The 1,037,529-nt window shown below is 36.5% G+C and overlaps 2 protein-coding genes, 1 non-coding gene and 1 pseudogene across 6 annotated transcripts; 2 read left to right on the forward strand and 2 right to left on the reverse strand.

Moving 5' to 3' along the window:
- The first annotated feature begins 45,869 nt into the window (after nucleotides 1-45,869).
- Nucleotides 45,870-63,743, forward strand: LOC110205450 (calcium load-activated calcium channel-like; annotated as a pseudogene).
- A 367,900-nt stretch (nucleotides 63,744-431,643) lies between these two features.
- Nucleotides 431,644-703,875, reverse strand: SPATA17 (spermatogenesis associated 17). Its single transcript, XM_020982260.2, is given in 11 exon segments — nucleotides 431,644-435,418; nucleotides 487,306-487,386; nucleotides 487,388-487,442; nucleotides 511,571-511,719; nucleotides 517,585-517,791; nucleotides 564,013-564,136; nucleotides 615,887-615,990; nucleotides 624,210-624,260; nucleotides 675,038-675,119; nucleotides 676,179-676,268; nucleotides 703,584-703,875. Coding segments are annotated over 11 exon segments (1,092 nt in total). The 5' UTR covers nucleotides 703,652-703,875; the 3' UTR covers nucleotides 431,644-435,337.
- Nucleotides 558,686-558,789, reverse strand: LOC144458050 (U6 spliceosomal RNA). Its single transcript, XR_013487605.1, has one exon. It is a non-coding gene; the product is annotated as a U6 spliceosomal RNA (small nuclear RNA).
- A 73-nt stretch (nucleotides 703,876-703,948) lies between the features above and the next one.
- On the forward strand, nucleotides 703,949-974,936 carry GPATCH2 (G-patch domain containing 2). Of its 4 annotated transcripts, none has more exons than XM_020982257.2 (11): nucleotides 703,949-704,137; nucleotides 706,298-706,340; nucleotides 725,904-726,617; nucleotides 742,083-742,144; nucleotides 745,793-745,975; nucleotides 746,468-746,547; nucleotides 871,569-871,636; nucleotides 902,074-902,113; nucleotides 922,883-922,953; nucleotides 953,447-953,535; nucleotides 971,269-974,936. In XM_020982257.2, exons 3-11 carry the CDS (start codon nucleotides 725,920-725,922, stop codon nucleotides 971,487-971,489), a joined length of 1,512 nt encoding a protein of 503 aa, XP_020837916.1. In that variant the 5' UTR covers nucleotides 703,949-704,137; nucleotides 706,298-706,340; nucleotides 725,904-725,919; the 3' UTR covers nucleotides 971,490-974,936. The 4 variants fall into 4 exon arrangements, with proteins under 4 accessions (XP_020837916.1, XP_078012436.1, XP_020837915.1 ...); XM_078156310.1 differs by lacking the exon at nucleotides 706,298-706,340 and having other exon boundaries at nucleotides 703,950-704,137; nucleotides 971,269-971,499; nucleotides 974,486-974,936; XM_020982256.2 differs by lacking the exon at nucleotides 706,298-706,340 and having other exon boundaries at nucleotides 703,950-704,137.
- The last annotated feature ends 62,593 nt before the right edge of the window (nucleotides 974,937-1,037,529 follow it).

Here is a 1,037,529-nt window from a genome sequence, read left to right on the forward strand (position 1 = left end):
ATAGAGTAAGAACTCTTGTTATTCCATAATTAGAAATTTCTAGAGTATATAGTATCCCAAAGAGTTCTACCATTATAGAGTCTAGTATTACTTCCTTAATTGGTTTTGAGTAAGTTAATGTGTCTTCCATTGAGTTAGAGTCTTCAGCAATGACACAAAAGATTTGACTCATACTTGTATTTCCAGGACTGTAATAACAGCTAAGTCAGGCCTGCCAGGATTGAGATGGTCTTGTTGTTGGGGCCTGCGATCAGTGAAGAAAAACTGATCCTTTGTCTGACTGAAACTATGGTATCAAAATCAGTACTCTAACACCCACACCTCATACCCCCTTTTAGTAATTGTGGGGAAACACCCAGGGAAGATAATGTCTTCCAAGGAAACTAGCCAAGCTTACCTTTGTGCAAATATCTTACTTCCTCTAAGAATCTTTTCCTGTCCAACTGGAAAAGAGGCAGTGAATATTCCCAGCCCCCAATTTTCATGCCTCTTTTTGCTTAGTATTCTAAAATCTGTTTGTGTATTACAGTGATACTGAGCTTATTAAATAATGATAATAATAATTATTGTTGTTCAGTCATGTCTGACTCACCATGACCCCATTTGGGGTTTTCTTGGCAAGGATATTGGAGTGGTTTGCCACTTCCTTTTCTGGCCCATTTTTACAGATGAGGAAACTGAGGCAAACAGGGATAAATAATTTGCTCAGGGTCACACAGTTAGCAGGTATCTGAGGTCAGATTTGAACTCAGGTCTTCCTGACATTCCTGGCATTATTCCATCCACTATACAACCTAGCTATCCTGATGATAGTAATACCACACATTAAACAAATTATTTTCCTTCTATTTTATCAGTTTATCCTTATGAAATCACTGAGATAGATGATTATAATTAACCTGTTTTACAGATGAGGAACCTGAGGACCAGAGAGGTTGTGATTTTCCAAAGTCATGAAAGAAATTACTAACAGAATCAGGATTCAAATCCAGGTCTCTTAAAACCTGCTTTAATCCTAGTGCTGTTTCTATCACATTCTACTGATTTCATGGAATAGTTCCTTGATTGCATGTTTTGAGGCAATCAGATCAGCCTTCCTCCAGAGGGAGGGGGGACATACAATGCCAGAAGCAAGATGGTAATAGGGCAGGTAACACCAGACATGGCATCAAAGGGCTTGGGTTTGAATCCTATTGCTTCTGTGACTTTGAGCAAATTACTTTGGGGCTTAGATCTTCAACTATTAAATGAGAACTTGGTATTAGATGATTTCTAGGAACCCCAGAATAGCGGGATGGCACAGTGGATAGAGCACTGGACTTGGAGGCAGGAAGATCTGAGTTCAAATGCGGCCTCAGATATGTACTAGCTGTGTGACCCTGGGCAAGTCACTTAGCCCTGTTTGTCTCAGTTTCCTTATCTATAAAATGAGCCAGAGAAGGAAATGGTAAACCATTCCAGTATCTCTGCCAAGAAAACCTCAAATGGGGTCATAAAGAGTCAGAAATGACTGAAAGGACACAACAACAGGAACCCTTCCATCAGTAGCAACTATGAATTTCTATTTAAGTATTTCCTGTAGAATTCTTCTTTTCCCCAAACATACAGGAAAATTCATTTACATTTATCTAGTGCTTGAAGTTCTACCCAGCACTTTCCTCACCATAATACCATGTGGCAGGTATTGCATGTGCAATTATCCTCTTCTCTGGAGGAAGAAAATAAAGCTTGAAGAGGTCATATCTTGCTAATGATCACTCATCTTCTAAATGGCAGCCTCAGGACTCAGATCCAGGTGCTTTGACTCCAAACCCAGTTATTAAATCATTATGGCCATCATTATGAGTAGGATAGATCAGGGGAAGAAATAAAGAGAGAAGAGAGCAAGTGAACAGATTTTTTTTTCTTTTTTCAAACTGAATCATTCATGATGGGGGAAGAATATTGTAGAGAAAATCGTGGCCCTGGTCATCCTATTTATTACTTAATGACAACAATACCAACAATTCTATAATAGTAGGTGCCAGGCACTGTGCTAAGCACTTTGCAATTATTATCTCATTTAAATCCTCACAATAGTCCTGGGAGGCAGGTGTTATTATTATCCTCATTTTACAGATAAAGAAACAGAGGCAAACAAAGGTTAAATGATTTGCCCAAGTCACAAGCTAGTAAAAGTTTGAGGCCAGATTTGAACTCAGGTCTTCCTGATTCTATGACACAGTAGTTCTTTTGGTGCTAAGAGATTATTTTATTTCTTTACATTTAACTTTCACTTTTATTTCCACAGACTTCAGGAGTCAAGCAGGAATGTGGCTCAAAAGAAAATGATAGAAAGAATGTCATATGTTTAGATACTGAATTACATAGTTCAAAGTTCAAAAAAGCTTCATAGTTCAAAAAAAAAGTCCATTTGGGTAAACAGGCTTAGGTAAATGACAATTGAAATTAATGATTTTACTTGTAAAGTGGTAAAACCCTATTGTGGGTGTGATTTGTGAAGAGCACCCCAAACTGTCCCAGACGAATGGGGATAAACACAAGATAGTGCATTTTCCCTTTTCAGAATGATGCTTAATCAATATTGAGAAAGACAGCAAACAGAATGTGTTTTCCATTTTGTTTGATTTAAAGTTGGAGCCATCTTGAAGTGCCTTCTCATGCCATTAAGATAAAAAATTGGACAGTGCAATCTCCTGGTCACCATATTTTTGACAATATGTTTCACACCTCATTTACCTGAAATCTATTGATATTTCAGAGTCAATATTCAAAGACTAACATCACATTTTTCACAGATATTTATCTATATTCTCTTCTGTTACTTTCTTCTTGCGTTGCTGTTGCAAATAAAAACTTTAATTGACAAATCTTCCCCCCTCCCTGCAGTAGAGGGATGTATATATGTTTATATATGGCATGTGTATACTCATGTAAGCATCTGCTTTGGAAAATGTCTACAGTAGCCATTTACCTCAAATTTGTTTGGCTCTCAATGGATAATGTTAAATCTTTTGAACAACAGGTATCACTTGATTATTAACTAGTCTTAATGAGGTATAATCCATTCACTTGGATTCCAAATTTTTTTTACATTAAATGGTGTTAATTTGGTGATTATAAGGCACCAATATTTTAATACACTGTGAACCCAGAACAAGATTCTAATTCTGTCACTAATAGTATCTGTGATTATGAGAAGTCACTTAATCTCTCTGAATCTTGATTTTTCTTATGAGAAAAATGAGGGGTTACTAAGGTTCATTTCAGTTCTAAATCTATGTTCCTATATTCTCTGAAGTCCATTCTAGATCTGAAATTTTATGATTTTGTGAATGTTGCAAACTTTTGTTTGTTTCTCTTAGATTTTACCTTTATGGTTAATGTTAAGATTTATGATGCTGCTAGGATCCAGAGTTTGCATGTCTTGACTTGCATTTTTGTATCTATTTGCTTATATAGATAAAATTTAGGTATTTGTATCTATATATGTACAAAGATATATTAATCTTTACATTATACGTGGGGCCCAGTTCTCCTACAAAGACCCTTCCTGGATTTTTTTTTCCTTGTTACAATAGCAACTCTTAGTAATGGAGGATGATTAATACCGAGCACATTATTTGAATTCCACTTGCTCCTCCAAAACTTGGAGGATTCTAGTCATATGAAGACAGAATAGATGCAGAAAAATGGTCACAGGGCAGGAGTAAGACAGAAATCTTCATTTATACTTAAGTCAACATGCATTTATTATGTGCTTACTGTGTGTCAGGTACTATACTAAGTGTAAAGTTACAAATATAAGCAAAAATAAAAACCATCCTTCCTCCTAGGCATCTTTCATTCCAACAAGGAAGACTATACACAAAAGGAAGTTGAAAAGCATTGATGCAAGAAGTGAAGGGAGAAGATAACTGTGAAGGGGCATGATGATATAAGTTTAGAGAGTCAAGACTGAGGGGCAGAAAAGGCCTTAAAGGACTGAGAATAGCTCCTCAGGGCACTTCCTCAACATGGTGTCCTCAGTAGGAACTCATTAAAAGGAAGAGAGTTCAAGAGGGGCAGAGGAACCTTCCAGGGTGAGAAGGCAATGAAGCCATGATGAAGAAGTCTAGACTACAAGAGTGGGGAATCTGCATCCTCGAGGCCACATATGGCTTTCTAGGTCCTTGGATGTGGCCCTTTGACTGAACCCACACTTTACCGAACAAATCCCCTTAATGAAAGGATTTGTTCTGTAAAACTTGGACTGAGTCAAAAGACCTCACCTGAGGACCTAGAAGGGTACATGTGGCCTCAAGGTTGCAGGTTCCCCACCCCTGGTAGAGAGTCAAGAACAACTCATTGTAAAGTAAAGCTGGCTCTGGGTTTTCTGGTATTTTTTTTTATTAATTTTTTTTTCAATTAAAAACATTTATTTTTTCTCTGACTTTTTCTTGCTCCAATGGAAAAAGAAAAGAGAAAAAGAAAACCCTTGTAACAAAGATGCACACTGTCAGGCAAAACAAATTCCCACACTGACTATGTCCAAAAATGTGTATACTTGGATGATAAAATATATAAACGGCTTGATAAAGAAAAGGGAGATAGAAATTTCTCTAAAGAAGACAACAAGCCTCTCCTGTTAGCACTTCTACCTTGTTCCCCCCCCCCATGTTCAAGGCCATTTACTAACATTAACTAATTAGTATTCATAGCACCCCTGAGAGGTAAATATTATTATCTCCATTTTATGGGAAATCAGAGAAGAGAGGTTAAGTGACTTGCCCCAGGCCTTGAATTCAGAATTCAAGCTGGAACTGAAATTCAAACTGCTTTTCTTAGCAAAGGGAAGAGTAAGTGGAAAAAATTAGCTACATTAAACTTCTGTCACCTGTAAAATGGGGATAAAAATAGCTCCTACTTTGAAGAGTTGTGAGATTCAAGTGAGATAATTTACATACTAAGCTTTGCAAACCTTGAAGTGCTCCATAAATAAGATATATTAGTAGTAGTAGTAGTAGTAGTAGTATATTTCTTTCTTCCTATATATACTATATAGAGATTGTTTAACATACTGTGTTATGCATGGTAGTGTTAATAATGCTTTGCTGATTTATTGTACATACAAATTTTACATGTTTTTAGTATACTTAATATTTTAAACCTCATTTTCCTCATCTGTATAACAGAGATAATAATACCTGCAGTATCTTTTTCAGAAGGTTGTTGTTAAGGTCAACTGTGGTAACATATGTAAAGCACTTTGCATATTTTAAAGAGTTAAATTCTAGTCATTATGATTACTATTATTATATTCAATCACTGATGAAAAGAACCAAAAAACTTGAAAAGCTGAACATCTAGTCTGTCTCTCTTCCTCTAAGGAAGACTACATATATGTATGTACACAGCATTAGAGGTCTCCATGGGTTGAGATTTTAGATTCTCCCCAGTGACTAATGCCACCCAGGCTGTCTTTATTATGTTAAATATCTGCCTGATTCAGAAAAAAAAAGTTGTTTGGTCATTAGGATATTTTTGCATTGCATAATAATTCCAAATGAATATTAAAAAAACCCAAACCAAATTTTTGACTGAATTTATTGGTGTTTTGATTACTGTATATATAGGAAGTAATTACCTAGTTTAATATCTAATTTAAATTCTTTATGTTTCCAACCTATTTTATTTTTTAAAGTTAATTTTATTTTATTTTTCAGGTCTATTTTCTTTCCTTTCCACCTTCCCTCTTCTCCATGATAGAGAAAACAACAAAAATAAACCCCTCTTACAAACATGTGTAGTCAAGTTAACAAATTCATGCTTTACCCACATCAAAAAAGTCTCAGTCTGCATTCATATCCTTTCTATAAGGATATGAACAGAGTATTTCATTATGTATTCTCTGGATGTTTTTCCAGGATGTCATTGTGTTGATCAGAATTTGTAAGTCTTTCAAAGTTGTTTGTCTTTAAAATGTTGTAGTTATTGTATAATTTTTTTCTCCAGGTTCTTTTCACTTCACTTTATATCAGTTCATGCAAATCTTCCTAGGTTTCTCTATGCTATACTTGTTCAGCTATTTCACAATTGATGAGCACCCATTCAGTTTCTAATTCTTGGCCACCACTAAAAGAATTGCTATAAATATTCTTTTACATATGTATCCTTTTATTCTTTAATCTATATGGGATATTGATCTAGTAGTGATTTCTGCATCAAAGGACATGCATTGTTTAATACCTTTTTGGACAGAGCTCCAAATTGCTTTCCAGAATGGTTGGATCAGTTCACAGTTCCACCAACAGTGTGTTAATACCTGTTTTTACAAAGTGCCCCTCCCCCCATTATTTGTCATTTTCCATTGTTGTCAATTTTGCCAATCTCATAGGTCTGAGGTAGAACTTCAAAGTTGTTTTAATTTGCAATTCTCTATTAGTGTTTTAGAGTATTTTTTTTCAATCTATCTATTGATAGCTTGAATTTCTTCCTCTGAAAATTGCCTGTTCATATCCTTTGACTATCAATTGAGATTTAATGACTCATTTATAAATTTTAAATCAGTTCCTATCTTAGAAATGAAACCTTTATCAGAGAAACTTTCTGCAAATATGTCCCCATTTGTCCCTCTTTTAATTTTAGCTACTTTTTTATGCAAAAACTTTAGATTTTACATCATCAAAATTGTCCATTTTGTCACCTGTGATCCTCTCTTTTTTCTTGTTTGGTCATGCACTCTTACCCTAACCATAAATCTGACACATAATTTCTTCCTTGCTCCTCTAATTTGATCAAATACAAGACTACTGTGCTCATATGTTTCTGTATATTGTGTATCTAACCTGTTCCACTTACCCACTACCAACTTATCCACCATTTCTTGCCCATTATCAACTTATTTTGATAATGCTACTTTGTATCACAGTTAGAGACCTGGTACTGCTACCCCTTCCCAATTTTTTCCATTAAATCCTTTGATATTCTTGAACTTTTCTTCCTCTACATGGATTTTCTTCTTTTTTTTTCTAGCTCTATAAAGTAATCCTTTGATAGTTTGATTGGCATGGCAGTGAACAAGCAAATTAATTAAGATAGTACCGTCATTTTTACTATATTGGCTCAGCCTACCCATGAACAATTAATATTTCTCCAGTTATTCAGATCTGTCTTTATTTGGGTAAAGTGTTTTTTGAGATTGTGTTCATATAATTCCTCTTGGCAGGTAGACTTACATGTATTTTATATTGTCTGCCACTTATTTTAAAATTTCCCACCAGACCTACCCCTTTTTCAACCTTCTTTATTTCTATAAAGGATACCAATATCCTTCCAGCAGATTCACAATTTTATTCATTCTTGACTACTCTACTCCGTGTATCCAATCAGTTGTCAAATCTTGTCAATTCTACCTACACCATCTCTCTCAAATTCATTTCCCTTCTCATTAGTTTTATTATCTGCATTCTCAACACACACATACACTGTAATATATATGTATATATAAATAGTGTGTTTGTGTGTGTATGTATACACACACACACACACATACATACACACACACAGATCCATGAGCCATGACTATCATCAATGACCCCTCTTTGAACATTTTGTCCTTCAAACTGTTGGGCATCTTCATGGATATTCTGCTTCCTCGGTCTTACTAAATAGCCTTTGTAGTATCTGGCTTAGTGGACACAAGTTTTCTCCTATTTGCATTTTTAAGGTAATTTTTTTAAAAAAGAAGCCATGTGCATTTCTTACATTTGGTGTCTTGTTTTAGTTTGAGAGTGATACTTGTTCATTGATGCACTGAAAAAAAACCCTGTAGCAATGGACTTGCATCAGAAGACCTGGTTTTAATCTCCCTTCCTGGCATTTACCAGCTATTTAATCCTGAGTAGGTCAAATACTTCTTGAAGCATCAATCCTTTCATATTTAAAATGGGCATAAAGTATCTTCCCTACCTTTTTTACATGTAGTTATGAGGATTTAATGAGATAAATTATGGGAAATCACTTTATAACCTGTGAAGTGCTGTGTAATATAAGCTATTATGAAGGCAAAATCTATACCAGTCAATTAAATGTAGAAAGAGACAATTTCCAGATAATCAAGGCCAGAAAAATGCCTAAATCCATCAGAATTGTTGGAATACACATATATGCATATGTTTTTGTGTATATATACAAACACACACTGACCTATGTACATAATCTTAGTTTTCTGAATAGTATGAAGTTGGTAATTTCATCATATAGAGAAAGTTAAACTGAAACTTGGCTTCAAACTTTAGTTAAACTAAACTTGGAGTGCTACAAACTTGTGACACTATTTTGGTGATTGTATTTCAATGTAAGTTTCTATTGATTACAACAAATGGAGACATTTTGAATGCTGTGAATGAGTTTGTTTACCTGAGCAGTATACTTTCCAGGGACATCCACATGGTTGATGAGGTTGACACACACGTTGCCAGAGCTAGCTCACATTTTGGAGGTTCTGAAAGAAAGTGTGGAAGAGAAGAGGCATCAGGCTTCACACCAAACTGAAGATCTACAAAGCCATTGTGCTGACCTCATTGTTGTATGTCTGTGAAACCTTGACAATCTACCAGCACCATGCCAGGAGACTGAACCATTTCCATCTGAATTATCTTAGGAAAATCCTGAAGATTACCTAGTAAAATAAGGTACTGGACACTGAGATCCTCTGTTGAGCTAATCTGCCAAACATTCAAATTTTATTGTAGAGAGCATAACTCCTATGAGTTGACCATGCAGCCTAAATGCCATGTGTATGTTTACCTAGAAGACTATTTTATGTAGAACTCACACAAGGCAAGAGCTCACCCAGAGGTCAGAAGAAGTGGTACAAGGACACTCTCAAGGTCTCTCTGAAAAACTTTAATATCAATTGTGAGACATGGGTGATGCTGGCCCAGGACCACCCAGCATGGTGTGCTAGCATCATAGAAGGCACTGTGCTCTATGAGCAAAAGAGAATAGCAGTAGCACAAAAGAAATGCGAGATGTACGAATCTAGAGACATTTCCATTCCAATTGTTCAAACAGGCTATTTATTCCCAACCTGTGGAAGAGTCTTCCAAGCTCATATGGGACTGATTAGCCACAGTCAAACGCACTATACGTTGACCCTAACATCATGATGTTATTGATCCTTAAGTACAAAGAATGAATCATTTTTAATCCTATGCATTTTATTTTACAAGTTTCTAAATATCATTCTGGGAAGAAGTACAAAAGACTTTACCAAACTGCTAAAGAAGTCCATGACAGAAAAATGTTTGCAACCCTAGATATAGAAAATTTCTGGGGTGGAAACTGCAAATCAGCAACTTCTGTACAACTTATTGTTTTAGAGAGTTGAGTTGTCTGGAGGCATTGAGAAATAAAGTTATATGCCTAGTGTGGCAGTATGTGAACTCAGGTTGTCCTGATTACAAAGACATCCCTACTTTACACTATTTCTCCTGTTCAATTTAGATAATTGCTTTATTTCTATGTTTCATTGTGTCATATGGTCATTTCCCCAAATTCCTTTGAATATATCCACCCTATCTCCAATACTGAGATATAAAGCATTCTATTTCTTAAGCCATTAATTCCTTTTCCAAGGAGTGGGCCATTGTGGAGTTGTCCACACTCAGCAATCAACTTGCTTGCTAGGCAATGAGGTAACAGGCAAAGGCAGTCCAGCTGAATGAAAAGATAGTCAAACTGGTCTGACTATCATAACGATAACCAAATCCAGAGTTCTTCATGAAAAAAACCCTAAGAAACAAAAACATTTTGGACATGACCATCACCAAATCATTCACTCAGCCAAGTTTCCATTTTCCATTTCCAAAATGTTTTTAAGGCTGTTTTGTTTTTGTTTTTGTTTTAATTTTAAAGCAGAATATTGCATATTACAAATTAGTCCTAAAGATAATCTAAAAGGCAAAATACTCTAGTAAAATGGCTTTGCTAGGTCTAACTCACTAGCATAGCAGCTTTACCTCACTTAAAATATGTCCCTTCAATGTAAAAAAAAAAAAGAAGAAAAACGATGGGTATTCACATGATTGACAGTCTTTCCAAATAGAAGTGTTGCTATAATTAAGCAATAATGTATGAGTGAGTGTACATTATGACAAATTGGAAGCTTGGTTGATTAGATTGAGCATATAAGCTGTCAGTATAATTATCATATTTTAATCATTTTTCTCCATTTTTTATAACAGCATTGTCTTCAGCCCCATTTGGTGCTTATTAGATTGATATTCTAAGAGGAATTGTACAACATAAAACATGTCCTTTAACAGGATGAACTTTAGATAAGACTTCAGTTATGTCTATAAACATTTATAATGATTGCTGTTGTGTGTCTACTTTCTTCTGTGTGGTGCATTTCATTTTAGGCCATGTTGAATTTTCCTTTCTAAAGAAAAAATATTTGAAACTGAGACTCTCTCTTCCTCTCTCTTTCTCTGTATATGTATAATATATATGTATACATATAATACACATATTATGCATTTCTTTTTATCCAAAGAGAAACAATTTTAACCTTAGAATGTCCTGCCTTATTATATATGTATATATCATTAGCATTTATATACATACATGCGGAATACATATTTATTACCCCTTATACATATACAAACACATATGCATATACATATATATGGATATATACATAATACCAACACCACATGGTAGGTATTCTATATACAGACTACATGCCCTCCCCCATATCTCTATGTGTACATACATATACATATATATATGTATACACACAGGTGTTATGTGTGTGTGTATATATACATGCATGTGCATGTACATATATACATATGTAGGATATATGTATATATGAATATGCACAAATATACATCTGAGAAAGTCTAGACATAGGATTTTATTAATGTGGGACCTTTCAGTGTGGACACTCCTTCTATGGATTTGGTTCATCAGCACTTAGGATATTAGAGAGCTATCTGTTAGACTGAACAGATAAGTGATTCACCCATGGACACATAGCTAGCCTGTGTCAGAGGTAGAATTTGAACTTAATGTACTCTTAGAATTCTCTAACATTGGTGCCTATTCTGTTTCCTCCCTCTACCCTTTCTGGTTGATCTCTTCTTCCTGGATTTTTCTGATATTACTTTTCTGGATCCCCTCCCACATATCTGACTGATCCTTCTTGTTCTCAGACTTCTTTTCAGGATCATCATTCATATCTTGTCTCCAATGGGTACCTTCAGGGTATTCCTGACATCTGTCATGGGTCATGCCTTATTCTTTCTTTTTTGGTGATCTCATCAGGTCCATGGCTTCAAAGGATCATAAGATCCAGGGACAAAAGATTTAGCACTTGGAGGTCAGCTAGTCTAACCTTTTTGTCCTAATGAGGAAACCAAGGCCTAAAGAGGTTAATTCACTTGTTGAAGGTCACACAGGTTGTAAATGGCTGAGTTGGAATTTGAACTTGGGTCCTAACTCAAAGTTCAGCAATCATTCCATGGTATTATGGCACCTCTTTTCATTCAACTTTTGTTTTTATACAGATGACTTCCCAATCTCTCTTTCTATATGTATACACCCCTTATCTCTCTCCTCTCCTCTTTCCCCAACTTCCCTAAATCTGTTAAAAGCATCATCATTCTTCAAGTCACTCCACAACTGCAACCTTCAACTTTGACTCCCTCTTTCCATGTTGAACTAGTTGCCAAGGCTAATTGATTCTTCATCTACATCTCTCCTATCTTCCTCATTTTCTACATTCATGCAACATATACCCTAATTCATGCCATCACCTCTCACATGAAGTATTTTAATAACCTCCAAATAGTTCTCTCTGTATTTTTCCTCTCCCTTCTATAATCCATTCTTCACACAATTGCCCAATTTATATTTTTTAAACATAGGTCTGACCATATCACTTATCTATTCAATAAACAAAACCTCACATGAGCAATTCATTTTTTGTAGGTACTGTGGAAGCCTAGTATGGCCTGATGGCTGGGATGGGAATGTAACACATCTTTCCTCTCTAAATCGTGAGTGTATTGAGAGAATTTTAGGAGTCCTCTTGAACAGTGCTTACCAAAAGCCAAATATTTATTATGTGTAGAACACAACATAGTCTCAGACAATAGTATATGTATTTATGCTTTGCCTGCTTGAAGCACAGAGATCATATTGGCATGAAATATAATGGAAATTGGTAGAAGTCATTTAGTAAACAAACATTAAGTTAATTCTTACTATGTGGTACATACTATACTAAGTGCTGATATAAATAATAGAAAAAAGAGCCCTTGCCCTCAAGAAGCTTACAGTATAATGGGAGAGACAAAGTATAAATAGTTAGGTAAGCTGAATAATTTCATAGGAGATGGCACTAAGCGGAGGCTTAAAGGAAGCCAGGGAAACTCAGGTGCAGAAATGGGTCAGAGCATTCCAGTCACTGGTGCCATGGAGTTGAAAGTCATGGAGCTATGGGTTCACAAAACATCAAGTTGGCCAGTGGAGCTGGATGAAAATAGGGTAAAAAAAAATACTCTAAAAATAAGAAGAGGCCATGTCATAAAGGTCTTTAAATGACAAACAGAGGCATTTATTTTTGATCTCAGAGTTCATATTGTTTTTACCTCTACTAGTTATGATGGGATATATGAAAAAGAAATGTAGGTAATATCATGTCCCTTCCATAATGGCTGCCTTCATGTGCTCAAAGGAGAACTCTCTAGGTATGTTCTTATTTGAAAGCTTCATGGTCTACCTTAAATGTTTCCATCTATTATTTGACTATGTTGTATCAATAGCTCAAAAGAAATGTAAGATTCACAAATTTAGAGACATCTCTATCCGAAATGTTCATCTGGGTTACTTGTGCTTGACCTCAGGTAGAGTCTTCTGCACTCCTATTGGTTTGAGCAGCCACAGTTGGAAGCACTGTACCTTAACCCCAACATAGTTATGTCATTTTGATCCTCTTCGATCATGAAGGACAAAAGCGATGTTGTAAAGGAAAGAATTGTAAGAAAGTTAAGAAACCAATTCTAATTAACATATCTAACTGAATAGAAGAAAATAACTTAGTAACTCTCTAGCTAAACTTCATGGTGGGCTAATCATAGGAACTTCAAGTAACCAGCTCTATGATGAAACAAAGTCTAAAGTTGAAGCTAAGATGTAACAAATCGAGATGATACTAAGACCCTGTGTTCAGAAGATGAATAGCAGTTGGAAAATACTTCTTTGAGTAATGAAGTATGAATATACAGATTTAAAGAACCTTCTAGGGGGCAGAGCCAAGATAGCAGAGTGAAAGCAGCAACTTGCTTGTGCTCTCCCCCAAAACCCTCCAAATACCTATAAAAATGGCTCTAAACAAATTCTAAGGCAGCTTAACCCACAAAAATACAGAGGGAAACAAATTTCCAGCCCAAGACAACCTGGATGGTTGATCAGAAAGGTATGTCTTGCTGGGCTGGTAGAGGAGCGTAGCACGGCGTGAGCATGCAGGCCACAGCGAACCTGGAGCAGGCCTCAGAGGACTGAATCTTGGGCAGCTGTGGTGGTTTCTAGACTCCTTAATCCACAAATGCCAAAGACAACTTAGAAGGTCAGTGGGAAAAGTCTGTTTCTGTGGTGCTGAGAGAGGAAAGTGGGGTCTCAGCTCCATTCCCCAAGAGTGTGGCCCTGGGGTGGGAAGCTGCTTCCCGAGCTTCCAGCCCACAGACTGAGGGGAATCAAGTGGCTGATCAGAGGGGGATTGCAGGGATCTCTCTATGATGGTGCTGAAGCAGGAATCTCTTGCTTTGCCCATGCTTGGATCTGGGTCACAGTTCTAGACAGGGGTCCTGGGGTGAGGAGGAGCACTGGCACAGTGAAGCTTGTAGTGGCTGTGGACAAGAAACCTTCCTCACAGTTCCAGGACAGAAAGGACTGCTTGTGGTCACTAAGAGACGACAGCACAGGCCAGGAAAGGAGTAAACACCTCGCCCCTTATCATACCACCTTGCAAGAACTGAAAATTTATGGGTCCCTACAAGTATCTCTGAAAACATCTATATAAACCCCCAAAGCTTGAGACAGCACATTCTTCACATTGGAAGCAGACTCTTACCTTAACAAAGAGTTTAAAACTCAAGTAATTGGCCAGGATCATGAGCAAGCAGCACAAAGAGTCAGACTATATTATCTTACTTTGGTGACAAAGAAGATCAAAACAAACAACCAGAAGAAGACAACAAAGTCAGAGCTCCTACATCCAAAGCCTCCAAAAAAAATATGAATCAGTCCCAGGCCTTGGAAGAGCTCCAAAGGGATTTTGAGAAGCAAGTAAGAGAAGTAGAGGAAAAACTGGGAAGAGAAATGAGAGTGATGCAAGAAAAACAAGTCAACAGCTTGCTAAAGAATACCCCCCAAAAAAATACTGAAGAAAATAACACCTTAAAAAATAGCCTAATCCAAATGGCAAAAAAAGGTCCAAAAAGCCAATGAGGAGAAAATGCCCTAAAAAGAAAAATTGGCCAAATGGAAAAGGAAGTCCAAAATTACTGAAGAAAATACTTCCTTAAAAATTAGAATAGAGCAATTGGAGCTAGTGACTTTATGAGAAATCAGACACAGTAAAACAAATCCAAAAGAATGAAAATTGAAAACAATGTGAAATATCTCATTGGAAAAACAACTGACCTGGAAAATAGATCCAGGAGAGAGAATTTAAAAATTATTGGACTATCTGAAAGCCATGATCAAAAAAGAGCCTAGACATCATCTTTCAAGAAATATCAAGGAAAACTGCCCTGATATAGAGAACCAGAGGGCAAAATAGAAATTGAAAGAGTCCACAGATCTTCTCCTGAAAGAGATCCCCAAAGGAAAACTCCTAGGAATATTGTAGCCAAATTCCAGAGTTCTCAGGTCAAGGAGAAAATATTACAAGCTGCCAGAAAGAAACAATTCAAGTACTGTGGAACACAATCAGGATAACACAAGATTTAGCAGCTTCTACATTAAAGGACCACAGGGCATGGAATATAATATTCCAGAGGGCAAAGGAGATAGGATTACAACCAAGAATCACCTACCCAGCAAAACTGAGTATAATCCTTCAGGGAAAAAAAATGGTCATTCAGTGAAATAGAGGACTTTCAAGCATTCTTGATGAAAAGACCAGAGCTGAATAGAAACTTTGACTTTCAAATACAAGACTCAAGTGGAACATGAAGAGGTAAACAGGAAAGAGAAATCATAAGAGACTTACTAAGGTTGAACTGTTTACATTCCTGCATGGAAAGAGGATATTTATAACTCATGAGACCTTTGTCAGTATTAGGGTAGTTGGAGGAAAAAAAATTATATGTATGTCTAGGTAGATAGATAGATAGATAGATAGATAGATAGATAGATAGATAGATGGCACAGGTTGAGTTGAAGATGAAGGGGTCATATCCAGACAATAAAATTAAGGGATGAGAGAGGATTATATTTGGAGAAGAAGAAAGCGAGAGTTAGAATGAGGTAAATTATCTCACAAAAAAAAAAAACAGAAAAGAAAATGCTCTTGCAGTGGAGGGGAAATACGGAGAGGTGAGAGGGAATGAGTAAATCTTATTCTCATAAGATTTGGCTTAAGGAGGGAATAACATACACATTCAATTGGGTAAGGAAATCTGTCTTACCCTATGGGAAAATAGGGGGAGAAGGGGACAAGAGAACAGGGGATGATAGAGAGGAGGGCAGATTGGGAAAGGGGTAATCAGAAGCAAATACTTCTGAAGAGGGACAGGTTCAAAAGAACGAATAGAATAAATGGGAGGGCAGGATAGGATTAAGGGAAATGGAGTTAATTTTACACAACATGTCTACTATGGAAGTGTTTTGCATAACTGCACATGTATAACCTATATTGAATTGCCCTTTTCAATGGTGGGGAGGAGGAAGGAGAAGATTTGAAACCTAAAGTTTTAAAAACATATGTTTAAAAAATGATTTCACATGCTACTGGGAAATAAGAAATACAGGAAATGGGGTATAGAAGTCTATCCTGCCCTACAGGAAAATAGGGATAAGGGGATAAGAGAAGGGGGAAGAGATAGAAGAGAAGGCAGACTAGGGGAAGGGATATTCAGAATGCATGCCATCTTGGGGTGGGGGGAGGGGTGAGATAGGGTGAAAATTTGGAACTCAAAATCTTGTGGAAGTAAATATTGAAAACTGAAAATAAATAAATTTATTTTAAAAAAGGATGTCTATATCACTAGATGGGGAAGGGTAGGACAGAGGCAGAGGATGAAGAAAGTGAGTATGGCCAAGAAAAATACCATGCTCTAAGGTATTTTGCAATTTGGAAGTTTTATTCTTTTAATCACTTATTTGAGGCTGTTATTAAAATATAAAGGCAATCTAGCATGAGTTTTATCTGAAAAAATAACATAGAATGGGACTAAGAGAGGAAGTCTAAATCCAATAGGCAGAGTTTCTCTTTCCTCTACTCACTCCCCCAGTACAGAGTACTATGAGACACACACACACACACACACACACACACACACACACACACACAGAGACAGAGAGAGAAAGAGAGAGAGGGAAAGAGAGAGATAATACACATTTGTTATTGAAAATTGTTTTCCACAGAGTGTGTATATTCAGACATTTTTCTTACAGAAAATAAACCTAAAATAAACCTTTTGATATGGGCTGTTGGTACAGTTTTCTCACACTTGTGGGCACCTTGGCATTGCATCTACTACCAGCCTTGTTGGTCACTGAGGTCATTTGGTGCACACACATACCCTTCCAGGGGCTTAGATAAAGAAAGACCCTATTTTTTTTTCTTTAAGTACATTAAACTCAGTAGAAGTTTTCAGAAACAATTGTATATTTGCCTGAGACCTGTTCTACAAATGATACTTTTAAGTGGAAAAATTAAAAGATTAAAGTTTTATCATTGGTAGAGTGCCAGAAGGGCAATGCAATCATGAACTGATAGAAAGTTTCAAAAGTAGAATGCAAGTCCTTACTTCTCATTGGGGGACATTTCTAACTTGGGTTAATAGTAAATCTTAATAAATGGGTTAATTCTCACATCTAGGTTATAAAAATCTCTGCTCAAAAACCTTTAGATTTTCTCTATTGTCAACCTGAAAGAGTTCAAATTCCTTTGCCTGGGATTTGAAGCTCTCTGCAATTTGGTAGCATTTTACCCTTCCAACCTTAGGTCACACTATGCATTTTTCCTCTGGTCAAACTGGACTTTCCACTATTCCCAAAACATGTCTTGTGCTTTCTTGCTTTCATAAGCATTCTACCTCCTCTGCCTAGTATGTTCTTCTTTCTCCCTCTTCTGAATACAACTAATTGCTCACTCATTCAATGAGCATTTATTAAACACCGCTATGTGCCAGATGCTGATGATATAGACAAAAGTGAGATAGCTTCTGCCTTCAAGTACTTTACATTCTGTAGTTGGATGCAAAATTTCACAGAAAAATAAATGTAGGATACACACAAAATAAATACTAAATATATTAATAATAGAAAGAATTAGAGCTTCTCGATCAAAAAGGGACATTTGAACTGAACCTAGATAGTAGAGACCGAGACAGTTCCAACAGCTAGAAGTGATGAGAGAGAGGATTTTAGGAAAGGAGGAGGATGCCTGTGCAAAGATACAGAGGTGGGAGATGGAATATTGTGCATGGGGCACAGCATTGTGTATATAAGGGGCAGTAGCAATAGACAATCAGCTTAGAGAGACAGACTGGAACCAGATTGTGAAGTATTTAAAATATGAAAGAAAAGAATTTGTATATTATCCTAAAGGTAATTAAAGCTTTGTGAGTAAGAGAGAGCGAAACATGGTCAGAACTACGCTTTAGGAATATCAATTTGGTAGCTGTGTGGAGGACAGATTGGGAAGAAGAGAGGCCAGATGCAAGGAAGACCAATTAGGAGACTATAGAAATAGTCCAGAAGAGAAGTGATAAGGGTTAGAAGCAGGATTTTTGTGGTGTGAGTAGAGAGATAGGGACAGATGTGAGAGATATTGAGGGAGAAAAATCACCGAGCCTTGTGGCAACTGATTTCAAAAGGGTAGTAGAAGGAAGTCAATGAGAGTGAAGAGTCCTAAGTTTTGAACTTGGGTTCTTATCCATTCTTTAAAACCTAAATTAGATATCACTTCCTCTCAAATCTTTGTTTTTTGATTTCACATAGAACTTTACATCTTCTAAAAGCTCTTATCTGTACAATTTTATATTAATTTTATCTTTATGCATTATATCAGGTCTTATTAGCTCCATTAGAGCAAGAAGTCTGCCTTATATAAACCTGCTGTCTCTGTCAGGACCTTGAAGAGGGATTTCTTATACACCTACTGAATAGATGGCTGTATGGAGATTTTGTTTAAAGGGTATTAGAACCTACAAGAATAACAAAAGAAGTGAATATAACTAATCAATGCAATGAAAACTGATGATTCCAGAGGACTGTGGATGAAGCCTCCCTACCCGCCTCTGCCAGAGTGGTGATGGATTTAAAATGCAGAATGTGACATATATTTTTTTTGGACATAGCCAACCTGGGAATTTGTTTTGCTTAACTATGCATATTTGTTATAAGGGTTTTCTTTTTCTATTTATTGTTCAATTGAGGTGAGTGGGAGAAGGAAAAAAATAAATGTTTGTTAACTGAAGAAAAAAGAAATAAAGACAAAAACCCCCTCCAAGGATTGTGGACTGTTATAATGGATTAAATTAGCTAGGAAATAAAATCTAAAAATGTAAGCAGACTCAATCTGCTATTTTTTTAAAAGCAAAACCACTATATTTATCACTTAATGAATTTTAATGGAAATCTGAAGTTAAATATTCCTTTTTTCTCCTTTATGTTTCTATATGCTTCACTAATAATTTGCTCCAGAGATGATGATATCAGTTTTGTGGCTATCAAAGCAGTAAGGTTACATCTTTTAACATTTTATAAATATTCAACAAATGAACTTGCTAGATACCTCTTCTATCTCTTCTTTGACTCTCCTCCCACCTCCCCTGCAACATTTTAATTCTGTTTTCCTCTTTATCACATTTGATTACCCTGTATTGAGGTTGCTTATGGATTCATCTTACTTTTCTCCTACCCCCATATGCTTATAAGCTCTTCTGAATCAGATACATTTCCTAGTATAATGCCTTTACTGTAGCTGCCATTCATTAAGCAGTTTTTAACAAGTATTATTAGCTTGCTGAAAATTCATAAATTCTTTCTGCAATTTGAAAAGAAGTTCTGTGTCTATTCAGGATCACATTGATTTTCTCTGTAGATGTTGATCTCAGTGTGGCACCTTGCATTCTACATTCACATCTAGGAATCTTTGCTCAAAAATCTTTAGGTTTTGTCTATTGCCAACCTGAAAGAGTTCAAATTCCTTTGCCTGGGTTTTGAAGCTCTCTGCAATTTGGTAGCATCCTACCTTCCCAGCCTTAGGTCACACTATGTATTTATGCATTTTACAGACCATATAATATATTTCATTATTTTTATTGACAATTTTTGCTTTGAAGCAACCTAAACATGACGTCACGAACAACCCACAAAGTACAGTCCCTCAAAGTAGCTAAGCAAAACAACATTCAAGAGTGACTGTGACCAATAGTGCATGTAACCTTACATTACTTTTGCTTGTTTGTTTTTCGTTATTTGTTAAAAGGTAAGAAGGGTGATTTCTTTAATTGTAATAAATTGGCACCAACATTTTCTGCGGTGTTTGACCTGAAGGTTTTGGTAGCTATTGTGTAATTTTTTTTGGCTCTACTTTCTTCACTCTTTGTCAATTTATACAAGTCTTCCCATATTACTTTGAATTCTTCCTGTTATTCATTCCTTATGGTTTTAACATTCCATTCCATTCATATGCCACAATTCGTTCAGTCATCCTCAAATTGTTGGGTACAGTTTGTTTCCAACTTTTTTGATATAAAAATAATGCCATGAATGCATTTGAGCAAATGAATCTTTTCCCCTCTCATCAATATCTTTAGGGTAATAAACCCTTTAGAGATATTGCAGGGTCAAAGGGCATGAACAATTTAGCAACCTACTAATTGCTTTCCAAAATAATTTGATTCATTCATAACTTTACCACCACTGAAATACAACCAATACATCATTATATAAATCACCTTCCTCTACGACAATTTTAGGAATGATACGGATTATATTATGTCCTGAGTATTTATAGTATTGATGATGGCTTCTTTCTCACTATTGCGTGAAAAGGATATACACACATACACAAATACATACATATATGTAAAATATATACACATCAGCATTATAACAGGATTCACCATTTTTCTCATTTTAGAAATGAATACTCAATGAGGTTGACTAAGTCATATGGCTAATAAGTCTTGGAGTTGAGTCTTAAACCTAGGCATCTTAACATCCAGGCCAATGTTCTTTCTTTTCTATCTCCTCTATAAGACACTTAACTAGGTACACACTTAGGGAAGGCAGTTGTATTCAATTATGTATTAGTGCACTTCAGGGGTGGCTAGGTAATGCAGTGGATATCACTAGTCCTGAAATCAAGAAGACCTGAGTTCAAATCTGGCCTCAGACATTTACTAGCTGTGGGACCCTGGGCAAGTCACTTAAGCCTAATTGCCTCCAGAAGAATAGAGAAAAGAAAAAAAAGAATACTTTAATATGTTTTTTTTCCTTTTATAAACCTTAAGGCACTACATGAATAACTTTTAACCCATATAACTTCTTAGCAGTAAAGACTTTAAACATTACTATAATGAAAATAAGTAGGAAAAATGGAATCAGTAGGAAAAGAAAGGAAGTTGCATAGAAGAGGGAAATGTGTTTCAAATAAAAGGAGATCCAATGAAAGGAAGGAATTGTAGTTTTGCATATCAAGAAGCAAAATATACAGTCATTTTCGTCTATACACCAGCTAATTTAGAGTTAATGAAGCCAAAAACATGGTTTCAGTTCCTATCTGCTGACTTCATTATTTCACAGATGCTGAAAGCATTCCTGGAGCCAAGCAGGCACTTGACAAATAAACATCATTGGTCCAAGGAGAGCTGCTGAGGTAGTGTGGGTAATTCAAGGCCCATCCATCACCCCATTAACGGGGAAAAAACCCAGGAGAGTCTCCATCATAGCCAATTGCACCAGCCTAGAGGATGACACAACAAGTCTCTCTCACAATTGGTCAACCCACTGGAAAAGTCAGTCTGAATGGTTGGTTGGTATCACATAGGACACGTTAGTTAACCAACTGAATTTTTTCACTCTTTGTCTAGGTCTTTTTTTCATTGTTGTAGAGAGTAGTGAATGAAGAAACTCCTTCTACCAAAACAAAGAGAGAACTTTTGTGCAGTTCAAAAATCTTAGAGAGCTACCTGGTACACTGAGAAGTTAAATAGCTTGCTCTTGGTGAAACAGTCACGTGTCACATGAATCTTGACTCTGAAGCTAGGTCTCTGCCATGTTGTTTCTCCCTTCAAATAGAAATATATAAGGAGAGACACTACCTCACTAAATAGTGAGCTCTCAATCTTAAGAGGAAGCAGAAAAGTCATGGATTGTAAAGCCTTTATCCCAAGACATTTGTTAGGAAGAGTGAAAGCAAACTATGCAGCTTTCATGAAGCCACAGGATATAGCATTGAAGAGACTGGTCATGGGGTGGTTCCATTTCATGTTGAACATTTCATTAATAACATTTTTACATTTTTCTGTGTTTGAATAATGTATATATCATGTTCATCAGGTTGTAGGGGAAGCTAAGTGGCACAGTAGAGTGCCAGGCCTGAAGTCAGGAAGACTCATCTTCCTGAGTTCAAATCTGGCCTCAGATACTTGTTAGCTGTGTCACCCTGGTCAAGTCATTTAACCCTGTTTGCCTCAGTTTCCTCATCTATAAAATGAACTAGAGAAGAAAATGGCAAACCACTCCAGTATCTTTGCCAAGAAAACCCCAAATAGGGTCACAAAAAAAAATCAGACTCAACCGAAAACAACTGAACAACAACAGTGAAAACAAAAATCTAATTGATTTCTTCCTGTATATTTCCTACAGTTCTCAGTTTAGTGATTGAGAGATCAACAAAATATCATTGACCATAACAAAGGTGAAGAATTCAGAGAATTATATTTCAGTTTCACTTTACCTATAGAGAACTGATTGAAGAGTATTACTGAATATAGTTTCACAACTTCACAGTAAATCCAAAGTTGTTCACCATTCATAAAGTAAGTGCTAAGCAATTCAATCTTACAGTTCTAATTGTACAGCCTAAATTCTTTGTCAATGAAGAGAATAGCATAATTAATAGTCAAAGACCTTAAAAGTATATTTACAAAGTTAAGACTTTTTTTTTGAACATGAGACAGCTAGGTGTTGCAATGGAAAAAATGCTGGACCTGGCATCAGGAAGAATTGTGTTCAAATGTTGTTTTGAACATTTATTAACCTACTATGACTACATATATACAGAGTAGATAAAAGGTGATCTCAGTGAAGGAGGCACTAGCATCTGGAGGGACCACAAAAGGCTTTCTATAGAAGGTAAGAGGAAACCAGGGAAGCTTAAAAGGTGGAGGAGGTGAGGGGCAAAGAATATGGTGGACAGCAAGTGGAAAGGTACGGAGAGTCATGTTCAAGGACTGGCAAGTAGGCCTACATAGCTGGATTGTAATATAAAGGGAAGTAAAGTATAAGAAGACTAGAAAGGTAGAAAGGAAATAAATATTGTGTCTACTATGAGCTATATGCTTACTACGGTGTGTTAAGCTTTACAAATCTTAAGAGATCCTCACAACAACCTTAGAAGATAGGTACTTTTTTTTATCCTCAGTTTACATTGAGGAGCAAGAGACAGAGAGAGGTTGTGACTTGCATACAGCTAGTGTCTGAGGTCATAGCTGAACTCAGGTCTTCTTGAATCCACACCCAGCGCTTTATCTACTGTGCCACCTACCTACCTAATGTTTTTTTGTGAATCCCTTTTTTTCAGTTTGTTTTGTTTTGTTTTTTCTTTTTTGTTTGTTTGTTTTTGCATAACATTCCTCTCTTATCCAGCAAGCTTTTCCTTGTAATAAAGATTTAAAAGAGAAAAAGCCAAAGAATTTTGAAGACCCAAGATCGAGTCATACCATTGACAAATACTGTTGTATGACCCTGAGTAAGTCACCTAATGTTTTAGTGGCCCAGGCAATTATCAAAAAATTATAAACTGACAGTCTTCTTTAGGTGAAGACATTTTCTTACCCGGAATTTGTAATGAAACCATAGGGTTTGAAAAAATTAAAAAAAAAGGTCAAACAATCAATTCAATATAACTACCATCATCTACCATGTCTGACAGCTTACACAACACACCAATATTATTCTTACTCTACAAGTCAAAGCTTTCCTTCCTTGGTTAATTCTTTTGTGATTCTTACTTTTGAGAAGTCAATATCAGTTATATAGAAAAATCTTCAAATGTCTACTGAAAGATTTTGATACTGAAACTGATAGTTTTCAGATCTTCCGAAGTGACTGATCAAAGCAAAAAAAAATGACATTGCCAGTACTCTTTTGAATATAGAGTAAAGGACCTTTGAGAGTAAAAGCCTGCTTAAACCTCATATTCAACTGACTGCTATTGTGACACTAAGTTTCCTGACTGTAGGAAACCAAATGACAAGGTATCTCCTTCTTTTCCCATATCTACTTAAAATGTGTCCTCTGCATGCCTTCTAAGAGAATCTAGGTTTTTCCAGAATTTGGGGACAGATTCTCTTTTCCAAGCAGTTTCCTATGTCCTCCTACAACATTATTCCACAGATTTGCTATTGAAATGAAATACTGCAGTGACCTTTTTAATTCCCCTGACTTTTTACAATCTTGGAAATTTAGCACAACAGCAGGAGTTTAATCATATTCACTGATGTAAAAGACAAAATAAGGCACCTTTAAATTCAGATAGAGATGTGACCTCCAAGGTGTCAGAACCTTCAGAGACTCATTGGACATCCCCAAGGACAGCTCACGATGCGTTACATGTGTTTCTTATGCTGAATCACTATATCTCATAACAGATCTATTGAATCTTTATGTGCCCCCCCCTTGATAGTCTTCCTAGGATCTGAACTAGAAATAGAGAATGGAGACCCATGTTATTTTTTGTCATTATGATTATTTTCAATATTAACTTTTTCTATTGTAGGAATGCTACTCCTGACTTAATCCAGAATAATATTTGCTCTAAGGCTTCAAGACATTTGATTGGATTATGATAACCCTTTAGCCTGAAGTTGCTTATGTATTTCCTTCTTTTTTTTTTTCTTCTTGAGGCTGTATCTATCTACATGAGGTCACAGCACCAAACTAAAGAGTTATAAAAATGTAGGCAATCTACTTGTACTTTTGACTGGAAAAAAAACCCAACAGGTTTGAATGAATGTTTATTTAATCGAATTGTTTGCTTGGTGCCTTGCTGACCACCCTAGTTTGTAAATTTAGCAGCTTAAAAAGTTTTCACCATATACTGCCACATTTGTTTAGTTTTGGGTTTTTTTTTTTGTTTTTTTCGATTGGCTGTGTCATTTCAGCTGATGGATGAGATGAACTAAAGAAAGGGAAAAAGAAAAAAATTGTTCTTCACATTGCCCAGAGTGACAGAGCAGATCAGCTCTCTTAAATCCTCTGTCCATACAACAGCTGTGATCTGGGTGATTGATGAAGAATCCAATCAGCTCTGAGCTGCTTTTAGTGTCAAACTCATATGGAGAGGCGGTACATTCTACAAACACTTTTGACAGGTCAAAAGCTAACTGTTCTCTATGTCTACATGTGTGTTTCACACCCTTACATGAACGTGGGTATACATCATTTTATAAGTGTTCTGGGGATTTTGAGCTTGCAAATGTCATTAGTAAAGCTGCTTATGAAAAGTAAATGACTGTGTATAATTTTTCATGAATCATATTCCCCAATTTCTATCCTAATAATGCTTAAGTCTTTCCCTGCAAAGACTTATATTAAGTTATATTTATGGTGCTAAACATGTTTGTACAGTATTAAGAATAGCCTAAATAATATTTGAGTCAGGAACCCCCCACCCTGAAATCTGTATTATTCTTCTTAAAGTACAAAAGTCAACATTACCCTTTATTTTCAGTCTCACAACTTCTAATCCCTATATTACTAGTAGGACAGAATATATGTCTCTTGACAGAAAGGTGATTGACTAGAGGTGTAGAATGAGACCTACATTTTCAAAAGTGACCATTTATTTTGCTTGACTAGATATATTTGTTACAAAAGAGGGCTTCTGTTTGAGAGGAATGAAGTGGTGAGTCAATGGAACTGATATGCAAAAGAAAAGCACATCAATAAAATATTTTAAAATGCACAGAACAGAAATATTATACATACTTTTGTAATAATCAAAAACTACATAATACTTCACAATTTTTATGTAATTATCTTTCTTCTTTGTATGTTGCAATTTTTGTGTTTATTGAAGATTAAGTTTATAATAAAGAAATTTAAAAACAAAAAAAGAGGATGTATGCCTGCATACCACCTTGAATACTTGTCCTAGAGATACCAGGACACAAAATTCACTACCATCTCCTCTCTAAAGCTTTTCTAGCTTGAATTAATCTGGATTTTTTGCATAAGATTCTTGGCCAATTTCAGATGAGCAAAAGACCATCTGTTCCTACTGGAAAAAAACAAACAAAACAAAATCTTCTCCAAAATGAATAACAAGGCTTATGCTATTTTAAAAAGGCAATGAGATAATATTCATAAAGAGTTTAGCACAATTCCTAGCTTACACTATTTTAAAAATGCAACACCAAGGAAATGATACCTCTATTAAATAACAAAATATGACAGGAACAAAAATATTGATATTTTCAAATATCTGTATAAATGACATTATAAAAGACAGAAAAAATACTGGATTGGATGATACTTGGAAAGCCACTGTTTCAATCACAATCTACTACTTAGGAATTTAGTACTGATTTAGATCCAATTCAGTAGTTGTTCCTTATTTACTAATTCTTCTGTATGATTTTACTTATGACTTAAAGTAATTTTTTGTGTGCTTGAGAAATTAGTGACTGATTGTTAATAAGAATCTAATTAATTCCTTATCCTTCCGTTCAAAAATTCACAAATATTCTAGTTTAAGGGTTATCTTATCTGTGCTTAGTATGCTTATCTATTTTCATAAAGTTATTTCTTTAAATCTGGGACACCTGATTACCATCATTTTTTTACTCTGCTTGATTCTTTCCATTGAGCCAAGAATTTGCTAGCTGTGTGTGTTCTTTTTTTTTCTTTCTACTTCTTCCTTTCCTCCTAATCATCTATATTTGTGACTGGACAACATGGAGAAAGCTATTGTTGCCACATGAAGCCACTGACTAGTGGCATAAGGGGAGCTGGGGGCAATCAATCACATAATTTCAAAGGAAGCCCAAATGAAATCTTCCTAGGAAGTACAATATCTGCTGCTCCCTCCTCAGTCCAGACACTACTACAGATTATTACCATGCACTACCTGCCTTCTACAATTTTAATTTTCTTGAACAATGGATGAAATATTTTACTCACTTCAGAAAAAAAAAGATTCTGGGTACTTATTTGTGTGACTTCTCCCAACCCTAATTCCCTAGGCAGAGGCTTCAACGCTTGGGGTTGAAATCAATCAAAGGGGATTGCATTAAACCCTTCATCATTTTAATTATTTTATAGACTTACAGATATAGAGCTGGGAGGAACCTGGGAGACCATCTAGTCTAACCCTCTAATTTTACACATGATGAAAGTAAAACTCAAGGAAGTGAAATAATTTATCCAAATTCACATAGGTACTAAGCTTCTAAACCAGGATTTGAATCTGATTTCAGAGCCAGTTCTCTTTCCATTCTCCATAACTCAGAATTAGATTTACGGAGAAGGGGTGAGGGTGTGGGGGACACCAGAGTTAAGAGGTTGAGGATCTAGGTGGTTGGGTAATGCATACCTGAACCCTCAGCATTTGGATCCCAGAGGGGAGGAGAAATAGGAAACAAAAATGAGGGAAATGGACTGGGGGAAATGGACCTGAGATCTGAGACCTCAGAAATTACTACCTGGAGATAGAAGTCTTAGTAGATTGAAGGAACAAGTAAAAATAAAGACCTGAGAAAGAATAGAAAAATTGAATGAACTATGCTGAGATTTGGAACCTTGATCAGGGAGGGAGGAAAGGGGAGGAGGAAAAGGAGAAAAAGAGAGAAGAAAATGAAGAACAAGAGGAGGGAGAGACAGAGAAAGAGGCAGTGAGAGGAGAGACAGAGATAGAGACAAAGACAGAGACATAGACAGAGAAAGACAAAGATAGAGACACAGACACACACACACACACACACAGATGGATAGAAAGGTCTGGGTATTGTGAGATCTGTCTGAGCAGGAAGCGATCCTTAGAAAATTTCTTTTAGACTGAGACTCTAGCTCTGGCTATATTTATCTTCTTCAAAATAAACAGACTAGGTAAAAGGAATTGGGGTGGGACAGCCTTGAATGTTAAGAAGACAACAGATGTCGGTCAGACAATAAATAATTATTAAGTGCTTATTATGTGCCAAGGACTGTGCTAAGCACAGGTGATATGAAGAAAGGTAAAAGGTAGTTCTTCCTCTCAAAGTAAATTCAGGAATCTGAGGGGCAAAGCTTGTTGAAGAATATTTGAGAGAAAGTTAAAAAAGAGGAAGAAACAGGAGTGATTTCATCACTGGAATATACTATGGACCTGGGTTATAAAAAGAAACATTACAAATATGGCAAAATGAAATGCTATAGTGATGATGGGAATCTTCAATTATCTGGATATCTACTTGACTTCTATCCATCTCTGCCAGAAGCATAGCAGCTAATAATTTTTCAGGTTGCCTTCATGATCATTTCATCCTTTAAAATGTGTGTGGTCCAAAGGAATGTTATATTTTATATCTGATAACAAGGATGTGATTGCAAAGTGGAAACAATGGAAACCCTTGGGGGGAAGTCACCAAGCCATTCTAAAATTTCTGATTGAGAGAAGAAATCTGGGAATAATCTGACATTATTCTAGATCTGGAGAAGGCAGATTTCAAAAGGTTCAGAAGAAAGGTAGGGTTCCATAAACTAAATTGTTTCAGGGAAGTCAGCTCAGGAGGGATAAAAAATTCTCCAAAACAAAATACTGCTAACAGAAAAGTAGACAATTCCAACTAGGAGGAAACATGGGATTTTTTCCAGTAAGACCAATGGGTATTCACTGACTTATAAAGTAAAAAGAAATGTACAGAGGAAGGAAGCAAGGACAAGTAACAGGAAATGAATACAAAGTATGGCACAATCCAAAAACATAAGGAAGAATGCTAAAACCCAGAATGAGCTCAAGCTGGCAAGTGAAGCTAAAGACAACAAAAAAGATGATTATTTGAATTGCTGCATTAGGAGGAAAAGGAATATCAAAGAAAGGGTAGGACCTTTACTTGGGTGGATGGAATAATGATAATTGACAACACAGCTGCTCTATTGACAGCTACTCAGTTCTTTTGATTGTTTCTGTTTACTTTGCATAGGAGAATGGCCTTTATGCTGCACATACAGAACAAAATACCTAATAAGGGGTTGATACCCAAGAGAAGCAAGGAGATAGCAAGAGAGTAGTTAGCTGGAGTTGATGAATTCATCCAAATCACCGACAATATCCTCCTGTCCTCAAAGAACTGGCATGTGTAATTGCTGATCCACTGTCAGTAACATTTGAATGATCATGGAAAATTGGAGAGGTACTACACAATTTCTGTTGCCACTGTTCAGTCATTTCAGTCATGTCCAACTCTCCATGACTTCATTTGGGATTTTTTTGGCAGAGATACTGGAATGGTTTGCCATTTCCTTCTCCAGGTCATTTTATAGATGAGGAAACTGAGGCAAACAGGGTTAAGTGACTTGCCCAGGGTTGCATAGCTAGCAAGTGTCTGAGGCTGGATTTGAATTTATGAAGGTGCATCTTTAGGATTCCAAGCCCCAGTGCTCTATTCATTGAGCCACCTAGCTGCCCCTACTACAAGATTAGAGAAGAACAAATGTCCCAATTTTTTTTAAAAAGAAGGAATAGGACAGAATCTGCAGACTAGGCCAACGAACTTTCCTTTAATTCCAGGGGGAAAAGCCAGAAGCATGGCTTTAACCAGAAGAGGTCATGGGAAACATATTCATTTCCCTTTTTCGACAAGATCACTAAATAAGTAAATAAGGGAAATTCTGTGGCTACTGTTTACCTAAATTTGAATATAACTTTGAATAAACATCTCACAATATTTTCATGAAGAAGACAGCAAGAGATATAGATTAGACACTAACCTGATCAGACGGATTCAGAAAACTGGTTGGCTGGCCAGCCAGATGCAAAAAGTAGTTATTAATAGTTTAGTGTCATTGTGGCAGGAGCTCTCCGGTGGAGTACCACGGGATCTGTACTTTGCTTTGTGTTGTTAAAATGTTTATCAGTACCTTGGATGAAGGCATATAGAGCATATTTGTCAAATTTGCAGATGGCACCAAGCTGTGAGGGATGGTTGATACACTGGATGACAGAGTCAAGATCCAAAAGCATTCTGTCAGCTTAGAGCACTTGGCTGAATCTAGTAAGATGAAATTCAATAGATACAAATAGAAAGTCTTGCATCTGTGTATGAAAAATCAATTTCAGAAGTATATAGTGGGAGAAGTATGGTTATGCTGCAGTTCTGAAAAGTATTTAGGGTTTTTAGTAGACTGTATGCTCAATATGAGTCGGCAGCATGATGTCACAGTCAAAAAACTAAAGTGATCTTGGGCAATGTTAACCTACTTAGTAGCTCCCAAGAATAAGGAGGTAAGCATCATTGTACTCTGTCTTTATCAGACATCATCTATACTGTGTTCAGCTGTGGGTACCATGTAAGCACTTAAGGACATTTATAACTGACAGAATGTCCAGAAGAAGCAGACAACTAGGATGGTGAAGGACCTTGATTCCATCACTCATGAAGAACAGTGGAAAGAACTGGTCATATTTAGCCTGGAGATAAAAAAGACTTGGGATAAGGGGGCGGTATGAGATCTGTGTTCAACAGGTTGAAGGGCTATCATTTTGAAGAGGGATTAGATTTGTTCTGTTTGGTCACAGTAGACAGAAGCAGGACCAATGAACAGAAGGGTCAAAGAAGTAAATTCAGGCTTGATGTCAGGAAAAAACTCCTGAGTATTCAAACTGTCTCAAAGTGCAATGGGCTGCCTCAAGAAGCAATGGGCTCCTCCTTCTTATAGGTCCTCAAGCAGAGACAGGACAACCAAATTATAGTGGGGATTCCTTTTGCATGTAGTTTGGAATTGATGGATGCTGAGATAGCTTTCAATTCTTGAATTCTGTGATTCTGTAAATTAAACTTGTATATGATCCAAATAAGATTTTAGGCCAAGGAAGAGCCTATGTCAACAGAAAGGAGAGGGAATTCGAAAGATAGAATTGATAAAGGACAATATAGAAGAAAAATAACTGGATTTAGAATGAGAAGCTTGAGTTTGATTCCTTTCCTACCTATTTAATCTTGGACAAAACCTAGGATTGCATTTCCTAATTTGTAACATGAGGGTTTTCATTAGAACATTTCTATGATCTTTTTCAGCTTTAAATCCTTTATTACTTATGGGAAAGCTCTGTTCTAAAATGTGTTAGTTAGTAAGAGTGTGTTCATGGCACAGAGATGACTTTCAGGAAATATATGTGAAAGGGAAGAAAGAAGTATTTTTAATTTATATAAATGTAGGAATAAAGAAGAACATCTGGGAAGTTGGTATCTGTAACTATCTTCCTTAATGGTCATTCCATAAACTTTGATTTACTTAATCAAATAACTTAGTAGTTATGGAATCGCTTTGTGAGTTTAAAGTTTGATTATCAAAGATTTGATATGGACTTTTGGATGATATGTATTGTTTACTCTAAGTTGCTATTCCGCTGACTAATGATTTAAACATTTAGAAAGAAAATCTTTACAAATGGATATCCAATGCAAATTCCTGCAATACACTGGTAATAAAATTTCCAAAAAGCATTTGACAAAAATTGCCATTGAAATTGCATTACATTATGAAAGGATAATGAAACCAAATAAGCAAGGCCAACATATCCTCTGGGAGGCTGTCAGAGAATGATACCAACACCAAGATCCAGAGCACAGTGAAATCCTATGGAGCAGAGTCAGTGTCAGTGGCTTATTTTGCATGTAATTACAAGCTTTGTACTTCTTTCAAGCCTATTTATTACTGAACATTTTCATTAATATCACCATGGGTACTGGTAATACACTTATGGAAACCATAGATTTCAACTACTTTACTAACATTCATCAACATCATCAAAAACATAATTTAAAGACCTAATTATGCATTGATGCAGCATAAAAAATGATCTGCATTTTTTTTTTGTCAACGAGCTTAGAATATATTCTTCTGCTACTGACCTACCTCTCCCAATCTTGACCAATCCCCTCCACACATGATCAAAACCTGCATACTCCAGACCTCCAGATTCCATACCCATCAGACCCTGGAGAAATGAATCCATTTCTCTTTAGTACTCTTACCTAGAGCTCAGATATTTTGGTTGATTTTTAAAAATATATAATTAAATTTCTTAAGACATTCAGCTATATCTGTTCACCTACACAAATTTGCTGCCAAAAATAAAATAATGTCACATCTCACATTAGGAATACCAAGACAGATAACTACAATATCCACAAACATGAACAAAACACATGGACTGCAGAACGAAAACACCAAAGACATTGACAGAGTTTGAAATACTGCCTTTATCGAGGATATAGAATAAGAGTAAATTCATTTTAGGAGAGGAAGCTAAGAGAAGTAAATAAAGGCTTTGATTAGGCTCTTACTATGTGCTAGATACTACACTTAAGAAATAAACAGGGGCAACTAGGTGGCCCAGTGGATAGTGCACTGGCCCTGGAGTCAGGAGGATCTGAGTTCAAATCTGGCCTCATACACTTGATACTTGCTAGTTGTGTGAACCAGGGCAAGTCACTTAATCCCAATTGCCTCACCCAAAATAAATAAATAAATAAATGAACAATAATAGCCAAAAAAAAAATCTACAAACTATCCCACAAACCAGACAACAAAGGAAACATTTACATAATCAAAGCCAACAGGTGCAAGGTAGAGACAAAAGGAAGAAGAGGAATATGGTTTTTTGCTGGGAAGGGAAGGTATTCTTCATTTTTCACATGGGCTGGGGTCTGGAATCCAAGGCTGACACTGGGTGGCAATGACACAGCTCCTTGTAGATCAGGCAATGAAGAATGGTCATGACTTTCAGTGTGAGATAGGATATATACAACTCCCAAAAGAAACACCACTACTGCCTTTGAGAAGTTCACATTCTTATGGGGAAAAACACTACACAGAGGAGAATGGTATCTAGGGAAGAGATTTTTCAGCCCAAGGAATAACAGGTATGGTGAATTGATGCAGTCAACTGACATTCTTCCTGGAAAACAACGGCATTATTTGTTTTGATTAATAGGCCCAGAGCAAGATTTGCAAAAAAAAAAAATCTATATTTGTCAGGGAAGAAAGTAACAAGTATGACAGCAGGTAGATGGTAAGCTTGACAGCTGGATGGAATGCAAAGCTGAAACAGTCTGAAGGTCTGGGCTAGCTAGATGTAAAGGGCTAAGTGGAAGAGCCTGCATTCATTCAGTTGCCATAAACATGTCTGGGTGCTAGGTAAGTGTATAAAGATGAGAGGATTAACTTCTCCAGGGACTGGGGGAAGGGTTGATTGGATTCTGGCTCTGTGGGGCCTGTGTGGAGGAGGTTGGTCCAAGATGAGAAAAGGAAGTCAGTAGCAGCAGTCAGATGGCAGGGTGATCAGGATGGATGGGGAGGAACTTTACTCTAACTTTTACTTATCACTCAGTGGTTACTGAGAAGAATTGAAGACTAGGGAATTATGCCCCATGTACTGTGATTGGTCATTTCTCTATATGAAAGGAAATAAACACTCAATTTGGCTTCCAATGTCTAAGAAAAACCAAGTTTTGTAAAGCTGAGAAGCATCTTGAAGGACGAATTGAAAAGAGAGAGAAGGGTTATAAAAGTGATGTAGGCATTGACTGCGACAGTGGTAGTGCTGGTGATTAGAAGCATGTAGAAAGCCAGCCACAGGACCTCCGTTTCTTCAAGTGAAAAAAGGAAGGGATAATCTAGATCAGAAGTTCTTAATCTTTTCTGTATGGTAGACTCTTTTGGTAGTGTGATGAAGTCTATTGATGTCTTCTCAGAATACTGTTTTTAAATGCATAAAGTAAAAATACATAGGATTACAAAGGAAACTGATTATAACAAAAATTAGAATACAGGTTAAGAAATCCTGTTCTACATGATCTTCTAGGGTCCCTTTTAACTCTAAGACTATGATCTAGGCCTGTGCTAAACTCCTCCAAAAGTGTTAAGTTAAATGCAATTAAATTCTACTTTATTTAAGAAGGCAAGAATTAGCTAGATATGGACCATGTCTATAATGCCTGCTACTGGAAAGGCTGAGGCTGATAGATTGCTCGAGCTCCAAAGTTCTGAGCTGCAGTAGGTCTATAGCCAATGTGATATTAATCCTAAATTCCACACTAATATGGTGACCTTCCAGGTCCAAGGGGCCACAAGGATGCCTAAGAATGAATGAACAGCCCCAGGTCAGAAAAAGAACAGGTCAAAGCTTTCAAAGCAGTAATTCTGCCTGTGAGTGGCCACTATTCTTCCAGTCTTGGTGTGATAGGGAGACCCAGTCTAAAAAGAAAAAAAGCAGGAGTGGTAATTTTAACATTACTATAAAAAAAATTTATCAAATATCTGAAAGGGTCAGTCATTGGATACTTAGTGCAATCTTACTGCTTCCAAAGTATCTCTGATCTCTAAATGGTAGAAAACATAGGAACAAAGAAATTTACAATCCTGTTGGGGAATGGAGGCTCAGAGACATTAAGATAACTCACTGCACAGATGAATAATGAAACAATGAAGTATTTATATGTTAAGATGCCAGAATGAGTGGCATCAAGTGCTAGAGAATCTTAAGGAAAGGAGAATGTGATATGGGCTGGAGTAATTAGGAAATGGAACTTGAAGTGAGTCCTGAAACAAAAATTCTTTTAACATCACAGTAAAAACAACTAAAAACCAAATGTTTAGGTTATGTTTGATATCAGATTAGAGATGTCTATGGTGTAATCATGTAGAACCATTTTAAACTTGCAAATTATTCTCATGAGTGTAAAACTTCTTAGTGCATGCTAAATCTCTTTCTGTTTCTGAAGATGCACACACTTCATATACTCTGTATTGTTTAACCTATATATAATCCCTGAAGATATATCTGGGCTAGCATCCACTTAATACAGAGTTCTGTGATAAAACTTGAAGGAAGATCACCTTAGAGTGAGATGTCTGGTTACACAGCTCTTTTTTCTTTAATTTCTGCATGAAGTATTATAATTGTCAAAACGATCTATTTTGTTTCTGTACTAATTTAATCTATTATGAGCTCTCATGTTTAGAGGTATGCTATTCCCATTATACTCATTATAGCTCACAATTCTCTATTTTCTTTGGGGGAAAAGTCTTTTACATTGCAAAAAGTATATACCCAGTGAGCCATTATATAAAATGATTACCGGTAATTATGCCAGTTCCAGGTGAGAACTGGTGTATCCTAGTGGAAAAAGCACTTACAGCTTGTAGTCCTTGCTTCATTGATTTTAGACAATTCACAACTTCTAGTCAGTTTCCTCATCTTTAAAATGGGAATACTGATAGTAGTTCTACCCATGTTTGAAGATCAAACATGATGATGGGGATGTTTATTCTGCAGAAGACAAGACTCACAGAGGCTACAATTGTGGCCTTCAAGTACTTTAAGGACTATCAAGATTGATCAATTAATTATTAATTAATTAATATTGTTGAAGGATTAATATTGTTCTTTTTGGCCCTAGAGAACAGAGGTAGGAGGTTTCACATAAGGAAGAATTTCCTAACAATTCCTTACAATTAGAGCTATCCAAAAGGAAACGGACTGCCTTGAGAAGTAGTGGGCTTCCCCTAATCAGAGGTCTTCAAATAAAGCCTGGGTGGGTATTCTAGAGGGGATTTTTGGTCATATATGGGTTGGAAGAGATTGTTTCTGACATTCCTTTCCTCTCTGGATCTACGATCTTATGACCCTGTAACATGGGAGTGCTTTTAAAATAAAGGTTTGTAGAAACCTATGTTATTATCATTTTTTATGGGGTGTTTTTGGGCTTCCATGTTTATATGTTTTCTTATCTACTTCTGCCACCTCTGCCCTCCCTCTCTAGTCTACCCTCCACTCAACTGTCAAAGTGATCTCTCTGAGCTGCAGGTCTGACCATGTCACCCCCCCAACCCCCCCCACTCAATAAACTCTAGCAACTCCCTCTCACCTCTAGGATCAAATACAAAATCCTCTGTTTGGCATTCAAAGCCCTTTGTAACCTACTCCTGCCCCCTTTGCCGTTTTCTTATACCTCACATCTTCCTACATACTCTATGATCCAGTAACACTGATCTGGCTAGTTTTCAAATAAGGCTCTCTGTCTCTTAAATCTGGCCATTCTCACTAGCTGTCCCCCATGCCTAGAATGATCTCCCCTTCTCATTGTTGCCTCTTGGCTTCCCTGGCTTCCTTTAAGTCCCAGCTAAAATCCTACCTTCTACAGGAGGTCTTTCACAAACTACTATATTCACAGGAACCTTGTAAAGTAGTTAGCACAAAAATTATCTGTCTTTCATAGATAAGGAAGGCTTAGGGCACCTACATGAATTAGCTATGGCTTCATAATTTGCAAGGTACATTTCAAATTCTAAATCAGTGCCTCTGACTCCTAATTCAATGCTATGTCCCCTATACCATTTACCTCTCAGTAGAGGCCATGGTCTAAATGGCCTCTAAGCTTCCTACTAACTCTAAAAATAAACCTAAAAAACAGTTCCTAATGGAAATAAGAGAGGCAGTGTCAGATAGCAAGTAGAATATTGGCCTTGGAGTCAGAGGGACATGGGGGACCAAGTCCTTTGGTACATACTGGCTGTATGGCCCTGGGCAAGTCACTAAACGTTTTAGTTCCTTAGGTAACTCTCTGAGACTATACCATGCACAAAGAATCGCTAATCTGCATTGCTGGAGAGGGTTTCAATACGAGGAGTCTCCAAGCTGATGAAATCACAAGTCTGAATACAAAAAAAGAAATAAATATTGCCAAGAATATTTACTTGGCTAAAAACCTTAAGAAAAATTTGTTTATGTCATAATTTTTGAAAATAAATGTTTCTGAAATGTAGCTTTATGTCCATGAATGAGAGGTGGCAAAAAGCTTATTTTCAATAGAAAAAAGATAATTTGTTTTGTTGAGAACAAACTTTTTTCCACAAAAAATACATTTAGAAGTCAACATATGACATAAAGACACATAAATTTGCTTTATCTACATGCCTTTTGGCTGTTTGCAGTATTATTTTAAAAATATTTACTGGCTGATCACAGGATGTGTCAAGTTCTGCCATTAAGGAGCTTATGAGATAGAGAAAATGTTTCTCTAGAAATGCAAAAGAAAAAACACAATTGGCTGACTGTATACTCATAGGGAATTAAAAATGAATTAGTGAAACATCAACAGACATTAAGTTTTCTTTTGTCACTGTTAAATATTCATATAATTAGCTTTGATATAAGAAGAGGAAACAAATGTTACATCAGAACTGAAAAAAAATCACTATTATTTTGGTTTTTCTTTTAGCATCCTGTTTCATCATATGAAAAAATATATTTTCTTAACTGAATTATTACAAAGATGTACATATGGCACACTGGGATAGAGCAGCAAGAATTCCCTCCCCCTACCTATTTAATGTACATAAGCATCTGAAATGCCCTTAATGAAAGTTCATTCTGTGAAGACCCAATAAATTATGAATGCAATCTCCCCTGTTATATACATGGAGTAAATGTAAGAGACCAATAACACAACACAGCATATGACCATCTTCTCCATGCACTCATTCAATTTAGAGCAATGGGGAAATGAGAAATAACCAGATGTTGAATCTTATGATACCATTACACATCTGCCACGATAGAGGGATTTATGAAATCCTAAAATGACAGGATCCTTTTCAAACACTAGCAGCTTACTATATTCAGAGTGTCATTCTGTATCTTGGAAGAAAAATCAAACCACTACCACCACAAAAGGAGAAAAATGTAGAGCCAAAGCCGTGTCTATAATTACAAAGAAAGATGTACAAGTGAGGTAATTACTAGAATTTTGAAAATTGCCACTAATTTTTGTGATAATTCAGGGAAATTGGGGGGAATTTTTTGTACAGATAATTTGATGGATTTCTTCACTCAATTCTTAAGTTTTCAGACAAAACACAGTTATTTTTTCCCATGAATAAGCCACTTGGTATCTTTGATTCTCAGTTTTCTGATCTTTAAAAAGAGGAGGTTAAGCTGGAAAATAAGTGATCCTATGATTCATAAGTGTTTGATAACTAACAAAATACAAAAATAGAAGTTAACAGTTAAAGAAATCTGCTATCCCTGATGCTAAAACAAAGTGTTAGTATAATGTCTTTTAAAATAGGAATACACATAAAATACTCTCAGAAATTCATGACATATCTTGGAAAATCTGCTTTAGAAAACAGTAGCATGACTAAGTGTAATATCTTTTAAAACATATTAAGCTTTAACAATTTATTGCAGAGGTGTCCTAGGCTTACTTTATTTTGCGGAAGTAAATTCTTGTTAATACAGAGTGTTATGTGTCACAATAGAAGGAATCTTTGATTGACCATTTAAATAAACTATAACTTGGAATGAAGGGGGTAATTCTCTTTTGTAATTCTATTGCAATTCCCTTTTGCTTTTATGAGATAGGAAGGAATTAAAGTAACATTACTTTTAATAATCAATGTTTAATAATGGTTTCTGAACACTTTTGTTAATGGAATCTTTTATTTGTTTATTAAAATAAGCTTTGAATTTTAATCTATTATTTTGGGGAAGACGTTAAAGTAATTCCACCTCAAAAAAAATGCTGATACAATGGAAAGAATGCTTCATCTGGACCAACAAGATCTCAGTTTAAATATTAACTGCTACCTGTGTGACCTTGTACAAGTCACTTAACTCTCTGAGCCTCAGTTCCCTCATCTATAACATAAGAGGATCAGATTAAACCCATGAAGACAATTCCAGCTCTAAATCTATAGCCCTTTTATTATTCTTTTTTTTAAAAAAAAAGATGTCCAAGCAGATGCCTATTTTAACATGAGAAAAAACTACTAATAAATTCATTTTATTTAAAAAAGAATTTTTGACACTAAAGCAATACACAGAAAATTTATTGTACAAAAGTGTGTTTTTGTTGTGCTATAGTAAATCCATTAGGAAAAGGGAAAATAAAAAAAAACCTGCTAAATAAGGCAGGAGAAAGGCCAATTTAAGCATCTTAAGAACAAAGACTTTAAAAACAATCATATATTCATGGAGTCTAGCATTTAGTAAGCATGCAAGTAGATTCTCAATAAATCTTTTTGAATTGAATTATATATGTTAATCTTAGTTTTTATTTTTGAAAGGTCAAATTTTCTTCCTCCCAGCATCACTTTTCTCTCTTATATGTGCTATACTGCTTTCAGACCACCAGATGCCAGACTTCTACTGTAAAAATTCACTCCATTTTGCACATGAAAAGCTTTATTTTTTTTATCCTTAGATTTATCCTTATTCTTTATTTACCTCTCCCATCTCATATGGCAGGATTTAATATGTTAATTTTTTTGTAACTAATTTCCTATTTTTATACATATTGAATTTCATTTTGATCAACTATAAGCTATATTTATGAATTTTATGTTCAATTTTAGAGAAGTCCTTCAAAATTTGTGTAGCTCTGATAGAATTTATATCTAAGAAAATGATACAAAGCAGAGTACAGCTTATATAATAAATATTAATATTACTCCTAACTATTAATCCTAACAAAAAAAAGCTATGTTCAAAGTTGTGTGACAGGATTACTGAAATATGGGAAAAGAAACGGATAATTAACATGCACTAAATATGAAAATAATATTTACCTCTTATTCTAACAAAAACAATGAACTTTTGTTAGAGTTTGGCCAAGAAAACATTAACTTCACATTTTTTCAATCTGCATCTTACATGGAATCAAATAATTTCGTGGCCATTTTGAGAAATCATCTTCACCAAAATGGCAATCTACTGGTATTTGAGTCTATGTGTATTTGAAAAAAAAAGATTAAAAACACTATTGTCTTGTTTCTTGTCATTTATTTTCATAAAAGCTTGTGTCTTTCATGAAATATTAACATAATTACCTTTGGACTGCAACTTTTAAATAAAGTCACTTTTCCTGTGCTGTTAAATATGAAGGGATGGTTTATTAATTCTTACGTAATTTAAGTCAAGAATCTTTGTCACATATATATTTACATTCTGGTTTCTTTTTTCTCTGACCTAAAATATCAACATATAATAGAAATATTTTAATATAACAATATAGGGAACAGCTATATAATATTATATATTATACAGCAAAATTTTCATAAGTTATTAAATCCTTTTGAAGTAAGAAATGAATACATAAGCTATTTTAAAATACTCACCTTTTGCCTTTTCTCAGTAAACATACTCAGTAATCTTCTAAGGTAGAATTAGTCATTTTAAGAAATTTATGAACCCATGTACATAGGAAAATGGGAAAAAATTAAATTCTGTTCATATAATTCAGGAAACATAAAGCACATATAGTCCTAATATGTGAGTTAAGTTTTCTTTTTCTTTTTTGGTAAATCAGTAATCTTGAAAGCAAAATAATAAAACTGATGTTTCTGATTTGTGCTCTGCACCTGTGAATTGGAAAATTGCTCTCTCTATAAAATTAATTTGTATAATGTCATTTGGAAATGGACAAAGAAGGTATCTGTTAATACTATATTATGCTAGGTCATGTGGCAGAGAAATCTTTTATTAAAAATAAAACCTCAACATCTTATTATATTTGTATTTTAGAAATGCATCAAAAATAAGTCACAGGGCATTTCCCCTCAGTACTGTTATATCTTTACTTTTCATTTTCTTCTCACCTGAAAAATATTGAATAAAAAGAATTGCTAAGAATGACATTGAGTAAGTAGTTCTTATACTTTTTACCATACCCCATGGTGTAGAATTAAGATTTATTTGGACTTGACCAGATCTCCTATATGCAGTGCAAATCACTGTTTGTTCTAAATTCAAGAAGGAAGTCTTTTTCTTGACATAAAAATGTCAAAAAAAGTTTCATGATATATTTGAAGCATCATTATAATTAGTCTTTATTCTTCCAAAAATAGGATTATATCATTTTCTTATTCTTTCCCTGCTCCAAAAAGGGATATGTTTATAATTGATTTAAATCACCCTCCTTTAGTTATTGGTCTTGGATGCCCTTTGTAAAGTACCTCACTTAATCTGACCTCTTTTAATGATTATTCACATGTTCCTTAGTAAGTGAATAAAACTTTTCTTTCACTTGCTGGTGGGTACTTAATCCTCATTATTGAGAATATGCTGAAACCTTGAATACTTGTCAAAGATTCATTTTATAATCCTGAGGTTGGCTTGGCATTCCGTGATTTACACAGGGACTTTGCTTACAATAATTGATTCATCCCATACTTAAAACCCACTGATCTCATTAAAATGACGGTAAGAGGTTTCCACTGTTGCAATTTAAACTTAAAAGAGAAAAGAAAAGAGTTTTTTTTCCCCTTGTGGAGTATTCAACACATGAAAGAATTAGGTCACACTATGTGTCAAAATAAAACCCTTCTAGCTGACCTTTCTACATTCCAAAGGATGCCCTGGAAATATAAAATAGTGAAACATTTTTTCCCCTACATTTGCATTTTCAGGGTGTAGAACATAAACACAACCAACCATGTTTTCTTTGTATGTGTTTAATAATAAAAAATAAAAGTTACTTAATTTTTTTCAACATGAAGTGACCAAAGCAAAACTTTGGAGCCCTTATTCCATTATTTACATTTTTTATTACAATGAAAGAAAACAAGTAACCTCTAACAATAGGAAGAACTGTGTAATTATAACTACGAAATAATAATGCTGAATATTTCCAACAACTGAATCATTTATGGAAGTACTTTGCCATATTTCTTTATTATCCATAGTAGTTTATGAAAACAAGTGAAAATAAATATTTTGATCAACTCCTCACATTAACAACTCAATCTGCAACATTCAATTTTTTTGGTTGTGTTTAACACAAATGGAATAGGCCCAGTAAAGAGCATTTACCCATTTTACTGCAAGGTCCTCGTTTTGTTGCACATAATGAGAAAAAGAAAAAGTCCTAAACGGATGCATTAATTATTGCACTGAAAACTGGTTATAATTTTTATTTAATAAAAAAATTAAAAGATTATAAATAAAAAAAGAATTTTATACAGCTCTTTCAGTAATATCATGTCATGTCAATTTTAATGAAGTTTCATTAAAATTGCAAGATAAGAAAAAAAGATAATTGTGGTTCATTAACATTGTGGTTCTATGAACAGCTGAAAAACATGCTGTAAGAAGTTAATAAGGAATTTTTTTAAAGAAATACATTCAATTCCTTAAGAGCAAATAAAATAATGACTAGATAGAAGTGAATAAACTGAGGAACCTCCTTCAAAGTTTTTTTTTTAAAGACTTTAGGGTTAATAACTATCCATACAAAATATATGTAAGTAATGTGCTGTATTTTGGTAACATCGAATTTTGAATTTTCTTTTCAACTTTTAAGTTTAAGTTTAGTATTTTGGATGAAATATTAGCTTTCCCAAATCACTTAGAACCCAGAAGTCATTATGTACTATATTTCAGGAAGTTTTAAAAGTTTCCTTTAAAATATTTTGACTTTTAATTCATCAAAATATTAACTCTCTAACCTTTCATGTCAATCAGAAACATAATACAGAATAATTGGTATCCTAAGAGGCAGAGGTTACTAGTATGACTGCCTGCTTTAAGGGCCAAGTACCTGTAAAGAAAATAATTTACACTTTAACAAATAGATGTGCTTATTACCATATGCAGAAACATGCTAACAATCAATATGCAATTATTTAAAAATATTTCAGTGTTTCAAAATGTAACTGTAAAATAACTTCCTACAAAGTAGGACTATTATATATTGAAGAATGTAAATTTAAAGCCCTATATTGTATTTTCATCTCCTATTTCTGTTTATACTACTTTTAAAACAAAAAAAAAGCCAAAATTTCCATCTTTGTTCTTCTAATCACTTCATAATTCTCTGGGAAATATTTTAAAAATCTTTATCGGCTTTACGTAAACATGATTGCTTTACTGAACACTTATACAACAAGTACACATTCAACATATGATGTTATTGCTACTTTCTAAGAAAAATGGTTATAACTGAGGAGGATCTTTCTGAAACACTCAAGAATTTTTGGTCACAACCTGAACCCTCACTTCATATTTTAAAATCTGCTTTTTATAAAAGGAAAAATAATTGTTATGTTCATTTGTGATACAAATAAGAGGATCATTTTCCAGTAATAACAAATCATAAAATTCAATGATCATCAGGAAATTAGAAGGGTTTAAAAACATATCTTTTTAACATATAAAATATCACCAAACAAGTTTTCTGAAGAGGTCTAATAATTTCTGTGCCATGTCAATTTTTTAATTAAAGATTAATTGTGATTTTCAGTATTTATTAAGTACTACTAAATCCGATTTGCTTTTCTTCTACTTCACAAAACTATAAGGTACAGGTGAAAAAAGAATTACTAGTTTTATAGGGTGGGTTTTTTTTTGAAAGTTGAAAAGAGAATTGTAAAGACCTGTGTTCAATGCAGGTTTCCTTTTCTATCTTATTGATATGATGAGGCAGGCTTTAAGATGTTATAACAAAAAATCTTTTATATAATTTATTTAAAAGAAAATATTCATGAGAAAGCCTATGGCTGCAAAACCTAAATTAAGTACAAGTAAACCTAATCTATTAAGAGTACAGTTATCTCTACTCAGGGGTACACTGATGAGAAAATTTAAAAAATTATGCAACCTACTATTTGTTTTGCCTGGCACTATTATCATTTTCTGGACAAATATTGCTTATGAAAATGTGAAAGCTATGCTCCTAAACAGTTATTCAATCAGATATTTCTAATTGCAGAATTTCCTTAGAAGTCACTTCAAAGTGGGGGAGGAGATACAAAGTCATTAAAATAAATACTAAAAAAAATTTAGCAATAAAACTGCTTCCATTTTATTCAAACAAAATATGGGCAATCTCACTTTCTTTTATCCTTACCATTTCTCTTCCAGGTTTGGTTTTGCCCTGTACCTCCCCAATTTTTTATTATTATTTTTTTCGTCAAATACACCTTTCAACAGACAGTCACAGGGATTATAATGACAAAATAATAGATCAAGAAACATTAAATACCCAATGTTTAAGAGATCTTGCATTTGCTTTTTGACTTCTATAGCCACTTCTTTATTCTTCTGATTATCTTAATTCTCATGATCCCTTTAACTATTTTCATTATCCTAGACACCATAGGTTCTCTCTCTCTCTCTCTCTCTCTCTCTCTCTCTCTCTCTCTCTCTCTCTCTCTCTCTCTCTCTCTCTCTCATCTGTCTTTTATTCTATTCTTTCCATATAAACTGTGTACATCAAATACAGAGTAAGTCATGAATCTTACGCTCTCTATGGAGAAATGTCACTTGTAATAAAAGTGTAGATTTCCTGAACAGCTCTTGGCTTTGTGGTTTGGTTTCTCTCTCCAAACCTTTGCCTTAGGCCTTAGGAAATTTTTTTTTCAGCTTTCCTCTTTGCCTTCCCATGTTAATACCCACAGTAAAGTGGGTTGAATATTTTTTGATAACTCCAGGCTCAGCTAATGCTTCAAGCACTATGCAAAGTAGAAGCCTACTTTCTGAACTGAATTCAAAAGGGGGGAAAGTACCCCAAAGATGGTAACCCCTAAAGGTGGTTATTAAAGAAGAAAATCTTTAGATATTTGCATAGCAAGATTTAATTTCCATCCTTTAAATATGACGAATTGCTGAGATTTTCTTCAGTTAATGCTTTTAACAGCTCTCAATAAACTTCATTAATCAGGCAAGCTCTAGGCCCAATGTGCAGCCTGGAAGCAGCTAATTTGCTTGATGAGCCCCCGACTTTAGTGAATAAACAGGTGGATAATCTGAGGGCTTTATGGCCTTAATTAGACTCTAATCAGTTCAGCGGTTGTTGGGCTAAAAAAAAAAAGAAAGAAAGAAACAAAAAAAAAGAAAAAAGAAAATAAAGAGGCCAGCAACTACTTTTTTTTTTCCAGTCTGTTACTCTTTTCATTGTCTTGTGCACATCTTTACACATTCACAGGCTTTGCTGTTGGGATTTTTTCTCCTTCAACTTAATTTATCTTCCTTTTATCCCCTGAGTTTTAATATCCTCACTTTCCTCTCCTTGTCCCCTATTTTCACTTTCTTCCCTTTTCCTGTTTTCTGTCCAACCCCACCTTCTCCGATTCTCTCCACTTTCTGCCTTCCTCTTATCTCCTTTTCTTCCCATCGTGAGTCCTTTCTTCTCCTCTCCCCCTATCCCTTCCCTTTCCTCAGCAGCGGTCTCCCTCTCTCTCTTCTTCCTTTTCTTCTGGTATGCTTCTCTGGTCTCACTCTCCCTCCCCTCTTTCTCTGCCACATATTCTCCCTGTCACAGTTAGGCCGCCTGACAAATCACTTCAAGGGCAGCCTAACTTTGAAGGACAAGACAAAGCTTCAGCATATGGTCCAATCCCCAGATGTTTGTCTTTCTCTTCCACTCCCCTCCAGCCCCCCCTTCACCAAGGTTGCTTTGGAATCCTTGCAATTCCTGTTATTTTCGTCTTCCTCCTACTCCTCTCACCTATCTTGCCCTGTCTTTCTCTACATCTCTTCCTCGGGTTACTAACACCCCCGCCCCTAAGTTTGGCTTGGGGATGAGGGGTAGCTGTTATTCCCTTTATAGTCTCTTTTGTTTCTCCCCGCGTCTCTCCTTAACAGATGAAGGGGAAGTGGGGAGGAACCATCAGCTTTCTTTTAATGACTTTTAAACTGCACAGTTAAAGGAAGTCCCTTGGCCAGTTAAGAGGACTTGCATGCGGAGTAGGGTTGGGGGATGGGGGGAGCAGGGGCAGAAGGGACATAGCAGCAGCTATTGGTCGGACGGGAGTTGGGGTGGGTGTTCTAACCAGCTTGTGGAAGGAGAAGGAGGTTGGGAAAGTACCCCTAGAGGAGTGTCACTTAAGGCACTTTCGCCCCACACAACTGAATCAGAGAGAGCGGCCATTACCTTAGGCAGTGGGAACTAGCTGGCTTGCAGCCGCTAGGAAAGAGGTTCAGCCCTAGGACAGACAGGACAGGCTGTCTAGAAAGAAGGCAGGTGGAGAGACTTAAGGCTGTCTGTAGCTGAAGCTGCTGCTGGATTTATGACGGGCATCCTCATCATTATTTAGGAGTGTACTACTAACATTACTACTACTAATAAAGAGAGCTCCCCACCCACCAGTCCCCTCTGGGGGAGGGGCCCCCATGAAGACAGACAAGGCAGCAGCAAGAATTCTACATGCCAAGAGAAATAACCCGGTGCTCCAGGAAGGAACTGCCAAATGACCAGGCGCAGGAGGGGGAAAGCGAGCCCAACTGTGCGCTGGATGGCGCGGCTTTGCAGAAGCTGGGGGCTGCTGCACACGGGGTCTGGGGTAGCACCGGCGGGGAAGAGCTGGGGTGCGAAGTCTAGGGAGGGGAAAACGGAGGGGAGCTGTCCGGCTGCCCCAGAGCAGGCAGGGACAAGAGGAGAGCAGTCACTGAGGAGCCGCAGCGCTCACATCAGCGCAGAACCAGGTCTACACTTTTATCCCCGAGCCTGGGGGTCCAGATCGATTTGCACGCGTTGCCCCCATTAGCTAGGTCCTCCTAGGAAAGTCTTCGCGTTTGGGAAGTCGCGAAGACATCTGGGGCAAATGGGTCGAGAGAGTGTGACCACAGTCCTGAGCCCAACCAACACACAGTTACTTTGTTCCCAGTCTCTCAGACCCCTCCCCCATCCTACCCTGCCAGTGATTGATCCATAAGCTCCTACTGAACATCAGTTTTTCTTCCTAATCAGCTGGCTCTATCAATCTATTTATAGCCACATAACTTTACTGGCTAGGTCATCAAAGACGGAAGACCAGCGACAGTCGTTTTCAGCAGGGGGGAACATCCCATAAATAGCATGTGGGTGTATGTTTGTATGCATGTACATTATCCATTGAAGTCTAATTGTCCTGGCAGAACTACCCACTTCCTAAATCCTTCGTTGTATTTCCCCAGAACTGTATTAATCTACGTTGAATAATTGTGGAAGATAGTAGTATTGTAGAGGAAAATAAAGGATACCAAGATACGGAGAGAACAAAACAAAACAAAACAATTTGCCTTCTCTGACATTTTTCTGGACATGTGATAGTGCTGAATATTGTAGAGAGGAGCTAAGAAACCAACGAAGGTTCGATATAATGGGTTCGATTTGATATTTTAGGTTTCACATTCAAATGTATTTATTTTTTAATTCTCTCTCTCTCTATCGACTGAGTTTACAATTAAAATATTATGAGGTTGTTTTTATTTTTTAAACTTTTGTTGGTAAGCCTACCCCAAAACATCCATCCAATCCCTACTATTTTCTTATTTAATTCAGTCATTTAATTCAGTCACATTCAGACCGGAAACTAAAATCCTAGATTTTATTCTTTACTCCAGCAACAGAAAAAGAAAAATGTACACGTATCTACATAGGAAGATGCAGGTAAAACACTGACTGTATCATAATAGGCACCCTTTTACCACTTACACAAATTTTCAAGAAATGGCTGAATTAGCAGAAAATTATTTAAACTTGTGTTATCCTTTAATTGCAATTATTTAAAATTAGATTACAATATTAAATCAAGCATTTAAAAATGAGATTACTATATTAAATCAAGTGTTTCCAAAAATGAGGAGAAAGGGGGAGGGGATGATTCTTTCAAAGGTGAGGTAAATTATGTTTCACTACAAAGCAAAGTTAGATTGTGCAGTTTTTTTTTTAGGAGAATAGGTTTGCACTGGCATTTTGTTCTTTTAGATGATCTAAAAGATCAAATTTCTACTTTGTAGCCAAAGTGAGCAAGATGTCTCAAAAGGATGAAAATAGCCAGCATCCTCTACCTACCCAAACAAAATTATAGCCTAATAGAATTTTAGCTTGTATAGCATTGGCTCTTGAAGACCTCAGGCAGTTGTCAAAATTTGCTGTTTAATTTCAGTCCAATTGATTGTGTTAGAATTTGATAATCAAACTGCATTTTTTTTTCAAAATACAATGGGTATTTTCACCCCCCCAACCCCAAGTTCTGAAAATTCTCAAACTGGCCCTGGAGAAATACAAATGCACAAAGCGGCAGGCGAAGCAGGCCCTGTGTTCAGCACTCAATCATTTCCTGTCACAGGTGCAACCACTATGCATTATCCTGCCATGATTGATAGAGTGGGTTTGTGCAGACTGGGGGAGCTGGGTAGACTCAGATGGGGTCCTCTCATTTGGGCTCCATTTCATACTACCTGTAGGGAAAAGGAGGGGAAAAAAAACTTTCTTAGGATTGGTTCCTTAGGAAGGTTTGGGAAATTTCAGTTCTTCACCTATAATAGAAAGGTCTTATTTCATAAAAGTTAAATGTATCACTTCAATTTCCTTATATTAATCCCTATGCCTGAGAAAATGCTTACACATACACCATTCCCTCTCCACCATCTGAACACATTAGATAATAGTTAATATACAGCTATTATACAGGCATGGCCAAGCTATTAGTGCTAGGAAGTTAAGACTTTTACTTAAGTTGTATTTCTTTTAAATGATAAGAAATAAAATCACTTAAATGTAGATTTCATGCGTATATAAAGAAGGATATATAAATCTAAAGTTATGTTTGATTTATTTTTTACTAAGGAAAGACTTACCCACAAGAATGTACATGATCCCGTGCTATCTTACCCATTAATAAAATCATTTGGTCTAATAGCGGGTAATCAAATAGGATAGGATACAATAAGTATACAGTTGAAACTTTTGTCATAGTTTCACTTCAGCTGGAGACCAGATTTTTGAGATTGCTCTGATCATTGAAGATCCTAACTAATTAATGTAAGAACAAAGATAACAACAATCTCACCAGTGTTATATAAAATTACTAAATCCACCAGGTCCTTTCTTTTGCAAATGGCTAAAGGCAAAATGATTTGCATAAGAAGGTTTCAGATTTTTCATGTGTAGAATTTCTTTCATTGGGACTATTAAGTGTTCTTCAATGATATCCACAGATGTTCATGTACCAAACTCAGCACTTTAATATTTTTCCATGTGGTTTTTACATGCAACCTGCTGGAATGCTTAAAATGATGGGAGGAACAAAAGGAAAATGAAATCACCATTTAAAATTTGTGGTTAGATGCTGGAGACAATTTTTTTTCTTTCAAAGAATAAGAATTCTTTATCAAATCAGATTGCCACTTTAAAATTGGAACATACAAAAGAAAATGCCTGTATTAAAAAAAAAAACCCAACAAAATGAATGGCTCACAAACACCAATTTATAAATCACTTCATTTTCAATACTTTTCCAGGAATATGAAAGAAAATGAAGATTTTTTAAAAAAACTAATAATTTTTTTTAGATGAAAGAACATACCTGGAATATCTCCTCATAAGAGCAAATATGTAACAGAGATATGAACTCTAAATATAATTATTAAATATTAAATAGTGGATATTTGGTTGCTTGGAGATTATTTTGAACAGTTCTGGAGAGATTTCTATCAGGAAGAATTGTACAAATTGATTTGGAAAGTTTATTTACACAGACGTTTTTCCTCCTTTTTATAAGAATTCAAGCTGCAAAGGCACATATAATTGTTAATATTCTCACTTTTTCAACGACATGAAAATTAACAAATTCTATCTAATTGTGAGTAATACAGTTTAAAAGTAGTTAACAATAGTATTTGTGGATAATGGCATGTGTGACTCGAAAACCATCAACTTCTGTCTTTTAAAATTAAACACTTAAAATTTATTTGTGCATTGCTTATGTTCACTCCTGTCTTTCAGAGCAAAAACACAAGGAAGGGACTTCAGCTAAGTAAATTTTTTTACAATATTGTATCTGATGATGCAGTTTACTGTAAGACACTGAAAATGTAAATTCATTACTTAAAAATGCTTACCAGAATATCACAGTACATGCAGTAGTACATCCCAGTGAGTGGGATGTGAGTTCTGATTGCATTAACTCTGAAGCACAAAGCTATACTTAACAAAATGCTCACAAATCAGGATTATTCCTTTAACACCTCGTTTATTACCATAACATGAAAAATGTCCCCGTCTATGTATTATTATATTATGGCATTAAGGGTTTTAGTCAACAAGAAATAACTTTGTATACATATCAAAATAGTTGAGTAGTTTTCTTGCACAACAGAGAGACTTTTATGGATGTCATGTTGTAAGTTTACAATGCAAGTAAAATGAATGTATATCAAAACTATGATGATTGAAGTTTAGGTGAGAAATATACAGGGGAAAAAACTCTGGTGGGAAAAAGGAGGAAATTTTGATTAACATTGAGAGTACAATGTCGGGCATTTTTTCATAGGGATTCATGTGCAATCTTGTGCTCGTTACAGACAAAAAAGTGACTGAAAGATGAGACACAAAATAGGGAAGGTAGTGCAGGCTGATGGGCTATTGCCTTAATAAACATACAATAGACCCAGAGGCAAACCTAAAGCTGCCAACTTAACTACTAAATGAGTCTGCCAAATAGCCAGATGCTGCATCTGGAAAAACATTTTCATTGTCTTAGCAGCTGCTTGCTGTGAAGGCCATCCCAAAAGAAAGCAAAAGAAATACTGATTTGGTTCTGATAATCATTATGGCTTTGCTAATGAAATGCTTTATGATTTTGTACTTGTGTATATTGAGAAACGAAAAGAATAGGGCAGTGCTTGATGAATGAAATCTTTGCAGAAAAGCCCTGTAAATGGATAGAGGAGAGAGACAGATGGAAGGAAGTACAAATAAAGTATGGAAACTCTTTAGTTTGAACATAATTTTAGTTAGCATGCATTTTGTGTTACATTACTTTATTCTGAATTTTTACACCTTGAGGGATACAGACACTGCTTGTGGTTTTTTTTTTCAAGTTACTTGGGATTTCTACAGCATCCTGCTTTCAAAAGACAGTGTCCCGAATTTTTAAAGTAATCCTTTCTACTGGTAAACTGGGAATGTTTCCTACTGAAAAATTGACCATCTGTAAGTTCTGACGTAACTTTATCACTGGGGAAGCCAGTTCTCTCAACACATCTTCTTGTATTACACTGTTTCCTGGTGGCAGTCATTTCTAGTGTCATGGCTTATGGATTTGATTTCCCTAGGATTTGCAGGGCTATTTACCTGTAATAATAATAGTGATACTAATAATAACCAAAGTATCGTGAGGCATTCTCTTCGTTGCCTGCTGCTAACCAAACTTTCTAAAGTTGACAGGCCTATTCATTTATTACCAATAGAAGGTCTGATAATAATACACACAGCATTATTTCCTAAGTGACAGCAGCATAATTAGCAATATACAGAACACAAAAAAAGACATGACTCAAGCTCTATTACTTACATTCTAAAGAAAGGTAGGTGACATATCAGCAAAGAGGGAAATGTCCCCAATTCATACCCGTGGACAGACCTGGAGCATTAGCTTCTTAATTTCCCTGTCTCTTTCCAGAATTTTATCATTTTCCTTTCACCCAAGGATTACAGCAGGACAATTGTTCCAGATTTGCAGTGCTGAATTATTGAGACATCAAAAGTAAAATAAAGTGGACTTGGTTGGAAAATAGTGAAATCTCAATGGCTGGATAACCATCCTTTATAATCACAAATGAACTGCCATGGTTATAACCTCATTTCGCAGAAGAGTACATCATATGTGTCTGATATGATGAAAAGATTCTAGGAGGGAATCTTAGAGTGTATCAAGACATATCTCTTCTTCTAAGGAGACATTTTTCCTTGAAATAGTTTATATATTTTTTTGAATTTACATTGTTTAAATATTTAAAATTAAATTTATATTTTATTTATATTTTAAATTTATATTTAAATTTATATTTAAGCAAAAAATGGAAAGCTGATGAAATAATTAGAATGCTTGAATCTCTATTTTCAATTAAGTATGTAAGACTTCTATATAAATGGCTTAAAATGAAGGCCTTGAAATTAATATACACATATATTTTTATAGATTATCATTCCCTATATATACATTTTTCATAGTATCAAACATTGACCAAAGACATATCTGCAGAACAGATGGTTTTTCATTCCACTTCATACACTAAAGTGAATTGTGTGACCATAGACAATTCACTCAACTTTTGCATCTGTTTCCTTATCTATAAAATGATGATAGTACCATACTGCCAAACTCACACTTGTGAAGAAACCAGTTTACAAACACTTAAAGCAGCATGCAAATGTGAATTACTGTTAGTGTATTTTTTATTATAATGTCCAAGAGTTTTGCCTTTCTTTTTAGATTAAACTCTGCCAGAGGATTTTGCTGTTCATGTGTGTAGATCAACATAGGATACAAAATAGTGTTCACGAGCCCACAAAAACAGATTCTATGTAAATGGAACCATATTAAGTGCACAATAATTTTTATTTAAAAAATTGCAGGGTATACAGAAAGAATGAAAATGTGAAAAATTAAACTTAGATCAATTTATTGGGAACCTTATTTACATGGATGTCTTGCAAGGTTCACCCTAGCTTCAGTTTGAAAACAATTCACTCTTGGTTACTTGCTCATTTCATTGCTGCTGTATATACCTATATGCTCCATGGATCCTCTTTTTCTGTACTCTCCCTTTCCCACAAATGACAAAGAAGCAGGACAGATGGTCAGAAAGTAGCATGCACAGTGGGAGAATAGGATAAGTGACTTTGGGTCTAGGCAGATGTGAATGGTGTGACTGGTCACTCAGGGACCCCTTTACCAATCAGACAAAACCCAGCAGGCCCTGGTCATTAGACAACATTCTCAAAGAATGGGGGGAGAGTCTAGATAGGCAGCCTGTTTCAACTGTTTTCATGAACTCTACTCAACTGGTTTGTCTGTAAATCTCCCATTGATTTGGCAAATCATGACAACTTTTACAACATAATTTACAACATAATTACAACATTCCCTTGGAGATATGGTTTGGTCATTGAGACATCAGTCAACAAATGAGTATTTATTGAGTGTCTAACATGTGCCCAGAATAGTGCTTAGGTAGCAAAGGGGATACATGAGAATTATATGCCCTATCTTTGACCTTGAGGAGTTTATAGGCCTGCTGTAGAAAAAAAGAAACAATTAAAAATAATACAAGGCAGCATACAGTTAAGTGCGAAATTGTGTTGTGAGGATTATAAGTGTTAAGAGAGTTCAAAGAAAAAAGAGAAGTTAATGTAAGCTGGAATGATCATGGAAGGCTTTTGGTAGAGAGCTGGACTTAAACTGGTCATGGAAAGATTTGAATAGGAAGAGAGCTGGGGAGTGAGGTAGGGCTTTAGTGTTGAAGGCTTCCCTAGGAAGGTGGAGATGAGAAAGAGAACAAAGTGTGATTGAAGAGACATTGAGGAGGTGGGCCTAATTGAGCAGATTGGAGCATTTAGAGGAATCCTGGAAAGTAAGGCAAGATAGGAAAGGCAAATGATTTTCAGCAATGTGATACGTAATAGGGAGCCATTGTAGGATTTGGGAGGGGGTAATGACATTAGGAGAGTGCTTTTCCTCAGACAAGTTGTGTTCCATTATGCAGATCCATGTGGAAATAACAGGTAGGGAACTGAGACATAAACCTGTTCCCTTTATTAAGTTTATACTTAATATATATAAAAAAACCCAATTATTTCATCATTTGAGTGCACCTTCCACTGATGCAAATCATAGATAACAATCTACTTTTTAATGGACATGAGTTATCATGACTGAAAAGCTTTATCACTCAATGGATAACCCTTTGGTGATGAGCTTTTCCAAACTTAATTTGGCTGGTTCTTGCATGACTGATATACAGCCTGTCATTGAGACTCTATTTAAAGTCTTTCCAGCTTAATCAGAACTATCAGAGTTTGAACTTGGCTGGCATGGCCTTTAAGAAACCAAGCGAACGTATAACGAATATAAAGACATGATTATTTAGAGCAAAAGGAAGGTATATGTTTCCAACCTAAACTATATAGTATATAGATTTTCAGGAACCCTTTGTATACAGGAATCTGTTATTGATATGAGAGAAGATGTATGGCCTACCAGATAATTTTTCACTGGATAATATTTCTTTCACCCATTTGGTAAATCTTACATGCGTGTACACACACACACACACACACACACACACACACACACACACACACACATATATTTTTCTTCCAAGATTCTGATTTGAAGTACTTGATTTTATTTATTCTTGGCCTTTGTGACATTGCCTATGCTTCAATGTGAGAATCAAGTGAGATGGTCCAAGTCATGAGTGGAAAATAGTCATAATTATTAATAATAGTAGTAATATAACCTTAAAGAAATGCCCTACAAAAGAAGTTGCAAGGGAGACAGAACTTTCGTTTGCTGTTGGGCAGAATAGTTGTGTCTCCCAGTGGGCCAGGCAGACTGGCTGATACATCCAGAGGGGACGGGTGTCAGGCTGGTGCAGGTGTCACTGGCTGCTTGTGAGTGATTGCACCATCAGCCTCCTACCGCGATCCATCATGCGGCCCCAGCCGGTGAAGAATCACAGCCTCAGCAAGGTGCTGAGCCCAGCAACATATCATTAAACAAGGTTACCACCGGCAGATTTGTTCCCATGATCAATCTGGTCAATAACCGTTCCACCTCACGGTACAATTTTTTTCAACCCTCCCCCCCCTTAAAACATAAACAAGTATTATGAAAGCACTCACAGAACAATGTGAAGCTTTATGAGAACTTCATTTCTCCTGTGGCATTCTGCAAGCTTCTTTAAAAACCCTTATAAATCATGAAAAATAACCTTTACTACAGGAGATATCCTCAGGCAAGTGCTCTACCCTAATTCCATATTTTATTATCTGATACCTTTTTTTTTTCCCAATTGATTACTGAATAGCAGTGGGGTAATTTCTTTAAAAAATTCTTCTGAAGTCTGCATACTTTGCTAGCTTCTCCTATTTCTACTTCATCTTTTTTTTTTTTAAAGAAGGCCCTCTATGAGATAGCAGCAAAATACCTACTGTCTATCTTTATTCTAATGTTTTTCTTTTAACTCTTCACATGTCTTAAGTGAGTCAACTGATTAGTCATTCATATACTTGAAAACTTATTAGTGTTGAAAGCTTTCCTAGAAAGGTAGAGTTGAGAAAGGAAATGAAGTGTCACTGAGGAGACATCGAGGAGGTAGACCTAATCAGATTTTTCATTTTGGGGAATACTGGAAAGTAAGGCAATATGGGAAAGGCAAATGCTTTTCAGCAATGTGTTAGTCAATAGGAAATAAGAAAGTTTCCTGAATTCATTTCAATAAAGTGACACAATCAAGTCAAGAAAGTCAACAAGGATTTATTAAGCTCCTAATTGCCTAGCATTATCTTAAGCACTGGGGATACAAAGAAAGGCCAAAGATAGACCCTGCTGTGAAGGATCTCACAATCTAATGGGGAAGACAACATACAAATAACTATATATGAAGAAGAGATTTTTAATTGATTCAAACAGTTAGAATTTAGAAAATTGAACTGGAGACCTATTGAAGCATCACAGCATCAGGTTGGTCAGAATCAAAAATTCTTGAATTACATAAATATGCTTGAATTGAGCCCAGTCCTAAATGTGAAGAATGGCAAAGCCCAGAAATATAAGAAAAGTGGGGAAAGGGTAAGGGAAGCAATAAGTGAGTACTTTTCCAACTTAAAAGAGGCTTTCGTATTGAACTCATTTTGAGGTTTGTCTGACTTTCGACTTCACCTCAGTTGATTGGCTATTCCTTTGGAAAAGATGGAGAAACGTGGGCACTACATTACTGAAAAGACATTGTTAAGCTAGAGGCCATCCAGAGAAGGGCAACTGCAATGTTGAATGTCTTGAGATCATGCCAAATAAATCGAGGTTCAAGAAAATAGGGATGTTTAGCATAGCAAATTAGGAAAGCCAAAAATAGCTATCTTTGATGGATTATCACATACAAGAGAAAGTAGGTTTCTTCTACTTGGTTCCAAAGACCTTAAATTAGGACGACACAGCCAGGACTAAGGCGGAACAACTGGGACATTGTCCCAAAGTCTCTGAATTTAGAGTATGAAGACAGGTGATGGTATTTGCCATCTTTCAGCATCATAGAAACAACAGTTTGGAACTTAGCAAGAAAATTAGTTGAAATAGGAAGCTACCAGATATTATGCTGGGGTGACTTTCTCTCCTCTCCCTGTTATTTCTTCTCAACACTGTGGTAGCCTTAAAAGCAGCAGCCTCTCACCAGACATCAAAATCTGTCTCTCTGACACAGAATGGTATTACTTCTTCCCCACTTCCCACCCTAACACTACTTGTGCTACAATTAGGGGACATTTGTTTCCTGGGTCATGGTTTGTAGAACTTGCCCCAGACACAAAAATTCCTAGTTATGGTTATAACAGTAGGATTTATAATATAAGAAATTCTGCGTTTAACCTCAATTGTTTGTACATCATGGAAAAAAGCCTAGCACAGAGATCAAACCTCACCCTATCAAACTTCTCCAGATATTCCTATTAGGAGACGACATTGTTGATTGCATCAAGACCCAGAACATTTTAAAGTCTGTCAAAAGAGATCCATATTTATTTTTAACTTTTACACAGGTGTATTTACTTAGTAATATACTAGCATTTCCCCATTACTTCTGTGATATGCTCTTTCCTACTACACCTCCATTTCTTAGCTTAATTCCTACACAGCATTGATCCTACCAAGTTCATGTCTGATGGGGCATGACTGCTAAGTGAGTCCTTCTTGTAGACTTGGTTTTCTAGCATTGCTTCTTGTTCCTCAAGACTTTAAGGCTATGCTGTCTACAAAACTCCACCTGGATTTAAACTTCCAGATTCTCATGGCTTACCTTCTGAACCTTTGAAACTCCTGAGATCAGAGATTCTATTCTCTTTATGCAGAATAGAAAAGACCAAATTAAAAAGCCAAAGATTGAAGTCCTCCTGAAATGAAGACTTATTTTTTTAACATCATTTTTTTTGGTGATGCGGGTTGCTAGTAAACCATGTAATATCATGGTCTCTGAAGAGTTAAACTTTTAGATCATCCAAAGAGAAAGCTTATACTGGGTAGAGATAAGATGTCATTAGTTATATATGACTAATAAAGGACACTGGCTGGCCATGTATGGAATGCAAAGAATAATTAATGGACAGCCTTCATGATTTGGTATCCGCACAATGTCAAGAGAACTTGAGAAAGACCCCCAGCATGTTGTTTGGACTCCCTGTGGATATATACAGGAAGATGTGGACAAGAGATACATAGGATAAGAAGGAATGAACGAGTTACAATCTGCATCACTGGATGTAGTAACCATTGTGAAGAGATTCCAAATTTATTGAAATATTTATGTGATTTCATACTCCAATTTAAGCCCAGTTTCCTTTTCCCCTGCCCCTAGTAGAGATGGGCAATAAAGATAATCCTTCTTCAGGTAAAAGTTTATCCTATATTTGGAGACCACTATTGATTCTTCAGTAGCATAAGAAGATAGTTTCAATAAGGTGTTTATGGAAGCAAATTCATTCTTTCATTCCTCCAGAGTAGCACATAACGTATTTTCATCCTGTACTGAACTGGCCACCCCATATTAATTTGGCGGTTTGGAAGAATAGAACTCATAGTTTATTTTAAAAGCTGTATGTTGTGGTACCCCCCCTTTAATTAGTGTGACATATTTCCTGCCTAGGCATTGCAATTCAATTATTATGGTTCTTGGAGAATGTTCTTCAACTCACTGTGAATTGTTACAGTGGTTTATATTTTTTATAGCTCAGATTGTTGTGGCATTTTATCTAGACTTCTCCTTTGCCCTTAGTATATTCTAACTTACATCATACTTATTTGTGTACGTGTTCTATTAATCCTATTAGATTATAAGCACTCTAAGGACAGTGATTGTATTGTTTTACTTCTCTGTATCACCAGCACATGGTACTTAACATGTATGATCTCATTAAATTCTGCTCCAAATCTCTCCATCTTCCAAAAGAGGAAACTTTATTGTTTAACTTCCCAGGTTTATTAGTACTCCCAACCCCCACTTCAGGATATTTAGGTTCCAACCACACTCACCTATCCTATTTGTTCTTCCCTTACCTCCTGCATCATCTCACCTCTTGTTTGCAGGGCTTTGTAGAAACTGTCCTCTGAGTTTACAATGCTCTCATCTCTGATTTCTGATCTTGCTAAACTCATGTGCCACTAAGGCATTTTCTGATCACCCCAGATGTAAGAGCTTCACCTGTGTCCCTAACCCCATCTCTCTCTCTCTCTCTCTCTCTCTCCATATATATATGTATGTATAATATATATTTTATTTATCTGTCTATGTTTTGTTTCCTCCAAATAGTAAGCTTTTAAAAAAAAATCCATGTGTCCCCAGAACTTAGCACATAATAAATACAAGTTTTTAATAAATGGTGAATGAATGAATAAAGTGACTTATCCAAGGTCACACAGCTAGTAAGTGGCAGACTTGACATTCAAACTGGGCTTCTGACTCCAAGTTCAATGACTAGTTAACTATATCATACAGTTTTTCAAATTTATTGGAATACATTTCAAGTCTTGGTGGCAAGCATTTATTTAACACTCACTACATTCCAGGCATTGTGCTAAATTCTGGGAATAAAAATACAAGCAGAGTGATAAATAGTTGCTGCTCTCAAGTACTTTAAGTTCTAATGGAGGAAGATAATATAAAAATAAGCTGAAAAGGAGGGGGAGGGAGGAGAAAGAGATGAAGGTACTCATGGCGGAGGGGGGTGGTATTAGAGAGAGTCTGAGAGAATGAGTACAGACTGGAGAGGAGTGAAGACATGATTGACTTGTGTGTCCTTCTTCAGCTCTGGTTTTTCATCAAGAATGCTTGAAAGTCCTCTATTTCACTAAATGACCATTTTTTCCCCTGAAGGATTATACTCAGTTTTGCTAGGTAGGTGATTCTTTATTGTAATCCTATCTCCTTTGCCCTCCGGAATATTATATTCCATGCCCTGTGGTCCTTTAATGTAGAAGCTGCTAAATCTTGTGTTATCCTGATTGTGTTTCCACAGTACTTGAACTGCTTCCTTCTGACAGCTTGTAATATTTTCTCCTTGACCTGGGAACTCTGGAATTTGGCTATAATATTCCTAGGAGTTTTCCTTTGGGAATCTCTTTCAGAAGGAGATTGGTGGATTCTTTCCAATTTCTATTTTGCCCTCTGGTTCTAATATATCAGGGCAGTTTTCCTTGATAATTTCTTGAAAGATGATGTCTAGGCTCTTTTTTTGATCATGGCTTTCAGATAGTCCAATAATTTTTAAATTCTCTCTCCTGGATCTATTTTCCAGGTCAGTTGTTTTTCCAATGAGATATTTCACATTGTTTTCTAATTTTTCATTCTTTTGGATTTGTTCTACTGTGTCGTGATTTCTCATAAAGTCACTATCTTCCAATTGCTCTATTCTAATTTTTAAGGAAGTATTTTCTTCAGTAAGCTTTTGGACATCCTTTTACACTTGACCAGTTTTGCTTTTTAGGGCATTCTTCTCTTCATTGGCTTTTTGGCCCTCTTTTGCCATTTGGTTTAGGCTATTTTTTAAGGTGTTATTTTTTCAGTATTTTTTTGGGTCTCCTTTAGCAAGCTGTTGACTTGTTTTTCATGATTTTCTTTCATCACTCTCAGTTTTTCCTCTACTTCCCTTACTTGCTTCTCAAGATCCCTTTTGAGCTCTTCCAAGGCCTGGGACTGATTCATATTTTTCTTGGAGGCTTTGGATGTAGGAGCTTTGATACTGTTGTCTTCTTCTGGTTGTATATTTTGATCTTTTTTGTCCCCAAAGTAAGATAACATAGTCTGACTCTTTTTGCACTTCTTGCTCATGATCCCAGCCAATTACTTGAGTTTTAAACTCTTTGTTATGGTACAAATCTGCTTCCAATGTGGAGAATGTACTGTTCCAAGCTTCGGGGGTTTGTACAGCTGTTTTCAGAGATACTTGTAGGGACCTGTAAATTTTCAGTTCTACCAAGGTGTTATGATAAGGGGCGAGGTGTTCACTCCTTTCCTGGCCTGTGACTACAAGTATTCCTTCCTGTCCTGTAACTGTGAGGAAGGTTTCCTCTCCAGAGCCACTACAAGCTCCACCAGGCCAGCACTCCTCCTCACCCCAGCACCACAGCCCAGAACTGTGACCCAGATCCACACATGGGCAAAGCAAGAGATTCCTGCCTCAGCACTGGCAAAGAGACCCCTGCAGTTCCTCTATGATCAGCCACTGGATTCCCCCTCAGTCTGTGGGCCAGAAGCTTGGGAAGCAACTGCCCCCCCCCGGCCATGCTCTTGGGGAATGGAGCTGAGACCCCGCCTTCCTTTCTCAGCACCGCCAGAAACAGACTTTTCCCACTGACCTTCTATGTTGTCTTTGGCATTCGTGGATTGAGGAGTCTGGAAACCTCCACAGCTGCCCGGGATTCAGTCCTCTGAGGCCTGCACCAGGTTTGCTGTGGCCTGCGCGCCCACGCTGCGCTGCGCTGTGCTCCCAGCCTGGTGATACACCTTTCTGATCAATCATCCAGGTTGTCTTGGGCTGGAAATTTGTTTCCTTCTGTCTTTTTGTGGATTCTGCTGCTTCAAAATTTGTTTAGAACCATTTTTTTATGAGTATTTGGAGGGGTTTGGAGGAGAGCTCAAGCAAGTCACTGCTTTCACTCCGCCATCTTGGCTCTGCCCCCTCCTGTGTGTCCTTCTTAAAATAGAAATTCTGGGAGGAATCAGCCAATCAGAGGAAGAGGTCACAGGGGTAGAAGGAACTTCACTTTCCAAGTCCAGGGGCAGAATGAGCTTCCAAGGTGAAGAGGTTTCTGGGGCACTGTAGAAAAAGTCTGGGAAAGTCAGAGTCATCCAGAACATGAAGGATTATCTTTATTGATACATACGTGAGGTGCTTGATTCTCTGCTGATACAGTTGAGAACATACATTATTCTCTCAAAAGATGTTCTGTTTTAGTCTTTTCTGGTTAATATAATTTACAAATTCTACCCAGTAAGGCAATTTTCATACATCAAACTAGGTGACAAAATGAAAATGTTATATGTTGGTAGATCTCAATTCATGATAATTTGTAGAAATTGGGAAAATTCATAATATGTCTAAGTGTCATTTTGCTATCTTCACATTTTTTGCCCCCTGTTTTTAGGTTCCTTTTTTTCTTACAATTACCTTCATGTTGCAGATTACATTTTTATGCTAAGAAGAGGCAAAATTTGAGTCATGTCGGAGATATTTAACGTGGTTAAAACCTAGATGACTTATGGCCTAGATACAATAGCCATGGCAGCTTTGTAATAGGCCTAGATGGTTTTCATAGTACAGTAATGTGAAAGATTGAAGGAAGCTATTGCTTCCATAGCATACTGTAATTTGACTCAGGCACTGGATAGATAAAGTCATCAATAACTCAGCAAAAAGAATTTCATATCTAAACATTCATTATACCTGCAAAATGCCTGAGCTCCTTGGAAGAAAGGTGATATAAATACAAAAGCATTCTTTCTATTATCTATTATTATCTTTCTTTTGTATTGATATAGCTAATTCATAAATCTGGAATACAGAAAAAAGAAATGCAAGAATGTATAAATGTGTTATAAATATAGGGGAATTGAAATTGTTTTTCTATAGTAGTTGGAGGGCTGTTTGTAAAATTGTCTTGTATTCTCAAATACCCAAATGCTATTAGAGAATATTATCATTTCCTTTTAACAAAATGAAAATGTACTTGTAGTTTAGGGTACACTTGTCCCCAACTCAGGGTCAGTGTGAAAGTTCTCCTCCATTTTCTTTTTTTTAATATATGGAAAACTGTATGCTTATTCCCTTCTGTCCCTGGTGTAAACCCTAGTAGTGTGCCTCTCACAAATTAGAAAATGTTCTAAGGCAGTCTCAATTCATCTTACATAAGCTTTATTCTCAGTGGAAATCTTGTAGGAGAATCAAAGTCCTTTAAAGATTCCATAATGTGTGCTATATATTTAACTCAGTTCACCAAATATTTCTCATCATTTTGTCTGCTTGGATAACAGGAAACTTAATATATTGGTGAGGGTGGTTTTCTGAGGAGACTCTCCTTTGTCTGTGATAACTGTATTTGGCTTTTTTTACCCTGTTCTTCCTGAGTGATTGAGCCATCAGGAACACAGGCAAAGTCGCCACTGAACTCTGACCTTTACTAACTTACAATCTACATTTGACATTTAGCAAATGCTGATTTTCTTTTATTAATCTTTATGTGTGTGTCCTAGCTCCCCAGTTGAATATAAGCCCCTACATGGCAAGGACTGTCTCTTGCCTCTTTTTAATAGTGCCTTTCTAGTACAGTGCTTTGCACACAGAAGGCCAGCCATCAATAAAAATTTATTGTTGGTCCTGCTGCTAAACCAAAAAGCCCACCATTCTTAGTGTAGTTGCCTCCAATTTGGGAAAATTTCTAGATGATCCAGAACTTTTTACCTTAGACATTGTTAATTCATAGTCTGTAGTTTATAATTCTAGAGGATTTTTTTAAGAAACTGAGAAATTGTCTTTTTCCCATAGTCACACAGCTACTATATGTCAAAATAAACAAATAAATAAATACTACTATGTGCTAGGCACTATGCTAAGTCCTGGGGACACAAAAAGAGGCAAAAGACAGATTTTGTCCTTAAGGAGTTCACAGTCTAATGGGGGAGAAAACATGAAAACAAATATATACTAATAAACTGCAGGATAAATAGGAAATAATGAGGCCAGCTGCCTATGTATTATATCATGCTACATCTTGACTGATGGTTCTATGATAGAATTCTTCCCTCCTCTGTGGTAGGTCTGGGTCTTATTCTTTGCCAAAACAGCAGTTAGTTCTTATAAATTAAAAAATAGGTTACTTGTTCATTGATACTTAGCAATAAAGCACTTATCAATTCTAAGCCTGTCTAGTATACAGTTTTATTGTTGTTCAGTCATTTTTCTATTGTATCTGACTCCTCATGAACTCATTTTGGTGATTTCTTGGCAAAGATACTGGAATGACTTGCCATTTTCTCCTCCAGTTCATTTTCAAAAACGAGGAAACTGTGGCAAATAGGGTTAAGTGACTTCCCCAGGGTCACAAAGCTAATAAGTGTCTGAGGCCGATTTGAACTCAGGAAGATGAGTCTTCCAGGCCTGGCACTCTGTCCACTGTGCCATCTAGCTGCCTGGTATACATTCTACACTTTCTCTAATCAGATATTCCCCTTAGAATAACATATAAAAGTACAGTTTCAACTTCTGCAGCTCTTCCTTGGTGCTGGCTTACAAGATGGACAAGTATAAGAGATTAAAAACTGAAATGAAAAAGCATGGCAAAAAAAAAAGGAAAAAGAAAAGGAAATAGTGACAGAATTGGCTGGCTGTCAGCAAAAGAAGAGAGAGAGAGAGAGAGAGAGAGAGAGAGAGAGAGAGAGAGAGAGAGAGAGAGAGAGAGAAGAGGCAGGAGAAACTGAAAAATAGCAACAGGGATTTGTCAATGGTTTGAACAGAATCTATGTTTGCAATTGGCTTTTGCTTTACTGGCATGATAGGAATGTTCAACACCATATTTGATGGCAGGGTAGTGACAAAGCTCCCCTTCACTCCTCTTTCCTAAATTTGTATATTGACATCTTTCATTTGTTAGTTGTTCGATGGTGTTACAGATAAGGTTGAAAAAAGAGTAACCCAGAAGGCTAAGAAATCAGTATAAGGAATTTCTCTTTTATCATAGAAAGACTTTTTATTTTACTTCATTTTTTACCAGTCAACTTGTTTTATTCCTTTCATACCAGAATTTCCACTATATGAAGTATAAGTTTGTTGAAATCTGTTGGGGGAAGATTATACAGACTATTTCTTTATTTTCCTCTATATCCTTTGTACCATGTCTATTAGACAAAACATTCAAAGATGCTTGGTCTTGTTCCTTCTTGGGCTGTCATTAAGCAAGCAGGGGGCTTTCTGGGTCCCCCAATTCCATCTGGAAAATTCTCCCAAGACCAAGCCCACAGCTTTTTCATCCCTTTCCTATTTGCTTAGATACTCAAACCAAACTGCTCTTATTTCATCCTGAGCAAGGAGTACCGTTAGCAGTGAGGGCCACTTCTCAGCTTTTTGAGCTGGTCTCGGGCCTCTGTACATGATTGGAATGAGAAGAGCTTTCAGCAGACAAGATTAATGATTGTACTTAATTGTCAGAGTTGAAAAATTTTAAATATTTTTATGTTGGTTAGATAAGTTTAAGTGATATTTGTGGGGTTGAGAAATAAGGAATCTTTCATGTTATACTTGTTATAGTCTAAGAATATTTTTGGTGTGACCAGCTCATAATTCTGGTACATTCCATATGCCAAGGAAACATAGTAGGCTTGAAGTCATGGGGGCCAAACTGAAAGCAGTCAGTTAGATCTGAGCACACTAAAAGAAAGAATTTGGCTTATAATCATTTTTTCACAGCTAAAATATTAAGTAACTACTGACCTTAAGGAGACCTAGTTTATGTTACTTAATACATAAGATAATATAATAAATATACCTTCTTTTGGCATGTTTATGAATGTAAGCAATCTTTAATAATTAAAGCTTATACTACACATAGTGGGGAATCCTGATATGAAAGGAATAAAAGAAGTTGACTGGTAAAAAATGTCTTTATATGATAATAAGGAAAGTCCTTTTGCTGATTTCTCAGCCTTTTGGTTTATTCTTTCTCCATCTTATTTTGAAGACAGTTGAACAACCAAGTGAAAGATATGAATATACAAATTTAGGGTTGCTATCAGGAGAAAAAAACTTCCTAAGATTTGGAGCAATCCAAAAGTGGAATGGGAAGTGGTAGAATTGCTTTGTGAAGTGGTGGGATTCTCCTTATGGGATAACTTTGAGCACAACTAGATGAAAACTTGATAAGTATGTTACTGGAGTAGTTTTTTTTTTCTGATGTAGATGAATGACCATTGAGATCCCTTCCAAATCTAAAATTATGTGATTCTATAATTCTTTCCAAGGTTCTAATAATTTTTCCTTTAGCATCAAATTCTTCCTTATTGGTCAGAATAAAGTTCACAAATGCAGTTCACCTTGTTTCCATTTCTCCCTTTTGAAGGGTGCATTTATCATCAAGGCAAGAGAAAGTAGGTTTTCTAAAAAGATGATACAAAAAAAAATAAGGGAAATCATAAGTCCAACTGTCATAGCTTTCAATGTGAATGGATTAAATAATCCAATAAAATGACAGAATAGATAAAAGAACAAAACTTACCATAAAAGACACGGAAAATGAGATATTTTGTTTGATTTTGTTTTTTTTTTTAACTATGCACCAGGCAAATCTTCAAAAATAGGAGTTGTGATTACTTTATCGAAGTAAAAATATTTATAAACAGAGGAATTGTACTATGCTTAAAGGAATTTTAGACACAGTCAACATCAATATTAAATATATATGCACCAGATGACAAAGCATAAAAACCACTTCTTTTCTCCTTGTCTCCTTTCCCTCTCTTTCTTCCTCTACTCCTTTTACCCAACTATATACCTTTCCTTGGAACGTGTTTTATTCAAATACCTCTGTCTACATGCTATGCAATTATGTTGATCAAGAAGAAGAAGAAATGAAAAGAATGCATCTTCTTTTGCAAATACACCTCCAATCTAGGTGTAGAATATTGGCTATACTGTCAGACACGGTTGAATTGTTAGCTAATTTTATTGAACTGCTTTTAAAATTATTATTCTTTATTATGTGAGATAGATGTCTGAGTAGGGGAGGATAGATGGATATATTTGGAAATGAAGATGATATAAAACCAAAAATCATAAAAAAGAAAAAGCAGCCAACAATTTAGGGGTGGTAAAAATTTGTTAACAATTGTGAATTAAAATTTTTATATTACAAAGCAATGTAAAAATACATTACTGAGGTTTTTTTCTGTAAAAAATCATTAAAGCAAGTCATGAATTTTCCAGCTGCTTTGCTTTTAGCGAAAGACATTCAGTCAATGTCTGGGAAGCTAAACTTCTCCATCAGTACTGTATTCTGCCCCAGGGCCGATTTTGTGATCTGTTTCTACAACTTATCCTCCATTACTTTCTTCTAGTCTAGTGCTTGGCAATATGCCCTCTTCACAATATTTCTTCTCTCCATTGACCCATATTGAAGTGTACTCTTTTAATATTTCTCCCTTGTTTGTTGATTTCCATGGAGGAATATATCTTCTTAAAATACAATTTTACTTCACCAATCCTTTTATCTAATCTAAGAATAAGAGATATACTTCCATTTTGTTATACTGACATTTGTTGCATTCCATCAAGTTCCAGCTATTCCTACAAAGTGTTATTTGTATCCTGACAGTAAGATTTCATGTTCACTGTCCAATCACCATGTATTTGAGTAGGTTACACTCAAGAAAGTCAGTCAGTTAACAAGCACTTATTGTTTATTCTATGCCAAGCACTAGAGACACAAAGGAAACCTGACATAAATATTCCTTAAGCAGGGACAATGAAGTACAGCGATTAAAATAAGCACAAGAGCTCTAGGAGTATGAGCATTCCCCAGATCACAGCTGTTACACCCATCACTTGGGAAAGCAACTCCTATGGAGAAGGAGCCAGGCATCCCCTCCAATCTAGCTAGAGCGGCAAGGTGTCCTAAGAGAGAGGTACCACACTTCCTTACTAGATCACTTACTTAGGCACTATCTTCCCACAGGTCTCAGTGAAGACAACCGAGGAGTCTGACCCAAGATCCATGAGAATAGTCATGTTTCCTTCACAATGACCAAATACATTATCCTGAGAAGCAACCCCTGTGGAGATGATGCTAGGCAACTCTTGCTGCAGGTGCTATAACCACAGGTACTGAAGACCCAGAAAAGAAAGTTCTTGCCTTTGGAGTCCTATCAAATGGTTGAGCAGCAGAAATATATAATTTTATTAGTGGAAATTACATTAAAGAAGAGGTATTGCCATCTGCTTTTATGCTGCATCCTTGGGACCATGGGACTTTTCCATCTAAACTCATAGCTGAAGTTAGGCCATATATACTGTCTCCTCCATTACAACGTGAGCTCCTAGAGGTAGGGGCTGTCTTACTTTTCTCGTTCTATTCCTAGCACTTAGGACAGCGCTTTGCACACATTTACAATGTTTTTTTTTCCCATTAATTCATTCAATCACTACCTCAAAAGAGCATAGCTCTGGAATCAGAGGAACTTGGTTTGAAACATATCTCTGACAAGGACTACCTATGTGCACATATCATACCTTCCTGGAGACTCTCCAATTTCTTCATTTGTAAAATGGGGAGTTTTAACAAATGACCTGTTGCCTAGGTCTAGATCTAAGAGGCTATAAATTGCCTATTTATTTTTCTGTATCCCAGGTTGTAAAAGTATGCATTTACTGGAGCAACTGAATGAATAAGCAGGCAAGTTTGTAACAGTGATCAGTGCAATGCACTCATGCACAAAGGAATCTGTGAAAGAAATAGTAAAACCCAATTTCCTCATGTGTTACCTAAACCCAAATATACAAAGTTTTAAGCAACAAACAAGAGGAAATAAAATCCTAACACAAAGAGGCAAATTTGACCTCATATTGACTGCTGATTCATGATGGGATTAAATCCTTGACTGGATAATGAAGCTAGATGAATATATTTTATTCAAAAAAACCCCCAAAACATGATAGATAGAAGGTTGGGTTGGGACAGCATTGTTTACTAAGAAGGTATACTCATGTAAAGCAATTCAGGAACAATTAAGTGATTGTTGCTAAACTCTGGAGACACAAATGCAAACCAGAAAGATAGTCATTCTAATTGGTAAAAATAGCCTCTAAAGGAGAGAGTCAGGGCTGAGTGGTGGCTGCAATAATTTTCTGCATTGGAGAGATGCCTCCTCTCCAGGAGGAGAAACTCAAACCCTGGCCTGGCTGGCCAGGACCACTGAGGTATCTCATGTGGTCATTTCTGACTTCTTCAGTGTGGTAGATTTGACAGGGCCAGTGATGCTATAGCTTGTGGCACCATCAGAAGGCAAGAAGGTTAATCTGCTGAGTGGCGAATAAGCCTGACTATGGCGGAGGCTGTCAGCATTCGAGCTTTGGCAGTGGCACTACCTACTTACAGTACTTGGCGTCACATTGGCGTGAAAGAGCTCAGGACTTAAGTGACTATTTCTGGCATATGGGGGCAGTGGCAGCTCTCATGGCTGCCCCTGCACAAGGAAAGGTGAATGGCCTCAGCAGATTGGGCAGTTGAGAACCAGCCGGTAGCAGGCAGTAGAACAGACCCCAGTAACAACAGACAATACATCAGTGGTGTCAGTGGTAGCAGATAATATGGAGAATCTCACTGATACTAGAGTGGATGGCCCAGCATGGCCCTTTGTTTTCTGTAATTTGGAACTAAGGAGTTCTCTCTACAAGGTTCCCAGTGCATTATCCAGTGGTCACTAGAAAACTACTTCCTAAAGAAGGCTTGGAGGATCTTGATTGTGGTTAGGAGTTGGAGACAAAACTATCTACCCAGAGCTTGCAAAAGAAGGGGGGCAATCTCTCCATAAAGGCTTATAAAGAGGCAAAGATTTGGTACTTCCCTTACAAGGCTCTAAAGGAGGCTGGAGCCTTGGCTGGTGGGCCACAGTAAACTGAGTGAATGGCAGGACAAGGTGACTTGTTAGCAATGTTGGGACTGGGACATTCTGTATGCAAGAGGGTAATGATATTTTAAATACCTTACATGAGATGAAACTGACCTGTGATGAAGATTGGTAACTGTGCAGGAAATACAAACTGTGCTTTAGCCTCATTACTACTTTATTTTACATTACTTCATTACTACAACTTCAATACTGCTTAACATCAAGTAATCCACTGTGATCTATAAAAATTTTGTTGCATTTATTACATGAAGCAGACTGTAAATATCAGGGACTTGGTCTTTCTGAAGTGAGGAAGTAAAGCCTGAGATTTCTGGTCTTTGCTCTCCTTCACATTCAGTTGCTCTTTCAGGGGGTGATTCCATGGTTTGTTGACTTTTTGTACCATTTCTGTTGTCATTTTTTCCTTCTCCTATCCTCCCTTGTTCAAGTTTATTGTATTCCCGAGGATAAGATTGTCCAACAACAACCCTAAAGCTATTTAAATGGTGGAAGGTCCTCTATGACAATGGTATTAAACTCAAATAGAAATGAGAACCATTAGTCCATACATAAGAACTTGTGGGCTGTATATTGACTTAGCCAACATTTTATTTATGTTTTACACATTTTTATTTACTTTGTTAAATATTTTCAAATTACATTTTGGTGTAGTTTGGGCTGCACTCAAGAGTGTTGTGAGCTGTACATGGTATGCAGTTCACATATCCGAAGCTATCTCCAACTGAATCAACATTTTATCCTCATTGAATATCCTTTCCCTGCTGTGAACAAGTTAACCTACTTTTGATCAATATTAGATGCATCAAAAGTATCTCATTTTGTTCTAGTCTCAAACCTGAGCTACCAAGTTGACCTGAATCAGGCCAAGCCTATCATACCTGCTCTCCCTACCACTGTTCTTCTTAATTGCTTTCTTTCACCATGCCAGTCTAGGCTTCTGTACATCAAATTTGTTATCACTGAATTTATAACAGGTTAGTCTCTGCTCTAATGACTTCTCTGGTCCAGGCTTGTGATTTCATTGTTGTAGGGAACTCCCAGTATGGAAACTCCCTGTACCAATGCACATTGGCAATTATTCATTAGAGTATTGCATGGGAGCCTTAGCATCTTAGAATGTTGTGTGGGGATACCAGAGGATTAAGTGACTTGCTCGAGTTACAGAGCCAGTATGTGTCAGAGGTAGGCCTTGAGCCCTTTCCTTTCCCCTCCAGGATTAAATAAAATTAAATATTAAGTCCTCTAATTGGTAATTAATGCACTTCACAACTTGGTCCCATCTTACCTTCCAGTGATCTTACAATTTACTTTTCTCTATATACTCTATTATCCAACCATACTGGCCAACCTACTATTCCTCATATATAATGCTCTATCTCCTATCTCCATGTCTTCACACTTGCTGTCCCTCATGCTGGGAATGTTCTTTTTCACTTCCACCTCTAAGCTTCCCGGGCTTCCTTTAAGACTCAGTTCAAATCCCACCTTATGCAGAAGGTCTTTCCTGATTTCCTTAGCCCTAAATGCCTTCCCCTCTGAGATTACCTTACATATATGAGCTATATATCTGGAATATACCTGGTTGTTTACGTGCTGTCTCCATTAAAATGTGAGCTTCTTGAGGGAATGTTTTTTGTTTCAATTTCTTTGTATTCCCAGTGCTTATCACAATGCCTAGCAGATAGAAAGTACTTAATAAATGCCTACTGACCGACAAGTCTGGGGACCTCATTTGAATCCTGACTCTGCTACTCTTCACCTAGGCAAATATGGGCAAATCATTCACCTAATCTAGGCTTTGGTTTCCTCATCTGGAAAGTGTAAAAGGGTTGAAATAGATACTCTCCAGGGTCCCTTTTCATTCTAAATGCTATGAAAGACTGCCACTTGCTTGTCTGAAGCCTTATACCAAGTTATTATATATATTTTTTCAAGGATGTGAGTGCTTCAGATGATTTTGACTTTGACATTGTTGAAGGAGAATTAGGGAACATGAATGCAGAGTTGCTATAGCTGGATCCAATTCCTGTTCTTTTCTTCCTCTCAGAAATCATTCCAACCCCCACCCCCAGGAGCCAAGAGATTTCAAAGGAAGAACATCTGTTTTCTTATCCTCTTGCTTTCTTCTTCCTCCTCTTATCTATCCATAGCTTAGTCTACCTTGGGTTAGAAGGGCAGTCCTAGCAGCACAGAGCAGGTTAATTGCATATTATATTGAGTTTATGCAATTTATCATTTGCAGAAAGCAAAAATGTCAAGACCATTCCTTTATTCAATGGAAGTTGATATAAGGGCTTGTTGAGGTATACAGTAAGGGAGAAAGTTGGTTTTAATTTTGTTACTAAAGGAAAAGGCAAGGCCTTCTCCTGAGCAGGGAAGGGGAAAAGAGTGTTGTAGGGGACTTGAGGAGAGAAGAAAGTTTGGAACAACCACAGTGGGGAATGTGATAATAAATCTTGGTAAAATAAAAGCATTGTGATGTGGGAGTGATGCCCTAGTTGAGACTAGATAATGTAAGTTTGTAATGGACCCAGTCAACACAGTTGTTGGACTTCTTCCAGTGCCAATCAGCAGCATGGGGTACAAGTGAAAGAGGCAGATGGTGAGGATAACCCATAGTTGGGATTTAGCAAGGCAAGAGTGGAAGCAGGATAAGGGTACAAAGCAGTAAAAAAAAGTTGGAGGATAGTCAACTCTAGAGTTGAGACTATGAACAGAGTGAAATGAAGACAGACAAGAGTTGATGGGAGAGGAGAAAGGGGATTCTTACATAAATAAAGGAAAATAAAACCAGGACCTCTTGGATGGCATATATGTCTGATAAGCTGTGACCCATCATATTATCATTTTAGAGCTGATTCTTTGGTAAAGAAAAAGAGAAAGGGAGGGTCAGGTGAGTTCTAGGCAGTTCTAACTTCTTAGGTGGATGTTTCTTAGTCCCTACATTACTTTTCAGTATGTATCCCAGAGGAGTTCTTATTTATCAAATTATGCTGTGAGTTCCCTGGAGTTTTGGGCACAGAAAACCAGAGGTCTTGAACAATGATGACTTTGTACAGTATAATCAATATGTAGGGCACGTGATATGTTCTTGACAACATCTCTACTTTCTTTGCCATGCTTGTTTCAAAAAATCAAAGGACCCTGAAATATAGTTCTGGTTATTTCAAATCATTTGCTACTTCAAAGGATCTGTTATTTCATTGAAGAGGGCTTTTCCTCTGATGGTATAGATAGCAACAAGAACAATAATAAACATTTGTGTAGCGCTTCAAATTTTACAAAGTACTTTATGTACATTAGCTCATTTGATCACCAGCTGATATCTTCATGTGTCAAAATTCATCTATGCCTTCTCTTACGTGAATTTATTTAAGGCAGCTAGGTGGTATAGTAGATAGAGAAGTGGGCCTGCAGACAGGAAGACCTGAGTTCAGATCTAGCCTCTGACACTGTCTGACTCTGAGCAAGTCACTTAACCTCTGTCTTCCACAGTTTCCTCGACTATAGCATGAAAACAATAACACTTCATTCACAGAGTTGTTGTGAGGATCATATAAAGTAATATTTATACAGTCCTTAGCACATGCCTGGCACACAGTAGGTGCTTGATGAATGCTTGTTCCCTTCCCCCTATAGAATTCTTTTCCATATCTCTCATAAATTCTCTATAGGGAGTCCATCAAAAGTAATGGCTGCTTTTCTCTAAGCCTCCTAACATTTAATGGGTGCCAGTGGAGTCCATCGGCAGCAAGGGAGTTTTCTCGTCCTACCTGATTGGCCCACCTCCTTTTGCTATCATTTCTATGACTTCCTATGCCTCTATAGACTTTTACAGAGAAAAAAAATGTGCATGATTTTGCTCATTCTTAAAGAAGCACATGTTTCTAAAGATCTTACTAGGTTCCTATTTTTGAGTTTCCTCTATCTTACTGTTTTCCTTATTGTGTGAACAGTCACTTTGGTAAAATTGTAATAATAGCTACCATTTATACAACACTTTATGGTTTGCAAATGCACTTTACATATATTATCTCATTTGATCCTTAAAACAACCTGGTAAGGTAGGAGTCATCATTATATCTTTATAGGGCCATCATGGTAACAGAGAGTGAATTTTTGAAAAGGGAAACCTAACTAGAGAGAGAAGTGGGGTGGGTTAGGGAAGCCTGGGATATGGTTGAAATCTGTTAATTCCCAAATCAAACTAGCCATTCAAACCTCTTCTTTCAACAAAAATTTGTGAGACCTGATATCATTTTGAAAAATATAATAGTTTTTAATTCCTTTTTCTTTCCACCTTGGAGGGTTGAAAAAGAAGGAAATGGTTAAAGATCAGAAAGTCAAAGGAAATAGAAGAATCTGAAAACTTTAAATTGGACAATACTTTCCTTACTAATGAAAAAATAAGCTGATTCATTATAGTTTGTGGAGAAAGTTTGAAAATAAGCCAGTTGTTTCCAATTTTTTTGAGCATAAGGATCTCTTTTTAATATCAATACATTCTCAGCATTCCTATATGATAATAAGTATGCTATTAATATTTATTGATTAAAAATAAGAAATAAAGGTGGACTTCAGAAAAACCTGGGAAGACTTATATGATCTGATGCTGAGTGAAGTGAGCAGAACCAGGAGAACATTGTACACAATAACAGCCAACTGTGTGATGACCAATTTTGATAGACTTATCTCTTATTACCAATGCAAGGATCTAAGACAATTCCAAAAGACTCTGATAGAAAATGCTGTCCACATCCAGAAAAAGAACTATGGAATCTGAATGAAGATCAAAGCATATTATTTGCTTTCTTTCTGACTGTCTCTGTCTGTCTCTCTGTCTGTCTCTCTCTTTTGTTTCTTTTTCTTTGTGGTTTCTCCCATTGGTTCTAATTCTTCATTACAATATGACTAATGTGAAAATTGGTTTAATGTGAATGTTTTATGTTGAGCCTATATCAATTTACATGCTATCTTGGGGTGGGGGGAGGGGAGAGATGGGCAGAAAATTTGGAACGCAAAATTTATGGAAGTGATTATTGAAAATAAAAAATAAATAAATTTATTAATAAAAATAAGTAATAAAGAAACGCTACTATAAATTCAGTAATTCTTTTGAATGAATTTAAAGGTCTAAAGTTGCAATAGCACCTGTATACATTTTAAAAGCAGTAATACATATTTAGCTAAATAAAGAGCAAAATGATGCTTGATGAGCTTATGAATTTACAAACTCCTTTCCAATAACTGCACGGTCATTCAGGGGTTTGGAACCCACAGGCTGGGAATCACTGGACTAAAGGCCTTAGAAGCTCTAGGCAATAGAATAGGAAATCCCCAAATGCATCACATTACAAAATAATGTTAAAACGGCCTTTATCCTTTTAACCATAATCTCTTTATGTTAACAGAAAAACAGACTTAAAGAGTTATACAAAGCTGTGTTTAAGGAAAAAAAAACACCTGGTTATAGAAAAAAGTTTTGTACTTACAGCTTTCTACCCTAAAGCATCTGGATTCTTGTCAAGAACAGAATTTGTGTGTATGTGTGGAATAAATATTCATAATTACCTTAAAAATATTAACAAAATAATCCTGCCTAGTTGCCACTAGGTTTATTCTCTCAAATATCTGACCTCTATAGGTCTCAGTCCATATCTAACTGAAAGTGAAATGAATTTAGTGAATTCTGCATAATTTCTTGTGGTTATTTGTCACAACCACCTCACAATTCAGCATGACTGTCATTCTCATCTTGGGGGAGGTTGCGCTGTGAAATTAGAGGGATGTGTTGGCTGGGGATTGAGTTAAGCACGATGGTCAGAGGTAAACAAAACCTGTATATGGCCATTATGTAACCTACTGAGACCACCCCAAACTTACAGTGCCTGTGAGTATAATCATGCGGCCTATTCTAGCTTTAAAGGTGAATTCCGTAATTTTTGAAAAGGTCCTTAGAATCACATTGCAGAATTAAAGGGTGTATTATAATTATCAATATCAATAGTAATAAAAGTTTATTAAAGGTCATTAAAATGAAAGGGGATGGCTATAGATCCCATCAATCTGAATTGACTCCCTCCTCTTGTGTTAATTAGAAAACTCAGATAATGGTTCTATGGGGGAGTACAGGGGAAATTTAATTACGAAAGTTTAATGGGCCACTATCTACTTCCTGCCAGATTAAAAACTGATGATTTACACTATTTTAGATACTACCATGGGATTTTCTAACAAAACATGTTGCAGAGGAATGTAAGAGGAATGTAATGTTGAGAGTATTTTACTCATTTAAAAGCAATGACAGCAAAACCAGATCGCCATATTTTTTTAGAATAGAATATCATAGCTATAAGGTGCCTATTAAAGTATATAGAAACCACTGCAAGCTGAGTTAGAGTCAGTAAATAGGACATTTTCCCACAAATTGCTCTGTTAATTGTAAGGCATATTATTTTGTTTTGTTTAGGGGAGGGATTAAAATTTGTTGATTCTAATTGGGTTGTCTTAAATACTCAGGGCAACTCGAGCTGTATTTTTTGTCTTGACTTCAGTTTCTCTCATATACATTTAATGAGTCTCTTTGCTTCTGTCTACTGTGTTGTTACCTCATCCCTTTTTCATCAATAAACACAATATACCATATATTCAATTATGGTTGATGTCAAGCCTATGAGAAATTATATTCTTAAGTGAGCAAAAATCTTTGTCTACCCTCCTACTCTTCCCCCTCCACCACTTGTTCCCATCTCCCAGATAAAACCAGAAAAAAATACTAAGCTTTGATGCAGAGGCCATAGCTAGTCTCCAGACTATTTCTGCCATCTTTGCTCTGTGACTCTGGGCAAATCACTTTTCCTAGGACTAATCTTCCCTTTTGCTAAAATGAAGGAATTGAACTAAATGATCTCCAAAGCCTCTTCCAGCTTGAACAGTCTTTGTGTACATATTAAATTTGTTGTTGGTGTTCAGTTGTGTCTGACTTTTTGTGACCCCATGGGCCATACTGTCCACAGGGTTTTCTTGGCAAATATAGTGGAGTGGTTTGTTATTTCCTCTTCCAGTGGATTAAAGCACATAGAGGTTAAATGACTTGCCCAAGGTCACACAAGTGTCTGAGGCCAAATTTGAACTGAGGTCTTTGTGACTCCAGGCCCAGCATTCTATCCCCTGCACTAGCTTCAATTTATGTTGCATAGATTTTCTTTGTACATTGTTGTTTACATTATTGTTCTCCCCTCTTTATCTCTCCATTAAATTATGAGGTCCTTGAGACCAGGGTCTGTTTTTTTCCCTCTTTTCTTTTTTATTTAGCACAATATAGGTGCTTGCTTAATAAATGCTAGCTGTCTATTAACAAGTGAGGCATCAATGAATGTTCACAGAATGTGTTTCCTCTGTAGTGAAATATATTGTGCACAGAGTATGAAGAGGCACTTAATAGATGCCTGTTGATCGATCATTTGATTGAAGAGAAAGAGCTTTGGATGATGAGGTCCTCTAGATCAAGATTTCTTGAACTTTTTCCACTTGTGCCCCACTCTTGCATTTTAGAACATTTGTTGGCATTGCATGGGATGACAGCATGTGCAGTACAAAGTGTGCATGCTTTGTGCTCAGAACCATGACTTTAGTGAAGTTGCATGATGCAACATGGGCAAGCACTGCCAGAAACACCATGGATTCATTAAATATTTGATTTTTGATTAATTTTTGGTCATTGTGTGTTCAGAAAACTTTTACTGTTGCCAAATTTTTCTCGACCCTATATGGGGGTCGCCATCCACGGTTTAATAAGTGCTAAAGTCTAGATGTATTGACTTACAAATGATATTGTGCTTATTTCAATAAGACCTAAAATCCTACAAAGCCATCTCAATGACATCCACTTCTACTCAAATTAGATTGATCTAGCAAACCATGTAGGAAAAACAAGTGTGTGAAGAATCCTATTGTCCAAAATAAGACATGTAATGGTATTGGCATAGTCTATGTCTATCTCTTTGTCTGTCTGTCTGTCTGTCTATCTATCTATCTATCTATCTATCTATCTATCTATCTATCTATCTATCTATCTACTGGGTGTTCCAAAAGTCTTTTTGCACTATTAAGGTATTGAATCACATACATACAAACATACTGACTAATAATCTACCAAGTTAGCAATCTATCTATTTCTAATTGCATACTTCTCCATCTCTCTCTCTCTCTCTCTCTCTCTCTCTCTCTTCTCTCTCTCCTCTCTCTCTCTCTCTCCAGACATATATGTATATGTATGTGTGTGTGTGTGTGTATGTGTGTACATATATTGTAGGTGAATGAGAAATAGGGCCCAGAACTGAACGGGAGAAAGAGAACTCACTAGATTATATTTGAGAAAGCACACAAGCTTTCGATAACCCAGAGATGCTCTTTGGCACAAAATGCTATCTTATATCACTGGCATTCTTCATGTGATGCTATATATTTGGAATTGTAGAATACCACAGACTTAAAAGAATAAAAACTGTAGGTGCCTAAGGGTACACAGAGATATGTGGTAGGCATAAGTAGTATGCAGTCTTTTATCAGTGAAGACTTCTTTTCAAGAAGTGCTTTCTCTCTCTTTCTGTCTGAATGTATACATGTACAGGTGTGTACACACATGCATATACACACAATATCGACATATACTTATAGATATGTGTATATGTACATGTACACACATATGTACATATATGTGCGTATGTGTGTAGATGTGTGTATATGTACATATGTATATACATACACATATACACATATATACATATACACACGTGTGTGTTTGTATATGCCCTTTGATTTCACTAGTGTAAATTGACTTGCCCTTGGCTGTATAGCTAGTATGTGTCCGAAGCAAGACTTGAACCCAGGAGTTCCTGACTTCAAGGCCAACCTTTTAGCCACTATGCAATATACCTCTCCATTAAAAAATATGTCACTAAGGAATCATGTCATTAGAAAATGAGGTGTTAGCAAGAGGGAGCAATAACCAGTAGTCAGCCTGAGTGCTGTGCTTGTACCCACAAAATGGTAAAAGATGTAAAGCAGGGTATCCAGCACATTGGAGGAGATACCTCATGGGTGATTTATAGGAGGACATAGACAACAATAATTCAGGGTATTTATGGTGACAATCTGTGCTCTTGGAGGGTATTTTCACATTAAGGAATTCACTGATTCATTAAAGTATTTAAACTGAATCCCATGCATTTTATAAATCTGAAACAGAAGTGTAATCCAAATATGTCAAGTTTTCACCATTCATGTGGATTGGGAGACATTAGAGCTCAGTTTGAATCTTGGCCCCATCACTGGCGTGATTTTGGGCAACTCGGGCACTCAGATTACTCATTTTTAAAAAATGAGAGGACTGGGTTACATGGTACCTGAGATCTCTTCCACCTTCTAATATCCAATGATTGTAACTCTCCCTGCTTTAAGGGAAGGAAAGGGGTTCTTAGGTGGTATGCTCTAACATAATGCAAACTCCCTGAGGGCATCCCGAGCACCTAACAGTGCCTCATTCTAGCAAGTATTTAACAAGTGTTGAATTGAATTGAGTTCAATTGCCCATCTCCACAGAGAAGCCCCTGGATGGTATATGAATGAGAAAAATAAATTCTCCTACACGAACTCACTAAGAAAAGTCTTTTTGCAAAGATGTTACTCAACCAGGAACTGATCTGTAGTTTTCTAGTGGTGCTTTGTTTTAATTGTGGAAACAGATGGAAAGAATCAAGTATATATATTTTTTAAATATCAATTTAATTCAGCAAAACAATGTTCATTTGGAAAGCAATCCTGATCTTATTAAAAGAATGAGGTTGTACCTGATTATTGCTTAGTACTTTTGAGAGGAAAGACACAAAAAAACCTCTTACTTAAGTTACACAGAAATGGAAGACAAGGTTTTTGTTTTTTGTTTTTGGTTTGACACTTAATCTGTATAATTATTTCAATTTTTCAGTCAGCCAATAACCTTTCTTGAGTGGCCACTGGGTGCATATCCCATTGTATTAGATGTTTTGGTGAATTAAATGGATTATCCCAGAATAGCATGTGCTTAAAAGGTGAAAGTGGATTAGTCAAATGGCAAAGATTATGAAACAAGGTATAGTGGGAGATAGGCATTTGGTAAGTGGATACCAATTAGTGGATGACCTTAAAGGGTAGGATTAAGAGTTGATTCTCATGGGAAGGAGGAACTATTGCAAGATTTGAAAAACAGATCACATAGTGTTAGGAATATTAAAGCTTAGAATGAGCTGAGCTTGGTGAGGAATTCCGAAGACAGAAAGTGGAATAGGAGGGCTTTTCCACCCCAATTAGCCATAGTGCAGAAAAGAGGAAGCTTAGGGAAAGATCATAGAATCATTCATCCATAGGTGAAAGGGACATCAGAGGCTTGTTAGTCTAGCCTTGCCATAAAACAGATGAGAAAACTGAGGCCCAGGAAAGTCAAATAACCTGCTTATGGTCACAAGATAATAAGCATGAATGATAGGTATGACTATAGCTTGGGTGGAATAGATTGCTGGTAAACAATAGGGAGTAAGAAGGATAGAATCATAATGATTAATAGGGAATTGAAAAATAAGTAGAGAGATAATAAGAAAGCACTTAAGTGCCCTGGATTGGTATGAGTCACCAGTCCAGACTAACTACTATCTAGGCTACTGAAAGAATACAATTTTCAATATGTAGTCTGCCACCTCCTTTATTCTGAACATTGTGACTTTCCCAATGTAACATAAAATGACATAAGCCTTTTTGGCTACCACTGTTGACTCATATTAAGATTGTAATTCAATAAAACCCTCAGATCTGGTTTTTTAGATTTTTGTAATAAACTGCTAACTGGTGTCCTTGCCTCTAATCTTTCCCCATCTCTAATCCATCCTTTATAAATGTCAAATAATATCCTGAAGGAATAGATCTAACCACATTATTCTTTCTGCTAAAAATCCTTCAGTGACTTCGTAAGGCCTATGGGGAAAAAAATGGTTTAGATTGGCATGTAAGGACTCCCTTCACCACTGTCTAGTAATGAACTTTCCATCTTGTACTTTATTGCTTTTTTAATGTAAGCATAGGACCTTGCATTTTTTTCTCCATTCAATTTCATTTTATCCTGTTCAGTACCTCATTCTAGCTTTTTGAGATCTTGACTCCATTAACTTGTGTGTTAGCTATACCTCCTAGATTCTCGCCATTTACAAATTTGATAAAGATGTGTTAGCGTCTCCACCTTCATTAAAGTCATTGACAAATATGTTAAACAATAGTAAGACTAAACACAGATCCTGGGGGTATTCCTGGAGAGACCTTCCTGACACTATCTCATTAATGACTATTCTTTGAATCTAGTCATTCAACCAGTTCCAAATTCATCTAAATATATGAGAAGATAGAGGCATAAAAGTTGGTAAAAAGGCATTAGAATTATCCCAGTTATAAGGTGTTTGGGTCATTAGACTTCTGATTCGAATGGGCAGTAAAGATAGGGAGTAGAGATAGATATTGCAGGAAGGGAGGTGGGGGAAGCTTTTCAATAAGCAAGCAGCAAACATGTATTAAGCTCCTACATTGTGCAAAGAATTATATTCAGTCTTGGGTACAGAAAGAGAAAAATGATCCATTTTCTGCACTAAGGAACTTACAATTTACTTGGGAAGATACAGCATGTACCAGATACATGTAATACAAGATAGGAAGTAGGAGAGATGTAGACAATGCTCCTTGATAATCTACGAGAAGGAAAATAAAAACAAACCTCCGCTTGCTAGGAGGATTAGAGAAGGCTGCAGAAGGAGACTTGAAGGAAGATGAGGCTCCCAAAGGCAAATATAAAGAAGAACATGGTACATTTATAGGGGGACAACTTGTGAGAATGCTTGGAGGCCAGAGATCCAATGCCAAATTCAGGGAAGAGTTAGTGTTCCAATTTAGCTAGAACAACGAGCTCATGAAGGGAGTAATGGGAAATAAATCTGGAAAAGTAGTTTGGATCCATATTGTGGGTAGGGGTCCATAAGGGCTAGTCTAAACAGCCTATAGGCTGTAGAAGCCACTGAAGGAATCTTAGCCATGTGGTCAGACCTATGTCTTCAGGAGATTATTTGACAGTTTTATAAAGGATGGACTAGACAGAGGGAAAGATTGGAGGCAGGGACACCTATTAGTGGTTTAGTACAATAATACAATAGGGAGAAATGTTGAGGGCCTAAACTAGGGAGTTGACTGTGCAGATGTAAAGGAGGGGAAAAAAGTCAACAGATATCAGAGAAATGATAGGATTTGGCTACTAATTTGATATGGGAGGTCAGAGAGAAAAAAAACCTCAAACATGACCCTGAGGTTTTGAACCTAGGTAATTAAGAGGAGAGCGGTGCCAGCAACAGACTTGGGGCAGTTTGGAGAAGGCAAGGGTTTGCAGGGTTGGGGAACCTGAAGCCTCGAGGCCACATGTGGCTTCTGGGTCCTTGGGTGTAGCCTTTCAACTACGTCCAAGATTTATAGAACAAATCTTTTTATTGAAGGGATTTGTTCTGTGAAGTTTAGATTCAGTCAAGGGGCTGCACTTGAGGACCTAGAGGGCCACATGTAGCCTCAAGGCTTCAGGTTCCCCACCTCTGGTTTAGAATCATGATTCACATCCATTATGTCCAGATGGAAAAGGAGACCATCCAAGAAATGATATAGAATAATGAATTAGCAGGGCATGGTGACAGATGGGATGCAAAGGGCAAAGAGAGAAGAAGGAGGTTCAACCAGTCATTCAACAAGTATTTGTTGAGTGTTTACCACATACAAGGCATGGCTAGGTGCTTTGGGATATCCAGAAAGACGTTCCTGCCTTAAAGGAGGCGAGATATAATCATATCAAAAACTAAAGAAAATTTAAAAATGGAAATAAGAAGAGATGGTACATCGTAAAATGACAAATTAATTCATATAGAAAATAATTCTAAAGAAGTATGGAAGAAGAAGAGATCAGCTTTACTAAACTTATTGCATAGTGTACAATAGTATTACAGGGCAGCCAGATGGCTGTGGCCACCCTGTGGATGGCCCTGGAGTCAGGACAACCTGAGTTCAAATCCAGCCTCGAACACTTACTAGCTGTGTAACCCTGGGCAAGTCATTTAACCCTGTTTGCCTTTGTTCCCTCAACTGTAAAATGAGCTGGAGAAGGAAATGGCGAACCACTCCAGTGTCTTTGCCAAGGAAACCCCAAATGGGGTCACGAAGAGTCAGACATAACTGAAATGGGTGGACAACAACCCTTCCCTAGCCCTAAGTCTAAAAAAAATGAGAAACAAATGACTAAACAAAAAGAAATTGTATTATAATGAATTACATAAAGTTCGTCTCCTCTACAATCACATAAGTTTCTTGAGGGAAGGAACATGATATTTTTCATATTTATATCCAATCCATCACCATACCCACCATAATATTTTGCACAAAGTAGACACTAAATATTTGCTGAATGAGTAAATCAAATTAGTTCACCAGAAATCTGTCTTCTCCCTAGCCTTGAATAGACTACCAATCAGCTGTGTTTAATCATCACCAGTGGCAGAACTTTATATTAGGCTTGCTTTGAATTGTCTTTCAATAGGATGAGGGGTAAACACCTCCAAGGCTGGGTCATCAAACAGCTTTGGCATCAGGGTTCTTTTCTCAATGTTGTATATTTGTTCTACCAGCTTGGCCCTCAGTTCCTTTCATTTCTGTAGTTCTCTTGGTTGTTGGTTGTGTGGAATTTGTCCCCCCTGCCTTTCTCTGCCCTTTAATATTTATGCCTTCTCAATACCTCCTTTTTTTGAGCTCCTGACACATTGTTACGTTGACCTTCCTGTTCACATATGCTATGCTTCTTTAGTCCCAGTTCTTTGCCTGGTGTCCTTGTCCAACTTATGCCACTTAACAACTCTTTTTGTAGTGGTAAAGAACTGGAAAGTAAGTATCCATCACCTAGGGAATGCCTGAACAAATTATAGTACATGAAGATGCAATAGAATACTATTGTGCTATAAGAAATGATAAAAGGGATGGTTTCCGAAAATCCTTGGAAGATTTGTATGAGCTGTTGCAGAATGAAGTGGGCAGAGCCAGAGAATAATTTATACAACAATGCCATAAAGACAAATGACTTTGGAAGACTTTAGAAGTCTATTCAATGCAATGACCAACCACAATTCTAGCGTATCAATGACGAAGCACGCTGTCCACCTCCAAACAGAGAGATATGATGGATGGGTACAAAATGGGATATATATTTTTTGGACATGTCCAATGAAGGAATTCATTTTTTGATTGACTTTGCATATTGTTTCAGGGCTTGTTTGTTTTCCAGTGGAGGCCAAGGTATAATGGAAAAATAGATTTTTATTCATTGAAAAAATAAATTAAATTAAAAGAAAAAGACAGCATCATGGTAGTGAAGGGAAAAGGAACTGGGTCATTGAAAGAAAAAGCTGGGTCAGCACACATTAGTGGGAACCAAGAAGAAAAGGTGATTGATAAATTGTCAGCACAAGCCAAAGGGTCAAGTAAACTGAAGATAAACCAAACAGGCAGAGAAGAGATTGGCAGCTGAAGGACCTTTTTCATGATGTCTACAGAACTAAGACAGTGAGTCCTTCAATATAGCATTTACATATGCAGGCCACATCACTCTTCTGTTTTTTAAAAGGGATATATTGCCATGAAGTTGGAACAACTCAAGGTTGGTTGGTGTCATAGCAAGTGTTATCACTTTGACAAGAGTAGAGGATATGAACACGAAAGCAGTGAGAGATCGGACTGGAAAGGATGATTGGGGACAATTATAGAGAACCTTGAGTGTCAAGCTAAGCAATTAGGCCTTTACTGTGAGGGCAAAGGTGAGTCATTTAAAGTTTTTGGTCACGGGAGTAAGTGATAGTTTAAGTTAGTTTGGCAGCAACATACAGGAAGGAGGATGGACTGGAGTGGGAGAAATAAGAGGTAGGGAAAAGTGTTGTAGTTCAAGTATGGAGTGATAAGAGCCTGAGCTACAATGATAGTAACAAAAATGAAAAGCAAGAAAGAGATAAGACATATTGAAGAGGACGAATCAATAGAACCTGGTAACTCACTGGACAGTTGAGATGAAGGAAAAAAAATCAGAATGAAAGATGGCTCCAAGATTTGGAGAAATGTTGCCATTCAATGAAATAATACAGTTAGAAAGGGATTGAGGGGAATTCAATTCAGTATCTGTGAAGCAGAACTCTATGTTAGGTGCTGGCTGAGAAAGATTAAGAAAAATAAAACATAGTTCCTAACATATCACAATGGGATTTATAATCTATTAAGTGGAAGATGAAGATCTCAGCTTTTAGAGAAGAGGTTCAATCTTAGGTGATAGTAGAGCATCAACTAGGAATTTTTTTGCAGGTTATTGAAAATGGAGAACTGGGTCTGAAAAGGAGGTAATAATAGAGAGAGAAATTTGGGAATCATTTGCACATCAATAATAACTGAAGCCATAAAAGTAAAAGAGAGATCTCCAGGGGAGAGGCATAGGAAAAGAAGAGAAGAAAGAAGATGACTCCAAGATCACATATTTGCAAGACTGGTACTTCCAATAGGGAAATTTTAAAAATGAACTTTCTTTTGCCATGCTCATTTTCCATTACACTTTGCTAGTGTAGACTTTAAATATCAACTTATTTTTTGCTTTTATTAACCATATTTCTACTCAGTCTCCATTTTTATATCATTAATGTACACTTGTCATAAGCCATGACATAGTCAATAAAATAAAAAAGTTATAATCATACATCAAAAGGACTCTTGTTTTATAATTGACCTGCATATTTATATAACCTAACCTTTCCAGGGCATCACTTATCCCACATCTCCAGCATTTCTGTAACACTGCATGCTAACGAGCATACATTTAGTTTGAAAATGTTAATTTAAAAGTTCGGAATCACTACAAGGGTAAAGATGACTCTGCCTTTTCTTCATAAAGGTGAATTAATATTTTTGTAACAAATCGGTAGATGATATAACAAAATAATGTAAGAATTCTTTTGATATTATCCCATTGCTTTAATTTCAGGTCACTTCAAAACATCAAAATTGATGGACTGTTTCATCTTAACATAAATACCTTTTTAAAAAAAATGAGATATTCAAAAATACTGAAAATTTCAAGACATGAAAAATGCAAAGAAAGAGGGTATGCTAAAGTGAAATAAACAAACAATCTAAAGTGTGCCATTTCCTTTCCTTGATAGGTTCTGAAGTCTCAAAGTTAAGAATTCTGCATTAAAAATCTAGGGCTAGGTGTCAGTTCTAATTTAGGTGCAAGTAGACATTAACTACATATGCATACAGCTGCTTTCTGGCCTGAAGCTGTCTTGCTATACTTTCCATTGTGTCAACTGCATGCCCTTGAACATTTCAGGTAGAAGGTAAAGCTTGGAATTCCCACCAAAGAGAACATTATGCCTATAATAGAGATTGGAATAATATCCTAACCATAAGATATACATGAATAACCTAACCATTCTTTTTTTTTTTTTTAAGAAATTTGGGTTACTCACGTAAACTGAAAGGTCTTCATGAAACACAATAAAACACAAACAAAAATTGTGCTACACTGGATAAATATGGTACCTGAGAAATTACCCTTTAAAAGATTTGTAATATATAATCTCATTACAAAGATTTCAATTAAAAAACATTCCCAGGAATAGGAAGAAATATTATGAATTGAAGAAAGTATAAACAAGGGAAATTAATGAATAAAGCACCAAAGAATCCTTTCTTTATAGGCAAATAAACCAGAATGAGGCAGGCCAGCCTCACAAAGTCAGATCAATCTACCTTGCTTTGATTGTGAGACATAATTTGAGAATTTACTCTTTAGGATTACCTGCTAATATCTGCTGTTGTTATTTGCCACCTTTCAAATACATTAAGCTTTCATTTGTTGCAATGCAATATAATTTTGCTTTGCTTTTTCTCAGATTCATTTCTTTGAAATATTTGTTATAGGAGCTATCTAGTTGGTTAATTCCATTAAACTATCTTCTTCTTTAAGATATCTTTGTTACAAAGGAAGTCTTTCAGGATAGGGGAAGAAGAGAGCTACATATTTACAAAATAATGTGATGTAAAAAGAAACAAAAAAGCATCAATGAAACTTTTATTTTAAAAGAGAAAATGAAGGGACAAGGAATCTTAATGGGGGACTTAAAAAAGTTCCTGAAAAATTGTTATGAATGTAACTCCAGTCTCAAAGACCATTAGTAGGGGATTCTCTTCTTATTGCTCAAGGTCAATTTCTGCAACCTGCCTGAGTGGAATAATGTGTTATTTATACATTGAAATTAATTAATATAAATATAAATAGTTATAAACAAGTTCAGTTCATTATACTAATGTTCAATGTTAAGTTTTTTAATATAAATTTAATTTGAAACAACTGGTCCTGCTTTTTAAAAAAATTTGGTTTCAGGACTTTAAAACATTATAATATATATTTTGAAGAGATTAGAAAGAAAATATCTAAAAACAAAAACCAAGGAAAATAAAGAAAGAGTATAATTTACAATAGTGATAGGCAAAATGTGTCTTTTGGTGTAAAGCTGTATTTTTTGAGATGATCTTGTGGAGAAGATCTAGGCAGGCAACCTTTCATTTATCCAAGTTTCCTTTGCTCAGCTACTTCTCCTCACATAATGACTTTGAGTGCCCAAAGTAGGCCAAGTCCAAATTGTAAAATAAACTGTGTGTTTAGATTTTTTGTTTGTTGGTGGTCATAGTCTAGGGAGCTTTGGTTCAGGGAACAGGAACAGGGTATGTGTGTGTGTGTGTGTGTGTGTGTGTGTGTGTGTGTGTGTGTGTACAGAATGTGATCTCTCTGTTTAAGATGATGTTTATAAAAAAAAAACATTGAATCCCCTCAGTTTCTTTTGCAAGCTATGTCTAATCATGAAAATGAAGTGGATAATTAAGTTAGTGCAGGGATAAAGAACCTGCAGCCTCAAAGCCACATGGGGCCCTCTAGGTCCTCAAGTGTGGCCCTTTGACTGAATCCAAACTTCACAGAACAAATCCCCTTAATGAAAGGATTTGTTCTGTAAAACTTGGACTCAGTCAAAAGACTATACCTTAGGACCTAGAAGGCCCCACATGGCTGTGAATCTGCAGGTTCCCCACCCACATAGGAAATTAATAATAAGTTCCTTAACTAGAAGGGAATTAGAAGGCACAGCTGGTAGAATGCTGGACTTAGCAACAAGAAGACTTGAGAGTACTTTGAACTTCAGGCACTTGGCAAGTTGCGTAATCTCCCTGGGCCTTGATTTCCCCAACTGTAAAATGAGGGACTTGGACTTCAGGGATCTGCAAGATCCCTTTGAAGCTCCAAGTCTATAATTCTATGATTCCCTAAATTAAATTGGCAAACTTTGGGAGGTGATGATTCCCCCCCACACAAGTCATCAACAAGTATTTATTAAATGCCTACTATGTGCCAGGTACTGGTACTGCGCTAAGTGCTAAATTTCTGAAAGATCATAGACTTAGAGGTAGAAAGAACTTTAGAGATAGTCTAGTCCTAAGTGGAGGTTGGAGGCTTATTTGCAAAGGATGCTCATAGGGAGAATTCAAGCTTCAGGTAAGGGGTGCTACCAGATAACCTCAAAGGTCCCTCTCAGTTCTGATATTCTGATTCAGACTTGAATTATCTATATAATTACCTCTGTTCTTTACTTCATTTGTGTGAGTAGACACCACCTTAGATATACTGCCTGAGGGAGGGTATCCTACAGGTATTTAACAGCTGTTGTTTCCAAGATTAGGAAACTACATCATTAAAAGAGATGAATGAAAAGGCTGAAGGACACGAGGACTGTCTGGCAGTTCATCTTAGAATACAGTTTTAGAATCTAATGACTCCTGCCTTTCTCTGTGTAGGTATTTCTGATGCATCTGGTGGCAAAGGAGTACAGTGCTGAAAGAAGTATTTCTTATTAGCAATGATAGAATTTGGGAATGGTTAGGATGTTAGATATGGAGTCAGAGAACTTGAGTTCATATCCCAGCTCTATCACTTACTGCCTATATAACTCCAGGCAAGTCATGTGACCTCTCTAGTTTTTGATTTCCCATTGGTAAAATGAAATGCTTGCACTTCACCTTAGATGTCCTCTAAAGTCTTGTCCCATTCTAATTGTTTAATCCTGACTCCTTCCCAGAATGAGGGAACTTTGTTATTTGGGACCCTTTAACCAACTCAGAGAATCGTAGAGCTACAAAGGAAGGAGAGAGCTTATTTTGATTGCCCCTTTTGATTTCACATAAGTCACCTGAACCTTTATGAAGAGATGCCTATTTTCTTCTTGAATATTTCCAGTAATGGAGTCTCTGCCACCTCCCCCTATATAACTCATTCTAAAGTTTTACCACTTTGAAATCTTTTACAATTGAGGGCATGTCTATTAAAAGTATTAACATTATTATTATTAAATTAAAAACACATCTTATCTTTTACTGCAAGTGAAAAAATTTTCTTTAAAATTTAAAAATTCTTTAAAAATTTTTATTGTTGTCTTTGGCTTTTGCATCAGTTACATCCTCCTCTTAACCTTCCCCTTCCCCTGCCCCATTTGGAGCTTTCCTTGTTACAACAACACAAATATTTAAGCAAAGCCAATTGGTCCAGCAACCTTCTCTGACAGTGTATATCACATTCCATATCTGGAGTCCCCACTTCTCTACTGAAAAGAAAGCCTGTTTCTTTAACATTGCTCTAGGACTGATATTATCCACTACAATTAATCATAAAGAAGAGAAGGGATAGGGAATAAGCATTTATTAAGCATCTACTCTGTGTGTGCCAGGCACTGTGCTGTGCTTTACAAATAGTATCTCATCTGATCATAGTTATTATTTACATTATTTTGTATGTCTGTAGCTAGCTAGCTAGATGATGAAGACCTGTTGAAAGATAAACCAAACAAGCAGAATACTTTCAACAATAATAACATTTCTAAAGAAAAGTAAATTAATTTTGCTAGTACCAGAAAATGGATTATAAAGCGGTGGAGCCAATGACAGAGATATATGGGGGAGTTATGATCTGGAGGAATTTGAATTTGAGATAACGCTGAGACATTCAAGTAGAAAATTCTGGTGGGTAGTTGGAGATGCAGGAATGGATACTGGTTGATAAAATGGTACTAGTTTGTTTTAGGAGTCCATTCTCATAGAAATGAGCAATTACAAGACTTTAGAGTGATAGTTCTTCAAGGGAGATAATTTTCAGTCACTGTAGGATTGTCAAAATTAAGATATAATCTGCTTTATGTAATGCATTGTTGTAATAATTAGCTTATTTTAAACTTAGAGGGCTATATAGAGGCTCCTAAATTCTACTTAATTCTCTTCTCTTGGGTTTTTGGGAGTTCATTTTAGACAAACAGTTAAGAGATCAGTCACAATTGCTCTGAGCCACCAATTAAGAGAATTCCTAACATTTGGACAGAAATTGTTTTCTCTGCCTAATTTTACATTATATCTATCTCTAGTTATCCCCTAGCTTCTTTGTGGTTGAGAAAAAAATTCAGTTTCTTGGAAACATTTGGGCAGTGAAACAACAGAATTTCTGCAAGACCAGGAGGGAAATTATAAATTGGGGAAAGAACCAATTTTTTGTTTTGTTTTGTTTTTCACTCCTCCCAGGCCTTTTGCTCCGATTCCTGTAGAGATGATAACCTCCTTGATTTTTCCAGTTTCTACCACAGCTCAGTCTTACCTTTCTTCTTCAGAGGTGTGCAAGAATTCCATGCTGGCTTTAACTTCTCTGCTTCCAGTCTCAATGCATAGCATGCTGTCTCTCTCTCTCTCTCTCTCTCTCTCTCTCTCTCTCTCTCTCTCTCTCTCTCTCTCTCTCTCTCTCATTTTGAGGTGGCTTCTTCCTTTTATACAAATTCCTTAAGGCATTTTGACTAAGTCTCTCACAAAATGGAGATATACAGGCTCTGTTCACACTAGCTTCTGATTTTATTTTATTGGGAGGCCCACAGTTAAACATAGAAAAAAAAGTTCTGTTAAAGTTTGTCTGTTTCACATTAGATAAGAAAGAATCAGAATAATCTAACTCAATAATCAAGCATTTGATAAATATCTATTTATTTGACAAATAAAAATAAATTACTTGGGGAAGAACTATTTGAAAAAAATTGAGAAAACTGGGAAACAATTTGGTAGAAATTTGTTTTAGAATAAAATCTTGTACTACATACTACATTGTGCTTAAGATGGGTATGTGACCTGAATATTAGAGAATATACTATTAAAAAATAAAAGAGTGCCAAATGATGAATGTCTTTCACAGCTATGTCTAGGGGGAGAATTATGTTTTATTTTTAATAATTTTTTGACAATTTATTAAACATTTCCTCTATTTCCCAATATATTTTCACTCTTTACCTTCCCTGAGAGCTCTTCCTTATAAAAAAGAATAAAAAAGAAGGAAAATAGTTTAGCAAAACCAACGAATATATTGAAAAAGTCTAACACTTTTAGTGCTCTGCATTCATAGTCTTCTATGTTTGAAAGGAAGGGAGAGAGGTACCTTCCCATCTCACCTTTGGGGCCAAACTTGTTCATTATAATTTCAAAACATTCAGTGTGAATTGTTTTGTTGCTCTTGTACTTTCCATTTATTTTATTATAATCATTTGTATATTGCTTTCCTGATTCTACTTAACTTACTTTACATCAGTTCATATATATGGGGAGAGACCTTATTCAAAAATGGGACGGAAGCAATTACAAAAGATAAAACAGATAATTTCAATTACATAAAAGTATATGAACTGATGCAGAGTGAGATAAATAAAATGAGGAAATCAATATATGCAGTGACTATAACAATAAAAATATAAAGAACAACAACAATAACGAAAAAACCCCCAACAACTCTGAAACTGAATGATGTGTAATTATAATGGCCTCTTTTCTTTCCTAAGAAAGGAAGGAGAAAATGTAACTCCCTTCCCCCCCATTTTTTTTTTTTTGCAGAGGTGGAGCCTGTAGGTGTGAAACATTGCATATACCTTTAGTCTTGATTGATACAGTGGTCATTTTTGCCCAGTTAATTTTTTTCTTTAATTTTTATTGTTGTTACAAGGTATGTTTTGGGAGATGAGGGATTCAGAATGGATATATTCAGAAATAAAAATGGCATCAAAAGATATTGATAAAATAAAAGCATAATAAGTTGCATCTACCTAGTCTCATCTTAGATTATACTATGCCATAAATATATACTAAGCAAAATGTAGAATACTATATGATAGCCCAAGATAAGCATAAAGTACCGGATGAAAGCAGAGGAAGAAATGTTCTAGTTAATGTGGGGAATAGATAGGTAAGTAGGTAGGTAGATAGGTAGATAACTAGATAGTTATAGATTAGGTATAAACTCTTTAGCTTTTAAAATTCTACACAACCTGGCCCCAATCTTCCAGCCTCTTTTGACAGTACTCCCCTTCTTATACTCTGCTATCTAGCTAAACTGAATTTCTCTCTCTTCCTCACAAACCATTTGCTATTTCTAGATCTTTGTGCTGGCCATCCTACTTACTCCTTTCCTCCTTCGACCTCATAGAATCTCTCCCTTCCTTTAAGGTGCCTCTCAGGCACAATTTTCTGCATGAAACCTTCCTGCATGCCTCTTATGGCCAGTGCCTTCCCGCCCACACTACTTTGAATTTATCTACTTTGCATATATTTGTATTTATTCATTCTGCATATATTTATATCCACTCTTGTTTTCTCACCCATTAGAATATAAATTCCTTGAGAGTAGGTACTATTTTGTTTTTTATACTTGTAAGCAGGGGCAGCTAGGTGGTGCAGTGGTTACAGTTAGGAAGATTCATCTTCCTCAGTACAAATCCTACCTCAGACACTTATTCACTAGCAGTGTGACTCTGGGTAAGTTACTTCACCCTGTTTATCTCAGTTTCCTCATCTGTAAAATGAGCTGAAGAAGGAAATGGCAAACCACCCCAGTATCTTTGCCAAGAAAACACAAAATGGGGGCACAAAGAATTAGACTCAACTGTAATGACTGAACAACAACTTGTATGCACAGAGCCTAGGACAAATCCTGGCATGTAGCAGGCACTTAATAAATGCTTATTGACTGATTGACAAAAAAAAATAATTTATTAAGGGCTTACTATGAGCTAACTGTTGTATAATAAAATATGACAAGATCTCTTCTCTCAAGAATTTACAATGTCATTAGGGCAATAAGACTGATACACATGAATCAGGAACATACTGTATATAATTACATACTGAATTGTGTGATATTGACTCTATTGTAAGAGACTGTTGTTTTTTGTTTTTTCTTCATGAAGAAGGCCAATGTCAGGAAAGTGATGCCATACCTTGCAAGTAAATTGGATTTAAGTGAAGAGGGCTGTGCAAAGTCACCAGCCTCACTCTCTCCTCCAGAGCCATCTGAGTCCAGTGGCAAGATACAGATCAGGACAGCTGGTGATGGCCCAGGATACAGTGGGAGACTTTGGTCTTTTTAAGCTAAGGTCTTTCCCAGGTCTTAGTTTGTCTGAGACAACACCCATTCAGTGATTAAGGCTAGGTTAAAAAATGAGGCAAAAAGTGGCCTCTTTAACCTAGTAAAAAAAAATTCAATCTGAGGGGGGAAGACCCTCAGGATTTCTGGCCACAGTAAAAGCAGTTGCTATTTACACTCAGAGCTATCAAAATCGAAACAATGGCCAAGTGAGGCTAGGGCTAGGACCTGGGTTTAAGGCATACTCAAGTAGTTCCATTTGAATTGCAATTAGTTTCATCAAAGCCTGATATTCCCAAGCTGTATTTCAAGAAATTATAAATGAAGCTTCATGGAGCAAAAGAGTTAATTGTCCCATTTTTTTTTAAATGATAAAATAAACAAGCAGGGAAGAGAAAAAAAAAAGAAATCTAGCCTGTAAACTCCAAGATATCTTGTTAGGTTTCAGTGACCAAATTTATATTCCTTCAGTTAAGGCACGCATAGGTAAGAGTATGATTCCCTGTGTGGACATAGGGAGAGGAAGGAGAGAAGGGGGGATGGGAAGGAAGGAAGAAAGGAAGGAAAGAAGGAAGAGAGGGAGCAGCATTGCCCAACTGGACAGCTACTACTACTCACAGATTGTTGCTTGTTCTTCATTCTAGAAGAGGACCAATGGCATCAGGAAGGTGATGTCTTGACTTGTACTTAAATTAGATTTAAGTGAGGCAGGGCTGTGCAAAGTCACCAGCCTCACTCTCTCCTGAGCCATCTGGGTCCAGTGGCAAGATATAAATCAAGAGAATTAGAGATGGCCCCCGCTGTAAGGGGCAGATGCCCAGAGAAGGAAAGAATCAGCAGGGGAATGTAGTTATGGATTCTTAGGAAGCAATCAAGACTGATATTCATTCTCCCAAAATGGAATATTCACTCAGTTTTTGTGTGTGAGGACTACCAAGGATAATGTTGTTGTTGTTCAGTCATGTTTTACTCTTTGTGACCCCATTTGGGGTTTTCTTGGCAGAGATACTGAAGTGGTTTGCCATTTCCTTCTTCAGCTCATTTTACAGATATGGAAACCAAGTTGAACAAGGTTAAGTAACCCACCCAGGGTTACACAGCTGGAGGCCAGATTTAAACGCAGGAAGATGAATGTCTTCCTGATTTCAGGAACTCTATCCACTATGCCACCTAGCTGTCATACCAACGACAGGTTAATAACAACAACAACAACAACAACAATATTTTGAGTACGCTTACTATGTGCCAGGCACTGTGCTAAGTGCTTTACAATTATTATCTCATTTGATCCCCAAAATAACCCTGGGAGGTAGTTGCTATTATTATCCCCATTTCATTGAGGAAGCCTAGACAAACCGAGATTAAATGACTTCCCCAGGGTTACAGAGCTAATGAATGTCTGAGGCCAGATTTGAAATCAGGTCTTCCTGATTCTAGGCCTAGCACTCTATGTTAGTAAAACTGAATGATGCTTAAGAAGTCTGGAAAGGCAGGTTGGAACAAAGGATTTAAAATGCCAAACAGAGGAGTTTATATTTGATTGTGGAAGTAATAGAGAGTTATTGGAGTTTATTGATCAGAGGAGTGATATGTCAGGCTTCTGTTTTGGAAATATATATTTGGTAGTTTGGTAGAAGATAGATTGGGTATGGTACAGAAAAACAGTAGGGAGACCCATGTGGAGGCTGTTAGAATAGTCCATGTGCAGGGGATAGAGCGCCAGACCTGGAGTCAGGAAGACCTGAGTTCAAATCTGGCCTCAAACACTTATTACTGTGTGACCCTGGGCAAGTCACTTAACCATGTTTGCCTCAATTTCCTCATCTGTAAAATGAACTGGAGAAAGAAATGGCAAGCCACTCTCTGCCAAGAAAACCCCAAATGAGGTCACACAGACAGGATGGAAACATAATAGTCCAACTCATCTATCCTACTTTTGAATCTCTTCAGCATCCTGTGGGCTATCAATCTCCCCCCCAAAGCATAGCACCCAGAACTGAACGTGATCTTGTCTGAATAAGGGCTCAGCACACTGAGCACTGGTGCCTCTCCTGTTCTGGAGACTTCCTAGAAATGTTGCCTAAGACAGCTTATACCTTTTTAGCAGCTGCTTTATCCTGTTGATCAGATTGAGCCAGTCTTTCCCCACATCAGACCATGCCTCCCTGATTCTGTATTTTGACAGTGAAATTTTTGTTTTAATCTATGTGTAGGATTGTCACATCCTTACTAAACTTCATCTTGTCTGGTCATTGGCTTCTTGTATGCCGAGAGGGTATTTGTAAGAACTAATAAGAGCTAGCATTTATAGAGTGATTTGCAAAGCATATGATAAATATCTCATGACAACCCTTAGGACATAGGTGATATTACTATCCTCATTTTAAGTAAATTAAAGTATGCAGAAGTTAAGCTACTTATCCAGGGTCACACATATCGCATCTGAGACCACATTTTAGTTTAGGTATTCTGGACTCCAATTCAAATGTTCTATCCAGTCAGCCACCTTGCTGCTTCTGGGTAGGGAGAAGGATCCCTTTAGGGGCTTCTTTTTTTTTTTCTATGTTATTTTATTTATTTATTATTAATTTATTTTAATTTATCAATAATAACTTCCATAACCTTTTGAGTTTCAAATTTTTCTCTCCCTCTCTCCCTCTCTCCCTCCCTCCCCAAGATGGCTCGCAATCTGATATAAGCTATACATATACATTCCTATTAAACATAAAGGGTCTTCTCAGACAAGAGCCTTCTGAGCCTGGTTATCAGCTTGGTCACTTCTGAGCCTGGTCACTTCCTCCTAGATTCTTCCTCAGTCTTCCTTGTTGCATCTAGACAAGATATGGCTCTTTGGACCCAGACTTAAAGGGAGAAGTCTGAGACACCAGCATGCACAATTGCTTAGTGAGAGCACAAATCCAACCGTGTGAAAGGGAAAATTCTCAGGTCATATGTTCCTATGAGCATTCCATCTGAGAAACTAAACAGCATTATTCATGGTGATAGTGTTTCACATCAATGAAGGAAAGTGCCCATGACTAATAACCAGCAATGGGATGGGAGAAAGAGGGGCAATGTCCCCTCCTTGATTCTCAGACAGGTAGGGTGGGTTTGGTAGCATTGGCTAATGAGAACCTGCTTGTAACTGCATCTTAACAGCTCTTTCCTTCTCATCACCTCTAAGCTTTTGCTTTGGTCCTATCTCTTCTGCTGGAGTGTTTGATCCTGAATTTGATGATGACGTGCATGGGCTGGGTACTATTTTTCTCCCAAGGAAGTGGCTTGATTCATTAGCTGCTAGTTTCCTAGGTACCTACATCAGTGGGTGTTTCCCTAGGAAGCTAGATGTGGCAGTGGATGGAGTGTGGGGTCTAGAGTCAGAAAGACCAGAATTCAAATTTGACTTCAGGCACTTAGTAGCTGTGTGACCTTGGGTAAGTCACTTAACCTCTTTCTGTCTCAGTTTCCCTGATTGTCAAATGAGAATAAGAATAGCAACAAGATCAAATAAGATATTTGTAAAGCACTTAGTGTACTGTTTGACACACAGTAGCACTTAATAAATGCTTATTCCCTTCTTCCCTATGTATTACTGATCAGTTTTTAGGTTTAACCCATCATTTTAGCACATTGAATTCTTTTTGGATATGAATTCTGTCAATGTTCTGTCATACACAAATAGAATATCTATGTGATGAGACAGGAGCTGTAATAACACAAAATTGACATAACTGGTCATGAAGTAAAAACTTCAAACATTTACATGTGTGTTTGTGTGGGTATGTATGTTGCAATAACAGGTTTTATAATTTCCTTATCGAATTATTTTTCTCTTCTCTTTCCAATCCATCCTCCACAGAGCTGATAAAGTGATTTTCCTAAAATGCAAATCTGACCATGTCACTCAATAAAACATCACTTGAAGCCCTTTATAATTAGGCTGTAACCTACCTTTTAATTGAATTATTCATTACTCCCCTTCCCTTTTTCTCCAGTCAAGCTAACTGGCTTTCGTACTGTTCCTCATACACAACATTTCATCTCCAGTGTAGTGATTGGGCAAGAACATCACTCTTCCAGGGTCAAGCAAGCTCTGTGTCTCTCTCAGTTCTAGAGTGCTCTGAGGGATTTGTGAGTGTCTTCTCTGATTCCATCGGGCCAAGCCCCCTCTAACTGTATTCCTGTCTTATTGAGCATCAGTAACTACCAATCTCAGTTTCATTATAACCACTTAACATCAATTAGCTTTAACAAAGATATATTTACTTCCAACATATAGCAATAATAGAAGTAAAAATATTCCCCCCACACCAGTACTTCTATCCTATTTTGGTCTCTTGGATGTGTGGGCTCAAAACTTATATCAATTCTTACATAATATTGGTGTCACCCAGTTCATGTCCAAATGTGGTATTGCTGCTCTTGCTTGGAGACTGTAAAGACCAGGTGGCTTACAGACCAGAACTAGTAAGAGAATGTCTGCGCATGATCCAGTCTCTCTGAGGCATTTTCATTCCATATTATCATGACTCATGTGGAAGCAGGCTCCTAGCATCTCATCATGGGGCATTTGCACCAGCACATACACCAGTCCCCAATACATCAATCTCTATGTCTTTGCACAAGCTGTCCCCATCCCTTAAGCACACTTCCACTTCACCTACAATCCCAGTTTTCTCAGCTTAAGTATCACCTTTCATGAGGCCCTTCCTGATATCCCCAACTGTTAATACCTTGTCAATCACACGTTATCTTGTATGTATTATACAAATATACATGTGTATGCATACATGTCTTCCACCATGGAATTTAAGCTCCTTCAGGGCTTTTTCTCTGGCTGTCTCTCATTCTTGGAGCACTCTCTCTTCTTTGCTCCAACTATTTATTTCACAGGCTCTTTGTAAGTCCCAAATAAACTCTCATCTTCTACAGAAAGCCTTCCCTAACCTCTCTTAATTTCGATGCTTTCCTATTCTTTATTATTTCCTCTTTACCCTACATATAGTTTGCTTTGTATATATTTGTTTGCATGTTGTCTCCCCCATTAGAATGTAAGCTTCTTGAAGGTAAGGACTATCTTTTTGCCCCTTTTTATATCCCCAGTGCTTAGCATAGCACACAAGAGGTGCTTAATAAATGGTTATTGAAAGAATGAATGCGTGAAGGCAAGGATTGTTTAGTTTTTGTGTTTGAATCATCAGTTCCCATCACAGTACCTGACACATGATTAACAAATGTGCTTAATAAATGTTTGCTGATTGGTTGATTTTGGTGTTGTGGAAACACATTATAAGAATACGTCATGGGGAAGCTAGGTGTCGCAGTGAATAAAACTCTGGCCTTGGGGTCAGGAGGACTTGAGTTCAAATCCAGCCTCAGACACTTGACTCTTTCTAACTGTGTGGCTCTGGGCAAGTCCTATTGCCTCACCAAAAAAAAAAAAAAAAGAATACATCAGATATCTAAACTCACTTCTCTTGTCACTCTGGCTAAAAGAACGATTTTGGGGATAAGCAAGACTAAAGCTTTGAGGAGAAATGTTTAGTCAGTACCCCAGCACTCCCTTTATCTTGTCTCCTAATTGACTCTCCATCTGTGAACTTTGAATCTCCTGGAAGTCAGTTTCAACCTTCCATCTCAAACTGTTAGAGTTGCTGGTGCCCTAAATAAATGCTGGTGTCTTCCTGGCCCCACTTTTCGATTTCTTCTTGGACTGTGTTTCAGACCCTTTCTTTCTCCTCAATAGTGATTGCCTTTGATTGGTCTTAAATCATGCCCAACAGATTTGGCCTACCTCGAGGTAGAATATTGCAATATTATCTGATACCTCAGGAGAAATCTGGACACTGACAAGGACTGCGCTCCTTGTTACACTGACCTCTACTGCAGGAAGGTGCTTCAAAGACTAGAGAGCTCTGGTGGCAGCTGGTACAGACATCTGAGGGTTAGCTGGCTTCAAGGCCCATTTGCTGCTTTATAGAGAGCAGCAAGAAGCTGCTAGGTGGCACCATAATGCACAGACTGCTGGACCTGAAAGCAGGAAAGCTCTTCTTCCTGAGTTCAAATCTGGCCTCAGACACTAGCTGTCTGACCTTTGTGAAACCATTTAATCCTTTTTTGCTTCAGTTTCCTTACCTGTAAAATGAGCTGGAGAAGGAAATGGCAAACCACTCCAGTATCTTTGCCAAGAAAACCCCAAATGGGGTCATGAAGAGAAGGACATACCTGAAAAAAAAAGAAGAGCAAACTGATGGTTCATGTGGCAGTTAGAGTAAGCAGCTATGGCTCAAAACAACATGTAGAGCTTCCTTCATCAGATGGGTGCCAACATCACTTGGCATTCACAGCATACATAACAACAGCTTCTTCCTCCCTCTTCCCCAACTCTCTTTCTGTGGTCAGGTATATCTTTCTGGGATTCATGGTTCAGTACAGCTTCCATAAACTGATCATGTTTGTTAAATACAAACCAAAGATATCCTCTGTGAATTTTTACAACCCTCTTTCTCATAAAGAGACATTGGACAATACGGAGGGCTTCTTTCAAGATTCAAAAAAAACCAAAACACAACAAAACCAAACCCTTGTTTTAGAGCTGAAAGTGATATTCAGATTTTCTGGGTCCAAGAAGGACAAAGGATCATGGTAGAACATGTCAACATTCAGACCCTAAGTCAGCACTTGGCATGGAATAGCTTATTCTGATGGTTCTGGATCAGTTCTTGGAGAGATTGGCCTTGCCCATCTTCATTGTGCCTAGGTGACTGCCAACTGGCCAAAGCTTATCTGGCAACATGTGCAAATCAACTCTTCCTTTCAATGTGGGCCAAAGTTTTAGTGGACTTTCTACCATTCTCCAGTCCTTCTCTAGAGGTGGTTGCATGACAAAGGACAACTGGCCCAATTCCAGTGCTACTATGTTTGGCTCCCCTTGGTTGCCTAGGAAGAAAATACTACCTGGGAATAGAGCTACCTTGCCAGTCTGCCTTTATGGGTAAGGGAGGAATAACATTCCCTGAATCCATGCCCAGATCAGCTGTTTCTTTCATCCTACTCTGTAGTCAAGCTATTTCTGACTTATGAATTCCCAGACCCTCCTGCATTTCTGGTCTTAACTATGGTGGGCCTGAGGATCTCTGTGAGTTTTATGGAATTAATTCTGATCAAGTCTCTACAATGAACTCCTTCAGGAAGACCTGTTTAGGCTAAAGTGAATCAGGTCATTAAATGTGTTTTTTTATATCTGGCAAGCCTTAGGGAATTTGAACCATTCAGTGAGAGGCACCATGAAGACCTGAGAATCTGAGAATAAAAGAATACTTGAACCCCATAAAATCAAGAATCACTGCAGATCTTCTGTGGAATCAGTAGTCTTCCTCTACATCATTTCCCCTTACATTCATGGTTCCATACAGACTTACCATTTACCTGTTAGGTATTGTATTGTATGTATTGTATGTATGTATTGTATTGTTATGTATTGTATGTTTTGTCAAATGGACATTTTCCAATTTGTCAGATAGCTATTGTCTGGCACGGGCCAGAGGTTCAGGTTAACGTGGTATGCTGGGTGAGATGCTGATATATTAACATAAACCACAAAGTTCTGTTTAGCATGTTTTGAAATGCCAAATTAACTAACCTCTAAAAGACAGTGGTAGTGTTATAAAAAAAAAAAGACTAAATGGCTAAACTTATCAATCATATAGAAGTGGAAGACCATCATTTTCTTCTCACCTTTTCATATTGTGATCCATGTTGAGTGCCCTCCAGAAGACCTAATTTGGTGATTCACCCTTAGTAACTGATCCATATTTTTCTCTTTTTCTCTTTTTTAGTAGGTGTTTTATCTTCTATTTTATTGACGATAAAAGACATCCACCACAAGCTTCCTCTTCTTCCTTACTTCATATCTTAAAAATCTATATTTTTATCCATCCTCTTTTCCTTTACATCAGTCTTTGAGAAGAGGCTGTCCATCTTTTCTCCAAATTCAGTATCTCTATCTCTGCCTTCAATTACTTCCCTTCTTGTTTCTTTAAGAATCTTGCCCTCTCATTCCTACTCTTTTAGGATATCCCTATCCCCCAGCTTCTCTCTGCCCCCACCTGCTTGCAAACAGAATGAGCAGTAAGCAATAGGCAATTCAAACTGGCTAGTTCCAGTTGTTAAATTTCAGTGTGAGAATTTATACGTTGGAAATTGACACATGCTATAAATAGAGGCTTGATTTATTGTTTTGTTTATTGTCTAGAATTTATAAAATAATGGATTAGCTATTAATTATGCAGATTAAATTTAAAAGTGTGTTGTATATACATTTTCTGGACAGAGACATAGTTGTTAAACATTTACTAGCACATCCCTGTTTGTACCTCATATATTAAAAAATCACTTCACTTAGACTCTGGTATCCCCTCAAATTATTGTTCTATATCTCATTCTCTTTTTATTGTCAGACTTTTGGGGCAAGGGGTGGAAGGGGAGACACAAACACACACACACAACCCATAGTCATTGTCTCCATTTTCTCTCCTCCCACTCACTTTATAACCTCTTGTACTCTGACTTCTAACCCTAACACTCAAATGAAACTACATGTTCATTTCAAGGTTATGACCAATTCTGGTGACATTTTCTTTCATAAGCTTTCTATAATTTTGTTTATTCTTAATGCTTCTTCAGCTCCTGTCTCGAACATTCTTCCCTCACTTGGCTTCCATGACACTATCCTTTCCCGGTTCTCCTACAACCTATGTGACTATTCCTTCTTAGTTGCCTTTGTTGGACCATGAATGAATGAATAAAGCATTTATTAAGTGCTTAGTATGTACAAAGCACTGTGCTAATAAGTTCTGGGGATTCAAATGAAAGAGTAAGACAGTCCCTATTCTCAATGAGCTAAAATTCTAATAAGTGAGACTGTATGTATATATGTATGAGTATATGTATATACATACACATATATATGTCTGTATGTGTATGCATATGTATATATATATATATAATATATATATATATATATAATTATTATATATATGTGTGTGTGTGTGTCTACACACACACACACACACACACACACACACACTGCAGTCTGGGCCAAAAGCAGAGCTAGTGATCTGAGGGGTTCTGCCATTTCCATAGCTTCGATGCTTATCATGGCCCATCTCTTGTCCCACACAATGGATGTTTATCATCCCCACTCCCACCTCCATCCTGGATTGTGATACTTCTTCCTCTCTCTCTGCTTCCACATCTTTTACATTAAACCCCCTCTCTCCAGTAACATAGCCACTATCTACTTTCAGACCTCTATTGCCTCTTTCTTATATGTATTACCATTTATCAGCTCCCCCCCCCCACAACCTGACTGCCTTACTTCTTAGTTGCCTTCTTTCTGGTCTCTTTCCTTTCCAATCCATCCTCCACATAATCAATCAATCAACAAGAATTTATTCACTGTGTTAAGTGCTAGGGATTAAAAGCAAAAGTAAAACCAGTCTCCACCCTCATGTAACTTAAATTTTAAGGGAGGAAATAACATATACAAAAAGCAGTATGTACTAGACACATACAACTTCTTGAGAAGGAAAATTATATGATTCAATCTTTCCTTTAAGAATATCATCTTGACAGCTGTGTGGCGAATGATTTAAAAATGACCATAGCAAAATTTGCTTGCCTTGGAATTGGTAGAGGCTTCCCACGAATGCCATCTTGACATGTCACTTACTCAAGGTCTGGTGAGGCATTCTGGAAGAACAATAGTATCCAAATTCTTTCCTTTACTGGTACAACTGAATCAGTATGAGGCATAGTATTCCTAGTCTGAAAAGTATTGATACAGAAATTCTTGGTGAGATCAGGAAATGTCCATAACCATGTAAAAAATGGAATCTTTGAGGAGATAGGTCAAGGTAAATAATCTGCTGTCAGCACTCCTTGCTTCTCATGAAATACTTATCTATTGCTCTTCCACCTCCATTGCTGCAACTGGTTTCCTGCTTAAATTTCAACTACTTAGATTTATGCATTCTAGATAAACTTTGGTTCTGACCTAGTCTTATTTGCATTTCCTCAGATCCCTATTCAGACCCTTTTTCTCTCTCCAGGACAGGATTGACCTTCTCTAGCTTCAAGTTTGTGTTAGAAGGAGAAGAATATTTTCTGAGACATCGATGAATGAGTAAATGAAAAAGCATTTATTAAGTGATTATTATGTGCAAAGCTCTGTGCTATGCACTGGGGCCACACATAGAAAACCAAGTCAGTCCCTGCTCTCAAAGGGCTCATTCTAATGGGGGGCAACAAAACACATAAGAGGTTTCAGTTGCAAGTCAAATGGAAAGGACCTGTGATCCTTGGGGTGCAGCATCAAAGCAGATGGTAATTCATTTTCTTTAATGTAATTTCCATTAATAAAATCATATAGGTTTCTGATGTTGAACCATTTGATAGTTCTGAGGACTTTGGTGGCAAGAACAGAGAAACATCTTAGATGAGCATGTATCTATTTCTTTAAAATATTCCTTGATATCAATATTTAGTGGATTTTTGAACAATGTAATCTCTATAGCTGTGAATACTATAGTCTTGTGTATTTTTACATAATGCATGATAGGACCTTGTCTGAAGAAAGCCTTTAAGACTGAATTTCAATCTACCAAATCAAATGCACAGTAAGAAAGAAAAAAAGGAAATCTTGAAGGAGAAAGATTTGAAGGTGAGGCATTTAGTTAATTCCTAATTATTCTTTAAGAATAATTTAAGGCCCAGCTTTAAAACTGTGCCTTTTCCATGTAGCCTTTTTTTTTTCAATCATCTTGGCTTTCCCTAACTATAGGGTAGCTCCAACATAGCTTCATGTTCTTCATTGTCTTTATTCATGAGAGTTGGGTCTTTCCAATAAGATCATTGAAGGCAATGACCACATTGCATATGCATTTTATAGAATTATAGAATTTTATGGCTAGAAGGGAATATTAGACATAATTTAATCCAACCTAGTTTTTGTCTCTCCCACATTGCCTAATATAGTATCTTGTACATACAGGTATCTCAAAGAATCATAAATCTATTGCTATACAAGGCCACAGAGGCCATCTAATTTTTATTGATGAAATTATGGCCCATGGAGACTATATGACTTGCCAAATGTCACAAAAACATGAGGAACTGAATCTGAACCTCGATCCTCTGACTAGGTCTTCATTTAATTAGTAAATGGCAGCTGTGGTATAGTGGAAATATTGCTTTTAGGAATCAGGGGTCCCAGCTATACCACTAATTAGCTGTGTAACCTTGGACAAGTCACTTCATTTTGATGAACCTCAGTTTTCTTAACTGTACTCTAAGATTAGATCTCTTCTAGTGCTATGACTATAAAATGTTTCTTGGTTGATTTGAATGACTTGAAAGAACTAGAAACATTTTCTTAGGAAATCTGGGAGGTTGATGTATTCTCTATAGATTTTAGATTGATTGTATTCTCTCTGTGAGAGCAGAATGGATTAGCTAATCCCTTGAGTTTTTTCGAGACTTATAATTTTATGCTACTATATGTCAATGGTTTTTGAGAAATAGCAGAATGATTGAGGTGAAAATTCTTTGCAGAGTACCAAAAGGTTATTTCTTTTTTTGTAAATTTCAGAGGAGCTGTCCAATATAGCTGTCCCATGGCATAATAGTTTTCTTGCAATTGTCTCAAAGTTTTCAATGATTGTTACTAGAGTAGGTGCTAAATTGATTGTCACCAAGTGACACTGACTAATTTTGAGTGAGGCAATTCTAAGCTGATTTGCTTAAAGAGCCCTGGAGTCTTCCACTCCACAAAAGTGTTGTTTTCACAAAATCTTAATAGGGAGGCCTTTCACCTAAAAATAAACCTCAAAGTCCTACCAACTGACCTATTTGAATCGAGCACAGAACATCATAATTAGACAGTGTCACCAATTGTCAATTCTGATTGCCTTCTTTGCCTCCGGGTGCTACAGGAAAAAGGGGAATTTGTTATGGAAAGGGTTAACTGGATTTTATTATAATGTGCTCCTATTTCATCTCCCTCCCTTCAGCTCCTTGACAAAATGTTAATCTAATTGTGATACTATCACTTTGATGACAATATGACAAGACAGACAAATTTGATTTTATTCTCTACAGAGCAAAGCATATGCTGCTTGGGAGACTTTGACAGAGAGAAGGACATAAAACAAATGGAGTTCATGAATATACAATTTTTATTGTACACAGTAGTGACATCCCAACTTCAGAGAATAGGTGGGTGAGACTTATGCTTTACTATTGAGATTAATGGGTACGTAAAAAAGTGCCAACAGAGAGTACTACAGTTTATGTTAAAAATGTCGAAGTGGATAAGAATAATTTTCTTCTCAAGATGAATGATGCATTTAATGGCTGGAAGACATTTGGGCCCAGTAGCAGTTCCTCAAAAGTAATTTTTTGTTGTTATTGTAAATTATATAATCTTAACAGCAATTATAGTCCTGTTTAGGTAAAGGTCAAGTTAGTACAGAAGCTGGTTATAAAGTAGAGGGGAAATTGGTAAATGTATTCCCTTGCTGATAGCTTATGAATGATTTCTAGCAAGATGATTTTTTTGGGTAACTCTATTTCTAGTTTAATGTAATAGAGCAAGTAAAGATGGGCACACATTAACAAAGAGCAAATTAAATTTATCTAAGTAAACATGTATCTTCTAAAGGAGAAATGCTGCTGAAGTAAGGACAGCTTGAAGGTTAAGGAAGAATGCTTGGGTAAACAGGACAGGCTAATTTCCATGGAAAGCAAAAGAATGAGGAGAATAAGAAAAAATACCTTGGATGGGCTGTAATTTCTCTCTCTCTCTCTCTCTCTCTCTCTCTCTCTCTCTCTCTCTTTTTAGCATGGCTGATTAAGAATCTAAAATATTGAGAAACAGATCCCACCCCCTTTCTCTAGGATATAAGAGAAATTGGATAGTGGTCTTTAGTTTCAAAAGTCCTTCACTATCTAGCTCAAGACCATCTTTACAGACTGATCAGTCACATTAATCCTCTTATGAATCTACATGTTAGCCAAACTGTGCTACTTGCACAAAGGTGTGTGCTAGAATTTATGTCTCCAGAGTCAGGAAATGCTACAAATCCAGACAAATCAGGGCTTCACTGATTGTTTTCTTTATTGTTTAGACTTAAGAAAGTGAGGAAGAAAATGTTAATAATGTAGATTAAGCTTAAAAGTGTGTCATGTGTGCATTTTTTTTCCCTTGGAGAGACAGTTGTTAAATATTTACCAAAACACCACAACTTGAATAGAATATCATACTTCCTATCTCTACACCTTTGCATAGGGTATTATCTCCTGGGCTTGGAATGCTCAACCTTTTCACCTCTGCCTTTTAGAAACCTTAGTTTATGTCAGTACACAACTCCAGTGTCATCTCCTATAGGAGGTCTCTTCTGGTGTCTTCAATTGCTAGTTCTCTCCTGCCTCCAAATTGCTTTTTATCCTGTGTATCTTTTATTATTTACTTATTTATTTTTATTTTATGGAACAAAACAAGTATTTCCATAACATAGTATAATAACGATGATTGCACATGAAATCACAGATCTGTTATGAATAGCTTGCTAATCCTTTTAAATATATAATAAGGTTATTATGTAAATTTCTATTTTTTCCCCTTTTTTCTTCGGGGATCCTAGAGATGGCTACTATTAGACACAAATAGATACACATACACACACACACACACACACGTAAAATTATTCTGTATATTCTATTTATCACTTCTTGTTCTTTCTCTGGATGCAGGTGTCACTATCTTCAGTCATCCTGATCTATATCTTGCCACTGGGTTCAGATGGCTCCAGAGGAGAAAGTGAGGCTGGTGACCTTGCACAGCCTTCCCTCACTTAAATCCAATTCACTTGCAAGTCAAGGCATCTTCTTCCTAATGTCGTGGTCCTTTTGGAGAATGAAGGAAAACAACAACAACAACAACTCTGGATGCAGATAGCATCTTTGTTCGTATGTCTTTTATAGTTCACTTGGGTATTCATAGTAGTCAAAATGACTTGGTCACTCAAAGTTGTTCTTACAACACTGTTGCTGTTACAGAGCTTTGTCAAAGCTATGATCCTGTGTATCTTCCATACATGCTTATTTGTGTATAGGTTGTTTTCTTCCAGTAAAGAGCATGCTTCTTGAGGGTTTCTGGCTGCCATTTTTCTTTGCATCTCTAGTGCCTACTATAGTTCCTGACCCTAGAAGGTATTAAGTAAATGCTTATAGAATTAAATAAAAAACTTTACCCTGAGAAATATAATCTTCTACCCATTATCTTCACATAGGGACTAAAATGATCTAAATATCACAGTTAACAGACTATTGGAGGTCAGGCCTGGCTCAGGTCAGTCTGGTGCGTTAGGTTTGGAATTGGGATGAAATAAAACTGTCAACAATCAATGAACAGGCAGTTACTAATTACTCCCCATGTAATGGGCATTGCGCTAAGCCCTGGGGATACAAAGAAAGTAACTTATAAACTAGCTAATAGTTTTAAAAAGGTAGTTAGTCATAGCAAGGAAAAGAATTCAACAAGAATACAGTGTTAATTCAGTTGGGTCTAGCTTCCCATTGGCTCACTGGTCAGAAGGCTGAAGGAGAGTAATCCCAAGTTTTCTGACTCCCAATCTAATAGTTTTTACATTCTACCCATGAAAATACCACATATTCTTTTATAGCCTTTCCTGCTTCATTTATGTAGGGGGAGGAAATAGCCATTTATTAAATGCCTACTCTGTGCCAGGCACAATGCTAAATGCTTTACAAATAAGATTTCATTTGATAGTAATACCTCTTTCCCACAGTGCCTTCTTCATGGTAGTAGTACATGGATAGCCATTGTGGAGATCTCCAGTTATAAACTGCATGCAGGTAGGTACAATGTTTTCTCATTACTGATTTTTTACTTGTCACCCATTAATACAATGATAATCAGACCATTACAATTCTTGCCCAGTATACTTCCTTTTAATTTTACTTTCTTTACGAATTCTCTGTTGACCTTCCTTCCTCTCTCCTTATCCAGTCCCTCCCATCCCCCCACTTCCACCCTGACCCCCTTCCACTCCCCACAGCAAAGCTTCTTTCTCTTCACATCTGATCACCTACAAAGCAAAGCCTTTTCTGTCTGGGTGCTCTGGTTTCACCACCAGATTCTAGATCAGAACTCTTCTCTGTACCAGCTGTACAAATCCAACTGGGTAATAACAGCTGTGACAACAAAATTGTAAGACTGATTTTCTGAATCAGAGTGCCTGGATACAAAATACGCATTATTCTTTTGGAAATGAATCTTCCTTTCGTAACATTGGCAGTAGTCCCTATTTTTAAAAGTCTCCATATTATAAGTAGTAGAGGCTTAGCAACTTGGATGGAGAGGGGTATGGATGTCTATAAGCAGCCTAAGTTTCTGGACGTGGTTGCAGAAAATCAGTACATTAAAATTTTTTTATTTGCTTCCCTGAAACAAATGCAATGATTTAATTGAAAGCATGACCCTTATAAAACACGCCTTATTGGGATTTATTTGCCTTTAGACATCTGCTTGGTAGTTATTTCACAATCCATCTGAATGATTAGATCAGGGGTGGGAAACCTGTGTCCTCAAGGTCCCTTGTGGCCCTCTAGGTCCTCAAGTGTGGCCCTTTCACTGAATCCAAACTTTACAGAACAAATCTCCCCTTAATGAAATGATTTGTTCTGTAAAACTTGGATTCAGTCAAAAGGCCACATTTTTTTTTATGTGGAAAACAACATATAGACAGAATTGAGAAGTTGGTTAGTACATTAATAAGAATTAAAAAAAAAGACTATATTCCAGGCACCGTGCTAAGCCATGGAGCTATGAAGAAAGATGAAAAACTACCCATAACCTCTAGGAACTTCCATTATAATGGAAGAGACAGCATGTAAATAAATAGGCATGTGTAAAATACAAATAGAATAAGGGAAAGGCAATCTTGGAGGGGAAGGCTTAAGTGGCTGAAGAACTGGGGGTAGGATAGGTAGGAAAGGCTCCCTGCAGAAGGTAGTGTTTGAGTTGTCTTGAAGGAAGTAGGAGTTGCCAAAAGGTGGAGGTGAGGAGGGACAATATTCTTGTTATGGGAAGTAATCAGTGCAAAATCAAGAAGATGGGAGATGGAGTAGTAGGAGAAGGACAAGCTGGATTGCATTTGGAAAATTGTACAGTGCTTTTAATGAGCTCAAAATGTTGACTGCCAAAACCAAAACCTCTCCTTAACACCAATATTCTCCTACTCACTCAACTACAAATCATGACACACTAACAGGAGAATCAAAACTGAAGGCAAGCCAGAGGACAATGGGAAAATTCCACGTGGATATGAGAAAAATATGTTACCAATAATAGTATGTTCAAGAAATGGCATAAAAAGACATCTTAAACATGCATGATTCTTTTAAGTACTTCAGAATTAATCTGATGTTCAGGTCTCTGTTAGGATGGGTAGAAGGGCACCTAATTATGATGTATATTCAAAATACGTATTGGATAGAGGGCAGTCTATTTCATTTCAGGGGAAATGCAAAAAAACCCAATGGTTTTACAGAGCTCACAAACAGTTGAGAAGAAAAGAAGCAGTGTGGTTCAGTGGAAAGAGTACTGAACTGGAAGTCAGAAAACTGGTTCAAAATAAGCTTTGCTCCTTATTGCCTCTGGGATACTGGGCAAGTCACTTAACATCTCTGGGTCTGTTTTCTTTTCTGTGAAATGAACAGGTTAAATTAGATGACCTGTAAGGTCCTTTCTAGCTATAAACCTATGATCCTGTTTCTTCAGGAAGTCACAATGTCTTCCAGTATTAGCGACTGGTTATATCTCTAAGGAGCACTGGCATGTTTAAGAATACTTTTTGAGAGAACAATCCCTAACCCCGAACTCTGAATTTCAAATGGCACAATTCTAGTTATTATGTCAACCTGCTGGAAAGCAAGCCTTATTTTAGAATGCAGGCAAGTAGGGGCTATTCTGTTATTTATCACTCAAGCTATGTTACTTAAGTTACCCTCCTTGTGAGGCTAGAATTACTTGGACTTCTTCAAAGGCCTGGGGCAGGGAGACAAAGAAAAATAAATTACAAATATACCCCAAGTAAAAATAACTAAAAGATCAAACTTCAAAAAAATTGAACTGAAAATGGACCAGGTAATAAAATTGCAAAAATAGATTTTTAATTGGCACTTCATACATCACAGGCCACTGGCATTGTTTCACCATTGACTTTTTAATACTATTGTTTGATAGAAGTTTTGAAAGGAAAAGTGCATTAGATGGATTTTGTGAGAAATTATGAGTTGAATTCTCCTGATTGATGGATATGATCATTTCATAATGTTATCACTTTTTTGAGCACTGTCAATTAGCAGTGACTCCTAACATTTGAACTCTTTAGATTTCTCTGCTTTTTACATTCTCAGCAGTATGTATGCCCTTCATACTCCTCCTCGTTTATAGGGGAACACCAGCACAGGAAGAAATCGTCCTCTTCTCCCCCTGCTCATCTTGCTGTCTGCCCCACTGAGATCACAAGTACAGCCCTATTGCTTGTTTCATAAACTGGCTATAGCACAAATTCTTAAGTGTCAAGGAGACAAATTTAGACTTGATGTAAAGAAAAGACAACCCAAACTTCCTAACTATCAGAGCTGTCCAAAAGTGAAATGGGCTAAATTTTCCTAATCTTCTCCATGGCATACTGTCTCTGTGAAGTTTGGATTCAGTCAAAGGGCTTCATTTGAGGACCTAAGAGGCCACATATGGCCTTGAGGCTGCAGGTTCCCCACCCCTAGACTAGATAGTCAAACTCTCTAAGACTCATTTCTGACCCTCACTCTTCCAGAGCCTTATCATTTTAAGTGGGAGCCTTCTGTTTGCCTTGCTCTTTACCCTTAGCCACCCAAGCCCATCACTGTAACACTTTTCAATATTACTGCAAAATATCTGTCCTGTCTTTCATCTTCAAAGCTCAATTAGCTAGTCTGATTAAAATAACCTGTGTTAATATGCTACCAGAAGAAGGTTAGAGGAAACACTGATATCTACTCCTACCCAGGGCTCCCCTAGCCATCACACATAATCACATATATAGAATCCCAGAGTTGGAAGGAACCATGCAGATCATGTAGGGCAATCTGCATCTGAAACCCCTCTACAACATACCTACCAAGTCATCATTAGGCTTTAGGGCTTGTCATGAGGCTCTAATGAGATAGAAAACACTTTGGGAACACTAAATAAGTTCTAACCTTGTTGTTGATCATAATGATGATGATAATGATCTCATAGTCACTGGAATTGCAGATTTCATTCCTTGAGACTTCTATGGCTTTCTAGCTGGGTTCGAGCAATGTTTATAGAGCAATACATGGGGGTGCTTGTAAATATTTACTCTGCCCCTTCAAATGTATGCATGTGCACATCTAAGTTTAAGCTGCATTATTAATACTTTTCTAAAGTCTGAAAATCAACAAAACAACAAATTAAGCCCTAATTTGTAGCAACTGCTATAACTTTCTAAGGTATAAATGCTCACTTTGAAAATTTAACAATTTGCTCTCGTGAGAGAGAAAACTGAACAATTGGCTGGCTAGAACTCACTCCAGCCCAGCCTTGCTCAGACTCCATTTAAATACCTCCAGTAATGGAGAACTTACTACTTCTTGAGTTAGTCAATTCTAATTTTCATAGAATTACAGAATTTGAGAGTTAAAGGGACCTCCATCTCTTCCAACCCATATGTCACTACAATAATATTCCAGATAAATGCTGGATCAACCTCTTTTGTTTTCATACCCAAGTACAATATTTTACATTTATCCCTATTGAACTTCATCCTAATAGATTAAGTCCAGTGCTCTGTCTGTCAAAATCCCTTTCGATTTAACTTTTGTCATTCAATGTGCTATTCTATACCTCTCAGCTTGGCTCCACGTAATGATTTTATAAGTATGAAATTTAGGACAACGTGGTGGCACAGTGAGTAAAGCACCAAACCAGAAGTCAGGAAGACTGAACTTTGTGAGTTCAAATCCAGCCTCTGATACTTATAGCTATGTGAACCTGGGAAAGTCACTTCAGTATATTTGCCAAGAAAGCCCCAGATAGGGTCATGAAGAGTTGGACATGAAATGATTGAACAACAATAACAATTTAGGTACTAAACATAGATTCTAAGGGTACTCCACTGGGAAACTCCTGCCTTGTTGACAATGAACCATCATCAAGCTCTTTGGTTCTGGCCATCCAACTATTTCTAAATCCATCTGACTATATTGTTTAATCCATATCTCTTTATCTTCTAAGGAGAATGTGAAACACTTTATCAAAAGCTACCCTTAAAGTTAGATAAATTGTATCCACAACATTCAGGAAATCTCCTAGTTTAGTAAACTCATCAAAAAAGGAAATGAGATTAGCCTGGCCTGATTTGGGCTAGATACAACTCTTCTGGCTCTTAATCATTGCTTCCCTGTGAATACACTTTGGTCTTTTCAGAAAAATCTGAATTTCCCTCTGTGTTTCTCTCTTTTTTCAGAATTTTATTCTTGAGTTATCTATCACTTCTGCTGCGACTTCAAGTTATTTATTTTACTTCATGAGCTCCTACCTATCTTTCCTTTAAACCCATCTATTTTCCCCAAATCTAGGACACACATCAGACACTGTCCAGAATTCTTCTCCTCTATCATAAACTTTAGTATGGAGTGGTCATTTTGCTTCACACTTTCTATCTTTTATAGTGAATCAATAAATATTAAATATATACACCTACCATGTGTCCCACTCTGTTTCTCAGATGCTATTTTCCCTTTTTTGTAGCTTCTTACTATAGAATCTAATTTGCATCATATACATTGACAGTTTTCTCCCTTCCATATCCTTTTTGTTTAAAGATCTTTGCATTGGAATTGCAAAAAACCTGGGTAAATACATTTTTGCTTGCTTCTGTTAGTTGTGTTCCATCATTGGCCAGAAATCTGTCAACTCTGTAATATAAGCTGTGATACAGGAATCCAATTTGTATTATTCTCATACCCAACCTTCTTAGTCAACTGTGGACTTCCCAAATTAATTTTTCTCCATCTGTTTTTCCTCTTCTGATCTACCTTTAGTGGGAAAAAGTGAGGAAGACACAACCTCTATCCCTGTGGTCTTCAGTTTCTTGCCCAAGATGCCATCAATCATTGGCAATACTCTTTCAATTCCTTCTGAAGATATCATTTGTGCCCATGTGAATCACAAGAAGTGGATAGCTGTTAACTGTTTTGATAAGTCTTAGGAGGCTCTCTATTAAGTGTTGGGTACTTTTTCCAGAAAGACAACAAACTTCTCTGTTATTATCAGGCCATCCTACCTCAGTACCTTTCAGCAGAAGGAAATCACCAATTATTCTTAGTCTTTTCTTCTTCTTCTGCCCTTTATTGGGCGATTTTTGTGCCTGATTATTTATGTGTCTTTGCTATAACATTCTTGGTAGGATAAGCAGCTTCTCTCTGTTCAGACCAATCTATTTTGAAATTCTACTTATACAGCTCTACTTTTCCTTCCCTTTCTCTTCTACATAGGACACTTCCACTTTCTATTATCCTGATAGGCATCAAATCTCTCCTTCTCCACCTCAGAACTCTTTATTTTTTCCACATTGAAGTCTTACTCCTGTTTTGTTTAGGAACGCTTCATCTTCTCTAACAGCCTTCACTGTGAGAGTTCTTCAGTCCCTGTCACCTTCTCCAGGAGCTAGATAAGCCTACCTTTGGAACATAGATAACAATCTTTTGACAGTGGCAGAAATACAAACATCACACACTCATTGCAAGTTGCTGTACCATTTCCCTGCCCTCCATAATGGTTGAGCTTTTTAGCCTTGATTCTTGAAATTACTTGCAGGCATTTATACCCAAACCCTAAAACTTTCACTTATAAATTATAAAAACCTATAACTGTTTATAGCCGATTTACCCTATACCAGTTCACTCTTATTTTACCTAACCCTCTATTTTCACTTATGTTTTCTCAGATACCTTCTCTTTATCCTTCTTGAGTCTCCTTTTTTAGGTTCTACTCTCTAATTTTCTTTACTATTTTTATATCTTCCTTAGTTATCCTTGATTTTGTTTCTCTTACAACTTGTAAGTAGAAGCTAGAGATTTCTCTCCTTTAAATTTGCTTCAATTGCCCCAACATGTCTATTGCCAAATTTTTCCTCCCTCAATTCAGCCTCTGAATTATTTCATTTGTCTAAACCCTTCCATGTCACCTATATGGCTTTCTTTTCCTTCTTACTATGTTGAAGCCCTTCTGTCATCTCCATGATATTCATCCTCAGAAGTTGGAAGCTAAAAAATTACTGATATTGCTTATGTCTATCCAGTAAATTATATGGGAAATAAGATCAAGAAATTTTTTAAAAAGTGAATTTCCTTAAATTAGAGTAGAAATGAGGATATAGGGGATCTTAGCAGTGGGAATTGTTGGACATTATTCTGTTCATTATACATGGCCTTCCTTATATCTCTGTTCCTTTGCACTGGCTATCCTCTATGCCTGGAATATACTTTTCTCTGCCTTTTAGAATCCTTCATTTCCTTCAAGACTCAATTTAAATGCCACCTTCTCCATGAAGTCTTGCCTGATCCTTCCAGCTGCCAGTGCCTTCCTCCTATAAAAAAATCACCTTGGGTCCATTTTGTAGCTATATGTACATGTGTATGTATGCATACATGCACACACACACATACACACACACACATACACACACACACACACACACACACATATATATATAGTCCATAGTTGTTGCTATTGAGTTGTTTTTCAGTCATGACTAACTCTTTGTGACCACATTTTGGGTTTTCTTGGCAAGGATACTGGAGTAGTTTGTCATTTGCCTTTCCAGCTCATTTTACAGATGAGGAACTGAGGCAAACAAGTTTAAGTGACTTACTCAGGGTCACGAGGCTAGTATGTGTCTGAGGCCAGATTTGAACTCATAAAGAGTCTTTCTGATTCCAAGCTCAGTCTCTATCCACTGCATCTATAGTGGTACTGGATAAATGGTTATTGATTGACAATGATAGAATCTAAAGATTGTTTTTCCATAAGAATTTAAATCTACTCACTCACCTTGCCTGGCATGATTTTTGTAAAATCAGATGGATAGACTAAATGATTCTGGAGCTTCCTTTCAACTCTATTGTTCAATTTTTTTTCCTATCAATAATTTCAATTTAAAAGAAGTAAAAAAGAATCACTTGACATATAGGTAGGTCTCTGCTGTGTTTTATATTCTTAGCACTTAATATCAGATTTTACTTTACTTTCATGTTAATAAAAATGGCTAATTAACTACTAATAATGCTCCTCCCCCCATATTGATGGGCTACTGTAAATGTCATCAATGAAATACACACCTTTCTTAGAGACTGCAAGTTACTCTGAGTAGTTATATCAATACTAGTTCAGCTCATCAATAGATTTTTATGGAATAAAAGCTGTTGTTTTCACATCTGTAAGTCTGGATCAACGTGTTTTTGGTTGGGGATGACAAGTAATTGAAGGGCTATCAGCAGATGTGAAAGGGAGCCATTAACAGATGGCTTAGATAACTCACTGTAATTTTCTTAGCTCAATAGTGGTGGCATAGCTGTGAGAATGACTTTTTCTTTTCCTCTTGAATGTATGCTATGTGACCCGTCTCCTTTTCCTTTCCTTCCTTGGTTTCCGAGCTCTTCTCATCATCCTAAAGTGGAAAAAGTGATTTGTCCTACTATTCGCATATTTTAGAATATCCATCAATATCCAGTGCAGAGACAACTTTATATTTCAACTGTGACAGAACTTTAAAAATGTCAGTTACATCAATCAACATATAGTTGGATTTCAAAAATGACACCTCTGGATGCCATTTCCTTTCCTTTTATGCTTCTCGTTTTCTCCTCTTTGGTTGCTGTCAGTTTCACATGTGCATATTCCCATTAACCAGGAGGTGTTCAGGGATACAGATGTCTTTTTGTTGCTGTGAGATTTTAACAGCCAGAGCAGGAACCAACATAAGAGTGAGGAGGCAGAGAGGCTATAAAGGTGGATTTAAGGAAGTATCCAAAAGTATGTTTGGAGCACCACAATAAATCAGCAGATCATCTGACATTAAGAATAGGGAGTTTCAATAAGCTTTTTGAGGACAAGGATTGTTTAATTTTTTCCCCATGTATTTTCCCTCCCCACTCCTTAGCCTCTGGCTCATAGTAGGCACCATAAGTTCTTGTTGATTGGTTGCCAAATTGGGCAATTTCATGATGGAAAGGTGATAACATATGTAGTGTTTTGCAAACTTTTAAGTGTTATATTACATGTTAGCTATTATTATCGCTCAGCTCCCATTCCTGAACCACTCTACTCCTGCCATATATGCCTGGAGCTAGGTGGAAAATACTTGGACTGTTCAGTAATATATTTTAACATGTTTAATATAATCTCTGCCAGTGTGTAGGGGAATAATAGGGCAGAATCTGACTTAATAGATCTAATTTAGGAGAATTTACATAAGCAGCCTGTGCATGAGTGAAACAAATCTTTGGCTCTCTCTAGGTGACGTCACAACATCTGATGAAAAGTAAAAAATTTAGTCTATCATTCATATATTTGGAAACAGCCATATGTTTTTCTCTTTCATTTCTTAAGCACAAAATATCTACAGATTTATGTCAGAATCTTTCTAAGCTAACTTCTGGCTTTACCACCCCAAATATCTGAGATGCATTGAAATAATTTTGTGGGTTTTTTTTTCTTGCTCAAATCACTCAGTTTGAAAGTTTCATACTTTTGAATAAAGTAGACTCATCTAGCTTAGTTATAACATGAACATTAAATTTACTATGTAAAAAGAATTCAACAATCCAATTCACCAAACATTTTACTTCCTATGTGCAAGCACTGTGCTGGGTCCTGGGGATACGGTGACAGAAAGGGAATGGTCCTTGACCTCAAGAAGATTACATTCTACTACATGAATACATGTACATTGCTCAAGAAATATAAACATATAGAAAATAGTACAGAGTATTTTCAAGAAGAAGTGAGTATTAACAATTCAGGGAATAAGGCAAGGTATAGTGTAGCCATGCCCTGAAGGAAGTGAGAGATTCTAAGAGGCAAAGGTAAGGTGGAAGTATTGAGAACTTCATACCGATTTATAGGAACATCATTGAAGTCATGGTCAATTCTGCATCTTTAGTCACCTGAATAACCCATTAAGTTCGCCCTCAGCCTGATGTTGCAAAAAAAGGAAAGAAAAGAAAAAAATACAGCTAAGTATATATCCTAACTTATTCAATGGATTATTCTGATTGATCCTAATTTGATATGTTTTTATATTTGGAAGACATCTTAAAGAGCATCTATTCCAAACCTCTTATTTTACAAAAACCAAAACAACAACAACAAAAAAATCTGATACCCAGAAAGGGGAAATTTCTCTACCAATGTCCCAGAAAAAGGTAGTACAGTAAACACTTGAACTCAGGTCTCCTGACATCAGAGCAATACTTGTGTTCCTGCATCATGCTTTTGTCTTGGCCTTTGGATGGAATTTTCTGCATTTAGGAATGGAAAGGCTCTGCCCTACCATTATTGTTTTCTTACAAAATACCACCCAAGATAATTTAGGCACTTGAAAAAAGTACCTGTGGAGAAAAAATACTAAACAGTCGTAGGATTGTTTACAGAACTCTTCCTCTCCCCTTTCTCTATCCCAAATCAGATATACGGTGGGAACCGTGTTATCTTTATTTTAAAATGTTTATAGTTTAACAGATAGCTATGGCATTAACTATAAAAAGGAGTCTTAAAATCCTAAGTAAGTGGGCTGATGGTGTTCTAAATCTAATGAAATGTGAAATGAGACATCAGAAAATATGATCTTCTACCAACCAGGCCAGTAAGCTACTTTATGTGACACTTCTCAAAAAAAAGAACATTCTCACAATGTCTCCTAACAGTGTCTGAAGGGGGTGAAATGTCATTTAGGGGATATGAGTTCAGATGGAGAGAAATTCTGCATCTGTGACATGTTGTCTGCTTCTGTATGGTGGGATGCCACCTCCTTTCTGCTATTACAAGACCTGAGGCTGGTAAGTGATGAAATGCAAACTGCTTCACCCCCATTCCCACCTACATTATCCCTCAGTATTTATCTGTTTCAAGTTTTGTTTACTAAAGCTTAGGGATCATTTGGATGAAAGGTTATAAATGTCCTGATTATCATTTCCTCCTCAAAGCCATTTTATATTCCAGACCATCCCAATTGGATGTCAACTTCTTGACCAAACTATCTAGTTAAAAGGGAGCTTAAAAGGCATTTAAAATTATATAAACTCAGAGTTGGTAGAGACTTTGGAAATTATCTAATTTAACCCACAGCCAAGATGGAGTACACTTTAGAGCGTTTCCAACAAGTGTGCATCTAGTCACAATTCAAAGACGTCTCATGACTGGAGATCACTATGGGAAATCTCTGTGCATGCATATTCTTTTAGGTCTGCATTGTCTTTTCTTCCTCATTAGAATTTTGTGTGTGTGTGTGTGTGTGTGTGTGTGTGTGTGTGTGAGATCAAAATTTCAGCTTGAGAACATTCTATACCTGTTGGCCTGACTTCTTCCATAAAATTTTAGGCCTGGATCTTGTCTTTTCTTTGAATGCTTTGAAATCCACCTTCTTCAAGTTTAGACTCTACATCAGACAATGTTCCAAACTTTTCTCTTCATCTGTCATGAACTTTAAGAGGGAACAGTCACTTCATGTTAAAGTTTCCTTCATTTCTTCTTGGGATACAAGATCCTCCTTATTGGTCAGAAGGAATACCAGAATAGCACTTCTCCTCACTTTCTTCTTTTGAAGGAAGTAAGGAGGATTTGAAGAATCTTTGAAGAATGTAATTACATTATGGGAAGGTGAAAACTTATCATTCTGCTTTTAGAAGAGAGCTAGAGAGAATATCTGAGTAGTTAGAGACCTTCATGATAACAATGTCATGCCTCCATGCAATCTAGGTTTGCAATATATTTATTGAATTTGTCATCCACTTGTTCCCTTTCTACTGGTTGATCATTTGTATACTTTCATTATAATATTTCCATTTATTCCTTCACTGATCATGATCCCAACATCTTCCACCATCTTTCCATCTGAAAGTTGGTGGTTTTCCTCACATGAGTGTAGCCTCAATATGCAATAGTATTCTTCTGCTGCTTTGTTCTAATCTGATCCATTCCTTAAAAAGAGGTATACCTTTCTATTAATCTTGAATCACAATCTTTCAGGTCTCATTGAAACCTATATATTTGAATTTACCTACTTGTGTTAAAATCTCTAATATGACTTGTTTATTACTCCATGCTTTGTGCACATGTTCATAGGTATCTATGTTACCAGTTCAAGTGATCCTCTTTTTGGATATTGTCTGTAACAAACTAATGTCTCTTCATTGTTATTCATAGGATCATGGATTTAAAGCTAGAAGGGCCATCCAGTCTAACCCCTTCATTTTACAGATGAAGAAATTGATATGATCACACAGGTAGTGATGGAGAGGGAGGGAGGGAGGGAGAGAAAGAAAGAGAGACACACAGAGAGAGAGAGAGAGAGAGAGAGAGAGAGAGAGAGAGAGAGAGAGAGAGATTGGCAAACTATAAGGCTATAAGGAGAGTGTCTATTCAATTACATGTCATAATTTGGGCAATTTACCTTTTTTTATCTTTCATTTTTCCAATGTGGACCTTTGAATATTTCTCTATTGAGCAATCAATAATTTCACCAAGGAGGCTCTATAGCATTCAGGGTCAAACTATCACAAAAATCACAGAATGTGAGAGTTGGAATGGATCTCAGAGGCCATCTGTCCAACCCATACACAAAATGAACCACTACTATAAAGCACCTGAGCAGTATTCATCCAGCCCCTGCTGGAAGACCTCCAAAGAGGGTTTTTTTTTCTGTGTCTCATTTGGTGCTCTTTTTGATTTATGATTTTAGTGGATACGTGTGAACAGTATTTTGTCCTCCTCTTGCATTTTAAGTTTTTTCTTCAGATTCACCAGCCTTGAGACAAATATAATTTGATTACACCTTATTAGGTACCTTTCATCTCTGGCCAAGGAGCTATCATTCTTATCTATTGTTAGTCAATCAACAAGAGTTTATTAAGTTCTGACTTTGTGACATCTATGGTCCAGAAATCTAAGTCCCTTCTTCTAAGTCAGCCACTCACTTTACAAATCTGTCCTTTTCTTTAACTCTAACATTTATTTAACAGCAGTGATGAAAACAGCACCTATGCTCCTAAAATCTTCAGTTTTATGCTCTCAGCTTCCTAATCCCTAGCAATCATTTCTAGGTCCCATCTGGAGGTGTCACATGTCCTCATATGAATCATCAGAAGTATAAAATGGAATTGAAGATTGACAAGTCTGAAAAGACTCACCTTGACAGCCTAGATAATTGTTCCAGAAGATAGCTATATGCCTATTGTTTCTGCCATGTCAGCATACAGATATATGTTGTGTGACTTACTCAATAATAATTGCTAACCTTTATATAACTCCTTAAGGATTGTAATGGCCATTGGGTGCATTGATCCTCAAAAAACCCTGTGTGGGAGATGCTACCAGTTTTGTAAAGAAACCAAAACTCAAAAAGGTTAAATAACTTACCTAGGGTAATATATATATTTTTTATCTTTTTTATTTTTTCCTTATGCTTTTGAGTTGAAAATTTTTCTCCCTTTTCCTCCTCCCCACCCTCCCCAAGAACAGTGCACAATCTGATATAGGCTTTACATTTACATACCCATTAAACATATTTTCACATTAGTGAAGTTGCAAGTAAAAATTAAAACCAATAGGAGGAACCATCAGAAAGATGAAACAAAGCTCAACAGAAGGTAAAAATAAGTGATAGTGATTCAACTTCCATAGTTTTTCTTTGGATGTGGACAGCATTTTCCATCCCAAGGCCTCTGGAGATGTCTTAGATCCTCGTAATGCTGAGAAGGGTTCAGTTTAACAATCTTAGTCATTGCATAACATGGCTGTTATTGTGTACAAAGACCTCTTGGTTCTGCTCACTTCACTCAACATCAGACCATATAAGTCTTTCCAGGTTTTTCTGAAGTCAGCCTGTTCATCATTTCTTATAGCACAATAGTATTCCATTACATTCATATACCACAACTTGCTCAGCCATTCCCCAATTGATGGGCATCCTCTCAATTTCCAATTCTTTGCCACCACAAAAAGAGCTGCTATGAATATTTTTGTACATGTGGGTCCTTTTCCCATTTGTTTGATCTCTTTGGGATATAGCCCTAGAAGTGCTATTGCTGGATCAAAGGGCCTAGGGTAATATATTGAGTAAATTTCCAAGGCAGAATTCAAATCTAGGTCTCTTTGACTCCTTGCATGGTGCTCTATCCACAAAATACAGCTCCTTGTACAACTTAGTAGGGAGTCTCACAAACCACCATAATCTGTCTATTTTTTACCTGATGAATTCTAGATGGGCTCTTACCTGGCAGCCCCTGTGGATCCTATGATGGTCCTCCTCATCCCTCACAGCACAAAAAACTGCTTCCTCTTTAAACGTTTGATTCCATCCTCTCAGAGAAGAGCACTACAAAGGTTAGCAGTTGCTCCTCTCCTCCTCACCATCACATTCCTCCGCCCTACAGTTTCCTCACAAAATTAAGATTCCTCTCTCCCTCTTTAGAGTTTAACATTTTTCTTCTATTTTTCACTTTAAACCATATTTTTCATTATTTAAAGCAATAATATATTCTCCTTTACAATTTGAATAATAGAAAAGCATTCTGCCAGCTCTTTCAACATCTCCTGTAGTAGGGTGAACCATCTGCATTTCAAGGATATGTCATTCTTTCTCATTGCTGGGCAGAATCACAAATATAGTACATTTTCTGTAGGTCACTTGAAAATTCACCTTGCCCTCCACCCTATTAAAACTCAGATGCTCTTTTCACTGTAGTTCTTCTTCCTAGTTCTTATAAGTTTATAAGCCACCATGTCAAACTGCCTTTTTCAAGTGCTTGTTCATTGCTCTGTGTACCCTGTTGCTGGGGGTTTCTTAGCAAGGCCTAATTTATAACTTATGTTCTTACCTTTTCCAAGATTTCCCCAAATTTTTCTCATTTTGTGTTGCTATTTGCTCAAAAACATTTAAGCTACAATTAGCAAATTCCCTCCAAAGTCAAAATGCAAACAGCAGCTATCCTCAGTTGTCAGGTGTTTTTTTTTTTAAATAGAAGTACAATCTCTAACCAATTCTTGCTTCTTCCATTCCTTCTCCTCTCATCATTGACCATATTTCAATTATTTGGTCTACCTACTTCTCACCTCTACTACATTAGCATCTTTATAAACAAAAAGGGCAAAATTATTACTATTTACAACTGCAAACCAAACAACAGTCTTTCCCCCACACATAGCATGTAGGGGTACTCTATCTTTACATTTCTATGCAAAAGACACTCATCAAGTGATTTCAGTATCTTTGCCAAAAAAAAAAATCCCAAATGGAGTCACAAAGAGTCAGACATGACTGAAATGACTGAACAGCAACAATATATAATTCTATATTGTATATGATATGCTATAATTATATTATAATATAACATGATATGATATAATATATTCTTATATTATAGTACAGTATAATATAAATTATATTATATGTTCTTTTATTTTCTTTGCAAGACCAGCCAAACTGGCTTTCTTGCTGCTCCTCATATACGTGTATCACTCCATCTTCTGTTGCTGTCTCTTTACTCTGGCTATCTCCCATACCTATAACGCACTCTATTCATCTCTTATTCTTAGAATTCTTTATGTCTATATACATGTGTGTACCTACAATGCACTCTATTCCCCTTTGACTCTTAGAATTCCTTATGCCTAGTATATATACATATATGATATAACATTTTATTATGTCACATTATAATTACATGGTATGCTATACATAAAAACATATAATAAGGCTAGACATGTAGGTTGGAGCTAAGTTGTGAAGGATATTAAATGCCAGAGGAGTTTGTGTTTGATGTCAGAGGTAACAGAAAACCACTGCTTTTTATTGAGTAGAGGAATGATAGTCAGAAACGTAGCTACATGGAGGATTGATCAGAATGAGGAGAGACTTCAGCCAAGAAGACCAGTTAAGAGTTACTTCAGTAGCATAGGAGATAGATGATGAGAATTTACTTTAAGGTGATGAAGCACTTTGAACGAGCATGGGGTCCATATGAGGAGAAAGAAAGAGACAGATCTAAGATGCAATATGAAAGTAAAAACTAGATTTGGCAGCTGACTGGGCATGTGGGGTAAGGAATTGTGGGGAGTTGAGGATAATGATGTGGTTGCAAATTTAGGTGACTGGAAGGATGGCAATTGGCCTCAATAACAAAAGAGGGGTATAGTCCTGACTGTACTGTTAACTAGCTATGTGACCTGGGGAAGATATATAGCTGGAACTCATTTTCTTCCCTATTGAAAGGAGGGGATTAGACTCTTAACATATGGAAAAATTGCAAGTATTTATATCTAGGAAACTTTCCTTTCCATTAAAGACATCCCAAAGTACAGCATCTACTCTTATACTTCACTGGAGGTACGCAAATGACCAAAAGCTGGAAACCATTTGTTGGAGATAGTGGAGAGGGGATTGTTGATCAGAAATGGTTTGGATTAGGTTATCTTTGAAATTCTTTGTTTCTAGTTCTACCACCAACCCCTTCCAGCAATCTATAGTCTGAAAAGACTTTGACAATTGAGTTCTACTCCTGGCACTACCATTAAGTTGTGGTGTGACCTTGAACAAATCACTTAATGTCTCTAATTTTTAGTTTCTTCATCTATAAAAAAACAAACATATTTTATTAGATGATCTCCAAAGTCTCTTCTAACTTTTTTTCCCATTCTATTGTTCTTTTGCCTGTATCAAAGATGACACACAGGCAGATTTTCATAGTTTTGTGGCCTGGTTGCTGCTGCTACACCCTCCACTTAATCCCATTCCTCCCTGATCCCTGACCCCACCACCTACTGAGACAGTCAGCAGGAGAATAACCACCTCTTGAGAGAGTCATCAATCTGTGTGTGGTTAAACCTTCCTTTCCAACCTTATTCATGAGAGTGGGCACCAAGTCACTGCTATCCTTCTCTTCACACACCAGAAGAAAAGGGGTCAGAACCTTGGCACATGCTGCTTTTGAAAGGTTGCCAACCCCTGTCTTAAAGTGTTCTTTCCACCCATCATCTGGCACCTTCTGCATGTAATTATCAGTCCACAACACTACCCTGACTCTAGAAAGTGGTTCACAGTATTTTGCATGTCTTTCTGAATGTGAATATCACAATCCCATTCATCAGCTTGCAGCAGCCCCTAGATGAATGTTTTGAGAACTTTAGATCATACTATTAGTCTGTTGATTAAAAGACCAATGTCATCATTCATTCTTTCATCCACCATTTATCATAGGATCATAAGAATTATAGCTGGAAGGCTCCTAAAGGTAATCTAATTCACACCTGAACTAGGGTCCACTTTGTATATAATGACCAGAGTCCCAATCCTCAAGGAATTTGTCTTGTTGGGGAGACAAGAAAAAAATACAAGGGATAATTAAATGAATGTCAAATAACCACAAAAGACAGAAATACATGAGATGGCAAAAGGCAATGTATAATTAGGTGCCAAATGAATGGTACAGATAATAATTGTTATGGTTCATAGGAGAACAGATCACTGTGGGTTGTAGTGGTCATGGAAGTTAATCTAATGACAGTGTTTGGATTTTTTCTTGTGCTTATTAAATAGTAGCCTAAAAGAGATAAGATGAAATTGGAACAATTATGTAACTTGCTTTCTTTTACTGGTGAAGGGTGGTATATAGGACAAGGGTGCTATCAAATTTCACATGACCAGCCATACAGTTAAATTCCATGACAATAAAATAAACATTATTACAAAGAGATGTTCCACATATTAAAAAAAAATTTCTAAGGCCCAGCTAGGAGCTGGCTTATTTCAAGAAATATTTAAGATCAAATATTTAAATATTTAAAGTAGGAAAGGACCTTAGTATTCATCTAGTCCACCTTCCTTATCTACCATATCTATCCTATATGGTATAGGAATAGCCTTCTTTAAAGCAAACTGAATATGTTTAATGGGGCTTTCCTACTTTGTATGTGTTTTAGGAAGATCATTTTGGCAGCTAAGTGAAGGATAGACTAGAGTGGGGAGAAATATAAGGCAGAGAGACGAAGTATAAGGTTGCCTGCTCCTATAATAGTCCAGGCATAAGGAGATGAAGGTCTGCATTAGGGTGGCAAGTTGTGTCAGAGGAAAGAAGGGTCCATATACAAGAGATTTTGTGACAGTAGAAACAACAGGATTTAGCAACAGTTTGGATAAGTGGGTGTGGGTGTGAATGATGAGTCAAGGATGACATCTAGGCTGCAAGCCCAAGTGACTTGGGAAATGGTGGTGCCTTCAACATTAATAAGGAAGTTTCAGAAGGAAGAGTGGGGAAAGGATAATGAGTTCTGTTGGGGATTTGTTGAGTTTGCATTTGAACACCTAGTTTGAGATGTCCAGGACGCAGTTGGTGATGGAAGATTGGAGGTAAGGAGAAATTTAAGATCTAGATACATATATCCGAGAATCATCTGCATAGAGACGATAATTGAATCCTTGGGAGTTGATAAGATCACCAAATAAGAGAACACAGAGGAAGGGAAGAGAGCCAAGGAGCAAGCCTTGGGGGAACCCATGGGTAGAAGGTATCTGAATTTGTAGGAAACTGTCAAAAAAGAGAAATAAATTAATTGGCGTGCCCTGTCCTTGATGCAGCCATATTGGCTCTTTGTCATCAATAATTAACTTTTTTGTTGTTTTGACAATATCTCTAATAATCAGTTCTACATTTTTTTCCCTGAGGAATTGAACTCAAATTTACTGCACTTGAAAATTCCATTTTCTCCCTGTTTTTGTTGTTGTTTTTTTTGAAATTTCAGACATTCATTCTTTTTCCAGTCTTGTGGCACCTCTCCATTTTTTGATGACTTTTTCAAATATCGCTGACAGTGGCCCAGAAATCTCAGCAGTCAGTTCTTTTAGGACCCAAGGAAATCATTCATCTGGGCCAGGTGACTTGGATTCATTAAGGTCAGAAATGGAGTTTCTTTCTATCTCTTTTCTTATCTTGGGTATCAACTTCCTTTGTTTTATTATTTCTAGGTTGAAAGTCATACTTTGAAAAAAAAGAATCAGGCAACTTTTCCTTTTGTTTCTTATCAGTTATCATAATATCATTCACTTCAAGTAAAGAATCTATGCCTTCTTAGATCCTCTTTTTCTTCCAACATTGGTAAGAATTTTTTAAAAGACCATTTTTCTTGTCTTTAGATTTTCTTACCAGCCTTGGTTCATTCCGAACTTTAGCATTCTTCACACTATTTTTACAGGACAGGACTATACCCTTATATTCATCTTCTTTCACCTGATTTCACTTCCATATTTTAAAATTTCTTTTTAAAAATCAAAGTTTGTTGTTGAATTCCCTGTACATCCATCTTAGTCTCTTCAGAGAAAAAAAATCCCACTTTTCCTTTTTATTTGGATGTTTCTTTTTTGTGTTCAGAATTTTATTCTTGACCATCTCCCATGCCTCTTGACCTGACTTCTCTTGAATCATTTTGTTCCATGGGCTATAGCCTAACTATCCTCTGAATCCTTTGAGATCTGCTTTCTCAAAATCCTGGGTACATGAATGTATGCCTAGATTTCCCCTCCTCTATCACACACTTTAGGATGGTGTGGTTACTTCCTTCAAAGATTTCCATCATTTGGAACTAGTTCCACAGAAACTAGTTCCTCCCTATTAGTGAGATTCAAAATCACAATAAATTTTCCCCTTATTAATTCCTCCACCATTTGACATTTTCATTAAGGCAAGTCAAAAAGTTATTAGCTGCTATGCTTTTGGCACAAGAGATAGAGACAGAGAGATAAAGACAGAAATGGAGAGACAGAGATAGAAAGAGATAGAGACAGAGGCAGAAACAGAGGGATCTCCAGCAGATGTCTTGATGTCAACATGTAAGCTCTTTCCCAAACTCCTCCTCTATTTCCTTTTTCTGTACAAATGGCCTGTAACATATTCTTGTGACAAAATCACTTCTATTTTACCCACTTTCACCCAAAATATTTTGCATCATGCTTCTTCTCTCTCCTTTCTTATACTTCCTCAATTAAGTATGCTCTCTTAATATACAAAATACAATATAATGTACAATAATGCTCTAATAACTCTCTTTTTATTTATCCTGTTTTTTGGGAGATAACATAACCCATCAAGAGCCATAGTCTAATCATGGGTTTCACCTCACTAAGTCTCTTTGGCCTATGAGATCATATTTATTTTCTTTTCTCTTGTTTGATGCCTAAACTTTGAGCACTTGTATATCTTTGCCATCCTTTTTTTGTTTAAAGCCTTTTTAGATTTGCAAGGCACCCAACAAATGCATTCTTATGAGCTTCAGGTAGGTATGCTTCACTTCTGAGGAATCTGTTGATCTTATAGTGTAAGCCATGGTCCAGAAATCCAAATCCCATTCTCAAATGCCGCATTCTTACCCAGCTATTCACTCCTTGGATTAATTTTTCTCTTCTTTATCTCTTGTTTTCAATGGACAGAGACAAAAACACAATCTGTCACCCACAGTCTTTAGTTCCTTGCCTAAGATTTGAATAATCATTGGCTATATCTTGTCACAAATATATACCTCAGGATACCTGAGAAAGGAATCATCAACTAATATTCTTCCCTTTTATTTCCTCTGCCCCTTACCAAATTATTTCTTATCTGATAACTTTTATGACTCTCTTATATAATTTTTGGTAAGATAAGCAGATCCCTTATTCTCAGATCATTTAGCTCTCTCCTCTTCAGGAAGACATTCAGTCATTTGTGAGTTCTACAGCCATCCTTTCCTTCAGATCTATACCTCCCTACATGTTTTCCCTATTTTTTATTCTTTGAAAGAACTTCAGGCTTTAAATAAATGTTATCATTTTGGGGGTTGGGTGGGGATTAAACTGCTCAGGACAATTGTCTTGAAAGTTTTTCATTATGTTCTTTTGCCTGTTTTTTTAAACCTGTTTCACAACTCCACTTAGGTAGTGCCTGAAAGGGCCCTTCAGGAAACTCCTATGAGATTTCCTCGGTTTGATACACAGTGTCTCTAACCCTTACTCCTGTTTGGTTAGGGCAAATAGCCTTCTTTTACTTCATCTCTGACTCAGGAGCTGATAGAATGGTAGAATATCTCTTCACACTATTCATACTTTATGCTGAGGTTTTCTGTGGTGAAGGAAGAATATATACATATTTCTCTTAACTAATTATTTAGGCTTTTATCATCCCTGCTACTATTACCTCCCTCACTTAAAACCAATTCACTTACAAGTCATGGCATTATCTTCCTGATGTCATGGTCCTCTTGAAGAATAAGGGACAAACCACACAATCATACACAAACAACCCTAATCTCTGAATAGGTGTTACCTTAGTCAAAGTGAGAACTGAGAAAGACCTTAACTTAAAAAAGCCAAGATCTCTCACTGCATCCTGGGCCCTCTCCAGTCATCCTAACCTATATCTGGTCACTGGACCCATATGGTTGTAGAGGAGAAAGTGAGGCTGGTGACTTTGCACAGCCCTCCCTAACTTAAAACCAATTCATTTACAAGTAGTGGCATCATCTTCTTGATGTAATGGTCTTCTTCGAGAACGAAGGACAAACCACACACAACCTCTACCCCCATGAAAAATTTTCTTGAAGAACTAATGAGTCTCAAAAAATTGCTGAAATATAGGTATGGGACAGAAACACATGCAGTGAGGCTCTCCCTGTCATATGTGCCATCCCGGCAAAGCCTTGGTCCCCTTTACATAAATAAAGTTCAAATGTACACATCTGCTAAATTAACCATGATTATTTTCTTCACAAAAATTTTATTTAAGTGGCTTAAATAATTTTTAAAATGTTGTTTTAAATATATTTGCTTTTGTCAAAGAAGAAATTAATTTTGATGTAATTTACCTGGTAAAAATAAATTACCCCATTATTATTCTTTGCAAGAATATATCTGTATATTATTAATAGAACAGTGTGCCATAATGAATAGAGGGCTACCTGCAGTTCTTGGGAGAGCTGAATTCACATCCAACCTATGACACACACTGACTATATGAACCTTTGCAAATCATTTAACCAACCAGGGCTCTTGGCAGCTCCCTATGACAGATAGTTGAAGAGTAGATGTCAATTTCCATTGATAGAAATAATTTTACTATCAGGCAATTACTGCTGCCTGTGAAAAGATAGGTCCAATATTTCTCCTTATCCCATTCCTTACCTATTGCCTAATGTTTTATTTGGGAAGTCCATAGGATAGCATTTGAACTGAACACCATCCTACAATGACCTTTCCCTTATTTTCAATTTCATTTACAATTATATAATCTGTACCATATTATTACATGCTTGTTGTCTAATTTCTTGAAATGTTTCTCTAGTTATTTTGTTTATAATTATACAATCCCCTTAATAGGTTTGAAGCCCCTTAAAGGATCATAAGACTATAGATTTAGAAGTAAAGGGAGCTGCAGAAATCATCTTGTCCAACCACCCTCAGAAAATTGAGTCTTAAAGAAATTGAGACTTTTAATGAGGTCACACAGATGGTAAATCTCAGATCTGGGATTCGAACACAGATTGCCAAACTCCAAATGCAAAACTCTTTCTACTTTAACATGTTCCTTCCCAAAGGCAGGGACCTTGTCTTGGGCTATTTTTAAAAGATCTGTAATTGGAATGATAATAATTCACACTTGTTTAGCACTTTAAAGGTTGCAAAGCATTATATATATATATATATACACACACACACACACATACATTATATGTGTATATGTGTATGTATGTATATACACATATATTACGTATATGTACATGTGTACGCTTGTGTGTGGTTATATATGTGTGCATATATATATACATATATATGTATATAGTCTCATTTGATCCTCACAATAACTGTGAGGTAGGCACCATTATTATTCCTGCTTTACAGATGAGGAAACTGAGGTTGAGAGGAGTTAAATGACTTGTCCAGGGTCATAAAGAAGATCTGAGACAGGATTGGAACTCAGATCTTGGTGATTCCAAGTATGGCACCCCATCCATGACACCATATAGCTACTGATTATGGTGATAAGTACTGTTTGAATGTTCATAGAATTATAAATATTCTGCGGAGTTCACATAAGTGATTGAACTTAGAGCATCCCTGTTGTTCCTGCCAGTAAAATGAGACACTGTGGCTTTAAATATAAATCCCCTGTGTTTCAGTGCAAACTCTTTCATCTGGATGGGCTATACTTCAGAGCTCAGATCTGTGTGAAGCTAGGTTGTGGGAGGAGCCCAAGGATTCCTTTCTTACCAAAGTCCAAACTGAGTCATCTTCCTTCTTCACTAATGCCAAGGTGATTTAATATTGGTTCAGCCTTGGGCTACTCTCAGTAGACAGCATTAGAGAATACGGAAAGCTGACTTGGATGTCAATTTAGAGCTTCTCCATGATAAAACTCATTCCAGCATGCAGTCCTGTCTGACAAAAGGATTCCTTAATCTTCCCGTTCCCAGGTGGATTTGATGACATGCTCTTGAGGTCACATTTCCTTTGCTCACCTTACATGTGTGATTGGTGGTCAGCCAAAGATAATCGCTTATAAGCAAAAGCTTGGTGCTCTGACTTGCCTAACTCTGACTGTTTCAAACCAATCTCCATCGGAGATTTTCATTTCACTTTTTATGACCATTTTAATTATAGTTTCCCTATCTCGGTTCTCCTAAATATGAATGAAGCAGGTGAAGTATAGCCCAGTTGGAGCATTATACTGCTTAGTGCTGGTTACTATCTTTAGCAGAGATGCTGGAATTCATTCTCATCTCATTTGCTGAGCGCTGTATCATTAAAGTGTCATTGAGAACTGACACCACTTAATTTTAGCAGCTTTCAATTCTCGTTTGCAGCAAGAATAGCTTTAAATGGAGAGGAGTGAAAATTACAGGGAGAGGGATATTTTTACACCACACTCAGCATTTTATCAAACAAAGCAGCCTCTCGGGGAATAGGGGACAATACATTATAAAACCAAACTCTCCTCTGATGCTGGTAAATGGGTATTTAATCTTCCTATTGCAGGCATCCACTCTGATGAGCCTGTAATGAATATACTGTCAGGGACATTATCTGAGCTGTTGTGCTTTCCTATTCCCCAAAATATCTTTGGTTTTTATTTCGGGTGTGGTCAGAGAGAAAGGGGAGAGAGGGAAAAAAAAGAAAGAAACACAAGCTTCCATGCTCAGCTATCCCCTGCAGGCCACAGCCAAACCTGTACCTTGCTGCAAATGAAAGAGCCCTAGGGATTTTTCTCCTATTAATTGCATAATTGCTTTTCCTGCCAGTGTAATTTGAACCCTTGGGGGTTAAGAAAATCACTTACTGTGAAATAGTGGCAATTTTTAACCCATTCAGCTGGTGTTTCTTTGCCTAATTAAATGTAAAATGGCTATCTGCTGGCCATGTGTGTGTATGTACTTCTGGGGTTACTCTGCTTCCTGTGCTGATAAGGTATTCAAAAAGGCACCACTTATTAAAATATAGAAATGATTTTTCCACTCAGCCCAAAGCACAGTGGTTATTTTGATCATTACTGTGTGTAGAAGAAAACTTCATCTAAGCACAAGATTACCTTTTTCCTCCTGTATTTCTCATGCTTTAATATATTCCAGTGGGTGTGCGATCTCATCAATGTGGTTATTCCCTCCATTGGTGCAGATCTCAGCCCATCTACACACTCTCATCCTGTCCTATTTGTGTACCTCACTTTCCATACATCCTCCACAGATTATTCACCAAATGTGCTAGAGGCCACCTTCTATTTCATGGGTGCCATTGGAGCACTTGAGCTATCTTTTTGTTATTCCTCACTGTCACTACTTAACTGTCTCACCTACTTCTCTGAATCAATATATCCCAGTCTTATAGACTACACTTTACATGAAGCTTGTCACTGGAAGTATGCTGCAGCCTATTTGAACCCACCATAAATGTCTCCATTATTCTTTAGGTCACTAGCAACTTAGATTCTTTAGTCATTGTGGTAGCTTAAAACTGCACTAAGACTTCTGGGACATCCATACTTGAAAATAAGTCCATCACCATTTATACATCTGCAGTTTCTAGGAAAATGCATTATTACATTTTATGTTATAAGGCATCATGTGTGGACACATATACCATTTATATTATAACGCATTATTATACCAGCCTGTTGAACTTAAAGAATTTTATAGAAGTCCAAGTTATGAGCTACGTATAATAAAATACTTAGGTCCAGAAACTGACTTTCCCAAAACTATATTAAAAATTATTCAATTTGTTCACTCACTCACTCATGCATTCATTTAGTCACTCGCTCATTAATTCAACAAACATTTATTATGCTTCTACTATATTCAAAGCTGGAGCAGCTAGGTGGTACAGTGGATAGAGGTACAGCTGAGCCTGAAGTCAGGAAGATGAGTCTTCCTGAGTCCAAATCTGGCCTCAGACACTTACTAAATGTGTGATCCTGGGCAAGTCACTTAACCCTATTTGTCCCAGTTTCCTCATCTGTAAAATGATCTGAAGAAAGAAATGGCAAATGACTCTAGTATCTTTGTCAAGAAAACTCCAATTGGCACCATAAAGAGTTAGACAAGACTGAAATGACTGAACAACAAAATCAGGAGGAATGAGAGCTTGGAGGGAGAGATTGAATTTGGAAAGATCTGCTAAAAAGCTACTGTAATTGTTAGTATGGGTAGTAATGAGGGTCTTTAGAGAGCAAAGTTCTGGAACACTGAGAATAGAGAAAGGGATAAATGATAGAGATGTTATTGAGGTAGACTTTATAGACCTTTACAATTCATTGGAAATATGAAGTGGGGAATGAGAGGACTCAAAGTTGGCATCAAGGTCGTGGACATGGAAGCCTGGGTGAGTGGTGGTACCATAGACGTAAGGCAGACAGAAGAAGTATCATGCTTAGGGGAAAGATAATAAGCTTGGCTTGGACATGTCAAATTTGAAATGCCAGTGAGACATATATGAAGATCAACATGTCTTAAAGTCAGTTAGAGATGCAGTCTGGAGCTTAGAAGAAAGATAAGAACTGAAAATATGCCATTGGGAGTCATCTCCCAAATAGATACGTAGAGATTTGATAGTTGAAGTAAAATTTCAATGGTAGGATTCTGAAATTGATATTGAATTCTCAACTCTCCCCCACCCCTTTTTGAAGTTATATCTTTATTTTATCAACCAAGGGTAGGAAGTAACTTCAGATCAAATCATTTTTCTGTTTTCCTTTCTTTATTCTTTATTTTCTTTCATATATATGTACATTTATAGTTGTTGTCAGTGTATATATGTTTCTAATTCTGCTGATTTTATTTGAGCATCAGTTTGTATTCTTTCCATATTTCCTTGTATACTTCAATCAGTAAATCAATAAGCATTTATTAGGTGCCTACTACACATCAGGCACTGTACCAGGTGCATTCTATTAGGGAAAGCAACATACACATATAAGTAAATGTCATATATGTGTGTGTGTGTACATATATGAGTGTGTATATATGTACATATAAATGTATATGTGTACATGTATACACTCATATATGTACACATATATGTGTATATACATATATATGTATGTATATGTGTGTGTGTGTGTATAGATACACAGAGAAGATAATTTGGGAAGAAAGCACTCATGAGGGGGATAGAAATCAGGAATGGGCTCATGTTGGATATGGTTCTAGTCCTGATATTTAGAGAAAGTTAAGAGAATCCAAAATTCCAAAAGCTAGAAAGGAGAGAGAGAGAGAGAGAGAGAGAGAGAGAGAGAGAGAGAGAGAGAGAGAGAGAGAGAGAGAGAGGAGAGAGAGAGAGAGAGACGGAGAGAGGGGGAGAGAGAGAGAGAGAGGAGAGAGAGAGAGAGAGAGAGAGAGAGAGAGAGAGAGAGAGAGAGAGAGAGAGAGAGAGAGAGAGAGAGAGAGAGAGAGAGCATTCCAGGCATGGGGAATAGTCTAAGTGGAGATAAGAGATGGAATGTCATGTGTGAGGAACAAAAAGAAAGCCAGGCTGGCTGAACTTTAGGATGCACAAAGAGAAATTGTATATAACAAGGCTGGAAAGGTAGGCTGGAGCCTGGTTGTGAAGAATTTTAGGTGCTAAGAAGAGAAATTTGTACTAGGAGTTCCTGGAAGTAGGAGGGAGCAATTGGAGTTTATTGAGTAGGAATGTGACATGGGGAGAATGGTGCTTTAAGAAAACCGTTTTAGCAATTGGGTAGAGAGTGTATTAGAGAGAGGAGAGACAAAGCAGGAAGACTAATTAAAACAAAAAAACTATTGCAATGTTCCAAATGAGAAGTGATGAGAACATGTGAGTGCAAAGAGGTGAGCAGATCAGAGAGAGGCTATCAGTATCAGTAAGACTTCATTCTTTGTCATTTTGTTCCATCAGATAATATTCCACTATATTAAGTTAATCATGCTATAGTCAGCCAGCAATTGCTGGATGTACAGGTTATGTTTTTGCTATTACAAACATAGCAACTACAGTTAAGTTTTTACATGTAAGTCCTTTTTATTTTTTCCTTTTCTGATATTTTTGGGAGAAATTGTAGCCCCAGACTCTTGGAAGAAAAGCATCAAAATCAAATAGTTGTAGGCAGTGTATAGACAATTCTGATTCTGTTGATTTTTCTTGCCATCAGCTTGTGAAGGTCTTTCCATATTTCCTTTTGTAAGAGGAACATTCCATACCCCTCCCTCAATAATTATAAAAACCTAGACTTCTCAATTGATTACAAACTAGGTGTGAATAAACCTACATAAGACATCTCTATTGAATCTATCAATCAATCGCAGGCATTAAACTAAATCTGAGCAACTGAATTAAAGTTCTTGGGAAGGAGTGGAATGCTTCTAGCCATTGGATGAGATGATTCTATACAGATGGTGTTTTGGGATTTCCTGAGGAGACTCAGCCCCTAAGGGTTTTGGATAAATAGCAATCTAGTTTGGAACTTCAGCATTCTAGTCTGATTAGCATAGAGAAGAGAATAATTCTAGCCAAGTCCCTAAGAGGGATTCCTTTGAGGGTGAAAGGAGAAGGGTCTATTTTCTCTCCCCCCTTTTGGCCAATGGAAGACCTCATGAACTTTGAAATGTCTGGAAGATTTTAAACTGCCCATAAGTGCCCTAGACACATACTTGAAACAGCTGATGGCAATGTTCACATTGGGAGCCTAATACAAACAACACTGAAGAAAAGAAGCTTCATGATTCTACACATAACCCAGAAGAAAGCTTCACCACACGCGAGTGCACCCACAAAGTAGAAAGAAAAGGTTTTCTAGAAAAAGTACTTCCAAAGCTATGAGTTAACCCCTTTTGCCTCACATCTCACAAACTTGAGCTCACTTTCCTCTGAACACTCTATCTACTTAAGAATATATCCTCGGTTTGAGGGGGTGTTTTGTACCTACAGTTCTTATTATGCTATTTTAGTGAATATTGGTTTCTAAAAACTAATTAAGTATCGCTGGCTAATTTATATCAGCTGATTATCATTGAAAGAAACACACTTGTAGGAGCTCATGAAATGTAACACTAAAACCTAGTCCCCAGCCCCATCAGTTTACCCTAGAATACTTAGGGGAGAAGTAGCAGCCGCACACTGGGGACTTGACCTGCTAATCCATGTTTGGTGAAACTAAAAGCTTCCATTACACTTGTATACGCCAATCAATCAAGGTGTCTTAAAGATCACCTAGTTCCAACTCCTCACTCTGCAGAAGGGAAATTTGAGGCACAGAGCTGTTGAATAATTTTTCCAAGGCCATGTAAGTAGGTAAGTAACAGTGCCAGGATTTCAAACCTAATTCATTCATCTTTGTGCGAGTAGTATTTGCTCTTAGAGTCTTTTGATTCTTTTAAAAGTCTACCAAAGCCCTTCTTTCTACTTCAAGCCTGTCCTAATCCTACCAGCTGCTAGAGCCCTATACTCACAAACTTGCCTTTTATTTATTTTGTTTGTATTGTGTAAATGAGAAGGAAGTGCTGTAGAATAGCTAGAGAGCTAGCCCTGAAGGAAGAAAGAGACCTGACTGGCTCAAATCCCAGCTCTGATGTATCATGCTTTTGTGCCCCTGGACAAGTCACTTAAGAAGGTGCCAATTTACATTGGTGGAGGGAATTTCCTTACCTGGGAATTCCTTATAACAAAGCAAATCATGGATCCAATCCCTAAACCTAAATTTTCATTTTTATGATTTAATATTTTATTTTTCCAATTACTTGTAAAAAGAGTTTTTTTTTAACACTTTTAAAAAATCTTGAGTTCTAAATTCTCTCCCTCCCTCTCTTTCTTCTCTCCCTCACTGACAAGGCAAGCAGTTTTATATAGGTTATACATATGCAGTGATACAAAACATATTTCCATGTTTTGTTGTGAAAGAAAACACAGACCGAAAAAAAAGCTCAAGAAAAATAAAGAAAAAGTAAGCTTTGCTATGCATTCAGACTCCATCAGCTCTGTCTCTGGAGGTGGATAGCATTTATCATCTTAAGTCCTTCTTGATTGTCTTAGATCATTGTATTGTACAATATTGCTGTTACTGTGTACGATGTTATTCTGGTTCTGTTCATTTCACTTTGCATCATCCCCAGGTTTTTCTTTTTTCTTTAGTCAATCAGTGTTAAGTGAGTTGCCCAGGGTCACACAATTAGTGAGTATCATGTGTCTGAGGTTGGATATGTGTCTGAGACTGGATTTGAACTCAGATCCTCCTGACTTCCGGTACTCTATCCACTGCATCACCTAGCTGCTCCCCTCCCAGGTTTTTCTTAAAGCATCCTACTCATCATTTCTTATAGGACAATAGTATTCCATTACATGCATATAGCACAACTTGTTCAGCTATTCCCCAGTTGATGGCCATTCCCTCAATTTGCAATTCTTTGCCACCACAGAAAGCTGCTATAAATACATTTGTAAATATATTCCCTTTTCCTTTTTTTTAATCTCTTGAGGATATAGACCTAGAAGTGTAAACCTATATTTTCAACATGTTTATCTATGCTTATGTTGTTCTCCCACCCTCCTCAGTAGAATGTAAACTCCTCAAGGGCAGGGACTGTTTCATTTTTGTCTTTGCATCCCCAGAGCCTAGCACAATGTCTGACACATAATACATGCTTATTAAATTCTTGTTGATTGATAAGACCTTTCTTTTACCATATGCATTTCATTTGTTTTGTTAATATCTCAAGGATGTGAGAAGTGAATATATATTTTTCAGATTAAGAAACCGAGATAGAAAATTAAAATGACTTGCCAAAGGCCGAACAGTAAGCCAACGTCAAGGCTACACACACAGTCTAGGCCTATTTTGCCAGTATCTAATTGTTCGTTCACCACAACACATAAATTAAACCAGTGTAACTCTCTCAGCCAGAAAGATCTAATGTTCTCTTATGCCTTCTATGAAATTTACGGGTGAGCCTACAATTTTAACAATTATTAGCCATGTCAGAATTTTGGTGTAACTTTTTCTAAGTCTCTAAAATTTTGGTGTTTAAAGCTGATTAAATGTTTCTATTTCTGATCAATATACTGTATATCACTCCCAACCAAGATTTCTTGGTCTTCTTTCGAGTAAAAACTGTCATTAATCCTGTTGGAGTGATCCCTTAAAATATGTTTTGTCATCATGAAAATTGGAAATTTGATAGCCTTGACTTGCCAGCAGGTCCTGCTCTATGTACCCTATTTGGAGAGAGTATATAGTCAGCCTTGTCTTTGGATTCTGCATTGGCAGCCCCATTCCTTTCATGATGAAATGTTTATGGTGACTAACGCAGAATCCCTTTCGCCTCTGCCATCTCTCTTTAAGGGCTGCACCTGAATGTCATAGATAAGTTTCTTCCAAAAATTGCCTTGAATTAATAAAAGTCCTCTGTCATCTCTTCCTGGGACAGCATTACTGAAGAAAAAAAAAAAAGATCGAACAAGAAACTTAGAAATCAGCACATCCTGAAGGGACAGTTACAGTGACATTGTACAAGTAGGACTCATGTCTCTGGACCCCCAGCTGATTAAACTCCACCACTTAATCCCTACAATTCATGCTACAGGCAAAATTCACATACAATACTAGCATTTTTTCCCCATCTAAATATCTAAAACACCACCTTCTGCAAAAAGTGCCTTCCCTCTGAGATTGCCTTCAATTTAGTAGCTATATATCTTGCATGTCCCTAGCTGTTTGCATGTTGTCTTCCCCATTATAATAGGAGTTCTTTAAGGTCAGGGACTATTTTTACATTTATTTGTATCCTTAGGACTTAGCACAGTGCCTGGAACATAGTAGGTGCTTAATAAATGTTTGGTGATGACTTGACTAAATCTTTATACCACTTAATTCATTTCAGTGTGTGTGTATGTATGTGTGTGTGTGTGTGTGTGTGTGTGTGTGTGTGTGCTCACATGTGTATGTGTGTGAAGGGAATCTGGACTTCCTCCACCTTAGAGATATTAGTATCTCATCTGTAACCTAAATCTTACAGGGCTCTGTGTAGCACTGAGAGATTAAATTATTTATCCATGGTCACTGCTGTGATGTGTCACAGCTACAGTTGGACCCAGGTCCTTCTTAAATCCAATACTGGTTCTCTATCAATCATACTATCCTGCCACTTGTTTTTTATATCTATATAGCTTTCTCAAAACTTCCCTATTCAGTCCTTGCTGTGGGCATGCATAGAATGTGGGCCAAGGAAGACACCAATGGTAATGTTCCCTGATACATGGTCTAGCTTAATTGGAGCTTTCATAGGATTAAATGAATGATGATGTTCTTACCCTAATCTTTTATTTCTCAAAAGAAAGAGAAAAAAAAACTATTTGAAAAAAGTATCTTATCTGTGGTCCTATAAAACTCTGTACTAGTTAAGTTCCCCTCCTGGATCACTGTGTTGTCATGGAAGAGGGGCTTGCATAGCTTAATGAAATTGTAAACTATGCCATGCAGGGTTATCCAAGACAGGTCGTAGTGGAGAGTTGTGACAACAGGCGATCCATTTGAGGAGGAAATGGCAAACTGCTCCAGTATCTTTGCCAAGAAAATCTCATGGACTGTATTAAAATGACAAAAGGTGTGACTATGGAAGATGAGCCTTTCATGTCAGAAGGTGTCCAACATGCTACTGAGGAAGAATGGAAGACAAATACAAGTAGTTACAGAACTAATGAAGTGGTCAAAAAAAAAAAAAAAGGAAAGAGGAAGCTCATTTGTGGGTGTGTCTGGTGATAAAAGGAAAGTCTGATTCTGAAAAGACCAATATCATACCTGGAATATAAGATCTATGAACCAAAGTCAGCTAGATGTGATCAAACAGGAGATTGAAATGTTAAACATTGACATCTTGGGTGTTTGTGAACTTAAATGGATGAGAAAGGGTGAATTTAATTTAGGTGATCATTACATACACTATCATGGGCAAGAATCACTTAGAAGAAATAAAGTAGATTTCATAATCAATAAAAGGGTGAGAAAGGCAATAATGGGGTATAATCTAAAACAATGACAGAATGATATCTGTTCAAATCCAAGGCAAACAATTCAACATCACAGTAATCCAAGCACATACTCCAACCACTGATGCTGAAGAGGCCAAAGTTGATAAGTTCTGTGAAGATCTACAATATTTTCTAGAAATAACACCTCCCCCCCAAAAAAGATGTCACATTCATCATAGGTTATTGGAATGCTAAAGTAAGAAATCAAAAAATAATTGGATTAACAGGCAAGTTTTGCCTTGCAGTACAAAATGAAGCCAAGACAGGGATTAATAGAGTTTTGGCAAGATAACTCACTGGTCCTAGCAAACATTCTTTTTCAACAACCCATAAGGCAACTCTACACATGGACATCACCAGATGGTCAGTATCAAAATCAGATTGATTACGTACTTTGCAGCCAAAGGTGAAAAATCTTTGTATAGTCAGTTAAAACAAGACCTGAAATTGACCTGTAGCTCAGATTATGAGTTCTTATTACAAATTCATTCTTAAATTGAAGAAAGTAGGAAAAACCATCAGACCATATAGATATAACCTAAATAACATCCCTTATGAATAAGAAGTGGAAGTGATGAATAGATTTAAGGGATTAAATCTAGTAGATAGAGTGCCTGAAAAACTATGGGTAGTGGTTTGCAATATTGTACAGGAGGAAGCAATAAAAATACCAAAAACATTCGAAAGAAAAAGAAGAGTAAGAAAGCCAAGTGGATGTCTGTTGAGGTTTTACATATAGCTGAGGAAAGAAGGAAAGCAAAAGGAAAAAGAAAAAGGGAAAGATATGCCTAAATGAATGCAGAATTTCAGAGAATAGCAAGGAGAGATAAAAAGGTTTTCTTAAGCAATGGAAAGAAATAGAAGAAAACAATAGAATAGGAAAGACAAGACATCTCTTTAAGAAAATTAGAGATATCCAGAGAATGTTTCATGCAAAAATGGGCATGACAAAAGACAAAAATGATAGACTCTTAACAAAAGTAGAAGAGATTAAGAAGAGGTAGTGGCAAGAATACACAAAAGGACTATATGTGAAAGATTTTAACGTCACTGATAACCACAATGGTGTGGCTACTGATCTAGAGCCAGATATCTTGGAGAATGAAGTCAAGTGGGCCTTAGGAAGCATTACTAACAATATGGCTAGTACAGCTGACAGAATTCCAGCTGAGTTTTTAAAATCCTAAAAGATGATGCTGTCAAAGTGTTGCACTCAATATGCCAGCAAATTTGGAAAACTCACCAGTAGCCACTGGATTGGAAAAAATCAGTTTACATCCTAATCCTAGAGAAAGGTAAGGCCAAGGAATGTTCAAATTAAGTTATACTTAAGATTCTGTAAGCTAGGCTTCAGCAGTATATGAAACGAGAATTACCAGAAGAGCAGGCTGGTTTTCAAAGAGGCAGAGGAAACGGAGACCAAATCACCAACATTCATTGCATTGTGGAGAAAGCAAGGGAGTTCCTGAAAAAGATCTAATCTCCTTCTGCTTTATTGACTTCATTAAAGCCTTTGACTGCATAGATCACAACACAAAATGTGGCAAGTCCTCAAAGAGATGGGAGTGCCATAACATCTTACTTGTCTCCTGAGGAACCTGTATGTGCATTGAGACAACAATTAGAACCATACATGGAACAACTAATTAGTTTAAAATTGGGGGGGGGAAGAACAACAAGGCTGTATATTGTCACCTTATTAATTTAACTTATATGCTGAGTAAATCAGACAAAAGCCAAAATTAGGTTTGCCAAAAGATATATCAACATTCTCAGATGTGCAGGTTACCACTCTGATGGCAGAAAGTAAAGAAGAATTAGGAAGCCTCTTGATGAGGATGAAAGGAGAGTGTAAAAGCTGTCTTGAACCTAACATAAGAAAAAAAAGATTATGGCAACTGGTTCCATCACTTCCTGGCAAATAGAGGGAGAAGAAATGACAGCAGTGTTATGTTCTTGGGTTCGAAGATCATGGCAGATGGTGACTGCAGCCATGAAATTAAAAGACAATTGCTCCTTGGAAAGAAAGCTATGGCAAATCTGGACAGCAAACTAAAAAGCAGAGACATCACCTTGCCGACAAATGTTTGTTTAGTCAAAGCTATGGTTTTTCCACTAGCAACGTATTGCTGTGAGAGCTGCTTTGTAAAGGAAAGCTGAACTCTGCAGAATGACATTTTCAAATTGTGGTGCTAGAGAAGACTTCTGAAAGTTCATTGGACAGCAGAGAGGTTAAATCAGTCAATACTTAAAGAAACTAATTTAGACTTTTCACTAGAAGGTCAAATACTGAAGCTGAAGCTTAAATACTCTGGCTACATAATGAGAAGATAGAACTCATTGGAAAAGACCCTGATGTTGGGTAAGACTGAAGGCAAAAGTAGAAGGGAATAGCAGGATGAGATGGATAGATATTGTCATGGAAGCAACAAATATGAGCTTGGATATATCTTGGGAGATAGTGGAGGATAGAAGGGCCTGGTGTACTATTGTCTATGGGATCATCAAGAGTTGGACACAATTGAATGACTCACCACTAACAACTAGTTAAGTCCTGCTTCTCTACCTGAAGAGAGCACGTAAGTGATTTCACAGGAGTAGTAGTAGTAAGGAATTGTTTTTACCCCCTTCAGAAATATGCCTCAGATATGTCATTAGATTTTTAAACCCACAATTATAGTCACTTTAACTTGGAGAGGTTAATAGCAAGGGCTGATCACCCTGAATTGTCTGACCACATTTTCCATTTCTTCCATTTTGTTATCTGGTGCTGTTTAATCTCAATACCTAAATTGATTTACTTTGTGTAGATCTGGCTAAAGATGTGCATCTATGAGAGAGGATTTAGAAGAGGAGGAGAATTGGGCTAGCAGATAAAACACTGGGCCAGCAGATGAGAGAGATAAACTATAAGGAGATCCTCCACTGTAGAAGGCAAAAGTTTGGCGTGTCACACAATTACATTTAATGGGAGTTCCAGTATGTTTACACACGTAGAGACAAAGGGAGGTCATCTAGTTCTGATTAAGAATCTCTTCTAGAAGATAGGAAAGGGTCTTCTAACTTGTGCTTAAAAAATTGCAGTGAAGGGGAGCCAATGACCTCCCCAGACAGACTGCTTTAATAGCTTTTTTTTTCCCCAGGAAATTCTGGAAAGTCACAGATATACGGGGGAAAAAAAGTATTTTCTCTGGAGTCAGAATACTTGGGTTCAAATATGTTGTTGCATTATCCTTTCTATTTATACATGACAATAATTATTTAAGGGATCCTTGTAGCTCCTCAGTGTACTTATGGATGGAGGTTACTTGAAGAGATAAAGGAAAAAATGGGCCTTTATCATATTATAGAGAAGAGGCCACGATAACCACTGTCTCTGAAACATTCAAATATATAGTTCAGTCCTTCATGTTGAGGTTGAATAACATTGGTTCTCTTAACCCAAGATTTACATATGCCGCTTCTCTCCCACCCCTGTTTTTTCAAGCATTAATTGGTGCATTAATTCTATTTAGTTAGAAGATTTTCTCATATATAAATGCATTATGGGTAATATGCAAACTTCATTAACATTTCTACTTTTGACCTATACAAGAACTAGGTCAGAAAGGAGTTCTAGGAGAATGTTTTTCTGGCCCTAAATGTTTGCCAGTCTTCATTCATTCTTGATTTACCCTCCAGTATAGCGCATGAACACCAAGTGCTGATGAAACATGCTAAAACTAAGGGGATGAAAATATTTTCCCTTACATCCAGAAATCCTAACGCAGCCCTAATTTCCTTCCACTCCTCAAAACCACTTCCTAATTTCTGAAATGAACATCTATTTGGAACAGCAGGATTAGCGTACATACCCTGTTGCATTGTTTTTCATTGGTCATAGAACCACAATCTGAGAAATCTAAACAACTTGTCTGTCAGACCCCAAATCACAGATTAATCCTAATACTAAAATGCAGATTATACTATGCTATAACCCATATTGCCCCTCTTTATATTTTCCTTCATTTAAAAAGTAGTGAGCTACTTTTCTTCAAGCATAGTGACTTTACATTGATCCATCCATTCCTTCTCAACTGCCCTCTACATTTGATCAATAATATAGTTTTCTCGGAGGTCCATTTGAAGTAAAGGATGGGGGAAGAGAGGACAGACCTATGAATGAAGTTAACAGACAGAACTAGTGACCATGACCTGATTGACACTCAGTTCTAACCAGCTGAGCTCCCCAGTTAACACCAATCCCACAAATAAATGACTAAGCCATCCACTCGAGACATTCTCAGCTCTACTTGTTGACTTCATGTTGCACTGAATACTAAATTTGAGTTCAGCTTTTCCTCTTTCATTCTTTTCACCTGCATCTGGCACTTGTGCCCCCTACTCCGTTCTGAGCGTAGCGAGGAAAAGAATTCGTTGAATTTTTTCTTTTAGCAATGACTACATTTTCTCTCAATTAATTACCCTTGCCATATGTTAGAGGTCTTCTCATCTGTTTCACTGACCTTTGGCTCCTCAGATTCTTCCACTTTTTCTTTCTATTTTGTGCATCATCTTTTCATTAGTATCTATACTTTTCTTGTCAGTTCCTGACACTCTCTTCATTTTGTTCCAGAATAATTCCAGATCCTTGATCCTTACTTTTTCATTTCAGCAGAAGCAGTTGCAATATATTTAGCCTTTGTCCTTCCTGTGGAGGGGCAGCATAATATAGTGGATGGAGAGTTGGCCTTGAATCTAGGAAGATCTGTGTTCAAGTCTTACCTTTGACACATACTGGCTGTGTGACCCTGGGTACATTGCTTAATCTTTCAGTGCTCTGGACCAATGGTGTCAAACTCAAATATAAACAATTCTCTGCTGGTATAGCAGGTTGACTAAGAAAATCACAAATTAAAATGACCAATGTTGTGCTTTGATTCATTTGGTTAAACATTTCCAAACTGCATTTTAATTTATTAGGGGTTGCACTTTAGGAAATGCAGCCCAGGCTGAGTTCGACACCTCTGCTTCAGGCAACTCTTTAAGGCAAAGGGCAGCTAGGTGGAACAGTGGTTACAGTGCCAGCCCTAGAGTAAAGAAGAGCTGAGTTCAAATCCAGCTTTGGATACTTACCAGCTGTGTGACCCTGGGCAAGCCACTTAACCCTGTTTGTTTCAATTTCCTCATGTGTAAAATGAGCTGAAGAGGAAAATGGCAAACCACTCCAGTACCTTTGACAAGTAAACCCCAAATGGTGTCATGAAGAGTCAGACATGACTAATAGATGAGACAACGGATACCAGTGAAGTCATAGGCTTAGTCCCTATCCATTTCTCCTGAAGATTTCAAAATAAAGATACTAACAAAAAGCTCTAGATTTCACTAGTGGACTCCTTTGAACTGCTAACTGGATCAAGCCCTGGAACACTACAACTATATTGATATTTATTATTTGCTCAATAACATCCACAACAGCTCAAAAGAGGTTATCCTAACAATTGACGCAAGAGAAACCAAATGGACGTTGGGCACCTATTGCTTACACTGTGATACTCAGCTGGATGAACAGCCCATTGAGGTCTACCAGAGATTCTACCTTGGACAGGCATTAAAGAGGAACAGTAAGGTAAGCTGAGAATTGAATTGGAGAGAAGAGACAGAGACAAAGGGAGAGGGACCAAGAGGGACAGAAATTGAGAGACGTTATATTGTATTTGGGAAATCAATGTAGAGCTTTCAAAGATCTTAAGCTAACTTTATATTTTCAATTCAAATGATTCTATATGGCTGTGACTTAGATGAAATGTGGAATCCCACAGTTTCTGAAGAATCAAAATTACTAGGAGCCCAAAGAGCTATGTGGGTATAAGCAGGTTGCACTGTATTACCAATCTTGATTTGTGCATAGGAAGTGTTATAAAAAATTTTAAAATATTATAAAAATATGTTTTTTACAGAAAATGATGTGGTCCAGTAATGTAGTGAGAGGGAAGGAGGTATAATATACATGTGTGATTATATGTATGTCTCTGTGTATGTGCGCTCTACTCTGATTCTCTGACAACGTTACACCTTCTAACTGTGCTACAGGTGGAGTCTATAGACAAAATAGGGTATAAATGTCTATACCATCAATGACTCAGTCTCTCACCTAGACCTCTGAGACTCTCCACTCTTCCTCTGAGTTTTGGCTCACTCATGCAGCCTGCTCTTCCATTAACAGGTTGGTAATTAGCAGACAAACCATCACCACACACCTATATTCATACTCTCTTAGGGTCCCAGGAATAATCTTGCTGAAGGGAAACATACTTCTCCTACTCACCACTCTAACTCTTGAGCCTACATCAAATGAGTTTTATATATATACAACCAGTTACAATCATGACACTTAGATTTTGAATACTATTTACTAAACAGTAAGGAAAAACAAATAATATGATAGTTATTAATATAGTAAAGCAAATTGATAAATATTTTAAAAATATATCACATTACACATGTAGACCCACAGTACCCATATACACATACACATATAGACCCAGATCACACTCTCCCTCCCGCCAATGCATTCAATAGCTGTGGCCAAGATTAGGCAAACATTTGTAGGAACCATACTGAAATAGAGCTCCAAGTCCTTACATCTGTATCACAGATCATTTTCTCTTCAAAACAGCACAAAATTCCATCTGAAGGCTGTATTCCTTCATACACACATTTTAACAGTATATATTAAATCAAAGTTCTTTTTGTACTCATACCAGATATTAGAAAATTCATTTATAATGGCGGCAATAACCCCCATTATTTGACAATCAAAAATATCTTCCTTCCCACAAAAGCATTTTTCTGCCCTTTTCATCATTTGGTGCTCCTTATGAAAATGGCCATACCTTATAGATGGACACCCTGAGTGCGACCCTGGTACCCATCAAATGTTCAAAGACCTTGAGGGAGGCCTCTAGCATGTTGGGTGGATCCTTCAAGAGAGATTTTCGAAAGACAGGGGCAAGAATTATGCTAGATGTAAGGCATGGGTGAGTTGCCATCTGCATGGATATCGAAAATGTCCTTTTTTATGAGATTATATATTTATTATATTTATATATATATATTTATATATATTATAAATATATATATATATACATATACATATATATATAAAATTGAATTAATTATAAGTACTTTTTGTAGATAGGGAAACAGACACTGAGGGCAAGTTCAATAAATTGACATTACCCCTATAACAAAACATAAGGCTTATGTATGTATATTCAGGCACTGTGCTTTCAAGTATTTCTGGGGGTGGGGGGAGGTAGGACTACAGTCATGTGAATTTAAAAAATTTAACATATCAGAATTTTTTTACATATCCAACTGATTATTATCCCCTCTAAATAAGTCACATGGGAGGCCATGCCTGAATTCCAATGATGCTAGTATTGCTTTCAGATACTATGTTTTTTTTTTCCTTTGAGAATTAATTTAGTATTTGGAATAGGCCAAAGTTATTTGGAGTTAAAAGGATCAATTGAGTCATAAAGTTGGGTACTAAGCCCAAAATGAGATTTGACCATAAAATAATATTTTTTTATGTAACATAGATTGGGTCCAACCCAAAAGAACTCAGAAATGTTTTAAGAAATGGAAGTATCACTGGACTAAGTACATACCTTCCTAGATCAATACTTTGAAGACTATACTCTTTTAGATATCTAAATCCTGGTACGCTGATTTCATTAGTTTGTACTTAGCCAGGTCTCTTTTTTTTTGGCCAGTTTACAAGGTTCTGTGTTTTGGAAAATCATTCCCTTTACTTTATCAGTGTAAAAGGAGGCAGAACATTTGAAAGGAAGAGAACTGCTCTTATCTCTGGTCCTATACAAAATCTACTTTGTCTAAATATGGATATTAATCATTATTAGTGTAAAAGTTATTATTATACTGATTCATTTGCCCCAGCTTCTTCTCTACCTTCCATTGTTCTGACCTGGGCTTGAATGACTGGACCTTATTATTATTTATGATCTTGTCTATTGGTAATAAAGAGTAAGCATTGGAAGTGTGGTCAAAACCATACCATTTGGGACCGCTGGGCAAGGGAGATAGTCACTGTGAATTAGTAACTAAGAGCTACAATAATTCTTTCTAAATTTTATACAGTTCTTTAAAGTATGAAAAGGGTTTTACATATATTTTCTAATTTGATCCTGAAAACAATCCTGTGCTATATATGCTACTATTATCCCAATTTTACAGATGAGAAAATCAAGACTGACGGGGATAACATGATTTGCCTAGTGGTAACACAACTAATACGTGTCTGAGGTAGGATTTGAACCTTGCCCTCACTGATTCCAAGTTCTATGATCTAGCTTTTATGCCTCCTAGCTGAAATAGTTGGAGTTACAGAATATTTTTATAAGTAATTGTATTACTTTGTGGAACCTCCAGCAGTTGGAAGAAATTAAATTTTGGTAAATAGAAGCTGTAAGGCTCTGTGTTAATGAATAGATAATAACAATTTATAATTAGCATTTCAAATTGTGTATTAAAAACCCATAATGTACTTGAAAACTATGTTCCTTTAGGGAGGTTTTATGTCTTCTCTTTCCCCAATGCAATCCTTCCCCCATTCATTTGCACATAGACTATTCAAAATGAAACTTAAGTTGGACCCCTATCTGTATGATCACAATTTCTGAGTTTGTTATGTCTTATTCAATGAGCTTTTACTATTTAGTGATTTAACAGTATTTTTCTGGTCTCTTCTCCATTTAAAAAATACATCCAAATTTGCCTAGTGTTTTGTTTATTTTTCTCCAAACATTTCATTTCAGTACTAAGTACATTCCATAATTCTGTCTTATCTCATGGTCCTTAAGACAGAAAAAATAAATGGTAAATTTATTGATGGGTCCCACTATCTCTCTATTTCCAATTAGTTCTCTATGTGTTCCTTCAAACAAGTACCACAAATAGGTCCCTGATCCCAGCAGGTGGTCATTCACTCCAAAGAAGAATTCTTGACCATTCACTTCATTTATTTTGTCTTTCTGTAGATGTTTCAACTTGGATTCCTGTGTTCCAGTGGACAAATTATCCTTTATTACCAGTTGTTTCTTTTTAATTCAAGAGTGGATGCATACTTTTCAGTCACTACAGTCAAGTATTTCTATTCTGACCCCTCTCAAAAAACCCACTTCCTCCCTATGTAAATAAGTAAACCTAAAAAGTACCTTGAGAAACCATCACCAAAACCAGTTTAGAATGTCATTTGTATTATCTATCATTCCTTTAAAAAATCAGTATCATCAAGAAAACTCATTCTTTGATAACAGGGTTACATAAATAGGAAGAGATCCCTGTTCTCCCAGACAAACAATGCTTTCTATCTGACTAATTATGTTCTTTCAATGTGAAATTTTAATTTCCAAATCAGTTTCTATTCCTTTAGAGTGGTATGATTTCATCCTTTCACCTGAAAGCAGCTACTTTCCCCTCCTCTTTTGCATTGCCTGTGATTTGATATAAATTGTTCCTGCTTGGTGATGAATATATCGTTGCTCAATTTCAGTTAATATATTTAGATATTTGAACCAAGTTTTAACTGAGCTCAGGATAGCTAAACTTCCCCCCCCCCCCTTGGCTCTTAGCTCCTTCTCTTCATCTTTTTATCTTGCTGCTGTTAGGGCATATTAGATTTCCCTTGGATCTTTTATGCAAAGGTTGATACATCAAACATGTAATGCACTGGGACTTTTTTGCACCCTATAAAAATGCACTTTGGTATTTGGAACAATTCATTAAAAAAAAAAAGATGGAAACACACACAGGTATAAAGCCTAAGTTTCTCCTTTAGACTTTACTTTTCAAAGAACCCAAAAAGTAGCTTGTGGAAGGGGGGGAAGAGGCAGAAAATTGAACTTTCCAAGATCAGTACTTAACATAAAAATTTCATCACAATCTTTATCATCTTGCAGTGGTTGCAGAAAAGGCCTAGGCTTCCTCCACCTTTAACTTCCTAAAGTCGCCTATTTTACCTTCAAATCTGATGAAGTGTCAAAGTCATTTACCAGTAATGAGTTCTGCTGCAAATTTTATTTTGCTTGGAATTTAATTAATGGGCCAAAGACTTTCCATTGTGATTTGAGCAAATGAATAATAAATCAAGAAAGGAGATTTGTCAGGGAAGGAACATCTGTTTCTTACAGGCGTTACAACATGACTACAGCTTGGCTGTGCATTACCAGCACAAAGACAGTAGGAGTCCTCTCCAGTGAAGCTCTCTTCATTTATTGCTCCACTGAAGGTGAACAGAGAGCACTCTAATGGGCCTCTGGTGTTAATAAAAGCTTTGCGCTTCTCCAGTTTTGCTGTAGCTTCTTCCTGTAGGGTGCTACTGTCTGTCCTTAGTCCATGGTTTGTTGGGCCACGTCAGGATTCTGCAATGTCAGTACTTTATTGGATGATTAATAAGGGAAAGACAAATTCATAAGCAGAAACAATATGAAATTACCATCATATTAGTGTTCGCTGTCATGCTTTTTATTTTTGGGGAAGGGGGGCATTTGTAAATGAGACCGTGATTGAAGTTAAGTACTTTGACTTGCACTGTCAAAAGCAAAAATAGGTCACTGAACCTGTTGGGCTCTGTCTTGTTAACCAATAAAAGACTATCTGGCTTAGTTTTGCTGTTTTCCATGCCTCCATGGCACCCCGAACAAGTATTGGGGAAAAAAGAGAAAAATTAGAATTGAATCTACCAAGGGCTTGCACTCACATGCGTGCAAAGCGGGGAGAAGGGGCGAAGCCGCTATAGTGCTTTCTTGGCTATTTATTGCCCGAACACATTTTGCTCCTATACACAAGGGAGGCTTAAGTGCCCACTGGGTAGGAATAAATCGCCTTATGAAAATTTGCACTGCAGGGTTCAGGATGACCCTTGTGTAATGTTTATAATGTATGCAGAACACTAATGGCCGCTAATGTCATGCAGAAATAACACTCCATCTTACATGCTACACTTTTTTTTAACCTTTTTTTTGGGGGGGGGTGGAGAAGCTGGAGAGACAATAATAGGCATGTATAATTTAATGATTTTTATACATTCCTGTGAGGTGCCTCTGAGGAACGGTGCCCTGATGAAGAAAATATTTCACATCTCTGTCACAACGTGCAGCCCCCTAAACGAGCCTTTCTAGCGTGCAGCACAACTGGGCTTTGTTTGATATGGCATGCTTCCTGCAATTTGTATCGAAAATGGGCCTATGGAGGGAAATCAGCCAGTTAAAAAGTTTAAAACTCAGCCGAGTGAGAGAAGAATTAAGACACAGAAAGCAAAGGGAAGGGAAGTTTGTCTTGGATTGGTGGATGAGAGTAGTTTTTTCTCCATTTGTCAAAGGTCTTATGTGACCAGGGAAAGTAAAATTACCTCTGAAATGAATGTTTTGAGGGAAATATTTTCACCCTATAAACAACCCAAGACCATGTCTTCCATCTCTTTCTCCTTAGCACAGAAGCAATAAGAAATTCATCAGAATAAGACAGGAGTGGTACAATTTTTGATGAGATATCCTTAATTTTATCTGCTATGTTTCTTAAATCTGTTCCCTCCTTTCTATTCTAGCAGCCACCACCCTAACATAGCCCCCATTGCCATCTGCATGGATTATTGAAATATGAGCTAACATTTACATAGCTCTTTTTTCTTTTTTCAGGTCAGTTGTTTTTCCAATGAGATATTTCCACCTTGTCTTCTGTTTTCATGCTTTTGGTTTTGTTTTACAATGGCTTGATTTCTCATAAAGTCACTAGCTTCTATTTGCTCCATTCTAATTTTTAAGGAAGTAGTTTCTTCAGTGAGCTTTTGGATTTCCTCTTCCATTTGGCCAATTCTGCTTTTTAAGGGCTTCTTCTCCTCATTAGCTTTTTGGACCTCTTTTGCCATTTGGGTTAGTCTATTTTTTAAGGTGGTATTTTCTTCAGAATTTTTTTGAGTTTCCTTTAGTAAGCTGTTGACTTGTTTTTCATGATTTTCTTGCATTACTCTCATTTCCCTTCCCAGTTTTTCCTCTACTTCTCAAAATCCTTTTTGAGTTCTTCCATGGCCTGAGACTGATTTCTATTTTTCTTGGAGGCTTTGGATACAGGAACTTTGACTTTGTTGTCATCTTCTGGTTGTATGTTTTGATCTTTGTCACCAAAAAAAGATTCTATGGTCTGACTTTTTTGGGCAGTTTGCTCATTTTCCCAGCCAATTACTTAAGTTTTAAACTCTGTTACGGTAGGGTTCTGCTTCCAGTGTGGAGAATGTACTGCCCCAAGCTTCAGGGATTTTGTGCAGCTGTTTGCAGAGATACTTCTAGGGATTGTAAATTTTCAGTTTTTCCAAGGTGATAGGATCAAGGACAAGGTGTTTCCTCCTTTCTTGCCTTGTGCTCTGGTCTATGAGTGACCACAAGCACGCTTTTCTGCCCTGGAACTGTGAGGATTCTCTCTGCATTGCCACTACAAGATCCACCACACCAGTGCTCCTCCTTACCTCTGGAACGCCACCCAGAACTGTGACCCAGATCAAAGCACAGGCAAAGCAAGAGATTTCTGCCTCAGTACCAGCAAAGAGATCCTGCAATCCCCTTCTGATCAGCCATTCAATTCTCCCTCCATCTGTGGGCTGGGAGCTCCAAAAGAAGCCACCACCCCAGGTCTGTGCTGGGACTGGGGCTGGGACCAAGCTTCCCTCTCACCATGGTCACAGACCTTTCCTACTGACCTTCTAAGTTGTCTTTGGCATTTGTGGGTTGAGAAGTCTGGAAACTGCCACAGCTGCCTGTGATTCAGTCCTCTGAGGCCTGGTCTTGGCCTGCATACCCACACTGAACTGTGTTCCTTTCCCAGCCCTGTGCAATAGACCTTTCCAATCAATCATCCAGGTTGTTTTTGGCTGGAAATTTGTTTCACTCTATCTTTTTGTGGGTTCTGCTGCTCTAGAATTTGTTTAGAGCCATTTTTTTTAGGTATTTGGAGGGGTTTTGAGCTCGAGCAAGTTACTGTTTTTACTCTACCATCTTGGCTCCCCCCCCCCATTTACATATCTCTTTAAGGTTTCTAAAGTGCTTTATAAATATCATCTTATTTATGCCCAACAACCCTGGGAGGGGCTATTATTATTCTCATTTTACTGATGAGGAAACTAGGGCAGACAGAGGTCAAGTGACTTGTCCTGGATTATACAGCTACTAGGTATCTGAGGAGGGATTTGAACTCAGGTGTTCCTCACTCCAGGTCCAGACCTCTATTCACTAGGACCACAAGTTGCTTGTACAATACTTTTTTTTTTTAGGCAATCAGTGTTAAGTGATTTGGCCAGGGTCACACAGCTAATAAGTGTCTGAGGGCAGATTTGAACTCAGGTCCTCCTGACTCCAGGGCTGGTGATCTATCCACTGTACCACGTTGCTGCTCCTGCAAGATCTATTTAATAGTTCTCATCTCCGCTCTTTCCTCCCTAAAATCTCACCTTCATAATGTTGCAGAAAAGAACTAATCTCTCTTTTGCTTAGATTTTGTCAGGTCATTCATCTGCTCTAAAAACATCAGTGGCTCCCTATTGCTTTAACAAGTAATATTTAGACTCTTTTATCTGATATTCAAGACCTTTCAAAATCTGAGGCTACATTGTCTTTCTAGGTTCATCTTGTATACTCTTTCTACTAGACTCTACACCTTAAACAAACTGGACTACCCATGTTCTTTGAACATATTTTGAGCTTTTCTGCATTTGGATCTTTGCTCATGCTGTTTCCCACAACTGAAATGACAGTACCCACTCCCCTCCTCTTGATCTAATGAATATTTTATCTATCTTTTAAAACTTACTTCAAATGTCATTTTCTGCATGAAACATTTTCTAGATCTCTTTGTTAGTAATAAGCTTCTGTATCTTTACATCTATAATAAGTTTCTCCCTTAGATTCACTATAGAATTCTAGTTTGCTTCTTTCTAATGCACGTAGGGTGCATTATTTTGCATTATAGTTTATAGATGCAGAGCTGGAAAAGATCTCAGAGGCCATTTATGTTTTTGTTGTATAGCTTACCAGACTTTGAGCTCCATGAGAGAACCTGGATTCGATTCCTGACTGTTACTTACTACCTTTTTAACAGGGCAGCTAGATAATGAAGTTGATAGAGCACTGGGCCTGGAGTCAGGCAGACTCACATACCTGAGTTCAAATCTGGCCTCAGGCACTAGCTGTGTAACCCTAGGCAAGTCACTTAATCCTGTTTGCCTCAGTTTCCTCATCTGTAAAATGAGCTGGAGAAGGCAATGGCAAACTACTCCAGTATCTTTGCCAAGAAAATGCTAAATGGGGTCCAAAGAATCAAACATGACTGAAAAATGACTAAACAATAACACCCTTTTGATTCTGGCAAGGGCTTCAGTTAAAATGAAGAGTTCAGATAAGATGATTTCTAAAGTCCTTTCAGCTCCATATGAATCTGTGATGCTATGACCTAAATTTTGTAACTTCCTGATGCCTAACACATATTAGGTACATAGTAAATGTTTCTTGAAATAAAATTAAATCGGAAGTAAATTCTTAAATTTTTCTAGAAACAAATATACATATATATGTGTGTGTGTGTGTGTGTATGTGTATGTTATCATGTTATAAACATTACTATTACAATATACCAGTCTATAGATCAGAAATGGTTTTAGAACTAGGCTTTAAAAATTATTACTGTGAGAAGTTTAGCATAATCCTGTAAAATCAGATAAGTGAAAAAATATATGGTCTATATGTTTCAGTTTATATTCAGTAACAGGTAAATATCCAACAGTAACTGAAGGGGCTGACTGATATTAAAAGAGGAAATAATGACTTGAAGAGATAATTTGAAACTATATTTCTTTAAGATTTACCAATGATATGAGCTCATTCATAATGTCGAAAAAAATAAAATTAAGAGGAAGCTCATTTGCATTGCTAAACAATGATAGATTAATGTGGCAAAGGGGGTGAATATGTATAAAATATATACAAAAACCAAGAGGTGCAAGATTACTTGGGGGAAGGCACTTAGAGTTAGGGAGGGATCAAGGAAGACTTCATATAGGAAGTGGAGTTTGCATTGTGCCTTCAAGGAAGGAGAAGATTCTAAGAGCTGGAGGCAGGGAGGGAGTGAATTAACCCCTGCAAAGGCACAGAAATGAGACAAGGAGTGAGGAACAATAAGGCCAGTTGACTAGACTATACAGTTAATGAATGAGAGAAACACGTAATAAAACTGGAGAGGTAGGATGGGGGTAGGTAGTGAAAGCCTTTAAATGCCAAAGAGAGTAAGCTGTATTTGAGCCTTCAGGTAATAGGGAGCCAGTAGAGTTTAACTGAGGGAATGAGACGTCCTTTAGAAAAATCACTCTGGTAGTATGTGGATTGAAGTAGAGAGAGATTTTAGGCAGGTAGACAAATTGGCTAGATATTGTAATAGGATAGGTGAAGGATGATAAAGTTCTGAATGATGATAGTGAGTGTGTGAGTGGAGAGAAGGAGGTATATCTGGGGAATGTAGAAATAGAAATGATGATGTGGCAGGGTTAAAGAGAGTAAGGAATATAAGGATGACACTCCAGGTGGAAACTTGGTTGGCTTAAGAGATGGTGATGCCCTTGGCAGAAACACAGATGTTTATAAGAGGAGTAGGTTTGGGGGTAAAGGCAATGAGTTCTGTTTTAGACAAGTTACACTTGAAATGCCAGTGGGACATTCCAAATTGCAACGAGTGATAGGAACTAAGGAGGTAGACCAGAGTTGGATATATTGATCTGAGAGTCAGATCATAGAGATGTTAATGTTCACATCATTTTTTAATACGAAAGTCATTACTAATAGTATGTTGCAGTCTGAATACATACACTTTGCATCTTTTATTGTCCATAGGGTCACTTGAAATGTAGATTTTTCTGAGACGATAACATTTCATTATTTTTAGCATCACTAGGAGAATACTAGTATTTTTAAAGTGTTTTGCATGTGTGTGTATGTGTCTTTATGTATTTGTCTGTATGTGGTTTTTTTTGCATGTGTGTTTGTCAGTGTAGAGTTTGATCATTGATAGTGGTAGCTGTTTAGCTTCCGAAATACATCCCAGTCTGATCTTCTTTTCTTTGCCTTCAATTCTGGGTTCAGGTCATATTTGTAGATGAGTATTTACATTTCCTTTGTATATATATATATATGTGCATATACATAAGTACCTATATGTAAATAGTTGTGGATACAACTATAGCTGTGTGTCAGTAGAATTAGAGATTGAGATATTGATATACTGATAGGCCAGTTAAATAGGCTGCCCATCAACTATAAGACATAATCTGGACAATATACATTTTGAATTTAATTAGTTTTTCTAGTGAGAATGATTAGCTGCTCCATACCCTAGATATCCAAATTCTATTCTCAACTGCTACCTTCTTAGCCATCTGTTCACTCCCCAATTTTCTTCTACAAATCTTGTCTTCTATGGGTAATAAACAGTGAGAAAAGCAAATTACATGGGCCTTTATGGTTTTCAGTTCCTTGCCCTAGACTTTATTGTTGTTCACAGTACTTTTTAGGTTCCTTTTGGCAACACATTTGTGCCTATGTAAATACCAAGAAATATATTGTAATTCATACTTAGAAGTCTTAAGAAGTCCTTTATTGTGTCTTGGATATATGCCCCAGGAAGAGGACATTCCTCTCTATTGTTTTCAGGTTGACAAATAGCTGGTTCAGTACTCTTGAACAGGGCCTCACCAACTGGTATATTCTTTTCTTCTTTCTCAGACAATTCCTGGGTGATCTGTCACCTGTTATCTTCTGTCTATACTATATCTTTCTTTAGAGGACCAGAAGTTTCTTCAGTCTTCTCTTCAGAAAAAGCCTCAAATTAGTTTTTAACTTCTCATTATGCAGCATATTTTGCTTCTCTTTCTTCTCTTTATGATATGCCTCTATTCCAACATCCTGACAAAGGTCATTTTCCCTCCTCTACCTCAGATCCCTGACCCCTTTATCCCCACCAAGCCTTTCCTATTTCCTTTAGGTTTCTCTTCTTAACAACCTGGGATTATGAAGAAGCATTCTTCAAGTCCCGACAACGAGATTTCTTCCAAGAAGGATAATTCTACTCTTGGAACAGATGTAATGGCCAGTCATCTGTGATACAAATGAAGATATCACACACTCAGTGCAAGTCACTGCACAACTTCCCCTGCTCTCCATAATGGCTGAGATTTCCAGCCTGTTTCTTGGATCTTATACCTCAAGCTAAGCAGCCAGTTAAAACACATACAGATAATTTTCACTGCTTAATCATTTGATAATCCCATTTGCTTTCCTCAGTGTCAATAAGTACACCTGATTAACTCACTAATTCTTCTACTTAATTTTTTTCATTTTTTTCCTGCCAACTACCTTCTCCTTTTCCTTCTACTTCCTACTTTCCATCCTACTCTCTATTTCTTTTTAACATTTTCTGTCCTTCTTAATTGTTTTTGATTCTGCTCTTATCTCCAGCCAAAAGTAGAATCTGGATCAGAATCTCGGCCTAGAGAAGATTCTTCATATTTTCTTCAGTTTCTCTCAAATGTCATCAAATTCCTCTTCCCCAAATTTAACCCCAGACCTACTTTACTGTTCCAAACCCCTGCAAATCACATACACAATTTTCTTCTTCTTATTCAACTCAATCACATCTCTTCTTCCTCTCCTCCCACAAGTTTCTCTCACAGAATCTAGACACATTTGCTATCACCATTCTTAAAGAGTTTTTGTGTTTGTTAATTTTTTTAAAATATAGTGTTTCACAAAGCTGAAAGCCATCAAAGAGCATTTCTAAATCTTCTCCTGTGTATGTACTGTGCCAGGTGCTAGGGATATAAAAGCAATAATGAAAAAGCCCCTGCCTTAAAGGGCAAGAATTTATAGCTCTCAAGGCAGTTCCATTCTACTTCATAAGCATATAATTTTGGATAATTTTGTTGTGCTGCCACTAGGTACCTATGGAGAGTCACATAAGCAAGTACTTTGAGCGGGGATTGTTCATTTATTTTTTAAAATTAATTTTAAAAAATTAAAAAAATTTAATTTAATTAGCTTAATTTAAAAAATTTTCTTGTTCATTATATAGTTCACATACATCCACAAAAATCAACATTTCAATCTACCAAGAAGAGCAAGAAAACAGGACTATATCTTAAGATTAATTATTGGGGGTTATTTTCTGAATCAAAATGGCTCCTAACCCTAATTGTTAAGCTATAACAATATCATGAATGAGATCTGTGTATTAAGCAAAAGGAAAGCAACCTGGGATAAAGGTAAAAAAAAAATATGAAAGAAGGGCTTGGGAGATCTGGGGTCTGGTTCTTCCTCTGCTTCTATTTTGCCCTGGGTTTTGGAGCATATCATTAATTTCTATAGGCCTCAGTTTCCTCATCAAGCTCTAGGAGTTTATGAGTCTGTATCTCAAGTAAATGTCAATTAAATACCTAAGCAGATCCAACAACTTCAGATCAACTTATTAAAACAAACCCATTGAGGTAAATTGCTATCTTTCTTATTTTTAGCCATTTCACATCTTTTTATACTTATCTGTCTTAATTCAGGCTCAGAACCTTCCCCAGGCCTTATGAGGGGAGATTCTGGGTTCATTTTATGTCAAAACCCCCTTATAACATATTTCACAGGCTTGATTCATTTCCTTTACAATGTCTGGCCAAGCTTTAAGCATTCCATAATACCTGTTTCAGCCACCTTCATGGCCATTGGAACAAATTGTTCTCATCCAACCATTCCACTGAGGAAAGTCTTCATATGCTTCGGATAGACACCCTGTTAAGTCACTGAAGGGTCTGAGGTCTCTTGGTTACCCTGAGTTTGGTTTACCCTATCTACCAAGATGGTTTACTGGAGTATGACTGCTGCATGTGCTACAGCTTCTTGGAGCCACAGGTGAGAGTTGAGTGTCAGGTAGACACCAAAGTCCTGAAAAGGACTCAGGAAGCTCTCACACCAGAGCTGCTAGTCCTTCTGGAACACCTCACATACACTAATTATGTTATAGATCATGTAAAATGTATATTTACTTTGTGCTTTGGAAGACATGATTTAACCTGTGTTATTTACAGAGTCAGTGTGATATAGCTAATTGAGGGCTGGACTTTGAGTCAGGAAGAGGTGGCTTCAAATCCTTTTTCAAACACACCATTATCATCATAGCTAACATTTATATGGCACTTTTTATGTTCCAGGCACTTCACCATTATTATCTCATTTGATTTTCATAATAACCATGGAAGGTAGGTACTATTATTATTCCCATTTTGCAGATGAGGAAATTGAGGCAACCAGAGGATAAGTGACTTGCTCAGCATCACATAGCTATTGAATGTTTTAAGGCTGGATTTGAACTCAGATCTTCTTGACTTCAGTTCCAGCACTTGTACCCACTGCTCCACCTAACCGACGCTTACAAACTATGTGACCCTGGGCAGGTCACTTACCCCTCTGAGACTGTAATGTATAAATATGTAATTTGGGGATATTGTAGTGTAATTAATGTGTAAAATGTATAGAATGGGGTTATTGTAGTACCTTATAAGGTTCAAATGAGATGCAAGCTATTATTGTTGTTGTTATATCAAATTTATATGATAATCTGCATCATAATGGAGCTGTACTTCAGGAATTCAAGAATCTGTGATTTCACACAGTTGGGTTCCTTTATTAAGACCCCTCATACTCATATCAAGCAGTTTTTACAAGTTGCTTTAGCAGAAAAAAAAATCGATCGGCCTATAGCCAACTTGGCATTAATTGCCTTTCACATAGTAGCTGCTTAATAAATACTTATTGAATAGAATAACAAGCTACTCCAGATCTGGTTAGGCTAGTCTTCAAAAGAAAGACTTACAGTTTATACTGAAGCCCATACTTGGAGCTTTTCCATCTGGGCAGAATTTACCATAGCTTGCCCTCTGCTGACATGGCCTTCAAGATCACAGGATTACACTCACAACCCAGTGAATCCTCATACTAGAATGTAGTAGAGGAATTGAAGCAATGTAGTATTAATTAATAGTAACCAAAAGGTTCAAAACATCTGCAATATCTCACATGCCTTTCATGTTTATAAGATCACAGCTCAAATAAGAGCATAAACTCATCTACTTTCTGTGCTTGTATGTAAACTCCAACAAATTTGGGACTAATTTGATTTACCTTCCAACAGCCCTTTTTGACTAGTTATATTGCTATTTATTTCTCAAGATTTGGGATGAGAAGATTGAAAGTCACTTACATGGATAACAGCCACATTTGTGCAGGATTGGGGATTTAGGAGGAATATCTTGCCAAAGTAGCTCACAACCTATAGTCCTCAATCATAGAATTTTAGAGCTAGAAGGAACGTTAATGATTATCTAGACGATGAGTGGCGTACCTGTGGCCTCGAGGCCACATGTGGCCCTCTAGGTACTTGACTGCAGCCCTTTGATTGAATCCAAACTTCACAGAACAAATCCCCTTAATAAAAGGATTTGTTCTGAGAGGCCATAGGTTTCCTCCTCCTGAGACCTATCTAATCTGTTTTAGAGATCAGGAGTTAAGGCTCAGAGTCATGGAATGTTTTGCTCAATGTCTCACTGCTAGTTAAGCAGTACAGACAGGATTTGAATCCAAATTTTCATTCCAAATTCAGCATGTCTTTGCTTGAGTCATGCAAATGTCAGTGATGGACTGATGATGTTTCCCAATAACGTTTCCTCTGCGCTGCCAAATAACTCCATTGGTGATCCTTTGGAACAGGGAGTTACTGTACTTTCTCCCTCCATGGCTGCTTGTTAGTACACAGTGTTGGGTTTTTTTTTTTCGCATATGTTGTCAGCCCCATAAGACTGTGGCTCCTTGAGAAAAAGACTGTATTTTACCTTTCTTTGTATCTCTAGCACTTAACACAGTGCCTGGCATATAAATTGGCACTTAATAAATATTTATTAACTGATTGTCTCTCTGTCATCCACAAATCAGGCAAGCCAGCCTAGTTGAAACATCAAGGAATCCTGAGGGAGAGACAGGAGGTAGCATGTGTTAGGTGAGTCCAACCACCACCTTGACTGTCATATTCCCTTATACTCCAGTAGAGACACTGAACCCAAGAGCCTTGGGATTGCCAATGCTTCCAGCACAGTGCCCTCAGCTATCATCCTGGGAAGCAATCCCTGTAGAGATGCTGCCTCACAACAGTTCCTCTAGACCTGTTGCAACTAAAGACCTAGAAAAGAAAGCACTTGCCACCAAAAACTAGCACTATCATGTGGTTCAACATCAGGGAATGATATCACAAATGATAATAAATTATATCATAATGATATCATAAAGAGGGGGAAAATGGGGGCAGAAGGACCAATCAGGAGTTTATGATAATAGTTCAGTGAAAAGTAACAAAGACCAGAGCAAGGGTATTGTCAAGGTATTTTGACAAGATTTGGCAACTAATTTGAAATGAGTTCAGAGAAGAGTTGAGGATGACTATAAAGTTATGAAGCTGGATGACTGGAAAGATGATGGACCCAACAACAGAGATAATATATGATGATGAATGGATTTTGGGATGATGAATGGATTTCTTATTGAAAGATATAAATAATAAGTGTTATATCATAACTATTATCACTACTCCTATAAATTGACCAAGCAATCAGAAAGCATATTTTCAGCACCTAATAATGTATTGTATGCTCTGGGGATATAGAAATAAAGGCAAGACAAAGCTTAGAAGTTTCCTGTTCTAGTCGCCAATCAAAACCTTGTAGTTGAATATTCTCAAATGGGATATTGGAGGTATATAGTTATTTAACACAGACCAGGAAGTCTATAGTTGTAAGACTGGTAGCCAGTCTCATTCACAGGCAGTAAAGGTCTTCAAATAGAAACTAGTTAGAAAAGGAATGTTACAGGGACAGAAAGAAGACTAAATTATCCAATTAATATCTGAGACTGATTGTTGAAATTCTAGGTAAACTAAAGAAATGGTAGGAGGCTATTTTGGGACTTATACCCAAGAATTCTCATTAAGCTAATAGAATTAACTTAAAATTTTACCTCTGATAAACTCTGATTATCTGTTATACCCAATAACTTATGAGTTACTTTTGATACAAACATTTTCTTTATGTCCACTTTATGTCCAATAAGGAAGGAGGATGATATAACATTGATGTGGCTAAATATTGATGGCACAATTTAGAATCAAAGCAAAGTTACAGCAAAGTTAATATCTATTTGGTCATGCAAGAAATATTTAATTGGTGTTCCAAGATTCCTCATAAATTGTAGTGTTCAAAGATTTGCAAACATACAGTGCTTCCAGGAGAATATTTGTGTTAAATAGATTGGCGTTTGCATGGAGGAGCAGCTTGGGATTGTTAAGAGCACTGTAAAATTTCCTAAACACTATTTAGCTCACTGTTTTCTTTCTATTCAGGTCTTAGCTCAACTCATTGTCCACTGAAAGTATCTGGCCCAGGTAGATGTGTGGACTAATCTCAGTGAACTGCTCATCCTGCCACATAAAAATAGCTTGGACAATAGGTATATTTCATCCTTTTGCTTTTCCCCTATATAGATTGTTTATATTTACCTCATTAGATCTTCAGAACAAACTTGTGAAGTAGGTGCGATTATTATCCCCATTTTGTAGATGAAGAAATTGAGGCTGATTGGTGTTATTTCATAATTTGATCACTTCCTGGGTTTTTAGTGGGAAAAGTTTCCTCTTCATCCTCCTTCTTCTCATTTTTCTTCTTCTTTGCATATTAACATATTATTCCATTAATGTGCGGTAAAATTGGACTTGGTCATATTCAACCTAATATACCAAATGAAACTAAGAAAATGAGGTTTTTCTTGATTATTGTTAACAGCCAAGCATATGAATATTCTTTATATTTAATTAGGAATGAATGTCAGCTACTAAATGTAACTTAAATGAAATACTTTGTTATCACTTGACAGAAAGAGATAGGTAGCCATGACTTTTAGATTGAAAAATAAAAAAGAAACACATTTTAATCTCATGATTTTGAAGATTACCTCAATAAAATTATTTTGGAAATACAAAAAGAAACTTCATTTTGTCGTTATCTCTACTTCAGCAAATTTTCTGAAATATGCTATACATACTTCTATTTATCAGGTCTTTTTCTGGAGGTAGATTGCATCTTCCTTCGTAGGACCTTTATAGCTGATTTGAGTATTTATAATACTCAAAAGAACTTAGTCATTTGTAGTTATTCTTTTAACAATATTTCTATTACCACATACAACATTCTCTGCTTACTTCACTCTTCATTATTTCGTGCAAGTCTTTCCATGTTTTTTCTAAAATCAACTAGCTCGTCAATTCTCACAGTATAGTAGTATTCCATCATAAATGAGGAATATTTCTTACAGCCTTGTGCTTCTAGTTTCTTATTGAAAGACACACTTAGCTCTCATAACTGCATCAGTTCCCTGTGCTAATTCACATCAATAAGCAAATTCTCCTGGCCCAGGGGTTTCATCAATTTCTGTCTGAAGAACTTCTTTTTAAGCATGATCTCCAAGTGCCAATCCTTGCTTTGCAGAGTATTGCACTTTTGAATTAGAAAAAATTAGATAAATGGCATTGTTCTTTCCTGGTTCTCCTCCTTTAAGTTTTACCTCTCTCAGTCTCCTTTGCTAATTCTTCACTAAACAGGATGATCCCCAATAGTCTGTCCTGGGTCCTCTCCGTTTTTCCCTTTATACTAGTGAAACTTGGTGATCTTTTGAGGTCTTGTGGATTTAATTATTATCTTCACGCAGAGGATTCCTAGATTTACATATGTCCAGACCTATTCTCTACCCTAAGATCCAGTACCTTATCACTAACTGCCTTTTGGACATCTCAAAACTCAATGTTCTGAAGGCATCTAAAAAATCAATGTGTCCAAAACTTAACCTCTTTTTCCCAGTCTTCTCTCCATTCACAGTCTCCGTTCTCTTACAGATATATGGATTATTGCAATAACCTTTTAATGGGCCTCTTTGGTTCAAGTCTTCCTATTCCAATTAATTTCTCCCCTCAGCTACCAAAGTGATTTTCCTAAAGCCTAGATCTATCCATATTATATTCTTCGCTCAAGAATTTCCAGTGGCTCCCTATCACTGCCAGGGTCAAATACAATCTTCTCTGTGCCATTTACATTTCTTCATAGCCTGATCCCTTCCTACTCTCCCAGTCTTCTTTCACTTTACTCCCCTCTAAAATAAAGTTACACTAGCTTATTTTTTCCTCACACATGGCACTCAATCTTTCATTTCCCTTTCTTTGGACTGGCTGACCCCCAGGAATGAAATGCTCTCTTGGCTCACCTCTGGCTCCTGGCTTCCTTCAAGACTTTACTCAAATCCCAACTTCTGACTAAGGTCTTTCCCTCTGAAATTACCTCTCATCTACTCAGTACATCCTTGTATATCCTGAATTATTTATAATTATGTTATATACAAATAATTATATATTTTGTATTATTATTTTGTTCAGTTCAAAAATATATATCTGGCTTTATATATAAACATATATATCTATATTACAATGTTTTTTTCCCTATTAGAATGTGAGCTCTTTGAGAGCAGGAACTAATTTTGCCTTTCTTTTTGTCCTCAGTGTTCAGCAGAGAGTTTAGCGCAGATTAGGTGCTCAAAAAATTCTCGGTGTTCTATTGATGTCTGACCACTTTTGTGCCATGTCTCCTCAGCTGTAGCTGGCCCCTCAAGTTCCCAATTTAGGAATCTTGTTTACTCCTAGTTACCAAGCGTTGTCTATAACTAGATGGATGGTAGCCCTCTGCCACCCACCTTCCTCTGCTACACACACTTTCTCCTTCTAGATACTGGAACAATAACTAACTTAACATTGTAATTCCTGGAAAAGGCAAATAAAATAATTTCCCTATGGCTTCTCAGTTATCCAAGTGCTTGCCATACCAAATTGTCCCTTGTTGGTCACTATCCCTTAAAATGTACTTATGTTTTAAAATGTAAGCTCCTTCAGGGCAGAAACTATCTTTATTATTTGTTTCTCCATCATTTAGTACAGTTCCTGACACAATGTAATAAATTCATTCATTCGTTCATTCACAGTTTCATGAAGACTTACTGGATCAGGTATGGAGACAAATCTTAATCATTTTTCTTTCATTTACTCCTGGGATCTTGCCCAGAATATTAAATTATTCTGAGTCATCTTGCATCATCTGCCCTAGAATGAACTCTTTATGAAATCCGAGAAATGCCAATTTGATGAGGAAGATAATGGAGCTGATGGAGACATATACTAGGATGATGGGCCACAGAAATCCATGAGAAATGGAAGGAGTATTTCAGTGTGAATTCAAGCCTTCAAGAAATATTTTTAGGCATTCCTCAGTTTCCTGGGGTATTACCTCACTTTATCCTCAGGTTCTTTGCCCTAATAGCAATTCTTAATGACTTAGTATAATGACTTAGTATAAGACTTCACAGAAATCACCAGAGGCAGCAAATACATTTAACAGCCTGAAGAACCCATCTGTTTCGACCCTTCCTCAATCAGCAGAAATAGTTATTATGGAGACTGATACCTCCAATATCACCAGTGGCACTATACTTTCCCATGCTGCACTGAACCCCTTCATGTTCCAGTTAATCAATTAATCAAGCATTTATTAAACACTTACTATGTACTAAACACTATGAGAATGAAACAGATCCCAATGTTAAGGAGCTTACATTCTAATGGGAGAAATAGCACATACACATATTTTTTGTTGTTGTTCAATTGTTTCAATTGTTTCTGATTCTTCATGACCCCATTTGGGGTTTTCTTGGCAAAGATACTGGAATGGTTTGCCATTTCCTTCTTCAGCTCATTTTACAGATGAGTAAACTGAGGCAAACAGGGTTAAGTGACTTGCCCAGGGACACACAGCTAGCAAATGTCTGAGGCTAGATTTGAAGTCATGAAGGTAAGACTTCTTGACTTTTTTTTCAAGTTTTTTTTTTGTTTGTGTTTTCTTTCACAGTATGGCCAATATGGACATATGTTTTGCATGATTGCACATGTATAACCTATATCACATTTCTTGCCTTCTCAATGAGGGGTGAAAGAGAGAAGGAGGAAGAGAATTAAGTACTCAAAATTAAAAAAAAATGTTTAAAACAGTTTTTACATGGAATTGGAAAAAAATTAAACTTTTTTTTTTAATCAAAGAGACTAAGGAAGCCAAGATGAGGAAATGAAGAGTCAAGATCATTCCAGGTATGGGGGATGGCCAGTTCAAAATCACAGAAATGGGAGATGGAGAGTTGTGTATGTAGGAGAGCAAGTTGCTTCTTGGTCCTCAGTGTTTTCTTCAGGTGTACTCATTCCATTTGCCATTCAGTGTTGGGAAAGATGCAGAGGGAAAAGAGATTTTCCTCTTTAGGGCATGACCATTCTCAGTGATGAAGGCCTGCCTAGGTAGGAGAAAATGGCATATTCTGCTCCCTACTCTACCCATTCCATGCTGGGCACTATTCCTTCACCCTCTATACATTCAATTCAATCCCTCCTATGAAGAACCCGAGCAACAGGTGGTATAGTGAATACAGCACTGGGCCTGGAGTTTGAAGACCTGAGTTTAAAGCTGGCCTCAGATACTACTAACTGTATGACTCTGAGCAAGTCACTTAACCCTATTTGCCTCAGTTTCCTCATCTATAAAATGATCTGGAGAAGGAAATAGCAAACCACTCCAGCATCTTTGTCGAGAAAACCTCACATGGTGGCAGCTACGTAGTGCAGTGGATGGAACAACAGCCCTGAAGTCAGGAGGACCTGAGTTCAAATCTGACCTCAGACACATAACACTCATTAGCTGTGTGACTCTGGGCAAATCACTTAACTCCAATTGCCTCACTAAAAAAAACCCAAATGGGGTCACAAAGAGTCTGAAACAACTGAACAACAACAACAAATAAAGAGCCTATGCTCTCTGCCTTTTCCATCATTAGCTAGCCTTGGAGCCTTGCGGGCTTGGGACAGTGGAGTGGAGTAGGTATTGCATACAACTGAAATAATTTTAGGGAAAGAAAATACTAAGAAACAAGGGTGACAGAGGATTCATGGAGGGAGGGACAGAGCAGAGCCTTAAAGTAAAATAAAGACTCTGAAGGGTAATTCAGAGGACATTCTAGGCATGGGGGTTGTTGTTTAGTCGTTTTTCAGTCATGTGCAACTCTTTGTGATCCCTTTTAGGAGTTTTCTTGGCAGAGATACTGGAGTACTTTGCCATTTCCTTCTCCAGCTCATTTTACAGATGAGGAAACTGAGCCAAACATCATTAAGTGACTTGCCTATGTCATACAGCTAGTAAGTGTCTGAGGCCAGATTTGAACTCAGGAAAATGAGTCTTCCTCACTCCAGGCCTGGCACTCTATCCACTGAGCCATCTAACTGTCCAAGCATGGGGAGTACCTGCATGAATACACAAAGGAGGGAGTAGCATCTTGAGAATTTAAAGGGTTATCATGTGGTTATCATGTGGTTTTGCTTGGTCCTAAAGTGTAGAGCGAGAAACAATGGGTGGAAGTTGCTGAGGTAAATGTGGGCTTTATGTGAGTAAAGTGTCAAAGCTTCCTTGGAAGCTAGTGGTTTCCTTTCACTGAAGATCTCCAAGCAAAAGCTACATGACGACTTGTTGGGAATTATTGGAGGGATTCTTGTCCAGATGTTAGTTGGATTAGATGCCTTCCAGTGTTCCCTCTAACCCTGGGATTGTGTAATTCCATGGGAAAAGAAGATAAGCTTGTATTTGGGCATTGTGAGCTTGATGTATTGCTGGGACATCTAGATGGACATGTCTTCAAAACATCAGGCAGGTCTAGAGAGTTGTGTCTGGAAGGGGAAGAGGGAATGAAACACACGTTTAAATGCCTACTCGGTGATCAGCTGTTTATATAAAACTTTGCAAAGCACTTGACAAATACCTCATTTGATCCTCACAACAACCATTGGAGGTAGGTGCTATTATTAGACCCATTTTATAATTCAGAAAACTGAGGCAGAGAGTCACTTACCCAGTGCCACATAGCTAGTAAGTATCTGAGGTCAGATCTGAACTCAGGACTTCCTGAGTCCAGGGTCAGTGCTTTATCCATTGCACTACCTAGAAGCTTCTGGAGTCCAAAAGGGAAGTGAGGTTTGGAGAATAAATGTTGGAGTCAAATATAGATGCAATCATTGAAATGTTGACATTGGATAAGATTAATAAGTGACAGACTGTGGAGAGAAGGAAAAAAAAGAGAGAAACTTGTTCAGAAACCTGGGAATCAGGTTGGTTTGACTCTAATTTCTACCAAACTGCTTTTTGATTTGGCAGTTCTTGTCAAAAGGATGCCATTCTCCCACTTATTTGGGCTCTTATGTTTATCAAATACTAGCTACTCTTTTCAATTGAATCTTTTCACCTCTTATTTACTCTGTCCCACTGATCTTTTCAGTTTTGTTTTTTAACCCAGACCAAATAGTTTTGATGATTAATCTTTACAATCTAGCTTGAGATCTAGGATTACCTTCAATTATACTTTAAAAAATAATTTTCCCAAGATTCCATACCTTTTATTTTTTCAAATGTGTTTTTGAGTGTTTTATTTAGTTCTATAAAGTATCCTGTAGGTAATTGGTTTTATATTAGGACTGTACCTTCAAATTAATTTGGCAGAATTTTCATTTTATTATACTGGCATAGCCCAGCCATAAGCGATGAATAACTTTCCAATTATTTGACTCCATTTATTTCACTAAGGTGTTTTATAATGTATTTGTACATTTTTTTGTTTATGCTGGTAGGATGATTCCCACGTATTTTAGGCACTTTGCAGTTTTCTTTAAGTGAGATTTCTCTATTTTCCTTTCTTTTTTTTGGGTATCATATAGAAATACCGATGATCTGTATGTATTTATTTTGCATCCTACTATCTTACTGAAAACATTGATTGCCTCAGTTTCTTTAATTATTTTCTTCAATTTGCTAAGTATACCATCATAGGAATACAGATAAAGACTGTGCCTATGATTTCATTGCTTTAGGGAACTCTTAGATGAAGAAACTCTATCTACCAATGCAGGTATACTCCCACTCTCCAACTTACAGTCTTAGAGAACTGCATAGAATACTAAAAGTTTGTGAATTATTTAGGATTGCATAGTAGTATGTGTCAGACAGGACACTTGACTCTGGTCTTCCTGACACCAAAGACAATTATCTATTATACTGTTCAGTCATCTCTTAAGAGGGAAATGTTTCTCTCCTTTTTGCTTATATTTATACCTTCAATTTTTTCTCTTAACTTTTTGCTATAGATAACATTTCTAGAATTAAGACAAACAATAGTGGGAAGGGGAGCACTCCCACTTTATCCCTGTATATACTTGAAAGAATTCTAGTGTTCCTTCATTGTAAACCATATTAGCTTTTGGTTTTGATATATGCTCTGAATATTTAAGAAGGGCCTTTTATATTTATTTTTTAAAAAGATTTTTGATATAAATTAGTTTTGTATTTTGTTAAAGTTTTTTTTACCCTGTATCTACTGGAGTATTGCACCCCCTCCAAGCTGACTTCATCAATTAATACTTGCTTTGGAGGTCTTGGTCCTCAGAGAGAAGTTGCTACTTCCTCCTTCATGGTTTGGAAATTAAGCCTGAGAGGCTGAGGTTCATAGTACCATCTCTGACAAGCCCCCACTGGTGTAGTTTTCATTGATTATCAGCCAGAGTTAATTAGGTCTTAGAAAGGATATTTACTAAGTTAGTATAATAAGGATCATTGTTATACAAACATCTCCTAAATGGAGAGTGAATCTCTTCTTGTACACACAAGGTCTCTGGGGATAATGGGATTAAACATAGAGAACACATATAGCCAAATGCGAAACTCAGCTTTTGATTATTAGAAGTCCTTTAAAAAAATCTTTGTGCACCAAAAACCAAAACAAAACAAAAACCTTTGTGGAATACTCATGAATTTCTCTTTTAGTGTTGCTATCTATTGGACTCTAAGGGTTTACTGAAGCTGTCTTTCTGTAGTGTCTCTAGTTCACCCTCACTGTGTCCCTCAGGCCCCATTGCTGATGGTGCCAACACACACTGCTGCTTCAGGCAGAGTGCTACTGATACCATTGGGAATTCCTGATTTTCTGACCTTTTGAAGTTCACAAGATTATCATCTGGCCAATAACAGAGTGGAGAAGAAAAAATAGCTTCTAGTCCCAGAAGGAAAGTTTCTCTCTAGAGTCCTCACTGCTATATTTCACCATGACTTGACTGGCATACTGCTGAAATCTGAGATTCTTAACTAAGGTGCGATTCATTCTTTCAACTAGTTACAGAATATACCCCATGTGATTGTATCCATTTTGTTCAATGATAAAATGACATTATTCCTCAAAAATTGATTGAGGACTTGTTTGTACCTAGTCTATACCTTTGATTTAAAAAAAATTATTCAAATCCAGGTGTCTGAGACTTCTGTGATTACATTCATTGAGGTCTCTCCTCCTCTCCCTCTGCACTGACCCTTCCAAAAAATAATCTTAATTTTTTTTTGTCAAAATGAAAGCATATATGAAAACATTTTTTGAAGCTGGTGTATACTTCATAGGATAATAGGATTTAGAACCTGAGATAATCTTATAGATTGTGTAATCCAACTGCTTAATTATAAAAGATGAGCAAGCTGAGGCCTAGAAAGAGTAAGTTACTTTACTTTTATTTCTCATTTCTACTTGTGACTTCCTTTGCTTCATTCAAATGCCAGCTAACCCTCATTCTCTATTGGAAAATTTTACCCAATTCTCCTTCCTGCTAATGTCTCCCCTCTGTTAATTATTTCCAACTATTCCATATTTATGTATGTATGTATGTGTGTGTATTATATATATATATATATGTATATATGTGTATATGTATATGTATATGTATATGTATATGTATGTATATGTATGTATATGTATATGTATATGTATATGTATTGTTTATACATAATTGTTTTCATGTTGTCTCCCCCATTATACTGGGAACTCCTTAAGAGCAGGACTGCCTTTTGCCTTTTTTTTTTTGTTTCTCCAATTTTTGGTACATTGCCTAGTAAATGATAGGTACTTAATAAATGCTTACTTAGTTCATTAAAGTATTGGAATCATGTAGGAAATAAGTAGCAGAGACACCATTCAAATCTCAGGTGTCAGATTCCAGATGCATTGCTCTTTCTATTATACCGTATATGTTATATAGATTTCCTAACAAAAAATAATTGATACCCAATCATGAGAATATACCTTTCTCCACAAAATATGTAAAGGGTGAACAAAATTATAGCTTGAGATAAAAGGGGATTAACGACAAAAGAATGCATGAACCTTAGCTCTTGGTTCACAAGTGTTCACTGTGGACCAAGATCCTTTCCCCTACATTTTGGCTGAACTTCTCTTGCAAAGCTCCCTGCTTCTGCCATTGCCAAACTTGTGTCCCTTCAATTCGTTTTTTTTTTTTTTTATGATTGGAACACAGTCTCATGGAAACTAGAATGATAGAGTCCTAGAACATCAGAGATAGAATCATGCAAGCAAGCAAGCAAGCATTTATTAAGGGCCTACTATGGACCAAATATTGTGTTAGGATCTGGAGATATAACTACAAAAGATGAAACAATCCCTACACTCAAAGAACTTGCATTCTAATGGAGGTGGGATGTGGTGGGAGGCTTAGAAATAATGTAGTCCAACTTCCTCATGTGTGGAGATGAAATCTGAACTCCTTTCTCAAGAATTGGTTAAGGTCAAATATGCAAGGTGGACAGCCTGAATGTTCCAATGGTACCCTCACAATGGAGGAAGAAAGCAAGAAAGGAAATGAAAACTTTCGGTTAGACTCCCTGAGATAAAATCATGGGAGGGAATAAGCAAGAGTAACACAGACTGAGCAGTCATGGATGGGTTAAAATCTGTATGTTTTGAAGTAAAACCCAAATTGACAGTCCCTGTTCTTGAGGAGACCACAATCTAATGGGAAAACAACACGTAAATAACTATACAAAAAAGCTATATACAGGATATATTAGAATGCATCAACACAGGGAAGGCACTAGAATTAGGAAGGATCAGGAAAGGATTCCTTATAAAGAGTGGAATTTCAGATGGAACTTGAGGGAAGCCAGGGAAGCCAGGAGGTGGACATGAGGAGGCAGAGCATTCCAGGCATGGAGGATGGGAAAGGCAGTCATTGAGAAATGCTGTGAATTGGGAGATGGAGTGTTTTGTTCAAGAAACAGCAATAAGGTATTTGTTAGGGTGTAAGGATAAGAAGATTGGAAATATAGGGGGAGGGCCAGGTTATGAAGGGCTTTGAATACCAGAGGATTTATATTTATTTGCTCTTAGAGGTTATAGGGAGCCACTGGAATTGAGAGAGAGAGAGAGAGAGAGAGAGAGAGAGAGAGAGAGAGAGAGAGAGAGCGAGCGAGCGAGCGCTGGAAGGTCAGACTTGCAATTTAAGAAGATGAACTTGACAATTGCCTAGAAGATGGACTAAAGTGGGCAGAAAGAATTGTGGGAGGCAGATCAGCCAGGAGGGTCTTGAAGTAATCTAGCTGTGAGGTGATGAAGGCTGTCACCAGGGTGGCTCCAGTGCCAGAGGAGAGAAAGTTACAGTGATAAAATTGACAGGCTTTGGCCACAGATTATATATAGTGGAAGGAAAAGGTGCTTGTGAGAGAGAGTGAAGAGTTGAAGAGGATACCTAGGTTGTGAGCCTGGATGACTGGGAGGATAGCAGTACACTCAACAATAAAGGGTTTGAGCGAAAAAAGACAATGAGATCAATTTTGGATATGTTAAATTTAAGATGTCTACAACATATTCAGTTTGAAATGTCCAACAGGCAATAGGAAACATACGAGTGGAGGTCAGCAGAGAGGATAGCCCTGTGGGGCACCCATGATTAGTAGGAATGACCTGGATAAAGACATCCTGCAAAAGAGACTGAGAAGTTTAGTTTCCTCATTTGTAAAAATGAGGATAATAGTAACTATCTTACAAAGTTGTTGTAAAGGTCAAATGAGATACAAAGCACTTTGTAAAACTTAAAGCACTATATAAGTGCTAGCTTTCTCTCTCTCTCTCTCTCTCAATAGATATATGCATATGTATATATTATATAATACACATATATTTATTTACATATGTGATATATATATATATATCAATCACATATATGTATGTGTGTATATGGGTTTATATATTTCTGAGTGTATATATAGGTACATATACACATATGGAGATATATATATATATATATGTGTATATATTTGTATATGTTCAGTGAATATATATCTGCTTATATTTAAAGCTAAATATCAGTAAAAACTTAGCTAGATTAATAGTAGATAGATCTCCAATAAAGAAAAGGAGCACTTGGGTTATATCCCCAAGCTTTTGTGGTGAGGCATCAACTGGATGATAGGATTATAGTATTTGGATCTAGGAAAGACCTTAGAAGTCACCTAGTCCAACCCTATGGACCTTCAACAGCAGGAGAAAATTGAGGAGTAGAGTGGATACATCACTTCCCCAAAGTCACACAGGTAGCAGCAAATAGTCTAGTCAAGGTTGTTAGAAGATGAAAACTGTATTGTATTCGTCATCATTGGTCTGACCCCTTGAGGTATTTTGTGTTGTTCTTTAGAACAGTGATTTCTCTTTTTGGTATTCCTACAGCTAATCTAGTGCACTGTCTTTTGACTCAGTTAAGGTTAAAGTTAAAGTTTAAAATGGTCCATCTTCTTGAGGCTTTAGACAGTGACAATAAGCATTCATTTCATAAATAAGTCTATTTTAGATGAGCACTTTATTGAAGGAGAAGTTTGTGTGGCCATAAGTAGAAATTTTGTACTGATGGGAACCCAGAAATAGTTATAGGGAACATTAAAATTCATGTTCATGATGGCAAGGATTACCATCTGGGCCCTGAGTGTCCCCAACATGAGGAATGCCCCCAGATTCCCTTGGGTTATGACCCTGGGTTAGAGTTATCTTTTCTATTTCAACCATGTCCTATTTGGAAGGGGATAATAGTGCCCGACAGATCTTTTGTTTAGTGCTTCTTATATATAGTAAAATACTGTAATTTAACAGCTTGCTAGGGGAACAAGAATTTGTTCCAGTTCCTGATTTAAATGTTTATGCTAATTGCTATTTATTGGCTCAGATGCAAATGATAGGTTGGCCAAAGTGAAATTTTATGAGGAGCAAACTCCCCCCTTTTGTGCAAATTGAAAAAGTGAAACAAGAGGAGGATGAAATGAGCCGAAGATGGTCTTAATGGCTGCTTTTTAATGGGGAAGATAAAATTAAGACTGATTTACGTGGCCAACTCCCCTGTTTTCTCTTATCAGCTCATTTGGCAGGAAAAATGGAAAAGTAATTGTTCCTCTTTCAATGTGGGCCTCAAACCATTATTTATTGGCTGAAATTAATCGCTGTTTATCCTTCATTCACGTGGAAACCGCTCTATCAGCATTATGAACCCCAGCAACCCAACTAGTCCCTTGCAATTTAGTCGACAGCAAGCTCAGATCCTGATGAGGCGTGCCTTAATTTTCTGGGCTGTGGGAGTTAATGAAGACTCCTTTCTTAGGTGGACATATTTGTATTTCTACAACATTAATAACAAAGACCCACACTTTCTCTTCAGTGGCAAATAAACTTTTTTTTCACCTAAAAATGGAAAAAAATGGAGAAAGACAGGGTGAAGCTGAAAGTTTACTGCTTCAAGATACCTGGGACATGAGGGACTTAGTTGCTGTAGGGGATGGAGAGCGAAGCTCTTTTGGAAGGAAGATATCTTGAAAGCTCTAAATTGGAGGAGATGCTTTTCTTGATTGTTTCAGTCTTCACTATTGATTGATTCATCTAATTGACAGCCTGCGGTTTATGTGGGACACCAACTCCTAGATCACCTCCCATTGTGCTTCAGAAGACCATCTGGGATTGGCAGGTCACACTCTGGGACTCAAATCTTTTCCTGCTCAATCAGCATCTTCATTGAATATTTACATACCCAATGTTTCTTCTTTTTTTGGGATGGTGAATAAATAGAATGATATTTTTATTCTGTGTTCAACTGGCAGTGCAATTGAACTGTTAGAGGATTATATTGACTCTAATGAAAAAGGTACCTTTACCCACTGTGGTTAATATAGATGCAGTCATTATTAAAGTTGATCACTTCCATGTATTTCTAAACAAGAAGTGTCTCTGATCATAATTTTTGCCAGGACCTAATTCTGCTTTAATTTTAACTTTTTTGGGGGTGGGACAGACCTGGGATTTCCTTGATATAGAGAACTTTCAGGGAAGAAACTCTATCAATCAGATCTGCAACTTATAGTCTGAGAGAGTTGTCTGGTACTGAAGGGTTAAGTGATTTTCCCTGGGTCACACAGCTAATATGTATCAAAAGTTGGACTTTTCAGGGGCACCCTGAAAAATGTTTAGCAATTCACTCTTGAAAAGGAAAAAAGTACATACGACAGTTTTAAGTTTAATCTGAATTATTAACATTTTCTCCATCATTTTCTTAAGTTTAGCCAATAATAAAACAATAAGTGGAACTCTGATTTATAGTGTTTGTTGTTTTCTGAGGTGTAAATACTCACTGAAAATTTAACAATCAGCTCAACTATCACAAGCTGGCACAAAATGGCTCCAACACACCCCTGAATATATTTATTACCTCCAAGATGCTACTCAGAACTTCCTTCCTTCACCAAACTTTCATTCTTAACTTCCTGCTCAATCAGCATCTTCACTGAATATTTACATACCTGGTGTAATGAAATGATTGGATTTGGAGTAAAAAAGATTTGAGTTCAGGTCTTTTGTGTGACTGGAACTATGTTATCATGTGCAAACCAACTCACATTTCTAAGGGTCAGGCAACTTTCTAACAAGCCTAAATAAAAGAAAGGTTGCAGTGTTCCTTGGGGCAGGGAAAGCCCCCACATTAATGAAGTTATAGGTCATAATGTGCTGACTAATAAAATCATTACATTATAAAGAGCTGATTGGTATGGGTTCTTTCTGTATTGTTAACTCCTCTGCCTAACTTTGCTAAGAACCATTTTCTTGCTTAGAAAAACTACAAGAAGAATAGGATATGGTATAAGAGCTAAAAGGGGGGAAAAAAGCTCACTCCTACCCCTGTAATTCTCAGCTTTCCCTCAGAACGATTTTCTTGGGTTATACTTCACTATTGATTTTAGAGTCTATGGATTTTATAGGTTATCACTTTCTTTAAACTGTGTCCATTGATTGTCCATTAGAGTTTTACTGACCTGAAAAACAACCTTAAATCCTCTTTAAATCACTTGAATCTGGCTGTTGTGATAAACAAAACCCCATGTCCAAGCCAAGTTCTCTTTAATTTAATGAAATAGAGAAGAGAGAAGCAAAAGAAGAAAAGGCCATTGAGAAATGGCATCCCATAGGAGATTCGGTAATCATACTTATATCACACTTTGTGGTCACAAAGCAATTTCCCATACATTATTTCACTCAAGGCTGATGATAACCTTTTGTTAGACAGGGAATTAAAGCAGTATTCATATTTTACAGGTGAGGAAATTGTGGTGCAAGAAGTGAAACAATTGACTCAAAAAATCACACAAATAGTGAGTGGTAGAGTTGGGACTCATACTCATTCCTTCAGACTTCAAAATCTGGTTTTCTTTTCACTATATCACACCAATATGTTGAGTCCTTACTTTTATAGAGATCTTTAAGAACATGATGCATAGGATGCTCTTGAGAAGTTCAGTCAGATGACCCTTAGGAGTCCCTGTGAAAACTTTTTAGTTTGTGATTTCATTTATTTGTTTTTATATTTTACTTCTTTTTCAAAAGGCTAAATATATGTAAATCCTTCTCCTCACTCTCACTACTTAAGAATCCCTTAAAACGGCATTCAGATGCTGACGTCTAGTATGCTGTGGCTGTCTTGACATTATATTACCTTTTTTATCCATAGTTCTTCAGCTTTGGCAGGAGAAACCCCGCAAGTGACATTCATATTAACATTACTTTGGTTTTTGTTGCCTACTTTCAGTTACATCATTAAATTCCCCAAGACAGAAATGAACTAAGAATCAAACTTTTTCAGTTATAAAAAGCTTCTGTAATATTATTTTTATGATTAAAATGTTATTATGATATAAGATTGTTCTTAGCCATTTGGGCTTATTCTCATTAGTTTTTGTAATTATTAGAGTCCACTTAAGTAATTTATAGTTGGATCCTTAATGCAGACTGGCCAATAATTTAATGCTCTTTGGCCTTCCTGATGTTAATGCTTTTGACCTAAATTTCATAGATAATAGTGAATACATTCTGATATCACCACTCACAGAAGACACTAACATTGTGAGAGGCAGCATAGCATAGCAGTTACCAAAAAAAAGCCCACCTCAAGCTCAGAAAATCTTAGGTCTCATTCTTGCCTAGGTTAGATATTGACTATGTCACTTAGTGCCCTAGGCGTGTCATTTAACCTCTGGGCACACTTCTGGCAAACTTCTAAGCCTATGTAGTGAAGAATATTTGCCATCTATATTGGTAGAAGGTATTCCCTTAAGTTCCCTGCACCAAAGAAAACATAGGTCCGAACCATTAAAAAAAAATTACTTGGAATTATTGGTTGGATTTATGGCAAGTGATAATCAAACTGCCTTTCTATAGAGGCTCCATAAAACTAAAATTATCTTTTGAATTGTCAAAATAAGATTACTACAGTTCAAAATTCATTTCTCAAAATTGAAATGGTTAGTTATTCCTCACTTTACGAATTATATTCATTTTCATATCTGTCTATCATTCTGTATCGTTGTTGTTCAGTGATTCAGTCATATCTGACTCTTTGTGACCCCATTTGAGGTTTTCTTGGCAAAGATACTGGAATGATTTGCCATTTCCTTCTCCAGGTTATTTTACAAATGAGGAAACTGAGGCAAACAATGTTAAGCGACTTGGCCAGGATCATATAGCTACTAGGTATCTGAGGTCAGATTTGAACTCAGGTCTTCTTGACATACCTCTGGTGTGAGGGACTGCCAAGCCCTATTTTGGGCTGCTCATCCACCTTTGACATTCACCTCCACCCAAATCTCACCTGTGACTCTAAGAAACTGTAACATGTACAGCAGCCACACCCCACTGAACCATCTAGGCAGATGGTTAAACCAGATTATGGGTGGCCAACAGGCTTCAGACCCATTGGTGAGTAGGGGGATATCTACTCCAAGCATATTAAAACTCCCTGGTGGAATGAGTGGATGAGAACAATTTGTTCCAACAGTCATAAAGGTGGCTGAAGGAGGTGCTATGGAGCACTTAGAGCTTGGTCAAGGTTCAAACACACCAAGGTCATCCACTATATCTTGGGCCATCATCAGTCATCTTGATTTTTGTCCTGCCCTGGGCTTTGATGACTCAGGAAGAGGGAACGAAACAGATAACTTTGTGCAAATGTGCCTCACTTAAAGAGAATTCACATCCAAGTCAAGACATCATCCAGGAGGTCATTGGTCCTCTTCAACAATGAAGGGTGAACAACAACATATTCATTTTAGTACATCTATAATGCAATACACTCTTCCCTCAAGGAGCTTGTAATCCAATAGAGTTAATTAATTAGAAAGGGTTCAAAAGACCTAAAATGAAGTCCTGGCTCTGAAATTGTCTGCTAGTTGGTCAATCTGCCTCAAGTCTCTCCTCATTCTAGGCCATCCTCTACTCAGATGTCAAATTAATCTTCCTATAGCATAGGTCCCCTAGAGTGTACCTCCTATTCAATAAATTCCAGAAGCTCCTACCACTTCTAAGATCAAACACAAAATCCTTTAGCATTCAAGCCTCCTCCTACCTTATAATCTTCTTGATCCTTACCACCCCCACCTGCTCTATGTTCCAGTTACACTGTCTTCCTTGCTGTTCCTAATATAAGACAATCCATCTCCCAACTCCACATCTTTTCACCAGTTTTTCTCCATGCCTTGGAACTCTCTCTTTCTACTTATTTCAGAGTTTTTCTGGTTTCCTTCAGACTTCAGCTAAAGTTTCACTTTCTGCAAGAAGGCTTTCCCAATCCTCTTTAATTTTAGCACCTTCCCTTTGAGACTACTCCCAATGTATCCTGTATATATTTTGTTTGGACACTGTTTAACCTGTTAGACTGTGAGATCAGAGACTGTTTGGGGAAGTTTTTTTTTCTTTTTTCTTTTCCTTTCTTTGAGTCCCCAGTGCTAAGCATAATGCCTGACACATAACAGGTACTTAATAAATACTAGTTGACTGACTGATGTACATATGGATTGACTCACCATATAGTTAAACCACAGTGACATCAATAAATCTATGTTATGTACACTGAAAAGATTTTTAGGGAGAATCAATTATAATCTCTCAGGATGGCTTTTTTTTTTTTATGTGTGCTCATTTTCCTTATTTTCCGTGTGTGTGTGTGTGTGTGTGTGTGTGTGTGTGTGATATTTATCTCTTTCAATACTTATATTTGTCAATGAAAGTTAAAATAAAATTTATATTAAACAGAAAACAATGAATAAGCAGCTATGGTATTCTATTCTTCCAATTGCTGTCACTTCCTAGATATAAAGTTATTAGGAGAATAAGGGACTGTTCATCATTCCACCATGTTTGAAAGGGTTAACATGACTTCCAAATCATTCAGGTTACTACCAGAGGTTTACTGACTTTGGTAATGAAGAGGATTTTGCTTTTGCCAGGCTACAGCCTTTTGATTACCCTTCTTTCCAAAAAAACCTTACTATTTTTATTTTTGTAAGTCCTCATTCTATGGAATATGATCATCTCAATAGCCCCAGTGAGCCAAGAGAAGTATTATTTCTCCATTTATTCTGGGATTTGACTGCTACCATTCATATGGGATTATTTTGGTTATAGCCTCCCTCAGTTCTTCATGACTGCCCTTGTAAGGTCTAATAATAGAAGATCAAAAAGAGAGGATGTACTAGAGAACTAATATGTTTCTAAAATTAGGTTTCTAGTCCACGTAAAACCTCAAAGGAGTAGGGACAAGTGAAGGTGGTGAAGAAGATAAGCATCCATTTGACTGAAGGCCAAGAGGAAATGACGTGTTAAATTACAGATTTCTAAACAACTCCCTGCCAATGATCAAATGTCTATTTTCAGTTTACAGAACCAACTATGACCTAAAGAAGTGTCAAAAGATGAATTACATACATGCAGTGAAGGCAACTAAAAAGGCAATCTTCATTAGAATTCCTGCTGATAGGTTCTCTCTCTGTCTCTCTTCCCTCTGTTTCTCTTTCTCTCTCTCTCCCCCCTCTATCTCTCTGTCTCTGTCTCTCTCTATCCTAGGAACTGTTTCTTTGATTTGTTTTAAAACGTTCACCATACCTACCTGGAAAGATGATAAAGAATGCCTTGAGCCTATTGTGTTCCAAGGAAAACCTGCAAAGGCATTGCAAATGTTTGGGAAAATGTATTCATTTTCTTCAGGGATATTTATAATTAGGAATTAGTACAGTGAGTGATTATGTTACTATACTAATGAATTGACAAGTCTAGTACCAAACCCATTCAATCATAGGTAGATTATTTAGGCGTTAAACTGAACCCAGTTAATGTCTGGATTTGGACTCATATACCCTAGGTTTGAATCTTGGCTCATCAACTTACTCAAAAATTTTAAAAATGAATATTATAATTTTGTTTACATATAATTGAGAAAAAATTAAATAAATAGAATATTTTTCCTCATGGAGACTGTTCACACTCCTTATGGTTCTTCCTAGCCTTTCATCCATTATCATCTATCCTAAATAGAACTGAGTATGGTTTCCAAATTAGAGAGAAAGTCAAATTAAAGTAACATATTAATCACTTGATGTGTGTGGATAACATTAAATTATATGGCCCACTTTAAAAAAAAGTGCATTAAACAACTTCAACTTGAGGAAGCTTTTCCTATGGATTTCAAACTTTCACTTGTACTTAAAAAGTATAAAATTATTTATGTACTCAGAGGAAAGATACAGACTGAATGAAATCTTGAGTTTGAATCTTGGAGTCCAATGGAATCAATTGTCAAAGTAACACTTAGAAATATCTTATCATTCTCCAGGCAAGACACATAGAGAATGAATCTATCAAACATAAATCCATGGTTAAATATGATAAGAGACTTATTGGTATCCTAAAATGATAATTTGGGGCAGGTAGGTAGCTCAGTGGATAGAGCACTGGCCCTGAAGTCAGGAGTTCCTGAGTTCAAATCTGACCTCAGACAAAACACTTGACACTTACTAGCTGTGTGACCCTGGGTAAGTCACTTAATCCCAATTGCCTAAAAAAAAAGATAATTCAATGGGAAGAATACATTTAAAACAACCTAATTCCAGCGTTAATGTGCATTTTCAGAACTGTGAAATGAACTAAGAGTTCTGGATAATATACTAACAAAAACTTGTACATTATTAACAACATAGAGAACCCATTGCTCTAAGGCAAATGTTGAAAAATTAATCCTTTATCAAAAATGAGAAATAAAAATGAGAAAAATTGTGAAAATATAATAAATGGGTCAAAATGTACATAATTTTGAAACAAAAAAATCACTTTAATAAGCAATAGCAATGCTGATGACAAGTATATACTATTGGACTTGTCAAATGTTGCTAAAAGTGGTTTACCTTCAAGTCAAGCCTATGAAATAACTAAGATCTAACACTGAAATAAAAATGCATGCCCTGCCCTTAGCCACCATTGGTAATGTCCATGTGAATTCAACCAATACCATGTTGACAAAGAAGCACTGAATAAAAGGCTGAGTCACATGTATTTGTTTTTAATGGAAACAAATGGTTATCATGTATATTTATTTGTGGAAAAAGAGGGATTTTGTGGTAGAAATTCAGGATCAGGTTATTGCCACCAGAAGAATTATCTTTAAGGAACCTGGACTACTCAATAGAGATTATTTCAAAAAACAATAGAAACTGTGTGACATATCATTGCAGGCTGCAAAAACTTAGTACCCACCTAATGCCTAGCAAGACACAAACATTTGGATAGAATTAGACATCAACAGCTCCGTCTTTTATAAACTAACAAGCAATAGTATTCTAGAGGATTCAACAAAGGTTATTGTTACAGATTGAACTATTGCCCACAAAAACCCAGACAACACATTTTTCAAAAAAAGATTTAGAACATTTTAAATAGATATCACTATATCTAATACTCACAAACGCCAAGTTACATGGAATATTTTTTTTTCAAAATATACAGATGTAGCAGAAGAGATCAGAATTATGTGGGAATAGGATAAGTTCATGTCATACCTGATACACTTCTGCTATGAGAAATGTTTTGCAGATGCTTTCGGTGAGCCTACAGAATATATTTCTTACATCTTAATACTGTTATTTAATCCCAAGAGGCAGCTATTTTATCTGTTTGGTCAATAGCCCATATAGCTTCAAATATAAAAGAATAATAGCAAGATAGCAACTTGCGCCAGGACTATTTCTATTTCAACATTACCCTATAAAAGATAATAACAATATTCTAATAACTTCAATTCACATGGTGCTTTAAGATTTGCAAAGTGCTTTCCATACATTATCTCATTTAATTCAGCAGCCCAAGATCATACAACTGAATATGATCTGAGTATGCAGTGTTTTGCATACATTATCTGATTTGATTCAACAGCCCTGGTCATACGATCTTATCAGAGCTGCCAAGGTTATCCTTTGAAGCAGCTACTGAATATCCACTGCCAGAGAAAGGATGGAAGACTTTAGTATTCTCTTAAATTTATCACTTTCACGACTGAAGGACTTTCAGACAAACGAAATTAAATAGAGTACTACGTCTGAGACACTTGCTTAGAAATTATTTCAGAGATAACCCATTAAATTTTAAAAGATTTTGTTTGAAATTACTTATTGAAGGGTTTGAGGATATAAAACATATATTTATTTAGGCAAATAAAAATAAAGAAAAGAAAATCTAAATTTCTCTCAAATGAGACATAAACAGATTACGACAGATTTAAGTGTGTGTGTGTCCAGGTTACTTGGTGTGTTCTACCTTGAATGTTTGAGACACTATTGCCCATGACTTACCTTTTCTCATCATTTTCCTTTGCCTGGCCAGTTTGAACAAAACTTTTGTCATTTTTTTTTTATCATTTAAAGATTGCACATAACCTATACACTTCATTTTAAAAACCCTAGAATTTGGTAATTTCTTTTCTGTAATATGAAGAGTTATAGAAAATCAATCTAATTACAGGTGATATAGGGATGAGTGAAAAGCATTGAGGTCAGTACATTTGAATTAATTATAGGCTAATAATAATTAGTCTATAATAAGATCTATGACTAGATTTTCTCATTGGTTTCACATTCAACCTTCTGGAAGGCAATGCTTAATTTTGCATCTTTGCTAAAACTTACCCATTTGTAAAACCCACCATTATTAAAGAGTCAATTTGCCCTTTCAAAAAGTCATCAATGACCTCTGAATCACTAAATTAAATATCATGTTCTTAATCTCTATTCTCTTTAGCATCTCTTACTTTGAAATTCTCTTGACTGTAGTGACTGTATTATCTTGATTGTCATCACACATCTCAGATAATTCCTTTTCCTTTCCCCTTTTTCTATTCCTCAAAGTTCTGTCTTCAATTCCCTTCTCCTTTTTTGTATTTTCTCCCTTGGTGATTTCAGCTACCTCCATTTCTTCAACTATTAGCTCTAAGCATGTGACTCCAAAAACATGTTTCTAGATTTGACTCCTTTCTATCTCAATCTCCACTCCATACCCTGCTGCACAATATTCAACCTTTTGCTAAGGCCTGCTATGTCTTGAATATACCCCCTTCTCTCATGTGATACTACCACCACTCTGGTATAAAACCTCATCTCCTCATGCCTGGAGTGTTGCTAGAGCCTGTTGGTTGACCTGCCTGCATCGTCGCTACCCACTCCAATCTATCCTCAATTTAGCCCCCTCAAAATGATTTTTTCTAAAGTAGAGGTCAGATCATTTCATGCCCCTACTGGCTCCCTATCACTTCCAGGATCAAATATAAATTCTCTGTTTTGCATTCAAAGCTCTTCAAAACATAATTCCTAGACTCTTCCAGTCTTCTACCTCCCATCCTTTCCACATATTCTTCAATTCAATGATATGTAATCTTTTTGCTGTTCCTTGAACAAGACACTCCATCTCCCAGCTCAAGGCATATTCACTGGCTATCTTCCATGCCTGTAATATTTTTCCTCCTCATGTCCACCCTCTGGCTTCTTTCAAGTCCCAGCTAAAAATCCTATCTTCTGTAGGAAAACTTTCCCAAACCCTCTTAATTCTAGTGTCTTTCTTCTGTTGATTATCTCCTATTTAATCTATTTATAGCTTGTTTGTGTATAGTTGTTTCCATGTTATCTCTCTCATTCGATTCAATGGCAGGGAATGTCTTTTGACATAGTGTTTAATGCAATGCCTAGCATGTATTAGATACTTTAATACTTTTTGACTGATCCCTCCCCTAAACTCTAGTCCTACATTTTCAATCACCAAAGATTATATTTAACAAATAGAACTCTTCCTATTCTTATCCCCCCAAATAATTTTTTCCTATTTCTGTGAAAGGCAGTAGTGGTCATACCATTAATGATAACACCATTCTCCCAGTGCCAAAGTTGGAAACCAAGGAGTCATTGTTGGTTCTTTTCTCTCCCCCTTTGAATATCCAGCCAGTCACCAAGTCCAATGGACTCCACCTCTTCATATCTTTCAAATAATACTGCCCTAGTTCAGAATCTTATTACCTCTTCACTGGGATTACAATGTCCTAACTGGTCTCTATGCCACCAGACACCCCTTTAATCCATCATATGCAATATCACTCTCTTAATTTTCCTAAAGCACTTTCCTGCTTTGGAATTTTCAATGATTCAGTAATATCTATTGAATGAAATCCAAACTTATTAGCTTGGAATTTAAAGTATCATGAATTGGCCCAAACTACTTAAAGTCTTGTCTATCTTTGGGCATCTGTGAGAATACAACCATCACCCACCAAAAAAAAAGAAAAAGAAAAAGAAAAAAAAAAATGAAAAAAGAAAAACAAACAAACCCTGGCAGCAGGAGGGAGCTGTCCACAGCTGAACCTCATTCAGAAAATTGAGAGGGGATGAGATGGAGTTATGCCCAAATAACAGGGCTCCAAAGGATGGTGGCATGGTCTCTGCGTTGAGTGAGTTAGATTGGAAATATAGTACTTAATAGAACTCAAACTAGTTTAATCACTTAGTTTCTTGGATTCTTGCCTGAATATAGACTCTTTTCCTCTTTAGCTCTTTGGGATCTCAATGCTGCCTACCACATTATTGAAGCATCTAGATTTTAGTCACATTCCTGCCTCTGCTCACTTCTTGTTTATTACCTTGTAATAACTGATGATTTTGTTTTAAACAACCCCATCAGTTGCTTTTGACCTCTTACTACTGTAATTTTTAATAGTGCAAACCATCATACACAATCCAAACTCTCCCCCTGGTATGGTAGTCTTTAAAGGACTCATTTGGCAGTTCTGGCCATATGAACTCCTAAACCCAATCCTGAAAAACTATATTTTTCTTCTCCCAATCACATAGCCATTCTCTAGCCAAACTGGATTGTTTGCTATTCCATGAATATCCCCCTTGTTTTCCTTACTCTGCATCTTTATTCATGCCATTTGTTCTCTCTCCTTTAACTTGTCTCTTTCCATTTCAAGATCCTACCACTGTCATGGCTCAGCTCAAACACTACTTCCACAATGAAATCTTCCTGAATACTCCCTGTTAAAAGTGATCTATTCCTCCTCTGAACTAACACTGAACTTTGCACCACTCTTAAGAAACATCACAAACTCCACTACATTTCTTGCTACTTGCATACATAAGCATCTTCTCTATCCTCTACTTGACTATAGGATGTTTGAAGGAAGGTACCCTGCCTAATTAATGTTGTGGCTCCCACAGTGCCTAGCATAGCGCTTTGCTTTGTTAGTGTACAAAAATAAGTATTTGTAGAATGAGCAAAAGAGCAAGTTGTTCACTGATTTGGAATAAAAATTATAGATATTGGGGGTTACACACTGAGTTGAGCACATTTCCATAGATCCATGATGTGGTCCTATTAAAAACAGTAAAAATAGTAAAAACCATTGTGAGCAAGGTTACTTGAACCTTTGCTTGTTAGAGATCCAAGACACTGAGCATGGAATAATATGGCTCAGTATTTTTCCAGAGCTGGTGCAATGCAAGGGAAACAGAGACCAGCCTCAAAGTAGATATCAATTGTCCTTGAAAAATGTGAATTAACTTAGGTATCTCCAGGCTTCTTCAAAATTATCCTCTGATATGTATGGGGGGGTGATATGAAAAATGCCTATGTAGATTTTAAATCCATCATCCAGTGGGTACTAATGGGAGCAGGATTTGTGAAGGTAAATGCACCTTAGATGAGGTAATGTAAGGTTGCAAGTATCTACATGGAAAAATACTATGGTACTTTAAGACCTAAATCCAATAAACTTTATCCAAAATAGCTACACAGAGAAAGGAGGAACTGGGTGAAGAGAGGTTAATTTCCTCCAAGGATGAGAAGTCAAGTTCAGTATCTATCTATGACAAGTGTTTTAATCCTGAGAGGTGGTCATTAACAAACCTTATTTGGTTATTAAATGTCATTCCATTTAGGAGGCTTTTTCCCTTTTGTCATTTTAAGTGCCAGAGAAATCCTGTTACTAAGACAACACAAAAGAGGAAAATCCAAAGCATTTAGAAACACCTTGGGGATAATAGGATGTGGATGTGAAATATTTCCTGATAACTTGTCCCATCTCCCCACACCCAGAAATGCATTTTGAGAATAAGGAATAGGCCTAGGTCAGTTCTGTGAAGGAAAACAGAGAAATGGAATCAGTTGTCTGGCTCATTAAAGTCCTCTAAATTGTGTTGGTTGAAATATCCAGATACCGGAAGCCAAATTGCTTTGGGTTGTGGAGGTGGAATTACTGAGGACAGCTGTCTCAAGTTCCCAATTTGTACCATCTATTCAATTCAGCAAATATTTATTAAGGGCACATGCAAGGCATCATTAAAAATTGTGTGTCAAGTTTCTTTTCACCTACTATACTGCAGTTTATCATATTTAGGAGCTGGGCAGCCATACATCTATTGTACATTACCTAACCAACATAGCCTTGCTTCCAAGCCACTGGTTTGAATGACTTCTAGTTGAATTGCCATTTAAAATTAAGTATAGTCATAGGTATTTTCAATAAATTGTTAATCTATTTAAGGAAACTTCAGGGTACAATGGAATTGGTTAGGGAACCTATTTTGTAGTACCAGCTTTTCCACTAAGGAGCTAGATAATCTTGGTGCAGTGGATTGAGCACAGGACCTGGGATCAGGAAGACCTAAGCTCACATCCTGCTTCCAACATTTACTAGCTGCGTAACTCTGGGCAAGCTATTTAACCTTCGTCTGTCTCTGTTTCCTCATCTGTAAAATGGGGATAATAATAACACCTATCTCCCAACGTTATTGTGAAGATAAAATGAGGTATTTGTAAAGTGCATCTCAATCCTTAAAGTGTTTTAGAAATGCTAGATATTATCTAAGTCAGCTTATTTAACCTTTCTGGACCTCAGTTTTCTCATCTCTAAAATAAAGGTAGTAAAGTAGATGGTCTCTCCCTAACCCTAACCTTCTAACTTTCAATGACAGTTGTTTTGTAGCCTCCAGTTAATCTGTGATTGCATTGATTTTTATGTTCCCTCCAATGATGCAGCCCAAAATAGACTAATTAGATAAGTCTTTACTGATGTTGACCATGTAGCTGCTAGATGTTAGCTGATGTTAAGTGACACCTTTAACACACCCTTATTCCTTTATTGGGAAAGAGAACAGCATTATTATTTCTTGTATGCCTAAATTTCTTGTATGACAGTGCGTTTATCAACAATTTTGGGCATTTAAACCTGTTCAAGAAAGTTGTCAAAATCCAGGTCAATTGATGGCTTAAATGTTTTCAAAAAAGTAGAACCCAAGTGTTCAAGGTAGATTCCTGAATTTTCCTTGTGTCTATCATGTTATAATGAATATCTAGGTGGTGCAATGGATAGAGTACTGGACCTAGAGTCAGAACACTTATCTTCCTGAGCTCAAATCTGGCCTCAGACACTTACTAGCTGTGTGACCCTGGGCAAGTCACTTAACCCTGTTAGCCTCAGTTTCCACATCTGTACAATGAGCTGGAGAAGGAAATGGCAAACCACTCTAGTATCTTTGCCAAGAAAATCCCAAATGGGGTCATGAGGAGTTGGATATGACTAAAAAATGACTGAACAAATCATTTTGTAAAAGTCATAACCACATTTCTTTATGATAACCAAAGGCTATGGACAATACACTAAGTAATGCTCCTGGAAACACATTTGGGGAACTATATAATTTGCTTTTTGTGTATGGATATTTTAATTTCTTTTTTTTAAAGAACACAATGGAAGGGATTTTTTAGTCCATTATAGATTAAATTAGATGACTCCAGGGGTCTAATCTTACACTTGAGATTCTATGACAGCTAACAGAGTTGGATGCTGTAGTAAGGTTAAAATCATGTGCCTTGGAACCCACAAGGTGAAGTGAAACATATAACCTGACCCTCTCCCTGGAGGCAGCAAAGTGGCATCTCGGACACTTACTTGCTGTGATCCTGGGTAAATCACTTAACCTTTGTCTCAGTTTCCTCAACTATAAAATGGTGATAACAGCAGCATACCCCTCATAGGATTGTTGTGAGGGCCATATGAGATAATATTTATAAAAGCACTGCCTGGCATATAGTAGGTGCATTATGCAGGCTTGCTCCTTCTCTTTCCCTCTCCCATCCTTGGCATAACATTTTCCATTTTAGATCAAGATGTCTGAGAAGTATAGAAATGAGAGAGTGACAGCAGCCTCTCTTAGTAGGCAGTTTAATATAGTGGTGGCAGGATACCACTTGATTTCGAGTGAAAGGAAATCAGAGGATCTGGGTTTGGATTCTGACTGTCTTCTTTATTACCTATGTGACCCTGGCTAAGTTTCTTTACCTGTCTGGAATGAACTCAGTTCTTCATCTATAAAATGAAGAATTTTGCCTTTAAAGGCCTCTGAGATCCCTTCTATCTCTAAATATGTGAGCCTATGTTTCTCACTTCCTCACCCTGAGCCCCACACCTAAAGGAGGGACATCACTGGACCATAGAGTAGAGCAAGATACAAACTCACAGAAGCTAGAACTAGAAGGAAAATAGCAACAATGTACCATTTTCTTACATCCCATGAGACATTCCCTATAACTTTCTAGAGATAATGTGTAGCTGTAGGAGGCAGGAAAATGACAACAGCTGACTACACCATTTGGGGGGGAGCAAAAAAAAAAAGGTGCCTGGGTCTTGCTGGAAAAGGCAAGGAATCTCACAGCAAGGAAGAGGAATTAGCAAAGCTTCAAGTAGGGGTAGATTCTTCAGACATTCTGTAACCTGCTTAACCATTTTCAATGTATTCCACAGAAATCCAGCTGTGATATGTACTAAAAAGGCAGGCATGATTGGAGAATAGTACTTGGTAAGATTCAAGTTGATATAATGAGTTGTTGTTGTTGTTGTTGTTATTTCAATATATATAATATTTCCCCCCATATCTATCAGATTTTCCAGCTGAATGAAACATCAAGGTAGCATTTCCTAATTGAAGAAGTGTTGTAAAACTTCAAGCTCTGTCTTTATCTCAAATAAACAGTTGAAGAGTTTTACCTTTGTTATTTTCCAGCTCATGGTCTTTTGAAGGAAACTCAAACCTCATAGAAAATAAATATTTTTTGTACTTATTTCCCCCTTATTTCAAAAGCAAGGCCTTCAACACTCTTTGGATCCCTGCATGGGACTCATCTTGTTCTCTTAAATTTATGTGTTAGTTGAAATTATGGTTTTTCGATATTCAGGGGATCCATAGTCATAGCAATTATGAAAACAACCTGGAATAATGCAGATTGCAACCATTTAGCCCCTTAGTAGACAGGTTCATTAATTGCTTTGGATGAAAAAAGCAATCATGGCTTATTGGCAAGTCTTAACATAATGAAGTTCTCCAAGCTTAGTAGGCTGACACATGGAACAGTGTTGGGTCCATACTGAAATTTTCCAGCTTGCTAGGTCCTCCTAGAGCTTATACACTCTTGGCACAATGATAGAGAACCCTAAGTTACCTATGTACCTTAATCAAATGTGCAAGCAGTTCTTTAAAGGTTTGTTCTCATCTCTCAAATAATCAGGATTCCTTTGATCTATAAATCTAAAGTTCCTAAACAAGTGAATTTGATCCTGTAAGAACATTTCTAGGGCAAAAATTAGAATCCTAGTAGACCACAAATTCCCATCTCCTAGGTCAGTGATGTCAAACTAAAATAGAGGCAGCCGCTAAACCATAAATAAAGGTCCTTTCAGTCTGCATATTGACTTAGAAAACTATATATTTATATTATCTATGCTTTATTGTATTTTTATTTATTTTATTAGATATTTTCCAATTCCATTTTAATTTGATTCCCTGCATGAGGCTACATGTGGTATACTAACTACCATTTAATACCTCTGGAAATCATCATAGTTTCCTGGAGCTGTAAATCCAAAAATTCAAAAGTAATGAATCTGACATATGAAACCTGATAATCAGTGGATAGAAGTGAGAATTCTGGAATAGAAATTCTTGGGGTAGTAAGGAATTATGTTACTGCATCAGGAACTCTGCCTTGATCTGACCTCTTCTGGGAAGGAAGAGTTCTTTCAAAATCAGGGAAAGGTCATTGTGGAGAAACCATTCCCAGCATGGTTTCTTTCTGGCACCCTTCAGTCAGTCTCTTTCCATTTCATGAGTTGGTACTGCATCAAGTAAGAGCGGCTAATGAAAAAAAAACTAGCAAACTAAAATAAAATAACAATAAAATCTCACTAAGTGGATATTCAGCTTAGGGGAATTAGCTGGATCCATTTGCCTTTTGCAATTTGACCATGGTATTTTCATTTCAACTAATGACCTAATTTTCTAAAACACAGGTTAGCTCACCCTTCAAGTTTGAAGATACCTGAACTCTGGTGAGAGTCAGACTCCCCCCCCCCCCAATCTGATGCAAAAGGTGCTCTAGTTAATCTTCTTTAAGATCCTATTCGCTTAATGGAAATGCTTAGCTGCATAATTGCTTCAAGCCTATTGCTATTGCAAATGGAAAATATAATAATCTAATAGTATTGTCTCTATAAGCGAATGAGAATTTCAGGAGTGGATGTTGGTGCCACCCATGTGATCCGGAGAGGTTAATGCAGTTAAAGTTATTTCACAGTCCATTAAGGAGCTTACGGTGACCCTGTGACCTTTGAGCCAACAACACGGAATCCATTATCATCACAATGGAGGAGCCCTGGGTTCGGCTGACTTGTCAATGGGCCCGGGAAATCCCAAGTTAGTACTTAGTTTAAAAAAATGCACTTTTCTTTCTGCTTCTTGGGTATGGCTATTAATATGCCCTCCTATAATTTGTAACATTAACATTGCTGAAGGTACAGAAAAGGACATTGAAATGAAGATGTCAAAACTGCTGACTTAGTTCAGTGCATGATAATATTGGCTATGTATTGAAGGGGCAGATATCTTAACAGGAAAGATCGAAATGAAGGTAGTCAAGGAACTGGGGGAAATTGATGAGAAATTATCATAGCTTGTGAAACTCATTTAGGCAAATACTAGTTTTATTCTGTGTTTAATGTGATGTGCTATTTTAACTTTGAATATATGATTTAGCTAGGAAAAAAATCAGGGAGTTTACAGGAGAAAATGATGTTCTACCTTTGAAAATGGATGCAATTATGATAGTCTCATTAAAACACTCACCTTTTATCAAACTCTCTGAGAAATCTGACACAAGATTTACAGAGAAGCACATCTCAAACTGACAAATAATACCTCTAGACTGTAATGGACCATTCATCTTTCTGTTAGATTAGATTTGATGGAAAGTAACACTATCAATCACAAATTAAAAACCAGATTTTGGACAGTCTCAGCTTAAAAAAAAACAGAAAACTATAATACAATATTTGTAGCAGAAAAGTTAGAAGTCGATTAGCATTTTGCTTTCCAAGGTTTGCTTTATCACATCCTTGTTTCTGTTTTTCATCCTTCATTCTCCATCTTGAAGACAAATAATTCTCCTTTGGAGAAATAGCAGGCATAGGAAGTTAAATGAATTTTGCAGAATGCTCTATCAGTAGAAAAGAAAGTATAGATCAAACAGACCTTATGTTAAGAAGCCATAAAACTAAAACCATTTGTGGATGTGAAATTTGAAAATGTAAACATAGGCACTCATAGTGCAATTCATATCCTTAGAAATCAAAATGGAAATATTTAAAAATAATTTAAGAAAAGGCATTTAAAGGTAATTAAAGACTCCTGAAGTGCATTTCATAGATAGTTATTGCTGACATTAGTTAACACATCTTACCTCATTTAAACACAATAAGGTTTGAAGCACTTATTACTGCTCCAAATGTCTGTAATATAATCACAGTAAAATGGGAAGCATACATATCTAGTTAATTTCCAAGAAGACACTGTAATGATTTCTTTTTATGGTTTGCTATCTGAGCAAATAATTGAAAAAATGTATTACCTACTTCTGATGATTCAAAAGAAAATAGCATGGTCAAGTAGCACCTCCTAAACAGATTTCTACCAGGCAACTTGTGTTTGGAGAAAATTATTCATGAAAAATATCTATTCTTTGAAACCTCATTGAAATATGCATTTTACAGTTTGGGGAGTTGAGAGAAAAGTACATAATGGTAGTTTATAGAAAGTTGAAATAATCATACTATAACAATTGAGGCATTTCAGACACATTATTACAAATGCTAGAGTTAATTGAGCACTACACCTCTAGTGATCCGGAACCTACCAGTTTTTTTGTAACAACAACAGCACTTATATAGGACCTTATTTTCAAAGTACTTTACAAATAGTAACTCATTTTATCCTTAGGACAAGCTTGGGAGAGAGGTCCTTTTATTATCCTTATTTTAGAGATGAGGAAACTGAGGTAGACAAATTAATTGATTTGCCCAGGGTCACACAGTTAATAATTAATTGCCTGAGCCTGGATTAAAACCCAGGTCTTCCTAAATGATAGTTTTTGATTTTTGAATTTCCAGTTTGTTAATATGAATTTTCAGCTATCTTTCTGATTCTCACATGTTTAAAACTTTATTTATTTATAGAAATTGAATTCAGGATTATAAATAATTTAAAAATTCAGTAAGTGATGATAAGTAAGTAACTCTGGTTAGTTAGATCCATGAGTCTTATTGATTAAAAATGTTTCATAATATCTTTTACATTTACTGGAAGATATATTTCATGTGTTAGAGCTAAATAAAGGGGATGCTTTTAACTCTCAGCTGTCAGGTCTTTTTTAATGGCAGAATCTATTTTTTTTACCTAGTTACTTGTTTTGTTTATCAAATTCTACCTTAATGAGTTAAAATAAGTAGAAAGAAAGGAAAATGTCCTGGATGGCAGGACATCAGGAAATCAAGAAAGAAGCCATTGGCACTGGATATCTCGCACTAATTATATTTTTAAATGAGTAAATGACATTATATATGGTTATTATTGGTAAGACAGAATCAGTTGCCCACAGGAGGCAATGATTAATACTCCAAATGATTTTTTAAAAATGCAAAACACTTGATGTTTCCCTCAAAAATAATATATACTAAAGTTTATGCTTCTCCACTCCTATAACTGAAAGATTGGGAGTACTTGTGAGAAAATGTAAAGTCAGACAATGCACTTGCTTCTAATGCTTATTTTTTTTAAAATGCTGTCTACTTTGGAGGTTTAATTTCCCCTGTGTTTTTTTTTTCATGCAGAACCCTCCACTAAGAATTCTTTAGATTTTGATGACTAAAAAGCTGAATTAAATTGGAGACCGTGCCATGACATAAAAGGGGGCTCTTTGGCAAATGAAGTATCTAATCGGTATGGGGGGAGGGGTTGAACTGCAACTAATTGTTTATGTAAAAATCCTTGGAATTGCCTGAAGAGAAAGTTATCCAAGGAAGTATGGTGCATAAATGCTGCTCTTAAGTGAGTTGCAGACTTCAGTCGCCAAAAATAAACTGGTTCTTGGCTGAAAGACCTAAGTGCTATTGTGAAATTGATATCCCTTCTTGGCTTACTCCCAGACAATATGTTCCCTTTCTGGGGGCTGATCAATGTGATTGATGGGATGTGTGAAATCCAGGAGGGAGCTCCCCTTTAACCAAACCCACTGTCCTCAACAGAGAGGCAGCTGTGGACTAAGAAGTTCTTTAAGCCTTTTCCCTCCAGTGCTCTTTAGAAATCTGACAGCCCCAAAGAAGAAAAAAGGCAGTTGAGTGACAACCACAAAAACAAACAAACAAGCCTACCCACCCTGGAAAAGGAAAGACAATGGGCTGGGTGAGACATATGAGGGCAGTAAATGAACAGCTGATTCACTTTCCAAAAGAAACATTGATTTCTTTTAATGTCATTACCAATTCACAAAAGACATCATTAGCTACTTACTTCTTGGAAGTATTAATAGTTTCTCCCCTTCTAGCAGTAATCTACAGTCTTTTCTCTTCACCTCCCTCCCCCTACTCATTTTCATGTTTACATAATACACTGCATAAGATATGGCACTTTGTCCCAATCCTAACATATGAAGATAAAGTCACGGTGAGAAAAATAACCTAAAGACTCTTGGAGATGAAATTAGCCTTGTTGACATAATGTGATTATCTGTATAGTGAATTCTAAATACCAACTCGTTCATTTTACATGTCACTGGTTTATCATCTTTTGATTTTTCCCTATGTTGCTTGTAAATGAAGGCATAGATGTCAAGTCAGAGATTTTTTTTTTTTGCCTTTCCTGTGGCACATTTCTTTCATCAGATAGCAATTAAATTGCTAATTCTCATTTCTTCTGCAAAGTGAAATGAATCAAATTGATTTCAGCTTAAAAGATTGACACCAGAGGATGATCTATTATTTTTTAAAGGCTTCCTTTAATCATTGAAAAGGCTTCCAAAGTACAAATCTAAATTGGTTCACCTTACTACAATTTACTGCATTATTGTAGTACTTGCACATGATATTTCAGTGCCAGATTGTCAGCTAATTATGTCATAAGCAATCAACTAACAAAGCACAGCCCATTTTTGCCTGGCAAATGAACCTTGTTTTAAAATTATTCAGGGAAGAGGAAAAAAAAAAGAAAGAAATTATAATCCTTCAAGAAAGATAGAGTAAGAGTTTTAGCTATGAATTCCATTTTAGAATTTTTTTAAACTGATATGTTTTGATTGGTAATGACATGGGCTTTTCTATATATAATATAGAAAAATAGATATACACACATAAATATAAACATATCTAAATATAAATTTATAGATATAGAATACAGACAATAGAAAATATATAAATATAAAATATAGATAAATATAAATAATACATAAACATACACACCTATATATACATGTTTATGCACACACATATATATGTGCACATATTACATATTATAGATATGTTACGTATGTATTGATATATTCATGTATGTATGAGCTTCATTCACAGACTTACCATGCCCTGTGGTGATACAACATGGAAGGGAGTCAAGCAGGAGATGTAATTATTTGGCAAATTTACATTGCAATGCCAAACTAGATAACACAACCTCCCCCTCCTCAATCAACTAGAGAATTGCTATAGCATGGTTTAATGGAAAGAATATTGGAATGCTGAACTTAGTATCAACAGACTTGAATGGACCTTCATTTCCTCCTCTTTAAAAAGGGAGAGTGGGTCTAGAATCAGTGCTTCTTAAACTGTGGGTTGCAACTCCATGGTCTGTTCTAGATCACTTATAAGTTCCCTTCTAGCTTGAGTAATAGTAATAGTTGGTATAACCTTGGTTCAAATCTATGAGGCAGATTTATAAAATAAAGCCTGAATTCAGAATAATTCTGCATTTAGAAAGATAGTTAGGAAATGGCTTGTGCTTATGTTCCCATTAAGAGAATACAACAAATGTCTTAGAGTGGGCTGGAGGTTGAAGGCCTACCTTGTTTTAGGAAAGGTCCATCTCTCCTGTATCTTTCATGTGCCCTCATATCACAGACAAAGGGACCTTAGATGACACAAGGACAGGAGTTTATGAGAAATGATATTTATCCAGACAATATCTCCTTTAACAGCACACATTTAAGAAAAATAAAAACAAAAGAAAGGCTGGGGGCCTTCCTCTCAGGTGCCCCTGCCCCCACCCTGCCAAGTCTGATCTTGGGTTAGTTTCCTTGCTTCCCAAACTGGGAAGAACTAAAAATCCTAGTGTTTTGTGGTCAGCCAATACCTTCTCAGGGGATGCTGCACTATCACAGCTAAAGTTTGCCAAGTGCTTTCTGTATGTTAATTCATATGATCTATGATCTTACAAAATTCGTTTTTCACAATTAAAATATAAAGCGAAAGAAAAATTACAATTAATTCCTATCTAACTGCTTTCTGGAGGAAAACTATGACATAGTTCTCAAAATTAGTAGAATATACACAATTCACATGTATTAGAAAACAACAACAGCAACAAAAAGTGTACTAGAGGCCTATAATGGATTCTGTGTCCCTGACTTTGCATACCTTTATGTAGGCTAATACTCAAAACAATGTCTTTCTCATGACCTAGTCCAGTATCTTGAATGTAATGCTTAATAAATATTTGCTGTTAAGTTGAATTTCTTGTATTCCCTATGCCTGTTTGGTGGTAGATGGAAAGGTAACAGAAATTTAGCTCTAGACCTACCTTTTGCTGGGGGTAATTGAGATTTGAAGATGAAATTTGGGGGGCGATTATACTTAAATATGAACCATATTAATGATCAATTTATGTTAAATTATCATTTTCATTTAAAGGAAGAAAGGCACTGATGGTCTTGTTGAAGAAAGAACAAGGTCATATATTATTTCATGCTAAATTCTGTTTTACTAACAATAAATGTAAATCAGTTTCACAGAATAGAGATGTTTCTAGTGACCTTTTCATACTAGATTGCACCTCAGAAATGTAAAGCTAGTTGTGACATTAGAAAAAGTTGGGTGGTTATAGCAGGATAAGGGGAACTATCAAATGCAGAATTTCTTAACCTGGGGTGTGAAGTTTTAATATATTAAAATGTTTTTAATGTATTTTAAATATTTATACACATAACTTAGTTTAAGAACTGTAATACATTTAGTTGGTTTCCTATAAAATTTTGTGCATTTTATTTTCTACACTTAAAAATATCCTTCTGAAAAGAGGTCCACAGGATTTGGGACACAGTCAAAGGGGGTAATGATGCAAAAAAATCCATTTTAATATGATATTGATAGCTGAAATACCTTACTATAACAGGAATCCAGAATTCAAATTATGATACATCAGATCAAAAATAAAATTTCTTAAAACTTAGCCATATATAATACTTTGAACATTATAGGCTGTCAATTAATATTTTGTTAACTAGAATAAATGAAGGGAGAAAATCAAAATACATTTCTCAGTCAATCAACATGTTTTTGTTAAATGCCTACTATGAATCAGTCTCTGTCCTAGGTACTGGGGGTACGAGTAAAAAGAAGAAAACAATTCCTACTTTGAGGGAACTTACATTTTCCTTAGTATAAGTAATTACTATGTAATTGAATACATGAAAGTTAGGGAAAGAGGGGAATCAGGAAAGGCTTCATGTGGAAGGTGATGCTTGAGCTGCATATTGAAGAGAAGGGGAGGCTGAAATGCAGAAGAGTAGAGATGATCAATGGAGTTCTATGAGTGAACAAAAGAGAAAAGGCCAGTTTGACTGTATCTCAAGAGGGTGGGAAAAGGAGTAATGTACAGTTTGACTGGAAAGATGCATTGCATCCAGGTTATGAAAATCTTTAAAGGTTGAATAGAATTTATTTATTTTTTTTTGTTCTAGAAGAAATAGGGAGCCATTGGACCTTCTCATGTAGGGGAGTATTATGCTTAAGTCTCATAAAGAAAATCAGTTTGACTGCTATGTCAAAGATAAACTGGAATCGAGAGAGACAAGAGGTAGGAAGACCCATTAGGAGTTCATTGTATTAGTCTAGGTGAGAGGTAATGAGGGCTTGAACTAAGATGAGTCTGTGAAGGGCCTGGGGAGAGGGATATTGTAGAAGTAAAAATCTGGGTTTTGAGTTCTGATTGGATACATGAGGTAAATAAGAAGGAAGAACTGATGATAACACTGAGGTTACAAGCCTGGGAGATTAGAGGAATACCTTGGACAGAAATAGAGAATGACCATATTAGAAACAGGGCTATTACTTGACCTGTCTGTGAGCTTTAATCCATTATATTCACAAAGGAATACAGTTTTTCAAGGTAATGAACAATTCCCTTTAAGCTAAAAAAAAAACCAGTTTGCTTAAAGTATTAATGAGTGCTTCACTGAAAAAAAAAGTGAGATTGAAAAACAGTAGGGAGCAAATTTGGTTTGTAATGAGAGCAAGAGAAGAATTAACTGTGTTACAAAAATAATCAGAGCATTTTTGTAATGCATACTTTACACTCAGCTTCATTGACTACATCAAGCACCTTTGACCAAAGTGTTTCCATTAAGTATGGATAAATCTGAAAAGATGAATGGCAGCTTGAAGAGTGACTGGTTATTACACAAGTCATAATCAATCAATAAATAAACAAATCAATCAATAAACTATCAGTCAAACAAATGAATAAATAAAAAGAATATACCCATAGATAGGAGTTATGCATAGCAAGGAATTATGAAGTATGACAAGCAGAATGCAAATCAGTGATGTTTAAAATGCAAGCTGGATGTGGAAATGCATAAATCAAATTAAATATCTAGAAATAATATATTAACCCTTGCATTACACTTGAAATTGGTCAGAATCTTACCTGAGTCTGAGGTTTATTCTAGAGTCTCTAATTTAAGTGGGACCTGATTTCATTCCAGGCATACCATTTCAGAAAAATTCCAGGCTCTAAATGCTCTCCTTTAATGTATATCTTCAGTTTTCATATTATTGAAGAATTATTGAGAATGGTGTAGGGAACAGAGAAGTTGGGTAAGTTGCTGTGGTCACACAGCTAGCATGTGTGCTAAGGAGGCCAGACTGGAATGTAGGCTGTATCTCCAGGTGAATTCATAGATTAGGACCAAACCAAACCTAAAGTGGGATTTGGTAAACATTATGTTCTGAGTAAAGCCAAAAATGCTACGCATATATGTGACAAAAGCCTACAAATAAATTAAGATTATTTGGTGAATATAAAGCAGAGAGGTGTTTATGATCAGTGGTCAAGAATATTAAAAGTTACATAAAGAATAGTGTTCAGATGTTCCACTTTCCACTGAGCACAGAACAAGAGGAAATGGGTTTAAATGGCATCAAAGAGAAAGGGGGTTAAAAATGAGAAAGCCCTCCTTGACAGTGAGGGATTGTATAATGCTAAAATGGATGAATGGAAAATATCTGGAAATATTCTTCCTTGGAGATCTTGGAAAATAGAATAGTTGCCTCTTGCTCCCCAGTGGTTTTGATGCTGTCCTGTCCTGAGGCAAAGGGAAAGAGTAGATGACCTTAGAAAGTTTCTTCCAGACTTTTGAAACTGTCATTATGAAGCTTGTACAAATTGTACCAGACTATCAGCAGCTAGAAAGAGATGATTTTATTTTAGATGGAGAAGTGAGCTGAGAATTTTTCTTATTTTTCAATACTACCTTTCCATTATATTTCTCTTGGGGCCTAGGGACAAACATGTAAGTAGCCAAGAGAGACCTCCTTTTTATCTTGAGTCAAGTCACTTGTAACTTTGATGTATATGTGTTTATGTGTATACACATACTCACAAATACTACACACTTACGTATGTGTATATATCAATATCACATCTCTGAAACTGGGTTTCTCATCCTTGCCTTTACCTTCCCTAAACTTTTGATATTTGATCTTTGGAAAGGAGTTAATGGCATTATGTGAGAAAAATGTGGTGGTACTTTGAGTCACCTTAGATTCAGGGTATCTTAACATTTTTTTGTGTGTCATGGACCTCTTTGGCAATCTGCTGAAGCCTAAAGAACCATTTTTGAAATGATGCTTTTTTAAAAATATATTTATTTTTCCCAAATTATGTTAAACAATTTTTAAACATGTTATTAAAGTTTTGAGTTCCAAATTCTATTTCTACCTTCCTCCTTCCCCTCCCCCATCCCTGAGATGGTAAGCCATCAGATGCAAGTTATACATAGGCAATCATGTAAAACATGAAATGATGTTGTTAAAAGTATAAAATAAAAGACATAAAATCACAGAGGAAACCAATTATGCTAAAATACAGTTCTCACAATATGAATTTTTTTTTAAAGTTCATTAATCCCAGGTTAAGAACCCCTGCCTTAGTCAAAACAAATACAGTAGATGCAAAGTACTACATAAAATAAAATGTACTTGCTATTATTTAGTTGAAATTATAATCTGATAACCAAAAATAGAATTTTGAGCTTGTGAGTTTAGCTCTTTTCCGATAAGAAGAAAGTGACAGAACATGGCTTAATAAATGTAATTTGGAGTTTGGACATGGGTTAAAATAATTAATCTACTACTTCCTGCCTCAAAGTTTGGGTGTCATTTATGTTCTCTGGACCTTAGGCTCTTCACCTCTAAGATAATGGCATTGGACTAGATGATTTCAAAGTTTCCTACCAATACTAAATCTATAACACTAGGACAAGAAGCAAATATTTTATAAAATTTTATTAAAGGAAATATTTGTTTGTTAGTTTTGATGGTTTTTTTTGAAGGAGCAACATTACTATCAATGTGGAAGAAAAAAATCCCTTTGTGTGCTCAAATTTTATGTAAATTATGAACAGAGGAAGTAGATTTGGGGAACAGGGAATAATATTGTATTGACCATTGGAAAAGCTCAGGGTTGCTTAGCTTCAAAACATAGTAAGCCAAATTTTTGCTGGTGCCTAACTTTATTTTGCAGTTTTGCATGTGTAATTTAGTAAAAGATTATTTTAGATTCATTGCATCCCAGAAATTTTGGTATACTCTTGTGATTATCAGTACCTTTCACATAATTAATATTTCTATGATTTGTTCTTTCATGCACTCATCACTTAGGATTTCATTTTTAAGTTTTTTGTTTATTGTTTGTTTTGTTTTTGTTTTTTAATTTATTTGTTTTGTTTTGTTTTGTTTTTTATTTTGTTTCTGCTTCCTGAGCTGATTACTATTTTTCTTGAATTATGGTCTATAAAGATTGTATTTAATATTTCTGCCTCTTTACATTTATTTGCAATTTCTACAGGCCCTTATGTATGGTCATTTTTATAAAAGTTCCACTTGGTGCCAAGAAATATGCATATTCTTTTGTGGTCCTTTTTAGAAAATGCTGTAAGTCAGTTAGTTCTTCTTGACAATTTGTTCAATTCTATATTTTCCTCTTTTCTAAATCTTTTTCTTTTGTCCAACTTTGAGAGAGGGACATTCAAATCACCTCCTAATTTTTGTATTAGTATCTATGTCTTCTTGCAACTCATTTCATTATTCCTTTATGAATTTAAATGCTATGGCATTTGGAATATATTAATTTAATATTTATATTGATATGTTTTCTATTTCCATTTAGCATAACATAATTTCTGCGTTTATTTCTATTTTGTGAATTTTTGTTTTTGCTTCGTCTTATTGTAACTTCTGCTTTCTTTTATTCATTTGATTCACAATCAATTTTGTTCCATTCTCTAACTTTATTCTGTGAATTTTTTTTTTTTACTTTTTGTCCAATGTGTTTCTTATCAGCAACAGATCATGGGCTTTTATTTTCTTATCAATCTATTATTCCCTTTTGTTTTCCTGAATTATTTAAACCATTCACTTATTTTAAGTTGTGAGAGATTAATATTTTCCTACATTTATGTTCTTTAATTAGGATTTTGTTTCTCCTCCTTTCTTAAAACAATATTTTGTCCATATAATTATTTTTGCTTAAGGTACCTGAAGGCAATCCTACTTCTATAAGCTCTGTTCTTCTTACCTCTACCCTGTGCCCATGTTTTTGTTTTTGTTTTGTCATCTTTTTCTTTAGCTTTGGAGTTTTACTTCATTTATTGATTTCATTTTCTTTCTCTTTTTTCCTTTCTTTCTTTCAATTTAGTAATCTATTTTCCCCTTCTTTTTTTCCTTCTCAGTTAAATGTTTAGTTCAAGATCTTTCCTCTCCAACTTCTTTGTTTTCCATTTTCTGTGTCTTTTTCTTAAAAAAAAGGTTTTCTTTATTTTCTTCATTACTTTTCTTCCCTTGCTGTCTATTTCAAACTGTATTCTTTGACTCATTGTCCTTATACATATATTTAGTCTATGTGTTCTTTATGGAATGAAAGCTTCTAAAGTACCACATTTGAGTTCTATATTCTAAATCTGTTTTATTTTGATATCTTAATATTAAAGAACAAAAATCAGACCTCACTTCTAGCATCTGGCTCATGAGACATGGCTTCTTTGAGTAGTCTCCACCTCTTATCTTTTAAAAACAACACACACACACACACACACACACACACACACACACGCAAACACACCCTTCTGGGCATTGTGTATTGAATCTTATACTAACATTTAAAAAACTCTTTCTTTAGACTCTGTCAGATTCTCTCATTGGAATGTGAATAAATTTAATAATCACTCAACTGTACTACGTATGCATTTATCTCATTTGCATGTTCATTGATACTGCAAGTTAGTCAGTGTGTCTAAACACCTGTCTGATCTCAATTTGTATTTGGATATAAGTGAGGCTTATCTAGAGAGGTATCCTGGCTTAGTAGCTAGAAAGATGACCTAGGAATCAAGAAGAGCTGGTTTCAAATTCTGCTTTTGCTACCATCTAACTAGTGACTATCTAATAGTGACTGTCTAACTCTTGAGATGTCATTTAACCTCTCAGTACTCTACACCAAGGATTCTTAACCTCAGGTCTTTGAACTTATTTTATTTTCTTTCTTAGTATTTGAAAAACTAATTCAATATAATTGGTTTCCATTACAATTTGTTCAGTTGTTTTTCAGTTGTGTCTGACTCTTCATGACCCCATTTGGGTTTTCTTGGCAAAGATACTCTAACTCATTTTACAGATGAGGAAATTGAGTTAAACAGGGTTAAGTGACTTGCCAAGGGACCCATAGCTAGTAAATGTCTGAGGGCAGATTTGAACTTAGGAAGGAGAGTCTTCCTGATTCCAGGCCCAGCATTTTATTCATTGATCCACCTATTACTACCTCACAGGGTCGTCGTGAAGATCAAATGAGACACTATCTGTAAAAAGTTCTCAGCACAATCACTAGAGCATAGTAGAGCTATATAAATACTTATTCCCTTCACCTTATTTTATGCATTTAAAACCATTATTTTGAGAAGAGTCACATATGCTTCACGAGATTGGCAAAAGGTCCACAACACATGCACAAAGGTAAGAATCCTTACTCTAGGCAATTTTCTAAAACTGCAAGCTACGGAAAAAGTACTGATCTGCTTTGGTCAAGAAAGTGCCTCAACAAGAATTTTCTGTGTTCATAAAATCTCAGGTGTGTGTGGGGGGGTGCGCTGTATGGGTGGCTGTGGGAAAAGTAAGTGAAGCCCATTGGAAATGTGACTCTACAAATAGACACAAGGCACAGACCGGCCATTAAGTCTATTCTACTTTTAAGTGGACTTCATTGAAAGCATTTCAGAGGGAGGCATTAAGCATTTTTTAAGATGTCAAAGAAGGAAATTTTTTATTCTATACAGAAAGACAGAAAATAGATGTATGAAAGTGGAGAGCTGATATATTGGGGGAAATGTATTACTTTTAACTGAATAGAGCTCCTATTGAAATAACTTTTGCCCTTACAAAATTAATTTTCTAATTGACTTTGGAGTCAGGCCGACTTGGCTTGAAGTCCTGCCTCTGATCCATACTGAGCTGTGGGACTCATGCAGTTTTTAAAGACTAGTTATAGAGAAGCTGATGATCTACAAGGGTGAAAGAAATTTCATAAGTCTGGACCATATATGTGTGTATACTTATGTGAGTGTGTATAAATATGCACACACATGAATATGCTTATATATATAATGCATTCACAAACACATATATCACATGTGTATTATTCATACATTTATAGAAAACATATATTCATATCTACTTACATATGTCACAAATATATATATTGAAAGAGGTCCAAATTTGGGGGATAAGGAGCTCTTGGAAATATATACCACATTCACTGAAATTACATCTATTTTGAAAGGGCACCTAAGCTTCAAATGAAATCTGTAGTCCTTTTTCTTTTTAAATGGATTCTTTGTAATCCTTAAAGGCCAACATCTACCTGATTCTATAAGGGTTAGAGTCAAATTTTCCTGGAGAGCTTCACTTTTTTTTTTTTGAGGAAAGAGATTGAGTCATGCAGATCCCTTTAAAAAAAATAATTCTGCAATTTTGTATTGTCCAGGACATGAGGAAAAGACAGATTTTAAAAATAAAATGCATTCTGTCTCTGTGTGTGGCCAAGGGGTGGGAGGGATTGTATTTAACATTATGAGTGATCTAATAAAAGTTATATAATAAAATGTTTTGCAAGGTAAATAAACATTTTAAATGTACATCACTTCACTAAGCCACATATGAAGAGTAAGTTGGCAGAATATGTTTTCAGCAACTGTATGTTAATAGTAATGTTCACAGCACTGTTAATACAGATTCATTGAAAATGCTTTCTGGGTGAATATCCCATTAAATCCAGTTTCAATAGAGTCACGCTGAAAGATTCCACACTCCGATATGAGGTGGCACACTTGAGTGTGCGCTACAGATAATGTCTAAGGCACAAAAGCTGAACAGTGCGTAGATTGCCAAATTCCTATTTGTCCTTCACATGAAGCCCATATTGACTGCTTCAAAAACTCGTTGTATGAGCCATTATTTTCAAATTGTTTCCCAACTTATGCCACAATTGAAAATTGGACAGCTTTTCAATTGTTCTTCTATTCCAATTGATTACCAATACAGTTTTTCAGAATTAAGAATATTGCTCTATTCTCTTCCCGGCATCATGTTGACTCTGTGTAGTATTCATTTGAATATTGCAGTACAGTTGAGGTCTGACTCCAGTGTTAAGATAACACATGAGGAAATCAATTAGATTTATTATCTCTTCTGTTGACTCTACAGTATGTTTCAATGTGAAAAGACAACCCCTACACATAATGTTTCCTTAGCTTCAAGGACTTGTCCGATTAGCATCCAGACGTGGTCTGTGCTGCCACAGACAACAGGCTCAAGGTTTCAGATTTCTACTCCAGGAAAAGGCAATTGTTATGTGCTGGTGACACGTGTTTTCTAAATAAGGGTATCCGAACACCATTGGGATGGGTAGCAAGTCAACAAATATTTATTCAACACTTCTTATATGCAAGGCACCTCACTAGGTGCTGTGAGGGACACAAAGGGGAATATTTTGTGTCTCATAATTTGAGTAACTCAGAAATTGCTCTGAAAGTGGAATAAATAGTAGACGTTTGGGATGGCCAGTTTGGGGGTTTAGAGAGTCACTTAACATTTCTGAAGCTCTTCTAAAAATTTTTCAAAGTACTTTAAAAATCGTTCAATAACCCTTTCAGCAATCTGTACATACCAATAGTAACCACAGTTTATTGTTAGGGCAATTGAAGAATGGAGATTAAGTGCCTTTCTCAAGGTCACACAGCAATACAAATGCAAAGCTGTGCCTGCTACTTTTAAGTTTCCTGCTCTTAGTTCTGTGTTTAATCAACTGAACTACCTTGAAATACTTTGTGTGTGTGTGTGTGTGTGTGTGTGTGTGTGTGTGTGTGTGTGTGTGTGTACGTTTTTCCAGGGTCTCATTTTCTAGGAAAGAATTGGCCATGCTTTGTTAATTGGTTGTTTATGATATAATTAACTGATATAAAACTGCTGGGGTTCAGGCTGAAATAATGTGACTGGGCTTCCACTATAGGCTTAATTCTGTTTATGTAAAAATGATTGTAATTCCTTTGTTATCAATTTGTTAAAGAACAGAGTGGCCTGTTTTGAAATATCTCCATTTAAAGAGTAAGGTGTTTTTAAATAGTGGAGAATGTTGTTGATTTATGAAATATTTGCCCAGCAGTTCCCTACTCTTCATTTCTTCATGACCCATAACTATTCAGTTCTTCATAATCACACTTTTTTTTCCTTTAAAACTATTAGTATTTTATGGAATCATAGAATGTCAGAGCTGGAAGGAACTTTAGAGATAATTCAGACCAAATTATTTATTTTATGGATGAGGAAACTGAGACCATGAATATTATCCCTGATGCCTTTTTGTAGTATTTAAATATGACATCACTGATCCTGTTATATGTGTGTTATATGTATGGTTAAAAACTCATTTGGTGATTACTAATAACTAGGCAAGGCAGCTGGGTGGTGCAGTGGATAGAGTGTTGGACCTGAAGTCAGGAAGATGTGAGTTCAAGACGTGAGCCTCAAATACTCACTAGCTGTGTGACGACCAGTTTCCACATTTGTAAAACGGGAATTAGAATGGCACCGCTCTTCCAGAGTTGTTTTGAGGATCAAATGAGATAATAATTGTGGATAGTTGTGTATAAATCTGTGAACATACACCTTATAAACAATTGTAAACAATTATAAATTATGTAAACATAATATATATAATTGTATATATATTATATATAATATAAACATAATACACACAATTGTATATATTATATATATATTATATATATATTCTATATATAATATATAAACAATTGTAAGCAATTATAAATTATATAAACAAAAATATATATAATTGTATATATTATATATAATAGAAACATAATGTATACAATTGTATATATTATATATACATTCTATATATAATATATAAACAATTGTAAACAATTATAAATTATGTAAATATTATATATATATATATATACTATATATACCATATAGTATATAAATATATACTATATAAATGCTACCAGCTATTAAGAGTGTCTTGGACAGCACTGGGGTGAGAGCATTGGGCCGGAAGGAGGTTCTTTCTTCCTATCTTGTATGATAAGCAAAAATGTCAGAGGATATAAGGAAAAGGTTTGAGTTTCCTAATTCCCTTATCCAGTCACAGACTGTCAGTCACCTTATTGTTGCAGTAGTGAAGGAAAATAGTTTGTCTGAAAAGAATAGCCAGTCTACAATCCAGATCAATATTATTGCCTTCTGGTAGTCATAGTCAGTGAACAGTAAACAACTGTGTGTCAGACACTGCACGAAGTTACTGGCTGCAGTTACAAAAACAAAGACAGTTCCTACCCTCAAGGAGCTTGCATCCTAATAAGTGGCTCCTGCTTTGCATCTCTTGTGGGAGAAGTATTGCAGTGACAATGTCGTGGTTCAAACTGCTTGCTGAGAGGGTCTGGTGGCACTTGTGGGTTTGAGGCCCGTAAGTTACCCTCAGAACACACTATGTGATATGTGTCAGCAGAAAAGTGGCACAATAAACTACAAATAAATAAATACATACCCAGAGTGTGCCATACACCATGTACTGAGAAGATAAAGACTTAGAAGAGAGGACTAACGCAGGCTTTGTGCTGAGTTCTGGGGATTCAAAGAAAGGCAAAAGACAGTTTCTTGTCTCAAGGAGTTTGAAATCTAATTTGGAAGCTGCCATTCTGGCAGAATTGTCATTTCCTTTAACTTTCCCTAAATACAAACACAAAACACAAAATAAATTGTCTCATTTATGGAATCTAAAAAAAAAAAGAGTGTCTTATAGCTTTTGGCTACATCACTGTTTACAGTATCTGTCCCAGTGTTCCAGTTCTCCTCTGTATGCTCCACAAACCTTTTACTCAAACAACACTCAACATCTATTTAGTCATAATAACAGATGCAGAGGTGGAAGGGTTCTAAAAGATCGTCTAGTCCAATACCTTTTTTGTACAGACAAAGAAACTGAGCTTTAGAGAAGTTAAGTGGTTTTCCCAAGGTCACACAGGTGACCTTATTAAAGTAGCAGAACTGGGACTTGACCCAGGCCATGTGGCTGCAAATTGAACAATCTTTCCAATGTGCCACACTGCGATTTTCAAGAAACTTTACTCTATGTTGTCTTGTTTAATTCTGACAGCAGCTTTCTAGGTAGGCAGAAAAAGCTTCATCTTATATGTTAAGAATTTCAGGCTCAGAAGTTAAGTAATCTGCAAAAGGAAATAGACTTAGTAAGTGGAAGAACTGGTACCAAAACTCAGCTTTCTGATTCTGAGGTCATTAACCTTTCTGCCATACATTGTTAATTCACTGCTGTATCTCCCCAGAGGAGGACCAGTGTGGGTAAATGATTAAGCAAATGATGGCCCTGGGGAGAAGGTAGTCCCACTAGGAGAGAGATATGGAGCCAGGTCCAAAGTGGATTCAAACAAACATAAACCATGAGGCCAAAATAGGATAGTACCAGAGGTTTTTTAGGGTGCTGAAATACAGGGGTTGAGACGACTAGGAAAACTGTTTGTCAAAGCAGGAATTCAAGTCAGAAGTCAGTCTGAGAAGTGTACTCAGATCAACATGTCCATTGCCGCTGCACAGGAAATTTTTGTCCTGTTATTTCATTCTATATGTGGAACTTCTCAGACCAAAATACTCTGCTTTGGCCACTTCTCCCCATATAGGTTTTCAAATTAGAACTCAAGCTCCTTGATGCTAGGAGAAGTCTCATATTTGTATGTGTATCCCCAGTACTTAGCATGGTGTTAGAGTGATTAAAATAATTTTTCATTCATTTATTCATTCATCTGTTAATTTATTCACATATTCAATTATTTATTCACTCTCCTGTTTTCTACTCAATCCAAATTGTTTAAGCCCAATCTGGTTCTCTCTTTCTAATCTTTAACAAATCCCTATCTTCTTAGTCCCTCCCTGTTGCCTACACACATACTCCACACTATTCTAGACGTGATCTGAAAAAAAACAACATGGTACAAGGAAATTAACTCTCTCATTTCTGGAAGTTATGACTAGATGTAATTTAAGTTCACATTAGCTTGTTTTATACAATTTATAGGTGGCACAGTATATAGAGTGCTAGGCCTGCAGTCAAGAAGACTTGTCTTCCTGAGTTCAAATCTGTCCTCAGACACTTAGTCCTGGGTAGATCAATTAACTGTGTTTGCCGCAGTTTCTTCATCTGTAAAATGAGCTGGAGAAGGAAATGGAAAACCAGTCCAGTATCTCTGCCAAGAAAACACCAAATGGAGTCATGAAGAGTCAGATACAATTGCAAAACATCTAAAAACACACCACCACTTCATATTTTTATGCATATTGAGCATTTAGTACCTCAAAATCCCTAGATTTTGCTATCTAGCTATACCTTCTCCACATTTTACATATGAAGTTGATTTCTTAACTCAAAGTGTTAAATTGTGCACTATTCAATTATATTTTATTTCACTCAGAGTTCTAATTGGGGAGCTTTTTGGATCCTACCTCTTGTCATCACATATGTTAATTTTGCCCTTTCCGGTTTGTATCATTTACTATTTTATATTCATATTACCTATGCCTTTGTTCAGGTCATTGTTAAAAATGTGAAAAAGCAAAGCCATGGAGTAGCCTCTAGGACACTGTATTAGAGAACTTGTTCTATGTCAACATCAAGCCATTAATCATTACTCTTTGGGTTCAGCCATTCAACCACTTCTGACTTATCCTATTATCCAATCCAATTCCCCTCTTTACTATTACCTAACTGTAATGTTGTTTCATCTAATTCTCTCTTTCCACAGAAGTGACATGGGAAATATTTCCAAATGATTTGTTAAATTTTAATGAAATATCTACAGCATTCCCTTGACCTTAAGGATTAGTAAACTTGTCAAAAAAAGAAATGAGATTAAGTTCAGCAAGGTCTCTCACTGATGAAGTCATTTGGGGCCTTTGTGATCACTTCCTTTTCTATATGCTCACTACCCATTTCTTTAATATGTTTTGGTTTTCCCCCAGCAAAGTTAAACTCACTGGATTATAGTTTGCATGTTCTACTCTCTCCCTTAAAAAAGAGTCTGGATATTTCTCTACCTCTGTAGATCCTCTCTCATTCTCCAGAGTCTTTCAGAGATCGCTGACAGTCATTCAGGAATCACATCTACCATTTCCTTCAATGCCCTGGGATGATATGAGTTTAAACCAGGCAACTTGAATCCATCAAAGGCAGCCAGGTTTTCTCAACTCCCTGCTGATCTTGGATTTCAACTGTCTGTCAGGTGTTTTGATTTTGTCCTTCTCAGTCCAAAGATCATTATCTACAGTAGAGTAAATAATAAATATAAATGTTAGTTCTGCCTTCTCTGTCATCTTTTACCACTATCTCATCCAATAGAATTTAAGGTCCTAGGGAGAAGGAACTTTTATTTTTGTTTTTGTATTCCTAGCACAATGCCTAACACAGTGCCCTAAAATGTGAATTGCAAAAATGATATATAATTTCATAAGCATGTGGGAACTCTCTCCACCATTGTAGATTGCAACCTATCCATGACAGTGGATAAATACTAGAGTTACCTGGAGCATTCAGAAATGGAGTTACCTGCCCAGCACCTCATATTTAGTAGGTGTCTGGGCAGGATTTGAACAAAAGTCTTCCTGGTTTCGGACTCAGTTTTCTGTTTTATTGCTCTGCTACCTCCAGTAAACAAATAGCTAAAGAAATGTTTTGTGAATGGAATTGAATCTAAGACCCTGTATCTTCTTTGATATTCTTTTTTTGCCCCTCCCACTTAAAAACAACCTTTTAGGAGACTGGAGATGGGGGAGGCAGAAAGGAGGGAGGGAGAGAGAGAGGTTCCTTAACATTCTTTGCCAATTTCAGTTCTTTCTGAACTTTAACTCTCCTGACATTGTTCTTATGAGGCCACACTAAGCCTTTGTATCACCCTCTTTTCTATCTTTTGTATAAATTTATTAGAATGAGTACTCTATGAATTCAGCTTGTTCTCTTAAAAAAAAACTTTTGCATTGGAATTTTTCCATGATGTCTTCAGAAGTTCATTCATGAGAACTTCCCATATCTCCTGGGATGACTTATCCTGAAGAATTTTAGCCCTTGGGATCCTACTATCCTTTCTCCAAAGCCTTTACATCTATTTTCCTTAAATCTAGTGTCATGCCAGAGTATGCCCGACTTTCCTCTATTTCTCTATCATAGATTCCAAAATGGAGTAGTCATTTCTTGCCATCAGTTCCTTCTTGTTGGTAAGAATCAGTTACAGAATAACCTTTCCTCTCATAGTTTTCTTCATCTTTTGAAGGATGAAACTAGAATTCAGGCAAGGTAAGAACTTGTTAATTGAACTACTGCTTTTCATAGAGAAGAATCTGTACAAGATAACTAGATTAATGAAGTTCTATAATATTGCTGTATCATGCTTCCATGATAGACTTGTGAGAGACAGTGTAATGTAGAAGAAAGAGCATAGAATTTGGAGCCAAAGGCCCGACTCTGCCACTTATCTCTGTTATGTCGAGCAAGCCATTTAAACTCTATGGACCTTTGTTCCTCATCTATAGAATGAAGAGTTTGGGCTAAGTGATTTCTAAGATGTCTTTGAACTCTAAATTCTACTATCTATATTTTTCCTAAATCCTCATTTATTTCTCTTATCTGTCTAGGTGGTCTGTAGTAAATTTTCATGACAATATCGCTTTGGGGTCTCTCTTCCTTGATCTTTAGCCCAATGACTAACACTATATTTTCCCCCTTCTGGTTTCTAGATTTGCTCACATTACTTTATCTTTTTAATGTAAAATGCTATGTCACCATCCTTTTTGAATGAATGGATTTAAAGGGCATTTATTAAGGTGACATGCCCTGTGCTAAGTACTGTGGATTCAAATCTAAAAAGAAAGCTAATTCCTGCCCTCCTAGAGTTTATACTCTAATAATAGAAGACAACACAAAGAAAGGAGTAGTGACCAAGGAAAGGTGTTTTAGACAAGAAGGTCACAGAGAAATGAGTGTAGCCATAACACAATTGACTGGCACATTCTTTCTAGGAATAGTGGAGCTGATTCCAGTAATAATAGCGATGCTTTCTGATGAAAAGGAAATAATGAGAAAGCACATATTGGAAGTGGCATGGCATCAAGATGGCTGGAGAGAATTACCTTGGTCAGTCTGTACCCATTTATCTTGTTACTTTTCAATAAGGTATAACCTTTCTGAGACTGTAATAGGGTTGTTGTGGTTGTTAGTAACTTCAGTCCTGTCCAACTCTTTGTGACCTCACTTGGGGTTTCCTTGGTAAAGATACTAGAGTGGTTGGCTATTTCATTCTTCAGTTCATTTTACAGATCAGGAAACTTTTAAGATACTTTCAGGTCAACTAAACCTTAACAGCCTTTGTTAGGCAATGTGGAGCCTATGGTCTGACCTATGTTGCCTAATTGATGAGAAGTAATATGTATGGAAGTGTAACAACAAGAACTGCTGTGGAATGAGGGGTGCTGGGACATTTACTTCTTGCTTTCCAATATGGTACCCCTCTCATCTCTGAACCCACACATGAAGACCAGATTCAGTATTGGAGGAGCCTGGCCACCTAAAAGAGGGGCCTGGTGGCTCTCTCTTAAGGCATATAGGTGATTGGAGTTGGAGTCAGGAATACCTGATTTCAAATCACCCCTGATAGACTTACTAGCTCTATGACCTAGAGCAAGTCACTTAGCTTCTCCCGGCCTCAGTTTCTTCATCTGTACAGATATAATGGCACCTGTGTCACAAGGTTTTTGTTAGGATCAAATGAAATAAAGTACTTTAAAAACATTAATAAGTTGTAAAAGTGCTAGCTATTAGTATTGTCACTAATTATATGACAAAGCAAAGCACTTAATTTCACTGTGCTTCAATTTCTCCACTTGTAAAAGGTGAACATTTGATCGATTGTCTTGCAAGGTTCTATTTGGCTCTAACATGTCTCTAATTGTAGGATTGCAGATAAAACATAATTGAACAACCCCACCTCTTAGTAGACCATATCTTCTCTCTCTGTGCTATTGTGTAGTCATTTTTTCAATCATGTCTGACCCTTCATGACCCAATTTGGGCTTTTCTTGGCAGAGATATTGTAGTAATTTGCTATTTCTTTTTCCAGCTCATTTTACAGATAAGAAAACTAAAGCAAATTGGTTTAAGTGACTTGCCCAGGGTCACACAGCTAGTAAGTGTGTGAGGCCAGATTTGAACTCAGGAAGAGCACTCTATCCACTCAGCCTCCTAGGTGTCTCCTTCTCTATCTATTGAGCTGTGTTAATGCCATATTGCATCCTTCAACCTCCTGAAAAGACTTAGTGTCTTTCTAAATAGAATTTTAGAGTTGGAAGGTATCATAGATGTCATCTATCTCCACCCCTATCAAAAGAATGAAACCTCTCTAACACAATTGCAGCAGGTGGTCCTTCAGCATCTATTTGAACATGTCCAGTCAAAGAGAGCTCATTACCATATCCAGGCAGCTCTTTCTATTTTGAGACATCTCTAATTATTAGGAATCTTTCTATGGAGCTAAAATCTTACTTTCTGTAACTTTCACTTACTGAATGTTATTATGAACTCTCAAGATAAAATTGAATAGATCTTCTCCCTTTTTGATGTGAAGTTACCATAGTCATATGATGAAGGTGGTTATCAGTCTCATCAATAAGCAAAGCAGATGCATTTCTGGAAATCTGACCCTTTTGCCATGATCATAAAGGACCATTACTTTTTTCCCACGCAAGGAAAGTCTCTAAATACTGACCATCGCTCCAGGACAATAATAGTCATCCATTAGTGGTACATCATGCAAGAATTAAACAATTAAGAGAATATTTATGATTATTTAAATTATTTCTCATTTTTTTTTCTCTGAACTGGACTATCAAAAGTTGTAGCTATTCTCAAGAAATGAATATATGGACTGAAACATATGCACCAAGGGAAAAAAATAGTAATTACTTTGGCCTAAAACAAACAAGCAAGCAGAAAACAGTGTCTTGTTAAAAATGAAGTACTACCAAATCTGTTTCCATGAGGGATTTTTGTCATTAGTGTATTTATACCACTAAAAAAACTTTAAATTTTATATCTCTGACAAGCAAAATGTGACACTGATGATATTGGTTGGTAAAACATTATTTCTGATCTTTTAAAAATTTGAATTGATGGGAAGGGAGTCTATTTTTAAACTTTAATGAAACAGTCAGCTAGTTTGATAATCTTTGATATTTAAATCTTCAACAAATGGTTAGTACAAAAAAAACCCTTCAAAATGCTTTAAAGTATTTTCATATTGTCTCTAATTTTTAAAAGTCCCTAACTATAAGGATTTTATATTCATTTGCTATACAATAAGGACTGAAGGTTGATCTGGCAGTGGGATAGAGAATTCTCACGTGACAAAATTCCAATCCTCAATGCAATTCAGCATATTATCTACAACTTATATATGCAGAATTGCTTAGAACATTTAGAGGATAAAATAATCATAATTACCAGCATTTATATTTTCAGTTTTGTCAAAGGTTTTACAAGTACTATCTCATTTTATCCTCACAACAACTGTGTAGGTTAGGGGCTATTATTGTCCCCATTTTACAGTTAAGGAAGCTGAGGCTGAGAGAGACTAAGTGACTTGCCCAGGGTCACATAGCAAGTGTGTGAGATGGGGTTTGAACTTCCTGGTGCTAGGTTAACTTCTTTACCTTCTGTGACACCTGTGACACCTTTATCTTCTGAGGCACCTGTGTGCCCAGGGTAACACAGCCAGTATGTATAAGAGGCAGGGCTTAAACCTAGGTCTTCCTGGCTTCCAGGCTAGCTCTCTTTCTAGTATATACACTGCGCCTCTTTTTAGTTGCTATAATTATAATTAATTCATGACTATCAAATACTAGTAAGTCTGGTTCCCATATCCAAAATAAAGCAAAGAATTAAGGATAATTAATTACATGGATAGCTAAGGTAAAACATAGCTTGTTTTGGAGGGATTGGATTTAAGAAGAATAAGGGGAAAAGACAGAATTACTCAGATAAGTAGATAGTGTATTGGACCTGGAGTCACCAAGATTTAAATTCAACCTTAGACACTTACTAGCTATGTAATCCTGGACAAATAACTTCATCTCTGCCTCAGTTTCCCTCTCTGTAAAATGAGAGCAATAGAACCTCCTACCTCCCAGAGATCTTATAAGGATAAAGAGACACTATTTATAGAATACTCTGTAAACCTTAAAGTGCTTTGTAAATGCAATGCTTTTTTATTATTACTCACAACTCTAGTTTGTTGGCTCTTGTGAGGAGATATACCTTTAAAGTATATGATTAATTGAGGTAAAGAGCTATAAGAGTTGATGATTTCAGTACAATCTGGATCTAAGTAATGATGTTAATCTGAAGTCTTCCAGTTTTGTCTTTGTTAAAGGCCAAGGGAGAAGAAACAGGAAACTTGTCTCACAGGAATCCAATAAAGATTTTTTTTGTCAAACCCACATTAAATGTTTATTAACTAGTAAAGAAATAGCATGGGCAGCTAGGTGGGTGCACTCGATAGCATTCTGGGCCTAGAGTCAGGAAAACCTGAGTTCAAAGCCACCCTCAGATGTTTGCCAGCTGTTCCACCCTGGGCAAGTCACTTAACCCTGTTTGCCTCAGTTTCGTTATCCGTAAAAGTTGAGCTGGAGAAGGAAATGGCACACCACTCCAGTTTCTTTGCCAACAAAAGTCCAAATGGGTTCACAAAGAGTCTGAACAACAACAAGAAAAGAGACAGCATGGTACAGTGGAAAAGACTGGGTTTGAAATCAGAGGACCAGAGTTCAAGTCCCACGTTGGCTGCTGACAACCTGTGTTACCTTAGGTCCTTCCACCCTCAGTTTCGTTAGATATAAAATTAGGGGATTTGTCTAGATGATATCTAAGGTTCCTTTCAGCTGCAAATCTATAAAACTACAAATTGCAAGCGACCTACACAGCTAGGAAGGCTTTACCTTCCTTTTTTCAGCAATAAAGCAAGTATCTTTGTCCCTGGAAAAAAAAATAAGGCACTTAAGGGGGCCTGTCTGGTAAATGGATTCCAAATGGCAACCACTGGTTACACGAGTAAATCTTAGATAACAGAGTTGTTGTATTTTGGGGTTTTTTAGTTTCTCTGTGATCTATACTGCAATCTGTTTTGTCTGTTGCTGCTGACAGTATCACAAGGAACTAGCCTGGGGAGATTGATTGGTACCTCCTACTTCTCCATTGCCTTACAGAATGGATGCTTTTTTCCCTCTCCCCACTTCTTCCTTTTTCTTTCTTTCTTTCTTTCATTTTTTTTTCCTTGCCTAATGATGTTACATTTGTCCTGCAGATGATGTAGAGCATGCTGCCCAGGATGAACAGCCCTGCTCTGCTCCCTCCTTTCTTGGCAAGCACTCACACTTCACACCAGCCCTCCTCGGCACCATTAATATTATATATAGATACCCTTGTCACAGATTTACATTCAGTGATCCGAAATCGGGACAGGAAGGGGGAAGTGTGCTTGTGAGGAGGGGGTGGAGAAAAGCCCGCTGATTTATTGAGAAGAATGTTGGAGAATAAAAAGGAGGTGATCAAATTTATATTAATGCCCTGACCTATATTCTTAAAATTGCTTTTCATTCATTTTTGCCCTGAACATTTTGCTGCCTGCAGGGGGAAAAATTAAACACCATGGTGCCTTGGTATTTATTTATCCTCCTTATTTACTGGAAAATCATTTGAGCCATCATCATTTTGTACGCTTATAAGCATGGGATATAGAGATGGATTACAGAGATAGAGTGATAAGAGGTATATCTATCTATCCTCATGAAGACATATGCTAGATGAGGACATGCTAGAGCTGGGATGAAACTGTGTGAGACATAGCCTTTCTAAATTCTGTTTGCTCCTGGTTTTACACAGTCTGTTTTATCTATATCCCAATATGACCTTTTGGCTGGCAAAAAGAATCTTGGAATCTCAAAATGAATCTCCGATAGAAGGTGACCTGTCCCACGTATAGAAAGGTATACCTACAAACCTTCAAAGCATGTCATTAATATTCTGGACCACATATCCTCCACCCTTGCCCCACACTTTTCAAACAATTCAAAACTAAAAAGGTCTGTATTATTTATTGTTGCCTATATATTTTAAGTGAAGAAACACAGATCATAGGGACCTTAGAGGCTGATGGTCCATTCCCCTCACTTTACAAATGAGGAACTGAGTCCAAGTGAGGTTAAGTGTCTGGTTCTGGGCCACATGGCTGGTAAGTATCTGAGGTAGGATTAGAACATAGCTCTTCCTGATTTTAAGTTCAGTGCTTTGCCTAATCCATCATGTTGTTTCTCAACACCCTCACATCATTTGAGGTTGTTGGGCAGATTTGAATGTAGGTACAGAGTTTTGCAAACTTTAAAGCACCACATAAATTTGAACTATTTTTTAAAAGCAGCTAAGTGACTCTGGAGATAGCATGCTAGCCTAAAGACTCGTCTTCCTGAGTTCAAATCTGACCTTGGATAATTACTACCTATATGACCTTGAGCAAGTCATTTAACCCTGTTTGCATCATTTTTTTCATCTATGAAGTGAGCTGGAGAAGGAAATGGCAAATAACTTCAGTATCTTTGCCACGAAATCCCCAAAAATGGGATCACGAAGAGTCCGTCTGAAATGACTGAACAACAACAATATTTTAAAAGACTATCTGCATGCATTTAAGTGGTGAGTCTCTTTTGGCACCACTTCTCATTTGCCAAAGTAACAAATGCTGACTTCACAACTTATTTCCCCATCTTCAACCCAGAATCGTTCAACATGATGACTGTTTTGGCAAACTTTTAGCTAAATTGGAAATACCTAGTGTTGCAAGGTTCTGAAACTGAATTCCCACCACTGCCAGCTGTAGAATGGATTTCTAAATCTCATTGAGTTGTTACTTATTATTCAAAAGTATTTTTTACAACCATCCACTGAGTTCAGAGAAAAACTTAAGTTTTTTTAAATTCATCAAAGTGTCTAGAGAAGTTTCCAGCTCTAACTTTCAAGTTTGTGATATTAACTCCACCAATGAATCTCTGTAAAGCAGAGATGTCAAACTCAGGCCTGTATCCCTCAAGCAGCCAGAAAAACTCCAGAATGCAGCCTGAACCAGATTAAAATATGATGGAGAAATGTTTAACAAAAAAAAATAGAAATACAATGCAACATACAACAAATAAAAATTTTAAAAATATAATACAATATAATGTTAATAAATGGTTTTCTAATTCAATATATGGCCCACAGGGATCCCTTTCTGTATGACCTTGATACCACTGCTCAAGTGAAAAGAATTAGTGATAAATGTATCAAAGTAACTGATGGTAGGAGAGAATGCATAGTTTGGCTCCATGCTTAGCATCTTATAATCATTTTGATGCTTCAATTTTTCCCTTCTAAGTCATTTTTCAGTCATGTCCAACTCTTCATAACCTCATTTGGGAATTTCTTGACAAAGAAACTGGAGTGGTTTTCCATTTCCTTCTCCAGCTTATTTTGCAGATGAGGAAACTGAGGCAAACAGGGTTAAGGGACTTGCTAGGAAGTGTCTAAGGTCAGATTTGAACTCACCAAGATAAGTTTTCCTGACCCCAGGCCTGGTGCTCTATCCATTGTGCCACCTGGCTACCCCAAGAATTAAGGCAGTCCCCCATCCATCCATACTTCCTCATATTATGTAACTCTTGCCTGTGTACTCCTGTGACTCTTTAACAAAAATCTGCCCAAAGTACTAGAAGACTTTTTCTGGGCCTTTCAACATACCAGTTTAGAACTTCAGTAATTCATCCATATCTCTTCACAACCAGACTACTTCCTATTCTGATCATACATTCCCTTACATAGGTAATACATATATCGATAATGATATCTATCCCTATGCCACTACTTGACATTAGAAATAAGCACTTAACTATTATATGTATGCACTTTCTTCCTAGCTGTCAGGACCATTAAGCTCTATGAACTAAAAGGTGATATTCCAAGGCAGACTCTGGTTCATTGCTTCTACTTTCTCAATAGTTGAAGACTGGATAGCAAAGATCTGATGGCTGTTCATTTGGAGCTCGCAGTGTGAGTTTAAAGGCAGGAGATTAATGTGTCCAGTATTCTGGTCAATGAGGCAGCTAAAGGGTTCAGTGTATAGAATGCTCAGCCTGAAGTCAGGAAGACCCATCTTCATGAGTTCAAATCTGGTCTCAGAGTATTACTATCTATACGACCTTGGGCAAGTTACTTAACCTCTGTTTTCATTAACCAAGGAAATGTATCTTCGTCAAGAAAAGCCCAAGGACAATATTGGTGTTCTATAGTACATGTAGTCTTGAAGAGTCAGACAGGACTGAACAACTGAATGACAATCTTTTGAACAATATTCTCACTGTGGCGGGGCGGGGGGGAAGATATCAAATATATAAATTGTGGCCATTCTCTGCAATCCATTTACTCTGAATTCTTTTGCAAATTAAATTAATGTCTTCCTAAGTGAGTGGGGGAGAAACAAGTCAAAAATTACAATAGCCCACATTTATTTAACATTTTAAGGTTTTCAAAGCACTTTACAAATATAATCTCATTTAATCCTAATAAGAACTCTGTAATCGTGGAGCTGTTACTATTCCTGTTACAGAAGAGGAAATTGAGGCAGAAAAAAAGTTGACTTATCCAGAGTCACATAGCTAGTAAGTGTCTGAGGCTAGATTGAACCACCATCTTTCTGATTCCAGGTCTAGAACTCGATCCACTGAGACACCCAGCTGCCTTTATTTAGTAGTTACTGTGAGCCATGAGTAGTGCTAAATGCTGGGGATACAGAAAAAGGTAAGAAGAGTCCTGACCTCCAAGAAGCTCACATTCTAATGGGAGAGGTAACATGTAAACAACTATGTATATTTGAAATATATGGAGGGGAAACTGAAGATGATTTCAGAGAGAAGCCATTAGCACTGTTGGGACTGGGGATGGAAAAGTCTTCTTGCAGAAGGTAGCATTTGAGTTGAGCCTTGAAGAAAACCAGGAAAACTAGTTAGGACATGGAAAATTGATTGTTATTCCTTTATAGTATTAAGATGTCTTTGATGTTCACATTATTAAAATTTCCTGAATATTTAGCTTCATTTTATTTTTTTAAATGTTTTTGATAGTTTTATAAAAACTAATTATATAACAATGTTATCTTCCTTCTTACAATTTCAAATTGATATCTAGGATGGTTAGACTGATTCATAGCTGAATTAACAATATGTTACCATGTCTGTCTTTAAATAATTTCTCTCGTATTGACAATGCCAATTTAATGAGTGTAATGTGAAATTTGGGTGTTGTTTCAGTTGAATTTCATATTAGTGATTTGAACCATTTTTTCAAAGAGTTGTTGATAATTTGCATTGATTCTTTTTGGTTTTTTTTTTTTAGGCAATTGGGGTTAAGTGACTTGCCCAGGGTCACACAGCTAGTAAGTGTCAAGTGTTTGGTCTGAGGCCAGATTTGAATTCAGGTCCTCCTAATTTCAGGGCCAGTGCTCTATCCACTATGCCACCTAGCTGCCCCCTGAATTGATTCTTTTGACAACTAGTTGATCCTATTTTTTGACTATTTCTCTTTTGGGAGATGGCTCTTAGACATCTATGTGCATAATTTCACTATTGATTTTCAATGTCAAAAAATTTAACAGAGCTATTTGATAGAAATATTTTTTTTCTTAAACTATCACTTGTCTTTTTATTCTAGCTGCATTGATTTTGTTCATGCAAAAGAGTTACTTTTTTTATACTCAAAATTGTCTATTTTGTCCTTTGTAATCTCCTCTATCCATTAGAATCTAATGATTTCTCTTCCTGGTCATAATTGTGAAATATACATCCTTCCATTTTTTTCTTATTTTAAAGTATGTGACTTTTATTATTTGCATCACTAAGCAATTTGTACTTTATTGTAGCATGTAGGGTAAGATAATGGTCCAAAGCTATCTTTCAACAAAGTACTCTCCAGTTTTCCATTTTTTTTTTGTTAAATATGTAATCTTCAAGAAGCAGATTGTGACCTAAGGTTTACTGAATTCTGAGCATTTAGGGAGCAGATTTCTTGTGTTGTCCATTCTACTATACTTTACTACCTATGCTTATTACATTTGTGACTTTAGACAATTTACCTAATCTCCCTTGACCTCATTTTTCTCATCTATAAAATGAGGGGTTTGGGTTACTAGATAACTTCTTAGGTCTGGCTAGATCTATAATGTTCTGAATATAATCATGAGTATTATTTAATACTGGTAAAAAAGTATTAGAAAAGTGGGCCAGTTAAATAGACTAGGTAGAAGCAAGTGAATACAGTAGCACAGTTCTATAGATATGTGTGGGCAGCTAAGTGGTTCAGTAGTCAGAGTGCTAGGCCTAAAGTCAGAAAGACTCATCTTCCTGAGTTCAAATGCAACCTCAGATACTCACTATCTTTATAACCCTGAGCAAGTCACTTAACACTGCCTCAGTTTCCTCATCTGTAAAATGAGTTGGAGAAGGAAATGGCAAACCACTCTAGTGTCTTTGACAAGAAAATCCCAAATGGGTCATGAAGAAACTGAACAATAACAACATAGATATATGTGTATCTGCTTTATGATATAATTTGAGATCTTTTTGTAATATGTTCCCTTCAATTCAATCTTGAAAATTTGACAGTTTTTTCTTCTGCATGAATTTTATTATTTTGTCTAGTTCTATAAAGTAACCCTCTGGTTATTTTGTAGCATTTAAATTAAATAAAAATAGGATATAAAATAGTAGCACTTAAATTAGCAAAAGTAGCATTTAAATTAAATTAAAATAAAAAACATATAAATTAATTTAGACTATAAATTTTTAAAATTATGTAAGTATTTTCTAGTCATAAACAAAAAGCAGGCCCCCAATTCTCTACCTTCCTTCAGATGCATTACCAAATATTTTATAGTTGAATGTATATAAGTCATGTTTGTTAGTAGATAAATTATCTATGAGATTATAGTTATTTTGAATGGAATGCCTTTCTATTGATTGTTTTCTTTTTTGATCTTGCTACTTTGTTTAAGGTATTAATTATCCTGATTCGTTTCTTTGCTGATTCTTTGAGGTTTTCTAAATGAAACATCACATTATCTGTAAATAGGAATAATTTTGTGGTTTATTCCTCTAATTTATTTTTCTTATTTTACTTCTATAGGGAGCATTTATAATAAAATAGCTAGTGCGTATGTGATACTTTAAGATTTAAAATGGGCTTTACATATGTTATTTTATCTGATCCCTCTAAAAATGCATTGAGGTGGTATTATTATCCCCATTTTGCGTGTAAGGAAACTGAGGCTGAGAGGAATTAGGTAACTTCCCTAAGGTCACATATGTAGTAAGGATCCGAGGCTGAATTTGGACTGCTTTCTTCCTTAATCTAATATCTACACTGCCATCTAGCTGCCTATGTCAAATAATAATGTAGAGAGGGGACACCTTTATTTTATCATTTAAATTATATAGGGAAAACTCCCAGTTTTTCTTCCATGTAAATAATACTAGTTCTTGGTCTTAAATATGTGCTTTTCATCATATTAAAGAAGGGGCATTCAATATTTATACTTTTTTGAGCTTTTGGCATAAATAAGTAAAAAACAACATGGCACAGTAGATAGCTGGTCTATGCATCCCTGGGCAAGTCAATTTACTCTCAGTGCCCCAGGCAACTATTTCCACGCATACTACCCCTTATGCCAATCTGTATTGATACATGGAATTTCCTCACAAGGTCCTCCTTATACCATGAAAACACAAGTCTATTAAAAAAACACAAATGTTGATTTATGTTGTTGAAGACTTTTCCTTCATCTTTTCATATAATCATGTTTTTTTGTTGCTTTTAATTTTTGTGATTAATTATGCTCTTTTCTTGTGGTTGAATCATTTTTGTATTGCTTTTTAAAATACAACTTGTTCATAATGGATTTTTTTTTGCTATATTGCTCTATACTCATTGCTAAAATTATATTTTAAAATTTGGCATCAATAGTCTCTTGTGATATTGGTCCACCATTCTCTCACTCTCTCTCTCTCTCTCTCTCTCTCTTCTCTCTCTCTCTCTCTCTCTCTCTCTCTCCCTCTCTCTTTGCCTCTCTGCTATATCCTTTCATAGTTTGATTATCAAGAACACATTTGTTTCAGGAAAGGAATTTGACAGTGTCTTAGTATTATAGAGAACAATTTGAGTAAAAAAGGTATTAATTTACCTTAAAATGTCTGATAAAGATCACTTAAAAATCCACCTTAACAAGTGTTACCCTTCTCTTTTTGGTACTTTTTTTAAATTGGGTTAACCAATTTCTCTTCCCAAGATGGGTTTTCTTATGGTCTTGTTTTGTTCATCTGGATATCTTACGGATAATTACCTTTAATATATCCCTTAACAATCACCATAGATCTTTCCCATCTAATTTTCACAACAATCTTTGGAGCTCTATATTTTCTGTATTGTTTATGTATCTGTTAGATTTATCCACATCTGAAAAAGAAATATTAAAATCTCCTGAAATTGTTGCTATTATAAACCAGAGTCATAACATTTGGTGCTAGCTCCTGAATCAATTGCTAAGTGGGGCAAACAACATGCATTGGTGGTGAAGAGCACAAAATGTACTGTAAGGTCAACTTTTGCGATTCCTAGTGAGAAAATAATCTGATCTACATGTAGTTAACAAGGATATTATTTTGTTGTCTTTGGTGCTTTTAAATATTATATGATTCTTCATTTAATCTCTCTCAATATTATCAATTTTAATTGTTTTATTTTAAATAATGTTTTCAACTCTTCCATTTGGGGAATCACTTCATGCATAGTAAAGTTATTTCCTCCCCTCATTTTAATTCATTATATATCTTTAAGTTTAAATTTTATTTCTTACATACATCACATTTCTAGATTTTTATCTTCTCCATTCTGCCATTATTTTTCATTGTATTGAGAAATTTAATCTATCCACATTTAAGAGTGTGATTGCTGAGTTTCTATTTTCCTACAATAAGTTTTGTTATATTAATTTAATTTTTTCTATTTTAAATCAGCATTCAGTCCCAATGTTTTGGATTGCTTACCCTAATCAGATCATTGCCTCCTCTCATAGATTCTTTTTCCTCTTCTATTTACCCTACTTTAGCCCAAATTACTCTTATTAAATCTTGTCATTCTTTCCCATTTTTTCTTTTATTCATCTCCTCTTTCTCAGTCTAGGCAAGGATGCAATAGCATAGATTCCTCTCTCCTCACTCTCATCATCCAATATCTTAGTCTTACTAACTCTACCTGTAGAATCTCTGTCAAAAAAATGTAATTTAATTCATTTTCTTCTTTAATACTGCCTCTTTAGAGGATAATAGAGAATCTAACCTCCCATTCAAAGGTTTTGAACTTAAATATTCTTTCTTTATTCCCCACATGATCCTCAGATAAATTGGGGCTTCTAGGAGACAAAAGACCCTTCTATCAATCCCAACTATTAAATTAAGTCAAGTCAACAAACATTGATTAAATGCTAACCAGTCACAGTGCTAAGCACTGAGGATTCAAAGAAAGACCAAAATAGTCCCTGCTCTAACTAGCATTTACATAGTGCTTTAAAGCTTGCAAAATGCTTTTAGAAAGATCTCATTTCATCCTCACAAAAACCCTGTAAGGTAGATGCAATTATTATCCCCTTTTTACAAATGAAGAAACTGAGGTAGGCAATGGTTGAGTGAGTTATCCAGTGTCACACAGCTAGTACCACAAGATGTATGTAAATTGGCGATGAACTCAAAAAGAAGGCACTAAAATTAATTTTTTTCTATACCTATTAAAAGAAGAAATGTATTAAGGATAAAGATCCAGAATAATGGCTAGTTTCACCTTAACCTAAACATAATGTTTCACCAAAACTTGTAGTTAAAAAAAACACCACAAATTCAAAAAACCCCATTGAGATGTCCTTTTCCATTGCATGCTTTTGCATCTTTGCCTCCCATTGATGTTTAATTTTATCCTCTTTTTTATGTCAGGGTTGGATTCCAAAGTCCATATACTTTCTCTGCATTCTAATAATTCATAAACCTGGAGTTAGCCTGCAAAATCTGGAGAGAATTTGAGACTATTTGTAAAATATCTCTTCACTCATACAAAAATTCAACCATAAAAGCCACATAACAAAGATATTGAAAAGGAAAAAGGTTCACATTAGGTAAGGAAACTACCAGCAAATGGATCCCTAGAAAGAAAAGACTACTTGAGGTGGGAAATTAATTGCCTGTAAATATAATAATAATAATAATAATAATAATAATATATAATAATAATAATAATGAGCTAGCATTTATATAGTACTCTAAGGTTTACAAAATGCTGTACACAGTTATTTAATTTTATCATCACAAAAACCCTTGGAGTTAGGTGTTACTATTATTTCCATTTTATGAATAAGAAAAGTGAAGCAGACAAAAGTCAAGAGAATTGCCTAAAGTCACACTTTTGGTAACTATCTCAGACAGGATTTAAACTTAGATCCGCTTGATTCCAAGTCCCATCTCTCTCTCCCTCTCTCTCTCTCTCTCTCTCTCTCTCTCTCTCTCTCTCTCTCTCTCTCTCTCTCTCTCTCTTCCTCCCTCCCTCCCTCTCTCTCTTTCACTTCACCTTCATCCCCCCCTCCCTCTCTCCCTCATTCCCCTCCCCCTGCCCTGCACTCACTCTTAGAAATATGGATTCACATTAGAAGCAGTGATATGGCATAAAGTTCTTTAGATACAAATTTAGTGTCTGATCTTACTCTAAACACCTTCACAAATACACTCAACTTCCTGAAGCCAAATCCTTGTCCTTCTGAAACAGTCTTCCTATACACTCACCTTCCATTCTGATTGTTTGCAAGAATCAAAATGCATACCCCTGTCCCTTAGAGTGGGAAGCGGTCCTGAGAAGGAAGATCCCTGAAGAATGAAACTCTCTAGAATTCACCACTAACTCTGAATAGATCCAACTGTGAAGTTCCATTGCACCCTCAACTCTGAGGGAAGATGTCATGACACCACCCAAGCATTCTACCTTAATGAGTGGAATCTAATTCCTCTTCTCCCTAGTTACTGTCAATTAGTGCTCCTTTTCTCCTCTCTTGAGGTCCACCAAGAATGTTGTGTCATTCCCTTCCCCCAATTCCTATCTCCTCTTACAACTAGACCATGTAGTCGGCATGTCTGTATTCCACTTATAGCTCTCCTCTCTCCTCATCTGAAAGACTTCCTTCTTTAATTTCCAACCCACAAAATATTTATTCCCTAATAAGCAAATATGAATGTCCAAAGAAATATTAATTTAATTCTTACCCTACTATTGATGTGATTTTTAAATTCCCTTTGATATTTCTCTTTGTTGTCTCAATAGCCCTTAAAGAATGTGAAAGGTTTTTTTTTAAAGTGACAGCCTTGTCTAGCCCTATAAACATGAAAGTATTGATTTTATTGCCTATTTTCTCTTGATAACTGTATGTGTTTACTTTATGTTTCTTTTGAATGATGAGCTTGAATTTCAAATGCTGTGATCAATTCCTATTTCTTTTGAAGGATTTGAATGGTTCAAATGTTTTCTTTTTGCTAAAAGTTCATCCTTTTCCAAATAATGATTGAGTTCATCTTAGTAGTATTTGTTATTTTGGAGTAGAAATCAATCTTCTTTGCTTGCTTGGAATATTCTCTTTTTTTAATATAAATTTATTTATTTTTAGCTTTCAACATTCACTTCCACAAGTTTTTGAGTTCCAAATTTTCACCCCATCTCACCCCTCCCCCACCCCAAGATGACATGCATTCTGAATATCCCTTCCCCTAGTCTGTCCTCTCTTCTATCTCTTCCCCCCCCTTCTCTTATCCCCTTCCCCTTCTATTTTCCTGTAGGGCAGGATAGACTTCTGTACCCCTATACTTCTGTATTTATTTCCCAGTAGCATGTGAAAACTTTTTTTTAAACATAGGTTTTTAAAACTTTAGGTTTCAGATTTTCTCTCTTCCTCTCCCCACCCACCCTCATTGAAAAGGCAAGCCACTCTATATAGGTTGTACATGTGCAGTTATGCAAAACACTTCCATAGTAGACATGTTGTGAAAAACTAACTCTATTTCCCTTAATCCTATCCTGCCCTCCCATTTATTCTATTCTTTCTTTTGACCCTGTCCCTCCTCAGAAGTATTTACTTCTGATTACCCCCTTTCCCAATCTGCCCTCCTCTCTATCATCCCCCTGCTCTCTTGTCCCCTTCTCCCCCTATTTTCCTGTAGGGTAAGACAGATTTCCATACCCAATTGAATGTGTATGTTATTCCCTCTTAAGCCAAATCCTATGAGAATAAGATTCACTCATTCCCTCTCACCTTCCCCCATTTCCCCTCCACTGTAAGAGACTTTTCTTTTCTTTTTGTGAGATAATTTACCCCATTCTACCTCTCCCTTTCTTATTCTCTGAGTATAATCCTCTATCATCCCTTAATATTATTCTCTGTCTATCTGCCCTCTGTCTATCTATCTACATATACATATAATTTTTTTCTTCCAACTACCCTAATACTGACAAAGGTCTCATGAGTTATAAATATCATCTTTCCATGCAGGAATGTAAACAGTTCAATCTTAATAAGTCTCTTATGATTTCTCTTTCCTGTTTACCTCTTCATGTTCCACTTGAGTCCTGTATTTGAAAGTCAAATTTTCTATTCAGCTCTGGTCTTTTCATCAGGAATGCTTGAAAGTCCTCTATTTCACTGAATGACCATTTTTTCCCCTGAAGGATTATATTCAGTTTTGCTGGGTAGGTGATTCTTGGTTGTAATCCTATCTCCTTTGCCCTCTGGAATATTATATTCCATGCCCTGCGGTCCTTTAATGTAGAAGCTGCTAAATCTTGTGTTATCCTGATTGTGTTTCCACAGTACTTGAACTGTTTCCTTCTGGCAGCTTGTAATATTTTCTCCTTGACCTGGGAACTCTGGAATTTGGCTATAATATTCCTAGGAGTTTTCCTTTGGGGATCTCTTTCAGGAGGAGATCTGTGGATTCTTTCAATTTCTATTTTGCCCTCTGGTTCTAATATATCAGGGCAGTTTTCCTTGATAATTTCTTGAAAGATGATGTCTAGGCTCTTTTTTTGATCATGGCTTTCAGATAGTCCAATAATTTTTAAATTCTCTCTCCTGAATCTATTTTCCAGGTCAGTTGTTTTTCCAATGAGATATTTCACATTCTCTTCTAATTTTTCATTCTTTTGGATTTGTTTTACAGTGTCTTGATTTCTCATAAAGTCACTATCTTCCAATTGCTCTATTCTAATTTTTAAGGAAGTATTTTCTTCAGTAGTCTTTTGGACTTCCTTTTCCATTTGGCCAATTTTTCTTTTTAGGGCATTCTTCTCCTCATTGGCTTTTTGGACCTCTTTTGCCATTTGGTTAGGCTATGTTTTAAGGTGTTATTTTCTTCAGTATTTTTTGGGGTCTCCTTTAGCAAGCTGTTAACTTGTTTTTCATGATTTTCTTGTATCACTCTCATTTCTCTTCCCAGTTTTTCCTCTACTTCCCTTACTTGCTTCTCAAAATCCCTTTTGAGCTCTTGCACAGGCACTACAAGGTCCACCACACCAGCATTCCTCCTCACCCCAGCACCCCTGCCCAGAATTGTGACCCAGATCCAAACATGGGCAAAGGAAGAGATTCATGCCTCAGCACCGGCAAAGAGATCCCTGAAATCCATGTCTGAGAAGCCACTGGATTCCCCCTTAGTCTGTGGGTGTGAAGATTGGGAAGCAGCTGCATCTCCCAGGGCCCGCGCTCTGGGGGAATGGAGCTGAGACCCTGCCTTCCTTTCTCAGAATCAACAGAAACAGACTTTTCCCACTGACCTTCTAAGTTGTCTCTGGCATTTGTGGATTGAGGATTCTGGAAACCTCCACAGCTGCCCATGATTCAGTCTTCTGAGTCCTACTCGGGGTTTGCTGTGGCCTGCGCACCCACACTGTGCTGCTCTGTGCTCCAGCCTGGTGATACACCTTTCTGATCAATCATCCAGGTTGTCTTGGGCTGGAAATTTGTTCCACTGTGTCTTTTTGTGGGTTCTGCTGTTTCAGAATTTGTTTAGAGACATTTTTTATGAGTATTTGGAGGGGTTTGGAGGAGAGCTCAAGCAAGTCACTGCTTTCACTCCACCATCTTGGCTCCGCCCACTTCTTGGAATATTCCAAAGTGTCCTTTAATGTCTCATAAACAAAGTATAATAGTTTTATATGAAAGGCATTCTTGTAACTGCCTACAATATCTATTGTTTAATGTCAAGGTCCTAAAATTTAATTATAATGTTTCTTAGGGGCTTAAACTGGGTGCTTTCCTATGTCTGTTTCCTGTGGAGTCCATCAATCTGTATTTTCCCTCTATTGCCAATTTCTCAGCAGGACTGTGGTAGCAGATAATTTTTTTCAATAACTTCCAAAAATAACATATTCCAGATTTTTATCTCATCATATTTTTCTTGAAGACCTGAAAATCTGAGATTATCTCTTTGCATCTTATTTTTGAATTCAGTTTCTTTTCCTTTTCATTGTTATAGTACTACCTCTTTAGCTCATTTGGTGCCCCTTTAGCTATTAGAAGGTGTTGAGGGTTGGGATGGTGGTTCTCTTGGCCTATACCTAATTTTTCACTCTTTATTCTTACTTATAGAACCCACTACCAAGTCTTTCTCTAAATTCAAATACCTAATGATTCACATTTGAATTACTACCCATATTTTTAAACCCACTAGAAAGAGTACAAGTCTTTCTCTAGATTCAATTTGGCAAGCACACATTATGTGCAAGATATAATTTGTTGGTGCTGGAAGTTGCAAAGATGAATAAGACATGATCTTAGCAGATAGAAGACAAATTTCTATAATGCAAATAAGAATGCAAAAAATATATGGGAAATGTGCCAAAAGCAGAGACATTTGAGGAGGTTTGTGTTGTCATGTGAGCTGGCCATTGAAGAATAAGACAGATTTCAATAAGCAGCACTGGAAGAAATGGAGATGGAGATGGAGATGAAATTGAGGCATTTAAGCTAACACAAGCAAATATAAGGAAGTAGGAGAAAGTGGGATAAGTTCATGGTACCATTATTCATCTACCTTTCCTAGAATACTATATGCATAAAGGAGAGTGGAGATAAATTCCTAGTAAGCTGCACCTAGAATGTAGTGGTACAAAAAGCAGTTTGTACCTTATTCATAGGAAATGAAAAGCCATTGAAAGTTATGAAAAAATGATGAGTTTATAGATATTTAGTGGGATGATCAATGTATAGGATGAAATGGATTCAAGAAAAACTTTAAGTAGGGAATCCAGTTAGGACGCTGTTATAATAATTTAAATGAGAGGTAACGAGGGCTTGAATTAAGGTGTTGTAGAAGTGGAAAAGATACCATGGAGGAACCTTTTAATGATTCTCTATTATGTACACAGTAAAATTCAAACCCCTGAGCCTTCAAGGTTGTTTACAAATTTGGATTCAAGGTATTATACACACACACACACACACACACACACACACACATTTATGTATGTATATACATGTATATGTACATATATACATATATACAATATATAATATATACATGTATACACATATGTGTGTGTGTGTGTGTATGTATATATATATATATATATATATATATATATATATATATATATACACCCTGACCTGTTATATTGATGAGGGTAGGGACAGAGACAGTGTCTGAGATAAACTTTGTACTTTCCCCAGTACACAGCCCAATACTTTATAGATATTAGTTGAGTTGAATTGAAATTTTGAGGTAACACCTGGTCACTCATTTGTGCATGTGTAAGAGAGGGAGAATATGAGTGATAGCACAAAAGAGATTCTTTTACATTTGTAGTTTAGGTTCACCTAAATGTGTCCTATTAAAAAAAAATGAAAAAAATTATAAATGAGTAAATAAATTATTGTAATTAACCACTAGCTACTAGCCTTTTTCAAATATTATTAAAAAGTTCCCTCCATGTTGCTAATGGTGGTTAGTTTTAAATTAGTTAATTAACTAGTTTTCAGCATTTATTCTTTATCCCTTCTTTTGTTCTATCTTGTTGATCAATAAAAAAATGAAAAATGAAACACACATGACAAATATGCACAATCCAGCAAATTCCCCCATTGTCCATATCTAACAATGTGTGTCTCATACTGCATTTTAAGTCCGTCATCTATCTGTCAAGAGATGTTTCATCTTCAGTTCTCTGGACTCATGGTTTATTATTGCATTGATTAGTGCTCAAAAGTCTTTCAAAGTTGCTTTTATCTATCTATTATTATTGTATAAATTGTTCTCCTAGACCTGCTCACCTTATTCTATATTAGTTCACAGAGATCTTTACAGTTTCTTTTGAAACTGTCCATTTTCATAATTTCTTATGGCACAATAATTTTCAGTTATAGTCACATGCTATAATTTGCTTAGCCATTCCTCAGAGGGCACTCCCTTAGTTTTCAGTTTGGGGCTATTATGAAAAAATCACTATAAATATTTTTGTATATATATTCTCTTTCTCTGGTTTTTTGGGGGGTATATGCCTAGTAGTTGTATATCTGGGTCAAGTGGTGTAGTTCAAAACTATTTTCCAGAATTTATTTACCACTTTATGGCTCCAACAAGAAGCGTGATTAGTGTGCCTGTTTTCCCATAGCTCCTACAACATTTATAATTTTTCTCTTTTGTCATCTTTGCTAATCTGATGGGAGCAAGGTAGAACCTCAGAGCTACTTTGATTTGCATTTCTCCAACTTTCAATGATTTGGAGCATTTTAAATGGTTATTGATATAGATTTCTTCCTTTGAAAACTGCCTCTTAATATCCTTTGACTTTGATCATTTTTCTATTGGGGAATGACTCAGTCTTTCAAATTTGCATGAATTCCTTATATGTCTTGCATATGAGAACTTTATCAGAGGAACTTGCTACAAAGATTTTTCTTTCCCATCTCATTTTAAAGGCATTAGACTTATCCAAAAATATTTAAATTTTATAGAATCAAAAGAAAAAGAAAACAGAGTCCTCTTTTTCACTGCGTCTTATTTTGTTGCCCAATATTTCACCACTGTGCTCACTTGATACTACTTAATAATGTGAGAGGGCAGTTAACATGGTGGATAGAGTGCCAGCTTGAAGTCAGGAAGTCTCACCTTTGTGAGTTCAAATCACCCTCGACACATACTTTGGGCAAGTCACTTAACACTGTTTGCCTCAGTTTCCTAATCTGTAAAATAAGCTGGAGAAGGAAATGGGAAACCACTCCAGCATCTCTGCCAAGAAAACCCTAAATAGGGTCAAAGAGAGTCAGACACAACTGAAAATGAATGAACAACAATAACAAATAGTGTGATATCAAGGAAGACAAAGGCTACAACAAACTACCGAAAAAAGACTATAAGATCTCTACCCCATAGCAATGCATTGCACTATGATACATAGCTGTGACATCAGTTAGATCATCCTAGATCTAATTCTCTTTGAATGTATCTAAGATTGTCCATGAACATGTGAAATGTAACTCCAACTCTCAGACCAGACGTAGATGAAATGACAAAGATTCTCTTCTTTGATGACTCTAGTATAGTGACACTACAATATTTCAAAGAGATTATCTTCAAGAATCACCGTTGCTTACTTGTAAGTAACCTGTAAGTAAGGGAGAAGAGTGAGGGAAGAAGAGGCTAGAGAAGTCTATTCTGCCTTCCTTCAAATCACACAGTGACACTACCATGCTATAAACATGGGCCTTGCTACATGTCTGGCCTCACCTCTATGCACAGTGTCATACTTCTAGCCTCTTCCTTGCCTATCCTTCTCCAAGGGAGGCTCTCATTCCTACCAAGAGGGAGGTCAGAGGCAGGAGACTGAGGTAGAGGCTTCTATCAGATCCCCTAAATATTATAAGGGATATTTGTGGGTTCAAACTAACTTCTGATCATTTTGTGATTATTATGGGAAGTGTGCACCCAGCCTCTACTTCCAAGCCTGAATCCTTTCCCATAAAACACTAGTTCTATAAAGAACATACATAGTCCATAGCCAAGAAACCCATTTATCAACATTATAATTTGCTAGACAAATCAGAGAAGGCATACATGAAAGAATATATACTAAACAAGGCACTGTGAAAGAGCTCTCCCATAGGGAGATAACAGTTCAAGAAAAAGGAAAAAAAAAAGAGAGTTATAGATTTCACTTAAGGGGAAACTCCCTGAAGTTTCTATTGTAGCAAAATAAAGATAGGGCTTTGATGGAGACCACCAGCTCCTTTTATGTCTGTCCCGGAGTCTTTTCCTTGAGCAACCTGAAGTGTGGTAAACTTCTTCCATCTTTTCTTTCAAAGCTGGAGGTCAGGAGAACCTGAAGCCATTGACCTTTGAAGAGTCCCAAAGAAGAGTTGAAGCTGAGGAATCCTGAAGAGGACTGAAGAAGGATGGACTTCTCCCACTGTCTCCAATTCCACCCTGCCCCTCTCATAGGCAAGGGCAGTCTTTACCACCAATAAGGGGAGAGTCCTATAGTAAAGGACTTTGGGACAGGGATTATATTTTCATATTATCTTCCAATTATATCACATATCTTGAATGTTTCTAGTTATTCCCCTGTTGTCTCCTCTATTAAAATGGAAATTCCTTAAGGGCAGGGGATGTTTTCTGCCTTTCTTTTTATCCTTAGTTTTCAGTGCAGTGCTGGGCACCTAGTAAGTGCTTAATACATCCTTACCGACAGAGTAACTGGCAAGGCACTGGGCTGAGTGATGGGATGTAAAGAGAAAAGCACTCCCTGCCCTCAAGGAGTTTTAGTTCTACTTGGGAATACAGCATATAAACAGATGAGGAAACACAATCTTGGTTATTATTTATGATTTCCAAAAAAAGCTTTCAGTATTTTAGCTTATTTAATCTTCAGAACATCTTTGCAAAGTATGTCCTACAGCTATCATTCTTCCCACTTGACAGAGGAAGAAACTGAGACTAAGAAGTTGAATGACTTGCCTGTGGTCACGTTGAAGTAACAGTCAGGGGAAGCAGGAATCTGGTTCCCGCCTGACTGCAACAATGGCCTTCTTTTCCTGTTACCATTCTTGCAGCCCCCTTTGGTTCCTTCTAGGATGCAGTAATTTCCAAAGCCATAAACAGTCCTGGATTCTTTCAAGGAGAAATGATTCACAATGACACAACACACCTATTAAAAGAATGTGACATTTTGCTTGGTGCTTGGCAAGACATATATTTCAAAGTTTACTTCAGTGTAGCTATGATCTTTTAAGAAGTCTGGAGGAAGATTAACGTGTATTTGCTAAATATTTCTTATAAAATTAATTTTTCAATCGTGTTCTTTATATGCTACAGTCTACATAACATGATTTAAAATTCTGGTCTCACACGGCTAGTTCCAAAGTAGAGTTTTGATTAATCAGAGAATTGGTTTTAATCATTTGTTGCAAGGAATAATAAATGAGTGCAGCTGAGGACTCTGCAGCTGCCTCATGAGTTCTATTGGCCTCGCCCGGCTTCTCTGAATTTAACATACTGTATGCGCTGTGTTACTGTGTTCACCTAGTATTTAATTACAGGGAAGCTCAAGAATGAAAAGTAAAACAATGGTTTGGAAATGAGGAGTAGGAAAAAATACAAATTCAATTAACTTGCTAGTGTTCAGTCTAATGTAAAAAGAATAAAATGGAAAAATGGTGGCAAGATTCCAGAAGATGATTGTGGATCGTTTTAGGATAACCAGGTTTTAAAATCAGAATTTAGACCCTGAGGATCTCTGAAGCACATGGGATGCACCAAGCTCATAAAACTAGCAGGCCCAACATTGTTTTAGTTCTGATTTACATACAGGCATCTGCTATGCAAAACAGAGAGGCTATCTTCCATTTTCAACCAACATTTATTAAGTGCTTACTGTATGTAGAGTACTTTGCTGACTGCTGAAGGAGAAACAAAACTTAGCTAAGACCCACTTCTCCTCCTCATAAAACTTAGCATTTAAATACAGCAGGATATCTTCTTGAATACCTATGATGATTATTAGCATTAAATGTTATAAACATTTTGGTACAAGAATGTATTAAGATAAGCTTGTTATTGCCTTTCTTCCCTACCTTCTTTGCTTTTATTGTATATATTTTGCATCTATTTATATATGTATACGTGGTCTCCCTGATGGAAAGTAATTTCCTTGAGAGTAGGCCTTGTTTCATCTGTCCCATATGGTTCTCTAGCACCTAGGACAGTGCCTGGTACATGTTGAATAATACTCTGCAAGGAGCAATTTATGTGCAAGTCAAGATATCACCCTCATGATGTCATTGGTCCTTTTTGAGAATGAAGGACAAACCACTACAATAATTTTTCCTCACAACATATCTGGTGAGATCAAAGAGAGATCACATGATCATAGATTTAGATCTGGAGGGATCTCAGTCTAAGCCTGTCATTTCACAGATAAGTAGCTGAGGTCCAGTGATTTACCCAATGTCATAAGAGGACCTTGGCAGGTCTGTAATTTGAGCCCAGTTCCTTTAAGTCCAAATTTAGCACTATTCCCGTAGTACTTCTCTGAACTACCATTTTAAAGAGATTATGCAGCAATGAGAGTACTGCTGTACCTGGGATCATTTCTTTTATGATTCCTCTAGAACCTAGCATTAGGCCACAGAAATGCTTCTTGTTTTTGTAGCCTGAAGAGGTAACAGGTGGTTGTGAGACAAGGAAGGGAGGGGTGGATTTCTTTTGAGCTGTTAGCTGAAGAGTGATAACATTGCTTCCATGTCCAACCTCTGGTCAGGCTCACATGATGGGGCAATGCTTCTGGGTATATATGGCTCCTCACACCTGTCCAGGGGAGAGAGGTTTCCTCTGTAAGTTTCTAGGTTCCTATTGGGATGGATCATGACTGCTCATGAGCATCAGGCTCAGAGCTGGGTAGGACCTCAGAGACTCATGTGTCCCAGTCTTTCATTTTATCTTTTAAATTAAATTTTATTTTATTTTCAAAGACAAATTTGCCTTACCTCCCTCCTATTTTCCTTCTGCCACCACCTCAACCTTGAGAAAGCAAGATAAACAAAATCTCTATTACAAACATGTATAGTCAGGCAATACAAAATTTTTCATTGGCCGTGTCTAAAAACATATATCTCAATATACATTTTAAGTCCATCACATCTCTAATAGGAGGTGGGTAGCATATTTCATCATAAGCCCTCAGGAACTATGATTGGTCATGGTGTTGATGAAAGTTTCTATTTTTTTAACATTTGTTTTAATCAGCCAAGATCTGTCTTTTCTCCTTCCTACCCCAATCTCACCCTCCTCTCCATTGGGAATACAAGAAAAAGCAAAATCCATTATAAACATGTATAGTCAATCAAAACAAACTTCCACATTGGTCACGTACTTTAAAAAATCTCATTTTGCATTCTGATTTCTTTACTTTTCTATCAGGAGGTAAGAAACATGTTTCATCATTAGTCCTCTGGAATCCTGCTTGATCATTGTGCAGATAAGTTCAGCATAATAGTATTCCATCAAATTTATATGTCGTAGCTTGTTTATCTATTCCCCAATTGCTGAGTACCCTCTCAAATTCTCACAATTTGCTACTTCAAAAAGTGCTACAAATGTGTTTATACATTCTTAGAATTTGTTTTGCTTATAACAAATCCCTCCCTTAATCTACATTTAATTCCCTCCCCCCCCCACACCTTCTCCTCTTTCCCTCCTTCCTTGTTGAGTGTGAGTGAAGGAAATCTAAATTACAATTTCACACTATGAGAATCAGCATAATATAGGGAAGGGGAAAAGGAGAAGGGAACATACATTTATTTAGTGCCTATTGTATGCCTGGTGCTGTGCTAAGCAATTTACAAATATTATTTCATTTGATTCTCACAACAGCTCTGGGAGATAGGTGCTATTATGACCCCTATTACAGTTGGGGAAAAAAAAAACTAAGGCAGAGGTTAAATGATTTATCCAAGATTACTCAGATATTCTGTGTCTAAGATTGGATTTGTACTCAGGTCTTCCTGACTCCAGGCTTAGCCAGCATTCTATCCACTACCCCACCTTACTACATCATGAATAGAGGGCTGACTTTGGAGTCAGGAAGCTGTGGGCTTATGTGCTGCCTCTCACATATACTGGCTATGTGATGATGGTCATATCACTTAATCTCCAAGTATCCTCAAGACACTCTCTAAAACAATCTCTTTAAGGTTACAGACAAGTTTCAGATAAAAGTTGCATCAACTGCCAATCTGCTTTTATAGATGGAGTTCTTCACATGGGAGTCTCCTACAGCAATGAAATCACAGATAAAGAACAAGAAAAAAAAAAGTACAAGACATTGTGGTACATGTTGAGGAGATAAGAACAAAAAAACCAGTAACTGCTCTCAAGTAGTTTATGTTCTCCTTGGGAGTAGGAGGAGTATAGGAAGGAAATACAATGTATTCAAAAATATCAGGGACTGGCCAATGGAAAACCAGTTCTGTGGTCATAATAGAGAGTAGTTCTCTAATTCAAAGCATCTGCAAGTATGTTATGACTCTTTCTTATCTGTTTACTATGTATAGAAGAGGTGCCTTTCGATCCTCTACTGAGATGAAACTGAGTGTACAAATGAGAGACTCCAACAATTGGACCAGGGTGGGGAACCTGCAGCCTCAACCCACATGTGGCCCTCTAGGTCCTCAAGCGCAGCACTTTAACTGAATCCAAACTTCATACTTCATTTGTGAAACTTCACACTTCACACTTTGGATTCAGTCAAAGGGCTGCACTTGAGGACCTAGAGGGCCACATGTGTCCTCAAGGTCCCCAAAGGTTCCCCACCCCTGCATTGGACTGTCTCATTCCTCTTTCTTCAATTGAGAAAGAAGATCAACTATGGGCATCTGAATGAGAGAGGAGTCTTGTCCTCACTCCGCTGTTACTGCCATGAAGATGCTGAGTAAATGGCCTAGGAAAGCCTGTCAATCTGAGATTGGGCCATCTTCTGTCTATGTCTTCTTTTCCTTGCCACAGAGCTCTGTGGGAGCTTGAAAGGTACGGGGACTAGAGTCCATACCAATTTGTTAGCCCCCGAGCCTGGTGAGGAGGACAGTTGTGAGAAGTGACTTTTAGGATCCAACCCTATGAACTGACCTGGCCAAAAAGAAGCTCCTTCTTCCATTGGCTATGCTGGGAATGAATTTGATGGGCCAAATGTCTTGCAGTAATAACCTTAAAATAGAGCCCACACTTCCCAGGGTCTGAAGTAGTCAGAGGGGAGAGTGTCTTACTCCCCACCCCTACCCAAGACTAATGAGATGTATTTGAACTTGCTATGTCTTCTCAGTTAAGTATCACTTTGTAAAAAGCTAATTGATGGTAATAGGTCAAATTGATAGTGGTATGCTAATCACTGGGTCAGTGAATGATACAGAAGATATACTAACAGTTACAGGCATTTTATATCAAGGAGAAAATACTGGAATAAGAGTTAAATCTGATAGCACTAAAACCCCCTTCCCTTCAGGGATAGCCCCAGAGCCCATAGCAGGAGATGTAGCTAGCCATACGCCTGGGGACCTGACTCATGAGTGAGTGTGAGTTGGTATCCTCTAGAGCTGATAAATATTCCACACAGAAAAGTAAATACAAGGTAATTAAAAGGGAATAAACACTAACAACTGAGAGGAATCAGGAAAATTATTTCTTAATGGGAGATGGAACCTGAATGGAATCTTAAAGGATAACTAAGTATACTTAGCAACAGAGGTAAGAGGACAGTAGTTCTTGATACAGTGCCCCACTATCAATTAACAATTAGATTTTTTACAAGGTGATATATACTGAGAAAATTGAGGAAGAACAGAAGTTCAAGTTTATGCAAAGGTACAATAGTAGAAGATATGATTTTCAGGATTTTCATAGAATTGAAGACTTGAGTGTCAAAGAAAAGCTTTGAAACCGAAGTAATTGATGTTACCTCATAATAAACCTGATATGGTAACACACACACCAATGCAACCATCTTTTTAATTTTCTTCATAATGAAGGGAAAAGCCAGGAGGTAAAATCCACCATGGCTCCCTCCATCGCCCCCAAGATAAAAAAGAATTATTCAGAGCAACATAGTACATAATTAAATTTTCTATCCTAAGAAACTCAGAAATCCTTGGAAAGAAAGTTTACTTAATTCAAACAAAAAGGCTGTTTCTCCCAAATACATTTAAACTGTCAATTCTTAGTGACTTACCACAAAAAATGAATACCAACTGCTGTTATATATCACACTCCTTTTTATGAAGAATTTTGTTTCCTCTGATGGGTCAAATCTATAGGAACAAAAGGACAGGAAATCAATGACTAGAGTAAGAAATGCAATAAAAAGTCGACTTTGTCTTCAGTGTAGGGTTCCTTCACTTTAATAATTGCTGTCAACTGACTTCTTACCACCTGTGTCCATTGTGTCATGCCCTCTATAACTTGAGTGTATCCAAGTGTAGTCCAAAATTCCCCTGGGAAGTACCTGCCTGGGTTATTGTCAAGAGATCTCTTATAACGGTACAATAAGGATCCTCTGCCGCAGGTTCTCACTGTCCTTACTTGGAACCATCCTCTAGAAAAATCTTCTTGCCTGCTGTCCTACATTGCTCATAATTTCATTGGTCACCATAAAACCCTAGTATCCAGCTTTCCAATGATAAGTCACTCAGCACTTAATGACAATAAGTGACACTTGTGTCAAATATCCTAAGTATTTTATATACATTGTCTGATTTGATCCTCATAGCAATCCTGGCAAAGGAAATGCTATTGTTATCTCTATTTTACAAATAGGGAAATTGAGGCTTACTGAGGCTACATGATTTGCCCTACAGGGTCAAATTGGTTTGTTAACTAACTAGGTAAATAATTGGTTAGTTATCAGTCAGTGTCTGAGTAAAGATTTGAACCCTGGGTTTCCTGAGTCAATTCCAACATACTGAACCCCATTGACTTCAGATAGATGGACCACAGTAAGGCACCACAGTCAATCTACAGGAATGCCTCAGAGATATTGTGGGTTCAGTTCCAAACCACTGCAATAAAATGAGTATTTCAATAAAGTGAGTCACACAATGGTTTTGGTTCTCCATGGCATATAAAAGCTATATTTATACTTACTGTAGTCTATTAAGTGTGCAATAGTATTATGTGTAACAAATATGATGTACATACCTTAATTAAAAATAGTATATTGCTAAAAAAAAATATGCTGACCATTATCTAAGCCTTCAGTAAGTCTCAATCTTTTTGCTGGTGGAGGTTCTTGCCTTGATGTTGATGACTGCTGACTGATCAGGATAGTGGTTTGTAAAGATTGGGGTGACTGAGGCAATTTCTTAAAATAACACAGCAATGAAGTTTGCCACATGGATTGACTCTTCTTTCATTTGAACACTTAGAGGTCATTGTAGGGTTAATAATTTGTCTAATTTCAATATTGTTGTGGCTTAGGGAATAGGGAGGCCCAAGAAGAAGAAGGGAGAAGAGGAATTGCCAGTCAGTGGAGCAGTGAGAACACATATAAAATTTCTCAATTAAGTGTGCCATCTTATATGGGCCCAGTTTGTGGGGTCCCCAAATAATTACAATAGTAACATCAAAGATCACAGACCACCATAACAAATATAATAATAATGTAAAAGTTTGAAATATTGTGAGCATTACTAAAATGTGACACAGAGACACAAGCTGTTAGAAAAATGGTGCCAATAGTCTTGGTTGATGCAGGTTTGCTACAAAACTTCAATTTGTAAAAAATGCAATATCTGTGAAGCACAATAAAGTGAAGTGCAATAAAATGAGGAATGCCTGTATCTCAGAGGATATCTCAAAGCTTTTCTCAGGTTGGTGGAAACTACCAGAGCTTCTATTGTGCCATCATAACTTTTGAGAATCCAAAGATACTTCCATACCACGGACATCAGAGTAGGATTTTTCTGCAGAAAATTTTAATTATAGGCCTTTAGAAAATGAAAAGCTTTTCACATAGGTCTTAACAATTCTTTAGTCTTTGCCTTCCTTCTCCTCCTGAATTTCCCAGTATGGTTCCAACATATGCAATATATACACATTTGCTTCTCTTGCCTTTCTCTCCTAAATAGACTTTGGGTCATTAAAGACCTGATTGCCCAGGGTATATTTTAAGCTGTGTAGTATGGTATGTGTGTTGAGGGGGTAGACATTAAAGGGAGGAGACGAGGCATGAAGAAGTAAAGAAATGAATGGTAGATTCTAGAATGATTGTTGGGTTGTTGTATTGTTGGGGGCTGGGAAGAGGTAAAGGTGATTGGGGGCTGGCAGGGGACACCTGAATGGAGAGGTGACACCCCAGGAGTTGGGACCCGCCTCTTCTGGGATAGCTTGCGGGCTCAACAGTGAGCTACGTGGCAATCCCGGATGAGGTGCTGGGGAGGCTCCGCTAATGGGTTGTTGGCACCGCCTTCGGGGTGGATCCTTGTAGCCTTCATGACCCGCCCTCAGATTATATAACGGGCTGAGAACAAAGGATCGGGGGGATCCTCCACAATAAAGAGCATACACCACACTCGCGTACTGTCTGGTCCTTGAGCCCACCCTTCCCCCAGGGTGGGTCCGGAGACGTCCGAAGCCCAGCTCCCAGGGGAGGAGGCGTACCTGAAGGGCCCAGCCCGGGTCAAGTGGCGCCCGAACAGGGACTTGAGATAGAAGTTCCTCTTCGGGGACCCCGCCAGGTACGGGTAAGTACCCTCTCTCCAGTGAAAGAGAGGAAGGGACCGACAGCCTATGCAGATCGGGGCTGCATAGAGGGTAAGATGGGAGCACGATATAGTAAAGGAATTACACCGGAGGATAAGCGAGTGCTAGTCCTACAAGTTTATAAACTTTGTAGGGACAATGGGGTGAAAATACAGTTGAGACGCTGTCAGGAGTGGGTAGAGAAACTTATAGTGGTGTCCCCGTGGTTACAGAACCAAGGGATTGATTATCAAAGATGGAAAATAGTTGGGAGCCAGATGTCTTCCTACGCAGAGACAGAACCAGGGTTCTTAAAACCAGAGGATTTTACTCTTTATGGCATTGTGACTTTTGCCCTCTCTCCGCGCCCTCCGCCGGTAATAGTAGCGGAGGAGACACAGGTAGGAACATCCTTATTAGGAGGGGAACAAGACCTCGAGGGTCAGGAAGAGCCATGGCCTGAGCCCCCTAAGCCCTCTGAAATCCCGTCCGCACCATGGCCGAGTCTGGAGCCGCTCCCCCCGGAGCCACTCCCCCCGTATGTGCCACGTTGGCAGCAGAAAAAGGAAGTTCCGCCTGTGGCGCAGTTAGAATTCCAGAAAGAGGAAGTTCCGCCTGTGGCGCAGTTAGAAATGCAGATACAGCAACTACAGACCCAAATAAACCAAATGCAGCTTGATAAAAGAGGGAAGAATGAACAGACCCCGCAGACTTCACTTTTACAGCATTCATTGCGAGAGGCCGCTAGGGATGGGCAGGTAGTAGACTGGAAAGAGTGGGGACAGGAATTCCCGATTTTTGTCCAAGGAGGAGCCGGAGGAGGTGGTCTCACCGACCAGTGCCCTATAAGTTCATGAAAGATTTAAAAGAGGCTAAATTATATGGAGCAGGCTCTTCTTATGTTAAGCAGCTGTTGCAATCTACTGTGGCTGTGGCCGCTTGGACCCCAGGGGATTGGGATGAAATTATGTCTGCTGTATTAGAGAGTGCTGCTTACACCGCCTGGTCGGCGTATAGACGCCGAGAGTCTAGGACCTGGGCGGAGGCTAATTTCCCTCAGAATGTAGAAGATACCATTAATATGCTAACTGGGTATGGCCAGCATGCTGGACTGCAGGCACAGCTTTTACTCCCAGACCTTGTTATACAAGGTGCCCAGATAGTGGCGCTAAAAGCATTGGATAGACTAGGGGAGAAATCACAACCTCCTTTAAACAAACTCGTACAAAGGCCAAAAGAAAGTGCCATGGAATTTGCGTCCCGAGCACAAGAGGTTGTGGAAAAGAGATATGGAGCAGGAGATGTTGCCCAAAAGCTGCTGATACAGCTTTTCAAGGAAGGGCTTAAACAGTCACGAGGGTTGTTGTCAAAGTTACCACCAGACCCCACATGGGAAGAATGCATTGATGTGTGCTTAGAAGAAGGTCCCTTGCCGGACGCAGGCATGATTCAGGTACTGACGGAAGCTTTTGCAGCAGTGCAGGCGACTACCCTAGGGAAGAAAAAACAAACTTGTTTCCGTTGTGGGAAAGTAGGTCATTTTCGGAACCAATGCCTTCAGGGCGGTCCCCAGGTCCGCTGTTTTAAATGCGGCAAGACAGGACATGTGCAGAAATTCTGTCGGTTGAGATGGACCGAGCCACGTAGACGGGAAATAGAAAGAGAAAGTGTCGATATGCAGGGAAATGGGCAGCGGGTGCCCTAGCCCGAGAAGGGACACCCGCAGCTACAACCTCGGGCAGTAATATACTTTACCCTGTTCAAACACTAACATTGGGACCATGGACAACAAGTACAGTGGAAATAGGGACGTCTACTGAGCCCAGATTAATTATTGGGACGTCACGAATGAAAGATGTCATAGTACATACCCAAGTGCAGAAGGCTGGCCAGAAACACATTTTTCTTACCAATCCTCATGCAACGTCAATACGCATCGAGCCAGGTCAGCCGATCGCAGCTTCTCTTCCCTTAGCCCCGCAGAAACAACAAAATTGGGTGGCGTGGACACAAAGTATAGGACAGGACAGACCCCAATTGGAGGTGCGGGTTGAGGGACGACTAATCACAGGCCTCTTGGACACGGGGGCAGATATTTCTGTTATTCCTGAGAGTGAATGGAATGAAACCTGGGAGCTAGGACCTAAGGGCTCTGTGACAGGGGTCGGCGGCGGTGCCGTAGGAATGCGTTCTGTTAGATTGCTCCGCTGGGTCAGTGAGGACCAGGAGGGGTTTTTTCGCCCCATGTGCCTTTCGGGCGTGCCCATGGCCTTGTGGGGAAGAGATATACTCGAACAGATGGGGGCTGTCTTAACCACCAATCCCAGTGCCCCCGGAAGGCCCTATCTTTCGCCTGTATTTTCTCCTAGCCCTTGCTCGGAGTCACTTCCCTCCTCTCTTTAAACAAAAAGGGGGAGGAGTCTTCGGAGTCTTCAGCTATATCTATACCTGCCCCTGCCTTACCCTTCCCGCTGGCTACCCTTACGCCCGCTGGCTTGCTACGACTCGGTACGGCTCATGTGCTACGACTCGGTACGGCTCATGTATTTCATTTTCTTTCGCTTCTTCTTTCGCCTCTGTGTTGGGGAATCGGGTGTCTTCTTTTTATGTTTTCCAGATCTCGCCCTTGATGGACGGACGAGGCTTGGCAGAATGGACCTTGCGGAGGACGGGCGGGTAAAGAGTCGAGGCGATACGGAAGCGTAAGAGGGGACAACGAGAAGATGCAGACGACGAGCCCACTGTCAGCACTGGGAACGGACACCCTTTGCTGCCTGCCTTGCGTCCTTTGCCCTTCTGAGTCTTGGTGGTGGGTGGGGTTTGCCTGTTGGTGTCGAAGGGCATTTCAACATGACATGGGCCCCGCTGGGACAAGTGATACCCACCTACTGGGCTTTGACACCGCATCTGCCCGTTTTTCAACTTATGACGTGGGATCACGAGGCGAGCCCACTTTTCCTTTCTGGCAACGCATCTTGGTTAACAGGTGACTCGGACTGGCGGTTCCTATTGTCTCCAAAACTGGCATGAACGTTACTTGGACTTCTGCGGCGTTGCCTTTGTGCTTATCCCCTTCCAATATCTCGAATAGCAGCATTTCTCAGCTGTGTTATCCTCTCTCGAATTGGTCTATTTCCCAACCTTCCTTTCTAGAATAGAGTTATTGAATGCTACTTATGGTTCCTTAAACATAACTCTCGCCTCTTTGATTCGTAATTTCAGTAATAACCATACTGTTACTACTTCGCTACCCCCTTGTCCACTTACCGCCCCTCATATATTCGAACCCCTTCATGCTTGTAGTACAGGAAACTTTAGTAGGTTGAACAATACTAACGAATCTATATGGTTTGCCGATAATTATCCACAAACTTCTATACTTCCTGCACCCATCCCCTTTAAAGAAAAGGCACCCTTGCAAAGCCATTGGTGGAAGGCAGGTCTTGCTCTTCATCCTACCTTTGTTCGCTACAATCAGACCGCTGCCAAAGTGCAGCACGGATTTCCTTTTGCAACATGGCATAAGATTTTTGGGAACAAAAATAGTACTTGTCATAAGACGGATGCTACCACAGCTACTGACATTCTTTGTTATACTTTTACAGCCGAGGCACAAACGACACCTGATGCTCTCTTCCTTTTGTGCCCTCCAGGGAACTTCACCATTTCCATTGTGCCCCAGGCAAATAATAAAACCAGTTACACTATTCGCTGTACTAACGCTACCTTGACTAACACTCTCAACGCCTCCCATACCTCTTTTATCATCCTGCATTTACGTGTACCACCTTTTACTCTCCACCCCGTAAGAGCCGACCCTTTCGCTTTGTCCCTATCAGACTCTTTGTTACACAAGATAATTAAACGGGATATTGATCCCACTGACATCGTGGCAGTAGCTGCGCTGGCCCTTTCAATTATAGAAGAGACACAAATAATGCAATTACAGAAACAAGTCACTTTCTTAGCAGAGTCCTTGCAGCATTTCATGCATTTAGAAAGTCAAGCCTGGAAACATCAAGAGACACTCGACCGTCTCTTGGAACGACAAATCACTACCCTTTCTGCTACTGTGCAAGTATTGTTACATCAACAAGCTTTTATGCTGCGTTATATGCGCTTGTCATGTCATTATAAATATCGCCCTGTTTGTGTAACCCCTATCCCTTATAATTCAACCATGTATAATGATTTGGAGGACATTCTACGCAACGCCACCACAGGCGTTGCCTTTGCTACCGAGCTTCAACAGCTGGATTCGATCATCATGGCCATAGAGAATGCTACTCTACGCTTTTCCCAAGATTGGGAGGACTCAATCTCCAAAACGGTTAAATGGTGGGACGATTTTCAATACCAAAATGTCCTCCAATGGATCCTCCATGGTGCTTTTGTACTTGTAGGAGGTTTTTTGTTATGTGTTTTCCTTCCATGCCTTATTTCTTGTTTTCTTTCTCTTCTCAAACGGTCCCTCGCAGCCCTTAAGGCAGAATTCCGTAATGCTAACAGCACCCATCCTCTTTAAACAGAAAGGGGGAGATTGTTGGGGGCTGGGAAGAGGTAAAGGTGATTGGGGGCTGGCAGGGGACACCTGAATGGAGAGGTGACACCCCAGGAGTTGGGACCCGCCTCTTCTGGGATAGCTTGCGGGCTCAACAGTGAGCTACGTGGCAATCCCGGATGAGGTGCTGGGGAGGCTCCGCTAATGGGTTGTTGGCACCGCCTTCGGGGTGGATCCTTGTAGCCTTCATGACCCGCCCTCAGATTATATAACGGGCTGAGAACAAAGGATCGGGGGGATCCTCCACAATAAAGAGCATACACCACACTCGCGTACTGTCTGGTCCTTGAGCCCACCCTTCCCCCAGGGTGGGTCCGGAGACGTCCGAAGCCCAGCTCCCAGGGGAGGAGGCGTACCTGAAGGGCCCAGCCCGGGTCATTGTATAGTTCAGGCAACCCAGGAAGAGATGATAGTGGATAGACCTATAAACCAGGCCATTGGTTTCTCATACTTGAAATAGGAATTTCATTAACAGTATGTAATGTCTTCAGTTAAAGTAAAATGGCTTCTGTTTTATCATGTTACCAAATTAAGAATCATACAGAGTATTGGATCTAGGTTCAGGAAGGCTGGACATCAGATCAAACCTTGGACACTACCTAGCTGTGTGAACCTGAGCACCTTACTTAACCTGTTTGTTTCAGTTTCCTCAAATGTAAAGGGGAGATAATCGTAGCACCTACTTCACAGGGCTGTTGTGAGGATCAAACACAATATTTGCAAAGTGTTTAGAACAGTGCTTGGCACATAGCAGGCACTTCATAAATGCTTGTTCCCTTCTCTCCACCAAAGTTAGAATTTTCTCACAGCTTTCATGAAAGATATTTTTCTATTAGCGCATAGGTCTCTCTGTCTTTTGCCATCTGTCCTGAACTAAAAATTGAATTAAAAATGGAGGAAAATGCATTAAGAAACACCTTCGGGGGTATGCGTATGGATGAGGGGATGTCTCTGTGTAGAAGATCTTATTTAGAGAATGATATTTCTTGGAAATCATAATAAACAGCAGCCCTGTTTTAGCAATATAAACAGTCAAAGGAGTTAGAGGAAACACATGTTTACGAACCATTTAGAGATGGAAAGGAAGCCACTGAAATTTCCCTAAGAAATCTAATCCTGCTTGAGATTTTGGTTGTACTTTTTTTTTTGAAAGGGGGATTAATGTGATCAAATTCAGTCTTTAAAAGGTGAGTATATTTATTTTATTCTAAAACATTTTCCAAGTATGCTGCTCAAAGAAACTATCCTTTTTGGAAAGAAGGGAGGCAGTTTAACATAGCTGGGATTAACAGGAACCTATGGCTGTCTGTGTATTAGATTTGGAGAGTCTTGAGAGGACAAATGGCTGGCTCATCATTAACCTTCATTGAGATTTAGTCACTCTAGAAATAACAGCATTTTGACAAACTTTTGGTTAAGGAACATGTCAGAAGAAAGCTCTATGTGACAAGCAGCAGGAGGCTTTCTTAAGCCTCTGCTTTTTTCTTTGGTTTTCAGAGCCATGAATTACTGAACTTATTTCTGATGTCCAAAAGCTCAACAGCACCTCATAGAAGAATGAATCTTTCCCAAAGTCCATTTATATCAGACTTCATGAATTCTTCTCCCTCTTCCCCAAATTCTAGTAGCAACATAGCAAGTAGTTAAATTAAGAGAAAACCATTTTGAATAGGAGCTAATCACTAGTATGTGTTAAAACAAATATGACTGGCATTCAAAATTTTAATCAAAAAGCTTACTAATCTCTCACTGTGCTACAACTTCGCAAAGGTAATTCATTCCTCTGCCCCTCCTCTTCTCCTCTCTGTCCTGTTTTCTCTCCTCCTTCCCTTCTACCCTAACTTTCCTCCCTGTCCCTCACTTTGGAATGTTCAGGAAAACCCATTAAGGAATGCTTAATCTGAAAGGGTCTAGATGATCAAGAAAAATTAAGCTCCTAATAACAGCAAAATCGAAAGAAATTTGGACAAAATGACTCTCTGCATCACAGATTTTGTTTACTAGTGGGTAATTAATTCTCCACATATGTTGGGAACATCTGTCGCAGTGACCTGCCATCGTATCTGCGAAATGACTGCTGTGCTGTTCCCCCGCAGGTCATTAGCAACACTCTGAAAGGAAGCTTCTTTCTCCTGCCCCCAGCCTGCGCAACTTTCTTTTAGCCATGTAGTTTCTCCCTGTAAGCTCTTTGGCATGCTTGCCCTCTACCAATTTCCCTCCCTGTCCCCGGAATCTTCCACCACCCCTTATTCTAAAGGCTATAGATTCTGAGGCAAAAAAAGATGCTACCTGGCCACTGGGACAGAATGGGAAATGAAAATGGGCTGGTAGATGAGAAGCCCACAGATTTTTTTGTAGATGTTTACAGCTTTGCTTAAGCCTCTTTAAATCCCAACAAGCATGGCTGAATTGGAATGCTTGTTAATGCTTCTAACTATGGCTTCTACATCTAATTTGATAAAAGCTGACCTCCTCTACCCAGATATTTTTATGACCAAGGAGTTACTTTATATTTAGGAACAAAAGCAATGAAAATTGGAAAAAAAAAAGAACAGCAGTAAAAATTAATGAATTATAAAACAAACAAAAATGTTGTTCTTTCCACCAGCCATTCTATGGTTAGAGATTTGATAACCAGAAAGCAGAAGAAGGAAGCCTCAAAAGATCAATGTATTCAAATCCACACTCAAACAAGAATGTCTCCTACAACATATCTGCCAGGTAGCATTGTATCCTTTCCTCAAAGACCTCCAGGGAAGAAAACTCTCCCTTCCAAGACAAAGTGGCTGCTTTTGGTTAACTCTAAAACTTGGTAGTTTCTCCTTAAATTGAACCTAACTATAACTCATTACCTTAATTCTTCACTCTAAAATGAAGCCCCCCCCAAATTCTATTTCCTTTTTTCATGACAGCCTTTCAAATGTTTGAAGTCAGCTCCCATGTCCTGGTTTCTTCTCTTCTTCAGGCTAGATGTTGCAGTTCCTTCAACCAGTCCTCATATGTCAATGGTCTTGGGGCTCTCACCAACCTGGATTATCTCCTCCAGATACTCTACCTCTTATCTATGTCCTTGCTAAAATGTGACACCTAGAACTAAGCATAACACCTCAGATGTGGCATGGCTATGACAGCGTACGATGAGACCAAACCTCGAAGCTATAGTACCCCTCCCCAGGTGAAATTTAAAAGCACTATTAGTTTTATTGGCTGCCTTATCACACTCTTTACTTACATTAAGCTTTCTGTTCCCTAAAATCCTAGTTTGTTTGTTTTTCCATATGAACTCTTGTCTAGCTATAATTCTCCTATATTACACTTGCAGAGTTGATTTTTTTTTAACCCAAGTGTAAAACTTTACATTTATCCCTATTGAATTTCATCTTGATGTATTTGGGTATATGGTTCTAGGTTGCTGTATACTCTTTATGGACCCCTATTGTAGGAATGACCGCTGTAAGAGTCACTAGTCCAAAGTGGAAAGGGGGTAGAAAATGTTTTTAATTTACATCATTCAGTGGAAATTATGAAGTAATAGTTCATGACTTGAAAGAAATGGCTTAAGGGTGTGGATTAGCCATCCCTTGAGGTTTTAGCTTTGAGCTATTCTGGTAGCCTGCCTTATTAGCTTGTCAAAATGGCCCCTTATAAATCTTCCTTTTCCTAGTAAGATTTGGGTTTCTCTTTGTAGAATGTTTCCAGAAGACTCAAAGAAAAAGGGTGACATAAATACCTAGCTTAAGAAACATACCTTATATAATTCACCATTTATCCCTAGTTCTGCCCTTTTAAGCAGGCAATACAAATCTAATTTCTCTTCTACATGATATTATTTTAAATACTTCAAGACTATTAGTTATCACATCTCACGAAGTGAAGAGTTCTTAATCTGGGATCAATGACCTTATAATAGTTTACAGTTTAATGTGCAATCATTTTTTTATTTCGCTATGTTATAGAAACGCTTGTTTTATTTCATACATTAAAAATAAAATCAATGAAAAAAAATGTTGATCACTCTTTCAATATAATTAGTTTCTTTTGTAATTCTCTGTAATTTATTTTATGCATTTAACATCCTTATTCTGAGAAGTGATTCATAGTCTTCTCCAGATTGCCAAAGGGATCCACAACACAAAAAGATTAAGAGCCTCTGCTCTGTCTTCTCTTCTTGAAAGTAAACATCTCCAATTCATCAACTGGTCCTTGAACAGTATTCTATTCATTCTGGTCAATCTTCTCTGGATGTGTTCCAGATGTCCTTTCTAAAACGTGGTCTCCAGAATAGAGTGAACTGAAAGGATCACCTCTTTTATTCTGGACACTATTCTACTATCATTGTCTAGGATCAAACTAACATTTTTGCCAATCGCATCACATCTCTTGCTATATTGAGATTAGAAGTCCTTAAACTCTGAGGTTTTGTGCACATAGACTGTTGTTTAGCTACACTTTCCCCATTCTGTACTTGTGCATTTCTAAAAAAAACACATATTTAGGACTTTGCATTTCTAGTAGTAGCATAGCCTTTACTTTTGTAATAGCCTATGGTATTTTCAATGACACAGTTCAATTTGCACAATTTTAAATTCTGCTTTGGCAAGGGAGCTCATGCTTCAAGTTTTTGGGATTTTGAAAACAACTCAAGATTTCCTTCATCATGATAACTAATGACTCTATCTCTACCTTGGAATAAAAGTCTTTCATTTATTTGCCAAGATCTTTTCACAATCTATTATTATCCTTTTGTTCTCCAGCTAGTGAGTCTCTAGAAAAAGTGACTATGGAGGAAACTGGATGACTTATAGAAGTCATGTTGAATTGAGATAAATGAAACTAGAGAAAGCAGAAGAAATAATTTAACAATGAATTTCAGATTTAAGCCAAGTGACACTGAGACATTATTGTCAGCGAGGACCCAGCATATCACTTAAAATGAAGGAGAACTTTTTGAGCAAGAGATTGAGGCCAATCACAAATCAGAGCACATTTTGCAAGTACCTTGGTGGTACGTGGATTTCTGCTCCTCCCTTCCCAATTATTAACATTCTCTACCTCTTGAAATGACTTGGTATTGCTTTATTTTGACTTACGTTACACTTCTACTTCCCCAGTAAAATAAGCTCTATGAGGACAGGGACTATTTTGTTTTTGTCTCCAGTGCCTAGCACAATATCATAAACACTGTAGATTGTTAATAACTATTTGTCATATTGTACTGGCCTTTTAGTGGGCAACTAGGTGCCACAGTGGTTAGAGTGACAGGCCTGAAGTAAAGAAGACATATTCCTGGGTTCAAATCTAGACTCAGACACTTATTAGCTGTATGAACCTGAGCAAATCACTTAAGGCTGTTTGCCTCAGTTTCCTCATCTGTAAAATGAGCTGAAGAAGGAAATGCCAAGAAAATCCCAAATGGGGTCATGAAAAGTCCGACATAACTGAAAAGTTACAACAACAACAACATTGGTCTTTTTTCAGCCCTACATATACATAGACTACAATCACTTTCAGCTTGGATATAGGATCTTAAACTCATTGATTTAGAACTAAAAGGAATGGTAGAGGAAGTCCAACCTTTACATTTTACAGATAAGGAAATTTAGGTTGAGATTAACTGACTTGTTCACTTTGAGTGGACATTGAGTAACAGAATTGAAATTTGAGTCCAGGTCTTCTGACTTCATATCAGTGATTCTTTCCTATTCTGCATGGCTTCTCATCTTTGAAAATGGACAACTAGCAAACTACGTAATGTATAGCACTGATGCACAAATGAGTTAGTTGTGATGAATAGAAGACTTCTATTCTCAAATTAAAGGTTTATTTATTCAGATGACAACTTTTACATTCATTAAGGGTTGTTAATATATCAAAAATGGCTCCTGTTAAATCTACATGGTCATAAATTAATAAATTGTTTATTCACTGGATCTGTTCTCACTCAACAGGGATACCAGGGCAAACCCACCTAACACCCAAATCAACAACCTAGAAAGGTGGAGCCAAGATGGTGAAGTAAAGCAGGCACTCACCTGAGCTTTCCCCTAAACCCCTCTGAAAACCCCTCCAATTTCAAAAAAAATTACTCTAAAAAAATAGCAGTAGAAACCACAAAAAGATGGAGTGAAACAAGTTTCTAGCCCTAGACAACTTGGAAAGTCAGTAGGAAAGCTCTGTCACATCAGAGTGAAAAAGGAGCACAGTCCAGCACAGGACTTGCTAGCATAGTCTCAGCCACAGCAAACTAGGAGTAGGCCTTGGGGTGACTGAGTCACTGGCAGCAGTGGAGATTTCCAGACCTCTCAGCCCAGATTTGCCAAAGACAACTTAAAAGGTCAGCAGAAAAGGTCTATCACATCTGGGTGTGAATGAAGCACAGTCCAGAACAGGCCACAATAGCACAGCCTCAGCCCTAGCAAACCAGGAGCAGACCTTAGAAGTGACTGAATCAGCAGCAGCAGTGGCAGCAGCTGCTTCCAGAGCTCTCAGCCTACAGGCAGTAAGGGGATCAAAGGTGACTGGTCAGAGATTACAGTGGTTATTTTGCTGCCACTGAGGCAGGATTACATTGCTTTGTCCATACATGGATCTGGGTTGCAGTCCTGGGTGACAGTCCCAGGATTAAGAGGAGCACTAGCATAGCAGAGCTTGTAACCATGTGGAGAAGGAACCCTCATCACAATTCCAGGCAGAAAAGAGTGCTTGTGGTTACTCACAAACTAGAGCACAGGCCAGGAGAGGAGTAAACATCTCTCCTTAAACCACACCATCATGGAAGAACCGAAAACTTATAGGTCCCTAAAAGTACTTCCGAAAACAGGTGTACAAAACCCCTGAAGCTGGAGACAGTGCACCCTCCACCCTAGAAGCAGAGCCCTACTTTAACAAAGAGTTAAAAGTCAACTAATAGGTTGAGAAAATGATCAAGCAACAGAAAAAAAATTCTGACTATTGAAAATTACCATGGTAACAAGGAAGATCGAAATACACATTCAGAAGAAATCTAATCAAGTGGGTTAAATGGATCCAAATAAGTGGATCAATCTGATCTTAGAAAATGTACTGAGAAAGGAGGAGGCAGACAAGGGTAAATTATATTACAGGAAAAGACACAAAATCCTATTACAGCAGAGGGAAAGGGGGGGTGGTGAGCATTGTTTGAACCTTACTCTCATCAGATTTGGCTCAAGAAGGGAGTAACATAATCAGTTAGGTATAGAAATCTAACTTGCCATATAGGCAGTAGGAGGGAAAAAGGGAAAGAAAAGGGAGGGGGGATGGAAGGGAGGGAACAGTAACAGTAAAGGGGAAGAAAAGGGAAAGGGATAATAGAAGGGAGGAGGGACTGAAGGAGGTGGTGGTCAAAAGCAAAACACTAACAAGGGGGGGAAAGGAAAAAGGAGAAAGAAAAGCATAAACAGGGGGGAAAAAGGATAGAGAAAAAGACACAGATAGTAATCGTAACTGTGAATGTGAATGGGATGAACTCTCCCATAAAACAGAAGCAGATAGCAGAGTGGATTAAAAAACATAATCCTACAATATGTTGTTTACAGGAAACACATTTGAAAAAGAGTGACACATACAGGGTAAAGGTAAAAGGCTGGAGCAGAATATATTATGCTTCAGCTGAAGTAAAAATAGCAGGGGTAGCAATCCTGATCTCAGACAAAGCAAGAGAAAAAATAGATCTAATCAAAAGAGATAAGCAAGGAAACTACATCCTGCTAAAAGGCACAATAGACAAAGAAGTAATATCATTACTAAACATATATGCACCAAATGGTATAGCATCCAAATTCTTAGAGGAGAACTTCAGGGAGTTACAGGAAGAAATAGCAGCAAAACTATACTAGTGGGGGACCTCAACCTCCCACTCTCTGTACTAGATAAATCTAACCACAAAATAAACAAGAAAGAAGTTAAGGAGATGAATAGAACATTAGAAAAGTTGGGTATGATAGACCTCTGGAGAAAACTGAATGGAGATAGAAAGGAAAATACTTTTTTCTCTGCAGTACATGGCACATACACAAAAATTGACCATGTACTAGGGCATAACAACCTCATAGTCCAATGCAGAAAGGCAGAAATATTAAACGCATCCTTTTCAGATCATGATGCAATAAAAATTATATGTAATAAACAGCCATGGAAAGATAGACTATTTCATCTTTCTGGTGGTTTCTCCTATTGGTTTTAACTTTTATTTACAACTTCACTAATGTGAAAATATGTTTAATGGGTATTTAAATGTAAAACCTATATCAGATTGTGCACTGTCTTGGGGAGGGTGGGGGGGGAGGAAGGGGGAGAAAAATTTTCAACTCAAAAGCTTATGGAAGTGATTATTGATAAATCAAAATAAATTAATTTTAAAAAATGAAAAAAAAAGATAGACTAAAAAATAATTGGAAACTAATTAATCTAATCCTAAAAAATGACTGGGTCAAACAACAAATCATAGAAACATCAATAATTTCATTCAAGAGGATGACAATAATGAGACAACCTACCAAAACTTATGGGATGCAGTGAAAGCATTTCTTAGGGGAAGTTTTATATATCTAAATGCTTACATAAATAAAGTAGGAAAAGAGGAGATCAATGAATTGGGCATACAACTAAAAAAACTAGAAAAAGAACAAATTTAAAACCCTCAACTATACACCAAATTAGAAATGTTGAAAACCAAAGGAAAAATTAATAAAATTGAAATTAAGAAAACTATTGAACTACTAAATAAAACTAAGAGCTGGTTTTATGAAAAAACCAATAAAATAGATAAACATTTGGTTAATTTAATTAAAAAAAAGAAAGAAGAAAACCAAATTACTAGTATCAAGAATGAAAAGGGTGAAGCTACCACCAAGGAAGAGGAAATTAAAACAATAATTAGGAATTATTTTGCCCAACTATATGCCAACAAATTTGACAATCTTAGTGAAATGGATACATATTTACAAAAATATAAATTGCCCAGATTAACGAAGAGGAAGTAAAATACTTAAATAACCCCATCTCAGAAAAAGAAATTGAACAAGCCATTGATGAACTCCCTAGGAAAAAATCTCCAGGGCCAGATGGATTTACATGTGAATTCTATCAAACATTTAAAGAACAATTAATTCCAATACTATATAGACTATTTGGGAAAATAGGTGAAGAAGGAGTCTTACCAAATTCTTTTTATGATACAAATATGGTGTTGATACCTAAACCAGGAAGAGTCAAAATAGAGAAAGAAAATTATAGACCAATTTCTCTAATGAATATAGATGCAAAAATTTTAAAAAAATACTAGCAAATAGATTGCAGCAACTTATCACAAGAATAATACACTATGACCAGGTAGGATTTATACCAGGAATGCAGGGTTGGTTCAATATTAGGAAAACTATCAGCATAATTGAGCATATCAACACAAAACCAACAGAAACCACATGATCATCTCAATAGATGCAGAAAAAGCTTTTGAAAATACAACACCCATTCCTATTAAAAACACTAGAAAGCATAGGTATAAATGGAGTCTTCCTTAAAATAATAAATAGCATCTATCTAAAACCTTCAGCAAGCATTATATGTAATGGGGACAGCTAGAAGCATTTCCAATAAGATCGGGGGTGAAACAAGGATGTCCATTATCACCACTGTTATTCAATATTGTACTGGAAACTTAGCTTTAGCAATAGAAGAAAAAGAAATTGAAGGCATTAGAATAGGCAAAGAAGAAACAAAGCTATCACTCTTTGCAGATGACATGATGATATACTTAGAGAATCCTAGAGAATCAAGTAAAAAACTACTTGAAATAATAAACAACTTTAGCAAAGTTGCAGGCTATAAAATAAACCCACATAAATCATTGGCATTTCTATATATTACCAACAAAGCCCAACAGCAAGAGATAGAGAAATCCATTTAAACTTACTGTAGACATTATAAAATATTTAGGAGTCTACCTCCTGAAACAAACCCAGGAACTCTATGAACACAATTACAAAACACTTTTCACACAAAAAATCAGATCTAAATAATTGGAAAAACATCAGTTGCTCATGGGTAGGCCAAGCTAATAATAATAAAATTTACTTATTCAGTGCCATACCAATCAAACTACCAAAAATTATTTTATAGAGTTAGAAAAAAATAATAAGATTCATTTGGAAAAACAAAAGGTCCAGAATATCAAAGGAACTAATGAAAAGAAATGCAGGGGAAGGTGGCCTAGCAATTCCAGATCTTAAATTGTATTATAAAGCAGCAATCATCAAAACTGCTTGGTACTGGCTAAGAAATAGGGAGGTGGATCAGTGGAATAGGTTAAATATGCAAGACACAGTAGTCAATGACTATAGTAATCTATTATTTGATAAACCCAAAGACCCCAGCTTCTGGGATAAGAACCCACTCTTTGAAAAAAACTGCTGGGAAAACTGGAAAAGAGTATGGCAGAAACTAGGCATAGACCCAAATCTCACACCATATACCAAAATAAAGTCAAAATGGGTTCATGACTTAGATATAAAGGCTGATACCATAAGTAAACTGGGAGAACAAGGAATAGTTTACCTATCAGATCTATGGAGAACAGAAGAATTCATGACCAAACAGGAGATAGAGAACATTATGAAAAGCAAAATGGATAATTTTGATTACATTAAATTGAAAAGTTTTTGCACAAACAAAGCCAATGCAACTAAGATTAGAAGGAAGGTAGAAAATTGGGAAAGAATTTTTACAACCAGTCTCTCTGATAAAGGCCTCATTTCTAAAATATATAGAGAATTAAGACAAATTTATAAGAACACAAGCCATTCCCCAATTGATAAATGGTCAAAGGATATGAACAGACAGTTCTCAGATGAAGAAATTAAAGCCATCTATAGTCATATGAAAAAATGCTCTAAATCATTATTGATTAGAGAAATGCAAATCAAAACAACTCTGAGGTACCACATCACACCTATCAGATTGGCCAACATGACAAAACAGGAAAATGATAAATGTTGGAGAAGATGTGGGAAAATTGGAACACTAATACATTGTTGGTGGAGTTGTGAAATGATCCAACCATTTTGGAGAACAATTTGGAACTATGCCCAAAGGGCTACAAAAATGTGCATACCCTTTGATCCAGCAATAGCACTTCTAGGGCTATATCCCAAAGAGATCAACAAATGGGAAAAGGACCCACATGTACAAAAATATTCATAGCAGCTCTTTTTGTGGTGGCAAAGAATTGGAAATTGAGAGGATGCCCATCAATTGGGGAATGGCTGAGCAAGTTGTGGTATATGAATGTAATGGAATACTATTGTGCTATAAGAAATGATGAACAGGCTGACTTCAGAAAAACCTGGAAAGACTTTATGGTCTGATGCTGAGTGAAGTGAGCAGAACCAAGAGATTGTACACAATAACAGCCACGTTGTGCAATGACTAATATTGTTAAACTAACCCTTCTCAGCATACAAGGATCTAAGACATCTCCAGAGGCCTCGATGGAAAATGCTATCCACATCCAAAGAAAGAACTATGGAAGTGAATGCTATCATTTTTTTTCTCTTCTGTTGAGTTTTGTTTCCTCTTTCTAATGGTTCCTCCTAATGGTTTTAATTTTTACTTACAACTTCACTAATGTGAAAATATATTTTAGGAATGAAATGTAGCCTATAAGATTGTGTGCATCTTGGGAGGGTGGGGGAGGAAGGGGGAGAAAAATTTTAAACTCAAAAGCATGTGGAAGTGATTGTTGATAAATCAAAATAAATTAATAAAATTTTAAGAAATTCAAAAAAAATTGGAAGTTGAGGGGATGCTGATCAATTGAGGAATGGCTGAACAAGTTGTGGTATGTGATTATGATGGAATACTATTGTACTATAAGAAATGATGAGCAAAATGCTCTCAGAAAAAACCTGGAAAAACTTCCATCAGCTGATGCAAAATGAAATATACTGTGTACAAAGTAACAGCAATATTGTAAGATGGTCAGCTGTGAAAGACTTAGGTATTCCTAGCAATACAACAATCCAAAAGAACTCTGAAGGACTTATGACAAAAAATGCTATCCATTCCCAGAGAAAGAACTGATGGCGTCTGAATACAGATTGAAGCATATTTTTCTTTAACTTTATTTTTCTTGAGTTTTTTTGTCTGTGTTTTCTTTCACAACATGGCTATTACGTATATGTTTTGCATGAATACACATGTATAACCTATATAGAATTGCTTGCTTTCTTAATGAGGGTTCATGGGAAGAGAGGAAGGGAGACAATTTGGAACTCAAAGTCTTAAAAATGAATGTTAAATTTTTTTTTTGCATGTAATTGGGGAAAATAAAATACTAAATAAGGGGGAAAAATCAACAACCTGACGTTTACTCATTTCCATATTTATCTGAACAATTGGGACTTTGACTCGTCACACTAAGTATCTAGCTTCTTAGTTGGCTGCTTACAGCCCATGCAATCCAGTGTATAATTTGGGCAGGTCATTCTTGCTACATGATCCACCCAGTGTCTTTCTGTAGGATAAACTGTCTCCACCATGTCTACCTCACTGGACCTGTGGAGCTATCATGCTAAGTTTATGGAGGGTTAAATAAGAAAATAATCAAGCTGAAAACAGAAATCTCTAAGTAGCCATGATCTACTAGAGAAGCAACATAGTATAGTGGGTGGGGGGCAGGAATCTTTGCATGATCACAAGACTTAGATTCAGATATTAGCTCTGCTGCTTTCTACCTGTGCAAACTTAGGAAAATCATAACTTCTTTAGCCCTCAGTTTCTTATTTGTAAAATTGATAATCTCTAAGAGGCTTTCTAGCCCTAAGTCTTAGGAGTGTGTTGATCACTGGTAGTTATGTGTTGTGACATTTGTGCTCCAACACAAAAGGGTCATTGAGATTGGTTTTCTTGCTGAAACCTTCCTTAATTCTTTCAAAATAATGTTGTATAGCAAATAATCTTTAATTTCATTCATGGGCAATTTCCTGGGTGAGGTTCCTTTGCAGTTTCTCTCCAGCTCCCCTGCCATGAATGGAATATCATATGGGTTTCCACAATCTTCAATCAATAGGTCAATCTTCTCTGGAGATGGCTCCCATTTGTTTCTTGTCACATGGACACTTATGTCACCTCCCTTGTCTTCTAGCATTCTTCATACAGTACCAGTTGCAAGAGGAGTTTAGAGGATATCTCATTTATAGAGCCAGAAGTGAAGGCATGAAGTCAGAGTTCTGTTATTCTTTTGCCTAGATGATTCTTCTTATAGGAATATAATGACTATTTTCTGTGGATGGGAAATGCCCCTCCCTGTTCTTTACTCTATGGACTAAATTCACAAAAGCTTTACATCCTATATGGTTCTCTCTGAATATAAAAAGGCCACCCCAAAGGATATTCTCTGAAATAGTATTTCCATATCTCCTATCCTCTCCCAAACAGAGCTTCAGCCAAACTAAACACAAGAGCATGCATTTTAAATTATCTTTGTGTTCAAGAGTATTCACAGAACATTTATTCTGTCATGAAATACTTCTCCTTTCCTTTCGCCTCCCCTTGACTTTGTAGTAGAACTAAATAATTGAGCCAGGGCAAAACATTTTAGTTTCCTACTCTATTATCAGTTTAAGTTTCTTCCAGTACAATTAAAGAATGTTGTACCCCAAAAGTACAAAATAGTTAGGAAGACAACGTATGGTACAATACACTGGGAGGAGGGGTGGGGAATTGACTTTGGAAGACCTGAATCAGTGGCCAAAAATCTGAACAAGTAGTTTTCAAGAAAAGAATAAAAAGTTATGTCAGTCAATAAACAGTTAAACAGTAAACATTTATTAAATACTGACTATATGCCAGGCACTGTGATAAGTTCTAGGGATACAAAAATAGGCAAAAGATAGTCCCTGTCTTCAAAGAGCTCAAAATCTAATGTGGGAGACAAGCAAACAAATATGCACAAACAAGCTATACACAGGATTAATAGGAAATAATTTAAAAAGAGAAGACATTAGGATCAAGAAAGTCTAGCAAAATCTTCCCACAGAAGATGAAACTTCATTTGAGACTTAAAGAAATCCAAGAGGGGCAGCTAGGTGGTGTAGTGGATACAGCACTGGCCCTGAAGTCAGGAGGACCTGAGTTCAAATCTGGCCTCAGACCAAACACTTGACACTTACTAGCTGTGTGACCCTGGACAAGTCACTTAACCCCAGTTGCCTAAAAACAAAATCCAAGGAAACCAGTAGGCAGAAATGAGGAGGGAGAGCATTTCAGGGATGGGGTACAGTCAGAGAAAAGGCCTAGAGATGAGAGAGGGAGTTTCTGGTTCATGGAATATCCAGGAAGCCAGTATCACTAGTTAGAAGAATACCTGAAAGGGGATAAGGTATAAGAAGACTGGAAAAATAGAAAAGGGTTAGGTTAAAAAAGACTTTAAATTTCAAACAGAGGATTTATATTTGATCTTGAAGGTGATAGGAGCCACTGGAATTTACTGGGGAGGGTAATAATAAAGTCAGACATGTGCTTTAGGAAGATCACTTAGCTAAATGGAGGATGGACTGGTGTGGGAAGAGACTGGAGGCAAGCAGATCCACTGGCAGACTATTGTAATAATCAAGGCATGAGGGGATGAGGTCTCCACTAGACTAGCAGCAGTGCCAGAGGAGAGAAGGGGGAATTTTTGAGAGATGTTCCAAAGATGAAATAGATAGGCCATGGCAACAGTTTCCATTTGGGTAAAGGGGCAGTAGGATGACACCTAAGTTGTTAGCCTGAGGGACTGGGAGGATGGTGTTGCCCTTGACAATAATAGGGAAGGTAGGAGGTGGGGAGGGTTGGGGGGGAAAGATAATGAGTTCAGTTTTGTAATGTTGAGTTTAAGATGTCTACTAGACATTCATCTTGAAATGTCTGAAAGGCATTGTAAATGTGAGATTGATGATCAGCAAAGAGGTTAAAGCAGGCTAGATAGAGTTGAGAAGCAACAGCATAGAGATGGTAATTAAATCCATAAAAGCTGATGCTATCACCAAGTAAGATAGTATACAGGGAGAAGACAAGAGGGCCCAGGAAAGAACTCTGTGGGATATGTCATCTGGATGAAGAGCCACCAAAGAAGACTGAGTGTCAGATAGGTGTGAGGAGAACCAGGAAAGAGTAGTTTTCTGAAAAGCTAGAGTAGAGGGTATCAAGGCAAAGACGGTGATCAATGGTGTGAAGGCTGCAAAGAGGTCAAGTAGAAAGAAGATTGAGAGAAGGCCATTGGATGTGTCAATTAAGAGACCTCTGGTATCTTGGAGAAAGTTTTGATGGAAAGATAATGTTGGAAGTCAGATTGTAAGGGGTTAAGAAGAATGTGAGAGGAGAGAAAGTGGAGGCACCTATTGTAGATTGCCTTTTTAAGGAGTTTAGCCAAGAAGAGCAGAAGAAATATAATAAATAGAACCATCAAGTAAGGGTTTTGTTTTTGTTTTTGAGGATGGACATATCTGTAGGCAGTACAGAAGGAGCCAGTAGATAGAGATTGAAAATAAGTGAAAGAATGAGGATGAAAGAGGGGGTAATCTGTTGGAAGAGATGGAATGAACTGAGATCACTTGAGCAGGTAGCTTTAATATGCAACAAGGACATCTCATCATATGAGACAGGGGTGAAGGAGGGCATGGTGACAGAAGGCAAATGAGTGATTTGAGATGAACCTTATGAAAGATTGTTCCAAATCACAAATAAGAGAAACACAAATCAAATAACACTGAGGTTTTCACTTCACTTTCAGCAAATTGTTAAAAATGATGAAAAATAGGAATCATTCATGTTGGAAGGACTGTGGAAATATAGACAAACTTATACACAATTACTGTAATTGTGAATTATTCCAACCATGTGGCAAAGTAAGTTGGAATTATTCTGAGAAATTGAAAATATCAATACCCTTTGAATGGGAGATCTCCAAGGAAGTCAAAGATAGGGGAGGGAAAGTCTTGTGTACAGCAAAATATAACATAAGTTTTTATATTATCAAAGAACTGGAAACATATTAGATGCCCACTTAATGCAAAATTACTAAACAAATTGTGGTAAATGAATGTAATAGAATATTAATGCACAGGAAGAAATGATAAATATAAAGATTATAGAGAAGCATGGGAAGGCTTATACAAAATGATGAAAAGTGAAACAGAACCAAGAAAAAATACATGACTCCAACAATGTAAATGGAAAGACCAAAAAAAAAATCCTGGAAACTGTGTTCATTTGTTCACTGCAATGACCAACTTGGCTTAGAAAAAGTCATATGAGAATATATCTCTCCTTTTGAAGAACAGAGGGACCATGACTATGGGTATAGAATGTAGAACAACGCATATACTATAGGACTTGATTAATGTGTTCTTTAGTCTTTCTGAATTACTTTTCCTTTTCCTTTTAAAATTTGTGTGTGTGTGTGTGTGTGTGTGTGTGTATGTGTGCTGGTGGGGGTTGGTGATTGGGGAGATTAATATGGGGAGTTAAGGTGATATGAAAATAAACAATAGTAAAATAGTTGTTTTTTAAAAAAGAAGAAAAATATAAGTTTTTTAAACCTTAAATGGAGGAAAGCAATCTCATGCTTGGTTTCATGAAAATAACCATTGAACATTTCTCTTAACAAAGGAGTTACCTAACTATCATATTCTAATGGCTTTTTCTGTCAGTGTTCACTTTTTTCCTTTATTTTTTCCCCTTTATAATCCTATGTATTTCATTGTATGCATTTTTATTTTTTATTAATTAATTTACTTTTAGTTTTCAACATTCATTTCCACAAGATTTTAAGTTCAAAATTTTCTCCTCATCTCTACCCTCCCCCTACCCCAAGATGGCATGAATTCTAAATACTCCTTCCCCCAATCTTCCCTCTCTTCTATCACTCCCCTTCTCTTATACCCTTCCCCTTCTATTTTCCTGCAAAGCAGGATAAATTTCTATATCCCTTTGCCTGTGTGTCTTATTTCCCAGTTGCATGTAAAAACAATTTTTAACATTCATTTTTAAAACTTTAAAATCAAAATTCTCTTCCTCCCTCCCTCCCCAGCAACCCTCATTGAGAAGTCAAGCAATTTGATGTAGGTTATACCTTTGTAGTCATGCAAAACACTTTCATAATAGTCATGCTGTGAAAGACTAACTACATTTCCCTCCATCCTATCCCAGCTCCTGTTTTTTCTATTCTCTCCTTTAACCCTATCCTTCCTTGCAAATGTTTACTTCTGAATGTCCTCTCCCCAAATCCACCCTCCCTCTATTATCCCCCTGTTCTCTTATCCCCTTCTCCCCTATTTTCCTGTAGGGTAAGATAAATTTCCATACAAAATTGAGTGTACATGTTATTCCTCCCACTTAAACCAAATCCGATGAGTAAGATTCTCTCATTCCCTTTCACTTACCCCCCTTCCCCTCTACTGTAAAAGCTTTTTCTTGCCTCTTTTATGTGAGATAATTAACCCCATTCTACCTCTTCCTTTCTCTTTATCCCAGTACAATCCCCTCTCACCCCTTAATTTTATTTTTTAGATATTATCTCTTCATCTTCAACTCACCCTGTGTCCTCTGTCTATATATATTCCCTCAAATTATCCTAATAATGAGAAAGGTCTCATGAGTTGCAAATACCATCTTCCCATATAGGAATGTAAACAGTTCAACTTTAATAAGTCCCTAATGATTTCTCTTTCCTGTTTACCCTTTCATGCTTCTGTTGAGTCATATTTGAAAGTCAAATTTTCTATTCAGTTCTGGTCCTTCCATCAAGAATGATTGAAAGTCCTCTATTTCATTGAATGTCCACTTTCCCCCTGAAGGATTATACTCAGTTTTGCTGGGTAGGTGATTTTTGGTTTTTAATCCTAGCTCTTTTGACCTCTGGAACATCATATTACAAGCCCTCTGATCCTTTAATGCAGAAGATGCTAAATCTTGTGTTATCCTGTCTGTGGCTCCGCCATCCTTGAATTGTTTCTTTCTGGTTGCTTGAAATATTTTTTCCTTGACTTAAGAACTCTGGAATTTGGCTATAATATTCCCAGGAGTTTTCCTTTTGGGATCTCTTTCAGGAAGTCATTAGTTTATTCTTTCAATTTCTATTTTATCCTCTGGTTCTAGAACATCATGGCAATTTTCCTTGATAATTTCTTGAAAGGTGATGTCTGGGCTTTTTACTTGATCATGGCTTTCAGGTAGTCCAATAATTTGTAAATTATCTCTTCTGGATCTGTTTTCTACATTGTGTTTTCAATGATATATTTTACATTGTGTTCTATTTTTTCATTCTTTTGGTTTCATTTTATAATTTCTTGATTTCTTTTTTCTTATTTTTCTTTTCTTCTTTTTCCTTTTTTTGGCTAGGCAATGGGGTTAAGTGACTTACCCAGGGTCACACAGCTATTAAGTGTTATGTGTCTGAGGCCAGATTTGAACTCAGGTCCTCCTGAATCCAGGGCTGGTGCTCTATCCACTATGCCGCCTAGCTGCCCCTAATTTCTTGATTTCTCATAGAGTCATTAGCTTCCTTTTGCTCCATTCTAATTTTTAAGGAATTATTTTCTTCAGTGAGCTTTTGGACCTCCTTTTCCATTTGGCCAATTCTGCTTCTTAAGGCATTCTTCTCCCCATTGGTTTTTTGGACGTCTTTTGCCATTTGGCCTAGTGTGTTTTTTAAGGTATTATTTTCTTCAGTATTTTTTTGGAGTCTCCTTTAGCAATCTATAGACTCATTTTTCAATATTTTCTTGTATCACTTATTTCTCTTCCTAATTTTTCCTCTACTTCTCTTACTTGCTTTCCAAAATCCTTTTTGAGCTCTTCCATGGCCTGAGACCAATTCACATTTTTCTTGGAGGCTTTGAATGTAGGAGCTTTGATTTTGTTGTCTTCTAGGTATATGCTCTTCTTTGTCATCAAAGTAAGATTCTGTAGTCTGACTTTTTTTGTGCTGTTTGCTCATGTTTCCAGCCACTTACTTGACACTTTTTTTTTTAAAGCAGGGCTCTGCTTTCAGTGTGGAGGGTGTACTGTCCCAAACTTCAGGGATTTTGTGCAGCTGTTTTCAGAGATACTTCTAAATACCTGTAAACTTTCAGTTCTTCCAAGGTGGTATGATCAAAGGAGAGGTATTTACTCCTTTCCTGGCCTCTACTCTGATCTATGAGTGACCACAAGCACTCTTTTCTGCCTTGGAACTATGAGGAGGATTCTCTCTTCACTACTGACACAAGTTCTGCCAGACCAGCACTCTTCCTCAACCCAGGACCACCACCCAGGACTGTGACCCAGATCCAAGCATTGGGCAAAGCAAGAGAATCCTGCCTTAGTGCCAGCAAAGAGATCCCTGCAATCCCCCTCTGATCAGCCACTTGATCCCCCCACTGTCTGTGGTCCCAGAGCTCCAGAAGTAGCACCTGCCACTGTGGCCACCACCCCAGGGCTGGGCTAGGGCCAGGGCTTCTCTCTCACTCAGGTTTGACAGACCTTTCCCACTGACCTTTTGACTTGTCTTTGGTGTTTGTGGGTTGAGAAGTCTGGAAACCACCACAGCTGCCCATGATTCAGTCTCCTGAGGACTACTGCAGGTGTGCTGGGGCCCCATCTTTGCCTGCACAACCCACCCTGAACTGTGTTCATCTCCCAGCCTGGTGCAACAGACCTTTCCCATCAATCATCTGGGTTGTCTTGGCCTGGTGATTTGTTTCATTCTGTCTTTTTGTAGGTTCTGCTGCTTTAGAATTTGTTTAGAGTCATTTTTTTACATGTATTTAGAGGGGTTTAGGGGAGAGCTCAAGCAAGTCACTGCTTTTACTCCACCATCTTGGCTCTGCCCCTCTACTTTTGTTCTTTTAAATTACTAATATCATCAGAGCATCTCTTCACAAATTACAAACCAAAATATTTATTTCAAGAAAGACATATGCAGCCCTTTTTAACAGGACTATGGATAAAAGTCCCTCCCTCATACTTTGTAGAAGCTAAATTAGTGGTTCCATTAAAGGGTAAAAGAAAATGGCTACCATTACCTTTTTGTGCCTGGTGTTTTCACGTCTCCTTAGAACCATCAAAATATGAAACATTTGCAGAGATTGTAGAAGTATTTTGGTCAAACTCTCAGTTTTTGAAACAACATTCTGGGTGCTGTTAAAGTCATGTGATTTGATGTCTCTTCAACCCCTCTCTCCCCCTCCATAAGGCAAGGGCTGTATTCTTCCTCTTCTGTATTCTCTATATGAACCTCTGACAGATAGTCCATCAGTACTGGCAGTTCCCTTCCACACAATTCAGTTATAAAAAAAATGGGATTCACCATTCCTGTCTCTTGTCCTAGTCTCATTGCCTCTTTGAAGAGCCCATTCTTCTTGAAGCATGGAGGAATTGGGTGAGACTACCAAAAAGTGTTCCTGGGCTAAAACTTGAAATTTTCATTTTTGTCAGGGCAAAGGTAGCTGTATCATTGATTGCAGGAATGTGGGAGAGGGGGAGTCACCAGTATGGAGACAACAAACAGCCTTCAAGACAACTCTCCTGTCAGAGAGACTGATGATAATACCCAGGAGCCCTGTATATAATTAGCTGTCATCATTTACGAGGCAGGTTTTCTTTACCACAGACAAAATATACATAATTACAGTTCAGTAAGAGAGGATTCATTTTACTGTATTTATGCATCTGTCAGGACTCTTAGAGCCCACAGAAAGCAAGAACTATTAGTTTGAGCTACACAGAGGCAGTGGCTAGACTGAAATGGTCTAAGTGACATCCTCTTGGCCTTAAAAAGTGGCTCTTCGAGCTCTCAGGAGTCTGAAGAGTCATCTGGTTTAATAAGCCTATCTAGATCAAGGAATCTCTGCACTACCCAGAGGAACTTAGCAAAGAATTCTTATGACTTGGAATCAAACTTATTCTAAGAAAACCCTAGTGTCTATGTGGTACAGTGAAAAGAAAATTGGGCTAGAAGTCAGGAAACCTTCTTTATAATTCTGATTTTGTTACCAATGGATTGTATGCCCATGGTCAAGTCCAATAAAGTCTTTGTAAAACTTAGGGTTCTCATTTATAATATGTGGAAACTGGACTAGATGATCCTTCAGGTTCTTTCTCTCTCTAATGTTCTGTGATTATGATTCCAGACTTCATGATATGGGATCCTATGGCTCTTCTTCCTTTACAGAAGGAGTGTAAGAAATTTTTGTGGATCATCTAGATTTTTTTGGAGGCAGTATGGTACAGGCAGTTAACAAGCATTGTGAAGCACTTACTATGTGTCAAGAACTCTTTATTAAGCATGGAGGATACAAAGAAAAGTGATAACATGGTTCCTGCCCTCAAGGATCTCACCTTCTGATGGAGGAAACTACAGACATAGAACCATGTACACCCAAAATATATACACTGTAAATGGAAAATAATCTCTAGGGAAGGCAGTAATGGGAGAGGGGAGGCAAATGGAGAGGGATGGTAGCAAATACCAAGGGGGACAAGTGATGGATTTGTAGTCAAAGAAGCTTTGTTTAAATCCCAAAAGCAATTTACTGCTTGCATGATTTTGGTCATCACTAAATTTTGCTAGTTAATCTGACAAATTGAGGGAAGTTTTAACCCTCCCACAATTCAGGCCTTTGGGTGGGGTAGTATTTCCAAACTATAGATAGAGTAACTGGCCTACAGAACATAATGTAGAAAATAAATTATTCTTATACCATCATTAAAAGTAGCATGGGACATTAGAAAAAGCATTGGATCCTCTGGAATGAGAAGACATGGGATTAAATGCCACTTCTGATGTTTGTTAAGGCAGAAAAGAGTGCTTGTGGTCACTCATAGATAACTAGTGCAAATCATTTTAACCATCCTGGACCTCAGTTTCCTCATATGTAAAATGAGGGGGTTGGACTAGAGAGCCTCAGAGGTCCCTTCCAGGTCTAGATCTATAATCCTAAGTATTTCTTCTTTCACATGTGTACTCAATAAAGCCATAAGGTCTTTTGTTTTCTGTATTCTGGACAAAGCTCAAGAGGGAAAGAATTTTCATGAATGATAGATTCTCCCAATGACTCCCCAAATTCCACATATACAAGTGCATTCAAAGCTCCCAAAAACCTGGGAGGATGCATTTTCGTGATTAATCATTTTAATTTGTCATAATTTCACATTAAGTGTTGTATAAATGTCCTCTGTTTCATACTTAGACTGTCAATGACTATCAATGAGAGTTACAGACTAGAGATCGTCATTAAAAGCAAAGAAAAATCAATACAATTTTTAATTAAAGGCATAATAAGATGAGGCTTCCAGATGGAGGTTTCTCCTTGTCAGTTCATTTCCCCTTTAAACTCTTTCATAAGTCCAGCTTAGAAGCTAGGAGACAGGGGGCAGCTAGGTGGCATAGTGGATAGAGGAGTGGCCTTGGAGTCAGGAAGACCTGAGTTCAAATCCGGCCTCAGACTAAACACTTGACACTAGCTGTGTGGCCCTGGGCAAGTCACTTAACACCAATTGCCTAAACAAAATAAATAAATAAATTTTAAAAAATGTTATTTGAGGCTGTCTGACTAAATTTATTTTCAACTAATAATCTTTGGAAGAAGTATTTCTTTGGGGGCTAAAACTATTGGCATAAGAAGAGGAGTTCTTAACTGTTTTATTTCATCAACCCCTTTGGCGCTCTCCCAAAATTTAGGGGCAGCTAGGTGGTGCAGTGAATAGTGTTCTGGCCTTGGAGTCAGGAGGACGTGAGTTCAAATCCAGTCTCAGACACATGACACTTACTACCTTGTGTGACCCTGGGCAAGTCACTTAACCCTGATTGCCTCACCAAAAAGCAAAAAAAGAAAAAGTTAGCAGACAGTAGAAAAGAAAGAAAATTGTTACGCGCATAGTTTGTGAAGAGAGGCAGGAAGAGACAGGCAGGGAAAAGTTATGGATAGAAACCTTGTGAAGTACTTTCTCATCACCCATTCCCAAGTTGGATTCCACAGAAACAGTATAAGATACATATATATTGTCTCTGTATGACATTACAAGGGAAACATTTTCATTTGCAGACTAAGAAACAAGTGACGAATAGTTAAAAGAGACATTTTTGTCAGTCATTTTATTATGACTTAGAAATAAGAAACACAGGTGCATTTTTCATGTTTTCCAACATAGTGCTTCTTATAATCTCAGGCTCCTTGACCTTATATTTTCTCTTTCTTGATTAGTTTAGTTTACCTCCTTTTAAATTCAGATTTAAACTTTAAGAAAGGCAAATGTAGGGCATGGAGCCAAGATGGTAGAATGAAAGCAGTGACTTGCTTGAGTCTCCCCCAAACCCTTCCAAACACATGTAAAAAATAGCTCTAAACAAATTCTAGAGCAGCAGAACCAACAAAAAGATAGAGTGAAACAAATTTCCAGCCCAAGACAACCTGAATGGTTGATTAGAAAGGTCTATTGTGCCAGGCTGGGAGAGAAACCCAGAAACTAGGCTCAGTGAACCTGGAGCAGCCTCAGGGACTGAATCACAGGCAGCTGTGGTGGCTTCCAGATTTCTCAACCCACAAATGCCAAAGACAACTTAGACGGTCAGTAGGAAAAGTCTGTGACCACAGTGAGAGAGAAGCTCAGTCTCAGCATCAGTCCCGGCGCAGCCCAGGGTCAGTGGCTGCTTCTGGAGCTCTCAGCCCACTGACTGAGGGGGAATCAAGTGGCTGATCAGAGGAGTATTGCAGGGATGTCTTTGCTGGTGCTGAGGCAGGATTCTCTTGCTTTGCCTGTGCTTGGATCTGGGTCCCAGTTCTAGGTGGTGGTCCTGGGGCAAGGAGGAGCACTGGTGTGGTGGAGCTTGTAGTGGTGGTACAGAGAGAATCCTCCTTATAGTTCCAAGGCAGAAAAGAGTGCTTGTGGTCACTCATAGACCAGAGCACAGGCCAGGAAAGGAGTAAACACCTCGCCCTTGATCATACCACTTTGGAAGAACTGAAAACTTACAGGTCTCTAGAAGTATCTCTGAAAACAGTTGCACAAAACCCTCGGAGCTTGGGATAGTACACCCTCCACACTGGAAGAAGAGCACTGCCTTAACAAAGAGTTTAAAACTCAAGTAATTGGCTGGGATCATGAGCAAACTTCACAAAAAATCAGACCATAGAATCTTTCTTTGGTGACAAAGAAGATCAAAATATACAGCCAGAAAAAGACAACAAAGTCAAAGCTCCTACATCCAAAACCTCCAAGAAAAATAGGAATCAGCTCCAGGCCATGGAAGAGCTCAAAAAAGATTTTGAGAAGCAAGTAGGAGAAGTAAAGGAAAAACTGGGAAGAGAAATGAGAGTGATGCAAGAAAATCATGAAAAACTAGTCAACAGATTGCCAAAGGAGACCCACAAAATACTGAAGAAAATAACACCTTAAAAAAAATAGACTAATCCAAATGGCAAAAAAAGGTCCAAAAAGCCAATGAGAAGAAGAATGCCTTCAAAAGCAAAATTGACTAAATGGAAAAGGAAGTCCAAAAGCTCACTGAAGAAAATACTTCCTTAGGGGGAGCTAGGTGGCACAGTGGATAGAACACCAGCCCTGAAGTCAGGAAGACCTGAGTTCAAATCCAGCCTCAGACCAAACACTTGATACTTACTAGCTGTGTGACCCTGGGTAAGTCACTTAATCCCAATTGCCTAAAAAGAAACAAAAAAGTAAAAAAGGGAAAAAACAGAAAATACTTCCTTAAAAATTAGAATGGAGCAGTTGGAAGCTAGTGACTTCATGAGAAAACAAGACATTGTAAAACAAAACCAAATGAATGGAAAAACAGAAAACAATGAGAAATATCTCATTGGAAAAACAGCTGACCTGGAAAATAGATCCAGGAGAGATAATTTAAAAATTGTTGGACTATCTGAAATCCATGATCAAAAAGAGAGCCTAGATATCATCTTCCAAGAAATACAGCCCTGATATTCTAGAACCAGAGGGTCAAATAGAAATTGAAAGAATCCACCGATCACCTCCTGAAAGAGATTCCCCAAAGGAAAACTTCTAGGAATATTGTAGCCAATTTCCAGAGTTCCTGGGTCAAGGAAAATATACCAAACAGCCAGAAAGAAACAATTCAAGCATGGAGGAAACAATTCAGGATAATACAGGATTTAGCAGCTTCTTCTTTTTTTTTTTAGGCAATTGGGGTTAAGTGACTTGCTTAGGGTCACAAAGCTAGTAAGTGTCAAGTGTTTGGTCTGAGGTCAGATTTGAACTCAGGTCCTCCTGATTTCAGGGCCGGTGCTATATCCACTCTGCCACCTAGCTGCCCCCAGGGTTTAGCAGCTTCTACAGTAAGTGATTGGAGGGCTTGGAATATGATATTCCAGAGGGCAAAAAAGATAGGATTACAGACAAGAATCACCTACCCAGCAAAACTGAGTATAATCCTTCAGGGGAAAAATGGATATTCAGTGAAATAGAGGACTTTCAAGCATTCTTGATGAAAAGACCAGAGATGAGTAGAAAATTTGACTTTCAAATACAAGACTCAAGTGAAACATGAAGTAAATAGGAAAGAGAAATCATAAGAGACTTATTAAAGTTGAACTGTTTATATTCCTATATGGAAAGATGATATTTGTAACTCATGAGACCTTTGTCAGTATTAGGGTAGTTGGAAGGCAAAAATGATATGTATAGATAGATTGATAGATAGATGGCACAGGGTGAGTTGAAGATGAATGGGTGATACCTGGAGGATAAAATTAAGGGATGAGAGAGGATTATACTGGGAGAAGGAGAAAGGGAGAGGTAGAATGGGGTAAAATATGTCACATAAAACAGACAAGAAGAGGCTTTTACAATGGAGGGGAAGTGGAGGAAGGTGAAAGGGAATGAGTGAATCTTATTCCTATCAGATTTGGATTAAGGAGGGAATTACACACAATCAATGGGGTATGGAAAACTATCTTACCCTACAGAAAAATAGGGGGGAAGGGGACAAGAGAGAGGGGTGTAAAACAAAACCAAAAGATGCAAAGAGAGGGGAGGTCAGATTGGTGGAAGGAGTAATCAAAAGCAAACACTTCTGAAGAGGGACAGGATCAAAAGAAAGAATAGAATGGGGGGGGGAGTAGGATGAAGGGGAATATAGTTAGTTTTCCACAGCATGGCTACTATGGAAGTGTTTTGCATGACTACACATGTATAACCTATATCAAGTTGCTTGCCTTCTCAATAAGGGTGGGTAGGGAGGGAGGAAGGGAAAAAATTTTAAACCCAAAGTTTTAAATACAAATGTTAAAAAATTATTTTCACATGCAACTGGGAATTAAGACATACAGGGAATGGGGTATAGAAATCTATCCTGCCTTACAGGAAAATAGAAGGGAAGGAGGTAGAAGGAAGGGCAGATTAGGGGAAAGGATATTCAGAATGCATACTGTTTGGGGGTTGGGGGAGGGATGAGATGGGGAGAAAATTTGGAACACAAAATCTTGTGAAAGTGAATGTTGAAAACTAAAACTAAATAAAATAATGAATCTTTTTTTTTAAAAAAAAAGGCAATTGTAATTTCTGATTTTTGCCACTGATTTCTGACTTAGGACCAACTCTGATGGATGCTGTTACATCAAACATTTGGATTTGACAAGTCTGAAAGTGACAGAAAACACATCTGGATCCCTTTTAAAATAACAAGAATTCCCTAAATACCTCCTATTCACTCATTCATTCAACAATCGATTATCCTGATCATTGTGTTTACAGATCCCTTTGTTAGCGTCCGGGAAAATGCAACATAGAAATAAGGCTTGGTTCCTGCCCTCATAGAACTCTTCTCCTTCTAGGAGACAAGATGTAAAAAACAGGTAGTTCTATTATTTTCCACTGTTTCAGCATTTCCGACTTTTGGAAAATACCTGAGAATCAGGCACATTTTAGATAATTTCAGTAGGTTCTCATCAAGCCCAATAGAAGTGACCAACTAATAATAATGCTTTTTCATTCTTCCCAGTGGCTAGCGCATTATTATAATATCAGTATATTAATAAAATACAATATTAACATATTATTATACTATATTGATGTCATATATTATTATAATGTAACATACAAATGTATTATGGGCAGCTAGGTGGTGCAGTGATCTTGGAGTCCAAAAGACCCAAGTTCAAATTCTGCCTCAGACACTTACTGTGTGACCCTAAGCAAGTCACTTAACCACTGTCTGCCTCAGTTTCCTCATCTACAAAACAAAGACAATAATAGCACTAACCTCTCAGAGTAGTGTCTGGGTAAAAATGAGAGAATATTTCTTAAGTACTTAACAAACCTTAAAGTGCTTTATAATTGCTAACAATGATGATGATGAATAAGCACTTTTTCAATGTATGGTGAACAAATATTCCATTTGTAATAAAGCAGAGGCAGAGTGATTGGACAATGCTATGGACACCCAGCTCCCTTAGAATGAGTGTAAACAATTGGGTCAATAGCTCCCATTTTCCCTTGTTTTGGTCAAGGTAGCTAATCCTTTGATAGATTTCCCATCCACTCATTACCTCCATGATGAAGGATTATTTCTTGCTTAAATGTCAGTATTTCTAGTACAGCCAGCTTGAGCAGGAATAAAGGGATATAAAAACAAGATAAAGAATATGTGTACCTCATACTGAATGAACAACTTCCATATGCAAAACACAACCAGGATGCATTAATTTGCATTATAAAATCAATAGTGCTCATTTTCATTTCTTTCCTAAAAATTATCAAGTTTTGAAATTTCCTTTTGCTATTAGACATGAAAAGATGATTTGTGATAGTAGTATCCTTCATCTTCTTTTAATTTTTAAGCTGGCAGGTTACTTACATTCTTGAAATACCACTTCATATCTTGGGTAGACATTTGGACTCTACAGAGACAAAAGATCTTTGGGACTATAGACTGTCACAACACAAAAGTTGGAAGTTTATTCAAACTCATGCATTTGTTCTATCTAGTGCACTCCAGGAAGTTGTTGATGAAGTCATAGAATAAACTGTGGCTTAATGATTGGGGTAGTTTTAGTGTTCAATGAGCAGTGGCTCCCCATTCCTTAAAGAATAAAATCCATTAGCTTGGCTCTCAATGCTATCCACAACCTGGTGTCAACCTATCCTTTTAGATTTATCTTTGACTACTTCTACTAATCTACTCTGGTGGGTTCTGCCATAACAGAGTAGGGGATGTACGATCGAACATTTAGAGCTGGAAAGAACTTTAGAAGCCTCAAGCCAAATTACTTCTTTTTAAAAAATTAAATGTTATTTTTTGTAATTGACAAGCATTTGTTTTCATTTTCTCCCACTTGCTCCTCACAATTGAGAAAGTAAAAGAAAAAGAAAAATGAAACTTTTGTAAAAAACACACATAATTAAACAAAAAGATTCTCATATTGGTACTGTCAAAATGTATGTCTCCTTCTGTATAGTGTGTCTATCACCTCTCAGGAAGCATAGCAACTCTTTTTAGTGAAAATGAAGTGGTTGCCCATCAATTGGGGAATGACTGAGCAAATTATGGTATTTGAATGCAATGGAATATTATTGTGCAGTAATAAATAAAAAGATAGTTTCAGAAAAACCTGCGAAGACTTGTATGAACTGACCTAGAGTATAGAGAGCAGAACCAGGAGAACAATTTTTATTGTTCTTATTGTTACTGTTATTAGAACTGCTATTGTTATATAACAAACTCCTCATTTTACAGATGGGGACATTGAAACTGAGTACCTTGTCTGTAATCACAGTGTTAGAGGTGAGATCTGAACTAAGGTCTTTCTAACTCCAAGTACAGAACTCTACCCACTAACCATAACCTTCCTTCTAAATAGTTCTACAACAAGGATTAGCAGCCAAAAATCAATTAGCAGCTGAGTATTTGTGTGGCAGAGATCAAAGAGATGCAGAGAGAATATTCTAGCAGAAGTTTTCCAAGAAGGAAGAGTTCCTAGCAAGTACCAGGAGTTAGAGCTATTATTGGAGACAATTTGACTTGTTTGAGCCTTCTCTCATTGGTCTTGATTTGTTGGTGCATCTTTTATGCTAAGTGTGCTAAACATGCTTTCCTTTTCTGCTTGTGATCTACCCTTGACTTGGATCTGAGAGCCTTCTTCTCTACCCACACTGACTTATTCATTGTTCCCTCTTGGGCTTGGTGAACTTCCTGTAACCCATCTTTGCTCACTGCATTCTTCTTGCTTGGAATAAGCCCTCCTCTTTACCCATTCAAAACTTATACACTTTTATTATCACTTAGTGCCTTTTAAGTTCTCCTGCCTCCATTAACTATGCCCTGAGCTTGGAGCTCTCACTCTCTTCTCCCCTTGTATCATTATCATCATCATCACCATCATCGTCATTCATATCATCCTTTAAGGTATGCAAAGTACTTTACATATATAACCACAACAACAATAACAGCTAGTATTTATGCATAGTGCCTACAACATGCCAGGCACTGTGTTAAGTGTTTTACAAATACTACATCATTTGATCCTCACTCCAACCCTGTAAGATAGGAGCTATTATTATACTCATTTTGTAGATTAGAAAACTGAGAATGAGAAAAATTAAGTAACTCGCCCAAGGTCAAATAACTAAGAAGTGTCTGAGGTGGGATTTGAGCTCAGGTTTTCCCAATTCCAAATTCAGCATTCTATCCACTGTGCTCCTTAGGCTTCATTATATCCACATGAGTCATTGGGTGTTAAATACATGCATCCTTGTGACATCTCTTGGCTTATTAGTAATACTAATATTTAACTTTTTTTGTTTGTTTTAAGCTACTTGAATACATGAACTGATTTATATCTTTTCCCTCTTCCCACTTCTTCACAGTAGTGAGTGCATAGTAGATAGTCAGATGGTCGGAAGATATTTCTTGATTGATTATATCCTGTTTTTCTTTCTCTTTGGAAATGATTCCTGGTGTGTATTCAGAATTTCATTCTGAAAGGAGTATCTCATCTCTCTTCCGGTTACTACTCCTATAGAATTTTCTTCACCAGGATGCTAATCTTCCTTCCTCTGAACATTATGAGGTCTACTTTCTCAAAATCGGGAGCACATGTTAGACAAAGCCTGGCTTTCCTCTCCTTTATCACAAACTTGAGGAGGAAATGGTCATTTCCCCTTCAAAATTTCTATGATTTTCATGCCAACAACCAGTTTTCATCAAGGCAAAGCAAGATAAGGCTCCTAAATTATCTGACTCTAGCTAAGAAGCACAGTGGATATAGTGTTGAACATGGAGTCCAGAAGACCTGAATTCAAATCCTGATTGAGACAGTTACTAGTTACATGACCCTGGGCAAGTCACATAATATCTCTTAGTCACAGTTTCATCATCTATAAAATGAGAAGGAAAATACCTATGCTCTCTCCCTCCCAGGGTTGTTGTGAGAAAGAGACCTTATAAAATAATTTATTAATATAAGCCTTTATTATTAAGATAGAAATGTGTACCATCTTAATATCTTAAGCTCCATCAGGGCAGAAAATAAAATAAAACACTTTGTATCTCTCCCCATACCCAGCATTGTTCTGGGCCAAGAAGAGGCACTCTACAAATGTTTTTTGAGGCAAATTGAATTAAACCCAGCCTAGTACCTAACCACCTGGCTTTATAGCCTTCTCCTCTCATCCTCTTATCTTTACTACAAGATGGGAAGAAGGGATTCCAATAATAGTGAGGATTTGTGTGTGTTTGTATGTATGTACACATGTTTCATCTAACATAAGGAGAAGGATTCCTTAAATTTCAAAAGCTAAGCTGACATACCAAACTATCTGAATTCAAAGGCCTTCTTTCAGGTTTCCAAACTAGAAAGAAAAGCTTTGCTTTTCTGACTTCCTTGGTCTTCTGGACCCAATCTCCCACTGTGAACATAAAATAAGATGTTGGACTGGGCCTGGAAAAAGCAAATAAAGGACTGAGAATGGTTACATTTAGTAATTTATGCCATGGTAGGCCACTCTAATTACCTTCCCTCCCACCTCACCCTACTCTCAATCTCGTACTCTTACTTCAGACAATGAATAGCAGCAGTTCCAGGGAGTTTCTGCCTTTTGATCTCCTCTCTGATCTAATGCAATTGTCCACTGGCAGAAGCGCTGTGAGGTGCAGAATAAAGTAATGAAGCTAATCTGATTTCCACCCCACCCCCATTCTCAGGATCTACATGCCCTTATTACATTAGCCTTCTAATAAGATTCTGCACTTGCACTCCAGCAGTAGGACAGAACGTATGTGTGGGAGTAGGTGGAGGGGGGTTCAGTGTGTGGAGTGCATCTTCTCACTAGAGATTTTCCCCATTTACATCCCATCTTTAATGGATACAGACCTGACTGCCCTTGACTTGTAAGGTGCTCATCTTCCTTCCCAAACTGTATTGGAAGAGAAATGGGAACACAAACTCTGCTGGAGTAGAGGCAGAAACACAGCCAAACTGTGCTTTCCTCTCATTTCTGTCTAAATGTGAGGCCCTGCGACAGTGAGTTCTCCATGGAAGCCTAGGGGAAAAAATCACTTTTAGCTTATTTCTACCCAACATAATCTGCTGCTTACAGAGAAGCAACAAAGAGAAAAGAATCTTCTACGCTTCTTACTACATCCTCCCTCAGTTCAATTCTTAGGGTGCTACATATTACATAACAATACTAAAGTCTCAAAAGATTTCTTTCAAGTTACTACATTTCCCTGCATGGTCAAACGTTCCCTATGGTTTCTCAGTCTGTCAAACAAAGACTATGTCAAAGGTTGAACTGAATAAGATCCAGTCCTTTGAACTGTGCAGGACAAAGGGAGATGCCTTCAGAGACATCTGCCCCCTTCTGACTGAACCTTAATTTATTCTCCTTTTGCCTGGGTGGTAGAAGAACTAGGTTTTAGCAGGAAAATCCTTCACTCTGTTCCTAAAGTCCTCTTTTATTGTGGGTTCTTACTGTGCTACTTCCTCTTGGGACATCTGTGAGAATTCTAGCATTGTTATCTGTTTTCCAGTGGTCTGGGGATTTTAATTTAGCCACTCCTAATCATGAAAAAAACAAACTGACAAATCAGAGTGAAACACTAAATATTCTGCCCCTTTCCTAGACTGCTAGACCATAGTATAGCAATAATGTCAGTAAAATACACATATTTACAGAGATTGTTAAATAAAATATATATCACCGTGTATGTAAGAGGATAACTGACTCACCAAAAGAGAGGCTGGCCATCAGATAAGAGATATAAAGCCAATCCATTATTGGGCCCATGTTTTGAGCCATATTCTAAAGCAGCTAGATGGTACAAGGAATAGAGTACTGTGTCTGGAGTCAAAATGATCAGAATCAAAATCTGGCCTCAGATATTTACTCAGATATGTATGACCCTGGGTAAGTCACTTAACCTCTATTTGCCTCAGTTTCTTCAAATGTAAAATGGAGACAATAATAGCCCCTACCTCCCAGGTAAGGAGAATCAAATTAGATAATATTTGTAAAGTCCCTGGTACATAGCAAGTGCTTAATAAATGCTTTTTGGTGAGGCCTCTCAAAGCTTGCATTCTACTGGTGTAGTCTTTAAGAGAAAGAGAGGGAATAAGCATTTATTAAGTACCTACTATGTGCTGGCCACTGTGCTAAGCACTTTACAAATACAAAATCAAATTTTATTTGATCTTCACAACAATCCTGTAAAGTATGTGTTGTTATTTTCACTGTGGCAGACAGGTTAGATGGCTTTACTCAGAATCATATGATTTGTAAGTGTCTGAGGCTGAATTTAAATTCAGGTCTTCCTGACCCCAGGTCTAGCATTTTATTCACTGCATAACCTAACTGACCCTTAATCTAGAGTCATCACAACATCCTGGGAAGGCGCTGGACTAAGATTTTGGTGAAAGACAAATATGTATGTATGTATGTATGTATGAATGAATGTGTATATGTATGTATATGGCAAGATAAAAAAATCTTCTCCCCTTCCTCCACACTCCCTCCTCCCACCTAAAGTGTTCCTCTTCAGGGACCTCTCAGGATTGCTAGAGAGTCAAGCAAACACATACCTATGGACAAGCAATATATCAGGATACACCCTCACTCACACTATACAAATGTGAGTAGTGTAACTTCAAAAAATAAACAAACAAAATTCTCAGTTAACTTCCCAAGAAGTAATCCATTGCCCAGGACTCCCATGCTTAGGTTTATGTAGTCCAGGTCTAATTTCAGAGGCTATCAAAAGAATTCATTTTCTTTTTGGGGAAGAAGAACGAGGAGAAGGAGGAAGAAGAAGAAAAGAAAGAGGGAAAAGGAGAAAGAGAAGTAGGAAAAGAAGGAGAAGGAAGAGAAGCAGAAGGAGGATGAGGAGGAGAAAGAGAAGGAAGAACAGGAGGAGCAGGAAGAGGAAGAGGAAATGGAGGAGGAGGAAGAGTAAAAGGAGGAAGAAGATCTACAAAGTACTTTACTTGTATCTCTTTTGATCCTCACAACAACCTTGGAAGATAGATGCTATTATTATCCCTATTTTGCTGAAGACAAAACTGAAACAAAGTGACTTACCCAGGGCCATACAGCTAGCTACCTATTACTGCTACCTAGAGTTCACTCTGGGGAATTTCCCCATGTCTAAAGCTCATGTCTAAAGCTCCACAAAAGTGGATAACACTTTGCCCTTCCCACCTCACCCTCCATCTCCTATAAACACTTAAGGTAATAATCCTAATGTTGAATGCAGAACAGCCCTCATTTCCCCCCAAGGAAAATGAAAACACATGGGGGAATCATGATAGCTCATCACCAATTAATATACTTTTCCTCACAAGTAATTTCCACTTTTCCACAGCATCCAAAAGTCTACCATATTAAAATTTTAATACTTGGACCTACAGCACTGAGGGTCATGTGCACAATCATCTTCTCTCAACAAGAGGCTTAGGAAATTCTACCATCTGTGGAAAGACTGATTTCTAACCTGCAAAGTGGTTGTTACACACACACACACACACACACACACACACACACACACACAAATCCCCCTTCTCTGTGTGACCTTGGTCAAGTCACTTAAAGTTTAGTGCCCCAGCCACTTCTCTAAAACTGTTACCAAAGAGATATTAATCATCATTGGTTAATCTATCACTAATCACATATCTGGTAAAAATCACACACACACATATACACACACACACACACACACACACACCTTCCCTGCTTTATAAGCTCAAAGAGCCACAGCTGGAAGGTTTTTTTTCTATGTCCAGTACCCTCACTTGATACAGTGCCTGGCACATAGTAAGTGCTTAATAAATATATATCCAAATTTTGATTACACTAAATAAAAAAGTTTTTGCACAAACAAAGCCAATGCAACCAAGATTAGAAGGGAAGCAGAAAGCTGGGAAGCAATTTTTACAGCCAGTGTCTCTGATAAAGGCCTCATTTCTAAAATATATAGAGAACAATACAAGCCATTTCCCAATTGATAAATGATCAGAGGATATGAACAGGCAGTTTTCATATGAAAAAAATCAAAGCTATCTGTAGTCATATGAAAAAATGCTCTAAATCACTATTGATTAGAGCAATGCAAATTAAAACAACTCTGAGGTACCACATCACCTCTATCAGATTGGCTAACATGACAAAACAGGAAAGTGATAAATGTTGGAGAACATGTGGGAAAATTGGAACACTAATGCATTGTTGGTGGAATTGTGAACTCATCCAGCCAATCTGGAGAGCATTTGGGACTATGCCCAAAGGGCTATAAAACTGTGCATACCCTTTGATCAAGCAATACCTCTGCAAGGTCTATATCCCGAAGACATCACAAAAAAGGGGAAAGGACCCACATGCACAAAAATGTTTATAGAAGCTCTTCTGTGGCAGCAATGAAATGGAAATTGAGGGGATGCCCATCAATTGGGGAATGGCTCAACAAGTTGTAGTATATGAATATAATGGGATGCTATTTTTCCATAAGAAATGATGGGTAGGCGAACTTCAGAAAAACCTGGAAAGGCTTATATGAACTGATGCTGAATGAAGTGAGCAGAACCAGAAGAATATCGTACGCGGTAACAGCAATATTGTGCAATGACCAACTTTGATAGACTTAGCTCTTCTCAATCATGCTGTGATCTAAGACAATTCCAAAAGATTTATGATGGAAAATTCTGTCTACATCCAGAGGAAGAACTATGGAGTCTGAATACAGATCAAAACATACTATTTTCTCTCTTTTTTTGTTTTTTCTTTCTCATGGTTTTTTTTCCCCTTTTGTTCTGATTCTTCCTTAATAATATCAGATTGCATGCCATCTTGGGGAGGGAGGGGAGGGAAGGGGGAAATTTTAATAGATTAAAACTCACAGTCTTATAAAAGTGAATACTGAAAAACAAAAATTAATTTAAAAATTCCACGTATCCAAAGTCATACAATTAGTAATAAGTGGCAGAACCAAGATTCAAACTCAAGCTTTTTGGCTCCAAATGCCATGGTACCAAAAAGAACCATACAACATATATCATTGAGAGTTGCATATACATGCATAGCTGCATAAATATGTAAGGACCAGCTGATCCACTCCAAGTACATTTTCACACAGATGTGGCTCAGTTTATTTTACCCTTCCTATGATGCTTAAAATCACATTCAGAGGAAAGCAGTGATTGGCATTGTGGCTAAGACTCTGGGAAGGGAGGGGGGAGTTTATATCTAATCTAACGTCTTTAAGAGAAATCTATCAGCTTTGGTTTGGTCCTCAGTGGACAGTTGTCTGTATCATAGAAGTACCATACATAATTCACCACAAGAGAGGCCCAGAACTTAGCAAGAAGGCTAAATTACCTGTCACTTCCAGACAAGGTGTTCCCTTTAGGTCAAGGTTGAAAGCATTGGTAAACCAGAGTGAGGGCAAGTTTCTCAGTCTATGTTTGGATGCCAGCCCTTCTCATGGCTGTGGTGAAATTCAGCTGGGCTGAATACTTGCCCCTTATAGCTGAGGGTCTTTTGAACAGCTGATTAACACATGACTGTTCTTGAGTCTGATGGAGAAGAGGGAAATGGGATTCATGTTTTTTAAGACCCGAGATTTCTTTGTTTCTTTGAGCTAAATCAATTGATGTGTGTAGAGGAGTAGTATTCTGTTCACAGAGGGGATTCTGTCAGAAGTAGGAGGCGTTATGGCTTACACAGAATACAAAAGAAAAAAAAGCCTCATTATTGCACAGGGTGGGAAACTCAGGCTAGTTCTGGGCTGTGATTCTGACTTAGGAATACAGTTCAGGAAAGGCAAGTGCCATCTGGCTGTCGTTAAGCAGCTGATTGTGCCCGTTTCTCTGTGATTGACTAGTGATTGATTGACAGGTGGTAAAGAGGGAAGGGATAGAGCATGTGTCACAGAGGCACAGAGTGCTTTGGATTTTTACTCCTGGAGTGTTTTTGGAGTGTGTGCAAGGCATAATGCAGAGATTTCCCTTTTAATTCATCTCCTGCATTTCAGGGACTTTGCTTTTGCAGGAATGTGTTAAAGAACCAGATGCACATTGCATTTTTTAAAAGGAAAAAACAGTGTTTCTAAAGTTTTGATTGTGGCTTCACTAAGGGAAATTTTTCAGCATTTTAGTTCTATTCATTTCAACACAATTTCTCCTAAAACTATGAAGTTTTTTTTTTCCTTTTAATTCAGCAAAACTTGTTAAGTGGCTCTTAGGTGTAAGGTATTGTACTAGAGGCTAGAGGAAGCTACAAAGCTCAGCTAAGATGTGTCCCTGTGCACATGAATGTACAACCTAAAATGGGGATAGGTGATGACAGAGGTCATCAGATCATAAATTTAGAGCTAGGAGCAGCCTTTGAAGTCATCTAGTCATGCTCCATGATTTCATAGATGAAAAAACTATAGCTCAATCAACACATATTTGTTTTTAAATATTTTTTCTATCACATATAAAAAACAATTTTCAACATTTATTTTTTAAATTTTGAGTTCCAAGTTTTCTCCCTCCCATCCTCCCTTCTTGAGAACGCAAGCAATTTGCTATAGATTATACACATGCAGTCATGCAAAACGTGTTTCCATATTACCTGCATTGAAAAAGAAACAGACAAAAACAAAAAAAGTAAGGAAGGTAAAAAAAAAAGTATTCTTTAATCTGCATTCAAACTCCATCAGTTCTTTCTCAGGAGATGGAAAGCATTTTTCAGCATAAGTCCTTCAGAATTGTCTTGGATCATTGCATTGCTGAGAATAGCTAAATCATCAACAAGCATTTATTAAGCTCCTACTTTGTGCCTTGGATCTTGAGAGTGAGACAAAAACAAAATAATCCCTTTCCTCAAGAATTTTATAATCTATTTGTTAGACAAATGAACTTGCCCAAGGTCATTTAGGTGGTGAGTGGGAGAGCCAGGATTAGAGCCCAGATCCCTCTTACTTTGAAGCCATTGTTCATTCCACTGTGTCAGGCTACATAACAAAGTGCTATGAGAGGTCCAGGAAGTAGAAGGGAATACAAAGACCAAATCAGTTACAGTCCTTACCTTCGAGATCTCACAAGATGATGGTGGGAGTGGGTTGGACATGTACACAAATATCCATAATCAAAAATAGATTGTGGAAAGTACAAAGAAAAGGTCTACAAATCCCATTATCCAATATATATGTGGGCATTTAAGCTGGGGGTAGGAGGGTTAGGATCCAGGAAGGATTTACGAAAGAGGTGGTAGCTGAACTAGGTCTTGATTTTCAGTTTTGATTAAAAGATAGGAGTTGATTTTTTTCCTTCACTTCTAATGAAGAAGTAAAATTTGAACACTTGGGATTTCAGCTGAGCTGCTATTGATTAGTATGTGGAAGAATTCTATTATACTGCAAAGTTCACAGCACATCTCTGAGATCACTTCTGTGCTCATGGAGGGCTCTTTTAGTTGCAGCAAGCTACAGTGGAAAGAGAATTAACACTATAGAGTACTTGGTTTCAAATCTTATCTCTGATTCTTTCCACCTCTGTGACCTTAAACAAGTAACTTGATCTTCCTGTGCCTCAGCTTCCTTATTAAAACAGGGGGGTAAGTAGAGGTTGAACTACATGGTTTCTTGAGATTCCTTCAGGTTTTAGCTCTGTGGTCCCTGGTGAGAATGCTTAGCAGGTTGTTTAAGGTATGGGAATGGACCTCAAGAGAGAGAGAAGGGTTGGATAGGTAGATTTTGGAGTCATCCATTTAAAGTCAATCTCGAAACCCATAGGCATTGTTGACATTACTGATTGAGTATATAGAAAGGAGAGCCCTGGACTGAGCCTTGGGATACACCTGTGCAGAGGGGGCTACATATTGATAAAGATCTCAGAAAGGAAACAGAAACAATCATTCAATTAGTTGACAGAGACCTAAGACAAAGTAGTGTTACAAACCCTATGGGAGAGAGAGAGCACACTGATGGAAAGGGGATTCAAGTAGGAAATGCTACCATTGTCAAGAAGAGGACAGAAAACAGGATATTGAATTTAGCAAGAAAGAAGTCATTTGTGACCTTGAAGTGGTGGTTTAAGTTAAGTAGTAGGAACAGAAGTAGTATGGCAAGGGTTTTTAATATGAATGGGGAGGAGAAAGTAGAGACACAAAGTGGAGATAGTTTTCCCCTCTCCCTTAGGAGTTTGGCTATAAAAGAGAGGAGATATATAAATTAGTTTGAGGAGAGCAAGGATCAAGTAAAAGTTCATTTTAAAGAATATATGAAATTTAGTAGCCAAAAGTAGCCGATGGATAAAGACAAATTGAAAAGTAGGGAGAGTGGATGCTGGAATGATCAGGCTTCAACAGGTTAAAAGAAGGGATAGAGTAGAGGGATTGACATTATCAAAGAGAAGAGTAGCTTCTTCCTCTGAGGTTGGAACAAAGAAGATGAAAATATAGAATGGTGCAGGGAAATATCGTATAAGAGATTGCACAGAAGGCAGGAGGTGGGTGGAGTTGATAATTTGAGAAGATAAGGTTTGGCCCAGACATCATGTAAAGAGCATTAGAGAGTTAATCAGGGTAGAATAAAATGATTGGCATGGGACAGTGAAGGACTTGTCAAAATTATATTACATGAACTTAATAGTCTCTAACAGCTGATATGTTCTGTGATTCTTTGAATCATTTCTAGTATTCACAACATGCTGTCAAAGGTTACCCTGGAGCAGGGCTGAGTTCTCAATCCTATTTATGGCATGAACCTTTCTATACCTCAGTTTCCTAACTCTTTCAGTTAATTTATACCAACCTAATCCAATAAACATTTATTAAGCACCTGCCAAGTGTGAGACATTCTGCTAGATGTCAGGGCTATAAAGACAAAAGTAAATATGGCTGGCCTCAAGGAATTTAATTCCAATGGAAGAACACTATTATGGAGAGCTTGCACTAGGTGACCTCAATGTCCTTTACAATTCTAAATCCATGATCCTTCAGCCCTATGACTTTGGCCTATGACTAAGGATTTTCATCATGCCATGTCAATTGCTCCAAACTAGCCCTACTTTTATGTTAATAACAGAATATATGATAGGGAGGAGGAGAAAATAAAGGTAACAGGATTTAATTTTTTTAATACTCCACTAAAAGTACAGGAAAGGTGATATGGTGACTAAATACCATTTTTGAGACTTTAATTTGTTACTTGGGGGCAAGACTTTTCTACCTGGGACCAAGATGATGACTGCTTCTTTAAGAAAAGAGGGTCTCCAAACAGTTTATGAAGTGATAGATCATATATAAATAGGTTGTTTGCTCTCCGTACAGATGCCATCATTACTAAGTACTTTCAGGCTCTTTGAGAGCTAAATAATTTCGTAATGCATCATTGAACATTTAGTTGCTTCGATAGCAGATGGTTTCAGGGGTCCATCTGCTCACAGCAATGTTTTCAACAAGCCCCCTTCACCTTCACCAAGAGGTTCAGAAACATTAGAATATTCATTCTTCACTACAGGTGCTGTTCTTTTGCTCCCTCTATATGAGAGAAGGGGGTCACTGTCTTTTTACCGAGAGAAGAAGCTGCCACCTTGAATACTTTCAGAAGGATGCCAACCATCAGTAGTATGGGGACACTAATGGACACTAGTGGTTAGGACATATTCAGACTTACCTGGATAATCAGTCTCTGTTCTCTTTTTTTTGAAGTGGGCAGACTCTCTGTTAAAAATGAAAAACCAGTCAATGACCCTCTGCTGAGCTCCTGCTATGTGCCAGACCAGGACCAGGTGCTGTCAGGTTTACCAAAGGATGTACATTTCCTGCTCTTGAGGTCACATGTTGAAAAGGGATGGAGATGTAGGGGGGTGGGGTGGGGGAGAGAGGAGTACATATGAAGCAGGCATAAGAGCACAAACTAAAAAGACATATGGAGAAGAGCAAACTGAGTGCCTAAGTGCCTGAGTGCTGAGGGGGATGGAAGGAAAAAGTGCTGAGGGACACAGCTAGATATGTTTCAAGAGTCCCTGATGTTCCATTACTTATGTCGTCATTCAATATGCAGGCAAACTGCTGGAGAAACATGATAGTACTGTAGCATGAGGAGTGTATACAGCCATCATTCCCTGCACATGCAGAGTTTTCTTTTTCCAAACTGGGTGAAATAAAAAAATAAAGAGAGAGACATGGTAAACAAGAAACACAGAACATTAAGTAGAAGAGTTTTTAAAAACCCACAAATGAGTAAGTCAATTTCTTTGTGTGAGTCAATTATGCCCCCTCCCAATACTCTGGAGTTAGTAGATTTTATTCAGTTAGCTATATAAATATATTTCCAATATTGGCTAATTAGGGACATGTCACTTCATCACTGGTATGTCAGCTGGGGAAACAATGAAGCAACTGCTATCTCTGAAAGTAGACATGTCTGTGGGAGGCAAATTTTGCTCCTGTCTCTGCTAACCACTGGGGACAACTCAGAGAAGCAGAAAATATTCTACATTTTATGCAAACATAGGTTCTTGAATTTTGAACCTTGGGGCAAACCAATGAATACTAAGTTCTGGTGTCTTGGGGAAAATCAATGTTCTGAACTACTTTGGCTATGGCTTAGTGGATAGAGTGCTGGATAGCACCAAGTCAGGAAGACCTGGGTTTGAGTTCCATTCATTAGTTATAAGTTACAACTTTCCTGTCCTCAATTTATTCATCAGTAAAATGAGTATAATGAATACCTATATTATCTACCTCAAAAAGACTGTTGTAAGGCTCGAATGAGATAACCCATATAAAGTGCTTTACAAAATTTAAAACACCATGTAAATGTCAATTATTACATTTAAGTGGTGTTTCTGTTTGCCCTCTGGTTATGACTTTACAAAAAAACTACCTTAATTTTTTTTTGAAAGTCTGAATTCCTTTATTTGGGGAAGGGAGTCCTAGATCAGTGATTTCCAGCTCTTTTGTGATAGTAAAAGATATACCTGGTTATTTCAAGTGATGCTGTGGAATTCTGAACAAACTACAAAACAAAATTTAAAGAATTGTAGAATTTGAAAATTGGAAGGGACCTTAGTAGCCATCTCATCCAACCCATTTCCCACTATAACATGTCAGACTAGTGGTCATTAAAATTAAGGGAAGGAAATATATCCCCACTTTGAGGCAACCTATTCCATTGTTGGACAGCTCTAATGAGTATTTTTCCCTGACTTCAATCCTGAAATTTGCCAGTTTACAAATAATAGGCTTGTACAATTAGAGTTGGAAGGGGCCTCAGAGAGTGACTAGATTCTAGTTCAATCCTTTCATTTTACAAATAAAGAAACGGAGGCTGAGAAGGGTTAAGGGACTAGCCCCAAATTGCATAGGTAGTAAGTGACAATGATAGGCTTTGAACCTCAGACAACCGACTCCAAATCTCCATTTACACTGAGCCAGAATGCCCCCACCTATTACTCATGGTTTTGCCCTGTTGGGCCAAACAGAGCTTTTAATCTTTCCTCTACATGACAGTCCTTCAAATGTTTGAAAAGAATTATCATCACCACTATCCCACCACCACCTCCACAAACTCTTTTTTTTTAGGTTAAATATCCCCAGTTCCTTCAAACAATCTGATTTCATGCCACAAACTCAGTAATTTTACCTTTTTTTGCCCTTGTTTGCACAATCTCTAGTTTATCAATGTCACTTTCATTTTCTTTAATTTTAAAAAGATGAATAGGGGTATTGAGTGGGCCTGTTATTTCATTGGTGTATAGGACACTTGGAAGAAGAGACTCCGTCTAGCAATGCAAGTCAGTACCCTCTCTGTGACTTAGAGTCTTAAAGAGTTGTCCAGGCATCTAACTTTGGATGGGCTGCACATGCCCCAAAACTCCCACTTGTGACCAGATCCAGATTAAAATGTGACTAGGAAATGTTTAACAAAAGAAAGAAAAATATAATATCAATAACAATTTGTGGTTTTTTAAGTCAATATATAGCCCACAGGGACTATATTTATTGGAGTTTGATACTATTGGCCTTGGGCAGTGAATGACTTGCCCAGGATCACATAGTATGTGTCAGAGGTGAGATCTGAATCTAGGTCTTTTTGGCTTCAAGGCCAGCTTCCTATCCACTATATCATGCTTGCTGGAGACCATCTCCAGTCATCCTGATATATATCTTGTAACTACCCAGCTGGCTCCAGAGGAGAAAATGAGGCTGCTAACTTTGCACAGCCTTCCCTCACTTAAATCCAATTCACTTGTAAGTCATGGCATTACCTTCCTGATGTGGTGGTCCTCTTGGAGAATGAAGACACACAATGACAACAACTCCATCATACTTGCCTCTCTGAAAAGTTAGAGAGATAGAGATGGAGATGCAGGTATGAAGAGGGAGATGGATGGATGGGTAGGTAGATAACTATAGATAGATATGTGTGGATGGATAGGTAGATAAACATCAGGTCTCTGTCTATAGATGCCTATAATCAGATTTGATATCTATCTACTCATCCATCCATCAATCTATATTTCTCACCACAGGATTATAGATCTAGAACTGGAAGGTACCAAAAAGTCATCTACTCCAAACCCCTTCTTTTACAGATAAGGAAACTGATGACCAGGTGTTAACTGATTTGCCCAAGTCCACATAGGCAATAAGTGATGGAGCTAGGATTTGAACCCAGATCTTAGTTGAGTGCTTTTCCCCCTGTACCATGATACCTCCAATATTTTTTTAGGAGGAGGAGTTAGATGTCAAGTGTGACAAGACAAATAGTGAAGTGGTGTCACAACATCAAAAAACCCTAGAATCATGGTGCTAAATAACTGTTTTCTCACTTTAAAATCAGTTTCTTGCCATTGTTGTACAGACAAAGCTTAATTAGAGCTGCTGCTGAGGGCATCTGGGCATTCTACCAACTTCTCTCTTTCTACATAAACATACCTGTATTTTTTTTATTTCACCCTGTGCAATAAATCATTACTTTGCATTTATCTTTGATAGTATAATGTAAAATCATTCTGTGCAAGATTTTACCCACATTGTATTCAAGATTAAATGTTTTAATTAAAAACAATTATTTGCCTTTAAGCATTCCAAATAAATGCTGTCCACTTGATTGGGGCCAGCCCAACATTTGCCTGTCTGGTAAAAGAAAAGCCAAAACACACCATTTTTTTCCTAATTAGTGTAATCAAAGAGACAGTATATTTAATTAGATGTTGATTTCCACTATAACCTGGAATGGGAAGCTAGCAGGCTATTGACTTGTTATTTTTATTTAGATAGTATAGGTATGAAAAGGCAGCTAGGTGGTGCAGTAGATAGAGTGCTGGGTCTGGAGTTAGGAAAATCTGAGTTCAAATCTGGCCTCAGACACTTACTATCTGTGTGATACTGGGAAAGTCACTTTATCCTGTTTGCCTCAGTTTCTTCATCTATAAAATGAGCTGGAGAAAGAAATGACAAAGCATTCCAGTATCTCTGTGAAGAAAACCCAGATAGGGTCATGAAGAATTGAACACAACTCAACAACAACTGAATAAGTTTGAAAAATACACATGTGACAAGAGGGGAGTAGGATTGTATTTGGCATACTAAGAAAGCTCAAAGCAGACATTTGATTTTAAAAATTATGTAGAGTTTAACCTTAGTTAAGTAGAAACCAACTAGCCAGGACCTTCAAAAAATTAAATGGGGGGGGCAAATTAAGACATCAAGGATCTTATCAAAACAAACAAAAAAAATTCAGGAGGATGTCTAGGAGTTGAATCTTCTAGATTATCTACATCCACAATAAAGTATGACATGGTTAGAAGAGAAAAGGGCTTAACACCAAAAAACTAGAAAATTCAATTAACTAGAATCCAACAATTCAACGAACATTTCTTAAGTATCTGGCACATAGTATGTGCCATATAAATGCACATTCCCTTCCCCTGATCCCCCTGCCAGGCATTGTGTTATGCACTGAGGATCCAAAGGCTAAAATAAATTGGTCCCTGTTCTCCAGTAGCTTACATTCTATTAGGGAAAAAACTTGCACATTTGGAGGTAAATACAAAATATATACAGATGAAATACAAGGTGTTTTCTTAATAAAATATAGTAGCTGAAAAGATCAGAGCCCAGCCTTGAATTCCCTCCCAGCTCTGATCTTTTGAAACCATATTGTGGTTCGGGCTGCCTTCATCTCCCTCCCCACTGCTTTTAGATTCCTTTTATGTGTTCTCTTCCCACATTAGAAAGTAAGCACATGGAGCACACTTTTGCTCCTATTAACATCCCCACTGCTTAGTGCAGGGTATAGCTCAAAGTAATTATCTAATAAATGCTTTTTTCTTTTATCCTTCCTTCCTTCCTTCTTACTTCCTTCCTTCTTTCCTTCCTTCCTTCCTTCCTTCCTCCTTCCTTCCTTCCTTCCTCCCTTCCTCCCTTCTTTCCTTCTTTCCTCCCTCCCTTCCTTCCTGTCTTCCCACTGCTCTGATTGTCACTCTCAGCTCAAAAACCTTCAGCATTTCTCTTTTGCTGTTAGGATTAGATACAGATTGCTCACCCTGGCAACAAATGTTCTCTATAATCTCACTAGACCCTCCTTTTCACAGTCTTATTTCACAGAACTTTGTTCACTCCAAGTTCTGGCTAATCTGGACTATGGGCTGTTTCCCAAACTTCTCATTCCATCTTTACCTCCTGCAGGAGCACAAGTCATCATCCATGCCTGGAATGCCTCCAAACTCATCTCTACCTTTGAAAATTGTATCATCCTGGAAAGTTTAGTGCAGGTGAAAATGTCCTTTTTAAAGCTTCCCTGTTGTGAGTCGCCTATTCCTCATCAAATTACTTACCTGTACCTGTATACAAACTGTATCCCCTTAGTATAATCTAAATTCTTTGGTGGGGCTGAGTCTGGTGTTTCCTTTGGCATCCTCAGGACTAGAGTAGTGCCTTGCAAATAATAGGGGCTTACTAAATGTTTCTTAGAGTTATTTAGATTGATTTGAATACATAGCATAGTCCAGCAACTGGCCAGGAGGTACCTACAACATATGAGGGACACAACCTCATCACATCCAAATGCAGGAATTCCCTGAAAATTGTGACAAAAAGAAACTATTTCAGAACCATAGTATTAATAATCTATCTTATTCCACACCCAGAGACTGTAGAATTGAAGTTAGGATGGACTTCGATCAAATCTTGCCTCTGACATTTATTAGCTGTGTGACTCTGGGTAAGTCACAACTTCTCTCAGGCTGTGAAATGGGCATTAATAACAGGACTTTCAAATCAGAAAACACAGCTGAAGAGCTTTGTGAACCTTAAAGCACCATATAATCGCTAATTAACACCTCCTAAATGGCTCCAAATATGGTAGAAACATATTTACTAAAACACGCTGACTTACTATTTAGCTAAAGCCTTGGTTTAATTTAAGTTAATCACGCGGTTAGTCAGGAAACCTTTCTTAATCATTTATGTTAGAAAAATCTGAAAGGAAACTTACTACAGCGAGTGAGTGAAGGAAAGCCTTTATTACGCTTCTCAGAAGTGGGCACAATGCACTTTAGTAACACGTGGGTGCTGGTTCAATGGTTCAATCAATTTTTAAACAGTTAGTAAGATCCATACTCCACCATCAGGGCTACGATTGGTCTGGTTCATCTGAGTTACACCCTTCCTGAGCAGCCCGTTGCATGTTCGTCCATGTTCTTTCTTGTCATGGTAGGTCATGCGTCCCATGATAAAAAATGGCGGCTATTTCCACCCTTGGGGTGTGTCAGTTAATATTTAATAAGTTTATTAAGCAAGCACAGTGGAGAAAAGCCTTTGCTGGGTTGAAGCCCAGTCCTTGAACCTGGTGTAGCTTCCAGGGCTCTTTCTTAAGGAACTAGTTGTTTGCTATACTTTCTGATTGGTTGAGGGACTATCTACAAGATCTTGGAATTTCTTATGCTGCTGTGGAAGCCTAACCCCCTTAAATCTACCTTATGATTTACAATGTGCCAGGAATTGTGTTAAAATATGGGGACAAAAATAGGGCAAAAACAGTGCCTCTGCCCTCAAGGGGTTCACAATCCAATGGGGAAGATGATCTGTGAAGTCGGAGCATTTTAACAGCTACATCCAACATGGATGCCAGGCTTTCTCAAACCAGAGTTTCATGTCTCAGCACCAAGTCTTACAGTATTTACTGTATTTACTGTATACCCTAGGAAGTGCACACAATTATTCAGGCTAATTATGCCATCTTTATTTGGCTTCTGACCTGTGCAAGAAGCAGAGCAGAATTCTCTTACTGCACTTTCCTGACCAACACACATCCATTTCGTCTTGGAAAGAGCTTCAAATCCTCTTATCTCTGGGATTATGTTACTTGAGATACAGCATAACCTCTAGCACCAAAAAGGAGATTAGTTACTGACTTCCAAACCATAATACCACACTTGGGAGATCTGATGACCTGATTCAAACTATCTTTACTTCAGAAGATGAGGAAAAGAATGTTAAGGCTGAATAGAACAGGAAATGTTGCCTTGCTATTGTCTATATTCAATCCAGCACTGATTGCCAATTCCCTCCAGAATCCTTAGATCCTGTTTGTCCCTGTGGTCTGAAGCAGATTACATCATAGGGTGGAATTATGGGCACAAAGTGAAAGGGAGAGTGATAAAAGATGAAAACAAGTTTGCCTGAAATAAGTAACTAAACCCTCAATACATCTAACTAGGTTATATCAGATCATTTTAATGGAATGAAGTTCTCCATTTTGTGTAGGCATAATTTTTGTCAATTAGTGACAGTTTTGTCTATCCATGGTAATAATAATGATAACAGCAACACTGACTAACATTTACTTAATCCTTCACAAATTCTCATTTGTTGCTATATCTTACAACAACCCTGGGAGGAAGGTATTCTTATTATTATGCCCATTTTACAGATGAAGTACCTGAGGCAGACAACGCTTATATGACTGACCCAGGATTACACATCTTTTAAGTGTCAGAGGCAGGATTTGAACTTGGGTCTTCCTGACTCCAGGTCCACCATATCACTTAATTGTTTCCTGGTAAAGGAAAGAGAAAAACAACGGAATAACGGGACTCGGTTTTTATGGTTGCAAATACCTATGTAGTTTAGGCTATTACCAACATTTTGACCTTAATTACCTATTCAGTTGCAATTTTGTAGACCTGGCCTTAACAATGACATTATAAAATTGTGCTCAGAAAATGTTTTATAGGTATTACTAGTTGGAGGACTTATTAACAGAAGCTCTAATTATGTTTACGCTTCATTGACAATTTTACATCTGAATGAAACAACTGCAAATTTGAAGGTCATTAATGAAAAGACTATTTCTGCCCCTTAAATGAAAAGCATCATTGCCAATGAAGGGTTGACCTATAATCACAAAATGACTAAATTATAGGGATTAAAACAGAGGTGATTTAAGCATTTAGTTAAAAGATGAAATTGAACCACCTACCAATGTTTGTTTGGTTCTATACTTAACTACTTGCTGTAGCTTTGGGCTTAAAATCTTCATTTCTATATTTCAGTTATGATTATATTTTTCTTACCATTCAAGACAAGAGGACCATTTACAACCTCATTATACTAGTCATGAAGCATATATCTAAAAAGATGGAGACAAGTCACTTCACTAACTAACATTTGCAGATATTAGGCATTGGCAGTGCCATATTTTTAGATGCTAGATTTTCTTGGATTTTTCTTTTCCTAATTAGCTTCTGATGCACTACAGAAAATGCTCTCTGAGGCTTGCTAATATAAATTGTCTCCAGGAATCTTAAGATCTATATCATGCAATAATCTCTCTCATTCCTGCTTCATTTCATTCCTGTATCATAAGAGTCCAACAAATCTCTTTCCTTCACAATGTTTCCAATATCCCAATGTAAAGGGTCAGGATTACTTATTCTTCTGATGCCTCCAGTGCTACCAGTTTCATACTTTTGCTTGAGTGGGTGATACTCAGAGAAGTTGATATCTAATCTCAATGGCCTTTGGGCCCTTCCTTTAAAGAAAGGGCAAGCAAACATGCCAAGTTCTATATACGTATAAATAAAAAGGGGATGTCGGTGCTTTGGAATGTTCCTGACCTCCAATTTCTCCATGTGGGCTTTGGCATTCAATGTGGAAAACCACCAGTGGCAAGAACAGTTGCTACTGTAATTAAGTTTTTAATTCCTTCCCACAAAGGCATATAGATATAGGTATAAGTTCAAGTGAATTAACTATGTCAGATTAATGACTATTGGAATAGAGAAGCAAGTTTAAGAGAGCCTACAGCTTACCAGTCAGTCCTTTGGAAAAATAACGAATACACATCAACTTTTCCATGACAAAGAATTCTTAGCCAAGTAAGAAAACTAGGGATTGTGTACTCCAGATTTAAATGCAAACTATCTAGCATTAGCATCTGGATATGTAAACAGTGAGTTTTTAGAGCATTAAAAAATTGTGCCATAATTTTCATTAAATGATGCAGTTTTTATTAAAGAAAAAAAAAAGCCCTCACCATGATAGTGTGAGGGGCAAACAGCATGGCACTTTAAGAGCATGAGTCTTTAACTGTGAAGTCAATGCCCTCTTTGCTGCTACAGTTTTAATTATCCCACGAGTGCAAACCAAATTTTGTTTTGTAGGAGTAAAAGGACACTGCATTCTGACCTCTTTGCAAAAGAAACGGATCAGTTGTTTCAGTGAAATAAACGCATTCATCTCCTTCCCTAAAAGTAGACAACCCTAGCAGCACAGACACATTGGAATCTAAGTAGGACCTAATTCACCAAAAGAATTATTAATTTCTTTATCCCTGCCTAACAAGTGTATTTGCTAATTGCCAAAGAGAAAGTATACGAAAACATATCCAGACATCAAACTATGGTTTCTGTAAGGCAAATAAAATTTGTGGGGTTTTTGAGAGGAATGTTCATTTCCACAGTGCTAATATTTTAATTTTTTCTATAGAAAAATATTCATTTCAGAATTTACTTAAGGCAAAAATACTCCATGTCAGTATGAACTTGGAGTTTAAATTGGTTGGTATTTTTATATAGTATAAAATACATTAAAAGGACAAACTATAAACTTGTACTGCAAATCTGTATAACTGCCCATGTCCCTGTATTTCATGGCAAAACCAAATTGCCAATTTTAACTTGTAACCTAATTAGTTTGAAATGTTTTGGGTTATTTTGCATCTGATGCTCTAATAAGAGAATTACTAATATTACTCAAAAATTCCTCCTTAAACAAAAAGTATAATTTCATTTTTGCAAATAATTTTAAGGAATTTTTGTTTTTACAAAATTTTATTGCGTTTGGGGCGTATGCACCTGCACATAAGTGCCTGAGTGGAATTCTTGAGGAGAAAATTACAATGCTCGTTATAAAAAAATGATGAAATCAGCTATCAGAGGTATTCAACAATTTAGGTTTTCTGCTTTGTTAAACAGAAAGACTATATATTTTCAAGTCCTGATGATGTTTTAAACTTTGCTTGAATGATTCGGGCTTGGTTCCACTTCATCTTTTTTTTAGAAGAGACATTATATTGGAATCTTTGCAATAGCGAAGCTCTGGTTCATTGCCTCCACGTCTTGCTATAAGTTCTTGGAGCAGGGCTCTGTTTTGATTTCTTTTTTTAATAATGGGAAAATGCTGTTCACCTTTAGGTGCCATCACTCTCGTTCTTAAGCAGTCCCGCACATCAGCCTTTGCAACCCCATAACCTCAATTTTTAAATGGTGTGCCGGCTTCCCGTCTGAGTTGGGCGGCTACACGATTTTCACTGCCATCCGAGTTAAGAAAATTACTTGGCGCAGGTCATGGTAAAGTCAGAATTATGACATAATTGGAAGCAGCATGTTCAATTTGGGGGTAACCAGACAGCGTTATGGGGGAAGAAGCGGGAGGGGTGTTTTTCTTTCTCTTGAACCATTTACACAAGAATTCTGCTATTCCTTTTGGATAGAGACGAGACTTCTCAGCACCCATTTCGACTCCAATTTAATGAAGTTGTTAAAGTAGCAAGACTGACAGGTTAATTATCCTTTATAAAAGGGGGACAAATTGAACTGTGTCTTTCCATCATTTTTTGATATATCAAGAAGCTCCAGAGGTGCTCAGATGCCACTCTGGTGAATAGCACAGCTAATCCACTCTGCAATTCTGTCTTGACCCTGCTCTCCCCACCGGGGCCGCACTCGATTGCAGTTGGTTTTTGTTTCACATTCAACAGATCCCACTTTATTATAAATTCAGAAGGATTTTTTTCCCCTTCTCCCTCCATATGTTGGCTGACAGCTCCCCTGAAATAACTGATGGCTAAATTTAAACTCTGATGAAAATTAACCCAAGTGTTAAATGCAAACAGGAACTGCTTGGAAGAGAAAAGAGTTATCATAGTAGATGCCAAACAGTGGAAAATGTGTGTAAATTAATGGAGCCTCACTGGTGACAAGCTGTCAGGCAGTTTGATGGCTCTTGCTCTCATTTTAGTCCCACTGAAGTTGGCCAGAGGGCAGCATGGACAAGTCCTGCTTTTCAAAAAGACCGCGGGATGCTTGACAGTAACGCTAACTAGATCATCGAAAGTTCATGGTCAAATAAGAGATTTTTTTTTTTTTGCGAAGCTTTGCACTAAACAGAGTTCACAGACAGATGAGCTCTGAATGAGACATTAAATTGCAGGTGCAGCAAAAAATGGTCACAAAAGAAAAGGGGGGCGAGAGAGGGAAGGCAGAAAAATCATAGGACTGACTACTGCTTTCAGATTGGAGTTAATATTCAAGAAGCAGTCTTGTTAGTCCCAAGTGAGCAGTTGACTTTAAAAGATTTTCCTAGTTAGAGAGCAATGTTTCACTTAATGGAGGCATCTGGCAAAAAAAAAAATCATATTTTTCAGTTTTTCCAGACTAAAATACATAATTTTCCTGGAAGCTCAATAAAAAGAAAAGGAAATTGAATTAAAGTGAGTTTCTTGTCCTGCAAATATTCCTGTTTGAAATACATGGCAAGCCAAAGACAAATTCAACTCATAATTTACAGAACAGTAGAATTGAAAAGCCTATGGATTTATTATCCTTTTTTTGGGGGGGGATGGGGGGTCAATGACCAGAAGGCAAAAATATTCTCTTTTTACTTCTTTGCAAAATGAAAGGCAAAAGCTAGTCATGTAGTATTGTTATTATTAATGATATTGTTATATATTTATATTGGAACCTTAGCATGCTAAAATATATTTATGAATTTACAGCTCCTTATTTGATATTTGTTGTTATTTGATGAATCATATGTTTATTATTATTACTTTAATAACTTATAATTGTGAATAAAATGTTGTTGTTCAATCATTTCTGACTGTGACCCTATTTGGGTTTTCTTGGCAGAGATACTGCTGGAGTGGTGAGTCATTTTCTTTTCCAGCCTCATTTTATGTGAGGAACGGAGACAAGCAGGGTAAAATGACTTGCCTAGGGTCACACAGCTAGTAAGCCTGAGGCCAGATTTGATCTCAGGAAGATGACTGTTCCTTACTCTAGGCCTGGCCTTCTATCCACTGCACCACCTGGCTGCCCTTATGAATAAAATAGCATATAATGAATTTTATCTTACTTTTCATTATTAACCAAACAATAACACATACTTATATGATGATTTAAAATTTATGAAGAGTTATTGATTATCTTATTTAACAATCCTTTGGGGGGTAGGTGTGAACACTATCATTAGCCTTATTTTATAGATGTGGAAACTAATAATCAGAAAGGTTAAGCAACTTGCCTATAGTCACACAGCTAGTAATTATCAGGTGGAGGATCTGAGCTTTCCTCACTCCAAATGCTGCCCATCACCCATTGTGCTATGTTATCTTACTACCCACCCCTGCGAGGCTCTCCACTTTCCATATCACTAAAGTGTCTGATTTCTTTAATCTCCTCCAACAGCCCTGATCATTCTCTCAACCAACACAAATGTTCTTACCTTCTGGATTTTGAATTTGAATACCTTTGCTCAAATCTTGGCTCTACCATAACTTTATAATCAAAACCTCCACTACTGAGAAGTTGATCCCAACTAATTGGAAGAGGTAGGGAATTCCTGCTAGCATGTGGTGGTGGTGGTGGGGGGAAGCACCCATTATATTAAAACCATTTGTTTCAGTATCTGGGTAGAATTTAAGCATTTCTCGTACTGAATGTGACATTCTAGCATATAAAGTGAATTTTATTTCTTTAAAAGACAGATTTCAAGAGCAGACTACTAGGATTTGGAAGTATGAATTTTAATCTTGAGTTAATCTTTAGTCAGTGTAACACTGACCAAATCATTTCCATTCATGGCCTCAGTTTCCCCATCTGTAACTTGACTAGATGATTTCTAAGTCTTTTCCAGTTCCAAAATTATATGCTTCTAGTGCCTATATTAAAATTTATTATCTAATAAGGATAGATTGTATGGAATTTTTAAAAGTACTATACAATAATTATAGGTTTATTATAGGGTAATATCATCTTTGTTCAGGTTGGAAGTTTCTAGATGCAGGGATAATATCAGTTTACACACTCACTTTGGTTTTTTTGGGGGGGTTGGTTTTTTTGTTTTGTTGTTTTTTGGTGATAAGTATATGGCTAGTTAGCATGCAATAAAGCTGTCAGAGCATAGGGAGGTGATATCCATAACTACAAGTTGAATAATATAAAGTCATGCAATTTTATCTAATGTCTCCTTTATATTTTCTATCTAAGAAATGTCATGAATCTGCAATTAACATATGAAGGCCAACATCCAAGGATAGCTCAACGTAGGAAAAAGACTTCTGTCAGGCACCATTTGCTCTGCACATGCAAGGCTCCCACTATCAACAGTACCACCTTCAAATGTGTGGGCCATATTCCCACATCACATATTATGGACCACACAATTCAAATACATAATCATATGACTCTTTGATATTTCTGTCTATTATTTTATGCTTTAGTTTTGTCTACCCGGAGAGACTGCATGATCTTTGAAGGCAGAAACTATGTACTGTGTTTCTTCCATATTCCTTTATGGAACCCAGCACTATTCTGTGCACAAGGGAAGTATTCAATAAATACCTATCAATTTATTGATAATTTGAAAGGCAAATCTGCAAGAGGAAGGGAAGGGGCATATATATATATATATATATATTCATTCCTATGTAAAATGGAAATGGTTTTTTGATTATCAATTTACTCCATTAGAGCAAATTACAGAGGCCTGACTTGATACAGAGACAACTGTTTGATTACCTCTGATTGGGTAGTTATCTGTGGTTTATTTCTAATCCTAAGACAGCTTCTAACAAATCTCCATATGCTCCTAAAATGTTATTCTCCTCACTGATAATGTGAAGTCATAAATTTTATTATTCTAATCATTAATCTAAGAGCAAGAATTTTGAAAGCACCCACTATGTGTAGGTACTGTGCAAAGTATTGGGGGTTAGAGAGAGGGATATGGTTAGGGATAGTGAGATTTTATTGGTATGGGTAACTGCAGATTGCCCTCTACAAATGCAGGAGGGCATCTTCTCCACAACTTGTGGACTTAGAGAGTTGACTAGGACATTAACATGGATTAAATGGCTGGCTCAGGTTCCCATAATGGGTATGTGCCAGAAGTAGAACTTGAAACCATGTCCAAAGCCATCATTCTACCCATTGCGCCATACTGTCTCTCAGGGGATACAAAATAAAAATTAAAAAAAAAAAACAAAACCAGTTCCTGCCCTCTAAGAGCTTATATTCTATTGGAAGTGGAGAACACTTAAACAAGAATGATACATTTTCTTCTTTTTTTCTCAAGATATGTCATAGATTCTAGAACCTTATAGAAAAAATTTTTGGATTATCACCATCATTAAAATTGATCAAACCAAGAGTGAATTTTTTTAAAAGTAGAAAATATGTACCATCATTTGATAAAGTGCTCTTTTGTAAAAGCTTACACTGCAAAGGCATCTCTTGCTCCAAGATAGCAAATTTGTTAATATTTTAAAAATCACTATGATTAGACCCTGTAGTCTCAGGTTTTCTGCAATCAGTTTTACAAGACTTGGCCACATGGAATGTGGCTATGAAGCAACTATTCTGTCAAATATCATGAGTCAAAGAAAGGATTGCTATCTCTAATTTTATCAGGTACTAAATTCAAATCCTGGCTGTCACTACCTATGTGACTGGTTACCAGGTCACTTTTATGTGTCTGGGTCTAAGGTTCCTCATCTGTAAAATGAGGGCTTTGGAGTAGATGCCTTTTGAAGTTCCCTCCAGTTCTAAATCTTTGATTCTGCGATCTGAACAAGACATCCACAAAAAAGGCAAGATCATTCTCCCACCCAGTGTTTTCTTATGCGAATCTAAACAGAATGGGTAGGAATAGAAATCAATAGGTTCATTTTCTTAAAGATCATCTTATAGTATAGAGTCCTGCTTTTGAATTAAAAGAGTCAAATATCCTATTCTTTATTGTGTCCTTTCATAAAAAGATTGGCAGGAGTGAAGGGCAAAGGGGTCATGGGGATACTATGATTCCTGGGAGATTTTGGGAAGTAATTGCTGGAAACAGACTGGGGCAGTGCCAAGTCCAGAGGAAGCACTCTAGAGTGGGTCATGAATGATGGAAAACTGGAGACATCTGACGACCGCATGGATGGCCTCTGCCATGCTAGTCAGGGAGGGCTTCGCCTCAGTGGACTCATCTCCACATCACAGTTTGCACTAATTGGTGCTCTCATTGGCTGACTCAGCAGGGAGGCAAGAGATTGGCATGGCTTCAGCAGTGCCTGGGCATTGGAGGGGAGTTCCCTCTGGCTCAGTCTCCAGTGGTGTTGGAGGGGCTGAGTGGCACAGCAGACTACAATGCTGACAGTCGAGCATAGCCCTTGTGCCAACTGTCCAGTGTAAGAAGTGACAAACGAGGTGATACCTTTCTTTTAGGCTGGCATATTTCATAGGTAGGCATTGTTTTCTTTCTTAAATTATACCACAGAGAACCGAGGAAAAGAAGTGTCTCACAAAGGCAAAAAAAGATGAAAAGAAAGGAGAGGCAAAGGAAGGGAAATAAAGAAGTAAGAGAAAAATGAGGGGAAAGAACAAACATATTAAACACCTACCACATGTCAGACATGCTAAGCACTTTATGAATATTATCTCACTTGATCTTCACACCAACTTTGTGAGGTGAGTGCTGTTATTATCCCCATTTAACAGTTGAGAAAATGAAGGAAAACAAAAGTTAAGTGACTTACCTAAGGTCACACAGCTAGTAAGTTTCTGAGACTGAATTTGAACTCAGGGCCTCTTGATAACAGATCCACTACCCACTAAACCACTTAGCTGCCAGGAAAGGGGAAAGGAAAGGGGATTGTTGTTATCTTTGCAACACTGCCATAAGAAACTTCAAACAACTTAGGCAAACATCTGTTCAATACCTCACTTGAGGTCAATATTCAGTAAATTGTTGAACAAATTTAATTATTAGCTATAACTTTCATAGGATCCTGTATATTTCCAGTGGAAGTATGGGAGATCTATTGCTAGAGCAGAGCCTTCAAGGATGCATTTTGTTCTATAGAGACAAATGTTACCTTTTTATTTGCCCATCTTCCCTCATTTACTTAAAGAAAAAGCCTCTTGAACCAGAGCCACAAATATGGCAGAACAACTGGGCTATTGTCCTAGGCCACTGAATTTTCAGATGGGGAAAACTTGAGTACATGCACTTCTCCAGCACTATAGAAGTCACTATATTAACTAACCCCATCTCGAATTTCCTTCTGTTCAACTGAATTTATCTTAATTACTTCTTGGTTCACTTTCACATTATACAACTGCAAAGTTGATGTGAAGCCATGTTTCATGTTGCTCAATTCAGGTGCCCAAATTCCTAGTAATGGCTCTGTCAGGATCACTTAGGTTGTAATGTAGACAATGCAGCAGGCTAACATTTGCCAGGGAGTAAACATGGGCAATGTTGGTTTTAGATGGCAAAACCTGAGTCCTGTGTTTCCATATTGATGTAAAAAACAAACAAACAAAACTTTTGCTTCATCTATATGATACCTTCATGTACTTGTGCAAGTACCTCAGCTTCCTTGTCTGTAAAATGAGGGGGATAGTCATAGTTGCCTCACTAATTCCAGTACTAATATGGTGAGCCCCCACCTTGAAAAGGGGTAGATGGGGAGCATCAGGTGCTTAAGGAGGGGGATAAATAGGCTCAGGTCAGAAACAGAGTAGGTCAAAGCTGATCAGCAGTGGGATCCATGAGCGGCCCCTGAGGGGCAGGAGGAGAAAGAGGAGGAGGAAGAGGAGGAGGAAGGAGGAGGAGGAGGGAGGAGAAGAAGAAGAAGAGGAAGAAGAAAAGGAAGAGGAAGAGGAAGAAGAAGAAGAAGAAGAAGAAAGAAGAAGAAGAGGAGGAGGAGAGGAGGAGGAGGAGGAGGAGGAGGAAGAGGCTGGATTAAATGATATTTAAGATTCTTTCCAGCTCTAAATCATATAATCTTGTAACAGGATTTGTACAGATCAAAATCTCCTGCTATTTTGTCATTGGAAGAAATGTTGGAGCGGCAGAGTGATGCCATGGAAAGAATACTGAACTTGCAGTCACGGGACCGAAATATTTCACAAATCCTGTCTCTATCAGTTGCTATCTGTGTGACCCTGGGTAAATCATTTAAACTCTATGGGCTTTAAATTTCCTTTTCCATAATATGAAGGAGCTGGACTAGCTGACCCCTAAAGTCCTTTTTAACTCTAGGTCTATATGACTCTGTTTACCCCATAGCTCTCTGGCTCTGGATAGGCAGACTCAGTACAGAAGAAAATGTTTGGTACCAAACAATTTGGTACAGTTCCATAGCCATTTTCTTCCTTTACTATAGAAAAACCAAGTAATGGATCTGTTCCTCTCCTCCAAGGTGAGTCAGGAAGGAGTCCTTTACATTAAGAAATGAAACTTGGTGCCTTGAAGTGTCCCCCATGTCTCAAATGCATGCTGTCTCCTTACCTCTTAGAATCCTTAGCTTCCTACAGTGTCCCCTCTTTCCCTCACCCCAGGTGCTGCCTACTATATACAGGGAATCTTCTCTGATATTCTTCATTGTTAGTGTTCTATGCCTCTTCAAATTATGTTATTGTCTTAGATTTAGACTGAGGAGGGAACTAAAAGGTCATTTAGGCTAAATATCTCATATAATGATGATGATAATAACTAATATTTATATTATAGCTACTATATGCCAAGTACTATGCTAAGCACTTTGCAAATATTATCTCACAACCCTCCTGGGAGGTAGGAGCTATTATTATCTCCATTTTACAGATAAGCAAACTGAGGTTAAGTGTCTTGCCCAAGGGAACACAGCTAATAAGGCTAAGGGCAGATCTGAACTAAGAGCTTCCTCATTTCAGGCCCAATGTTCTACCTATTCACTATGCCACCCAGTTGAGGTACCATAAGCTTGCCTATTACCCAGGAGGGAGGTTAGTTGATGTGCCTAACATGTACAATTAAGAAATATTTAGAAATGTGTTTAACCATTGTATTCCCAGGGTTGAATTAAATAAACACATTGAGGGCATGGATTTTTTTGTCCTCATTTTTGTATTCCTCCACCAATTCGAATAAATAGATGCTTAATTACTTTTTTTTTAATGAATGAGTGAATGGAATACAGATATATATATATACAGCAGCGGTTTACCCAGAATGTTAGAAAAGAGAGTGCTTTATGATGCTGCCAAAGTGCTGGAAACCACAGGTTTTGTTTCTGGGAGCCATGATGGCAGAGGAATCAGTAAATCACTGTTACTCTTCCATATTCACCTCCAATCATAAAACAGTGCCCCCAAACAAATCCTGGAACACCAGAACCAGCAAAAAGATGGAACAATCTTTTAGTTCAAGAAACTTGGAAGATTGACAAGAAAGGTCTGTCTCACTTGAGTAGAAGGGGAACGCAGTCCAGGAGAGGAAGCATCCAAGCATGCCAGCAGTAAAACCACCTCAGCAAACCAGCAGGAGAACCTGAGCACCAGTGCAGTGGAACAGGCAAATGCCAACACCAGGATTCCCACTACCTCCCCCCCACCCCATACACACACACCTGCCCAGGAGCCTTAGCATAGCCAAGGGAAAAGGCAGACTGTAGCTCTGAGAACCACCATGTGCTTCAGCATAGCCCCAGGCAGACAGGCAACCTCCAGTGGCAGACCAACTCATGCTTCAGTGTAGCCCTGGGGAGATGCAGAAACACCCTACTCGGGCCAGCGCACGCCAGACACCAACAATAGGGCCCCAGTTCAGCACCAGTTAAGCTGTCAGACTCCTACAGCATCCAGCAGTGCCAACCAACCCCCCCCAGGACAGCACCAGACACAAGAGTCTCCTGTGGGCCTCAGGGCAACATCAGTGTAGCATGAGGTAAACAGCTAGGGCCTATAGCCCCTGGCACAAGAAGACTTCCACCTTGGGAGCAGGGCTCTAATTTAAAAGAATGGAAAAAGCCCCCCCTCCAAAAAAAAAAAAGACAAGCAAACAACAAGAACAACAAATAATTGGACTATAAAAAGTTATGATGACAGGGAAGATCAAGACACAAACTTAGATGAGGACAACAACGCCAACATACCTATGGGCAAAATCCCAAAGAAAATTGGGAAGTAATCTCAAACCCACAAAGAACTCATGGAAGAGCTCAAAAAGGAGCTTAAAAATAATACAACAGAAGTAGAAGAAAAATTGGAAAAGAAATGAGAGTGATGAAAGAGAATTATGAAAAAAAAGAGTCAACAGCTTGGAAAAAGAAAACAACTGCTTAAAAAGTACAATTGGCCAAATGGGAAAGGAGATACAAAAATCCACTGGAGAAAAGAACTCTTTATTTTTTTTTGCCTTTTTTTTGGGGGGGGAAGTGAGGCAATCGGGGTTAAGTGACTTGCCCATGGTCACACAGCTGGTGTTAAGTGTCTGAGGCTGGATTTGAACTCAGGTCCTCCTGACTCCAAGGCCAGAGCTCTATTTCCTGTGCCACCTAGCTGCCCCCGAAAACAACTCTTTAAAAAGTACAATTGGCAGGGAGCAGCTAGCAGGTACAGTGGATAGAGCACCAGCCCTGGATTCAGAAAGACCTGAGTTCAAATCTGGTCTCAGACACATAATACTTACTAGCTGTGTGACCCTGGGCAACCCCATTGCTTAGCCAAAAAAAAAAAAGTACAATTAGCCAAATGGAAAAAAAAAGTACAAAAGCTAACTGAGGAAAACAATTCCTTAAAAGTTAGAATTGAGCAAGTGGAAGCTAATGACTCTATTAAACATCAAGAATCAATCAAACAAATTCGAAAGAATGAAAAAATAGAAAACATAAAATACCTCATTTGAAAAACAACTGACCTGGAAAATAGATCCAGGAAGAAACAGTGTCACTACCATTGGACTTCCTAAAAGCCATAATCAAAAGGAGGACCTGGACACCATCTTTCAAGAAAATATCAAGGAAAACTTTCCAGAAATCCTGGGACCAGAAGGCAAAATATGCATTGAAAGAATCTACTGATCACCTCAAGAAAAAGATCCCAAAATAAAAACTCCAAGGAACATGATAGCCAAACTATAGAATTAGATCAAGGAAAAATACTGCAAGTGGCCAGAAAGAAACAATTCAAATATTGGGGAGCCACAATCAGGATTACAAGGACTTAGCAGAGGCAACATTAAAGGATCGAGGTCATGGAACACAATATTCTGGAAGGCAAAGGAGCTAGGAATACAACCAAGAATCACTTACATGGCAAAATTAAGCATAATACTTTGAGGGGGAAAAAGTGGTCATTCAACGAAACAGAAAGATGTCAAGCTTTCATAAGAAGACCAGAATTGAACAAAAAAAAATTATCTCCAATATCAAGAACCAAGAGAAGCCTAAAAAGGGAAAAAGGGAAAATAAAACATGAGGGACTCAATGGAGTTAAACTGTTTACATCTCTATATGTGAAGATGATAATGGTAATTTTTAAAAACTGTACAACTAATAGGACAGCTAGAAGTAATATATATAGACAGAGGGTATGGGTATAAGGTGAATTTGAGGGAATGATATAAAAAATAACTAAGGAATGAGAAAGAGGACTACACGAAGTATAAAATGAATGGAAAGGTAGAATGGAGTACATTATTTCAAATGAAGAGGCATTAAAAACTTATTATAGTGGGGGGAAAGATGGAGGGTGGGATATGGGCATTGTTTGAACCTTACTCTCATCAGTATTGGCTCGAAGAAGGAATAATATGGCAATCAGTTGAATATAGAAATCTATGTTACCCGACATGAAAGTAGGAAGGGAAGAGATTAAATAAAGGGGGAGGGGGTGCTGACAGAAGAGAGGACAAACTAGGGGAGGTGGTAGCCACAAGCAAAACACTGTTGAGGAGGGAAAGGGTACAAGGAGACAGAGGACAAACATGATGAAAAATAGGATGGAAAGAAATACACAGTTAGTAATAATAACTGTGAATGTGAATGGGGTGAAATCTCCCATAAAATGGAAGTGGATAGAAGAGTGGATCAAAAAACAGAATCCCATAATATGTTGTTTCCAAAAAACACATTCGAAACAGAGAGACACACACAGAGTAAAGATAAGAAACCGAAGCAGAATCTATTATGCTTCAGCTGAACTAAAAAAAAAAAAAAGCAGAAGTAGCAATCCTGACCTCAGACAAAACAAAAGCAAAAATAGACCTAAGGAAGGAAACTACATCTTGCTAAAAAGTACCGTGGAAGATGAAGTAATATCAATACTAAACATTTATGCAGCAGGTGGTATAGCATCCAAATTCTTAAAGGAGAAGTTAAGTGAGTTACAGGTTCATGACCAAACAAGAGATAGAGAGCATTACAAAATAGATAATTTTGATTATATTCAATTAAAATGCTTCTGCACAAACAATAGGCAAGATTAGAAGTAAAGCAGAAAGATGGGAAACAATCTCTACAGCAAGTGTCTCTGATAAAAGCCTCATTTCTCAATTATATAGAGAACCAAATCAAATTTATAAGAATACAGGACCTTCCCCCAATTGATAAATGACCAAAAGCTATGAACAGGCAGTTTTCAGATGAAGAAAACAAAGCTATCTATAAACATGTGAAGAAGTGCTCTAAATCACTCTTGATTAGAGAAATGCAAATTAAAACAACTCCAAGGTACACCTCACACCTAACAGATTGATTAATATGACAAAAAAAGAAAAATGATAAATGTTGGAGAGGATGTGGGAAAATTGGAACACTAATGCACTGTTGGTGGAGTTTTGAGCTGATCCAACCATTCTGGAGAGCACTTGGAATTATACCCAAAGGGCAACCAAACTGTGTATACCCTTTGATCCAGCAATACTACTACTAGATCTGTATCCCACAGAGATCACAAAATGGGAGAAGGACATACATGTGCAAAAATATTTATAGCAGCCCTTTTCATGGTGGGAAAATATTGGAAATGAGGGGTGGTCCATTATTTGGGGAATAGATGAACAAGCTGTGGTATATCAATGTAATGGAATACTATTGTGCAATAAGAAATGATAAACGGGCAGATTTCACAAAAACCTGGAAAGCCTTGTACAAACTGATACAAAATGAAATGAACAGAAGCAGGAAAAGAGTGTACACAGTACCAGCAACATTGTGTGATGATTAACTACGAATGACTTAGCTCTTTTCAGCAACACATTGATCCAAGACAAGTACAAAGGAAAATGCTATCCACATCCAGATAAAGAACTGATCAACTTTGAATGCAGATTGAAGAATATTTTTTTCACTTACTTTATTCTTTTTCGTGTTTTTTTTCCTTTTGATCTGTTTCTTCTTTCACAACTGTGACCAATATAGAAATGTGTTTTATATGGTAGCAGAAGTATAACCCATATTAAGTTACCTCCCATTTTAGGAATAGAGGAGGGAGGGAGCAAGAAAAATTTGGAACTCAAAATCTTGTAAAAATGAATGCTAAAAATTGTCTTGACATGTAATTGGGGAAAAAAGTAAAACACTATTTAAAAAAAACATACAGGTTTTTCTCCTGATTTTTCATTTTCAGCTTCTGTTACATACTGACAAGAGAGCTGTAATCTTTTCCTCCTTTCCTAAATTTCTCTATACTTCCCCTGGCTTCACCACAGCTACTCCTGAAGTGACTAGTATGGGGAAAGGCAAGGCCTCAAAGTATAATGACCTACCCAACAGATACTGTCACCCTCAATCTGTATCTGGGCTCACAGAATGTGCTCTACTAAGTCTCAAAAGCTTTTGTTTGACTCTGCTATGGGGGGCATTTATTTTTGTGACCTTGAAAAACTGTGACATTTTTATGCTGTAAGAAGATAAGAAATTTGTGTTTTAGAACAGTAGGAAATGTGACATTCTGCTTTTAGTCCTTCCTTCAACCTATTACTCCCAGGAACCTCAAATAGAGGAAGGAAAAAAGGAAGGGGAAAAAATGCTGCTAGGATAGCTCCAATTTCTGTGCAGGCTCAACATATTTATTACACGAGAGCTACAGCTATATCAAGGAAAACATCAGGATGACGGATGAAAAAAAAAATTCTACACAAAACTGGTATGAACTCACATTTAAAGAGGTACAAGCTTGTGAAAGAAAATGAGATAATATCTTTGCCATAGACACAGCTTTCTAAAACTCCCTCATCTTAAGAATAGTTTCTCTGGATAGGATAGGACATGGGATTTGGGAGTTGAAGTGTTCAATGGTCTATTTTGGTGGGGAAATAGAATTTGCAAAAGGTGAATAGAAAAGGTATGAATAAAGGATGGATGATACCTTATCAAAGGTCCAATCCAACCTTTTCATTTTATTGATGAAGAAATTGAGGCCCAGAGAGCTTGACTGATTTGTCTAAGCTCACATAGCCAGGAATATTATTATAATAGCCTCCCAATTGCTCTCCCTCCATCCAATCACTTTCCTCTCTAGTCAGTCCCCCTCACAGCTGACAAATTAATATTTTGAAATCACAGATCATACCATGTCAGCCTCCTGTCCAAGAAGTTTCAGTGGCTCCCTATTTCCTCCAGGAATGAATACAGAACATTCAACTTTGCCTTCAAAGCCTTCCATAGTCTGACTCCCACCTATCTTCCCCATCTAGTACTGGACCTGGAGTCAGGAAGACCTGAGTTCAAATTCAGCCTCAGACATTTACTAGCTGTATGAACCTGGGAGAGTCATTTAATGTCTACATATATGCCTCAGCTTCATTGTCTGTAAAATAGGGGTACTAATAGCACCTACCTCCCAAGGTTGTTGTGTGAATATGATGAGATAATATTTGTAAGGTGCTTCTGAAACCTCAGAGTACTATTCTAGGCACCATCATTATCATCATCATCATCATCATCATCATCATCAACAATATCATCATCAACATCATCATCATCATCATCATCATTGTTACTCCATAAACATTTTGTTATAACTAGACTGGCCCATTTGCACACAATCCCCCCTTCTATTTCTTGCTTTGGTTATAACAGTCATATCAAATTATTACTAGTATTGCTTCTGGGAAGAGAATGTCAGTCACTGTCCTACAAATCAACTAACTACGACTGATTTACCAGACCAAAACCCTTTCTCTGGAAATCATTCCCTTATACAGACAGTTCTTGCTTTACTTAAATTTGTATTAAGCAAATTCAGCTTGACTTTTAAAATTTTGAAAGAATTTGGCATTTAAAAAAATCTATGTTAACTTTACAGGTACAGTACCAAGCCATCTCTCTCTCTCTCCCCCTCTCTTTCCCTCTCTCTCTCTCCCTGTCCCTCCATTGCCCAACCAAAACAATAGCAAAAAACAAAGTGGCCTAAAAAAAAAGATACAGGAAGGGACCACCTCCTCAGAATAGGGGATGTAGCTTGGGACCTCCGGGGCTGAAAGAGGAGACATTTACCCTACTCCATCAACCACCTGTATATCTGTTGTCCCTCCCATTCCCACCCCCACAACTCTGTCTTTGGTAGTGTGTCTTCTGTCAGTCTGCACTGGGCTACCATGAGTCTGTCCTAGGCCCCACATGTTGCTGATCCTCTCCTGTCTGTGTTGCATCCGGCCCCTACTGTCTACTCAATCCATGTTCCTCCTCCTGTTCTGCAGTCTCTGTCCATAGTCCTGAAGTGTCATCGAACTGTGTGCCTGCCCACTCCAACAGGGAGACATGGCTCTTTTACTGCTTCCCCCTCTCTCTTCCCCAAATTCTGGGGCAAATGGGGGCAAATGCAGAAGTGTGCACAACCATTCATTATGTAAAGTGGGAACAATCCATTATGTACAGTGGGAACTATCTGCATTTGTTGTCATCCTCTATTAGAATGTAAGATCTCCGAGAACAGAAACTAACATTTGAATCTGGGTCCCCAGTACTTGTCACAGTGATTTTCATTCATTTATCCACTGATTCCCCAGACATCCCTTTTCCCACCTCAGGCCTTTTGCATGCCAACCCTTATGCTTGGAATATATTCTCTTCTCACTCCCCTAGTCTTAGAAAACCTAGCTTTCTTCAAAGCCCAGCTCAGGTGCTGCCTGTTACAGGAAACCTTTCCTAATCAGCCTGGGTGTTATTGCTCTCTCTCCTCATATTATTATGAATTCACTTATTTGTTCACACGCCCACCTCTTCAACAGGATATAAGCCCTTGAAATCAGAGACTACTTTTTGTTTTGTTCTGTTTTATCTCTGTACTCTCAGCATCAAAAACAATGCCTTGTACATAGAAGCTACCTAATAAGTCCTTCCTTTAAATTTCAGCTCCACTGCCTTCTCCCACCAGAGGCCTTTCTGATAGCTGTTTTCTGCTGAACTACTTTGTGCTTACTTTTTTATATTTTATATTTATTATCTATAAGGTCTTCCCAACCCCTCACCACAAGAGTTCTCACTAGCTTTAGTTTCTTATATTCCAGCTATTCCATCCCAGGTTGGAGCCACAATAGATTGTTCTTACAATACCAATAAGTCAATTCTTGATGCAACTGGGAATTCAACTGTAGAAAATAAACTATCTAAGCTAACAAAAGAGGGGCTATTGATTGGACCAAAAATATATGCAGGGTTGGTGGTGGGGTGGAGAGAGATGGCAGATTGGAGGCAGTAACCTAGCTAAACTCTCAACATTTCCTTCCAAAGAACTTTAAAATAACACCTCAAATCAACTTTTAGAGCAGGAGAGATAACAAAAAATCAAGGCGAGACATTTTTGTGCCCTAAGAAAAATTAAGAATTTGGCAAGAGAGGTCTGTGACATTGGAATGGAGGCCTGTCCAGAGTGTTTATGTGGAACAACAATGGCAGAAGTAGCAGGAGTAGCTTTGGGAGCTTGGACAACTTGTCAGAAAGAGATTACAGGGGACCTGTTGCTGGCACTATACGCAACTGGTGCTGATTGGTAACTCTATTGCTCATATGCAATTCTGGAGTACAATTCCAGTACAGAGAAGAGTGTTTGTGGTTGGTTACAAGGGAGTAAGGGCCCTGATCTCAGTTCCAGGACCAAAAGGAGCACTAGTGCTATATCAAGGCTACACTGGAGCAAGGGCCCTTTACCCTTGGTAAAGACCAGAGTGCAGACCAGGAGAGCAATGGCCACACCTCTTCCCACATCACACCACCTTGAAAGCACCTGCAACTTGCAGACCCCCAGAACTACTTCTGAAAAGAACAGTACTATAAAACCTGAAGCTTGGCACTATGTCTCCTCATCTCCAGGTAAGTAGAGACCAACTTAAACATGAAGTTCAAAGTTAAGAAATAAGCTGGAAAAATGAGAAAAAAAAATAACTTGAGTATAATTAACTAATTCAGTAGTAGAGAAGATCAAGATACAAATTCAGAGGAAAACAGTAATGAGAAAACTGCTACAAAGCCTCAAAGAAAAATTCTAATTGTACACAAATCCAACAAGAATTCCTGATAGCATTCAAGAAAGAGATAAGAGTGGTAGAGGAAAAATTGAGGAAAAAATGTGAGTGATATAAGAAAATTGTGAAAAAAAAAGAATTAATAGCTTGATAAAAGAGGCACAAAAGAGGCACATCTTAAGAAACAGAATTGGCCTAATGGTAAAAGAGGCACAAAAATTCACTGAAGAAAAGAGCTCCTTTAAAAGCAGAATAGGTCAAATAAAAAGTGCTAGAGAGGATGAGGGAAAATACGTACACTAACGAACTCTTGGAGGAATAGTGAACTGGTCCAACCATTTTACAGAAAAATTTGGAGCTATGCCCAAAGGACTATGAAATTTTCCTACCCTTTGACTCAGTAATACTGTTACTAGGTCTGTATTCTAAAGAGATCAAAAGAAAAGGACCTATATGTATAAAAACATTTTATAGAAACTCTTTTAATTGTGGCAAAGAATTGGAAATTGAGGAGATGCTCACCAATTGGGGAATGGTTGAACAAGTTATGGCATATGATTGTGATGGAGTACTATCATGCTGTAAGAAATGATGAGCAGGATGGTTTTGGAAAAGCCTGGGAAGATTTATATGAACTGATGCAAACTAAAATGAGAAGAACTGAGAAATCATCGTGCACAATAACAAGAATGTTGTAATGACAATTAACTGTGACAGATTTCACTACTCTGATCAATATAATGGACCAAGACAATTCCAAAAGACTCATGATGTTATCCATCTCCAGAGAGAGAACTGATGAACTCTGAGAGCAAATTGCAGTATAATTTTCTCACTTCCTTTTTTCTTTTCCTTTTTTTTCAATATGGCTAATATGGAAATAACTTTGGCATGATTTCATATGCATAATTGATATTATATTGTTTGACCTCTTAATGGGTGAGGGAGTGGTGGGAAGGAGGGAGAGAATTTGGAACTCCAAATTTAAAAAAGAATATAAAAAGTAAGTAATGTTTAAAAAATAAAAATAGTTAAAACTGACAAAAAACATAAAACACGTATGCACATGCATGTGTATGTGTGTATGGGGGAGAGAGAGAGAGTGTGTTTATTAAGTGCATGCTATATGTGCCAGGACCTATTTTAAGTCCTGAAGATATAGGGGGTAAGAGTAGGGGTGGGGAGGTGAGATCATTGAGATAATTTCCAGGAAGAAAAAAGTAGAAGTGATAATCCAAGTGGAGACTGCATGACAGGAGACAACCAAGGAGGACTGTGGAAGCCCCAGAACTGAGCAAGGTAAAGGGCAAAATTGGCCTATCAAAGAACAGAGAGGCTTTGTTGTTGTTGTTGTTCAGTCATTTCTGACTCCTCATGACCCCATTTGGGGTTTTCTTGACAAAGATATTGGAGTGGTTTGCCATTCCTTCTCCAGCTAGTTTCATAGCTGTGGAAACTGAGGCAAACAGGTTTAAGTGACTTGCCCAGGGTCACACAGCTAGTAAGCATCTACAACTAGATCTGAACTCAGGAATATGTCTTCCTGATTTCAGGCCCAGCACTCTATCCACTGTGCCACCTAGATTCCCTCTCCCAGACAGGCTCTGAGAGCCCATTTATATCAAGTAAGGGATGTTGGAAGGCTTGTTTTGCTTCCCCAGTTAATGAGCACTCTAGTTGTCAGCATGGCCAAAGACTACTATTTGAGGCCACACAATCTGTGGAAAGAAATTATTAACTCCTTGAGGACAGAATCTGTTTAGCTTTTGTCTTAGTATCACTACAGTTTGCACATAGTGGGTGTGCAATAATATACCTGTTAAATAAATTGCTATCAAATGAATAATGGACAAATGAATAAAAGAATGAAGGTAGCTCAGTTGTTATTTGAACCTAGATTCCAGATAGGTTGGAGCCAGATTAAGCAGATCTTATAAGTCACCCTAGAAGCAGGGAGTCATGTGTCTAGACCTGTGGATCAGGTAGTAGCATGCTATGGGCATAATCTAAGGCTTGCCCAGTAACTTACAGCTGTGCTTTTAAGTTCTTTATTATGGGATACAGCAGACTAGGTACTCTTTGGGGACCTCAAGTGACCAGGTGCCCTTTGTTGGCACTATAGTCCCCTACACACTCCAATTTGATTAGGATAGAAAAGATTATTTTCCCCTTAAATCAGCTGTTAAAAACTCCCTTAAACAGCTGCTGCATGGAGAAAGCATAACAGTAGTCAAACTTCAGCAACCACCCAGGGCATCATCAGGAGAGAGTTGAAAGAATGAATAGCCTAGCTGCCATATAACTCCCTGAACATGGCCTTCTTAGGAGGTGTCACAATAACTCCAACACTGGGAAAGTGAATTAACCAAGAGTAGGAGCTGGCTAATTTGCTGTTAGTGCACTGTGACAATGCAGTGTGACATTTACTTTAAAACTCATGTCGAAGTGGTTAACAAATTCTATTATAGCATTTATAGAACTGCTTCACAGTTGGTCTTTACTGAAAATGAATCATAAAGCTATCCAAAATACTATGAAAATGGGCACAGGAATGCATTTGCCCTGGCCTGTTGGTATTGAAAATTACAGAGCTGAGTGGAAGGACCTCATTTCTCTTTCCCTCTCCCACCTGGACAGATCATATGACTTTGGTGAAATCACTTATTTCAGCATTGTTTCCCCTACACACGCATCATTCTGATTCCCTGTATTGCTCCCTAAAGCTCATGAGGATCATAGGATCCCCAATTTAGGGCTGAAAGGACCTGTGCAATAACTTAGTCCCAGTCCATTTAATCTTATTGTTTTAAATTAACAAGAATTTATTTTCTCTCCCTCCTACCCCCCCAAAACATTTTTTTTTTTGGAAAAAGAAGAAAAACAAAACCTTTACAATAAATATGCATGATCAGGTTATACAGATTGCCACATTGGCTGTGTCTGAAAAAGATACATCTCATTCTGCATCTTAAATCTATCCCCTCTCTATCAGAAGGTGAGTAGCATCTTTCATTATTCATCTGGATCAATCATTGCATTGATTGGTCATTGTGCAGTTCAGGGTTAAGTCTTTCAAAGTTGTTTGTCTTTACAGTGATGTATAAATTGTTCTTCTAGTTCTGTTCACTTCATTCTGCATCAGTTCATGCCAGTCTTTCTAAGTTTCACTAAAACTATCCTTTTTCGTCATTTCTTACAGTGCAATAATACTCCATTACATTCATTTACTATAATTTGCCAAGGTGACTGAAGCTGATTAAGGGAAGAAGAGGAGCCAGACCTTCCTGATGGAGATGATGCCTTCCATCTCCTGCTGTATGTGTCCCTCGAGGGAAGACAGTAACGGATTTCCATCTACCTCAACTTGACTTCCCTCTGCAGTGTGATATCTGCCTCCTGCTGTATCTGCCTAATGTCCAGCCTCAGGTTAGAAAAGGAGACAGACCTTCCTCTGACTTTGCCTTTTGCCTCCCACTTCACACTTCCTTAGAGGGAAGGCTAGTAGAGGCTGGTGGCTTGACTTCCATTCGAGCCAATGCAAGGCATTTTCTCCCTTCTGCTGCCAGTCTCATCTTCTGGATCCCCATCCTTCCCCCACCACGATTGTGGAGAACATCCAATGAGAAAAGGAGCAACTTCTCTTTTGTCCTCAGGCCTTCCATTTCATGTTGTACTAGAGGAAAGTTGGTGAAAAGCAGGACTTCTATTTCCTGTTGTGCAAATTTGACTCCCATCCCTTACTGTGCCATCTCCTGCCTCATCTCCAGCCTTCAGAAGTTAGAGGAATAGCAAAATGGAACCTTCTAACTGACCACCTCACTATATAGTCATTACCCATTGTGCTTATTTTCTATTTGGTCTTTAGTTTCCTCTGTGAAAAGAAGTGGCACTTTTTATTCAATTAAGAACATTGTTACATCTAGTAATACTATACACATCCCAGTGATTCTGAACCCCTCTAGGTCATCATCCAAACCTCGTTCCCTGTTCTCTACTTCCTGTTTCTTTATTCTCATTCCCCTCAAACTTTCCACCCCAAAATTCCAACCAAACTCCACCACCCCTTCCATTGTGCCCTCTGGAATGCCTATTCCGTAGGTAACAAACTTTCCTTCATACTAAAACCTTTCTTCTCCTATTCCTTCTACTATCTAGCAATCACTGAAACCTGACTTCCTAGCTGATGACATAACTTCCTTGGCCACCTTCTCTAATACTAGATATACCTTCACTCATTCTCCTAGGTTCATTGGTTGAGATGGGAGAGTTGGAATGCTTTTTGCTCTGCATTGCCACTTCCAGTTTCTCTTCCTACCTCCATCACACAGTGATCTCTTCTCCTTTGAGGTTCATGCTATTCACATGTACTACCCAGTCAAATTCCTGGCAGCTGTTATTTACAGACATCTAGGTCACATCACTCCTTCCTTCCTCAATGAGTATGGTACCTGGCTCACAGTTTTCTCTCCTCCCCAACTCCTGCTCATAATAGAAGACTTCAACATATATATTGACTCTCTTTCTAACACTCTAACACTCAGTTTCTCAATTTGCTCACTTCCCGTGACCTTCTCCTCTATCCCACTTAAGCCAAATATAAAATGTTCATATCTTCGATTTTGTCATTACCCACAAATGCACCACCTCTGTGTTCAAGAATTCCCAAGTCTCCTTATCTGCCCATAATCTATTGACTTCCCATCTCTTGCTCCACCTTCCTTTACCAAATCCTACTTTTTATCTACAACACAACCTCCATTCCCTTGGTTCTTCAGTTCTCTCCCAGGCCATCTCTCCTGCATTAGCCACTCTCTCTTCTTTTTCCCATATTGATTCCTTGGGGAACCATTTCAACTCTATACCCTTCTCTCCTCTTAAGTCCCTGGACCTATAATTTTGACAATTGTGACCTCCCTGCCTTCAGCTTTGGATAACTCCCACTGTCCACCACCTTCACTCCTATATATGTACTGCTAAACAAAAGTGGAGAAACTCACAAGCTGTTCTGACTTGATCCACTACAAATTCATCTGACATAACCTCAGCAGAGCCCATATTGCCACTAGTTAATTCATCTATACGTCCCTTATCAGTGCACTATCCCATTCTCCACAGCAGCTCCTCCAAATCTTTTCACCTCTCCTCAAAACTTTCAAACCTCCTTGCCTTCTCTCTCTGCTGAAAACCTTGATTCATATTTTAAAGAAAAATATGTCATTCTCCATGAACTCCCTCGTCTCCCTGATTCCTTGTCTCATATTACTCGGATCCATTCTGCCACTATCTGCTTCACCCCTGTCTCACGAGAAGAGGTAGCCTAATAGCTTACCAAGGCTAACCCCTCTAGCAGCACAAGGAATACCATTCTCAGTTCCTCTAACACAGGGGTGGGCAACTTGCAGCCTCGAGGCCACATGTGGCCCTCTAGATCTTCAAGTGCAGACTCAGCCAAAGGACTGCACTTGAGGACCTGGAGGGTTACATATGGCCTCAAGGCCACAGGTTCCCCACCCCTGCTCTAACAGATTGTCCTTCTATCATCGCCACCTTATCATTTACATTTAATCTCTCCTAATCTACTGTCTCCTTCATTTCTGCCTACAAACATGTCCATGTCTCCCTTATCCTCAAAATATCCTCACTTGATCCTTCCATCCCTCCTATCATTCTACATTTTTTTTTCCCTTTGTGGTCAAACTCCTTAAAAAGGTTACCAAAAAGAAGTGCCTCCACTTTCTTTCCTCTCCCTCAATTCTTAACCCATTGGAACCTGACTTCTGGACTCATTCCACTGAAACTGCTTTCTCTGGTTATCAATGATGTCTTTATTTTATTTATTTATTTATTATTTTTTATAAATTTATTTTCAGTTTTCAATATTTTCAATAAAATCCACAAGATTTTGAGTTCCAAATTTTCACCCCATCTCACCCCTCCCCCCACCCCAAGATGGCATGCGTTCTGAATATCCCTTCCTCTACTCTACCCTCTCTTCTATCTCTTCTCCCCTTCTCTTATCCCCTTCCCCTTCTATTTTCCTGTAGGGCAAGACAGACTTCTGTACTTCATTTCCTGTATTTCATATTTCCCAGTAGCATGTGAAAACTTTTTTTAAACATATATTTTTAAAACTTTAGGTATCAAATCTTCTCCCTTCTGCCCTCCCCACCCACCCTTATTGAAAAGGCAAGCAACTCAATATAAGTTATACATGTGCAGTTATGCAAAACACTTCCATAGTAGACATGTTGTGAAAAACTAACTCTATTTCCATTAATCCTATCCTACCCTCCCATTTATTCTATTCTTTCTTTTGACCCTGTCCCTCCTCAGAAGTATTTACTTCTAATTACCCCCTTTCCCAATCTGCCCTCCTCTCTATCATTCCCTTGTTCTCTTATCCCCTTCTCCCCCTATTTTCTTGTAGGGTAAGACAGATTTCCTTACCCAATTGAAGCCAAATCCTATGAGAATAAGATTCACTCATTCCCTCTCACCTTCCCCCATTTCCCCTCCACTGTAAGAGACTTTTCTTTTCTGTTTTTTTTTTGTGAGATAACTTACCCCATTCTACCTCTCCCTTTCTTCTTCTCCAAAAATAATCCTCTCTCACCACTTAATTTTATTCTCTGGATATGACTTCAACTCTCCCTGTGCCCTCTATCTACCTATCTATCTATCTATATATATATACATACGTATATTTTTTTCCCTCAACTACCCTAATACTGACAAAGTTCTCATGAGTTATAAATATCATCTTTCCATGCAGGAATGTAAACAGTTCAATCTTAATAAGTCTCTTATGATTTCTCTTTCCTGTTTACCTCTTCATGTTCCACTTGAGTCCTGTATTTGAAAGTCAAATTTTCTATTCAGCTCTGGTCTTTTCATCAAGAATGCTTGACAGTACTCTATTTCACTGAATGACCATTTTCTCCCCTGAAGGATTATACTCAGTTTTGCTGGGTAGGTGATTCTTGGTTGTAATCCACTCTCCTTTGCCCTCTGGAATACTATATTCCATGCCCTGAGGTCCTTTAATGTAGAAGCTGCTAAATCTTGTGTTATCCTGATTGTGTTTCCACAGCACTTGAATTGTTTCTTTCTTGTAATATTTTCTCCTTGACCTGGAAACTCTGGAATTTGGCTATAATATTCCTAGGAGTTTTCCTTTGGGGATCTCTTTCAGGAGGAGATCTGTGGATTCTTTCAATTTCTATTTTGCCCTCTGGTTCTACTATATCAGGGCAGTTTTCCTTGATAATTTCTTGAAAGATGATGTCTAGGCTCTTTTTTTGATCATGGCTTTCAGATAGTCCAATAATTTTTAAATTCTCTCTCCTGGATCTATTTTCCAGGTCAGTTGTTTTTCCAATGAGATATTTCACATTGTTTTCTAATTTTTCATTCTTTTGGATTTGTTTTACAGTGTCTTGATTTCTCATAAAGTCACTAGTCAATTGCTCTATTCTAATTTTTAAGGAAGTATTTTCTTCAGTAATCTTTTGGACTTCCTTTTCCATTTGGCCAATTTTTCTTTTTAGGGCATTCTTCTCCTCATTGGCTTTTTGGACCTCTTTTGCCATTTGGGTTAGGCTATTTTTTAAGGTGTTGTTTTCTTCAGCATTTTTTGGGTCTCCTTTAGCAAGCTGTTGACTTGTTTTTCATGATTTTCTTGCATCACTCTCATTTCTCTTCCCAGTTTTTCCTCTACTTCTCTTACTTGCTTCTCAAAATCCCTTTTGAGCTCTTCCAAGGCCTGGGACTGATTCATATTTTTCTTGGAGACTTTGCATGTAGGAGCTCTGACTTTGTTGTCTTCTGGTTGTATAGTTTGATCTTCTTTGTCACCAAAGTAAGATAATACAGTCTGACTCTTTTTGCCCTGCTTGCTCATGATTCTGGCCAATTACTTGAGTTTTAAACTCTTTGTTAACGTAAGAGTCTGTTTCCAATGTGGATAATGTACTGTCCCATGCTTTGGGGGTTTATGTAGCTGTTTTCAGAGATACTTGTAGGTACCTGTAAATGTTCAGTTCTTGCAAGGTGATATGATAAGGGGAGAGGTGTTTACTCCTTTCCTGGCCTGTGCTGTGGTCTATTAGTGACCACAAGCACTCCTTTCTGCCCTGGAACTGTGAGGAAGGTTTCCTGTCCACAGCCACTACAAGCTCCACCATGCCAGCGCTCTTCCTCACCCCAGGACCCCTGTCCAGAACTGTGACCCTGATCCAAGCACGGGCAAAGTAAGAGATTCCTGCCTCAGCACCAGCAAAGAGATCCCTGCAGTCCCTCTCTGATCAGCCACTGGATTCCCCCTGTCTGTGGGCCGGAGCTCAGGAAGCAGCTGTCCACCTCAGGGCTATGCTCTTGGGGAATGGAGCTGAGATCCCGCCTTCCTGTCTCAGCACCGCAGAAACAGATTTTTCCCACTGACTTTCTAATTTGTCTTTGACATTCATGGATTGAGGAGTCTGGAAATCACCACAATTGCCCGCAATTCAGTCCTCTGAGGCCTGGTCCAGGTTTGCTGTGGCCTGTGCGCCTATGCTGTGCTGTGCTGCACTCCCAGCCCAGCAAGATATACCTTTCTGATCAATCATCCAGGTTGTCATGGGCTGGAAATTTGTTTCACTCTGTCTTTTTGTGGGTTAAACTGCCTTAGAATTTGTTTAGAGCCATTTTTATAGGTATTTGGAGGTGTTTAGGGGAGAGCTCAAGCAAGTTGCTGCTTTTACTCTGCCATCTTGGCTCCGCCCCCCAATGCTGTCTTAATTGGAAAATTCAGTGGCCTTTTCTCAATCTTCATTCTCTTCAGCCTCTTTGGAGCCTTGGACAATGTTGATCACCCTTTTCTTAATACTCTCTTCTTTCTAGGTTTTGTGAGAGGAAGATAATGAGGTCAATTTTAGAAATGATGAGTTTAAGATGTCTATGAGACATCCAGTTCAAGATAGGTAACAGTCAGTTGGAGATGTGAGACTAGAGAGCTTTGTTCCAGTTCACACAGCTATTATGTTCTGGAGGTAGGATTTGAACCCACGTTTTCCTTGCCTCTAGGCCAGCTCTCTAACTATTGTACCACATCGCCTCTCTAAAGTTGTATATAAGGCAAGATTAATCTCATGTGATATGAAGGGTGGTATGGAAAGAGAAGTGAATAGTGGAAGGAAGACCTATATGGCAATGGTTCAAGTAGGTATGAGAACCTGCTCCCCAGTGGCACCCATGGGAATTCAGAGGAGCACACTTCTGCAAATATATTTAAGTGGCATGTAGACCCACATTTGTTTTTTAAGGTGAATTTATTATTGAATATTCAATTATAAAAGCACATTATTTTATTTATCAAACTTAAGACAATGAAAACAACTTAATTTTTTTAAAAAAATAGCAAACTTTGCCTAAAAATATACAAAATTTGATCAAACTCTTTCTCACCACCTATAATACAGAATAACCTTTTCAACCATTTCTTATCAGCTAAATAAATAATGAGCATTTTTTTCCCAACTAGACCCAGTTCCCCTAGCCCTGTACTTGGACATGAAGGGCAAGTTAATTATTTTAAAATTAAAAAATATTAAATTCCTTTGTCTGTACCAACTAGAGCTCTGGGTCTACATATAGATTGAACCACACATGCAAAACTAAAATTAAAAAAAAAATGTTTGAAGTGGCCAGAGGAGTCAAAGCCCACATGTTGGGGGAACAGTTTAGTTGATTTTTTTTCTTGACATAAATGAAGCTGCTGGATACCCTGGGCAGAAGTTAATTTGAGCCTCCTGGGAATGGGAAGGGATGGGACTTCAAGTATGCTTGACCCAGACCAAAATCTCACTCTGCCAAATCTCCACCAGAACAAGTGAACAAGCCAGGCAGTTGTCACAGTACAGAAAAGGATCTGGGAGGCACCCAAATCACTAGACTGGCCTCCTTCCTCCCACACTAGAGCTTCAGGGATGATTGATAGATATATAGATATATAGATAGAGATAGAGAGAGAGAGAGGAGAGAGAGAGAGGGAGAGAGAGAGAGAGAGAGAGAGAGAGAGAGAGAGAGAGAGAGAGAGAGAGAGAGAGAGAGAGAGAACTAATGGGAATTAGAGAAGAGAAGCCTGAATAGCCATGGCTGCCATGGATGCTGCTCCCCAGCTGCTGGGGATAGCCAGGCTGGGAATAGCCCAGCTGCTGTTCCATCCCTCCTCCCCAAACTGGGGGAGCATCCCCTCTATTCCTAGTGGGCTCCAGGTCCCAAGTGCACCCTTAGGAGAAGGCTGCTGGCACATTATGGTCACTCTGTAAGCCGGTCTATGGAGGGGAGGGGACATATGTAATGGGTGTCAAAACAGTAGAATTGACAAGATTTGCTCACTCCCACATATGTACCAGCAAGGGGCATGGGGCAGGAGTAGAGGTGGAGAGGAGAGACTGAAATGCTTCAGTCCCACAAAGAGCACAGGAGGGGCTGAATCATGTTAATAGTGTAAAGTCTGGATGAGCTCTAAGGTCTTTCCTGGGTCGGTGACCATGAACCTGTGAATTGGTTTGGGGTCATATAGCCTCAATTTCAGTCCTGTCTCTGTTAATGATTTATGCCAGAATATTAGCCTCATCTTCTATTCGTTTAATTTCTTACCTACCCTACAATTACTGTGATGCTAAAAGGAGCCCATAGGATGTAGGATTAGAAAGTACTTGCCAACAACACTAGAAATAGCTGGTACTTGTATCCCATCTCACAGGTGAGAAAACTGAGGGAACAAAGAAGTCAAACTCTCCTGTCCTAACCCAGATCTATTACTCTATTGGTTTTTGATGTTTCTAGTTAACAGAAACCATTTCCACAAGGCAAAGACAAGTAAGAATATTAGATCACTATGGTCATTGAGACATCCAATAACAGTGGAGTATATGTATATATATATATATATATATATATATATATATATATATATATATATACACATACATACACACACACATATGGAGGGAGAGGGAGAGAGAGAGAGAGAGAAGAGAGAGAAGAGAGAGAGAGAGAGAGAGAGAGAGAGAGAGAGAGAGAGAGAGAAAGGGAGGGAGATTTAAGGTTTGTAAAGCACTTTATATGCTTATCTCATCTGAGCTTCTTAACAACCCTGTGAAAAGCACATAGCTATTATTACTCCTCCAGCTGCTAGTACTTTGCCCCTCATTTACCTTATATGAACGTTTTACCTCCTCCCCACCCCGTACAATATAAGTTGTTTAATTTACATCCTCAGCCCCTAACACAGAGGAGACTCTTAGTAAATGCTTACTGATTTTGCCCATTTTATAGATAAAGAAACTATGGCTCACAAAAGTGGCTTGTCACACACGCAAATCCAAACGTGGATGCAGGTCATCCTGACTCTTGGTCTGCCTGCAAGACACAGGTGGATCCCTTCAGTTCCCCAAGGATATGACATTGTTTCTTCTGTCTTCTCTTCTGAATCATTTTTATCAGGATCCAATTCCCATTTAAATCTTGGATACTGGTTCTCTTTTTTCTTGGTTGTATGAAGGATGAAACCGATCTGTAACCACTATCCCCCCCGACTTCTTTCTCCCTTTCTTTAGAGGAGATAACTGTTATTTTTGATGAATAAAAAGATGATATAAACTTTCCCCCTCCCAACTGAACAAGAAAGAAGAGGAATTTTTATTTTGCTTCACATGGGCTAGAATGGAGAGATGACCAGGATTTTCTTTGGTTCTAATTGATATTGGCAGACTTGTGTCAATTAAACTGAATTTAGGGGCTCCATTTGATCTTAAGTAACTCACTGACTGCACTTATGAAGCGTGAGAGTTTCTGCCCTGTCCTGTACGCAGGCTCTGCCTACCCCACCAACTGACACTCCACCTTCCTCCAGTCGCTACAGCAAGTCGGGCTTCTCGATCTTTTTAGCTTTCTTGCCATCTGTTCCTGCTGTTTCAGCAGCCTCCCTGCTCTCTTCCCCGCCAGGGCCTGTCTAAGCGAAAGGCTATGAGGGCCTCTGATGAGGTAGGCCTCAGGCCCCTCCATCATTCTGAGCCACAAGGAAAGCACCAGCTGTCTGGCTTCATTTGCATTTTCTCTCCCAAATAATGAAATTAGCCATGAGTTTCCTGAGGTGATGCAAGGCACAAATTTCAGCTAGATGTGTCAGTGTGTGATAGGGAGAGAAGGAGAAGGTCAGGGAAGCATTTTGAGAACCATTCAAAGCACTTAGATGGATGAAACAAACACAGATTTTTAAATCATAGAAGTCATTTTAAAAGCATATTTGTCTGGGGGAAAGTTGAAGCAGTCTTTTGGAGTTAAAAGAACCTTATCCTGTCTCTGCTGTTTACTACCTATGTGACCTTGGGGAAACAGTTTGTCCTCTCTGAGACTCAGTTTCCTCATCTGTAAAAACAGGGAGATGGACTAAATGGCCTCTCAGCTCTAAATATACAATCTTAGGTTCTTTTTTCTGTGAGAACCACAGGTAGCTCTTTTAGAATATGTTAGCTAATCAAAGAACATGGTAAGGATGGGTCAATTCTAAGTTACTGTATATTGCATTGATTCTATCAATTCACTAAATGATGGTCCATGTGCTGAAAGGTAAAGGAGGGAAGGGAAGGGAAGGGAAGGGAAGGGAAGGGAAGGGAAGGGAAGGGAAGGGAAGGGAAGGGAGGGAAGGGAAGGAAGGGAAGGGAAGGGAAGGGAAGGAAGGGAAGGGAAGGGAAGGAGAGGGAAGGGAAGGGAAGGGAAGGGAAGGAAGGGAAGGGAAGGGAAGGGAAGGGAAGGGAAGGGAAGGGAAGGGAAGGCACATTTATTAAGCGCTTACTATGTGCCAGGCACTATGCTGAATGCTTTACAAACATAATATAATATAGACCTAGAGAATTAGAAAGGTCTATCACTGATCCTAAGAAGTTAATTTCTTACCTTTCTACAGCACTAAGCTGAGCAATTTCTATTCATCAAAAAGCAAATAAACCTAAGCCTTTCTCTATCTGTGAAAAGTGATAAGACCTGGTTCCTAGAGTAGAGCATGTATTGATCTCACTTATTGAAAAAGAATCCAGTTAAGGATCACTACCAAATCAAATGTCCATATTCCTGGCCATAAGATGAGGAATGCCCAGGTGCATACCTTCTATCCTGTTTATAATACTGCGACCTTAGGGAAATGCAAGAAATTATTCTGAGGAGCTCTTTTTTATACAGTTTGAGGTAAACAGGAAAAAAAAAACCATTTATAGAAAGCTTGGAGACAGACCCAATTAAACCAGATCATTAAGCAACAAAACAACAAGCCATTGAAGTACCTACTATGTGCCAAGCGCTGTTCTGGGCACAGGGGATAAAAACAAATATAAAAGTGAGATAAGATCTTGCTTTCATGGATTCATTCTACTAGGGGAAATAGGCATCAATAAAAACATACTCATAGATAAATAAGTACAAAACATGTATATGCATATATATCTCTATGTGTACATAATAATGCACATATTATGACATGCATGGAATACACATGTATATTTGTGTGTGTATATACATAATATATATACACTCAGCAGTTTTGGGGTGAGGCACCGACAACTGGGGAAATCAAGAAAGGCCTCTTGAAAAAGGCAATATGTGAGCTGATGAGTTCTGAAGGGAGATCAGAATTCTGAATGGTAGAGAGGACAAAGGGAGAGTAATTCTAGGCCTTTGCAAAGATACAAATGTATGAGATGGAACACTTTGTACAGAGATAAGAAGTAGACTAGTCTGTCTAGAGTGTAGAGTGAGTAAAAGAGAGAGCAGTGTTTTATCATCCCATAAAGATGGGCTGGAACTGGATTGTAAAGGTCTTTAAAAGCCCAGGAGTTTATATTTTGAAGGGAGTAGGGAGCCAGTGAAACTCCTTGAGCAGAAGAGTAACATGATCAGAACTTCCCTTGTATCTGGAGGATTTCCAGAAGGGCATACTCAACACTCATAGAAGATGGGGGAAAAAAGCAAATTGCAGTCTATCAGTGTAATGAAGTAACTTAGAATTAACCCTTATTCAACTCATAGATGTAGATTAATTGTTTAGAGGAGTTAATGGATTAGTCCAAGATACATCTGGAATAATCTTTTTTTTTTCTTATTTTTTTTTTTTAGGCAATTGGGGTTAAGTGACTTGCCCAGGGTCACACAGCTAGTGAGTGTCAAGTGTTTGGTCTGAGGCCAGATTTGAACTCAGTTCCTCCTGACTTTAAGGCCAGTGCTCTATCTACTGCACCACCTAGCTGCCCCCCATCTGGAATAATCTTGGAGCCTCCTTTGCACCCCTAACAACAGAGCTGATACATTCTCTTAGGAATATCAATATAGCAATTGTGTGAAAGATAGACCAAAAAGGTGAGAGGCTGGATACAGAGAGACCAAGTAGGAGGGCTACTGCCATAATTCAAAGCAGAGGTGAGGGCCTTGCTTAGAGTGGTTATGATATGAGTAGAGAAAGAAAAAGGAAGGATTAGAGACGTATTGTATGGCTAGAATCAACAAAACTTCATGATTTATACAAAATGACACCTTAAAGGCTCTCAGCCAGTGAGGTGACCACCATGCATGTGTTAAAATCATACACTATTCCTTGAAAGATATAACAACAGAAATAATTCTAATTATCTATGTCAAGAGAGGCACAAAAGAAAGAGAAGTATGCTTACTGAAATCATTGGCTTCTGTCGTGGGGAACTTCTAGAACAGAATACAAATGAAAAAAGGATTCCTAGTAAGTGGTAAGGTCCTCCAGACATTCTTGTTTGTAGCTGACATTGTGCCAATCATACCAGGTCCTGGAACATTGCAGAGTTTCAAATGATATTTAGAGCCATTCAAACGAGTTTGGTTTAACTATCCACGTAAGAAAAACCAAGTGGATAAAAAATGCCTGCTGTCCAAAGAATGATATGCAGCTGGACAGAAAGCTTATCAGGGCACATATCTTGAACCTCATTATTAGACAACTAAGCAGGCCCAAAACTGAATACGAAGAGAAGGCTGAATTACATTTGGGAAATGTGTGCGATCCCTTTAATGACCTCAAGTCTCCCTGAAATGAAACATCATCTTTTAAATATCAGTATTATGCTGGTGACACTATATGGGTTATGAGTCATAGAGTATTACAGTCTCTGATAAATTAAAGTTGTGAGTCATCCAAAGGGTAATGGAGAATTGAATCTTAGATGTGAATAGGTGACAGCATACTAGCAGCAAAATATCATACAGGAGAAGCAGTTCAGAGAATATCATCAGAGAGATGTGTGTCCAGAAAAGAAGGTAGGCTGATTAGGCAGCAAGAGTGAAGCAGAATCAATGGAGACACCTCATGTGCTCTATGAGTTGCCCCATAAAAACCAATCAATCCAGAGAGGCTTCCAGTATGTCAGGTGTGCCCCTCACGGAGGATTTCCAGAAGGGCATGCTCAAGGCTCACAGAAGATGAAAAACAATGAATGAATTGTAGTCTGTACAATGGATGGGGTAACCACAGAGATGAGATCATAGGTCTATCAGTGTAATGAAGTAACTTAGAACGAGCCCTCATTCAGCTTATAGATGTAGATTGTTTAGAGGAGTTAATGGATTAGTACAAGATATATCTGGAATAATCTCAGAGCCTCCTTTGCACCCCTAACAGAGCTGGTACAAAGAGAAGGATATGATCGTTGGATTTTAAAGTTGAACAGGAACTTAAAGATTATCAGTTTCATTTTAAGCCTTCATTTTACTTCTTCTTCATTTTAGAGATGAATAGTCTGGAGCCCAGGGAGTGGCTTTCCCAATGTGATTCAAGTAATACATTAGTGGCACAGCTGGGAAAATCATGTCTATTTGGGGGGGGGCGGTGGCAAGAAGGAGCTAAAAAATCAAGACATCCTTGAATGAGCACTTCATATGAATAGGAACTGTTTTGAAGTGTCAGAAAACCAAATGCAAAAGAATACCAAAGAATACCCTTGCCTATTCCTGTTACTTCTTAGTAGTGACATGCTCAGGACCACCCAGGACTCGTCAATCTCTTTGTGGCAATGATGGTGATCTTCTCTGCTTCCAAATCATGGGATCATAGGATCAGAGCAAGAAAGAAACTTTGAGATCGTCTAGTTCAGGGGTGGGGAACCTGCAGCTTCAAGGCCACATTTGGCCCTCTAGGTCCTCAAGTGCAGCCCTTTGACTGAATCCAAACTTCCCAGAACAAATACCCTTAATAAATGGATTTATTCCATAAAACTTGGACTCGGTCAAAAGGCCACACCCAAGGACCTAGAAGGCCCATGTGGCCTCAAGACCACAGGTTCCCCACCCATGAATTCTCATCCAACCTAATCATTTCATATAAGAGGAAACTGAGTACCAAAGCAATGAAGTAATTTGTAAAAATTAGTGGTACAGCTGGGATTAAAATTTAGGTTCTGTGACTTCAAAAGACATCATTCTTTGTATTCCTCTGGTCTGTGTCATTTATCAAGAGTCAGAATGGAAAAACCACCAAACCATCTCTCCTGGGACATCAATAGAAGTATCAGTAGAAATTTGAATCAGAGGTCATAATTTGATGAATTATGGCTTCCCTGGCCATATACACTAAATATGGTCTCTAATATATCTAAAAGGGAAGAAGACAAGGAGCTTAGTTTAATACACTTTCCCCTTCCTCTCATTGGAAGATGGCAGGAAAAGAGTTTAAGAGCTGAGAAACTGAGGGACCCCAAATTCGAGAGCCCTTGACGAATTTGCTAGGATAAAATGCAATAAAATATTTCTATGAATAACTATTTGTTATTAATTTTAATAACATTAATTATTAACTATATTTAATATATATTAAACAACTGCTATATGCCAGTCTGTGTGCTAAGAATTGAGGTTACAAATAAGAAAGAGAAAGACAGTTTCTGACCTCAAGGAGCTTAGGTTTAATAGGGAGTAGCCTCTATATGGATAGAGACCAGATTAGTTCAGCTACTGAAAATTAAATAGAAAGTGACATAGAATTCTTAGAACTTAGCGACAGAAATAGTCTTTGATTCAAACCCAGTGACCAGGAAATATAATTTTAAAAACGTAAGCAAGTCTGAGAGCACTTGTTAGCTAGGAGTAGACCTGTTCTATTGTTCGAGAGAGTTTGATGCCTGGCAGAAGAAGTCTCCTTACGGTTAATGAATCTCTTCTAGTGAAGATTCTGAAAGAAATAGACACAATATTCTTGATGGGAGGAAAAAGCCGAAAATAGTTGTGTGTGTGGGGAGGTTGTTGGTTTTCTCCTGGGATTTTGTTTTGTTTTGTTTTGCCCCAAGCAGATGATTGGGTATGCTAAGGGTTTATGCTTTCCAAAAGACCAATAGAAATCCTCAGGAATTGAAACTGAGAATGTAAGGGAAAGAAGGAGCACCCCACATAAGGACTCTAGCTGAAACCATAATCTAAAAGCAAAGCTCCACAATGTCATGTCCAGTGGAACTATATGTGACAGTAAGCAGAAGCAGCTATGGTACCAGCCTAGCGATGCTGAGCATGGGCAACATGGACCCAGCAAGGAGCTGTACCCGGTAGAGATCCAACAGGGAGTGCATATCTGCAGAAGCAGCTCATGTGGTGGGGCTAGATATCTGGCTGACTCAACCCCATATGAACAGAGGTGAGCAGGCTAGGTAGGAGCAGCATGATCACATCACCAGAAGACATAGGCAGCCCTACAGCACTTGAAGCATGAGTTAGCCCCTCCATATCTGCACCAATTGTGTTTCCTAAGCATGTTTCCCATTTATATCATGTTCCCTACATATGTCCACTCTTCCTACATGTATGCGGGGGGGAGAGAGAGAGAGAGAGAGAGAGAGAGAGAGAGAGAGAGAGAGAGAGTCAGAGACAGAGTCATATAGAGACTATTCTCCAGCATACTGCTGAGAAGTTTATGTTACTCTCTGTTTAATTTTCTGTTGCTAAACTATACCTAGTCTCTATCCATATGAAGGCTACTCCTTACTAGATTATAAATTCCTTGAAAGCAGGAACTATCTTTCTTTTTCTTATTTATACCCCCACTTACTACACTTACTACAGTGGCCGGCACATAGAAGGTTCTCAACAAATGTTTATTGCATTATATTGTATTCCAGCATATTGTCAAGGGATCTAAAGATTGGGGTCCCTGAGTTTCTCAATTCTAAATCTCTTTTTCTGTCATCTTCCTATAAGGAGGGGACAAAGGTACTTAAACTAAGTCCAGGGACAAAGTCTCTCTCTCTCTCTCTCTCTCTCTCTCTCTCTCTCTCTCTCTCTCTCTCTCTCTCTCTCTCTCTCTCTCTCTCTCTCCTACACACACACACACACACACACACACACACACACACATACACACAAATATAAAATATTTTTAAGGATAAGGGTAAGGATAGTTGGGTGATCAACAGATACTTGTTCAATTCGATTCAATTCAGTTGAGCTCAATTGAAATAACTCTGTAAACGGAGAATATAATTGGGGATGGAGCAGGTCACAGCTCCTGGGAAGAACCTATGCTAGCATATGTAAATACACACACACACACATACACACACACACACACACACACACACACACACACACACGTGTGTGTGTGTATATATGTATGCACATATGTATATACACACATGCATGTATATGTCAATATATGATATAAATGGCATATGTAACATGAGATATATGCATGTATATGCACAGTTTACATGTATATAAAGTAGGATCTTGGATTTGCAGCTGAAATGGATTTTAGAGGTCATTAAGTCCAACACTCTCATTTTACAGGTGAGATAATTGAGGCCACTGGCAGCTGAGTGACTTGCACAGCTAGTAAGCAGCAGTTAAGATTTAAAATTAGGTTTTCTTGCCTCTAAGTCCACCACTGTATCCACTGGATATATACTTACATAATTTCATGTATATAACAATTATATTAAATATTATATAAACAAAATGAGTTATGATATCTATCCATATCCTTTATTAACAGAAAATAGCAATGGTATGTTTTATTTTTTTAAAAAAACAGTCAGTTCCAAAGTAATTGCTACTTGGCTTGAGGAAGCATTATAGGCTTCTGGGTAAGGATAGGTAGGCAAATTTGTCTTCATAACTACATTTTTTTAGGCTTATGAGAAAATGAGTCTTGATTCTAGAAGTAAGTAACTAGGAGATAGCCAAGGAAGATATTGGGTATAAGGAGAATCTGGCCTACCACAAAATGAAAAATCTACATATGGTTAATTGAGATGTGACTCTCTAGGAAAGTAGGCCATTGTAAATGAGCTCTAATGGTACTCACCAATTGCTTTGTGGAACACGGTACAATTTCCTTCTGGACATATGGAATACCTGGGAGCAGGTGTATAATTTGGTGCAAGGCATATTGTCTCAGGCATTATTTGTTTTGCCCAGGCCTTGGGCCCTAAGGGGTTGATGAGGCTCCACATTGTTAATGATTTAAAGCCTATACATAGTCCTCAGTCATGGAGACCTGGAAAGAGGATAGGATAAATGTACTCCAGCCTGCATTGGGCGCAATACTACATAAAGCATTGTCATGAAGGAAAGGGAGCTCTTCACATTTGATGAACTGTTTATTCCTTCATGGGCTGTTGTGGTTATTGACTCCTGTGTTTCTGGTTCAGCAGGCACCTGGAGAGCTGCACCTGTATATCTTTGGTGTTCACTTATCTGTGGTGCGACCATTTAAAAAAAAAATTATGGGCCTCAATGAGTCAATCTCTCCAGATCCTCAACTTGCATTTGGGGCTAGTCTGCTCTTAGTCTAAGCCACATGTCAGCTCATGCTTGATTTTTAGATCTTTCCTGAAAGCCTGTATTATTTTCATTAGTTTAATACCTTGACTTACTGATGATCCTGAAGATATGTGAGACTGTAGTGCATGATTATCTGCTCTGAGGTTTTACATCTGGAATAATCACTGAATACCAGATACCAGCTGATTGGTACTTAAGCCAAAGGCAATGACTAGAGCTATCATGATTCTTATTGCCATAATTATCATTTAATAGTGATTACCTTCATAGATAAAAAGATTGGCAGGCAGGCAGGCAGAGGGATAAATAAAATTAGGATAGACCAATAGGTGGATATAGAAAAAGCATTTATTAAGTACTGACTATGAGATGGGCACTGTACTAAACACTGACTTAACAGTATAAATGCAGCTTAAACTCCCTATACTCAAGGTGCTTAATTTCTTTTTTTTATATTAAAAATTTTTTTTAATATAAATTTATTTATTTGTAGTTTTCAACATTCATTTCCACAATTTGAGTTCCAAATTTTCACCCCGTCTCACCCTTCCCCCATCCCAAGATGGCATGCATTCTGAATATCTCTTCCCCTAGTCAGCCCTCTTTTCTTTCTCTCCCCCCTTCTCTTATCCCCTTCCCCTTCTATTTTCCTGTAGGGCAGGATAGACTTCTGTACCCCATTTCCTCTATTTCTTATTTCCCGATAGCATGTGAATACTTTTTTTTAAACACATGTTTTCAAAACTTTAGGTTTCAAATTTTCTCTCTTCCTCCCTCCCCACCCACCCTCATTGAAAAGGCAAGCAACTAAATATAGGTTGTACATGTGCAGTTATGCAAAACACTTCCATAGTAGACATGTTGTGAAAAACTAACTCTATTTCCCTTAATCCTATTCTGCCCTCCCATTTATTCTATTCTTTCTTTTGACCCTTTCCTCCTCAGAAGTATTTACTTCTGATTACCCTTTTCCAATCTGCCCTCCTCTCTATCATCCCCTGCTCTCTTGTCCCCTTCTCCCCCTATTTTCTTGTAGGGTAAGACAAACTTCCATACCCAATTGAATGTGTATGTTATTCCCTCCTTAAGCCAAATCCTATGAGAATAAGATTTACTCATTCCCTCTCACCTTCCCCTGCTTCCCCTCCACTGTAAGAGACTTTTCTGTTTTTTCTTTGTGTGATAATTAACCCCATTCTACTTCTCCCTTTCTTCTTCTCTGAGTATAATCCTCCTCATCCCTTAATTTTATTCTCCAGATATGACCCCTTAATCTTCAACTCACCCTGTGCCTCTATCTATCTATCTATCTATCTATCTATCTATCTATCTATCTATCTATCATACATATATTTTTTTCCTCCAACTACCCTAATACTGACAAAGGTCTCATGAGTTATAAATATCATCTTTCCATGCAGGAATGTAAACAGTTCAATCTTAATAAGTCTCTTATGATTTCTCTTTCCTGTTTACCTCTTCATGTTCCACTTGAGTCCTGTATTTGAAAGTCAAATTTTCTATTCAGCTCTGGTCTTTTCATCAGAATGCTTGAAAGTCCTCTATTTCACTGAATGACCATTTTTTCCCCTGAAGGATTATACTCAGTTTTGCTGGGTAGGTGATTCTTGGTTGTAATCCTATCTCCTTTGCCCTCGGAATATTATATTCCATGCCCTGGGTCCTTTAATGTAGAAGCTGCTAAATCTTGTGTTATCCTGATTGTGTTTCCACAGTACTTGAATTGTTTCCTTCTGGCAGCTTGTAATATTTTCTCCTTGACCTGGGAACTCTGGAATTTGGCTATAATATTCCTAGGAGTTTTCCTTTGGGGATCTCTTTCAGGAGGAGATCTGTGGATTCTTTCAATTTCTATTTTGCCCTCTGGTTCTATATATCAGGGCAGTTTTCCTTGATAATTTCTTGAAAGATGATGTCTAGGCTCTTTTTTTGATCATGGCTTTCAGATAGTCCAATAATTTTTAAATTCTCTCTCCTGGATCTATTTTCCAGGTCAGTTGTTTTTCCAATGAGATATTTCACATTTTTCTAATTTTTCATTCTTTTGGATTTGTTTTACAGTGTCTTGATTTCTCATAAAGTCACTAGCTTCCAATTGCTCTATTCTAATTTTTAAGGAAGTATTTTCTTCAGTAAGTCTTTTGGACTTCCTTTTCCATTTGGCCAATTTTTCTTTTTAGGGCATTTTCTCCTCATTGGCTTTTTGGACCTCTTTTGCCATTTGGGTTAGGCTATTTTTTAAGGTGTTTTTTCTTCAGTATTTTTTGGGTCTCCTTTAGCAAGCTGTTGACTTGTTTTTCATGATTTTCTTGCATCACTCTCATTTCTCTTCCAGTTTTTCCTCTACTTCCCTTACTTGCTTCTCAAAATCCCTTTTGAGCTCTTCCAAGGCCTGGGACTGATTCATATTTTTCTTGGAGGCTTTGGATGTAGGAGCTCTGACTTTGTTGTCTTCTTCTGGTTGTATATTTTGGTCTTCTTTATCACCAAAGTAAGATAATACAGTCTGACACTTTTTGCGCTGCTTGCTTATGATTCTGGCCAATTACTTGAGTTTTAAACTCTTTGTTAAGGTAAGAGTCTGCTTCCAATGTGGAGAATGTACTGTCCCAAGCTTCGGGGGTTTGTACAGCTGTTTTCAGAGATACTTGTAGGGACCTGTAAATTTTCAGTTCTCACAAGGTGTTATGATAAGGGGCGAGGTGTTCACTCCTTTCCTGGCCTGTAACCACAAGCACTCCTTTCTGCCCTGGAACTGTGAGGAAGGGTTCCTCTCCACAGCCACTACAAGCTCTACCACACCAGCATCCCTCCTCACCCCAGCACTGCCACCCAGAACTGTGACCTAGATCCAAACACAGGCAAAGCAAGAGATTCCTACCTCAGCACTGGCAAAGATATCCTTGCAATCCCTCTCTGATCAGTCACTGGATTCCCCCTCAGTCTGTGGGCTGGAAGCTCAGGAAACAGCTGCCTCCTCCAGGACCACGCTCTTGAGGAATGAAGCTGAGACTCCACCTTCCTTTCTCAGCACCGACAGAAACAGACTTTTCCCACTGACCTTCTAAGTTGTCTTTGGCATTAGTGGGTCAAGGAGTCTGGAAACCTCCACAGCTGCCCGTGATTCACTTCTCTGAGGCCTGCTCCAGGTTTGCTGTGGCCTGTGCTCCCATGCTGCACTCCCAGCCCGCCAAGATATACCTTTCTGATCAATCATCCAGGTTGTCTTGGGCTGGAAATTTGTTTCACTCTGTCTTTCTGTGGGTTCTGCTGCTTCAGAATTTGTTTAGAGCCATTTTTTATGAGTATTTGGAGGGGTTTGGGGGAGAGCTCAAGCAAGTCACTGCTTTCACTCCGCCATCTTGGATCCGCCCCTCGTGCTTAATTTCTAATGAGTGAAAATGACGACAAAAGGAAAATGGAAGGGGTGCAGATATGTGGATGGTGGTATGGCATGGTGTGGTAATGGCATAGAAACAGAGGAGGCCTGGATCAGGGCAAAATTAGACTTTCACCAGTTATAGAACATGGATTTAAAGTTAGAAGAGATCTGAGAGATGGTTAATTTTACCCATGAAGAAACTGAGACCCAGAGAGGTATTTTTTTAATTCCTATTCTTAGTGTTGAACAAGCATGATCCATACTGCCCTACATACAATATCTTTCCTACTTAATTCAATTCAGCAGACATTTAAGAACCCCAATTATGTGCAAGCCATTTTATCAGGTGATTAAAATATAAAGACAAAAACCAAGGAATCACCACCATCTAGGGAGTTTACATTTCACTTCACAGATAAAGCAAAAGATAAGCAAATCTAAGGCAACTCAAGCAGGGAGAGAACATGAATAATAGGAGAATCAGAGAAAGGTGGGGTTTTTTGGGGGGAGGGGGGAGTAATACCTGAGCTGAGCTTGAGAAAGGCAAAACCCCTCTAAGTACGACATGAGGACAATGGCATTACAGGCATAGGGTAGTTGGGGGGTGGGGTGGGACATATGCTTCTTTAAATACATGGAGGCAGAAGAGAGAATACTAAGATCTCAGAATACTGAGTGGTACAGTTCGGGCCCAATGTAGAGCCCATGAATTGCAGTAATGTGAAATAAAGCTGGAAAAGTTGATTGAAGCTAGACTATAGAGGGCCTAAAATTCTAGGCTGAGTAATTTGGATATGGAATTGATATCATAGCCATAGAACTGATAAAGAATCATGGACGACTTTTGAAAAGGAAAGTGACATGTTGGGATGAATTCCTTAGGAAAATTATTTTTGCAGTTTTGTAGGGGATCAGCTCCAGAGGGGATAGCCTGGAAGCAAGAATACTAATTAGGGGGCTCTTCCAGTAGTCAAGGTGAGAGGTGATAAGGGCAATGACATAGTAGCCACATGATCTGAGGGAAGAGAGTGAAAAAGAGTGATTTTATGGATTATAATCAAGAAGACTTGTCAAATTATTTGGATATAGGAAGTGAGGGGAAAGGAAAAGTCAAGAGTAACACTAACATTAGACCCTAACTTATAATGAGTGAGTGGGAGGATGGTACTATGCTTGATAAAATTATGTTAGTTTAAAAGAGGGGCTAGTTTAAGGAGAAAGTGGTTGAGTTTTACTTTGACTGTATTGATTTTGAAATACTGGTAAGATACATCATAGAAGCTTGTTAGGTTCTATACATTCTCTAAAACAGAAGCCCAAGAATATTTGTTCCTGACATAATTGCCCATATTTTTTTTCTGATTCTTCTGATTAAATCATAGAGAAAACTCCATTTAGTTATTCTATTTTTTTGGCATTATGTGGGCAGGAATAGCTAGGTGGTGCAATGAGTAGAGTATCAAACCTGGAATTAGGAAGACTCATCTTTCTGAGTTCAAATCTGGGCTCAGACACTTACTAGCTCTGTGACCCTGGGCAAGTCACTTAACCCTATTTGCCTTAGTTTCCTCATTTGTAAAATGAGCTGGAGAAGAAAATGGCAAACCACTCCAATATCTCCACCAAGAAAATGACAAATGGGGTCACAAAGAGTTGGACACAACTGAAAAATGATTGAACAACAATAACAGGCAGGAATGTGCTAGGTAGGCTGATGAAAGCTGATTTTAAATTTTTCATTTATACCTGGTAAGTATTTATACCTTGGAAATTGACAGGTAACACAAATCAGGACCTGATTTATTGTTTTATTGATGGTCCAGATTTAAGAACCTGATGAAGATAATGTTAATAATGAATATTAAACTTAAAAGTGCCTCCTCCAAGAGCCGGTAGTTAAACATTGATCAGCATACTCCACTGTATAGTTCCAGATTCCAAAATAGCAGTTACTAATCTCTTTTAACAAGCAGGTTCTACTCTACTCTTTGCAGCAGCACTAAAGGGAGATATGGGGGTAGGATTGAAGTTAGGCAGCACAAGGAAGAAAGAAGCACTTGGATTCATAATTAACAATAATAATAATAATAATAATAATAATAATAGCTAACATTTATATAACACTATGTGCCAAGCACTGTTATTTTACAGATGAGGAAACTGAGGCAAACACGCTGAATGACTTGCCCAGGGCCACACAGCTACTAAGTGTCTGAAGCTGCACAAAATAGGTATTCTTAAATATCTGCTGAATTGAATTAAATAGGAAAGACATTGTATATTAATTTATTTTCCAGTGAAAGTTGGGAGGGTAGCATGGATCATGCTTGTTTAACTGATCTTGTATAGTGACACAGGGATCAAAAACAAAAACAAAACAAAACCTCTCTGGGTCTCAGTTTCTTCATGTATAAAATCAATGACCTCTCAAGTCACTTCTAGCTTTAATCCATGTCCTATTGATGTGGTGCTTGGGTGCTTATGCTTGGGTGCTTGTGTTTGGGTGCTTGTACTTGGACCCCAATTTCTCTCTAGCCTCAGAAACACTGTCTCTGACAGTTTCTCCCCAGCCCGAGAACTCTGTGCCTAGCAATTACTCATGAGTGGGCCCCAGCAAGACCCTTATCTCTCTCCCTGCTGCTGTTCCATACAGCACCTGAAGGGTTTATTAGCTAAACTGGCTTTGCACTGGGTCCTAAAGACATTCTTACCCACCACTATACTATCCTACTGCCCTACCACATTATCTACATTCTGGGCTCCTCATTAACTGTATTCTAGACTTAAGACATACGTATTCTCCCTACATCTATCTTGTCAAGCAAGACATTGATTGGTGGCAGACTGGACAACTCTCAGTTACCCTGAACTCTAGTTGACTTAGTGACATAGCAGGCCTAAAACCACACCTCCATGTGGCCCCCCTTGTGGGCTTTTCCTAGTGAACTCTGGGTAAAACGCCTGTGCAGTAGGTACAAGAAGTGCATATTTTTTAAGAACTGACCACTCCCTAATGCCACCCTGAATCCCCTAGTTAGCATATTTGGCACATGTTTTATTGTATTTTATCCTATATAAACTTTAACTGTACCGCTCTAAGGTTACAGGATCCTTTAAGAATCCTTGCCCACTGAAAAGCGTAACAACGAACGTTGCCACCTTGGCTTAAAGAATGCTTGAGTCTGTGAATTCATTCCAGATGACCCATGTACTTCAGTCTTTGAGGGGTCACAACCTCTCAACTTCTCACACCACAACACTATGACTCATAAAGGTCTTATCTTGCCCTGATCCAGGCCTCCTCTGTTTCCATGCCATATCACTACCCACATATCCCCACCCTTTCCATTTCTCTTTTATGTGTCATTTTTACCCATTAGAAAACAAGTGCCCTGAGGGCAAGAACTAGTCTTCCTGACTTTCATTTATACCTGGCCTAGCACTCTGTCCCTTGTGCCACCTAGCTGCCCTAAGCATCCCTGATGCCATGATCCATGACAAATTGTCATAATCTATAGCATATATTAAAAACTGAGAAGGCTGAATCTTTCAATAAGAGGCATCCCATCTATACACTTACATGTGCATTACGCACACATGCGTATATATCCACATATACGTATATGTGGATATATATGCATATATCCACATATACATATACACATATATAGCTAAATATCTTTTCAGGCTTAAGTTAGATTATATACATACATACATATGCGTATGTGTGTATGTATACATACATGTATATGTATGTGTGTTTGTGTGTAAACAATATAAAGTGTATTGTGTATGTATTTCCTTGGGAAGTTCATTTCCCAGAGAAGTAATAAAACAATCACTAGAGACTAGTGTATGGAGTAAAAGCATTTCTGCAAATCACTCCTATTAAAGTGCATGGCATCCCAGTGTACTTTTAAAAACAATAACAGCTGGGGCAGCTAGGTTGTTCAGTAGATATAGCACCAGCCCTGGAGTCAGGAGGACCTAAGTTCAAATCCAACCTCAGACACTTGACACTTACTAGCTGTGTGACCCCGGGCAAGTCACTTAACCCCATTGCCTAGCAAAAACAAACATACAAAAAAAAAAAACCCCACCCAATCACAACAACAACAACTAATGGATGTAATTGCTGAGCCACTCTCAATGATATCTGAATAATAAAAGAAGAGATCCGACTGTTAGGGATATACCAAAAGGATATTAAAGATGCATTTTAGATACATCAAAATAATGATACCAACACTTTTATAGCAGCAAAGACCTGGAAACAAAGTGGACGCTCATCTGTTAGGGAATGATTATATGAACTGTCATATACAAATGTGTTGAAATATTACTACAACATATGAAACAATGAATATGAAAAAGTCAAAAGAAGACTTGTATGAATTGTTTTAGGGTGAAATAAACAGAACCAGGAAAGCAGTATACACAATGAGACAGCTAGGTGGCATAATGGATACAGAGCTTTGCCTATAGTCAGGAAGACCTGACTTCAAATTCAGCCTCAGACATTTACTAGCTGTGTAACCCCTGGGCAAGTCACTTAACCACTGTCTGCCTCAGTGCCTTTCTCTGTAAAATGGGGATAATAGTAGCACCTACCTCTAAGGGTTTTTGTGAGGATTAAGTAAGATTAATATTTATAGAGCACTTCGTAAATTGAAAACTATAATTATTATACTACAATGTAAGTGGAAGAACAAGAAAAAAAAATACCTGAGCACTATATAATTATAATAACCAACCTTATCCCTGAAGAAAGATGTATCTTTGCATTCCCTATGGATATGGGATATTACATACACTGTCAAACTTGTTTGAAATGTTGATTAGACTTGTTGAATTACCTTTTCTTCCTTCACTTTCTTTTCTTTTATAATTTGTCATAATTTTGGTTTTGGTTCTTATCTTTTGCTATTTTTTTATCCAACAAGGCATTGAGTCTTATAGAATGGAAAGATTGAGAAATTAAGGTGATGTAAAAACAAAAGCTATCCATAAAATAGTAAATTTTAAAAAAATAAAAAAGAAAGAACATAGGGAATATGAGAGGTCTGACATGACTAGAGAAGGGCAAATGTCCTGATTTTCAACAAAAAGAGGAGGTGCTAATCTGCTTGCTGTTCCTCAAAGAGGATACTCTGCCCAATAACTCCAGGAATTTTCTTTCTTTTCTTTTTTTGCTAGGCGATGGGGTTAAGTGACTTGCCCAGGGTCACACAGCTAGTAAGTATTATATATCTGAGGCCAAATTTGAACTCAGGTCCTCCTGAATCCAAGGCCAGTTCTCTATTCACTGAGCCACCTAGCTGCCCCAACTCCAGGAATTTTCACTGACACTTTCATGCCTGGAATGATCTCTCTTTGCATCTTCAACCTCTGGCTTCCTTTGAGTAACATCACACCTTCTACAGGAGGCCTTTACTGGTTCTAGTACCTTAATTCTAGTACCTTCCCTATGTTGAGTATTTCCAATTTTTCCTGTCTATAGTTTGTTTGTACATTGTTATTTGCATGTTGTCTCCCCATTTAGATTGTGAGTTACCTGACAGGATAGACTGGCTTTTATCTTTTTTGATATCTCCAGTGTTTAGTGAAGTGCCTGGCACATAGTAGGTACATAATGTTTATTGACTGACATTGAAAGAATAAAAGGTAAACTTTGGTATAGTGAGATTAACTTTTATTCCTGGCAAAATTCTATCCTACGTTATTGTGGAGATTTTTTAATGAACCATTTTAAAAAAGAAGTAGCGATGACTAGACACTTGTATAACTTTATCAAGAACAAATTCCAGAAGTTATTTACCTTTTTTGACAAGGTAACTACATCAAAGAATATGCTATAAATATAACCTACTTTTGACTGCAAGAAAGCATTTGATAAAGTCTTTTATGATATTCTTGTGGACAAGATAGAGAGAGATGCTAGAAGACAGTATGGCAAAGTAGATTTAGAATTGTTTGAATGGCCAGATTGAAAAGTAGTCAAATTGATGTCAACTTGGCAAGAGGTGTCTAGTGGAGTGTACTGTGCTCTTTAACTTTTTCATAAATGATAAAGAAAGGCATAGATACTTAACAAATCTGAAAGTTTCAGAAAATAAGGAGGGATGTCCAACAGGTTGAATTACAGAGCTAATATTTTTAAAATCTTAATAATCTATGACATTGCTTTTTCAATAAATTTTAGTGATATCTTTTGGATTTTTTACATTACTAGAATTTCTCCAAGTATGCTTTCCTTTGCCCCACCCCCACCACCCAGAGAATTAGCTTATAAGTATCTTTAAAAATGAAAGAGCAGAAAAATAGCAAAGCTGATCAGTACATCAACTAATTCAGAAAACACAGACACTGTTTTGTACCCACTCCACAAAGGAGTGAGGTGGAGGGGTCTTCTCATGTTTCTTCTTTGGAGCCATGCTTTTCTTTTGTAATTTTGCAATATTCAATGTTAATTTTCTTGTGGTTCTTCCCATGTCCATTTTGTTATCATTGTGTATATTGTTTTCTTAGCTACACTTGCTTCGCTCTGCAGTGTGTCATGTAAATCTTTTCTATTTCTCTGTGTTCATCACATTCATTATTTCCTACAACATAGTGCTATTCTATTATATTCATGTACCACAATTTGTTTTGCCATTCCCCCAGTAAAGGGACATCTAATTTGTTTCTAATTCCTTGCTACTACAAAAAGTGCTGCTAAAAGAAAATTGGAAGATTTTAGTGAATTTCAAACTCAATATGAGTCAACAATAAGATCCAGCAGGCAAGTAAGCTAATGCAATCTTAGGTTGCATTAAGAGATAGAAGTGATACATATATAAATTATAGTATATTATTACACTCTGCCCTGGTCAGACTGAGTAATTTTCTCAGTGAGTCAACATTCAGTCAGCAAGCATTTATTAAGTGTCCTCTATATACCAGCTTCATTTCCACATCACATTTTAGGAAGGGCATTAATTGTCTGAAGACCATCCAGGTAATGCAAAGATGGAGTAGATGAGACTTTGTCTAAGGACACAGAACTTCAGAGAGAATTTATGACATTTAAATTACTTAAATAGATAAATCCAATTTTGCATGATACCTAGTTAGCAAGAATTAGTTAAAATAAGAAGTTACTAGATGGCCTGTTTCTTTCTCTGTAATATCTCAGGTGAACGCTTTCCCAACCAACCTTAGTAGACTTAATTCTACCCTAGGGGTCTCTCCTCATAGAGCAGCTAGGTGACACAGTAAATAGATTGCCAGGGCTGGAGTCAGGAAGACCTGAGTTCAAAGCTGGCCTCAGATGCTTACTAGCTGTGTGACCCTGGGCAAGTCACTTAACCTTGTTTACCTTAGTTTCCTCATTTGTAAAATAAGCTGGAGAAGGAAATGGCCAACCACTCCAGCATCGTTGCCAAGAAAACCTCAAATGAAGTCACAAAGTGTCTGAAAGAAGTAAATAAAAGCAATAATTCCCCTCATAGAGATCAAGACTTTGTCTCTCCAACATATAGCAATGTCCTTGGGCTCTCTCTAGTCATGGATCATATGTCCTAAGGCTTCTCCACTCTCCTAACCTTCCATCCTCCCTAAAATTAATTTGCTTTTGAAAGTTTGTTTGACAATGTGGTTTGTGCTCCACGTCCCAGATACAACATGAAGTTCATGTTCCAGTGATTAGAATTACTAGTCAAGGCTCTGGTAAAGGGCATCAGGACGATATCACATATAAACTGGTTAAAAGAACTGGGGAAAAAGAAAAGGAAAAAAAGAAAGAAATGTACATGATAATTTTGTTTTATATTTGAAAAGAATAGCAAGTTGTATATATTAGATTTGCAGTTTCATTTGCAATCATATTTTTATTGTACAATGTTATGGAGATACTTATTTTATTCCATAAATTAAAGATAAAATAAAAATAAATTTCTTTTTTAAAAAGAGCTGGGGATTTTTAAGCATACAGACAGGAGACTTGAAAGGAGAAAGAAGCTACAACAATCTTAACTTATTTGAAGGGATTACATATGGAAAAGTGATCAGACTTGTTCTGGCCCCAGAAAGTAGAACTAGCAGTAATGGGTGGCAGTTGCAAAGAGGCCAGTTTTGGACTGGTTGTAAGGAAAAAACACCAGAACAATTAAAGTTATCCCAAAAATGGGATGGGTTTTTCCAGTAAGGCTTCTTAACCTTGTTCATACCATGGGATTTCTTTGCTAGCTTGGTGAAGCTGTGGACTCCTCAGAATGATATTTTGAAATGAATGAAATAAAATAAACAGCGTTATAAAGGAAATCAGTTATATTGAGGTGAGTTGAAATTTTTTCCCTTCTAAGATCATAGACATCCTAAAATCTATCCTTGGGATTTAAGAATTCCTGCTTTACAGTCACGAGAGGACTTCAAGAAAAGGCTGACTGACTACTTGCCGGGATTATAGAAAGGATCATGTTCTGGTTTGGTTAGACTAGAAAGCTTCTGAGGCCATTCCAGTTGTGAGATTCTATGTGTCCATTTCTTCACCAGGTTCCAAATATTCCTGAAATAGCTACTTGGAAGTATTTTGTCCTTAATAGCCTATGTATTTATAATGTTCTTTACAGTTTATAAAATACTTCTATAGCCACATTTGGAAGAGCTTGTTAAAGGAAATAAGAATAATGGAAATATGACTATAATAGCAAAACATTATTGGTTTAAATTTGAGTTCTCCAAGCCCACAGACTTTTAAATTACCAGACCTGATGGCAGGCTTCATACCTTTCTTTCCAGCAGAAGGTTTGGTTTGTTTGGGTATGAGCTGGGCATTTCATCAGTGTGGGGACACTCCCAGTATGGAAATTTCCTTTCCCAAATACAGATTTGGCATAGCACCTTCTCTGAAATTTATTGTTTTTCAGAGTTGCCTGAGACACCAAAGAAGTTACATGACCTTAACAGGGGACCCATAGCTACTATATGTTAGAAGTAGAACTCAGACCCATCTCTCTCTCCCATGTCTGGCTCTCTTTTCACTCTCACCCATTGCCACTTTTATGATAAACATTCAATGTGCTATATCATGTATAAGTATGTATAGCAGGCTTCTATCTATGTCTGGATATTTTTCCCTTTTGCCTTTCCATTTGACAGTCACCACTGGAATGTAAGATTTCTTCTTGACAGCTCTTCATGTCAGTCAAAAGTCTAGGTCAGACACTTATCAATTGACCCAGTGTTAAAGGTAGACACTCATTTCAGCATCTGTCAATAGCATCTTTTGATCCATTTATACAAGTCTGCATCCCTGCCGTGATTTATAAGAGAGCGTGTGTGGACTTTTAAAGGCAGGGAAACATTGCTGCAACTCTGAAAATCACTTGGCATATCTATTTGATAATGAGGATCATTTCAGAGAGAGGACCTGAAAAGTCTTTTGTGGTTCTTGGGGTTGTGATGATGGGGAGTAAGAGACTATCTAACCTTCACACACCTTTATTAAAGTATCTGAACACGAAGCCAAGTCATGAGAGTTAACTTTTTATACCTAATGCTCTGCTTTGTCAATACTCTAATCTTGTTTCTGACTGTCAAGTTAAGAAGACCTCTACCTGGCATGTTGGACAAATTCCCAAGACATTCAGTTACTAAGCAGAGTTCTCAAAGTCTGTAGGCCACCATTGTCCCTTCTGGAAAAATACCCACACTACAAGTCAGCCAATAAACCTGCCAAGAGAAATGCTTCATTTCCCTCCAGGAATGTCCAGCCTGCTCCATCTTCCTATTTGGGAAAGTACCAAGGGGCCAAAGGGATCTCCCACTTGAGCTCAGCTGTGTCTTCACCTCAAGACCCCCATGATCCCTTACAGGGATAATGCCCGTCTTTCTTTCCCAGGTGTTTGTCACAAAGCTGCCAATCCCGCCCTCCTCGCAAGACAGGAAAAGAAATGTGAACATGTAAGAATTTCAGAGGGGCCTATGAAATTTCCCTGACATGCTCCTGCTGTGACACCACGGCAGTTGAAGAAGGCCTGTCTTTGGGCTGTCAACCTTTAACCTCCCCCAGACATATTTTGAAATGATGTGAAGAGAATTGCCGTGCAGTACCACTGGCTCCTTCTAGCCTGGCGTGTCTGTCCTTGATGTCAGTCAAAAGTAGTTAACTGGCACCCACAGAGCCTAAAAAAAAATCCTCTGAAAAATATCAGTAATGACTTTAGTTAGTAAGACTAGCTCTTGTCAAGTAATGACTTTTTGACATAAGGTATTGTTTACCTAGGCAAGGTTCTCTTACTTGCATTTTAATGAGCCTAATTAATAATAAGTTAGGAGTCCACAGCTATTGCTTCACAGCTGGACCATATGCACTAATTACACTGAGTGTGCAAACTTCTAATAATCCGTTTGGTCAGAAGAAACATTTTAATTTTGGAAAAAACCTTGGTGTGTGGATATTTCTGTCTGATCTCCCTAAAGATGTCAATGCTGCAGTGGAGCAGATTTGCAAAGGATTAAGGCAAATATTGTCTTTTAAAATTCCTGAATGCTTTTCTTCATTCTCTGTTCCCCCCTCCAGCTGAAGGTTTCATTTTCTAAATGTTTCCAGAGGTTCAGGAGAGAATAGAGTAATAGATTTGCTTATGGTATAAAAGGAACCCTGTGCTTAGTAAAGCAGGAGCCCTCTCAGGCTGAAGGATAATCACTAGTGGTTGTAGAAGGTCCTTTATTAGGGAGTCTATTTCATTTATAAAGAATAAATAACCTTCAAAGGGCTATTTTTTAAGCTTGTAAAGGCTGCTTTTATTTGTGGTCTGGAGCATGCTTTATTTCCCTTTCCTAGATCTCCAGCTCTCTTATTGCTTTTTATTTCTTTGCTATTGGCCCTCAAAATGTAGAATTAACCCTAAAGAATCAAATGATGATCTGCCATCAAAATCAGATTACCTCTTCCAAAGAAGGAAAAATGGCAGACCACTAAGTTGAATTGTTAAGGGTGTGATAGAAGGCTCATAGGAACACAGCTTTAGAGCTGGAAGGGACCTTCATGGTCATCTCATCCAATCTCCTCATTCTACAAATGAAGAAATTGAGGGCCACAGAGGTTAAATCATCTAGGTCATATGAAAGTGGCAGAACCAACAATAACAGCAATAACAATGTTGATGATAATAATATAATAAAAATACCTAACATTTGGAGAGTATTTTAAGGATGGCAAAGTGTTTTACATATATTAGTTAGGTGGTATTGTTGTCTCCATTTTACAAGTGAGGAAAGTGAGGCCAAGATAAGTTAAGTGTCTTTCTCCCGGTCACACCGGTAGTAAGTATCTGAAGAAGGATTAAAACCCAGGTCCTCTCACTTCAAAGGTGGCAAGTTCCTGCTACCTCTCTTACCTCTGCTCCCTGGAAAAGTATAAGTTATCCCAGAGGCTGAACATGATTGTTTTGGGGAAAATTCAGCCTAGTTTATAACCAATCAAAGTCCCAAAGGAACTCTGCTTTTATTCATGGGATCCTGAGGGTGAAGACCTTGTGAGTAAATCACATACAAAATCTAGAATGTAAAAACCAGGCATTTTAGCTCCAGGACTGGCCAGAGGTACTGTTTGAACCCTAGAGAACTGGAGAGTAGAAGTTGAAAAGAAGTGAATTTAGGCTGTACTTTAAGGAAATACTTCCTGACCAATACAGGTATCCACAATGCAATAGGCTACCCGGGTTGGTAGTAGATTCCCTCTCACTGGAACTCTTTAAGCAAAAGCTTTTATAGGGGGAATTATTTGTCAGGCAATGAACTTGGACTGAAGAGTTCTTAACCTGGGGTCCATGAACTTATTTTGTTTTACATTTTGATAAATTGTATTTCAATATCATTGCTTTCCTTTGTAATCTTATGTATTTTATTTTATGCATCTGAAAACATCATTCTGAAAAGGGTTCACTAAAGTGCCAGAAGTCCGGAATACACAAAAAAAAAATGGTTAAGAAACCCTGCACTAAGTGTGTCTGGGGTCTCTTTGGACTCAGAAATTCTGGAATAATATGTGACTCTACGATTCAGTTTTGTTTCAACATGGACCTCACAGTTTATAGGTTTATGGAATTTTAGATGTAGAAGGGACTTTTAAGGTCATTCCTTATTTTACTGATAAGAAAACCAAAACCCAGAGTAGTGAAATAACTCGCCTATTGTCATGTAGATAGTTTGGCTCCCATGAAATGGATAGAAATCCTTCAGTGCTTTTCTCAGGCACTTAGTCATAGGATCCCAACTAAGGTGAAAAGGAGTTGCGGACAGGAAAGTATTCAACCTGTGACCGCCACTGCATAAAGGACAAGTGGGAATCCAAGACATCAGTGCTACTTTGTTCCCTTAGTATAACTTTTGGACTTTGCCACAGTTCCTTCCACCCATGTATTAACAAGACACAGTTGAAAGCAGAGTCGTTTTGGGCTAATTGGTCGATTCAGCAAGAAATGAGGGAAAAAGGTGATACCGAGGCTGAGAGGAACCAGGCTGGCAGGGGAAGCAGATGCTCCCAGGAAAGGCCCTCAGCGTGGAAGTGCACCCTGCAAGGCACCATATGTGTGATGGATGTGACGGTGAGAGCACAGAAAACCTGAACGAAGGTGACAGACCTGCAGTAGTTTGTTCAGGGAAAAAGAAAGAAAAACACATTCACGGCATAAGACAAAGTGTGTGCTATAATGCCCACAAATACTCCCTCAACCACTTAGGGAATGTGTTAACTGTGGGGAGGGGGACCAAATCTCCACAAGCCACCTGTCCAGACCCTAGATCAGTGCCTGGCAAATAATCAACATTTAATAAATACTTATTGACTGACTGACTGACTTGTCCTGATCTTGTTCTACATCTCCTAGCCTATAAAGAAGGAACCCCATCAATCTGGTGACAGTAAAATAGAGTAAAAAACTGAAATAATGGAAGCAACATAGAAAGAGTATCAAATCACAGTCTCAGAGTTGGAAGGGTTTTGAGAGACCATCTATCCTCAGAGGTCCATGGATAGATTTCAAGGTCTACATAAACTTGAATGGGAAAAATTATATTTTTATTTCAATATAATTGGCTTTCTTCATAATATTTTAGGCATTTAAAACATTAATCTGAGAAAGATCTACAAGTTTCACCAGACCACTGAAAGAGTCCATGGAACAAAAAAAGATTAAGAATATCTGATTTATTCCAACCCATGTCCTAGAAAGAATTTCCTCTATAAAATCCCCAATAATCAGTCAATCATTAAGCATTAATTCCCTACTACTTTCTTAGACACTGAGGGTACAATAAAAGGCAAAAGATAGTCCCTACTCTCAAGGAGATCATAGTTTAATGGGAGAGATAATATACAAAGTATGTGCAATTAATATATATACAGGATAAATCAGAATGATCAACAGAGTGAAGGCAATAGAATAAAAGGGGATCAGCAAAGGCCTCCTTTAGAAAGTGTGATTATAGTTGGGATTTAAAGGAAGCAGGGGAAGCTTGGAGGCAGAGACCCAGGAGGGACAGTATTCCAAGAATAAGGGACAGTCAATGAAAATGTCCAAAGTTGAGATATAACAGTCTTGTGTGAAGAACGGCAAGGAAGTCAGTGTTGCTGGAGAGCAGAGGGTGTAGATGAGTGTAAGATGTAAGAAGACTGGGAAGGTGGGTGTGGAGTCCAGGTTATTAAGGGCTGTGAACACTAAATAGATGATTTTATATTTGATCCTGAGAATTATAGGGAGCCCTGAAGTTTATTGAGTATGTGAGTGGTGGGGGTTGGGGGTGAGTGGCATTGTCAGAACTGAGCTTTAGGAAAATCACGGACAGATGATAATGGAGTGGGGAAAGACTTGGCGAAGAAACCAATCAGCAAGCTATTTTAATACAGTCCTGACATTAGATGATAAAGATCTGCACCAGTGTGGTGGCAGTGCAAGAGGAGAGAAGGGGTCACATGCATGAGGTGAAAGTAAAATCAACAGACCCTGCCAATAGAATTCATATGGGGGTAAGAGAGAGTGAGGAGTTGCCTTCCCACTTTTATTTACCAATCTCCAGCAAAAGGGAAATCTATTATGTGCTAAGGTAGATGGTTGGTTTCTTTTTTACATCAGGCCCAAGTGTACTCTGCAATTTGTATCTATTGCTTCCTGCCATTCAAGGCCAAGCAGAGAAAGTCTGATCCCTCTTCTATGTGATAATAACCTTTCAAATGCTTAAAGTAGCCTTCCCACCTAAACAGCTGCTGCAAGATTTGAAATCTCAAACCTGAAAGGGTTTCACATGAAAAATATCCACAAGGCTGTGAAGGTCAACTCAATTCATTTCAACAAAGATTTCTAGGTACCTATTATGAGAGGCAGTGTGGTATGAGTCAGAGTCAGGAAGATGTAGGCTTGAATCTAGACTTACACACCAACTGTTTGGTGCCTGGCAACTCACTTAATCTGTTAGCCTCAATTTCTTTCTTTGTAAAATGGGGATAGATAGCATCTACCTCACAGGGTTCTTGTAGAGATCAATAGAAATAATAACTTAAAGAATTTTATAAATGTGAGCTATTGTCATTGTGTTCAATATGTGGCCCAACCCACTTTCAAGGCAAAGGGAGAGGGGAGGCTGTCTGTACAATGGAGGGTTCACTTTCATTCACATAGAATTACTGTAGTTCCTCCTAAATAGCTCCTTTCTTTCCAAGTGGCTACCACTTTTAAACAATGAGTCCATTCCTTAAATGAATTGCCAAGTAACACAGACTGAGCCCTATGAATGGAAAGATGTTAACTAGATTTTCGTTGAAGTAACTTGAAATAACTCAGCCTATTCTTAGTAAGGTACTTCACATATAATGGTACATGCTTGAGAAATTAGCACAGTTTTCGTAATGTTAGGGGGAAACTGATAATATTACTCCCCCTGCTCCATTCCTCTTCCTTCCACCCCCATTCCCCAACTGGAACATCTCTCCCTCTCTCCTCTCTCTCTCTCTCTCTCCTCTCTCTCTCTCTCTCTCTCTCTCTCTCTTAATAGTGGAAATGAAGGCTTCTCTAGTTTACACTAGAGGAAATCTTTCCTGAGACAGAATTAAATGGACTTGAGGTTTCCACTCAGTGGTGTTCACTTAGATGTCTGAATGCTATTGATTACTTGTCTAATTTGTATTATTTCTCTTGGTCTCCCCAGACAAACTGAGCTGTTTTGCCATCTGATCTGCCCTCAATTATGCATTTTATGTTCTAATCCTTTTAGCCTCTGTCAATACACAGAGGTCTCCTTGCTCAGTTCATCCTGCCCCAGCTTCCTTTCATAGAAGTCAGTGGGTTTGCTAAAGAAAGGTTGGAAAGTCATTGGCGTCCTAATGCCCCTGCATCCTACTTACCCTCATGCTGGGGCCTTGACTCTGTAATGCTGAGGTGAACTGTATTCCCAGTGGATGATCCAATCCAAGCAGATTTTTTTTAAGTGGCAGATGGAGAGAGAGGAAAAGGGAGTGGGGTAAGCCTCATCCTACAAAGAGAAGGCCTCTTAATATTTTTTCTTATATATGCACAATATTGTTATATGTTATATATACATGTTATATATTAATGTGTCTCATATGTACATGTATACTTACATGTGTATGTATATATACAACCTTACATATGTATATATATATATATATATGCATATACATATATATACACTAGATATAGATCTAGATACTTGGGGGTGGTAGTACATAGATTACTTCTTTCTTTTCTGCCCCCTTTTTGCTACTTACTTTAGGGTCTACTCATTTCCAAGGAAAAGAAATGATGCTTCCATCAGTTACTTGTGACCAGAGGTTTGCTAGAAAGAAAACTTGAGACTCTGGGTGTGGGCAGGGCAGGAATAAAATGAACGGTTTGAGTAAAGACAGTCTGTATTCACTTTCCTTTTCTCTGATGACAGATAATCAGGAGCTGACAAAGCAGTTCTCTTTTTTCTTCTCCACTTAAAAACCAAGCTGAAGGAGGAGTCTTGTAAGCTAAAGATTATTTGAGGTGGGGGTAGGGAGAACAAGTGGAGCCCAGGAGAGAAGAAATATAGTATTTGCCATCAGCCAGTAGGCATTTATTGAGCACTTGCAATATGCAGAGGTCTCTGCTGGATACTTTGAGAAAATGCAAAAGGAAGTGAAAACATGTATTTTCCCCAAACTTTGTTGAATTTACAATCTGATCAGGGTGACAGCCTACTCACAAATGGAATAGCTTTAGGAAAAAAAATGCAAACCTTGTATCACATTCAAAATAATATTGTATATACTAAGTGATCACATACACAAGGATTACTTGTGACCAGTGAGTAAGTGAAAATAAGTTGGGAGTCAGCATGATACACTGGAAAGAGCACTAGCTCTAAATTCAGAGTTCCTGGGTTTAAATTCTGCCTCTGAGTTAACTGCCTGTGTGACCTCGCAAAAATAATTTAACTTTCCTGGGTCTTAGTTCCCTCATTTATAAAATGAAGGGCAAGGACTGGGTGGTACCTGGGGTGCCTTCCAGACTTAGAATTACGAACCTGGAAAACAAAAAGAAGATGAGTCTCTAAGCAAGGATTCTTTGTCAGGAGTCCATGAACTTACTCATTTGATTGCTTGAACATTACCATAACTTCATTTCAATGTAATTGTTTTCCTTTATAAGACTGTATATTTTACTTTGTGCATTTACAAACATTATTTTGAGGAGGTGTCAGTCACCAGACTGAGGGGTCCATAACACAAACAAGGTTAAGAATCCCTCACACAAAAAGACACTCAGAGTAATAACTTCTCATAAGCAAGGAGGAGCAGAGAAGTGGTAAGGAGGTTTCTGAAACCTGATCACCTAAAGAGGATAATGGAAGAGGAAGAAAGACAGGAAATGGCCCTTGAGTCAATGATCCCCCAGCAAGATAAAGGGGCATGGCCAACTGGCATTTTGTCATAGCAGATCTCCAAGAAGAGTGGTCACAAAACCTACTAAGGAGAGAGAAAAGAGAACAGAAGATTTGGGATCTTATTTCCAGGAAGTGTGGAAGGCAAGGGGGAATTTGGAATGATTGGATCCCTGTAGTTACTAGTGCCTCCCCACTCCTGATCGCTTTATATCTATTTGCTACATAGTATCTGTATATTTGTTGCTTTAGGTTGTAAATGTCTTGAGAGTAAGGACTGATTTTGCTTTTGTCTACATATCCCAAATGCCTAGCATAGTGTCTAGCACATAGTAGAAATGTTAGAAAGGCTTGTTGATTGATCAATTGATCAACTGCAAGCAGCTGTTATCTAAGTTCATGATGATATAACAACAAAAACAACTAACATTTATAAGGAAAAGTAAGGGGATTTGAGGAACTTCTCTCCGCTGTCCAGGTGCTCTAGCTTAATTTATTTTCCTTTGTCAAAATCCATACCTTAGTGTCAATCAATTTCAACTTTCACAATTCTCTATCCCTGAATCCCTGGTCCCTTTCCTCTATTGCCACTCATACCTTTCCACATTCCTACTCTGTATTACCTGCCCCCCACCACCACTATTCTCCTATTCTGCCCTCTTTCAAGCATGTAACTAAATGACAATGGAGGAAGTCATGAAACCATACTGAGTGGGTCCACTATAAAATTATATTATATGATCTCAATGCGGCCTTCACTTCAGCATGCTAATCTTTTGATTCTATGCCACTACACTCAACATCTTCTCCAAAGCCTGTCTTCTTAAGGAATGTAAATAATACCCCTGTGAGCCTCTACCTCAGCAGAATACCTTGCTTTATGCTTCAGTTCAAATCATCTGTACTTCATTTCCTAGTCTTATAGGAAGAGGTGCCCTTCTCTTTGCAAGCATCAGCCTTTCTACTTGTACCCTTGACTCCATCTGCCCCTGCATTCTTTGAGAACCTGTCCCTTCTATAATCCCCCTTCTCTTTTTAATTTTTAATCTTTTCTTATACACTGGATCATTCCTTAACTGCTTAAAATATGCTCAAATTTTTACTATCCTTTAAAAAAATCCTTCAGTTGATCTTATTATTTCCTTAAATTATTCTCCAATGTCTGTCCTCCCTTTCACAGACAAACCATTAACTATCCACACTGGTTGTCTCCAATTTCTCACCTCCCACTCCTCATCCCCTTGCAATCTGACTCCTTCCTCATTACTCAGTTGAAACTGTTCTTTCCAAGGTTAGGTGAACTGACAAATCTAATGGCCTTTTCTCAGGCATCATTATTTTTTTAAACTTTTCCATAGCATTTGACACTGTTAACCACTCCCTCCTTATAGACACTCACTCTGTCCTGAGCTTTTTTTAAATGATGCTTCTATTTCCCTGTTTACCTCCTATTCATCTGGCCACTAAGTTTCTTTTGTTTCCTCATCACCCTTTTCCCACTCCCCATGCATGTGTATATACTAGAGATCGGTGTGAGCTTTCTTCTTTTTCTATATTTTCTCAGTGATCTTTTTTCTCCCACGGGTTCAACAATTACCTTTATACAAATGGCTCCAGAATCTATATATTCATCACAACACTCTCCTAAGCTCTAATCTTACATCACCAACTGCTTATTGAATGTTTCTAAGTAGTCGTCCTGTATGTAGCTCAAACTTAACATGTTCCAAACAAAAATCATTAACTTTGCTCAACAAACCTGTTTCTTTTCCTAATTTTCCTTGTTGCTGTTGTTGTTAAGTCTTGTCCAACTCTTCATGACCCCATTTGGGATTTTCTTGGCAAAGATACTGGAGTGGTTTGCCATTTCCTTCTACAGCTCATTTTACAGATGAAGAACTGAAGCAAGAGGGGTTAAGTAACTTGCCCAGGGCCATACAGCTGGTAAGGGTCTTAGGCCAGATTTGAACTCACATAGATGACTCTTCCTGACTTCAGGCCCAGTGTTCTATCCATTGTTTCACTCTTCTAATCAACTTTGGGGTGACTCCTACTTCTCCTTCTCCCTTCGGTTGCCAAGACTTGTAGAGTCTACCTCTACAATGCATCTCACGTCTATCTTCTTATCTCCACTGCCATGACCACCACTCTAGTTGAGACCCTACTTACTTCTCACCTGGGTTATTACAATAGCCTCATAATTGTCTCCTGGTAGCCACTCTATCCTCCACACAACTGTTAGATTGATAATCTTAAAGCGCAAGTCAACTTTTGCTTAAGAAACTTCAGTCATTTCCTCTTTTGTCTGGTAAAAAATACTGTTTTACATTTAAAGTCCTTTGCAGCATGGTTCCAGCCTACCTTTTGGGTCTCCTTGTGCTTAATTCTCTTTAACACAATCCATGCTTCAGACAGACTGGGCTGTTTGCTATTTTATGTTTACAACATTCCATCTCTCATCTGTGTATTTTTTCACAGATAGACTCTCACTGCCATTCTTTGAATACATTCCATCTTCACCTCTATCTCACAGAATCCCTGATTTCCTTCCTACATTTCTAGTCTTCTCACATCTTACTGCCCATCTCATACTTTATGATCCAGTGATGTTGGCTTCCTTGCTATTCCTAGGGCAAGACATTACATTTTACAACTCTGCATTTTCATTGCTTGTCCTCCATGCCTAGAATGTTTTTCCCTCCTCAGCTCAGCCTCTTTTTTCCCCCTGGCTTACTTCCGTGCATAACTAAAATTCCACCTTCTACAGGGTCTCTCCTGATGCCTCCTTATGCTAGGGCCACCCCTCTGAGATTATCTCCAGTTTGCTCTGTATAGACCTTATTTTTACATAGTTGTTTGTATCTTCTTCCCTTCCTTCAGCCCTAGTAGATTATGAGCTCTTGAAGTCAAGCACCAGAACTTAGCACAAAGTCTAGTACATAGTAGTCACTTAATAAATGCCTCAAATTCTGGGGGAAAGGGAATTCAGCCCAGGAGATATGGGAATCTCTGATGAGTTCAATACTGAAGAGATAAACAAGCTGTTCTAATGACAAAGAAAATGAGGAACTGCTTAAGAAATCAAATGGCTTCCCAAAATGAAAGCCCTGGGAAGAACACAGTCAGGATCCAAAAAGGTCTTGACAATTTAGAATCATAAATCATACCTAATAAAATGAAATTTAGTAAGGATAAACATAGAATCTTATCCTTTGATTCCAAAAAATCAACTCAATAAGCATAAAATTGGAAAATGCGGCTAAGCAACAGTTCACATGGGGAAAAAAATGAGTGTTTTAAATAAGTATTACGAAATTATGGAAAGCACTTTGCAAAGGTTAAAGCACTATATAAATGTCAGTTATTAATAGTAGTCGTAGCAGCAGCAGTAATAGTAGTAGTTGTTGTAAAGTAGTAGTAGCAGCAGCAACATGAGTTGTAGTTGTACTAGCAGTAGTAGTAGTAGTAGTAGCAGCAGCAGCAGCAGTAGTAGTTGAGGTTGTAGCAGCAGCAGCCACTGCCTATAATCACTAGGCCTCCAATCTGGGGATGACTTCATTCCTTCAACCTTCTATTTCAGTTCTGCTGCAGTTAGGCAATGGTTTTAGAGCACTACAGGGGTATGCTGGAAAATGTTTAACAATTGACCCTAAAAAAATATGTACGCACGCATGCTTATTAGTTTAATCTGCTTTATTAACACTTTCTTGAGTCTAGATAATCAACAAAACAATAAATCAAGCCCAAATTTGCAGCCAGCTGATTTTTGAGGTGTAAATTTTCACATTGAAAATTTAATAATCTGTTCTAGAAAGCCGTTAGTTAGAACTGGGTCCAGTACACCAGTAGTTTAAAAGTAATTAAACTCAAAGAGTCCACAGTACAACATATCAGCCAAAAAAAAAAAAGCTAATGTGATTCTAAACAACATTAACAGAAGTGTGATGTTTAGAATAATAGATGCACTAGTTCTGCTGTATTCTGTACCAGTCAGATCACATTTGGAAAACCATTTTTGGTTCGAGGCGCCACATTTTTTTCCCCATTTAAACTTTTTTTTAATTTTTAATTTATGGAATAAAATAAGCATTTCCATAACATAGTACACCCTCTCAAAAAAAAAAAGATGATTGCACATGAAACTGTATATCTATTAACTAAAACTTGCTATTCCTTTTAAATACATAATAAAGTTATAATTTTCCCTTCCTTATTAGTTTTCCTTCCTTCCCTGCCACCATGTCATATTACCTCCCACTTAAGAAACTTGTTCCGCTCTTTTAGTCCAATGTTGCTAGACTAGTCTCCTTTAGTTATTCATTTAACAAATATTTACTGACCACCTATTCTCTACATTGCCCCGTATCAGCCACCAAAAGGGATGTAAGAAAGTATAAGACATCTATGGAGAGCTTAAGATCTGGACATGGATTGAGCCAGAAAACTAATTACCATAGAATTTCTGTGAAGGCAGGGATGACTGAGGATTGAAGTGGGAGGAGAAGACCTTCACAAGGACATGACTTTTAGCTAGAAATCTGGTTTAAGTTAGTATCCTAACTTTGAGGGAGAAAAAAAAACTCCTACATTGATTGAATGATTAACTAGACAAATGAAATATTTGCAAATTAAAAAAAAAAGAATATGAGCTCAATTCTTATGAAAGTTAAGCGTGTAATAAACAATGGTTATTAAGAATTCAGAGAATCCTGGGAAGATGTATATGAACTAATGCAGAATGAAGAAAGCAGAAATCAGGAAAATAGTATATATAGTGACTATTACAATGGAGTATTAGCGACTAGGTGGCCACAGTGGATAGAGTGCTGCTAATTCCACCCCCCCCCAAATATCAGTGATTCCTTGATAATTCTCTCTCTTGCTTTTATTTTCACTCTCTGTTTATCCACCACCACTTTCTCCAATCACCTGCAATATTAGATACATTCATGTCTCACCCATCCTATTCACCTGATCTTGCTATCCCCTTGATTTATTTCCTTTATCTCTTCTTCCTTTTACAGACAATTTTTTTCATGCTTCTCTTGAGTCTTGTATTTGAAAGCTGAATTTTTTATTCGGCTCTAGTCTTTTCATCAAGAATGCTTGAAAGTCCTCTATTTTACTGAATTTCCATTTTTTCCCCTGAAGGATTATACTCAGTTTTGCTGGGTAGGTGATTTTTGGCTGTAATCCTATCTCCTTTGACCTCCAGAATATTATATTCCATGCCCTGAGGTCCTTTAATGTAGAAGCTGCTAAATCTTGTGTTATCCTGATTGTGTTTCCACAGTACTTGGATTGTTTCTTTCTGGCTGCTTTTCTCCTTGACCTGGGAATTCTGGAATTTGGCTATAATATTCCTAAGAGTTTTCCTTTGGGGATTTCTTCCAGTAGGTGATTGGTAGATTCTATTTGACCCCGGTTCTAGAATATCAGGGCAGTTTTCCTTGATAATTTCTTGAAAGATGATGTCTGGGCTCTTTTTTTGATCATGGCTTTCAGATAGTCCAATAATTTTTAAATTCTCTCTCCTGGATCTATTTTCCAGGTCAGTTGTTTATGCAATGAGATATTTCACATTGTCTTCTATTTTTTTTTCATTCTTTTGGTTTTGTTTTACATTGTCTTCTATTTTTTTTCATTCTTTTGGTTTTGTTTTACATTGTCTTGATTTCTCATAGAGTCACTAGCTTCCATTTGCTCCATTCTAATTTTTAAGGAAGTAGTTTCTTCAGTGAGCTTTCGGATGTCCTTTTCCATTTATCCAGTTCTGCTTTTGAAGGCATTCTTCTCCTCATTGGCTTTTTGAACCTCTTTTGCCATTTGGGTTAGGCTATTTTTTAAGGTGTTGTTTTCTTCAGTATTTTTTGGGTCTCCTTTAGCAAGCTGTTGACTTGTTTTTCATAATTTTCTTGCTTCACTCTCACTTTTTGCTCTACTTCTCTTACTTGCTTCTCAAAATCCTTTTTGAATTCTTCCATGGCCTGGGACCAATTCATATTTCCTTGGAGGCTTTGGATGTAGGAGCTTTGACTTTGTTGTCTTCTTGTGGTTGTATGTTTTGATCTTCTTTGTCACCAAAGAGATTCTATGGTCTGACTATTTTTGTGCAGTTTGCTCATAATCTCAGCCACTTACTTGAGTTTTAAACTCTTTGTTAAGGTAGGGGTCTGCTTCCAGTGTGGAGAGCATACTATCCCAAGCTTCAGGGGTTTTGTGCAGCTGTTTTCAGAGATACTTCTAGGGACATATAAATTTTCAGTTCTTCTGAGGTAGTATGATATAGGGTGAGGTGTTTACTCCTTTCCTGGCCTGTACTCTGTTCTATGAGTGACCACAAGCACTCTCTTCTGCCTTGGGACTGTAAGGAAGATTTTCTCTGCACCACCACTATAAGCTCTACCACACCAGTGCTCCTCCTTGCCCCAGGACCACCACCCAAAACTGTGACCCAGATTCAAGCACAAGCAAAGCAAGAGAATCCTGACTCAGCACCAGCAAAGAGATCCCTGCCCCCTCTAGTCAACCACTCAATTCCCCCTCTGTCTGTGAGCCAAGAGTTCTGGAAGCCGGCACCACCCTGTGACTGCTTTGGCACTGGGGCTGGGACTGAGCTTCTCTCTGACTGCTGTCTGACAGACCTTACCTACTGACCTTCTAAGTTGTCTTTGGTGTTTATTGGTTGAGAAGTCTGGAAACTACCACAGCTGCCCATGATTCAGTCCCCTGAGGCCTACTCCAGGTTTGCCTAAACCAACCATGCTGAACTGTGCTCCTCTCCCAGTCTGGCATACTAGACCTTTCCAATCAACCATCCTGGTTGTCTTGGGCTGGACATTTGTTTCACTCTGTCTTTCTGTGGTTTCTGCTGCTCTAGAATTTGTTTAGAGCCATTTCTGTACAGGTATTTGGAGGGGTTTTGGGGAGAGCTCAAGCAAGTCACTGCTTTTGCTCCATCATCTTGCCTCCACCCCCTAGGCACCACATTTTCAGGAGGACATTGATAAATTAAAGAGAATAGTGCCAGGATAGTGACTATGCCATGTGATGATCTGCTGAAGGAAGTGAAATGTTTAATTGATTTAAAAAAAAAAAGATTTAACTGAGATATGAATGCCTTTTGTATGAGAGAGAGATAAGACTTATGGTTCTTGGTCCCACAGGGTAGAGCTAGGAATGGTGACTAGAAATTGCAAAGAGACAAATCTCAGTTCACTGGCAGCAAAAACAAAATCCTAACTAACACTATCCCAAAGGGCAATGGTTCTCCCTCACTAAAGGTCCTCAGGGAAAGGATGGATGACTACTTGTCAGGGATGTAATAGAAGGGATCTCTATCCATATATAGGCTGAGCTAGTTAACCTTTGAGGTCACTTTGAACTTTGGTATTCTATAAGATTGCTGTATCCAGAGTAGAATCATGGGAAACTAAGCTCCTTTCCACACAAAACTTTTTGAATTACAGAAGTAGTGTGTGTGTGTGTGTGTGTGTGTGTGTGTGTGTGTGTGTGTGTGTGTGTATGTGTGTTTTGGAAGGGAGGTGAGTGGAGGGAGATATTTTTTCATAAAACCAATTTCAAATTCCTTTATTCAGATCTTTTCCCTTCTGAGAATGGTAGAATATGGGGCTGCAGTTGTTCTGTGCACTTATTTGTTTCCCCAAGTACAGCTTCTTTGAGAAACCTACTGAGCTCTGCCAGGAGAAGCTCATGACATGTTGTAAGTTTAATTATGTTCAATTCATGAACACAATTAGAGCCATGAACAAATTTATTGACACAGCCAGAATCGCTTAGTAATGGCCAGTAAGTCATAGATTACGGAAACTCCTTATTGTAAGTGTCGTTTTTTGGAAAAAAAAAAGAAATTCATCCTTAATTTTCTGGATCAGGTTTTGGGAGGCCAGATTAGAGGTGACTGCTAATAATTCATTGCAATGATGGTTCATTTAAAAAAAAAAGATATTCTTATCTCTCAGAGCATAAATGAAATCTTTGTGATTGCAAATTTAATTTTAGAACAATCAGTGAACCAACTTGAGGAGAAGGTGATGGATGGCACACTTATCATGGCTTCGCCTAGCCAGGAAATCCTAGGCTCTGCAGATGAAGATTGACTATTCCTTTTAGGGAAAGGCTCAAATAGGTAAAGTAATACAAAGTAACATAGATGAGGTGACGTTTACAATAAGTTTCAGAAAAACAAGTTTAGGATTAGGAGCAGAGCCAAGATGGTGGAGTACAGTCAGCAACCCAGCTAAACTCTCCCAACATTCTCCCTCCAAACACTTTAAAACTACTCCTCAAGTCAAATTTTGAATTGTCAGAGCTAACAAAAAGACAGAGTGAAACATTTTTTAGCTCAAACCAACTTAGTTGAATGAGAGAGGTCTGTGGGGGCTGTCCAGGAGCATGGCAGCAGTACCAGAACTGGGCCTTGGAAGTGGGTGCAATAGTAGCAGCAGCAGTAGCAGCCTCCTAAACGCTCAGCCTACAGATAGTAAAGGGTCAGAAAAAAGATTACAAGAGACCCTTTGCTGGCACTGAATGCAGCTGAGGATGACTGGCAACTCTATTGCCCATGCACAGTTCTGGCTCATAGCTTCAGGGCAGAGAAAAGCACTTGTGGTAAGTCACAAGGGAATACAGGTCCTAGTCACAATTCCAAGGCAGAGAGGAACGCTAGCACTTATGTCTACAGGGGAACAGGGCCCTTCTTGATGAAAGACCATAGCACAGACCAGGAGTACAATGACTACACCTCTCTTCACATCATTTCATTTGGGAAGCACCAAAAATTTGCAGATTCCCAGAACCAGCACTGAAAACAGCAGCATGAAAAAGCCTGAAGCCAAGAACAGTGCCTTCCTACTCCAAGGTGAGTAGAGACCAACTTTAACATAAAGTTCAAAGTTAAGAAGTAGGCTGAAAAAAAATGGTCAAACAACCATAAAAAGCTGCTGAGGTGGCAGGGAAGACCAAGATATAAACTCAGAGGAAGACAACCATGTGAAAATGGCTACAGGCAAAGCCTCAAAGAAAAATGCTAATTGGATACAAGCCCAACCAGAATTCCTAGAAGAGTTCAACAAAGTGGTAAGAGTGGTAAGAGAAAAAATCGAGAAAAGAAAGAATGATGCAAGAAAATGATAAAAAGACAATAAACAGCTTAGTTAAAGAGGTACAAAAATTCACTGAGGAAAAGAATTCAAAAAGCAGAATTGGTCAAATGAAAAAAAGGTACAAAATCTCACTGAAGAAAATAATTCCTTGAAAATTAGAATTGGGAAAGTGGAAGCTAATGACTCCATGAGACATGAAGAAACAATGAAAGCCAAAGTGAAAAGAATGAAAAAATAGAATAAAATGTGAAATATCTCATTGGGAAAACAACTCATCTGGAAAATAGATTGAGGAAAGATGATTTAAGAATTATGGGGGTTGCTGCTAGGGAGAAGAGCCAAGACAACAGAGTAAAAGCACTAACTTGTTTGAGCTGTCCCCCAAACCCCTCCAAATACCTGTAAAAAATGGCTCTAAACAAATTCTAAAGCAGCAGAATCCACAAAAAGACAGAGTGAAACAAATTTCCAGCCCACAATGACCTAGATAGTTGATTGGGAAGATCTAGTGCACCAGGCTGGGAGAGGAGTGCAGTTCAGCATGGGCATGTGGGCAAAACAGCCCTCAGTGAACCTGGAGCAGGCCTCAAGGGACTGAATCATGGGCAGCTGTGGCAGTTTTGGGACTTCTCAACCCACAAACACCAAAGACAAAGACTTAGAAGGTCAATAGGAAATGTCTATGACCATGGGGAGAGAGAAGCTCAGTTTCAACCCCAGCTCCGGAGCAGCCCTGGGGCAGTGGCTGCTTCTGGGGCTTGGCTCACAGACAGAGGGGGAATTGAGTGGCTGATCAGAGAGGGATTGAAGGGATCTCTTTGCTGGTACTGAGGCAGGATTCTTTTGCTTTGCTTGTGCTTGGATCTGGGTCACAGTTCTAGGTGGCAGTCCTGGGGCAAGGAGAAGTGCTAGTGTGGTGGAGCTTATACTGGTGGTACAGAGGATATCTTCCTCACAGTTCCAAGGTAGAAAAGAGTACTTGTGGTCACTCACAGACCAGAGCACAGGCCAAGAAAGGAGTAAACACCTCACCCTTGATCATACCACCTTGGAAGAACTGAAAATTTATATGTCCCTAGAAGTATCTCTGAAAACAACAACTGCATAAAACCCCCAAAGCTTGGGACAGTATACTCTCCACACTGGAAGCAGACCCCTCCCTTAACAAAGAGTTTAAAATTCAAGTGAGTGGCTGGGATCATGAGCAAACTGTGCAAAAATAGTCAGACCATAGAATCTTTCTTTGGTGACAAAGAAGACAATAAAGTCAAAGCTCCTACACCCAAAGCCTCCAAGAAAAATGTGAATTGGTCCCAGGCCATGGAAGAGCTCAAAAAGGATTTTGAGAAACAAGTAAGAGAAGTAGAGGAAAAACTGGGAAAAGAAATGAGAGTGGTGCAAGAAAATCATGAAAAACAAGTCAACAGCTTGCTAAAGGAGACCCAAAAAAATACTGAAGAAAATAACACCTTAAAAAATAGCCTAACCCAAATGACAAAAGAGGTTCAAAAAGCCAATAAGGAGAAAAATGCCTTCCAAAGCACAACTGACCAGATGTAAAAGGGCATCCGAAAGCTCACTGAAGAAAATACTTCCTTAAAAATTAGGTGGTGCAGTGGATAGAGCACCGGCCTTGAAGTCAGGAGTAACTGAGTTCAAATCCAGCCTCAGACCAAACACTTGACACTTACTAGCTGTGTGACCCTGGGCAAGTCACTTAACCCCAATTGCCTAAAAACAAAACAAAAAAAAAAAAGCCACACACACACACACAAAATAGAATGGAGCAAATAGAAGCTAGTGACTTTATGAGAAATCAAGACACTGTAAAACAAACCCAAAAGCATTAGAAAATAGAAAACAATGTAAAATATCTCATTGAAAAAACAACTGACCTGGAACATAGATCCAGGAGAGATAATCTAAAAATTATTAAACTATCTGAAAGCCATGATCAAAAAAAGAGCCTAGACATCATCTTTCAAGAAATTATCAAACAAAACTGCCCTGATATTCTAGAAACAGAGGGCAAAATAGAAATGAAAAGAATCTACCAATCACCTCCTAAAAGAGATCCCCAAAGGAAAACTAGGAATATTCCAGAGTTCCCAGCTCAAGGAGAAACAAGCAGCCAGAAAGAAACAATTCAAATATTGTAGAAACACAATAAGTATAAAACAAGATTTATCAGCTTCTACATTAAGGGCTTGGAATATAATATTCTAGAGGTCAAACGAGTTAGGATTACAACCAAGAATCACCTGCCCAGCAGAAAGAAAGAAAGAAAGGAAGAAAGAAAGGAAGGAAGGAAGGAAGGAAGGAAGAAGGAAAAGAAAGAAAGAAGAAGGAAAGAAAGAAAGAAAGAAAAGAAAGAAAGAAAGAAAGAAAGAAAAAAGAATTGTGGGACCTGAAAGCCATGATCAAAAAAAGAGCCTAGACATTAACTGTAAAAAATTTTTTCAAAGAAATCTCCCCCAATATTTTAGATCCAGTGCATAAAATAGAAAGTGAAAGAATCTACCAATCACCTATGAAAAAGATCCCAAAAGGAAAACTCCCCAGGATATTATAGCTAAATTTTAGAGCTTTCAAGTCAAAGAGAAAATACTGCAAACAGCCAGAAACAAACAATTCAAATATCATGGAGCCATAGTCAGGTTCACACAAGATTTATCAGCTTCTACATAAAGGAACAGAGGGCTTAGAATATTTTATTCTGGAAGGCAAAGGGGCTGGAATTACAGCCAAGAAAAATCTACCCAGCAAAACTGAGTATCCATCAGGAGGGAAATGGATGTTAATGAAATAGAGGAATTTCAAGCATTCCTGATGAAAAGACCAGAACTGAATAGAAAATTTTACATTCAAACATAAGACTCAAGAGAAGTATAAAAAGCTAAACATGAACGAGTAATCAAAAGAGACTCAGTAAAGTTAAACTGTTTACTTTTCCATGTAGAAAACTGATACCTGTAACTCCTAAGTACTTTATCATTATTGGAGCAGTTAGAAGGAGTCTACATAGACAGAGGGCATAGTTGTGAGTAGATTATGTTGGAATGATTTTAAAAAATGAAGGGATATGAAAAAGGAATGCACCGAGAGGAGGTGGAAGTTAGAGTTAGAATAGGCAAATTTTATTTGTATATGTAAAAGAGGTACACAAGTAAGAACTTTTATAGCAGAGGAGAAAATGGGGGAGTGGCAGGCAACACTTAAACTTCACTCTCATTGGAATTGGTTTAAAGAAGGGAAGAATGTATATACACACTCAGTTGTGTGTATAAATCTATATTACTCAATAGGGAAACAAGAGGGGAAGGGGAAAAGAGAAATGGGGGATTGATGATAAAAAAAAAGATGGCATATTAAGAGGCAGTGGTTAGAAGCAAAACAGACTTTTGAGGAGTAACAGGACAAAAAGAGAAAAGAATAAAGAAACTGGGATGGTAGGAAATACATAGCTAGTAATAGTAACTGTGAATGTGAATGAGATGAACTCATTCATAAAATGAAAGTGCATAGTACAATGAATTACATACCAGAATGTAACAATATGCTGTTTACAAGAAATACACTGCGTATGTCTTGAAATAAAGGACTGGAGCAGAATCTATTAAGCTTCAGATGAAGTAAAAGAAAAATAGAGATAGCAATCATGATCTCAGACAAAGCAAAAGTAAAAATAGACTTAATTAAAAGAAGTAATCAGGAAAACTACATTTTGCAAAAAGGTATCATAGACAATGAAGTCATATAAAAATTTACAGCAAGTTTCTCTGTTAAAGGCTTCATTTCTCAAGTATATACATAACTGAGCCAAATTTATACAAGGAAGAGCCATTTCCCAATTGATAAATGGTAAAAGGATATGAACAGGCAATTTTCAGAAGAAGAAATCAAAGTTATCTATAGTAACTATAAAAATACTCTCACTATTGCTTAAAGAAATTTGAATTAAAACAACTCTAAGGTACCACCTTACAAGTAAGAGAAATTACAAATGCTAGAGAGAATGAGGGAAAACAGGTACATTGATGAACTCTTGGTGGAATAGTGAACTGGTCCAACCTTTTGGAGAACAATTTGGAACTGTGCCTAAAAGGCTACAAAATTCAGTAATTGCACTGCTGTATTCCAGAGAGATAAGAGAAAAAGGAAAAGGATCTATATGTACAAAAATATTTATAGCTACACTTTTATGGTGGCAAAGAATTAGAAATTGGGGGGATTCCCCTCAACTGGAAATTGGCTGAACAAGTTGCTGTATATGATTGTGATGAAATATTATTGTGCTGCAAGAAATGAAAAGCAGGATGCTTTCAGAAAAGACTGGGGACACTTACATGAATGATGCAAAGTGAAGTGAGCAGAACCAGGAGAACATTGCACACAATAACAGCAATATTGTGCAATGATCATCTGTGAATGACTTAGCTATTCTCAGCAAAACAATGATCCAAGACAATTCTGAAAGACTTATGATGAAAAATATACTCCAGAGAAATAACTGATGGAGTCTGAATGCAAATTGAAGCACACTTTTTAAATTTTTCTTTTTTATTCTTGGTTTTTAATCTGTATTTCTTTTGTAACATGGCTAATTTGGAAATGTTTTGCTTGCCAGCACATCAAGTTCTACAAACAAATTCTATAAATTTTACAAAATCTAAATCAAATTTCTTGTCTTCTCAAGCAAGGGAGAAAGAAAGGGGGGATGGAGAGAATTTGGAACTCAAAATTTTTAAAATTAGTGTTAAATTTTTTTGTATTCATGTAATTGAGAAAAATAAAAATAAACATCAAAATGTTTATAGCAGCTCTTTTTGTGCTGGTAAAGAATTGGAAATTGAGGAAATGCTCATCAATTAGGAAATGGTTCAACAAGTTGTGGCATATGATTATGATGAAGTATTATTGTGCTATAAGAAATGATAATGGGGGTAGTTTCAGAAAAGTATGTCAAGACCTGTGTGAATTGATACAAAGTGAACTGTGGAGAAATGGGGAGTCCATTGTGTATAGCAATAACAATTCTGTAATGATGATCAACTGCGAAAGACTTGGTTACTCTAATCAGTATAATGATCCAAGATGATTCCAAAGGACTCATGATGAAAAAATGATACCTACAGAGAGAGAACTGATGAACTTTGAGTACAAATTAGAGTGTAACTTTCTTGCTTTATTTTTATTTTTTGCTTTTTTGCTATATGGCTAATATTGAAATATATTTTGCATGATTTCACATTTATAATTGATATTTTTGCTTCACTTCTCAATGAGTGGGGGAGGGGGGAGAGAGAGAATTTGGAACTTGAACTTTAGAGAGAAAAGAATGTTAAAGATACATAATGATTTTTTTTAAGAGAAAAGCAACTTCACAAGTATAAAACAAGGGAAGTATGGCTAAATGTGGAGTTGCCTGAAAAGGATCTGGGAGTTTAAGTGGAATGTGCATAAAGTTAGTATGATCTAGTAGTGTGATGTGGCAGCCAAAATTGAGCTGCATTAAGAGAATGAGAGCTTCGAGGAATAAAGAAATGATAGTGTCTTAATATTCTGCCCTTGTCAGACCACATCTGGGATACTGTATTCAGTTCTGGGCACCAACATTTAAGATAGACACTGATCAATTGGGGGAGGGGGAAGCGGCACAGTGAATAGAGTACTGGGCCTACACTCAGGAAAACCTGTCTTCTTGAATTCAAATCTGGCATCAGATACTTACTAGCTGTGTGTGACCCTGAGTAAGTCATTTAACCCTATTTGCTTCAGTTTCTCATCTGTAAAATGAGCTGGAGAAGGAAATACCACTCTAGCATCTTTGCCAAGAAAACTCCTAATAGAATCATGCAGAACGGAACAGGACAGAAATGACTGAACAACAACAACTGATCAATTGGAGAATATCCTGAGGAAGGGAACCAGAAGGCTGCACGTTCTTGAGTCCATGGCATATAAAGATCAGTTGAAGGGCATGGCAAGATTTGGCCAGAGAAGAGAAGGCTCAGGGACAACATGGTATCTGTCTTTGGATATTTGATAGGCATATCTGATAAGTGAGGGGGATGAGATTTGTTCTATTTAACTTGACAAGATAGAATAAAGAGTAATGGTTGTATGCCCAATTCATTGATGTCCTCTTTTTGTATGTAAGCATTTAGAGATATAAAACTTCCCCTAAGAACTGCTTTCATGCATCCCATAAGTTTTGGTATGTTGTCTCATTATTGTCATTCTCTTGAATGAAATTATTGATTGTTTCTATGATTTGTTGTTTGACCCAATCATTTTTTAGGATTAGATTATTTAGTTTCCAATTATTTTTTAGTCTATCTTTCCATGGCCCTTTATTACATATAATTTTTATTGCGTCATGATCTGAAAAGGATGCATTTAATATTTCTGCCTTTCTGCATTGGATTGTGAGGTTTTTATGCCCTAGTACATGGTCAATTTTTGTGTATGTGCCATGTACTGCAGAGAAAAAAGTATATTCCTTTTATCCCCATTCAGTTTTCTCCAGAGGTCTATCATACCTAACTTTTCTAATGTTCTATTCACCTCCTTAACTTCTTTCTTGTTTATTTTGTGGTTAGATTTATCTAGTTCAGAGAGGGGAGGTTGAGGTCCCCCACTAGTATAGTTTTGCTGTCTATTTCTTCCTGTAACTCCCTGAACTTCTCCTCTAAGAATTTGGATGCTATACCATTTGGTGCATATATGTTTAGTCTATGGTGCCTTTTGGCAGGATGTAGTTTCCTTCCTTATCTCTTTTGATAAGATCTATTTTTGCTTTCACTTTGTCTGAGATCAGGATTGCTACCCCTGCTTTTTTTTACTTCAGCTGAAGCATAATATATTCTGCTCCAGCCTTTTACCTTTACCTGTATGTGTCACTCTTTTTCAAATGTGTTTCCTGTAAACAACATATTAGGATTATGGTTTTTAATCCATTCTGCTATCTGCTTCCATTTTATGGGAGAGTTCATCCCATTCACATTCACAGTTATGATTACTATCTGTGTCTTTTTCTCCATCCTTTTTCCCCCGTTTATGCTTTTCTTTCTCCTTTCTCTTTTCCCACCTTCACTAGTGTTTTGCTTTTGACCACTGCCTCCTTCAGTCCCTCCTCCCTTCTATTATCCTTTCCCTTTTCTTCCCCTTTACCCTTACTGCTTCTTCCCTCCCTTCTATCCCCCTCCCTTTTCTTTCCCCTTTTCCCTCCTACTGCCTAGGGCAAGTTAGATTTCTATACCTAACTGATTATATTATTCCCTTCTTGAGCCAAATCTGATGAGAGTAAGGTTCAAACAATGCTCATCCCCTCCCTTCTTTCCCTCTGCTGTAATAGGTTTTGTGTCTTTTCCTGTAATGTAATTTACCCTTGTCTGCCTCCTTCTTTCTCAGTACATTTTCTTAGATCAGACTAATCCACTTACTTGGATCCATTTAACCCACTTGATTAGATTTTTTTTATCATTACATCAAAGTCAACTATATCCACCCCTTTATGTATACTCCTTTAACATGGTGTAATAACAATACAGTTCTCAAGAGTTGCAAGTGTCATCTTCCCTTGTAGGGATGTAAACAGTTTGCCCTTATTAACAACATATTGTATCTTTCTGTCCCATTTACCTTTTTATGTCTCTCTTGAATCCTGTACTTGAAGATCAAATTTTTTGTTGAGCTCTGGTCTTTTTATCAGGAAGTTTTGGAAATCCCCTATTTAGTTGAATATCCATCTCCTCGCCTGATAGATCATGCTCATCTTCACTGGGTAGTTTATCCTTGGCTGCAGTCCAAGCTCCTTTGCCTTACAGAATATCATGTTCCACACCCTAGGGTCTTTTAATGTAGAGGCTGCAAGGTCCTGTGTAATCCTGACTGTGGTTCCATGATATTTAAATTGTTTCTTTCTGGCTGCTTGCAGCATTCTCTTTCATCTGGTAATTTTGGAATTTGGCTATTATATTCCTTGGTGTTTTCAATTTGGCATCTCTTTCAGGTGGTGAGCGGTGGATTCTTCCTATGGCTATTTTTCCTTTTGGTTCTAGGACTTCTGGGAAGTTTTCCTTTATGATTTCCTGAAAGCTACTGTCCAGGCTCTTTTTTTCATCATGATTTTCAGGTAGTCCAATAATTTTTAAATTGTCTCTCCTGGATCGATTTTCCAGGTCAGTTGTTTTACCATGAGGTATTTTATGTTTTCATCTATTTTTTCATTTTTTTGTTTCTGTTTGACTGATTCTTGCTCTCTCATAGAGTCATTAGTTTCCATTTGTCCAATTCTAGTTTTTAACAGATTGTTTTCTTCTGTTAGTTTTGTATTTCTTTTTCCAATTGGCCAATTGTATTTTTAAGGGATTTGTTTGCTCCAGTGTACTTTTTTTCCAATTGGCCAATTGTATTACTTAAGGACTCTTCTATCTCTCTCATTTGACTTTTAAAATCCTTCTTGAGCTCTTCTAAGAAGGCTTTTTATGCTTCAGACCAGTTCATATTCCCTTTTGATGTTGCAGATGTGTGTTTTTTGACAATGTTGTCCTCTTCAGAATTTCTGTCTTGATCTTCACTCTTCTCATATGAATCTATGGTCCATTTCTTTTTACTCATGGTGTTTCTTTATTCCCTGGCCTTTAAAGAGATTGAGCTCTCTTGCTGGGGAGCATAGGGCACTGACCCAAGCTTCTTGTGTTGTAGCCTGGATCTTGGTCACTGGCTTTGTGTTCTGGGGCCTCTTATTTTGGCAATTGGAGGCTTTAGGGTTCTGGCAGCTTACCTGGTGTTGGGCTAGAATAGCAAGGCTGGAATTTTTCGGCAATTCTAGGTTGCCTCCTTTTCCTTTCCTTTAGCTTTCTTCAGCCCCTTTTAGAAGGGTACTACAGGGTGTTTATCTGCCTGGGGCCCCTTGCAGTGCTGCCTCCCTTAGTTCTGCTGAGTCACTGGGAGACTCCTTTGCTGTAGAATGCCAAGGCACCTGGTGATTTTCTGAGCTGGTTTCCACTGGTTCCCCTGCCCTTGCTGAGGCACTTGGAGATCCAGGTGTTGGTGTTTGCCTGCTCTACCACCTGGGCTTTAGGATCTTCTCCTGATTGGCAGTTGGAGGCTGTAGGGTTCTAACAGCTTACCTGGGCTACTGCACTGCTGCTCCCCGTCTTTCCTCTGGTTCAGCTGTTCCAGGGTTTTTTCTGGGGTGATATTTTCTGGGCTTTCAGGGGTTGATAGGGGAGGGTGAGAGAGACTACCTTTTTACTTCACCATCTTGGTTCCCAAAAGCAGGAATAAAGAGTAACAGGTACATGACTTGACATCAGGAAAAACTGCCTATCATTAGAGCTATACAGCCACAGGTGGTGAATCCCCTGTCATGAGACGTCTTCAAGCAAAGGCTCCATGATCATGTATCTGGGATATAATGGGCATTCCTTTCAGATATGGGTTAGAACTGATATTCTTGCCAACTCTCAAATGCTGTTGATTCTGACATTCAGGGAGGGACTTCCATGGGGTGTCAAGATGCCAAGATCATTAAAAGCATTTTTCTGGTCTTTATGACATTTGAATTTTTAGTTTTATTCTACAGATAAATAATGAAAAAGCATTTCATCAAAAACTAAAGGAAAAATTATGAAAAGAAAAGATTAGATTCTTTAAGCGTTTGTCATGGATCTTTTCTAGATGGTCTTGGGGAAGGTAGAGATAATCAACCCCCCCCCATTTTTTTTCCTTCTATAACAAGCACTCACAAAGTGTTATTCTTTCTTTTTTTTTTTTGCTTCTTTGTTTCTTGGGGGTGTTTTTTTTTCATATTTTTTTTGTTTGCCTGTTTACTTGTTTTTGAGACTGGGTTTCCCTATCACCCAAACTGGAAAGGCAGCTTTTACTTACAGGCCAATCAAAATATTGAGCTGTGCAGACATTTTAATCTGTACCATTTTTCCAACCTGGGCTGGTTTGCCCCTCCTTTGTCAGTCAGTCAGTCAACAAGCACTTATTAAATGTTACTCTATGCCAGGAACTTTCCTGGGAATACAAATTAATCAGAAAAACAACCCCTGCCCATTCTGACAGGGGAAGACAACACATAAAAAGAAGCTGAAAAGAGGGTGGGGGTATCATAGAGAAAGTCTGTCTTGTAGCCTGGAGGAATAAAGACATAATTGACCTGGGTTCCTTCCTTTAATGGGAGAAGGCAGACAATCAGAGAGAGAGGCATTGGAGGTAGGGTGTACTTCCAATGTGCCAATTCCAGGACTAGAGTGAACTTCAGAATGAAAAGGTTTCTAGGGTGTGGTAGGGTCTGGCAGCCTCGTGACCCTCTGCTCCTAGGGGTTTGCCACATTGGTGCCACCTTTGGCTGTACTGGAGCCCAGAATTCCTGAACTCAAGTAATATGCCAACCTTTTCCTCTCCAACAGCAAGCATATGCCACTATATTTAACTTATATGTTTTAATTCACTAATAAAAATGAATCAAAACACTGAGTATTATCACAATATGGTTTGTTTTCTTATGTATGAGCATTTATTATCCTAGCTAGGTAACACAGCAGATACAGCATGAGATCTAGAGTTAGGAAAACATGAGTTCATATCAGGAGATGTGACCCTAAGTGACCCTAAGAGTCATTTAATATGAATCTGCCTCAGTTTCTTCATCCAAAAAATGGGGATAATAGTGGTCTTTCAGCAACTACTTTTCCTGGGAAAAGATTGTCTCTCAAGATAACTGAGACATATGCTCATCATTAGCACTCTCTCCCAAGTGACAAGTAAACGCTTTTTCATGTCATCAAAAGTTTCACTATTCACAAACTATTTTCATAGTTACTGTATAGATTTAGCCTCAAAGTCAGCCATCATTCTGTGTCCTTGAGCATATCCTAAGACATACTCAAGATAAGAGGAAGTGCTCAAGAAGGCATCAGAAAGGACACAGTTATCACTGAAGTTCTTAAGTCTCATCTGTGTGGGGTAGGGATATTGTGCCTTCAAGATTCTAGCAGTTTATGGCACCATCCACTGCATGAGAACCTCCCCAGGGAAACACACTACCCTGGGAACACAGACCATTACAAATAGAAACACTCAGACTGATTCCCTGCAGTTGCAGCTCTTCCACAAAGAAGTCGCCCTTCTGTTGACATAGTCATCAATGCAACGTGAAAGCCAATTTAAGAACAGTTGTCCTAAAGCCTATATTCATTCTTTGGTAAGCTGGCTATCAGCAGCCTTAGAAGGAGAGAAAGTCTGGTATACTTGTCAGGGTAAGTGGCAACAACAAAGCCGTCCTGACCCAAAGATCATGCCTCTGCCTTCCTGATAGTGAAAAATTGATCAAGAAAAACTTTCAACACATAAGCCTTGAAACCTCTAACTATAGGTATTTTAAAGAGTATTTACAAATGCCTCTGCCTCCATAAGAATGAGAATGAGAGATAACTCATTGGAGAAAAAAAGCAATCTTATATCTCTGCAAAATCATGTCTACAGGTTCAAACTGATATTCATTGTGATTCAGCAAGAAGTTGGACATCAGAGGACCATGTGATCTTACTGAAAAGTTAAAAATGTGGGCATAGAAAACTAGAGAAGACTGACCTGGAAATAAAACAATTTTTTTAATTGCATGAAATCAATTTAGTAGGAGTATACAATTTAGAAGCCAATCAATCAACTGATTAAGAAGCATTTGTTAAGCACCTACCATGTGCCAGGCACTGAGCTCATACTTAGGCTGGGGATACAACTACTAAAAACTAAAAAACAATTCCCAGTCATAAGAAGCTTATATTGTCATGAAAGAAAGAACTCTCTCTCTCTCTCTCTCTCTCTCTCTCTCTCTCTCTCTCTCTTTCTCTCTGCCTGCATATATATTTATATGTATGCATAAATATACACATATACCATATATATACCAAACATACATATATATCATATATATGTATATCATATGTGTATGCATATGTTTAGATTTATTACATACACACACATTTATACCTCTTATATGTATATATGTGTATGCAATATATATCTTATATATGTACATGCAGTATATATTTATATGTGTGTATACATACATATATACACATATACCACATATATGCATACCAAATGTACATATGCACCTTGTATGTGTATATAAATACATATAGAAAATACAAATAAATACAAAGTGTTTAAATACAATGTAGTTTTTCAGGGAAGGCACTAGCTGTTGGGGGGAAGTCAGATTGAAAACACAAGAGATGTAATAAATATAGGAATGTACATGCTTCCTTAGCCTTCAATGATGATGCCATATCCTCTGTGATTTTGGAATTCTACAGCATTGTGTGGATGAAGTTGGAGGAGAGAGAGAAGGTTGCCACTACTTTTAATACTGCAGCACCCTGTCTAAGGTGGATGTTAGATTGGTATTATTAGTTGATGATGAAGGTGAGCTGATGCAAAGAATTCTTGTTGTTCGAGAGCAGATAGGTACCATCATATTAAAGGAAATTCAGGGGAGATCAATAAAAATTATTAAAGGACTGGGGGGATTGATTTTTGAGAAAAGATTAAGAGAAATAAATGTGTAGTTTGACACATGGCCAAGGAGGAATATGATAAGTCTGGTGGTCAAATGAAGTATAACTGTGGAATAAATGAGATGGAAGAAATTGAAAAGAAATCTTTTTCAAATGCATACTGAAGAAAATTTCCAAACTAAGCCTCCTAGATGGTGGAGGAATTTTCCCAGGGAAATAGTGGAAAACTATTTCTGGAGTCACCTCTCATATGGACATAATATATTTTGAAAAAATGGACCTGTCAGTAGTTGTGGGCGATAGGACCAGATAAAACTAAAATGTTTTCATTCTAATATTAAAAAATAAAAACTTCACAGAATAGCCAGACAATAAACATTTACTAAGTAACTACTATGTGCCAGGCATAGTTCTAAGCAGTGGGGATACAATGGACATGTGAGAGGACAAAGGTACAAATTCAGCCAAAAATCAGTTTTCAGATTCAGATCAGGTATTACAAAATGATGATGATGATGATGATGATGATGAGGATGAGGATGATGGTGATGATGAAGATGATGATGAAGATGTTGAAGAACAACAACAAAAATGTTTGAAGTTCTTAGTTCAGATCCTGATTTTACCACTTAGTCACTTGGTTTTTTGGGCCTCAGTTTCCTCATCTATAAAATGAGGTAGTTGGAGTAGATGACTTATAAGGCCCTCCTCAGGATGAGAGACATGACCTACAAACCTTATGAACAACAAAAATAAACTGGAAAGCAACCAGAATCCCCAAATCTGATTGCAGACAAGTTAGGTTCATTGTAGAGACTGAGCCAAGGAATGTGATCCTATAGTTTTTATCAGTTGATCTATCAGCATACATGAAGTACCAACAACTTTACAGGCACTATGCTGGGTATTGGGGATATAAGTCCCTGTCCTCAAGGTATGTACATTCAATTGTTGTCCCATATAAAGTTACTAAGCCCTTACACAGCATGCTAGGTCTGCCCAGCCAGTCAGCGAAATGAGGGAAAAGATGAGATAGTCAGTTTAAAAAGTTGGTGAGAACTTAACATATGCACTAGATAGCACCTTGCTGCATCTCTTTTACTGTTTTTGCATATGTTTATTCATATCTTTTTACACTAGTCATTGACTAGCCAACATTTAAAAACCTTATGTTCAACCAAATCTATCTGCCCATAATTGACCCTAGTTCTAATTTCCAGAATCGAGTGAAAAGTCTCCTTCCTCTCCCACAGAACACTCCTTCAAATATTTGAAGATAGCTATTACACTTTGCTCTAACAATTCACCCTCAACCCATATTTGCAAAATTCAGCAAAAAACATTCATATGCCAAGGCATTATGCGAGGCCCTAGAGAGATACAAAGATAACAAAAAAAAATTACTCAATCCCTGTTCTTAAAGGGCTTACGCTCTTGTACCAAGGAAGATACACAAGTAAGTATAATACAAGGTGGATTGGTGGATTGTGTTAGGGACAAGTGCAAGAAACGGACAAAGTGCTCCTAAAAGAGTTAAGGAGAAAGGTCACAGTTTTAGCTGTGGGAATCAGGATATGCTTCATGAAAAAAGTGGCACATGACCTGAGGAAGAAATGTAACAGTAGAATGAATAAGATTACAGAGACAGATGACAATAAGATGACAAAGTAGAGAGCCACCTAAGAGGCAAATTAGAAAGAAACCAAATAAACACTATTCAACATTACTTTTTATAAATGTATTAATTTTTAGCTCCAGTATAGCTCATTGGGTCCCCAGAGCATGACTACACTATCCAATCAGAACTCTCCAGTTAAACGTGAGTATGACATATTTTTAATGCCATAGCTCACAAGCCCTCACCAGTGTGCTCTTTCTCATGATTATCAGTTGATTCAGTCAGTCTTGAATATAAAGGGTCTTTACTAACATGGAATAGTGAGAACAGTTAGTGCAAAGCATCCCCTCCATAATACAGACTACCATCTACTGATCCTGGGCATGCTTCCTGGACACTGGATGCAAGCTCCAATTCTTCCAGACCTTTTAAAGTTTAGAAAAATTTCCTGGCCAAGGAGGCAGAGGTGCAAAGGAGGAGGGGTTGGAGTGATGAATGAAATCCATCAATTCCTTCTCAAGCAGTTAGATGAAACACTCTCTGCTCTATATAGTCAGGCATTAGACTCCCCACTCCAAATAATCCAAAGGCTTTGCAAAGGCACCAGAAGGCATGATCAAGTCCCTCAACCAATCTGAATAGGCTTCTGGCTCACCTAGAGAGGTAACTAGGTCTTGTTCACACCCAGTAAGCAATCTAAATATATTTTACCTAATAAATATTTCAGGGCTAAGTATCTGGCTTACTTTGAATGGGATGAAGTGATTTGATTGAATTTACTCACTCAACCTGCACCCTTATGCCAGACAAAATTATTCTTTCCTAAAAACATGGGATTTTATAATGTGTTGAAGCTTCTGGTTGGTAGTAACACACAGTGGCATGATTTTCAGTAACAATAGTTTACATTTATAGAGCACATTGTATCTCAAAAGCACTTTTATCTACACAACTTCCTTTGATCCTCATTACCCTTTAAAGATAGCAAGGGCAAGTATTATGGCACACATTTTTCAGATGGGGAAACTGAGACTCAAAGAAGTAAAGTGATTTGTATAAGGTCTCATAACTAATAAGTGATGGAGCTGGAGGCCCTGAACAAGGCCTCCTAATTTCAGGTACAGTACTCTGTTACCTCATAAACGCTGCCCAGAGCTCACATAGGGTAGGAGAATAATCAATTGTAGCAGCCAATTTGCTGTTTCTCCTTACATTAAAAAGAATCCATTTCTATTAGTGCAACATGTGGATTAAAGGAGTTGTACTTTGGGATGCTCAATAAGTATGCAGGCCCGTCATTCTGACAGCAGAGTGGATGATGAGGGAGCCCGCCAGTGAATTACCGCATCGTCCTCTGTTCCGGTGGCGTTTCCAGAAACGGCTTCTCAGCCAAAGATGAGTCATCTTTTTCTAACACTCAGAGATTTTTTTCAGAAGAACCCCACATCCCAAGGCCATCATTCTTAGACTTCCTGGCTGAGGCAGCAGAGGAAATGACGTCATCCATCCCAGGTCATTCTGACTGGTGGGTGGCAGGTCTGGTATGAATTTCATATCACCTGTCCAATCACCTCCATAGGGCACAACATTTCTTTATCTTGGGTTACCCACATTCCCCCTGTCCTTTCCCATTCCCTTTCTAACAGTAAATGGGGAAAAAAATGGCCTAAGCTATGCCAAGCAGTTATAAACTTCCCTCAGCATATTTATTGCAATAATGCATGTATATAATCATAAAGCAGAGGTACTGGCTCTATCTTTAATTATGACACACACACACATACTGTGTAGCTCCTGTTTTTCATACTGTCCTCACAGTATTTGAGACTCTTTACTAGCCATAATGATTATAAAACATGTAGAAGACAACGTAACTGTGAAAACCATAGAGAAAAACAGTGGTCTATGTATTTTTGATGATGTTGCGTTTCATTAACAGAATGGTAAGACTTAGATTTGCTTTCTACTTTATTGAAAGGATGCAGTGGGTTAATGTGCCACTTTTCTGCTGCTCAAAGATTGGCATAAAAGGATTCCAGTCTATGATAAACTATTTGTTGGCCTCCATTGAGCATAAGTTTCTGAGAAAGGCTTGGTATGTTTTCCTTGCACAGAAATGATTTGGCATGTTTTTAGGTGGAATCGGGCCATGGAATGGTTGAATAACCAACATAGCATAGCAGGTTTAATTGATGGGGAGCTACCCCCAGGTGTATGATCTGGAGTGTGGGTGCACATGGGCAGACATCTGGAAGGGAGGATATAAAAGCTGACCTTCCTGGCCTGAAGGAGATCCTCAGAACCCATTTTCAACCATCGTTACTGAGCAGGCCTTAGGGGAACTGTATTCATTGCTTGCTTTAGTAAAAGCAGCCATTCCTTTGAATACCTTAGTCCCAAAAGGTCCATTTATGCCAGATAAGAAAGGAAGCTTCATAGGCACATTTGGTGTCTTTTGGTAAGATCTGGTGCAATAGCCTCATGGTTCAGGAAGGCAGAGGGTGAGGTTGCTATGGTCTGTCCTACAGGCACTACAACAGGACCCAGAAGAGGCAGTAATGATCAGTATAGGCATGACATGAGCATGAGTGTGGGCACAAACAAAGCTTGTTTGTAAGGGCTCCATGAAGGAGTGGAGTTGGAAAAGAACCCTGACTAATACACATGATTGGTGAAAATGGATACTAAGAGGGTTGGTAAGTTTGATTAAGTTGATAAGTTTATAAGATTTGTGACTCTGACTACTTTGGTCATTTGGGGTGATTGTAGTAGACCAGGATGCCATGATAAATAACAAATATAGTTTAGCTGGAGCTTTCTGCAGGTTGATGGTCTGGGGTATAATGTGGTTGGACATTTGGCAGGAAGGGACCACTCCTTGGAGGATATAGAGGCAGTCCCACTACCCCTTGGTAGTTCTGCAGACCTGACAATGTCTTACAAGTCACTTTTACCCAGGGTTCTTGACTGGTTCTTGAAAGGTAAAGTGAAACCATTCTCAATATATATTTTTGTAGAGGCAGCTAGGTGGTACAATATGTAGAGTGCTGTACTTGGAGTTAGGAAGACCATCTGCTTCATATAATGTTTCTTCAAGTGTTTCATTTGTGCCAGAGTAAAAGTCATCCTAGAAGCATGCTTCAGTCTAGATGGCACAGAGCTAGAAAGAATACTTGAAAGTTGTCTCGTTTAAACTCTAGGCATGATTACACCTTGTAGTACACAGAGAACATAATATGGTAGAAATTGGAAAGGGGCTGAATTCCCAGGACAGGAATTCTCATTGGGAGAATGAAGAATCATGAGGCCAACTATGCCTACAGTGTGCATATATTTTTGTCCAAGAGGGTAGAATTGGTGATAGAAGGCCAAGAAATGATGGAGCAATGGAGGTCTCCAATGGGATTCCAGAGGAAGAGACAAGCCACAGGAGCATGGAAACAACTGTGACCTTGAACCATTGCTCCTGAGCAAGTCAAGCAAGGAGAAGCCTGGAACCTGGGAATGACTTAAGGAATGATCAGTGGTGGACACCAGGTATTGGTAAGAGCAGTTTTCAAGCATTATCACCAAAGCTAAATGAATGGAGGACTCTAACTCCTTCCCTGTGGCTGCATAGTAATCTTGCCTATGGCTATTTCTATTAAACTCATGAATCTTTTGAAGGACCCCATTTCCCAGACTACAATGAGGAGAAAGGATAAGAAGCTATATGTACTCATTCAGAAATGTGGCTGAAATTGTTTTCTTCCATTTTGCTATTCATTTCTATTTTTATTAAATAATTTATCATTTCAATGCTGTTCTTGTGTACCCAGGTGCACAAGAAGGCTACAAGTCATAAATATTTATTAAGCACTTAGTATGCATCAGGCAAGGGCAGCTAGGTAGTGCAGTGGACAGAGCACCCAGGCTTGGAGTCAGGAAGACCAGAATTCAAATCCTCCTTCAGACACTTATTAGCTATGTGATCCTGGGCAAGTTGCTTAATCCTAATTGCCTCGTTTTCCTCATGTGTATGTAAAATGAGCTGGAGAAGGAAATGGCTAACCACTCCAGTATTTTTGCCAAGAAAACCCCAAACGGGGTCAGAAAGAGTTGGACACTACCGAACAACAACAACGAATGTGTCAGGCACTGGGCTAAACTCTAGGGATGTACCCAAAGAGATCACACAAAAGGGAAAAGAAAGCACATGTACAAAAATATTCATAGCATCACTTTTGTGGTGGCAAAGAATTGGAAATTGAGAGGAAGCTCATCAATTGGGGAATGGCTGAACAAGCTGTGGTATAGGAATGTAAAGGAATATTGTTGTATAAGAAATGATGAGCAGGCAGATTTCAGAAAAACCTGGGAAGACATATGTGAACTGATACTGAGTGAAGTGAGCAGACCCAGGAGAACATTGTACATAGTAACAGCAACATTTTACGATGACCAATAGATAGACTCAGATAGATAATTTGATAGACTTAGCTCTTCACAGCAATACAATGATCTAAGAAAATTCCAAAAGACTCATGCTGGAAAATGCTATACACATCCAGAGAAAGAACTATGGAGTCTGAATGCAGTTCTAGGAATACTATTTTCTTTTTTTGTTTGTTTCATTTTTCTTTCTCACATTTTTCCCATTTTGTTCTGATTCTTCTTTCGCAACATGACTGATGTGGAAATATGTTTAACATGATTGTGTATGTATAACCTCTAACAGATTGCATGCCATCTTGGGGAAGGAGGGTAGGAGGGTGGGGGGAAAGTTTGGAATTCAAAATCTTATAAAAGTGTCAAAAACTTGTTTTTTCTTTCTCATGGTTTTCCCCTTTTGTTCTAATTCTTCTTTCATAACATGACTAATATGGAAATATGTTTAACATTATTGCACATATCTAACCTATATCAAATTGCTTATTGTCTTGGGAAGTGGGGAGGGAGGGAGAATTTGGAACTCAAAATCTTATAAAAAATGAATTTTGAATGTTGAAAACTATCTTTACATGTAATTGGAAAAAATAAAATACTACTTACAAAAGAAGGGTCCAAGGTATATCAATGTAAAGCATTTCTTAAATACGGAGTCTGCGAGGTGGTTGTTTAAAGAATGGAATGGAAAAGCAGTTATTAAGTGATTGCTATATGAGAAGCCATGTGCTAAGGGCTGAAGATCAGCTTAGCTAAGTGCTAAGAAAACTGAAGACAATCCCTGCTCTCAAGGAGTGTACATTCTAGGTAGCTGAGACAACAAATAAAGGAGGATTCAGTTTCAGGACAGATTGAAAGGAAGATGGTACTAAGGGTTTGGCAGACAAAGTGGTAGAGCAGATGTGAGTCTCTGAGGTCCTTAGTGAGTAATGGGGTGGGGGGAGGATGGTTCTCAACTGTTGAGAAGAAAGTAATGAGTCTAAGAATCAGAATGAAGTGAGGATCTGGAGTTCTCTCCAGCAGAAGTAGGGATAGAAGGCGAGGGGGTGTGAACATCCAGCACATTACATTCCATGAAGCAGTAGCTCTGTTAGGGGATTTTTCTGGATATATTCTGTCTTTGGTAATGCCTACAGGAAGCAGAGAGACTTTGCTTGATGGGTGGATTTAACTATATTCCAAAGTTTCCAGGTTGTTTTTTTTTTTAATCATTGAAGGGGCTTGTGGGAAGAAGAGGGAAGACAAGCAAAGGAGGAAGAAGCCTCAGAAAGAATCTCTCTTGTCAAGTCCTGCAGACCTGTGGGGCAAGACTGTAGTGGTAGATGGGTATGCCTTGTCATTGGTAGTTTCTTTCCACCTTCATGGCCCCTGTGGACCTAGACAATGGAAAGTTGTGAATTATGGTGACTAGAAACTGAGCAACAACCCCCTTGCCAAGAACTGATGAGTGTACTACGTGAGTAAAAGTAAGCTTTCATTCCTCCCCTTTGGCTATTAAAAGACAGCCTACTCAGAGCTAATATCACCAATAAACTATTGGACTATTTCTCCCAGTTCTCATTTCAAGACAGGGAAGGAGTGGAGGGGAAGAAGTTTTATTTTGTTCTTCTCAATGTCACCTTGAATAGACCCTTTTCCCCCCTCAAATGACCTCTTCTCCAATTTCTTACTGTCCTTGTTTGTTACTTATTAATTAATCCCTCTTGACATAAATAAGAATGCAATAGCTGACAATCTTGACTTGGTTAGCTAATGATGGCATCAGAAAGTGTTGTAGAGGGGGAAATGTTATTTCTTTCAATTTTAAGGAAATTCTAGTCCTCTTCACCAGAGCTGAGGTGGAAAAAGGAGACTAAAGGTTTTATCACTTTTTAAAGGGGCTGGAGACTCTACTCCTAATTAGCATGTATTTGGGGGTTTGGGGACTGGGTGAGGAAGGACCTCTGATTTCCCAATGATAAGGGGAAAAGTATGTATTTATCATTACCCCTGGATCAATAAATGTAAAGAATGAAACCAGAAAGATAAAAGTTTAAACAGGATGAGAACAGGGGAATTAGGCCTTGAAGGTACTGCGGGATTTCTACTATGTTTTAGCCCAAGGTCCTGATACTGTATCTTCTAAATGTCCCTAAGGCAGCTTAAGGCTACTGCAACTAGTCAGTAGCTAAGAGTTCTTTTAGCACCTGAGTGAGTTCATGGCTTGACTTCATAGCAATTCCTCCCCTTCTCTAGCTATATATGTGGGCTCATGCCCACATGTGTTACTCTCACATCAAGCCTCAGTTTACTTCTGTACAACTTCCCCCATTTGCTCCTGGTTCTGCCCTCTGGAGCCAAGCAAAACAAGTCTAATCACTCTTCCACATAAAGATTATTGAGAACTTAAAACCCATTATAATTTCCCTCCAAATATTCCCTTCTTCAGGCTAATCTACAGGTGGGTATCCATCCATCCTAATTAAGCATAGATGGCCCAGACTTCATGATTGAATTAGTCAATCAATCAAAGGTGTAAACTAGGTATGAAAAAGACTTAGACACCTCTATTAAATCAATCCATCAATCAAAGGCATAAATTAAGTTGGAACAAGAACTTAATCATGGAGTGAAGTGCTTTCTTGAGCCACTGGATAAAACAAGATGACCACATACATGAAAAGTGGTGAAGGATGGGGACATTTAGGTGGTGCAGTGTATAGAACACTGCCCCTGAAATCAAGAGGACCTGACTTCAAATCCATCCTCAGACACTTGACAATTACTAGCTTTGTGACCCTGGGCAAGTCATTTAACCTTGATTGCCTCACAATAAAATAAACAAACAAACAAACAAATAAATAAATAAGTAAAAGAAAGAGAAGAAAAGAAAAGTAATGGGATTTTTGGAAACAATGTGTATACAAACTGTATATGTATGTATACACGTATATATGTATATGCATACACACATTTATATATATATACATACACATACATTTATATATATATAGACATCGATGTTATATGTATACACACACATACACACACACACACACATATACACATAGTCAAGTTTCACTATGATGAGGCAGATCCTTCTTGTACATGTAGAAAGAGGGCAGCAAGTAGAGGGTGCGAGGACAAATTTGTGAACTTCAAAGTCAGGAGTTTTGGACTTCTTATCCAAGTCAAATCAGTAATGCCTAATGGTTCACACCATAGACAAAGGAAAGGTAGCTTTAGGCCTTTACAAGGGAACTAGTCCTCAGAGTCCAGCAGAGAGTTACACCTAAGGCGACTCCATGAAGGCAGGAAGGGACTTGGAATAATCAGGAGCTATGAATTTACTCTTTGGCTATATTAAATCTCTAAGTTTAAATCCACCCTCACCAGGGCCCGTGTGTGTGTGTGTGTGTGTGTGTGTGTGTGTGTGTGTGTGTGTGTGTGTGTGAAAAGGTAATGTTTCTAATTTTGGGAAGACATTTCTGTAACTGTCACTTCTCTTACTGATTGGTAAATATCCCTTTCTGAAAGATAATTAGCTCTTGGTAGTTATTTGATAACCAATGGGAACTATACTAAATAGGAGTTTGAGAGCAACAGTATTAGAATATCTCCAACCCTTTAAGGTAATTTTTAGAACCCTGAAGTGAGTAGTAAGGCATCCTTTGAGGACAGAACATACCAACACAAATAGGGATTGGAAGAATGAGTCCAGAGGGATGGCTAAAAACTATTTCCTTCAACAGATCTTCATATCTGGTAGAATTGAGGCCTTTAACCATTGTGGATATGCAACACTGAATATTCTTTAACTTGTTAAGGTCCATTCTAAAATGTTTTATCCAGAATTGAACATACTATCTTAATGTATGAAGAATTCAAGGAAGACTTTCTGGAAGAGTTGGAACTTGAACTTTGATCTTGAAAAAGACAAAACTTTTAGGACTTGAAAACTATCTTTAAATATTTGAAGACTTTGCCTAATTTAACTGGGACCCACAGGGCAGAATTAGGGACAATAGGTTCACAGAGACAAGTTTTCATTTAATATAAGGGTAACTTTCTACCAGTTAAATCTGTTTAAAAGTAGAATGAGCAGCCTAGAAGTGAGTTCTCCACCAGTGGAGGTCTTCCAGGAGAGGCTGAGAGATCATAAAAGTATTCATGCTCAGGTATGGATTGCACTGGATATCCTTCCAACTCCTAGATCATAAGATTATAAGGATCACAAATGTAGAGATAGAAGGCACCTAAGAGGTCATTTAATCCAGCTCCATCATTTTTCAGCTGCAGAACTGAGACCTAAGTAGGTTAGTGACTTGCCCAAGGTCACACAAGTAAGAATTGGTAGAGCCAGCATTATTCTTTTATCCTGTGGCAAAAGAGGTCGAAAGCACTGTGGTGAGAGAAGCTAGTACCATTAAAAAACTCTGGATATGGAGTTGAAAGAATGGATAGGCAAAAAGGAAAGAAAGAGGATATTCTGGCCAAGTCACCGGAGGTCAAAAAGGAATAATATTTTAAAAAGTGAAGTCAAAGGATATAACCTACACATTCACAAATTTTAATAGTGAATGAAGAGAGAAAGATTGTATGTTAGAAGGGGTGTTAAGTAATTTTTTTAAATTGGGAAGATCTGTGCGTATTTGAAGGTAGAAAGGAAGAGATCATCGAAGTAAAAGAGATTGATGATGTTCACAAGTCCAGTGTTATGCTAACCTTCCAAAGAGCAGCATGATGCTACTGACTCCTATTTAATGTATGATTCATAGCAAGATCCCCCTCCCCTACTGGGACTATTTTTGTGATGCTAGTGTCCAGTCAGTCATTGCCCATTCTTGTATCAGAACATTTCACTTCCTCAACCTCTAAATCATGCCACCTCAAACCTGTCTCTACTGAACCCCACCTTTTTTGATGGCTCATTTGTCATGTTTGCTTTTTATTGGAGTCCTGTTTCCTGGGGGTATCAACATCCCCACAAACTTAGTGCCTTATACAAACATGACAAATATGCTCTCAATTCCATCACCTTGATACACATATTTAAAAAAATATTGCCACCAGGACTGCCAATTAAGGGATTTACCTTGAGTTTCTCTCTCTAGTTTAGCTATAGACTACTGACTATGGTCAGGCAGCTAGGTGGCACAGTGGATAAAGCAACAGGCCTGGAGTCAGGAAGAGCTGAATTCAAATCTGACCTCACACACTTTCTAGCCATGTGACCCTGGGCAAATCACTTAAACCTGTTTTCCTTCATCTCCTCATCTGTATGAGGTGGAGAAAGAAATGGCAAACTATTCCAGTATCTTTGCCAAGAAAACTCTAAATTGGGTCACAAAGAGTCAGACATGACTGAAATGACTCAGCAGCAAAAGTAACTATGTGGGGGAACTTTAAGCTTGTTATACTTACTATTCAAGCATATATCCAACATGTAAATTCATGGTGTGCTAAGATAGGCCTCATCAAGACCTGAGGGAAAAAAAATAAGAAGAAAAATAAGAATAAGAGCAACACACATTTGCATTTTCAAAGCTATTTGCTTATGTTATCTCATCTGACTTGCAGCAGCAACGGAGTCACTGTTCATACAGTCATAGATTCATAGCCTGGGACTCAGGTTGAAGACCCAGCTTTGCCATTTGATAAGTACATTGAATCATAGGACTAGAGCTGGAAGGGACCTCAGAAACCACTTAATACAATACTCTCAATTTATAGAAGAGGAGACTGAGGTCTAAGAGGTTAAATCACTTGCCTAAGGTCACACAAGTAGTAAATGTAAGAGGAGAGATTTTTACCCATATCCTCTTATTCCAGAGTCATTTGAAAGTCACTTCATGATTTCACTTACAGATAAGAAAATCGAGATTCAGAGAAAGTTAAATGACTTACTTAGGCACAGTTCCTTAAGAGTTAAAGTTGGGAGTTGAATGCAAATATAACAGACTTTCCTTTATACCATATAGCTTTAGATAATAGCCAAAAATATTAATTCCAGTTTAAGATAAAAAAGAGAGCATATTATTAGAAATGACAGGGATGGTACTCCAGATGTGCTTTGCCCTGGTCAGACCACACTTAGAATAATGTGTTCAGTTCCAAGTACCTTGCTTTAGGAAGGATGTCCTCATATCCTGAGGATGATGACCAGGATGGTCAGAGGACTGGAGATCAGGCCTCGGAAATATCAGTTAATAGAAGGACCTCTCTGCACCTCCATTTCCTCGCCTAGAAAATGGGAGTAACAATATTTACACTACTAACTTCATGACATTGTTTGCAATGAGCGTGCTCTTTGGAAGGGATTGACCTATAAAGCAAACTATAAATTTGAACTATCTTGGGGTAGCTAGGTGGCACAGTAGCTAGAGTTCTGGCCTTGGAGCCAGGAGGACCTGAGTTCAAATCCAACCTCAGATACTTGAAACTTACTAGCTTCGTGATCCTGGGCAAATCACTTGACCCCGATTGCTTCACCAAAAAAAAAAATTGAGGTATCTTTAACAGCTAAAGGATATATTTCTTCATAATGTACTTGTAGATTCACCCTACTGAAAGCTATTGTGGACATACAAAAGGGCTGCATGGGCCTGCCTGAAGTGTTGTGGCCATGTTACAAATATCATACTATAGTGACACCTGGGCCTTCCCAGACCTCATGTACCTGACTTTCTGCACAGTCTGAATAATGGGAGGCTGACTCAGTCTACACTCTACAAGTAACATCTAGTTGGCAGAAAGTCTAGCCAGTCAAGTACTAGCCAGCAGGCCTTTATATCTTTAGGGGGGGAAGTCTAAGTCATCATGTACTGCATGTCACTGCAGGACTTCTCCATGCCGAGAGGAAAGGCCACGGCAATGCTCCAGCTGTCAGACTGTGCCCCTTGGCTCTTAGGCGGTTAGTTCCAGCTCCTCTTTTTTTTTTTTTTTGCTTGAAGCACAAAAACTACATCTATTAGCAGTGGAGTGGCTTGAGCTGACTCACATGCACAGAAGCTGATTGATGGAGCATGATGCATCCCTTAATTAAGCAGAAGCTACTAATAAAAAATGAACTTGCTGGATGATTTGTGGGGTCGTTGCAGGGCAGTCATATGTGCCTCACACAGATAGAAGGAAGGCGTGCCCCATGGCCTATCCTAGTTGTATGTGGAGATCAGAATTGTGTTGGGAAAGAAGGAGTCTTAGGTGGGCCTATTATGGAGTCCTGGCAAGAAGAGGGAAAGAGGCAGACATCAGAAACAGATCCTTACGCACTTTGTTGCTTTGGTGTTTCCTCTACTTTCTGCTCCTATTTATCTTCTCTTCGGCCTGGAGACAGGGGGCTGGGCTAAATGATGATCTGAGCTACCCTAGAATCTTGCAGGTCCATGAATCATCTGTCCATGCCTTTGAAGCATCTCTATGGATGTGTCACCTTCAACATTCAATTGACACACATCTCTTTCAGAGCAAATTGGCATTCATTCCTAAGGAAACCCTAAAATGTAGGAGGACCACATTAGCCTTCTCTCTTTCAAGGTTCTTCTTAAAATCCCTTCTCCTTTGGATGAGAAGTATCAAGGTCAAGTGGAAAAGGTGCTAGGTTTAGAGTCATATGACCTGGATTCCAATTCTGGTTTTGCCATGTAATATCTGTGTGTCCCTGGACAAATCTCTTAATTTCCCTGTTCCTGAATTTTCTCTGTAAAATGGTGGGGTTAGAACAAATAATCTCTAAGATCCCTTGTATCTCCATACCAATGATTCTGTGATCTTCATGGAAGTACCCAGGACCCATGGGTCCTAGCTTCCAAGACAGTGCATCTCATAACACTTCTCCATATTACACATAGTCATGTCTATCAAATTGCCCTTTATTATGATTCTGCATAACTCTGTGTCCCTTTTGCATGCTATATAGACTTGTTTTCTATCCCCTTTCATGTTAATAATTTTAGAAGACTAGCCCCTGCTGGACATCACCATGGACAACTTGAAAAATAATAGGTATGTTTTACTCTGTGCACAAAATATTTGCCTATAGTAAATGAAGGGACAGGAAGGGAATAAAGAAAGATAGGAAGCCTCATGTAACCCTTCCACACATATGTAGTCAACTGTAGCTTCAATCTACCAGCTCTAAACATAGAAATGCTTCTGGTTTCTGTTTGAGAATGCATAGATCTATGCTATTATTAATCTGCCACAGAGGTTACTGGAAGTTCCAGTGGTTCTAGTCACATAATATCACAGAATTCATCCTGGAAGTGACTTTAAAGGTCACCTAATTCTCCCCTCAGGTGTCTAGGGGTAATCCTGAGTGCTATCACTCTTGACAATATCTATAAAAATAGGACAAAAATACTTGCACTACTCATTTCTCTGGATTATTGTGAAGAAAGTATTTCATAATGTATAAAGTCTTTACAGTGGAAGCTGTTATTATCATGCAAGTCTTTTCTTCAAGAATGGTACTTCTGCATAGACCTTTACTGACTTTCCACAAAGGAAGTGTTAGTAAATCAAAGCCTATCAATTTTTCCCAACCCTCAAGATGAGACCATCTGGCCCTGTGGCTCATTGGGCGTCTAGGTGATGTCCTGAGTCCAACTTAAAGTGGATGCTGTTTAGAGCAGCAACTCTGTTTTGTATATTGATGAGCCCATAATTGGTGACTAACAAACAATAAATATTCATAAAAGCTGACACAGTGATAGATCTGACATGGTTTTCCAAAGAGCAGCAGGACAAGTATGGGTTAGGAAATGGACAGGCCGTCTGGAACTGTGCTCTGCGGGCCCCTCAGGGAAAGTATCTCTTTGGGCCATTTCTTTTATGACAGCCACTGCAAAGTCGCATTGACTGCCACAAACTTGCTGCTTTCAGGTCATTCTGATTTTTGTTAAATGTAGCTTTTTCCAAAACAATGTTCTACCATGTGTTTATGGAGTACCTACTGTGTGCAAAGCACTGGGGCACTTGCCTTGTCAATAATATTAGATTGAGAGCAATACACACACACATATGTATACACACACATGCATGCACACACACACAACATACACATATATAGATATATCTATCAATCAATATATCGTCTAATTTATAAAGTAACATCTAGTTATATCTTGTCTCATATTGCTTTGTAATTACACACAGGAGGGAATAAATAAGACCTATCCCTCCAAAAATAAGATATACATGCTCCCTTAATTCAAATTCAAGTTAATTCAATAAATATTTATCTAAGCACCTACTATATTCAAGGTGCTACACTCAAGGACAAAGTCTATAACATTTCTTTTTTTTAGCACCTATACTAACTAGCACAATGGGGATACATACATACATACATATATATGTACATATATATACACACATACACATATATACTATATTATAGTACATATTAATACACATATTTTATACATTATGTTTTATTAATGTATATAGTATATACATTGTAATATATTATACGTGTATTATATAGCAGATACATAGTAGTATATAGGAGATATATGCATGTATATGCAATTATATCACATAATAAAATGCTATATCATAATATATCTACTATATAATATATTATGTATTAAAATATATAACATGATATATATTGTAGTATGTAGCAGATATATAGTATAGTATATAGTAGATATATGCATATATATGCAATAATGTAAATATAAATAAAATATGATGTGCTATAATAAATCTACTGTATGTTATATATTAAACTATATAACATGAAATATGATATATAATCTTTTATGTAGTAAGTAGCTATATATATTTACATATATATCCATTTTGCTAGTTAATGTGCCAGTGTCAGAGATGCAGATCTAAGCCTAGAAAGAAGGGAAGATTTCTTATCATATCTGTCCAAGAATAAAATAGTGTACTAATGGAGGAGGTCAGATGACCATTCATCTAGTATATTACAGAAAAAATTCATATTAGCTATATATTGGACCCGGCAACCACCGAAGTTTCTTCCAATTTGGAGATTCTGTGGGTAAGTTGAGGAAGGAATAGATGTCAAACCTAGCAGATTTGCATTTAGGGGAATTTTTAACTTAAAGTGGTTAAAACCAGAAGAACTCACTGAATAAGGAAAATTGGGGACCTGAAGAAAAGCCTAGTTAGTGGAACCAAAATGCAAAACCAGCCTTTTGCCGGATTGATTAAAAGGAGCTACTGAATAGCTTGTATAGGCTTATTTCGCTCTGTACCTTGTGGGCTCTGTGAGCTCATACATTTAGGACACAACTTTCTAGTTTTAGTTTAATTGTCCCTGAACACCTCTGTGTCCTAGCTCAGGCTGGCCTGTGGCTGGAATGTCCTCTACCTCCTGGAGGGAGCTGTAATGTAAATCAGGATTCTTGAGTTCTAATCATACCTTGGGCAGCTTATTAGCTGTGTGACCCAGGGTAAATCACTTAACTACACCAAGTCTCAGTTTCCTCATCTACAAAAGGACTGGGGTAGAGGGAAGGGGAGGGAAGGAGAGCAAGTGATGATAATAGCAGAAGGTTATTATAATAATATCCCAGGGTCATTATGATTATCAAATGAAATACCATATGTAAAGCACTGTGTAAATAGATGAGTAAATATTGTCATCATCATCATCATCATCATCATCATAATATTTATTAAGCACCTACTGTATTCCAGATACTATGCTAGGTGCTGGGGATACTGGTCCCAAGAATGAAACAATCCCTAATTGAATTCATCATTATTCAACTGTGCAGCAGCAGTATGACTCAATTTCTGGTATGACTCAATTTCACTTGCTGTGGGCAGCCTGAGGTCTGGCCTTATTCCCGAAGTTCTAGACATAGAAAGCTGAAAGAGTGAACCTTGGAGCACAGAGAGAAAATCTGAAACATCACCTTTGCCTCATTAAGGTACCTCTTTCCCTTTTATCTTTGTCTCATGGTAAGTAGTAATATTTGGGTAGATTTCCAGCTCCCTAAAATGAGTCAACTGGCTTATTTTAAGAAAATGCTTGTCTTTGCCTCCTTCATCAGACTTCAAAAATCCTAAATCTCTGTTATGATTAATCCCTGAGAAGCAGTTTCATTAATACACTGTTTTCTTGGATCAAAAGAACTGCCCCCTGGTGAGATCGTCTGTTGTTTTCTTACTCATTTTGGTAACAAATGAGCCCTTTAACTCCCTGGGATTAGCCTGGGATCACACAAACTGTGAGCCTAGGCATCAGACTCCCAGTTCTTCCTATAGATTGAAAGGATACTCATTGCTGGTCCACTCCAGGAGTAATCATTTCCATCCAGAGCCTCCGCTGACATCTGCAAAGGGACGTCTCCATAGGACAATAGTGGAGTGAGCAATTAACAGAAAGGAATTCACAGGTGCAACCTCTAAATTACCATTGCCCAATGCTGATTCTAACCTTGCCTTCACAGCTAGGGACTGATTGCCTAGTTCTTCCTGCACAAAGCCTCTTTCTCAGAAGGCATGGTGATTCAAACGAGCATATAATGTTACCAGTGAAGGAGGTCTTAGAGGTCATCTAGTGAAACTCTCTCATTTTACAGATGAAGAAAATGAGGTCCAGAGATGGGAAACGATCTTCTCGAGGTCACACAGGTAGTAAGTAGCAGTTGTAGAATTCATCGGAGTTCTCTTTGAACAGTAGACTATTTCAACTGAGACAACATCAGCTTAAAACATAATATCAGGTTCAAGTATTTCTTACAACTTGGGTAGTTTCCTTCAAAATGAGTCAGCCTTTAAGCAATTTCAGATTAGACTATAGGCATGAAGGATCAGAGATTTCATAAAAATATAAATCTCATAGAAATCCCCTGTCAGCTAAGGCATCATTTTAGCCTTAGATTTTGGGGTATGCATATGGGATAAATACAGTGGAGTCCTAGCTTACCAGTCCTGAATAGACAAAATTGCCCTTTAAAAATCCTTAAATTGACCCAAAGTCAAGTCAACAAGCATTTCTTAAGCACTTAAAATGTGCCATACACTGTATGAAGAGCTGTGGGCAGAAAGAAAAGTAAAAACATTCTAAGGAGGAGAGATAACATATGAACAACTATGTACATGCAAGTCAGTTGATAAACATTTATCAAACCAGGTACTGTGCTAAGTTCTAGGGACACAAAGAAAAGGAACTGCAGATAGGGAGCTCAGAATCTCATAGGGAAAATAACATGCAAACAGCTATGTACCAATAAACTAGATAAAAGATTGAGTAATTGATGCTGTACTGTGTCACAGCTCCTACCCCTCTGTAGCCACATCTACTGAAAACCCAGAAAAGAAAGGTCTTGTCACCCAAGTCCTTGGTACTGTCCAATGGCTCAGCATCTAAATTCAGTATGGTTTTATCAATGGAAAAGTCACCAAAGAAGGTGCATTGCCATCAGTCTTGTTATTGGACTCTGATGACCAACAAGCCTTTCCATCAGACTTGCAAATGAATCTTCCTTTATCTGTTATCCTCCCTTTCTATCTCCAGTATGCCCCCCCACCCCGTTATTATCATAGTGCTCTGTGCATGGTAAGCATTTAATTGCTGCTTTTAAATTCATTCATTCACTATACCAAGTTGTCTCTCAAAAAAAGAATAAGGGTTACAGAGTGTATGTTCTAGGGGTAGAATAGAATTTGATGGGGACATCAGAATGGTCGGTCTAACATGGATGGGTTTGGGGGATCAGGGAGTAGTAGGGAGAGAGAAGCTCTGACTTAGGCAGCCTGAGGGGAGCCACAGGAGGGTCAGTTTGTAGCGATATTCAGGACTGAGCAGTCCCTGGATATGACTGATGGTCAAGGCAGGATCAGTGAAATCCAGGGGTCAGTCTGATTCTAGAAAGGTGGAGGCTGTTTAGGGGTGTGCTGCTGCCAGTTCTAATCTGTTTAAAGAGCTGATTGTTAAAACTTCAGTGTGAGCTTTTACTTCTCAGAAATCTTCAGTATCTACAAATCAGGATTTGATTTATTGTTTTATTGATTGCCTAGACCTAAGAAAGTGTTAATAATATAGATTAAATTTAAAAGTATATGCGAATTCTCCTCCCCCACCCCATATCCAAATTGTTCAGCATTTCCCAGAACTCCTCTGTATTATTCTATAAATGTTGAACTCAGCAGAAATGCAATAGAATGTTTAGGAAATGAAGCCATCACCCAACTGCAGTCCTGGTGACTACAGGATATTGATGATTGATGATGATGGTGACAATAATAATAATAACAATACCTGGAATTTATATGACTTTAAAGTTTGCAAAGTCCTCTACATTTATTATCTCATTTGAACCTCACAACACCCCTGGGCCTGTTTGAGATACTCACTATTAGCCAGGCAAGCTTTTCCCCAGGATTCTGTCCAGTACTGAGTAGATTAACTTTCCCTGCGAGAAACAATAAAATAATGTATTCTATATCAAAGAGATGGTGGGTCAGATATGATTACTATAAAAAACAATTGAATGCAAATTTTACTTTTTTACCTCAAACTTATAAAAAAATGAAAATGGCTTTTCACCGAAAATAGAAGCAAAATAAGATATAGTAGTTCTGCCTTCTTTACCATCCACTATTCTTATCCTAGCTACTCCTAAGCAGTGTTTCTTTCTGTGAGATGATGAGGGAATTTATTCCTAGCATGGGATACACTCTCTGCAAAGCCACAGAGGTCAGAGATGCAAGCTGAGTTTGAGAAGGAGCAGCATGAAGGCCAGTTTGGCTAAAATGCACCAAGTGTGAGGGGGAGTTGTATGAAATAAGTCTGGAAAGAGGGGCTGGAGCCAGATTATGGAAAGTTTTAAATATAAACATGATAAAGCAGCACAGTATAAAGAGCAGGGCATTGGATTTGCAATCATGAAGACTTGGCTTCAATGCAGCGTTAGACATTTAGTAGCCATGTCACTCTGGGCAAGTCATTTAACCTCTGGGATTGTTTGCTCGTCTGTAAAATGAGAAGGTTGGACTCAATGGCCTTTAAGTGCTCTCCCAACCCAAAATCTGCTCCTATTAATGTCAACTTTATCCTAAAAGTAATAAGGAAGCAGTGATAAAATAATCTGTTGTAATACTTTGCTCTATGCCGTTCCCAGAGTTTAAAAAGTTTATATACACATAAATTCAAAATATTTCTACTATATCCTCATAGACAGATAATATGTGGGTATACACATACACATATGTATACACATGCACATATATATCTAGATAGCAACCAAATTAACAAATGGAGACAGCTTCTGAATAATGCACTATGACTAGTTTTATCATCCAAATGATAAAATGCTTCTAGCGGTTGCCATGGTCCCTCAGTAGCAATACCTCCCACAGCTTATCAGTCAGGTAGGCACAGTTTCTAAATAAAAGATCGTGCTTCTCCAGATGCCAGGGTCAACCATCAGGATCCTTCAGTCCCATGGCATGGATCAAGCCTCCTTTCTCACAGAGAGGAAGAACTGGTTCAGCCCACACAACGAATCAACAGGCATTTGCTAAGTGCCTACTATGTCGTAGGCACTAAGCAGGCTAGTAGTAAGGAATAATTCGTACCATTCTTGGTTGATAATGAATCAAATACTATAGGAAGTAGCAAAAGATACACAATAGAAGAAGTTGTTAGTAATTCAGTTGCTCTGGGCCCAGATGTTTGTGAGTCTGGGATGTATAGTGGGCTTGAACCAACAGAGGGAGGTTTACACAACCCAGGACAATAGTCAGAGATGAGTTTTAGGTGGGTTGTAGTTTTGCTCAACTAGAGAGAGGGATTATGTGACAAAAAAGATAATGGTCAAACAATATCTTATCCTATATTGGAACAATAACTGAACAAAGTCTTTTAATACTGTAACAGTAGAGAAGCAGGACATGCTGGGTCACAGTTGCCTTCATCTGTTTCCTTCACATATACCAAGAAGGTCTTCATTACCACTTAACCCTGGACTATATATTATATGGTCTGGTCTATGTGATCATGGGTGTGAATGGGACTTCTGCTCTCCTGAACTCATCAAGTGAATCAACTAATTTGTGCCATATACCCAATTACACTGGAATTGAATTAGCAAAGACGGTCTTACTTAATTACCTTTAGGGAATAAGAGATGAAGGGTTGGAACAAAGAGAGGGAGCTAGACAGATACAGGCACACTCAGAAACCACAAAAATTATAATGAATGGGCAAGTCCCTAAAGGGGAAAGCGGGCTTGGGAGAATATATTTACAGCATTTACAATAATTTACATTATTTTACAAATATTAAAATCATATAAAATTCAATATATCAAAGTTTGAGGTTGTAAAGAAAAAAGATATAGCCAGATGTCTTAGGTTGTCAGGGCACAAAGATAACTGTTACTCATTGGCCCTTTTCCTGGGACCTTGGAAAAGAAGTAGTCTTCAGTCTAATGTTGGTTATAGAACAATTGGAAATTGAAACTGATGTGGTGAAGGAAAGAGCACAGGCAAGGACTGAACATTATGACAAAATAATATTTGTTTTGGGTGTTTTGTATTTGAGGGTTGGTGTGGCAAAAGTGGTCACTTGTAGAGATATTGGAAGTAAGTAAAGATTCAATGAAGGGTCTGTAAGAGTGTACACAAGGTCAGAATTTATACACCCCATCTGAGTATTGAGCCTTGATCTAAGAGTGTATGCAAGGGTTGAGGCCTAAATACTATATGACCACACAAAAATAGCATCTGTGACAGCGAAACAGCAGGAAAGAGATACTACTAATCAGATCTTCTACCATTTATTTGAATCAGGCATTCTTGGAGCTCTTTCCAGATTTTTTGCAGAAGAAAATAAGTGCTTTGGGAGAGAGAGGGTATGAATGACTATAACACTTTTATTTCCAAGCTTGATTCCAAAGAAGAACTATGAAAATATACCTCCCTCCCTTCTTTCCAAAGGTAGGGTAAGGAGGAGGAGTGAAGTATGGATGGGGAACATATAAGTAATATAGGACCTGGTGGATATGCTAGTTATTTGTCCCCCCTACCTTTTTAGTCTATAAAAAGCCATTCCTGTTTTAAGAATTATTCTATCAGAGTGGGATAGCAAAAAGTTACATTGAGCAACAAAGGTAATATAATAACTTAAGAGCTAAAAATAACCAAAATTGTTTTTGTGACTAAATGAAAGTAAGATTGTGTGAGGAGGAGTGGTATGCTCTGAACAGTCACACAAAATAAAATTAAATTAAATAGCAGGATATAGAGATGAAGGGGGCCTTAGATATTGTCTAGTCTACCCCTCTTCTTTCAAAAATAAATAATTTGAGGTGCAGAGTGATCACTTAAGATCACACAGGTAGCATTAGGGGACTGGCATCTGGCACACAGCAGGCACTTAATAAAGGCTCGTTGACTTTCACACATTCTCAAGCTCTGTGTCCTTTGGAATTTTCCTGAATGTTCTCTCATTTCCCACAAACCACACTAATCAAATATGGAACATCTTGTGACCTTGGCAAATCCCTTACCTGACCTTGGACTCAGTTTCCTCATTTATAAAATGAGATAGCTTTTGAAGTTCCTTTTAGCTCTAGGGCTCTGATCCTATAAACTTTACTTCAGGCATTTCAGGGCAGAGTAGACACAAAACCCACACATAGAGAAAATCCATACAAGCTTTATCAGTCCTAGAATTAGGATCCTGTGAGGTGACTAACATTGTTTTCTCCAGACTCTGGTACCGATGAATCACTGAAAGGTGACATATCAGAGGGCGATTTTTTTTTTGGCATTGCTTAATTGCTTTCTTTTTCAATGAAATAAAGCTTCAGTATAAACTGAAACTTTTCTTTCCATCATCTAGCTTGCTATTAAAAATGCCACTCTCAATGATGGATCAGATTTGTTGATATATTACTACAGAGCTTCATTGCGAAGGTTCCTTTCAAATCCCTGACTTTCATGAAATCCAGCTTTGAAGCCAAAATGACTTCACTGTACAAGCCTCTTTGCAAAGCATTATATCAGAAGGGCTATAACTGCTTTGGCAAAGCGATCCCATTTATTTTCTCCATCTAATCAGCATCATCCCACCAGACAAATTCTGAAAGGACTTTTTTCATTTTCCTTCTTCATTTAGTGCATCTTCAAGGATGATCGTTATTGTGTCCTGGGATTCCGTTTGACAACTCCAAGGAGAAACAGGAGAGATCCTAGCCTAGCATCGTAGCCAAAGTCTAGGAACACGATGGAGAAATTCGAATTTGTGAAAGCCTTTGGAGGTCTCTTGACATCATTCTTGGAGCAAAAAAAGGAATTATGGGAGTGCTGAGGTCACATCATGAAAAAATATTAAGGCTCCATTCACAGGGAAAAACTGTAAAAATGGTCTGAGGTACAGTATCTGGGGAAATTCAGACTAGATGTCCTTGTATTGGTCTGACTGAGCCAGTAAAGGGCTCCCTGACCACATCGTCTGTCTTAGTCCAGAAGCACTCATAGTTATGATTCAGTTTTGGATCAAGGGAAAAATCTGTCTTCACCACACAGGTGACACAGTAGATAGAGCACTGGGCCTGGATTTAGGAAGAACTGAGTTCTGAGGCTCAAACACTTACTAGCCTGGGACCCTGGTCATACTACTTAGCATTTCTTTGTCTCAGTTTCCTCACCTATAGACCAGAGGTAATAATAGCACCTAGCTGGCAAAGTTGTTATGAGGATCAACTTGTAAAGCACTTGCCACAGTGCCTGGCACATAGTAGATGTTATATAGATGCCTATTTCCTTCTCCTTTCCTCTACCCACTTCATAAAGTCTGTTTATTAACTGGCCTACACTATAGGAACATGTGCACTTTGCCCTCAGTCATCTCCAGACTCCAGATACCTGAAAATACTGCGGAATCTTTGGTACAATGTCTTCCAGTAGCTGTTATCACATCTTCTATGAAGGGATGGAATGCTCAGCTGAAAGGCTGGCTGACAATGTTATAGTTCTGCTAGGCAACATTACGGGCAGCTACGTGGTATGGCGGATCTGGGGTGTGGACCTGTGATGGACCTGGAGTGAGGAAGACCTGAGTTCAAATCTGGCCTCAGACTCTTACTAGCTGTGTGACCTTGGGCAAATCACTTATCCTGCTTGCCTCAGTTTTCTTATCTGTAAAATGAATTGAGAAGAAATGGCAAACCACTCTAGAATCTTTGCCAAAAAAAACCCCAAATGGAGTCACAAAGAGTCAGATGTGACTGAATAGCAACAACAACAAAGGCAATGAATGTAACAGCAACCCTGCCCTTGTGGATTATTCTTTGGTTTTTAAACCCAGTACAAAAACCTATTGTCCAGAGCCAGGTAACTAGTTTCATATGCAGGTTTTATGCAGTTTTAGCTGAAATGCCACCCACTCCATGAAGTTTTTCCTTATTCTCCCAGCTGTCAGGGTCTTCTCCTAAGATTGCATTATATTTTTAATGTATTTTGTTCATATTTATATGTGCTTATATTTTCTCCCCCCCCCATTGAATGTAGGGCAGGGACTTTTCATTTTTTTTACCTTTATATCCCCTGAGCCCAGCAAAGTGCCAAGCACAGAGCAGATGCTTACTGATTGATTATTAATAACAATATAAATAAGCAAAGTTGTAGATCTGAACCAATCAGCCTTTCCCATTACAGTCCTATTCCCAATCAAAGTATCGTAGAGCATTTCAGTAAAGAGACACGTCTTACAGAATTCACCAGTGAGGTCTCTCAGATAAAGTTCTGTATACTCTTATAATCGTGTTACCCACAAGTCAATCAGAACATAAAGCACTGGTGAAGTAAGGTAGATATTATATCAAACTATTCCTACCATGAGATGGGACTCTCATCTAGGTCATTTATGGAATGCAATCTTAAACAAATGAGCAACTTCAAGAAGTGGGAAAGGTGATGCCCATGAATTACAGCTATGATGAGTTCAGAAACAGACAGACTATGGAAGAGATGGAACTGAGGCCTGCAATGTTCAACTTTCCTGATTGTTAACAGATTTTATCCAGTTTGAGGGTTCATTTGAAATCCTCTGAAGTGGCTTATGCAAAAGAGTGCTGTTCACTGACTGTATGGTTTGGTTGAGTTGATTAACAGAACTGATGTTCTTTTCACTGCCCAAACTTGTATCTCAATGATTCTTTCTGCATTGCTACAGACAGGGTTTGAGGGAAGATAGGTGGCATCGTGGATAGTGTCAGGTCCAAAGTCAGGAAGATTCATCTCCCTGAATTCAAATCTGGCCTCAGACATGTACTAGTTGGGTGGGCCTGGGCAAGTCACTTAACCTTGTTTGCCTCAGTTTCCTCATCAGTAAAATGAGCTAGAGAAGGAAATGGCAAACCACTCCAGGAACTTTGCCAAAAAATCCCCAAATGAAGTCATGGAGAATTGTATGCAATTGAAATGAATGAACAAGAACAGCAACAGAAACGGCTTGATATTGTCACAGATTAACATACTATCTTGGAAGTATTACACTGTTTTATTGGTCTGAATACAGCATTCCTCTTATGTGTCATGCATTTGAATTTTTTTGGATTAAAAATCCTAGAAATTGGGCAACCCACCATTGTGGTATGGTACAGAGGGCTACTAGTAATTCTAAAGCCCTACAATCTCCCTAGACTTACCTGAAATCCTAGATTTACAGTGAGGTGGAACTTTGAGGTCATCTAGACCACCCTCTCACTTTACAAATAAGAAAATGAGCTGAAGTAGGTGAAATGGTACAGTCGAGGTCACATACTCCAGCCAAAGTGTCCTGCTTGTTGTTCCTTGTGTATACCACTCTGTGTCTTATCTCTGTGTTTTTGTGGAATTTGCCCCCCGTGCCTCTAAGGTGCTCCCACCTCCTCTCTGTCTAATGGAATTCCTAACTTCCTTCCAAGTTCAACTCCAATGATGCCTTCTTCAGGAAGCTTATCCTGTTTCCCCAGTTACCAGTGCCTTCCCCTACTAATTACTTTGTGTATGTCTTAATGACAGAATCCTGCGTAGACCCCCTCTCTTTCCCACTAAAGATCATGCGTGCTGAGGTAGATTCAACATTAGGGGAGCTTGTAGAGAAAGATGTGTCCCTTTCTTAAACTGTGTGGCTTTTTACACTCTACCCCAGGTTGCTGGGGAGAATCACTTTGAAGTACAGGTTTCGCTCATGTCAATGGTATTACTGTAGTTACTAGCTAACATTTATCTAGCACTTTAAGGTTTGCAAAGTGCTTTATGAACATTATCACATTTGATCTTCACAACAACCCTGGGAGGTAAGTGTTATTATTATCCCCATTTTATAGATGAAAAAACTGAGGCAAAAAGGGGTTTTAAAATTTGCCCAAAATCACATAGCTGGTATGTGTCTGAGGCAGGATTTGAACTCAGGTCTTCCTGACTCCAGGCCCAGAGCTCTGTTCACTGTGCCACCTACATGCTAACTCTTTGCATGTTCTCTTCTCCATTAGAATGTGAACTCCTTGGGGGCAGTGGCCATATTTTTGCCTTTCTTTGTATCCCTAGCCCTTAGCACAGTGCCTGACACAAAGTAAGTGCTTAAAATAAATGCTTGAAGATTGATTGACTGACTGACACCTGTCTGATGCCTCTTTTTTCCTTCCACACAAAAGAAATGCTTAAAAAATAAAAGATTGGCAATGACTTAAAAAAAGGTGGCAACTTATAACTCTTATTCTACTCTCCTGGGAAATTATTACCCAAGAATCAAAATATAAAACATTTTATGAAGCTGGTGAAGAAGCATCTCACCTTCCTCCTTGTCCTGCACAATCAGAAAAGTTTCTTCAAGGCAGATGTTTTCTGGTAAACCAGGCCAGGGGTTTCCCTCCTCCTCCTATCAGTGGCTCTCTTCTCTAAAAAGGAATGTAGTCATTTCAGGGAACTCCTCCCACAATGTAGTTGGAACCCAGAAACTCCCAAACACCTGAGGTAACCACTCCTGAAAAACACATCTCTCAGATCACTGCTCAGGCATGTATGCTCAGGGAAGGAAACACAAAACAGAAAAGGCAGCCAGAGGCCAGGCTCCCAACTTGAGCTTGCAGAAGTAAGCATGTATCTGAAGTCAATGAACCTTCCAGGGAAGGCAGCAAGACCCTATTCCTCTCAAGAAGTCCTAGAAAGAGAGAGTTACATGCCATGACACAACGTGAACAGTAAGGATGTGAATGAGCGCTAGGAGGCTGAGTCACTTCCTTTAAACTGGCACAGCCCCTCAATTGGTGGCCAGTAACCCACCAGGAATTTGCTGCATCATTCCAAAGCACCAAGTTCTTCAATGCTGAGCTAAACACACATGGTCCACCAGAAGTAGCCCAAGATCTAACAGATCAGGGGAGCTGTCTTACTTATTCCCATCACACACACACACATACACACACGTTTCTATGAATATATATTTATATATGCATATGTGTGTATGCTTATTTTTTATATATATGTACATATATGCACATTAAATTGCTTGCCATCTCAGGGAGGGAAAGGGAAGGAGAGAATTTTAACTCAAAAAAATGAGTTTTAAAAATTGTCTTTATGTGTAATTGGAAAAATAAATATTATTCAAAATACAAAAAAATTTCTATTGAATAGAAAAAGGCCCAGAAACGTTCTATTTAAATGACCAGGACATTGGAGAAACACTTATGCCAAGTTGAGTAAAACACTACACTTTTGCAAAGATGAAAGCCTAGGCAATATGATGGCAATTTATAAAATCTTAAAGGATGTTTCTATATTAACAATGGAACTGTTCGATTCTTGAAACATAGAAAGGATAAATTTAGGGAAAATAAAAGCAAATACACAGCTGCTAGTAAACATATGGAACTCATTGGACCTGAGGATGGTAATGTTTGAAAAGGCATAGTTTCAAAGAAAGTTTGGATCAATTCATGGTTCATAGATCTGTTGTTAATGGGTTTAGGGTAAGACAGAGATCTCAAGGATCTCTAACTTTTTGCAACCTTGAAGTCAAAGAGTGCTTTTGGATTTGATTCAACTCTTCCTAGAGCCATGAAGATATGCCACAGTCCTTTCTCATTTATTTCTCCAGCACTTCCAGGTGTTCTGCAGTGCTAGGGACCTTTTGGGCAAGGATCATTCAGCTAGTTCCTTTTTAAAGCATATTCACGTTTCAGACTTTGTTACCACAATAATTTAAATATGTTGCTTACTGCCAAAATTAACTCACTGCTTCATTTCTTCCACACTGTTTCATTTAATTAAGTTTTCCAATTAATCATTTCTGAGTGTTACACCATGTCCAGAAGTCCATATTAATAAAACTTCTGCTTACTTTTAAAGACTCGGTGGCAAGTTCGATTTCAGGGCATCCATCCATCTGGCCCTTCCTACTTCGGAAGAATTAAGTTGGGGAGAAAGTGAGTACCATCTGTTTCTGAACATTTCTTTCAAGATTTCATGGTGGGAAGAAAGTTGATTCTAAAATCTCATCGTTAGGTAGATTAAAGGAAAATGACTAGCTGGCCTACCACCTCATTCATGAGAAAACTGGTCACGAAGGAGAAATGTCAATTTTGGGGATAAATACCCAACAGAACTAGAGAAAGAGAGCAGCCCATATATGTAGCCACCAAAAGAGAGTGGAGTCAAGGTTAAGGTCAGTATTTCCTCTATTTTGAATGAAATTAAGAAATAAATGAGATTTTTCAACTGTTCTTTATCATTCAATATCTCCATGAAAAAAGAAATTATGCCTCTGGGAAGATACAGGGGACCCACAAGTAGTAGACAATTGGCCTTGCCAATGGATTTTTAAAAGACTTGGAAGAGTTGGATTAGTCACTTTGGAGAATTAGCTTTCCACGACTGGAGCATGCGATTTTCCACCTTGGGGAGGGAACAAATTGTGAGTGGAAGATGGCTATGGCCCTGTTTGTCTGAAGATTTATGTGTTAAAGCCATGACTTTGCTTATCCATAAGAAGCCATAGGATCATGAGTTCTAGCCTAGAAATCCAGTGGTTCCCTTTTACCTCTAGGACCAAATATGAAATCGTCTGTTTCGCTTTTCAAGCCCATTACGACCTGGTCTCTTTTTCCGCTGGAATTGTGGTGTAATTGTCTTCTGACAATTCACTCTCCTCCACATACTCTGTGATTCAGTGACATAAGCCTCCTTGCTATTCCTCACAGAAAAATAGTCCATCTTCCAATTGCAAGTACATTTTCATTCATTGTTTTTCATGCCTGGAATAATAATCTCCCTTCTCATCTCCACTTTCTGGCTCCCTTCAAGTTTCAGCTCAAATCCCACTTTCTGCAAGAAGTCTTTCTAAGGCCCCATTAATACTAGTACCTTCTCTCTGAGATGACCTTGAATTAACCCTGCATATATATCATAGGGAGAGGTTTTTTTGCCTCCTGTTTCTCCCATTAGCAAATGAGCTCCAGAGCAGCTAGGTGGCACAGTAGATAGAGCATCAGCCCTGGAATCAGGAAGATCTGAGTTCAAATTCCACCGCAGACATGCTGTGTGACCTTAGGCAAGTCACTTAACCAGGACTGCCTCACCAAAAAAAAAGAAAATGAGCTCCTTGTGAACAGGGACTATCTTTCTTTGTATTCTTAGCACAGTGCCTGGAACATAGTAGGAGCTTTACAAATGTTTACTGACTGACTTTCTAAAACCAATAAGCAGCAACAAGAGAGAAAGAAAAAAAAAGAGAGAAAGGGAGGGGGTTGGGAAATCTGCCTCTTTTCTTCAGTTTTACATGCATTTTAGACTACAGATTGCATAGATATCATGGATTCATTCTGTTTTCCAGTGGGAATGACATATTAAGTATTCTTTGTTCTGTCTTCCTATTTTAGTCTATCGTTGTTAAAACATTTGTTCCTTCTCATCATATATAGCCTATATAGTTGTGCAAAATGTCATTATGCTGTCTACATTGGGTTTACACCAATTCCCTCATTAAACTTGTAATCTGCTGAAACTATACTCTCAGAAATTATGCATTTTCCTCTTTTCACCAGATCTGATGGTCTTTTCTCTGTCTCCGTGCTCCTCAGCCTCTCTACATCATGAGGCATTGAGATCTCCTTCCTTCTCAAAAGTTTTTACTCCGCTAGTTTCCATGATGCTTTCCTGCCTTGGTCCTCCTGCCTTTTCCAATATACCTTTTTTGTATTTTTTGTTGATTTTTCTCCAACATCCCACCCTCTAACTGCAAGCAAATGTCCAGCTCAGCCTTCTCTGGGGTCTCTGATAGCTAAGCTGAGTTTTGTCTTGTCTGGGACCAAATCTACACACCACATCATCTCAAATGCCCCTCCCTTTATCAGAACCTGACACTCAGCTCCTGGGATTCCAATCACTGATAAGTGAGATTTTGCTTTATGTTGCCTGGAAGCTGGCCTACACACTTCCAAGACATCTTTAAACCTTGCCATACTAACTCTCCACTTTTCTAGTTCCTTAATGTGTTGTCTTCCCCTCATCAAAACGTAAGCTCCTTGAGGGCAGAGACTAACCTACTTGCTTATATTTGTTTCCCAGAGCTTAGCACTATGCCTAGACACAAAGAAGACACCTGAATACCATCTATCTATTGTTTTCTCTATCACTTTCTCTGTTTTTTATCTATTATTTTCTGTCTCTTTCCTCTCTTCACATTCTCTCTTTACCAAGTAAATCCTTTGTTTTGCAAATCTCCGTTTCCAACCTTGACTCCTCCTCTGATTTCCTTTTCTAGATCTCTAGCTATCTCCAGAACATTCACATGTGTATCATGGTTACTTTTAATTCCATCCCAAACAAGTAGTTTTCTCAAGTATAAAAGGAGGATTGAACAAAATGATGTCTACATCCCAGCTCTAATATTCTACAAATAAACCAATTTCAAATCCTAATGGAAAGGAGGAAAGGGGAAATAGGAGTAAGACCAAGGCTTTGAACTCTAGAATGACAGCATGTTGCTGTACCACTACATCAGGACTGATTAGAGGCTATGGGTGTTACAGGACCTCTTCATAAGATCTATGATTACTCAAAAAGTGGGAGGTGAAATGCAGAAGGTCTTGGACTTGTTAATGATGCCTACACTACCTACTTCACAAGGTTTTAGTGAGGAGAGTGATGCTCAATGGCAATTGGCCTAGCCATTCACATAAGAAGGCCTAAGTGGATGAAAAATTCATATTCCCTATACTGTACCTGGAGTTGGACAGGCAGGCCATTGATTTAATCCATTAGTACATGTATCTTTGACAGAGAGAGTGGATAGATAATAACAGATTAAGCCCCAAATTGAATATATGACAAGATACGAGTAGATTACATTTGACAAACTGTGCAATATTTTCAATGATACATGGCTTCTCATTACTAAAAAGCACATCTTTTCAATATGATGATTCTTCTAGTGATTCTATATGGAGAAGCAGCATGGGGTAGGGAATAAAAGTCTAACCTTGAAGCCAAGAAAATCTAGATTGAAGTCCTACATATGACATATGCTAGTCAGGTGAGCATGTTTAAGTCACCTAACCTCACACAATCAGAAGGATGGAGGGTAAAACAAACAAACAAACAAATACACACACACACACACACAAAGGGAGGAAGAAAAAAGGCTCAAATCTCTACTTTCCTATTACCTAGAGATTATATCATCTATTTCTCTCCTCACCCCTATAGTGCCTAGCCCTATCCTCATCATAGTGGATATCCATAATAACTGAGGTAGCTAGGTTGTACAATGGATAGAGTGATGGTCCTGGAGTCAGGAAGACCTGAGTTCAAATTTGACTTCAGACACTCAATAACTGTGTGATCCTGAGCAAGCCACTTAACTTCGGCTTGCCTCAGTTTTGTCAACTGTCAAATGGTAATAAAAATAACACCTACCTCCCAAGGTTGTTGTGAGTATCAAGTGAGTTAGTATCTGAAAAAGAAAAAAGCACTTAGCATAGCACCTGGCATATAGTAAGCACTATATAAATGTTCATTCCCTTCCCTTTAGTAGAATCTCGATGCACCTGGGTAATGGAGAGCATGTGCCCCAGTATATAAAGAGAGGTGTACAGGTTAGATGGAAAGGAATAAAATTCTCCTGACAAGTGTCAGAAATCAGTGACTCTGATATTCCAAGAGGAATGGTCAGTAGGCCCAATATCTGTTTTTCTTGAATTGGGTACTGAATTTTTTATGTTCAAACATCCATGCAAAACTGGTACTCAGACGTTCCATAAAGAATAAGGTTAGTAAGCCATTCTTTCCTCCACAAGTCGCAACCTGATTTCCTGGTGCCGACAGATGGATGGAAAATATGTGATATGAGTGGCATTTTTGTAGCTTGGCAGTGGTTAGGTGCAGCTTTCACAGACCCAAAATATACCATTACCACTGTTTCTTCCCATTAGCAAGAGATGTTCAAGCAGAACAGGAATAAATATTCTTTTTTATTCTAAAGATCTTACTGTTGGCATTTGCTGAAGAGACAGAGCACATCAGGGAAATCTGCCATATACTGAGGTATAAATTACTGTCATCTAAGACCTTTTTGGATTCTAGGTGTTTGGTAACAGCTGTGAGATAATGTAGCCATGAATAGAAATATATGAGAGCTAAATCCTGTGTTCTTCATTTTGTGAAGTAGGTCAGACATTAAGATCTGTCTTGCTGTTCACTGACACTGTTCAGACTGTCAGGGCTACCATCGTGTCTGGTCAATCCTCTACAAGTGAGGGGCTAGCAATCTAAGGGCAGTTCCTGTTCTCTCCAACTGCCCAGCAACAGCTTTTAAAAAATGGAAACATTGCATCATAAAGGACATGATTGACAATATCCTTAATTCCTTAATTTCATTTAGAGTAGAGGAAAGGATGACATCAACTCTGGGCCAGAACCCAAACCAGAGAATGCTCATATTATTAAAAAGGTTAAGGACATTTCCTTTCTCTTCCTCCACTGTGCTTCATCATGTAGAAATCTGTATATTCTTAGCTAGAGCAGTAACCACAGAGGGCAGCATGGAATAGTCCGTGAAACCAGAGTCCTGTGGCCAAGTTCCAAGGAGACCGAACTTATAGTCAGAAAAACTGGTTTCAATTCCTAGGTTAGGTGTGATTTTGAACAAGTCATTTTCCCTCTTTGGACCTCAATTTCCTGGTTAAATGGGATGGAGTTGAGTAAATGACCTCAAAGTTTTCTTTCTCTCCCAGAATTCTGTGATTCTGTGTTGGACCATAAAAGAAATATATCTTGAGTAGCAGAATTCCTGTTGCCTTAAACAAACTTTCATTCAATAAATACTTGTTGGGTAACTACTAGGGGTAACATACAGTGCTAGGCATGATGGGGACCAAAACATACGTAAGGTATGGCCCTTGACCTCAAGGCAATGCACTCTAATAAGGGTGATAAGACATGAATACAGATAACTAAAATGCAAACCAAATGTTAAGTATATGAGAGAAGTACAAAGGAAATATTGTGCAAAATTTAAGGGCAGCTAAGTGGCTCAGTGGATACAGTGCCAGGCCTGGAGTTAGGAAGACTCATTTTTGTCAGTTCAAGTCTGGACTCAGACACTTACTAGCCATGTAACCCTGTTTGCCCCTGTTTCCTTATCTGCAAAATAATCTAGAGAAGAAAATGGCAAACCACACCAGTGTCTTTGCCAAGAAAACTCCAAATGGGGTCACAGGTGGTCAGATACAACTGACAACAATAAACAACAGCAAGGTGTAGGGGGTGAAGAGATATTTCCAGCTGCAAGAATAAGTGGAAGGTAAGTTTCTTGAGGACAGAAAGCATTTTGTTCTGTCTTTCTATTCCCAATGCCTGGCACTTTGCTTTGAACAAAATGGGTGCTTTAGAACTGGTGAATTAGAGTTTAAGCATTATGTAGTAGAAAGCATATATGAGTGGAAATGTATAAGGTCACAGATTTTGAGCTTAAAGGAACCTCATAGGCCATCTAGTCCAATACCCTCATTTAATAAATGAGGACACTGAGTTCCAGGAAGATTAATTGACATTTCCAAGGTCATATAGAGATTAAAAATCAGAAATGAGTTTATAGCCTGCTCCTCTGACTGCAAAACCAGACCTCTTTCATTATCATATAGTACCTACTTAGAAGGATGGAAGCATTTCAACAAGTAGAGATGGAGACAGGGGCATTCAGGTGTGGGGCATGATGTCAGCAAAGTCATGGACATGCAAAAAAAGGGAAAATATTCGAGATATGTTGATTAGTCTAGTTTGCTTAGACTGAAGTGTGTGGGAGAAGAGTGTATGATAAGGCTGCAAAAGTTGGATCTAAGTTGCGGAGAACCTTGAATGATGAGTTTAAAGAGTTCTAGCTTTATTTAGTAGATAATGATTCTACTGAAGATTCTTTGAAGAGGGTGATGAGAAATTGTAACTCTGTCCCTTTATTTCAGAAGTAGATTACATATGTGTGAATATTACATATACTAACATATCTGGTCAATGTTTTGGTTGAATTTGCTAAATTCATTTTTTAAAAATCTCTTTTAAAAAGGAAAGTCTCCCTGATTAGTTAAGGGGTAAGGGATAAAATAAGAAATTAATGTAATATAAAATTAAAGGCATCAATTAAAACTATTAACAGGGACATAATGTAAAATCAATCATTTAGATTAAAATATCAGTTGTGAGAGATGTTGACACCATAGACTGAGACCAATTTATTTTAAAAAAAAAAGTAGATTTTTGATGACCTCAAGCTCAATTCAAGCAAATGTGTGATATGGTTGCTAAAAAAGCTTAAGTAAGCATAGGCTTTATTGTGAAAGTAATCCAGCCAGATCTTTGTGGATAATAATTGCATTGTACTCCTCAATGATCAGACAAATCTGCATTTTTGTGTTTGGTTCTGAGTGCCACATTTTAAGAGAGACAATGAGAAATGGAAGCAAATCTAGAGATGGGGCACTGGATAGTGAGGGGCCTAGAAATCATGGCTAATGGAAACAATTCACCTAGAGAAGAAAAAAACTAAGGGGAGCCATGTTGCTGATTTTGAAATGTTTGAAGAGCAGCCACATGGAAGAGAAGACAAGGCCCAACCAATACTGGTAGGTAGAAGTGAGGCCAATTTCTACTCCAGTGAAGAAGAGCTTCCTAAAACAAAGCCATCTTAAAGAAACAGCCATCTCATAAAGTAAAGAACTTCATAACACTGGAAATACAAAAAAAAAATGCTTGATGACCATCAGTAATCTTTATTTTAAAAGGCATTCATATAAGTGGAAGTGAGAGAGCAATTGGATCTGATGTTCTCTAAGAGCCCTTCTAACCACAATTCTATTAAATAAATTTCAAACAACTAGAGGATTGCCCTGAGGACATGAGAATGACCAGGCTGATGCAAAAGCAAAGTTTAAGCAGTTCCAAAAAGTTGGCTTCATGTTTAGAGACTCCAATTAAATGAACATCCATCTTTATGATGAAATGAGATACTTTGTAAAGCACTTAGTACATCATCTGGAACATAGTAGGTGCTTAATAAATACTTATTCACTTCCCCTTCCCTTACGACAATGTTCCCCCCTCTGCAAACTGCCATAACTGTCTTATTGAGAAAACAGCTATGGTGAAAAGGGACAATGAAATTGACTTGGGCATTTGCCAACAGTACAAAATTCAAGATGTACCAGGGCTGGCTGTGGCTGAAAAAATGAAACTTATCAAGAAACGTCCACATCAAATGTTGGAAACCAAACTGTCTGGGGATATTTGGTGTTTGTTTGATCAGCTACTATCTAGTCAGCCAATCAATGTCTTTGCCATAGAGTGAAGGAGAAGGGAAGAAAATCACACAAGATGGGAGATGAAAGCTTTGTAGCAAGGGGGGGAAATGCTCCTTGATTATACTGTGAGCTTTCTGGAGTCTTTAATTCTCCCTCCAGCCCATCTTTAAGCTGGCATGTGGGACGTACTGTAGATGGATGGTGATGCTCATCAGGAGAAGCACACACATATATCTTGTGGGTTGATTTTTTTATTTGCCAGCTCAAGAGGAGCAGGGAGATTTATTTGGAAGGATGGTAATGAAGGTGGGAAGCAGTAGTTATACTGCAGTTTCAGTTCTTGGTAGGTTATCCTCATATTTTCCCCTTCTTAAAGCAGAGTTCTCCCTTTCATTTCCTGTTATTTTCTTGAAGTGGGAAACAATTCTTGGAGGAGCAAAATGTAGGCAAGAGGGATGTCTGGGAATACAGCACTTTAAAAAAATTACTTTCTGTAAGCCCTCAAATCCTTAGAATGCTTTTAAACATACAGGTAGTTCCCTTCTTGCATACCTGAGGTAAAGGAATTTATATTTATCCCCTAGATGCAAATGGCCACCTGGGAATTAGGCATTCCTGCTACAAATAGTAATCCGAAGTTTTTAGCCAATCATTCAAAGAATTTTAAATATCTGAATCCATAGGTAGGTACAGAGTGTGGGCAGGTGCCATGATGCACTCTGGGGGAGCTAGGACACTCTGGGAGAATATTCCTGGAGGGGCTAGGGAAGATCCAAAAGGAATGCAGAATGTATAGCTCCCCCTGGGGTATATGGCTTATGCTACCTGTAAGACTATTCTATATGCATGGGTCTTTGAAGTCATATAGATCAAATATCTGAATGTTTGGTGATTTTTAAAAACTTTTTGTTTAGATATCTTAGTATTCTATTGTTATACCCAAAGTAACTGTCTTCTTCTATTTTTGGGACCAGGATACATTTACACAAGTGTGTCTATATATAGAAATACATACCTATATATATGTATATATGTATATTAATATACATACGTAACTGCTTTAATGTTTGAAAAGTGCCTCATCTTATTTGATCATCTCAGCAACCCTATGAGGTAATAATTAGTATTTTCATTATTATCCCCATTTTACAGATGGGAAAACTGAGGCACAGAGAGGGTGATTTCGCTTTTCTTCCTAGGACTCTTTCAGCTTCAAATTCCCTAATTAGTTAAAGCTTCTTTTTTACTTTTCACTGTACAAATGCTCTAGGACCGGCTCAGTCTGCTATCTTCCTAACACATCCTACCACAAAGTTAAGATTACTCTTACCCTTACCATTGCCTTAGAGTCTTCCTAATTCCTGACATAGCACATGTAATCACGGAGCTAGGCAAAAAATGACACTGTTGTCATTCTCCAAAGACATGTAATCTGTGGCCCAACTCTATGAGATGCTTGCTGTACTGCCAGAACCCCCAGTAGAAAAATCTAGAGACCATAGAGTTGTATCTGAAAAACTAGTTACATTGCAAGGTGCATTTAAAACTCTAAATATCACAAATTCTTGATTTGAACATATAGTGCAGGCAGGGGGCCACTCTCCAGAAAACATCTGAAGTCCCTTAGTCCTTTTTTCCTGTAGATGAAGCATCTTTCAGGGTTCCTGGTCCAATAGATTGTTGCCCCTGGGAAGTCACAGAATTATAAACTGCCATAGTTAGAAGGGTCCAGGGGCCATCTAGTCTAATCTATACCAGAAAAAGAAGCCTCTCTACAAAATTCCCAGTAAGTGATCATCTGCCATTTACTTGAAGCAATAGAGTAAATTGGAAACTACTACTTCCCAAGGAAATACATTCTATCTTTTGGGTGTCTCAAATTATCGTGGAATTTTTTCTGTATATTAAGCCTAAACATGTCTCTACAATTTCTACTGTAGTCTATGAATTCTGCTATGTGGTGGGGGGAGGAAGCTCTCCTCCACATGATAACCCTTCAGATTCATGAAGTGAGCTGCAATCCATTCCTCCTTCCCCCCCCACACACAACCCCTTAAATCTTCTAGTAACAAATAAGCATGCTCAAGCAAAGCAAATTCCTATAGTGTTCAAGTCCAGAAATGTATATTTCATTTCATATATTAGTCCATCATCTCTTTGTTAGAAGATGGGTAATATTCTCCACCATTTGTCTTCCGGAATCATGATCTTCATGATTCATTAATCAGAGATCTTAAGTTTTTCAATATAGTTCATTTTTACAATGTAGATGTTATTCTCATTTATTTTTCTCACTTCTCTCTGCCTGTGTTCATACTGATTTCTCTGAAACTATCTTTTTCTTGATTTTTTTGCATCCCAATAGCATTCTATTACCTTCACATAGCAGTCATACTCTAATTGACAATCATGTCCTTAATTTCCAGATCTTTTCATCTATAAATAAATATTTTTGTACATAAAGGACATTTTCCTCTTTCTTTGATCTCTTTTGTTATGGACTTAGTTGCAGTAATGTTGAGTCAAAGGGAATGCGCAGTTTATAACTTTTAGGCATGGCTCCAAATTGTTTTTCAGATCGGGGACTATTTGCTTCACAAAATGTAGCAATGTGAATGTTTTCTCATAGACCCTCCAACAATTTTCATTTTCTTCTTTTCTCATCTTCCCCAATTAATAGACAGTTTCTTATGTTTTTCAACTTTTTGACTTTGTTTTAATATTTATTGTTATTTCAAGAAGTCATTAACTTCTATTCAGTCCATTCTAATTTGGGGGGAGTCTGTGACTTGGGCAAGGTTTTGTGCCTCTTGTGCTGAATTTTTAATTATCTTATAAATCTATTCTCCATAGCTCTCATTTCTCCTCCAATTCTTTCCTCCAGTGTTCACATCCAATTTACAATATAATTTTAAAACTTTTTAAAACATTTGTTTTATTTAATAAATTCTAATTGATCTTTTGGTTAAGCTGCATTTTTCTTTGAGGGTTTGCTTGTAAGTGTTTGGTATTACCCTTCTCTTCTATGTTTACGTCTTAGGCATCCCTGAAATTATAATAAATTTTTATCTTTCTGTTTGTTTGCTAACTCATTCTTACTTACCAAATTAGCCCTTCTGCATTTCTGGTAGGACTGCCTTGGCCTTATACTGTCCTGGCTTGTCTTATCTGGTGTCCTGATGCTGGGATCAGAGCAACAGTACCAGGGGCCTGTTCTATTCTTGCGGTCTGACTGCAAGATCCTTTCTGCTGGGTTAGAGTGAAACATTGATGTCACATTTGTCTCTGTTCCTGGGAGCTGAATCTTAGACTCTGCTCCTGGGTCAGTGATAACATTTTGACCTGTTCTGCTCTGTTGGCCTACCTCTCGGATTTCTTTGCCTGGGTTACAGAAGTGGCACCAAGACTCCTTAGCCCAGGAGATGAGCCCTAGATGCTCTTTCCTGGGTCAGAATATATGTATTACAGCCTTGTTCTGTTCTCAAGATTCTGACTCCATGAAATTGGCCCACCCATGTTCCACAATTTTTGCCCTGTTCACTTGCTTGTGAGTTGAATTTGTGGTATTTTCCTAGAAAGATAAGGCACTGCAATTTCTCCTTAGATTTATGATTATCACTTAGCTTGGTGCTCACCTAAGATCTTTATTCCTGAAGTTGTCTGAGGAGCTGGACTGCCTTGCTTTCTCCTCCACCAACATTTTTGCCAGTCTCCCTTGAACTTTGTTTTAAAGGAAAGAGAAGGACTCTCTGTGGTAGAGATAAGGAGGGAGTACATTCTAGGGATGGTGTACAGCAGTGAAAAAAAACCCCAAGAAATGTGTGAGGAAGAGAGAGAAAATTGGCTTGGCTGGATGAGTATGAGAGGCCCAATAAGGCTTGAAACGTGGCTGAATTCAGATTGTTTATGTATTTAAAAGCTAAGTAAAGGAGTATATGTTTGATCAATAGGAAGCTGCTAGAGTTGGTTAAGTAGAGGAGTCATATAAGCAGACCTATGTTTAAAGAAATATACTTGGGCAACAATATATAGGATGGCCTGGAGTGGAGAGACAATGAGGCAGGAGTCACTATAATCTAGGTGAGAGGTGCTGAGGGCAAGACTAAGGAGGTAGCTACATGAGTGGAGAGAAGATATCTTGTAGGTAGAAACAGCAAGCTTTGACAACTGATTAGATATGTGGGGTGAGGTTGAGGGAGAAATAGAGGATAACATAGGGGTTGCAAATTTAGGAAACTAGAAGGATAGAGGTGATTTCAACAGAAATAGGGGATTTTAGAAAGGAAAGGTTGGGGGGAAGATGAAGGGTTCAGTGCCAGACATTCTGAGTTTCAGATGTCACTAGTATAATCAATTTGAAATGTCCAATAGGCAATTGGTGACATGGGACTAAATCTCAGGGACGAAACTGAGACTGCATATAGTGATCTGTGAGTCATCTATATAGAGATGATAGGTAAAACTATGGAAGCTGATGAGGTTACTAAGAAAGAGTAGTAGAGGAAGAAGATTGGGCCCAGAATAGAACCTTAGGGAATAGTGTCATTTAGGGGGATGAGGAGGCAGCAAAGAAGACTGAGAAAATGCTATTTTGCAGACAGAACTTAAATGCATTATGAATAAAGGAATGATTGTTGAATTAACAAATGAGTTTGTGTTTTGGGGTAAACTTCATTTCCTACCTTGTTGTGTGGATAGAGAGAGGGAGAAGGAGAAGAGGATTATAAAATCTTACCAGTTTCTCATCCTTTGTAAGAAATCTAATAATAGTTATTTACTAGGCTTGGATTTCTCTGCACTTAACCTATTTCCCAGCTTGCAGTGAGCCTGTACTATTTAATGTATTTTTGGGTCATTTGGATTTTATTCCCAAGTAACCAACAGAAATTAGATTTTTGTTGGTTACTTGGGAATAAAATCCAAATTAGATTTTTGTACTTCTTGCAGGAAAACAATTATATGGAAGAAGCATGAAATATGAGCAGGAGAAATCGAGACCTATTTCATAATTGTCCATGTAGCATATCAATCTTCCTGAGTAATGGTCTGGTAGAATACATACACAAACTGTACAACCTCCCTTCCCCCCATCACCATCTTATTATCCCTTACTCTATGGTGTAATCCAACAGGTATGTGTGGTCAACTCATTTCTTAATTTCACGATTCCTTAACACAGAATTTTAACAGATTACATTTTGGCAGGCATTACTTGCAACAGAGTGCTAATGAACTGCTCTGTCTACATCCTGTGGTTGTGAATATGAATCGGAGTCCTATCAGTAGAATCCAATGCACTGAAAAGTGATGGATTCTAATAGTATCAGCCCAGAGGTGATTTTCTCATTTATGAGCCAAAGTGCTAAACAGTGCTGGTGCTGTTTCTCAGAAGAGGCAAATACAGCTCAAATACAGAAGCAAAGGTAGAAATAAACACAGGGGGGCAAGGCTTTATTATTTGGATGTTGCAATCAGGAAAATAGCATTATAAATTTATGAGCTAAAGGGACCTAAGGGGTCCATTGAGTCCAACCTCTTTATTTTGCAAACAAGGAAACTGAGGCTTGGGGAGTTCCAATGACATTCCCAAGATTGCATAGGTAATAAGTAACTTAGGTGGGATTTGAGCTCAGGTCCTATGAATTCAAGTTTAGAACTCTTCCCACTGTATAACACTGTCCCAACTTAACACAAAGTGGTGGCCATATAGGGTATAGCCAAAGATCTTAGTTGAACAAATAGCTGGAGGGGTGAGCAGAATTATGCATTTAAATTGACTTAAGAAAGAAAGGGAGGTAAGTCAGGATCTTCTAATGATGAAAAAACACTTCAATTTAAAGTAGATATTACTATTTATAACAAATTGAAAAAAAGGGTTAGGTGTTACCCTAGACCTTGTAGACTTATTTAGTATTCAACAACAAATACTATATTTACTAAGTGCTTTCTAAGTGCCAGGAACCATGCTAGGGAAAGAAATGGATTTAGGATTTCATTAGTTTAGGGAACTTCCTTATGCTTAAGTTCCCTTTTCCAATGCAGATTAGTACCTATAGTACAATTTAGAGAGTTGCCTGGGGTCCTGAGAGGTCAAGTGATTTGTCCAAGATAAAATAGCCAGTATGTGTCAGAACTGGGCCTAGAATCCAAACCTTCCTGATTCTAAAGTCAGTTCTTTAACCCTCTCTACTGGGGGAGAGGAGGGAGAATCAGGAAAAATTTCACATAGGAAATGACCCCTGAGCTGAGCTTTGAAGGAAGCCAAGGATTCTAAGAGGAAGAGGTAATGAGATAGCTTATACAGGATAACATAAAATTAAAGCCAGAGCTTTCACCTGTTCAATGAGATTACTAATTTTTTTAAACAAACACAACAAGGCATATACATTCAAATAAATGTTTTCTCTTTAGAGCCTTGAGAAGCTAAACACTCGCCTGAATGTCACATAGTTGACTTGGATCAGGAAATTAGAGTTTGAATCCTGTCTCAGATATTTACTAGCTGTGTGGTGTTAAGCAGTGATTTAAATTCTTAGAGTCTCAATTTCATTGCTTATAAAATAACTATAATATTAATGATGTGTTACCTATCTCACAGGTAAGTGATTGAGAAGAAAATGCTTTGCAGACATAGGACATCGGAGTTCTTGTCATTCCAATGCTGCTGCTCAATACCTTCCTAGAACTTCTCTTTCAGGATTACTTTTGGGAGCCTGAACCACTTTCTTTCAATAGCCCCAGGGATAAGTTTTATTTTTGGAAAGAAATAAAGTCATGTGGAGCTATCCATCTTGGGATGGATAGTCGTGGTTTTGGTCTAAAACAAGATATAATATAAATGAAGAAATTGATATATGTCTTGTTAAACTAGCTCTAAGGGCAGTTTTAAAAGGATAACTCAAAAAATGATTGAACCAATAGCAGCAACAATAGCAGGAACTCCTCTACTATCTCTTGCGACTTCTTAAAAATGTATGAAGTCTCTAAATAAGCTATCCTTATATCTAATACAAGGATAAATTCTCATTGCCCCATTGATGAGTCCTCGCTTCTGTCACTGATATAAGTTCATTATTTATTTATACAACTGAGGTATATTCTTAGAGATTGACTTATATACAAGATCTCAAGAGTGCTAGAGAGGAGAAGGTGGGAGGGATTGAATGAAGACAGAGACTTAGTTCCCTAGAGAAGGGCCTACTCAATCATGATGCCTCTATAGGGAAGCACACATCCCTCATGATGGCAATGATGGAGTAGAATGGAGTTTCTGGACCAGTCCAAGGACTTGGTTTAAAACAGGAGCTGTAAGAGGTAGAACTGAGGAGCAATGAGTCAGAGTCATGATGAAGAAAAGAAATTCTGGGTTCTGTTAGTATAGTAAGTCATGTGGACTTCACAGTTTGAAAGGAGAGAGGATAGAATCTCTTGATATTAACCCTGAGTTCTTTTTCTGCTTGACAACTTCACAAGGTTGGAGCTTAATCCCAGGATAACATTATAAGTTTGCAGCAATTGTCCATGAAGAAGGGTGGTTGCTTGATTTCTGTAGCAGCAATGAGCGTTTCCCCTATGTTGGGCAAAAAATGTGTAGGATAATAAGTATTAGAAGTATTATTTAAGTAGCATAAGTTATAAAGGTTGTGTAAATCTATCAGAGGTTTTTGTGTGTTCATCTACTAAGAAAGATTGTGCTTTTGTGTCGTTTTTCTTCCTATTCGAGACTGAAATTTTGTCATGTGATCATAATACCTCCTAAATCAATGAATTTATCAGTCTTGGTTTTTGTTTTTTTTTCATCTCTGGCTGCTTAGTTCAGTTGGTTAGAAAACCATGCTAAAAGCATATTGAGCGTAGTCCTATAGGTACTTGAGAAATGTTTGATGAATGAATGTTTGTTGCATGACAAAGAACAATATCAAGCACTTGATCCCCATGTAAGTCACACAATTCCAGCTGTGTCTTTGTCACTAAATTTTACATTTAATCTCAGTAGAAAAGTCATACTGATTTATTCATTGGTTAGGAAGGGAAATAAGTTAGAGATTCAAATTAAGATTGATTTATTTAAAAAAATTGAATTTTAAAAATTAAAAATTGATGCTTTTTGTTTAACATTATAATCATGCCCTGATATAAATGTTGCACTAGCTCCATTTTTGCAAATGAATACATACAATATAATGTAGGTAATTTAAGGGTTTTATTATGAAGAGATTTTCAATTCTTAACATGCTATATAAACGTCAGTGATTATGCAGATCAAGCCCAGCTTTGTCCTACTCTAAGTCTACTTTTTCTCCAGTACCCTACACTGCCTCTCACAAGTGTGTCAGAGGGAGAAATATTTTTAATTGCTTTTGTCCTGGTGGTAAGAGGAATTTCCATTTTGAGGGAAGCCAGCAGAAATGACTGAAGCAAAGAATGACCTGAAGGGGAAAAGGGGAACACTGAACTTTCAAATTGGACCTGAGCATTCGGTGCTTATTAAAATCCCGAAGAGAAGATGCTGAAAGATTGGCAATTGGGTTGTGAAAGAACCAGTTCAAGCATCAAGACTTTATTAGAGGAAGTCTTTATTGAAATCTTTAGAAATTCTGAGAAAATAAAAGCAGAAAGACATTACCTGAGAACTGATATAATAATTAAGTAACAATTCTAAATCTGGATGGACTTCCAAGCTAGGAGATTTGAGTAAATAATTGAAAAGTTCTAAGTCTTTTGTCTTCAGCATTCTTGATTCTAAAGCAGCATTGCTCCTAGTATGGTACACTGACTGGTAGGTCCAAGACCTTTTCAGAGTATCTATGAGGTCAAAATTATTTTCATAATATTCAGACATTATTTGCCTATTAAAATACTCCTCCCTTTCCCAACTACATATTTGTGTGAGACCATGTTTTCTTTGTATACTTCAACCAAAACAACATATCAAAACAGATTGAATACAGAGGCAGATATAAGAAACCAGCTGTTTCTATCAAGCCGGACATTAAAGAGATTTGCAAAAACATACAAAACAAGAACATTCTTGCCACTACTGGAGGAGAGGAGCAGGTTGAAAATACAGTTATTTTTCATAAAATTACGTTAACATAAAATGAGCTTATTAATGTCATTTTTAAATGAATTAATAGGGAGAAGAGGTGGAGCCAGATGGCAGAATAGAGAATAGAGAAGCACTCAGCTGAGCTCTCCCAAATACCCTTCTAAAGTAATGCCTCAAATAGAATCCTGAAGTGGCAGAACCAACAAAAGGCCAGGTGAAGCAATTCTCCAGCTTAAGACAACTTAAGAGGTCAGAAGGAAAGATCTATGTCACCAGAGTAATGGCTGAGCCTGGAGCCAGGGGACATCTGTAATGCCAACAGCATGCCCTGGAAGCAGCTCTATGGGCAGGAACAATAGCTTCTGGAGCACTCAGCCACAGATGGTGTCAGTGTTGAACAACTGGTTGAAAGGAGATTGCAGGGGAATCTTTGCTGGTGCTGAGTTCAGGACCCTGTTGCATTGCCCCAACACAGTTCTGGGTCAAAGTGCCAGGGGCCAAAAGGAACAATAGCACTTGTGGCAAAGGGGGGGAATCCAGGTCACAGTTCCAGTATAGAGAGAAGTGCTTGTGTAACTCATGGAAAAGGAGGGACCTTGGTCTCAATTCTACAGGGGAACAAAGTCTCTTCATGGGTAAAGACTGGGGCACAGACCAGGAGAGCAATTGGGTTGTGAAAGAACCAGTTCAAGCATCAAGACTTTGATTAGAGGAAGTCTTTATTGAAATCTTTAGAAATTCTGAGATCACACTTTTCTCTAGAGCGTACCATCTTGGAAGCATTGAAAACCTACAGACCCACCCACCCACCCACCAGAACTAGCTCTGAAAACAGCAGGAAGAAAGACCTGAAACTTAAGACAGTGCTCCCTACATCCTGGGAGAAGGGCTCAACTTCAACATAGTGTTAAAAAGTCAAGAATTAGGCTGGAAATATGAGCAAACAACAACAAAAAAAGAACCTGACCATAATAAGTAACTGTGGTGACAGAAATCAAGGCACAAGTCTAAAAGAAGACAATGATGTCAAAGCAGCTACAAGAAAAGCCTTAAAGAAAAATGTGAATTGAATACAAGGCAGACAACACTTCCTGGAAGAATCAAAAAGGATTTTAAAAATCAAGAGAGGTAGAGGAAAACTTGGAAAAAGAAAGCAGAGTAATGCCAGAAAATTGTGAAAGGTCAGCAGCTTGGTTAAAAAAAAAATTACTGAGGAAAATAACACCTGAAAAACTAAAATTGGCCAAATGGTAAAATGAAGAAATAATATTTTAAAATTTATCAGTTTTAATGTCTAAAACAGCAAATATCAATAATATGAATAAACAAAAGCTCTTTGAAGTACTTAATAATTTTTAAGAATGTAAAGGGATTCAGAGATCAAAAGTTTGAGAAGGGAGGGAGAGAGGAAGGAAGGAAGGAAGGAAGGAAGAAAGAAAGAAAGGAAAAAGAAAGAAAGAAAGAAAGAAAGAAAGAAAGAAAGAAAGAAAGAAGAAAGAAAAGAAAGAAAGAAAGAAAGAAAGAAAGAAAGAAAGAAAGAAAGAAAGAAAGAAAGAAAGAAAGAAAGTCAGGGAAGAAAAAAGTGTCACCTACAGACATGCTTAGCTATGCAAGAAGAGAAGACAGAATGGAATGGGTTTAAGAGATAAAAATGGACAAATTCAAATGTCAATAAAGAGAAACTACAGATAACAGGGAGTTCCTTACAGAATAGTTCAGAAGCAAGAAAAGGTAGAGAGAGAGGGGCAAGGACATGGGCTAATGCCAGGGCATCAATCAATGGATGGAGAAATACGTGATTTAACAGCAGACATTACAGCTTCAGAAGTGAGCAGCATGATCAAATTGCAAAAGAGGGCAAGTGCTCTCATTGGATGCCTATAGCTCGCAGTGACATGTGGGAAAAAGGTGACACGCCAAGCACAATAAGTATTAATGATGATTTTTTAAAGGGAGAGAGGAATGATTTTAGAAACTGGAGGCCACTGAGCTCACTAACCATAGATTATATACATTTCACCAGACTCTCAATTAGTTCTTCAAACTTTGTCCTCTATGCTTCTACTTCTTCAGTGCTTTCTTTTTCTAGGTTGTTATGTTCCATTTCAAAATCCCTTTCTTTTCTATAGCAGAATGTTCCCTACCCACATGTTTTTCACTATGGGCATTTGGAAATAGAAGCTTCTCTCCTCCTACCTCCACTCTATCTTCTTTCACTTATTATTGTCACATTTCTGTCAAGGGCATATCCACTCCTCTAGGCACCCAGGTTTTCAATCTCAAGTCAGCCTTGGGGACTCTCTCCCTCACCCTACATACACCTAAGCAATTGCCAAGTCTTTTTGTTTCTGCCTCTGCATCCTTTACATCTATCTTCTTATCTCAATCAGACAGCCACTGTCCTAGTTCAGGCCCTCATTGACTTTCACCTGGACTATTACAATAGCCTTTTAATTGGACTACCTGATTCAAGGCTCTGTCCCCTCCATTCATCTGCCAAAACGATTCTCTTAACCATAGCTCTGACCAAAAGTATCCCCTGCTTGATAAACTCCAGTGGATCCTTATTATTTCTGGGATCAAATACAACTTCCCTCATTGGGCATTTAAGACTTTTCACAACCTGACCCCAACCTATTTTTTCCAGCAAAATTATATAATTTTCTCTTTAATATACTCTTTGTCCCAGTCAAACTAAATGTGTTATCCTTTACAAAAAATATACCATCCTATTATGTTTTCACTGGCTGCTCTCCATGACTGGAAGAACCCCTCCTCTGCTCCACCTCAGAAAATTACAGAATCACAGAGTTTTAGAGTTGGATGGGACCTTATAAGCCAAATCCATATAGAAAAGGAATCCTCATTATAACACACCTGACAAGTAGTTATCTGGCATCTTTTTGAAGGCATCCAAATAGGGGGAACCCAGTATCTCTTGATATCAGTCCTTCTGGAGGCCTTAGTTGAGAGGAAATTTTTCCTTTGCACCTAGGTGGTACAATGGATAAAGTGCTGGACCTCGAGTCAGGAAGACCTCACTTCAAATCCAGTTTCATGCCTCAGTTCTGTGATTCTGTGCCTCAGTTTCCTCAACTGTAAAATGAAGATTAATAATAACACCTACCTCAAAGGGTTATAGTGAGGATAAATGAAATAATATTTATAAAATGCTTAGCATAGTGCCTACACATAGTAGGCACTTTACAAATGCTTGTTTGATCAGTTGGTTGATTTTACCTTCCTAATACAGAAACACAAAACTAGTAGCAGCCTGGAGATCCAATCTCAGGTTGCCCAATTCCAAACCCTGTGTGTTTTCTGATGATAACTTATTTGCTTATCCCGGAAAGCAGAACTGGAATCAGTGGGTAGATATTTGCAGAGATGCAAATTAGGTCCAAGGTAAGGAAAAACTAACAATTAAGAGCTCTTAAGGAGTGGAAGTTAGCACTTTAGGAAGCAATGGAGTCCCTTCTATTGGTCTTCAAATGCAATCTTGCTGATCACTTGTCCAGTTTGAGCTAGAACAGACTCTTATTCAGGGCAGTTTGGGATAACTGGCCTCAGAGTTCCTTGAAACTCTGAAATCCTATGATTCTATAAATACTTGCTTTATTTTCATTTCCCATTTCTTTTTTTCCTCTTCATCCCTTTCAAGGTGTATACCATGACTTTTCTCTGAAAAATCCTCCACTTTTTCATCTTCAATGCTATTTCTTCTTTTTCTGCCATTCTTCCAGGCTTTCTGCTTTGTTTTGTTGGCGTTCCCTTCTGGAATCCTTCATGTGCTATTTATATATTATAAAAATTAGCCCTCTTCCTTCTTCTGCTATTGCCATTGCTATCATTTGTGTATGTAGTAACTAGACTAGATGGAAATTCTTTGGGGGAAAAAAGATCTTGGGGATTTAGTGGATTGTATCTCGGTGTGAATGAAGTGTGATGTGTAAGCTAAAAGAATGGGATAGACTGCTTCCAAAGGTAATGGGTATCCTCCATTAGAGGTCTTCAAACCAAAGTTATGTTATGAAGGTATGTTATGAAGGTGAGTTTTTTGAAGAAAATCGGGAAAAGGACACATAAAAAAACTGGTTGTGGCCTGTCTAAGAAAAAAACCAATAGTTTAATTTTTGTAAAAGTTTGTGATTGAGGAAAGAAATTCAAATGTATGTAAGCCCTTAGGGCCTTAAGGAATTACACATTCCTGACTTTCTCTTTATGAGCTCTTCTCCCTTGGCCTCAGCTTAAATTACTCCAAACAGTTTTATACTTCTTGGTCTGCTTTGCTCATGTTGTTATCTTACTGAAGTTGGACTTGAAGTACTTGTAGTCTAGCATTCCTCATTATATTGTGTCCTTCACTTTACAGATGAGAAACTGAAGCACAGATAAGTAATTTGCTCAAGGTCTCCTAGAGAATGATGGGTCAAGGCTATAACTCAGAACACCTGTCTTCTAGTCTAATGATCTTTCCACTACATCATTCAGCTGTAATACCCCTATCCCATTGACTTGAGTATCCTATCTTCTCCCCCAATCAGAATGCCCGTAATCAGGAATCTAGTACACAGCCTCAGAGATCTCTCAGCCAATTAAGAATCACATCTCATGAATTCGTAGTAACCCAGGGCTGTCTTTCAGAGAACTAACCAACCAACCTGAGGTCTTACGCTCTCTCTAGATTTATTTCACTTCTAACATTAATTTAATTAATTTAAATTTTATATTTTGATTCATAATATTTCATTAAAACAAAAGAGCAAGGCAGAAAAAAAAGACTACATAAAATAGCAAAAGGGCATCTTCAAATTTTATTCTAGTTCTTCTAGTGCAGTTAGGAACAGGAACAGGATAGAACATGAGATTACCGATGCCATGGTCAAAAGTTACATCCATTTTTTTGGTCTGACCATTTTGTTCTCTCCACTAACTAGTGACTGATCTACCTTTACCTGGTCAACCATTTAAATGTGTGCAGTTGATCACACACAGGAACTGAGTGACAAGATAGATGGTAAAGTATGAAATCATCTTCATTCTGAAAAGAAAAAACCCTCAAGCATCCACATCCTACTCGTGGTTGCATCTTTTTATGTATGAAGGACAATGCTCAGCTGGTGAAAAAGTAGAGGAAGGTGCAGTAATTTTTCTATCCATTTTACTTTTGAATACAGCTATATCTTTAGTAACTGTTTAGAATATAATGAATTCTTATTGTTAATTAAAATGACAAAATAATGATTTTAAATTTCTCCCTGAATTATACTTCTAATCTTATAACATGTTACTTGCAGCATGGGAAAGCTTTCCATTCCTCATGCTTTTCTTATCAGTTCTTAAAATCTAAAATAAGACTCCTCAGAAGAGCATTCTGTTTATTTGGAAGCCGTATTCAGAGCCTTGTTCTCCTAACAACAATAACAACAAGTTAATGCAGTTTCATTATTCTCCTCCGTCCACCTGCACCCTCCTCTCCTGCCGATTCACTTGCCAATTAGGCATGCATTCTTTTAAAAAAAAATGTTTTGAGAGGTTGCCTGGCATAGTGTTAAGGGCCAGCCTTGAAGCTGGGAAGACCTGGATTCAAGTCCTGTCTTTGATGTTAATTTGCTGTGTGGCCTAGGGCAAGTCACTGAACCTCTCAGTGCTCTAGGCACCTTTCTAAGTCTGGTAGTAGAGAATGTGCCTGAACTGGTAGATGGAATACTCTATATGAATAAAATCACAGGTCTAGTCTTTATCCTAAGTTCAGATTTTTGGTTTTCTTTGGTTTTGTGTGTGTGTGTGTGTGTGTGTGTGTGTGTGTGTGTGTGTGCGCCAAAATTCCTGTAGGAAATTAGTAGATGTATATTATCTGTCATTTATTATTTTATTATTTATTATTGATATTAGTAGGTATAATTTATTATTTGTCTCATAGAGAGTTAATGGATTTAGCTCATATTCTGCCCATCTTTAAGTCTCTCCAAAAATTAAATTACTTTTTGGTACAAAACTAACATGGACTAAAGTTCAGTACAAAAGGAAGAATTTGAGCAGATATTATGGTGGGGGAAAGAGTCCTAGATCTGTGATTTCTAAGGGTAACGAAAATCCAATGAGGAAAATCTCTCTCCTCATGCAAACTGACTATTGTTCTGTAATGTATTATGGGAGAAGTGGCCTGGGGGCACCTCACTAGGGTCCTTCATCTAACATATCAGAAGCAGGGATTGAACCTAGGTCTCTTGTTGTTGTTGTTAAGTCATTTCATTCCTATCTGGCTCATTGTGACCCCATTTGGGGTTTTCTTGGCAGTTACTGGAGTAGCTTGCCATTTCCAACTGCAGCTCATTTTACAGATGAGGAAACTGAGGCAAACAAGGTTAAGTGAGTTGTCCAGGGTCACACAGCTAATAAGTATCTAAGTCTGGATTTGAACTCAGGTCTTCCTAACTCCAAATCCAGAACTCTATCCACTGCGTCACCTAGCTGCCATGAATGTAGGCCTACTTGACTTCAAATCCCACTCCCTATCCCCTCCAAACTCTGACCATCTACAGGAAATTATAGGGAGCATGGTAAACATCGAGGAAAGTAAAATGGTGGTGGGCTTGCTCCAGGACCTGTGGTCTTTCATTTAATTTAAATGAGTTTTTCTAAACTCAAATGGTAGTTTAGATAATCTTCTCTCTTTAAAGGAAGAAGCTTAATGGTCAAAAATTCTTTTGTGATTCAGTAAATCCTGATACAAACAAGGTGACTTCAGAGATAGTATGAAAGGAAAGTGGTCAGTTTAAGAAGGGAAATTAGGGTGGTATAAAAGGGAATGGGCTGATGGGAATAAAAGCATGAATTTGAAATATTCTTTTAAATATTAATTCATACTGAACACTATCAGTGACTGAGATGCTAGTGATTTCAGTGGTAGGTTGCTGGCATGGGTTCTGTTTACTCTAGTCTCAGAGATACTAAAGGAAAAAAGAGAATGATTAATCTGATAATGGCATTGCTATTTCTAATTGGAATGATGGGAGAATGTAGTCTAGTGGTTAGAAGGAAAACAGGGTGAATTATGGTGAAGTAATGGACTACCTTGAAGCAGGAGTAATCAAATAGAGAGCTCTGAAAAGGATGGTTCCATCTTTATTTAACAGTTTGGTGCAGGAGTCTCTTCCCTACTAGCCCCCTCTGCACTGAATGAAAGTACTTTATGTTAGTTGGTGAGATTAAATCTCAACAAGAGGGTCTTCACTGAGGGTGAGTCTCTTCACTTACCAAAATTAAAATCCTGGATATCCATTTTCTGAGGCAAGATATAAAAACAAAGGTTTTTTTTCCTATTTAGGGCACTTTAAAATTGAAAGGAACAATGAACTGACATGATTTTCACCTCCTATCATCCATTGGTGTCTTTGCTAATAATAATAACAGCTAGCATTTATATAGCTCTTCAAGGTTAGCAAAGTACTTTACAAATATTATCTTATTTAATCTTCACAATGAGGATTATCCCCATTTTACAGATGAGGACACTGAGTCAGACAGGAGTTAAGTTGCTTCTCATGGGTCACACATTAAGTAAGTTTCTGATGCTATTTTGAACTCAGGTCTCCCTGACTCCAGGTTCATTGCACTATCCTCCATATCACCTAGTTTCTATAAAAGCAATTGAAGGCTTAATCATTCATTATTTCTCACTATATAATTGATATCACTAGGAATTATAATATCCTAGAAAAATTTAATTGCTTTTAAATGACCAGAATTAGAATAGTATAAAGTCAAGATATTTCTCCAGTGAAAAATGAAGCATAAAAGGCCTCAGGTTGCAAACTTTTGTAGTATTTGTTGTTTGAACTTGCATTTTCAAAGTTACCTTGACCTCTAGCTAGAAAGTAGTTAGGTCATGTAGCGAATACAGTGCCAGACCTGGAGTCAGAAGACCTGAGTTCGAATGTTGCTTCAGATATGTACTAATTGTATAACTCTTGGCAAACGGCTTAACCTCTCAGTTTCCTCATCTACACAATGAGGCTAATCATTATACCCATCTCACAGGGTTTTTGTGAAGACTAAATGAGCTCACACATCTAAGGTATTTTGCAAACCTTAAAGCACTATACAAATTGTTCTGGACTGAGCCCGATTCAGGCCAATCCCCTCTCAGGTTAGGCTTGCTATTAGAACAAAATGAGATACTCGTTAGTAATGAAAGGACAATTTCCCATTTCAATCCAGTAGCCAATCATCTGAGAGCCCCTCCAGGCCCTCACGGCTGTTTTATACTCAGGTGACGATGAAGTAATGCCCATAGTCTGAGCCCTTAGTCCCCTAAACCAATCAAATCTTACGGTGGGGGGGGGGAGAGAAACTGTTTTAACTTGTACAGGGAAAGGGAGCAAGGAGAGTTTAGGAGATTGCTCCTACTATAAGTTACCTATTTTTACTAGTATTGTTATTATTATTATTATTATTATTATATCCGTTTTCAAAATCTTGCTTGTCCACTGCCTCTCCTTTCAAACTCGTTCAACTCTTCCAAACTTGAACTCCCTTCAGAACACAGCCTTCTGCTGTGGGGAATTTATTACCCAACGTCACATTCCAACAAGATAGCACCCTTCTTCTGCCCCCTCAAGGAGTTTAAACTTGAATTTTAAAACTACAAAAATAGATGTTTTCATTGGTTTGGGTACTCTCTCCATCAACACAAATTAAAATCTCACCATGCCCGAGTAAAGATTTTGTGAGTTGCTGTGGTCAAAATAATTGATGACCTAGTAGCCAACCTTCCTTCCGCTGCTGAGTCTGACCATAACTAAGCGGGGTCTTCAGATACCAGACAATACATTCCCCAGATTGGACTCAAAATCTTTCCATCTAGACAAGATGGGTCAGAACTTGTGCCTTGTTACTAAGATGTTTGACAACAGAGCTAAATGAAGACTTTAATAGAGTAGAATCATGCATGTGCTGCAACATTCTGTTTTTGTCCATCATTTTGCACTTCAGTCAATTGTTACAGTATGCCAGCTATAGACCAGCAACATGGCTGAGACTTGCAGAGACACCGAGATGGAGACAGATTACTAGGCATGAGGAATCAATTGAGGAATTAACTGGTCTTCTCTGTTCCATTTGTAATGAAGCAAATAAGAATGAAGCATTTAGTAAATACCTACTATATCTAGGGCGCTGGGAATTCGAGGACAAAAGGAAATGGCACAATTTCTGCCTTCGAGGAGTTTTACCTTCTAGTAGGAAGGCAACATGTATTCATAGAAAATAAACTTAAAATGGGAGGCACTAGCAGCTATGAGAATCAAAAAAGACATCATGCTGCTAATGGTATTGGAGCTGAGCTGTGAAGGAAACTCAAAGCACAAATGAGAAAAGAGAGAATCCCAAGCATGATGGCAGCCTGTGCAAAGCCACAGAGATGGGAGATGGGATGTCAGCTGTGAAGGACATTCCAGTGCTTAGTATGGTGCCTGGCACATAGCTGGTGCTTAACAAATGGTTAGAGGATTGGATTGAAGGCAGAGCAATTTGTCTGTATCACGTAGTGTGTGACGTAGAGTATTAGATGATAAGTTTGGAAAGGTACAATGGGGTCAGCATGTAATGAGCTTTAAATGCTAGGGGAGTTTGTCCATCTTCATAGCTGCCAAAGAAATTTTCCTAAAGCACAGGTGTGACTATGTCAATATCCCCCTTGGTAATTCCAGTGGTTCCCTATTGTTGCTAAGATCAAGTATAAGCTCTTCTGTTTAGTTTTTAAAGACCTTCACAACCTGATCCCCACCTGCTTTTCCCACAATAAACTATTGAACTCATTGAGGTCAGGAATGGTTTTGGTTTTTGTCATTTCTAGAACCTAATACAGTGGCTGGCACACAACTGGTGCTCAATAAATGCTTGTTGTTTGAGTGGCTGATTGATGATTGATTTCAGGGGCAAGAAGGAGCCATCAGTGTTTCCTGAGCAGGGGAGTGACATGCTCAGATTTGCGCTTTACATATTATCACTTTGGCAGATATGTTGGGGATAAATTGGAAAAAGGAGGAACTTGGGCCAGGAAGATAAATTGGGAGTCTGTGGCAATAGTACAAAAGAGAGGCTATTAGGGCTGACCTTGTTAGTGCTCTGGAGGTAGAATTGACAAGATTGAGTGACTGATTAGATATATGTTCATAAAGGACAGATAGGAGAGTCAAGGATGACTGAGATGGCAAACTGGGTGACTGGAAGAATGGTTGTAACCTCTGAATAAATACGGAAATACAGAAGATGGTAGATTGGGGAGAAAAGATAATGAGAATGTAAGCTCCTTGAGAGCAGAAACGTTTTTCTATTTCTATCCACAGCACTTAGCGCAGTGCTTTGCACATAGTAAGTGCTTAATGGGTTTTTTTCCATTCATTTGTTCGCTTATTCATTTATTCATTCATGATTGTGCAGACAATCTGCTAGAGAAAATGGAAGGGCATGAGACCAGAATGCAAGTAGAGAAGTTGACCTTGGTAGGAAAAGTGCCACTTCATCAGACACTGGAATAAAGGAAGAAGCAATGGAGAATAACACCAAGAGGTTTTGAAATGTAGAGTGGAGCAGAAGAGGGAACACATAGAAAACTGCCTCTATTATTTTGTTCAGTTAATTATGAGATGAAGCCCTCAGCTGAGTGGCATAGAAGAGATGGTTTGGAACAGCTGCTGTGAGGAGTGTAAAAATCAACTTGGGAGGACTAACCGCATCCCCTTGCTATAACCAGGGCCCAGTTAAGATTAATTAACATAAATATGTAACAGACCCAATCAGCACAGTTTTGTGATTTCCTCTCCAGGGTATACTCCTCACTCCCCTCTCAGACTTTTGCTACAGGGCTACGATATACTGTCTGCCCTAGAAGCTCACTCCAGGCCTGGTCTTCACTGGAAAGTGAAGTGCCCCATTGATCCCTCTTCTGATTGCCTGGTCTTTCCAGAATCTCCATTTTAAAGAGGACACCCAGACCACTCATCCACATTTTCCTTTCTCTCCAGGCTACAGTCCTAACTCTCCTCCAGTACATTTGTGCAGGGGTGTGCTGTTAAGTGTTTAATAACCCCTTCCTTCTCTTTCCCCCCCAAAAGTCCTTACAAAGCACTTAGTTTAATCAACATCAATAACACTTTAAGTCTAGACAATAAACAAAATAAACCAAACCCTGACCTGTAGCATTTCCAATTTCTGAGATGTAAAATGCTCACGCTGAAAATTTAATAACTGGCTCCTGTCAGCTAGTTTGAACTGTTTCTAGTACACCCCTGCCTATGTGTAAAAAAGAGACTTTTTTTAGAAGACATGCTTTACAGACGGCTGCAATTGGTAGGAGGAGGGGTGAGAAACTCATCCAACTCTACATCCAGATGGTGGTGCCATAATACACCATCTTTGTACCTTCATACTGGTTGTCTCCATATCTGGAATGTACTCCCTCCTTCACCTCTGCTGCATAGACTCCCTCTCTTCTTTCATGGTCAAGAACCACCTTCCAATTAAAAATATTTCTTCATCCTTCTAATTATTAGTGTCCTGTGGTAGGTCAGGGTTTGCCAGTTTCATGGCAACATGGCTTAGTTTTTCCTGAAATGCAATGGGGCTATCACTATTTGATTGGACCCTCTCTCCTTTGATACAGGTTCCTTGTCACCCAAGAGCAAGGCATGTCCCACTTATGTGAAGTCAGGGCCTCTGGGTTTGGCTGATTTCCAAAGACCACAGAAATCACCATATCTTGCCCTGCTAATAGAGATGAGGGAGAGTGTGTCTAGAGAATATTACAAGGACCCAAGTGCTGCTGTATCCTAGTTAGATAACCTTGCTCTGTTAGGGCAAAGTAAAGCTTATTATGAACTTCTCGATGATTCATGAGTGCCTCATTTTATCCCAAGATCAAACCTTAATAGGATGTCAGAGTTAAGGCCATCTCTACCACCTTCAGTCTAGACTGCTTATATTTAACTTTGTATTTAGAATATCTATATTTTATTTTGTATATATTTATATGGCAAATTTACTTGTCTCCCCTCCTCCCCACTCCCTAATTAGATTAAGTTCCTTAAGAGTAGGAATCATTTTATTCTTGGTCTTTTTATCTCCAACATCCAGAAAAATGCCAGGCACATAGTAAGTACTTAATAAAGCTCATTGATTCATAAATCAAAGAATATTTCCCTTTTCCTTTTGTACAAGGGAACAATCCCATCTCTGAAGTGTTGGAAATACTCCCTTGTTTTCAGAAGTTCCAGGATGCTGATTGGTGGGAATGCCAAGAGAACTGGGTTCTAGTCCTACTTCCTTCATTGTGGTCTCTCTCAGACTCATTTCCTTCAATTGTAAAGTGGGGATTATGATGTCTTTACTTCCTGCCTCACAGAATTCCTATTACCTGTTATATTGATATTTATAAAAGCTCTTTGAGAACTAAGAAGCACTATTTCAACATAAAATATTATTATTAAGAGTGCTGCTAGGTACCCATCATATCCACATCAAGGAAAATAAAGGTCGTAAGTGTGAGGTAGACCTGGAAAAAACAAAAACTAGAGAATGAATGCAATCAATCTCCATGATAATTTTATTTATTAATGTTTTAATTGATTTTCCATTGTTATCATTTTTCAATACCCTTTCCACAGCAGAAACCTCTTTTGTAACAATGAATTACAGTTAAGCAAAATCAAGTGATACATTGACCATTTCTGTTAGAACATATGTCTTGTTGCCCACCTGCTTCCTTTTAAAGTAAAGTCCCATCCATTTAGAGCTTATTTGAGTATATGGTTTAAAATGCTGGTCTAAGACTAATTTTTGCCAAATTGCTTCACAGTTTTCTCAACAGCTCTGGGTGAATAGAACGTTCTTCCCCTAATGAGTTATTTTCTTGGATTTACAGAAAATTTACTTGCTATATTCAGTTGTTTCTAGGTTTGATTTAAGTCTCTTCCACTAATAGTTTTGATGATCATTGTTTTGTAATGTACTTTGAAATCTGGTGATGCTAGATCTTCCCTTCATTCCTTGAGATTTTTGAACTTCTGCTCCTCCGGAAGAATTTTGTTATTATTTTGTCTAATTCTACAAAGTAGGCCTGGTCAGTTTGATTGGCATAGAACTAAATATGATGACAAATTTAGTAATATAATATTTTTTATCATATTAATCCTAGCAACTATAAACAATGTAGCTCTCTCCTATTTGTCTTCTTTTGTTTCTAAAAAGATCATTTTGTAATTGTATTTCTACAAATTGTGAATGTGTATTGGTAGATTAATTCTCAGATATTTTATGGATTTTGTAGTTATTTTGAATATTATCTTTCTGTCTATGTGTGTGTATAAAATCTCATTTGATCCTTACAGCAATCCACCACAGATGAGGAAAGTGAAACTAAGAGAAATTGTGATTTATCCTTGTTCACACTTCAAGTAAATGTCGGAGGCAGTATTTGAATTCAGGTCTAAATCTGGTAATCTTTCCACAACAACACACTGCCTTATGGGCAAGTCAATCATGTAATTGGTTTCTTCATCTATAAAATGGATGTTAGTCATATTTGCAGCATATACCGGAGGGAGCTATTGTGAAAATAAAAGGGAAAAATGTATGTTAAGCATTTAAAAAAAAAACTTATACTAAATAAATTCCAGAAGAAATTCCAAGTTCCAAACAACCGTACTACAAATTTTGAAAAACAACTTCTTTTTAAGAAGAAGACTCTTTTAAAGTTGGAGTTAGAGGTCAATTGCATTAGAAAAAAAAACACTTCTTTTGCAGATACCACTTTAATTCTGTCCCCAAAACTTTATATTCTTTGTCAATTGTGTCAAAATAATCTGACATAAACCAGCAATTCTAAACACCATAGGTATATATATATATATATGTTTGTAGGTACGTTTATATGTATGTATGTATATAGCTAAATGATAAAGTAGATAGAGTGCTGGGCCTGAGTCAGGAAGATCTGAGTTCAAATGTGACCTCAGACACTTACTAGCTGTGTGATCCTGGGCAAGTTACTTAACTGCAGTCTGCCTCAGTTTCCTCATCTGTAAAATGGGGATAATAATAGCACTTACCTTGTAGGGTTGTTGGGAGGATCAAATGAGATAATAATCATGAAGCATTTAGTGCAGTACCTGGCACATAGTTATGCTATTTAAAAATTAGAGTGTGTGCATGCATATGTGATATATATGAATATGTATATATTTTATATATATATGTGTGTGTGTGTGTGTGTGTGTGTGTGTGTGTTCATATACACATATATGTGTGGCTATAAATTATGAAAGTGAATTTTTAACCATCACTGTGAAAATTGATGAATTTAAATGTCCATTCATGTTGTTCGTGAAAGCAGTCACTCTGGAGAACTGTGAATTTATCTCAATGAGGCTGCCATTTCTCAAAGCCCTTTGTGAATTCCCTCATTTTGGAACTGCCTTCAGAGTTGTATAAGCAATCCACTCTTGTTACTTGTTGAACCTTTTAAATTGGTATAACCCACCTTGGCCATCCATGTTATTCATGACAATTGGCTCTGAATTACTATTGGCTGTTTCCCCAAATCAAATTGACTCTGAGATAGTGATGATTTGTCACCAATTAGGGTATTCAAAAGCACGTGCCACATACTCTGGAGCCAATCCCCAAAAAGGCATTCCAAAAATGCTTTGAGCAATGGCAACATTGTTGGAATAAGTGTTTAGCCTGCCAAGGTAACATTTGTTAATTTGAATAGGGATTGTATTCATTTGGAGGTATAAGTTCTGGTACATTTGTCAAAAAAATTGCTTGCCTTACTTTATAGTCATACCTTATACACCTATTACTTTTTAGATTATGCCAGATCAAGACAGATGGAATCCACTGTAAAAATATTAGCCATTATCATCAGGATAACTTAATTATTGCCATAAACTCCTGGATATACCCATGTAAGAGAGTACCTCAAAAAAGGCATTAAATAACCAAAAAGATGAAGTCATCTATTCCACACTAAAGACATTTAGCATTTGGTCTTTATATTAATATAATACAGCAATGACTACTTGCTAATTAATGATTTCCTTTCTAGACCGACAGCAAAATATGTCCATATAGGCAACTTAAAAGTGAACATGTTTATATGCAGGTAAGAAAGAATTATTACAAGTTTGTTTCTTTTTCTTAAACATAACCACACTCCATCAACACAAAGAAACAGCTCTCCTCAATGTTTTCAACATCAGCTTTCCTCTGCTACAAATCTCAAAGAATTTCGGTTAAAATCCAACATTACATGAATAAAGGAAATATTTGTTGGGTCTCTCAGATGTTGTTTGTTAAAAAGACTAAATGCTGATGAATTTTTCCATGAATACAACATTTATGAGTCGTTGTGCTACCAACCTTCTGTGTATCCAGAAGAAATGGTAATAACTAACTTCCCTCAGCATAGTGGAGGTTTGGTCCTTCAAGAGGCCAACACATCCAGGGCTTCTGAAGGATTCAACACAAGACTCCCAAGTCAAATTATTTTTTTCTACCCACCTCCACATCCTCAGGTGCCATTCTCTCCACACATAATGTTCCCTACACTCTTTATTGTCTCTAAAACCCAGAACAAAACCATGTTAGGAAACTTTCTCTAATTAAGCCAATTTCATTCTATGATCATTTGTCTATCCTGTAGCTCTTCTTAACTATGTAATTTTCTACCTACTAATATTTTGTATCACAAGTATTTTAAAAGTAGTTGCATGTGGGTATCTTTGGTGTCTGTACCCAGACTGTATAGTCACTGAAGTCAGGAAACATAATTTCTTTGGAATTCTTCCTAAGTCCTCAGTGCAGTGTTCAACACTCAAAAAATTAATTTGACTGATTTTACTGTTTGAGCTACATCATTATTTTCCATTATATTTTATAAACTATATTACCTAATATCTTCCCTGTCTTAGGATGAAGGATAGATTAGTGCCTTCAACTTTGTTCTAGTTCTACACCTACTTTAAATTATTGTGAGGTCCATATAATTATAGGTGAGTATATCTCTGTCAGTAGATAATCTGCAAAAAAAAAAAAGCATGCCTCCACTAGGTTAGATTCTAAGAAGTCTAGGAAGTTTTGTTGTTTTCTTTCTTTTTTTTTTTTTAACATAAGAATGTGATGATGACATGGCTTTTAAAATGCATGGTAGATCAATCAACTTTATTTGTGACTTTGTGAATTTATTACATTTTGGAAAGGTCTTTATGTAGAAATACACACCCTTACACTATCTCTCCAGCTCTTGAATATGCTTTTCCGTACTTGTCAAAGAGAACAAATGGTGGAAACACTGTCTGGAAGTTCTAGGAGGAAAAAAAAGAGAAAAAAAAAGGTTTAAAGTAGGTAGACACATTTATGCTGTCTAAATTTGTTTAAATTACAATGAAAAGGCATAAAGAGTACCAAATTAATTTTGATTTCAAAATTATAATCCTGCTTGCTAATGGATAGCAATTAGATATTTTAAGATCAGAAAGTCATTGGCTGAAGGCAAGGAAATAATCCATTCATTAATTCAATAAAAAATTAAGAATATCTACAGTGTGCAAAGCCCTGTATTAAATTTTGTGATGATACAAAGATGTACTAAACAGTATTTCCCCCCTCAAGGGACCTACAATCTATTGGAGGAGGCAAGACAAAGAACTAGGATATAGAATAGAACCATTAATATCATATCTATATTTGGAGGAAAGATGATTCAAGATGAGATACATTTCCATTCAAGATGAAATGTTTCTATACTTCACTATAAATGTTTTGTGTGTGACTTTTCTTTTTCAATTAGCTAATTAACAACAAGACCCTGCCTTCAAGGAGCTTATGTTCTAATAGGGAAGTTGCTATGAACATATATAGGTCTATATAAAATTTATGTGAAGTAGTTACAAGGTAACCTTATAGGAGAAAGCCCTAAGAGTTGAATGATGGAAGTGGGAGTGGGTTTGGGGTAGAAGAAGGGGAGGGGAACTCGCAAAGTACCATCTATCAAAGGATATTATTTTCCAGCCATTTTAAATGATCTTTGTGGCTGTCTTCTAACCCTCCTTCATTGGCTGCATACCTTTCTGGGTCTAAGTAGTTCTGAGTACATTCCAAAGACTATGTCAAGCTTCCTAGGTGCTATATCCTCAATGTTATTCAATGTTTCTAGACTACAGTAGTACATTTCTGACCAGCCTTGAGCATTTCCGATTCTTTCCCAATTTTATTTATGTAGTTTATTTTTTCTTACCCAACTGGTATTATGATTAAGAATATATCATAAACATTTTCCTTTGGGAATATTTTCTTTGAATATTTTCTCAACTATTGCACTGATACATTGTGTGACAGAGTGGAAAGTCAGCTCTGAAGCCAGGAAATCTGGGCTTAGGTCCTGCCTTGGACTCTGGGACTGCCGTAAGCAACTCTCTAAGATTGTAAATTGCAGAGAAGGTGCTGACTTGTGTTGGTAGAGTTTCCTCACCCAGGACTTACACATGACAATGAAATTACAGATCCAGTCCCTACACCTCTGTTATATAATCTTAGTTATGAGCAGGCCTTAGATATGGCTGAATTTTTTTTTACTGCCGAAATACTTTGGAAATCACTTCGGCATCAGCTATGGAAATCCAAAAGGTACAAAACGCGAAGGTCCTCAGAGTACTTTACTATGTTGTAGCACTGAACTCTCTAATATTTGGAACCAGATCTATGATTTGTTCCATATAGGAAACTCCCTGTGTGAAAATTCCCTCCCTTAATTCTGATCATCAACTCTAATCTAACTTACACTGTTGCTTTGGAGTAGTAGGAGGTTCAGTCCTATAATCTCATGTTTTATCAGGGGTCAGTGGGACTCCTACTCAGGCTCTCCTGTGGTTAATACAAATTCCCTGTCCACTAAATGATGCTGCCTCTCACCTTCTAATACACATAATAATAACAATATTTAACTTAATCAGTTTTAAAATGAATCTTCATTTAAAAATACCCATTTTTATGGACCTGCTATTTCCTTCTAAGGATAAAAAGGTACTTTCATGTTTAGTCCTTTCGTCCTTAAAGTTAAGAAGGCCAGCATGCTCTTTTCTCCTGTTAAAATGTCCCAAAAATGTGATGGTGGAGAAGGGTGGTAGTGTCGCTTATTTCCATAGGTATGTTATCTCTATTGTTTGGTTTCATGTTTATGCTATAGTCTACAGATAATTGGGTGTGAGCTGTCCAGAAATCCCTTACTGTCCTTGATACTGTATTTGGTTGTTGGTTTTTTTTTTCAGTTTGAATTACTATTTTCTTGCCCAGGGAAAACAGCCCTCTCCCATAGTGAATCAATCCAATTGGTATTTGATGTGAGAAGAGGGGGATATGCCACAAGAGCTGCTCTGGCTTCAGGAAAGCTTGCACTGATCACCGTGTGCTTAAAATTTGATTCTCATAGAAATGCACGTCATTGTGACATGATGATGTGCATTCACTAATTGCAATGAAACAATCTGTCCTGTGTTTGCATTGTCTTACTTGTAAATAGAATTCTCTCTCTCTCTCTCTCTCTCTCTCTCTCTCTCTCTCTCTCTCTCTCTCTCTCTCTCTCTCTCTCTCTCTCTCTCTCTCTCTCTTCTCTCTCTCTCTCTCTCTCTCTCTCTCTTCTCTCTCTTCTCTCTCTCTCTCTCTCTCTCTCTCTCTCTCTCTCTTTCTCTCTCTGTCTCTCGGCCAAAAAAACAAACAGAAAAAAAACAACCAGCTTTTCTGAAAAATAACTTCATCAGGAGAGAGGGAAAAAAAACTGGAAATGGTAAATCTAAATACTGCTGAAGCCCTCATTTGCCAGAGCAGACAGCTTTTACTATTAGGATGCCCAGCCAAACACAAATAATCCACTGCCAAAATGAGTTCCTTGGGACAATTTAGGAGTCTTTTGAAGTGAACGGCTTTTTGAGCTGGAATGAAGCCCAGGTTCATTTTCAAACCCAAGTCTAAATGACAAAGAGTAAATTTCCTATGCCCCTCACCCCCTTAGTGTAAGATTACTTTGAGCTGAGCATGGACTGTTTATCTAGCTATTCAAAGCTATTTTACCAGTTACTAACAATTGAGTATTTAAACAACTGGCTAGGATGTCAAAAGGGAGGAGGGGTAGTTTTCTTTGACCACATCTTGAGAAAACTTCATAAAAAGGAATGGGATAAGATAAAAATATATCTTATAGATCAATTTTGTATGCAAATATTTATTTTTGGGTTTTAGAAATAAAGGTTTTAGGTTTAAAAAATCAAAAGTTTTCTTTTAAGTCTAAAAAAATTAATGACCTGCAGACTGATATATATATATATATATGTATATGTATATATATGTATATATATAATTTGTGTGTATACATACATACTATATAATATATATATACATATTTACATGTATGTGTATATATATACACACAGACACATATAAACATTCAAAACATTATGGGATTTGAACAAAGTTCTTGAACTTTGTGATTTTCAATCAATCAATCAATCAAATGAGTATTTATTAAGTGCATTAAGTGCCTATTATGTATCAATAACCATGACAAGCACTGGAGACATAAAGAAAAAACTAAAATAGTCCTTGTCTTCAAAGACATTACACATTTGAAAAAAAAAATCAAAAAAATTCTCACCAGGATTTGAGTTTCCTTAGATAAATCTGAAATCATACCTGTTCAGAATCTCTCTATTACCACTGTCTCCCAAAAAAGTTTCTAAACTAGTCAGCACCCCATTAGCATCACAGGTTCTTAACCAAGGGTCCATGAACTTATTTTTTAAAAAATATTTTGATAGTATAATTTATTTCCTTTGTAATCTTATGTATTTTATTTTATACATTCAAAAGCAATATTCTGAGAAGGCTTCACCAAATTACCAAGTGGATTCATAATTCAAAAAAGGTGAAGAATCAACCTCTTTCTCTCCCTCCCTCTCTCCTTCTTTTTCTTGCTGTCTTCCTCTCTCTTTCTCTTCCTCCTCTCTCCTTCCCTTCCTCTCTCCCTCTTTCTCTTTCTCCAGCTTTGCCCATAACTTCAATGATGTAGGGAACTCCTTGTAAAGAAACTTCTTCTAGAAATACAGAAGGCAACTATTACGCAACATAAGAATTTTACAGAGTTTATTGGGGCACTGAGAGGTTAAGTCATTTGAGTGTCATATAACCCATAAGTGTTAGAGATGAAATTTGAACCAGATCCTCTTGAGTCCAAGGGTAACTCTTTATTCCCTCTGCTATGTTGATTCTCATTTTGCAGATAAAAAAGAATGAGGCTCAAAGAAGGAGAATTTTCCTCAGTCACATAGCTTATAAGTATCAGGACCAAGACACAAGCCCAGGACTTCTTGATTCCAGATCCAATGCCTTTTCCATCATGCCATATTGCCTCTTTGAGTTGTAGTGCTAGAGAAGACTTTTGAGAGTCTCTTGGACAGCATGGAGATCAAATCAGTCAATACTTAAAGAAATTAATTCATACTATTTAATGGAAGGTCAAATATAAAAGTGAAGCTTAGATACTTTGGCTACATAATGAGAAGATGGGACTCAGTGGAAAAAGACCCTGATGTTGGGAAAGACTGAAGGCAAAATGAAAAGGGGACAGCAGAGGATGAGATGGATAGATAGCATCATGGAAACAATGAATGTGAACGTGGACAGACTTGAAGAGATAGTAGAAGGGCCTGGCATGCTATGTTCCATGGAGTCATGAAGAGTTTGACATGACTAAATGAAGAGCAACAACAAAATGTTGACTCTTGCTATATTGAAGTAATCCTCATTATTACAGTGTTGAAGGAGACAGGAAAAAAATAAATATGGAAGCTATTTCTTTCCTTACATATACCTTTCCTTATCAAGGAGACAGGATAATATAACTGTAAATAACTATAACAATTTCTAATATTTATGGAGCACCTTAAAGTTTGCAAAGTCCCTCCCAGATATTATCTCATTTGAGCCTCACAACAAGCCTGTGAGGTAGGTGCTACTTGGAACTAATTTAGAGCTAGAAGGGCCTTCAAAATCATTTCAGTTTAATCCCTGCAATTTACAGATGTAGAAACTAAAGTCCAGGGAGTCTGACTTGCCCAGGGTCATACAGGTGGACAATGCCAGAAGTACCATCAGAACCAGGTCCTCTTACTCTAAAAGCAGCAATTTTTTTTTTCACTGAACCATAGTTACCATCCCAATTACTAGCTGTGTGACCCTGAATGAGATCCTTTACCCGTGTGTACCTTAGTTTTGTTTTGTTTTATTTTTCATCTACAAAGTGAGAAAAATACCTTCAGTACCCACCTCACCCAACTGTTGTGAGGAAAGTGCTTTGCACATCTTCACAGGTGCCATAGAGTCTGAATTGTTGTTATCCAGTGTGAGTTTTAAGGAAAGCCTCCTTACAAACTTTCCTGGTATTTGTGTCCCTCAGCCCCTATTACATCAGGTTGTGTGTACTGAACTTTTGATTAAAATGTTTAAGTGTCCTCAAAGAAATATGCTTTTGCCTTGCCATTAGAAGACTGGATTACATACTTGGACATGAAATGATATTTTCTGTCTATATGTAACATGTTTCTGTTAAAAACTAGATGACAGTCAACTCTTGCTGCACTGACATTATTAGTGGATCACTATAATATAGCATGTATTCTAAATTGTAGCTGATCCACAATCATTCCCATTTGGCTTTAAGATGCATTTTTTGTACTGATACTTAAATGAATACAATTTTTTATCTGGGAACTTACAGCACTTAAAGCACAGTAATAAAACTACACTGTAAAGACCCAAGATACACACACACACACACACACACACACACACACACACACACACACACACATATTTTCTCTAGTCTTCTTAGTCTTTTATTTTTTGGTCTTTTTTCTGGATTTAATTTTTCTTTCCTTTCACTTTTTTGGTACCTTTTCTTCCTTCTCTTTTCCATTAAACTTTCTTTTCTCATTAAACTTTCAAAAGAGAATGTGACCATTTTCTTCACATTATTCAATTTTAGAGAACATCAGTTCCCCACCTCTCCCCTCTATCTGCAGCTCTGCTCGGTTTCTACTCCAGAGAACAAAATGCCTCTCTCAAGATAAACTGATCACTTCTAATCTGATTACCATGTTGCTAACTCAGCCTTGAATACTCAGATAGCTTCTCACCTTCCTCCGCCTCTTCTCCCCTCTGATTGGAGGCCTGGAGGGTGGAGTACTAGACTGATCCCCAAACCTTCCTTTATACAGGGCAGCTATTGGACTTCCAGATTACTCCTCTATAGAGCTATAGATCTCCTTGGTTCCAACTCCATGGAACAAGATGTCCCACCAGGTCCCCCCTGGTGTTTCTACTTCACCCCCTTCCCAGCTTCCTTTTGTATGTTGTTTTCCCCCACTAGATTTTAAGCTCCTTGAGGGCAGGGGCTTTGTTTTCTCTTAGTTGTATTCCTTTAGTACATAGCTGGTAGAAGTGCTTAATAAGTGTTTACTGAATTGAATTAAGCTCCAAAGAGTCCAAGTCTAAACTAGGGCATCTAATATGCCCTTCTTTATATGTGGTTTTGGCAAATACCGGTTGACGTGATTTCACCTCTCTGAGAACTACAGCTTTAGGAACAAACACAAAACTAATACTAGCTAACTCTTACACAGCACTCTAAAAATTCAAATCTTTACATATTGGTTCAGTCAGGTTGGGAATTAAGGATGAAAACCACAATTCATACAGAATTTTAAAAATTCAGATGCTTGTTTCATCGTTCTGGGAAAAATCCTGTGAGAAAATTCCCTCTGAATATAGATTGGCACCTGCTCTGCTGTTTATGATCTTAGAGATTTGCCTCAGGCACTGACAGGTTAAATGTTTTGCCAGGGACAACCGGAACCCAAGCCTTCTGACTCTATGCCCCTGTCCACTGTGCAATGCTGCCTCTACATGGTTATATTAAGTTGTTAAAGGAAAAAATGCCAAATGCATATGAGGGAGGGATGGGAATGGGAAAGGAGAGGGAGAGGAGGAGAGACAAAGACAAATTGGCAGCCATCTAGTCCAACATGTACGCAAGAGGGAAACACTAAGGCTGTGTATTTATGCAGAATGTATATGAAGCCTATTCCCCTTCTGGTTAGAGAATACTCCCATAGTGTTTGCTAGGATTTAAGAGGCTTGTTTGAAGAGAGTTTAAGTGTTTTGTGATCTCGGTGGAAAATAGTTATGGGAAGCATTCCTTCATTTATTTAACAAGTATTTATTAGACATTTCTTATGATCAAGACACAGTGTTAGGTACATAGGAGGATATCAAGAAGAAGACTGCTGAAGTTGTGTTTAGAATTCAGGGGTTCTTTTTTACTGGAGTTCACAAATTTATACATAGACACACACATATATTATATACACGATTATTTAAATATTATTGGTTCCCTTTATCAAATCAAATTAACATGCATTTATTAAGCACCTACTCTGTGCCTGGCACTTCAATAAGTGTTGGTGATATAAAAAAAAGGTAAAACAAAACACAGTCCCTTCTCTTAAAGAGGTAATGATCAAGTGGTGTGTAAATTAGACAGGAAAAATTTGACATAATCTTAGAAGGCAGGCACTATCATTGGGAAAGACTTCCCTTAAAGCTGAAATTTTATCTGGGCCCTGAAAAAAGTCAGGAAAACTAGGAGATAGATATGAAGGAGAGAATTCCAGGCATGGAAGAGCAGCCAAGAAAGACGGATAAAGTGAAGAAATGTAGCATCTTGTACTAGCAATGCCAAGGAGATCAGCGTCACTGGATCACAGAATAATCTTATGTATTTTATTTTATGTCTTTAAAAACATTGCTGTAAGAAAGAATCCATAGACCTAACCACACTGCTGAAGGGGTCCATGATACAAAAAAAAAAGGTTTATGACCCCAAATTAGATAATGGTATAAGAATGATCAAATATGGGGTATTAAGGAAGTTTATCTGAAGTAAAGAAAGACTGATGGGGTGCTTTGGTGCTTGTGTTTGGGTGCTTGTGCTTGTACTTGGACCCCAATTTCTCCCTAGCCTCAGAAACACTGTCCCTGACAGTTTCTCCCCAGCCCAAGGACCCTGTGCTTAGCAATTGCTCATGAGTGGGCCCCAGCAAGACCCTTATCTCTCTCCCTGGTGCAGTTCCAAACAGCACCTGAAGGATTTATTAGTTTAAACTGGCTTTGCACTGGGTCATAAATACATTCTTACCCACTACTGTACTATCCTACCGCCCTACTTTATTATCTACATCCTGGGCTCCTCATTAACTGTATTCTAGACTTAAGACATATGTATACTCCTTACATCTATCTTGTCTAACAAGACATTGACTGGTGGTAGACTGGACAACTCTCAGTTACCCTGAACTCTAGTTGACTTAATGATGTAGCAGGCCTAAAACCACACCTCCATGTGGTACCCCTTGTGGGCTTTTTCTAATGAACTCTGGGTAAAACGCCTGTGCAGTAGGTGCAAGAAGTGCATGTTCTTGTAAGAACTGACCACCATTCCCTAATCCCACCCTGAATCCCCTACTTAGCATATTTGGCACATGTTTATTGTATTTTATCCTATATAAACTTTAACTGTACCTCTCTAAGGTTGCAGGATCCTTTAAGAATCCTTGCCCGCTGAAAAGCGTAACAACAAACTTTGCCACCTTGGCCTAAAGAATGCTTGAGTCTGTGAATTCATTCCAGATGACCCATGTACTTCAGTCTTTGAGGGGTCACAACCTCTCAACCTCTCAGCCCGCTACAAGACCAGGCTGAGAAACTGGCAAACTAGAAAAGGGCTTTGAAGCAGAGAATGAGAATCTTGAACTTGATTTGTAAAGTAAGAGGCCATAGAAAAAAGGGAATAACATTAGTCCAAGTGATGTTCAGAGAAGCTAATGAGCAGTCAAAAATTTTAATTAAATACAACATCTGCAGTATATTATACACTTGCAGTGTCATCAAGAATCCCTGACATGGTAGAAACAAAATAAGCTGGAGATTTCACAACAAATAAGTATTTACTAAGGATGAACTGTTAGGTGCTAGAAATGTGATGAAAAAAAAAAGGAGCAGTCCCTGCCTTCAAGGAACTTCTATTTTATTGGGAGATAATGACAAATCTGCCTGTGAGTAAATGCAGAGAAGATACACATTAATATAAAGCAACTTCAGGCAAATAATAACTTAGTAGGAAAATCTAGTGTAGTAAGAGACATCTATTTTGTGCTTGGACTTCAGCAAGGGATTTTTGGAAGTGGTGGTGAGGCACAAGAGCCTTGCAAATGTGTAAGAGTGCTTTAGGCAAAGGCAGAGGGCAGAGATGGAAGATGTTGGACACAAGAATATTTAGAGTCAATGGCAGTAAAGCTCAGGGTCTGAGGCTTGTAAAATTGCATAGAGAAATAAAGAGGAAGATTCATTTTCTGGGGACAAACAATGACATGAAGCAGAGATATTCAATTCTAATGGTGCTTCATCATCCCCATCAACTGAACAAATATAGAACAGGGAAGAAACGGCTCATTAGCAATTCACATGAAAGACTTAGAAGACTAGAAGTTCTATAACTGAAAATATCACCATCCTCCTCAATATCTCAGTCCAAGGCCATATAGTTATCATTTTCCACTCTTCCTTCCCACTCAAACTGCCCTTCCATATCCACTAAGCTGTTAAGCCTTTTCAATTCTATCTCCACAAAAGCCTTGCTTCTTTCTGTTTCTCTCCATCCATAGCACCACCACAGTTTTTTAGGACTGACTCTTTTCAGGATTTTACCATTGGAACAATCCAATTAATGTCCCTCCCTCAAAGCTTTTTCTGCTCCAGTCCTTTAAGACTTCCTAAGGTAGAAGTATCGTTGTATCATTCCACTGCCCCTCCCCCAAACCTTCAGTGGCTCCCTTTTGTGACCAGGATAAAAATGGAAATCCCTCAGCTTGGAATTTAAGGTCCTTAACTTTTTTTTTTAATGTAAGTCTTCAATATACCTTTCTGGCTTAATTTCTTACTACCTTCTACATTCACTCTACATTCCAGCCAAACTAGAGTATTAGAATGTTTTCCAATAATTCAGCACTCTGTTTCCAAAACTTGTCTCCCCTGCCTGATATATACATATCATTTATTTCTGACTCCCACACTTTTTTTTCAAGTTTAGCTAGGGTGACTCCATGAATACTCTCATGCTCTCCTCAATTTTTTGTGATCTCCCCCACCCCAAATTCATTGCTGTTATTTAGCCACTTCAGTTGCATCTGTGACTCCATTTTGGGTTTTCTTAGCAAAGATAATGGAATAGTCTGCCATTCGGAAACTGAGTTAAGCAGGGTTAAGTGAATGCCCAGGATCAGATAGTTAGTGTCTGAGGCTGGATTTCAACTCAGAACTTCCAGAATCCAAGCCCGGCACTCTATACATTGTGTGTGCCACCTAGCTGCTTCTGTTTCTAAAATTAACTTGTATTTAACTTATCTGTGTATATAGTTTATCTTCAGTGGAGGTTAAACTCCTTCAGGTTAGCGCCCATTTTGCTTCTGACAGAATTTGTTTGGGTCACATAGTAAGAATGTGGGAAACATAGATTTCAAACTGTGGTCTTCCTGACTCTGAGGCCAGCTCTCTGTAACTATGACATGCAGTCTCTTAACACCTTGTATGTATTAGGATTTAATAAATGTTTATTCCATTGAACTAAATTGAATTATCAGAAATGTTTCCCTACCAGCCAGTAAGTCTGTTGAAAGCAATGGCCATAGCCGAACTAAACTTTGTATTTTCCTTAGCATCTAGCACAGTGTTCTGCATACAGTGGGTCTTTAATCTTTGTTGACTCATAGATCATCTATCAGGTTTGTTCTGGAAGCATCTGTTATAGGATGTGTCAAATTAGATGACCTCATCATTCAATTTCTACAGTTCTCTGGAGAAGAGGAGACTGACAACAGTTATAAGGTAAGAGAGTATTTGAAAAATATCTTAAAGGAAAAATCAGCATGTTGGATACTGAGCTCAAAGGCAAATGTATGAAGGTTTTTGATTTGAAGAATTTTGTTTGGGAAGTTAGTGATAAGAGCATCTATTGGTTAAAGTATAGAGGGGTTTCCGGCTCAGATATGGTCAGAGCTTCTGAAGTTCTTGTCAACGCTTAGATTCTGAAATTCTCACATGATGGTGTTGCCCACAGCAATGGAGAAACTAAGCATAAAGAAAAATCAGAGGAAATATATATTTTTAAAAACTGCTTCTTTATTTTAAATTAACAAATATTTATTTAATGTTTATTATGTTCAAGGCACTGAAATGAGACAGCTCAGGAGGTGGTAGATTTTCTCATTAGAAGTCTTCAAGCAAAAACTAAATGATAACTTGAGCAAATTACAGAAAGAATTCCTCTTAAGATACAAGTTGGATCAGATGGCCTTTGAAGTCCCTTCCAACATGGAAAATCTGTGTTATCTATTTGATAATGCATTATAGACAGAATGGTATGTAACCTATTGGCTCATTAGTTAGAACATAAGTCCTGGTTATATTTCTTATCTAGTTAGTTCACTTCATTCTTTTAAGATCATATATGCTCCTATTTCTATCTAATCTTCCTTCAAATGTTAACTAGTAGTCAACAAAGGGGATTTTTTTCAAATCCATTCCCAATTCTGGAAAGAAATACAAGAAATATGCTCTTTAGATAATAGGTTGATAATATCATCGTATATAACATATATGGATTTCTATGTGAAGTTAGAATCATAGAGAAAGATTGGGGTCACATGTGTTTAGTCTGACTGTATTATATGGAATATAGTGAGACCACTAGCAGCCTAAATACTTTGGCTATTGGACCTGAGAATACAGTTTCAACGATGTTTGCATAAAACTTTTTTTTCTTTTAAATTGGCTTTTTATTAGGAGACTTTGGTTTTTAGTTGGTTGTTTTAGCTGTAATTCATTAGAAATTCTTTATTATTGGTTAATCGCTACATGAACTTATGGATTTGGATGTACTACGGCCCCCAAATGTATTAACTGACTTTTCTATAACACTGAAAAGTTCACAAAGCTCAGTCATCACCCCAACCCTATCAGGTGAAAGTGAGGCTCCAAGTGGTTAATTGACTTGCCCACGGTCACACGACTGTCAGAACCAGGATTCAGACAAAAGGTTCCCCTAACTCCAAGTTTAGTGTTATTTCCACTATCACACACTAACCTTGGATAGTCTATGAGACATGTGTGGTCCCATCCCTCATCCTTGCCCATGCTTGGCATTATAAAGTAGTCCCAACATATATTAGTTTCCTGCCATAACTAAGTGATGCTAAATAAAAATGTCCATTCAATGAATACATTTCAAGAACCAAGCTGGTGGAACCAAAGACAATTGAAAATAATATATGTTAATTTGAATTATGATTGTATTTAGTCTCTACAAAGGCAGTCAATGGGATAATATAATAGTGAATTTTTCCAAGCATTTATGAAACTAACTTTCATTTCAGATGAAATATTTACGCACCTAAGATGGTGATATTTCACAAGTATAAACATTTGTAAATATATTTTTCAAGGAATTCCCATAATGTTCTAACCTCCCTAGACCTCTGAGGTCATTCAGAAGAGGATAAACATTAATCCAACTAATTTCTCCCTTTGTAATTTTACAAGTACTGGTTGAAAACTTTTCCAGTTACTACAAGAGCTCCTGACATGCCCCAAATGACTACAACAACCACTTCTGTCAATACAGCACAAATGTCATTTTAAGTACTCAAAACCCACTAAGATCCCCTAAAAAAGATTGATTTCTTTGCTCCAATGTTTCTTTGGGTTAAACTTTTCCAACAACTGAAACCTGTTAGTGCACCTGGCACTTGTAGTCCAGAATGTAGGTCACCATCAAGTAATAAAAAAAAGTATTGACTTTTCTCTGTCTGTAAGCAGCATGAAAGGGGTTTCATGGCCTTGTTGTATATGAAAAGCGCTCCATTAATTTTACTTATTTCAACAAAGGCTGTCAAATTCTAATGCTTCTATTGCACCTTTTGTATAAAGTACATTGACACCAATCCTGTCCCTGTAAAGCTAGCTTACAATGTTTCAGCTAGTGAATAGGGCTTGTCCCATAATTTTAATTCTCTCTCATACATTTAGCTCCCCTAAGCTGCCTTCTCCTGAGTGACATTTATAGGAAGAAAGTGAACTATTAATAATGGTTACCTATGTCTTCCATTGGTAATGCAAATGGTGTCTGGTTTTGAGGAGTAATTAACCAGACGAAAAAAGTCACATAGAAATACTAAAGTTTTTTTTTTCTTTTAGCAGCTGGTGATTACAGAATGATTTGTGTGTCCATCAATGGCTAAAAATATATTCATAGGGGACAGAGCCAAAATAATGGTTTAGGGGCAGCAACCTACCTGAACTCTCTTAGTATACGCCTCCAAACAACTTTAAAAGAATGCCTCAAATCAAAATTTGGAGCAGCAGAGCCAAAAAAAAAAAGGCAAGGTGATAATATTTTTCTGGCTTAAGAAAACTTTGATAATTGGCAGTCAATTGGTGACACTGAGATAGGGGCCGGTCCACAGCACACACACACACACACATGATAGTGGTAGACACCATGGGCCTTATAAGTGGCCCCAAAAGCAGCAGCAGCAGCTTTGGGAATTTTCAACACAGAGACAATAAGGGGGCTGTCAACTGATCAGAAGGAGATCACATCAGAAGGAGATAACAAGGGACTCATTGCTGGCATTGGAAACAGCTGGCACTGATTGGCAACTCTATTGTCCATATGCAGTTCTGGGTTGCAGTTCCAGGGAAGAGAGGCATGTTTGTGGTCAGTTAAAAGGGAGTATGGTCTCTAGTCACAGTTTCAAGGCAGCACAGAGTGCTAGCATTTGTGGCTGCAGAGGCTGCAAAGGCTGCAAGCCTTTCTTGGGTAAAGACCAGAGTATGGACCAGGAGGGCAATGACCACACCTCTCCCTGGATTACAATACCTTGGAAGCACCAAAAATTTGCAGGTCCTCAGAACTAGTTCTGAAAAAAGCAGCACAAAAAAGCCTGAAGCTTGAGACAGAGCCTCCCCACTCCCAAGAGAGCAGAGCCCAACTTTAACATAAAGTTCAAAGTAAAGAAATAGGGTTAAAAAAATGAGCAAACAACAACAACAAAAGAATTTAGCCATAAAAAACAACTAAGCTGGCAGGGAAGAGCAAGACAAAAATGCAGAAGACACTAATATAAAAACAGCTAAAATCAAAGCCTCAAAGAAAAATGCAAATTGGACCCAAGCCCAAGAAGAATTCCTGGAAGAGTTCAAGAAACAGTTGAAAACGGTGGAGGAAAAACTGGGAAAAGAAATGAGAGTAATTTAAGAAAATTATAAAAATAATTAACAGCTTAGTAAAAGAGGCACAAAAATTCCCTGAAGAAAATATTCCTTAAAAAACAAAATAGGCCAAATGGTGGGGGGGAAAAAGAGTTATAAGAGCTCACTTAAGAAAATAATTCTTAAAAATTAGAATTGGACAAGTGAAAGCTAGTACCTCTAAAGGACATCAAAAACAATAAAACAAAGCCAGAAGAATAAGAATAATAAAAGAAAATGTGAAATATCTCATTGGAAAAACAATTGACCTAGAAAATAGATCAAGGAGAGATAAGTTAAGAATCAGACTAAAAGCGGTGGGGAAAAAAAAGAGCCTAGATATCACATTTCAAGAAATTGTACAGGAACACTGCCCCCAACACCTTAAATCCAGAAGGCAAAATAGAAATTAAAGAATTTATGTTTCACATCCTGAAAGAGATCCTAAAATGAAAACTCCCAGGAATTTTATTGCCAAATTCCAGAGCTCTCAGGTAAGAGAAAATATTGTAAGCAGCCAGAAAGAAACAATTCAAATATTGTGGAACCACAATCAGGATCACCTCACCTGGGATTTAGTGGCTTCTTCATTAAAGGAGCAGAGGGCTTAGGATATGATATTGCAAAAGGCAAAGGAGCTAGGATTACAACCAAGAATAACCTACTCAACAATAGTGAGCATAGTTTTTCAGAGGGAAAAAAATGGGCATTTAAAAAAAATAAACAGGACTCTCAAGTATTCCTGATGAAAAAAAAACAACACAGAGCAGAATAAACAATTTGATATACAAATATAAGACTCAAGAGAAGCATAAAAAAAAAGATATGAAAGAGTAATCATAAGGGACTCAATAAAGTTAAACTATTTACTTTTCCATATGCAAAGTTATTACTAATAACTTTGTCATCATTAAGGTAGTTATAAAGAGTCTACATCAGGGGTGGGGAGCCTGAGGCCTTAAGGTTACATGTGGCCCTCTACATCCTCAAGTGTGGCCCTCTGACTGAATCCAAACTTCATAGAACAAATCAATCAAATGGCTGCATTTGAGGACTTAGAGGGCCACATGAGGCCTGAGGCCACAGGTTCCCCACCCCTGGTCTACATAGACAGAGGGCATGAATGTGAGTCAATTATGCTTGGATGACTCCAAAAAAATAAATGAAGGGGTGAGAAGGAGGTATATACTGGGCGAAGGGGGAAGGGAGAAGTGGAATGGGTAAAATTTTCTCACATAAAAGCTGCACACGGAAGATTTTTAAAGTGGGAGGGAAAATGGTGGGTGCGGTGGCAGGTAATGCCTGAACCTCACTTTCATTGCAATTGATTCAAAGAGGGAAGAATACATACATACACTCAGTTGGGTACAGAAATCTACCCTACCCAATAGAGAAATAGGAGAGGAAGGGGATAAGATAAGGGAGAAGCTGATGATAAAAGGGAGGGTAGATTAAGGGAGGCAGTGGTCAGAAGCAAAATAAACATTTCAGAAGGGATAGTATAAAAAGAGACAGAAAAAAATAAACTGTAGGAAAATGGGAGTCATGAAAATACACTGTTAGTAATCAAAACTATGAATATTATGGAATGAGCTCACTCAGAAAATGGAAGCAAATAATAAAATGGATTAAAAACTAGAATCCAACAATATGTTGACTATAATAGTCATGCTTAGAACAGAAAGACATACACAGGGGTAAAATAAAGGGCTGGAGCAGAATCTAAAATATTTCAGCTAAAGTAAAACAAAAGGTAGAGATAGCAATCATGATCTCAGACAAAGCAAAAGCAAAAATACCCAATTAAAGAAATAATCAGGGAAACTACATTGTGCTAAAAGGTACCATTGACAATGAAGTAACATAAAAATATAGCAAGTTTCTCTGATAAAGACCTCATTTCTCAAATATGTAGAGAGCTGTGTAAAAATAAGAGCCATTTCACGATTGATAAATGGTCAAAGGATATGATTAGGCAGTTTTCAGAAGAAGAAATCAAAGCTATCTACCATCACATTAAAGAAATACTCTAAGTCATTATTGAGAAGTAGCTAGGTGACACAGTAGATAGAGCACTGGCCCTGGGGTCAGGGGGACCTGAGTTCAAACCTGGTCTCAGAAACTTGACACTTACTAGCTCTGTGACCCTGGGCAAGTCACTTAACCCCAATTGCCTAGCCAAAAAAAAAATCACTGTTAATTAGAAAAATGCAAATTAAAACAATTCTGAGGTACCTATCAGAAATGACAAATGCTAGAAGGGATGCAGGAAAATTGCTACACTAATGGATTCTTGATGGAGTTGTGAACTGTTCCAGTCACTCTGGAGAACAATTTGGAACTATGCTCAAAGGGCTATAGAACTGTGCATGCCCTTTGACCAACAATTCCGGTATTGAATCTGCACCACAAAAAGATTAAAGAAAAAGGAAAAAGACTTACATGTGCAAAACTGTTTATAATAGCTCTTTCTGTGGCGGCAAAGAATTGGTAATTGAGGAGATGCTCATCAGCTAGGGAATGACTGAACAAATTGCGACATATAATTGTGGTGAAGTACTATTGTGTTATAAGAAATTATGAGAGGGGTAGTTTCAGAAAATAATATGATAAGACCTATATGAACTGATGAAAAGTGAAAGTGAGAAGAACCAGGAGATCATTGTGCATAGTAACCCCAATGTTGCAATGATGATCAACTGTGAAAGACTTGTTTACTCTGATCAACACAATGATCCAAGGCAATTCCAAAGGACTCATGGTGAAAAAGTGCTGTCTTCCTCTGGAGAAAGAAATGATGAAATCTGAATGCAAATTGAAGTATAATCTTTTCACTTTATTTTTCTTGCTTTTTTTGGCAATATGCCTAATATGGAACTGTTTTACATTATTTTACACACATAATTGATATCATATTGCTTGTCCTCTCATTGGGTGTGGAGGGAACGGGAGGGAGAGAATTTGCAATTCATTATTTAGAAGGGAATGTTTAAAATAAATAAATAATAAATAAAAAAGGAAAAAAATAAATTATTCAATGTTTAGAAAAAATATATATAAAGTGCTATTAGCATAGTGCTTCACACATAGTAGTTGATACATAAATAATTATTTCCTGAAAAGATAAAGGTTTTCTTTTGCCATTTTGGACTCCAAAGTAAAATATTAGTGAGAAGAAACATGGCATTGAAGGATGTGTGTTGGACCTTCAGAGGCTATGGAATCAAGTTCTAGCTCTATCTCCTATTAACCTTCTAATCCCCTGGGGCCAGTCATTTTAAATTTTCTGAATCTCAGGTCTTCCTCGTATAATAATAATATTATATTGATTTGAACATAAGAGATGTCTGACTACTGACTACATCACTTCTAAAACATAGATTTAGATATGGGCCATAAATTTAGAGCTGGAAAGAACCTCAGAGGTCGTCTATTCCAATCGGGTGTACAGGAGCCATCTCACATTACAAGAGCCGGTTGTTTAATTTTCAGTGTGAGCATTTACACTTCAGAAATCAGCAAATGTTACAAATTAGGACCTGATTTATTTATTTTAATTATCTAGATTTTTTTAAGTGGTGGAGAACACATTTAATAATGCAATTAAACCTAAAAGTATTTTATAAGAACTTTTAAAAAAATTTTGGAGAGATGATTGCCAAACATTTTCCAGCATGCCAATGAGTTCAACCCCCTCATTTCATAAAGAAGTCTATGACCCCTCAGAAGTTAATGTCTTGACCAAGGTCACTGAGATAGGAAAGTAGCCAACTTGGGATTTGAACTCAGGTTGTGATTTTATTGAAAGGCAAAAATTAGACACCTACATGCTGAAAAATAACACTAATTACAAACTAACTCAGACTTTATAGAATCCAGATTTAGAGCAATTTTTCCTACATTAGAAGCAGTATCTATATACCTTAGCTCACTGTGTTGTTGTGAGGATTAAAATAAAATGCTTCCAAACTGTAAAGCACTAAGTAATTGGAAGTTATTGTTATTAAAGAAGATATGTATGCAACAAGTATTGCTATTTCCCTTCTTTTTTTTCTTTCTTGAAACTATGCATTTTTAATTTACTATGATGGGATCTAATGTCAGTTATTGACTGACAGGAGAGGAGGCCTGGGTGCCTGATATGTGTTCCTCATTTCCTAATTACCTTCTGTATATCCAAACAACATTGACAACAATAAACTCTCTAATTTAAAAAGACGACTGATTAAAATGAAGGGCAATTTTCTACTTACTTTAATGACTTTAAAAGTGCCAATCTTACCCTTTGAATCAACTTGTCATTAGATCTTAAAATAAAAAGTGATATTGCCTTGCCATCATAAAAGCAAGTTTATATCCTTCTATATGACACTTTCATCAAACAACTTTTTTCTACTTGTTAGTTTACTCATTTATTGTGGGAATGCATATGATAATGTGCTGTATAAAAATCGAGAAATTATTCTCACAGTGGGAAGTCTACTAACAACACTATTTTAATCTTATCTCTCAAACAGAGGCAGAAAACATATTAATTGCAGTTTAATTTATGCAACAAATATTTCATTTTAATTATGCTTAATTTATTTGTCAAGCTTTAAAAATGTGAATGACACTGACACAGTTCTTTCTGAGTTTTAAATGAAAGAATTGAAATCAAGTAGAGCTTCCACAAGAAATTGCAAAAGACTCTAATTACTGTGTATAGGATTCAAAAAATTACTAATCTGATAGCCACAAAACAACATCTGGGGACATATGGACTTGAAATCTTATTGCCAAATATTTATAATTCTTAATAACATACAAAGGCATCATTAATAAATAACTGAATTCTCACACTAAGGGATTTTTTTCTTCTCTAATTACACTGTCTATCAACAATTCTATGTTGAATTTTCTCTATAGAAATGTTCTTAAGTGCTCTCAGAAGACTTCAGAAAAAAACAGCTGTAAATGTATTTGATTGCTATTGGTATAACACACACACGCACACACGTGTATACATGCACATATATGCATATATTTATATATTCCTAGAAGAAATGGGGCAAAAAATGTCAAATCACAAAATCCACCCAATATTATCTTTACTTCCATACTTCCAAAGATTTCATATGTATTGCTACCATCCACATCTTAGTAGGTCCTCATCACTTGCTTTGGGCGAAAACATTCAGAGCCTGATGGCCAGCCTTTAGTCTCTCAACTAGCTCATTACAAGCTTTAAAGCATCTGTTGAAGTTGGGGTTCTGTTGATATGGTTTCAAAAGACCAGGGTCAACCTCCTCAATATAGGGAGGATTTAGCATGGAATTACAGTGAAAAAAATACCATGATCATCCGTTAAAGTATTAATTTAAAGAATTTTTTTTAAACTCATAAGAATTCTTATTTTTATGTAATCCAAGAAAAAGCAATGAAGTTATAGAAGGAAAAGAAGATAATTAAAATAATTGAAGGGAAAGTGAGGCTAAAATAATCACATATCTCCTTCCTTAACCCTTGGACAGACAGTAGTGTTAAAGGTACATTTTGGAGCTGGTGGGAAAAATCATTGAGGGGTATTTTTGAGGTTATTGGGTTTCTGGACTTTTCATATTTCAAGAATTTAGCTTCAAAATTTACCTGTCTGACTTTAAAGTGTTTGAAGTGTATTCCTCCCAGCCCGGAGTGGCTGGGCCAGTAGTATTTGGCTTGGCTCAGTTCTAGGAGAAATTGCCACACAAGAAATTTGGTCTTTTCCCTTCTGCACATTATTTCCTTAGTGGAATAGCCAACAGACCAAATAAGAAGACTTAAGGACCCAGAGATAAGGATTCATTGGTCTCCAGCAGTGTAAAGGCTCTGTATCATCAATAACCTTTTATCAACTAGCTGCTAAAAATAAAGCAACTTGTTTAATAATTTATAAGTTCGCCAAACTTTTGGATCATTTCAAACTTAAGGTGATCTTCCTTAGTAATCATTCTTATTTCTCAACTAGGCTATTCTTGTTAGACAGCTCCATCTTTCATTTTACTGTCCTTTCATCCTGTCCACCCATTCTTAGCCATTGTAGTATCATTTTAACCATCCCTTTCTATATCACAGCTACTTTATGAGTTTCACAAGTGTGGCTTAGAGCCCATGCTTGAACACAAAACTGAAGCAACAATGAGTTGAGCTAAGTTCCAGTACACATGACATTTGTGCAGTATGGAGCCTTTAACACAATCCTCTTCTGATACCTCCTTGTAGCAGACACTGGAAATTTCTCCAGCCATGCAGATCAGCAACCTCTTTGTAACTCAAACTTTTGTAAATATTCTCTAGTGATGTCAACCCCTGGCTTGTTAAAGGCTATTTTGGTCTAGCTGTTCCTATCTAAAGAGGTTTCTTGTATGAACATGGTGATGGATTGTATGTCTGCTTTTTAAGGTTCACCCTAGCCAGAGTCAGAAGCCCATTACTAGGTTGGTTATAGGATGAGGGCTTTGCTGGCCCCAGCAACAAGTGAAGGCTGTTTTTGGATAGGCTGTGATCTGCATTGGTAGAAGGAATTTTACAATAACTGAATTACAGGTCTTTAAAGTGTTGGAAGTATGATACTGTGTGGTATTGAAAAGCTACTGTATAGTAATCTAAAGTAAGTGGTTACTCCAAAGAGGGAAGAAGAAATAGCGAAAATATTGAAAATGAAGCACAAACAACAGCATTGACACAAATGTAAATAAGATAAAAAGAAAAATAATGTGATGGTTTACTCTGTGTATGGGTATGATAAAACCTGAAAGAAGAGGCCAGTGACATATCCTGAAAGTGATAGTTGAAGAGCTAATCAAAGTATTGATGACTTCTACAGAGTTTAGGAGACATGGTAGGGTACATTTGGGATATGTGTGTGTTCAGTTGTTTTTCAGTCATGTCTGACTCTTTGAGACCCCATTTGGGGTTTTCTTGGCAAAGATATTGAAGTGGTTTGCCATTTTTCTCCAGCTCATTTTACAGATGAGGGAACTGAGGCAAAAGGGCGAAGTGACTTGCCCAGGGTTACACAGCTCAAGTGTCTGATGCCAGATTTGAAATCACAAAAAATGAGCCTTCCTGACTTCAGGCCCAAATCCATTGAGCTCTATCCATTGCACCACCTAGCTGCCCTTGTGCATTGGTACATAATGTCAATTTATACCTGTTAGAGCTTTGTAACATATTGAGCCACAGACAAGATGGTTGATGAAAAGCCATGCATTTTATAATGTCAAACCTCTTCTCAAGGTACCAATACACACACACACACACACACACACACACACACACACACACACACACACACACAAAATGTTCTGCCAATGGATTTTACTTAATGTCTGTATTTGGATCAAAATTATAGAAGATGATCTATTTTCAGGCATAATATTCTTCCCCCACCCAAACTAAATTAAATTAAGAAAGCAATGTGAATTTTCCCATAAGCTATTTCATACTTGGATGCCCATGAACTTTACTGAGTTTGAACTAAAAAACAAATGTGTGGGTGAAAATCTTGGAATGGTATTCAAAATCTTCAGGGATGTTTACTTGCTATTACCACTAAAATCTTAGCTTTTTGCAAAACACTCTTAAATAAGGACCCGAAGGTGACTTGTATTTACTTAAGGTATGTAAATTAACAATGTTTATCAAATGTGACAAAATATTGATATATGATAAACCTTAGGTAAGAATTTAAAGTAACAAAGGAAACTGCACTTAATACAAGTATTAGATAATTACTACATACAGTGTAGAAATAAAGTACAAAAGGTTGAAAGGGTATAATAAAAAGTGAAATAAGCTATCAATGCTTATTACATTTTTAAATTGGGAGTACACTTGGCACATACTTCCAATGAAGGGAAAAGAACTCTCATGAACAAAATTGTATTCAAGTGCATAGAATATTGACTTTTTACCACATGTGTACTTTATGCTAAGCTCTTCCATTGCTAAACTCACTTACTCAGAGTCATTCACATGCATCAGAGACAAAATCAAAAACCAATTATACTCATAATAGCCAACACATAGCAACTGATGACTTCCTGAGACTGTTAAAAATACTCTTTAGAATGGTTAGGTCAAAATAATGCAGATTGGTTCATATCTGGCAGAATCTATACTAGTGTAAAACCTTTCCTGTGACAAACTAAACTGAGAGGAAGTTTTAAGTTACAGTAAATGTTCAAGGAAATCCTGTTTGGGATGTGTTATTTGTTTAATCTAAGGAAAGAGTTCTCCCTCCAGCCATACAGACCAGCAACCTCTTTATAACTTAAATTTTTGTAGAGTTTCTCCAGGCTCTCATAGGTTAAATGAATTTTTCCTATACTCACATAGTAGAATAGGTGAGAAGGAGGATTTGAACCCAGATCTTCCTGACTCCAAGGTCAGTTTTTATTTTAAATTATTTGGAAAAATTCAAATGACAGTTACCAAGTAGAGACTTTTGGTTACCAGCTAGTGAAGAGATAAGAATGATTCAGAATTTGTATATCAACTGTATGCAAATGCTAAGCATTTAAAGTTTTAAGACTGCTAATTTCCTTATATAGGTCAAACATTCCTCACAGGACATTGTTTACATTATTAAAATGCTTAATAGACCCTTATATCATAGATAACTTTGCAATTATCTAACTTTTATTGTTTAATCCTTTCAGTCCTGTCTGACTCTTTGTGACCCCATTTGAGATTTTTGTGGCAAAGATACTGGAGTGTTTTCCACTTCCTTCTCCATCATGTAACTTAATAGAGGTCAAATTAATGACTTTTAAAATTCTACTTCTAGAATTAAGTCCTAAGGATTTCAGCTGGCCTTAATGCCAATAGGTTAAAATACTATACTGGGATATTAATATCTTAACTCACATCCATCCCTTGATGTCTTGAACGTTAAAATGAATTATTTTAGTAGGACAAGCCTTTGGAATTAAGCTTAATGGGGTAAAAGTATATTTTAAAAGACAGAAGGCATTATTGGTAATTTTTGGCTTAATGTTAACAGATTAGAGACAGGTTGATCATACTTCTATTTGAGTTAGTGGAGAATTATTTATACTGATTGGGGATACATTTTCATCTTAGTTTGAGAGAACAGAGGAAAAAAGTCATCAAAAAATTAAATATCCAAATTCCAAACCAAAGCTCTCATTTTTATTATAGACATATTTGCATGGAAAATAAAAATAGAATTTCCCAAGCAAGACATTTTTATATGAGCATTTCTGTATTTTCCAAGTATACTTTGAGTACTCTAGCAAATTATATTTTATATATAGTGGGTAACATAAAATCATATGTTCTAATACTAGAGACTTTGATGTCTGAAATTATTGTTAATGATTACAGAAATCCATTCACTTCTGGGAAGCATGGAAATCGTTGGAGGAAAATAACCCTCAAGCTTTTTCTCATTGGAAAGGGGCATTAAAGGGAAATATTATACCCAATTTTTATTGCAAAAACACAGATCTCGTCACATCTGTACTAAAAACTCTTCATTGGCTCCCTGTTGCCAATAGGATAAACCTCAAAATCCTTAACGTGGCCTTTAAAACACTCCTCCTCCTCACTCCCAGGTCTAACCCACGTCTTCTTGGGCCCGACTCCGTATTCGCTCTTTGCCTCTGCCAGATGCTAGTTGTTCCCCATGCTCCACATTCTGTTGATCTCTTCACATCTATCGGTACTGTTGGTTCCCCATGTCTTCAGTGTTCTCTCTCCTTTCCTCCCTAGTAGAGTCCTTAGTTTCCTTGAAAGACTCCAGTCAATGCCTCCTAAACAAGTCTTTAGTTCATCTCAGTTACTGATACTCTCTCACTTTTGACATTGCCTTGCATTTTGTGTTTACTTCTCCAGGTCTGTCTTATATGCCTCCAGCTCCATGAGAGGAGGCACTGTCCTATTTTTATCATTGAATCTCTTGGACTTAACAGAGTATGTTGCACAGAGGACAAATGAATTGAAAATTTCTAGGCTATTGCTAGGCCCATCAAGGAGGATTGAGAAAGATTTTTTTTTTGCAGAAGATGGAACTTATCTGAGACTTGAAGGAAGCAGAGGAGGCTAGGAGGTAGAGATGAGGAGGGAGATCTTTCCAGGAATGAGGGATAGCCATGAAAATGCCCAGAGGCAGGAGATGGAATATCTTGTGCAAGGAAAGCCAGGAGACCAATGTCACTGAACTACAGAGTATAGGGGTTGGGGGGAGAGGATGATGTACAAAGACTAGAACAGGAAAGGGCCAAATAATAAAGGGTTTAAAATCCCAAACAGGTTTTATATTTGATCCTGAGGTAAGGGGAAGTCATTCGAGAGGCCAAAGATTCTGGAGTCAGTAGTGGGAAAAATCAGTTTAGTCTTGAGGGAATTGGTTTATCCAGAGTTCATTACTATAGACTGTGAAATTATTACTTATCACCTAAGCATTTAAATACCAAAAATAAATAAACAGTGGACTATTTGTTCCAAATTTCCACATGTGAGAACATAGATAGATATATACACACATACATGTATAGATATGTGTATGTTTTTATTTTTTAAATATTTGGAAAAATGATCATTTTTCTTATAAAATGTTAATTATCAATATTATAAAGCCTGAATTAGACAGGCAGTATTCCCTTCCTCTGGGATATATATAAAATAGATAACACTGAAGTGAATGACATCGAGTACATGTAAAAAACTAAATACCTATAAAATAAAGACACAGAGGTCAAATCTTCAAGAATTCTGGATGTTGGGGCGGCTAGATGGCTAAGTGGATAGAGCACCAGCCCTGGAGTCAGGAGGATCTGAGTTCAAATCCGGGGTCAGACACATAATACTCACTAGCTGTGTGACTCTGGGCAAGTCATTTAACCCTAATTGCCTCACCAAAAAAAAAAAAGAAGAAGAAGAATTCTGGATGTCTTCGGTCCCTTTGCTCCATCCACTGGGGCAAACACAAGCCTTCTACAGGTTTTGTGATTTGCTATGACTTGACAACATTGTACACATGCAGTTACAATTCACACTTACAATCTGATTTCATTCTCTCACCTAGGAGGGTGCCCTGTATAGAACCGGTATTCAATACATGTTATAGACTAAAGATCTGTATAGGAAAATAGACGTGTAAAATGGCACAGTTCAATTTGCTTTTCAACTGATTAGAGAAGAATATGAGTTTCAAAGTAAAATTTGCCTTAATTTTCTAAGTCTGACTTTCATTTCTATTAGCAGTTTTCAAAGGTACATAGTGGGACCTTAGAATGTAAGGCCTTCCAGAGGCATGGAACTATGCAAAATCCATAAATCATGCCAAAAGTGTGTTGAATGTTATAAGAAGAACTATAGGCCATGAGAAAATAAGTGAAGAGCAAGACATTCATTACATATGGTGGAATTTGTCCCCCAAACCCAGCTCATATGACTGTAGCAGATATACAGTTCACAATAATAGTGATTCACATACATGCACGTGAATATGCTTTATTGCTACCTTTAGCTGGATTAAAAGCAATATATCAAGTTTTATTCTGGTGGTCCTTTTATTAGCTTTTTACCACTTGATCAGCTGATAGAGGCAATAATGAAATGTTTTTTTATAAACTAGAGTTTGCAAGTCCTGTTCTGAGGTTGTAATATTTCAAAAAACAGTCTAAGCTTTGGGGAAAAAACCAATTACAGAAACAGCATTAAAAATGCCAAGCACCGGGCAGAAGCAATTCTGGATCAGTTTAAAAAAGTGATTGATGAAACTCTAATCCAAGCTGAAGGAACAGTTTCACGACAAGCTGTGACCATTCCACACACTTCATTAGCTGCCATAATTAGCCTGGTGTTTCAATTTGTTAGAACTGGTGGGGACAATTTTCCTCAGAATGCAAACATCAAAAAACAGGGTCCCTCAGACTTCAGAAGGGGCTGATGAGAGGCTTTTCTAGTCTCTGTTAACTAAAAGATTAATTATAGCTGATGGGAGGCTGTGCTGTGATTGTCTCTCTGTCTCTGTGCATTACTTTTAGCATCAGAAGAAAGATAGAGTTGACACCGCACTGCTCAATCAAGCAGCTCTGCATTAGAGTACAAAGTCTGTTTAATACACAGTTTGGAAATTGAGTTTGGGTTTTTTATTGATTTCTTTGTTCCTTTGTTTTCTGGACTGGAGACCCTTACACCTATTTTGTTAAATCAGTGAAGTTCTCATATGTTGAGGAAGGGGTTGGGCTGAGGAATTTAAGGAATCATTTCCTTTTGCCACCATGGATTGGTTAGAAAATGACTTTATGCTTGTCTGTTACTATACAACTTTCTTTTGGATAGTTTTGTAATATCTTCAAGTGTACAACTAGTTTGTCTATCCTGTAATAAGCAGTGGTCTCATCTGCACTTACAAATGCAGCTTATTACCAGGCTAAAACAACCCAAATGAATACCTATCCTATAGCATGCACATGCATGCATTCATGTATTCATATGTGTATACATAGTTACAAAACCCTTTATATATTATAACACATACACACATATGTGTGTGCATGTATAATTCAGGACATGAACACATAAATTCTTGAAAATCTAACCAAAATGGAAAAGAAAGAAGAACTGATTTCTCTACATAATTTCCTTCAGAAAAAATTATTAATTTAGGATATGGATACATATGTACTAATTTACATCAGTGGCAGGTAAATTCCATAACAATAATATAATACTTTAATGTTTATAAAGTCATCTGCTAATATTATCTCATTTTATCCACCCAATGATCCTGGGAAGGTAGGTGCTATTATTAATGCCATTTTTGCATATAAAGAAACTGAGACAGAGGTTAAGTGATATACCCAAAATCATGCGGCTAGTAAGTATCTGAAACTGAATTTGAACTCAATTCTTCCTGACCCCAGGTATGGTTTTACATCCCCTTTGCCATCTAGTTATCTGACAGGGCTGCTCATGAAAGAGAAATTAACAATCAGCTACTGTTCAATATGGACCCATTAGCCAAAAATAAGGTTATTCTTGGCTGGCATATTATTAATCATTTAACAGTGCATATTAAACTCATTCTTTTTAATCTAAAATGATTTTTCCTTTGTCTTTTCTTAGGCTCCTCTAAATCTGCATTGCTCAAAAGCTTCCCAAGACTTTTATTATGACTATTATCTAGCCATGATTCCATTTCGAAATGACTAAATATGTTCTCAAAACATAACTCCTGTGTTTCATAAGCAAGCATCTATAAAATAGTTTTTGATGTGGCTAGAATAACTTGATTAGAACCAGAGAGATTTCTAACTGATTTAACAGGTTAAAGTCTACAATCTCGAATTTAAACCAGTCCCTCAAAAACTACCAAGGATTGTATGAAGTTTTAGTTTATTAATTGTTTAATCTAGAGGAACAACATTCTTTTAAATCAAAACACCTCATGCATTATATATGAAGGAAAAATGTAGGGTTTGGAATTTATTTAAAATCTCTTCTGATATTCATTGATTATAGGAAATAAAATATAAATAAAATGATGGAAAACCATACGATTTACTATTGGAAAGTTTCTTAAAAGATAATATATTCCAATTCCATTTTACAGACATGAAAACTAACGCCTAGAGAGTTGAAGCGACTTGATCAAATTGTGTCCAACTGAGGGGGCAGCTAGGTGGCACAGTGGGTAGAGTACCGACCCTGGAGTCAGGAGGACTTGAGTTCAAATCCAGCCTCAGACATGTAACACTTACTAGCTGTGTGACCTGGGCAAGTCACTTAACCACATTGCCTAGCCAAAAAAAAAAAATTTAAAAACTGGGTCCAACTGGGAATAAAAAGCAGAGCTGGGATTAAAAACCCAGTCATTTGATCCTAAAAGCAATGCTCCTCTCACTATACTCTGGCTGCTTCATTCAAAGGCATTCTGAAATTCATGCTGCTTTTTTCATTTTGATTACGTAGGAAAAATGCAAAGAAGTGGTATACGCATATATATGAACACATATATATGTGTAAAGCATGCACATATACATATAACACATGTGTATATGCACACCTGCATTATAGGCACATAGTTACACATACACATATTGAGAAGTGTCTATATACATATACGTACACACGTGTGTACATATACATACATGCATGCACATATACACATACATATATGCATGTGTATATACATATACATATGTACACATATATACATATAAACTATTGAGAAAGCTATTTCCAAAGATTTGTGTGATGTTTCATAGTGGAAATGTTTTAAGTGTTTCTCTCCACATCAGAGTAAGTGCTGGTATTCTGTTATTGTTCCCTATTTGCTTTCCTTTTTTGACCGATGGCTGAGCCAAAACTGATTGTACATATGAAAAGTACTAATTGGCTGATTGATCTCTCTTCTCTTGGTAATTGAGTCAAAGAGTGTTGTAGGCCTCCAGATGGGTAGAAAGAAATAAAACCAGTGACCTACTCGCTTGTTGTTTTTGTTGTTGTTCAGTTGTCAGTCATGTCCCATTCTTTGTGAACCCATGGACCATGGCATGCCAATACTGTCCATGGGGTTTTCTTGGCAAAGATATTGTAGTAGTTGGCCATTTCCTTCTCCAGTAGGTTAAGGCAACAGAGATTAAGTGACTTACCCAGTTAGTAAAAGTCTGAGGCTGGATTTGAACTCGAGCTGTCCTGACTTCCAGACCCAGCACTCTATCTACTGAGCCACCCAGTTGCCTACTGTCTTCACTGAGGTCCATATGAATCCATGAGCACACAATGTGGCTGTTTTCTGTCCCTATTATGTTTTCTTTTTCTTGATCTTAGGTGAGTGTGTTTGGGAGAAGAATGAACTAGGCTATGACCTTGTGACTTTCAAAAGGTCAGAAGAGTGGCTAGACATCCAAGAACTGACATCCATACCAGAGTTTTCCAGTAGCCAAGTTTGATGAGAAACACAGTCCTAAGGGGCAACCTGTGGGATCCAGCCCAGCAATGAACTAATCCAGAACTAAGATGCTGTATCTTACAAGCAAAGGAGTAACTCTATCTCTGCTGCAATGGGAAGTAATCCTGTAAAAAGTCCTACAAGTCAGGTCCTGCCAGCAAAGATGGAGCGAATGTGGTGTGGCAGATTCTTTGCAGCAACCTCTTTAAGTTTGATCCCACTCTCTTTAGTACCTGAGATGGTGGAAGAGTGTGCTCCCAGTTCAGCGAAAAGTGTTCATACTTCCCTTGTTATATATTTTTTTTCAGTAAATATTGCTTTGGAAAAAGCTAATTGAATGGCTAATATCTGTGTGCTAATCATTGCTATTGATATTAAGGAGATTTTAACTGACCTAGACAAATAATATTGGTGCAATAACACCTGTCAATTAATATTGGAGAGAACTCTCAATGGAAACAAGTCAAAAGCATTTGAGAAATGTTCATGGCCCTTTTGGGGTTACCCCTCGAGCCCCAACGGGGAGATTTAACCACCCATGCTCTTGGCAGTCCACTAAGCTAAGTAAACATTGGAGTGTAAATCCAGAGTCTGGTAACATTAGGATGGGGAAATAGAAGTGAGTTTATAAGTAAAGGAGGAACCAGTGGCAAGAGAGAAATTTAATATGTGAGAGAAGAGATGGTTCTTTGATCATTATCATCATAATATAGGCAGCACGAGGCAGATGACCTATTAAGCAACTCTAAGTTTCTACTTTCTAAGGGCTAACAATCTAAAACTGAGATTAAATTAGAGGACATAAAGACAAATGAATAAAAATACTGAACAAATGCAGGCACTATTAAAGGATTTGCTCTGTGTGTGTGTGTGCGTGTGTGTGTGTGCACGTGCATGTGTGTGTTTGCTCTCCATCCCTTCCAGTTAACTTGCTCTGTAAAATTATAAGTCATGGACCCTATCTATACTCTCACAGAACTCTTTGAATTCTGCTCTCCAGAAATTTAGGATGTACAAGATTAGGACTATATATAATAACAATGATGATAATAACATTTATGTAGAACTTTGCTATTTGCAAATTTCTTTACAAACATTTCCTCATTTGATTCTCACAACAACCCTGGGAGATAGGTGCTGTTATTTTCCCCATTTTACAGTTGAATACTGAGGCAGATAGTGATTAAGTGACTTCCCCATGGTCATATAGCTAATAAATATCTGAGGTCAGACTTGAACTTGAGTTCTCCAAACTCCAGGCTTAATGCTGTAGACTTTGAATGACCTAAGTGCCTGTTATTTCTTTCTCATTATTTTCAATCAATCAATAAACACTTATTAAGTTCCTAATATGTGCAAGGCACTGTGCTAAGTGCTGAGGATACAAAAGAAGCAATAGACAGTCTCTGCTTTCAAGGAGCTTACAATCTAATGGGGGAGACAACATGCAAACAAATATATACAAAGCAAACTATAATCAGATTGAATAAGAAAGAATTTTAAAGGGGAAAGCACTGGAATTGAGAGGAATTAGGGAAGGAGAGGCTTTAGTTGGGGCTTAAAGGAAGTCTTGGAGATCATTGGTAGGATCAGATGAGGTAGAGGCATGAGGGACATCCAAATAGCTGAGAGGTACAGTATCTTGCTTGCAGAACAGCCAGGAGATGAGTGTCATTGGATCAAAGAGTAAATGTTCAGAGTATGGTGTAAGAAGACTGGGAAGTTAGAAGAGGGCTAGATTAAGAAGGATTTTGAATGCCAAACAGAGCATTTTGTATTTGCTCCTGGAGGCAATAGGAAGCCATTGGAGTTTATTGAGTATGGGCGTAGATATGATCAGACCTGAGTTTTAGGGGAAATCAATTTAGTGGTTGAATGAAGGGTGGATGGTTTGGAGTGGGGACAGACTCGAGGCAAGCAGACCCATCAGCTGATCAATGCAATAATCAAGGTGTAAGGTGATAAGGGCCTGCACCAGAGTGGTATCAGTGCCAGAGGAAAAAGCATATTTTAGTATATTTGAGAGATGCTGCAAAGGTGAAATCACAGATCTTGCCAACAACTTGGATATGGGGGATGTGAGATAGTGAAGAATAATGACACCTAGCTTGCAAGCCTGAGAGACTAGGGGTGGGGAATTGTGTTGAGAAGTGGGGTAGGGGTTAGGAGGAAAGATAATTATTTCTGTTTTGGACGTATTGTTCACTGGATATCCAGTCTGAGATGTCTGAAAGGCAGTTAGTTGGAGATATAAGATTGGAGGTCAGTAGAGAGACTGGGGCAGGAAAGGTAGATTTGAGAATTATCAACATAGAGCTACTGATGATATCACAAAGTGAAGGAGTATAGAGGGAAAAGAGAAGAGGGCCCAGCACAGAGCTGTAAGGGACACCTACAATTAGAGGGTGTGATCTGGAGTTGGAGCCTACAAAGGAGACAGAGGAGAGGTCATATAGGTAGGAGGAGAACCAGGAAAGAGTGGTGACCCAAAAACCTAAAGAGAAAAGAGTATTAAAGAGAAGTGATCAACAGTGTCAGAGACTGCAGAGAGATCAAGAAGAATGAGGACTGAGAAAAGACCACTGGATTTGGCAACTAAAAAAATTCTTAGTAACTTTGAAGAGAGTAGTTTCAGTGCAATGGTAAGGTTGGCAGCCAGATTGTAAGGGATTAAGAAGAGAATGAGAGGAGAAAAAGTGGAGGCACTAATCATAGATGGCCTTTTCTGGAAGTTTAGCTACATAGAGCAGATGAGATTTAGGATGATAGTTAACAGGGAAGGAAGGATCAAGTGAGTGGTTTGGTTTTGTTTTGTTTTCAGGATAGGAGAGACATGGATATGTTTGTAGACAGTAGGAAATGAGCCAATAGAGAGGGAGAGATTGAAAATAAGTGAAAGGGTAGGGGCAAACTGTTGGAAGAGAGGGGCAGTATTGGGATCACTTGAATAAGTAAAGGGGTTAGCCTTGGTAAGAAGTATAGCCACTCCATCATGTGAAACAGGGGTCAAAAGAAGAAAGTGGCAGAAAGCACCTGAGTGGTAGGCAATGAGGAAGAGGAAAGAAGTGGAAGTTCACAGTGAATGGCCTCGATTTTTTCTGCAAAATATGAAGCAAAGTTCTCTTCTTTTGTATTAGGAATCCTAAGATGTAGATATTCACTATCCATCCCTCCACTTTCCAAAGTTCCCACCTTGGAAATCAGATTCAGCATAATAGTTCTTACTCATTTTGAAGGATTAAATTAGCATTAAGGATAGCCATGTATTAGGGTGTTCTGCTTTTGGCAAAGAACTATAATAGGTCTCAAGATAACTGGAGCCCTCCTATATCACTTTTCTATCATGCCTGTTCCAAAGTTGTGGCAATAATTCTGTTTCCAGAATTTCTCATTTATTTCCTCTTTTTGACCATGTGACCTGTAGCATGGTTCCAAACACTTTTATTTCTCCTTGCACTTATCTTTATTCAAACATTCACCATAATGTTTCATGTGATGTTTCTGGATTTCCTAATATGAATATATCTTCTGTTCATTTGGAATAAGATAAAACCTTCTACAGCCATATCCTACTAACTCTCAGTGTTATCTATAACATCAAGTATGATTCTTTTAACTAGGATCTCCAGGTTATTTTGATTATTAATAATCCAATAAGTATTTATTATGTGCCTACTAATGCCAGGCAGTATGCTAGTGACTAGGGATATAAAGATAATTTTTTAAGCCCTAGCCCTCAAGAAGCATACACTCCATTGTGTCAAAACAAGTATACAGAAAGTTGTATATATATATAATATGTACACATACACACAAAGTAATTTACAGAGTTGTGGCACTAACAAGTAAAGGAATAAGAACAGGCTTTGTGTATGGGGTGGCACTTGAGTAGACTGAACACCTTGAAGGAAGGTAGGCTTGTATGAGGTGAAAAGGGAGCATGTTTCAGGCAAAGAGAATAGTCTATTCAAAGATGTAGAGATGAGAGACAGAATGTCATGCATGGATAACAGTAAACTGAGAAGGTTGGCTGGAATATGGAGTACACTAAGTTTAATAATGTGTAGTAAACCTGGAAAGGAATTTTTGGCTTCAGTCAAATTGTGAAAGGCTTTAAAACCAAAACAGGTGATTTTCTATTTTATCCTAGAAATAAGAGGAATCACTGGAGTTCCTGAGCAGGGGGTTGACATTATAAGAATGGTGATTTAGAAAAATCAATTTGGCAACTGAATGGAGGATGAATCAGAGGGGAGAAAAGATTGGAGATCATTTAGGAAACTAACAATAGTCTAGACAACTGATTATGCAGGACTGAGTTAGGGTAGTGGCTATGTGAATGGAGGAAAGGATAGATGTGAGATATGTTCTAGAAGTAAAATTTACAAATCTTAGTAATTAACTGGGAGTGAGGAGTGAGGAAGAAAGAATAATTGAGGATGACTCCTAAATTGTGAATCTGGGTTCGCAGATAGAAATGACCTAAACAAAAGCAAGGAAATTAGAAAGAAGAGAGGATTTTGGGGGAAACATAATGAGGTTTGTCTGTAACATATTGAGTTTGAGATATTTATGAAGCCCTCTTCAAAGTGTCCAATAATGTAGTTTATGATGTGGGACTGGATCTCAGGAAAGAGACTGGGGCAGGATACTGTGGTTACTGTTCTCACAATATCATAGATCTCAATTTATTGTCATATTAATATATATCTCTCCTCAATGTCATTACCTTTTTTAAAACTATAAATTGAATTATTACATTTTGCTTTTTTTAGACACAACAAGTTCAGGCATGAAGACTGGTAAAATAGAGAATGATAATTATTAAGAAAGCCAAGTACATTTCTGATTCCTAATTCTAAATCTATCCATATTATCCCAAGAGAAACAATGGCTAAAGTAGCAATGCAAGACTTTTTTTCTTAATGTCACTTAAATTTAAATCTCATTATTAAATGAGGACAGCAGAGAAAAACAGATATTCATCATGAAACGGTTAAATGACAGTCTATTGCTAGTTACACAGCAAAATGCATACCATCTAATGTTCTCTTTAGAATCCATTTATTTTTCAAAGCTTTCTAGATCATCATCAAGGGACCATATTTTCCCAGAGAGAAATTACAAAACTAAAAAGTCATATTTTTTTGTGAAATCGTCAACAAGTTACTGACAAACCCTTGAAAATAACTGTGAGAATGTATTTGATTAGAAATACTTGATCCTATGCAAATATTATCATTGCTTTATAATACTTTTTCAAGGTCCTAAAACTTATCAGCAAAATTTGCCTCAATACTGTTGTATTTCTTTCTACACTCCTGACAATCTACACAATTTCTCACACTTAAAGATAATCTGTGGACTTAATGTCTTTTCCCTAGTTTCAATCATTCTTATGATCAGAGTTTGGAAGAGGGATAGGCAAGATGGGCAACACCCCCAGGGTGCAATGTGCAGGAGAGCATGGAGATACCTTTAAGTAATACTTTTTATAAATTTATATATGCTTTATGACAGAAAATTCCACTCTCCATGGCCCATAGATTTTTATTTTGTCATAAATCAAATGATAGGATTTCAGGATCATCAATCAATTGACACATTTATTATGCATTTATTATATGGGTCACTGTGCTCAGCTCAAGAGATAAAAAGAAAAAGTTAAAACCATCCCTGCCTTCAAGAAGCTTACATTCTAATAGAGGATACAACTCATACATAAATTGGTATATCCAAGATTGATGAAGAGTAGATATTAAGCAACCCTAGAGGGAATGATACTAGCAACTGTGGGGACTAAAAAAGGCCTCCTAGCCTCGAAGAAAACCAGGGCTGCTAAGAGGTAGAGGAGATAAGGAAGAGCAATTCAGACACTAATTCTCTTTGTACAAAGACAGGAGATACGGCATCATGTGTGAGGAACAGTAAATAATACGGTTAGATTATAGAGTGCGTGGAGAATAGTGATACAAAGGAAGACTGTTAAGATATGAAGAGATCAGGTTGTGAAGAGCTACAAATGCCAGAGGAGTTTTATTTGATCTTAGAAATTATAAGAAACCAGTGGAATTTATTGAATAGGAAGGTGACATGGTGACGATTATGTTTTAGGAAAGTCACTTTGGCAAATGTATGGAAAATAAGATTGTAGTAGTAACTAGCATTTATATAGTGCCTCAAGGTTTGCAAAACATTTCACATATAGTATCCCACTTGATTATTACAACAACTCTTGGAAGGAGGTGCTATTATTATCCCTATTTTACAGAAGAAGAAACTGAGGCAGATAGCCTTTCAGAGACTTGCCCAGGGTCATATAGCTAGTAGGTATCTGAGGCTAGATTTGAACTCAGGTCTTCCTGACTACAGACTTAGTATTCTATTCACCATGCCAATAACAGGTAGTTGGAGATGTGAGACTGGACGTCAGAAGAGAAGTTTGGGCTGTAAGAAGGACAGTTAATATTTCTTACTATGTTATGGAGTTACTGTTTTCTTTTTTACCTATTTTAATTTTCAGAGAGTATATTACTTGGTTAAGATTTTGTATCTCTTGTATTAAGCCTTTATTCTCCTTCCAATTTTTTCTTCTACAACTCATATTCATCTTTTTTAAAAAAATCTCATTAAGGGGCAGCTAGGTGATGCAGTTGATAGAGCACCGGCTCTGGAATCAGGAGCATCTGAGTTCAAATACAGCCTCAGACACATGATACTCACTAGCTGTGTGGCCCTGGGCAAGTCACTTAACCCCAATCACCTCAAAAGTAAAAATAAAAATCTCATTAAATCTCTTCTGGAAACTCTACCACACTTTGTGGAGAAGTTATAACTATGAGACTCTACTCATAGTTCCTGTGGAGTTATTCTCTGAACATTTTCAAAGTTCATTTCCAGTTCTTTGCTACTTAAAAAAAAGCACTGCCATATTTTGTGCATGTGGGGCATTTCTTTCAATCTTTTTGACTTCCTTGGGGTATGTGCTCAGCAATGAAATCTCTGGGTCATAAGGGTGTAGACATTTTAGTCACTTTCTGGGGATAATCCCCAATTGCTTTCCAGAATAGTTATAGACCAGTTCAAAACTCCACCAGCAAGCATTCTTGTGATCATCTTTCCCTAACACTTCAAACAATGACTTTTCCTATCTTTTGCCATCTTTGCCGATGTGTTTGGTGTTAAGTGCAATTTTGAGTTGTGCTTCTCTTATTAGCTTTCTCTTATTAAATCTATTCTTCATATAGCTTTTATAGCTACTTAACTATGCCTTTAAATCCAAATGACTCTGGCTTTCACTGATTAGACAGTAATAGGTTCCAGGCCAAGCCTCACTTACTCATTGTTTGGGTTTTGGTGGCTCAGAGTGAGTGCAAATAGCAATTATTTCTGTTCTGGCCAGAAATTCTGAGGGTCTTCTCCTCTCTGACCGATTTTTTTTTTGTGAAGGCAAACTTTTGCCTCATTTTGCCTTAAACTATTGAATGGTTGTTGCCTCATATAGACAGACTTGGGAAAGACGTTGGCTGGGAAAGACGTTGGCTGGGAAAGGCCAAGGTTTCCCACTGCATACCAGATCATCACAAGTCATCCCGAACTATGTCTTGCCATTGGACTCTGATGACTCTGGAGAAAAGGGTGATATTGATGGCTTTGCACAGTGTTCCCTCACTTAAATCCAATTTACTTGCAAGTCAAGACATCACCTTCCTGATGTCATTGGTCCTCTTCAAGAATGAAGGATGAACAATAACAAGTTGCTAAATTTATTAATTTGAGAACTATTTGCTCATATTTTCGACAGCTTAACTATTAGGGCTTTTAGTCTTATGTATTTGCTGTTAGTTGGCTAAATATCTTGGTAAACAGACCCTTATTAAAGATATTTGTTGCAAAAATTTGTTTCCCTCTTTGTCTTAGCTGCATTAATTTTGTGCTGCAAAAGCTTTCCAATTTCCTGTAATCCAAAGTATCTATTTTATGCTTTGTCATCACCTTTATTCCTTTTTAGTGAATAATTAAACCCTTTACCATATCGGCGAAAGGTACTAGATCTGGTTCTCTTTGTCATTTTGTTTTGTTTTGTTTTATGTTTGTTATTTTTAATTGTGGTCTTTACTATTCAGATCACTTACTATTTTGAGTTCATTGTGGCACATATACTACACGAAGTTGTTCTTAGCCTAATTTCTGTCAGAAAGAAGATTGCCTTTCAGTTTTTTTTTCTAGCAAGTCTTGCAAATAGAGTTTTTCCCTAGATCATTTATATTTTCAAGTTGACCATATGGTGAGTTGTTTGCCTTCAATTATTTCTGATTGTTCCTTATCTAGTAATTTGTTGTTGTTCAGTCATTTCAGGCACATCTGACTCTTTGTGATCCCATTTGGGGTTTTCATGGCAAAGATATTGGAGTGGTTTGCCATTTCCTTCTGTAACCCATTTTACAGATGAGGGAACTGAGGTAAACAGGGTTAAATAATTTGCCCAGGGTCAAAGTGTCTGAGGCTGGCTTTGAACTCTGGTCTTCCTGACTCCAATCCTGGCACTGTATCTACTGTATCACCTCCCAACCTAGTCATTGCATTGATCTATTTTTCTACTTTAAAACTACAACCAATAGTTTTGGTGATTCCTGCTTTACAATAAAGATTAAGTCTGAAATTTCTACCCCCTCCTTCATCCCTTTTCCCTTAGTATTCTAGATGTTTACTTTCTCCAAATGAATTTTATTATTTTATATAGCTCTGGAAAGTATCCCCTTGGTAATATGACTGATATATCACTAACTATATAAATTTATTTTAGCTAATGTTATTTCTTCTTACTGGTATAGTTCAGCCACAAGTGGTGAATCTACCTCCAGTTATGTAAGTTTTTCTTTATTTCTTTAAGGAAATTTTATACATTTATAAATTTTATAATTGTATTTACACAAGTATTTAGTCTGTTTTGGCAGTTTTACTCCCATATATTTTAAGCATTTTGTAGTTAGTTTTAATTGGACTAACTTTCCTATTATTTCCTTCTGGATATTTTTGTTGCTATTAGTACATATATATTTTATTCTCATAAAGATTTTGAACAAATAAAAAATATTCAGAAGGCTTAACACTCATCGGTATCCGCTCAGCTACCTTTTAATTCCATCCCAGTTTTTGAGAAGTCATGAAGACCGGGTTCAAATTTTGCTTCTGGTATTTACTGAGTGACTATGCATATCTCTGAGTCTCAGTTTTCTTTGTTAAAATTTCCATTTTTATGTCATATTACTCCCCTACATATACTCTCTTTTGTAGCCAAACAGCCTGATAGCTCTACTTTCTACATATCATTCTAACTCCGTCTCTAACCTTTTGTTTAGGTGGTTCTCCATATTTCCTCATCTTTGCTTTATAGAATCCTTAGCTTTCTTTAAATTACAGTTTAGGTGACAACTCCTACAGGATGCCTTTCTTGGGTCCCTTAAATTGATTGAGTTCCTTTCCTCTTGAAATAATATTTCTTCGTATATACTTTGAATTTACTTAACTGTGTACTTGGAGTAACCCCCTTAGAAATATGAAATCCTTAAGGGGAGGGATTATTTGCTTTTTTGTTTCCTTTGTCTCCCCAGTACACTGTCTGGCACATAGTAGATGCATATATTTGGTTGACTGAATTAAATTTGAAGTAGTTCTTCTGGGCCTGGTGTTGCAACTACCTTACAATGTAATGACACAAGCTACAAATAAAACTGAAACAATTTCTCATCTCAGAAAAGGTATGATATTTAGGTATGTCATAAACATCACCTTGATTTCTTTAGCAATAATCACTGATGAATCTTGTTGAACATTAAATTGCATGATCACCAATAATTAAATCCTGTTGTGTTTTCACTCTACCAGGATTGAAGTAATGCTCACTGAAACACAACTCAATCGAGTTACACATTGTTCTGAATATTAAATAGTAAAATATCCAAGTATTTATCTTCCAGTATGTTATGCTAAAGTATAGTAATTAAAGGCAGTGTGGGCAGAAGAAAAATATGGTGGGTATCAGGTACATCAAATGAATATTTGGGCCAAGCAGGAAAATGTAGGGATTTTTTTTCTTTTTGTTTTATTTTGATGAGTAAAGGCTGACTGCAAATCAGCTTATCTCCTTCCACTCTCTTTTCTTAAACATTTTCCTCTCTTTTCCCTCTGTTCCCCTCAAAGAAAAAGGTGGTGAAAGAGTGTGTCAAATGCTGGAGAATTATAATAGTGTTATTTCTGTTCCATTGCCTTCTTCTCTTTCTTTTCCCCATCATAGGTTTTTACCCTTTCATTTCTTTTAATCCCCTTTTCAAGCTCCTTCATCCCACCAATAATGGTTTGTTTTGCTTATGAATAAATCCCTCCTTTATTCAACCCTCTGTTTTCATCCACTCCTCCATACCGACTTATTTCTCTGTTAAATTTAATGTATCTCTCCACCAAATTCTCTGGATATATTCTTCTCTCCTTTTTCTGATTCAGATGAAAGTGAAGTTCATATGTCTGTTCCCCTTCCTCTGTGTTTGCATTTACTTTATCTTACATAACCAATTATGTGAGATAGTAAGTTTCCTTCTCTTCCTCCCCCTTTCTTCCCTAGTATACTTACTTTTCTTACCCTTATCTTTCTTAAGAATATAAACACAAAACAAAACCATCCGCAGGTCCTCTATTTACCTTATTTAACTCCATGATCTTTGAAGACATTAGGCAATCTAAAGGGACATTTGGTTCTTCTCCCCAGTTACAAAGAATCATATAATCATGCAATCCCATCCAAATGTCCAAATGTATTTATACTTCTAGCTTTCTCTTAACTCTTGTTTTATATTTTGAAACTTGTTCTACCCAGCTGTCTTTTCATTAGGAATGCCTGATTCAAGTTCACAGAACTTGAAGTTTATATTCAGTCAAAGGGCCGAAGTTGAGGACCTAGAGGGCAACCTGTAGCCTTGAGGCCACAGGTTCTCCACCCCTGGCTAGGACAAGAAAGGTAATCCTCTGCCTTGGCTATCTGAAATCTGCATTATAAGTTTGGGACACCCCTGTAATTATTTTTGCTGCTTTATTCTGGGAATTCTTCAACTTCCCACTAAGTAAACAAAAGACAATATTAAAACATTAACTAGGACTGGAAGCAGGACATTGATTCATTTTGGGGTACCCAGGTCCTTGGCTGAAAGATCCCTGCCCTCCAGCTATTGAAGAGGTGATGAAAGGGAAACAAAGAAGCCAGCTAAGGATGTATTCATGGCTTCCTAATCATCACTGTACGTATATCACATTTTCTCAAATTATGAGTATTGTCTAATATTAAAAGAGTTGAGAGAAGGGAATAAGATATATGCAGCTTCCTTACATATTCTGATGTCTTCTTCCAATTGATAGCTGAGCTACCAATAAACATTAGGTCAGCTAGTACCAATAGACCAATTAAAATATGGCTGTCTAGCCAGACAGACATTTGTGGAAAGATAAAGAGAATTTTCTTCCTTCTTACATTCTTACGAGGGCCAGCGTCTCCCATTGCATCCTGAGCCTTCTCCAGTCATCCTGATGAATATCTGGACACTGGACCCCGATGGCTCTGGAGGAGAAAGTGAGGCTGGTGACCTTGCCCAGCTCTCTCTCACTCAAATCAAAGTCAATTGCAAGTCATGTCATCATCTCCCTGATGTCATGGTCCTCTTCAAGAACGAAGGACAACCACAACAACATGTCCCATAATAATTTCTGAATCCATATTATAAAATCCCTGCATAAGCATTCATGCTTAACTGAAGACACCATCCAATAGTAGGAATTGGGTAGAAAATAGAGTAGGCAAAGAAATGTATATGAAACCCCTGATAATATGTGATACTTGGCTGGAGGGGAGGGGAGAAGGAAAGGAAAGGAAGGGAAGGGAAGGGAAGAGAAGAGGAGAGGAGAGGAGAGGAAGGAGAAGAGGAGAAGAAAGAAAGAAAAAAGGAAATGAGAAGGAAGGAAAGAAGGAAAGGAAGGAAGGAAGGAAGAAGGAAGGAAGGAAGGAAGGAAGGAAGGAAGGAAGGAAGAAAGAAATCTGTATAAGAAGTGGCAAAATAGTTGTAGGGTACCTTTGACTTATTATTCTAAGAAAAACAATCTTAAATTAGAAGACTGCATTGAATTATATGGATGCTAGCTTTGGTGGCCTTTGCTAGACAAAGAATTTAACTGCTTTTGCTCTAAAATCAAAGCACAGCGGGGAAGACTGGTGGGTGTGGGATTTTCATAGACTAAGAAAGTTTAAATACAACTGTTCATAATTTCAAGAATCACAGTCTAGATCGAAAACTTCCAGGAGAAGAATTTTATAGTGAGGCCATAAAACCTTAGGCTGTCAAACAAAAGTCTTTGTCCTCCACGACGGTGTACAGCTGCATATCTAGGGCAATCATCTCACCTAGGGTAATGTAAATCTTACAGGCCTCAGAAGAATACATTTCCCTTAGTCTCTTTAGGGCTGTTGAGTTATTAATAATCAGATGTAGTGATCTTGCCATTTCAGGCTTAATTGCCATTTGAAAACCAGAGGTTTTCAAGCTTGCTGTGTTTCTTGACAAAAATATGTATCCTCAAGTTTGGCTGCCATAATTGACATTCCACATTCCAGAGTCACATGTATCCAGGGCTCTCCAGCTGATACATTTTGACTAATATTAGTTAGATTTTTCCTTTAGTCTTGGACATAACACACCACCTCCACTTTCATCCTCAGATTCCAATCCAAGAACACGAGACTTTAAGTCAGAAGACCTGACGAAGTTTAAGTGCATTATTTATTAGCTACATGACCTTGGTAAAATCACTTAACTTCTTGGAACCTCAGGCTCCTTGCCTATAAAGTGGGAAAAATACTTGCACTCCCTATCTCACAGGGTTATTGGTGGGATAATTAATATATTAAAAGTGCATTGTAAACCAATAAATGTTATATAATTGCACATTGCAATACAGTATAGAATTGGTAGGAAATGTACATATGTGTGTATGTATGTATATATACATACATACATACACACACACACACACATATAAATACATCTGTATCTTTATTTTCTGTACACATACGGGTGTATGTTTTTCCTGGATACTCCTACCTACTTCTCGCAAAATCAGAGAGAGGTAATCAGTAATAATAGAAAAGTGAAGTCCCCAGCGTGTTGCAGAGGAGAGAAAAAAACATAAACTGAATATTTGATTATTGAAGGCCATCCTCATAAGAAAAATATTTTCCCTCAATTACATCTAATTATTTAATTGTTTACAGTCACTAATGAAATGAAACCACTCAAAACAAACAACAGTATGGTCTCTTTTTCAGTAAGTGCATAATCATTAATCCATATATGTAGAAAGCTTCCTAAAATTATATGAAGCTGGTCTGTTTAAATAGAAAGGCATATTTTATCCCAATCAATGCATAAAAGTAAAATTATCCATAACTAAGGCATGTTTCTCTGCTGTACAGTTCAGCTGTAATGATCCCCACACACTGCACTTGCACATCAATTATGATAATCATAATCACGGTCGTTAAGCTGAATGTTCATTATTATCAGGATGCTGGTGACAGCAGATTCAATCATCGGGTGCCATGGGCAGGCAGTCACAGTCCCACCCAAGTTTCTGCAGACAGCGTTGTGCCACATTAAATCTATGATGTGTTCCACATCCCACTCTATCCCAAAAGCTGTAGACGGTAAAGGTCAACTTTATGTTCTGTGCAATATGCTTAGGTTCTCTAAATTAATTCTTTGGAGTGCTGGGTATTTTTATGCTTTGTAGATAATAAAATCCTGTTTGGGGCCAAAATGCCTGTGAAAATAATGAAACAGTGCTGTAGTCGTGTTGTAATTCACCTATAATAAGGCATAGGAGGAATCTATCCACAAGGACTATCTTAAAATGTCACTTCCTGAATTTTGCAAACAAGGAAAAAATGAAATATACTGTTAAAGGTGGTTTTCTAAAATGCATATGCAAATTCATTCCAATTCAGTTAAGGCTGTAGACTATCATTTCTGCCTCAATAACTATGAACATATGTGAGTGTTTTGATAACCAAAAGATTATAGTTAGAGCATTGGATCCCTAGCTTGTCCAACTGTTGAGACCTCTCAAAGCACATTAGATGTGTGGCAATTGGTAGTACCTTTACTATGTGTCATGCTTTTTTAAAAATAACAAATAATAATTGTGGTAATAGTTAACATTTATATAGCACTTTCTTGGTACAAAGCACTGTACTAATGCTGTATAATTATCTCATTTGATCCTCTCAACAGCTCTGGGAGGTAGGAGCTACTATTATTGCCTTTTTAAATTAATGAAACTGAGGCAGAAAGAGAGTAAGTGACTTGCCCAGGGTCCCACATTTAGTAAGGGTCTAAGGTGGGATTTGAACTCAGATATTTATCAATAAAAATTTTTATAGCCTATGAAAATTTGATGTTTGATTAAGACATAGACCTATAATTTAAGTCATTTAAGTTAAAAATATTTTATAAATGGAGAAACTAATCTGAGTAATGCTCATGACAGTTACATTATTTTCCAGGATTCTTTTTTATATATATTTCAGGGGGGAAATTAAATATTATATAGCCAATTTTCTCAATTTGCTGAATGTAATTTCTTTTTAAAATATTCATTTTTCTCATTGATAATTCATTGTGTTTTTTAAAGTAAACAGAAATATTATCTAATACTTTCCATATTAATTGCTTTTATAAGGATGTGCTCATTAGGGAAAGAAATCTGAAACCAGCAAAGATGGCAGAATAGAAGGAAGCCATACAGTCTAGCTCTCCCTAATTACTACTCCAACAAAGACCTAGAAAGAATACTATACTAAGTCATGAAATCCAAAGAAAAATAAACAAAATGACTCATTTTTCTAGGTGAGTATCACTGTAGGGCAACAGAGGTTTGTAACCACTGGGGGCTAGGTCTAGCCAAGAAGATGCCGTGACAAGGCTTACTGAACTGGGACCTGCTGCTGTGTGTTATGACAAGAAGCAGTCAGAGATCTAGCCAGGTGAAGCTTGAGACTCTCAGTTATTAGGAAGAGGAGATAACTGGCAATTGCATATATATATATATCACTCCACATCTGGATAAATGAGTATCAGGATGCCAAAGAATGTAAATCAGGACCAAAGAAGCCCCAGGCATTCCTGTCAGAAATGCATAGAGTCTGGCCCCAGCACAAAACCCCAGTTTGAGAAGTAAGATTGGAAGAATAAATAAACAAATGAAAAAAATACTCCTATTATAAAGAATTATTATGTGCCAAGAATGCCCAAGACATACTCAGAAGAACACAATGATTCTAAAACATCTATAAGAAAAGTCTCAAAGAAAAAAACATAGCTTGGACCCAAGGTCAACCAGACCTCCTAGAATAAATCAAGAATTTTTTAAAAGAATTAAAAAAATTTTTTTAATGAAATGAGAGCACTAGGAAAAAGAAATGGAAAATAAGCACTTTTAGGGAGAGACTTGAAAAAAGATAAATGGCTTAATACAAGAGACATAAAAACTTATCCAAATAAGAGACTCCTCAAAAATTAGAATGGGTCATAGAAAGGTTAGTAATTCCATGAGAAAATTAAAAAATACATTAAAAAGTAAAGCAAAAAAAACCTGAAAAAATATAAGGTACCTCAAAAAAAACTGTCCTGAAAAATAAATCAAGGAGTGATAATTTAAGAATCATGGACTACTGAGAAGATATAATAAAAGAGAGACAGACAGGCAATCAGAGAAACATTTAGAAATGGAGGGTAAAGTGAGAACAGAACTAACTCAACAATCAGCTCCTGGGAAAAAAAAAATCCCAAAATAAAAAGTTTCAGGAACATCCAAGTCAAAATCCAGAGCTTCCAAGTCAAAGAGAAAATCTTGAAAGCAGCTTGAAGTTGTTTAAGAACCAAGAACCCACAGTGTGGATTACATAAGATTTAACAGTTACGACCTTAAAGAAATGGTGAGATTGGAACATGATATTCCAAAAGAAAATAATTCATAGGCTTAAAATCAAGAATAACTTATGTAGCAAAACTAATTATAATCTTACCAAGGAAAAAATAGAATGAAATGAAAGCTGTCCATACTTTCCTGATTAAAACACCAGAATTGAGTAAAAACTTTAAAACACATGTTTGGGTATTAAAAGAAACATAAATTGGTCAATATAAGTAAGCAATTGAAAAGGACTAAACAAAGATGAAGTAATATTTACATTCTAATCAAGTAAGATGATATAAATGTCCCTTCAGAAATTTGTCATCAGTCCTCAAGAGTGGGTTAAACAAGACAAAGGACCTGGGAATGGCTTTTGTTATGTTTTGATTATCTTAAAAGAAAGGAAAAGAAGAGGAAAAGAATACACTAGCAAAGAAAGCAAAGAGGTAAGGAAAAATCATTTCATAATTAGCATACGCAAGTAGAAAACCATGAAAACATGGCAGAAGGGATAGAAGACATGAAAAATCATTTCATCTGAACTGGTCAAGTGAGGGTAGAATATACACATAGAGTTGGATATAGAAATAAATTTAACTTTACAGAGAAATTAGAAGGAAGAGAGAAGAGGATGGAATAAGAAGACAGATTAAGACAGGGATTAGTAATAAGCAAAACAAACTAAAAATGAAGGGTGAATTGCAAAGAGGAAAAAAAGTTTAAAGAAAATAAAGAATAGAGGCTGAGACTGGCCTCTGGATGAGGGGGAGAAATGGAGGGCAGAGGAATATAAGATGATCACATGAAACATAGACCACTGGTGTTACGCACAATCCTTCCAGCTCACCACCAGGAAGCAAAAAAAGGGAAAAAATGTAAGAATATTAGATGGAGGGAAATACACAATTAGCAATCATAATTGTGAATCTAAGTGGGATAAGGTCACACAATAATAGAAGAGAATACAATATACTAAAAAACAAAATATGAAGTTTATAAAAAACACATTTGAAACACAAAGATTCAAAGATTAACAATAAAAGTCTAGAACAAAATTTATTAAGCTTCTGCTAAACTCATAAAAGCAGATGTAGCAATCATGATCTCAGGTGAGGTAACCACAAAAATTGATGATAAAAAAAAGATAAACAAAAACTATGTTATATTAAAAGGTACTATAGACAATTCATTAATATCAATATTTAACATATATGCACCCAATAGAATAGCATCTAGATAATAAAAGGAAAACTCAGTGAGTTACAAGAAGGAATAAACAGTAAAATGACAGTGGAGAATCTCAATATACTCCTTACAGATCTAGACAAATCTAACAACAACAAAAAAAGAATAAGTTCAGAGCATGTTGAGTTAAAATAGAAAGTCCTATACATATTTTTTTTTATGTATTCATGATAACGTTACAAAAATCGACCATTTATTAGGGCATGAAAACCTCATAAATAAACAAAAGGAGAATTATTAAGCATATTACTTACTGGCATGACCCTGGGCAAGTCATGCCTCACTGATCATCATTTTCCTCATCTGTAAAGTAGGAATAATACTTATAGAACTTATCTCACAGAACTTGGGTGATTTGAGGACAAAATGAGATAATATATGTAAAATGCTTTGCAAGCCACAAAGTACTACTTAAGTGTCACTTATTGTTACTATAAATAAAGCTGGTCTATTGTTTGGTTTGTAATTGCCAAATTTCTCGATTTAAATGTTCTTTAAAAAGTAAATTAATATTTTCCTAAAATGATTAGTATGATAATGCTCTATATAGGCCAGCTGTTCATTTATGTAAACAAAAAAAGGATGGGTTTTACACTGTACAACTCCAAACAGGAAGCTACATGCCAAATAAAGTAAATTATTTATAGCCTGAGAAGGAATAGTATTAACATTGATTGCATATTTGTGACAGTGGAATTTTATAAAAGGGCATTTCTAATAATATTTAGATTTATCAATCAGTTTCAATCATCAGCCAGATCCTTTCATACATTATATAATTTCCTAAAGGACACCCAATATCGTTTAGAATAGTAGAGGACTAATTTGTTAAGTGGAAGCTTAGCAGCCTCAAATAATTAATTGACTTTCAAAAGTAATCAGCTTACTCCAAAGCATAACTTACACAATACCAAAATTTAATCAAAACACAAGAGTCCCGTAAGGAAAGGCTGCTAAGGGCTAAGCTAGGTGTCTTCTGTCTGTGCAGGAAGTCTATCACTTCCCGCCTCTGCCTTATATTCAGCTTCCTCAGTTGTAAAGATTTTGGACTATGGGTGGTCTAGTATCCTGGGCCTTCCTTCTCCTACTGGGCACAGTGTGCTTCCTTAGGAAAGGTTGCTAAGGACCAGACCATGCATCTTCTACTTGTTCTAAAGCAACTGCTTTCATCTGTACCAGCATAAGGCATTTTCTGCCTCCTGCTCTAGCCCAACTTCCTAACTGACATGTGGAGAACCAACCTCCAGTGCAGAGAAGAGTAACCTTCCCTTCAACTTCAGGTCTCCCATCTCCTGCTGCACCTATCCTTTAAGGGTAGAGGAGTGGCGACCCTCTACTCAATGATGAAATTCTCACCCCTGGTCATATCCTTCACATCCTAGTGACTCTGAACTCCTGTAAATCATCATCCAAACCCAATTTCACACCCCCTACCAACTGATTCCTCATTCCCATCCTCGCCCTTTCACCTCAAAGTTTCATCATCTATCCATTCAGCTCTTCCACTGTATCCTCGGGAATGCCTATAGCATATGCAATATACTTCCTTTCATCTTAAATCTATTTCTCTCCTACTCCTTCCATCTATTAGCTCTTACTGAAATCTGGCTTTCCTCTGATGACACAGCTTCTCTTTCCACTCTTTCCAGTACTGGCTTAACCTTTACTCACTCCTTGATTCACTGGTTGAGTCAGGAATTAGAATACTCCTTGTTCCCTGTTGCCAGTTCTCCTTCTTCCTCCTTTACTCAGTAGCCTCTTTTCCTTTGAGATTCATGTTATCCATGTCTATCACCCAATAAAAATTCTGGTACTAGTTACCTACAGACCACTCATGTCACTCCCTTTCCTTCCTCAATGAGTGTGATATCTGGCTTGGAATATTTCTGTCCTCTCTAACTCCTGTCCTCATACTAGGAGACTTCAACATGTATTTTGATTCTCCTCAAAATACCCTAACCACTCAGTTCCTCAACTTACTTTCCTCCTGTTAAGTACTCCTTCACCCTACCTCAACCACACACAAAGATGGCCATACTCTCAACCTTGCCATTACCCACAAATGCACCACCTCCATGTTCAAGAATTCTGAAATCCCTTTATCCAATTATAATCTGTTGGCTTTTCATCTCTCCCTTTGCTTTCCCTTATGTAACCCTATTCTCATCATCACCATGACCTCTAACCATTGATCTATCAATTCTCTCCCAGGCCATCTCTTTCTCTTCTCCCCATCTTGACTCCTTGATGAAACAATTCAATTACACACTGTCCTTCTCTCTTGAATCCCTAACCCTCTTATCATGTCACAAATTACAACTAACCAAGCCTCAGCCTTTGATAACTCCCATCAGTCATCTCCTTTGTGACTACCTATGCTGCTGAACAAAGGCGAAGAAAATCACTCAATGTTATGACTAGTTCAACTACAAATTTATGTGATATAACCTCAACTAGGCACTCACTGCTGCTAGGCAATCCTACTATACCCTCCCTTTTCAACTCACTATCCCATTCTCCACAGTTGCTCTTCCAAACTTTCTTATCCCTCCTCAAACTTCCCATGCTTCCCCTGCCTCTGAGAACTGAGAACCTTGTTACATATTTTACAGAATAAAATTGAAGCCATCAGCCATGAAATCCTTCTTGCCCCCTCTTCCTCATCTCCTACCAATCAATAGCCTACTGCCACTTTTTCCTCCTTCACCTCTGTTTTATACTCCTTACCAAGGCTAAACTCTACTTGTTCAAGAGATCCTATTCTATCCCATCTCCTCCAAATGATTGTCCCCTCTGTCATTCCCATTCTATCATTTATTTTAAGTCTCTCCTCTACTGGTCATTTCCTACAGCCTACATACATGCCCATGTCCTTCTTAACCTGAAAAAAAAAACTCACTTGATCCTTCCGTCCCTGTTAACTATCCTCCTATTTCTGTTCTGCCCCTTATGGCTAAACTTATTGAAAGGTCATCTATAATAGATGCCTCTCTCCTCTCACTCTTTTTTCAACCCTTACAATTTGGCTTTCAATCTTATCATTCTACCAAAATTGTTCTCTCCAAAGTTACTAATAATTTTAGTTGCCAAATCTAGTGGCCTTTTCTCAATCCTCATTCTCCTTTACTTCTCTGCAGTCTTTGATACAGTTGATGACTCTATCTTGATACCCTCTTCTCTCTAGGTTTTTGCCACCTCCCAGTTTTCCTCCTACCTATCTGACTGTTCCTTCTCTGTCTCCTTTGCTTGATCCTCCTCCAGATCATGCCTTCTAACTATAACTGTCTCTTGGTTTTGTTTTGGGTCCTCTTCTCTTCTCTCTATATACCATTTTACTTGGTGATCTCATCAGCTCCCATGGATTTAATTCTCATCTCTATGCTCATGATTTTTAAATCTACCCATCCTTCCCCAATCTGTCTACTAACCTTCAATCTCTTATCTCCAACTGCCTTTTACACGTCTTGAACTGGATATCCAGTAGACATCTTAAACTCAGTATGTCCAAACTGAATTAATTTTGTTACCCCTTAAGCTCTTTCCCACCCCCCACCCCTAACCTATCATTGTAAAGGGCAACATCACCCCCCCATTTAGTCATCCTAGACTCCTCACTATCTCTCACCCCCTATATCCAAGCAGTTGCCAAAGCCTGCAAATTTTACCTCTGCAACATCTCTCAAATATGCTCCCTCCTCTCCTCTGACACTGCCACCCCTCTAGGGCCTGCCCTGATCATCTCACACCTAAACCATTGTAAACAGCCGTTTCACCGCTCTAATCCATTCTCCATTCAGCCACTAAAGTGATTTTTCTAAAATGAAGATCACACACACACACACACACACACACACACACACACACACCACACACTAAACTCCAATGGCTTCCTATTGCCTATAGGAGCAAATACAAAATGATCTGTTTGGCATTTAAAGCCCTTCATAATCTACACCCTCCTACCTTTCCAGTGTTGTTATACCTTACTCCCTAATATGTATTCTTCCATCTAGTGACACTGGACTCTTGGCTAATCTACAAACAAGGCACTCCATCTTTTGACTCCAGGCATTCTCCCTAGCTCATGGCATTCATTCCCCATGCCTAGAACATTCTCCTTCCTCCGCTCTGACTAATGACTTCCCCGACTTCATTTAAGTCTCAACTAAAATCTTACCTTCGGCAGGAAGACTTCCTTAACACCTCTTAATTCCAGTGTTTTCCCTCTCTTAATTATTTCCTATTTATCTTTCATATAGCTTGCTTTGCATGTTTTCTCCTCCAATTAGATTGTAAGCTCCTTGAGGGCAATGATTGCTTTTTGCCTTTTTGTACCCAAGAACTTAGTACACTGCCTGGCACATAATAGGTGCTTAATAAATATTTATTGAATTTACTGAATGTATAATTTAAAATATACAACTATGTTAATTACATGTGGAAGTAGGTGCATTCCTTTCAAGAAAACTACATTTCTACTATTCTATTAAATCTTTGTTTTGAATTTATAAAATAATTATTTAAAACAACTTCTTATAAACTTAGTTAACAGGCTAAAAACATGGAATGAAGAATGTTAACCTACCCCCCACTCCTATCCCTTTTAAGTTGTCTCTGTGCCTATAGAAATTCAAAATTCTTCCCTTTAAAAAGCCAACAATAGATATGGAAATAGTCAAGAAGTAATTATTCAATTGTTTTCTTCCTTTTCATTTCATGATTCATGATGAATTTTCTAAAATTGTGAAGCCTTGAAATCTTTGACAGATAATATTCTATAGTATTGAATTTCTTTCATTATATACTGTTAAAATATCACAATGCTGTTAATAGATATTTTAGAAAAGTATGTAATCATTAAATGATTGGAAAACAGCAACTTCTATGAATTTTATAATTATCATTTTTCCCCTTTGGTCTATTCAATGGATGATAGTGATAAGTACATACATATATACATACAAATATATTCATGTACATATGAGTGTATAGAAAAGAGATATATGTGTTATGTATGTATAAATAATGAGGTTAGGGTCAGCTGGTAAGAATATGATGCATATAATAGTGTGGTACAGTACAAAGGACAAAGGATTTGGAAGCAGAAGACTGAGGTTTGGATCTTCTGCTTACTATTTGTATGACCTTGGGCAAGTCATTTACATTCTTTGGGCCTCAGTTTTCTCATCTGTAGAAGGATTAGATGATCTTTGTGGTCTAGTCCAATTTTAGTGCCTATGTGTCCATGATCTAAAATGCTGAAGATACCAGTATGATTCCCATATCTGGGGAAATTATTCTTTTTTTTTTCCCTTTGTTCATAGAGATCATCTTTAACTCTCACATAATGCCAATGCCACTGATCACAAGGGGAACTAAGGAAGACCATGTGTCAAGTTAAGATCAATACCACAGTACTAGAAAAAACAATTTCATTCATAGAACCCTAGGAAAGTAGATGAGTGACCCCAACATTGTGTATTATGAAAGCAGAACATGTGAATATATTATTTTTTAGTTATTTTCCAGCCTGCATCTTCTTTAAAAATGCCCTTCTGTGTTCTCACATTAACTTACTTTATTACTTATCCATTTCTCAGGGTCTTCAGCTTGGAATTGTTTTTGCCCATAAGAAAGGCCATTATACTTGGGTTGAAGAGTGAATCATTGGGATATACTTTTCATTCTTGTGGTAATTAGAAAATGGCAAAAACCTGAAAGATAAAATATTTAATTTTGTTATTAAACACATAAAGAATCATTGACCAGGAAGCATGGTATAGTGGAAAGTTTATTAGGTTTGGAGTCAGGAAGGCCTGAATTTGAATCCAGCCTCTATCACTATCTGCCTAACCTAGGGAAGTCATATAAACTTCACATGCCTCAAACAACTGATTAGAGCTCTGCCTGACCAAAGGCAAGTATTTTTAGCCCTCTGGGTTTGAATTGCTCATCTGTATAAAGATGAGGTTAGGTTAAATTGTTTCTACCATCCTTTCTAGCACTAAATTGATGATCCAAAGTCATAGATAGGTTGTGATCTTCATTGGTAAAAGAAGTATGCACACTGGCAGTTCTAACACTAATGAAATCACAGATTCTTCACTAAAGGAACCACAAGGGATTGACTGAGAAATTACATTAACTACTAAATATTCTTAGTGAGAGCAAATTTTTTCTTCCTTCCAAAATGCCAATCCAAAGGAAAATGGATACCCATATTGTGGACAATTTAGCTAACAAAGATGCTCTGCTTAAATTATTTAAATAATTGACCCAAGATTATAATGAACATCAAGAAAAGATCACACATATTTTGTATGCATATTGAATATAACACTAAAGTTATCTAGCATAGTGATGAAAACAAAGAGTAGCACTTAATCATTGCTAATGATGACAATATATTTGATGATTGACTAAATATTCACTTCATTTTTTCTTTTAGTTTCATTTATCCTGAGAACATCAGCATTGCTATGGTTTGGTTCTATCAAGAGTATATAAAATTGTTTATTATTGGACAAAGATATATTTTGAATAGCTATAGTTAAGCTAATATTCATAAAACTGTGTGATTCTCAAAATACTTTCCTCCTTTTTCTGCTATTCTATCAATTTTATTGTAGAAGGAGAAAAGGGCTACACAACATTGAGGATCATTTTCAATTTTTTTATTATTTCATGGATTGAAATGGCCAAAGGATTCATTACCTGGTGGCTACCTTCTGGTGATGAGCTTTGTTGCACATGGCTAGGTTTGTTTTTTGATAGCAGACTCAGTCCATTCCTGAGACTGATTTCAAAGTCTTTTCAGCATGGTATAAAGTGGCACAGCTCATTGGTATAGCTTTGAGAAACAAATATTAATGTCCACAAGCCAATACGATATTGAAATAGTATTCTGTGGAAGATTATCTCTTAATACTAAAATAAAAATACGCTTAGGCCAAAAATGAACTTATAGAACTATATGTATTAGTTTTATTTAGCTCTTTTATTAGGCAATATTATTTAATATTTGGGGGTATTTATATTTCATGAAATAGATCACAAAAATTCTGAAATCATATTGTCTTTTTTTGCCTAGATCATACTCTAGACGTTTTCTTGCTGTGAACATGAAATAAAAATTCATTGAAAATTTCTTTGTAGTTCATTTTCTAGTAGAAAAAATTTTCATGCAAGCTTTAAAATGCTTCAGTTAAGTGTTTGTATTAATAAGAGAATTTTTTTTACATTTAGACATTATTAAAAAGGTTAGGATTTTCTTCCCAATTTAAAGCCTACCATGAAATTAATTGAGCAACACAAGGATTTTTGTCAAGATAAAGTCAAGCATCAAGTTGTCTTTGTTTGTATAACATGAAATGGATTTAGAAAACAATAGATTTAAGAAGAAATAATGTTCCTTCAAATCTATTCTGCCATTTTTCTCTATTCTCTGAAACTGTTATAAGAGCAACTTATATTTGTAAAGGATATTTTAGAAAATGTCTACATGCTTAACACTACTTAAAATAACACAAATCCACACATACAAAAAGCAGATATTCAAATTAAGCAAAGCTAAGGAAGGTATGTTCTCTTGGGTCAGCTGACTCATATATGACAGATTATGATACTTGAAATGCTAATTTGCACATGGGATAGACATCACACACACATACACACACATACACACATGCACACACAAAATTAATGGGGCCCCAAAATCCCAGAGTATACAGAGGAGGTGCTGTGAACCAGCTGCTCCACATTCAGTTTTTATCACTTCTGAATTGAATTTTAATAGTGCATTTTTCTTTTATTTGGACACAAAAGAAATTTTGAATGCTTGACTAGATGGCTTAAAAGATAAGGCTAACAGTTTGGTGACTTTCCCACCTGTGAATGAAATTTGGTTTAATTTTGCCCCAACATTTTATAACTGAATACTAATTCAGATTTCTAAGATACATATTAATAACTTCCAATATTTAAAGATGTTTTCAAATAAACTTTAAGGATAAAAAAGCAGTCTCCTTGAAGAATGATGAAATGCTATCACTTTTAAGTATAATATACACAATGATAGAATGCATTTTTACCCTTTAAACAAATATTCTCATAGACCTTTCATTACCCTAGTCACCTTCCTCTGGATAGATCTTTCTTATCAATGGCCTTTCTAACATGTGGCATTAGACTAGACACAATATTCCAGATGTTGTTTTACCAAGGCAAAGTACAATAGAAGTCTCTTCTTCCTTGGTATTGATGTTACATGCTTCCATTAATGTGACTTATGATTGAATTAGCTTTTTGGTTGCCACGCCATTTTACTTACTCATAATGACTTGCAGTCTACTAAAACTGTCAGGTTTTTTCCCCTTCACATAGGCCATTCTCTACCAAGTTTTCCTATCTTGTATTTTTGCATCTTGTCCTTTGAATCCAAGGCAAATCTTTAAATTTATCACTTTACAATTTTTATACCATAAGAATTAGTCTACTATTCCAGGTGACAAAATTATTTTGAGGTCTTTCTACTTCTGTCATCCAAGAAAGGACCACCTGGAGCAGCTAGGTGGGGCAGTGGAGGGACAGCTAGGTGACTCAGTGGATAGAGCACCAGCCCTGGATTCAGGAGGACCTGAGTTCAAATCTGGACTCAGACACATAACACTTACTAGCTGTGTGACTGGGGACAAGTCACTTAACCCCATTACCTAGCCAAGAAAAAAAAAGAAAAAGAAAGGACCACCAATATAGCATTGTAAAAGAGCTCAGTGGCCATCTAGTTAATTTCTCTCCCATTTATCATATATTAGGTATAAATGTCAGTTTCATCTTATTTGAAACTGAATGCTGCAAATTCATTTGATTGTGAGCTCCTTGAGGGCAGGGACTATTTGAGGCTAGATTTATATCTCCAGCTATTAGCACAGTGCCTAGCTTGTTGACTTACTGACTTGAGTTTAGAGTGACCTACTTTACAATAGTACAAAATTTTATAAGAACCTGGAAATATCCTTCATAATAACATTTTAGTAAAAAATTCAATCTTTTTTTCTTGACAGTCACACAATCTTAGGGCATTTACCAGCATTAAAATACATATTTTGTTGTATTTTCTTAGGCATTTTAATAAGCTTTCTCTGAGTCATCCACTCAGTGTATAGCATTTATTGAGGAGCATAAGATTGTATAGAACTTTATTTGATAAAGGAAAAAGTTGGAATGATATAAAATATGATCCTTCTTCTCTAAGAGTTTAAAGTTTAATTCAGATACTCTAAGAACAAATACGCAAAAATATGTAACAGAAAAAAAGGCTATGTATTCATATTGGATTTATCCCTAGTATATACAAGTATTATAATAATCTTTTGAAAGTCTATCCAGTGAAGACACTTTTCTATTACTTCTACTAGTGGAGATAACAAAAAGTCTTGGGTAAAGGTGAGAAGATTTTCATGTATATGAGAAGCATATGGGCATATGGGCAGCTAGGTAGTTCAGTAGATAGAGTACTGGGCCTGGAATCAGGAAGAGCCAAGTTCAGATCTGGTCTTAGACACTTAATAGTTATGTGGCCCTAGGCAAGTCTCTTAACCTTGCTTGCCTCAGTTTCCTTTTCCATAAAATGGAGATTAATAATAGCTCCTACCTCTCAGGGTTGTTATGAAGATCAAATGAGATATTACTTATAAAACACTTAACATAATGCCTGGCACATAGTGTGCATTATATAAATGGTGACTATTATTATCATGATTATATTATATTTATTATAGATGTTGATATTAAAAAAATACTTTTATAGTATATCAAATAAATGTCCCTTCTTTTGCTTTCTTTTCTCTCCCCAAACTCCCAAATACTGACCTATTCTCCTCTCTAACAGCAGACGTCCTAGCCTCCTATTTTATTGAGAAAACCAAGATTTTTCTCATATTTATGCTCATGGGATCCTCTTTATTTCCTCTACTTCATATTTCAAAATGCCTCTACTTCTTCATCCAGCCTCTTCTCTTTTACTTCTGTCTCTGTGAAAAAAGTTACTTTCCTTTTTGTTTGGAAGTAAGGGGTGGTGAGGAGTATCAAAGGAATATTTTTAGGGTCTAAGTTCAGGCATATCTAAAACAAAACAAAAAATGAAACTAAAGCAAAAAAACAACACAAATGAAAAGAATTCACTAACATATGATGCTAAGAATTTGTTACAAAAGTATGATATACTACTACCTCAATTGAGTTCCTCCCCTTTCCTTCTTCAGCTATCCTTTTAAATCTCTTTTTATTCCATATTCTTAACAGAGGATTGACAGTCTTTCCAGACAGCAATCTATTCTCATATCCCTTAAAATAAAAGATTATTAAGTTTTACTTTGGAAGCTTTTTATGTAGCTAACATCATGGATACTCTCTTCCCCTTTGTTTTCTCTGAAACTGCTCTTTCATGGTTTCCCTCCTACTTATCTGGCACACTCTCGGTTGTTTGTTTTTTTAATAGGATAATCCCTCCTCAAAAGTATGGGTGTCCCCCAGATGTCTGTCCTGGGATCTTTTCTCACTCTTTACTCTCATGGGATCCTCATCTGTTCCTTTTGACTCAAGTACCACCTCTATGCAAGTGATCATTCTTTCCTCACCTCTTCTCAGAACCTTTATTTTCCTCCAAGTCTCAGCTCAGATACCACCACCTTTGGGAAACCTTCCCTATTATCCCAGTTTTGAGTGATTCTCTCCATCCTCAGTTTTCATTATATTGTATTTGTTTGTGTGAACATTGTATTTTTCTAGTTCTTAACTAGAAGGAAAGAAGATTTTGGTTTTCTTCTTGTAGGCCCTATGACCAGGCTTAATGTTTTTCACATAGTAGGTGCTTAATAAATAATTGCCCAATTAAATGGAGCTGAATTAATCATTACCATTTCAATTTACTTCTCATATTACCCTTCATAATTACAGATTAATAGTGCTAAAATATTGCTTTCATCCTGTGAAAAATCAACATTGGCTCTTTACTGCATATTGAATCAAAGCCGAAACTGTGACTCCATCATTCAAGGTTCTTAATAATATAGCCACACTTTATCCAACCTTATTTCATGTCTTCCAACACAATCTTCTAGAGCATTCTTTCTTCCCCTTATTACTAGCCACTCTAATACCACTCATACCTATCAATATACATTGCTCAATATGAGTGATGGACCTATGACCTTTGAGAGGATAGAGAAAGCTCAGAGATTGTCAGTCAGTTCTTATTAACCTTTTGAAATATTCAGCATTGTCCAACCCTAAGGTATTTTCTTCCTAAGACTCCAATAGAATGAAATATACCATGATGCACAAGATTTATGATCTTAAAATACAGTTCAACATTAACTCAGACAAGAGAGAAAACCACTCAAAAACAATAGATCTCCAGAATCTCCAAGAACACTATGCTCCAACATTTCTCTGGCTGATTTGCTTTCCCTCCTTTTAAATAAAGTAGTGTCACTATGGAACAGAGCCACCTCAAAACACAAACCAAGACATTATGGCTCTATCTTCTTTTATTCAGTTCAGTTCAATAAGCATTTATGAAACACTTGGTACTTGAAAAGTATAGTTTTAGGAACTAGTAATATCAAGATGAAAAATGACACAGTCTATGTTCTCAGGAATTTCTTATCTACCATGGGTAAATTGAACTTAAGCACACACTCATAAAAGCATAATACATGTTAGTGCATAATAGGTACAAAAAAGAATTCCAGACAAAGTACTCTAAGAAAATTTGAGGAAGGAGTGGATATTTTTGGAAGAAATCAGAAAAGGCATCAAGGGAGAAATAGCATCTGAGCTAAGCCTTGTATCCAGACCCTGTGATTCTACAGTGTTTACACTTTTGCAAAAATAAGTCTTCCCCATCCCATAGCCATTTCAGGGATAGATAGAGAGAAGAGTGAATGATGAAAATTCCATGGCAGGCATTTGAGGGCATTAGGAAGTAGTCAGCACTTTTGTGTATATGGTTTTGAAGTAGCTAGAGGCTGGCCTGGGTTCTTTGAAAGCAACATAATATAAGACTGTGGGATCCTGTAAACTTCCTTTGCATGCATTACTGTGGCAATAAAATGAAAAATGAGTACTTTGGAAAATCAATGATTGGTTTTACTTTATATGCCACATGGAATAGGAATCATGCCAAATTTGTATCCTCTTGGAAAAAAAAATAGAGCAAACTCCAATAAGATCACAAACTTTATTCATAAAGAACACAGTTTATAAACAAGTCCCCATCACTACAATCATCAATAACATCCTTTGTATATTTACAGGATAAATTAACTTCTTTTTCATATAGGCAGGGAAATCATGAGGTAGAAACTACTGCTGGTATTCATGTAAGGAACTTTGGGGTAAGATGATATTGCAAGGTGGTAAGGAAAGATGGAGGAAGTATAAGTTCCCACAGTGAAGAGAGGAATAAACAGTAGAATAGAGAGGGTATATTTTTAAATACTGCAAAGGAGAATTTGGGAACCATTTGTTGAGGAGGAGGAGGAAGAGAAAATGAGAAAGTAAAAAAGAATTTTCTTTGGGATAACAAAAGGAGAAGGACCTTAGGGTATTTTATGGGAAATAAAAACCTATACAATTTAATTTCATGCAAATATGGCACCTGGAGAAAGAAATATGGGCACTATTCAGGCAATCAGGTATTCTATTAGTCTTCCTGTCTGTCTGACTGACCATGGATCTAAACCTTAAAAGAGTAAATATAACTATTAAATCCAAACTGGTCAAAAGAAGATTCATTTAATCCAATAAGCAATTAATAAGCCACAAGATATTTTTATAAATTTAGTCAAAATATTTGTTAAAATTGCAGTACCTTTAATCATTTCTAAAACCTAAGAAAATGATTAATTTAATATTTTGGCTAATGCATTCTAACCAGTGCAAACATGGTCTCATAACCAGACAGACTTTTTATCAATGAATCAGTGTCTTCATCCCAAGACATTTTATAGGGCTACTTAACTGTGAATGTATAAATTATGTATGTCAAGTCATTTTTGACAAATTTGCACATGAAATATTTTAACCTTGTATGACAAAGAACAGACCTTTTACTAATTTTATAATGTGTACAATTAATAAAGTGCTTATGAATTTATTTCTAGCATTTCTAAAAATCTTAATACTTCTAACTATTCAATTCATGCTAATGGACTGCAAAATTCTGTCAAATATTTTTCATTTGCAATACAGAATAATTTCAGTTTGAAATGAAATGGCTGGTGAAATAGTTTCAATGTATTTTGCACTCCCTTCAATATGATAAAGAAAAAAATTACATTTCATACACTAATAACTTTTTTTCTAAACTCAGGGATGTTATAAGTAGAAATATATAAAAATATTGTACGATAATGTGAAAAAAACAAAGGCTTTGGAATCAGAGGATCTAGATTCAAATCCTTCTTGTAAGGCTTATTGTGTGGCCTTGGAAAAGTCACTTTACTTCCTTAGGCCTCAGTTTCTTAATCTGTAAAATAAAAGGGGAAGTTTGGACTCATTGATATCCATAGTCCTTTCCAGCTCTAAAGCTATAATCATATAATTCTATAGATAATACATCTACAAAGAAAAATATGATACAGTAGTCTCAAAAGCCATATGAAATGAATGCTGATGCTTTAAGGTATCTTTTGCAGACTGGGCACTAATTACAAATAATAAACTGATACTCCATATTCATTTCAGGACTGAAGAGCACTATATAATATGCATGCCATGGGATCAGGGATGATTTGAAAGTACAAATATTTTAAAAGTGCATAAAAACTGCAGAAAAGGATTTTTGTACACTGTGATTAGGAAAGTGGATTAATTATGTAAAACAGGATATTTCTAGATAGTGACTGCATTTTTGGGATTATATATCAATTCCAAGTTGAACTCTAACTCCATGAATGCATTAGAGAATTATGGTAAGTGGCACCATTCATTCCTCTCCAGGCTACATTTGTGACTCATTTTGCCAGGATCTTCTCTACCATGCCAAAGAAACCTCTTCATACTGGAAGCTCACTCTACACATGGATGACTTCTTTTTTTTCTATTTATTTTCATTTTTATTAATTTATTTTGAATTATCAACAATCACTTCCATAAGCTTTTGAGTTTTAAATTTTTCTCCCTCCCTCCCCACTTCCCTCCCCTAGAGGGCATGCAATCTGATATAGGCTATACATATACATTCCTATTTAACGTATTTTCACATTAGTGATGTTGTAAGAATTAGAACCAATAGAAGAACCACCAGAAAGAGGAAACAAAACACAACAGAAGAAAAAAATAGCAAATAGTATGTTTCAATCTGCATTCAAACTCCATAGTTGTTTCTTCTTTGTGGATAGCATTTTCCATCATGAGGCCTTTGGAGATATCTTAGATCCTTGTACTTCTGGGAAGGATTAAGTTTATCAATATTAGTCATTGCACAATGTGGCTGTCACTGCATACAACTTTTTCCTGGTTCTGCTCACTTCTCTCAGTATCAGACCATACAAGTCTTTCCAGGTTTTTCTTAAGTCAGCCTGTTCATCATTTCTTATAGCACAATAGTATTACATGGACAACTGCTCACATTAGACATATCTTCTACCTCTGTGGTTACTCCCTCCAATTAGCTAGTTTCTCCCAGAATCTCCAGTTTAGGAGGAGGCCCTTCATTCCTCTCAGACTGTGCTGCTGGCTCATCTTAACAAGACATGTCTACATCTTGCCCTCATGCCAGGTACCTTCACTACCACCCCTTGAGGGAAGGAACTGTATTTTATTCTGCTTGTGTTTGTATTTTCAGGGCTTATCATAGTGAATAGCACTTAATAAATGCTTAAGAAATACTGACTGACTGGTACAGCACAAAGAGTCCTGAATTTAGGGGTAGAAAACCTGGCTTCAAATCCTGGCCTGCCACTTGCTGAGTGACCTGTGAAAGTTCATTCAGTCCTTTTTCTGGCCTGTAGTTTCTCCATAAGATGAGGAGGCTGAACTAGAAACTTTTTTTTTGTTTTGTCTTTTTTTTTTTTTTGCTTTGTTTTGCCCTGATGCTTTGACCATTAAAATCAATTAAATTTTTACATCATTCTCTAATCAGGACGAGTTAACTGTCTATGTCTGGCTTCTACTTAAGTGGTGGAACTAAGGTTTATTAAACACTTAATTTCCAGTAACTCTCTCCCCATCCTACACTGCAGATATAGGAGACTAAAGAGAATGGAATTTGACTGTGGCCTAAAAACAGTTGCAGCTTTGAGGAAGGACTGAATTCCAGAAATTAATCAAGCATGCAGTCTGTGTTACATGTGATTAATACTTCTGTTTTTATTATGCATTTTACTAATCTGATTAAACCATATGTTTAAATTGTAACTTTGGGTGAAGGTGGATAAATGAATTACATGAAGGAAAGGCAAATAGTGAGCCTATGGCCAAGTAAGTGGGTTCTGAGACAGAGAACAAAACAGTCACGTTCCTATGTAAGAATCCAGACCAAAAGACTGATTTACCAATGGTGAGGAGAGTGCTGGTTAGATGAATATCATATGACTCAGGGTCAAGATTTGCCGTTGATTCTACTTATTATACTAGCAATGTAGCTTCACAAATAAGAATACTTAGAGTAATCTTTTTCTTCCTCTTTGTTATGTTTTCCCAAGCTGAAGAGTTCCCAAGTCAACAGAAATAGCTCTGCTACGCAAAATAGTGCTATCACACCTATTTGATAATGCCATGGTACCTAGTATTTCATGGTGACTTGCAGCATTTCATTCTCCTTGACATATAGATTGGGTGCAGAGATTCAGTTTTATTTGGCTCAAGCCTGAAGTAGTTTATTCCAGATATAGTAAATTCTGCTATTATGCATGTTTTGAAAACAGAAATTTGTTTTAATGTGATTGATATGTTTAGGAAATGTTTTGAGCAAACTTGAATTTAGAATTTTTTTCTGAGTGACTTCTTCCAAGAGAAACAACAAGAATGCAGAAAATCATACCACTTCATAGTAGTTCATAAGCTACAAACCTTCTGGAGGCCCACTTCCCCAAGTAATCTTTAAGTTCTTTTCAAGGTAAAGTGCCATATTTATTGTATATCTTCTGGTGCAATAGAAGCTGTGAGCAGAGAAGGGCTGATTTGCACCAACCTCCATATCCACCCCATTCCTCCATGGCCTTCTGGAACCATGACCTCCTGAAAGTTATGAGTTTTGGCTTGCACAACTCATTCCTGCTGGCCAAGCATGGCCACTACTTACTATAGTATTTCTATATTTGTTTAACATTCAATTCAATTCAATTCAATCAACAGGTATTAAGTGCCTACAAGGTGCCAGTCATAGTATTAAGTGCTGGGGACACAATTAATAAAAAGAGCATCCCTTCCCTCAAGGAGCTTACAATCAAAAAGGGGAGACAAGACACAAAAGGAGGCAGGGAAGGGGGAAGGTGAGATAGGACACCAGGAGAAATTTTGATCCATAGAGCTGAAGCCAGTCAGGACAGCATATACAGAGTGGAGCAAACTGAGCCTAGATTCTGCCCTCTCTAAAGGAAGGCATTGGGAAGAGTTTGGTACTTCCCTACTTCAGCCCTCTGATCACAGGGAAGATGAGGCTGAGGGAGATGGTATCATGCAGGACTTCAGTCTGATACATATAAAACTATACTATGACTTTTTATTATGTTCTTATATTTTTTTTAATGTGTCACTGATAAAGTTTTTGAGTGTGGTGTTATTAATCCCATCTTCCTCATAAGCCCTACAATTTTTATTGTGCCATTTTGAAAAGAAGTGCTTTTGGGGAACACAAGTCACATTATAGTAGAACCAACTTTACACTTAAAGGTCCTAAGCAAGTAGCAGCCATATAAATCTTAAAGGAAAAACAGGATTTATCTCATAATACATGCTTGTTAAGACTGGTAAGTTCTAGAAAAAGATAAATCATTTTCTTTCAATAAGACCACTATTAAGCTTCTTTAAATAATAACTAACATCATGCACAATGTAGAGAAAAAGGGAAAGGGAAATAATGTATCAACAGAAATATAGGCATTGTGAAAACATTAACAGAAAAGTTTTAAAATATTTCATCCACAACCTCCTTGCTTCTAAAAACATTATATACTATTTGATGCAAAGAAAACTACAAATCTCTTTCAATAAGATCAGTTCTTTTTTCAATTATGGTATAGATATTTAGGGCCAAAATGAAGAAGGGACATACAATACTTATCCAAATAATTCAGAAACATTTAGAAGACAGTATGGTTTGATTAGGATTTCAAGAATTATGTTCTTAATCCTCTCCTATGCTTTGGTTATGGATATCTGGTCACATATAAATTATCATTAAGCTGTGTGAAATTTTGAAAACTAAGGTACTTCTCACAGGATGGTTAATTGAATGGTCATGTCTATGCCCAGCTTTCTTTTATTACTACAAAACTGTAGGCAATATACCAAATTAAGTTAGAAGAAGAGTAATAGCAAAAGGGGAAGATGAAGTATTCTGCACAATGAAACCCATGCAGAAAACAATAACAGAGAGGCTAAAGAATTTAGTAAGCAAAAAAGAGACCCCATTGCTACAAATAAAAAATTTATGACAATTAAAATGAATGAAAAATCTCCAAAAGTAATAAAAATGTTAGTTCAATAACACCAACTAGTTTGCAAGAAATTAGATTTTAACAACTTACACAAATTTTCAGAGTGGTTTAGAAATTCAATAAACAATTAAAGGAAAATAAAAAGATAGACATTAAAGCTCTTAACTAACATTTAAAGGAGATAAATGAGGGAGTGGACTATTTAGAAAAGTGGAAAATCCAAAGAAGTAGATACTATAGAAAGATAGAATGGAAAAATAAGAACCCAACAAAATGTGGAGATAGAACAGATATCGTGATAATATTAAAAGATAATAAAACTAAAATTCTTCAAGTTTCTTCAAAGCAAAACAAATGATCTTGAAGACAGAGCTAGATAAAATTAATTTAGTCAGGTTCAGGTAATTAATGGAATTCACATGTAGCCATACTTAAATCAAATGCAAAGTTTATTAAATAATATATAGATCACTAATAGAATACTCTCTAATACCCAAAAGATATGCCAGACATATTCTTCACTTCACTGCTTTTCCCAGATCTCCACTTTGGTCTGGAGTTGAAAAGCAAATTTATGGATATAAGGAACTGAATGGTGGAAAGCTAATTGGTGGCCCAGAGAGCTAAATTATTTTACCTGGCTCAAGGCTCTTTGAGAACATGGTCACAATGAGGTAAATGAAAAGAGATTGTCCTGTTACCAGAGACCCTAATTTAAGGTAAAAAATTTCAAATGTTAGCATGAGCATGCCATATATAGAAAACATTATGTTTAAGTTTGAACAATCTCTTTTCTTCTGATAGTTATTCCCTTTGTACATATCATTCATGAATGTCGATACTGTACCGATAAATCTTTTTCCTTCACTCTTCCAGGGTGTCAATAAAGAAAGGTCTCAGCCTAAAGAAGGATACATCAAAGACCGTCTAAGAATGATTGGTCTCCAAATAAATAATAAAATGAAGTCTGAACATCTCATTTCAGTAAACACATAAGAACATTACCCAGAAGTATTAAGGAAATAGAGCAAAGTATACATTGATAGGATTAAAAGGCTATAATGAGAAAGGGACCCCAAATTTAAATCACTCTGTAATGTAGTCTCCAAGTTATATAGTTTCATTATCAAATAGACTTTTGTAAAAAAAAAATAACTGAGGGAAGCATATCAGCTATCAAAAACAACAGTTTGGGTTCCCAAATTTTCTCCCTTCCTCCCTCCTCACCTATGCTCATTGAAAAGGCAAGCAACTCAATATAGGTTATACACGTGCAGTTATGCAAAACACTTCCACAGTAGACATGCTGTGAAAAACTAACTCTATTCCCCTTAATCCTATCCTGCCCCCTCCCACTTATTCTATTCTTTCTTTTGACCCTGTCCCTCCTCAGATGTATTTGCTTCTGATTACCCCCTTTCCCAATCTGCCCTTCTATCATCCCCCTGCTCTCTTGTCCCCTTCCCTCCCTATTTTCCTGTAGGGTAAAACAGATTTCCATGCCCAATTGAGTGTGTATGTTATTCCCTCCTTAAGCCAACTCCTATGAGAATAAGATTTCCTCATTCCCTCCTTAAGCCAACTCCTATGATAATAAGATTCCCTCATTCCCTCTCACCTTCCCCCATTTCCCCTCCACTGCAAGAGCTTTTTCTTTTGTGTATTGGAAGTACAAAGAAGGACAAAAACAATCACTGCTCTCAAGTAGCTCACACTCTAATGGGGAAGAAACACATCAATAATGAAGTACATACAAAATAGATGCAAGATAGATGGAACAGAATAGATATAGCTATACACATATCTAGACATAGATATCTCCAGCAGAATCGATGAACTATCATTCTTTCAAAGAAAACAAGAGTCAGGGCATTTGATATGTAAATTAAACAAATATCTTAAAAAGAATGAAAAAAGTCAATGAGCATGAATAGACTAAGTGACAAATGGGTATATTTGGCTGAGAGGACTTGAGTCCTTTTGAAGCTCCTTTAGCCTGGAGGGCATTGAAAGAGCAAAGATAGGTATGTGTGTGTGTGTGTGTGTGTGTGTGTCTCTCTCTCTCTCTCTCTCTCTCTCTCTCTCTCTCTCTCTCTCTCTTTCTCTCTGCCTCTGTCTTCCCTTAGAGTGACAGACTTGTCATTCCTAGTGAAGAGAGGAGGACGGTGTCACAGAAAATGGCAAGATGACCATCCAGGATAGACCCTATTTTCCTGGTAGATGTTTGAAAATGAAGAGGATATTATTCAAAGACATAAGATGATGTGGGGGCAATAACTGAACCACACTTTTATCTGAGTTGGGCAATGAAAGGAAAGAAGGAAAGAAGGAAGGAAGGAAGGAAGGAAGGAAGGAAGGAAGGAAGGAAGGAAGGAAGGAAGGGAATAAATGTATCTGGATCTGGATCTGGGTCTCGATTTGGGGTGATTGGAAAGGGAAGAGAAGATATAGTTGATATGATAATGGCAATTGAAATTGGATTTCTTGAAGAAAAACAAACTGCTAATACATAGTGCTGATTTTTTGAGGTTAAAAATTAATAGGATTTCATGGAGGAAAAAATAAAGTTAACAACTTTAATTTTGATTATGAATTACCTAAACATACCCCAAAAATGGAATAGAATTTTATAACATATTAGAAAACAGACACCAATGTATTGTTGCATTCAAGATATAAACTTGAATGTAAATACACATAAAGAGTAAAAGGAAGGGACTTAAAAAATCTTTTTAGCAGAATTCAAAAATTTGGCATTATAGTCATGACTTTAGATAAGGCATAACTAAAAATGGATGCTATCAAGGAAGACAATAGGAAAACTACACTACGCTTAGAGACACTAAACACAATGAAAAAATGTCAATGTGTATATAACAAATAATATAGCATTGAAGTCCTAAAATAAAGACTAACTGAAACGCAAAAAAAAAAATTTAGATAGGAAGACAATAACCATAGGGGATTTTAACATGACTCTTTCAGACTTTGACAAATATAATAGAAAGATAAAGATGAAGGAAATTATAGATTTGAATGGAAGTTTGGAAAACTAGATTCAATAGGCCTTTTATGATTATACAAAGAATATAATTTCCTTTCAATATTGACAGTACTTTTCAAAAACTGATCATGTATTAATGCATAAAAAATTCATAAGTGAAGAAAGGCAGAAATATTAAATATATTCATATAAATAATAAAAATAAAATAATTGTAATCAATGAAGCAAATATGAGTAAAAGATGAAGACCCAAGTGAAAAATTATATACGGACTAATTAGTGGATCAAAGATGAATTCATAGAAACAACAAACAATTACATTAAGGAAAATAACATTCAATGTATCAAAATTTATGGTGTTAGCTAAACACATTCTTTAGAGGACAAGTCAAATCTTTAATTACTTTTATTAACAAAGGAGGAAAAGAGAAGACTAACAAATGAGCATGCAATTAAAAATAGAAAACCAACAATTAAGAATCCTAAAACAAGTATAAAATAAAATTTAAAAATCAAAGTTGAGGGGAAAATAAAATTGGATATAAAAAGATTACAAAATTGTTGTGCAAAATACTAGATAAATCATTAACTAGTGAACTAAGAAAGAGCAAAAAACAAGATGAGAAAATCAAAAGTAAGGGTATATTCATGACATGTGGAATAGAATTTTGTTTTAAATCAGAAACTACTATACCCAACTACATGCCAATAAAGCTGAAAATTTAAAGTGATTGAATATCTACAGAAATACGAAGTGCCCAAATGGATCCTAAAGAAAGTCTAAATAATCTTATTTCAAGAGGATAATTTGAGGATGTTATAAAAATAATAAAGAATAACAAAGAATAATAAAAATAATAAAGAATAACAAAGAATAAAAAAATGTGTTATAGGAGTTTATTAGTAGATTCTACCAAGTATTTTTAATAACAAACAACTGACTTTGAGGAGACAGACTTTGAATTATTCTTGTTCTGGGGCATGTTTCTCCTGTGTCAAAATAAATTTTCTTAATATTTTTAAAAAAGAAATTAGCAAATTAAATTCTTGGATTTTTAGATTCTCAGATAAATTCTTATTTAATGTTCTTTACAGGGAAGATTAAAGGTGAAAATGCTGACACAACCTTAACTCTACCTGGGTGAATAGCTCTGCTATAATTTTGCCTAAACAGGGTCTATGCACTAGCGATTCTATCTCTTGTCTTCTTGTTCCAGCTCAGATAAAACAGAATTCATCTGCCAGTCTAAAGAGGGCCATGAACAATTAGCTCCACACAAACTATACTATACCATCTGGCACATGTTTTGCAGAGCAACACTGATTTCTAATTTCCAAATTGCCTCTTAACTTCTATATTAATTTCCTACTAATATCTGATCAAAGTGTAAACACCTGAGAAAACATATATACAAGTGACTAAAATCACAGAAATTTTAAAAAAAGATTTCCACAAGGAAATCTAAGCTCATTTTCATATGTCAAAAGAGAGTGATATGGTTAATGTGAGAATTCCCATAATTACTAAATTTGAGAGGATTGTTTCCTACAACTTTTTCTACATCCCAAGAAAAGAAACAATTTCCAGACCTTTCTTCATACAGATAGCTTAAGAAGCATATCTATTTTTTAATCTACTAAAGTAGGTCTTAGGGTATCAAGGAATTATTTGCATATGACTGGGGCCTTATAATGTCTGAAGGCTCTCCAGAAAAATGAGCATGAAACTTTGATTGAAGAAAGAAAGAACCTGGAGGATTGTAGTTCCATTCTTCCTCCCCAAACCTCCCTCACCCCCATCTTCCATCAACTGCAGCACTTTGGTGAACACTGTTCAGATTGGAAATTAAGTAGGGATTCCCTCATTTTTCAGGAGAGCTAAAAATATGCTACAGTTACCTAAAGTCATAAAGAATTTCTGATACTAGCTTCCGCCTCCTCTATTAGCTTTACAATACCTAAGAGGGGCATGATGCCAGGGGACACATGGGACTGAGAGCAGAGCTTAATCTCCCTATGTTGTCCTCTCCTTTGTCCCTGTCCCAACTGCCAAATTGTATTCTGAGGTCTATGCAATCAGATTTGCCTTGGAAATCCCAGCTGAATGGGATACTGACTGAAGCTACTAATTTAAGAAATTACCTATATACCCAAATGGGCAAATTCAAATAACACTTGGTGTATAGCCATGCTATGAACTATATTTCATAATCAGGATTTTAGATGTCACCTAAGATCACTATAATTTAGGTGGAATGGCCAGGAATTACGCCCGGTATTTATTTTGACTAATAGGACTCTATCTGCAATGTCAAGGCTACTCTAAAAATGTATGATAGTCATAGTTGTGCCATTAAAAATGTTCAAATGCATAGTTATGTTAATCACATAGTTATACTGTAAACTGTTATGTTCTGATGTCAGGAAACAGAGAAGTTCATGTTCACATTTTAAAACTAGGGCTGCTTTAAAAAAAAAGTAACGGACAAAAGGAGAGCTAGTTCTTATTGCAAAGCAAAAGTGATAAAGGACTCTTTTGCAGACAAATTCTAGAAGTTCTTAATTATACACACGCTTATTATCTGCATCCCCAGTGTTATAAAGTACCAGAACTTCATTAGAAAAATTAAGCTGGAAAAATGAAGGCACCACTTTGTAAATTTCCACTGGAAATTAGCTGGGAGAGGCAGAGGAATACTGGATCAAAAGAGGGTAATCATGCTTAACTGTGCCCTAGAGCACCCGCATGTATAATACGATTTGCTCAGTAACTACCTCTCCTATTACCGCTTGTTTGGAGTATTCTGTGTTAATGGGGTTAGCTAATTTAGTATTTTAACTTAAAAAGACTCCGCTGATTAATAAATGTTGCACACTGTGCTAGTAATTAAAATAAATGGAAGAGTTACAAATAGAAGTTGAATTGTTAAGAAAACATTATCTGAAAACATATGATAATCCCTGTTTATCATAATACAGTAACAGTCCAGAAAATATGCAAATTGGTAAAGTTGCAAAGTGTTTAAAAAACTAGACCTCTCAAAAAACTTTTGAGATGTGTTAGATTCACAGGACTTTTCAGGCTCAAATATATTCTCTTTCTCTCTCTCTCTCTCTCTCTCTCTCTCTCTCTCTCTCTCTCTCTCTCTCTCTCTCCCCATATATATATATACACACACATATTTATATTCATACATATAATATATTTTAAAATAGTAGTTCTCATTATCATTTAACTATGAAAATAATACAACTTCTAAATCTTTTCCACAAAGCTTATACTATGGTAATGCAATGAATCAAATACTGTATTTAAATATTGACTGACCTATTTGAATAAGACAGGATTAAACAGGCATAAAATCACTCACCCAAATACATTTTACTAAGTGACCACTATATGCTATCTACAACATCATTAAAACATTATAATAGCATACTATATGTGTGTGTGTGCATATACATACATATGTATATGGTCAAAAGAACATTCTTGTCTCACAACATAACTATGAAGTAGGTAGTGAAAGTATTATTTTCATTTTACACAAGAGGAAACAGATAAGTTAAATGACAAGTCCAAGGTGACATGTGTAGTAATAAGTTAAACCACTTTCTAAGTCCAAAGCTCTTACCATAATGCCTCTCAGACCACTGAAAAATGCATTTTCAAAAGGATTAATAAAAGTACCATTTATTTGGGTCTAGAGTGCTTAGAAATTCTTAAAATAAAAGATATTTGTATTTAAAATATAGTATAAAGAAAATGTGGCTTGATAATGAATCTCATAGAGTGACTAACGCATTTTCTAAAAATTCCTTCAACTTGCCTTGGAACCACAAACTGACAAGTACCTGAGAATACCAATGTTCCTCAGGGATTTAGGACAAACAATTCTGATGATCTCATTTCCACCCATATCCAGAAATAGGGACTAGAACTGATGTGATTTAATTGGTACAGGAAACTAACGGCTGTGGAAAATCCCTCTACCAATACAGGTCAGCACCTTAATGTTTTCTTTACTATATCTCTTGAATCCACCTCTTCATTTCTATTTTACAAATATTTCCCTAATTCAGGCCATTATTCTTTCTTATAGACTCCCCCAGGGATATGTATTTGGCTCTGTACTGCCTAACAGTCAGTCAATAAACATATATTAAGAACCTACTATCTCCCAAGAACTTTGCTAAGCACTGGGAATGCAAAGAAAGACAAAGGAGCGCTCCTTCTCTCAAGGAGCTCACAATTTAATAAGGGAGACATCATTCAATTCAAACAATTACATACAAACAGAAAATATATTCAGGAAAATTTAGAGATAATCAACAGAGGGAAGACAACAGCATTCTTAAGAAAGACCACAAAATGCTTCTTGTAGAAGGTATAATTTTTCTAGGTGGGGCTTGAAGGAAGCAAGAGAAGCTAGGAGGTGGAGATAAGGAGGAAGAGAATACTTGTCACAAAGGATAGCCACTGAACATGTTCAATGATGGAATGCTGTGCACAGGGAACAGAAAAGAGGCCAGTGTCACTAGAGCTCAAGATTTGGGGTGGAGGGGGAAATAAGGTGTAGACTGGAAAGTTAGGGAAGGACAAATTATGAAGGGCTTTGAACAGCAAAAAAGTTTTTTAGATTTGATTGTATTTGATTCTAGAGGTGATAAGGAGACATTGGAGATAAGGTGTGTGTATAGTTGTATGTGTATCTGTGTGTGTGTGTGTGTGTGTGTGTGTGTGTGTGTGTGTGTGTGTGTGAGACATGGTCAAATTTGCACTTTAGGAAGACTGACTATAGAAGATAGAAGACTTGAGGCAGGGAGACACCAACCATTAGGCTAGAGTAATAATCCAGGCATGAGGTAATGTGTAATATTGTCACAAGTGGAGACAATAAATAACATGGATAAAGAAGGACATAATTATTTTTAAGAAGAAAATATCAAAAATAATGTATAAAATCACTTTGAGAAATGATCCTTAAACTCAGGATACATACATAGACTTTAATTTCCCTTGTCTCAAATGAGGCAATACCTCTCAATTATTAGTTATTATTATTGCTGTATTCTTAAAGACAATTAATTATTTGGAAGAGATTAAGAAGACACCACCAATCTACCCTTTCATGAGGTGGGAGATCCATGGTTATTATACATCACATATGTTTTCAGGCTTTTTTTTTTTTTGGTGAGGCAGTTGGGGTTAAGTGCCCAGAGCCACACAGCTAGTGAATGTTATGTGTCTGAGGCTGGATTTGAACTCAGGTCCTCCTGACTCCAGTGCTGGTGCTGTATCCACTGTGCCACCTACCTGCCTTCTTTTCAGACTTTTTCAATGTATCAATCAGTTGTGCTGACTTTTTTTCTCTCTAAAAAATATTACTTGTAATATGGGATCATTTTCTGGGAGGGTATGGAGGAAAGATATATGGGACACTATGGCGATGTTAGAAACTGAAAATATCAATAAAATATATAAAAATGAAAAATAATGATTTAGATGAAGATACAGGTGGTATTTTGATCAAATATTGTATGACATAAAACTGTAAGGTAGTGAACACATATTAATAACAAAGTCATGATCAATAAATAATCTTGACAGGATGAAACAATATATAGATTCTAAGATGAAATTTAATAGAGATAAACATAACTTCTTAGACTTGTTTTTTTAAATAAATATTACTAGTACAAAATGGAGGAAATATGAAAACAATTTGTTTTAAAAATCTTGGGATTTTAGTAGACTCCAAATTTAATATCAATCAATACTGCAGCCTAAAAATACCATGCAATGAGTTGTAGTGGAATCAAATCAAGAACACTGAAAGCAATGGTCTTGTTGTTCTCTGGCCCAGCCAGACTACCTTGTGGTCTTCAGGTTAAATTCTGAGCATCAAATGTTAGGAAAGACATTGATCATTCATAGAAGGGTGACTGTGATGGTATGCTATCTCAAGACCATGCCATAGGAGGATCAGCTGAAGGAAATGGGGATGTTTAACTTTGAGAAAAGGATACTTACAGAGATCATAATAGCTTTCTTCAAATATCTGAAAGGTTGTCCAGTGGAAGAGGAATTATACTTAGTCTGCTTGTCACAAGATGGCAGAACTAAAAGCAGTAGGTAGAAACTGGAGGGAAGGAGATTTTAGGGAGATGTAAGGAAAAACTTCAGAACAACTAAAGCTATCCAAAAGTGAAACGGGCTTCCATAGGAGGTAATAGTTTCCTCACTCCATGTTTATAAGGGAAAGTTGGATGACCACTTTGATGGGGGAGAGAGGCGGGGAGAAATTGTAGGCAGGATTTTTGTTCAAGGTTGTGTTGGGTTGGATGGACTTGGAAAATCTTTCCAATTCTGAGATTCTGTGAATCATGCCTGACCTCTTCCTTCTAACAGTTTTAGAATGAGATGATCTCCCTAATGCTAGACTTTCTCCTCTACAATCCAATTTGTACACTGAATAGCAAACAACAAAAAATAAATAAGCATGAATAAATTAGTTGGGGCCAGATTGTGACTGTGAATACAAGGCCAAGGAATTTCAATTTTATCATGTAAATCAAAGGCATTTAAAGATTTGAATAGGCCAGTGATATAATGAAAGGAATATTCATAATCTGGTCCTAACCAATTTATTCAGATTTATTTCTTCTTCTTATTTCTCTTTATTCAAAATTTTCTCCCCTTATTTCATTACAAAACCTCTGCTAAAACCACTCAAATCTAATTATTCTACCTGAACATGTTTTGTCATTCAGGCTTTAAAGGCTGAAATCAACTCCCTTCTTTAGAAATTCTTCATAAAACACTGGAGTCCACAGTTGTCTTCCCCTCCTCTAAACAAATAACACTTATTCTCAACCGCACACCTTCAGTAATTACTTACAATTCTATAAGATACATAGCCTTCTGAGGTCATATTAGTCTGATCAGCCATGGCCAGATACCTTGACCCCAACATAGTGATATCATTTTGGTCCTCTTTGAGAATGAAGGACAACAACCATCATATATTATTTCTTCAACTGTTCTTTAATATTTCATATATTTACAATATGTCTCTCTGACCAGACTGAAATCTCTTCAAAGACAGTCTATGGCCATGTCATATACTTCTCTGTATTTCCTACATCATCAGAGATAGCATCTTTTGTGTGCAATGTGTGCTTAATAAATATTTGTTGCTACATTGATTAATGTGACCCTGAGCAAGTCCCTTGACCTTTTTGGTGTTCAGTGTCCAGGAAAGGTCTCTTGCTACAGGTATGATTTGAGTTGAGTCATAAAGGAAGCCAGTAGGTGAAGGTGAAAAAGGACAATGTGTCAGGCATAGAGGACAGACAGTGAAAAGGCACAAAATTGAGAGATGAAGGAATGCGTGACAGGAAGAGCAAAAAAAGCCAGCCTTGCAGGGCTGTAGAGTTCCTAGAGGGGAGTAAAGTATAAGAAAATTGGAAAGATAGGAAAGAGCCATCTTGTGAGAGATTCTAAAAGCCAAAGTAATATGTGAAAAGGCCTTGAACTAGGAAGGTGGAAATGTGAATAGAAAATACTTAATGTCCTATTTTATTTTGTCCCAGGAGATAAAAGTATGTGTTGCTATGCTTCAAAAGCTAAGTAGCAAAAGAGTTCTGGAATAGTTCTGATATAAAACATCAGTGATTGGCTGGAAACCCTATGAGCAATACTCATCTTTTGAAAGCTTCAGGCCATGAGTTTATTAACTACACTTTGGAAAGTGAAAGCATTTAACAAGTATTCCCTAGAAAGTAAAAAGCGGCTCACCCTGCTTTGGGGATAGCAGTGATAGCTGACCTTCTGCTTATCCATGAAAATACCCAAAGAAATTTAGATAAATTTGTGTGTTATAATTGTTTCTGAAGAAACATCAATATTGCTGTTGTAAAAGATAATAGTCATTTCTTAGCAATATCATTTTGTTTATTTTGATGTTTTATAAGTCTTTCAAATATCACAAAATAAGAAAGATATTAGTAACCTATCACCTCAGATATTCATCACTGAATCACACATTTTTCTTCATTCACTCAACCTTAATAGAATTAATCTGGTATAATCTTTTTTTAATACATCAAACCTACCTGTGTAAAACTTTCATCTGAGAGGATTTTTAAAAATTTCTCCTTCACTCATTAAGTGAACTCAGTTATCTCTAAACTCATTTGCTGAATACTGTTGCTAATTGATACACTTCAAGTAAATGTGATAAAATGAAAAGCTTTATTGAAAATTACTTTAGATATTCACCAAATATATTTAAAATATTATTTTATGAAAAATTGTATTGATCAAGGGCATCTTCAAAAAATATATTTAGTAAAATCTGATTTTCTACATACCAGACACTAACAGAATAAAAGATGTTATAAAGACTTGCTAACTGATAAGGTGCTCTCAAATGCAATTATACCATATAGAAAAACTATTACAGGTAGAAGAAAGTGGAGGAAACAGTGATTTTTTCCCTTTTTCCTAAGGAGACAAAACACATTTTGTAATTCATTGTCATCTAGAGATGATAATAGTAACAGTAATAATAAACTCACCACAAATTTTATAATTTTTATGAACTGCAACTATCTCCAGCATCCTTAAGAGAGGCCCCTTAAAGCTCTAAGCACATGAATTGAAACTACTTCAATGAAGCTAATGAAAATAATTCAAAATTTTTACATGCCACTAGTTCCTCCGTTGTCTTCCTCAATTATGAAAGAACCAACCTCTCCTATTGCTGGTAACTCATAAAAACTATCATGTAATATCAAGTTGACCAAGCTGAAAGTTAGCTACTATAAGGAATGTTACTGAGATTTTTTTTTAAAGTATTGCAACTCTGCCTTCACTCAGTGATTAGATGAATCATCACTTTAAAAACATAGACAGATATTTCTTTTTGCCATTTAAAAGGCAATGCTCTCTGCACTTGCTTTCTTAGTTGCGAGTTAGTAATTTAGCTTTGATATCCTCACTCATCTCATCAATGACATTTGCATCCTGAAGAATGTCTTCTGCTAGAAATATCAGATGACAGTAGATTTCTTTCTCCACAAGAAGAGGTTCCTAGACTCATTAGAAAACACAAAGTATTGGAAAGCACAAGGCACCAAATTGTGCTACGAAATATTGAAAACTTACACATTGTCATTGACACGGTTTTTCCATTCCTCCCTTTTGAGTTCCTCCTGGGCCTCTTTTACTGCATTGATTGATGTGGCCACCCGCAAGGTTGGCTGCAAAGGCTTGTAGCGCTGCTGCAATACTTCAGCGATATCTCGGAAGGGCCCCTGACAGGTACAGGATAAGGTCAGTGTTTTATTGGGGTGAGTTTCTTTTAACATATTATTGATGACCAAGGATGGAGAATGTCTGGGAAGTACAACAAGTTTTTCTTCACTAAATAATTAATAAAACAATTGGCTTTTTATAGAAATAATGAAAAACATGAAGGCTTATGTACTTTCTTACAGCAATTAGGAATGTTCTTATGGCTTCAGTATGGAAGTGGCCATTTCCAAGAAAAAAAAAAAGTCTGATATAAGATGGAATTGTTGATTTCATTTAATCCCACAGTAACAAAAGGTCTTTTAATTGTTAAGTGGTTCAACTTTTGGCTTCACATGACTTTATTTTCTAATTTAAAGGGATGCTATTTGTTTTAATTGCATAAATATTTCTCTTATTTTTAATCAGTAAAGCCATTAAAAAAATTCTGAGCGTAACCTTCAAAAATCCCTCCCATAAATGGCAATAAAGCAAAAACATGTGGATTTTCCATTAGCTGAAAGCTTTAGAAGGAAACTCAAATCTTACCTTTAATTGATAATATGCAAAAATCTATCAGGATCATAATTTCTCAATAATTTTACAAATTCTTAATGGAAAAATCTATAGCTATATTGTTTAATAAATTAAATACTAATATTAACCATATCATTACACACACACACATCTATACACTCACACAGACACACACAGAGGAAAAGCCTGTACTGCATTTAAAGATGATTTATACCATATCTTATTTTAAATAGTAGTAGTAATAATAATAATTATAATAATATAATAAAAGTAGTAATTGGTACAAACCCACTTGTAGTGTAATTAGTACTACATTAAGCTCAATACAAATCAGTGGCAACTCAAGGTTTTGCAGTGTCACTAATTATATATTGTTTTCTCTCCTCTTTCTTCCTCCTCCCCTCCTGCCCCAGCATTATTGTTGTTCTGTGAGAGAAGTAGTAAAACATTCTGAAAATATGAATGGACAAATAATTCTAATCATGTTCCTTATTCTTAAAGATCTCCTTTTTAAATAGGTTATCACTAACAAGTCACAGCTGGAGTTACTGCAAGCACTGAGTGAAGACTGTGGGGCTAATAAAAAGAAATGATTCACGCCTCATTTATGTTCACTTATGTTTTACATTAATAGAAACCAATAATAGGAACCAGTTACCATAAAAGTCATGGACCGTAAATAACACAAATGGCAAATAAGTATCATCTAGTACTTTTCACAGCTGGACAGGAGGATTGCTATATTTAAAAGTAGTTAATGGATTTGTATTGGAACTTTACTTTTTAAAGATACAGGGACATGATTCCATGTCTCCTTTTAGAAGCATGGAGGAGTCAAATATCCATATGTTTGTGTTTTTACAAGGTCTTACTTTTCTTAATTCTAGAAAATATATGGGAATGTTGAATATATTTTTTGGACACCATTGACCAAGCTTTGAAAATAGAAGGAAAATAGAGAAAAGTATTCCCAAGCAGTAGGTATAACAATATTCACAAGCTATTTGTTAAGAAAATCAATGTTATTTAATTCAACAGTTGCCATATTGCTTGGAATGAGACATAAAATATAATTTTCTTTAAGGTAATTATTTAAATCACCTCAATCTAAGAGACTGACAACATAGTGAAAGGAAAAAAGTGACTATAAAGTGGTATATAATGTGTTATCAAAAGATCATGGATGTCTTGAGGACAATTAAAATATTAACACAGATTTTTTAAACGTCTCACTCATCATACATTTTGCAGTATATTTTTCTTCCACAGAAATGTGCCACTTCCTTGGCATCAACCAATGTCAAAAAGTAGTTTTCATAGTCCCTTTTTTTTTTCAAAGGGATGGGTTGGTATGTGATTAAATCTGGAGCACCCAAATACACCTTTCTTCCTTTTTAGCATTCTTATTTTAATAGAGAACCAAAGTCAAGTTTTGGGTCACCTGTTATCTATAGTCTTTGCTGCAAATAATTGTTCTATTTCTTCTATTAAATTATAGCTATTCTAATATCTTAAAGGTTTAGGTGGAAGCAGTATGCATACTCTTATTAATGTTCTTTAATGAAAAGATGACCAATTTCACTATTATCTGTACTTTTGTTAGACTGTGACTCTACTTAACACAGCAATAAAAATGATAAATCAGATATATCAGATGCATTAAAACTTTTTCTTTTATATACATTATCTTACATATATAGTTCTTAGCTATAAAATGCAAAATACCAATGTTCTTATGAGAAAACTTATGGATAGCTAATTTTTCTACTTTTAAAGAGCTATAAATTTTATCTCCTTTGAAACACTACCTGTAAGAACTAAGAACATTTTAGTTATTTAAAATGGTGTTTTAGTAACAAGAATAATTATTATAGTGTATGATATAGAGAAAAGCCAAAGTATATTATGTAAGCATTGTTATTATAAAGAAGTGAATTATGGAGAGAGAAAGTATTTGCATTACTACCACCTTCTGGTGAACAGCCCAGACTCTGAATTCTTATGAGTTTTCACTTCTAATTTCCCCCAATAACATCTTTAGAATGTACATTACAGTACAAATGCCATCTGTCTGGCAAATCCATATGTGAGAAAGATAACTAACCCAAGTGCAGAAATTCTATTCAAGTTGGTCTTTCCAAAAGCAATAAAATGACTAATAAAAATAACTTATGGACTTAAAAAGACGTGAATTGGATTCATCCAACATGTATTAAATATTTTCTATGTGCCTGGGACTGTGCTGGATACCGGGGATATAAAATTACTGCCTTCAAGGATCTTACATTATAGTCTCAATATTTTAAATGCAATAAGGTGTTATTGTTTTTGTTTTTCAAATGAACTCCATTGCTTTGTTTTTGTTTTGGGGAAGTAGTATGAGCTAGTGTATATAGAACTGGTCTCTAAGTCACAAAGACCCAGGTCCAAGTCCCATCTGTGACATACTTTGGTTGACCAAAGGCAAGTCACTTAATTTCTCAGTTCCTCTGATTTATCAATCTGCATTGATATATGGGTTTCCACACAAGGAGTTCCCCCATGCCTATGAAATCATAGGTTTAGACCAAAAAAAGTTTTCTATGAAATATGACTATAACATAATATTTTATAATCATGTTTTGTATTTAACATCTATTCAATACATATTTGTCAGATGAATCAGTGAAAGGACAAATACCAGATTAATATATCTAAATAGGTAGGATTCTTCAATGATAGACATATTTATTCTAACCATTATAATATATTACTAAACATACACATTTTGCACTTCCTCTTTTGGGACTAACTTCAGAGTAATATAAGAAAATAAGTTTCATTAGTCCTTGTGTGTCACTTCTAAATAAAAATTATATTAACCATCATCTATCAACTTATTATCTAGATGTTAACTATCATCTTGACCATCCACTTACCAGTGTTACTCTAAATGGCTTTTATTTCTAAGAAAACATCACTGTCTTCAAAAGGGTCAAGGGTCAAGATTTGTCACTTGGAAAATACTAGAATAAATATGCCAGAAATTCTAAAGACAGTTTCAAAATAGGAATTCTAAATATATCTTTATCAAAGGCATAATATGTATATAACTTCCCAATGTTATTTTGAAAGAGATTCAGTCTAATGGTCTTCTTGGATCTCTACCTCTTGCATCTCTCTTATCTTGCCAGGTATGCCCACTAATTCATGCCATGAGATCAGATCTAATCCCATGAATAAGATATTAAAAAAAAAAACTGCCATGCAGCAAGAGGATTGATTCATCCACAAATCATTCTTGTGGTTCTTCCTATTGCCACTTTGCTGACCCCATTCCCCAGGGGCTAAAGTTCTTCCCTTGAACCTTATTCACTTTCTCCATTAATACTCTAGTATCTGAGGTAGATTCTAGTACCCTAGATATCTGGTCTTAACATCGGCTATCTCAACTTTCTGGGTTTCAATCCCTGACATCTATTGCCAGACTGGACCTTAACCTATCATCAATCCTGCCCTGATACTCAGTCTTGGACTTTGCTTTGTCTTCACTTTATTTTATTTTTGTTTCACTTTTCCTTTTCCCTTTGATGAATCTTCAGGTTTTGAATATGTTTACCACAGTCATATCCCCTCCACTTATTTCTCCCTGAAATAATTGACTTGTTGATTCATCCTGATTCAGTCTAACCATATAGGCCTACCTCAACTATTGAACCTGGCTTTCTTTGCTCTGCCCTGCCATGCTCAATTCTTGGGTTTGATATTAAGGTGTATATATTCCATTATGTTGTTTAAAATCAAATGTCACATTATTTTTGAATCACATCAGAAAACCTCAATTATTCTTTAGAATATCACTTTTTAAAAACTTAAGTCAATTTTTAATATAATGAAGTTAACAAAAATATCAATAAGATTTTCTAAGTGTGCTTTCGTAATGTATTGTAACACAATGTCCAAGTTGTACCATGCTCAGATAGGACATAGGACAAATAAGATGGTTATATTGTACTTAGACTATAGCCTAGATATTGCTAAATATTGCTGATATTTGCATGAAGGTTTATCTATGACTCTAACAATGGTTAGAGTTAACAATGGTTAATGCAAAAAAACCCCCAAACCTGAGTAAGTATGTGAATTTAACCCTATCACACTATTGAAGACATTATGTACGTGGTCAAATTAGTCCTAGGAAGGGTGTGTAATATTAACTGCCATACCAATGAGTTTGGCATAGCATGTAGGGTGTTAAATACTCATTTTAAAATATTGTGCTTGATACACACGTTGCAATTGGATTAACCCAGTTATTTTTTTCCTTGAAATATGAATTCAATTGTGATAATCTGGTAATGAAATAAATAAACATGTAGTCAACTTTCCATCATCTATACCAATGGAAAGGAATAGTGGTATGGATAATTCCTAATAGCAAAGAATACAAAAACAATTCATTTGTGCCTTTAGTATTAATTTTCATATTGACAGTAAGATAAAGGTATTTCTGATATCCTGACAATTTACTTAAGATAATAATGAAGGTATATTATGAAGATCTGGCTAAGAAGAAATTTGAAATCTCTCCAGGTTCTCTTTTTTAGTTCCCTTTTTAAGTCTTACCTCTTCTCCATTCTGACCTTTTACACTATCCTATTGATCTAGAACCATAACTCTCTCCAATCTCATAATTTACTTGGTAAAGGATAAGTAATTAAGTATTTTGCATTTTTAAAATAGTTATTCTTTTAGTTAAGTCAGTGTTGGAAGGAGTTCTAGTGATAAAACTAACTTTTAATTGCAAATCTCCTTTCTTACAATTGAAAGAAGTACAGAGTTGAAAGAATAAACAAGGAATCAAAAGCTCAATAATAAAGAGCTGGAAACCATAATTACAAACAATAAATGAAATAACCTGATGACCTTCTATATTTTGGTTGTGGATTATGCCTTGTCTTGGGCCAATTCTCATGTTATCAAATTTTCACTTTTTCCTTTACTCAGATCCAAACTAAACAATATGTACATGAAGAATGGCTTTCAAAATGAGGAGTGAAATTAAGTGTAATTTGACAGAAAACATAAACTTTTTAAAAATAAATCACAGTAGGAAAAAAATACCATTCTAACAAATCTAACAAATGACTGATAGCACACTTATGCAATTTTTGATAAAACAAACAACTACTACAGCAAAATAACTTGGAAAGTCCCTTGTAAAAGTTAATCATAACATGATTCAACTTATTTGGTTTAAAATTAAGATTAGTTTATTTAAAATTAGCCAATCTTCCTAGCATGTTGCAAAGACAATGAATACTGGTGAAAATGCAAGTTAACATAATTGTTACAAAAGAACTATAAAGTACCTGGCATTGCTTCCTGTTAATGGGTGGCAAAATGTCTGATCGTGGAAAAGCACGCTTACTTGTGCAAGCGAGCCAGGAGGAAAGGTCTTCATAATCTGTCTGCTGAATTCGAGGGACTGGAGATGTCATCTGAAATGCCCTCACTTTCTGTAACTCAAACTCCATTGGATCTGGGTCTCTAAATGGTGAGTTGTATACACCTGGAATCTAAAATGGAGAATATTCTTTTAATATTGTTAAATATATTTGATCAAAGGATAACTATACATTAAGACACATGTTAAAATATAAAGTTATGTTTTAAAGCTATTTTAACCTATACTGTTTATCTGCCACTTATGGCCTACATTATATAAATTGTTACAGCCTAGAATTAGTGATATGCTGGTAAATATTTAACAACTGACTTTCTGAAGAAAAAATGTATATAAGACATACTTTTAAGCTTAACTCACTTTATCAACATTTTCTTCATTACTTTTTAAAAGTCTAGACAATCAGCAAAACAATAAATCGAGGCCTGATTTATAGCATTTGACAATTTCTGGAGTATAGATGCTAACATAAACCAATAGGGCATGCTTCTAGCACAATCTTGTCTGGAATTCTCTTCCTTTTAACATCTGCCTCTCATGACAAAATATAAACTTCTTGAGAGCAGAGATTGTTTTTTTAAAAAAAACTTCTATCTCCATTATTGAGCATGGTGCTTTGCACATGGTAGCTACTTAATAAATGCATATTTGTTGATTAAGTGTTGATACTTGTAAAACAATAGACTGGAAAAAACTCTAAACTAATCATTAGTCAGTCCTAATCACATATTGAAGATATCAAGCCATAACAAGCAAATCATAAGGTACTAGCCAGTCATGTAGTCTATTATTATGTATAACCTATAAGGATAAGCATAGTGCTGCACACATAATAGTCAATGAATGCTTGTTAATTAAGTGTTCATTGCGTACCATTATGCCTGCTATTTTAAAAAAAAAATTGAAAATAGTAATTAACTCTAACCCTCTGCAATCTGGCTCCAACCTCATCAATAAACTGAAATTGCTTCCTCCAAAGTTGCCCATGATTTCTTAATTGCCAAATCTATGGCCTTTTCTCAGTCCTCATCCTTTCTGATCTTTATGTAACCTTTGACATCAATGATCAACTTGTCCTGGATATTCTCTTTTCTTTGGAATTTTATATTACTTTCTCCCGGTGTTCCCAAACCAGGGATGTGCTGGTTTAACATGTTTAACACCCAGCTCTCAAACAAAAAAAAATACCATGACATGTTTTTATGTTTAATCTATATTAAATAAAAACAATCAACAAAATAATAAATCAAGTCATGATTTTTTAATGTTTGCTGATTCCCGATGTATAAATGTTCATGCTGAAAATTTAACAATAGGCTCTGGAAGCCAGTTTTAACTAACTCCAGATACACCCCTACCCCAAATCTCTGTGCTAGGCCTTCTCTTATTTATCTTCATGTATTTTCCTGTTTGATAATCTCATCATTTCCAATGGTTTCAATTATCTTCTCTATGAAAATGATTCTCAGATCTATCCAGACCTAACCTGGCTCAAATCACCAATTGTTTATTAGGCATCTCAAACTGGATTTCCAAAGATATCTCAAACTCAATAAATGTCCAAAGTAGAATACATTATCTTCCTTCCCCAAAGTTTTCTTCTCTTCCCAACTTTTTTATTGCTGTTAAGAGCTCCACTATCAACCCAGTGATTAAATCTCGGTAGCATCATCAACTTTTTACTGGCACTTACTCCATATATTTAATCTATTGCCAAGCACTGCCATTTCTATTTTCACTATGTTTGCTTTATTTTGCTGGGTTTTTTTTTTTTTGAAGACCAACTCTCCCTACATCAAAATGCAATAGCTATTCCCTGGCTAGTACTTACTGGCCTACGAACTTTGAACCACTCCATTTTGGACCTTCTGCTCCTTAGGCAACCTAGTGGTCCCTGCTCCTGGGGGATCATTATACTGATGACAAATTTAGCACATTCAGCTTAGCCTACCACAGCTCAGGATTCTCAACATCAAGCAATCCACCAGCCTCAGCCTCTGCAGAAGTAGGGACTACATGAATGTGAAAGAATATCTTTCAGAATCCCCTCTTCATCCACACAGTGACCACCTGGAGATAGCAATTTAACTTTATGGATGAAGTTGGAAGCCAGATTGCAGAGAGTTAAAGTTAAGTATGATTTTCAAATTTTTTTAAATAATAAGCATAATAATATGCAATGAGCACTCAATCAACAATATTCAATGACTACGATATGCTCAACACTATACTCATTACCTTATAGCCTGCTGGTTTATATGCTTATCTCAATGCTCCCCCCACTTTCCAGTCTATCCTCCACTCAATTGCCAAAGTCATTTTCCTAAAGCTCAGGTCTGAAAAATCTAATTGTCCTGGGTATAGAGAAGTTGGAACCCCTGGGGTAACTGGTACCTGGAGGAATGGAAGAACATGGACACAAGAAGGAGATTTCTAGGTAAATGTAGAAAAATAAAAAGGCCACTGAGCTTGAGGAGAAGAGCCCTACCAGAGAACAGTGTACTACTCTCTGACACCTGAAATAATTGTCATTGTTCTAATAGTGAGGCATAATGGAAAAGGAAAAATCGTGGGGGAAGTCCTACAAGGCAGTGGCAGAAATCACCTAGAAAGTAGATCCTACAATGGATATCTTGGAAGCTTCAATACCAGATCATAGAGGAGATGAATCAAAGAATGAGGGTGTAGAGTAAACAGAAAGAAAAGATGAATAATAAAGAGAGTAAAAGAAATTCTTTCTGGAAAAGGGTGCAAAAAATGAAATAAAATAGGAAGAGGACTAGCAGAAGGGGAGGAGAGGAAGATATAATCAACTTCACTAACTGAGAGGAAAAAAGTGGGGGAAGTAATATGGAACCTGATAAAAGTAGGAAAGAGAAAAAATAAACAAAACCCTAAAGGGAAGAGGATAACAAGCAAGAAAAATGGGATCAGAAGAAGGGGAAGAGAGCCACCTAAAAAAAAACTGAAGTAAAATAATTGAAGGAACATGATGCTGTGCTGACAAGCAAAAGAGTGGAAAATGTGATTTGAAAAAAAAAACTAATTTAGACACAGATGGAAGAAAGCATAATCCTAACTCATAACTTTATATGTTAATAGATTAATCCAATAAAACAAAAAAAGAATGAAAGATTGGATAAGAGAAGAAAACCCTACAATCTGTTGCTTACAATAAATGCATTAAAAAAAACCATACATAAAATAAAACTGAAGGGATGGGAGAAAATATTAGTAAGCATCAAATGAATTAAAAAAACAGGAATTGCCATCCTGCTTTCAAAGTAAAAACAAACATTCAAAAAATAAAAAGGGACAAATGAGTAAGCTATATTATGCTGAAAATAACCATGGAAAACAAACTAATATCAGTAATAAATGTATATGCTCCAAATGCCTTAGCATCATAATTCATAATGGAAACATCACTTAAACTTTAAGAAGTAAAATAGTGACAGAAGACTTCAATGTTCCTCTTTCTGTTCTTAAGAAGTCTAACAAATAGATAAACAAAAATAAATATATGTAACTGAACAAATTTTCAGAGAAACTAGAGTTAGAAACTAGAGTTATGGCATCTTCTAAATGGGACAGTAAAAGAATACACACAGCACTACATGAAACTTTCACCAAAAAATGAATGTACTAGGGTACAGAAGTATTACAAACAAATGAAAAAAGGCAGAAAGAGTAAATACTTCCTTTACAAACCATAATGCAATAACAATAAAAATTGGTTCAAGGCCTACAAAGAAAACATACAGACCTAAATGGAGACTTAACAATAAAATATTAAATAATGAGTGGGTCAAAGAACAAATCACAGAAAAAACTCGATAACTGTGTAAAAGAAAATAATGATGAAATAACAGTCCAAAATTTCTGGGATGCAACTAAAGCATCCTCAAGGGTAAAATCATATCCTTACAATTATACATTAATAAAATAGACAAAGAGAAGACTAATTAACTTAAAATGCATTAAAAATTAAAGAATCCACAAATAAACAAACCTAAAATAAGCACAAAGATATTTTAAAAACTAGAGGGGAAATAGATAAGTTAGAAATGAAAAATAAAACAAAAAGCTTGTTCTTGGAAGTAACTAATAAAATTGAAAAGCCCTTAGCTAATCTGATTTAAAAGAGAGAAGAAAATTAGATCAACAAAATAGAAAATGAGCAACAAATCACAACAAAACCAGAAGAAAGAAAAAGAATAATCACAACACATCATGCACAGTTAAAACATACAAAAACCTGAAAACAAAAAATAGAGGAATATCTTCAAAAATATAGAATTTCCAAATTATCAGAATACCAGATAGAGAGCTTAAATAACCCAGTCTCAGAATAGTAAATCAACATAGCTGCAAAAGAACTACCAAAGAAAAATAGGTTCTGTACCTGATGGATTCACAGGAAATTTTTATCAAACTTTTTAAAAAGTCAGTACCCCTACTTTACAAATTATTCTCAAAAATTGAGAAAGAAAGAATTCTACCTTGAATCTTTTTATGAGAAAAATATAGCTCTAATACCTAAAGGTGAAAATAAGACACAGAAAGAAAACTACAGCCAATATCATTAATGAACATTGACTGCAAAATTTTAAACAAAATTATATCAAATGAGCTACAGAGATTTAATAAAGAAATCATTTGTCATGATCAAGTGGGATTTATACCAGGGATGCAAGGATGGTTCAACATTAGGAAAACAAACAATATAACTAATCATATTAAAAAACCAAACATTCCAAAACACATGATAATCTCAACAGATTAAAAAATTAACAAAGTATAACATTCTTTTATGCTAAAATACCTTCCAAGTAGACATAAAAGGAGATAGCATGAGTAAATTAGAAGAACATAGAACATATTACCTGTCAGATTTGGAAATAGAAGAATTATGAGTAAAAGAATATATTATTGTAAGATGTAAAATAGATAATTTTGATTACATTAAATTGAAAAAAATTTTGTACAAACAAAACCAATGTAGCCAGGATTAGAAGGAAAGCAGAAAGTTAGGGGAAAAGTTTTATAGACCGTTTCTTGGATAAAGGTTTCCTATCTCAAATATATAGAGAACTTTTTCAAATTTATAAGATACAAATATTCCCCAAATGATAAATGGTCAAAGGATATGAACATGCAGTTTTGGGGTGCAGAAATCAAGGATATAGCTCATATATGCACATTATAAGATACAAATAGATATGAAAAATGCTCTAAATCATTATTGATCAGAGAAATGAAAATTAAAACAACTTTGAGATATCATCTCATGCCTAAATATTGACTAAAGTGATAGAAAGGGAAAATGGTAAATGTTAAAGGAGGTAAGGAGAAATTTGGACAGTAATGCATTATTGGTCAAACTATAAACTGATGCAACCATTTTGAAAAGCAATCTGGAATTATACCCAAAAAGTTATAAAACTTTGTATACCCTTTGACACAGTAATACTATCATTTGGTCTGTTTCCCAGGGTAAACAGGGAAAAAGGAAAAGAACCTAAATGTTCTTAAGTATTTATAACAACTCTCTTTGTGGTGATAAAGAACTGGAAATTGGGAGGATGCCCATCAATTGGGTAATGGCTAAACAAGTTGTGGTATATGGTTATGATGGAATACTACTGTGCTATGAAAAAAAGAGTTGGTTGATTTTAGAAAAACATGAAAAGACTTGCATGAAATGATGAAGATTCAAATGAGCAAAACCATGAGAATGTTGTATAAAGTGACAGTAATACTTTTCAAAGAATAGCTGTGAATGACTAAGCTATTCTGAGTATTATAAATATTCAAATCAACTATAAAGGACCTATGAAGGAAGATGCTATCCACCTCCAGAGAAAGAACTGATAAATAGAAGGTATGATTTTACATATATGCATATATATGTATGTGTGTATACATACATATATATATATATATATATATATATATATATATATATATGTCAAATGGTGGCTTTCTCTAGTTGAGAAGAGGAAAGGATTAGACAGCTTGAAACTTAAAATATAACAAAAATTAATTTAATTTTTAAACAATACCTACAAAGTTAATGTAAAGAGGGACATTTTTAAAAATATCATAAAAACTACCTATCTAAAACCTATCTAAAAATCAAGTATCAAATGTAATTAGGATATACTAGAACCTTTTCCAATAAATACAAGAGCGAAGTAAGGTTGCCCACTCTCCCCACTATTTGACATAGTTCTGGAGATGCTAGCAATAGCAATAAGATAAAGGAATTAAAGGAACAATGATAGGTAAAGAGGAGATAAAATTATCTCTGCTTGCTGATAATATGATGGCTTACTTGGAAAAACCTAGAAATCAACAAAGATATTCATTAAAACAATTACTAGCTTCAGTAAAATTTCGGCAACAAAACAAATCCTCAAAATTCAACAGCATGTCTACATGGTAATAACAAAGCATATGAAACAACAATAAAAGGGAAATATCATTCCAAATAACTACAAAATTCATAAAATAATAGAGCATCAATCTCATAAAGCACACAAAAGACTTGTATAAACTTAATTACAAAGTTCTCCTTATATAAATAAACAACAACCTAAATATCTAGAGGAATGTTTAATGCTCATGGCTAGGCAAAGTTAAATATAATAAAAATGAGAGTACTATCAAAATCAATTTACATTTTTAATGACATACCTATCATATTATCAAAGTGATAATTTATAGAGTTTGATAAAACAGTAAAATTCATTTGGAGAAACAAAAGATCTAGAATATCAAAGGAAATGATGAAAAGAATTAAGAATGAAGTGGGAATAGCACTTCTAAACCTCAAACTATATAATAAATTATATAATAATAGTAATTATAATGAAAATATATAATAATAAATTATATATATAAATTATATAATAAATTATAAAACAATCATAAAAAAATCTGGTGTATGTGTGTATATATGTGGTATGTATATGTATGTATATGTGTATATGTATGTTATATCTTGGATATCAGAACCTTATCAGAGAAATTTGATACAAACATTTTTCCCATTCTACTACTTCCCTTCTCATCCTACATGTATTAATGTTATCTGTATCTGCACCGAAACTGAATCTTTTCAGTTTCAAGTAATTAAAGTTATGCATTTTATCTTTTGTAATTGCTTCTTTCTCTGTTTGGTTAAGAATACATCTCTTGCCCATAACTGTGAGAGGTATGTAATCTGTTTCTCTTCTAATTTTAATGGTATGATCTTTAATACTAAGGTCATATATCCATTTAGAAAATATTATGGAGTGTAGTGTAAGGTGTTGGTCTAAGCCTATTTTCTGCCAGACTGCTTTCTGGTTTTCCCAGAAATTTGTATCATATAGAAAGCTTGTCCCTAAGTAACTTACATTTTGTACTTTATCGAAGACTCAGTTACTGAATTCCATTGCTTCTGAATCTCCTCTCTTTAGTCTGTTCCATTGATCTATCTCTATTCTTTAACCAATACCAGATGGTTTTGATGACAGCTGCTTTATTATGTAAATTGAACTTTGAAAAAGATATTCCCCCTTCTTCATCCTTAAATCTTTTTGTCATTTTCTAGATATTTTGTTTTTCCAAATGAATTGTGCTATAATTTTTTCAAGCTCTGAATCATATCCCATGATAATTTGATTGGTATAGCATTAAAAGTGAAAATTAATTTTGGTAGCATTATCATTTTTATGTCATTAATATGTGTTTGAATAACTAATAGTAATTCAAAGGATATCAACAAATACATCTTAAAAGAAGAAGTGTAAAGTATTCACAAGGACATGAAAAATGTCCAAATCATGAATAATAAGAGAAATGTAAATCAAAACAACAATGAGCTTTTATATAACACCCTGAAAATTGACAAAAATGACCACAAAAATTGTAACAGTCAATGTTGGAATAATTATGGGGAGATAGGCAAACTGGCGTATTATTGGTGGAGCTGTGAAATGGTTCAACCATTTTGAAAAGCAATTTAGAATCATACAAATAAAGTTACTAAACTATCCATGCCCTTTGAAGCATAGACTCAGCTACTAGGCCTATATTCCAAGGAAGTCATTGATAAGAAAAATGTCGCCATATATACCAAAATATGTATAGCAGCATTTTTTTTTGTTATAGCTAAGAATTTGAAACAAAATAGCCATCAATCGGGGAATGTCTAAACAAATTGTGGTATGTGAATGTAATGGAATAATATTGTACTATAAATAATAATGTGTACGAATGAATGACCAATTGAATAGATTAGGCATATAACATACAAAAGTAAGTGCCCAAGTAATCTAGTGTTTCATAAGCCAAAAGGCCCAAGCTATTGGGGCAAGAATTCACTATTTGACCAAAAAATGCTGGGAAAACTAGAAAACAGTCTTGGCAAAAATTAGGCATAGACCAACATCTCACACAGTATACCAAAATAAGTTGGAAGTCAGTACATAAAGTATGATACAATAAGCAAATCAGAGAAGCATGGGGGAAAAAATTACCCATCAGATCTACAAATAAGGGAAAAGTTCATGACTGGTTATGAGATAGAAAGAATTACAGGAAGCAAAATGGATAATTTTGATTACATCAAATTAAAAAGGGTTTGCGCAAATGAAGCCAATTCAGCTAAAAGAAAGAAAACAGGAAACTTGGGAGGGGGCAATTGCACAGCAAGTTTCTTTGATAAAGGCATCATTTCTCAAATATATAGAGATCTGAACCAATATTTTAAAAAATAAAATAAAATAAAATGAGAGACATTCTCCAATTGATAAATGATCAAAGTATATGAACAGGCAGTTTTCAGAAGAAGATATCAAAGCGATTAGAAGTCATATAAAATGCTTTAACGCACTAATAATTACCAAAATGCAAATTGAAACAACTCTGACATACCACCTCATACCCAGAAGATTGGCAAAGATGACAGAAGAGGAAAGTGACAAATGCTAGAGAGGATGTGGGAATATTGGGTCACTAATGCACTGTTGGCAGAGTTGTGAACTGATCCAACCATTGTGAAGAATGATTTGGAACTATGTCCAGAGGGCTATAAAACTGTACATACCCTTGGACTCCGCAATTCCACAAGTAGGTTTTTATCTCAAAGAGTTAAAAGAAAAAGGGAAAGGACCCTTAGGTTCACAAATATTTATAGTAGCTCTTTTTCTTGTGGCAAAGACTTGGAAACTGAGGGGATGCCCAACAAGTTGTGGTATACAATTGTGATGGAATACAGTTATGCTTTAAGAAATGATGAAAGTAATGGTTTCAGAAAACTCCTGGGAAGACATATGATCTGATGCAAAGCAAAATGAGCAAAAGTTGAAGAATGCTGTATACAATAACAAATATTTTAATGACAATCAATTGTGAAAGACTTAGCTACTCTGATCAAGACAATGATTCAAAATGATTCCAAAGAACTCATAATAAAAAAAAATCATTTCCAGAGAGAAAACTGATGTACTCTGAGCGCAGAAAGAAGAATTTTTTCCACTTTCTTTTTCTTGCTTTTTCACTCCCACATGGCTAATGTGGAAATATGAGAATTATATTTCTTGACTTCTCAATAGGTGAAGGAAATGCTGCAGGGGGGAATTTGGAACTGAAAATATTTTTTTTTAAATGATGCATGTGATGAATACAGAGAAGCATGGAAAAATATCTATGAACTGATGCAGAGTGAAGTAAGTACAGCCAAGAAAACAATATGCACAGTAAATTTAACATTACAGATGAAAAGAACAATGACATGCCAAAAAAATCCAAACTAAATGCAACAAAATTATAAAGATCAAGTGGGAAGTGAATGAAGAGACATGGCGAGTACATCCCCATTTTCTCTTCATGGAGGTAGGAGGTCTACAGATATTATATGTTGCACATATTTTTGGACTTTTTTAGTGTATTGATCATTCTCTTCCCCCCCCCCTTTTCTCTCTCTCTTGATTCTATTTGTCATATGGGATGGTTCTGAAGGAGTTTCAGGGAGAGAAATACATAAGATGCCATGGTGATATAAGAAGCAGAAAATGTCATTAAAAATTTGTTGAAATAAATAAAGAAATCCTTCACAACTTGGCCCCTTTCTATGTTTCCAGGCTTCTTACACTTTACTCTCCTCCACTGCCATCTAGTGACATTGTCCTTTTTGCTGTTCCTGGCACATAGTACTACATCTCCAGACACCATACCTTTGAAATGTCTCTTCCTAATGCCTGAAATGCTCTCCTCACCCCTGCCTGTTGGCTTTCCTGACTTCCTTCAAGACTCAGCTCAACTCATCTCCTGCTGTAGTCTTTTACTAATTGTGATCACCACTAACACCATTACCCCACCAAGTCTCAGTGCATTTCCTCTGAGCTCTCTTTCTCTTTACACCATACATATCTTTTTGTGGAATTTCTGTTTGATGCCACCAGTGTGTCAGCAAACACTTAGTAGCTTTTGGCATGTCAAGCTCAGGGGACCAAAAGTGCTAAAGATTCCCTAATTAGAAGGTACACTTTTTTTAAAAGTCCTGTTAAAACCTTTAAATTGGAGGATTGAAAATTGTCATGGGGTGAACCTTTCACGGATACCTACAGAAAGAAAAACCTTCAGAAATTTCTATTTGTTCAAAGAAATTAAACTGAATTCTAAATTAGGTTTCTACTTCCAAAAAGGAACATAAATATTTCTGCAAAATATTGAAGTTTTGTTTCAAAATGTTTATTGTTCTCAAAGCACTTCATTAAATAGCCTTTTTTTAAAATATTTTTTTTAAATATAGTTTCAACTGGCTTACAAACACTTTGTGACCTCTTAGGGTTATCCAATCACCTCCAACCTCTACTTGTTTTGCTGAATATCAATGCATTGAATGTCCTAAATAAGTAATGAAATTTACATCTTTAAAATTTCATCATATTCCAAATTTGGGTTTTCTTTGAGTTTTTTAATTTACTTTTGTAAAAGCACACTATCTGAAAGAATATTAAAGAACAAAACTACAGCAATTTATATTTTGAAATTCCCTCACAAGCATTTAGTTGTATTTGTAATTTTTAAAAATGTCATTAAGGATAATCTAACTCAAAACTAATATTAAAACTAAACATAGTGAAAGAGATAAAGGACAAATCCATCTTGATAAATCATAGCCTCACTAGGTATAGCTTATATAATGGGGATAATATTTCCACTATTACCTCACAGAGTTGTTGTGAGTAGAGTGCATTTTAGACCTTAAAGTGATATATAAATGTGAGCAATTGATTGAATGCTGGTAGCTGTTTTTCCATGCTAGCTACAAACTGTTGTAATCGTAGATTATCATATTGATCTACTTAGAATTTAACTTAATTATGACTTATCTTTAAAAAAAGAAATCTACCTTCCCGAACATGTTTTGATAATGAGTAGTGATTAGTAATTTGCTTATTAGTAATTCTGATGACCAATCTTAGCCTTAGAGAAAAGGTGCTTTCTTTCATTCCTTGGAGAAAAGGAGAATTGTGGGTGCGGAATGTTGCTTATGCTATCACATACAATTCATGTGCTAATTGTTTTTACTTATCTGTTTTGTTTCTTTATTACAATAGGAAAGGATGAGGGGTGGGAATCCAGAAAAATTCATGATGTAAAAACAAAATTCATCAGTAAAATTTATTTTAAAAAATATTAGACAAATTAAAAGATTTTGTTATCTACAATTTTACAATTAGACATTTTAATCTATCTTCATATTTATATGTACACACATACAACTGCTATGCAGTAAACACAAACAGATCTATAAACTCGATGCTATCTTCTTACTGTATTTTATTCTATATGGAGATTTCACATGGCCTCTAGTACTAATCTCTATTAGAGGGGTTTTGTGTGTGTATGTGTGAAACCAAAAACAGGATTATCTGATTTTTATTGAATTTTAAATGTATCAAAATTTTCCAGGGTTTTTGTAATAATTAACTTCATCAATTACTAACAGGTCAAAGAAAACATTCTAGTCATCAAAGCTTTTAGGCATAGGTCCCATTGTTTTCTTTTTGTAATCATAGATACTTTATTCATTTTACTATAACATTTACAGGCCTTTTAATAATAGAAAATAATTTCAAAATAATAATGCCTCAGTTGTCACATTTCACGTGTTCCACATTTTATAAGTAGCAGGCTCTTGTTGTTTTTAAATACTACTATGGATCACATAAGTCATAGTTAACACTTTGGGACTGTGGCAGATTTTTCAGTTTTCACATTTTTCACAACTTAGAAGGGCTACTGCCATGCTGGCTTTCTACAGACTTAATTTTTAGCAATAATTTTCTAGAGTGACCAACACTATGGGGAAATCTGTGCTAACTGTTTTTTTAAAAAAACCTACAACTGAGTTATTTGCAGTACTGTCATGCTAACTTCCAACTCAATAAGACCAAAGAAATCTCAGGAGAGAATCCTGCTAATAGCTTCTTACTGACCTTCTTGCATCAGGCCCTGCTGTTGACTGGTGGCTCAGTGGTGAATATGGCAAATGGGGTGTGAAAATACTGATTTTTTTAAAAGCTATGATTCTGACTTATCCAAAAGAGGGGGGAAAAGGAAATTAATTATTCTATATACATATAAATGTATATATACACATATCTGTGCATATGTGTATATATACATATTTTTTCTTGATTGTCCCCCCATCAGAACCTCTATCATGTGAACTCATGTGTGTCCTAGAATATTAATTATGCCAAGTTAAGCAATTGCCAACTACATCATTTGTTGTTCAATCATTCCCACAATTATATTACTATTTTGCATCATTCTATACTTTTAATAAGCTATGCTTTGCTTTTTTTCTTTTATAATTAAATGCAGTACATAAAAGCACAATAAAATGTGTGATTGATATGGAAAGAAATTTTAAATCATTCAAGATGTTTTATGTTGCTCTTCTTGTTATTTTATGCCCCTTTCCCATTTACATATTGTGCTGCCCATGGACATGGCCATAATGTCACTTTTCTTTCTAAAAATTCTGTAACATTTATGCAGTTTCAAACTGTAAACTATGCACCTATGATTTCCGAGTATGGTCAATGGTATCTCAACATTTCATATCACCTTTGTTCCAGGAATGCAAAACTGTACACATACACTATATGGGAATTATATTTTGGAATACAAAGACTGTTGTATGACGCAGGAGACTGACTGATTAAGAGGAGGCTTGAAATGAAAATTTGATTTCTTTCATTATTTCAGTTTGCCAGGAATTGGGTGACTTTCTCCTAGTTCAGAAGTGATTAACGCTGTTAAAACTGCTGTTGTCATTGTTGCTGTTGTTGTTGTTGATGTTGTTTGTCCTTCCTTTTTCAAGAGGACCATGACATCATGAAGGTGATTCCATGACTTGCAGGTGAATTGGATTTAAGCGAGGGAAAGCTGTTCAAAATCACCAGCCTCAGTTTCTCCTCTGGATTCATGTGGGTCCAGTAGCAAGATATAGATCTGCATGACTGGAGATGGCCCAGGATGTAGTGGGAGACCATGGAATTTTTAAGCTGAGGTCTTTCCGGGATCTCAATTTGATTAAGGCAACGCCCATTTAGTGATTAAGACTAGGTAAGAAGTGAGGCTAAGAGTGGCTTCTCTTACCCAGCGAAATAAAAAATCAATCCGAGAGGGGAAGACCCTCAGGGTTTCTGGCCAAAACTGAAACAACTGCTATTTACATTCATTCTGAGCAATCAGCGCCCAAACAGTGGCCAGTAAGTTAGCCAATCAATAAGAGTCAAAGTAATTTGGGTTTAAGGCATGGTCCTTAAGAAAGAAGTCTAGCCCATAAACCCCCATATCGCACAAAGGTTTTAGCGATCAAAATTTACATTCCTTTGGTCCTTATTATTGTCCTTTTATAAAGAGGAAACTCGGGTTCATAGGGGTTAAGCAACTTGTTCAGCATCACAAATCTATAATTGTCTGAGGCAAAATTTGAACTCATGTTTTCTTAAACTACTAATTCATGAGGAAAACAAAGGGAGGGAGAAGATAAGGTGAAAAAGAAAAGGAAGAAGAAAAAGAAAGGATGAGGTAGAGGAGGGAGAAGAAAGTGGGAACAAAGGAAGAGAAGGTGAATGAGGACTAGGAAACAGAAAAGAAAAGAAGGAGCATGAGGATAAAGGAAGTCAGACATAGGCTGTCCCTCATCTGAGGCAGAGAAGTTAATAAAATACATGGTATGATTTAACACATCTGAAAAATCCTCCATGCCTGAAAATATTTCTAGTACCAATCTGCCAAGGTTCCTGGAATGACCACCATTAACATGACCAGTGCTTAAAAAAATGCAAATATGTTACCTGAACAGGATAACACCTTAGCTTTTGTGTTTATCAGTATTTAGCCCCCAAAAGTTGGGTTTTGGAGGAATTAAGCAAAAGACATATTCCAATGGGGACTAGGAATTGGGAAAGAGTTCTTTAGGAGAGCAGGGGTAGAGGGCAAAGGAATGAGATTAGAGTCTGGAAGCCTTCCTATAAGATGCATGCTGAGGAAGTATAAATAAAAGAAGTGACAATCACACAAAGACATAATTCCAGATTACAAAAGGAGATAAAAAGCAGGGCAAAGGACATAGAGCCAACCATGGACAGAAGTGCCAATGGGACATGAAGCAAAAGAATTGTTAGAACTCTGTGGGATTAATTAGGGAAAGTCTCTCTGAAGGTATATAGGTTAAAACTAAAAGTTTCTAAAAGGAAACTTCCTTTTAAAATATTTGAATTCTAAGTTCAAGGGAAACTTGTTTAAGAATAAAGAAAAAGATGAAGAAATCTGAGAATAGGAGTAAACGTTCTTTAATAACTAGAAAAGCAAAAGGCATGAGAGCTGTGAATGAAATATTTTCTAAAGAAGGGACTGCTGAATCAACACTGACCAGTGCACTTCATCATAATTATCAGGACATAGTAGTGCCAAGGGATTTATAAAAATCCCACTCAGCAAATAATTGCCCTGCTGTTAGGAGATAGGCAGAGTGTTAACACACTGTCACAGTCCAGCGTTTAGTAAGATATTCAACATTCAATTACTCTTGCTGAAAACTAAAAGGAAACACAATTATTTCTCAGCTGTAACAGTTTTACTTCCACATGAATTCTGGAGAATAGTCTTATTAACCCTCATGCACTGTTTCTCTGGAAGGAACAAGAACATCTTGGTAATATTAGGGATTTGCAAAGAAAACATGTGCAATAGATTTTTATTTGTACAAAAGAAGTTTTTCCAATTATGCAGAACTCAAATGTATTTTTCCCCTTCTTTTCATTTTTCCATGTAAGTAAGCAAAGTAATGAAATAAAAACTTAGGGACAAATACTGGACAAATTTAATCAATCAACAGGTGTTTATTAAGCATTTACTATGTGCTAGGCACTGAGGATACAAATACAGCAAATGATATTTTCAGGGAGCATTAAAATATCCCTAGATTAGATGCCAGGACTTTGAAAAGTGCTTCTGAAGGCCTCCTCATAGAGCATTTCAAGGACCCCCAAGATTGGAGATTACCAACCTTGAGATACATATAAATCTATTCCTCAGCCATGGAGATTATTTTAAGTAGTGGACTGTTATATCACAGGAAGCTTTATGCTGATACAATTTTTAGGCATTTTTTTTTTGTCTCAGGCTTATCTGTACTTTACTTTCTTCCATTCTGCAAGCCCGCAGATGCCCACCTGCTCCACTACCCATTTTTCACTGTAACTGTCAGCAATATCTCCCACAGAAAGAGATGCAAGTTTATAATTTCTTTGCTACAATCTTAGCTCCAAATTAGGACTTCTAATGGCTTAAACCCTTGATTATTACAGATGAATTATTTAGCTTACTATAGAGGAGTTAAAAAGCAATAAACAAAAGGAAAACTCTATATAGACCAATCCAGCAAGCTTTTATTATCCACTGCGTGCAAGGCATTGTGTTATATACTGGACAAAACAGGGATAAAAAAAAGTTACAGTCCCTCCCCTCACAAAGCTTACATTCTACTGCAAGGATAAAACATATACATAGATAATTAAATATAAAATGTATACAAAGTAAATACAAAGAAATGGGGTAAGGCACCAGGAAAGAACTTATGTAACAGATAGGGCTTGAGCTCATCATTGAAAGGAATGGGGAATATGAAGAGTCAGAGGTGGGTGAGGAGGACAAGATAAAGTTTACTAAAATATTAAAGAGCCAGGCTGGGCCCAGTTCTAGTTCAGTTGGATCCTAAGCCAATGGTCAAGTCAGTTTGACTTAGAGAGGACTTTAGGGTTCTCAGCACTGCTCAGAACTTGATGACAAAACCCTTGACAGAGGAAGTCCGTCTCCTATCTGGACCCAAATAAAACCTCCCCTGCGTTTTTGGCTACCCCACTGACTTTGTAGATGTGTCCTTCCCTATTTTCCTGGAGGCTTATTTGTTGCTATTCATCTTACATTTTTTCAAAATGGACCACTGACACATGATGGGGTGATGTCTTGATTCATATGTGATTTGGATTTAAGTGAGCTAGAGTTGTGTAAAGTTTTCAACCTCACTCTCTCTTCCAGAGTCATCAAAATACAATGGCAAAAGTCAAGACAACTGTTGATTGCCTGGGATGCAGTGTATGATCTCGGCATCCTTTTTATGTCTTACCAAACTATAAGCACCCCACCACCTTCATGGCCATTGGAACAAATTTTTCTCATCCACCCATTTTGCCGGGGATGTCTTCACATGCTGGGGATAGACATACCCCTAACTCACTGATGGCTTTGAGGCCTGCTGGTTACCCACAACCTGATTTTTAACACATCTGCTGAGATTTTTAACACATCATTTTTAACCCATCTGGGGTGTGGCCACTGCACACGCTAACTTACTGGAGCCACAAGTGAGAGTTGGAAGACAAGTGGACACCAGAGGTGGATGAACAGCCCTGAAAAGGGCTCAGCAAACACCCATCAGAGGCACTGGTCCTCCCTAAATACACCATATACCTCAGAGGCTTATTTATATAGCGATAGGCCTATGAGGCAAAATTCCCATCTATCCACAAAGATTGTTCCCTTGGGCTTCAAGGAATCCTGCATCATTCTTATAGCTGTTCATTTACATCCCAGGCATCTTAATGACTTTGAATAGGAGGCAACCAACACCATGAAACTCACTCATTCCTAATCTACAATGAGTGCTGATACCTTGGCCCTACCTAGAAGTGGCAATCGGGCAACATTACACAAAGGAGCAAACGAAATTGTTGGTCCAAGGTCAAAATAAAGGTTAGCAAAATTAGATAACAAATAGGTCAAAGAAAGAAAATGAACCCAAGCAAAGGGCTGTTAGAATTTGCCATTGCCCTGTCTTCCCAGTCTTCTGGTCTAGGAGCTGATTGTGTCTAGCTGGCAGTAAATGCCAATTAAATTCTCGCTACCTTTTTTTTTTTATCTTAAGCAAATTCATTAATTACTCATGGTTGGTTTCACTAACATTGAAGCTCAATTCCTCCACCTCTTTCTCTAAGTAGCATCTGGGCCTAGTCTTTCTAAGAGGACTTCATAGAGCCTGTCTCTCTAATGTTGCTTCCTCCATGAGTCAGCAGAGTATTGCTTTCTCTTCCTTTTCTTTTTTCTTTACTTTTCTTTTCCCTCTTTTTCTTTTCTTTTTTTTCTCTCTTTCCCATCTGAGAGATTCTTTTAACTCAGCTCATCTGCAGATACTGTATGACTGATATGCCTTGAGCCCAATAAATAATCACAACTTCTCAGACTCCAAGTACCACAACATTCCACTTAATATCTGGCCTATAACTGTACAAGAATGAATTCCACCATAAGAATGTTCAAGGTTGTCCTTGGAATATATATTTATATATATATGTATATATACATGTATATATATACATGTATATATATACATGTATATATACATGTATATATACATGTATATATATACACACACACACATATATATATATGTATATATATATATGCCAACCTTTTTTTCCAGTTATGCATCAATAAATTATTAACAGGCATTTATTAAGCATTTGTTCATTAAGCAGAGGTGAGGAAGGAGTACATTTCAGGCATGGGGGATAACCAGTTGAAAGGCAAGAATGCCAAGATAACTATACCACACAGTTTAAGAGAGGGATTAATATGTAATGATGTGGGGAAAGCAGGTAAGGCCCAGATGGTGAAAGACTCTAAAAACCAAGCAGGGGAGTTGATATTAAATCCTTAAAGCAATAGGAGATTATTGGAGTTTAGTAGGAGATGACATATACATTAGGAAAATCACTTGAGCAGCACTTTGGAGGAAGGACTGGGAGTAAGGAGAGATTTGAAGTGCAGAGCTATTGCAATAGAAAAGGTGAGAGGGTGATGAAGGCCTGAACTAGGGTCTTGGCTTGTGAGTAATGAGAAGGTAACAGATGAGAGAGCTGTTGAAGAGGTAGACAGAAGTGAGAAGATGTGGTAAGTGACTGGATATATAATGAGGGAGAATGAGGAGTCAATAGTAATGTGGAGGTTGGGAACTCAAGTGATTCATGGGATGGTAATAACCTTGAGAGAGATAGAGAAATTCAGAAAATGGAATCATTAGACCTTCTACCTTCTTTATTTAATTAGGATCACTGTCAAATTTTTCAGGTGGATAAGGGCATATTGTAAAGCCAAAGAGTTTCAACAAAGAGAATTCTACAGTGTCCTTTAATAACTAGTTCCAATTTTTAAAAATAAAAGCCATCACTTACTTAGTGTTCCATACATATCACTTACATAAGAATGTACTTTGCAAACCACTTACTTTCATCCTCACAATAAGTAGTTAACTATTATTAACATCCCTATTTTACCAAAAAGGAAACTGAGGCTTAGAGAGGCTAAGTAACTTGTCCAAAGTAACATAATGAAAAAAAAACTAATGAAAACAATTAACAACGTCAGTAAAGTTGCAGGATATGAAATATTTTTATTTAAGTTCTCTTGTTTCTATCATGTCCAACTTTTTGTGATCCCATTTTTGGGATTTCTCAGCAAAGATAATGGAGTAGTTTGCCACTTTCTTCTCCAGTTCATTTTACAAATGAGGAAACTGAGGCAAACAGGGTTAAGTGACTGGCCAAGGGTCACACAGCTAGTAAGCATCTGAGGCCAGACTTGAACTCAGAAAGATGAGTCCTCCTGACTCCAAGCCTAATGCTCTATCCACTGTGCCACCCAGATGCTCAGAATAAATATTTACATAATTGAATTGTCTTCTTTTGTACTCTTGTCATCCAATATTTCTCACATACACACTACATATACGCATCCACATAAAATGTTGAAAAAATACATGCTGAAAAGAGGTTCTTTGTTAGAATAAAAATGAAAAACTGCAATGTGACTTCATTCTAATTTGTGTAGGAGACATGTATATTTGTTGGATATGTATTTTATTTATGACTAAAGCAATCAATGAATGATGAGTATTCTATTTCTATGTAAGCATAAGTAACACTATGCTAATGATATATATTCAGGGGAAAATGATATATGCAAAGTACTTTGAAAACTTTAGTGTTACATAGTGTTAGTGTCTATTTCTGCTATTCAGTAACTTAGCAAAATGAAAATCGTAATTACTGTTGTTGTAGTTTTAAATGGTGGTGTTTGCCATATTTATTTTCACTTATAGAATGGTATATTTAACATTAAAATACTCATATTGCCTTTTCATAGATCAAAATTAAAGCATTGTGTTTCTAGATGTGTAAGTCTACATATATTGTAAGACAGTAGAGCTGTATATATGTGTGTATATACATAATATGTGTGTATATATATATATACATATATACATAATATGTGTATATATATATATATATATATATATATATATATACACACATATATATGGGTTTGGTAACATTTTTTCCTATTAGTCAATGAGTTCACTTAAATATACATCTAATTTCCGATTCTATTAGAGATAAGTCAGGATAGTAGGAATTAAGGCCCTACATACTGATGATGCCCACAGGAATAACATTAGGCCAGGACAAGACCTAGGTAAAATAATTTTTCTTTGGTACCTTCTTCCTTTGCCTTCTTTAAAGATTCTTTTCTCTCTTATGTGATCTTCCCGAGTTAACTAGGACCCCCTAGCTCTAAAAGCTTTTTCACACTGGCCTTTCTTCCTGAGGACCGGGCATGTGTTTTGGACCTATGTTTCTGCTGTTCCACTATTAAAACCTGCTTTAAAGTAGTTTGGAAAGAATCTGACAAATGTAAGACTTACTAGCAGATAATTCTTAATGTCTTATACCTAAATTAATTTTCTTAATTCTCTTGAACCTAAAGGAATATAAATCTAAAAATGTAACCTTAGGCATTAGTGACAAACAATTGGGGAAGATACTCTGGAGTTGAGTACCTTCTCAGCACCCATATCACATCATGGAGACAGATTCTTATTCTGTCTTTCTATAATAACCTCCTCATGATAGTGGTCATGATAGTACTATTACTAGTTCAAATAGTAGCTTATATTCAAATGAATGTAGGAACACACATATATTCATCATAAAACAATTATTATTAATTCTAAATGTATGCTATAAAATTTACATTAAAAAAACTACAAATTCAAGGGGAAGGCTAAAAGCAGAGAAGAGCTAATGGCTTTAAAATTTTAAAAACTGAACCATAACATCTCAGATTTGGAAGCCACCATTTCCTTTCCTACTTTTAGTTTCCCTCCTATTTCTTTTCCTTTCCTTTTCATTCCCTTCCCTTTCTTTCCCCTTCTCCAACTCTACGCCCCATTTCTCTTCTTTCATTTTCTCTTTCACTATCAGATATGATATTATATGGATAACGTAAGTCATTGTTGAGTAGAATACTACAAAATATCAAAGGTAGGTAGACAACACAGTGAGTGGAGAGGAACACCAACTGACATGACTATTAGTTATATAGAAAAACAGCTATTTCATATTCAAACTACTTGTAACAATATTCATTCCTCCAAAATGAAACCAGCACAAACCATGCTTATTTACATTCTCATTTTTCTATCTCACTGTAAACCCTTTTTGATTGCCCTACCTCTGTGAATCTAGAAAAGACAGTCAAATATTGAGCATACTTTCTGTTTTTTCTAAAAAATTTACCTACATTATATATGGCATAAAATCTTGAAGGCACTGGAGAAATTTGTTGTGCAACACTAGCCCTTAATTTACAGACCTAAGAAATATTCATACTAGTACTAGAGATCTTAATGACTGAAAAAGATTGACTGTTCAAAGAGACAATCTGCTTGGAAATAACCCATTTGAATGGTTGAATTGGTGCACCATATGGATATAGCATCAATCTTTAACATAGCTATGGGATACAGCATGCCTCAGTAGCTCAGTCATTGACTAGATTAAGAATTCTGTTTGGGATAGTATTGGAATGTAACCATTGTTGCCATGTCCTTGAGATAAATAGTGGAGGGTTAGCACCTGGATTGGAAGCTTTCAAATGAGCCATCAATAGCTCAGATTAAAGCCTTTTTAAAATCTTCTAGACCCTGAGGTAGGGCCTAAATATGAAGGACATAGGGGCTAACTCTGGAGGATTAAATACCTGGGAAGTAGGGATTTAAAAAATGTAATATTTCTAGATTTATGGAAGACTGAACCACAGCTAGGCCTGACACATTTCATGTTTGACAGTTAGTTTCCACGTCTATATATGCATGTGTCAGTTTTAAAATAAGCTAGTAATAGCATTCTATTTCATAGAATTATTGCATTCAATTCAAAATGTTAGTAAAGTGTTTCAAAAATGTACAAGGAGTCTAACAGACAGACTAAAAAAAGTTCTCAATTCAAAATGTTAGTAAAGTGTTTCAAAAATGTACAAGGAGTCTAACAGACAGACTAAAAAAAGTTCTCAATCTAGAAAACTACTCATGGCTCACAACATTTGTATTGGCACTGGTCATACTTAATAACATAGCAATGAGTATCACATACAACTTCCTCTTCAGTATATTATCAAAGATGTAAGATAAGGAAAGAAGTCACTCATCAAGAGCTCAGTAATCAGCAAAGCCTAGGGTCATTGTATCATCACAGATAGTTCCCACAGTGATTTATCTCACTATGGGCAGATAATAGGATCTTGAAACAGAACAGACCTGAGGAGAGCCACAACTCTGTTCACATCAAAATCATACCTGTACCAGAAATAGCACTGAAACTGCAGCTAGACTAAGAGGCAGAGCCTTGACCTGGAATGTTCTACTCACCTGTGTACATTAGTGGAGTTATTCATAACCTGATTCTTTAATCTGGACTCATTACCCATTTATTATCCCTGTCCCAGTACCATTGAATCCTCCTGCTGCCAAATCATAAACAAACTCTTTCCCAACTCTTGCTGCCTGTTCTTACTACCCCCCCACCCCAGTCCTACCTCTTTAATCTAGTACTCAACATCTGTTCATCTGTTTCTACTTAAAGCCTGTTAATTCTATAATTAACAAATCTCCCTTTATTGTAGACCTCTTCCTCTAATGTTCCTCTCAGTCATAGAGACCTACTATTCCAATACTCTTGCATCACTGGCCATCTGCACTACTAGTTACACTTTCATAATCCCTGACACATGGTCCTGGAGGGGGAATCCAGTATTTATTGCTACGTCAGGACATCCTTCTGCCTCCATCACTTATCAACTTCTTCTTTGTGGTTCACTTTATCCAAATTTATCACCTAATTCAGTTCCTAAGAGCCATTATCTATGAACCCCCAAGACAAGCTCCCTCTCTCAATGAGTTTAATGCCTGAATAATCATTTCCCTGTACACTCCAATGCCTATACTATATCATGAGACCTTAACATACATGTTGGTTTTCTTTCAAACACCCTAACCTCTTAGGCCCTCAACCTGCTCAGCTCCCATTATCTAGCCTATTCACAATTACATAAAATTATACCCTTTATCTTTCCTCACCCACAAGTGTTCTGCTTTCAAAATAAAAAAACCTATGGTATTCCTCATATAATAATAACCTCCTATTATCTGCTCTGTCCTTATCTCTTATTCAACCTGAACTTATTCTTCATGGCCTCCTCTCTCTCCATCCCTCAGTTCTTTCCCAGGCCATCACCCCCGCTGTGCCAATCTTGATGCTTTAAGTTAAGCAGTTCAATACAGCCTTATCTTTAACTCTCAAATCCCTTGCTCATTTAGCCTGTGGTAGATCACATACTTCCAAATCCCAACCCTGGATAAATCCCGCCATCTATCTCCTTCATTTCTGCTTCACATGATAATGAATAAAACTGGAAGCCACACAACTGTGTTGACTAAATCCACTAAAATTTATGTTTTACTGGTGTTATGAAGAATGTGAAAGAATAGGAAAGAAATGTGAAAGAATGTGAAAATCAATCAAAGAAGAGTTGGAAGATACTTATGAAGCAATGAGGACCCAAATGAAATGACATAACATAAATCTGTAGTGAACTCAGTCAATATAATTCCTCTAGTGTCACTCAGCATCACACAAGTAGAAGCAGAGAAGACAAATGATGGAGGATAATTCAACTAATCAATCAACAAACATTTATTAAGCACCTACTATGTGCCAGGCACTGTGTTAATTGCTGGAGATACAAAAAGAAGCAAAACACAGTCCCTCTCCTAAAAGATAACAATGTATTTCAAGGTTGAAGTCTGCAAAGGTAGGAGAAAGCAAGAGTTTCAAGATATCACACAGCATGGAGTGAAATTTGTTAAGTATAATGTCAAGATTGGGAAGGAAGGAAAGTAAAAACATAACAGATAAAGTATACTGGAAAAAGCATGGATTGATTGAATACTGCAGAGGGCGATCAGGACCAAGCATGAGCTTAGAAGTAGAGAAGCACTGACAGAGATGGAAGTATAGAAGACAGCAGGGGGCAAGTTCAGAGTTCTAGATCATGGAGATGAAATATTCATGAATAACAGGAAATAAAGTAGCACCTCAAACAAGTTGAGATGGTTGATAAACTAGTAAGATAGAGTGTTTGAAGGGACATTATGTATAATGAAGTCCCCAAGTATAAGGTCAGGTGTTGTACAAGAGATGAAAAGCAAACCTACTCACATAAAGTCACTCAATTCTTTAAAAAAAAAAAGATACTCAAATTACAGAGCAAGAAACTATCTGAGTACTGTGCCTGAGTCCTGGACAAGGTATAAAATCGTAGCTACCAAAAAAGCATTAAAATAATGCTTCCATATAGTCTGCCTGAGCAAAAGCACTGAGATTAGTCTTGGCACAGACTTCTATATGCTGCTTGCAATTACTCCTTGAAAATGAAATTAGTAGCAGCTGACCCCAGATTAGAAGTATGCCTCTCTTTGTACTTTTGTACTCCATACCTCATTCTGATAACTGCTATGCTAACACAATGGGTGACCTTACCCTGGATTCCACTCACTTATTTGAACCCAGATGATGTATGTTCACTAGGACCATAAGGATCATGCAGAAATGTGCTGTAGAGATTTTATTTTCAGTCATACTTTTGTCTATAACTTAATTTCTTCCTAATCAAAAAACTTGTGGGTTTCTCTTGTTTTATAAGAAAAGAAACAGGGCTTTAAAAAAGGCTTAAAATAAATAATAAACACAATTGATTGTCAAGAAGCCAAGTTTTATTTTTCATTAGAAAATGATGTAGTGATGTGCATAAGAGTGAAAATACCTTTCATCTTATACTAGGTAGATACGTAAGAGAAGCAGGATAACTGTGAATTTTAGAGTAGTTGGCCCAAAATATGAAAGGTAATTATGATAGAGTGGATAGAGAGCTTGACTTGGGAGTCAAAAGACATGTTCAAATACTGCCTTTGCTACATTCTGGCTATGTGGCCCTAGGCAAGGCACTTAACTTCCTAGTGCCCAAGCAATTCTCGAAAATTGTAAGCATCAGAGCCAATGCCAATCTGCATTTATTGATAAAGAGTTTCCTCCTGAGGGGTTCCCTATACTGGAAAAAAACTCAATAATTTCATTCAAGACAAAATCAAAATGTCTAAAATATTCAATAATTTGAATAATCCTGAATGGGAATAAGAGAGAAACAAGTGCCAAAATACCATGAAATTAATGAATGGGCATAGTCTTTAATGAATATTTTATCCTAGATATCTCTTTTATTCAACAGTTTTCTTCTTAAGTAGGTAAATATATGAATGCTTAAGAAAGATCAAAACCATGATGCTGTGCAACAGTATTTGTTATATATCTAGGCATTTCAGATTGAGAGATGGGGATGGGTGTGGGAGAACAATAAGTGCTATTTAAATATCTTGATTTCTTGATTTCACATCCTCATATCATCCTCTCATATCTAGAACTTACTGTATTGAAAGAGAAGTAATGTTAATATTTAGGATTTGAGTATTAGTAATGAGAATAGCAGGGCTTCCTGAAAAATAATTATATAGGATTACTTTGAAAGCTATTGATAAGAGATATAGCCATAGATATGGATAGATACTTTAACCATGGTCTAAGGACACAAAATACTAAAAGGAAGATTGTCCATTATTGGAGATGACATGTAGAATAGGTAGCTAAGTATATTTCTGTTTATTTTAGCATTCTGAGTTAATTTCAATTTAATTTTGCTGGTTTTTTCATTAGGAAACATTTTTTGATGCGTGGTAGCTAAAAGGTAGTAAAAAAAAAGGGGATAATTTTGGAGGCATAGTAGAATTTTTTTTTACTTCATTGTTCTGTCTTCTGTAAGAGTTCTGAAAGTGAATAATAATTCCATCTGTCCTATGTATTAGACAGGATAATAAAAACTATAATGTTAAAGAGACAGGAAATAAAATATAAAAAAGGTAATAGCTAATTCATTCTCCATGCTAGTTCAGTCCTTGGCCCTTCCTGAGACTGCCACTAGAAACAAATTATATGGCAATTTTGTAATGTAGACTGTTCAGTTGGGAGTAAACACAAATGACCAAACTTGAATCCCTATCATTTAAACTAGGGATCCACAGATCAAAAGGTAAATTCTTATTCACCGAGTCCTCGTCCATGAAAAAGTAAATATTTCTGAGGCAATATAAATGACGAGTAATGTCATTTTAGTCATCGAGAGATAACAGCTGGCTCTGCTTACCTCATAGGTATGTTGCAGGGACAAATATAGCAAAAATCCTTTGAGATTTTCTTCTGGATTACACGATATAAATCTAAGTTATGACTTGGCTTGATTTCTGGCCCTGAAATTTCTTTGAGTATTTGTAAATTAGTTCTCTAAGTGATCTAGTTCCATCTTTCTTCTAAGCATTGACCAATTAAAGGACCATGCAGTAACACCACTTTTACATCACTGCAACACTTAACATTTTCATCTAAGACTAAAAGTTAAATTTTAATAAATTTATGATATAGTTTCTTTTCAGCTCAAGATAGGGAAGAACCAATGAATGCAGGAAAGCTAGAGGCTCAGATAATACAGTTAGGAAGGCAATGAGAGATCAGTTCTCAAGATATCTGAAAGAGGGGAGGACACCAGAGATTTGGGAAAAAAATCATTAATCTTATTGTTTCCAAAAAAAAAAGATCAAGAAAACTACCATTCCACACGCCTATTTTCTCCCCCGTATAAAATCTTCATGAGAATTTTCCATATCTACATTGAGAGTTTCCTCAAAGAAAGTAAGAGTAGGGAACAGGCAGACAGTTGGAACAACAGTCTAGAGCAGACTACATTTTTATAGTACACAATTGACTAAAATGCATAGAAAATACAAGATTCTACTGTGTTCATTGTTTTTGGTTTTTGGTTTTTACTATAGGAAGGAAGGAAAGGAACAAATATTTATATAGCACCTACTACGTTCCAGGGACTCTGCTACCTGCTTTATTATCTCATTTCATTCTCACAACAATCCTGTAAGATAGATGCTACTATCGTTCCCATTTTACAATTGAGGAAACTGAGGCAAACAGGTTAAATGACTTTCCCAGAGTCATACAGCTGGTAAATATCTGAGGCTGGATTTGAACTAAGGTGTTCCTGACTCCAGGCCCAGTGCTCTTTCCACTGCACCACCTAACCGCTTCGATAAAAGCAAGGGAAGCAAAAAAAAATAAAGTAAAAAAGTAAAGCAAAATGTTGCCTCAAAGCCTCTTCTCTAATAAGGGTCTTTCATAGATGGATAGATAGTTGGATAGCTAGATAGATATAGATAGATGGATGGATGGATAGATAGATAGATGGATAGATAGAGCTAGATACATGTCAAAGTTTTATGAATCTTTGAAAAATGAAAAAAGAAATAACCATGTTCTGTGACATTCTGATTATTATTAATGAGCCAGATATAAAACAAGGATATGGATCTTCACCAAATATATCATGAATGATATCCATCTTGGAGTACAAAAAGAAGAGAGCTACTATAAACAGTGAGTTTCTCCAGATGTTCCTATTTGTAGATGAATTTACAATCTAAATCTACACATGAAAAAAATAGTTGATAAAAATGCTTGGTGGCCAAACTCTGATATGTGACTGGAGGGACAAGCTATAAAAGTGATTCTTCAGTATACGTTATGGATAAATATCATGGATAGAATGAACTAGGTCCAAAATTAACAAAGAAAATAGTAGGTATAATTCTTTTAACAAAGAACCACCTTTTAAACAACCATGCCTTCCAGGGGTGCTTTGTGACTGCAAATCATGGAATGCTATAATCCGTCTTTGAAGGGTTAAAGTTACAGGTCACCTAAAAAATAATACAGAGGACATGGTAGGTTGACTAGGGGGCAATTGCACAGGAGAACTGGCAGATTTAAAAGATGTCAATCACAGAGATGAACAACTGGAAAATTAGTTGAGCCCATTATGTAGTCAGTCAGTCAATACACATTTATTAAGTACCTACTACATTTCAGTGCAGGAGGTTCGAAGAAAAGCCAAAGACAGTCCTTCCTCTCAAGGAGCTCATAGTCTAATAAAGGAGCCAACACATAAAAAGATGCTGAAAGACAGGGTGTGGAGGTGGGGTACCCAACATGGAGGCATGATGAAGTCCAGAGGAGTGCAGGTAGGTGGGAAGTGAAAAGATTATTGCCTGGGATGCCCTCCTTGCATAGAGGATCTGGAAAGAGCTATCTGTTGTCCACCCTCCACCTTCTACATTCAGAGGGGGAAGACAAATGATAAATTATAGTCAGACTGTGCTCTGCAGTTTCAGCAATCTACTAGAAGGCCCCCAGCACATTGTGTATATCCCTTATAGAACACTTATGGAAGAAAATGAATAAAAGTTGCATATGGTGAAAAGGTATGGTTATCAGACTGTTGGCGGGAGCAGCAACATTGGGGAGATCACAAATCCATTAGTATATTCAATATGAAAATATTAAAGGATTAGGGGCTGGTCTAATCTGGAATTTAGGCAGATTTGAGAAATAGGAAAATTTGCATTTAATAATGGATTCCAACTTTTCTTGTAGCACCATCATGATATCCATTCACTTCCCAAATACTAAAGGTTAGCATACCTTAGGTATCAAGCACCTTAGCTTCTCAGGATTCACTAATGTGTGCCCCACTCAGGAGAATCCTCTCTAGTAAATTCTCCCAGTAGTTTGAACCAATTAATCCAACCTCTCTGCCATCATTTTTTAGCCTCAACTGGAAGAATTAAAAGTAATAGATAGAAGGAACAGAGAAGCAAATTTCAGATCAATAGAAGAAAAAACTTCCTAATGACTAGGACCTTGGATAATTTTTCCTTCAATGTCATCAAGAACTACTTAGATGACCACTCCTGAAGGATATTATACAGATGACTCCTATTCAGATTAGTTTATATTAGATGGCCTGTCTGGTCTCTCCTGATCCCTACATTGATAAATTGATAAATATATATAGGATGAGGCTAAACTACCTAGTGAAGTAGTTTAGACTGAATATGTAATGGTGAATTTTTGGAAGTTTTTGAGCAATAGTATGGCATGCCAAAATAAGTATTTTGGAAAATTAATCTATTGGTGATATTCCCACTTAATTGGAGAGGGAGAAAGATTGAACGTAAGGCATGAGTTAAGGAGAGCAGTTTATTTTGTTTAAAAGTAACAGAAAAAGGGCAGCTAAGTAGCACAGTGGATAGAGCACTGGCCCTGGAGTCAGGAAGACCTGAGTTCAAATCTAAACTCAGACACATAATACTTCCTAGCTGTGTGACCCTGAGCAAGTCACTTAACCCCAATTGCCTCACTAAAAAAAAAAGTAACAGAAAGCTGTTACAGTAAGCTATACTTGAGTACATTAGCTCTTAGGACAAGAATATTAGAAGTCAGAAGGAAGAGATTGTCTGTGAAAGACATTTTAAAGAAAAGATTAGCAGGATTTGTTCACTGGCTATAAAGAATGAGGAAGGCAATTGTGAAAGTTAACTCCAAAGTTTAGAACCTGAGGAGAATGAGAAATGGTTACTACCATTAATAGTGGGAAAGTTTGGAATGAGAATAGGATAGAAACTGTGGAAACCATGAAACATGATCTGTTGCCCACAGGAAAGAGTATGGATAGAGAAATGCGAAGGTGAGGGATATCTCAACTTTGGTGGTTAAGAAGAGGAAGAACTAGAGAAGGAAACACAAAAGGAGTAATCACACAAAACAGAAGTAAACTGAATGAAGTGCAGATCAACATTGTGGAAACCCAGGGGAGAAAAGTGTTATACTTATCAAAGTGTAAGGTTGCAAGTAATACCACTTTGAATCACTCTTATAAGTTAACGTTTTAGGGATCATAAAGAATTCAGTAGGAGTGTGCTGGTGGATTCTGTGATGTGTTGGAATGAAATCAATTATTTTTTGAAGAAGAAATTGCCTAAACAAAGTTTTAAAGGGGGGGAGGCAACTAGGTAGTGCAGTGGATAGAGCACCAGCCCTGGAGTCAGGAGGACCTGAGTTCAATTCTGGCTCAGACACATAATACTCATTAGCTGTGTGACTCTGGGCAAGTCACTTAACCCCAATTGCCTCACACACACAAAAAAAAAGTTTAATCAAACTCATCACAGAGATCAAGAATAAAAAGAACTAAAAAGATATCATTTTGATTCAAAAATCATCCATAAAATGAGGAGGTTGGGTGACAGACTCTCTTACACTTATCAAATTCTTGATGAAAATATGAATGGAGTATGTAGGTTAAAAATTCCAAAATGCTAAATTACATCATTCATTGTTTTGTGTGTGTGTGTGTTACTGTGTATCCAAATATGTATGAATACATTACAAGAAAAGACACAAAATCCTATTACAGCAGAGGGAAACAAGAGAGGAGGGGTGAGCATTGTTTGAACCTTACCTTAATCAGATTTGGCTGAAGAAGGGCATAACATAATCTTTTAGATGTAGAAATCTAACTTGCCCTATAGGCAGTAGGAGCAAAAAGGGGAAAGAAAAGGGAGGGGGAAAAGAAAAGGGAGTGGAGAAAAGAAGGTGGGGAAGAAGCAGTAAGAGTAAAGGGGAAGAAAAGGGAAAGGGATAATAAAAGGGAGGAGGACTGAAGGAGGTGGTGGTCAAAAGCAAAACACTAGTGAAAGGGGGAAAGGAAAAAGGAGAAAGAAAAGCATAAATAGGGGGAAAAGGATGGAGAAAAAGACACAGTAATCATAACTGTGAATGTGAATGGGATGAACTCTCCCATAAAATGGAAATGGATTGCAGAATGGATTAAAAACCATAATCCTACAATATGTTGTTTACAGGAAACACATTTGAAAAAGAGTGACACATACAGGGTAAAGGTAAAAGGCTGGAGCAGAATATATTATGCTTCAGCTGAAGTAAAAAAAGCAGGGGTAGCAATCCTGATCTCAGACAAAGCAAAAGCAAAAATAGATCTAATCAAAAGAGATAAGGAAGGAAACTACATCCTGCTAAAAGGCACCATAGACAATGAAGTAATATCATTACTAAATATATATGCACCAAATGGTATAGCATCCAGATTCTTAGAGGAGAAGTTCAGGGAGTTACAGGAAGAAATAGAGAGCAAAACTATACTAGTGGGGGACCTGAACCTCCCCCTCTCTGCACTTAATAATCTAACCACAAAATAAACAAGAAAGAAGTTAAGGAGGTGAATAGAACATTAGAAAAGTTTATATGATAGACCTCTGGAGAAAACTGAATGGGGATAGAAAGGAATATACTTTTTTCTCAGCAGTACATGGCACATACACAAAAATTGACCATGTACTAGGGCATAAAAACCTCACAATCCAATGCAGAAAGGCAGAAATATTAAATGCATCCTTTTCAGATCATGATGCAATAAAAATTATATGTAATAAAGGGCCATGGAAAGATAGACTAAAAAATAATTGGAAACTAAATAATCTAATCCTAAAAAATGATTGGGTCAAACAACAAATCATAGAAACAATCAATAATTTCATTCAAGAGAATGACAATAATGAGACAACATGCCAAAATCTATGGGATGCAGCAAAAGCAGTTCTTAGGGGAAGTTTTATATCTCTAAATGCTTACATAAAAAAATACAAAAAGAGGAGATTAATGAATTGGGCATACAACTAAAAAAACTAAAAAAGAAAACTTAAAAATCCTCAACTAAACACTAAATTAGAAATATTGAAAACCAAAGGAAAAATTGAAAAAATTGAAATTAAGAAAACTATTGAACTAATAAATAAAACTAAGAGCTGGTTTTATAAAAAAAAACAATAGATAAACCTTTGGTTAATTTAATTAAAAAAAGAAAGAAGAAAACCAAATTACTAGTATCAAGAATGAAAAGGGTGAAGCTACCACCAAGGAAGAGGAAATTAAAACAATAATTAGGAATTATTTTGCCCAACTATATGCCAACAAATTTGACAATCTTAGTGAAATGGATACATATTTACAAAAATATAAATTGCCCAGATTAACCGAAGAGGAAGTAAAATACTTAAATAACCCCATCTCAGAAAAAGAAATTGAACAAGCCATTGATGAACTCCCTAGGAAAAAATCTCCAGGGCCAGATGGATTTACATGAATTCTATCAAACATTTAAAGAACAATTAATTCCAATACTATATAGACTATTTGGGAAAATAGGTGAAGAAGGAGTCTTACCAAATTCTTTTTATGATACAAATATGTGTTGATACCTAAACCAGGAAGAGTCAAAATAGAGAAAAAATTATAGACCAATTTCTCTAATGAATATAGATGCAAAAATTTTAAACAAAATACTAGAAGTAGATTGCAGCAACTTATCACAAGAATAATACACTATGACCAGGTAGGATTTATACCAGGAATGCAGGGTTGGTTCAATATTAGGAAAACTATCAGCATCATTGAGCATATCAACACCAAAACCAACAGAAACCACATGATCATCTCAATAGATGCAGAAAAAGCTTTTGATAAAATACAACACCCATTCCTATTAAAAACACTAGAAAGCATAGGTATAAATGGAGTCTTCCTTAAAATAATAAATAGCATCTATCTAAAACCTTCAGCAAGCATTATATGTAATGGGGACAGGCTAGAAGCATTTCCAATAAGATCGGGGGTGAAACAAGGATGTCCATTATCACCACTGTTATTCAATATTGTACTGGAAATTAGCTTTAGCAATAAGAGAAGAAAAAGAAATTGAAGGCATTAGAATAGGCAAAGAAGAAACAAAGCTATCACTCTTTGCAGATGACATGATGATATACTTAGAGAATCCTAGAGAATCAAGTAAAAAACTACTTGAAATAATAAAACAACTTTAGCAAAGTTGCAGGCTATAAAATAAACCCACATAAATCATCAGCATTTCTATATATTACCAACAAAGCCCAACAGCAAGAGATAGAAAGAGAAATCCCATTTAAACTTACTGTAGACATTATAAAATATTTAGGAGTCTACCTCCCAAACAAACCCAGGAACTCTATGAACACAATTACAAAACACTTTTCACACAAATAAAATCAGATCTAAATAATTGGAAAAACATCAGTTGCTCATGGGTAGGCCAAGCTAATATAATAAAAATGACAATCCTACCTAAGCTAATTTACTTATTCAGTGCCATACCAATCAAACTACCAAAAATTATTTTATAGAGTTAGAAAAAATAATAACAAGATTCATTTGGAAAAACAAAAGGTCCAGAATATCAAAGGAACTAAAAAAGAAATGCAGGGGAAGGTGGCCTAGCAATTCCAGATCTTAAATTGTATTATAAAGCAGCAATCCAAAACTGCTTGGTACTGGCTAAGAAATAGGGAGGTGGATCAGTGGAATAGGTTAAATATGCAAGACACAGTAGTCAATGACTATAGTAATCTATTATTTGATAAACCCAAAGACCCCAGCTTCTGGGATAAGAACCTACTCTTTGAAAAAAACTGCTGGGAAAACTGGAAAAGAGTATGGCAGAAACTAGGCATAGACCCAAATCTCACACCATATACCAAAATAAAGTCAAAATGGGTTCATGACTTAGATATAAAGGCTGATACCATAAGTAAACTGGGAGAACAAGGAATAGTTTACCTATCAGATCTATGGAGAACAGAAGAATTCATGACCAAACAGGAGATAGAGAACATTATGAAAAGCAAAATGGATAATTTGATTACATTAAATTGAAAAGTTTTTGCACAAACAAAGCCAATGCAACTAAGATTAGAAGGAAGGTAGAAAATTGGGAAAGAATTTTTACAACCAGTCTCTCGATAAAGGCCTCATTTCTAAAATATATAGAGAATTAAGACAAATTTATAAGAACACAAGCCATTCCCCAATTGATAAATGGTCAAAGGATATGAACAGACAGTTCTCAGATGAAGAAATTAAAGCCATCTATAGTCATATGAAAAAATGCTCTAAATCATTATTGATTAGAGAAATGCAAATCAAAACAACTCTGAGGTACCACATCACACCTATCAGATTGGCCAACATGACAAAACAGGAAAATGATAAATGTTGGAGAAGATGTGGGAAAATTGGAACACTAATGCATTGTTGGTGGAGTTGTGAAATGATCCAACCATTTTGGAGAACAACATGGAACTATGCCCAAAGGGCTATAAAAATGTGCATACCCTTTGATCCCAGCAATAGCACTTCTAGGGCTATATCCCAAAGAGATCAAACAAATGGGAAAAGGACCCACATGTACAAAAATATTCATAGCAGTTCTTTTTGTGGTGGCAAAGAATTGGAAATTGAGAGGATGCCCATCAATTGGGGAATGGCTGAGCAAGTTGTGGTCTATGAATGTAATGGAATACTATTGTGCTATAAGAAATGATGAACAGGCCAACTTCAGAAAAACCTGGAAAGACTTATATGATCTGATGCTGAGTGAAGTGAGCAGAACCAAGAGGACTTTGTACACAATAACAGCCATGTTATGTGATGACTAATATTGTTAAACTGAACCCTTCTCAGCATTACCAGGATCTAAGACATCTCCAGAGGCCTCGGGATGGAAAATGCTGTCCACATCCAAAGAAAGAACTATGGAAGTGGAATCACTATCATTTATTTTTACCTTCTGTTGAGTTTTGTTTCATCTTTCTGATGGTTCCTCCTATTGGTTTTAATTTTTACTTGCAACTTCACTAATGTGAAAGAAAAATTTTCAACTCAAAAGCATATGGAAGGGATTGCTGATAAATCAAAATAAATTAATAAAATTTAAAAAGACAAATATATATGAATGCTTGTGTGTGTGTGTGCATATATATATGTATATACATATATATTTGGATGAGTGCATGTATAGATGTGTAAATGTGCACTTTGGAAAGGAGTCGATAATGTCTCAAGAGATAGTTTAGAAATACTCCATTTCAATGTATGACCTCATTCAAATAATCTATGTTTTAAAAATTCTTCTGTTTAGCTCTAAAAAAACAAAAGGATTATCAACTTTATCTTCCTGTTGAATGTTAGAGAGGAGAAAAAAGAAATCTTCAGTGTCCCAGAGTAACTATAACTATATATAGATTTTTCTATACACAGCTATATTGGGGATACAAGATGAAGCTGTAAAGGATTTAGACAACGTGCTCCATAAAAGTACATAAGCTTTCATAAAAAACAGAAGTTTTCATGAAAAGCATGTTTTCAATCACTTTCTTATTGGAACTCTAGGACTGAGTTACAGTGTGGACATCTAGAACAACTGCAGCTGTATCTGTTTGAAGGGCTTTCATGCCAAAGTAGAATTATACTTCTTTTGTTTATGCAGAAATGGGAACAATGGGTAGAAGTTGAAAAGAAGTTAATTTAGGCTTGATATAAAGAGATCTTCCCTCTCAATTATAATTATCCTCAAATAGAAAGGCTACCACCTGAGGTAGTGAGTTCCCTCTCACCTGAGGTTTTCAAACAAAGGCTCTGTGACCACTTGTCCCAGTGTGTTGTAGGAGGGATTTTATTTTGGCTATGGGTTGAACTATATCATCACTGAGGTCCCTTCCAACTCTGAAGTTCATCAATTCTGTGAAAATACACGCACACACATACACACACACACACACACACACACACACATACATACACCTTGAATGGCAAAAAAATTGGCATTCCTCCACATCTATATCAAACCAAAATGTTTAAAAATTGTCAATTATTTACTGAATGACTACTGAGTAAAGGATGTATGATAATAATTATAGCATTTTTAAACTAGTATAAGGTTTACAAAGTGTTTTTATACATTATCTCATTTGAAACTCACAACAGCCCTGGAAGGTAGGTGCTATTATTGTCATCATTTTACAGTTAAAAAACTGAAGCAGAGAAATTAAATGACTTGACCAGAGTTACACAGCTAGTAAGAATAGGAAACAGGATTTGAACTCAAATTTTCCTGTTTCCAAATCCAATATTCCATCTACATCCACATGGCCAGCTAGCTATGTATCCATCTGCATATATAGGGAGAGAGAGTGAAGTTTGGGGACTTGAATAAGTCAATGAATTTACTACAATACATTAAATAATTAGTTTATTCTCTACAAGTCATTACCCAATTGATAAATGATCAGAGGATATGAACAGGCAGTTCTCAGAGGAAGAAATTAAAGCCATCTATAGTCATATGAAAAAATGCTCTAAATCAGTATTGATTAGAGAAATGCAAATCAAAACAACTCTGAGGCACCACCTCACACCTATCAGATCGGACAACATGACAAACCAAGAAAATGATAAATGTTAGAGAAGATGTAGGAAAATTGGAGCACTAATGCGTTGTTGGTGGAGTTGTGAAATGATCCAACCACTTTGGAGAGTAATTTGGAGCTATGCCCAAAGGGCTATGAAAGTGTGCATACCCTTTGACCTAGCAATAGCACTTCTAGGGTTATTTTCCAAAGACATCATACAAATGGGAAAAGGACCCACATGTATAAAAACATTTATAGCAGCTCTTTTTGTGGTGGCAAAGAATTGGAAATTGGGATTATGTCCATCAGTTGGGGAATGGCTGAACAAGTTGTGGTCTATGAATGCAATGGAATACTATTTGTGCTATAAGAAATGATGAACAGCTGACTTCAGAAAAACCTGGAAAGACTTGTATGGTGTGATGCTGAATGAAGTGAGCAGAACCAGAAGAACGTTGTACACAAAAACAGCCACGTTATGCTATAACCAACACTGATAAACTTAACCCTTCCCAGCAATACAAGGATCTAAGACATCTCCAAAGGCCTCGGGATGGAAAATGCTATTCACATCCAAAGAAAGAACTATAGAGTTTGAATGCAGATTGAAGCATACTATTTGCTATTTTTTTTTCTTCTGTTGTGTTTTGTTTCCTCTTTCTGGTGGTTCCTCCTATTGGTTCTAATTCTTACTTACAACATCACTAATGTGAAACTATATTTAATAGTAAGGTAAATGTATAGCCTATATCAGATTGTGCGCCATCTTGGGGAGGGTGGTGGAGGGGAAGGGGGAGAAAAATTTAAACTCTAAAACATATGGAAGTGATTGTTGATAAATCAAAATAAACTAATAAATAAATAAACAAATAGTTTATTCTCTGGCAAGATCTAGTTTTATGATCATGTTGTGAAGCACAAAAAAACAAACAATAAATTATAACCACACAATCATTACAATAAACATAAGGTCTAATTTTCAAACTTCAGAATTATGTTTCTTTACAAAAAGAAAAAAAACATAATTTAATTTAGAAAAGTAGTGGGTATTTTCATTTTTAAGAACCCTGAAATATCCAAAGCACTTTTTCTTAATAGAAATAACAAGTTTTATTCAAATTAAGAAGATTGAAATGTTCCATCTCTGGCAAGTTACAGACATGTTATAATTACTCTACTAGAGCTCAGTTTCCTTATCTGTAAAATGAGTGAGATTTTTAAGGGTCCTTTTCAGCTTTAACATTTTGTAATCCTTTGGGAAATCTTCATTGCTCATTTAAAGAACAAATATCTCAAAATATGATAGAAGCATGAAAATAACATCCAAAAATTTGGGCTAATGCTTTCATATTAAATGTTCACTGACATAAATTATATTTTATATTTAAATTTACATTTAGAATTCATATGCCAAATTGATACACCTATACATATAGGTGTTATGCAAATTTAATCTGTTACTTATATGTTTTTATATTACATGCTATCATGTCAAAACAAAGGAAGATCCAAAATAAGTAATTCTTTTAAATAATAAAATAATTGTTATTCTGGGCTGTTCTATGCAAGATCCTATACTTCTGAAAGCATTGCAAGCTATGGTTAAATTATGATTTCTCATTTTAGTATAGATCTTTAGTTTTCCTAAGCTAAAGATGTTTCTCTAAAATTTTGGCAACGGTTTAGAAGTAGTAGTTTTTTTGTTTTGGGTTTGTTTTTTTAAGTGAAGCCAGCAATAATCTTCTTTGCATATTGCTACCAGTAGGTGGAGCAGACAACATAATTTATTACTCAAGAACAAGGGCATAGAAATCAAAGTACAGCTTTTAAAAAAATAAATAAAGGGAAATCTGAAAATGAAATTTCTTCAAACATGCAGTATTCTTTAAAATGCCTTCAATCATTATTTATCTTGACTTTTTAATTTCTTCACAGGTCAATGAATAAATTATGTATTTAAAAAACTACAACAAGAATATCACCAATGGTCATATATGTGTGAGAAATTTCATTTGGCAAATTACTGAATTGACATAAATAGGTTTGTTAATGATTAATTTTCTTTTTGTAAGAAGAGATACATATTTAAAATTTAAAAATCTAGAATGGTATAGAGTTTGAATGTCACCTAGTTTCATTCAAGTAAATACGATTTCTGTTCAGAAGACATTTACCAGGAGAAAAATTCTTCATGTGCTCATTTAATAATGGAATTAAATTCAGTCATGTTTTTATAGGTAAGGAGGTGCATAACAAGCAGTATTTTCTAAGAAATATAATTGACTAACTCTATTAAGTCTGTAGCAACAAATTAACCTTATTATTACTAGTAAATGATGATTGATTATTTATGCAAATATGTAAGTATGTTCAGTTGTCTCACTGAAATAAACATATACAAAAAGTATTTCAATATTACATTAACTTTTTTAATTAATACAGCCCTAAGGGGTCTATTAATTCACTTATTGCAATATTGGTTATTTATTTGTGGTAACTTCTATTAATGTTAAAGTGTTTACATGCACAAGGAAAAGATAATTAATGCCAGTAACAAGTATAGAATTTTGGAAATATTTCCTTAAAAGAGGGCTAAATATGGAGTCAGAGGATTTGGCTTTGAATCACAGAGTTTCTACTTACTATTTGTGTGAACTTGGACAAGTCATTTGTGCCTTTAGGCCTATTTCCTCCTCTGTAAATAAAGGGGTTGTTCTGATTTTGAGGTCTCTTGCAGCTCTAAATATATCACCTGTGATCTATTGTATATTTCATTAGTAATAAAAATAAGAGTGAAAATAGATTTTTAAAATCTAGTTCCAGTGTTAGTGTTCCAGCTTTCAAAAATATGAGTATATAAACTTCCAGCAACAGATAAAGGCATTACCTATCATAAAATACAGGTAACTTTGCTGTTTAAGATTTGCATGACTGAATAAACTAAAACAAAGAGATATTCTTTCATATGTAGCATTCTTAACTTAAAATTTTGCCTTCAGTCATTATTTCAACTACTTTTGAATTTATTCACTGGAGGAAAAACTCTTTCTTTATGCTAGACTAGTAAATGACCAACTTTCTTCTTTTAAGAAGAGAGATTTAAAATTTGAAAATTCGGGACAGGGCATAGTTAGAATGTTACTTAGATGAATATAAAAGATAAATGTAATGTCCTACACTTGAGTTAAAAAAAATCAAAAATATAAAATGTGGGAGATATGACTAGGTTGTAGTTTGTCTGAAAAAAAAAAAAAGATCTTATTGGGGCAGCCAGGTGGCACAGTGGATAGAGCACTGGCCCTGAAGTCAGGAGGATCTGAGTTCAAATATGGCCTCAGACCAAACACTTGACGCTTACTAGCTGTATGACCCTGGGCAACTCAACTGCCTAAGCAAAAAAAATTTAAAAAAAAAAGATCTTGGGGAAGCTAGGTGGCACAGTGGATAGAGCACTGGCCCTAGAATCAGGAGGATCTGAGTTCGAATCTTTTCTCAGACACATAACACTCACTAGCTATGTGACTCTAGGCAAGTCACTTAACCCCAATTGCCTCACCAAAAAAAAAAAATCTTGTTTTAGTGGACTGGAAGCCCAATGTGAATCAATAGCAAAATATGCAAACAAAAATGTTAGCGTATTCTTGTTCTACATTAAAAGAAACATAGTATGTAGAATTGCAGAGGTGGCAATCCCATTATACTTTGTTCTGATCAGGAAACATCACAAATAGTATGCTCAGTTCTGGACTTTATATTACTAGGGAGTCATTTCCTTTGTCCTTATTCATAGTGAATCATCAGCTATCACTTGGACTATTGCAATAGGCTTATAATTGTTCCTGTTTCTAAACCTCTTCTCCCTCCAATTCATTCTCCATATTAGTGCCAAAATTATTTTCCTAAAACATAGATCTGGCCATATCACACTCTTACAAAAAAAAAAAAGTAAAAATAAAATAAAGTTGTGGCTCCCTATTATTGCCTCTAGGATAAAATTCAAAAAAAATTCACTATACATTTAAAATCATCCACAATCTGGCTCCCACCTATTCTTCCTGTCTTGTTTCATATTACTTCTATTTCCACACTCTCCATTCAAGTCAAATCAACCTCTTAGCTCTTTCTTTTCCACAACATTGTATTTCCCACTGCCAGGCATGTCTTTGCGTCATGTCTGGAATGTATCCTGTCCTCACTTTTTAGAAGCCCTAGCCTCCTTCCAAGCATTATTCAGGGCCCACATCCTCCATAAAATCTTTCATGATGCCCTCTTAATTGTCTCTCTCTCTCTCTCTCTTTTGAAATGAATTTGTATCTAAAGAGTATGTTGTATTCCCCCAGTGGAACGTATGGTACTTGAGAAAAGGAACTGTTCAGTATTTGTCTTTGCCTTCCCAGCACCCAGCCCATGCCATGTACATAGAAGTCATTCAATGTTTGTTAAACTGAATCCAGTGATCTTGGGTCAAGCATTCCTTATGTGTTTATGATATTCCAGACACTGTACTAAGTACTGGGGATACAAAGAAAAGCAAAAACAGTAGCCCCTGACCTCAAGAAGCCCATATTTTAATGGAGATAACATGCAAGCAAGTATATACACACAAAATATATAGGGGGTAAATTGGAAGTAACCTCAGAGAGAAGATCCTGCCATTGGGTTGGGGTGGAGGGGAAATGGAGGAAGACCAGGAAAGGCCTCTTGTGGGAAGTAGGAAACTAGCTGAAAAATATGGAATGCCTCAAGAATTTTCATGTTATACTTGTGCAGAGGCCATGCTGATCTTCACCATGTTGTTTCATTATTAGAGTACTGGTAGCTAAACTTTGATGGATATGCAAAGCAGGTTGACCTGAATGACGAAGGCCCTTAAGATCACGCCACATGAGGGTTAGTTGGAGGAACTGAGGATATTTCATCTAAAAAAAAAAAAGAAAATATTTAGGGGGAACATGATAGTTTTCTTTGAAGATATGAAGGGCTATCATGTAGAAGAGGATTCTGCTAGGCCCTAAAGAGGTAGATTTAGGCTCTATGGGAGAAAAAATGTCCTCTAAGAGCTATCTCAAAATGGAAATGATGTCATGGGAGATAGCAATTCCACCTTATTAGTTAATAAATCCTGCATGATGAGAAAAGATGGGAATACTAGAGGGAAAGACAGGCATACTAAAGTATTATTGGTGCAACTATGCGAAGCAATTTGGAATTATGATCATAAGGCAGTAAAAACATCAATAACTTTTGACCTAGCGACCTCACTGCTAGGTATATATACCCAAAGAGGTCATTGACCAAAAAAAATAATTCCATACAGCAAAATATTTAAAGCAACAAAGTTTGTGGTAGCAAAGAACTGGAAAAAATAGATACCCATCAACTGGAAAATGGATAAACAAATTTCATTACATGAATGGGATGGAATATTACTGTGCTGTAAGAAATGATGAATACGATCAATACAGAGAAGCATGGAAAGACTTAAATGAACTGATGCAAAGTGAAGTAGAGTAAGAACCCAATGACTGCAATGACTACAATAATGTAAATGGAAATAACAACCACCATAAAACAATATAAAATTAGTGGTACAAAAGTATACAGAACAAGCTGTGTCCATTCTAAAGAAGAGAAATGATCCCTGAAGAGATGGGGTAGAGGAGGCCCCATGGGTGAGGAACACTACATAAAATGTCAGTTTTCCCCTCAGTGTATTGATTAGTTTAGCTGAATGATTTATTCTCTTCTTTTTCTAAAATTTACATTAAGGAGGGGCAGAGCCAAGATGGCAGAGTGAAAGCAGTGACTTGCTTGAGCTCTCCTCCAAACCCCTCCAAATACTCATAAAAAATGGCTCTAAACACATTCTGAAGCAGCAGAACCCAAAAAAAGACAGAGTGAAACAAATTTCTAGCCCAAGACAACCTAGATGATCGATCAGAAAGGTGTATCATGCTGGGCCGGAAGCGCAGTGCAGTGCGGCATGGGCACGCAGGCCGCAGGGAACCTGGAGCAGGCCTCAGAGGACTGAATCGCGGGCAGCTGTGGAGGTTTCCAGACTCCTCAATCCACAAATGCCAAAGACAACTAAGAAGGTCAGTGGGAAAAGTGTGTTTCTGTTGGTGCTGAGAAAGGAAGGCGGGGTCTCAGCTCCATTCCCTAAGAGCATGGTCCTGGGGGATGCAGCTGATTCCCAAGCTTCCCGCCCACAGACTGAGGGGCAATCCAGTGGCTGATCAGAGAGGGATTTCAGGGATCTCTTTGCCAGTGCTGAGGCAGGAATCTCTTGCTTTGCCCATGTTTGGATCTGGGTCACAGTTCTGGGCAGCTGTGCTGGGGGGGAGGAGGAATGCCGGCATGGTGGAGCTTGGAGTGGCTGTGGAGAGGAACCCCTCCTCACAGTTACAGGACAGAAAGGAATACTTGTGGTCACAGGCCAGGAAAGGAGTAAACACCTCTCCCCTTATCATACCACCTTGCAAGAACTGAAAATGTACAGGTCCCTATAAGCATCTCTGAAAACAGCTGCACAAACCCCTGAAGCTTGGGACAGTACATTCTCCACACTGGAAGCAGACTCTTACCTTAACAAAGAGTTTAAAAATCAAGTAATTGGCTGAGATCATTAGCAAGCAGCGCAAAAAAAGTCAGACCATAGAATCTTGCTTTGGTGAAAAAGAAGATCAAAATGTACAACCAGAAGAAGACAACAAAGTCAAAGCTCCTACATCCAAAGCCTCCAAGAAAAATATGAATCAGTCCCAGGCCTTGGAAGAGCTCCAAAGGGATTTTGAGAAGCAAGTAAGAGAAGTAGAGGAAAAACTGAGAAGAGAAATGAGAGTGATGCAAGAAAATCATGAAAAACAAGTCAACAGCTTGCTAAAGGAGACCCCAAAAAATGCTGAAGAAAATAACAGCTTAAAAAATAGCCTAACCCAAATGGCAAAAGAGGTCCAAAAAGCCAATGAGGAGAAGAATGACCTAAAAAGAAAAATTGGCCAAAAGGAAAAGGAAGTCCAAAAGACCACTGAAGAAAATACTTCCTTAAAAATTAGAATAGAGCAAGTGGAAGATAGTGACTTTATGAGAAATCACAACACAATAGAACAAATCCAAAAGAATGAAAAATTAGAAAACAATGTGAAATATCTCATTGGAAAAACAACTGACCTGGAAAATAGATCCAGGAGAAAGAATTTAAAAATAAAAGAGCCTAGACATCATTTTTCAAGAAATTATCAAGGAAAACTGCTCTGATATATTAGAACCAGAGGGCAAAATGGAAATTGAAAGAATCCACAGATCTCCTCCTGAAAGAGATCCCCAAAGGAAAACTCTGAGGAATATTATAGCCAAATTCCAGAGTTCCCAGGTCAAGGAGAAAATATTACAAGCTGCCAGAAGGAAACAATGCAAGTACTGTGGAAACACAATCAGGATAACACAAGATTTAGCAACTTCTACATTAAAGGACCGCAGAGTATGGAATATAATATTCCGGAGGGCAAAGGAGATAGGATTACAACCAAGAATCATCTACCCAGCAAAACTGAGTATAATCCTTCAGGGGAAAAAATGGTCATTCAGTGAAATAGAGGGCTTTCAAGCATTCTTGATGAAAAGACCAGAGCTGAATAGAAAATTTGACTTTCAAATACGGGACTCAAGTGGAACATGAAGAGGTAAACAGGAAAGAGAAATCATAAGACTTATTAAGATTGAACTGTTTACATTCCTGCATGGAAAGATGATATTTATAACTCATGAGACCTTTGTTAGTATTAGGGTAGTTGGAAGAAAAAAATTATATGTATGTATATGTAGATAGATAGATAGACAGAGGGCAGATAGAGAATAAAATTAAGGGATGAGAAAGGATTATACTCAGAGAAGAAGAAAGGGAGAGGTAGAATGGGGTAAATTATCTCACATAAAAAAACAGAAAAGAAAAGTCTCTTGCAGTGGAGGGGAAACGGGGGAAGGTGAGAGGGAATGAGTGAATCTTATTCTCATAGGATTTGGCTTAAGGAGAGAATAACATACACATTCAACTGGGTATGGAAATCTGTGTTACCCTACAGGAAAATAGGGGGAGAAGGGGACAAGAAAGCAGGGGGATGATAGAGAGGAGGGCAGATTGGGAAAGGGGGTAATCAGAAGTAAATACTTCTGAGGAGGGACAGGGTCAAAAGAAAGAATAGAATAAATGGGAGGGCAGGATAGGATTAATGGAAATAGAGTTAGTTTTTCACAACATGTCTACTATGGACGTGTTTTGCATAACTGCACATGTATAACCTATATTGAGTTGCTTGCCTTTTTACTGAGGGGTAGGTGGGGAGGGAGGAAGAGAGTAAATCTGAAACCTAAAGTTTAAAAACATATGTTAAAAAAATGTTTTTACATGCTACTGGGAAATACGAAATACAGGAAATGGGGTACAGACGTCTGTCCTGCCCTATAGGAAAATAGAAGGGGAAGGGGATAAGAGAAGGGGAGAGAGAATGAAGAGAGGACAGAATAGGGGAAGGGATATTCAGAATGCATGCCATCTTGGGGTGGGGGGAGGGGGAGATGAGGTGAAAATTTGGAATTCAAAAACTTGTGGGAGTGAATGTTGAAAGCTAAAAATAAATAAATTTACATTAAAAAAATAAAAAAAATTTAAAAAAATTAAAAAAGAATTAGTTGCATAAAAATGTTTTGCATGACTTCATATATATAATAGGAATCATTTCTTGACTTCTCAATAGGTGGGGAGGGAGTAGAGGGAGGAAGAGAACTTGGTACTGAAAATAAAAATAAAAATAAAATTAATTGTTTTTGAAAAACGAAATAAAATAAAATTTACATTAAGGATGGTAAGGGGAGGATGTAGGCAGAAATCAAGGTTTTATAAAAACAAAAGACTTCAAAAGATAATTATTTGTCAAAAAAAAGAGGGTTAGATGAACACTTCCAGGGTACATTGTAATGGGATTCTTGGTCATGTATAGATTGGACCTAGATTGTCTCTCAGGTCCCTTCCAACCCCAATATTATTGATTCTATTTTTTCTGAAATCTTGAAGGCACCTTAAAAGCTCTATCATTCTACTGATCAATAATATGTGAATTCTTACCTTCCTTTTAAATGTTAAATTCATTAAAATCACTATACCTTGAAAATTCTTAGTTGTTAAAATCATATTCTTTGAGGTTTTTTGCATAAAATATTAAGAGGAAATATGGTGTAGTGAATAGAGTACTGGCCCAAGATTCCAGAATACCTGGGTTCACATCCTGCTTTGAATGTATTAACCCATTAGTTCCCCAAACAACTCTGTTAAGACTATCTATCTGTTACAGATGAGTTGAAGATCTACAGTACATCAGTCAGTGGGAAGTTCTTACCCTAGGAGATCCTAACACCAGTCAAATCACAGATCTTGGTCCACTCATCTGAATAATAAAATAACATTGTCTTTTAACCAACAAAACTAAAACCATGGAACATCAAAAATTTCCAGAATGAAGAGGTGATTCCTAAATATGCAAAATATGAGAATCAAATTCTTCTGTGAAAATAGAGGCAAAACTTGGCTGAAGCAAACAGATCTAGGAAAAGCTTTATTGAAAACTTTCCTTAAAACCTATTTGGAAACACAGTGAAAGGGTAGAGACACAAGCTCGGCATTAGCTCAATTAAAAAGAGAGAGAAAGAAAGCTTAAACACTTGTTAGTGCTGGAAAAGTGCAACCACACAACAATAAACCAGTCAAAATGAGTTTTGAAAGCGAGGTGATGCCCTTTGTGTTGTGTTATCACAGTGGCAGATCAAACTGCTGACTTGGATGCTTTCTGCGAGCGCTGGGCTCCTGCCTCTCTGAAGCTGCTGTCACAGAATAGTCATGGTGCCTGCTCTTGCCTAGAGAAAAGCCTGAAATTGAACTCGAAGCAGTGTCTTTGTGATATCTTTCCAAAAAGTCATGTCCCATTCAGCCTGCTAGTTTATCTCTGTCAGATTCGAGGCTCCAGTGGCTTGTGAGAGCTGCCAGGGACAGGTATACCGACCTGCTTTGTGCTGAGAAGGTAATGGGTCTTTCGAGCTTGGTGCTGCTTTCTCTTCTCTTCCTTCTCTCGGTCAGCCTTTTTCTTTTCTCGACCCTGCATCTCTACAAACTCCTCCAGTGCTTCCCTGCATCAGAACAATTCTCTGTTATTTGCAATCAGTCAGGTATTTTCGAGGGCCCATTATGTGTAGGAAAAAAACACACATTTTTATCGTGCTTAACAGTTTTTAAAGTGCTTACAACTGGCAATTTACTCAATAAAGTTAGGAAAGAGCCATTTTGAAAGTAAAGAAAATCATGAAAATAGACCTTGCCTAGATGATTAGAGACTTAGTGATTTTAACTGTTCTAAAACAGATAGTTAAGCTACTAAATATGTGAAGCCTTGATTTTATACTCAGGCATCTCAAATCATTATTTCCATATGCAATGCCAATTTCAAAATTGTGCATCTGTCTTTTGCACACATAATTTATTACAACTTAATCTCAATTAGCATTTATAATAATATCAATAAGAAACAGACATTGTACATTAGCCAGCACATGAAAGATTGACACTTGGTTCAGTGATGTGTACAGACAGAATAAATGTTAAACTAGATGAAGCATTTCAAGCCTTTCTCATATGTTCAATAAAATTAAAATAATGAAAATATTTTACATGTGTCTCTCTGACAAGTATATGTTCATGTATACATAGTTCAAGTATGGATCAATAACCATGATGAATCTGGTATTTTGACATAATTTTAGGTGTTTTGAATTATCTAGAATTGTGAGCTCCAGAAAGACAGGGCCAGCATTTTTTCCCCAGCAAACACTGAGATATTCTCTGCACCTAGTTGGTCCTCCATAAATATTTGTTGAAGTTTAAGTAGCATACCTAAATCAAACTTACTAAATAAAAAATGGTTTGGAAAATTACTCATTACTTTTCCCAGGTCACAGTATCTTTTCAGGATTTGTTTTAGAATACATTTTTAAGGGTACATGGATATACATGAACACACAATAGTAAATGAGCCTATTTTAAGCGAATCACCCACGCCTTTGCCTCAAAGGTAGTAGGGGAAAAGAGAATGAAAGGGGGGGGAGGAATTCAAGTAAGAAAAAGATATATAAATCTATTTCAATCTGTAGAATTTTTTCTTTACAGTTTACTGTTAAAGGGTACTAATACAATATTTCATACAAGGTTACTTATGAAACATACTGACGTTTAAAAATCACCATGCTATGCTTTTGCAGCAGTGTAATTTTTTTTCAACATAAGATTAAATTGCAAAATAAATGAATTACTTGGAGTGGCATGGCCCCCATTTTGCCACCCTTCTCTTGAAAATTGCTTATTAATATGAAAAAAGGAGTTGGAAAATAGCCTGTTTTACTTTATGCATAGTGTTTTGGGGGCCTCCAAGCCTGGAGAACTGGACTAGCTGCACATTTAGATTGTGCTGGCAAGCTGGTACAACGACCTTTCTGACCTGCATCTCAAGGCTATTATTAATCGCTAAGTAACCTGGTAAAGCCAAACAAATTTGTTTCCATTGAAAGGATCTCTGTCTGTGTCTGAGAATTTGTGCTGCACCAAACAAACCTCATTAACTGTGTCCATTTTTGACAAAGAACTAGGAGTTGGAAGGATTTGTGACCTTTGTTTGTCCTTACAGTACGATCTCAGGGCAGTTACATGTGGGCAAATGAGTGTTTTTAAAAGAAAAAAAATCACTGTCTTTGGTTACACACAAATAATAGGTGATTACATTATATGCTTTAATTTTTACAAATTATTTTAAGTGATTCTTTTGCTTCTTATCATTATACCTATCTTTTAATTTTATAATCAATGAAAATAAAAAATAAATTTACATTTTTTACTGCTATCCAGCAATGAGAGAGAATTTTTGTTACTACAAAGATAAATGTTATTATAAATTCTCAAAGAAATATGTGGATTAAAACATATTTTTGCTTATGCAAGTTATTGTAATCTCAGTAATATCATGGGATTATAGATTTGGAGTTTGGAGGAGCTTAGAGCTAGCTAGCCCAACTCCCTCATTTTACAGTTGAGGCAGCTGAGGCCCAGAAAGGTTAAGTTATTTGTCCAAATCATAGTCCTTTGAAGTAAATGTGATGAGATTTTAAACTCTTGAAATGTTCTCTGTAAATATCGAATTTTTTATAATGTCTGCTTATAATTGTGGATGAACCAAGGACTTAAATTCTAAATCATTAAGTATATGGAAGCCAAGACAGCCAGAGAATTCACATTCAGGAGGTAGGAAGGTTACAGAATAGCAGAATATACCTAGAAGATAGTAATATGTGAAATGAATATGAATAATGTGTCAGCTTACAGGGTACACAGTAGCAAAAAATGAGATCAGTGCATTATGATCATAAAATTCACAAAATATAATATGATACAATATAGTGCAACACAGTTCAGGTATCCAGAAATAATTTCGATAGAAAACAGAAACAGGAAAGCCAGGAAATTTAAATACATTCTTATATTAGTCAATAAATGCTGGTTGAGGCCTTACTATATTCAAGGTCATATTCTATACTCTTTGAGAGACACAAAGAAGAACGAGACAGGATCTCATAGCTCATGGAGCTTATGTGATTTAGAGGCAACTTGGTGGTATGATGTATAGAGTGCTAGATGGGGAATGAGGAAGCCCTGAATTCAAATCAAGCCTGAAAGACAAGGATTCAAGTCTTTTAACTTCTGTCTGCCTCCGTTTCCTCATCCGTAAAATGGAGAAAATAATAGCACTTACCTCCTAAGGCTGTTGTGAGGATCAAATGAGATAATATTTGTAAAGCACTCCACAAACCTTAAAGCACTAAGTATTATAATTTCAGTAGGGCAGGATATGACCATAACACAAGGTAGAATGTAAACTTCTTGAGGGCAGGGATTATTTTCTCTTCTATTTTTGTATTGGGTGGGGGAACCTATCACAGTGCCTTGCACTTAGAAACTATTTAATATATTTATATTGAATGAAATGCTTAGTTGTAGAATGTAATCATTCACTAAACAACATAGTGTTGTGGGAATTTTGAGGAGGAGGGATCAGAGACAGCATTCATTGAGGAAGTGACATTTGACCAGGGCACTTTTGCTTAGATCATGTTATAAGTCATAATTATTATTTAAGTATTTCATAACATGGCTATTGAGTTATACCATAAAGGAAAATTTTTTTTTGGGGGGTACTCATGGAAATCAGGAAATAATGCTAAAAATAATAAGCCTTTCATTAGGGGAACATTTCACCTCACACAAGGGAAGCTGGTAAATTGTGGGGTGAGGAGAATAAAAGGTAGCAAGGTAATGAAGGAAAATGTAGTGGGGAAAACACTAGTATTATCACTGCCACCTGAAAGACAAGGATTCAGCCAGATCTCTATAGGGGAAAATGTACATAGCGTCCAGGCCTTGGGTGCGCTGATTTACAGGCCCTAAAGAGGAGGCTCTGTGATCTAGGCAAGATGTACCTTCGTGTCCTCACACCCAAATTAGATCAAGTACTCTTCTAATTACTAAGTTTGAGATAACTAGGATGTCCTCTGCAACAAGGTGTTGTAGTGATGTAGAAGAGGAAGGACCAAGTATTTCAGAAGGAAGGTAAGGTCTCACTTAAGGAGTTTCTGACCGGTTTCCCCTTTGTGACATCACAAGACAGGGGGTACCACTTAGCAAGGAGCATGGAAGTTTCCATCAAAGAAGATTACAAATATTGCTAGGAGGGCATTCCAAAGAATTCCTGGAAGGCCAGGAGTTTTAGCTGGGAGAAGGGACCATTTCTAGAGTATAGAAAGGGGCAGATGAGGGAGAGAGAAGAAATAATTTTTCTAGCTTTACCAAAATTTTGTGTCAAAAGACCTTGTTCTGAAACTACCATGAAACTGTATGACCTTGGACAAGTCCGAACCTCTCTGGCTTCCTCATATGTAAAATAATGGTGTGGGTGGGATGATCCCAGACTTCTTAATTTTCTTTGTGTTATGGATCTTTTTGACAGTCTGGTAAAATCTAGGGATTCTTTCTCAGACTTTATTACTTTATTTTAATACTTAATACCTTAATTCTTTCTCAGATTTCAGTACTTTAAATGAATAAAATAAATTCATAGGATTATAATGGAGATCGATTACAGTGAGACACTGTTACCAGTATTTTCTAAATATTTCTAAAGTTCATGGACCCTAGACTAAGAAGCTCTGAGTGACCAGATAACTACTAATATCCTTTCCAGTTCTAAAACTTAATATTTCATAATTCTATAGTATAGGTGGTACCAGTTGAAACTGACCAGTCAAATGTGAATCATTTTGACTGGTGAATCAGACCAGTCAAATGAAAAATCATTTTTCCTATAAGTTTGGGAAAGTTTTCAAAGAATGATTTGAGCTCTGTAGTTTTGAATTATACTCAAATACACTTTTACTGAAAAAGAATAAAAATTTAATTTTGTATTTTCTTACATTCACCTGTGCTTTCTTGTAACATAAAAATTTTCTTGGTGCTTTTTGACACAAATCATTTACCAAAAAAGTGAGAAAAGAATAGTTTCCTCCATTTCTATTTTTTCACTAATACCCTCAGTTCAAAATTAATTTTCTTCCTCAAGCATAATAAAAAAAGGAAAAAAATATTGAATTTCATAATTATAATTTGGGGGTCATCTTTATTCTACTAACTATAAATATTAATGACATCATTCTATTATTTGTCCAATATCAAGTATCAAGAATCAAGTACTTTGTTCACTATAAAATTAAATTAATAAGATCTCCACTCAAGTAATTCCATTGCCAAATCTTTGTTAGCTTTTTTTCTAAATCCTTCAAAAATAGATACAGCTTCCAAAAAACTGTAAGGTTTTAAATTTTAACACCTCTTTCTTTTGGAAAAAAAGTTCTGAAAGTAAACTCTAATACTGATTATTCTCTGACCATTTAGCCCTAATTATTCATTGGATCTGTTGTTCAGTCATTTCAGTTGTGTTCAACTCTTCATGAATCTATTTGAGGTTTTCTTGGCAAAGAGTAGTTTGCCATTCCCGTCTCCAGTTTATTTTACAGATGAGGAAACTGAGGCAAACAGGGTTAAATGACTTACTCAGGGTCATATAGCTAGTATCTGAGACCGGTGCTCTATCCACTGTACCAACTAGTTGTCCCATTGATTGGATCTGTTTTATAAGGCAAAATTTAGTATAGAAGTAAAGAAGAGGTACCAAAATAAAATATAAAAAAACAAAAAAACAAAAAAAATTCTGGCATTATCACTGGAGAGAGAGGCACATTAATGCACATTGGTGGAACTCTGAATTAGTCCAAACATTCTGGGAAGCAATTCGGAACTATAAATTGAGCATACCCTTTAACCAGCAATACTACTACTAGAAGGTCACACTGTATTCTTGACCCAAAATGAACAACATCTATGTTCAAGAACTCTGAAATCCTCTTATCTGACCATAATCTATTGACTTTCCACTCACGCCTCTGCCTTCCTATACTGAATCTTCCTCTTCTTCTACACTGTGATTTCTAGTATCTCAACTTCTCAGTTCTCTGCCAGGCCATCACCCCGTACTAGCCACTCACTCTTCTTTTCCACATCTTGACCTCTTAATGAATGAGTTCAACCCTACATGGAGTCCCAAGCCCACTTAATCATATCTTTGATTGTGCTTTACCAAGCCTCAGCTTAGGATGACTAACAAAAGTTGAGAAAATCGCACAAGCTTTCAGACTGAGTCCACTACAAATTTAGATTGTACGACCTCAACTGAGCCCTCTCTGCTACCAGGCAAGCCTACAACAACTCCTTTATCAACCCACTATCCTGCTCTTCATAGCAGCTCTTCCAAACTTTTGCTTACTTCCTCAAACCTCCCACCCTTTCAGCTGAGAATCTTGTCTCGCATTTTACAGAAAAAATTCAGGTTATCAGTCAAGAGTTCTCTCTCTTCTCCCTTCTTCATCTCATATCATGCAGATGTCTTCTGCCACTATCTCTTCCTCATTCCTCATTTTGGCCTTGCTCTTTACCAAGGCTAAACCCTCTACCTACACAAGTGATTTTATGGCATCCTGTTTCCTCCAACAAGATTGTTTCCTCTATTATTCTCACTCTACTCCTTATTTTCAGTATCTCCCTGTTTATTGGCTCCCTACTGCCTGAAATATGCCTATGTCTCCCCCATCTTCAAAGAACCCTAACTTCATCTTTCTATCTCTACTCATCATCAACTATATTTATTCTTCCCTTTTGGCTAAACTCCTTGAGAAGGGCATCTATAATAGAGGCCTCCATTTGCTATCCTCTCATTCTCTTCCTAAGTCCTTACAATATGGTTTCCAATACCTTTATTTACCAAAACTGCTCTCTCCAATATTACCAATGATCAAGGGGCAGCGAGGTGGCACATTGGATAGAGCACTGGCCCTGAAGTCAGAAGGACGTGAGTTCAAATCTGGCCTGAGACCAAACATTTGACACTTACTAGTTGTGTTACCCTGGGCAAGTCCCTTAACCCCAACTGCCTTAAAAAAAAGATTCTTAGGGGTAGCTACATGGCTCAGTGAATAGAGCTCCAGCCTTGGAGTCAGGAGGACCTGAGTTCAAATCTGGCCTCAGATACATGATACTCACTAGCTGTGTGACCCTGGGCAAGTCACTTAACTCTGATTGCCTCACCAAAAAAATTTTTAAAAATAAAAATAAAAAAATGACAAAATTACCAGTGATCTCTTCATTGCCAGATCCAATGGTCTTTCCTCAGTCATCATCTTCTTGACCTCTCTATAGCCTTTGACTTGTTGGTCACCTCTTTCTTCCTGATTTTCTCTTTTCTTTAGATTTTTGGAACGCCACTTTTTCCTTGTTCTCCTTTTACTTATTTGATTAATCCTTCTCAGTGTCCTTTGCTGGATCCTCATCTAGCTTATACATACCAATCATAGATGTGCTGGAGGTTGTGCCAGTCCAACTATGTCATTCTCATACTCAATAAACTACAGTGGCTCCCTATTTTCTCCAAGATCAAATATAAAAATCTTCTATTTGGTGTTCAAAGCCAAAATTCATAATCTAGGACCCTTTCTGCCTTTACAATCTTCATACACCTTACACCACATTTCATCCTCACTTCCTCCACCATCACTGATTAAAAAATAGAAAAAGTAGTCAGTGGGAAAGATTGGTTGTATAGAATGCAAAATGGTGAAAACCCATTGTGACAAAAAATTGCTAGGAGAATTGGAAGCAGTCTGGGTATAAACAAGTATTTCACATTGTATATAATAAAATAAACTCCAAATAATAGAATATATAACTAAGACACAAATAAAAAAAAAACAGCCTTTCATATCTAAAATAGGGAAAGAGTTTATGACTAAATAATAAAAAGAATAACAGATAACATAAAATGGACAATTTTTGTTATATAAAATTATGGTATGTAAAAAGTTTTTGCACAAACATATGCAGCTAAAATAGAGAAGAAACAGGCAATGGGGGGAAATCTTTGCAGTAAATTTCTCTGTTAAAAGTCTTATATCTAAGAACTGATATAAGGAAACAATTCAAGTTTTTAAGATTCAAGTTTTCAAAGGAAGAGTTCTAAGCTAATAAATAACTATACGAAAAAAGTTTTGCGTATCATTAATAATTACAGAAATGAAAATTTAACAACTCTCGCAGCCATTAGACTGGCAAAGATTACAAAAGAGGAAAATGATAAATGTTGGAAGAGCTAGGAGAAAACAGGTACACTGATTCATTGTTGGTGGAGATGTGAGTTGGTCTAACCTTTCTGGAAAGCAACTTGGAACTATGACAAAATACAATTAAATGGTTCATGTTCCTTGACTCAACTACACTACTAAGCATACACCTCCCAAGAGATCAAAGAAAGAGGAAATGGATCCATGTTTACAAAAATATTTATAGCAGCTCTTTTCAGACAAAAACTGGAAACTAATGATGTTGCCTATCTATTGGGGAATGGCTACACAAATTGTTATATATTAGTATAATGGAATTGCTACAAGAAATGATGAAATGGACAGTTTCAGAGGAAACTGGAAAAATTTCTTTGATGTGAGATAGAGTTTAAGTGACCAGAATTAGAATGATTTTCACAATGACAATAACATTATAGAGAGAGGGAGAAAAAAACCGAAATTTAGAGCTCTGATTAATGTGGTGGTAAATCATGAGTCCAAATAATTAAAGATGAATCATGCCATATACCTCCTGCTTGCAAATTTTCATGAAGGAATTTCCCTAGAGTTACTCTGGGTTTCATCAGTAGCCAAAGAGTAAAAGATGTTCAACCTTATTCTTTGGGGTCAGCTCCTGTACCTCAAGATAAACCTAGTTGATATAAATCCAGAGTAGAATCCATTTATGGAAAGAGTCCCCTAGACCCTGAGTTACATGTTAAATGTATGAGAAAACTTTCCTTGGAATATAAAACAAACACCAATCATTATTTTTAAAAATATATATTGATCATTTAACTATGAGTGAGATGACATCTTGGAGGTCCATGAGTTGTGAGAGCTTGCTATTTAACTAATCGTGTGTTTCCTCTTTTTGAGAAGGCCATGCATCTTCATAATTCATCTCAGTTTGTTCTTAAAAAAAACTTGCATGCTTGTCCTAGTGTGGGCTGAGTCAGAGCATCCATTTAGCTTGTCTTATGTATTGCATAGATCCATTTTTGAAATGTATAGGTTGCCCAATGGGCCTTACAGGGACCGTTTGGAAGAATTTTTACCTGATGAATTTTGTTCACCTAGAGTGAGAAGGTATCTTCCAGGTTATTTCAGGTCCTAAGTCTCTGTTGGGAATGCTCCATATCCCTTGAGAGCCAATTTGGGACTCAATTTTTCCTCTGGTGAGAGGGGATTTTTTTCTTTCATTTTGTTTGTCCAATGGGGGGAAAAAACACTATTTTTAGTTCTCATAGAACGTAGTAAAAGCTTGTATGCTTGTTAAATTTGTAAAACTATGTATTGGGATCTAAGTATAATCACAAGGCTGGCAGGTTTGGGTTCTCACAAAAGAATGATAATTTGGAAACCAAGGACAATATTGCATGGACTTTGTTGGAGTATTTTAATGGAAGTCACTGGGAAAGACAGTCCAAAAAGGACAATGTTTGGGCTTCTGTAGGTCTCTGGAGAGTTATCCAAGACTGGAAAAATTAACCAACATGCTCAATAACACTCCGGTTTGCTTTCCTGGCATAGCAAATATTTAACTAGGATGATGGGGGAAAATGTAGCAAGAGTGAGTAGAACACTGATCAATCTGATGAATCCCCCCAATGAATTCAATGATATTAAAGTGGGTGTACTTTTGTCAGAAGGGGTCACATCTCATGGTGTCAGATATGCATTGTGACCCCTAATTGAAAAAGATGTGCCCTATATCCTTGATGATAACTCATTAGATTGGCCCCTAGTGATTGGATTTCATTCCTGGTGATTGGTAGACTATGGCCCAGGAGTATGGATTATTGTTAGAGGAAGCTCCCATTCAATCCCTTCACAGCAAGGATAGGCAAATAATGGCCCCTATGCCAACTGTGGCTAGCACACCAAACTGAGCCCACTACAGTGTTTTTGTATAGCCCACTAGCTAAGAATGGAATAAAAAACATTCTACCATTCTTAACTCACAGGCCATACAAAAACAGGAGCTGGGTCAAATTTGGCTCACAGGCTCTAAGTGGAAGGCTGTAATTTGCCAGGCTCTGTTCTATAAGAATGAACTGTGGAAGTAGCTATGTCCCTCGGTACACATTGCTTCTGCTCTCACCCTTGTCCTTGGATTTCTAAACTGGAATAAAGCAAGGAGGTAGAAGGGGGAATCTCTACCCCTGTCCGGTAGCAACAGCAATGACAGCAGAAGCACGCGACAATGAAAGATGTGCTTACTCAAGCCTGCGACTGGAGTCTCTAGACCTCTTAGTTCTGATTGCCTTCTGTTTTTAGGTTTCTTTTTTTCTTTTTGAGGAATTGATAATGAGTTGTGATTTGGGGATATAAGTGTTTTAAGCCTAGGGGATTACTTTGTGCATAATCAATTTTTGACTGTGGTACCAGCTATATGGAAGGAGATCTCCTTAACAGCATGCTTCTTGGAGAAGAGACTCACCAAAAGAAAGACTGAAGCCTTGTCAAAGCTGAGTGGGAGATCTGAACCTTGCTTATCCTTAATGTTAATTGTTGGTACTTGCTGGGGCAGCACAGGTCTGGAGTGGGGAATATCTTTTCCACCATCCCTCAAAATATCTTTACCTCCAATGACAGCATAATAAATGTAATGGGTTATGTGAGTGCATCTTGTTACCTATATTTTTTCATGTGCTTTTTTTGAGTTCTTTGGGTGGTGCATGATTAAAATGCTGCTCTGTAAACTGGAAGACCTGAGTTTAAATCTTTCCTCAGACACTTACTAGCTGACTCTGAGCAAGTCATTTAAGCTCTATCCAATTCAGATTCTTTACTTGCAAAATGGGGATAATAACAGCACCTCCCTTCCAGGGTCATTGTGAAGACAAATAGAAATATTATTTGTTAAGAGCTTTGCAAAATTTAAAAGTGCTATGCAGGTTCTGTGGTGAAGGAAATAAAACTGTCCCATACCTGATACTCATATTGTCCATTGAATAACTTCATGAAAGGAGACTATATTACTTGTATTTGGGGAGATTCTAGACTTGGGCCATATCTGTGTTTTGTTTGAGAGATTTTTCTGAAGAAATTCAGGTAAGGACATTAATGAGCCAAAAAGAACTTGAAAACTTTGGAGTCAAGTTCTTAACTTTGATCTCAGACTGAATGAGCACATTCATTTTAAGGGGGTAGGGGCTGTGCCCTTGCGTGCCTCTTTAACTCATACCCATCTAGAATCTAAAAGAACTTCACAAATGAGATTTTCATCAGCATGAATAGATTGAAGTTAAACAACGAATTACTAGAATAGACAAGAACCTGAAATGGAGCTGCTCATTCCTTAGTTGAGTAGTCTAATCATTAGCATCTATTCCCTGGGGCCTCAAAAAAGTTCCTTTTAACTGAGAGAAGAATTGAAGAGCACCATCAGATGGTCACTGGATTAGCTTTTTACTCCCATGAAAATCTGACTGCTATTGATGAGAATATTACTAAGAATATGTAATTATATAGTTCCTGGAGGGTGCTTATAATTGAATTATAAGGTGCCTTGTGAGCATTCTAGGCAGTGAGAGGACACTTTACAGATTTGTCACAGTCCAGAATGTGAAAAAGGCACCTCATAATTCATACATAAGTACACTTAAAGAAACAATGTGATTATATTAAAACATTCTTCTTTTAAAAGAAAATGAGACCAGAAGTTTCTACAAAGAAGTTTTAACATTTTATGAAATTTTATATTTTACTTAACTCCCTCATACTTAACGCTGTTAACACATTAGAAATAAAGCGAAAGAAGAGAAAGTAAAAGAAAATACTTTGTGGACAGCAAGCAGGTAACCAACCAAAACAGAGCTGTTGTGGTATCCATCATGGGCACTGAGTGAGATTTGCAGACTATAACATAACTCATGATTTTTTTGCTAGTTAAAAGAAAAACCAGCACTTTGGCCAAATGCAAGTACATATATGTGCAGCAAAATATACATGCATTTAATTTTTTACTTCAAATTTTAAGTTATATGTTTTCTCAGTTATAAAAGAAAGTTTCATATTATGCTATCCTTACATATTTTCTCATGCAACAAGTTTTTCATCCAGCCAACAGCCTGCAGCTTCATGCTTGCTACTCAGCAATCATGATGGCAAAACTAGGACAGTCCTTACAGTTCTCCAACAATGTGCCAAGTTTGGCACATTTCGCAGCCTGACTCCAGTGTTGTTCCATACTCATTTCATATTGCTCTCTTTCACATACTTTGTGTTCCAACTATACTGGCCTACTCACTATTGTGTAAACCTGACATTCCATTTCCCATTGATGTGCTTTTGAATGGGCTGTTCTCCATGTCTGGGATGCATTCCTTTCCTCATCATTCCTCTTAGAATACTAAGCTTCCTTCCAGTTCAGGTACTACTTACTAACTTTTTCTGATTCCTCTATTAATCAATGCTGCCTCCTTATTGTATCTGGTATTTACTAATCTGCATACTTCTTGTATCCCCCAGTAGAATGTAAGATTCTTGAAGGCAAAGAGGCTTTCCTTTATTTTGTCTTCACATCCCTTGCATCTAGTTAGGTGGTTTAAAAAGAACTGGATCTGCTACTTTCTAAGGCATTTAGTTCTATTTCAGGATGACTGTAATTATCAGGAAGTTTTCGCCTACATTACCCATTGCTTCCAGTTTTTCCAGATCACATAAAATTCCTATGACTACAGTATTCCTCTGATACATTCTCTATTTCCAGTATTAAAAAAGTAACAAAATTAGTCTGACAAGTGTTATTCTTTTCTATGTTTCATTATATTTTTATTTATTTCATTAAATATTTCCCAATTATATTTAAATATTTTAACTTTCTTTTTTATAATTTTGAGTTCCAAATTCTCTGCCTCTCTCCTACTGAGAAGGTAAGCAATATGATATTAATTATTCATGTAAAGTCATATAAAACATTGTTTCCATATTAGCTATGTTGCAAAACAACAACAACACACAAAAAAAACAAGAAAAACAAAGAAAGTGAAAAAAATATGCTTCAATCAGTATTCAGAATTCATCAGCTGTCTCTCTGGAGATGAATAGCATTTTCCATCATGAGTTCCTCAGAAATGTCTTGGATCATTGTCTTTATTAGAGTAGCTAGGTTTTTCACAGTTGACCATCCTTATAATATTGCTGTTACTGTGTACAATGTTCTCCTTATACTGCTCACTTCACTTAGCATCAGTTCATATAAGTCTTTCAAGGTTTTTCTAAAACCATACTGCTTGTCATTTTTTATAGCACAATGGTATTCAATCCCAAACATATACTATAGTTTTCAGCCATTGCCCAACTGATAGGCATCCCATTAGTTTCCAATTCTTCACTATAAAAAGAGCTGCTATAAATAATTACATACTCATAGATCCTTTCCCTATTCCTTGTTCTCTTTGGGATACAGATTTACTAGTGGTATTATGGAATCAAAGGGTACACACAGTTATGTAGCTCTTTGGGCATAATTCCAAATTATTCTCTAGGATGATTGGACTAGTTTACAACTCTACCATGAGTCCTTAGTGTATCTATTTTTCCACATCTCCTCCAGGATATATCATTTTTTTTTCTCTGACATCTTAGCCAAACTGATAGTGTATGAGGTGGTACCTCAGAGCTGTTCTAATTTGCATTTCTCTAATCAATAGTGATTTAGAGCATGTTTTCATTTCAAAGCTATATATAGCTTTGATTTCTTCTTCTGAAACTGACTATTCATATCCTACAACCATTTATCAATTGGGGAATGGCTTTTATTTATATAAATATGGTTTGGTCCCCAATATATTTGAGAAACGAGGCCTTTATCAGAAAAAAAAATGCTGTACAAATTTTCCCAGTGTCTGTGCAAAGCCTTTTTAATTTAATATAATAAAATTAAGCATTTAACCTTCCATGATTCTCTCTCTTGCCTGGTCATAAATTCCTTCCTTATCCATAGATCTGACAGGGTTTTTTTATTCTCCCATAACTTTATCCTCTAGTTCTAGGATACCAGGGAAGTTTCCCTTTATAATTTCTTGAAATGTGATATCTGGACTCTCTCTTTGACCATGGCTTTCAGACTGTCCAATAATTTTTCAATTATGTCTCCTCAATCTGTTTTCCAGATTATTTGGTTTTCTGATGAGATATTTCCTATTTTCTTCTATTTTTTTCGTTCTTTTGATTTGAGTTTCTTTGTGTCTCATGCAGTCAATTAATTTCCACTTGCCCAATTCTAACTGTTAAAGAATTATTTTCTTCAGTGAGTTTTTGTACCTCTTTTACTGTTTGGCCAATTCTGTTTTTAAGGCATTGTTTTTTTCAATTTTTTGTGTCTTTTTTAATAAGCTATTAACTGTCTTTTCATAATTTTCTTGCATAGCTCTCATTTATTTTCCCAGTTTTTCCTCTACCCCTCTTATTTGACTTTCAAAATCATTTTCAGTTCTTCACAGAATTCTTTTGGGGCTTCTGTCCAATTCACCTTTTTTCCCTTTGAGGCTTTGTTTGTAGCTGTTATGATGTCATTGTCTTCTGAGCTTATGTCTTGATCTTCCCCGTCACTATAGTTGCTTTTGATGGCAAAGTTCTTTTTTAGTGGTTTGCCAATTTTTCAGCCTATTTCTTGACTTTGAACTTTATATTAAAGTTGCGCTCTGTCCTTCAAGTAGGAGTAGGGGAAACTGTCCCAAGCTTCAGGCTTTTTTACACTGATGTTTTCAGAGCTAGTTTTCGGGGGTTTGGAGGTTTTCAGTGCTTCCAAGTTGTGTGATCCAGGCAGAGGTGTGGTCCCTGTTCTTCTGGTCTGTGATTTGGTCTTACTTAGGAAGGGCTCCTGCACCTTTGGGACTGGAAGTGATACTACTCCTCAGGGCCCCTGTTACCACATGACCTAAAATGCTCCTCTCCACCCTTGAACTGTGATCTGAAAGTGGGTATATAGGCAATAAGTTTGCCAAACAAGATACAGTCCTGCACCCAGTACTAGCATGTAGGTCCCCTGTAATTTCTTTCTGACCAGTTGCCTGATCCTCTTAACATATTTGGCTTGAGATCTACTAAGATGCTGCTGCTGTCATCACCACTAAGACCCATAACTGGTGTTGTATCTATATGGACTCCAGGGCAGCTCCCACCCCAAGATCACAGATCTCTTCTCACCTCTTAAGTTATCTCTGAGTAGAAGAATGTCTCACTTTATATTTTGTGGGCTCTGCCATTCCAGAATTTGATTTGAGGCATTATTTTAAAATTGTTTGGAGGGGAAAATTGAGAGAACTTAAATGAGTGCTTCCTCTACTGCACCAATCTTGGCTACACCCCAGAAGTCACAAGCACTATTCTTGTGGAAGTCACACTGGATATTTGTGATTACAACTTCTTTTTCTAAATCCTCAAAAATCCATCCTTTTAACAATAGGTTCAGGAAAACAAACACTTATTAAGGGTTATGCTAGTCATTGGGTAAACAAGAAAAAGCAAAAACAGTACCAGTTTTCAAAGACCTTACATTTTAATCAAAGTCTAACTTAATGATCTATAGTTTTAGACTCTGCTTTTTTCTGATTTTGTAAATGCAATGTGTGTCTGCTTTTCTCCAATCTTTTTGCACCTCTTTCCTTCTACACATATTTCAAAAATCACTGACTCAGCAATCATATCTGCCTTTTTTTTTAGTATGTTTGAATACAATTTATCTGAGACTGGTGATTTGAACTCTGAGCCTGGTGACAGGAAGCTGATACTTTCTCAACTTATTCTCTCTTTATTGTGAGTATCGACTCCTTATTGGATATTTTTGCTGAGTTCTTTCCAGTCTGAAGATCATTCAAGTTCAAAGAAGTAAAACTAACTGTTCTGTTTTCCCTCTGTGTATCTCTGTCTTCATCTGCCTCTATTTCTGTGTCTCTGTGTGTTTGTCTCTCTATGCATCTCTGTGCCTCTGTCTCTTGCAATTCTACTTCTTTAATCTTCCACTTTCCCCCACTATACATTCTTTTTCTTTCTCTCACTTTTTGTTTTTCTCTTTCTCTTTTTCTTCACTTTTTCTCATTTGGGCTCAGAATAAGCTTGAATGAACCCAACACTTTTATTATAGGACCATGTCACACTTGTGCCTTCATCCTCCATTCTCTGCCTTTCCTTCTGTCTTCTGTATGTGCCTTTTAAAAATTTAAGTTGCTCAATAAGTTCTCTACACCTCCACATAATCATCTTCAGACAACTCAGAACAAAATTCAGGTTTAAAGGATTTTTTAAATAATTCAATAATAAAAAATATGAGGCCCCATGGCAGATAGACTGCAGATGTGACTTTGTTCAACAACCTGAATTTACACTGAATGAAGCACAAAGCAGAAATTGCTCACTAGTCATATGTATGATGTCCTTCTGCAGAGTGTAAACAGGAAATAGATTCCCTATTTATGGCAAGGGCCTCCAAATACTGTTTTTCAAAACTGACATTATATTAATTACTTTGACCTCAGAAAACTACATTTCTGTAATACAGTATAATTCTTCTTCAACACAAAGTGAAAGAAAAATTGATACTATCATGACCATGCAAGTGGATGGATATAGCCAACTATTTGTATTTGTATTTGTCTGTCTGTATTTCTACCTTTTTCTATGTTAGACATTGCAAGACAACAGCCTAGACCTAAAGGTGAGTAGGAAAAGATCAGGCTGTATATCATCTGAGAAAGGACTACACAGTGCTTTCTCAGATATAAGTTATTGTCTCTGCTGCAAAAGGCCATCCCTTTAACACTATTACTCTGTTCCACTATTAAGTTGAGAATAATAGAACTCCACTCTACCAGAGGGGGAAAATTTGCAGATGACTTAAAAGATAATGGAAAAATGCATGGTGGGTTATGAAGACTGCAATAAATTACCCAAAATTACTTGGACATGAGAAATGGTACACAATCAAAGGAGATGAGGAAGGAATTATTAAAGATATAAAAGGAAAACCAAGATATTATGAGTGAATGGACCACTAAGCCATTCCATCAGTCCTTCAAATGAACATTCTTCAAAATATGTTGCCTCCCCCAGTTAGAGTGTGAGATCCTTAAAAGCAGGGACTTTTCTCTTTATATGCCCAATGCTTAACAAAGTATTTGGTGTACAATAAGTACTTAAACTTATTAAACCCAGAGTTTCTCCCACTAGGCCACCAATGTAATTTTTCACTGTGTGTGGCACATAGTAAGTGCTTAATAAATGTTTGCTAACTGACTTGATCTCTTTCAAGAATTATCCATTTTTGGTTTTGGTGCTCGTACTCTCTCCTAGTTCTCCTGCCTTTTTCCCAAAACTCCTCTGTGTCTCTCATTGACTCCTCAATCTGAAGCAGGATTATATAGCAGAAAAAAAGATGAGGTTTGATATCAGGAAAAAACTGAGTTGAAATTCTGCTTCTCTGAACTAGTACCATAACTATGTGACTTTAGAGAAGTCACATAATAATTCTAGCACTCAATTCCTTCATTTGTAAAAAAGGAAAAAGTTGACTAGATAATTTCTAAGGATCTTTCCACTACTAAATTCTATGATAGTCTCATTCTTCTTTCTTTCCTTCTCCCTCAGCAATCTCATCATCAACCATGACTTCAATGATCACTTTTATAGGGATAATTCTGAAAACTCTATCCTTTGCCCAAACTTTTATCTAGAACTCTAGGCCTATATTTTGTTGTTGTTGTTTTTTTAGGCAATTGGAGTTATGTGACTTGCCCAGGGTCACACAGCTAGTAAGTGTCAAGTGTTTGGTCTGAGGACAGATTTGAACTCAGGTCCTCCTGACTTCAGGGCCGGTGCTCTATCCACTGTGCCACCTAGCTGCCCCTAGGCCCATATTTTGAATCATCTTTTGGATTCTTCATTTGAATATCTTATCAGAATCTGAAATTTAACAGTCAACAAACACTTAATAAGCACTTAACATGTTACAGGCACCATGTTAAGTGCTGGGAATACAGATACAAATAGAAAGAAAAACAGTTCTTACCCTCAAGGAGCTTACATTCTATGGTGTATAAGGGGTGTTAGGGAAGAACTAGTGCCTCTGGTGTGAGGGATTGCTATGCCATTTTCAGGGCTTCTCGTCCAACTGTGGTGTCCAACCAGTCACCCAACTCTCACCTGTGGCTCCAAGGACCTATGTAGCATGTGCAGCAGCCACATTCCAGTAAAACCATCTTGGCAAATGGGCTAAACCAGATTCAGAACAACCAAAAGGCCTCAAAGCCATCAGTAAGTTATGGGGATGTCTACATCACACATATGAAGACTTTCTCCAGCAGAATGGGTGGATAAGAATGGGTGAATTGGTTTCAGTGGCCATGAAGGTAACTGAAGTTGACACTGTGAAGTGCTTAGAGCTTGATCAGACATAAAAGATGCCAAGGCCATCCATTACATCCCAGGCCATTGCCAATCCTGACTTTTGTCTTGCGACTGGACTTCAATGACTGGAAGAGAGAGTAAGGCTGATGATTTTGTGTAACTCTGCCTCACTTAAATCCAATTCATCCTCAAGTCAAGACATTACCCTCATGAAATCATTGGTCTTCTTCAAAAATGAAGGACAAACAACACCAACAAACCCCATAAGAGGAATATGGTAGAGGAGGTATGGAGTACAGCCTGGAGAGGAATAAGATATGGCTGGCCTGGTAACTGTGTTTAGGCTCTAGAAGGAGCAAATGAATCAGAGGGTGTGGTCATAGGGGAAGATGGTACTTCCAATGTGTGAATTTGAGGACTGGAGTGAGGCTTCAGAATGAAAATCTGGAACATGATGGAGGGGGCCAGAATGCAACCAGTGTAAGTGCTATTGCCTACTGAGTTTACCAGATTCCTTGCTCATTAATGTGTTCTTCAATCTCTACTTTTTGATGTTCTTCTAAGACACATTTCTTCAGGAACTCAGTTCCAATAGGAACCTTTGCTCTAGTGACAGAAGGTTCTATAAGTTGGCCAGCATAACATCCTTGTACAGCAACAAAGTGAATTTATAATCATGCAAATTTACCTCTGCAATATATTTCCAATCTGTCTTCTCATCACCCCTCATTTGCACTATTTTAATAGCTTCTTACCTAGTCTTCTTGTTTTCAATCTCCCTTCTCAAATACATCCTTCTCACTCTGCCGATGTCATCTTACAAAAACACTACTTTAAACCTCTGCTCAAAGGTCTTAAGTGGCTCTATATTGTCTGCCTAGTAAAATATATGAACTCCTTATCTGGGAACTGAAAGCCCTCCACAAACTGACTCAAATAATCTTTTCTAACTTTATTTCATACTATTCTTCATCATCTCTCATTATCTTCTTACATTTTTTCATTGGATACTTCTAGTCCTGTCATCCTTCACATGCAAAACGGGTCTGCCCATCCCTTCCTTCATGATCTAGCTCAGGTTTCATCTCCCAGAAAATCTTGATTGTTACCCTCAGGTGAAAGTGTCTTTTCTCATAAAATTCCTTATGACACATTTTTTGTTCTCTTTTTACTTTTTTCATTCTTTCTTGTACATATCTTGATATGTAGATAGATACAATACAATATATGTGATATATCCATGGATATATTACAATATTATATGTAATTTGTCCATATCTATACATCTTATCTCCTACCTCTATTACATTGAAAGTTCCTTAAGAGCAAAGATAATAGCTTATGTTATCATTGTACTTCTGGTGTCTACTAAAACTGTGCCTTGAACATATTAAGTACTTCATAAGTATTTCCAATAGTGGCACAACTTTTACCATAGTACTTTTTAGATTAGTCACTTTATGTCATCATCAATGTGTTCTTGGAATTGCAAAGAGATATTAGATTCAAAACAGTAGATCAATAGTCATATTCATTTAATATAATATAGATAAGTACAGATGATGGCAAAAGAAAGCTTTTGAATTATATAAATTGGCTATGTACCATTGGCTGACACCCAAATGAGCAGGTTGTAGCCTATCCAAAAATAAGGAGATATATAAAAAAGTGTTGGGTTTTTTTTAAAGAATGTCATCAAAGAAATTTGTGAGTATCATAGGATCCATGAGATAAGACAATATCCAAGAAGGAAGTTTGATGAATCATATAAAAAATTGTAAAGAATTTAAGGAGAATGCAGACTAAAAAAAATCATGGGATTTAGCAATTAAGAGATATAAGTAAATTTGAGAGAACTAAATGGTAAAATCAAAATTTACCTTGCAAAGAAGTGAGTAGAAAGTGACGATGTGGAGGTGATGAGTGTAGGTTACTTTTTCCAGGAGTTTAGCAGTGAAGAGGAAGAAAGATATAGGATGATCACGTGAGGGAATGGCAAGATTAAATAAATGTTTCTTTTTTAAGGATAAGGGAGAATTGACTATGTAAGCAAAAGAAAAAACTAGCAGATAAGGAAAAAGTAAAGAAAAATAGAGGAAATGATATGGTCACAGCTGTGCCTTAGGAAAATTATTTTGGAAGCTGTATAGATGGACTGGAGAATTGAGAAACTAGAAGCACAGAGATAAGTTGGACAATGACTTAGTATGGGTATAGCCCAGGAGAAGAAATATCATTTAATTGAAGACAAAGGAGGAGAGTATGAGTGAAGAAATAGAGGTGTTTTGAAGTGTGCTGTAAATGATATGAAGAAATACATGATAGCCTTAATTTTCCTAATAAAATAGGAAGTGAGATTAGTTATTTGATTAAAGATATAGGATGGGGTAAATTTGGAGCCTTGAGAGAAAAGAAGTTTTGGAACAGCTCACTATGATGAATATGTAGAGTACCTCTCAGGATCATAAAAGACATGCATAAATGATCCTCAGTTAAGGTACATATTTATATGTCCAGTCAGCATATACAACTCAGATCCCTATATAATTCAATATACAGGTAATATAGGGTGGTATAACTTCTTCCAACAATATTCACCAATTCAGGAACAGCACATTAGGGGCAGATGGTTGGGATGATCAGTGTTGGGAATTAGTTGGGAGTGAAGAGCAGAAAGAAAAGGGGACTGGATTCAAAGCCAGAAGCCAGTACAGAGTTGAACTGGATAACTACAAAATCAACGCTAAAAAGAAAATAGGAAGGCCAAAGAAAGGACAATAGAATGGGAGAAAAAGGAAGTATGAAGGTACTAGAAATTATGTTTAGAATAAAACTAGTTTAGGAAGAGTAAAGCAGAAGAAATTAAAGGCAGGAAATTGTTATTAGAAAGAAGAATTTCAGAATTCAGTATCTTAGAGCTAGTAGAGTCTGGAATTATGGTAAGGTCAAAGATTTGACCACTCTTGGGATAGCTGAGGTAAAATGAAGATGTAGTTCATAGGAGATGGGAAGACTGAAACCCAAGGAATATCAGTTTAATCACTGAAACCTCCAAGTATATAGGGAAGAATTGAACTGATAAAGGACAAAAGAAGTTGGGCCAGATACCTAATTTCTTGTGAAAGAAGGGAAAGTGAAGAGGGAAAGAGAAAGCAGACCTAAACAGAGTGATAGAGATGGATTAAGAGAACTTCATAAATGCTGAATTATGACAGCAGAGAGATGATTTGGAAGTAGTGATGGGAAGTAAGGAGTTTTGTAGGGAGGACATGGAGGGGAAAAAGAGGAACAAGACTAGAAAAGCCTGGCAAGGGATGAGATAATATCCAAAGAAATCTGGGTTTCTGGGAACATAAGAACAGAAAGTATGTGAGAAAAAGACACTTTAAATGAAGGAAAGTTTGTTACAATGGAGTATATGGCCAAGAAGGTACAATGGATGGAAGGGGAAAAGAGGGAAGAAAGGGACTGGGGAAGGAAAATTTTGCCTTTGTGAAAGATAACTAATTATAGGGAGAGGGTAGTTCTTAACTCATTTTTGTACGTCATAGAACCCTTTGGCACTCTGATGAAATCTATGGACTTAGATCTCTTCACAGAAGAATGTTTCATAAAAGTGTGAAATAAAATATATAGGATTACAAAGGAAACCAATTATATGGAAATACAGATATCAACCAAGTAATCATATACATGTATATATGCATGTATATAATAAATGTATAAAAATATTTAATAAATGCAAAAGGGAGAGAGAGAGAGAGAGAGAGAGAGAGAGAGAGAGAGAGAGAGAGAGAGAGAGAGAGAGAGAGAGAGAGAGAGAGAGAGAGAGAGAGAGAGAGAGAGAGAGAGGGAGAGAGATCACAGACCTCTGGATTAAGAAAATAGAAAGTAGAAGTTTACTAGCTATAGGACAGGGAGGTTATAACTTGATTGGCTACTTAGTTGATCAGATCAATAGTAATGGCTGCCCTGAAGGTCATTTAAAAAAGACAGCCACTAATTCCAGTCAGTATATGGCTAGAGTGGCTACTTCATTCATTCTTGTATAATTAGACCTCTGGGGCCCCTTGACTCTATCAATCTTCTCAAACATTTATCTGCCTGCTCTCTATCACAGTCTCCATATTACTTGCCTAGATTTAAACCATTATAATCTTTTTTGTTTATTTATTTTTATTAGCTATTCTCTTGCCCAGACTAGATAAGAATGATATTCATGGAATACCCTATTTCATCTAATCTTCACCAATATGGATGAATAATTTTCTTATGTGGGAACTCAGTTAAAAGAAATACTAATTTTTTTCTCCTGCTATTCCTCTCTCCCCTTACATAGGATATTTTTTACTCCCTTATTTTTCTTTTTGAAACCTAATCCCAAAGCTTTTCATTCTGTATTAACACCATGACCCTTTGGATGGTAGAATTCCAAAGGGAAAATATTCTCTTATCATTTCATTTAGCCTTTTCTAGAATATTTTCTTATTCAGGTTTTTTGTTTGTTTTTATCATATTTCTTTGGGACTCTTATCATTCTTAAATTTTCTCTCCTTCTCCTGTCCTCCTTTATCCTTTGACAGTAATACTCACATGTTCTTCCAATTGGAATTACATTTCCTCCATTATTTTTTTCAGGGTGCACATCACCTTACTAAAGTTTCTAATTTTCTATTCTAAGTTGTTGGTTCCATATATTTTCCTTCAATCCTTTTATAATACCCTCTACCATTCTGGATTAAATGATAGCCATTCCATTCTTTTTCATGTGTTTTTAGTTGTAGGAATTCCATAATTACTTCTTCTGGACTCTTACCCAACTGTATTTCATCATTTTATTAGGAGTTCTCTTTTTTGTTCATTTCCTCAGTCTTTTATCTAAGATTCTGTTCATCTCCTTGACTTCTTTCTTATATGTTTTTGTTAGATTTATCTAATTCTGAGAGGGGAAGATTGAAGTACTGCACTATTAAAGGTTTGCTATCCATTTCCATCTGTAATTCATTTAGCTTTTCCTTTTAAAATTTGGATGCTATAGTATTTGGTGCCATTTTTTTTTGCCTTTTTTGCAATATGGCTAATAGGGAAATACATTTTGTGTGATTTCACATGAATAATTGATATCATTTGCTTGCTTTTTCAGTGTGTTGAGAAAGGTTTGGAGGGAATTTGGAACTCAAAATTTAAGAAGAAAAGAAGTTGAAAGTAAATAATAAATTTATCTTGAAATATGATGATAAAAATGACTAGATTTGGCAACTGATTGGATATGGGAAGTGAGAGAGAGTGAGGAATCAAGGATGACACACGTTGTGAGTCTGGGTGAATGGAAGGATGGTAGTACCTTTAACAGTAATAAGGAATTTGGGAAGAGGGGAGAGTTGGGGATAAAGATCACGAGTTCAGCTTTGGAATTATGGGTTTAAGATGTCCATGGGACATCTAGTTTGAGATATTTAAACAGTAGTTGGGAAATGTGAAATTGGAAGTCAGAAGCTATTGGCAGAGAAATTAGAACAGATTTGAGAATCATTAGCAAAGAGATGACAGTTGAAAACATGGAAGCTGATGTGATCACAAAGTGAAGTAACATAGAAGAAGAGAAGAGAATCATGGATAAAGCCTTAGGGGAATCCCACTGTTCTTAGGAGGGGCCTTGATGAAGATCCAAAACTGGAGATAGAGAAGGACTGGTCAGACAGAAGGAGAATCAGGAGAGAGAAGTGTCATGAAAACCTGGAGAGAAGAAAGTAACAAAGAGAAAAGAATGGTAGATACTATCAAAAGCTAGAGAAAGTTTAAGATGGATGAAGATTGATAAAAGGCCATTAGATTTGGCAATTAAGAGATCAATGGACCAATGAATTCTGAAGGCAGATTGAAGTGTACTTTATTTTTATTGTTTTATTTTGTGTTTTCTCTTGCAACATGGCTATTATGGAAATATATTTGGTGTGATCTCACATATACAAACAAAATCAAAGTGCTTGCCTTCTCAAGAAGGGGGAGGGGAAGGGAGGAAAAGAATTTGGAACTCAAATTAAAAAAAAGATTATTAAAATCTTTTTCACGTGTAATTGGGGAATTTTTAATAAAATAAATAAAAATAATTAAGAAACAAAACCGAAAAAAGAAATCATAAGTAACTTTGGAGACAGCAATTTCAGTGGAGTGATAATGTCAGAAGCCAGACTTCAAAAAGTTGAGAAGTGAGAGGAAAGGAGGTGGAGGCATCTATTATAAATGACTTCATTTAATTTTGTCACAAAAAGTAAAAAAAGAAATAGGATGATAGCTAGTAGGGTACTAGAACATCCATTGTGGATGTTCAACATGCTACAATTATTAAGGTGAAAAAAAGAGCTATAATCAAAACAGTTTTAAGAATGACGGATCTAGTTGAATAACTATGGAGGGGAAATTTCCCCTTGAATTAACCCTAAACTTCTTTTAACTTAGCACAAGGGACGTCTGTCACAAGGAGTCAAAAGCACAAGACCACAAGCTGGACGTGTAACCATCCCAGATAGGTGGGCAATTAGAGCAGAAAGCTGATAGTACAGACCTTTACTGCTTTTATTTTCCTTTTGAGCTGCGCCTGGGGCAGCAGTGTTGGTAGTGGCATGTCTACCCTTTCTTCAGCAGTCTGGTCACCTCCATATAGTGGACCCTTGGTGGTGATAAAGGGATCAAGTTTCTGTTTTTTTAGGTAATAGTCACTGGCACCAGGCAGTGACAGAGAGCAGTGTCACTTTAGTAAATGGTAGCTTGGAAGGCTCTGTGTTGAGCAGACCTCTAAACCCAGGTTCTGAGAGGAACTGGAGTGAGTTCTAGAGCCCAACACCTATTCTCCTGAGACCACTGATAATGGAGGGAAAATATGTGTCTCAATAAAGGTCAGTTATTAATGTATCAGCAGGACCTTCTCTTTTCTCAAGAGTGGGAATCCCTACCTATCTGGCCTTTTGGAGGCAATAAAGAGTTGAAGACCACTTTTCTCTCTTCTTATTGTTAAGTGTTTTTGCTATCTGATTAAACTACTGACTGGAACTAATTGACAGATATGGCAAATTCCATCACAGCAACACTATGTAAAAATATAAGTTAAATATAAAAAACTCCAAACATGTAGAAACTAACTTTAAAGCATTCTAGGTTAGTCCTCTAAATAATTTATCATATTTTTCAGAGTCTATGAAGATAGGGATATCATAGATAGTTCTATTTTTATTAATTTTGTATTCATGGATTCCCTATCCTGAAATTCTAATAACCCCACTAATAACCTGAACTATTTTTAATAAAATATTTGAACTAATAAATTCTTGATGGTACCTTAAACAATCCATCAAGGAAAGCTGTAAATTGTCTATTTGTAGAATAATTTAAAAAGAGGATAAACACAGTTCATTGAGCACTGGAGTCGGAACAAGGAAAACCTAGGTTTGAATGCCACATCACATATGTACTAGCTATGTGACTCTTTGGAAGTCACTTAGCTTCTCTCAACTTCAGTTTTCTCATCTGTAGAATGGAAATAATAATAACACCGGTCTTATAAAAGTATGGGGAGGGAGCAGCTAGGTGGCACAGTGGATTGAGCACCAGCCCTGGAGTCAGGAGGAACCTGAGTTCAAATCTGACCTCAGACACACAACACTTAATAGCTGTGTCACCATGGGCAAGTCACTTAACCCCATTGCCAAGCCAAAAAAATAAAAACAAAAATAAATAAAAGCATGGGAGGAATAAATGAGGTAACTTACATAAAGCCCTATACAATCATTAAAGTGCTATATATGGTCAAAGGATATGAATAGTTCTCAAAAGAAGAATTGTACACTATTAATAATCACATGAATGAATGCTCTAAATCACTATTAAGAGAAATGCAAATGAAAATAACCATGAGATTTCACCTTGCAAATTGGCAAAGTTGACGAAAGATAGGAGTAGTCATGTTGAAAAGGTTGTGGGAAGACAAGAATACTGATGTATTATTGATGGAGCTGTAAATCAGTTCAACTATTTTGAAAATCAATTTGGAAATATGGAAATAATTTGACTAAAATGCCCTTACCCTCTGAGCCAGAGATTCCATTATTGGGCATATATCTCAAGAAGGACACTGATAAGAAGAAAGTCCCTATATAAGTGAAAATATTTATAGCAACTTTTTTGTGATAGCAAAGAATTGAAAACAAAGTAAGTGCCCATTGATTGGAAAATGACTAAACAAGTCATGCTACATTAATGTAATGGAATATTATTATGTTATCAGAATGATAAATGTGATGAATACAGAGAAGCATGAAAATATTTATATGAACTGATGTAGATGGAAGCAAACAGGGCCAAGAAAACAATATACACAATGACTACAGCAATGTAAATATTGTAAACACACAAACATAAAATCAAAAGTGAATGCTGCAAAATTATAAAGAACAAATATAGCTTGGAAATAGATATATGAATTGACACATCTACTCCAACCCTTTGTAGCAGTGGAAAGTCCGTAAGTATTAAATACTGCACATATTTTCAGACTTTTTTAATGTATTGGTCAATTATGCTGTCCCCCCTTCTTCTTTATCTTTTTGTTTTGGTCTTTAAAATACTATTTGTTATATGGTATGGCTCTGGGAGAGGAAGGAAGAAGGAAACTAGGAAAAACTATAACGAAACAAAAGACATCAAAAACTTATATTTTAAATACTAATTCTTAAAATCAATCACATATTTCAGATGACTTACATATACTACTCATGTGACCTTGGACAAGTCACTAAATGTCTTTGGACTTCAGTTTCCTCATCTGTTTAAAAGGAAGGGATTGGACTATAAATCTCTAAATTCCCTTCAAGCTTTAAATTCTGTGATTCTATTATCATAATAAAACAATCATTATTATTATACTATTTTGTACTCTATAAGAATGTAAGCTTTTATCCCTGTAAGGGATAGAATTGTCCATCTGGTGTGTGTGTGTGTGTGTGTGTGTGTGTGTGTGTGTGTGTGTGTGGTTTGGCCAGCAATAGTTGAAGCAGACTGGATTCCAAAAATGTTAGTAAATTCATGCTCCATAGACTATATATTTGAATAATTATATAAAAAATAAGAACTAAGTATTGGGGAAAATAATAGCATGATCTTCTTTTGAGCACAGAAGGGAATGTTCCAACTGCTACATGATTCTTACAACCTATTTTGCATCATCTTTAAAATGATCAGATGCTACCCTCCATTCAAAGTATACTCAGGAAAATCAATTTTCTTTCTAAGTCTAATCAAACAACTTACATATTTTCTTTATAAGATTTCCATTTAAGATAAATAAATTTCTCTGTGAAATGACTTTAATTTTTACTATTTTACACTATTTTTTAACAATAAAGAATAATTATATAAATATTAAGTAATGATCAATTAAAAGAGACACCAAATACAAGAGGAATAATAATATCTTGTATTTACATAGTACAGTCCTTCTAAGGGGCTCAAAGTGCTTCACAGACATTAATTCATCCTCACAACATCCTAGTGAGGTTGGTAAGGGGCAGGTATTATTAACAAGGTCCCTGTTCTTCTTTGTGAAATGAAATGACTTTACAGATGGTGACTTTGAGACACAGCATGTGGGCTGTCCTGCTTGAAGGTAGATCAAGACACAGTGTTTTCCATTTCATTTGCATACTTTTGCAATGATTCAGCTGTCCTCTATATTACTGTACTTGTGTTTTTGGTTACTTTCACAGTTGGCTAAGATTAAGCCAAAATTCATGCTTTTGCAATTCAAAATTGCGACAAATTTCTTTGCAATTGTTCAAAAGTCACAAAACATACCATATAAATATTTGATCCTTATTTTAAAGTGATATAAACTCTGCTTTTCCTTGAAATCTATTCCATATGGTCCAGTGACACTCTTCAACTGAACTTGATGTTAATGTAAGAACATGCCAAAAGTATTTGAAATCTAAAACATGATGTCAGTTTGTTTTATAGCGTGTGCTATTTGCAACTTTAGGAAGAATATATATTAGTGGTGGAAACCAATGGATTAAACACCTGTTTTATAAATAAGTCTAAAAATCATTACCACATAAATGCCAACTAGAAACCCAACCCTATTTCTAGATAGGCTAAACAGATGAACAACAAAATGGTGCTACTAAGAGTCTGAGATGAAAAAAGGAAAAGGAGTTTGTTTCCTTCTCTGTCCATGTCAATGTCATATCGTAGGAAGGGAAGAAAAGAGCACAGAAAGAAGTAAAGTAGAAAGGAAAACAGAAAAAAAAAACTGTTAAGAGTATTGCAGAAGGCCTTTTAATTTACTAAGAAATATAAAGAAATGAATTTCTTTCATAAGAATTACTAGAATTATTGCGTCTGGTATCACACCATCACTATAAAAGCTTCAACTCCATCACCAAACAGTTTTGATTCCCAGGCAATAAAGACAATAAGGTTAGTCTTTGCCTAAGGAAAATGATGTAAATGGAATTTGCATTCTCTTCCTTATATTGTGACTGAAATTGGTTCCAATAGTATATTTCTCAGTGATAGTTTTTTTTTAAGATTAAGATGATTTTGAAATATAAACCAAGACATTTTGAATCTTTGACATTTTGCACCCTTCCATTAGGATATATTTGAAAGTTTAATCCTGGTCTTTGAGAAATAATTTCATAACTTTTTTACAGTAGTAACATGCTGAATTTGGAATTACAAGTTAGGAGTTCAATACAAATAAAAGATGCTACAATGAGATATAATGAAAATAAAAATAAATTAATATAAAGAAGAAAATAAATGATAGCAAAATATGTTAACTTGTTAACTTTTTTGACTGATAGTCAAACTTCATATTTTGCATTTCTTCAATGAAGTAGTTATATTATAGAGAGAATTTTATTTTATTAGTTCTGCTTTGAGAAGTCTTTTTCTAACAAAACAAAAGAAAAAAAAGAGCAAATAGTATGTTTCAATCTGCTTTCAAACTCCATAGTTTTTTCTCTGGATGTGGACAGCATTTTCCATCACGAGACTTTTGGAGATGTCTTAGATCCTTGCATTGCTAAGAAGGGCTAAGTTTAGCAAAGTTAGTCATCACACAATGTGGCTGTTACTGTGTACAATGTTCTGCTGGTTCTGCTCATTTCACTCAGCATCAGTCCATAGAAGTCTTTCCAGGTTTTTCTGAAGTCTGCCTGCTCATTATTTCTTATAGCACAGTAGTATTCCATTACTTCACATACCACAACTTGTTCAGTCATTCCCCAATTGATGGGCATCCCTTCAATTTCCAATTCTTTGCCACCATGGAAAGAGCTGCTACAAATATTTTTGTATACATGGGTTGAAGATGAGTAATATTTTAAAAAATAATCAAATTCTATATACAAATACAAGGCTGTTTTGCAAAACAGCAGCACTGTTATTGTTAATAAATTTGATATGGTTAAACATTATATAGATATGTATACACATGCCTATATTTATCATCACACAGTATTTTAGCAGGATTATACAACATATAAAATTATGATTTACAAATTAAAGTCAGCATCTTTTAAAAGTGAAGAAAACATGCTAAGTTTTAAAAAATGAGATCGTCCAGCCAAGTTGTATCTTACATAAAGTCTTACATAAATCTGCAAAAGTTACTTCAGCCTCATAAGCAAAATTATGCTTATGGAATAATGTTAGAATGCATGTTGACATTTTGGGCCCAAAAACTAAAGTTTAGTATAGGTTTTTTTCAATCTTACAATAGTATTTAATACGTATGATCTGTCAGATGGCAGAATCAGAAAAAATCAAATTGTGATCACTAAACTAGTAACAATCAGAAACTTATACTTTGAAAATTCAGTTTATTAATATGTAATCTTATTTATTCTCCTAATTTACACAATATTTATGATGTTCCACATGTCCTTGAAATAGGGAACAGGGACAGTATAGTATGAAAAAGTAGCCTAGCTGCTAGAGTTCATAAATTTTGTTCAGCTTTGGATGAGTTCAAAGAATTGCCATGTAAGAAAAGCCTTACAGAGGGAATTTATCTGATTATGGCAGTAATAATTACCCAGCTGTTTATTGCAGATAGAGAAATAATTCATGTAGGCAATAGGCCGTGGTGGCAATGACACTCTGCATTTAGTAAATATGCAAACTGTTCACTTCTAATTAACCAAGCTAGAGGATGCCCTTATTAAATGTATAAACTAAAAGTGCCTTCCTGACAAGTGATGAATTGTTACATTGCACAAACTCTTGCCACAGAATTATTGGAGTGAACTTGGGGCTTAACTTCATTAAGAGATCTTGTGGGATAGTTAAATGAGGATGGACAGCATAACAAGGCCTATCTGACAGCCAATGATATGTGAGACCTGAATGAAACTGCACCTTTTATTTCCTTCCTACTTTACTGTTAAGATGGACTACAGATAACTTGTGAACCTGCAAAGTTAATTTGAGTTTGATCAAAGAAAATAAACTAAACACCATAGAAGCTAATTTCCTGAGAATATATATTGAAAATATATAGTTGAGAATTTACCTTCCAAATTAATCTAAATAACCACCATATTATGATCATGGATACACAAGTTTATTTTTATTTATTAAAGTTTATTTTTATTTTATTACCTATTTCCCAATTATATATGAAAATATATATAAAAAAAGAATGGTCATTTTAAAAATTTTTTGAGTTCCAAATTCTTTCCTTCCCTCCTGCCTCTCACTCACCTTGAGAAGGCAAACAATTTGATGATTGTACATGGAAAGTCATGTAAAACATATTTCCATATTAGCCACACTGTGAAAAAAAACACAAATAAAATGAAACAATCAATATAAAGACAGTGAAAAAAGTATGCTTCACACTGCATTCAGAGTTTATTAGTTTTTTCTCTGAAGGTGGATTTCATCTTTCATCATGGGTCCTTTGGAATTGTCTTGGATTATTGTCTTGATTAGAGCAGCTAAGTCTTTCAGAGTTGATCATCCTTACAATATTGCTGTTACTGCATATAATTGTCTTCCTCATTCATTATATCAGTTCATATTTATTTCCCCAGGTTTTTCTGAAACCATTCTGCTCATCATTTCTTAGAGCATTGTAGTATTCCATCACAATCATATGCCACAACTTGTTCAGCCATCCCCCCAATTAAAGGGCATTATCTCGATTTTTAATTCTTTGCCACCACAAGAAGAATTGCTATAAACATTTTTGTACAAATAGGTCCCTCCCTGGAGAAAATAATTCCTTAAAAGTTAGAATTGGACAAGAAAAAGCTAATAACTCTAGATATTCCATTTTTCCCTTGAAGAGTTATATTCAGTTTTGTTGGGTAAGTTATTCTTGGTTGTAATCCCAGCTCTTTTGCCTTCTGGAATATCATATTCCAAACCCTGTGTTTCTTTAATGTGGCAGCTATTAAATCTTGTGTGATCCTGACTGTGGCTCCACAGTATATGAATGGTTTCTTTCTGGCTGCTCTTTGACCTTCGAGCTTTTGAATTTGGCTGTAATATTCCTAGGAGTTTTCATTTTGGGATCTCTTTCAGGTGGTGATTGGTGGATTCTCTCAATTTCTATTTCACCCTCTGGGTTGAGGATATCTGGTCATTTTTTTTCTTGACAATTTCTTTAAATATGATATCTAGGCTCTTTCTTTGATCATGGCTTTCAGATAATCCAAGAATCTTAAATTATATCTTTTCAGGGGCAACGAGGTGGCACAGTGGATAGAGCAACACCCCTAGAGTCGGGGAAACCTCAGTTCAAATCTGGCCTCAGACAATTGACACTTATTAGATGTGTGACCCTGGGCAAGTCACTTAACCCCATTGCCTAGCCAAAATACATGCATAAATACATACATGTATATTTACATATACACATATTATACACACACACACACACACACACACACACACACATATATACACAATATTTTCCAGGTCAGTTGTTTTTCTGGATATTTCACATTTTCTCCTATTTTTCCATTCTTTTGACTTTGTTTTTTTGTTTCTTGTTGTCTTGTTAAGGAGTTATTTTCACAAGGGAGATTTTGTAAATTTTTTTGTAGTTTTGTTTTTTAAAAATTGATGAATTTTTGTCCCTCTTTTTCTATTTGGCCAGTTCTGTTTTCAAGGTGTTATTTTCTTCAGTATTTTTTTGTGTTTTCTTTTATGAAGCTGTTAATTGTCTTTTCACAATTTTCTTCCTTTGCTTTCATTTCTTTGTCTAAGTTTTCCTCTATGACTCTTATTTGATTATGAAAATCCTTTTTTAGCTCTTCCAGGAATTCTTTTTGGGTACATTGTGTCCAATTCACATTTTTCTTTGATTCTTTGCTTGTAACTGTTTTGACTTTATTATTTTCTTTAAAGTTTGGTTCTTGATCTTCCTTGTCAATATAGTAGTTTTTTACAGTCAGATTCCTTTTTTTATTGTTTGCTCTTTTTTCCAACCTATTTCTTGATTTTGAACTTTATGTAGAAGGAAGGAAGGAAGGTAGGAAGGAAGGAAAGAAGGAAGGAAGGAAGGAAAGAAAAATCAATGAAATGTTTTTGAATTGCACATCAATCCTTCCAAACATGAATTCCACTTAATTCTCCAAATGGTTGATTCAACTTTACATCATAGAATAATACACTCTTAAGAGTTTAAAGGGATCTCAAAGTATGCAAAATATAACTAAATAGCAATATCCCTTACATTACAACATACTCCTCTGCTGGAAGACTTCCAGTAAGAAGGAATCTAATTTAACTCCCAAAGGAAACCATTTCATTTTTAAATAGCTTAAACTATTAGGAAGTTTCTGTTACAAACTGGCCAAACCAGCAAATTCTACCCATTGCCTCAAGTTTTATACTCTAGGGTAGAAGTCTCCTCCTTATCTCTAATTCCTGCCTTCCCAGGTTTCTTTCAAATACTGTCTAAGATTCCACCTCCTACAGGAGACTTGTCCCATTCTCTCTTCATTCTTGTGCCTTCTTTCTCTTGATTATTTCTTTTAATCTTGTCTACAGTTTATTCATATATAGACATTTGCATGTTGTCTCCCTCATTAGATTGTGAGCTCCTGGAGGGCAGGGACAGTCTGTTGCCTTTCTTTGTATCCTCAGTACTTAGCACAGTGACTGGTACATAGCAGGGAGTTAATAAATTCTTATTGACTGACTGACTGATTAAAATATGATGTTCAGTCCTGAAGACACTACTCAAGAGCTTTTCCTCTGGCACCAGCACATCTGGATTTTCCTCCCAGATCTGCTGCAGGCACCACCTATTTGTCTTTAATTATAAAATGAAGGGATGATGCTGAAAACTAAAAATAAATAAAAATGAAAGGACTAGGTTAGATGACCCTGAGATCTCTTCTAGCTCTCATGTTACGATTCAGACATGGTTCAGATATAACTGACCTAGTGCTGGATGTTATGTTTCTCTGAAAGCAGCCCAAGATGACATTAGCTTTTTTGGATGAAGTGCCACAATTCTGACTAGTACTATATTTATAATTTACTAAAATCCTTACCTTTTCCCCAAACAACCTCATCTCCTATATCTTGTACTTGTGAGGTTGAGTTTTATATTCCTACTATAAAGTCCTACCATAGGACTTCAGGTGCAACTATATTATAATTCATCCAGTTATGTCTCATATAGCCTGCCAATCAATAAGCGCATGCCAGGAAGTTGTAGGAGCTGGAGATTAAAAGGGGAAAAAAACCATCTCTGACCTCAAAGAGCTTACATTCTATCAAAAGAGACAATATGTAAATATATAAGTATATATAAGATAAATACAAGGTAATTTGCTAGGGGAAGGAGTAAGTGCCAGCAACTGGAGAGATCACAGAAGGCTCTGTGTAGATGGTGAACTGAGCTTGGAAAGGATTTAGAAATTCTAAGAGGTGGAGGTGATGTGGGGAGTTTCCTCCTAGACATGGGGAACAGCCCAAAGACACAGAGATGAGAGATGAAGTGTCATGTGCAAGGAACAATAATAATACTATTTGCACTGGACCATTGAGTAAGAAAAGGAGAATAATCTGTAATATAGCTGGAAAGTTAAGCTGGAGCCAAGCTGTGAAGGGATTTAAATGTCAAAAAAAAAAAGGAATTTGATCCTAGAGGCAATTGGGAATAACTGGAATTCATATATCAGGGAAGTGACATAGTCAGACCTTAGTTTCAGGAAAGCTCCTTAAAAACATATTGTAAATTTTGTCAGTAAATGTCAATAATTGGCTCACTGACCAATGTATAGTTTTCAGATTCCATCTGTAGGAAGTTTTTGGACATTATGACACCATTTGGTCTTCTCCAATCCTAAGATACCCTTTTAGTTCTCTAGTATCTTTCAAAGATCATTGATAGTGGCTCAGCAGTGATATCTGCTGGGTTTTTTTTCATACTTGAGGATGTAGTTCATAAGACCAGAGTGAGCTGAATTCATTGAGGGCATCTAGGGGCTCTCTTACTAACTTCCTAATTATCTTGGATTTCAATTCTCTATTCATCATTTTGGAAGCATTCGTAGTCCAAGAATCATTCTCCCTGGCAGAAAATACAGAAGGAAAAAAAGAGTTTGAGCAGTTCCATTTTTTCCCAATGGATATTACCACTTAATCTATCCAGATCAGTGGCTATGTCCCCATCTCTTCAGCCCTTTTCCTAGTATAACCCTTTTTTGTTTTCCTTGGGTAATAGTCAAGATTCAAACAATATGCATTTATTAAGAGCCTACTATATGTCAGGCACTGTGATAAGCAGCCATCATAGTGTCTGGATACATTTACTTCTCCTCATACATTTTTCTTTTGCATGTGGAGATTACTAGGCCTTAGAATTGCGCAAATTCAATATTTACCTTTATCAAGATTTGGCCCTGACAGCTTCTCCAGTGAAGATATTTCACAGGAATTAGTACATAAGTTAGAGCTTATAGCCTTTCTGGACAGTCAAACAGTTGTAAATTTCTTCCTGACCCTAGCAGGTACTCCCTATACACCCCAAATCATCTTTTCTGGTTACTCTCACATACACTGGTATCCTTCATCTCATTCAAGTCTGAACACAGAAACAGTTCTAAATGTCAGCATTTGGGTGTTCTCTTATTTATACCACAACCAAGCATTCTACTTTCAATCTGCATGTACTGGAAAACTAATCCATGCTCAATTATTTCCTTTACATTCTACTTCAATCTCTTAATAACCATTCTATGCTTCATCAAAGTCTAGGTTTTACTTCACTCATTCAGTAACTATATCATACTTCATCAGAAACTCATCTAGGGGCCAGATCTCATAGCAATGCCAAACCACAATCATCTCTAATATGTCTCCATGATGGGGCAAGGGTAGAATTAATGAATGGAGAGTGTTATAGTTTAGCATTGGGATCAAAACCCAGATTACAAGAGTTTAAAATGTGAGTAGGAGGTGAGAAAGTAGAGGCAATGAATAAATTATTCCAGAAGTTTGGCAGTGAAAGGGAAGACAAATATATAATGAGTGTTTGAAAATATAGCAGGGTCAAGTTATAAGAAGGAATTATACCTAAGCAAGGCAGTAGGGAAAGCCCCAGTAAATGGGGAGAGATGGAAGAGAAAGAGAATGATCCAATTAAGCACAATCCAGGAAGATCCAATAAAGGGATATGATTAAGGAATAGGTAGAAGGATTGTTCTTAGAAAGGAAAAAAGCCATAACTTCCTCCAAGATAAGAGTAAAGTAGGAGATGATGGGTGATGGTGTAGAGGGATTTTGAGGTATAGCGTAGCAGAGAATAAGGAAAGAACAACAGATGACCTCTATTTTCACAGTACAGTAGGAGTAAGGACATCTAAGAGATGGGGTGGGGTACAGGAGAAGCATTAGGAATTTAAGGTTAGAAGAGGAAGTCTCTAACAGCCATTAAAGAGAGTGAGTTAAAGGGTCAATCAAGGAATAAAGGAAAGCTTTCCTGTCTGTTAGTGAGAACCCAGCTGAAATAAAATAGCTTGAATTTGTAGCCCCAGTTGGTCTGATAATATGACTTCCTCTAGCTCAAGAGTAAGGATTGGGGAAAGTAGGTGATTAAGATGACCCAGAGATGATGATGGTTATACAAGGATGGTAATAACCCAGAATATCTTTGGAAGTACCCAGGTGGGAGTCAGGATTAGGCCTTAAAACTTGCGTGGTCTAGTAGAAGGAGTTCCAGATTAGAAATCGGGATGCTTTGGTCATAATATACATCTTGCTAGTTTTGGTCTAGCATTCCAGCTTATTGAGATCATTCAGAATCTTTATTCTGCCATGTATCATATTAGTTACCATTATCATATTTATTAATATGTTCCATTCTCAGTTCACTTTCTAATTACATAGAGAAAAAGATTTGACCTATGGCTTAAATGCCACAACACGTAGACAGCTTTAGTCAAAGAATCACAACTTAATCAAGCAGTTGGCAATTGACATTCTGTGTAAATTCTTATGATATAATAGCACCAGCAAGCTCATTCATGAGAATTGATGTCCATTTGCTTACCAAGGATTGAAAACTGCCTCACATAAAATGGAATGCTAATGCCACTCTATCATAGGGACTTGTAGCCCATGTTAATTGTTTTTGATATATCTTCTCATGTTTCCATTTTGCCAACCAACATAATTTTCACATATTTGCCCTAAGAATTCTGAAAATGTTTAAACCCATTTTTCAAATTAAAAGAATGAAACTATTTCTTTAAAAAACTGCATAAAGAAGTTAATTTACCCTACTATTACCTGAAGACCATGGGAACAAATATATATAATAATAGAATATATTAAAATTAACTGAACTGTTTTTAAGTTTTTAGTTTAAGATTTTTTTTAACCCATATTGTTAGTAGAGACTGTGGTATTTGAAAACTATTGCTAGAATATCTTGAATTAAAAATAAAATCTAAGAAGATTTAAGGCCACTGGGTAGAATTTATTCATGATTTCATTCAAAAAATATTGATTGAGCATTAAATACTATTTGTAATCCCTTGTGCACAGCCATAAGGGTGATGCAAAGAAGAATAAGTCATGCCTTCTGCCTTCAGGAAACTTACAGTATATTTTAATATTGGGGGAGGGCTTAAATGTAGAATAACTTGTCACGAAGTAATTTTACCAAAAACAAACAAACAAATAAATAAATAAATAAACAAACAAACAAATGAATGAATGAATGAATAAATGAATAAATAAATGGAGACTAATTCACTAGCCTATTGCTAATGGTGCTCCTGGCCCCCAGTTTCCCTTCTCTCATCTATAGCTTGCAGCCATCATAGCTGCTGACCCACTACAGTTTTAAGTGCAAACTTTTGGAATTAATAACTTGGGGTGTCCTGGGTAAACTTTCCCAAGACAAGCTGAGGTTTGAGATATCTCTCCTGTCACTTCCACACCCAGGTCTACCTCTCCTATAGCCTATAGTCAAGTAAATCCAGGAAGTTCTGTATCTTTAGGGACTACTGAAGTTCTAGTTACTGAATATTATAGTTAATCTCTTGCACTGTCCTAGGTTGGACTCCCTTCCTGGAGGAAGAGGCTAATGAATCAGACTAGCTCAATGGGCTTACAGGAGAAGGAAAGGGAACAATTATGGAGAAGAGTTGAGTCCAAGGTACAAGATTTTTGAAGAAGATGAGAAGCATAACCCTGCATATAAATGACTGATATGATACCCAAAAAGTCAACAGAAGGGGTCTTAGAAAAAAATGATGGAAGAACCAATTGCAAAGGTTTCTCTCAGGAGTCTCCTTGGAGACTTCCCTCAACTCCTTTCCTGATCAGTCCTCACAAGTCATTGTAGAGACTGAAAAATGTCAGTGTCAGAGAAGAGGGTGGAGTCCAGAAGAGCTAGATTGGTAGAGCTGAAGAATAGGCCAATCAACAGTGGGTTTTTGTCTTCCTGAAATAGTGTCCTAGACTCATTCCTTGAGGGACAGCAACATACCTCATTCAGCTGGTGATGGGAGACATTATAAAATAGGTAATAAGGGCTGAGGGATGGGGTGGGCATTTAGCAATAGACTCTTGGGAGGAAGAGGATTAGTGTATAAAAGCACATTTACAGTAAGGACACTGTGGAAAAATCAGCAGAGAGATTGATATAAAAAGACAAAAAACAGTTTGAGGAGAAAGAATAAACATTTTAAGGGAAAAGTCATGTCAATGGACAGCTGCTTTTCATAAGAAAAAATTGAGCCAAAATCCACTGAAAAATATGAAGTTATTACACCAGATTTTTCAAGTCCCTCTGGAATAACAATGCAGAACCTTCAGAATGGTTCTGAAGAGCTACTAAGAATAAAACAAGATCATCAAAGAAATAAGGATAAATACAAATCTACAGGTGACTATTAGCAAGTCTAATAAGAAACCAGAAAATCTAGAACAAAACCCCCCACTACTCATAGTCAAAATAAAGTGTTTTATATGTATATATGTACACATATATATGTTTCCTTTCAACATTTTTATTTAAAATTGCTATATCAATATTTATTAATGAATTTAGCCTATAATTATCTTTTCCTGCTTTGCACCTCTCTGGTTTGCATATCAGGACTAATAAACAAACTTTATTTAGAAAAATAAAGTTCTTGAATCTCAAGGAAAATAGTGAAGAAAAAGGAGACTAACAAAGGGGGCACAGAGTTACAAGATCTGAAAGTATATTATAACAGTAGACTCTTTTTAAAAAAACAAAGAATGACAGAATTACAACACAAAAATTCGTAGAAGGAAAAAAATGGGGAAAATGCAATATTAGAAAAGCATATGAAAGCTCTACAAAACAAGAATGCTGAACTTGAAGAAAGGCTATCCAGAAATAATAACCTAAGATTAGAGATCATCCTAAAACACTTTTGAAAAAATGTAAACAAGAACTCCTAAAGAAAAATTGCCCAGAAAATACTGGAAGAATACAATTAAGTGTAGAGTAAGATAATCATGAAAAGATCGATAGTAAGAAACCCTATATTTACCACAAAACTTCATAGCTAAGCATTACATCTACAACCTTAAGGAACAAACTTTGCAGTCAGAAAGGGGGGAGGGAGCAGGGAAGGCTTCATACTTCAAGGTGAACCAATCAGAATAATTCAAGGATGGTCTATATGTACAAGAAACAAAGGGAAAAAGTAAATATGAAAGTTTTCAGAGCAAAGAAGATCATTGACCATGTAATAACATCTCGAGACCAAAGCAGAGCTTAAATATAAAAAAATATAGCAAATATTCAGATAAATAGAAGGACTCAAATATTTTCTTAAAGAAAATCCAGAAATGAGCCAGTCATTCAATGTGCAAATTGAACAAACAGATGAAAGTTAAATACTTCCAGATAACAATGAAAGAGTAAGCGATGATATCTTTGTTTTCCAGTGGTCAGGGATGTAGGGTAGGAGCATCCTTTTGTTTGTTTTCTCATTGTCTTAAAAAGATGTGCACATCTAGAATGTAAGGAGTAGAACAATGGGTTCAAAAACCTAAGAAGCAAATGCTATAATGGGAAAAGTTACCAAAATATAAAATGAACAAAGTGAATTCACAATGAGAAAAAAATTTGAAAAGAATTAGCATAAACTACTCTACATAATTATTACCAACAATTTTTATTATTTAAATAAATTTAATATAAATATTAATTAATATTAATATTACATATAAAATTATTAACACAATTTTTTACCAAGGAATTATCAACAAAATTAAGAGTTAGTAAGTAGTTGATTATGAACAAAAATATAAAATAGCCAAACTAATAAAACAAGAAATGGCACTCTTAAATAACTCAATCTCAGGAAAAACAAAAGCAAAACCCATCACAAATAAATTGCTGATGGACTTAAAAATGATCTGTCAAACATTTAATATCAATGCTAAAAAAAATTAGTTCTCAAAAATAGAAAAACACAACACCACCAACCTCCTTCTAAGAGACATGTATAGCCCTGATACCAAACCTGGGAAAGATAAAGCAGTTAAAGATAATTATAGACTCATTTCACTAATGATTATTGATACAAAAATTTAAGTAAAATCTTTGCAAGATAACAAATAACAAGCATTTACTAAGCATTTTCTATGTACCAGACATTGTGCTAAACACTGGAGACACAAATATAGGCCAAAAAAGAAAGGCCTTGTCCTTGAGGAACTTAGCTTCTAATGTGGAAAGACAACACACAAAAGAAAGTTTTAAAAGTGGGGAAAGGTGGAGAATAGAGAATAGAGGCAGAAGAAAGGCACCCAAATGAAGGGAATGGTATTGATGTCCAGAAGGTCAGAGGGGCATCATAGTTGTAATGTAATAAATAGTTTTCAAGTATTTTATAAGGTATCATGTGGAAGAAGAAAGGGATTTTTTCTTTTTGGACAGAGAGGGTAGAAGTTGCAAAAAGGACCATTTTGACTTGATGCTAGGAAAAACTTGCAAGCAATTAGAACTGTCTCAAAGTGGAATCAACTTTCTGGAAAGGTCATGAGCTTCCCATCATTAGAGGTCTTCAGGCAAGACTTAGATGACTTCAGGCCCAGAAATCTCTTTTATGCCATTCTGTCTCCAAGCATGGGAGCTGGAGATTAATTTGAGAAATTTGACTAATTTGAGAAATAATTTAGCTACAATGTGGAGTGTGTAGAGTGGAAAGTAAATTGAAATAAGTCTAGATAGACCCTAAACTGGAGATTGATTTGGAGGACCTTAAGTGCCAGATTGAGGAGTTTGCATTTTATCCTAGAACCAAAAGGGCCCTCCCAAAAAGCTTTTGATAATGGCAATACATGGTCAGATGTATTATCCAATAAAAATAAATACTTTTAAATATGGTAATTAATTTTGTCAAAATCATTATAAAATTTAAAACTACTATAATACACAAAAATTGAGGTAAAGTGCAATGTCTAGAATATTTAATTATCTAAACTCTATTAGAAAATTAATGGGTTCAAAATATCAACCTACTTTTATAAGTAACAACTTCAAAGCACAGTTATCATTAGGAGTTATTAACAATCAACACCTACATTGCTTTAAACACTAAAGGAATGTTACATTCAGTTTGAACTTTCTTCAAAAGTAAAGCATGTCAGTTTTTTCTGTACTCCAAGGTAATAATATTTTATTAATGTGACCTATCTGTAACTCTGTACCTAATTTTTAATTTCATATCATCATTTTCTTGTTCATAACCTGGGGCAGTTTTTGCATATCAGGCTAGAGGTTATGAGTGTACATGTCTACCAAGTGCATACTCAGCCTTTAAATTAATCAAACCCATTTATCTTTGTAAGAGGCCTAGTCTAGGTAAGAAAATATCTTCTCAGAAATATGTTGCATAATTTACTATACTATTAACTATAGAGTAGATGAACTATGGCTATTAACTATACAAAGTTTAAGTCCAAGGTCAATGGAGGCTTGCAAAATTTTAATAACCTCATGTAATGCACTTAAATAGGGCAGCTTGGTGGAACAGTGGATAGAGCATTGGGTCTGAAGTCAGAAAGAGTTTGGTTCAATCTGGCCTCAGACACATACTAGGTGTGTAATCCTGGGCAAGTCATTTAATACTGATTGCCTCAGTTTCCTCATCTGCAAAATGAGCTGGAGAAGGAAATGGCACACCATTCCAGTATTTTTGCCAAGAAAACCTCAAATGGGATCATAAAGAGTTGGACATGACTGAAACTACTGAACAACAACAATATACTTAAATGCTTTCAAGGAGCTATAGTTTTACCAGGACTATTACTTTTTTCACCACTGTAGATTGTAACCCTCTATATGATAGAATGTGGTTTCAAGAGTCACAGTGCCCAAAAAATATTTACTACATGATCACCAACCTTTTACTCATAAGTCTTCTCAAACTTAGCCAAGCTTGTCCTTGGATAAGAAACAGAGTCAAACACTAGTTCAGAATTCAAAACCTTTCTACTTGGTAGGGTCACTTAAAACTTGTGTTCTGCAGGCATGCTCTTTGAGACTTATGCCACAAAATGGCATTTTATATGGAGGAAACCCTAATTTAGCCTATTTTCCCCTGAAAATTATTTATATTTGTTCAAAGGACAGAAACTGGGTTAAATGACCTCTGGAAAGCACTTCCAATTAGTTCATTTTCTAATGTCTTAATACTTGCTTACAGTTTTCAAAATAATTTCAGTTATAAACAAATAGAAGAGATCAGCATAAATAAGAGATCTGGCCTGATATGAAAGCTTGAGCAATAATCAATCAATAACAACAAGAAGCATTTGTTAAGCTCTTAGGATCTGTGAATACAAAGAGAGAAATGAAATAGTACCTGTCCTTATGGAGTTAATACATCAGAACAGACAAAAATGTACATGTAAGAGTATGCCCCTTTCAAATCTTGGCAAATTTATAGGATAAAAGAGGCAAGTAAGAGGAACAATAACTACATTAAATTGAAAAGTTTTTGCACAAACAAAGCCATTGGAATGAAGATTAGAAGGAGAGTAGAAAATTGAGAAAGAATTTTTACAACCAGTGTTTCTGATAAGGGTCTGATTTCTAAAATATATAGAGAATTAAGTTAAATTTTTAAGAATACAAGTCATTCCCCAATTGATAAATGGTCAAAGGATATGAACAGACAGTTCTCAGATGAAGAAATTAAAGCCATGTACAGTCATATGAAAAAAATTTTCTAAATCACTATTGATTAGAGAAATGCAAATCAAAACAACTCTGAGGTACCACATCACAGCTATCAGATTGGCCAACATGACAAAACAGGAAAATGATAAATGTTGGAGAAGATGTGGGAAAATTGGAACACTAATGCATTGCTGGTGGAGTTGTGAAATGATCCAATCATTTTGGAGAGCAATTTGGAACTATGCCCAAAGGGCTATAAAAATGTACATACCCTTTGACCCAACAATAGCACTTCTAGGGCTGTATCCCAAACAGATCATACAAATGGGAAAAGGACCCACATGTACAAAAATATACATAACAGCTCTTTTTGTGGTGGCAAAGAATTGGCAATTGAGAGGATGCCCATCAATTGAGGAATGACTGAACAAGGTGTGATATATGAATGTAATGGAATACTATTGTGCTACAAGAAATGGTGAACAGGCAGACTTCAGGAAAACCTGGAAAGACTTGTATGGTCTGGGCTTAGATTCTTAAAATCTAGCCATTGCTCAGATTCTTATAATCTAGGTAACAGCCTACTAATGTTCAGCCTCCTTAAGAGTCTGCCCAACAGACGGTTGGATGTTCTAATAAATCTTGTCTTTGGCTGAAAGAAGGCTTGGGTTGAATTCTGTTTGGCAGCACCCGCATGTTCTGATTTTGGGGTCCCAGCACTCCTGAACCCCTAAACTGCATCATCTTGGTACAGGGAAACTGCCTAACCCCAAGTTCTTCTCCAGCCAAGACTAGAAGCCTCCTCTCCCTCCCTTTCTTGCTCTTCAGTTGGGGTCACTCTCCAACCACCAAGCCTTGGAGGTACTTTTTGGGAAGATAGTTACAAGGCTGTCTTGAACTCAGCCTGACACTCTCAGGCTCTTGGTCCAACGGGTTGGTTCAAAGCCATGGACCTGGGTACACCTTCCGCAGCATAAAGAAGAAGGACAGATGCCCTATTCCAGAAGTGCATGACCAATTCTGTCAGTTTTCTCAGAGCTAGAGAATTGGGGGGAAATTGCAGTTGCTTTTTGGTTCCCTAAGACTTACTTACTTTCTTTCCTCTACACCCCTGAATTCTGCTTCATGGAGGAAAGTTAGAACAGCTAACAATATCTTGGCAGATTCTGGAGGTTTTGTGATTGATCATCAAGGATTTTAGAACTCCTCCTTACAACCCCGGTCACTCTTTTCTCCCACTCCCTTCATTTGAGGCAAGGGGGTATCTGTTAACCCCTCTCATAGGAGAAGAGAGTTTCACCCTTTACCCCTCACTTTTGATTTCACCCTCCCCCACCTGGGGAAAAGGAAGGAGGGGGGAGGGGCAGATGCTACAGCATGGGCTCCACTAGCAATGGCCTTGGGCCCTAGGGCAACCCAGGTTCACCACATCCTGCTCAATGTAATGAAGTTAGCCTCCAAACTTGGGTAAGTACCCTCTTTTAAATTTGTAGTTTTAACTGTTAATGATGAGATGTTGATTCTATGTGTTTTGCAAGTGCATTTAACAAAACCGAAGTCACCTGATTGGTAATGGGTTTGTTTCAAGTTTCAAATTGGTGAACTTTCTGTTATCAGTCATGTCAAGCAACTTTTCATAATTTGGTTACCCCTAAAATAATTTAGCTATGTTGGTTATTGCTTTAATGTATAAACTAGCCAAAAAGCTTGTTTGGGTTATATATGGCTTGCTGAGAATTTGCAAGTGTATAGAAATCTCTAATGATTGGCTTTTTACACCAGGACAAATTTAAATTTGAGATGTAAATTTTGGAACAGTTTTTCCTAAACCGTGGTTAGTAAAACTTGCTGTTTGAGGTAAAAGCTCATATGATTTTATTTTGAGTTGTCTGATGGGTCATAATCCAACGATAATCAATAATCTACGATGTGAGAGAAATGCCACAAGCTACTCAGAGACAGTGACACTCGTGGGAAGACAGCATCAGGAAAAGCTGAGAGGACAATTTTAGCCTCAGTCTAAGATGGGATCCTCCTGGCTCAGTTTCCCCATTATGTCCCTTTGAAAGGGAATATTACCCACCTGGCTATTCCTGAGTCTGACTATGAGGTGGATTTGATACTGCATGGTTGGAAAACTGAATTATCTGAATCCAAACAGAGCTAAGGATGTTCTGCCCCCTCAAAGTTGAGCCCTAAATCTAGTCCCTGTTTTATATCTGGGCCCTGCAGTCTTTTCTGTCAGATTTGTGTCTTCCAGAATACAACCCATTCACCTACAGTTGGTAGCAAACAGCCAACCTACAGTACAGTATGGGATCTTTCCTATGAGTGAATCATTTTTCATGTTTACTCTGAGTAAACTTGTTTGTATTTTATAAGGGATGGACTAGTTCAAGCAGTTCATTTATATATGAAAATACTAGAAAAGACAATGAACTTGCCCCCAGGTGACCTTTTTCCCAGCCATTCATTTGCATGGACCACAGACCATAGAACAAGACAAGCTAACAGTTTAAAAAATTGGGGAACCCTTAACCTCAGAGCTAGCTGATTAATACTGAGCAAATGGCCATAGCCTACCCTGCAAAGATGAAGACTAGGAAATGTGCTGTGTGTTTGCCTTAAGTTAGGGTGAGGTCTCTGATTGAGAGGACATTAGCCTGAACCAAGGAGAATTATGAAAAAAAAAAGTGAAAATTCTGCTCACCTCATCCTTGGAAAAAGGCAAGTCTCTGAACCAAGACTCTGCGGGATCAGTTTCTAAGAGCACAGCAGAACTCCAGCCAAGGTTTGCAGCTATACATCCTTCCTTGGGGGAGATGCCATCCTCAGTGAAGGGCAAGCCCCATTGAGCTAACCATCCAGAAGAAATATCCACTAATGTACTTAATGAGGACTTTCCAAAGAGAGGAAAGATATTGAGGACAAGTGTATAAACCTTATACATGTACTTCACTGCAATAATCTGTGCTTACTCTCCCTATGGGCCCAGTTGTATTTGTGGGAACATATGCCCTAAGTTATATGGGAAGGCACTTTGTAATTACTCTTCTTGCTCTGCCATTAGAATAAAATCCTTTGTTAGAAGCTAATTGAATCTACTGGCTAACTGTTCATGGGAAATATACCAGTGTAGGCTCCTGAGACACAGTTTTAGAAGAAGCCACCCTCAGAGAACACCTGAACTTTCCAGTGTGAGTATAAATTTGAGGGAGTACCTAAAGAGAGTGTTTATACGAGATAGATATAAAATAGACAAAAAGTGGTTTTGTAGGAAGAGCACTGGAAGCTGGGGGAGTTAGGAAAGACTTCATGTAGAAAGTGATGTTTGACCCTAGTCTTTCAACAGAAACAGAGAAGTCAGCAGCATTTATTAAGTGTTTACTATGTGCCAAACACTTGGGGTATAAATAAAGGCAAAATGCAGTGTCTTCCTCCGAGAAACATACATTCTATTGGGTGAGATATGTCAAGAGCTAGATACACATGGTATCTATACAAAGTAAAGTAATATGAAAGGGAAGGCAGCAGCAAGGGCTGAGGGCACTGAGAAAAGCTTCCTGACATAGATGGGGTTTGAGCTGAAAATTAAAGGAAGCCAGGGAAACTCAGAGGCAAAGGTGAGGGGGCAGGGCTTCCAGGCATGGGGGGCAGTTAGGGGAAAATGGGGTGGTTGGTGGGAGATGAAGTGTTATGCTCAGAGAACTGCAAGGTTGCTTGTATAGCTGAATCACAGAGCACATGGAAAGGAGTGAGGTACAAAAAAAAATGGAAGAGATAGGAAGTCTCCAGGTTATAGAGTTTTAAATGCAAATAGAGGACTTTGTATTTGATCCCAGAGGTAATAGGGAGCCACTGAAGCTCATTGAGCAGAGGGAGTGACATCTATGCTTTAGAAAAATCACCATGGGGGCAGCTAGGTAGCGCAGTGGATAGAGCACCGGCCTTGAAGTCAGGAGGACCTGAGTTCAAATCCGACCTTAGACCAAACACTTGACACTTACTAGCTGCGTGACCCTGAGCAAGTCACTTAACCCCAATTGCCTAAAAATAGAAAGAAAAAATAATGGCAGCAAAATCATCAAAAACCATGGTAGCAAAGTGGAGTATGAATTGGAGGGTAGAAAAAATTGGAGCAAAGACACTGGTTACAAAACTATTGCAGTAGTCCAGGGAAGAGGTAGCTGACAGCCTAAACAATGGTGGTGGCTCTGTTAATGGGGAGAAGATGATATATATGAGAAATGTTATAAAGAGAAAATAATGATATCTGGAAGTGTATTGAATGTGTGGAGAGTGAGAGGGAGGAGATGAGGATGTCACTGAGGTCACAGGCCTAGGTGACTAGGAGGATGATGGTGCCCTCAGTAGTACCATTAGAATACAAACAGGACATAAAATAACAATCTTGAAGGAATAAGAAGGAAAAAACTGAAAATATAACACTGTAACATGGTGTCTTGAAGCCAGTGTTCCATACTGAACAAGATATAACTGGTGAAGATGATAAAAATAGACATGAAAAGTTATCTATATGTTCATGTAATTTGAACTCATGAATTAGAAGGGGGAAATACAGTTTCTTAGCTAAGTGAATAATTCTAATCACCTAATTTGTATAATTACAGTGAGTTTTCAATAAATACAAGTTAAAAGTACCAGCATATCAAGTTGAGAGCAACTAAGATGTTCTCTTTTTGGCAGCTACAAAATAGTTAGCAAAATACAATGGGGCCTCTTCACTGTAAGACTGTCCTAGGTATAGGTGTTATTTGCTCTCTAGGTAAGTGTATTATAATGAGGTCCCTTTGAGAGTTTAATAATTCAATCACAAAGTCACAGAGACATAGAATCTTAGACTTTGAAGGGACCTCAAAGACCATCTAGAGTAGTCCTGAGCTGAAGTCAGTCATTAGTTTTTGCCTGAAGACAGAGTGAGGAGAAATTCATTACCTCCAAAGCCAGACAATTCCACCTTTTAATAGTTCTAATTGTTAGGAAAATTTTTTCTTATATCAAATTCAGATTTGTCTTTCAGCAATTTTCATCCATTACTTCTAATTCTGTTTTCTGGGATTATACAGAACACATCTAATCCCTTTTCTCAAAAGTGTAACAGCAATTACAGTATCCTCCCATAAACCTTTCTTTTGCCAGCTAAGCATCTACTTCCTTTAAATGATATTTGTATGGAATGATCTCAGGCTCTTCACCTTCCTAAGGGTGCATAGAAGAGGCCCTTCAAGTTATAAGTATCCTTATGAAAATGTGATACTCAGAGCTGAACACAATTTTCCAGTTGTGCTTCAACCAGGACAGAATACAGTGGAACTCTTGGCTCCTTTGTTACAGCCTAAAAATGCAGTTCTGTTTTTTTGGCAGTCATGTTACCTTTGTAACTTATATTAATCTTGTAGGCCAATGAAACCTCCAAATCTGAATAATATTAAAACTAGTGATCTGAGACTCACTTAAAAAAAGTTAAAACAAAACAAAATATGTTCAGTATTAGCTATCTGTGGGGAATAAAATTGGTTCTCCTAGGGATTTTGTAAGGTAGACATGATGATTGTGTTGATATCTAAACTAAGTATTCTGAATTTTTCTTATACTGAATTACAAGTCATTTGTAGACAAGTTTGAATTCATATCGCTAATGAAATAATACTTGTAAAGTACTTAATACAGTGCTTGGCACATAGAGGGTATTTAGCATTAATAAATGTTTGTTCCCTTCCCTTTCCCCCTCATAGCCATATAAACAAACACCAATTAGAGGTTAAATGAGTTGGTTGTCTTAAAAATTCACTGGACCAAAAAAGAAGAGACTTAGATTTTATTTCTAGCCCCATAACTAAAATGAGGCCTTTCCATACCTTAGTTACTAAATTCTATATATGCGGCACAAGATAGACATGAATTCCACTGAATTCCACTCTATGGTCAACAGTGTTATAATAAGATGCATATGTGTATATATGTATATATGTGTATATGTGTGTGTATATACGTGTTTTGTTTATATGTACATATAAGATTGTGTGCGTATAAGATATATATTTCCACATGGATTGTCTAAATGTGCATGAATGAGATGACAAATGGCATGAAGAGATATCTTGGGAATCTGGCCCATCCCTCTCCAAAGAAGACTTGAAGATAGCAGGAGAAGAGCCCCCAGTCTATCCCTAAGAGGGGTATCACACTAGAATTATATCTATCTCCTCTAAATATTGCTAGTTTAGGGGTACAAGTCTGGTTCTGAAAAAAAGCCAGTTACCTGGTTACTAGCCTTTAGCTTACACTCACCTTAATTCCTTCCTACTAAATGCTAGTTACAGAAATGACTATAACAAATAAGGAGTAAACTCATTTATCCACGGAAAGAGAAATCAGAGAAAGTATACAAATTAGAATATATCAGGAGGTAAATAATAAGCATAAGTAAAAGTAATCTTTAGATGTGACCAAGAGAAAATCTCAGGTAAGAGGGGCCCAAGAGGGAGGCCCCAAAATTTCACCCCAGGAGAAACTATCCAAAGTTAATAGGGACACAATAGGAAATCAGGGATATGTTAAGAAGCCAGCTTCCTTAATATGTCTGTAGCTTCCAAAGTCTTTTCTTCCCCAAGAGTATCTCAAACCACCCTGTCTCTCTCCCATAATGCTCTAACCTAACTTCATCCTTCCCGTAGTCACAATGTAGCGTCGTCAGCATACTCTCCACTAATCAGGAGTTAGCTTTCCCTCCACAAATGCAGCAGCATACCAAGTACCCCATGCTTTTGTAAAATTCCAGTTACACAATCTACGTATGTTTATGCATGTAGTGTGAACGTATGCACATATGTATTATGCATGTTCATATACGTGTGTAATCCAGCATAATCTACAAGTTAGAGGGTCAGGATTGGAGTCAGGCAGGCCTACATTTAATTCCTGCCTCTAACAGTCAGCAGCTGTATGACTACAGACAACTCATTTAACTCCTCAATGTCCAAGACAAACTCTCTATGATTGTAAGTTAAAGAAGATGAATGAATGAAGGTAGTTCTCCATATCAGGGAAATCACAGATCCAGGCAAAATATGTGTAACTTATATTGTCAGGGAGCTTTCAGGAAGGGTGATTTTCCCAGCTGAGAGAAGACTCTCAAACACCATGACAGGCAGGAGCCACACAACATGGGGAAGACTGGGATGGCAGATCTAGGTGAGAAGAAGGAAAAGCTGATCCCAAGTAAAGGCACTGCTACTCTAAGAAGATCAAATAGAATCACAAGCAATGGAGTCTTTTCTGGTCACTGATCTGTTTAAGGCATAAGATGTATAGGAAGAACTTGCTATTTGTCTGAAAGTCCTTCTCTTACTTAGAACAGCTAGGTGGTACAGTAGCTAGAGTGCTGGGCCTAGATTCAGGAGGACCTAAGTTCAAATCCAGTCTCAGACACTTACTGGCTTTGTGACCCTGGGCAAGTCACTTAAGCCTGGTTGCCTCAGGTTCCTCCTCTATAAAATGTGTTGGAGAAGGAAATGGCAAACTACTCCAGTATCTTTGCTGAGAAAACCCCGAATGGGGTTATGAAAAGTTGGACATGACTGAATAATAACCATGCTACTAGGACTTGGTGAATTTATTCATTCTCCACTTCCACTCCTTCCTTGGCCATGAAGCCAAATAGTTGACAAAAGTGTCCTTTCTTCTCCCCTCCCCCATCTCAACTTTTAGTTTAAGCCCTTAAAAAAAGCCATTTTTGTTATCACCCACTTCTGCTTATGGTTCATAAGCCCAATTCTCTTTTTAAAAAGCAGTTTGTTCCCTTTATCTGTAGGTATGCCTTTACTTGAGATCAGAGTGTGCATAAGAGTTTCATTTTCCAGATGATTCTGCTGTTCTTTTACAGGACATTAAAAGTCCTCTTTGAGGGTTATCGAGTCAGTTTAGTTTTATGAGTGATCATATAACTCTCTCAAGTAGAAATTTAAAATTTGAATTCAGGGCCTATTCAGATTTTCCATGGAAGGATGACCCAGTTGAAGCCATGGTGCTGCTGAGGGCTGGTCCTAGAAAGCAAGCTCCTCTCCTCCTCTTTTTATCTGTGGGAGGAAGGGACCTAGGAGTAACTAGACTCCCTATGCTTCAAAGAACATCTAGTGTTACATGTGTATGGGGGAAGGAAATAAGCATTTGTATAGCACTCGCTATATACATAAGTGTGTATATAAATGTATAGGAAGCCCTGGGTTAAATCCTTATGTCTATCCCATACAGGCTAGGTGACCCTGGGTAAGTCACATAAATTGTCACTGCCCTAGGCAACTCTCTAAGACTATAGACTGTAGAACAGTTGCTTGTCTAAATTGGTAGAGGAATTTTCCTCAATCACAGGTCCAAATTTATAAACACCCCCCCATAAAATGAAGCATACACCTCCCCCTCCACAAACGCACACATATTCAATGCAACAGTACAAAAACTGGAATGATTTTTAATATTAATTTAAAAAATACATTCATGCCTATCAACCAAATTATTTTTAAAACAATACATTTTATAAGCTAGCATCAGATTATATGTTAATGATGTTATTTTATCTTCAGGCTGATGATATAATCCAACAAAACTTACTTAACACATTCTTAAAATTTCATAGAGCAATTATTCAAGAGCAAAATAGATCACATTTAGTATTTTTGACATTTCTAAATAGGTAATGGGTAGGAAACAAGCCAGGACAAAGTGAAATTTTTGTTGTTAAGTTATTTCAGTAATATCCAACTCTTCATAAACTTATCTGGGGTTTTCTTGGCAAACATATTAGAGTGGTTTGCCATTTCTTTCTCCAGCTCATTTCGCAGATGAGTAACTGAGGCAAACAGGGTTAAATGACTTGCCCAGAGTCACACAGCCAGTAAGTATCAGAGGCCAGATTTGAACTCAGGTCTTCCTGACTCCAGACCCTATACTCTAGCCACTGCACCACCTAGTTGCCCCTAAATTGAAATTACTATTATCATTTGTTTTTAGATAAAGTTTCACTATTTTATTTTTGTTTTCATCACCTGATTGCTTGATTGGTGTCAGAAATAGATCTCAGATATTCCTTGAAGTAATAGTAATTAAAGCAGTACTTCTGGATCTTACATGATCTCCAGCATTTCTGAATCTGTTTACACAAAAATATATATTTTATTACATTCAATATTGTAGGAAAACTAATGGTGCTCAAATATTTATTATGTTGAATCAAAATAAAAATAAACATAGATTGGAATTTATATCCAACATAATCATGACTTTTCAATTATAAAGTAGTACATTAGTTTGACCAAAGTTTTAAGTCGTAGATTTATTAAAAAATATTAGGTGGACAAAAGGCAATTATTGAACATTATCATGCATTCAAAATATTTCTCTAATAACAGTTTGATAGTATTCTAAATTCCTAAATTAATCATTGGAAGTAAGAAGGAGGAGGAGGAGGAAGAGGAAAACTAACATTTATATAACACTATATGCTGGACACTTGTCTAAACACTTTACAATTATTATATCATTTGATCTTCACAATAATCCAGAGAGGTAGGTACTATTATTATCCCCATTTTGAAATGAAGAAACTGAGGCAAACAGGGGTTAAGAGACTTGCCCAATCACACAGCTAGTAAGTATCTGAGGCCAGATTTTAATTCAGGTTTTCCTGACTCTGGGCCAGGCTCTCCACCCACTGCACTACCTAGCGGCCCCAAAAACAAAACTAATGCGGCAAAGATTAGAAGGGGAAATTAGTTTACAGGAGGGGGATGGGTGAGGGGCAGAAATCTTTGTAGCAAGTTTTTAAAAAGGTCTTGTGTCCAGGATATATAGGGAACTGATTAAGATTTATAAGAAAGAGTCATTCCTCAATTGATAAAAGGTTGAAGGATATGAAGGGTTTTCATACAAGAAAATCCAAACGATCAGTAGCCATATGAAACAGTTCTCCAAATAAGTAATAGACATAAATTAAAGCAATTAAAAGGTTCTACTTTATATTCATCATATTGGCAAAGTTGACAAAAAAAAGGAAAATGTGCAGGGTCAAGCTGTGAATTGCTACAGCCATTTTGGAAAGCAACTATGCCCCCAGATAGTAAACTGTGAATACTTTTTGACCCAACAATATCACTATTAGGCCTATACCCCAAAGATATCAAAGAAAGAGCCAAGATTGTTGTCAGAGCAAACTCCAAATAACAACCTCAGGACAAATTTGATCTGTAAGCTTCTCCATACTTGGTGACTTCTCTGCCCTATGATTAGGTAGTTTCTAGCCCCTATTACCTAATTCCTCTCATTCAGAGTGTGATCTGCAAAGCCTTCCAAAAACCATTCTACTTCTCTTAGAATTTCATTCCTTTTCAGTTTAGCTTGATCCTATATTAGCTTGACTGTCTCTTCTTTTCTCTCCATTTTGAGAACAAGCGTGGCTCCAAAGGAGAAATATGAGAAGACACCTCCTTCCCACTCCTTTATAGAAGTGGCAGATCCATCAGTGTGGAACATTGCAAATAATGTCATACTTTTTTCAATGTATTGGTTGATTTTACTAATTTTTTTTCTCTTTGTTTTCTTTTTTTAAAAAAAAAGTTTGTTATAAGAAATGTTTCTCTCAGCAGAGGAAGTGGAGAGACACCAGAGAAAATCTAGACAAAGCAAAAACCAAATACATCAACAAAATCTATTAAAAATAAAAATAAATGTTAATAGAGAATTCTCTAAAGGTGCTTCTGCAATAAGCCAGGTGCAGCCCTTTAGTAGACCAACATAGGAGACATATGGGAGAAACAACCTATTGAAACTGACCCTCATTAAAGTATAATCAGGCAATCATCAAGTGAAACAAGGCATCATAGGGCCTTCGTTTTGTTATATGGGACAAGTGAAGGGACTAGGGGGTGGGTAGGGTCACGTGAACTTAAAGTCAAAATAGATAATATGGGCAGTAAAAGTGTAGAAAAAAGTGTAGACTGAAAAGTTACAGAAGAAAAACTGAAAACTTCAAAACTTGGCCTTATCTTTAACTGTGCAAGGCCCAAAAAGCTGTATGTAGATGTATTCTAGACTTCTGTGAATTTGTATGATGATAGTCTGTTTCACAATTTATATGTTTTAAGGAAATAAAGACAACAATAAAGTAGCATCTTTTCTTGAGGAGTCATTCAGGGAGGCAATCAACACTATTATTTGTTGTGTTTCAGAAGACCTGATTTATCTAACAAGATCTAACCCAATGCTGTATTGTAATTAGGAGCTCCCTTACGATAATACTTCTACTGAACTACCTGTACTACTTCTTTTAGTAATGTGTGGCTTTTTGGACTTTTAATATATGTTTTTGTAGCACTGATATTCAACTGTTGTGTCAACACTTGAATATAAATTTTTGTGAGACAGTGCAAATTTTAACAATGATATTTCTTTTTGATTCCAAGGTGAATGAGTTAGTACTTCCAAAAAATAACTGGTGTGCATGCCCTTCAAAGTAATTAGCAACTTTCAAAAGTGATTGGTACAAAACAATTATTATCATTGATCAGCACTGAATAGATAATTTTAAACAAAGTCATTGTGTGCTCAGCAGATTACAGCTTGTTAACGGGCAAGTTCTAAATGACCTCTTAAGCTAGTCAAATCAATGATGCATATTCCTCATTAAGTAACATCAAAATGTAAGTGGTCTTATAAATAATGTTTATTTTAAGCACTAAAACAAATGGCAAAACCTTGATACACCAAAAGCCATCTGCTTATAGAAAGAATCCCTCCCTCACTGAGTTTTGTTTTGTTGCTGAAAATTCATAGTCAATAACTCAAGTGAAAGCAAAAAAGTATCCCTCCAACATTAAGATTATTAAAGTAGAAAATTACTCTGTAGTAATAACAACTAATCTTTACAACAACAGGTACAAGGTCAAAACCAGCAACAAGGGATAAAAAGCTAGATTTCTCTCTCTGTCTCTCTTTCTGTCTGTCTGTCTCTCTGTCCCTGTCTGTGTCTCTCTGTCTCTGTCTCTCTGTCTCTCCTTCTCTCTTCCTACTTCTATTGATTGCTGCACTGTCCATCTCAAATTAACTTTTTGTGACTTCTTTTCCCTTCAAAATTCTTCTTGAATGGGGTGGTGGTGGCAGGAGAGGAGAAAGCAAAACAAGAAGAAAGAAAACTTATGATTTCTAAATCTTCATGAATAAAGTCCTTGCTGTTATTCAGTCATTCAGTCATGTCCAGCTCTTTGTGACCCCATGGACCATAGCATCCCTTCTATACTACATTAACTCTTACAGTCTGTCCAAGCTCATGTTTGTTGTTTCCATGACACTATCTAACCATCTCATCTTCTGCCATTCCCTTTTACTTTTGCTTTCATTTTTCTTCAACATCGGGGTCTTTTCCAATGAATTCTGTCTTCTCATTATGTGCCAAAGTATTTAAGCTTCAGCTTCAGTATTTGACCTTCCAGTGAATAGCCTGAATTAACTTCCTTAAGTACTGACTGATTTGATCTTTCTATCCAAGGGACTCTCAAAAGTCTTCTTCAGCACCACAACTCAAAAGTATTGATTCTATGGTGCTCAACTTTCCTTATTGTCCAACTCTCACAGCCAGGCATTGCTACTGGAAAAATCATAGCTTTGACTATATGGACCTTTGTCAGCAAGGTGATGTCTCAGCTTTTTAGTATGTTATCAAAATTTTCTATAGCTTTCCTTTCAAGGAGAAAGCATCTTTTAATTTCATGGCTGTGGTCACTGTCTGTTGTGATTTTTGAGCCCCAGAATATAAAATCTGCCACTGCTTCCATTTTTTTTATTTGCCTGAAAGTAGTGGGGCTCATTGCCAAGATTTTATTTTTGTCTTTTTTTTTAATGTTAAGCTTCAAACCAGCTTTTACATTCTCCTCTTTCACTCTTATCAAGAGGCTTTTTAATTCCTCTTCACTTTCTGTCATCAGAGAGGCATCATCTACATAACAGAGATTGTTAATATTTCTCCCAGAAGCCTAATTCTGGCTTTTGATTCATTCAGCCTGGCATTTTTCATGATGCATTCTGCATGTAACTATAAAAAGGTGACAATATATAGCCCTGTCATACTTCTTTTTTAATCTTAAACCAATCATTATTCCATATTCAGTTTCAACTATTGCTTCTTGGTTCCAATACAGGTCCCTCAGGAGACATGATATGATCTGGTACTCCCATCTTTTTGAGAACTTGCCACATTTTGTTGTGATCCACACAGTCAAAGGCTTTAGTGTAGTCAATGAAGCTGAAGTAGAAGTTTTTCTGGAACTCCCTTGCTTTTTCCATAATCCAGCGAATGCTGGCAATTTGGTCTCTAATTCCTCTGTCTCATCTAAAACCAGCCTGCCCTTCTAGTAATTCTCAGTTTACATATTACTGAAGCCTAGCTTGAAGAATCTTAAGCATAACCTTGCTGGTGTGTGAAATGAGTGCAAGTATTCAGTAATTTGAACACTCCTTGGCATTGTACTTCTTCAGGATGAGAATGTAAACATCTTTTTACAATCATGTGGCCACTGTTGAGTTCTCCAAATTTGCTGGCAAAATGAGTGCAACACTTCAACAGCATCATCTTTTAGGCTTTTAAATAGCTTGGCTGGAATTCCATCACTTCCACTAGCCTTATCGTTAGTAGTGCTTCCTAAGACCCATAACTTCATTCTCCAGGATGTCTGGTTCTAGATCAGTAACTACACCATCATGGTTAGTGGTAATATTAAGATCTTTCTTAAATAGTTCTTCAGTGTATTCTTGCCACCTCTTCTTAATCTCTGCTGCTTCTGTTAAGCCCTTAGTAATGTCTTAAAAGAATGTTAAATGCTTAATGGTATGATTTTTACTTATTCTGCTTTCTACAGAGAAATGTAAGTAAACAAAGAAGGCGTCAGTTCAGTCTTTCCTAGTCAACATTCTTTCTAAATTCTAAGAAAGCAGGTAAAGTCTGAACTTCAGTTTATTCACTTGAAAATTCATGGAGAATTAAACTAAATGACCTCTAATTTGTCTTCCAACCCTAAAATTCATGAAGCTATGAAAAACTATTATTATTGATTAAATATTTAACTAATGTTTGCTATAACAAGGATATTAGCTTTGTATAGTTCAAGTTAATGCTACACTAGAGTTTTTTGTTGTGTGTTGCATTTATACTTTTTTTACTTCAGTAGGATCCCCTTGTGCTGTAATGGAAATGTAAGGTTTAGAGTTAGAAGAAACATTAAAGATCACATAGTCCAGTTCTCTAATTTTTCAGATGAGGAAAAAATGAAACTTGCAGGAGTTTAAATGACTTGTCAAAGGCCACCCAAATATTATGCAGCAGATCTGAGATTTGAATCCAGGTTTGCTAATTCTAAAGCCAGGCTACTGTTTCTTGTGCATGCCTTCTAAAGTAGAGTATACACAATACATAGACACTATAAATTAATGCCCATTTTATAGGATTTGGAGCATGATGTTGACATTCCAAATGACTGTAGAAGTATATAACTGTATCTTTGCTTTACAATATTCAAGGTCATGTCTCTGATTTTATTTTTTTGGATGTTGAATTCCTTATCACAAACTATACAATCTGTATTGTTATGATTTTTATGTTAGGGTTCATTAGAATTCATTGCTATAAAAAGTGTGATCTTTTTTTTTTAACTTGAACATGAAAGAGTTTAATTTTTCCTATGTTTTTTCTGACATTACCTGTCAGGTTCACTTTCATATGCCCACCTCCTTTTCTATACCGCAGTCATTTATGTCAGGATCTAAGTGCAACCTGCCTCTATTAGTACAGAGCAAAAATCAAGTTCTTTGAGATCTCCTGAGGAGACTGAAAGGAGCATTTGGAATGGTTGTTACAATTACCCTGTCATTAACTGACTAGGTCAAATAAATTTTTATATTTGTTTCTACTTAATTTAGATCAGAAAATGGTGTAGACAGAGGGCATGAATTTGAATAGTAAGCCTGCCACTTTCTAATTGTGGCATTTTGAGTGAGTCAATTCATCTCTCCGGGCCTCAGTTTCCTCTTCTGAAAATCATGGGCATTGAACTAGATGACTTCCACGGTCCCTTCCAGCTCTGCATCTATCATCCAATGATTCAATGTATTAAGACATCATCAGAAATTTCAAAGGGTGAGGAACTTTCACAAGAAAAAAATTTCCAGAGAAAACCAAGACAGCAGGAGAAACATTGAGAGATGGAAAGCAATCTGATCTAAGCACCCTGAAGCTCCAGTTCTTGAGAAGCAGTGTTTTCTGGACCCAAGATTTCTCTGATACAGTTTAGACCTCAACAATAACAGCAAAGGGACCAGGGTTTCTACATTCTTCTCATGCCTATGCCAAGAAACCCAGAATACTCTATGCTGAGTACCCTAACACCCTGCCTACCATGACCAATACTGAAGGTATTGGATTAGGTAGTTTTGAGAACTAGGTGGCAAAAGCATTTGCAGCTTAATTTTAATTCCTTGTTACTCAGATTTCATTTTAATTTTTTTTTTACATTACATATCATTTTCCTATTTGGTAGACATGGGGAAGAATCAAAGGAAAATAGATGGATGGATAAGATAAACATTTTCTAAACATCTACTAGGTGCCAGGCATTGTGCTAAGCACTTTTTACAAATATACTCTCATTTGTCCCTCACAGCAATCTAGCAAAATAAGTGTTATTATTATCCCCATTATATGGTTGAGGAAACTTAGGCAAACAGAGGTTAAATAACTTGTCCAGGAACACACAGTCCTTTGTTTCTCTCTTATTCAGCATCTTTATCAGACTCAAATGAAAATATAGGTGGCACATTTATTAAATTTATGGAAGACACAAATCTGGGAATGGTAGATAATACACCGAATGACTTTAACAGGATCCAAAAAGATCTCACCTGGCTGAACAATAAATAGGATAAATCTAAGAAGATAAATGTAAATAAAGTTTTATACTGTAGCTTCAAAAAAGCAATTGTACAAATCAACTTATAGAGGGTAAATCAGAATTTTTAAGAGACTTGGCTAGATAGTTCATGATAAAATTATTCTGTATAGAGTACCAACTCTGGATTCAGGAGGACCTGAGTTCAAATCTGGCCTTAGATACCTAACACTCACTAGCTATGTGACTCTGGGCGAGTCACTTTACCCAATCGCCTCACCCAAAAAAAAAAATTGTAGTATCAAGTCAGTGGACCAAAATTTTCATCTAATAGTGAAAAAAAAACTAATTTCCAGACCAAGAATACTTGTTATCTTTATATTTAGCTGTGTGGATAGACTACAGCAGAGGACAACTCTTCAATGCATTCAAGTTGGTCTTTATGAATTGCTATAGTCAAACTTCAACACTATGCAGTCAAACTTGTAATGATACTACTTGAACTTAGGCTATTACTCAGACAAAATACATGAAGTCCCTCTGTAGAACCCATACCCACTCTTTCCAGCTTGGTAGGACCCAGCAGAGCTTGCAGTCTACTGACAGCCTTCAAAAAAAATCAGGCCACCTCTGTGACATACTGAATCATAAGAATTGATTTTTAGTGGTTGTTCCAGGAAAAATTAGGCCCACTACAATTGGTCCTGGTTTAATAACTTCTAGATTATTGCATTCATTTCTGTGCTCCACATTTTATGAGGTACATTGCACAATTGTAGCATGACCAGTAGAGGCTGACCAGGATAATGACAGGAGTTGAAATTCTGCCATATACAGAATCATTGAAGGAACTGGGAATATCTAGCCCAGAGAATAAAAGACATGGAGAAAGTGAACTATTTTCAAATGTGTGAAGAGGTATCATGTGGGAGAGGAATAATTTTTATTTTGTGTGACCTAAGTTATAGGCCAGTAAGTAGGATCCAGTGTAAGAAGGAGCAAACAAGCAATCAGAGCTGTATAAAAAGGGTTGCCTCATGGAATAATATGGTTTTTGCCACTAGAAATAATTAAGCTGAATGATAGTTGTCAGGAATGTTTTGAAGAGGACTTATACATTTGGTAGTATTTGGAACCTATATGACCTTCCTTTTCTTCTATTAAAAGAAGTTTTATTTCTCATATTTAGGGTATTTCTCTTACTACATCTTAGAAACACAACATATTAAAACATACATTTGTATGATTTATATCTTGCCATAAATTTTAACAATGCTCAGATTATTTAGTATAACTTTAACTTTTTAACTATATGATATTTCCTCTCCTTACCATCAGCATATCAATCAAGTTTATATTATTCTAGTTTGCTCATTTTATTAAAAGCAAATTCAGAGCACAATTGACTTTTCATTTGTTTAACAAGTGAAGAAATATTTACCCTGACAGCCATTTCATTGTAGAAATTCATCTTCATAGTCAAATATGCTGTCTGTGAATCAAGAAAAAAAAGATGGCATACATTTCAGTTACACAAAGACAGTGCTCTTATTTTTACACATAAAAGATAAGAATCTTTATACATAATACATAATAAGAGTTCTAGGCTTAGAGAGTATAAAATCAAACTTTGTATTGAAGAGATAGGCTTCCTAATACATAATGCAGACTTAACCAGAAAAATCTATGGTAGTCAAACTAGGAGCTAATGGAGATATATGATCATAAAATGCTCTCCGCTGAGTTTGATAATCAATGGTGCTCTACTGAGAATAGAATAACAAAGCAGAAATATTCACAAGTGCTGGTGACATGTAGTATTGTATGATTTATTCACTGGGGTTCTTTTAGCCAAAACTCACAGAAACATAAAAGGAATTCATATTTCAAGACGTCTGGTTTAATGAAAAATTCAAAGAAATGCTGTCTTCAGTCGAAATCGTTCAAGGATACGGATGCGGTGATGGAACAAAATTGTGCCTTCCAACCATCTGTACAAAATGTTATGTACTTAGCTGCCTCCTGAGTAATCCTTGGGAATTTTGTTTCATTTAATATTCATTTTAACACCATAAAATCATAAATACAGTGATATCATGTTATAGTGAATCCCCTGATATAGAACACTTCCTAAAGTCCTAGCTTCTTTCTAGTAAAGTCAGATCCTTCTACTAGTGTAAAAAAAAAAGCCATTGATACTGTGAATATTCATTTGGTAACATAAGTTTTTTCTAATGGCCATATATCTTTAAACTAAGTCTCAACATCTGTTCCACCTTCTAATTACAGATATTAAATTAACATAATTCAAAACTGTATCATAAAAAGTAAGACATAAGTAGTTAAACCCTTGTGTATGTCCTTTTCAATGCTATATACAACTTTATACATTTTTATTCATTCAATTTCTGTTCACTCAACAAATTAAATGTTGAGTATGTGTCTTAGGTGTCTGGAAACTATCAGAGGGGGAATGCTTTTACTCTTATACTGGGGTACTCCCCCATGGCAAACAAGAATTCACTATAAAAGGGTTTCACTATAATTAGTGTTATTTGGATTGCCTGGTCTGATCGAAAGCAAACTGTCTGTGGAGAGCAGCAGGACTGGATTATTTATCAACAGTCTGGGCAATTAAGAAACAGTTGGCTGCAATACGTTATTTACAAATGAACACAATGATGCTACTTCATTTTAAATTCTCTTTCTTCATTACATCAAGCAAAGCATAATTCTTGTAGCTTAATTAAGGTGAATTTAAAATACTCTCTTTAATATTGTATTACTTCAGATAATATTACAGCAAACATGAAAAAATCCACAAAATATTTTTAAAAGAAGCTTGTCAGAAATCTGTGATTATATGTACTTTTTAAAAGTTGTGTAATGCAAGAGAAAAAAAAACTTAATAGCACCAGCCTTTTTTTCTTGTCCTTCTTACCAGAGCTAACTGATAAATTCCAATAAGTGTGTGTGTGTGTGTGTGTGTGTGTGTGTGTGTTTTTCAGAGGGAGTAGTATTTAACATTTTGGTGTTTTAATTGTAAATATCCAAACACTGAAACTCTTAAATTCTGAAAGGTATAAAATGCTCTTGTATTCTATACTACTAAGACTAAAAGGAGATATGACCTTGGTACTTTGCAACTCTGATTTTTCCTGAGTTTATAGATTGAAAAGGAAATTTTATCTCAGTATATCCTTTTAATATCACCCTGTACCATCACAGAATAAAATAAATATATTCATATAGTTCTTTAGCACAGATGCCTGAGGATGAAAACTGCTTTGGGAGAAAATAATTATTAACTTTATTGGATAAAATATGTGAGTTGTTCTTATAAACAGGGAATAATTCATTCACCATTCCAGAGACAACTCTGATTTAAGGGGGGGAAAAGGAATAGACAAGACACTTCCCCTCTGAAGCTTAACAAAACTATCAAAGACTAAGCATCCTAATTCTAGGGAGTAAAAAACAGGAAAGACAAGTAACAGCTACATTTCCCTTCTACCCTCCGGTAAAAATCTAATAATAACTTACATTTATGTAACACTTGAAACAGTCTCCTCCCAACCATCCTGAGACAGTTTGTGTAACCATTATTAGCCCCATTATGTACATGAGGAAATTGAGGCTTATAGAGTTTAAGATGAAATAAGGATTTGAAGCAAGTCCTTGATTCCAGTTATACTATGTACAATTCATCTTAGAACTTACAGTTAAAATATAATTCTTATGTTCAATATCTCATACTCTTCTTTGAGACTTTGTCTTTCTGACTTAGTCTTCTACTTTTCCTAACTGGAAGTGCAGAAAACATTAATGAGGCACAATCCCACGTATGATGGGAAGCTTTGGAATCTTTGACATGCTCCAACTGGGGATGGTTCATCCCTTCCTTAGTAAACATGCCTATTCTCCACCCCCATCCTGGAAGCCATTCACACTGAACTCAGTATGGACACCCAATCAGGTTTAGCCCTACTGTAGCTCAGAATTCCCAAGGTCAAGCAATGTATCAGCTCAGCTACCGCAATACCAGGGGCTGCAAATGTATGCCACCACACCTGGCAATATCTCATACTTTTTCAAATTCTTCCTCCAAATTTGTGTACTAAATGTTCTTCTCCATTCCACAGTATCAATTAAACAAAATGTATACCAGCTGTTAATGCATAACCAATTTCTCCAAACAATAAAGATGCTTATATTCCCAAGTAAGAGACAACATAGACTAGCGAATAGACAGGTAGTTGCAGAGTAAGGAAAACTAAAGTCTAAGTATAGCCTCCTGCTCATGGTGACCTTGTGATAATGGGACAAGTCACTTAACCTCTCAGTATTCTAGGGAACTTTCTAAGACTATAGGTTGCAGAAAGGTTCCAGACTGCCTTGGGAGAGCGCGTTTTCTCTCCTCAGAACTCCTATATGAATGAAATAACAGGTCTAGTCCTAATCCCACATAAACAAAATACTTGGCTCTTTTCTTTCCAGATATTCATAGAATTATATGTTTCAGAGAAGAATGAGTTTCACAGGCCATAACAAAACGTCCTTAGTTGAAAATTCCCTCTATATTATCACCAATTACTCATCCTGACATCACCCAAACACTTTTGGAGTGATGGAAGAACATACCAACTATTTCTTGAGGCAGCTCATTTTACTTTTGAATAGCTTTAATGATTAAGAAGTATATCATGCATCAATGTTAATTATTACTTCATGTACTTCCAGCTATTGCTCCTGATTCCTCCCTCTGGGGTCAAGAAGAACAGTCTAATTGTTCCTATACAAGACACTTCTAAAACTTGAAGATAGCTATCAGGTCTTCCTCTCCCTCAAGAATTCTCTTACTCAAGGTGAACATCTCCTTCAACTTAGGTTAATGTGCAATTTTTGGCTGTTCCTCAGCATCTTAATTCCCTTTTTCTGAATAAACTGCAATGGCTTCTATTAAAAAACGGTGCTTAGAAGAAAACACAATACTCCAGAGAAGCATACAGTACAATAATCTCTATGTGGACATCCCAGAAAAGTACAACTCAGATTTCATTTAAGGAACACCAGTGATAGGGACCTAATTACTTCCTAAATCAATCTGCTCTACTTTTAGACAGTTCTGTTAGGAATGCTTTTCCTTACAGAGATTCTACCCATTTTTCTGCAACTTCTACCCATTCTCTTAGTTCCACCAAGAAGAAAAGTCTGATTCTTCAGTGTGAAAATGCTTCCATTAGCTGAAAACAGCTATCTTCCTCACCTTCCTCCCCAAGTCTTCTCTTCTGCAGAATAACCATCACCACTCCCAGTTCCCTAGGCTCCCAGGCTATCAATCGGGGCGTCTTACTTAACTCTTCACTATCTCCTCTCCACCCCTTGCTACCTCAGTCCAATATGTTGCTGAGGACCATTGATTTCACCTTTGACTACATCAGCCCAAGATGTTGTTATATTTTTTTCCTGCCATATCACACACTGTAAGCTTTCATTCTCCTAAAACACACTGATCTTTTTTAAATAAAGTACATTCTAGCCATTTCAACCTATATAATACCCGTTAAGTTGATTTTTAATCCAACTATAAAACTTTAGGTTTAGTATTACTACATTTCATCTTACTAGATTCAGTTCAATGTTCTAGCTTGTCAAGATGTTTTTGAATATTATTCTTATTTTTCTGTATATAGCTATGCCCTCCCCAGCTTTGTGTCATTTACAAATGTTATAAGGATGCCACATATTAGGCCTTTATCTGAGAAATTGATGAAAAAATATTAAACAGTATAGAGCTAAGCCCTAGAAAATTCTAATGGAGACTTACTTCTACTCTGACATAAAACTGTTAATGGGTACTCTTCAAGTATGATCATTCAACTATTTCTAAATTCATCTCACCATATTATGTTTTTCCCAATTGTGTATCCTTTCTATAAGAATACATGAGAGATTTTATCAAACACTTTCTAAAATGAAGGTAAACAACAGTATTATTATTATTTTTTAGGCAGTTGGGGTTAAGTGACTTGCCCAGGGTCACACAGCTAGTAAGTGTCAAGTGTTTGGTCCAAGGCCGGATTTGAACTTAGGTCTTCCTGACTTCAGGGCCGGTGCTCTATCCTCTGCGCCACCTAGCTGCCCTCAAACAACATTATTTTATCTATCAGTTTAGTAATCCATTCAACATTAGTCTAGCACAATCTATTCTCATTAAACTGGGAGCTCCTTGAGAGTAGTGACTGTGTTTTGTTTTTCTTTGCATCCCTAGTGCTTAGCACAGTGCCTGGAACATAGTAAGTGCATAATAAATGCTTATTAACTAATTGACTAATGAAGCCATGATGGATATCTGGGACACAACTTCTACTTCTTGATTCTATAGTAAAAGATTGTGGTAGGAATGAGAGAAAGAAGGACTTGAGTTGAACAAGTAGAAGGAAATCACGTAGACAATTTGGAAGGGTTTACCCTAGTGAAGGTTGTCAGAAGTTGAATTTGGGGAAGAAAAGATTTGGTGAAATACAGGAGAAACTGAGGAAATTTTAAAGGAGAAAAAACTCTAGGCACAGATACTGGTCCATAATTTAACTCCAGGTTGAAAGTTGAGTTGGATGGGGCATCTAGGTGGTGCAGTGGATAGAGCACTGGCCCTGGATTCAGGAGGACCTGAATTCAAATACGGCCTCAGATACGTAACAGTTACTAGCTGTGTGACCCTGGGCAAGTCACTTAACCCCACTGCTTAGCTCAAAAAAAAAAGTTGAGTTGGATACTGGACATTTAAGGAGAATATATAAAAATTAAGGAGATTAAGACAAAATGGGCAATTTTGATTATATAAATTTTAAAAGTTTTTGTACAAAATTAAAAATAGGACTTCAGCTGTGAGAAGCTCTTAGACTTAGCTAAATAAAATTAAAATTTTGCTAATACAAAATGTTATTTCTATGATGAGCATTTCTAGAACTACGTCAAATAACAGTAGTAACAATAGACATCTTTTATCACTAGTGTTATTAGGAAAGCTTATGGTACTTTAGATAGATACTTCTGTTTATGTTAAGAAAAGACCATTTTATTTTTAGGCTTTCAATCATTTTAAAAATAATAGCCTCTTTTTTTGTTGCAAATAAATATAGGACAGTTTTTATTTTGGCTTATAGAAAATGCTGAAGGTGCAAAAGACTCACAGGAACCCATAAACAAATACAGAAACACATAAAGCAATCAAATAATACATTAGCTCTAAGAAGGAAAATGAACTTTGGGTCACCATTGGGGTTACCTTTTGACATTCTGGTGGGTCGAGTCCTCTTTCAAACAATCCCGCAGTTTCCCAAAGACTCATAGTACCACCCTGTGGTTTAGACTCCCCCACAAGGTAAACACACTTTGTGGTTTGCTGAATAAATAATCTCTTTCTCTTCAGACCTGAACTGTACAAATAACTCACTAGCTTTGCTTTCCAAAATAGGATGCCCTTAGGAATCATGTGGACTATCCTCTTCTTTCTTCAAAGAGCAATGCTGTATCAGAAAATTCCCTCCTCTCTCTAGAAGATCCAATCCCCAAATTTTCCCTCCCCATCCAAACTCTTAGATCCAATGATACTGGTTTCCTCCCTGTTCCTCAAACAAGACATTCTACTCTAGGCATTTTCACTGGCATTCCCCCATGTCTGGAATGTTCTCCTCCCTCATTTCTGCCTTCTGGCTTCCCTTTAGGCTCCCCCAAAATCCTGTCTTCTACTTCTCAATTCTAGTGCCTTCTCTCTGTTGATTATTTCCTATTTATCCTGTATATAGCTTGCTTATACATAGCTGTTTACTTCGGTTCCCTCATTAGATTGCAATCTCATTTTTTTCAGTCACCATTTCCTTCTCCAGCTCCTTTTTTTTCCTTTTTTTACCATAATTTTTAAAAAAATATAAATTTATTTATTTGTAGTTATCAGCATTCATTTCCACAAGTTTCTGAGTTTCAAATTTTCACCCTGTCTCCCCCTCCCCCCTCCCCAAGATGGCACGCATTCTGAATATCCCTTTCCCTAGTCTGTCCTCTTTTCTTTCTCTCCACCCCCCTTCTCTTATCCCCTTCCCCTTCTATTTTCCTGTAGGGCAGGATAGACTTCTGTACCCCATTTCCTCTATTTCTTATTTCCCGATAGCATGTGAAAACTTTTTTTTAAACATATGTTTTTAAAACTTTAGGTTTCAAATTTTCTCTCTTTCTCCCTCCCCACCCACCCTCATTGAAAAGGCAAGCAACTCAATATAGCTTGTACATGTGCAATTATGCAAAACACTTCCATAGTAGATATGTTGTGAAAAACTAACTCTATTTCCATTAATCCTATCCTGCCCTCCCATTTATTCTATTCTTTCTTTTGACCCTGTTCCTCCTCAGAAGTATTTACTTCTGATTACACCCTTTTCTAGTCTGCCCTTCTCTCTATCAACCCCCTGCTCTCTTGTCCCCTTCTCCCCCTATTTTCTTGTAGGGTAAGACAAACTTCCATACCCAATTGAATGTGCATGTTATTCCCTCCTTTAGCCAAATCCTATGAGAATAAGATTTACTCATTCCCTCTCACCTTCCCCTGCTTCCCCTCCACTGTAAGAGACTTATCTGTTTTTTCTTTGTGAGATAATTTACCCCATTCTACCTCTCCTTTTCTTCTTCTCTGAGTATAATCTTCCCTCATCCCTTAATTTTATTCTCCAGACATGACCCCTTAATCTTCAATCTTCAACTCACCCTGTGCCTTCTATCTATCTATCTATCTATCTATCTATCTATCTATCTATCTACATACATATAATTTTTTTCCTCCAGCTACCCTAATACTGACGAAGGTCTCATGAGTTACAAATATCATCTTTCCATGCAGGAATGTAAACAGTTCAATCTTAATAAGTCTCTTATGATTTCTCTTTCCTGTTTACCTCTTCATGTTCCACTTGAGTCCTGTATTTGAAAGTCAAATTTTCTATTCAGCTCTGGTCTTTTCATCAAGAATGCTTGAAAGTCCTCTATTTCACTGAATACCCATTTTTTCCCTGAAGGATTATACTCAGTTTTTCTGGGTAGGTGATTCTTGGTTGTAATCCTATCTCCTTTGCCCTCCAGAATATTATATTCCATGCCCTGTGGTCCTTTAATGTAGAAGCTGCTAAATCTTGTGTTATCCTGATTATGTTTCCACAGTACTTGCATTGTTTCCTTCTGGCAGCTTGTAATATTTTCTTCTTGACCTGGGGACTCTGGAATTTGGCTATTAATATTCCTAGGAGTTTTCCTTTGGGGATCTCTTTCAGGAGGAGATCTGTGGATTCTTTCAATTTCTATTTTGCCCTCTGGTTCTACTATATCAGGGCAGTTTTCCTTGATAATTTCTTGAAAGATGATGATCATGGCTTTCACATAGTCAAATAATTTTTAAATTCTCTCTCCTGGATCTATTTTCCAGGTCAGTTGTTTTTCCAATGAGATATTTCACATTGTTTTCTATTTTTTTCATTCTTTTGGATTTGTTTTACAGTGTCTTGATTTCTCATAAAGTCACTATCTTCCAATTGCTCTATTCTAATTTTTAAGGAAGTATTTTCTTCAGTAGTCTTTTGGACTTCCTTTTCCATTTGGCCAATTTTTCTTTTTAGGTCATTTTTCTCCTCATTGGCTTTTTGGACCTCTTTTGCCACTTGGGTTAGCCTATTTTTTAAGGTGTTAATTTCTTCAGTATTTTTTGGGTCTCCTTTAGCAAGCTGTTGACTTGTTTTTCATGATTTTCTTGCATCACTCTCGTTTCTCTTTCCAGTTTTTCCTCTACTTCTCTTACTTGCTTCTCAAAATCCCTTTTGAGCTCTTCCAAGGCCTGGGAATGACTCATATTTTTCTTGGAGGCTTTGGATGTAGGAGCTTTGACTTTGTTGTCTTCTTCTGGTTATATATTTGATCTTCTTTATCACCAAAGTAAGATAATATAGTCTGACTCTTTTTGCGCTGCTTGCTTATGATTCTGGCCAATTAGTTGAGTTTTAAACCCTTTGTTAAGGTAAGAGTCTGCTTCCAATGTGGAGATTGTACTGTCCCAAGCTGCAGGGGTTTGTGCAGCTGTTTTCAGAGATACTTGTAGGGACCTGTAAATTTTCAATTCTTGCAAGGTGGTATGGTAAGGGGCGACGTGTTTACTCCTTTCCTGGCCTGTGACCACAAGAATTCCTTTCTGTCCTGTAACTGTGAGGAAGGATTCCTCTCCACAGCCAGTACAAGCTCCACCATGCCAGTGTTCCTCCTCATCCCAGCACTGCCACCCAGAACTGTGACCCAGATCCAAACACTGGCAAAGCAAGAGATTCCTGCCTCTGCACTGGCAAAGAGATCCCTGAGATCCCTCTCTTATCAGCCACTGGATTCCCCCTCAATCTGTGGGCCGGAAGCTCGGGAAGCAGCTACCCCACCCTGGACCACGCTCTTGGGGAATGAAGCTGAAACCCCGCCTTTCTTTCTCAGCACCGACAGAAACAGACTCTTCCCACAGACCTTCTAAGTTGTCTCAAAATAATAGCCTCTTTACTAATATTTTATTTGATATCTTTATATTAATAGTCTTACTGATATTGTTTTATATATTTTTCTGCCTTCTCCCACCCTGGTTTGGAAATCAGGCCCATATCTGTCTCATAGAAAGAGTTTCATAAAATACCTTCCCCCCCCCCCATTTTTCACAAACTAGGTAGCATAGCAAGTAGGAGGCATAGTGAATAGTGTTTGGCTTGGAGTCAGGAAGATCTGGTTAAATTTCTGTTTCAGACACTGGCTCAGTTGTAAAATGTGACCTTCATATATAAAACAGAAATAATAACTACCCAATTCACAGATTTATAGTGAGAATCAAAAGAATCAAAAGGGATAATGTATACAAAAGTATATTAAAAAACTTAAAACACAATATCAATATTATAGGGTACTCAGTCCAGGAGGTTAAACTAAGCAAAGCAGGTGATGGCAAATGCAGAATTACATGGAATTTTGAGCATTCTATGAAGGGAAGCTATGAGAAGAGTTTTTTGCTATGCTCTCCAGGACTCCACTCAGAGGGGCAGAAGCAACTGAGAGTACTAATGATGGAAGCCAATCTACAAAAGTAAGATTTTGGATGGCTGATGCTCCTGTGGTCTTGAGGAGCAAGAATAATCACAGAAGACATCATTCCTGCAAGTTAAAATGAACCAGCTATCTCTATTGGCTTTTTCCCTTTTCCCTTCTCCAGAAAACAGCAAGGTGTGGGGAGCTGCCTCTATCCATTCCAACCCCACACCAGCAATGTCATCTGGAACTAAAGCAATTTAATTTCTTTGCCCAACAGACAGTAGGCCCAGAAAGTCCAGCTGTGGAATAGAGTTTAGTTGCAAAGAAGTAGGCACAGGAAGCCCGGCAAAGTGACATGCCCAGCAGAGACATTGCATCCAGAGAGACCAGCATAAGGACACCAGAAGAGAAAATCTATAGAGGTAATAGAGTGCAAGAAGTGTGACTTACTGTAGATATGTGTTCCCTATATCTGTGCCTCTCTACTAGTATATTCTGTGTGTGTGTGTGTGTGTGTGTGTGTGTGTGTGTGTTCACTTTTCTCACAGCTGCCACATGTGTTTGTGGAATGATATGCCCACGTTTATGGGGCACATATTTTGTTCTTAGTTTATGCTATGTCATTTTGGTAAATGCCTTCACTTCAAGTTAAATATACCAAATGGCACATTATGAAAGGTGGAAATACAGCAGGAGGGTGAACTATAAATTTAGGGTTGTAGATTCATAGACTATCTCAAATCTGGGGAAGTTACCTGATGGGATATCCAACAAATATGAGCTGGGGATGATTGCACCCAGAAAGAATAACAACAACAGCAACAACTACTAGCATTTATATGGTGCTTTAAAGTTTGCAAAGCATAGTACACGTTACCTCATTTGATCCTCACAACAACCCTGTGATGTACGAGCTATTATCATCCCTATTTTACAAACTGGGAAACTAAATGGACCTTTATGTTACAGTGCATTTCTTATAAGCAGCAACTTATTGGATTTAGCTTATTAATTTAATCTGAACCTTCTTCCATTTTATTCACAGGTTAAGCTAACATTCAAGGTGTAATTGCAAATTTAGTCTCCATAAAATCCTGCTATATTTTTCTCTATGGCCTGTTATTATACTGGTATTCTTATTCAATGCATGTTAACTCTTAATGAAGGAAATCCAGGTGGATAAAGAAAATGCCCTCTACTAATGCAGATCAGGAGTTGCCTCAGATACTAAGAGTTTAAGTGACTTAATTAGTCAAGCACCCAATGTGTGTCAGAGAATAGACTTAAAACTAGGTTGCCCCGACTCTAAGGCCATCTCTCTATCCACTATGCCATACTGTTTTCCCTCTCTTTTCAATACTTAAGACATATGAATCAAATGACACAACTTCTAAATACTTGAATGGAAAAAATAAATAAATTATAAGGAGAAATAGAATAAAATGATAACAGTAGGGAATCTCAATCTGTTTCTATCAGTCCTAGATAAATCTAACAAAAGAAAAAAAGAGAGAAATTAAGGAACTGAATAGAAATTTAGAAAAATTGGATGATAGACATCTGATGATTATTAGTGAACAGAAGTAGAAAAGAGGATGTATATGTGTATATATAAATATATGCTTATATATAAATAGATTTGTGTATGTGTGTGTATGCTGTGCATGACATATTTTCAAAAACTGATTATGACTTAGGCTATAAAAACCTCACAAGTGCCAAAATGTAGAAATATTATACATATCCTTTGCTAATCACAATATAATAAAAAATTATATTAAACAAAGGGTCACTAAAAAGTATTGAAAATCTACTGGACTAAAAAAAAATTTAAGAATTGCTATGCTCAAAAACAACTCATAGAAATGATAGAGAATATAATAAAAAGTAATGATAACAATGAGACAACATACCAAAATTTTTTGAATACTGCCAAAGTAGCAATTAGGGAAAAAATCATTCTCTAAACACTTTTATTAACAAAAAAGGGAATGAACAGTACAATGAATTGGCAATGCAACTAAAAATACTAAAAAAAAACTCCAACAGAATAAAACTCTAATTAAAGACCGAATTAGAAATCAAGATAATCAAAGAAGAAATCAACAAAATTGAAAACAAAAAAACCCAATGAGTTAATAAATAAAAAAGTTGTTTTACTGGGGGAAAACTACAAAATACCTAAATTATTTTGAATAAAATGGAGAAATAAAAAACCAAATTACCAGTATCAAAAAAGAAAAAGGAGAATTCAAGACAAATGAAGATGAATTAAAGATATGATTAGAAACTTTAGCTCAATTAAATGTAAATAAGCTTGACAGCTTATCAGAACAAGAAAGGGAAAATTTGAACAACTCAATTTCAAGTGAAATTGAACAAGTTATAAATGAACTAAAAAAAGAAAAAAACCTCAGGACCATGGTGATTTACTAGTGAATTCTATTAAACACTGAAAGAACAATTAATTTCAAAATTTCATAAAATGTTTGCAAAATTAGCAAACTTCTTCTGTGACACAGTAAGGTCTTGGTACATAAAACAGGGATCATTTAAAAAAAACAAACAGAAAAATAAAGCTATAGCCCAACATCCATACTGCAAATTAATGAAAATTTTAAACAAAATATGAGAAAAGATACTGAAACAAGATATCACAAAGATTATATACATTGTGAACAAATTGGAGTTATACCAGCCATTAACACTAAGGAAAATTAGAAAGTTATTTAATCACATTAATAGCAAAATGAATAAAAATCATGATTATATCAATAGATACAAAGATGGCTTTTTTTTTTACAAAAGACATATATTTTTATTTAAAACATTAGAAAATATGGTGATAAATAGCCTTTTCTTAAAATGATAAATTTTATATACCTAAAACAAGAGCCACCACTATATGCAACAGAGATGAACTAGAATCCTTTCTAATAAAATCAGGGGTGAAACATGGATGTCCATTGTCACCACTTCTATTTGACATGAAAGCTAGCTATGGGAATGACAAGAAAAGGAAATTGAGGGAAAATTATAGGTAAAGAATAAAATTTTCACTTTTTGCTGATAGGAGTCAACTAAAAATTAACTGAAAAAGTAATAATTTCAGCAAACTTGCAGGATACAACATAAATCTATATAAATAATCTCCATTTCTATATAATACCAATAAAACCCAACAGGAAGAGATGGAAAGAAAATATCCATGTAAAGTAATTACAGAATGTGTAAAATACTTGGGAGTCTACGTACCAATACATACACAATAACAATATAAATACAACTACAAATAACTGTTTATAGAAATAGACATAAATAATTGTGAAAATCTTATTTGCTATAGGTAAGATGAGATATAAGAATACAAATGACAATATTAGTTAAATTAACTTACTTTTTTAATACGATACATTTGATTTTATAATAAAAGTAATACTAGGTATCTGCAGCTTGTTACTTGAAACAATCTTACTCCAGTATTCCTCTCTACTTTTGCTCTCCTTCTAGATCCAAATACATGTCTTTTTTCTTCTCTAACCCCTAGTTTTTGGTGGTTTGTTTTTTAATAAACAGCCCTTGATTTCTAGTCTTGCTTGAAGTAATCACCTCATCTCACCTTCAGGCTCTACCTTTAGTGTCTCTTTTTTTAAGTCTTAAATTTATTTATTTTTAATATTAATTTTTTAAAAATGGAGTTCCAACTCTCTTCCCCCCAACAGGTCCTCCCACATCTATCAAGAAGGCAAGCAATATGATATCAAATATACATGTGAAGTCATGAAAAACATATTTCCGTATTAGCTATGTTGCAACAACAAAAAGGCAAGAATAAAATTATGCTTCAAGCTGCACTCAGAGTTCATCAGTTCTCTTTCTGGTGGTGGATAGCATTTTTGTTCATGGAACCTTTGGAATTGTGTTGGATCACTGTCTTGATCAGAGTAACTACTCTTTCACAGTTGAACATCTTCACAATACTGCTGTTTCTGCATACTATGTTCTCCTGGTTCCACTCACTTAACTTTGCATGACTTCTTATGAGTCTTCCCAGGTTTCTTTGAAACCATTTTTTCTCAACATTTCTTATAGCACAATAGTATTCTATCATAATCATATTCTACAACATGTTCAGGGCATCCCCTGAATTTCCAATTCTTTGCCACTACAAAATGAGCTGTTACAAATAATTGTGTTCTTAAAGGTTATTTTCCCTTTTCTTTGTTCTCTTTGTTATATAGGCCTAATAGTGGTATTCCTGGGTCAAAGGGTATGCACAGTTTTGTAGCTTTTAGGGAATAGTTCCAAATTTTCTCCAGAATGGTTGGACCAGTTCAAAAGTCAACCAAGAATGCATTAGTGTCCCTACCTTTTCATATCCCAGCCAGTTTTTGATGTTTTTTCCTTTTCTGTCATGTTAGTCATACCTGATAAATGTGAAGTGATACCTGAGAGTTGTTTTACTTTGTATTTCTCTAGTCTATAGTGATTAATAACATTTTTATGTAACTGCTGAGGGCTTTGATATCTTCTTCTGAAAACTGCCTGTTCATATCCTTTGGCCATTTATCAATTGGGGAACGGTTCTTATTTTTTATAAATTTGACTCATTTAAGTATCTATTTGAGAAAGAAAGCCTTTATCAAAGAAACAATATATATTTTTCCCAGTTTCCTGCCTTCCTTCTACTTTTGGCTATATTGGTTTTGTTTGTGCAAAAACTTCTTTAATTTCATGTAATCAAAATGATCCATTTTACTTCCTGTGATCCTCTCTATCTCTTGCTTGGTCATAAACTCTCCCTTATCTAGAGATCAGACAGGTGAATTTTTTCATGCTCCCCTAATTTACTTATGATATCTCCCTCTAAGTATAGATCATTTATCCATTTTTACCTTTTCTTGGTATACAGTGTGAGTTGTTGGTCTATGCCTAGTTTCTGCCAAAGTGCTTTCTAGTTATCTCAGCAATTCTTGTCAGTTGGTGAGCTCTTGCCCCCAAACATTTGGATCTTTGTATTTAACAAACTACTAGATTACTACAGTTATTTACTATTGTGTGTTTCGTACTTAATCTATTTTGCCAGATCGGTTTGTTGATTATCACTTTGTAATACAGTTTAAAATATAATACTGCCTATGCCCCCTTTCTTTACATTTTTTTTCATTAATTCCCTTAACATTCTTGACCTTTTGTTCTTCCAGAAGAATTTTGTTATTTTTTCTTCTTGGTGTTGTTCAGTCATGTCTGAAGCCCATTTGGGCTTTTCTTAGTTAAGATCTTGGAGGAGTTTGCCATTCCTTCTGCAGCTTATTTTACAGATGAAGAAAGTATGGTATATAGGGTTAAGTGACTTATCCAGGGTCACACAGTCAGTAAGTATCTGAGGCCAGATTTGAATTCAGGAAGATAAGTTTTCCAAACTTCAGGCCCGGCACTCTATTCATGGTACCACCCAGCTCTATTTATTTTTCTAGCTCTAGAAAATAATTATTTAACAGTTTGATTTGTATAGTACTGAATAAGTAAATTAATGTAGATAAAATTGTCATTTTTATTATATTAGCTTGGCCTATCCATGAGCAATTAATATTTTTCCATTCACTTAGATCTGTCTTTATTTGTGTGAAAAATGTTTTGTAATTGTGTTCATATAGTCCCTGGGTTTGTCTTAGCAGGTAGAATCCTAAATATTTTACACTGTTTACAGTTATTTTAAATGTAATTTCTCTTTCTATCTCTTGCTACTGGGTTTTGTTGGTAGTATATAGAAATGTTGATGATTTTATGTGGGTATATTTTATATCCTGCAATTTTGCTAAAGTTGTTAAGTGTTTCAACTACTTTTTTTAGTCAACTATGTAGCATTCTTTAAGATTACCATTATATCATCTGCCAATACAGCCAAGATGGAAGAGTAAAAGTAGTGGCTTGCTTGAACTGTCCCCTAAACACCTCTAAATACTTGTAAAAAAATGGCTCTAAACAAATTCTGAAGCAGCAGAACCTAGAAAAAGACAGAGTGAAACAAATTTCCAACCCAAGACAACCTGGATGGTTGATTAGAAAGGTATATCGCACCTGGCTGGGAGAGGAATGCAGTTCAGCATGTGCGTGCAGGCCTCAGCGAACCTAGAGCAGGCCTCAGAGGACTGAATCACAGGCAGCTGTAGTGGTTTCCATACTTTTCAACCCATGACCACCAAAGACAACTTAGAAGGCCAGTAGGAAAAGTCTGTGTCTGCAGTGAGAGAGAAGCAAGTGGTCCGAGCTCCAGTACCTGAGCATAGCCCCAGGATGGTGGCTGCCTCCAGAGCTTCTGCCCACAGACAGAGGGGAAATCAGGGACCTCTTTGCTGGTACAAGATTCTCTTGCTTTGCCCATGCTTGGATCTGGGTCAATTATTGTCATTCTTTTGGATGAAGTTATTGATTGTTTCTATGATTCATTGTTTGACCCACTAATTCTTTAGGATTAGATTATTTAGTTTCCAACAAATTTATAGTCTATCTTTCTATGGCCCTTTATGACACATAATTTTTATTGTATCATGATCTGAATAGGATGCATTTAATATTTCTGCCTTTCTGCATTGGATTGTGAGGTTTTTATGCTGTAGTACATGGTCAATTTTTGTGTATGTACCATATACCACCAAGAAAACAAAAGTATATTCCTTTCTATCCCCATTCAATTTTCTCCAGAGGTCTAACATACCTAACTTTTCTGAAATTCTATTCATCTCCTTAACTTCTTTCTTGTTTATTTTGTGGTTAGATTTATCTAGTTCAAAGAGGGGGAGCTTGAGGTCTCTCACAAGTATAGTTCGGCTGTGTATTTCTTCCTGTAATTCCCTGAATCTCTCCTCTAAGAATTTGGATACTATACCATTTGCTGCATATATGTTTAGTAATGATGTTACTTAATTGTCTACTGTGCCTTTTAGCAGGATGTAGTTTCCTTCCTTATCTCTTTTAATTAGATCTATGTTTTGCTTTTACATTGTCTGAGATCAGGATTGCTACCTCTGCTTTTTTTTTTACTTCAGCTGAAGCACAATATACTCTACTCCAGCCTTTTACCTTTACCTTGTGTGTATCTCTTACAAATGTGTTTACTGTAAACAACATATTGTGGGATTATAGTTTTTAATCCATTCTCCTATCTGGAGAGAGTTCATCTCATTCACATGCACATTTATGATTACTGTGTCTTTTTCTTCATCCAATTCCCCCCACCCTGGTTTATACTTTTCTTTCTTATTTTCTCCCTTTCCCTCCTCACTATGGTTTTGCTTTTGATGATGCCCTCCCTCAATCTGCCCTCTTTCTATCAGGCCCTCCCTTTTTTTTCCCTTTCCCTTTACCACTTCTTCACTCCCTTCTATCCCACCTTCAATTTTCTTTCCCCTTTCCCCTCCTATTGCCTATATGGCCATCTAAATTGCTATACTTGAGTATGTTATTGCCTCCTTGAACCAAATCTGATGAGAGTAAAGTTCAAACAATGATCATCTCCCTCCCTTCTTTCTCTCTACTATAATATGTCTTTGTGCCTCTTCATGTGATGTAATTTATCCTTTTCTGCCTCCTCCTTTTCTCTTCTCCCATTACACTGCCTTTTTACCACTTCATTAGGTATTTTACCATCACATGAAAGTCAACTCAAACCCACCCCCTTCTATGTATGTCCTTTCTAAATGTCATAATAAAGATACAGCTCCCAGGAATTATAAGTATCATCTTCCCATGTAAATAGTTTACCCTTATTGAATAAGATGTTTTTTTCCCCTGTTTACCTTTTCATGTTTCTCTTGAGTCTTGTATTTGAATATCAAATTTTCAATTGGTCTCTAGTCTTTTCAGCAGGAAAGTCTGGAAGTCCCCTATTTCATTGAATGTCTATCTCCTTCCCTGAAAGATTATGCTTAATTTTGTTGAGTAGTTGATCCTTGGTTGTAACCCAAGTGCCTTTGCCTTATGGAATATCATGTTGCAAGCCCTCTGATTTTTTAATGTAGAAGCTGCAAGGTCTTGTGTAATCCTGACTATGATTCTATGATATTTAAATTGTTTCTTTCTTTCCACTTACAGGATTTTCTCCTTGATCTGATAATTCTGGGATTTGGCTACAATATTCCATAGTGTTTTCAATTTGGGATCTCTTTCAGGAGGTGATTGGTGGATTCTTTAGATGACTATTTTACCCTCTGGTTGTAGGGCCTCAGGGCAGTTTTTCTTTATGATCTCCTGAAAGATGCTGTCTAGGCTTTTTTTTTTTTATCATGGCTTTCAGGAAGACCAATAATTCTTAAGTTATCTGTCTTAGATCTATTTTCCAGGTCAGTTGTTTTTCCAATGAGGTATTTTACATTTCTATGTTTTCATTCTTTTGAATTGTTTTGACTGATTCTTGATGTCTCATAGAGTCATTAGCTTCCAATTGCCCAATTCTAATTTTTAATGAATTGCTTCAGTTAGGTTTTGTACCTCCTTTTCCATTTGACCCATTTTACTTTTTAGAGAATTCTTCTCTTCATTGACTTTTTGTTCCTCCTTTTCCATTTGGCCAGTTCTACTTTTTAAGGAGTTGTTTTCTTCAGTACACTTTTTTCCCATTTTGTCAGCTATATTTTTAAATGAATTGTTCAATTTTTCTTCCACCTCTCTTATTTGACTTTTAAAATTCTTCTTGAGCTCTTCCAAGAAGGCTTTTTGGGCTTGAGACCAGTTCATATCTCCCTCTGAGGTTTCAGATATGGGTATATTGACAATGTTGTCCTCTCCTGAATTTGCATTTTGATCTTCCCTGTCACCACACTTCTCTATGGTCATTGTTTTTCTATGTTGCTTTTTGCTCATGTTGTTTGCCTTTTTTTCTGGCTTTTAAAGTTGATTTCTGCTTCTGGGGCACAGGGAACACTGTCTCAGATTTCTTATGCTGGGGGCTAGGGACCTAGTTACTGATTGCTGAGGTGGGGTTTGCCATTAGCTTGCTGAGATGCATCCCTTCCAGTATTGGTCCCCTTCAGCCACAGTAACAGGGACATTTCTTGTTAATCCCCCTAGCCCCTCGAGCTAAAAGACTATTGTATCTTATCTTCCTGCTGACCACTATTTCAGAATTTTTCCCGGAGCAATATTCTCTGGGTTTTTCAAGGTCAATAAGGGACAGTGAACGTGACTTACTGCTTACTCTGCCATCTTGGCTCCCAGAAGTTGAAATAGGTGACTTTCAAACATTCAGTCTGTGAGCTAATAGCTCCAGGAGCAGCCATTGTCACTGCTGTTGCCATCTATACTGGTACTGGTTCAGTCACTCTTGAGGTCTGCTCCTGGTTTGCTGGTGGCAGGGCTGTATTGGCATGCCCTGCAGACCTGCGCTGGACTGTGATTCTCTCTCACCTAATTCTGACAGACCCCCCATCCCACCCCCACCCCCTCCTGCTGACATTCTATGTTTTCTCTGGCATCTATGAGCTGAGAAGACTGGAAACCACCACTGCTGCCAGTGATTCAGTCTCCCAAGGCCTGCTCCAGGTTTTCTTAGTACAGGTCTGCACTGTACCCTGCACAGTGGATGCTCTTCTCTCATGCCAGTGCAACAAACCTTTCCTGTTGACCTTCCAGGTTTTTTTGCCCTGGAAATTGCCTCAATCTATCTCTTTGTGGGTTATGCCACTTTAGAATTTGTTCAGAGTCACTTTTCAGAGGTATTTGTAGGGTTTGGGGGGAAAGCTCAGGCAAGTCCCTTCTTTCATTCTGCCATCTTGGCTATGCCTCGCAAAATAATTCCTAATAAGTGCTTTAATTTCATCTTCATTGGAGGTTCAGTCATCTTTTTCATTATTGAGCCTAGTAATTTGGTTTTCTTCTTTTTTTAATCAAATTAAAAAGTGATTTATCTATTTTATTGTTTTCTCCCCATAAAACCAGCTCCTAATTTTATGAGTTCAACTTGTTTTATTGTTTTATTTTATTTTTAATTTATGGAATAAAATAAGCATTTCCATAACATAGTACAATAAAAAGTTGATTGCATATGAAACTGCAAAGCTACAATATACAGCTTGCTATTCCTTTCAAATATGTTTTTGTTTTTTAGTGTTTAATTAATTTATTTTGATTTATCTACAATCACTTCCATGAGCTTTTGGGTTTTAAATTTTTCTCTCCCTCCCTCCCTCCCTCTCTCAGCTTGCAATCTGATATAGGCTATATATACATACATTCCTATTAAACATATTTTTATATTAGTGATATTTAAGTAAGAATTAGAACCAATAGGAGGAACCACCAGAAAGAGGAAACAAAACACACCAGAAGAAAAAAAAATAGTAAATAGCATGCTTCGATCTGCATTCAAAGTCCATAGTTCTTTCTTTGCATATGGGTAGCATTTTCCATCATGAGGCCTTTGAAGATGTCTTAAATCCTTGTATTGCTGAGAAGGGTTAAAGCTATCAATATTAGTCATCGGCACAATGTGGCTGTTACTGTGTACAATGTTCTCCTGGTTTTGCTCACTTCACTCAGCATGAGACCATACAAGTCTTTTCAGGTTTTTCTGAAGTCTGCCTGTTCATCATTTCTTATAGCACAATAGTATTCCATTACATTCATATCACGACTTGTTCAGTCATTCCCCAGTTGATGGGCGTCCTATCAATTGCCAATTCTTTGCCACCACAAAAGAGCTGCTAAATATTTTTGTACATGTGGGTCCTTTTCCCATTTGTATGATCTCTTTGGGATATAGCCCTAGAAGTGCTATTGCTGGATCAAAGGGTATGCACATTTTTGTAGCCCTTTGGGCATAGTTCCAAATTGTTCTCCAAAATGGTTGGATCATTTCACAACTCCACCAACAATGCATTAGTGCTCCAATTTTCTCACATCTTCTCCAACATTTATCATTTTCCTGTTTTGTCATGTTAGCCAGTCTGATAGGTGTGATGTGGTACCTCAGAGTTGTTTTGATTTGCATTTCTCTAATCAATAATGATTTAGAGCATTTTTTCATATGACTATAGATACCTTTAATTTCTTCATCTGAGAACTGTCTGTTCATATCCTTTGACCATTTATCAATTGGGGAATGGCTTGTGTTCTTATAAATTTGTCTTAATTCTCTATATATTTTAGAAATGAGGCCTTTATCAGAGAGACTGGTTGTAAAAATTCTTTCCCAATTTTCTACCTTCCTTCTAATCTTAGTTGCATTGGCTTTGTTTGTACAAAGCTTTTCAATTTAATGTAATCAAAATTATCCATTTTGCTTTTCATAATGTTCTCTATCTCCTGTTTGGTCATGAATTCTTCTGTTCTCCATAGATCTGATAGGTAAACTATTCCTTGTTCTCCCAGTTTACTTAGAGTATCGGTATCTAAGTCATGAATCCATTTTGACTTTATTTTAGTATATGGTGTGAGATTTGGGTCTATGCCTAGTTTCTGCCATACTCTTTTCCAGTTTTCCCAGCAGTTTTTTTCAAAGAGTTCTTATCCCAGAAGGTGGGATATTTGGGTTTATCAAATAGTAGATTACTATAGTCATTGACTATTGTGTCTTGCATATTTAACCTATTCCACTGATCCACCTCCCTATTTCTTAGCCAGTACCAAGCAGTTTTGATGATTGCTGCTTTATAATACAATTTAAGATCTGGAATTGCTAGGCCACCTTCCCCTGCATTTCTTTTCATTAGTTCCTTTGATATTCTGGACCTTTTGTTTTCCAAATGAATCTTGTTATTATTTTTTCTAACTCTATAAAATTTTTGGTAGTTTGATTGGTATGGCACTGAATAAGTAAATTAGCTTAGGTAGGATTGTCATTTTTATTATATTAGCTGGCCTACCCATGAGCAACTGATGTTTTTCCAATTATTTAGATCTGATTTTATTTGTGTGAAAAGTGTTTTGTAATTGTGTTCATAGAGTTCCTGGGTTTGTTTCAGGAGGTAGACTCCTAAATATTTTATAATGTCTACAGTAAGTTTAAATGGATTTCTCTTTCTATCTCTTGCTGTTGGGCTTTGTTGGTATATATAGAAATGCTGATGATTTATGTGGGTTTATTTTATAGCCTGCAACTTTGCTAAAGTTGTTTATTATTTCAAGTAGTTTTTTACTTGATTCTCTAGGATTCTCTAAGTATATCATCATGTCATCTGCAAAGAGTGATAGCTTTGTTTCTTCTTTGCCTATTCTAATGCCTTCAATTTCTTTTTCTTCTCTTTGCTAAAGCTAAGTTTCCAGTACAATATTGAATAACAGTGGTGATAATGGACATCCTTGTTTCACCCCAATCTTACATATAATGCTTGCTGAAGGTTTTAGATAGATGCTATTTATTATTTTAAGGAAGACTCCATTTATACCTATGCTTTCTAGTGTTTTTAATAGGAATGGGTGTTGTATTTTATCAAAAGCTTTTTCTGCATCTATTGAGATGATCATGTGGTTTCTGTTGGTTTTGTTGTTGATATGCTCAATGATGCTGATAGTTTTCCTAATATTGAACCAACCCTGCATTCCTGGTATAAATCCTACCTGGTCATAGTGTATTATTCTTGTGATAAGTTGCTGCAATCTATTTGCTAGTATTTTGTTTAAAATTTTTGCATCTATATTCATTAGAGAAATTGGTCTATAATTTTCTTTCTCTGTTTTGACTCTTCCTGGTTTAGGTATCAACACCATATTTGTATCATAAAAAGAATTTGGTAAGACTCCTTCTTCACCTATTTTCCCAAATAGTCTATATAGTATTGGAATTAATTGTTCTTTAAATGTTTGATAGAATTGCATGTAAATCCATCTGGCCCTGGAGATTTTTTCCTAGGGAGTTCATCAATGGCTTGTTCAATTTCTTTTTCTGAGATGGGGTTATTTAAGTATTTTACTTCCTCTTCTGTTAATCTGGGCAATTTATATTTTTGTAAATATGTATCCATTTCACTAAGATTGTCAAATTTGTTGGCATATAGTTGGGCAAAATAATTCCTAATTACTGTTTTAATTTCCTCTTCCTTGTGTGGTATTCACCTTTTCATTCTTGATACTAGTAATTTGGTTTTCTTCTTTCTTTTTTTTAATTAAATTAACCAAAGGTTTATCTATTTTATTGGTTTTTTCATAAAACCAGCTCTTAGTTTTATTTATTAGTTCAATAGTTTTCTTAATTTCAATTTTATTAATTTCCTTTGGTTTTCAATATTTCTAATTTGGTGTTTAATTGAGGATTTTTAATTTGTTCTTTTTCTAGTTTTTTTAGTTGTATGCCCAATTCATTAATCTCCTCTTTTTCTATTTTATTTATGTAAGCATTTAGAGATATAAAACTTCCCCTAAGAACTGCTTTCTGCATCCCATAAGTTTTGGTATGTTGTCTCATTATTGTCATTCTCTTGAATGAAATTATTGATTGTTTCTATGATTGTTGTTTGACCCAATCATTTTTTAGGATTAGATTATTTAGTTTCCAATTATTTTTTAGTCTATCTTTCCATGGCCCTTTATTACATAATTTTTATTGCATCATGATCTGAAAAAGATGCATTTAATATTTCTGCCTTTCTGCACTGGATTGTGAGGTTTTTATGCCCTAGTACATGGTAAATTTTTGTGTATGTGCCATGTACCACCAAGAAAAAAGTACATTCCTTTCTATCCCCATTCAATTTTCTCCAGAGGTCTATCATACCTAACTTTTCTAATCTATTCACCTACTTAACTTCTTTCTTGTTTATTCTGTGGTTAGATTTATCTAGTTCAGAGAGGGGGATGTTGAGGTCCCCCACAATTATAGTTTTGTTGTCTATTTCTTCCTGTAACTCCCTGAACTTCTCCTCTTAGAATTTGGATGCTATGCCATTTGGTGCATATATGTTTAGTAATGATATTACTTCATTGTCTATGGTGCCTTTTAGCAGGATGTAGTTTCCTTCCTTATCTCATCCTCCACCCTCACTGAGGCACTTGGGAGTCCAGGTGTTGATGTTTGCCTGCTCCACCACCTAGGTTTCAGGATCTTCTCCTGGTATGCGAGGTGGGGCTTTCTGCTAACTTGCTGGGACATTAAGGTTACACATAGAAAAGTGAGATAATTTTGGTCTTACATCCTAAAGAAAGAAACAAGAAATATAGGGGTCTTGTGACTAGAGATGGGAGGTTTGGTCTGGAAAGTTGTAAAGATAGTAAGTATATAGTAGAGTAATTCACTGACAGACAATTTCTAGAGGCAATGTGGTCATATTGACTTGATTATAATTCTCCAAATGAGAGACAGAAATTGGGGGTTGAAGGAAAAGGAAGGGAGGATTATGTTCTTGTTTGCAGGGCAGAAATTGGTTGGGAGAAGATGAGGACTCATGGTCCCAAAGAGTACAAAGCCAAGTAGCTTAGTCACTATTACGCATGATCTTTGGAAGTATATTTTGGAGGGTGGAGTGCTACTAGCAACTCACTGAAAACTAAAATTTATTAAAGACATTTCATTATGTATGCTCTGAATCATAATGTAGCCTTTTCAAGCTATTTGGACTTGTTTAGCTTACTTAAAGTCCTTTTATCTTTGGTGTTTATATTATAAAAAATCTGTTCAACTCTAACTTATCCAAAAAGAATATGTGGAAGTCACTGATTCCATTAAAACTTCAATTCCTCCTATAGTATTATGTTCAGGATGCAGGATAAGATATTCTAGGATAAAACCCTTTCATTTTCAGTATAATGTTTTCAAAGATTTTCTTTCATTTCCCCTAACTCATGAGTTGACCTGGGCTACTCTAATTGGTGGTCCATTATAAATAAACTATCCTTTTTTGGATACTTGAATTTTTAGAAAATTGACTTAGAAGCACTAAACATCCTATAGATGTATCACCACTATGCCTTAAAGTGCCAATGTTTCCTACCAATTTTCTTGAATGATTTATTGAAATAAGACATTTAGCCTTTTTGTTTTATTGAGATGGTTATAATTTCTTAGTAGGGCAGCTAGGTGGTAAGTGAATAGAGCAATAGGCCTAGAGTCAGGAAAACTTAACTTCAACTCCAGCCTAGGACACTTACTAGCTGTGTAATCCTGGGCAAGTCACTTAACTCTGTTTGCCTCAGTTTCCTCATCTGTTAAATGAGCTAAAGGAGGAAATGGTAAGCCACTACAGTATATTTGCCAAAAAGAGTTGAGTATTACTGAAATGACTAACCAACAACAAAAATAATTTCTTAAAGAGTTTTCTCACAAAACTCTATCATCAAAGTCAGTTGTCTTTCTTTGATACTCTAGTTGCCCAAATCTATTTGCCTAGCATCTTAAAAATCAATTCATAACGTCTATCAACTGAAAATCAGAAGTAGAAGTGATATCGAAAGGTAATGTCTTATGGTAGAAAGAGAGGCTTTGTGACATTGGGCAAGTTACTTAACCTCTCATTCTAGGCAACTCTCTAAAACTATACATTTCAGAGAAGGTGACACCCTGCATTGGTAGAAAGAGTTTCCATAGTTGTTAAGTTCCCTATAAAAAGGACATCACAGGTCCAGGACCTATCCCTATTGTCAATGGAATATACTATAGACCATGTAAGAATACAGGAAAGGAACTAGATGAAGAACTTAGGAAGTAGGTCACAAGCCTGGAACAGAGACAAGTTATAGTAGCAATGAAGAAGGTTTATCTATGAAGATTGTTTATGAGGAAACTCAGCACTTCATACAGGGCCTGGCATTTAGTAGACATTTAAGAAATATGCATATTGACTGACTGCCCTGAAGAACAGAAGCCCCCCAAAATGTAATCTAATTGTAATTGCATTAAAAATGTAATCTAATAATATCTTGACTTGCTTTAGAGATAATTATATCCTTACACCAGTGGAGGAAACAAAAGAGGAAATTATGCTGGATATGAGTCTATCAACAAGGAGGAACTTTGCTGAGTTGAAATGATGGGAATCTTGAAAGGAGATGATGCCTTCCTCTTAGAGTTTGTAGTAGAAAAGGAAAGGAAAGCTGGAAACAGTCTGGCATGTATCCTAGATTTTGGAGGAACAGACTTCAAGGCAATGAGATAAAACATATGTTGGATCTTATGGCCCAAAATTTTATAGCCAAAGTCAGCCCAAGAGAGATGGGAATATCTCAAGAATGAAATTCTGAAGATATCAAGATGCACTACTTCCATCAGGAGGAAAAGGGGGAATTCTCTAAAGAAAAAAGATATGGATGCACAAAGAACTTACCAACCAACTTAAGATTTTTAAAAGGCATGTACAGAAAATGGAAACAGTACCCATAACATAGGATGAATACAAAACATGGCATAGTGGCAAAAGTGCTAAGGCTCTGAATACTCTAAGTCCATAAGAAAAACTAAAGAGCTGTTTAGCTCTTGTCACTGCCTCATGGTGCAGTGCAAAGTGTATTGGATTTAGAGTACAAGTACCCAGATTTAGATCCCGCCTCTGCTGCTAACTGCCAGTATAGCCCTTGGGCAAGTCTCTCTAGGTCTTGGTTTTCTAATCCTTAAAGTGAGGAGCTCTGGTCACAGATGTTCTCTAAGGTCAATTCCTCTATTGCTATGATCCTGTGATGTTGCTGACTCTTATTTTGGATCCTGGACCTTATGTTTCATATTCATTTGGCATCTCATAACTGACCCTAATCCAACTATATGTCTGAAGAAGAACTTAAAAATTACAGAATCTTAGAGTTAAAAGGGACATCAAATGACACATATAATACTAATTGTTGTCCATAGATACCCAATTGATATCTAGCCTTTTAAAAGAGTAAGCATAATAAAATTCCCCTCCTCTCATCTTCTGTCTCCCACAGGAAGAGAAGAAAAAAAAATCATTCTATCAAGCACTAAACTCCTCCCTTTCAGGGAATGGGAGAAACACCATTCCATCAAATCTACTGCCTGGTCCCGTTTTGGGGATAAGGGAGTAAAACCATTCCAATAACTCCAATTACTTGTCCCTTTTCATGGATAGCCTATGGCCCTGAAATAATTCCACCCTGAAGCCAAAGCCATGATGAAAAGGTAGTGGACTCATCCTCACTTATAAACTCTTACTAGATCCTAGTCTCACCATCACAGTGATTCTGAACTCTTCATGGCATCATTCCAACCCTATCCACCATCCCCCACTGCCCAACTGTGTTTATTCCCTTCAGTCTAACCCCTTCCAATGTCCCACTCTACAAGTAACCACCCCTTCCACTGTGCTCTCTAAAATGCCAACAAAGATAACAAACCTGCTTTTATCTTAAATCTTTTCCTTTCCCACTCCTTCCATACTCTGACTTTCACTGAGACCTGGCTCTCTCATAATGACAGCCACTTTGACTTCCCTTTCCAGGACTAGCTACACTTCCATTTATATTTTAGACCTTGAACAGTCAAGATGGGGGATTAGTTTCTCCCTCTGCAATTTTAACAGGGTAAACTCTACTCCTTTGAGTTTCACTCAGTCTATGTCTACCTCTCAATCAAAATTCTGGTATCTGTTGTCAACTGATCAGCAAGATACTTCCTTTCTTTCCTCAATGAGTTCAATGCCTCGATCACAACCTTTCCCTCATTCCCAACTCCTCCCCTGATACTAGTGGAATTCAACATACATATTGGCACTTCCTCAAACACCCTCAACCTCACAGTTTCTCAATTTATTCATTTTACATTATCTGCTCCTCCACTTCAGCTACACTCAAAAATGGTTATACCCTTGATCTTGCTATCACCCACAAATGCACAAATTCTGCATTCACAAATTAAGAAATTCCATTTTCTGATCACAATCCATTATCATTCCATTTCTTCCTCTGCCTTGCAAACTCAAACCCTGTTCTTCCTCCACACAATGACTTCAGTCCCTTGACCTCTCATTTCTTTCCCAGGTCATAACCTCTGTAATAGCTACATTCTTCTTCCTTTCCAATCTTGGCCCCTTGGTAGACTAGTTCAACTTAACACTGTCTTCCTCTCTAAAGTTCCTTGCTCTCTTACCCTAAACACCAATTAAGCTCTGCCAAGCCCCACCTTTAGATCATTCCCACCATCTGTTTCATTAATTCTTACTCTAATGATAATAAATAAAGATGGAGAAAATCATGAAGTTGTGCTGACTGGATCCACTACAAATTTCCTGCACATACTTAACTTGGCTCTCTTATGCAAGTCAGTGCTTTCACACCTCAATGATCACAACACTAATCCACTCATGACAATGGCTCTTTCAAACCTTTTCATCCCTCCTCAAGCTTCCATGGCTTCTTACCTCTCCCTTCCCCAACCCACAGAAAAGAATCCGAGTTCATGTTTTACTGAAAGATTTGAGGATGTTCACCGAATTTCCTCTTCTACCCTTCTCATCACATATTACTCAGATACCTTTTGTCACTATCTCCTCTTTTACCCCTATTTCACATGAGATGGCTCTTTTCTTTGTCAAAGCAAACTTTTCTACAGGCACAAATGATCCCATTCCATCTTATCTTCTCCAGCAGATTGCCTCCTTTATCATTCTCATTCTCTCATTTATCTTCAATCTCGGTCTCTTAATTGGCTGCTTGCCTACTGCCTACAAATATGTCCATATCTTCCTAATTCTCTTTTTTAATTAATTTGTCTATTTTTAGTTTTCAACACTCACTTCCACTCACTTGAGTTTCAAATTTTATTCCCATATTGCCCCTCCCCCACCCCAAAATGGCTTGCATTCTGAATAACCCTTCCCCTAATCTGCCCTCCCTTCTAGCACCAAACCCTTCTCTTATCTCCTTCCTGTTCTACTTTCCTGTAGAGCAGGATAGAATTCTATAACCCATTTCCAAGATGCATATGAAAATAATTTTTAACACGTGTTTTTAAAATTTTGGGTTCCAAATACTCTCCCTTCCTCCCTCCTCACCCACTCTCATTGAGAAGGCAAGCAACCTGATACAGGTCATTCACGTTTAGTCATGCAAAACACTTCTATAGTAGTCATGTTGTGAAAAACTAACTATATTTCCCTTCATCCTATCCTGCCCCCTGTTTATTCTATTCTCTCTTTTGACCCTGTTCCTCCTCAGAAGTGTTTACTTCTGATTACCCCCCTCCCCCAATCTGCCCTCCCTTCTATCAACCCCTCACTCTCTAATCCCTTTCCCCTCTATTTTCCTGTAGGATAAGATAGATTTCCATACCCAATTGTGTGTGTATGTTATTACCTCCTTAAGCCAAATACAATGAGAATAAGATTCACTTATTCCCTCTCACTTTCCCCTATTTTCCCTCCACTGTAAATCCTTTTCTTGTCTGTTTCATGTTTCTCCCTCTCCCAGTATAATCCTCTCTCACCCCTTAATTTTATTTTTTAGATATCATCCCTTCATCTTCTACTCACCCTGTGCCCTCTATCTATCTATCTATCTATCTATCTATCTATCTATCTATCTATCCATATATTTTTTTCCCTCCAACTAACCTAATACTGACAAAGGTCTAATGAGTTCCAAATATCATCTTTCCATATAGGAATGTAAACAGTTCAACTTTAATAAGTCTCTTATGATTTCTCTTTCCTGTTTACCTTTTCATGCTTCTCTTGAGCCTTGTATTTGAAAGTCAGATTTTCTATTTAGCTCTGGTCTTTTCATCAAGAATGCTTGAAAATCCTCTATTTCACTGAATACCCATTTTTTCCCTGAAGGATTATACTCACTTTTGCTAGGTAGGTGATTCTTGGTTTTAATCCTATCTCCTTTGACCTCCAGAATATTATATTCCAAGCCCTCCAGTCCCTTCATGTAGAAGCTGCTAAATCTTGTGTTATCCTGATTGTGTTTCCACAATACTTGAATTGCTTCTTTCTGGCTGCTTGCAGTATTTTCTCCTTGACCTGGGAACTCTGGAATTTGGCTATAATATTCACAGGAGTTTTCCTTTGGGGATCTCTTTCAAGAGGTGATCAGTGGATTCTTTCTATTTCTGTTTTACCCTCTGGTTCTAGAATATCAGGGCAGTTTTCTTTGATAATTTCTTGAAAAATGATGTCTAGGCTCTATTTTTGATCATGACTTTCAGATAGTCCAATTATTTTTAAATTATCTCTCCTGGATCTATTTTCCAGGTCAGTTGCTTTTCCAGTGAGATAGTTCACATTATCTTCTATTTTTTTTTCATTCTTTTGGTTTTGTTTTACAATGTCTTGATCTCTCATAAAGTCACTAGCTTCCATTTGCTCCATTCTAATTTTTAAGGAAGTAGTTTCTTCAGTGAGCTTTTGGTCTTCCTTTTCCTTTGGCCAATTCTGCTTTTGAAGGCATTCTTCTCCTCATTGGCTTTTTGGACCTCTTTTTTTTTTGTTTCCTTGCCACGTTTCTCTCTATTCCAGTCCATGCTCCACTCAGCTGTCAAAGTTATCTTCCTAAAGTATAAATCCCTCTATTCAACAAACTCTAATACTTTCCTATCACTTCCATGATGAAAATAATAAATCCTCTGTTTGAAGTTCAAAGCTTTTCATAACCCACCCCCTGCCACACACACACTTTTCCAATATTGTTACATCTTACAGCACTCTCCCTCTCTTCTTGTTCTCTAAGATCCAGTGACAGTAGTCTTCTTGCTGTTCCTTGCATAAGACACTCCATCCCTTGACTCCAGCATTTTCACTGACTCATACTGATGGTTCCTATACCCAGAATTCTCTCCCTCCTAATCTGTGCCTCCTCTGCCTCTTCTTTCAAGGAACAGCTACAATCCCACATGCTACAGGACAGCTTCAAAATACCACATTTAATTGTTTGCATATTTTTTTTAAAAAAGCAGGTGACATAAACAGAGATTTACATTTTCACATGTAATCCTCTTTCTGTTCTACTTTGTATACAGAAACATTCTGTTTAATTTTTATTGTTTGTTAAATTCACAATAAAAAATTAGTAATTTTCAAAGTGACAGTAATGTAAAAAATAATACTTTCAAATATAATGTGAATTTATTGACAATAAGGAAAATCAACACAACTCTTGTATCAACTGCACTTGCCAACAGCTGGTTAAATACAGTAAATATAAATTGGGATTGTTTTCACCCTAGAAAAATTCTGCTAGATATTAACTCATACTATGACAGTGTTTAAGAAGGAAATATATTGCATTGTTCATTATTTAGAAGTATCTGAATGTTAGCTCTTGAGTAGTGAATTTAAATTTTAGATGCAACAATGAGAAGAAAGCCAGTATTGCTTTGGAAATTGACATTGGGCCACCTCTGAATCAAAGACTATAGAATAGCTGCAATCTTTATCCATCCCTTTATGACACATTCAAAATAAGAGTAATGAACAGTTATTGTACTGGGATACAGTAAAAAAAAACTCAGGTATTTTTACAATTTGGGTGGCCTTATTTTATCAAAAGCTAGATTAAAATAATAATGAAACTAACAAAAAAGATAAATAAGAGAAAAGATTTGGGGAAAAGTAAAAAAAAAAACAGGAGCTAATAAAACTGGAAAAGAATGGCATAGAAACTTAACTGACACAGAGTATAATCAAAACTATTGATGAAATCTTAATTTCCTCTATTTCATAATGTTAAAAGGGAGCACCATATAATGAAAAGTATACTTAATGATAAGCCCATAAAAATTACTGCTATTAGATTTTTAGCCAAATACTGAACAATTATTACTCATTTTTCAAAATAAATATTAGTTAACTTGAGACATTACTAAAATATGTGATCATACAATTTTTAAAAATTAGTGCAATCAGACTTATACTGCAGGGTATAAAATTATGACATAATGTCCAGAAAGTATTACAAAGATCTAACTCTGAAATTATTGTATCCTTTCAATAGCATTAAATTTCCCTCAATGGATCTTTGTCAAATATCAGAAATTGTCTCTACAACTATCAAAGAATCCTCAGACAATAACTGTCTTTACATTTTCTTTAATCTTCATTAGATGATCTCAAACTTCCCTTCAAGGTAATGTTCATTCTTCAGTGAAGTAAGATGCAATGACTTACATGTGCCCATATAAATTACATAAGTTTTAGAACATAAGGTGTGAAACAACTAGAACAATGGTAAGAACATATGGGTTCTCAATGAATAATGTTTGGAGGTCATGTATATACTTTAACCTTCTTTTAAAGCATTCAATTGCTCTATTCTAGGGATCTGAGTTCAGGTGGTGATTTAAATGGATTAGTGACATAATCAGCTCACATGTCTACCTCATCCACAAGTACATGGTGTGAGACTGTTAAATCCTTTGCACATTTTAAACTGGATGTTCAGTTGGTATCTCAAACTCAACACATCCAAAACAGAACTCATTATCCTTCCCCAAAAAGCCTTCCCTCTTGCCAGCTTTCCTATTACTGTCAAGGGCACCAACATCTCTTTAGCTTTACAACTTCAGAGTCATCTTCAATTTTTCACTCTATGATCCAACCTATTGTCAAATCTTTTTTGTCAGAAATGGAATCTTTGCATTTTGTTTTGATCCATTAGCTATAGCTACAGAACTAAAAAGAGTACATGAACCTATTAATCCTGAATAAACAATAAACCTCTCTTTTTCAATGAGCTGTGCTTGAAAAAAAGAATTCCAAAGAATCTAATTTTTACATAAGCCTTTCTTCTCCTTTTTAGTCTGCATAAGCATCAGATTTATACTTGGAATGGAAGTCTTAAAATATAGTCTATTTCAGACAGGCAGAAAAACCTACATTAAAAAAAATGCACCTATAGCGTTTAAGCAATATTAAGTTTAATGCAATTCAATGGTAAACGCAGGCAATGTAGATGAGCCAATTAATAAAATTACAGAATCTTAATGCAGTACAGTACTTTAAAAAAAGGTTATCCAGTCCAAACCATTCCAGGAGTCCAATAACTTATTCAACAAATGGTCATTCAGAATTTTTAGATGACCTTCAGTGAATGTGAACTCACTATTTCTGGAAATGGTCTATTTCAAGTTTGAATGGCTCTAATTAAATGAGATGTTTACCTTATGTTGAACTAAAATCTGCCTCCCAGAGTTTCCATCCATTGATCCTAGTTGTTATGCCTTCCAGGAATAAGCATAACAAGTCTTCAATAACAAAGTACTTTGACATATTTGAAGACAGTGATCAAATATCCCCAAAGTCTTCAATTCTCCAAGGATAGTTTCTTCAATCAATGTATGGTAAGTTTTCTAGCCTTCTTACCTTTCTGGGTCACCTGCCCTCTGTGTATCCTCTAGCTTTACAATGTCTCTGCTAAAATACAAGCCCCCAAAGTGGGCACAATATTCCCAATTCGGCCTGACTTTCTTTGTACAGAAAAATACACAGTTCATTAATGCTTCCTAAGATCACATGTAGCTTTCAAAGATGTCCTTGTCTATTTTCCTTCTGGCCTTCTTCATGTTTAATTTTGTTCATTTTATAATGTATAATGAACCTCTTTTCTTTTGTGACCCTATCTATAAGTCTCCTCATCCTCCAATTCCTACTATTAAAAAATTCTTGTAGCATATGAATAGAAAACAAGACAAATTCCCATATTGATCATATCTGAAAATGTTATGTCTCATTCTGTGTGTTTAGTCCATTATCTCTCCTTTTCAAAAAGTTAGCATGCTCTATCAATATTTTACTTTGGAATCCTGGTTGGTTATTGCATTGATCAGAGTTCTTAAGTCAATCAAAGTTATTCTTTCCAATATTCATATTTCAGTATAACTTGTTCTCTGGGTTTTGCTCATTTCATTCTGCATCAGTTCATAAAAGTTTTGCAATGTTTCTCTTAATTTGTCCCTTTTATAATTACTTGTAGCATAAACATTTTCCATTACATGTCATAATTTGTTTAGCCATCCCTCATTGCTTTACATTATCTAGAAATTTGATTGATATATTATCTATACCAAAATCAAAAGCACTGATTAAAAAATATAAGCAAAATTGAAGCAATGTCAGAGCAAAGAAATATTTTAGTAGAGACCCTCTTCCAAAGAGAAATTAATTGATTAGCCAACATTCTTTGGGGCTGTTATATGTTAGTTCTGTACTTCCCTGACTATACTATCACCTAGCTCACATCTCTGCATGTCATCCACAAGTATGTGGCATGAGTCTGTGTCAAAAGCCCCACATATCTTGAACTGAATGTTCAGTAGGTATCTCAAACTCAACATATCCACAACAGAACTTGCCCCCCACTCCCACCCCTAAATTTCACCTCCTGACAACTTTCTTGTCAAGGGTACCAATTCAGCTTTGCAACTTCAGGGTCATCTTCAGTTCTTAACTCTATTATCCAGTCCTTCTTGTTTCTACTTTCCTAATATCTCTTTGTAGTTCCCTTTCTCTCCAGTCACATAGCCACCATTCCTCTAAAAGTCCTCATCACTTCCTGCCTGGACTATTGCAGTAGCCTTCCTATTGGTCTCCCTTTCTCAATTCTCTCCCTGCTCCAATTTATCCTCTACTCACTTTGAAAATTAATATTTAAGCAAAATAATTGGGAGAATAATTCAAGGTTGTGGTGAACATGGGATTTAATTGGCGTTATCTTTAACTCCTGATTCTCCCTCATTCTTTATATCCCATTAGTTGCCTTGTCCATTCTACTTTCACAATATCTCTTATATCAATTTTCATTTCTCTACTCACAGACCCACCTCCCTAGTCAGGCCCTTACTATTCCTTGTCTATATTATTATAATAGACTACTAATTGATATTTCTGACTCTCCACACACCCATCCATTGCCTACTCAGCTACCAAAGTGATTTTCCTAAAGCACAGATCTGTTATACCCCTACTCAATAAATTAAAGTGGCTCCTTATTACCTCCAGGATCAAATATAACCTCCTCTCTTTAACATTTAAAGTCCTGTACAACTTAATATTTCTTACCTCTCTAGTCTTCCATTTTGCTCTCCTACACACCCTCTACACTACTTCATTGGCCTAGTTATTGTTCCTCTCACACACCACTCCATATCTTGACCTTGGGTATTTTAACTGTCCATCGTATCTAGAATATTATTTGTCCTCACCTCTGCCTGACTTCCCTAGTTTACTTCAAGACTCAGTTCAAATCCTATCTTCTCTAAGAGGTCTGTTGTCCTGGTTTAGCCCTCACCTACCTCACTCTCTATCTCCAGCTGCTAGTGTATTTCCTTTGCAATGACTATTTATATATATATATATATATATATATGTATGTGTATATATACATGTATATATGTATAGGTAATGTATATATGTGTGTATACACATGTGTATATGTACATGTGCATGTGTATAGATACAAATATATACAAAATATATGTGTATACACACAGATATATACAGATGTACATATACACACATATATACATATATACATGATTTTCTGAGAAAGCGTTGTGCAAGAAATTTCACATGTGAGAAAGAGGCATTTGATGAGAATTTTCAAGCACCTCTACTATGGGAGAAGTTCTTAGCTCAATAATAAACATGTAAATTGAAAGCAATGAAACATACAGACTATTTGAGGAAATTCCTAGTTAGATACATACACATACAACAAAAATTATTTCAATCTAACAATAAATGAAAACAACAACAATCCTCAACTTATATGACACTATTGCTAAAAAGTTGATGACAATATAGCATCAATTGCTACCTATCCAGTAGGCTCTGCTATGTGGTTATTTGAGAAAAGTATAACAGCCAAGTAGTGCTCTTTGGCATACAGAAAACACAGTAGAAACCAGAGACAGAAAACACAGTACACATCAGATAGAGAGCAGAGAGAAGGAGAAACTGTTTTCCCTATTCCAGGATAAGAGAAGTTAAGTGAGCTGAGGTGACTTAGGAATTAAAGTTCCACCTACTACTTGTCAAGTCACATGCTAAGCTCCAAGTCTTCTCAGTTCTGCCCTCTTGAGACCAAGGAGTAAAATCATAGTTCGTACATTCTAAGCTCTGTCATGTTTGAGGATAAGTAAAGGCATGCTCCTCCTTTTAAAAGTAAGGAGAAAGTAGAGAATCTAACTCTCCCACCCAATTCACAATTAAAAGTCAACTCCTGGATCTATGACCCAATTAAGAGAATTGTTCTTGAGAATGATAGATTTCAGATAGAAAAGTGAAGCAGAATGAGTAATTCTTTCCTAATCCCCACTCCCAAAACTAAACAATTACTAGATAACAAAATCTCTGAGTTACATGTTACTTCAGAGATCATCTAGTCCAAGTCATAACTAAATATTCTCTCTATGACATATCCAAAAAGTGTTCATCCATAGGATATCAATGTTGTCATCTCTAAAGGCAATTCATTCCACTTTTTGATAGCCCTAATTGTTTTTCCTTATGTGAAGCCTATTTTATAACTTCCCTCCCTTGCTCCCAGTTCTACCCTCTGGGAACAAACAGAACAAATCAAATCACTCTAATACACAACAGACTTTCAACTATAAAACAGACACTGTGTCCCCTGGCTTACACAAATGAAGTTGATTTTTGAAACCAAGCATAAGAATTTACATTTTTACCTATTAACTTTCATCTTATTTGATTTAACTCACTATTGAAGCCTGTCAAGGACTTTTTGAATCTAAATTGTCATCCAATGTGTCAGCTATCTCTCCTTTATGTCATTGGTGAATTTTATAAGCTTGCCATTTGTATTCAAATAGACAAATACACATATGATCTCATCAATTTCAATTTATAAGTACTCTCCAGTGACATAAATTTCAAAGCATACATACCTGTTCATCCTGTGTGATGCTTGTCCATGTTCTCTAATCAGTTTATCACAAGGATCCAGTCAAACTGCTGGAGACCTTCCTCACTTTCTCCTAATATCACAAGGGTATTAATGGACAACTCTGGCTATCTACCTGCCATTCTTCACACCTCACCACATCTTCTCTTCCAATCATACAATTTCTTAATGACACTTTTCATTTCTCTTCATCTCTGAAGTTCCTCATTGGTTATATGCTAAAGGTATACGCTTGTATACCTACTGCAAATTAAACTGGCAACTTAATAATGAAATCTTTGGCTATGAAAATCCATGAAACAAAGAAAAATAAAAACATCATTTATGTCTTTATCCAAGTCATTGATAAAAATATGTTCCATAGTCTATGTACAAATTCTTAGGTACTCAACCAGAAATATCCTTTAAATTTGACATCTAAACATTAATAATGACCATTTTGGTTTAGCCATTCAACCATTTCTGAATCTATTTAATTGTTCTATCATTTACTTCACATCTCTCTATCTTTTGTTTGTTAGTAAGTCAATAATTAAGTGCCTACTGTGTGCCAGGCTAAGTTCCAGGTATGCAAAAAAGTTCCTTTTCTCAAGGAGCTCATAGTTTGATGGTGGTGCATCATAAACACAACTCTGAACAGTATGTGTGTGTGTGTGTGTGTGTGTGTGTGTGTGTGTGTGTGTGTGACAAAATGAAACTAATCAACACAGGGAAGACATTAGCATTAAGGGAGATTGGGACAGGCTTCCTGTAGGAGATGAGATTTAGCTGGGACTTGAAGGAAGCCAGAGAAACCAGAAGGCAGAGATGAGGAGAGAGAATTCCAGGCTTGAGGCACAGCCAGTGAAAAATGCCTTTTCACAAGGACTGTATGGTAAAACCTGGGAAAATCATTTCAACAGCATTTCCCTGATAGAATCTAGTTAGTAGCTCTAAAGTTGTATAGCATAAAGAATAGAGGGCTAGCATTGGAATCTGGCTGGCCTATGACACATACTGGGTATATGTCAAGGGTACCTATAACTGAGTACACTCGACCTTTTCAGTACCACACACAGTTCTCTGAGACCATAAATGATGGAGGAGTTGCAAATTTGCATCAATGGAAATAATTGCAATATGTGAAATTTTCTACTTACTTCAATTACAACATAGGCATAGACAAAAAAAACCCCACGCAAACAATATTGTCAAAAAGTGAAGTAAAGTTAATCTGGCACAATCTGTCTTCTTAAAGCCATGTTAGATATCTGTGAGCAAGGCTTCCTTTAAAAGATACTTACTTAACATTCTTTTCTTAACATGTACAAAGATTTTTCTAGAAATCAAGTCTGATCTGTGTCTGTACACTCTACTTTCTTCCTTTCTTATACCAGGGGAAAATTTTGTCTTTCTCCAAACCTTCATTAACTTCCATTCTCATTGATCTCTCAAGGATCATGGACTGTGTCTCAGCGATCATATTTACCAGTTCTTTAAATTTTAGAAGATATAATTCTGCTAGCCCTGTTGACTTGAACTCCATCAAAGGAAGACAGCACTGTTTTACAATATCTACTTATCCAGGGTATAAATTCTTTACTATGCATTTTCATTTTGTTCTTCCAGTCCACAGATCATTTTCCTTGGCAGAGAAAATAATTAAAATAAGATTTGAGTATTTCTATCCCTCTATGTAGTCCATAATTATTACCCAACATCCATTCTGAGTAGTAATTCTTTCTTTGATCCTCCTCTTTTCCCCAATAGAGTTTTTTTTTAAATCCTCTCCTTTGTTGTCTTCAAGTTTTCATCACCAACTTTGACTCATTCTAAGCTTTAGAATTTTGAATATTATTCTGACAGGAACACACCATATTTTTGTATTCATACTCTGTTACTTTCTCATGCTTCCACATTCTGTAGATCTTCTAAAAATCTAATTTAGGGAGTGAGTCTCATTTGCATCACATCAATCACTTTTAGACAACTTCTTTTCCTCCTCACTGTAAGTGCTTTTCTTTAAGTCTTCAGAATTTCATTCCTAAGGATGTCCCATTCTGCTTAGGTTGAGTTCCCTGGCCAAATTTTAGTTTATTAAATCCTATTTCTCCTTTAGCTGAACATTTTGAAATAAGATCCTTCAAAATCTAGGATATATGACAAACCAACCTAAGCTTTTCCCTTTTTCTTCAAAAAATTTTAAATGGAGTAATCATATCTTCCAGGTATCATACTACCTCAACCACTAGTTCTTCCTTGTCAGTGAGAATTCAATCTAGAATAGAATTTCCTCTCACCTCTATCTTTTTTGAAGTAAAAAGTACCATTAAGGCAAGGAATAGATAGATAGACAGACAGACAGATAGATAGATAGATAGATAGATAGATAGATAGATAGATAGAGAAATATATACACACATATATGTGTATATGTATGTGTGTGTGTGTGTGTCTGTGTATATAAAGAAAGAAAGAGAGAGAGATATTCTTTTAGCACAGACAGTACTCCAGCAGATTCCAGAAACCTAAAGTCTCCCATCACTTCAACATCATGCCTCTGGGCCAAGTACCTGTTTTCTATTTTCTCTTCCCCCCCCCCAGCACTGTGTAATTATACTTTGAAGACAATCTCACTTATCTTTATACTTCCATTGAGCTTCATTCAAATGCTCTGCACCATGCTTTTCCCCTTTAGTTCCTAGATTTCCTCAAATGACTATATCTTCATAATAGGCGAGACTACTCAGCAACCCTCACCCCCAATCTTTTATGTATCTTGTATTCATTTTTGAATTAAGCACACTGTTCCAGAGCCATAATACAAGTTATAATCCTCTCAGCATCTCAATGTAATACCTCTCAGTTCAAATTTGCCTCCTTGAATTAGGATCTCTAATTCATTTTTATTATTATTTATTGATTATACATTTCTATATAGATATTTGAGGACATGGGTCTTATTACTGACTCCTTTCTTGGAATTTTTTTCTGCTTTGAGCTTCTTTGTATCTCTATTAGTATTCTTACATTAGATTTACTTTGTATAGTATCTAGTTTGGTAGATATACATAGGCAGTTTTCTCCCTCCTCTTTCCTTCCCAGTTTAAGCTTCTTTCATTTAGCATTACAAGACTCCAGGAAAATATATTTTTTATCAGACCTTTTTTCAGAATATGCCATCCCTGCTCAGCAGCTTGACATTATTATGTTTTAAGTCATGGTCCAAAAATTCAAATCCAACTCTCAGGTACAATTTTCTTAATGAGTTGTTAATTTCTCTAATCTGTCTTTTTTTTTTTTTTTGTCTGAAACTCCCTTTGATTGGCAAATGGCACCTGGATCCCAAAAGCCATATGCCTCTTACACATGACTATTTAAGCATCTACTGTTGAATAATCTAGTGTTACTGGCTAGCTAATTCCTCCTCAAAGAAGGTAACTTTGTGTAAGTTGTAACTTAAGATTTTGCAAAGGATTGCTAAACAGGCTGGTTCTTAATGAGATAAAAGAAACACAGAAAAATAGGGATTAAGAAGTTTCACCTTCTCTCAACTTCCTATATTTTCCATAAGCATTTACCTGATCTTTCTCTTGCTCCCAACATAATACTGAAATGCCTTGTTTATTGCCCTCAGCTTTTACCATTTGCCTTAACTCACACTAGAATCTTCCTTCCTGACAATAATATTAGAGGATCTTACACTCTTTTATAGTCATTCTCAGTTACTTTGTGTTTGTTTCTTTGACATGTATTTTCAAAATCTGATATTCACAAATTCCAAGTTCTGGTACACTAATCTCTTTATATACTGTCATTGCAACAAAAGTGTCTTCTTGGATCTCTCATCTCACTCAATCCAACATCTTTAAAGTTGCAGGATACAGAATCCTGCCTATCTTGTCTCTGAACTCTAAAATCTGTTCTACAACTTCTGTCATTTCCACTTAATGAGTACTCCCTCTGATAGGAATGGTACTTGAGCTCAGCTGTGAAGGAAGCTAGAGATTATAAAAGGTGGAGGGAGCTAAGGAGGGAGTTTATTCCAGGTCTAGGGAGATAGCCTGTGCTAAACTATAGGCATAAGACAGAGTTGTGTGTAAGTAACAAAAGGAAGACCACTCTGGCTGGATTCTAAAGTACATGACAAGGATTTAAGTTTAATAAGCCTAGAAAGATGTCAGTTGAAAGCAAATTATGAAGGGCTTAAAAAAACTAAACAGATTAATTAGCATTTAATGCAAGAGACTAAAGAATCTTGGAACTTGTTGAGCAGGAGAGTGACAAAGTCAAACTTGTGTTTTAGGGATCTTACTTGGGCAGTTATGTGTGTAGGGGCAGGGAAATGGATTGGAGAAAGGAAAGACTTGGGGAAATGAGACCAATAAGGAAACTGTTACAACTATAGAGGGAAGACTTTAGGTGAAGAGAGAGAAGGGAATAGATGCTAGAGATGTAGAGGTAGAATCAATAAGATTTGGCATATGTGAACAGAGGGAGAATAAGGAATCAGAATGACTCTGAGCATGGATGAACCTCAACAGAAGAGGGGAGGGTTTGGTAGGAAAGATGAGTCTTTTGTCAATATATTGAATTTGAAATACCTATGGGCTATCCTCTCTGAAATATTCAGTAGGTAGTTAGTGTCATTACCAGAATTTAGAAGGAATAGGACAGAGCCTTGTAGTATATACACAATTAGGGGGCAGGACATGGATGATGATCAAACAAAGGAGACTGATAAAGAGAAGTTAGGTAAGATAATGAAAAGAGAAGAGGTAGAAGTTAGATGGCCCAGTGGAAAAACATTGGGCCTGGACTCAGGAAGACCTTAGTTTAAATCTAGCCTCAGATACTTATTAGCTATGAAACTTTGTATATGTCACAACCTCTGTTTGCCTCAGTTTTCTCAACTGTAAAAATGGGGATCATAATAAATCCTATTTCACAGGGTTGTTGTGAGAATCAAATGAGATATTTGGAAAGTTCTTAGCACAGTGCCTGGCACATAATAGGTACTTAATAAATGTTCATTCCTTTCGACTAACAAAATACTAGAGAGATAAGCAGGAGGAAAGGGTAGTTTAGTTAACAGTGTCCAATACATCAGAAAGATCAAGAAAGGATTGAGAAAAGACTATCAAATTTAACTTTGAAGGGAGCAGTTTTAGTTGAGCAATGAGGTCAGAAGCCAGATTGCAAAAGGTTGAGAAGTGAATGAGAAGAGAAGTAGTAGAGATAAAGTATAAATCTTTTACCCTCTACCTAGGGGTTTGATTAAGAAAGGGAGAGATGTAGAATGAAAGCTTCAGAGCATATGGTATAATCAAGTAAGACAGTTTTGTTTTATTTTTTAAGGATAAGGAAGAACTAGGAAAATTTATAGGCAGGAAGGAAGAAGAGACAATCAAATATTAGCTTCCTCACTCTCCTACCACACAAAGGAATCAGAACTGTTAAGGTTCAGACTGACCAAATTTGAGTTAACTTCTGTGCCAAAGACAAGCTAAGGAGGAGGTACCACTAGGTATATAAGACCTCAAGGGAGTGCCAAAACATACTAGAGATCTGATGAACCTTTTTTTCTGTTTATGTGAGTTTCTTACCCACAATATCTCTAACTCCATAATTCTTTTTCTGATCTTGACTCAATTACCCAGCCAATATGATGTAATAGAAAAAGTACTGGATTATGCATCAAGGAATTTGTACATTTCCCATTTTACAGGTGCAGAAAGAGAAACTGTTACTTACACATAGCTTTTTTGGTGGTAGAGCTATATCTAGAAATTAAGAATGTCAACTCTAAAATGCAATGAATCCAATAACTTTATTCCAGTCACTTTGATTTTGTTTTATGTTTAGATTTCAACCTGGTAAACTGACCTTGATTCCTGCATTCTTGCTTTTGTTTCTGCTTAACCCCACTAAAGCTGCTCAAAGAGAATGGCCTGAGTCCTTTTGCTGTCAGAGACTTTGTTGTTGCCAATTACCTATTAGTTAGCACTGCTAAAAATCAGTGCTATAACCTATAAGTCACAGGAAAACTGTGATGAGGGCAAAATCAAAGGAAAAAAAGTTACAACTTATTAAATGAGATTGCCATAATAAATTAATTCAAGAACCTAGTCCTTTATCAATATTGAAGCCTCTAATTGTGACAAAATTGAAAGTCACTCTGAGCAGTCAATTAAATGAATGACCTGCTTCTAGAAGTGATTCCCTGAAAATGGGGATATTTCTGGGACAAATTATAGTTGGGCAAGGGAAAATGATTAAGTGAATAGGAACCATCAAAAAAATGGTATGAGGGGTTTAAGAAAGGAAAGATCATTTTTGGCTGGGGGAAGACAACCAGGAAAGGCTTCACATATTCATAGAATTCAATGTTGAAAGGGATTTCTTAGTTTATTTAACCAGACCTATACTGTAATAGGAATTCCACCAAGCTATCACAGACAAATGTATGTCTAGCCTTTGCTGGAAGATGTCTCATTCATTACCTTCTAACGCAGTTCATTTAAGACAATTGTAAAACAAATTTAATTCTTTTTCTATATGTTGGTCCTTCAAATGTTTGAAATGATAATGGGTGTATTATCATTCTCCTTCCCCCTGTCCACAACCAAGAACCAATATTTTCCTGAGGCTAAATATCACCAATTCCTTCAACTGAATCATATGGCAAGGTCTCTAGTCATGTTACCATCAAAATCACCCTTCTTTAGATGGCCACAAACTTATTAATGCCGTCATAAAAATGGGGTACCCAGAAATGAAGACAACACTCAAGATGTGTAGCACAGAGACATATCTCCAGCCCTTTCCTCAAGTAGGGAAAATGACCTGCATTTTAAGTCCACATTGGTATTAGTTGTTACTGGCAGAACCACAAACAAAGCACACTCTTTGTAGGTCAGTGGAAAATTCTCCTTTGGCCTACATACTTATTGGAATTGAGATTCTTAGTGTTTTCCGGCTCTTTCTACCATCTCTTGTGGTCAGTTCTCCTGGCTAATGGTTAATCTGTTCCCTGCACCATAGGGTTTTGTTACTAGGAATTCCTTAGAAAGGAATCCTACTATGGGCATTTCTTCCTTTTTATGAGCCTTTCTTTTTACTTTTCTTTTGGATCAGACAGATACATGCTTTCAAACTAAAGTTCATTTGATGTGCAAATAGGTAGATGCCTCACCAAAACTTAATATGAATGGCAGGTGCCTTCAACTAGTGTCTGCAAGAAATTTGTATGCAGAAATACAACTTACAGTCACTTCTTACTTTTTCCTTTCTCTTCTCTTCTCTCACCACTTGCCAAACTTCAGGTTCTTTCTATCCCTGTCTTATCTCTTCACTGTCTCATAGAGAATGTGGCATGGGGCACCTGAGCTGAGCCTTGAAGGAAGAGATGGATTTCAACAGTCAGAAATGAGGGTTAAGTCCATTCAAGGCAAAGGGCATAGTACCCATGAGCAGTGGCCAAAGAAGGTAGGATGAGATGGGGAAACAAATAATCCACTTTGATTAGGAAGTAAAATATGTAGAGAGAGAAGTACGAAATATGTCTGGGCTGAAGATATGTTAGTAAATTGTTAGCATAAGAATAATGGTTGAAGCTGGAGTAGATAAGCTCTAATGGAGATTACACTGATTCCAGTTGTGTGTATATTTTCTTCATACCTTCTTATCCTTTTCAATATTTATTGATGTTTTCTCATGTGTCCTCCATAGAGGATCAACCCAACTCCCTAGAATTATTACTTTTCTTTTCTTAGCACTTTGGTTATACCAAACTATTATTCAGGCTATGCTTTTATTGTCTCTCAATCCCACTATATAATTGGTCTACCTCCTTTTTGTAATAATGTCTTTTATACTGCTTCTCATTATCATGGCATCCCTTATCACATGGTACCCTTAGCAGGAGTTTTTCCATCATCCTTTGTGTCACTTGTCATTTTAATTTTCCACAGTTTGTGAGGCTCCATAATTCAAACCAACATACCAACAATGGAGAAATGTTGACATTGAAAGGATAGACTACTGTAGTGTTGAGCAGTTTGGGATCATTCAAAACACTACACTATGTTCCATGTGCAATCTAGTCTGATACTTATTCCATTTTGAATCCTGGTAGGTGTCCATCTGGAGCATTAGACCAAGATATGAATCTTATTGAACTCTTTTAATGGACTCCCCTTCTAAGCCTGTATGATAAACTGGATGATAAATATTTTTCGATTATTTTAATTTTCTAGTATGGACAATTTCTTTTGCATGGCTATAAATTTTTACTAAAGGAATGCTTTGTGGTATGATGGTACTCAGGTAAGTTAGTGTGTCATTTAAAAATAACAACATTTGGAGACCCTCCCCATCAAAAGGGAATCCTTCTGTTTAGATCTCATGTAGTACATTTTTCATGGCACCAGGGAACATCATCAGAGAAAACATATCTTTGAGAGCACCAGAGATATGTCCTTAAGCCTGTGTTGTTCAACTCTTTTCTCAATAACTTGGATGCAGGCATAAATGGCATGCTTATTCAATTTACAAATGACATTAGCCTCAAGAGAGCTAACACATTGACCAACAGAATCAAGATCCAAAAGTGACTTGTCAGGATAGATAAATAGGTTGACTCTTTTAAGATTAAATTTCTTTGGAGTAAATGTAAAGCTCTATATTTGGATTTGCAAATGTCAACTTTACAAATATAGGGTTGAAAAAGTATAACTAGGTAACAATTTTTGTGAATAGATTGGGATTTTACTGAACTTCAAACTCTATATTAGCCAATAATTTGACAGAGTAGCCAAAAATAAAAACAAAAACAAAAAGCCCTAACCTTAAGCTACATTGATAAAAGCATAGAGTCTAAAAGTAAGGGCATAATAGTCAACTTGTATTCTACCTGGTCAGAAAATGTCAAAAGCATTGTTTTCAATTCTGGATTAGACATCTTTGGAATATCCTTGACAATCTAGAGGGTAGGCATGGAGAAGGAGGATCAGGAAGTGGGGGGAATGTACATCATGCTATTTGAGGGTCGATTGAAGGAACTTGTAATTTATAGTCTAGAGAAGAAAAGACTTGAAGAGGTTATGATAAATATTGTCAAGCATTTGAAGGGCTGGCATTTGAAACAGGGATTAGAAGCAGGATAGAAGTAGCAGAAAGGTAGATTTCAACTGAATATAATAGTTCTTCTAACAAGTAGAGCTATTCTAGAGAGCAATGTGCTGCCTCATAAGCCACTTATGAATTTTATAGAAGGGATGCATGTTTTAGGTAAGGCTTAGGCAGATGATCTTTAAGGTCCCTTCCATATCTGAAATTCTGTAATTCTGATAGTTGTACTTTTTCACTATTTAGAAATTTATTAAGAAAAGTTTTAAAGAGGATTTAAAAATGACAAAAGACCTCCAAAGAAATTATAACAGGTAAACCTCTTTCTCCTTAAATTTTGGTTTCTCTCATTTAAAATCCTTTATCATTTATGGAGGACTCACTTTACAATAAATTATAGAAAGGTATATAAATCATATTTATTCAATGGAAAAAAACTAAACTAATACTTAAACAAAATGGTTAGGAGAATCCTTCAAATTCATGACAAGGGTGGGATTAAATTAGTATCATCTTTGACCTCCTAATCTCTCTTACCTCATTTACAATCAGTAGCCAAGTCTTGTCCACCTAACATTTAACAGCATCTCTTTTATCAGTCTCCATCTCTACTTACAGGGCCAACAATCTAGTTCAGCTCCTCATCACTTCTAGCATGGACTATTGCAACAGTCTCATTATTGGTCTCCCTGACTCAAATATTTCCTTGCTTCAATCTATCCTCCTCACAGCTTCAAAAGTGATTTTCCCAAAGCAAAGGTCCAAGCATATCACTGCTCTACCCAACAAACTCCAGTGGTTCCTTATTACCTCTAGGATCACTTAAAAACTCGTCTGTAATGATGAATAGAGCCATAGGGGAAAAGAGTAAAATCCCCTTTCTAGGAGCATTCACAGAATCGATTTGATTATGGTAGCAGAAATGAAAAGGTAGGAGGGTGAGGGTAGACTGACAGGCAGCAAGAAAGTTGGTGAGGTCCCAACTAGTGAGTTGAAGGCCTGATGGAAATAATCCTAGACATAGTAGGCAATTATAGTGAAAATCCATCAGTAATCATGCCTTAAGGCAAGAAGTTCCAGGAACAAAAGAGTAGCTTAAATTTTTAAAGAGTCTTTGCCTCTCCAGTGTCTAGCACAGTGACTGGCACTTAATACATAAATAAGTTGATTGGCTGATTGAAATATAGAATTCTGTTCATTAACTTACTAAGGTATTTTGCCTCTTGCTTAAAACCACATATAGTTTGGATGATATGAACTGGAAAAGAAATGAAAGCTGAGGATTAGAGATTGTAAAGAGAATTAACAGCTTAGCATAAGAGGTACAAAACTTTGGCCAAGTATCAGACTTCTTGAACATCAGAATATACCAAACAAAGGTTAATGACTCTATGAAAAACAAAGTCAAAAGACTGAGAAAGTAGAAGAAAATATAAGATATCTCATATAAAAAATAAAAGACCTACAAAACACATTAAGGAGAAATAAATTAAGAATGACTAGACTACCTGAAAGCCATGATTAAAAAAGAAACCAGGAAGGAATACTGCCTAGATCTCTAGGAACCAGAGGTCAAAGTAAAAATAGAAAGAATCCACCAAATATCAACAGAAAGAAATCCCAAGTGGAAACTCCAAGGAATATCATAGCCAAAATTCAGAGCTTTTAGGTCAAAGAAAAAAAATATTTCAAGGAGCCAGGAAAAAAAAGTGTTCAAGTACAGAGGAATCAGAGTCAGGATCACATAGGACCTAGCAACTACAACCACGAAGAAGTGGAAAGTATGAAATACAATGTTCCAAAAGGCAAAAAAGGCTTCTATCCAAGAATTATTCATCCAGAAAAACTGGAGGGGGGAAATGGACCTTTAATGAAATGGAGGACTTCCAAGCATTCCTGATGAAAAGATTTCAGTTGAGTAGAAACTTTGAAATACAAACATGAAAAGGCAAATTCAAGTGAGCAATCAGGAAAAATCAGGAAAAGATAAAGTGTTTACATTCTAATGTGGGGAATAATATAAGCATCCCAGTAAGGGCAGCTAGATAGTACAGTGGAATGAGGGCTGGGCCTGGATTCAAGAACACTCATCTTCCTGAGTTCAAATCTGGCCTCAGACAATCAATAACTGTGTGACTCTGGCCTAGTCACTTAACCCTGTTTGCCTCAGTTTCCTCATTTGTAAAATCATCTGGAGATGGAAATGACAAACCACTCTAGGATCTCTGACAAGAAAGCCCCAAATGTGGTCATGAAGAATTGGATGAGATTAAAAAACAACTGAACAACCACAAAACCAGCTGCATGTTATGGTGGATAGGTTTCTGGGCCTAAAGTTAGGAAAATTCATCTTCCTGTTTTCAAATCTGGCCTCAGACGCTGGGCAAATTACTTCACCCTGTTTTCATGAGTTAGAGAAGGAAATGGCAAACAACTCCAGTATCTTAGGCAAGAAAATTCCAAACAGGGTCATAAAGAGTCAAGACACAAGTGAAAAATGAATCAACAAAAACAACAACCAAAACAGTAAGGTCATCAGAGGTTACAGAGGAAGTCAAATTAGATGGAGGGCCTGGGAATGAATTTATTGTATTTTTATTATATTAAAAGAAAGGAGAGGGGAAAGAGGAAAGCATATACTATTGATGAAAAGGGAAGGCATAAGGGGGACTGTTTTATTTCTCATATTCAGGAAGTACAAGTGAAAGTCTATACAAATGATGAAGCAGAAGAGGTAGCCATCAGCCAAACCTCATTTTCATTTGAACTAACTAAAGGAAATTAGAACAAACATAGACATAAAAAGCCTGGTGGACAAATACATTCAATTCAACAGGGGAAAAGAGGGATAAAGGAAGAGAGAAAAGGGAGAATAAGAAGAAGGGTAGTTCTAGGGAGGAATTAGTCATAAGCAAAACCAACATTAATTCAGAGTAAAGATCATGAAGAGAAGTTAAAAAGCAAAGGATGGGAAGGTAAGAACCTTTGATTGGAAGTTGGATGAAGAAGTAGAAACTGTTTGCATAAAACATAGAACACTGGCATTAAGCACACTACTATTCCACACTTCTCTGTAAAGAGGGGATTTAAAGCAAAGAGAGAAAAGGCATAAGAAAATAGGTTGGAGGAAAATATTTAAAATTAAAGATTTTGCTCAGGTAAACACAATGTAGCTAAGACTAGAAGGGAAATAGTTAATTAGGGGAGAAGGGAGTCTACAGCAGGTTTCTCTGACAGAGGTGTCATTTCTAAGATGTATAAGGAGGTGATTCAAATAAAAATAAGAGCCATTTCCCAACTGATAAATGGTCAAACTGACAGTTCTCAAGGGAAGACATCCAAGTTCTCTAGAGCCACAAAATGAAAAAAATATTAATGAAAGAATGCTCCAAATAATTTATAATTAAAGAAATACAAATTAAATCAATTCTAAGGTTTCACACAACCTGTCAGATTGACAAAGTTGACCCCTGGAAAAATGAAAAATTGAAATCTTGGAGAGGCAGCTAGAACACAGGCACATTGATGTACTTTGTAGGTATAAATTGGTACAGTCATTCTGGAAAGCAATTAAGAACTATGCCCTAATAGTTACTAAATTGTGCATAACTTTCACCCATTAATAAAACTAGTAGCTCCAAACAGGTCAAAGAAAGAGGAAAAATCCTATATGTATAAAAATATTTGTAGTTGCTTTTTTGTGGTGGCAAAAAAAATGGAAAGTAAGGTGAGGTACACATCATTTACAGACTGGCTGAACAAACTACTGTGTAAAAATGAGTAGAAGTATTGGGCTTTAAGAAATGAAGAAAAGGATTGTTTCAGAGAAACTTGGGAAAAGATGTATGGACTGATTCAGAGTGAACTGAGTAGAACCTGAATAATTTATACTATAACATCAATATTGTATAAACAAACATTTTGAAAAACTTAAGAACTCTGATCAACACAATTATCGATTGTGACACCACAGGATTGATGATGAATACCATTCTCCCTCCTGACAAAGAGATGATGGACTCATAAGCAGAAGGGAAGATCAAATGGTAAAGGAATGAGTATTTATAAAACACCTACTATGTGTCAAGCACTGTGCTAAGAGCTTTTTACAGATATTATCTCATTTGATCCTCACTACAACTCTGAAAAATAGTAGCTGTTATTTATCTTATTTTATAATTGTGGAAACTGACTTGCTCTGAGATACACAGTTAGTTAGTGTCTGAGGCTGGATTTGATCTCAGGTCTTCATGATTCTAGCCATAGTGCTCTATCCACTGTGCCATCTAGTTGTCAGAATGAGACATATTTTTGGACATGGCCAATATAGGAATTTATTTTGCTTGACTATTTTTTCTTACAAAGGTTTTGTTTTTCTCTTTTCTAGAAGGGATAGGGTGGAAAGAAGAAAAAACTAAATGCTTGATAATTTTCAAAAATTAATTTTAAAAAAGATAGCTAGAACTTATTTATAATGGATTACATTAAAGAAATCTACACTCCAGAATCTAGAGTTGTTGTATGACAACTTCTACGTTGTTACCTATGAAGTATTAGGATCTTACTCCAAGAAGTACTTGACATGGTTTATTAGCATGTTCTAAAATCCCCTTGTTATATGTGAACACATTTTATTTAACCATCTGCTTATTTTTTATTTTCCTTCTCTGTGCATTTTTATTTCTGTGAAAAGACAATAATTTGACTTAGATGCAATTAATCAAGAACAAATGAAGAACAAATTAAAAACTATTGTAATAGAAAATATTAACAAATTGGAAAATTAGTGAAGCAAGCAACTTATTAAAAAACTTTCCAATTATGTGTTCAGAAAAAAGTATATATTTTTTCTTAATTTCTTAAGCCTCTTAGCTGACTTTTAAGCTAGTTGCTTATCACACAATGCTGCTATCTTGAACTCCCTTAGGGGAATTAGATGGCTGTGATCTGCTATGTGCCTCAAGGCAAACCTCAAGTATTTCAAGGTTCATTAGGTAAGAAATTTAAATCAATAACATAAAGAACAATAGAAGATAGAAAAATTGACTCATTTTATTATTTTTAGAATTAAATTAAAGTAAGGAATATCAACCCCAAACTGACCATATTCTATCTTTAGGTAAATTTATGTAACTATTCGATGTCATATATAAATTTTCAAGAAGGGTGGTATGCTCACAAATTTTAATTTTAAATTCAGTACATAAGACAACAGTCAATGAGTTACATTCTATTGTATAATTTAAAAGATTATTTAATTTACGCAGTTACCTTCACCATTTGTCGATATTGTTTTCTTCCCATATAACCTCTCCACCATTTCTGTATAATTGTCATCATTTTGTTTAAATACCTGAAATGTTAATCATGAGATGATTTCATTTTTTTTTAAGTTTTGAATAATTTTTCTTGGTAAAAAAAAACCGAATTGCTAAAATTTTAATTTTCAGAGTGTTTCACAGTGTTGTATAATATCGACATTAAGAGATGTATGGGTCATTTCTGGGGTGGAAACCTTTTTTTTTTAAGTTAGGAGATTTCTTTGTCCTTTTCCCACAGTCATAGCTCCATATTGCCAGACCATGATAGTAGTAATGACATAGTATTGGTAATACAGACTCTAAATCCCATTCTACTCTTCAGTTCTCTCTACATCCCTTTTCACTATCCAACAAGGAGAGAATTGGGACAACCTGTGTTCACTTAAGAAGAATTACTCTTCCTTTGGCAAAAGCCCAGTGTATTACATCCCATGGAGTCAGACCAGATTTACAGATAGAGTAGTGAAATCATAAACTGTCAATTTTAAATCACAAGTACTGTAGTCAATTAGTTACACTATATTATGTAATTTAAATGATCATGTAAATTATACGACATTAACTTCATCATTTGCCAAATATAATTAAGATTTTTGAAGGCTTGTTTGTAAGTAGAAAATGTCAGTATTCATATTAAAGTCTATTGACATTTCACCTACAGCACATAACTACAATGAATACTATAATTAATATTTCCATCTTTATCCAGATAGCCGAACAGTCGGTTTGTCCCACTGAGTTTTCAACTTCTAGAAATTATTGGATAGTCCTATATGACTTCATCTATTAGTTGTACAGTTCACCTACTGTCCATCATTCTTGCTATATGACTTACCCAGCAGTGACAAACTGCCTCTGATAAATCTGCCATTTGTGGATTTCTAAAGTTCCTTAGTATGTAAAATCAATACACTTAGTTCTTTTAATGAGGAAACATCTTCAATACTAATATTTACTATTTTTCTAAAAAGAATATTTTCTAGTTTACTTTTCATATGAAAGGTTTAAAAAAACCAAATAATTGTACGAGTTTCCAAAGACATATACTTTATATGATATAACTGGCGAATCATTGGCAAAAATCAATATACCTGATATAGGCTCGTACTCGACATCCTCGAAACCAGCTCTGTATTTTAACTGCTGCTTCATATTCTTTTTTTCTATATTCATCTACAAACCTGAAAACATTGTTTTAAAAAGCATTCCATTAGTAATTGACATTTTAGTTTTAACATGTCAATCTGTTAAACTTAATCTTTACTTTCTTTCATTAAAATAATTATAATTCAAATATCATTTTTAATAAAATTAAAACACTAAGTAAAGAAAGCATTTCAAATATCACATATTTCAAAATGAATCTTCTAAGAGGTCATCTACTTTCAACAGCTTTACTTTTTCATTTTTATAATCACCTTTTTTACAACTAATTAATTTATAAATACTTTTATCATGGAATAGAAGGGAATACATATTGTATTATTCTTTTAGGATACCAATATAGATGTAATTACGAAAAAATTCTTTATCTCCAGATAGCTTGATTTTTCTGTTTAATTCCTGCAAACAAAATATGAAAGTCATGAATTTCTGCATTTTCCTCTCTAGTGACCAATTGAGTCAATTACTCCTAAGTAAAATAAATTTATTACATAATGTCAAGCTAAATGTAATCCTAAAAAAGACCACTGAAGTTAAATGAGGAAGAAGGCAATGTTCTGATACTTATGAAGAATATACTTAATAATCATATGTTGATTAAAGTTGGAGAGTTTAATTGAGGCAAGTATCTTCTTAATTTTATTCACCACTGACATACCTAACCAAACAAGCATTGTAGAATTATTCTGGCAACAACACAGTAAGCTAATAGATAATTCCTATGTTCCCCTAAGTAATCCCTGCCCTCCAAATATACATCAGGAAATTGATTATTCTGATTCAGATAGCTATTCTCCAAGTTTGAGAAGGTAAAAAGGGTCAGAAAGTTGTAAACCATGCTTAGCCCATTTCCACCTGCTTTCTCCCCACCCCACCCCCACCCCACACACATATCCTGGGTTTCTTTTTTTTACTAATTTTTTAAAAATTCTTGTTCTGTTTATCTAGCACCTAAGCACCCAACTAGATAAAAAGACCTAGTTTGACTGGGTGGAAACAATGAAATAAATACTGATTCCAAACTTAACTTTTAATCTGTAGGGAATAAAGCAGGCCTATTTTGCCAAAAACAGAAGTAAAGCAATCTAGCAGCCTGGATTTTTTATGATTTGTCTTCAGTGCACAAATTCATTAATGCCCCCGCCCCTAATCTACATTAAGCTGCTGATAGGGTCATTCATAAACTGATTCAAAGCTTATTTATTCCTGGGATCTTGGAAGTCTTGGGGAAAGAGTCCTTTAGCCCACTTTTGATGCATTTGGGATATAAGGAGACCAAATATTTTCTTTTAATTATTTAACATTTTATTTGCAAAGTCTTTTGGCCAAAAAGGCTAAAAGTCATTGGGTTTCAAGTCATAAGAGCCTGTTCTAAGTCCTATCTTGGCTGTTTAATAGCTGTGAGGCCATGAATAAGGATTAACATCTTGGAGCCACAGTTGCTTTGTCTGTGAAATGGATGAATGAGGACAGAATCTCAAAATCTGTAAATTGAAAGGAATTTCAGCAGCCACCTAGTTCATCCAAACCAAATCTCAATGGCCAATAGTTAAAGAATTTTTTTTAAGTATCTGCTATGGGCCAGGTACTGTGCCAGTCACTGGGGGGAATACAAATAAAGGCAAAAGACAATCCCTGCCCTCAAGGAGCTCACAGTCTAAGGGGAGAGACAACAAACAAGTACCTAAGTACAAACAAGCTACAGTACAGGACAAATAGGAAATGCTTTATGGAGAGAAGGCACTAGAATTAAGAAGAATTAGAAAGGCTTTGTGTAGAAGGTGGGATTTTAGTTGGAACTTCTAGGAAGCCTGGGAGGCCAGGAGGTGGATATGAGGAGGAAGAGCATTGCAGTCACAGGGGACAGCCAGAGAAAGGAACTCACACTACACAAGTGTGAAAGTGGTCATTTGTCCTCTGCTTGGAGATTTCCAATGCAGCCTTCACCTCTAGAGCAGCCTGTTCTAACTTTGAATAACTATATTTGTAAGGAAGTTTGTTTGTTTGTTTTTCTTTCTATCAAGTCTCATATTTTAATTTTTTTATTTTAGCTTTTTTTCTTTTTAAAATTTCTTTCATTAATTTCTTTTGATTTATCAACAATCACTTTCCATATGCTTTTGAGTTTAAAATTTTTCTCCCCCTTCCTCGCCACCACCCTCCCCAAGATGGCGCACAATCTGATATACATTTACATTCCTATTAAATATATTTTCACATTAGTGAAGTTGTAAGTAAAACTTAAAACCAATAGGAGGAACCATCAGAAAGAGAAAACAAAACTCAACAGAAGAGGAAAAAAAAGATAGTTCTTTCTTTGGATGTGGATAGTATTTTCCATCAGTAGGCCTCTGGAGATGTCTTAGATTCTTGTAGTGCTGAGAAGGGTTAAGTTTATCAATATTGAAGAGGTCTAGAGGTTTGGGGTTCTGCTGGGGGACCCCTGAGATTGCGACATCAGCCCTGCCTAAATGATTTCAACTCAAATCTTCTTCCAGCAGAGAAAAAGTTTATTAGTGATAAATCACATAGGCCAGGTGACACCTGTGGGGACAAGGGGCATAAGAAAGTCTCAGCTTTTTGGGAATGAGATTCTCAACTTCTGAATGGGGGCCAGGGTAGAATTTTTATACACTGAAGTAACTTTGGGTGGGCAGAAAAGGGGGCTGGGAAAAGAGTCTAGGTGAGAATTCTGATTGGAAGAAGTTTGAAAGGCCTAAGATCAAAGGGTAGAGCTAGGGCTATCAAAGGGGGATTAGGGGCTGGGGCCTGTAGACAAATGGGAGCCAGATTCTCTTTGGTAGAAGGGGTGGAAATCTTGGCTTGGGTCCTGTCCCCATCAATATTAGTCATCAAACAATGTGGCTGTTATTGTGTACAACATTCTTTTGGTTCTGCTCACTTCACTCAGCATCAGATCATACAAGTCTTTCCAGGTTTTTCTGAAGTCAGCCTATTCATCACTTCTTATAGTACAATAGTATTCCATTACATTCATATACCACAACTTGCTCAGCCATTCTCCAATTGATGGGCATCCTCTCAATTTCCAATTCTTTGCCACCACAAAAAGAGCTGCTATGAATATTTTTGTACATATGGGTCCTTTTCCTGTATGGTCTCTTCAGGATATAGCCCTAGAAGTGCTATTGCTGGGTCAAAGGGTATGCACATGTTTATAGCCCTTTGGGCATAGTTCAAAATTGTTCTCCAAAATGGTTGGATGACCAAACATTTTAAACTACTTTAAGTTAGTTTTCTCAGCTTTGATCTTTCATTCATGGACAATGGGTTCATATTGGAGACTATAGAGAATTTGGTCACATATCTAGCTTCTAAAATTTTCTCTGATGTGTTGGGGTCTACTCATATGTTTCAAATCTACTAGTTATTTTAGCTTAAGTAGTAGCTGGAGTTTAAAAAGGGAGAAGACTGAAATAATGGGAGGAAAGATTCCTTAAGAAATATAGTTCTACAGCTTTAAGAGTACAGAAACACATTCTTATTTCAAGATGGCTTCTTTTAGTATAAGTTATTTTCTCAGGCTTCTTATTTTGTCTCTTGAAGGAAATGATTTTTTGAACAGGTCCTAAAAAAGATTCTAGGGAAAAATTTTTCTTTGGGGTTAACTGATTTAATTTTAAAAAGTAATTCCTAAATCAGGAGGATTGAAGAGAATAATGAAAAAAAAACTTTAAATTGGATTCAGGAAACTAGAGATAAATGGTCTGGTAGTAGTTAAAAAAAAAGGATGCTTTGATCTCTACATGTTGTAAAATACAAATATATTTTGAAGACAGCATACCAACATGAAGCCTAATGGTTTTCCTCTGTAACATAACTTTTTAAGCTATGATGAAAGCAAGAGAAAGATCAAATGATGAAAGCAAGAGAAAGATCAAATAATGGACAGAACTATAACCTCTTGGGATGAGCTAATAATGAAGGATGGAGTGATAGCAAAAATGTCAATTCTTATCCTTCTGCTTTCTTTACCAAAAAGAATTATCCATGGACTGGGAAGGATAGAACAAAAGCAGTTAACCAGGAGCTAAAACCAAGATAAATATTGAATGTAAAGGAAATACCTAACTGTTCTAAAAGAATTCAAGTATCAGGTATGGGAAAACATCATCCCAGGATACTGAAAGAAAATGCTAGATGTGAATGACAAAAATTTTTGGAGAATGGTAGTTGAGCCACAGGACTAGAAAAGGGCAAATGTTCTAATATTCAAAATATTCTCATATTAAATGTTCTGATATTCAAATAGAGGGTTAGGTTCTTCCACATATATAATGATGAACGTGAGTTTGATTCCTGACAAAATTCTGGAAATTGTTACAAAGAGTATGGTTTGTTAGCTCTTAGAAAATTAGGCAGTGATCACTCAGGATATAAGGAAAAAATTCCTTATAGGACCATCTATGCTTTGGTAGGTACTGGGTCCTGGTCCTCAAATTGGGTACTGAATGATTTTCTGGGGATGTTATAAGATTATTGTTCAGATATGGACTATACTAGATTAATCCATCAACCACTAAACATGTATTAAGTACTTATAATAGACCAAACACTGTGCTAAGCACTGGGGATACAAAAAGAGGCAAAAACCAGTCCCTGCCCACAAAGAGTTTACAGTCTAGTGGAGGAGACAACAAAGGAATATATACAAATAGGCTGTGTATAGGCTAAATAAGAAATGATTAACAGATTAGCACTCTGAGATCCCTCTTAAAACCATTATTCTATGATTCTGTTATTCCTGATTAATGAAGGATACCTGCCTACTCTTCCATAAAATGATAGTTAAACACTACTCTGAATAGGCATTATGCAGTGTTATAAGACATAAAAAGGTGTATAAGAAGAAATTACTATTCTTGGAGAATTTATAATCTAGTAGAGGCAATGGACACATGTTATTAACTATCAATAGAAGAATAAATTTTATATCATATGAGTGGTAAAAATAAAATGCTACGAAGCTCGAAGAATGTAGAAATAAATCCCAAGTTTTGGATGTAAAGGAGATATAATTTGAGCTGAATATTGACAAGGAGGATTTTCAGGAGAATTTTACTAGGCATATATGGAGGTAGGGAAAGTTTAGGTAGAAGAAACCATATACGAAGGAAAACAAAAGAGGAGGTGGGGAGTGGGAAAATGTAACATATATTAAAGGCATGAAAGGGAGTTCAGTTTGGCCTCAACTTAGGAGGGCAGAGGGGAGGGAGGGAGAAAAAAAATTGGAACTCAAAATCTTATAAAAGCGAATGTTGAAAACTATCTTTACATGTAATTGGAAAAAACAAAATAATATTAAGTGGGAAATTTTTTTTTAAAGTTGAATGAATAGATAAATTCTACATGTCTGAAAATGAATTCTTTGTTTTCCCCAAAACTACTCCTTCTTTGCAACTTCTTCTATTTTTGTTGAAAGCACCACCATCTTTCAAATCAGACAGACTTGCAATCTATGTTTCATCCTCAACTTTTCATTCTCTCTCACTACCCATTATCCAAATTTTTGCTAAGTCTTGTCAATTTTCCCTTTGTAGCAGCTCTCATATATTCCCTTCTCTGCTCTGACATTGCACCACTCTGGTGTAGGCTTTCATCAACCCACACCTGGACTACAGCAACAGCCTTTTGGTTGGTCTCTAAGCCTCAAGTCTCTCACCACTCTAGTCTACTTTTCAATCAGCTGTTAGATTAATCTTCCTAAAGTTCAGGTCTGACCATGTCATGGCCTCCTCCCCATTCAATAAAATTTAGTGATTCCCTGTCATCTCCAAGATCAAACATAAAATAATTGACTTTGTACTCAAACCCTTCAAAACCTGGTCCCTCCTACCTTTCCATTCTTCTAACATTCACATACTCTATGACTCAGCGACACTGACTTCGTTGCTGTTCCTTAGAGAAGAAACTCCATCTCTTGTACTTTAGGCATTTTCACTGGCATTCTCCCAAACCTGGAATGTTCTCCTTCCTACTCTCTGCCTCCTAGCTTCTCTAGCTTCCTTCAAGTTCTAACTAAAAATCCTCCCTTCTACAAAAAGTTTTTCCCAATCTCTCTTAGGGCTAGTGTTTTCCTTTGGCTAATTATTTTGAATTTAATCCATATGTATCTAGTTTTAGGAGGGAATGGTATTGTTTGTTTGTTTATTTGTTTTTCCTGGGCAGTTAGGTAGTGCAGTGGGCCTGGAGTATTTGCCTCAGGGCACACAGGCATTTAATACATACTTGCTGACTTGACTAAGTTAATTATGGAATTGGAAAATAAAGTGCTACCTGGGGTTTGAACAGGATGAATACTAACTTAGGAGATAAGGAAAGGCTTCCCAGAGGAGGTGGAATCAGTAAAAGGATCAGTAAGAATTCAATAAGTGAAATAGGGATGGGGGTGGGGAGGGAGAATCAGAAGGTATTTTAGTTATAGGAAACAGGGCAAAGACAGAAGACCTGAGAACACAATTCACATTTGAGTGGCAAAGTACTGTCAATTTTTACTGGAAGATAGAGCTTAGAACGGATAATAAAAGCAAAGGGTGGTATGAAACTTTGGAGGAATTTAACTGCCAGCAGGGGAGTTTGAATTTTACTCAGCAGGCAATAGGTATCCAACAAAGATGTGTGAGCAAAGGAGTATATACAACCAGATTTATTTATTAAAAAAAAAAGATAGATTGGGGTGGGTTGGAAGTGTAGGTGGAATGATATCTCAGGAGGCTACTCCAATAATCTAGATAGATGGGAGTAGCAATCTGTTTTAGGGAAATAACTATTGGAAAAGATAGCTGGAGATTGACATAAAAAAATGTTATGGAGATAGATTTGACAACTAGGTAAATGAATGCATATGAGAAGTAAGGATGAAAGAAGTGTCAAAGCTAACCCAAGTTTACAACCATTACAAAACAGGTGAACTGTGGTGCCATAGACAAAAAAAAATAATGAAGTCAGAAGGACACACGTTTGAGGGAAAAGATAATGAACTGGGTTTTGGATATATTACATTTCAGGTAGGATATCCATGTAGAAGTGTCCTAAAGGAAGTTGGAGACCAAGATGTAGAGTTTAGAAGAAAGGTCTTGCCTGGATAAGATTCTCGTTTGGAGAATCTGCTGAATAGATATGGAACTTAAAATTATGTGAGTGAATGCAATAAATATGGGAAAGTAAAGAGACTATAGAAGAGGGACTAGGAAAGTCTCTTGGAGAATTCCCACATTGAAAGGTTAGGAAGATGATTCAGCAAAGGAGATAGAGAAGGAACAATTATAAAGGTAGAAGAAGACCCAGAAAAACATGTTGAATTTGAAGCTAGAGGAAGACAAAATGTCTGATTGCAGGGAATGATCAATAGTGTTAAAAACAGCAGATTTCATGGATGAGGACTGAAAAAAGGCCACTGGGCTTGTCAATTTGGAAGTGACTGGTAACCACAGGTTTCAGTAGGTTTATGCGGTAGAGGCAGAATTCTTATTGTAAAGAATTAAGGACAGTATAGAAAGGAAGAATGTAGAATCATCAGCTGTAAACTTTTTCAAGTTTAATAGTCAAAGGAAAGAGAAATGGAATAAGAATTGGAAAAAAAGACTCTAGGGAGACCACCATGTTTACGGGCAGATGGAAAAGAGCCTTTGCTATTGAACAAGGTACCATTAGGATATCCAAAAAGAAGTTACAATGGAATTCTTTAGAGCTCAGGAAAGATATTAGAGCTAGACATTAAGATCTGGGAGTAGTCCCAATGAAGGTTACAGTGGAAAGAGTATAGAAAGAAAAAAGTTAAGGAATAAATACTCTACATTTCAGGAATAATAGATAGCATGAAGGAGAATCATAAAGAGAGACATATAAGGAAAGGTAAAAGAAGTATGACAACCAGGAGAGAAAAGTACCTCCAAAATTAAGAAAAGACTTCCAAGAACAGTCATATGGTCAAAAGTGTCAAATGATGGAGAAAAAAAGAGGGGTGAGACTTAAAGATATTAAATTTGGCAATTAGGGCCTAACCTTGGAGTGAGTAGTTTCAGTAGAGCAGTGATGTCAGAAGACACATTGCAATTTGTTTAGAGATGACTGATTGAGGAGGAACAGTGTCAGCTGACTACCCTTCAGAGCAGGGGTCCTTAACTTTTTGTCTCATGGGACCCCTTTGGCAATCTGCTAAAGCCCAATACTATGATATTTTGTTGCCTACTTTCAAAATGGAAGGGAATGCTCAATTTCAGTTGGAGGTTAGTGAAAACAAAGATGTCATTTTTTCTCATTAAAGTTCACGGACCCCACCACAGTAGCCATCAACTCTAGGCCAAGAATTCCTGTTTTGGAGGATGATGAGATTATTTTTCTAGACCTGAGAGTCTAATGTCTTCATTTTTCAGACAAGGAAACTGAGATGCCAGTGGGAGTGAGGGGTACGTTATTTTCCCAAGTTGGCACAGATAGTAAGCATCAAGAGTGGTATTTAAACCCAGGTCATCTGTCTTCAGACCAGTGGTGTTTGCAGCTAAAAGAAAAAGAAGAAAGAGAGAGAATAAGAGGGAGACAGAGAATGGCAACATTAGGAATCAGAAGGGTTGAAGGAAAATATTTATTATTATGGTTAGGGATATGTTTGTAGTATGTGAGTTGTCAGTCACAGGTGGGAAAAAATCAATAACATGGCTCAGAGGTAGAAAGGATAAATTTACTTATCAGTATTCTGTGTATCTATAAGGGAGATATAGTTTCATTAATTCAAAGAGGGGTCATAATCATTTCATTCTCTAAAGTTGGTATAAGTTTATGAGGCCTTCAGGAACAGGCCTAATATGTTAGGCATGTTATAACAGGCTTTTACTATATGTATTAAGGTTCAGAGAATATCATCTTAATCATATTATACCCAAAAATGTACAATAATACTCTTTTATAATGGGTTCTACTATGCTTTTCAAGACTATTACGCTCCTTGTTGAACTTCATTGTGAAAAAAGCTTTTCTTTTCCTAAAATTTAACTGCATTATTTGAGTGCTGTTCTAATTTTTCATTTTTTTACATTACTGAATTTGCGTTTTTTTTACAATAAGAAGTTGCTATATTTTTTTTCTTTTTTTATTAATTTATTTTTAGTTTTCAACAATCATTTCTATAGGCTTTCGAGTCAAATTTTTCTCCCCTTCCCACTTTCCCCCCCCTCCCCACCCCAAGACAGTGTACAATCTGATACAGGCGCTACATATACATTCATGTGTAAGTATATTTTCCCCATTAGTCATGATATAAAGAACAATTAGAACTAATGGGAGGAACCACAAGACTGAAGCAATAAAACAAAATAACAAAAGAAAAGGAGAGCAAATAGTATGCTTCCATCTGCATTCAGGCTCCACAGTTCTTTCTCTGGGTTTGGATAGCAATTTCCATGAAAATCTTTTGGAGTTGTCTTAGATTCTTTTGTTGCTGTGAAGAGCCAAGACTATTAAAGTCAGTCATCCCATAATGTGACTGTCACTGTGTGCAACATTCTCTTAGCTCTGCTCACTTCACTCAGCATCAATCCATACAATTCTTTTCAAGTTTTTCTGAAGTCCACTTGCTCATCATTTCTTTTTTTGTTTTCATTCTTTTTTTCCATTTTATAATTTATTTTGATTTATCAACAATCACTTCCATATGCTTTTGAGTTGAAAATTTTTCTCCAATCTGATATAGGCTATACATTTACATTCCTATTAAACATATTTTCACATTAGTGAAGTTGTAAGTAAAAATTACTCACTAGTGTTTTGCTTTTGACCACAGCTTCCCTCAGTCCCTCCCTCCCTTTCCCTTTTCTCACCCTTTAGCCTTACTGCTTCTTCCCTCCCTTCTATCCCCCCCTCCCTTTTCTTTCCCCTTTCCCTCCTACTGCCTATAGGGCAAGTTAGATTTCTATACCTAACTGATTATGTTATTCCCTTCTTGAGCCAAATCTGATGACAGTAAGGTTCAAACAATGCCCATCCCCCTCCCTTCTTTCCCTCTGCTGTAATAGGATTTTGTGTCTTTTCCTGTAATGTAATTTACTCTTGTCTACCTCCTCCTTTCTCAGTACATTTTCTAAAATTAGACTAATCCACTTACTTGGATCCATTTAACCCACTTGATTAGATTTTTTTTTATCATTACATCAAAGTCAACTACTATCCACCCCCTTTATGTAAACTTAACATGGCAAACAACAATACAGTTCTCAAGAGTTGCAAGTGTCATCTTCCCTTGTAAGGATGTAAACAGTCCATCCTTATTAACAACATATTATCTTTCTGTCCCATTTATCTTTTTATGTCTTCCTTGAATCTTGTACTTGAAGATCAAATTTTTTGCTGAGCTCTGGTCTTTTTATCAGGAAGGTTTGGAAATCCCCTATTTCATTGAATATCCATCTCCTCCCTTGAAAAATCATGCTCATTTTTACAGGGTAGTTGATCCTTGGCTGCAATCCAAGCTCCTTTGCCTTACAGAATATCATGTTCCATGCCCTGCGGGGTCTTTTAATGTAGAAGCTTCAAGGTCCTGTGTAATCCCAACTATGGTTCCATATTTAAATTGTTTCTTTCTGGCTGCTTGTAGCACCTTCTCTTTCATCTGGTAATTTTGGAATTTTGCTATTATATTCCATGGCGTTGTAAATTTGGGATCTCTTTGAAGTGGTAACCGTGTATTTTTTCCATGATTATTTTACCTTCTGGTTCTAGGACTTCAGGGCAGTTTTCTTTTTATGATTTCCTGAAAGATACTGTCCAAGCTCTTTTTTTCATCATGATTTTCAGGTAGTCCAATAATTTTTAAATTGTCTCTCCTGGATCGATTTTCCAGGTCAGTTGTTTTACTGATGAGGTATTTTAAGTTTTCATCTATTTTTTTCATTTTTTTCGTTTCTGTTTGATTCTTGCTCTCTCATAGAGTTTCCATTTGTCCAATTCTAGTTTTTAACAGATTGTTTTCTTCTGTTAGTTTTTGTACTTCCTTCTCCAATTGGCCAATTGTATTTTTAAGGGATTTATTTTCTTCAGTGTACTTTTTTTCCAGTTTGCCAATTGTGTTTTTAGGGACTTGTTTTCTTCAGCATACAGGAGACCTGTTTGCTCGGCTGTTGCACTGCTGTTATCCGTCTTTCTTCTAGTTCAGCTGTTCCACATTTATTTTTTCTGGGGTTTTCAGAGGTTGATCTACATTACTGAATTTGAAATGAGGTATGTTACATTTGTTTTGATTGGACCTGTGGGACAACTGTGGTATAGTGGATAGAAAGCTGACCTTGAAGTGAGGAAGCCCTGGTTTTAAGTGCTACTTCTGACATACATTGTCTATGTGACCCTTGGAAAGTCACCTTACCTCTCAGGGCTTTAGGTAACTCCCAAAAATTATGAATTGCAGAGAAAGTGATTACTGACCTGCATGGCAGAGGGAGTTTCCTCACCCGGGAGTTCCCCCATCAAAGAAATCACAGGTCCAGTCTAGACCTCATCCTTATTCATTGGCTTTAGAGAGCAATGGGTATGTTACCTAGAGGCAGATGTCTGTTCCATTTCAAAAAAAATAGCCCCCCAAATATGTAGCTGTCCAGAAGTGGGCCTCGGATGCCTTTGGAGGTAGAAAATTTTCTCATCTCAGTTTGTATTCAAACAGAAACTAGATAAGCACTTGTATGCTGTAGGGAGAGGTTGGACTAGATGACCTCGAAGATAATTTCCAACTCTAAGACTCTACGACTGTATTTTCCTACCCAGGTGACAAATTATTATGTATAGTATGGGAGAAATAGGAATTGCCAGAGTAAATGAAATGCCTAGATAACCTTAAAACCTCATTTGAGCCAGTATAGTAGTTTCAACCACTTCCCTACCCAAACTTCCACTATTGTCAAAAAAAAGCAACCACATTGCCAATTTTGAGTTTTATATCCATTTATCATGCCTGGTTGAAATGCGAAAGTTCAATGAAATGCCAAAGGACAGACCATAATATTTTTATGCAGTTTTCTTTTAAAAATATTGGATGTTTTATCTTTTTTTTGAAGTCTGAACCTGAGATTTCATTATGAAGAACCTTTCTCTGCCAATGCAGATCCTCTTCAACCTTCAGTTTTAAACAGTTGCCTGGGGACACTTGTCCAGGGTCACAGTCAGTATGCATAGGAGACAGGGCTTGATCTCAGGTTTTCCTAATTCTAAGGCCCTCTTTTTATGCACTATTTCATGTTGTTTCTCTTTACTTTGGGAACTCATAGATAAACTGAGGTGATTGAATAAGCAAGCTATTTCATTTATTGAAGCTATTTCTGTCCCCAGAAATCTTGGATAATATAGGGACGAAGTAAATAAAAATAAATAAAATACAAGCACATCCATTACATTAATAGGCTTCTCCAAGTAAAAGTAGGCATTAAAATAATTTGGTAGGTGAATTACTGCTAAGTTATAACTTGTCTGCTGACACATGAATTTTATGCACATTTTTCATTTTTCTATTGCTTGAAAAATGTAGTTTCCAGATACTTGGGTTACCACTGGGATATTGAATACTCATACCAATATGTCATGAACTTCTACACTTTTTATGTTTTAAGTGAAAAATGTGGGTAACACTTTATTTTAATGGTATATTAATTAGTGGTAAATTACAATGGAAATCCTATAGCAGTGCATAAAATATGACATCTACATGAATACCAAATAAATTCATTACGATCAGTATTATCACAATGAATACTAAATGAATTAATAATGATGAAAGATCAAAAGAATTACCAGTAGTGTAATAAAACATTAAGAAAAAGCTGGAAGCTTCTAGTCACTTAATCACCAACTAGAAATAAGTACCATAACCCACATAACACTGTATTTGTGAATGTGAATCTTTAACAGTCATAAATTTACTGAACATAAATATAATAAAAACATAGCTAAACTTATTTCCAGTAATACACACATACAACTATGTTCACTTACTGATTCAGAACTGGAAAGGAAATTTTGAACTCTAGTCTAACCCCCTCATTTTACAGATGAGGAAACTGAAGCCTCATGAGTGGAAGTGACTTATCCAAGGTCAGACAAGTAAATAAAGATAAGAGTTGGGAATTGAACCCAGATCTTCTGTCACATAAGGTTATAAATATTGTGATTCTGTTGTTCAGAACACCCTCAAACTGTATGATCATGGACCAAAAAGGAATATTTGGTGCTTAATCAATTTATGAATGTTTACTCAACATTTATAAACATATTTGAGGAACTATATTTATAAGCCAATTTTGTGTAAAAAAAAGTCATTTTTGTTTGTTTGTTTGTTTGGCTGGTTTTTTCATTGCTTGTTTTTTTTGCTCTCCACCTTACCCTGGTCTAGAGAAAGAGCATCAGACAAGGAAGCAGAAGCTGTGGGATTGTCATGGGCATAGCCTCGAGACTGTGGTTGTCACTTCTCTCAGAACCCTGGTTTACTCAATTGTAAAATGGAGATAATAATAACTATACTACCTTCCTGACAGTGTGGTTTAGAGGAAAGTGTTTTGCAAACTGTAACATAATATAGAAATGTGAGTTATTATTATTATTAGGGCTTAAATGTTAAATGCCCCAAAGATTCTGAAATTAGTAGTTCCTTAAAGTTAGGAACTATGACTAACCAATATTCTGAACTTTAAGAAATCCCATAATCACCTCAAAATAGCAGAATCTTAGAGTTGGAAGGGATCTAAAAGGCCAATTGTTGACAGTGGCTCAATAGTGACATCTCCCTTTTGGGGGGGACAGGGAGATGTGCCCAAGGTGCAGCTGGGTCAAGTGACTTGAACTCATTAATGGCTCTCTTTCCACCCAATTCAAACAGTGGGTCTATCCCTTCTTTGATCCTTTTCTTCCTCCAATGTGGTTTTTAAAACCTTTTTTTTTTCTCACTTAGCTTTCTTCACCAGCATCAGGTCATTGTGAGCCTTAGCACTTTAGATACTATTTTTAAATGACCATATACTATTGCACATTTGTATTCCTTTGCCTGCCCTTTCCTCTGCCTTTTATATACTTTTTTCCCTTTACATCTTAAAGTTAGTTGGATTTCTCTGTACAGCCATATCCTCTCTTCAGACAACTGCACCCTTTTCTCCTCACTGAAACTGTTTCTCTTTGTGTCTTCATGATTTAATTTTTTTAGAGTGTTCAATCCCTCATAGACTGACTACCTCTGTAATATTTTAGGTTGTGAGCTTCTAGGTATTCTTTCTGATTTAGATTTGCTCTCTTAACCCTTTCTCTATCACAATTTCTAAGTTGGAATGGTCATTCCCCTCAAGGATCCTAACATCCTCATTCTAATCACTAGCTGCTTCTTGGTGAAATCTGATCTAGAGTCAAATTTCTCTTTTATTTATTATTATTAAGGTAAGTTAGAAAATGATCAGCAGTTTTCCTTTGAAGATACAGAGAGGGAGGGAAGAAGTAGGAAGAGAAAGGCAATGAGAAGAAGAAAAAAGAAGAAAAGGAGGAGGAAGAAGTAGAAGAGAAGAAGGAGGAGTAGGAAAAGGAGGAGCATATAAGCAGATAAATGAATAAATGAAGTCTCCAATCACTACTATATCATGCCTCCTGGCCAGGCTTGTGATTAATTTCCTTTGCTACTCTTCTATTTCTTTTTTATGTGTAAGTGGACTGTTACAAAATATGATGTCACCTATGTTTCTGCCTCCATGGAGCTTCATTCAATGTTTTCCATCATGCTTGACCTCTGTAATTCCCGGGTTTCTTCACATGAGTAATTTCTTTATATACTGTTGTTCTACAGTCCTCTTTTTCTAACTTATCCTATCCCTTTTGAACAAAGTACATCCTTTTTCAAAGCCATATTAAATGTCCTGAGTCATCACATCAAATATCAGTGATATTTGTGAGGTCACATATAATTACTTGTATTAGGATCTCTAGTGTGCCCTGCTTTCCCCCAATACCTTGTCTCATTTCTGTGCTGCAATCTGAAGTCATAGATTTTTTTTTTTAGTTTTGTTGATAACTCTCTTGGAATTTGTCCCCACTAAATTCTGGATATCTCTGCTATTCTTCTTCCTATGTTTCCTAGTCCTCTATGGTATCTAGCTTAATGGATACAAACTGGCAGTTTACCCTGAAGCCTACCAGCTCCCATTTCTTTTCAGTATAAATCCCTTCTGATTAGTTTTGCAAGATCCTAAAGAGAAAAAGATTTTGACCAACTCTTGTTAGGTGTTCCATCTCTGGCCAGGACCTTGTTTTATTCCTGTGGTTTAGGGTATGTCCAGAAATACAAAACCTCTTTTCAAATACTATCATCTTAACCAGCTCTTTACTTTCTAAATCTACCTTTCTCTTCTGATGCTCATTCCTTCCACAGCCAATTGTAATGAAATAGGAACAACACCTGTACCCTATAATGTCTTTAGGTTCTTGGCCAAGAATTCACAATCTTTAACGATGCTTTATAGATACACTCTGTTAATATAATTTACAGTCTCATGAATCACTAGACATGGCTAACAGACATCCAGTTTGAGTATTAATGGGGTTCTTTGTCACATCCTGGATAACTGCCCCCAAAAGACAGTAGCACTTTCTATTGTAATAAAGTCAACAAAAAGTGGCTTTAGTACCCCTTGAAACCAATCACCACTGCTTCTTCTTCTTTTTATTTTTTTTGGGGGGGGCTCTTATTTGATGATCTCTTACCTGCTGGCTGGTGTGGTTTCATAGAATCATTTTCTTGGAAGACAAATAGCTACTTTCTCTATAGAACAACCACACTTCCTCTTTTCAGGGTTAAGTAGTCTTTGATTCCCTTTTCTCTGTTAAATTCTTCGATACTCCAATCTCCTGATACCAAGCTCTCTTCTCCCTTCTCTTTAAAGAATAATATTTTTCTTTCTCAAATTGAAGTTTTGATATTGAAATTCTTCTTCCATTAATAATAACAGCAACAAAAAGAATATCTCATTATTCCTGATAACCTGAAGAGATGAAATGAGTCTCTTTAGCTCCTTTACTTTCTCATCTAGTACTGAGGTTAACCTGCATTTGAGTATTGATAAAAATCATTCAACCATTGCAGGAAAATAAGTATCATACATTTGATTCAGATAGCTACAAAATTATCTCTGCTTTACACACTTTCTGCTAAGTGAGAATCTCACTCCTTTATCATTCTTGCTAGCAATTCCAGAGGAAGATTGCTGTGTCATGTTGTATGTAGTTATCTTCAACTTTAGATTTGTCATACTTCTCACATTGTTAGCACCTCAACAGTCACACCCAATTCTCTTTCCCTTGTCTTATAAACCACTTATTTTGTTCATAAATTGTCTTTAAAAACAATTCAATTCAATTCAGTAAGCACTTGCCAGATGCCTTTGATATGTAAGACAGAAGGACAAAAATAGTCCCTTCAAGAAAGAAGTATACATTCTACTGTGGGATACAACATGTAAACAGACAAGTGAATACAAAATTTGAATAATGATAAGATCTAGTGTGTGAAGGAGAGGCAAAAACTAAGGATGAGTTTGAGATTGAATGATAATGTCCTCAGTAGAATCAGGGACATTTCAAAGAGAGGGGAATCACTTGACAATTTCAGCCTTAGAATTGATGTAAATGACTCAGTTGGCAGGAGTGACTGAGGGTTGGGTTTTAGAAGGGCAGAAAAGGTCTACAACAGACATTCTTTAAAAGGTAGTTTTTAATGGCTCCAATAACATGGGTGGGAAAACTTGCATCCTTATTTTTATTACTCTATAATTTACTTTTTACATTCCTTCAGTTATGAATTTAAAAATACATTACTTTGAGAAGGGGTCCATTGGCTTTGCCAGGCTGTGAAAGGAGTCCATGAGAAAAAAACAAAAACAAAAACAAAAAACAAGCTATAAACAGGATAAATTGGAGATGATCAACAGAAGGAAAGGAATAGAATTAGAAGGGACTAGGGAAAGCTTCCTATAACAGGTGAGCTCTTAATTGTGCCTTGAAGGAAGCCAGACAGCAAAGATGAGAAAAGAAGACATTCTAGGTATGGGGAACAGCCAATGAAAATGTCAAGAGATGGAGTGTCTTGTGCAAGGAATAGAAAGATGGCAAGTGTCACTTGATAGAAGAGTACATAAGGGGGCAGCTAGGTAGTGCAGTGGATAAAGCTCCAGCCTTGGAATCAGGAGAACCTGAGTTCAAATGTGTCCTCAGACACTTGACAGTTACTGGCTGTGTGACCCTGGGCAAGTCATTTAACCCTGATTGCCCTGCCAAAAAAAAAAAGAGTACATGGCAAAGTAAAATGTGCAAGAAGATTGGAACATTAGGGACAGAGTGACTTAAGTTATGAAGGGATTTGAATGCCAAACAGAGGATTTCATAAGCAGATGAGTAAATACAAAAGTTGGCTAATGATAAGATACAGTATGTGAAGGAGAGGCAAAAACTAAGGATGATTCTGAGACTGAATGGTAATGTCCTCAATAGAATTAGGGAAGTCTGAAGGAGAGGAATCACTCGACAGTTTCAGCCTTAGAGGTAGGATAAATGACTCCGTTGGTAGGAATAACTGAGGGTTGATCTTAGAGGTCAACTGCAGTTTGTTGAATACGGGAGTAATATAGTTGGATCTGTACTTTAGGACAATCACTTTGGTGAATGAATGGAGGACTGATGGAAGTGGACAGTGATTTGAAGAAGGTGGATCCACCACATAGCTATTCCAGTAGTCCAGACAAGAGGTAATGAAGGCCTGCACCAGGGTGATGGCAGACTCAAGAGGAGAGAAGGGAGGCATATGCAAGAGATGTTATGAAGGTAAAAATTGACAGGCCTTGTCATTTACAGAATACAAAGAATAAGTTTGGGAATGAAACTCTTCAGAGGGAGAGTAATTTTAGAGTTCAGGATTTTTCGTATGGGATATTTTCTATCTTGCTAGTCAAGTAAGAATCCTAGTAACTGTGCTCAAGGAAGAAAATAAGACATCCCTTGGTCCTCAAGGAACTTACATTCTGTTGGGTTTTGGGGAGGCAATATAATATACACACAGAAAATGGAATACAAGGTAAGTATAACATTAAAAACCAGTTAATTGAGAGGGAGAAAGTACTGGGAGATGAACTTATAGGACATGGCACTTGCGCTGAGCCTTGAAGGAAGCTATAGATTTCAAGAAGCAGATGTGAGGAGGGAAGAGTATTCCAAGCTCAGGGGTAATAGTGGGCCTTACACTGTATGAAGTGGGAGTGGGAGATGGGATATTGTGTACAGCAAACAACTTGGCTAGCAGGTCCATTTGGCTAGAATGTAGAGTATGTGATAGGAAATAATATGTAAATATGTACATAAAGAAAAGACAGAGACAGATTGCAATGGGCTTTTTATTTTTAATATTAAACAGAGGATTTACAATTTTATCCTAGAGGCAACAGGAAACTACCGGAACTTTTTGGGTTGAGGTGTGACATGATCTGGCTAGTGTTTTAGTAATATCAACCTGAGACCTATATGAATGACAGTTTGAAGAGAGGAGAGGCTAGATGAAAAGAGATGCAAAAGGCTAGGCAAAAGGAGATGATGGCCTAAACTAGTGTGCTGGTTGTATGAATCAATTAAAAAAAAAAGAGCTCATCAATAAGAATAGACTTCTTCATCCAAGATACGATGTTTGAGTCCAAAGTATCAATCATCAACTGTCCACTGGTTTCCTAAAAGTTATTAATCCACCAAATCTATCCAAATTCTTGCCCACTTTACCAACTTCTCCAAACCATATGTCTATTATGTTTTATTACCAACTTAGAGGCAGTGTGGTATAATGGATAGATAGCTGGCAGGGAAGCCAGGAAGACCTGTGTTCAAGTCCTATCTCTGATATATAGTACTATTAATAAGACCACGAGCAAGTCTTTTGTCTGTGTTCTAGACACTCCTCTAACACTATAAAATCACTGAAGAAGCACTGACTTGCATTGGTAGCATGAGTTTCATCATTCTGGAGTTCTTTATAATAAGTCAAGTGAATAAAAAGCACTTAATTAAGTGCCTCCTCTGTGCTAGGCACTAGGCTAAGTGCTGAGGATACAAAGAAAGGAAAGACAATTTCAAAGAAGTTCAGTGGATGTGAAATCACAAGTCTAGTTTCTATCCCCCTACCAACTAACTCCTCCTTAAGTAATCCTTCACCTTTTAGGCTTCTCCATCTTGAACCCATCTCAAGCCAACAAGCATTTATTAAGTGCCTACTCTGGGCCAGGCATTTTGTTGAGCTTGAGGAATGCAAGAAATGCAGAACAAAACAAAATAAAAAACAATCCCTGCTCTCAGGGAGCTCATGGTCTAATGGAGAGACAACATGAAAACAACCACATACAAACAAGACATATACAAGATAGACCGAAGATAATTAACAGAGGAAAGGCACAGGTAGTAAAGGGGAATCAGGAAAAAACTTACTACGGACAATGAAATTTTTAGCTGGAATTTTAAGCCAGGAAAACTAGGATATGACAAAGAGACAAAGAATTCCAGATATAGAGGACCTCCAGTGAAAATATCTGAGTCATAAAACACTCTTCATATAAATAAAAATCTAAAAAATTGGAGAAATACTAATTGCTCATGTGTAGGTTGAACCTATATAATAAAAATGACAATACCACCTAAATTAATTTACTTATTCAGTGGCATACTAATCAAACTATCAAATAATTACTTTGCTGAGCTAGAAAAAATAATAATAAAATTCATTTGGAAGAAAAAAAGATTAAGCATATTAAAGGAATCAATTAAACAAAAAAACAAAGGAAGATGACTTAGTGGTACCAAATCTCAAACTATACTGCAAATCAGTAATCATAAAAACAATATGATACTGAATGCAAAATAGAGTGGTTGATCAATAGAATAGATTAGCTACACAATATAAAGAAGCTAATGAATACAGTAACATAGGCAAGAACTCATGGGCAGGTAGGTGGCACAGTGCATAGAGCACTGGGCTTGGAACCAAGAAGACTCATCTTCCTGAGTTCAAATCTGGCCTTAGACACTATCTGTATGAACCTGGGCAAGTCACTTAACCCTGTTTGCCTTAGTTCCTCATCTATAAAAAGAGCTGGAGAAGGAAAAATCATTCCAGTATTTTTGCCAAGAAAACCCCAAATGGGGTCATGAAGAGCTGGGCACAACTGAAAATGACTGAACAACATCAAAAGGCAAGAAACTCACTCTGACAAAACTGCTGAGAAAACTGGAAAATAGTCTGTCAGAAACTAAACATTGATCAATATCTAATAGCATATAACAAGATAAGATTAAATGGGGACATAAAGGCTGACATCATAAGCAAATTATTGGAGCATGGGAAGAAATTACCTGTCAGATCTATGGACAAGGGAAGAGTTTATGACTAAACAAGAAATAGAGAGATTCAGAGGAGGTAAAACAGATAATTCTGATTACATAAAATTAAAAAGGTTTTACACAAACAAAAGCAATGTGGCCAAAATCAGGGGGGAAAAGTAGGAAACTAGGAAAATTTTGCAGCAAATTCCTCTGATAAAAGTTCCATTTCTCAAATATATAGAGAACCAAGTCAAATTTATAAAAATAAGAGAGCTATTTCCCAATTGATAAGTGGTCAAAGGAAATGTAAAGGTAGTTTTTAGAGGAAGAAATCAAAGCTATTAATAGTCTTGTGAAAAAATGCTCTAAATCACTAATAATTAGAGAAATATAAATTACAACAGTTCTAAGGTACCAATACACACCCATCATATTGGCTAAAATGACAGAAAAGGAAAATGAGAAATTCTAGAGAGGATGTGGGAAAATAGGGACACTAAAGCACTACTCTGGGGAACAATTATACCCAAAAAAGCTATAAAACTATGCATACCCTTTGACCCAAAGGGGTCTATGCCCCAAAGAAATCAAAGAAAAAGGAAAGGGACCTGCATGTACAAAAAATGTTTATACCATCTCTTTTCATGGTGCAAAGAATTAGAAACTGAAGGGATGTCTATCAATTGGGGAATGGCTGAACAAGCTATGATATATGAATATAATGGGATACAGTTGTGCTACAAGGAATGATGAAGCGGATGGTTTCAGAAAAATGTGGGAAGAATTATATTAATTGATACAATGTGAAATGAGCAGAACCAGGAGAACAATGTACATAGTAACAGCAATATTGTAATGATAATCAACTATGAAAGACTTAGTAACTGATCAGTACAATAATCTACAACAATTCTAAAGAACTTGCAATGTAAATTGCTATCCACCTCCAGATAAAGAACTAGTGGACTCAGAGTACAGAATGAAGCATATTCTTTCACTGTCCTTATTTTTCTTGCTTTTCCCCCTCTTTTACAGTATGGCTAATATGTTTTATATGACTTCATATGTATAATGAGTATCATATTTCTTGTCTTCTCAATGGGTAAAGGAAGGTATAGAAGGACAGAAAGAACTTGGAACTTAAAATAAAAATAAACATTTTTTAAATGATAGGAGCCAAGAGATGGAATGCCATGTACCTTATCCTTTCATTTCTTATTTTGGCTGCTAGGTGGCACCATGGATAAAACACTGGGCCTGGAATCAGGAAGACCTGAGTTTCAATCTGGTCTCAGATCCTTGGCAAGTAACTCAACCTATGTTTGCCTCAGTGTCTTCACCTATAAAATGAGGATAATAATAGCACCTGCCTCCAGGGTTGTTCAAATGAAATAATAATTGTAAAGGGCTTAGCACAGTGCTGGGCACATAGCAAGCCCTATATAAATATTAGCTAGTTATAATTATTCTTTCCTTCACATCTTTCTGTTTTCTAGCCCATTCAAATCTTTATGCCCCAGTTCTTCTCTATCTCCAATATGTCTTCTTTTCCTCTTTCAATTTCTCCTAAATTTCCCCTCCTCAAATTCAATCTCTAGCCTTCCTCAAACTTTCAAAGCTCTCTTAATCACTTTTATAATTCCTTATTCCCCTTTAGCTCTTTCTTCCACGGAGGCCAGACTTCCCCTCAATGTCTCAATCACTTTTCATTCTAAAACCAAAGATATATTATACGTATTTCAAATGTAAATAATGAAAAACATACATGTAAATTAAAAATGTATAGAATCACAGAATCTAAGTTTGAAAGAATCTTAGAGGTCTTCTGATTAAGCCCATACCTGAATTCCCTATAGTATAGACCTAATAAGGGGTTAATGAGGAGGACCTAATCTATATATTTTCATATAATCAATACCACTTTTAGATAGGTCTAACCTTTTTCATTATATTGAACCTAAAGCAAAATATCTGCATCCTTCACATACTGCCCTTATTTCTTCTTTCTGGGGCCATTCAGAAAAAGTCTAATCCCTTTTCCACATAATATCCCTTCAATGCATTTGATAAGACTCCACTTCTCTTGGCAAAATATCTCCAATTCTTATAACCAAGCCTTCCATGGCACAGTCTCCAGGCCCTGCTCCATCTTTGTTGCCTTCTACTAGATTCACTTCTACTTGACAATTTCTTTCTAAAAATATAGTGTCCATAATCTAGAAAAGGAACCTCTATGAATAAGGAGCCCTGAATTTCCATTGGACAAGCAATCCCAAGAACTCCAGGGAAAACAGTTCCCTCAGGCCTTAAGCCCTGTTTTAGCTCAGCTCCCCCTGTTAGTGATTAGATAACTTAGATACTGCCTCTGTAGGTGATGTAACCAGTGGCTCCTCAGCAGTCATAGCTACTAAGATATGGAAAAGAAAGTTCTTGATACAGAAGTCTTTGGCATTGACAGCTGGTTTATTATCAGATGCAAAAATGTCTCCCCAGTAGAAATGATACTTTTAAAAAGCATAGTACTATTTGGTTTTCTGCTGTATCATAAGATCTTTGGGGCTTTTCTATCTAACTCGCAGTTTAAATCTCCTATTTGTATTGTCTTCCATAAGAATGTGAGATTAAGAGCAGGACTCTTCTTACTTTTCTATTTGCATTCCCAATATACCTCATAAGTGCTTAATACATACTTTTTCACTAAACACAATATTTCAGAGTGGGTCTGAAGGACACTGCATTAACTTTGGGGGTTGCTATGTCTTACTCATATTATTGACTGCATTGACCTTCATAGTCAGCTAAAATTCCCAGCTCTTTTTCACACAACTATTTGTCTAGCTATGCTTTTCCTATCTTGTGACAATGACTGTTGGTTTTTTGGTTTGTTTGGTTTTTTTAGCCCAAGTATAGGACCTCTTATTTATTTCTATTAAATTTCATTTTACTGGATTTATCTTATCTTGCTAGCTTGCTGAGATCTTTTTTTTATTATAAATGTTATTCAGTGTGTTCAATAACTCTCTTGACTTAGTGTTTCTTCAAAGCTGATAAGCATGCCATCTATTACTTTATCCAGCTCTGATTAAAATGTTAAACTACACAAAGGCAAGCACAACTTCCAGCGACACTTTGCTGCTCCCTTCCTAGCTGACCTTTCACTCATGATGACCTTTTGGGTCCAGATGTTCAATTGGTTCTACATCCACTGAAATGTACCCTTGCCTAGCCCCAGTTTTTATCTTTTCCATAAGAATAGCATGAGAGAGTCTGCCAAATGATTTGCTAAAGTAAAACATGCCTGTAGCTTTCCCCCAATCCACAAATCTAATATCAAATTGCATGTTTCAGGCGTGTGAAAAACAAGGCTCTATCAGTACTATATGATATTAGAACTGGAAGAGACATAAAAATCAGAGAACTGCAGGACTTACAGATGAAAGTGATGTTAGAGATCAAGTACAATTCCCTAATTGTAGAGATGCAAAAAATAAGGCCCAGAGAATTGAAATGACTTGTTAAAAGTCATAAAGAGAGTAAGTTAGTGAGCTAAGATTCAAAGTCAAGTTTTCTCACTTCAAATCCTCTAGTATATTTAAAGATGAGAGTACTGAGACCCAGAGCAGTTGAGTGACTTGCAAGGTGTAATGTGGAAGAGTTTTGACTTGATTTAGAAGAATCTAGGGAGCTACTAAAGACCTTTGAGCAAAGAAACAAAATGATAAAAGCAGTTTTAATGGAAAATTCGCCCAGTAACAATATGCAGGATACATCTGAAGGGAAAAACCTAGCATTAGGCTTCCAGAGACAAGAATGTTGAAGTAACCCATAATAACAAGAATCATGAATAAAACCAACAAGCATTTATATCTACTATGATGTATGGACTACTGTAGGTACTGTGGATACAAATACAAAAGTGAGGTAGTTCCTGACTTCAGTCAGCTAACATTCTAATGGGAGTAATACAAAAATTTCAAGCATAAGTCAATACAAGATATTTGTAGATATACATATATATATGCATATATGTATATGCATATACATATATATCAAACCATCTCTATTTGTGACATTGTTTTTATCCTGATTGAAAGCATGATAATTTTCCAAAATTATCATGCTTTCAATCAGACTAAATATGGTGTCACAGAGATAAGTTTTGAAAATAGCAATAGGGTCTATTTACTACTCCAAACCACTTGCACCTACCACCAGAAAGAAAAAAATAGTCAACAGCTCCTTAATAAAACAAAAACAAAAACAAAAACAAAAGCAACCCAATCCCAGTATAACAAAAAATAAAGGCCCTATGTACATTAGGAAGAAGAAACAAGTACTGCTTGGTAAGTCCCTGCTAAGGGGTACTATGGTGACTATTTTCAGATCTGCAAATATAAAGAGTTACACTGTCTTTTCAAGGATGTATACAGGACGTGACAAAGAACCTTGCAAGGTGTATCAAACTGAATGATAAATAAGGATATAAATTATGTGTACAGAAGGGATCTAGAAAGCATTGCTGAAATTATAAATTATTGGGTAATAAAACATTAGGGTACAAGAAGTATTATTCCTATTAATGCTGGCAAGGGCTTTAGAAAAGAAAGACATCTGGAAATTGAACAGGTGGATAAGAAGATGGTGTCTGGAACAGGCATTTGGTTTAGAATAGTTTAGAATATAGAAATGACAGTCTCCAGATCAGGGATGAAGTGTACCTAACAAAGATTGGCATGAATACATTTGGCTGAAGTCTTGTAAATCTAATCAAAAAGCTTGCTTAAAATGAAAAGGGAAAGGGAGGTAGGAAACAAACCAATTTTTATCTACCAAGACACAGAAAGCTACAATGTAGCAAGAAGAACAGCAGGGAAGATATCCAGAATTATAGGAGACACCAATTTAAGAAAAGTATCCAATAGTAAAGCCCTTGGTCTCAAATGCTTATCCACAGATACACAGAGTATGAATACCAAGTAAAACAAACCAAAGATTCCAATGCAAAGACAAATCTGACATCCAGATATTTAATTCCAAGTATCACCAGAATTAAAATTATGTGTCATCTAAAGAGCAATAAAGAACATCATGGGCCTGTGTATGCAGCAGCTTATGACCAATCCTGAATTGCTTTGGAGAAACAGTGTAACAGATATCATCATAGAAACTGCCTGGAAAAGAATGCGGGGTGGTTATGCAGGAAAATAGGAATAAATAATGGACAGACTGAACGCTGCATCGGTAAACATGTAATGTCATGAGATCTAAAGGAAGACACCAACACTTCTGGTGGATCCCCTAAGAAAGGACAGATATAAACCAAGAGTTACAAAGATTGAAATAAAAATAGGTAAATGAAGTGCAATCTATAGTATTTCAGGGAGTAAGTACACTGAAAATATGGGTCTGAAAGGGTATTACTTATTTAAAATAAAGAATGAGAAAGGTAAAAAATTATAGGTAAAGTACCACTGTATATTAAGAAAATATATTAATATGATAAAATTCAGGAAACAATGGGAAGAAATAAGAAAGCATGGGGGGAAGCATATGAATGAAGATAAGCTTTTTGAGAGCTTGGTCAGCAAAAGGGAAAAGGAGTGAGGAATAGCAGAAAACAATGGATTTAGAATCAAAAGTTCTGGGATTATAGGATTTAGAACTGGAAGGGGCTTTAGAGCATATCTAGTCCAATTCTCTCATTTTACTGATGAGGAAACTGATGCCAATGAAGTTCAGTGACTTGAACAAAGTCATACAGGTATTAAGTAATAGATCAAGGATTTGAACTTAAGTCCTTTGATTTCAAACCCAATGACCTCACGACTGGATTTGAATCCTGGCTCCAAATTTTAATAGCTCTGCAATAATGGGCAAATGATTTAACTTTTCTAAGTCTCAGTTTTCTCATCTAAAAAAAATGGGGATAACATTATACTATTTACCTCACAGGACTGTGAGTCAAATACTATGTAAATGCAAGGTTCTGTACATATTTTGAAGTTCTCCTAATCTACAACAGTGGGCATAGTTGCCTGTCATAAGTGTAAATTTTTAAACTTACTGAAAGTTATAATACTTCTATTTCTGGCTCTTAACTCCTACCATTGTTTATGTGTTTTTAAAACTCAGTCACTTAAACTAGGTACAGTAGTGTAAGTAAACATCTGTATGACATAATTTTAGGAGTTCATTAAGATCCTACTGCCCCCAAATATCTCCTCCTGGCTTAAAAGTTCATACTTTTAAAAAAAAAAAGTCTGGCTTAAAATTGATGTAATTAAAATCAATTCTTTTGGTTAGACAACAAAGATGGAACATTTGCCTTCTCCCCCTAACAATTAAAATGTATATTAATTGTGAGGAGCTGGGGATCTTGGAGGAGGAGGCAGTGTCCTCCTATAGACCTCTCCTATGAACACGTCTACTGATAAGACTGGCTCTGCTGGTCTCACTTTGAAAGGCACAGAAGGAATGTCTCGAATTCCCATTATCCTCTGTCCCTGGGAACGGACTAAAAATAGAACAGAAAGTTCCAATCAGGATGCCCTCATTGGTAATAAATAGGCTAGTCCCGAATGACTGAGGAACTGTGAGATCCAGGAAGGGCAAAATCGAGGCTACAGTGGTGCCAGAAATGGCTGGTGCTTGTAGGAAAGAGTTCATGAAAATGGGGGCGCTGATGAGGCAGAAGACAAACCACTATTTTGCTTGGGAAGGCTGTCATTCAAAGGGTGCACATGTGATTCAGGGTCTTCCAGACCCCGGCCTCTTCCTTTAAACCTCGTTCTTAAAGTTATAAAGGCTCCACTAACTCTAGAAGGTAGGAAATGGGGGGGGGGGGTGGAAGGGGGAGGGGTCGGTCATAGTTATTGCTTTAGGTTTAGGCATTGGTTTCAGGAAGCTCCAATATCTGGCTGGAAACAACCTGGCTAAGTTTCTCGTCGGTGCCTTACCTGTTCCTATAGTAGTACTGGCTTTCAATGAACTGGAGCCGATTTTGCAGAGTGACTAGAGTAGCCATGGCCTTCCCCGCCCCCTTGGCGCCCAACTGATGTTACTCTCTGTCCCCATAGCAACTGGATCATACCATATCCTTCCATCAAGAAGGGCGAGCTCCCTCTCCCACCCTCCTCTGTCTCAAACTTTGTACCCCACAGAAACGGCCTAAAGGCTTGAATTATGACTCTGATTTAATCCCTCAGCCTGTCAGGCTCTACAACTGCAGATGAAGATTTTTAGGGGCGTTTGACCCCCCGCGAGGGGGGAGGATGCTACTTAGTCTCGTCTGGCTTCCGTTTTCCGCTAGCCCGCCGCTTCCGGAGTCCCCTCTCAAAATGCTACTCCGCGGCCGAAGAGTCCCTTCAGGTACAGGAGCCGGAGCCCAAACCTGAGCTGGAGCCTCAGCCTCCCCTCGGGCCTGAGCCTCGGGGCCCGGCTCCCGGGTGTCGTTAATGTTCGGGGCGGCCTGGAGCCAACCGATCGGAGCTCGAGCCACGGCGAAACGCTGGTGAGGCTGGCGGGCCCGGGGACAGGGGAGAGGCAGAGAGAGAGGACTGGAGGGACTGACGGTGACCCGAGGCCGCAGAGGGAAGGAGGGGAAGGGAGCGCCCAGGTGGGAGTGACAGGCTCTGGAGGTGATGATGCCCTGTGAGGAGGAGGTGAAGGAGGAGAATGAGCTCTCCGAAGATATTGGCCTTTGGCTTCCCTTTCCCCTCCTGAGGTGGAAGGAAGTTTGAGGAAGATGAGACCGTACTTGGAGGAGGGCACGGGGATGAGCAGGACGCTCGTGTCTCACCAAGGGATACTTGTTGATTGCTTGAGTTACATGTTTGAGGGATTTGAGGACGAGTCTTGGAGAGGTTCCTCCCTCTGCAGTTGACGAATGGGGACTTGTGTTTTTAGATCCCCACCTCTACTCTCATACAAATAACACTAAGTACGAAATCCTCCTAGAATCATAGAAATGTAGAGCTTGAAGGAACCCTAGAGATTACTTCGTTTTCTGAGACAGCAAGCATTTATTAAACATTTAATACATGGTAGGCACTGTGCTAAGCTTTGTGGAGGAAGGAGGTACCAAAAAAAGTTAAAAAACAAAAACAAAAACGTGGTCCCTGTCTTCTAGGAGCTCACATGGGGAGAGACAATATGTAAATAACTCTGTTCACACTGTCAATTCATAAACATTTGTTAAGGGCCTGTTATGTGCCAAGCACTGTGCTGAGTCCTGGGGATGCAAAAAGAGGCCCTGGAGCTTGCAAGTCTAATGTGGGAAACAACATGTAAATAATTCTGTTCACACAATCAAACATTTGTTAAATGCCATCTACCTCCTAGTCCTGGTGCTAAACACAGGATATACAAAAAGAGGCAAAAGGCCATCCCTGTCATGAGCTTGCAGTCCAGTGGGGGAACCAACATGTAAATAATTCCATTCACACAGTCAGCCAATAAACATTTTTTAAATATTTGCTTTGTGCCAGTCACTGTGCTGGGGATACAAAAAGAGGCAAAAGACAGTTCCTGTTCTCTAGGAGCTTATAATCACCTGTACACTAGCCACTGTATCACCTATCTGCCTAAAGTTAAGAATCAAAACAGTCCCTTCTGTCAATGAATTCACATTCTACTTAGGAGAGACAACACACAAAAGTGATGTCCAAAGAAGTTATGCCTTGGCCAACTCCTTAGTGGCACAGCCACTTCCTAGCTACAGCATGTCCTCTTTTCTCCCAGCCCAGTGCCCTTCCTACTACATGTTGCTGCCTCCCTGTATAATTTCAGAATTTGTATTCCAGGCTCTTAAAGTGAGCTTAATCTTTAAAAAAAAGTATATAGTTTAAATGAAAGGTAAAGACATTAGTTAATCTGGTCTTTCCCTCCGGATGAGATCTACCATTTATCTACCTGTATGACCCTTAGGCAAAGCAATTCATTTCTTCAATCTTCAGTTTCTTCATCTGTAAAATGAAAATTTGAGGGTAGGTGACCAGATTTTAGAAACCACTCTAAATAGTATTGTCCAGGGATAGATATAAACCCTATTTTATAGATAAGGAAACAAACTCCTAAAGATTAAAGAGACTGGCGCAAAGTTTTGCAGTGAGGTCAAATCATAGCTTAGAATAGAATCCAGATCTAATTCTTCCCTTTCTGAACTCCAGGTGTCAGAAGAAGTGCACTCAGTTTCTTTGTATGAAAAAATAAAACATCCAGTTCTTAATTGCTAAGATAATATAATGGAGATTTAAAGCTGGAAGGGATATTAGAAGTCATCTGGTCCATCCCATTGAAACCCAGAGACGTTAAATGAGTTATTTGCTAAAAGTCACAAAATGTCAGAACTGGGATTTGAACCTAGGACCTCTGACTTGAAAGCCAACTACCACTGTGTGGTGGTTAGTAAACAAATGTGGCCTTTGCATTCATAGAATTTGAGAGCTAGAACTAGACTTAGAGGTCATCTAGTTTAACTCCTTCATCAAAGTTAATATAATTGAAAAACATTTATTATTTACTGTGTGTTATGCATTGGCACAAGTGCTGGGGATAAAATAATAATACTAGCTAGTATTTATATATTGCTTTCAGGCTTTTTAAGTACTTTACAATTTTACCCTTATAACAACCCAATGAAGTAGGTGCTATTTTTATTTCCATTTTACAGATGAGGAAATTGAAGCTGAGGGAAGTTTCCCAGGGCCCAGCTAGTAAGTATCTGAAGCTGGAATTGTTGAGGTTTTAATAAATATTTAGAGTCAGATATTCCTAATTTAAGTCCCCATTCTAGCTACTGTACCACCCAGCTGCCTAAAATAAAGAATCAAAACAGTCCCTGCTTTTAAAAGAATTCACATTCTAATTAGGGGGAGACAACACACAAAGTGAGGTTCAAAGGCCTTGTGCCTTGGCCTGTTCCTTAGTAGCATAGCCACTAGACCTATATTCATTACTAGAACATGTCTTTTCTCCCAGCCTACACATTGTTTGCTGCTTCACTATATAATTTCAAAATGTATATTACAGGATCTTAAAGTGAGGTCAATCTTAGAAAAGGATTCCTTTGTGTTGGAGAGACAGCATGATGTTATAGAGTGCATAACTAGCCAGGAGACCTGGGTTCTGGTCCCCATTCTGCTATTTGACTGGTGTGACTTTGGGCACATTATTTAACATAGTTTCCCCACCTGTAAAATAAGAGAGTTTCCCTACATGATTTCTAAAGGTTTTTTTTTTTAGCTCAAAAATTCTGTGACTAGATATTTTGTTTGTAATTAGCCAGCTGCCCTTAGATAATAAAAAGATTGTTGACTTAGTCTTAGCAGAATTGATTTTCCAAAGGAGGACTAACTCAGGAGAAGTTAGCTTGTTTTGTTGTTGTCATGGCCAGTCACTTAGCCAGTTTAGGTTGGCTGACTCTAAAATCTGTTTTTTAGGTCAGTTTCAAAGTCTTGAGATTAAATATTCGTTAAAAAAGAAAACACAATAATCTGTGTGGTTTCCTTTATCAATGTAGAATAGGAGTTTCTTTTGTTGTATGCATCTGTGCAGTCTTGCAACTAGTTTAGTTATAGAATCCTTTTGCTTATTTCTTCCTCTCTCCTGCTATTAGTGATATAGAGCCTAATTATCTATTAGTCTTTGTTGTTTTTAAGCACATATTATAATAATATTGTTACAGTATATTTTTTTTATTTCTCTTCACCTAAATCATAAATACTAGCAAATGCTAGGTACTCAGACATTGTTAATAAATCCCTGCTGTCTCCTCTCCAAATCCCTTTGAAGAGAAAAGAAGACAACTCCTATCCTATTTTAGGGACGCATAAACTGATTTACAGAGAAGCTCTGATACACTCTCTCTCTCTCTCTTTCTCTCTTTCACATATACAGTATGATTTTATGACTTATCTTGTAGGATGTGTGTGTGGTCTACGTTTTGATCCAAAAATATATTGTCCTTTAAAAAAAGTTAGGCATTATAGATGCTTCTACTTTTTAAGAGAATGACCCCACCAAGTGTCCATTTTTTGTAAAAACCTCCCTTCTAATTTTAACCTACTTTTAAAATTAAGAACAGCAGGTAAAAGGAAAGCAACATTTAGAATTCAAGTTAATTTCTTAGAACTGTTTCCCTTAAGCATGTTTTAAGATTCTGATTTCCTGTTTGAGGATTTGAAAAGGTGTAATTTCCTTTAAAATATTAATTTGGGAGGAATATCAAACCTGGAATTTTATTGATAGGGGGAACTCTTGGTAAGAAAACTACTAGTGTAGATATCAGCATGTGCTCTTGGTGTCTTTATGAGTTGCATGAGACATTGAAAGATTAAGTGACTTACCCAAGACTTACCCACACTACCAGATTAAATTGTTAATGTTTCTGTACTTTAATATCTAAGTATGGAATATATTTTAGCATTTTAATTGTAACCTACTTGTGGAAGTCCTTGAATACGGGCCTAAGGAGTTTGAATCTTATCCTGTGGGATAGTAGGAAGTCAATTTTATGCATAATTATACTTTGGGGGAAGGAGAATGAAATGTTACCATGATCACCTGAAGGGAACTCATAGCTTGGTTAACTCCCTCCACCAAATGCAACAACTTACTTATGGTTTAGTAATTAAGTCCCAAGGAGTTGCCTTGAGGTACAACTGAAGTGACTTGCCAAGGATCAACTACTATTAATTGTTATAAGAAGAAGCAAAATTTGATCTAAGGTTTTATTCATTCCAAGGCCAGCACTATGGTTTGGTGTTTCTATCAGTTTTTTAATGAAGCATCAATCAAATTTAAATCAGAATTTCTGTATATGTAATCTTATTCCTTGTTTTAATTTTGATTTTCATTTTTAGTCATTTTTAAAATAAAGTTGTTGGGTTAGGTGTTTTTTAAATTTTTTTTGTCTCTTGGTTTTGTTTGAGAAATGCACCCTATTTTGAAAAGTTATTGTAACTTTTGGGAGGTCTTAGGCTATATTTTATTTATATTACTATCAGATTAGTACAAGTTGAGCTTTATTATTTACATTTCAAATTGTAAGGAAACTCAGCCATGGTACAGTTAACTTGTTTCACCAGAGTCTGTTAAGAACTTTTTCTCTTCCAAACTGACTCTTCCTGTTGACTTCTATATTGTTTTTTGTCACGGGCATCATTTTCCCAATTTTTTATTCTCACTGTGGCCTTTGATTTGTTCCTTCTCCCTTATTCTCCCTACCCAATCATGGCCTTTCAGTAGTAGTACTCTTAAGTCATTATGTGTATTAATAATGATGATGATGGTGATTGATGATGATAGCAGCTGCTGTTTATGTGATGCTTTAAAATTATCAGTGTTTTACGTATTTTATTTTATTTTATTCTTGCAACTAAACATCCTTTGAAGTAGATATTACAGGTAGCGTCATTCCTGTTATTAACCATAAATAAACTAAGATTCAGAGAAAAGAAGTAACTTCCACATAGTCTCATAGCCACTAAAAGTTAGAAACAGAATTTGAACTTAGGTCTTTGTTAACTATAAGTCAGGCTCACTTTCCACCATACCAGGATAGAGTGCTGAACTTGTAGTCAAAAAGGCCTGGGCTTGATTATACTACCCCTGTTACTAGCTTTGTAACAATGAGCAAGTCATTGAAATTCTCTATTCCTGGAGCAACTCTCTTAAGACATTAAGTTATAGACCAATTACTGTCTGTGTCCTGTAGTAGTAGAAATGGTTCCCAAAGTCCCACATCAAGGAAATCTCAGATCCTCGATGTATTGACAGGATATCAAAATTCCCTTCAATTGCCAAGAAACTATTCTTGGACCTCCTTAATTGTAATCATGATGCTTTAGATTACCGGGATAGCTTTTTTAAAGATTGCTTCACTCAAGTTATAATTAATTTCATCATATACCATCACTGCTAAAAATTAAAAGGAACTAATTGACTTCCCACTCTCCTATAGGACAAAATTTAAAGTCCTTAGTTATGCCTTTAAGTCTTTCCACAGGTTAGGACGCAAGCTGTATTTTCCATCTTATCTTTCATTATTTCTCAGCATGAATCCTTAGGGCCCACGGAGGCTGATGTCTTATTCACTTTACCCTAAATATACCTTACTCATTCATTCTCAATTCCACACTTTGTCATTTTGTTCCCCTTGTCTAAAAGCCTTCCTATGCCCTCTTCCCAGTCAATTTGTTTTTTTATAATTTTCCTTTTGTGTATGTCTTGTCTTGCCAATAGAATTCTATCTTCTATAAAGGAACTGCTTGTATCAAGGATTGTTTGTATCTTTAAGAATTCCTAATGGTACTGTTCACATAATAGGCATTTGATAAATTCTGTTCACTGACTATGTACTAGGTTGGGATATGATATTCTTTTAATAACATTTTACTTTGTAGCAAAATTGTAATTAAAAACCCATTTCTTATTTCTTTATTCAGTGCTCTAGACATTTCTAGAGTTAATACAAACTTGCAGACTGGCTTAGGTTGAAGAAAGAAATCTCAATATTCCTACTACCAGAAATCTAGTAAACTTTGAATAACTTAATTTCTTTTAGTTGTTTTTAGTTTGCAGGAGTTGGGAAGACCTGAATTCAAATTAGTCTTTGGACATTAGCAGTGTGATCTTGGGCAAGTTCTATCTTTTGCCTCAGTTTTCTCACTTGTAAAATTGGGATAAGAATAGCACCCACCTCCTATGGCTGTTGTGAGGTTCAAATAAGATAATATTTATAAAGTATTAGCACAATGCCTGGCACACAGAGCAGGTGCTGAATAATGCTTTTTTCCTTCTTTCCTTTTCTCTATTCTAAACATTCTCACTGTACCCTAAACATACCTTCCTTCCTTCTATTCTTCCTTCCTTCTTTCCTCTGGTTTATCATTGGCTGTATCCCTATTTGCTCTTCATTTTCCTAGATTAAAAATTGCCACTCATATTTCAAATTAGGTATACTCCATCCTTGTCCAGTACCCCATTGTTGCTGTCTTTTAAACTAGAATGCAAAAAATCTGAATCTTGGATATCAGATGCTATTTTTTTTAAAAAAAATGTTTTATTGATTCTCTTTGTTTCCCCAGTTTTCCATTTTCTGCAGCCTTTCACTACTCCCCTACTTGTAGCCTTAAGGCTTCTCAGAGGCTGATGTCCTATTCATTGTACCCTAAACATACTTTGGTTATTCTTAATTCTAGGCCTTTGTCTGGAAAGCCAAAGTAAAGCCTAGGTCTAACCCTCTACTGAGCAAACTCCAAGTAGCTCCCTAGAATCTATTATAAACTCATCTGTTTAAACCTCTTCACAACTTGACCCTTTCCTGTCTTTCCATTCTTCTTACACACATTGCTCCCCAGTAGAAACTTTGTGGTTCAGCCATACTTAATTACTTGCTATTCCTCCTTCACAGTATCTCATGTCTCTGTGCCTTTGCATTCTTCATCCCCCATGCCTTCCTCCCCTCCATTTCTTAGAACCCCTGGTTTTCTTTAAGACTTAATTCAAGTTACTTCAGCCTTTGGTCTCCACCAGCTGTTAATGCCTTTCTCTCTAAGGATCTACCTTCATTCTCTTCTGTATTAACATGTTGTTTGGTGGTGGTGGTCATTGTTGTTGACATTGAGTCATTTCAGTCCTGTCCAATTCTTCATGATTCCATTTGGGGTTTTCTTGGCAAAGATACTGGAGTGGTTTGCCTTTTCCTTCTAATTCTACAGATGAGGAACTGCGGCAAACAGGGTTAAGTGACTTGCCCAGGGTTACACAGCTAACAAGTATCTGAGACCAGATTTGAACCCAAGAAGTTGAGTCTTCCTGACTTTAGGGCAGGTGTTCTATTCACTGTACCACCCAGCTGCCCTGTATTAATGTGTGTGTGTGTGTGTGTGTGTGTGTGTGTGTGTGTGTGTACATATACATACGTATGTACATGTAATAGAACTTTATGTATGTTTTTATACACTCCCCTCCCTCCACCTTAGAATGTAACTCCATAAAAAAGGGATTTAAAAAAATTGTATTCCCCAATGCATAGTATCTGGTATATAGCAAATGTTGAATAAATGCTTATTGACTGATTGATTTCTGGATGCATTACTTCTTCAGCCCAGTTAGCTTGGGCAAAGATTAGTAAGCCCATCTTCTTGATTGTTCGTTTCCCAAATCTGACTTTCTTTCAAGATGTTCATCTTTGATAAGCAGCAATGACTTAAAACAAACAAAAAACCCCCCAACAAAAACCTATTTCCCTGTGGTCTTCATTTTTTTTTTAAGCCCAGCACTTCATACTGCTTAGAGTTACTTTCTAATGGTTTGCCACTACCATTTGTCTTCTTGTGAATCTCACGGGGCTGGGGAACCTGTGGCCTTGAAGCCACATATGGCCTTCTAGGTTCTTGGGTGTGGCCTTGTGACTGAGTCCAAGTTTTATAGAACAAATCCTTTTATTAAGGGGATTTGTTCTGTGATGTTTGGATTCAGTCAAAGGGCTGCATTTGAGGACCTGGAGGGCCACATGTGGCCTCAGAGCTGAAGATTCCCCACCCCTGCTGGAGAAGGGAGTAGTCACAAGGTTTGACAGGTCTTGGAGGAGATTGTCCAAGAAGTCCAGGATGCCCTAGAAATATAGCTGACCTTTCTGTTATTAATTTCAGAGCATTCAGATTGATTATCTGTCTATTGAAGAAATGAACTATTTACTTATCTTTTCCTACCTCTTTGCTTAGCATTTAGCAGGGTTCATATTAATACTTAAATTGAATTCATATTAATTTTAGTATTTTGATTTTTCTAATCATGGTTTTTTTGTATTATTTCATAGCCAATAGTTGTTTTTCCCCCCCTTAAGCAGCTACCAAATGAAATTAGATTTGTTCAGTTATTAATTTATGGAATAGGGAGAGCTAAATTATACTGCGTTTTACTTTGGCCTGAGCAATTCATTTGAATTTGAGGTTTATTGAACATAGTTGGTATTTTGCTGTTTCCACTATGCAGCTGCCTCTTCTGGCCATAACTTTCAGTTCTGTTCTATCAGGTGTCAGGGGGCATCCATTTAAAATGAGTTTGATCTTGATAGCATTTGTCATGCTGTTGGCACTTTTCCCATATGGGCACTTAGATAACAGTAATCACCAAAGACCATCAAAAATACCTTGTCCATATTACAAGCTTTCCGAGATTGGAATTAATGGGTACCTAGAAATTGTTTGATAACTGACAAGAATTTATAAAGCTTTCAGACCCAAATGCTAAATAATTTACAAGCTGAAAGTGACTTAAGTGTAGTCTAAGGGGAAAAAAAATTCATATCAGTTTAAATTAAATCTTTTTTTTTAATTGTCTCATGGGCCTCATAAGTTATGTAGTCAAATTGTTTCACTTTACAGATGAGGAAACTGAGGTCAAGAGGTCAAATGATTTGCCCATGGTCACATAAGTCGTAAGTAGTAGATCAGGAAGGAAGGAAAGAGAAAGAAAATTCTGCTTTTCAAGTTTCAATCACAAATGGCTTTGACTTTTCCAAATTTATGATATCTCCAAGAGGAATTGCATAACAAATTAAAGTAGGATAATTGAGTCTTGTGATCCAATTGTGCACTTGCTAACTTGAAGAAGATCGGATAATTTAGTGAGCTTTTCTATGGTACTTATTGAGAAAATTAGAGATATTGGTAGGATTTAATATTTGATAAACTTAGCATGCGTTTTGCTCCCCAGATAAGTAATTAGTTTTGTTTTTTGTGTTTTTCTTTTCTTCTCAAAACATAGTTTCTCTTTTCTGTAATATCTATGTTAATTGGAGATGGGAAAAACAGAATTGCAATGTGATGACAATTTGTGATGGTGCTGCTTGCTATTTTAGGGATAAAATAATGTTTTAAAATGTCAGCTAAACTCTAAATTTTATTTTATTATTTTTTAAAATTTTATTAATTTATTTTGATTTATCAACAATCACTTCCATATGCTTTTGAGCTGAAAATTTTTCTCCCCCTTCTTACCCCCCACTCTCCCCAAGACAGCACACAGTCTGATATAGGCTTTACATTTACATTCCCATTAAACATATTTTCACATTAATGAAGTTGTAAGTAAAAATTAAAACCAATAGGAGGAACCATCAGAAAGATGAAACAAAACTCAACAGAAGGTAAAAATAAGTGATAGCGAGTCGACTTCCATAGTTCTTTCTTTGGATGTGGACAGCATTTTACATCCAGAGGTCTCTGGAGATGTCTTAGATCCTGATGCTGAGAAGGGTTCAGTTTAACAATATTAGTCATCACATAACTTGGCTGTTATTGTGTACAAAGTCCTCTTGGTTCTGCTCACTTCACTCAGCATCAGACCATATAAGTCTTTCCAGGTTTTTCTGAAGTCAGCCTGTTCATCATTTCTTATAGCACAATAGTATTCCGTTACATTCATATGCCACAACTTGCTCAGCCATTCCCCAATTGATGGGCATCCTCTCAATTTCCAATTCTTTGCCACCACAAAAGAACTGCTATGAATATATTTGTACATGTGGGTCCTTTTCCCATTTGTTTGATCTCTTTGGGATATAGCCCTAGAAGTGCTATTGCTGGATCAAAGGTTGTGCACATTTTTGTAGCCCTTTGAGCACAGTTCCAAATTGTTCTCCAAAATGGTTAGATCATTTTACAACTCCACCAACAATGTATTAGTGTTCCAATTTTCCCACATCTTCTCCAACATTTATTATTTTCCTGTTTTGTCACGTTGGCCAATCTGATAGGTGTGATGTGTTACGTCAGAGTTGTTTTGATTTGCATTTCTCTAATCAATAATGATTTAGAGGATTTTTTCATATGACTATAGATGGCTTTAATTTCTTCATCTGAGAACTGTCTGTTCATATCCTTTGACCATTTATCAATTGGGGAATGGCTTGTGTTCTTATAAATTTGTCTTAATTCTCTATATATTTTAGAAATGAAGCCTTTATTGGAGAGACTGGTTGTAAAAGTTCTTTTCCAATTTTCTGCCTTCCTTCTAATCTTAGTTGCATTGGCTTTGTTTGTGCAAAAACTTTTCAAATTAATTTAATTGAAATTATCCATTTTGCTTTTCATAATGTTCTCTATCTCTTGTTTGGTCATGAATTCTTCTGTTCTTCATAAATCTGACAGGTAAACTATTCCTTGTTCTCCCAGTTTACTTCTGGTATCAGCCTTTATATCTAAGTCATGAACCCATTTTGACTTTATTTTGGTATATGGTGTGAGATTTGGGTCTATGCCTATGAACTCTAAATTTTAAACTAACATGCAAGGTTGTAGGCATAGTAGTGGGTAATCCATATGCTTTAGAGTAAAGGTTGGCAAATTATGGCTTGGGCTGTTTTTGTACAATTTGCAAACTAAGAGTGCTTTTGTATATTGAATTTTTACTGTTTTTAAAATTATAAAAACCATTCTTAGCTTGTGGGACTATGTAAAAATAGGGGGCAGCTTGCCCTGCCTTAGTTTGCTGACCCCCTAGCATCATTAAAATAATCTCCATCTATATTGTAGCCCTATTTAAAAGGCAATTAGTCCCTTTTGGATTGACTGTGTAATAAATATACCCTTTGCTTAATTTTGTTCCATAAAAATAGTGTTATAAAATTACAGTATATCATTATGTTTAGTTTTGAATTGATGCAAAGATCCAACTTCCCACTGAGATATGTTCATTGGAATTTTTCTTTACTCAATAATAATTCCTTGTGTTCTGATCAAATATCATTAGGTCAATTATGGAACTTCTGAAATAATTAGGTGGGTGGTTTTTTTTAGTGTTCACATTTAAGATTTTCTCAAATTAAACACTACTATTTCTCTTATATGAACCCTTATGTATTTGAATGAAAAAAAATTATTAGCAAGGAGCTTACCAGTACATTGGAGCTTGGCTTGTCTGCATAAATCTCTATATGGCAGTTATTCTGGAACATGATTTTTTGGGGGATTGGTGGGGGTGGATAGTGTCCAGATCTGTAATTTTTACAACTCCCAGGTTGTAAACTCTGTAAACTCATGCACATTGGCAGTTTGTCTGTGGTTTATAGTTTTAAGGAGCCATCTGAGGGCACTGAGAGAGCAGAGTGATTTGATTATGGTTACATAACACATATATGTCAGAGGCAGTAATTGAACTCAGGTTGTTCTGATTCCAAGGCTGGCCCTCTGTTTGCCAATCTTCTTTCTCTTAATTATAGAACAATAGATTGTATGACTAATGCCATGTTCATTGATTTATTAAGCATTTAGGAGGTCACTATGTGACCCAGCCTGTTTTAGACCTTGCATGTCTGAAGACAGAAGTGAAACAGCCAAACAAGATGGAGGCAGATAAGTAAATACAAATTATAAACAAACTAGTTTCTGGGGAAAGGAGGGGTCAGGGGAAGGGATATGCACCTGGAGAGTGATCCAGTACCTTCCATGGGGGAGCATGGATCAATGGAAAGAAGGCTGGCAGGCTGGAGGCAGAAGATCCAGGTTCAGATGTGGCCTCTGCTACTTACTATTCATCTGACCTTGGCCAAGTCGTTTAACTTTACTGGACCTTAATTTTCTCATTTGTAAAATGACTAGAATCAAAGACTGGAAATCAGGTCTACCACCTGTTTTTGTACAGCTGGCCACCTGTTTTTAATTTTTCAATACAATGAAAATTTTAACATGTGAAAAACCTTCTTAGTTGGGAGCTGTCCATAAATAGATGGCAACAGAGTTTGTTGACCCCTAGACTGGATATCTGAGGATGAGATTTTTCAATCTATGATCCTTTACTTTTAAGCCATTTATATAAACAATTCATAGGTGTAGATATAGGGGATGACACTTGAGCTGATACTTAAAAGAAGCTAGGAATTCTAAAAGAGGCTGAAGTGAGGACAGAGTACGTTCTAGTCTTAAAGGCATGAGAAGAGATGAAATGTCACATTTTTACAGGCACCTAGATGGATAGAGTCAGGAATAGAGTCAGTGTCCTAGAGTCAGGAAGATCTGAGTTTAAATCTTACCTTTAATATTTACTAACTATCTGACCTTGCACAAGTCACTTAATCTCTGCCTGCCTCAATTTTCTCACCTTTAAAATGGGTATAATAATAGCACCTACCTCAACAGAGTTGTTGTGAGGTTCAAATGAAATACTATTAGTAAAGCACTTAGGACAATGCCGTAATAGGTGCTATATAGTGATTATCATAATGAAGAAATAGCAAATAGGCAGTCTGATTTGTCTAGAGCATGAATTATAGAATCTTTCTTATTCTGTTAGATTTTTTTTGCTTATGATTATATTAGAAGAGAAATGAGTTCCCTTAGGAATTCTTTTTCTTCTGATGATTCACTGAAATTCTGTAGCCACATCTTCTAAAAGTAGAAACTCTGCTATTTCTTCCCTGTAACTGTCCTTTTTTTGTGAATATTATTTTAGCAAATTAATGTGTCCAAAAATATCTTTGAAAATGTTGAAACCTTAAAAATTTGGTACCAACTTCAATATACCCACCATAGTTATATTTGTTATGGTACTAAATATTAGACTAGCAGGATGTGGAACAGACGTGTAAAAAAAATAACATGAATTAATGAAACATTTGAAAATTATATACAAAATAATTCAAAATCAGGTAGAATTAACAGGGCCACTCGTGATGGTGAATGTGCCAGTACACATTGGCCTTTAGTTTTTTTTTTTAAAGATAAATCATCTTGTTGACTATAGTAGTCTGTTTATATACCACTGTAACCTCAATTTCTCTAGCAATAGGGTGCCTGTCCTATTGTTTCCATTTCCATTATTAATTGTGAAAGACATTTAACATATACTTTTTTTTAGTTTTTAAAAATTTTTTTAATTAATTTGTTTTAATTTATCAACAATCACTTCCATAAGCTTTTGAGTTTTAAATTTTTTCTCTCCCTCCCTCCCTATCTCCCTCCCCAAGACGGCGCACAATCTAATATAGGTTATACATATACATTCCTATTAAACATATTTTCACATTAGTGGTGTTGTGAGTAAGAATTAGAACTGATACGAGGAACCACCAGAAAGAGGAAACAAAACACAACGGAAGAAAAAAATAGCAAATAGTATGCTTTGATCTGCATTCAAATTCCATAGTTCTTTCTTTGGATGTGGATAGCATTTTCCATTATGAGGCTTTTGGAGATGTCTTAGATCTTTGTATTGCTGAGAAGGGTTAAGTCTATCAAAGTCATTCATCACTCAGTGTGACTGTTACTGTGTACAACATTCTTCTGGTTCTGCTCACTTCACTCAGCATCAAACCATACAAGTCTTTCTAGGTTATCTGAAGTCTGCCTGTTCATCATTTCTTATAGCACAATAGTATTCTATTACATTCATATATCACATTCACAATTATGATTACTGTCTGTGCCTTTCTCTCCATCCTCCCCTCCCCTTGTTTATGCTTTTTTTTCTCTTTTCTCCTTTTCCTTCCTCACTAATGTTTTGCTCTTGACTACCACCTCCCTCAGTCCCACCTCCCTTCTGTTAACCTTCTCCCTTTTCTTTCCCCTTTTCCTTCCTACTGCCTATAGGGTATGTTAGATTTCTATGCCTAACTGATAAAGTTATTCCCTTCTTGAGCCAAACCTGATGAGAATAAGGTTCAAACAATGCTTATCTTCCTCCCTTCTTTCCTTCTGCTATAATAGGTTTTTGTGTCTTTTCTGTAATATAATTTACCCTTGTATGTCCTCCTCCTTTCTCAGTACATTTTTCTTAGATCAAACTAATCCACTTACTTGGATCCATTTAACCCACTTGATTAGATTTTTTTTTTGTCATTACATCAAAGTCAAGTTATATCCACCCCCTTTATGTATACTCCTTTAACATGGTGTAATAACAATACAGTTCTCAAGAGTTGCAAGTGTCATCTTCCTTTGTAGGGATGTAAACAGTTTGCCCTTATTAACAACATATTGTATCTTTCTGTCCCATTGACCTTTTTATGTCTCTCTTGAGTCTTATATTTGAAGATAAAATTTTTTGTTGAGCTCTGGTCTTTTAACACGAAGGTATGGAAGTCCCTTATTTTGTTGAATATTCATCTCCTCCCCTGAAAGATCATGCTCATTTTTGCTGGGTAGTTGATCCTTGGTTGTAATCCAAGCTCCTTTGCCTTATAGAATATTGTATTCCACGACCTGCGGTCTTTTAATGTAGAAGCTGTAAGGTCCTGTGTAATCCTGACTGTAGTTCCGTGATATTTAAATTGTTTCTTTCTGGCTGCTTGCAGTATTTTTTCTTTGACCTGGTAATTTTAGAATTTGGCTACTATATTCCTTGGTGTTTTCAATTTGGGATCTCTTTCAGGAGGTGATTGGTAGATTCTTTCTATGGCTATTTTACCCTCTGGTTCTAGGACCTCAGAGTAGTTATCCTTCATGATTTCCTGACAGATACTGTCCAGGCTCTTTTTTTCATCATAATTTTCAGGTAGACCAATAATTTTTAAATTGTCTCTCCTGGATCTATTCTCCAGGTTAGTTGTTTTTGACATTTTCATCTGTTTTTTCGTTCTTTTGTTTTTGTTTGATTCTTGCTCTCTCATAGAGTCATTAGCTTCCATTTGCTCAATTCTGATTTTTAACACATTGTTTTTCTCTATTAGATTTTGTATCTCCTTCCCCATTTGGCCAACTGTATTTTTTAGGGACTTGTTTTTTTCAGTGTACTTTTTTTCCAGTTGGCCAATTGTATTTTTTAAAGATTTATTTTCTACAGTTAATTTTTGTCCTTCCTTTTCCATGCTATTGACTCTCTCTTGCATCCCTCTCATTTCATTTCTCGTTTTTTTCTTCTACCTCTCTCATTTGACTTTTACAATCCTTTAGCTCTTCTAAAAAGGCTTTTTGGGCTTCAGACCAGTTCATATTCTTTTTTGAGGTTCTAGATGTGGGTTTGTTGACAATGTTGTCCTCTTCAGAATTTCTGCCTTGATCTTCAACTCTTCTCATAATAAAAATCTATAGTACATTTCTTTTTGCTCATGGTGTTTGATTATTTCCTGGCCTCTAAAAAGATTTTGAGCTCTCCTGCTAGGGAGCAGAGTAGCACTGACCCAAGCTTCTTGTGTTGGGAGCCTAAGGCCTGGTCAATGGCTTTGTGTGCTGAGGCCTCCGATGTTGGCAGTTGGAGGTTGTAGGATTCTGGCAGCTTACCTGGTGTTGGACTGGAATTAGCAACACTGGAACTCCACGGGTAGGATTGGGTAGTATGGCCCCTGGAGATTTCCTTCTCAACCAGGCCTTTCCTTCTTTTTTTGCTTTCTTCAGCTCCTTTCAGATGGATGTTGTAGAGTGTTTATCCACCTGGGGCCACTTGGAGTGCTGCTTCCCTTAGTTTTGCTGAGGCACTGAGAAAGCCGGTTGCTGTAGAATGCCGAGGGCACCTGGTGGTTTTCTGAGTTGGTTTCCACCAGTTCCCACACCCTCAATGAGGCACTCAGGGGTCCAGGTGTTGGTATTTGCCTGCTCCAGGATCCCTTCCTGGTATGCTGAGGTGGGGCTTTCCACTAGCTTGCTGGGATGCCTCCCATTCTGTACTGCTCCCCTTCCCCCAAGGTAAGAGGGGCCTTTCCAGTTAATTCCTCAAGCTACCTGGGCTACTGGACTGCTGCACCCCATCTTTCTTCTTGTTCAGCTGTTCCAAGGTTTTTCCTGGGGTGATATTTTCTGGGCATTCAGGGGTTAATAGGGGAGGGTAAGAGAAACTCACCTCTTACTCCGCCATCTTGCCTCCCAGAAGCCTCCCAGAAGCAGAACTAATATATACTTTAGTTTAGGAAGGAATTACGCTAACTAAAGAATTTGAATTAAATATTTGAGACTTCAGTTTCTCTAGTTTACTTTTAGTTGAATATCTGATAGCTTAAAAACTTCCTTAGTGGGTTTAGTTAAACCTACTGTAATAATAGTTTTAGATCTTCCTTCAAATTTCTTTTCCCCTTTACTCTTTGGCCATGCATGTTAGAGAGTGTGAAACAGATAAAAACCATTCTTTGAATAATACAGAACAAAATAGCTTCTCCTTGAAGAAGCTGGCTTAATTTTTGCCAGACCTTGATTAAGGGTTAAATTAAAGGAATTAAAAGATTATTGAGCTGGCAGGGACCTCATATCATCTAGTCCAGGGCTTCCTAACCTTTTTTGTGCTATGGACCTCTTCTTAGAATTCTATTTTAAAAGCATAAAAAAGTATAGGATTATGAAGGAAACCAATTATATAGAAATGTAGTTAATACTTTTTTTTAAAAAGAAGTTCACAGACCTTAGATTAAGAGCTCCTAACCTAACCTAATAAAATTCCCTCATTTTACAGATGAAGAATCTGATGCTCAGGTTGTGACTTGGCCAGGGTCACATAGGTGGTAAGTGGTAGAATCTGGATTTGAACTAAATCTAGCACTCTTTCTTTAGATGCTGCTTTTCCCTGTGGGTAAATAACACAGAGAAATATTGACATGTTTATAGGAATGGTTTGTAGGTAGGAGAAATGTCTTTATCTGTGTGAAAACAAATTTTACAAAGTATCTAGTCAGTCAATAGGTGTTTATCAAATGATTACTATGTATCAGGCATAGTGCTAAGCATTTGAGATAAAAAAAGAAGGCAAAAACTCTCTGATCTGAGGAACCAGAATTCTCATGAGGTATACAATATGTAAATAACCCTTAACATACAAGATATAAACAGTTTAAATGGAAGATAATCTTAGAAGGAAAGCATTAGCAGTAGGGTTTGGTGGGGCTGAGATAGGCCTACAAAAGGTAGTATTTTTGTCCAGTCTTTAAAAAAATATTTTTACATTGAACTTATATATGCAATGGGCATTTGTGTACAAAAGAACACAAAATAAAAATTCTACATGAAACTAAATCTCCATTTCATCTCACTTGCTTTTTAAAAAGTACATAGCTTTTAAATGCTACTTTCAAAACTGTCCCCATTGTCAGTGCTTCCTTTTGAACTTCTGTTCTCTTCTTTGCATTAAAAAAGTAACTGATTCTCATTCATTCTCTCTCTCTTTCACTCCTTTCCCTTCACTTTCCCCTTCTCTTTCTTCTTCCTCCTCCTTCCCCCCCCCTCAGCATTGCTAAATTGCTTTGCATTTCAAATTTCCTGCTTAGCTCTGGTCTTTTGTTTTATCGGTAATACTTGACCACTCTCTATTCTGTTGGTGATTCTTTTTTATAAGCCTATCTCTTATGCTTTCTAATACTGTATTCCAAAATTTCTTGTCATTTATAGTAAAAGCAACTGGGTCTTATATGATCTTGATTAGAAGACCTTAGTTCTTAAATGCCTTTTTTTTTTTGAATGCTTGCAATGTTTTTTCTGTGACATGAGAGTTTGGGATTTTGACTGTAACATTCTCAGAATTTTCCAGGATTGCTTTTGAACTTCCCTGCAATAGTTGGGGCAGCTAGGTGGCGCATTGGATAGAGCACCAGCCCTGGAGGTCCATCCAATTTCCCAGATGTCTTTGGCTAAAAATATGATGTCTCTTTTTGTAATTATGATAGACCAAATGTGTGATGATGGAGTTCCATTCATAAAACTGAATTCTGGACACCAATTTGAGATCCCCACCTTAAAGTCATTAGAATCCTGTTGGTAGCTTGGCATAACCATTTTAATTGGCTGCCCTACTTACTATAAGGACATTTTTACAGTTATACTTAGTTTCCCCTACTTACTCCCATGAATGTACAATATAAAAATCTTCTTTCTTGGGGCAGCTCGGTGGATAGAGCACTGACTTTGGAGTCAAGAGGACCTCAGTTCAAATCAGGCCTCAGAAGCATAACACTCACTGGCTGAGTAACTCTGGGCAAGTCACTTAACCCCGATAGCCTCACTAACAAACAAAAAAAAAAAGGAAGAAGAAGAAGCAAGAGTCGATTCTTTCTATTTTTACCTTGCCCTTTACTTTGGATCTGGGCCATTTTTATTTGTGATTTCTTGAAATATCATGGCTAGCTTTAAAAAGAAAAGTTTTTAGGCTCAGATCAATGAGTCTTAAGTTATTTCTCCTTTACCTGTTTTCTCCTAATTTTCCAATCTTTTTATTTGGTTGTAGAGGAGTTTGTATTTGCCACAGGCAGAGCAACTTCTTCTTCCAAGTTTGGAGCAAGGAGGAAGGAGTTGAAATTGAACTTGAGGTGATTTGAAATGTAGAGTTGAACAAAAGTAAGAACATTCCACAAATGGCCTCTACTTTTTTTTTTTTTAATAAACCATGTGGTGAGAGGGTGAGATAGGGGCTTGAGAAGGTTAAGCATCTGAGATAAGGGTTCAATTGTGATAATATAGCACTAATCAAATGAGATAATAAGTGCAAAATGCTTTGCAAACCTTAAAGTATGTCATATAAATGTTATCTATTATTAAGTATACAGTAGATCTAGTCTGCAGAGTTGTTTGATTTCTTCTATCAGTACAGTCAGCAGCAAGTGTGTAGGAGTGGAACAGACTGGCTGATGATAGGAGTAGTCCAGGGTTGGGGTTTGTCAAGGTATGAGTTGCTAGGACATAGGGGTAAGAGACTTAAGGTAATAGAGTACAGTGTAAAGGTGGACTGTTTATCTAGAGTCATTATTTTGAAATGAGAAATGTAAGGCTAGATTGAGGTGATGGACTGAGAAAGCAGGGAGGGGTAGAATAACTGGACTTTGTAGTATGAATGGAGACTAAGTTTGAGATGAGACATAATGGACATGGAAGGATTATGGTCAGATAGAGGAATACTGGAGTCCTTTAACAAAGCACTTTCTTCATGTATTTAATATGATTAATAACATTATACCATACATTTGTACTCTCCTGATATAAATATTACTTAGTAACACTGTTCACCATATAGTATCCAAACCTCAATATAATATACATTTTCAAAATTAGCCTTGGTTACTATCTGTCTTTCAGAGACATTTGCTTATAACTGTTAAAAGTTCCTATGCAGTAAGTAATAACTCTTGTAATTATATTCTGAAATACCAGAAATGGAGACATTGAAGAAACATAGATTTGCACTTAGAATGTTCATATTTTTAAGGTTTCTTTTTTTGTTAACTGTATCACAAAGTCTTATTTGAGAAAATGTCTTTAGGATAAAATGTTTCAGTATAATGGCCTTCTTCTGATGCTTCCACCTAACTGCCAAAGCAAATGAAATAAATGAGTTATTGATCTTGTGATGTTCTCTTATAATGACTTTATTTCTGTCAGGCCAATAGATGCCAATTTAACCCGAGAGATGTTGTTGAAGCAACTTGACATTTACTGACTGTAATATTACTTTACTTTTAAGAGGGATCCTGCTAAGTGTGGACATTGAAAAGAATTCAGTTGTTGGGAACCAAGATAGTGCATAATTTGGACAATAAATTATGCTTTCATAAATGAAGTTTTTCACATGTGTATTTTGGATTTTTAACCTGTTGGTGAAACTAAAAAATAAGAAATCAATCAGTAGATGAACAAAATTTGATTGGCATAGTAATGTATTGAGATTTATGCTAGTATTTGGTCATTTAACTTACATCTGATCTTTCGTATTATTTGTTTCTCTTTTTCTCTTGGTTGAGGGGGTATAATATTACATTTATCTTTCACAATTTGATTGGGGTCCTATAAAAGAGTTCTGCTTTCAGCCTTTTTCTTGTTGGCTATAATCTGTTTTATCTTAATTGCATTGTCAAGTTACTTTTAATATGATCAGACTTTAAAAGTAGCTGAACTCAATTGCTCTTAGGTGGTGGTAGTGATTTTGACTTTTCTTGTTTGAGGAGACCCCAAAATACTTTCTCCTTCTTCCACTTGGTATTTCTGTGACATTTGACAAGTCCTTTAACCTCATTCTGCTTGAGTATCCTTAAAAGGAGGAGGTTGGACTAGATATCCTACTGTCCTATATGTTCTCTTCTTGTTCTTAAGAGGAACTATAAAAATATTTTAACCTAAGTTGAAACACTGGCTAATCCCCTGTTACCATTTGAAACTGAGCATTTACCCAGTAAGAAAAAGTGTCAGTCAGCAAATGAAAAGTAACTAAGTATAGGTAACATGCCCTTTCTAGACCCTATTTCTGTGGATGTAAAAATGGGTGAATAGGTTGTTGGCTTTTGAGAAGAATATGTTGAGACACAACTGTGTTTATTAATTTATATATAGTGTTTAAATTTCTCTTTGTGCCACTATGACTTCAACTTGAATTTATTACAAAGAAGAAATGTTTATACATAGGTTGATCTCTAATAAACAGATTGAAGAAAAACACTATGAATAATTACCATGTTGTCTGTGTTTATAGTAAGAATTAGAAGCATAATTATTACCAGACAATAGCTAATGGGGGGAGGGAGATCATTTATTTGGCTTTGAATTATGGCCAGAAACATAGTTATCTACTATTCATTTAGTCCTGACCCTTGAATGACTTAGCCTTACTATCTCAGTAGGTAATGTTTTAAAAAGAAAGTCTCAACATAGCATTCAATATGGAAGATTTCAGATTATAAAGTACAGTAAAAATATTGAACAAATTTAGAACAATAAAAATATAGATTCAACTTGAATATAATTTCTTTTTCTCTGAGTATGTGATTCATGTGATTATTTGCATAAGGAAAAAAACTGATCAGTCTAGCAAATGATTGTCTAGATGCTATCATCCTCCATGACAATAATAAACAATTGGCAGTAGTTCATGGGGGTGGGAAGAAGGAGTACATTGTGAAATGTGTAGAGGAGTCTGTGCTTTCCTCCTGACCTAGAAAGAAGTAGAGATGAGCATGGAGGCTATCTCTAGTGTGGTAAGAAATTGGTTTCAGGTGACATGCAGGAGAACAGGCTAAGCAGAATAGGTGCAATTTTTACCATTGTGTAGGTACTTTAGTTGAGGGAAAATGTTCAACTGGAACTTTTACACTTATGCTACTTTTAGTCTATTTTAAATGGTTCTTTTATTGTTTAATAAGAGAACCACTAAATCAGAAGAGAAAGGGATTTAAAATTGAGTCATAGTAAATATGTAAATGTGCAAAATCTGTATTTCACACCCTGACAAGGAAAATGAAATAGCTTTACTGTCATTCCTTTATAATGACTTACTGACATATTTAATTCAGTTTAGAGAAAGAGCCTGATTGGCATATAAAATTGAATTCTTTAGGTTGATTACTTCCTTTCTTTTTTCTTCCCCTAAATTTGCAGGCATTTTAGTCGAACTATGGAGGAACTGGTTCACGATCTTGTCTCAGCCCTAGAGGAAAGTTCGGAACAAGCCAGAGGAGGATTTGCAGACCCAGGAGATCATTCTCGAAGTATGACTTGCCCCCTGAAACGCCAGGCAAGGAAAAGGAGAGGGAGAAAACGGCGGTCCTATAATGCTCATCCTCCTTGGGAGACAGGCCACTGTTTAAGTGAAGGTTCAGACTCCAGTTTAGAGGAACCAAGCAAGGACTACAGAGAGAACCACAATAATAAGAAGAAAGATCACAGTGACTCTGATGACCACATGTTAGTAGCAAAGCGCAAACCATCATCCAACCTAAATAATATTAGAGGTAAACGACCCTTATGGCATGAGTCAGATCTTGCTGTAGATAATTTAGGTAACAGAACACTCCGTAGAAGAAGAAAGGTGAAACGCATGGCAATAGATCCACCGTCTGAAATCTCTAACCCTCTGACACTGCCCCAGCAGCATGAAAATAGAGATCAAGAAATGGACAATGACTGTAGGTCTTACCAACACCAAGAATTCAGTAAAAACAAAGTAAAAAAAAGGAAATTAAAAATCACTAGACAAGGACTGAAAATACAAGACGATGGAGTGGTTTGGGAAAGTGAAGAATTGGTCCAAGTCAATAAGGATAAAATGGAATATGAAGAACAAAAAGGCTCAGATGAGATCATGAGTGAAAGGTGATTTTATTTTTCAAATTCTCTTAAATATGAATTATTTAGTCTTTCATGTTTTTCAGTTTCATTGAATATATGTGCATTTTGCTGAAATAGTTTCAAAATGTATCTTAAAATATGCTAAGATTTGTATCTCTTTGTTTAATTAGGAAGTGCATATTTCTTAATGTGATAAGCAGTTTGATTTGTTACAATTATTTTATTAATTTTATCTGCTTTGGACTCAAAGTCCAGTTTCTGTGTCAAATAGAATTCTCATAGTCAGTTATCTAATCATGTATTTGCTTACTTGTTGATAACTTTTATGTTTTGATACTTTATTGATCACAATTTATCAGAGCATTCTATCTAAAATAACAAATAGGTAGACCATTTCTGCTCATGTTGTAAAATGGACACAAAAAGTCTACAAGTTTTGAGGAGTACTGATGGTCTCTAAATTGCCGCATCAAATTTACAGCACAGAAACACCTGAATTTGCCATTAGAAAAGAATGGGGGAAAGAGTGCTCATTTGGCAGTTGGTTTCAACTATCTATTCTAGACAACAGATTATAATTGCCACAATTACAATTGTCTCTAAATAGATTTTAAATGCCACAACTATAATTATTGCTAAACTCTATTTTTATAGCACAGAAGAGGTAAGTCATTCTTCCACTGCACGAAAGTACTGTTTCCTTTAAGTCCTGGAGAGATTGGCCAATGTGCATATTATTCAATATATGTGTATATTAAAGTTGAATGTAGAACTGTTGCCTTGCAGATTAAAAAAAAAGGTCTGGGACAGTTACAGTTAGATTTACATCATTGTTTCCTAAGAAGTATCTTTTGTGACTTGGAAGCATGCAGATGAAGGACTGAGCATAATCTGCCGATTTGCAGAAGGGAAATATACACGTTCTTTTCAGCTTCTCTTCTGTTTTGCTATTTGATAACACAAGAAGGATATGCAAATATATTCATAGAAGCTTATTGTAGTCTTTCTAGGATTTATTCTGATTGAAAATCTAGATCATTTATTTGTTTTCAGTCTAGACCTCATTAATGTAGGAACTCTAGTATGGAAGCTCTCTTGGGATGCGGGTGGGCAGTCTATCTGCTGCTTGTGGAGACAGACCCGGTGGGGCTCATAAAACGTACATGACGTGGCTGCTAAACTGGTTTGTGTCAAAGGCAGGACTCACACTCAGATCTCTCAGCTCTGAAGCCAACACCTTGATGACTGCTGCCACAGTGCCTCTTGTGTGTTTACACTGTTCTTGGAAAGAGTTGGCACTGAATTGGTGATAAGTATTTGAATGGAAAGCATTATCTAGAGTATTTTGTTATGTTACCTGGTCTCTTCTTAAGGAGCAATAGCATTCTTGTACCGATTCACTTCCGTTTTTATTCAGCAAACTTTTAGGTCGGTTGTGTGTAGGGCACTATAGTGGAGTCAGTATTATCTTTGTAGTAGAATAATCATGATATTAATAATTCGCTATTATGGTGAATAACAGTAAATTATAGTGCCATGAATTTTACAAAGCATAGCAGCTTTGTGAAGGAGGTATTATTAGCAGACGAGGAAACTAAGTCTTGGAGATAGGAAACAACTTGATTGTGGTTAAGTAGCTTTTAAAAAGTCTCCAGGTTAGTAAAAAATCCCCTACTAAATCAGTGGTCTTTTTTTTTTCAGTCCTCTTAGTAGCTGATCTCTGAAAGTATTGATAATGTTAACTTCTTGCCTATTCTATCTTTTCTTGGCTTCAGTGACATTTCTAGCTCCCAGTTTTCTCCCTACTTGTCTTTCTCAGTCTTCTTTTCTAGATCTTCATCCATTTCTTGTCCCTTAACTGTGGATGTCACCCAAGCTTTGTGTTAGACCTTCTTCCTTTTTCTCATTACTTCTTTTATTTTTCCAGCCAAAGACAAGGTTTATTAGAACATCCATCATACTCGGCAGACTCTTAAGCAGTCTGAACATTAAGCTATTGGCTAGATTATAAGAATCTAAACCGTGGCTAGATTTTAAGAATCTAAGCAGTGGCTAGATTTTAGGAATCTGAGCAGTGGCTAGATTACAAGAATCCCAGCTTCTCTTTACTTCTTTGGCAATCTCCTCTTCTCTAATGGGTTCAGATTGCATTTCTACACAGATAACTCCCAAATTTATATCCAACCCCAATCTCCCTTTTGGACTTGTGTATCATATTGCCAATTACTGGATATTTCAACCCCATTATTCCCCAAATGAATGTAATTTATCTTGCCACAACCAAACCCACTTTTTTTCAAACTTTCCAATTCCTATTGGGGATACTATTGTTTTTAAAATCACTTAGATTTACTTATGAGAATAATAAATATTTAACACCCCTCAAAACTTAATACGTTGTTTATGCTATGTTTGAGAGGAACACATCATTTGAGGCTAGCCCCTCATGATATGAGTGGCTTGAGCCCAGCAGCAGAAGGGAAGGGCTTGGTGGTAAGAGGGATCCTTCAAGCAAAGCCTAGCACAAGAACAGTCCTGTAGTATCTTGAAGGAAGGATCTTGTCTGGTCCACTGCACTCAGGACCAGGCAGGCCTTGCCTATGCCATTCAGTTGCAGAGTTTGACCCAGCCTGGGTACTGAGATGGATGAGATGATCAAACCAAGGAAAACTCTGAATATCATCAGGAAATAACATGATTTGAGAAATGCATTTGGGATAATGACTATATAACAAGTCAAGGTAAAGCCAAGGGGGGGAGCAATGTCCTAGTCATAAGGACTGCAGGAGTACCTGGAAGAAATGAAATAAGAGACACAGAATGGAAAAGCTGGAGAGGAAAGAATGGCAAGGAAAATTGACATCTGAGAATAGAGGGAGGAAAATTTCATCTAAAAACTGTATATCCTGAAAATTAGAGTGAGCCAGACAGGAAATGACATAATGAAAAAAATAAAACCAAGAGAAAAAAATAGAAAAATATATTAGAAATATAATAATCAAAAACAACTGACCTCGAAAATAGGCCAAGGAAGAAAGAATTATGGAATCTAAGAATTACTGGGCTATATGAAAACTGTGATTAAAAATAAAAAGTATGGATATCATGTTTCAAAAAATGATAAATGAACATTCAGAAATCAGAACCACAGGGCAAAGGGAAAGTATAAGGAATCTGCTGGTCATCTCTTGAAAGAAGACTTAGAATGAAAAGTCCCAGGAATGCTGTAGCCAAAATCCAGAGCTTCCAAGTCAAATAGAGAGTACAACAGGCAGCCAAAAAGGAGGTCAGGTACCAAAAAGCTTTAATAATGATCACACAAAACTTAGCAGATGCCAAGATAAAGGAGCGCAGTGCTTGGAATATAATATCCTAATATCTTTAAAGGTCATAGAGAAAGGTAAAAATGACAAAGTCTGTGGATGGTTTTGTTCTGTTTTAATGGAAGACAAAAATGGGATGGAGGGGGCTGCTAGGTGGCACAGTGGATAGAGCACCGGCCCTGAAGTCAGGGAAGACCTGAGTTCAAATGTGGCCTCAGACCAAATACTTGACACATACTAGCTGTGTGACCCTGGGCAAGTCACTTAATCCCAATTGCCTAAAAAGCAAAAAACAAACAAACAGAAATGGGATGGATAGAACCCCAGACTGGAGAAGGAAGGAAGAAGGTGAGAAAATAGCTATTGCATAATAGAGGTAGATAAAGTTACATATTCATGGAAGAATAGATGGGAAGAATGGGCATCCAATGAACTTCACCTTCACTGGACCAAATAAAGGAAGATTGAACATAATTTCTCTGTTTCTGTCTCTCTGTTTTTTCTCTGGCTATGCCTCCTCCCCTATGTCTCTGTGTCTCTCTCTCTTTCACATACATTTCATTGCAGGAATATATTAAACTCAAAATGAAAGCTGGAGAGGACAAGGACAAGGGTGGAGCTAAAGAAGGGTCTAAGAAGGAGGAAAGATAGTCATGGGAATACTTATAAGCAAAACAAAACTCAAATGTTGTGGGGATGAACATGAAGTTGGATTTAAAAGGAAAGAAATTGGGATGGGTGAAGTGAAAGAAAAAAGCTGCAACAGACAGGGAACAGGTTATTTCACTTAGAAGACCACAGATATTAGGCAAACCTCTGTTTTGCCATCCTTCTTGTTTGTGAAGGTGGAGGTAGAAGGAGGGCACGGGGATCAATGAGAAGAAAAAATACAGGAGGACAGGATGGACACAACAGAAATTATTGTGAATATGAATGAGATGAATTCGCCCATAAAACAAAAGAGCAGAAAGGGTTAGAAAAGATAATCCAATACTATGTTGTTTATAAGAAATACACTTGAAACACAAGTAGACACTGAGGTCCTTGAGATCAGAGACAGTTTTCTACCTTTCTTTTTATCCCTGGTGGTTAGCATAGTCTTTGTCAGTTAATTAATGATTGTTGACTAGATAATTTAAAAGAAAAGTTAATTGAATGGGAAGGAAAAATAGATAATAAAACTATAAGAGTGGAGCAGACCTTTCAGAACTAGACAAATCTAACCAAAAGAACCAAGAAAGAAGTTAAGGACTTCAGAAAAAATATACCAGACTGATCTCTGGCCATTACTGAATGGGGAGAGAAAAGAATTTTTGTACCTCTCAAGTATACATGGCACCTTTATAAAAATAGAGAATAAATTAGAGAACGAAGACCTCACCAAAAATACAGAAAAGAAGAAATATTAAGCACATCATTTGCTGATCACAGTGCATTAAAATTATATTCAATAAAGGTCCCTTAAAAAAGAGAATGTGAGAATATTCATAAACATTGACTGAAATACTTCATGATGGTATCTGATTTATTTACAAAACACTTTACTAACTTCATCTCTGGTATAGGTCTGATTCCATCTTTCTTTTTTTTTTCTTTTTTTTGTGTGTGAGACAGTTGGGGTTAAGTGACTTGCCTAGGGTCATACAGCTAATAAGTATCATGTATCTGAGGCTGGATTTGAACTCAGTTCCTCCTCACCCCAGGGCCGTTGCTCTATCCACTACACCACCTAGCTGCCCCGATTCCATATTTCTTACAGAAGCCATCATATAGTTATTACAAGATGAAAATTCTAATGACCCCCTCCAAATATAGGTCAGTTATGTATTTATATGTCTAATTTATGTTTATCATATATAATATATTTATATATCTAATAATATGTTTATATAACAAATTCACAATTTGTATTGGAAAAAAAACTATACGATTACAAGTAATAAGGTATATTTGTTGAGGAACAAAAAGGCTATGCCAAATAGTCCCTAAGATATAAAGAGCAATTAATTCATCAATGTAAGATTATCGAACAAGCTACCCCAGAGTGCCATAACATTTTTTCTCTTTTATTATCACAAAGTCTTTGATTTAGCTCACTTCTTCTAGCTTATTTATGTATTGAAATACATAAAACAAGTCCAAACAGTGAAAACACTTAAGTGACATCTTCCAAGAAGAGAGTTCATACTTGTTATGGTTCTACAGGCATAAAACCGTTATTACTCCTGAATTGAACTGACTTTTGCTTTCAGGTCATAGAGGGAGCTATCCCAAAACATTGTATAATCACTTGATATATCTGGATGAAATACGGATATATTTCTCTATATTAACTACTTAAACTCATGGAAACTTTTCCCAGTGGTATCAAAATATCTTTTGGACTCAATAAGTATAAAATTCTTAATGTGTGCCAAGGAAGAATAGAAACTACATACTTTGAGATAGCATTCAGAAGTCAAATAAGACCATTAGATAAACATATTAGAGCAATTAACACCTTTATATTATCCTTAATGTATACTTTTGTCATGGAAGAATAGATGACAGCCAATTTAGAAATCTAAACAAAAAGCCATAAAATGTTACCTAAACCAGGCAGCTATATTCCTCTTTTTAAACAGGGGAAATGGAAAGAATAGAACTAACCCGAATTCTTAGGGCATATGTAGGTTAATTATTCAAAGAAATAATTTTGGAATGAGCAGACTTCTTTCCCAAATCCATAATAAAAGGCAGACAGTAGGTAGATGCCCCTTTTTTGAATGCTATATACCTGAAAACCACTTAATTCCAGACAATGCCTATGAAATAGCTAAGATTCAAGAGCAGAATCAATAGATGCCACAGGGGCCAAATACACATGGACCACAACTCAAGCAACAATATGTTGAGAAGGAAGCATCAAACAAATGACTGTCATGTGTAATGCAAATTTTACAATAAAATGGTAGAAATAGCAATATTACTGTAAGTTGTAAAAATTTAGCATCTATAAGACACCTAGAAAGATACTATCAGGTGGCTAAAATTATACACCAGAAGCTTGCCATCCTATATATACTAAAAAGAAAAGAAATGCCTATACTACAAATACAGGCCCTCAAAATATCCTTGAGAATTCAGCAAATAAACTCTTAACAGACCCAGAGCATTCTTATAGAAAGGACTGTTGTTTATAGTTGCCCTGACTTAACATTTAACCATAAAAATTTAAGAACAGTTTTAATAGATGTGGCCTTATCAACCATTCATAATTTCTAAACTATATTAAATGAAAAACTTTCAGGATATAATGACATGGCAGAAGAAATTAAAACTATTTAGAACAGGATAAAGTGCATCTCTGTTTGCTGTTTGAATTATTCTGAAGATGCTTTCACTATATCTACTGAATATGAGCTTATATTCTATCTCATTACTTTTTTCAGTTACAAAAGGCAGTCATTTTATCCACTTGTACAGTAGTCCCTATAAGATTAAATATGAAAGAATAATAATAGGATAGTAATTTGACCTTGTATTGTTTCTATCTGAACCTCATCAAAAAAATGAGAAAAATGAAATATTAGTAGGGATTTTAATCATCATCATGTCCTTAAGGAATCCTCTTATCTTAAGACTCTAGCTAATTGTAACTTCAACCATCCTCTCCTGCCCACCACCCCAAACTTCAACTTCACTTATCTTCTGGTTCAGTCTCTATTGCCTTCAAAAATCTTCATCCCTTATTATTTATTTTTTAAATTATCTTTTATTCTTAATTTGATAAGCCAAATAAAATGACCACTTTTGTATTTAAAAAGTAGAGTGATGAGGATCACACACAAAACCACAAATCTGATATGTACAACTTATCTTACTAAGTATATGATACTTTCAGTAGGTTACTTTTGCTCTAATCTAATTGTATTTCTTTCTGAACTTCCTGCCATTCACTTTTCTACGTTAAAAAAATGCTTTGATGATTCTTTCTTCTTTTTTTTTTTTTGACAATACTATTTCTAGCCTGTCTCCTTTCCATTCTCCTCTTTGGGAAAGAAAGAAAAGAAAACCCATGTTACAGATGTCCAGTGTCAAGCAAACCAAATCCACACACTAGTCATGTCCAAAATATGTATGTTTCATTCTGTACATTGAATCTCTATCATCCTTTAAAAACCTTCACTTGTCCCCACCATCCCCTCAAGCTGTCATCCTATAGCTTTCCTTCCTTTTTCAGTTAAACCCTTTCCTCTTTCAAACTTCCCTATTTCAAAGGCATTGACACTTGTTCAGTCTTCAGAGTTTGTTATCTCAGCATTATTCGCAGCTCCTTACTTTCCCTCACCTCATATAGTCAGTTGTCTGGTTAATCTTGTCATTTCTATCTCCATAACATCTTGCATCCAACTTCTTTCTATTCATATAGCTACCACTTCAGCTTGGGTCCTCATGACTTCTTGCCTAGATTACTGCAATAGCCTTCCAATTAGTCTCTCTACCTCTTAGATTTTTGACACAATGCTTCAGCTGCCATCTCCCCCAGGAACTTCCCGTATAGGCTGGGGCCTCCTAATTCTGGAATCTTCCTGTGTCCCTGTGATCTCAATCTGGAGCATCCCTCTGGCATGCTGGCCCCCTCTTCTTATTGGTGAGTTCCTCCCAAGGATTTCATCTTGGGGAGGGTCCAAGACCAGCCTACCTTCAGTACCCTTCTAGCTCTGCTTCTGACTTTCTAGACTTTGACACCATGCCCCTGCATGATTACCTTCCCCTCCTTACCCATACTTTTTAGCCCCTTTTTATGTTTTGACCTCCTCCATTAGAATGCAAACTCCTTGAAGTCAGGGATTCTTTCTTTTTGCTTGTATTTATATCCCGATAGCGTCTGATTCATAGGAAGTGCTTAAAAATATTTGTTGACTTGCTTACCTTAGGTCTTTTCCCACTATACACTGCTGCCAAAGTGATTTTCTTTAAATGTCCCTTAACTTCAGTAGCTCCTATTGCTATATACATTTGTCTGCTAAGTTTTAATCCCTTCACAATCTGGCCCTGACTTATTTTTTTTCATCCTCATTGTATATTGCTTCCTTTCTGCATTCTGCTACCCAGCCCAACTGGCCCTCTCTTTGTTTTCGTGGACCACCTTCTCTGTTTGTGCATTTTCCCTAGCCACCTTCCTCACTTGTTTTCTTCCTCACCTACACCTAATGGAATCCCTCTCCTCTTTGGAGACAGCACTCATCACTGCGTTCTTACTTGCAGCTTTCATTTCTCCCAATTGCAAGTGTCCTCCTTCTCAGACTGCCTCTTACTCAAATACTTTCTGTTTATTTATATTCTCTTCATCTTAATTCTGTATATGCTTATCAATGCAGTTGTTGTCTCTCAAACACCTTTTGACTAGGAATTATTTCGTTCTTTGTATCTGTATTCCCCAGCATCTAGCACACAGTAAGCACTTCATAACTGCTTATTGATTGACTTAACAGCCAGTGCAGATTGTAGAAGAAAGCATTAGCAACTTCACTGCAAGATGCCAAAATGCTGAAGACCTAGGTAGACAAAACCTGGTAGCTAGAATTGTAAGTCAGAAGCTTGCTATCTTTCATAAACTAACAGTTGATTAATTCCTATGTGATAGTTACAGACCTCAAAATATCTTTGACTATTCAACTAATAAACTTTACTTGGAACAGAATTTTGTCACAAACAAAACTTTTATGCATAATCGCCCAAACGTAACATTAATCAACAGAAGAATAATGTTTTGAAATAGATTTGCCAAAATCTCTAGCTATGCGGAATAAAAGGTTTTCAAAATAAAGAAACCTAGTAGAAGAAATCAAAACAATGTGATAACTGTATGAAGTACAGTAAATCATCCCACACTTCATGTCTGCTACTGGAATTGCCCTGAAGACACTTTTGTTGAGCCCACAGACTTTGAGCTTTCATTACTATGCAGTTGCCTTATTTGCCTGTGTAATAATCCACATAACTTTAAATGGGGGGGAAGGGGGGAGAGGATAGTGACTTATCCCAAAAGCATTTTTGTTTGAACTCCATTAAAAAATATGAGGAGGATGATATCATAGCTTCCATTTATATGGGACTTTAAGATTGGCAAAGCACAATTATGTATATTGTCATCTGAGTCTCAGTTACTTTGGAGTCATTGTTACTCTTCCCTCTCCCTTATCCCTGCCATCCACCATACAATTTGTTGCCATCTTTTCTGTTCTAGGATTCCAACTCTAATGCCATTTTATACTTCTGGGCTCACTATTTTAATTCAGACCTTCATCATATCTCACCTAGATTATTGCAGTACTACTAAAATGATCTTACCTTGACAATTCTGACCATATTACTCTCCTCAAATATTTTAGCAACTTCCTGATGCCTCTAAGAGAAGTGAATATTCTTCTGCTTGGTATTTAGGACCTTTTACAACCTGACTCCAACCTTTCTCTCCACTGTTTTTTTAAAAATTTAAAAATTTTATTTTTATTTATTACCCTTCATGCATTCTGCCATATTGACCTACTAGCTATTCCTCTGATTCCTTATCCATGTGCCATATCTGTACTACTCTGTTTTTTCCCCCTCCCCCATTCCTGGAATGTACTTCTTCCTCCCCTCAGCCCCTTAGAACAACTTGAACTTGCTTTAAGTTGCAACTTAAGTACCATCTTCAGCTTGAAGCCTTTTCTTTCCCAGTTGTTGATGTTCTCCCACTCTTCAGATCATCTTATATTTGCTTATCTGTGTATGTATTGTGCCTCCCCCACCCCCAACATAATGTAAAGCTCATTGAAGGCAAGCTCTATTTTTGACTCTTTAGCTCCCAATTCCTAGTGCTTTGCCTTGCATATAATAATCACACAATTGATAATGAATGAATTGAATGATTTAAACTTAAAACAACTATTAGAAATTTAATATTTTTTCCACCATATCATTTATATGAAGTCACAACAGTCATTCTTACCCACGAATCATGACTGCATGACATAACCAATAATTTTAATCCATCTGAATTTTAAAGTAATCTTTATTGATTGAAAAAAGTACAAAGACAGTCAACTTTTAATTATTCATTGATTTACTTCTTGCCATATGGATTTAAAAGCCTCATATTTTTCTTTAGATATCGAACTTACCTTTTTGTTTCTTAGATTGCCAGGGTCAATAGGTGAAGGAGAACGTTTATGAAACTAGCCATTCAAGGGGTTTATTAAGTGCCCCTTAGGTTCAAATAACTTTTACTGTAAGCAACTCTGGCTTTAAAAAAGAAGAAAAAAATATTGAAATATTTGGCTTAAACAAAAATGAGAATATCATTCTTTTTTCCCTTTCTAGTACCAAGCAAAGCACCCTGCCAAAATATTCAATCAATGTTTGAATATAATAGTAAAAAGTTCTCAGGCTTAATAACTAGCTCCCTGTCACCTCTGTTCCCACTGAATAAAGTGTTTGTAATTTATCAACCTCCCTAGAAACTGGGTAGGTTATGTTAAAGCTAAAGTGAACTAATCTTGTATGTCATCACATGAGTAGGAGAGAAAAAAAAATTAATGTGGTGGAAATGTATATGTTAAATACTTTGGAATGCTCTAGGTTCTAAAATGAAAAAAAAATTCCCCTCTATTATTTTTTTTAAATAAATTCCTTTTAAAAAATTTTAACTTTGTCAATCCAGAATAAACATATTTCCATATACAAAGAATAGAGAAAATAATTATATATGAAACCATGAATTTCTTATGTACAGCTTATCAAAAGAGAAGCTTTTAAAAAGTTTATTCTCCTCTGTTCTTCTGAGCAACAAGGGGGAAAAAAAGCAATACCATCAAAATTAAGTTGTCTTCTGTCTGTTATAAATGCTGCTCTGTGATTGTTTCTTGTTTAAAGTTGGGCTGGGGGAGAGAAACAAAATCATCGGGAAATCTTGTGAGTCCTCATTTTCTTGACTGTAATCCCAAGCTAACACGGAAAAAAAGACCAAGGTCCAAGGGAATATATTCAAGAATTGAACCTATAATTTCTAAATCCATTTTTATACGTGTCAGTAAGTGATGGGGAGAACAGAGCTGGGATGTAGTTAGTGTTAAACTACATCTAAATAATAAACAGTGACTAAGCAACAGCATATCAATTTCAGTGTTGAGTGTTCTTAAGGAACAAGTATTTGAAACTTAGTGACACCTACATTGTATATACTACCTGAAGTCCTAGAAACTTAGTTCCAGTTTTTGGGAACAAAATCTCATCTATTTTATAGTAGATTTACTTCATATAATAATGATCAAAACATTTCTTGGTAAGCATTCATAAGCACCTATGCAGCCGAAGTGGTATAGTAAATAGAGAGCTAGCCTTGGATTGAGGAAATTTTGAATTCAAGTCTTGCCTCTGACATATATTGGCTCTTGTGACACTGGGCAGCTCACTTGGGCACTCAGTACCCTGGGCAGATCTCTTAAGATTATAAGATTCAGAGCAGATACTTAACTGCATTGATAGAAGGAGCTCTTCATCACCATGATCTTCGTAGATCTGAACTGGTGTAAGCCTAATACTGTGAGTGCTGCAAGTGCACAAAGTAAGTAGAGATCTCAGAGGAAAGTCTTAGAATACACATCCTGGAAAGACTTCAGAATATTAAGGACTCTTAATTCTCACATAGAAGAACCAAGCAACAGTCACAGAGAAAATGAGAAACATGTGGCACATGGAGAAATTGAAGGGCAGGTTTTTTAAATGAATGGTGGCTACATGTTAGGATGTTCATAAATTTAGGGCTAGAATGGAGCTCATGTAATCCAACACCCTCGTTTTGTAGACAAGGGGATAAACCTGAAGAGTTTCAGGCCTTTGTGCAAAGTTACACTTGTAAGTAGCAGAGCTAGGATTTGAACCTGTGTCCTCTAACTTTCCTTTGTAACATGATGTCTGTCCTGTTGATGCATTGGTTTCTTTTGGTTTTCATACAACAGATATTTACTAACACACTTCACTCCACAATACATTCTCTAGAAATTTAAGCAAACTGCCAGATAGTGATTGTAACCAATGTCCAATTACTTTCAACTTTCATATCATATCAATTATTAACAGAAAGGGAGAATGTATCTTTAACTTACTTAGTATTTCGTTAACATTAACTATTGTATTTGAACTGAGTTATGTTTCCTCTCTGTGTTGGCTTTATTTGCATTGTTGTAGTTATTGTGTATATTATTCTCTTGTTCTACTTCATTCTGTGTCATTTCTATCAAGTCTTCCTGTGTTTCTCTCACATTTTCATTTTTTTCACTCTTTACAATGCAGTAATATTCCTTTACATTTGTATATCAAGTCTGTTCATCCATGTCTCAATTGTTGAACTTGTTTTGTAATTGTATGAGGTTGTATGTATCTTGATAGGTTAATTGCCAGATATTTGATACATTTTTATCTTAAATAAAATTTCTCTTCCTCTCTCCCTTACATTTTGTTAATAATATACAAAAAATAATTATTTTTATGGATTAATCTTCTATATTATTATTTTGCTAAATCTGGTGTCTTTTTTTCAGGAGAATGATTCTTAAGAAAGAATACCCCACTAAAAGCTAGTGGGGAATAGATTGTGTACACACAGGTGCTAAAAAAAGTGAAAAGTAAGGGAGCAGTAATTATGTACCCTGATTGGTCTTAGAAAGAGTTCCAGGAGGAAACGAATCTTGATTTAAGCCATCAAAAAAGGAAGGGATTTATAAATATAGAAAGAGGAGGAAGGGTTTTTCAGATGGAATAGCAGGAGCAAAGATACAGAGATTAAAATGCATGTGGTATGTGCAGTAAAGGGAAGAAAATCCACTTCACTATGCACAGTGTCTATGCATAAGAGGAAAGGGCCATCAATGCTGAACTGTTGAATTCAAACTTATTGGCTCAAAAATAGAAAAGTATTTGGAGTTCTTTAAGTAGAATAATGGTTACACAGATTAGAGAAGAAAGAAACTGGAGGTAGAGCAGAATACCGTGGTAATAGCCCAGATTTGAGGTGATAGAAGTCCAGATTAGGATGGTTATAGAAAGGAAGAACAAATCAAAGAGTGAAAAATCAGTTGTCTTTGTTGACTACTAAACATGGGTATCTAAATGATAGAAAGGGAAAAGTGAAAAATAACACTGTTCATGCTATTGACATAATTAATTTGCAAATTGAGGAATAGAGTCAGTTTGACAGAAAAGTTTTGCCTAAAAGGAAGGGAGATCATTGATCTTACAGCTTAGATCTTAGTTTTAATGGAGTTCTGGTTAGATACACGGTAGAATAAAACTAATTCTTGAATTCCAGATGGTTGCATACAAAAATATCAACTTGCATATGTACAGACATGAAAAACACAAGGCAATGATTCAAAAGAACTATTATTTTTTATCATTGTGAGTACTTGATTCAGTGCAGCTCAAAAACCCACCATTCCTTAGTTGATGGTTTCATGATATGCCTGTGACCAAAACAATTGATCACTTGGTAACCAACATTTTAGTTATGAGCCTCTCCAAACTTTGCTAGGCTGGTCCTCTGTAATGGGCATTATAATTTGTATAAGAGCATTATAATTCCTATAGTAGTAGATTCCAATAACCAGGAGTAAAAGCCTTTTCATCTTGGTAGGATCATTTAGAACTTATACTTCACTGAAATAACCTTTGAGACCTGAGGGTTACCTCTATGCCATGTTGAGGAGTGGGAGGATTTGGTGGAAACATAATGCTGTAGTATGAATAAAGAGTAATATTTTATATTGAATTTTTGTCTCGTATTGACTTCAGTGATTAGGAATCTGGGGGAACAATGTATTATAGTTACTTAATTTGAGCAAAACAGTTGTGAAGAAGACATTTGAGAGTTTTTTGGGAGAAGAATGGTCCTATATAGTAATGAATGATATATTTCTAAATTTCATGAAGATTTAAAAGACTAAGTAAAAACAAATTGTAGAAGCCAAATAGCATTTTTTTTTGCATTCAGCAGTTAGTAGCTGGGTATAATTTGCGTGTTGGTTGATTTTAAGTTGTTTCTAAAACTTAGTTTCAATTTTTAAAGAAATTATAGTAGATTTTTCTAAGTTTAGGTACAAAACATGGTATTTTCAAAACTAAATTTTGCATGAAAAAAATCACTTGTTTCACTATTGTCATTGTTATTATTTGAAAAACTCATGACTGTGTAATTTTAAAATTCCAGATTATAATAATGAGAAAAGTCAAAACATTTTGAAAGCATATTTCTTGAAGAGAAAGTCTTTTCCCATTCAGAGATAAAACCCACTGTTGACAGATAGCTATAAGCTCATCCTGTGCTGTGTTTTAACTAACCTAACCACACAAGTTTCTCATTTTCTAAAAAGGACCACAACTTCCATTAGCACTAATGGAAATCATTTATGTGCATAAAGAAAGAGTACCTATTGACATTAATTTATATGTTAAATTTTACTGTATGTATTCTACTGCATATCAGTTCTACTGTAACTCCAGAACTTATACAGATGTAATTTGAACCTATATTTTTCTCACATCATCATCATAATGGTCATATACAATTTTTTCAGGGTGACCTTAGGTTTGATTTAATGGATTTCCATTGTTGTAAACTTTTTTTCTCTAAGTAATAGAAATGCAGTGAATTCTTAAGTAATGTATTTTCCAGAATATTTGCAAATGTTGTTATGAAAAGTAATTCCATCTCCAGGCCCTTGTATTTCATGTGCTGAAGAAAGGCTTAGACTGCTTTTGATTGAGATTTTTCCCATTTTATTGAGCAGTGGTGTTCCGGGATCAAGCTGAATTGCACAGCATAAGAAAAGAGCAGTGAGCATTTGATGGAAGCAGATAATAAAATGCATCAATTGTGTCAGCACCTCGTTGCAGTCACATCTGGCTTACTGTCAGGGTCCCATTAGATTCCTGTGGTTTTATGTGCCAAAAATAATATGCTCTGTAGTTAATGGAACCAGGATATTTGCAGTTTGATTAAAAAAAATCATCTTATTTTCTTTCAGATCTCTGTCAGGCTTAAGTTCCATCTGAGCACCACCTTGTCTCTTTAAAATTTTACAACTGAGAGATCAATTGTTCTTTTGATCCATTTCTCTCTTTTTTTCCCCCCTTATTACAGTGACTCCAGCAGCCTCAGCAGCACTGATGCTGGTTTGTTTACCAATGATGAGGGAAGACAAGGTACTGAAATGTCATTAATTTTCTCCTCCTCCTTTTGAAAAAAAAAAGTTGTGTTCATTACAAGTTATTTTGTGAGTTGATGACTTATATAATCCATCTTACAGTAAACATGGCTTAAGAGACTTGAGGTTTCATTTCATGGCTTGTCTTTTAGGTGCTCTGAAGGTATCTTCATGTCCTAAAGCAATTAAATCCCTTGATTATCTCCTAAAGCTAGTATGTAAAGCTTGTAATATTAGGAAGGATTATCTTTTTTTTTTTAAGACTAGTATTCTGAAAGCTTTATGTACCTCAGTCTTTTCAATTTTGCTCCTCTTTTAACAAGTTCACAAGAGAGTAGTTCTCATTCTCTGATTACAATTGTCTTTAAAACTATTAAGCATTAATATAGCTGGATTTGCAACTCATTTGTCATTTTTATTCCGCTGTGACATTTATTCCTCCTATCCATTTTGTAAGTAATTAAATGATTTCCTTGAATTCAAAATTCTAAACCATGAAACTGAAATAGTGTTGTCTGTCTCACAATTTTTGTATCTACCTTGTTTAAGAAATTCCTGAAAGTATATTTTCCTGAATTTTTTTTTCATTTTCACATAACAATATTTTAAAACTACTCATCTTAAAGAAAATATGGAATAAATTAAATCATTCTTTAAGATGTGTTCAAGAATCTCACAGAAGTTTTTATGTTGTTGAAGTTGCACCTAATCAGCCCATTATTCCTAGAAAAGATGCAGGTTTTTAAAAAAATTCATTTTAAACATTTTGCGGTTTTAAACAAGCAAACAGTTTAATCACAACTTTAAAATAAACTGGAAGTGTCAACATATCACATTAACTTTTTTTCCAGCCCATCTATCCCTATGGTGATAGATTTGTAGTAAATGAATGAAATGATCATTAGTTTTATTTCTAGTATAAATTATTTGTTCTACATGAGTAAGCTTATGGCTAATTTCAAAGGTAATTTTACCCACTTGAAAAACTTATGAGAACTTTATTTTGAACTTAAACTTTTCAGCAAGAGAAGGTAGTAGATTCCAGTAGCTAAGAGAGAACTCTGCCAAGTGTCTTTCCACCTTTAGGTAAAGATTAACTAAATTATTCCCAAAAGATAAGTTTCCCCAGATCAGATCCCTGTAAATTTCTATTTATGTTAATTTTTAAAAATCAGCCTTCCAAATCTTTTAAAGGCTGTTAATCTTTGAGAAGCACAGAATAGTTTAAGAAACTTCTGTCTTTCCATTTTTTTCTGTCACTATGTAAGTATTATATTTTCAGTCATGTCCAACTCTTCATGACCCCATTTGGGGATTTCTTGGCAAAGATACTGGAGTCTTTTGCCATTTCCTTCTCCAGCTCTGTCACTGGTAAAAGCAATAAATGTGAACTCACTAAAATAATTCTTAGTGACAAAGTGACAAAATGCTTCAAAACTGTGGTCAATGATACATGATAATTTAGGTTTACACTCTCAGTGAGATCTCCAGTTATTTGAAATGACTTTACTGTCTTTTTTTCCCTCAATTATATGTAAAAACAATTTTTAACATTCATTTTTTCTGATTTGGAGCTCCAAATTTTTTCCCTTCTCTTCCTCCCCACTCCTTGAGAAGGCAAGCAAATTTTTATAGAGTATACCTGTGTAGTCATTCATAATATATTTCCATGTTAGCTATGTTACAAAAGAAAATAGGCAAAAAAAAACCAACAACAAGAAAAATAAAGTTAAAAAGTGTGCTTTAAATAAAAAAGCATGCTTTGATGTCTACAAATCAGACTTCATCATCTCCATTATTTCTCTCAAGGTGGATAGCATTTTTTTTTAATCATAAATCCTTTGGAATTGCCTTGGATCATTGTATTGCTGAGAATAGCTAAGTCATTCATGGTTGATCATCAAACAATCTGGATTCTGTGTTACTGTGTACAGTATTCTGGGTCTACTCACTTTACTTTGTATCAGTTTATATAAGTCTTCCCAGGTTTTTCTGAAAGTATCTTGGTTGTCATTTCTTATAGCACAATAGTATTCCTTCACAGTCTTAACCATAACATGTTCAGCCATTCCCTCAATTAAGACATTCCCTTAATTTCCAATTCTTTGCTACCACAGAAAGAGCTTCTCTAAATATTTTTGTACACATAGGTTGACTTGACTCTTCTTGACTAAGAAGGTGATATCACTCATTCAAAATTCAGTCTGACACCAGTGGTTTAGTTCAATATCTTATTTTCTAAAATTGACTTATAGAACTTAAATACATTATTAGTAGCAAATTACCAATTATTTTGGATTTACTCAATAGTTTTTTTTTAATTAAAAAGTAACTAAATAGACCATTTGAATCATGTCAGTGATTCTTATTATCTGATAAGAGAGGAATCTACACTGGTCTTATGATTTAATTGGTATAGGAAATTCTCTCTATCAATGCAGGTCAATACTTTTGTAATTTATAGTCTCAGAGAGTTGTCTAGAGCAATGATAGGTATTGGGGTTTGCCCAGGATCACATATCCTTTAACTCAGACTTTCTGGTTTCAAGGCCAACTTTCTATCCGCTGTGCCATGCTAATTTTGTATTATTTATCTCCTATTAAATTCTCCCTGTTTTAATCAGAATAATGAAAGTTATTAAGTTAAAAGCTGTGCTTATCACCTAAAATTGAGACTTCCTCATACCTTTCTTAAAGAAAAAAATTAAATTCCTCTCAGTTGAGATTTAGGATAATTTTTTGTATATCTTTAGTAAGATAAGACTTTGGAATGAATGAAAAGCTTGAGATGATTTTCATGGAAGCCAACATAAGTAAAGAAGGTTCTCTGAAAATCTTAGAGGCTCTTATGAAGTCCCAAATTTCATTTTAAAATACTGTATGCTTTATATTTTTTAGTAGTTATCTGTTTTGCTGTGCAAAGTTACATGCTTAGACATTTTAGACATCTCATTACCTTTCATTTCTTGTCTTTAAAAAAAGAGGGAAAAATCATTTCTCTCACTGAAGAAATATTTCTACCTTAATTTTAAATTACTTGTTCCCCCTGAATTAGACTTTTAAATACTCTCATACGTCATATTTGCTAGTTTGTGTTTATGGCAGTATAGCATAGTGTTTCTCAATATACCCCATGCTATTGTCACTTTTCATTTAAAATCAAGTTTTTCAAAACTATTTCTTAATGAACTTAATCAGATTAATTTCATTTAGTCACATCTGTTCATGATTGTTTCTCCTTTTACATTCCATACAAATCATGAAATTAAGCTAATTATACACCATTATCAGCTGCAAAGAACGAGTTTCACAGTTTTATACCTTTTAATTCCCTGCAGGAGATTAAGGCTTGTTTTTTCTTAATATGGAAAGGGTAGTAACTTAAATGGATTTCCATGCAGTTATTGCCAAAGGATTAACCAGTTTATTATTGTTTTTCACATTTCTAAATTGGTTCTAAAACATTACATTTTATGTGTTCTTATTGATAGCAATGCTTGTCATGCCATTAAAAACCATTCCTGGAATGGAGCTGCTGTGTGAAAGAAAAATAATTTTGTGGGTTTTTTTATAGGTGTGCATTCTCTTGATGTTAAACCTGAATCGTTGGGGGTGGGGGGTTTTTTGGTTTATTTTATTTGTACAGGTGACGATGAACAGAGTGACTGGTTCTACGAAAAGGAGTCAGGCGGGGCATGTGGCATCGCAGGAGTCATTCCCTGGTGGCAGTCAGAAGAGTCTACGGAACTAGGAAAAGAATTACCAGATCCTGTCTTTCAGAGTATCTTAAGTGGCTCTTTTCCTCTTATGTCACCTTCAGGCAGAAGAGGTCAGTAGCACTCAGATTCTGAGAGATAGGCCCAATGCTTTGTAGTCTACATTCTGAGGTGAATTATACGCTTAAGTATCTTATTTTAGCCCAACTGGTTCCAACCATCCTATTTTCCATTGCCTTATATTGTTGCTATTGATTATTGGTTACCAAAAAAAATCAGCTTTCACTTGCTTTCCTTTTTCTTGTTATATCCATATGATGGCAGTTAGAATTAAGGTCTTGTTGAGAGATGGGAGGAACTTAGGACATGAATGGACAATTCTGTCATAAGCCAAAGAGTAATCAAGAGTTGACTATATTAGAAATCCTCTTTCAATTTCTTCTAATGCCTAGTGGACGAATTTTCCCTCATACATGTCTTATTTTCATTAATTTTTCATTTTACACATGTGCATTTCATTGCTTTATGTATATCTGTATGTCTATGTATACATTTCTAGTCTCCAACTTCTGTGTATTTACTAAATTGATTTCTTTTGATTCTAGGTTTCCAGGCTAGACTCAATCATCTACATGGAATGCCCTCAAAGAATATCAAAAAATCTGGAGGAAATTCTACTACAATGGTAGGCAAATTTTTTTGTATTAATGGTCAATATTTGAAAATGTTCTTCTCTTTCTGTGGAATAAAAAGCCACATCCTCATCCCTTATGTCCTGATGTTATAGCTAAAAACAATCCGTTTTCTTGTAGGCTGCAAACTGGACCAGTGAGATTCCCCTATAAACCAAATCTTCTAATGCTAATTAATTAGTTACCGTTTTGAACATCTGGGGAATGACATTCGAGGGAACCTGGCTCCTGTCCTCTTCCCTGGAGATATACTATTGAAGTCAGAGCCTGTCTGGTGGAAATATGAGAATGTTTTTGCTCAAGGACTGGTATTCTTTCCTTTTAGTAAGAAATGAACCAAATTGAGGAGCTTTTTTAGTAATACAGGTTGGGGATGAAAGGAGGCAGAAACTACCATAAATGAATTTATACATTTTTTTATTCCACATTTCTTTTAAAATTGAAACTTTGTATTACTTCTTTGTCAAAATCCTTCCTAGAATTAGGAAATTTAGAACTCTTATCCCTGATCCAAGAATTCCATAATGTTTTATATTATAACCAATGCAGAATAAATCTGAATGTATTTGAATTGTTCTGAGTGAAATGTGATTTAAGTAGTGCATTGGCATTTATGGGTCCATATTAGGTGAAGAATTTTAACCAGCATAATTCAAAGCATCTGAGTTCTCAGGGTATTTTCAATAAGTGTCAAAGAGTAATAGTTAGGAATGTTTTCTTTTTAATAAAGTTCACATTTTTTACAAAATGTACATCCTATTTGAATAATTGGCTTTTTACATCTGTGTTTATTGAAAAAATATTGTAAATTATAGTATTGTTATATTGTATTATTGAAGTAGTCTCTGTACTTTTTTAGCCAGGGAGTTGTCATGATGCACCAGTAAAGACCATAGGTTATAGTATAGAAGCCACCTGCTTGGGGAATATCTAATATTACCTGGAGATTTCAGTTTTGTTTTGTTTTTTATCTTAAAAATTGACTTGAAAGCTGCTATTTTTAAAAATACTGCCTTTCTCCAAACAGATTTTTGGGGTTTAGATAAAAATGAGAACTACTCATCAAGTATCCATAAATCTGCCGGAAATGTTGACAGGGAATATCTAAAACCATTATGTAAACTAATTTTCAATTACACCAAGTTAAAAAAGTTACAGTATGTTTGCTGGTACATCCTTTACTTTTTGTCCAGCATATAGGAGCTTGCATAATTATAGTTGTAATTGCATCAAAGTAATTAACATTTATTATATGCCAACAACTTATGGTAATCATTGCTTTTTTATTTATATATAATTTTAGAGCTGAATTTTCATAGTCCAGAAATTAAGATCAATTTGAATTATTGATTGAAAATAATTTAGGTTGAAATTGCCTTTCCCTTACCTTTATTATAAGGAGAGAATTTAGCATGAACAATATTTCAGAATGTTTAACAATGATTCTTCTTTCTTATTTCTTGTGGAGGCTGAATAGAGTTGAATAATAATTGTAAAGCTGCTCCTGCAACTGAATATTTTTGCTTTTACTTATTTAAGTTGAACACTGATATTTTAAAGTTAATACAGGTATTTAAAAGTAAAATAATGTGGTTTTAATGATTACAACCTATTTTGTATAGACCATCATGTGTTATAGAGTGGAAATTCAGATGATTACTTCTGAATTATATATAAAAGAAGAAATTTTTGTGTAATGACTGCCTTTCAGATCTGAATAAGACAGTCTAAAACCTTGACCTATGAACTTTGCCTTACTGATCATGAATCGAGATGAATGCTGTGTAGTTCTTGGTGCAGTTCTACCTATTTTTATTTTTGGTTCACTGCTTGCTTGAGCATAGCTGGGATTTGTAGCCCATTTTCTAGGCTTATTGCAATCTCACTCTGGTATTTTATAGGAGCTATTACAACTGATAGGTTAGCTTCATGGTATTGATGATACATGGCTTAACTATACTAAAAGCTGCCTTCCCCCTCTAAATTGTAAAAAGGTGATTAAGTTTCAGTTGATGGAGATATACTGTATATATGTGTTTATAACGGGACTAGTGCATTAGGTCATAAACTGTTTCCCTGGCCTATTTTTTTGTATTCAAAATTTAGCTGAAGACAGTGGCTCCTTTGCTTGCTTTTTACCCCTTCTCTTATTTGTAAGACATCTTTTTGGGGGTTTTAATTGATATAATTTTCTTTTTTAAAAATGCCTATTTTGGACAAGAAAGTTCTGAGTTCAGATTTGTGAAGGTATATTAATAATATTAATTATTCTGTAATATTTTACTCAGAATCTTTATTATTTAAAAACTCAAGTATTTAAAAAGTGAAGGCATGCAGTATGATAATCTGTGTAAAATATGATAAACTCTTACACCAGAGATAAGTTTGCTTTTAGAAAGACATTTCTGAATAGATTTCAAGATATGTAGTGCTGACTCATTGAACAGAATAGCTCCTGATTCTGTTCAATCAGTGATTGAACAGGTTAGGTGAGGATTTTATAAATGGGGTTATCATAGTTCCTGTGAAAGGCAGAGGGGAAATTCTTGATTATCATATTAATAGAAAGCAAGAGTTCTTAATCTGTGGTCCAGTTTCAGGGGACCTATGAACTTGCATGGGTGAAAAATTACGTCTTTATTTTCACCAATCTTTGGTTTCCTTTGTAATCCTATATATCTTATTTTATGCATTTAAAATCATTATGCTAAGGCATCTGTAGGCTTTACCAAGCTACTGAAGGAGTCTATGATGCAAAAAAGGTTAAGAACTCCTAATATAAAGTAAAAAATATTTGAGCATTGGTCCACAAAGGGATAAGAGGAATTTTGTATCTATAGTAAATAAAGTCACTTATAATAACTAGCATTTGTATAGTTCTTTATGGTTTACAAAGTACCATTATGTGCTAGGCTCTGGTCATTTCTGTTTACTTGGACAAACTTCACCTGTATTTCAGTTGAATCTCATCTTTATTATGGACTGTGCAGACTTATTTTGATAAGTATTAGATTGAAACTCTATGTACTGGTTGTCACAATACAACTTATATTTTCTACCAGGCTATTCTTAGAAACTTTTATTTCTGTTTTTGTCAATTATGAAGTTATTCATTTTAAAAATCATCCATACTGTCATAATGATTTTCCTCTAGATAGATCTGAGTTTTAAAATGTAATGGGGAAAAAAAAACACATAAATCAGATGAAGTATGAGTAAACAGGGAACCCTGAGTGTTATATACTGAGAAGAATAAGTATTGTTCTTATTGCTTTAAAGGCTGAATTATCAGGAACTTAAGGAAACAGAATCCTCAACTAATGTTTCTCTTTTTCTCTCTCATTTCCACACCCAATTTTTAGAAGAGAGGGGAATTGAATAGAATAAAAATTTATTTAACATCTACTTTTTTGCAAGGCATTATGCTGAGGGATTTAGGTATATTATTCTCATAAATATATCCTCAAATATTAGCCTCAATTTGTAAGTATAATCCTTTATAAATATTGATTCTCACAACAATCTTGTGAGGTAGGTGCTATTATTATCCCCATTTTACAGTTAAAAATACAGGCAAACCAAGGTTATGTGACTTTCCCAGTCACACAGCTTTTAGATGTCAGACATTGGTTTTGAAGGCAGGTTTTCTGGATTCCAGGCCAAGCACTCTATGTACTGTACCATCTAGCTGCCTTTAAAGCAGTGGTATAAGTGAAAACTAAACAATAGAGATTTAAGGAAGAAAAAAACACTATTCAGGCGTGCCCTAGATTAGTTTGTATTCTGCTTCCTATACTGTCTACATTATGTTTCAGATGTTGTTTAAAATGGACATTTAGTAAGAATTTTATTAATCATCAGAGATTCACTTATGTGCAGGATTTTAAACTTTCACTAAAGCAAAACAGTAATTTTCAGCAACAGTTAAGGGAAAGGAAAATAAATTTTCAGTTGACTTTTGTTCCAAACATTGAGCTAACCAGAATAACCTATCCTGAAACACTCTACTTAAGACTTTACTGTAGTTGATATATTCTGTTGCTGATATCACATATATCTAGCTATATTAGCACCTGGGACTGGACTGACTGAAGAAAGAAATAGGAGTTGGAGGAAAAGTGAGTAGGTGAGTGTAGCAAAAACTAAATAAATTTTTGCCAAAAAAAAAAATAGAAATATGCATTCAAAGGAATTCATTAAGCCTCTAGGTGGTAAATTAGATAGCATGTATAGTCAGAAAAAGACCAGAATTCTAATCCAGTTTAGGACACTTATTAGTTGTATGACTTTGGGCAAGTCACTTAGCCTTTTCCTTCATTTCTTGATCAGTAACACGAGGATAATAACAGCATGTACCTCACAGAGTTGAGATGATAAAAATGAGTTAGTAATTGTAAAGCACTTTTCAAATCTTAAAGTGATATGTAAATGCAAGCTATTTTTATTATCACCAATAAGTCTGGTTTATTAAAATTTCACATTATTAATGTAAAACATAAAAAAGCAGAATTAATGAAAATGAACAAACACAGAATCCTGATGGAGACTTAGAGGGAATGGCCAAAATTCATTTATTTAAATGTATGTAGTTGTAAAATACATGTTATTGTTTTTATTGATCTTTAATGTTGTTTGTTATGAATCATTTCAAAAAAGAAAGTTTACATTCTTTAAACTGCTACTTTTAACCCATCATGAGATTAGGAAATTGCAACAGTATTAAGGCCATCTGGGTTCATAGCTACAGGTGTGGACATTAAGGCCATGTAATATAAACCTCTCGTTTTCCAGGCGAGGAAACTGAATCTAACAAGTGAAGTGACTTGCCCAATGGCACACATCTGGTAAGTGGCAGAACCAGAATTTGTGCCCAGGTCCTCAGATTCCAAGTCCAGCACTATTTGCATTCTACTATACTGAATTATGCAGTGGTTAAAGGAGGTTTTTGTTTTTAAATTATATGGTAGACAACTCAAGTTTAAAAGATTACATAAAGATTTTATTTTGAGTAATTAAAACGAGAATACTTGAAGGAATGTTCCGAAGAAAACAAATTGCCTTGTGATTTTTAAAATTTGAAATATTTATCAAATTCAAATGCTTACAATATTTGGAAATAATTCCAAGTGGTAACATTTAATTTAAACTGTCATGGTATATATGGAACCATAATAATCTCATTGATTAATGATCTAATAAGAATAATAATTTATTAAGTACCTACTATGTCGCGGGCATGTGCTAAGCACTTTACAGTTACGGCTCAGCCAATTCTCACAACAACCCTGGGAAGTAGGTGCTATTATTATCCCTGTTTTACAAATAAGGAAAATAAGACAAAAGGAAGTTAAGTGACTTGCCCAGAGTTACACAGCTAGTTGGTGTCTGAGGCTGTATTTGAATTCAGGACTGCCTGACTCCAGGCCTGGGGCTCTGATCACTACAACAACTAGCTTTCCACCTATGCTCGTTCCACATCTCATTAAATTTCACAAACAATTGAACTGATCCATGTCACTAACTGGTAAACAAAAAATATATGCTGAGTTAGGATTTCCATTAGGATTTGGATCTTAATATGGTATGGAGTACTACAGAGTTTTTTTTTTAATTATTATTATTTTAACCAAGTGCCTGATATTTATCATAGAATCTCATTTTCAATCTTTCCTTTATATTATTGCTTCTGATATAGTTAGAAAGTGATATTTAGGCTGAGTCATAGCTGTTTATAGAATGGTCATTTGAAGTGGATTCTGTTTTTACTAAATGGACCACATAAGCCTTCCTTTTAATTTATAAAGGATCTCATCAGTATGGGTATTCTCTCCACTTTTGTGGACTATAGCATATCTACAACTTTTCATCCAGTTTGCTTCTTGTCTTATGTCCTTCCATAAACTCTCCATAGAAAAATCAACACACTATATTTGAAACCTTCCAATTCTTTTAATCTATTTTTGGATACTAGTACATCTCAGGCTATCAGTCTGTTATCCTATGAACTTGAGAAATGGCTAGGCCACTTTGTTTTTTTGGTCATATGTGTCATTAAAGGTATTTTTATGACATTATTGGTAATGTACTATGGCCTATTTACACATACCATTTGTCTTTCTAGAGTTCCTTTGTTAGGATAATTTAAAAGAACATTTTTATGTGATGTCAAAAAATTCTATATTATTAAAATAAAAATTGAATACATGCATTTCAACCAGAGTTATGCTCTTAATTGCAGTTTTATTGTGTACTGTCTGATGGAGATGTCTACTAAGTGACTTTATATGGTGCTTTAAGTATCTGAGGTGGGATTCAAACTCAAGTCATATTGATCCTAATTTACGCTGTCAGTAGTATAATATTTTGATAAGTTAATTTGTATATGTAGATGCTTATTTATATACTTAAAATATTTTGGAATACGTTGTAGAAAGCCAGAAATGTGTGTGTGTGTGTGTGTGTGTGTGTGTGTGTGTGTGTGTGTGTGAGAGAGAGAGAAGAGAGAGAGAGAGAGAGAGAGATTGATTTAGGACTTTTAGTAAGGATGATCTCAAAGCACAAATATTAGCGGTTTTCTGTGTCTCTGCTTAAAGAGATTACACTACCTTACATTAAATCATAGCCCTTATATTTGAATGTAAAGTAAAGTTAGCTTCAGATCTAAAGAGCTTTCCTATTAACTGTTTCAGGGTAGAATGTTATGCTCTGTTCAAGACTGTAGTGAACTGAATTGTAGAAAAAATAGGTACGTGTTATTTTTGAAGGTGATAATGATTTTGCTTGGTAAAATGTTTGACCACACTATAAAAAGTGACATCATACTTGCTTCCTGTTGCATGTTACCAACATAGGTTAATGTATTTTCTTTATAAAATTACATTGAAGTCAGCTCTGAAATTAATTATGCTTACTTTGTCACCTTATACTCATACTCTAATATCTTTATTTATAAAGCAAGTCATTTATTGACTCTACGCAGCTCCCCTCATCTTAATATTTGATATTTCCATAGATTCTAATCACTTTATATTAGGGATAATTATGGTTAATACATCAGATACATTTTAAAGGATTTACTGGATAAACAAGGGGATGGCATTTCAATTAGAATACAACAATCACTTTGTACATACTACTTTACTTCATGGTATGAATAAAAGTTAACATAGGAAGTCCTTGCATTCTTCTGTTGTCACATGCCAAGATGTACAAATGACTAGGTGTTTTATCTTACATATAATTCAAGATAGAGCCATTTAATGATCCCTATGAGCAGAAACAGAGCCTGAACCTTTGTAGAACTTTGCTTTTTTTATGTAAATAGTATATACCATATCATGCCCACTCCTATAATTGGGCTTCACAGGAGTCCAAACATACTTAATAATGCTCCTGTACATGATGGGCTAGCAGGAAAACTAACTGTTCTGAAAATAAGAAAATTCTGGGACACTAGTGATATTTAAAGATTAAGGAAAACAATACAGAACATTCTGTAATTAAGAATTAAGAATCTGTAAAATTGTTTCAATTCAAAGTAAAAAAAGCATTAATTATAATATCCTTTGTATATTTAATTTTGAGAATATGTAAAATGAGATATTTCTTTAAGAAATACTCACATTTTGGAGCACAGCTAGGTGGCACAGCTGGATAGAGCACCAGCCCTGGATTCAGGAGGAACTGAGTTGAAATCAGGTCTCAGACACATGGCACTTACTAGCTGTGTGACCCTGGGCAAGTCACTTAACCTCATTGCCTAGCCAAAAACAAAACAAACAAGCAAAAAAAACCCAAAAAAGAAATACTCACATTTCTATGATAGTCTTCCATTATATTCTTCTTACATAATATTAGAATTGGCTCTCATTTTCACATGTTATCACTACAAGTTGAGATAGTTTATCTAATTTAGTGGTTGTAAAGTAAATTTCAATGAATATTATTTAAAACTTACAAACTTCATTGTTTTTCCTTAGATGGTAAGCCAGAATTAATGCAGTCTCAGAGACATTCTGCTCCCTCTCAGGCCACAGATACCACAAATAATATTTCATATTTCATATTTCATATCTACCATAGCTACAAAATACAATTTTCATTATGGGTTATTTATTTTTCTTAATAGCTTTTGTCTTATATTACCTTCATTTCCAAGTATACTTTTCTCCTGTCCACTTCCCAGAGAACCTTTCCTTGTTACAAAGAATTTAAAAAGAAGAAGAAAAAAAAACAGGTCATCAAAACTAACAAATACATGAATCAGGTGTATATTATATTCCACACCCATAATTCACCTCTGCAAAAAATTAAAAGAGGTGCATTTCTGCTCTCTTTGATACCAAGCTTGGTCATTATAATCATACAATCATTCATTTTCTTTTTGTTGGTGATAGTCTTTCCATTTATATTATAATCACACAGACACACACGTATATAAAAAAATATATATATATATATGTATATACACATATGTGTTTATATATGCACTGTCATATTCCACACATATACGTGTATGTGTGTGTTTCCTGATTCTACTTACTTCATTCTGTATCAGTTCATATGTCTTCTCATGCTTCTGTGTATTCTTCATATTTATCCTTTCCTAGAGTGCAGTAATATTCTTCTATTCATGTGCCACAGTTTGTTCAGCTATTCCTTAGATTCTGAGTTATTTTAAAACACATAGTATGGGATTTTAGATATACATACGTTCTTTGTGTTTAAAAAAAAATTTAACTGGATAGTGAAACATAATTCTTTTTGAAAGGGCCCCAACATATAAACAGAAATTTGGCCTTCCATTTCATCCTTTTTAAAATATATATTGCATCTTTTCCTTTCCTTTTCTTGTTAAATGTTTAGGCTAAATGCCATGTCTGTTGTCTGTACTGCTCTAGATGACTGCTATGACCAGAACCAGAATAACATGTAATTAGGAGGTGTTTAACAAAATAAATGAAAATACAGTACAACGTAGATTCTGTAAATTTGTGCTTTTCTAAGTCAATATGCAGTCTACAGGGATCTGTTTCCGTTTGAGTTTATTGGTCTTGAACACTATGCAAATGATGTTAAAATCTTTGGTTCAAATCCCTTCATGGCTTGTCAAATTCCAAGACCAAATTCCCAGAACTTGTCCAACATGCCTTGGTATCACATCTGAGTCCCCTGAATTACTCAAAGGATCATCCAAGAGAATGTGGTTAGTTTAATGGAAATCCATCTGAATTACTGGGAAAAGCTTTTTCTTAATAGCTTTTGTCTTATATTACCTTCATTTCCAAGTATACTTTTCTCCTGTCCACTTCCCAGAGAACCTTTCCTTGTTACAAAGAATTTAAAAAGAAGAAGAAAAAAAACAGGTTTTTTGCTGATTAATTATTAATTCCAGAATATTTTATATTGTTTTCCTTAATCCTTAGTATCACTAGTGTCCTGGAATTGTGATGTATTCAGAATTATTTTTATCCTTAGAGAGGTCATTTAGGCAATTTGCCCATTTCCATAGATATTAAGATAATATTATGTTGAAGTCATTCTTTTTATTACACTTTCATAAGGGCTTCAAAGTACAATAATTTCTGCTTTTCATCTCTTTCCTTTTGTAAGATTATTCCTAGATTATCTTTCTGTTTATGCTCTTGAGACATGAGTGTACTTAGGACCAGTTTCAGAAAGCCAAGGTTGCAACATATATTCTGAGTTTCTATAAAATGTTTCTCATATCAATTGTCATCTTTTAAAACCTGCATTCTGGCTGATGTTCTATGTATGAAGCCCTCTATAAATATGTCCCACAACTGTACTGTTTTCATTCATTGATATTAAGACTACAGGTTGAAAACCATTTGACTCTAAAGAGGGAGACAACATGCCATCTTCTCCACCTTGCCCTTTAAAAGGGTGGTGGACATTGCCAGAGTATCCATTATTTTTGTCATCCAATTCAAAGAAACAGAAATGCTGCAAACATTTTACTTTCTAAGAAGCTTCAACTCTGGGTTTCTGCCTTTTATGTTGCTGATAGAATTATTCTGATGGTCTATAAAACTCAGTTTTCTAATTTGCCTTCAGATATGTCAGATATCTAATATCAGAAAAGTTCAAAATCAATGATGGGTAGAACACTTCCAAGTAGTATTTAACAAGCACTTACTTTACTATAGTTGCCTGAAAATCCTCCAACTGAAGGTCAATTTGAAGAACTGTGAATGTACATAGGAGTCATGTAGACTGAAGAGGTTTTTCTGCCATTGACAGAAATGTTGCCCAAGGTAATGTTTACAGGTATTGGTTACCTGCAATCAGGTATGTTGAAAGGAAGCACTGATGTTTCTAAATTGAAAACAAGAAATAATTGTCGAAGAATATGTTTGTCCAAACTTTAAACCAACGAAGATAAAGTTGATAACTTTTAAAACAGCTATTTTGGTTCAGAATTGGCCAGAGCATGAACAATTCTCAGAAAACTGAAGTGGGTGTTGCTTATTTGCACATATACCAGAGAAATTGGTTTGAGGTCTTGCAGTATTAGGTACAAAAGCCATCATTTTTTTCTCAAGTTTTTTATTCAAGTCATATATAGACTGGCTGACCCAGAAATTATGCCACAGAAAGTATGTTCCATATCACTACTTTTCCTAACATGCAGACAACTTATCTCTTAGGTCTAAATTAAATATGGTCTTAGAATTAGTAGCAAGTATTTGTTCTTTTCAAAGTCTTTCTTGACTCTTCTTTCTCTAGAAATTATGGTATCAAAATATAAAACTTCACTTAATTTTTCAAGATCCTTTTGTGACCTCAGTTTTTCTAGCCCGAACTTTTCTAACATTGCAGAAATACCAATTAAAACACACATGGCCTTCACTTAGTGGATGTTTTCTACTCTTGTTTTAAATGTCTTTAATTATATTACTTTTCCTTAGAAAAGGTGCATGGAATTTTTTTTCTTATTCACAACTTAAAATTTTCATTTTAATAATTTATGCATTGTTCTCTCTCTCCTCCCATATTACCAGTCCTCAAAGTCCATCACTTCTTTCGTCACTTCCTTTCTAGTCCCACTGCAATGACCCAAGCTTTTATTCATATCTCATACCTGAGTTGTTGCAGCTGACTTCTAAATAGTCTTCCAGCATCTAGTCTTTCCCCACTTCATTGTACCCTACATCATATTAATATGTAAATTTTTCTAAAGTTTCATTTGCACATAAAAATCTCTTGGTAAGGGAGCTTGATTGATTTCTCCTCACCTGTAGCATCAAATCTAAACCTTAGTTTAGTTAATTGAAGAAGCTTTTAAGTACCTACTATATTTCAGGCACTGGTGATATTAAGACAAAAATATAACAAAAGTCACTGCCCTCAAGGAGCTTACCTTCTGGGGCTAGAGTCAAACATTACTCTGTAATTTGGCCTTTATATTTCTACCTTAATTTCCTACTCCTTCCTCCTATGTATCATCTACTTCAGCTTACCTTTTTAAATTATGTACCCTCAAACAGCCCCATCTTTGTGCACACTGCAATATTGCATTTGTCTTCCTTAGTGATCTCTCTGCTTCCCCTCAGATTTACCCTTACTTTAAAGGCTAGCTGAAGCCCCATTGGAACAAAGCTTCCCTATCAACCACATTCCTCAGTGGATCACTTTCTATGAATTCCATCTTCAGTATGTTCTGTATTCATTTGACACTTAGTCCATGATTCCTAGTAGTATTATTAATTTTTAGTACATAGTGTGAACTGAATAAATGCTGATAACAATATCTGTTGTTAGCCACTATTTTTTCAAGTTCTGTTTCCCTTATCACATAACCAATGTAGCTTCCAACAATTTTATATTTCCTTCAAATATAAACCTAAAGGCATTTATTAATTTTTAATGTTTCTTGACAAATACAGAAAATACAGTTTTGAAGAGCCTCAAATTCAGACAGGTTCTATGTGTATTTCATAGAATCATAACATTTTAAAGCTTGAAAGAAACTTGTTGATCATTCCTGCTACTTTACAGATGAGGAATCTGAGATTGAAAGAGAGAAAATGATTTGTCCAAGGTCATCATTCCTTAGAGCAGGCTTCTTAACCTTTTTTGTGTCATGGATTTCCTTGACAGTCTGATAAAACTCTCAGAACATTTTAAAATAAAATACGTAGGATTACCAGTGAAAACAAAGGTTAATAAAAATAAAGATGTAATTTTTTCCCTTATCCATGTTCACAGTTTCCTGAAATCCTACAGATTTTGTGAACCCTGGGTTAAGAACCCTTTGCCTTGAGTATTTTTTTTTAAATATTTATTTATTTTTGATTTTCAACATTCACTTCCACATGCCTTGAGTATTATAGATTAGTCATGACTATTCTTCTGTAGCAAAGTACGTCATTGTATCTGGAGTCCAATGGAAATTGTTGGGGAGAGAGTTGTTATAGAAATGATATTGGTATAGGCAGAGCCATTGAAAATAATGCCGTTGTAGCTCTTCACCTATTTTAGCTATCTACTTCTGCCTAAAATAATTTGAGATATAAATGTGTCTTTCTAAGTACATCTCAAAGAAATAAGAATAAAAAGATGCTAGATAATTTTTGTAACTAATTTTATCTTTTTATATGCTTTGAAATATATACAACATGCCCCAAAAGGCTGAGTAAAGTTTTAAACTTTAGGAGCTTTATATTTGTATATGTATGTACACATACACATGTATGCATACATATACCTATTATCTCAAGAATATTTGGTTAAACAGTATATAATACAAGTATCATGAGTGCATATCATTTTAAGAGCACAGTTAGGGCTGTATCCTCATGTTGTCTTAAGTAATAGAATTGTAGAAATCCTGTGATCCAAACCTATCATTTTAAAGTTGAGAAAACGGACTCTTTGTGAGCTTAGGTGAAAAGGTACCACAGCTAGTTAGTGACAAAGCGAGTTAGAACTCATCTCTCCGGATTCTAGTTTAATGATCGTTGCTCTGTAACTATAAATTATTGTTTTTCAAGTTGTTTTCAGTCATGTCCAACTTTTCATGACCCCATTTGGGGTTTTCTTGGCAGGGATATTGAAGTGGTTTGTCATTTCTTTCTCCACCTCATTTTACTGATAAGGACACTGAGGCAAACAGGGTGAAGTGATTTGCCCAGGGTCACATGTCTAGTAAGAGTCTGAGGCCAGATTTGAACTCAGAAAGATGAGTCTTCTTGACTCCAGGCCTGGTACTCTACTACCTAGCTGCCCTATATAAATCCTAGTTTGTAATTCCAAGTCAAATTATTTGTGGATATTGTACTACATGCTTTGTCTTAGAATTGTTATATGAAGAGGTCATCTGTAGTATAACTCTTAGTGCCCATTTCTTTCCAATAGAAATTGTAGAGGCTACCATGTGGTTTGCCCCAGTTAGCACATACGTACCTAATGCTGTAAAAGTTGTATCCAAAACTTTGAGTTACGTATCAGTAACAGTACAATGGTGTCTGAGTTGATCTTTTCTTTCTTTATGTGTTAGTCTAACAGCCCTTCCATGTTTATAGTCAGTTATCAAATAGCTTTATATGTGGCATGAACATGAAATGAGCAGAGTCCCATACAGGTGTTAGTAATACAATTGTATATACAATGGGTATGCTTCTGAAATATACGTTGATTTTGATAAATAGGGGCATAATTCAAAAACATTTGGGAGATAATTAAAGGGATATTTCAATAAATTCCCCCTTTTAAAGAAAAAAAGATGAAATATTAATTATTCTTATATATTTTTGATAATTTTTTGTTTTCACATATTTGATTTTCTTAGGGCTTGGTATATTTGTATATAATATCATAAGGCAATAATTGAACCAAAATTTGAACAATATGTTTAGAGCTTTGTGTGGTTCTTTGTAGCTTTTGTTGCATTTCCAACTGTTACAGGTAAATTAGTTTACTACCTATTCTCTATACCTGGAATTTCACCTCCTGCCTCTTTGCATTTATACAGTTGCTTCACTTTATGTCTGGAATGCAGTCTTTCCTTGCCTTGTTTATATCCTCAAATTACACCAAAGCACAGCTCAGAACCTATTTTGTTTTTGTCTTTGTATTTCCATACCCTTACAAAGTACCTTGCCTATAGGATATACTTAATAAAGATTTGTCTGTTTCAGGGTTGGGGAGCCTGTGGCCATGAAGCTACATGAGGCCCTTTAGGTCCTCAAGTGCAGCCCTTTGACTGAATCCAAACCTCACAGAACAAATCCCCTTAATAAAAGGATTTGTTCTGTAAAACTCAGTCTCAGTCAAAAGGCCGCACCCAAGAACCTAAAAGGCCATATGTGGCCTTGAGACCACAGGTTCCACACCCCTGGACTCTAATTGTATTTTTGTGGATACAAGCATCATTTAACAGTAGAGGCAACTCTGTCTTCGTTGAAGAAAAAAAAACCTATTAGTGAAAAATACAGTTGAAAAACTTGATTTTATAAGTAAATTCTATTGAAGCAGATACCATTATATTGAAGTATTCTGAAGTGATTTTGATAATCTCATGACCATAATAACAGTGTTTTATTGATTTTGTTAAAACAAATTCTCTACTTTGAATAGTTTATAGTGCAACAGATCCTTTCTCCTATTCCTCTCCCTTATCAGTCATTCTCATAACAAAAAGGAAAAGAATAACTATGTACTATTTTATAGAATAATTCCAACTTGCTAATTCATGATGAAAATTGAAATTCTTCAGTTCAATTAAGCAGACATTTATTAGTTGCCTACAGAAAACAGGACTACTTGCGTTATGGGGCAGATAAAAAATTTAGATACAACTTTGTCCTACTTTCATAGAGGATATAGGCACTATAAAGGGCAATATGATTCATATGCAAATAATACATGAAAAGTACACAAGTATTTTATATATAAGTTGTGTAAATATACTGGGTTAGATTTGATAGTAGATAGGTCATTACAAATTTGGAGTGAGGAGAGAGAATCAAGGAAGGCTTTTTGGAGGGAGTGGCAGAAGGCAAGAGTAAAGAAAAAGCTTAGTAGACCTGCACTTGAGCTTCTCATAACAACTTGTTTGGTAGATACTTTTCAGCTACACCCAATCCTTTACCCATAAAGATACAAGCATATGCCTATCCAAGGAAACCTTTATTTAGCTTGGATTTCTTGAGGAATGATAGTTTTTTTTTAATATCTCTGACAGTTTGAATTTAACTCTAGTTTACTGCCAGACAATGGAAAAAAATATACTGTTCAGAGAACAGGTATCTGGATTTGAGAGAACAGTATTTATAGAAATTATTGTCATGGCAAACTATCAGTATGATACTTTAGATAATCAAGGGGAAATTTATTCAGTCAGTCATTTATCTATCTATCTATCTGTTTATTTGTTTTTGTTTGTTTATTTGTTTATTTATTTATTTTTGCTTGTTTGTTTATTTGTCTATTTATTTATTTTGGGGGAAAGGTACCCAGAACCATGATTTTATTTTTATAGTTTTCCCACATAGAAGCTTTCTACCACCAATACAAGCAGCACCTACTCTGTAACTTATACTTCTGTGTGTTGCCCTGAGGCCCTGAGGGGTAAGTAACTTGCCCTTGAATAAGTATCTTGTATGTGTCAGAGGCAGACTTAAATCTGATTCTCTCTGCTTTCTCTAATCTTTATACATATTTATTAAAAATTTTGTTCTTTTTTAATTAGAACATAAAAAACTTAGGTACTATTGAAAGTGATGTCAGTTTTGTCAGTGAGTTTGGAAAGGCAAGAATTACATACCTTCAAAGAATAGAAAAAAGCCAATCCTTTCTTCATCTACTGCTCAGATTTTGGTTGTATTATTTGCCATGTGTATTTGAAGTAGGCATAAGCATTTATGGATCCATGAGTTTGTTGAATAAACATTTGTAGATATTCATCTCATTTGTTTCACCAACTCTTTTTCTTCAAAAAAAATATATTGATATTTAATGAAACAAAAGGTAGGTAGTTGAACTTAATGTCAATTGTAACTTCCCAGATAGTTCATTATTCAGCAACTAGAAATGGATGCAGGAAGGGTAGATTAGAGACCATTTTGTTTGAGTCTTTGTATCTTGTTATGAGAAAAACACGTATTTACACAAGCTTCAAAAATGGGTCACAAAACTGATTTTAATATGTAATTGATTTTAATATGTAATTATAATAACACTTCTTGAGCACAAATCATTATTGGCAATATGCTGTGATCTACTCACGACTACATGTCCCACCTTTGTTTCTTGAGTTACCTGCAATTTTTGTTATTCATTGATTTTGGTATTCCATGATTCAAACTATATAGCACATTGGAAGAATTTTGATTTTAAAAATAAGAAATTTTATGTCAGGGAACAGTTTGGGTTTCCCAGGTATGAACTCATTCATTCCCTTTGTCATGTTCAGTTTGGGGCCCTAATCATTATTCATCTAAAGTGCCTGTCCAAAGTATATTTAATAATGGATGGGCAAGCTCTTGAGTTAATCCAGCTGATTATCCACAATACGCATTCTTCATGCATTTTTTTTTCCTTTGTGGATTGTTGGACTAAACTCAAGTGATAGTGGGTCTCATTGACTATAATATTCTGGAACTTGCTGTAATCAGTACAGTGTTATCTGTAAACTGGAGTATCTAAAGGACCCACCATCAAAAATAATCCCTTTTACATGTAGATTTCTTACAGTATATTCTCTACGATAATGGTGAAATCTTTGTTGGACATATATATATCCACCCATTTTATGTCTTGCATAATATTGATAATCAGAGGATCTTGAGCACAGCTCCATCTGTGTTTGTATATGTAAAAGAGAGTATACATGCACATGGACAAATCTTGTTGGAGAGCCTTTAAGACTACATTTTGTTGTATTGAGTACCTTACACCTTTCAGGTTTTTGTGTGACTATAAAGATGTGGTCTGCTGTAGAAAATAATGAGCAAAAAATTTCCTGTTACCTTCTCATATTTTTATTAAGCTTACCTTCAGTATCTATGTAGATCATTTTTAAAAGCTTTTTGGAAGTAAGAAAATAGACATATGGGACCACAGTTAATGATATTTTTTAATCATTTCTTTTTTGGTTTTCCAACTGTAAACATTCAATTAACTGATCTTTAACCACTGACAAGCAAGCTGACATAACTAATGAAAGAATCAAATCGGTATTAATGGTGATTATAAGTGATGCCAAAAGGTGGGGATAGGGTAGTATAGGGAGAAGGAAATTTAGAAAATATGATTTAGGGTTAAGATATAAAAGATCATAAGGTTTAAAGTATTTGTAGCCTTTGATACATATATTGTCTATGAGTCCTTTTTTTTTTTGAAGAATTAGAAGGCATACAAACAACATCATCAAACAACCTCATAAAAATGAAATTGAAAGACTCTTAATAGAAAGAACTCAACTAGTTGCAAATTTGGGGATCCTTTTTGAATCAGCAATCTGTTTATAGGCAGGCCATTGGCTCACTAGAGGAAAAGTCCAAATCACCAAATTAGGAGAAAGATAAAGCTGAGAAGAAGATACTATATGTAACTATAACAACCCCTAATTGAATCTATAAAGAAAAGACAGTGACACAGACTGTCGGCATTTCTAAAAAGAAAATTAAGGAGGAGCAGGAAGAAGATAATACAGGACCTTGGAGAAGGAAAGAAATGAGAATGAAGCAAGACACCAACTTCTTGCTTGAAGTTGTGGACATGAGTACAGTGCTAATAATGACAAGATCCTAGGTTCTGATGAATTCACTCTGATGTTTGGTGACTGCATTCTTACTTATATGTAGCCAAGTACATATACGTCTCAAATATATGTAGTGGAAACTATTTGCTTACACATTAAAAAAAAACCACTCACATGTGTGATATAAAAATTTACATTACAAATAAGTTACATTTTAATAAATGACTCTGTAGTGAAAGATTCTATTTTAAAAATGATTTTACATACATTATCTTATTTGAACCTCGTAACAATCCTGTGAGGTCATTCCTAAAGATAGCATTATCTCCATTTTTCAGATGAGAATACAGGGTCTGGAAAGTTAAAAGTCTTGCCCATAGTCAAATATTTCTAACCAGGCCTTCATGACTCCAAATCGAGTACTCTGTCTACTATGCCACACTACTCCCCATCCTGTACTCATATTAGTGTTTTTCTTTTTTATTTCCTCCGTTTCTTTTTATTCCTATCTATTACTACCTTTCTTTTTTTCTCCTTATTACTTTGGTATCTGTGGACTTTGCATTCTTGACTAAAGAGGTTCCAACTTCTGTCTTTATTTGTTCTGAACACTTTAGGATCCTAAGATTTAGAATTGGAAAGGACTCTTGGAGATAAACTGATACAAGCCTCATTATACAAATGACACTAAGAAATAGGGAAGTGAAATTTATTCCCTAAGTTAACACAGGTAATTGAGAGCCAAAACTTGATTCTGGTCCTCTGGCTCTGTTGATTTTCCCATTATACCATTTCCATATACACTGTAGTCATAGAGACAGACAGGCTAAAATATCACTGCTCAGAAGACTGGAATGTAATTTAAGCAGTAGATTCATTACAACAAATTCAACTTTAAAACTCAGAGGTTAGAGGGGTTCATTGTAATAAAATTTCCTGGTCCTTATTATTATTATTATTATTATATTCCTTAAAAAATGTTAAAAAGCAGAACAAGAATTAATTGGAAACAGGATGAGGTACGTGTGATCCCAATCATCCTACCATTGGATTGTACTGAGGATTCTTTAATAAGCGTATAAAAGATGATCTTATCTTCTCATACTTTTCCTTCAGCTGCAAAAAGCAGTAATTTTATCTATCTGTGCAGTGGTCCATGGAATATTTAATATAAAAGAATAATAGCAGGATAGTGACTTGTCTGAGGACCATTTCTCTCTGAATGTCATTCAGTGAAAGAAGAATGAGATAGATATAATCATAACAGCTTTAATGTTTACAAGGCACGTCACATACATTATTTCATTTGAGCCTTCTTAAAATTCTGTGAAGGTCCTATCACAAGTATTGTCATCCTCATTTTACAGATAAGAAAAATGAAGTTTAGAGAAATCTGATGACCAGCCTTGGGCACAAAGTGTCACAGGTAGTATTTGAACACGTCTTCTAATTCTGAAGTTAGCGCTGCAATCCACTGTACCCACCACTTCTCAGGAAACAACACATATCTACATAAAAAGATGGTTAATATTGCAAAGTAATAAATGAACATTAGCTTAATGATACCAGCAACAAGTATTACCAAAAATTAAAACATAAATGTGTAAGTTTGGGCTGCAGTGAACAGAAAGTTTCATAGAAAAGTTGGGCCTTGAAGTAGGGGTTGAATTCATGTGGGTAGAGAAAGATTGCTTCTAGGCATGAGGAAGGAGTGCATCCTAAAAGTGTGAGATGGCCATTGAAAAAGCCCCGAGAAGGGAGATGGAGGGTTGTGATTGAGGACCAGAGAGAAGGTTCAGTCTGGGTGGATTATGGTGTGTGAAAGGGAGTAATATCCAATGAGGCTGGAAAGACAGGTTAACCCAGGTTCTGTGGGGTTTAAAAAAGCTCAATAAAGGAGTCTACATTTAATCCTAGAAGCTTTAGGAAGCCATTGGAGGGTTGCAGGTGGTTAATAAATCTTGAATTGAAATTGAATAGTAGGCTATGGGTTATAGTGGAAAGAATTCTGGTCTAGGAGTCAGGAAATAGTTGTTCTAGTGCCAGGTCTCCTATTAATTAACTTTGTGATCTTGGTACTTTCGGGCCTCAGTTCTCCAGATTGTAATATGAGAGGATTTAACTAGATGGTTTCTAATGTCCCTTCTATTAGTCTGTAAGTGATTGAATTATGTACTTTAAGTTACATAAAATTTTTTTAAAAAATAAAATTACCTAAATGAGTCTCTGAAATGGTCAGAAATGTCACGAGAGAAAGATGCAAATTAGAAAAGGTATGGAAATTTTTAAAAATGGACATAGATATTTTAAATTATCCTGTTGCATGGATTTTTGATGACACTGTTCTTTTATTTTGTCAGTATCCTCTTTCTTCTCACTTCTTAACCTTGTTTATTATGAATTTCAACCTCCTTACATAATGGAAACCACTTTTCAAATTTATCAACAGTAGCTTAAAAGCCATATTCAATGGCATTTTCCCAGTCTTCATCTTTCTTGACCTCTCCAAAGTTTTTGATTCTTAACCATTCTCTCCTCCTAAATTCCATTTCTGGGTTTCTGTGAACCTGTTGACTTTTGATTATTACATATCTGGCTGCTCCTCAGTCTCCTTTGCTGGATTTTCTTTCTATCATTTACACACAATGCTGCATACATTGCTAGTCTGCATGCCTGTACACTGGCCATCCCTGTGCTTGGAAAGTGTTTCCTCCTCACCACTTCCTCATTGTTCTCTTTCTTCATGAAGCATCTCAAGCACCAACTTTTATATAAAGTTTCTTGAGTCCCCCAACTATCTACCTTTCATTTATTTTGCTTATACTTATATGTACATATTGTCTCATTTGATGGAACATCAGCTTACTTGAGAATAGGATTATTTTATTTTTGTATCTGTATACTCAGTACCCTAGCATAGTGCCTGGCAGTCAATCAACAAATTTTTTTTAAAATTTATTTTAGACTCAAACATCAGAACACAAATACAGAATAGAGAAAAGAAAAAAAATCATAAATTTAAATATTGGAACTCAAATACAAAGGAAGAAAAGAAAAAAGAGCATGTCACATGCATAGCAGAAGATAAGAGAAGATTCAAAATATGTAACAATAAATTTACATTTCAAAAAAGCCTGTATGATAAATACTACATGTTATGTTGAGAGCTGTCCATCTTTCCTTTGCTTTCTTGTAAGTTGCCTTTGTTCTCTGCTGTGCACTTTCTACTTTGTTTTTTTTTTCACCCTTCCTGTCCCCCCCAAGGCTACAATTAAGTGAAGATATATTTCTATATAGATATAGATATTTACATACACATATACATATATACACATATATACATACATATATGGACATATACTTTCCCTATCAAATTCTACTCCTGATCTTTGTTTTTATGTTTGTATATATCTCTTGTTTCCTATCCCTCCTGACTACTCTACTTCTACTTGCTACCTTGACCACCTATTATTTAGCCTACCCCCCTCCAAGGAACCCTCCCCTATCCTCCCATTCCCATAAATCTAAACACCCTTCTATAACCCCCTTCAACCTGTTCCCTCACCCTCCCCACCCCATCCCTTTACTGTTTTATTTCTTCTGAATTTAAAACTTTTATACTCTTCTAGATATGTATGTATGTATGTATGTATGTTTGTATGTATGTATGTATGTATGTATGAATGTATGTATGTATTATTCCTTCTTAAACCACTTCCCAATGAAAGTAGGTGACCTGAACTACCAGCCTTCCTCCCCAATCTAATTACTCTGTATCGATTCTTCCTCTTGCACCTCATTTGTATAAAATAATTACTCTTTTTAGCTGTTCCTAGATGGTTTTACTTTTTAAAGTCACATCATGTTCAGGTCTACCCCAGTCTTTCTTACAAACTATTCAATTACTGATGACAATCTTAGACATAAGTTTTACATTTTACATATATAAAAAGTAAACAGTCTGTCCTTATTGCATCCATTGTAATCAGTCTTTGGTATGTACGTTATGTTTTTCTTGGCTCTTGTATGTCAAATCTTCTATTAAGTTCAGATTTTTGTTTGTTTTTAACAAAGTCATATAAGTCTTACAGTTGATCATATGTCCGTGTTTTTTCCATTCAGGATAATGCTTAACTTTGATGGGTATGATATTTTCCACTGGAGTCCCACTTCTTTTGCTCTTCAATGTATAGTGTTCCAAAACCTGTGGTCCTTCAGTGTCTCCACTGCTAGGTCTTACGTGATTCTAATTGTGGCACCATCATATTTACATTGTTTTTTTCTTGTTGCTTTTAATATTTTATCCTTGAGCTGGGGGTTTTAGAATTTGACTATAATATTCCTATGGGTTTTTTTCATGGGATCTCTTTCAAGTGGTGATTGATGGATTTTTTTTCTATTTCTGCTTTACCCCCTTGTTCTAATGCTTCATGACAATTTTCTTTAATTATTTCTTTTGTTGTTATATCAAGATACTTTTTTTGATCATAGCTTTCAGTTAGTCTGATTATTCTTGTTTTCTCTTCTTAATCTGTTCTCCAGATCAGTTGTTTTTCTTATCAGATGTTTCATTTTCTCTTCTATTTTTTCATTCTTCATATTTTGTTTAATTATTTCTTGATCTCATAACTTCACTGGCTTCCCCTTGCCCAATTCTAATTTTAAGTTATCATTTTCTTCCTTAAGATTCTGCATCTCCTTTTCTAATTGGTTGACTTTCTTTTCGTAATTTTCGTGTTTTTCTTGGATTGTTTTTTTTTTTTAGTTTTTCCTCCATCTCGTTTGGTTTTTAAAGTCTTTTTAAAATTCTTCTATGAATTCTTTTTTGGGCAGGTGACCATTTGACATTACTCTTTAGGGTTTTTTTTTGCTTCAGTATCCTCTTCAAAGATGAACCTTGGCCTTCTCTAATTCCCATAATTACTTTCTATGGTTGGATTCTTTCTCCTTTGTCCATGCATTTTATTTTTTGTAGTAATAGCTTAATTTTTGTAATCACCTCTAGCCCTCGGGCATGGGGGATAGTGCCTCTTGCCGCAGATCTCCAGTTATCCCGTGGAGAACTGCCTGGAACCAAAAGCCAAACCACCAGCCTCTGGTAAGTGCCCACAGCTAGGGGCATTCTGCCCCACCGCTTCTGCACTCACCAGGCGTGAGCTAGTGCCTTCTCACCCCCACCACTCTGCAGCACAGCTGGGTCTGGTGTTCCTTGTCAGCAGGGATTCCCTTGATCTTCCCTGGTTCAGATACCCAACTCCCCTCACCATCCCTGAGGGTAAAAGTTTCTGTGGCTTGGGCTGAGGCAAACCAACTAATCCTGGGGCTTGCAGCTTACTGCTTGTTGTTAATAGGAACCCTAGCCTGGAGGTGTTTACTCTTCACAGGGACCAAACTCAGAGCTTCTGCAATTGTCCCAGGAAGACTCCTGTTGTGCCCCTCAATAAACATTTAATTAAGCCCTTACTATGTACTTAGCATTGTGCTAAATGCTGGAGAATTAAAAAGAAAAGTTGTGAAGGAGCTCACGGTTTAATGGGAGGACAACATGCAAACAATTATGTACAAACAAGATATATGCAGAATAAATTGGAAATAATCAACAGAGGAAAGGCCCTATAATTAAGAGCGATGAAGAAAGGCTTCCAGGTGGGATTTTAGTGGAGACTTGACAGAAGCCAGGAGGCAGCGATGAGGAAGGAGAGCATTCCAGACATGGGGCCATCGAAAATGACCAGAGTCAGGCAGTAGTCAGAAATGTAAATCTTATTCAAGGAACAGCAAAGAGGCCAATGTCACTGATCTCAGAACATGTGGGGGAAAGAACTTAAGTATAAAAAGACTTAAAAGGTAGATGGGATGGGTCAGTTATGAAAGACTTTGAACGCCAAACAGGATTTTATATTTAATCCTGAGGGTGATAGGGGATGGAACTTGTTGAGTGGAAGTTTACATAGGCAAACTTACAATTTAGGATGATCACTTTGACAGCTGAATTGAGGATGCACTGGAAGGGAAAGACTTGTGGCAGGGAGACCAACCAGAAAACCATTGATATAGCCCAGGCCTGACATGATCAAGGAGTTTTACCTAATGGTGGCAATATCAGAGGAGAGAATGGAGTGTATGTGAGATGTTACAAAGGTAAAATTGACAGGCGTTGGCAACATATTGAATATGAGGAGAAAGAGAGTGAGGAGTTGAGTGTAGCACCTAGCTTGTAAAACTGGATGACTGGGAGGATAGTGGTGTCCTTAACAGTAATGGGGAAGTTTGAAATGATGGAGTCTTTGGGAGAGAGGAGGAGAATGAGTTTCAGTTTTAGACATGTTGAATTTAAGGTGCCTAAGGGACCTCCAACTTGAGATGTCCAATATGCAGTTGAAAATGTGAGTCTAGAAGTTAAGTGGTGGCTAAATAAGTAGATCTGAGACTCACCTGCATAGAGTTGATAGTTCAATCAATGGGAGCTAATGAGATTACCACATTTAGTAGTACAGAAGGAGAAAAGAAGAGGGCCAAGGGCAGAACCCTGTGGAACACCCACAGTTAATCGACATGACTTTGATGAAGATCTAGCAAAGGAGATTGAGAAAGAGCAGTCAGGTAGGAGAACCAAGACAGAGTAGTGTCACTAAAACCTAGAGAGAATGGAGTAATTAACAATGGCTGGGGCATCAGGAACATCAAGAAGAATGAAGATTGAGAAAATGCATAGATTTGTAAACTAAGAGATCATTACTTTCTTTGTAGAAAGCAGTTTTAGTTGAATGATAAGAGAGTTAACTATAGAGAGTTAAGAGAATGAAAGGAAAGGGAGACACATTCTCAAGGAGTTTAGATATAAAAATGGAAAAGATGTATCTAGTGGATACATCTTTCTAGTGGAGATTGATGTATGAAGTGAGGATTTTTTGTGGATGAAGGAGACAGAAGCAAATTTGTAGGTAATAGTGAAGAAGTTATACTGGCAGAGATTGAAGTAAGGGAGAGGGCATGAGAGGGGGCAATCTGCTGGAGAAGATGGGATGTAATGGGTTCACTTGTGCATGTAGAGGGTTTTGTCTTGGCAAGAAGGCCCATTTCATGTGAGGATAAAGGAGATAGTGAAGCAAGGCATCTGAGTGATGTGAGATTAGGAAGAGGAAAGAAGAGGGAGTAAATGATTTCGTATTTAAAATAAATGCTTGTCTCTTCTACCTCCACAACCTCTCCAGAATTCATCATTTCTCTCTAGTCTTACCACACTTATCCTAGTTCAGTTCCTTGTCACATATTGCCTGCATTATTACAGTAGCCTCCTAATTGGTCTGTCTTCCACATAGCTGCCAAAGTGATAAGTACTTCCTATCACCTTCAGGACAAAATACAAACCTTTTTATGGTATAGCTCCTACATACCTTTTCAGGCTTATTGCACATAATTCCCCTTTACAAACTTTCTGTTTCAGCCAGACTGACCTACCTGTTATTCCTAGAATATGACATTTTACCTTCCACCCAGATTGTATCCCATGCTTGGAATGTGAGACATTCACTTCTGCCTTGAAAATGCCATAGCTTCCTTCAAAGCTCATTTCACTTGTCAACATCAATGTAATGCTCTTCCTATTCTGCCTTTTTGGTAGTGTCCCCCTGACCATTACTTTGTATTTAATTTTTGTGTATTTTGTACTTATGTGTACATGTTGTTTCCTCCAGTAGGCTGTAAACAAAAAGGCAAGGACTGCTTTCTTTTTGTCCCTAAATCCTCAATACATGGTACATAACTTGACATATAGTAGGCACTTACTAAGTGTTTATTGAATAAATAAACACAGCTGATTCAGCCACACATTTTTCTAATTATTTTAGTTTATGTTTCAGGAGAGAGTGTGTTGTAATAGATAACTGATGATCAAGACCCAGCTCTGTGACTTAACTGTATGCCCTTAGGAGGTCATGTTTCCTTTGTAAGATTAAGGTAATACATGTACTTACCTCAAAGGTTATTAAGAGAACCAAGTGAGATACTGAATGTGAAAATGCTTTGTTAACTGTAAACTGAAAAATTCCAATAAAAGATACTATAACATTAGAAAGGCAGAGTATTCAGCTATTGACAAATAATAACATTCAGATTTGTATAGCACTTTCCTTTTTATAAAGCATTTTCATCAAAATCATCTGTTAGAATTATTTATTCCCCATTTTACAGATAGAGAAACTGCTAACTATACAAGTCAAGTGACTTACTAATGTCATACAACAAATAATTGTCTCTACTGGGATTCAAACCCAGGTCCTCTGACTCAAGTCTAATGTTTGCCTTACAGGTAAAATGTATGTTTTTCTTGCTTTTTTAAAAATAATTTACATAAACTTTTTATGCACCTTGCACTTATAGGTCACCAAAATGTGCAAAGAATTCTGTCAAAAATTTAGTCTAATCATTGAATAAAAAAAACCTTATTTTTGTTGTTCAGACAACCAATGAATAATTCCAGCCCATTGTTCAACTTTATTTAATTTTTTCCCCAACATGTAGACATGACCTTTCTTCCTTCCTTTCCATACCAGCACTCTAACACCCATTCAATTCAATTCAACAGTCATTTATTAAGCATATGCTATGATTCAGACACTGTGCTGGATAGGCACTGAGGAATACAAAGACAAAAATGAAGCAGTCCCTGCCCTTGGAGTTTACCTTCTTAGATTCAGTTCAGTCCAACAGTCATTTATTAAACTTATCTACTATGTGGCAAGCACTGTGCTAGGTGGACATTGATTATACAAAGAAAAAAATGAACCGTCTGTGTTATTGAGACTTTCTTACTTGGAGATTATGACAAAATAGGCAAATACAAAGTAATTTCTAGTTTGGGAATTGGTAGGACTAAGGGGTAAGAAGAGTTAACAAGAAAGGCTTTCTATACAAAGAAAAACTTTAACTGAGCCTAGATTGGAAAAGGCACAAAGATGAGAGATGTTGATGAAATCTTATATAAAAGGAATGGCAGGTAGACTAGTTTGACTTTACTCTTGGTTGGGGGGTGGAGAGGAAGGGGAGACATAATGTAAAAGCAGTCTGTAAAGATAGGTTGGAGCCGGATTGTGAAAGGCCAGATTAATTGCTGTGTGCTAAACTCTTTCTCTCACAAACTTTGAGTTGTTGGTTACTGTTAACCTATGTTAGTTACCCCCCTTTCTGCCTTAGAAAACTAAATAAAATAATTGTTATTAATAATATCTCAGTGTTGTATTCTCAGTTATAAATTTATATTATCAGTTATAGACAAAATGATCCCTGTTTTTTCACTGAAAATGCATTTGAAGAAAAAAAATGAGATATTTGCTTGCCTCTGTGGCTTTAGCCTCTAACAACTACCCATTTCAAGGTTTGATTGAATTTTAATTTTGTAAGAAGACTTAGGGAGAGTCTTATTTTGTCTGATCCTTAATTTAGCCTTGTAAGTGGTTTCTAAGACTTGCTGTCAGCCATAATTTAATGCAGACTACAAAGTTGGCATTATCCTTTCCAGATTTATCAGTATCACCCCTTTTCCCTCTTAACCAGTCACATTCCTTAAAGTTGCTCCCCAGAACACTAACCTATTATAGCACTAGAACCTTTAAAAACAACTGTACTAGGCCAATTTATTTTTTAATTCACAAGCACACAATCCTTGATGACCATCTTCTCTCAATGAAGTTTTGTAATTGATACATTTGTTGCATAAATAACTTTTCTTTCTTTCTGGACTTTGGCATTCCTTAAGGTAGTGACTGTCTTGAAAAAATAATACCTCCAACCATCTAGTATAGGTAATACTTATTATTGGGTAATTATTTATTTAATCATTGACCCATAGGATTTCATCACAAACTGAATTTTTTTTTGTTAAATGCAGTATATCATTACTTTATTAACACATATTATCTGATTTTTATAAGCATGTCTTTATTTTTCCAAACTCAATGAGGGTATGAGCTCATTTTTCTAGTTGCCCTAATCATCTTTTTAAGTGGACTAAGACATGAATACGTTAAGAGACCAGACAGACATTTTTGATCTTGTGTGGTTTATGGTGTCACTATGTCTTGAGTGAATTACAGACTTTACTCATTTCTGGGCCATTTGTTTTACATATAGATTAAACATAGATAATTACTCATCTGACAGGTTACTTTATTACTTTGATGTATGTCAGACCACCATACACAGCTATCATGTTACTATTATAACTACTATTATTCACTTCTGGCTTTGTTTAATCTTATTAGGAGGTATTTCTAGTTATATTTAAAGTTAGGGAAAAATTGATTTATATTTTAAATGATTACTTTAAGTGATCACTGTCCTTTGTTCTTTATATTGATTTAAAGAATGAAATATCTACTTTTCTCTAATAAAGTCAGTCCTTAAAGAGAATCAAATCTTCGTATGAAGTACAAAACTAAATTATATTACTGCTTTAAAACCAAGGAAGGAAATAGTAGCTACTGTAGACTAATAACAACTCTCATGATTGCTTTGCTTCTTACTTGAATTAAGTGTAGAAACAATGACCAACATTAATTTTTATATTTGTTGAGGGCATAAATATGTCAGAAATAATGCATCTACTTAAGCATTTTAGTTGAAGTTATTTTCTCTTGATGTAATTACAGTTGAAATTGTTTTTGAAAGGTGAGTGCCTAGAAATCGTTTGTACATTAAGACTGCATATCTAGAAATATAAACTGAGAGGAAATGTCATAATCACATAATATTTCTCCCTTTTTTATCTTGGATTTTTATTTGTTCAACGTTAAGATGTTCCTAATTCTGATTTGGGGTGAACTTTGCTTGATGTTTTAGGTTCATGCCGTCCTCCTGAAAAAGCAAATGCATTCCATCTATGCAGTGCTTTTTATTTAATTTTACAGTTTTAAGGTATCATATATTAAAGATTGCCAAAAATATAGAAAAATTTTAGAGAGCATTTTTGGGTTTGATGGATTACTACTCTTGAAAGGGAAACAAAACACTAAATATTTCTAATCCTGCATTATTTACCGCATGGGTGGTTAAATGCTACTTTAAGCCTCATAAAATTAAAAGGGAGAAATCTGCCAACTGTAGCAGGAATTGGATTTAGGAAGAGTGGTACAGAGCCAAAATATTGCTACAGAATTAAATGTCAAAAATCTTCTTTAATAGTAGATATATAGTTCACAGTGCTTGGTTATGATTAATACATTTAATCTAAATCACTGAAAGTTGCTCTCTCCTTTTCCATAAAATACAATAGGACACAAATCAGTTTTACTGTAGGTGGATAACAATTGGAAAATAATGCATCTTCCCGCCCAATAAATTGTCAGTTATACCTTTTAACTAAAATCAATTCATCTTTCCAAAATTTATTGCAATTTCTAATAATAAATCTTCTCAAATGTTTATTCATTTGCTTTTTGATACATTTGTGCCACTTTTGCTATGGTCTAATGTTTTCTCTTTTGATTCATTGTAAATTAGAAAATCTATTTTGAGTCAATTTTCTAGTTAAGAAGTTAAAATCTATAACCCAGCCACTTTTTCGGTCTCCTTTATACATTTTAATACCCTTGAACTTGAACTTAAATGCAATACAGTAAATTCTGATCAGAAGGTGATTAAAAGACTTTTCAATGTAACTTCTTGAGTAGGGCCAGATTCATAAAACAAGCGCTTACAATGTTGTTACGTGGTTGTTGCCATAGATCTATTTCTGATTCAAAAAAAGAGAATTATTGTAGTATTTAAATACATAGGTGTAAGGAGCATCACTTCCCATATGTAACTAATATGAAGAAATGGAAATGTCTTATTGAATTAGGTTCTGACTTTGCTCATAAGTAGAACCCTCTTTCATTGCCATTTTGTAGCAGTGACTCAATAATTGTATTAAAACATGAAGTGTCAGATGCATTATGTCTATGCAGTTTTTCCCTATTACTATTCTCAAATTCTATGTCAAGTTTTTAATGTTGTCTAATTATTTGGAATCATATTGGTTTAATGGATTTTAATGTCATAAGCACAAACATTAAGAAAGACAAGGATTAAATATGAAATTTCCATAATGTGGTCATAATTTAAATGAAAAGTTTGTTGGGATTTTTTCAGTCCTTTCGTGTAGGTAAGGCTTAACCTCCATACCTTTCTCTCGACGTGCTTTTTAAATATTTTCTCTAGAATAAAATATTTTGGTCTTTGAAATTTTAATATGTTATAATTTTGTATCATTTGTGGTGAAATCTCCTTTCAAATGCATAGTAGGTTGGAAAATTCTTATCTCTTTTTCCTTTATTTCCCAGTTAGCATCATTCCAGACTTACAAAATGAAAATTAGAACCAGATTTATAAGATCATAGTGTTTTAGAGCTTCAAGTGACCTTTAGATAATCACAGAATTTCAAAATTGGAAGGAACTTCAGTAGCCATAATGCCCCAAAAGAATTCTGTAACATATTTGACAAGTAGTAATCCAGTCACTGCTTGAAAGGGAAACCCATCAACTCTTAATGTATCTCATTCCACTTTTGGATAATTCTAATTATTGGGAAGTATTTTACATGAAGGCTAAAGTGGTGGGGGGCAGAGCCAAGATGGCAAAGTATAAAAAATGACTTGCTTGAGCTGTCCCCCAAATCCCTCCAAATCCCTGTAAAAAATGTCTCTAAACAAATTATAGAGCAGCAGAACCCACAAAAAGACAGAGTGAAACAAATTTCCAGCCCAAGACAACCTGGATGGTTGATTGGAAAGGTTTGTTGCGCTGGGATGGTAGAAGAGCGCAGTTCAGCATGGGCACACAGGCAAAGACCAGGCCTCAGCAAACCTGGAGCAGGCCTCAGGGGACTGAATCACAGGCAACTGAGGTAGTTTCCAGACTTCTCAACCGACAAATGCCAAAGACAACTTAGAAGCTCAGTAGGAAAGGTCTGTGACTGCTTTGAGAGAGGAGCTCAGTCCCAGCCCAAGTCCCAGAACAGCCCCATGGCTGAGGCTGCTTCCTGAGCTCTTGGCCCACAGACAGAGGGGGAATCGAATGACTGATCAGAGGGGTATTGCAGGGATCTCTTTGCTGTTACTGAGGCAGGATTCTCTTGCTTTTCCCAAGCTTAGATCTGGCTCACAGTTCTGGGTGGTGGTCCTGGGGCTAGGAGGAGTGCTGGAGTGGTGGAGCTTGTAGTGGAGGTAATGAGAGAATCCTCCTCACAGTTCCAAGGCAGAAAAAAGTGCTTGTGGTCACTCATACACCAGAGCCCAGGCCAAGAAAGGAGTAAACACCTCACCCTTGATCATACCACCTTGGAAGAATTGAAAATTTACGGGTCCCTAGAATTATTTCTGAAAACAGCTGCACAAAACCCCCAAGGCTTGGGACAGTACATTCTCCACCCTGGAAGCAAACCCCTACCTTAACAAAGAGTTTAAAACTCAAGTAATTGGCTGAGAATATGAGCAAGCAGTGACAAAAAAGTCAGGCCACAGAATCTTTCTTTGGTGACAAAGAAGATCAAAACATATAACCAGAAGAAGACAACAAAGTCAAAGCCTCTAAGAAAAATATGAATCAGTTCCAGGCCATGGAATAGCTCAAAAAGGATTTTGAGAAGCAAGTAAGAGAAGTAGAGGAAAAACTTGGAAGAGAAATGAGAGTGACACAAGAAAATTATGAAAAGCAAGCCAACAGCTTGCTAAAGGAGACCCCAAAAAATCCTGAAAAAAATAACCCCTTAAAAAATAACCTAATCCAAATGGTAAAAGAGGTCCAAAAAGCCAGTGAGGAGAAGAATGCCTTCAAAAGCAGAATTGGCCAAATGCAAAAGGAGGTCCAAAAGCTCACTGAAGAAAATACTTTCTTAAAAATTAGAATGGAAAATATGGAAGCTAATGACTTTATGAGAAATCAAGACCTTATAAGACAAAACCAAAAGAATGAAAAAATAGAGAACAATATGAAATATCTCATTGGAAAAACAACTGGCGTGGAAAATAGATCCAGGAGCGATAATTTTAAAATTATTGGACTATCTGAAAGCCTTGATCAAAAAAATAAATAAATAAGGGCTAAAATGGCTTCTTTGCAATTTCCAGTCATAGCTCCCAGTTCTGCCCTTTCTCTCCAAAGAAAACAGAACTAATTCTTCTATTTGACAATTCTTCATATACTTGAGCATAGTTGTCATGTGCTCTCTGAGTCTTCTCATCTTCAGACTCTAAACATCTTTACTTTCTTTAATCTTTGTATGGCATGAATTCAAGACCCAACATCATCCTGGATGCCCTCCTCTTTAAACTCTCCAATTTAATATCTTTCCCAGAACTGTACTTAATACTCCAGATGCTCCAAGAGAGAGGACAACAGTACTATCAAATCTCCAGTCTTGAATATTATACTACTCCTAATTCAGCTCAAGATCATAATTTTTGGCTGCCATAGCAAACCAGTGACAGTAAAATCTGTAGCTATTGTTCAGAAAAACTACACTTCCTTCTAAATGTAAGACTTATATCCTTATTAAATTTAGTGTTTGAGCCCGTTAAGATCTTTTATGGATACTGACTCTGTCATCCAATGTGGTACCACTTTTCCAAGCTTTGTATCTACTGAAGATTAGCTGATAGGTCATCTTTGCCATTATCTAAGCCAGTGATGTCAAATTCAAATAGAAATAGGGACCACCAATCTGTACATGAGCATCCCTGCCATATCCATATTGTCTTAATTTGAAAGCATAAAATTATCTATGTTTTATTATATTTTTATTTATTTTGTGAAATATTTCCCAATTATATTTTAATCTGGCTCAGAAACTGGAGCATGTTCATGCAAGCAGGCAATGTGGCTGACACCTCTGATCTAAGCCATTTATTAGTATGTTAAACAGCATAGAGCCTGGAGATAGAATCATGAGTAAATACTCTTTTGGTTTGGCCAGTCAACAACTTCCAAAAACTATTTTACTGTATTGTTGTCTATTCCACATTTCTGCATATTTTACAAAAGAATAACATACTACTTTAATAAATGTTTTGCTAAAATCTGTCTAAACTCTGTCTGTAGCACTACCTATATATATCAGTTTAGTAATCCTGCCCCCAAAAGGTATTAAAGTTGGTCTTGCCTGACATTCTTTTTATTTCCCAACTACAACTTTAATTTGTTTATTTTTAGTTTTCAACATTCACTTCCACAAGATATTGAGTTCCAAATTTTCTCCCCATCTCTCCCCTCCCTCTCCATAAAATGGTGTACATTCTAAATATCCTTTCCCCTGGATCTGCCCTCCCTTCTATTAACCCACCCCTTCTCTTACCCTTTCCCCTTCTATTTTCCTGTAGGGCACGATGGATTTATATACCCCATTGCCTATATGTCTTATTTCCCAGTTGCATGTAAAAACAATTTTTTTTTGACTAGGCAGTAGGGTTCAGTGACTTGCCCAGGGTCACACAGGTAGTAAGTGTCAAGTGTCTGAGGCTAGATTTGAACTCAGCTCCTCCTGACTTCAGGGCCAGTACTCTATCCACTGAGCAACCCAGCTTCCCCTAAAAAATTTTTTTTAACATTTGTTTTTAAAGCTTTGGGTTCCAAATTCTCTCCCTTCCTCCCTTCCTACCCACCCTCATTGAGAAGGCAAGCAGCTCAATACAAGTTATACATGTGTAAGCATGACTTATTTTTGGTGAAGCCATGCTTACTCTTTGTGGCTTCCTTTTCTACATATTAATTAACCATCCCTTGAATAATATACTCTAAAATTTTGCTAGGAATTAGAGTACTGGAAGATGTAGTTTATCTGGACCAGGAGAATTAAACTTATCAAGAGAAAGTATATTCTTTCTTAATATCTCCATCCAACATGCTGGAGGTCTTCTTTGCTTTCTCCTGATGTCTTGAGGGTACCAGTGGAATACTTGGACCGCTTGTGTTTTATCTCTCACCATCAATATATAAACAGTTCATCATCTTTTTCTATCATACATTTCCCTTAAAACACCTTGAACTCATGTGCTTTTTAGGGTCCTCATTTATTATATACCAGCCTGCTTACACTTACCATATGTCTTTCTGTTGACCTTTGTATGATATCCATTTTGAGTTCTTCAAAAATTATTGTTTTTCACTTCTGAGGAGGGACAGGGTCAAAAGAGAGAATTGAATAAATGGGGGGGGTAGGAGGAAGGAAAACATAGTTTTTCACAACATGACTACTATGGAAGTATTTTACATGACTACACGTATAAACTGTATTGAGTTACTTGGTATCTCAATGAGGGTGGGAGGAGGGAGGAAGAGAGAGAATTTGGAACCCAAAGTTTTAGAAACAAATGTTAAAAATTGTTTTCATGTGCAACTGGGAAAGAAGGTGTACAGGCAATGGGGTATAGAAATCTGTCCTGCCCTACAGGAAAATAGAAGGGGAAGGGGATAAGAGAAGGGGGAGAGATAGAAGGGAGGGCAGATCAGGGGAAGGAGTATTCAGAATGCATACCATCTGGGGGTGGGGAGAGGACTGAGATGGGTAGAAAATTTGGAACTCAAAATCTTGTGGAAGTGAATGTCGAAAACTAAAATTAATTAATTAATTTAAAAGAGAGAAAACAAAAGAATGTGAGCTCCTTGACAACAGGGCTGTTTTTCAGCCTTTCTTTGGATCCCTGGTGCTTATCTCATTTCCCTTCACATATTAGGCACATAATACTTGTTGACTTAATTTGACTCTATTCAAGAGACTGTGAGATTTATGTGTCTAAATAGTTTTCAATATGCATATCACAAATGTATCTATGCCAGCCAATGACCCTAAACATTGTTGATTTTGTCATCAGAGAGCATCCTACTCCACATGTACATTTAAGGCTGTACCCTAGAAATAAATAGGCAGTCACTTGTAGTGCTATGAAAAAGCAAAAACAAAGACAATATTGGATACATGAAAAATTAAGAAACTTTGAAAGTATAAGAGATTGAACATCTGGGATTGTTTTCCTGATTGTTTCCCTTTATTTTATGTCTGAAAGGCAATGACAGGGTGAGGGGCAGTTAATCAGTAGTTGAATTTATGTTTTTATAAGAAGATGTAATTTGCAAAGGAAACTTACTTTCAACAAGTTATTTTCGGGTTTTTGAGTGAAAGGTCTTGTGTTTATAAATTATCGTATTAAAATGTATGCTATATTTCTTTTAGAAAAAATAATATCAAATTTCTATAGAGCTTTAAAGTTTAAGTACTTCACATGTGATATCTTATTTCATCCTTACAACAAAATTGTAAGGTAACTATTATTAATTTCATTTTATAGGTAAGGAAACTGAGTCTCAGAGAGGTTAAGGGACCTCCTATTGTCTCACAGCTAGTAAATGTGTGAAGAAAGATTCAGACTCAAGTCTTCATAACTCCTAAATCTAGGATTCTATCATCTGTTTTAGGGTGCAGTTGAGCAGATTTTTTGTAATCTAGCCTACTGAGATTTAATTTTTAAATCTTTATTTGTTTAATCAATCTGAGGAATATTTATATATTTTTCTTCAAACATAATAATTATCTTCTACTTTATTACATTTTATAACTATGTCATATGACTTTAACAATAGTTTCATAACATAACTCATTCAGTTTCATTGTAGTTTTAAAGAACTTCTGAGAAAATGATTCATCCATCCTGAGAATTCCAAACAACCCTGAAATTGTTGGTTTTAGAGGAATATCATGAAATTAAGAATTAAAAACAACAACAACAGAGACAAAGGTCTTATATGTTTACTGATTGAATTGTTGAATGCCAGATTTTTTGTATTCTATAAATGTATTGAGGGCTTATTTTCTTATAATCTGGAGTAAATGAACTAATGATACACAAATCCAAATTAAAACAAAACCAAGTAAAAGGACAAAATGTGTACTAAACCAGCTAGACTTGAGGAATAAACCACATGGCAAAAACATCCCAAAAAAATTGTTTTCTGTGTTTTATAGCTGTATAGCACAAGTAGAATTTTTAAATAAAATATTAACCTTTGTTTCTTGTAGAGGTTTAGGACAATTAAAGGGATTTTGTGATATTCCAAAGGTAATTTACCTCAGTCTCCTCTTCCTGTTTAATTCTAGATCCAACCCATTTTCTATTTGTACTTTCTGTGCCCAGGTATATGTATTGATGTCGAAATTCTTTAAATTGTTTATCCAACTGTATGTCATAGACATTCTTTATCTACTTCTTTTTCCTGTGTGTAGTCCAGTCAAATTCTACAGGTGTCTTTGTGGAAGTTCTGTGGTATATTAGGGCTTGATGTAGCCAGCATTTTGTTATCAACAAAAAAAGAGCATGTTGAGGATCTTGCCATCCATATCCTTCATCCTGAACTTTGCTTCACGTCTCCTCTATCTCAGTGTTGAATACCTTTGGGGAACACATATTTTGCCTAATTTTTCTTGTAATATGACTAAAAAAACCTTTTTGTTGTTGTTGTTGTTGTTGCCTAAATCCTTCATCTTGCAGCTAAGAAAACTGACATCCAGTGGAGTTTTAAGGGACTTACTTAGTTTCATATGAAATGCAAGTGTCTGAGCCATCCTGCATCTTCCTCTTGTATAATGGCCTTGTGGTAAGGCTGAAGCAAATTTTGAAATTTTAGACTGGGAATGGACTTTAGAGATCTTCTATCCCAGGCCCCTTTGGTTAGACAGGTGAAGCTCCACAGGCCTGCAGAAGTTAAAAGGGATTTGCCCAAGGGCTTACAGTTTAGTGGCAGAGCCAGGATTAAAATCATTTCAGACTTGGAGAGAAATTATACCATTTCACAAGTGGTGATGAAAAGAAGATAATCATAATTTAAACCAGATCTGTTAATTACTTGCTCATAGTAGGTACTTCATTTGAAGTGCTAAACTGAATTATTGGCATATTTGCATAATTTGTAGTATCTGGGCTGTTGAAATGATTTATTCAGAATTTTTAAAGGACCATTTGTATTGGATGATTTGAAATGTGTTAATTGTGTTAATTACCTAGTAAAGCAAACAGATGTTTTCTCGGGGAAAGATCAAATAGTAATTATAAAGTTTACCTGTTCATTGAAAAATAATGTCACTAGGTTCACTGTAATCTTACAAAATGTTTTATGTAGATAAAATTTAGTGTTCGACTGCAGTTAAAGAAAATTATCTTCCAAATTAATAAAAGGAAATATAGTCAGCAAATCAATCAACAAACATTAAGCATCTGACAGGTACTAGGCATTATATTAAGTACTTAAGATAAAAAGACTAAAATGAAAAAATTCCTGACCTAAAACAGCTTGTATTCTATCAGAGTAGGCAGCATGGACATAAATACAAATTGGAAGGGAGAGGTACAAACAGCTAGAGGATCAGGAAAGTCTTCATGAAGGAAGTAATGTTTAAGTACACTTTGAAGGAAAGGAATTATTTGGGTAAAGATGAGGAAGGAAAGTCATTCCAGGCATAGAATGACAGCCTATTGAAAATATACATGACATTGTTTGAAGAATCAAGGATTTGGAAATTCAATTCATTTGCTCTGAATATGATAATAAAAACATTTATAATCAAAGCTATATTGATAAATTCTTGATTATTCTGATTTTTCCGTGCTTGCAGTTCATATTTCATTCAGTTAAAAAGAAAAACAAACTACTTGTTAGTTGCAGAACAGTGTGGTAACTATGAGAATGAAATACTATAGATACTGTTGTTTTCCTTAACTTTTTTTTGCTATAAAGAAGAGTTCAAGAGTCATAGGACAAATATTGCTATCACTATTTTATATGGTAAAGCTAGGTCTAGAATTCAAAACATTTGACTAAGAGTCTATGATGCTGTAATGCCTCTCCTGTTTTTTCCTGTTAAAATAATTCATCCTAGAGGAGGAGATAATTTGCCTTCTTAGCTGCTACCAACAAAGGTTTAAGAGACTTGAATGTGGCATTTATGTTCCTAGTGTTAAACACACACACACACACACACAACACACACACACACACACACACACACACACATGCACAAGATTGCTATTTTTCCATAGAGTATGTTAAATAAGATATTAATGAACTTGTTTTATCTTGACTTTTTATCTCCACCAGTACCTCCTATTGCTATGTAGATGGTAGATGGTATCAACAGTAACATAATAAACATGAATTTAGTGGAACTTTGTTCCAAGGAACCAGTATAAGGAAGGGGTGCTTCTTCACTGAGAGTCCTGTCCTGACAGCTACACTTTCCCAGTTGTTTTTGCCCTAGGTGAAAATATTCCTAGTTGTAGCTTAATTGATCAATGTTTACTCAACTGAATTGAAAAGTTTTGTTCTCATTTCCAAAACATTGTTTTGATTATGGACACCTATTTCAATAAGAAATGTTCTGTTTTCCTTTACATTCTTGTATATGACATTTTCTAATACTTTTGACATTTATCATATACTACTTTATGTTAGAGCTCTCTGTGTAAATATTTTTCCCCTTTACATGTAAGCTTCTTAAGGACAGCAAGATGTTTAATTCATTTCATATAATTATTTTATATTATATGGTGCTCAATAAATTTAACGGATGAAGTCAGTCAGCGAGTCACTAAACATTTATTAAGTGCCTACTATGTGCTAGTCATTGTGCCAAGCTCTAGGGTTACAAAAAAAAGGCAAAAGAAAAACAATCCCTGCCCTCCAAAAGCTCATAACCTAATAGAGGAGAAAACAAGTAAACAAATATGTACAAACAACCTATAAATAGGAACTAAAAAGGGATTTGGAAAAGCTTCCTGTAGAAGATGAGATTTTAGTTGGGATTTAAAAGAAGCCAGGGAAGTCAGTAGGTGAAGATGAGGAAAGAGAGAATTCCAGACCTGGGGGACGAAAATGCCCAAAGCCCAGAGACAGAATCTTGTCTAAGAAACAGCAAGAAGGCCAGTGTCACTGGACTGATGGTACGTGGTGAGAGAATAAAGTGTAAGAAGAGTGGAAAGGTAGGAAAGGCTGTGGACACCAAACACAAAATTTTCTACTTTATGCTGGAGGCAATACGAAGCCACTGGAGTTTATTGAGTAGGGAGGTCACCTAGTTGGAACAGCACTTTAGAAAAATCACCTTGGTGGCTGAATGGAAGATTATCTATTTTGAGATATATGAAAGGCAGCTGGACATATGAGATTTGGGGTCAACAGAGGGTTTCGGGCAGAACATAGATTTGAGAATCTAAGCAATACAGATGGTAATTAAATCCATGGGATCTGATGAGATCACCAAGTGAAATAGAGGAAGAAGAGAAGAAGGCTCAGGACAGAATTCTGTGGGACCCTTAACAGTTAGAGGGCATAATCTGGACGAGGACCCAGCAAAGGAAATTGAAGAGAGGTCATATGTGTAGAAAGAGAACCTGGAGAGAGTAGCATCCCAAAATCCTAGAGAGAAAAGAATATCGAGAAGGAGAGCAACAGCGGCAAAGGCTGCAAAGAGGTAAAAAAGAGTAAGGACTGAGAAAAGGCCATTGGATTGGGCAATTAAAAGATCTCTGGTAACTTTAGAGAAAGTAGCTTGGGGGAATGATGAGGTCAGGAGATAGATTGTAAAGGGTTAAAAAATGAGTAAAAGAAGAAAAAATGGAAGCACCTATTGTGGATTAATGGATGAAACAGAAAAACTTAATATGAGAAATAAGTAACATGTCATAAATGGCTTATTTTAATAGCTAAAGGTAGGGGAAAAAATTTTGAACTCATAGATGCTAATAGTCTTTGTGTGTAACCTTAAGTTCTCTCCTCAACTCTTACTCAGGTGCTGCTTTTGTTTGTTCTTTGTTCTTAAAGAAAACCATGACATCAGGAAGGTAATGCCATGACTTACAAGTGAGGGAAGGCTGTGCAAAGTCACCAGCCTCACTATCTCCTCTGGAGCCATCTGGGTCCAGTGGCAATATATAGATCTGAATGACTGGAGATGGCCCCAGATGCAGGGGCCTTTTAAAATTAAGGTCTTTCCCAGGTCTCAGTTTAATTGAGGCAACACCCATTCAGTAATTAAAGGTAGGTATGAAATGAGGCAAAGAATGACCTCTTTTACCTAGTCAAAAAAAAAATCAATCTGGGAGGAAAAGACCCTCAGGGTTTCTGGCCAAAATAGAAACAATTGCTATTTGTGCTCACTCTGAGGCATCTGGGCCCAAACTATGACCAAGTGAGGCTTGGGCTGGGACCTATTATTGGCCAATCTGTGAGAGCCAGAGTGATTTGGGTTTAAGACATGGTCCATAAAAAAAAAAAATCTAACCCATAAACCCCAAGATATCTTGTGAGTTTCAGCAATCAAAATTTATATTTCTTTGGGTAGAGCACCAGCAGGTAAGGGTATGGCTTCCTATGTGGACAGAGGGAGAGGAGAGAGAAAGGGATGGAAGGAAGGAAGGGAGGGAGGGAGTTAGATAAGGAAGGAAGAAAGGGAAGGTAGAAGGAAAGAATGAAGGAAGGGAGGGAGGGAGGAAGAAATGGAGGGGAGGGAGAGCGAGAGCTGTGTTACCCAATGGGAACTGACCAGTTGGGTCCTCAGTTTGGGCAGCTACTACCACTCACAGGTTGTTGTTTGTCCTTCATTCTGTAAGAGGACCATGACATCAGGAAGATGATGCTGTAACTTGCAGGTGAATTGGATTTAAGTGAAGGAGGGCTGTGCTCCTTTGGAGTCAAGATGTCACCCCTGTGATGTCATTGGTTCTCTTCAAGAAGGACAAACAGTAATGATTGACATTTGGTAACATTTTTTTTTGTTTGCTGTATAACAAGGAAACGTGCCAAATGGTCAGATTCTCTCTTATATGTGGGTGAATGTATGCTGAAGCTACTCTCCATTTTCAAAGCTCTCATTAAGAGTCCACCATAGTTCATTCTTATGCCTCAAAAAAAAAGTTAGGTAAACAACTTAGTATAGCCTTCAAGATCTTTTTTTTCCCTCAAAGTATAGGTACACATGGTGCTTCTTTTATTTTCGTTTTTCCTTGCTGCGGGTTCTACTAGTGACATTTTTGACTGTCATTGTATTTAAAGCCCAGAGGTCCCATGTGACCTTGATAAAACAGGATTAAACCCATGAGCTATTTTGTAAAACTAATCAAGCCAGACACGCTCCCCAACTACATATAGTACAAGTAAATGTAAACTTGGCTAGAACCAAATTAATTGAATGCAAAGTAATGAATGCATTAGAAATGTTTTAACACACTTTTTTTTTAATGGTATAGTTCCCACAGCAGGAAAGAGCTAAAAGGACCTTTTGACCACATTTAATCTCCAGGACATCTATGATGCAAAAGCTGTATCTTGGCACCCTTCTCTATGAAGAAGGACCATTGAAACAATTAAGGGTCTATCACTGGGCAAGTGGCCTGGCACAGATTGACTTGGAAGAACCCTCTTTTAAAGCTTTCTCCACGTCTTCTTCCATCTCCTTTTAAGAGTGTATCATCAAATCTGAATGATTCTAGTCTGGATATTTAGTTCTATTTTTCTTGTTAGTAAATATAAGGTTTTTTAAACTGTGGCTTTTCTAGATTCACTGAAGTGAAAAATCTTTCTCTCTCATTAACTTTATGATTAACTTGTTAACCTGAATAGTTTTATATGTAAAGCTTAACTTTCCCTACTTTTCCTAAGCCCCATTTTAGTCAAGTGTGTAAATTTGGTATCCTTTCTTTAGTCCATAACCAGTAACCCCCTTCTTTTTTAATGATACCTTTGTACCTATATTCATCTAATATATGTATTTGTTCAGTATAAATATGTATATGTATATATGTGTGTGTATACACACACACACATATATACATATACACACAGAGCCATTTTTATATTTGTAATCCCATTCTTTAAAGGTCTTAACTCATATAACCCAACCTTGTTATCTTTGCTTATTTTTCTTTAATCTTTTCTCCTCACCACCTTCCCTGTAAAGGGAAGTAAAACTGTTTACTGACAATATAGAAAACTTGTTCTCTTTTGATTTTTAAGCTGTCAGATTTCCCACTGCCCAAACATGGAAAGCCTTTCCTCCTTGACTTCATTAAGTCACTTTTGTAGCTTTCCATTCTGTTTGCCAAGATACATACCTTTATTTAAAACTATTCAGAGCAGGGTGTGGTGGTACACACCATTTATCCCAGCTGTTGAGGAGGCTGAGGTTGGCAGATTTCTTGAGCTCAGGAGTTCTGAGGTGCAGTGAGCTGTGCATGATCAACTGTCAACGCTAAGTTCAGCAGCAATATAGTGAGCCTCCAAGAGTGGGAAGCTATGAGATACCCATGAATAGCCTCTGCATTTCTGGATGAGATGAAGAGAGCCAGTCTTTAAAAATAAATACGTATGCTTAGATCTCATCTTGTCCTTTAAAAGTCTTCCCAAACTGACCTCCTTCTAGCTGTGTCATGCCAGTCTCTTCAACAATGTCCTTATATGTAAACATATAGTTCTGTATAGCCTTTTTTGTTTTTAGTTTTTCTTAGGCAATTGGGGTTAAGTGATGTGCCCAGGGTCACACAGCTAGTAAGTGTCAGGTGCCTGGTCTGAGGCTGGATTTGAACTCAGGTCCTTCTGACTTCAGGGCCAGTGCTCTATCTATGTATTTTCCTGTTGTATGCCTTCCTATTTACTTGTCGTGTATTTGTGGGAAAACACCATGATATTAGTTGGAAAAGACTATTTGGAATAAGAAAACCTGTGCTCAAGTCTTTGCTCAGCCAAGTATAGTTAATAAAAGTATTTATTAATTACCTTTGGCAGGCCACTTACTTCTCTGAGAATCAACTTCCTTATTGATAAAATAGGGCTAGTAACCCTTGTACTGCCTATCTAGAGTGGTTATTGTGAGGAAAGTGCTTTGTAAACTTTAGTAGGTTTTATAAATGTAAGCTGTTATGGCATCCAAGAACATTCTGCCCAGTAGCCAATTAGTGTTGGTTAACAACAATTTGTGTTCGTGCTATCTGTCTTGTAATGTAAACTTATAGAGAAGAAGGTTATATTTCTTTAAATTGTACATTGCTTTGTATCAAGTACATCAGTCACATAGGTGCTTTTGGTGATGATTTTTTCATTTACAATTTTAAGAAAACTTAAGAATTAATTAGAGTACTTAGAAGTGATATTTTAGAAAATATGGATTTTTTTCTATTTACTGGAGTATTTATACTCTAGTTATTTGAGTTGTTTAAATGTTAATAATTCAAGTAATTCTCTTACCAAAAACTCTTGCTAAAAAATTCCTTTTGCATGTTTGTCATTTACATCAAAAGATATTACTGCCAATGAAAATTATCACTGTATTAGGTAGCACATGTTGAGGAAATCATCATTGCTTGGAAAACATTGTTATTTTTTGTATTCGTTCTACCTTTCCCTTTTGCCAGTTTGTCCCTTCCACCTCACCCCACCCACCACATACATGATTCTATCATAATTAAAAACACTGTGGGTAATGGAGCTTAGAACAAACTAATTCCTGTCACATTTGAGTGAGTTCTGCCCAACCAGCAGCCTTCTTCAGCTGTCTTTTTTTTTTTTCTGACCTGGCTATATTTGTGCATTGTTGCCTTTGGATTACTGTGGTCACCTCTGGGTTAAGGATCTCAGCTTGATTAGCCTTTTGATTACCCCTTTCATACATTTATGTCAACTACTGGACTATAACTGATTTATACGTCCTGGGAAGCCCTACTGACACTGCCCTTTGGGGGAGGGGTATTGACAGCAGCTAAAATTTGTAGATCTCAGTGTTATTTGTACCCCTTAAATGTTTCTTGTCTTGCTTACAAATAGCCCTTATGTGTAAGCCATTCACTGCATCTGTCTGGTCTATTATGGTTATTTTGCAACAAGCGTAACTGCAGGCATAGTAGGTTAGTTGTGTGCTAGGCATTTATTATTGGTAGTCCTGTCCTATTTTTAATGCTAAACATGATTTTAGGGGATGTTTAAGATACAAATCAAATAGCTAGGTGTGTGTGACATCTGGGAGAGGTATAAATCCCAAAATTACCAGACCATTGTGTAATACTATCTTGCTGTTGACTCAACTTCATTTGTAGCTTGCTGCCCTATTTTGTTTGCAAGTTTCCCAATAGACACAATTGACCATATTGATTGTTATCGTTGGAGGATCTGCTCTCTAGGTACATGAATTCAGCAATGGTTTTCAGTTTTATTTTTCCACTGAATAATATGAGTTGGTGATTTCCTAGTATAGTTAGAATATGGTTTTTTTCTTCAGATTTGTAATATCCTATGCTGTATCAGGAAATCTTTGAAGAAGACTCCATAGTTACCACCAACTTTGCTCTCTAAGGAGATAAAAGTGAGACAATTGATAGCTGCAGCATCTACCAAGTTTTTCACAGCTCTGTGTTGCTCATAAAATATGGACTCCACTTTGACCACAGTTCACCATCTCCACTTTTCTCTCCTCTGGGCCTGCTGGTTTACACGAATTTAATTTTACTTCATATCGTCAAAGTTCTAAGAATGGCTTATCTTTTGAACTAGTATATTTGTGAGTTAAAATGTGATGTTAATATATGACTCAAAATTTTAGCAGAATTATGCAAAGAACCTGTGTTGAATGCATCCTGTTCAGATTCTTGTGTGTATAGAGATTCTAGTTTCCTTCTACATTTTATTTCATGCCATGAAAATTAGTCAACTTTATATTGACATAATAGATTGTGATGATCACTGTTTCTCCTATAGAAGAAATTTGAGTCCAGTTGGCCTTCCAAGAAACTTGTCCAAATAGGATCCAAGTGCAGAAATTAGGAACAGTAAGGCACTGTAAGGTACAACTGATGCTGCTCATTTTACCTTTTCAGTGATTGCATTTTACCCAATAAAAGGTGTTTAGCATGTTTAGGAAAATCTAATAAATGCTTCTTAGATAATGTTTAATCCTTAGTGAGTGAGATCGATTCTCTACATTAGCCTTATTCTGACATGGTATACTTGAGTGGTTTTCTTTCTGTTGGAGGGGAAAAAAATCTATTGTAGTTGAAAGATTTAAGCTTTCATCTTTTGCAGCTTCTACACCTTCTTTCAGACTCAGCTAATCTTGTTAATCACAGTTTGAATATGTTTTTATACACCATTGTTGGGTGTGAATAGGGTACTGAATATGTAGGAAACAGAGCCAGCTATTCAGACTGCCACAGATCTTTCTACTTCTGGGCCTGCTGGCTGAACATTTATAAAACCCCTCTAGTCATAGTGTGTAGTTCTCTCCACACCTGTCATTTTGTTCTACTCTTTGATATGATATGACTTAATCCATTTTCTACAACTGGGCAGTATGTTGGTTGCAGAGAATTCATACTTTAAGACATGATTGCAGTTTTGAGTTTTCTATTTTTGTTGCTATTTTTTTAAACAACTTTGCTATTTCTAACAACTAATAAGAGTTTGCTTTTTTTTAATGAAATTGTCATACCTGTTTCTGCATTTTTGTCTCAGAACTCAATACATTAAATAATATTTTTCTAAGAGCAAAATCTCTATTTATAACATGCATTTTTAAGGAAGATAGTGTGTGTTTATAGTTCTGGAGCCATGGCACTGGAATAAACCACAGTTGACCTGTCACAATCACAGTTATTACCATCATCATTATTATGCAAAAGGAATTGACCTGATGAATTATTGAATTTGAACTCAATATATTTTATAAGGAGCTCTTAACTATTTTTTTCTGATTTAAAAAGAAATAGCAATAAGGAATAGAAAAGGAAGTTAAGGAATAGGAATACCAAAGGAAAGATGAAAGTGGCAACTTCAAAAATATCTATCCAATTAAGACTGCCACATTAATTTCTCATATTATAAAATAACTTCACATAACTACTATTGCTGTTTGCTGGTTCCCCCTTCCCAAATCATAGGTGCTTGCAACCATATATTTTAGTGAGGCAGGAGCAAATAATAATAATAACAATAATAGTTAACATTCATGTATCACTGTGTGCCAGACACTGTGCTTTACAATTATCATCTCATTTGATCCTTACAACAACCTTGGGGGATAAGTGCTACTGTTATCACTATTTTGGAAATGAGGGAACTGAAGCAAACCGAGGTTAAGTGACTTGCCGAGGGTCACACAACTGGTAAGTTTCTGAGACCATGTTTGAGCTCAGGTGTTTCCTATTCCAGGCCCAGTGCTCTATCCATTATGCCACCTATCTGCCCCAGATCATACAGAAGAGATCATTTGTCAGTAAGTAAACTTGAGAAATTAGAAAAACAAATATGATATTTATCTTCAGCAAACATACCTGAAGCAGGCAAGGCATCCTGAAAGCAACAGGCAGTGACATGTACTTCGCCAATCAAACCACTGCCATCTTCTTTACAACCAACTCCCCTTAAACCGAAGTGGAGACAGCCCTGGATCCTGAGCCTTAGAAATCACAGTTCTCCCGAGACCATTGACTTTGCTTCTATCTCAGCCCACTCAACTGTCATAGAGAAGAGTATCTGACTCCACTACCAACTGCCATCCATCTGCCACACATGAGGAGAAAAGCCCAAGAGCCCTGGGCATGGCAGTACTCCTCAACCATCACCCCTGTTTCCACCCTGTCCCCACAGCCATCATCAAGGGGACCAACCTCTTTGCAACTGCCTCTGTACATGCTGCATTCCCTGCCATCTCAACAGCCACAGATACTAAAGACCCTGAAAAGAAAGTACATGCCACCAAAATATTTGATACTGTCAAATAGTTCCATGTCATAAATGAATAGATATGATTTTAGCAGTGGAAATGATGTTAGATAAGATGCATTCCCATCTGCTTTTACCTTAGTATCCTGTGGACTCCTGGGCCTTACCATCGTATTTGTAATGGTAATCTTCTTTATTATTGGTCTTCCTACCCCCTTCTCTCACTCAGCACACATGAGCATGCATACACACACACATACACACACATACACACACACACACACACACACACACACACACACACACACACTAAAATGGGAGTTCCTTGAGAGCAAAGAATGCCTTGTTCTTTTTCTTTGCATCCTCAGCCCTTAGCACAATTCTTTGCACATTTCATTCATTTATTTCATAAGATAACTTGGTAGAGCTGGAAGAATTAAGAAGGAAAATAATAAAAACAAGTAGAGTAAAGAAGATGATTTTGTTTGCAAGCCTTTGTACTGACTGCAGTGAGACACTCAAACACAGAAGTGAAAAGCAGGTCATTACTTTAGCTGTTGAGAAACTAGAAAACTCAGTTGCATTTTTTCTTTGTATATAATGAAATATACAAAGTTACCAAAGATATTTAGCAAATATAGAAATAGCAGTGTCTATTACTTATGCTTAACTCATGTCCTCTTGCTTTTTATGTTTCAAATATTTTATACAGAAACTACTTATACTTTTACATATAAAATTTAGTTTTACTTGAGGTAAGGACTGGTGAAAATTGTGTGCTGTTACCAGTAGAATTCTGGTATAGTTAAGGAGTTTATGCCTCTTTTTAGTGCACTTACCTCATTTTATTTCGTATTACATCATTTGTCTTATATCCAACACTAGATTTTAATCTTGCAAAGTTTGCAGGCATGTTTAGATGCTTAATATGTTTTTAATTGAATGAGGAGACAAATTTTTAAAAAGTCAAATTAAAAGTGTTTCAAATGGTTTCAATGGACATGTGATTTTAGATGCAATGTATTTATTTAATTAAAGAGATACAAAAGCAGTTACTGGTTGTTTGATAACCAGATATCTTTTTTTTTCCTCTGTGGAAAAAAATTGTCATCTTATTTTACACAATGATACATTTCAAAGTGAGAATGGTGGTTACTATATTTTTTATACCCTGATGAATCTGTTATAATAAATTGTTTAAGCAAACCTACATAAGGTTGAACAAAAGCATGGGATTTGAAGTATCAAAAAAGAAGGTGAAGCGCTGTTAAGTCATCCATAAAGGATGATGATTATGGCATACAGCTGCTTTGGGAATAATTGTAAGGAAGCAGAGGGAACATTCTTTTAATGTCTCTCATTCTTACTGTAAAGAATTCTGTCTACACAACAGCTTAGTGATTGTTGAGTGCAAAAAGTAGTCAGAACTTTTGATTAGCAGCAGGTAGGTGGTGCACTGGTAGCAGGCTTTGAAGGGTTCTCTACTCAAAATACAACCTATCCAACAGCAGTAAATATCTTTCAGAATATTTGAAAAGACTACTTTCTATGTATTTAGAAAGTTTAAAAAAATCCAAAGTTCACAAAGGTTTTTATTAAGCGTTCCCTTTTGAATATTGACACCTATTCTCTCTGATCAGTCTTTGTTAATGGTAGGGTAGGTTAAATTGATTAGAGTCAAATTTCTTCTTATCTGTTTTTGTTCATCTCTCTCTTAATTCTTGATAACAATATTATATTTGAGGATTATATCAGCTGTTTGACAAAAAGATCAATCTACTTGGAGCTCAAAGTGAAATTCATTGAAATACATCATAATTTGGTAGACTTTAAACTTTTTTTTATTTCTAGCTTTGGCTATTTTTTTTCCCTTAACATTTTGTGACAAAGCTTTTCTTTTGTCTTTGCAATATTTTCATTTGTGTGTTTTTTTCATGAACTATTATCCCTGTGTTTGCATCTGTCTTTTTTTTTTAATACATTCAAAGAAGTCAGGTGTTAGCTACTGTAAACTTATATAAAAGCAACCTTAGACTGTTTCAGCACATTAAAATATGTACATTTCCATTAGGGGGCTCCCCTTTTCACTAGTGCCATGGTCTGCCATAGTTAGAAAAATGTATAACTGAAAAGATCATTTTAACACTGGGATTTTACAAGTTATAACTATATGCATGTTGGCATCTCTTGACTAACCAAGAGTATCGTATCTCATGTTCTTAGGGTGACAGAAGCACTCAGTCTCTCTGTTCACTCACCCTAAAAAGGCAGAAGGCGATGCGTTTGATTAACCAAGTGATGCTGCTGCATGTCCATTGATTTACAGAGTAGATAGTAATTTTGCATAGGCTTTTCAGGATAACAGAAATCAGCTCATGTCTGTTCTATTACATATTATTACTCTGAAGTTGACTGTGGTAAGTCGTGTCCTCATAGACATTCATAATGTTGGAATAAATGTATCGCACAGGAAAAGTTTGGGTGGTAGTTTTTTTTTAATACTGAGATATTTAACAAGTAAAAAAAAATATATATATATACTCATGTACAAGGAAAATAGAAATTTGGTAGCATATTTTTTTCCCCATACTTAATGAGTTAGGATAGAAAGGACTGTTTAGTAACCTTTTCAAGCTGCATCTCATTTCTACCTGCTTCATTGAATCATTTCATGAATTTGAAATAGACTCAAATCTATGTTTTGGCTTTGCTGCTTCCAAAGGGCAGCTGGTAATTCCTGTGTATTCAGTAAAAATTTTACATTAATAGCCAGTATTTTCACAGATGGTTTATAAAATTTAACTTTGGGCCCTCTAGTGTCTTAGTAACTAATCATTGTATAACAGAAAAGTTGTAAGTAAAGCTATATAAAATAATTAGAATTCAGAATTCAGTATCATTTCTGATCTAATTTAAATCAAAATATCGTGGTCTAATTTGAGGAATTGGAGTAACTTGCCTTTTTTTTTTAAGTTTTGCCATTTTTTTGAAGACAGGACATGCGCTTTGAAATATGAATGCAGATTTCACTATTAAAATACTTATATTGTTCTAAAAATAAACTGTCCTTAAAGTAAAATCTATTTGAAAGAGAAAAAAAAACGTATCAGTGAGCATGAAAAAAGAATTACACAAAGTCAACATAAATATATGTCTACTGGGAATTTTTTTTTTTAACATTTTGATTACATCAAACAAAAATGTTTGATTTGTTTTTGTCGTCAACTGTGTCTTCATTACATTCACTGTTGTTCTCTCACTAAGAATATAAAGGTTATGCTTGGGTTTTATACAGGCCAGTTTTAGGAAGAACAGTTCAACTCATATTTGTAACAATACATTATGTCTTTTTTAAAATAAATTCTTTAAGAAGTGTGTGGTTTGAGACATTCCTCTTCTGTCTCCCTCCTTTTCCCAAGTCTTCTTTTAATTCATAGACAATTACAGGTTGATGTTGTTATTGTGTTGTTAAACTGATAAGTGTAACCTGTTATATTGAAGGCCTTAGAAGTAGTTTATGTATTTAGCTGTTAGTGAATGTTAACATTTTTTTGGTCTAAGATTTATAGCAGTTCATTCTACATAGCATATTTCAAGGGTTTCCCCCCCCCCAAACTTTCTGCAGCAAAAATCTGAACAGCAGTGTTGGCTATATACTCAGTCATCTGCTTAATCCTTATCCCCTTCGCATTGTCAATACCCATCTAATTCCACTTTAACAACAGTAATTGGCTGATGGAGTAGAAGATATAGATTTGTTTTCCTGATGACTCCTTGACTTCTTTTCCTCTGGTAATACTAATAGAATTCCAAATCCGTACTGGTGTGATCATGTCATGAGTAGGTCAACAGTCATGTCAAGGTCCTATTGGAAACCTCATAGCCAACATCTTAATTTAGACTTAGCTATCTTTTTCTCTTGTATGTGCAATTGTAAGCAATTCTTTCAAGTCCCAGCTCTCATTTCATTATAACAGATTTCATTTAATTCCAGAGGAGGTAGTTCTGCATGTGAATTATTTGGGCTCACTACAATTTATTAAATACAGTTCTATAAAAAAAAGATTTTTTTTCCTTTTTAAAAGTTATTTGAGAAATTTAAAGGACAAGGGAAAACATTCCTTTTCTTTCAACCATATTTTGTTTGGATTTATGAAATTTATAATGACAAACACAAAAAATTAAGGGGAAGATTAAGTCCCAAGAGACAGTGGTGGCAAGACACGTGTGCTTAAATACAATCTACTCTTATATTATATGCAAGCTGCATATGGTCAGTGTTCTGCTTATATTTCATTACAAATGCTTGGAGAAAAGCATGAAATAAGGATAACTAAGAAATATAAAATATTTAACCTCTCTGAGTGATAATTTTAATGATACAATTCCTAAGAATCCTTAGTGTTGAAGTATTAAAACCTCTTATTACTTTTTCTTTCCCTGAAAATAATTGCAATTACTAAAAATCTATTATGCTAGCATTTCTATACATAAAAGGGCAATTTCAAGGAATTGAAGAAAACACAATAAATATGCATTTTGGTTAATAATTGATTATCATAACCTGGAGTTATTAGCATCACATTTGAAGAACTAAGAAGCTTGGGAGGATATTTAGCTGAAGTAAAGAGAAATAAAGATCTAATTATTGTCATGTTTAGCTTTAAAGACTTTGGAAGCAAATTCTTAAGGTACTTGGATACTACAAAAATCTTATTCTGATCATTTTATGCTTTGTTACATTCATTGCTTCAAAAGTTGGCTATTACTTGATGTAGAATCATTTGCACTGCAGAAATATTTTTCTCATGTTAGCCAAAGCATATGTAGAGGCTATCCACAACTAGTATAAAGTATTTATTATCATACTAATAGGTTTCTAGTATTGACATTTATATATTTGGAAGGCCAAGACAGTCAAATTGGAGAACACATAAAATTTCAGTAACAGTTCTTCATATCAAATATATTGGCTATTTACATCAGTTTATATAAAATTCAAGTCATATGACATTTTGACCGATAAATCCAATAGATACACAAAATTAGCTATGTTATTATTAATTAGCTACACTATTATTAATTTTTTGTCTTCATTAATACTATTTGCTTATTTTTGCGAAATACCTTATTGATAAAACCTTGCTAAATTGGCCCCACTTTGTCTGACAACTAATTGAACACATTTTGTTTCTCTAATGAGATTAGTGCTTATGACACACTTACTATTTTTATTTAGTAGTGATAGTAATGTAATACAATCCTTTCCAGAGGATTAAATGAGGAAAAAATTAAGAATTAAGGAAAGACACCGTGGTGTAGAGGGGGAAAGCACTGGGTTTGGCACTATATAACATTATAATCTTGATCAAGTGATTTAGTCTTTTTGTGTCTCTGTTTCCAAATTTATAAAAATGGGTGATCTTTGGGAAGCCTATTATCCCTAAAATTATATGATTTTTGAAGCACAAAATTCACAGATAAGATTTGTGTAATAGCTCCATGCTTGAAAGCAAGCTTCTTTTGTCTTATATGAATAGTCAAAGAAGTGGCATCAACACACCCTCTTTACATAGCACTCATAGAGCTATTTGAAGAATGCAAAGCACTTTCCAAATATTATTTCATTTTATCCTCACAGCAGTCAAGGGGGAGGTGAAGTAGGGTGCTATTATTATCCTCACTTTACAGATGAGGAAACTAACGCAAAGGGTTAAGTGACTTGTCCAGGATTACACAGCTAGTGAAAATGTCTGAGGTGCAATTTGAACTCAGCCCTCCCTGACTCCAGATCCAGTGCCATATCCAGTGTAACATCTAGCTGCTTATTACATATAAGTCCCTTTCACATATATCTTTGTGTGTTACTCCCAAGGAACAGGAATTGACTTTAGCTCCACTGAGTCCTCCTGGTGGCATCCATAAGGACACCATTTCATACTATATGTTCTGGAGGGATCTCTAACAGATTAAGGCAAGTCCTAAAGATTTAGAAGATCCTCAAGGAAATAACTTACCTCCAGGCTCCTCCAAAAACTTAGCATGAGCATGCTGTTCTCAAATTCTCAAATTTTATTTCTTATCTCCAATGTTTACTGGTCTCAACCACCTCTTTTCAACATTGAGTGCACCATTAACTTAAAGAATAATTTGACAAGACACAAATATACTATTACCCATGTATATTATCCTTCTTATTCACAGATCATTGCTGAGAGTGATCATTATTGGTATTAACCATAGTTTCTATCTTGTAGTCAACAAAACTACCCTGATTTTTCTTTTCCTCTATATCTTTCTTTTTTGGGGGGTACTGAGGAGTATCAGTTTCATCATACATAATTTCTGAACAGAGAATCAGTCCTCTCATGCACTATACAAATTAAGCGGTCTTATTTAGGCAAATGGGCAATTGAATTTTGAACATAACTTGTTCTTTATGTACTTGAATCAGGCAGTTAACATTATTTAAACATATTTCTGTAGTATAATTAACAGCCAGAATAGCTTGGTCCCAAAAAAGGACATCTACCAGTTTTGACACTGAGAATTAATTGCAAGTGAAAAGACAGATTTGTGCTCCGGCTAGAATTAGCTAGCAGTTCAAAACATAGCAGTCACCTTGGAATCTCATAACAAAAAGTGACACCCTTTCTTTTACTGTGGACTAGATATAGCTTGTGAAGTTTATTTAGCCAAATCAGCTGCTTGTCAGCTCTATCTATTCAGTTTAATTAAATTCAGAAAATAGTTTTTGGTTTCCTTTGACCATCACAAATTTCGTGGTTAATGAATAATAATAATTCACCCTCATCCTAAAAAAACACATTTTGTATGTGTTTGTGTCTAAATAGGTCAGATAGTTATCACAGCTAATTCATTCTAAGTGGGAAAAGGTGACATTCAACTTAACATTTCTACCTACTTTTAAATGTAGTGAAGTTTCAAAAGAATATCCCTTTTAATTAAAGAGCTGAAAACTGTATTAGTCCTTTGCATGATATGTCTCAGACAAAGTGCTGGCACTGTATTTTCCTGCTGTTCTAAGTGACCACAATTTTTTTAAAATTCTTTTAATGCAAGTTTACTCATTCCAAGACAACAAAGACACCCTCCAAATATCTTACATTGGCTAATACAGAGAAACACTGTGATAGTGGGTTAATTTTGAGTGCACAAAGAGCTATTGGAGGGTACAGAGAGGGCATCTGGTGGATAAGCTTTCAATGTGATGAGAATGATAACAGATCTGCCACCTGTGCAAAAGACAAGGAATCTTTTACAGTATTTGACTTTTAAAAGTGTGTCATTTTATTTGTTTTTGAAAACACTTATTTTATATAAATGGGATAAGAGTTTTAACATGAGAACATTCTTTCTTTTTGGCATCTTACACTAAAAACACAACTAAGATATTTTGCCGAGTTTCTCAATTTCAAGATGGTTAGGCCAGTTCTGAGCCTGATGTTTCAAACTAAAGCATAAATGTGTATTTAAAAAATGGAAGATGTTTGTGTTTATTTTGAGTATTTGGGAGTATAATTAATGCTATCATTATTTACTGTTTGATAGTTTGTTTTTTATTTTTAAAGAAAATTGTTCAAAGTATCTATTGTGATTGTGTTACCATGGTCTATGTTCAGATATCTGACAGTTGCATCCTGACCCCAAATCAGTTCAATCCTTTCCAGGCATGGGGGACAGCCTGTACAAAGTCACAAAGATGGAAGATTGGATATCATGTGTTAGAAATAACAGGAAGGACAATCTGTGCCACAGAGTGCATGAAGGAGAGAAATGTATAATAATGCTGGAAAAGCAGATTGGGGCTAGATCTATAGGGTTTTAAAATCTGAACAGTAAAATTTACATTTTATCCTAGAGGTAATGGGGAGCAACTGGAATGTCTTACTATCTGTGGGACTAGAGAGAAGGTTATGAGAGTAGTAGCAGTCGTCATCATCATCATTGCAATAGTAGCAATAGCATGTATATAGCATTTTTAAGGTGTAGCAAAATGCTTTACAAATCTTATTTGATTCTCACAACAGACTTGGGAGGCAGGTGCTATTATCCTCATTTCTACACTTTGGCAGACAGAAATGCCACACAGGTAGTAAGAGTCTGTGGCAATATTTGATAGGTCTCCTTCATTTCAGACTTGCATTCTGATTAAAAATATGTGGTGAGAGAGAGTGGGAGAACAGAATGACTCCAAAATTTCAATTCTGGGTGATTGAAAGAGTAGTAATACCCTTCATAGAGATGGAGAAATTTATAGGAAGGGTAAGTTTGGGAAGAAAGGTAATGAGTATTTTCATATATATTGAGTTTGAGATGGCATGCATTTCCGTATGTCTGGTAGGCAGTAATATAGGACTGAGTTCAGGAAATAATCCAGAGTTGAATATATAGATATGGATGTCATCTGTCATATCAGAATAGATCTAGCATTCCCTTATTTTCTATCCTAAACTCTAAAATAACAATAGTTCACTTGTATTTCATTGTGTCATTTGACAATGGAAGTGTCAAACATGCCATCCTTCAACACTCCCAAGTGTGGCCTGAAACAAATTAAAAGATGACTGGGAAATATTTAACAAAATAAATAAACATGCAATAAAACATAGGTAATATTACATTTTAAAACTAAGTGAATATGTAGCCCACAGAGATCTATATTTATGTGTTATGACCCCCATTTCTATTTGATTTTGATGCTATTCTTCTACATTCTTGTGGACAAGATGGAAGTGTGGACTAGATGGTAATGGGTGACTAATAATAGGTGTTTGAACAATTCAAACAATGTTGATTCACAGATAAATGCCAACCTTGAGGTAAACTTATAGAGATATAACAAAGAAAATAGATGTTAAAATATATAATGTGAGCTTAGACTGTTTTACTGGCTATAGAATCTTCATATTATGGGAGCCAGCAGGCCCACTATAATATTCTGCAATCTTCTGTGCAGATTTACTTAATGGGAAAAGTACATTAATGTTTCTGGGGAGACAGGAAAGAGCTAGTAAGGAGGAAAAGAGAAAAGAGCTAAGTATGTGGATTTCTAGAAATTAAGAACCGAAAAGTACAGCTTGTTGGATTGGTTTGGAAAAATATGCTAGAGGGAAACACAAGAGCATGTGTGTAGAGACTGAGATATGTTGAAGATGAACAAGCTGGTAACTCAAGCTAGATGGCCTAGAAAGCAGAAAACAAGATCATTTGCTGAGAGAGAAAAAGAGATATGGGGGTATAGTGAACTGAATGGAGGGGATTGTGAGACTGACTCTGAGCAGGTAGGTTTGGGGTGGGGGTTGTTTTTTGGTGGGGACTTTTTTTTGGAGGGGAGGGTTAGGATTGAGCACAGTAGAGAATATGGAGCCAAATGACCGCATTTAAATACCTTGAAAATTCAACATTTTTGTCCCAATGTCATTAACTTCTTGGGAAGGAGTTTCAAAATAAGAAGAGACTCAGTTATGAATATAATCCTTTCTCCATAAATATCAGCAAATATTCCTGATAATTTTGAGTTCAGCACTATAATGCTAAGTAGGAATTTATTTTGCCTGTTACTCAGATAACTGATAAATCAAAAGACAGGTCAGATTTGCCAGGTGTTCATTTGAAAGTGGTAGAATAAGCATCTCACCAGAGGATTTTGATTTCTTAGCTTTCATAAAATAGGGCAAAGCTAATTCTACTTATTGTGATTTTCTGCTTAAAAGATTTATCCTACATTTAACATGCAACCACCAAAATAGTCTACAGTATCACTGTCTCCCATTATATAGACAACAGAGTTTTTACTGTAATGTATATTCTATAGGCCTCAGGCTTATTGCTTTCTTTTATGATAGTTGAACGAAGATTTGTTAAAATGAAGAATCTTTCCTAACTTCAGTTCTGTCCCTGGTTTTTCATTCCTGTGATATGGTGAGAAATCTAGTGATTGCGTTAGGGTCAGAAAGAACAGAAGAACTTAGCTATGTTTCTAATCATGGAGATGTTATAGCTAGTCATTTTAATCAACTCTTCATGACATATTTCATTTCAGTCTTTAAGGAACAGCATCTAAATTCTTTTTCTAAAAAAGAATACCAGTGCTCAAATGAATTTTGAGTTTCTGTAGTTACATCATGCCTATAAGTATTATTTTGATCCTAGTTATTTTCAACATAAATTTAGTGAGTCTGCAAGTCTCAGTTGTCCCCAGGCCAAATCAAACAAACTAACTGAAGCACAAAGTACTGATTTCATGTCAGTCTAGGGATATTTTATAATTGATGATGTTTCATTATTTAAAAAATATATATATAGAAGCCACGGCAAGGAAAAATTAGATGTCTTCACCAGGGTTATATGGTAAGCAAGTAAACTCTGTTCCCAGCTCTACCACTAACTTATTAGGTTATTATTGTTATTATTGGTAATAATAACAGTAATGAGAACATTTATGTATCGCCTTAAAGTTTGTTTTACAAATATCAATTCATTTTATCCTTCCAACAACTCTGGAAAGAAGGTCGCATTATAATTCCTATTTTTCAGATTAGGAAACTGAGGCAGTCAAAGTATATGTGACTTGACCGCTTCACACATAGTAAATGTCTGAAGCTGAATTTAAACTCAGGTCTTCCTGCTTCTGAGTTTAGTACTCTATCCCCCTGTGCTATCTCTTTGCTATAAATTGGCTTATTTGTCTGGAGTTAGATTAATTAAAAATGAAGACTAACCAATATTGTGGTTCTGTTCTATTGGGCTCCTGGTAAGGCTCTTGTTGCACTATGTACAGTTTTGTTTTCTTTTGAAACTGAAGAGAAATATCAGTGAGAGATGTGGATTCATTTGAAATTTTTTAAATTCTCAGCCCTACATTAGCTGTTACATATGAGTTATATATTACAAGAATAATACATTTCTTAGATAGGTGAACACCAAATGATTCAGTATCTTAAATGATGAAGTTAAGAGATCTAAATTGTACTATGAATATATTTGCTGTTAGCATAGCCCAATAATTTCTAATTCTACTTTTCAGCACCCTAAAGTATTTCAAGTTATCTTTGATTCGTGAAGCTCTTAAAAATTCTGTAAATAAATTTTTTAAAAAAAAATTTTAATAAATGAGACATAATGCTTTATATGCTTAAAGGTTTATACTTCATCTGACTGGGCATTTTCCCTGACTGTCCCCCGTGCTGGAGATGCTGTCCCTCCTCATCTTCATCTCCTGACTTACCTGGCTTTTCTTAAGTTCTGGCCAACATCCCTCCTTCTTCAGGAAGCCTTTCCAGATCCTTCTTCATTTTATTGCCTTCTGTATTTCCTGTCTGTAGCTTTTTTGTCTGTATGTGAGCTCCTTGAGAGCAGGGAGCTTCTTTTACCTTTCTTCATATCCCCAAATAGTACCTGGCAAATAGCACATAAGTATTTATTGACTGTTGACACTGTGTTATAAGGTCCTCACTTGCCAAGATGGGTGGGGGTGGGTGGGAGGAGATGATAGGGAAATAAGGGAGGGGTACTACAGACCCTTGAGGGATGCTGACCCTTAGCAGGTAGCAGAAGGAAGAACCAGCAGATAAACAAAGAAAAATGGATCAAAGAGAAGAGTAGTAGAATCATGAAAACCTTAAGAAGGGATATTAAAGATATGGTCAACATCAGATTCTGAGGAAAGGTCAAAGATATTAATGACTGAATAGAAACCATTGAATTTGACAATTAGGAAGTAATTGATGACTTTGAAGAGAAAAGTTGCAATAGAGGGATAGGGACAGAAGTCAGATTTCTTTTGTTTGTTCATTTCTTTTCTGTATTAGCTATTTTCCATACCCTTCTCCTTACCACAAAAAAAAAAGGCAAGAAAAAGAGACAGAGAAATTTGCTTCACTCTGTGCTCTGTGTTCATCAGTTCTCTATCTGGAGGAGAATAGCATGTTTTATCATGAATCGTTTGAGATTGCAGTTGGTCATTGTGTTGATCAGTTAGTAAGTCTTTCAGAGTTAATTATCTTTATAATATTGTTGTTATTGGTGTTGTTCTGGTTTTGTTCACATCACTTTGCATGAGTTCATATAAGTCTTCCCAGGATTTTCTGAAACTGTTCTTTCTGTTATTTCTTACAATACAATAATATTCCTTCACATTCATGTGTCATAATTTGTTCAGTCATTCTGCAGTTTATAGGCATTCCTTCAGTTTCCAATTTTTTGTCACCATAAAAAGAGCTGCTATAAATATTTTTGTACATATGGGCCCTTTTTCTCTTTAATCTCTTTTTGGTATAAACCTAGTATTTTGGCATAGTTCCAAATTGCTTTGCAGAATGGTTGGACTAATTCATAGCTCCACCAACAATAGATTAGTGTACTTGTTCCACATCCCTTCTAGTATTTGTCATTTTCCATTTTCGTCATCATAGCCAAAGTACTTAGTAGTCCCCCTAATAACTGGACTCAGTTACTGTTAGCCAGCAGGGAAGTTCTACAGGTTCAGAGCAGTGAACTGATTGACTCCCCTTTGGTCTTGGTTTCTTGCCCTAGTTATTCCGCTTCAGGCTTATATGCAGCGCTAAAGGTTAGAACTGAGTCTCCTCTCTGCTTGTGGACTCAGAGCCACACAGCTAAGATTTTGGAACTTGTTTCTTGCTCCACCTATGGCTAGGGCCTTACCCTCCCTCCCTCCTTCTCTCCCTCCATCCATCCATCTCTCTCTCTCTCTCTCTCTCTCTCTCTTTCTCTGTCTCAACTGCTCCTCTCCACCGTGGAGTTGTGATTTGGAACTGGATGATGGGCAATAGAGCTGCCAACTGGCACTCATTCCTGTTCCCAGTGCTATTCAGAGGTCTCCTGGGATCTCTTTCTGTTCCAGTGCTTCCTACCTTGATATTCAGCCTCACCACCACCACCCCTTTACAGTCTCTGAACGCTAGAATGCTTCCAACTGCTGCTCCTGCTGCACCACACTCCTGCTCCCTTGTCTGTAGACATCCCTGTCAATCTTCCGAAGATGCTGTAGACTGGAAAAATGCCTCACTGAATTTTTCCTGGTTTTCCTGACCTGTTACATTTTCTAGGTTGTTGTAGGTGAGATGTGTTGAGTAAGCTGGGTAGAAACACTGACTCTTATTGCACCATTCACCATCTTGACTCCACCTCCCAGAAGCAAGATTTTAAGAAGTTGAAGAGTAAGTGGAAAGTGGGAAAATGGAGTTAGCAAGTATGTACTACATTTTTTTCTGGGAGATGAGCAGAGGAGCAAAAGGGAATTCAACTTGAGAGTCAAGAAGATGTTGACCATAATGATTGACCCATTGGATTGTAATTTAACTGACATTTATATGATACTTTAAGTTTTTACAGTGCTTTTCCCTCACAGCAATCTTATGAGATAGTAATACTTCAAGTATTCTTATCTTCATTTTACAGATGAGGATGCTGAAGGTCAGAGAAGGGAAGTGATTTCCACAATGTCACAAAACTAGTAAGTGTTGGAGTCAGAATGCAAAGTCAAGCACTTTCTCTGCAGTATACCACATGCTGCCTCCATGGATCCAGGACAGAAAAAAAATCTCAGTAACCTAGTTGCTGGGCCAGACAAACCAAATGGAATTTAGTAGGGGTAAATGTAAATTACTGCATGAATATTTTTTTTTAATATTGAGCTATATAAGCACTGGGTGATAACTAGGCACCCATTGAAAGAGTTCTGAAGGATTTGTTGGACTTCCAGTTCATCATGACTCAACAGTGTGATTACTTGAAGTCAAAAAAAGTGTCATCTTTGACTTTAGGAGAAGCACAGGATTTGTTATGAAAGAAGTGATAGCTTACTGTATTCTGATTTGGTCAGACAACATTTAGAGGAGGAATTCTTTATTTTTTTCTGCATGGACCCTTTTGACAGTCTTTTAAAGCCTATGGACCCCTTCTCAATGTAAGAAATGGTAAATTTCAGTTAGAAGATAGTAAAAATAAAATTCTAATTTATTTTTCTCTATTCAAGTTCACGATTTCCATAAAATCTATTCGAGAGGTATGATGTTAGCTTTTCTAAGTAGGAAGTGTCTCATCTGCTGAGATTGGAGAAAAGGAAGCAAAAGTGGCAGAAGTCATGGAGAGGTTTTGAGATATTGAAGAATGGAACTGAGGGAATTTACATGAGAAGGCCTCAGTCTTCTCAAATAAAGTTGCAGGCACAGTTTTGTGTTGAGAGGTGAGCTTGAGTAGAGATGGTGGCTTGAGGAAAAATGATATTATGATAACTTGTATATGATATCTGCATTGATAATATTTTTAAATCTTTTGCAGCAGTGAAAGATTAGTTGATATTATATAGCATAGGTATTATTTGTGACATTTTTTCCCCAATTTTTTCCTCCTGAGAATCACCGAACACCTTCACTATAGTTCTTTCTGTATCACACCTGTTACCCTCCACAATATCTGGCTTTACAGTTTTATCTGGCCATTATTTTTCTCTTACCTTTACACTTAAAAGTCAGTGAGTTACCTGCTATGTACCTTCTGCTCAGTCAGCAGATGAGGTCTTCTGCCCCTTGTCAAGACATGTGGTCTTGTGCCCCCTGAATGGAGTCAGAAGGATCTGGGTTTAAATTCTGACTAAGCTAACTTACCTCCTTGGCAAGTTATTTCCCCTTCATGGCCTTAGTTTCCTTCCTGTGAGTGGATTTCACTGGATATCTGTGATCCCTTCCTGCTATGAGTCCTGTAAGGATTTAAGCCATGATCTGGAAAACAAAATCCTTTTCTTTGACACCATCTATGCACATCTACTTTTCTCTTTTATGGTCACAGTTTTCAAATGGAAGTTAAAGGTACCAACCACTGTTGCCTCCAAGTACTTTAACTTATTATCCAGAACCTCATAGTCACTAGAGATATCATTACATTACATGAAATTTCATTAGAGGATTTAAATCTGGGAAAGTGTCTTAGGGATCACCAAGTCCAATATCTTCATTTGATAATGGAGGTAACTTGTGTCAAAGAAGATCACACCTCTAAGTGATAGAGTCTGGATCTGCACCCACTTTTCCTTACTCCAAGCCCCACAAGCATTCATTATGTACTTACTGTGTCCTGGGCACCAGGCTACGGACTAGGGATGCAAAGAAAAAATTTAATACCTGCTTCCTGAAGTTGCTGCATTCAAATCTGAATCTACATATTCTTATATAGTTATCAGTGGGACTGAAAATGTTTGACATTCTCTTTGTTTTCTTTCTAGAAATAATTCAATGATTATTTTTTCATTGATATGCTGGCACAGTTTTTTCTTTGTGCCCTATCTTCCACTCTTTAATTTTTGAGTGACACTATGGAGTGTTTGTCTTCCTTTCTTCTTGTTTTATTTTTTATTTCTGCTTAATTACAAAGCATCATTTGGTTTAAAAAGGTGCTATATGAGTGCCAAAGGATCCCTGTAAATAAGGTCTGCCACTTATTACTTATGTGACATTTAGTAATTTCCTGGGCAATGATTTTCTCATAAAAATGAAGAAAAATGAAGAAAAATCCAAGACAAACAAGGGTTTAGTAAGAGAACAACCATTTTCTTTTAAAATTAAATTGTATTTTTTTCAATATATAAGAATAGATTTTCTTTCCTTCCTACCTCCTCTCCCTTCAAAGCTCCCAGAAAAAAAAAAAGAAAAAACCCATAGTCAAGTAAAACAAATTCCCATATTGACCATGTCCAGAATTGTTTGTCTCAATCTGCATTCATCATCTATCACCCCCCAGAAGATGTGTGACATTCTTCATCATTAATCCTACCAGCTGACTTGATGTGTTCAAGTCATCTTGCCCAGATGAACCATCTCCTCACATCCCTTTTAAACTGGCAGTTGTAATTGTGGAGTTTTCATTGTTTTTAGTAGGAATAGGTACTGTATTTTGTCAAAAGCTTTTTTTGCATCTATTGAGATAATCATATGATTCCTGTTGTTGTTGTTGTTTCTTATTGATATAGTCAATTATGTTTTCCTAATATTAAACCAGTCCTGCATTCCTGGTATAAATCCCACCTGATCATAGGGTATAATCTTTGTATATATTTTTGCATCAATATCTATTAGGGAAATTGTTTGTGTGTTCTCTTGGGTCTTGGTATTAGAGATCAAATTTTTTATTTAATTCTGTTCTTCTCCTTATGAAAACCTGAAATCGTTCTGTTTCATTGAATCGCCATTTTTTTTTTACCATGAAGTATAATGCTTAATTTCACCAGGTAGGTGATTCTTGGTTGTAGTCCTAGCTCCTTTGCCTTCCAGAACATCATGTTCCATGACCACTGATCTTTTCAGGTTGCAGCTGCCAAGTCCTGTGTAATCATGATTGTGGCTCCCTGATATTGTTTCTGGCCACTTACAGTATTTTTTCCTGTAATATGGCTGTAATGTTCATTGGAGTTTTTATTTTGGGATCTCTTTCCTGAGGTGATCAGTGGATTCCTTCAGTGCCTATTTTGGTCTCTGGTTCCAGGATATCAGGGCAGTTTTCCTTGATAATTTCTTGAAAGATGCTGTCAAGGTCCTCCTTTTGATTGTGGCTCATTTTCTTCTAGTTTTTCATTCTTTTGAATTTGTTTGTTTGATTCTTGATGTCTCATAGAGTCATTAGCTTCAACTTGCCCAATTCTAACTTTTAAGGGTTGTTTTCTTCAATTAGTCAATTAGCTTTTGTTTTCTTTTTTATTTGACCAATTGTACTTTTTAAGGAGTTATTTTCTTTTTCCAAGCCATTGACTCCTTTTCATAATTCTCTCGCATCACTTTCATTTCTTTTCCCAATTTTTCTTCTACCTCACCTACATGATTTTTAAGCTTCTTTTTTGAGCTCTTCCATGAGTTCTTTCTGGACTTGAGACCACTCACTTCCCATTTTTCTTAGGGGTTTTGCCCATGGGTGTTTTGACATTGTTGTCCTTTTCTCAGTTTGTGTCTTGATCATCCCTGTCATCATAATTACTTTCTGTGGTCAGATTCTTGTTTTTATGTTCATCTTTTTTTTTGCCTTTTTCCTTTCTTTTGAATTTGAGCTCTGCTCCCAGGGTGGAAGGATCACAGTCTCAGGCTTCTTGTGCCAGGGGCTTCAGGCTCTAGCTGTTTACCTGGTGCTGTGTTGATATTGCCCTGAGACCCACAGGGGACCCTCATGTCTGGTGCTAAGCTGAGGGGATGGAGTGATGGATAGATGGCACTACTGGAGTCTATAGGCGATCTGACAGCTTATCTGGTGCTGAGCTGGGGTCCTAGTGCTGATGTCTGGCCTGTGCTGAGGCCAGTGGAGAATTTCTGTGTTTCCCCAGGAAACACTCAAGCATGCGTTGGTCTGGCCACTGCGGGTTGCCTGTTTGCTCAGGGCTATGATGAAGCTTGTGGTGGTTCTCAGCTGGAGAGTGCCCATTCCCCTGGATATGCAGAGGCACATGGTGAACCCTGGTGTTGGCATTTGCCTGCTTCACCACACTGGGGCTCAGGATCAACTGCTGATTTGCTGAGGTGTGCCTTGCTGCTGTCTTGTTGGGATGCTTCCTATCTTGGACTGCACTCCTCTTTTACCTGAGTGAGATAGACCTTTCCTGCCTATCTTCCAAGTTTCTTGGGCTAAAAAATTGTTTCACCCTTTCTTTTTGCTGGTTCTGCTCTTCCAGGATTTGTTTTGGGGTGCTATTTTATGGTTGTTTGGAGTTGAATATGGGAGAATTACTGCTATTCACTGCTTACTCCACCAAAGACTCCTGGAAGTCCTTCTCTAAAAGGCGTTTTTACAGGAATTCAGGTAGGCCAGTATGCAGCAGAGATTATATAATAAAACAGTGATAAATAAGACTAAAAAGATGCATTAGTGCCAGAATTTGTAAGGTGTTGAATGTTACAATAAGCAACTTGAATTTTGATCTTCTTTGCATTAGTATTTATTTCTTCTAGCTCTCCAGGTTTCCATAACTTGAGTTAGTAAATCAGCATAGTATAGTAAAGGGAGACCTGGATTTGGAATCAGAGAATTTGGCTTTGAATTCTAGCTCTGCCATTTACTAATTATAGAAATGAACTTAACCAAGACATGCAGTCTCTCTGGGTCTTGGTTTAATAATCTTTAAAATGAAAGGGTGATACTTGATGACCTCTGAGGTTCTTTTGCATTCTAAAATTATGTCAGGAAATCTCAAATGATTTTTCTGGGTTAACATGAGTCAACAGCATTGTATGACAGGCAAGGAATTTAATGTGATCTTAGGCTGCTCTAGGGCAGCTAGTGGCACAGTGGATGGAGCACTGGGCTTGAAATCAGGAAGACTCATCTTCATGAGTTCAAATCTGGTCTCAGACACTTGCTAGTTGTGTGACTTAACTGTTTGCCTCAGTTTCCCCATCTGTAAAATGAGCTGGAGAAGGAAAGGGCAAGCCACTACAGTATCTTTTTCCAAGAAAATCTCAAAAGGTGTCATGAAGAATTGGACATAACTAACACAACTGAACAAGGACAAATAGGCTGCGTTAAGATAGTCATGATATCTAGAAGGAGGTAGATGATATTCCTGTACTACAAGGCCCTGGTCAAACCACATCTATAATATTGTGTTCACTTCTGGGCATCACAGTTTAGGAAGAACTTTGATAACTTGGAGAATGTCCCAAGGTGGACCATAGGGATCATAGACATTGTTAGCATTATAAAGCTAAGTAGAGAAATGTTTTTGCTAACCTGTCTGTGCTGCCAATTTTCAACTAAAGACACTCTGGTAAAATTAATCCTGTGAATAAAACCTAAAACACCAAGTATGTTAAGCTACTCAAAAAAATGATCAGTATGTGGGATTTTATGTTCGTTTATAGTGACTACTTAGTGGTTAAAAAGATGTAGATACTAGTTTTCATAGTATGTAATTTTTTGAGAGTACAGAATAACCTAGTTTTCACAGACACAGCTGCTGCTTACTGCTGTGATAATTGAAATAAAACCACTGGAAGGTAGCTTTTGTTTTTTCTTCCGGAACTTTCTAAAATTACATGTAGGGTTTTATATTTCTAAGCATAGTAGTCCCGTTTATTTTAAATTATCTATATACATTTCTCAAATAGGTTGAATTTCATTTTGTTTAAGCAAAATAAAAAAGTTTAAGTGTATTTAGCTTTACATAGTTATTTGGGAAAGGCAAAATAAGCATTTCTAGGACCCTGGATTCTTAGTTATCAGTAGTAAATAACAAAAATTAACAATTACATGGATACATCATTTAACACTGCTATGTTGGGTCTAATCTAAGTTCTAATATGATAGGCCTATAAAATATATTACTGAGTTCTAAAAAGCTCTCTTTTTCTGGAACATGCTACCTTGTAGAATGTATCTCTTCCTCCTTTTTTATACACCCAACCCCAGTACTGCAGACCTATGCTTTGGTTGACTCTAAATTCAAGCTTAAGGGCCTTGTGTAAATGCAGATCCTGAAAAGGAAAGGAAATAGATGAGGGTATTTCTTTTTGGTCATAGCAATTATATCTCAAAATTAACTTAATTGTCAGTGTTCCCTTTGATTATTTTTTTCTTTTTGATGAGGTGATTGAGGTTAAGTGACTTGTCAAGGGTCACACAGCTAGCAAGTGTTAAGTGTCTGAGGCTGGATTTGAACTCAGGTTCTCCTGACTCCAAGGCCAGAGCTCTATTCACTGTGCCACCTAGCTGCCCCTCTCTTTGATTTTTTGTGCCTGAAGTATGCCCTATAGTGGTAACTTTTTAACTGCTATGTGTACTTGCTGAATATAATAACAATCACTTTAGGGCTTGGCTGTTATGACACCTAAAACAAGTCAAAGTTCTCACCTTGATTTGTTGGTAAATTATAAGAGCTTACTCTTAGTTTCTAAATTAAAGAATTTCTTATCCTTGATCATTCAGTACAGAAGAACCTATTATATTATTTGACTGAAAACCAATGAAAAGTTTTAGTTAAAATGGAAAAATGAAGTACTCTATCAGATTTCAAGTGTGCTTTCACAGAGCTGCTGGAAGCAAAGCACTGACTCGATGATGTAATATGTGGAGTCAAACTGAGTATTTGCTGTACTGGAGAAAACTAATGGAAACATTCACTTGGGGTAAGACAAATGGTATTAAATGAGAAAACACACCATGAATTGCAAATGGAGCTGAGTTAATTTGTTGCTACAGTAGTGTTGCCCTACTGTTAAATGAAGGCTGTGTAATTATCTTGCTGGCAGAGATAATGTCAAAACCTCATTTCTCCTTACATGCCTCGTTTTTACATGAGGGCTAATTGAGCTGCAAGGTGACAACTGATTATATATGGCTATCATCGGGTCCTCTTGCTCAATTTGCAAATAATGTTACCCTTTTTAAGTGATAATTTTTATCACATGTCAAATGAGGTCTTAAAGAAACTTTTTGAGCTTTTTGAGTAATTTATATTTTTTATATCTCCAAATTATTCTGGAATATACAGATAAAGTATATCAATTATACAAATATTTTGAGGCCCTTTCTGTTTCTACCCTTGACATGTGTTTACAGCTGCATATGGGAGCGACCAATATTTGTATTTTCTTTATAGCAGTTAAGTCTTTAATTACTTCTGATCCAATGGATTTCAGTGTTTTTATGTCTTTAAGCTTGAGAAGGAAGTGTGCATTCTTAATACCTGAATTTTCAGTCATTAAAATGCTTATAGGGAAATTTCAAAACTTCTAAAATATGATAAAAATTGTATGTTTGATAAATTTCTAGCAGGAAAAACTCAAATTTCTTCCTAAAAGATACTTAGGTCTTTGATTATCAAATACTCCCTATGGTTCTCCTCTCAGAATACAAATTTTATTTTATAATAGGTTGAAAGGTAACTTATTACAAGTTTTCATTATCCATCCTTTGTAGCTTTTACAAGAAAGAACCAAAGGACACTGACTGTACTAAATATTTTTATTCCAGAGTGCATATTAGAAACAGTCCCTGGCTAATGTACTATATAAGACAGATGGACATGTAAATAACAGAAAAAGTAATTGCAAATTTATCAAAGTATATTAAAGAAACATTACAGTTGATGTTGATGGAAAGAATCTCCTGTTCTAATGTGCAGTTTCTCACTGAGTGAAGTGAACAATTAGATGTGATTTAAAGAAAAGTCCAGGGCAGTATGAGTAATAGGAGGGTTTATTCTTCATAAGTGAGACAGCTTACATTTGAGAATAAAAGTCCATCTTGACTAATGGGAGGGTAGTGGCCAGAGTGTAGCACACTGGAGAGTTATCATCATCTGCCTAGTCCTCCCTCACATGCATATTTTAATGATGATAAAGAATTATAACATCAAGTTAGGAGTGGTGAACATTTGGTTGAGGTTGTTATAGTACGGAAGAAGAAGTCTGAGTGAGAAGTGATAGAAATCCAGAAATCTTCTGGGATTTCAAGGCTCTTTGTAATCTGGCCCCTCCTTCCCAACCCAGTCTTTTCTGCTACTCTCCAGTTTTAGTCAGACAGGCTTCATTGTTCCCCAGTATGTAGGATGACTCTTTATTTCATTTGGTTCTCCTTATTTGGAATTCCTTCCCCCTTGCTGCCTCCTATCAAAATTTTGTTACCCTTTGGGGGCCAGCTGAAGTTCCAACTCCTCTGTAAAACTTTCTACTATTCCAGCCCAGATATCTCCTTTCTCTGAATTTATATTTTGCCAAAAAGCACTACACAATTTAGCATTTACAGTGATTTGTTAAGTACTTGAGACAAGCAATAATTTTGACATTTCACCACAGTTGTGATGTATATGTGCTTCTGGTAACAGTAAGCTGCTTTAGAAAGTTTGACCTTCACCAGACCTCCCCCCTCCAAAAGAAAAAAAAATTCCCAAGCTTTCATTAGTTTTCTTTCAGATGAGTGCTAGATTTCTTACCATGCACAGGCTTCATAGCTCTCTTTTGTTGTGTTTTTAGTTCTGTGGTATTTAAGAGTGAATATTACTCTATGGAAAGGTACAAACTTGTAGTTCTTAAAGAACACATAAATATTGTTAGAAGCTAACACTTCGAAATGTTGCAACAGCTGCTGGTAGGGGACAATTGTAAGTGTTTCAAGGAAGATTCAAGCCCACAATGAAATAGAATCAGTTGTACAAAGGGCAAAAGGAATGTGTTTGAAAATTAAAAATGCTACCAAGAACTAAGAAAGTATTGGAACAAAACAACCTAATCAATCCTCAAAAAATAATCAAGACTTTTAGAGCTGTAAGGGTTCTTATTGATTCCTTTATAGCACAACATCACTTTCTTGAAGTTGTGTGAACAGTGAGAATACCAGTAAAAACCACAGTTAATGATGAATTTATTTAATGCTTTCTAAAATATTTATGTAATGCTTTCTAAAATGCCAAGGGCTTAGTAGGTGCTAAGGGTACAAATATAAAAGTTAATTCACTGGCCCCACAAGCTCAATTTTTAAAAGGTGAAGTGGTGCATATAGAGAAATTGTTACCTAAAAGGGATATTTTAGTTTGGAAAATTACAGAGATGGCTAGTGGAAACAGAAGGGAAATAGAATGGCATAACCTTCCAGGAAGAAATTGTAGAATTGATTTGATTATGATTCCAGAATTGGAAGTAGGGTAAGTGTACAAGTATGTATGGGGCAATATATTGACTATGAGGAAATATTTGGAAACTGAAATGAAATATACCTGAAACTGTCCCTAGATGTACTCAATGACATTTGTTGTTGTTGTTGTTGTTGTTGTTACTGTTTTTCAGTCATGTCTGATTCTTCATGAACCCATTTGGGGTTTTCTTGGCAAGGCTACTGGAGTGGTTTGCCATTTCCCTCTCTAGTTCATTTTACAGCTGAGGAGCTAAGGTAAACAGGGTTAAGTAACTTGTCCAGAGTCACACAGCTAGAAAGTTTCTGAACTCACATTTGAACTCAGGTCCTTCTTACTCCAAGGCCAGCACTCTATCTACTGTGCCACCTAGCTGCCCCCACTCAGTGACTTAGGTAATCACCAGCCAGCACAATGGGTCCACAAGGCAGATTTCACCTATGAATGGATTAAGTTCTCAGGCATTTGGTTTCTGGTCCAAGTAGCATGGTGTCTGATTTTACTTCCAATAGTCCTGAATTTCTTGTTGCTATTAGGAAATGATGAACTCTAATAAGTCTGTTGATATATTGAGAAGCAGAAGTATTTTTTTAATTCTTTAAATTTCCAAATAGAAATGGGATACTGCAGTGTGACCTTGCACTATGCCACATGTTAAAAAATGATTAAGAAATTTATTCAAGTAATGGAAATAAACATGCTTCATTGCCCTGGGTATTTATCTGATTTAAACCCTATCACAATTTTTGGGCTTTACTCAAAAGACTTAGAAAAAGGGGCTCCCATCAAAAGTATGTGGTCTTTGGTAAAAATTCCCAAGGAATTAAAGATAAAGACTGTATTTGCAGAGGAGTGAGCTCATTAGTTCTAGATGAATATAAATAAGAATATCTCACAAACTCAAGTCAAAGGCTATGAGAGTAGGACTCCATCTCAATGTTGTGTATGATAAACTTGTAGAGTTAGCTCAACCAATTGTAACTCAAAGTTTTTAAAGCAGAGACTTAGTAGCAGAAGCATCAGATAACATTTTGTACCAATTAAAATGTTGGAAAATCCAAAGCAGTATTGAGAAGCAAGGAAAAATATTAGGAACATCAAAGCACACATGGATAGATAAAATTTATCTAGTATATAAAGGAATTTCAGGAACTATCATCTTTGAAGTATTGCATTCTTTGTGGACTCAGATCCCAAATGTTGATAGTTACATCTTTGGAATCAGCAGTAATGGGCTTGAAGCTAGAGACCTCCAAAGACCTGATGGAACATTATCAGCCCTTTCAAGAGCACTAGGGTCAATAGCTGTGAAGCAAAGGGCCAGTTGACTGCACCTCTAAAATTTCATGCCAGTTAATTTTAGCTCTACTGACTTTCCTAAAAACCACCCCCTTTCAAAAGCATTTGCTAGCAAATTGTAGTGGACACAAAGTTTGATCATATCTTCTGCCTCCAGGAAGCCCTCTCTTATTTCTGCCCCACTTTCCTCCAACTCTCTCTCTCTCTCTCTCTCTCTCTCTCTCTCTCTCTCTCTCTCTCTCTCTCTCTCTCTCTCTCTCTCTCTCTCACTGTCTCTCAAGGTTGCAGCTACTTTAACGTTTCTTTTTCACTTGGAAACTACCAAAAATGAGTACCTGTGCTAATAGTTACCCAGCTATGGTTTCACACTATAAAATAAATTCGAATTGCACAATGCAGTCTTACATTGTTTAGTCATGTCTAGTGTGATTGATCAAACTGAATATTTTTATTTTCAACTATGTGAAACTTGTACTACCCACCAATTCCTTATATTTGAATAAAATTAATTTTTACGTAGTAAACAAATGAATAAATGTGTGATGTATCGATGACCCAAAATGGAAGACTTACATGTCTTTAGTTTTCTTCATATGCATTACTAAATTGTGTCATCAACCTTTGGGGTAGCTTTGTCCGGAAGTTGGAAAATGAACTAGATAATTGCAAGATCCTTTCTAACCCGATAATGTATAGTCTTCCCATGACAGGTGAGCCCTTGGGTCAAGAATTAAATGCATTTACAAGTTACTGCTACAATTTTAGTCCAAAGAAATAGTATTGTAACATACTTCTGATCCAGGGCTTCATTTAAAAAGCACCCTTCATCACTGCCTGCCATTAATGCTCTGTGAGTCTGCCATTTGTCAGTGACGTGAAGACATTTACTTTAATCAGAAGCATTTGGGCATTTGGTATCTCCTACAACCTGACACTAATGACAGTTGTTACTGCCAGGTTGTGGATGCCCCTTGGGTTCCTGGAGTGACTCTGTTACTCCCTAGGATTGCCTCTGTGCCCATGTTGTATAGAGCAAATTAGAACTAGACCCTTCTCATCACACAAAGTAAATATACCCTGAAGGGGTCTAGTTGGGTAGGGACTGATTGATACACTTAGAATCCCTCTTGCTCCAAAGCACATGGATGAGACAAAGGGGTCTGCTCCAGTTCTAGTCTGTTTGGAGCAAGCTCAGGAAGTTGCCAGTTTAGTCCCTGTTTCATAAGGACCAGCACCCACAAAACTGGATTGTGTACACAAGTCTTTTTCTGGCTCTGCAGTGGACAGCTCTGAGGCAACTCAGGAGTAGAATGGGTTACTTAGCTTCACTCCAGTCTTCACCCATATATCCTCAAAGAGTACATTCCTGCCTCCTCTTTGTTGTTGTTATTGGCTTACTTTTATTGTCTATTGCACGGAGAGGGATAATTTAAACCTTCATTGGGTGTTGAAGTGTTGTGCACCTGTTAATCACTATTTATTTTACTTAGGCTCTCTGTTAGCTGCAATGCCTGAGGGATATCCTGGAAGAAAATGGAAGAGCTTTTAAGGGTCTGAGAATATTGAAGACAGAGTAAATAGAGAAACTTGCAGATCAAAGCTTGAAAGTGAATTTAATACATATCAAAATTTGAAAATTGCAAATGGAAAAATCCTGTGCCATGAAAAAAAAATCAAATCCATATTGGGCCAACTGTGGTGGAAGTACCTGAAATACATTTAAAAAACAAAATGGCAAATGTCATTGTAAATCCTCTGACTGCTTGAAGTGCCACATATTTTTCAGTTTTTACTGCCCAAATTTAATTTTATCTCACAGCAACTGCTGTGCATACATTTTCAGATAAACCTTTTTCTGCAGGTCTAATGACATCAGAGCCCCTCCCGTCAGCAAAGCAGTCAGGTTTATTATTATTTTATTAAGTTTTGTAGCAGATGCACAGTTATCCCCCCTCATGTCTTATGTTATAATTTAAAATGTCCGTTTTGATACTGCATGGCAATGGAGGGAAAAATCAAATGCCTAACAAAAACAACCGGAAAAAAAAGTATAAAAAGTGTATGTGTTATGTGCATCTTTACAACAAATTTTCTTTCTCTTTACAAAATATACTGAATGGGATAACTTGATGTAAATACTTACAGTTTCCCTTGCCATTTCAAATGATGTGCTTGTTAATTTTGTTGCTTTTTGTGTTAGACTAACATTTATCACCAAGTATAAGACAACCTTCTAAGTTTAAAAATAACCTTTAAAATAGATTTGCCTAATATGTTAACTGGCAAAAGAGAAATTCATTCCATGGATCTGAACAAAATGAAGAGAGCTGGAAGTGAGTTGTGTCCAAATTTAAAATAACTTGTATTCAACAAAACTTACTTTTAATTCAAAAACAAAAGCAAAAAAAAAAAGATCACCACAAAATCAGTGTCTTTGTGGCTTGGAGTTTACTTTGCTAACAAAACTGATCCTTTTATCTGTAAATCAGAACACTAGATATTGTTGGAATTAAAGAGATTTCTTGCTCTTTTAACATATTACAGGGTGTTTTCTCTGTAGGTGCAAGAAAGCGAAGGGAGCTCACTCACCAATAAATGAATATAATGAACACATGGCATACTTTTTCAGAAAGGTTACTGACTTCTAAATTAGAGATAGGCTTGGCTAGTCTGAGATCTGTTTTATCACTAGGTACAGAAGACTGAGAAAGAGATTACTCACAGTGCTTGAGAGTTGCAACATTTCTGTACCCCTTATCTCTTGTATCTTTTTGTGTTTTTTATTTGGTGTTTGGGGAGTGTAAAGTGGGTGTTTCCAGAAGGAATGGTTGATATCTTTGAGATGGGGTAGTTGAGGTAGAGATGAGGGCAGTTGAAAGATAATTGCTACTTATTGGCCCAGCTAAGTATAGCTCTTCTTTCCTCTTCAAATGATGATAATAGCTATTTGCTTTTATCCAGTGGAAGGGAAATAAGAAAGATCTTACTGCTTTCAGGAACCTCAGTTCACCGATTTGGCCAGGAGATGTAGGGGGGAGGAGGCTGACCAGAACTGTAAATTTTTGATATTTTAAAATAACATTTCTTCTGAGTACTTCCCTTGATATTTTGTGCATATCTTGCTGATTCACTAGTTTTTATTCTGACAGGCAACAGCTGTATCATTCTCACCTGTGCCTTTTTTCAAAGGTAAGGGAATGAAGGCATTGTTGGGAATCCTGCCTCAAACAGTTACTAGCTGTGTGAACCTGAGCAAGTCACTTAAACTCCCTGTGCCTCAGTGTCCCCATCTTTAAAATGGAATGTTATTAACACCTACCTTACAGGGTTGTTGTGAGGATTAAATTAGTGTCCATGTAAAGTACTTTGCAAATCTTAAAGCACTATATATATATATATATATATATATATATATATATATATATATATATATATATGCTAGCTATTAACTCTCCACCATAGTATGAAGGTAACCCTAGGATGCTGAAAACTATGAGGTAATAAGCAAGGTTTCAATATATTTATCCTATGCTCAAACTCAACAATTTCTTCTAAACTCTGTTTTTGCCATGGCATCACCATTTTCAAAACCTTAGTTGTTACTGGTTCTTCGCTATCCCATGGTTTGCATATCCAGTTCCTAACACAATGCCTGGCACTTGGGCACTTAGAAATAATTGTTGGTTGAGTGATGTTGACATTCTCAAGTACTTTTAATCCTAAATCCATACTATCTCATAACTGTCCTTTATCCACATTTACACTGTAATTTTTAATGACAGATTTTGTTACCATCTGCCTACACATTTGTAACAGTCTTCTAATACGTTTTTCCATTACCACTCTTCTCTTACCATGAATATATCTTTCACACAACCAGACCAGTATTCTTATGCATAAATTGGTCATGCCTCCTCTGCTGAAAAATCTTCAATGGCTCACTATTGCTTACAGACTAAAATTCATACTACTTGACTTGACTTTCAAGGCCTTCAACAATCTGTCCCTCGCCTGACTTCCCAGACATACCTCATATTGTCTCTTTCTGCATACTCTATGCCCTGGCTAACCTAGGCTGTTTTCTGTCCCCGAACATACTGTATATATTTTGACATTCATTGCCTTTGTTCAACATAGTTCCCAGTGCCTAGAATGGCCACTTGTTCTCTTCTTTGTCTGTTGAATCCATGAAGCTTTCCCATTTGTAAGATTTTCCTCAGATTTTACTTAGTACTTTGTTTTTATTTTCTACAACAACAAAAAAAAAGAAGTCCATATTGTATGTAAAAAGATACAAAATTTAGATAGGAAATTATTCCAACAGTAATGGAGACTACAATATAGTATATAAAACATAAATACAGGCACCATGTATTATTTGGTATTATAATATGTATGTATGTTTGTTTCTGTGCAATAGAGAAGTAAGAAATACAATGTTGTGTGAGGCCTGAGGGAGAAAGGGTGTTATCTATGGGTAAGTCAGAGTAGTAGTGCTTGAAGTGGTTGGTATTTAAGCAGGGATTAAAGAATAAGTAGGATTCAGCAGAGGTACCAATGTGAGCAAAAAACAGAGATGGGTAAGTGTAGGTTATGTTTGTATTATAGTTATATTTGCATATTTTATCCACTAACAAGACTGTATACACTGTGAGGGTAGGATAAAAATTTTTATCCAAATTTTTAATGTCCAGCTTTAAGCACAATGCAGTGCATCTCAAGATATTAAAAAGTGTTTGTTGAAATTGGATTAAATTGGTGAGGGAAGGAAGGACGGAAGTGCTTACTATGTAAACACTGTGCTAAGCAGTGGAGACATAAATAGAAAAACAAGATAGTCCTGGCATTCATGCAGTTCATAGTCTAATGGAGAAGATAATAAATATAGGTTTTCAGCTGCAAGTCAGTCCCCATGATACTTAGGGTGCGATGGTAAAGCAGATGGCAATGTGTCTTTAATGTCATTTTCACTGGTAAAATCATATCTGTTTGTAATGTTTAACCATGTGATGGTACCAAAGACTTTGCTGGCAAGAACTCTATTTTCTGAGTCATCATAGCTATGATTCTTGGGGCCAGGTGGGAAACAGGGCTGGTGGAATAGATCCTGTTATTCCTAGGGCACTTAGGCTTACCTGAGTTTGGAGATTAGGTCATCATGTTTGCCACCAGGTAATGGATCTCTTTTCAACTCCTGAAACAGTATAATAAGCTTTAGAGGCTGCAGTCTGCACATCATTGGACAGCCTGTACTGTTGAAATCACAGTTGCTCATGTGTTGAGATCAGAAAGTATAACTGATAAAGCTAATTCCTGTGATTTTGGAAAAGCATCTGTAGTGCTGCTGATACAACAGACTATAGCATCTCTATTATAAAATATTTCTCTTTTTTTACTCAAACTTTAACTGTCTTGTTAAAAGCTAGTATACAAGCCAGTATACAGTTATTTACTTAAAAGAAAATTACAAGATGGAATGAAATATCTGTGTTGTTTAATGTATAACTATATTTTGACTTTCAAACTGCTTAATCCATCTCCCAGTTATTATAAGATATTAAATTTGAATGTCTTAAAATGACAAAATCATAGAATTTTATGGGCCTCATTAACTCTATTGCTGGTCATCAGCCTTGCTTAAATTTGAACAGAATCTTTTTTTCTCTCTGTCATGAAAGTCCTATGATTTTAAAATTGGTTGAATCATTTTAAACCAGTCAGTTGTAATAAATACTTCTTTAAATTGAAAAAAATACTTCCCTGGATTTTGTTTGTTTAATATCTTAGCATTATAAACATCCAGGTCATCCAGTCTAATGCCTATAGGCAGGAATATTTTCTATAACATTCCAAAAAAAATTTTTCTAGTCTCTTTTTAAGCACCTCAAGTAGTGATGGCAAGCTCACTACTTACTAAGGCATCTCATTCCATTTTGGGCAACTAGAATTTTTTGGAAGTTCTCCCTTATTCTGAGTCAAAATGTGGCTACCTATGACTATCATCCTTGCTTTGGACAATATTTCTATTTATGTGGCTTAAAATTACTTTAGCTATTTCTGCTCCTATGTCCTACTTTTACTAAGCTTTTGAAAAAAATTATATTTTATCCTGCTCATATTAAGTTTATAGTCCAACTCCCCCAATCTTTTTTATTTGAAATTCTGACATGTTTCATCTTTCCCTTGCCGTTAGTGTTATTTTTAATCCTTATTAAATTCCATCTTCTAGGTTTTAATCTTCTTAGTTCTACCTTGTTGAGATTTTTTTTATCCTAATTCTCTCAGCCATTGTACTAGCTATACCTTCTAGCTCTCTAGAATCTCTAGTTGTTCAGCTTAAATGCTACTTCCTTTACCAGGTCTTTGTCTTTGTTGATTATGCCTTTTTAGTTAAGCCTCACATCACTCCCAAATGCCTTGAATATATTTTGTAAATATTTGGAAGGGGTGGTATACAATACAATAAACTTCTGAAGCAGCTGGAATTTGAGCTGGAACCTAAAAGAAGCCAGAGAAAACTGATAGGCAAAGCATTCCAGGTATAGAAAACAGCCAGTGCAAAAGGACAGAAATGCCTAAAGAGAACTAAGTAGGATACTGTAACTGCATAATGAAGTTAGCCTAGGAGAGTAAAGTATAAGAAGTTTGGAAAAGTAGGAAAGGGCCAAATTAAGTTCTTTAAATGCCAAATATAGGACTTTATATATGATCTTCACTATATAATATAAGGTTCTTGAGGTGAGGAACATTTTCATTTTGGTCTTTTTATTCCCAACATCCAGCACTTTGCTTGGCTTACAATAGACTCTTAATAAAAGATTGTTGAATGATTGATTCACTTATTTGTACAGGTTAAAATTTTGCCATCATTTGAGTGATTGGGAGAGTGGGGTGGGGATGTTGAATAGAATTTGAAACAGTCTTTTTTTGCCTGTTAAAAGGAATAATAGTTTGTAATAAAAAGCCTACCTAAAGATGTTTTTGTATAGCTCCTTCCCTAGGCTGATATGTGGAGAAAGGGAAAAGGAAAATGAACATCTCTTTTCTCACCTAGCCTTCCATTATGAAAGTTAGAACATGTAATGGCTGACCAGGGAGATAAGATTTTGAGTCAACCGTCTTACTGGAAAGTAACTTAGATTTTTTCTTTGTTACCCTCCTGTACTCTTTAAGTATTCAGTGGAAAAGACATGCCATTGCATTCCCTTTCTCCCCCTAACCCCCGGTTTTTTAGACCTACTCTTATCCCTCTGGAGGGGGAAAAAAAACAACAGTGAAATCTTTTCTAACTCAAAATCTTTTCTGACCTCTCAGTGGTTAGGTAGGAAACCACTGAGGCATATCAATGAAACACTTTTTCAGAGAGAACTAAGAGCAGAATTTTCTACTTAGAATTGTGATCCTTCAACAATTTCATTGGCTATTGTGGAATGTAGAAAAACAAAATAGAATGGCAATCTTTAAAAACAGTTGTGTTTTATATTCTATCAACATCCAAACTTAGTTCATTATTTGTCAGGTTGATTTTTAAACAGGGCATGAGACAACAAAAAAGCTATTTCAGTAAAATCAAAGTGCCTGTAACATCATGAAAACCAGGCACAGACAGTGCTAATGTGGATCTAGGGGCATGAGGGGAAGTATTATCATAAACTTTTAAACATTGTATATAATGTATAGACTAATAAATGAATCAAATGTTTGTATGTATTGGAATCATGTAAACTCCTGAACTTTCAAGAAATATATGCAGTGTATTGAAAGCTAATTAGTAGTGTAGTCAGAATCTCACAAAAGCATTCCAACCCTGTGCTTTATCACAAATTATGGAATATGTATTTTTTTAAAAAATCCATTGCTGACTTAAGATTTAATGTTCAGCCACTAGATGCTTTCTTTTACAATTGACTTTTTCTCATAATCATACTGTAGTGATGTTCAAATCCACACTGCATGGATTAAATTTCTCTTAAGTAGAAATTAAATGATTTCTTGTTGATATTTGAGTCTTAACTACATTGAAAGTTCTGTCAAAATACTAGTTCGATTTTTTGAAGATTAGGTTATAACAGATTATATAAAGAAAATGAGCCTGGCTAATGGGTTTCTGCATTACTGAATCAGCACATAGTAACTGTAGCACTTTACAGTAGCAGTGTTACTGTTCAAATGGTAGGAGTTCTAATAATTACATTACTTCAGTCCTGCCATTCTAACAATTCAATGTTTTGCCATTGTGCATGTTACCCTATTGCTAAATTTAAGTCAACTATTGAATAATAATATATTAGGCAATTTTTAAAGAAATGGTACCAAATGCAATTAGGGACTGGTATTTTGCACTCACTGGTGGCTGTCATGACTTGTAGAGCTCAGTGAAGACTGGACTGCCCTAGGCACTGACCTCATAATTTCCAGAAGCAGGTGGAGGTGGCAATTATAGCTACGACCACTATCTTGAACTTTCTGTAGTCGGTGATGAATTGCAAATGGCTAGACCCAGTGCACAACAATAAACTCAAATAAATCTTCAATGTGTAATAATGACAAGACTGAAAGACTGGCAGCTATAACAAGGCTGCTGTTGTCACCCACTTTGCTGTAGCCTTGATATCCATCATTATCAGCTGGAGCTAGCTCAAGAGCTGGACAAGAAGGTCTGAAGAAGGATGAGTTGTTTGTGCTGAAGCGTCCAGTTGGTCCCATCTGGCAGAGAGTAAATGGGTTTTTTTTGCCTGTTCACTAGGCCAGAGCTGTCCATCATTTTAGGCAGATATCTGATCACTTCATGCTGAGGAACAATATGGCTTTACACTGTTTGGTATACTTTTGGTAGTTCAAGCTGATATTTTTTGTTCTCTTGAAAGCTTTTGGTTACTTTGTTGTTATGTTATGTGGGGAAATTGTCATGTTTTTTTCTCCAAAACTTATATTTCTGGTGATAGTATTAGCCATTATTAACATGCAATTTCCAAAATTATGTAAATAAACCTTAATGCAGCATGAATCAATCTTGAAATCTTTATTCTGAAATGCAGTAGGGTCTTCAGTATTTTTGTGTCTTTTTGTTAGATTGCTATTCCATCTGTATGCTATAAACTGCCTTTAATTTTTTTTAAAAGTAGTAGAGATAAACTCTCTTTACTATCCTCTTACCTATAAAATGTTGAAATGTATTTTTATGATAAATGTCATGTTTAAGATCTCATAGTAGCATCTTCATTGTTGTATATACTATTAACTAAATAGATTATAATTGCTGAAGATTGCAAAAAAAATGTATCAGTAAAGTTCTTGATAATGAAAAACATATATATGTGTATATATATATATATATATACAAACTGCCACTATGTCTGCCAGACTTTAAAATTGAATACTATTTAAGTTTAACACAGGGGCTTATCGTGAATATTCTTGCCTCAAATGATTTTGAGATTAACTTGTAACCCAGTGAAAGGTCATTCTTTGAGCCTAGGTCATATGACACGACCTTATTCATTGTGTCTTTATTTCATTATAAAGCTTGAATATTTAAAGCAACAGATTCTTACAGATTTCTTTGCATATCAGTCTCTTATTGGGATAACAATTTCCAAATTAAACCCAAGCATATTATGTTTTATCTCTATAGACTTCGCTTCAAACAGCAGTGGCCACCTGAAAATATATGTCCAGAACACTGTTTTCTCATATTGGAATTTAGGCAATTTGTTTTTAGACAGTGAGCTGTTTTCAGCCTATTTTTGGAGTCCCTCTGTGGCCTGACCATTCGTTCCAACATAATTTATGGTGGCACTGTAACATATGGACTTTTCATCACTGTCCAGCTGAAATCCTCTGTTGGACATAGACATTCTTCCCTTCCCCCTCCAGTGGCTCCCTCTGCTACTCATACCTTAGCAGCCTCTGGAGTAGGTAAACTAATGTTGAGTTTGTATAAGACCTGTTATGTTCAACATGATATGTATTGTTAAAATATAAAAGATATATGTTGTCCTTCCTACTTGAAGATGATGTTTATAATATAATTATGTATAGTAAAGAATGTTTTCTATACTATGTCCTTTATGAATGTGAACACTGAACTTTGGTTGGCAGCTTTAATAATTTAGTCAATTCAATAGGATTTGCTTATATTGCTTTCAAAATTGCTTTAAGATAAAGAAATATTATTTAAACCCAAATGGTCAATCGAGTTTTTAGAAACAAAGATCCAGTAATATATATTCAAAAACATCCACTATTGCATCTTCGTGATAACTATAAATTAAGTATTATAAAATGACATCTATGATGTTTTAATGGTACTAGCAAAAATGATTTACTTTTTTGTAAGGCTGTTTGATTATTTATGAAAACACTATCCTTCTTTAGTCTACCTGTCAAAAGGTTTCTGGTCCTAAAACAGCTGCAGAGAAGAAGGGATGAGTCTAGAAGCTATAGAAAGAACTCATTAGGTCTTCATCTACTTTCTTCTATACTCCCACCCCACCTACACTCAGGAGCAGGAATCATTTCTGAATATGACACTGTTTTGTCAAAATAGATACTTAATTTATAAATAAAAGGTTAAGAAATGTAGAGGACATAGAAAGTGACATGTGCCCAACATCAGCCAAATAAGATTTAACAGTTGAAGTTCCTTATGAGAACTTTATTTTACTAATAAATATTTGCAGGTATTTGGGTAGGCAAATGTTAGATGGAGAGGCAGCTTAGCATGTGGGATAGAAAGATGGACTCAGAGTCAGAAAGTCTTGAGTTCTAGTTGTGCCTTTGCTACATATTGAACGTATACCTCTGGGCAAATCCCTTAACCTTTCAGTGCCCTAGGTCTAAAACTGTATTTGCAGAGAAGCTGCTGACTTACAGTGGGAGAGGAAGTCCCTTACTGGGACCTCCCTACACAGATGAAATCATAAGTCTAATAAAGAAATAAACAAAGGATAAGCTAATTCTGAAATTAGCTTGAAAGAGCTCCAATTATTGAGACCTTGCCTGCTACCTCAAGGCCTGGCCTGACTTAGCTTCTGAAACCCTTATCTACAGACAGCCCTAAAATAGCAAAAAATAAATAATGAAATAGAACCAATGTCTTATACGTCTTATCATCAGGCCCCTTTTCTCTTCACAGAAAGGCTTTAACAGCTATTATCTATTAAGTGAGAGGTGACTAGTAATAAATTATGGTGATTCTGGAATAATGTTAACTTAATAAAAAAAAATAAGCCTTCCATTCACATTTTCTACCAATTCCCATAATATTTCCTTGATTTCTGTAGTATTTTGAAATTTAAAATACTTCCTTTCAAACTACTAACTTAGAACAAGGATCAAGAGTTACTTCCTAAGTGGAATATTTTCTAAGCCTCACCCCATTATGAGATTGCAGTTTGATCATGTCACTCATCTCTTCAGAAATCTACAGCAGTGTTTAGTTGCCTCAAATTAAATGCTTTATTTTTTTATTTATATATATAGATGTATATTTGATACATGTATTCATATTTATTTATATATTTTTATATATTTTATTAAAATCAACATATATATTAAGATCTTCCACCAGTTTTATTTTTCCCACCTTCAAATTTAATCACATTTATTTCAAATTACTGTCTTGGTTTAAATCATCAGAAAACTTTTTGCATTCTATGAATTATTTACTAAATCCTATCTCTTAACTCTCATTCATATCTTTTCCCATACATGCGCCACATTTTTTTTTCTTTAAGCTGTATCGTCCTATCCATCAATCGTCTGCTCAAGGAAGTCTTCTGCAATTAGCCCCATTCTTTTTCTTATTATCTCATTCATTACTTTCAAAACATATGCATACATATTAGTCTTGGCTTGTGATTTCATCAGTGTAAGAAATTCCCAGTGAGAAGCTCCCTCTACTAGTGAAGTTTCAGCATCTGCTCTCCAACTCAATGTTTGAGAGTTACCTGGGGGCAAGTCAGAGAAATTGAATGACTCACCCACTGTTGGTCACGTAGTTTATGTCACAGTTGGCATTTGAATGCAGATCTTCCTCCTCACTCCAAGACAAGTTTTCTATCCACTATGCCACACTCTTCCTGTTCCTTTCCTTGTAGGGGTGTGTCTGTGTTTGTATTTGAACAAGCTGCATTTGGACTTAAAGTGCTCAATGAAATAGTGGAAATGGCACTAGAGAAAATAAACATGGGAAAGTCCCCAATGCTAAAGGAGATCTGTGCTTCAGGCAACATTTGAGAACACTAAGGAACTAATTATCAGAATATCTGAAAGAAGAAGGCATTGATTAGGGAAAAAAAATCAAGTCCGGTATTATGACCAAAAGAGTTGACTTAAAAGCGTAGCCTACTTTCTTAATTCTCAAATGGCAGTGAGAACAGTTTACCAATATAACTCTGTTAGAAGAGAAAGGCAAGCTTTCGCAGATATTCTAGAACAGACCTTATGTTTGTAGACAACTGAAAGAAAGCTTCTGTGCATATTGTTTATTGACTGCAAAAAACAACATCGACATTCAATTAAGTAGAGTTGAATGTAATCTTTAAAGATGTTCTTTCAGTACACAATGAACATGTTAAGATTATACAAGATTTCTTTATGGTTATGGATGTCCCAAAAGCCTTAGTGCATCTTTAAGCTATTAAGGCTTAAGCAATTCTTCCAAGATTGGTCCATAGTAAATGTCAGAGATGACACTTAAACCTAGTTCTCTCCTCTTTCCAAGACCAGCTTTCTATCCGCTTTGCTGTGCTCCTCCTGCCCCTCTTCATCTTTATGCTATTAAGACTTAAAACTTCACCAAGGCTTTTGGGACACTGTGTGATAATGGAGATTACTTGGTTCAATGATGCTCTGATTATCAGTATTAAATAAGATATCAACACAGGGAGAAATATGTTCACCAAAGGCATTTGCCACCTTCATGGCAAGAGTTCAAATGCAGAGTTCAAATAGAGAAAAGGAACAGGCATAGAATAGATGATAAAGTTCTTCTCAAAGGCCATGTTTATAAACTATTACTATCCAAAACTATAGAAATTTATACATTCACAACTTAAAGCCAGTTTTATTTATCTATTTTAGTTAATATACATTTGACTTAATTTTCTAATATTGCTAAATCAAATTTTATAAAGTCAAATGACAGTCTGCTCTATATAGTCTTAAGTGCAAATATATTTTCATCACATGGAATAAAATGTGCCTAATATGTAATTGTGACTCTGTAATTATACATTCTAGTAATATAATTATCGTAAATACATGTATTGAAGCAAGTAGGACATGCAATAATTAAGACATTCAATTATGTGATTAATGTGTATAATTACATAACAAACAGCCTCAAACTTTCTGGAAAATTTTTGCTGACATGGAGAGATGATAATTTTTTACACATGCATCACTTTGAACAAATCTGTCATAACAGAGATTCACTTTCATTTAGGTCTAGTTCTTTTGTTGCTGTTTTAAAACTTATGCTTCCGTAATTCAAAGATGTTAACAAAAAATAAGCCTGTGTCACTAGAAGGAACATTAATAAAATATAAAGCCTTTTGGCTCTTAGAAGCCATTAGTACAAATGCTGATTAGATTGGATCAAGGGCAACAAATATTGTAGGTTACTAAATTGAAGTGTTTGTCCGTTCACCAACCAGAGTCCAAGGTTTATGTCCTATTATCTGGGCAGCTAGGTGGTACAGGTGGATGGGTTGCCAGGCCAAAGACCTGGCCACAGACACTTACTAGATCTATGACCCTGGGCAGGTCACTTAACCCTGTTTGCATTAGTTTCCTCATTTGTAAAATGAACTGGAGGAGGAAATGGCAATCCATTCCAGTATTTTTGCCAAGAAAATGCCAAATGGTGTCACTAAGAGTCAGACAACTTATACATGTTTTTCATTAATAAACTAAATTTATTATAAACTATTTTACTTCCTTTTAATTTTCTGATGTCTTTTAATTTACATAATTATAACTAACATTCATATAGTGATTTAAGGTTTGCAAAATACTTCATAAATATTTTCTATTATTGTCCTCATTTTACAAATTTTACAGAAATTGAAGTAGACAGAGGCTTAGTGACTAGTAGCACAACTTCCCAAGTATCTCAGTCCAGATTTGGAACTCAGGTCTTCCTGATTAGGCCCAGTATTCTATACACTGCTCCACCTAACCAAATTTGGAATTGGAGAGTCCAGATTTGACTCTGGTTTCTACTAATTAATGTCTATGTGAACTTAGACAAGTCCCTTACCCTCTCAGTTAAGAAATTAACCCCATACTTTATTGAAAAAAAAATGGAACTTCACACCTTTATACCTCTACATTCTACATTCTTCCCTATATTACTGTAGTTTCCAATGAAGAGGCAACAGTTCTCTCTAAGATTATCCCCTATACTTGTATCTTTACATATACCCATCTTTACATTTCCCCACTATCATCCCACCTCTGTAGTCTTCTTTCTCTGTCTCTACATTGGTTACTTCCTTACTGCCATCAAAGACATAATTGCACTTTTTAATCATTGCATGGCCTAAAATGCAGCAGCCCACCTTTCTATAGCACATAAGGTGATTTTTGTTCTTCTACTTCTTTGGCTTAACGTTAACTAACTTTTTTTGGGGAGGGGGAGCTTTTAAAAAAAAATCTACCCTTTTGCTTTGATACATCAACCTATTACTCTACCCACACCTTCACACCCTATATCTTCATATTACCTTCCTTTTTTGTTTTTTAAGAAAAAAGTTAAGCAAAAATGTCTGATATAACAATTGCATTTCATAACAGAACGCATTGGTATACCACAGTTTGTCCAGTAATTCATTAATTTGTAAGCAAAAAATTAGTTCAAAGATTTCTATTAGTAAATAGTTCTGCTATAAATGTTTTGGCATGTATAGGACTATTTTTTGGAGTTGATCTCTTTCATTTATAAATTTAATATTGGGATCATTGAATCAAAGTATATGAACATTTAAGTAATTTTTCATGCATAATTACCAATTGTTTTCTAGAATAGTTGAACCATTTTACAGGCTTACCAATATAAAAATATGTTATTGTGCCTATTTTCTCTTAGCTGTTCTAACAATTACTATTTCCATCTTTTGCCATCTTTTAGTTTTCTGGATTTGAGGTAATATACCAGATTTTTTAAAATGTATTTCTTTTATTAATGATTTGGAGCATTTTTTAATATGGCTTTTGATAATTTGTAGTTCTTCTGAAAAATGTTTATCATATGTTCTTATTTCTCTATTCAGGAAAGATTCTTTTATAGATTTGTATCAATTTCCTATAGATACTGGATGTTGGAAATTTATCAGAAAGATTTCATTTAAATATTTTCTCCTAATTCATGACCAAACAGGAGATAGAGAACATTATGAAAAGCAAAATGGATAATTTCGATTACATTAAATTGAAAAGTTTTTGCACAAACAAAGCCAATGCAACTAAGATTAGAAGGAAGGTAGAAAATTGGGAAAGAATTTTTACAACCAGTCTTTCTGATAAAGGCCTCATTTCTAAAATATATAGAGAATTAATACAAATTTATAAGAACACAAGCCATTCCCCAATTGATAAATGGTCAAACGATATGAACAGACAGTTCTCAGATGAAGAAATTAAAGCCATCTATAGTCATATGAAAAAATGCTCCAAATCGCTATTGATTAGAGAAGTGCAAATCAAAAGACCTCTGAGGTACCACATCACACCTATCAGATTGGCCAACATGACAAAACAGGAAAATGATAAATGTTGGAGAGCGGGTGGGGAAATTGGAACGCTAATACATTGTTGGTGGAGTTGTAAAATGATCCAACCATTTTGGAGAACAATTTGGAACTATGCCCAAAGGGCTACAAAAATGTGCATACCCTTTGATCCAGCAATAGCACTTCTAGGGCTATATCCCAAAGAGATCAAACAAATGGGAAAAGGACCCACATGTACAAAAATATACATAGCAGCTCTTTTTGTGGTGGCAAAGAATTGGAAATTGAGAGGATGCCCATCAATTGGGGAATGGCTGAGCAAGTTGTGATATATGAATGTAATGGAATACTATTGTGCTATAAGAAATGATGAACAGGCTGACTTCAGAAAAACCTGGGAAGACCTATATGGTCTGATGCTGAGTGAAGTGAGCAGAACCAAGAGGACTTTGTACACAATAACAGCCACGTTATGCAATGACTAAGAATGTTAAACTGAACCGTTCTCAGCATTACGAGGATCTAAGACATCTCCAGAGGCCTCTGGATGTAAAATGCTGTCCACATCCAAAGAAAGAACTATGGAAGTCAAATCGCTCTCACTTATTTTTACCTTCTGTTGAGTTTTGTTTCATCTTTCTGATGGTTCTTCCTACTGGTTTTAATTTTTACTTACACCTTCACTAATGTGAAAATATGTTTAATGGTTATGTAAATGTAAAGCCTATGTCAGATTGTGTGCCGTCTTGGGGAGGGTGGAGGGGAGAAGAAGGGAGAAAAATTTTCAACTCAAAAGCATATGGAAAAAATTTTTTTTTAATTTTTAAAAAAATGTTGAAAATAAAAAAAAACCAAATAAATATTTTCTCCTACCCACTACTTTTCTTCTTATGCTACCTATCTTCATTAGTTTTTGTAATACAGAAGTGTATGAATTTTATGTAATCATTTTTTATTTTGTCGTCTTAAATTTCTTCAATTAGTGTATGAACTTGATAAACAACAACAAATATGAACTTTTATATATAAAGAAGAGGAAAAGGGAATTGTATATGACACCATATATAACTTTATTATGCATAGCTTGTAGGAGATTTTTTAGTATATATTAAATTTATTACTGTAGTTCCAATACTACCCTTCTGTCTGTTTCCCCTTCTAAGCTTCCTTTTGCTATCTTCTATGTGTATTTTTTTTTGTTTCACTGTCTCTGTCTTTCCACTCCTCTCCCCCACACTTCCCTACCCCCACTTCATAAAAATCCTTTCATAATAAATTATTATAGTCAAGCAAAACAGATTTCACACATTGGACATTTCCAAAAATGTATGTGTCTTTCATCATTTCTAGTCTGTTTTTTAGCTGCAAAGAGTTAGGAAGCATGATGGATCATTAATCCTCTGGAGTTATTTGGTATTTAGTCTTTTATTATTACCTCTATCCCTTATCTGCTTACCATGGTTTTAGAAGATAGGACCTGCTGCTTTTTTATATGTGGAGAATATTTTACATTCAGATTGATTATTCATTCAGAATTTATTATGATATGTGTTATAAGATACTGGTATATACCTATTTTCCACCAAACTGCTCACCAGTTTTTCCTCAGTTTTTATCAAATAAATTAATTTACTGAACATTGGGCATCAGTGTTCAGCAAGACACCTTTTTATATCTTTCTGTCTTGTCAGTCCTTATTTTTTCCTTTCTTTAGCTAGTATCAAATCAATTTCATTATTACTACTTCATGTTTTAATTTGAAATCTGGTAATGCTAGGGTCTACTTTACTCTTAATTTTTCATTATTTCTTTAGAAATTATTGTTCTTTTGTTCCTCCAAATGAATTTTATTATTTGTATCATTCTATAAAAGTGACCTCTTCATGGTCTAATTAATGTGGTACTAAATAAGTCCGCTGTTTGTCTTACCTGAGATGACACAGCATTTCCTTGGCCATGCTGTATTAGTTATACTTTTTTCTCTCAAGGCCATCTGCCACTTCTAACACACTGATCTTGGAGAGGGAGTCAGAATGTTTCTTATTTCCCTCAATATGTATAAATCATATACTGTATGTTTACTTTGGATGATGCTTCTTAATCATATCAAAAGTTGAATTTTATTTTAATTTAAAATTCAACTGTAGTGTTTGAAATTTTCTTCTGTGAAATAGATTTCAATTAAATTTTATCAGTTCTCTGACATGTGAGTTAAAGAGTAATTTGTTTGCCTGTAAACAACGTTTCCTGTGTTGATACAGGCAGCATGATCTTGTAGATAGAGTATAAGATTTGGAGTCTGGAAGAGCTAGGTTGAAATCCCACCTAAGTCAGTTAGTAAGCCTTTATTAAGCTACGTACCAGGCACTGTGCCAAGCAGTGGGGATACAAACTAAAGGAAAAAGATAGCCCTATACCACTCTTTAGGAAAGATGGTGTCAGTAGATTTTAAAAAGAAGCAGTACTTGTCAATTATTTTGTTCTTTCTTCATCACAGAAAATGATTCTCTTGAAAGGTTGTAAATCATTAAAAATGTAGTGTAGTAGAAAGAGCACTCTATTTGAAGATGGAAAATCTGCTGTTAAATTCATTCTTCTGCGTACTCATTGTGGGCCTGTGAGTAAGTTCTTTATCTATCCTGGGGCTTAATGTCTTCATCTGTAAAATGAAGAGATTGACCCAGATGGCCTCTCATAAGATTCCTTCCATGTCTAAATGTTGTGATTCTAAATTGAAGTCCATCAAAAGGATGTTATAGCAGTTTACCAACATTTATTAAGGGCCTATCATGGGTAAAATGTTATGCTAGGTACAAGATAAAGTTTAGATAAACTACAGCCCATGTTTTCATGAAGTCTGTAATCTATAAGAGGACACAGCACAAATTCATATACTTAATATCATGGAGTCAGTGCATTTTGGTTGTTGTTTGTTGTTTAGTCATTTCAGTCATGTCTGTCTCTTCATAACCCCATTTAGGGTTTTCTTGGCAAAGATTTTGGAGTGGTTTGCCATTTCGTTCTCCAGCTCATTGTACAGGTGAGGAAGCTGACTTGTCCAAGGTCATACAGCTAGTAAGAATCTGAGGTCAGAATTGAACTCAGGTCTTCCTGACTCCAGGCCTGGTGCTCTTTCTACTGCACCACCTAAATACTATGTTACGTGAAAGAAGGAAAATTGTTAAAACCTAGGGGAATTAGGGAAGAATTTGTGAGTCATAAAATTTAAATTGGGTTTTAAGAGATGAATAAAAAGTAAATAGATGAAGAGGGGAAATGAGGATATTCTAGGCATAGAGAACAGCAAAGTAAATGCATGGGGGCAGTTAAGTATTTCATGCACTGGGGGAAAAATAGTCTTGTTTGGCTATTGTGTGCAATGGATAGAGGAGAATAATATGAGAGAATACTGGAAAGAGTAGTACCAGATTGTGGGGGGTCCAGAATGTCAAACATAAGCATAAATTTTTTTTTTAAACAGGAAACGTAAAAAGTTTTGAGTTGATGTTTCTAGTCCCATATATGTTACGTATCAAGGTAGTAAAAGCATTTGCAGATCTGATATCTGGACTACCGTTAAAATCTTGGAGAGAAGTAAAGAATGAAACCTATGTTTCATACTTATCTAAGGAATCAATTAGTTTTGTTTTGCTGTAATTTTTTTTTAAAGATAGCAGTAGGGGGCAGAGTCAAGATAGCAGAATAAAAGCAGTGACTTGCTTGAGCTCTCAACCACACCCCTCCAAATATCTGTAAAAAAATGGATCTAAATAAATTCTAGAGCAGTGGAACCCACAAAAAGACAGAGTGAAGTAAATTTCCAGCCCAAGACAACCTAGATGGTTGATTAGAAAGGTCTATCACTCAGGGCTGGGAGAGAAACACAGTTCAGCATGGGCATGCAGGGAAAACAGGCCTCAGCCAACCTGGAGCAGGCCTCAGGAGCAGCTGTGGTGGTTTCCAGACTTCTCAACCCACTAATGCCAAAGACAACATACATCAGAGCCCAGGCCAGGAAAGGAGTAAACACCTCACCCTTGATCATACCACCTTGGAAGAATTGAAAATTTACAGGTCCATAAAAGTATCTCTGAAAACAGCTGCACAAAACCCCCAAGGTTTGGGACAGTACATTCTGCACACTAGAAGCATACCCTACCTTAGCAAAGAGTTTAAAACTCAAGTAATTGGCTGGGAACATGACCAAACAGCACAAAAAAAGTCAGACCATAGAATCTTTCTTTGGTGACAAAGAAAATCAAAACATACAACCAGAAGAAGACAACAAAGTCAAAGCCTCTAAAAAAATATGAATCAGTCCCAGGAGATGGAATAGGTCTAAAAGGATTTTGAGAAGCAAATAAGACAAGTAGAGGAAAAACTTGGAAGAGAAATGAGAGTGATGCAAGAAAATCATGAAAAACAAGTCAACAGCTTGCTAAAGGAGACTCAAAAAAATACTGAAGAAAATAACGCATTAAAAAATAGCCTAATCCAAATGGCAAAAGAGCTCCAAAAAGCCAATGAGGAGAAGAATGCCCTAAAAAGAAAAATTGGCCAAATGGAAAAGGAAGTCCAAAAGATTACTGAAGAAAATACTTCCTTAAAAATTAGAATAGAGCAATTGGAAGCTAGTGACTTTATGAGAAATCAAGGCACTGTAAAATAAATCCAAAAGAATGAAAAATTAGAAAACAATGTGAAATATCTCATTGGAAAAACAACTGACCTGGAAAATAGATCCAGGAGAGAGAATTTAAAAATTATTGGACTATCTGAAAGCCATGATCAAAAAAAGAGCCTAGACATCATCTTTCAAGAAATTATCAAGGAAAACTGCCCTGATATATTAGAACCAGAGGGCAAAATAGAAATTGAAAGAATCCACTGATCACCTCCTGAAAGAGATCCCCAAAGGAAAACTCCTAGGAATATTGTAGCCAAATTCCAGAGTTCCCAGGTCAAGGAGAAAATATTGCAAGCAGCCAGAAAGAAACAATTCAAGTATTATGGAAACACAATCAGGATAACACAAGATTTAGCAGCTTCTACATTAAGGACTGCAGGGCATGGAATATAATATTCCAGAGGGCAAAGGAGATAGGATTACAACCAAGAATCACCTACCCAGCAAAACTGAGTATAATCCTTCAGGGGAAAAAATGGTCATTCAGTGAAATAGAGGACTTTCAAGCATTCTTGATGAAAAGACCAGAGCTGAATAGAAAATTTGACTTTCAAATACAAGACTCAAGTGGAACATGAAGAGGTAAACAGGAAAGAGAAATCATAAGAGACTTATTAAGGTTGAACTGTTTACATTCCTGCATGGAAAGATGATATTTGTAACTCATGAGACCTTTGTCAGTATTAGGGTAGTTGGAGGGAAAAAATTATAGGATAGATAGATAGATAGATAGATAGATAGATAGATAGATAGATAGATAGATAGAGGCACAGGGTGAGTTGAAGATAAGGGGTGATATCTGGAGAATAAAATTAAGGGTGAGAGAGGATTATACTAGGAGAAGAGAAAGGGAGAGGTAGAATGGGGTAAATTATCTCACAAAAAAACAAGAAAAGGCTCTTACAGTGGAGGGGAAACGGGGAAGGTGAGAGGGAATGAGGAATCTTATTCTCATAGGATTTGGCTTAAGGAGGAATAACATACACATTCAATTGGGTATGGAAATCTGTCTTACCCTACAGGAAAATAGGGGGAGGGGACAAGAGAGCAGGGGGATTATAGAGAAAAGGGCAGATTGGGAAAGGGGCAATCAGAAGCAAATGCTTCTGAGGAGGTACAGGGTCAAAAGAAAGAATAGAATAAATGGGGGGGCAGGATAGGATTAAGGGAAATAGAGTTAGTTTTTCATAACATGTCTACTATGGAAGTGTTTTGCATAACTGCACATGTATGGCCTGTATTGAGTTGCTTGCCTTTTCAATGAGGGTGGGTGGGGAGGGAGGAAGGGAGAAAATTTGGAACCCAAAGTTTTAAAAACACATGTTTAAAAATTTTTTTTCCTGAACGCTTCTCAGCATTACAAGGATCTAAGACATCTCCAGAGGCCTCAGAATGGAAAATGCTGTCCACATCCAAAGAAAGAACTATGGAAATTGAATTGCTATCACTTATTTTTACCTTCTGTTGAGTTTTGTTTCATCTTTCTGATGGTTCCTCCTATTGGTTTTAATTTTTACTTGCAACTTCACTAATGTGAAAATATGTTTAATATGTTTAATATCAGATCGTGCACCATCTTGAAAGGGGTCGGGGGAGGAAGGGGGAGAAAAATTCTCAACTCAAAAGCATATGAGGGGCAGCTAGTTGGCACAGTGGATAGAGCACCAGCCCTGAAGTCAGGAGTACCTGAGTTCAAATCCGGCCTCAGACCAAACACTTGACACTTACTAGCTGTGTGACCCTGGGCAAGTCACTTAACCCCAACTGCCTAAAGGAAAAAAAAGCATATGGAAGTGATTGTTGATAAATCAAAATAAATTAATAAAATTTTTTTAAAAATTAAAAAAAATGTTTTCACATGCAACTGGGAAATAAGAAATACAGAAAATGGGATACAGAAATCTGGTCTGCCTTACAGTAAAATATAAGGGGAAGAGATAAGAGAAGAGGGGGGAGAGATAGGAGGGAGGGCAGACTAGGTGAAGGGGTATTCAGAATACATGCCATCTAGGGTTAGGGGGTGAGGCAAGATGGGGAAAAAATTTGGAACTCAAAATCTTGTGGAAGTAAATGTTGAAAACTAAAAATAAATTTGTATATATAAAAAAGAAATCTATCTTACCCTACAGGAAAATGGGGGAGGGGATAGGAGAGCGGGAGTTGGGGAGGATGATAGAGGCAGATTGGGGAAGGGGGTAATCAGAATGAAACAGGGTCAAGGAGGGTCAGGGTCAAAAGTGAGAATATAATAAATGGGAGGGGGGATAGGATGGAAGTCTAGTTAGTTTTTCACAACATGACTACTATGGAAGTATTTTGCATGACTACACATGTATAACCTGTATCGAGTTGCTTGCTTTCTCAGTGAGGGTGGGTGGGGAGGGAGGAAGGGAGAGAATTTGGAACCCAATGTTTTAAAAACAAATGTTAAAAAATTGTTTTCCCATGCAACTGGGAAATAAGATATACAGGCAATGGCGTATAGAAATCTACCCTGCCCTACAGAAAAATAGAAGGGGAAGGGGATAAGAGAAGGGGGAAGGTGATGGAAGGGAGGGCAGATTAGTGGAAGGGCTATTCAGAGTGCATGCTGTCTTGGGTTGGGGGGAGGGCTGAGATGGGGAGAAAATTTGGAACTCAAAATCTTGTGGAAGTGAATATTGAAAATTAAAAATAAATTAATAATAAGGAAAAAAGAAAAAGAAAAGGCAAGAAAATAAAAGCATAAAAGAAAATATTAGCTCTTCAATTTAATTCTTGGCTTTCCTCTTTATATTATATCATTTAAATGATTTCTTTTTTTACATTTCTAATTTATTTTTGGCTTTCAACATTCTCTTCCACAGAGAAAATAAAATACCTTTGACCCAGCAATAGCACTTCTAGGGCTCTATCCCAAAGAGATTGTACAAATGGGAAAAGGACTCATGTTTACAAAAATATTTATAGCAGCCATTTTTGTGGTGGCAAAGTATTGGAAATTGAGAGGATGCCCATCAATTGGTGAATGGCTGAACAAGTTGTGGTATATGAATGTAATGGAATTCTATTGTGCTATAAGAAATGATGAGCAGGCAGACTTCAGAAAAACCTAGAAAAGCTTGCATGGACTGTTGCTGAGTGAAGTGAGCAGAAGCAGGAGAACGCTGTACAGCACTAACAGCCATGTTGTACGATGACTAACGTTGATAGACTTAGCCCTTCTCAGTAACACAAGGATCTACGACATCTCCAAATGTCTCATGATGGAAAATGCTATCCACATCCAGAAAAAGAACTATGGAGTTTGAATTCAGATCAAAACATACCATTTGCTATCTTTTTTCTGTTTTGTTTTCTCTTTCTTGTGGTTCCTCCTATTGGTTCTAATTCTTCCTTACAACATCACTAATGTGAAAATATGATTAATAGGAATATATATGTAGCGCCTATATCAGATTGTGCACCATCTTGGGGAGGGAGGTGGGGAGCAGAGAGGTAGAAAAATTTGAAACTCAAAATCTTATGGAAGTGATTGTTGATAAATCAAAATAAATTAATAAAAAAAATTTAAATAAAATAAAAAGATAGCAGTAGAGGAGAGGGAAGGGAGATGAGTTGGTAAGAACTGACAGGTTTTTTTTTAAAGAAAGGAAAGAAAGAGAAAGAAAGAAAGAAAGAAAGAAAGAAAGAAAGAAAGAAAGAAAGAAAGAAAGAAAGAAAGAAAGAAAGAAAGAAAGAAAGAGAGAGAGAAAAGCTAATTGGTTAAAAAAAATACCAGGAGAAAGAAGTTCAACAGGGGACTCAGAAACATACTAGACATAACAAAAGTTGATCATATACATTCCTTATTTGTTGTTACTTGCATTTTTGAATGCTTAAAATTGATGATGGTTAGGTCCTTATTTTTTTTTTTAATTTGGAGGAATAGCAGGAAATGGTGCAGTGGAGACAGATAAATAATGTTCTTATTTTTTATAAAGTGTTTGGGCATAGTGCTAATGGAGCAGGCATTCCAAAAAAATATGGATGGTGGGTTTGGTATTAATTTCACACCAATTTTTAGATAGATTACTAAGAATATTTATTAGCACTTGGAAAAGAAGATGGTGATCATTATAAGCCAGAGTAGTTCTGCTAAGAAATAATGTCCTAAGTAGCAATTCCCTTTTTTGAGAGTTACCAATCTAGGCAGATCAGGGGAATGTCATAGACACAGTGTACTTGGAATTCAGCAGGGCATTTGACAGTCTTAAATGATAGCCATTTGGATGGAACAATGTGGGTTGGACAATTCCATTTCAATTAAATAAACATTAAATGCTTACTGTGTGCAGTGCAGTGTGCACAATGATTCTACAGTTAGATAGTTTCATTATTGGTCTTCATGCCTCCCTTTCCTCCCTACTCCAGTCCATCCTTCACGTTGCTGCCAAAGTTATCTTCTTAAGACACAGGGCTGAGCATATCACTCTTATGTTGGAAAATTTTCAGTAGCTCCCTATTGCCTCTAAGATAAAAGACATAACCCTCATCGTGGCCTTTAAGGCCCTTCAGAATCTGACTCTAGTCTAGCATTTTAGCTTTATTTCGTGTTATTCCCTTTTATGCAAACTTAACAAAACCTCTCCCATTAACATTCATTCAGTCAGCCGTAGAATATACTGCCTCTTCATCTCTTCCTTTCAGAATCTATATCTACTTTCAAGATTCAGTTCAGATGCCACCTTATATAGCCTTCCTCTGGTATATATATACCTCATGGTATAATTGAAAGAGCACTGACCTAGGTTCAAATGCTACCTCTCTTATTTGTTACCTGTATGATCTTGGGCAAATCATTTAATTTTCCTGAGACTCAGTTTCTTTATTTGCCACATTAAGGGACTAGAACTTTTGGCCTTTGAGGCCTGAAAGCATTCCTCTTTCTTCAGTTTTCCTCTAGCACTTTTTTCAGGATCACCTTTGCTCTCATCTCTCCCTACCTTATGTTGTGCTTTTCAGCAAATATGTCTTATCCTCCTCAGAAAAAAATGTAGCTCTTCAAGGACCAGAGCTGTAAGTTTTTTATCTTTTAAAATTTTGTTTTCTACTTTTATTGCAATACATGTACAAAGGCATAATTTAGCTTAATTTTTTTAATTGTGATTTTAGTTGATATAGTATTCTCTATTGCAATCCTTTTACTCTACAGATTTCAAAACTTAAAAGCAGGCAAATTCAGTGACTTGCTCAAGGCATAAAACTAGCCAGAGCTAGGGCTATCACTTAGATCTCCTGATTTCTAGTCTTAGCTATTACTTAATTGCAATTGAACAAAATTTTTAAAATTAATTATATACCTTTGTAGGCCACATAGTAGCATGGCATTGTGGATAAAGACCTGGCCTTGAAGTTAAAGAGACCTGAGTTCAAAACTTGGAACATGTAGTAGTTATGTGACTATACCCTCTCAGTGCCTCAGGCAACCAAGACTGTTAAGTTATAGATAATTGCTAAGCTCTATCAATGAAGATTTTCCGTACTGGGAACTTTCTACACTAATAAAAATCACAAGTCTGGATAAAAAATATTTAGGGCCCCATGGTTGGTGCTGTGGAAACATTGTGCATACAGTGCTTAAGTCAATAACTAAATTCAGCAAAGTCTGTTAAATACCTACAGTGTGTGAGAATGTATGGTAGGATTTTTGGAAACAAAGAGAAAACCTGATCAGGCCTGCCCTCAAGATGCTTACATTCTCACAAAATATAATAGCATTGGACACAGTTAAATATAAAAAAGATATTTTTCAGCTAGAGAAAGGAGTAACAAGGTGGGAGGGGAGATCAGGGAAGGCTTCATAGGGAATTCGCTTCAAGAGCAGAACCTTAAGAGGCTGAGATGAGAAGGGAGTACATTTTAGACATGAGTGATGGCTTTTGCAAATGTATGGAAATCGAAGATGGACTCTCCTATGTAACCCAGTTTGTCTGGAATGGAATTTGTGTAAAGGGAACAGTTGAATTACAGCCAAATTGTTAGAGAACCTTAATAACTAGGCCAAAAATTTATATTTTCTCCTAGAAGAAATAAAATGCTACTTATATTTTTGATCATAGGATGCCATGGTCACACCAGAGCCTTAGGAAAAACAATTTTCACTGCTCAATGGTGGGTTTAATGGAGCAGTGAGAGAATAGAAGCAGAAGGACCAATTAGGAAACTCTTACAGTGGTGCATGTAAGAGGTGATCAGAACCTGGACTAGAGTCATGGTAATGTGAATGTAGAGAATCATTAGACGTACAAGAAGTTGTGGAGGTACAATTGACAGGACTTGGTAAACAACTGGACATAGAAGATGAGAGAAGGAGAAGAATGAATGAATGAATGAATGAATGAATGAATGAATGAATGAATGAACAAACAAACATACATTACTGCTTGCTATGGATAATGTAGTAAGTACTGAGGTTACAAGTCAAAGCAGAGACGGTCCCTGCTCGTAAGGAGCTTACATTCTAACACAGGAGACAACACACAGAAGTTTCAGCTACAAGTCAGGCAAAAAGGTACCAGCTCCTTACCATGCAGGGGTAAACCAGATGATAATAACTTCTTTAATGTTTAAATTGTAATCTGCTTCTAATGAACCATTTGCCAGTGCTGACATTTGTATTGAGGAATTTCTTTTTCTAGGTATTCAGTAGCTGTGGTTGTTGAGGAAACAGTGGTTTCAGCATCTACAGAAACAGTTTCCTAGTCTCATTTTCACAGGGATTGGTTCTCAGGATGATGGCTGTAGGGACTGGGTTAGATGTAGGACTGGTGGTGGGAGATAATAGGGAGAGAGTAACTGTTATTCCTAGGGCTCTTGGACTTACCTATTTGCCTGTGGTAATTTGTCAGTAGTTGATGGTGGTAAAGAAGATGGATCCATTCTCCACAGAAATTGTACTCTTCGTTTATGGCTGCAGGGGTTAGACTGGGAGCTAGGCAGGTGCTCTTGAGTCATTGGTGTTCTCAGGGTTCTTAGGTCCAGGGTCTTGGGTTTAAATCTGCTTTAGCTTTCAAAATAAAAAAAATATGCCAAATGTCATGAGGAAAAAAATGGCGTGAAATCAAATTAACCTCTAAGCAGTTGGAAACTAACTCAGTCTCAGAGTTCAGGGTCTCCTTTAGGGTCTAGGGGGAGATGGTGGTTGAGGTGGTAGCAGTAGTTAGACTTGCTTGGTGCATACCATGAGAAATGAATGACTTTAAGTGTACAAACTTGGGTGAGAGAAAAGAAAATAATGCCCATGATAGGGAAATTTGGAAGAAAGGTTGAATTTAGGGGGAAGGATTAGGTCCATTTCAGAAATGTTGATTTTGAAATATTGATGAGATGAAACAGTGATGAAGAAATGTCCAGAATGAATGGTCATGTGTAATTATAGAACAGGAATACGATTAAAGCTTGGATATACACATATATACATAAACACACTACATATATATACACATATGTGTGTGTATCCCTATACAGATATAAATTTGAGAGTCATTTAAGTAAAGATATAATTGCATCCATGGATGCTAATGAGATTGCCAGGAAAAATAGGCCCCAGTACAGAATCTTATGGGACACAACCCACAGGCAGAGAACTACTAACAACAACAATAAAAACATTCACATAACATGTACTGTGTGCCAGGCATTATGCAGAGTACTTTATTATTATTATTATCTCATTTGATCCTCCCAATAACCCTGCAAGGTAGATGCTATTATCCTCATTTTACAGATGAGAAAACTGAGGCAAATGAGAGTTAAACAAATAATTTGCCCAAGGTCACACAGCTTGTAGGTTTCTGAGGCTGGGTTTGAATTCAGGTCTCCCTGACCAGACCCAGTGATCTGTGCACTATGGTGCCACCTTACTGCCCCTCAAAGAAGCTTGAACAAGAGCATGTTCCCAGCCCTCAAAGAATTGATGATGGAGTAGGAGCTTAGAAATTAACAAACTAATAGAAATCTGAGGTATAAAATCAAAAACTGCTGGTCCCCATCCTCTAGGATCATATATTAGGAAGAATGTAACATTCTCAGATAAGTAGATACAAGATATAGTCAAATTAAATACAAAGTGATTTAGAGGCAGGAAACAGGCATAATTGTGGGTTGGTAGCAGGCGGTGGGAGGAGTCAGAGGTCAGGACAGAACTCTTGGGCTAAATTGTCACAGTGGCACTTGATGTGAGATTTGAAGAAAACTAAGGTTTCCAAAAATCAAGTGAGGACTTTGGGGAGACAGTGGAACAGACAGCTTGTGCAGACTCATGGAGATGTGCTTTGGAATGTTGTGTCCAGGGACATTGGCAAGTTTGACTAGAGCTTTTTGAGAGGGATGGGGAACAACCTCAGTTGTTCCTAAACAATACCTCACTCCCAACTACTTTGAAGTTAATATGATTTCCCGACTTTTTCTTACCTCATGACAGTTATATATAGCATTTTTTATTTTAAAAGCTAAAGTAGATTTAAATTTTGATTTATGAATTTCAGAAAAGTTTTCATTTTCTTCTGTTAGAAAACCTCCGTGCAGTTGCAAATGTAGTTTGAGACTTGTTGCTCTAATGTCTAAAGAAAATCGTGAGGGGCAGCTAGGTGGCACAGTGGATAGAGCTTCAGCCTTGGAGACAGGAGGACCCGAGTTCAAATCTGGCCTTAGACACTTGACACTTACTAGATGTATGACCCTGGCCAAGTCATTTAACCCCAATTGCTTCACAAAAAAAAAGAGAGAGAAGAAAAGAAAATCATGTAGTTGAAATCTGTATAAGGGAAGCTACTTTGTAGGAGACAGAGTGCTGTACTTGGAGTCAGGAAGATCCAAATTCAAGTTCTGCCTCAAATATTTGCTAGTTATGTCACCCTAGCCAAGTAACTTTACCTCTCCCAATCTTATTTTCATCACCTGAAAAGTAGAAATAACAATAATAATAGCACCAACTAAGAGGATTGTTGTGAGAATCAAATGAGAAATCATATATAAAGTACATTATGTTATATAAGTGATATATAAATGGTAGCAATTATTATTTCTATGATGAATTTTTACTTTATATATTGAATTTTTAAAGAACTTTTACAAATCTTAATCTACATTAATGATTTGGATTTTTTTTTTGGTGGAAGGTCAACGCACCCTAAAATTTCATGAATAATATTGATCACCCTCTCCTAGACGCACTCTCATTTCTGAGTTTGTTTGGGTTTTTGGAGGTTATTTTTTGACACTGTTGGTTTTCTTGCTCTTTTTCTGACCATTACTTCTCAGTCTCACTAACTATGGGTGTGCCCCAGCCCTCTCTTCTGAGACCTCTTCACTAGGTAATATCTCAGTGGCCTCATCAACTTCCATGGGTTCAACTGTTATCTCTTAGCGTGTTTTTCTCAGACATATACATTATATATGTGTGTGTATACATATATATGTGTATATATATATATATATATATATATATATACATATGCATACACACACACACACACACACATATATATATAATGATGTCACTGGAATGCTTTACTTACTCACTCTCATGTGTTAGAATCCCTAGTTCCCTTCAAGACTTAGCTCAAGCACCACCTTCTGCAGGAGTCTTTCTGGTCTTACCGTCTGCTACTGTCTTCCTATCTGAGGTTACCATATGTCAGCTTTCTGTCTATCTGGAATGTATGTGTCTGTTCATGTTGTCTCCCCTGTTAGAATGTAAGCTTCTTGAGGGCAGAGATACTTTTGCTTTTGTCTTTGTACTTGTAGCAAATAGTATAGTACTTAGCACATAGTAGGCATGTATTAAATGTTTGTGTAAATGCTTATTAAATGACTGATGAATAATCTCTCACTTTTAGCAAGTCTACTTAATAAATATAGGTATTAACATTTTATGCTATCACTGTCCAGTATTATAACTAATATTCAACTAACAGATCACTATTTTATGCTACTCTATGGCACTTCTCTTCCTATAGTTCTTTTATCAAAAGCAAAAATCTAGGCAGAAATGAGTTCAGTCCCTATTCCAAGACCAGATTTCATAAAAAGATGTAATTTCCTCAAATAGATTCATAAAAGGAAATAAAATAACTAATCCTTCTCTATATTGGGGCAGTTACCATAAAAATGTTCTCACAGAGTTTTTGTTTTGTTTTTACTTTTGGTAAAACTATACTTTTCCCAAAGAAACAGTTTTGGGGGAAAAAAGAATATTTTCACATATTCTAAGTCTTCCCTTTGTGTTTCTAGAATCAACTTTTGTATATGAGAAACAGATGAGATTGTGGGTGGCTAAAAACGGAAGAATCCAAGCAATTTATTTTTCTTTCCTTCTCAGCTTTTCATCTAAATGAAGTTAGGGGCATATATGTTTTGATATGGTTGGCTGTCATCTAGTCCCCAAAGCAAAGGGAAAAATAATAGATAGAAAAAAAAATCAGTAGTCCAAATATTTAGAATTCCAACCTGGCTAACACTTCATAAGTTTAAGGTTCTGATATCTCTATTGTAAATAAATCAAGCTATAAAACATTTGATGATACTTGGGGTAATTATTGAAAATTAGCCTGGCATAGTGATACAAACCTGTCATTTCTGACACTGAGGGTAGTCAGAGGTAGGTAGATCCTTTGAGTGCAGGAGTTCACAGTTGCAGTAGGGCTAAAATCAATCAGATGTCCATTCCAAGTCTGTCACCAATATGGTGAACCGTCAAGAACATAGGGCTTTCAAGAACATAGGCTATGAAAAATCCGAGGCATAAAAAACAGAGCCAGTCAAAACTTCCATGCAGATCAGTATTGGGATAGGGCCCTGTCCTTCCAGCCTGGGTGAGATTGGAAGACACAATCTGAAAGAAGTTAGTCAGCAAGCATTTATTAAGCACTTGCTGTGTGCCAGGCACTGTGCTAAACACTGGAAGAGTTTGATGTTTTTGTTTTTGCTTTTTTAAATCATACACTTTCTTCAGGAAGATACATGTTTAAACTGAAAAAATGTTCAGTCATTTCAGTCATGTTGACTCTTCATAATCCCATTTGGGATTTTCTTGGCAAAGTTACTGGAGGAGTTTGCCATTTCCTTCTCCAGCTCATTTTACAGATGAAGAAACTGAAGTAAACAGGGTTAAGTGACTTACCCAAGGTCACACAGCTAGTAAGGTCTGAGGCTGGATTTGAACTGAGGAAGATGAGTCTTCTTCACTCTAGGCCTGGCACACTATCCACTGTATCACCTAGATGCCTGATTGAAAGAATGAGTACTATGTTTAGGGCTGCTGAGAGAATGTCCTCTATAGGGCAGAGCTAAAACCTGACCTGAAGATTCAGAGGAGCCTAGAGAAGAAGACCCATAACCTCGTAATTTTGGTAGAAAGGTACTTAATCAATATGCCCACCGTAGTCATCAATCAGGCACCCCAACCTGAAGCAATACAGGGAGGGAACACTTACTTAAACTGGTATTTGTCATTCAGTGTACTATAGAAGGGACTTACCTTCCTGAAGCATTTTTTAAACATAAGTATTTGCATACCCCTTGTGAGACTGCCCTTGACCAATTATATTTTGCTAATGCTTTATCAAGCAAAAAATACAAGAACAATATTTAAATTAGGAGTTTTTTAAATTAATCTTTTTTTGTCAAGTTTTATCAAGGAGTAAATTTTTATAATCCAAGGTATTAACTCAAAAATAGGTGATTTTAATTTTAAATGACAGTTTCAATATAGAGTAGACATGTATAAATACATAAAATGTATATTTAAATATATATAAAATATATAAATAAACAATATAAATAATCAAGAAATCATGTCTTTTGGTGTTATCTATTGTCATTATTCCTCATGCATTGAGGCTCTCACTATAGCTATTACTATAAAACGTTCCCTAAGTACATAAAGGCTCTGATCGTTAAGATTTTTATTACCAGCCACACATACAGAGCTGCAAATTGCCTTGTTTCAGATTTATTATGTATTACTCCAGAAATTCTATAAAGATCAAAAGAACTGATTACAATGTTGACCTTTGCATTAACTCATCTGAATTTAAATTCAAGTGTTTGATTTGGGAAAATAAGTCCATTTATCATAGGTCCGCTACTGAGGGGATTGTGCAGCTCTGATTGGGAGTGCAGAGACCAAATTTATTTATTGAGCGTGGGCTTGAAAATTGTTTGTAGGACAAGAGGAACAAAAGTTTGACCTACCATTGTATAGTACCAGGGGAACAATGTGGCAGTTGCCCTTTTCAAATTTCAGGTAGTCAATCTGTTTCAATCTTGTTGATAGAGCCACTAGATATTAATAGTTGAGAAAATATATACTATTTTTAAAATGTAAACCATTCTTTGATTTAAAATCAATGATCCTTCTTTGACTGTAAAAATAACCAGCTCTTCAATACAAAGGTTGTATTTTAAACACATGTTGGAAGTATATTGGAATTCCTTTATGTATTTTAAGATAGTCTTGTTGAAGATTATGTTGTCAATGTAATATTTATGTTTACTTTTATATACACCTATATGGATGTTTCCTTCTTGCTTGTTTAGGAAAAAAATGAAAATAAGGTTAAAATGTTTGAAATAGTAATAATTAATATTTTCATCTGTAGAAGTCCATTTTTAAAATGTAAAAGTTGCCCATAAAATGACCAATTTTGAAATGAAAAGGAGGGGGACTACGTAGCAAATATGCAAAAATCTGGCCTCTGAACCCACACAGATAAAAACTTATCTACAATAAATTCCCTCTGTTTGCCTGTTATGATGGAAAAGCATAGAAAAACCCACCCTGGGAGCCGTTCTTTGGCATTAATAACAAAATCAGACAATTCCTTAAAAATAGAATTTTGGAGTTGAAAAGATATTAGAGATTATTGATCAAAACTATTTATTTTACAAATTAGCAACTGAGCCCAAAAATGTTTAAGTGATCTGGCCATGGTCATAGAGGTACTTCTTTTAATTTTAACATCTTTTAATTTTGTATAGAAGCCACTGACCACTGGACTTAAGTTTTTAGAGCATTGACAAGTCATATCATATAAGACTTCCCATTCCCCAAACACGCTCCAAACTTTCCTTTTTGTCATCCCTTGTACCTCAGATCACTTATGTGCATATATTCATATGCTGAAATCCTATTAATTCTTCAAAACTCAATCTAAAAATACTATGTGTTCTGTGAAGCCTTACTTAATTTGTCTCCTTTGCCACCAGCTGGAAATTTTCTTTTCTACTTCTGAACTTCCACAGCATTTTGTCTCTTTTTACACTTAAAACATTCTGCCTTGTAATATTCTTTGTATGTATGTCCTCTGGCCCTTACTAGACGGTAAGCTCCCTGAGAACAGAGAACTCTTATTTGTCTTTTTCTCTTCCACAGTGTCTAATAATGTTTTGTAGATAGTAGATACTCAATCAACATATGTTGAACGAATGAGTATTTCATGGGCACAGACGGCATCCCTAAATTTAGCTGACCTTCTGGCTATTTATCATAAAGGCATATTATGAGAAAGAAATTTATCATTGCTGCTAATAAAATAATTTATGACTCACGCCCAGTTGATGGTGTCATTTTTATAAAGGACAGACATCTCAGGCATTTAGGGCTTTGATGCAGATTTGAATTAATAGGGATTATGAATGAGTCCATTGGGTAAACATGACTTTCTGATAATTCATTAATTCTGAAGTCCATTTTTTGCTATACCAGCAAGTAACCATGATTCTGTAATTACCATAGCCCATACTATGACAGAATTTAAAACTAGAAGGGACATCACAGATTTTTTTTTAATATCCACAGAGCAAAAGGGAGAAAGGAGAGAGGTACAAGTAAAAGATGTCTAAAAATTTTATGGCCTGCAAGAATAGAATTATTGATACCTACTAGTGACAGAAATCTGAAATTTAGGAAAGGTATCTTATTTAGGGAAATATGATCCAAAATGGTAATTAGTTCATTCTTGAGTTTTGTTGCATTTGAGTTAATCTCGTAACATCCAAACATAGACATAGAGAGTAGAGCCAGGTAAGTGAGTAACCAAGGTTAGAGAAATTTGGCAATCATATGTATAGAAAAGTGGGTAGTTTGGCTCTTCAGAGGGTCTTCTGTAAAGAAAGAAGAATAGATAAATGAGGAGAACCTTGAAAATGCCTGTAGTTAGGAGGCCAGAGGTGATGTTTGGCATATGCCTACAGACCCATATCTTCCTGGCAGGCAGGCATTTGATCCTGCTAATGTGTCATGGTAATAAAACATTTACCTGTCTTCTTTTATGTGTAGTGTAATTATACTGTCTTTCCTGCTATAGATAAAAAGTTATCGTCTTCATGTTGATAACTGTGTAGCATTTGAAGATGCTAATCTATATTAAGACAGGAGTGGTTGTTTGGAAATAGATGCAAAAGCACCAGAGTTTGAACAGAACAATAGATTAAATGAAAAGAATGAAAAGAACTCAGGAGATATGGGTGTAAAAAATGGAGAGAAACATGGAAATAGACTCATCATGTCAATACGTATTTATTAAGTACTTAATCTGTGCCAGGCACTGTGCTAAATGCTAGAACAAAGAAAGTCCAAAACAACCCCTGCCCTCAAGGAGCTCCCATTCTAATGGAGCCAATATGTAAACCACCATGTATATACAAGATAAATACAGGAGAAATTGGAATTGGTCTCAAAAAGAAGTCACTAGCTATAGGAAAACTAGGGGGGAAAAAACTTCTTGCAGGAGGTAGAATTTAACCTAAGTCTTAAAGGAAACTAATGAATTTCAGGTAGAAAAAGTGAAGGCAGGAGTTATATATTATTTAATGTCAAGTTGGACTAAGTAAATTGTATTCCAGTTATTTAACTTTTTCTCCATATAGCATGCACTCAAATTAGCATCCTATATCTGTCTTCCCCATAATAGTCAAACTCCTTTAAAAAAAAGCATCTATACTCAATTGTCTCCTCTTTTCCTTCTTGTCCTATTCCCTTGTGCCTTCCAACTTCCTCTGAAACTAATTTCTCCAAACTTACTGACAATCTTTTTAATTGCTAAATCTTCTGATCATTTCTCAGACCTCTTGACTTCTCTGTAGTATTAGATACTATTGGCTATCCTCCTGGTTTTTCATGATGTCTTTCTCTGGTTTCCTCCTACTTGTCTGACTGATCCTTCTCACATTATCTGTGTATCCCTTCCTAAAGGTGAGTATCTTCGAAGGCTGTATTCCGGATTCTCATATTTCTTCATATCTTCTCTCTTGGTAATGTCATCAGTTTCTATGGGTCCAGTTATCTCAATGCAGTTAGCTCATAGATCTATATATCTAGCCCTTGTCTCTGTTTTATTCCAGCATCACCAACTACTTATTGACAATTACACCTAGTTAAAGGCATATCAAATGCATTGTGTCCAAAACTGAACTCATTTTCTTTTTCTCCAAATGTTCTTAGTATCTCCCATCTCCATGTCCTTTGCACAGGTTCTCTCCTATCCCTAGAATGAACTGCCTCCTCACTTCCTGGAATACCTAACTCCCTTGAAGATTTAGTTTAACTGAAACCTCCTACATCAATTCTTTCCTGGTCCTCCTTATTTTTGGTGACTCCCTCTCTCTTCCCCCCCCCGAAAATAATTTTATCTTTAGTTTTCACCTATTTTGTATTGATCTATCTCTGTATGTGTTATTTATTCCCAGGGGAATGTCCGCTCTTAATAGGGAAAGGAATGTTTCATTTTTTTTTGTCTTTTTATTCTCAGTGCCTATAAGTGTCTTAGACATAATGAAGCTTAATAAAGGCATGTTACAGGAATGAATGAATGAATGAATGAAAGAATGATGGTGCCATGAAATCCCACACTATAGTTAAAGTTTTTACTCTGTAATAAGTGAATCAGTCATATACTGATGACCTGTTATATTTGAGACTCCAGGAATATGGTAGGGGTTGGGCTGAAATTCTTACATTTCAGTCCAAGGAAAAGAATCTTCCTTAATTCTTTACTTGTTTTCTTGTGATGGTGGCAGAAGAAACCAACAAGTGGCAAGGCATTTTGGTATATCATAGGCCATTTTGTCACAAAATAATTTAATAGAAAGGAGAAGCAGTTTAAAACAATTTGCTTTTAGATATGAAATAAGTTTACTTTTTTGTATGATTATAATAAACTGAATCTGGCAGGTATCTTGTACTAGCCAGCATGGTGAACAATTTTTAATGCTCAAGCTAATACTACATGCACTGCAAGGACTCTCATAAGGATTCCAGACATCAGCAATTGATGATCTGGCAATTGAAACAAAGTTACTAAACTAACAAATAAGGAAAATGCTATAGGTATAATTTACTCAGATTTTCGAAAAGCTTTTGACAAAGTGTCTTATTTTCTTATATTAAAGATGGAGAGATATGAACTAAATGACATTGGATGGATTCAAAACTGGTTGGATGGCTACATTCAAAGATTCACTAATTCAAAAATTAATGATTCAATATGGCGGGAAGTTTCCCATGGGCACCCTACCTGAGGGAGCTATGTTTGGCCCTGTGATATCTAACTTTTATCACTGACTTAGATAAAAGCATACATGACATGCTCATCAAATTTACAGGTGACATAAGGAAGGCTATGAAGTATTGCTAAGAGAATGAGCAGTCAGGATGCAAAAAGATCTTGACAGGCTAGAGCATCAAGCTGAATCTAATAACATGAAATTTAATAGATATAAATTTTATATACTACTTGTGTAGAAAAATTTAACTTCTCGAGTACAGAGGGGAAGAATGGTTAGTATTTTTTTCTTTAAAAAAATCTGTGGGTTTTAGTGATTGTGTTGTTGTTCAGTAATTTATCAGTCAGGTCCAATTCTTCATGACCCCATTTGAGATTTTCTTGGTAAAGATATTGGAGCTGTGTTTGTCCTGTGTTCTCAAAGAGGACCATGACATCAGGGAGATGATGACATGACTTGCAATTGACTTTGATTTGAGTGAGGGAGGGCTGTGCAAGGTCACCAGCCTCACTTTCTCCTCCAGAGGCATCTGGGTCCAGTGGCCAGATATTCATCAGGATGACTGGAGATGGCCCTTTGCAATGGGAGACCCTGGCCCTTTTAAACTAAGTTCTTTTCAGGTTCTCACTTTGAGTGAGGTAACACCCATTCAGTGAATAGGCCTCTTTAAGAAGTGAGTCAAGGGATGACCCCTTTAATCAAAAAAAGAAAAAAAAATCAAACTGGGAGGCGTAGGTTGCTGGCCAAAAGAGAAAGCTACTATTTACATTCACTCTGAGCAAGAAGGGCCCAAAAAATAATCATTAAGTAGTACTTGGGCAGGGACCTATTGTTGTCCAATCTATGAGCTCCAGAGTGAATTGGGTTTAATGCTTGGTCTTCATGAAAGATATCTAACCTGTAAACCTGGGAGAGGGACAGGGGATGAGCTGAGTTACCCAAATGAAACTGGCCAGCCGGGTCCCTAGTCAGGCACCTCAGACTACTCACAAATTGTGTTGGTCCTTCACTCTTGAAGGGGACCATTCCTGATTGCTGCATGCTAGGCTGGACTCTCCCACAGTTGCCTTTTACAATTATATTACATTAAAGCTGTGTTTCAGTGAATCCGTAAAATATTTTCAGTCTTCCCATTCTAGTTTATTATACAGAAGTGATTTGATATACTCTAGGAGTAGTTTTCTGCACTCTGGTATCATGGTTCGTCATTGCATTGATTAGCTCCTGGCTCTGCTTACTTCTGTTGGTGGTGAGGGTAGGGAGGAATTGAGTCATATTTGTTGTTCCTGAAGTAAATGTCAGTAACTTGCCATTTATCCAAGACATCTGATCAATGGACTGAATTCACTTTTCAGCAGGTTGACTGTTGTGTACCTAAGAGATTCTTTTAATGAACTTAATTCATTTTATTTTCAAAGTACCTATAGAATGTACTGTGTTGACCTCATTGATAGTAAATGGCAAGAATTCTGAATTCATGCAAAGAAACAACTTCCCATGCAATATAAAACCATTACTGTTAGGTTCACAGTTGCTCTTGTGTTTTTTATAGTAAGATAGTTTATTTCAATGATGAACTACCCTTTACCATCCATATGCTAAGCACCTTCTGTGTGCACTAACTTGGCATTAAGTGGAAGCAATGACACATATAATTAATACATGCTCCCTTTATGGGGCTTACAATTTAGTTGTGGAGGAAGGAGGGGGCTCTGACACACATATAATGAGAAAAATAATTACGGAGTAGAATCGAATACAGTAGCCTAAGAGAGAAGCAAGTATTATGTGCAGGGTCCAAGGAATGAAAAGTTCTTTCAAAATGGAAAAAAAAATTGGTTACCCTTACAAATTCCAGATAAAGCTATTACAATAAACTTCATATGGTGTTATGCTTGAAAATCATGAGAAATTCAACTAATACAAAATCCATCAGTCTATGGGCTTACATGTTTTAGTCACATAGAGAAAAAAAAGAAGGGGGTGGGATGAGAGAGAGAGAACAAGGAACAAGAGAATAGAGATTACAGTTGTTGTTGTTTAGTTATTTTCAGTTATGTCTGACTCTTCATGACCCATTTGGGGGTTTTCTGGCAAAGATACTGGTGTGGTTTGCCATTTCCTTCTCCGGTTCAGATGAGGAAACTGGGGCAAACAGCGTTAAGTGGTTTATCCAGGATTAAACATCTAGTAAGTGTCTGAGGCCAGATTTTAACTCGGGCGTTCCTGATACCATGCTTGGCGCTCTAGCCACTGTGCTGCCTAGCTGCCCTTAGAGATTAGGTTATCATATAACAAACATAAAACTTATACTGTAATATGGATGGCAAGGAGAAGGCATGTACGTAAATATAATACAAGGCAAAGACAAGTTACAAGGGCAAAGGATAGGTTTAATCATCCATCCACACAATTCCTAGCAAATGGTTATCCAACCTACACTTGAAGACCTTCAGTAAGGTCTTTGAAGAGTTCTAATTTTAGTTATTTGTGGAGTCAAAATTTTCACCTCTGAAACTGACATGTGTTGTTCCTAGTTCTGCCCCTGGCACCGGGTAGAACGAGTCTAATTTTCTTCTGTGGGACACCCATTCAGACACTTAAAGATAACTTATTATCATTCCTCCCTACCTCCATCCAAATCTTTTCTTCTCCAGGGTAATTATCATTTGATCCTTCAGCCAATCCTCTTATGGCCTGATTTCTAGTCCCTTGACTATCCTCATAGTCTTCCTCTAGTTATGCTCCTGCTTGTCAATCAATAAACATTTATTAAACACCTACTATGTGCCTGCCTGGGGCCATCCTAAGTGCAATGTCCTACCTAGAACTGAACATAGTACTCAAAATCTGCTTTCATCAGAGAAAAGTGTAACAGGAATATCACCTCCTTTGTTCTGGATACTACAGTTCTGTTAATCTAGCCTGAGAGTTCTTTAGATGTTTTGGCTGTCTTATCACAATGTTGATTCATATGGACCCTGAGGTTCACAAAATTCCATTCTCTAATTGAAAATTGGTTTTGGAACTCAAATGTAAGACGTGAAATTATTAGGGTTGTTTTATCTTATGCGCATAGATTTAGAGAAGGCAATAATTAGATCTTAGAATTCATCTAGCCTAACCCCCACATTTTACAAATGAGGAGACTTGTGTCTAAGAGGTGAATGAAGTGAGTTGCCCAAAGTTACAAAGTGACCCCAAGATTCTAACCCGGGTCCCCTGTCCCCAAATACAAGGATTTTTTTTCCACTGCCATACTTCCTTTACCTTTGAAACAAAAAAAGAATTTTTAATTTTTTTTTACTTGATGTTAATGAATACTGTATGAAGTATCAATGTCAATTTGATATAGGGAAAAAGAGGAATGATTGGAATAGTTCATAAAATCCTGGACAGTTGAAGCAGTATACTAGCCAATAATATACATTCCTAAATTGGAAATTTTTGAGAAAGTTATTCCTGAAGGTAATACTTTGCCACCTTAAAATTGAATTTACAAGCATAGAGATTTTCTGTGTAATTTATAACAAATCTGTAAAAGCTTCACAGTCCTAAAGTAAGCTTTTCTGATGTTCATTGTAGAATGTTGTTACTTTATTGTGAGCAAGAAACATTTATAACTCTGTGTAGCCAAGAACATGCACATTGAATGTGATCATCATCCCTTCTACTACACTGTTGCAAAAGGGTCAAAAGTAGTTTATTTCACATGGTTAATTAACATATTTTGGTAAGTTTAAATCCTCCTTTTGACTAAGATTATTGAATGTGAGGGGTTTTGTTCTTTAGAGAAAAATCTCTATAAAAGTATGAACCGAAAACAATACACAATTTCTCCATTTTCTGAAATTCCTGATTTTTCCATTCTAACTTTTAAAGACAACTAAAAAGTCACAATGCAACCAGAAATTCTCACTTATTGTCTGATCTTAACAAATTTGAACATGATTTTTAAAAGATTTTGTTTGTGTATGATCAAAAAAGGCATTTTAAAGCAAATTCTCTGGCAAGGGGCTTCTTTTATGTGCTATGTATTTTAGGCTAATAGTAAGGGCTTACTGTGGGTCAGTATGTCATTTCCCAGTGGTATCTAGTGAGATGGAGGGTTATCTTATATGTCAGCTAGATAACCCTCTGAACAATTTTGAGCAGGGAAGATAAATAGGACTGAATTCTGAAATGAGAATAGGAATATACTGGAATATTGTTACATATAAGAACAATAACACTTTTTTATGAATGCAGTCACCTTTTGACATAATTAGAAATATTTGATGATAATCCCTTTTAATAAGGTACAAATTAAATGGTCAGAAGGTGGGAAGGAAGAATATGAACTCAAACTTACAATTTTATATTTAGAAGAATCTAAATCGAAAATTACTAATAGTTCCCTAACATGAAGAGAATTTTTAGAACAATACTAATAAGAGATTTCTAAAGGGCTTTTTATATTAGCAAATCTTGAATTAAATGTTTATAATTAAAATATTGAAACCTCTAAATATTTTTACATTAGGCATTATATAAGAAATTTACCAGTTTACAGACAGCAAGAAAATGGTTAACAGAATTGTTTTAATGGACCAGATTAAAAAAAAAAACTTATATACCTTTATAACAGGTGAATTTAGAATAAATTATTTTAAATTAGCATGTATACAAATTCTCAATGAAAAAGAAACCCTTAATAGTAGCAGTAGGTTGCTCTAACATAGTCTTTTTCATTGAACGTGCTCTTAATATTAGGTTTATGTCCTTGTGCATGATTGTTTTCATGTTAAAATATAAAGAACATACTCTAGTTTTCCTGAGGCTTTCAATAATTTTACAAGTAGGGTATGATCCCAAAAGCTTAGTGACTTATGAAACCTTTGGTCAGCCAGTAGAGGCCACTCACAGCTTGCTACTAAAACTAACCACTGAATTGCAACTCTCTGCTGTCTCCCACAAAAGAACTGAGTATTGTTGGAAGCATAATTTAGTTTTCAGTTTCCTATTGTCTCATGGAACACTCATTGTCATGGATCTACATAAGAAAAGTTGCTATATTTATTTTTAATAATAAATTGATTAATCTTTTGTATTAATGCATTTAAATCCCTTATTAGTAATTTATACAGGAAATGTGAATTTATGCTAGTAATAATTAGAAATGGGCTTATTCTAATAAACTAATAATTCTAAACTAAATAATTAATGCTGACTTATTTTTTAAATGAAAAAACTGATAAATCTATAGATTTTAGGGTAATGATTTGGTTTATATTTTAGCAGCAGTTGCTAATAATGCCATACATATAATACATACATGTGCATCTCTACATAATATATGGTTATTTTACAAACCTACATACAAGTATAGTATAATTTTCATCTTGAAGTTTGTATTATAGGAGATCACAAACCAGTAGTGCTAGAAAATATAATGTATGTCTTTACTCACAGCTTAATGTGAAGCTGGCAACTACAAGATAGTGTTTTCTCTGTGACACATGTACCAATTCCTGCCTAGAAAGGCTAATCTCCAATGAAAGGAAAGCCTAGTGCCTCTCTGCGCTTCATTTCCTGTGCTTTGTTGGTTTTTTATAATACTTTTCTGGTTTTTACCTCTAATCTCACTTTTAGGTTGATATTTGACTTGAAGAAATTTCCCAGGTAACTTGATTTTCTCAGTTTCTTTAGAGTTCTCGGCATGATTTGCTTCCTCTTTCCCCAGTTGCCACCCCTACCCCTACCATAGTACCTGCGAATGATTAAATTTCCTGTAAATTCTAGGTACCAGATCAAAATAATAGTAAAGCCCATTTCTCAAGCTTTGAAGCTCAGCTTTAATATCCCTTTGGATCACCCAGCCTTGTCCTCTCATCTCTCTTTTAGCCCTGTACTCTGGGAATACTCTAGAACTCCACAGTAGTTATCATGAGAAGGAGTGGGAGAGGAATAGATTGTTGCTGGGTGTATGATTCTGCTATAGAACTTTCCCAGGAGAGTATACTAATTCTAGTCTTAGAGGTTTCCTAGAGATCTGCCCTAGTGGTTTCCAGGACTCTAAAAGTTCTTGCTTTTGTATATATATTTCTGTATGAAGGGATGATTGTTAAGAGTGGAAAAAGCAACAAACTAAGAAAGAAGACCTGGAATCTTGTCCCCACTTTTCCATATAACTGGCTTTATAGTCTTGAGTTAGATATTTGAACTCCATGAAGCTTGTTTTTTTCATCTGTAAAATGGAAGGAACAATACCAGTTCTTCTTACTTTGCAGGGTTATTGTGAAACTAAAATATGTATGAACATGTTTTGCAGAGTATAAAGTATTTTATGAATATACATTAAAAACATTGTATGTATTCATGAAATATCACTCATGGTCTTACACTTATCCAGAATGATTGAGAGATAGATAGATAGGTAGGTAGGTAGGTAGATAGATAGATAATATGCCTTATACCTTTTTTTTTCCTCTTTACAAACAGCTTAAATGATTTTTCACTAACAGCATATCACTTAGAGTAAGAGAGGTAGCATGGTAATAAGGAAAAGACACTAGATATTGAGTCAGAGACCTAGGTTGGAGTCCTGGCTGTATCACTTATTGGCCCTATGACAGGAAGCAGATGACTTAACCTCTTGTCACATCCTCCATTTCCTCATCTAAAGGATGAGAACCATAATACTTGTTTTATGAGCAAAATGGCTTGCAGACTATAAAGCACTATTTAAATGTAACTGTAATTATGAGTGTTCCTTTAGATAGTTCTATGATATCTGTCTAATTCATGCATAAAGAGAGAAATGGAAGATTGTTTTTTTTTCTTTCCTGCCTTGTAATTTAGTAAACATTTATTGAGCAAGTACCATGCCCAACTGTCATGTTAGATGCAGGAAGACACAGACATAGTTCTGTCATTCCATATGTGCTACAGAAAGAACAGTGAAGCTCACACAGTAATCCACAGGAAATAGTAGTAGGAAAGAGTATCAAAGATGAGATACTGGTATAGACCAACATTTCACACCGTCTACTCAGATAAGTCCAAAATGGATACATGATTTAGGTATAAAAGGTGATATCATAAGCAAATTAGGGCAGTGTGGAAAAATTTATCCATCAGATTATAAATAATGGAAGAGTTTGTGACCAAACAAGAGGTAGAGAGAGCATTATATAATATAAAATGTATAATTTTGATATGAAATTAGAAACTTTTTGCACAAACAAAACCAATGTAGCCAAAATTAAAAGAAAAGCAGGAAACTGGGGGGAAATTTTATAGCAAGTTTCTCTAATAAAGGCCTCATTTCTCAAATATCTGAGAACTGAGGGAACTGAGCCAAATTTATAAAAAAAAATAAGTGGTCAAAGGATATGAATAGGCAGTTTTCAAAAGAAGAAATCAAAGTCATCAACCATCATATGAAAAAATCCTCTGAATTGCTATTGATTAATGAAATGCAAATTAGAACAACTTACACCTAATCAGATTGGCTAACATGATGGAAAAGGAAAATGACAAATGCTGGAGGGGATGTAGAAAAATAGGTACACTGATACACTGTTGTTGGAGCTGTGAACTGGTCCAACCATTCTAGAAAATAATTTGGAACTTTGCCCAAAGAGCTATAAAACTGTGCTTACCATTTAACTGAGCAATACCACTACTAGATCTGTATGCCAAAAAGATCAAAGAAAAAAGAAAAGGACATGTGCGAAAATATGTACAGCAGTTCTTTTTGTGGTGGCAAAGAGTTGGAAATTGAGAGAATGTGCATCAATATGGGAATGGCTAAACAAGTTGTAATATATGCTTACGATAGAATACTGTTGTGCTGTGAGAAATGAGCTGGATGGTTTCAGAATAACCTGAGAAGGCTTATATGCATTGATGCAAAGTGAAGTGAGGAGAACCAGAAGAGCTTTTACACAGTAACATCAATATTGTAAGGATGATCAGCTGTGAAACATTTAGCTGCTCTGATTAAGATGGTGATCCAAGGCAATTCCAAAGGACTTATGATGGAAAATGCTATTCATATCCAGAGAGAAAACTAATGAATTCCGGTTGCAGATTGAAACATCTTTTTTTTTATTTTATTTTTTTCTTGTCTTTTTTTTTTTTTGCAACATGGCTAATATGGAAATATGTCTTGCATGACTTCAGATGGATAACTGATATCATATTGCTTGCCATCTCAGTGGGTGGGAGTAAGGTTTGAAGGGAGGGACAGAATTTGGAGCTCAATTTTTTTTAAAAAAATGAATGTCAAAGATCAGATACTGGTGGTGTTAGGTGATGATTCACCAGAGAGCATAATAAATGGGTAGTAACTGAAGACTTTAACGTAGATGGTAAAAATAACCCAGGAGTATCATAGAAACTTGTTGACATTTGACTCATGATTGTAATACAGTTGTGGAATTCTGCTCTTTTAGAAAAATAGATCAACTTAGAGAGTCATAGTAATAATGTACATTAAAAATATATTGACTGATGAGATCATTCATAAGCCTGAGTGTAGTAGGAGAGAAGAGAGCATTTGTATAATTATCAAAGGGGAGATAAAGAGGCAGTAGAGAGCTAAAAAGTATACAATATTCTAAATCAATTGAAGGAGTTGAATGATGAATTCTTAATAGTTTTTAAAGCTCACAGAAAATTAGGCTGTCATTATAATTGAGAATTTCAACTATCTGGCATAAAGATCCCACTTCAAAAATCAGAGAAGTTAAGAAGACATTTCTTATACTATTAATAATTTCATCTGTAAGAAAATAGAAGAGATGAGGAGCACTATTCTTCTCTATGTCATTCCACGAAAGAAGAACTGGTTGATAAAGTAGAGATGTGAATTAGTGACCATGCCATCCTAAAGTTTATAATATTAAAGGGAGGTAAAACAGCATAGTCTGGCATGTTCCCTAGGCTTTAGAATAAGTAAAGTGGATTTCAAAATGTTAGAATCCTATAACCTAAGACACTGAAAGGAAAGTTGGCCCAAGAGGTAAGGAATACTCTTGAGAATGAAATTCTGATTACATGATCATAATTAAGTCCATTGTGGAAGAAAGGTCTGTGTTGGGAATGGGAGAATGGCTAAACAGACTCTGATTTTAAAAGCAGACATGTGAAATATGGAAATGAGGATAAGTAACAGTTTAAAATATAAATTTGGCAAGGTCCTTCAAGAATAGTGTCATGAAGGCAAAGATGCATCATGGACTAAGGTTTTTGACCAATGCCAAAAATGATTTTAATTTTTAAAAAAGAGCCTATAAAATTACATTTGGGGAAGAGTAAGATCTAAGAGATTCCTGCCTGGGGTGGAGTGGAGTATGATAATTATGAGGGAGAGTTGTTGGAATTCTTTGACCTATATCTTTGTTTTCTTTACCAAGGAAATGTCTTCAGACTAGGAAAGATAGAGAAGAGAATAAGATAAGTAAAGAGATGGTAAGAAATCAAGTAGTTGCCTCAAAATGAGTTCAAGTCACCTGGCCCAGATGAAATACCTCCTAGAATATTAAAAAAAACCCAAAACAACCGTATTAATCTCTTCCAAGCAATTATGGTGAATCAGAACAATGCTGATAGACTGGAAACTGGCAAATGTTCTAAACACTTAGGCCACTGAACTTGATGTTTATTCCTGATGAAATTATAGAACAAATTATCACAGATGTCCATCAGTAAACATTTATTAAGGGCTCACAGTGTGCCAGGCACTGTGATAAGGCAAAAGATGGCTGGAGAGTACTTAGGAAGAAAGAAGGTAAGCATTATGAAACAACATGGGTTCATTAAGAATAAGTCATGGTAAAGTAAACTCTTTTTCTCTTTAAATTGTTTTGCCAGACTAGTTTATTTAGGATCAGGGAAATGTCATAGACTTGATACACATGTAATGTGTGAACATAGTATACAAGGCATTTGGCAAAGTTTCACAATATCTTTGTGGACAAGATGAAGTTATGTGGAGAAAAAGCTAAAAAAGAGATGAATTCAGAGCTGGTTGGCTTACAGAACTGAGAGTGTTAACTAATGGATTTATGGCAACCCAGAAGGAGGTCACAAAGGGAGTTGGACTCTGTTCTGTCCAACATTTTTTATCAGTGCCTTAGATGAAAGCTTACCAGACTTGTAGATGGCATGCTCCTGAAAGGATTAACTAAATATAATAGCCGACCTTGTATTTATTTTAGATGTGTTTCATATATACCTATACTTACATGTGTGTATACTATCTCACTTGAGATAATTTAAGTACTTTGTTTTGTTTATGTCCACATATTCCCAACACTTGGCAAAATGCTTTAATTGATTACCAGATTCAGATCCAAAAACATTTTCATAACCTGAAACAATATACTGACTCTAACTAGTTAAAACTTAGTAGAAATCAATGCAACACCTTGCAGTTATGCAGTTGTCTGAGTTTGGTTTTGGTTTTTGTACCCCAAGAACAGGATGGGGAAAGTATGGCTAGAGAGCAATTCATGTGAAAAAGAGCTAGGGCTTTTAGTGGACAGCATGCAAAACATAAATCTAGAGTTTAATGTATTGCCAAAATAGCTAATGTAATTAATTGTAGGTTTCATTATCAGTCTAATGCTTAAGAGATGGCAGTTCCACTATATTCTTCAGATGTCAGACCAAATCTGGAATATTGGGACCAGCTCTAGTAGGGGCTATAGTCTAGAAGGGACATTGGCAAAACAACAACTGACTTAAAACCATACCCCATGAGGACCAGTTGAAAAAACTTGGGACTTTAAGTATTAGAAGAATTAGACATTCTCTTCTTCCTGCAAGAGACAACTAGAACCATTATGTGGAAGTTAGAATGAAAAAGATTTCAGATCAACGTTGTATAAAATTACTTCACTGCTGGGAGTGGCTAAAAATGGAATGGACTATTTTGAGAGAGTAGTAAGTTCTTCATCACTGAAATTCTTCAAGTTATATGGCCATATATTGTTGATTTTTGAGTGGATTTGTGATTTGAGTCTGCATTGAACTCTAACTTTTTGTGTGCTTTGCTCAGTCTGGGTTTCAAAAGAATGAATGAATGGATGAAGGATTTATTAAGCATGAGCAAAACACTGTGCTAGCCACAGTTCTGGTTTTGGTTTTTGTTTATTGGGTTTGGGTTTGTTTTGTTTTGTTTTGTTTTTTACTCATTTTGCCAAAGCATTAGTAAACGCTTTTGCTTAAGGATTTGTACTTTTCTTTTTTTTTTTTCCCAGCCAAAGACAAGGTTTGTTAGAACATGCGTCGTATTGGTCAGACTCTTAAGGAGTCTGAACATTAGTAAGCTATTGGCTAGATTTTAGGAATCTGAGCAGTGGCTAGATTATAAGAATCAGACCAGGATTTGTACTTTTCAAAATGCCAGTGTGAAACACTAAGCTTCATTCTTCATGAGATACTGTTTGGTTCTATCAATGAGCATTTATTCAGTGACTACTTAACAGGGATACAAATTTAAAGAATAAAACAATCCCTACTCTTAAAGGAGTTTACATTCAAACAAGGGAGATAGATACATATATGTTATAGAAAGTATAAATATCAAGAGAATTGGAACAAGTAATTATGAGGCGGCTAAATACTAGATTGTTAGGACCATGTTGTTAATTTAATTTTAATATAAACAGAAGAAAAAAATTTTTCCTGTTTACCAAGTATTAAATTTCTTAGGCCAAAAATATGGCCTAATTTTTAAAATGAGCCTATCCCTTTGTTTAGTGTGAGTTTAGTACAGGCAAATTTTTAAATTGTCTATTAAATGGTTTCAGTGTTTTGAATCATATCTGTTTTGTTGACTTCTCCTCTATACTTGTCATTTATATAGATTTTGCACATATTTGTTGAATGTTCTATGAGGGACTCATTTAGGGCCTGCTATAATTTAAAAGTGTATTTCAATTCAAAGAAATACTATCAGATTAAGAATCATAAGAAGTAGCAGCAAACGTATGGATTTTGACAAACTGGCAAGGAGTCATTGGTGGAGTACTTGTACCATGGAAACCTAAAGCCAAGAGGGAGAAGAAATGTGATTGAATAAGCATCAGAGAACTGCAAGAATGGCCTATTCAAGAAAAACCTTCTTTGGAATGGCAGCCTGTCACCTTCTGTGATTATCATAGTAGGCACTGGAGCAAGAGAGCATTTGAAGGGTGAATAAAATCATAATAGAAAATCAGTCAGGGAGATGAGGGAGGACTATTGTTAGGTGAAAGGAGAGAGATGTCTGCATGGTATCTTTTTACATAACTAAAGAATCTAAGGTATAAATTCAAATTGAAAACCACGCAGCATTTATAAAGCTTCTTATTATTCCTTTATATTAAAATTATTGTCTCATAAAATTTGGCCAGATTTGGGTAATTGTTTATTCATTTTCATGGATGCAAAAGAGCGGGGTGGAAATGGAGAAGATTAAAGGAAAAGAGAGTCAGAGATATGTTTCTAAGATCATACTTCAGAGAATTTGGTTAATAAAGGAGTAAAGTCAGATGTAAAGGAAGCTATTTTTGCCAGTCTTGTGAGTCAAGTTATAAAATTACTGATAATAAATGGTTGATAGGAAAGAAGCATTGATTTTAACAGAGCTAATAAACTGTGAGGAATTTTTTTTTCCTGTCTTTAAGGACATTTATGTATTTTTTTGGTTATAAATTGATAATCATGGACCTTAGGAATTATTACAATGTCATTATTGCCACTGTGTTTAAATGTGTTTGTTTCCATTATAAATACCTGTTTATTGTATTGGTGCCTTAATAGTTTAAAAAAAATCTTATGTTAATGAAATGTTGAGTATGTGGTCTTAATATATAAATACATACTAAAATAATTAGTCCCACTTCAGAAACTAAGTCCTATAATACAAAAATTACTCTTATTCTGGATCTTACAACTATCTAACCTGAATATCACCAACCATATTTTCTTAAATTGAGCTTATAAGACAATTTTTTATATTGATCATTGCATGAGGATTGAAAGTTTTTCTTGCGTTGTTCTTGTTCTTATTCTTGTTGTTTTTGGTTTTTTGGTGAGGCAGTCGGGGTTAAGTGACTTGCCCAGGGGTTACACAGCTAGTAAATGCCAAGTGTCTGAGGTCAGATTTGAACTCAGGTCCTCCTGATTCCAAGGCCAGAACTATACCCACTGCACCACCAAACTGCCCAGTTTTTGTTGTTGTTGTTGTTGTTGTTTAATCAAATCTTGTTATTAGAAAATGTACTTCCTATGTCTAGGAAAATATAAGATATAATGTGTAAAGTTAGTTTTACAGTAATTGGTAGCCAATTATGTAAATACTTGTCTCCAAAGCAGTAACAAATAGCAAGGATTAGATTATAGAATAACTCTTCTATCTGTTCTTACCAAATATAATTAGTTATTGCTTGATAATCCTCACAGGATTGAGTATTCCTTTGCCTGTATATTCAAAGTAACATGAACTTGTTAACTTTTAATCATTTCCCAGAAAAGATTACTATCTGTTTTTGGAGAAAATCAAAACATCTCACTGTACTGTACTATTTAGCAGGATTAATAATTTTATCTGACATTAAGATAGATCTTTGATAGATTATGGTTCTATAGATTATTCAGTTTGGGTTTTTTTTATGAATTACATGGATTACAGTTTCAGGGGGAAGTCCTTTGAACATTTTAAGATATTCCATGACTTGGCTTGCTTTCCCTCTCCTTCTATCCCTTTTGCCCTGCCCTTTTCCCCTACTACAGTAGTAGTAGAGGAAGGGCTATCTTGTGTCTAGGCCTCAGATGATGTCTTTTTTATACCCAACAGAGTTAGTCTACTTAAGACTCTTTAAACTCTTTCAAAGAATAATGCTTTAAATTATTTTTAAAGCAAAGGATACTTTTGTACCATAAATCCCTTCTACTTATTTTAAGATCATAGGATTTGGATATAAAAAGGACCTTAGAAATCATCTACTTCAAACTCCTCATTTTTCAGGTGAGGAAGCTGAGCATTTAAATTTAGTTTTAATGATTCCAAATCCAGTATTTTTTCCACTGTATCATAGTGCCTCACTATTAACTTTGAATTTTCATTTGTTAGGTTTTGGTGCTTTGTCTGTGTTAGTAATTTCAGTTACTGTATTCTTTCTCATTTTATTTCATTTTATTTTTTAGAAAATGCTGAAGGTTTTACCTACTATTAAAATCATTTTGGTTACCATATTGGAAGTTTATAGAACTCTGAAGCCTAATTATGCTTTTCAGCAAAATTTAATATGTCATAGTAACCTTAGAACTGGATCCCCAGTACATATTAGGGAATTGCTTAAAGGCCTTCATCATAACAGACTTCAGAACACTACTGTTTCAAGTGGTATATTCCTTTTCCTGTTGCTTAGCAAACTCCCGAATCATATCCTGATCCAGTTTATGAACTCTTGTGGCCTTCATCACCACTCTCCCTCAGTAACCTACATAAACAAGGCCATGATTTAAACATTCTTTTCATTCATCTAGGTAGTACAGTGGATAGTGTGTCAGGCCTGGAATCAGGAAGACTCTTCTTCCTGAGTTCAAATCTGACCTCAGACACTAGCTAGTTGTGTGACCCTGGGCAAGTCACTTAGCCCTGTTTGCCTCAATTTCCTCATCTATAAAATGAGCCAGAGAAGGAAATGGCAAACCACTATAGTATCTTTGCCAAGAAAACCCCAAATGGGGTCATAAAGAGTCAGACAAGAAAGAAAAACTCAGTGTTCAGTCAAAACTGTACAATCTCCATGGTCTTGAACACTGAAGTTTTCCTTTCTAATCATAATCTGCTTTTTCAGTTCCTGCCAACCTGCTGAATTAGAGAAGTCACAGAATTATGTCCAGTGAATCCAGTTCAGATTACTTTACCTGATTCCACTGGGCTCTTACTGCTTCATAGAAATTCTTTCTTCTTCCCTGATTAAATCTCACACTCCTGGTAATAGCTGTTTGTTGCTTTCTTCTCCCTAACCTCTCATGTCTAATTACATCCAAGTCTTGGCATTCTACTTCAACAACATCTTTCACATCTTCTCCTGGTTCAGGATGTTTTACAGCTCTTGTCTAGACTATAATAATCTCCTAGTTGGTCTCCATACACCATGATTCTGTCCTCCCTGCAGTCCATCCTTTGCAGCCAATCCCAGTCCTGACTGAGGATCATCATATTGGTGCTGCACTTAGTGCAAACATCCTGTAGCTCCAGACTGCCAAAGTCAAGCAGTCTACCAGCCTGAGCCTCCCCAGTAATAGGGAGTATGGGAGTGCCCTACCATCCCCAGCTCTGACTGACTTTTGAAACTCTTCAAACTTTGATCCCTTCCTACCTTTCCAATTTTCTTCCACTGAACTACCCTCCGCATATTCTACGTCAACAAATAATGAATTTCTTGCTGTTCCATACGCATGAAACTCCATCTGCCTCCAGACTCCATGAATTTTGCCTGACTGAACCTCAAGACTCACCTGAAATCCTACCTGCAAGAGCATTTCCTGTCCCTGTTCCCTCCCCAAATACTACTCATGCCTTCTGTTAGGAATTAGCTCTCATCTATTTGTGTGTGCCTGTGTGTGTGTGTTTGTGTGTGTGTGTGTGCACCTGTGTGTGTGTGTGTGTGTGTGTGTGTGCATGTGTTTGTGTTTCTGCCATTAGCAGAGGCTCCTTCAGAGTACAGAATGTTTTTGCCTTCTTTGTATCCTGGAATTTAGCACAATGCCTGATACATAGTAGGGCTTAATAAATGCTTGTGAATTATTGTTTTAAATGCATTTAAAATAAGAGTAGAGTATTACTTCAGTTCACTAATAGTATCAATTAGATAGAAGTACTTAAAAATTTTCATTTCATGCTGTAAATCTTTTGTGGTTTTTCCAACAATTGAAATGGACTGAGATACATATATATGAGAAATCTGAGAAATTCACTATCTGATTGTTTGTGACTAGATTGAAAGCTTACATTTATATTATTGTATAAATTAGTTACAAATTCAGTGGTATTATGTTCAGATATATTATTTCATCTGGCAATTTATCACATGGGTTCATGTGAGATTTCTTCATTTATTAAATTTTGGATTATGTTTTTCAAGCCAGATCAAGACTTAAACATTTTTCCATAAGTATTGCTGCAGGTAAACAAGCAATTTGAGTCCAGAAAATAGCTTCTGCTTCTGTCAACATGTTGTTTATTTTTTCCATGAGATAAAAAGTTCAGTTTTCTGATATTTGTACCAAGATAAAGTCAGTAAACAAGATTAATATAGTGTGGAAAAGGTTGTCAGCAGCCCTGGCAAAGGAAATAAGTTGCCTGTACACAGAACATACTGTAAACTGAATAAAAGTGTCAGGTCCACCATGAGATAATGTGATCATGAACCTGTAACAAAGCATGACATAGGCCCGGTCGGCTTTTCTCACAGCCACAGTGTAGAAAATGGATTACTGTATGCCAGGGATACCCCCTGGAATAGCATGAAAACCTCATTTTGAGATGAACACTGGAGGTAGTCCTGGAGTTGAGCCACATGTTTACCTATGGTTCCCAAGTAACCATTTGGTTCTTAGCATAAGCAGCAGTGAATATTTAAAATGTTTTAGTTTTGGGAATTTTGAAGCCTCTTTGCTATCTACCTTTTTACCCAAATGAAAGACAATATCATTTAAGTTTTATGTTCTTTGGTTTTTTTAAGCTATCTGCTGCATCACTATGCCTTTTTAAATCCTATATCTTAAGTAGTACTTCCATAATTACAGGATGTTAGCCTGAGTATAGCAGACAATACTAGAAATTCACAATGTTTTGATGGTGTCCATACTTGCAGACATGTACTCTGATACAGTGAGGGTGAACTTATTCATTTTATTGTGCATTATTAATATTTCTAGATTTGGAATGTGTGGATCTCACAAATCTTTCTAATTAATAAGATGTAAAAGGGTTTCTAAGGAATGCAAGAAATGAATTAGGTAATCATGAGGGCATTCTAATTGTAAATTGATCCTATGGCTTCTTGTAATGGTTTGATTTGAGTATGTGAATAGAGAAATAAAGCTTTCTTTTTGTTAGTGAAATGCATTTTGTTTTTTATAAGTGCGTAGATAATATATATTGTTTCTTAGCTTTTTTTGCTATGTAAAAAAGAACGCATTTGATGATTTAAGCTAGTGTATGCATTTAAATGTGTGCATTATAACAGGCGTTACTTATATTTATAAATGAACTGTGCATATAGTCTATAAAATACAAAGTGGTCAACAAAAACCTAATTAAGTAAAACCATTTTTTTCCAAATAAAGTTAAATATATGATCAGTGGAACAGTGTTCTCAAATAAAAAGACCAATGGTTTGGTTCTCAATATTATAAAACATTATTTTAAAATGTACTTTTAAAAAATAGTCCCAAACTACCATCCTATAAGCCACAAAAATAGTAAATGCCCAGCTCATAGAAATGGTCAGTCTTTCCTTCACTAGTTATTCATTAGACTCTGAGAACCTGTTTTAGAACATTTTATTCTGTTATTTTATCCGTTTTAGATGTCATGTAGTCTCCCATTATTTACTGTCCTTTTGCAAACTCTGTTATAACTCTTTTTCTTCTTTCTTGTTTTGTTTGATCTCTTCAGGTTGCTACAGCTGGCCCAGTAAGTAACAAGAGAATGGTTCACTTTTCCCCTGATTCCCATCACCATGAGTGAGTATGCTCTGTCTATACTGTATATCATTATTAGTGACCTGCATGTCTTTTCAGAGTCTTCCGATTCTTCTCACACATACAATGACAACTCTGTGTACCTTTTAAAAGGTGTTTATTATCTAGTGAGGGCAGATGGTAGAAGGAGAGGTAACCTAGGATGCAGCTTGTTCCTCACAACTCCAAATAAGCAAGAAAAGTACCTCAGAATGCAGCAAGCTAGCAATAACAGAAGTCAACCCAAGACAACTCATAAAGAAAAAGTAACTGAAGACCAGCTCACCAGCCTCTGCAGGCATTTGGATCCTGGGCGTGCTTCTTCCTTCTCCTTCCTTTCAACCCCATCTCCATCCCCCCAATCCATGAACACATAGAGAATCTTTATCTTGCACCTGAGAAGAAGGTACTGCATCCCGAATAGCAGGTTCAGTTTAGACAGTAATTTAGGGATAAAGTCCTGTGGAAAGCCCAGGTCACATGACAGGTTAAGATCAATGAAATAGACCAGACCCAAGGCTCAAGAAGGAAAGGAAATGACTGTGGAAAAGTATAGAGCCTCTGGTGCACGGAAGTGCTTCCACTTTTCAAGGAGGACCAGAAAGATCCAGCACTAATTACAGCTATTTAATACTGTACAAGAGCAAACAAGCAGTCAGCATAAGAACAAAGAGAAAGGTGGAAAAGATGCCAAATTGCAACAATTTCTAAGTACTTTACCCCAGCAGTAGCTCAGGATATTCTCCCCCAAACCCTTACTGTGTCCCCCGCCAAGGTCAGCCATGGGGCTAAGAGAGAGGCCCCTAATCACAGAACAGACAGAAGCAAAAATCCTGATGGAAATAAGCCCATTTATAGCAAGAGAACAATAGAAAAATCACCAGAGCATCTGTTAAAGATCACCAGTCTCTTGAGACATAAGAACCAGAAAATCAAATGAAAGAGCCATCTCAATAAACAATCATTTCACAACAAAGGAGTCTGCATCACAACCCTCTGCAAAAGTTGAAAGTATTACAATAAATTCTGCCACAGCCCCTAGAACAATGTAATAATTCGAAGAACCCTGAGCATGGTAGAAAAGATCATTCAGAGAATTAAGTGCAAATATTTTTTCCACTTAATAGTATTTTGTTTTATTCCAATTACATGTAAAGATAGTTTTCAACATTCACTTTTAAAAGATTTTGAGTTCCAAATTTTTTATTCTCCCTCCTTCCCCTCTCCTCCCCAAGATGGCAAGCAATCTGATATAGACTATACATATACAATCATATTAAATATATTTCCACATTAGTCGTGTTGTGAAAGAAGAATCAGAGCAAAAGAGAAAAAAAATACCACAAAAAAAGAGAAAACAGTATGCTTTGATCTTCTTTCAGACTCCAGAAAATATTTTATTGATTATGGAAATTGGAGCTTTTAAATAAAGATATCAATAAGACTAACGAGGAATTCAAGTCAATAAGCATTTAAGTCCTTATTATGTGCCAAGAACAGTAAGTACTAGGGATGCAAAGAAAAGCAAAAACAGTTCCTACCCTCAAAGAGCTCCCAATTTAGTGGGGAATTCAACCTGCAAACAACCATATATAAGGATATATTCAGGATAAAGCAGAAGTCAAGGAAGGTACCAACATTAAGAGGTCCAAGAAAAGCTTCTTTCAGAAGGTGAGAATTTCACTAAGACTTGAGGGAAGCCAAGGAAGGCAGGAGGTAGAAAGGAGGAATGAGTCCATACTGGGTATGGGAGCAGACAATGAAAAAGCATATTGTCAATAGATGGAGTGTCTTGAATGAGAAACAACAAGAAATTTAATGTCACTGAATAGCAGAGTACAAAGAAGGAAGTAAAATGTAAGAGAACTACAAAAGTAGAAAGGGACCAGTTTGTGAAGGGCTTTAAAAGCCAAACATGATTTTAGATTTACTCCTGGAGGCAATAGGGAGACACTGGAGTTTATTGAATGAGGAGAAGAGGGGTAACATGGTTAGACCTGAACTTTGGGAGAATCACTTGGACTGCTTATTGAAACTTGGGTTCTGTTCTATACATACTGAGTGTGAGATGCTGAATTCAAGATGTCCAATAGACATCTGGAGATATAAGATTGGAGGTCAGGAGAAAAGTTAGGGCTCGATAAATAGATTTGAGCATCATAGAGATCATTGAATTCATGGGAGCTTATAAGATCACCAAGCAAAATATTATAGAGGGAGAAAAAAAGAGGGATCACACCTTGGAGCACCTCCATTGTTAGCAGATATTATCTGAATGAAGATACAGCAAAGGGAACCAAGAAGGAGCAGATAGACAGGTAGAAGGAGAACCAGACATGAGCAATTTCACTAAAAGGGAGAGAGAGAGAGAGACAGCATCAAGAAGAAAAGAGTCATCAACAGTGTCAAAGGTCAAGAGGGATGACAAGTGAAAAAAGACCATTAGGTTAGGCAATTAAGAGATCATTTTTAACTTTGGAGAGAGAAGTTTCAGTTGATGATGAGGTCAGAAGCCAGACTGTAGAAAATTAACACAGTGAAAGGGATTAATGTAGAGACAACAATTGTAGATGGCTTTCTCAAGTAATTTAGACATGAAATAGAGAAGAGATATAGGATAATAGCTTTGTAGAAATGAACAGATCAAGGGAGGGTGGTTTTCTTGTTTGTTCTTTGGGGTTTTGTTTTTTTTGTTTTGTTTTGTTTTGTTTTTCAGGATGGGGGAAATATGGATATGTTTGTAGGCAGCAAGGAAAAGCAGCCAGTAGACAGGAAGAGATTTAAAATTAATGAGAATATGGATAATATAGGGAACAATATATCAGAAAAGACAGGCTAAAATGGTTTCAGTCACTCATGTAGAGCTTCAGCAAGGAGAGATTAAACTCTTCATGTGAGATGTAAAGGTAGAGGGGAAAGACATCTGAGTGATGTAAAATGAAGATAGTAGAAGAGAGAATTCTTCATGAATGGCCTCACTTTTTTCAGTGAAATATGATGCAAGGTTCTCACTTGAAGAGGGTAGAAGAAGGCAGAGCCATGAGAAGCTTGAAGAGGGAAAAAATGTCTCAGAAAAGCTTCTGTTAGGGACAGCTAGGTGGTGCAGTGGATACAGCGTCAGCCCCGGAGTCAGGAAGACCTGAATTCAAATCTAGCCTCAGACACATAACAGTTATTAGCTTTGTGAGCTGATTGCTCACCCCCCCCCCCAAAAAAAAAGCTTCTGTGGTGAGAAAGTGAACCGATTAGGGATCTGTAAAAGCATTGCCTTGCTACAGTGAGAGCCTAGTTGGACTTATGTAAGACAAATCTGTAATAGACCCAGTCAGCAGTTTCATGATTTTTTTTTCCAGCTTTATTCAGGAGTTCTTACATAGGAGTGAAGACAGTAAATGGTGGGAGGGCTCCAAGGGTGGGGCTTGGCAAGGCAAAACAGATGATAGGATAAGGGGCAAGGGGCTTAAGTGTAGAAGATAATATAAGTTTGAACTGGCTAACCAAGGGGTTAGATAGAGAAGTGGCCAGTGAAGAATTGATGGCCTGGGAAAGAATAGAGGGATTAAAGGATTGGAGGTTATGATGAGAACAAGAAACGAGGTAAAGGATTACAAAGCAGAAGGAAATATGGAATAACAAAATACTGTCATCAAATAAAGGAATTTTGGAGTTCTTCAAAGTGGAAGTGGGATAATTGACAGTGATAACAGGGTCAAGTGTATGACCGTTTCTGTGAGTAGCTGAGGTAGGGTAGAGGAGTCAGTTATATGAAATTCAGGAAGAATTGGGCAGTTAAAGTGTTTGAGGGAATAGCAGTATGTACGTTGAAGTTCCCTAGTTTGAAGGCAGGAGTTAGGGAGGAAAGAAAGATTTTAAACAGGGCACAGAATGCATTGGGGAAAGAAGGAAAGTGTTCTGGAGGTCGATGGATAACAGCAACTGGAATCTTGACCGGGTGATAGCTATGGACTGAATGAACCTCAATGGGGAGGTTATTGAATGATGGTAATAGAGGGAGAGTCTACCTCTGGAAGTAACAATGGGGAAAAAGAGTATTCTGACTCCTCCACAGTGACCAGTAAGTCAGGGATATGAGTAAAAGTGCAATAAGTACTGGAAGGGATGTCATCAGGAGGGAGCCAAGTGTCAATTGGAGAATATAAGAATTTAGAACCAAAAACAAAGATTATCTCCAAAACAATAGAATCTGAAAAGGAGGGGGAAAAAAGGACAGCAGACCAACAAAATGCAGGAGCAAAAGGAAACTTAATGGAAAAAATCAAAAGACAAGATTTGTAGAACACATGAATAACAGATTAAAAGATAGAATGGGAAGACATTATCTAAATATTCAGAATCATCCAGAGATAGAACAAGAAAAACAAATCCTTAATAACAAACTTTAAAAATCAGGCAGGATATCAGAACTTGTAAGGTATAGCTAAAGTAGTTCCAACACAAAAAAAAATCTAAACACATTAATCAACCAAAGAGAGACAGAACAAATAAATTTGGCATGTGCTTTTAAAATTTTGAATAAATCAATCAAAAAACCCCAGCTAAACAACGAATTAGAAATTCTGAAATGAGGCAGTCAGTAAGCATTTATTAACTGCTTACCACATATACTGGATACAAAGATATACTTGGATACAAATACTAGATAGGCACTGGGAATACAAAGAAAAGCAAAAGACAGTCCTGGTCTCAAATAGCTTACAATTTAATGGAGGAGGCAACAGGGAAAAAATATGTACAAACAAGCTACATACAATATAAATGGGAACTATTCAACAGAGAGAAGTAAGAGCGATTGCAGAAGACTTCCTGTAGAAGGCTAGAATTTGAAAGAAGCCAGGATAGCCAGGATGTGAATATGAGGAGGGAGAACATTCCATGTATGCAAGAAGACCAGAGAAAATGCCCAGAGCCAAGAGGTAGAGTGTCTTGTTCAGGAAAATGCAAGGAGGCCTGCATCTTTCGATTGAAAAGTATGTGAGAAGGTGTAGGAAATAAGAAGAATGGAAAGGTTGGGATGAAGGGAGCAGAGGAGTAGGTTAATAGGAACTTTTAATGCCATGCAGAGGATTTTCTATTTTATCTTAGAGGTAATAGGGAGTGACTAGTGTTTATTGAATAGGGAGATGACATGGTCAGACCTATGCTTTAGGAAAATCACTGAATGGAGGCCAGACTGGAGTAGAGAGAGAGACTTGTGGCAAACAGAAGAACCAGAAAGCTATTGCTAAAATCCAGGCAGAAGTCATTAAGGACTTGCACCAGGGTATTAGCAGTATAATGAGAGAGAGAAGGGAAATGTACATTCAAACAGAAGAGAGAATATGCATTCAAGATATATTGCAAAAGTATATTTGACTGGCCTTGGTAACAGATTGATTAGAAAAGATTAATCCAATTGAAAACAAAAAGAACATTGAATTAAAAATAGTTTGCAACTGAAGAGGAAATTTTTTAAAAATTATTACAATTAGGCATTTTGTTTGTTTATTTTTCTCAAGGAGGAAGGGTGGCTAAAGGGAATACATTATTAAAAGTACTGGTCAACTTCCCAAATTCAGTCTAACTTACCTTCTTCCTTCTATACAATCACGGGCCCAGCTCAGTTTGTAGGGCTGTCCCAGGTGTAAGCATTCACACATTTGTTAATTCAGTGGATTGACCATTTATCAGCGTTCCATGGTCTGGAAAATAGGCATTTTTCATCCATTGTGTTTAGGGTTTTTTTTAAGTGATGTAGGAATATTATTCATAAAACTTGAAAGCATTTTGCAAAAAAATAGTGCAATGATTGATCCCATTACATTATGATTCTAAGGATTGTTAGAATAATTTTGGTTTACTAGAATTCTGTCATAATCAGTCAACCAATTAGCTTTTATTTAGCCTTTCTATGTGTCAAACTCTGTAGTAACTCTAAGGGATACAAAGAAAAACCTATAATAGTGCCTGCCCTCAAGTGGCTTACATTCTAATGAGGGAGACAGTATGTACATAAATAGGTATAAACAAGAAACATGCAGAGTAGCTACAAGGTGACCTTAGAGAGGAACATGCTAGCATTATCAATTATGTGTTAACATATTCCAAAGATTAATTTGGATGATTGGGCATAAAAATACTTTGATTATATAGAGATTATTGAGCCAAGATGGTAGAGTAAGAAGTAATTGCACTCACCCTCCCTTATTGACTTCTGAAAGCCTAGAAAATATTGACCCAGGCAAAACCCTGAGCCAGCAAAAAGACAGGTCACAGAAGTCTTATAGCCCAGGAAGCTTGGGGGAAAGGCCTTTGTCACTCTAGGAAAGAGGGAGCAGTACAGGATGGGAGGCATCCCAGCAAACCAGCAGCAAACCCCACCTCAGTATGCCAGGGGAAGATCCTGAGACCCAGGTTGGTGGAGCAGGCAAGTGCCAACAGCATGATACCTCCCGTCCTGACAGCCTCAATACAGGCAGGGGAACCAGTAGACACCAGCTTGGAAAACCACCAGGGGCAACGGTGTTCTCCAGCAGCCAAATCACCTGGTTCCACAGCACAATTCTGGGAAGCACAACTCCAGCTGGCAAAGCTCCAGGCCAACAGACATCCACCAGCAGTAAATATCCTTGTGAGCAGAAGCCAAACGTTCAAGTGCAAGACCCAGTTGAATAGGAAAAGAAGCTTGGGTAAGTGCCCCCTTCGCTCCAGCAAGAGAGCTCAACTTTTCCTTCTTTCTTTCTCTCTTTCTTTCTTTCTTTCTTTCTTTCTTTCTTTCTTTCTTTCTTTCTTTCTTTTAAGTCAGCAAATAAGCAAACACTAGGCACAAAAAGCAGAAACAGACAATGACCATAGGTTCTTATTATGGGGAAAAAGAAGAGCAAGACACAAATTCAGAAGAGGACAACATTGTCAATATGCCCACATCCAAAACCTCAAAGAGGAATATGAACTGGTCTGAAGCCCAAAAAGCCTTCTTGGAAGAGCTCAAGAAGGATTTTAAAAGTCAAATAGTAGAGGTAAAAGAAAAATTGGGAAAAGAAATGAGAGGTATGCAAGGGAGAGTCATGGGAAAGGAAGGACAAAAACTAACTGTAGAAAACAAGTCCTTAAAAAGTAGAATTGGCCCAATGGAAAAGGAGGCACAAAAACTCACTGAAGAGAAGAACTCCTTAAAAAGTAAAATGGGCCAAATGGAAAAGGAGTTACAAAATCTAATAGAAGAAAACAACTCCTTAAAAATTAGAATGGGGCAAGTGGAAGCTAATGACTCAATGAGAGAGCAAGAATCAGTTAAACAGAAACAAAAGAATGAAAAAATAGAAGAAAACATGAAATACCTCATGGGTAAAACAACTGACCTGGAAAATAGATCCAGGAGAGACAATTTAAAAATTATTGGTCTACCTGAAAACCATGATGAAAAAAAAAAAGCTTGGACAACATCCTTCAGGAAATCATCAAAGAAAACTGCCCTGAGGTCCTAGAACCAGAGGGTAAATTAGTCATTGAAAGAATCCACTGATCACTTTCTGACACAGATCCCAAATTGAAAATGCTAAGGAATATTGTATCCAAATTTCAAAATTACCAGATCTAAGAGAAAATATGAGCAGCCAGAAAGAAACAGTTTTAATATCATGGAACCACAGTCAGGATTACAACAGCTTCTACATTAAAAGATCAGAGTGTGTGGAATACAATATTCTGTAAGTTTACATAGAGATTATTGTTGTAATACCCAACTCCATATAAAAATACCACCTCCATGATGTTGTAAAGTAGCACATCATAAGATTAAGCTGCAAACCTGTAATAATGGACCAGAGATGGTTCTCATACTATACCAATGGGGACTTCTGAGTTTTCTAATATAATTAGTGTAGTGCCTGTTCCACTTCATGATGAAGTCTTAGGGAATTCCGCCACCGCCACCCCATTATTTCTTTAACATTAGACTATAAATGAGTTAATCAGTAAGCTTTTATTGTCTACCATGTGCCAAGCATCGTGCTGTGCCCTAAGTATACAAAGACAAAATGAAATAGTCCCTGCTTTTAAGGCACTTAATTTTTATCAGGGTGAGAAAAGATATCTCTGAGACTCAGTTTTCATTTCTCCTTCTCCTCTTCCCCCCAAGCAGGACAAATTAATCTGTAGTCAAAATCCGTGTTCTGATTTTGCATTATCATCACTACCCTTTAGTATTAAATAACCCTAAAGGAAAATAATCTTCCTATATTATTTATTTTTAGGAACACTTCACTCTATAGTAGATAATGATTACAGGATTTCTTGATCTGAATGTGTTACCTACAGACTTGACATTTGCATGTTCAAAATTTAACTCACTGTTTCTTTCTTAGATCTATTCCTCCTTAGTTTTTTCTGTTTTACTGGATGGTACTACCATTCTGCTAGTAATAAAATTACAGATCAGAGAATTAGAAGGCACTTTGGCTTACATCTAATCCAAAACCCTCCCATAGACAAGCAGGATTCCCCTCTATGACATCCCATACAAGTTGTCATTCAGTCTGCCTAAAGATCTGCAATATTTGGAAAATCACTGCCTTCTGAACAGCCCATTCCATTTTTGAACAATTCTAATTTTTTTTTCCAAAATCAAATTTTTCCAACCTCTACCCATTGTACCTAGGTCTGCCCTCTGAAGCCAAGTAGAAGAAATCTAAACCTTTCTCTGCATTTAAGTAGAGCTATCATGTATCCCCTTCTTGGTGGTATCCCTATTTCCTCTAACAAATCTTTGCATGTTGTTACCTAGACTCAAAGCCCTCCCCTTTTAACACCACCTTCATTAAGTCATATTTATTCTATCTCTAAAACATTTTTACGTGAATTTTTCCTTTACATTTATATGGCCAACATCCAGTCCAACTCAATAAAAATTTATTAAGTGCCTACTATGTGCCTAGCACTTTGCTAAGCACTAGGGATACAATTAATGAAAAGAAAGATAGTCTCTGCCCCTCAAGGAACTTTCAATCTAAGGAAGGGAGGCAACATACAAAAGAAGGCAGGAAAACAGGGTGAATAGGGAGAATAGCAGGGGGTATCTTGTGCCATGGAGTTGAAATCAGGCAAGGCAGAAGATGCAAAATGGAGTGGAAATAGGAATACATCCTGCTAAAGACCCCCTAACTGTTCTCCCTGGTGACATTGTCTGTCCATCCTTCACACCACAGCTAAAGCAATTTTCCTAATGCATAAGCCTGATGATGTTATATCCCTACTTAAAAATGAACAATGGCTCCCAATAACTTGCTTTATATAGTTTTTTAGTGTTTTCAAAACACTATCCCCACAACAACCTGTGAGATGTAGGTAGTACAACAAGTATTATTAACCTCCTACTTTTAAATATGAGGAAACTAAACACAAAAATGAAATAACTTGCTTGTGATCACACACGTAGTTGTGTCCAACTCGTCTCCTCACTCAAGGTCAGTTACTCTTCAGGTCCAAGCCCAGGGGCCATCTCTACCATGCCTTCTCTGATTTACCTAGCTAGAATTTATCTTTCCCTCATATAACTTTCAGGCCAATCTGCCTGACCTTTCCTGGAGACTTAATTATCTTCTTAAAGCTCATTAGCTTTTAATGTTGTTCAGCTGTTTTTCAGTCATCTCTGACTCTTCATGACCCCATGTGGTGTTTTCTTGGCAGAGATACAGGAGTGGTTTGCCATTACTTCTCTAGCTCATTTTACAGATGAGGAAACTGAGACAAACAGGATTAAATGACTTGCCCAGGGTCACACTGGTATGTATCTGGGGCCAGATTTGAATTCAGGTCTTCCTGACCCCAGGCCTGGCACTCTATCCATACACCACCTAGATGCCCTACACTTTACTACTTTCCATGTATTATATGATCCGATGACACTGGCCTTCTTGCTGTTCTTTACATGTAATACCCTTTCCACTGTGCCTTTTCATTGGCTATCATTCATGCCTGAAATGATCTTTTCATCCTCGTCTCCTGGATTCCCTGACTTCCATAAAGAATCAGTTCCATTCCTACTGTCTCCCTTTGCCTTGCCTCACCACTGCTAGTGCCTTCACTCTGAGACTACCTCCAGTTTATCCTACAGACATCTTTTATGTATTTAGTTTGAATATTGCATTAAAACTCCTTGAAGGTAAGGATTATTTTTTGTTTGTTTTTCTTTGTATTCCATCATTTAGTACAGTGTTGGGCACAAAAGCGCTTAATAAATGCTTGTTGACTTGGTTCGTATAACCAGTTATTGATAGCATCTCCTAATGCAAGACTTTTTCTAAAGAAACTCTGAGGATAATAGCAATTCCTTATTTTAAGTAAATATGTCTTATAAAATTTTAGACTGAGAAATTATAAAAATAAGGCATTAATTCATTTTACAAAACTTAAGCCTTGAATTTAAGGACTTTTCTAGTAGAAGACTGTCACATGTTAACAGCACCACTATGTATGTAAGATACAGATAAGCACAATTAGACAGAAGGCACTAAATTCAAGAGCAACTTGATTGCTATTATTTCTTAATTTTGATTTGTGTGGGGAAAATGCACAAGTTCCAAAGTCAAGAAAACATTGCAATGTCTACCCAGTCTAACATGGATTTAATCCCTTACTAATCAAAAGTTTTCAACTCAATCTCTTAGGAGTACCAAACCACAATCTTAGTTTAAAAATTTCTATGGAGCTCCTAATTCAATTGAGTGGGAAAAGAGTTAATCATAAAAAAAGTTGCAAGTATGTAACTTGACTACCACAGTACTAGGTTAATTTTCAACTCATCTAAAGGAATATTTTTATAGAATCTGTTGCTAAAGATTTTTAAAACCAAAGTAACAAATTCTAAGGAACCCTACAGAATATAGCTATAATGAGATTTAGAATGTACTCTGAGTTTAAAGTGTTGACATTTTCATAAAAAATACCTTACATTGTAGTCATTGTTTTGCATACAGGGTAGTAACTCACCCTTTGCATAATTTGTTACAGTACTTAAAGCTCAAATTTTAACATGAGGTAGTTTTTTGTTAAAGGGAAATGTTTAGTATCTAACAATGAAATAGTTATTAAATAAATGTAAAGCAGTATATAAAAAGAGTGGCCTAAATATTTTACCTTAATCCTTCTAAGGAAGTTAATTTAGTATCTGATTCCCTACTAGTAAAAAGAACACATTTCATGTTAAGTTATTTTAGTATTTCACTGAGAATGCAAACCATTTAAATATTTTAACAGGGATGAATTCAGATTCCTGGTAACATTTAGAAATCTCAAAGCAGGGTCACTTTCAAACTTTTTTAAAAACTCTTTTGTTGTATACTGAGACTCAGTTATTTATTAATAACTTAATACTTGGAGAGTTCTTCTGTTCCCTTACCCTTTTTTGGTTTTGTCTTATTTCTATCAATATCATCTCACTATTTATTCCTTGAATGCAGAATGAAGAGAAATTTATTTAATATTTAAAACTTAAGTATTTAAATAGATCCATGATTTCATCAGTATGCATATTTTCTCTGTTGATGCAAAGTGAAACCGCAGTACATTGTTTTTCCCTATGTCTTCTTTGTCTGCAATTTTACATAAATGCTCTATGGACAATTGGCAGAACAGGGTGGAGCTCTTCCTATTATTCTTAATGTCCTGATGAAAATGACCCGCTGCTATAATGCTGATAGTGTGTTTCTGTTTGTTTTCCTCCTGTATTCATTCAGACATATAAGACACAGTGCCTGACACACAGAGTATATGATTGAATAAATGCCTTTTTAACTGAATTCAGTTGAATTAATATGTTCTCTAGTCAAGAAGACAAGAAAAATACATTAGCAACTAAGTAATAACAATAATAATAATAATAAAATATTTAAGTAATAATTCAATTTAATTCCATTAAATTTGTTATATACCTACTTTGTGCTAAGTGCTGCGGATACAAAGAGAAAGATGCCAAAATCACTACTTTTAAGAAGCTTATTGTCTAATACTGAGGGAAGAGATAGATAATAGATAAGTGGATTATAGATAGATAAATAATGGTAATTGAAAGGAGAAAGTGATAAATATAATAGAGAAGTCTAGTCAGAGTTTTATAAAAAAAAATTGATACTCGCCAATAGGTCAGAGAAGAGGAAAAAATAGGGAAGGCTTCATGGAGAAGGTGAGGCCTCAATTGGACTTGAAGAAAAGGACTACAACAGATAGAAATATGAGTGGGGAATCCATTCAAGGCAAGAGGGACAACATGGGCATATAAACATTGAAACCATTAAAGGCCAGACAAAAACTACTAAGTCAGTATATTAACAATAATTTTTAAGCACACAATATGTGTCAGGCACTGTGCTTCATGCTGGAGATACAAAGAAAAACAATAACAATTTCAGTCCCCAAGGAACTTAAATCCAAAAGCATGCTAGTCTGATTATATCATAGAATAAGTGAAGGAAAGTAACTTTATTTATGAGATAAAGTAGATCAGAGCCATAATAGCACAGGGTAATAAGAGACATCATAAAAGAGTGCAAAATAAATTATTGTGATATATATAAAACAGTAATTTCTATAGAACTATAGACCAACATATTAGTGAATATCTTTCCAACATTTTTAAATAAAATACTGTCAGACTTCTACAATTCATCCAAGAAGTCATTCATTATGGATAAATTAGATTTAAACTAGGGATGTAAAAATGATTCAGCATTAGGAAAGCAATCATCATAAATAGTCATATTGGAAATAATATTCCAAACTACATGATTATCTCAAGGGATGTAGAAAACAAAACAAACAAGCCTTTGACAATGTATAACTCATTTATGCTTTAAAAAAAGAAACCTACAAAATATAGTCATAAAAGGACCTTTTTAACATCATGAAAAGAATCTTAAACCAAAAACAAGCAAGCTTCATATACAATGCTGATACACCAGAAGTTTCCCAATAAAAATACAAAAATAAAAATGTCCATTCTCTCCTCTATTATTAGATGTAGTTTAAGAAATGCAAACAGTAAGACAAGAAAGAAATTAAATGCATAAAAATAGGCAAAGGGGAGAAATTTTTAAATCTCTTGCTGATGACATGGTGGTTTTCTTAGAAAACCCTAGGGAGAGAGGATTCTGGAAGAATTTGGTGGAGTAGGTCAGAAAATTCCATGCTTTCAAAATTTTCACTCAGAATAGAGATAAAATAGCACCTCAGGACAAACATAGAGCAGTAAAAATAAATAAAAGTAGGCAGGGCGAACAGGGATCCCCCTGGTATAATCAGAGAAGATCCAAAGAAAAATCCCAGGAAGAGGTTTAGTCCCTGTGAAGGCTGCCTCGGCCCCAGCCACAGGAACTTGTACCACAGAACAGTGAGGGGAGTTGGGCCTCTGAGCTGGGGAAAACTGAGGGAACTTCTGCTGACAAGGAACACTAGACCCAGCTTGTTAAGGAGACATGGCCAGGGGTGAAAAGGAACCAGCACACACTCAGTGAGTGCAGAAGCAGTGGGGTGGGGATGCCACTAGCTGTGGGCACTTACAGGAGGCTGGAGGTCTTGGTGTAGTTCCAGGCCAGAGGGGAGAACTAAAGGAGGATATGAGGCCAGAGGCACCATCCCCCATGCCCCAGGGGTGAAGAGGGTGATTACAAAAATTAAGCTACTACAATTTTTTTTAACAAATGCACAGTCAAAGGAGAAAGAATCCAACCATAGAAATTTATTGTGGGAATAGAGAAGCCTGGGGTTTTTCTTCAGAGGAGGATACTGGAATGTTGAGGAAGAAAGCAACTCCTTGAAAATCAGAATTAGGCAAGGGGAAGCCAGCAAAGTTATAGGAGATCAAGAAATAATAAAACAAAATATAAAGAATGAAAAAATAGAAGAGAATAAGAAATATCTCATAAGAAAAATAACTGACCTGGAAAACAGATCAAGAAGAGAAAACTTAAGAATAATCAGAGTATCTGAAAGCTGTGATCAAAATAAGGAATCTTGATACAATAATACAAGAAATAATTAAAGAAAATTGTCCTGAAGAAAAAAACAAGAGAGGAAGGTTGAAATAGAAAAACCACTGATCACCATCTGAAGGAGATCCTATGAGGAAAACTCATAGGAATATTACAGTCAAATTCTGAAACCCCCAGCTCAAGGATAAAATATTATGAGCAGCAAGAAAAAAAACCTTAAATATGGCGATGCCACAATTAGAATACACAAGACCTAGCAGCGATGACACTAAAAAGACCACAGGTCTTAGAACACCATATATCGAAGAGCAAAAGAGCTGGGGTTCTGGCCAAAAATATCATACCCAGCCAAGCTAATCTTGAATGAAAAAAAAATACAGACATTTAATGAATTATCAGACTTTCAGAACTTTGTTTAAAAAAAAAACAACCTGAATTTAATAGAAGATTTGACATACAAGAGTCAAAAGGAATATAAAGTACATACCAAAGATTAATTATAAGGGATTCAATAAAGACAGACTGTTTACCTTTTATGTATGTAAAATGTCAAACATGTATCTAAGAATGTTATTAGTAATTGGGTAGTTCATAAGAAAGATTGGGGTAGACCTGAGTATGATATGAATTTAAAAAGTAAAACTTTAGGAATAGCTAAAAAGTATCATCTTATACAAATGAGTTGCGAGAGGAAGAATCAACACAGAGGAATTAGGTGGGGAGGGAGGGCTGTTAGTTCTGGAAACCTACTTTCATTGGGAATAGGTTCAAGAGGAAATGGTGTATATATATATATATATATATATATATATATATATATATATATATATATATATATATATATATAATATATATATAAGAGTATAAAAGTCTTCTAAATTCAGAAAGAAATTAAATATTAAGGGGGTAGGGAGGAGGGAGAGGATAAGAGAGGGAACTCTAGAGGGGAGGGTGAAGGAATAGGTTAAAGGAAGGTATAGAAGGGTGTTTAAATTAATAGGAATGGGAGGATAAGGGAGGGATCCTTGGAAGGGGGTAGGGTTAAGAAATAGGTGGGCAAGGTAGCAGGGTTAGGAGGGATAGGAAATAAGAGATACACACAAACATAAAAACAAAGATGTGGAATAGAATTTGTTAAGGAAAGTATATGCCTATATATGTATTTCTGTATATGAATATATCCATGTATGTATGCATGTGGATGTGTGTGTGTGTGTGTGTGTGTGTGTGTGTGTGTATCCATGCTTAATTGTAGCCTTCTGGGGGAAGGGGTAAAGAAAGGAGGAAAAAATAACAAAGTAAAAAAAGTATACCACAAAGAACAAAAGAAAACTTAAAGGAAGCAAAGAAAAGATGGACAGTTTTCAACACGATGCATATTATTATATAGGCTTTCTTGAAATGGAAACTCATTGCTATATATTTTGAATCCTCCCTTACATTCAGCTGTGCACATTACATGTTTTTTTTCTTTACTATGTATTTAAGTTTTAATATTTAAGTTAAAAATTTTTTAAATTAAAAAAAATCCTAGGGAATCAGCAATGATACTAATTGAGGCAATTAATAGTTTAGAAAAGTTCTAGACTACAAAATAAGCCCACAAAAATACTCAGCATTTCTTTACAGCATGTCCCAAAAGAATTTGTGCAGTTTTAAGCTATTAAAGCTTATCATAATAAGACTTTTAGGACAACTTATACAATAATAACTCAAGATTCAACAAAAGGAAAATCAAAATTACTACAAAATGCATAAAACATTTGGGGATCCAGCTACCAAGGCACACAAAATACTTGAATAGATTCAATTGCAAAGCACTCCTTAAAGAAATAAAGAACAACTTAAATAGTTAGAAGAATAGTTAGTGTTCATTGCTAGACCATGCCAGTGTAACAAAATGGCAACACTACCATAGTTAATTTATATTTTTAATATTCTACCAATAAAACTATCAAAAGGATACTTCATAGAGCTCAATAAAATAATAACAGTATTCATTTAGAAAAACAGAAGATCTAGAATACCAAGTTAAAGAGCATGGGGGGGAGTTAAAAATGAAGTGAGAATGATACTTCCAGAACTTAAACTATATTATAAAGCAGCAATCATCATAACTCTTAGGTATTGGTTAAGAAATAGAAAAGTAATGCCTGGCATCGTGATACATGCCTTTAATGCCTACCACTGGAGGTAGTAGATGTCTGGTAAATACCTTGAGTTTGCGAAGCCTAAATTGCTATAGAACTAATGCCAATGAGTTGTATCTGGATTAACTTTAACACAAAAATGGTGAGATCTCAGGAGTAGAGGGTGCCAGGCTACCTGTGGAAGAGTGACCTATACTAGATCAGAAAAATGGGAAGGTTAAAAATTCTGTGATGATCTGTTTTGGACCCATGAATGATGTTGTAATTCCAGCTTCAGTGACCCAATCTGAGAGAGAGAGAGAGAGAGAGAGAGAGAGAGAGAGAGAGAGAGAGAGAGAGAGAGAGAGAGAGAGAGAGAAAGAGAAATCAGTGGAGCTAGTTGAGGGAGAAGCAGAAACAATAGAATTAAGTAACTGTTCAATAAATTACTTAGGAAATACCTCCAGATAGCATAGAAAAGGCAGGAAGTCGCCTGAGCTCCCTTCACTTTCCCTTAAAATAACTTTAAACCAAGCCTCAAAATGAATTCTAGAGTGACAGAACCCACAAAAGGATGGGGTGAAACAATTTTCTAGCTGTAAATAACTTAGAAGTACTGCAGGAAAGGTCTTTCTCACTTGGGTAAAAGGGGAGTTCAGCCTAGTGCAGGCAGTATCTGGGCAAGCTAGAGGGAGGCTAACCAACTCCAGTGTAGATCAGCAACTGAGACCCTGTGGTCTAGCTCAGCAGGCCAGTGGCACAGGTGACCAGCTATGTGCTCCAGGCCCAGAGCCCCTGGAGCAAAAGGCAAGCCACCAGCTCCAGAGGCACGGCAAACCAATGATCAGGTCCCTGGCTCCCACCACAAGAAGCTTGGGGCAGTGCCCTCTGTACCCTAGTAGCAGAGCTCAACTTTAAAAATCATGAAATAGGCTGTAAAATGAGAGAAAAAAAATTAAAAAGCCCTGACCATAGAAAGCAACTGTGGCAACAGGAAAGATCAAAACACAAGCTCAGAAAAGGACAACAATGTCAAAATGCCTACATACGAAGCCTCAAAGAAAAATATAAATTGGTCTCAAGCCCAAAAAGTCCTCCTAGAAGAGCTCGAAAAGGATTTTAAAAATCAAATAAGAGTAAGTAGAAGAAAAATTGGGAAAAGAAATGAAAGTCATGCAAGAGAATAATGAAAAAATGGTCAACAGCTTGGTAGAGGAAGCATAAAAATTCGCTGAAGAAAACAACTCCTTAAAAAGTAGAATTAGCCAAATGGAAAAGGAGGTATAAGAGCTAAGTGAAGAAAATAATTCCTTAAAAATTAGAATTAGGCAAATGGAAGCCAATGACTCTATAAGACATCAAGAACCAATCATATAAAATCAAAGGAATGAAAAAAATAGAAGAAAATGTAAAATACTTCATTGGAAAAAATAAATGACTTGGAAAATAGATCCAGGAAAGACAATTTAAGAATTATTGGATTACCCGAAAGCCAGCATCTTTGAGAAATTATCAAGGAAAACTGCCCTCATTTTCCAGAACTGGAGGGTAAAATAGTAATTGAAAGAATCTACTGATCACCTCCTGAAAGAGATCCCAAAATGAAAACTCACAGGAATATTATAGCCAAATTCCGGAACTCTCAGGTCAAGGAGAAAATACTGCAAGAAGCCAGAAAGAATTCAAATATTGTAGAGTCACAGTCAGGAATACACAGGATTTAGTGGCTTTTACATTAAAGGATTGTAGGTCTTGAAATATTCCAGAAGGCCAAAGAGCTTGGATTCCAATCAAGAATCCCCTACCCAGCAAAACTGAGCAAAATCTTTCAGGAGGGCAAGTGAACATTCCTCATGAAAAGAGCAGAGCTAAACACCAAATTCAGTTTTCAAATACAAGGCTCAAGTAACACATAAAAAGGTTATTCATTAAATATTCATTAAACTGTTTACATTCCTATGTGGGAAGATGCTACTTGTAACTTAAGAATTGTATCTCTGTTAGGGCAGTTAGAAGGAATATACATAGATAGGGTACAGATATAAGTTGATTTTGAAGGATGGTATAAAAAAAATTAAGGGGTTTAAAAAAAGGATTACACTGGGAGAAGAGGGAAGGCAGAGATAAAATGGGGTAAATGAAATCACGTGAAGAGATGCCAAAACACTATTACAGTGGAGGGGAAAAGAGGAGGTGAGCTTACTCTCATGGGATCTGGCTCAAAAAGGGAATAACATGCATAATCAGTTGAGTATTGGGAAATAGAAGATGAGGGGGACAAGAAAATAGGGAACTGATAGAAAGGAGGGCACACTGAGGGAGGTGGTAGTCAGAAGCAAAACACTGATGAGGAGGGACAGGATGAAAGGAGATAAGAGAAAAAGGATGGAGGGAAGTTAGCAATCAGCTGTAAATTGAATGGGATCAACTCCCCCATTAAATGGAAGTAGATTGCGTAGTGGATTAAAAAACGGAATCCTACAATATGTCCTTTGCAAGAAACACATTTGAAGCAGAGACACACAGAGTAAAGGTAAAAGGCTGGAGCAGAATCTGGAGAAAATTGAATGGAGATAGAAAGGAGTATACCTTTTTCTCAGCAGTACATGGCACCTGCACAAATATTGGCACTGTATTTGGGCATAAATACCTCACAATCAAATGCAGAAAGGCAGAAATATTAAATGCATCCTTTTCAGACCATGATGAAATAAAAATTATGCTTAATAAAGGGCCATGAATTGGAAAGTAAAATAATCTAATGCTAAAGAATGAGTTGGGCAAAGAACAAATCATAGAAACAATCAGTAATTTTGTTAAAGAGAATGGCTATAATGAGAAAATATACCAAAATTTATGGTATGCAGCCAATGTAGAATTTAGGGGAAAAATTATATCTCTATAAATAAAAATTTATATATCTATAATAAAATAAAGAAAGAACACATCAATGAATTGGGCATGCAACCAAAAAAAAACTAGAAAAAAAGAACAAATTTAAAATCCCCAATTAAATACTAATTTGGAAATCCTGAAGATCAAAGGAGAGATTAATAAAATTGAAAGTAAGAAAACCATTGAACTAATAAATAAAACTAAGAGCTGTTTTGTTTAAAGAATAAAATAAAAATAGAAAAAACATTGGTTAATTTCATTTTTTGACAAAGCAGCAATCTGAATTATCAGTATCAAAAATTTAAAAAAGGTGATTTCACCACCAATGAAGAGAAAATTTGAACAATGATTAGGAGCTATTTTGCTCAATTATATGCTAACAAATCTGACAATCTAAGTGAAATGGATGAATATTTACAAAAATATAAATTGCCTAGATTAATTGAAGAGAAAATAAGATATTTAAATAACCCCATTTTAGAAAAATAAATTGATGCCCTAAAAAGCAAAATTGGCCAAATGGAAAAGGAAGTCCAGAAGCTTATTGAAGAAAATATTTCCTTATAAATTAGAATGGAGAAATTGGAAGCTAGTGACAATTTGAGAAAGAAAGGCCCTGTAACACTAATCCAAAAGAATGAAAAAATAGAAGAGAATGTGAAATATCTCATTGGAAAAACAACTGATCTGGAAAATAGATCCAGGAGAAAGGATTTAAAAATTATTGGACTATCTGAAAGCCATGATCAAAAAAAAGAGCCTAGACATCATCTTTCAAGAAATTATCAAGGAAAACTGCCCTGATATTTTAGAAAAGGCAAAATAGAAATTGAAAAAAATCCACCGATCACTTCCTGAAAGAGATCCCCAAAGGAAAACTCCTAGGAATATTGTAGCCAAATTCCAGAATTTCCAGGTCAAGGAGAAAATATTGCAAGCAGCCAGAAAGAAATAATTCAAGTGTTGTGGAAACACAATCAGGATAACACAAGATTTAGCAGCTTCTACATTAAGGGTCTAGAGGGCATGGAGTATGATATTCCAGAGGGCAAAGGAGATAGGACTACTACCAAGAATCACCTAGCCAGTAAAACTAAGTATAATCAATCCTTCAGGGGGAAAAATGGTAATTCAATGAAATAGAGAACTTTCAAGCATTCCTGAGGAAAAGACCAGAGCTGAATATAAAATTTGACTTTAAAATACAAGACCCCAAGTGAAACATGGAAGAGGTAAACAGGAAAGAGAAATCATAAGAGACTTATTAAGGTTGAACTGTTTACATTCCTGGATGGAAAGATATTTGTAACTCATGAGTCCTTTGTCAGTATTAGGGTAGTATGTATGTATGCATAGATAGAGGGCACAGGGTGAGTTGAAGATGAAGGAGTGATAACTGGAAAATAAAATTAAGGGGTGAGAGAGAAATTATACTGGGAGAAGGAGAAAAGGAGAAGTAGAATGGGGTAAATTATCTCACATGAAACAGACAAGAAAAGCCTTTTACAGTGGAGGGGAAATGGGGGATGGTGGGAGGGAATGGGTGAATCTTATTCTCATAGGATTTGGCTTAAGGAGGGAATAACATACACAATGGAGTATGGAAATCTATCTTACCCTACTGGAAAATAAGGGGGGAAGGGGACAAGAGAGCAGGGGGTTGATAGAGGGAAGGGCAGATTGGGGAAGAGGATAATCAAAAGTAAACGCTTCTGAGGAGGGACAGGGTCAAAAGAGAGAATAGAATAAATGGGGGGTAGGATAGGATGAAGGGAAATATACTTAGTTTTTCACAACAGGGCTACTATGGAAGTGTTTTGCATGACTACACATCTATAACGTGTATCAAGATGCTTGCCTTTTCAATGAGGGTGGGTGGGGAGGGAGGAAGGGAGAAAATGTGGAACCCAAAGTTTTAAAAACATATGTTAAAAATTAAAAAATAAAGAGAAAAAAAATAAAAAAAAATTTAACAACCAATCAATGAACTCCCTAAGAAAAAATCTCCAGGGCTAAATGGATTTACAAGTGAATTCTACCAAATGTTCAAAGAACAATTAATTCTAATACCCATATAAACTATTTGGAAAAATTGAGGAAGAAGGAGCCCTACCAAATTCTTTTTATGACACAAATGTGGTGCTCACACCTTAACCAGGAAGAGTCAAAACAGAAAAAGAAAACTATAGACCAATTTCCTTAATTAATATTGGAACAAAAAAATTAAATAAAGTACTGTCAAGGTGATTACAGCAACATATAACCAGGATCATATCCTATGACCAGATGAGATTTATACCAGGAATGCAGGGCTGGTTCGATATTAGGAAAGCTGTCAGGATAATTGACCATATCAATTACAGAAGCAACATAAATCATATGATTATTTCAAAAGATGCAGGTAAAGTTTTTGACAAAATACTGCCCCTAATCCTGTTAAAAACATTGGAAAGCGTAGGAATGAATGGAGCTTTCCTTAAAATGATAACTGGTATCAATATAAAATCATCAGCAAGCATTATCTGTAATAGGGATAAGTTAGAAGCCTTCCCAATAATATCAGGGGATATTATTGAAACAAGGATGCCCATTATTACCACTATTATTCAGTATTGTACTGGACATGTTAGCTTTAGCAATAAAAGAAGAAAAAGAAATTAAAAGGATTAGAACAGGCAATGAAGAAACAAAACTATCACTCTTTGCTAATGATGTGATGGTATGATTAGAGAATCCTAAAGAATCAACTAAAAACTAGTTGAAATGATTAACAACTTTAGCAAAGTTGCAGGATATAAAATAACCTGCATAAATCATCAGCATTTCTTTATATAACCAAGAAAGCCCATCAGCAAGAGGTAGAAAGAGAAATTTCATTTAAAATAACTGCAGACAGTATAAAATACTTGGGAATCTACCTGCCAAGACAAACCCAGATCCCTTAATATGAGCACAATTACAAGCACTTTTTACATGAATAAAGTATGATTTGAGATTTAAACAATTGGGAAAATATCAGTTGCTCAGGGGTAGACCAAGTCAATGGAATAAAAATGAAAATTCTACTTAAATTAATTTACTTATTCAATGGCCATATCAATGAAACTACCAAAATTATTTTTATGGAGCTAAAAATATAATAACAGAATTTGTCTGGAAGAACAAAAGGTCAAGAAGTCTTGAGAATTAATGGGGGAAAAAAGCGAAAGAAGGTGGCCTCACTGTGCCAGATCTAAAACTATTATAAAGTGGCAATCATCAAAAGTATCTGGTACTGGCTAAGATATAAATTAGTCGATCAATACAATAGATTAGGTATACAAGGCAAGGTAGTAAATGACCATAGTAGCCTAGCATTTGATAAACCCAAAGACCCCAGCTTCTTGAATAAGAATTCACTTTTTGAGGGGCAGCTAGGAAGACCTGAGGTTCAAATCTGGCCTCAGACCAAACACTTGACACTTACTAGCTGTGTGGCCTTGGGCAAGTCACTTAACCCCAACTGCCTAAAAAAAAAAAGGAATTCACTTTTTGACAAAAACAACTGGGAAAACTGCAAAGCACTATGGCAGAAACTAGGACTAGACCAACATCTTACACTGTATACCAAGATAAAGTTGAAATGTGTGCATGATTTATACATGAAGGATGATACCATAAGCAAATTAGAAGAGCAAGGAATAGTTTGCCTGTTAGATCTATGGAAAAGGGAAGAATTTTTGACCAAACAGGAGTTAGAGCATTAAGACATGTAAAATGGTTAATTTGAGTTATATTAAATTAAAAGGGTTTTTCACAAACAAAACCAATACAACCAAAATTAGAAGGATAGCAGAAAGCTAGAAAACAAATTTTTGGAGCAAGTGTCTCTGATAAAGGCCTCATTGCTCAACTATGTAAAGAACTGAGTCAAATTTTTAAGAATATAAACCATTCCCCAATTGATAAATGGCCAAAGAATATGAACAGGCAGTTTTCAGATGAAGAAATAAAATCTATAGTCATATGAAAAATGCTCTAAATAACTATTGGTTAGAGAAATGCAAATTAAAATAACTCTGAGGTACCAACTCAGACCTATCAGATTGCCTAATATGATGGAAAAGGAAAGTGATAAATGTTGGCAGCACTGTGGGAAGATTTAGACACTGCACTGTTTGTGGAGTTGTGAACTGACCCAACTATTCTGCAGCACAGTTTGGAACTATGACCAAAGGGCAATCAGACTGTATGCCCTTTGATGTACCAACACTACTACTAGGTCTGTATCCCAAAGAGATCATAAAAAAGGAGAAAAACCTACATGTGCAATATAAGACTTGCATGAACTAATGCAATGTGAAATGAGTAGAACCAGGAGAACATTGTACACAGTAACAGCAACATCATGTGATGATCACCTATGATTGATTTAGCTCTTATCAGCAATACAGTCATCCTACACAATTCCAAAAGACTTATGATGAAAATGTTATCCACATCCTGAGAAAGAACTGATGGACTCTGAATTCAGATTGAAGCATACTATTTTCACTTTCTTTATTGTTTTCTTAGTATTTTTTCTTTTATTCTGTTTCTTCTTTTACAGAATGACTAATATGGAAATATGTTTTACATGATTTCACATATATAACCTATATCAAATTGCTTACTGTCTTAGGGAAGAGGAGGGAGAGAGAAAGAAAATTTGGAATTCAAAATTTTATAAGAAATAAATGTTAAAAATAATAAAATGGAAATAAAAATGGGGGCAAGGAAACAACCTTCTATCTAATAAGAATTCTTGGGAAAATACATAGCATTCTGCAAAATTTGGTCATAGACCCACATCTTATATCATATTCCCAATAAATTCAAAATGGATATATTTCCTTTATATTAAACATACCATAAAAAATTAGAAGTAAAGAATATTATATAAATTCATATAAAGTTTATAGGGGGAGATGTGTTCTTAATGAAAGAAAAGAGAGATGGTTACAAGATAACAGATAATTTGGATTATATGAAATTGAAAAGCTCTGACAGCAATAATATTTATGCTTCTAGAATACAAAATAAAGTGACTGAATGGGAAAAATATTTGAATCATATTTCTCAGATAAGAGTTTTTCATTCAAAATATATAACCAACATATATACCTATACATATACACACATTTATGTGAACATACCTTTTATATATGTGATATATATATATATATATGCATTATACATATATATTCATATTTATATACAGAGAGAGACATGTAAACAGAAGACCAAAAGCTATATCCAGATAAACAAGTGGTCAAAAGATATGAACAAATGGTTCTCAAAAGAGTTGCAGTCTAATAACAACCATATAAAAGAATGCTCCAAATTGCCCATAATAAAAAAAAAAATAGCAAGACAACCCCAAAGTTTCCTCTCTCAGCTAATTGGCAAAGATAACAACAGGTGGGATTGTTAATGTTGCCGGAGTTGTGGAGAGCAGGCACAATAATACATTGTCAGTGGAACTGTGCATTAGTACAACCATTTTGGAAAGCAATTTGGAATTCTACAAATAAAATGACTAAAATGTCCATAGCCTTTGACATAGAGATTCCACTACTAGGCATATACCTCCAGGAACGTCTTTGATGTGAAGAAAGATCTAATATTCACCAAAATATTTATAGTAAACAAAATAGATGCCAATCAATTGTGGAGTGGCTAAGCAAATTGTGATATAGCAGTGTAGCAGAATATTACTTTAGTGTAAGAAATAACAAAAAATATAAACACAGAGAAGCGTGGAAAGATCTATATGAACTGATGCAGAATGAAATAAGCCAAAAAAAAAAAATCAGCATCGGCCACATTTCTATGACAGTTCAAATGGAAAGGAGAACAAGAATGTTCCTTAAAAAAATGATGTGAGAGAATACTTCTCTTCACTCCTTTGTAGCAGTGGGAGGGTCCACAGGTATGGAATAGTGCATGTATTTTCAGGCCCCTTTCATGTGTTTTTGCTGCAGTTTATTTTTTCCTCTTTTCCTTTTTTTCTTTAAAATAAATCTTTCTTATATGATGACTCTCTAGGATGGGAAAAGAGAAAAAATACGAGAGAATTTAGGTGATGTGAAAACAAAGTTTGTTTTAAAAATAAAAGTAATCAGACTTGTGAGAATGGTGTTAGGAAAGCTAAAGCCCAGAATGAACTTCTTGTGGATATCATAAAGAACCAAAAGGGGGGGGGGGAGTGCTGGGTTTATTGTTTGTTGATTGTTGGAAGGGGGGACAACCTATGTTTCATCAGTTAAAAATTAATAATAACTGACACATGTACAATTTTAAAGTTTGTTCCCTGCATTTCCTTTTCTTTGATTCTCACAACTCCCTATGAGGGGAGAGACATTGCAGTGTAGTTGAAAGACTGCTACATTTAAAATCAGTTTTGAATCCCAGCTCAAATTATGCCAAACTTCATTTCCTTCCTCATAAATTGTACCAGCAAGACATTTAGCAATGTTTCACAGTATCTTCATAGTCAAAGTAGGAGATGTGGGAGCTAGGATAGTATTCTTTTTATTTGAAATTATAAATGTTCAGAGTGTGTTCACAGTCCCTTGCACTTAGGTTCTCAGTACATATTTCTTTAGTTTTTAATTGAATTTTATTTTTTAAAATGAAGATACACCTTCTTCTCTCCATCCCACTTCCTCTTAACCCTTACTTGAGAAAGCAAGAAAAACAAAATCCTTTATTACAAACATGTTAATACATGTTTGTTGAATTGACCAAACTCTGTCCTTGATTGTGTTCTTTACAAGGTTTTAATCAATGACTGGATTTGCTTATCAAATTTCCAAATGACATGAAGCCTGTAGAGAGAGCTAATACATTGCATAACAGAATTGTAACCCAAAAGTACCTCAACAGAATGGAAAAGTGGCCTGAATCCAGCAAGATTAAATTTAATAGGGTAAATCTAAAATCCCACACTAAGGTTACATTTTTTAATCAAACTAAACAGGTACGATACAGGACAGTTATGACTTGGCAACAACTCATGGCAGACTTCTGGGGATTATTAACTATGGCTTATTTTAGGCAATTGTATAATGGTTCAGTTTAACATACAAACATTTGTTAAGTACTCGCTATGTGCAAGACACCATGCTAGCCAGGTATTAATGATGCAAGGATAAGAACAAGAAAAGAGAAAAGAAGAACAAAGAAAAGAAAGAAAAAATCCCTTGCCTTCAAAGGACTTAACAGTCCACTTTTCAGACTGAAGAAAAAAAAAAGGAAGAAAGAAGGTAAGAAAAAAAGAAAAGAAAAGACCAAGTGTCTCTTTAAATTCAAAGTCAGAACTCAGTGAGATTGAGATAGTACAGTTACTCCCTTGAACTCCCCCCCTCCAAAAAATGAAAAAAATAAACCTTTTACCAGATAATAATAGCATTTAGCCAATTAGTAAAAGAACAAAACCCTTTTGTGGTAGTACCTACAATAGATCTTTTTTTGGAATATCCATGACTAAGGTCTAGAGGCCTCATCAACCACTTACGGGCAAAGTGTTAGGCAGAACTCATCCCCACCTCACCTGCCATATTAAAGTTAACAAAGAATACTTTTAGTGTTCATAACTAGAGAAGTACCCACTATATGCTGGCTTGACCAGACCATATCTCATGTATGGTAGGCAGAATCAGTGTTTTAGGGAAGGTGCTAACAAAATAGAAAATGTCCGGATTAGGCTAAGCAGAATAGTGAGGTAATGCAAAGCTGTTATATTCAGTTCAGTTCAACATTTGGTGCCTGCCATATATAAAGCATTGTGGTAAGGGTAGGGAAAATAGAACGGTAGGCAAGGTGTTCTCCCTCCCTTCATAGCATTTATAATCTCATAGTAAGGGTACACTAAATAAATGACTAACTTTATAAAGTGGAATGTGAGCATAAGAGATACCATATATAATGATTTAGTCCAGTCCCTCAGGTTTTATAAGTCCAAGTGTAATACTCTTTTCACCATCTTGAGGTTCTTTAAAATACTTTACCTTAATCCTTTGGCTTCTGTGGTGGCCACCAAGACCTACCTCTATTCTTATCCATGCAATATTTCTTTTTCTGGGCTTGCCGTCATCCATCCCTCATCCTTTATTTTTGTGCACCTTTGATACTGCCTGTGTGACCTTGGAGAAATCACTTAACCACTCTGGGCCACTGTTTGCTTGTCTACAGGAGTTAGAACAAGATGCTCACTGAAATACCTTCAAGCTCTAGATCTACCAGTGGATCAGTAAATATTTATTAAGTACCTACTGTGGGCTAGGCACTGTGCTAAACACTGGGCATACAAAAATAGTCAAAAGACAGCCCCTGCCCTCAAGGAGCATATAACCTACTGGAGGCAACATGCAAATAAATATATACAAAACAAGCCATACACAAGATAAATGGGAAATAATTAACATAGGGAAGGCTTCCTGTAGAAATTGGGATTTTAGTTAAGACTTAAAGAAGCCAGAGAAATCATTAAGCACAGTTGAGGAAGGAGACCATTCCAGAATGTCTAGAGCCTCAAGATGAAATGTCTAATTCATGGAACATCCAGGAAAAGCTAGTGTCACTAGATTGGAGAATATGTGAGGAATTGGGTGTAAGAAGACTGGAAAGGTAGGTGGGGGCTAGGTTAGGAAGAGCTTTGAATGCCAAATAGCATTTTGTGCTTGCTCCTGAAGATGATAGAAAGCCACTGGAGTTTATTGAGTAAGGGGTGACGTGGTCAGATCTGTATTTTAGGAAAATCACTTTAGTGGTTTAATGGAGGATGGATTGGAGTGGGAAGTGACTTGAGGCAGATTTACCTACCAAAAGACAATTGCAGTAATCAAGTCATGAGGTGATGAGAGGGCCTATGCCAGAATGATGACAGTGTCAGGAGAGAAAGGGACATGTATATATTTCACAAAATTACTACTTTTGTGAAAAGTCATTTTTAGGCTAATCTACTTACTGTTTGGTGTGTTTTATTCAACATCTATTTTAAAATCTTAGTTTTAAGATTTGGGGAAAAATTATTTCAACAGTAAAAAAAAAAAGCCATTTTAAGTAATATTATACCTTTTGAAAGATATACTATGAGATGCTTGAGTTAAAAATCTTAAGTGTGGTTTCTTGTCCTTTTGCCTAGATGTTAAATTACTTGAACAGAAAATACTGTCCATTTCTACCACCTATGGTATTATTACATTGTGATTAAAAAACGAAAGGGAGTTAGAGCCAATTTTCTTATAGAGGTCTAAGTTAATTTTCTACTCATGAATAGCAAAAAAAAAAATTCTTTTCAACTTTGCGTAAATCCCAAATATTTACTGTGGTAGAAGGTACGTTAGACTGGAAATCAATAAAATCATAATGCCAGTGACTCATACCCTTTGTCCTATCATGTTGAGCAATGATGTCAAATTCAAAAGAAATAGGGACCACAAATCCATACATAAGCATCCCTGCAGGCCACATATTGACTTAGTTTTTAAATATAATGTTATCTGTGTTTTATTGTATTTTTATTTATTCTGTTAAATATTTCCCAGTTACGCTTTAAACTAGCCCAGGCCGCATCTCTACTGCAGAGGAGCTGGGTAACAGGCTGATACTGAGAATCAGTACTAGTTACTGAGCAGCTTAGACCATTCGCCTCTAGAACTTACCTTTGCATGCCCAGATAGTACCGCCAGTGAACTCCCAGTCTGACTGAAAGATGTAGCCGCCTCTCAAGTGCTCATACTGTAGGTTTCTATCTGGGTAAGTAGTTCTTTAGTAAAACTGCATTTTCTGTAACTAATGCCAGTCCTTTTAAGGCCAGAAGATTTTAGTTCAAGGCCAGAATTCAGGGACCAGCACTGATTTCTGTACAGCCTCTTAATATTCTTTGTATAGAGAGAACCCGAATGGAAGCTTTCCTTTCTGACCTATCTAATTAGTGACTTCACGTTACTAGCTCAGTCCTAATCTACCCATGCTAGACAAAACCACCCACTTAGATCAGTTTACCTAGTGACAGTACTATCTTGTCCTTCTTATTACTTCAAGGCAGCTTTTAACCCCATCATTGATGGCACTTCTGCCTCCCAAATATAGTCCATTATGTTTTAGTCACTCATAATAGATTCAAACGCCCTGGAGTATCAACCAGGGCCATTTGAAGGAGACCAATGCTTCCCTTTTAAGGAGCTATTTTCAGATTGCATGGTCCTGTGAACATCACCAACTCAGAGAGCACTGGGTTTGGAATCAAGTTAGCTGGGTTCAAACCCCACCTCTCTGTTACCTGTGTGATTTTGAAAGTCACTTAACCTCTCTGAAACTCAGTTTCCTCACCTTTAAGTTGTGAGATTAGATTAGAAGTCCTTCTAAGTCTTTATCTATGATCCACAAATCCAATGACCATATTCATGGATCATAGTCCTAACCTACAGAACCAAGAGGCACTTAAGGGGGGTCATCTACCTGAACATATACCTGAGAAAAAATCCCATCATCATACTTCAGGAGTGGTCATCCAGCCTTTGCCTAAAGACCTCATTTAAGGCTGACTGTCACTTTGCAAGGGAGCACTTTCCAACTTTATGTTAAACCTTACTTTCAATGTATCTAAATATCCCTCTCTGCAGTTTATGCCCATTACTCCTAATTCTACCCTCTGGGACCAATCAAAGCTACTCTGATCACTCTTCTGCAGACACTTTTCACATACTTGGAGACAGCTATCATGTTCTTCTTTTGATTGTGGAGGTGATATAGTCCCAATGTACTCAATCTTAGTCAGAATCCAGAAAAATTAAATTATTCTTGTCAATAATTTAAAAGAATCAGCATTAAAACCATTCTTTTGGAGGCATGAACACCCATGCTACTCATGTCTCATTTTGGAAATTCTGCTTGACTATTTTGAACATAAGATTTCTATATTTGAATACAGCTTCCCAATGAACTAATAATGTGTTCTCCACTTATGGCATGTTGCCCACAGTGTTCCTGTATACAATAGAAGGTTGTTGGGGTTTTTTTATAATATAGCAGTCAAAAGTCATAATTTGTAGTAATGGTGTTATAATTAAGTTGTGGTGAATAGCAACATTTGTGTGTTTCATTTCCAGAATGATTCATAAAATATTGAAATTTATACAAACTCAATAATTTGTGTTAAATGTAATCCTCTCACTCAGTTTGCTTTTGCAGCTTGAATATTGCTTGGTTATAGGCATTTTTACATTTCTAAAAGTAGTATTCTTACAGAGTTGCATAAAATATCCATTAAAATAAAACACAGCTTAAGGCTGCATTTTCCTGGTAGACAATAAAATACCCAAAAGCATGTAGAGGTGGGTCTGTGACAACTGACAGCGTGTGTGTTAGTCAAGTTCATGACTAACCCCTTCTTTTCTTTCTCCTGCAGTCATTGGTTTAGCCCTGGGGCCAGGACAGAGCATGGCCAGGTAAGACTCATTCTGATCAAGAAAGAGTTCACACTGTCTATTTCGAGATTTAATGCTCTCTTTGATTAGCTTTGTGAGAATAAAAAACATAAATCCTACCTCTTTTGGTTTTAAGTAGAAGAGATTGTGACATCAACATCAGTGGCAAAAGAAAATTTTCTTTTCACTGATTCACTTAATGGAATGATTCTCAATAAAGATCAGAGTTCTGACTTACTATAGATTACCTCAGTAACTGATTTGACCTCAGTGGTAGTTCTTTGGGTCTCAAGTTTTGTCAAGACTTCATTTTTTTTTAAAAAAGGAAAGTATCAAAAGTATGTCTTCTAAAGAATAATGCTTGGTTTTTAGTAACAACAAGGTAAGCTAGACAGCAAATAATTTGAACTTGAATGGGATATAGAAATATTTGGCATAATTAAGGATACAGTACACTCATAGATGGTTTCTTTGGTAAAAATGATTTATTCATGTGCATGACTATGCAAGAACTAGATGACAAACCTGGAACTTGTTATTCCATTTTAATTGACTGCATATAAAAATAAGTTACCTGCCTTCTTTGTCCCTTGAATATAATAGGTTCTTAATTAGAAGCAGGCTCATGTAACTTAGAGACAAAGTTAGTAACAAGTTTTAAAGTAAATACATTTTATACTTTTCATTATGTTCCACCAAAACACTATGCCTGGTAGGTGGTAAGTCCCAGGAGAAGAGATAACTTACCTTTACTCACCTCTTCAATTGTTCCCTTTGCCATCAAAAGATATTAATTTTTTTTTAAATGGTTTGCTTATTGTGGAAAATCTTTTTTTAAAGGGAGAGGTGAGAATGCTGAAGAGTATGCTTTAATAGTTGTTTAAAGTTGGTAAAATCACAGGACTTTTAACTTTTAACTTCCATTCTTTGATGTCTCATCAATACTTCAAACTCATATGTTCCATAGGGAGTTTATTATCTTTCTCCTTAAACCTTCTGACTTCACCATTTCTGACTGTGGCACTACCATGTTCTTTCTCTGTGTTCCAAGTACATATCCAGAGCTTTTTTTTTTGGGGGGGGGATAGGAGGAAGGGGAGATAGAAACATTACCATGCAGTTTACCATAAAGCAGATTTTATTTTAAGATAACTTTTGACTTAAGAAATAGCCTTTGTTTTTCTGAAGTTTACTTTGATTCTTATTCTAAAATTTTCAGATAGTACATACATCTGACACTAAATGTTAATAGGGGAAAATAGCCTTATTTAAAAGGTATGCTGACTAAGCTGAAAGGTAAGAGCTATAACTTAATACTTATTTTTTCCTCTTTATCCAGATCAAAAATTCAGACATTCCACCTTTCCAATATGGTGATGTCCCAGCATGTACAGTACTTGTGATGTTACATTCATCACAGGATTCTTCTGCCAATAGAGGTCAGGTCAGTTTATATTTTCTCCAAAAATGCATGGTTTTCAAAAACTGATTTAATACCCTTTGGGAATCATTTTAAAGTAATACTAAAAGCACCTTATAAATCCATGTGTTTTGGGATAAAATATACCTTGATATCTCCAGGCAGTCTTCCTTCTTCAAAAACAAATATTATCTGTAACTGGGAAAAATAGTAAAATCAAAAGTCAGAGGTTTTTTTTTTTTAACATTCTTATTTTAAAAGATAAACATTTATTGAAATTAGAACCTTATCTGTTGATGACCCTGTGGTCTTCCATTTTGATGTTTCAATAACCACTGCTCTAGAATCTTTATTTGCCTTGATTTTTGGCCATTCTTGGCCTACTAATAATTTTCATCCCTGGGCAACGCCTACTATCAAGTTTCTTACCCTCTGCTTCTAGACTGCCAAAAATCAGCAGAAAAAGAAAACAGCAGATTTCACTCTTGACATGTTTATAACCTCATTTTAGTCTTTGATGCTGCTTGACATTCCTGCTCCATCCTTCTTGACTCACTCTTCATATTGACTATTCCAAACCTTTTCCTCTCCCATCAGACCCCCAACCACATACTTGCCCTCCCCTATACATACACACATGCACATATATTTATAACAGATAGCTTAGCCCCTTTCTTCTCTGAGAAGTTGAGACCACCAAACATGAATTCTCTCAGCTCCCCATTTCCATTCTTCAGAATATTACCACACAGTCACTATTCCTTCTGGTAAGAGTTATCCCTACTCCTTGTTAAGATTAATTCCTTTCTCTGTACCACTGATACCATATTTTCTTTACCAGAGGTGTCAAACTCAAATCCCAAGTACGGCCACACTACATTAAAATGTAATTGGAAAATGTTTAATAAAATAAATAAAAATACAATGTTGTTTTCAGTCATGTCTGATTCTTTGTGACCCAAGAACTCAAAAACTTTGAGGTTTTCTTGGCAAAGATACTGGAGTGGTTTGCCATTTCCATTTCCAGCTTATTTTACAGATGAGGAATCTGAGGCAACAGACTTAAGTGACTTGCCCAATGTCACATAGCTATTCAGTGTCTAAGTTGGATTTAAACTCAGGAAGTTGAGTCTTCCTGTCTGCAGGCCTGGCACTCTATGCACTGTGCTACCTAGCTGTTAATTTCTAAGTCAATATATGGCCCACAGGAATCTATTTCTATTTGAGTTTGACACCATTTCTCTTGACTACCCCTAGATTCTCCAGTAGTTCTCATATCTTTCTCATTTATCCATAATATCTCCCTATAACCTGGCTCTTTCTACCTTTAAACATGCTCATCTTCCCAATTCTAAAAATCCCATCTAGCCCATTTCTGCTGCCATCACTGCTAAGCTTCTTCAAAAAGCAGTCCACACTCAACACCTTCATGTCAACTCTCTTCTATTTCTACTGCTTCTATTCATAGTATTGTATTGTGCTGATAGAGGACATCAATGACCTAATTACCAAACCTGTGACCTTATTTTTTTCAGTACTCATCCTCCTTGACCTCTTTACCTCCTACTTGACTTCACAGGTGTCATGCTCTCCTGGTTCACCTCTTAAACACTTAACTGCTTCTCCTCTCTCATTCACAGACTTTTCATCTTCCTTGAGAGGAACGATAACATACTATAGAGAGTGGTAGGCTTAACGGCAGAGCACCAATACCTTTGTTTAAATTCTGTATCTGATGCTTATTAGCTCTGTGACCTTGGCAAATCACTTATGCTTCTTATCCTCAGTTTTCTCATCTGTAAAATGGAGAAAATACCTGTAGTACCTACCTTACAAGTTTGTTATAAGGCTTTATAAACTTTAAAGCACTAGTGTCTGTTAATATTATTTCTGACCCCTTAAAGGTGGTAATTCCCCAGAGTTCTGTCTTTTGTCCTCTTCATAGTCATAGGTGTAGGGTGTGTTCAGGGAAGACTCGTACCTCTGATGTGATGGATGCTGAACCTTTTTCAGGGCTGCTTTCCACTTTTGGTGTCCACCTGTTTTACCTAACTCTAACCTGTGGCTCCAAGAAACTGTAGCATGTGCTATGGCCACACCCTGGTCATTCATTTAGGCAGACAGGCTAAACCAATTTGAGGGTAACCGAGGGGTCTCAAACCCATTGGTGAGTTAGGGGAGTGTCTACCCCAAGCATGTGAAGTCTTCCCCTGGTCAAATGGGCAGATGAGAACAATTTGTTCCAATGATCATGAAGGCAGCTGAAGCAGGTGCTATGGAGCACTTAGAACTTGGTTAGACATCAAAGACACCAAGGTTAGCTACCGCATCTTCAGCCATCACCAGTCATCTTGATTCTGGCCTGCCATTGGACTGTGATGACTCTGGAGGAGAGAATGAGGCCGACGACTTCATGCAACTCTGCCTTACTTAAATACAGTTTATGCACGAATCAAAAGACATCACCCATACAGTTTTACCATTTTACCTTTTTCAAAGTCCTGTGGCAACAGGCAAGTGACTAAGCAATACGTACAGATACACTGGGAGCTATAGTCACAATCCTGCACGCAGGCAGCCCAGACCATAGGATCGTTTTCTCACTGGAAGCAGCAGTGAGATTTGGCAACTCCTTGGCTGCCTGAGCAGCCTTTTAAGTATTGCCCTGTTCATCTCCTGGTGTGAGGAAGAGGCTAGAAAAAAGTGCCCTAAAAATTGTCTACCTACCCAACCCTGGCCTGATTACCACAGCAGGCAGGGAATTCCACTCACCCTTGACACATGGAATGTGTGCACACTTATAGACAGCACAAAATCCAGTAGACCTGAAAGACAAACAACTCTTCTTGCAAGAGAAGTCAGCAGGCATCACATCCAAATTGCAGCCTTGAGTGGAACAAGCTGGCAAATGAAGGCCAGCTTATTGAAGTTGGAGCTGGATACACGTTTTTCTGGAGTGGCCATAGTGAAGGAGAGAGCTATGAAGCTAGTGTAGCTTTTACAATCAAAACTAATCTAATCAACAAGCTTGTATGCCTCCCAAAAGGAGTGAATGACAGTCTCATGGCAATGTGATTGCCGCTTGCAGGAAAATATGCCACCATCATCAATGCCAATGCTTCCAGCATGATGAACCCTGGTGAGGTGAAAGAAAAATTTTATGAGGATCAGGAGCGTGCCAAAAGAGGACAAGCTTAAAATTCTGGGTGACTTTAATGCTAGAGTAAGCTCAGACTACCAGACTTGGCAGCGAGTCCTAGGGAGGAATGGAGTTGGAAACAGCAACAGCAATGGTCACTTACTGCTGAAGACTTGTGCATTTCATGATTTTCTCATCACCAACACCGTCTTCTATTTACCTAAATGCAATAAAACTTTGTGAATGCACCCACGTAACAAACATTGGCATTTAACAACGTGATTATAAGGAGAAGACACAGTGAGGATGTGAGAGTGACGAAGGCAACGTGTGGCACAGAGTGCTAAACTGATCATAAACTTATCCTCTCCAAGTTAAATATTCATATTCAACAAAAATGGTGTCCCCAAAACAAAATGACTACAAGGAGAATTAATGTCAACAGATTATAGCTCTTCTCTGCATGGGAACAGTTTGTTGCTAACTTGGAAGGAAAGTTGAGCCATCACACAGTTGGCAATAGTGGAGCAGAAAAGGAGTGGGCAGCTTTCAGAGATTTGGTGTATAGCCCTGCATTTGCTTATCTGGGTCAAAACACTCAAACACCAAGACTGGTTTGATGAAAATGATGGGGAAATTCAGAAGCTGCTAACTGTAAAAACAAGAACGCCACAGGGTTTACCTATTGGATTGTTCATCCAACTCTGAGAAGGCACATTTAATTCCATCAAAAATAAAGTATAGAGGGGTGAGCCAAGATGGTGGTGTAAAAGCAGTGACTTGCTTGAGCTCTCCCCCAAATCCCTCCAAATACCTGTAAAAATGACTCTAAGCAAATTCTAAAGCAGCAGAACCCACAAAAAGGCAGAGTGAAACAAATTTCCAGCCCAAGACAACCTGGACGGTTGATCAGAAAGTATATCACGCCGGACTGGGAGAGAAGCGCAGTTTGGCATGGGCACGCAGGCTGCAGCGAACCTGGAGAATGCCTCAGAGGACTGAATTGCAGGCAGCTGTGGCAGTTTCCAGACTTCTTAACCTACGAATGCCAAAGACTTAGAAGGTCAGTGGGAAAAGTCTGTTTTTGCGGTGAGAGAGAAGCTAGGTCCCAGCAACCCCAGTCCCCATGCAACCCCATGGTAGCAACTGCTTCTGGAGCTTCTGGCCCACAGACTGAAGGGGAATCGAGTGGCTGATCAGAGGGGGATTGCAGGGATCTCTTTGCTGGTGCTGAGGTGGGATTCTCTTGCTTTGCCTGTGCTTGGATCTGTGTCACAGTTCGGGGTGGCAATCCAGGGGTGAGGAGGAGCACTGGCATGGTGGAGCTTGTAATGGTGGTGGAGAAGGAATCCTCCTCACAGTTCCCAGGCAGAAAAGAGTGTTTGTGGCCACTCATAGAGTACAGAATGGGCCAGGAAAGGAGTAAACACCTCACCCTTGATCATACCATCTTGGAAGAACTGAAAATTTACAGGTCCCTAAAAGTATCTCTGAAAGCAGCCGCACAAAACCCCTGAAGCTTGGGATAATACATTCTCCACACTGGAAGCAGACCCCTACATTAACCCAGAGTTTATATCTCAAGTAATTGACTAGGATCATGAGCAAATCTCACAAAAAAAAAAAAGCCAGACCATAGAATCTTTCTTTGGTGACAAAGAAGAGTGAAACATACAACCAGAAGAAGACAACAAAGTCAAAGCTCCTACATCCAAAGCCTCCAAGAAAAATATGAATTGGTCCTAGGTCATGGAAGAGCTCAAAAAGGATTTTGAGAAGCAAATAAGAGAAGTAGAGGAAAAAATGGGAAGAGAAATGAGAGTATGCAAGAAAATCATGAAAAACAAGTCAACAGCTTGCTGAAGGGGACCCAAAAAATACTGAAGAAAAGTAAAGTACAACAGTAACAGCCACATTGTGCAATGACTAACATTGATAGACTTAGCACTTCTCAGCAATGCAAGGATCTAAGACATCTCCAAAGGTCTCATGATGAAAAATGTTATCCACATCCAAAGAAGGAACTATGGAGTTTGAATGCAGATCGAAGCATACTATTTGCTGTTTTTTTCTTCTGTTTTGTTTCCTCTTTCTGGTGGTTCTTCCTATTGGTTCTAAATCTTCCTTACAACATCACTAATGTGAAAATATGTTTAATAGGAATGTTTATGTGTAGTCTATATCAGATTGTGTGCTGTCTTGAGGAGAGAGGGGGAGAAAAATTTAAAACTCAAAAGCTTATGGAAGTGATTGTTGATAAATCAAAAGAAATTAATAAAAAAAGAAAAAGAAAAAAGTGAAGTACAAGCAAAGCTTAGAGAGATGCAGGATTCTTAGCTCAGTAAGAAGGCAGATGAAATTCAGTTTTTGCTGGTAGTTACAATCCAAAGCACTTTTATGATGCTCTGAAGGCTATTTATGGGCCAAAGACCTATGGTGCATCTTAACTACTCAGTGCTGATGGAGCCACATTGATTAGTGATAAGGATATGATCCTAGAGAGATGGGTTGAACAATTCCATAGTGTTCTCAACAGATCATCATCAATCAATGCTGATGCCATTGACCATTTACCTCAGATTGAAGTCATTCCCTCTCCATCTGAAGTTCCAACTGAAGAAGAGGTTTTGAATGCCATTAGGCTCCTTTCATATGGCAAAGTTCCTGGTGTTGATTCTGTTGCAGCTGAGATTTACAAAGTGGGGGTTCCCTTGTTCATACAAAAGCTGACTGAAATTTTCCAGGTTATATGGCAAGAGGAGGTTTTCTCCTAGGAGTTCAAGGATGCCTTCATTGTCCATCTCTATGAAGGTAAAGGAAATAGATTGTCCTATGAAAATCATGGAGGTGGGGAGGATGGTGTCTTGCTGTTAGTCATTGCTGGCAGATTTCTTGCCAGAGTCCTCCTTAATAGGCTGATCCATTCACTGGAAGATGGTCATCTAGCTGAGAACCAGTGTGGCTTCAGAAAGGGCTGAGGAACAGTTGATATAGTGTTTGCTGCCTGACAACTCCAGGAGAAATGCCAGGAGCAGAACAGAGGTCTGTACACAATGTTTGTAGATCTTGACCAATGCCTTTGATACTGTCAGTAGTGAGGGCTTATGGAAAATGAAGTCAAAATTTGGTTGCCCGGAGAAGTTCATCAACATTGTACATCAGTATCATGACTGCATGGTTGCATAGGTTCTGGATAATGAGCAATGCTCTTGTGCTTTCCCAGTCACCGATGGAGTGAAACAAGGCTATGTGCTTGTTCCCGTGCTTTTTGGCATGATGTTTTCAACATATTGTCAAATGCTTTCAATGAGGATGAACACAGTGTCAAGATCAGTTACCACACTGATGGTAAGTTCTTCAACTTGAAAAGGTTACAAGCCAAGACTAAAGTGGAAGGTGTATTTGTGTGTGATTTTCTGTTTGCAGATGATTATACAGTCAGTGCAGCCTCTGAAGCTGAGATGCAACAAAGTATGGATCAGTTCTCTACTGCTTGTGCTAATTTTGGCCTAAAAATTAACACCAAGAAAACACAGATGCTCCATCAGCCACCCCCACATCATCCATAAGTGGAACCACTGGTTACAGCAGACAGAGAACTTTTTAATGCTATGGATAAGTCCACCTACCTTGGTAGTGTACTTCCCAGGGATGTATATATTGATAATGATGCTGACTCTTGCATTACCAGAGCTAGCTTAGTGTTTGGGGAGGCTCCAAAAGAAAGTATGGGAGAGAAAAGGCATTAAACTGACTACCAAACTGAAGGTCTACAGAACCATTGTGCTGACCTCATTGTTGTATGTCTGTGAAACCTGGACAGTATGTCAGCACCATGTCAGGAAACTGAATCACTTCCATTTGAATTGTCTTGGGAAGATTCTGAAAATCACCTAACAGGATAAGATACCAGACACTAAGTTCCTTTCTTGAACTAAACTGCCAAACATTCAAACTGTGCTTCAGAGAGCGCAATTTCAGTGGGTGGTCCATGATTCAAATGCAAAACATATGCCTGCCAAAAAGACTGTTTTATGGAGAACTCACACATGGTGGTCAAAAGAAGCGATACAAGGACACTGTCAAGGTCTCTCTGAAGAACTTTGGAATTGATTGTGTGACATGAGAGACGCTGGCACAAGACCACTCAGCATGCCATGCCCACATCAGAGAAGGTGCGGTCCTCTATGAACAAAGCAGAATTGAAACAGCTCAAAGGAAACACAGGATGTGCAAATTTAGAAAATCCACCCCAGGTGTTCACATGGACTATTTGTGCCTGACCTGTGGTAGGCCTTATGAGCTTATATTGGTCTGATCCACAGTCACACACTGAAACTTGACTCTAACATAATGATGTCATTTGGGTCCTCTTCGAGAACAAAGAACAACCAACCAACCAATCATAGTCACAAAATTTTAGAGGTAGAAGAGACTTCAATAGCTATTCAGTCTATGAATAGCCAATCTACTTTCATACTGGAAGTGAATTTTCATTATAATATACCTGACAAGTAGTCATCTAGGATGTATTTAAAGATCTCCAAACAGGGAAGCCACCACTTTTTGAAACAGCCATTCCACTCTTTGGAAAGTTCTTAATTTTCAAGAAGTTTCCTTGAACATCAGGCCTAGATTTGCCTCTTTGCAAATTCTGTTTTTTGCTCCAGGTTCTGTCCTGTGAGGCCAAGCAAAATAAGCCTGTTCTCCCTTCTACATAATAGCCATTCAAGTACTTAAACAGAGCTATCATTTTCCCCCCTCCCCGAACCTTCTCTTCTGACTAAATATCCCTAGTTTCTTCAACTTACTCTCCAATAACATGGACTCAAAGCCATTCTCTGTCTTAATTGCCCTTCTTTGGAAACTCCAGTTCATCAGTGTAATGCCCAGAACTGAACATAATATTCTAGATATGTTTTGACTAGGGTAGGACACAAAAGAATTTTCCCCCCAGAAGTTAAGCCTCTATTAATATAATTATATTATTAATATTATATAATATGATATCAATATAATAAAGACCTCTTTAGCTGTTTTGGTTGTGACCTCACACTACTGACTCGACAAGTGTGTAGTCCATTAAAACCCAAAGATCATTTAAAGACAAACTGCTATCTAACCACACAGCTTGTACTTTTGAAGTTAATTTTTTTTACCCAAATATAGGACTTTACATTTATCCCTATAACATTTCATCTTATTAGATTCAGCTCAGTCTTCTAGCCTGTCAGGATATTTTTAGATCTTGACTGTCATCCATCTTATTAGTATCCCTCCCAGCTTTGTGTCACTTGCAAATTTGATGAGCACATCATCTTTGCCTTTATCCAAAATAATTGATAAAGATGTTAAATAGCATAGGACCAAGCACAGATCCCTGGGTCCCTCCACTTCTACCAGGCTGACATTGAATGATTAATGATTATTCTGAGTTTAGCCATTCAACCTGTTATGAATACATCTACGTGTATTACTGGTCCTCATCTTTCATCTTTCCATCTTCTCCACAAGAACAATGTGAAATACCTTATCAAATTCATCGTTAAAATTTACTTAAATTGTGTCAATAATAGTCCCCTTCTCTACCAATTTATTAACTTTGTAAAAAGCAATTTTTAAAAAAAGGAAAATAAAGTTACTGTGGCAACACACCTGGTTTAAGTCATGCTGATTCTTAGTAGTCACTGCTTTCCTTTCTAGATGCTAACTAGTCATCTCTTTCATTCTAGAGTTTTCCCTTGAATCAAGGGCAAACTCACTAACCTATAGTTTTCAGACTCTTTTTTTTCTCTTCTCCTTTATGAATACTGGGATTACTTTTAACCTTCCCCAGTCTTGTAATACCTCTCAAATTTTCCAGTCCTTCATATAAGATTGATTGCCCCCTACACAGTCTTCCATTGAGAGTAGCTCAGCAGTCTTATCTGCCAGTTCTTTTAGAAGCTAAGGATATGCACCACACACACACATGCACACACACGTGTGTATGTGTGTGTGTGTGTGTGTGTGTGTGTGTGTGTAGTTCGTCTGGTACAGGTAATTGCTGTCCATCAGGCCAATACAGTGGTCCAAGCCTGGAATTGGAATGCAATAACACTCCAAATAATAACCTATTTACCAGTATTTACTAAATCATAAAAAAAAGGATTGATAAAAATACAACAATGATGATGGTGGTTGAATTTTCCTTTGGACTCTGGATTTGTCATAATAGCAACATCAGTAAGAGAGCTATGTTGACTTTGAAGGCAGTGGGAATTCTGTCAAGCCTAAGGAACAGTGACTTCTCATATGCTGGGCATTTTATACCTTGGCAACCAGGAAGCCATGCCAGTTGTTCAGGCCCTAACCTCTCAGACCAATCAATTTTGAAGATGGCCTCCTTGCCACCTGAAAGAGAAACCAGCCCAGCCTATGTAAAACAGATGCTGTTCCTACCACAGGTAATTAGGCCCCTTCTTAATATCTTTTTACCTATCTTTGTTATCAGCTAACATCCTGTTAGTGATTTTTGTTCTGTCATTTCCACTTCAGAGGTCATTCTTGCAAAAGAAAAGAAAATCTAAATAAGAATAATGAAACACTGCCTTCTGTCTGTTATATGACTATCCTTCACTCACACTTGTGTTCTGTTACCTGCCTTTGTTTCAAACATCTATACTTTTTTTAAAAATTAATTTGGATGGTGAGTTTCCTATGCACCAAATCCATCTCTTTATACAAGTCCCATTTTTCTCATCAATTAAATTGTTTCCTTGTCTTCAGAATTTAATTCTTGTAAATCAACCATCCCTCTTGGGCTGAAACCCCCTGAAACATTTTAGTCTGTGATATCCTACTTGGTCTTCCTCTGAACCCTTTGAAAACTTCTCTCCAAAAATCTAGGATCTTTCTTTGTCCTCAGAAGAATGTTATAGTAGATCCACGGAAGTTATCAGATGAGAAATCTATTAAGGATAAGAGAAAGACTGTGTCCAGATTTTCTTTTTGTTCTCAATTACAAACTCTAGGAGGGAATAAGTTTATTTCCCTCAGGATTCCCTTCATTTTGAACCTAACAACCAGTTCCTCTATTTAGAATCAGATCCAGAATAAAATTTCACCATGATGTTCTCCCATCTTTTGAAGGACAATATAATCATTAAGGCAAAGCAAAAAGTCTTAGCTGTTCTCCTTTGTCAGAGACTGTTTCACAAGTCTGGATAACTGTAGCCACTCTCAACCCCCATTCCTACTCTAGGAATGTGTGTCATGTTGTGATAGATTTTCCAGACTACTCATCTATTTTCCCTCTTTATGTCCAAATAATCTGTAGTATATACATTGATGACAAAATTGCTTCTGTTTCTCTCTCCATTGAGCTTCACCCAAATACTCTCTATTAAGCTGCCTGGATTTCTTCATATGAATTCTTGTTGTTCAGTCATTTCAGGTGTTTTTTGGCTTTTTGTGACCCCATTTGGAGTTTTCTTGGCAAAGATATTGGAGTGGTTTGCCATTTTCTTCTCCATCTCATTTTACAGATCTGGAAACTGAAGCAAACAGGGTTAAGTGACTTGTCTAGGGTGTCCAGTCTGAGGCTGGATTTGAACTTAAAAAAATGTCTTCCTGATTCCAGGCCTGGCACTCTATGTACTGCACCACCTAGCTGCATCACCCTATATGAATGTATTTTCTTAATACAAAATGCTACACACACACACACACACACACACACACACACACCCTTTTACCTTTCTTATTTCTTTTGAATATGGTATATTTGAATACAGTATGGGGGCTATGGAGCTATATCCTACTACATCTCAATGATACCAAGGCTAAATTGTTGTGTATTAAAATCTCTAATTCTCATTGCCTAGACTTTGGGCATTTCTCTTTACACATTTGAGGTTAGAGGTTTTAATACTGTCTCCTCTCTTGGATTTTTGTCTCCTGTGCATTTGTGGCTTCTCTCTAGGGTATCTCACTTGGTGGATAAATGACTTCACAGACTTTTCCCTCCCACCCCCATTCTTTTTAATTTTAATCCTTTTGTGTAGATTTTCAAGCCACTCAGAGAAATATATTTTGCTTCACTTTGTTAGCTATACTGCAACCCTGGCCAAGAATTTGTCAACTTTATATTTTAGGCCATGGTGCAAAAATCCAAATACCATTCTCAGATACGAGCTTCTTAGCCAGCTGTTCATTTCCCAAATCATTACTTCTCTTCCTCATTCCTTGACTTTACTGGGCAACAGCAAGGAAAACAAACCTGTGCCCCAATGGTGTTCATTTTACTACTTTAAAATCTTTGGCAATATTTTAGATTCCTTCTGACATTGTCTTTGTGCCCACATGAATCACTGTAAGTTGGGAATAGTCGTCTCTTTTAATAAGGCTTGTGAGGTTCTGTTATGTCCATGGGAAGACAACAGATCTTTCTAATGTTGTTAATTGGTCAATAAATAAATAGACAAAGAATCACTAAATACCACTACACTTTAATTCTTCTTTTGACCTTGACTGGATAGTTTTTTACCTTATAGTTTCAGTGACTCTACTCTCTCATTCTTTGGAAGAAAAGAAACCATTCCTTCTGCTTCCATCCAGCTCCCTCTTCAATAGAAAGAGATTCAAATCTGATTTTTTTTTGTTCTGGGTCTATAATTGTCCTTTTTCTTCCTTTTCCCTTGTATGTGACACTTCTACTCTTCAATTTCTCGACAATTAAGTCTCCTTTCCTCCATCCTATGTCCCTTTTTTTCTTATTTGAAGCTTTTATTCTGGTTAGTTTAAGAAGACTTCATTGTTCCTAACCACCTGGAGTGTAGAGAGGTATTTTTTGAGTCCTTTCTCCTTCTCCTCCAGAAAGGAGATAAGCCTATACTTTGAAGACGAAAACATGTCACTGCTGTGGCAAAAGTTACAAACATAGCACACCAAATTCATCACTAATAAATTTCTTCTATTCTCCAATCCAGTTGACATTTTAGCCATTCCCTCCCCGCATTGAAAGTGTTATATCTCAACTCTAAGCACCTAGTTAAAATGTTTATTGCCAATTTCTATCACTTAATAATTTGACTAACACTCAAGCCTGATAGTGCAATGAATAGTGTTGGACTTGGTTTCAGAAATACCTGAGTTCAAATCCTGTATATACTTACTAACTGTGTGACCCTGAGCAAGTCATTTAAACTCCTTCATTTAGTTTCCTCATTTGCAAAATGGGAATGATAATAGCTCCTTATCTCCTTATCTGTAAGGTTCAAATGATCTGGCATATGTAAAGTGCTTTTCAGAACTTAAAATGCTATATAAATGATAGCTGTTATTACCTATAATTTCTTTTCCTTAGCTCAGCAACATCATAGCCATACCCTATCTTCTTTTCCCCTTGCACCATATGTGTCAACAACTTGCACCACCATCTCCTCAGTCATTATCTCTCTACAATACTGTAATACTCTCTACAATACTGTAAAGTACATGAGGGTAAGGACAGTGCCTTATTTTGTATATCTTCAGTACCTGGCATAGTGCTGAACACAAAGCTGATACCTGATCTTTCTTGAATGAAATGGTTTGTTACTGAGTTAAGTCAACACATGAAAGTATTGACTAAGTCTAGGTTTTTGCTGTGAATTTAGGATCATACACAAATACAAAACATTTCTATTTATTTATTATCATCAGCAACAGCCTTAATCATAATTTCTTATTTCAAACAAATACGAAGAGAATATAACCCAAATTCTGATTCATTAATTTAATATTTTTTCCTGTTGTCACAGTTAAGCTGTGGACGTAACGACAATGAAAATAGTATAGGTTAAGTGGCAAAATTCTCCCAACACTATGCTAAATGCTGTATTTATTATCAAAGAAATATGAGAGGACTTACATATCTAGGCAACTAGATGGTGTAGTAGATGAAGTACTGAACTTAGAATGAGGAAGACCTTAGTTCAAATTCTCCACTAGATGTTTACTAGCTATGTGTGGCCCAGGGCAGTACAATCTTGTAGCCTCAGTTCCCTCATCTGTAGAATGAGGATAACAATAAGCATTTACTTCACAGGGTTGTTGTGAGGATCAAATGAGATAATATACATGTAAAGCAATTTACAAATCTTAAAGTGCTATATCAATATATAAATGTTATTATCGTCATTATTCCTAGTCCCTCTCATGTACACTACACTTAAGCCAACCTGACCTACCATTTTCCGAATGTACCAGAAAGATCTTTGTTTACTAGACACCTGGAATTCCCTCCCCTCCCCTTATGCACCTTTTGAAAACCCTCCTTCACACCCAGCTCAAACACTGCCTTCTCCATAAAGTAGCTAGAAGTGATCTTGAATATCTTTGCTTAACATATTTGTAAGTGACACATACATAAAGCACTTTGCAAAATTTAAAGCTCGATATATAAATACTAGTTATTACTATAATGGAAAACTAACATGTTGGATAAAAGAGTCAACCTCTAAAAATATCTCAGCAAGTTAAGTCTATTGAGTCAAATCTAACAGGAATAAATGTAAAGCCTGTGCTTGTGTTCAAGAAATCAGTATCATAACATCATAAGCATAAGATTGGGAAAGTTTGGTTCTAAAACACTTCATCTGAAAAAGATTTGGGATTTTAAACAGCTTGGAAGTTCAATATGAATCAATAAGTGGCATGATACTCCCACAAAAAATTATTGTTGTTGTTTTTTAAACTAATGTAGTTGGCAATATTAAAAGAGACCAGGAGTAATGCCGCAGAAAAAAGGGGTGGTAATCCTACCTTACTCTGCCCTAATCAGACCACATGTAGAGCACCATATTCAGTTCTGCATGCCACATTTTAGGAAGGACATTGATCAGTCAGTCAGGCTCTAAGCATTTATTGAGTACTTACTATGTGCCAGGTACTCCTAAGAAAACAAAGACAAAATGAAACAGTTCTGCCTTTGTGGAACTTATTTTCTATCAAAGAAAACAACACCATGACAAATAAGTATATAAAAATAACTATACAAATAAATATAAGGCAATTTGGGGGTGGAAGCCATTAGGAGGTAGGGGAACCAGAGAACACTTATTGTAGAAAATAGTGTTTGAGCTGCTGAATCTCAAAAGAAACAAGGGGTTCTAAGAAGTAGAGATGAGGAAAAAGCTCATTCCAGACATGGAGACAGCTAGTTCAAAGACAGAGAAAGAAAATAAAGTGTCCTATGTAAGGACCAGCAAAAATACAAGTTTAGCTGTGCCATAGTGTGTGTAAAGGGGAATAATATATAATAATTCTGGAAAGATTGGTCATAGCAAAATTGTGAAGGCCTTTAAATGCCAAATAAGAGCGTTTATATTTTATCTTAAAGGCAGAAGGGAACCATTGGATCTTATTGAATAAGTGAATTACATAGTCAGACCTGTTCTTTATGAAAATCTATTTGGCATTGAAATGGCACATGGATTAGAAAAAGGAAAGACTTGATAGAATATAAGTCTATTGTAACAGTCTAAGTTAGTGATGAAGGCCTTAAATAAACTAGTAGCTATGTGAGTAAAGAAAAAGTGACAGATGTAAGAGATGTTGTGGAGTTAGAAACATTGGATATATGGGAGATGGAGGGCAGGTGGGAGAGTGAGAAGTTGATGAAACCAATGTTTCAAAGCTAGGTGTCTGGAAGGATAATTGTGAATTGGAAGGCAATGGGGAAATTCAGAATAGAGGAGGGTTTGGGGGTAAAGATAGAGTTATATTTTGAATATGTTGCATTTGAGATGTCTATGGGACATCCAATTTGAAATGTTTAATGTGGTGTTAGACAGGTGGAGCTGCAGAACTACTCCAACAGGAGACCAGGACTAGATATATAGATCTGGGAGTCTTCTGCAAAGAAATGATAACCCCATGGGAGCTGATGAGGTCACCAAGCAAGAGAGTTTAAAGAAGAGAACTCAAGGCAGAGCCCTGCCGTATACCAATTGTTAGGTTGCAAAATATGCATGATGAACCAGCAAAATAAACTAAGAAAAAAGAGACAGAAGGGTAAGAGAACCAAGAAAGGACTGTGTCTCAAAATTCAGCAAAGAAAAAGCATCTATAAGAAGAGGATGATCAATAGTGTACAATGCTTCAGAGGTTAAGGATAAGAATTAAGGAAAGGTTCTAAGATTTGATGATTAAGGGAGGATTAGTAGCATTGGAGAGAGTAATTTCAGTTGGGTGATGAGATCAGAAACCAGACTGAAGAGTGTTACAGATGAATGAGAGAAGAGGAAGAGTAGGCAAAGAGTGTAAACAGCATTTTCTAGGAATTTGGCAGTGAAAAGGAGAGGTATAAAATAATAGCTTGAGGGAATGGTATGGCCTAATGAAGATTTGGGGGACATGGCAAAATTGGACAGGTTTGTAAGCAACAAAAGGAATTGGTAGGTAGGGAGAGGTTAAAAATTAAAGAAAGATCATTGTGGGGGCAATATGCTGGAAATGATAGGAAGGGATAGATCGAGGATACATGAATAGGTTTGACCCAATGTTGATGAATTGGAGAGTGACCAGATTAGGATCTGTTGCAACATGTTTTCATTACCAGACTGTTAGGAGTACACAAATGCTTTGATATTTGGATAGAATTTGATCCATCAATTCTGTGAAACACAAGTTTTCTTTTTTTTTTTTATTAAATTTACCATTTATTTTATTGAACTGACCAAGTCAGTTCTGGAAGGAAGGAAGAAAGGAAGGGAGGGAGGAAAGGAAATTAAGGAAGGGAAGGGTAGGAAGGAAGAATGTATCAAGTTTTTACTATATGCAGAGCACTAAGGATACATGTCAAGGAGCTCATCTTCTAATGGATGAAATAAACATATGGGAAGTTTTGGTTACAAGTCAGTTGGAAAAGCTCAGGGCATTGATCTAAAAGTCAGGACTCTGAGGCTTTTACTTATTGCTCTGCCCCTGTTAGCTGTGTGACAATGGCCAAATCACTTAACTGCTTTGAGCCTCAGTTTCCTCAGCTATGAAATGGCAATAATACTATCTGTTCTGTTTATGTTACAAAGATGTTTTGAGGATCAGATGAGATAATATGTAGGAAAGCAGTTAGAAAGCTTAGAAATACTATACAAATGTAATGTAAGCCATTCTATTTAATCATGTTATCTGTATCTTCTTCACATGTTTAAATTGTTCTAGGTTTTGTGTTAATTATCATTAATGAAATTCTTTGCCAGTCTGTCTTTTAAAAAAAACAAAACAAAGCATTTTCAGGCTACTTTTAAGGGAAATGTATCCTTATTTGAGGCTAACCCAACAAACTAGACATTTAAACTAAGATGCATTTCATGACAACTTGAGAAATGTTTTTGTAGTCATTTCTGAGACAGATCACTCTAAGATTACCTCACTTACAACAATAACCATACAGGAGTAGAGTGAAGAATAGAAGCACTTAGGAAAAAAGGATGGCTTAAATCATTAAGAAATTTCAAAAGTTGTTCAAACTGTAACTACCTTCTAAATCAGTGATCATGGCTTGATTCTGTTTTAATTGTAATTATGGCCTCATGCCCTTTTATAATTAGTTATTGAGAAATGTCAGGACATGATATGCATCCATGCCCGGTTTCTTTTATTCTCTTTATCCCTTAGCAAAATTTGGACTCTTTTTTTCTTGTTTCTTTTTTTTTCTTTTTTTTTAACCTTTAGAATGGAAGGATTGAAATTCTGTCTTATATGAAGATTCATCATATGCAGTTTGTATTTTTACATAGGTTTGATTTTAAAGATTCTAAATAAAATACTGATAAATTCAATTCAGTCCAAAAAGCAGTTATTAAGCAACTGCTCTATTCAAGGGACCACATTAGGCAGTGGAAATCAAGAAAATTATTAGAAAATTATTGAATAGGTATTTCACACAGATGTATTACATAAAAAATGTCAAAAAATGTGCAAAGCCTTCAAAATCAGGAGACAGAAGGAGAAACGTGTGTGTGTGTGTGTGTGTGTGTGTGTGTGAGAGAGAGAGAGAGAGAGAGAGAGAGAGAGAGAGAGAGAGAGACAGGCAGACAGACAGACAGACAGAAGTCCTCTAGCATCATCATTCAGTGAAGAGATGTCAACTTGTTTAGTTTAAATGCAACCACGTAGTACTGGTATTGAAGAACATTCAGCTTTCAACTTTTCATAATTACACATTTTGCCATCAGTTAGAAAATCCCTTTTTTGTTTCAAAATATTTTGCTTTAGTTTTTTAGCTCTTAATACATATGTAGGATCTGAAGTGAGTATTAAAACATCTCTATGTATTCTTATTCATGAGAATGTTATTCTCCTTACCACTGTTGGGGGAGAGGGGAGAGATGGAGTAAGGTTTTTGTTGACATAGCAATAATTGCCTGTGTCACATATGATTGTCCCCCCACCCCACCACCTGAAGCAGACACTATATATGGAAGTGACAAAGGAATTAACAGTTTTCTGTTGGAAATGCTTTCAAATTAATAGGTTTCAATAGAATGAGTACTCTAATTTTTCTCTATAAGTGGTAACAAGTTTGACTTTGGCCTCATATTAGCTGTCTCAGGTTGACTTAGATTCAACTTTCACATTATCTCTTTTCATTTGGTATCAGTATGTTATTCCTGAAACAAGTTAATTAAAAATGGAATATTCTTGGAAATTTAACCAAGGTTCAAGGTGATAATTCCTTATCTAAACAAACATCTGTTGGTGGTAATAAATTCACAGGTTAGCATTCTTTGGAGTTTACTGACAGCTCAGAGTGCATTACTTTAAAAGAACCCAGAGTATAAATACTCCTTTATACCAAATTGTTAGTGTTTATTTTCACAGAGAATAAATGAGTACTGTGAAAGTTTTTATTTAAATTTAACCTGAAGGAATTATCATTTAGATCTTGATATTTCTCTTCTATGATCTCTCTGAGATTTGAGGCAATTAACTACATTGGAATTGTGATGATTTTAACTTAGCTGTCAACCTTTGTGTTGTCTCAACTTGCAGGGTGTTCCACTTAGCTTTTGCTTTAACCAATTTGGAAGCAATAACAGTAACATCTTACATTTTTTGTATTGCACTTTTGTATGTCAAACACACTCACATCTCACTTGTTCTTCCTATAAGGTAGGTAGGGCAGGTATCATTCCTTTTTTCCAGGTGAAAAAGTTGAAGGTCAGGCTTGTAAGATAACTATTCCAAGGTTGCATGGCTAATAAGTGTCTGAGTCACAACTAGAACCTAGGTCCCATAAGTCCCAGTTCTTCATTCTTTCCACTGAAGACCTACATTAACATGCATGTACACATGCATGAAAGGTAGCTTAACCTACAGATTCATAGTCGTGGAATTTTGTAATTGGAACAGACTTTGAGCCAACCAGTGGATCAGGTTGTAACTCATCAAAGATCACACAGCTAGTTAAAGGCAGAGATCAGGTGAGACTACTGGTCTCTTGAATCTCAATGCAATATACTTTCCCATTATATTGTACTATTATTCCTAAAATATTATAGCACATGCATTTTTTAAATTATCACTTTTATGTTCAAATTTTACCTGAGTTTATCTCTAAAGAACTATGCTTAGATATAACATATTGTTAATAGTCATATTTCTTCATGAATGGGACTATTAACAGTTTTGATTGAACCAAAGGTAAAAGAGGCGAAGTTGTTTGGACAGAGGCAGAATGTTAAAATATTTTGAGGTACCAATAATCAGTTTTTCCACTCCATATCATCCAGTCTGTGATTAATCTATATAAAAGAGGTTTTTAAGAGGTTTCTTCAAACATTATACTGGTAGGTTCTTAGGGGGTAGCATTACATACCTTTGTTATGAAAGTAGTTAGTGACAAGGCCTCATAAAACTCAGAAATAAGTATAATGTTAGAAAATGTTGTCAAGAAAGATTATATTACTTTCTCAGAGGCACTCAGGAGAAGCAAAAGTAAAACTGAGGTTCAGACCTCCAGCCCCATCCTGTCCATTAAAAACTTGTAAGGTCAGTCAAGCCATCAAGAGTGCATTGAATTGCCAAATCTTAACAACATTTTTGCAAGGATTTTGGTCGTATTTCTGGCAAAGGTAGCCTTTCCTTTAAGCCAATGTGAATAAAATTGATCTTGCCCAAGTAGATGACAATAATATTTTTACTTTCAAAGTAATATGACCAAAATGTGCTTGTTTCTATAACTGTGTCTTAACACTTTGTATAGCTTCAGCTCCTGAGAGATAATCGATCAGAACGAGGACACAAGAAAAATTGTTCTGTGAAAACTGCAAGCAGGTAAGAAAGTTTGAAATCATATTTTCATTTTTTCATTAAGCTATATGCCATTGTTTCCCAAAGAGTAAAGCAGAAGTATTATAATTTGAGGTTTGGGTTGTCTTTTTTAAAAAAATGCTTATATTATGCTGTGAATTGTTTATTAGAATGCACATAGAAGATTACTACTAAGAAAAAAGAAAGTATTTTTATTGCTTTTAATATAGAAATAAGCAAAGAACAGATTTAAATAAGAAAATTTCTATCTCATAGATAAGGAAAAGCAGTTTAGATCATGTCAATATAATTATTTCTTTTGAAATGATTTATAAGTTCAATGAAGTGGAACTAATCTTACTCCCAAACTTATGTGGCATTGAGATCTATGTTTTATTTGTGAGAGGATTAATATGAGTATTCATTTCGTAAATGATTTTCATTATTAGCAAGAGTGAGCAAACAGTAATGAAGACATAATCCCCTTTGAAAATAGAGTAACATACTGTTGAGGGTGGGTACATTTCTTTTCTTCAGTATATAAAATTTGATCTTGCCTTCCAGTTTATAGCACAATATGTCTATTCTCACACTTTTCATTCAGTATTTTTCAAAATAAATTTTTTATTTAAATAAAGATGGTCACCTTTGGGAAAATATCTAGGACTTAACAAAGCAGTAGTTCAGTCAAGAACTATCTCCCTGACATTTGTACTGATTTGACTCCTATTATGGAACCTGCTTGCACCTCAAATTTTTGAGGGCCAATACTCTTGGAGTCTTCTGGTCACAGGCTATCAGAGTATCTAGAAGCTGAACCCTACAGAATAAAGACATGATACTACGTTAGAAAGAACTATTTAATGAAAATTATCAGATACAATGTACTGTATGGGAAAAAAAATTAGGTTAATAACATATAAAATCTGTCCAAAGAATCTGTTAAATGCATTTATAAGGCATTTCTAGCTCAGTGCAATTATGGAAATCTGTCCAAAAATGACTCTTAGATAATGAAAATAGGATACTTAACAATGACCCTAAAATCTAATACAGAATAATTTCTAAAAAGAAGATGGCAATGGATTAACAAGCAATATCTGTCATAGGCCTAGCAGGACCTGCTTCATGGTCACCAAGGAATAATAGGAAAGCCAAGAATTAATCCTTGGTCCACCTTGAAGAGAAGCAAGTGAAAGAGACTATGCTTTCCTGTGGGGAGGAAAAAAGAACAAGGCCCAGAGAAAACTAGGCAGAAAAGAGAGCAAATTCAAAGTCAAGAAGCTGTTTATCTCCTCAACCTAAAGGAAAGGAGAACAAAGTCAAGAGAGGAGACTAAAAAGCCTCTATCTTTAAATTTATACTTTCAATCTGTGACCTTTTATGGACTTTTCATTATTAAAACCTATGGCTATGGCTGGAATTAAGCAAGAGAAGGGAAGGTTTTCCTATGTCCCCCATGCCCAGTTCCAAGCACCTAGAGGTCATCTTGCTGTCAGTTGTTAATTGTGATTTCACCAAGAATGGCTGAATAGTAAACTTTGTAAAAGTTAATTCCCATTGGCCTGTTGGTGCACTCCAACCTCCAACATATCATGATGAAGCAGACAAGCTCCCAACTTTCTACCAGTCATATAGGTAACGCTCCAGTTTTGAAAGAGGTCAGAAAGCTGACTTCATGGTGTTTTGTGGCTTTCTCTGGCTACATAATTCTAGCCAAAGGTCTTATAAAGTGGGTATTGTAGAACATTGCCATAGTAGGAGTCTTCCTGACTTCAGGCCTGGCACTCTAGCCACTGTGCCACCTAGCTGCCCTGTATATATTACATGCAAAAACTTATTGGCAACAGAGTTTAAAAAGAAAACATTAAATTGCTCAACTTTAACAACATATTTCACTAGGCAAATGAAAGACAGAAAATGACACCAATGTTGCATCAGATTAAGGCCCTCAGGAAAAAAAAAATAACTGGTTTCTTTATGCTTGCAACAGTAGTTGACAAGACCTGGCTTCTTGACTAGATCTATCGTTACCTATGGGCAATATTCAATATTAAATAGCAATATAGGATTATCATCAGGGAAGTCTCAGAACGTAAGGACCAAAGGAATTCTTGTCTTCTTGTAAACCCACTTGTTTGGGATAGAGAGAGAAGGCAGCAATAGACCACCTAGATGTCTGTGGTAGGCTCATCTTAATTAGGACAACTTTTAACTACCTAGGTAAATAAGTACTGTTACTGGGTTTAGTGTATTCCTTAAACCTATGTTATATACCAATAAGTGCTTTTTCTGAAAATGTCTTTAATGATTCTAGAATGAGTGATATGAGGCAATACCAAGAGTTTTTTGTGTTCTTTGGCACAAATTCTGGGAGTCAGACTATCCCTTTTCTACCGTTTCAATATTTGTCTAGCTAACTGTATTTCTTCCTGCTTCAAAGAGACTACCATCTTCCAGCTCCTTAAAATTACAGCCTACTTGGGCAGCGCAGCCATGGTGAGAGCTCTTAAGGCCGTTTCTCTTTGAAGTTTATAGGGCATCCACCATTTATGCAAGCATATTTGCATAAACTACCATTGTGTCAGCTTATATAGTAAGAGTCTTGGTTTAGCCTGGCAGCCATACAACAGCTATTCTCAACCTGACTTTAATGCTCACCTGTAAGATGAGCATTACTCACTCATTACTCATTCACAATACTCACTGTCAATTTCATATCAATAAATGTTTTTCCAGAGATGTGTTATTTCTGACATTGTTTATAGACAACTTCTTCCATGATAGAGAGCGCTATGTTAGGTCCCTATTTGTAACACAAATAGGGTTGGAAAAAAATAAAATTCCATCCTAGGTGGTTTGTCTAGTGAAGAGAGCAAATCCATGCCTTCCCCAAAAGGTCATTGGACTTTAGATACTCATAAGGGACAAAAAAGCTTTCTAATATGCCAGGATAGCATGAAAGAACCCATTAACTATAACAGCTGCTAATGCTGATACATCTTTTAAGAAAAAGTAAATAGCTGTGGTTTAGGGAATCACAGCATCCCACAATACACCAGAGCCATGGAGTCCTGGGAAACAAAAGAAACATACAAGCCAGCTGAGAGTGCAGGAGAAAGATATGGCCTCACTCTTTTCCATCAAAGGAGCCAGGCAAATTATTAGGCAAGAGACAGAATTGGATTCAACACCAGGCTGCTCTGCAAATAGCAGCTATGAAAGCATAGCAAATGACATTCTGGTTATACATCAGACTTTTCAGGTGTACCTACAGGAGTGATCATCTCAGTTTCATCATTTTCAAATATAGATACAAAGGATACTAGTATGAGAGAGTATATATATATATATATATATATATATATATATATATATATATATATATATATATACACACACACACACACACACACACACACACACACACACTACATACATATATATATGTATACAAAGATGTGAGCATATACACAGAGACAGAAAGACACCATTCTTTTTGTATTCTTTGGATGTTTTAAGATTTGGTTTTCAAAAATTGACTAACTTACGACATGCTGCAATCCAATGTCTTCCTGCCTTCCACACTTCTGCCCTACTGTTTTCCACTCTTTTTTTTGGAAAGATCATATGAATCAGTTGACCTATGACTCTACTCATGCTAACTAGCTTTTACTTCCCAAACCAAAATGCCCCTCCTCAGCATTTCTTTATGTGAAGTCTTCCCCTCATAGAATGTAAACTCCTTAAGGGAAGGGACTATCTTATTTCTTGTATTTGTATCTCTAGCACTTAGCATATAGCCTGCTAGCACATAGTGAGTGCTTAACAAATGATTTTTCACTCATTACATCTGCTCAAACATCCCTTCACTATTTTATGTTCTTTATAGTTTTTCAATATCACAAATAAAGCAATTAAAATATTTTTACACAGCTAGGCCTTTTTATATTTAACTAATTCTTTAACAATTGTGTCATTAGGTCAAAGGATACAATGAGTTTTATAACTCTTATTGTAGATTGCCAAAAACTCTCTAAAAAGATTGTTCAAATTTACAGTTCTACTATCAGGGAGCTTACCCAGAGTTGCTTTCACCGGTGAAATCACAGGGATGTGTGTATATGTATGTATGTATATGTATATGTGTATACATACACATATATGTAAAATACACAAATACTTGATGATTGTCGTTGCTTGAAATGATATTCATCTTTTCATTCTTCATGATCTTCATTGTTAATATATTAAAATATAGATTATGTGATATTACATATTCTGCTGTGTTTTATATTTTGATTTTTCCCTGAGGTTTTTTTTTTTGTCAACACTCTTGGATTTTCTAACTATACATCTTGTCATCTGCAAAGAGAAGCTTTAACCTCTTCATTTACATATAATGTAAATTATAACATGAAAAAAATTAGAAGATAAAAAGATCATTTACCATTCGAAGATATACATAGGGAATGAATTCTTAACCAAACAAGATAGAAGCAAAAGATGAAATAAACCACTTTGATCACACAAAATTGAAATGTTTGTATGAAAAAAAAATCAACATATATGGGATAAGAGGGGTAGCAGTTAATAAGGAAAAATATTTTCTATCATGTATTTCTTATAAGTGTTTGATACTCAAAATACATAAACAGCTAACAGAAATGTGTAACCAAAAGCCATTCTCCAGTGGATAAATGGTCAAAGAATTTAAACAGTTCTCAAAAGAAAAATTGCAAAATATTAACAATCATATGAAAGAATGTTCCAAATCACAAATAATAAGAGAAATGCAAAATGAACTATGAGATTTCATCTGATACCTAACAAATTGTCAAAGATGATTTTAAAAAATGAGACTAGTCAATGTTGAAGAAAGACAGATATGCTAGTGCAATGTTGGTGGAACCATAAATTGTTGTAAGCATCCAGCAAATTACAAATAAATTACTAAAATATCTTAACTCTTGGACCTAGAGATTCCACTGCTAGGCATATGCCCCAAGATGGTCATTGACAAAATGAAAGTCTCAATGTATACCAGAATATTTATAGCAGCACTTTCTGTGATGGCAAAGAACTAGAAACAAAGTAGATTCCCTTCAGTTGGGAGATGGCTAAACAAATTGTGGTATATGAATATAATATAAAATTATTTTCTTCTAAGAAGCCATAAGTATGATGAATATAGAGAATAATTTGTGAACTAACAACTCCTCTCTACCTCTCTACTCCCTCTTCTGCCCTTCTCTCTTTTATTTTCATTCCCCTCCCCACCCCTTCTCCCCTTTCCTCTTCTCTGTCTCCTTTCTTGGTAGTATGTTTATTCTTTTGGCTTCAACTATCATGTCTGCATAGATGATTTCCAAATCTTTATCTCTTTTCTGAGAGAGAAATTTACAATTTACAGTTTTGCCTGTATGTCCTGCAAGCATCTGAAAAGTCAAAATGTTCCCAACTATATTTATCATCCTTTCATCAAAACCTTCTTTCACTTTTGAATTCACTATTTGTCAGTGGTATCCTAGCCATGTACAAGATTTTTGTCAGAACCACTTTGTAATTATCTTTGTAAACGTTATTTAGATGTTAATAAGTTAAAATATTAACATATACTATTATGGTTTCTATAAAAACCATAAATTGTAGAATTATTGCTGATCTCCATTGTTAGAGGGTGTTTCCTTACCCAGAGTTGCTTTCAGCAATGAAATCACAGGGATGTGTGTGTATGTATGTATGTGTATGTATATGTGTGTATATATACATATATTTAAAATACACAAATACTTGATGATTTTGTTATTGCTTGAAATGATATTTATCTTTTCATTCTTCATGATCTTCATTGGTAATATATTAAAATATAGATTATGTGATATTACATATTCTGCTGTGTTTTATATTTTGATTATTTCCCTGAGTTATTTTTTTGTCAACACTCTTGGATTTTCTAGCTATATATCTTGTCATCTGCAAAGAGAAGCTTTAACCTCTTCATTATGAATGGTAATTCCTTCATTGTCTTTATCATATCATAACTAGCATTTCTAAAGTTGTGTCAAATAGAATGCGCTAAAAGTGGACAATCTTCTTTTGCATTTTTTTCTTAGTGAGAATGTTTCTCATGTTTATTCCTTATATATAATGTTGACTCTTGGTTGCAAAAAGAACTTGTTTTATCATATCAAGGAGGAAAATACTCCTATCCCTTTGCTTTTTAATGTTTTACCATGAATGGTTGTATTTTATTCAAGACTTAGACAAACAAACATGATTGAACTTGAGAACCTAGTCTGTCTATAAACGCAATACCACATTTGTTTTTAATCTCTTTCTGAAGGGTTATGTCTCTTAAATTAAAATTCCAAAAGTAACTTTTAATATATTTTTACCTACTCATTGTTCTACTCAAGTATTAACTACTTAACTCTCCAGGATTTCACTATACTTCATACTGAAAGGATTTTTTTCAGGTATAGGCTTTTCTCCATGAATTCCTTGAAGTCTTGTTCCATCATTTCCAACTCCTCCATGACCTCTTTTGGGGTTTCTTGGCAAAGATATTGGAGTGGTTTGCCATTTCCTTCAGCTCATTTTACAGATGAAGAACTGAGCAGACAAGGGCTAAGTGACTTGCCCAGGGTCACACAGCTAATAAGGCCAGATTTGAATTCAGGAAGATGAGTTTCCTGACTTCAGTGCCAGGCACTCTATCTACTGTACCACCTAACTGCCCTTTGAAGTCTTATTTATTTATAAAGGTTTTTTTTTAACCTTTAAACAAAATGGTTAGATTTTTGAAGATTCAAGTCTGTATTTTTAAAGTGTGTGTGTGTGTGTGTGTGTGTGTGTGTGTGTGTGTATTCTAGGGTTGAAGGCAATATTTTTTTTTAACTGACATGCATACATATATATGTCTATTAGCACTTCCCTCCCTAAGGATAGCTAGTGCTTACTAGCAACCTGCACCCTTTCTGGGATGTGGCTTTCCTTTCAAACCCAGGGCATAGGAAAAAATGGTTGCCCTTCTAGCTTGCTCTCCTAATCTCTTGGATGTCATGTACCAGTTCAATTATGAGTATCTTTCTGGAGTTTTTTCTTTCTCAAAAAAGCTTTTATCTCTCTTAAATATATAGCTCTAAACTTAAGACAGTTTGCACTAGCAAAATCTAAATTAAATTTATGAAGCTTCATTATTTTAGACCTCTTCATTATCCAAGTTCTCCTTCCCTACCTTCCTGCCAGTTTCCCAGTTTAAGTAAAGTTAGCAAAGATTTGTTAATATCTGGTTTTAATGAATTAGTGTTTCTATATACACGTCATTTTGGTCAAAATTGAGTCCTACATGTCCCTCTCCTTTTGTCAGTCATTCAGTAGCATTTTATAGTGGAAAGATTCCTAGACTTATTCTCAAAAAACATCTTGGTTTGAAATTCAGTTCTGAACCTATCTGTGGCATCCTGGGCAAGTTGCTTAACCTCTTTGAAATAGAATTTCTTCATCCATAAAATGGATTTTTATTAATACTACCTAGCTTACAGTGTTTCTCTGAGTAAACTACTTTGGAAACCTTAAAGTGTTATATAAATCTAAACTATTAACATATGTGGTACACCCACTGTATAAAATATACTGTATCAAAAAGATTTTGCCACACGTTTTATTTATTCAGTTCAACAAACATTTATTGAGCACCTGCTATGTGCAAGATACCATTATAGGCAGTTTGAAATACAGTGATAAGTTAGATATGATCCCTGCCTATAAGCAGTTTATTACGTACTAGAAAAAATAAAATGTATACAATTAAATATAAGTAGATAATGAAAAGCCATGAGAGATAATAAGCCAAGTGCTTTCATAGTCCAAAGGACTGGGAGGAATCACTTCTGATGGGAATGTTCAAAAATGGCTACATGGAGGAAGGTCTTGAAGAATTACCAAATGTATCCTTTGGTTTTTTTTTCCTGTAATGTTCACTTTCCAAATGACAGCCTTTATATTATACTACAATTTTATTTGAATTACAGTTTGCAAAGTAAAATTATACACACCAGCACCTAACCTCTTATAGTTGTGATTTTGTTTTCTTTTGGTAATTTGTACTGCTTTCTTATTTTCACATGTTTATAGTTGCACAGGAAATAGAAACATACCCCGCCTCTGACATTCCAGCAAATAATTGGAGTCGAGTAAAAGCATTTTTATTCCAGATATTGGCAAGTTATTTTTTTAAGCAACCAAGCATCTATTTGGAACCTTTTTGTACTAAGTGTAAATAATGTTTTGTAAATATCAGACTTTGACATTGTTCTTTAAAACTGTGATTATCCAGCTAGGTATCATCAGATGACATGATAGATCCCAAATATTGTTTGTTCTCATTTCTGGTGCAATCTGTTAATAGTTTGGGTAGATAGAATAAACAAGTTATTTTTCAGTTATTATTTTTTTATTGCTGCCTTAGATTGCCAAGTAGTATTTAAAAGAATCTCCTCAAATGATAAAATAGCACAAGATTTGATGGGAGAGTCAAAACAAACTCCATTATTGCTTTAGATTAAAAAAAAATTTCACTTCAGCTTTCTTACATCAGGGTAGAAAGAAATTCCTATTTATGTTAGAACAGAGCTGATTCATTTTCATCCAATGATACAGATCACTGTATTTTGTTACACAGATGTGACAAATAGAATTACATCTGCTCTTTATTTGATCTTCTAAAGAGACAAAGATGTGCAAGGATTGTGCCTGCTCCCTTTTTCCCACAGTGTCATCTGTTATTTGGGAAAGACTCCTAATTTGTAGCAGATACAAAACTATTTGTTGCATTGCAAGTTTGCCAAAAATAAATGAAACCATTAATTACTATATTTTTGAGCAGCTGTTAATAAATTGGGATAGGAAAACTGTACATTAAACTACTGGTTAATTACACATACTATGTTTGTTTAATGTGGCTTTTCACAGAAATTATAGTATCAACAAAAGGAAATGATCCCTTGTTTAAGTGGTTTAAGAGTGAAAATCATATCTTTCTATCTGTAATTTCAGCATTCTGTTACAAATTATTATCTTCTCTCATGCTCAAAACATAATCATATTCAAAAGCCAAAATTTAGATGGACATTTTCTTTTCAATTTTCTAACATAATAGCTTTTCTAAATCTAATTTTTAAAATTCTAAATTATTACTATTTTAATCACATTCACTAAGGCCGTTATTATTTCCTAGTTCTAAAAGACTTTCATTAGACTTAAAGTGACAAAAGTACTTTTCTCATCCTACCACTGTACATGTACATCTATGTGAAAATTATTAGCAAATATTGATGTATTTTCTTTATTTCATTTTTTTTGGATTTTGTTCTAATTAAAACAGTTTATGATTTTTTAGATAAATTTCTAAGATGTCTGTGGTTTAAAGGTTAAAGTATTTAGAAATAGCATTAGAAAACTATTTTAAGTGATTTAGCTGATCGGTTTCACTTTACAAGACCAAATTATTGCATCAAAAAGTAGCACAGTTCACAAATTACTAATTTCTTCCCTCCTGTCCTTTTGGCATCATGAAATTCTAACTTTGCCTGCCAAGATTTTAAACTAATAATTACAGAATGTTACTTTAATTTGTGATTATACTAAATAAAATTAGGATGAGCCAATTAGATTTTTGAGAGGCTAGTATTCAATTATATCAGATGATCCCAAAGAACAAATTTGTCATTAAGAAAATAAGTTATCAGAATCTGGTATTTTTTAAATGAGAAAAGGGATCAGCAAGTCCCTAGGTGAAGTACCTGCCTGCCCTGTGCCTGAAATCCAGTAGACAGACCACTAGATAATTTAGGATTACTAAATGGATACACAGCCTTTCACCACTGGAGTTCCAGTTAAATTTAGCTATGGTCAGTGATGATTAAAATAGTTTCTATCTGAAAACTGCTCAATGACCTGTAGCCAAAATGTTTGTGGACCCAGGTCCATTTCCTTAAGGACAGGTGTCTGTTTCACCGTTGGCATATTTCAAATTGATACAGTGATTAAATGGCCATGGACATGAACTTAAACTTTCAGTCCCATAGATGGCTTCCCTAGGAAATGATTAAGGTACATCTGCAGGATGATAAAAGAGTGGCTTGTGGGGCTACTATTTCATGGGTTATAATTTCATCATTAGTAGGTTTAGGTATATATTGATATTATATACTTATATAATTTAAAATAAATTTTAAGCTTTTGTATATATGCAAAATTACTGTAACAAGTTAAAAATCTTAATTTTGTAGTATATCAATGTTAATGTTAATATTTGAGGTCAACAGAACATTGAATACTAGCTGCTACTTGATAGGTTTTTCCATAATACTCAGACAAGCACATTTCTTTCATTTACTACATCAAAAAATGGCCATTCTAGCACAAAAGTGTTTATCAAAGTATTACTTTTTCCTATGTGCAACATAGGGTTCTCTTTTTTCTGTGGGTTCTTTTTTTTCATTTCTTTAGAACTTACTAGCTAGTTCTGTCAGATACTACTCTTTAGATAAGTATAGTACAGAAGGCCAAATCACATTAATTTATCAATTCTATTTTCAACTGCTTCATATGTCTTCATAATAAAAAAAGACAGTCAGCTAAATCATCTTATAATCTAAAACTTTAAGATACTAAAAAATGCTTTGAATTCCTATGGAAATAAGAATGTAGGATAAGATTTAGATCTTCAACATTGAGCTACTAATTTTCTGCTTTTTTGCTGTTATACAATTGGTAGCAAATACTGGCATAGTTAGCAGAATAGCCATTCCATATTCTTAAAAATTAAATAAATACGTATTTTACAATCAAAGTTTGACTTCTGCATTTTCCTTGTAGAAACAAATATTTTCTCCCTCATTCCTTAGTGACTTATTTGTGCACCAAGATATTGGCAAGGATTTGCCTTTGTTTATTTCATATACTTTTGATCAATTCCAACTCATGCCCAATTATATTACACTAAATTAACATAATTCAACAGATGTTGATATTTAAATGTTTTCTGGCATTCAGATCTTGGACAGCTGTCTTAGAGCTTGGGGAAAAAGCAAACATTTAGAGTTAAATGCTGAACATATGCTTAAATTACTAATTAGAAACAAGAAAAAATAACAATGCATTATCCTTTCGGAGGACAATAAACCTCAGATACATATTTTTCTAAACTCTATTCACACCAAGTTATAGTCAAGGGGTATTTTGAGACTGGTGGGGCAGGAGTTGTGCTTATTTATAGAGAACTAAATTTAACTTCAAATAGGATTACCTAGAGATGTTCATCATGGATTTGTTTAATTCAGGTGAATCATTTTTGTATCCCCTTAGCACCTAGCACAGTGCCCTACTCAATAAATGCCTTTAGAATTAAATTGAACATTACCTGCTGTTTGGGTTAAGCAATATCGAAGCAAAGGGAAGTTCCATCTGGGACTACTCCTAGTGCCCTCCATCACTACTTTGGAAGTTTCAGGATTAAACTGAAGCCCCACACCAAGTCTTCCCAAGCCTCCTCTACTACTAGCATTGCTTCTTCATTCTTTCTAATAATCAAAAGTAGTAAAATATCCTTTAATGAAGAAAATAAATGTCATCTATACTTCTTTGTCAGAAACATTACTGCCAGTTAAGCTTAGGCGAGTACATAACAGGTTTGGCTAAAGATCTAAAATGTACAAAGGAATCCTTTTTATAAAAGTGTTAAAATGAATAAGCATGTAAATAACAAGTATGTAAAAAAGAATTTACCTCTATGAATAATATGTTACAACAGTCCAAAAAACATGAGACACTAATTTATCAGTGGCATTCACCTATTTTGTAGAAAATAACAACTAGACATACTTGGCCAATTCGCATAGTACAAGGTGACAGTATAACATAGTACAAAGAACACTAACCTAAAAGTCAAGAGGCCTAGACTGTAATCTTGACATCGGCACTAACTAGCTGTATGTGCTTAACTTTTCTTGAGCTCCATTTATTTCTGATTTGATGGGGCTGTGCTTAGATGTCTTCTAAAGCAGAGGGTCAGACACACAACCCATGGGATGCATTGTACTACAGAACCTAATTAAAATGTAATTGGGAAACATTTAACAAAATAAATAAAAATACAAAACATAAATAATGACAATATGTGGTTGTCTAAGTCAATATGGAGCCAGAAAAGATCCTTATTGCTATTTAGTGGGCCCACTTATATTTTAGTTTGACACTGCTGCTCTGATTTCTTGTAATTCAGGGAGTTGTCAAAGTCTGGGCTACAGACCACCAGCATTCGGTAAGATTACTTAAGTTGATCTACAAGTAGTCTATAGTGTTAATATTAATAATAGTTTTACCACTTACTAATGCTAATTCATATTAGTAATAGTATTAGTAAATAGTTAATTCATTTGGCAAATTCTTATATAGTATGTGGTACTGGGCACTGCAGGGGGAACAGAAAAACATATACTACACAGATCTTATCCTTTAGGAATTTGCAGTCTAACAGATGAAATCAGAGTCTTTTTTGTACCTCATTGTAACTACCAGTCAAGCCCATCTGTATTTGTAGCTGGCATGGACTCTTTAATATGATGTATGCATGGGAATATCATATTTGGGGTGGGGGAATTTTTGATCCAGCAAAGTAAATCGCTTCTGAAAAAATTAACAAACTATAAACATGGTGGCTCCCATGTTCTCATGTCTATAACTGTCTGACAATTATATGACTGTAAAGATGTTATAAAAATAATCAGCAAAAGTGTATTCCATTCTCATATTATCTTCAAGGATACCTCCAATTCCTGTGTAATCCTTCAATTCCTACATAAAATGAGAGTCAATATGGTACGATGGAAAAAAACATCGGGTTCAGAGTCAGAGGAGCTGAGTTTCAGTCCTGCCTCTGTCACTTAGTGCCTATATAAATGTGAGCAAGTCATTTAACTTCTCTGGGCCTCTGTTTCCTCATCTGTAAAATGAAAAGATTGGACCAGATCTGGGGTGTGTCTTAGCTCTACATCTATATACCTATGATCTTAATTCTTTCTGAAAATGTAGGCATATTGTTTAACAACTGCTAATGATTTCTCGTTTCCATGATAAAAAATAGTACATGTGATCTTCACTATTTTGTAATCTTCCATTGTCTGAGATATCTTTAACAGTCAGTCTTTAAGAACTTTTGGAATGATATCACCTTCAGAGTGGACTTCTTCTGTACATATTTCGTCAGATCCAATGACTCATGGGTTCATGTTGATTAGTAACATTGCCACTCAAAGTAGATTGGATAAGTGAGTCAATAGAGTCCAGTTATAGTAGTTACAATATTGTCAGCAATGAAAATAGATCACTATAGAAATTCCAACAGTTCTATTCCATATCTCTGCTTTTAGTGTATTGGGAATTCAAAATTAATCAGAAGTATAGTATACCAGCCAAAAAAAAGTTCATTATTCGATTACATTGAAGGAGTCACGATGATCAAGGATAGGGAAGTCATAGGTCCACTTTATTCTGACCTACTTAGACTACATCTAGAGCTGTGTCCAGTTCTGGACACCCAGTTTTAGGAAGGACATTGATTAACCCATAGAGAAATAAAGAAAGACCAGGATGGTGACGGCCCTTGAGAGCTTGCCATATGAAGATTAGCTAAATGAACTAAGAGTGTTTCACGTGGAGTAGAGAAGACTGTCAGAGCTCTCTTCAAGTATTTGAAGCATTGTCATGAAGAGAAAAGGGATTAGAATTGTTCTGCTTGCTCTAGAAGGAAGAACTAGCAGCAGTGTGTGGAAGTGAAAAAGGAGCAGATGTAGGTTTGATGTAGGGAAAAACTGGCTGTTTGCCTTAAGAAGTCTTAGATTTCCCCTTACTAGAGGGTCTTCAAGCAGAGGCTATCAGAATTCTTGGTTAGAGGGCCTCTGAATTCCCTTATGCCTCTCTTAATCTATCATCTCTCCAGTTTCATTTACAAATATTGGTGATCTGTCTTATCCAAATTTTATGCCAAGTTTCTAAGGGCACATTTTGCCTCAACTATTTTTTTTTATGTTTTGTGTGTCATTGTTGCTCTCAATATGTCATATTTCTCTAAAATGTTTTCTGCAAATGAGCTTGCATTCCCAACTAGCATTACGATTGGTTGCTGTTTCTGTGTGTTATGAGGGCTTAAGGATTTGTTGGCCCAAAGAGTTTCTGGAACTTTTTGGTCTCATTGTTACTATCAGTGTTTCATACCATTTAAACTTATGTAAAGAAAAAATTATAGATTCATTATCTTTACATTTTTCCTTTTCATTTTTTAGAATCTCCAGCTTGTTTAAACTGGTCAGATTGCAGCTGAGGCATGCAGTGTCATCTTTTCACTCTTCCCTGTGGAGATTCACTCTCGTAGAGATTTTTACCTTTACTCGACCAGTCAATAGTGTGATTGCACGCCAACAATAATTTTGAAACAGTCCCGATATCATTAACAAATCACTTCTGTCTCTTAAGATATAGTCAATTTCCTCTTTTATGTTGAAATGTTATAGTACACCACATTCGGTGCCTTCAGCTCACTTCTTCAACTAAACTCAACAAGCATCTTTAATCATCTGCCATATGTCAGACACTGTGCTAAACACTGTGGACACAAGGACAAAAATAAAACACTCTCTGCCCTCAAGGAATTTTTGTTATACTGAAGAGAACATCATATACAAATATGTAAATGTAACTTATATACAAAGTAATGTTTTTCTGGGAGTGGGAGGAGAGCAAATTTTTAAAATTTATTTATTTATTTGTTTTTACTTTTCAACATTCATTTTTATAAGATTTTGAGTTTTAAATTTTCTCTCCTTCCTTCTTCTTCCCCCTCCCTAAGACAGCATTCAATCTGACACGGGCTATGCAAGTACAATCATATTGAACATATTACCCTCTATTTCTAATTCTTTGTCACCATGAAAAGAGCTACTATAAATATTTTTGTGCACATGGGTCCTTTCTCCTTTTTTTATGATTTCCTTTCGTTACAGACCTAGAAGTAGTGTTGTTGGATCAAAGGGTATGCACAGTTTTATGGCCCTTTGGCATAGTTCCAAAAGCAATAACTTTGTTAAAGAAAGTATTCGTGATGTGTAGATACAAGATGACTGTAATCTAAAAGTCCTCAGGCTTTTTAATTTCTTAATGCCAAATGTTTTCTGACATTGTTTGTTTGTTTGTTTTACCATCCCTCCATGTCAACCTTCACTTTTGAATCAATATTAAGGAATATATTGACTTACTTTGAAGTATCTTCTCCGCTTCTTCCTAGAATTTGTCTATTTTTTTATCCTTTGCATGGGTGTTGGTGCTATAACACATAAACTGTGATTATCTTCTTGATGGTCTATTTGCTTAAGCTTAAAATGAAACTGCAAGTTTATGATCAAATGTCCCATGAAATAATGTTACATGTGCCTTTGGGGCATATGATAAAAAGAACTCTGCAAACACCTTTATAAATTCCTCCTGCAAAAATCTTCTAGTTAGCTGCAACTTCTATTCATGGAACCACGTGTCCAACTATATGCTCTAAGCACTCTTTGCACCTATTTCTATCACTCCATCATTATCTTTGTGGATTCAAAAGAAGACTACCTAATATTAAGAGCTGTTCTGTAATTTTTATATTGCTTTCCTAGGTTGAAATGACCAAAATAGTCATCATTTAATGGCCAACCTTCTCATGATCATTGTCTTCACAATTAAATATTCCTGTCTTCAGATGGCAAACATAAGACCCATATGCAAAGTCCCTAGAACTTGGTAGAACCTGCAAGACCTTATACTTTGCTTGCAGAGCCTTTGAGATTCCAGGTTTACCTCCATCCTGCGTCAAGGCATCAGAGTTGGATTTTGTGGAAATCCATTAACTTTAGTGAGTTTGTTTTTATATTGTAGTAGCAAGTGGTCTGTGAAATAACAATGTTTGAGAATCAGTAGTATAATAGAATTCACTCTGATAGTATTCTGTTGCCATATTTTATTATATTGGTGTTTATGACAGACTCGTATGGAATTCATTTAGTCTTATTAGCTAGAGATAAATCTAGCATTTTATTCCTTTTGTACTGGAACAACAAGTAGAAGTGGATATTAATGCTGAAAAACACTGTGGATCTGTTTCACTTAACAGTTTGGATAGAAGTGCATTGCTGTATTCACATTATAATATACAATTTCTTTTTATCCAGAAGCAAGAAGGGTAATTACAAATATTAGTTAGAAATTTGGTGGACATGATGGTTAAACTAGAGTAAGATATTTCTCCATTGTTTTCATAATGACTCAGTACAATTTTACTTTGAGTCTTATTTGTAGATCATATATAAATTAAATCATATACTTTCTCAAATTTAGTCTTGTTTTCAAGCCATACTTGGTGTCTTGGTTTTGAAACAGCAGCCTTTTATATATTTAGGATTTTATTTGTGTACCAAGAAGAACAACTCCTTTCTAAAAATAATCTAATGTAATCACTCTTATCATTTGGTATTTCAACAAAAAATGGTAAATATAAAATAAATATAAGGATGTGCACTTTTATCTAAACATGCCTTATAACTTAGAAAACAACTCATTGTCTTATGCAGTATAGGATTCTGGTTTTTTAGGAGTATTGCTAGACAATGCAACCTATTGTGTTCAGCACAGAAGTAAAGAGCAATAAATTCTTTAGGTAAAACATCCTAATAAAATTATAAAAAAATTTTTCAGCCACAGATTTCAGTCAGGGAGGAAAGGATGTACAGGGCGCCTCAAATATAAGTATAATGCTTATCAACTTTCTTTGATGTTCAATTAAGTTACATAATGAGAATTCTTAATAGCAAGTATTTGTATGGCATTCTTAGATTTGCCAAGCCTTTTACAAGTATCTCATTTGATCCTCATTTGACAGCACCTCTGAGAGGCAAGTGTATTATTATCCTCATTTTACAGATGTAGAAGCTGAGGTACATAGAGGTTAAGTGATTTTATTAGGTCTTGTAGCTATTGTAACCTAAAGTCAAATTTGAATTCAGTTCTTCCCAACTCCAGCTTTAGCACTGTCTATCCACTGTGCAATCAAACTAACTTAATTCTTAAATACTTTGCCTACCATTGGGCATTTGTTTAATAATCCTAAAAACCTCCTAGACCTTATTTAGCTAATATGTAGACTTAATTTTTGACTTTCAGAAATATTCATGAGGCATATCATTAAAGAAGTTTTATGGAAAAGAATGTCCATTCTTTGACTAAGCATCATCATATAAAATGTATTGAAAGTATTATTTTTGTGTATTTTCTCCAGTAAAGTTTCAAACTGTCATAAGAAAAGCATTTTGGATTGGAGTGAATGTATTATAAACCCACCAGATGTAAACATTTAAACACTTACCTCCATGAAGACAAGGAAGTGGATCAGATAAGTTCTATAATTCTTTTCATTTTAAGTAATTATTTAAAAATAATAGAGAGCTTTAATTCAGAGTAAAATAATCCCTAACAACAAATTATCTGCCAAAGCAGTGGTTGGTATCAAAAAATCACTAAATTTCCCACCAGTAAACATTAGTTTATGGCACTGTGCCTGGCACATGGTAGATGTTCTAAATAAAATCACACTTTGTACTTAGTAAATGTTTACACATTTAATCATATTTGCTAGACAGGTTACATAGCAAAAATGCTAAATGGACAGCCTGACTTAGATTAGATGCCATGGGAATACAAATAGCCAGTCTACAAATTTATTGAATTGAGATAGTAGTATGATAGACCAGACCAGATTTTTTAGCCCAGGAATTACCCTTTACTGAGGCATTCAGAGTATAGGCCCTGTCTCCTTTTCTCGATCCTGCTCCAAATCACACCCTCTAACTGTAAATGTCCCTCAGAACTCTGTCCTGGGACCTCTTCTCTTCTTCTTCTATACTACTTCACTTGGTGATTTCATTAGCTCCCATTTCTATGCTTATGATTTCTCAGATCTGCCTTTCCTGCTTCAGTCTCTCTGCTGACCTCCAATCTTGCATTTCTAACTGCCTTTCAGACATCTCAAAATGGGTGTGCAGTAAACATTGTAAATTCAGTATGTCCAAAACAGAACCCAATACCTTTCCCCCAACTCCCAAAAACCTCCCCCACCACTTCTATCTTCCCTATTACTGCAGAGCAACACCATCCTCCCAGACCCTCAAACTTGAAACCTAGGAGTCATCCTAGCTTCCTCACTATCTCTTAATCCCTGTATCCAATCTATGCCAAGGCCTATTGATTTCACCTTTGCAACATCTCTAGAATATGCGCCCTACTCTCCTCTGACACTAGAACAGCATACTATGCCTCACTCCTGCACTATTACAAGAGCCTGGCTGGTGGGTCTACTTGCCTCAAGTCTCTCCCCATTCTAAATCATTCTCCATTCACCCACTGATGTGGTTTTCCTAAGCTACAAGTCTGATCATTTCACCCTGCTACTCAATAAATTCAAATGATGTCTTATTGCCTCCAGGAGCAAATACAAATGCTCTGTTTGATATTCAAAGCCCTTCATAATCTAGCCCCCACCTACTTTTCCAGTCTTCTTACACCTTACTTCCCAACACAGACTTCAATCCAGTGACACTGGCCTCCTGGCTGTTCAACAAACAAGTCTCTTCATTGTTCAGCTCCAGGCATTTTCTCTGCCTGTCCCCCATGCCTGGAATACTCTCACTCCTCAACCATGCCTTCTGACTTTTCTAGTTTCCTTTAAGTTCCAACTAATATCCCACCTTCTACAGGAAGCCTTCTCTAACTCCTCTTAATTCCAGTGTCTTCCCTCTCAATTATTTCCTATATATCCTGTATATAGTTGGCTTTGTGCATGTGTTTACATGTTGTCTCCCCCATTAGATTTTTTTCATTTTATTTTTAATTTATAAAATAAAACAAGCATTTCCATAACATAATAGAATAGTAAAAAGATGATTGTACACGAAACTGCAAATCTGTCATGTGCAACTTGCTGTTCCTTTGAAATATGTAATTTATCATTTAGAAATTAAATAAGTACTCAGGACAGAAGTAGAAAAGCTATTGTGAGGATATACCTGATATTGACCTTAATTGTGACAATGATAATTGTTAAGGGATAGAAAAAGCAAACTGACTTAAGACCCAGCAAAGATATGGTAGGAGGGAAGGGGTTTAAGGTGGGCCTTTAAAGATACCTAGAATGTGTACAGGTGGAAAGCAATATGGAGAACGTTCCATATGGCTGCTTAATTCTCAAAATGCTGGCATATTTTAAGGAAGCAATTGGTAAATCAGCAAAATTTAGTGTATAAGGGGCACTTGTTGATATGATATTAGGGTATACTAGTATATTGATTACTAAGTGCATAAAGTATTCAAGTATAAGGGCAAATTAGATTGTATTAAACAAACTTGAATAATGATATCAGCACCATTGTAAGCTTATTTAATTGAAGTATCCCAAATAGCTTTTCAGAAACCCTAAGAGTAATTTGCTATATAAAAAGGTGAAAATTTTTCCAGATGTCAGAGTAACCTCACTCACAAAATTCTAATTACTGCCTGAAACGCATGAAATGATCACCACCACCATTCAGGAATCATTTGTGTAACATCATAAAGAGGCACAAAGTATAAGCTGGCAAATGATTTGACAGATTACAAGTGCAAAGAGGAGAAGCCTTGAAATGAGCTGTTCAGGGAGACAAGGTGTATGTTTATTAACATTTTGAGGCACAATGTAATTAGATCTCAACAGTCACATTGGGCCTCAGATAAGCCATAGAATACACCATATGTGAGAAAGCATACACTTCTCAAAGCAAGAAGCACACTGAGGTAACAGGAAAAAATGTTTGGTAACGAGCTAGTGGGAGAGGATTGATGAGAAAAGCCATTTTCAGCAATTTGATAGGCTTTTTGTAATAGTTGGCGTCCTTTCATTGAGGATTAGAAAATAAAAATGGGTACTTAATTCTCAAATGCTGGCACATTTCAAGCAACTAGATTAATAATCAAAAAAAAATAATTTGGCCTTCTTATTGAGTACCAAAAGAAAAACAGATGCTCAAAAACAATCATAATTATCCCTAATTCTAATTCTGCCCAACCTTTACTAAGTAAGAGTGTAACAATAGTTGTCCTTTTCATGTATTTATCAAGTACCTGCTTTCATTTGACGTTATTCTTGGCACATCATACAATTATAACTCCTGCTCTCCAGGAGTTTGTTATCTAAGATAGACCTTAGTGACGTTTAAAAACATGACAGGGTCCTATGAACATATCAGTGAGAAACAATGAATAAATACTTGAGAAGTGAGGTTAAGTATTTACATTATCTGTGTAGAACCCCTTCTGTCCTTATTCTCTAATTCCCACTGTAATGGTGGGAAAGGTCCTGAGACTACTTCTCCCCTCAGGATTCTGTCAGTAGGTAACTGTGAGGTACTGGGATTCCTAATATTCACAAACTCCTATCTGGTGTGCCCTGGCCAATAGTAATCAACAGTTAGCAACAATTAGCTTTTACAAGAAAGTATTTACTGCAGAGGAATAAGCAAGGCCAGAAATTACTTTAAAAAAAAAATTCCCTCAAATGGAGAATGTTCTGTCCCTTCCTGCTGCCCTCAGACCCTAGGAAGAATGAGCTCATAGGTAAAGCACAAACACACACAGGGAACAAATGGAGCTAAGGGGTACTCAGCTGCTCCTGAGTCCAGGAGTCCCTCTTCCATCTTCAGGAAGTCCCCACCAAGTTCAGCACAACATACGAGTTGCTCCCATGCTCAGCGAGGCTGCCTCTTTCTGATACACCGTGTCTTAGTTGATAAGGCATTCCGGTGCTGGTCTGGATCAAGCAAGTTGCTCAGCTACAGCTACTCTCAGCTCTAGTGATTTATGCTACCAACCTCAGTCACTGAAGAGATCTCTGATGGCTCTTTCAAAGCTCAGAAAGTCATAATGTGATAAATGCCCTCTCCAGAAACTTGTTCACCTAAAATCTGGGAAGAATAAACAAGAGAGGCAAAAGAAATGGAAGCATCATGCATTCACAAACATGTGGTGGCTAGGTGGAGAAATACAGCTTGTGATTGACCCTCCCCCTCTCAGCATCTTACAGCAACATATTCTAACCTTTTGCACACATCCTCAGGTTTGGCTCAGTCTGTCCTGCATAGTCAGTCCTTCCAGCTCCAATGCCAACCAGAAAATTCTACAGCACTGCACCATACCTGCCTTTCAGTTACTCAGCGCTTAGCACCATGGTTGACACATAATAAATGCTTAGGAATAGAGTGTGTGTGTGTGTGTGTGTGTGTGTGTGTGTGTGTGCACTTAATAATAATTGCCTGAATCTATGCCTTTGCATTCCTGTGTATACTCTCCCAACTCACCCTTATGTTTTTGTTTCCTTCAGGATTCAGATCAAATCCTGTCTTCTACGAGAGGCCTTAACTGGTTCTCCCACTCACCCATTGACCCACAATTATTAGGGGAAAGGAGGGGAATAAGCATTTATATACCTATTGTAGTCCAGGAACTGTGCTAAGTACTTTTTAAAGCAAATATTTAATTCTCACAATAAATCTATGAGCTAAATGCTATTATTATCTCTATTTTAGAGTTAAGGAAACTGAGGTGAACCATGGTTAAGGGATTTGAGCACAGCTACTAACTATCTGAGGTGGGATTTGAACTCAGGTCTTCCTAATTCCAAGCCTAGCTCTCTATCTACTGAGCCACTGAATATATGTTCATTGATGATACCAAATCTAAATGTGTTGTTTATATCTCTGTATAGCTTCTAAGATCAATCTATTTTAAAGTATGTACTTTATTACCTACTATATGTTACCCAGGCTACAAAAGAAATAAAAAATAGAATTCTTACCTGTAGAGAGCTTAAATCTAGGTGAGAAAACAATACCCAGGTACAAAAACTAGTTTCTGAACAAGATGTTATTTTATCAGCACTGCATTTAGATATAATAAAGTACCAAATGTATGGTGCCTTTAGAGAACAAGACAGAATCAAATCAATGCTAATTGGTATTCACCATATGTATTCATATCTAGATGAGTAAAATTTGGCCACTTAAGAGTTCTGCAACCTTTGTTTCCTTGAAAAATAAACTGTGACTTCAGAAAGTTTGAAAGGCGTACGGGCATCATTGTATTGGATAAATTGCCTCCATACATTATTAATGCTTTATGCCACACATTGCAACTCAGTAAAGCTTCTAGAATTTCTATTGAAAATTAATGTTCACATGCTTTTAAAAAGATTTTTCTTTAGCCCTTTCCAAGACCACATGATATAATAATGATGAATGAAAGGAGAAAGTTTTGCAACCTCAAGAAGTTTGAAAAGCAGTGATGTTTAAAGGGATGTGTACATGTCATTATTGTTCTCCATACGTGTTGATAACATTTTACCACTTAAAAAGAGGTTTGTATGCCTTTTTTTCTCAAGAAAGTTCATTGACATTAAGATGTTTGAAAAGCCTTAATGGGATATATATGCACATTCAGGGCTTTTCAGACTTCTTGAAGTCACACAACATGCTTGGGGGGAAAAAACACAGTACTTGAATTGTCATTAAGTGTTGTTGATATTCATATATAGCAGATCATAGTTGTTAGCCCTCACTATATCCTACCATATTTTTAAAATTATTAAATAATACTTAAAATACTGCCCACTTGGCACCTTTTATAGAATTATTTTGTGAATATGTGAAGATGTGTTAAAGCATCCGAAGGAGAAAGGGAAGTAGCTTTCAGTGAAAACTAATAGAAAATCAGAGGAAATATTAATTTTTTCCTTCACAAACAAAAATTATACTGTTGACCTGTCATCAGTAGGATATGTAGTATGCTGAACTATAGCTGTGAATTTATGATATGCCGTTCTACTCTTATGCACTGGGAACAATACATGCATTTTGTGGCAGTTGAAAATTTTCATTTTTTATCAGGAACCAACCCAGACATTTAAGAATCATATTAACTTTTCATCTTTCAAGAAAAGAAAAATAAGTGTGGAGGGAATTCAATTGGGAACATTGTAAAAGTTAAGATACAAATTAGAGTACCCAGGTATCTACAGAAAGTTTTTAAAGAACCCTTTGGAAAGGCGCAAGGAACCCCCATTGTGTCCATATGTCTCTCTCCAGTCAGAGCTAGACTATTAGTGATGGCGGCTGAGGAACCACCAGTACCCCCAGGACCAGTTCCCAGTTCTGCCAGCACTAATAGTCACTTCCTAGGGCTAAAGACTTTCTCTTAAGTGATGATGAAAGCCAAACATAAGTGGGAAACAGCAGAATAATCTGCCCTTCAATGTTTACTGTTAAGATTACCACCAAAAATTCTAAGTGTCATGATGAAACTACTAGAACCTTGGTGACTATAGAAAATGAGGACCCAAAGTACCAGGCTTGCCAGTTCCCAATATGAAATGACTGACCAAAGTTTAAGAGTGTAGCTTGTAACCATAGAACCATTTTCTATGTGAAGCTTTTATCCAACATAGAACTTGCACCTCATACCATTTTTCAATATCGAACTCTTTGAGACTGGTGGAAAGTAATGTAAATAATGACTAATGCCCATAGTGTGTTAACCTTTCAGATAAATTTAACTGTCTACCCTGCCATGTGTGCATGCGCGCGCGCACACACACACACACACACACACACACAACACACACACACATCCATTTCATCACTTAATTAGAACTTTTAGCAGTGCTTAGTCTAGTTAGAATAAGTCCAGTTAGCCAGTGTCTTTTGAACACCCACCCTAGGCAGATCTCCAACTGGCATCATCATAAACAGTGGGCATAGTTCCAACCACCTATAAGATTATGGTTTAGAAGCTACTGGATTACGTTCAGCCTGTTATAGTGACTCGAATCCTAGGCCTCTATTTGCATACCCTTAGCATACCATCACAACCAAGTACTAGGTGAGAGATGCATAAGACAGAGCTGTCCCTAGTTAACATTTACAATCTCAGAGAAAACAATTTATTTAGTTATTTTATGATTGAACCAGTTCTTACTCTTGTGTTTACTAATGTAATGAAATAGCTATGCCTTTTAGTTGTTGCATTTAATGCTTCGAGACAAACTGCCACAAAGAAGTGGAGGGGTGAGGGTGGTTCGGAATCAGTTCTGACCTACTAGAGCAGGTTCACATGAGCCTGGCTTTTGCAGCCCCTTTCCATTCCTCTGCCACAATTTTGCTGTGGTGATGACACTTGCAGGCCTGCTTCATTGCTGTGCAGCTGATGCCCTGTCCAGGCTTATATGTTTCTAACTGACAGTGAGTGTTCTTGCCAAACGCCAGGGACCATAGTCACATCTGTTTGTCTCTCCTCTGGAGCTTGTCTGAGGCTGCTTGGGAACACATTTTATCCAGAGGGCAGCTTTAACTAGGCCTAATACTCTGAAAAGCCTCTATTTGTAAATGCATACAATGAGGCGACAAGTTCCTGTTGTCTTTCCTTTAAAATTATTCCATCTGACACTGCCTGCCCCAGTCCCTGTCAGCCCCACGTCAAAAGCCAAGTTTTCAGGCAAGGTGGTCTTAATGAGTTTTTATTTTTTTTCCCCTCCTGATAAAATGCCTAGCTTCCCACCACATCACTATTTATAATGATAGCTTCCAGCAAGCCATGAATAAGTGGAGATGAATCTGTGTGGTTCTTAAGAATAAAAAAATTTAAAAAGCCTGCATTCTTTTCTAGTTCTTTGTCTTTTGATTTTAACATTAAGAAGCAGGTTTTGAATTTAACTATGATTCAAGGGGCAGAGTTCCACCCGCTTCTCCAATAGCATTAGCAAAATTTGCAGATATAATACCGACGCATCCAGGTTTAAGTTTAAAATTACAGCTAAATGAAGGTGCCTGGCTCATGTAACCAGGTTAGTTCTATGTCCTTTCTTCCTGAAAATACATGTTTGTTCTCACCTAATAATGAATACATCATGTATGAAATAGTAAATCCTTTGCTTTTCCTTCCCCAAGCAGTCACAATGAATAAAAGGTTTTGTGACTTCAAAAAGTTTGAAAAACAGTAATGTTCAAGGGTATGTGTACATGTGATTATCATTTGATATATATATATATATATATATACATATATATATATATATACATATATATATATATATATCTCAATAACTTTTTACACTTAAGGAGCTTTCATTGTTTGCAGTGTTGTTAATGCACTGATATCATCTTATTGCTAGTTTCACACAGTGGTGCCTGATGGAAGAATCTAATCTAATTTTTAATAACGGGTCTGTTCTTTTACAATACAAACTGTAGTTTTACTTCTCAATGCCATAGAAAAAAGATACTCACTATCACCTTGACTGGTGATCTAAGTGTGCTGCTTTTCAAAGACAAATGATTCATTTATGTTGAAAGAACAAGGCTGCCTTTCAGACATTCATTGATTTTAAATTAAAAAGTAACTGCTATGTTCTACATGAAGGGTGACAACAATAACAAAGTAGTTCTTACTTAGTGTTATTTGTTACAACTCTATTACAGGTGCCTCAAGGAAGAAGGGGGGTGGGGACTGAGTCTAGAGTACCTTAATCTTATTGATCAATAATCCAGATATCTCAATGCAGTGTAACAGATAATCAATTCTTGGTAAAATTACTCAAACACAGCTGGAGCTGTTGCTCCTGTGGCTTAGGTCTTCAGGTTCAGCAGGCTACTTTATTAGTTTCTATATTTCATCCTTCTTGCGTTCTTGTCCATTAGCTCTACATAGCAATATTGCAGGGAAAATCAAATCCAAATATCATTCTTCCTTTTCTTTCTTTCTTCCTTCCTACTTTCCTTGTTTTCCCTTCTTTCTTTTTTCCTTTCTTTCCTCCTTTCTTTCCTTTGCATCCTTCCTTTTTGGACAAGCATTGCTAAGAGTAGTTGTTGTTGTTTTCTTGTCTAGAAAATATGGATGGAATATATTTGATTATAAAAGAAAGTAATGTCAGTGGCTAGTATGCATTTACACTGTAAATGCCCTGTCAGCTGTTTTAATAAACACTTCATTCAAATTATGTAATTCTCAATTTTTTTGTCATTTAGACTGCTAAACAAAAGTGTATCTTTTGTAGTTTCTAGACAAACTGCATTTTCTAATCAAGTTAATAGTGAAAACAAAATATTTACTTAAAAGAACTGCATTCAACCACTTCTGAAAAATTCCTTTATTTTGTAAATAATGGTATATAAGCAAAAGCAGTATTGTTCAAGCTTGTGTTTGGAGTATACTAATTTCAAATTATCCTTATTTTTTCATTAAAGGAGACCTCTACTGGGCAATATTTCACTAGCAACTAGGTTAAGTTATTTTTAAAATAGGAAAGCTATTTTTTTTAATTCAAATTTTCATTGATTCAAACTAACTTTTTTTCCCTACGTGGTCTTTATTAGTAAACTTTTCCTTTGTATTTTTCTCTAAGTACATGTATTTGAAGTGTTGAAATATATGTCTTGTTTTCCTGTCCAGACTGTTTTCTTAGGACACACTCTGAATATTATGATTTCTTTGTGTACCTCATAGTACTTAGTAAAAGTAGTACTGTGTACCCCCACTTGTATCTGTGTACCAAATTCTTGTTGAGTGAATTATGTAACAACCACGTAGCTTAGCAAATTAACTTGTACTTTCTTAAAACAAATGTCTCATTTTTAAAATTCTCTTCATAGCTTTATTTTAGTTAATGGTTCTGTTAACTGTTTAGTTAACTCATTTTAGTTAATGATTCTAATAATAAGGTAGCTTACAGTGTTCTTACAACAAAAATATTTGTACTTTTATTCAGTTTTTTTAAATTGACTCTGTGTTACATGATATGCCGAAAAAAACCAGCCTTACTCTGTATTTGAAAGGTGAAGAATTCATTATTCAAGTAGTTTTATCTGTCATATATGATATCCCTATCAGATCTGTGATAAATGAAATAACCTTTTTTGAGTTCTGAGTTTATTTTTTTCCCTGATTTAACCAGTCATTTTTAGCACTATATGTAGACACAGTCTTAAATTGCATCTCTTTAAAGAACATTTCTTTAAATCACTGTATGGGACCATAGTGATTATTGAGTCCAGGGGTTCTTCACCTAGGATCTATGAACTTTAAAAAATTATTTTGGTAACTGTATTTCAGTATCATTGGTTTCCTTTATAATATTATGCATTTTATTTTATCCATTTAAAAGCATAATTCCAAGGAGGGGTCCATATATTTTACCAGAGTCCCATGATGCCCCCCCAAAAAAAGTCAAGATCTAGTATATTCCCTTTACTTTATAGAAGAGACAAACAAGACCCAGAGAGTAAAAGTGACTTGACTTTCTGTGACATGGGTAGTTTTCTTTAAACATAGATATAACTATAACATTTTTTAGTCTAGAAGTTTGGTTAAAATAATAAATCAGACAATTGATTATATTATTTTAGAGCTTGTATTGTATAACCATTGTCACTGTAAATTAGAAATTGCAAGGTATTAAATTAAATATTTTTAAAAAGTTTTTAGCAGTTATATTTAAAATATTACTTGGATTCCCCCAATAATGAAACATGAAAATCCATATGATTATATTCAATTCTTAACCAAAAGCCATTGTAAACAATATTATCCTCTGGTCAATAAAAATCATCCATTCAGAAGTCATTTGGGCTTCTGTCTACCTCATAGCAGATTGTCTTAAATTACAGATAGAGGAAATTCTTGTTCAGGGCTAGGTTTGAGTATATGGCTACCAGGTCACTTTTTATGTCTGAGATCCTGTTTCTGTGATCTTAAAGTATACATAAATTACCATGCTTTTGCAAGATGAGGACATTTTATTGCTAAAACCTCAGAGAAATGGAAACTTCATTTTTAATGAGTGAAACTCCAAAAATATCTGCAATTAACATTATGCATAAAATACTTATTATTAATTTCTTCCTAAATATATAAATTGACATTTTTTTGTTCTTCAATTTGCACACCTTTCTTATTCTTTTTTCTTTTTTTTCTTTTGAGAGAATCTTTTTTTTATGAGGAGGCATTATTTCTTACAAGTGAAAAAGATGCAGCCCAGACATCATTACCTTTTTCATTGCAGTAAGAATGTTCATGTAGAACAATGTGAAGTGAGAGTTGGGATAATTCATTTAATATGATCAGCTTACTTATTCTGATATATCAGTTTGGCTGCTTACACCACCTAGATTAACCAGATAGGTAATCAACCTTCCCCTTATAAACATAATCTAAGGAACACCCCAGTATTGTCAAAGTATTGTATAGTTCAGTCAGTCATTCCATCAGTAAACATTTATTAAGCACCTACTATGTGCCAGACACTGTACTAAGCACAGGTGATACAAAAAGAGGCAGAAAATAGTCCCTTTCCTCAAGAAGCTTACAATATAATGAGGAATATGATAAGAGCAAATATGTACAGGACAAATGGGAGAAAATTAACAAAAGAAAGGCATGAGACTTAAGAAGGGTTAGGAAAAGCTTTGCTTCCAACTAATTTGTAATCACCTTTACTCTTAGGCAATACAGCCTTAAATGTAACCTAAATCTCTCAGTATTTCGAACCCATTTCCTCTAGATAAATCCATTGTAGAGATAGAAATTAATTGGACATATTTCCATTTATAATATCTTCACACGTATTTGCATAGGTTTTGATTTCCTCTTAACATTTTCTTTTGGACAGAATTCCAAATTGTGTGCTATGAAAACTAAGAGCCCCTCAAAAAAATGCTAGGAGTTTTTTGCAATTAAGTTTGGTTCTTTTGCAAAAGTGTGACAATTTATATTTATTTTGTGATCAGAGGAAAACAGAATCTCAGAGTCCATCTATTCCAACCCATACTGAACAAGAATTCTATTAGCCTTTTGCCTGAAAACTGCTAGTAAGAGGGAATCCACAACTTTCTGAAGCAACCATTCCATTCTGGGATAACTGATTATTAGTAAAGACAACATAGTATAGTGGATAGAAGAGTGATCTTGTAGTCAGTAAGGCCTGCTTTCAAGTCGTGCTTCATTCACATACTGGATGCATGACCAAAGTCACTTTACTCTCAATGCCCTGTACTGCTCTCTAAGACTGTCACTTCCATAGGAGTTGCCAGTCTGTATTGAAAGAGTTTCCAAGTCAGCCCTGCTCTCATGCTGATAAAATTACAAATCTATGTACACACACACACACACACACACACACACACACACACACACACACACACACCAGAAAAATTGGTAGAAAGCTAAATCTGACTCACTGCAACACCTACCCTATTCTTCCTAGTTCTTTCATCTAGAGCAAAGCTGAAAAAGACTGGTTACTCATCTAATTATTCTTTCTGAAAAAGGGGTTAGGGAAGAATAAAATGAGATAATAATTATGAAGTATTTGGTACAGTGTTTGGCACATAGTAAGGCACTATATAAATGTTAGTTGTACATATTATTTTTATTATTATTTACATATCTTGCATGTACCTAGTTATTTACATATTATCACCACTGTTAGACTATATACTCCTTGAAGGCAAGGACTGTTTCCATCTTTCTTTATATCACCAGTGCTTAGCACAGTGTTTGGAACATAGTAAACATTTAATAAATTTTTGTTGACTGAGTAGGCCTCAAAGATGCAAAGGGGAAAAAAAGGAATGTTTTTAAGTTTAGCATGCAAATAATAGACAATTTAATATTTTTTTTTAAAAATGAATTGAAAACATCAGACATCATAGTAGAATGCTAATTTCTTGGCTAGTACCCACGTTTATCCTTACAAATCCAGCTTTTTCCTGAAAGCAATACCAGTAGCACTGACATTCAACTTACATCCCCTTACCTGGCCGGTGAACTATTAACTTAAGGCTTCTCCTAGTTCAGATTAAAAGAGGGAACATTACAATTTTCCTTATGTCTCTTTCAGCTGTTTTAAACAAATTCCCTGTTGCATAATATCCTAAAAGAAATTGATCATGCTTTTCGTGTAATAAATGTTGTTCTGACAGTAAGGCATTAGTAACCAATTGATAACCTAGCAACAATATTGTGATCTCTTTAGATAATTAATCTTAGCTATTTTCCTGTCAGAAGCAACAGTGTTTGATTTTATGTTGACCTAGAAAGATTGCCAGTTTTGAAAATTAAAAAGCATTCCTTTTATATTATTCATTCCAGTAACAATTTATGATGGCGCATTTAGCTGCTGAACGCTTGTCAACAAACGTAATTATGTTTCGATATAAACAAGATTGGTGGCTTTACTATGCAGCTTCATCTTTGTTGAGAATGTTTTGATTTAGGTTCAGATTATACAAGCTGTGTATTTATGTGTCATATTTTTCCTCCTTTGTTAATAGTTTTCTCTGATAATTACTTATAGACAAACAAGTATGCATTTAGGATCCTTGTGCATGGGAGATATCAAACGGAGAAGAAAGGCTGCACCCTTGCCTGGACCTACTGCAACAGGTAAAATGAATTTTTTTAAGACTTAAGTATTTAAAAGTTATACATTCACAAGAATCAAAATGTAGTTAATTCTCAGTTACCTCCACAGGAGAAACAATATATTTACAGCAAATCAAGAATAATACCAAATAATGTTACTAAAAATCTTTCACATTTGGTTTTAGAATATATTTGTTCATCCTTAATCACCAGAACTTTCCTTAGTTAATCACTAAATAATAAATCAACAAATATTTACTAAGTAATAGGCATACCAGGCATTATAGTAGGTGCTGTGGAAGAATAAAAGTCCCCTCCCAGAGTTTGCTGTTTAATTGGGAATATAAAGTTTAAACATATGAATAATTAAATAACAGTAAATACAATTATCCATCACAAAGCAAAGTACAACATATCCTGGATTAGGAAAGAACACTGGATTATAAGTCTAGAAAGCTGCAATCTCATTCCCACCATGCAATTAGTGAGCTTAGTCAAATCTTCTTTAGACTTCAGATTCCTCATTTATAAAATGAAAAGTTTACAGTAGATGAACACTAAGGTCCTTTTCAGCTCTGTAATTCTAGTTCCATGCAAATGAATGGTATTGATAACAGACTTGAAAGGAAGGATAAATCAGTATGGACCAGAATGTCTTCATGGAAAATGGCAGGATTTGCTATATAGACCTTAAAAGATGAGTGCCTAATTTCTAAAACCAGATCCCACACCAACTTATATCTGAGGGACAGATTCAAAGATCATACTGGGTATAAGAGGGAAATTAACCTAGGATTATGATTTTGCCAGAGTTTACAATTGACATATGAATTATATGTGAATAATAAAAGTTAACTAAAATATATTGGCAGTACAACAAATTAAGAATCTGAGAAAATGTTTGTAAGGCAGGCAGTCAGTTGTAAAGAAAATATGTTGTTTACTGACAAAGTTTCTAATGTTTCCATTATCATTTTTATAACTATAATGCTTATATTTAAGAGATCCTATATTTGTCAGTTAAACTGTTCAGAAGGAAAAACATGTCAGTACATATATATATATATATATATATATGTTTCTGTTTGTCATGACTGTTGACACTGTATGGAATGATTTCATGTATAACTATACCTGTATATGTGTATATATTTGCATCTATATATACAGAAATATAAAGCTAAATATTTATAGAATCACTGTTAGATTTAGATCTAAAGGGTTCTTAGAGATCATCTAGTTTCACCTCTTCTTTTTAGAGATATAGAAATTGAGGTTCCAAAAAGTACAATGACTTTTCCAACGTCATAAAGCTAGTTATTGGTAGAGCCAAGACTGGAGCCAGGTTTCCTCCACAATGACTCTTGCCATATAACCCAATATGTGTGAAAATGCTACAATTAAATTCAGTCTTTTAAAAATTAGTGTACCAGCTATGTACTTTGATAACCTCGTGATAGAAGCAATAGTTTCATAGATAGACATCAATTCAAATAATTCTTTAAGTCAGTATTTTGCTGAATACCTTCATATTCCCATTCCAGGTGAGTAGTCCCCTGAATTCCTTTATCTTTCAGTGTTTTGAACATTACTGACAGAAGCTGACCTATATCAACCTCAGGAATGCTGCTGATGCACCTCAGTGGCAGCATTGAGGAGAAGGAGACCTGAGTCAAGTTAGGACTTGACTGGACATATGGGAAAGGAGAAGGAAGATGACTAATGTTTAAGGAGAAGATGATGTAATTGTTTTTGCAAGGTTCCGACTCCCAAACTCACTAGCAGAGTATGTCATTTGTGAGGAATTCTGGGTGAAAATATTAAACTTTAGCCTAAAACTCTTCTTTATTCTTTTTACTTTCACTTGCTCACCACATTTTCAGAAGTTAACTCTTGCAATTCATTTACAAATCCAGCTTTTGATAAAATTACTGGATATCTTACATATCTCTTTCAGACATCCCAATTTTGTAGTCATTTAAATATTCTTTTAAATTATTCCAAAAATAGCATAGTGGGGAAAAATGTGTTTAAAAATTTTTTTTCAGTCATGTGTTTTAAATTTGTATTTAACCGTTCAGAGTTTTGCTCTGAGCAGAATCAAACCAGTGTGAAATATCCAGTCATATATCAAAGGGGAAGAGAGTGAATTATTTAAAAGTGCTCCAGTTTAAGTAGTGGATAATATCTCCTAATGCCATTGAATCAAATCACAGATGAAGATAATTATCTAAAGTCAGGTGAGAAATGCCTTTGCATGAATACATTTTGAAAAAGCATTGATGGTTATGAAGATTAGTTCTTATTCTTTATCTCCTACTCCCTATAATTGTGATTTTTAAATTCCAGAATGATGTGGTATCTGGTTTCAGTCAGACAAAGCATAACATACTAGATACTCTTTTGTAAAGGACCAAAAACACATTAACATGGAAAAAAATCTGCATTTTGTTTTTTAAAAGTGAAGAGACATCTTATGGACTGTTTCCTTCTTTAAAAGACCTGGATATATGTAGTCTTTATAGTGTCTTATTTCACATTAAACTTAAAGTAAAAAATAGCCACATGAATATCTTTTTCGGTTGAATTAGGAAGTAAAAGTTAAAAGATTTGACAGCCTGACTATAGATTGGTAATAAGCTCAGATTTTATGTTTGAAATACCATGCATTCAAACAAAGTGGTGTAAAAGCATTTACTGTAAGATTGGTTAGAAAATCTGTCATCGGGTAGTTTAGCTTCATAATCCCAAACTGGTGTATTTGGACAAAATTGTATAGCTCTAAAGATAGAAAGTGCTGCTTGGTACATACAAATGCTGTTCATTGAAAGTAAGATTTACAGTATTGCATTGTCATTACCCTGCTACACTACATTGTCATTTTTTAAAAAATAAATACTTTTGAAACTGAAGCTAAGCATGACTTCAGATATTATATGAGACTCTAGCCTATCTGGCCATGTTATTGGTTAAACATTTATTAATTGTGACAAGAACACCAAATTTATTTCAGTTCTCTGCCTTATTTACTGCTCTTTCACCTTTGTATTTTGTATTGACAAAGGAAAATGAATATTGATAAGTTAGCTATTGATTTCTAAATTTATTGCTTGTTCTCTCCCTTATTCAAAGTCACAAAGCCAAAGATGGTGTGTATATTAGTAACAAAGGATGTAGATTTACTCTTATAAAATTGTGAACTATCGAAGCAAGAAAGTTTGCCAGCACGATGCATTTTATAGTTTGAAAAATGTCATCTGTAAAGGTGAAGAAAAGCAGTGAACAAAATATGAATACTATTAAGTTCCCTTTTATGTAAAAGCTAGTCCACAGCAGCAGCAATGTTTTTAGATTGCATCTTGTATTTTTAGTAAAAATCTCTTTTGGGAAATTTGAGAATAAATTCAATGGGTGGAAAGGGGAGGTGATGGATTTTGTTCATAGTAGCTATGAGATTTTGTTTTACTAATCACAATCAACCTTTTTTCTAACCATTTTCAGTTATGAAACTGACATCCATTAAAGCATAATGCTATTAATATAGATACCTGCCATTGAGGGTGCTATGTGGCTTTTTTAAATACCTGACTGCTCTTGTAGTGGGTGCCATTTCAGTTGTTGAGTGTTCTGAGGAGAAGAGATGACATTATAAACTTTTTACTCCATGCCTAATTTAGATTATATTATAAAATGCCCTTTGTAAAGGCAAAAGTGAACAACATGCTATTTAAAAATAGTTTAAAACTTTCTGAAAATGTATACTTTTAAATGATTCACAAAATCAAGAATTCTCCTTCACAGTTAAGTTCCTAATCCATTTTGAAGATGTGCTCCCATAATTCAAACTTACCTTATAAATTATTATTTTCTTTCTTTTATTGCTAGAATTATATGATCATAAGACAACACAGTACAGATCTCATCCATGCCAGGTTTTAATGTAGGCAAAATCTCCAGGATTCTTTTTTTTTATTCTAGTGTTATTAATTTGATGAAAAATTAATGTTTGACTTGCTTACATAGAATTGACAAATGTATAGTAATTCAGTTCTTGAATCATGTCTACACAAAGATTCTAAATCAACTTTTTTAGCCAAACTTTTTTCTGCTGTATTGGCAGCCAATTCTCTCCAATGAGTGTAGACTATAAAGTGCACTAGAAAAAAAAATAACGAGAATTATAAAATTGAAAACAATCAGCTATGCATATATGTAAGGGAAAAATAATTTAGGCAAATCTTGCCAAAGGCAGATGTCTCAATAAATATGGCTCCTCTCATGTATGATCTTGAGAAAAAAAATGGCTACTTCATGTCAGAGCTCTAGTGAATAAACAGAAGGTTCGGCATAGGCTGACATATACCATAGACTTGAGGAAAGGGGAGGTAGGATGTCATGGCTTGAGGATCTAAAATGGAAGCCAACTGAAAAAAGGATGGGGAAAAACAAATAAAATTCTGATGACACAGTCGCAAATGAATCTCATAGCCATGGAATATCAGAGGTCATCAAGCTTAACCTGTGTCTGAAGAGTAATCTCCTTAACTACATCCCAAAAATGATGACCATCCATTTTCCACTTGAAGGCAGTTTGAGCCTTCATTGCCTCCTGGGGCAGCCCATTTCACTTTTGAATAGCTCTCATCATTGGAAATTCTTCAGCCTACATCAACTTCTTTGCAACTCCCTATTGATCCTAGTTCTGCCTTCTGGGGCCAAGCAGATAAAGTTTTTCTTCCTACTCACAAAAGCTCTTCATTTGCTGAAAGGCAGCTAGTATCTCCTCACACTAACCCACATATATCATATTCTCTTCTTATCCCTAAATATCCCTAGGTCTTCTATCCAATATTTATAGTATGATCTCCTCTGTCCTCATTATCCTCATTACTTTCCTCTGGACCTACTCCAATTTGTCACTGCCATTTCTAAAACATGGTCCCCAAAGTGGAACACAGTGCTACACAATGCCATCACCTCCTTTTTGGTCACTGCCTCTCGGTGCAACTGCTACATTATTGACTCATATTGAGATTGTAATCTATTAAAACCCCAACTTCATTTTCTCAAAATTGTTGTCTAGCCACATCTCCTTCATTCTATACTTCCCTAATTTGAGCCCAAGAATAAAATCCTACATTTATTCCCTACACAATAGTATCTTATTTAAATTCATCCATCATTCTAATCTGTCCAGTTCATTTTGGATGCTGACTCTGCTTTCCAAGATAACTACTATCTTCATGTCTATAAGCAGCTCCACATCTGCCTAAGATTATTTACTGCAATCCTATCATTCTAAAATATATTAGGAAACTGAGGCACAGCGGAAGGAAGTGACTTATCCAAGGTCATGGGGCTTAGGAAATGTTTAAGAATCCAGGTCTTCTGACTCTTAAGTCCCATATGCTTTCCATGATAACAGGCTGCTTCTCTTTCAAAAGCCAAGCATTTTCAATGAACTAAAACTCAGATGTTAGGTATAAGCAGCCCTGGGAGGGACTTTAATTACTGAGACATGCTCTCTTTTAGGCCCAGGGATTTATAAGTTTCCTTCTGAGGCAGGACTAATAGCTAACTTGGCTTTGCACCTGGGAGTAGGTGATCAGTACCTAGTTGAGGTAAAGTGTGAAAGGGCAGAGAGGATCAAAAGTAGAGCAGATCTCAACAATCAGTGGGTTACAAATGAAATCAAAAATAACTTACAAAAATTAATTTTGCTGGTTTTTGACTTTTCTTTCTAAAAATACAAAAAAAATTTGTAATAGATATTCTCTAAGTCAAGTAATAACATAGTAGCTTGAGACCTTCCACACAAAAATCTTTGTTCTTCAAGAAAGCCTCATCAAGCCTCAGTTTTTGAATGCTTCCAAGAGTGAGAAATATGCTGTCTTCAGTATCTATCTTCGGCCTTCATTCTGTCTTCATTTTCTTGCAAAACAAATTCAGAAAAGTATATTCTGAACAAAATAGACTTATTTTAGACATCTTGTAGCAATAAAATCTTAACAGTATGTTTTTCCCCTTCACTCTAAGTAAAAAATTTAAATTCCCATCTCCTTTATTCATGTACTCTTGAGTAGTGTGGGCTTACAACCCATTTACACATCTTTGTTAGAAAATTTTATTTTGCTTCCTTAGAGCTATCAAGATTCCCAAGTTTCCGTGGTTTGTCTCAGTGAAAAACACTAGGTTGACCATTCTTTAACCTTGTGTTTTTTCCTCTTATATACACTAACTTATTATTTATAATAGCAAACATGCGAAGAAGAAATCCTAAAACTGAGAAGTAAAGTCAGAGCCTCTACAGAGGTTCAATTTTTGGTCATTTACTTCCTTTTAAACACTAAAATACAGCAACTTTTTCCAAATCTTTTCATTCATTCTTAAACCTCCTATGGCTCCCCCTCCCCCCACTCTCTCATCTGAGAACCTTGCCTCATTTTACAGAAGAAAATTGAGGCCATTCACCATGAACTCCCTCTCTCTCCTTCTCTCTTCCTTGTCTCTTATCACTCATGTGCCTTCTGCCACTCTCTTCATCTCACATGATGAAGTAGCCTTACTCCTTACCAAGGCTTAACCCACCTATTTTTTCAATCTCCTTCCATCCTGACTTCTCCAACAGATTACTCCTTCGGTCATCCCCACTCTTTCACTTGCTTTCAGTCTTTTCTTCTGTACTGGACCATTTCCTACTGCTTACACACATACCCATGTCTCCCCTATCCTGAAAAAACCCCCACTTGATCTTCCCATCCCTGTTAACTATCATCCTATATCTCTTCAGCCCTTTGTAGCTAAACTCTTCAAAAAGGCCATCTACAGTAGATGCCTCTATTTCTCTCCTCTTACTCTATTATTAACCCAATTAGGTCAAAATCAGAACTTATCACTCCACTGAAACTGCTCTCTCCAAAGTTACTAGTGATCATTTAGCTCCCAAATCCAATGGCCTTTTCTCAGTCCTATACCTGTCTGCAGCCTTTGACCCCGTTGGTCACTCTCTCTTCCTTGTTACTGTCTTCTCTCTAGTTTTTTGGGACGCCACTCTCTCCTGGTTCTTCTACCACCTTTATGACCTCTCTTTCTCTGTCTCCTTTGCTGGATCCTCCACTAGATCACACCCTCTAAACCATAGGTATTCCTCAGGATTCTGTCCCGGGCCCTCTTCTCTTTTCCCTCTATACTAATTCACTTAATGAGCTCATCGGCAAATTGTAATAATAACATTTAAAAAGCACTTTTAAGGTTTATAACTCACTTGATATATGTTCTCATTTGGTCCTCAATAATATTGTGAAGGAGTGCTGTTATCCACATTTCATAGATGAAGAAAGTAAGACAGAAAGGTTATATGACTTGCCCAGGGTCACACAGTGTCTACAGTAGGGTTTAAACTCAGGTCTTCCAGACTCCAAGTCTCATACTCTATCCACTGAACCACTTCACTACATGATATATATGCACTTGATCTGGGTGCCTAGAGGTTATAAAAATATTTTCAGTTATCAAGCCATTTTTTTCATTCTTTCTAGTAATTTTAATCTGCTAGCAATGTCTAAATATTTCCTTCCCTCAAAATTTGTTATATTCCAAGGATCTGTGATTTTGTCAGTGGGAATACTTCCTCTGTTAATGCATGTCAAAATTCCCAATACCCTTTAGTTAACTGCTTTTTTTGTTTTCTGTGTCTGAAAAGGTCATCATCCTGCCTGTGAATAACCTTTTGATGATGAGCCTCTCTAAATTTAACTGAATACATCTAAGTTATTCTAATAAGATAATTTGAACAGTGACAGATTTAAAGTTTTATCCTTGAAGGAGTTAATTTCAAAATGATCTAGAGACAACTTTTGTGGACTACAAGCTCAATATAAGTCAATGAAGTGTAGTCAGAAAGTGAATGTTATCTTAGGCTCCATTAAGAGAGTACATGTACTGGACCACAAAAGGGACTTGCCAGCTGTGCTCTTTCTGGTCAAATGATATCTGGAGTAACTTGTTCAATTCGGGGTGCCACCATTGATAGCTTCTGGAAATGAACAGCCAGGATGGGGAAGGGCCTTCAAATCATATACCACGTGAAGATTGGTCAAAAGAACTGGGGATATTTGTCCTAGAGAAGAGACAATTTACTGGGCATATGACAGCTTTCTTTAAATATTTGAAGGACTACCTATGAAAGAGAGATTCAACTTATTCTGTTCATCTACTGAAGAAAGAATTAACAGTAATGAATAAGCAATTCCATAAAGACAAATTTAGCCTTGATAGAAGGAAACACTTCGTAATATTTATACCTATTCAAAAGCAGAGTGGGCTGCCTTGGAAGGCAGTTGATTCCCCTTCACTGGAACAAAGGCTAGGTGACCACTTGCCAGATATGTGATAGAGGAGGTCCTTTTCTCAAGTGTGGGTTGGAGTAGACAGACTTTGAGGTCCCTTCTAACTCTGAGACTCTGTAATTCTCCATGATTCCTTAGACCACCAATACATAGTCCAACACTGGACTTGTATTTGAAACCTTTCCAACTTGGTAAGAGCTGCCAGAGCTTGTGCTTTCCTGGAATAACTTGCAAGAATGAAAAGGGTGCCGTGCATACCTGGGTAAAATAGGTATTAATAGGCAACTCTCAATTGTCATTTATTTGCTTCAGTCATGTCCAATTCTTCATGACCCCATGGGGGTTTTCTTGGCAAAAGTACTAGAGTGGTTTGCCATTTCCTCCTCCAGCTTATTTTACAGATGAGGAACTAAGGGTTAAGTGACTTGCCCAAGGTCACACAGCTAGTGTTTGAGGCTAATGTGAACTCAGGTAGATGAGCCTTCCTGACTCCAGTCCTGGCACTCCATCTACTCTCTATCCATCTAGATGCCTAATTCCCAATAAACCTGTATTATATAATAATTAAAAATTGTTTACCCAACAACCTATTAATTACCTTTTTATTAGCCAGCACTCACACGTATCCACAATACAAGGTAACTGATTTTCATATTGATGGCCCTGAGGCACCTACAACATTCTTCTGATATATACAAGAAAGGTTAAATTCTGTTCAATATAATTTTAATATGAGGGGTTTTTTTTTAATTCTTCAAAAATTGGTCATACATGATATATGATTATTCTCTTTGGCTTTTCTGATATTTCTCTATTAACAAAAATGACTGAGTGGAAAAATGAGATAGTAGAGGGAACAATGCTTTGAAAGTCAGGAGATATAGATTCTAGTGTCTACCAGCTAATGACCTAGGGCAGGTCCCTTAGCCTTTATGAATCTCCATTCCTCATCTCATGAATGAAAGGACTAGTCTAAAGGATTTACCAAGTCCCTTGATGGTCTGAAAGGCTATGATTCACCAAAACACCCTATTGCTTATTTGCTGCAATGCCATATCATTTCTGATAAGGTTTCCTGAATACAAAACCATTTTAACATATAGTCGTTGATTACTGAACTACAAAAATTCAAACTGCATTGAAAGATTCTTTAATGTCTTCAACCCTTCCATCCAAAAAGCTACCAATTTTAAATTTGAATATGCCTTAATTGAAAGTGAATGCTGAACATTCTCAGAAGAAATTATTCTGAACTTTTTACTCAATAAGAATTGTAAAATTCCTATATAATCACAAGTCATAGTAGCTTTGTTAGTAATGTTTGTTTTATCCAAAAATTAAATAGTTAATAACATATTTGGCAGGAATACTATATAACACATCTTGCTCCTGTCTGAATTTTGGTATCTGTTTTTCTCACATCTGAAGCAATTCTTAATAGTATTCCTTGACTATTTACCAGTGTACAGAAACCCATGTCCCTCCATTAGTTATCACAGATGTACAGCATGCAGTATTAGTTTACAGTTTTAATAATGTTACTGGTAGATTTATATCTTGCAGCAAAACAAACCATCTATGGCCCTGCTAGTACAATAGAAGCAGCAGAAAGAGCAGGTAGGCATGAAACGCAAAATGCTTTCTAAATCCTGGGTCAGGAGAAAAGGAGACTGTCGGCTCTCACTGTTATAAGGGAACCAGCCTGTATCACCTCCCCTTCCATTGGCTGTTTATCCAACATCGATTCAACACTTTAGGAGCCAAATTACTAAACAAGCTGCCAATTAGGCTTGCAGTCAGCTGGATAGATTAGTGGCTAAGAGAGACCGACACAAGATTTTCATCTCTTGAGCCAATTATGCAAGTGAATTACCATCCGCAATACTCTTTGGAAGATTTGAGGAGAAAAAGAAGACAGACTCTGCCGTATCAGACATAAGTGAGATCTAGCATAAAAAGGGTGAGGCGCGAGCAGACTATGTATTGCTAAAATTGCCCAAGCAAAAGGAGAGCTTTCTAGGAAAGGGCTTAAAGGATTTAGCACTGCTAGGAGTGATAGAAAAGGAAGTAACAGTTGCAGAGTACTGTGCAGAGTACTATAATCTTATAAAAAGAAAGATGAGAGACTCAAAGGAGATTTCAGTGTGCTATCATTTTCCATGAAATATGACATTTCTAGGCTTTTCATTTAACGATCCATAGAATTTTTTTTAAGATTGAGTGTTTGGAGACATGTGTCCCTTCTTCCCCATCTTCTCCATGTGACTGTTTTCTTCCTGTTACAAGAAATTTCTTTAAAAATATAAATTTTAGTAGTTTGCTAAATGCAACTAACATTTAAAACAGAGAATCAAGTTTTGATCATGAAAATGAAAATATAAGCTGCAGGCTAGTGTAGATACACATGGGCTTCCATAATAGGCTTATAAGGCCTTTGCCAGAATTTTATAATTAAGATATAGAATTAGGTTGCCCATGCTGGCCTTCCTGTTCATGATTGAGAAAGGACCACAATTTCATAATTCTAGCTGAGATTTTTTTTTGAACTAGGCTAATGTTATTTCTTAAGTATTAAACAAATTTTAAGCTTGAACTTTTGCAAGCTGTTGTATCCAAAAATGATTAAACAGATGTGTAGCCTGCAGCAACATTAGACCTCTGATCTGATTTTAGCTTACAGATGGAATTAAATTAATTCATGGCAATCACTGTAAAATCAAGGGTATGGTACTGAATGCTAGCATACTGTTTAACCAGAACATACCTGTATCAGCAGCTGTTAAGAAAAAATTACGTGCCTTAATTTTTCGTGGAAATCTGCCTTCATTGCCACCATAAACATGGTTTCAAAATAAAAATTTAATTGCTGGTTTTGTTATTATATTAAGGAAGCCTTTTGACAAATGACTTGCCCTTGTTTTGTGCACTTAGAAGGTTCATGCTACCTCTTAAAATTTTTGGCACCTGAAGTACTCAATTATTATTTTTGTGCATGCTTTTTTGGTCTTTGGCCACAAAGAACAAAGTCAGTCAAGGATTTTATTTTTGACATCAGACTCTAGCCATTGCAAACTACTCCTTATATCAACATTTTTTTTCCTATCACATTGTGACCCTTGTCACATCTGGCAGTCCAACAGTCGGGTTGAGCCTCAGGAAGCCATCATTGGAATGACTGTACCGGTGCAAATATTGCAGCAAATGAAGATCTTATTTAGTCTTCAGTCCTAACAAATATAACATGAAAAAAATATAAATAAGAACTTAGATAAATTAATCCATGATGAATAGCTAATTGGCTATTATAAGCAAATTATATGACAGCTTGATATAGTGAATAGTACTGAAATTGGAAGCAATGAGACCTGGGTTTGAATCCTACATTATCCCTTAACCTTGGACAAGTCACTTAACCTCTATGTGCCTTGATCAATTCCCCAGTAGTTATCTTCAAAGTCATACTTGTGTTGGAATGCAATCTATATTTATAGAGGGGATACCTTACTCTGATAAAATCACATTTCTTTACAGTAATTTCACATATGGTGAAATTATGGATGTTTGGGGCACATCTCTAACCTTTAGAGGTCAGTATCATGCTCTCCAAAATATCACAGCCATATATTGGAGTAGATGGTCCATCTGTTCTGGCCCAATGGGGCATTTCTTATAAGCATTTTTGCTTTCATGGGAAAAAGAATGGAATATCTATGTATTTTTGTTTGAAATGTGTTTCTATGCTTTTACCATGTCTTACATTTCTTTTTTTTTTGCCAGCTAAATTTGGAGTTCTTTTCTTTTTATGAAGTGGCTTGTATGGCCAGCCTCTTGCTTCTGGCTAGGTCAGTACCACCATATCCAAGAGTAAGGCTTTCCAGAGGCACTGTGCCAGACACACCTTCTCCCAGAGCCCTAGCTGGCCAATCTTTGGTCTGCTCCTGGCATTCGTTGTTGGAAGCTGTGCTTGAGGAGATGTGTTAGGACATTTATTACTACTAATTAGGAAATAAAAACTGTATGAAAAAAATTAAAACCAAATAAATCAAGATCTATCAAATGTTCTAAGCCTAAAAATTAACCTCAACTATCCAAGAGTGTTCTCTGGATACTAAAAACCTTTATTAAATTGAAATTTATTCTCTTCTGTCATGGGGGGAGGAGTGTGGAAAAAAGGAGGAGGAGTATATTTTGTCTTCCTTTAGCATTAACCCCTTCCCATTGCTAGAAACCATCAATAAATTAGTATACCTTTCTTTAAAAAATACTAGCAACCTAAAGAGTTAATTCAGCCCCAGGTGTCCTGCTAACATGTATGGTAAAACCTTAAGTTACTGGAATACTTTGGAAATGAGATACTCTTTTTAAGTGAATTTTCTGATAAAGTGAAGCTTAGATGAACCCTTCATAAATATAGCTTGCTGAACATAATTTCACATTACTTTGATGATTAAGCTTTCTGTAGTTCATTGGTTTTGTTGTTCTGAACATCAGTTGTCACAGTGTGAAACTGTAGATAGTGAAGGTATAGAGTGTTAAGTAGATGCTTTTCTCTTTATCTAGAGATTTGCTGTTGATCGAAGTGACAGGAGGGTGCTTGCTGATAGGGAAGGTGGGGAAAAAGTGCTGAAAAGAAAATGCTACCAAACAGCCATTGGAAACAGAACTATGGAGGTGAAGGGGGGAGGGTGCTACTGCAGCTGCTGTCCATGTTCTCATCCCACCATAATTGTGGAAAGGAAGAGACATGTGGGGAGGGAGGAGGAGGGAAAGATTCCAAGAGTTTCCTATACCTCTAGAAAATGGCAGTGAGCCAAAGATCTGACTCTGTCCCTTTCTCATATTCTGTAGACATTTAAAATGTCTTCTCCCAACCATCTAAGTACCCAAAATCTCTATACCAAGCCCTCTTCTCTCCCTACTTTAAGCTCCTTGATGATCTCATCCAGATTCAATTAACACTATACATATGATTCCAGAATTTATACATCTAAATATAATTTAATGCTCCTAAATTCTAGTCCCACATCTTCAAGTGCCATGTTGAATAGGACCATCTAAATGCCCAAGCAGCATCTCAAATTCATCCAAACTTAGTTGATCAGATGTTACAGAGGTTAGAGTGCTGGATTTGGAGTCAGAAAGACCTCATGTCAGATCATGCCTCAGATACCTAATCAAGTTAAACCCTGCAAAAGTCACTTAACCCTCTACAGTCTCAGTTTCCTCATTTGTAAAGTGGGGGGTGATAATAGCACTTACCTCACAGACTTGTTATGAAGACCAAATGAGATAACATGTATAAAGTGTTTTCTCAACTTTAAAGCACTATATAAATGCTAGCAAATTATGTTATTAATTCACTACCTCCCCCCCCCAAAAAAAGCTATCCTATTCCTTTTTTTTTTAAACAATGAATAAGGATATTTGTTTTTTAATTAATTTATTTATTTTTAGTTGTCAATATTAACTTCTGTAACCTTTTATTTTTTTTTGTCTAGGCAATGGGGTTAAATGACTTGCCCAGGGTCACACAGCTAGTAAGTGTTATGTGTCTGAGGCTGGATTTGAACTCAGGTCCTCCTGAATCCAGGGCCGGTGCTCTATTCACTGTGCTACCTAGTTGCCCCTTTCTATAACCTTTTGAGTTTTAAATTTTCTCCCTCTTTCTCTTTTCCCTCCCTCCCAAGATGACATGCAATCTGATATAGGCTCTACATATACATTCATATTAAACATATTTTCACATTAGTCATGTTGTAAAGAAGAATTAGAACCAATAGGAGGAGCCATGAGAAGGAAGAAACAAAACAAACAACAACAAAAAAAGAGAGAGTAAATAGTATGCTTTGATCTGCATTCAGACTCCATAGTTCTTTCTCTGAGTATGGACAGCATTTTCCATCATTTGTCTTTTGGAGTTGTCTTAGATCCTTGCATTGCTGAGTAGAGCTAAGTCTGTCAGAGTTAGTCATCACACAATGTGGCTGTTACTGGGTACAATGTTCTGGTTTTGCTCACTTCACTCAGCATCAGTTCATATAAGTCTTTCCAGGTTTTTCTGAAGTCCACCTACTCATCATTTCTTATAGTACAATAATATTCCATTACATTCATGTAACCCAACTTGTTCAGCCATTCTCCATTTGATGGGCATCCCCTCAGTTTCCAATTCTTGGCCACTACAAAAAGAGCTGCTATAAATATTTTTGTACATGTGGGAATCCTATTTCTTTTGAGATCCCTCTCTGTCACCCAGGTTAATAAACTCAGTATCAATGCTAACAAGATCTTCCCTATCCCTCCCCATATCCAATCAGTTGCCAAGCCTTATCAGTTCTCCTTCCATACTATATCAGTCCTCTTCTACTCACATGACCACTTTTGGCACTCATTACCTCTTACTGGAATTGTTGGAATAATCTCCTGATTTTTTCCTTCCTCTGTCCAATCCATCCTCCATACAGCTGCCAAAATAATATTCTTAGGGGACAGATCTAACCATGTCACTCCCCTACTCAAGAACCATCAGTGGTTCCTCATTGTCTTGGGGACAAAATACAGATTTTTCCACCTGTCCCTTTACTTCTACCACAGTTTGGTTCCAACTTCCCTTTCTAATTTTATTTCACATTGTTTCTCTTCACACAATGTTCTTACCAAACTGTACAACCAGCCATTCCTGATCTTGACATTCTCTTTCCTATTTCTGTGTATTTGTCCCATGCCCATAATATACTCCAAACTCATTTCCTCTTCTCAGAATTCTTGTCTTTCTTCAAAGTCAGCTCTGGTACTTGCCACCTCCATTGTGAAACCTCTGCCAGTACTTCCAGCTGCTAATGTTCCCTCCCCTTCAAATGATCTGTTTGTATGTTATATTCACCAAGTAGGATGTAAGCCTCTCAGAAGCAAGATCTGTTTTATCTTTGTGTTTGTTGTTGTTCAGTTATTCCAACTCTTCATGTCCCCATGGGCCATAGCACACCAACTCCTTCTGTCCTCCACTATTTCTCTAAGTTTGTCCAAGTAACTGTTCATTGTTTCCATTATATTATATAGCCATCTCATACTCTACTGTTCCCCTTTCCTTTTGCCTTCAATTTTTCCCAACATCATGGTCTTTTCCAGTGACTTCCATCTAATATTATGTGGCCAAAGTACGTAAGCTTCAGTTTCAGTATTTGGCTTTCCAGTGAATAGCCTGATTTAATTTCTTTAAGCGTTGACTGATTTTATCTCCTTGCTATCTAAGGGACTTTCAGAACTTCTCCAACACCATAATTCAAAAGCATTGATTCTGCCACACTCAGCTTTCATGCTGGAAAAGCCATAGCTTTGATTATATGGACCTTTGTTGGCAAGATGATGTCTCTGCTTTTTAGTATGTTGTATAGATTTACCATGGTCTTACTTCCAAGAAGCAAGCGTCTTTTAATTTCATGGCTATAATCACTGTCTGCAGTGATCTTTGATCCCAAGAATATAAAATCTGACATTGCTTCCATTTTTTTCTCCCTTTCTTTGCCAGGAAATGATGGGACCAGTTGCCAAGATCTTATTGCTTCAAGCTAGCTTTTATACTCTACTTTTTCCCTTTCATCAGGAGGCATCTTAATTCCTCTTCACTTTGTGCCATCAGAGTTATATCATCTGCGTATCTGGGATTGTTAATATTTCTCCTGGCAACCTTAATTCCAGCTTTTGATTCATCCATCCTGGCATTTCACATGATATACTCTGCATATACGTTAAATAAATAAGTTGACAATATCATACTCCTTTGCCATTATGAAACCAATCAATTATTTCATATTAACTTCTAACCATTGCTTCTTGGCCCACATACAAGATCCTCAAGAGATGAGTAAGATGATCTGGTACTCCCATCTCTTTGAGGACTTGCCATATTTTGTTGTGATCCACACAGTCAAAGGCTTTAATGTAGTCATTTAAGCATAAAAAGATGTTTGTTGTCTGTAACTCTCTTGCTTTCTCCATAATCTAGCAAATGTTAGCAATTTGGTCTCTAGTTCCTCTGCCTCTTCAAAAACCAGCCTGTTCTTCTGGTAATTTTTGGTTCCCATATTGCTTAAGCCTAGCTTGCAGAATCCAAAGCATGACCTTGCTGGCATGTGAAATGAGCGCAACTGTTCAGTAATTTGAACATTCCTTGGCATTGCTGTTCTTTAGGATTGGGAGGGAAACTGATCTTTCCTAATCCAGTAGCCACTATTGGGTTTTCTAAATTCGCTAGCATATCAAATGCAGCACTTTAACAGCATCATCCCTTAGAGTTTTAAATAGCCCAGCTGGAGTTCCATCACCTGCACTAACCTTATTCTCATCGTTAGCAGTGCTTCCTAAAGCCGTTTGACTTTGTTCTCCAAGATGTCTGACTCTAGACTAGTAACCATAGCATCATGGTTATTGGTGATATTAAGATCTTCCTTGTTATGGTTTCTTTCCCCCTCTTCTTAATCTCTTCTACTTCTGTTCCAACCATTTTCTGTTGGTTTGTTTTTGTTTTTTGTTTTTCATTTTAGTGCTGTCCATGGGGTTTTCTTGACAAAGATACTGGAGTGGTTTGCCATTTCCTTCTCCAGTAGTTCATCTTGTTGTCAGAACTCTCCACTATGACCTGTCTGTCTTGAGTAACATAGCTCATAGTTTCATTGAGCTACACAAGTGCCTTCACCATGACAAGGCGGTGATGGAGGGTTGGGGGGGAGGGTAGAGGGAGGTGGTTATGTTTAACTAAATAAATGTTTGTTGAATCTGAATGACAGTTTCCCTAAAGAACCAAGGAAAAACCCAAAGCCATAAGCCCTGGCACTGGCCAACAAATTAAGAACTACTGCTGTAAGAGAGTACACTGAATTCATATCTTAGATGTTGCTTTTATTTTTCTTTTTAACAAATCCATAATGGGTTATTCTTTAGTCTTTTTAGTCGTTTCAGTCTTTCTCAAGCAAAGGGAGAGAAAAACTCAGCTAGTTGGGTTCAAGTTAACCAAAGTTTTACCATTTATGCCCTTTTTACCTGTCGTTAAATCATACCTCATAACTATTGAGATGAAGTACACGAAAGGCAGAGCTGTGCTGTAGCCATGGCAAACAGATGAATCTGGGCGTCCTTGAGATTGTTAGGGTTTTGTGTTATTTTTTTCTTAATCTATTAGAGTAGGATAATTAAATTGTGCTTATTTTATCATTTCCAGAATCTACCATGTAATACATATGCTCAGCTTTCACATTCAAGTTTTCCATGAGGTCGGTGCATACAAAAGCAGCTTGTTCCAGCTCCCTATCCAGTCATAACAATCAGAAGAATAATGTTTCTCAACTGATGAAATCTTCCTCTCTTCTCATGGCAGTACTGAATAATGTTGTTTATATCATTAATGCAGGACTTGTAAGTGAAAATGCTCAGCCGATCCCAGAGACCAACATTGGAAACCGAATGCTTCAGAGCATGGGCTGGACACCTGGGACAGGCCTTGGAAGAGACGGCAAGGGGATGTCTGAGCCAATACAGGCCATGCAGAGGCCCAAAGGATTAGGACTTGGATTTAGCCGACAAAACACCACACCACCAAGTAATGTCCCCAAATCAGGAAAATCTACCTAAGAAGATGATGGTATGCTTAGGCTTTTTCCCAGAAACCTAGTTGTTCTCAATTTATAATATAGCTTCCATTTATGAAGCAGCAACCAACATGCCTCAAATCTGCCACACCAGAGTACCATCAGTGTTTAGTCCTGCCTCAACAGGAAGACACAAATTTCAGTCACAATTCATGGTGCTAAAGTGGAATCCTAATTGTACTTGTTTTCAATATTTTAAATCAACTTCTAATGATAAAATACAGCCCATTTTTTCCATTAAGGTATTTAGAAATTAGCAATTTTAGACCCCTTGCCTAGGGCATGTGGGGAACATGCATATGCATATGATTGGGTTTATGTTCTTCACATTATCCAAAATGCTAGTTTACCCAGAAGACTAAGCCCTAGACAGATACTTCTTTGGTAATCATGGTAGCTTCGTGGTCCTTGAGTTTCACATTTTGTGAAGATTTGTTAGTAGGGTGACACCCATCAGGTTCCCATCCTAGGTTGACATGGTATACAGTTTTTACATATGACAACCAATTCCTACATATTTTCCTAGGAAATTAAAACAAAAATATACCTTATCTCTTGATAAATGATCACCACTGAGTGCCCTCAACACTACTGAAATGCAGCTTTTTATGCATTTTTACCTCATTTAAGACCTAAAATGAACAAATGTCGAATGAAAAGCATATTTTTAAATTCACCCTAACTGAGCCGTATGATCTCTTAATTTAGACCAGTCTCTACCTCTATTCCCCTTAAATAGTTCATTATAAGATAACTCAGTTGTACCAAACTGATTTTAAATTTTGATCATTGCAGTAAGGCCTTAGAATAAAAATTTGCCTCTAGTAGTAACAGAAATTGAGAGATTTCTAACAGTAGCCTACCCCAAGATGTAAATTCTGAGATATTCAAGGGAACAGCCAGACAAGTGAAAGAACAAACTGGTCCTTTAAAATCAAACAGGACAGGCATTTTAATTATGTGCCTAATTTAGTATCCAAGTATTCACCAATCAAGTACTGCGCTAAATAGGAGCAGGTATACAGACACACTTTTCATGTATGTAAAAAGCTGTGCTGTGTTCTGCCCTGTTCTCATTGTTTTTAAAGTAGTGTTAGTATTAATAATACTATTAAAATGATGAGTTTTTATTGGATGACTAAATGCTAGGGTAGTACATTAGGAGGCTTCTCTCAAAATTTTTTGTAAATAACTAATTAGTCATCAGAGTATTTAAAACACAAGCACACTCAACCTACCACTTCCTTATCCTCTGAAGGAAACAGTGATGATATGGAAGAGATTGGCCTGCTGTTTAAATGCCTTGAAAGTTTTGCCAAATACATACATTTCTTTTAAGAATTCTCCTCTTTTGAATCTGAGATGGGGAGTGCCCTGAGAATAGAAAGGGCAGGAGGGAGGGGAGGGATGGGGTAATGATAGTTTGCTCTTTTGTGCTGCTAGCCAAATATTCATGTTGCACAAAGGAACTGGTTTATTTATGAACTGCTGTTCAATGCTGTCCAACAAGTGTGTTGTGTAGGAAATTAAGGGGTGTGTGTGTGTGTGTGTGTGTGTGTGTGTGCACGTTTATATATGTTTAGAAAGGGGACTGGAGCAAAATGTGTCTATGGCTTTAAAAAAAAATTAGCATATAACATCCTCAGCCATATTGGAAAAAGATTTTAAGAAATGTCATTGCCTGAGAATCCTACAGCTCTAGAATTGTGAAAATCTCAAGTTTTCAGGTGATGGTAGAATTATCTCTGTGTCTAAGTGATCAAGATTTGACTGATACTTGTTTTTCAACTTCACTGTCTGGGCTGCAGAATTCTAGAGAATTCAGTCATGAAAGGGAAAAATCAGTGATGATTCCATTCAGCTTGTGAACAACTGTTTTGGATGAAGTCTAGAGTTGTTCATGGCAGCATTCGATCTTAGCTGTGGGTATTTGTTTTCACTACTGTGTTTATGAAAGTGTATCATTTCTTCCACACAAAGTGACTGCTCTGAGACTTAGCACACAAAGCCCTTGTGGTCCTTGTAACTAACCATGGTACTTGTGACACAAACATTATATTGTTCATATTGTCATTGAATGTAAAATAGCTGTCACCCTTTAAAATTGATATGTGTTGCACACCAAGAATTTCAAAAACACGTGTGAACCAAAGTTCAGAGTGGAGAGATGGGAGTATCCCAAGTTGACTTGGTATGCACCCAGATCTTTGCTCCAGAGCCTGTATTAATTCACCATGATGGTCCTATAGGAGAAAGGTACCCAAGGTGACTTGTCAGCATACAAATTCTGGTCTGAAATATGGAAGATTCTGATTTTAAATCAAACCTCTGTTAAAGCACAAAGCACACTAAGTTAGATGATGTTTAGACATTATCATGGTTTGGTGGGTTTTTATTTTTGTTTTTTTGGGTTTTCTTATTTTGGGTTTTGGGGGCTTTTTTGTTTTGTTTTGTTTTGGTTTGGTTTTTTGCCATTTATAATTCCTATAGGACCAAAGCATTCAGTGGAGTGTGCAGTTTAGAATGACTTGTTTGTCTCTCCATAGAAAGGTAGCAAGATAATTTCTCTATACTGCCAAAAGGCAGCCCTTGTTACCCTTCTAGTCAAAAGCCTCTTATTGGCCTAATTGATTGCATTAAAGATCTATGTGGAAATTTTAGAGAATGCAGAGATCTAACAATGCCTATTAACCCCTACCCTTCAGATAACCAGATTACTCCATTCTCTGGCAATGGCATTGAGAGTTTTGTCAAAATGCATTTGAATTAGCTTTCCACAGATTTTTTTTTTATCATTTAGTACTACCAAATTGATCTGAGAGAGTACTGTACATTTCAGTTTTTTTCCAGAATTTCAGTATGTTGAGATTTTATCACACTCAAATACAGTTATCTTTATTTTAAAATAATAGGGAATGCTTTTAAAAATCCTATTGTTATCTGAAACTAATTGGATCGTCTCTACATTTGATTTCATAGGCCTTCCAGTTTATACCATGGCATTAACCAACAGCAAAACCATAGCTATAGCTAAGAGGACATATGTGTGTGTACCTATGTGTATAAATGTATGTGCATGTGTCACTACATGTGCCTTCTGATATACATGCATTGGATGTAAAATATGCATTGTGTTGTTATGTTTATCTTCACACTATGTACTGATGTACTTGTAATTAATTGAACAGTTGATTTAATTGACAGCAATTTCACTTTGAGCAAATATTTGAAGAAGAAAAATTACTGTTAACATGCTTGTTTTAACCATTTCCCTCTACATTTTGTTTTCTGTAGAAACAGTTGCAATTGTTATTCTAAAATAAAACTGTATGGGCAAAAAAAAATTGGTTTTAAAGGTATATGGAAGGCTGTGCTAACAATTCAACAAAAATAGAAATAAATAAAGCATAAAAGATTTTCTGGTTAAGCACATTTTTGTTCTTGAATATATTCTTTATACAGATTTTCTTTCTGCACCAAGTGTATCAGGAATTTAAAGAAGAAAGACTCTATGCAATTCAGTTAGATTATAAACCCCTTGAGGGCAGGGCTAATGGCTTATGTTTCTTTTTTATTGCCAAGTAGAATCTTTGTTACAGTCATGTGCCCAAAGTGGCGTTCACTAAATATTTGTCAATGAAATAACACCTTATGAAAATAAACAGGTATTAACAGGTTTCTAGCCTTACATGCAACCTTTTCAACCATTTAGGTTGGCTTGGCCAATAATCCTAGTAAAAACACTATTTTGACTCTAGTTCATTTTTAATTTATTGATCTTGTTCTACCACAATGGTCAAACTAGTTGGGCTGTACCTGTAAGTGAATGTGTAGCATTAGAAAATATAATTTTTTTGCGTGTATTTGCTCTCCTCTATCTGGCATTACTTTTAATACCCCAGCTACAGCTGTAGTCAACTTGACAAATCATCCACAGATTTGGTTTAACACAAAAATTATGCCATTCATTGATCACTCTAATCAAGAGTTAACTATTAAATTTGTTTACTTCAAAGTCTTCTACTCTTACCTAAAAAGCCAGACTATACTCCTAAAATGGGCAAAAGTATCAGTGGCATTAAAATTACAGAATATAACATAGATGACTTGAATTATATTTTTAAAATATCACTGAAGTCCTACCCTATTCCCTTATTGTGGTATGGAAGTGACAATAGGTTCTTAAAGGCTATGTCAGTGGAATACAAGCTCTGGGTGATTCTACCAAGCTAGAAAACTTTTAGTATAAACTTTGTAATAGACTTGATGTGTATCAGCCTAGCCAGAGGACCACTCTAGCTGAGTATAAAGGAGCTTATCATCAACAGATGGAACACCAAGTAAGAAAGTATCTAGTGTACAACAATTCATGAAGACCATCCCTTAAGATGGGGGCATGTGGAAAGAAAGAGTTTGCATTCCTCACTGGGGAAGGGAAGTATCTACACAGATAAAACTAGGATCCTTGAATTACTGTATTAAGGGCCTACATTTATATGGCACTTTTAAAATTTACAAAGCACTTTACATACATTACTATGCAATCTCACAATACTGCTATTAAGGAAGGGAGTTTGATCATACTACTTCAATAGATCTATGATCTCATTAATGTACAGATTTCTCGAGTGGAGATCATCACTCATCCATACCTCATTCTGCGTAACTCTTGTCTATATCACGTAATTCCAGCACAGGATATATACCCAAAGTGGTAGAGCCCTTCCCCGGGATCACTGCCCATAGTATGTACCCATGGAGTTCTCCTCAGACTGTCAGTTGGTTATTCTTAATCCTTACTATATGACTAGCTCACTCCATTTCTGTTAATACATAATTATTGTTAGTAGAATACTTTAGCTTATTCACACCCACCATATGTCTCTCCATTGTCCTTTCAATGACCTACAACAATGATTCTTCAGAGTCAGTGATAGTCCTTGTTTTGCAGCCAAGTAGCACACAGGAAGATTTTGTGTTTTTTAAAAAGGGGGTAGGGACCATTATTTCAGGAGAGTACTTTGTAATAATTAAACACACTGCAAAACCCCAAACCATAATCCAATTAATCAGTCAAAAAACATTTGTTAAGTGACTGCTATATGCCAGATACAATACTACTTGCTGGGGAAGACAAATAACAAAGACTGAAACAATCCCTACTCATAAGGAGCTTGCTTATATTCTAATGAAGAATCAACGTAAACATTTAAGTATAAATAGAATAAAATCCAGCCCACTCCCTTCCTACTCAATTGCAGATTTAATTATGAACCCAGTTCATTGCCTATCTTCAACATCTGTGTAAGATATGTGCATGAGCAGTTGAATGAGATATCCGTTGAATACGTTACATCCTAGTCTGGACAATAGTCAACAAAGCACAGAAGTATCTTATATCCTCCATAAATTTGGGTTAATTGTGTGGCTGTAAAATGTAATGTGCTATATAATATTATTTGCAAACCGTTCCTTTTTCATGCTTTTTATCAAGGATGTTCTCAATAAGTATGTAGATTATTCTAATAAAGATTTTGCAGCAATTGGAAAATGTGTACATGGGTGGGTAGTTATTGAAGTTTTCTTAATTGCCATTTTCAGTAGTAATCATGTTCATAATTTCTGTGAGCACTTGGTATCCTCCTTATAACTGTATTGAAAATAAACCTTTCAATACCCTCAGAATTGTGTCGTTTGCAGCATAGACCTCTCATGTCTAGAGTAGACTTCTTTGGTCTCATTCAGATACTCTTCACATTTTAATTTTCTTTAGTGTCTTGTAAATATAGTGATTCCATGATTATACATGAAGAAAATAGTTTGTCACAAATGTTTTAGGAAATCTTTTTCATAGTCATCTCTTTGTTATCTTCCTTCCAGATTTGTCCATAAATTCCTTTAGGGTGGTCTGGTTTAGTTGGGTTTCATGCCTCATTCTGTCACCTTTTTTTATCCCTGTGCTGTTTCTTGCTGTTTTATGATAATAGTGTTCATTATCTTTCACAGTCCTCCTCAGGTTTTATAAATTAGTTTGTATTTTTAAAAAGTAATACTCTTACTTGCCATTGCTCTCTTCCCATTTGGAAAGTAGACCAAGGGTTTGCTAAGGTGATCTCTATACTCTTTTGGTCTCATCATAATATTTATTTATATTGGTTAAACTTCCTTAGGAAATGAGGATGGTCTATATTGTTCTGTTCTTTTATTCATTTCCCATTTTTTTAGCATCAACAGCTGATTGAAATACTATGGCAAGGATGGAATTATTTAAATTACGTGCTGTATCTTTTCATTTTTATTCTTCTAATTTGATACTGATTTTTATCAGTTCTGATAGTACATAACTCAGCAGATTCAGAAATGACCAGATAAATAACCAGCATTTCCCATCAAAATGTAATTTGTTAATTTTGGGGACATCATTCATATTCACAGTGTCCAGTGCCACTACAACCCTTGACCCCAACTCTCTTCTCAGGAAGTATTCATGATACATAGGTGCTAAGCATCTGTATAGTCTATAGTTCTTTTTACAAATACCCATCCCATAAAATATTGACTTGTTGCCTTTAGAATCACAATATGATCAACTTGGTGTTATTTGTGATCCCAGGGAGGACCTATAAACCATCTTCCATTTAGCTATGACTTCTTTCATTTTCAGATTTCATTTATTTGATATGATTCAGTTCCTGTGGTTGTATATCTACTAATTAGTCTCTGGATTCAGATTTTACCTTTACAGTAGGGTCAAATTTTAATAATGGTCTAAAAGCTAATGATTTTTAGCATGCTCTCATCTCTTTTCCTCTTCTTTGCCACCATCACTGAAGGAGTGGGAAGAAAATATGCAGGGCTAAAGTTCATTTTGATTTCATGGGTTACTAGTTATCTGACAATCAGCCTGGTAATGAGACTAACTATGTACTTAAATAGGCTAATATTTAAGAGTATAAACACATTGTCACCAGTCCCATGCTTCCTTCCAGCAGGGTATCAGAGTTTGTAATCTACACAGTCTTCTAGAACCCAAGGTTACCACCTTGTGGCTTTGGTGTAGAACTTTGTGGAGGATCCTAATATTCTAGTGTATTGACCTTTTTCTAAAATGCTTCACAATTCTTCTTGACAAACATCGAAGTACCTACTACCTACAAGGCAATGAGGATACAAAGGAGCTTCCATTCTGGTTGAGTTACAACACAGATAAATATGTTAGAGTGTAATGGAAGCAAAAGATATATCAGACAAAATACACATGCAATATTTGAGAATGGAATGAACATCATCAAAAGGGGAGAATCAGAGAATTATAAATTTGTCCCAAGTGTTATGAATTTATGCTCAAAAAATTCCTATATTACAGTGAATCCTTAAATACACAACTTTGTTATAAAATATTCTCCTGAAAGATTTGTGAATATATAAAAGTGAGAATGTCTTAACTTCTTAATACATTGGAAATTGATTGATATGCTTAAATTGGCAATTATGTGCCATCATGGTCAGCTGCTCCACTATTAAAATAGTGTGAATATTTGCTTTCATCCATTTTTCCTTTGGAGATGTGATGACTAATTCATTAATTCACTTGATGATTTTTACTTTATATTATAACTACCACTCTCTTACGCATTTTTTGAGGTTTATGAATTGCTTTCCCCACAGCAACACTATGGGGTAGAAGTATTCTCATTTTGAGAATAATGAAACAGACTCAGATAAATTAAGTGACTTGCCAAAGGTTAAATAGCTAGTAAGTAAACGTCTGAGTCAAGATTCAAACCAAGACTGCACTAACAATACCGCCACCACTGTGCGTTTAATTTAATTTACCCTTTCCTTAATCTCAGGATTCCTTCCTTTCCTTTATCCTGCTGTACTATCCAGAAGTAAATATAGGTTCTGAATGGGTTTGCTTACCTTTATCGTGAGGAAGATGTAAAAAGAAATAAGAAGAATCTCTTTATAATTTAGTGTGGTGTAATCCATTAGAAAGTTCCTGTTTCTCATTCTTTCCCAATTGTTTCTATCTCTATCTCTTACTCAGTACAACTTGTTGTTATACATGTATGTTTGTCCAACTAGTCAAACCCATTGTGTTTCCCCTAGGGCTGAGCAAGCCTCTAAACCTCTGCCTTAATTCTAGTTTCTCTTAAGACATCTTTCCATAAGATTCCATTTAACCTATAACAAAGAGACCACTTCTTAATATTAGATACTTTGTGGTTTCAGTTCTGCATTTTAGGATGTCTGCATTTCACAGCCTTCCATTTGCAAATAGGAATTGGCAGAATTTAATATATTCTCAAAAGGAATCTAAAAAAACGAGAAAGCAAAATATGTGCTGGAGTTCCTACTATTTTTAATCTATCCATTCTAAATTAGTTGTCATCCCCAAGTAGATGAAATGTGTATTATCTTTGACCAACTTGTTGTCTTTTCAGGTGTTGTGCTCTCTGGCATACTTCCTAATTTAGGCCTATCCTGACATATGATTTAAACTAGGTAATGTATTTATAACATTGGATATGTATTTCCTAGCCACATTAATTCACCAATTTGTACCTGTTATATAAAACAGTTAGGTTTTTCTTGAGTGACAGGCTGATAGCACCAGACAGAACTTTATTCATCATAGAACTGTAGAGTTGGGAGGGTGGGGACCATTTTTCAAAATGCTTAACTCCTATAACCACACAGACCAAACAATCTTCAGTTTAACACATTTTCCCAAGACACCTTTGCAGTGACTTAAATAAATGGGCTACTGAAGGTTTGCTCATTTGTCAATCAATGACCCTTTGAATAATGAATTCTGGTTATGATAAATTGGATGAAAGCATTCTGCACTGTAAATGCTCTTCAATATTGGCAAAGATGAGGTCAACAAACAAACCGGCAGAGAAACAGATTTAAACCTCAACTCTCAGGTCTCCAGTGCTCATTTCTATTTGAATGCAAAAAAAATAATAATAAAAGCCATAAAATGCACCTGCTAACTAAAGATGTGGTAGAAATATTTTTTTATTTATTTTCGATTCAATCCAAATGATGATCAGCTCTCTCCCCTTTCCCCCCCCACCCCTACCCCTGGCCTTGAAAGAATGGGAACAAGAAGAGGAGAGTATGACTGCATTTGATAAATCAGCACCAAACAAGAACATTGAGGACCTTTTAAGGACAAGGTACTGTAATGTTGTACTCTCAGAGGGATCTATTCTCCCCTTTGAAGCTTTTCCTTCAAACCACTTTATCTGATGCAATGCAAAGATCCCTTAAACTGCATTATTCGCCTCTGAAGTGGAGCTGTTGGATTGTTTACATGAAAGTCAATAAATCCATTTTGTGTCCTATTCTACCTTTATGTAAACCTGGTCCTTTTTTTAGTTGTCTTCATTCTAATAAGTAGTAAAGTGCTGTTAATAGCTCACTTAAGATGTCATCCATTACCATGAGTTACTGCTAGAACTAATTAATAGAGCTGAAATTATTTTGTAATGAGAAATTGAAGTATTGCAGTGTTTTTAAAAAAATCACCATTCAGTGGCAATTAAGGTTTAATAATGCAAATAAGTTGATCATTATTTTTTTGAGCCACAGAAAAATTTTTTGACATATACTGTTTATACCCCACTTGTTCCAATTGTCCCACCTACCCAAATCATGAAGGAAATGGAATGATAAAATATACCCAGAACACAGACTGAACTACAGGTGATCTTGTCTCAGTCAGATACACTTTACAAATTTTTCTGATAAGTATACCTAGACAGGACTAGCTGATTTCTTAAAGTCTCTTTCAGTTCCAGGATTCTCTGGTTCAAAAGATATATATTTTTTTAATATGACCCATTGCATTATCAGTCAGAGTCACATATGCCATCAGTCATCCTATCTCCTACTGGAAAGCCATGCTTCTCATAAATCTGCTTTGCGTTTTAAATCTTTTCAGAATACTGATTGAAACATACATTCAGTTGTATTGATATTAGGGAGAGGTTTATTATATATTTGTTAGTTTTTTCCCCCTAAACCGTAAGTTGGGTTGTTGGGGTGAGAGGTTTGGGGTTTTTTTTTTCCATCAGTAGGTATTAAATACTCATTTATTTAACAGGTTTGCAGTAATATACACCCAACTGACAAGTGGACCATGAAGGCTCCTTCTGCTGGTCTCCTACTAAGCACAGACTCATTACTTTACACACCTGACATTTTAAGTAGATCCAGATTTGTCTCCAGCAAGTCAGTGCCATTAACTGCCAGGAGTATGATCTACTGTTGCCACTTTTGGCTTTATCTGTACATTAGAGTTGTCTTCTGTCTTTGAATTGTCAGACAGCATAAATCACTTTCTGATTCACAGACCTCACTTGCAGTGTGGTATAAAACTCTGCCATGATTATTCCTTAATTTTTTGGTGCTAAGTTAGATACTAGTAAAACTCAACTTTCTATACATTGAAGATTTTGAAAATGAATTTTTAAAATAATTGTTAGCATTTCCAGAGTTTATAATACTAGATTTTCCAGTTATGTGGGTATTTAATTCAACCAAACCCACCATTTTTATTCAGTCATATTATAATAATACAGAAATTATCTTCTTATTTATGTTAGTTCCTCCCTTTTCACTTACAAGAACTTCAGACTTCTTCCTGCTTACAATAGTTACATATAGGTCATTAGATGTCCTGATGTCTTTTTCCTTTTTTCTTGGAAAAAGGGAAAAGGTGGAGAAATAGCATTTGAGTATACTCTGGGCAAGTTGTGATAAACATAAAACTGAGATTGGGTTTCAAAAAAAAGACCATGTTCAATGAAGCATTTTTTAAATGCTCAAAAGAGAACAGAAGGAAGGACAGAAAGAATCATAAATAAGCAAGACAACTTCGAAAATTATATGTTGAAATAACTGTACATTTTTAAAAATAGGAACAAACACTATGTAACAAGGACCCACAGTTTCATGTACAATTCTCTTTTTCTGTTCTACTACATATCTGGAAATGCCAATTTTATTTTATGTTTTAAGTTCAAAACAAAAATTGATAAACATGTATTATGTACTTACTATGTGCTAAGCACTGGAAATTAGGTTGGCAACAGACTTATAATAGTGAATATCTTAAGATATGTATGTTCGTATTTCTCTGGGGGGGGAGTATTGTATGATTCTTCAACTGACATAGAATTTACAATTCCTATGCTTAATTTCAAAAATACTTTGGAGAGCCCATATCATACACAGGGTACAAATCTTAGATAATAATAAAAAGGATGTGTCTTACTTGGGATGAAGGATGAAGGTACTAGATTGAAGATGGGAAATGAAAATGTTTTTTAAATACCACGTGTCAATTTTGCGTTACTGTCTTTAGGTAGCATTCAGGAAGGTGGGCTATATATTTTTCAGGTTTGGTGTCATGGTTACTGACAACTTGGAGAACACCCAGCCTTTTATTTCCTTTCAGCTTTCATAATGTACTTGAGCTATTTCACCATCACAGGACAGCTTAACAAAATCAGCAAACAATTGTCCAGCACACACCAAGGAGCCTTCTTGTTTTGACTCCCACACCATTGTATTTCTCCATTAGGTCTGTTAACAACTACACCAGAAACAAGCAGCAGATCCCACCCCCCTCCCCAACTCGGTGAGTAATTGTCTGCCCAGCAGTGACAGATGTGCAATATAGCAGCTTCTTCAGGAAAAAATTAACAGTTTGTCCAGCATGTCAGCTCGCTCTTTTTAGTGCTTCAGAGGTCTTGGCCCCATTATGGATGATTTAGAAATTGAGGCAAGCAAAGACCAGCTGCCTGAGTTGAAAGCCTTAGTTAGTAGGCCTCATCTGCATTCCAGGATTCACTTACATCCAGAAATTGGTAGAGCCCCTCTGGCCACAAGATGAGTATGGGCTGACAATGCCTTGATTTGTTGAGAGAGAGAATAAATGGGTTTTTCAGAAGATGAGGAAATATCACCATTACTGGCCAATTTACAGCATTTTATCTGTTCTTCAAACATGTCACTTTTGTTATTGTTGCATGGTAATTACATAGTGAAACGGAAAGAAAACAAATTCTGGTTACGTATTCAGATGGATTGCAAAATCATATAATCCTGATAAATGCCCATTTATGATACACACGGATGAAAGGTTCATTTTAATTTTGAATAGCTAGCACATCCATAAATAGGATATAGGATTAAATCCCACAGAATCTGATTACATCAAAGCAAATAGTATTTTTCTTCCCTTTTTCGGGACCAGGAAATTCAAGGAGTGCCATAAGGTATTTTCACAAACAGGATTTTCATGAGCCAATATAAAAAGTGGTTTGGGAGAGAAAGAAAGAAAGAAAGAAAGAAAGAAAGAAAGAAAGAAAGAAAGAAAAGAAAGAAAGAAAGAAAGAAAGAAAGAAAGAAAGAAAGAAAGAAAGAAAGAAAGAAAGAAAGAAAGAAGAGAGAGAGAGAGAGAGAGAGAGGGAGGGAGGGAGGGAGGGAGGGAGGGAGGGAGGGAGGGAGGGAGGGAGAGAGGGAGGAAGGAAGGAAGGAAGGAAGGAAGGAAGGAAGGAAGGAAGGAAGGAAGGAAGGAAGGAAGGAAGGAAGGAAGAAGGGAAAAGAAAGAAAGAAAGAAAGAAACAAAGGAGGGAAGAGAAAGAAAGAAAGAAAGAAAGAAAGAAAGAAAGAAAGAAAGAAAGAAAGAAAGAAAGAAAGAAAGAAAGAAAGAAAGAAAGAAAGAAAGAAGAAAGAAAGAAAGAAAGAAAGAAAAGAAAGAAAGAAAGAAAGAAAAGAAAGAAAGAAAGAAAGAAAGAAAGAAAGAAAGAAAGAAAGAAAGAAAGAAAGAAAGAAAGAAAGAAAGAAAGAAAGAAAGAAAGAAAGAGAAAGAAGGGAGGGAGGGAAAGGAGGGAAGGAAGGAAGGAAGGAAGGAGGGAGGAAGGAAGGGAGGAAAGAAGGAAGGGAGGAAGGAAGGGAGGAAGAAAGGAAAGAAGGAAGAGAAAGAAAGAAAGAAAGAAAGAAAGAAAGAAAGAAAGAAAGAAAGAAAGAAAGAAAGAAAGAAAGAAGAAGAAAGAAAGAAAAGAAAGAAAGAAAGAAAGAAAGAAAGAAAGAAAGAAAAGAAAGAAAGAAAGAAAGAAAGAAAGAAAGAAAGAAAGAAAGAAAGAAAGAAAGAAAGAAAGAAAGAAAGAAAGGAAAAGGAAAGAAAAGAAAAAAAGGAAAGAAAGAAAAACATCCGCAGCAGGTGAGGTAAGACATTTATCTTGCTCCAGGGGTTGGTCTTCAGGGCACCTCAAGAATCTCATCTCTAGGCCCTGTGCTGATATTTATTCATTTTGAAGGAATGGTATTATGTTTGAAACCCAGATAACTGGCCACTTCTGGAGGCTCTTCAAAAGCTTAGAAATGAAAGGTCACATTTGGTTTAGTGGTTGCTTCTAAGACAATGTGGCTCTTTTTGTAATTATCCTCTTAATGTTAGCATTCCACCCCTGCCATACCATTTACAAAACTACATGTTCACTAAAATTCAGTCACTCTATCGTGACATGAGGAAGAGCAACGCTATTCCATAGGTGCCTTTTCTAGAATCCCTCTCCTAAGTGAAAACTCCTCTGGAATATCCCTCTTTCTTTCCCCCAAAAACCCTGTTTCCTGCTCTTTTTTCCTCTTCCCTTCTTGTCCTCTCCTCTCCTTACATTCTCACTTTTCCCCCAGCCATGCGGAGGCCCAAATTCGCATGAAGTAGAGAACCGGTCAGAGTTGTCAGCAGGGGATTTAGAGACGGAGGGGGCTTCAGAGGCCATGAAGTCCAGCTCTTTCATTTTATGTAAACTAAGAAGGTTAAGTGATATGCTCAAGGTCATGCAGTTTGTACTCATTAGGGGCCAGATTTGCCCAAGTTATTACTCTTTCCCCTCTACTGCTTCCTCCAGGTGCTGCCTCCACCTTTTCTCTCTATATCTCAGTTTCCTCATTTGTAAAATAAGTATAATCAAACCCGTCACACCTCCTTTACAAAGTGGCTGAGAAGGTCAAATGAGGTAATGCCCCATTCAGGGACTTGCCCTGAGATAGAGCTACCTTGTTTTGCAAGTTATCGATACTCAAATCAGCCACCTGTAACCCATCTCAAGACTGGGCTTTTACCCATCTCCCAGCTACACTGATGAGTCAAGTTCCCAGAAGGGAACTAACTATAAATTAACCTCAGTCTTACAGCGGTACCACTGAAGGTCAGTGAGATTTCCTCTAATGCTAACAACTCAAGTCCCCGTTGTGATGTGTTGTTCCAGATATGAATCACCAGTTACAATTAATATCTCCTTTATAGCATTAACTTGGTGAATAGTGCCCAACTATAAATTTGACCAATTAATAGAAATTAACAAGATGATGCTTATAACAAAGATTTATCAAGAACAAGAGTGATAAAGCATTTTCCCCAAAACCATAAGCTCATCCTAACCTCTACCTTCTCAATCCTTAGGGAAAATAAGCTCAAATTTAAGGTGGTTACTACAAAGCATTCTACCAACCAAGTTCACTTCTGAATGAATGAGTGGCTCTCTTACTTGAAGGACAGGGCATCTTAGCTACAGTCATCCACTGCTACAATGGGTCAAGCAGGTCACTTAGGGCTATGCTATTTCTACCCCTAGCTAGGCTGCTAGAAAGCTTTGGAATCAACTCCAGTTCCTGGATCTCTAGTGATTCACTCTTCTGCCCTTTAGAAGCTTACAAGGTCTTAGCTATCTCCAATACGCCATCTAAAAAAAATGAAAAGAATATAATAGACACAACAGAGACAAAAGTCACACCTGCACTATGTGCTCAAAACTTCCTGGTGACTGTATGAGGGAGAGCCAGAGGCCCCTCTTACACCTGGAGCACCCCTGCAGTTTGTGGTGAGAGAATAATTGCTTTGGCTGGTTAATACCTTTTGAAAAGATAAAATAATTCCAGCTCAGTAGCCAATATAAAGGTCCCTTGTCACCATAGAGTAAGCTGACAGTAAATAGTCAGAATATCTGTTCATACTACAAAGTACACATGGGGTAGGAGGTGGAGGGTACATCACTGCTCCTAAGAACCGGTTTCTCAATGGCCATTACAAATCTATATCTAGTCAACCCCAGACCATGCTTTATTCCATCAGGCCACTCACCAAGATATCAGGACTTGTCTAGTATGGCCATATTGCCATTCTTCTTGCCATTTGTCCAAATATCTGCTGGACCCAAACTCCTTATCTCTTTCCACTTCTTGTTCTGGGGCCAATAATCAAATCAATATTACCATTGCTGCCAGCAAGGGTGTTGCAATCTACTGTTCTATGGCCCTATTCATAATCTTTATAACTGCCATGCCAAAGTTCCTTGGCTTAGCCACCATTTCTCATTTCCCACTATGCTCTTTCCCCCTTACAGAAGCCCCTTGAGGGTCAGGACTGTCACACAGTGCCTATTAGTTAACAAATGCCATGTAAGTGTTTGGTAACTGATTGATTGGTAGAGTTTAGTTAACATTTTATAGACAATCAGTGTGCCATGGTTTTTACTCACTAAGACCTTTTTCAGGACCTATTAGTAACTTCTCTTATAGGGGCTACTAGTAGAAAGACACAGTTTAACAAATTGTGCTACGTGACTTTAATGGACTATTACTGTGCTGTAAGAAGAATGACTATGATGGAAACAGCTAGGTGGCATGCTGGGCCTAGAGTTAGACACTAGCTGGGAGCAAGTCTGTTAACCTTTGTTTGCCTCAGTTTCCTCATCTGTAAGAGGGGGATAATAATAGCACCTATCTCCCAGGGTTGTTGTGAGGATTAATGGAAGTAACATTTGTAACAGACTTAACATAGGACCCAGCACATATTAGACACTACATAAGAGCTAGTTATTATCAATTATTACAGAGAAGCATGGAAAGACTTTCATGAATTGATGTGAAGCAAAGTTAAGTAAAGCCTACATACATACACACACACATAAAATGATTACAACAATGTGGAAAGAATAACCACCACAAAATAATAGAAAATAAACATTGAAAAATTACAAAGAAGAAGCAGCCCCAAAGAAGAGTTATGAGAAGACAATCCCATCCTACTACTTCACAGAGGAGTATGAAACACATATATATGTATATATATATATGTACATATATATATATATATACATATATATGTGTGTATATATATATGTATATATATATATATTCAGGACTTTGTGATATATTAATTTTGCTTATTTTTTTTCTTCTTTTAGAAAAAATCATGTTGTATGGGATGATTCTCTGGGAGGGATAGAAGGGGAAATTCAGGTGATTGACATAAAAGCAAAAATAAACTTAAAAAATAAAAGACAGTGGTTTGGGCTGGTTTAGTGCTAGGGATGGAAGGTAGGACTGGGGGTCACCTGACAACACCCTCTACCTCCCTTGTACCTTCTGGGGCCTCCTCCATTTCAGGAGCATGTGTGTAAATTAGATAAATGTCCTTATGCCCTCCTCAAGGCCCCTGGCTGAGAAGATTATCTCCTCAACAACATCCATAGAGAGAGCTACCTTACCATCCTCTTCATCCTCTTTGTTCCACCTAAACTCAATCAGGTTCTAATAGTACTGAAGAAATTCTCACAATAAGGATAGGACATACCCTCATGCAGCTCTCAAAGTTGAATGTCATCAGGTTTCCAATGAGAAACCTTGAGTATCAGGACTGTGTAACCCAACTGCAGCATCTGTCTTAGTTGGACCCCTAGGAGCAGATCTACCAATCAGTGGAAGAAACTTTTTTTCCTAAGTCTAAGGGAAAAGATGGACATGTTGAAAAAAGAGCCAGAATGTCTTAGGACATAAGGAAACTGAAAATAGCCTACCTAGAAATCCTGAAGATTAGACAGCACTGGTTGGCCAAAGGCTTTGGGGATGTTGAGAACCATGCTTCAGATCCCATCATGACTAGGTGGAAAAGGGACAGCAGTGAAATAAAGTCATTCACCCTCACTCTGGGAAACATGTTAGAATACGTACCATTCAAAGGATAAGATTGTAAAGAGTGGGCAGTCGCAAAGAAGGATACTGGATCCAGGAGAGAAAACTAATGCTGCATTGAAACCATAGTTTGGTAAGTAAACAACAAACTTCTTACAGGAGTACAATGCTGAGAAGCAAGAGATGGGGGACCATCTAGTGATTCATAAGGGGTATGTGGATGACCCTCAAAACTCTGATAAGGTATAGATGGCACGAGACATGACAATATTGGTTGGGTCTTCTTTGTCAAGCATTCCCTCTGTTCTCCTACACCTAGGATTTAGGGAATCACTGCTTTTATGCCACACCATGTACTCCAGAAGGAGTGAGAGTATAATACTGTGTATGCCTTTGTGTGGCTTCATTTCTTTTGTATTAATTACTTGCTTTAAAGATAGCTTTGTGTGGTCATATTGATTTTATGAAAAAATTCTTTTAAAAAACCTATTTTAATGAATGATGATAAAACACTTATGAACCAGAGTTCACATCATTTCCATCTGAGATTATCCCCTTTAATTAAGAGTCATCCAGGAAAAGAGAGAGAAAGGGTTGTTTGATGAAACACAATTACAGATCTCAGGCTATAGACTCCAGGCTCCAGGAACAATTACAAAATGAATACAAAGCTCAAAAAAGAGAATGTCTATAGTGTTGACTGCAACCCAAGATGAATGCTGCTGTGCTAGGTAAAGATGCTTTGTTGGAAATATCTAAGGCAAACTTGTCTATAAAGATTTTTGATTGAGATTTTACCATGAAAATATCAGATTAGACCAGGGGTTCTTAAACCTTTTAGTGCCATAAGCCCCCTTGTCAGTCTGGTACGGCCTCTAGACTCCTCAGAATGTTTTAAAATGCTTGAAATCAAATATACAGATAACAAAGGAAACCAATTATATTGAAGAAAAAGACACCAAAATACTAATAATGTTCACAGGACGCTGATTAACAAGACCATTACAAGAGTTGTTATCCCAAAGCCAGCCATGTCCCTTATTTAAAATCTTCTCAAAAGCAAATTAGACACACAAAATCATACAAATTGTAAAGTTGTAAGGTACCTCATTGGACATTCCTTGCCTTGGAGTCCCCTGACATATAGTCAGTCATCCCTTCTCTTCTGAAAGACTTCTTGTTGTTCATTTTCGTTTTGAACAGGACAATGACACCGTGGGGTGAAGACTGGCCCTTGAATTGGATTTAAGGGAGTCAGAGCTGCACAAGAACTCCAGTGGCAAGACAGAAATCTAGATGACTGGCAATGGCCTGGAATGCAGTGGATGACTTTGGCATCTTTGATGTCTTGATCAAACTCTCAGCGCGCAACAGTTCCTGCTTCAGTCACTTCCATGGCTGTTGGAACAAATTGTTCTCATCTGCCCATTCTACCAGGGTAAGTCTTCACATGCATGGGGTAGACATCCCCCTAACTCACTGACAGGTTTGAACCCTGTCAGTTACATTCAACTTGATTTAGCAGTGGGTGATAACCTACTATCTCTAAAGATAAACCATTCCACTTTGGGGAGGCTCTAACTGTTGAGAAGTTTTTCCTTTTATCAAGCTAAATTTGCCTCTCATTTCTCCTGATTCTGTTGTCTAGGGCCAAGTAGAATAAGTATGGTCCCTCTTCCAAAATATAGTTTTCGAGGGCTTCAAGACAGCTATGATGTTCTGCTACTCCAACGCTCTCTGCCAGCCTTCTCCCCTCCAGACTAAACATTATCAATTCTTTCAAAGAACATGGCATGGACTCAAGGCCTTTCATCTCTCTCAATCTTATCCTCTGGACACTTACAGTCACCAGCGTCCTAAAATGACTACAATCTACCTAAATTTCTGACCATTCAATTACCTAAACACTAAGTTAGTTTAGTCAGTTGTTACATATCATATTGTTTTGTTTTGTTTTGTTTTTTTAATAAAAACCATCTCTGATAGCAGAAAAGTATCTTAAACTAATTGATCACATTTCTCTTTTTTATATTCCAAACCCTAACTTTGGATGAGAAGAATTAGCTCAAGGCATGAAAGTCTCAAAATGAATCAGGGAGGCCATATTGTGTAGCAGAAAAAGCACATGATTTGAAGTCAGAAGATATGAGTTTCAATCCCATTTCTGCCATTTTCTAGGTATTTTCTAGCAGTCTGACTTGGGAGTCCTTCACTTCATTTACCAGAGCCTCAATTTCCCAATCTATAAAATGGAGATGGTAATAATACCTGTAATACTTGTAATGCTGTTATTAAGCATAACTGATATAAAGCATATAAAATGCTTTATTTTGTAGCTTCCCGTAAACATAGCCATTTACGTTATTTTAAGGGAGCTATGACATGCAATATTTTCCTTGGGTAACATGCTATTGTGACTTAGCTGCTAGACCCGAAATCCAAAAGAACTGGCTGCAAATTCTGCCACTGACATTTACAAGTAAGTCTCTTAACTGATATGAGCCTCAGTTTCCCCTCATGTAAAATGAGGATTACAATAATGGGCCCTCTTTGTTGTCTAGAGATTACTTTTCAGTATGTTGTTGTGCCTTTGGTCCTTTTCCTGCAACGGGTTGAACTAGAAGTCCTGTCTACTGAGGTCCCCTCCAACTGGAATTCTGTGGATAATATCATCTATTTTACCATCTTAAAAGAATAGGGGTTACACCTGTGCTTTTACTCCTATGTGAGGACACTCCCTCTACCCGTGCAGGTCAGCACCTTCTCTGGAGCAAATAGTTTTAGAAGAGTCTCTTGACCCCTGGGAGTTGCAGTGATTTGCCCAGAGTCACACAGCCAGTATGTATCAGAGGTGGGAGCAGAGCCAAGGCCTTCCTGACTTTGAGTCTGGTTCTCTATTCATTATATCACTGCCTCTCTCCACTAACATCAATGCCCAATCTAAATGCTACCTATTATTAGGAATTCAAACAATAGAGTGTTATAACTCTAAAAAGACTGAAAACTACATCTCTAAGTTTTTCCTTTCCATCTCTTACTTAGTCTTTTTTATAAAGTAGCCTATGGTGAAAGAACCATGGTCTTTAAACCAAAAGATACATATTTGAGGCTTTTCCCTGATACTTATTATCTGTGTAACCTCGGGGAGGTTCCCCATCTGTAAAATGGGAATAATAATAATTAAAATAACATACTGTCCAGCATATAAATTTACTGTGAAGTAACCACATGTAAGCAATTATAATCATCAGGCTGGTGAGTATCTATAGTCCTGGTTGCCAAAGAGCTGGTGCATTCTATGACTTTCTCTGAAGACCAACCACTATCTCTTATAGTGCTCCCGTCCTGCCTTCAGCCAGCTAGACTGGAGTTGGAAAGGCAATAAAATTCACTTCAAATTTAACAGCATTTATTAGGCACCTACTATGTCCAAGGTAGAGTTCTAGGTCCTGAGGGTACAAAGATGAAAACAAAAAAAACAGTTCCTTGCCTGGAAAAGCTTCCCTGCAAATCTATTATTCACCCTCCAGCCCAACCCACCTTACCCCTCATTGAGAAACAAAGAGAATCCTATTAAATCAATTCAACAAATATTTATTACTTAGTGAAATTCAAATTCCTTCTATAGATGATTTAGGAGAGGGTGTAGATATCACTAACTCAGAGGAAAAGTCAAACCAAAATAGTGAAAAGTCTGAATTGTTAGCTGATTTTTAAAAGATATGAGTTTATATCTTAAGTGAACAAGCATTGTAAGTGAAGCTAGTGAAGAGTGGTTGAGCAGAAGTCCTTACGGTGCCTGCTTTACTGAACAGATGAACTTGCTTTAATAAACAAAGTTTTAATTTACGTATTAATTGCATATATCTAAACAGTGTTTCTAAGTTGCTTGGTTTCCTTAAAAGTTTATTCTCTCAACTAGTTTATTTCCTCCCAATAATTTTCTTTATTCAATTACCTTATTTTAAAAAGCCAGTTTTAATGCTGCAAAGAAAAAACTTCAATCCATTAAATGTCTGAATTTTTCATAAATTCTAAATTAGTGAGATCCAAATTTTTGAAACTTGACTGAATCACAGTGTACATATTTCTTGACTTATAGGGCCCAACTCAACTACCCCTTTTTTTAATAGGGAATCCACTTGGCCACAATGATAACAACACAACATCATGACCTTGGGTTTGTGTCAAAGTGTCATTTCCCAGAACAGCAAAGAGGAAAGTGATGGCTTTTTCTTTTTTAAGGGCCTGGGGTCTGGTGGCCTTAACTCTGCCAACATTTTGAAGAATTGGAGTTGGTTCTAAGAAAATCAAGACAAATGATTAAGAGGCTGAAGGAAGTGACTTTAAGAAAAACAGATGAGATGAATGGTGGAGAGTTCACTAAATAATGACTATAGATGAGGTAGGATAACCCCTCGAGGATTAAAAAGGAATAAATATCCAGAAAGAGTTATTTTGAGAGATACCCTTTTGTCCTAGTGTGGGAAAAAATTTGTATATGATGGCTTAAAATTTAAATAAAAGAAGGAAAATAGGATAAGAGGAAACAAAAAGACAATAATTTGTTTTCGTGAAAAATGGCTTCCTAAGCAAAGGAGTAAATATTGAGATACTTTATTCTAAAGTGATTCAAGTCCTTAGTGAACGTGCTGAAGGCAACAATGCACCACAATCCCAAGAAGGTAGCAGAAGCACTCTAATTAACCTAATGGCTCATTTCCTGCATGAAACTGAACCAAAGAATCATTGGTAGCAGATTGCTCATAGATTTATGAGGGATTTCTGGGTGGATCTCAATTAGTGTACTGTGTTGCTGATCAGTAGGTTTATGTTTTGATGTTAATTTTTGTTATTCTTCCACTCTTGAGTTGAATTGTCAGACCATAAAAATTAGCAACAGGCTAAAAGGCATTTGGGCAAACAACAATCTTATCACAGATAAAAAAAAAATCTATTTAATTATTTCAACTTACCTAATTATTTCAATACTTTCATATTTTTTAAAGATTGCCAATGATCCAGGAGCCAAATCAATTTTTTTTCAGTCCTCATCCTTTACTTTTCTGCAGTATTTGAACCTATTGACTCTTTACTCTCTATATTTTGTTGGCTTCAGAGAGAATATATTCTCTTGGTTCTCCCCAACCTCCTCCAGCACTCCCTTATCTCCTGTGCTGGCTTCCCATCCTCCTCCTGGTCACTTAAGGTGTATATTTCCCAAGGCTCTATATTTGGCCATCCTTATCTGTCTCTATGTTCTCTAGCTTTGCAATCTCATTCATGCCCCTGGCTTCAACAATTACCTCCAAAATCTCTATATTTCCATCTCTTCCTAGCTCCACATTTACACCTTCAATTGCCTAGAGGATGTTTCCACCTGTATGTTTCACTTGAACCCCAAACTCAACGCATCTAAAATGAAACTGATTATTTTTCCACCTCAACAAGCTCCTTTTTCAGATGTAATTATTATCCCTGTTAATGGTACTACCATTCACCCAATCTCCCATTTTCAAAACTCTGGACTCTTCCTCTTGTTTACTTCTCCTATGTAAGACATTACTGGGTCTGGTCAATTCTACCTTTGTAATCTCTCCTGCAACCATCTCCTCTTCTCTATTCTTATTGCCACCCACCTCAAGTGGTACATCAACCCTCATCTGCTTAGAGGATTGAAATAACCTAGTAATAGGTCATCCTTTCACTGCTCCTTGTAATCCTATACATTATTCATACTGCTGCTTTTCCAGTGCTCCTTATTCAATAATCTGGTTGCCTCACTCCTCTTTATCAAGATCTTTAGTGGATTTTTACTGCCTACAGAGGAAATGCCTATTACACACCTTACAAAGCCCTCTAAAATATGGAATCAACCAACCCTTCAAGTCTGGCCTCATGTTTCTCCCCTCTATGAGCTCTACACTCTGATTAAACTGGGCTACTCTCTGCATACTCTCTATGTCTTTTCCTGCCTGCCTAGATATTATCTCACTCCCTCATTGCCTGTCAATTTTTTACTCATTCTTTAAAGCTTAATTCAGATGCCTCCTCCTCCATGAAGTCATCCCTGATCTTTCCTGGCACCCCCATCAGTAACAAATTTTTCCCTCTTAAGCCTCACATAGCAAATTGTTTTGCACTTCTCAAATGTATTAAATGTGTAGTATTTTATATTATGCTTATGTATTTCTGCATATCATACCACCTACTATATAGCACGGTGGATAGAGCTTAGGCCTTCCTGAAGAACCAGTCAAGAAGCCTTGAGTTCAAATCCAGCCTCAGACACTTAATAGTTGTATGACTCTCCCTAGGCAAAAGGATTCTATCTGCCTCAGTTTCCCCAACTACAGAATGGGAATAATAATAGTACCTACCTCCCAGGGTGGTTGTGAGGATCAAGTGAGATAATATTTGTAAAGTCCTTAGCTTAGTGGCTGGCACATAATAGGTACTTAATAAATGCTTGTTTCCTTCCTGTCTCCCCCCTTTCCTTCCTTTCTTCCTTCTTTCTTTCCTTCCATTTTTTTTCTTTCTTCCATTCTTCCTTTTTGACTCCACCTAAAACCAGGACCCTTTTCACTCTACCACATTGACTCTCAAATCTCAATTTCCTAAGTTGAAAGATGGTCACAGAATTCAAAAAACAAACTGTCCTCCAAGTGTCAATAGGAAACAACCCACTTTCAACCCGAGGAGGAAGCTATTGGGCAGCAGACTACCGAAGATTCAAACCTAACGGTGACCTCATTACACTGGTTTAGAAATGAAGTATGTTCCTATCTAAGATGTTAAGAAATTATTCTGGAAGATTGGAAAGGATAAATCCTTTAATTCTAAAATGGATGCTGTTTGGCCTTCTTAGTTCCCTCTGCCATGGGTTATCTGTGTCTGCAGAACAGAGGATGCTGGGCAGACTCTTCAGAGGCTTTAGCAAAACCCTGCCTGAGCCCTCACTCTCTGCTTGGTGCCATCCTGCTGCCCATCTCGGTTTCTCTCCATCTCAGGGAGCCCCGTGAAGATGTCAGCACACAAGCGTTCAAAGTGGCTTTTGAAATCTGAATAAGCACTCAGCTATCATCTCCCAAATTGGGGTTCATCACAATAGAAATTAGGAAGAGATCACTTCGTATTTTATTTCATTGGCAAAAATTCTCCATAGTACCAGAACCTTTCTATAATAAGCTGTCATCGGAGACAATTGTCTCAGAAGATGGCCTCGTGTTTGATTGCAGGGTCTGCAGACACCAGACAGTAGGAATGCAATGCTTAACCTTCTTCACTTATTGCCTGCTGATGTACAAATATAGGATTTGGCAATTTTCCCTAAAGCTTTAGCATCTCCCTCTAGATATGCCCACTCTGGGAGGTGCTGGAAAAGCAACTTTCCAGGGGCACCAGGGCACAGAGGAGCCCAATAGAGCTGAAATCACAGCCAAGGTGTGTGGCTGCCTCATACATAATCAGCCTACAAATGCACTCTGATGCACCCCCTTGCTACAGTTGATCTTTGGACTCCTCACCACTGAAATAAAAGGCAACACCACCAAATCCTCATAAATGCTGAAAAGAAGCAGCTGGTAGTCAAAAAGACACCTTAATAACAGGAAAGAAAATAAAGCCATAGCTGGATACAAAAAGGCTTATAAGGAATTATTGCAAAGAATAGGGATCGGATATATTTTTGTATCATGCAAATCTAGAAGAGAAGGGAATTTAGCATCAGAAAACTCCTTCTGAAACTTAGCAGAGAGCTAACACTGTATCACAGTACTCAACTGATCTTAAGATGTTCCTGAGTCCCCCACAGAGATATAGGAAATTCATCTCCCCTCTTAGGAAGATAGAATCTCAATTTAGGAAAATATGTTTTAACACTCAGTTTCTATGTAATGGAACTCAGAGCCATAACTAGCAATTATTGTCCCTGGGGCAACTTTAGTTGGTGGCAAGGGATGGCAACATGATACAGCACAAACAAGAACAAAGTTGCAAGTTGCTCATTCTCCCATAGAGTCTATGTGCTACTGCCATGGGGAAATTGGGAAAGTGAGCCCAGGATTGAGGGTTAAAATACTATGTAAATGAAAGCTTTGAAGATCAAATAATCCTTGAGTTGGGTAGCCAGATGGGTGTTTGACAAATTGAGGTTGGGGAGTCGAGGCAAAGGACAAATTCCAAAGAAGGGGAATAGAGTGAACAAATTATGTTGGTATGGGAGCAAAGGGCACGCTCAGGAAATGAGGATATCTAGTTTGGCGGAAACATAGGAAGTGTAAATTTAGAGCTGGAAAAGGCCCTGGATGACACCTAGTTCAATGTCCTCATTTGACAGATGAGAGAAACTGAGACCTGGAAAAGTTAAATTTGCTCATGGTCACACAAGTCATACATGGCATGGTCAGTATTTGAACCCAGGTTTGACTCCAAATTGGTCATTCTTTTCACTGTACCAGACTGTCTCCAAAAAAATCACATCCCTAAATAAGGACATGAATCCTGGATCCTCAAGCTGAAAGTCTCATGGACACCCTATCAATTCACCTCCATGAGCATTCTAACTTAAGAAAAAAGTGTCATTTGTTTCTGTAGTCTTTCTAAACCTTAAGATATGCTATCCACTCATTCATCATGTTAGCTATAGTAACACCAAGAATTCATTCATACACACCATACACACATTTAAACGGGTAAATATTTACAGCTTAGTCTCCATTTGAGACTTTAAAAACAACAATCCCCAGCTTTAGGCAGCAATGCCACCAACCATAAAAAATGCAAAATCATTTCCCCAATTTTCTGTGTTGTCCTTCTCTATAATGGCTGATTTTTTTATGTTAATGTTTCTATTGTTTTAATATTCTTGTTTTTCTCATTCATATTCTAAGAGATTATTGTTAGTGTCAACTCATTTGATTTATCATTTAGAGAAAGCACTTGTTCAAAAAGTCAGCCCTGGATATTAAATGATGATTGCCTGCAATGAATTTCTTCTCAACATCTGCAAAGACAATTTTGCCTTTTCTTCTATCACTTAACTCTAAATGAGAGATCTTAAACATACTTAAATAGGATTCATAATATCTTGCCTGCTGAACATCTTAAAAGCTTGGATGTTAAAAATAGTAAAGTTTTTAGTGCCTTTTTTTCTTGGTTGAAGAAAAATATACGTATATGAGAAGGGAGCATTTTAAGAATGGACAAAACACCTTTCCCCTAAATCCTCCAGAAGCAAAGACAAAAGTAAAATTATTAACTAGCTCCCTTCATCACTGCTTCTATTTGAATGTCATGTAATTCAGCTATTGCTTTACAAGTACATCTTAATCTCAAAGACTGCATTTTTCTTCCTGAGCAAAGAATGTAATCGGTCTGTAACTAGGAGGAAAGAGAGCATTGCATATGCAAAAAGAGATGGCCTGAAATTTTCTCACTAAGGTACAGTTAGATTTTTTTTATGAAAAAACATCTGCCCAATGACAATATTTAAATCAGAAATGTTTCTGTTTTAACTCCAACAGTATTCTGAAGAAGCATATCCCAGAGTTAATTCCTGCCAATTGGCTATGGCTTAATAATGTTGATGTTGTGACAAACAGACCATGCACACATATGTACGCATGCACAAACACCCACAAGCATGTCTTTCCCAAGGAAAGCATTTTATACAGACAGCAAATATTTCATTTGCTTTCCTCTTATAGACACAATATTCCAAAAACAAAGATTTGTTTTCTTGGCAAATAATTTCAAAACATGTCTGGTCCAAATGTTTATCCCATTGTGGCTATAGTTGATATTTTATTAGGGATTGAGAAAATGGCCAGAACATTTGCCCTCCTTGATCTTCATGGGGGAAGGACCTCCTGGTAGGCATGGGTTTTTTTTAATGGATTCTTAAAATAATTTGTTTGTGCAAAAGATCAAAACTTTTTTCCCCTGCAAACATGTGAGGCTGTCATTCTGGATTTCACAATTAGCATTTAATTCTATGCTTTCCAGAGACAGCTTGATATAGTAGAAAGAAAATTTGACTCAAAGATAAAGAAGTCCTGGGTTCAAATCCCACCACTGATACTATGTGACTATAAACACATCACTTTAACTTCTCTGAATATTAGTTTCTTCTTATCTAAACTGAGATCTTTTAAAAATAGGGCTTTAAAAACCATGTTTCAGTTGACCCTTTTAAAAGGGTCAAGGGAAAAGCATATATATATTAGCCATGAAATTTTATACACCGTGGAGCACCATATAAATGATAAATGTTCCTCACAATTTCCAGCCATGGAGACCAAGGGACCAGCCGGGAGATCCTAGTCCTACAAAGCCTCTAGCAAAGGACCAGAGCACATGTGACCCATTATTTTTTATGTAAATAGTGTTATATTTTTTTCCAATTACATGTAAAGACAATGTTCAACATTTATTTTTCATGAGATTTTGAGCTCCAAATTTTTCTCTCTCCCTTCCTCCCTTCCCACTTCCTCAAGATGACAAGCAACCTGATATAGGTCATACATGTGCAATCATGTAAAACATTTCTACATGTGACCTATCATAAAAGGCAGAAGAGGTCCATATCATAATGTATATATGTATATATATATATGCATATGTGTGTTTGTATGTATGTATCAATCTTGCCTCTTCAAATAGATCATAAACTCCTAGAGGTGGTAGCAATTGGGACTTCTATATCTCCTCTAATGCTAAACACATATTAGGTGATAGATAATTAAATACATTAAATACTTGTGTATTTTTTTCATATCACAGCAGCAAATGTAATTCTTGTTGCCAAAGTAAAAAACAACAAAAAAAAAAACTAGCTTTCAAAATAAAATTATTGTTCTACCCACACCCAACTTGGATAGCTTAGTAGACCAGCCAATGAGAATTGCCCAGGGAAATTGATTAAGTTAAGCTGCTAGTCTTATTATACATTGCCTAATACCAATGAAGTGGTGAAGCAAGGATGAATAACAAAAACCAGATTTATTCAACTGGTCTCTAAGTTACCATGCTTGAAGAAAGATAGTTGAAGGAATATGGAAGAAAGTTATATCATTTTTTAAACTCTGTGGTTCAATGGAAAGCATACTGGATTTGGGCTCAGAGCACCTGGGTTTGAATTCCTGGCCCTTTCTACTCATCCAAGATCCGCTTATGTGACCTTGGACAAGTTGCTTACTCCTCTGGGCTTCAGTTTCCTTGTCAGTAAAATCAGGGGCTGGACCTGATCTCTAAATCTATGATCTGATAACCTTGGGTTGATCATTCAAGAACCATTGTAGTAGTAGTGACAAAATACTTAATAATAATGATGCTGATCATGATGATGATAAAAGGACATGTATGATACTGTTAAGATTTACAAAGCAGTGTTTCTTTTTATCCTCACAACAGCTCTAAGGTAGGCGCTATTGTTATCCCCATTTTACAGATCAGAAAACTGAGCTTGGTTAAATATTTGGCCAGGACATGCATTTGGGGAACTTATGAACAAATCTGAGCAGTATACCTCCATAATTAAATGCAAAAGATTTTGTGAAGCAAATTTCCTCTTTAACTTTTCTTTTTATTAAATATTTCGTACTGTTATAAAGACACTTACCCCAAACATATTTCTTATTCCTCCCTCCTCTTCCCCGCCCCCCCAAAAAAACCTGTAAATAATTGTTATATGGGATGGCTCTCTGAGAAGTTGAGGGGGAGGGATATTGAGGAAAACTATAATTAAGTTTAAAAAATACATTAATAACAGCTTAATTTTTAAAAAGAATCAAATAAGGAATAGAGGCTGTACACAAACTTTGGCACTTTTATTCTTTGTATAAGCTCCTGATCACTTGTTTGGAACAGATTTTCTCAGAGATCAGTCAAGGCCATGAGAGCCAGGGTCCCTTTCTCCATGAGAACAGGCTCAAAGTCAGTCTTTGGAGTGAGTCAAACCCTCTCCCCACTCTTTCTGTTTTCTCTCTCCTTTACCTTATCAACAAATTATAATGTTTAAAGGACAAATAAAAGTAGGTTCCAGAACAGAGATAACAGCACTTTTCTTCCCCAACAATAACTACCCTAGAACCTCTAAAAAGCAAAGAAAACTGACCAGCATATATTCAAGCTAGGAATTTTGGTGTGTAAAAGGGGGAATCCAGGAAACCATGTTTAGAGCTGCTGTCCAGCCCTCTCCCATGCTCCCCACCCCACCCACACACAATACAGTAGCTGCAGACCTGGAGATGTGCAAAAACTGCCCCTATCTCCACAAGGAATAGTCTTTAATTCTCATTTAGTGTATATTTGGTACCAGGGCTCTTTCTCTCCTCCCTGGTATGGATGCTCATCTACCACCGAATTTGAGGCTACAGTGGATAGAAAGAAAGACTTGGAGTCAGGAAGACTCAGATACTTTCTAACCTGTGTCACATCACCTCTCTGTGACTCAGTTTCTTCATCTTTTAGATACTAATTTATTATACTAATCCTCATCTATTAGATAATAATAGCCTTATAAGGTTGTTATAAGGATCAAATGAGATGACATATATAAAGTCCTTTGTAAACTTTAAAGTGCTACATAAAGGCTTACTATCATTATTTATTATTATTATTATTATTATTATTATTATTATTATTAGGAGAGGTACTCAACCCCAAATGTAGTAATTAAAATGGGTAGGAGAAATTAATCAATTCTTCTTGTTGGTTTAAGGTAAAAAATCCTACAGATCTAACATTAATAACAGGAAAAGCCTCATGTAGGATGAAGTACTTGAACTAAGCCTATACCTATATTGTTCACATTTAAATGAGGAGGAGAACTATATTTGAGCCTTTCATCCTAAAAAAAATGAGTAAGCTCTTTGTAGCACATAAGCCATTTCAATCTGAGTTTGTAAAAGGAGACATTAATGTTGGGGAAAGAACCATTTTATAATTCTAACTGTGACACCAGGAAGAATTAGCTGATGGGATGAGCGGTATAAATGGTGAATGGAGCATGGGTCTCCTGTGGAAGTGAAAAGTCAAGCCATGGGGACCTTTTCAAGACCCACTTAACCACATTTTGACCTAGGACAAGGGCACTCGAGGACCCTATGTTTAGGCCTTCATTCTGCAGTGGACTTGAATAAAATGATGATCATTATTGATCCAACAGGCTGTAATGGCTTCTCCTGAGCCCTTGGGGTCTATTGTGTAAATGTGTACTTAGGGACTCTTAAATATAGCTTATTAATGGCTCGAGGGCCATAACTGCTCTGAAAGAGCCATTACAATCCATGGTGTAAATCCTTTTGGGTTCTCACATCATTGACCATCCTGTCAAAAGCTTCCACACATGCTCATTGAACTTGTGCTCGGAGTAATGGGTGATGTTTCAACTCCCTCCCCACCCCCTAAAAAGAGTTAGGACATCAACCAGCAACAGGAACCAAGTAATTCTATCCACTGAAAGCTTGTTTCCTTCTTTTCCCTCTTTCATAGCATGCAATGGATTTCTTAAATAACTCAAACTAAAACTCTTTACAATGATGTGTTCACATTCAACTAAACAAAAATTGATTCTCTCAAACAGCAATGATCCATTTATTTTTTTGTAAAATTTTTATTGATATCTTTTGTTTTTACATCACCTTCATTTCTAAACCTCTTCCTCCTTCCTCCCCTCCCCTCCTGTCTTAGCCTCGTGATCTGTTTCTACAGGCAGTAGAATAGTGCCTAAGATTTGCCGGATACTCAGTAAATATTGATGGGTAATGATCTTGATGGTAATTAACACAGAGCAGTTATATAAATAACTGCCTACAATTCTGATATTAGGGCTCATTAAAATTCAATGATAGAATGCCCACAAATACCAAGTCTGCCCACCTGTCCAATACCAATTAAACAAGCAATTGATTAAGCACCTATTATATGCAAGACACTATCCTGACTGCTAGGAATACAAAGACAAAACATGAGAAAAAAAATTAAAAATAGCTACTCATCAAAATTCTATCATTGGTTGAGGCCTCCTTTGGGTTAAAATTCTGCTGGAAGGGTGTGTTTTCCTGATACATTTGAACCCTAGGAAAATAGCATTTAACTGGTAGGAATGCCTAGAGTCCTTTCACTTCAGCAGCCCTCTCAATGCCCTAGCCAGACATGTGTTCTTTCATCAGGGAGTTCCAATAAGACACTTACTGATGCTAAACTGTGATGCTAGGCATGCATTGATCTCATCTTCGTTATTTCACAAGCCTAGTCTAGGGGACTGAACTTCCAAGTCCAGGGATGTGTTGCCTGAGGAGCACATAGAGGTTTAAATTACGTCTTTTCAATGCATTCTGGTATAGCAGCCTAAAGCCCCTACTTGGGTTTTTTGTTTTGTTTTGTTCTGTTTTGTTTTTAACTGGCAAACTGCCTCCCACGAAGGGAGGAAGCAGATTGCCTCTATGCTGAATACTTAGACAAGGTACTGATTTAACAACAGTGGACAAGCAGCTGGGAGCTGGACTGTCAGCCTGTCACACACTGACAAATCTGTTGTTCATATTCAGGCAGGATGTTCCAGTTAGATTGCCATCAGTATCATCCATCTAGTCCAGGCGTGCGAGGAGTACCCCTGTCTACTCCATGCCTATAGACCAAAAGCTTGTTATTGCATCTTTCTGAAGGATCTCTACTAAATAACTCATTTGCTTTTTCATGACGGGGGTCCTGTAATGAGACAAGGGAGACAGAAGCTTCAATTTTTGTTTCTCTGTCTGTCTTCCACACCCTGGGATGGTGTGTACTCATGGCAATTGCAATTTCATGTAACATACATGAACTCATAATTCTAAATGGTTACAAACCACTATTCCTAATTCCACAAAACTAAACTAGGGACAAATATAAGAGAATATCACATTTAAATACTGTGGTTTGAAAGAAAAAAAATCACTGAAATGCAGCATTTTTTTTAAAGGCAGCTCTGACTTTCAACATGATCTTTCACAAATTTCCCCTATAGCCATAGAATTTGTAACACTCAGAAACTCTCTCTGCAGATTCATTTCAGAACTGAGTGTGAAGCCCACCTGAGACTGAATTTACAACTCCCCAGTCAAGCGATATCTATATTTATATCAGCCTTTGTAAATCAATGAAATATATTTTCTTTTTCAAATATAGGCATTCAAGGGAATTTAGAGGATGATGGAGGGTATAACCCAGAGGCACCAACATCACTATTCATTGGTACAAATGTAGAAGAATTTTGTTTAAGGCATTCCGATTATGACCGTTAGAGATGATTAATGTATGTCATCCATGCAAATGTATACATTCCCCATCGTCTTTTCCTTTTCTAACCTCACATCTTAAAATTAAGAGAAAGGATTTGGAAAAGACCAATGCTAAGATCTCTATTTGGTAAAGCTATGGACTAGTTTGGATTTTGGCTTTTCCTATGTCACTTTTTCCCCACTTGCTGTGGTAAGGCTGAGGGGCTCTCCCTTCCAAAGAGCTATGTCTGGGAAAGGTACATTCCAGGTAACTCACTCCACAAGCCACATAGAGAAATCCATCTGTCTCAGGTGAGAACCAACAGCAGTACAAACTAAAGGTATAAATCACCCTGAAAAGAGCCATTCCTTTTTTTTTTTTAAGAACAATGCACAGAAGTGTAACATTATCAATTGCACACTTTCCCATAGTCAGTGATTTAATCAGTTCATATCCCCTTTCAGGCTTACATATTCATTCTGGCTTTATAAACAGTCCTTGTCTCCTAGATTCTTTGATTTCTGAGTTAAGAAAAAAAGGAATAGAGTAAATTTTCAAGATTCCAGGTTGAGGTAGAGAGTTAGAAAAGCAAATAGGGTAGTCTGGTGAATGTCTCTTATTTTTGCTGGTTGCCTATCAAAAACATTGGTATCATATAAGTATTTGTTCATTTAAAAAAAAAAGAGTATCAGGTCAGTATGCTTACCACAAAATCCCCTAAAATTCTTAAGGGGAAAAAAAGCTTTCAATGAAAGTAGAGATAGCAACATATATATGCTGAAATTTTGACTTAAAGGCAATGATTTGAAGTCAATCTCCTAAAAGTGTAAGAAAAAAATATGTATTTCAAGCCATATTCTGTCATCTAAGAAATATTGCTTCAGGAAAGAGAAACCAAGTTAAAAATGGATCTAGATCTGCTTTCAGGCTAGTATAACTAAAATCAGCCTTTAACAGGAAAAATCTCTCTGGGGCCTACAAATGCTATTATCCTGTTGGTTTAGCTCAGTTTTAGGACAACAAACACTTAGATAAACCTAGGTATAGCTGAGTGTTTTACTCTGTTATGATCTGTTACCTACATTTTTATGGGTCTGAATGAGAAGAGAAAGACCAATTCTGTTTAAATCAAGAGTGGAGATTTAAATAGGACGGACTGATTCATACTTGGAAATGAATTTTGTCCAAACAGAAAATAAACCATAAATATTCAAAAGGATCAAATGATTCTTTTCAGCTTTAATAACATCCACTTTTGCTCCTTTATGTACTCTCAAATTTTAAGATTGTGCCTATTTTTGATACAATAATGATGGTCAGCTCCTCATCTTTATACAATTGTAGGGGTCCTTTTATTCTCCCTGAACCCTCAGTGATTTTTGATTGACAGAAAGATTACCTAATAAACCTTCACTACAAACTAATTAATCATTTTGAATACAACACTAAATTGGCAAGCATAAAAAGGCAAATGAGATGGGTGTTGAAGACCATTTTCGAATGACCTTAGTTAAAAGCCAAGTACAGACTTAATTTTTCTTTACCAGTTCATCCTTCATGCTATCAAGAAACTAGTTGAGCTGGATACAATTTGCTACATGACTCCTTCCACCCTGACACCCACCTTCCCAGTGATTTTTACTTGAATAAATGACAGGAAGAAGCAATTACTAAGTATGCATTGAGCACCTAAGATATAAAGGTACCAATATCACCTACTGGAGGATAAACAACAACCATGTTTATAATCAAGTAGAAAGATCCTTGGGTTTTGGTGTCAGAGGAGCTATTTTCCTATCCTGGAAATGTTACCATTCAAATCCCTTCCAATTCTAAATCTACAAACATATTTTTCCTTCAGCATCTTGTACCTTCCTCCTTTCTAAAGGGAAAGGTCAGGGCTGAATTCTTTTTTTCATTTAACAAGCTTTTATTTTTCACCCTCTCATGCCTCCATTTTTTTTTTAATTAAGATGGAAAAGCTATTGTAACAAATAGAAATAGTAAAGCAAAATAAATCCAAGATTGGCCCTATCCAAAACATGTTTATCTCCTTCTGCCTCTTGAGTCCATCAGTTCTCAGGAGGTGGGTAGTATCCTTCATCATCATACTTCAAGAATCTTGAGTAGTCAACATGCTGGTCAGAGTTCCTAAGTCTTTCACAGTTATTTGTCTTTAAATGTTGTTATTGCATAAATTGCTCTTCTGGTTCTGCTCACTTCAATTTATATGAATTCATACAAGAACAGGGCTATTAGATGCCTATATTCTCTTTAAGTGATTGTGACTATACTTTTTCTTTCATCTCTAAAAATGTTTCAGAGGATCCCAGGTCATAGATTTCTAGCTGTAAGGAACTTTAGGGGCCATTAATCCAACCTTTTCATCATACAGATGAGGATACTAGGGACCAAGCATGTTTAGTGACTTTCCCAAAGTCACAGAGGCACCACAAATTGAGCCAAATAAGTTCTGTTTGTTTTACCAGGAGAGAATGTGCTTCCATTCTATCAAGGTACACTTTATACGAGGGTATGCTAAAGCCAGCTTGAATAGGTTTGCAAGAGCCAATTGTTAAATTTTCAATTTATGCCTTGGAAATTGACAAATGCCACAAATAAAGTTTGATTATCCATTGATTGTCTAGACATAAGAAAGTCATGGAGAAAATGTTAATGATGCAGATTCAATTTAAACTTTGTCAAGAATTTTTGGAGAATCGATCATTCAACATTTATTGGCACATGCCTTCTTGTACCCCATGAAATACGTTTCCCCAAGCTCAAGTGACCTTAGAAGGATATTTCTGACAAGTGTATCTAAGCTCAGAAATTTGTCAGCACAGCTTCTCCCCTATATCACTCTTGAATCATCCAGTGAAGTATCACTCATGTTCCTTTAGGTACGACTATAATTGGGAATTTAGGGGCAGTTAGATGGTGCAGTGGATAGAATGCTGGGCCTGAGGTCAGGAAAACTGATCTTCCCTAGACACTTGCTAGCTGTGTGACCCTGGGCAAGTAACTTAATCCTGTACGCATCAATTTCTTCATACATAAAATGAGCTGGAGAAGAAAATTGTAGATCATTCCAGTATCTCTGCCAAGAAAACCCCAAATGGAGTCATGAAGAGTGAGACACAACTGAAAGGACTGAAAAATAACAACAATATAATTCTGAATTTATATCTGGGGAAGAGAAGAGGGAAAGGAGTAGGGAAAAGCAGTTGACTCCTGCATAAAACTAAAGTTTGCTAAATGTAGGTGGAAAGAAATATGCTGCCTGCCTCTCCCTCCTTAGCTTAGCCCTCAAGAAGAATGAGGTGAGGAAATTTTGATACAATACTTATAAATCCTTTCTTAATAACTTCCTGCTGGGCAGCTGATCCCAAATCACAGGCTGGACAAGCTAAAGCCAGTGACATGCTGGGCTTCTATCTCTGAAGCGTTTGCTAGTGACACTTCATCCCCCCCTTCCTACCTCATCCCCCACCCAGACTTCCACCCCCTATGGTTAACTTCCCTTTCCTCCTACCTTCAATCCTTAATGCTAACCTGGTTCACGAAAAATAAGGAGAAGAATGAAAAAGAAGACAAGCTCTGAAAAGAGGTTAAAAAAGAGAGAGATTTCCTCCTCCTTTTTCTCCATGCTCCTTCATTACTCTATTTCTACAATTCTTTGGGTCAGGTTGATACTGTTGTGTCTGATAGCTTCTGTCGAACTGTGGCTGCCTGCCGTGGGATCATCGGATCATAGGTCCAAAGGTGGAAGGAACATCAAAGCTCTCTCTCTCTCTCTCTCTCTCTCTCTCCCTCTCTCTCTCTCTCTCTCTCTCTCTCTCTCTCTCTCTCTCTCTCTCTCTCTCTCTGTCTCTCTGTCTCTCTCTCTCTCTGTCTCTCTCTCTGTCTCTCTCTCTCTCTCTCTCTCTGTCTCTCTCTCTGTCTCTCTCTGTGTGTCTCTCTCTCTCTGTCTCTCTGTCTCTGTCTGTCTCTCTCTGTCTCTCTCTGTCTCTCTCTCTGTCTCTCTCTGTCTCTCTCTCTCTGTCTCTCTCTCTCTCTGTCTCTCTCTCTCTGTCTCTCTCTGTCTCTCTCTCTCTCTGTCTCTGTCTCTCTCTCTCTGTCCCTCTCTGTCTCTCTCTCTCTCTCTGTCTCTCTCTCTCTCTGTCTCTCTCTGTCTCTCTCTCTCTCTGTCTCTCTCTCTGTCTCTCTCTCTCTCTGTCTCTCTCTCTCTGTCTCTCTCTCTCTGTCTCTCTCTCTCTGTCTCTCTCTCTCTTCTCTCTCTCACACACACACACACACACACACACACACACACACACACGCTCATTTCATTGATGAGGAAATTAAGGCATAGGGAGTATATGTGATTTGCCCAAGGTCACACAGCTTCAGAAGTTGGGTTTGGACCCACTTCCTCTGACATCAAAATCCACATGCCTCAATGAGTATACATTGTGTGTATGTATATATGTATGTATGTATAAATATATATAGTGTGTGTATATATATGCATACATACATACATGTGGTTTAGAGATCTGTTGGTTGAAACACAAGCCCAAAATTCCCTTCTATCCATCAAGCAACAATTTTCCCAAGATGTTAATAAATTGGTGACAGCCAGCAACCATTATTTTGTTGTCCTCTCTTCCCTCATCTCTTCTCTTTCCCAAGTCTGGCTTTCTCTACCTTCTACTCATCCTAGATCTAAGAAGGCTTAGTTCATTTGATTCTCTTCCCCATCACACACACACACACACATACACACACACACACACACACACACACACACACACACACACACACACACACACACACACACACTTTTCCTCCAAGATTCTCTGAGACACAGAAAGGGAGAGGGGAATTATTTATTGTGTGCCTGTTTAAAATGAAAGGCTTTTACATTTTAATGAGCACTAAATAGGCGCGAGGAAATATTGTTCATTAGCTGTAATCTGCGGAATTGCTTGAGTGAACTTCCTTTGGAGGCTGCTCTAAACGGTTCACTCAAGTAAAGCAGTTTGTATGGTAATTAAGGGAGCGTTTTTCTGTCAACATCTGTGCTGCTATTTATAACACTGGAGGTATCTTATGGCTCCACCAAAGACCATGAGGGATAGGTAGGTAGACACACTTCAAAAGTAGGACTTGATACTTTACTGGATGATTTTAGAAACAGCTGGAAAGATTCCCTTTCAACTCTTTTCCCTAGAAAAGCTCTTTGCTTCTTTCCCTATGTCCCTGGCACAACAGCTCGTGCTCGCGCTCTCTCTCTCTCTCTCTCTCTTCTCTCTCTCTCTCTCTCTCTCTCTCCTCTCTCTCTCTTCTCTCTCTCTCTTCCTCCTCTCTCTCTCTCTCTCTCTCTCTCTCTCTCTCTCTCTCTCTCTCTCTCTCTCTCTCTCTCTCTCACACACACACACACACACACCACACAATCATTTCTGTCCATTCCATTTTGATAGGAAGAATTATCTATCTAACATCTTTTCATTAATCATACCCCCCTTCACTTGGCAGGTAGGCAGGGAGATTCGAGCTGCTCAAGAGATGAAAAGGGTCCCTAATTCTGTCCACTGTCTCTTCACTATCCCTCCTTAAAAGCAGCTGGTCCCACCACCATTCCGGTCCTAGCTTCCATTTGCTACCTCAATCAGGTAAAGTCAGGACCATCATCAGCAGGGGACCTAACACTCTTGCATCCTTCATAAGAACCATCTTGTCAAAATAGAGACATTAATAACATCACAAAGGTAGTTTAGGCATTTTGGATTTTGCTGTTGTTTAGATAATCTAAGCTTTTCTCTCTAATATATGCTTTAGCAACAAGCCAAGGAAGAAATGTCATTAAAACTTAGTGGCAGAGCACAGACAATTAGAGAGAAATATCTAGGAGAAGACTTATCTAAGGAATCTTAGGAAGGAATGAAAAGCGGTTAGCAGGCAAGCCTCACTCAGTAGCGTCATAGTCAATAGTGTTCAGGAGGGGTTGCATGAGTGAAAATGTGGCTTTGTTTATAATTAGCTTCGAACTGAAGCTGTAGAATAATACAGTTTATTGTTTTAGAGTCATTTAACTTCATACAGGACACAAAAGGCCTTATAAGTCTCTTCTCTATGTAGTATGGTTGACATAGCAGTGGATTTGGTATTAGGAGACCACAGATTTAGTGTTAAAAAGGAGCATAGATCTAGAAGAGCTGTAAGAGGCCATTTAGTCAATCAACCTCCCCATTTTACATCTAAGGAAACTGAGGCCCAAGGAGTTAAAGTAACTTGCCTAAGATGAAGAGCTAGGATTCAAGCCTAGGCACTCCAAGTCCAAATCTATCACACATTCCACCAAATTGTCACTAATTGTATGGCCAGTGGAAAATTACTCAACCTCCCTGAGCCCTGATTTCCTCACTTGTAAAGTGGATTAAAAGATATTTGCTCTACTTACTTCAGAGAGCGGTTAATGAGGTTTAAATTAGACAATTATTTAAAGAGCTTTCTATTGCAGTATAATCTCTTTAAGGGAAGGCTTCTTGTTTTCTTTATCTTTGTATCTTCCTCACCTAGCACATTTGCACCTTTCTCAGAGTATTGCATTCAATTGGCAATTAATGTTCATTAAATGAAAATGTGAACCCAGACTTCTTTATATTAATCTATAAAAAATAAACAGTCTTCACATATTAATCTACTTTGTCCCAGCCATGCCCAAACTCAGAGTGTCTTTTTCTGGATAATTAGGCAAGGGATGGAACTTTGAAAAGGAGACAACAAAGAAGGGAAGAAGAGTAATGGTAGTTGATTATAAGCCTATCCCTTCATCCCTACCCCTCAATATCAATTGCCTTAAGAGAGATACTAACAACCAGGGAATATTACTTCCCTGTAGGTAAATCCAATAGTTTTCCTCCCTCCCTCCATAATATTAAAGGGCCAGATTAAAGATCAATTTCAAGTAAGGGTGATGACCAAGCAAGGGGACAAAGATACTGCTAACAGCACCAGAAAAATTGAAATTGACCTAAGCTGTCTCTCTGAGACCATAACTAGTGTGTGATAAATGGGAGAAGAACCAGGCACCTTGAGGTTTATGCATTAAGGGGTGAGGAAAACAAGCATCTTGTGAACCTTACTTTCATATGAATTGGATAAAAGAAGTTTGAATATAATTATACATAGGCATGCACCCACATGCAGGCACACACAGATCTCAGGATAAAAAAAATCATTCAAAAGGGAAATAGGAGGGCTAAGTACAAAAAATGGGGTAAAGAGGGGCTAAGAGGGAGAGTAAGATAAATGAGGGAATAGAAGCAAAACAAGATCAAGTATTGGAAGGAACATGTGAAGAGACAATTAAAAGGAAAGAAAAAAGATTTTAAAAAACTATGAGATTAGGGAAGAGGAGACAAGAAAAGAAAAAGACAGAGTTGTAACAGAGGAAATAGTCCATTTCACTTAGAAGGCAAATTCACTTCTACCGCCTTTCTGTTTACAAAGTAGGAAATGGGAGTAAATAGAGGGGAAAAAATCTGAGAGGACAGGACCAAGGGAAATACAAAATCAGCAATTACAATTGTATATAAATGGAATGAAGTGGAAGAGGATGGTAGAATGGATTTAAAAAGGAGAATCCCCCAAGATGTCATTTGAAGCACAAGGATTCACATAGAGTTAAAATGAAGAATTGAAATAAAATCTCTTACGCTTCAGCTAAAGTTAAAAAATGCTGGGGGTAGCAACCATAACTACAGATAAGGTTACAATAAATGTAGAAAAGGTAAATATAAGAAAGATAATCAGGGAGATTAAATTATGCTGAAAATATTGAAAGTAGGCCAATGTGAATACTTAATATATGTGCCCCTAATAATAATATAGCCCCTAAATACTTAAAGGAAAAAAATAATTGAATTGAAAAGAGAAATGGATATTAAAACCATAATAATGGGAACCTTAATATACCCTACTCAGACCTAGACAAATCTAACTAAAAGATAAACAAGAAAGAAATTAAGTACCTCAATACAATTTTAGGGAAAAAAATAGAGGTGATAGATATCTTATGATTACTGATTGGGAATAGAAAATAAGTTATATGCTTCTCAGACGTCAATGGCATCTTTACAAAATTGACCACATATTGGAATATAAAGACTCCAGAAAATAGAAATATTAGTCATTATTTACTGATCATAATTCATTAAAATTACATTCACTGAAAGGCCCTCAAAGAAAAAAAATTAATAATTGGAGACCAAATAATGCAATTCTAAAGAACTGATGGGTCAAAGGACAAATTATAGAAGCAATAGTACAATTAATCAAAGAAAGTTACAATAATGAAGCAAATACCAATATACCAAAACTTATAGGATGCAGCAAAAGCATTTCTGAGGGAAAAATTTATATCTTTAAACCTTTCATCAGCCCAAAGTAACTTTTTTTTCCAAACACCATCAGATACCTAATGATCTGTAATCTCTCCTTTCTCAAAGTCTATTCTCAGGTCCTTCATCACCTTAATTGAAAGGGCTGTCATGAAAAAAGCACTGAATTGGACATAGGGTTTATATTCCACCTCTGATAATATTTTTGGAACCATGAACAAGTCATTAACCACTCAAAGCCTCAATTCTCTCAAATATAAAATGGGTCTAACACTTGTTGTCCCTTTCATAGCTGTTTGGAGGATCAAACCAGATAATGTATATAAAGGAGAAAGGGACAAGACTTACCCACCCCCAGATAAGAAAACTCCCTCTGTCAATAAAAGTCAGCACCTTTTTTTTTTTTAAAGTTATAGAGAGTTACCTAGAAGCACTGAGAGGTTAACTGATTTAACCAGGGTGACACAGCCAACATTTGTCAGAGGTGTAACTTAAACCCAAGTTTTCCTTCCTAGATTTGAGCTTCCTATCCACTACTCTACCTTGCCTCTCATAATGTATGTAAAACACTTGAAAACCTTAAAATATTATATAAATGTTAGCTACTACTAAAATTATTGTTAATGTATTTATTAATGGGGATCCAAGCTTTCAGATAAATGGAGGAACTCTAGCAATAAGATCTCAGCATTAGTCAGTGGGTTCAGGAGAATTTAGGAGGGAAAGGAGAATTTTGTATTGAGAGATTGAAGATCTTGAAATCATGGTATAGCTAATGGACATATATATATAATGCCAGCTTACACAGACTGATTTGTCACTTATTGAAGAAACTTATGAATAGGAATATAGCCTGGCCAACTCAATCATTTCAGTCATTGTGTGTGTATATGTGTGTATGGTATACTCATACTCAATCATTTCAATATCAACTCTGTGTGGAACTGATGGGGGATGGGGATAAGAATGAAGATGGGCTATAAGGCTGGGATGGGGATGAGAGTGGGGATAGGAATGAGAATATAGTGGAGACAAAATCAGGGAGAAATACAGGAACATGTTGTAGAGGGGATCTATATCTGTTGCCAAAGTGAGAAACTAATCCAATTGTCAGCAGGACAGTCATATTCCCCATATTTCACTAACTCAGGGGTCATGCCTATTATTCACAATTTGGATGAGATTATCTCTAAGGTACCTTCATTTCTAAGGTTCTATGATTTTATGGCCACAGCAGGGTCAATTCAATGTTCCTAACCCTTTATGTTCAATTGTACCACAGGATGGTGACCCAGTTTCATCAATATGGTCAAAGTAAACAAAGGTCACCAATTCCATTGTCTGATTGCCTCAGACACCCATCTAATGAGACATAATCCCTTCTTTGTGACTCCTATTAGAGGGCCCTAGCCAGGAGAATACAAAATGAAGTAAAGGGGTGTTATCAGAACCCTGTCACTAATGGGAAAATGCAAAGAAGCAATGTTAGTGTATGCATATGTATGTATGGTATATATGTGTGTATATATAGTATGTGTATGTGTGTATGTATTTATATATAAATATACATGTATTATATCTGTGTATATGAATAAGAAGCTATATGGAATAGTGAACAGCGAGCAAGCCTCAAAGCTTAAAAGACCTAGGTTCAAGTCTTGCCTCTAACACAAACTAGTTATATGACCTTGGACAAACCACTTAACTTCTCAGTGCTCTGAGGTGCCAATCTGCATTACTAGAGAGCATTTTCTCACATTGGGGTTGCTTATATCAATGAAATTATAAATTTAGCCCCTATACTATGCTATACTATACTAGACCCACACACACACAAATTGTGTGTATGTGCATATACACATAGGTAGATGTGTTTATATGCATACATATATGTGTTTATATACATACATACATACATACATACATGGCACAATGGATAGTAATGGATATGAAATCAAGGAGACAAGCTGAAACTTGGTCACAGACACCTGCTAACTATGTGATCCTAGGCAAGTCACTTAACCTGTCTTACTCAGTTTTCTTATCTGTAAAATTAGGATAGTAATAGCACCTACCTCTTGGGGTTGTTCTTAATATCAAGATAATATTTGTAAAGCACTTTGCAAATCTTAAAACACTATGTAAATAATAGCTATTATTATACTCAATTCTTGGTCAGCAGCCAGAATTAAAAGGCTTTCTATTATCATGTATTCACCTGATGGGAAATAGTCACAGAATGAGTACACATACTCTAAAATGGCTGGCAGAATCTGAAGATCACCTAGAAATATATGGTACTGACCACTGAGGTCCTTTCTTCAGGTGAACTGCCAAGCATTCAAACTCGACTGCAGAGAGTTCAACTCAATGGGCTGGTCATGTACAAATGCCAAATTGTGCATTTGCCTGTGAGACTTTTATGAAGAACTCACACAAAGCAAGCACTCACACAGAGGCCAGAAGAAGTCATACAAGGATACTCTCAAGGTCTCTCTGAAGAGCTTTAGAATATTTTATAAGAAGTGGGAGATGTTGGCACAGAACTGGGCAGCGTGGTGTGCCTGCATCAAAGAAGGTTCTGTGCTCCATGAGCAAAGCAGAATTGCAGTAAAAAAGAAACATGGGATGTGCAAATTTAGAGACATCTGCAGGCCAAATGTTCCCATGGACTATTTGTGCCCTACCTGCAGTAGAGTTCATATTGGTCTGATCAGCTACAGTCAGACACACTATACTTTGACCACAATATAGAGGTGTCATTTTGGTCCTCTTTGAACACAAGGACACCAACTGAGTAACCAAAGTGATTAGCATAGTCTTCTCTAAGCATTCACATGGGTTGCTACCATACAGAGTAGACTGCATTTGTTCAAAGGGCTGGGACCTCATTACTTAATCTCCCCAGTACAGTTATACCAATCTATCAGTCTATCATTCAATATTTATAGATGTATAGATAGATATGAACTCACTGTTCTGATCAATTTAAATATTATTATTGATATCAATCACCCTATATTAAACATTTGGCTTTTTTTACTCATGATAATATTTATTATTAAATACAGTATTTTATATTTCTGCTGCTTTATCAAGGCTATATTTGTATTTGATTTGTAATTGATGTTTTGATTCTGTAGTTATACCCAGAAGTAATTTCATTGAAAGGCTAATTTTGTGCAATCAAATAAGTAAATAAATGAATATAGCAAACTCTCAATGATTAGTGACAACTGGCATAAAGGAATAGCATGGGCAAGGTATCTGCTTTCACCAAACATACCATTAGTTTGAATCATCTTCTATAAACTTTCTCCAATAGAGAACATAGAGAAAAATTAATAAATCAACAAATTTAATTTCCTCTCCTCCTCCTCCTGTCTTGGGAATGGACTGAAAGAGAGCAAAATGCATAGAAGAGAAGCAGTAGAAGGAAAGTGTACATGGCAACTCTATATGGAAACCTTCCCATTCTTAAAGTGGTGTGGGCTTTGCAGCATCATTTAGGTGCAAGTCTATGTGAACTTCAACTTACTTTGCCTGGAGATATACAGAATAAGCAAACCCTTTAGGAGGTACTTGTAAGATAGATTATTGTTGTTTTTCATTTGTTCAGTCAAGTCCAAAACCCCACAGACTTCATCAATGGGGTTTTCTTAGCAAAGATACTAGGGTAGTTTTGCCATTTCCTTCTTCATTTTACCCATTTACAAATGAGGAACTGAGGCAAATAGGGGTTAAGTGATTTGCCTAGGGTCACACAGCTAGTAAGGGTCACACAGAGACCAGATTTGAATTCAGATTTTCCTGACTCCAAGCCCAGGGCTCTATCCACTGTACCATGTGTGTACAAGTGAGTTTTGTGGCATCATTCAGGTCCAAGCCAATATGAACTTTGTTACCTCTGCCTAGAGATATACCAAATAAACAAACCCTCTAGGAGGTACTTGTGAGATAGGTAGACAAGAATTTTGCCAAGGAGATGTGTTTAGTTTCCATTTAATCAGGAATCTAGTCTTTTTCTGCTTTTGCTCAAGTTAAGGATACCTTGGAAATGGCATCATTATCAGTATCCTTTCCAATGTTGACACTTTGGTTGAGTTTAAATGGCTCCAAATGGTTCCTTTCTAGTAGATAAACATGTGTCTGGCTATTCCAAAAGAAGTACAAATTGCCCACATATCTGTTTCTTCCCATCATCATTTGTCCACTTTTAGCCAAGTTAAGTCAATTTCTGAGCTTACCTATTCTGGTTATTTCCAAAAAGATTCTTCTGATTTGGAGCATCATTGCTTAGTAAGTCATCATCTGTTCTATTTTTTTTTAAGTCAAGAAATAGTCAAACACATATTGATGTCTTATATCCCTAGTGAAACTGTGAACTCCTCAGAGGCAGGGATTGTACCTTATAATTATTTGTATCATCCATCAGCCCAGCATGGTTCCATTTCCAGAGTGGAAACTCAATAAATATTTGTTGATTCAAAAATAAAATTAGTGCTGTTACAAGTGACAGATCAATATTTAGAAATTTTGGAGCCCAGGGCAAATGCTCTCAGATCAACTTTGTAATAAATGATGTGAAACTAATACAAGAAATAATCAAGGCAATTTTAGCTGTGGGATGGGAGATCTTAGGACAGCATGCCTCCATGGAGGAACAAAGTCCTGACATTGTCCCCATAGGGTCAAGCCCAAGATGATGGAGCCAGTTCTGAGGAACCTGCCTCATGCCATCTGGTATCATTTGATTTTAGCTAATTATTTTTTGCTAAGGGGCTAAGCTTAGTTGTTACTATGCAACTCAGAGTACAAGAATTGTCAAATGGACATATAAGAAATGTTTACATTGCAAAATATTTTAAAATATTATTTTTTTACCCTATAAATTTTCATGTGCTAGGACAAAGTACCAATCACCTTGTCATAGTTATGGCTCTGGCAAGTATTTTTTTTTTGTGAGGCAATCAGGGTTAAGTGACTTGACCAGAGTCACACAGCTAGTGAATGTTATGTGTCTGAGGCCGGATTTGAACTCAGGTCCTCCTGACTCCAGAGCCAGTGCTCTATCCACTGTGCCATACAGCTGCCCCAGTGAATATTTCTTAATAATCAAATGACTATATATATATGTATACACACACACACACACACACACACACACACACACACATATATATATATATATATATATATATATATATATATATATATATATACACATATGATGCGAGGTTGTCCCCTACATGTTGCATAGGGTGTCATTGTGTAGCTCAAAAGGAGACAGAATAGACATGTCTATCCTTTTCCCCCTGTTACCCTTCTTCAAAAAAGATTTTAACTCCTTCTAGGAGGATAAGCAGGAGGTGGGGGCCAGAAGCTTGTCCACTCTGCTTTCCTCAAAGAGAAGAGGTATTAGATTAGAATTATAGCTATCTGCTCCTATAAATGTTATTAGTCTAGGGGATATGATTTTCAGATTCAAGCTAAACTAATCACTATTCACATTTTGCAGGACTGCTGTCATTTTACATTGACTCTGCACTGTCTTCCTTCATGGCAGATGTTTTCTGGCAAGTCAGTATAGGGCTTGAGCTCATCGTCTTGGCAGTGGTCACCCACTCCAAGAGTACTAAAGTAGTTGCTGAGACTCCTCTCCTTGCCTCCAGTAGTTTTCTTTTTTTTTTAATTTTGTTTAATATTTTTATTTAAAGTTTTGAGTTCCAAATTCTACCCCTCTCCTTCCCTCCCCTCCCCACTCCCTGAGATGTTAAGCAATCAGGTTATATGTGTGCAATTATGTAAAACATACAAGAAGACTCAAATAAAAGAAAAAGCGAAAATAGCATGCTTCCATATGTATTCAATCAATATCCATTGTTTCTCTGGAGTTGGATAGCATGTTTCATCATATATCCTTTGGGATTTTCTTGGATCATTGCACTATTGAGAATAGCTAAGTTATTTATAGTTCTTCATTAGACAATATTGCTGTTACTGTGGTTCAAGGTTCTTTTCATTCTGTTCACTTCATTATGCATCAGTTCATGTAAATCTTGCCAGGTTTTCTGAAATCATCCTGCTTTTCATTTCTTACCACACAATAATATTCCAGTACAATCATAAACCACAGCTTGTTTAGCCATTCTCCAATTGATGAACATCCCTTTGATTTCCAATTCTCAGCCACCACAAAAAGTTGCTATAAATATTTTTTGTACAAATAAGTCCTTTTCCATTTTTTAGATATCTTTGGGATATAGACCTAGCAGTGGTATTGCTATATCAAATAGTTCCAAATTGCTCTCCAGAATGGTTGGATCCATTCACAAGTCTACCAACAGTGCATTAGTATCCCAGTTTTCCCACATCCCCTCCAACATCCAACATTTTCCTTTTTTGTCACATTAGGTACTCTGATAGGTGTGAGATGGTACCTCACAGTTGTTTTAATTTGCCTTTCTCTAATCAATAGTGATTTAGAGCATTACTTCATATGACTATAGATAGCTTTGATTTATTTATCTGTAAACTGCCTGTTCATATCCTTTGACCATTTATCAACTGGGGAATGACTTGTATTTTTATAAATTTGACTCAATTCTCTTTATATTTGAGTCCTTCAGCCCTGAATCACACATGGCTGGAAAAAACCAGTGACTTTGTCTTCGCCGTAACACCCAAACACTGAGCTAATATACAAGATTGACCAGAATTAGGTTACTTGAAAATAGGCAAGAAGGTTTTAAAAATAAACATTTTTAGAGGAAGCAGAGTGTAATGAAAATCACACTGGACTTGGTGTCAAAAGCCCTGGCTTCCAGTACTGGCTCTGCCATTTGCTAACGGTATGACCTTGGGTAAGTCACATCTCTCCAGGCTTTACTTTTTCTTAACTTAAAAATTATGGAGTTGGAATAGATGATGTCTCTAAGGTCTCATACATCCTATGAAAATGAGTCGCTTGAAATTGGTTATCATATTGCCTGATTGAGCATGTGTATTTTCAGATAGACAGGGTAATTCAATTTCAAATGTTTTGACTCTGTCTCTGCAAAAATGAGCTGGGAAGTTTCCTTGATTCTGGTTGTTGTTATTTGCCGTAGTTATTTAACATTTATGAGGTACAGGACAATGGGTGCCAGGTAAAAAATATTTTATGGCTTATGAATTATAATTTTTTGCTGTTGTGGGAAAATGAGATTTTGACAACTTGAGATGACATAAATAATCAGCAAATCAAATATTTTGCAAAGTTCAGTAACATTCAGCAGCAGGCTTTATCAGATTTGAGTGTCTGTGGGTATCATAGCACTAACATTTAGCATGAGGACACAACAGGGCATAGTTTACTGTTCCTTAATGTATCCTGCAGATGCTCTGCATGAGAAGACCAGACCTGTGATTTTGTTGGTGTGGTAACCACCTCCACAAATGCAAATCACAAGCTGTCTGTGGCCTAGAATCGCAAAGAGTTGCCTGAGGCTTAGAGAGATTGAGTGACTTCTCTAGACCAGGTAGTTCATAACTGTCAGAGGTCAGATTTCAGCTGAATCCAAGTCCAGCATTCTTTCCATTCAATGCCACACTGGCTGTCACTGTATAGCACTTAGCACAGTGCCTGGCACGTTGTGGGCACTTAATAAGTGCTTATGGGAAAGTTAGGTGGCACAAATTGGCTGCTGGACCTGGAGTCAGGAAGACCTGAGTTCAAATCTGGCCTCAGACACTTACTAGCTGGGCAAATCATTTAACTCTTTTTGCCTTAGTTTCCTCATCTGTAAAATGAGCTGGAGAAGGAAATGGCAAAACACTCCAGTATAGTTACCAAAAAAACCTAAACTGGGGTCACGAAGAGTTGGACATGACTGAAATGACTGAAAATAAGTGCTTATGGACTGACTGAATGAATATAGTCAGTACCTTATAAATGAAGAATGAAAAAAATGAATACTAAATCAATTTTTGACTATTTTATTAGTGCTTTGTTTTTATTTCTCTTTCTGATTGCCTACCCTTTTGGTCAAATAATGACTCTCCCTTTCCCCTTACTAAATCATATGCTTCCTGAGGGGAAGACCAAATCTTATTTGTTCTTGAATTTCTCACAAGGGTACACACATACTTAGCGCAGTGCCTTACACATAGTAAGCATTTAATTAATGTTTGTTGAATGAACAAGAAAAATGATCAGTTTAAAACTCAATATATTCAACTACCTGAAGAATATATATGTATATGTGTATAGCTATGTCTGTATATATCTACACACATATATATTAACGAGCCACTAAAACATAGCTCTAAATAGTTTTTAATACATTAGCAAAATTGTCTCATGTTTAATATATATATTTTGGTCCCCCAAAATATTTATTACTTTTGTATTCTCTAAAAAATCACAGTTAATAGATGAAAGACTCCATTGTTAGCCAGCAAACATTTGTTAAGTACTTACTGTGTGCCTGGCACTGTGGTGAGCTGTGAGGATTCAAAGAAAGGAAAATATATGACTCATGCCCTCAATGAGCTCATATTCTAATGGGAGAGACATGAGAATAACTAGGTTCATACAAGATATCTACAAAATAGATAGAAGGTTATGTGAAAGAGGGAAAGTACTATATAATTTCTATGATACTTTCTAGCTCTCAAATTTAATTCATGCAAAGAATTTAAAGCTAGTTATGCCCCCAAACAATGTATCTGGGAAAAGTTTAGCCATCAGACCCTTATATTCCCGGTTTCTTGATCTGCATATGTACATGCATCCTCACATATATACAGTTCTTCATTTTGAGGGTCTCTCACATGATTTTCCCATCATGGTAAAGAGAAGATACAATCTCCGCCCTATATGTGCTTACAATGCATTAAGGGCGACAGGACCAATATGTAAAGAATGTAAACATGAACTCTCAAATATGCCAATTTTTAAAATGTTTATGAAGGGCAAAGGCAGGTCAAGAACAGTGCTGATGAGTTGGAGAATAAGGAGGGAGGGGACAGTGAAAGTATTTCATAAGACCAGGCTCCACACTTGATAGTCTTTTACTGGAGAGTACCAAGGATATTGTCAATATACTGCCGTCCCGGGACTCGGTTCCAGGTGGCTGGTAAAGTTTTAAAGACTGCCACATTTGTGCTGACATGCTCATGCAGAATCATCCTCTTTAGTGCCTGTTCCCATGATCACTTAGATATCTCAGCAACTTAATAGGCAGTTGATACTTAACATGTAAATGAGACCATTCCATGAGGAGTCAGAGTTTACATCCACATAACCAAAACCCCCAGTAGTATAAAGATTGGACAGCCTACCTTAGTGGGTAGTGTCCAAAGCTATATTTTGGCATAAAAGGAAGAAGTGACAGGCAGAAAATCAACCTTTCCTATGCAATAAGACACATATAATTCCTCATTCTATTCAGTTCTGAAGTACAGATAGAGAATGAGAAATGTAGGGGATTCCTTAGCCCAGAAATTATTTGGGGAGACGAATCTCTGCCCAGCTGACTACAATTTCTTTCCTTTTCTTTCTTTCTTTCTTTCTTTCTTTCTTTCTTTCTTTCTTTCTTTCTTTCTTTCTTTCTTTTTTCTTTCTTTCTTTCTTTCTTTTTGCTTTCTTTGAAAAATAAATCTGTGAGACAAGGTCATGGTGTCTTTTGACTTTGCTTGAATGCTAGGGGTGGGAGAATTATGACTGTGGTATAAAAAAAAATAGAGTATAAAAGAATTTTTTAAGCCTGAGAACTAGTATTTTAAAAAAGGAAAGGAAAATGAGAATTTAATCATTGCTACTGACTTCATGTGTAGGGCAAGAATGTAGTTTGAAGTTTCAATAAGCTAAAGGATCTTAACCTTTTTTTTTTTTTCTGTCAGGGACTCTTTGGTAACCTGGGGAAATCTATGGACTTCCTCTTGGAATAACAGTTTTAAAAGCATAAAATAAAATACTTAGGATTATAAAGAAAACCAAAGGTTAATAAAAATAAAGATGGACCCTCAAAATATATCCATGGACCCCTTTGGACTCGAGGTTAAGAACCACTGCTTTAGGTCAGAGGCCATACCTAGGCACACAAGGAGTCTATATTCATTCAAGGTTATCAAAATCTGTGGTGTCTGAAGATCATTTGGGGAGCATCTGACATTCTTAATACAAATCGAAGACTTCTGGGTGGCACAATTCAAGGCTTCTTAAACTTTTTCCACTCGTGACCCATTTTCACGTTAGGGTAGAGTTTGTTGGCATTGCATGGCTTGAGGGCATGCACAGGTGCTCATGCTTTGTGTTCAGAAGCAAGGCTGCAGTGAAGTTGCACGATGCAACATGGGTAAGCACTGCCAGAACCACCTTGGATTCAGTGCACGTTTGATTTTGAATTAAGTTGAATTAAGTTCATTGCGCATTCAGAAACCTTTTACTGTTGCCAAATTTTTCACGACCCCATATGGGGTCGCAACCCACATTTTAAGAAGTGCTGGATGAAATGAAAGGAAAAGAAAAACCACACTCCAGAAAATTATCAATCCACTATCATTGCCCATTAGGATGGCAAATACCTGTAATCCCTGCTCGCAAAGAGACTGATGCTGGCCGATCTCAGGTTCAGGAGTTCTGAGCTGCAATGGACTAAGCCCATAGGGTTTAGAATTACTATGTTGAGCTCTTGGGTGTATGGGCAGGAGAAAAGGAAGGGAACAAGCATTTATGAAGCGCTTACTGTGTTCCAGGTATGTGCTAAGCACTTTACAAATATTATCTCATTTAATCCTCACGACCACTCTGAGAGGTGGGCATTATTATTATACCCATTTTTTTTTTATACTTGAGGAAACTGATACAGACTGAAGTGAAGTAACTTGCTCAGGAAGTCACAGCTACCATATGTCTGAAACTGGATTTGAACTCAATCTCAACTCTAGGTCCTGCACACTATCCACTCCACCAACAGCTGCCCAGCCAGAAGACATAAGGAGGAATGAATTGGTCCCAATAAGAAAAGAGCAGGAAAAGCCGCTTTGCCAAACAGAGTAGGGTCAAGCCTGAAAGACCTTTGGCCATCCAGCCTAAAAGAAATAGGGAGACCCAGGCTTGAAAAAAAAATCATTTTTATTGGCTCCTGATAGAGCAGGGCCTTTACATAGAGCTTTTCTGTAGATTTCCTCTCTCTCTCTCTCTCTCTCTCTCTCTCTCTCTCTCTCTCTCTCTCATTTTCTTATTCTCTTTGCCTCATTCTCTGTTTCTATCTGTCATTCTCCCTCTGCTCTTTCTCTCTCCTTCTTTCCCTCTTCCTCCCTCTCTTTTTTGGTGGGCTATCTTCATGGCATAGAGACACATGACATCGGTCATAGCATCATGAATTCATGTGACCAGCTGCCTTCAGAAATTCATGTAAGTAGAGGTAGACATCACCATAACAGCTCACTTTGATGTGATTCATGATTTATAAAGGGTATTCCTCATGACCCTGTAAGGCTGGCAGGAATCTAGACTTGAATTAAAACCTGGGCTCTCCTTGATTTTTATTTAAAAATGACTTTTTTTTTCCCAAACTTCAAATCTTATTAGGTTTCAAAAGTGGCAAATTGCCTAGTGGATAGAGGGCTAGGCTTGAAGCCAGAAAGACCTGTATTCAAATCTTGTCTTTGACATTCACTAGCTATGTGGTCCTGAACAAATAAATTAATATTTATGTATTCCAGGAAACTTCCTAGGACTTATTAACTATTTCACAGACAGGTCAAGATCTGCAATGGTAGAAGGAATTTCTACACTGGAAGTTCCTTACACTGACAAAATCGAGGGTCCTTCATAAAATGTTTCCTCATAGAACCTTCACATACTCCTCAGAGGCATGTAGATATGGCTTAGGACTTAGAGTCAGGAAGACTTGAATTCAAAAATTACGTAAGACACTAGCTAAGTGACCTTAGGCAAGTCACTTAACCACAGTCTGCCTCAGTTCCTCAAATGTAAAACGGGCATATTAATAGCACCTCCTAAGTTTTCTGTGAGGATCAAATGAAATATTTGTAAAGTGCATAGCATAATGCCTGGAACACAGTAGGTGCTTAATAAATTTATATTTTCTTTCTTCCTTCCTTAGGGTATGCAAAATCAAAACTGATTCCAAAAGTTAATCAATGTTGATCTATAAAAAAGATGAGGGGCCAGCTTGTACTGGCAAAGGGGTTTCCTTACCTGGTAGTTGCCTATACCAATAAAATCACAGACCTAGTCCATACACACACACACACACACACACACACACACACACACACACATTATATATGTATACTAAAAGGTTAATAGCTTGACCAGATCACACAGCCGATATGTGTCAGAGGCAAGACTTGAACCCAGGTCTACTTGGCTTGGAAACCACATCTTTATCCGCTGTTTTACTGCTTCTCTGTGTGTGTGTATACAGTGTGATAGATACCCATTTACTATATACACATACTTTTTGGATAGATATATTATACATATACACACACAATAGATATATTACATTCCTATTGTGTATATGTGATCCCTCTGTATGTATATAATATAAATATACGTCATAGCTATAAGTATAGGTATAGGTATACCTTCTTGTCTAGATTAAATTGTAAATTCTCAAGGACACAGATAATGTCTTTCGTTTCTTTTGTATTATGGACAGCATATACAATAGTGCTGGGTCCATATTAGGTACCCAATAAATGCTTATTGACTGAATAAATTAATTAACTAATTAATACATCAGTTAATTCCATGGAGTGATCAGCAGAGGGTACAGTTATAGTTATTAGGAAATGATTCTTGAAAGGATAGAACAATTGATATAGAGAGACTCTTGAAAATCTTCTCATGCAACTACTTAAAGTGTCTTTCTTTGAGTCATTCTCTCTGATGTCCTACCTCCTAATTTTTCTCTACTCAAAAAAAAAAAATGAGACCTGATCTCTTAACAATAATTAATTTGCCTGTGAAAATTTCCTCTAGCCTAGGGTTTAGATGACCTATGAGTGACCTCTTCCATTTTACAGGTTGAATGGTTCTTCTGGTTAGAGGAGGACTGACTGTGACATTATGAAGCAATCAGCCCTACCCCGAAGAGTATGGAAATAGTGTTACAGACCAAATTGAGTGAGGCATCTATCACAATTGTATTGCTTGAAATTTTACATATTTCTTGGTATGTTTTCATTTGTTACCTGATGACTTCTGCATGATTCTGTTGATTTTAACCATAATTTCCAAAACTTTTTATTCAATTTTAGGGATTTGTTTGTTTTTACAAAATGGCAGCTGATAAAAGTTTTAATTAGCCTTGCCTTCTGTAACTCTTAATGAAATTTGTCATGTGGTTAGGGATTATTAAAAGAGGAAGAAGACATGCAACTGCACTGAAGTCTACAGCTTATAAAACTATCAATCAAAATAACAATCAATATAATTCTTTGATATTAATATCATCTATGTATCCAGCCACGTCAGTATTGTCTCACTTAGACTGTATACCATTAAAGTTAGGTACCCAGACAATTTCCTTCTCTTCATACAGTTTCTAGGACAGGTTCATGAGTGAACAGGTGCTAGAGGATTCTTGATATTGATGCTGGCTAAACCAGAAAAGGGAAAATGTGGGATAAAATTCAAAATTCTGTCCTAAGTGTCTTTAACCTGCCAACTATTTCTAAAAGAATCAAATGAATTTCATCCCGTCTTAGTCATCACTCTAGATCTTATACAGCTAAGATCAGGAAAGAAAAGGAGAAAAAAAAGAAAAAGGAAGTCAGAGCATGATTATATTTGAATGTTGGAAACCCAGCTGGCACAGAAGCCATTTACTACTACTCATGAATCATGAGCCACTTAGTTTTCAAATTCTTGGATACCATATATTTGTACTCTTGTACAAGGATAGAAGAAAAATATAAAAAGCAAAATATTAAATACGGCTATATACTATTTCATACATCATTTCATGGATAAGCAAAAATATACTTTTTATATTTAAAAAATGTCCATGATGAATAAGCATTGTAAATGAAATAAAATCATGAATACAGCAGTGCTAGGCCATAGGCAACACGTGGGACATGAATGTAGACCAAGGAACTCAGACTAGAATAACCAAAAGAATGGAAAATTGGTTTGGATCAGTAGAAGGCATGTCAACAGGATAGTTTTGGGATCAAAAGTTGATGGTGACAGGAGAATTGGACTTCTCAAGCAAGAATACAGACAGGTGCCATAGGTCAAAGTAAGGCAATAGGGCAGAAGTCCCTACACATAAGCAATACTTAAAACATCAAGTAACTCTCACAAATCATACCAAAGCTAGATCAGTTACAGGGAGCAGGGTCAGTCAGAAGTACAGCAGAGCAAGGATGTGGGCCAGAAATATAGGTACACAGAAATCTAGGCAAAGGTAGAAATAAGTCAGGGGCTGGACAAAGAGAGACTGGGCAGCAAGGGACCAACATCTTGACCAAGAGTGTAGGCACTGTCTACACCAAGAAAGAATCTTGAAATTGAGCCAAAGACTCATGTGACAATCTACCAAGGATGAAAACTATTCCCAGAGTATGACAGGACCTGAGCCAAGGTGTTAAGGCAAATTGAAACATACAACTGGAGTGGGCATGAATGGCCAAAGAGAAGGTAAATCTTGACATCAATTCAATTTAATATTTACTGAGTATATACCCTGTATTTAACACACTGCTAGGTCCTATGGGAGACATAAAATATATGACAATCTCTTCCCTTAAGACCTCTAATATTTTAGGTGATTTAGGAATAGGTGACTTAGTAAAAGGCTGACACATGTAGAGAATTAGATAAGTAGCTAGTTGGCACAGTGGATGGAACGTTCGGCCGGGTGTCAGGAAGACCTCAGTATAAATCCAGCCTGAAACATATTAGTTGTGTGACCTTGGGCATGTCACTTAACTTCTGTCTGTCTCAGCTTCCTCATCTATAAAATGGAGAAAATAATAGCATCTATGTCCCAGGGTTGTTGTGAGGATAACAGGAGATAATATTTGTAAAGAGTTTTACAAAAAAGCCTAAAGCACTATATACATGACAGCTATGATTATTATATATAAAAGCAAGAGAAATGATTCAAGATAAAGACATGTAGCCTGGTCTAAACTTGGAGTCAAAAAAAACAGCTAGGTTAAAATCCTGCCTCTGACATCTATTAACTGTGTGACCATAACAAATCAGTTAACCTCCCAGAGGCTATTTCCATATCTGCAAAATGGGGCTAATTGTACCTGTGGTATCTACCTCACTGTGTTGTTATGAAGATCAGTGAGATAATGTGTATAAAATGCTAGATAAATGTCAGTTATTGTAAAGCACTAAATGATGTATAATTATAAGCCTATCCTATTTTATATACCCAGTTTCAAATTTCACCTTATTCATTTGTGGTGAGTTATATAAAAGTTTTGTTGTTTTTTCTCAATTAAAGGAGTAAACACTCATGGATATATATTCACCCAACTGTATTTGAATGTTAAATGAGTGAGCAATGTATTTCTGTAATGATGAACTTTAATAAAATATAAAGTAGTTTAATTTTTGGAAGAACACTCATCTGGAAAAATACCACTTTATCATTTGCTAAACCAAAGCATCCTAGAGGAGATAATTAGCCCCATTGAATCATCCTTGAACAAAATAATTATACTAATAAAATACTTCGTGAACAAGTCTATAGATTTTAGGGTATTGGGGGGAGGGTAGTTGTCATTTTAAAATAATTTCAGCTCACTGTTTACACTTCTGGGCTTATAACAAACATTGTATTTCTGTGGTGGGATTGTAAATGTCCTCTGTGTAGCCATTCCTTAAAAAAAGTTAACCACTTTATGATCATAGCATGAATACATCTTGCATCTTCATTAACCAAAGCCATATGCAACCTGTTTATTTTGCTTTTGTGTGAGACCCTTTGAATTTCAAACATTCAAAACACCTTAACTGGGCAATAAAATATCTTCATTTTATGGAAACCTGATTAATTTCCAACCTCAAACCTCTAAATGCTTATAATCATATCATGCAACAGAATCCTTCCCTCACATTAAAAAAGCATTAGTGAAAGTGAGTTTGGGAGATGGGAGACAAAAACTCAGAATGCAACGTGGTGTCTACTAAGCACCATATAGAAAAATATAATATTTTTTTTTAAAAAGTGGCATGATGCATACCAGTGAGATAGTGATGGAAAACAGAGACATGAAGCAGAAATAAAATCTAAAGGAAGCCCAATCATGGTGCCAGTCATAAAGGCCTTTTCAAACACGGTTGCGTCTAGAATTATACTGTTAGCATTAACTACTCTGCTAAATGTAATTTCAGAGCAGCTTGGCTATGCTGGGACCAATAATGTTTCAGCAGATGTTAACAGTGAGGGAATTTAAAGATTACAGAGTTTCATGGGTGTAGTAAAGCTGCAGTGGGAACAGAAATATTACCGTAGCTGTTATGTTCTAAGTGCATCACATTTACTGACAAGTAATACATGAGTGATAGTGAGGACCAAGGGAATGGAACTTTATACTTACTGGTCAGCAGCATATAAATTCCATAAATTAAACAAAGTTTTATGTATTCTTCTTTCTTTTCAGACTGATCCTCCTCAAAGGGCCTTTGTTTCATGTTAATTCCATCATCAAGGCTTTGCTCAACCATACTGCACTTTTTAAGAAAGGCATTTCCTTAAGCAGCCTTGATGTCTCCCTCTCCATAGACTTCTACACTTCTTTGTTCTTTCTACAATCTCTGTCACACTGTGACAATTTAAATCACATACAACATTGGTCTTCAGTAAAATGGAAGCTTCTTAAGGGCAGGGCCTATTTTTCATTTTGCACAGTGCCTCGCACATAGTAGGTACTTAATAATGCTTATTGGTTTGGATATTTTATACATTCTGTGCATTCCCTTATAAGAAATGTATTCACTTTTTCTCTGTCTTATACAGTTAATATTTTGGTAAAAAATAAAATGCACTATTTTTCCCCCCACCTTCTGACTTCATACGGTAGAACAACAGATATATCCTCTAAAGTCAGAGAGTGGAGTAAATGTGGATGATAGAATCATCTTTATATATGTGTGTGTATGCATATGTATGTATATATGTGTATATGTATGTATATACATATACTTATGTATATATGTGGGTATATTGTATGCATACACAAAAATATATTATTTATTTATGAGATTATTTCTTCTGTGCCATTATTCTACATAAACTCAAACTCTAACCCATGAGGCATATTATATGGTATGTGTCCACTCTGGGGCAGCATCTTCCACAGTTCTGAGGACCCAGAAGAAGCATAGATTACTGTTATTTTAAAAATCAATCCTGGAATCTGTAGAATACTCTCAATACTTATTCTTTGCTTATATCTTGGATTTGCTTACTTTTTTTTTGTTTGTTTTGTTTGTTTTGTTTGTTTGTTTGTTTGTTTTCCCAAGTATAGAGAACCAGGAATTTAGTTCCAATTATGATATGGAGTCAAGCTGAACTGAGTGATTAAATCATACGTGAAAAAAATTCTATTCTTCGCCTTTTGAATTTCTGTGCATACTCTAAAATTTAACTTAAATGCCATCTTTTCCCCAGGAGTTCACCTAACATTTTTCTTAAACCTCTCTTAGGCATTTATCATGGAATCATTGAATCTCAGGATTAAAAGGGGCCATTGGGTTCAACACTAACTGAACAGGAATACACTGTACAGTAACCCCAACAAGTAGCCACTCAGACTTCGACCGGAGACCTCCAATGAGAAGGGAATCCACTGCCTCCTGAAGCAGCGCATTCCAATTGAGGACAGCTGTAAATTGTTGGCAAGATTGTCTGCAAATTCTGCTTACTGGGGTTAAGCATAACAAGTCACTAGATAAACAAGTTTTTATCAGTAATTTGAAAAAAGGCAGGAATGATGATGATATTTATAATGGGTTGGACCTGTCTCAGGCTGTTTGTCAGATAGGATAGGTCTGATTTTGAAAAAAAAAAAAAAGACATTCTTTGGTAATTCAATAGCTAACAGTTGAACAGGGTTACTTAAGCCACAGCACAGAAAGGATTCTCAACAAGAAAATAGCACTTCACCTAGCAGAGACCACCACATATCCCTACCCTGCCTTGGTCCACCCAATCAGCAGGGCAGAATATGGTAACTTTTGTGACCTCTGCCACATGGGTAGACCTTTTATGCCCTTAAGTGAACAAAAAGTCATGTCAATATGTCCTTGGGCCACTGGGAAGTAGCATCAACAGCTAGGTGACGTGAACCTTAGTTCCCTTGTGCCAGTCAAGTCTCTAGGATAACCAGAATAACCTACAACATAAGGGTTGGGGAATTCTGGCCTATCACTATCTTTTTCTAAAATTGCAGATAACGCAAAGTTGGCCTATACACTGGATGACAAAGTCAGGAAACAAAAAGATCTCAATAGGCTGGAAGGATGGATCAGGCTTAATAATGTGCTATTTACTAGTCCTGTGGCACCTCTCATTTTCCATAGTTTCATCAAAGATCACTGACAGTGGCTGAACGATAATGTGTCATGCCTTTTTTTTAAAATTACAGATATTTCTACTTGGTGTCGTTCTCTTTTTATGTAAGTTCAATGAAGACAGGAATCATATCTTACCTAAACTTTGTATATCCTAAAGTATCTATCAGTACTCTGCACAGAGTAGATGCTTAAAAGTATTTGTTGAATTGAAAATGAAATAATCTTATATATCTTAACAGATGGAGTCAATTAAATGGAGCCTGTCCAATTTCAAGAGAATTCCCTTTTTACAGTGTGGAATTTACTATATTTTCCCAAATTCATAATTTCATTTATTTACTAATTAGAATTTTTGAAGGAAAAAAGGCATAGGCCATATGTAGATGACACAATGAAATCAAGCACAAAAGGGTAGCAGTCTGAAATTTTAATTTATGTTACATTCTTCCTTAAATGAAGCATCATGGCATAGAATGCTTGAGGACCACGACAGTAGACCACACTGGAAGGTCCTACCAAACTGGAAAGCCTTCAGAAAAGAGCCTTGTACTGCACTGTGTCCATCATTCAAAGACTGGATTAGCTAAATTGAGAAATTATCATCACCGGAAGGTTTGCCGCCCTTTGATGAAAACCTTTAGCTAGAGAAACTTGTAACAACCACCATACGGAGGCATGGATGAGTGTGGTCTATGTCAGCAGAAGAAAGGCCTCTGCCAGAAGAATCATATCTATTTTTAAATATTTTTTAAAAGTTAATGGGAAATTATGTGGCAAACAAAAGAATTTCACAGAATCTCAGAGCCTCATCATTGAACCTGAGAGGACATCTAATTCAAACCAAGAATGCCCTTTGTAGTATGTTCAAGTAATTAACTAACCTCTCTCTGAAGATTTCCAATGAAAGAGGCTTCCCAGGAGGCTGGTTCTATGTTCAGATGCTGTGTACATCAAACCTCAATCTGCCTTTTTTCAGCTTTCCCCCATTATTCCTTGGTCTTCTCTGAGATGGCCAAGCAATACAGGCATGCCCTGTTTTGTTGCACTTTACTTTATTGTGCTTTGCAGATATTGCATTTTTTACAAATTACAGGTTTGTGGCAACTCTGCATCAAGCAAGTCTATTAGTGCCATTTTTTCCCAACAGCATGTGCTCATATGTTTCTGTGTCACATTTTGGAAATTTTTGCAATATTTTAAACTTGTTCATTATTATTATATCTGTTATGGTGATCTGTGATCAGTGATCTTTGACGTTACTATTGTAGTTGTTTTGGGGCACCACAAACCATGCCATATAAGATGACGAGTTTAATAGATAAATGTTATGTATGTTCTGACTGTTCCACTGACCCACCATTCCACGTCTCTTCCTCTCCTCAGGCCTCCCTATTCCCTGAGACATAACAATATTGAGTGGTCAATTAATAACCCTACAATGGCCTCTAAGTGTCCAAGTGGAAGGAAGAGTCAATAGAAGTAGTTAACTTCATGGTTGTCTTATTTTAAGAAATTGCCACAGCCACCCCAACCCTTCAACAACCATTACCCTGTACAGTCAAGCAGCCATCAACATCAAGGCAAGACCTTCCACCAGCAAAAAGATTACAACTTGCTGAAGGCTCGGATAATGGTCAGCATTTTCAGCAATAAAGTATTTTTTAATTAAAGTCTATTGATTAGGATGTTTTTTTTAGATGTAATATTATTACACATTTAATGGACTCCAATATAGTATAAATATAACTTTTACATGCACCGGGAAACAAAAAAATTCATATGAATCGCTTCATTGCGATATTAGCTTTATTGTGTTGGTCTGAAACCGAATCCTCAATACCTCCAAGGTAAGCCTGTATATCGAATCCCTCTTCTATATAACAGCTCTTCAGATACTTGGAGACAGCTATAGTGATCTCTCCATATCTTCTCTAAGCTAAACATACTCATTTATTTCAATCTTTTGATACATGACATAATCTCAAAGCTCTTCACTGTCTTAGTTATACACCTTGACAATGTCATTCTCAAAATATAGCACTCATAATTGAACATAATACTTCATATGTATTCTGACCAGAGCAGACTACAGTGAGACTATCACTTCCACAGTCTTAGACATTATACCTCTCCTTAAGGCTGCCTAAGTTTATATTAGCTTTCTGACAGCCACATCATATTGTTACCATACTGCACTTCTGTCCACTAAAACCCCCAGATCTTTTTCAGACCATTTTCTATCTAGCTATGCCTACCCCATCTATTCTTTGATCCCACTTGGTCATTAAAATGGCTATGCTCCAGTCTGTTGATTTTTTTTTTTTTGGTAATCTATACATAGGCAAAGAAATATGTTTTGCATTGCCTTTTTCAATCCCAAAGTTTACATATTTCCAAAGAGGCTACACCTAGCTAGCTAGAAATTAGATTTATTGGTTTTAAGATGCTTTGATAGGAATATCATAAATATTTAATTTAAAAGCCACAAATTAATTGTATTATTTATTTATGCCCATGTTCATAAAAAATATTATTTACCACAAAATAAATTAGATAATTAAAGAAATGTCACAGACCACAGCAGATTTTTTTTTTTACTGCACTGATCTCTAAACTGAGCGCTAGGTCACTTAGGAGGCCATGGCATAAGTCCAAGGCATCTTTGACTTGACCCCAAATAGTGTCTGATCAACTAATAAGATATTAAGAAGATGGATCTCATACTACCCTTCACTCATATCAAATGAAATCATATTTGTAAAGCTCTTAGCACAGTACCTGGTGCATAAAAGATGCTTAACAAATGCTTATTCTCTCTCCCCATCCCATAACCAAATATTGGGCATGTCTCCAATGCAACCACACCCACCTTTTATCCATTACATTCTGATACTCTCCAACTATATTCCATCTTGCAGTTGTCTAAACTCTCAACCTTCCCACTGCTATTCAAATGGTAGGGTGAGATATCCAAAACATTTGAAGACCATTAATTTATTTCATTCCTCATCTTCTAAGCAGATGTAGGTTTGTACCGCTACAAAACAGATGTGAATTTTTTTTTATTTTTCAAGGCTTTAAAAGGCGAAAAAATTTCTCAGTAATTCATCCAATTTTGAAAGTCATCACTATGTTTATGTCACATTGGTTATGACCAAAAGTAGATATTTTTATTTAGATTTGGATTTATTTATTGACAGAAACACTGTGATTTAAGGTGAATACTTGTTTCTCTCATTTACTTTTTATAAGGAAAAGACATTGCAAAAAGAACATTGGATTTTGATTAAAGTGGTTCAGTTTCCAGATCTCATACTTACTAGTTGACATTGGGCAAATTATTTTAACTCATCAAGACAGTTTCCTCATCAGTGAAATGGACAAATGAAGATTCAGACTACCTTACTTACAGGCTTACCAAGAGAAAAGTGCTTTGTGAATTTTAACTTTGAACTTTGTTCAGTCATTTCAGTTGTGTCTGACTCTCTGTGACACCATTTGAGATTTTATTGGCAAAGATACTGGAGTGATTTGCCATTTCCTTCTCCAGCTCATTTTACAGATAAGAAAACTAAGGCAAAGGGTTAAGTAACTTGCCCAAGGTCATACAACTATTGAGAGTCTGAAGCCAGATTTGAACTCAGAAACATGAGTCTTCCTGGCTCCAGGCCCCATGTTCTATCCCATGCACCACCTATAAAGCACCATTGAAATGTGAATTATTAATTAGGAAACATCAAAGGATAATTCATTGCTCTGTATATGTAGGTGTTTCGTGCTCCAATTGGAAGCACTAAATTGTTGCTTCCTCAGCTAAGACCCAGTTTCATCTAAACAAGAGTCTTGCTCTGACATATGCTGCTGGGTCATGATGGAGGCAGGATAGGAGATAAGGAGGTTCTTCTTGTTACTTCCCATTTTAACACTTTTTGGGATGATGATGATCTAAGCACTAACAATGAAGTTAGAGGACCTGGGTTCAAATTCTTCCTCTGACATTTATTACATATGTAACTTGGACAAGTTACTTAGTCTCCCTTGATCTCAGTTCCTCATCTGAAAAATAAAAAGGTTTGACCAGATGGCCTCTAAGTATTTAATTCCATGAACCTTTTGTTTCATTCAGTGAGAGATCTCCCTGTGTGGGAATTCACTTTACTGAGACAAATATAAATGAGATGATGCATATTAAGCGTTTTGCAAACCTTAAACCACCCTCTAAATGTTAGCTATCATCGTTATCCTTATCTTCCTCCTCCTCCTCCTCATCATCATCATTTTAATCTTTTGTTGTTAAAGTGTAAGGTCTCTGAGGACAGGGGCTGTTTCCTTTTTGTTTTTGTATCCCCAGCATGCAACACTGTACCAAGCACACAATAAGGACTTAGATGCTTTTTGACTGATATAGTCATAGGAGCATAGATTGAGAGCCAAAAGGCACCTTACAGGGCATTTAGTTCATGCCCCTAATTTTACAGAGGCAAAAAAACTTGAAGTGACTTGTACAAGGTCACTGAGATCAGAGCCCAGGTCCTCTGACTACAAATCCCCCTGTACCATGCTGCCAATTTAGTTTTAGAAAACTGCCACAAAATCAGAAAAATTGTGACTTATGCAGCATCACATAGCTAGTAAATGCCAGAGGCAAGATTTAAAGCCCATTCTTTGTAATTCTAAAGGCAGCTAGGTGGCACAGTAGATACAGTGTTGGTCCTGGAGTCAGGAGGACCTGAGTTCAAATCCTGCCACACACACTTACTAGGTGTATGATCCTGTGCAAGTCACTTAACCCTGTTTGCCTCAGTTTCTTTATATGTAAAATGAGCTGGAGAAAGAAATGACAATACTAACCTTGCCAGGAAAACCTCAAATGGGTTCTCAAAGAGTTGTGCATGACTGAAACAACTCAACAACAACAATTTTCGAAGTCTAGGCTTCTATTCATTATATCACCTGCCTCTTTCATTATGACAGTAACAAATATTTACTTAGCACTTAAAGGTTTGCCAAGCACTCTACTTCCATTATCTCATCTAACCATCACAACAACCCATAAGGTAAGCGCTACAGATATTATCAGCCCAGTTTTCAGATGAGGGACTGAGGTTACTATGACTTATTTTAAGTAATGTATTAAGTACAAGAGGAAGAATTTGAACTCAGCTCTCCCTGACTCTAACCAGGCATTCTTTCCTCTGAATCATATTTAGGTCGAATCGTACACAATCTCAGATCTTTTTTTTGGGGGGGGGGCAGTGTAACGAGGTGAAAGGCAAGCTTGTCCACTGTAGATCCCTGAGGATGATTTGCTTTTTGTCTTTAAATCACCAGCGCCTAGTAAGTGAATGGGCTAGAGCTGAGTAGGCCCAACAACGCTTGTCTAACTGAATTGAACTATTGAATTGGATGGGAGTAACAAGAACCCCTGGAATTATCCTGCTGATACTATTAGCTTTTAAATCCTACTAAATTCTCTTGTGTGAGGGCACCAAACCTATAAAACCTACAAGTTCAATTAGTGGTGCCGGGGAACTTTCCCTTAGGAGTCAAGAGTGTGGATCAAAGGAAACAATACAGTTCTAGCCTGTTGATTATTAAGAAGGGAGACACCCACACAGCAGGAGACAATACTGAAAGCCTTTTTATTTTTGATGGCACTATTTCTCTGTCTATCATAAACTTAGTGGAGCAGGCTTTCTCTATCCTGCTCTCCTTTTACTGAGTATAAATCACTCCCGACAGGAAGTTTTATGCCTAAATCCGTTTACTGTCCTTGTTGGTAGTCTTTAAATTAATATTTATAAGCTGAGAGAGGCCTAAAAGGATGCAGTAGTAAAATATCTAAATGCTTCAGTTTTCCTCGAACCTCTTTTCTCCTTCTTGACCACTGACCTTTTAAAATTACTACTGACCCAAGCATACATTGCTGGGTGCTATCCCCAAGCCCACAAATCAGTGGCTTCAGGGGTCTTGTGGCTGACAAAAAGAGGTCCAAAAGGGTCTTGCCAATGTGCTACATCATAGGAAACAGTTTGGCAAGCTAAGGAAAGGGGAAACAAAAAGGAAGAGCCTAAACCCAAGAAAGGAGGGTAAATTAAGTCACAATTCCAAGGCGTGAGCTTTGACTAGAGAAACAAAGGTAGACATTCCTCCTGTAAATGTTTAAGTTGTGATTGCATGGATTGATGGATTTTTTAAATGCCATAAAGAAAACTGCAGCATAACCCATGATTAACAGAAAACAAACTTCATACCAGATTAATTATTGACATTTAATGCATGAAAGAATTCTGTGCTGCTCCATTCTCATTAAATCAGGATGCAAAATATTACCTCTACAAATTGACACCTTTACAAGAATCTTATCTCTGATGCAGGAAGCAAAAAATTTGAAGCAATACAAATGTGCAAAGGTTGAGTTTTCCCAAGGGATTTCATTTCTTTCAAAAAATTAATATAATTGTCTCTATATTTTACCTATCAAATATAAGGTTCCATCCTCCCTTGCAATTCTGCTCTTCTTCCCCTACCCTCACTCACTTATACTGGGGAAAAGGAAGAGAATAAACATTTATAGAGTACCTACTATGTGCCAGGCACTGTGCTAGGCACTTTTTTTTTTCACAAATAACTCATTTGATCCTGGGAGACAGGTATTAGTATTATCTCCATTTTCAGTTTAGGAAACTGAGGCAGACAAAGGTTAAGTAACTTGCCTAGGATCACCTAGCTAATAAGTGCCTGAATCTGAATTTGAACACAGGTCTTCCTGCCCCCAAGACCAGAATTCTATCTGTGCTATCGCTAGCTCCCTT

This window comes from Phascolarctos cinereus, unplaced genomic scaffold (assembly GCF_003287225.1).
Source record: "Phascolarctos cinereus isolate Bilbo 61053 unplaced genomic scaffold, phaCin_HiC Scaffold_5;HRSCAF=322, whole genome shotgun sequence".
Classification (NCBI taxonomy): Eukaryota; Metazoa; Chordata; class Mammalia; order Diprotodontia; family Phascolarctidae; genus Phascolarctos; species Phascolarctos cinereus.

Coding starts and splice junctions, on each gene's coding strand:
- GPATCH2 (XM_020982256.2), top strand. CDS start 704,082: ATGTTCGGGGCGGCCTGGAGCCAACCGATCGGAGCTCGAGCCACGGCG. Junction 742,145..745,792: donor CAATGATGAGGGAAGACAAG/GTACTGAAATGT, acceptor TTATTTGTACAG/GTGACGATGAACAGAGTGAC. Junction 902,114..922,882: donor CCAGGACAGAGCATGGCCAG/GTAAGACTCATT, acceptor CACTTTGTATAG/CTTCAGCTCCTGAGAGATAA.